The sequence below is a fragment of the Aspergillus chevalieri genome, chromosome 5 (assembly GCF_016861735.1).
Source record: "Aspergillus chevalieri M1 DNA, chromosome 5, nearly complete sequence".
Taxonomy (NCBI): Eukaryota; Fungi; Ascomycota; class Eurotiomycetes; order Eurotiales; family Aspergillaceae; genus Aspergillus; species Aspergillus chevalieri.
The window spans coordinates 1,861,559-2,729,693 of NC_057366.1; the positions used below are offsets into that span (position 1 = coordinate 1,861,559).

At 49.3% G+C, this 868,135-nt stretch overlaps 313 protein-coding genes and 4 non-coding genes across 317 annotated transcripts; 140 read left to right on the forward strand and 177 right to left on the reverse strand.

Moving 5' to 3' along the window:
- Positions 1-2,684: 2,684 nt before the first annotated feature.
- ACHE_50651A (DUF3759 domain-containing protein) lies at positions 2,685-3,256 on the reverse strand (the record flags this gene model as incomplete). Its single annotated transcript, XM_043280391.1, has 3 exons — positions 2,685-2,923; positions 3,042-3,182; positions 3,241-3,256. 3 exons carry the CDS (start codon positions 3,254-3,256, stop codon positions 2,685-2,687), a joined length of 396 nt encoding a protein of 131 aa, XP_043137975.1.
- A 13,037-nt stretch (positions 3,257-16,293) lies between these two features.
- ACHE_50652A (uncharacterized protein) lies at positions 16,294-17,457 on the reverse strand (the record flags this gene model as incomplete). The annotated part of the gene is made up of 1 exon (XM_043280392.1): positions 16,294-17,457. The coding sequence occupies one exon, from the start codon at positions 17,455-17,457 to the stop codon at positions 16,294-16,296; it is 1,164 nt and encodes a 387-aa protein (XP_043137976.1).
- A 1,187-nt stretch (positions 17,458-18,644) lies between these two features.
- ACHE_50653A (uncharacterized protein) lies at positions 18,645-19,123 on the reverse strand (the record flags this gene model as incomplete). The annotated part of the gene is made up of 4 exons (XM_043280393.1): positions 18,645-18,740; positions 18,804-18,894; positions 18,944-18,951; positions 19,013-19,123. The coding sequence occupies 4 exons, from the start codon at positions 19,121-19,123 to the stop codon at positions 18,645-18,647; spliced, it is 306 nt and encodes a 101-aa protein (XP_043137977.1).
- Positions 19,124-21,313: 2,190 nt separating this feature from the next.
- On the forward strand, positions 21,314-22,075 carry ACHE_50654S (uncharacterized protein; the record flags this gene model as incomplete). Its single annotated transcript, XM_043280394.1, has 1 exon — positions 21,314-22,075. The coding sequence occupies one exon, from the start codon at positions 21,314-21,316 to the stop codon at positions 22,073-22,075; it is 762 nt and encodes a 253-aa protein (XP_043137978.1).
- Positions 22,076-22,139: 64 nt separating this feature from the next.
- Positions 22,140-24,155, reverse strand: ACHE_50655A (uncharacterized protein; the record flags this gene model as incomplete). The annotated part of the gene is made up of 3 exons (XM_043280395.1): positions 22,140-23,532; positions 23,582-23,717; positions 23,780-24,155. 3 exons carry the CDS (start codon positions 24,153-24,155, stop codon positions 22,140-22,142), a joined length of 1,905 nt encoding a protein of 634 aa, XP_043137979.1.
- Positions 24,156-24,743: 588 nt separating this feature from the next.
- Positions 24,744-26,630, reverse strand: CNA1 (serine/threonine-protein phosphatase 2B catalytic subunit; the record flags this gene model as incomplete). The annotated part of the gene is made up of 5 exons (XM_043280396.1): positions 24,744-24,798; positions 24,852-25,753; positions 25,810-26,067; positions 26,119-26,450; positions 26,513-26,630. The coding sequence occupies 5 exons, from the start codon at positions 26,628-26,630 to the stop codon at positions 24,744-24,746; spliced, it is 1,665 nt and encodes a 554-aa protein (XP_043137980.1).
- Positions 26,631-27,252: 622 nt separating this feature from the next.
- On the forward strand, positions 27,253-27,834 carry ACHE_50657S (uncharacterized protein; the record flags this gene model as incomplete). Its single annotated transcript, XM_043280398.1, has 2 exons — positions 27,253-27,268; positions 27,320-27,834. 2 exons carry the CDS (start codon positions 27,253-27,255, stop codon positions 27,832-27,834), a joined length of 531 nt encoding a protein of 176 aa, XP_043137981.1.
- A 1,259-nt stretch (positions 27,835-29,093) lies between these two features.
- ACHE_50658S (uncharacterized protein) lies at positions 29,094-29,566 on the forward strand (the record flags this gene model as incomplete). Its single annotated transcript, XM_043280399.1, has 2 exons — positions 29,094-29,176; positions 29,245-29,566. 2 exons carry the CDS (start codon positions 29,094-29,096, stop codon positions 29,564-29,566), a joined length of 405 nt encoding a protein of 134 aa, XP_043137982.1.
- Positions 29,567-30,033: 467 nt separating this feature from the next.
- Positions 30,034-31,046, forward strand: ACHE_50659S (Voldacs domain-containing protein; the record flags this gene model as incomplete). Its single annotated transcript, XM_043280400.1, has 2 exons — positions 30,034-30,311; positions 30,377-31,046. 2 exons carry the CDS (start codon positions 30,034-30,036, stop codon positions 31,044-31,046), a joined length of 948 nt encoding a protein of 315 aa, XP_043137983.1.
- Positions 31,047-31,260: 214 nt separating this feature from the next.
- On the reverse strand, positions 31,261-33,762 carry ACHE_50660A (uncharacterized protein; the record flags this gene model as incomplete). Its single annotated transcript, XM_043280401.1, has 1 exon — positions 31,261-33,762. The coding sequence occupies one exon, from the start codon at positions 33,760-33,762 to the stop codon at positions 31,261-31,263; it is 2,502 nt and encodes an 833-aa protein (XP_043137984.1).
- A 58-nt stretch (positions 33,763-33,820) lies between these two features.
- ACHE_50661S (uncharacterized protein) lies at positions 33,821-34,090 on the forward strand (the record flags this gene model as incomplete). Its single annotated transcript, XM_043280402.1, has 1 exon — positions 33,821-34,090. The coding sequence occupies one exon, from the start codon at positions 33,821-33,823 to the stop codon at positions 34,088-34,090; it is 270 nt and encodes an 89-aa protein (XP_043137985.1).
- A 1,164-nt stretch (positions 34,091-35,254) lies between these two features.
- On the forward strand, positions 35,255-36,258 carry ACHE_50662S (putative carbonyl reductase; the record flags this gene model as incomplete). Its single annotated transcript, XM_043280403.1, has 2 exons — positions 35,255-35,951; positions 36,011-36,258. 2 exons carry the CDS (start codon positions 35,255-35,257, stop codon positions 36,256-36,258), a joined length of 945 nt encoding a protein of 314 aa, XP_043137986.1.
- A 1,476-nt stretch (positions 36,259-37,734) lies between these two features.
- Positions 37,735-38,741, forward strand: ACHE_50663S (uncharacterized protein; the record flags this gene model as incomplete). The annotated part of the gene is made up of 2 exons (XM_043280404.1): positions 37,735-37,767; positions 37,830-38,741. 2 exons carry the CDS (start codon positions 37,735-37,737, stop codon positions 38,739-38,741), a joined length of 945 nt encoding a protein of 314 aa, XP_043137987.1.
- A 237-nt stretch (positions 38,742-38,978) lies between these two features.
- ACHE_50664A (putative clock controled protein (Ccg-8)) lies at positions 38,979-40,416 on the reverse strand (the record flags this gene model as incomplete). The annotated part of the gene is made up of 2 exons (XM_043280405.1): positions 38,979-40,117; positions 40,185-40,416. 2 exons carry the CDS (start codon positions 40,414-40,416, stop codon positions 38,979-38,981), a joined length of 1,371 nt encoding a protein of 456 aa, XP_043137988.1.
- A 660-nt stretch (positions 40,417-41,076) lies between these two features.
- On the reverse strand, positions 41,077-41,283 carry ACHE_50665A (uncharacterized protein; the record flags this gene model as incomplete). The annotated part of the gene is made up of 1 exon (XM_043280406.1): positions 41,077-41,283. The coding sequence occupies one exon, from the start codon at positions 41,281-41,283 to the stop codon at positions 41,077-41,079; it is 207 nt and encodes a 68-aa protein (XP_043137989.1).
- Positions 41,284-44,950: 3,667 nt separating this feature from the next.
- On the reverse strand, positions 44,951-46,950 carry ACHE_50666A (putative amino acid permease; the record flags this gene model as incomplete). Its single annotated transcript, XM_043280407.1, has 5 exons — positions 44,951-46,220; positions 46,369-46,529; positions 46,592-46,598; positions 46,661-46,721; positions 46,773-46,950. 5 exons carry the CDS (start codon positions 46,948-46,950, stop codon positions 44,951-44,953), a joined length of 1,677 nt encoding a protein of 558 aa, XP_043137990.1.
- Positions 46,951-47,529: 579 nt separating this feature from the next.
- ACHE_50667A (aromatic alcohol reductase) lies at positions 47,530-48,883 on the reverse strand (the record flags this gene model as incomplete). The annotated part of the gene is made up of 4 exons (XM_043280410.1): positions 47,530-47,910; positions 47,968-48,294; positions 48,406-48,690; positions 48,797-48,883. The coding sequence occupies 4 exons, from the start codon at positions 48,881-48,883 to the stop codon at positions 47,530-47,532; spliced, it is 1,080 nt and encodes a 359-aa protein (XP_043137991.1).
- A 2,649-nt stretch (positions 48,884-51,532) lies between these two features.
- ACHE_50668S (putative MFS allantoate transporter) lies at positions 51,533-52,213 on the forward strand (the record flags this gene model as incomplete). The annotated part of the gene is made up of 3 exons (XM_043280411.1): positions 51,533-51,895; positions 51,943-52,090; positions 52,146-52,213. The coding sequence occupies 3 exons, from the start codon at positions 51,533-51,535 to the stop codon at positions 52,211-52,213; spliced, it is 579 nt and encodes a 192-aa protein (XP_043137992.1).
- Positions 52,214-52,235: 22 nt separating this feature from the next.
- On the forward strand, positions 52,236-53,619 carry ACHE_50669S (uncharacterized protein; the record flags this gene model as incomplete). Its single annotated transcript, XM_043280412.1, has 6 exons — positions 52,236-52,489; positions 52,537-52,754; positions 52,816-52,904; positions 52,957-53,291; positions 53,348-53,545; positions 53,601-53,619. 6 exons carry the CDS (start codon positions 52,236-52,238, stop codon positions 53,617-53,619), a joined length of 1,113 nt encoding a protein of 370 aa, XP_043137993.1.
- A 188-nt stretch (positions 53,620-53,807) lies between these two features.
- Positions 53,808-54,608, reverse strand: ACHE_50670A (mitochondrial 54S ribosomal protein bL19m; the record flags this gene model as incomplete). Its single annotated transcript, XM_043280413.1, has 3 exons — positions 53,808-53,904; positions 53,972-54,353; positions 54,419-54,608. 3 exons carry the CDS (start codon positions 54,606-54,608, stop codon positions 53,808-53,810), a joined length of 669 nt encoding a protein of 222 aa, XP_043137994.1.
- Positions 54,609-54,894: 286 nt separating this feature from the next.
- On the forward strand, positions 54,895-56,063 carry ACHE_50671S (uncharacterized protein; the record flags this gene model as incomplete). The annotated part of the gene is made up of 2 exons (XM_043280414.1): positions 54,895-54,997; positions 55,060-56,063. The coding sequence occupies 2 exons, from the start codon at positions 54,895-54,897 to the stop codon at positions 56,061-56,063; spliced, it is 1,107 nt and encodes a 368-aa protein (XP_043137995.1).
- Positions 56,064-56,296: 233 nt separating this feature from the next.
- Positions 56,297-58,164, reverse strand: ACHE_50672A (uncharacterized protein; the record flags this gene model as incomplete). The annotated part of the gene is made up of 4 exons (XM_043280415.1): positions 56,297-56,392; positions 56,452-57,126; positions 57,177-57,565; positions 57,624-58,164. The coding sequence occupies 4 exons, from the start codon at positions 58,162-58,164 to the stop codon at positions 56,297-56,299; spliced, it is 1,701 nt and encodes a 566-aa protein (XP_043137996.1).
- Positions 58,165-58,740: 576 nt separating this feature from the next.
- Positions 58,741-59,729, forward strand: ACHE_50673S (uncharacterized protein; the record flags this gene model as incomplete). Its single annotated transcript, XM_043280416.1, has 2 exons — positions 58,741-58,961; positions 59,027-59,729. The coding sequence occupies 2 exons, from the start codon at positions 58,741-58,743 to the stop codon at positions 59,727-59,729; spliced, it is 924 nt and encodes a 307-aa protein (XP_043137997.1).
- Positions 59,730-60,144: 415 nt separating this feature from the next.
- ACHE_50674S (Hid1 family protein) lies at positions 60,145-63,180 on the forward strand (the record flags this gene model as incomplete). Its single annotated transcript, XM_043280417.1, has 8 exons — positions 60,145-60,240; positions 60,302-60,923; positions 60,974-61,071; positions 61,122-61,364; positions 61,416-61,769; positions 61,817-62,060; positions 62,114-62,613; positions 62,668-63,180. The coding sequence occupies 8 exons, from the start codon at positions 60,145-60,147 to the stop codon at positions 63,178-63,180; spliced, it is 2,670 nt and encodes an 889-aa protein (XP_043137998.1).
- A 540-nt stretch (positions 63,181-63,720) lies between these two features.
- On the forward strand, positions 63,721-64,888 carry ACHE_50675S (uncharacterized protein; the record flags this gene model as incomplete). Its single annotated transcript, XM_043280418.1, has 5 exons — positions 63,721-63,861; positions 63,927-63,946; positions 64,005-64,098; positions 64,158-64,282; positions 64,339-64,888. The coding sequence occupies 5 exons, from the start codon at positions 63,721-63,723 to the stop codon at positions 64,886-64,888; spliced, it is 930 nt and encodes a 309-aa protein (XP_043137999.1).
- Positions 64,889-66,131: 1,243 nt separating this feature from the next.
- ACHE_50676S (H3 histone acetyltransferase RTT109) lies at positions 66,132-67,733 on the forward strand (the record flags this gene model as incomplete). Its single annotated transcript, XM_043280419.1, has 1 exon — positions 66,132-67,733. One exon carries the CDS (start codon positions 66,132-66,134, stop codon positions 67,731-67,733), a length of 1,602 nt encoding a protein of 533 aa, XP_043138000.1.
- Positions 67,734-68,229: 496 nt separating this feature from the next.
- ACHE_50677S (putative ceramide glucosyltransferase) lies at positions 68,230-69,964 on the forward strand (the record flags this gene model as incomplete). Its single annotated transcript, XM_043280421.1, has 2 exons — positions 68,230-68,363; positions 68,419-69,964. The coding sequence occupies 2 exons, from the start codon at positions 68,230-68,232 to the stop codon at positions 69,962-69,964; spliced, it is 1,680 nt and encodes a 559-aa protein (XP_043138001.1).
- Positions 69,965-70,043: 79 nt separating this feature from the next.
- On the reverse strand, positions 70,044-71,200 carry ACHE_50678A (ankyrin repeat domain-containing protein; the record flags this gene model as incomplete). Its single annotated transcript, XM_043280422.1, has 3 exons — positions 70,044-70,495; positions 70,550-70,828; positions 71,101-71,200. The coding sequence occupies 3 exons, from the start codon at positions 71,198-71,200 to the stop codon at positions 70,044-70,046; spliced, it is 831 nt and encodes a 276-aa protein (XP_043138002.1).
- A 220-nt stretch (positions 71,201-71,420) lies between these two features.
- Positions 71,421-72,293, reverse strand: ACHE_50679A (WW domain-containing protein; the record flags this gene model as incomplete). Its single annotated transcript, XM_043280423.1, has 1 exon — positions 71,421-72,293. The coding sequence occupies one exon, from the start codon at positions 72,291-72,293 to the stop codon at positions 71,421-71,423; it is 873 nt and encodes a 290-aa protein (XP_043138003.1).
- Positions 72,294-72,524: 231 nt separating this feature from the next.
- Positions 72,525-72,905, reverse strand: ACHE_50680A (uncharacterized protein; the record flags this gene model as incomplete). The annotated part of the gene is made up of 1 exon (XM_043280424.1): positions 72,525-72,905. The coding sequence occupies one exon, from the start codon at positions 72,903-72,905 to the stop codon at positions 72,525-72,527; it is 381 nt and encodes a 126-aa protein (XP_043138004.1).
- A 2,441-nt stretch (positions 72,906-75,346) lies between these two features.
- ACHE_50681A (uncharacterized protein) lies at positions 75,347-76,486 on the reverse strand (the record flags this gene model as incomplete). The annotated part of the gene is made up of 1 exon (XM_043280425.1): positions 75,347-76,486. One exon carries the CDS (start codon positions 76,484-76,486, stop codon positions 75,347-75,349), a length of 1,140 nt encoding a protein of 379 aa, XP_043138005.1.
- A 1,486-nt stretch (positions 76,487-77,972) lies between these two features.
- On the forward strand, positions 77,973-78,805 carry ACHE_50682S (uncharacterized protein; the record flags this gene model as incomplete). The annotated part of the gene is made up of 3 exons (XM_043280426.1): positions 77,973-78,098; positions 78,154-78,349; positions 78,399-78,805. The coding sequence occupies 3 exons, from the start codon at positions 77,973-77,975 to the stop codon at positions 78,803-78,805; spliced, it is 729 nt and encodes a 242-aa protein (XP_043138006.1).
- A 398-nt stretch (positions 78,806-79,203) lies between these two features.
- On the forward strand, positions 79,204-80,599 carry ACHE_50683S (thermophilic desulfurizing enzyme family protein; the record flags this gene model as incomplete). Its single annotated transcript, XM_043280427.1, has 3 exons — positions 79,204-79,493; positions 79,547-80,020; positions 80,086-80,599. The coding sequence occupies 3 exons, from the start codon at positions 79,204-79,206 to the stop codon at positions 80,597-80,599; spliced, it is 1,278 nt and encodes a 425-aa protein (XP_043138007.1).
- A 168-nt stretch (positions 80,600-80,767) lies between these two features.
- Positions 80,768-81,977, reverse strand: ACHE_50684A (NAD(P)/FAD-dependent oxidoreductase; the record flags this gene model as incomplete). The annotated part of the gene is made up of 2 exons (XM_043280428.1): positions 80,768-81,693; positions 81,746-81,977. 2 exons carry the CDS (start codon positions 81,975-81,977, stop codon positions 80,768-80,770), a joined length of 1,158 nt encoding a protein of 385 aa, XP_043138008.1.
- Positions 81,978-82,882: 905 nt separating this feature from the next.
- Positions 82,883-84,447, reverse strand: ACHE_50685A (uncharacterized protein; the record flags this gene model as incomplete). Its single annotated transcript, XM_043280429.1, has 5 exons — positions 82,883-83,924; positions 83,972-84,099; positions 84,152-84,165; positions 84,214-84,288; positions 84,339-84,447. 5 exons carry the CDS (start codon positions 84,445-84,447, stop codon positions 82,883-82,885), a joined length of 1,368 nt encoding a protein of 455 aa, XP_043138009.1.
- Positions 84,448-85,673: 1,226 nt separating this feature from the next.
- ACHE_50686A (uncharacterized protein) lies at positions 85,674-86,827 on the reverse strand (the record flags this gene model as incomplete). The annotated part of the gene is made up of 3 exons (XM_043280430.1): positions 85,674-86,259; positions 86,315-86,657; positions 86,785-86,827. The coding sequence occupies 3 exons, from the start codon at positions 86,825-86,827 to the stop codon at positions 85,674-85,676; spliced, it is 972 nt and encodes a 323-aa protein (XP_043138010.1).
- Positions 86,828-87,177: 350 nt separating this feature from the next.
- On the reverse strand, positions 87,178-87,720 carry ACHE_50687A (tautomerase family protein; the record flags this gene model as incomplete). Its single annotated transcript, XM_043280432.1, has 1 exon — positions 87,178-87,720. The coding sequence occupies one exon, from the start codon at positions 87,718-87,720 to the stop codon at positions 87,178-87,180; it is 543 nt and encodes a 180-aa protein (XP_043138011.1).
- Positions 87,721-88,332: 612 nt separating this feature from the next.
- Positions 88,333-88,908, forward strand: ACHE_50688S (uncharacterized protein; the record flags this gene model as incomplete). Its single annotated transcript, XM_043280433.1, has 1 exon — positions 88,333-88,908. The coding sequence occupies one exon, from the start codon at positions 88,333-88,335 to the stop codon at positions 88,906-88,908; it is 576 nt and encodes a 191-aa protein (XP_043138012.1).
- Positions 88,909-89,180: 272 nt separating this feature from the next.
- On the forward strand, positions 89,181-90,782 carry ACHE_50689S (uncharacterized protein; the record flags this gene model as incomplete). Its single annotated transcript, XM_043280434.1, has 3 exons — positions 89,181-89,612; positions 89,685-90,633; positions 90,691-90,782. The coding sequence occupies 3 exons, from the start codon at positions 89,181-89,183 to the stop codon at positions 90,780-90,782; spliced, it is 1,473 nt and encodes a 490-aa protein (XP_043138013.1).
- A 596-nt stretch (positions 90,783-91,378) lies between these two features.
- ACHE_50690A (PQ-loop repeat-containing protein) lies at positions 91,379-92,358 on the reverse strand (the record flags this gene model as incomplete). The annotated part of the gene is made up of 4 exons (XM_043280435.1): positions 91,379-91,778; positions 91,845-92,057; positions 92,118-92,237; positions 92,312-92,358. 4 exons carry the CDS (start codon positions 92,356-92,358, stop codon positions 91,379-91,381), a joined length of 780 nt encoding a protein of 259 aa, XP_043138014.1.
- Positions 92,359-93,792: 1,434 nt separating this feature from the next.
- Positions 93,793-96,724, reverse strand: ACHE_50691A (glucan 1,3-alpha-glucosidase ROT2; the record flags this gene model as incomplete). Its single annotated transcript, XM_043280436.1, has 2 exons — positions 93,793-96,587; positions 96,643-96,724. The coding sequence occupies 2 exons, from the start codon at positions 96,722-96,724 to the stop codon at positions 93,793-93,795; spliced, it is 2,877 nt and encodes a 958-aa protein (XP_043138015.1).
- A 383-nt stretch (positions 96,725-97,107) lies between these two features.
- Positions 97,108-97,903, forward strand: NDK1 (nucleoside diphosphate kinase; the record flags this gene model as incomplete). The annotated part of the gene is made up of 6 exons (XM_043280437.1): positions 97,108-97,124; positions 97,238-97,268; positions 97,326-97,369; positions 97,424-97,527; positions 97,583-97,648; positions 97,704-97,903. 6 exons carry the CDS (start codon positions 97,108-97,110, stop codon positions 97,901-97,903), a joined length of 462 nt encoding a protein of 153 aa, XP_043138016.1.
- A 128-nt stretch (positions 97,904-98,031) lies between these two features.
- On the reverse strand, positions 98,032-98,619 carry ACHE_50693A (uncharacterized protein; the record flags this gene model as incomplete). The annotated part of the gene is made up of 1 exon (XM_043280438.1): positions 98,032-98,619. The coding sequence occupies one exon, from the start codon at positions 98,617-98,619 to the stop codon at positions 98,032-98,034; it is 588 nt and encodes a 195-aa protein (XP_043138017.1).
- Positions 98,620-99,232: 613 nt separating this feature from the next.
- ACHE_50694S (methylenetetrahydrofolate reductase (NAD(P)H) MET12) lies at positions 99,233-101,395 on the forward strand (the record flags this gene model as incomplete). Its single annotated transcript, XM_043280439.1, has 2 exons — positions 99,233-99,319; positions 99,389-101,395. The coding sequence occupies 2 exons, from the start codon at positions 99,233-99,235 to the stop codon at positions 101,393-101,395; spliced, it is 2,094 nt and encodes a 697-aa protein (XP_043138018.1).
- Positions 101,396-101,648: 253 nt separating this feature from the next.
- On the reverse strand, positions 101,649-103,158 carry ACHE_50695A (tRNA-ribosyltransferase family protein; the record flags this gene model as incomplete). The annotated part of the gene is made up of 2 exons (XM_043280440.1): positions 101,649-102,841; positions 102,921-103,158. 2 exons carry the CDS (start codon positions 103,156-103,158, stop codon positions 101,649-101,651), a joined length of 1,431 nt encoding a protein of 476 aa, XP_043138019.1.
- A 171-nt stretch (positions 103,159-103,329) lies between these two features.
- On the forward strand, positions 103,330-104,041 carry CDC8 (bifunctional thymidylate/uridylate kinase; the record flags this gene model as incomplete). The annotated part of the gene is made up of 2 exons (XM_043280441.1): positions 103,330-103,465; positions 103,512-104,041. The coding sequence occupies 2 exons, from the start codon at positions 103,330-103,332 to the stop codon at positions 104,039-104,041; spliced, it is 666 nt and encodes a 221-aa protein (XP_043138020.1).
- Positions 104,042-104,049: 8 nt separating this feature from the next.
- SLX1 (structure-specific endonuclease subunit SLX1) lies at positions 104,050-105,250 on the reverse strand (the record flags this gene model as incomplete). Its single annotated transcript, XM_043280443.1, has 2 exons — positions 104,050-104,953; positions 105,009-105,250. 2 exons carry the CDS (start codon positions 105,248-105,250, stop codon positions 104,050-104,052), a joined length of 1,146 nt encoding a protein of 381 aa, XP_043138021.1.
- A 1,929-nt stretch (positions 105,251-107,179) lies between these two features.
- Positions 107,180-112,676, forward strand: ACHE_50698S (putative PHD transcription factor (Rum1); the record flags this gene model as incomplete). Its single annotated transcript, XM_043280444.1, has 6 exons — positions 107,180-107,551; positions 107,650-107,698; positions 107,752-108,546; positions 108,626-108,723; positions 108,781-111,443; positions 111,494-112,676. 6 exons carry the CDS (start codon positions 107,180-107,182, stop codon positions 112,674-112,676), a joined length of 5,160 nt encoding a protein of 1,719 aa, XP_043138022.1.
- Positions 112,677-113,287: 611 nt separating this feature from the next.
- ACHE_50699A (1-aminocyclopropane-1-carboxylate deaminase/D-cysteine desulfhydrase) lies at positions 113,288-114,490 on the reverse strand (the record flags this gene model as incomplete). Its single annotated transcript, XM_043280445.1, has 1 exon — positions 113,288-114,490. The coding sequence occupies one exon, from the start codon at positions 114,488-114,490 to the stop codon at positions 113,288-113,290; it is 1,203 nt and encodes a 400-aa protein (XP_043138023.1).
- A 243-nt stretch (positions 114,491-114,733) lies between these two features.
- On the forward strand, positions 114,734-116,131 carry PPX1 (putative exopolyphosphatase; the record flags this gene model as incomplete). The annotated part of the gene is made up of 1 exon (XM_043280446.1): positions 114,734-116,131. The coding sequence occupies one exon, from the start codon at positions 114,734-114,736 to the stop codon at positions 116,129-116,131; it is 1,398 nt and encodes a 465-aa protein (XP_043138024.1).
- A 462-nt stretch (positions 116,132-116,593) lies between these two features.
- CYK3 (putative SH3 domain protein (Cyk3)) lies at positions 116,594-120,646 on the reverse strand (the record flags this gene model as incomplete). The annotated part of the gene is made up of 1 exon (XM_043280447.1): positions 116,594-120,646. The coding sequence occupies one exon, from the start codon at positions 120,644-120,646 to the stop codon at positions 116,594-116,596; it is 4,053 nt and encodes a 1,350-aa protein (XP_043138025.1).
- A 3,649-nt stretch (positions 120,647-124,295) lies between these two features.
- ACHE_50702S (uncharacterized protein) lies at positions 124,296-125,117 on the forward strand (the record flags this gene model as incomplete). The annotated part of the gene is made up of 4 exons (XM_043280448.1): positions 124,296-124,492; positions 124,543-124,664; positions 124,718-124,841; positions 124,904-125,117. The coding sequence occupies 4 exons, from the start codon at positions 124,296-124,298 to the stop codon at positions 125,115-125,117; spliced, it is 657 nt and encodes a 218-aa protein (XP_043138026.1).
- A 2,107-nt stretch (positions 125,118-127,224) lies between these two features.
- Positions 127,225-133,905, forward strand: pksP (polyketide synthase alb1; the record flags this gene model as incomplete). Its single annotated transcript, XM_043280449.1, has 5 exons — positions 127,225-127,511; positions 127,573-127,864; positions 127,927-131,361; positions 131,413-132,171; positions 132,232-133,905. 5 exons carry the CDS (start codon positions 127,225-127,227, stop codon positions 133,903-133,905), a joined length of 6,447 nt encoding a protein of 2,148 aa, XP_043138027.1.
- Positions 133,906-134,220: 315 nt separating this feature from the next.
- On the reverse strand, positions 134,221-135,657 carry ACHE_50704A (amidase; the record flags this gene model as incomplete). The annotated part of the gene is made up of 3 exons (XM_043280450.1): positions 134,221-134,388; positions 134,448-135,349; positions 135,408-135,657. 3 exons carry the CDS (start codon positions 135,655-135,657, stop codon positions 134,221-134,223), a joined length of 1,320 nt encoding a protein of 439 aa, XP_043138028.1.
- A 340-nt stretch (positions 135,658-135,997) lies between these two features.
- ACHE_50705A (uncharacterized protein) lies at positions 135,998-139,849 on the reverse strand (the record flags this gene model as incomplete). The annotated part of the gene is made up of 5 exons (XM_043280451.1): positions 135,998-136,954; positions 137,023-137,853; positions 137,906-138,615; positions 138,675-139,536; positions 139,610-139,849. 5 exons carry the CDS (start codon positions 139,847-139,849, stop codon positions 135,998-136,000), a joined length of 3,600 nt encoding a protein of 1,199 aa, XP_043138029.1.
- Positions 139,850-140,217: 368 nt separating this feature from the next.
- ACHE_50706A (putative flavin dependent monooxygenase) lies at positions 140,218-141,737 on the reverse strand (the record flags this gene model as incomplete). Its single annotated transcript, XM_043280452.1, has 2 exons — positions 140,218-141,613; positions 141,667-141,737. The coding sequence occupies 2 exons, from the start codon at positions 141,735-141,737 to the stop codon at positions 140,218-140,220; spliced, it is 1,467 nt and encodes a 488-aa protein (XP_043138030.1).
- A 597-nt stretch (positions 141,738-142,334) lies between these two features.
- On the forward strand, positions 142,335-146,526 carry ACHE_50707S (uncharacterized protein; the record flags this gene model as incomplete). Its single annotated transcript, XM_043280454.1, has 2 exons — positions 142,335-142,724; positions 142,780-146,526. 2 exons carry the CDS (start codon positions 142,335-142,337, stop codon positions 146,524-146,526), a joined length of 4,137 nt encoding a protein of 1,378 aa, XP_043138031.1.
- A 240-nt stretch (positions 146,527-146,766) lies between these two features.
- On the reverse strand, positions 146,767-148,141 carry NPY1 (NAD(+) diphosphatase; the record flags this gene model as incomplete). The annotated part of the gene is made up of 3 exons (XM_043280455.1): positions 146,767-147,470; positions 147,521-147,967; positions 148,045-148,141. 3 exons carry the CDS (start codon positions 148,139-148,141, stop codon positions 146,767-146,769), a joined length of 1,248 nt encoding a protein of 415 aa, XP_043138032.1.
- Positions 148,142-149,087: 946 nt separating this feature from the next.
- Positions 149,088-151,599, forward strand: QNS1 (glutamine-dependent NAD(+) synthetase; the record flags this gene model as incomplete). Its single annotated transcript, XM_043280456.1, has 11 exons — positions 149,088-149,182; positions 149,245-149,303; positions 149,360-149,549; positions 149,605-149,630; positions 149,684-149,775; positions 149,824-150,401; positions 150,454-150,788; positions 150,839-150,842; positions 150,922-150,964; positions 151,019-151,436; positions 151,490-151,599. 11 exons carry the CDS (start codon positions 149,088-149,090, stop codon positions 151,597-151,599), a joined length of 1,950 nt encoding a protein of 649 aa, XP_043138033.1.
- Positions 151,600-151,958: 359 nt separating this feature from the next.
- Positions 151,959-153,305, reverse strand: ACHE_50710A (uncharacterized protein; the record flags this gene model as incomplete). Its single annotated transcript, XM_043280457.1, has 1 exon — positions 151,959-153,305. One exon carries the CDS (start codon positions 153,303-153,305, stop codon positions 151,959-151,961), a length of 1,347 nt encoding a protein of 448 aa, XP_043138034.1.
- Positions 153,306-153,684: 379 nt separating this feature from the next.
- On the reverse strand, positions 153,685-155,506 carry ACHE_50711A (questin oxidase family protein; the record flags this gene model as incomplete). Its single annotated transcript, XM_043280458.1, has 5 exons — positions 153,685-153,785; positions 153,844-154,254; positions 154,319-154,678; positions 154,739-155,041; positions 155,101-155,506. 5 exons carry the CDS (start codon positions 155,504-155,506, stop codon positions 153,685-153,687), a joined length of 1,581 nt encoding a protein of 526 aa, XP_043138035.1.
- A 425-nt stretch (positions 155,507-155,931) lies between these two features.
- Positions 155,932-158,516, reverse strand: PTR8 (TFIIH/NER complex ATPase/helicase subunit SSL2; the record flags this gene model as incomplete). Its single annotated transcript, XM_043280459.1, has 3 exons — positions 155,932-158,258; positions 158,325-158,438; positions 158,489-158,516. The coding sequence occupies 3 exons, from the start codon at positions 158,514-158,516 to the stop codon at positions 155,932-155,934; spliced, it is 2,469 nt and encodes an 822-aa protein (XP_043138036.1).
- A 428-nt stretch (positions 158,517-158,944) lies between these two features.
- On the forward strand, positions 158,945-159,515 carry ACHE_50714S (uncharacterized protein; the record flags this gene model as incomplete). Its single annotated transcript, XM_043280460.1, has 4 exons — positions 158,945-158,953; positions 159,016-159,029; positions 159,125-159,150; positions 159,214-159,515. The coding sequence occupies 4 exons, from the start codon at positions 158,945-158,947 to the stop codon at positions 159,513-159,515; spliced, it is 351 nt and encodes a 116-aa protein (XP_043138037.1).
- Positions 159,516-159,988: 473 nt separating this feature from the next.
- Positions 159,989-160,260, reverse strand: ACHE_50713A (uncharacterized protein; the record flags this gene model as incomplete). Its single annotated transcript, XM_043280461.1, has 2 exons — positions 159,989-160,022; positions 160,079-160,260. 2 exons carry the CDS (start codon positions 160,258-160,260, stop codon positions 159,989-159,991), a joined length of 216 nt encoding a protein of 71 aa, XP_043138038.1.
- A 1,160-nt stretch (positions 160,261-161,420) lies between these two features.
- Positions 161,421-163,228, forward strand: ACHE_50715S (RNA polymerase II-binding domain-containing protein; the record flags this gene model as incomplete). Its single annotated transcript, XM_043280462.1, has 2 exons — positions 161,421-161,570; positions 161,672-163,228. 2 exons carry the CDS (start codon positions 161,421-161,423, stop codon positions 163,226-163,228), a joined length of 1,707 nt encoding a protein of 568 aa, XP_043138039.1.
- A 1,195-nt stretch (positions 163,229-164,423) lies between these two features.
- Positions 164,424-164,786, reverse strand: ACHE_50716A (uncharacterized protein; the record flags this gene model as incomplete). The annotated part of the gene is made up of 1 exon (XM_043280463.1): positions 164,424-164,786. The coding sequence occupies one exon, from the start codon at positions 164,784-164,786 to the stop codon at positions 164,424-164,426; it is 363 nt and encodes a 120-aa protein (XP_043138040.1).
- A 2,570-nt stretch (positions 164,787-167,356) lies between these two features.
- ACHE_50717A (emp24/gp25L/p24 family protein) lies at positions 167,357-168,333 on the reverse strand (the record flags this gene model as incomplete). The annotated part of the gene is made up of 4 exons (XM_043280465.1): positions 167,357-167,367; positions 167,497-167,779; positions 167,921-168,109; positions 168,181-168,333. The coding sequence occupies 4 exons, from the start codon at positions 168,331-168,333 to the stop codon at positions 167,357-167,359; spliced, it is 636 nt and encodes a 211-aa protein (XP_043138041.1).
- Positions 168,334-168,866: 533 nt separating this feature from the next.
- On the reverse strand, positions 168,867-172,998 carry ACHE_50718A (ubiquitin-specific protease UBP15; the record flags this gene model as incomplete). The annotated part of the gene is made up of 10 exons (XM_043280466.1): positions 168,867-168,976; positions 169,038-169,545; positions 169,608-170,746; positions 170,800-171,748; positions 171,799-171,907; positions 171,964-172,153; positions 172,220-172,377; positions 172,437-172,581; positions 172,757-172,883; positions 172,990-172,998. The coding sequence occupies 10 exons, from the start codon at positions 172,996-172,998 to the stop codon at positions 168,867-168,869; spliced, it is 3,444 nt and encodes a 1,147-aa protein (XP_043138042.1).
- A 1,135-nt stretch (positions 172,999-174,133) lies between these two features.
- Positions 174,134-175,628, forward strand: ACHE_50719S (protein kinase PKP2; the record flags this gene model as incomplete). The annotated part of the gene is made up of 4 exons (XM_043280467.1): positions 174,134-174,261; positions 174,320-174,439; positions 174,497-174,779; positions 174,837-175,628. 4 exons carry the CDS (start codon positions 174,134-174,136, stop codon positions 175,626-175,628), a joined length of 1,323 nt encoding a protein of 440 aa, XP_043138043.1.
- A 489-nt stretch (positions 175,629-176,117) lies between these two features.
- On the forward strand, positions 176,118-176,556 carry ACHE_50720S (YqaE/Pmp3 family membrane protein; the record flags this gene model as incomplete). The annotated part of the gene is made up of 3 exons (XM_043280468.1): positions 176,118-176,166; positions 176,249-176,324; positions 176,388-176,556. 3 exons carry the CDS (start codon positions 176,118-176,120, stop codon positions 176,554-176,556), a joined length of 294 nt encoding a protein of 97 aa, XP_043138044.1.
- Positions 176,557-176,763: 207 nt separating this feature from the next.
- Positions 176,764-177,625, reverse strand: ACHE_50721A (signal peptidase complex subunit SPC3; the record flags this gene model as incomplete). The annotated part of the gene is made up of 3 exons (XM_043280469.1): positions 176,764-177,287; positions 177,342-177,415; positions 177,480-177,625. 3 exons carry the CDS (start codon positions 177,623-177,625, stop codon positions 176,764-176,766), a joined length of 744 nt encoding a protein of 247 aa, XP_043138045.1.
- A 515-nt stretch (positions 177,626-178,140) lies between these two features.
- ACHE_50722S (gamma-glutamylcyclotransferase family protein) lies at positions 178,141-178,837 on the forward strand (the record flags this gene model as incomplete). The annotated part of the gene is made up of 2 exons (XM_043280470.1): positions 178,141-178,168; positions 178,266-178,837. 2 exons carry the CDS (start codon positions 178,141-178,143, stop codon positions 178,835-178,837), a joined length of 600 nt encoding a protein of 199 aa, XP_043138046.1.
- A 245-nt stretch (positions 178,838-179,082) lies between these two features.
- On the reverse strand, positions 179,083-183,049 carry ACHE_50723A (SUMO protease ULP2; the record flags this gene model as incomplete). Its single annotated transcript, XM_043280471.1, has 5 exons — positions 179,083-181,420; positions 181,478-182,607; positions 182,676-182,748; positions 182,811-182,882; positions 183,006-183,049. 5 exons carry the CDS (start codon positions 183,047-183,049, stop codon positions 179,083-179,085), a joined length of 3,657 nt encoding a protein of 1,218 aa, XP_043138047.1.
- Positions 183,050-183,922: 873 nt separating this feature from the next.
- ACHE_50724A (eukaryotic translation initiation factor 4E) lies at positions 183,923-185,089 on the reverse strand (the record flags this gene model as incomplete). Its single annotated transcript, XM_043280472.1, has 3 exons — positions 183,923-184,154; positions 184,207-184,977; positions 185,055-185,089. 3 exons carry the CDS (start codon positions 185,087-185,089, stop codon positions 183,923-183,925), a joined length of 1,038 nt encoding a protein of 345 aa, XP_043138048.1.
- A 1,212-nt stretch (positions 185,090-186,301) lies between these two features.
- CTK1 (putative protein kinase) lies at positions 186,302-189,693 on the reverse strand (the record flags this gene model as incomplete). Its single annotated transcript, XM_043280473.1, has 2 exons — positions 186,302-188,519; positions 188,597-189,693. The coding sequence occupies 2 exons, from the start codon at positions 189,691-189,693 to the stop codon at positions 186,302-186,304; spliced, it is 3,315 nt and encodes a 1,104-aa protein (XP_043138049.1).
- Positions 189,694-191,780: 2,087 nt separating this feature from the next.
- ACHE_50726A (uncharacterized protein) lies at positions 191,781-193,682 on the reverse strand (the record flags this gene model as incomplete). Its single annotated transcript, XM_043280474.1, has 1 exon — positions 191,781-193,682. One exon carries the CDS (start codon positions 193,680-193,682, stop codon positions 191,781-191,783), a length of 1,902 nt encoding a protein of 633 aa, XP_043138050.1.
- Positions 193,683-194,483: 801 nt separating this feature from the next.
- On the reverse strand, positions 194,484-195,686 carry GCH1 (GTP cyclohydrolase I; the record flags this gene model as incomplete). The annotated part of the gene is made up of 5 exons (XM_043280476.1): positions 194,484-194,783; positions 194,844-195,148; positions 195,214-195,347; positions 195,403-195,496; positions 195,593-195,686. The coding sequence occupies 5 exons, from the start codon at positions 195,684-195,686 to the stop codon at positions 194,484-194,486; spliced, it is 927 nt and encodes a 308-aa protein (XP_043138051.1).
- Positions 195,687-196,335: 649 nt separating this feature from the next.
- Positions 196,336-197,966, reverse strand: HAT2 (WD repeat RBAP46/RBAP48/MSI1 family protein; the record flags this gene model as incomplete). Its single annotated transcript, XM_043280477.1, has 6 exons — positions 196,336-196,510; positions 196,576-197,064; positions 197,122-197,583; positions 197,643-197,748; positions 197,821-197,880; positions 197,948-197,966. The coding sequence occupies 6 exons, from the start codon at positions 197,964-197,966 to the stop codon at positions 196,336-196,338; spliced, it is 1,311 nt and encodes a 436-aa protein (XP_043138052.1).
- Positions 197,967-198,642: 676 nt separating this feature from the next.
- On the forward strand, positions 198,643-202,887 carry ACHE_50729S (chromatin-binding exonuclease XRN1; the record flags this gene model as incomplete). Its single annotated transcript, XM_043280478.1, has 2 exons — positions 198,643-200,335; positions 200,390-202,887. 2 exons carry the CDS (start codon positions 198,643-198,645, stop codon positions 202,885-202,887), a joined length of 4,191 nt encoding a protein of 1,396 aa, XP_043138053.1.
- An 858-nt stretch (positions 202,888-203,745) lies between these two features.
- ACHE_50730A (cytochrome P450) lies at positions 203,746-205,540 on the reverse strand (the record flags this gene model as incomplete). Its single annotated transcript, XM_043280479.1, has 6 exons — positions 203,746-204,161; positions 204,215-204,829; positions 204,879-204,947; positions 205,001-205,085; positions 205,154-205,279; positions 205,340-205,540. 6 exons carry the CDS (start codon positions 205,538-205,540, stop codon positions 203,746-203,748), a joined length of 1,512 nt encoding a protein of 503 aa, XP_043138054.1.
- Positions 205,541-206,203: 663 nt separating this feature from the next.
- On the reverse strand, positions 206,204-209,084 carry ACHE_50731A (snoRNA-binding rRNA-processing protein PWP2; the record flags this gene model as incomplete). The annotated part of the gene is made up of 4 exons (XM_043280480.1): positions 206,204-208,285; positions 208,341-208,836; positions 208,903-209,015; positions 209,067-209,084. The coding sequence occupies 4 exons, from the start codon at positions 209,082-209,084 to the stop codon at positions 206,204-206,206; spliced, it is 2,709 nt and encodes a 902-aa protein (XP_043138055.1).
- A 497-nt stretch (positions 209,085-209,581) lies between these two features.
- aspC (septin CDC12) lies at positions 209,582-211,117 on the forward strand (the record flags this gene model as incomplete). Its single annotated transcript, XM_043280481.1, has 7 exons — positions 209,582-209,626; positions 209,700-209,713; positions 209,792-209,834; positions 209,895-210,057; positions 210,118-210,428; positions 210,488-210,996; positions 211,048-211,117. 7 exons carry the CDS (start codon positions 209,582-209,584, stop codon positions 211,115-211,117), a joined length of 1,155 nt encoding a protein of 384 aa, XP_043138056.1.
- A 451-nt stretch (positions 211,118-211,568) lies between these two features.
- On the forward strand, positions 211,569-212,765 carry ACHE_50733S (WD40 repeat domain-containing protein; the record flags this gene model as incomplete). The annotated part of the gene is made up of 3 exons (XM_043280482.1): positions 211,569-211,962; positions 212,043-212,690; positions 212,743-212,765. 3 exons carry the CDS (start codon positions 211,569-211,571, stop codon positions 212,763-212,765), a joined length of 1,065 nt encoding a protein of 354 aa, XP_043138057.1.
- A 562-nt stretch (positions 212,766-213,327) lies between these two features.
- Positions 213,328-214,920, reverse strand: ACHE_50734A (ACT domain-containing protein; the record flags this gene model as incomplete). Its single annotated transcript, XM_043280483.1, has 2 exons — positions 213,328-214,408; positions 214,463-214,920. 2 exons carry the CDS (start codon positions 214,918-214,920, stop codon positions 213,328-213,330), a joined length of 1,539 nt encoding a protein of 512 aa, XP_043138058.1.
- Positions 214,921-215,600: 680 nt separating this feature from the next.
- On the reverse strand, positions 215,601-217,494 carry PRP45 (SKIP/SNW domain-containing protein; the record flags this gene model as incomplete). The annotated part of the gene is made up of 3 exons (XM_043280484.1): positions 215,601-215,765; positions 215,826-217,289; positions 217,348-217,494. The coding sequence occupies 3 exons, from the start codon at positions 217,492-217,494 to the stop codon at positions 215,601-215,603; spliced, it is 1,776 nt and encodes a 591-aa protein (XP_043138059.1).
- A 338-nt stretch (positions 217,495-217,832) lies between these two features.
- Positions 217,833-220,209, reverse strand: ACHE_50736A (J domain-containing protein; the record flags this gene model as incomplete). The annotated part of the gene is made up of 2 exons (XM_043280485.1): positions 217,833-217,976; positions 218,047-220,209. 2 exons carry the CDS (start codon positions 220,207-220,209, stop codon positions 217,833-217,835), a joined length of 2,307 nt encoding a protein of 768 aa, XP_043138060.1.
- Positions 220,210-220,818: 609 nt separating this feature from the next.
- On the reverse strand, positions 220,819-223,761 carry ACHE_50737A (Zn(II)2Cys6 transcription factor; the record flags this gene model as incomplete). Its single annotated transcript, XM_043280487.1, has 3 exons — positions 220,819-221,844; positions 221,904-222,810; positions 222,866-223,761. The coding sequence occupies 3 exons, from the start codon at positions 223,759-223,761 to the stop codon at positions 220,819-220,821; spliced, it is 2,829 nt and encodes a 942-aa protein (XP_043138061.1).
- Positions 223,762-231,259: 7,498 nt separating this feature from the next.
- On the reverse strand, positions 231,260-232,533 carry ACHE_50738A (60S ribosomal protein uL4; the record flags this gene model as incomplete). The annotated part of the gene is made up of 3 exons (XM_043280488.1): positions 231,260-232,173; positions 232,234-232,328; positions 232,424-232,533. The coding sequence occupies 3 exons, from the start codon at positions 232,531-232,533 to the stop codon at positions 231,260-231,262; spliced, it is 1,119 nt and encodes a 372-aa protein (XP_043138062.1).
- A 771-nt stretch (positions 232,534-233,304) lies between these two features.
- Positions 233,305-234,570, reverse strand: ACHE_50739A (lytic polysaccharide monooxygenase AA11 family protein; the record flags this gene model as incomplete). Its single annotated transcript, XM_043280489.1, has 1 exon — positions 233,305-234,570. The coding sequence occupies one exon, from the start codon at positions 234,568-234,570 to the stop codon at positions 233,305-233,307; it is 1,266 nt and encodes a 421-aa protein (XP_043138063.1).
- Positions 234,571-236,930: 2,360 nt separating this feature from the next.
- YIH1 (IMPACT family protein) lies at positions 236,931-237,911 on the reverse strand (the record flags this gene model as incomplete). Its single annotated transcript, XM_043280490.1, has 1 exon — positions 236,931-237,911. One exon carries the CDS (start codon positions 237,909-237,911, stop codon positions 236,931-236,933), a length of 981 nt encoding a protein of 326 aa, XP_043138064.1.
- Positions 237,912-238,062: 151 nt separating this feature from the next.
- On the forward strand, positions 238,063-238,134 carry ACHE_t50011S. The gene has a single exon. It is a non-coding gene; the product is annotated as a tRNA-Arg (tRNA).
- Positions 238,135-239,215: 1,081 nt separating this feature from the next.
- Positions 239,216-241,346, forward strand: ACHE_50741S (LCCL domain-containing protein; the record flags this gene model as incomplete). The annotated part of the gene is made up of 2 exons (XM_043280491.1): positions 239,216-239,685; positions 239,738-241,346. The coding sequence occupies 2 exons, from the start codon at positions 239,216-239,218 to the stop codon at positions 241,344-241,346; spliced, it is 2,079 nt and encodes a 692-aa protein (XP_043138065.1).
- Positions 241,347-241,606: 260 nt separating this feature from the next.
- ACHE_50742A (putative C6 transcription factor) lies at positions 241,607-244,249 on the reverse strand (the record flags this gene model as incomplete). Its single annotated transcript, XM_043280492.1, has 7 exons — positions 241,607-242,428; positions 242,490-242,921; positions 242,978-243,276; positions 243,335-243,888; positions 243,945-244,066; positions 244,122-244,145; positions 244,193-244,249. The coding sequence occupies 7 exons, from the start codon at positions 244,247-244,249 to the stop codon at positions 241,607-241,609; spliced, it is 2,310 nt and encodes a 769-aa protein (XP_043138066.1).
- A 286-nt stretch (positions 244,250-244,535) lies between these two features.
- Positions 244,536-246,473, reverse strand: ACHE_50743A (uncharacterized protein; the record flags this gene model as incomplete). Its single annotated transcript, XM_043280493.1, has 1 exon — positions 244,536-246,473. The coding sequence occupies one exon, from the start codon at positions 246,471-246,473 to the stop codon at positions 244,536-244,538; it is 1,938 nt and encodes a 645-aa protein (XP_043138067.1).
- A 1,343-nt stretch (positions 246,474-247,816) lies between these two features.
- On the forward strand, positions 247,817-248,878 carry ACHE_50744S (uncharacterized protein; the record flags this gene model as incomplete). The annotated part of the gene is made up of 1 exon (XM_043280494.1): positions 247,817-248,878. One exon carries the CDS (start codon positions 247,817-247,819, stop codon positions 248,876-248,878), a length of 1,062 nt encoding a protein of 353 aa, XP_043138068.1.
- Positions 248,879-249,121: 243 nt separating this feature from the next.
- ACHE_50745S (SNARE domain protein) lies at positions 249,122-249,996 on the forward strand (the record flags this gene model as incomplete). Its single annotated transcript, XM_043280495.1, has 3 exons — positions 249,122-249,156; positions 249,230-249,864; positions 249,920-249,996. 3 exons carry the CDS (start codon positions 249,122-249,124, stop codon positions 249,994-249,996), a joined length of 747 nt encoding a protein of 248 aa, XP_043138069.1.
- A 113-nt stretch (positions 249,997-250,109) lies between these two features.
- Positions 250,110-251,333, reverse strand: ACHE_50746A (histone chaperone napB; the record flags this gene model as incomplete). The annotated part of the gene is made up of 4 exons (XM_043280496.1): positions 250,110-250,114; positions 250,174-250,266; positions 250,318-251,160; positions 251,213-251,333. 4 exons carry the CDS (start codon positions 251,331-251,333, stop codon positions 250,110-250,112), a joined length of 1,062 nt encoding a protein of 353 aa, XP_043138070.1.
- Positions 251,334-252,159: 826 nt separating this feature from the next.
- On the reverse strand, positions 252,160-252,501 carry ACHE_50747A (uncharacterized protein; the record flags this gene model as incomplete). Its single annotated transcript, XM_043280498.1, has 1 exon — positions 252,160-252,501. The coding sequence occupies one exon, from the start codon at positions 252,499-252,501 to the stop codon at positions 252,160-252,162; it is 342 nt and encodes a 113-aa protein (XP_043138071.1).
- A 1,053-nt stretch (positions 252,502-253,554) lies between these two features.
- Positions 253,555-255,434, forward strand: ACHE_50748S (MFS transporter; the record flags this gene model as incomplete). Its single annotated transcript, XM_043280499.1, has 4 exons — positions 253,555-253,917; positions 253,967-254,332; positions 254,380-255,333; positions 255,381-255,434. 4 exons carry the CDS (start codon positions 253,555-253,557, stop codon positions 255,432-255,434), a joined length of 1,737 nt encoding a protein of 578 aa, XP_043138072.1.
- A 573-nt stretch (positions 255,435-256,007) lies between these two features.
- Positions 256,008-256,891, forward strand: ACHE_50749S (O-methyltransferase; the record flags this gene model as incomplete). The annotated part of the gene is made up of 3 exons (XM_043280500.1): positions 256,008-256,022; positions 256,071-256,802; positions 256,856-256,891. 3 exons carry the CDS (start codon positions 256,008-256,010, stop codon positions 256,889-256,891), a joined length of 783 nt encoding a protein of 260 aa, XP_043138073.1.
- A 1,630-nt stretch (positions 256,892-258,521) lies between these two features.
- Positions 258,522-262,429, reverse strand: ACHE_50750A (uncharacterized protein; the record flags this gene model as incomplete). The annotated part of the gene is made up of 14 exons (XM_043280501.1): positions 258,522-259,462; positions 259,514-259,751; positions 259,805-259,881; positions 259,930-260,121; positions 260,177-260,829; positions 260,895-261,204; positions 261,252-261,321; positions 261,372-261,454; positions 261,502-261,659; positions 261,711-261,795; positions 261,849-261,998; positions 262,053-262,102; positions 262,164-262,206; positions 262,258-262,429. The coding sequence occupies 14 exons, from the start codon at positions 262,427-262,429 to the stop codon at positions 258,522-258,524; spliced, it is 3,222 nt and encodes a 1,073-aa protein (XP_043138074.1).
- A 397-nt stretch (positions 262,430-262,826) lies between these two features.
- Positions 262,827-263,342, forward strand: ACHE_50751S (cytochrome b5-like heme/steroid binding domain-containing protein; the record flags this gene model as incomplete). Its single annotated transcript, XM_043280502.1, has 3 exons — positions 262,827-262,980; positions 263,039-263,140; positions 263,200-263,342. 3 exons carry the CDS (start codon positions 262,827-262,829, stop codon positions 263,340-263,342), a joined length of 399 nt encoding a protein of 132 aa, XP_043138075.1.
- Positions 263,343-263,901: 559 nt separating this feature from the next.
- ACHE_50752S (asparagine synthetase B family protein) lies at positions 263,902-266,194 on the forward strand (the record flags this gene model as incomplete). The annotated part of the gene is made up of 3 exons (XM_043280503.1): positions 263,902-264,693; positions 264,742-264,991; positions 265,044-266,194. The coding sequence occupies 3 exons, from the start codon at positions 263,902-263,904 to the stop codon at positions 266,192-266,194; spliced, it is 2,193 nt and encodes a 730-aa protein (XP_043138076.1).
- Positions 266,195-273,067: 6,873 nt separating this feature from the next.
- On the forward strand, positions 273,068-276,060 carry GbpA (the record flags this gene model as incomplete). Its single annotated transcript, XM_043280504.1, has 3 exons — positions 273,068-273,530; positions 273,582-275,228; positions 275,285-276,060. 3 exons carry the CDS (start codon positions 273,068-273,070, stop codon positions 276,058-276,060), a joined length of 2,886 nt encoding a protein of 961 aa, XP_043138077.1.
- A 306-nt stretch (positions 276,061-276,366) lies between these two features.
- On the reverse strand, positions 276,367-278,601 carry ACHE_50754A (uncharacterized protein; the record flags this gene model as incomplete). Its single annotated transcript, XM_043280505.1, has 2 exons — positions 276,367-277,128; positions 277,180-278,601. 2 exons carry the CDS (start codon positions 278,599-278,601, stop codon positions 276,367-276,369), a joined length of 2,184 nt encoding a protein of 727 aa, XP_043138078.1.
- A 536-nt stretch (positions 278,602-279,137) lies between these two features.
- On the reverse strand, positions 279,138-280,254 carry ACHE_50755A (NmrA family NAD(P)-binding protein; the record flags this gene model as incomplete). The annotated part of the gene is made up of 2 exons (XM_043280506.1): positions 279,138-279,549; positions 279,623-280,254. The coding sequence occupies 2 exons, from the start codon at positions 280,252-280,254 to the stop codon at positions 279,138-279,140; spliced, it is 1,044 nt and encodes a 347-aa protein (XP_043138079.1).
- A 749-nt stretch (positions 280,255-281,003) lies between these two features.
- On the reverse strand, positions 281,004-282,610 carry ACHE_50756A (putative lysophospholipase; the record flags this gene model as incomplete). The annotated part of the gene is made up of 2 exons (XM_043280507.1): positions 281,004-281,249; positions 281,300-282,610. 2 exons carry the CDS (start codon positions 282,608-282,610, stop codon positions 281,004-281,006), a joined length of 1,557 nt encoding a protein of 518 aa, XP_043138080.1.
- A 442-nt stretch (positions 282,611-283,052) lies between these two features.
- Positions 283,053-284,748, reverse strand: ACHE_50757A (putative choline transport protein Ctr; the record flags this gene model as incomplete). The annotated part of the gene is made up of 3 exons (XM_043280509.1): positions 283,053-283,195; positions 283,256-284,193; positions 284,258-284,748. 3 exons carry the CDS (start codon positions 284,746-284,748, stop codon positions 283,053-283,055), a joined length of 1,572 nt encoding a protein of 523 aa, XP_043138081.1.
- Positions 284,749-288,341: 3,593 nt separating this feature from the next.
- ACHE_50758S (DUF1996 domain-containing protein) lies at positions 288,342-290,049 on the forward strand (the record flags this gene model as incomplete). Its single annotated transcript, XM_043280510.1, has 3 exons — positions 288,342-288,519; positions 288,571-288,727; positions 288,786-290,049. The coding sequence occupies 3 exons, from the start codon at positions 288,342-288,344 to the stop codon at positions 290,047-290,049; spliced, it is 1,599 nt and encodes a 532-aa protein (XP_043138082.1).
- Positions 290,050-290,679: 630 nt separating this feature from the next.
- Positions 290,680-295,069, forward strand: ACHE_50759S (uncharacterized protein; the record flags this gene model as incomplete). The annotated part of the gene is made up of 6 exons (XM_043280511.1): positions 290,680-290,876; positions 290,930-291,854; positions 291,911-292,604; positions 292,654-293,451; positions 293,500-293,756; positions 293,822-295,069. 6 exons carry the CDS (start codon positions 290,680-290,682, stop codon positions 295,067-295,069), a joined length of 4,119 nt encoding a protein of 1,372 aa, XP_043138083.1.
- Positions 295,070-296,336: 1,267 nt separating this feature from the next.
- ACHE_50760S (uncharacterized protein) lies at positions 296,337-297,346 on the forward strand (the record flags this gene model as incomplete). Its single annotated transcript, XM_043280512.1, has 4 exons — positions 296,337-296,536; positions 296,602-296,678; positions 296,735-296,887; positions 296,946-297,346. The coding sequence occupies 4 exons, from the start codon at positions 296,337-296,339 to the stop codon at positions 297,344-297,346; spliced, it is 831 nt and encodes a 276-aa protein (XP_043138084.1).
- Positions 297,347-297,515: 169 nt separating this feature from the next.
- ACHE_50761A (uncharacterized protein) lies at positions 297,516-298,614 on the reverse strand (the record flags this gene model as incomplete). Its single annotated transcript, XM_043280513.1, has 2 exons — positions 297,516-298,336; positions 298,389-298,614. 2 exons carry the CDS (start codon positions 298,612-298,614, stop codon positions 297,516-297,518), a joined length of 1,047 nt encoding a protein of 348 aa, XP_043138085.1.
- Positions 298,615-300,662: 2,048 nt separating this feature from the next.
- Positions 300,663-301,491, reverse strand: ACHE_50762A (uncharacterized protein; the record flags this gene model as incomplete). The annotated part of the gene is made up of 5 exons (XM_043280514.1): positions 300,663-300,890; positions 300,943-300,974; positions 301,041-301,136; positions 301,184-301,301; positions 301,357-301,491. The coding sequence occupies 5 exons, from the start codon at positions 301,489-301,491 to the stop codon at positions 300,663-300,665; spliced, it is 609 nt and encodes a 202-aa protein (XP_043138086.1).
- A 59-nt stretch (positions 301,492-301,550) lies between these two features.
- On the reverse strand, positions 301,551-305,088 carry ACHE_50763A (DUF3433 domain-containing protein; the record flags this gene model as incomplete). The annotated part of the gene is made up of 3 exons (XM_043280515.1): positions 301,551-304,318; positions 304,366-304,812; positions 304,860-305,088. The coding sequence occupies 3 exons, from the start codon at positions 305,086-305,088 to the stop codon at positions 301,551-301,553; spliced, it is 3,444 nt and encodes a 1,147-aa protein (XP_043138087.1).
- Positions 305,089-309,330: 4,242 nt separating this feature from the next.
- On the reverse strand, positions 309,331-309,846 carry ACHE_50764A (uncharacterized protein; the record flags this gene model as incomplete). Its single annotated transcript, XM_043280516.1, has 1 exon — positions 309,331-309,846. One exon carries the CDS (start codon positions 309,844-309,846, stop codon positions 309,331-309,333), a length of 516 nt encoding a protein of 171 aa, XP_043138088.1.
- An 896-nt stretch (positions 309,847-310,742) lies between these two features.
- ACHE_50765A (uncharacterized protein) lies at positions 310,743-311,512 on the reverse strand (the record flags this gene model as incomplete). The annotated part of the gene is made up of 3 exons (XM_043280517.1): positions 310,743-310,838; positions 310,955-311,269; positions 311,342-311,512. 3 exons carry the CDS (start codon positions 311,510-311,512, stop codon positions 310,743-310,745), a joined length of 582 nt encoding a protein of 193 aa, XP_043138089.1.
- Positions 311,513-312,625: 1,113 nt separating this feature from the next.
- Positions 312,626-315,344, reverse strand: ACHE_50766A (uncharacterized protein; the record flags this gene model as incomplete). Its single annotated transcript, XM_043280518.1, has 7 exons — positions 312,626-312,991; positions 313,045-313,287; positions 313,340-313,501; positions 313,563-313,851; positions 313,925-314,298; positions 314,349-314,864; positions 314,919-315,344. 7 exons carry the CDS (start codon positions 315,342-315,344, stop codon positions 312,626-312,628), a joined length of 2,376 nt encoding a protein of 791 aa, XP_043138090.1.
- Positions 315,345-316,423: 1,079 nt separating this feature from the next.
- On the reverse strand, positions 316,424-318,426 carry ACHE_50767A (GMC family oxidoreductase; the record flags this gene model as incomplete). The annotated part of the gene is made up of 10 exons (XM_043280521.1): positions 316,424-316,436; positions 316,492-316,633; positions 316,694-317,113; positions 317,163-317,310; positions 317,359-317,469; positions 317,522-317,810; positions 317,863-317,892; positions 317,945-317,997; positions 318,050-318,244; positions 318,295-318,426. The coding sequence occupies 10 exons, from the start codon at positions 318,424-318,426 to the stop codon at positions 316,424-316,426; spliced, it is 1,533 nt and encodes a 510-aa protein (XP_043138091.1).
- A 1,001-nt stretch (positions 318,427-319,427) lies between these two features.
- ACHE_50768S (uncharacterized protein) lies at positions 319,428-320,774 on the forward strand (the record flags this gene model as incomplete). Its single annotated transcript, XM_043280522.1, has 1 exon — positions 319,428-320,774. One exon carries the CDS (start codon positions 319,428-319,430, stop codon positions 320,772-320,774), a length of 1,347 nt encoding a protein of 448 aa, XP_043138092.1.
- A 1,960-nt stretch (positions 320,775-322,734) lies between these two features.
- Positions 322,735-323,325, reverse strand: ACHE_50769A (uncharacterized protein; the record flags this gene model as incomplete). Its single annotated transcript, XM_043280523.1, has 1 exon — positions 322,735-323,325. The coding sequence occupies one exon, from the start codon at positions 323,323-323,325 to the stop codon at positions 322,735-322,737; it is 591 nt and encodes a 196-aa protein (XP_043138093.1).
- A 2,771-nt stretch (positions 323,326-326,096) lies between these two features.
- On the reverse strand, positions 326,097-329,106 carry ACHE_50770A (uncharacterized protein; the record flags this gene model as incomplete). The annotated part of the gene is made up of 15 exons (XM_043280524.1): positions 326,097-326,438; positions 326,504-326,700; positions 326,751-326,961; positions 327,016-327,070; positions 327,121-327,385; positions 327,450-327,567; positions 327,616-327,733; positions 327,785-327,912; positions 327,963-328,036; positions 328,084-328,211; positions 328,262-328,356; positions 328,406-328,549; positions 328,599-328,731; positions 328,781-328,952; positions 329,004-329,106. The coding sequence occupies 15 exons, from the start codon at positions 329,104-329,106 to the stop codon at positions 326,097-326,099; spliced, it is 2,283 nt and encodes a 760-aa protein (XP_043138094.1).
- A 721-nt stretch (positions 329,107-329,827) lies between these two features.
- Positions 329,828-330,460, reverse strand: ACHE_50771A (glycoside hydrolase family 3 protein; the record flags this gene model as incomplete). The annotated part of the gene is made up of 1 exon (XM_043280525.1): positions 329,828-330,460. The coding sequence occupies one exon, from the start codon at positions 330,458-330,460 to the stop codon at positions 329,828-329,830; it is 633 nt and encodes a 210-aa protein (XP_043138095.1).
- A 100-nt stretch (positions 330,461-330,560) lies between these two features.
- On the reverse strand, positions 330,561-331,855 carry ACHE_50772A (uncharacterized protein; the record flags this gene model as incomplete). Its single annotated transcript, XM_043280526.1, has 6 exons — positions 330,561-330,818; positions 330,868-331,091; positions 331,148-331,175; positions 331,245-331,447; positions 331,503-331,722; positions 331,775-331,855. The coding sequence occupies 6 exons, from the start codon at positions 331,853-331,855 to the stop codon at positions 330,561-330,563; spliced, it is 1,014 nt and encodes a 337-aa protein (XP_043138096.1).
- Positions 331,856-334,641: 2,786 nt separating this feature from the next.
- Positions 334,642-335,466, reverse strand: BOA17 (oxidoreductase Boa17; the record flags this gene model as incomplete). Its single annotated transcript, XM_043280527.1, has 1 exon — positions 334,642-335,466. One exon carries the CDS (start codon positions 335,464-335,466, stop codon positions 334,642-334,644), a length of 825 nt encoding a protein of 274 aa, XP_043138097.1.
- Positions 335,467-335,981: 515 nt separating this feature from the next.
- ACHE_50774A (putative nucleoside-diphosphate-sugar epimerases) lies at positions 335,982-336,697 on the reverse strand (the record flags this gene model as incomplete). The annotated part of the gene is made up of 2 exons (XM_043280528.1): positions 335,982-336,381; positions 336,438-336,697. The coding sequence occupies 2 exons, from the start codon at positions 336,695-336,697 to the stop codon at positions 335,982-335,984; spliced, it is 660 nt and encodes a 219-aa protein (XP_043138098.1).
- Positions 336,698-337,165: 468 nt separating this feature from the next.
- ACHE_50775S (fungal specific transcription factor domain-containing protein) lies at positions 337,166-339,098 on the forward strand (the record flags this gene model as incomplete). Its single annotated transcript, XM_043280529.1, has 6 exons — positions 337,166-337,217; positions 337,384-338,104; positions 338,155-338,251; positions 338,316-338,566; positions 338,619-338,962; positions 339,043-339,098. 6 exons carry the CDS (start codon positions 337,166-337,168, stop codon positions 339,096-339,098), a joined length of 1,521 nt encoding a protein of 506 aa, XP_043138099.1.
- Positions 339,099-341,068: 1,970 nt separating this feature from the next.
- Positions 341,069-342,816, reverse strand: ACHE_50776A (Zn(II)2Cys6 transcription factor domain-containing protein; the record flags this gene model as incomplete). Its single annotated transcript, XM_043280530.1, has 4 exons — positions 341,069-341,851; positions 341,902-342,036; positions 342,086-342,667; positions 342,757-342,816. 4 exons carry the CDS (start codon positions 342,814-342,816, stop codon positions 341,069-341,071), a joined length of 1,560 nt encoding a protein of 519 aa, XP_043138100.1.
- Positions 342,817-343,736: 920 nt separating this feature from the next.
- On the forward strand, positions 343,737-345,167 carry ACHE_50777S (uncharacterized protein; the record flags this gene model as incomplete). Its single annotated transcript, XM_043280532.1, has 1 exon — positions 343,737-345,167. One exon carries the CDS (start codon positions 343,737-343,739, stop codon positions 345,165-345,167), a length of 1,431 nt encoding a protein of 476 aa, XP_043138101.1.
- Positions 345,168-345,311: 144 nt separating this feature from the next.
- ACHE_50778A (uncharacterized protein) lies at positions 345,312-346,001 on the reverse strand (the record flags this gene model as incomplete). Its single annotated transcript, XM_043280533.1, has 1 exon — positions 345,312-346,001. One exon carries the CDS (start codon positions 345,999-346,001, stop codon positions 345,312-345,314), a length of 690 nt encoding a protein of 229 aa, XP_043138102.1.
- Positions 346,002-347,339: 1,338 nt separating this feature from the next.
- Positions 347,340-349,109, forward strand: ACHE_50779S (uncharacterized protein; the record flags this gene model as incomplete). Its single annotated transcript, XM_043280534.1, has 3 exons — positions 347,340-348,453; positions 348,507-348,602; positions 348,652-349,109. 3 exons carry the CDS (start codon positions 347,340-347,342, stop codon positions 349,107-349,109), a joined length of 1,668 nt encoding a protein of 555 aa, XP_043138103.1.
- A 465-nt stretch (positions 349,110-349,574) lies between these two features.
- Positions 349,575-350,942, forward strand: ACHE_50780S (intradiol ring-cleavage dioxygenase; the record flags this gene model as incomplete). The annotated part of the gene is made up of 2 exons (XM_043280535.1): positions 349,575-349,623; positions 349,765-350,942. The coding sequence occupies 2 exons, from the start codon at positions 349,575-349,577 to the stop codon at positions 350,940-350,942; spliced, it is 1,227 nt and encodes a 408-aa protein (XP_043138104.1).
- A 711-nt stretch (positions 350,943-351,653) lies between these two features.
- Positions 351,654-351,809, reverse strand: ACHE_50781A (uncharacterized protein; the record flags this gene model as incomplete). The annotated part of the gene is made up of 1 exon (XM_043280536.1): positions 351,654-351,809. One exon carries the CDS (start codon positions 351,807-351,809, stop codon positions 351,654-351,656), a length of 156 nt encoding a protein of 51 aa, XP_043138105.1.
- Positions 351,810-352,905: 1,096 nt separating this feature from the next.
- ACHE_50782S (SAP domain-containing protein) lies at positions 352,906-353,805 on the forward strand (the record flags this gene model as incomplete). The annotated part of the gene is made up of 1 exon (XM_043280537.1): positions 352,906-353,805. The coding sequence occupies one exon, from the start codon at positions 352,906-352,908 to the stop codon at positions 353,803-353,805; it is 900 nt and encodes a 299-aa protein (XP_043138106.1).
- A 3,791-nt stretch (positions 353,806-357,596) lies between these two features.
- ACHE_50783S (uncharacterized protein) lies at positions 357,597-360,830 on the forward strand (the record flags this gene model as incomplete). Its single annotated transcript, XM_043280538.1, has 1 exon — positions 357,597-360,830. The coding sequence occupies one exon, from the start codon at positions 357,597-357,599 to the stop codon at positions 360,828-360,830; it is 3,234 nt and encodes a 1,077-aa protein (XP_043138107.1).
- Positions 360,831-363,164: 2,334 nt separating this feature from the next.
- On the forward strand, positions 363,165-364,352 carry ACHE_50784S (fungal specific transcription factor domain-containing protein; the record flags this gene model as incomplete). Its single annotated transcript, XM_043280539.1, has 1 exon — positions 363,165-364,352. One exon carries the CDS (start codon positions 363,165-363,167, stop codon positions 364,350-364,352), a length of 1,188 nt encoding a protein of 395 aa, XP_043138108.1.
- A 62-nt stretch (positions 364,353-364,414) lies between these two features.
- ACHE_50785A (uncharacterized protein) lies at positions 364,415-365,051 on the reverse strand (the record flags this gene model as incomplete). Its single annotated transcript, XM_043280540.1, has 3 exons — positions 364,415-364,506; positions 364,569-364,976; positions 365,036-365,051. 3 exons carry the CDS (start codon positions 365,049-365,051, stop codon positions 364,415-364,417), a joined length of 516 nt encoding a protein of 171 aa, XP_043138109.1.
- An 80-nt stretch (positions 365,052-365,131) lies between these two features.
- Positions 365,132-365,907, reverse strand: ACHE_50786A (questin oxidase family protein; the record flags this gene model as incomplete). The annotated part of the gene is made up of 3 exons (XM_043280541.1): positions 365,132-365,518; positions 365,579-365,697; positions 365,754-365,907. 3 exons carry the CDS (start codon positions 365,905-365,907, stop codon positions 365,132-365,134), a joined length of 660 nt encoding a protein of 219 aa, XP_043138110.1.
- A 2,440-nt stretch (positions 365,908-368,347) lies between these two features.
- PRP10 (U2 snRNP complex subunit HSH155) lies at positions 368,348-371,800 on the forward strand (the record flags this gene model as incomplete). Its single annotated transcript, XM_043280543.1, has 1 exon — positions 368,348-371,800. The coding sequence occupies one exon, from the start codon at positions 368,348-368,350 to the stop codon at positions 371,798-371,800; it is 3,453 nt and encodes a 1,150-aa protein (XP_043138111.1).
- A 197-nt stretch (positions 371,801-371,997) lies between these two features.
- Positions 371,998-374,309, reverse strand: ACHE_50788A (Sec1 family protein; the record flags this gene model as incomplete). The annotated part of the gene is made up of 4 exons (XM_043280544.1): positions 371,998-373,494; positions 373,548-373,759; positions 373,974-374,169; positions 374,232-374,309. 4 exons carry the CDS (start codon positions 374,307-374,309, stop codon positions 371,998-372,000), a joined length of 1,983 nt encoding a protein of 660 aa, XP_043138112.1.
- Positions 374,310-374,670: 361 nt separating this feature from the next.
- On the forward strand, positions 374,671-375,973 carry SPO20 (putative plasma membrane SNARE protein (Sec9); the record flags this gene model as incomplete). Its single annotated transcript, XM_043280545.1, has 2 exons — positions 374,671-375,861; positions 375,914-375,973. 2 exons carry the CDS (start codon positions 374,671-374,673, stop codon positions 375,971-375,973), a joined length of 1,251 nt encoding a protein of 416 aa, XP_043138113.1.
- Positions 375,974-377,221: 1,248 nt separating this feature from the next.
- Positions 377,222-378,425, reverse strand: ACHE_50790A (C2H2-type zinc finger protein; the record flags this gene model as incomplete). The annotated part of the gene is made up of 3 exons (XM_043280546.1): positions 377,222-377,337; positions 377,395-377,876; positions 377,932-378,425. The coding sequence occupies 3 exons, from the start codon at positions 378,423-378,425 to the stop codon at positions 377,222-377,224; spliced, it is 1,092 nt and encodes a 363-aa protein (XP_043138114.1).
- A 4,448-nt stretch (positions 378,426-382,873) lies between these two features.
- On the reverse strand, positions 382,874-384,493 carry ACHE_50791A (uncharacterized protein; the record flags this gene model as incomplete). The annotated part of the gene is made up of 1 exon (XM_043280547.1): positions 382,874-384,493. The coding sequence occupies one exon, from the start codon at positions 384,491-384,493 to the stop codon at positions 382,874-382,876; it is 1,620 nt and encodes a 539-aa protein (XP_043138115.1).
- Positions 384,494-384,790: 297 nt separating this feature from the next.
- On the reverse strand, positions 384,791-387,977 carry TEL2 (telomere length regulation TEL2 family protein; the record flags this gene model as incomplete). The annotated part of the gene is made up of 4 exons (XM_043280548.1): positions 384,791-385,268; positions 385,322-386,582; positions 386,632-387,069; positions 387,119-387,977. 4 exons carry the CDS (start codon positions 387,975-387,977, stop codon positions 384,791-384,793), a joined length of 3,036 nt encoding a protein of 1,011 aa, XP_043138116.1.
- A 342-nt stretch (positions 387,978-388,319) lies between these two features.
- On the forward strand, positions 388,320-389,848 carry ACHE_50793S (NEDD8-activating protein UBA3; the record flags this gene model as incomplete). Its single annotated transcript, XM_043280549.1, has 6 exons — positions 388,320-388,348; positions 388,399-388,500; positions 388,553-388,558; positions 388,615-388,694; positions 388,751-389,047; positions 389,097-389,848. The coding sequence occupies 6 exons, from the start codon at positions 388,320-388,322 to the stop codon at positions 389,846-389,848; spliced, it is 1,266 nt and encodes a 421-aa protein (XP_043138117.1).
- A 304-nt stretch (positions 389,849-390,152) lies between these two features.
- Positions 390,153-391,427, reverse strand: RPC40 (DNA-directed RNA polymerase core subunit RPC40; the record flags this gene model as incomplete). Its single annotated transcript, XM_043280550.1, has 3 exons — positions 390,153-391,127; positions 391,223-391,327; positions 391,383-391,427. The coding sequence occupies 3 exons, from the start codon at positions 391,425-391,427 to the stop codon at positions 390,153-390,155; spliced, it is 1,125 nt and encodes a 374-aa protein (XP_043138118.1).
- A 424-nt stretch (positions 391,428-391,851) lies between these two features.
- Positions 391,852-393,390, forward strand: NUO49 (NADH-quinone oxidoreductase subunit D; the record flags this gene model as incomplete). The annotated part of the gene is made up of 3 exons (XM_043280551.1): positions 391,852-392,520; positions 392,580-393,300; positions 393,353-393,390. The coding sequence occupies 3 exons, from the start codon at positions 391,852-391,854 to the stop codon at positions 393,388-393,390; spliced, it is 1,428 nt and encodes a 475-aa protein (XP_043138119.1).
- A 484-nt stretch (positions 393,391-393,874) lies between these two features.
- Positions 393,875-394,704, reverse strand: ACHE_50796A (ubiquitin-conjugating enzyme E2; the record flags this gene model as incomplete). The annotated part of the gene is made up of 4 exons (XM_043280552.1): positions 393,875-394,158; positions 394,284-394,434; positions 394,599-394,610; positions 394,678-394,704. 4 exons carry the CDS (start codon positions 394,702-394,704, stop codon positions 393,875-393,877), a joined length of 474 nt encoding a protein of 157 aa, XP_043138120.1.
- A 1,263-nt stretch (positions 394,705-395,967) lies between these two features.
- ACHE_50797A (serine/threonine-protein kinase) lies at positions 395,968-397,745 on the reverse strand (the record flags this gene model as incomplete). The annotated part of the gene is made up of 5 exons (XM_043280554.1): positions 395,968-396,788; positions 396,843-396,999; positions 397,050-397,260; positions 397,317-397,368; positions 397,739-397,745. The coding sequence occupies 5 exons, from the start codon at positions 397,743-397,745 to the stop codon at positions 395,968-395,970; spliced, it is 1,248 nt and encodes a 415-aa protein (XP_043138121.1).
- An 895-nt stretch (positions 397,746-398,640) lies between these two features.
- ACHE_50798A (uncharacterized protein) lies at positions 398,641-399,930 on the reverse strand (the record flags this gene model as incomplete). Its single annotated transcript, XM_043280555.1, has 2 exons — positions 398,641-399,696; positions 399,751-399,930. 2 exons carry the CDS (start codon positions 399,928-399,930, stop codon positions 398,641-398,643), a joined length of 1,236 nt encoding a protein of 411 aa, XP_043138122.1.
- A 1,114-nt stretch (positions 399,931-401,044) lies between these two features.
- Positions 401,045-402,156, forward strand: ACHE_50799S (endonuclease/exonuclease/phosphatase family protein; the record flags this gene model as incomplete). The annotated part of the gene is made up of 2 exons (XM_043280556.1): positions 401,045-401,570; positions 401,642-402,156. The coding sequence occupies 2 exons, from the start codon at positions 401,045-401,047 to the stop codon at positions 402,154-402,156; spliced, it is 1,041 nt and encodes a 346-aa protein (XP_043138123.1).
- A 7,345-nt stretch (positions 402,157-409,501) lies between these two features.
- On the reverse strand, positions 409,502-411,770 carry ACHE_50800A (ATP-binding protein; the record flags this gene model as incomplete). The annotated part of the gene is made up of 5 exons (XM_043280557.1): positions 409,502-409,611; positions 409,663-410,099; positions 410,146-410,453; positions 410,553-411,286; positions 411,359-411,770. The coding sequence occupies 5 exons, from the start codon at positions 411,768-411,770 to the stop codon at positions 409,502-409,504; spliced, it is 2,001 nt and encodes a 666-aa protein (XP_043138124.1).
- A 1,771-nt stretch (positions 411,771-413,541) lies between these two features.
- On the reverse strand, positions 413,542-416,436 carry ACHE_50801A (putative serine/threonine protein kinase; the record flags this gene model as incomplete). The annotated part of the gene is made up of 2 exons (XM_043280558.1): positions 413,542-415,941; positions 415,993-416,436. The coding sequence occupies 2 exons, from the start codon at positions 416,434-416,436 to the stop codon at positions 413,542-413,544; spliced, it is 2,844 nt and encodes a 947-aa protein (XP_043138125.1).
- Positions 416,437-416,542: 106 nt separating this feature from the next.
- On the reverse strand, positions 416,543-417,549 carry ACHE_50802A (uncharacterized protein; the record flags this gene model as incomplete). The annotated part of the gene is made up of 3 exons (XM_043280559.1): positions 416,543-417,176; positions 417,226-417,444; positions 417,503-417,549. 3 exons carry the CDS (start codon positions 417,547-417,549, stop codon positions 416,543-416,545), a joined length of 900 nt encoding a protein of 299 aa, XP_043138126.1.
- An 858-nt stretch (positions 417,550-418,407) lies between these two features.
- On the reverse strand, positions 418,408-420,258 carry ARO8_2 (aminotransferase-like domain-containing protein; the record flags this gene model as incomplete). Its single annotated transcript, XM_043280560.1, has 6 exons — positions 418,408-419,493; positions 419,540-419,616; positions 419,681-419,891; positions 419,956-419,987; positions 420,049-420,085; positions 420,145-420,258. 6 exons carry the CDS (start codon positions 420,256-420,258, stop codon positions 418,408-418,410), a joined length of 1,557 nt encoding a protein of 518 aa, XP_043138127.1.
- Positions 420,259-420,895: 637 nt separating this feature from the next.
- ACHE_50804A (putative thiamine pyrophosphate enzyme) lies at positions 420,896-422,907 on the reverse strand (the record flags this gene model as incomplete). The annotated part of the gene is made up of 4 exons (XM_043280561.1): positions 420,896-422,521; positions 422,616-422,738; positions 422,798-422,840; positions 422,906-422,907. Coding segments are annotated over 4 exons (1,794 nt in total).
- Positions 422,908-423,799: 892 nt separating this feature from the next.
- On the forward strand, positions 423,800-423,994 carry ACHE_50805S (uncharacterized protein; the record flags this gene model as incomplete). Its single annotated transcript, XM_043280562.1, has 1 exon — positions 423,800-423,994. One exon carries the CDS (start codon positions 423,800-423,802, stop codon positions 423,992-423,994), a length of 195 nt encoding a protein of 64 aa, XP_043138129.1.
- A 4,508-nt stretch (positions 423,995-428,502) lies between these two features.
- ACHE_50806S (IQ calmodulin-binding motif protein) lies at positions 428,503-430,728 on the forward strand (the record flags this gene model as incomplete). The annotated part of the gene is made up of 5 exons (XM_043280563.1): positions 428,503-428,880; positions 428,949-429,771; positions 429,824-429,955; positions 430,007-430,399; positions 430,454-430,728. 5 exons carry the CDS (start codon positions 428,503-428,505, stop codon positions 430,726-430,728), a joined length of 2,001 nt encoding a protein of 666 aa, XP_043138130.1.
- Positions 430,729-432,249: 1,521 nt separating this feature from the next.
- Positions 432,250-433,766, forward strand: ACHE_50807S (putative 2-methylcitrate dehydratase (PrpD); the record flags this gene model as incomplete). Its single annotated transcript, XM_043280565.1, has 2 exons — positions 432,250-432,571; positions 432,637-433,766. The coding sequence occupies 2 exons, from the start codon at positions 432,250-432,252 to the stop codon at positions 433,764-433,766; spliced, it is 1,452 nt and encodes a 483-aa protein (XP_043138131.1).
- A 139-nt stretch (positions 433,767-433,905) lies between these two features.
- ACHE_50808A (alpha-ketoacid dehydrogenase kinase family protein) lies at positions 433,906-435,350 on the reverse strand (the record flags this gene model as incomplete). The annotated part of the gene is made up of 2 exons (XM_043280566.1): positions 433,906-435,097; positions 435,145-435,350. 2 exons carry the CDS (start codon positions 435,348-435,350, stop codon positions 433,906-433,908), a joined length of 1,398 nt encoding a protein of 465 aa, XP_043138132.1.
- A 1,376-nt stretch (positions 435,351-436,726) lies between these two features.
- On the reverse strand, positions 436,727-437,350 carry ACHE_50809A (DUF1772 domain-containing protein; the record flags this gene model as incomplete). The annotated part of the gene is made up of 2 exons (XM_043280567.1): positions 436,727-437,199; positions 437,281-437,350. 2 exons carry the CDS (start codon positions 437,348-437,350, stop codon positions 436,727-436,729), a joined length of 543 nt encoding a protein of 180 aa, XP_043138133.1.
- Positions 437,351-437,690: 340 nt separating this feature from the next.
- Positions 437,691-437,762, reverse strand: ACHE_t50012A. The gene has a single exon. It is a non-coding gene; the product is annotated as a tRNA-Arg (tRNA).
- Positions 437,763-437,900: 138 nt separating this feature from the next.
- ACHE_50810A (flavin-containing monooxygenase) lies at positions 437,901-439,874 on the reverse strand (the record flags this gene model as incomplete). Its single annotated transcript, XM_043280568.1, has 1 exon — positions 437,901-439,874. One exon carries the CDS (start codon positions 439,872-439,874, stop codon positions 437,901-437,903), a length of 1,974 nt encoding a protein of 657 aa, XP_043138134.1.
- A 537-nt stretch (positions 439,875-440,411) lies between these two features.
- On the forward strand, positions 440,412-441,641 carry ACHE_50811S (ankyrin repeat domain-containing protein; the record flags this gene model as incomplete). The annotated part of the gene is made up of 1 exon (XM_043280569.1): positions 440,412-441,641. The coding sequence occupies one exon, from the start codon at positions 440,412-440,414 to the stop codon at positions 441,639-441,641; it is 1,230 nt and encodes a 409-aa protein (XP_043138135.1).
- A 1,201-nt stretch (positions 441,642-442,842) lies between these two features.
- Positions 442,843-443,278, forward strand: ACHE_50812S (uncharacterized protein; the record flags this gene model as incomplete). The annotated part of the gene is made up of 2 exons (XM_043280570.1): positions 442,843-443,054; positions 443,140-443,278. 2 exons carry the CDS (start codon positions 442,843-442,845, stop codon positions 443,276-443,278), a joined length of 351 nt encoding a protein of 116 aa, XP_043138136.1.
- A 1,192-nt stretch (positions 443,279-444,470) lies between these two features.
- Positions 444,471-445,907, reverse strand: ACHE_50813A (uncharacterized protein; the record flags this gene model as incomplete). Its single annotated transcript, XM_043280571.1, has 7 exons — positions 444,471-444,544; positions 444,615-445,043; positions 445,127-445,211; positions 445,269-445,556; positions 445,609-445,732; positions 445,789-445,796; positions 445,854-445,907. The coding sequence occupies 7 exons, from the start codon at positions 445,905-445,907 to the stop codon at positions 444,471-444,473; spliced, it is 1,062 nt and encodes a 353-aa protein (XP_043138137.1).
- A 1,913-nt stretch (positions 445,908-447,820) lies between these two features.
- On the forward strand, positions 447,821-448,648 carry ACHE_50814S (uncharacterized protein; the record flags this gene model as incomplete). The annotated part of the gene is made up of 1 exon (XM_043280572.1): positions 447,821-448,648. The coding sequence occupies one exon, from the start codon at positions 447,821-447,823 to the stop codon at positions 448,646-448,648; it is 828 nt and encodes a 275-aa protein (XP_043138138.1).
- Positions 448,649-448,683: 35 nt separating this feature from the next.
- ACHE_50815A (alpha/beta hydrolase) lies at positions 448,684-449,640 on the reverse strand (the record flags this gene model as incomplete). Its single annotated transcript, XM_043280573.1, has 1 exon — positions 448,684-449,640. One exon carries the CDS (start codon positions 449,638-449,640, stop codon positions 448,684-448,686), a length of 957 nt encoding a protein of 318 aa, XP_043138139.1.
- A 2,118-nt stretch (positions 449,641-451,758) lies between these two features.
- Positions 451,759-452,004, reverse strand: ACHE_50816A (uncharacterized protein; the record flags this gene model as incomplete). Its single annotated transcript, XM_043280574.1, has 1 exon — positions 451,759-452,004. One exon carries the CDS (start codon positions 452,002-452,004, stop codon positions 451,759-451,761), a length of 246 nt encoding a protein of 81 aa, XP_043138140.1.
- A 920-nt stretch (positions 452,005-452,924) lies between these two features.
- ACHE_50817A (uncharacterized protein) lies at positions 452,925-453,908 on the reverse strand (the record flags this gene model as incomplete). The annotated part of the gene is made up of 2 exons (XM_043280576.1): positions 452,925-453,670; positions 453,719-453,908. 2 exons carry the CDS (start codon positions 453,906-453,908, stop codon positions 452,925-452,927), a joined length of 936 nt encoding a protein of 311 aa, XP_043138141.1.
- Positions 453,909-454,212: 304 nt separating this feature from the next.
- ACHE_50818A (T6SS phospholipase effector Tle1-like catalytic domain-containing protein) lies at positions 454,213-455,711 on the reverse strand (the record flags this gene model as incomplete). The annotated part of the gene is made up of 2 exons (XM_043280577.1): positions 454,213-455,501; positions 455,567-455,711. The coding sequence occupies 2 exons, from the start codon at positions 455,709-455,711 to the stop codon at positions 454,213-454,215; spliced, it is 1,434 nt and encodes a 477-aa protein (XP_043138142.1).
- A 422-nt stretch (positions 455,712-456,133) lies between these two features.
- On the reverse strand, positions 456,134-457,231 carry ACHE_50819A (wax synthase family protein; the record flags this gene model as incomplete). The annotated part of the gene is made up of 1 exon (XM_043280578.1): positions 456,134-457,231. The coding sequence occupies one exon, from the start codon at positions 457,229-457,231 to the stop codon at positions 456,134-456,136; it is 1,098 nt and encodes a 365-aa protein (XP_043138143.1).
- A 372-nt stretch (positions 457,232-457,603) lies between these two features.
- On the forward strand, positions 457,604-458,139 carry ACHE_50820S (uncharacterized protein; the record flags this gene model as incomplete). The annotated part of the gene is made up of 2 exons (XM_043280579.1): positions 457,604-458,015; positions 458,066-458,139. The coding sequence occupies 2 exons, from the start codon at positions 457,604-457,606 to the stop codon at positions 458,137-458,139; spliced, it is 486 nt and encodes a 161-aa protein (XP_043138144.1).
- Positions 458,140-458,625: 486 nt separating this feature from the next.
- ACHE_50821S (carbohydrate esterase family 5 protein) lies at positions 458,626-459,587 on the forward strand (the record flags this gene model as incomplete). The annotated part of the gene is made up of 3 exons (XM_043280580.1): positions 458,626-458,920; positions 458,974-459,164; positions 459,228-459,587. The coding sequence occupies 3 exons, from the start codon at positions 458,626-458,628 to the stop codon at positions 459,585-459,587; spliced, it is 846 nt and encodes a 281-aa protein (XP_043138145.1).
- A 279-nt stretch (positions 459,588-459,866) lies between these two features.
- Positions 459,867-461,649, reverse strand: ACHE_50822A (FAD-binding oxidoreductase; the record flags this gene model as incomplete). Its single annotated transcript, XM_043280581.1, has 6 exons — positions 459,867-460,005; positions 460,069-460,434; positions 460,483-460,718; positions 460,775-461,120; positions 461,184-461,287; positions 461,368-461,649. 6 exons carry the CDS (start codon positions 461,647-461,649, stop codon positions 459,867-459,869), a joined length of 1,473 nt encoding a protein of 490 aa, XP_043138146.1.
- Positions 461,650-462,058: 409 nt separating this feature from the next.
- ACHE_50823A (uncharacterized protein) lies at positions 462,059-463,391 on the reverse strand (the record flags this gene model as incomplete). The annotated part of the gene is made up of 4 exons (XM_043280582.1): positions 462,059-462,509; positions 462,565-462,941; positions 463,004-463,134; positions 463,202-463,391. The coding sequence occupies 4 exons, from the start codon at positions 463,389-463,391 to the stop codon at positions 462,059-462,061; spliced, it is 1,149 nt and encodes a 382-aa protein (XP_043138147.1).
- Positions 463,392-464,289: 898 nt separating this feature from the next.
- Positions 464,290-467,072, reverse strand: ACHE_50824A (ribonuclease P/MRP protein subunit POP1; the record flags this gene model as incomplete). The annotated part of the gene is made up of 2 exons (XM_043280583.1): positions 464,290-466,701; positions 466,749-467,072. The coding sequence occupies 2 exons, from the start codon at positions 467,070-467,072 to the stop codon at positions 464,290-464,292; spliced, it is 2,736 nt and encodes a 911-aa protein (XP_043138148.1).
- Positions 467,073-467,456: 384 nt separating this feature from the next.
- ASPF3 (peroxiredoxin family protein) lies at positions 467,457-468,088 on the reverse strand (the record flags this gene model as incomplete). The annotated part of the gene is made up of 3 exons (XM_043280584.1): positions 467,457-467,492; positions 467,550-467,970; positions 468,039-468,088. The coding sequence occupies 3 exons, from the start codon at positions 468,086-468,088 to the stop codon at positions 467,457-467,459; spliced, it is 507 nt and encodes a 168-aa protein (XP_043138149.1).
- Positions 468,089-471,707: 3,619 nt separating this feature from the next.
- Positions 471,708-475,525, forward strand: ACHE_50826S (serine/threonine-protein kinase; the record flags this gene model as incomplete). Its single annotated transcript, XM_043280585.1, has 3 exons — positions 471,708-472,282; positions 472,340-474,930; positions 474,981-475,525. The coding sequence occupies 3 exons, from the start codon at positions 471,708-471,710 to the stop codon at positions 475,523-475,525; spliced, it is 3,711 nt and encodes a 1,236-aa protein (XP_043138150.1).
- A 936-nt stretch (positions 475,526-476,461) lies between these two features.
- ACHE_50827A (uncharacterized protein) lies at positions 476,462-476,785 on the reverse strand (the record flags this gene model as incomplete). The annotated part of the gene is made up of 1 exon (XM_043280587.1): positions 476,462-476,785. The coding sequence occupies one exon, from the start codon at positions 476,783-476,785 to the stop codon at positions 476,462-476,464; it is 324 nt and encodes a 107-aa protein (XP_043138151.1).
- Positions 476,786-477,566: 781 nt separating this feature from the next.
- Positions 477,567-478,889, reverse strand: ACHE_50828A (Zn(II)2Cys6 transcription factor domain-containing protein; the record flags this gene model as incomplete). Its single annotated transcript, XM_043280588.1, has 4 exons — positions 477,567-477,959; positions 478,030-478,341; positions 478,405-478,677; positions 478,752-478,889. 4 exons carry the CDS (start codon positions 478,887-478,889, stop codon positions 477,567-477,569), a joined length of 1,116 nt encoding a protein of 371 aa, XP_043138152.1.
- Positions 478,890-486,239: 7,350 nt separating this feature from the next.
- ACHE_50829A (DUF2461 domain-containing protein) lies at positions 486,240-489,233 on the reverse strand (the record flags this gene model as incomplete). The annotated part of the gene is made up of 8 exons (XM_043280589.1): positions 486,240-486,344; positions 486,606-486,746; positions 487,599-487,801; positions 488,046-488,116; positions 488,168-488,187; positions 488,286-488,339; positions 488,416-488,531; positions 488,588-489,233. The coding sequence occupies 8 exons, from the start codon at positions 489,231-489,233 to the stop codon at positions 486,240-486,242; spliced, it is 1,356 nt and encodes a 451-aa protein (XP_043138153.1).
- A 660-nt stretch (positions 489,234-489,893) lies between these two features.
- ACHE_50830S (tRNA wybutosine-synthesizing 3 family protein) lies at positions 489,894-490,992 on the forward strand (the record flags this gene model as incomplete). The annotated part of the gene is made up of 2 exons (XM_043280590.1): positions 489,894-490,379; positions 490,468-490,992. The coding sequence occupies 2 exons, from the start codon at positions 489,894-489,896 to the stop codon at positions 490,990-490,992; spliced, it is 1,011 nt and encodes a 336-aa protein (XP_043138154.1).
- Positions 490,993-494,407: 3,415 nt separating this feature from the next.
- ARC19 (actin-related protein 2/3 complex subunit 4 family protein) lies at positions 494,408-495,134 on the reverse strand (the record flags this gene model as incomplete). The annotated part of the gene is made up of 5 exons (XM_043280591.1): positions 494,408-494,416; positions 494,469-494,513; positions 494,573-494,698; positions 494,753-495,079; positions 495,132-495,134. 5 exons carry the CDS (start codon positions 495,132-495,134, stop codon positions 494,408-494,410), a joined length of 510 nt encoding a protein of 169 aa, XP_043138155.1.
- Positions 495,135-495,542: 408 nt separating this feature from the next.
- On the forward strand, positions 495,543-497,367 carry UBP6 (ubiquitin-specific protease UBP6; the record flags this gene model as incomplete). Its single annotated transcript, XM_043280592.1, has 3 exons — positions 495,543-495,558; positions 495,621-497,240; positions 497,306-497,367. 3 exons carry the CDS (start codon positions 495,543-495,545, stop codon positions 497,365-497,367), a joined length of 1,698 nt encoding a protein of 565 aa, XP_043138156.1.
- Positions 497,368-497,786: 419 nt separating this feature from the next.
- Positions 497,787-498,698, forward strand: ACHE_50833S (PaaI family thioesterase; the record flags this gene model as incomplete). The annotated part of the gene is made up of 2 exons (XM_043280593.1): positions 497,787-498,233; positions 498,321-498,698. 2 exons carry the CDS (start codon positions 497,787-497,789, stop codon positions 498,696-498,698), a joined length of 825 nt encoding a protein of 274 aa, XP_043138157.1.
- Positions 498,699-499,288: 590 nt separating this feature from the next.
- On the reverse strand, positions 499,289-503,614 carry ACHE_50834A (Mtc5p; the record flags this gene model as incomplete). Its single annotated transcript, XM_043280594.1, has 1 exon — positions 499,289-503,614. The coding sequence occupies one exon, from the start codon at positions 503,612-503,614 to the stop codon at positions 499,289-499,291; it is 4,326 nt and encodes a 1,441-aa protein (XP_043138158.1).
- An 816-nt stretch (positions 503,615-504,430) lies between these two features.
- On the forward strand, positions 504,431-505,063 carry UBC13 (E2 ubiquitin-conjugating protein UBC13; the record flags this gene model as incomplete). The annotated part of the gene is made up of 4 exons (XM_043280595.1): positions 504,431-504,483; positions 504,548-504,636; positions 504,698-504,829; positions 504,888-505,063. 4 exons carry the CDS (start codon positions 504,431-504,433, stop codon positions 505,061-505,063), a joined length of 450 nt encoding a protein of 149 aa, XP_043138159.1.
- Positions 505,064-505,636: 573 nt separating this feature from the next.
- On the forward strand, positions 505,637-508,306 carry RPL24 (60S ribosomal eL24 domain-containing protein; the record flags this gene model as incomplete). The annotated part of the gene is made up of 8 exons (XM_043280596.1): positions 505,637-505,767; positions 505,838-506,262; positions 506,322-506,390; positions 506,446-506,486; positions 506,543-506,926; positions 507,401-507,550; positions 507,710-507,853; positions 508,058-508,306. 8 exons carry the CDS (start codon positions 505,637-505,639, stop codon positions 508,304-508,306), a joined length of 1,593 nt encoding a protein of 530 aa, XP_043138160.1.
- Positions 508,307-509,201: 895 nt separating this feature from the next.
- On the forward strand, positions 509,202-509,814 carry ACHE_50837S (40S ribosomal protein eS30; the record flags this gene model as incomplete). The annotated part of the gene is made up of 3 exons (XM_043280598.1): positions 509,202-509,261; positions 509,468-509,572; positions 509,788-509,814. 3 exons carry the CDS (start codon positions 509,202-509,204, stop codon positions 509,812-509,814), a joined length of 192 nt encoding a protein of 63 aa, XP_043138161.1.
- Positions 509,815-510,679: 865 nt separating this feature from the next.
- gup1 (glucosamine 6-phosphate N-acetyltransferase) lies at positions 510,680-511,297 on the reverse strand (the record flags this gene model as incomplete). The annotated part of the gene is made up of 2 exons (XM_043280599.1): positions 510,680-510,769; positions 510,818-511,297. The coding sequence occupies 2 exons, from the start codon at positions 511,295-511,297 to the stop codon at positions 510,680-510,682; spliced, it is 570 nt and encodes a 189-aa protein (XP_043138162.1).
- Positions 511,298-511,976: 679 nt separating this feature from the next.
- Positions 511,977-513,935, reverse strand: FUM1 (class II fumarate hydratase; the record flags this gene model as incomplete). Its single annotated transcript, XM_043280600.1, has 6 exons — positions 511,977-512,163; positions 512,213-513,230; positions 513,289-513,404; positions 513,477-513,514; positions 513,573-513,617; positions 513,711-513,935. 6 exons carry the CDS (start codon positions 513,933-513,935, stop codon positions 511,977-511,979), a joined length of 1,629 nt encoding a protein of 542 aa, XP_043138163.1.
- A 1,198-nt stretch (positions 513,936-515,133) lies between these two features.
- Positions 515,134-516,489, forward strand: ACHE_50840S (putative aspartate transaminase; the record flags this gene model as incomplete). Its single annotated transcript, XM_043280601.1, has 3 exons — positions 515,134-516,213; positions 516,265-516,370; positions 516,425-516,489. 3 exons carry the CDS (start codon positions 515,134-515,136, stop codon positions 516,487-516,489), a joined length of 1,251 nt encoding a protein of 416 aa, XP_043138164.1.
- Positions 516,490-516,956: 467 nt separating this feature from the next.
- CHS5 (putative chitin biosynthesis protein (Chs5)) lies at positions 516,957-518,256 on the reverse strand (the record flags this gene model as incomplete). The annotated part of the gene is made up of 2 exons (XM_043280602.1): positions 516,957-518,192; positions 518,254-518,256. The coding sequence occupies 2 exons, from the start codon at positions 518,254-518,256 to the stop codon at positions 516,957-516,959; spliced, it is 1,239 nt and encodes a 412-aa protein (XP_043138165.1).
- Positions 518,257-518,833: 577 nt separating this feature from the next.
- On the reverse strand, positions 518,834-519,343 carry ACHE_50842A (uncharacterized protein; the record flags this gene model as incomplete). Its single annotated transcript, XM_043280603.1, has 1 exon — positions 518,834-519,343. One exon carries the CDS (start codon positions 519,341-519,343, stop codon positions 518,834-518,836), a length of 510 nt encoding a protein of 169 aa, XP_043138166.1.
- A 530-nt stretch (positions 519,344-519,873) lies between these two features.
- Positions 519,874-520,539, forward strand: TIF11 (translation initiation complex factor eIF1A; the record flags this gene model as incomplete). Its single annotated transcript, XM_043280604.1, has 2 exons — positions 519,874-519,894; positions 520,108-520,539. 2 exons carry the CDS (start codon positions 519,874-519,876, stop codon positions 520,537-520,539), a joined length of 453 nt encoding a protein of 150 aa, XP_043138167.1.
- Positions 520,540-521,291: 752 nt separating this feature from the next.
- On the reverse strand, positions 521,292-524,588 carry ACHE_50844A (ssDNA endodeoxyribonuclease RAD1; the record flags this gene model as incomplete). Its single annotated transcript, XM_043280605.1, has 7 exons — positions 521,292-522,230; positions 522,291-523,377; positions 523,440-523,968; positions 524,024-524,094; positions 524,153-524,240; positions 524,293-524,470; positions 524,541-524,588. The coding sequence occupies 7 exons, from the start codon at positions 524,586-524,588 to the stop codon at positions 521,292-521,294; spliced, it is 2,940 nt and encodes a 979-aa protein (XP_043138168.1).
- Positions 524,589-524,880: 292 nt separating this feature from the next.
- Positions 524,881-525,188, reverse strand: ACHE_50845A (uncharacterized protein; the record flags this gene model as incomplete). The annotated part of the gene is made up of 2 exons (XM_043280606.1): positions 524,881-524,956; positions 525,022-525,188. 2 exons carry the CDS (start codon positions 525,186-525,188, stop codon positions 524,881-524,883), a joined length of 243 nt encoding a protein of 80 aa, XP_043138169.1.
- An 868-nt stretch (positions 525,189-526,056) lies between these two features.
- On the forward strand, positions 526,057-528,181 carry ACHE_50846S (WASP family protein; the record flags this gene model as incomplete). The annotated part of the gene is made up of 3 exons (XM_043280607.1): positions 526,057-526,266; positions 526,333-528,079; positions 528,150-528,181. The coding sequence occupies 3 exons, from the start codon at positions 526,057-526,059 to the stop codon at positions 528,179-528,181; spliced, it is 1,989 nt and encodes a 662-aa protein (XP_043138170.1).
- Positions 528,182-528,673: 492 nt separating this feature from the next.
- Positions 528,674-530,597, forward strand: MRS2 (CorA family magnesium transporter; the record flags this gene model as incomplete). Its single annotated transcript, XM_043280609.1, has 3 exons — positions 528,674-529,267; positions 529,348-529,976; positions 530,030-530,597. The coding sequence occupies 3 exons, from the start codon at positions 528,674-528,676 to the stop codon at positions 530,595-530,597; spliced, it is 1,791 nt and encodes a 596-aa protein (XP_043138171.1).
- A 1,211-nt stretch (positions 530,598-531,808) lies between these two features.
- On the reverse strand, positions 531,809-533,710 carry trm44 (tRNA (uracil) methyltransferase; the record flags this gene model as incomplete). The annotated part of the gene is made up of 1 exon (XM_043280610.1): positions 531,809-533,710. The coding sequence occupies one exon, from the start codon at positions 533,708-533,710 to the stop codon at positions 531,809-531,811; it is 1,902 nt and encodes a 633-aa protein (XP_043138172.1).
- Positions 533,711-534,169: 459 nt separating this feature from the next.
- ACHE_50849S (histidine phosphatase family protein) lies at positions 534,170-535,074 on the forward strand (the record flags this gene model as incomplete). The annotated part of the gene is made up of 4 exons (XM_043280611.1): positions 534,170-534,348; positions 534,414-534,677; positions 534,746-534,958; positions 535,011-535,074. The coding sequence occupies 4 exons, from the start codon at positions 534,170-534,172 to the stop codon at positions 535,072-535,074; spliced, it is 720 nt and encodes a 239-aa protein (XP_043138173.1).
- A 152-nt stretch (positions 535,075-535,226) lies between these two features.
- On the reverse strand, positions 535,227-535,571 carry ACHE_50850A (DASH complex subunit HSK3 family protein; the record flags this gene model as incomplete). Its single annotated transcript, XM_043280612.1, has 1 exon — positions 535,227-535,571. The coding sequence occupies one exon, from the start codon at positions 535,569-535,571 to the stop codon at positions 535,227-535,229; it is 345 nt and encodes a 114-aa protein (XP_043138174.1).
- A 1,047-nt stretch (positions 535,572-536,618) lies between these two features.
- ACHE_50851A (ketopantoate reductase family protein) lies at positions 536,619-539,264 on the reverse strand (the record flags this gene model as incomplete). The annotated part of the gene is made up of 5 exons (XM_043280613.1): positions 536,619-538,266; positions 538,325-538,754; positions 538,835-538,875; positions 538,942-539,062; positions 539,231-539,264. The coding sequence occupies 5 exons, from the start codon at positions 539,262-539,264 to the stop codon at positions 536,619-536,621; spliced, it is 2,274 nt and encodes a 757-aa protein (XP_043138175.1).
- Positions 539,265-542,808: 3,544 nt separating this feature from the next.
- SUB2 (ATP-dependent RNA helicase SUB2) lies at positions 542,809-544,904 on the reverse strand (the record flags this gene model as incomplete). The annotated part of the gene is made up of 4 exons (XM_043280614.1): positions 542,809-543,112; positions 543,165-543,525; positions 543,583-543,993; positions 544,655-544,904. 4 exons carry the CDS (start codon positions 544,902-544,904, stop codon positions 542,809-542,811), a joined length of 1,326 nt encoding a protein of 441 aa, XP_043138176.1.
- A 438-nt stretch (positions 544,905-545,342) lies between these two features.
- ACHE_50853S (ribonuclease P Rpr2/Rpp21/SNM1 subunit) lies at positions 545,343-545,936 on the forward strand (the record flags this gene model as incomplete). The annotated part of the gene is made up of 1 exon (XM_043280615.1): positions 545,343-545,936. One exon carries the CDS (start codon positions 545,343-545,345, stop codon positions 545,934-545,936), a length of 594 nt encoding a protein of 197 aa, XP_043138177.1.
- A 1,317-nt stretch (positions 545,937-547,253) lies between these two features.
- Positions 547,254-547,963, reverse strand: ACHE_50854A (uncharacterized protein; the record flags this gene model as incomplete). Its single annotated transcript, XM_043280616.1, has 2 exons — positions 547,254-547,484; positions 547,688-547,963. 2 exons carry the CDS (start codon positions 547,961-547,963, stop codon positions 547,254-547,256), a joined length of 507 nt encoding a protein of 168 aa, XP_043138178.1.
- Positions 547,964-549,280: 1,317 nt separating this feature from the next.
- ACHE_50855S (WW domain binding protein 11) lies at positions 549,281-550,117 on the forward strand (the record flags this gene model as incomplete). Its single annotated transcript, XM_043280617.1, has 1 exon — positions 549,281-550,117. The coding sequence occupies one exon, from the start codon at positions 549,281-549,283 to the stop codon at positions 550,115-550,117; it is 837 nt and encodes a 278-aa protein (XP_043138179.1).
- Positions 550,118-550,931: 814 nt separating this feature from the next.
- Positions 550,932-553,148, reverse strand: nimA (serine/threonine protein kinase nimA; the record flags this gene model as incomplete). Its single annotated transcript, XM_043280618.1, has 3 exons — positions 550,932-552,923; positions 552,989-553,041; positions 553,097-553,148. 3 exons carry the CDS (start codon positions 553,146-553,148, stop codon positions 550,932-550,934), a joined length of 2,097 nt encoding a protein of 698 aa, XP_043138180.1.
- Positions 553,149-553,796: 648 nt separating this feature from the next.
- On the forward strand, positions 553,797-555,881 carry ACHE_50857S (ankyrin repeat and BTB/POZ domain protein; the record flags this gene model as incomplete). The annotated part of the gene is made up of 3 exons (XM_043280620.1): positions 553,797-554,036; positions 554,143-554,228; positions 554,303-555,881. The coding sequence occupies 3 exons, from the start codon at positions 553,797-553,799 to the stop codon at positions 555,879-555,881; spliced, it is 1,905 nt and encodes a 634-aa protein (XP_043138181.1).
- Positions 555,882-561,558: 5,677 nt separating this feature from the next.
- Positions 561,559-561,942, reverse strand: ACHE_50858A (uncharacterized protein; the record flags this gene model as incomplete). Its single annotated transcript, XM_043280621.1, has 1 exon — positions 561,559-561,942. One exon carries the CDS (start codon positions 561,940-561,942, stop codon positions 561,559-561,561), a length of 384 nt encoding a protein of 127 aa, XP_043138182.1.
- A 5,975-nt stretch (positions 561,943-567,917) lies between these two features.
- On the forward strand, positions 567,918-569,035 carry ACHE_50859S (uncharacterized protein; the record flags this gene model as incomplete). The annotated part of the gene is made up of 2 exons (XM_043280622.1): positions 567,918-568,296; positions 568,353-569,035. The coding sequence occupies 2 exons, from the start codon at positions 567,918-567,920 to the stop codon at positions 569,033-569,035; spliced, it is 1,062 nt and encodes a 353-aa protein (XP_043138183.1).
- A 651-nt stretch (positions 569,036-569,686) lies between these two features.
- Positions 569,687-573,617, reverse strand: SMC5 (DNA repair ATPase SMC5; the record flags this gene model as incomplete). Its single annotated transcript, XM_043280623.1, has 6 exons — positions 569,687-570,859; positions 570,908-571,035; positions 571,087-571,159; positions 571,221-572,111; positions 572,165-573,076; positions 573,141-573,617. 6 exons carry the CDS (start codon positions 573,615-573,617, stop codon positions 569,687-569,689), a joined length of 3,654 nt encoding a protein of 1,217 aa, XP_043138184.1.
- A 301-nt stretch (positions 573,618-573,918) lies between these two features.
- ACHE_50861S (uncharacterized protein) lies at positions 573,919-574,276 on the forward strand (the record flags this gene model as incomplete). The annotated part of the gene is made up of 2 exons (XM_043280624.1): positions 573,919-574,032; positions 574,109-574,276. The coding sequence occupies 2 exons, from the start codon at positions 573,919-573,921 to the stop codon at positions 574,274-574,276; spliced, it is 282 nt and encodes a 93-aa protein (XP_043138185.1).
- A 611-nt stretch (positions 574,277-574,887) lies between these two features.
- ACHE_50862A (lipase family protein) lies at positions 574,888-578,350 on the reverse strand (the record flags this gene model as incomplete). Its single annotated transcript, XM_043280625.1, has 2 exons — positions 574,888-577,908; positions 577,970-578,350. 2 exons carry the CDS (start codon positions 578,348-578,350, stop codon positions 574,888-574,890), a joined length of 3,402 nt encoding a protein of 1,133 aa, XP_043138186.1.
- Positions 578,351-578,726: 376 nt separating this feature from the next.
- On the reverse strand, positions 578,727-579,710 carry ACHE_50863A (uncharacterized protein; the record flags this gene model as incomplete). Its single annotated transcript, XM_043280626.1, has 2 exons — positions 578,727-579,064; positions 579,128-579,710. The coding sequence occupies 2 exons, from the start codon at positions 579,708-579,710 to the stop codon at positions 578,727-578,729; spliced, it is 921 nt and encodes a 306-aa protein (XP_043138187.1).
- A 1,199-nt stretch (positions 579,711-580,909) lies between these two features.
- ACHE_50864S (putative MFS transporter) lies at positions 580,910-582,492 on the forward strand (the record flags this gene model as incomplete). The annotated part of the gene is made up of 3 exons (XM_043280627.1): positions 580,910-581,096; positions 581,145-581,245; positions 581,296-582,492. The coding sequence occupies 3 exons, from the start codon at positions 580,910-580,912 to the stop codon at positions 582,490-582,492; spliced, it is 1,485 nt and encodes a 494-aa protein (XP_043138188.1).
- Positions 582,493-582,603: 111 nt separating this feature from the next.
- Positions 582,604-585,440, reverse strand: ACHE_50865A (uncharacterized protein; the record flags this gene model as incomplete). Its single annotated transcript, XM_043280628.1, has 4 exons — positions 582,604-583,660; positions 583,711-584,676; positions 584,726-585,253; positions 585,310-585,440. The coding sequence occupies 4 exons, from the start codon at positions 585,438-585,440 to the stop codon at positions 582,604-582,606; spliced, it is 2,682 nt and encodes an 893-aa protein (XP_043138189.1).
- Positions 585,441-588,594: 3,154 nt separating this feature from the next.
- On the forward strand, positions 588,595-588,987 carry EGD1 (nascent polypeptide-associated complex subunit family protein; the record flags this gene model as incomplete). The annotated part of the gene is made up of 2 exons (XM_043280629.1): positions 588,595-588,679; positions 588,740-588,987. 2 exons carry the CDS (start codon positions 588,595-588,597, stop codon positions 588,985-588,987), a joined length of 333 nt encoding a protein of 110 aa, XP_043138190.1.
- Positions 588,988-589,562: 575 nt separating this feature from the next.
- Positions 589,563-590,945, reverse strand: ACHE_50867A (uncharacterized protein; the record flags this gene model as incomplete). Its single annotated transcript, XM_043280632.1, has 2 exons — positions 589,563-590,751; positions 590,863-590,945. 2 exons carry the CDS (start codon positions 590,943-590,945, stop codon positions 589,563-589,565), a joined length of 1,272 nt encoding a protein of 423 aa, XP_043138191.1.
- A 389-nt stretch (positions 590,946-591,334) lies between these two features.
- Positions 591,335-592,425, reverse strand: ACHE_50868A (putative short-chain dehydrogenase/reductase family protein; the record flags this gene model as incomplete). Its single annotated transcript, XM_043280633.1, has 2 exons — positions 591,335-592,185; positions 592,245-592,425. 2 exons carry the CDS (start codon positions 592,423-592,425, stop codon positions 591,335-591,337), a joined length of 1,032 nt encoding a protein of 343 aa, XP_043138192.1.
- A 543-nt stretch (positions 592,426-592,968) lies between these two features.
- ACHE_50869S (uncharacterized protein) lies at positions 592,969-593,790 on the forward strand (the record flags this gene model as incomplete). Its single annotated transcript, XM_043280634.1, has 4 exons — positions 592,969-593,010; positions 593,073-593,091; positions 593,154-593,234; positions 593,288-593,790. 4 exons carry the CDS (start codon positions 592,969-592,971, stop codon positions 593,788-593,790), a joined length of 645 nt encoding a protein of 214 aa, XP_043138193.1.
- Positions 593,791-594,089: 299 nt separating this feature from the next.
- On the reverse strand, positions 594,090-595,151 carry ACHE_50870A (palmitoyl-(protein) hydrolase; the record flags this gene model as incomplete). The annotated part of the gene is made up of 6 exons (XM_043280635.1): positions 594,090-594,192; positions 594,249-594,637; positions 594,701-594,754; positions 594,824-594,914; positions 594,988-594,999; positions 595,069-595,151. The coding sequence occupies 6 exons, from the start codon at positions 595,149-595,151 to the stop codon at positions 594,090-594,092; spliced, it is 732 nt and encodes a 243-aa protein (XP_043138194.1).
- A 333-nt stretch (positions 595,152-595,484) lies between these two features.
- On the reverse strand, positions 595,485-596,923 carry ACHE_50871A (uncharacterized protein; the record flags this gene model as incomplete). The annotated part of the gene is made up of 2 exons (XM_043280636.1): positions 595,485-596,836; positions 596,887-596,923. 2 exons carry the CDS (start codon positions 596,921-596,923, stop codon positions 595,485-595,487), a joined length of 1,389 nt encoding a protein of 462 aa, XP_043138195.1.
- A 242-nt stretch (positions 596,924-597,165) lies between these two features.
- ACHE_50872A (putative GPI anchored protein) lies at positions 597,166-597,907 on the reverse strand (the record flags this gene model as incomplete). The annotated part of the gene is made up of 2 exons (XM_043280637.1): positions 597,166-597,435; positions 597,491-597,907. 2 exons carry the CDS (start codon positions 597,905-597,907, stop codon positions 597,166-597,168), a joined length of 687 nt encoding a protein of 228 aa, XP_043138196.1.
- Positions 597,908-598,662: 755 nt separating this feature from the next.
- ACHE_50873A (copper transporter family protein) lies at positions 598,663-599,321 on the reverse strand (the record flags this gene model as incomplete). The annotated part of the gene is made up of 2 exons (XM_043280638.1): positions 598,663-598,777; positions 598,837-599,321. 2 exons carry the CDS (start codon positions 599,319-599,321, stop codon positions 598,663-598,665), a joined length of 600 nt encoding a protein of 199 aa, XP_043138197.1.
- Positions 599,322-599,762: 441 nt separating this feature from the next.
- ACHE_50874S (uncharacterized protein) lies at positions 599,763-601,931 on the forward strand (the record flags this gene model as incomplete). The annotated part of the gene is made up of 2 exons (XM_043280639.1): positions 599,763-599,947; positions 599,999-601,931. 2 exons carry the CDS (start codon positions 599,763-599,765, stop codon positions 601,929-601,931), a joined length of 2,118 nt encoding a protein of 705 aa, XP_043138198.1.
- Positions 601,932-604,206: 2,275 nt separating this feature from the next.
- On the forward strand, positions 604,207-604,851 carry ACHE_50875S (uncharacterized protein; the record flags this gene model as incomplete). Its single annotated transcript, XM_043280640.1, has 3 exons — positions 604,207-604,218; positions 604,351-604,701; positions 604,756-604,851. 3 exons carry the CDS (start codon positions 604,207-604,209, stop codon positions 604,849-604,851), a joined length of 459 nt encoding a protein of 152 aa, XP_043138199.1.
- A 287-nt stretch (positions 604,852-605,138) lies between these two features.
- Positions 605,139-607,249, reverse strand: ACHE_50876A (serine/threonine-protein kinase; the record flags this gene model as incomplete). Its single annotated transcript, XM_043280641.1, has 3 exons — positions 605,139-605,226; positions 605,276-606,590; positions 606,655-607,249. 3 exons carry the CDS (start codon positions 607,247-607,249, stop codon positions 605,139-605,141), a joined length of 1,998 nt encoding a protein of 665 aa, XP_043138200.1.
- Positions 607,250-608,587: 1,338 nt separating this feature from the next.
- Positions 608,588-609,096, reverse strand: ACHE_50877A (cupin domain-containing protein; the record flags this gene model as incomplete). Its single annotated transcript, XM_043280643.1, has 3 exons — positions 608,588-608,617; positions 608,673-608,904; positions 608,999-609,096. 3 exons carry the CDS (start codon positions 609,094-609,096, stop codon positions 608,588-608,590), a joined length of 360 nt encoding a protein of 119 aa, XP_043138201.1.
- A 1,548-nt stretch (positions 609,097-610,644) lies between these two features.
- On the forward strand, positions 610,645-610,863 carry ACHE_50879S (uncharacterized protein; the record flags this gene model as incomplete). Its single annotated transcript, XM_043280644.1, has 1 exon — positions 610,645-610,863. One exon carries the CDS (start codon positions 610,645-610,647, stop codon positions 610,861-610,863), a length of 219 nt encoding a protein of 72 aa, XP_043138202.1.
- A 24-nt stretch (positions 610,864-610,887) lies between these two features.
- On the reverse strand, positions 610,888-613,408 carry ACHE_50878A (Zn(II)2Cys6 transcription factor; the record flags this gene model as incomplete). The annotated part of the gene is made up of 4 exons (XM_043280645.1): positions 610,888-610,901; positions 610,963-612,759; positions 612,833-613,000; positions 613,144-613,408. The coding sequence occupies 4 exons, from the start codon at positions 613,406-613,408 to the stop codon at positions 610,888-610,890; spliced, it is 2,244 nt and encodes a 747-aa protein (XP_043138203.1).
- A 1,193-nt stretch (positions 613,409-614,601) lies between these two features.
- On the forward strand, positions 614,602-616,841 carry ACHE_50880S (methylisocitrate lyase ICL2; the record flags this gene model as incomplete). The annotated part of the gene is made up of 6 exons (XM_043280646.1): positions 614,602-615,169; positions 615,233-615,521; positions 615,579-615,991; positions 616,045-616,468; positions 616,521-616,774; positions 616,834-616,841. The coding sequence occupies 6 exons, from the start codon at positions 614,602-614,604 to the stop codon at positions 616,839-616,841; spliced, it is 1,956 nt and encodes a 651-aa protein (XP_043138204.1).
- Positions 616,842-617,941: 1,100 nt separating this feature from the next.
- On the reverse strand, positions 617,942-619,482 carry ACHE_50881A (DUF3237 domain-containing protein; the record flags this gene model as incomplete). Its single annotated transcript, XM_043280647.1, has 5 exons — positions 617,942-617,970; positions 618,023-618,317; positions 618,382-618,702; positions 618,760-619,284; positions 619,414-619,482. The coding sequence occupies 5 exons, from the start codon at positions 619,480-619,482 to the stop codon at positions 617,942-617,944; spliced, it is 1,239 nt and encodes a 412-aa protein (XP_043138205.1).
- A 1,419-nt stretch (positions 619,483-620,901) lies between these two features.
- Positions 620,902-622,191, reverse strand: DCW1_2 (glycoside hydrolase family 76 protein; the record flags this gene model as incomplete). The annotated part of the gene is made up of 2 exons (XM_043280648.1): positions 620,902-621,468; positions 621,526-622,191. The coding sequence occupies 2 exons, from the start codon at positions 622,189-622,191 to the stop codon at positions 620,902-620,904; spliced, it is 1,233 nt and encodes a 410-aa protein (XP_043138206.1).
- A 1,759-nt stretch (positions 622,192-623,950) lies between these two features.
- Positions 623,951-624,459, forward strand: SYB1 (SNAP receptor SNC2; the record flags this gene model as incomplete). Its single annotated transcript, XM_043280649.1, has 3 exons — positions 623,951-624,067; positions 624,151-624,382; positions 624,440-624,459. 3 exons carry the CDS (start codon positions 623,951-623,953, stop codon positions 624,457-624,459), a joined length of 369 nt encoding a protein of 122 aa, XP_043138207.1.
- A 3,623-nt stretch (positions 624,460-628,082) lies between these two features.
- argEF (bifunctional acetylglutamate kinase/N-acetyl-gamma-glutamyl-phosphate reductase) lies at positions 628,083-630,893 on the forward strand (the record flags this gene model as incomplete). The annotated part of the gene is made up of 3 exons (XM_043280650.1): positions 628,083-630,485; positions 630,542-630,782; positions 630,838-630,893. The coding sequence occupies 3 exons, from the start codon at positions 628,083-628,085 to the stop codon at positions 630,891-630,893; spliced, it is 2,700 nt and encodes an 899-aa protein (XP_043138208.1).
- A 1,034-nt stretch (positions 630,894-631,927) lies between these two features.
- Positions 631,928-634,476, forward strand: ACHE_50885S (Rad21/Rec8 N terminal domain protein; the record flags this gene model as incomplete). The annotated part of the gene is made up of 7 exons (XM_043280651.1): positions 631,928-631,946; positions 632,050-632,086; positions 632,142-632,282; positions 632,329-632,463; positions 632,521-633,001; positions 633,059-633,610; positions 633,661-634,476. The coding sequence occupies 7 exons, from the start codon at positions 631,928-631,930 to the stop codon at positions 634,474-634,476; spliced, it is 2,181 nt and encodes a 726-aa protein (XP_043138209.1).
- A 492-nt stretch (positions 634,477-634,968) lies between these two features.
- CBP4 (uncharacterized protein) lies at positions 634,969-635,487 on the reverse strand (the record flags this gene model as incomplete). Its single annotated transcript, XM_043280652.1, has 3 exons — positions 634,969-635,099; positions 635,178-635,362; positions 635,444-635,487. The coding sequence occupies 3 exons, from the start codon at positions 635,485-635,487 to the stop codon at positions 634,969-634,971; spliced, it is 360 nt and encodes a 119-aa protein (XP_043138210.1).
- Positions 635,488-636,673: 1,186 nt separating this feature from the next.
- Positions 636,674-639,355, forward strand: ACHE_50887S (putative chitin synthase activator (Chs3); the record flags this gene model as incomplete). The annotated part of the gene is made up of 3 exons (XM_043280654.1): positions 636,674-637,031; positions 637,079-639,160; positions 639,222-639,355. The coding sequence occupies 3 exons, from the start codon at positions 636,674-636,676 to the stop codon at positions 639,353-639,355; spliced, it is 2,574 nt and encodes an 857-aa protein (XP_043138211.1).
- Positions 639,356-639,880: 525 nt separating this feature from the next.
- ACHE_50888S (DODA-type extradiol aromatic ring-opening family dioxygenase) lies at positions 639,881-641,162 on the forward strand (the record flags this gene model as incomplete). The annotated part of the gene is made up of 4 exons (XM_043280655.1): positions 639,881-640,207; positions 640,257-640,429; positions 640,483-640,643; positions 640,699-641,162. 4 exons carry the CDS (start codon positions 639,881-639,883, stop codon positions 641,160-641,162), a joined length of 1,125 nt encoding a protein of 374 aa, XP_043138212.1.
- A 136-nt stretch (positions 641,163-641,298) lies between these two features.
- ACHE_50889A (L51/S25/CI-B8 domain-containing protein) lies at positions 641,299-641,762 on the reverse strand (the record flags this gene model as incomplete). Its single annotated transcript, XM_043280656.1, has 4 exons — positions 641,299-641,357; positions 641,413-641,445; positions 641,501-641,607; positions 641,677-641,762. 4 exons carry the CDS (start codon positions 641,760-641,762, stop codon positions 641,299-641,301), a joined length of 285 nt encoding a protein of 94 aa, XP_043138213.1.
- Positions 641,763-642,188: 426 nt separating this feature from the next.
- Positions 642,189-642,928, forward strand: ACHE_50890S (mitochondrial pyruvate carrier family protein; the record flags this gene model as incomplete). The annotated part of the gene is made up of 4 exons (XM_043280657.1): positions 642,189-642,382; positions 642,442-642,457; positions 642,542-642,678; positions 642,748-642,928. 4 exons carry the CDS (start codon positions 642,189-642,191, stop codon positions 642,926-642,928), a joined length of 528 nt encoding a protein of 175 aa, XP_043138214.1.
- Positions 642,929-647,210: 4,282 nt separating this feature from the next.
- On the forward strand, positions 647,211-648,177 carry ACHE_50891S (putative short chain dehydrogenase/reductase; the record flags this gene model as incomplete). The annotated part of the gene is made up of 3 exons (XM_043280658.1): positions 647,211-647,616; positions 647,664-647,900; positions 647,957-648,177. 3 exons carry the CDS (start codon positions 647,211-647,213, stop codon positions 648,175-648,177), a joined length of 864 nt encoding a protein of 287 aa, XP_043138215.1.
- A 173-nt stretch (positions 648,178-648,350) lies between these two features.
- On the reverse strand, positions 648,351-650,740 carry ACHE_50892A (uncharacterized protein; the record flags this gene model as incomplete). The annotated part of the gene is made up of 7 exons (XM_043280659.1): positions 648,351-648,685; positions 648,735-649,039; positions 649,098-649,189; positions 649,242-650,294; positions 650,354-650,453; positions 650,505-650,559; positions 650,650-650,740. 7 exons carry the CDS (start codon positions 650,738-650,740, stop codon positions 648,351-648,353), a joined length of 2,031 nt encoding a protein of 676 aa, XP_043138216.1.
- A 915-nt stretch (positions 650,741-651,655) lies between these two features.
- Positions 651,656-652,560, forward strand: ACHE_50893S (uncharacterized protein; the record flags this gene model as incomplete). Its single annotated transcript, XM_043280660.1, has 3 exons — positions 651,656-651,706; positions 651,767-652,303; positions 652,360-652,560. 3 exons carry the CDS (start codon positions 651,656-651,658, stop codon positions 652,558-652,560), a joined length of 789 nt encoding a protein of 262 aa, XP_043138217.1.
- A 379-nt stretch (positions 652,561-652,939) lies between these two features.
- On the reverse strand, positions 652,940-655,054 carry ACHE_50894A (flavin-containing monooxygenase; the record flags this gene model as incomplete). Its single annotated transcript, XM_043280661.1, has 7 exons — positions 652,940-653,163; positions 653,216-653,908; positions 653,959-654,027; positions 654,084-654,249; positions 654,303-654,467; positions 654,521-654,714; positions 654,790-655,054. 7 exons carry the CDS (start codon positions 655,052-655,054, stop codon positions 652,940-652,942), a joined length of 1,776 nt encoding a protein of 591 aa, XP_043138218.1.
- A 1,086-nt stretch (positions 655,055-656,140) lies between these two features.
- ACHE_50895S (putative phenol monooxygenase) lies at positions 656,141-658,194 on the forward strand (the record flags this gene model as incomplete). The annotated part of the gene is made up of 3 exons (XM_043280662.1): positions 656,141-657,230; positions 657,286-657,750; positions 657,806-658,194. The coding sequence occupies 3 exons, from the start codon at positions 656,141-656,143 to the stop codon at positions 658,192-658,194; spliced, it is 1,944 nt and encodes a 647-aa protein (XP_043138219.1).
- Positions 658,195-660,377: 2,183 nt separating this feature from the next.
- On the forward strand, positions 660,378-660,734 carry ACHE_50896S (uncharacterized protein; the record flags this gene model as incomplete). Its single annotated transcript, XM_043280663.1, has 1 exon — positions 660,378-660,734. One exon carries the CDS (start codon positions 660,378-660,380, stop codon positions 660,732-660,734), a length of 357 nt encoding a protein of 118 aa, XP_043138220.1.
- Positions 660,735-661,358: 624 nt separating this feature from the next.
- On the reverse strand, positions 661,359-662,666 carry ACHE_50897A (glycoside hydrolase family 5 protein; the record flags this gene model as incomplete). The annotated part of the gene is made up of 2 exons (XM_043280665.1): positions 661,359-661,426; positions 661,475-662,666. 2 exons carry the CDS (start codon positions 662,664-662,666, stop codon positions 661,359-661,361), a joined length of 1,260 nt encoding a protein of 419 aa, XP_043138221.1.
- An 884-nt stretch (positions 662,667-663,550) lies between these two features.
- ACHE_50898A (uncharacterized protein) lies at positions 663,551-664,177 on the reverse strand (the record flags this gene model as incomplete). The annotated part of the gene is made up of 3 exons (XM_043280666.1): positions 663,551-663,748; positions 663,810-664,041; positions 664,101-664,177. 3 exons carry the CDS (start codon positions 664,175-664,177, stop codon positions 663,551-663,553), a joined length of 507 nt encoding a protein of 168 aa, XP_043138222.1.
- Positions 664,178-666,686: 2,509 nt separating this feature from the next.
- Positions 666,687-669,293, reverse strand: ACHE_50899A (uncharacterized protein; the record flags this gene model as incomplete). Its single annotated transcript, XM_043280667.1, has 5 exons — positions 666,687-667,644; positions 667,696-667,786; positions 667,846-667,980; positions 668,034-668,293; positions 668,362-669,293. 5 exons carry the CDS (start codon positions 669,291-669,293, stop codon positions 666,687-666,689), a joined length of 2,376 nt encoding a protein of 791 aa, XP_043138223.1.
- A 923-nt stretch (positions 669,294-670,216) lies between these two features.
- Positions 670,217-672,869, reverse strand: ACHE_50900A (N-alpha-acetyltransferase 35, NatC auxiliary subunit; the record flags this gene model as incomplete). The annotated part of the gene is made up of 7 exons (XM_043280668.1): positions 670,217-671,140; positions 671,192-671,290; positions 671,349-672,062; positions 672,112-672,348; positions 672,411-672,551; positions 672,640-672,707; positions 672,773-672,869. 7 exons carry the CDS (start codon positions 672,867-672,869, stop codon positions 670,217-670,219), a joined length of 2,280 nt encoding a protein of 759 aa, XP_043138224.1.
- A 400-nt stretch (positions 672,870-673,269) lies between these two features.
- Positions 673,270-673,630, reverse strand: ACHE_50901A (ATP synthase subunit epsilon family protein; the record flags this gene model as incomplete). Its single annotated transcript, XM_043280669.1, has 3 exons — positions 673,270-673,344; positions 673,415-673,529; positions 673,602-673,630. The coding sequence occupies 3 exons, from the start codon at positions 673,628-673,630 to the stop codon at positions 673,270-673,272; spliced, it is 219 nt and encodes a 72-aa protein (XP_043138225.1).
- Positions 673,631-674,648: 1,018 nt separating this feature from the next.
- Positions 674,649-675,338, forward strand: ACHE_50902S (uncharacterized protein; the record flags this gene model as incomplete). The annotated part of the gene is made up of 1 exon (XM_043280670.1): positions 674,649-675,338. The coding sequence occupies one exon, from the start codon at positions 674,649-674,651 to the stop codon at positions 675,336-675,338; it is 690 nt and encodes a 229-aa protein (XP_043138226.1).
- Positions 675,339-675,775: 437 nt separating this feature from the next.
- On the forward strand, positions 675,776-677,738 carry hsp60 (chaperone ATPase HSP60; the record flags this gene model as incomplete). The annotated part of the gene is made up of 3 exons (XM_043280671.1): positions 675,776-675,877; positions 675,996-676,137; positions 676,222-677,738. 3 exons carry the CDS (start codon positions 675,776-675,778, stop codon positions 677,736-677,738), a joined length of 1,761 nt encoding a protein of 586 aa, XP_043138227.1.
- Positions 677,739-678,785: 1,047 nt separating this feature from the next.
- Positions 678,786-680,183, reverse strand: ACHE_50904A (putative mitochondrial carrier protein; the record flags this gene model as incomplete). Its single annotated transcript, XM_043280672.1, has 2 exons — positions 678,786-679,966; positions 680,057-680,183. 2 exons carry the CDS (start codon positions 680,181-680,183, stop codon positions 678,786-678,788), a joined length of 1,308 nt encoding a protein of 435 aa, XP_043138228.1.
- A 567-nt stretch (positions 680,184-680,750) lies between these two features.
- ACHE_50905S (putative F-box protein (Pof7)) lies at positions 680,751-682,504 on the forward strand (the record flags this gene model as incomplete). The annotated part of the gene is made up of 2 exons (XM_043280673.1): positions 680,751-681,149; positions 681,215-682,504. 2 exons carry the CDS (start codon positions 680,751-680,753, stop codon positions 682,502-682,504), a joined length of 1,689 nt encoding a protein of 562 aa, XP_043138229.1.
- A 2,263-nt stretch (positions 682,505-684,767) lies between these two features.
- DHR2 (putative ATP-dependent RNA helicase (Hrh1)) lies at positions 684,768-687,266 on the forward strand (the record flags this gene model as incomplete). The annotated part of the gene is made up of 2 exons (XM_043280674.1): positions 684,768-686,873; positions 686,922-687,266. 2 exons carry the CDS (start codon positions 684,768-684,770, stop codon positions 687,264-687,266), a joined length of 2,451 nt encoding a protein of 816 aa, XP_043138230.1.
- Positions 687,267-688,113: 847 nt separating this feature from the next.
- ACHE_50907S (uncharacterized protein) lies at positions 688,114-690,057 on the forward strand (the record flags this gene model as incomplete). Its single annotated transcript, XM_043280676.1, has 1 exon — positions 688,114-690,057. The coding sequence occupies one exon, from the start codon at positions 688,114-688,116 to the stop codon at positions 690,055-690,057; it is 1,944 nt and encodes a 647-aa protein (XP_043138231.1).
- A 1,026-nt stretch (positions 690,058-691,083) lies between these two features.
- Positions 691,084-692,070, reverse strand: ACHE_50908A (60S ribosomal protein uL16; the record flags this gene model as incomplete). Its single annotated transcript, XM_043280677.1, has 3 exons — positions 691,084-691,531; positions 691,590-691,765; positions 692,026-692,070. 3 exons carry the CDS (start codon positions 692,068-692,070, stop codon positions 691,084-691,086), a joined length of 669 nt encoding a protein of 222 aa, XP_043138232.1.
- Positions 692,071-692,516: 446 nt separating this feature from the next.
- On the reverse strand, positions 692,517-693,083 carry RPL30 (60S ribosomal protein eL30; the record flags this gene model as incomplete). Its single annotated transcript, XM_043280678.1, has 3 exons — positions 692,517-692,612; positions 692,789-692,943; positions 693,011-693,083. 3 exons carry the CDS (start codon positions 693,081-693,083, stop codon positions 692,517-692,519), a joined length of 324 nt encoding a protein of 107 aa, XP_043138233.1.
- Positions 693,084-694,198: 1,115 nt separating this feature from the next.
- On the forward strand, positions 694,199-696,215 carry ACHE_50910S (uncharacterized protein; the record flags this gene model as incomplete). The annotated part of the gene is made up of 2 exons (XM_043280679.1): positions 694,199-694,811; positions 694,897-696,215. 2 exons carry the CDS (start codon positions 694,199-694,201, stop codon positions 696,213-696,215), a joined length of 1,932 nt encoding a protein of 643 aa, XP_043138234.1.
- Positions 696,216-697,105: 890 nt separating this feature from the next.
- On the forward strand, positions 697,106-697,783 carry RET3 (coatomer subunit zeta; the record flags this gene model as incomplete). Its single annotated transcript, XM_043280680.1, has 2 exons — positions 697,106-697,470; positions 697,543-697,783. The coding sequence occupies 2 exons, from the start codon at positions 697,106-697,108 to the stop codon at positions 697,781-697,783; spliced, it is 606 nt and encodes a 201-aa protein (XP_043138235.1).
- Positions 697,784-698,286: 503 nt separating this feature from the next.
- Positions 698,287-701,736, forward strand: ACHE_50912S (putative DUF814 domain protein; the record flags this gene model as incomplete). Its single annotated transcript, XM_043280681.1, has 3 exons — positions 698,287-698,319; positions 698,372-698,440; positions 698,512-701,736. 3 exons carry the CDS (start codon positions 698,287-698,289, stop codon positions 701,734-701,736), a joined length of 3,327 nt encoding a protein of 1,108 aa, XP_043138236.1.
- Positions 701,737-702,276: 540 nt separating this feature from the next.
- On the forward strand, positions 702,277-702,537 carry ACHE_50913S (uncharacterized protein; the record flags this gene model as incomplete). The annotated part of the gene is made up of 1 exon (XM_043280682.1): positions 702,277-702,537. One exon carries the CDS (start codon positions 702,277-702,279, stop codon positions 702,535-702,537), a length of 261 nt encoding a protein of 86 aa, XP_043138237.1.
- Positions 702,538-704,835: 2,298 nt separating this feature from the next.
- ACHE_50914A (uncharacterized protein) lies at positions 704,836-706,530 on the reverse strand (the record flags this gene model as incomplete). The annotated part of the gene is made up of 3 exons (XM_043280683.1): positions 704,836-705,462; positions 705,523-706,352; positions 706,404-706,530. The coding sequence occupies 3 exons, from the start codon at positions 706,528-706,530 to the stop codon at positions 704,836-704,838; spliced, it is 1,584 nt and encodes a 527-aa protein (XP_043138238.1).
- Positions 706,531-712,630: 6,100 nt separating this feature from the next.
- Positions 712,631-713,628, reverse strand: ACHE_50915A (uncharacterized protein; the record flags this gene model as incomplete). Its single annotated transcript, XM_043280684.1, has 5 exons — positions 712,631-712,636; positions 712,705-712,809; positions 712,856-713,104; positions 713,157-713,394; positions 713,447-713,628. The coding sequence occupies 5 exons, from the start codon at positions 713,626-713,628 to the stop codon at positions 712,631-712,633; spliced, it is 780 nt and encodes a 259-aa protein (XP_043138239.1).
- Positions 713,629-715,859: 2,231 nt separating this feature from the next.
- Positions 715,860-717,164, forward strand: ACHE_50916S (L-threonylcarbamoyladenylate synthase; the record flags this gene model as incomplete). The annotated part of the gene is made up of 1 exon (XM_043280685.1): positions 715,860-717,164. One exon carries the CDS (start codon positions 715,860-715,862, stop codon positions 717,162-717,164), a length of 1,305 nt encoding a protein of 434 aa, XP_043138240.1.
- A 557-nt stretch (positions 717,165-717,721) lies between these two features.
- Positions 717,722-718,786, forward strand: aah1 (adenosine deaminase; the record flags this gene model as incomplete). Its single annotated transcript, XM_043280687.1, has 1 exon — positions 717,722-718,786. One exon carries the CDS (start codon positions 717,722-717,724, stop codon positions 718,784-718,786), a length of 1,065 nt encoding a protein of 354 aa, XP_043138241.1.
- Positions 718,787-720,055: 1,269 nt separating this feature from the next.
- ACHE_50918S (uncharacterized protein) lies at positions 720,056-721,763 on the forward strand (the record flags this gene model as incomplete). Its single annotated transcript, XM_043280688.1, has 2 exons — positions 720,056-720,257; positions 720,319-721,763. 2 exons carry the CDS (start codon positions 720,056-720,058, stop codon positions 721,761-721,763), a joined length of 1,647 nt encoding a protein of 548 aa, XP_043138242.1.
- Positions 721,764-721,935: 172 nt separating this feature from the next.
- Positions 721,936-722,740, reverse strand: ACHE_50919A (putative isochorismatase family hydrolase; the record flags this gene model as incomplete). The annotated part of the gene is made up of 4 exons (XM_043280689.1): positions 721,936-722,458; positions 722,518-722,571; positions 722,640-722,655; positions 722,710-722,740. The coding sequence occupies 4 exons, from the start codon at positions 722,738-722,740 to the stop codon at positions 721,936-721,938; spliced, it is 624 nt and encodes a 207-aa protein (XP_043138243.1).
- A 251-nt stretch (positions 722,741-722,991) lies between these two features.
- Positions 722,992-724,898, reverse strand: ACHE_50920A (bifunctional hydroxyethylthiazole kinase/thiamine-phosphate diphosphorylase; the record flags this gene model as incomplete). The annotated part of the gene is made up of 7 exons (XM_043280690.1): positions 722,992-723,246; positions 723,318-723,418; positions 723,472-723,845; positions 723,899-724,312; positions 724,368-724,503; positions 724,555-724,731; positions 724,787-724,898. 7 exons carry the CDS (start codon positions 724,896-724,898, stop codon positions 722,992-722,994), a joined length of 1,569 nt encoding a protein of 522 aa, XP_043138244.1.
- Positions 724,899-725,741: 843 nt separating this feature from the next.
- On the forward strand, positions 725,742-726,230 carry ACHE_50921S (uncharacterized protein; the record flags this gene model as incomplete). Its single annotated transcript, XM_043280691.1, has 3 exons — positions 725,742-725,945; positions 726,011-726,091; positions 726,168-726,230. The coding sequence occupies 3 exons, from the start codon at positions 725,742-725,744 to the stop codon at positions 726,228-726,230; spliced, it is 348 nt and encodes a 115-aa protein (XP_043138245.1).
- Positions 726,231-726,572: 342 nt separating this feature from the next.
- Positions 726,573-727,616, reverse strand: ACHE_50922A (DUF3632 domain-containing protein; the record flags this gene model as incomplete). Its single annotated transcript, XM_043280692.1, has 1 exon — positions 726,573-727,616. One exon carries the CDS (start codon positions 727,614-727,616, stop codon positions 726,573-726,575), a length of 1,044 nt encoding a protein of 347 aa, XP_043138246.1.
- Positions 727,617-729,157: 1,541 nt separating this feature from the next.
- Positions 729,158-730,426, forward strand: ACHE_50923S (translation initiation factor eIF5; the record flags this gene model as incomplete). The annotated part of the gene is made up of 1 exon (XM_043280693.1): positions 729,158-730,426. The coding sequence occupies one exon, from the start codon at positions 729,158-729,160 to the stop codon at positions 730,424-730,426; it is 1,269 nt and encodes a 422-aa protein (XP_043138247.1).
- An 816-nt stretch (positions 730,427-731,242) lies between these two features.
- On the reverse strand, positions 731,243-731,820 carry ACHE_50924A (uncharacterized protein; the record flags this gene model as incomplete). The annotated part of the gene is made up of 2 exons (XM_043280694.1): positions 731,243-731,485; positions 731,539-731,820. The coding sequence occupies 2 exons, from the start codon at positions 731,818-731,820 to the stop codon at positions 731,243-731,245; spliced, it is 525 nt and encodes a 174-aa protein (XP_043138248.1).
- Positions 731,821-732,088: 268 nt separating this feature from the next.
- Positions 732,089-735,140, reverse strand: ACHE_50925A (DNA ligase (ATP) CDC9; the record flags this gene model as incomplete). The annotated part of the gene is made up of 4 exons (XM_043280695.1): positions 732,089-732,634; positions 732,689-732,919; positions 732,974-734,780; positions 734,914-735,140. The coding sequence occupies 4 exons, from the start codon at positions 735,138-735,140 to the stop codon at positions 732,089-732,091; spliced, it is 2,811 nt and encodes a 936-aa protein (XP_043138249.1).
- A 560-nt stretch (positions 735,141-735,700) lies between these two features.
- On the forward strand, positions 735,701-739,269 carry ACHE_50926S (uncharacterized protein; the record flags this gene model as incomplete). The annotated part of the gene is made up of 2 exons (XM_043280696.1): positions 735,701-735,733; positions 735,787-739,269. 2 exons carry the CDS (start codon positions 735,701-735,703, stop codon positions 739,267-739,269), a joined length of 3,516 nt encoding a protein of 1,171 aa, XP_043138250.1.
- A 1,199-nt stretch (positions 739,270-740,468) lies between these two features.
- On the forward strand, positions 740,469-743,050 carry dppV (dipeptidyl peptidase DppV; the record flags this gene model as incomplete). Its single annotated transcript, XM_043280698.1, has 8 exons — positions 740,469-740,533; positions 740,593-740,644; positions 740,719-740,951; positions 741,003-742,026; positions 742,075-742,297; positions 742,352-742,584; positions 742,638-742,849; positions 742,909-743,050. 8 exons carry the CDS (start codon positions 740,469-740,471, stop codon positions 743,048-743,050), a joined length of 2,184 nt encoding a protein of 727 aa, XP_043138251.1.
- Positions 743,051-745,172: 2,122 nt separating this feature from the next.
- On the forward strand, positions 745,173-747,325 carry ACHE_50928S (catalase; the record flags this gene model as incomplete). The annotated part of the gene is made up of 8 exons (XM_043280699.1): positions 745,173-745,404; positions 745,467-745,491; positions 745,551-745,602; positions 745,650-745,796; positions 745,860-745,984; positions 746,036-746,125; positions 746,207-746,474; positions 746,534-747,325. The coding sequence occupies 8 exons, from the start codon at positions 745,173-745,175 to the stop codon at positions 747,323-747,325; spliced, it is 1,731 nt and encodes a 576-aa protein (XP_043138252.1).
- Positions 747,326-747,420: 95 nt separating this feature from the next.
- On the reverse strand, positions 747,421-749,205 carry ACHE_50929A (uncharacterized protein; the record flags this gene model as incomplete). Its single annotated transcript, XM_043280700.1, has 1 exon — positions 747,421-749,205. One exon carries the CDS (start codon positions 749,203-749,205, stop codon positions 747,421-747,423), a length of 1,785 nt encoding a protein of 594 aa, XP_043138253.1.
- A 211-nt stretch (positions 749,206-749,416) lies between these two features.
- Positions 749,417-750,778, reverse strand: ACHE_50930A (tafazzin; the record flags this gene model as incomplete). The annotated part of the gene is made up of 4 exons (XM_043280701.1): positions 749,417-750,230; positions 750,304-750,414; positions 750,488-750,506; positions 750,565-750,778. The coding sequence occupies 4 exons, from the start codon at positions 750,776-750,778 to the stop codon at positions 749,417-749,419; spliced, it is 1,158 nt and encodes a 385-aa protein (XP_043138254.1).
- A 267-nt stretch (positions 750,779-751,045) lies between these two features.
- On the forward strand, positions 751,046-751,540 carry ACHE_50931S (mitochondrial 54S ribosomal protein mL60; the record flags this gene model as incomplete). Its single annotated transcript, XM_043280702.1, has 3 exons — positions 751,046-751,086; positions 751,209-751,438; positions 751,488-751,540. The coding sequence occupies 3 exons, from the start codon at positions 751,046-751,048 to the stop codon at positions 751,538-751,540; spliced, it is 324 nt and encodes a 107-aa protein (XP_043138255.1).
- Positions 751,541-752,005: 465 nt separating this feature from the next.
- On the reverse strand, positions 752,006-754,138 carry ACHE_50932A (uncharacterized protein; the record flags this gene model as incomplete). The annotated part of the gene is made up of 1 exon (XM_043280703.1): positions 752,006-754,138. One exon carries the CDS (start codon positions 754,136-754,138, stop codon positions 752,006-752,008), a length of 2,133 nt encoding a protein of 710 aa, XP_043138256.1.
- Positions 754,139-756,726: 2,588 nt separating this feature from the next.
- ACHE_t50013A lies at positions 756,727-756,813 on the reverse strand. The gene has a single exon. It is a non-coding gene; the product is annotated as a tRNA-Pro (tRNA).
- An 861-nt stretch (positions 756,814-757,674) lies between these two features.
- Positions 757,675-758,064, forward strand: ACHE_50933S (uncharacterized protein; the record flags this gene model as incomplete). The annotated part of the gene is made up of 1 exon (XM_043280704.1): positions 757,675-758,064. One exon carries the CDS (start codon positions 757,675-757,677, stop codon positions 758,062-758,064), a length of 390 nt encoding a protein of 129 aa, XP_043138257.1.
- Positions 758,065-761,052: 2,988 nt separating this feature from the next.
- ACHE_50934S (transposase) lies at positions 761,053-762,820 on the forward strand (the record flags this gene model as incomplete). The annotated part of the gene is made up of 2 exons (XM_043280705.1): positions 761,053-761,874; positions 761,942-762,820. The coding sequence occupies 2 exons, from the start codon at positions 761,053-761,055 to the stop codon at positions 762,818-762,820; spliced, it is 1,701 nt and encodes a 566-aa protein (XP_043138258.1).
- Positions 762,821-763,642: 822 nt separating this feature from the next.
- Positions 763,643-764,204, forward strand: ACHE_50935S (uncharacterized protein; the record flags this gene model as incomplete). Its single annotated transcript, XM_043280706.1, has 2 exons — positions 763,643-764,063; positions 764,116-764,204. 2 exons carry the CDS (start codon positions 763,643-763,645, stop codon positions 764,202-764,204), a joined length of 510 nt encoding a protein of 169 aa, XP_043138259.1.
- A 2,057-nt stretch (positions 764,205-766,261) lies between these two features.
- On the reverse strand, positions 766,262-766,684 carry ACHE_50936A (uncharacterized protein; the record flags this gene model as incomplete). The annotated part of the gene is made up of 1 exon (XM_043280707.1): positions 766,262-766,684. One exon carries the CDS (start codon positions 766,682-766,684, stop codon positions 766,262-766,264), a length of 423 nt encoding a protein of 140 aa, XP_043138260.1.
- A 5,641-nt stretch (positions 766,685-772,325) lies between these two features.
- Positions 772,326-772,730, forward strand: ACHE_50937S (uncharacterized protein; the record flags this gene model as incomplete). Its single annotated transcript, XM_043280709.1, has 1 exon — positions 772,326-772,730. One exon carries the CDS (start codon positions 772,326-772,328, stop codon positions 772,728-772,730), a length of 405 nt encoding a protein of 134 aa, XP_043138261.1.
- A 1,193-nt stretch (positions 772,731-773,923) lies between these two features.
- On the forward strand, positions 773,924-774,331 carry ACHE_50938S (uncharacterized protein; the record flags this gene model as incomplete). The annotated part of the gene is made up of 1 exon (XM_043280710.1): positions 773,924-774,331. One exon carries the CDS (start codon positions 773,924-773,926, stop codon positions 774,329-774,331), a length of 408 nt encoding a protein of 135 aa, XP_043138262.1.
- Positions 774,332-778,404: 4,073 nt separating this feature from the next.
- Positions 778,405-780,168, forward strand: ACHE_50939S (sugar porter family MFS transporter; the record flags this gene model as incomplete). The annotated part of the gene is made up of 1 exon (XM_043280711.1): positions 778,405-780,168. The coding sequence occupies one exon, from the start codon at positions 778,405-778,407 to the stop codon at positions 780,166-780,168; it is 1,764 nt and encodes a 587-aa protein (XP_043138263.1).
- Positions 780,169-781,334: 1,166 nt separating this feature from the next.
- Positions 781,335-782,299, forward strand: ACHE_50940S (uncharacterized protein; the record flags this gene model as incomplete). The annotated part of the gene is made up of 2 exons (XM_043280712.1): positions 781,335-781,810; positions 781,888-782,299. 2 exons carry the CDS (start codon positions 781,335-781,337, stop codon positions 782,297-782,299), a joined length of 888 nt encoding a protein of 295 aa, XP_043138264.1.
- Positions 782,300-782,439: 140 nt separating this feature from the next.
- On the reverse strand, positions 782,440-783,455 carry ACHE_50941A (RTA1 domain-containing protein; the record flags this gene model as incomplete). Its single annotated transcript, XM_043280713.1, has 3 exons — positions 782,440-782,909; positions 782,975-783,217; positions 783,287-783,455. The coding sequence occupies 3 exons, from the start codon at positions 783,453-783,455 to the stop codon at positions 782,440-782,442; spliced, it is 882 nt and encodes a 293-aa protein (XP_043138265.1).
- Positions 783,456-785,417: 1,962 nt separating this feature from the next.
- On the forward strand, positions 785,418-785,504 carry ACHE_t50014S. Its single transcript has one exon. It is a non-coding gene; the product is annotated as a tRNA-Val (tRNA).
- Positions 785,505-785,783: 279 nt separating this feature from the next.
- Positions 785,784-786,518, forward strand: ACHE_50942S (EXPERA domain-containing protein; the record flags this gene model as incomplete). Its single annotated transcript, XM_043280714.1, has 1 exon — positions 785,784-786,518. The coding sequence occupies one exon, from the start codon at positions 785,784-785,786 to the stop codon at positions 786,516-786,518; it is 735 nt and encodes a 244-aa protein (XP_043138266.1).
- Positions 786,519-786,936: 418 nt separating this feature from the next.
- Positions 786,937-788,348, forward strand: ACHE_50943S (annexin; the record flags this gene model as incomplete). Its single annotated transcript, XM_043280715.1, has 2 exons — positions 786,937-786,967; positions 787,018-788,348. The coding sequence occupies 2 exons, from the start codon at positions 786,937-786,939 to the stop codon at positions 788,346-788,348; spliced, it is 1,362 nt and encodes a 453-aa protein (XP_043138267.1).
- Positions 788,349-788,648: 300 nt separating this feature from the next.
- ACHE_50944A (SH3 domain protein) lies at positions 788,649-791,386 on the reverse strand (the record flags this gene model as incomplete). Its single annotated transcript, XM_043280716.1, has 2 exons — positions 788,649-791,255; positions 791,324-791,386. 2 exons carry the CDS (start codon positions 791,384-791,386, stop codon positions 788,649-788,651), a joined length of 2,670 nt encoding a protein of 889 aa, XP_043138268.1.
- A 1,113-nt stretch (positions 791,387-792,499) lies between these two features.
- On the forward strand, positions 792,500-794,450 carry ACHE_50945S (crinkler effector domain-containing protein; the record flags this gene model as incomplete). Its single annotated transcript, XM_043280717.1, has 4 exons — positions 792,500-792,917; positions 793,056-793,717; positions 793,820-794,127; positions 794,177-794,450. The coding sequence occupies 4 exons, from the start codon at positions 792,500-792,502 to the stop codon at positions 794,448-794,450; spliced, it is 1,662 nt and encodes a 553-aa protein (XP_043138269.1).
- A 1,621-nt stretch (positions 794,451-796,071) lies between these two features.
- On the reverse strand, positions 796,072-796,700 carry ACHE_50946A (uncharacterized protein; the record flags this gene model as incomplete). Its single annotated transcript, XM_043280718.1, has 2 exons — positions 796,072-796,235; positions 796,292-796,700. The coding sequence occupies 2 exons, from the start codon at positions 796,698-796,700 to the stop codon at positions 796,072-796,074; spliced, it is 573 nt and encodes a 190-aa protein (XP_043138270.1).
- A 991-nt stretch (positions 796,701-797,691) lies between these two features.
- ACHE_50947A (uncharacterized protein) lies at positions 797,692-797,988 on the reverse strand (the record flags this gene model as incomplete). Its single annotated transcript, XM_043280720.1, has 2 exons — positions 797,692-797,913; positions 797,980-797,988. The coding sequence occupies 2 exons, from the start codon at positions 797,986-797,988 to the stop codon at positions 797,692-797,694; spliced, it is 231 nt and encodes a 76-aa protein (XP_043138271.1).
- A 2,755-nt stretch (positions 797,989-800,743) lies between these two features.
- On the reverse strand, positions 800,744-801,760 carry ACHE_50948A (phosphotransferase family protein; the record flags this gene model as incomplete). The annotated part of the gene is made up of 1 exon (XM_043280721.1): positions 800,744-801,760. The coding sequence occupies one exon, from the start codon at positions 801,758-801,760 to the stop codon at positions 800,744-800,746; it is 1,017 nt and encodes a 338-aa protein (XP_043138272.1).
- A 2,045-nt stretch (positions 801,761-803,805) lies between these two features.
- ACHE_50949A (uncharacterized protein) lies at positions 803,806-804,273 on the reverse strand (the record flags this gene model as incomplete). Its single annotated transcript, XM_043280722.1, has 1 exon — positions 803,806-804,273. The coding sequence occupies one exon, from the start codon at positions 804,271-804,273 to the stop codon at positions 803,806-803,808; it is 468 nt and encodes a 155-aa protein (XP_043138273.1).
- A 665-nt stretch (positions 804,274-804,938) lies between these two features.
- ACHE_50950A (uncharacterized protein) lies at positions 804,939-805,136 on the reverse strand (the record flags this gene model as incomplete). Its single annotated transcript, XM_043280723.1, has 1 exon — positions 804,939-805,136. The coding sequence occupies one exon, from the start codon at positions 805,134-805,136 to the stop codon at positions 804,939-804,941; it is 198 nt and encodes a 65-aa protein (XP_043138274.1).
- A 374-nt stretch (positions 805,137-805,510) lies between these two features.
- ACHE_50951S (uncharacterized protein) lies at positions 805,511-805,985 on the forward strand (the record flags this gene model as incomplete). Its single annotated transcript, XM_043280724.1, has 3 exons — positions 805,511-805,619; positions 805,673-805,741; positions 805,798-805,985. The coding sequence occupies 3 exons, from the start codon at positions 805,511-805,513 to the stop codon at positions 805,983-805,985; spliced, it is 366 nt and encodes a 121-aa protein (XP_043138275.1).
- A 2,111-nt stretch (positions 805,986-808,096) lies between these two features.
- ACHE_50952A (uncharacterized protein) lies at positions 808,097-808,381 on the reverse strand (the record flags this gene model as incomplete). The annotated part of the gene is made up of 1 exon (XM_043280725.1): positions 808,097-808,381. The coding sequence occupies one exon, from the start codon at positions 808,379-808,381 to the stop codon at positions 808,097-808,099; it is 285 nt and encodes a 94-aa protein (XP_043138276.1).
- An 8,118-nt stretch (positions 808,382-816,499) lies between these two features.
- On the reverse strand, positions 816,500-817,915 carry ACHE_50953A (DUF2855 family protein; the record flags this gene model as incomplete). The annotated part of the gene is made up of 3 exons (XM_043280726.1): positions 816,500-816,799; positions 816,849-817,683; positions 817,737-817,915. 3 exons carry the CDS (start codon positions 817,913-817,915, stop codon positions 816,500-816,502), a joined length of 1,314 nt encoding a protein of 437 aa, XP_043138277.1.
- A 1,826-nt stretch (positions 817,916-819,741) lies between these two features.
- HHF1_2 (histone H4) lies at positions 819,742-820,198 on the forward strand (the record flags this gene model as incomplete). Its single annotated transcript, XM_043280727.1, has 2 exons — positions 819,742-819,751; positions 819,897-820,198. 2 exons carry the CDS (start codon positions 819,742-819,744, stop codon positions 820,196-820,198), a joined length of 312 nt encoding a protein of 103 aa, XP_043138278.1.
- Positions 820,199-820,871: 673 nt separating this feature from the next.
- On the forward strand, positions 820,872-822,338 carry ACHE_50955S (putative mitochondrial carrier protein; the record flags this gene model as incomplete). Its single annotated transcript, XM_043280728.1, has 2 exons — positions 820,872-820,907; positions 820,986-822,338. The coding sequence occupies 2 exons, from the start codon at positions 820,872-820,874 to the stop codon at positions 822,336-822,338; spliced, it is 1,389 nt and encodes a 462-aa protein (XP_043138279.1).
- A 4,984-nt stretch (positions 822,339-827,322) lies between these two features.
- Positions 827,323-828,516, forward strand: ACHE_50956S (alpha/beta hydrolase family esterase; the record flags this gene model as incomplete). The annotated part of the gene is made up of 2 exons (XM_043280729.1): positions 827,323-827,850; positions 827,902-828,516. The coding sequence occupies 2 exons, from the start codon at positions 827,323-827,325 to the stop codon at positions 828,514-828,516; spliced, it is 1,143 nt and encodes a 380-aa protein (XP_043138280.1).
- A 7,288-nt stretch (positions 828,517-835,804) lies between these two features.
- ACHE_50957A (uncharacterized protein) lies at positions 835,805-836,279 on the reverse strand (the record flags this gene model as incomplete). The annotated part of the gene is made up of 3 exons (XM_043280731.1): positions 835,805-836,003; positions 836,066-836,189; positions 836,243-836,279. 3 exons carry the CDS (start codon positions 836,277-836,279, stop codon positions 835,805-835,807), a joined length of 360 nt encoding a protein of 119 aa, XP_043138281.1.
- Positions 836,280-840,109: 3,830 nt separating this feature from the next.
- ACHE_50958S (uncharacterized protein) lies at positions 840,110-841,273 on the forward strand (the record flags this gene model as incomplete). Its single annotated transcript, XM_043280732.1, has 1 exon — positions 840,110-841,273. One exon carries the CDS (start codon positions 840,110-840,112, stop codon positions 841,271-841,273), a length of 1,164 nt encoding a protein of 387 aa, XP_043138282.1.
- A 4,101-nt stretch (positions 841,274-845,374) lies between these two features.
- ACHE_50959A (uncharacterized protein) lies at positions 845,375-845,849 on the reverse strand (the record flags this gene model as incomplete). The annotated part of the gene is made up of 3 exons (XM_043280733.1): positions 845,375-845,573; positions 845,636-845,759; positions 845,813-845,849. The coding sequence occupies 3 exons, from the start codon at positions 845,847-845,849 to the stop codon at positions 845,375-845,377; spliced, it is 360 nt and encodes a 119-aa protein (XP_043138283.1).
- A 3,767-nt stretch (positions 845,850-849,616) lies between these two features.
- ACHE_50960S (Zn(II)2Cys6 transcription factor) lies at positions 849,617-851,584 on the forward strand (the record flags this gene model as incomplete). Its single annotated transcript, XM_043280734.1, has 3 exons — positions 849,617-850,555; positions 850,606-851,418; positions 851,471-851,584. 3 exons carry the CDS (start codon positions 849,617-849,619, stop codon positions 851,582-851,584), a joined length of 1,866 nt encoding a protein of 621 aa, XP_043138284.1.
- A 461-nt stretch (positions 851,585-852,045) lies between these two features.
- On the forward strand, positions 852,046-854,335 carry ACHE_50961S (putative amino acid permease; the record flags this gene model as incomplete). The annotated part of the gene is made up of 11 exons (XM_043280735.1): positions 852,046-852,168; positions 852,226-852,246; positions 852,307-852,355; positions 852,410-852,485; positions 852,541-852,731; positions 852,792-852,826; positions 852,873-852,993; positions 853,043-853,386; positions 853,449-853,571; positions 853,635-854,037; positions 854,112-854,335. The coding sequence occupies 11 exons, from the start codon at positions 852,046-852,048 to the stop codon at positions 854,333-854,335; spliced, it is 1,710 nt and encodes a 569-aa protein (XP_043138285.1).
- Positions 854,336-856,832: 2,497 nt separating this feature from the next.
- Positions 856,833-857,339, forward strand: ACHE_50962S (uncharacterized protein; the record flags this gene model as incomplete). The annotated part of the gene is made up of 2 exons (XM_043280736.1): positions 856,833-857,039; positions 857,304-857,339. 2 exons carry the CDS (start codon positions 856,833-856,835, stop codon positions 857,337-857,339), a joined length of 243 nt encoding a protein of 80 aa, XP_043138286.1.
- Positions 857,340-857,781: 442 nt separating this feature from the next.
- ACHE_50963A (uncharacterized protein) lies at positions 857,782-859,968 on the reverse strand (the record flags this gene model as incomplete). Its single annotated transcript, XM_043280737.1, has 9 exons — positions 857,782-858,196; positions 858,251-858,466; positions 858,516-858,785; positions 858,833-858,965; positions 859,013-859,192; positions 859,245-859,344; positions 859,391-859,441; positions 859,493-859,708; positions 859,768-859,968. The coding sequence occupies 9 exons, from the start codon at positions 859,966-859,968 to the stop codon at positions 857,782-857,784; spliced, it is 1,782 nt and encodes a 593-aa protein (XP_043138287.1).
- Positions 859,969-868,135: the final 8,167 nt, after the last annotated feature.

Consider the following 868,135-nt stretch of genomic DNA (forward strand, 5'->3'; position numbering starts at 1 on the left):
TCCTCCTTATCAGGCACAATGGACCATAGCAGCAATACTATTGTTTTTTTTTTTTTCTTTTTCCCTTTTCTTAATCCCACTCGGCGCATCGAACCTGCAATAAGCTGCACGTGCCGTATGCGATGATCTCATTTGTTCGAGACTTGCTTGGCGGCTGACTAACGGTTGTCAGGGTTGGCCGCATTCCGGAACGGTTATTGTTCCCTTCCGCCATTGGCCAGTTGGCATCGGGCCTACAGTGTGCAGTGTACAAGTACAGGCAGTGCATGTGGCTATACCTGTCAATGGTTTGTCAAGAGTATTTAACTCACTAAGATGAGGTGAGATGCGTGGAACCGAACCAACAGGATATTTTCTCTTGCCCATATGCCGATCCAACTGCCGGAATCCAGCATTCATTTCTTAACTCTACCAGCGCGGGTGATGTGCACGCCCTATCGCCCTATGGGGCAGCTTCGTCATGTTCATTCGAGTATGCGCATATCTCCCGTTAGGCACATTGTTTGGGGCTTAGTTCGTATGGTCTGTACTCCGTATTGTTCGCGCGGATCAGTGGATGTATCAGATTCGTTGCATTCTCGCGTGACCCAAGGCAGCCATACGAGTTATAACTCCTGAGCTATTAATAATAGGTCTTCGTATCATAAATTGTCAAGCAGGATTGCATGCATTCTATCTCAGATACAGATAAAGTGACCGACGGCCATTCCTTGTACCGTACCATGCGTACCGGAGGGACAGCTTGGTCTAGATAGGCGTCCAAAGGGATCGTGTGTATCGTGCTTTGAGTGCTCTACCATTGGACATTCACAACATGGACGAGTATTTGAGTTTGGATTCTCAAATGGGATATAGTCCGTTGGTGTATTCAAGCTGCTATCCCGTTTCCCTGGAAGTAAATCAGTATCTTGATTGTTATGATTGTTTTCCGAATACTGTATCAATTTGTCGTTTGTTTTCGTGAGACCCTAAGAATCAGTGAATGATCTACAGCTATACCCGAATGCCTGACCACGCAAGTCAAATTCTGCTCTAGCCATGCGCTCCTCCTACCCCCACGCGTCGCCTCGTCTGACTCATCAAGAATTGACCGCATGTGAGCTTTGTCTGGCATACTGATTACATTCAGTCTATTATAGACTGACGCATGGCCTATAGGCACTTAGCCCCCTGGTTCTCCCTAAATGCCTTCTATAGAGTGCCTACACTAGAGAATTTCTAAGACGGTGCCAGACCTACGGAGTAAAGAGTTACCAATATTAGCTCAGGCAAAAACTCCCGAAAATCTCGATCCTTCCGAGATGTGGTCGTGATCTAAGAATGGGATGCATATCGATCCTCAATTAGATAAGCCCGATACCATCCCAACATTCTTTACTAAGAACACGCTCTCAGTCGACTGTCGCTGGATTGGAACACCAGACCTCAAAACTCCGATGACCAGATTAGCGAGTCCAACCCACGACCAGACAGCATTGTGTTATCGCTGCAAGACTATTTGGATGAAGGCATTAATATCTCACAAGAGACCACTAGCGAATCATGGCTTCAAACCATGCAACACCAGATATCGGCCTTACGCTATCACCAGGGTAGTCATCGAGACTGGTGTTTCGAGTACTTTCATTGATTGATTGTGTATGAGGACATGCAGCTAGCACATCCTTGTATTTGATAGTCTGCCAAACCCCATTACGATACGAAATCAGTCACTGGACAGTCTCTGCTCACTGGTCAAGACAAATGTCCGGGAACTTTTCCTTTGCGTAATCAAACGTGACCACAACCTTCAAGCCGCAGGTAGATTCTCGCTTATCCGCTCATGGTTTGTTTGAATATCCTTAAGGAGCTAGATTTAATGATGGCTCCACGTATTCGATAAATGATGCATCTAGAGCGTTATGCTTTCGCACGCCGTCCCACTCCGACTCTCAGAACATATCTGAAGCGGGAGACCATCGTCGCCAGCACGGTTACGGCACCAGACAAATTTGCGCATTCCGTATCCCGCGCCGGCAATACTATGGTTTTGAAATTCAAAATAAAGGCGCATTCAGCATCAGCAGTCCAGCGAGTTAACCGTTCTTCAAGGAGGACCCTGGTTTGTCAATGTCGACCTGTTATTTAACATTCCCCCAAACAATAAGGCTCCAATGGTACTCATTATTGATACCAACCGCTTGAGTTCGTTTGCTAGCAGATGCTTTGTGTGCGTACAGTATCGCATGCATTTCCATAAGATATTGATCATGTGAATGGCATGCCGAGGTGCATATGAACACAGTAACACCTTATACCTTATAGGTTGTATAGGTTTGTACAACGAGGACAGATCAACAATGGGGATGGAGCCAAGAAGGAGCTAGCAATGCTCTACGGGGCGTGATTCTCAATCACAAGAATCCTCCACGGCTGCAATCTGTCGTTCTTTGAAATGGGTGTCCAGGGCTACCTGAGATACATTGCAAAGGTCAACGTTGACGAACCATAAATGCTGTGAGAAGCCATATGATCACCCCAGAGACTACAGCTGAATACCAAAGCCCATAGATACTAAAGTTTACCATCATAGCAATGTATACAGAATACCCATAACACTATTCAAGTCTGGATCCATTCATGTCCTCATAGACGTATGTATATACAGAGGTATCATCAAAAAAAAACTCTAATCAACCTCAAATCTACCAGCCGCGGCTAGAGAAGCTGTTGTGAGGCTGGTAGCGGTTTGGGTCGTACTCGTCGGCACCGTGGCCGTTAACGTAGTGGTCGTCGTACAAGTGCTCAGCGTTCTTCTTGGCGTGGTGGTGGGCCTTGATCTTGTCGGCCTCGTCGAGACCCTTGGTCTCGGCGAGCTTGTCGATTTCCGCACCGGCGAGACCGGCGAGGATCTCCTTGGCGGTGGAGTGGGAAACGTTCTTGCCTGTGGAGGGCGGCTGAGTCAGTGTTGTGTTTGGTGAGGGGCAGTGATTGTGGGAGGAAGATAGAGAGGAGGGGTTGAGGGGTAAGAGGGGAAAGAGGAGATGGAGGGGGAGACGTACCCTGCTTGCGCTGGTGGTCCTCAAAAGCCTTCATGCCGGCGAACGAGGCAGCACCGGCAAGAACCTCGTGGGAGAGGTGGCTCTCGTGCTTGTTCTCGTTCTCGTTGTTATACACCTGACGGTGAGCCTTGTCGGATTCGTCTATGTTATGTTAGCTTCCTTCAAGGTGGGATGTAAGAGGTAGACGGGGTAAACATACCCCAGCCCCAAGCCATTGTGTTGGTTTAGTTATAGAAAGGTAGAAGAGAGAAAGATAGAGATTGATAGATTGAGTTGTAGATGAGTGATTGGATGCAAGAGAAAGCAGCAGAGGGGAAACCCTCTTTATAACATTGAGCAGGAGTACAGGTGGCTGATTGCCCCACCATCATACGGAGTGCTCAGCACGCATTCCGAGATCCCGTATGCGAATGGCGTAGACCAGCTGAGGACAGATCACGCCTTCCCTTCAGCCCCCAACACAGCTCCTCCAATGGGCGGTTGTTATTGGACACGTTTGGTGAGAATGGGGATTCGGGGCGAGTACCATGGGTCTGTATGGAGTGTATGGAGTTGTATGGACTTGAGTGTATGCATACGATGTATTGTTAGGCGTATGTATCTCCGAGGTCTATTGTACGATCGATGTATCGGCCAGTGGTGGATCAGCCTTACCACGGCCAAGACGCGGGCAAAGGCTTGTCTCTGCCCTACGACTTGGCTAACGTATGCAACTTGGCGATAGAAGACTATAAGGGATATAGATATCTGCGCTACGAAACAATTGATACAAACAATTGTCAATTGAATGCTTTTACAGGTTACAATACGAGCATCCCGTGCCAAAGTATGCCTAAAGCATATGGTACAAGTACCTTCCGAGACCCGAAAGATACCGATCAGGTACATACCCGTACCATACAATACTATTCTTTACCAATAGTGCCATACAGTGGCGGTGTGTGGCTGATGTTAATTGTCTCATACTGCTCCATCCTTTTCCTGTGGATATTACTGAACAGCCCAGTACCAGGCAGCAACAAATCCGAAACTCAATTGGCGATCTCCGAGTATACCGCCACGATCAGTACCCTACTTAGTAAAGGTAAAACGGTCGATCTGTTTCCCCTCATCTTCAGCTGTCCAGGGATTGGAGGTGAGGCTGGTGAGGATAGGACAATTTACGTAAATCGCTGCGTGCCCAGTCTATTTACGTTGTGGCGCATCGATCGGCTCAGCGGTGGGGTGGTGGGTGGTCTGGTGGGGTTACTCAATCGGGAATCTGTACGATAACACTCATATTGATGGTAGGGTCGATGTTGGATTGATAGGTCATGGTGGCCTGTATACGTATCACCTTGATGCCATCTCTCTTGCATCTTCTGCGCCGGAAATATGGGAATGGGCGTATGATACCGATAGAAGCGATGTCGATGATATAACCATGAGTGGAGCTGGTAATACCAAAGGTTCTTACTTTCTGATTAAAAGCCAGTGATGTCTAGCAGGTCCAGGGGATGATAAAAGATCCCATTTTTACAATCTTTGATAATCAAAGCCCGGCGCATGACAAGAAAAGAGATTCAACAACGGCCGTCTTCATCACCGTTGTCGTCTCTACCGTCTCCGTGCAGAAGTATTACGTTTCGTCCTTGATAATCTTCCATCACCAGACGTTGCGAGCGTGGACAAAGCCACGGGGTCATATATTGCGGACGCTTATTGGCGTTCCAGAATCCCAACGGATCTTTTCCATGAGGTGAGGGTTATCATGGAGGAGACACTCGACTGGGAGTTCTTATGCCTGAAGCTTGACAAGCTTACCGATGCACCTTTGCCTAAGCCGGCTGTCGAGCTCACTAAAAAGCATACTGAAAAATGGCGTGCACCCAGAATTGTATCTATGCGCCAGGAAATACCGGAGGGATTAGAGTGGTTGGCTTGCCGTCAGTATATTTTGAGGCGACTAGCTGAAATGCAAGACATTGTCACCAAGGGTTAGGGAAAGAAATACCACGAGGTTAGTTGAAAGTAAAGGCTATCACTACATTTATGGGAAATAATAATGACAATACTACTTTCAAGAGTTGAATACATGATTTATACAGACAGCAGACGTATAGGGCAAGCGCCTACGTTATGTCTGTTTTGTTTTTGCTTTTTCGCCTCAATATTAGTATTGGCTTCGTCCTATGATAGCTGTAGTTATATCAAAATTTGGGATTCAATGAAGCTTGACTTCATCGTATAAAGTTTGTTTTTTTAACTGGGTTGCTTATAGTGAGCTCGAAGTCCCATGGGATAGCGAAGAGGGTCGTCTTGGCGAATCATATGAAATAGTTAAGCAACGCTATCGTTTTGCAGCAGTTGCTCCTCATGGGCCATTTGAAGAGCCTTCGGGGGAAAAGCTTGTTGGCTATCCAGTTCACGCTTTCTGTTGGGAGATGCTTTCTCATCAGTGTTCTTGGGGATATCGCGAAAGTCGACTTGAAGACTGTTATGCGTATCCTACGCCAGAAATCTAGGGATTGGAAGTATGGTACAGACAAAAGTGAAGCAGATCTTGAACTTATGGACCCAAAATGTAGGAATATATATTGTTCCCGTTCACCTAACAGATGGAACATCAGCATTTTTACCAGATCCCGAGTGTGTTCAATACGTTCAATCTCTGATACCCAAAGCCCGACGTAGAACAAGGAAGCGTTTCAGATCTAAAGGTCCTAGCAATCTTTCTTGTCGCCTTTGCACCCTTCCCATAAAGCTACTATGTGCCATGCTAAACAATCTTCCCGCGATAGATGTCATCAAGATGCGGGATCTTTTAGGAATTTATCTTGGTGATACCTATTGGTGCTCTAGATTTCAATTGGATCTATTCTATGAGGTGAAGGACATCGTCAAGCAGAAGCTTGATTGGGAGTTCTTATGTATGCAATTGGAACATCTTGGACAATTCGAACAAGTAAAGCAAGTTTCCGACCTCGGAGGGGAGGGGGCTGGCTTACCGTCGCTATATTTTGAGGCGCCTGAATGAAGTGCAGGAGATCATTACTATGAGCTATATAGAGAAGGACTACTATGTCAACCTAATAGGTTATCCCAACAATGCTTAATAAGTTAACCATCGCCTCAGAGAAAGCTTATCTCAAGTTTTCTATGTTTGCTGTTAAACGTACGGTTGCTACATGACATATGGCTCCCGCACAGGAATTTCGCTCACAGTCAATCAATAACGCAATCTGATTTAAACTATTTCCTCAGTGGTTGTCGCGGATGTACCGCATCTTGGCCGCAACGTCGGTGCAGTCATGGAGTACATGATAATGCTCGACTGGAACGCCCCAAAACTCGATGTCCTTCTCTTCTTTCTTGTCCCACTTATAGAAGCGGACATAGCGTCCGGCGGCGACGATACCATACCGGCGGTTTCTTCCCCATAGTCCATTTAGATAGTTGCGCAATTGAGTCTCCGCCCCGGTCCATGTCACGACTGAGCCCTCGTGGTCTTGTCGCTTGAATCGGGTTACGAGGGATTTGGTCGCTTCAGGTTCTGTTGCCGACTTTTCTCCAGTGCACATAGGTCATGTCGGTGAAGCCTTTGGTGTTTTTGTACTGGGGACGATGGGCATAATCGTTTTCAAGACTGAAGTAAGATTTAGGATTGTAAGATAATACAGGAGTTATATTGATAGTCCCATATCGTGATAGCTCAACGCCTCAGTGATTGATATCGACAAACAATGCCATCCCAGCAAACAAAGAAAAGCACTTAGCGAGGCCACACAGCACTGATATAAAAGCGCCTTTTCCCGTAGATAGAATTCCTCTTCCTTTTTCTTCCCCAGGTTCGATATTCTCGTTGATAGCTACAATAGTTTAAATAGGAATATCACTTTGTAGATTGTAATTATCGACTATTCTGAGCCCGTGACACATACATGCCTTAGATGCTGTTCTGCAGAGTTGCGACGAAGCTTCGAGAAACTTGTGTATTAAAGCTTATGTGAACAATAAGACCAAGCTGAAATTCTTTAGAAATAACAAAATGTGTCTTAGCTTGCTGCTTGCCAAGAGGCTTTATTTACATACTATCCGTATAAGTACTAGTATAATTGACTTGGGGCTTGGGAAATAAACTTGAAGCATTCTGAGTGGGCAGGGCGATTGTGCAAGGCACTGTATATAGACAGCAGTTCCTTTGTCAATTATATATGTATGATTAAGATACAATGGAAAGGAAATATATCCTGAGAGAAATCACACGCACTGCATCTCAACTACAGGAACGCGGCTGGAATATACAGCTGTATTGGCTCCCTGGTCATGAAGGCATCTACAGCAATGAGTGTGCTGACACTCTTGCAAAAGAAGCTGCTAATTCTCCAGCACCCAACAGTGTGGAGGAGCTCACTCTCATGGCTAGAACTCAAAGAACCCTCTGCATAGAAGCAGCAAATGCATGAAAGACTGAATGGGCCACTTCCACCCACGGGGAGCTCCCTCCGTCGATTATGGAAAGAGCCTTCAAAAGCACCAATGCACTATAACAAGGCCCATTGAGAGCCGCTGTCACAACCTGGCTTCTCTTGTGTCGTACCTAGGGTTCTAGTTAGTTGTATTTCGAGACTGGACACTTACCCTAAGTGTCTCCAAGTAATCGTATGCTCAATGCCCCTCCGGGTCCGGTTCAGTATATCGTATGCGTCGATGGGTATATCGCCCCCTCCAGGCTCCGTGAGATAATCAACAAGTAGAAACAATAAAGGTAACGAATAGAGAAACAAGGCCAACCGAGTACGTATACTGGGTTGTTGGTTAAGTGCGGACGAGTCAGAAACTAGAAGGTAACCAATGCTGTAAGACTTGAATTGATCGCGAAGAGCTAAGCTAAGTACATGAATGAACGTCCTTATATATCTTTCCTCCATATACTATCCATCTACCTTCGAGAGGTATATCCAGAATATAGCCAATCAGCGCGTCGCACTTCATATACTCAGCGGTATACTTTTCCAAGTAGTCAGGACGGTATACGGTCACGTGATATGGTCGCTGATTATCATCTGATCCCGGTTTTCCGTGCGACTATCCTAGTCTTTCCTGCGCCATTCTCTCATGAACTGTTATCCAATGATTCTGTCTTGTCCCCATACCATCACGTGAGGCTGATACGTTGGGTTCTGTAACAGCCGCTACATCAGTCCTCATTCAAATGTATACTGGGAAGATTGCGCTGGCCAGCTATATTGGTACCTTTAAGGCTATGGAATCGACCCAATTGTCTTATGGATGTGGCCTCCAAGATACACGCCACGTTCTCTTCCACTGTACAACTCAGGCAGGACCCCGGATGCGCCATCTTACACAGGGATCAAGGCGGGAGCTGGATCACCGGGCTTACCTAACACGGCCAGACCTGGTACTGAAGGCAGTGCGTTTCATGCTTGAGACAGGCCTCCTAAGCCAGTTTCAGACTCGACCGACCACATACCGAGTCACAACAACGGACACGAAGAAACCGGCAGCATAGTGCAGCTGAGGTTACGCGCTTGCAGAAGTAAGGACAGAAATGAGATAGTATCCAATAAACCCATGGACCTTCGTAGCCACGGGCACAGCAGTACAAAAACAGCAGCACGGGACATACAACATGCGGAATAAAATATCAGGATGTGTGTAGAAAGGCGACGATGTACATAGCAATTACCATTACGGCGGCTTACCCGGCCGCCCCGCAGGACCTGCCGCCACTCGGCCTATAGGGCTGACAGATGCGTGTATGAACAATAATAATAATAATGACAATAATAATCACATCCTTCTGATTAAATAAGACTCTTTGTCATACAGCCTCGTGCAGTCCGTGTCCACAGATCACGCCACCTCAAAAACGTGGACGCGTGACACTTATGACCGCCAAGACCATTAATCAGCGAGGACGTGACACGCGATTTATTCAAATACAATACCCATTACTCTGAATTTCAATTTCAATTTTCTTCTTATGTTACAGTTGTATGTGATTTCAAAGTATACGTTGATCTTCTCATTACTATGGATCCTCAGCCTGAAATCTTCAATTTAGAAGATTTTACTTCATCAAGTCCAGAGACTGATCCCAATGTCGAGGTATTTATTTTAATTGAGTATTTGTTAACTGATTGCTAACGGCTCAATGCGGAAATAGGGCATTCCTGTACAACTCACAAATTCAAAAAGCCATTCTCTCCAGACATCAAAAATTGAATATATTGATGACTTACCAGAGTATCCGACAAGTCATATTCATGGATATTCATATGTTGTTGCATCTAGAGGGCGATCACAGAATGAAATGGAGCAGCTTGTTCATGAGGTACTGTTGAGTACTTTCTAATTGCTTTTAAAGTGCTTGCTAATCAGTTACAGATTCAATACTCACGGCGTCAACAACATGGACCAAGGAGACCAGTCAAATGCCCATTTTTCAACTGTTTAGTTAAAAGATGGACTTGGAAATGCTCTGGTATCTACGCATGTGAATTTTTGAATCCATTTCTTCAATCCTATCATCATACATTTGTTGATGAGGATTGTTGGGATGTGATTCGAAATACTCAGAGGAATATCCAAATCCTGGAGGCAAATATTGGAAAACGAAATGCATACAGGTATTTAAACATCTCCTAAACAGCTTTGAAGCAATTACTAAGTACTTCTAGCTATTATCGGTCAAAAAATGAATTTTTCAATAAGGGTTATGCATGCATTGACCAGCTTCCAACTTGCAAGCCAGTTTTTAAGCGGCATACCCAAATGGTTGGTTAAATCTTTTTACAATGCTCCAAGTGATTTCTAACTAGTCATAGAATGTCCATGGTGAATTTCCACCATATATTGGCTGTAGTAATGGATCCAATGAGTTTTTAACAAAACATCATCGAGGATCTATTCAAGGCCATACATCAATTGATCTACAGTTCCTTGAGGACCTTTTTAATCATGATATTATGCCACCAACTGAAGAATGTGGTGTTTTTGAATCATTAGCATCCCGACGAAAGTATTGCGGTAAGTGTTTTTTAAGTGATTGTCAATCACCTATTAACTGGTTAAAGATCGAGATCACCTTCAGGGGCCAGGCAGACTACAGCATACTTCCTGTGGTGTTATTTTTACTGCTTTAGTGCCAGTTGATATCAATGAATGTCCATATATCCTCTTTACATCCCATGGAATTCACCAGCATCCACCTCCACCACCAAGCAAGGCACCAGAACGAATTTTACAAGGGGTTAAAAGGATTATCCAACAAATACAAGACCCGAGTTTGACCACAGGTAAGTGGTTGGTTCTCAAGTGATTGAATAATACATACTAACTAGTGTTAGCACAATTTCTTCGAAGTCCACAACTAGAGGCATTTTGTCAGCAGTATGGTGCTTCTACATTAGCAGAGATCCACTCTAGCTTCTGTAATAAAGACCGAATTGCAACAATTATCCAGAAACAACGACTTCTTTCATACCCTAATGGACAGGATATTAATGGGTTGCTATTCCTACAGAACCGGGATTCGCTAATCAATGTAAGTGGTTCTAATCATCCATTGCCTCATTGAATGACTATTAGAATGCTAATGAAGTGCCTAGGAATACATTCAAGAGAAATATCATGATTCTCAAGGTACAATGGTATTTTGTGCCTTCAAGGATCAGATTGACTTATTATCAACTTTATCTTCATTTGAAATTGATATGTCTTTCAAGCGAATTCGATCCAAAGAGATGAATGAGGTTCTTTTTGCAACATTCATGCCAGATCAATGCAAAAGTTAGTATCTGCATAACTGCTTGAGAGCTACTTGCTAACCACTTGGCAACTAGTCATAACTTTACTTCGAGTCTTTACCAGTGAGGATTCTACTGAAGGTTACTATTTACTTTTCAAGCGAGCATTCCATCTTATTGAGAAGGTTTCTGGACGACCAGTTCTATTTGATCCAATTCATGGATCTGGGATTCATGGTATTATTGTTGATATGGACACAAAACAGTACACAGGTAAGCACTCCTGAAGTACTTTTGATGCAGTTACTAAGTAATCAGGGCTTGGGCAATATCTTTCTGAAATTGATCCTCAACACCAAGATCCTACATGGCAGTTACAGCATATTATCATATTCTGTCGTGTTCATTTTCAACGCTCAATTTTAAAGGCAATTGGGACTAAAAATAAAGGATCAGGCCTTTGGAGTCGCATGATGAGTCTCCTAGATTGCCAGTCAGAGGCTGAGTATGATGAGTTGATTAAACTACTGATACGTTAGTATTGAAGTGGTAATAAACCACTCAATAAGTACTTGCTAACTATCGAATAGAATATGAATCGCCAGCAGTCCAGACCTGGGCCATACAAAAAAAGAGTGCAGTTATTAAGGCAGGTCTAAATGAATCATGCTCAAAAATTCAGCCACATTATTTTAATATTCTACGAAACCATACAAATGCTGTTGAGCAATCACACCAAAAATCATATGCTTCAGGGAAATATTTGACTTTGGCTGAAGCAGCTCGGAAGTACTTACCAACTACTCATCAACTGCTTGATACAACACTAACTATCTTAGTTCTGCAAAACTTGACAAAGATGATATTCTTCAATATCATAATTTTCAGCAGTTCAATATTCATCATTCATATCGAGCTTCTACAATGGAGGCAAACTATCTGCGACACATGAGTCGGGAAAGTAAGTTATATAAGTACTTCTTAAGTAATTGACAAGTACTTAATTTAATATAGGAAGAGGCCATAAACGTCAGCGATTATCTTCAACAGCTGAATCAGAGAGGCAAGCAAGCAGTCAAAATTTTGAAATCTCACATGAAAATTCAAGAGGTTCTTCTTCTCAGGTTGCTGATAATGAGTAAGTATACTTTCATGTCAAGTGCTTCTTGAGCAGTTACTGACTAGTTGATAACTACTTAGATCTACAACCTCATCACGGAATCTTCGCCGAGTGGCTTCAACAAACATACTGACAATTGAACAACGCCGTCAAGAATTAGAATTACGAGACCTGGAGGCAGAAGTCAAAAGGAAAGAAGAAGAAGTTCGCTTGAAACAGCTTCAAAATGAGCAATTAGAGCTGGAACTTATTGTAATGGGCCGAAGCCTTGCTATCTAATATATAGATATGTACAAAAGAACTCGTTGGGGAAAGGAAAGAAAGAAAGAAAGAAAGACACGCTGGCGGTGGATTTATATACTCGTGATCAGGTGATCTACGATCACCTGACTTCGGCACGCTCTTGTGAATAGCTTCAATCGAGAACCATTTATGGTTCGAGGTGCCTTTCGGGCCTAGCCCGTTACATTACCCCCTTCCTCGTCGCCTCCGCGATCGCCCCCCGGCGTGGGGTGGCTCATTTGGTATACTCAAGGCCGATTGGACAACAATCCCATTCATCGTTTTGTAGGTTTCCCAGTCATCCAATGCTATGGTATCCTCCATGTTCCTCGCATCGTTCCATTCCGGTTCCTGCCAGCCAATGTATTTGACTAAAAACTCATGTCTTTCGCCTCGTCCCCACCGTCGAAAACGCTCATCTAGTATTCGTTCGACCATATATTCTTCATTCCCATTGATCATTTCTGCAGGAGGTTGGTAGTCATCTTTCCGTTGGCTAGGGAAGGGATCCATTGCCGCTGGGCGGAGGAGCGCTGTATGAAACACGTTGTGGATTGTGCCTGGTGTGTTGAGGCGGTAGGTGTGGGATCCAATCTTTTCCAACACAGTAAATTTTGCCTGCCTGCTTCCCAGTTTCTTGCTAGGGCGTTCTGTTTGTATATTGCGCAGGTCAAGCCAGACTTTCTGCCCAACCTGGTATTCAGGGGCGACATCTCTTTGACGATTGGCATAGTCTTCTTGTTTCTGTTGGGCGACAGCCAGTTCTGTTGTGGCGATGTCAAGAGCTCCCCTTAGCTTGGCTGCAATTCGTTCACCTCGTTCACGCATGGTGCCCAGGTCTGGTGCTGAAAGGTTGATTTCAACATCCTCTTCTAACTGAAAGGGATCGACGTGGTAGCCGTGGTCAAGGAAGAATGGACTGACACCTGTGGAGGCAGCATCCCGGCTGCATATTGCAAGCTGTGCCATTGGTAGCAATGACGCCCAGTTCGATTGTGTGTGATCACAGAATGAGCGCAAGAATAGTTCAATAGTAGCATTCATTCGCTCAGTTTGGCCATCGGTTTCAGCGTGGTAGGCAGTTGATAATTGTCGTTTGATCCCCAGTAGCTCACAAAAACGCTTCCACATCTCATTGGTGAATTGTCTTCCTCTGTCTGATACAATACTGGCTGGAATGCCATGATAGCCAATGAAACTCTGAATAAGCTTCTGTGCTACTGTGTAGGTGTCGATCTTCTCACAGGGTATGGGGATGACACCTTTTCCAAGGCGATCGACAATAACCATGATGTTTTCATAACCATTTGAGATTGGTAACTTCTCGATGAAGTCAATTGCAATATATCTCCATTTTCGGTCTGGAATTGGTAGAGGCTTCAGTAGGCCTTGTCGGCGGTCTCTCCATACATTGTTGGCACTGCATTTGTCACAGTTCCGTACAAATCGTCTGACATCCTCAGAGATTGCAGGCCAGTAGACCCTTCGTGCCAGGATAGCATACATTGCGCTCCTCCCTGGATGGCCTGTAAGTACTGAGTCATGTGTTTCTTGTAGCAACCTTGTCCTCAGAGATTCAATGTCAGGGACCCATCGCCGGCCTCGGTAGCACAAGCGGTTGTTCGGTTCAATAGAGCATTCTGAGATTGAGGCTTTGATCCCCAGTTCACGTGGGAATTGATGTGCTCCTACTTGCACTGCTTCTCGTATACGACCATACTTTTCATCTAGTGGCTCTACCCGAGCCCAATGTTCATCAAGAGTCATATCCAGTAGCTCTTCCAACGATGGTCGCTCACTATTGAGATTGGTAGGTTCGTTCGCCTGTTCATATCCTTGAGGTGCGCTTGGCTCACTGTTATAGGGCTCCATGCCGACTGGTGCTAGAAGGATCCGGGACACATTAATAGGATGGGGTTCTTCAACTAGTCCTCTTTTGCTGCTTCCTTCCACTGGTCCGTCCTTGAGGATCTCAGGATCGAATAGTCGTTGTTCGCGATGCTTTAGCCGTTCATCACCCAATACAGGAACATCCTGCTCTCGTCGAGACAGTGCATCAGGGCGCCCTGCAAGCTTCCCTGGTCGGTAATGAAGTGTGAAGTTGTATCGGCTCAATAGATCTGCCCATCTCATCTGTCTCTCATTCAGTCGTCTCATGGTAGTAAAATAACGGAGATTGCGATGGTCTGTCAGTATCTGGAAATTTACCACTGATATGAGCTCTGATTCCCACTCTTTCAATGCATTGATGATCGCCAAAAGTTCCTTGTCATGAATCTGGTAGTTGCACTCTGCAGGAGTGTTTTTCTTGGAAAAGTACGCGCAAGGTCGTAATACACCATCATCATCATACTGTGAAAGTACGCCACCAGTGGCCCACCCTGATGAGTCAGTCTCGACGACAGTCTCGCGGTCTGGATCAAATTGCATGAGGATTGGTGCCGTTGTAAACATCCTTTTTAACTGTTGGAAGCTTTCCTTGCATTTATCATCCCACACAAAGGGTTTATCTTTTTGAGTCAACGCTGTTAGTGGAGTTGTAAGTTCAGAATAGTTTCGGATGAAACGTCTGTAGAAGTTCGCGAATCCCAAAAATGACCTGACACCTTTCACAGTGGTAGGGGCAGCCCAGTTCATGATTGCTTCAACCTTTGCTGGATCCATGCTGACACCTTTTCCTGCCTCAATAATGAATCCTAAATATTTTGTTGACTTCACTTCAAATTCGCATTTATCAATATCAATCTGTAAGCCAGCCTCTTGGAGACGGCCTAATACTTTGCAGACATGCTCTTGATGCTCTGACAATGTTCCATCCGTAAATATCAAGATGTCGTCAAGGTAAGCAGAAGCAAATTCATCTAGGAAATCTCGTAGGACCCAATTAACATAGCGTTGGAAGGTGCTCGGTGCATTGGCTAGTCCAAATGGTGTTACAAGCCATTCAAACAGCCCAAATCGAGTTCGGAATGCGGTCAACCATTCATCGCCGGCAGCGACACGAATCTTGTGAAAAGCAGCAATAACATCCAACTTGGTGAACCATTTTGCTTTCCCAATTCTTTCCAATGTTTCATTAATTAGTGGTAGGGGGTAGCGGTCCTTCTTTGTAATGGCGTTCAGTGCTCGGTAGTCAACACAAAATCGCAAGCCTCCACCAGGTTTCTTGACAAGCAATACAGGTGCTGCAGCAGGCGAATTGCTAACACGTATGAAGTTCTTTTCCAACAACTCTGTCAATGTCTTCCGTAGCACAAGCAGTTCATCCCTTGACATATTATAAAGGGGGCCCCATGGAGGTTCAGGGGTCGTTCCATCAGCGTTCTTATTGAGTTCAATCTTATGGTCGATATTTGGTCCTCGATATGGTGGTTGCTTGTCAGCTTCCTTCCGGTCAAATACTGATAGGAATTTATGGTAATGAGGTGGTAGTTTGGTGCGGGGGTCTGTCAGCAATTTGGGTCGTAATGCTTTCTCAATGTCCTTTAAACTTGCGGCGAAAATCTGTACGCTGCTGTCCTTTTTCTTTTGTCGGTTCCATAGTGCAAAAGCGTTCGCCCCGATGGGCTGGATATCCATTTGTGGTTGATCTTCCATGCTACTAACAACAATGCCATTTGTGAAGCGCAATTTCGGACCATTCGGGTCGATAAACACTTGTTGGTCGTCTATCCATGCAAGGCCTAAAATCATGTCGAGTCCCCTACCCAGTTTAGGAACAACATACAGCCATGCAGTGTTTTGGTGGTTTCCCCCACGTTCAATGAGATTTTCGCTACCTCCCTTATACAATCATCCGTTGGGCCCTTGTAGTCGTCGATAGTTCGTGGTTTGATGGTTACACGCTCCAGTTGATGTTTTCGGGTAAAATTCTCAGAAACCATACCATATGTAGTACAACCGGTGTCCACTAACGTTCTGCTGACCTGTTCTCCATTGACTAATGCGGATACTCTGAATTCAGGTCTGTCAAACTTGACTCTTTTTCGGAAGTCGTTCCACTCCTTCTGAAGGTCTATCTGAGCTGCTGGGGCCGGTCGCCATGTAGGTAGATCCATCAACTGCTGGTGGTGCTCCTGCAAGAGACTTTTTGCAGGAGCTATTCTTTTCCCAGCTTGGGTTGTTCCCTCAACTGCTCTTCTTCATCTTCGAGTTCCGGCCCATGAATGTGTGAGCGAGCCATGCGGGTACTGTTCCTAGGACTGTCGTAGGGGCAATGGGAGATAAAATGCGTGGAGTCACCACAACGAAGGCAACGTCGTTCTTGTCTGCGGCGTTCCATTTCTTCTCGTGATACATGCTTAGCCACGCGTCGAGGTTGGCTGCGTGCAGAAGTTGTTGTTGTGGGTTCCCAGTCCATATCTTGGGGTGGAGAGGAAGCACGGGTGGTATTCACAGGGTGAGCTGGAGAAGTTGAGGTGGTATGCTTATTGTTCCGTGAGTACCGCAATTGGTTCTTCTCCATCCGGTCCGCAATCTGCTGTAGCTGGCGGCAATAGTCTTCAAATCCATTTTTCTTTTCAACAGTTTCAAGGCGTGTGTTCATCTCACGGTTTAATGCATTGTCTAGGTAGGACCTTTTTGTGTTTTCAGGCCAGTTATGGCCATCAGCTTCCATGAGTAGTCGGTTGAACTCAGTGAGAAAGACTGTGAAGGGCTTGTTGTTCTGTTTCAAGCTTGCAAGGTCTCGTACAGCCTTCTCCTCCAGATTCCGGTCCAGAAAGATGAAGTCCATTTGATCAAGCATTCCGTCCAGCTGGCTCTCAGTAGCTCCTTTCTTAGCAAACCGCTCCATCCAGGGCAGCACCTGCATAGCAGCCCCATCTGTTAGACGGCCAAAAGCATACCACATACGATCATAGGCATTGCCCAAGGCTTCTTTATCGACCTCAAGTTTAGCGCGCAGCTTGCTTCGAAACGGACGGTAGAGACTTCGGTTTCGACCATCAAAGACTTCTGGGTCTGTCAGCTTGGGTCGAGGTCTCCTAACAGGGTCCGCCATTGGTTGGGGGGCTATCTCTTCAATAGTCGGTTGTGGCAAGGGCTCTCTGGGTGGGCTCGTCAACTCTTCTTTGAGACGACGAAGATCTTCAATCCGCCGTTCTTCCATTTGTTGCAGTTGTCGTTGAAGTCCTGCAATAACTGCGACAAGATCTTGTGGGACAGGAGTGGTGGTCCCTCCTGAGTGTATATTGTCTCCCATGTTGCCGTCGGTTTGGTCGTTTGACTCGTGGTCGCTGATTTCCGCTGAAAATGTGGTCATATGACTGACTTGACTATTGATTTGTTTGTAAATAGCTCAACTATCCGTGAATTTCGATGTCTGATATCCGATGTCCAATGTATCCAGTTATCCGGTATGTCCAATCGTTCAATGTGTCCAGTGTGTCCAGTGTTTCCAGTGTGTCCAGTGTGTCCAGTGTGTCCAGTGTGCGATGTACGATCCGTTGCGCGTTCAATCCGATGCGTAATCCGTTGTTCAATAAATAAGTAGATAGATGAGGGCGAACGAGTTCTAATGTAATGGGCCGAAGCCTTGCTATCTAATATATAGATATGTACAAAAGAACTCGTTGGGGAAAGGAAAGAAAGAAAGAAAGAAAGACACGCTGGCGGTGGATTTATATACTCGTGATCAGGTGATCTACGATCACCTGACTTCGGCACGCTCTTGTGAATAGCTTCAATCGAGAACCATTTATGGTTCGAGGTGCCTTTCGGGCCTAGCCCGTTACACTTATGAGGCAGCGGATTCAAATTCAGGAACAGCAGCAAACTGATTAGCAAGTACTCAACAAGCATCCAGAAACTGTTTATATAGTAATGTTGAGCCTTCATCATCTCACTGCCTTTTATTTTTCCATTGTATCTTTTTATCAGTAGCCAGCAAGTGCTGAAGAACAATCTATATGTGAGATTTGTGACCCTAATTTATTCCGCAACAAATATATATATTTTTGCCGGCAAACAACTTCAGGTAGCTATTGGCTGTCTCATACAGGTACCAAATATAGCACCTCTGAATCAATTGATTAGAATCTATATTCCAATCGCATGTACATTGGTTTTTATTAAATCCATAGACGTTTCGATGGATAGGGAAGTCATGTAAGGTAGTTGAAATTAGTGACGCGGACTGAAACTTTACACAGGCCGTTTCCGTCTGTATTTTAGTCACATGACCGCCAAGGCCATTAATCAGCAGGAACGTGACACGCGACCCAAAAAACGAGGCCTCGTCATCTGCAACCACGTGCAGTCCGGATTATCGACTCCCGATTCCCCGATCCTGAGCTACCCGCTCGTTTCAGGTCTGAGGTAATGAGATAGCGATCGCGGTCATTTTGATTGACAATTATTTAATTCCGATCTCCGAATCATGCTGGCTCTCCTTCGGAGGATGCCTAGCTGTAAGCCCAACAAACCCGTATTGGTACCGCTCGGCCAAGCTTAACAGCTCGGCCGCCTGCCAACATAGATATTGATCCTGTTGAAGCTGAACTCGGTGTCCGGCTGATCAGTGTCTTGGCATCTGTAGCCCATAAACTATATCCCGGGTCAGGACTTCAACATCCTGCAAGAAACGTACAGGAGCTAGAAAGAACATACAATGTTGTCGCGGCAGAACAACACGCAGACTTGATTCCAGTCCGAGAGGTAATGGTATGACCTAGCCAGACAGTTGAATTTGTGCCAGCCGCTGAGTAGCCTGTTAGCTTAGATTGGATTGTATGGGGAATGCGCTGTACCTGGTGGTCTGTGAGTCAGGTGTCAGCATCTGCATGCTAGAAAGCCTCTTGCTGAGTAAATGGACTTACAAAGGTCCCGCAGGTGTTTTTGTAGTTCTTATCCTTGTAGACTTGAAGCTTGGCACCAGAGACTGAGCCCGCGGCAAGGAGGGCACCGACAACAGTAGAGGAAATCTTCATCTTGGCTAGAGTGAAGGTGCCTTAAATATACCTGTAAACGCCTCAACGGGGAGACGGCGAATCGACGTCGGGGCGCTGTCGGTCAGTAATCAACTAGATGCCTACGCTAGGATGACCGGAACAGTTCAACTTTGATTGGGAAAAGCTTGCAATTAGAACAGAACAAATCGCCTGGGGATCTGAATCCTAAGCGATTCGTCTTACTCTATACAAGACCGTCAGGTAGCCGGCGGTTACACAGCGGGAGGGATAATAATGTAATTCACGGGTCATCCGGTCATCAAAGTCGACGCGTTATTCACAGTCAGAGCACTGCTGTACCACCCACCCTGAGCATTAACATCAGCACCTTTGTCCAATAGCAGCTGCAAAACCTCCTTCTGGCTTCGTGCACATGCAGCCCGGAGAGCATAACCATAGTATCTACACTGATTATAGATATCAAAAAGCAGTGAAATCCGGTGAGCCATGCTGCGCCCCCCCACGCTTAGTATAGACATCATGCTTACTCTGGAGGAACCAAGAACCCGTTCCTTCCTGTCGCTTGTTTTGTGCTTCGTTCAGGTTGGTTGACATTCAGGAGGTCTGAGCCATTCTTTGACCTTATTGAAATGGCTGTCTGATTTCAGACTTTTGGCTACCATTTTTGTATCAGTTGGTGCAGACTGGATGTCCTTGATATCTTCACCTATTTCATAACTGTCAATAAATCATTCTTTAACAGGCACAATGGGAACTAACTAGAGCTGAGCACATCCAGAGCCCTCTGTGTCTCGTGTAGCCGCGTCCTTTACCAATGTGTTCCCGGAGGCGATAATACCATAATGGATAGCTGGGTCAGTCGAGTCCCGCTCACCTCATTTCACTTCCTCCGTTGCATCGCAGCTGCAACAATCATGCCCGGCTACATGATCATAAAACGACTTAAATAGCTGGTCGTTCTCAGATTCTTAATGGATGTACCAATTGGCTGTCCGGGCCATTTTCGGTGGAATGGCCCCTAGTAACTGAGGCACTCTAGACTCCCCCAGTTCTTGTTCCGCTTGCAGACTGGCCAATGCTTGGAGGAGGGCCTGTGGTGGCATGCTAAGAAAACCTTTCCGTCCTCAATTCTGATTGGACTTCGCTTTCCCTAGGTCATACTGGATCACTTCTCCAATTGTTTCTTGTGGCTGGCTGACGACGATGTCACCTAGCCGGATATCATGACCCTGCTCAGGTCGGGCAATACCGCCACCAATTCCAACCGACAAGCCAATTCTAATTTGGGGCAGTGATGAGAGCAAATTTAACGCCGTGGTTGCCGCAGAAGCTTTTCCATACAACCCAGCAGGAAGTGAGACAATCACAACATTGTGCTTACCCATCTTGCCCCAGGTGTATGAGTTTGTGTCGGATTGATGTTGTATGAAGCCACTTGGCTTATCATGGCGATCATCGAGCATTGCAGTCGCTGCAGCACGCTCAATGGGTAGAGCCGCAATCCATTCGACCGTATACAGATCGGGGCTGTCCAATTTTTTTGGCAGTTGCCATAATTTGGGAGTTGGATCAAAGAAATTAAATCGATGCAACTTGTCTCTCGCGAATTCGCGTGTGCTAGGTAGTGGTCAATTAATCTAAAGAGATGAAATAGCGGGAATGTATATTGAGATACCGTGGCCTTGTTCGCATTTAGGCACTGACTCGGGTGAATTTGGTGGGAAATTATGTGCACTGTGAGAGTGCCAATCGAAAAACACTATGGCATTGGTTGTTTGCTTGTGCCAATTACTTTTCCATGGACGTGTTCTAGTCTATCAGTAGATAATGATGATGATTTATACGCTGACCCCTCGCCATAGGCGATATGCAGGTATCCGCTATCACTATCTCTAGATGCCGCTCTTTATCTGACAGCTGACAAGATCTGAGGGAACTACCTCGTTACAGATGTATATTCATAGAGTCGTGTATGCGAGCTATGGACTTCAGCGTTTAGAGATAGCAGCTAGGGCATTCACTGCACGGCGGTGCCAAGCGGCAGAATAGACACTACCATTTCCGATAATCAACTATCCAAGATTCTTGCTGGATAGAGTAAGACCACCACAAGAAAAGTCGCTCTATGAGCCTTACGCCAAACCCTCAAACTCAATCGATTCACGACCCTACGTTCCAGCGACCACAATTCCCCAAGATCCACGAAAAATGCCCACCAAACCCCCCCACCCCTCCGACTTCCCCTCCCACCTCACCATCACAATCACCCCTCCCCAATCCCCCACATCCTCTTCTTCACAACCAACACCTAACATTCTCCTTCTCCTCCACGGCCTTGGAGACTCCGCCCCCTCCTTCACACAACTAGCCCGCGCCCTCAACCTCCCCGAAACCACCATCCTGACCCTCCAAGCCCCGCACCCGCTCCCCTTCGACCTACCCGGCTTCCACTGGGGTGACGACGTGACGTTCGATAATGCCGGCGGCCTAGATATGGACGCTGGGTTCGGCAGGGTGATGAAGACGATTACGGAGGATGTGGTGAGGGGGGTTCTTGTGGGGAAGTGCGGGTATCGGTTGCGGGAGATATTACTGCTTGGGCTTGGGCAGGGTGGGATGCTTGGGTTGAGTGCTGCTAAGGAGTTGGGTTTGTCTGCGACGGGGGAGGATAAGTGGTTATCGGGGGTGATTTCGGTGGGTGCGCCGTATCCGTTGTCTGGGAGTACGGTGGTCGCGGCGAAGAATCGGACGCCGGTGTTGTTGGTTTCGGGGAGGGATTCGCCGGCTGTGACGGATAGTGCTGTGTCGCGTACGAGGCAGGTGTTTGACTTTGTGGAGGTACACCGGTATGCGAGGAAGGGTGATACGATGCCGCGGAATCGCGATGAGATGTTGCCCGTTATGCAGTTTTTTGCCCGGAGGTTGCGCAGTAGGCAGGGTGTTCCTGAGGGAAGTGTGGAGTTGACTTGATCGAAGTGCTTTCTTTATTGTACATTACTACTTCCTGTCTCTTACTTTTTCTGTACATAATAGTCTAGGGTTCTGTAGATTTGACATCCATATCCTCCACGGCCTTCCGCGCCTGCTCAATGCTCTCGCGCGCTTCATCTTCAGTGCCCTCGATGGCAGGTCGACCGCCTTCCTGCACCAATGTTCGCAACTGCTCCTCGGTTGATCGAAGAACCGTCCGGCCTTCTTCTCGGACTTCGTCCTCCCAGAACTCGCGCGCGCGCTCCCACTTGGTCTGTTGCCGGCGCAGCGAGTACACCAATCCCACCGCTGCCATCGTGTACGTCTCGTAGACTGACGCCGTAGGAAACGAGAGATAGGTCAGTCCCGACAGCGCAGACGTCAGCGTCGTCGTTGACATGCTGAACAGCACCAACCTTTGCGCCAGCGCCTGCAGGGCCGGTACCGTTGTATTGAGTAGTCGCGTGCGGCTAGTGGAGATCTGTACCGGCCAGGGCACGGGCGAAGTCGTCTGTTCCACGAGTGCTTGCTGTTCTTCTTTCAGCTCTGTTGGTTCAGAAGGTTCCAGGTTGTCCATCAGGCCCGCCTGCTGGAGCCGGCCCGCCGTCCAAATGACCTCCTTCTCAGCTCCCTGCAGATATCGTCTCTCTAGGATTTCAGACGTGAGCATGCTCACATCATCCACGCGCAAAAACAGCCTCCACCACGCCAGGCCTCTCCACCGCTTACTAGCGAAGCCTTTTTCGAGAGAGCTCCGGAGTTCCGAATGCGCTCGCTCCGCCCACATATCCACAGACCGGCCCAGCTGCGTCCGGACTTCCTCGGAGACACCCGCTTCTACTTGCTCCTGAGCCTTTTGAGCTTCCTTGGCCAGAACCCCTTCTTCCGCGGCATCCAGCAAAGACAGAATCAGCGTCTTCAATGACGGATCCAGACTCTCTCCACTTTCCCGCATGGACGCCAACCAGTCCACGACTGGCTGCACACCACTGCTATTCCACCCACGCTCGTAGAGAGACGCATTCTGCACAGACTCGCGGAATTTGTTCAATGCCTCCTCGGCCTGTTCGATGTCCACAAAAGCAAACCGGTCATTCCTCTTTTCTTTGTCCGAAACTTCCATCTCAATCGCTCCGTAGACAGACTTCGTTTCCCGCTTCAAATCAGACCGCGCAATCAGGCCACTGTATGAAACTAGATCTTCCACTCCACTTCCGCACACGATGCTCTTGTGAACCGGGTAGCGCACGACATTGTGTCGACCGGAATGCGAGGTGCGGATGGTCACTGTCGGGACGAGGAACGTGTCTGCTGTGAACTGGGCTGCTGATGAGTCCGCCACTTCTGCACCTAGACTAGAAACCAGAATCTCCATGTTGGCTTTCTTCAACAGTTGTGAGGGAATGGAGATTGTGGGGAGGAGGTTGTTCGGGATGGACTGGCATTCTTCGCCGTATCTTGTACTTGGTTAGCATTTAGACGTCCGAGCCATATGAATTACAATACCGTATCAACAATCCACGCGAAGTATCAGCTTCATATCCCTCAAGCATGTCCTCCCAATCCTCCCTAGACGACAGCGGATCGGAAAGCAACAACCGGACAAGCCTGCGCGCGGCATTCGTATCGTTCAATCCGAGCACTGCAAATCAACAATTAAGAAAATCACCCTCCTTGCAACAATCAGGTGAAAGGTAGACTCACCAGCAACACGTACAAGCGGCTCCTCCGACTCCAGTCCCCTCAGGGCCAATTGCAACCGACTCAGATTCACCCGATCCGTCGCAACATCCCCAACCCGATTCAATGCCGCATACAATTCCTTAAACCGCGGCGGTACATTCTTGCCCGCATTAATCGCAGACGACGTGGTAAATGTTTGTCGTTGAGCATTCAAGTCTCCGTCTCGACCTCGCGGGATAATGCCGCTCGTGCTCGTGCTCGTTCCGGGGCGGTACGTTTTCCGACGCGTTGAGATGGTTCGTCGCCAGGTTGAGCAGGACGGGCAGTAGAAGACTCCCCCGCTGTCCAGGGGACGCGACAGGGATCTCGGCAATGAGCCGCGCAGATTTGGTGGCATTGACTCTGGTGGACAGTTCGGTATGATGTTGGAGGGGAGAAACGAGGGAGTCGGCCGGAAAAAGGTTGAAGGCGGTTCTTGGCGGGGAACTCCATGCTAGCATTCCACGAATGTATGGACTACACAGTACAACTGAATAAGGGCGAGTATGTTGACGACCATATATACGGACGCCTATAGAGGTAATCTTTTATCTCTAAACGAGGAGACACTCAAATTCACATATACACAACGCATGACAGAAACAGTCATGCCCAATGCCTCTTTATACACACTGCCAATCAAAAAATGGATAGATATCAATGTATAGATTCATCAACTCATGTAGCCCAAGACGTCGCAGACGCCTCGTAGCCACTGTCCAGGGATATACACAAAATGGTCCTCCCGGTATGCCGTTTTCAAAATTTTTGGTACATTAATCGGCCGTCCCAATCCTAGCAGAATCAAAAAGGGAAAGTAAAGATTAAATCAAAATGGCCGTGACAACCACAATATCACGGACGTCATATTCCTCTATAGATTATGGGAGCCGCAATTGAATTGGGATGTACGGCTGGGAAGACCGCTGACGAATTCATCATCCGATCAGGCTTCCCGAGACTCGTCCCGTTGCCGGCGACTCTTACCTGATCCAGCAGACCTATGAATTGTTAGAACTGTTCTTTTCATTTGTCCCAAAGCGAAGGCACTTACATGCTGATACGTCGAGCGACAGTTGCCAGCCCGGCATCATTATCAGCCTCCTGTTGAGCACGCTGGAGAGCCGACATTCTTTCTTCCTCGCTCCTCCGGTAAACCTCTTCCTTGGTCGGGGGCAAACGTTCATTTTGCAGGTCAACCTTCCGAGCATCGTCGAAGTTGTTGATAGCCTGCTTAATTCCCTCTGCTCCGAGCATCAGAGTACCCGCGGGAAGACGACCTCCAGCAGCGGTCTTGAGTTCAGTGACCTTCTCCGACTCTTCTCGCAACACCTGGAAGAAACGAGACAGTCGACCAATGGCAAGAATCTTGTTCTTGATAGCCCGGCGCTTGAACTCGCTGCTGTCGATGTCCATTGGAAGCGGTGGCGACGCGGGACCAGAGGCGGATGTTGGTGTCTCGTCTTCGAGTTCCTCTTTGGAGCAAGTGTTGAGGATAGCGATAAGCATGTCGGTAATCTTTTCACCAACGAAGGGAAGCGACCAGGTAAAGACGTCCATGAAGTTGGGCAACCAGTACGGGTGGGGTGTACAGTTGAATTGGCGAATGTTCATAACGTTGTTCTCGTACTTCAGCACGGCGGCCTTGTTGTTGTATACGTCCAGGTAGTTCGGTGCGCTAAAGATGGTCATCACACTGGGGAATCCGGTCGTGCGCGTCTTGCGGTACATGCGGTACCCGGCATCTTGAGCCTCATGTGCCCGGATAATCGACAGCAAGTTGTTCTTCTCGAGGAAAGCGCATGCAGCAGGGTAGGAGAAGAAGTACGAGCAGCCGCGAACGCTGTTATGGACGAAAAATTCGCCGGTCTTTTCCTGCCCGAATTCTTCCAAAGGATCAGCCCAAAGGATATCGCACATCAGGCCGTGGGTCGGAGGTTCCCTAAAGCGATCAATCTGCCACAACATTAGCATTCGCAATAGCAGATTCCTGCAGGAATGGTTAGACACACCGCCTTGATATCTTCCAGAGTATGCAATTCAGGACTAAGGCCTCCATGAATACACAAGAACTGCTTGTTCATGACCGCCGCCAGCGGCAACGAGCAGAAGGATTCGATACAAGCCTCGTAGATCTCCTCGCTGTACTTGTGCTTGCATTCGAGCTTGAAGGTGAAATAATCTGTAAGATGTCTGCACTCGTGGTTGCCTCGCAGGAGCCAGAGTGTGTTGGGATACCAGATCTTCAGAGCCCAGAGGTACAGAACGCACTGAAGAAGCGTCAGAATCATGCCCGCAAGTTAAAAAGAAGAACAGCATACCTCAATGCTGAAATAACCTCTGTCGACATAATCACCCAGGAACAAGTATCGTGTTTCGGACGGATCGCCACCGACTTCGAACAATTTCATCAAATCGTAGTATTGACCGTGGACGTCACCGCACACCGTGATGGGTGCATCCATCTCCAGCAGGTTCGGCTCCGACCTCAGAACCTCTGTACCTTTCTTTATGATCCATAGCGCTTGTTCTTCTGAAAGACGACCTTCCCGATAAAAGTGCTGTCTAAGGAACTGCAGGTTCGGCTTCGAGGGGTCTTCAGGAGACCAGAACGACTCTTCCAAGGGGATGTTTAGGGCGGGTGCTTGCACCTCTGGGATTCGCAAAACCGTGAGCCACTCAGAAGGAATATACTCTGTTTCATTGCATGCATACCTTTGACTACTCTTTCCTGGGTGGACACCTGAGTGCCATCTTCCATAGTATGTAGCGTGAAATCGATCTCCGGGACCGGTTTCTTGTCCGTCACCGCTCGCGCCAAATTCCGGTCCATTTTCAACAAGGATGGTCGAGTCGCGTCTGAGGAAGAGGAAAAACCGAGGAGAGAATAGGATAAGAGGAAAAGGAGAACAGGACCAACAAAAGTTGGCAGCGCGGAGGGAAGAGATTGGTGGGGTTAAGCGCGGCGGAATCACACACGAGAGCGATCGATGTCGACTTCAAGCAAACGAATCGTAGACTGTAGAGATAAGGATAAAGTAGTGTCCCAAAAAATACTGGGCTTTAAGATAAAATGCAAAAGATGAAGCAAATTATCAGATTGAAAAGACCCGAGGAACTCTTTTTCAGGAGCAAAAGCGACCAGCAATGAATGGGAGTGGCCAAGGCGTCCGAAAAGGGATCGATTCAGTCGATGTGGGGAGCCAAGAGGGATAAAGAGCAGTCCTCCTGAGCAAAGCTATAATATAGGAGAAAAGACAAAATTATCGTTAAGGCAAACAAGAGGCTAGTCAGCGAGAGAGATCTCTGGCTGGATGAAAAGGAGCCTCAGCCTAATTAGTTAAGTTAGGAACACACTGCTTATTCAACTTCGGGATCCACGCGCATTGGCTCCTTTTGCGGGGAGATTACTATCGCCTCTTGACCTTCACTCTCATTCCACTATCTCCTTCAAAATGTACGAATCTTATAGTGAGTATTCATTGCAACTTTCTTGTGGGAGGTAGCTGCTGACTGCATTAGGACCGCATCCCTTTCTAGCCCAAGTCCCTTTGACCGTCTCCCCGTTTATCAATCTGCCCACCGCGATAACACTTCCCTACACATACAAATCCGTCCCCTCCACGCTACCACCCTCCGTCACGGGTGATCCCGGGAACCCCGATGCCAAAACCCGCTATATTGTATCAGCCAGTGGTGAGCACGCAGCGCATCCAGATGAAATTCTAGCGGCGTGTCAGTCACTCGAGCAACATCTGAAGAAGACCCGGAGTGACGCAGACGACGCCATCAAGCAATGGGAAGAGTCTATTCGCCAGCGGGATTTAGCTGAGAAGAGACGAGTGGCTCCGGGATGGTTGGACCGGGAAGAGAAGCTACTTCAACCGAGTAGAGCAAGTTTCGCCTCGCCATCTGGTGAACAGAGTCTGTTGGACAGCACGTCTGCTGATCAAAGTGCTGCCACTCTCCCGTCGATGAAGCCACGCGATGAAGGTGAAGAGCTGGACCAAGCGTTCGGCAGAATGGGTGTCAAATGAGCGGAACCTAGGTCACCTTTCTTAAAACATACTACGGTATACAAGCCTGTGGCATCGATCGAAGTACTGAAAATAACTGTAGTTTGTTGGGGCACTATCTCCTATCTAGAGGCTACCCCAGCTTAAGTGATCGGTCGTATTGGCTTACGACCATCTTCGAGCACGGTTATGGGGCTGGATCAGGGCATACAAGAGTATAATCAGCGAAGAGTGGCGATCAACATGCTGTGTAACTGCATACGCAAAACTCGATATGCCCGCGGCTCGATTGCGTTAAGACAGTACATTTAGATCAGGCAGTGAATTTGATGTTTCTAACGCTCTCTATGGATTGGAAGGTATGACATTTCTTTCATTAGGATACATGAATTCACTTCTCCATCCCTAATTTCTGTCTATCGCCGCTGTATGCTGCACGCTGCACTTTAGCTATCCATCCACCAACAAGTCTGTCTTGTCTTTGGAGACCTTCTAGTTCAAGTTATATAAGCACACTATAGGATATGGCAACCATAAACGAAGATAGTGGTCTAAATGGTCATTCGATATCTTAAGGAATCGCCCACTTAGGGCACCTCATACATGCCTCTACCGATAGGTAGCTCATACTAAGAATTCTAGCCAATTCCCTATTCCCTGAGTCTGGCATCCTTGTCGTGGCTGCGCCGCTAGATCTGTAGCAACGCCTTTACATATTTGGCATCTTTGCCATGCGGCTCTGAAGCGCGTGGAGAGTGAGGGTTCTAGGCCAGCGTTGGAGTAGTTGGGTTGAGCAGTGGAAACAAATTTTGCTATAGCTTTGCTTACTGCGTGTATTCTAGAAGTTCGTGAATGAAGATCAAGCATGATGTCAATGACACTGATGCCTGAGTAGTCAGCTTTGAAACTCTTTCCCTTATCTGCCCATCCTTCCATCAACAACTGACTTGGCCTCGATCGAACACCATACACCCTCTTATCCTTCGCATTACTCAGTCAGAATGTCTTCCAATTTAGAATCTGAACCAGAATTGAACGAAGCAGCTGCCAATTTATCGCCAATAGCCTCCCAGCTCTTCAACCGCGTCAGAAGCGACATACTGGCAGATGACTCCCCCGAGTTTCTCTCCTACGAGTCAATAGGACCTGAAATCGGTTACGACGTTGCGTTGGCCCTAAGATGACGAAGGAGAGATCGAGGCACTGAATGTCAAAATCAACTACAACTCTGCTACTGAGCATCTGACGGTAACCTCGTCCTTCTGCTTTCGGGCTGCGATATGAACTGGCTTGTCCATGAGTTGACAGAGGTGGTGGAGGATGGGTTCTTGACGATGGATGAGTTTCATTATGTTGAGCTGGGGTCCATTTCACGTATGTCTTGCCTCATCCTATCTTCGAGCAGACTGGATTCACTAACCAAATGGTTAGGGTATACGGGCTTCGGGCCCCATCGTTCCTGGCGCCAGGCGTGCACTTGAGGCCCGCCAACTCGCGCATGCCGTCTGTTGTCGTCAAAACAGGACTCGACACGCCGCACCACATTCTCGTCGACTACAAGTACGCTTGGTTGGAAGGGGGGAGTGCCGTGAACGTCTCCACCTTGATCAAGTTGGAAGCAACAGAGGACAAGTACGTTCGAGGTCGCATGGTGGTCTGGCGCAAGGGAGCCCTGAATCCCCAGACTTTTGTAAGCCATTTGGCCCGTCTATTTGAGCAATTCAGATTGTTCATTGTTTCTGTGTCATGCTAAGGTTATGCCAGTGTCTGTTTCCGAAGCCATCTTCTGGGTCTGAGACGATTGCAATCCGAGGGGACAGACTATGAGGGCAAGACCAGGAACCCCGAGGATACGCTGTTACTTTTTGTCGAGATGGTATTATTAATTTTATGAGGCGAGAGGATTATAAATTGGCGTTGGAGTAGTTAGTTTGCAGAGTATTGCAGCGATGGATAGCTGTTGTTGCTTCTGATCACGCCGTGCTGCTTATAGCTATCGCGAGGCTCCATAGCTTAACAAGTATCACAGTAGCACAAAAAAGAAAGCAAACGAAAAAACAGTGCTGTTCTAGCTGTCATGTTGCCCTCATTACCCCATCCGGTAAGCAGTAGCTTCTCCGGAGTACAGTGACCTCCGCCGCGAACCAAGTTTTCCTCACCTCAACAACACCCCAAACACCCAAAACGCCTCCTTACAACAACATCTCCATAAACAACGCAATGGAACCCCTCACCACACCCCCGGAAGCCTCCTCCTTCGTCCTCCTCGCCGACCACCAGTCGCGCACCCCCGCGTCCTTCCACTCCGGTCCCCCAGTCCTCCACTACCACAGCAAGGCCTGCAAACTCGTCATCTCCGAGCGCGATCTGCTCTCTGTTCCGGTGTTGAATGCTATTCGTGGCGACGCTACTTCTAACGGAAACGCTGAAAATGGCAACGCTGAAGGTGAAGGAGAAGAGGTCGTGATCGACGGTGTTGATGTCTGGGTTACTTCTGAGTATGTCCTCCCTGTCCTTCCCCAATCTGCTGTCTAGAAATACATAATCTAATATGTGATTATAGTAAATTCCTCCTCTACACCTCCACCACTTCCACCGGGGTCTCAATCCCCTACCCCTCCATCTCACTGCACGCCATCCAACGCCTAAAACTCCCTACCTCGCCGTCCGACGAAGTCCAAGGCCTGTACATGCAAATCGCAACCCCCACACCAACCGGTCCCTCCGCAGACGACGAAGAAGAATGCATCACCCTCACCATCGTACCACCCACAGCACCAGATTCCTTGGGCGGGACGTCGACAAATGAAACCGCAACGCTCACAGCCGCTGAACGCGCGACGGAGGATCAGACGACAGGACCCGGTGCAAATGATCAGTCAGCGACGCAGATGCTCTACGGGGCTGTGTCTGCTTGTTCGAATTTACATCCCGATCCTGTTCTTCCTGGTGATGAGGAGGATGAAGGTGAAGAATGGGATGGGGAGGGTGACGAGGCGGTGCAGCAAATTGGTCTCCCGCCTGCTATGCCGGGAAGTTCAGGGTGGATTACGGCGGAGAATATGCATGAGTATTTTGATGAGGAGGGGAATTGGATCGCTGGTGGGCAGGAGCCGATGTTGCCTTTGGGGCCTGGTGCTGGGACGGTGAGGCCGAGGGATGAGGAGAATGGGGTTAGCGGGCAGGAGGGGGAGGGGGAGAATGACGAGGCTAAATGGCAGAGGACTGATTAAGTGGTTTGTGCAGGGTATTGGATTTGTAGAGAAAAAGTCACCGTGATACATCCATTCTTCTAATTACGCCTAGCTAGTAATCAAGGATATCAAGACACGAATTATAACGCCTGCGATAGCATAAGAAACAAATTAAGATACAGAAACAGTGAAACCAGTCACGCTTTTACAACAAATAACCTTGAGCCTCATAACAAGAACAGAAATGCCAATCCTACTCCTTCAAAAATCCATCACCATCATACAAACTCCCCGGAGTCGCTGCCGTCGCCCCAATGCCCAACCCAACCGTCTTCTTGACCGGCGTCATGAGTTCCGGTTTGGTCGACTTTTGGCTGGCTGTGCGAGAAAGCTTATCATTATCGGTATCCTTGTCCTCTGTGTCCTTAATATTTCCAGTACTCGTGTGTCGCTCGACTTGGTTGAAGGAAACGTCGCCTTGTAGTTCGATGGCTTCACCTGGAGCTGAGGCAGAGGAATTCTTGGTTGGTGTTCGTTCGAGTCGGGTGTCGAGCTTGGTATCCTCCCAGATGGTCACGATGTTGCCGCTTCGGTTGCTAGGGGTTTTGTTCACTCCGCAAGATGGGGAGAGCGGCCTTGTCGGTTGGGGTCCGCTGACGACTTCCAGTCCCTCTGCTGCGTCTTGGTCATTGGCTGTCGATGTGTTGTTTGTAGAGTTGCTATTGCCTCGGTTCAAAGTCGAGTTTGACTTCAGGGAGTTTTGGTTCAAGCTGTTTGGTCTGGAATTCGAGGACGTCGACGGCAGTGGGGATGTCGGGTTCTCTGCCAAAGGCATTGAGGAACGCTGGGTATTCTTTGCTGGTTTCCCCGGTTGACTGCGCGGGCCCTTTACTGCCGAGACGCGTGGTTCACCAGGGTTCGGTGGGTTCTCACGTGTCGAAGGTGATGGGGCTTGGTTAGACGCTGACCATGCGGGAGGGCTCTTGTCGGGAGACGGTGTGCGAGACAAACTAGCTGCTCGAGTAGCAAGCGCGGTGTCGATGCCAGGTAAAGTCTTGATGCTTCCGGTGTCCTTTGAACCTGTCCGTGCATGTTTCCGTTTAGGAGGTGAATTCCGGTAAGAGGCACGGCGGTATGAAGAAGGGCGGCTTCGTTCGTGGTGGTCTTGTTTATCTATGGATATTGTCGAGACACTGGGCAAAGAGGACATGTTGGTGGCTGATAACTCAGAAACTTCGGATCTGCGACTCGCTGCTCCGTCTTGTTCCTCCGGCTCTTCAACCATGGGGGAGAAAACCGGGCCTCCAAAGGTGATTGGAGGGTGGATCGAAATCCGGACACAGTTCTGACGCCGATGGCCCTTGCGCGCGCCATTTCCACCCTTCAGTGCAGACGGAGGAGGGAGTCGCGGAAGACCATCTGCGGACAACGGCGTTTCGTGCACAACGACATTGCTCGATCGCCTACTTGGACTTTCCGGGACACTGATCAGGTTGTCCGCATTGCTAAAGAGAGAATCAGTGGAATCCCTTGGTGGGTGACGGTGTACCGAAGGCCGTCTTATTTGGCTGAAATGAGGCAGGAGTGCAGTGTTGTAGTTGATGCCGTTCCAATGAGCGGGAATATTGTTGGGACTTGGATACAACACAGGCGTGTTTCCCAGCGATGCAAATCGTGGGTCCCGCCTTGGTGCAGTGGAAGACAAAGATTCACTCCTGCGTGGTGGCGGACAAATTCGTTCCATGCTATGACTCGGACTTCGAGCAGTCAAACTTCGACGAGGGGACGTTCTATCCCGTTCCATTTTATAGGCCTCCAACTCCACCGATCCTGACGGGAACGCAAACGACCCCTGTAGCGAACTCTTCGTAGAGAAGCTCCTGTTCAGACGGCCAACATCATTGGCACTGTACGGTACAAAGGTCGGGCATGGCGGCAAAGCTGGCGAGTTGAAGTTGCTGTCAATCAACATCGGTGTCCTCCTACCATCTTCCAGGATAGAACTGTCTGCCGTATCAAGACTCAGAGATGACAATCGCAGAGACGAATCGTTCCTTGACAGACGGAAACGATTAGGTGGATAGGCACATGGAGGCGGAGGCGGCACCGGTTGGTCTGGCATGGTCCCTGCTGTTTGTGTGGTGATGCTTGTCCCTCGTACACGGAGGCGATATGGGTCGAATCCCTCGTGTTCATCCTCACGCACCGGAAACAAACTACTCGAGTAATCCCTGTTCATGTACACTGACCATATTCCCGACGATGAGTGGAGGTTCGGATCAGGGCGCGGCTCTTCTCGCCCTGGCGATTGTCTAGGAGACGTCTCTGCTGGCAGCTCCATGACGCCTTCGACTGCTGAAACCTCCACCTCGTCTTTCGAAACAGAAGGTCGAGTTTCGAATGAAGGCTTTTCAAGCGATCGCTTTTCAAAATTTTCCCCTACATGTGCGAGAGAACTCCGTCGTGGGGGTCTTCGGAAGCCTCCTTTGGACCAACGCTTGGACCTGGATCTCGAAAGGGACTGGCGCAACGACCGTGGCTTTTCGCTGAGTATGGACGACGTCTCTGGATCTGTGGATTTGACTAGCCTCTCTCTTGAATGCATCAGAGCCCATTCCGCCGGGCTCCCGTATGGCAACTGCCCATACTGCCCCAGGACAGTCCCTTCTTCTGGAGACAGTTCAGTCACGGTTTCCGCAGGGAAATTCTGTAAACCTCGAGCATATCGACCATTCCGCGCATTTGCTACCGCCATAGAAAGTCTCTCTTGTCGAATCCTTATCCAAACGATTGTGCCAACTACCGAGCACACAATGAACAACACCGACAAGCTCACGGCCACGGCGACGACGGTTGTTAACGGTATCATGGTGAGTTTGCAAATCGAGAGGATTCACCAGACACGCGACAGACCGGGTGAGCTGGAGCCACTGGAGTTAATCTCACATCAGCTGGTCTCGTTCGGGATGGGCGATGGGGATGGTGTGGCACACGATATGGACGGATGGATATCAGAGATTGGAGTCACGGAAACAGGACAACAGATGACAGCAGGAAAGGACATGGCGACAATTTGCGTGTAGGGACTGTTTCCTTTGTTATGGATACCTGATTGTAGTCATGGAATGTGGACAACATAACGGGGACGCGCAAGGAATGCTGGACGTAGAGCACACTGCGTACCGGCAACCATCGTCATTGGTCAGGCATGAATTATTTTCCTATATTCCCGAGTGCATTAAGGAGCAGACTATCAATTGGAATGGGACGATCTTTGATGTTGTTACAGACGGGCATGTCTGACATCGCCCTCGATGTTAGTACGAAGATATGGGGTGGGGTATAGATATAGAGAATTTGTCGAATTCGGGTTCTCCTCATTGCAGTTTCTCCATCATTCTTTGTCATCACAATTCAATGAGCAGGAGAGCGCCTGTGACAGGGATACTGAGCAAAGCTGGAGGGGTTAGTTGACCAAGTTGAGGGGAGAGCAATTTGGGTGGAAGGTTGATTCAATGCATTCTGTCGATTTCAAATCATCATTATTCAAGCAGTCAATGCCCATATCTCAGCGGTAGATACTCGAATCCATGCCGGATATCAATTCCAGGGTGAAATGACTTAACCGTTGTATCCCTGGTGGTTGTTGAGATGAAGCTAGAGTCCTATTCTGCCGTTGAAGACCGCCCGGTGCACCGAACTTGGTCCGGGTTGGATACAAACAAACACAGCAAACAACCCCAGACTACGATGTCATCCCCGGAACAGCGTATCTACATAGACATGATATCAGAGCTAAACTAGCCTTGCTAGTATGAACACAGCTTATGGATACTTCGTTGAGCACGGAATGACAGTACACAACTACGGAGTACTATCTGCCAGCTGCCAGCTGTCTATCCACCGGTTGAAGCTTCGCGATGTTTCCAACTATTGACAATCCCGCTGTCTGGCCGGTTTCTGGGAGTGTGCATAGCGTCACTGGTCCATTCGAACCGGACAGGCCTTCCCCCACCAATTGCCCAGTACTATGTAGTGCCCCTCGCCAACTCATATTCCTTTAGCTTTCATAGTACTGTCGGTCTTTCGGCGCACTCACACACGCACATATATATAGCATAATTGACAGCTCTTTTGTCTTTCTTCTCTTTTTTCCTGCGTCTCCAATACTCTTCACACACCTAACCACCTCTCTTTATACAGACTCATCTATATAGTTACGTTAATATCTTCCTAATCTACTCACTATGTCGAACAACCCCGTCAACGAAGTCGGACACTTTGTCCACCAGAACACCACCGCTCCCCCTCACCCCAGCTTGTTGGGAATGTTCTCCCTGAAGGGCAAGACTGCCATTGTCACTGGTGCTGGTGCCGGTATTGGTCTCGCCGTGGCACATGGTCTGGCTGAGGCCGGTGCCAACGTTGCCTTCTGGTACAGCAGCAACAGCAAGGCCCCAGAGCGCGCTGCTGAGGTCGCTCAGAAGTACGGTGTTCAGAGTATGTATTCCCAGTTACCTCTTTTGTTTGCGCGCAGCACTAACAGCAACACAACAACAGCCAAGGCATACCAGTGTGACATCACCAATGCCGAAGCCGTCCAGAAGACCGTCGACCAAACCGTCCGCGATTTTAACGGCCGTCTAGATGTTTTCATTGCCAACGCTGGTGTCCCATGGACTGAGGGCCCCATGGTGGACGGTCCTCTTTCCCACTATACCAAGGTAGTTGGCATTGACCTGGACGGTACCTTCTACTGCGCCAAGGCTGCTGCTGCCCACTGGAAGCGCCAAAAGGAGCAGGGCACCGACCTCAATGGAAAGCCCCTCACCAATTTCACCTACGGCAGCTTCGTGGCTACTGCCTCAATGAGTGGTCACATTGTCAACTTCCCTCAAATGCAGGCCGCTTACAACGCCGCCAAGTCTGGTGTCATCCACCTCTGTACGTCATCTTCCCTTCGCCGTGTTGTATCATGATTGATTGATGCTAACCCGCTGCAGGCAAATCTCTCGCCGTCGAATGGGTCAAGTACGCCCGTGCCAATTCCGTCTCCCCCGGATACATTGCTACTGAGATCTCCAACTTCGTCCCGCAGTCGGTCAAGAACATCTGGAGGGACAAGATCCCCATGGGTCGTGAGGGTCAGCCCGAGGAGCTCAAGGGCGCCTACCTATACCTGGCCTCGGATGCCTCGACCTACACCACCGGTGCCGACCTAGTTGTCGACGGTGGATACTGCGCTCCTTGAATCAATTTTACGAATTTTTGGTTTCTAAAACGGTTGCGTTGTTTGTTGGCATGTTTTTTTTTTTTTTTTTTGGGGGGGGGGGGTAAATAAAATGAAACGATAATAGACGAATGAATGATCGGGTACGAACAACATATGATTCTGTCGCATGGTATACTTGCTGTGATACGAGGACATCCGTAGCTGCCACGAAGCCGTGCAGACTTAGCTGCAGCGCTGTCATCCGCTTGATATGCATATCTCATATGGTTGTGTTTCGACCAGTTCACCGCTGTTTACTGGAATCCTTCCATCGGTTGACTGTTTGAGGTTTGCCGGTGATGCCCGCGGGGTGCGTGACATCATTGTCGCGGCATAGGAAGTATGCGATATTGGTCGGTCTAATATGTGACTACAACACTGCAGCAGACTTGAATAGTTCTGCTTGGGATCAGATAGCTCGTCTGTGGTCATCTTTTATTCATAGACAATCCATGTAGCTTGGTATGGGAGAGCTTCAAGATAATGTACCACAGATGATTCTCTCTCTCTCTCTCTCTCTCTCTTCTGTTTAAACCAGATAGACAAAGGAACGCTCGCTTTCGCATTCTCTGAGTATTCCATAGCTCGTAGGATTAGATCCAGGAAGTTCGAAGTACATCTTCTCAGCATACCGACCAGAACGCAGGGATACTGTCACGATATAACTAGCTATTTAACTTCACCGCTCATATGAACCTTAACAAATTATCAGATGTCATAATAAGCACCGGATTATATAGTCATCTACTATAGACGTAAGCATCATATCTCAACGATATCCCGATCGCGTTTTGAATATCCGTATATTCGAGACACCCTGGATCGGAGGTCCGGAGTGAGATGGCTCGACACCCGTTATATATATATATCGACCATCACCATTATCCCATTCTCAATTTTATTACTATAAACAAAGCCAAAGAATCAGAAACAGCAGAAGAAAAAAAAAATTACCCTCAACCTCAGCCCCAGCCTCCGCTCAGCCAGTTATCCAGTCCAGTGACCCCATCATTCACCTCAGCGATCACTTGACCACCGTCCACCGCTATGAATGACCACAATGCTCCGTTGTCTCGCCATATAATAATAACTACAAAGAAGCATAGTCTGGTTAGATTTGAATGAAAAAAAAAGAATCAAAAGTAAAGGATGACATCTTTGTTCTTTGTATCGCTCTCATCATTCACGGACTTTGTTTTTTGTTCGGTTTTAGCTCGCCCTATGGCCGACGCAATAGGCATTTGTCGGATGGGATTCACCAGGCTTGTATGTTGAGATTTTGTATATAAGCAGACTCCTTCATTCCTTCCTTTTTGGAATATATAGGATCTGCCAGGGTGGTTCCTTCTGAACGTCCTACCCTATAAACACATCATGTATATCGAACCCTTATTGATGCCTAGAGCATCGACTACCTCCATGCCAGCGACAACGACAACAACAATACCAACGAAGATGGACACTCTCCACGCCCAAGAAGAAGAAATGGTAAATCTATCCCCTTTTCCCTTCCCCCAAACTCAAGAAGAATCAACTGTTAACGAGAGCAGAACGCAACCCTCCAAGAAGCCCTAACATGCACCACCTGCACCCTGCACCTCACCAAAGCGAGTATGCGTCGTGATCTAGAAGCGGGTGTATACGATCCGTCGCGCGATCCGCCATTTTTGCATTTACACGCGAAGGCCTATTCGAGTGAGGAGGATGGGGATGATCATGATTCGGATTACTTTGATCCAAATGACTCTGCGTCTGCATCCAGGTTTGAGAGTCAGTCTGATTCTGGCTGTTATTCTGAGGAAGACGACGATGAAGACGACGATGGAGAATGGGACGAAGGAGAAGGGATATCCCCCCTCTCCAAACCAACTCGCAAGCAAATGCCGCGATATGCGCGCCTGATCACGCCGCTTCAACGACTCTCGTACCAGTCTTGTGTTTCGGATGTTCACGATCAAGGGCGGAAACAGGGACTTGAACCGGTCAAGGCAGTTAAGAATGATGAAGAGGATGAGGATCTTCGCTTTGCATATTACCAAGTCGACTACCACATTCATCTGCACGATCGTGCGCGCTGTAACATGTTGACGCTCTGTCGTGATATTGAGGATGTGAGGCAGTTGCGTGGATGGGAGGTTGAGATGAGGCAGTTGGACGCGGCAGAGGCTGGAGTAGTCGATTATTCTGATCCTACTACCACTTCCACTACTACAGCAGCAGCAACAACATCAGCAGAAAACGAACTTTTCATAGTCCATCAGACAGCATTGTGGAAACGACGCTGGCGACTCCGACAGAGACGCATCAACGAGACGAGAAGAAAATGGGCGCAGATTATGGCAGAGCGCAAGAGGCAGCGTGAGCAGTTGCTACTGGAAAGACGGAAGATGTTTCGCGCCAAGGTGAAGTTATATACCTGGAAGGAAGGGGATAAGGTGATGCTTAGGGAGTTGGATTTGTAATGCATTCCATTTTGCATCGAACCAGATTCAAGTCGAAACGTGATATTGACAGATAATCAATTGCCATTGAGCCGTTTAGTTACCAGAAATGATACCCTGAAATCAATTGATATGTCCAAAACCACCAATCCAGAATCAAAACGCCGTATGTGCATCCCAAACAAAGCGGATATCAAAAATCATGACACGAGAAGATAACCAAAACAAGAACAACGATCACAAACCACTCAAACTGCTTTAAGCCTGCTCTACACCCGTCATCTGCACATCAGGGCTCTGCGCGACTGGCTGCTTAACATCCGCTGGATGACTGGCAGGAGTCTCTTCATTGCTGCGCTCCGGGCGCTTCCTGCCTAATCGTTCGCACCAGTGTTCCGCACTCACCAGAGTGTCGTTAACCACTCCGCTGACCTGCGCCATCATATCTAGACCCTCCTGCGCCAGGACGAGAATCCGATGCGCGCCAACAGTGGCATCAGACGACGATTCGGGCGAGTCAGGGGGAGGTTGCGATGTAGACGCGATCTGGAACCGATGCGGCAAAGACGTCAGATGGCGACGGACAAGGTTCCGCGCATTCTCCGGGAGGGCACCTCCCGCGTACTTGGAGACGACGTTGACAACCTGTTTCAAGGTGGAGAGAACGTCCTCCCTGACAGCTTGGATCCGCTGCGACAGCAGCGTGTTCCTGCTTTGGCGAGAACCAGAATCCCATTCCGTCAATGCACCCTGTAAAGCTAGGATCGCTTTGCCCAGCCGTCCATTCGCCCAGCGCAGCCAGGTAAGGCAGTACTGCAAGCTCCGCAGCGATTCCTCACTCATCGCGACACCAAGCCCAGAAGTCGAAATGACCAGTCGACTCTGCCAGTTAGAGTTCCTGGTGGCCCCGGCCTTCTCTCGGCCAACTTCATCATAGCTCGGCGAAGTATGATTATCGTACGGCGGCAAAGTCTCCGGAAGGGAAACCTCCGACGCGGTGCGCATGATGCCCTTTTCGTCGGTGACGTCGCAGTTCTCGTCCTCGTCGCGTCCCTTCTCCAAATCTCGCTCCTGGTTATCCACCTTACGACGTTTCGATCGGCTTGCAGCAGACCCCCGCTGATGTTTCAGCGCCCAGCGCAACCCGCTTTCGACACCTGTCTTCCTGCCTACCGTACCCACGGTACTAGCAACGGGCGACCCGATATTCCGCTCGATGAATTCAGCGCCGGACTTGAAACGCGGTGAGTATGATTTCGATGTGGTATAGGCGGTCATAGACCCGGTGATGGCGGAGGAAATCAGTGGATGGGTGGAGGTGAGGAGGGAGAGGAGGGGTTCAGGTTGTTTGGAGTCGGGAGTGGGACGAGGCGGGGAGCGAGGAGAATGGGCGAATTCTACCACCGTTAACATGTCACTTTTTTGATTTTTTTTTTTGAGTAGATCAAGAGAAGATAAGAATACCAGAGCGGAGTCCCTCGAGCGCCTGCGCGGCCTCGATGTCATCCATAGAGAGCACACTGGTAGCCCTCCTCGAACGGTCGTCGGGAGAATTGTCAATATCCATCAAGGGAGCATGTTGGACAGAAGTATCCGGAGCGGTGGTAGTAGAAGTAGTTATCGTATGATTATTCACAGGACTCACGGCTTGGGTTGAAGGAAGAAGAATGGGAGTGGGTGGGTTGCCGTCCGCCATGGCATTGGCGATCGTTTCTGGAATGAACAGTGGAGAGTTCAATAAGGAATAAGAAAACTCTGCTGGAATTTGATAAACGGACTATTCTTTCATGTGGACGAATGGAAGTCACCGGCGAAAGTATTAGGGAAATGGTAAAGTAAGAGGCACAGAGAGAGCGAAGAAGAGCCGAGAATGTGACGGCGTTTCACGTGAAGCCGGACAGAGTCCGATTGCTGCGACATGACTCGAGTGCGCTACTTCACATGCTCGGCTTATGCCTTTTCTACTCCGGAGGACTGCTTACAATTCATCTTCTAATCAGGCCATAATAGGGCCATCCCTGTAATACTCTGTGAGTAGCCTGCATGTCTTCTTGTGGAAGAGGCACGATGTCACATGCAAAACATGATTCGTGACCGCTTTCTGTTCTCGTCATTCGTCAAGCTATCCAAATTGGGCAATCGGTACAATATCAACTCTTATCTGTACATCTGTACACGACTATACAATAATAATGCTAGAACATTGGCTTTTTGATCCTTCGATGTTGGTTCTTCTTTCAAGAAGGCGGCTCACTCTACAGACAACGTATGACTCGGATCCCACTACCCCCCAAGAACCTGCTGTGTCCCATGCAGACGAATCGCCTCAATGGCATCCTCCCCCTCATACTCAAACTCATCCACCTTCACCACTCTCAAGAACCTCGCGTGTAGTCAACTGTGACGCTTCATTCTGATTGAACAGGTAGCAGGCGAGAATCTCATTGATGGCTGTCCGCGAGGGCATGGTATAAAAGTAGGTGTTCGCCCTGCCTCGCAGCCGGTGGCGATACGGCCTTGGCCCGCTCTGCGTCCTCGCGCGCCTGAGAGTGAACTCGCGCATGGTGTCGTTTTCCCCACGGAAGAAGGAGCTCTACTGCTGCTTTAAATTTTTAAATTCGCGGACTATATTGTTAAGTATGGCCTGAAGGTCTTCGTCCTCCGCCTTGTCCTGCTGCGCTAGCTGACATGCCTCGTTCCACGGCCAGATGGGATCCTCATCAAGGTCTCGCATAATGGCTGTTTCGGGGAATTGGCGCTCCAACTGGCGAAGCACAATATCGCGCTGTCGCCATGCAACCCGGAGTTTGAGATAGTCGATTATGTTGCTTGTTTTGTACCGTCGTCCTGGGTTCCAGTATGCGGGGAGTTCTCGCGCGAGAGGGCTTATTCGCTTGCAATACTGCTGCCATGCTTGTCCTGAGAGGTGCACACCACCCTTCCGGCCATCTACTGGATAACCAAGAAGACATGCTAGTTCTTTCGCCTTTCGCAAGCTAATCAACTCGTCATACGACACTTTCTCATGTTTAACCGTGCACCCCAGATTCGACAGCGTCAGGTTGAACGTAAACACCGCTGTCAGAACTCATCCGGAGACTGGATCTCGTTCATCGGCAGCGAATGTTTCATGAGCCCGGAATGCACTGCCGGATATGACAGTTTTTGCTCGGGTAGATCCGAATTCAGGAAAATGTATGATCTTCTGAACCCAGCATATCCATGGTGTATCACCGTCGTAGTCACCGACGGAAAGCATACGTGCGAGAGGCTATGACCCCGCGTCGAGGAGACAATCACATCCATATTATCGAGTAAATTATCCTCGAACGCGAAGCCACCGCCTTGCCAGTTGTTGGAGAACCCGAGATGGACCTCGCCAGGCTTTAGGACGCCATATGGATCAATGATACAAAACGCATACGTTGATAGTTACCTCGATATGCAGCTCACCCACGTACTGCTCCAATGGTAAACGCAGGCATCTCCCCAACCGTTTGCAGAGTGGATAGAAGCCCTGCGGCGCAAGACCTGCCTCAGTAAAGCGGACAATCCCCTCAATATCGTTAGCAACTCACTGCTCCAGCCGTCGAACTTTGCGAGCCATCAACCCAGAACTATCATCAGCTGGGCGAAGTTTCTGTATCAAACTGCGACAGAGGATGTTGCTATTTGACTGCAGGACCTCTACAAAGTCACGATACGTTTTGAGTCAGCCACGAGGCTAGACTCTCGCGTAGTAAAGACGGCTGAGACGGCAGACGCAGATGTCGTGGTGGTCGTCTGGGTGCTGGCATAGTTAGTCTAAGAAATCGATCTGATCCGAACCGTCGATGAAACCGGCACGTCTTCTGTCTTGAGCGGATTCAGTCTCAATCTCATGATTGCTGGCTGATAAGGCTCGCACCAGCCCAACTCCAAAGAGAACACAACCACTTCGGAATGCTTGTCTGACTTGAAATCACCTGTCGCGGCATCCCAGGTCCATCGACTCGACCGCTCGGGTAGCAGCTTTCCTTCGTTGGCTATGTCCCGCGATCCACCTGCAGAAGTCGTCATATGTTTTAATTGAGATGCTATCACCAACCAGCATCCGGTCAAACGGGGCATCCCAGGCTCTCCCAATTCGCTCGAGTTTGTACCGATATCGTAGCGAGATAGAGGGTGGGACCGAGCGCTCAAGCGAGAAGGGTCTGTTACGAAGAAGTTCAACAACGATCTCCTCGCATTCCAGGTATCTGGCGCAAGATGTCTCACTCATGGCTTCTGTGTTGAATGTGGTTTTCATCTCCTGGCTGAGCATGTGGCCCACAACTGAGTCTTCGTATTTTGTTTCTGCTTCTATGAGCGATTCGACCGGTTCTGTTGCGTTCGATTCAAAAAAAAAAAAAAAAAACGCCTAGCCCACTGTCCTCCCGGGGTTCAATGTAGGACTTCGTAGTCGTTGAGAAACTGAACCGAGCATTGTTCTGCTCTAGAGGCACCGCATCGTATCGAAAAGACGGGGAATCAGGGGCTGTCAGTCGCTCGACGAAGCTGCCTTGGCCTCTTCCTGGACTTTGGAGATATGACCGTGACTGCTGCCGCTGTTACTTTTCGAGACAAATTGCGTAGGGTCTAATGTTCAGGTCGTATCATCGAGCGTAGGATAAGGGAATTCATCTTTGCCATTCTTGGATGGTGAATTAGGCATCGTGTGGTATTTGTTTTCATCGTCTGAATACCTCCGTTCTGTTGATCTGGGTAGGACTGGAGCTTGTTGGATCGTAGCCGGTGCCAGTGCTCGTGCTGGTGCGTGGTTGGATATCCGCCTTGGAGTTGAATCGCGTGGACTTGGGAAATCATGTAGCCATTGGTATAACCATTCCGTCTAAAGGGCGAAACCATCCCCTGATTCAACAGGTAGATCTCATCAGCAATCAACTTCACGAGATGCCTCAACCGCACATCCCTCTCCTCCGGAAGTCACTTCCTCCCAACCCCGTTCATCTACTTCCTCGACGCGATCCTCGTCGTCACATCCGACCTTTTCGCTCCCCAGAACCCACCACCATGTTGCCCACCACCAGCAAAAGAAGTCTGCGCAACAATCCACTCCTCGAAATTATTAAACAAATCTCCCACATCCATCTTGCGACTATAATACACCGTCTTAATCGCCGAATAGCACCGCCATCACAGCGACTGCTCCTGCTCGTTCCTCAACTCCGCCGAGACAGACGGAGAATAGACCTGCGGATTCGGGAGGTCGAGGGTGAATTGCTCATTGAGCGACTCGATTAGTTGGTGTAGTCCTTTGCCGCTTCGGATGGGCGTTGAAGGTGCTATGGCCCGTGGCCGTGACCATGGCAGGGTTGGTTGGTTGGCTGCTGGCTGGCACGGCCCGCAACGCAACCAAACAAAATAAATAACGAGATAGCTTGTTAATTGCCTGTGGTCTTGATTTAAACCATTTATACTTGTCTCAAATTGCTCATAATAATAATATCAACACAATGCAGAGTAATAAAAGAGAGCGTCATGTGGGATGGAGGGGAAACCCCCCATCAAAAGCGAGCATCATTGGCCGGTCAACAGATAGACTGGAGCCAACAATTGATTGAACTACATACCGTAAGCAGCTATGCTAGATACACAACATAGACCCCATTTAACTCACTCGTCAGCAAGAGAAAGTTTATCATGATCCCCCATGATCTCAGCTTTACTGAACTGCTCTCTCGTTTCCTTCTTGGATTTCTCAAATATCCAAGGGGAAGATCCAAGAGATCTTCTTGGAGCAAGGTAACGCATCGCCGTAGGTAGATATAACTGTCCGTACAAAGAACGACTTGAGAGAAAAGAGAAAACACATGCCCCCTTCTCATGGTCAACGGGATACAATCTTCGACGGCTTCCCGGCTATGCACGGAGTACTTCTTTTGGCCCTAGAAACTCGCGAGCCATATTGTGATGCCAGATATAAATAATCCGTGAGCTGAGAGTGAAACTGGACCGAACAGCTCAGCTGGCAGGCCAACTTTGCCAAAGTTACAGCTATTTGCGTTATTTACTACTAGTACTGTAACGATGCGGCCTTCCTGCCAGCCGCAGATTTCAAGTACTGGTAAACGATAATGCCTCAAGTCAAATAGAGTGAAGGATCGTTTATATCTTCCACTACTAGTATTGATATATCACGAGAACTAAATGACACGGGCCATAATTGAACAGCTCGTCTATAACCGACGTCAAAGCACCCAGAGTTTCACAAAGTGCTTCACCCGCTGCTTATGCCAATCGAACGTCTTCTCAACCCCCACACTCAAAGACCTAGAATCAGGTGCGTCAATGGGTGCTGCGTTATTGAAAAGACCTGCCTCAGCGGGGTCGACTTTCCTACACCGAGTGGTGGCTTTGTATCCGATGATGAGCGAGAAGTAGAGAGGAAGACCCAGATACGAGGTGATAAACGCCGTGTAGTCAACTCCGCTGTAATGACCAAAGACACTAAGGGTCCTGAACAGAATGATCATGACGCATGAGACGAGCGCAATCCATGATCCAAACTGCCCCAGCGGGGCTTTGAAGATCAAGATCTCTTCCGGAATTCTTTGCACTCTTCGAGCCTGCTCAAATGAAAGATGCGTAGCAAGAATGGAGACCCAGGTCAGAATACTGAGCATGGTGACGAGGTTCATGAAGTAGCGAAAGAGGAACTTGGAGTCGGCAAAAACATTCAAATAGGCCAACGTGGCCAAGCAGGAAGACAGACACAACCCAGATATAGGAATCCCTCGCCTATCTGTAAAAGACAGGCAAGCAGGGGCCTTTTTATCGAGAGACATCCGGTACAACGTTCCAGTCGCTACGTGGAGGCCAGAAGTAGCAGATGACAATGCAAACAGCAGAATGCAGGCATTGACGATGTGTGGAAGCACTGGAATGCCCGCCATTTGGATCGCCACGACAAAAGCTGACAAGGTATGGATGCCATTCTCCTTCGACTTGACCAAATTATGAAGGCCAAGTATTACCACGACGATGATACTCACAATGTTGAGCACCACGATCCGGTAGGAGGTCAACCTGATCGCACGCGCAGTGGTCTTGCGAGGGTCTTGTGTCTGTAAGATTGCCATCCCAATCATTTCACTGCCCAGGTAGGCGAGCGTTGCAGACGGCAGAGTATCACAAAAGGCATGAAGATACTCAGGCCAGTCGACACCTTTATGATGAACATTAGGATCATTCCAATCCAAAGATTCGGGGCTGCTCCCATCCGCAAAAACGGCGCACAGTATCACAAGTCCCAGCACCATGAGTATTTTGAAGGACGACAATACGACCTCATATGTCCCGAAGAACGGCGATGCGTAGTAATTCGCGCCAATGATGATAATCAAGAACGCAGTAATCCAAACCCCGACATTGACGCGCAGTCCATCCGCCCAGAACGAGATCAATGATGCAGCAGCTGTCAGTTGATTCGGGACAACGACGACGTATTTCAACCAGTATCTGTTCCGGATGTGTCAGAAGCCTCGTCCAGTTGAGTTGGTGTGGGCTATGGAATGGATTCACTTGTTCCGCATATGCGGAACAACTGACTCCAAGCCATGGTGAATCCCCAAGAAGTGTCAATAAATCAGTGGAATAGCTTACTCACATCCAACCAATCGCAAAGCCCAAGGCAGGATCACAAAATCGAACCGCATGGCCAGCCACTGTGGACTGGATTGGAGACCATGATGCCACTTCTCCAGTCGCACACAATACCAGGTAGACCACTACGCCGACAAACGTATAAGCAATAATTATGGGAACTGGCTGCAGCAATCAAAAGGTCAACCAAGACGTAGGGGTAGTAATGCGCGCAGGAAGAAACTGACTCCGGTACTAGAATGTTGTTAGCGCTGTTTGTATATTGCGATATCTTTTAACGCCCTACTAGCCCTTACCCTGTTGTCAAGCTGCGTTCTGGAAGGAGCATCAAACCGGTATGAATGGCTGCGCCGATAGCTGTACACCTTAGTCGATTGATTTCGTGGGCACTAGGTTAGAGGAACAGACTCATCATGGTGACCTGGTGTGGCTTCATCACCCCATACTTGTTCGCAGGCCGTGTCTCGCGGCTGAAATTCATCGGAAGGAGGTCATTTCTGCTTTGCGGTGTTTGATCGTCTTGTGATAAAGACTCGGCATTAACATTGCGCGTGGCTTGGGAACCATCCAACGAAGGATCCGACATGGTGAACGTTAACGTACAAATAGGGATGAATAGGGATAAATCGTAGTGACAAAACTGCTAAAGATAAATAAGAAGCAATCTAGGGAAACTGAGGCGTGTGCGTTCATATGGGAGAAGGAATAATCCATCAAGTAGAGGAGTCTCGAAACAAGAATAGGATGGGGAGGCGACCCTTTGCGGAAAGAGCAACCTCTGTACATTGCATGTAATAATACCCGTAACCACCACACGGCGGGAAATCACCTTGAGTACTGAAGAATACAGGGAACGATGGTCAACGTGCATAGAAGAAAATCTAGTATTCTCTTTGACACGGATATGGAGAGCTGATAAAGATATTGGGAATCCTCTCGGACCAAATGAATAAAGTGACACAAACGCCCCGAATAGTCTAAGATATCATCGAAAACAGAAAGTAGAAGAGAATGGAAAACAGAATGAAAAGTCATCTTCTTCAGACGAGGAAGCAAACGCAGCCTGTTCTTCCTCAGACAAAAAAGACTCATAAATACATCATATTTGCGAAAAGGGGATAAAAGAAACCCATGATCGACGAACGGCTATTCCTGGAACGAAGTTCTATCTGGACATGTAGAGGGAATCACTAGATTCGGTTCGAGGGAAGATGCGGGTGTATAGAGAGTCGCTCGACTCGGATCGAGGGAATGCGCGCTGGTGGGCTCTGGAGATGATCCGATCGGTGTAGACACCCTTGGCCGTACCGCCAACGACGGTCTGGAGGTAATCCTTGAAATCGGTGGGTTGGAAGTCGGGGTAGAGTTCCTTGGAGGTCAAGTAACCCAAGTACTTGGCAAAGTCGGGGGTGTTGTCACCGCGGAGACCCCACGACAATTGGTATTCGGCGAGGTAGCGTGGGATGAACTTGACAGGGTCGAAGGGGTATGTTTCACTGGACTGTCTGGCTGCGAGAACCCGATTGTAGACCATTTCCTCCGATATCTGGGATCAAAGATTAGTTTCAAGCTCGAGTCACCGATACAGAGTCCTGCAACTTACGTAGTTGCGGTTAATCTTCTCCTCACTAATCTCCTCGAGAAGGTCGTAGATCTGGTTCTGGGTGACAACAGTGTTGTAGGCAAAAACCATCTTGTTCAAAGTGCGGTTATCGAGGATGATGCGGGCCATGTAGCGACCAATGTCTCTCAGGTCTGTGATGGCGGTCGGAGTATCACCGTCGCCCACGAGTTCATTGTTGGCTGTGGTCATGGCGTAGTCGACCCGGCCAGATTCGAGACGAGGGTAGGAGAGCTGGTACCACCAGCCGACATCGACGATGGTGTAGGGCAGGTAGAGTTGCTTAATGTGATTGTAGACAGTTTCTTTCTGTAAGGACCCGAAACGTTAACATATGATGTCATTTTCGCTCCGGTCATTGCGGGAGACCGAGATAGCAGTGAACATGAAGATAGGAAGAGTGCAACCGAACGGACGTACCTCATCTCTCAGCCACATGATTCCACCGGGAGGGGCGACCGTGATGAAGCCGCAGGGAACGAAACGCTTGACGCCAACCTTCTTTGCGGCTTTGGCGACGGGGATCTGGTCTTGCTGCTCAGCCGGGCCGACACAGCTGATGACAACGTCGATACCCTGAAGGGCATTGGCGAGGGTCTCCTCGGAGCCCTTGAGGTCGCATTTGCGGATCTGGACACCTCGTTCCTGCAGAGAGACGATGGCCGGTTTCTGGACGGATCGGGGGCGGACGAGTGCGTAAAGTTCCTATAGGACGAATATGGTCAGTTCGTTTAAAAATCTATAATCTTTGTTCTCTCCAAGTTCTTCTTCTTGTGTAGAATGTCAAAAGGGCGTGCGTGGGGTGTCATACAAAAACCGGGTTCTCCAGCAGACCGTTGGCGATGGAACCACCAGTTTCACCGGCGGCACCGACGAGCAAAACTCTTGTCCGCGACATTATGAGCAGGAGGGAAGGAGGCTAAATTGTTGTGTTGAAGGTGGGAAGCAAATAGTAGAAAAAGGTGGGGGGTAAGGTGGAAGGGAGGACTGAGAGGGGGAGAGAAGAGAATAGAGAGAGTAGTTGGGTTGGTGGCGGTTAAGGTGGTGGTGGTAGTGGGTAGTGTGAAAGAGGAAAGAAGAGGAAAGAGAATGGAAGAAGGAGAGAAAACTCGTATGACCGGAGCGGTAGTGAAGCCAGGACCGGCGGCGACGTTATAAATGGGTTGTTTGGTGTCCTTTCTCTCTACTCCGTACAGCATTAATATTCAGACTACTGTCTCCCAAGGATGACCCTCTCCACTTGAAGCCGGGCAGTGGGTCTGGGTTGGGTTTTGCAGGTGAAATGCTATGATTTATATTTGCACTATTATTCTCTATTATAACCATAACTACTGTAGTACTATAGTAAAAGTTCTTCAATGGCACTGTTTAGATAATGGCCAGTATCAGTCCAGATTCACTCCTTCTTTCTCATCAATAATAGTGCCATTATCTTGTCGGTGACTCGAACCAGAGACCAACGCTGGTTACGTCATGGCTGTTCACGTTTTCCTGGTCAGTCTGTCTTCAACAGGAAAATGAACAGAAGGTTGAATGGAAGCCTCTAGATCATAATGACCAAAGGTAGTATTGGGTCATGCCATCATAGGCCACAGTCCGTATCGTCATGTTCTTATACTTAGTACACATCCTCGGAGGACTCTGCTGCGAACATCCAACAATACATCAATGGGTTTAGAATCCTCCGACCGATCAGTCTTATTAAATAAGCCCATTCTAACTGCTCCGTGTCTTTACTATGTTGTACTCCGTAGTCTCTACAAAAGCGCTCCACGTCACGATCTTCAGATCGGCAACTGGACAGGGCAGGATGTAACCGTGTGGCAATTGGGAGAGAGGCATTGCCACTAGCCGGAGTACAGACTGCTTTGAAGAGCACAGCATGAAGGATTCTTGCAGGCGCAATCACGAGGGGTTGCTGTACGTTGGAACACTGCTGTCTGCTGATGGGGCACGTGAAACAGCCACTATGGAGTACAGAGTACAGAGCCCATATGGAGTACTCCATACACTGAGCCCGTCTAAACCAGCTAGCATCGATTATAGTTATCCTACCAGAACTATCATCACTCGTCACCCAGTATCCTCAGATTCTTTGTCCAGAACACCCTCTAATCCCAATAGCGGACAAAGTGGTGCCTCTCTGACCAAAAGAGGATACTCCGGTCTCTTCCGCCAATGGGAGGTTGCATCGGGGAAAGTCGGTGTACAGTACAGTCCTCTCTATTCTCTCATACCCATACTACTCCTTACTCCGTACGGAGTACAGCTCTATGCACTGTCAACCCCGCCTGCTTGAGATGTATTCCTGAAGCATTCAGTACGGGGTATGCAATATGCCACCTCCATCAACAGCTACGCCAATACAGTAATACTAACCCTTGGAGCCACCACGCATAAATAAACTCAACAAAGCATTTCTTAACTATCGGATTCCCCTGCTCTGCTACCCGAATCATTGGCCAATAATGGTGGTTGACTGTAGGCTGACTGTTAGGGACAAGAGTTTCTCCAATCCGTTCCTGGCGTCGTGATACATTCCAATGAAGAGCCTGGTCCGTGCTGTTTCAGGCAACTTGCAGGCAACTTGCTTAGTCTTAAAGGGCAGTACGAAGTACTTGTAGATGCCGTGCTTGTCCCTGGATTCCAAAGGTCGTGTATGGTGTGGAGAGCGTTCCTGTCCTGCGTATCGGGTGCACCCTAATTAAAAATCAAAGATTACATGGTTAGAATTAGAGACCACTGGGAACAACATATTGAATGGATGGATGAATAATCTAAAGCAATGATATCTATACCTACGTGAAAAAGGTTAAACATCATCCTATGCTGGATACTCACACTGTAAGATATGCAATGCTGCTCAATTGCACAGATATACATTCTAGTGGATTTATCACAATAATTAACATCGATAAACGTGGGCATACCATAATTCTACCGAATTCCAGACGTTACCGTGATACTGAAGGTGTCATTAGATCGCTTCCCCAGATTTTCTTCCCCGGACTGTATGATGCTCCACGCCGCTTGTCTGTTTTGGGAATTGCTGCCTGTATGCCTCAGGTCCTCTTGTTTTCGACCACAACACCCCACTATTCTCAGACGGCGGGATTACTACTATCAATTCGTCTCGTGCCGACGTGCTTACACTCTAATGTACACTGACCAGGATCACCTGCTAATCCAATCAGGCATTTATCAAATCTCATCGGCCTTTCGCCGAACCCTATCCTCCCTCGTCTCTCGTCTATCGGATGCAGAGCGAGCCTGACTACAGAATCAAGCATGCACGATGTCAAAGAAATCAATGATCGAATCAACTGCTCGAATTTACAAGAAAAAAGCGGAACAGCATGTTCCGCTGTCGCTCTCTGACTAGCAAAAGCGCCTGAGCTAAGATACTTCCCCGCAGATTGTCACATCCAAGATCCGGGGTTGGAAACTCTGTTTCGAGCTTTCGCTGGTATCTGCGCGGGGAATTAGACGACATGGTTACAGCGGACATCTACCGGTGCTCTTATTACTAGGAGGCTGGGGCATAATAATGGCCTGTCTCTCTCTTTCCTCGAAGTGGTCGTCTCATCCCTCTTCCGTTCGTCGCTACTTGAGGTACCGCGACATCTACCGCTGGGTTGAAATAGACAAAATGGGTGATGCCAAGTCAGATCTCGACTCCAAAACTAATGCCGCGGAGACACCTACTATCGAACATGAGGAGTCCGCTCAGGAATCGAAATGGAAGACGGCAAAGCCAGCCGATGGCGATGTCGCCATGGCACTGTTCAGTGACCCAACCGACCTCCATGAAGACGTTGATCCGGTTGAAATGAGAAAGCTGATATGGAAGATTGATTTCATGATCTTGCCGTATCTTGCCGTCTGCTATGCGTTCTTCTACATTGACAAGGTGAATCTGAAATTGATCCAAGCCATTGGGGTTTGCTGACTGTTTAGACAACTCTGAGTTATGCGGCCATTTTTGGCATTGTCGACGATCTCAATCTACACGGTACACAGTATAGCTGGCTCAGCAGTGTTTTCTACATTGGGTTCTTGATTTGGGCGTTTCCTACGAACTTTCTTATGCAGCGCTTGCCCATAGGTATCTCTAGTCCACGTTGCTCATTAGAATACCACTAACATAACATCGCTACTAGGAAAATATCTCGGTGTGAACATCTTCATGTGGTGCGTTAATCGTCGGATTCCCGCACATGTCAACTAACAGAGGCAGGGGCGTCTTTCTCATGATTCAAGCCGCATGCAACGATTTCAAAGCCCTTGCCGTCCTTCGAGCCTTGGGAGGAGCTGCAGAAGCTTGCGCGGACCCGGCTTTTATGCTCATCACGAGTATGTGGTACACGCGACGAGAACAACCAGTTCGAATGGGATTGTGGTATACTGCCAATGGACTTGGGATTGCGCTTGGTGGCCTGCTCGGGTATGGCATTGGAAACATAAAAGGTGCTCTTCCTTCGTGGAAGTACGAGTTTATCGTGATGTACGTTGACCTAAGTTTTGTGACGAAAGACATACTGACAAGCGCAGTGGCTCCCTCTGTTCCGCATGGGGAATCGTCATGTTTATCTTCCTTCCGGATTCGCCCGTCACTGCACCGGGCCTCAACCAGAGACAACGTCGAATGGCCGTTGAGCGATTGAAAGAAAACCAGACAGGTATCGAGAACAAGCATCTCAAGCCGCGACAAGTGCTCGAAGCATTCTTAGACTACAAGCTCTACATTTTCTTTCTCTTGGGTGTCGTCTGTATGTGATTTTCAATACCTGCCCCTTAATAACCGGTAATCATTCTAACTAATCCGACCAGGCAATATCCCAAACGGCGGAATCTCCAACTTCGGAACGATCATCATCCAAGGCTTCGGTTTCTCAACCCTAGTTACCACACTGATGCAGGTACATTTTTTCAACTCCCTTCGACGACAGGCCATACTAATCTGATGAATAGATCCCCTATGGCGTTCTAATCGCCCTCTCTATCCTCGCATGCGTCTACTTCAACGATAGATTCGAGAACCGACGCTGCGTCTTTATTCTCATCTTCCTCCTTCCCAACATCGCTGGTTCATTCGGTCTGCGCTTCGTATCGGTGGAGCAGAAAGTCGGCCGCTTGATTTGTTACTACTTGACGGGGCCGTATAACGCGGCTTTCGTTATGATTCTGAGTATGCAGGTTGCAAACACGGCAGGCCACACCAAAAAGGTCGTCACCAACGCAGTCCTGTTCCTCGGATATTGCGCAGGGAACCTCGCAGGTCCATTTTTCTACAAAGATTCTCAAAAGTACGTCTCTTTCCATATTTATCCTCCCCAAAACATCTATGCTCACAACGAAATAGACCTCTATACGAACTAGGCATCTGGTCCATGATCGTCTCCCACCTGATCGAAGTCGTCCTCATTACAGCCCTGGGTTTCCTCCTTCGCTGGGAGAATCAAAAACGGGATCGCATTCAATCACAGATGGAAGGTGGTTTGGAAGGGAGAGATTTGGATGCCACTGCATTTTTGGATTTGACGGATCGGGAGAATTTGAAGTACGTCCCTTTTTATCCTGTTGGTTGTTGAGATAACCGCGCTAACGGGTTTTAGTTTCCGATATATATATTGATGGAAATGGTTGTTGTCTGTCTATATTGCTTTGTGCCATGAACAATGTTGTTATATCTCGACTTACCCAAGTTTACTTCAAAATGCATAATTCGTGAACAGAAGCCATTCAACTATATTCATAGAACATGAGAGAAGACACACGCAGTATTATACAATCAAAGAATCCGAATTCCACACCAACCACAATCACCGTCTCTCCCGTCTCTGACCCGTAAGAGCCGACTTCTTCTTGAGATAGTTCGATACGATGTTCTCCACGCTTCTCATATCGTGTCTGGGTTGTCTGTAGTAAAGCAATTAGCAACAAATCCTTTAATCCAAACCCATCTTCACCAAAAACCAAAACATACCTCATGTAATACAACCTCGCCCTTCTCTTCCTCTTCTCCGACCTCTGCACAATCTCCACACTCTGCATCTCAGGACTAAACACCTTCACCCACATCTCAACACCGACCCTCGTCAACTCATTCCGCAACAAAAACGCAGTGTCCACCCCGCGCAGCCGGATACTCAAACACACGCCCGAAAACGGGTCTCCGTTCTTGAACGTCACGCGCAGGATGTCGCCCGGTTTCACACTGCGGGGATTTCGGCGGTAGTCGAAAAGGGCCTTGCGCTCGCCTGTTGGATCGAGGGTTGAGAGCTGGGATTGGGTTACGGCGGAGATGGGGTCTTTGCAGGTGTTGCGGGTGCTGGTGGGTGGGGGGTAAACTTTGAGTCTCTTGGGGGCTGTTCGGAGGTCAACCGTTAGTATACTCAATTGTACGGCGGTATTAAGTCTGGCAATGGCATACCTTGATCAGGACGCAGTTGAGTTGGTAATTGCGACATGAACGTCTTGGGCAGTTTGCTCGGAAGAGGTGCTGCGTCTGGCTTCGGGGTGTAGGCTGTGGAGATTGTCCGATGGCCCAGTATCGATTTGGGGGTCTTCAGCAGCGGCCGTAAGCAGCCCAGCTGCCGCATGATGGGTGATATGCTCGCCATGGCTTGTCGTGTCTGACGATTGTTTGAAATAATTGAGGGCCGAAGGGAAATATCTTGAGGGCGGAGTATTATCCGCTCCGGCAGAATTATCGCCGCCAAGCCTTGAGTTTCCTGTTCGGGCCAACCTCTCATCATCCAGGAACTTTTTTCTTTTCGCTGTACCAGAAACGATTTGACGAATTCACACCCACGCTCTTCTTTTCTTGCCGTGCGGCGTCAATTCGAGGGCGAGACTGCGCTGCTTTTAATCGACGGACGAAAAAGTTACAACCCCGCGTTATCCAACATGGCCCAACGAGCCGTTGGCAGGCTCTTCCGCGGCCAGAGTTCCGGCTCTCTGCGTCCATCAGTTGGTTCTTTTACACAAAGGCGCAATTACTCGCGTGATGGTAAGTTCCTCTGCATCTCTGGACCATTGCATCAATGCTGAAGACTGGTAATGGTTGAAAAGCAATCCCGACCTTCCCCCCAACATCCTCTCCCGAACTCGACCAATCCCTCAATCGCTTCCGCGAAGAACTCTTCGTTCCCTTCGGCCTAAACGAACAACAGCGCAGACTGATGTTCCGCCAAAAATACGCAGACATCCTGGACGAAGAACCAGTGACCGTGAACATCGGCGCAAACGATGAACCCTTCCTCCTCCGACCCATGGACCCCATGATGAGGCCCGCAAATAAAGAAGCTATCGACACAATCGCCCTCATGAAGACGCCCAAGGATTTCCAAAATCTCGTCCCCTTTCTCACGGGTCTCCGCATGTCCCATCGGCACATCAAGTACGGCCGCTGGGAGTGGGTGATACGCCGGGCGAACCAGGCGGATGCGCTGGGTGTGATTCTGGAGTGTGCGAAGCAGGCTGATAAGACCGGGCTTTACTTGAAGAGGGCTACTATTGTTCAGCGGTTGTTCTTCGAGTTGCACCGCAAGGCTCAGCGTGGGGAGTTCCAGGACCCCGCTCTTTCCAAGGCGCTGCGTCTGGCTACCCAGGCCGTTACTCTTATGGAGTCTCCCGAGCACACCCAGATGGACCCCGAGGAGGACCCGAAGCGGAAACCCTCTGTGGTGGGTGTTCTGCTTGAGCTCCACGCTGCCCGCGCTCTGAGCCTGCTCGAAGGAAAGGACGCAGACGGCTCCGTCCGGACATATGCCCTGCGGCTGCTCGGCACCTGGGCCAATGGCAACTTCAAGAATCCCGCCAAGACATGGCCCGAGGTTGATATGAGATTGCAAGAAATTATTCCTATCTACAACGGTTTGAAGCTCGCATTGCAGGTGCCGGAGATTGCAGTAGACAAGTCGTTGAACAATGAGCTGAAGGGCCGCATGAACGAACTGAATATGACGATTGCAAGGAGTAAGCAGATGGCGCCGGAGAATGTCAAGCAAAGGCTCGAGCAGCAGCCGACGACGGGTTATGAGCAGGCCGTGCTTTTACATCAGGATCGAACTTGATTCTCGTGTCTTCTTTTGTTTAGATTTGTGTTCTCACTATGTATATTACCAGCCAAAATAACCTTACGTGTATTTGAGATATGTCTTCGGAAATGGTTGTCATTTTGATTTATATTCTTTTCGGCATGCACACAGCTGGCTGTGACAAAGCAGTATATGAAACCGAATCTGAGAAACAAATATGCTTAAATGTTGCTATATTCAAGAACAAACCATGGCAGAATGCATGCTATTTAAGAGACCAACTCGAGTGTGTTATCTTGACGGAATCGTCCCTGAGCGGGAAGAGTGGTCATCCCAGAAACGACAGCGGGGCCAGCGGCCGTAATCTGCAACATTAATTAGTTACAAGAGCGTATTGAAAATGGCACAAGATGGCTTGGCTTACCTGTCCCTCAACGACCCTGTCCTGCTGATCGTCAGCAGCGCTAGTCAGGAGAATCTCAGCACTGCTCAACGGGCTTCCGAAGTGGCTAGCTCCTTCAAAGCGTCTGTAGTCAAAGACGTTGGTCTGAGCGACTGCACCAGCAACGCCAGGACCGGTCAGGGCGTACACGACACGAGCACCAGTGAAAATCCTAAGGTCAGTCAATTGTTCGAAGGTCAAACGGATATCCTTGTCCGCGTCACAGCGGTGTGAGATGCAAATCAAGCGCAACTTGTCGAAAGAAAGTTCCGAGGTAGGACCCATGTTGCCAACCTGGTTGAGAAGACCGTGGGAGGGCATGTTTCCGGCATCCAACTTCCGGGCTTGGAACCAGTGAGTGATCGAGGAAATGAGGCCGGTGTGCGGCTTCATGACCTTGCTGTGGTAGTCGGACATGGTGCGGGACGAGGCGACGATGACGGTAGGGGACACTCCGACGGTAGCCAGGGCGAAGTCGACGCTTTCACCTGCAACGGAGTTGAGCGCAACCGATGCATTGGCGTAGAGTGCCCTTAAAACTTGGCACAGCGGGTAAGACCGAGAAAGGGAGTCGATGGACAGGACCAAGTCGTTGGAGTCGAACCGTTGGGTACGGGGCAGAGTAGAGTTAAGCGCACCGATGGCTGCTACCAAGTTCTACTCCGAGTCAGTCTTTTGGACATGTAGAAAATTAAGAACGCACTAACCTCTGGCTCAAAGTCAATGAACTTGCCCTCAGATGACGAAGACGGCCAAACAGTAGTCACGCCGGGGGACGGCGACTTAGGGTCGTAGGTGGGAACCTCAAGTCCAGCCAGATCCCTCTTCTCATCAACCAATTCGTGCCAGACAGTGACCGACAAGGTGTCTTTGACATCCGCGGGGACCTCGTTCCAATCCATATGGCGGCTTCCAAGCTTGGCAACCCAAATTACTTGAGAGAGCCGCTTGTTGCCCTTGGCTACAGTAGACAGGTCAAGGGCGCCAGCCTCAGCGATCAACGCCTCGGCTTGCACCTTCTGCAGATGAGTCGACAGGATTTGGGGCTCAAGGCTGTGAGGCACAATGACGACTTTGAAGCCATAGAAAGCACCAGCTATTTCATGACTTGTTAGTGCCAGAACAAAACGTAGGGCAACCGTCCAAGTACGAACCAAATATAGAAGCCAGAAGCTCGACCGAGTCAGTCAAACAAACAGCAACCGTTTTCGCATGTGCAGCCTGGAGATGGTGACCGATGACGTTGATTTCCTGGGTGATTTGGTCCAATGAATGTTCAATAGCCTTCCTTCCGAGCACCGTATAGATCTTGCTTTGCTTTCCGGAAAGCGACCCATCTTCGTTCACAGCACCGCGCACAGCAGTCTTCCAGACATCCCGCAGATCACCCTTTCGTCCAGCGCTCCATTTCGGGGTTCCGGGATCTCTGACATTAAGACCGGATCTCAACGGAAAGCCGTACGGTGTCTCTAAGCTCCGAAACGGTGCAGATTCCCCAGGTTGTCGCACAAAAGTTTCAGTAGATTGACGAGCAAGAAGAAATGGATGGATATCCGGGTCTTTCGATGTAATAAACGAGAAGATAAGGAAAGCAACAATGCTGCCTGCAATCACGGTCGAGTAGATATTCCAGTCAGCTAGCACATCGGCTATTAAAGCGTCCAGCTTCGCTAACAACGGCGTTTCCGAAGCCATTCTGCACGTGATCGGTTATTACCAATAGCCGGTATACATGTACAAGCGAAACGTATAGATTAACGGAATATATGTCCAAACTGATAGTAGAAATTCATAAGATGACAGCTAGGAGGGGCAGTTGCCTGTATAAACCCGAGGTGGAGCTTTAAGGCGGCTGAGGTCATCCGCCCCAGCGCTTGTATTTACCGCCCGAGGACCGGCAAAATCTGGCGGCAATGGCGTCTGTTGCAGTGAGTGACGGCGTGCGCATCACCAAAACAAGCACCTCCCACACGACCTCTACTAACTACCACTTCTTGCCGCGAACTGGCTCTTTCTTTTGAGTACTGCTAGCTATGGTCCTTGTCGATTTCAGGTAGGTTATCAATACAGACAAACCGTTCACACGTAAATGTAGCTACGTGTGTGCGAAACAAGGACAAAATTTCCACAGGTAAGTTCAGCGCAAGTTTCTTAATAGGTAAATGCTCGCTCTCTGGACCTACCTGTACAATGAGATCCCTGTGGCTTACATAGCTGGTATAGTTGTTTATTTTGCATTCTATTTGTTGTTCCCTGTCGTTTTGTAAATCAATGGCCTCGCAATCTCTTCCCTCGACCCCTCGACCAGGATCGACTCCTATTCCTACGCCGGACGAATCTCGCACTCCAGGCAAATGGCGCCATCCACATCTCAATGAAATTGTGCGGCGTCAAAACGCGGCTACTTTTGGCGATCATAATGTGAGAAGGCTTATTTGGAATGGAGCAGCTTTGCTTGCAACCTGGGTTTTTGGGGGCCCTTTCAAGTCATAGTGAGTGGTGATCACATGGGACCAATCTTTTGCTGAGATCGTCATGCTAACTGAGGACTCAATAGTGCATCTGGTCTACGCATTTTCAGCGACAGTCCCACTTACCCAGAACTCTCGTTGCTGGGCTTGCAGCTCTTCTTCGTTCTGAACATCTTTGTTGCATTATACCCCCTCTTCCGACCGAAGGATGACCTCGTCGATATTCCTCTTACCCCCACACAACGCTCACTCCTGGGACTGAATCCTTCCGCTTCGCATCATGCGTCACCGGGAACTACTTACGTTACCCCACCGAGATACCGCGTTTCTGCATCGCGCACGGCGAGCCCAGCTGGCAGAAGTGCGTCACCATTGTCGGCGGGTGCGAGCTTTTCGGCTTCGGCACAAGGAACTTCGTCGGGGCCGACATTTTCGCCTTCAACGAGCCCGTTACTCTACAAGGCAGTGTCGAATGGTGGCAGGGAGAGCACACGGAGGCCAAGCTTCAGTTCCTCACTCGGGCTTGGATCATCGGGATTTGGCGCCTCCGGATTGAATACCTCTGGGTTCAGTGCTTCAGGGCTTGGTGCCTCCGGGTTTGGTGCCTCCGGTTTTGATTCCTCGTTCGGCTCATCGTCTCCTTTCGGTCGGAGCTCTCTGAGAGAGTCGACTTTTGGACCTCCCGCAACCCCATCACCGATTGGGGGCAAGCGCGTGAATGTCGGCTTGAGCAACAAATGGTTGTATGAGAGGAGTAGGCGGCTGTCGACCAGCAACGGGGCGCTGTGAGTGTGATGGTTACTTTGCTTTGGAAGTGTTCTTCGTTATTGCACGCGGGGCGGGGTCAGGCGTAAATTGTGTGTTCTGTATTCTTTTTCAGAGAGACCATTATTTCATGTTTCGGATTAGCGACTAGAAATCAATGAAATTAAGCATCTTCAGCAATGAAAAAAGTACGTTGATTTCCCCGTGTTACTATGGGGAAGCCTCTCCGCAACGCAAGCAAGTCGGGGCGGTCATTAGTTCCCGCCAACGACGGCCGGAAACGACAGACGTACTTGCATACATACCCCCCAAGCCATTCTTCCGGCATCAAGGCATCCCAAGCGCATCATCTTTAATCAAAGGTTTTAAACTAGGGGCGTCAGCTTAATCTTCCTTTGAATGCGGTCAAGCGTGATCAACGGTTGGGGATAGCATCACAATGGGAGCGTCGGAGTCCAAGCTTGTCTTCAAGCAAGGAATCTTTCGCCTTTCTGAGGAAAGAGATATTCCTGCTGATGATCCTTACTGGACCAGGGTTTGTCACTTCATATATCACTCCATTTAACTTAGCTGTGACTGACTATTTGACCCCAAAGTTCTGGGAATTGCCAGAATCGTCCGAAGATGTCTTCAGCTTGTTCACCCCCGCGGACATTCGACGAACGCGCGACAATGCACTATCGAACTTCGAGACCCTACTATTGTCCATAACCTCTCGCCTCACAGTCCTAAAGAATCACCCTTCGTTTCCGGATCCAGAACTCGCTCCTCCTAAAGACGCACTCAACTGTATCCGGATCCTGACCAGAGTCCTTCCCTTTATTTACGAGGCCGAACATCTGGAAGATTGGGAGGAGAAGTTCTTCTGGTCACGTCGCAGGAAGAAGACTAGACAGGCGCAAATTTCGTCCGAGGTCCTTTTCGATGAAGCGCAAGCTGAAGAGCAGCGGGACCGGGCATCGCCGCGAGCTGATGATTATGAGGACATGAAGCCGTTGGCGGAGGAGATCATTGATACGCTTATGGACCTTCTGTTTTACACGGACTTTACGATCCCTCAAATATCGACAGCAACTAGCAAGGTTTCCCATTCCATCTGGCAGAGTGGTGTTGGTTGCAATACGTCAATGGGGTCGAATAAGGAACTGGAGAATAATCGTTGTGAGATCCTTCGGCTGTTACTTACGTTGAATTCTAAGGCGATGTACATTTCATCAAGTAAGTGCTGCGACTTATGTTCTTCTCTGAATCAGCTGACATTTCGCAAGGTGTGCTTCCGGTACAAGGAGTGAAGGCCATTACGTACATAACTACATGCCACGACAAGCAGACGGTCTTGACGCTGTTATGCTCGCTATTGAATACAGTATGTATACGAATGTTAGTATCTGGAAGATCGATACTCACCCGATACAGGCGGTCAAATACAACCCTGCTTCCTGGAGAGTGCCATATGATCACGTCGTATGGAAAGATCCCAAACAAATTCTAGTCATCTATTGCTTGCAGCTTTTGCTCGTTCTTCTTCTGTATCCGATTCCTGAAGATGGCCGCGGCGCTCCCCCTAAGAACTACTACCGTCACTACTTTGGGCGGCTGCACAGGCCCCAAGATTTCCAATTCCTTGTTGATGGAATGACCAGAATTCTAAACCAACCAGTAAGTCACGTCAACGAATTAAATTATACCCTGCTAATGTTTGGATCACAGATGCAAGCGACGAACTCTTACCTTCCCGGTAGCCAACGCTCCGTGAAATGGGCACCGGAAATGCTAATGCTCTTTTGGGAGGCTTTGCAGTGCAACAAGCGCTTTCGATCATTCATGATTGATTCAAATCGCGCTCATGACTTTGTTATTCTCTGCCTCTTCTATGCAATTGAGTACAAGGCCGACCCGTCCAAACAAGGAATGGTCCGAATGTGCATCTTCATTCTGCAGACAATGAGCGTCGAGTCCAATTTTGGGAAGAGTTTGAATAAGAAGTTCGAGGCTCAAGATACCTTGCCTCAAAGCATCCATATTCCTAACTTCAGAGGCTCATACGCGGATTACCTTATTATGGTTTGTTCATCCTTGGACCATTCAGTGATCACTGCTAACGTTAATAGTCTATTCACACCCTAATCACCACGAGTAAAGGGATGCTAAACGCGGTCTATCCTGCTCTTCTGGCTGTCACCAACAACATAGCTCCATATGTGGAACATTTGTCACCGGGAGCATGCTCAAGGATCTTGCAGCTCTTCTCATCAATGTCGACACCTAGCTTCCTATTGGCCAATGAAACGAATCACAAACTTCTTGCCTCGATTCTTGAGTCAATCAACTCTATTCTTGAACATCAATTCTCCAGTATGTTCCGAGTGGCAGTTCTCAATATCGGAACCATGGCTAATAATGTACAGATAACCCATATCTTGTGTACGCCATTTTGAAATACCGTAAGCGCTTCGAAGCTGTCCGTACTTTCACACTTGAGAGTGGTCAGCAAGAAATTGAACGTCAAAATGAGAGGAGAAAAGCGAAAAATAGCTTTGACTCGCTCGCCAGCACTACCCCGTCGCAGTCATCAGAAGACCTCCATGCTTCTGATCCACGATCCTCCCTAAGCCGTATACCAGAAGAAAATGGTCCTTTTGCCATCGGTGGGGATGATGATTCTGATGATGAACAAGATGGCGAGAACACTGCGCCACAATCTACTCAGACTTCTCGGAGACCTTCGGTGTCATCAATGGTGGACGAGAGCGTCCCGCTTCAGCTTCGCGGAATGTCCGAAAAGGCACGGGGAAAGATGCCAGCGGGACATCCAACCTTCTCTCGGCAAAACAGCATGACAAGCCAAAGCAGCGTGTCCGGTAGCCTAGCGGTATCTCCCAACGGTTTCACACCAACTGCTGCCTGGGTAAGCAAAATCCTTTAATCGTTATTTTTTTTGTACTGACGATAGCGCGTCTAGCTTGAATCATGGTTACCAGAGCTCCCTCTTCATACCGTCCTCACTATCATTTCTGCAATTACACCTCATGTGCCCGAGTCCGCGTTCCAAACGGTTTCAAACCCAGAGGCCCGTACTCTAATCTCCAACATCTCGTCTTTCGAGGAAGATCCTGCAATCCGGACGATTATCTCAGAGCCTTCGCCCATCCGCGTTCATTCCTTTGAGTGGTCCCCACTTTCGATGGGATGGTATGAGTCCCTACTTTGGGGATTCATTTTCTCCAGTGAAATGGTCGTTGGCACTGCGTCCGGTGCGACACCAGGCACTGTCGGTGTCTGGAATGGAACAGGCGTTCGGTTGTTCAAGGTCCAAGAGGCAGCCGCTCAGGGGCCCACGTTGCTTGCACCCAAGGGCGCGGTTGATGCTGTTGGAAGCAATCTAGTTCAACGTATTGGAAACTTGAGTCTCCGACGCACCAGCACGCAGGAATCTCAGAATGGTTCCAGACCAGCAAGCATTCGGGAGGTCTGACCTACATTAGCTGATGTCCTCAGCTTTACAGATAATATGGGAACGGGCTATGTATTTCAAAAGTGTGATATTTTCGATGATTCCTGTTTCGCTATGATACCTGACTGGCGTTGTCGCAACGCGATTGGGCTGGGGCTTTTCTTCAACAGGGCTATGGTTTTAATCAATACGTATTTCTTGTGGTTACGTGTTTCGAGGTGAACGGGCGTCGGAGAGGCCCGATTGGGCGGATGTCTGATGATCGTAGATACAGTCGGTTACTAGTATACGCCCAGTTACCACTGTTATATGTACATAATTTCATTTCTTCCAGTCTCAATACACTTCATTTCTTTGGCCTTTCTTTGAATTCTTGCCCTTACCGTTGATCTCGATGGCAGTGCCTCACGTGACTTGGTGCCTGGACCGCTAAATACGAAGTAAACAACTGCTACAGCGACAACTACTCAGGGGTCAACTTTAGTACTGGGACATCCAATTCTTCTGAGCCGCTAAATATTCAAAGATACTTACACGGAATTGGATCGAATCGCTCTCACAATGAGGCTATCCCTTTTCATCGCGGGTGCTTTTGTATCCGCCGTTACCGGCATCTCCCCGGAATTCCAGAATGTCCTTCAAAATACACACAAAAGCAACGAATATGAATACCCTACGGATTTTACGAGGGGGATAATGCCTGTGAGTCTAGCGTCTTTCTGCGTGCTCAACTGATGTACCGAAAGACTGACGAATAGCGGAACAAGATCCCAGTTCATTCGCACAAGTGAGTCCAGGTCCCTGGTTATAGTTGGAGAAGAGCCAAGTCGCTAACGTTTTGACAGTGATTATTGGAGAGATATTCCATTCTATACCGGTCTTTCGAAGGGGTGTATATCTACTGAGGCGGATGTTTGGCTGTACAATGGCACTCTTTTTGTGAGTTCGACGTATCTGGCTTCTTTTTCTAGGAATTGTCTGTGCTGAACTTTATATAGGTCGGTCATGATGAATCCTCTTTGACAGACACGCGCACTTTGGAGTCCCTCTATATAAATCCGATCCTGGATGTCCTCAGACGTCAGAATCCTGAGAGTCGGTTTGTATCTGAGCCTACGAAACAGTACGTCCGCGCTCTTTTAGATCAGGGATGTGAATGGTCTGGTCTAACTAAAACAGCGGCGTCTTCGACACTGTCAGAGATCAGACCCTTTACTTCTTCATTGATGTGAAGACTTCCGGCCCCGAGACATTTGACGCTGTCATCTCGGCACTGAAACCACTCCGTGAGAAGGGCTATCTCACATACTTGAAGGACAACAGGACCGTCAACTACGGACCCGTCACCGTCATCGGTACAGGCAACACGCCCCTCAATAAGGTGGCCTCTACTCCAGACCGAGACTACTTCTTTGACGCACCGTTGGATGCTTTGGATGACCCGCAGTACGAGAAAATCACATCTCAAATCTCTCCCATTGCATCTGCCAGCTTCAAGGATGCCGTCGGGGTCATAACTTCTGACACGGATCCTATCCTGAACGATGAGCAGACGAAGGCACTTCGTTCGCAGATTACTGTTGCGAAGGAGAGGGGAATTGGGGCTAGGTATTGGGAGACACCGTATTATCCGATTAGAACGAGAAACCTTGTTTGGCGGACGTTGCTCCGGGAGGGCGTTACGTTGCTGAATGCCGATGATTTGGAGGCTGTTGGGGAATTGTTTTGATTTAGAGTAGTACAAACACCATTTTCCGACCCTCCGCGCAGTTATCCGGTGAATGTCTGCATTCCCGGTATAACTATACTGCCATGTTCAGGAAGCGACATAAAAATTCAGGATGCATCCCATCTTCGTTGTATCCAAACATCTCGATTATTCTAACCCTTATTCTCTAAAGCCTTTCCGAGGAAATATTATCTCGAAAGCGCGGAGTCGCGCGAGTATCACTCCCATATTCTTTACGATCCCCATTCTTCATATATCATAGCTCTCATCAAGTTTAGTTCATTATTGCCAGACCAACCCTACCGCAAACCAACAGGCCTGCTAGTGAGTCAAAGTTTATCAGACATGGCGTTGTCCGCACCTACTTTGGTATAGTTAATTCCTCATTTATTTCCTGCAGTGGACGGGTGTTCGTCTTCGATCAGTGTCCGAGCCAGCCAACTCCCCCACGTCGCCCGAAAAGATTTCGATGGGGTAACAACTCAATCAAAATGATCTGTCATTTCGCTCATCCAACGCATCTTCGGAAGCGTGGAAGGCATGCTTGCGTTAGCGGCATTTCACGAGGACAGGAAGAAACGAGACCTGCTCTACTGAACAACGTCCCTAAGCTATCGAAGACCAGCTACAGATGTCACCCATGACATCGCTCATTGACATTATGCGAGAACCCGGTTCATCCGTTCTCAGGATAGTCCATCATCCGCGATGATTTTGTACACGGCGGATGCTTCCATGTGAATTATGGGACCATCAGACATCGTTTTTTTTTTTTTCCTACCGATGCACTTAAGGGGACTCAAGTCCTTTCCTGCCTTGTACGGTATTCAAAGAGGTGCGTCGCTGGAAGTCACGGCTTATGGAACGAGTTCGATGTAGATGGAGCTTGGGTGTCCCAAGGAGCCGCCCACTCTCGGACATTTGAGAGTCGTTCTTTATTTGATTTTCACTGCATCCTGTTTCCAAGCGGTGGAGTTTGTGGGTCGTTTAAATTGTCTTTGGCGTGCTTCTGGCGTTTTCCTCGTTTTAGATCGTGCCTTGCTTTTTATCATTATTAAAAAAAAAAAAAAACCAGCTGTATTGTTGTCTTCTGTCTCTTACAACTAGTGTTAACTATGAAAATGGTTTTTGCGGGAGTACCTTCTTGCGAAGGCACGTGATCCATGGCCAATTTAGCCGCAAATTGAGATTCCCTGGCTATACAAAGACAATTGAAGTAGTAGCATTTCACCTGGATGACCCAATGTCTACAGCCGATTCTGACCTGGGGGAGCTCTTGGCTCAGGTGCTTCCCGCCGGAATCAAAATCACTGTCCGACATCTCTCGTCCACTCCGATCCCATGCTCCGCGCTCTTTGCGGCACCCCCCGGCGAAGAGCCAGAAGCCACTTTCTGTGCGAACCATTTCCTGATTGTCTCGATCTACAAGGGTGACGAAAATGACAGCAACGGCAAAGGATCCGAGATCATCGTGTTTGGAATGGAAGTGCTAGTCTACAGTACCACGCACTTGACGACCATCTTCGTCTCCAAAGCTGACTCGACGGGCTACTTACATCTACTCCAGACCACCTCCAAGGTTTCGCTACTGCGATTGATTTCGAATACGTTTCTTTCCTTCCTCATGCGCACCCACCAACGACCGAGCGTCCGACTGGTGCTGTCCTTGTTCGCGCGCGCGCAGAACCAATACCTCTTCCCCGGAAGCATCCACAACCCAGGCAAGCACGTCCTCGACGATCGCGGATTGATAAAATGGTGGTGTCGCGTGGCAGACTCGATTCTACGAGAGTATGAGCCGGAGTCTGGCGGCCATGAGAAAGGACTTCTGGACCGAACGATGGAATTTGCCAAGAGCTCAGCTACGGCGTTCCTGATCGTCCCGGGATGCGACAAGTTCGAAACACGAGGATTCTTCCCGCCCGCCGCTAAAGAAGATGATAAGGAGCGTCCTCGATGGGTTAACAGCTATCCTGTCCGTCAATTATGCGACAATCCCGAGGCCCCTCCGCGATGCCTGATTCCCCGTTTGCCTGACGATCCGAAGACGCGGTTCTTAATAGACTTGGACGATGAGCTGCCTGAGTTGAAAGAGTCTGAAGAACAGCGCAAGAGACCCCCGGGTCAGTGGCTGAGTGTGCGGTCGTTGGAACAGTTCTGGGAGATGATGTCTTTTCGACAGGAGTGTTCGGCTGGGCGATTGGTCGGGTTCTTGTGGCTGGTGATTAATCCGCCGGGGCTGGAGAATTCAGTTCAGATGACAAGCTCTAGGGTAATGACTGGAGACGTTGGAAAAGGGACTACTGAAACTACGGCTTCAAGTGCACCGGCCGAGAAGGAATCGAAGACAACTTCGCCGTCGAAGGACGTTCCGAACGATACCAAAACTCAGGCCCCATCGTCGCAGTCACAAGGGACCCAGAAACAGACTGCTGAACAACCGCCGTTTCACTGGCCAGAAGCCGGACGAGGAGACGCGGTTCTCAGCGAGGCTGATTACAAGACTGCCGTTGACTTTCTTCTCACGCAAGACTTTGACAACGAGGAAGAATCCATTGCCAGCACAAAGGCGTGGGCCGAGAAGCTCACGTCCATAACGGACCAGCTTTGGGTGGGCAAGCATGTCGAGGGGAGGAGCACCAGCATCGGACAATCTGCATCGCAAACCTCTCAGACAACCAACCTCATCGACAGCGGTTTGATACGGAAGCGGAAGAAAAACGACCAAGGTCAAGACACAGCCAAGACTAATGATAATGCTGGGGCTACTTCGGAGCCTGTGCAGTCCTCGTCGGGGGTCAATGTGCTTGGTACGAACTTGATCCGGAAGAAGAAGAAGACGTAGAGTATGTACGAGTAGCTGGTGGTACATGGATATTTGCATGGGACGGGGATTCGGAGTTCTTTTGGGAAGCTATTAAAGCAGGTCATTGTGTTCAGAACCAATTATTATGTAGTAATTAATCATGTATACTAAATTTCATTCTCAGTTCTTCAATTAATGTCAACTAATGGAACCATGTGATTGCTGAGGCCGTGTGAGGCTCTGCGGGTCACCGCAAATACCCCATAACTAGCGTCGAAGCTCTCTTACCCACCGACAACCATTCGTCCCTGCGAAAAACGGTCCTTGCGCACTGAATCCACGCTGGATCCGCTGTTTCCGAGAGGTTCAGCTGGTTCAGCTCTTCTTCTTACCCTGTCTTTGTTTCAGCCGCATCAGTTGAAATTTCGCGATTTGCGCTCGATTTACCCACCTCTTCTTCCACCTGGCATATAATGTCCTCGTCGGCCGCGCTGGCCTTGGACTTTCCATTGTTTGATCTCCGTCGCAATTGCCCATGCTGAAGCCTACGTCACAGTCAAAGTCCTCCGATGTCGATGGCGGGTTCCCGTGGTTGGACGCCGTGGGTTGGGGGTGTTTGATCTGGTATACCACGGTGCAGTTGGTTTGTGTTGTTGGATATTACCAAATGTATGCCTTGTTATCCTAAGGAATTGGCAGCTTGCTAATCTGTATTCGTCTATAGATGGAAGTACTTCTTGCAACGACCTCCAAAGTCGAGTTCGACCACAGCCACCTCCCACACTCCCCATGTTACCGCCATCCGGCCTATCAAAGGATTAGAACCACATCTTTACGAGTGTTTAGCGTCTACTTTCTACCAGGATTACCCTTACGGTAAACTGTCGGTACACTTCTGTGTCTCGTCCCGAACGGATCCCGGTTATCCTACGGTGCAAAGAGTCCTGACCGATTTCCCCGATGCGGATGCACGCCTCTTTATCGAAGACGAAGATCCCCTCCTCCATCCGAAGAACGGTGATACACCGTACGCTTTGGGTCCCAACCCCAAAATTCGAAATATGAGTCGGTCATACCGTGAAGCAAATGGCGACATTATTTGGATTATTGATTGCAATGTTTGGGTGGGGCCTGGCGTCTGTGGACGGATGGTTAATAGACTCTGTGGGACTGGGAACACGCCTGGTAGGAAGTACAAGTTTGTGCACCATCTCCCCGTTGCGGTGGATGTCACGGGAGCAGGCAGCTACAGGGAGGAAAGGCAGGCGCTTCTTGACGGTGCCTACGACGGCGACGCTGCCAATCGTGAAGCAGTTGTGGCTGCTCTGCCACACAAGGATTCGGAGGCCGCTGGGGCTCTAGCCATGGGAGGTGGTCGTCTCGAGGAGCTGTTCCTATCGTCTGCGCATGCAAAAATGTACACGGCAATTAATACGGTCCTGATTGCGCCGTGTATCGTGGGCAAGTCCAACATGTTCCGTCGCTCTCATCTGGATTACTTGACTGCATCGTCACCTACAAACCCTCACTCACGTCTTCCCGGAATTGACTATTTCTCGGACAATATCTGCGAAGATCATTTGATTGGGGACTTATTGTGGAAGAACCGGGTTAAGGAAGAGGAGTTGGGCGAGCCTTGGGGCAAACATGCCATGGTCTTTGGGGACCTTGCATTCCAGCCGGTGGCCAACATGAGCCTTCAAGCCTACCTGGCACGACGAGTTCGATGGCAGCGTGTGCGCAAGTTCACCGTTTTGCTTGCCACATGGGTCGAGCCGGGCACAGAGTCAATTCTGTGCTCCCTTTACGGAGCGTGGGGTGTTACGACAACCCTTGCTCAGCATTTGCAGAATAAGGGTATTGAATGGGCGCCCTTGCTGTCTACGTGGACCGCATTCTTTGCATTTTTCGTTTTGAGCATGGCGGCCTGGATCTTCGTGGATTGGACATTGTATATCAAACTGCACTCCGCGAAAACCGTCGAACTTGATGAGAACACGCCACCATTTGCTCAACCACCAAGTCGCAAAGACTCGGCTACCAGGCGTCCATTTTTGACCTGGTTTGCAGCGTGGTGTGGACGGGAGCTTCTGGCGTTGCCGATTTGGTTCTGGGCGTTCTTTGGGGGTGTTACGGTGACATGGCGTGAACGACGATTCCGAGTAGGATTTGATACCAAGGTGCGCGAGATTGAGTCTGAGTCGAAGGCTCCATTGGAGGGATCGTATTCGAGTGGTACTCGGGGTTATGCCAAAGCTCGGCGGGACTAGTTCAGCACAATGCATGGAAATAGACTATTGGTATTTTCATCAGATCATAGACCATAGACCATTCATAGATCATAAAAGATTATTTCTTCTCATCCTCCTGCCCACCCCCAGACCCCGAGCTCTCCCCAACACCGCTCTCCAACTCACCACCCTTATCCGAACTCAACAACCACTCCACAACAGCCCTTCCCTGGGACATCGGTCCCTTTCCTTCTCCTTCACATTGCCCTTCAGCACCAGCACTGGCTTCCACTTCCGCTTCCCCAGACTCATTCTCATTTTCATCTTCATCCTCCTTCACCTCGCCAGTCGACCACGCCGTCCGCTCAGCAAGGAAGACTGCATCAAGACCAGCGTCGTTCTTCACAGAGACATCAGCACCAGCTTCCACAAGCGCCTTGACGCAGTCCAGATGCGTATTCAACGCAGCCCAATGCAGAGGCGTGTTTCCAGAGTGATTGCGATGGTTGATCAGTTTTTGCAAGTGTTCTGGTTGTGTCTTTAAAGCCTCTAGCAAATATTTCAGAATCTCTGCTCCTCGTTAGCACAAAAGCAATGCAATCAATACAGTGGAAACGGATGTACCAATATTCCCATTCGCAGCCGGAAAATGCAGCACACAGCTCCCCGACCCGCCCTCAGCTTCGGGCTCTGAGTCCACGGCCGCGGACAGGATGGCAGCTTCAGGGCTTGCGTGCTGGGTGCTTAGTGCTGCGAGGTCCTCTTTGAGCGCGGCGAGGTCCCCTGCGCGGGCGTCGTAGATGAGGTCATCAATAGCCTCGAAGGGGAGAGTGACAGGCATTTTGTCTTTCTCCTTTGGTGGTCCTTCAGATAGGTATATGAAATAGTGGAATGGTTGGTTGTCTGGAGAGGGTTAGTGGTTTGTTCACACTTCACGAAAGCGCAGAAGAAAAATGATAAGAGAATTTCGCAGATTGGATAGCATGCATGATCTGGGACTTAGATCAAAATCATATACTATACATGATTGCTTGCACCACGTTTGGGCAAAGCATTCAGAGGGGCAGTAGGGGCAAAAAAAAAAAAAAAAGACTACAGTTTCGAAGACACGGACAACGACAACGAACCAACAATCTCACAAGTCAAATGAATTCAAGGTCACGACAAATGCTTACCTGTTTTAGACACCGGAAATTTCTCAGTGCTGTATACTGCCTGCACTCTTTGGTGTTGAAATGGGTTGTTGGTCAAGGAAAAACTTCGATGCTGGGTCATGTGATATCAAAGTGGGGATCGCCATCGAGGTCCGTATAGTTAGAGCTTCACGGGTACAATATGGATGACTATGGTATAGCTGGACAATTCCTGCTAATAATACATTCATTGTAATAAAATCACAGCTCTATGATATGCAATAGTCCCAGGAGCAAAATAACATAACGCCACCAAAGGTATCACTCCGTATGCGAAAAGAACAATACAAAACCAGCCCATATTAATCCCGCAACCAAGCCCGCCGCTTCTCTTCCTTCTTTTCCCTTCTTTTATCCTTAAACGCCTTGAGCTCCTTCTTGCTCAGCTTCTTAGCACTCCGCTCCGCCCGGAGACTTCTCCCATCGTGACTATTCGCCGCCGCATCAACGTCAAAGAACGCGTTCATCTGCCGACGCGACTTATTCTCGTCATTGTAATTTTCCGGCCGCAGCGAGTCTGCCTGCCACCGGCCCGTGAACCGGTTGAAATGCCCCGTCGCCTCGTAAGGATATCCCGGCGCCATCCCGGGAACGCCACCCGCAGTCGCGGAAACTTCTGCGTTCCGTTCCTGTTCGTACTGCTGCGCGTACGGGGCGGTCGGGTCATAGTCGCCGTGGATAGCGGGGTTGTAGCCGCCTACCACGGGTTGTTTGGGCTGCTCTTGCTCTTGCTCTTGGTTGGCAGCGGTACCCGGTGCAGACGCGGCGGCCTCGGGGACGCGAGGATTCTCCCATTGCGAAAGGCCTGTGAAGCGGTTGTAGAAGTAGAAGGCTTGTGCATTGGGGTCCCAGACGGGTTCCCAGCCATCATCATCCCCTGGAGGTGCCTCGTTGGGGAGAGGAGGGGGGCCTTCGTCTGGCAATGGGGGTGCTGAAGCCTCTTCTTCTTTTGTTTCTCCTTCCTCAGCCTCCTCTTCCTTTTCTGCTTCTTGTGATTGCTTCCCCTGCACTTGTGTATTATCTTCCACATCACTTTTTTTTTCTTGATCCTGTGCCCTGTCTTTCTCTGCTGCTGGCGCGATCTCTGTAGGTTCCTTGTCGTGTTGCGGAGATGCAGGAGCCGGGCTGTTGTCGCCCTGGTCGGTACGGTCAGAGTTTGGAGGGTGGTCGGTCATCTTGATTAAGTCTTCCCTCTTTCTGTGTGCAGTTATAGTCTGATATAACGAAGAGAAGGCGCGAGAGGAAATCGTCTACAGTACGTTGAATCGCAGAATCGCAATGCGGATGGGAATTCGAGTTACGTTGGCACTAAACCGTTTCAGGAATAGCGTATGTCCCATATTTACTTACATCAAAACCGCAGAAACAAGAAAGAAAAGACAACTAAAGACAAGGGAAGAGCCACTTCACTCCAGCACGACCTTTTGCTCCACTAGATGATCAATAGCCTCCCTCGCCCACTCCTGACACCGTCTTAACGGCTCCTTAGGATACAACCGTCTAGCCCCCTCGAACTGCTTCTTCGGAACGGGGATGCTCTGGCAAACAGCAATGAAGCGAGGGTAATCATCCTTGGAAACGCTTCCGATGCGTTTCTTCTCAGCGAAGACGGGCGATTTCTCCGGCTCTTCGGTGGTTTTTGCTTCATACACCATGCCGTTCTGGATGTCGCCTTTGACGTTGTAGACATGGCCGGTTTGGGGGCCTGCTTCGTTGGTTTCGACGAAGAGAGCGTGGTGGTCCAGTGGGATGCTGGTTTCGATGATGAGGTAAACTGCGTAGGACATGGTTGTGGTTGTGGTGGGTGTAAATGAGAGATTAGAGAGGCTGGGAGTTGATTTTTATAAGAACCAGGGACAAGCATTAATGAGTCGGTGCGTGCATGTGACCAATCAAAGTTGGCTTCCCGGTTTGCAGTGAATGACCCCATAATTACTGGTCGGGATGAAGTAGCTGGGAAGCGATAGGACGTGGGTAGGGCTTTCAACGTAAGTATGGAGGCTGTTTCAGATATCGATGGTCTATGACCAGGATACTATACCATATCGAGGAAGAGACCTTTTCTTATTCTGAAGAGCAGCTTTTCCTAGTCGACGGGTTGATAAGTTGAAAAATATGTTCACCCATTGGGCACCCTTCTTAGTTTTATAGAGCGCCAACAAATACGCAATATTCGATTCTCCAGTGACAATAGTCGTTCATTTGGTAGCTGTATTTGATGGATAGCATATGTAGCAAAGGTCCAAAAGGAACTACGCCCAGCTACACCGGGGTTTTCACCTGACAGGTAGAGGCAGTGAATGTTCTTCCCACATGTGGTCATGGTATCAAATTAATTCATTGTAGATCGACATTATCTGTGTCCCGAGAAGGTTGTGGAAGGAGAATAACACCAGTGAGACTAGTTAGGTGCATGCCTCTTCGGACTCAACAGATTAAGTCCGGTTGATGCTGTGAGACGACTGGATGGCACGAGTCTCATCAGTCCCTCAATAACAGGAACGAGAGGTATGAGCTCTGGATGATCCACCTGTTCGACAAGCCTTCGCTTTAATTCTGACAATTGAGTATCTTGAAAATCAGCCATGACGTTCTCTTGCATTGCATTTTCCATAGCTTACTGCTCTTCCTGTCAAGTCCATGTCCAGGACTGCATTGCGCTTTCCAGTCATCTGGCATATTATTCGACCCCACTAACTCTATCATCTGCGCCACCAAGGCATTATTATTACCCTTGTATGTAAAGGGGCTTGTTCCAAAAAGAAACGAGTATATCTATAAACATCAGTACAGCGTCCAAAGTAGAGGCATGGTCACTTACCACACATCCGGCACGCCACAGATCAACTCTATAGTCAAATGACCCCGTAAATATGGTCTCGGGGGCTGGAAAGGGCCCGGTTTTTCCTATTCGTCTAGTTTTTTCCCATTGGAAAAAACTCCTGCCGAAATCGATTATTCGAAGATCTTCGTGATCTTCCTCTACCCAACTATCCCATACTATCGCCTTCACCAGATGCGTTGGTAGCCCTTCATCCAGTGGTCTACCATCCGAACGGACTAATGGCTCGACCTCTGGGGCTCCGACAAACTTGAAGATACGTTCTCTCGTCGTTGACAATGATCTACCGCTGAATACAACGGTCCATCCACTTATATCTGTAATCATGTCAGCTAAGCAGCTATCAGGAACAGGTTATTCATTACCTCCATGTGCCATCCCAGCACTATGAATAAATTCAACGCACTCGAGAAGCTGTCTTGACATTCGCATAATAGTACCGGGCTCAAGCTTGTCTCCGGGATTCGTGTGATCCGCATAGGCCGAATAGTCCATAAGTACCCATTCAACAGGCGGGCCGAGCAGCTCAAAGACCAGACACTGGTGATCCCCATTAGGACCGCTGTGAGAAAAGATGTCAAGAAACTGGATGACGTATTTGGAAGACAAGCGTCCCTTGCATTTTCCTTCCAATAGCTGCAAATGATGCAGCTCTCGGGATCTCGATGAATCGTCTGCATTTGCGGTCACGATCTCAAGTGAAACCCAGTAACCATTGCTGTGATTAGTTAGTGGTGATAGTGTAGGCAGTACGGAGTTATGGCCTACCTTTTGTCATACGCCAACCAGGTTGTCGAGTATTTTCCCCAACCTAGTTTATGGTGCACCTGGTAACGCCCGTCTTTGAAGCTATCACCTAGGTTAACTGGATGGTAGCCACCTGGCTTATACCCTAGCAATGGCTCCTGTGTGTAGAACAGGTGGTTTGGCTGATAGATAAAGGTCTCCTTCATTATCAAGGCCAAGTAACACTTCCGGGTGGGTTGGCTTGTGGAAAAGGATTGCGAGAAGGGAAGTTGTTATCCCTTCTTTCCCTTTTTGGTCACGTGTGCATCCATTCGCCGTGTTATTGGAATATCAACAAATATTTCTTTCTCTTTTCTTGTCTGAAGCATCAAGAATTTCTATACAATTTGTTGGATTATCTATATGCCCTATTGCTTCTTATATAACTAACGGATATCTCCATACATACAAACCAGACTAACTTTATCCAATCAGAAGAATAACACAAAAAGAACAATCAATCAATCAATACCTCACGCTCCACTTCAGTGGCAAAGACCAGACAGGCAAATAACCGGCACCGAAACAGGTCTATACACATTCCATATAAACGCCCGAAAACCCGGAGACGAATACGACATAATCCTTATCCAAGCCTTTTTAGTGAAACTGGAAGATATTCTCATCAGGAGTAATCGCCTGGTGCACAACCTCCTGTGGTCCCTTTCCTCCGGCAATCTGCACCGCACATGCTGTCTCGATTGAGTCAACCATGATTGTCTCATCGGAGAGAGTTGGCGAAAGAGGTGAGATTATCGAGACAGGGGACATGGGTGGAGAGACAGCGGTTGTGGAAGAAGTTGGAGAGGACGGCCCGAAGGGGGCGGAGTAGAACTTGGGAGAGAACTCGAGGTTAAGTCGGAAACTGGAGCGTTGGCTGGCGCGGAGGGCGTTGAAGATTTCGATGAGGGAGCGGCGGCGACTTAGGCGCGTGGAGAGGTAGGAGAGGTGGCTGGGGTCTTGTTCCCTTTTGTACTGTAATGATTCTGGTGCTGTCACCGGCTCTGGTTGCTGTTCAGGCTCTTGTACGTGTATTTGTACTTGCTCCTGCTCCTGCACCTTTTCGTGTTCTTCTTTTTCTTGGTGCTCCGGGTCTTGGTTGTCCTTGCTTTTTTGTGGCAGCTTCTGCTCCGCTGGTGTCTCCTCATTCAGGGCTTCTTTTCTCGATGCTTTATCTTCCGGTGATGTCGTGACAGCAGTTCCGATCTTGTCAGTCGACTCCTCCGGCTCTTGTTCTTCCCTAATCGCTTCCGTGATGCAATTTCTGAATTCAGGAATCATATCCAAGCAAGCTGACGTTCTAGTAGTCGTCCTAGAATTTCTTCTTGGTGTCGTTACCGCCGGTGGTGGCGGAGATGCCGTCGCAGCCAAATCACTCTCAATCTTCCTCATCTCCACAAGAACAGCCTCCTCATCGGGCTCAGGCATAAGAATCGTCCGATCGTCACTGAGAAAAGACGCCGTATCTGAGAAGCTAGTGTTTGCTCGGTCCTTCTCGTCCCATTCCAGTGTAGGTTCAGAATCTGAGTATTCGACAATGCGGATGGAGGGTGTTACTGTCTCCTGCGGGGAGGGCTTTCTGGCGATGCGGTGGGGTTTCTGGGGGAGACCAGAGGAGTCGATGTATGTTGGTTGCTTCTGGGTGTCATGGTACAATGGGTTGCTTCGTGTGGAACAGGAATCTTTTGTTGGTTTTCGGGGTTGGGCGCAGGGGAGTAAGAGGCTTGTTAGCCAGCTCATTCTTGGTTCGGTATAGCTATAAAAACAAGTATATGCACAGCAAAGTAAATGGATAAAGGTAATGAGAAAGGTTTGTTTCTGTCATGTACAGGGAACAAAACAAACAACTGGAAATGGGAGAAGACAAATTGCCTTTATATGTCAATACATCACAGTCCGAGACAGGGCCAACCGTCGGACTGGAGACGAGGCAATAAATGCAATATCCAATATTTATCGTATAGTTCCAGCTAGGTTACAGATTAATGCAGCTGTACCTGCATGTGGCAACGCCTTTGTGCATTGAAAGTGTCTGGATTACTCTTGCTACAATCCATTCATAACATCATGACGTTGAATATTCTTTTTCACACTTCTATTGTCAACATCACAAAAAGCTATATCTTGACACTCGTAGCAATTACAAACAAACACAGCATCAGTCTCAGACATTCAAACATCATCGCTCCTCGTAACCGTAGCCACCCGGACTTGCATGCATACGATACTGACCATACCTGCAAGGAACGCCAACCAGCCACGAAACAGGTGTCTAAAGAAGTTCTTCATACGAGCTGTGTTGGCTATGTCTCAGTCTGAAATAATGAATTCAGGTATCAAAGTAGCATTGTGGTGGTTGGTGAAGTTTGACGGTGCTGTAAGGAGATATGGGGAGTGGTTGTAGAGTTACAAATTTAGGGCTGGATAGCAAATAGCAAAAACCAACCACTCGGGAGCAGTGGCTGGGAGTATATCCCTGTCACTGGTAGAGCTTCAAAGTTTTATACTTCATCCCTAGATACATCATACGGCTAAGTTCGAGAAACTGTGGTTGTATTGCTTTGGGTGAGATAACATGGATATATCTAACTGTGGCTCGCTACCTTAATAGGCACGATTAGGAATATGAATGATACAACTCATAAAATTGTAGAATACTCCGAGGGAAACGTTCATTTTGATGGTATTTTCCTACCACGATTTCGAAACTTGCTATACAAGTAAGGGATACAATATATATATAGTTAGAGCGCATGGGTGGCCGACCTTCGGAGAAAAGGGACTGTTGTAAAACTTTACTCAGAACCGTTGCTATGGACTGACAAGACTTATGGTTTCTATCCAATATGTCATTTTCTACCAAAGTACTCCTCCGTATTAACTATTATCTGTAAAGGGTCATGTGACTTCCCGAAATAGAAAGAACCCATCCTGCGAGCACATCATCCCAAAATCCATTATACAATCACCCTAGAAACATGGAATTGGATAATAACTCTAATTAAGCTTGAAAACGAGCATAGTCCGGGTCTCCGACGGGATGGTTCAGGGCAAGATTTTCCTTCGCCATCGGAGTTTGCAATGGTGCAATCGGCATTTGGTTTTTGGAGAACAGGTCTTTCTGGGATAGGGTCATTTATATCCATTGCGAGTCGCAATTTACAAGCCAAAGACCTTGCCTGCAACTAGTTCTCGTCAATTGCCTCTGCACTAGGAGCCTGCTAAAATGACCTCGAAAGAAACCCACGAGACCAATGGTAGCACCAGCACCGGAACCAACCCAGTGGACCTGGAGCACCAAGCACGAGCAGACACTCTGGTTGTGGAGTTGCCCAAATCTCTTGGAGCAGGGGTAAGTTTTACTTCTTCGATATGCGGCAAAAATGAACATTTACTGACTGTTGTAGTCTGCATTGGCCCTTGGCGCATTCGGTACAACCCTGACGACGCTCTCATTGAGTCTTATGGAATGGCGAGGAGTTACCGTTACGAATGCTTTTGTTGCCAACTTCTTCTTCATCGCGGCGTTTGGTTTGGTGATCACGGCGCAGTGGGAGCTGTCTATCGGCAATGGCTTTGCATACACAGTCTTTAGCGCTTTCGGTATGTTCACAACACATCGTAACTTAGTATCCAGTGACTAACTGGTCAGGTCTCTTTTACGCCGGCTATGGAGCTCTCCTCACACCCGCCTTCGGAGTCGAGCAGGCATTCGGCAACGATACCGCACAGTACAACAACGCAGTCGGATTCTTCATGATTCTGTGGACGGTCTTCGTCTTCACATTCCTGATCGGGTCGCTACCTAGCAATCTTGCGTATATACTGGTGTTTTTCTTTGTGGATTTGGGCTTTCTTACTGTCGCGGCGAGCTACTTTGCTGCGGCGGATGGGCATCAAGCATCCTCGGTTGCGCTGAAGAAGTCCGGTGGTGCGTTTTGCTTCGTTGCGGGTCTTGTGGGATGGTACATTGTGTTCCATTTGCTGTTGAAGGATTCGTTGCTGGATCTGCCATTGGGTGATACTAGTCGCTATTTTGCGAAGAAGAAGCGCACGTAATTTGTATAGAGGGATTATTCGGGTGATAGACATAGATAGGGCAGTGGTACAGAGTACAATGGATGTTCTACAAACCTTAATATATTACCATCGCACCATGTTCCTGTTCACATTGACATTGCATGCTCTACTACGGAGTACTCCAACTCTGCCTGTATATTCTGTATCCTCACTGTATATGATCTACATCCGTATAACCGATAACGACATGGTCCACTCAATTGGCGAAATTAAGCAATTGAAGCTAATCACAGTCACCCCATATCGCATCATCCGCTGCGGGCATCAGCTAATTACATACCCCTCATGGATATACCATCTCCATAAATACATCTATTAATCCTCCCCTCAACCCCTCCAACAACACCAATAGCCAACACATTCATCAGATCAGCACAATGGCCGAAGTCCCCGCCACAGACCCCTCCGTCTACGCCTCCTACGAGTCCAAATGGGCTTCCCTCCCCTCTACCGCAGATGAATGGCTGTCTCGCGCGCGCGAGGTCGCTGATGTTCTTGCGCAAGATGCGCCGCAGCGGGACATAGAGCATAAGTCCCCGCGCGCGGAAGTCGCTCTGCTCAAGCACTCGGGACTTCTCAAATTGCTGGGACCGAAGAAGTATGGTGGTGGTGAGCAGCCGTGGACGGTGGGGTATCAGGCGATTCGGGAGGTTGCGAAGGCGGATGGGTAGGTTCAAACTTTCTAGCGAAGATATAGATGGATGGTTAACCAGCTTATAGGTCAATTGGAATGCTCCTTGGCTATCATTTGCTGTGGTCCACAACCGCCAACGTCGTCGGAACACCCGAGCAAATCGAACGCACGCACCAGACCATCATCTCGAATAACTACTTCGTCGGAGGTGCCGTGAACCCTCGCGACAGTGACCTGAAAATCACTTCCGACGGCGACAGTATCATCTTCAACGGCGCGAAGTTCTTCAACACTGGTGGTGTGGTTTCTGACCTCACAGTTCTTGAGGGTGTGCTGGAGGGCACTCAGGACCATATCTTTGCTATCGTGCCCACCGTGCAGCCGGGTATCCAATTCGCGCACAACTGGAGTAACGTCGGGCTACGATTGACCGAGTCTGGTGGCGTGAAGATCGAGAACGTCCGCGCGCCGTGGGCAGATGCACTTGGCTGGGATGCTGCATCCAAGAAGCCGCGCGACGATACGCTGAAGATTACATTTGGCGCTCTGCTGCTGCCAACGTATGCCCACCTTGCCCTCCCATCTTTCGTTATCTTCTGAATCACGCACATACTAACAGAAATAGCATCCAACTCGTCTTCGGCAACTTTTACCTCGGCATCGCCCAGGGCGCCCTAACCTTCGCCTCCAAATACACAACCACGAACACCCGTCCCTGGCCCTTCGGCGGCGACAACAAGTCCTCCGCTACAGAAGAATTCTACATCCTCGAGCGCTACGGTAACTTCTTCGCGCACCTGCGTGCCGCAGAAGCCCTAGCCGACCGCGCCGCCGAGCAACTCTCGGGAGTATACACCAAGTATGGCTCTGACCGGGGTGCGCTTACTCCTCGCGAGCGTGGAGAGGTTGCTGAGTGGGTTGCAAGTGTTAAGGTTGTTGCGACAGATACGGGGCTAAGGGTTGCCAATGGCGTGTTTGAGGTTACTGGGGCGAGGGCGACGGGATTGAAAGTTGGGTTGGATCGGTTTTGGAGGGATATTCGGACACATACGTTGCATGATCCCGTGGCGTATAAGAATCGGGAATTGGGGAGGTATGTGCTGCTTGGGGAGGTTCCGGAGCCCACTTGGTATACTTAGGCGACATGGTACGAGACTCCATGTTATACTCAGGATAGATATATAGATGCACGCGATACCATGAAGATATTGACTCATTACGATCAGAGAAGACATTCATGCTCATCGAAGCAATTGAATTAGAAAATAGACATTACTATTTCATACTGCTTACCCATCGTCATTCGTTTAACCACGGCGGCGCAATCTGTTGTACAGCGCCTCAATCTCGTTACCCATCCGGCGCTCAGTCTCCTTCTCCAACATGCGGCGCTCGGGCACACGCTTCGAGATAGCAGCCTGAGCCTCTTCGCGCGACATCTCGACATGGGCAAAGACAGCAGCGCGCTTGCCACTGAACATAGCGTGCGGCACGTTGGTGCTGTTGTCACTGTTCGCATCACCAACAGCCCACACACCAGGCAGAGAAGTCCGCAGACCAGAGTTCGTCTGCGTGTCGATCTTGTTACCCAGCATCTTGAGACCAAGCTGCTCGGGGAGAGTTGAGCGCTGCGCGGTGTCAAAGTTGGTTATGAAAGCGTTGCGCTCGACGGGCTCGCCCTCGGTGAAGTGCACGAGGAACTTGTCGAATTGGCGGCCTTCGTCGTCCTTATGGGTTTCGCCGTCCTGGATACGCTCGATTTCGGTGATGGTGCGGTTGTCGAGGCGGATGTTGTACGCTTCCACGATGGCTCTCCAGTCGGGGTGGGCCTTGGTCAGAATCTCCTCCTGGGCAGGGGTCTGAGTGCCGTTCAGGAAAGCAATGATGTCGCTGTTCAGGGTAGTGTACACCTCAAGAGTGCTGCCAATGATATCCTGCAAAGCACCCAGGATACCGAACGGCTGGTCACGGTGCTCGTAGCCATCGCACCAAGGACACCAGAAGATACCCTTGCCAAAAGCTTGCTCCAGACCGGGGGTGTCAGGGAGGACGTCACGGAGACCAGTACCAAGGACGACCTTGCGAGCCGTGTAGGTCTTGCCGGAGGCATCGGTAGCTTCGAAGATGTTGTCTATGGGCTTGATGGAGGAAATGGAAGTGTCGACGATGGTGGAAGTGTTGTAACGGAGTATTTGCTTGCGGGCGGCACCGCGGAATTCAGCGGGAACGGTTCCTGCTCACATCAGTATGTGGGTATTTAAACCAGGTAAATGGTGAGGAAGTACCGTCGTTGCCAATAACATCATGCATGTTGCGGGTAGGCGCGTTGCGGTACTCGCCCGAGTCGAACAGCGCAGTTCGACGCAGAACACGCGAGAGACCGCTGATGGCGCTCAGACCGGACGGACCACCACCCACGACAATGACATCGTAGTCAGTCTCGGGGACGGAGGCCGCGAGGGCAACGGTGAGGAGGGTAAAGAGGGAATAGAAGGCGGAGACCATCTTGCGAGCCATGGTGCTGGATGCTGGACCGTGGATGGGAGAGAAGACCGATCTGGGACAGGAAGTCTAGAAAAGATGTCGGGTTTTTATACATGGGTCCCTGGGGTACTCAGCTAAACCGTAGGATGACCAGCCGTAGCTGAGAGAATGGGATCGGCATTCATGCAGCAGTTCAATAGTCGATGTATGAGGGTGAGTCGGCGCGGAAGGTGCATTCCTGCGTACATATTCATACTCTGTACTTCTTGACATTCCCCTACAGTGACATTGATGCATACTGGTAGACCTCATACGGGATACACAGATCAAATTGTATAACAATCATGGGAGTACTGAATTGATTCCTGTACAAGTAAAAATACTCCGACTTTATATAATTGTACAAATGCTCCGTGTCAGTACCACAGCTGAAATTTCCACAACTTTCGCTCTCAGCCCTGTCGATCTCCAATAGTTTGCATATGCAACCCAATCATAACCCTCCACAAATGCTGCCGAGATCCATAGTCCGGGCCGAGAATCTCCACCAGGTATTCCAAGTCTAGACAGATCGGCGTCTTCAGGATGCCCGGATCGAGCATCCGGGGTTGAGCTGGGCGAATAAAACAGGGACATCAGATGCATAATACATAAGTGCCCTATGTGAGAAGCAGGAACTTATTCAGATATGCGCGTTGTTTATTTCCTATCTGGATCGGTGTCAGTATGAGGGAGAAGCAGTGGTAGGGCGGAATGCTCAACCAATATTATCAGGAATGCAGACAAGTGCATTACTTTCAAACCGCAGAAATATAAGACATTAAGATTATGTTAATGCATATACTATCATCAAGCAAATATAAACATAAATCACGCGCGGATCGAGGCGTGTAGATGCGTTGGCCATCTCGCGCTGTTTTCTGAAGCCTTTAAAAATTTTAGTACTCATCACTTCGACGGAAGGCATACCGCAACATACGCGAAGCACTCTGGGTCAATGCCTGCCGCACACTAGACAAGAATCCCTTATTGTCATAAGCCTGGGTAACATCCCACACCATCGCACCTCCGAAGCTGTCGAACCCTTGGGCGTACTCGATAATCGGCTTGAGTTCCGAAATAGGTACGAAGCCGCTAACCGACGCTTCCTTGCTGGCGGGAACACCGAGAAGCACCTTGACGTCTTGGTTCTTGGAGCCGTCCTTGGCCCAGTCATCCCACGTCTTAAAGTTAAATTGAGGTTGCTCGTCAGAATTCGCGTCAAAGCTGCTCAGGCCGCATGGATTGTTGTAGAATTGCACAAATACAGCATCCATGTCGACGGGGCCGGGTCCGTTGAGGAAGTCCTTGTCCGCTGCATCGGGGTAAGGGCACTGCGGGGCGGAGGTAAGGTAGTATTTTCGGTCTGACTCGCCGTCCATCAGCTCGCGGAGGCGCTTGGCGAATGGCTGCATGTTGGAGTTGGTGGCTTCAAAGTCTAGGTCGAAGCCATCGACGGAGGTCTTGCCGAACGGACGGTACACCTTGGATGCCTGGCTGCTCGTGGAGACAGGTTCAGATGCACGGCCGATAAGCTGGGGCGCTAGGTTGTTGAGACTTGTCGCCTGTGGCTGCCAAAGACCATTTTGGTTTGCGGGGGAATTCGGGGTATTCCAATTGTTATTGTTCCAAGTATTCCAATTATTCCAAGTATTCCAAGGGGCGTTCGTGCCTGCAGCAATGGCGGTTGACGGCTGGTCAGGTGCTGCCGTGGTGGCTGGCTTCTGAGTCTCTGTGGGCTGAAGCGTAGCAGTTTCCTGAGCAGAGTGTACAGGCTCTTCGGCTGGCCCGTGCTCTTTGGTAGGACCAAACGTCTTCCAGATCAGTTCCGCGCCTGCAATGGCCTCTTTTTCAGAGCTGAAGCCACCCTCGTTGTACGTAGCTCCTCCAATGGACAAAAGAATAGTCTTGCCGTTCTTCTGACATTCCGCGATGTCCGCCCTGGATTTGTTAGTTACTCTGGAAACAGCTCTGCTGGGGCTACTTACCCAACTTCGGGACAGTTCTTCAGATTTGTCCCGTCAAATGTGTCGCACCCCTTGCTGATGTTGGAAAGGTCATATTCCGGTGCACCTCCTGGTCCGTTGATAGTCATCACGAACGCCATGACGATGGCCTATGGTAACTTGTCAGGCTGAGTCAATTGGGTCCGGCGATTGTCAACTCACGTCAATATTTTCATCTAGAGACTGTTAGCCTATGTCGCATCCAATAACTATGGTACACTTACCTTTGCAGTAATGTGATAACGGCTTTTGGGTCTGTTCGTCTCCTCCACTTGCTGATGCTCCCAAGGAGTTCTGGCCTGCCCTGCGTTAGTATGTATTATCCAAATTTTTGATAATGGCTACATACCCCAGTAAACAACCATATTTTCCCTCTGAGAGAAATCGAGCTTCGCATACGCTCCTCTAACAAAGGCAAGCGCAGCTGTCACTCCAAGTGCTCTTTGGAAGAATGACATGATGCAACAAAGATAGCAAGTGTCCGATGAGGGACCGAAATCTATCAAACAAATGTGTCGAGCATGTGGTAAACGCTGGAATAATAAAGCGGCAAGATCAAGAATCCCTTGGTGTCGTCAACGTCAATTGAGATTCTTCGCGGTGCGCTCTCCTAGATCAAAGCAATCCAGGACTAAGGACATGCCTTATAAGTCTCCTAGATTATCCCCCCTCTCCTCCCAGTACGAACCATGATTCTGTCCCTCTTTCCGCAGAAGCAAGCGTTTCAGCAAACCATGCTAGCCCTTCCAAGGCATGTCTGTCAGAAGTCCGCATCTGTCATCCTCGTGTCAATTGCTGTTGGTGGTTGTACATACCAGACATTGTCAAGCCGATCCTTGGTATGCTATCCCTTAGTCAAGACGACAGACCGCGTACCTGCATATGAATCAGGGCAAAAGTCGACGGAAACGCAATTGTAAGTTTCATTGATGCCATCCTGGTATTGATAAACGCGCCATAATTAATCACAGAAGAGATGCTTAAAAGACTTTGATGTGCGTACCTCACGAAGCGACAAACTGTCAGTGAAGACGCAAGGGAGAACTAAGCGCGGGAAACCCTAGGTCCTGGATATTGGACGTGAAGATAGCGCATAGAACCCTATATTGGTAGGATACTGGGTACAGACTACTGCCCTCATTCAAAGTGCGTATAATTCTTTCAGTATACAGGGTGTTTCATACGGAGTCCTGTCACAAGTTGACAGATTCGCAGGATCTCCTGCGACGATCGTACCTGAAACAGCAGGCAGCCCGAGGGACGCAAGGACTGTGCGGTATGGAGGAAGCGTTCTTTAGAGTGGCTTCAACGCATACCCGATATTCTTCCTCAAAAGTACCTTATAAATATTATTGAGACATTTGTTCGACGCTTTGAGTTGGCCCAGAGCGTCGCTCAGTTGAGTTACTCAGCTCAGCCACGTCGTCTGGTGATGCCGCGTCGTGGCAGGAGATCAGTGTTATTATTAGCTTCTTGGATACCTGTCGGTGCCTTGTTTGGTCACTGACAAGACCCAAAAATGGTCGTCCCTCACGGTCCCGAAGCAGGCGGAGTGATACAGCATAGTAGCACAACAATATATGTATAATGCAGGAGGTTTGGAAATGCATTAATAATTCATGTGCACATCTCGCATGAAGATCAAGTACTAAATGGAAACGTAGTCATAATTAGTCCTTCCAGTTTACCGCTTGATGCCAACCACCCGGTTAATAGCTTCATCGTTGCTCATCGAAGTGTCAATGACACCCGCAACCTTGAGAACGTCGACAACGTTTTCCACAACCTTCGAATCAATCCCCCGCGTAGTGTTGGTGAACTTAACATCCTTCAACCACTCCGTCGCATCCTCCTGAATATAAGTGCATCCCAATTCACCCGTGCCAAGTAACTTAACCACCTGCGCCTGGTCGGCCTCGAACTCCTGAATGCCCTTGTCAAGAGCCTGGAAGAGCTGCTGGAGCCTCTCGTCGCTTTCTGGGTCTGGGAAAGTCGAGGTGGACGAGACGATCAGCCAAGACGGCCACGGAGTGAAAATCTCGCCGAATTTTTTAAGAGGTGGCTGAGGGTTCTCGGGGGTCGGATGAAAGAAAGGCTTCGTGGTGAAGTGCTCCCACATGAAGAACTCAGCCGTTGGAGTCTGAGAAGGCTGCTCGTTGCCGGTGACGCCGTTGCGCAGGGCCTGGAAAGGACCAAGGACATTAGGGGTCAACGAATCAGGGTTCCAGCCTTGTTGTTGGGCGAGGACAAAGGACATAATGTGAGAGCCGCTGTCATAATCATCAGATGAGCATCTCCTCGAATTGAACGTTGACTACTGCTTACCTTCCAGGTCGACTGATTCCCACTCGCTGACCCTTCAGGTCAGACACATTGGTAATGTTGTCTCTCTCTCGCCCAGTGACAATCGCCCACCGCAATGGAGTGTCGACCCAGTGTCCCACCACCTTGTAACCGCCAGCAGCCGGGTCCTTTTGGGCCTGCTGCTTGCCAGCCAGCCCGGCAACCCATCCTTCGGTCAACCCGATCGCAACATCAATTTCGTTTGCGCGAAGGGAAGTGATCATATGTCCCGTTCCGGAGGGAAACGGAGTCAAAGAGAGCTTGAAGGGCAGCGAGGAGACGGCGGAAGAGCGGACGGCGAGGTGGAGAGGAGTGAGGTAGTGCTCTAGACAGAAAAATATATCAGCACAATTAATTCACGATAATTCTTTTTCTTGAAGACCGCAGAATACAGCTCTTGAATAGCTGCTTTTTCTCCGATAGTCCAATGCGGGGTTGAACAGGAATCATACCAGGCACATAGCCAATGCGGATGGTAGGGAGTGCTGAAGCCATGATGAATACCCTTGTCAGTGGTTAATTTGAGAATGAGGGAATAGTGGTATGTCTTCTCGAGGTTATGTTGTGAGAGAAACTGAATCGAAGTCCAGTCAAGCTTTTGGGATGGTGGGGTCATGGCGGGGTTATTTTACGCCTTTGTATACCGCGATTGGCAATACTATCTACTAGCAACATACACTTCACGGAAAATCTGACATACCCTATTCGTTCAAAATTCCACGAATTAACAGGGAAAATGCACTGATTTTGGATTTCCTTATAACATTTGACAGGCCATCGCCTGTACAACCCGCTCTTGTTCTTTCCACCCTGACCACGAGCACGGTCAATCGCAACAAACGCACTCAAGGATGAGGCTGCGCCTTTAATAGTTCCTCTTCATCCGTAACAGCATTTGCCTCGAACCATTTCTTTTCCATATCGGATCCCGTCGGTGGTGCGATCAGCCCGTTGACTCTCCACAGCTCACGACTGGCCTCGTAGATACCAAGCTCCCACTCAACACCTTTGGGCTTTAAGATCGGCCTCAGAATATCATCCACTGCTTTGAAGAAGAAGTTCTGGATCTCTTGACTGTCGAGGGCTCGGGCGATATGGTAAATGGACAAGGTGGTGAGCGCAGGAGGGTTCTCTCCTCCCGCGTAGATGTTCTCTGGGCCCAGCTCGAAGAAGTGGACATGGCAATAGAAAGGTGGCAGACCGACGCTCGTGTATATCTGGGTCATTTGTTGGGCAATGCATTGTTTCTCCTCGGGCGTCAGGGTACCGGCGGTGTGATGGAAAACCCACTTCGGCATGATGAGGGGAGGTCGTTTGCGTTTCGAGAAAGTGTAGAGAGTCAAGGGAGTTATGGAGGAAAGTGATATTTCGAATTGGGGATCATTCATGTTGCCTTGGGTCAATGGGGCTTATGTAGCAGGCACAATAGTCCAATTGTTCCGTCCGTCATTGCTATAAACCATGAACTTGAAACCATAGCTTGCAGAGGTACGACATGGAATTTGTCTGATTATCTCAACAGCCCGGGTTATTAGTGATCATTCCGTGCCGCAACAGTAGCTTTTACTATTCTTTCCGGCTTTAATCAATCTATATAAATCCCTGTATAGGAAAGTCGAGCTAGTCAGAATGAAGAAAGATACATTCATTCCTAGACAATAGTTCAACAGTTTCACTCTCACAATGTCCGAACTACGAGCAGCAGTCTACGTTGCACCTCCCATCCCGTTCCACGCGGCGCCTCCTTCAAAAGGCAGCCAATGGTCACCAATATCATGCACTCTCATCTATTCAGCAGAAGAAGCCGTTCTTGTCGATACGCCAATCACGATCAAGCAGACAGAGTATCTGCTTGAATGGATCGATAACATCGCCCCAAAACGAAAACTGGCGATACCTACATCACCAACGGACACGGCGATCACTTTCTCGGAATCCCCATCATCCTTAATCGCTTCCTGGAGGCAGTACCAGTTGCAACGCCCGGAGTAATCGAGCGCATGAAGCAGCAGGTGGAGGAACCGGTATTCAGCACCGTTTGGGAAAGCCGTTTCCCCGGTCAAATCCCCCTTCCTCAGCCGAAGGTATTGGCCAATTCGTTACCGAAAAGCAATACATTCACGCTTCAAAACCGCTGGACCTTTGAGGCTGTCGAATGCAGGCACGCTGATACTTGCAACTCTACGATTCTGTGGGTGCCCGACCTCAAGCTTGCTGTTTGTGGTGATGTTGTCTACGGACAAGTGCATCAGATGCTGTTTGAAGCCAACACAAAAACCAAGCGCGAGGAATGGATCCGAGCGATTGAGAAAGTCGAAGCATTAGGGCCAGCATACGTTGTTCCCGGACACAAGCAAGCAGAGGAGATTGATGGCGTCTGGCATCTTGCGGCTACCAAGAAGTACATACAGAACTTTGGGGATGTGGTGGCGAGTGAGCCAAAAGACCCGAGAGAAGTCTTTGCCAGGATGATCGAGTTATACCCGGATAGATTCAACCCGGCTGCGTTGAAATTGAGTGCGATGGGTGTGTTTAATGTTTCAGAAGAGCCGCGCGTTGGAACACACCATATCTAGGTATTAGTTAGGATATTTGAAAAAGTGGGGTCTTTTGCGACTATTTTCCTATGAATTCATGATATCTCGAGATCGTATGTCGTGCTTTTGTAGGAGCCGAACTATGATTAGTGAACAATCCGAGCCGAGGTTAAAGAGACTTGTACATTTTTATGCATAGTTGTGAGTGCAAAATGTGCATAAATATCCCAAATAGGAAACCAGGATTTCGACTTCATCTCCATCTCTACTCTCTAGACACCTCAGTATACAATTACATTTAAAATCTCATAATGTCTGGCAACTCCAGATCGCAGCAATTTCGGGTCCAATCCCTTGAGGAATTCCTGAAAACAGACACGCCGTTCTTATCTTGGGAGGATCTCCAGCAGAAGCTGCTGCTCCCTCCTCAGGATCGCCCATCCATGCGCGGGCCTACAGCTTCTAACAGCATTGAATCATTGTTGTCCGCATCTTCGTATCCGGTGCCTGAGACCTCGATTGCACAAGACTACCAACGTCAAGAGGCTCCTCTATATGGCGGGTTCTCCATCGAAACTCCGTCGAGTCAAAATGAGATAGATCAAAGTGTTCAGTCGATATCAACCCCAGTGACGAGGCATTCACGACGTCGCAGTGAGTCAATCGCGAGCAGCTATTCCCCGAGGAAACGGGGAAGGCCACGCAAAGATGTGGCAGACGTGTTGGACGAAGACCCCGAGGAGGTATGTACAAAGGTCTCCTAGAGTGGGCCTCGTTTCGATAAAATGTAATAATGTTGTTGCTAATTGATACAGCGTCGTCGGTTGCAAATACGTCTGGCGCAGAGGGCTTACCGCTCGCGACGAGAAAGAAGTCTCTTACGCTATAAAAGCCGTATTGCGCAGCTGGAAAACGCGGTTGAGAATATGAGCACGTCCGTCCTCTCGCTTAGCCAACAGCTGGTCCAGTCTGGCGTCTTGGAGTCAAATCCGGAGCTTGCTAATCATCTGCATGGTACTGTGTTGACATGTCTGCGCTCCATCAAGGAAGCAGGCTGCGAAGGTGAACGAGAGACTCCCGATACTTCCCCAGCAAGTGAGAAGCCTCCTTCTACGTCCTCGATAACAGAAGAGATAAACCCTGTTCAATCTTGGGTTGTTGAACTTATAGCTCGCTCGCAGTTGGATACCTCCCAGCCTTTTGGCGCAAATCGTAGAAGATTGCAAGACGCCTCCATCGGCAGCTCCCAGTATATATCCAGCTCGACAGAGGTCACAGACATCGAGTTACCTGCATTTATTGAAAGACTGCACCTCGCTTGCCTTTCTCAAGGATATATGGCCTTGCGCGATAAATCCATCCCCATGGATCGATTGCGAAGACCGTTCCGTCTTCTTCTAACATTCATGAGTCGGGAGCGCATGACCTCTTACTTCGAAGCAGCGCTTCACTTCCGACTCAGCCAGCAGCGGCTGGATGAATGGAAAGACGTACCCTTCTTTAGCTTGGGCGGGGCAGGTACGCATGCGGCACCGGGGAGTACTAGCGGAAGGTTCTCCTCCCAGAAATGGGTCACAATTCAGGATCCTTTAGCGCAGTTTCCTCCTGATATTCAGGAAGACCTGGATGGGGAATGGTTCACCATACAGGACTTGGAAGGGTTCCTCCGCCAAAGGGGGGTCGATAAATTTGCATGCGATCCCGCAGAATCTAGACCAAGTTCGCCAACGCGAGCTGTGGTCAGTGTAGCTCGTCTGATGCACGGTAAGGAGCTATTTCTTGATTTCTCTTCTTTTGGACCGGGCTCTAACTTTCGCACAGCGCTGATAAGCAAGTGCATTTGCTTGGGCCGCTCTCCGGGATTCCGTCGCTGTGATGTAGAGAGGGCTCTCAGTGCTGCTGTATCGACATGAAGGGAGACCTGACTTCGAATGCCATTTCGGTTGCGCCAAGGCATAAAACGGCCACGACGCATGTGTCATGCCATGGAAAGACACCGCATACCTGCCTTCTGGTTTCAATTCTTGTCGGAGAAACCGTCTTCGGATGCTCAATCGGGGCAAACGCAGCCTTACGGACATTGAACAGACTCCCTTTCCACCCAATTCACGCGATAACTAATCTCTTCCGATGAGAGTGATCTCTGTTGGTCTTCAATGAACCCGTTCAAAAAGCGCCCAGAGAGTTCATATCTGTGGTCTGGTGGAAATAATCTCTTCAAAACCAGAATATGACGAACACCAAGGCCTTGCGTTGGCTATACTCTCCAGGTCTGTTTTCATTTCTTAGCTAGGATTGTAGAGGTCTCAAGGTGTATGACGCTGAGGCTTTTTGCCCTCCATTGGATCGAAAGGCTCAATCGCTTCGTATTCTTCTTCATTAGTCAACCTATCACTATATATCTTAGTTTATCTCGTAATTATTACAAAAAGGATCTATGTATATGCAGTACACAAGGTGCCAGTACAGACAAACAACGTAAAAGGTTCATCGACGTTTCATCAACGCATCAAGTCATCCGAATATCCTTCTCTTCAGTCCCCCAGCCCTCCTGATTCCTAGGGCTGCCCGCAACCCGCGGAGTGTACAAGTAGAACTGAAACCCAAGGTAGAAGTCGCAAACGCACTGGAACATGGCGCACAGACGGAACGCCCAGGGGACGAACTGGCCGCCGAAGAAGAAATAGCTGAGCTTCATCGTGTCACCGAGAACCCATGCCGCGACGACGGAGAGACGGAAGCCCTTGCACGAGCGAGAACTGTGGTTGGCGATTATCTGGGGCAATGGGAGCGTTGCCTCAATGGCTAGACCAACATAGCCTAGCAGATCGATGTAGGTTTGTGAGTAGGACATTAAGACGTGGATAAAGGTCAGGCTAGCGGCGAAATATGCGAGGAACATCCAATACCTAGCGATGATGGTATGTCAGTTTACCATGCGATTGAGGGGATGGTAACGTGTGAACAGGACATACGGTCTAGCATTCTTCCATTGCCAGAACTCATACGGCCTGGACAATCCGCCTGCATCGAGGTTACTAAACGGCGTATGCTCGATTCCGCTCTTGATCCCCGGAGACGGCCTGTTATCCAGTGCAACCTTGAGCAACACGATCTGAACCCCGATTGTAATCACAGCCTGTACTAGCAGCGAGACATCGTAGTAAGCTCCGAACCAATAGAATACCCTATTGCGAAAGTGTTAACCGCCAATGCCGAATAATCCGCCGTCCAGACCGGATTCTTACTTCATAATCGACGCGATAAGCATAATCAACGGGATGTCCAACGAAAACCCGGCCGAGCTCCTGTTCCGATTAATGCTGATAATCTGATCTGCGTAGGACGTCACCGGCGACGTGATAATGCTGTTGTACAGCAACGGTCAGCATGGCCATAATCTACCGGGGCATTTGCGGTCTTCTGGGAATTGGTTACACACAAGAACGGAGCGCCATATTGCAAAGCTTTCGATATCAGATACATCATGGATATAGTAGCTATCCGCCAAGAAAACGAATCGATTGAGTAATAGATCCAGCCGGAAGGAAATGTAGGGATAATTGCCAAGCAAAGTCTGTCCTGTAGGAGGAAGTCCGACAGTCGACGCGGTTGCGAAGCGGGCTTGCGACGGTCAACAAGTCCGAGGCCAGTTCGAATTGCACTCCAAAGACACGATAGAAGCAGCAAAGAGGCAGCTATGCGACAAACAATTGATAACAAAAGAAGACAGAAAGCAATCGTGGTCAAAACTGAGACGAAGAAAGTCAGGGCGAACTTCAGTCGCAATCACCCTGGGCTGACTCAGCGTACTATTCTGGATCGGGTTAGCGCTATCAACTTGCGCCTGAGACCATCTTTTTCTATAGAACGATACTGAGCAACAGTAGGAGATTTAAATTCGTGCGAACAGCAAATCAAGATATAGCAATATGTAGAGCCTCCTGTATCTTAGTCGACTTCCTCGTTAAGCCACGAATTCGTATTTCGAAGCGCTTCTTATGCTACTGTAACTCACCTCATGCCCAATTCCCTGCCGGCGCAGAGCGTTAAGACCAGACAAAGCTTGCTTTGCAATTGACTTAGCGATCTTTCCGAGGAGCCTGTTTCTCCTGCTTCCTCAACACTTGGCCCTAAGAGTTCCAACACCAGGCATTCATGACGCCTGTTTGGGTCTTCTATATCAAAAGCGCCGAGCATGCGCATCAAGTTCGAGGGACCGGAATAAATTCTTGCAAGTTCCTTCGTCGTTTGCATTTCCCTGTTGACTACATAGATTCCTTTGGCTGAACTACAAACTTTGATGGCAACATTTATCCCATCTCTGTCGATGAGTTAGCAATCAATTAAATGTGAAGTGGGTTTTCATATCGTTGATCTCACGCAGCCCAAACCGTGCAGTGGCCTCCCCATCCCAACTTATGCAGCACTTTCTATCTCCCAATCTCCAATCTTTCAACTTGTCTCCTAAGGAAATGGGATGAAGGCCACCGTCTCCATAATGCCAGACGGGCTCAGCGTCGGGAAGATCACAGAAGTACGGGAACTTCCATGGTTCTTGAAGAGTGGTCCGAGGCCTTGAGGTGCTCTGTTATCCTATAATCACTCGAGGAAGCAGGAATGATCTAGAATATGGCATTCTTCATTTGTGTTGATCGAAATTAGAGTTTCCATATCTGACCAGTTGATGTCGAACCCACGTGTCACATAATTCGTCAAATTAGAACCCTTTGAAACGAACGGTTAACTAGTTAACCCGGCCTCTTATTCAGCAAAAAGCAGGAACCATGGACGGAAGTAGTAGATATGGCCAAAAAAAGGAAAACTTAGACTATGAAAGGCTGGATCATGGCAGAAAATGCAGGACAGTGTAAGAAAACATGGCATTCATTTCAATGTACTTTCAATCAATCTATACTAGATTTAAAACTCAATCCGCCATGTCCCTCCAATGCAAACATCTGGCTTCTTCACGATAGCATACGGAGCCTTTCCAGTCGACTGGGAGAAGTACTGCATCGAGCCAGTAGTTCCCGTCGTAGCACCGTCTTCGATGATGGTCACACTGACCTTATCCCGCCATTCCTTGGGAGGATCAATAACAATAATCTTCTCCACCTTAACATTGGCCATTGTCTTCAAGTACTCGGCGGTCTTGGGGCCCTTGGTACCGATGTCATGAGAAGACAGGACAGAGTCCTGGAAGTGGAAGTTGCGGCGGATGTAAGCACCACGCTGGTACTCGTAGCTTTCGCCGTCGTCCACGTACAAGGTGCCGTCGGCTTCGCCGTTCTTGTCCAAAGTGATAACGAGGGTGTATGGATCCCACTTCATCAAGCCGCTGCTGCGACGAGGGCGGTCCTTGCGGGGAATGACATGACCACTCTGCATCAAAAGCGGAACCTTCTCGATGGGAGCAGGAACCGTGTGTCTCTTCTTCGCGCCCTGGTAAACGGTGTAGTCGAAGTAGTCGTAATACTTCTCATCATCTGAGATGTAGATGTCCACAGAGTTTGCACCCTCGGAAACGACAGGCTTGGTCAGCAGACCAGTAGATCCGAAGTAGAGCTGATCATCGAGAGTAAAACCTTGCTCGTCAGTTGGATGCACGTAGAACTGCGGTCTTACGATCGGAGTCCCGTTGACGGAGGCTTCGTGGAAAGCGGTGTACCACGCGGGCAAAAGCTGGTATCTCAAGCGAAGCGCCTGGGAAATATAGTCGCGGTGAGGTCGGCTGATCAGGTATGGCTCTCGCCTGCGGGTCTCGATGTGGGCATGTGCGCGGAAGAATGGGTACCAAATACCGGTTTGATACCACCTAGTCAAGAGCTCCGGACCCGGGTTGTGGAAGAAGCCGCCAACATCAGCGCCAGCAAACGGGAAGCCAGAGATACCATTGTTCAAGACCATAGGAAGCGTAATAGCCAGATGGTCCCACGTGGCTTGGTTATCTCCGGTCCACATGGCAGCCACTCGCTGAGCTCCAGCGTAGTAAGACCGAGTCAGAATGAATGGACGTCGGTTCTCGCCCTTCTTACGGGCAGTCAGCGCTTTAAAGGTGGAGTTCAGCAGGGTCACACCGTTTACATTGTGGATATCACGGTGCTCCCAGTTGCCCCAGTGGATGTTGTCCTTGGGCATCGTGACTTCGGGTCCATCGAAAACAGAAGGTTCGTTCATATCGTTCCAAATAAAGACATTCGGAGATGAGCCCTTAAACTTGTCATACCTGTACAACGTGGACCACCACTTGGCAGCTTCGGGGTTGAAGCAGTCGATCCAGTTGGAGGCGCCCGGCCAACAGTGTCCATCGTAGATATTCCCGTCCTTGTTCTTAACAGCAAATCCTTGTTTCTTCATTTCTTCGGAGACAAAGTAGCCTTCCTCATTCTTAATATGAGGGTCAATGAGGACCACAAGCTTACGCTCCGAATCATCGAGCTGCTCTTCCATACTGATGGGATTAGGAAATGTCATCGGATCCCAGGTAAAATACTTTCGGTCATCAGTGTAGTCGACGTCAAGCCAGATAACATCATAAGGAATTTGGTACTTGTCAAACTGGGCGTCTACTTCCTTGACATCTTCATCTGTGACATAGTTCCAGCGACACTGGTGGTATGCGATAGCAAACTGCTGGGGCAGCTGTGTGTATCCAGTGAGTTCTCCATAGGTTTTGCTGATGTCTCGGGGCGTAGGCCCCAGGAAAACAAATACATCCAGCCGACCAGCTTCCGAAATCCAGTGGCTATGAGTGGTAGTCTTGGAGCCCACACCCAGAGATAACGGATTGACAGACGAGCTGGACTTGACAATGTCAATCCAGGTCTCGGCAGCATTGAGCCAGAATACACCGACGGTCGAGCCCTTCCGATGTGCCTGCATCAGAGGAATGGCGCCATACAAGGTCATGGGGCTGTTTAACTCATACTCGAAAATGTCCGAATTATACAAGCGGTACGGATCTTCATGGTTTCCAGAGCCACCCCTGGTCTCCCGCAAAGAAAGCGAGTCGGCATGCTCCGGAATCCCAAAAACATGGCTGTAGCCTGGGAATGAGATGTCCAGAGCAATACTCTCGGGGCCCCGAGGCTTGGAATCAGTGTTTCCATCAAAGGTCTCTTCCCACCATGTGCTCTGGTCCTCTGGGCTATCTTCTTCGGGCTCCAACTTCGGCCGCCAATGTTCCATGTTCAAATATCCCTGTTTGTTGAACTGAACATGTGTTTCACCGTCCCTTTGAAATTCCACATCGAAGGGTGCGTGACGGATGACTGCCTGGAATGAGTTTCCGGGACCGTAGAGCACCTTGGTGAGGCCCTCCTCAGTATTGGCGTTCAGCGTCGCGGACTTGCTCAAGTCCAATCCTCCAACCACAGCCCATTTCTCAGCCTCGTTATACCGTTCTTTGCGGACCTGACTGTTGTGTCGAAGATCAATTTCTCCCTTCAGTCGCTTCTCCTCGTCGATCACGACTCGCGCGGCACCGGATTCGAGGAAGGATACTGTGAGTGGCAGGCGGACTTTCTCATTTGCGGAAATTGTCTTGATGATGACTCCGAGTAACTGAGAGTCTTTGAATTGAATCGACGAGGGTTCGAGTTCGTATGGGGAGCTCCAGGATGAGCCCTTGGCGGAGGCCTCGTCGGCGTACGCCCTGTTTCGCTTACAGAAGCCGGATTGCGAGCAGTATTTGAAGCTTTCGCGCTTCACGGTTACTAAAATATGTCAGTATCATTGAATATGACGTCCCCTTCCGCCTGTCGAACCCACCTCCAGGGACCACAAGCCATCCCAATATCACCACCAAGAGCAATAGCGTCCATCGGACGGACACTGGCCAGCTCCGGGCCATGATTGTTGATCAACAAACAATCGGAACAATCAACTACTGACAGTGTAGTAATTCAATGACAAGATAAAGGAGGCCGCATCGAGCAGTCCATACAATACCCTTTGTAGGCAATGCGGTTTGATGGACGTAATTCCAGCTGTCCAGATGGAGAGAGCTGTCCCAATCGGGTTAGCACGGCGCTAAGCGGTCTTGGAAGTCGGGGAAGATGCCTGGTCTGTAAGGCGTGAATAAGGCATGAGCAAGGCATTCAGGCATGCGACCCCTCCTGCCCCACACCCATTTTTATTTTCGCCAACTCAACTTCCTCCCAAGTCTTCTTTTTTCCTCTCATCCCAGTGTCTCATTTCGATTGTCTCCTATCAATCACCACTACAACCCTCAAAATGTCTTCCGAGCAGACGTAAGTCAATTCCCCCCTGCTTATCTATACCTTATACCTCTTCTGAATCATATCTCCTCATTTGGAGTTTTTCTCGCTACCCCTCACTGCTTCGGAGAGCTAACAACCATCAGCTTCATTGCCATCAAGCCCGACGGTGTCCAGGTATGGACCTACGATAGTATGATGTGAATTGAAGCAAGGTCACTAACAATGGATTAGCGTGGACTCGTTGGCCCCATCATCTCTCGCTTCGAGAACCGTGGGTTCGTATCTCCCCTATCGCATACTTGAAACAGGGTAATGCTAACCTCCAATAGCTTCAAGCTCGCTGCCCTGAAGCTCGCCACCCCCTCCAAGGAGCACCTTGAGAAGCACTACGCTGACCTCGCCGGCAAGCCCTTCTTCCCCGGCCTCATCACCTGTGAGTGACCTATTGAATCGAATAGAATTAGAGAGGCATGCTAATAACAAACTAGACATGCTGAGCGGCCCCATCGTCGCCATGGTCTGGGAGGGCCGTGACGTCGTCAAGACCGGCCGCAGTAAGCTCTTCTCTACATCCTACCTCAATCCGCGTCATCTGCTAACCTACGATAGCCATTCTCGGTGCCACCAACCCCCTTGCCTCCGCCCCTGGCACCATCCGTGGTGACTACGCCATCGACGTTGGCCGTAACGTCTGCCATGGCTCCGACAGCGTTGAGAGCGCTCAGAAGGAGATCTCCCTGTGGTTCGCCGAGGGTGAAGTCAAGAGTTACAAGCAGGCCCAGGCTGAGTGGATCTACGAGAAGCCCTAAATTCTTCCATAGTTAATGATCTAGGAAGAACCAAGCAAAATAGTGTCATGGGAATAGATTTACATGATATCTACAAGCTCCGTACAGTCGTAGTCAAGTAACCCTGACTAGATAGCAGTCACCATGTCCTATTTCCTCCCAAACAAGGTCCTCGCTCCTTTACCTAGCGGGGCCAGAACGGACCTTGCGAACCACGGTGTTGCCCACACACTCACCGCAATGCGTACTGGCAGAAGTGCCTTGGTAACGGCATAAGCAGTTGCAAACTCTAGCACCAGCCTTGTCCCTTTCCGCTCACTCTTCGATTCTCTAGACTGCACCTCGTCGTTCGCAGACGACACACCGGCCTCTTCCACCCAGCCTTTCTTCTTTAACCACCTCCCAAACCGCTGAATCCCCTCGTCAATCGCACCGTCAGAACCCCAATCTGGCGTCCAATTCCCATAATGGAATGCCCCCACTAATCCAAACAGTGGCACAATAGCCGTCAACTCATGAAGAATCAGGAAGGACGTGATGTGCGTTACTGGTGCGCCGAGCAATGGAGTTGTGTAGGAGCGTAGGAAAGATGGGAGACGGTCATTTAGTTTGCGCAGACGAGAGTGCGAGTCTTTGGGTGTCGAGGAAGGCGAGGGCGTGGAAAAGCGTCGTGGTTTGGGAGAAGAGACGGGGGAGACAGAACGGACGAAGGAGAGGAGTGGACGTCGCAGTGCCATTGTCGCTGATTGCAAATATGCTGCTCCGTTCAGGGCTTTAGGCTTGCGATTCTATCAGCTCAAGACAGATTCCTCGTCAAAATGTGAAAGACAATTGCAGTCACTTTCGTGTTGTCATCAATTCTCCGTTTGCATTGTTTGCGGTATGCACATATGCATAATGTGCGATCAATGCATGCATAAATGCTGATTGGGACATTCGTGTTGCATATGTTCAAAAGGCAGTTTTTTTAATGAAACCAAGATTGTATTGGCTGCATTCTGTTAGGATAACTGCAGTTATTTTGTATTCTGAGCCAATGCTAATGGAGGCAATTGTGTATAAAATAAGCACGCTGCCAGCGCTGCTACCCGGGCAGACTGCATGCAGGAATCCGCAAATGCAACAGTTGCTGAAAAATCCCAGCCAGCCACCAGAGAATAAACTAACCGACCCCCCTTTTGACCCAGAGTTATCAGCAGTCGGCATTGGGCTCTACTCCCATATCCGTGATCGCCTCGATAACATCACCGCCATCGGAGTTCCCAGTTTCCCTCAACTCCCGAAGTGTCAACTTTCTGCAAACTTCACCTCCAACGCCTGTTATTCCACCGGAAAAGACTGCAGGCCACAATGGAGAAACTCACAGAAAAGATCGCGGCTCTGCCGCCCAACTCGAATTACTTCTCGCTCGAATTTTTCCCGCCAAAGACTCAGATGGTGGGGTTACCCCGCGACTTCGACTCGGTGTCACAAGAAATAGATTGCTAACTTTTTGGCTACGTGTAGGGTTTTGCCAACCTCCAAGCCCGTCTGGAGCGTATGGCACAAGCATTGCGACCATTGTTTGTCACTGTCACATGGGGCGCCGGAGGAAGCACCGCAAAGCGATCGCTCGAATTGGCTGAGGTCTGCCAGCGGCAACTGCAATTAACGACATGCCTGCATTTAACGTGTACCAACATGAGTCGGGCCTTAGTGGATCAGGCGCTGGAGGAAGCCAAGGTGCTTGGGATCCGGAATATCCTGGCGTTGCGTGGTGACCCGCCACGGAGTGAGGAGTACAACATCCACGGGGAGGACGACAGCAACAAGGACTTCATGTTCGCGGTGGATTTGGTCCGGTACATTCGTCAGCAATATGGGGATTACTTCTGTGTTGGTGTGGCTGGGTATCCCGAGGGTCATCCGGCGGATTCTTTCCAGGATGTCCAAGATCCACACCAAGATCTGCCCTACTTGATCGAGAAGACCAAGGCCGGCGCGGACTTTATCATGACGCAGTTGACTTACGACCTTGACGCATTCAAAAATTATGAGAGTCTGCTGCGGAATCATGAGTCGGGTGTGTTCAAGACGATTCCTATCATCCCCGGTTTGATGCCGGTGCACAGCTACAAGATTATGACCAGAGTGACCAAGCTGAGTCACGTCAAGGTCCCGCCGCACATTACTAAGAAGATGGAGGAAGTTAAACACGATGACGATGCGGTAAAGCGCGTTGGTATGGATGTCATCACCGATATTGTCAAAGGGATCAAAAAGGTTCCCTCCCCTGGGATACGGGGATTCCACTTTTACACACTCAACCTTGAAAAGACAGTGTCTTTCATCCTTGAGCGCTGCAACCTGATTCCGGATTATGATGAAAATGCCATTGAAGACGAAGGAGAATTCAACGTCACATCATCTACGCTGGATGTCGCCCCCAATGGCTCTCGCCTTGGCTCAAAAAGCCGTGCTTCATCGCTCAACTCCCAACCGCGCAACCGCGTTATCGTGGACAGAAAGCAAGAAAAGCTGGAGGACGCCACTAGAGATTCTGCGTCACACGAAGCATCTGCGGTCAGCGCTGGAATGCCTGCAATGCCTCCAAACCCTAGCACCACCCTCCAAATCTCCGAAGGACTCGGCGCGCTCGGAAGAGAAGCCACCTGGGATGACTTCCCCAACGGAAGATGGGGTGATGCACGTTCCCCAGCTTTCGGTGAAATTGACGGTTACGGTCCTTCCCTTCACGTCCCAGCCCCCGCCGCTCGTCGACTATGGGGCCACCCCGTATCGCGCTCCGACCTCAACACCCTCTTCCGCCGCCACGTCTCCGGCGAACTACACATGGTCCCCTGGTCCGAGGGAGGCGCAGAGGAAGAAAGCGGTGGTCTGAACGCCGAAACAGCCGTCATCCGCCCGGAACTCCTCAAACTCATCGACGGCCGTGGCTGGTGGACACTCGCCTCACAACCCGCCGTCAACGGCGTGCGCAGTAACGACCCGGTCTTCGGCTGGGGTCCACATAACGAGGGCTTCGTCTTCCAAAAGCCATTCGTTGAGTTCTTCTGCCCGGACAAGGACTTCCAGAACAGCCTCAAACCCGTCCTTGAAAAGCACGGCCACGAGAAGCTCGCCTGGTTCGCCACAAACGCCAATGGTGACTTCGAGTCCTCCCTGCCCGCTCACCCCGCTGGTTCCGACAACGATGATCTTGTCGAAATGAACCCTGATAACGTCAACGCGGTCACATGGGGTGTCTTCCGGGGCAAGGAGATCGTGACACCCACAATCATCGAAGAAGTCAGCTTTCGCGCATGGGGAGATGAGGCCTATCGTATCTGGGACGAGTGGCGTCGCATCTACCCCCGGGGAACTGCAACGGAGCGGTTTCTCGAGGACACAAAGAATGATGTGTGGCTGGTTTGTGTTGTTGGGCAGGAATTTGGGGCCGGGACGGAGGTTGGATCAAGCGAGGAGGAGAAGGAAGTCAAGTGGATGTGGAGGGTTCTGGCGGGAGAAGAGTGATTTTCTTCTTCCGCTGTTGTTGGTTTTTATGGCTTTGGTTTTTGTCTTTTCTTGTTGGATGGTTTGTAAATGAGATGCATGATTATGTTCTGGTCAACTTTCATATCAACTATGCTTGTATACCGGATTCGCGATACCTTGTATATTTATTGCTCAATATAGCTTGTTTTTCTAAATGCTTGAATATATAGAAAATAAACAATCCAGCTCCAAAGCCACAGAACTTTTAGACCAAAAATTTTATCCCTCACTTCTACATCATGGAGGTAGTCTTCACCGCAAACCCATGCTCTTCAAGCTCATTCGCACCAGCATCCGGCGTAGCAACCGACGATGTCGACTCTGCATATTTCTCAGCTGCATCGTCAAGACGGCCGTATTTCCGGGGGTTACGTTTCGGTTGATACGGCCCTGACGGTGGGAGGTGATATCCACGGAGTCTAGGACCCTCTCCCGTCTTCTCGGGTAACTTCGACTCATAGGCCCGCTCAAAAGCCTGGAAATCTGCTTCAAACGTGCTCTGTTGGATACTTTCTCTGATTCCCAAGAAGAATAGGTCCATGACATGGTGGTTGTGGAGTTGGAGGAGCGTCCATGCTAGCATTTCCTTCGCGGAGAGGAGATGGTTGATATATGCTCTGTGGTGTTCTTGGCAAGTGTAGCATTGACAGCCTTCTATTAGGGGCTGGGTATCTGTGCTGAAGGTGGAGGACCATAGGTCCATGGCTAGGGGCTGAGGTTCGGCGGTTGATGATGGTGCTGGGAAGGTAAATGTCAACGCCATACCAGCGTCAGAAGTCTCACCCATGAACGGGATTGTCAGGAGATCTGCTCCTAACGACACCTCCCGCAAGACATCCTGTGGAGTAACAGGTGCACTGAGCAGCAACCGAGGCAGTTCACCCAAACTCTCCGGGACAATGGACAACGACGCAGCTTCATACAGCGCCAACCCCGATATATATGGCCGCAACTCGTCCTCCAATTCCTCCAGATATAGCGACTGCTGCGTATTTTCCAAGGGCAGCACAGGCGCAAAATACGCCGCTCTAGACCGTTTATCTTCCGCAACACCTTCCCCGTATAACTCCTCCGTGGCATCCATCGTGAAAGCATGCGTGCGGTCCACCATCTTCATCCTCCGCTTCACACCTGGAGCCTGTCCGACGACCAAATCCGCTAGACCAATAACAATATCTGGTTTGAGCTTCTGGACTGCACCGATGTATTCCTCGCCAGTCATATGACGGAATCCGACGCTGGTTAGGATGGCGACTGCGTTGGGTGTATTTGTTGGCGGACAGATGATAGGTGGGATACGGCGCGGGCCCATGATAAGGAGGGTATCCTCTGGCATGCAGATAAACTTGTGGATGGCGGACTCATGTGGTTCCGTGGGTGTTTTGTATATTGGGGGGATGGCTTTCTTGGGTAGTGTCTCTATGACTGATCTAAGGCCCCGTGGGCGTGGGTAGTCAGTATTCCTTCATTCTGGGCAAGGTCATGGACTGAATGGGATGCATACAATCCTCAAGACCGACGTATAAGCTCGATATAGTCGTTTGGTCCCGCATTATATCATGGGCGATGTGAGCGACAGCGCCGCGGGTGCTGAGTGGGATGTAATGCGGCGTTGAGATGGCCTTTCGGCCTGTGATGGCCAGTTTTCCCAGTCTAGGCGCCATAACTGGCGCAGTGGCATGGTTCAGCAGAGTGAAATTCATCGTCTCGTGGCGTTGTGGGCCTGTATCCAAAGAGGCCATGGTGATGCTGCTGTCAGTTGTCGGATTATTGATCTGGAGATTTCGGCGGAGAAAAGAGTCAACGCGGGGATCTTCTGCTCTCCGCTACTCTCCACGCGCAAGGCATCTGACTTTCTACCCCTTCTCGAAAGTTGATTATATTCGGCTGCTTTGGATCTAGCAATATACACGATGACTCACTCTACGCGACGCGGAGCTCTTATCGTCGTTGAAGGCTTGGATCGCGCTGGCAAATCGAGCCAGTGCGAATGTCTACGCGACGCGCTACAGAAACAGGGCCATTCGGTCAAGTACATTCGATTTCCAGGTATGTTCAATGATTCTGTATATAGAGCTGCAATCTAACCAAGCAGATCGAACGACATCTATCGGAAAGCTGATCAACTCCTACCTCCGCGGCGAATCGCAGCTAGACGACCACTCAATCCACCTTCTGTTCTCTGCCAACCGCTGGGAAATCGCAAGCACTATTGAGGAGAATATAAACAATGGTATCACGATCATCGTAGACCGCTATTCGTATTCCGGTGTCGTCTATACAGCTGCGAAAGCAAACCCCAACCTATCCCTAGAATGGGCATGGCAACCGGAAATCGGATTACCACGACCGGATCTCTGTCTCTTCCTTCGTATATCGCCAGAGGAAGCTGCAAAGCGCGGTGGGTTTGGCGCGGAGAGATATGAGAACCAGCCAATGCAGATTCGTGTGCGTGGGTTGTTCCAGGATCTTTTCGATCGTCAGCGGAGCGAGGATATTCATATCATTGATGCGGGGAGGGCCTTTGATGAGGTTTATCAGGATATCTTGAAGATTGCGACGGACTCGGTTGCACGTGTGGACGTTGTCGGACCTCTAAGAAAACTTGGACCGATTTCTCTTTGATTGGGAAATCAATCGTCTTCGCTGTCCTCTATCACTATCTCCAGTCGCGGGGGGGCTGGCTTTGATCGTGCATTAGGGATTTCTGTGTCGGAATCCGATTCAGAAGCCGGTTCCTCTGTCCAATCCTCGTCAAGAGCATCATCATCAGCCGAGTCATCGAAGCTATCTTCTTCCGTTGTCGCGGCACCGGGGACACCCTTTGCATCCGCCCTCCTGTTTTGGTTATCTCTCCTCTTCTTCCTCCTCAAGATAGCACGCAATTCTTTGTCGCCGCGACGACGAAGCGTCATCTCTTGCATGATCACCGGCCATTTGATGGTCTTCTTACAAGCAGGACATGTACCATGCACTGGGACGAACCTGTCTGGTTCACCGGCGGCAACTAGGAAACTGGCAGATAGACAAGACATATGACTTGTGCAATGACAAGCAGTCTGGGGGCAGACAACCACCAACTCGTCTTTGGGAATCATCCGCCCCTGGCATATTTTACAACGTAGATCTGTAGGATCATCGAGTAAGAGAGCAGCTTTTTCCAGGTATTCATCAATATTCGTATATCTCGTCTGGATATTGTGGACGCTCTCAACCTTGTCACCCTTGTCGGTCTGGTTATGCAGAAGATCACAATCCCCATCCAAGATGATCTGGATATGGCTTGGGAGGGAGTCATCTACACGGTCACTCCAGGCCTTCCATTGTCGATAGACGTCAGCCGAGAAAAACCGTATCCTCAAGGGCCAGTTAGAGAAGTAATTTGATCGTAGTAGGACATGTAAATCCTCCAAATGAGCCTTCATCGACCGCCTAGTCCGACGGCGTTGAGGTTTCGCCTTGCCAGCCGTAACTTCCTCCCCAGTCATCTGCCCCAACCTCGCATGTCTCGAGTCATTCGTGTGTTGCCACGCCCATCTACTCCATCAGCGTCATGCATACCAAACAACAACAAACATGGGGGAATGCGCACTCAAACTGCAACGCCCCGATGCGGCTCATAAACCCCTCCACCAAAATTGTCATCTCCCATGGCCTCAAGTTCCCCCTAGCCGTCCGTTTTGCGCCTCCCTTAGTTGCCCCGTTATGCTGGGTCAGGCGTCTGGATGGATCTGGAGTGGAACCGATATATAGGGAGGCATGACGGACGGTGGAACGGAGGAGATAGCAGGCATAGAATGCAGGAATAGGTTTTGTTTGGTCTTCTTCAGTCATCCTAAAAATACTGGGCACTGGGATAGACAGTGTTGTGTTGAGATAGTTGCTGATCCTTCTTTTGTTGCCATGGGGTCACGTGACCAGTCAATTGGGACCACAAAGCACAAACGTTTAGAATTACTTGAAGTTTGTGAGCTTTTGGGACTTTTGTTATACTCAAGATTATTTTGAATTGTAGTATAGCTCTCCATAGGAATGAACCCTCCTCTACTAGTTGAGGTCATTACAAGAAGGAAATAGCAGCTGACAAGACCCTCGCCACTATATGTATTTTCATTAGCGGCGCTATTCTATGGGTCGATGGAAAAGCTATATTTGTTATACTAAACCATTGCAAATATTATTTGGCAAAAGAAAGAATAATGATGATCTATTGTGGGCGCTTCCTGCACAGGACCATGGTTGAACCTCTACTGGCTGACGACCAAAACGCAGTGAAGATCATACGATTTTGATATCAATCTAATGATGATTTATTGATATTGATATTCCTTTGAGCATGTTAGCCGTCATGATAGCATCTATAATACTGGTAATACTGAGGGGTATGTATTTGATGGAAATTCGTCTGTATAGAACTCGTTACCCGATTTGGAAGTAGGGCCTCGTCTCGCTCTTCTTCCCCTCTTCTCTTCCTTTTCCCTGACAAACATGTTCAATGCATCTAAAAGCAATAATCCAGGGCACTGGAGTCCCATGTGTGTTGGAATGATTGGTTAAGCAAAACTATGTATCCATCAGGGCATACAGTCTCTTCGGACTATCGGTCATAGCGCATTGGTTTCAACAATGAAACATAACTGCTGCAAACCAACACACTATACTGGTACACTCGGAAGCAATTGATAGGCCTGATAGACGGGTTCAACCTTCAATTATGTCTCCTAGTCATGGGGCCCTGCTTTGCTATACGGGATAAACTGTTGCACCATTGGCTTATCTAGCCCACAAACAGAGCCATAGATATCACATCACGGACGCTGTACTCTGGTGGATCAGGCCACGTTGAAAGAGGGTAGAAAGGGTTACACTATGAGAAATCAGACAGATATATACAGAATAGTAGTGTATTGTCGACAATCATTGTGAGAAGCTGTCAGATCAGCTGACCATCCCTGGTGTATTGTGACTATTGTAATCCTGATACGCGCATGCCCCGACTAGATCCGAGGACGAACGGATTCAAGTCTGCAAGTGCTGGAAAGCATGGAGAAGCACGGATACAGATAAAATGTAGAGTATACAACATTCTAACCATACGACTAGCGAGAGATATATAAGAATGCAATTGTGATCCAGCTGGGACAGTACCAGTATCAAGTATGTTGCATCACCGTTTGCGGATACAGAGCGGTATTACCGATACCGTTCGCTACCAGCATCTCTTTGGTCTGGTTCCCTTCTTCGCAGGAATTCCACCGAGTCTCTTCGTCTTTTCTATACGAGTCACTGGATTGAGGGTGTATCCCAAGTGTCTCTCGCTCATATTCTATTGTTTATCTCTTGACACTGGTTGACGTCTCCAGATCAGGTACAACAGTCCTCTCTAGATGCCCCATTCTCCACACAAACCCTCTCGGGATCTTCTCATCCCATCATCCGCCGCTCTTCCTACTGCTATTTGCTGCATACGCCCATCACAAATGCATGCTTTTCACTAACCACCGCCTCACTTTCTTCGTTCAAGGTCTTTCTTCTTTCTCTCAATCCCTCGTATCGATCATTCCTGCTCAAATCGATCCGCTCAACGAATCCTGCGAACCGTTTGTCGCTTCCGGCCTAAGCTTACTTCGACCACCGTCAATGCGTTAAACGGCTCGCGTCGCATGCTCCTCCCCCTCTCTTCCATCGCCGTTAAATCACGCGCATACGGTCCTTTCCTTCCTTGCTCTTCCCGTCAAAGGTCTCGCGTGTCGCTGTTGAAAGATGGTGGCTCCGGCCTCTACGGGAGGGAATTCGAATGGCGGACAGCCTTCTGCTACGAGCTGTCCGCCCACTCGATCTTCCAGCACTCATCCTTCGCATGCTCATAATGTTCCCTTAAGCGTTCGACGATCTTCTCCCCTCGATTTGTCCACCGTTGAGCGACGAGGCCAACCGACGAACCCCCGTGAACCACCCGTGAAACGTTCCCGCCCCCATGGTTTACAAGAGGCCCCGACCTACTATCCCACCGAGGAGGATTTCAAGGACCCTGTTGCATACATTCGCAAAATTGCGCCAGAGGGAAAGAGATTTGGTATCTGTAGGGTTGTTCCGCCGGAGAATTGGCAGCCTTCATTTGCGATTGACACCGAGGTACGATCTGTCTCCCTTTCTGGTGGTCCCTCTCCCTGCGGTACGGGGTGGAGGGCGAGCTACCTAGGCAAGACTAACGATCTATCTCTCTAATGCAGCGCTTTCACTTTAAAACCCGCAGACAGGAGCTCAACTCAGTCGAAGGAGGTATGCTGCCGCGCCCCATCGTGACTCGTTGCCAGTGTGCTGACTTGGCCTAGGAACCCGTGCGAATTTGAACTACCTCGACCAGCTAGCGAAATTTCACAAGCAGCACGGCACCAACCTCAACCGTTTCCCAAGCGTCGATAAGCGCCCTCTCGATTTATACAAACTGAAAAAGGCCGTCGAGATTCGTGGCGGTTTCGATGCCGTTTGCAAGACGAAAAAATGGGCAGAGATCGGTCGCGACCTAGGCTATAGCGGCAAAATCATGTCCTCCCTCTCCACGTCGCTCAAAAACTCGTACCAAAGATGGCTACAGCCTTACGAAGAATATCTCCGTGTCGCAAAACCCGGGGTACAGCAACAGTTGGAGATGGAGCATGGTGGTCCCTTTACCCCATCCCCTCATCAGTCACCGTTAAACAGAAAGACTTTGCCAATCGACGGTCCTCCACCGCCGCACCAGGGAACCCCCGTACCGACTGCGTCCATGCAAAATACCCCCAAGCCTGTCGAAGCGACTCCCGACAAGCCGACTCCGCCAGCAGAGCCCGCGCCACGCCCCGTCGCATCAGGCTTTACCCCAGTTAATGCCTCGGGTGGATTCACTGCCGTGAACCAGTCTTCTTCGTTTGCTGCTGTGAACAATGGCCCGCCTGTCAAGCGGGAACCTGAGAATGGATCCGCCATTCCCCCAGGTGTCGCCGACCGTACCCAGAGTTCTACTCCTGTTTCGAATGGGCATGGAGAAAATGGTGTGAAACGTGGTGTAAGCCATGACAGTGCTTCGCAGACCGAGAATGGCGATGACGGCGGGAGCGGCCGGCGAAGCAAACGTCTCAAGAAGGGTGGTATGTTGCACTTACGCCTATCCCGCTTATTCCGCTTTAGTGTTGGTTTGTTATTCTTACTCTAATCTTTATGTATCAGATACGCTACCGACTGTTGCTGGTTCTCATATGAGTCTCTTCCGCCCTACTCCGCCCCGTGCCCGCAAGAGCGGTAATGGCAACAAAAAAGCTGGAGATGTACGTCTGTCCAGAAATATTTAAGAAAATTATGTCGTCTTGCTAACTTGCATACAGAAATGTGAGACCTGCGGCAAAGCAGATGACGGTTCCTCCATCCTCGTGTGCGACAGTTGCGAGCTTGGCTATCATGGCTATTGTCTTGACCCCCAGGTTACTACTCCTCCTGAGTATGATTGGCACTGTCCGAAGTGCTTGGTTGGTACGGGAGAATTTGGTTTTGAGGAGGGCGGCGTCTACTCATTGAAGCAGTTCCAGGAGAAGGCAAACGAATTTAAGAAGAATTACTTCGCTTCCAAGATGCCGTTTGATCCTGTTCTCAACACCCACCGACGAGAAACCGAAGATGATGTCGAACGCGAGTTTTGGAGATTAGTTGAAAGTTTGACAGAGACCGTCGAGGTCGAGTATGGAGCTGATATCCACTCCACTACTCATGGCAGTGGGTTTCCCACTGTCGAAAGAAATCCCCTCGACCCGTATTCGTTCGATCCTTGGAACTTGAACGTCCTTCCGTTCCACGGTGATTCGCTGTTCCGTCATATCAAGACAGATATCTCAGGGATGACCGTCCCCTGGGTCTATGTCGGCATGTGCTTTTCGACATTTTGCTGGCACAATGAAGATCATTATGCCTACTCGGCCAATTACCAGCATCTTGGTGCCACAAAGACCTGGTATGGAATACCTGGCGCTGAGGCGGCCGCCTTCGAAGAGGCCATGCGCCAGGCAGTCCCGGAGTTATTCGAAGGCCAGCCGGACCTTCTCTTCCAACTGGTTACTCTCATGCCACCAGATCAACTCAGAAAGGCGGGTGTCAACGTCTACGCTGTTGATCAGCGTGCCGGTCAGTTCGTCTTGACCTTCCCGCAAGCGTATCATGCTGGGTTCAACCATGGGTTCAATGTGAACGAAGCCGTCAACTTTGCCCCCATAGATTGGGAGCCTTGGGGTGCGATGGGTGTCGAGCGTCTCCAAGCCTTCCGGAGACACCCCTGCTTCTCGCACGATGAACTGTTGATGACAGCGGCCGATCGAGATGAAACCATCGAAACGGCTAAGTGGTTGGCACCGGCGCTCGCGCGCACCTACTCTAGAGAGGTCCGGGAACGCGCAGGGTTCCTTGCTTGGCACCGGGAAATCGCACCCCACAATTGCGCGCTTGGTACCTCCTCTACCGGCGACTGCCAGCTCAAATTTGTCACCGAGGAAGAAGACCTGCCGGAGGAAGACTACCAGTGCCATCACTGTAAAGCCTACTGTTATTTAACACAATTCCGGTGCCATACAACGGGCAAAACCATCTGCTTACAGCACGTGGAAATCGTGGATTGCTGCGGGCAACCTTTGTCACAAAGACTATTGGGCCCTGATCACACTTTACGCTACCGGATCGGGGACGAAGATCTGAATATCCTGTTACAAAAGGTCGAGGAGCGCGCCAGGATTCCAGAAGCATGGGGAGAGAAGCTCGACAAATACCTGGAGGATGAGCCAAAACCCCAATTGAAGGTCCTCCATAACCTCCTGAACGAAGGTGAGAAAATCCCATACCATTTGTCTGGTCTCCAAGATCTTGCGGCCTTTGTCCAGCGCTGCGATAAGTGGGTTGAAGAAGCAAACAACTTCATTACCCGGAAGCAACAAAACCGGAAGAAAAACGAAAAGGCTTGGCGCAAGGGGACTTCTAAAGCCGCGCAGCTGGAAGAACGGGATCGTGAAGTTCGCAGAGTAGAAACCATCTACTCCCTTCTTGCAGAGGCTGATAAACTTTCCTTCGACTGTCCACAGATGGCGGCCCTGGAAGAGAAGACCCGCGAAATCGAGAAATTCCGCCAGGACGTTAACGCTACCCTCATGAACCCCCACATCCGTTCGGCCCAGGAAGTTGAGGGCTTGGTGGAGGCCGGTCGCAATTTCAACGTGGAAATTCCCGAGGTGGAGGGCCTGGAACTTATCCTACGACAAATGAAATGGAATGACGAAGCACGCGGCAAGCGTGACCAATATATGACCCTGAAAGAGTGCCAGGAACTTGTCCTGGCCGGTGAGCAATTGGGAATCATGGACAACAACAACGAACATCTGCTTTTTTTCAAGGACCTTTCTCGCCATGGCGAATCTTGGGAAACAAAAGCCAAGGAACTTATGTCGGTCGAAGCCGTTCACTACCAGCAACTGGAAGCCCTGTCCGCACAGGCATCGCGCTTTCCTGTTACTCCGGAGACTCTGGCTGCGGTTGATGCGATATTGACCAAGCAACGGGAGGCTCAAAAACGGATACAGAGTCTCTACGAAAGAAGCAGGGACCCGGATTTCCGGAACCGTCCCAATTACAAGGAGGTTCGGGAACTCATGGAGTCGCTGGAGGAACTGAATAGCCGCCCGACAGGGGCTATTGATCTGGAGCGCGAGCAGAAACGACACGAGGACTGGATGCGAAAGGGCAAGAAGTTATTCGGCAAGGCCAATGCTCCTTTGCACATTCTCAAAGCGCACATGGAGTACGTGGAGAAGAGGAACTCGTACTGTTTTGATCTGGAAGACCGGTATCGACCGCCCGTGGAGCCTGCCTCGCGAGATAACACTCCTGATAATATTTTGGAGCACAATAGTGGCATCTCGTGGGGTGGAGGCAAGTCACGGAAGCGAGATGTTTTCTGCATTTGCAGGCATTCAGAGGCAGGGATGATGATTGAATGTGAGGTCTGTCACGAATGGTAGGTTTCCCACTTTGTTCAGGGACAAGGTCGGCGCTAATCATTTGTAGGTACCATGGCAAATGTCTGAAGATCGCACGGGGTAAGGTCAAAGAATTTGACAAGTATACCTGTCCTATCTGTGACTGGCGCCAGAAGATCCCTAGGGATGCTGCCCGGCCCAAGCTTGAAGACCTCCAGGACTGGCATGCTGAACTCCGCGACTTGCCATTTCAACCAGAGGAGGAACAGATTCTGGAGAACATCCTCAACCAAGCGATTGCCTTCCGAGATTTCGTCCAGTCGTTCACCATGGCGGCCTGCACCACAACTGAAGAGGTTCCTACATTGATCTTCTATTTGCGCAAAATCGAAGGCGCAGAGGTGCTTCTCGCGTACGAAACAAACTTCTTCCGGCAAGAGATTCACAAGTGGGCGCCAGTCGCACCGGAACCACCGCCGATATTGGAGCAGTCGCTTTCGACTCGTAAGCCTCGCCCAACGAAACAGCAGAAGATCATGGCGCAGCTAGGCATTGAACGTCCGGAGGATCTTCCTCCTCACCTGCGGCCAAAGCAGCCCACTGCTGTGAAGCGAAAGTCAGTCGAGTTGCAGCCTGGCCGGCCTGCATCCCTTATGCCGCCAACAGCCCAGACTCCCGGTCCGCAGACTACATCGGCAGGGGGGCCTACATTGACACCCATGTCCGATGCACAGAATCAACACTACCCCTTCTCTGCGAGCTACTCCCTTCCTCCAAGCGACCCGACACCAGCGTTTACACCGGGTTCAGCCTTTTTGCCCCATGCTGCTGGTCAATCCCCATCTTTCCCTCCTCGTTCTCCATCGCCACATAATCACGGATTAGATAATCCGCTTTTCAGTTCTCCTCGTTTCAACCGTGATCATGTCGAGGGGCCATCTGCGATTGACGTCGAAAACAACAACCCGTTTGGCAGTAGTCCTCGTCAAAACTTGGATGAAGTCTTTGCGGATTTGACGAATCAGGATGTGGATCACGAACCTGAACCTGTAACCGAACAGGAACCAGAGCCGGAAGCTATGGAGAATACGCATGTGAATGAGGCACTTGAAGTTCTCGATGCGAGCAATGGGGACGATGCGGAACCTATGCAACTCGAGGAGCAGCCTCCAGCCGATGGGGCTAATGGTGCAGGAAAGAGTCAACCCATAGCAGAAGATCAACCAACAGCAGAAGGCCAGCCCGAGGAGGATAACAGTACGGAGAATTAATTGTTGTTCCTTGAACATATCGTCATTCTATCTCTACTTTTCTCTGGACACGGACCTTTACCCTGTTTTTTACGTTGTCTACGATTCCTTTGCGGCAGGAACGAAGGAGTCTTTCGATATCCCAGTTCTTTCTCTTTTCTTTCTTTCTTTTTCTTCTACATTTATCTTTTTCGGTCTACGGGCCGAAGGGTGTGAGGCGTTTATGAGGGCAAACGTTCTGAATTACATAAAATTATCTTTCCTTTCTTTCCCCTGTTTTCTGTTTAATGTCGATGCTTTTGCCTTCCTTTCTGCGCGAGTTCAAGGCGTATCAATGGTTGGAGAAACCGGCGAACTAGGTAGTTTCCGGTTGTGTTGAGCTGTATTTTCCCCATTTGATTTTAAAAATTTGCTTTTACTTGCTCTTGCTATTTGCTCAAGTCGTGATGAGTTATCGTGGTAGCTCCTATCTACAATGGATCATGAAAAAACATAAAAAAAAAAGAGCTCGAGATTGGGGGGTGGGTGGCTTTGTCTTCTTTCATTTCGCGTTTTCTGTGATAACTCATTTGTAATACTACGTTATAAAATAAGACCTTTTATGCTCTCCGTTTGGATCCTCGGGACCTTACCTAGACAATGTCTGCGTACGCTGGTAACGCGGACTGTCCACCCGTATGTATGAACAAGGCATTAACCTGCCCCGAATGAGTAGTAATCGCACGTTGAGCCCAATCTCTCCCCAACTCCCCCTGCTGTACCCAATGAACTAACCCCCTAACGACCTTCGCCGTATAGACAGGATCAAGAATAACGCCCTCCTTCTGCGCCATCATGTTTAGATACTGCTTAGACTCGGGATCTAACACGCCGTATGCAGTCCCGGTAAATCGGTCATCCAAGCACACATCGTCCATGGTGATATCCTTCTCAGGATCTAATCCGATCAGACCCCCAGCCATACGCGCAAAGCGCAGAGCCCGTTCTTGGTGGTATGAGCATGGCATGGTGGGGGAATTGAGGATGCCGATCACTTTACGTGGTGGATGAGCCTGGGTTTGTGAGGATTTCTCTAATAACTTGAATCCGGCAATCAAGCCCCCGACTGTGCTGCCACTTCCGCATGCGACAAAGATATAATCATAGCGACCCGATCCACCTAGGTTACCGTTTCGGGAGGCTCTTTCCTCTTGCGCTGCGATTTCAAACGCAGCCCTGGCGTAGCCTAACCCGCCTAATGGGTGTAGACTGGCGCCGGAGGGAATCCAGTAGGGGACTTTGCCGTGTGCACCCAGTTCACCTAGAATATCAATCACGGGATCGGTATTCTTTTCCTGGGGAGATGGTTCGAGAACCCTAACCTCAGCTCCCAATAACTTCGCAACCTGTACATTCCCAACCCTTAGAAAGGCATCCTTATCCCCCGCCGCAGCTAACCCCCCACCCGTCCCTTTATGCAAGATAACAACGCAGTCCAGCCCGAGTCTCTGCGCAATAGAGGCAACTTGTATCGTATGATTGCTTTGCACTGCACCTTCCGTGACTAGTGTGGTGACTTTTCCGGGTGCAGTTGCACCTCCGTTGATGGCGGAATTGGGCGTTGGTGGTGTTGGGTTGAGTATGTCGGGGATGAGGTATTCGAGTTTGCGGTATTTGTTGCCTGCGCAGGCAAGAGGGGAGGAGTGGTCTTCTCTTTTTGCATATAATGAGACTCGGGGTGTTTGATTGTTCGTTGTGAGTGAGGTGGTTAGGGCTTGGAGGGGTTGGATTGGGGACGGATCGGGGTATAAAAGGCGGAAGCGGGGGATCTGGGCGAATTGGCGGGGGAGGGTCATTGTGCTGGCGGTGAGAATATGTACAAATGTATGCGATCGTATGGACAAGGAATTGAATTGTCAGTAATGCTCTATCCTTTGGCCCAGGGAGAACACTTACCGATGCTAAGTCGTTACTCAGGCTTCCCAATCCGGTCGAAATGAAGCCATCCAAAGCGGGCGGTGTCTTTCTGCCGATGATGTCAGTTTTCTTCGAGACAAGTGCAAGATAGGCAGAATCAAGGAAGCATAAGGACGGCAACAATGGCATCCAAAATCCCGTCGCGCTCCCTTCTCACTTTCCTCAAAGAGGCCCGCCGCGCGCACCTCCAATTCATCTCCTCAGGCTCGCCATCCCCGATCTACGTCGTCGGCAACCCCTCCGTCGACCTCGACTCCATCATCTCCGCCATCGTCTACTCCTACTTTGCCCATAACCGCGCTCATATAACTCCAATTCGACCACATGTCCCGCTAATCAACCTGTCGAATGTTGCCGCGGGATCGGAACTGCGCAGGTTACGACCCGAGTTCGTGAAGGCGTTATGGCTCTGCACGGGGAAGAGTGAAAACGAGAAATGGGAGGATACGCCTGAGTCGGCGGGGGATATGCTGAGAGAGCACATTGTTACGGTGCAGGATTTTGCGACGCACTTGCGAGAGAGGAATATACAGGAGCAGAGTGCGGATGCGGTTATGGTGGATTGGAATGCGATGCCTGTGCGGGATGGGCAGCGGGGTCGGGGTTCGTTGGATGGGCTTTCGTCTGTGGTCTTCCAGGTTGTGGGATGTATCGATCACCACGTTGATGAGGATTTTCTCCCATCTGTTGGATCGCTCCCTTCTGGTCAGCCGCTCGTGGTTGAGCAATCCGGGTCCTGCACGTCATTGGTGGTGAACACACTTCGCAAAACAGGTCTTTGGCACGAGAGCGACAAAGGTGATACTGGGGAGGCGCAAGTCGCTCAACTTGCACTAGCATCTATTCTCATAGACACTGCGAACCTCACTTCCAAGGACAAAGTGACAAACCACGACACCGACGCATTTGCCTTCTTATCCCTCAAAATCCACAATGAGACGAACACAGCCCACACGGTGACAACACCGTATTATGAACAGATCCACAAAACCAAACAGAATAGTCTTGATTTCCTCGCCGTGGACGAGATCCTTATCCGCGACTACAAGCAATGGGAGGAGAAATCGCGCGGCGAATCCGTGAGATTGGGATTCTGCTCAACTGTGAGGTCCCTGCCTTGGATTATCAGAAAAGCAAGCGATTCGCAGAGACTTCTGGATTCATTACGTGCGCTATGTGATAAGGAGGGACTTGATATCGTCGTCGTCATGACGGCGTTTACTTCTCCCGCGCGGGACAACCAGTTTTGTCGGGAGTTGCTCGTTTACGCTGCGGAGGGTGATAAGAAGAATGAAGTCGTTAAGGAAACTCTTAATTCATTTGTCTCCACGGCTAATTCGCAGCTTGGTTTAACGGATTGGTTTCCCCTGGAAGATGGGGTTTCCGACGCATTATCGCAGGATATCAAGTCCACGCTGAATCAGGATGAGTCGTGGAGGCGTGTCTGGGTACAGACCAACCTGAGCATGAGCAGGAAACAGGTTGCGCCATTGTTGAGGGAAGCAGTTGCTACCCAGTGAATACCATGTCTGTCATATAGAAGGTGTTATATATGCAGATTACATGTAGAAAAAATTCATTTTGTCTATTACAAGTTTCCATAGAAGCGTATAATTTATGCCACGCCATCAAACCAACCAAGACGTACATGATATGATGACAGATAAAAGAGATGATACTCTCACAACACAACCAGAACTCCAGGCTTCACAGGCAAATACTCAAACATGACAATTGAAAAAGAGCATGCAGATGCAGAATGCAATGCCCACAACCCCGAGCCTCAGCTGATGCAATGCAACAATGCAACCAATATGGCAGGCAAGAAATGCAATGAAGCATAAACGAACAAAATGAAATGGGATACCCAGCCAACCACTCAAAAATGTGAAAGAAACAAGACATTAGTCAAGAAATTATGATATCTCATCGTCATAGATCAAGAAAGAAGATAAGTTAGAAAAGAAATGATGCCAGAGTGCTCAAATGCACTCCCACTCGCAAAAAACACACCACCGCGCGACTCTGTCGGCCAACACTAGACCGCGCCAGATGCCGCGCTCTCCGATTTTGATCACTGTTTCCCACACGCTTCCATCCCCTGGAGCATCAGTTGGTGAGTGCGCGCTGTTGCCGCCCATCATATGATCAGCCTTGCGGGACAGGCGGAGGATCTTACCCGATGGCGCCTGGATTGCTAGTTTGGCCGGCTTCTCCCGCCCCGAGCCAGACCGGGATGAAATGGCAGACGTCGAAGCAGAGAATTCATGGGAAACACCTGAAACTGAGCTGCCAGCGGTGCTGGAAACCATGCTCAATGCGCTAGCAGGCCGGGCAAAGGGAGATGGGGAAACCCGACCGGTGATGTTCACCTCGCTGCCCTGTAGTGCAGACGGAACAGAGGCTGGGTGTTGGCGAACAGCGAAGACAAACGTGTTGTTGATCGCGAGCTTCGAACACTGGGGTTGCATGACGTACAGGTCATGGCGCTGAGCATGAGGTGTTGGGTGACGCAACACAAAGTCGTACGGTGGGTTTTCACCAGTGTGAAGAATCGGAAGAGCAAGGGCTAGTGGATGAGGAATATCGCGACTGGAGTGCATAAGCCCCTTCTTTCCCGCATACACTTTAACCATGCCTTGTCCTTCATCGCCTGGGAGGACAGCCTTGATGGTGAAGCGCTTCTGACCGTTGATCCAGTCCGGTTGCACCAGCGCGCGCTTCCGCAAAATCTCTCCACTCTCAAAATAGTCGCCATCAGCATCACAATCGAATGCTGGTGCTTCGATTTCAGCTGCACATTCCACGTCCGGAGGGACCATAAGGCGAACCTGCATGACCTCCAAGCCCTCGAGATATAGGATGCTGGTGTCATAGTCCGGAAATTGCAACCCATTCTTGAAGTACGGTGGACAGGCAGTCGGTAGCGCTAGCAAGATATCGGGAGAGATGGGAGGACAGATGTGTTGCTCCTCAGGGTAAAGTGGTACATGAGTATAGCAAACTTCGATCGGTCGTGCGAGGAAATACCAGCTTTCCGCTGTGGAAGTAGCGTGGGTGACAAACTGGTTCCTTCGGGGATTAGTCGGATTTGACAAGGAGCAGTCCATGATACGCCATTCGCCGTCCACGAGGACAGCGTTCCACCAGTGATTCGGCCGCGATAGGCTATCCAGCTCAAACAGCTCGCCCGGAGATTTGAGATAACCACTGATAACTTCTGCATGCAGTCCAACTGCCGCGCACATCTCCTTGACAAGATATGCGACCTCTTGGGGACTGCCTCGTTTGGTGTGTAGCACCCTTCTTAAATCGATATCTATTTCTTCCTCCACCGGTTCATCCCACGCAATCTTTTCACTTACCCACGTGAAGATGGCGCGCAATCTTTGTACATCGCTCTTGTAAGGCCGGCATACATAGCCTTGCGCAAGACTGATAGGGTTTGTCGTTGGCGGAACGCTATTAACGAATCGCGCACTCTTGTCCACGAGAGTCAGATTGGCAGACGCGAAATTGGTTGGCTCACTGATTGGCAATCCGTCAATACTCTCATCACCTTCCACGGTCTCATAAAGTTCCTCAACTGCATAGATAACCGGACGATCCAGCATCTGGCATCGCTCGGCCCTCTCAATCCGTTCATTACGGCTCGGAGAACTCGATCTGTTCACATCTCTTCGGACCTGAACCCAGTCGATAGTGCTGCCACCACCCATTTCACGAGCCGCATCCTTGTTTGACTTAGGGGAACGAATTGGCGACGGGATGGGTGATACTGGTCGGCCTTTTGTGGGTGAATAAGAACCTCCACTCTGTCCGACAGCGATACTACTTCTGGCGTTGGCAGCACCGGTCTTCGCAGAGTCAAAAATTCTCCTGAAAAACCCTTGCTTTTTGGCCTTTGGTGTGGATAGACCACCAAAAACACCACTGGGTTCCTCGTTGGTAGCATCCTTGTTGTCTGTTGAGGTCCATGGAACGGCTGACGAGGCACCTTGCCGAGAAGTGTTATGACTGGAATGGTATGATATGCCAGTCACCGGTGTTTCGGGCCGTGAAGCGCGGGAGAGAGAACGAGACAAATCCATTGACGTATTTGGCCGTTCATATGTAGGCTTGCCTCGCCTGTTGAAGCTTCCGGCGCTGGTTGCACTGAATCCCCCGGCTGACTGACCACTCATCAGACTCTGGCTGGTGCGTCCAGTACTGCTTGTCATGTTCGTGCTGTTACTTTGCACGCCACTGGAAGAATTCGTGGTGCTCGATTTGTTGGTGGCGCTCCGATTGAGAATGTCGCGATGGACATCCTGACCTGACCGTCGGCCTCTTAAATGGCGACGCTGGACCGGAATAGAGTTATGTCTCGTGTGGTAAGGGACATTCTTAGGAGGTGGTGACGGGGCTTCGTCCTCGTCGTCCTCGCCTGGGTACTTGACATCTTCGGAGCCTCTACGTGTTTGTTCTTGCATTTGTCGAAGTCTGCTTTCCATCCGTTGCACATAATTGTTGAGTTGAGGGGGGCCATCCATGTAGTGATCCTGCCCATAAACGCTATTCCTGTGCGTCAGGGCGCCGTTGTATGAATGATACTGGTCCTTGTCTGCCTCCCTCTCAAATCCTAAAGATGTTAACGCCCGACCACGAGTCTGCAAAGGTTTGTCTTCCCTATAGCTATCATAGGCGTCTGGCGACCAGGGGTTGTCGAACACTGGCGAATGTGATTGTGAATGCGAGGGCGACGGCGACGGCTGCCCTCGAGACATTCCCATATCCTCCAACGAGGTCATCACATCCTCCATAGCATCTCTGAGCGGGGATGGCGTGTTTCCGTTGGCATCGGACCGGGCAGCCGGGGACGGGGTCCTAGACATGGCCACGTATCGATCATTCATGTCCAAAGGCGCAGGGGTACGTGACTCCCTAGATGCCAGTGACTCCCTGGAAGGTTCGCGTCGGACAGCAACTCGGTGTGGAGGAGGTGGCGGCGGAGGTGATTCTTCCCGTTCCTGAAGCTCCAGCGGAGAAACCTCGCGCGACGGAGGTCTAGGTAGTGATATATGTTGCCTGGCAGGAACAGGCGGGGGAACATCATCTGGATACTGTACACTGGGAGAAGCGGGGCGGGGTTGTGCATAACTTCGCCGGGCGGGGATAACCGGCAACATATCAGATTCGTACGGTATGTTGGGGGAAACTGGACGTGGGGATGGTCCCCTCTGCGGCATGATCTGTCGGGTCGGCACTGGAGGCGGTATATCCGATTCATAAGACACATTAGGAGAGACTGGGCGTGCTAAAACCATGGCCTGAGAGTTACTCTGCCTGAGAGGAACAACAGGGGCCATTTCCGGCTCATAGGGGATATGGGGAGAAATAGAGCGTGATGAGTGCCTCGAATGCATGATGCTTTGTCTCCTTGGGACTTCTGGTGGCACCTCAGGCTCCAGTGGCATGTATGGAGATCCAGAATGCAGTGGCGCTGGTGGTGCGGAACCTGAGAAACTCTGCTTGACCGGGCCAGCAGGCGGAGTCATTTCGGCATCATATGGAACACGAGGAGATGCTGGTCGCGAAGGAGGGCGAGAGCGTGCGGTGCTCTGCCTACTTGGTCCGGAAAGAGGTGGTGCATCGTAATCCTGGGGTGGTCGGGGAGACACGGCGCGAGACGGAGGTCTGGTGGACTGGGATGGGGCCTTCGACAAGGAGCTTTGCTGTTTGGTTAAGCTGGTCGGAGTCCGCAAAGGCTTGACACTTCTAGGAAGACTACCATTTCGCGGGGGAGTTTGAGGGATTGAGCTTGCAGTAAAGCTGTTGAGCGTTGTGTTATTCCGCGTTAGGTCTCCCGATGGAGCCAAAGCTTCCTTGTGAGCTTGGAAGGGTTTTCGAAAGACGGTCTTCTGTTTTTTGGGAGCGGCAGTTGGATTCGTGATAGGCGACGGCCCTGCCTTGACCATTGGACTTGTTGGCCGATTCACAGGCACAAAATCCTCACCCAACACCTCGACGAAATTGGAAGGGAACAGGCCAGCCATGCGCCTGTCACGCCGTAAACGACCCATCCACCATTGTCCATCGCCTGCATTCAAGCACTCAATCAAATCTCCCTCCACAAAACCCAGATCCCGTTTAGTTTCTCCTCCCCATGAATAAACAGCTCGACACCAGCAGGGAAATCGAGGCGGAAGCTGGGGGGCCGCGGGTGCCATCACGTTCGAGGGAGCCACACGAGGCTGGATTAAATCGATTTCGCCCCGAAATGGATAGATCAGATATGTACTCCAGATGTATGTGGCGAAAAGATGCAGCAGAGCTTGTAATACAGGAATAATATGCTCGGGGCGACGCACGGTCGTTGACAGTGATATGGGATTTTGGATTAGGACCCACGGAAGGGAGCAGCGACGCCCATAGTAACCGGTAAACGAGAGGAAAGATGGACGAGTAGGAGCGAGGGGACTGATAGACCGACCCTGCCGAGAAGGAATAGTCTATGATACTGATTGAGTGTAAGTGAGAGAGAGGAAGATTGCTGGAGAGAGAGGGAGAAGTTGACGGTGAGGCCCAACTCGATTCGGCCTGTTTTGGCTGTGTTTACGTGGGCGCTTAATCGGGCTTAGCGCGGACGGGCGGCTTATCGATAAGCTTAAAGTGCACGTCCCGTGATCGCGATCTCCCAGCTCTCTCCCTACTCTCTTTCTTCCTCTTCTCATCCCAACCAGCGTTTGTCCCCCTACTGCTCTTACTGCCTCCATTCTGTTACTGAGTCCTTTAGCTATGGTATGCTGTCCTGGATTGCTGGTGCTTCCTCCAGATGCATCTCACTGGGATCTCGGAAGGGTTCGTGGAGCTCGATCCATGGTTTTGACTCCCGCTACCCGCACCGTTTATCCATGGCATGGCATGGGGCGCTGCGGATATGCGATAAACACGGGTACTGTATAATGATGGTTTGTATACTACTCACAATGGCTGTGTCGGAAACCTACGGGAAATCATCCTCGAAAATAGCTTCCAGCCGGCGTACAGAGACTCCTACGATTGCTACAGAGACTGGTGGCTGTTTATCCCCATGATTTCTAATTGTGCTTTGATTTGGTGCTAGGAGGGGTTCGCAGTTCCCGGTACCATCACTGGAATGTGGCTTACCAAAGCAAAGGCAGCTTCTAAGGCACTCTCCAGTACGTGTCCACAGATCACGCCACCTCAAAAACGTGGACGCGTGACACTTATGACCGCCAAGACCATTAATCAGCGAGGACGTGACACGCGATTTATTCAAATACAATACCCATTACTCTGAATTTCAATTTCAATTTTCTTCTTATGTTACAGTTGTATGTGATTTCAAAGTATACGTTGATCTTCTCATTACTATGGATCCTCAGCCTGAAATCTTCAATTTAGAAGATTTTACTTCATCAAGTCCAGAGACTGATCCCAATGTCGAGGTATTTATTTTAATTGAGTATTTGTTAACTGATTGCTAACGGCTCAATGCGGAAATAGGGCATTCCTGTACAACTCACAAATTCAAAAAGCCATTCTCTCCAGACATCAAAAATTGAATATATTGATGACTTACCAGAGTATCCGACAAGTCATATTCATGGATATTCATATGTTGTTGCATCTAGAGGGCGATCACAGAATGAAATGGAGCAGCTTGTTCATGAGGTACTGTTGAGTACTTTCTAATTGCTTTTAAAGTGCTTGCTAATCAGTTACAGATTCAATACTCACGGCGTCAACAACATGGACCAAGGAGACCAGTCAAATGCCCATTTTTCAACTGTTTAGTTAAAAGATGGACTTGGAAATGCTCTGGTATCTACGCATGTGAATTTTTGAATCCATTTCTTCAATCCTATCATCATACATTTGTTGATGAGGATTGTTGGGATGTGATTCGAAATACTCAGAGGAATATCCAAATCCTGGAGGCAAATATTGGAAAACGAAATGCATACAGGTATTTAAACATCTCCTAAACAGCTTTGAAGCAATTACTAAGTACTTCTAGCTATTATCGGTCAAAAAATGAATTTTTCAATAAGGGTTATGCATGCATTGACCAGCTTCCAACTTGCAAGCCAGTTTTTAAGCGGCATACCCAAATGGTTGGTTAAATCTTTTTACAATGCTCCAAGTGATTTCTAACTAGTCATAGAATGTCCATGGTGAATTTCCACCATATATTGGCTGTAGTAATGGATCCAATGAGTTTTTAACAAAACATCATCGAGGATCTATTCAAGGCCATACATCAATTGATCTACAGTTCCTTGAGGACCTTTTTAATCATGATATTATGCCACCAACTGAAGAATGTGGTGTTTTTGAATCATTAGCATCCCGACGAAAGTATTGCGGTAAGTGTTTTTTAAGTGATTGTCAATCACCTATTAACTGGTTAAAGATCGAGATCACCTTCAGGGGCCAGGCAGACTACAGCATACTTCCTGTGGTGTTATTTTTACTGCTTTAGTGCCAGTTGATATCAATGAATGTCCATATATCCTCTTTACATCCCATGGAATTCACCAGCATCCACCTCCACCACCAAGCAAGGCACCAGAACGAATTTTACAAGGGGTTAAAAGGATTATCCAACAAATACAAGACCCGAGTTTGACCACAGGTAAGTGGTTGGTTCTCAAGTGATTGAATAATACATACTAACTAGTGTTAGCACAATTTCTTCGAAGTCCACAACTAGAGGCATTTTGTCAGCAGTATGGTGCTTCTACATTAGCAGAGATCCACTCTAGCTTCTGTAATAAAGACCGAATTGCAACAATTATCCAGAAACAACGACTTCTTTCATACCCTAATGGACAGGATATTAATGGGTTGCTATTCCTACAGAACCGGGATTCGCTAATCAATGTAAGTGGTTCTAATCATCCATTGCCTCATTGAATGACTATTAGAATGCTAATGAAGTGCCTAGGAATACATTCAAGAGAAATATCATGATTCTCAAGGTACAATGGTATTTTGTGCCTTCAAGGATCAGATTGACTTATTATCAACTTTATCTTCATTTGAAATTGATATGTCTTTCAAGCGAATTCGATCCAAAGAGATGAATGAGGTTCTTTTTGCAACATTCATGCCAGATCAATGCAAAAGTTAGTATCTGCATAACTGCTTGAGAGCTACTTGCTAACCACTTGGCAACTAGTCATAACTTTACTTCGAGTCTTTACCAGTGAGGATTCTACTGAAGGTTACTATTTACTTTTCAAGCGAGCATTCCATCTTATTGAGAAGGTTTCTGGACGACCAGTTCTATTTGATCCAATTCATGGATCTGGGATTCATGGTATTATTGTTGATATGGACACAAAACAGTACACAGGTAAGCACTCCTGAAGTACTTTTGATGCAGTTACTAAGTAATCAGGGCTTGGGCAATATCTTTCTGAAATTGATCCTCAACACCAAGATCCTACATGGCAGTTACAGCATATTATCATATTCTGTCGTGTTCATTTTCAACGCTCAATTTTAAAGGCAATTGGGACTAAAAATAAAGGATCAGGCCTTTGGAGTCGCATGATGAGTCTCCTAGATTGCCAGTCAGAGGCTGAGTATGATGAGTTGATTAAACTACTGATACGTTAGTATTGAAGTGGTAATAAACCACTCAATAAGTACTTGCTAACTATCGAATAGAATATGAATCGCCAGCAGTCCAGACCTGGGCCATACAAAAAAAAGAGTGCAGTTATTAAGGCAGGTCTAAATGAATCATGCTCAAAAATTCAGCCACATTATTTTAATATTCTACGAAACCATACAAATGCTGTTGAGCAATCACACCAAAAATCATATGCTTCAGGGAAATATTTGACTTTGGCTGAAGCAGCTCGGAAGTACTTACCAACTACTCATCAACTGCTTGATACAACACTAACTATCTTAGTTCTGCAAAACTTGACAAAGATGATATTCTTCAATATCATAATTTTCAGCAGTTCAATATTCATCATTCATATCGAGCTTCTACAATGGAGGCAAACTATCTGCGACACATGAGTCGGGAAAGTAAGTTATATAAGTACTTCTTAAGTAATTGACAAGTACTTAATTTAATATAGGAAGAGGCCATAAACGTCAGCGATTATCTTCAACAGCTGAATCAGAGAGGCAAGCAAGCAGTCAAAATTTTGAAATCTCACATGAAAATTCAAGAGGTTCTTCTTCTCAGGTTGCTGATAATGAGTAAGTATACTTTCATGTCAAGTGCTTCTTGAGCAGTTACTGACTAGTTGATAACTACTTAGATCTACAACCTCATCACGGAATCTTCGCCGAGTGGCTTCAACAAACATACTGACAATTGAACAACGCCGTCAAGAATTAGAATTACGAGACCTGGAGGCAGAAGTCAAAAGGAAAGAAGAAGAAGTTCGCTTGAAACAGCTTCAAAATGAGCAATTAGAGCTGGAACTTATGAGGCAGCGGATTCAAATTCAGGAACAGCAGCAAACTGATTAGCAAGTACTCAACAAGCATCCAGAAACTGTTTATATAGTAATGTTGAGCCTTCATCATCTCACTGCCTTTTATTTTTCCATTGTATCTTTTTATCAGTAGCCAGCAAGTGCTGAAGAACAATCTATATGTGAGATTTGTGACCCTAATTTATTCCGCAACAAATATATATATTTTTGCCGGCAAACAACTTCAGGTAGCTATTGGCTGTCTCATACAGGTACCAAATATAGCACCTCTGAATCAATTGATTAGAATCTATATTCCAATCGCATGTACATTGGTTTTTATTAAATCCATAGACGTTTCGATGGATAGGGAAGTCATGTAAGGTAGTTGAAATTAGTGACGCGGACTGAAACTTTACACAGGCCGTTTCCGTCTGTATTTTAGTCACATGACCGCCAAGGCCATTAATCAGCAGGAACGTGACACGCGACCCAAAAAACGAGGCCTCGTCATCTGCAACCACAGTTAGTTGAGCGTGCTTTTTGCTGGTGGTCTCATTCAGATAAGCTTGAGAGGTGCTTATATGTATTCGAATTGACACGAGTGAGCAGCGCACTGGCCATCTCCTTGGCATACCGTATGCTATGTTCGCTCTCCTAACAGGATACATTATGCTGACGTTCAACCCAAAGTGCTTCGTGAATCGGCCATTTCCCAGCTGTCTGTAGAGAATCGTGGGTGCTTGAAACGTATCACCAAGACATAAGGATTCTTGTGCGATATTTTTCTGTATCTCAATGCTACGCAATTCAAGTGTCGAGGTCAATCCTATTTTCGAGATGAGTCAATGACTCTCGGTATTAGTATCCGAACTGTCACTGTGCTGGACTGGCTATTAATCCTCACGCTACCAATGACTTGACATGTTTATAAAGGTACTTCTGTACATATACCACCGAATTGTTCACTCGCAGTGGCCATGTTCACCGGGATAAAATCGCACAACACATTCCAGCTCCAGCTCGTTTCGCGATAGTGCGGGCTTTTGGACTATGATCCAGGCCTGCTATCATGACGTGCAGAGCCAAAAAAAAAAAAATCTTAACACATGGTGGCGACGATCTACGAACCGGGATATTGCCCCTGGTAATCAGGACAGGCATGAAGATCTTACCCGAGGCGCTCCTATTGGCTCATCTCGATATACACAAAGGCGATGATAAAGCTATGACTATTATACGTGCATTATGCGCTATGGCCAGGTAAATGTCGACACCGACGATTTCCCAGGCGTAGAATTGTCCATCCGTCGGGCATAATTGTCAATTTTGTTTTATGCTATTGATGGTCATAATGGCTTTCGGAGAACAGTCTCGTTCTTTTTTGCTTTTCCTTTGCCGCATCTTCATCCTCGAAGCAGAAAGAGACAAAAAAATGGCATCGCATAAGTCACGTGTGGATCACGGGCCGCCTGGAATGCAACCTCGACTTCAATCCGACTTCGATTTTCTGCAGCTACAACCGCTATTTCATCGACTCCTTCTGTTTCCGGATCCCCCTTTTTTCCCTAAATGGCTTTAGGTTAAGCGAATGAGTATGAGCCGTCAATGTGTCATGGATGAGCCCTCATCGGCAACTGTCATACTCATAGCGGCCCACGGCCGAAAACGGCAATTCTCACTGAGACATTACATTCCTTGGATGCGGATAGAGGGTCAGAATGGGTCCTTTTTCCCTCATGGCCCATAGTCCTTACCGCAAATACGGGTTTCCTCACCTCTGGTTTCCAATCTTAGTTCCAAGCTCTTCCGGAATTGACGGTAACGGTAGTATTTACCTAGGGCTCGACTGCAGCTGTCTGTGTCGCATGTGACAAATTGGTTCACACAAAGGCCTCGACAAATCGGAAAGTTGGAATGCTACCGTAAACAGCCAAGTTTCCACATAGCAGAATTAGACATGGTTCCGTATGTCAACGGATTTACCCGTAAGGATGTCCATTGCCATTTATGATTAATCGTATGCGAAAAAGAATAAAAGTGGATCTCCCGGAGAAACGGTCTTCACAATGTATAAAGGGTCTCATCCGTCGTCTTTATTGGGTTTGTTTGTCTTCACCCTCTAAAGTTTGCAACGTTCGATTGACAAATCGTTCCAGACAATGGAGGGTCTCCGCCGCGTCTATCTCTTCGGAGACCAGACAGGCGATTTTGATGCCGGTCTACGTCGTCTGTTACATGTTAAGAACAACTCGCTCGTGACGGCATTCTTTCAAAAGTGCTTCTATGCTCTCCGTCAGCAGATCACGAGGCTCCCTCCTTCCCAGCGACAGATCTTCCCGCGGTTTACCAGTATCATCGACTTGCTCGCGCGGTATCGTGAGTCAGGTGTGAACCCAGCTTTGGAAAGCGCCCTAACATGCATCTATGAATTGGGTTGTTTTATTAGGTAAGATCCCCTTTGTTATTCTCTGCTATTCTTCACAATCTGTATTGATGTACGGCCATAGCTATTATGGTGATCTCGGCCATGCATACCCTTCGGGTTCCGATTCTGCCATTATCGGCCTGTGCACTGGCCTTCTACCTTCGACTGCTGTGAGCTGCTCGAAGACTGTAGGAGAGTTGATTCCAGTCGCTGTCGAGACCGTAGTGCTCGCTCTGCGGCTTGGGCTCTGTGTTCACTCGGTTCGGAAACTGGTGGACAGAGGGACATCAAGCTCATCAAGCTGGTCAGCATTGGTTTCTGGAATCAGCGAAGGTGAAGCCCTGGATAAGATTCGTGAATTTTCTAGTCAGAAGGTAAGTAGGCCCTACAGCATTTTTTTTTTCTTCTTTTCCATTCGAGGTTCTAACCACTGCAGGCTATCCCTCCTTCTTCGCAGCCCTATGTTAGTGCTGTCTCCACCAATGGGGTTACCATCAGTGCGCCTCCATCGACGCTTGATCAGCTTATTCAAACAAGTTTATCAAAGGACCACAAGCCTGTGAGAGCACCAATTCACGGTCCTTATCATGCGGCACATCTATACGATAAGCGGGATGTGGAGAGAGTGCTTGAGTCCTGGCCAAAGGATACGTTCTCCAGCTACGTACCTCAAATTCCTGTACTTTCGAGCAACACTGGCAGTTCGATTGAAGCAGAGACCATTGACGCGCTTTTGAGAGCATCTGTGGACGAGATCCTTTTGCGACAGCTGTGCTGGGACAAAGTCACCGGATCGTGCGTATCGAGACTGAAGGGTACCGCCTGTTCCATATGCACACTGGTGCCAATTTCGAGCTCTGCGATTCAAAGCCTCCACACGACCCTCAAAAAGGCTGGTATCACAAATCTCGACGTGAACAGCGCTCTTGGGGATATTCCGAACGAACCCAATGGCTTAAGCACTACCGGCAGATCCGAGCATTCCAAGATCGCCATCATCGGTTATTCTGGACGCTTCCCTGAGGCTACGGATCCTGAGAAGTTCTGGGACCTTCTTTACAAGGGCCTCGATGTACACCGGGAAGTGCCTGCAGACCGTTGGGATATCAAAACCCATGTTGACCCGACTGGGAAAACGAGGAACACAAGCAAGATCCCCTACGGATGCTGGATCAATGAGCCCGGTCTTTTTGATTCGCGGTTCTTCAACATGTCTCCTCGTGAAGCCTTGCAGGCGGATCCTGCTCAACGGATTGCATTGCTTACGGCATATGAAGCTCTTGAAATGGCGGGTTTCGTTCCCGACAGCACGCCTTCTACTCAGAAGAATCGAGTCGGTATCTTTTATGGAATGACCAGTGACGACTACCGTGAGATCAACAGTGGTCAGGACATCGACACCTATTTCATTCCGGGGGGCAACCGTGCCTTCACGCCAGGACGGATCAACTACTTCTTCAAATTCAGTGGTCCCAGTGTCAGCGTCGATACTGCCTGCTCCTCCAGTCTTGCCGCTATTCACATGGCCTGCAACTCCATTTGGAGAAATGACTGTGATTCCGCCCTGGCTGGTGGTGTCAATGTCCTGACTAACCCTGACAACCATGCGGGTCTGGACCGTGGTCATTTCCTTTCCACTACCGGAAATTGCAATACTTTCGATGACAGCGCCGATGGGTATTGCAGAGCAGATGGTGTTGGTACTGTCATTCTGAAGAGACTTGAGGATGCGCAAGCGGACAACGACCCAATCATGGGTATCATCAACGGTGCATATACGAACCACTCCGCAGAGTCTGTATCGATTACCCGTCCTCACTCCGGTGCACAGGCATTCATTTTCGACAAGCTGCTCAATGAGTGCAACGTCGACTCCAAGGATGTCAGCTATATTGAGATGCACGGCACTGGCACGCAGGCTGGCGATGCAGTCGAGATGCAATCAGTCCTCGAAACCTTCGCTCCTGATTATCGCCGTGGTCCCACGCAATCGCTTCACCTTGGTTCCGCTAAGGCGAATATTGGGCATGGCGAATCAGCTTCCGGTGTCACTGCGCTGATCAAGGTCCTTCTGATGATGCAGAAGAACCAAATTCCTCCCCATTGCGGTATCAAGACCAAGATCAATCACAACTTCCCTACCGACTTGCAGCAGCGCAACGTGCACATCGCTTTCCAGCCAACTCCTTGGAACAGGCCCCAGTCGGGAAAGCGAATGACCTTTGTCAACAACTTCTCGGCAGCTGGTGGTAATACTGCTCTTCTGTTGGAGGATGGTCCCGAAGCTATTCAGCGCGACGTCCAAGATCCCCGAGATGTTCACATGGTGACTGTCTCGGCAAGGTCTCAGAGTGCCCTCAGGAACAACATAAATGCTCTCGTGAAGTACATCGAGAACTCCGCAAGTTCTTTCGAGGTGAACGAGCCCAACCTGCTCGCAAACCTGTCATACACCACCACCGCTCGTCGTTTCCACCACTCGTTCCGTGTTGCTGCTACTGGGTCATCCTTGAAGGAACTTAGTGAGAACCTGGCTGCTACAGCTCACCCCGAGAGTTTCACCCCAGTTCCCGCGAATGCTCCTAATGCAGGATTTGTTTTCACTGGCCAGGGAGCCCAGTACACTGGCATGGGCAAGCAACTCTACGAGAGCTGCGCAGAATTCCGGATTGCTATCCAGCACTTCGATCATATCGCACAGAGCCAAGGACTTCCATCTGTTCTTCCTCTTGTCGATGGAAGTGTTCCTGTGGAGGAGTTGAGTCCCATTGTCGTTCAACTGGGAACTACTTGCGTGCAGATGGCCCTGGCCGACCACTGGATCTCGCTGGGTGTGGAACCGGCTTTCGTTATCGGACACAGCCTTGGTGACTACGCTTCTCTGAACGTTGCCGGTGTACTGACCCCTAGCGATACGATTTATCTTTGTGGCCGCCGGGCGCAACTCCTTACGGAGCAGTGCAAGATTGGAACACACGCCATGCTTGCTGTCAAGGCTCCCCTCCTCCAGCTCAAGGAACACATGGACGAGGCTGTGCATGAGGTTGCCTGTATCAACGGCCCTGCGGAAACCGTGATCAGTGGTCTGAACGACGACATTGACAACTTGGCCCAGAAGCTCTCGGGTGCAACCATCAAGTCGACTAAGCTGAAGGTGCCGTTCGCCTTCCACTCGTCCCAGGTTGAGCCTATCCTTGCAGGTTTGGAGGAAGTTGCGCAGGGCGTCACTTTCAACAAGCCGTCCATTCCTTTCGTTTCTGCCTTGCTTGGCGAAGTCATCTCGGAATCTAACTCCGATGTCCTTGGAGCCAAGTACCTTGCACGCCACTGCCGCGAGACCGTAAACTTCCTCGGTGCTCTCGAAGCTACCAGACATGGCAAGCTGATGAATGACAAGACCGTCTGGGTTGAGATCGGCTCTCACACTGTCTGCTCGGGAATGGTGAAGGCTACGCTGGGCCCTCAAACGACCACTGTTGCTTCCCTCCGCCGCGAAGAGAACACATGGAAGGTCCTCGCGAAAAGCCTGTCGGCTGTGTACTTGGCTGGTATTGACCTTCACTGGAGACAATATCACCAAGCGTTCAGCTCTCTTCACCAGGTTCTTCGGCTGCCGGCCTACAACTGGGACCTCAAAAACTACTGGATTCCCTACACTAACAACTTCTGTCTCACGAAGGGGACACCTGCCAGTGCTCCTGTTGAGGCTGCGCCTGAGTTTACGTACTTGACAACTGCTGCGCAGAAGATCATTGAGAGTCGAAATGATAAGACGACCGCGACTGTTGTCATTGAAAACAGTGTTGCCGATCCAGAGTTGAACCGTGTTATCCAGGGCCACAAGGTCAACGGAGCTGCTCTTTGCCCTTCGGTAAGTTTACATTTGAATTTCACTCGTTTGCGTCGTGCTAACGTTGTTCAGTCTCTCTACGCAGATATTGCCCAGACTCTCGGAGAGTACTTGATCGAGAAGTACAAGCCTGAGTTCAAGGGCACGGGTCTCGATGTTTGCGATGTGGCGATTACCAAGCCTCTCATCGCAAAGACTGGCCAGGAGCTCTTCCGTGTTTCTGCTACCGCAAACTGGGAGGGGAAGAACGTTAATCTGCAGGTGTACTCTGTCAACTCCGACGGCAAGAAGATCCTGGAGCATGGAACCCTCCTCGTCAAGTTCTTTGACTGCAGCGCCGTCCAGCTCGAATGGAAGCGCCAGACCTACTTAATCAAGCGAAGCATTGAACGCCTTCAAGAAAGCGCAGAGGAAGGAGACGCCCACCGCATGAAACGCGGAATGGTCTACAAGCTCTTCGCCGCCCTGGTCGACTACGACGACAACTTCCGATCAATTCGGGAGGTGATCCTCGACAGCGAACAGAGCGAAGCTACTGCACTTGTCAAGTTCCAAGCTCCCCCTGGCAACTTCCATCGCAATCCATTCTGGATTGATAGTTGTGGTCACTTGTCTGGATTCGTGATGAATGCCAATGATGCGACAGACTCGAAGAACCAGGTGTTCGTCAACCACGGATGGGACTCGATGCGTTGTGTGAAGAAGTTCTTGCCGGATGTTACTTATCGCACTTATGTCAGGATGCAGCCCTGGCAGAATAGCATCTGGGCAGGCGATGTCTGGATCTTCGATGACAGTGATGAGGTTGTCGCCGTGTTCGGGTGTGTTAGGGTAAGTTCACCCCTGGGTACTTCTTTGGAAGGGGAGAAAAAAAATACTAACACTAAATAGTTCCAAGCGTTGCCACGCAAGATCCTCGACACTGTGCTTCCTCCCGCTGGAGCAGCCAAGCCCGCTGCCTCTAAACCCGCCCAGCGCGCACCTGTTGATGTCAAGAAGTCAAACGCTGGTGTCGAGAAAAAGGCCCGTCCACAGTCCGCCAAGCCCTCCGGTCCGAGTCTCACTACTCGCGCACTGAGCATCCTGGCGTCCGAAGTTGGATTGTCGGAGTCTGAGATGTCCGACGATATGGTCTTCGGAGACTATGGAGTGGACTCTCTCCTTTCACTGACAGTCACTGGCAGATACCGTGAAGAGCTTGACCTTGATCTGGAATCCTCTGTATTCATTGACCAGCCCACAGTCAAAGATTTCAAGCGCTTCGTTGCCCAAATGAGCCCTGCTGATACTAGCGAGGGATCGCCCAGTGAATCCGACTCGAGCTCGGTGCACGGTGACTCCTCTTCGACGGAGCCTTCCAGCGCAGGCTCTCCGGGTCTCATTTCTCCCGAGAACGAGAAGGTCTCGCAGGTCGAGATGAACGATAGCCTGAAGGAAATCAAGACTATCCTCATGGAGGAGATTGGCGTTTCGGAAGACGAGATCACACCAGAGGCAAACCTGGGAGAGATGGGTATGGACTCGTTGCTCTCTCTGACGGCCCTTGGTAGGATCCGTGAGACGCTGGACTTGGATCTTCCTGGTGACTTCTTCATCGAGTACCAAACACTCGATGATATTGCCACTGTTCTGGACTTGAAGCCAAAGCAAGCCCCCGCTCCGGTTCCTGTCTCTGAACCGATCAAGTTCCCTGAATCTGTGCAAGATATGACGCCCAAGGCCAGCTCGTCCACTGAAATCCAACACCCTCCCGCGACCTCTATTCTGCTTCAAGGAAACCCGAAGACCGCTACATCGACATTGTTCTTGTTCCCTGATGGCTCTGGCTCCGCGACATCCTACGCCACAATTCCTGGTGTCTCTCCCGACGTCTGCGTCTATGGCCTGAACTGTCCCTACATGAAGACACCCGAAAACCTCAAGTTTGGCCTCGACGAGATCACCAAGCCCTACGTGAAGGAAATCCGCCGCCGCCAGCCGAAAGGCCCCTACAGCTTCGGTGGCTGGTCAGCAGGAGGTGTCTGCGCCTACGACGCCGCACGCTACCTCATTCTCGAGGAAGGCGAGCAAGTAGACCGCCTGCTCCTCCTCGACAGCCCCTTCCCCATCGGTCTTGAGAAGCTGCCGCCACGTCTCTATAGCTTCTTCAACTCGATCGGTCTCTTTGGTGATGGCAAGACACCACCACCTAAGTGGTTGCTTCCTCACTTCCTCTCCTTCATCGACTCGCTGGATGCGTACAAGGCGGTTCCCCTCCCATTCACTGATCCCTCTCTTGGAAAGAAGATTCCTAAGACATTCCTTGTTTGGGCTAAGGATGGTGTCTGTCCGAACGAGGACAGCCCCTACCCTCCACCAGCGGAGGATGGCAGCCCTGATCCGAGGGAAATGACCTGGTTGCTCAATAACCGCACAGATCTGGGTCCGAATAAGTGGGATACGCTGGTTGGACCGGAGAATGTTGGTGGAATTACTGTTATTGAGGGTGCAAATCATTTCACCATGACCCAGGGTGAGGCAGGGAAGGAGTTGGCGAAGTTTATGGCGAATGCCATGGCAAATTGAGTATATGTGACGGCATTTTCTTTGTTTTTTTTCTATTGTTGATTGGACATATCTGATTGGCGTTTCCCTCGTTTTGGGTCTGTTGTTATTTATTGTTAGGCGTTGGGTTGTGTTTTTGGTTTGTCTCTGTCAATACTGTCCACATATATACCAGTCTTTCTTTGATATATGTATGGAGAGTTAATAGTCTATAGTCTAATATATAGTACTGTTCTCTAGATTCAGTAATTCCAGTAGTTGATGCACTCTTGATCTACACCTAGATCAATGCTAGCTCTATAGATGACTATGCACAGGTGAGTAGATCTAACGCGCTCAAAGCTTCGACTTCCATCCACCTTCAGACTCAAATATCCTACCCACTTCCCCAGCAACTTTAAGAAGCTGCTGGTCGTGGTACCTTGGCGCAATCAACGACAACCCAATCGGCAACCCCTGCTTACCTTGAAACCCTGGAATGTTGATAACCGGGACATGCAGTGCCTGAAAAGATAATCAGCAAATTGTTCTCGCGAAAGGACTTAACCAGTTCCGTATCATACAGTCCAGATATTATTAAAAACGTAGCTTCCCGTATGAAATCCAAGGGGCGCTTCATCGACAACACTCGGAGTGAGTATCGCTGAATAGCGACCAGCAATAGCGTCGATTTTCGGACGCAGAGCGGCAATACCGTCTAATGCACGTAGTTGATCTGCATGAGTATATCTTCCTGTGTTTTCGACTTGCTCCACGACAGACGGACCAAGGTTGTCTTTGCCCTTTGGCCGCCGGTACTCTGGTAGGAAAGACACGCGACCATCGGTGGACTGTACGGTAGCATGCCATTGTGGGAGATCTTTGAAGTCCGGTCCAAGGTCAATATCGTCAACTTGGGCTCCGTGGATTTTCAATAACGCCACAGCCTTCTCCAGTGCAGCTCTTGTGCCCAGGCCTGCACTTTCCCAAATTGGGGTTCTGCAGACTGCGAACTTCGCTCCCTTCAGCACAAACTGCTTTAGTGGCGCTTCGTCATCCTCGAGTCCAAAAACATCTGCGAGTAACGCAAGGTCCTCAACACTACGAGCAAACAGTCCCAGTGTATCAAAGTTTAACGAGCATATCTTTTGCCCCTCGCGACTAATCGTATTCCACGTTGGTTTCAGCGCCCAAATACCATTGAACGAGCCGGGCCGAATTGTGCTGCCGCCAGTTTGAGTGCCCAGACTCACGGGGACCTGGAAATCTGCAACGGCTGCACTTGAGCCGGAAGATGAGCCCCCTGGGGTGCGTGATTGGTCGTGGGGATTGCGGGATTTGGGACCTTCTGTTGTTGAGGAGAATTCAGTTGTTGTTGTCTTGCCAAATATCAAAGCGCCTGCGTTGCGTAGGATAAGGACAGACGCAGCGTCTACCTGTGGTGCACTTCCTTCATAGAGAGGCGAATTGTGCTGCGTTGGCATGTCTATCTCGCTTATTAGCTATCTTTCTATACCAGTACACCATGGGATATATATACATACCCTTGGTGTAGATAACATCCTTAACACCAACAGGAAGGCCATGTAGAGGTCCTCGGCGGTTCACTGGAATCCGATCCAGCCTCCTAGCTTCATTCAACACCTGCACTGGGTCCAGATAAGCCCATGCCTTGACGATGGAGTCTCGTCTTTCGATGCGCTTCAGCAGCGACTTGGCGTAGTCCTCGACTGTGAGCTCATTTCCCCGGATCTTGTGCAATGCTTGCGTTGCGGTCAGCCTGTGAGGTTCCATGGTTTAAAGTAGTCCCATGAGCTGGATAATGGCTTCTTGAATATAAATAACTACCGAGATAACCTGGGGAGGGGCTCGGGAGTTTTCCGATTCGGCGCTAAACCTGCATACCGATGTATGGAGTAATAGCTCGCCTCAGGTGTCATTGATAAGAGAGCAAGAGATGTATGCATTGAAAATCAATGTTGGATGCAAGACGATAACTAAGCCAGAATGCAATATGTATGTATAAAACCATACGAAAATCTCCCAATAAGCAAGAAGAAGGTACATAGATAAATGACCGGCAAATGTGTACTCCGTATTAAATCAGAAATCAAATTCAAAGCAAAGCGAATATTCACAGCGACATCTCCGAACTGAACCTCAATGCGCTCCCTTTCCCATAACTCAAGCCGTTGCCGTTGCCACTATTGTTGTTGTTATTGATACCAGGGCTACCCGGCCGACTTGTCGCGGCCCATTTGGGGCTCCGCGGTGTACTTGTAGAACGAGTAGATGGTCGGTTCTTGCGAATCTCACGTAGTTCCTCTTCCTTCCTGCGTAGCAAATCCTCCCGAGAGGCAAGGATGGTTTCAAGTTCTTCGACGCGCGATAGATGTCGAGACTCGTCGTTCTTCTTGTTGATCTCTCGCAGGCGAGTAGCGTCGCCCTCGACTTTGCGTTTGAGTTTCTCATTCTCGTCGCGCAGCTGGCGGTTCTCGTTCCCGGATTGGGCAGCCACTTTAGAGGCGTTCTGGTACTGTTCGCGGGTATATTCGGCTTGATTCTTTTCGTATTCTGCTTTTCGCTCCAGGCCGGCTTGTTCCTTCGTTAGGCGGCGAATTTCTTCCTGCGCCTTCTCTAGCTCCGCCATGTTGCCACCACCTTCCTTGAGAGATTCTCTGGCTTTTTCAAGCTCGTGTCTCAGTTCCGTACGCTCGTCTTTGACTCTTGTGAGCTCTTCCTTCTGTCTCTCTGACCTCTGCTCGGCGGAAGTCTTGGCCTGGTCCAATCGATCACGCTCTTGTCGGACTTTGTGGAGTTCGCGAGTTCGGTATTCATAGCGGTGTTGAAGCGCTTCCATTGCTTTCTCTCTCTCCTGCAAACGGGACCGTGTCTCCGCTAAAGTCTTCCGAAGCTTCTCAAGCTCAGCTGCATGTGTAGTCTTCATCTGTACAAGGTTGCTTTCCAGGGCTTGTAGGCCAGTACCCAGAGTTTGGCTGGGGAATTTCATTGATTCCGCCGTGAACTGACTTATATCTTGGGAGGGGTCTACACGTTGGCGTTTGGAAGTTGGTGTTTCAGTATCCTCCACCTGTTGTTTCCATGTTAGTTCGGTTCATGACAGATGGCTGTATATCCAATGCGAGGATCGCAACTCACATATCCACGTTTCTGAGTGGAGGAGGTTGGCTCACTTTCAGTGTTGGCCTCACTCTGGTTTTTGTTCACAGCGGAATCTAGTTCCTCAGGATCGAATATCTGCAAAGGCTCAATCGCTGGCAGGGGCCAGTTTGCGTGAAAGTTGTCGGACTGAAGGCACGACAAGACTTCTTCGGCGTCTTCACTTACGCCAAGCGCATTGTCTTGAAGATCACCAACCGTATCACGTAGGCGAACGGAATACTGTATGACCAACCGCAGATGCTGAAGCCCAAAAACTTCATGGAAACAGCACTCGATATGTTCGCTAGTGTTGGAGACAAGAAGGCGAATTACTGGTAATAAGCTTCCGTCGCGAGCATAAGTCGTGCGCATGTGCTCGACCGAGGGACTCTTCGCGTTGAAAGACCTGTCCAAGGAAATAATTGCGGACGGTCGTTTATAAGTCTCAATAACACCTTCACTCTGCGTTGACTGAATTCCGAAGCTCAATGACCCTTTTACCATGGAAACTTCCATGTTGGTGCCAGCCCCCATTTCTTGGCGTTGCCGTGTGTATGTAAGGCCTTTACCCAACAGATAACGCTCCAAAATCTGGAGAGTCTTTCCTCCCTGGACCATGATCACGAGGTGCAAATCTCTGTCGCTTGCAAGTTGAACAAGGTATCCTAAGAAGAGAAACTTTGCGCTGGAATACTCCGCCCAAGCCGCTTCTTTTTGCAAATCCGACTCTGACTCGCTGATATGCTCGGCAATATTTAGGTCAGGGTGGGTTGACACATTGCTCAGCTTCTCCAAAATCTCCTGTACTTTTGGAACAAGATTCCAGCGCTGTCCAGGTATTAGACGAATGCATACCAAAAAAAATCGATTCTATGCTCACCTGACTTGCAGCTATGTTTGCATTTGGTTCCGAGGCCCAAACAAAGTTCCTAATAAGTTGCGACCCATCCGCCAGAATGCGTTCATAATCATCTTTGACTCTTGAATCCATCGGAAGCGGTATGGCAAATTCCGATGGCCCAAGGTGAACAGAGCTCGGTGAGATATCCTGTGCGAGACTGAATGTCAACGCGCTGGGTTGGATAGTTTGCACTGTAGAGTGCTCCATCTGAGTTGGCGGCTCGAATGATGCTGCAGAAATGTTTGGTTGAGCAGGATGAGCCGGTTCCTTTTCATGTCTGACACTCAGCGGTGCTGTTTCCGGAACCGATAATGGGGCCGAAGAATCAATATCTCCTGCAGAAGATGGGGTTGCACTAGGTTCTGGATTCTGGGAAAATAGACTACTTTTGGCCTGAAGCTGGGCATAAGCGTTTCTCATCTTTTCCCTCGGAGTAGCGCCTTCAATATGGCTGTATTTATCCATGACGCTACCAGTCGGAGTTGCCCTTGGGCTTTGGTTTTGGCCGTCCATTGTATTGATTCGTGAATATCTCAGACGGGTATCACGGGTGGGCAAAGTGCAGCGGTTTCCGGCCTGTGAACGTATATCTGTTGAACCTTGATTTTGGCTTGGGATAACTGATTCTGGTATTGTCGTAGCGCGTCTGGTGCGAGCAGCAGTGATAGTTGTTTGGAATGAGTATGTTTCTTACCATCAACGAATCAGCAACCTGACAAAGATATTGGATCAAATGTAAAGCACGAACCTGATGATGTAGTACCGCTAGATGAATAAGTTTGAGACCAGTTGGACTGGATGTTTATTGACTGCGTTGGAGCTTGTAATCCAGTGTCCCTTTCTTGGGCACGAGAGGAGGCACGGGATGGTGTATTCTGGGTTTGCGGAGCGGCCAGCAAGGCAGGAGGCGTCTCGGCTATCTCAACTTCTTTACCAGCCTTAGACGTTGTTCGTTCTGGAAAAGGCAACCTGTTAAGATTGGCTTTTTCACGTACTCCGACTTCTTTTAGCCTTTGTGGCTGTTGATCTGTCTCAGGAACGCACGGACTATCGGAGTGCGGTTCGTTGTCACCCCCTGGCACGAAAAGAGCGGATTCAGATGTGCTTGTTGCCTGCGAAATATTCAGGGGGGGCTCTTTCGACTCGCCGGGTAGTATGAATTCCTGCGGGATTGGAGATTTTCGTACGTACTCAAACACGGGGATGCTGCGGGACTGTTGGGTGGACGATGAGACGACTCTGGAACTAGATAGGGCCCGTTGCGATGAGCCGAGACGTAGTGCTCTCGTTTTTGGTGAGCCAACCAAAGGGATATCTTCTTCGTCTGATGACGCAGCGTCAAACGGTACGAAAAGGGGAGAACCTTGTCGTTGGCTTCGCGGGTGAGGAGTATCCTGCTGGATCGGTTGTTGTACTTCGCATTCAGCGGGCTCAGTGTTCTCGAGTTCTATCACGGAACTCTGGACGGAGGTGTCCGAAGCCGACGACTGCGACGATTGTGAATGCGCTCGCAAAAGCAGGGATGACGGGGCTCTTGTCCGACTGCGTCTCTGTTTCTTTCTATCCTCCCAGACCTTGACTGCGACGTCGTTGGCGTTCTCTTTCGGTTCCTAATGGCCAGTCGCGTAAGGTTAGTGAGTGAATGGACTCCACAAAAATGGATGTTTTTCATCTCAAACTCACCCAGGTTGGCGACCAGGGGCCTTCCCAGTCAATCAGGTATTGTGAATCGGACTCGTCAACGATGCACTTGATATCCCACTCCTCGTCGTTTCCACTGCCTCCGGTTTCGCTATCTTCTGTCTCGTCTTCTTCCTCGCCTTCGCTGGAGGATATGATAAGGTTGTTTCTCAATCGCTTACTTCTGGATTCGTCTGTATAACGCGCTGGTACAGAGGAGGACGCTTTACGTTTGCGCCACATTATGCGCGGTCAGGAAGCACGGCTGGGGCGAGGTAGTCCATGATGGAAAACGGGAAACGAATAAGCGAGCTGACGATTATAATGTATACATATAGAGTCTAGTGAATCAAGCCGGAGCCAAACTAGGGCGCCACACCGAAAGAAGTCACTGGAGTTGTGAGTGTATGGGGAAGTTGTCAAGATGCACGACAGCTCAGTTGACGGAAGAGCTGCGGGATGATCACCCGCACGTGATAAGCGCGTTATCTGCCCTACAATGTCACCTCATGTCCGTATCTAATTTCTAAATTGCTCTATACTCAATAATATATACGTAGCCTAAAATATTCCGTGCCAACTTCTATGTGCCCATTTCACAGCCATAGTCATTATTCAGGCCCTTGCTCTTGTTCCTTCCACTGTTCATAGTCATAGCCGAGTTCAGCAACGCTTTTGATGTTCCGTCTAGCCTCGCCTTGCTCAATAAATGCCTTCCGTATGTCCGGGAAGTGTTGCCGCAGCCATCTTTCTTTATCTCCCCACAGAGGGGGCAGTCTCCCCGCTCCGTCCTCGGCCAGCCCAGCCCGCTTTTCAGCGCTCGCGGCCCAGTTGTAAAGCAGGTCCATATTATCCGCATCTTGTGGATATGGGAGATAATGGAAGAAAGTTCCATTGCCTCTTTCGGCAATTAACTCTTTTTCCCAGGCTATCATCTCAGCCTGTGAGGGAATGCTTAGGCGACCAGACCAGACACGGGCAAAGACTGCCGCCTGGCTTTCAGCAAACGGGAATGGTACAATCCTCTGTGTCATGAGAGGAAAGACCAGAGTCGGGTTATATGTATAGAATAGGTGCTGGTATACGTTCATTGTCCTGCGACCATCGGTGATGACAGGCGGTTCGAGCGAAGACAGAAAAGGGAACGAGTATAGATAGCCGGTACAGAACACGATTGCATCGATTTCACTTTCAATCCGGCCGTCTGCAAACAGAATGGCCCGATTATGGCTAGCTGGCGACAAAAATTCCACGATCTCAGGGAAATAGATCTTATCGGTAGTCGGAGGTTGCAAGTAAGACCCTGAACGCTCTGAAACCAGCAGCTCCCCCTTGCTCACTTCGTTTATCTGAGCACCAATATCAATCGCAGATGCAGAGCTCCCTACTACCACGACCTTCTTATCACGGAAGATCGGCGGCGAGTCGTAGTGCTTGGAATGAGATATGACTCCGGGATACGCCTTATTCCATTCTCGAATGCCGGAAATGTCCGGCAGATAGGTGACATCGTAGTGGCCACTGGCAACAACCACGGCATCGTAGGAGTCCGTCTTGTCCTCTCCGGTGCGCAAGTTCCTTGTCGTCAACGCCCAGCTGCTGGGACCGGAAGGATTTGGTCTCAAGTCTTGTACCTGAGTCTCCAGTTGAATCAAGTCTTTCACATCCTCTGCGTATTCTTGTAGATATTTCTTGACCACCGAGTGCCTCGGGAGGACCTGCTCCTGATCAGGAAATAGCTTATCCGAGAACCGCATCAACTCTTTAGGCAAGTTCGCTTCTAGCGTGTCATAGACCGGAGAGACAAATTCTACTTCACTTGCTGCATCTTTTGGACCCGTTGGACCCCAGACGGGGTCCTCAAGCGGCCCATTGGGGTTGAGCTGTGGTACCGGAGTAGGCATTTCCTTTTTCAATGCCCTGGAGGAGTAATTCCACACGCCACCAGCGGCGCTCCTCTTCTCGAAGACATCAATCTTATCAAAGCACTTCTCAGCGAGAAGATATCTGGAAGCTTGTCAGCGAGGGTTCATATCATAATGGGTTTCTCGACTCCATACTTGACTGCGGCGAGACCGGAGGGACCAGCACCAATGACCGCGATCCGACTGACTTGCTTGGATATTGTCATTGTCGGAAACGATGCGACCTTATCTCGTATATACGATGAGATGACTATGTCTTCTATGTCTTCTCAAACAGTCTCGGACCTGGCAACGAGAATGGCGACAGATATAAGAGAGTTGCAGTGTAGAAGACTGCGGGGTGCGGAGGATGGCATGTGAAGGGTGAGTAATGAGGTGATTGGAGATTTCTTTTTGTTTTGGCGCGAGATAAGGCCATAACAGTGAGTGAAAAAGAGAATAGTCAATTCATTTGGGATTCGCCATTGCAGGCATTTGATTGCAACGGCATTTTATATTGCTGTTATTTCTACTAATGCCTGAGGCATGTTAGCGTATTTCTAATACATACAGATACGGTCTCAGCCCGCTATATTATCTCCGATACCTGTCATATTACATCACCATACCAAAACGTCTTTCGGTGATCCAAGCTAAAGCACCTGACAGAAAACGCGTCGTTGAGCCTGCAACAAACCACAGCGCCTGCTGGCTCGGCTCCAGCCTCTTGTCTCACAAATTAAAGCTGACCTACTGTCCTCATTGGCCCTTCCCGGGAATGCGACGATAGGAAGACATGTGCAAACTCCGTCGCGCCCGCAATCATGGACACCAATAACGACCAACCTCCGAGCTCAGACTCCGGGCATCGAACCACCATTCCTATCGCGCAAATAAACCCGGACATCAATCGTTTATCGGAAAGCTCCATTCGCGCTACTGTGACTCTGGTGTGGCCCTATTCGTCCTCGACCAAAGCGTTCAGTTTCCTGTTGGCAGAGCCCGATTTCCGTCTCCGACGCTCAAACGGACAAGTCAAAGTGGTGTTTCATGGACTAGTGGCAGAGAAGGTCGCGGAGACGCGTGTTGGAATTGGCGACGAGCTTGTGCTTAGTCTAGCAGGGTCCAGGTTGGATAAGAATGAAACTGCGACTCAGACACCAGGCCGTTATGTAACTTGGGATGTGCACTTTGATGATCGCGTGCACCTTGAGGTACATGCGAATTGAATTACTTGTGGTTGATATGCTTACTGACTAATTCTACTAGATTTCTCGTTCTTCGAGTCATTACGCAACCGTGAAAGTTGACTCCCCCGTTGAACTCGCGCCGCGCATCGAAGAACCCGCACCTCCTGTTACACCTGTGCCCAGCAGAATACGACCCGAGGAACCCGTCGTGACTGGCGGTTTGGGGTCTTGGACGTCTCCAGCCTTTTCCCAGCGTTCCCGCGCGTCGTTCGGTGTTGATTCGAGACTTGATCCTTTCGCAGAAGATGATGGGTTTATTCCGGGGAAAGGCAGAAAACGTCCCAGGTTTAGCATGCGAAGCAGCGAGTGGCGCCTCATTGATGAACCTGCAAGTCCTGATGAGAAGGGTAGCCCGGTAGATTGGACACAGGAACTTGAGGATGAAATTGAGTCAGAGTCAGAGCCGGAACAGCCGGAGCCGGAATCGGAGGTTGACAAGGAAGGGACAGCCGCAATTGTCGGAACGCCTCAAGAAACGCCAATCAAAACAGTTCTCTCACCAACCGCAGAGGCAATTCCTACCACGACTACATCAATAACTGTTGATCGACCAACTCCTGAACCTACCACCGATGTGGAACAACCAGTCCAGCAATATGCGGCTAGAGCTGCAGAAGTTCGGCGTGAAGCTTACGAGAAGGAATTCCATGTCAATGGCCTACACGTTCCAATGGATACTCCACGTTTGCTTCCCATCCCATCTCCTGGTCTTCCGGTACCATCTCCACTTGTGTCTGCAGATAATCGACAAGGCTACTTCTCGTCGGCATCTGCTATTATTGCGCAAACTTCAGCACCCCAGCAAAGTACAATAGCGACACAGCACGAGTCGACAAGGGTCGAAGACGCTGCTGAAATGCGGACAGAGGTCACACAAACAGAAACAATTGGAACATCTGTTGCTCAGACAACACATGAAAGTACCCAAATATCTCACTATGTGACTGCTCCCGAGGGGCCAATCACCACCAAGCCAGGGGATTCAATAGCAGAAGATGAGGTTCAACTTGATGAAGGACATGAAACGGTCGCTACACATGTCTATCAAGATGAACCATCTTCATCTCCCAATATGGAGGCTCCCGTAGAGGAAGAGCCCTATATTGAGCACATTGCAATCCAACAGCCGGAAGATGTTCAAATGGAGGATGCACAACAAGTATTGGCTGATGAACAACACGAAAGTGAGGAGGAAGACGACGAGGATTCCCAAGAAGAGGAGTCAGATGAAGAGAGCGGCATTGAAGAAATAGAGGATGAAAGCGAAAACGAAGGTGAAGACGACGAGGAAGAGGAAGAGGGTGAGGAAAAGGATCTTGCCGATCAAGCTGTCGACATGCAGAGTCGTGAGATGCATATTGAACAGTATGCAACAGATGGCACGGAAGGTCCCGATAAAACCGCCCAATCGCAAGCAAAAGCCTATAGCGACTTAAAGGGCCAACGTCATCATGTCGAAGAGGATGAAGAGGATATTGAGGACGAGATTGAGGATGAAGAAGACGAAGAGATGGATGACGAAGAGGCATCTGAAGGGGATTATGAATCTGAAAATGTGTATGAGGATGATGAAGACGTTGAGTCAGAGTCAGAGTCCGACGGGCAATATCAAGCTCGGCCTCCACAAAAGAGCACTCAACCAGAAATCATTGTTCTGGATAGTGATGACGAAGACGAACAGCCCGATGCGAGTTTCCAAGCACAGACGCGCGCACCTCCCACCACACAAGGACAGCCTGCTACTAATCAAGAACAGTCTATTGATGAAAGCCACACAAAGAGAGAGGAGGACGATTGGACTTCTGATGCTCAGGAACAAATAGAAGGTGACCACGAAGTCATGGCTGAGGGAGAATATGACGATGAAAGAAGCCATTACATTGAGGAGGGTGACTCCGGCGAAGATGAAGAAGCACTGGCTGAGGTTGAATCAGCGAGGGATGATGAGCAGTGCCTTCATGTTGAGGACGACGACGACGATGCAATGAGAGATAAAGAATGGCCTGATCAAATTGAAATTGTTGAACGGACACGCCGGATCGAAAATGAGCAAGTAGCAGAGCTGGCCAGTGGTCAACAAGAGCAAGGCAGCCTAGCAGAGAACAAGGACGAACAGTACGAACAGGAGCGTGATGAGCAGGGAGGTGAAGCCACAACTTCAGCGGAATATGAAATAGCGACACGTCCTAACGTCGGCAAACAACCACCCGCTGGAAAACACCATGGGGAGACACACGTCACAGAAGAGCTTCTGCAGCATTCCGAACAGGATCTTCATGAACATCCTCCTACGCATACCCCTCAAGAAACAACCCCTGAAGCTGCTTCCCATCAATCTGAAACCATCCGAGATGATGCCGGTTCGAACGGAAGGCAGGAGGAAGTCCAGGACACTGGTGAAGTCAGGATCGAAGGAACTTCGACAATAGCAGAGTTGGACCAGGATAAGGACTCAGGATTGTGGTACGACGGCGCCAGATCACCACGAATTGGACATTACACCACGACTATTACTGCTAAAACCCTTGAAACCTCTGATCTTTCGCTCCACGACCGACAAGCGGATGATACTGTGGAAACCGAATATAGTCATCAAATTTCCGTGGACCACTCTGAAAACGAGAAAGCTATCACATCCCAGGAAGATGCGCCATCGCACGAACAAGCTGAGATTTTTGCTGAAGGTGACGAGGCGATGGTCGAAGCGCCTGACGTTCCAGAAGCGAATAACGTACTGCCAACAACAGAGCAAGGACCCAGATCTCGCTCCGCTTCAATCTCCGAGCATGAATGGGCTGAAGCCAACGAATACAGAGTGGACGAAGATGTTCGAGCGCAGGAAGGGCAAGAACCTAGATCTCCTTCCGCTTCAATCTCCCAACACGAGTGGGTCGAAGCCAACGAATACGCAGCGGATGAAGCGCAGGAGGCCGCAGACAAAGAAACATCTCTTCAGATACAGCTGCAAGACGAAACTCGTATTCGCGAATCAATTGAAGAATTAGATAGCTATACCCAGCGCCCAAGCCCAGATCGTCGCTATCCCGGGCTTCGCAGCAAACATGCCTACTACGTGCCTCTTGCCAGTCTGATCGACCACTTTGATGCCCCAGTCGATACAATTTCCGTCGTATCCGAGACGTCTCCCATAATCCACTCCGCGTCCGGGAAGAAAGACTACTCACTGACATTGTACCTCACCGACCCTTCCATGGTCGGCACCACACTCACTACGCAGATTTTCCGTCCTTACCTCGAAGCCCTTCCCTCCCTATCCGACGGCGACGTCATCCTCCTCCGCAATTTTAAAGTTAAAAGCTTCAATCACCACATGATGCTTGTCTCCGTCGATACTAGCGCATGGGCCGTTTTCAGCCCTTCCCAAGACGAGGCACAGATGACCGGCCCATCAGCCGAATATGATGACGAAGAGCGCACTCACGTATCCTACCTCCGCAGTTGGTACCAGTCAGATGGTGCAGCAATGGTTGCGGATAACCAGCTACAAGCATCTATCGTTGAAGCCAGCAGAGAGATAACGCCTATGAGTAGTGTTGCGGCTAGTGATACAGCTAGTCTTGATGATTTTCCGGGCCGTGATGGGCGTCGTGACTCGACTCGGAGGGATCGGCGCGGGAGGAGATCCTATCGGAGAATTACTATTCATGAGTTGAGGGATGGGAGGAGATATACTGAAATTGGGTCGCCGTCGGACCCGGAGAGTATTCATGAGCTCAGGGATGGGACTGTTTATGCTCATCTTTAGTGGGTGGTCTTATGGAGAACTGGTCCGGATTCTTCTGTCTTGATGCATTTGGATACCGTTATGTACCTATTAACTTCCAATATTTCTAAATTCCTCTTGGAAGTGACTTGGCTAATAAGGTATTCTCGGTCTAGTCTTCCAGGGGACCTTGATGACACTTCTTTAAAACAGCTTCACCGAAATTTCAAGAATACAATCCATGCAGAACGCAACAAAATCTATTCAGTATCTACACACTATCTAAATTCTGGCGTTGTTTGGCACGAGGTAATCAGCCCTAACGGCTGTTTTAATCAATTGGTTAGCGATGGCTGTCGGGGGTGGCAGTCGCAGGCCACCTTCTTTATACCCAGGCCCAGGCTCCGCACCTAAAGGACTTGTTCCTACTCTCAAGGCCTCCTCGACCTCCTCAACATCAAACCATCGTGCATCTTCAAGCTCAGGGTCGTGCTCCAAGCAGATTTTTTCGTGAGCTGGGTCACTGACTTGTGCAACTGCGCCGATCATCAAATTAGCCGGGTAAGGCCATGGCTGCGACGAATGGATGACAACGCGCGAAAGCTGAACACCCGCTTCTTCCCACACTTCTCTCCGAACAGCATCCTCGATCGACTCTGCGGGTTCGATGAAACCGGCCAACGTCGAGTACCAGTTGGGTGGGAAACGCTTGGAGCGACCAAGCAGGACCCGCTTACCGTCGGCCGAAAGGACAGCGACGATGATGGTTGGGTCAGTACGCGGGAATGAGAGGTTCGATATGGTGGTACGTGTGTTGCAAGCTGGCTTCTCTGGTGACTTCCCCTGAGCTGCAAGAGCAGCATCTGTTGATGGGCAGGCACGCTTGGTCCCGGAGTTCACAGACAGAGTAGGGCTACCGCAGGTACCACAGAAACTGTTCCGGGTGTTCCAGTCAGCGAGCGCGCGGGCTTGTGCGTAAATGGCAGCTAAAAGGTGTGAGCAAGTCAGTCAGTCAGTATTGGAAATGCGGACGGACCTTCATTGGCAGAAAGACTCATGACCACCCTTGTTTGGAGGAAGCTCAATCCCTTTGCTTCCAAGGCGCTTATGACATCTTTTGCGTTGGTCTGCTGCTCCTCGGACCCCTTGGGGGTCACATCCACGGCAAAGTACGGTGTCCCCGAGTATGTCTTCCAGGTCAGACTGTCAGCCTTCCGGCTCTCATCCATACCAAGGAAAATGACAAGCGGACTCGTCTGGCGGGAGTCGAAGTTCTTGATCGTCTCCTCCTCGGATTGGTCAAAGAGATCCTCGGGCACCAGTTTGCGCACTTCGGTATACGGAGCAAGGTATAACTCAGAGGGCGTCTTGGTCAATGGCGCAAGGCTGTTCAACAGAACAAAACGAGCGGAGGGGTGCTTGAGAGCAGCTGAGAGAAACGAATGTTCCGTTCGCAAGAAGGACAACCGGTTCAGCGGGGAGCCTGTCAGCATGATTAGCACGCTCATCTAGCGGAATTGATTCGCTACACGCTTTCCGTGTGGTACAGGCGGTTCGTACTGGAGAAGTAGTTCACAGTCTCCCTTCCAAAGCATCGAGACAACATTGATTCGGCTTGCGTATGGGCAGGCGCGGGGATCTGGGGATAAGTGCTCATAATGTCACTGTAAGGAAGCTAGACGCAGGACACAGAATGAAAAAGGAACATGCACAAACAAACACCAAAGCAGTCTATATAAGGAACCAAATTTCTGTACAAAAATCTGTATATGGAAAGAGGAAAAGGAGAAAGTCGTGATTGAGGCCAAATTCCAGGGCCGAGGAGAGCGCATTAATCAGCCGGGCTACGCTCCGGTGTATTCAGAATACATCTTTACAGACCATAACCGCGGGAAATGGTTGTAATTAATGGTAATACGCAAACATTGGAGGGGCAGCTCCCCACACACGTGATCTACGTCATTCTGACAGTCTCCAATTCTTATCAGGAAAAGAAAAAGAGCTGAACATCGCATTCTCTTTTTCCAATAATTATATACAGCTAAAGCTGGTAAGAAGTCAATACTTTTTCATGTTCCCTGGGCCAGTTTGCTATTCTTCATGGGATACCCCCAACCTCCGGTGCGGGGTGATCGCGGCGAGCTGGGTTTTCTTCCGCAGTCCATTGTTGATTGCTAACCCTTCTCTATACTCAGCTGATAGGGTCTACCAAGCATCCACCTTGGGAATTGAACATATACAGTCGTGCGGACTGGTAGATATTCCGAATTTTCCACCATGGGTCACCTAGTCACCCTCGCAACCTGGTGCGCAGCCCCAAATCAGCTTGACTAGCAATCCCACGAATCCTGATTGACCAACTGCTACAGCTCCCTCAATCAATGGGCCTTAGACTTTGAGGGGAATGCAGAGCGCATTATTGAGAGTATTCGCCAGGCCAAGGTAGCAGGCGCTACTCTGCGGGTTGGTCCGGAGCTTGAGATTACCGGTATGAACGGGTGTTGATGATAAGGAATATGACGCGGGCGTCGCATTGACATCGTACAGGATACGGCGCGTTGGATGGTTTCCTGGAAGGTGATACGTTCCTGCACTCGTGGGAAATGTTCGCTCGCATCATCGACCACCCCGATTGCCAGGATATTGTGGTCGACGTGGGTATGCCTGTCCGTCACAGGAACGTGCACTACAACTGTCGGTGGGTAAACGCTCGAGTGTGATTTTGGGATTTCGGATACTGACACGAATGGTTCTATCCAGCGTGATTTTTTACAACCGGAAGATCGTCATGATTCGGCCGAAGATGTGGCTTGCCAATGGTTTGTCCAAGCCTAACTCCGTTGTAATCAATCGCTAATCATGTTTCTCTATGTAGATGGAAACTACCGCGAATTTAGGCACTTCACTCCTTGGCAACGTCCCCGAGAAATCGAAGACTACTATTTGGAACAAATTGTGGGTAAAATCACTGGGCAATACAAGGTTCCTTTTGGCGATGCAGTTATCAGCACGCGGGACACTTGCTTGGGTCTGGAGACTTGCGAAGAGCTATTCACACCAAACGGGTATGTACATGTACTCTGACTGTAAAGGATGCGGCTTTACTAACCGGCTGATCAGCCCTCACATCCCATATGGCCTTGCAGGTATAGCTTACCTAGTATTACATTTGAGTCTCAGTCGTACTCACGATGCATAGGTGTGGAAATCATTTCGAATTCATCCGGAAGTCACCACGAGCTCAGAAAGCTGGACACTCGTGTCAATCTGATATCACAGGCCACGAAACAGGTAAGGTTTGCCAATTACGTTTTCCATAACGAAGCTAACGACCTGTAGAGTGGAGGTATTTACTTGTATGCAAACCAACAAGGATGTGACGGTGATCGACTCTACTATGATGGGTGTGCGATGATTGTGGTTAATGGTGACATTGTGGCCCAGGGAAGCCAATTCTCTCTTAATGACGTGGAGGTTGTCACTGCTACCGTTGATATCGAAGAGGTCCGGACGCACCGCTCCAGCATTAGTCGCGGCATGCAAGCAGCGAGGCAACCTCCTTATGTTCGCCTTGACCTGGACACAAGGCTCTCACGCCAGGATAAGGATGCTGAACCAAGCCTTTCACCAACCGAGCCTTTCAAGCCGCGCTACCATGCCCCAGAGGAAGAGATTGCTCTTGGCCCCGCATGCTGGCTATGGGACTATCTTCGAAGAAGCGGTGCTGCTGGGTTCTTCCTTCCCCTGAGTGGTGGTATTGACAGTTGTGCTACAGCTGTCATTGTGCACTCTATGTGCAGAGAAGTTATTAAAGCAATTGGCCAGGGAAATGAGCAAGTGATCAAAGATACTCGCAGGCTCTGCGCTGAGCCCGAGGACTCGACATGGCTTCCTAGCACAAGCCAGGAACTCTGCAAGTATGGCTCTGCTTTCCTATGTTGGGATTGATATCTACTGACATTTTGCTAGCCGCATCTTCTGTACCAGCTACATGGGTACGCAGAACTCGAGCAAGGAAACAAGAGAGCGGTCCAAGACACTCTCCACGGATATCGGATCATACCATATTGACTTCAATTTCGATACCGTTGTAACTGCCTTGACGAACCTATTTACTGTCGTCACCAACTTCCAGCCTCGTTTCAAGGTCAACGGTGGTGGGAAGGCTGAGAATGCCGCTTTGCAGAACGTGCAGGCACGTTTGAGAATGGTCCTGTCGTACTTATTTGCATCCTTGCTGCCAACGGTTCGCCAGCGCCCAGGAGGTGGTGGATTGCTTGTTTTGGCATCGTCCAACGTTGATGGTATGCTCTTTTCTTCCTTCACCGCGAGACATTTGCTAACATATTCTCAGAATGGTATGCAGAATATCCCAGAAGAAGCCTAATCCTCAAATCACTCAATTTTTATAATGTTCTCAATCACTAACTGTTCCAGCTTGCGTGGCTACCTGACCAAGTACGATGCCAGTAGTGCAGACGTAAGTCCATCCTAATTTTCTATCTGAATTCCAATGTTAATCTAATCCATCCAGCTCAACCCCATCGGCTCCATAAGCAAAGTCGACCTCAAAAAGTTCATCGCCTGGGCCCGCGACAACTTTGAAGTCCCCATCCTCAACGAATTCCTCCACGCCACCCCAACCGCTGAACTGGAGCCCATCACTTCCACCTACGTCCAATCCGACGAAGCAGACATGGGTGTCACCTACGCAGAGCTCTCAACGTTTGGATACCTGCGCAAGATCGCAAAGGCGGGACCCTGGTCGATGTACGAGAAATTGCTGCATCTCTGGGGCAACGAGTACAGTCCCAGAGAAATTTATGAGAAGACTCGACATTTCTTTTATAACTATGCTATCAACCGACATAAGATGACGGTTCTGACTCCAAGTTATCACGCCGAGCAGTATTCGCCGGAGGATAATAGGCATGATTTGAGACAGTTCTTGTGTAAGTGCTAATCTTCCCTTGTACAAAAATTATGGCGAGACTGACGAAAATAGATCCCTCGTTCACATGGGCATACAAGAAGATGGAAGACAGTGTTAAGTACTGGGAATCTAAGGGTTGGACTACTGGGAAGGCGCAGAAGAAGAGTGTCAAGGCAGACTAGATTTGTATCTGGGAATCCAATTGAATATGGCTTCAATCCAAGACGCAAAATAGAAATCACCTGCAAGATCACACCACTGGATCTCTCTTATGTCTTACTGATGACAAGCAAAGTGACCCTCCCGAGAAAGCCTCTTCTCATCCATGAAATGCTATGACAAATGATTGATAAAGTAGAATAAGCAGTTCAGATTCATTATTAGAATGGATTCATTTCTTCCGAGTCTCTGTACGTAGTCAACTGTATAGAGCACTCTTCAGATTCTGTAATTAAATATAACGCCCCCCTAACCAAAACCACCCCACGCTCAAGGAACTTTGATCAATCAAATATCAAATAAAATGACATATATCATCAAATCACCGCCAGAACCAGCCCTTGTTAGCGTTCTCTTCACCGCTCTGGTCAGAGGTGGAACGTTGCTCAGGCGAATTCACAACGTCGACGGACTCGTTAGTCTCCTCGTGTCCATCAGAGAAACGCTGCGTCTTGACAGTCTTCGTGTGAATGGAACCGTCCACCATTCGAGTTCGTCTTGTATTCGTATGCGTGGAGACCACACGAGGTTCGGTTGTGGCTTGTTCTGTAAGAGGTTGAGAGATCCCCAGGGCAGGGGTCTTGTTGGTTTCACCAATCACAGTATCCAACCCGGCCCGGTTGTCAGTCTCCTCTGGGAGTCTGCGCTGGCGTTCAAGAAGCTCCTCTTTGCGTTGAGGGTCTCCCAAAAGGAAACGCAGAGTACGACTCTCATCAAACATTCTAGAGAACTCGCGCTCGCGTCTCTCGAGTCCTTCAAGGAATCTCTCATACAGATCCTGTTCAGTCAGGGCCATATCATCCCTCTTCTCATGCTCATTCTCAGCAGCTCGCTCGGACGGACGAGGAAGCTGACCACGCTCAAGCATGACATATCCATTGTTAATGTCATCGTCTGACTGCTGCCACTTCCATCCGTCACCCAGACTACCACGTTGAATCATGCCTTTCAACCAATCCATCCCGGTTTCTTTCTTACTCACTGCATCAGTCCCAGATTCCCGCTCCAGCATCTGTTGTCCATTCTCCAATCGCAAAAGGTCCTCGAACGCCTTGTGCCAGTGGGGTTCGGCCTCGTTTTGCACAGCATCCTTATTGCCATCAGCGATCCTCAAGGACGACATGAACGAGGAGAAAACACCGCCCTCCCGCTGTCCGCCCCGAGAGGACCCCTCCAGGTTCAACGGCGAGTACGGACTGAATAGTAAGTATGCCCCGGGCCAAGAAGCAGTATCGTCGAACCCCTCGTCAAACGAGGTAAAGAACGGTAGCATAAACCGGGACCCAAACGGGAAAACATCATCGAAATCAGACCGCCAGAAACCCGGGAATCCGACAAATCCGTTCCACCAGCGGTTACAGTAGCGGTACGCATCGAGGGAATTGTCTGGTCTCGACAATGCGCCGTCTTCCGAGTTACTCTTCTCCCTTGATCGTCTCGCATCGTTGTAAGAGTCGTTCGCGAAGATGCTCCATCGGTTTGGCACTGGTGGGGTGACCATTGACGGGAGGCCCATGACGGATTGCAGCATGGAGGAGATCTGCTCGTCTGCGTAACGACGGAATGAAACGAAGGGGTTATCGTCGTCCGGCCATTGCCGAGTGCTCCGAGAAGAAGTGTTGTTGCTCGGGGGCGTTTGATTATGGTTTGAGTCATCGTCGGGTGCCATTGTGTGATGCTGCTGTAGCTCCGGTGACTATAGTAAAGATTGTTCTTCAATAAATAGACGGTTCTTCAATTCGATGTTGTTGAATGATCTTATTGAAGCTGTTGGGATGCCCCACTCGGTTATCGCCACGTGATGGTGATCTAAGGCAGTGCAAATGCTGCAAACAGCCGTCCTCGATTGTTCTCCAGCATTCGATGATGCCCCCCTAGCAAAGTACAATTGACTTATGATATCCAACAGTTATTGTCAAAGTTGAGACGTGCTATGCCAAAATGACTATTGGTAGTGGAGTATCTCATTTTGTTAATTACGACATCAAATGAACAATATCGGAGTATCAGGGTAGTTATATGTAGTTCCTCATTGCACGAGCAATGATTTAAAGTCTCGCCCTATCCTCAAACTGCTCCCAAGCCTCATCGAAGCCCGTCGACCGAATCCACATGGTCTTCTCCCCCTTACCCTTGACCGAATCGCTAACTACAACCAGTCAGCATCAATATCGCAAGTCATGACAAATCTGGAGAATACAACTTACCCATATTTCCAATCTTCAACCATGAATCGCCGGTAATCTTAAGTCCCCGCTCCTTCTCCTGTCCCTCATACGGCCGACAGACGTTCTCCGCGTTTCTGAGAGCTCGCACCAGCTTAGCCAAATGACCGTCATCGTAGGGATGCCGGTTGCTCTGAGTGATGATTGTGTCCCAGTCACTCTTGATAGGGTATCTTGTAATTTCGTCAAGGTAGAGTTCCGGTGCGTTGCGAGAGATGTACATCATAAGGTCCATGCGTCCTTTCCATTCGAGGAGACGGAGCTTGGTGCGTGTGTCTAGGAAGGGCAGTGCGAGGATCTTGGAGTAGAATACGGATGAGTTGACGGTATGTATGTAGAAGAAGTCAAATTTGACTTCTTTGGATGGGCGTTGGGAGGCACTGGTGAAGTATACTGCGTTGCAAGTACCATTAGCATATATCCTCAACAGGCCGTCCAGGATTTTCCAATTGCTTACCAGACACATCAACCATCTCAGCAAACTTCTCCTGGATCTGGTCTTCGGATACTGTATACTGAGAAGCATATTTGATCATCTCCTCCGGTGCCCGCTTGAGCACTCCGTCACGGAGTTTATTCCCATCTTCCCAAAGAACCGAACTCGCCAATTTCTTATCCGCGCGCGCCTCTTCCAAGAGCTGTAGCATGGTCTTCTTCCCGGGTTTTCCAATGCCACCTGCGGCTTTCTCGGCGGGCCAGAGGAATCGCGGACCCGTCCATTGCTCGTGGACCGTCATCTGCGCGAGCGCTTCAGCAATGAGGGCTGGTTGGTTAAACTCAATTGCGAAACCAAAATGGATAAATGGATGAAGAAGGCCTGTTTGCGTTAACGCCAGTCAGTCGGTTAAACAGTACTGGAAAATAAAAAACAACATACCCCCGAACAACCTCGCTAGCATACTCTCCGCATTCTCATCCCCCGAGAACACATATTCACACAGAACCTTCTCAACACCCTTGTGCTCAATCTCGCGCTGGAAGAACTCCAGGAAATTTGGATAATTCTTCTCTTTCCCCAGACATTCCTTGAATTTGGCCTTGTCATGCAGCGACTGCACGACGCTCTCATCCACGGGGAGCGTAGGTCGTTGGTAGGCCTTGTTTCTGTCGTAGGCGGCTTTAATCTCACTGGGTGATGCACCGAGGGCGTAGATAGTTAGGATGTGGTGGACGATGTGGTCTGGTTTATCTCATTAGCATTTCTGTTCTTAATGAATCATAGTGACATGTTGGACATACTGTGAAATCCCATTTCATTGAAAAAAACATGATGCTTCTCCAAGTCCTCCTGCAGGACCTCGCTTGCCATCCGGGCTGAATCCTCTGTCACACCTGTGCTCCAGACTCCAATGTCGGTTTGCGGGGACAGTTGGATCTTCTTTGTGGTAGCCATGTTTGATGATATGTCGAAGGGTTGCGCGGTAATATTGGCAGTAGTAGTAGTAGTAGTAGTAGTAGTAGCGAATCGAGCTCCAGGAACCGTATTTCCCAGATTGCAAGTGAGCAATGCCCTCCTAGTTCGTGCAGGATAAATAATGGTAGTAGTTGAGAAATGAGGTGACCGAATTAAGATTCGTGGACCGCGAGCAACAGCAGTAGTAATTTCCCTTGTAGTTGTCAATGATAGACGCATCTGCTTTATCATTTAAGCATTGGCAATGGCAATGAGGAGATATATATATATATATATATATATATATTTTCAATGATCGACCATGTTACTTGCTGTATAACTATCCAAATCGTGTTGCAATCGGCCCATTGGAGTATCCGGGATTACCAATACGTCACTTCTACAGACCCTGGATCTCCGCCTTGTCGGGGTTCGGGGCTTTCGGAGCCCGGGGTGATCGCGTCTGGACGTCACATTTTATAAACATGAAGAGTCGAGAATTGAAGTTGTCAATCTATTTGTCTGCAATCTGTTATGTAATCCAAAAAAGGCAATGCTGTTTCTTATGTTCCCTTTTGTGCTTGAACCCCCTGACCTCTAGACTCCAAATGCAATTGAGTACAAAACATGCAATAATTACAATCCCTATAGCTGACCAAAAAGAAAAAATAAACATATCAACGTTTCATATCTGCCATACCCTGCTTCCTCTTCTGGCGCTCCCGCTCCCATTTCCGGAAGAGCGGGTGACTCGCTTTGTCCTTGAGTTGCTTGTTGCGACTCTTGTTGTACTCGATATATGCCATGTCTTCTCCACCAGCTAATCCACTGAGCGTCGCCGCACTGCGCTTGACGCCCTTCTTCGCGGCACCCTTGGCTCCACCCGAGCGCGCGGAGAAGAGGTCGTCCGTCACATTTTCGACTTCCGCGGATGATTCGTTCTGCAGCATGACTTCCTGTAGAAGCTCGCGGCGTTCTGCGGGCGTGGCGTAGGCAAGTCCGTTCAGGTTTTCGATGCCCTGGAGGTGAGTGATGACTTTGAAGGCGTAGCCTTGGTCGACCAAAAAGGCCTGTCTCTTGGACGAGTAGAACATTTCGTCTGTATCCTTCGACACGAGAGAGTAGAAGAATGCGTTGAAGCCTTCGTCGTTACGACGTTTGGCTCGTAAGATACGTCCAAGGCGTTGGGCCTCCTGACGACGCGAACCATAGTGAGAGGAAATCTGGATCAAGCATGTAGCTTCCGGTAAATCCAGAGAGGTATCACCAATCTTGGAGAGGAAGATGGTGTTAACCTGTTCATTATGCTGGAAGTTCTCCAAAATCCGCAGACGCTCGTTCTGCGGCGTACCACCATAAATGTAGGCCTTGTTTAATTTGAGCGCATACCGCTCCAAGGCATAGACGTTATCGGAGAACACAATAACCTTGTCCCCGCGCTTTTCGTGGTAGTCAATTAAGAACTGGCACGCCTGGAACTTGCGCGGGTTCATAATGTACAGTAAAGCGGCCTTTCGGGACTTCTCCCGCATGTACTCAGAGTAGAATTCCGTTGTCATCGGGCACCAGACTTCGGCACACTGGACCTTAGCGATATGTCCTTGCTCTGCAAGTTCCATCCAATTGGCTTCATACAGCTTCGGTCCAATCAAGAAGTTCAGATCCTTGATTTTGTCATCTTCACGCAGCAACGTGGCAGTCAAACCAAGTTTGCTCTGAGTCGCAATGGCCGACGTGACTTTTCGGAACATGGATGCCGGCACAACGTGGACCTCGTCAAGAATCATGAGACCCCATTCCCGCGACTGAATCCAGTCCATCATTTTCTGTGCATCATACGACCGAGCCCGGGTCTGAGACACCATCGAATACGTCGAAACGATGATACCGGTAGACCGACGGAACTTCTCTTTGTTGTCAGATGTGAACACGGCAATATCACCGGGATCGATGTTCGACCACCGGATAAATTCGTTTCTCCATTGCACCACAGACATGGAGCTGGTACAGAGAATGATAGTTCCCTTCTTAATGGTGCAAGCAGCTGTGATTCCTACCAGCGTTTTACCAGCACCGCACGGCAACACAATAATACCACTCTTAGCACGACCATTACCGAACATTTTACTCAAGCTCTTCTCCTGGTAGTTCCGAATACGTGCATTGGGTTTCAAGTCGATATCGAGGTTGGGGTTGATCTCATCATTTCGGAAATCATATTCCTCCAACGCGGGGCACCCCATAGCCTGACAACGCGCTTTGACCGGTTCCACCGCTTCGTTAGGAATCTCGAAACTATGGACTTGGGCCTGCTCTTCATCATCATCGTCATCACGAATGGCGAGAAGAAGGTCGTCCTCCTGACGACCTGTAAGTGCCGCTCCATTGCCTTCCGCCGGCTTCTCCTGCTGCGTCTGCTGTACACCTGCGGCATCCTTCGTACCGGGAATTACAAGGCCACCCATTTTCGGAGCCGCCTGCTGAATGATTCCCTCCGTCCCTTGTAATCTCTGTGGTCCAATAACCTCATCTTGCAGGAGCATTTGCAGCATCGCCGGGTCCGTGCTTTCCACAAAGAAACGGTTATGTTTCAAAACCACCTTGATCTTCCCGTAAGACTTTGTAAAATCGATAATGAACGACTTGATCGTATCCGGGAGTGGCGTCTTCGAGAGTCGATCCAAGAAGTTGATAATATCGGTCGGCTGTAGACCAACGGATACCGCCGCATATAAGCTGTTACCGGTCAACCGATATTCGTGAAGATGGGTCGGTCTCGAAAGCGGTTCAGAGATGGTCGTCAAAAAGTCTTGCGCCTGGGGTGCTAACGGAGAGAAACTCTCCAGGGTAATGGTACCCTTCAACGGGTCGATCCAAAGGGGACGGTTCGCATGGTCCGGTTTCAACGCAAGTGATGAGAAATCTTTGTATCCAAAATTCGGGTCTTCGTGCGGCTCGCCTTTCTTGGTGCTAAACGACTCGAGATCGAACTTGCTGACGACATCTGTTTATTTCAAGCAAAAACAAGTCAGCAACTGGCCTGGGATATGAACGGCGCTGCTCTACGCACTTTTCAAGTTGTCCTCCCTGATATCCTCTTCATAATCAGAGTAATCATCATCGCTGTCAATATCCTGACCATCCGCAACAGGAGTCTGCCGTTTCGACGGCCTCGACCGGCCGCCTAGTTAAGTGTCAACTCGTCATCTATTTAACGAGCACGAATGGTCATACCGTCAGTCGCCTTGCGTTTCGGAGGCATTCTGGATGAGTGTATTGCGCTGTGACTGACGTTCGAGGTAGGATATGTCGTCTCCAAGTCCGATAAGACGAGACTCACCAGGCTGCCGACGCCTGTAAAGCAATGCCGGTAAATCAGGCACGCCTCGACAGCCTAGAGGGACCAACCAGCTTAGTGCAGGAGATTTGAGAAGTTAGTCGCAAGAGCAATAAAAAAATGATGCAAACTGGAAGACAGTGGAAAAGTTGGTCAATGAGTCGACAAGAGATCAACCGTCCGAGGATGAAGGATCATTTTGCGCCTAAGGCATTAAGGCTACAGCGCCACTGGGTCCCGAGATTCTGATTGGTCGGTTTCGGCGACAGCGGCAGCTGACGTAGTGCGGAACTGACGGCCTTTTGCTTTTTCGACAGCTCCTACACGCTTGAACGAAACACTCATCAAGCAATATGAATACGGTATGCTATCAATTGTTTTACGAACTATGACATATGGCTAATTCTTCTATGCTTATATCTAGATTCGATCAACCTGGTGAGAGAAGACACCTCGAAGCAAGCCACGGAATCGTATGATCTCCGACAAGATAGACAATTGCTGACCGGAACGCGATGATTGCATGCCAACAGGATTGGCTGGGGCGCTCTCACAGTTGGTACGTATTTCCGATGTACGAGCAATAAAAAAGAGCCGGACAATTGACATTTAACCCTCACAGCGGGCGGTGGTGCCTACTACTTTGCGAAAAAGTCCATCAACGCCGATCGCGCGACCCGATATGAAGCAGAAGTGAAGAAGAAGGCCCAAATGGCAGCCCTCGAAAACGAGCACCGACGTCAGGACACGCTGCGCCAGTCGAGACCGAATGCGACGGATGATCTATCGCCGAGTTCACAGGCTAGTCATGACCCGGCAGCCACGCGCCATGAACCCGAGACGGAGGCAGAACGGGTACTAGAGAAGAGCAAATATGAGACGGCGCAACCATTCCGACCTCCTAGGGGCAATCGATTTAGCTGATTCGGTTACTTGCGGGGTGGTTATATCTAGAATGGTCGATCATATGTACTCTTTATGCTTGGCGCCATGATAGACCATGTCATGATGGGTTTGCAAGAGCGCTGTGATTATTCTGTACAATGAACAAAATGGTATTAAATAAGTCTTCATGTCATTTGTCATGGTAAGATAGTATCTGTTTCTCAATAGCCCTAAGAATTTGAACAACGCCGCTGGTCAGGACCAAACCAAGTCATCACGTATCGTCAATAAGGAGTCGGATTTTGAAGTCTGGGTATAATCCACAACTCCCATAGTCAAGCAGTAAAATCCAAAGTCATATGCACCACCAGTATAATAGAAGCAGTCCCCGCAAATTACCAAACTCCGTAAACACCGTCCCGTATTATGTATTTGTATGATGCATGCTAATCTCGCGTTGCGGAAGGAAGGCCGTATTTCCGTAGTAGGATACTCGACGAGTCCTTGTTTATTTAGCGAGAATGGAAGCAGAGCGGCGGGTTCGGTCTATAGGACAATAAAGTATTAGCAACATCGTCGATATCAACTGCCACTCAACTCACTTGTTGTGGTTAGGGTAGCCCATACTCTTCTCACGGGAGCTCTCCAGAGCAGGAGGCACAAATGGCAGCACAACAGCTGAGATCAGGCATGATCTGGTGATAAAAATGGAGGTCCGTGTAGCTTGTTGAGGACGGTGGACAGAGAAGTTGCGGATTGTAGGACGGAGGAGTTGAGCGGCCATGATGATGTGTTTGTAGGTTTGTTTTTGGTAACTGGTGGTAATGGTAAAAGTAGAAGCAGCTATAGAGGTGTGAAAGTAGTATGCAGAGTATGAATGAATCTACGGATTACTCTGGATGGCCAACCCGGCCTTTATACGTACAGTCGTGCACTCAGCCAGTACGTATACATCGGATCGCGCGATCATACAACAGCCGCTGCCGTGACCCGCGTGGAGAATTGCGGGGTGGTGGGTCATTCACCGCCTGCCCAGTTTGTGCATCTGTACTGGAGCGTACGATTCCATACAGTTGCATACCAGTAGTAATACCAGTACCATACCACTTTTACGGCGATATCCAGTCGAACACTCGTGTTTACAAGGTATTTCCTAGTCATTCTGAGACTACAGGTGTGTATCTTTAAATCATCCTATATTTCGGTCAGTCCAGAACATAGATGGCCCCCGGATAAGCTCAGGAGACTCAATTCCGAATGCTCTGATGGCGGGAAACATTTACCCGGCTCAGATGCGCAAGGCAGGCTGACGATGATGCGATCATGCCACTCGAGGACCCCTTTTTGTATATATAGAACTATGGCACTGATTCGTAGACACCACGACGCCAGATGCACATCATTTGCTCATGCGCTCCCGGATGGCGCGCCCTGGCTCCAGGATCGCCTTAGGCATGCCTTCCTTATTGGGCGAACGTCCAACTAGAGCGCCAACCGCCAAAATTCTAACTTCGAGTCGACCTCCATGGTGTATTTATTTGTTTCCCCCTCACTGGGGGCTATAAAGAGATGTATATTGATATGTATGTATATCGATATGTATGTATATCGATATTTGTGTATATATATATATATATGTATATATATATATATGTATGTATGTATGTATGTATGTATGTATGTAGCCCGGCAGCGGAGATATATAGCATGGATGGGAAGGCGTTGAGGGTAGATATTTGAGTACGATTGGATACCAGAGTAGTAGTGTGACTATCTCGCTCGTAGCATAGCATTCATATATTCCTAAGGCATACACGGTCATAGGCGGCAGATCACGTGTATCGGCGCAGATTGGCCGATCTCCGAAGTCCTCCAAGAAAGCATCACTCTTGACTCCGTCGAGGATACAGCCACTTTCCCAGACTTCAATTTTCACACGCCACCATGGCGTCCCACCAGCTGGCTATCGCAAAAGCCTCGTTCTCAGCCGGCCTACTACGTCCCGACCCCACCTCCGTCTCGCGCGACGAAATCACAGCCTTCCACTCCGCGCTCGACCAAGCGCTGTCGCATTGTTCCTATGCCAACATCCAGGTTTGATTGGAGTCCTTCCTCTCTTGTTTTCCTGCCTTATCGAGTACCGCTGGAATACTAAATTCTTGGCCTTTCTCTTATTTTTGCCTTGTGTGCGGTAGAATTGCAAGTCATGGCTTCTCAGCTATGTCGTTTCGTCTTCCAATCGCGTTGGGGTTTGGGCCAAATACCTGGTCGCTTTATCCGGCTCGCTCGCTACCGATGACGGCAAGCCGTCCAAAACCTCGAACAAGAGGAAAAGATTACATATCCTCTACCTCCTCAACGACCTCTTCCACCATACTAAGTATCACTTGGATTTGACGGCGGCTTTCTCGACCTTGACAGGCTCCTGCCAGCCGTATATCGTTGAATTGTTGGGTTACGCTGCGTCGTACGATCAGGAGCAGAATCCTAAACATCACCGACGACTCGATGATCTTCTGGATATTTGGGCAGAAAATGGGTATTACGGTGCAGACTATGTCAACAAGCTGCGGGAGGTGGTGAAGAACTCGGCTGTGTCCGGTCCGGTCAAGACGTCCATTGACGTGGGGGAAAATAATACCCATACAGCGAACCAGAAGCTCTCCGGGAAAGAGGTACCATTCGTCATGCCGTCGACACACGGCGATCCTACCACTCCGTATTACGACCTACCTGCCGGCAACTTGGTTCCGCACATTATACCGAACTCGACAGTTCCTCTCCGGCCCGATTCTATCAAACCACTTCAATTCCTGGCAGGTCCCGCAGACGAGAAATTGGTGACAGCACTCAAGGTGTTTATGAAGGAGGTAGACCAGATATATGAGTTAGAGAAACCAGCACCCAAGGACGACGATGAAGTGGTCGACATTGACGAGCTGGGGCAAACGGTAATTCGAGATGCGACAACTGGCGAAATAATTGACGGTGAAACATACTACGGCTGGTCCCGATCATTCTGTGAGCAGATGAAGAAGAGAAACACCAAGGACACAAGACGTTCCCGAAGTCGAAGTCGGAGTTGGAGTCGGAGTCTCAGCCGGAGCCAGACCCCTCCGAAACGAAGACGCTATAGCAATAGCCCAGAGAGCAGTGACGGTCGACGACGGCGACGGTCCCCCGGATCTGAGAGTCGGTCGCCTGTTGGCCGACGAAGCGGACTTGGCAACGAACGGTCATACTCGCGATCAGCAAGCCCGGCAGCAAGACGCCAATCGCGGTCACGCGAGAGATCCTATTCTCCACCGCCACCTACCACTTCTCGATCATCATTCCCTCCGCCTTTCAAACGCAAACAGTTTCCCAGCGCAGCTCCGCCTCCGCCACCTCCGATGCACCAACACGGTTTCCCACCAGGTGGCCCATTCCCAGGCCCGGGAATGCCGCTCCCTACTCCTCCACCAAACTACCAAGGCGCATGGCCTCCCCCGCCTCCGCCAATGCCAGGAGTGCCGGGGATGATGCCGAATCCCGCGTTTCCATCACCATTCCCATTGCAAGGGGGTGGACATTTTCCGCCTGTTCACATGGGAGGTGGAGCGCCTGGTGCTCCGGTGTCGCTGCCGCCGGGGTCTTATCATTTTCCGCCGCCGCACTCGGGGGCGGGTTCGAATCCGGGGTATCAGAATCAACAGGGATGGGGACAGCAGGGTGGTGCTGCTGGTCGTGGTGGTGGACGTGGATGGCGGTGATACATATCTAAGCTGTATGATTGCAGTTCAGTATAAAGCCAATCGGAATATTTATCTGCACAATCCGTGAAATCCAGTCATTTTATCAGTACATCAAATCTATATCGCAAAATGTTTCACCAATCATGGCCAGCACGCATTGCATCCAACCGAGTCATTGGTCATTAGAGCAGATATGGAACCCGTCAATCAGCAAGATCACTGCTTTCAATTAAAACCCCGATAGCCAATATATATTACGACTCGGGTTCATAGATATACCGTATCAAAATCCTGCCTCCATAACAAACGAGAAATATATACCTTTGACAAATATATAATCCACAGACACACCCGTGTCACTACCGGTCCACCTACTGTATCGAGTGGGTCTAGACCTTCCCAGAATTTCAAGGTACATAATCTACAATTGACCCTTTCCGACATACTCTACCCCAATCCCAAGGCAACAAGTACCCTAGGGGTTTATCCGGATGGACCCCACCGTACCCAAACGATCAAACTACCCTGTGAACCGGTAACCAGTTAACCGGCCCTATCTGCTAGTCGCGAAGGATATTACTCAAGCGTGACAATTTGCAATTGCGCCCTATGCCCCATTCCACATGCGCATCTTTTATGCACTAGTGCTGTAGCGCGAACTCATGAAGTATAAGAGTACCACACGCCCTACAATGATACAACGGACAACCTACTATGGTGTCTGGAACAACTGGAAGGAAAAATTGACTGCTTCATTAGTTCCTAACCACAGAAACAGCCAACAATAATATAATAGGGTATGTCAAAGGAGTGACAGAAGTGAAAGGGGACATGGGGTAGGGAATATTGCATGGGCAGGGATTTTTTTGTCCTTATTTCTGTTTTTCCTTGACCGGAAGAAAAAAAAAAAAAGGGGGGGGGGGGGGGAGCAGGATGATGGGGGGATATATGATAACTCGAGTGTATCGCGTCATCATAACAGAAGGACTAGAGGGGTAAGGAAGCAGTACTATCGATGCAACAAGGGGACGGACGTGCGTCGAGAATCAAGAGTCGACAGTTGTATCGTCCACAACAGAAAATGCATCAATAAAATTCGCTCTCGCTAAAATAAGAATCAAGCACGCTTTCATAACCATGTCGATGTTGATCAAAACGAACCCATTCGTTTGCCCGGGCTTTCGATTCGACGCCATCTAATACCACCCACAGACTAGAACTGCAGACGATCCACGGCCTCCTTTTGCGGATTGGAAACGGCAGTGTCACCGCTGAGCGAAGAACTTGCGTCACTGCTCCGGCTGCTGGAGCTGCTGGAGTTGCTGCTGCCGCTGGGAGAACCATGGCCGTCATTCATGTCGCAGAAAGTGGACATCCGGCGCTGGGTGTACTGCAGCATGACACGGTTGTAGTCTTCGATGTTGTTGCGAGGGTCGAGAGGTCGTTGTGTTTGTGTTGTGCCTCTGCTGGTGGTTGTTGAGCCTGGATCGGGACCCGGCGGTCGACCGCTTTCGTTGATCAGGGTCTGCTGAGGGATGTTTTCGGGGACGACGGGGTGAGATGAAGCTGCCATCATCTGAATGGATGGAATGTGAAGATTCTGAGAGGAGGAGGGTCAGTTCACGCATCGGATTTATCAAATTCAATGAGGCCACGGACTCGAGAAGGTCGAAGGGATCAGGTCAGATATCGATTCTTATAAGGATAAGGCGGATACGGATTAAAGCGCGGGGATTCGCGCACCGATTCGGGGAGGACAGATAATTGAGTCGCGCACAGAGACTTGGAGACGGGATTTAGAGAGGAGACGGGAACGGATTCACAGAGGTAGTAGGCGGAGAGTGACGGAGGATAGAGGACAGATTGGATATAATTTGCGAAAGGGAAACCGTAGGGACGCGCTGGAAGCAGTAGCGGGTATAAATCACATCGGAAACATAAGCGAACAGAGAGAAAGGAGGGAAGGGGAAACCTATAGGGTTGCGAGCAGCCTCCACCGGTGTTTTTGCGTCGTTGTGGTCCACTCTGGGTCCAGAATTTCAATGATCAATCAGTCGAATCTCTGCCGTGGGGAAACGCAGAAGCGAAAATGAGTCGACGAGCATGGCCGGTGGTTGGCCAAAGCTGAAAGTGGATAATAGAATGGGTGTTATGGGGGAGGGTGAGGTCTGGAGGAACCGCATGATTTCATGGCTGCGAGTGGATTTTTCACAAGACGCAGCCAAATTCATACGAACGGGACAGTAGAGAGACAAATAACAATTACCTAGTTCATTTTATTTCTTTCTATACATATCAATTTCCTATTCCATCTACCCTGGACAATTGGCATGGTCCTGGTTGCTGCATCGAGCATGACATCATGCTATCCTCAGGCATTCAGGCACGTAGTTTGATATGACCTCATCGCCCGAAAAGGAAAATTGTATTCTCCACCCAGCAGAATCATATCAAGAGTCCGTGTGAAAAAGGGAAGGCACTACAACACCTGAGCCCAGATGGTCATCAAGCATCCCCCACAGACCGACACATCGCGGTCCTGTAACTAACCAGATATGGACCACCGAAGGAATGACACCAGGCTTCAGATCGGCAACCAAGTAGTGGATCAAGGAAAGAAAAAGGACATAGCATATACGGACTACGGAACACTATGAGAGAAATATTAGGACACCGTTCCCACATTCCTCTCTTGTGCTCTCCATCGTCAAACATCATGATCTGATCATTAACCGAATCGGGATGTGTGATCTCGAGAGATAGGGTACTAATTTGTCATAGACGAGTTTATTCTCATAGAGTAATGATATGAACAGCAAGGCTGTTACTGAATTAAGTAGCAAAAGTACAGATATATCATCGCGCAAGTAAGATAGATCAGTTGCTCGGGACACCCTTTGCGAATGACTTCATGGTGTGGACCATCTACACCGGAGAGTAAAGTCTGCGAACGGACATGATATCAGTTCCTCTGCTGCCCCTCATGCAGACCGAAGGCTCTAGAATGCATTAAGTAGGAAAAGGTTTCCGTCTGATTTGGTTGATCCGGTCAATGGGTCGTTTTATTCTGTCCACAGTCTTCAAGCACTCTGTGGGAAGCCCGATAGACTAGCCCCAATTGTCGGCATTCATTTGAAACAGCAGACACACTTAAGTAAGGGTAATGCTCCATAATCAGAAGACAAACTGATCATAGAGGCCCGTTAGTCATTTCCCTGTCAGACCCCATTGGTCCTCGGTAACGTGTCTGAATGGATTCTGGATTAACAATAGTGGATTGGGGTCGTGCCAGCTATGAAATGAATAAATAGGATAAAGCATCACTGCCGTGGTCTCCCGAGCTGTGGTTTTATGGTATCCTAACAGGTATCATCGCGTTTTGCTCCGAGATCGACCTTCAAGGACAGTCTTAGACTACGGGATCCTCCATACTATGCAAAGTAGTTTAGACTGCTGTATGCAGTGCATCGGGATCAACCTTTCTCCTCACGCTCTGCCAAAAGAACAACAGCGAATTCCGTTCCCATGACGGTAATGATAGCCTTGTGTTCGCCACATGAGGTAGGAGGTGCCGTACAAAGTGTTCGGAATGCTCCTGAGTGCTCCGAACAGCATGTCCAGTGTCGACAGTGCCCTATGTCAATATGCATTAGCGTCCATGACTATGAAATGAAGGGTCTTATGACGTTGGAGCAGTGCGGGTTTTAGCTCGAGGTCAGTCTCATCGGACTCTTTGCATAATACGTGAACGGAGTATGCTATTTTAAACTGCTTGTAATCTCATGTCATCAGCAATGCGGTCAAGAAGTTTAGGCCATCCTCTGCCTAGAACATTGTCAAGCACTATGCTCCAACGTAATATAGTACCATGTGCATACAAGTACAATAATGGAAGGGGAGACGGAGGTGATATCAATCCAGGGACTGTTCGGTCTGTTATCCACACGTGACTGTCCTTTTATTTTATTTACTTTTCTTAACATGTTTCTTTTTTGCTTCTAGGAGCACAGTGCTTGATTGAATATTTTTACAATGCAACACTTCAATTAAAAGATGGAAAGTTGGGTCTTGCTAGAGATGGATACAAGTGACATAGTCTTTGCCACATTTTCAAATCCAACACTGACATTATTATCATCATGCTCATCAGACGTAACCTGTACGCGAAATTCATCAGTCAGTGTAAATATTCAAAGGGGAAAACGGAGTGAGAAAAGAGACGTCATGTCCCCTTCCACCCAGACCGAATATTTTCCACCAACACTGATGATACTGATGATACATACCTTTCCTAGCCCCCTGGAAGAAAAACCTCACCACAAAAACCTGCAATCCAGCCATAGAAACCATCATCAACCCCTCAACAACACTAAAGTTGAAAATCCGGCGTTCCGTGCTACGCACGGTACTGAAGTTGCGGTTCTCGCGGGTCCGGAAGTACTTCTGGTTCCGCGAAATGGTCGACAATTGCGCAGATAGCTTGAAAATCGACTCTTCGAGAGCAGATGCCTGTTCGGGGCTAGTGCTACCTTGTCGGGAGGGAAGTTGAGCGCGTTCCTCGTTTTCGACCTATTTTTGAATGACAACATGTCAGAATGGGACCGCGAATGAGTTCATAATGGAGAAGCGAAATCAGGTTTTATGCGGGCATCGCGTATGACAACATTTAGGAAAAAGGAAAGCGAGGGGACAAGGTCGGACAGAGCATACCGCAATCTCAAAGTCCACCATCTTCTCTGCAAACGTAGACATCTCATTGTTGAAGCAGAACCGGTACTCCCCGACACTCTGCGCCGTAAACACAAAGTCTCCCTGTCGCTCTTTGGTGCCATCCAACACGACCTTTTCGCCGGGGGCGATTACCGAGTAATCGACATCGAAGGAACCGCCGGATTGGACCTATAAAAAAACCCCTCCATTAATTGGTTATCCTTTTGAGGAAGTAAATCTCGATGAGAGCGTATGCGTACCGCAAAGTAAAAAGCCACCTTCGAATTCGCCTGGTCGACGTAGGAGTGGAAACAGGCCTTCTCGTTGGCCTCAAGCTTGTAGGTCAGCGCGGTGGCCGTCACATTCGACACAAAGGCGGCCAGGAGGCCAATGACCAATGTCGCAAGACGCATCGTGGGCGGATTAGTAGGAGAGGCTGGGATTCAATCGGGACAGCTCTCCTTCAAACGGGGGCGAATTGATCGGGCTCGAAGGTTGAGGTGATGGTCGTTCTGGACAACTGTGTGTTGGTGTTTCCGCGCTGTTTGCTTTGTTTGCATCTCCACCCTCCACTACACCGTACTCAATCCCGGGCTTAGAGATACCAAATTATTGTATTGGAAAGAGGCGGAAATGAAACAGAGAAAGACAAAGTACTCCCGAATTCATACGTTTCATAAACATCTCATTTAATAGGACTACTAACCATGGTACCATTACTGAAGCCAACATTAAACGGAACTCCAGTCAAAGAAATAGCTATAAACTGTTTGCCTCATGTTATATTCTGCTTCAAAATATTTCACCATGTCCCATATACCATGTATGCAGCAAATAGCAAATAAAACATTGCATAACTTTCCGAGGCGTAGATCTTGAGCTGTAATTGACGATATCTCTTTCGTCTATGGCAATAATTGTTGCGGTGTCGGATGCAGACCCGCCTCTATCGGATGAAGAAAGACTCGCTACGGTTCCAGAAGCTCCTGTTCTTGTTCAGATGGTCGAGACCGAGGAGATCCTCGCTCTCACCAATCACGTCCGAAAGAATGTCATCTGTTGGAAGCAAGAGTTAATATCATTCCTTTAGTGATAGCAACAACAGCAAATAACGTACCATCCTCGAGATACCGCGGACTGGAAGAGTACAAGGTCCGAGCGACAATGGCAAACTTGATCTTTTCAAAGTTCTTGCCTTTAATGCCGGTTCGCTTGGAAAGCCTCTCCTTCGTTTCCTTGAAGACCTCGCCCTGTTGGATATTATTAGTTAATCTACTGGCAAATCGAGCAATAGAACGATGCACACATACAGGCTTTACAACGAACTTGAACGGCACACCATGCGGCCGGTTCGGTTCCCGGTCAAAGTTGAACGCACTGACAACGCGTTCTCCTTCCTCCAGGTTGAGTTCCTCATCAGGGATCTTTTCAGCATACAACGGCACAAAATCGTTGATACCGGAGATTTTGCTGTCTTGCGGATGTTCCCTGTGGAATTTGCCACTATGTGCTTCAAAGACTCTCAAGTGTTTGATCGCATCTTCCTCGAGGTTCAGTTTCTTCTGCAGCCCAACCTGAAGGTCCAGCAAAGTTCCGTCCCGAGGTACAAGTACTTCAACTACTTGCTATTACCCAGTTCAGTACGACTGTGTTCTTTTTGCTGGAAAGGAAGCGCAGCAAGACTCACCTCTCTTGTAATGCCCTCGGGAAGCCAGGTCACCTTCAAGCATTTCTTGCTCTCATAGTCACTCAAGCTCATCTCCAAAACTTCGAAATATAACGCATCTGTGCGGTGCAGGCTGTATCCGTATCCACCGTTCATATGTGGGTTGAGGATTGAGTCTAGGTTTTGAGTAGCCTGATTAGGGTTGCGCCTAATAAATGGCTTCGGTTTGCCGGTGCTTGCGAGAACTGGCGCAAAGCGCAAATGTGTCGAGTCCACATCAAGGTGTTCACCGACCTTCTTCGAGAACTGGTCATAGGTCATCTTCTTGCTGAGCGTTAGTGTGAATTCGTCGCCCTCTCCAACCCTGATGGGAGCAAAAAACACATCTATCTTGTTCAGCAAGTAGTCGTAGTACTGCCTTGCGTCCTGGTATAACGCGGTAGGAGGCAACTCTGACTCTTTTACTGTCCGCTGGAAAGTAATAACATCACCGTCCTGGATTTCTGACTGTTGGAAGGTTTGCTTTGGCTTCATAACGTCAATCATGGAGGGTTTGATCTCTTCAAACAGCATGAACTCCGTTCCAGCGGGCCAATTCATCTTTTCGAGAATTGTCGGTGCCAGCTCGGAAACCTTCTGATTCTTGCGGACGTACACGGCACCGACACCAACCATGTCCTGCGTCATGACATCGAAATGCTTCAGGAAAATGAGCACGGAATTGGCGCCGTCCGGCCAAGCAACTGTTCCATCGGCAGATGGTTGACCGACTTCCATCCAGACCCTGAATGTGTTTCCTTTCGAGCCGAACCTGGCCTGCGCTTCCTCGAGAGTCATCTCAGAATCCCTGATGGCCTGGTCCGGACGAGTAGTCTTGTTTTGGCGGTTCACCATCGCCCAGAATCGGATCTGGCTTGCCTTGAGACCCTTCTCTTGTGCGAGCTGTTCCGCAAACTCGCTGACTTTTTTGGCCTTGAGTACTCGGTACTGTTCTGGCAGCGCAGGATCGTCAGTTGGCAAGTCAACGCTTGTCAGATTGAATCCATGGTGTGATTTGAAAGTCTCATCTGACAGGACGTCGACGTTGAGATACAGATGAGCCTCTTCCCTTTCCTTCTTTCTCCGCAGAAATTCGGCGCGTTCCTCGACCAAGCGTGTCTCTGTAATAAAATTAGCAACATTGAATACAAGGAAGGTGAAAATTGAGGCATACCGATGTGGTCAGGAACATCATCCTTGGTAATGGGTAGGAGGACATCATCCAATTTGTTCTTCCGGATATAGACCAACATATAAGCATTCATTGACCGCTTGGTAGACATCGTACGGGTGTGCGGCTGTCTAACTCCGGTAGCGCCATTGGACAGTTCGTATTCACCGCCGTAGTTCTCGTCCAGGACTTCCTTCTCGGTAGCCCGAATGACACGGTCATCATCAAAACGGTACCAATGACCATCCTTCGTAGGCTTCAAGTATGCGTAATAATGCCCGGCATTTAAGTCGCCACTGTGTACCAGCACGCCATGTAATTGATAGATCCAAGGTTCAGACTTGTCAGCATCTTCAGACAAATAAGGCGTAGCATCAAATTCCATCGGGAAAGCGTGTCTGTCGTTCAGCTTCATCATAGCATCGCGGTTAATATCGTATTCAAATCGCTTCAAATGTAGGTGCAAAACGGGCGGGAAGCTCTCGAAAATGACCCCCTTCTTGGCATCCTGAAGTCCGTAAGGCGACCCAGCATCGTACTTGTTTTCGCCTTCAAGGGTTTCCACCTGGATGTAGTCCCGGAAACTGTCATCAAGGGTCTTGTTGCCTCTCACATTGAGCTGGATATCCCAGAAATCTTCCACGCGAGAGGATTCGTAGTCGACATTGATGCAGGAAATGTACGTTTTCGTTTTGCCAACAAACATGTCGGGGAGTGCCTTTTCAGCGGGAGTGCCCTTCATTTTCTCTTCCAGCCTCTCCATCAACTTTCTCGACAATTCTTGGACATCCTGTTGTTCGAATATCTGTCTTGATTCCCAGCCGAAAGAAGCCGTAAGCTCAGTCGTCGAAACGGGATTCTCGCTTGTTTGTAAACTGTAAAAAAGTCTTTGAAGCGTCCAGGCACTGTTGTTTCTTGAGGACTCGGCCTCTGTCGGGATTTGGTAGACAGCCTAAGCCGGTGAGTATGCGAATTAGGGAGATGTGATGCGAGCATACATACCTTTCTGAAGAGGTTTGTGAAATACAATGATTGTAGGAGTGAATTAAGATAGCAGGTTGCACCTTGGTTCTTCAGACCGACCATTCCGGTCTCCTTTTTAGAATCGTAGCTAATTAACAGGGGTTAGTTGTCGAGCGGCAATTGAAAGGCTACTCCGAATCTTACTTCTGGAAACTGTGCCACAAGACTCCAGTCGGGTCCTTGACAACACGGACGTAGGCTGTGATGTTTGCTTCGTCATTCTGCACAAGTGGCACATCTCGGCCCTCCCAGGGGACACCGAACAGCCTCCGCAATTCACAGAATCTGGTAAAACCCCAGTCTCCCTCGTCGGCGTTGAATCTATGCGTTGCGACTGGAATTTATGTGAGCAAAGCGATAACGCTTCGACGGAGCTGAGACGGGCCTCTCTTCTACCTACCATGAGTGGTGTAGATGGATGGATCATTCGTATTCGATAGGACCAAAGCAAATTGCACGCACGCATACCAGTTCTCCGGTGGTTCCTTTTCCCAGGCATGGTCCAAGTAGAGCGAGGCATATTCGACGTGGTTGCCATATGGGAAGAAGAGAATCCGCCTATTATCATATCATCAGAATCGCAACGTCCAACGAGCGGACAAAGTGATCCCACTCACCATGGGGACCCTCCACACTGAAAGGCTGGCCCATGTTCTTTTTCATTCATAGTTCGCCAGCTTTTGATATGCCATGTGTGATATGTTTCATCCAGTGTTTCCAATTCTGGGTCTTTCGGGAGTATCCGTGCCATCATTGCAGCGTCTATAGTAAAATCCGTATTAGATATCACTCTCCAATAGTAGATGCAGGTATGTAGATCGCCAATAGTAGTTCTATTGCCATTCCGACAGGTCCGTTGCGGGGTTCGCGGTACGTAGGGAAGGCGGGTGTGTAGAGACATGGCGAAGATGGTGAAAAGGAAAGTGAATGCCCTTACGGTCATTTGCAAGAGGCTCTGTCTCTGGCTCCTCAGAGCCGGAGCGGGAGACGACGACGACGTCCGTCCGGTCATTGTTGTTCTGATATTGCTCGTATTCATCGACGAGCATATCAGGCTCTGCGGGCTAAGATAGAAGGCAACATTTCCTATGTCAGTTCATTCGCTCTTTTTCCTTGTTCCGGCTGGATGAATTTGGGATGAAGCTGGTCCAGACAAAATGCATAACTCACGTTGTCCATATAGGGGAGAAGTGCGTCCGCCCACTGTAAGAAAACTCCGATTTGATCAAGCTCAGCAAAACAATAAAAGAGTGTGGACAGTGACAATAAGCGAGAGATTGGACGTTGCAGCAGACCTGAACGGTTGACGAAAGAAAACAATCGTCGAAACAGACAGGGTGAGTTGGTCGGGAGAGGTGGTTGTGGTGAGTGGTAGCAGTGGAGTATAGAGAAAGTTCAGTGACGATGGACTGCAGCCGAAATCCAGCTTCTTCTCCGAGCTGGCGGTGGCGGAGTGGGAGAACAGCGGCACACAGCAACCACTGATGAAGAAATCCCTCAGGAACGCCGTTATAGCATCAGTATTTCCTCCTTAAGTAACAATCTTCTTTGGTTGTGTTGTTTTGTTATAGGGGAACAGATATGATGGTATTGTGATTTGGTGCCGTCACCAATACTCAAGGCATAACTACCGTTAGTTCTATTCTCTTATTCTCTACTCTCTATACCCTGTACAATGAGACCCCAATTGCTACTACTCCAAAAACCCTGTCTACGCCCATAGAATAATTCTTTTAATGGGTTTGCTGTATCTGATGAAGTGGCCTCTTGATGAATGCACAATGGCATTGCATCATTGGCCGTGATATCAGCTTCGAACATCATCCCACCAGATGACATGAGATGCAGTAATTCGTACCATAGATCATCTTGGGAAACCTTGGTAGGAGTAAATCTATATTCGACCATACGTAACACCGTGTATAGAAACCATTTGTGAGCCCGGATTCCGGTATTCCATCAGGTCATGCGTCTGACGACGTTAGTATAATCTGGAATACCAGTAGAAAACTTCCATCTCCCCGATTTCCTTTCACCTAGACCCAAATTGCCAGGTCCTGGTTATCCAATTGAACATCAGTAATCATGATGCATGTCACATGTTAGCGCTCGTTCTGAAATTGTTCACCGCCCGGTGTAGCTCTCGCCGTGGTCTTCCCCCTCTGTCCTCAAATCATAACAGCTTCCCCCAGAAACAGCATCTCAATGGTCAGCTGGACAATAAGTCTCCGGGATAGCCATGTACGATTCTGACCGGCTCCCCGGTTGAAGTCAAAACCCCCCTTTGGACGAATTGAGTGCATGGCGGACCAGTATGCACCTGAGTCATCCAGCCCGCTGCTGGCATGCCTTTCGACGAAGATGCACTTCTGATATTGCACGCCCCTATTCCAGTGTTACACATGGATTACCGCCATGGAGACCTGTTTCGGCCTTAGATGAGTATGTGGTTGTTACAGATACGTTCATTCGCAATGGCACCATGCTAATACTTCATCAGATGGGTGGAGCGAGCAATCAGGCCAATCAGTCTTCGACAGTTGACGTTCTTTGGCCGGACCCTGACAGAACCGCGACTGATCAGTTCCGGAAACTATGTTCGGACGGAGCTGCCAACTAGGTGGGTGGATGTGTCCTCGTCCTATACAGCCGGCTCATCTAACTCGCTTTTCCATAGAATTGCGCACCGTCTGCGAGATATTCAGCAATTGCCATACGTGGTCGTGTCGAATCCGCACCTCTCCCTCGTATACGAATTATACTACAAAGCATTCGAGAGATTCAGAACAATACCAGAGATTAGGACGGTGGAAGACAATGACAAGTTTTGCGACATTTTGCGCACGACTCTCAAAGAGCACCTTGTTGCAATTCCCAAGCTGGCAATGGGTGTCCTGGAATGTCGAGGTCTTCTACCTCCGGAGGTTATCGATGAATTCATGAACACACTCTTACGAGCGGTACGTACTCTTTCCATCTCTGTTCCGGTATTATGGTTGATAATTGTCTTCAAATAGAGAATCTCTCGCCGCGTCATTGCTGAGCAGCACCTCGCACTAACGGAAACGTTCAACTCCCCATGGCACTTCCCTGGCTCCCAAGACCGCACGGATATGAACGCAGACTTTGTGGGCGAAGTCTTCCTAAAATGCAACGCAAAGGAGGTGATTGAACGGTGCGGAAAACTAGCGCAAGACATGATGCGACAGAGTTCTGGGTCAGATAAGATCCCAGATATCTGCGTACAGGGCCATCTGAATGCCACATTCCCTTACATCCTGAGCCATCTGGAGTATATCATCGGTGAACTTTTGCGCAATTCCATCCAAGCCGTCAGCGAGAAATATAAAGATTGCTCGGAGAAACCACCTCCTATCGAAGTGCTTATCTGTGAAGCACCACAACACGTCATCATGCGGATATCGGATCAAGGCGGGGGTATAGCTCGCGATGTTCTCCCGTATCTATGGTCCTTTGACAAGGGACCACAAAGCAGAGCGCATCTCGAGAACCTTAAACGGGTTCCGGCGATGGCGGCCACAATGCAAGAACTGACAGTATCCAAGGAACGGAAGCACGCTGACAAGGAGACATTCCGTGAAGGCTCATTGGATTCTCTGACTTCACGGCCTCCAAATCTACGTCTTGGTATGGGATTACCTATGAGCAGGGTCTACGCCGAATACTGGGCGGGAAGTCTTGAAGTACATAGCTTGGAAGGCTATGGTGTGGATGCATTTCTCCAGATATCGAAGCTCGGCAACAAAAACGAGCAGGTCACGAACAGAGCGACGATTGATGCTGTATGATAGAATTCACTCTATTATATACTTCTATAACGTTGGATGCCTCCCTCAAACAATGCCTTTTGTAATGAGAATGTCTTCAATACTGCACGTGATGTATCGTGCCATACCGCATCCGGCAAGACCGCTGATCCGGCGAAATCCGGCTGGGTGAGATCACTGGCGTGCGCTTTCCCTCTTTCGGACGAACAATGTCAGCACAATTTATTCTTACTTCCTACCAACCCAGCGAAAAGAAAGGGAAGGAACGAGTTAGTTACGCCACAATGAAGAACCTTAACGCCCCCAAGGACGACAACCCCGTCGTCTCCATCTACATCCTCCTTTCCATTGTCCTTGTTTTCAGTTTCCTTGGTACATTACTCGATTCCAGTGGTAAACGCTCTCCAAAGGCAGCAGTCAGCGAACGATCTTGAACATTAAGAGGGTTGAGGTACATAGGAACCGGGGTGTCGATTATTCTTATATCCTAAATCGGACTTTACAAGCAACATGGCGGGGATATTTCCAATGTTTTTGGTGATTCTTGTGACTCTGCTTGGTATGTTTGCCATCGTGCTGGCGATTTCCCTGCAGGACTCCTCGGATAGTTGCAACGCATTGATATATGCTAATCGGTCTAGTACCTCCTCTTGGTATCCTTTTGATCTCTGGTTGCAACGTCGATCTGTGTGTCAATATCCTCCTCACGATTTTGGGGTCAGTATCCGTTACCCCTGCATCCCTTCGGAGATATAGGAATAGCCGACTGACCAATACTAGCTACTTACCTGGTCTCATCCACGCCTTATATCTCGAGCATGTCTACTATAGCCGCCGCAACATTGATCCAGCTGCTGCGCCCCGGAAAGATGCACCTGGCGTGTATTCGAGCCGTATCCAACATGGTGGGCGCCATCATCAAGCGCAGAGGAGCTACGGCACGGTGTGAATTTGGATTATATACTGCGAGTGCGTGGTAGTGATGGACACGGATAACTGTTGGTCATGACTTTTGATACTTTTGGTTGCGCTTGGTTAATCTTTATTTGTATACTCGTCCTGTTCGGCTTTCCCCTATTTTATAGCATTGCATAGCAGCGCGGATATCCCTAAAACCAAAACTCCATGAATTCGTCAACTACCATATCTCTCGATTCTAAAACGCCGATTTCTGCGCCTGCCCTTGCGCTGCAGCCGTACTAGCCCTATTACTCCCCTTCACCTGCGGGAAATCAAAAGGCTTGCTAACACCCGCTGCACCCCCAGTCCGGGGAATAGACCCAGATCGCGGACTCCACCACAACGCCCCAACCCAAGGCTGCACATTCCACCCCACAGAAAGCGTCACACCCTCTCTCTCCGCCAACTTGCCCGTGATATCCCCAATCTGGTACTTGGACTTCTGCCCACGCAGCCGCAGCACACCCGGCGCTGCAGAGTCCTTCTTATTCTTCTTCTTGCTCAGACCGGTGCTTTTGCGCTTGGTCGTAGAGAACGGGAAGAGTCGCTCGCGCAGTGCGTTAAACGAATAGGGAGATTCGGGGGCTTCGATGATGGTATCCCAGATAATAGACTCAGAGAGCGGGTTTAGAGAGGCGGAGGGGTTCTCGGAGGAGGAGTAAGAGGCGTAGACGTAGACGAAAAGTTGTTTTGTGTTCCAGTTGAAGAGGGACGTGAGATCTGTCACCAACCATCTATTAGATTATGCTGACAAGGAGGGAATGAAAGATGTACCAGCATCCAAATCAAACCGCATCTGCGCATATTCTTCCTTCTTACTCGAGTAGTAATGCGGGCGTCCTTTGATCCTGTATCGCATTCATTAGCACTCTATTGCATATCGAAGCCCCAGAAGACAGAGGGGAAACCTACACCTGAACATTCTTAAGCTCAACCTCCGACGTCACACTATCAGCCGGGAAAAACAGAACACTGAGAGCAGCAACACCAGCGACAAATAAGGCCACCGTAGTGAAGAAGCCGAAGACGGCTTGCGCACGATTCAGTGAGGAGTGCATATTCGTTAATTCAGTATAATTGAAAAAAAAAAAAAAAAAGGGAACCAAGGACTCAGAGAAAAAGAGACGGCCGGGGAAAGTTTGGAAAGGCCCCTTCTGTTGAGTTACGAGGCAATGCCGGCGAGGCTGACTGACTGACGACTGAAAGTGTACAGATATGCACAAGCCACAGTATTGGGGAAGTGTGGCTGGTGTAGTATCTCTTATCGATAAGAAGTGTCCGATAAGGTATAACTAACTAGATGAACCAGGGCGATCCTTGTTCTTGAGGTTTTCTTTGCTTCTTCTATGTGATAGGACTATTTCGGATAGTTGCTGCTGTTCAATTGAAGGATTCGTCATTTCATTTCGTGTTCAGAACGGAGGTGATGTAGTTATATCTTTTAGATTGAGGTTACTTGTTTCATTCGGATATCAAAAGACGGTTCAACCCCTCATCAGCAGCTTGAACCAATCTGTCAACTACACTCGTTCATTCCATACTTCAACCAAAGACTTTCTTTAATTGCTTCAAAATGGGAGAACACGTCGTCTTTTTCTACGGTATGTATGCACCAGTCCAATCCAAGCCTGTATTTACAACGATAACCCCACTTCACCATCCGCCAGAGATCAGAACACACCACTAACAAACACATAGGTACCCTAATGGCCCCCCAAATCCTCCATCGCGTAATTCACGGCCGCCCAGACCCAGAACCCTGGCAAAAGGACCTCCTCACCTTCCAACCAGCCATCCTCCACGGCTACCGACGACACCGCGTACGCGGGGCCGATTACCCCGGAATCACCCCTGCAACAGAGCCTCAATCGCAGTCTCAATCGCAAGGAGAAGAGCAAGAGTCAACTGGATCAACGCGCAAAGCATCCGTCCTCGGAACGCTAGTCTCGGGCCTAACAGACGGCGACATCCATCGTCTTGATATCTTCGAGGGGTCCGAGTACACGCGCAAGCTAGTCAAGGTGCGGACGTTGCGGGAGTCATTGAGCCAGGAACAAAGTGATGATCAAACGAATCCGGATGGCCATTTGAGGGATGTGCTGGATGCGGCGGGGGCGGAGTTTGCGGATGAAGGGGAGGAGGACGTGAATGCGGTAGCTTATGTGTATGTTGCTGGGGAGGGGAGGTTGGAGGATGTGGAGTGGGATTTTGAGACGTTTAAGAGGGATAAGATGGCGTGGTGGGTTGGGGCTGACGAAAGTGAGTGGTGATGATTGGATTGGATTTCATGGGGTGTCTATATTGCATTTGGAATTGGGATGATATACACAAAATTTATGGTTGCATCTGGGTACTAGAACATAAAATAAAAAGATAAATCAACTGAAAATAAGTATGCAATTGGTATCTTATGCTCAACCCTCTCGAAACGCCAGAACCCAATGCCACTACCCGGGCCTTCTATGTAACAAGCAAATGAACAAAGATACGAGAAATAACAGGACAAGTAAATCATCTACAATACTCCCAATTCCCCCACTATCTTCTTGCGTTTCTTCTTAGTAGACTTCGTCTCCACTGGAGGCGGTGGGGGCGTTCCACTAATTTGCACCTCAGCCTCTTTCTCCTTCTCCTTCTTTCCATCATTCGAAGGAGCAGGAGGGCTCGCTTTCACGGCGACATTATCGTCATCGACGGTAACGGCATTGTCATCTTTCTTCTCCGGCCCGGGGACCGGTGGCTGTGCACCGATTTTCTTCTGCGGCGACGTGAGATCCAAAGTCCCATGTTCTGGCTCTTGACTGTCGGGGACTTCGACTGTGTCTCCGTCAGATTTTTGTTCCGCAGGTTGAGTGAGTTTGTCGTGCACAGATTGCACGGCTTCTGGCATACGGGCTCCTTTGTGTTTCCCAGTGCGGGTAGAAGTTCCGGGAGATAAGGATAGAGACGGAGGTTGAAAAGGACCTGTAACTGAGGCCTTGGTCTCGGGGGCCTTTTCTGGATGGTTCTCAGGTTCCAGGGGAGGAAGAAATAATGGAAAGAGTTGAGTCGTCTTTTCCGGCTGTGACGAGGCCTTCTCTGGCTGTAATGAGAGCCTTGTCTGAGGCGCGTCCGTATCGGGTTTGTCTTCTTCCCTCGCAGGCTCTGGTTCCCACTCCCCGAGCAAGAAAGAAATCGGCCGCATATCTGCCATCACGCGCTTCTCGCCCAGCCCCTCACGGTTAAGCTGCTCTTGTTCATCGTAAAGGTCATCGAGGAACTTGCGCAGACGCTGGCGTAGAACACCGGACGACAAAGGAGGCCAATCCGTACGCTGATCCATCTCTCCTCGAAGCAATCTCGACACGAACCCATCCGGATCTTGAACAAACTTCTCCACATACGCCAACAGATATAACCCACAATCTGAGTAATTGGATTGTAATGGGATGGAGCGAGCCCGCATGCCACCAACCAACGTAGTATCGATAGAGATTCCCTTCTTGGACTTGGCTTCTTCGGACAAATATTGACGCAGATTTCTGATGGTAGGCGACCGGGCCAGGTCTAACGAGTCGAAGGTGATTATTACTGGATCCCGGGCGTCTCGCGCGTTACGTGGTCCACGCGACTTCTTCTTTGACTTTTTTGACTTCTGAGACCACGCTGTGGGTTTCGATGCGTCTTCTGAAGTTTGCTGAGCGCCACTCCGTGTTTTGGGAGGGCTGGTAAATCTCACGGGAGATGGATCCGGGTTCTCCTCTTTCTCGGGCCAGTCTTCATCAGAAGCAGGAGTCTCTTGCGCTGGTCTGCCGCTGGTCTCCATCTTGTCATGCAGTGTCATTGCGGCCATTGATTGCCGTGCCATTTCTTCCTTGGCAGGCTCGGGGTTCGCTTTCTGTTCTTCTGGCCCTCCTTGTCCTTGCGCAACTTCTTGACTAGACGCTGGCATGTCTGGAACCGCCCGGACCTCACCTCCAGGCTGAGAGGAAGGCTCTTGGCTATCATTGGAAAGTGGCTTGTCGGCCTCCGGAGTTCCCTTCAAAATCCTCTGCAGATTAGGCAAGTTGCATATGACAGCAACATACCAATGCGCAGACTCATTAATGGGAACGACAATGTAGTCATAGCTGAAGATATCCACACTTCGAGTCCACTTCTGAACGCCCTGATAGTTGATGGCCTTCCTGTTCTTGGGATTATTAGTGAGCGTCGCGTAAAAATAAGAATTGAAAAAGTAAACCCGCTTCGCAGCCGCTTTGTTGGTGCGATCCAGATGATCTTCCAAGAAGCGCATATAGAACCCTATGAGATTGTCGTTCAGGAATTCATCGGAGCGAAGGCGCTCACAATCCTGAGCATCCACTTCAGCCTTTTTCTTGCCGAAGCGCGGGTACAAAAGTGACCTTTCCCATTTCGCAAATGTCCTAGCAGACGGCTGCGGTACAAAGTCGTTTGCTTCGTCATCGTCGTCGTCACATATGACTGTGGCCGGTTCTGGGTCTGCGCGAAGCATTGTTGATCTTGTTTGCCGATTGATTGGGGGGTCTGGAGGCGAATATATCTTAACGGGGATTTCGATCGAGTTACTCGTGCTCACTCTCGTAGGATGAGCGTGAGCGGTGTCATCAGACCCGATACGCTCATCGGTAGGAACATCTGGGGACTTGGTAGGGTGTTCGTCGGCATCATTCAAAGGTGCAATAGTTCTATCGTCAACTTGGAGAGACTCGGAAATCTTCGAGCGCTTGGACGTCTCTGTCTCTGGTTCAGGAATCGACTCAGAGACGCTGTCAATACTAGGACGCTTTAACTTATTGGAAAAGCAGGCAAATTCCCTTTCGGTGTTCTTGAAAGTGCGGTCCATCCATTCACTAGCCACATGTAAGCATTGGTTGGGGTGCCTAAACAGAGGGGGCGGGCGAGCGTACCTTGGCTTGCGTTTGATCTTGATACGAAGACCCTGCAACAAGTGAAATAGCTCGTCCTTAACTTCCGGCGTTATTAGTTCGATATCCATATGATTACACTGCCCTTCCATCTTCGACAGCCCTAGACGAATTTTACAACTCGTGTCTTCTCCGTAAATAACCTGCATGATCTTGTTTAAAAGAATTTCTTGTTTTATCGACGACTCAGGTGTATTCCCAACAACCCATAAATGAGTAGCGTCAAGATTTACTTCAACAGCCTTTTCGCTTGACGGGCGTAGCTGGACCGAGCCAAATTGAACTTGAGATGCTTCGAATGACCGACTGGGTCCATCCAACCGATGGCCTTGTTCGTGTTGACCCCTCCTCCTCTTTTTACGACTCTTCTTGTTTTCTGACCCACTGGGCGAAAATGTTGTTGAGCGAATATCGGAGGGCGATGACCTCAGGTAGGATGCGCTGCTGACGTCTTCCTTACGAAGCGGCAAAGTAGATGGCACTGGTCGAACGGTTACCGCACCCTGTAACTCATCCGAGCTGTCGGACGAGCTTCGCCTCCTATTTGAGGCGGAAGGACTTGCAGTCGATTTCATTTTCGGGGCAACTTTCGGTCCTTGGATCTCGACGCTTTGTAGAATTCCCGGCCGGGGAGCCTGGTTCAGACCCTTAGAATGGAATGCGATGATGTCCGACGCAGAAGAATGTCTTTCCTTGGCCGCATTCTCCGTAAAAAGCTCATCATGGTCACTATCGGGTGGAACAGACTCTGGAATCGTATCCTCACTAGGCTCCCACACGCGGTTTTTTGTTTGCTTTCTCGATGGAGACGTGGGCGATGAAGGTTCGGGCATTGGAGGTGTGCTTGAAATCGGTGCGATTTGCTCCATCACGTCGTCATTATCCGAGAGGCTGGAAACATTATTATGCGCTCGTTGGGAATCGCGACGTTGGCGTTTAGCAGGTCTGTTGGAGGCTTCGAAGGTAGGAGCGTGTTGGAGGCGTGACGCTGCGTTGTCAATTGCCTTGGTTAAATAATCCTTCTGAGCATTCGGCTTCTTTCCCCGCGCACAAAACGGTCCGCTTTGCTTTGAATTCTGCGATATCCGGTCGACAGGTTTGTTTGAGTACTGCTATATTGTAGCTGTTAGACCGAGGGATAGTAAAACAAGGATGATGGAATGCCCTAATAGCGACATACCTGTCCCGGTTTCGTCTTCTTCGTCGTAGCAACGGTCTGCCCCGGTACGATCGGCACGCCACCGTTCTTCTTTCTGTAGAGCAAATCAGAACCGTAACCCCTCCCAATTTATATCAAATTATCGTCAGGACGTACACATAGGAAGGGAAGAGCCGCTTCTCGTCATTCGATGTAGGTTCATGTCGCATCGGCCTTTGCTGCCCCGTCCTAAGCACCCAGCATATTAGCACCGCACAGCCCCGATTCTGAATCCTTGACGCAAAGATATATTTACAGACGACTCATCCCTACTACTGGACGGGGAATGGTCTGGCTCAATAAGGAACGTACAGCTCGTGGTTTTTGCGTAGATCGTCGGAGTCTGTCGTCGGCATAGCTAAAGTCGATCTATTAGGATAAGCATAAGAATGTCAGCTTCCACATATACCTCCAAAAAGGAAAGAATAAAAAAAGGTCCAGACGGAGCATAGCCCCCAGTAGAGAAGAAGATCAAAGAAGAAAAAAAAAATAATAAGATACCCACATCTGCAAGCTGGAAATTATCCTCGCTATAATCCATAGATACACCGGAAAAAGAAAACCCTAAAGACAAAGCGGCATCCCTCACACCGGACGTCTGAGTCCGCGTTGTCTGGTCGGAGATAGCATGAGAGGGTCGTAGAGGAGATGGGGAATCGTCGGCGCTCCGTGGAGGATCAGGATCAAGGCGTTGTTCGCGAAACCGGACGGGTTGCAAATGTGACAGTTCTCTCCAACCGGCGGCATGTGTCTACCCTGGGGATCATTGCATGACCAGAAAGGCCAGGATATTCTATCTTGTCTTGTCTTATAGTTGGAGACGGAAGAGAGACGGATCGGTCTCTTGGATTATTGGATTATCGCAATTAGTTGCGAAGGCGGTCGTTTTCTGCCTACTCCGCGTTTTTTTTTTTTTTTCCTTTTGGGTAAGACGGGACAAACAGATACAAAGAGTAAAGAAGAGGACAGAGTACGGAATACGGAGTACATGATTGACAGATTGACAGACACGGCATCAAATATGAATGCATTTCACTACGCATCAAGCTCCTTTCGCCTAGCGACATCAAGCATGAACCTAATGATAGATGTCAGAAATCAAATGTAGAATTCGCCCAGTACCCCGGTCCTAAACGCATCCCAATGGCTTCTTTGTGTTTTTCTTTTTTTCTTTTATTGCGTTTCCCATATACTGTACAGGGCCCTAATCCAGGCTCAGATAAAGCATATCACGACGCCGTCCCTTTTCCTTTATCCCCAGTAGAGTCGTCATTGGCCGTCGTTCTTCGTCGATCGGCTCCAAGGTGATGATGGTGGCTGTTGTGGTTGTTATGGTGATGTTGGTTGGCCTTTTCTTGACGAGCCTGGTCAATCGCAGAGCGTTGAGCAATGCTGTCGTCATGGCTTTTCCATATGATGTTGGTGTCAGCGGGGAAGGAAAGCAAACGTTTGATCGTTTCCCTAGTCAAGTTAGTATGAGAAGAAAGAAGCTATATAGGAAGAAAGGTCATACCTGATCTTAATGTTGCGCCCACCGTCAATCCTGGTCCAGACACTCAAAACATCCTCGCCGCTTCGCACGCTGAGAACAGCACCGCAAACCTCGTCGGCTGCCTCTGCAAATTGGTCGCCAACGATAGCCAACAGGAGATCCTCCCAGTATCGATCAGCCACACCCTTTTTCAACCGTACAATCCACTTGCCGCCTTTCTTATTTGCATCATCCTCCCATACTGGACGAATGCCTTTCTTGAAGATATGGTAATCGGAAACGGTAGGGAGAAGAGAGGGTCGCTTGAGGTGGGCGTATACCGACCAAAAGCTCTCCACGGACGAGATAGATGCGAGGGGGATGGTAGATTTTTCGTAGTCGGAGTATTTAGGTGTAGGGGGACGGTACCAGATCACCCAGGTGGACTTCAAGGGATGCTCTTTGGCGCCGGCACCAGAACCCCTGACCCTCTGGCTCTCTGTCACAGTCTGTTCGGTGGTGCTGATGTCTCGTTTGTCGCCGGGAGCCTTCGAGGGGCCGGTGTCGGAGGAAGCGCCGGGGGTCTTGGGAGCACCGAACGAGGCGAAAGCACCGGAACCTAAACCAAACGCGGACGAGGCATTCGTGGAAGGGGATGCGACACCACCGGAGAGAGGGGATATTGCGTTAAAGGGATTCGAACGGCCATGGGAGCTATCGGGACCAAACCGCTTCGAGGTGTGACTGCGGGGAAGGTTGGCACCACCATCCTTGCCGTCGGGTCCCGTCATGGACAGTGACAACTTGGCAGAGCTGGACAAATCACCGGAATGGTTAGTTTTCCCTTTCCCATTTCATTGGAGATGTGCAAGTCTGGCAGTGCGACTTACTTGGTCCGGCGCGTCCACAGATTGGCGTTATCCATCGAGACAAATTCTGAGACAGCCCAAAAAAGGAGCGGTCATCAGGGAGAACCGGAACAACCGTGAGAGACCGAGTACACCACCGACGATTGACAGGCGCAATAATAAAACACTCTAATAAAAAAGTAGAGTAACAAATGTGGTTCAAAAAGTAAAAGACCGGATGCAACTAAGGGATCGTAATATGGCGATACAGAAAGTGGGCGATGCAAATGTAATAAGAAAGTCGTGATCGTGGCGTGGAAGTAGAGATTACTGAATAGATCTTGTAAATCTTGATGCTAGCGACGGAAAAGGGAAAGGAGGGGAAGGAAGAGGGAGAGCGACAAGTGAAAGTAATAGTAGTGGAAGAGACAGTGAGTGAGAGGGGATCGAAAAAGATGAAGAAGAGAAGAATTGGAGATCCGGAGCTTGACCCAATCACCGTCCAGCCCCGCCGCCGCCTACTCCCGCCGAGTTTTTCCACTTCCGACGACGCTTTTTTATATTTTTCTCGATTTCCTTTTTCCTTCCCTTCTTCCTCTTTTCTTCTCACCAAATATCAAGACCACCGACTCAAATCATCGCTGGCTGCGTATTTTTACTGCTTCCACTGCTCTGGCGATTCCGATGCGTGTGTCGAGAACAAATACCGCTTCTAAAACCATCATCACGAGGGCTTTTCTGGCTTCCATGATGCGGTGATGACCTGATAGACGGGACATTCCTTTTTGACTCTGTATAGTTGTTGATGAGACGACACAATTAGATTCGACTAATATGAATACAAGTTGTCTATGTGATCTGTCCTTTGATCAAAGTAATACGATGGGTGCGTACTGTTTCATCTTGCTTCCTTCCCGACAAACACAATGTATCGCCTATGAAGAACCAATCGTACTCTGGTAATCCGAGATGCTCAACCGCTATAACTACACTTCAGTCTCTATGCTGTATTGCTGGTTGAGCGTGAGGTCCTAAAGGCAAAGTCTGATGGCGTTTCCCTTGATAAAATCTGTGAAGCTAGTGTGTGGTCGCAATTACTGACCGTTACTTGGGAAGATAGTCAGACTCTTGTATATTTATTCCATTTATGATCTCCTAGCTGTTCAGACATAAATGTACTCTATAACTTTGACGTCCCATCCAAATAAAAAAAAAAAGCATATCCAGCAATATCAACCACCCTGGTATCTCGTCAAGAAAATGAAAGGAAAAAGGAAGAAAAAAATGAATTAAACATCGGCCGGTGCTGGTGCTGGTGGATGCTCTCCACCAAAGTCCGGCTTGACACGCTTCGGATCCCTCTCGGCCTGGGACACTGATGAGGCTGCCTTTCGTTTCTCTTTCTGGTATTCTGCTGCGCGACGAGCTTCCCGGTCTTTCTCCTTGCGTAGTGCCTTGGATTCGAATTCGTGCCAGTCGCCTTCGATTTTCTCCAACCTGAGGAAGTGGTTAGTAACAAGAACCAGTGAATAAATAGACAAAGAAAAGAAAAAGACATACTCAAAGGCTTGCTGAGGCTTTGGTTCCTCAGACACAAAGTAAGGATGTGCCAATACTTCCTCAGCAGTGGGCCGTTTCGCTGGATCATACTGGAAGATATTGGACACCAGATCCAGGGCGGCGGGACTTAGAACGGTGCCATATTGTTCCTCAAAAATCCTCTGCTTGCGCTCTGCCGGTCGCATCAATTCGAACCAAGGCATCTCCACAATATCAGGCCATTCCGCCCGGGTTGGCGTACCAAGGGCATTATAAAGTTTGTCGAGTTGGCTGATCTCACCTCCTTCGCCAGGGAAGACGGCCTTCTTCGTGAACATCTCAACATACACGCAAGCCGCACTCCAGACGTCTACCGCCGGCCCGTAGCGGGTTTCCCCCAATAAAAGCTCGGGTGGTCGATACCAGATCGTAATCACGCGGTTTGTGTAATCAAGTTGGCGGCTTTTGGAGAAGAACCGGGCAAGACCAAAGTCTGCGTATTTCAACAAGCCCGTGTTGCTGATGAGGATGTTCGCGGCTTTAATATCACGATGGAGAACACCGCGATGGTGAAGGTAATTGAGACCTTCGAACATTTGCTTGGCTAGATCCTTCTTGTGGGCAGCGGTGAGCGTAAATGTAGGATGGTTGATCAGACCAGTGAGATCATGGGCAAGATATTCGAACACCATGAAGCACTCGTTGCGTTCAACCATGACCTCAAGCAAACTAACCACATTGTGGCTTCGTAGATGTTGGAGCAGTTTGATCTCACGCACAGCCGTGACAGGGAATCCATCCTTTTCACCTTCCATTCGAATCTTCTTCAATGCCACCTTTTGCTGGGTATAAATGTGGATAGCCTTGAAAACCTTTCCGTAGGTGCCTGCACCAATGACTGATTCATTCCCAGGTTTTCGATAATATACAGAGTCGGATTGGGCAAACTCTTCGGGCAAAGTAGGGCGTGGCTTCGGTCGGGTCATGATCTTGACTTGCTTCCTCGGTTCCGGTTCCGGTTCCGGCTCTGGCTCTGGCTCTGGCTCTGGCTCCCGCTCGAATCCTGGCTCTGGCTCGGGTCCCCAACCTCGATCACGGTCAGGGGAGCGTGTCCTGCGGCGTCCAGGACGGAAGTCCGGCCGTTTGTCTCCTCGCCTTCTATCAAAACGATCGAACCGACGATCATCTCCTCGTCGGCCACCCCTGGGTTCACGAAATCCTCCGCGGGACTCACGGAAATCACGTCGGTCGTGTCTACCCCTATCGCGATCACGATCACGGTCCCTATCTCGATCACGTCCTCCACGACGATCAAATCGTGGATCAGGCTTAAACCTGGGTGGTGGTCCAGACATCATCCTGCGAGGCGGCGGAGGTTCAGCAATCCGTGGAGGTTCCCGAGGCTGCATTCTCTGGGCAAGATCCGGGACTGGCTTGGGCACAGGAGCTGGTGTAGGTTTTGCTTTGAAAGCAAAGCTAATTTTGCCGCCTTTGCTTGGGCCGGTAGGTGCATTGGTGGGATGTGGTCCAGGTGGTGGCATCCTTTGGGTATCATTCTGTTCTGGAGTGGGCTTTGGCCCTTCAGTTTCTAGTGGATGATCTCTGCTCACTGGTTGGAAAGGATGGCCACCTTCTTTGAAACGGGGAGAGTTTCGATCATCTGGCGGGGGCGGTGGTGGTGGACTTTGTGACGGTTGACCGGACGCTGTGTGCGGGCTATGAGGACCGTTCCAATTTCGGGGATGTGTTGGAGCCCACTGGAGGTCGTCAAATTGACCTCGACCACGGGGAGAAGGCCCACCGTTAGATCCAGAAAAGCGACGGCCTTGATTCTGGTAACCACCGCGGTATCCAGAGTGGCCACCATGATATGGTGATTGACTCGGGGGCCTGCTGTAAGAAATTTGCTGATTCCGCGGACCAGTCGGGGGAGGAGGATAGCTATTCTGTTGAGATGGAGGAGACCGCCTGAGTAGTATAGCATGTCCGATTAGCCCAATCCAAATTCGAGAAAAAAAAATTTGCATCTATGATAGGTGACTCACCCCTGCTGTCCATTATATGGAGGTTGTCCACCCCATGAGCCCCGACCCGACGAGTACGGAGACGTAGGGCGAGGGGAATTTGACGTTGTGTATTGCGGTGATGTCTCAAAGTGTCTGGTGCCAACAAGTGGCTTGAAAGTTCGGGAGCGTGGAGCATCACCGTCACCAGAAACACTGGCGTCGTCCGCGTCGATACCTGACCGGGAAGGAGAAGGCGATCTGGCGGAGTCAAAGTTAGACCGCATTGGCCTGGTCGAATTCATTTCCAGGTCGCCTCTAGAATCACGGTGAGAAAGCGTCGAGACCTTAGAATTTACAGATCGGGCTGAATGACGGGACACAGATCGATGACGGAAATCTCTTTCAAAATCGTCCTCCGGATGGGGGCTGCGTGACCACCTACGAGGTGGTGGTGAAAAAGAATCTCTTCCACGGCCGGGGGACAACGAATCTCTCGCTGGAGAACCGACGCGTCCAAAATCGTTCCGACGCCGGTCTTTCCCTCGTCTAGGTGGCCCACGACCGCCTCTACCGCGACCTGGGAAACGTCCACGTTTCGGGGGAAAAGAGCCTCGGTCAAAACCCTGGCCGTGTTTGCGGTGTTGACGAGGATGGCGCGGAGGATGGGGAGGACGGTGTGGAGGGCGACCAGGCGATGGACTCCGCGTCCTTTTGCGTTTTGACGGCGGTGGTGCCGATGGGGAGTCGTCTCTTCGGGGTTCCTTTTCGGCTTCCCACGGACGGTAATCCAGATGATCTGTTGAAGACTGCGAGAAACGACGAAAACCTATGTTCCTTCCACTTTCTGACGGACCAGGGGAACGAGCTCTCGGTGTATCTATAGGCAAATCGCGAGGTTTGTGAGGCCCTTCGCGGCCGGGACGACCAAATGCACGCGAGGGTGGCGGCGACCGTAACGGACGATTTGATCCGCCGTATTTGGGCCGGGGAGGACGGTCTCGATCCCGATGTTTGTCCCTGCCCCTATCACGGTTGTAAGGACGAGAGTGTCGAGGCCTTTGTCTGTCGTGATCACTGGCGTTGTTGGCGGCGCTCCACTCGTCTCTCAACACCGGACTCCTACGGGACCCAGCCATGTAATCGTCTGCACTGCATGGGGTTTAAAATAGGAGACCGGAAAAAGAAGCACGGATAACCAGTAAGACTGGTAGCCGACTGGACAACTGGGGAGGGCGACGAAAGTAATTAGATTAGCCTGTAGATGAGAGCGCAGGAGATTCAGAGTGGAGCCAAGTCGTTTCGCCTAGTTCAGCGTCGGTGCGCCGTCCTGTGAGGTCGTTCGTTGGTTTTTCGGGGGAGGATTTTGGGACGTGCGGAAGCGTGGTTTTTCCGGGCAGATGAGCCTGTCGAGGGAGTAAGGGAATGTTAGAATAAAAAGAGAGAGAATGTTACTTGAAGGGAAAGGGAATGACTCACCTCGATCTCTATAGATAATTATGCACGAAGCTTGGAAAGTGAAGTTGTGGTGTCTACGAGGTGGTTTAATTCCGTGGAGTATGCGACAGAGATTGCCTCCCGAACGCCGCATGTTTTTGCTGTCTCGCGATTCTACTACGAATGAACGCGGCTGCTCGAGAATTTCAGGCACTTTGACTGAGTGCCACTCGGACATCACAGTTTGCTTGAATGTATCTTGGAGAAGCCCAAGCTGCAATGGTCAGTTTCTTGGTGGCTCCCTTGACTGCTCCCACTAATGCCGGGCTCATCTTTGGGCGGAAAAAGCAGCTGTTCAAGCCCGGTTCGCAATGGCCATCTGAGTTTCCAGTCCTTGCAAGGTATTCTCCTTGCTTTCTTCTCTCTTTTCTCTTCTCTTTTTCTCTTTCTTCTCGCTCTTCGCTTCCCGCGCCTGGCGTAAGACGTGGTGTTTTCATGCCGCTCGTTGTCGGTCAGATTATCCTTTCGCCTGAGAACATAGATCTATCTACGTATTGCAAAATGGCAACAACTGAGCACGCTTGACGGCAAGCAAAAGAGGACCAATCGCTAGGGAACTGTCCGTCGTGATGTTCGATGTGAGGCTTTGCGGAGTGTTGTCTCCGGACACGGTCATTCCCACATCGACAGCCATGGAGCTGCAGCGCAGCATGTCGGAAAAACAGCCTGCAATCATTCAAGGGGATTTGACAGTCCGTTTTGCCCACCGCCTTAAATTGTACTCAAGAGTAAGAGTAGAGCACCCAGGACTGTGCTGGAATTTGGCCCTTTGAGGCATTTCCGGCCAACAATGGTTGCAATGCAATCTTGAAAAAAAAAAAAAAACAAAGTAAACGAAGTCCAACCAATGGTTTACGGCAGATAATCCAATCCTGGTATAATCCAAGCGCCAATCATCCTCTAGAGTGTCGAAAGTAACTTGTGGCAAGATCAGGTAACACCTGTGAAATTCATACGCTCACAAGTTCTATTCTTGCCTGTGATCCAACAAGTTTGCCGGGATTTACTTACCCTTTCATGTCTGAAATTGGTCCCAATAGTCTGGACCGACCAAAACGCTGGGTGCCTACCTGACAGAGGAGAAAGACCATAGCTTTGGATGATCATTAATTATCACAGAAGTCTGCGGAAACTGGTTATCATGATGGCAAAGCAGAACAGAACAGAGGTCTCCGTCCCTGATTGGTTCTTCATCCCGGACCATATTATCGTTGCCCGTTGGTATGGTACAAGCGAAATTCGAAAGTGTGTCTTGATCGATAATGAACGGGCGGCGATGGGAGATTGCCATGGGGGAATCCTCTGCGCTCGGCGTGGCAATGCACCCCAACAAATCAGAGAAGGGCTCAGAATAGAGAGAATCTATATAGATAAAAAGATGGAAATGACCCGGTGTTTGCAATATCTTGATACGAAGCCTTGGCTTGTAAGCCGCTGCTGCCAGTGGGAGGAGTAGTCGGTCGTGTGGTCAGGCTGAGGTTGGCAACTGCGGAGAATGATACGTTTGCACCGCCACATTATCGAGCAAGCCACACATATAAGCTGTGGCTTGAGATATACAACGATTCCGTATGGAGTAACTTGCCTATTATCGACTCCAAGGTAAATGCAAAGATCGTTTACCATCTATCATTTAACTTGCTTAGTACATCATGAATAGATATATCAATGGCGAAGATATTCCTGAACTTGACCAACGTCGGTCCCAAAGGAAAGCAACTAGCAAGCATCAGATAGATCCCTCACAGTAGTTATCGACCACCGCATCCTTCCACCAGTTTGATGGCTCATCGCTGTTCTTCTTTGCCTCATAAAGAATCAGGTGAAGAAACGAAGTCTCAGGCTCAAGCTGATAATCGCGCTTCAAGGACGGATCCATTTCACTCTGCACGTAGACCCACGCATACATAGCCCCCATATCCAACTGACGCCGGGCCATTTCTCTCAAGAGAAGGTCATCAGGCCGCTGCAGTTTTTCCCGATTCGCAGTGCGACCATAGTACTCGTACTGAAGCAGACCGTGCTCGCCAGCGGGGACACCGAAAAGGAACATGTTAGCCTCGTCAGGCGTTGGTACGTATTTCCACCGGATAAACTCTCTCAGAACTTCGTAGTTCGTGCGGAGGGCGGTGCCTTTCAATGCGTCGCGCAGCAGAGTCAACCCTTTCTGACCCAGGAGAAGGCGTCGGAAACCTGAGCGTGGGGTTCCGGATACGTTATGGGTGAAGCGCGACTCGATCTGAGCGAAGATGAACACTGCGTAGAAGATTTCATTGTCCGACCAGAGGTATTTGTTCTGGACTGCGAAGGTGCGACGGCGATTGTCGGGGATGTCCATGAGGAACCAAATTTTTTTCAGCACTCCCACGCAGCGAGAGGTAAGGGTATAGCCACTCTGATCGAACAAATTCATGATGTCGTTGACAACTTTTTCTCTGGAGTCGAGCATCTTAAGCCATCTCGGCGATGGGCGTATCTCCAACACTTGGCCGGGGATGTTTTCGGGTCTAGGGCCGCGACTGTAAACGGTAAACTTCTGGTAGCATGGATGAGCAAAAATCTGAGCAGTGTCACCAAAGCGCTTAAACGCGAAGCGTGTTATGGTTGCTTCAGGGTTCGCTTTCACGTAGGAGTAGAAGCGTTTGGAAGCCGCATACAGGTTGAGGAAATCGTCTAATTCAAACAAATCGATAACCCTAGCCAGCAGCTGTGGGAATGAGGTCAATACGCCAGGAAAGTTCAAATATGGGTTGAAGTGACGGCGGACTCTCGTTCCCTGAGACGCGGCTCCATGTCTGGGTCTATTCGCAGGAGTATTGTTCAGGCTTTGTAGCCAAGGAAGCTGCACGCTGTTGGTTGTAGGGCTATGCGGATGAGAAGCGCCAAATTTACATTCCTCGCGACCAGCCAAATAGCATCGCGGGTCCATATTCTCGTTCATTGACTGGACCGTCCTTCCAGTAGCATAATTGGCAGGGTCACTCGTCGCTCCAAATCTAACGGACTGAGGCGCCCCAGAAGCTTGAGCCGTCGACGAGGGAGGTGGCAAAAGAACGCCATCAAATCTCGCGGGAGCCACTTGGGGGAACACAACAGAGCCTTCGCGTGAAAATTGGACCAGAGAAGGCGTATTACCCTGGCCTCCTGGCTGCGGTCCTGGCTGCGACTGGGTGTTCTGTTGCTGGTCTGGCATGGAAATCATATCTTGTGGCGCTATACCAGCGATGCGTTGCTGGTGAATTAGGTAGGCCTGCAAAGACTGGTTTGCGTTCATGGGAATAAGTCTCTGCTCGGGCACAGCCAGCTGAGACATTTTCTGATTCGCATTCGACGCAGGAGCTGACTTGACTCGATGATGAGAACCCTGTTGTCCAATTACTGGCCGAGCACGAGGTTGGTTTGCATTGGGCATCGCCGCCGTCCGCATGAGCGCTCGAGTATTGGCTCGTGTATTACCACCAGTGGTCTCGCTCGCTGCAGGGCTCGTGCCTTGAGTCGCATTACCGCCCGAATCAGCTGCAGGGACCCGCTGATCTGACTGCGCTGAGGGCTGGCTATGATTGAAGTCGCACATTTGCAGCAAAATCTCAGAGGCCTCGAGAACCTCACGAACGTTTCTTGTCTGCGGCATATTTACTAACGTTAGTAACCCGTTTATTCTGATTTGGAGTGGAATTGTCAAAAGGCTCTTTAGGGCTGACACACTGGATATTCTAAAGTTGAATGGCCTTTGGATTGTTCTGAGGCGGTGGCAGAAAGTGAGAAGTAATGAAGAAAAGGGCATGAAGCTGGAGTTTTATGAGTGTGATTCATAGGTGGGATTGAAGCAGTGAATGGCTAGGGCTTGGACCTGTGAGGAAAGTTGTTTGTCATGAAAACAGAAAAGAATGAGAAATGGAACCTTGATAATGGAGCTCTTTCAAAAACACAACACTTCCAGTGAGTTCTGAGAGGAACAGATATATACAGTATGTCATTATGAATATCAAACAAAGGAGGACATGACTTAAAAGAGGCATAGATATCAACATCACGTAGGACAGTATTGGTTTGAGTTGAGGGGGGGGGGAAAGAGTCAAAGTGTTGAAACAGCCCAAACGCGCCCAGAGAGAATACCCCATAATTTACACAGAACCCATGAGTTGAAGTACACAGTTCGAAGCAAGATCATCTTCTCTCATCGGGAGAGACAGAAACATGTATAAGAACAAGGAAATGGTCGGAGCAACATCCAGAAAGGAAAAAAAAGAAAAAAAAAACGAGAAAGCAACACCAGAGCTCGCAAGATATTCGAAAAAAAAAAAAAAAAGCAACATGCCGTAACCCAATAACCTGTTGAAAGGTAAGCCACCGAAACTCCAACGCCATCAACGATATCCACTGTTAAACGAGGATAGCAAATATATGGCACAAGCAAGGGCTTGAAATCTCATTATCTATGCAGGAGCGTCAAGAACTCTTCACGAGTCTTTGCGCTCGACCGCATGCATCCCAGCATACAGCTTGTCGTGGTGGTGCTGCTTGTTTTCTGCACCCCACGCATCACCATGCATAGGTGGGAGGACTCCATAACGACTCCTACGCCTCGCGGCTTTAAGACTTCTGAGATGGCTAAGGCGACCTGCTTAGTGAGACGCTCCTGCACCTGAAGTCTCCGCGAAAACATTTCCGCAAGGCGAGCGAGCTTCGAAAGACCGAGGACACGACGGTCCGGAATATATCCAATGTGCATCTGTAATTAGATACTTGGTTAGCCAAGGCGCTCTGAGAAAGAAGGGGTAGCTTTTCGTACCTTTCCTGTGAATGGCACCATGTGATGTTCACACAAGGAAAACACCTCAATATCCTTGACAATAACGAGTTCGTCGTGGTCCTCGTGGAAAACGGCGCCATTGACGAGGTCCCGGACATTCTCTTCGTAACCCTTGGTGAAATACATCATGGCCTTGGCGTAACGCTCTGGTGTCTCCCGCAGTCCTTCTCTTTCTGGGTCTTCTCCAATGCACTCGAAGATTGTTCGTACAGCGCCTGCAAGCTTCTGTACCCGTTCTTCCACCTGCTCTGGGGTTGACTCAAGTCGCTCCCTAGTTCCGGGGCCTGCATAGAGAGAACGATGTCAGACACAGCACCAGGCGCATAATAGCCATGATCGCATCACTCACAAGGCCAGCTCAGTCCATCAAAATCAATTGGAGGTGCCAGAGTATAAGGACTCGCTGGTCGACTGACTGTCGCTGGCGGAGTCAGTGGGCCTCCCTCATCTCTTGGATCGCGCGGTGGGTCGTTCAGAGTAGGTCTGAAATTTGCTTGTCAATTTCTCGAATGCAATAGATAGTCCACCAGCGACATACCTGGAGCTACCTGAGCTGCGCACTGCAGGAGTCGGGCCGTTCTGGTCCTCTCTGTTGGCATTGATACCGTTGGAATCGCCAGCGGATTGTGTCTCTGTCTCGGACGAAGCAAACTCAGCCGGTATGCGCGGAGAGAAAGATGAAAGGATAGATGAATTGAGGCTTTCGCGCTCACGGGCAGCACGCGCACCAGAAGAGAGATGAAGAGGTGAACTACCATTAAGAACATGGGGAGGAATGGCCGACTTCGGTTTCGGCCCCTCCGGGGGCGACCCAGAAGCCATGAGTTCAGTGATAGATAAAGAGAAGAAGAAGAACGGGTAGTCAAAATTAGACGAATAAGGAGCAGGATAAAAGCGCTTCAAGAAACATAAATATCAGATTCCAATCACCAATTCAAATAATAAAAGTAATGGGAAACAGGTGGTTGACGATGAGATAGTGAAGTTAAGTGTATATATTTTTTTTTTTGCCGCGGGGGCGGCTTTTTTCGTCTGCCCGGCGTCAGTTCCCCGATTACTGTCATTTCTCACCGCCCAGGACACCGGACCAATGAAAGGCATGCTATATGATATTCCCGGTGAGGGGTTAAGATGGTGTGAGAGAGCTACAGAGTATGGGCTAGAGTAGTATTCCCTAGTATGTACTTTGTACGTAGTAGGGTTTGAGTAATAGTAAGATATGCCTAGTAGGGCTGATATGGAAGATCAATTGCGGGTCTATGCGACTAAATGACAAGTCTTCTGCAGTTCGTCAATCTCCCTAGAGCTATTGGTCAAGACGCTCGGCGCCACGCATGCATAAACAGGTGCAAATAGAGTCCTTTTCAAATTCTGAACGTCATCTGGCTTGCTTAGAAGTAAAACAATCAATACAAGAAGTGAGTGAAAATCACGTCGTACATGTATCCATATGCGTTTCCCCAGTGCCATATCAAGGCTCCAATTCCTCAGTCGGCACATCTTCCAGATCCTTGCCAACAATGGCATCCGACACCTTCCAGACCTGCAGCAAGTTGTCCTCTGCGGCGGAGCAAAGAACCCAAGGGTCATTGAGATTCCAGTTGAAGTCGGAGATACGGTTAGTGTGGCCACCGTGCATAAACAAACTGTAAATCGTTTCAAGTCAGCATATGTCTTCAAGATAATAGAGGAAAATTGAGGAGATACATACAGCTCCGGAGGCCCATCCTGTGCATCTTCGGGGCTTTGTTCCTCGCCTGCCCGACTAAGGTCCCAGAACATGATCTTACGATCGTAACTTGCACTGGCCAAGACGCTCTCCTCGAACGGGTGCCAGGAGATTGAGGTAACAGAATCGTTGTGGAATTCGAGTGCGTGAAGTTTGCTCTTCAGATTACGCAAATCCCATAGACCAATAGTCTTGTCTGCCGATCCAGTAGCCAAAACCGTCTCCGCAGCCGGGTTGAATGCAATAGTGTTAATTGCATCGCGGTGCTGGCCCTCGGCTGAAGCAGCGGCCGCACGAGTCGTGTCTGCTTCCCGAACATCGACGATTTGGAGAGTGATATCGTCGGATACGGTGCCAATGAGAGACGAATGGAGGGGGTGGTGCTGGACGTCGTTGACGATCGAGCTATGGTGTGTGAACGTGCGAGAAGGCTTGAGAGCCTTGTTACCCTTCGTGTATGTCGTCAAGTCCCTACAAGACAATTAGTACCTAGATAATTTGTTCGAAACAGGAATTTCATCGTCTTACCAGAGGCGAACAGTCTTGTCCTCGCTACCTGTCGCAAGATGACCCGCAACATGCGGACTCCAGCTAAGCCCAAAGCCTTCCTTTGTGTGGCCGAGAAGCTCCATTTGAGGGTTCACTGTCCCCGTTGGCAGACTTGGGTGTTTCGAGCGATCCCAGATCATCACCCTTCCATCCGTGCACATGGTAGCAATGACGTTTGGGTTCTGCGGTTGATACCGTGCCTTGTTGACTTCACCCTTGTGGTCGATCTTTTGCACAATGTTGAACTTGATCTCCATCGGGGCCTTCTTGGAGCTACCCCCATATCCGCCAATCTCGCCTCGTTCCTCGTCGTAATCATCGGGGTTGGGAGCGGTGGGGTTTGGAAGCTGCACATGGGCGATCTGCAGATAGTTTTGCGCATCGCTCGAGGTATGCGTACCAATCAATAGGCGATGGGTTGAGTAGGGTTTGTCTGGGACTCTGAGAAAACATGAGCAGACTTAACTGGGTGTAACGGGATTTGACTAGTGAGTGCATACTCTTGCTTATCCGGAAGCCATTGTGTTGTCAAAGTCGGCCACTCTAAAGCCGTACTAAGAATCATGTCATAGAGAAAGGGTGCATTCTTTTTCCATGTCTTGTATTCTAAACAACGTGAATCCTGTTTTAGCTTCCGGTCACGGCGAAATCTGTGGGTTTGCAGTCAGCCCTTCTTACCCTCATTGATGATCTTTTCTTCAGTGCGCTCTTCTTCTCTCTCCTCCTGCTCTTCGAATCCTGCATCCGAGAGCAACGTCAGCAAAAGTTCTGTGCAAAACAAGGTAATTGCAGAGCTGATTCCTACCTTCCTCGTAGTTATCCATGGTGGTCTGAGAATGCGAAACCAGGAACGAAAATTATAAAAATTACGCGAAAGGAATACCGGAGTCTCAATCGTCACACAAAAAGAGTATTAAAAATTCTCAAGAGTGGTGTAAATGGTAGCTAGTCGGGGTCCTCGACAAGCAGAGCTTAGTGTTGCGAGCAGGGAAAGCTCTCTTCGTCTTTCTTAGAGAAACGCGACGTTTCCCCGTCCAGGCGCGTTAATGGGCGTCTCGAATCCACTAGACTCGATGCGGAAAGCACAGGCTTGGCATGATGATGACTGTTATCCGAGCGACTGCGGGCAAGTTGGAACCTCCCACTTCGTTGCCACAAGGAATCTTACTTGCCAACTTGTACTCAACGGCGTTTCTATCGCCCTCTTTTTTTATCACTTCTTTCCTTATTGTATTCCCTTTCCAATTAGTCTGGGGTATTTTGTTCTTATCTGTTTTTGTTTTTGCCTCGCACGTTTTCTGAGGATACCCGGTGCTTTCTTTTTGTCTACGACCACACTGTCGTTTTCTGAGTATATCCTTTGTGAAATTGGGTTCTTCATTGAGTTCTGACGACGACTACGACGACCCGACGAACCAAACGGACGATTGAAAGACGAATTTTTTACCCCTACCTGTATTGTATTCTTGTAACGACATTACCGTTGACGCTTGATTCATCATGGGTGTTCCGAAATTCTTTCGCTGGCTGAGTGAGCGGTATCCGGCCATCTCGATGCTCATCGCAGAGAACCGGATACCTGAATTCGATAATCTATATCTTGACATGAACGGTATTATTCACAACTGTACGCACAAGGACAGCGATTCACCAACGTTTCGCATGACGGAGGATCAAATGTTCATCGCTATATTCAACTATATCGAACACCTGTACGGCAAGATCAAGCCAAAAAAGCTTTTCTTCATGGCCGTTGATGGTGTTGCGCCCCGCGCGAAGATGAACCAACAGCGTGCGCGACGGTTTCGGACAGCTCTAGACGCCGAAGTAGCGAAGGAGAAGGCTATCAGTCAGGGAATGGAAATGCCAAAGGAGGATGCATTCGACAGCAATTGTATCACTCCAGGAACGGAGTTCATGGCGAAGTTGACAGAACAGTTGAAGTATTTTGTCAACAAGAAGATCTCGGAGGACAAGGATTGGCAAGGAGTTGATATTGTTCTGTCTGGTCATGAGGTACCGGGTGAAGGTGAACACAAGATCATGGAATACATCCGGCGTTCGAAAGCACAGCCCGGTTACGATTCGAATCTTCGCCATTGTCTTTACGGTCTTGATGCCGATCTTATCATGCTGGGACTTCTCAGCCATGATCCCCATTTCTGTCTTCTTCGTGAAGAGGTCACTTTTGGTCGACAGGTTCAGAAGAAGCCCAAAGAACTTGAGCATCAAAATTTCTATTTATTGCATATCTGCATGGTTCGGGAGTACTTGGAGTTGGAGTTCCAAGAATTGGAGCAGGAAGGCGTTTTGGGATTCCATTTTGACATGGAGCGGGTTATTGATGACTTTATCCTTATGGCATTCTTTGTCGGAAACGACTTTTTGCCTAATTTGCCGAATCTGCATATCAACGAGGGTGCCTTGGCTTTGATGTTCAAGATCTACAAGGATATCTTGCCAAAAATGGGTGGTTACATCAATGAACAAGGTGTTATCAACCGTGAACGATTAGGGATGCTTGTTAATGCTCTGAGTGACGTGGAATATCGCTTCTTCGAGGCCGAGTACTCGGACGCGCAATGGATTCGCGCCAAGAAGAATGAAGGTGTCCCGGAACCAAATGGGAAGCCCAAGAGCCTCACAGTCACCCCGGCTCAGAAGAAACTTTTCAAAGACGTGAAAAAGTACGTTCTAAACCGACCTGAAAAGGCGGTGGAGCCGAAACCTTTGGACCTTCCTTCTACGCTTCCAGCTCGTGATCGCAAGTTTCTTGAACAGCTCGCGGAAGATCTTCGACTGCCATGGACAACGGTCCCTGATGAGCATGGTGACCGGTTTCTCCGGCTTCAACTCCCTGCGAGCGAAAATGATGACGATGACGATGAGGAAGATGAAGAAGCTTCCATGGCCGTTCATCGTATCATCCGGAAGTATGATAACGCCAAGGTGGAAGAGCTGTCACCCGAGGAGGCCCAGGAGGCGGCGGAGAAGAAGTACGAAATGAAGTTTCAGGAGTGGAAAAACAACTACTACCAGAGCAAATTTGGTTGGGGCTTGGAAAGCCATGAGGAGATGAGAGAATTGACCGAGAACTACTTTCAAGGTCTTCAATGGGTACTATACTACTATTACAGAGGCATTGCATCCTGGCCCTGGTTCTTCCGCTATCATTATGCTCCAATGATTTCTGGTTAGTGCTCCAGTGCGTTTCACAGTGATTTATCCTAACAGGCCTTTCCTTTAGATGTGAAACATGGTTTGAACGCCGATGTGAATTTCAACCTTGGCCAGCCGTTCCGGCCATTCGACCAGCTTATGGGTGTTCTGCCTGACCGAAGCAAGAAAATTGTCCCTCCTGCCTATCGGGATCTGATGACCTCGCCTGAATCGCCTATCATCGATTTCTACCCTCGCGATTTCGAATTGGACATGAACGGGAAGAAGATGGAATGGGAGGCTGTCGTCAAAATCCCGTTCATCGAGGAACGCCGCTTATTGGATGCCCTTGATAAGAGAGAGAACCTTTTGACCCCTGAAGAAAAGACAAGGAACGATTTTGGCGTCAGTCTCAAGTTCACCTACTCCCCCGATGTACAATTCATATATCCGTCGTCCCTTCCTGGCGTCTTTCCCGAAATCCCGCATTGCCATTGCATCGAGAACGTCTTTGATTTGCCTACCATGGATGGCCTGGAACCGTATATTGGGTTGGTTGAAGGCGTACAACTAGGTGCTGCAGCGTTAGCTGGATTCCCCAGCCTGAAGACTCTGCCGCATGTCGGTCAACTAGGTTTCCACGGAGTAACCGTGTTTCAGCAAGAGAGCCGTAACGAAAGCATGGTCATTACGCTTCTCGAGCCCGGCAGCAGGTCGACTAGTGAACTGGCCAAGTCTAAACTAGGGAAGCGCGTTTTTGTGGGGTATCCTTTCCTCCAGGAAGCTTTCGTCGTCCGCGTTTCCGATGAGTTATTTGACTACACGCTTCCTGAAGGATCGCCGTATGTTGTTGCTACCCCACACTCCCCTCCAGAGATTGAACGGTGGAGCAAAAAGGCCGATAGGATTGAAGGTGTCTATAGCAAACGATTGGGCACGATCATCGGCCCTGTGGAGGCAATGGTCCATGTCCAAATGCTCAAGGGATTGCTCAAGACAGACGAGGGCGCCACCATGAAGGAATTTGCCGACATCCCTGGGCTGGAGACCGATTATGCCCTTCAGTTGATCGTCGATGAAGTAGTGAACCCCGACGAACGATTCATCGAACGGGAGGCCCTGCCGATTGAGGAGGAATTCCCCGAGGGATCTCGAGCCTTCTTCCTCGGGGACTTCAACTACGGTAGACCCGTTCATATTACTGGCCATGATGACGGCAAGGTCAACGGTATGATTGCTTCTGTGAAAGGGCGAGACCCTGAATTTGGAAAGGAACGTGCCCGGGAAGCGGAGAAGTTCTGTCCATACATGCCTTCCTATGCCATTGCGAAAAGCTTACATTTGAATCCCCTCGTGCTGGCGAAGATCACATCTTCATTCAGCGTTGACATTGAAGGCCAGCGCGTAAACCTGGGACTTAACTTGAAGTTCGAAGCGAAGAAGCAGAAGGTTCTTGGTTATTCACGCCGTGGAGATTCAGGCTGGGAGTTCAGTCCAAAAGCGGTCAACCTGTTGCAGCAGTATATGATCAATTTCCCGGAGTTTATTGCGGGTATTCAGGCAAACCCTCAGCGTGACCGGTATCAGCCCACCGACTTCTACCCTGAGGAGGTTGCTCTCCAAAAAATGAAGGATATCCGGGACTGGCTGAAGTCGATCGAGGCTAAGAGTTTTGAGAGGGTCCCTCTCGAGGCTGAACAACTCGACTCGGATGTGGTCAAGGTGATCGAACAGGACGCGGACGCATATAATCAGAACTTGCCGCCGATGTTGCCTAAGAAGATCCGCGGTGTCCCTCGAAGTGCACTTCTTCGCCCTTCGGATGTTGAACAGCGACTTGGAAACCAGAGTTTCAAGCTTGGGGACCGTGTTGTCTACGCCCAGGACTCCGGTAAAGTGCCAATCGCCACCAGAGGAACTGTTATTGGCCTTACCCGCACGCCACGGGCGCTATTGCTCGACGTCGTATTCGATGCTACATTCATGAGCGGCACAACATTGGGAGATAGATGTTCACCCTTCCGAGGCCAGACTGTCTTAGCCTCTTCCGTGTTGAACGTGTCGTATCGACAGCTGATCGCCAGTACCCGAGCAGCCGCAAGCCAACAGGCACAGAGTCATATCTCGCCTCTGACGACTGCTGGCTATGGAACACCTCTGGGACCAAATGGGCAGGGCCAGCTGAGAAGCGCACCGGCTCCTCCTCCGTTGAAGAGCTCCTACCGTGGTGCTGTGGCTGGCAACGGACACGCACCAAGAGGCCGTGGCCGTGGCGGACCCCAGCAAACCAGCTTGCCTTTCCGTCCTCATCCTAACAACGGTGTGCCCCCAACTGGTCCTCGCGGAAACGGCAGAGGCCGTGGAAGCTATGGTCGAGGAGGGTACCACGCGCTGGACAATCGCAACCCGGATGAGGGAATTTTCAAGAACAACCCGAACTTCCAGCCTAAGAACTATTCCCAGGTCCCGCCGCCTGCCTCCGTGGATGTACGTGGACGTGGTCGTGGCCGCGGGGGCTTCCGGGGAGCATTCCGAGGCCGGGGTGCGCCACGTGGAAGAGGTGCCGCTGCAGCAGGTGACTCTTAATCGCGATGTTTGTCATTTTTGTTTCTGATGGATTCGGTTTGGTTTTATGATTATTCATGTAGTAGATATTGATTAGTAGCCTTGTTGATCGGGCATTTTGTGTTGTATAAGCTATTGGGTATTAAAAAGGGTGTCGCAGCACATATAAATCAGGGCCCTGGTTTAGATATGTTAGACGGATTGAGGCTACACTGAATCATGGGAATTATACCCAGCATACAAAGTTTGGCTCGTTTACACCCGTGAAACAGCGTATTATGGTTATATCCCCAGGTCATGTACAACCCATCAGTTTACTCGCCCTTATATATAAGCGTGGGTCATCGTGAAAGGCATAAATAGTCACACTTTTAGGTGATATATATCAAAACTTGCTCCGCAGCTGCTCAACATAGCACTGGGTTGTACTTACTGCTTTACACTTACTACTTTACTACCACTATATGCGTATCGTAGAAACAGCAGTATACGCAACGTGGAAGCAACCTCACCACGGAGACCTCAGGAGAGACCAAGACAGACACCAAGCATCGGAGAAGAAGTTACCAGGATGAATCAATCCAAATAGGAGTATACAAAACTGCTCAGCTGTCTGGTTGAGTATCACTTTGTCAACTGCTTTTTTCATGGGCTAACCAGAGTTGAACCCGATGGGGGAAGCTTTTGGAATAAATTACAAAAGCCATAATTTCATTGATTATTAGAAATTTCCTGGACCTAACAAACAAAAATAATATTCAATTTCTCTGTTAACTGATGAACTGACTTTTGTGCCAACCATATGCATAAAATCCAAATTCCACCTAATCTTTTTTCACCATGGATAACCAAAGACTCAGGAGAAAACAATCCTTCCAATCAAGCAACAACCCCCTCCCTCCTCCTCATAACAATCCTTGTCTCCATATTAGGCATAATCTGCTCTCCAATCCTCACATTCGCCGGCCTCTCGTTCCTCTCCCCCTCATACTTAAACTCATACTCCGCAATAATCCGGCTCATAATCGCCTTGATCGTAACCGACGCGAAGAACCGACCAGGGCATGCCTGGCGTCCGAATCCGAAATGCATATTGTGCGGGCCGATACTGACGAAACTGTTCGTTTTGATCTCGGGCGTCGTGGACCAGCGGAGGCCGGAGAAGGGGGTTGGCTCGGAGATGATGTTGGGGTCGCGCGAGAGGGGGCCCGCTGCGAAGCAAATGTGGGCGCCGCGGGGAAGGACTAGGCCACCGGTGAGAACTACGGGACAGCGGACGATGCGATGCATGGAGACTGCTTGCATTAGTTGTTGGGTTAGGTGGATGGGGTGGGGTGGTGATGCTTACCTTCGCCGGTAGGGTTGAACCGCTGCACTTCCTTCATGAAGCTATCCATGCGATGCTGGGAGATGAATGACGACTGTTTCGCGTTGGTCCAACCATTCGCAAGCGTAGCCTGGATCTCCTCTCGTAATGGCTCCAGATATTCCGGCATCTCTATCAAATCGTAAAGCATATGCGTCATTAGCATCGAGCTTGTATGCACAACCGCCAAACTCATGATAATGAAGAGATTATGCGCCATGAAATCCGCATCCGCATCACGAGGGTTATCAGCCGCATCCATCATCCACTGCAGAAAGTCATCCGGCTTCTGATAATTCGGGTTATGCTTTTCCTCATGGCGACGCGCATTGATCATGGGAATGAACAGCTCCTGCTTGACGAATTTGACCTGCTCATTGAGCTTGCGTACGCTGGGAAGGAACTTGGCGACTAGGGGACGGAGGAGCTTGGGGAATGGGCGGAGGAGAACGACTGTGATGCCGACGTTGATGGTGTAGTTGGTGACGGTTTCTAGCCATTTCTCGTTTCGACAGATGGAGTCGCCGCATATGATTCTGGAGGTGGCGCGGGTGAGGATGCCTAGTAGCATGTTGTATGCATTGATGGGAGTCCACTCTTCGCCATGGTCAGTATCGCTAAGTTTTCAGTATCTGACAAAACTCACCATCACACTTGGGGACTTCAATGTCAAAGGCATACTGAAGCTCATCAATGAGTTTAGGAACCAACCGACCTGTTCAAAGTCAGTATCCACCACAGCTAGACTCGACAGCCTTGCTAACTCACCAATCGCAGGATTTAACCGCTTCGTAACAGTGAAAGAAGGCAAACGACTTTCAACCAACACATTTGTATACTTCCCGAGCACATTCTAGCCAAACGATTAGCCATTACCGTTTCCTTCAGTAGGACAACAAGGGGGAAAAGAAATCCACGAACGTTATACTGAGCATCCAAGGAGCTCAGCTCAGATGGCCCAACATTACGCAGCTCATCGATATACTTGGCCGGCAACACGATCAAATCACCGTCGGCTTTGAGGATGCGAAACGGGGTGTCTTTGTACTAAACACAGACAGCTGTTAGCCTTGTTTTGTTCAATTTGTATAACGGTCAAGAACATACCTTTTCATAACCTTCGTCAATGAGCTGCGAACCAACGGAGTAAAAAATCACACGATTGAAGAAAGCAGGCAGGTAGCGACTGTACTTGACAGTAGGCACGTCGATGAGATCGCCATTTGGCTCATAGAGAACGAATACACCCAATATCAAGGCAAAAGCGATGGCCCAATGCCAAGTGCCCAAGCCAAAGTCTTCGAGCATCGTGAAGACAAGGGAGGCTTGTATTCAGGTATTTGGTGGATCTGGATAAGGGGCGAAGAAATTAAGGAAGAGTAGTCGATCTGTGCAAAGAAGAATGGAACAGATAGATGTCAGAATATAGAGAAGAGAGCAAAAGAGGGAATATTTATTTATACCCTTAAAGGAGTATAAACAGGGCAAATTCCATTCTGTGATTGCTTGCTTCCTCTTTGCCATTCACTGAGCAATCTCTACAAACAGAACTGGGGGCAGTGAATACACTATTTTAAGAAAACAAACATACTTGAAGTATTGCATCTACTACAGCTATCCCCTGATTCTCCTTCACTTCCATGTGCTCATGTATGTCTCTGAGAAGAGCTCATGATGCTTGCAGAAAAGACATTAGGGTTGGTGTTGTTTAATGATAAAAAGGCGACAAAGAAAAGCAAAGACAAGACCACTTTAGAAGATAAAGATAGACAGTAGCTGTTTAATTAAGCTTACACATGATTTACGAGCATAGGAGCTAAGACCATCTGTCTATTGAACCAATTGAACTTTTGACTATCCCCTTTTATCTTTCCAGGTATATCACAGTAGACGAAACGCCAGGCGCAGATGCAATAGAAACAGAAAGAACGTAGAAAAAGGTATATAGATACAGATATACAGAATAATCGATTACTCGAGCCCGATCCATTCATCTTCACCGTCGTCCTCGTCGGCATCAGCCATGTTTTCATCATTTCCGTTAACATCGTTTCCGTCCTCGATTTGTGAAAGGAGAGGAGCGCTGGGCTTCTTTTTCGCAAGCACGGGCTGCGAGAGAAGATACTTGAGGTTGTAAGCGTTTCGCTCTGTCAATTTCTTCAGGTTGTCGCGGATGTCATCGATAGCACGCTGAACGGCACGGAGCTCCTGGGCAAATGTGCCCGAGTTATCCTTGAGGTACCGACCATGGCTGCTCAGTATAGACTCGAACCAGAGAAGGTTGAATTCGAGATGAGGTGTCTCTTCAGCAGCATAGGCAACAAAACGTAGGAGACGGGGGAGGTAGACGGTGGGCAAGGAACGAACGACATGGGGAATTTCGGATGGGGGAATTCCTTCATAGACGGCACGGATGAGTTTCGACTCGTTGAGACGGAATGCCATGACCAGTGCTTTCAGGAACGTAGCATCGTCATCAGCGATGTCGGCCTTGGATGCCTTCTTGGCGTTCTCGAGAGTGGAGAGAATGGTAGATGGTGTAATGTCGATATCGAGGTCGAAGGGATCGAAGATGAATTCTGTATCCAAGCTGTAGATGAGAAGACCCTCTGTGGAAGCTGCACAGAATGCACGACCAGTGGGCGCAAAGTCGACGGATGTGACACGCACTTCGGGACGAGTCCGACGGGCACCTGCGTCACCACGTTTGGCGCCAGGAAGGGCACGGTCAATGCGGTCTTCCAGATCGGATGCTTCGCCTGCCTCGTCAATGAGACCCCGGGGACCCGCTTCAGTCAAGTCACGACTGTTGAGGAATTCCTGGGTACCGTCAAGAGAAGTGTTGATGGAAACGGTGAACTTCTTGACCAAAGAACCGGTCCTCACGTCGTATAAACAGATATATTTGCTGTTTCCTCCGGCCAGAATACAGCTGCCGTCGGCGCTGTATGTGATTCGGTTGAAAGACTTGGTTCCTTCCGCGGTGGCTGCGGTCCGGCGATCAGACACCTTACGTCCTCCGGAGACATCGCGACGTCCGTCAACACCACCCTGCTGGACTGCGTCTTCCACAGACCAGAAAGACAACTGGCCGTCCAAGGTAGACGCGGCCACCTGTTTTCCATCCGGTCGAAATGCGACACTCAGAACGTCAGACATGAGCTGCAGAGGCTCGCTGGTCTGAGATCGACCGAAAATGCTCCATATCCGAACAGTGCGGTCCCAGCTACCACTGACTAGGTGACTTCCATCGGCAGCAAAGGCAAGGCTGACAATGGGTCCTTCATGGCCCGACAGCTGATCCAGCAACTGTCCAGTCTGAACTGACCACACATGAATGTCGAATGAATCTGGAGAGCCAGCGCAAACAACTTCGCCGCTGGGGTCAACCGCGAGCGACGAGAAGGACAGTCGAGACGGTGCCGTGAAGGTTCGGAAGTTACGGTAACGAATAAGGTCCCATGCACGTACAGAGCCGTCTAAGGACGAGGTATATAACACACTACCCTTCTTGGCGAACTCGCACGCAGTCACCCCACTGGTATGCTCTGTGAAAGTCACAATGCAGAAGCCGGACTTGACGTCCCAAACCTTGATCTTTCCGTCGTCAGAAGCGGTAACAATCTTTTGGCTATCAGGGGAGTACGCAATCGCATTCATCGAGTCCAAGTGCCCCTGCTGCTTGAGGATGTACGACTCCGATTGCCATTCCCACACAAGCAACTGGCCATGCTTCGATGAACCAAGCGCCAGCCACTCTCCAGACTTATTGATCGTGACATAGTCGATATTACTCTGAGAGACACTCAGGAGATGAATCGGGTTGAAATCGGGTAGGTCGTAGAGGCCAAACAGGCCATTGGAGAAACCCACGATCAAGAGACCGGTAGCCGCATGGAATGTAGCGCAGTTCACCTTGGCATCCTGCTGCATGAAATAGTCCTTCTTGACGATTCTCCACCGGGCGTCTGAAATGTCTTCCATGGTCTCCGGATCCTTCTTTGCGACATATTCCCACCTGAACAAGGCACCATCTTGGCTAACGGTGTAGATCTAGATGCAATATGTTAAGACGTAGTTTACAACGATGGCTGTCATGCAGACTTACTGCTTCTTGGTCAGCCGAGAAGTATACACCCTTGACACCCTGCCGGTGTCCTGCCAAAGTCGTAGGCTCAAAACCCTCCTCCGGATCCAAGCTCCATATCCGTGCGGTCAAATCCTTGGAGGCCGTGAGCACGAAGCGAGAATCGCTGGACCACTCGAGATGCTCAATAGCATCAAAATGACCTGCCAGATCTCGGTGAAGCACAAAGGGTGCGAATTCGAGCTCGCCGTTGGTGTCCGTTCCCGGTGTCGACGGGGTGTGCCAGAATTGCAATCGTCTCCCTACACCAACTGCGAAAAATCGCCCCGACGGAGAGAATTTGAGGGCGGCCACACGTCCCTTAAAGGAGAAGTGATGGATCACAATTCTGCGGTATAAATTTGTCAAAATCGCACGGCCATTCTCGTCGACGGAAAGCAATAAATTGCCCTTGGGCGATAGGTCCAACCGGTCGATGTTGGTGCGATGCGCAAACGGGAGGGTATAGGAGGTGTTGCTTGCGAGATGTCAGTTCATGGTCATGATAGCACAATCAATAGTAGCGAAAATTAGTGATACATACTGCACCAGGTCAAAAACCGTGACCCGATTGCCTACCGGCGACAGCAGACAGGTTCCATCGGGAGTAAAAAGTAGGTTGCCTTTGCGATAGACCGTCCCCAGAAGGTTGGAGAACTAACAGTAGTCAGAAAGAGGGACAGTGGTCGCATATAGCTGTGAGCATACCTTGAAATCCGTCTTCATGGTGCCAATCGTCCACTTGACTTTTTTTCTCTTTTGCGCTCGTCCAAAAAATGTCTTCCTAAACGGGCGATAAGAGAAGAACAGATCAAATGTTAATCCGATCCGGGATGCGCTAGTCCTAATGTAGTAAAATGCTATCTGGGGGACACTCTATTCCCAAAGGGTACTAGCGGCGCGTGATCCACCAATTCAGGGGCAACTCCAAGCCTGGGATTGATTTCGCCCAAAGAAGGCACGCCGGCGACTTTGGATCGGGAGCTTCCAGCTTGCGTTCTTCTCTATTTCTCTTCTTCGACCTCCTTCCTCATCTCCCATCTGCTTCCTCCCCATTGTCTGTGCCAGCTTTGTTTGTGCTTCACTGGCTTCATTTCCTATCCGTTGGTCTTATCTTGCTTCCCACCTACCCCCTGCGGTCCGGATTTGTTGTCCCTATTCCCCTCCATCATTTTCGAATTCGTCGGTGATCGGTTTTTGCTTGTTTAACCCCTATTATCATCATGGCCCCTACTACGGAGACTGCCTCGCCCATTGGCATTGCCAATGTAAGTCATCGAGTCCCAGAATCGGTATACAATGGAATGAGGGGAACGTCTGCTAACTTATCTGTTTCTTTAGCTGCCCAACCAACGGTGTGTATATCTGTCATTGCAACGGTTGAGATTGAAATTGAAGGAACGAAGGAAATCCTAACTGTGGTGATTAAACAGGCACAAGATTGTTGCTAAGCGGGGTGCGGCGTTTACTATCATGGTGGGTTCCTGGTTTTATAGATACAAACAAGAAATGGTCCATGCTGACGGTGGAGGCTAGGTTGCTGGAGAGTCAGGATTGGGAAAGACCACTTTCATCAACACTCTGTTTTCGACTACCATCAAGAACTACGCCGACCACAAGCGCCGTCACCAGAAGCAGATCGACCGTACCGTCGAGATCGAGATCACCAAGGCCGAGCTGGAGGAGAAGTTCTTCAAAGGTTGTTCACGGATGGACCCTGGACCATGACTAAATTGCTAATAATGGCTGGACTCCGCAGTTCGTCTGACCGTCATTGACACCCCGGGTTTTGGAGACTACGTCAACAACCGTGACTCCTGGCAACCCATCATCGAGTTCCTCGACGACCAGCATGAATCGTACATGTTGCAAGAGCAGCAGCCCCGTCGCACAGACAAGATCGATATGCGTGTGCACGCTTGCTTGTACTTCATCAGACCGACAGGCCACACCTTGAAGCCCCTCGACATTGAAGTGATGAAGCGGTTGAGCTCACGTGTCAACCTCATCCCCGTCATTGCCAAGGCCGATACTCTTAGCCCCGCGGACCTGGCACGCTACAAGACGAGGGTAAGACAACTGAGAAGGAACATGGTTGTTCATGGATGGGCATGCTGACGGTGTCATAGGTTCAAAATGTGATCGAAGCCCAGGGAATTAAGATCTACACCCCACCGATCGAGGAAGACGATGAGCACGCCGCCGCCCACGCCCGTAGCTTGATGGCTGCCATGCCCTACGCCGTGATTGGATCCGAGAAAGATGTCAAGACCCACGACAACCGTGTCGTCAAGGGTCGTCAGTACGCTTGGGGTGTTGCTGAAGTCGAGAACGAGGACCACTGCGACTTCAAGAAACTGCGTTCGATTCTTATCCGCACCCACATGCTCGACCTCATCCACACCACCGAGGAACAACACTACGAGGCGTACCGTGCACAGCAGATGGAGACGAGGAAATTTGGCGAGGCCCGGCCCAGGAAGCTGGACAATCCCAAGTTCAAGGAAGAAGAGGAATCCCTACGGAAGCGTTTCACGGAGCAGGTCAAGGTGGAGGAGCAACGGTTTCGCCAGTGGGAACAGAAGCTCATTGCCGAGAGAGACCGTCTCAACAAGGACTTGGAAGCTACACATGCTGCGTATGTTCCGGTCCAATTATTTGTGAAATGCCCATAAGCTAACCGACATAGGATCAAATCACTCGAGCAAGAGATCGAGCATCTGCAGGGCCCGAGCACCCGAAGCCACGGACGTCGTTAAGATGTTCTGGCCACTACTTTAAACGAAGTGGAAGGACAAAAACCCACGGAGGATGGTATATGCGACTTCTTCATTCCTGTTTATTCTTGATTACCCCCATTTCTTCGGTTTTTGTTGCGTATCGGGGCAGTATCCATAATGGGCTGTGGCTCGGCCGTGATGCGCTGGTTACCCTTTTTATTTCTTTATTTATTTTGCCGGCTGATAGCTAGCGATGGTTCCTTTTACATCGTTGATAATACTGAGTTGTATTCGTAGCGTGTCAATACAATTAATCTATGTTTGTTGGGTGCATTTGCCGGCGGTGAAGTAGAAGTCCTCGGAGTAGAATGATCTCAGTAAATCCATCTCTACAAGTCCTTATCGTCTTTCATTTCTTTTGCACCTAGTCTAATTCCCATGTCTGCTAAACAATTCCCCAGCCAGCACCTTCACACCCTCAAAACACATAATGGCAAGCTCCCCGCAACTCCAGCTTCATCGACGAAAACTAACCAAGCTCCCAGGCCCCGTCAACGCCATCACGTTCTCCAGCTCCCCTGGAGCCTATCTGCTAACAGGCTCCTCCGATCGCTCAATCCACCTCTCGCGCGCAGTCCCCAGCAACACAAACACGTACCCGGCAGAATCAACCTCCCCAATCCAACGCTACGACGCCCACGGCTACTCCGTCCTCGACATCGCCGTAACCGCAGACAATGCGCGCTTCGCCAGCGTAGGCGGAGATCGCGCTGTCTTCCTCTGGGATGTAGAACAGGGGATCACAACGCGTCGCTGGAGCGGACATAATGCGCGCATCGAAGCGGTGCAGTTTGCGGGTGAGGGGGATGCAGTTGTTGTTTCTGGTATTCCTTCCTGCTCCCCTTCCCCCCCGGTATCCTCCCTGTGTTTTTGATTAATATGCTAACTAGTTGGTTTGGTGAAGGCAGCGCAGACACAACAATAAACCTCTGGGACGCCCGCGCCTCCTCCCCCAAACCCCTGCAGACCCTCCCTGAAGCCACCGATACAGTTTCAACAATACACGCGCACATGCCGTCATATTCGATAGTTAGCGGGAGCTACGACGGGCGCGTTCGTATCTACGATATCCGCATGGGGCAGACGACGGTCGATGTACTTGGTGCCCCCGTGACGAGCGTGCGGTGCTCGGGGGATGGCAATGCGGTGCTTGTTAGTACGTTGGATGGACGGGTGAGGGTATTGGATCGGGGAAATGGGAAGTTGCTCAAGGCTTTTCCGGGGGAGAAAGAGAAGGAGGGGAAGGGACCGGTGTATCGGAACGAGGAGTTACGGATTCGGTCTGTTTTTGCTGTGAATGATGGGGTCGTGCTCTGTGGGAGTGAAGCCGAGAAGGGTGGAGAGGATAAAGGGGCTTGGGGTGGGCGGTTTGTCCAAGCAGGCAGTCAATCACAGTCGCAACCCAGAAAGCAAGCCCAGGCATATGTGTTTGCTTGGGATGTGTTGAGTGGAGAAGTTATTGCGCGTGTTCCTGCTGGGGAGGGCGTGAAGGCTGTTAGTTGTGTAGCGTGGAATGAGAAACGGGGCCAGTGGGCTGGGGGGTGTTCGGATGGTATGTTTTCTCTGTTCTCATTCTGGTTTACTTGGGTGCTAACTGGGTGTAGGGACTGTTAAGGTGTATGGTTGATGGATATCCGATGATACGGGCTTACAGCTTTCTTTCTAGGGAAATATATCCCTAGTGATTAGTCGTGAGACAGCAGTCAACCAGTCAACCCCCTTTATTAAGATACCGGTGGGATCATGCCATAGTGGGTATGGAAGATAGCCCCGGCGTCAATGACGAGCTGAACCCGTTATCGTTCAATGTGTTTAATCTGACCTGAACGACCTCGTCTGATGCCAGCATGGTAACCGGAGATACAGTCTGACTACAGTTCAGATATGTGAGATGAACGCAATGAGTAGCGAACTGTCATTTCTGTCTGTCATGTACTTTACATGCCCGCTCCGGCTGAATTCAATGCATGGGTTCTGTTCACCCAGACTCCCCCCCTTTTTTTTTTTTTTTCTGTTGCCCAATGCCACAACACCCAAGCCTCAAAAAGAAAGAAGAGAAAGAAGAATACTCGCTCACATAACCAACTTTTTCAAATCATGCCATCCCACCAACTCCAAACCAAATACAGAACACAAATGGACCAGACTAAAGGAGAAAGAAAAGAAAGAAAAAAAAGCAGAAAACCCAATCAATCCTCAAATCCCTGAATCAACCCATCCTCCAACTCCTTCTGCTCCCGACTCTCCGCCTCCAACGCATCCACAGCACGAATCAACTCATACTCACCGACCAGAATCGTCCCAGCCCTCGCCGTACTCAAGAAGCTAATCTCCACGGCCGTATCAACCGAGTTATCAAAATCTGGCTGTAACCTGTGCATAGGCATAGATGTGTTTGCGTGAGTATAGGGTAAGCGGACGGGTCCACCGTTGCCAATGCTACTGGGGGTGCAGTTGGTGCTTCCGGCGCTCGAGGAGAAAACGTTCTTGATGTAACTATCGAAGGATGAAGAATGAATTGTGGAGCGGGAATTGGAAGATAGAGCAGCGATGCTGGTTGTCGATGTGGAGGCGTTTGTGGATTGATGCAAGGCTCTGCTGTCGTCGTTATTGTCGCTGTGAGTTGCTTCTGCGAGACGGCTGGCAACGCCGCAGACGATACCAGTTGCTTCGAGGGGCAGTTTGCGGAGATCGAGCATGATGGGGACGAGGATGTCTTCCTTTGAGCCTAGGAGGAGGCTTGTTTCGTCGTCGTTTGGCTCAGAAGTTGAGTCTGCGGTGGAGAAGAAGCGTGGGAGGAGGCGCTTCTCGAGGAGGAGGGAGGCGGCTGGATCGGCTGCTGTTAGGGTCAGAGAGAGGAATCGCGGGTTGTCCACAAGTAAGGTTGTGGTGAGGGCTTCGCGGAGAATGGAGATAGAACTGGCGTCGCTTGTGTACCGGTGATGAGCGGCACATTGGACGAGACGCAGGGAGCGGTCGACTGAGGGGAGGATGTGGTTCTTGTGGAGGGAGGTGAAGGTGCGGGTTTGTAGTTCGTCTAGTGTCGAAGGTGGTGGTGTGGATGGGGGAGAGCCCATGCTGCTCGGGGAGCGCGAAGACATCGGACTGAAGCAGCGGTCGAACTGGCTATGGTTGTGACTATTGGCGAAGCTCTCGGTGGAGATTTCGAATTGAAAGCCGCGGTTCTCGAGCACTTCGATTACTTGGGTTTTGGACTTGTAGGGAACGATGATGTAGTCGGAGAAGTAGGTTGAGACGAAGAAGATAGAACTGCCTGGTCAGCCCCATCATTCATAAAACATGGGAGGAGATGAAAGGACGTACATTCCCGCCATAGCCAACGGACTCGTCAGCTCAAGAACCCGCTGACCAGCCTCCAAGCCCTCACCGTAGACCTGCATGGCAATAAAATCGTCCCTCGTGATAGACAGACTGTCCGACTCGGACGAAACAGCTCGAAACCCCTCAACCAGCGGGGCAAAGTACTGATCAGCCAACTTCCGCGGACACATCACAGAGCACTCGACTGGCGTGATTGAGATATTCAAAAATGCAGGCTGCTCTGGCGTCGCTGTGCCCGTATTGTCCTCAAGAGAAGGCCCATTGTCCACGTTGATTTCCACAATAGTCTCCCTATCATCATCCAAAGGACTGACCTCGTGAAAAAACACCTGCAGAATAGGCTTCAGGAAGAACGGATACAGATCCAAAGGAATATGCACCAAGGCCAGACGGTCTTCCTGTACCTCGACGACCGTGGTTAGTGAACGAAGAATTGCCATAGTCTTTACAGCATTCAGATGGACAGAGACGCTTGCTCACCATGAACTGCACCTGAGCAGAGATCAGAGAAAGAGATTGATCCATTTTGGCTCACAGAGGTGGATTGGTTCGTTTAGAGCTGTCACCAGTTCTTTGGGATGTGTAGGAGTGAGACTGTCTAGCATTCACTGAACTGGTAGGTGTGAATAAAGTAGTAATAATGTCTTCTCTGGCATAGTCACCCCTTACACCATTTTGCAATGCCAGCAGAGAAGCACGCATGGAAGTACAGGGAATCTACTATGAATCAGCTATAGTTGTAGTAGAGGCAGTGGCAGAGGCAAGTAGCATGGCGTCAGTTGCCGGAAAGAGCACGCAGCGCATACCTTCAGTCAGACAAGAACAGTTGTACAGGTAAAGTAGTTACAATAAAAAAAAGAAATAAAGAAACGGCGAGAAAAAAAAAAGAAAATATGTCGAATTAGAAAGCTTTATAAATCGAGTTTGCAACGCGTTATCTTTCATTATGCATTCTTTATCGCTTTATCTATCGCCGTCGTCGATGCAACGTTTATCGTCGGACTGCTTCATTGCCACCAAATTCGGTAAATTCCTATACACACAAGACAATAATAATGAAAGGCAACGCCTGCAATGCACCAATTATCCCAGTACAAAAATGTAGATAGTAGATAGTTATTTAATCGTCATCCACTCGCGCCCGCTTCGATCCGCGGTCTTCTTGGTTGGCTTCCTGAATGCCATAGCGCTTCTGTCCTGCGCCTCCTGTCACATCTGCGATCATGCTGTCGATGCCAAAAGGATCGGCTGTATCCTTTTCGAATTGCACGGGACCTTCACGTGCCTAGTAGAGTAAGGTTAGCAGACAGCGACATGTAAGAACGAATAGGAAGGAGGAAAGTACCTCATCTGTAGCACCCCGGAATCCCTCCTTTGCCTTGCCCAACACCTCAAACCGGCTTGACTTCTGAATCTTGCTCATCTCTGTATCCGCAGACTCCTCATCATCCACATCCACCTGTGCCCGTGGCCGGTAGATGCTGTTGATCGCGTCCTGCGCCGCAAACAACGGCTTGTCGTATGGGTTATCCTCATTGAAACCTGCGCTCAGGCCGCTCGTCTGATTAAACAATCGGGAGTCCCACATCGCCTCCGAGGATTGAGTGGGCTTCGCCAGCCCCAGCGCCACCTTCTCCGAGATATCACGGTTCTGTTCACGCGCCATGTGCTGGATCCGCCGCTCAGTGCCCATGCGCGATTGCCGAAGCTGCCGCTCTGCATCCTGGCGGCGTTCACGACGCATGCGCTCTCGCTCACGAGCTGCTGATTCGTCCTCGCCAGGCGTGGCCGACCGTGACGAATAAGCAGACGGACTACGGCTGATGCTGCGGGATCGAGAGCGAGATCGAGATCGTGCCTCACGGCGAGCTGTGCCGCCAACATTAGACCCCGCTCGCTGCTCTCGGGCCTTCTGGGCCAGCGACCGCAGATGCTCTTCTTTCTGCGCCTTCTCCTTCTCCGCCAGCTTCTGTTGCATCTGCGCACGTAGCCGGACCTCCTCACGAGCATGTCGGTCTGCCGTAAACAGCGCCTCGGCAAACTGGGCAAATTTGTCATTGATCGTGACATCCTGTAGGCCACGCCCGTCCGCGGCCAGACGCTTATCCAGTGGGACCGTGTAACCCTTGGGATTCTTCCAATTCGATACAGGTGGCGGGATCTTCCATGCCTCCTGATCCTCCGCCGTCAACTTCCTAGGCGGCGAGTGCATAACAGGCGGGGGCGGCGACGGCGGTCCACGAGGAATCTTCTTGTGCTTGAATTTCGGCGGCTCCATCGGATCCTGCTGTCTCTCCACGATCTTCATGATGCGATCGTTCTTCCCACTTCCATTCCCCGACGACGAATCCCCCATCTGATTCGCCGGCGTGTACCTCACAAATGTCGGCTCAGCCCTCTTACCCCCTCTCACATTCTTAGGCTTCTGTGCCGCCACAGCCCCCTCGACCAGATTCGCCAGCGCATTCTTCGTCTTCTCCATCTGCTCATTCACCTCTTCCTCCGATGGCCTGTCCAGCGAAACCTCGCCCATATCCACCCGCTGGCGCAGTGGGATCAGATCCTTGAACGACGCATGCACGACTCGGTCGTCACTGTGGCCGCGGCGAGCGATCGCATCGTATTTCACTTTTCCTTCCGCGTCGACTTGCACCGCCAGAGCATTCGATTTTGAGGCCGTGCCTTTACGGCCCATGTCGAGGGGGTATTGGGCGACTAGGATCTCGGGGAACGCGCCACCGTCGCCGAAGTCTTCGGCTGAGCGAGGGCGCCATCCTGTTCGGTTTCCGTATGGAGGGGGGCCGGTTCTCTAGTCCTAGTAAGCATTTTTAAAATTGAATAGGTGGTTCAATATAAAAGTATCTCACCCTTAACACAACTTGCGTCTCATCAATCTGGTCGGCGCCAACCACCCGCGGACCACGGGGCTGCGCGTGCTGAGGCAGCTCCTCCTCTTCACCGGTGTATTTTGGCTTCGGAAGAGACTTGAAAAGTCCCTCTGCTATTGATGTCATTGTCCCCGGCAATAAATGAAATAAATTAAAGGTGAGAAGGTGGAAAAGTTGATGAGGTTTTCTGGCTGGAATTCGCCGTCGAAGTCGGTCGCTTTCTGCCGGTTGCGGTTTTGGTTTTTTTGGGTTACCGTACCAACTATGCATGGCTAAAACTACGGTTCATGGATCAAAACATTGGAGAGATTAAGAATGGATTCGTATAACCATTTATTCGTGATATGCTAACAATACATGGGAGATTTTAGACAAAGAGATATATAATACAAGCCAGAAGCAGAGATTCAAGGACACATATGAGCAACGAATGCATAAAATACAGTCACAGAAGGTCACAACGCCTATCGCAGATGCACTCGCATAGGGCAGCTAATACCCTCAGTGTCACTCGCTTCCACGTAGTGCTCTTTACCGTGATATCTATACCACACCTTCAACGTCTTGGGAAGCAGCGGTGCCGGATCGTGGAAGCCAAGAAGTTGGAACTGCACGTTACTTGTTAGCTGATTATAGTCCCAGGCTATGAGATTGACCGGGAAAGGAAGATTAACTCACCTTATGTGTCTCCCGCGGAATCACCAACTGTCCACGATCCACCAACGCCGCCACGGGGATGGTAACATCAACCACCTCGTAATCCTTAGGATCATACCCCTTCACCCTCCTATTCCCGGACGACATATACCCATACTGAGCCTTGGTAATCACCAGTCCATTCTGAGCCTCTTCCCTCGCCTGCCGGCGCTGCACCTGCTCAGCCATTAACTCGATAGCCTGCGCACTATCCGCCTTCTTCTTCGGAATCTGCCTCCTCAGCTGCTTCTGTTTCCGTGCGACCAGTCGGCGACGCTTCTTGCGCTCGCGAGGACGGAGGAATCCGAACTCGACGGCGCAATACGTCAGCCATGGGAAGATAACCGCTGCGAGGCCAATATCCCAGTTGATGTTGTCATATGTGCAGATGGTGATGGGCAGCTTGAGCTTCTGGCCCAGCCGGCTCCAGGACACCGTCAGTGCGAGTCCCTGGGCGCCTTGTAGACCAACTCCCAGTCCCATGCGGGTGTATTCACCGACTTTGCGGACGCCTTCAACGCTGAAGGCGAGGCCCATGTCGAGGGTGACGTTGGCTTCGACTTCTAACCGTACAGATTGTGTTTCTGGTTTCGCGGGAACGCCGTAGTAGCCTTCAGAGGTCCATTCGGAACGAACAGGTTCATTGGCCGGTTTTCCGGAGAACAAATTACGTCCGTAGCCGAAGACTAACGCGCCTTGTGCTGGTGTTGCTTGAATTTGGACTCGCCATGATTCAGCAGCTTGGTCGGCCTTGCGCTTGTTCTCACGTAGTTCTTGAAACTCTACGTCTTCCTCGTCGTCCTCATCATCTTCCAGTGAGATAACCTTCTGAGAACGACTCGGTTCTGAGATAATACCAACATTCAACGAACTGGCCTGTTGGAATGCGGCCATCGCAAGACCGGCATTTATACCCATTTCATCCCCAGGATTGAGGAACCGGTGAATCGGCCGTGGCCAAGACAAGGTACCACTCGACCATGAAACGAACGCATGCTTCCTCTTACTGATCTGCTTCTGCGCCCCGAGAGACACTGTCGGCGGCGTCATGTGCGGCCAGTTCATGAAGGCGCTTGAGAACATAACTCTGAATGGATACGCCCCTGGCACCGGCGCGACAGCCTTGGTAATGGACGTGGTCACGAACGGGAACGGCAGGATATGGGCATTCACGGCAGTGCCAGAGTTGCTGAGATATGTAAAGGGCCATTTACCTAGGATGCCCTTGGTGCTGGTCATATCTCCAAACACGCGGCTGACCGTGGCCCCGAGGGTCACCTCTGGCGTAGACATCATTGGTCGTAGAGGGATCTGTACGCCGGTCAGTCTCATTCGTCTTTCCAGTCGTGGTGTATGACCTACCTCTGCTGAGCCCTCCCTACCATCTTCATACCGTAACTGAGCCTCCTGCACCAAATGCTCCACGGGCCCGGAAATACCCGCATTGATAGTCAACTCGGGCTTAAAAAGCGCCTCATCATACGCATTCTTCTCCTTCCCTTCCTCTTTCTCATCATCATCATCATCACCATCTTCCTTCACTATCTTCCCCAAAACCCCCTCCCACGTCGGAAATGGCGCCTTAAAATTATACCCCACAGCAAAGGACCCCGTCTTCACCTCAGGCACATGCACAAAAAACTCGGTCCCATCCTCCGACAACTCAACCATATCCGACGCATCAACCCCCAACGTAACAGCCCCCCGACTCTGCACCATACTATTAACAGCAACCCTCTCCCTCTTTCTCATCAACTCCAGAAACCATCTCCGGAACTCCTCGGGACTCTTCGCCTTCACCCCGACTTCCCTCTTCCCTCCGGCACCCCCTCCCATGGTCCCCGTCGCGCTCCATTCTGCGCGCACGCCCTCTGCGCCGAGGATGTCGTAGACTGTGCGTTTTCGCGCATCGATGAGTGTCTCATACGCTTCGTGGATGCGCTCGAAGTGGTGCTGGGCGGCTTCGCGGAGGTGACTGGGTTGTTTGTCCGGGTGGAAGCTGAAGGTGAGGGTGCGGTAGGCGGAGCGGATTTCGGGGTCGGAGGGGGGTGGGTTGCGCGGGAGGCCTAGGAGGGCGTAGTAGTCGTCTTCATCATCAGGGGGTTGGGGGTAAGTTTGGAGGGTGGTGTAGGATTCGTCGGACATGAGTATTCGGTGGTGGTAGTGGTGGTGATGGTGCGTTGGGATTTTGTGGTTCGTTTTTCGCTGCGCTGCGGACCCTGTGGGTGCTAGGCGTTGACAGATTCTGCAATAGAGGGATATCGCTAACAGGACATAATAGCGTGTTTTTGGTGTTGCAGAGCAGAGCACAATTGCTTGTGGTGGTAGTGTAAAAACTGGGATGACGTTGTTGAAGGGGTTCGGTGCCGATGCTCCGTTTCTTTACTGTTCCACGATGCACTTTTCTATTCAAGCACTTATGCATTACAAGAAGTCATATCAAGTTTACCGGTAGCTCAACTTTTACATACAATTGAATCACTGCGCTGATAAAATGATAATGTGTATATCACCTGAACAAGATCGGCGCATTGAAGAGCACAGTTCAAATGCAAGACATTAATATACAAGACTGTACAAGAATGAGAATCCACAATTGATCATGTCAAACACGCCGTCATCCCATATGCAACATCACACCAGACGAATAGAAAAGAACAGCAGGGAAATGTTACAAGAAAAACAATATATGCCGGGGTATACAGTAACAATAGTAACAACAGAAAAACAAGCGAAGACGCATAATAAAAAACATTACTGGTAACTATTCTCCTGAATCCAGAGAATGTTATCTTTCGACGATGCATCAACCCCCAAAGCAATCAACAACCTCTCCCGAGGCAGACCCCCATACAGCAGGTCCTGTTTGTTCAACTGCTGTGTTTTGAGGCTGCACTGCCTAGCTATAGGTGTAGGGGAGCGGGCCGCAGCCTCCAGCGATGTACTATCCATCGCGAACCCTAGTTTGTCTGGTCGGGAGCTGAGAGATTCGACCATCGCATGTAGCCGCGTTTCGATCAACGAAGCCAAGGGGAACATTCCCTGCCAGTGGCGACTAAGTCCTCGTACCATATCCAGTCCACCTCGAATAAGGCTGATGGAGTCGAACAGCCCAGTGATTGGACCGGCTGCGCTAAGAACATCGGCCGCGGAGAGGACCACGTAGCCCACAAAGGGATTGAAGACCATCGTTTGAAATGACTTCAATTCTGCACCAGATCGTGAAGAGCCATGTTCTGATACGTACTGTAAAAAGGTCAGACATATCTGTAGAATCTCGACTGCGTGGTGTCTGGCTCTGCAGATAAACCGGTCTACTGTTACAGCACGAAGATCCTCATATCGAACATATCGGTTCAACTTCAACAAGGTGTCATGATAAATCATATGGTTGAGGAGGAGTATATTTACTTTCTTGGTACGAATGCTTCTCTCGATATTTTCGGCCGTGATCGCGAGTTCATCGGGGAGCTTCCTATTCCACTGATCGCACCGCTCAACAATCGATGCATAAAATGCTTCAAGTATGTCGTTGTATGCTTCAGCGGAAGTCATAAATAGTTTGAACCCCTGGTCGGATACATCTCCCCACAAGGACAGAATGTCTATGAGGAACGCCAATGGGCTTAACACTGAGATATCATCCGCACATGATGGCGCTTTATTCCGGAAGTACGGCACAGTCGCGTACTGCTGTGCCTCGTAGGTTTCTTCCCGACAAGGTAAACGCAAGAAAGCCGCTTGGGAGGGTATGAAAGGTGAATTGAAGCTTGAAAACCGCTGATATTCTGTTAGTAAAGGCACATCATCATCTGAGAAAGAGCAAGGGAAATACTCACATCCATCAAGTAAGCGACCCAAAACGTCCGACGACGACATTCAATTAACGCCTGTGGATGTAGACAGTATTCGCAGCCTTGGTTCTGGTCCACAATAACACCCAAGGATTCAAAGTTATAATTCAACCCACTGACTGTCCGAATGGCTGCCCCTACACAGTCCCAAGCCTTAAGCACAGCGCCGATGGCGTAGTACCAGAGACTCATGATGATGCGACTTTGGGCTAGCTGTAGAGTGAGCGTGTTCTGCGTATGCTCCACGGCATATCGAGCTGTACGGGAGTACTTTTTCAAGGTCGCAGCCTTATCCGGACGATCGGAGAAAACGCATCCCATGGCCAACATCCAGTAAAGCAGCATTTTATCATCGAGGGATTTGGTCCGGCATGACTTAACCCATAGAAAGAACCGCTTTCGTGGAAAGATAGGGTATAAGCTGTCATTCACGCAGTTGAAGTAATTTTCAAGATGATATGTGGTTGATTCCGGCTCGGCTTCATATGGGTCTGTACTCCATTCGCGTACCAGTGGATCATCGGGATCTAGATCCTTCATTGCAAACAGAATCTCAGCGTAATCGGACTGTCTCTGACTCTCCATGATGCTAACAAGGGAGCGCTTGGAAAAGCCGTCCTTTCCAATGGATCCCCTGCTCAGGCGCCGCTTTTTTGAGCTGTGCGGTAGTTCAGATTCTCCATCGCTTCGCTGGATATGGTCCCAGGCTGACGGTGTGCCCATTGTTGTATCTGATTCCGGGGTATAGGCGGCAGTGAGGGGTAGAGAAGTTGATCGTTCCAAAGTTTGTGCAGTGCCTATAGAGCTGGAAGCACGCGGGGACTCATGAAACATAGTATCATGCCTGCTTGCCAGTTGTGAAGCCTTTGAAGCAGCGCGGTTGCCGCGAGGCCTTCTCAAGAGTTAGTTCACTGGAAATCTTTGCAACACCGCAATTGAGTACTCACGCATTTTCGAATCGGCATTCTCGTGCAGATTTCTGGCATTGATCGCACTTCGGCAGATTTGGATGGCACTTGATTTTCTTTTCCCTGCAAGTGAGGCATGCCTGTGCCAGTCGTTTCCTGGGCTTGCCCGCCTTGGTGATACCCCAATTCGCGTTGACTGGTACGCCATCTATGATTTTCGGGCAATATGAACCGTCAGCATATACATAACATAACCCTTCTCCATCTATGTATCTCTCGTCGACCACATGCGGCTGGACTGGAGGTGCCTGCGGTCCATTTTCGGTAGTAGCCGTTGATGGACGAAGGTCACTGTCTGGTTCCCTGTTCGGAGGCGTTGCATCCAGGTGCGAAAGACGATCATGGTGCAACGGTAGTTCTGACAAAGCTTCGTATGTTCCCGGGTGCGACCGCTGTTCGTCCTCTTGGTCTCGAACCGGGGGGTTGGTTATCGGGGGCAAGCTCCTTGACTGTTGGTAGGTGGATCTTTGGAAGATTGGGGCACTAGGTGCACTGGAGGCGAGACTGTGATCATGATGGTGGGCTGAATAAGCCGACTGGATATCACGGCCTGGTCGGCGATCATAGGGAGATGATGCACTTGACAGAGAGACGGGAGTCAGCAACTGACTAACCGACGGCAGTTGCTCCTTTCTTGGCCCCGTGTCTTCCCAACGCCGTCCTGTACCCGACTCGGGTCTTTCTGTCGGAGTGTGCTGACGTAGGAAAGAGTCTGTTCCAAATCGTAATGGTATTGGCGCTCGAGGCGGGGGAAGTTGATAGAGGGAACCCATCGGTTCTCGAGAGGGTCTTGACTTCTGCTCGGATTGTTCAGAGGGTGGACCATCGATGACAGGTAACATACGGCCGAAGGGTCCGACAGAGTAATTGGGCATAATGGAATCGTCGGGGGCATGTATTATTGCTTTATACTCGACATAACAGCGGCGTCAAGTGAAGATTCCGGTATGAGATACAAGCCTAGTCGAAACGTCTCGCGTGCGTTGGCTTTCGCAGTCCTCAGAAGTAAACGGGCACTCGAGCCACGATCCCCTAGTGACAGAAAGGTCGCGAGATGTATTGATAGGAAGGATACAGCCTGATAAATATGGTATTTAGCAAAAGTCCTAAATTTCGCCGGATCAGATACACGCACGTTCGTTAGTTCGGATCCCTCTCTCTTCGAGCGCCAGGGACGGTAAGAATAGTAAGAAGGATAAAATCCGAGCTGTTCGACGACGAGGCTGAATTAGACCCGAATGATGCGGGGGGAGGCACAGACAGATGACCAGCACCTCTGCAAGATGATGAATGATTCCCCTCGTAAGACGGCGACGGCGATGATTATGGACGATGATGACAACGATAAGAGAGCTGGCTTCTTCCCATAGGATAACACAATCAATATCAATTGGTCGAGAATGTCTGCGCCGCAAACTTCATGTGCACGCTGTCATGTCCGAAGTAAGAATAATGAATGAAAACGAGCGAACGACGGGGATGCATCTAAGCACATCTAGTTCGCAAATGACAGTTTAACTAGTAGACTGCCCGCCCGGCTGCTTTCTTTGTACCTTCTCCCAGTTACGTTCTTCCCATGATAGGATTGCTGCAGGATCCCAGTTCATTGACCGGCAAATTGACCGAGAACCTCTTTGTAAGAGAAACGAGCTGGAGCTGCTGCGATCACAGCCAAGCTGACTGTTTCATCGTTAGGTTTGATTAATTCTGGGGCAGAGGGGGGGTAGAGGAGAGTAAATGAGAGGGAAAGTAAAGGAAACAGACACGGTGGAATGGAAGACGATGAAGAGAAGAAGTTTGGAATAACCAAAAACGGGAAGGGGCAGAAACCTTGGACTATCGCCTCCAGGGATGGATTTAATCTATTGAACGCACACCAACGCTTGTTTTTGTTTTTTTTTTTTTGCTCTTTACTGTACTAGTGATAACAGGGCTACTAACTCCGACTCTACTCTATAACTATGCCATAGCAGAATAAAGTGAACAGTATTGACATTTCGGACATTTCCACAGTAAACGGTGTCTCTTTTGACTCCTCCCCGAACAGTAGTATCACCATTGCATACCCTGAACAGACCAGTGTTTCTGATGCGCACGAGGCTCAGGACACTTGTTTTAACCATTTCCCAGCATACGTACTCCTAGTCGGTAACTTGCGACGTTGATCCAGGCCCTATGAAAGACACGACTGGTTTTACTTTCTGGCTCTTAGAGTTTTGCTCCCCCGACGGACTTTTGGCGAGATTGTCGGCCGGTACTACCGTGTTGGAGAACTGCTCCGTACTCTATTATGTCCGGGTACGGGTCCTTGCTCCACCGAATCTACTTAGTTGGGTTGCCTCACGAGCTGCCCAGAAGTGGTTAGTGAAGGAGGGAAAGGCGAGCAGAGAGCACCGTCTACGACTCAAAAAAGGAATGGACGATCTGATCTGCAGCTGTCAAGAAGGGTAGGGTTCAGGTCGGGTTTTCCTGTGCATGACTTGCTTTTTCCTTTTTCTCTCTTCATATTAATAAAAGACTAATCAATAAGCCTCCTATATTAGTGATTGACGTACTCGTACCGAGTCTCAAGGATTGCCGGTTCGGCAAATGCATACGGAGTGCATATACGAGTCGGGACCCTTTGCTATCATTGGCGCGATCCCTTCGATCCCAGAGTTCTCTACCCGAACGTTTCCCGGCTGAATGAGGGTTAAAAAGAATACAAAGTGTTGTGCGTCCAAGTGGCAACAACGGGCAAGTTCCATAATGAGATGGGGCCATTGTTCGCTCAAGGTTTGAGAAAGTTTGAGACAGGGGGTTTGATCGCGACGAGTTCAGTCCTCTCCAGACAGTCAGATAGAGTCGGAGAGCATACGGAGAAAGACTCCGTCCGTCGAGATCCGGGAACCGGAATACATACGCACGTACCGGAACGAGCAAAAGATCTTTCCGCCGCGATCTCGGGATTTGAAAATCGGCTCTACTAGCCGATGCAGTACTTTTTTTATACGGACTTTCAAAGAGACTAGACAAGGGTAGCTGGGATCATTGAGCAAATCACTGCCGTTTCGCGCCAGATGCAAACTTCGCCGCAGAGTTCGCCGGACACTTGAATCATTCCACCGGAAATGGAGACTAGCAATTACTCGTATTGCTAATGAATACACAAAATACACCGCTCTTGAATCCGGCCAAGCCATAATTCCACCATCCCAATAATGTCTTGTGTACGTGATCCCATACATTATTCAAGCTTCGTCTGTGCTTCTCTTAATTTTATTTACCCCATTTCTACTCATCCGAGTCATCAGCCCAATCCCAGTCCATTGATGTATTGAGTCCATAATGTCATTGATAGATGTTCCCGTGGATTTATAATACTGCCGGTGGCTAGGTCGAAGCGTACAGTCTCCTACCACACACCCACATTGGTGGCCGTAAAGGACGATCATGTGAACATGCTATTCATCTCCTGCTGGAACAGGTCCATGCATCCTGGCGTTCTGGCGCATTGGTAGCCACACTGCTTACCCTGGATGTTAGTGGTGCATTTGACAACGCTGCACATAAACGCCTGATTCATAACCTCCGAAAACGAAGGGTTCCAATCAGTGCTGTTAACTGGATAGCAAGCTTCCTCCGCCACCGCATCACAGATATTTTACTAATAGAAGGTGCGACGGGCCAGTTTACCACGGACACAGGCATACCTCAAGGCTCACCTCTCTCTCCAATTCTCTACCTGTTCTACAATGCTGATCTGATCGACCAAATACATGAGGCTTACCCTGGAAGAGCTCTGATCACTGGCTACATTGACGACATATGCATACTTGTCTGGAGCCGGGCTGCTACGACTAACTGTCGACGCCTTGAGCAAATACACAAAATAGCAGAACAGTGGGAAACCCAGCATGCCTCCAAGTTTGCCCCAGCAAAATATGGTCTGATACATCTGTGGCGGAAGGTCCGAGGCGTTCCTAGACCCTTGAGCTCAACCAATGCTTCAGTCAAAGTGCAAGGGGTAGAGGTTAAGCCAGTGCCTACCCTTCGCTACCTCGGTGTCCAGCTAGACCAGCATCTCACCGGCATGAAACAAGTTGAACACGCCCAAGTCAAAGCAACTGAAATGATAGCAGCGCTTTGCTCCATAGCAGGATCAACCTGGGGAATCACCCTATCCCATCTCCGCCAAATGTACACAGCAGTCTTATGGCCGCAGATTACATTTGCCTGTTCCACATGGTTTGTACGGGCTGGATGGGGCTTCAAGGCGGCAGAAAATGCTGCTAGGAAAGCCATGGAATCTATCCAGCACAGGGCCCTCTATAGGATTGCCGGCGCATTTAGAACGACCTCTCGAGCTGCTTTAGAGATATGTCTCAACATACCTCCTCCGATGATTGCATTGGAGCGTGCGGCTAAAGAATCATATCTCCGGATAGCCACCTCTCCCCTTATGACCACCCTCATTGAGATACGCCGCTCTGGCCAACGACCAGCACCAAGGAATGCACAGGAGCGACGCATGCGATGGTTTACCAACCCAGACCAAGACCCCCTGACATCTCCACTAGAACAATGGGGTCGGCGAACTGCAATCTCTCAGGACAGACTGGAGGTTATACACCCACATGTGACCTCACCATGGTGGTCAGGTCTGGAATCCCACATAGCAGAAACCCGCGAAGATGCCTTAGCAGCTCACCAAACCGCCTTACATAGCGGCGCTGACATCATTGCATACACAGATGGTAGCATGACAGAACAGGGAGTTGGAGCAGCAGTGGTTTCACCTCTAGGGCGCCAGGCAGTTCATATTGGCTCCCCAGCTACTCATACTGTATATGCAGCGGAATTGCGAGGCATAGAAATGGCTCTCACCCAAATAGGCAACACATTCAGACCGACATCACAACGTTCCCATCGGGCCCATACCGCAATCATCTTTACAGACAATCAGGCGGCAATTCAAGCGTGTTCAGCTCCAGGAAGGTCTTCAGGCCAATATATCCTGAGCGAAATTACACGCACTGCATCTCAACTACAGGAATGTGGCTGGGATATACAGCTCTATTGGCTCCCGGGTCATGAAGGCATCTATGGCAATGAGTGTGCTGATGCTCTCGCAAAAGAAGCTGCTAATTCCCCGGCACCCAGTGGTGCGGAAGAGTTTACCCTCATGGCTAGCACTCGAAGAACCCTCCGCATAGAAGCAGCAAATGCATGGAAGACTGAATGGGCCGCTTCCCCCACGGGAACTCCCTCCGTCGTCTATGGAAAGAGCCCTCAAAAGCACCAATGCAACTATACCAAGGCCTACGGAGAGCCGCCACATCAGTCCTCATTCAAATGCAGACTGGGAAGATTGCGCTGGCCAGCTATCTTGGTACCTTTAACGCTATGGAATCGACTGAATGCCCTTGCGGACGTGGCCCCCAAGATACACGCCATGTTCTCCTCCACTGCACAAACCAGGCAGGGCCCCGAATGCGCCATCTTACACAGGGGTCAAGGCGGGAATTGGATTACCGGGCCTACCTAACACGGCCAGACCTGGTACCGAAGGCAGTGCGCTTTATGCTTGACACAGGCCTCCTAAGCCAGTTTCAGACTCTACCAACCACATACCGAGTCACAACAACGGACACGAAGCAACTGGCAGCATAGTGCAGCTGAGGTTAAAACGCTTGCAGAAGTAGGGAAGGAAACGAGATAGTATCCAACAGGCCCATGGACCTTCGTGGCCATGGGAACAGCAGTACAAAAACAGTAGCACGGGATATACGACATGCGGAATGAGATATCAGGATATGTGTATAAAGGCGACGATGTACATAGCGACTACCATTACGGCGGCTTACCCGGCTGCCCCGCAGGACCTGCCGCCACTCGGCCTATAGGGCTGACAGATGCGTGTATGAACAATAATAATAATAATAATAATAACTGCCGGTGGCTAGCTGAACCTCAAAACTATATCGGTCGTATGCCTCAATATGGTAACACTGATTTAGCTTTAACTGCCGTGCAGAGTACGAACTGCTGGAGATGCAATATGGTCAATGCTTGTCCAGGAATTGAATAATGCTACTGGAAAGGTGCAGCCTTATCCAAACAATTGGACAATTGGCCTCTTATTCACCCTTAGTTCCCGGTTATATATCTAATACTCTGTACTCCACACATCACTCTTTCGATTGAAGTGAGATCGATATACGATATACTTTGTCCCTTATATCCGATATGTCCATATCCTGTGACAAAGTATGTACTACCCCTGTGCTAATAGTACAGAGAACGGCTCAATACCCAATTGCAGCATAGACAGTGACTTAACCTTCGTATGCCGTCTTGATTCCCGGTGCCCGGGACGATAGACCGATTCATGAGAATATGATATGGTCAATGCACTCGTATCCGTGTAGCAATTCAGGGAATGGATGTTCCAGCCATTCGGAAACAAGTAAGGCGCTCTAGTGCTCTAACAATGTGGTGTTTTATCATCCATCTGCCTAGATTCTGACCATGCCCCGACACGAGCACTCATCAGCCATGAAGCAGGATTGATCTACATAGACAAAGTACGCCGGCTTAAAAAAGCATATCAGCCTGTACCCAGTTCGCGAGTAAAACCACGCATTTAATTTCGTTTGACGTTCTTCATACCCAGGACCGGGATACGATAAACCACCAATGCATTGTTGTAGTGATCGGAGTAGTGTATAGCGATGAATGGACCAGATGAGGTGATAGTCAACTCTACGAATACAGCCCACATGACATCTCAATCCTAATTATGTGACAATTGCACTGCAACGATCAATGCGAGATGGACATTCCTCACATCACCTGAGTATATACTTGCGCCGCACCCCTGCATAGAAAGTATGTACCGTAGTACATCGCCTATACCTATTTCAAGTACCCCTGCATAGGGCAATTTCAAATTAAATTCAAATGCTGTCTGTCTTTTGTGCATCTTCATACACACATAATGAACGGTATTAGTATGTACCCCTTAATCACGCCTACCCGTGCGTCTTTGCCTCGTATGTATGTGCTATGTATAGACATTATCCTTCGTACGGCGCAGGGCGTGCGACTCGTGCATGCTCTATTGATAGGTTCGTAGATCTACGGTCTATCTGGGTGATGACTATCACTATACTGATCTACCCTTCTAGAACGGTATACTCAGGCGCGTATGGGGGAGAAGTGTTGACCAAAAAAAACAAAAAAAAAAAAAAAACTAGACCGTCGATACCTCTTTCAAACACTCACAAAAAGTCGAGAACCGCAATAAGCATTGATCCAAGCCACCAGATATGCCTGCCCAGGAGCAACACGACGACTGATGCCATCCAAAGTCTCGAGAGTCATCAAATCAACCCAGATCGCCATAGGATACATCCTTTCGCCCTCAGAACTTGACCACGATATTTTCAGAGGAGTCCCCGTGCAATCCTTCCTGCTGAGCACGTCTTTCATGTAAGCTAATCCACACCCTCCTGGGACGTGGCCATCCCACGACCCTTGTCTTTCCAGTGATATAAGCAAGAGCGTCGAGCTGTGCTTGTGGGTTATGTTTGTAATGTTGTAAATATAGCGCTCGCAGATGGCATGAGCTCCTCATGAGGAGGCGGGATTGACCAGCTGCAAAGTGAAGGATGAGCCACCTGTAATGCAGACATAAGTATGCTCTCAAAAGTATAGGGAAAACATGAATAGGACAAGAGCACGCGTGCTCGAAATAGCCAGACCAGGCCGATTCCAAGCTACAAAGCCTTGCGTAATGCCAAAACAAGTAATAATCCAGCTCCTCCTTTTGAAACAACAGAGTGCACCTAATGGCTGTATTCAACGGAGCCACAGAGCCAGAGCCACCTCATCCACTGGCTGATATCGTTTGGTAAGCCGCGAAGCTTTTTCTGGTCCCAACTTCAAAATATAACATATCAAAATCACAACGTATATTTGGAAGGGGTCGGACGGTACATTTACACTCCAGTGTGATGATGATATTAGAAAACGCAGTTTCATGTGTCAAGGACCATTATCAGATAGAGGGGTATGTCAGTAATGGCTAAGCTCATCGGAGTCCATTTTGGCCATATTCCGGTGTACTGAACAAAGGGATCAGCATATTACCACTGGCTGTATTCGAGTTGACACTTGAGTTCTTGATGTCATTTACTCTTCGCTGGTGCTAAGGTGGATCAGGTTGAGGAATCAGACGCCCAGTTACAATGCGTTTGCATAAACCAATTTTGGTATCATACTACAGAATCACTAACAGGGTATTGCGAACCATTGCATTCATTGGTCGACTTATTTTTAAACAAATAACACAATTAAAAGTCATCAGACACCCCTTTTACCAAAACCCATTTAGTCCTCACGGATAGTCTTGACAAAAGCCGCAGAAGCACGCTCAGGCTTGCCGTGCTCAACACCCTTCTGGCCAAGCTTTTCCTTGGAGAAGGCAGCGGCGTAGGGGTTGAGACGGAGCATGACCTGCTTGTTGCGGAGAGGGTTCTTCTTCTGGACACCCTCGCGCTTGGTGCGGGCGTAGCCCTTGGGGGCGTTAAGGACCGACTGGATTTCAGACGAGTTGATGAGACGGGTCAGGTCAGCGTTGGCGACAACGTTCTGGGGCAGCAGGTAGTCCTTCTTGAGAGCGGAGGGGGTGGAGGTGGTGCCGTAGACCTGGTCGAGGGCCTGGAAGGCAGCAGAGGACCAGACGATGAAGCGGCCGAGGTGACCACCAGGGGCGAGCTGGAGGAGGTTGAGGGCGTGAACGGAGCAGGTCTCAACACCGGGGATGTTGCGGAAAGCACGGACGAGCTCCTTGCCGTCGGTCTCGGGGTTGTAGATGACAAGGGGACCGCGGCGCTGGCGGAAGCGGCGGTTACGGAGCTTACCCTTACCGGCGCGCATCTTCTTGGACTGCTGGACCTTGGCGAGGTCGGAGCCAGCACCGAGGGCCTGGAGGAGGGCAATGGCGGCCTTGGTCTTGGTCAAGGAAGCACCCTCGAAGGTCTTGGAGTCAACGACGAGGGGAACCTCGGGGACGTTGGCGACACGGTGACCGCGGGCGAAGAGCAGAGCGGGGACGGAAGAAGCAGCGAGAGCAGAGGCGGTAGCGAAGCGTCTCTGGCCAACGTTGATCTTCTGGTGCCACTTTCTCCAGACCTTGGTGGGAGCGAACATACGACCCGAACGGCACTGGTTACCGAAAGCAGCCTGACCAGCACGGTGAGTACCACCACCAGAAACACGGGGGATACGAGCGACAGCGCGACCTATCCATCATCAATATCTTCCTTCATCTTTCACCCGCATGACCAGCAATTATAACATACCGGTACCCCAAGACTCAGCAGAAGTCTGTTCACCAGCCTTCTCGCTCACGGCGTAGGGCTGTCTCTTGTTTTTCGCCATACCGGTGTGAACCTGCCTATAGCCCTGTCAGCCTCCTTACTCCTTGCCCCCCTAACGCTATCCCTCTATATCTCAATTTTTCTCCTCCCCCAAAGATCAAGGTGTGCATACTGGACGATATCGAGACGAATAGGCGAAGTGAAAACAGCGGGCAGGGGGTGAGTAGCCCCGCTGGGCTTGCCATCAGCCGTGGCGATAGTGACGGTAGGGCGGGATGCCATTGTTGTCGGTTGTCGTCGTTTTTTGTTGCTGCTCTTCGACAAAGGCAAGAGATTTCAACAAGAGGAGTTGAAGATCGCGACGGGCGGTGGTGCAAATTTTCGCTTGCCGTGGGTGGGTCCCCTGCGATTTTGGGTGTGGGTTTTGTGGGAAGCCCTGAGCCCTATTGGGTTGCTGTTTTTGGGTTGCCGAGTGCCAAGACTTTCTACTACATACATACAGCGTAGGCGATGTTTATGCATTGGTATACGTAGTTTTTGTAGGTATATTATTTTAGTAGAAATTGGCTTGTTCGATTATACTAATTCTGAAGGTAGCTGGGTGCTCATTTCTGTAGAGGGCTAGGAGTATCTCGCGGATGGAATCTCCGTACTATACAGTATCGGGAACGAGCTTCATACACTTTGCAGATGTCTTACTACGATCGCTTGTTCTTTCAGCTTGAAAACCTACAACACTAGAAGGACACAACAAGCAGATATGCGAATGAATCATTCTATTGCTGGAGATCATACGCAAGTCAGGCCACAACAGACAGAACTCCTAAAGCCATGCCATGCAAATCTTTGCTCTCCACTCAGTTTTGAAAACTACATACACGAAGGAACAGAAGGGGGTGTCATCATGAAAAAAAAAAAAAAAAAACCGACGAAAAAGACAAGTGCAAAAAGCGAGTGTAAAAGTATCCTTCACCGTCAGACGGCTACGGAAACGAAGCAAAAAAGAAAGTCGTTAAAATCTGAACCAGCAGATATGGTGAAAAGGCGGTTTTTTCATGCGTGGCGATGACCACCGTGGGCACGCTTTCCGAAACGCATCGAGTTCATGCGAGGTTTCAACTTGGCAGCTTGGACACCAAGGTCGCTGCTCACACCAACGGTACATGTGACACCTGCAGCCATCTGCTGAGAAGTGCCCCATTCAGTGGTTTCGGCATCCTTCTGCACACATTGCTGGAAGCTCGAGCCGTCGAGGCAGTTGTATTGGCCCAAGGTGCACGAGCCGGATGCGCCAGAGCCAGAGCCAGAGCTGGAGCTGGAGCTGGAGCCGGAGTCGGAGGAGCCGGAGTTAGAAGTGGAATCGGAGCTGGAAGCGCTAGACTCGGCAGCCGGAGCAGCAGACTGAGTGGGAGCTGGAGCGCTGACCTGGGAAGCGGACGCAGCTTGAGGAGCGTAGGCGCCACCGGTAGGAGCAGAACCACCACCGAGACCAAGGCTGAGACCGAGAGAGGCACTGACAACGGGGCTGGGCTCGGAGCTGGCGGACGAACCAGAGCCGGAACCGGAGCTAGAGGGAGAGCCGATGCTACCGCCCTTACCACCAGAGAAACTGGGGCTACCATTGCAAGCGCTCTCGCCCTCCTGCTGGAGATTGCTGGCTTGGCCGAGGTAGGCAACGTCATCACCGGGATCGGGGAAGCGGATGTCAACGCTTTCCGGCGTGCTGCAGCCGTTGACATTGGCGACGAACATGCCAGGGTAGTTGGTGGAGCGCTTCTCCTCCTCGGAACGCTTGGAGGACGAACCGCCCTGGACGGTGAGAGGTGCACAGTTCATGTACATCTCACGGTTTCCAACACGGTTGAACCAAGTCCAGGCCATGGTGTATTTTCCAGCATCGATGTCGGGAATGGTGAAGTTGAGGGAAGGGTTGTCGATAATGTTACTCGGATTGTTCCCCAGATTACCCGAGGTATCGACAGGGCAACCACCTTCGATCGACTTGATGACGTACCAGTTGGAGTCCTTGGTGGGCTTCTCGTCGGTGGTCAAACTGACTTGGCACGAACCACCACCGTGAACGGCACTGCCCTCGAGTTTGATCTGCACAGTTTCACCGACGCTGTAGGCATTGTCGCTCTTGGCGGCATCGTAGACGCCAGTACGCTGCTTGCAAGGAAAGTCACTGCCGGAGGCGTCCAAGGGAGAGTTGTTCAGCGAGTCTGCGCCGTACGGGGCAGGGCTGGTCATGAGCAAGTGGGCGTTGACAGCCGACGCACCCAAGAGGGCGGTAGCCAAAACACTCATTTTGAAGACCATCTTGACGGGGTTTGTTTTTCTTTTTTTTTTTCTCGAGGTTTCGATTTTAAATTGAACCGTTCGACAGTTAATGAAAGATTTCTGATCGTACCAGACGAGTCAGAAAAGGCTAGTGGTAGAGACCGGAAAGACGTTGACAGAGCGTGACAGACAGAAGATCAACTGCGGGCGCAAAGTTAGCATGCCATGAGACGCAGAAGGGTGTGTACAATAAGTCTTATATTCTCCCACATTAACAGGTCATTGTGGGGATGGATGTCTTTGTTGGATGTCTGCTGAGATAAAGCTCATACAACACCACAGACCTGAATGCCGCACAATGAAGTCTGAAGCATACAAAGACGCAGACGACCAGAAGACGTACAACAAAAAAAAAAAAAAAAAAGAGAGAGAGAGAGACGGAGGAAGAGAATACCTTTATCTGCTAGTCACGAGCAATGAAAAGCTCTTTTTGGAGGATTTCAGGTCAAAAGACTGACGGAATCTGCCACAGGCAAAAACCACACAAGGGAGTGATGTTGTAAGGATAGAAAAAAGATGCAAAGATGCAAGAAAGAAAGAAACAGGAACTAGCCCGTATGAAAACAGTCGAACGATGCAGGGGAAAAAAGGATTGAAGGCGCTCCAGCGTGGGGGAAGAAAGAGAGAAGAAGAGCAGCGAAGGTGGCAGGGGAAAGGGGAGTTATATAGACATTTGGGCTAGTACAGTAGTGTAAGAGTAGTGTATTAGTGTAGTTGGACGGGCAAATTGACAGTGAATGAGACCCCACAGTGGATTGACTTTTGCTGGGATGTTTCAGAATGAACGCTCATCCCTTCCGCCGGGCCTGTGAATGGCTAGTCTGCCCACTATGCAATCGCCGGAATAGCGCCCGCTGAGCCACTCATGTCGCACCATCAGCCGGTGCCTGGATGCGACGGCGGTTACCCAGGATAGCTACAGAGAACAATGCTCTTGTCTGACTCGATTGAGGAGGATGTAGAATGTGTATGGATGGGTAGTCGCTTCTGTACAGAGTACTATTACATTTACTCCGGTTTACTCGTAGAGTAGTGACGGTAAAGGCACATAAAGGCACACCGAGTATCCACTTCAGCCACAACGCCCGCCGGGACGTCTTATTTCCCAGCCGGGCCAATGACAATTTTTGCGCGGTCCAACATTATTCAGGACGATCGGTGGCTGCTTGCATTGCTATTTTTGATTGGGCCGTCATTCCCTTTTTTTCTTTCTTTCACATGGGGGTTGGAGCTACCTGTAATCCACGCACAACGCCCAGGGGCAAATGGGACAAAAAGAGAGATGTCTCTGATGTCGTTACGCTACCGTCAAACTTGCCTCCTTCTGTACGGTGTACTATTGCCGCACTAGAGAAGTGTATTCTTCTAGAAGGCGGTGCTGTCGGTGCTGTGGCAATTATTTGGCCATTCTATTTTTGCTAATTTGTATGCCTACACTATTCAGCTATTCAGAGTACATTCTCTGTATGGAGTACGTATCCGGCATCCGGCAGATACTTCCACTCATACGGTGTACTGTGCTCAACCATGGTTCCCCCTCTCCGCATCCGACCCATTCAGCGCATTCCCTGGTTCTCCATCGCTGCATATGATTCTCTGATTGCTCAAGATCCGGTGGATTGGTGACGCTCGTTTCAGATACATCATCACTGCAGGCTTAGCGTCCATTGAGTCCTTTGCCGACGGACTGGCCGGTCGGTGATTTCTATCAATTTCCATTTGGCCCGTGTCAACTATCGAGTCGTAGAGTCGATGTATACGGAGTACTCCTCGCACATAATATCACTCTGGGAAGCACGGCTGACGCGGTTCACAGATATTACACTGTCTACAGGTGTAGTGTTATTTGCATTTGGGCTGCTTTGGTGTCTAGATGCATTCGCATTCTGTACATGTGCGGAGTACGGATACGTACTGGTGTCGACCCTGGTATCCATACACTTTTGACAGGTCTGTTTGTGATCAGGTGAAACATCCTTGATACTCGTGGACCACCCACCGGATCCTTCTGGATGCAGTACAGAATAAATTACTCACTGGATTTGCCGCTTCAGGAATGCCATGTTTGAACAAGCGTACCCATATGGTTCGTTATCCTGCATGATTGGATCGGATCTGGTGCAACACACCCTGACGCCTGAAGCCAATCTCGTCCTGACATCACATCCTGTCCCCTGTCTGCCACAGCGGATATGCCCGAGATCCCGACTCAGCTGTTTCGTATACTTCGTACTTGTAGCGCCGTGAGCGTCGAATCGATAGCAAAAGCAGGCTATATCAGATAGACTATCGCATAGTATGTCTGAGAACAGCGACAAAAGTACTCCATCGATGGCAACTCATTTCTTCCCTTTCTTCTTGCCCTTTTCGTTCCCACCGCTCTCCTTCTTGTTATCCCATCCACCCCGAATCAACGCATCGCGCCCAACGGCGTTGATAATGCGAAACCGGTCCGGACCCAGGTGTATCCCGCCGTACCACCTCGTCACGACCACCACGACATCCCAGACATCCATCAACTGCATGAGATGCAACAGTCGTCCTCCCGCAGCCGTCTCGCCGTCGTCATCACTATCCTGCACAATCATTTCTTCTTCCTCGCCTTTCCCGTTGTTGGCACTCCGTTTCTCTCTGATTCGCCATGCGCTAATATTGTGCGTCGCTGCTGCCACTTTCTTCTCCGTTGCGAGCAGATGATCCAGGTATGCCTGTGCTTGTGCAAGGCTGGTGACATGCGCTGCGCGCCCGACAAATATCGATTTCTTCTCCGTCACCACCTCAGAAAGGATCCAATCGGGCGGACTATCAATTCCAAAGCTATCCCGTAACGAAAGCGTAGCGAATTCCTCTGGCGCAAGGTCATTCGTAGCCGCAGCCTCTCCTTCTTTTTGTTCTTCTTCCTCTTCCTTATTACAACCCATATTCAACTCCTCAAATGCCTCCACCGCTTCATTGATAATATCAAAAAGACAAACCGCTCCGGGTTGATGGATCCTCCTCACAATATCCTCCACCACATCCACCGCGAGCTTCCCCTCCCCGCGCGCCCCCGTCGAAGCAGTCCCCAAAACCCTTGGCCGTGACTCCGGATACGAGCTTTCAAAACCGATAATAAACGATAAATTTGGGTGATTCGGTAACTGTAGTTTAATACTCGATGCGATCGGTGCCGCAGAGCCAGCGCTGCCCAGGTCCAGAGTCGCAGTGGTAGCGGCGGAGGGGGTGGTGTTTATGGAGACGGTGTCGGGGTCGTAGATAGCATTGATGGCTTCGATTTCTTCAGCGAGATCGGAATTTTGGAGGGTGTCGAGGGAGGGCATTTCGGCGTACTGTAGAATTGGTGTGTTGTTGGGTGTGATTCTGTGCTTTTACTTCATGTGCTTTGAGCTTCAGAATCTGAGCCCCGCTGGGAACCACGGTAGGAAATCGTTATTATATAAATTTTATCACCGTGCATGGTGATTAAGCAATGGCCGGCTGGCCTAATGGTAAGGCGCTTGACTTCGGATCAAGAGATTGCAGGTTCGAGCCCTGCGTCGGTCACGTTTTTTCTTTTTTACCTCCCTCGCATGAGGTTTATTTTGCTGTCTTGATTTTTTCTATCTTTTGATTCTAATTTTCTTGATCTTATTTTCAAGATATTTATTCGCTTTGTCGATTTTCAGTTTTTTTTTTTTTTTTAAACGTAGAGTACGCAGCCCGATATCGGTCAGTCAAATGTATAGCGATCCATGAGCAGTACTCCCCAAATACCACAGATTCGTTATCCATGGAAATATCGGACCATACCAAGCGCATCTGTTTTGCCCCTTTGCCTTCTTTTAGGTTTGTCTTTGCCACAGGAACTCGGGGCACTTGGAGACGGATGCAGGTACAGCGGGCTCAGGCCATTGGAGAAAGGAAGTACCTGAGTCAATCGTGCAACGGAGATTCTTATGTTTATTGCCCTATGTCTGTTTATGTCTAACTCGCCGCAGCCAATTTACTCTGTACAATGGCCGAATATTACCCCTAAGTCACTATGTAGCCAGAAGATACCCTCTATATTTGCTGGATCGCTCCCTGAAGATCGGGGTTACAGATCTGGGGAAATCCCCACTCTGCATCCGACCCAGTTACGCACCTGCGCCTCCAGCCAGAATCCCCTCCAAAAACCGCCCCTGGAAGGTCGAGCGGACTTCTGACTCAATATTGAAGCCAGTCAGGTTTAGCGAGTCTACCATGGAAGCAGTGTTTGCTGGCCACTCGTTGTTCCAGGTGTCCTGCTGATTCAGCGTGGCACACGCAGCATTGCCGTCACCTGATTGGTTGTTTATGCCTCAGTCAGCAACCGGTTTCTGATCCTCGTCTTTGGGCTGTCGTTCTCTTCTCTTTTTCTTCTCTTTCATCTCTCCTTTTTCTTCCTTATTTCTGTTTCCCTCATTTATCCAAATTATGTTCACCCTCACTCGGAGCAGTTAGTTGATTACAGTCATTCTTCAGTTCAGCCCTGCCACCCATTGTCATCTCCGTTTCCGTTGCTTCCGCCGCTTTCGAATCTACCGCAAATCGCTTATATTTCACGAACTCCTCATCGCTGGCTCGATTGATTCTCACTGCTCTTTTCTGATATAAACGCCTCACAATGTACGGCGAAGGCAACGTCGAGTCCAGGGTGTATATCCCTCCGATTCTTGACGCCGAAGAAGATCGTTCCGCCGATCCCGACGCTTCCGAAGAGCTCCTGCACCCGCATGATGAGGAATCCGGCCCCAACTATCTCCCCGTCTGGCTACAGGAGTCTTCCAAGTCGTTTCACTGGGGCTGGGTGCCTTTGCCCTTGCGAAAGGTTGGCCGTGCTACGGCGAACTGGGTCAAAGGCCCTAATCCGTCTCATCCGTTGTTGTTGAACCCGTTGTTCCCGCAGTTCCAAGAGCTCCCGGTCCGGTACCTGGAGCGGTTCTTTCCCAAGCGGAAGCACAAGATTTCGTTGTTGTTGGGGCTGTATGTGACCTGGTTTTTGCCGTGGTTTATTGTGCTGTTGCATTCGAGGTCGTCGGGGTATATTGAGGGATATGGAGCGCCGCAGACGCTTGCATGTGATACTACTTTCTGGTGAGTCTATACTTTGAACTTCTCTCGGGGTGCAAAAAGCTAACGACAACAGGGAATTTGGTAATGGCTGTGGTCTCAACGGCAATGACTGCCGTCCCTTTACTGCCTCGAATGTCCCATTTCGCTGTCCTGCAAACTGCCGTTCTGCGAAATTGACGATGCCTCATACCGTTGGAAACGAAACATACAACTATCAACCGCTTGTTGTCGGAGGGCCAGATCCAGAAACTTCCTCTCCAGCTACGTACCGGGCGGACAGTTTCGTCTGCCAAGCTGCCATCCACTCGGGCGCCATCTCGAATTCTGTCGGGGGCTGCGGTGTTGTCCGTCTCGAAGGCGCGGCACACAACTTCCCCCCGTCCAAGCAGCACGGTATCGAGTCCGCTGGTTTCCCTTCGACATTCCCGAAGGCGTTCACTTTTGCCGACCTATCGTCGTCGCAAGCTACTTGTCCTAAGGATCCTAGGTGGCCGCTTTTGGGCGTCACAGTTGCTGCCGTTGCCGTTCTTTGGCTGTTCTGCACTTCCCCGCCTGTCTTGTTCTTCAGTACCTTCTTTATGGTTTTCTCCCACACAGGCCTGGTGTCTGATCCGCCCTCATATCCCTACTTTGCTGATCTGGCCTCTGCGTTGCTGTCGCGGATGCTGCCGGCGTCATTCGTCGCTTATGTTCTCTACAAGTTCTGCGCGCAGCCTCTGTTGTCGCCACTTTCGCTGCCCGATTATCAGCTTACCAAGCTGTTCCTCTACTTGCCACCGCTCTTCTTTGCTACGCTGAATAACTACACCTTTGCCAAGTTGATCCCTCTGGAGCGTCTTACTCCTCATGATATCCAAAAGCAGCCAGGGGCAAAGTTTGCTTTGGCAATTGTGATTCCGACCGTGGTTTGTATCATTCTCAGCCAGGCTTGGCAGATTCGCCAGGGTGGTTTGATGCCGCGGTATCTAAAGATCTATGGTACCATGGGTATCATCCTCTTGATTCTGCTTCCTCTGCCCGGTCTCCGTCTTCGGATTCACCACTATATTCTTGCCATTCTGCTCATGCCGGGAACTGCTTTCCCTACCCGTCCGTCCTTGATCTACCAGGGTCTGCTTCTTGGTCTCTTTATCAACGGTGTCGCACGATGGGGATTTGCGTCGATCATTGAGACTCCCGCATCTTTAGGCGAAATTGCTCCTGGCCCAGAAGGACCGCACGGCTGGTGGGGTGCAACCTACCCCAACATCACAGACTCTTCTGTCCTGATCCACCTGCCCGACGGAGGTTCTGGCGAGAAATACCGCGGCAATGGCAACATCACCTTTGCTCTGTGGGAACACGAGCGCATGGCCAAGTTTGGCGTTGATGGTGTGTCCGTCCTTGTCAACGACGTGGAACGCTGGAGGGGATACCTTGACGAGGACAAGCTAGGCGAGTTCACTTGGCACCGTCACGGTCACAGCGGCCTGGAGTTGTTGCACCAGTCTACAATCGAGGATGATGCGGAGCCGGACCAGTTTGGTGTCAATATGGCAGATGAGCCGGATGACGACAACAAGCCTGAGGATATCTTCTTCCGCTTTGCATTCCTCAAGGGTGCTGAAGCGGGTGGTTATGGTGGCGCTGGTGTTTGGCTTAGTGATGGGACGTGGGTCTCTCCTGATCCTCCTGAAGTATAGATCGTTTTTCTGTTTTACTTGATTTCACTGTTTTCGGTCTTCTTGCTGTTGCGAGACTTGACTAGAGGCTATACTATACCCCGGTATGGAATGAATGACCACCTGGTGTGGTTGGGTACGGGCGTTGATGTTGGTTTTGTTACTGTTATTTTTCTTTATGACCACTTCCTTTGATGATTTATGATGAATTGAATGGTATGTTCTGAAATATGATATGTGTGGTTCATAGACGTAGACATACACATTCCGTAGAAAGTAACTCACGACCACCCTGAGAAATCAATCAACGAAAGATCCTCCTCCAACAACCCCATCATATACTGATTCCCCGAGAACCAATTCCCCAACTGCGTCGTCTGCGACACTCCACTATCCATCACCACATCCGACATTCCTCCCCCTGTCCCTTCCGCACCACTACCACTACCACCACCATCAACGGCGCCATCCCCAACCCCCGGCGGCGCCAACCCCAACGCACTCAAATACACATCAAACTCCTGCCCCACACTCGCCAGCACCTCATCATCCCCACCATTCCTCCTACTCTGCCCCCGCGCAGCCTGCGCCTTGGCCTCGACGTATAATTTCGCCACAGAGCACAGAACCTGACACAGTCTGTGCAGATTAGCGATCGCCTCAGAGTGCGCGGTCAGCGGATGCAGGGAGAGAACAAAGTCCGTTAGACGGGAGAGGTCTGTCACACCTCCACAGCCGCCGGCAGGCGATGCACTGCTTTGATTTGGCGATGTAGGCGACGGGGCATTTGGGATAGGGACTTCAAGGATGTGGCAGATGAGAACTATGAATGGGATAAACGGCGCGTAGAAGATCGTCCAGTGCATGTACGAGCATTTCAATATCTCGTTGCTCTCCTTGATACTTATCATGCAGTCCTGGTGTGCCTGCAGCGCTGCACGGGCTGTCTCGATGCAGTGTGGCGTGAAGGCGCTGGGGGAGTCTGGGGGAGGCGGGATTGCGCGGTAGATGAGGGTGAGGACAGAGAAGCGGCTGACGCGGTCGGAGGAGAGGTAGTAGTCTTGGAGTTTGCTGAAGGTGGACTCATGTTCGGTTGTGAATTTCTGCTTCTCGTTAGCTGCCGCGCTGGGATGGATGGATGGAAGGGGGTAAGGAATAAGGAACCTTGAATGGATCCATAACAGTGCACTGCATCTCCTCTGCTAACTGTCGTGCATGGGACACACGGTCTTCCTCGGGTTGGGCTAGCGCAGCTGGACTATACAGAAACTCATAAACCTTACCCTGAATACTTGCGAGCCGGATCCACAACTTATGGATAGTCTTCCACGGCTGCACGACGGTGGATGACTCGAAGTTCATGGGTAGGGAGATGTCATAGTCCTGGATTGCCGAGGAGCGCCCCAGACGAAGCGAGAGCGCTTTGTCGAGACAGTAGATCGACCAGAAGAGGCCCATTTTTTCCTGTTGGGTGGACGGCGTGTCGTGCTCCATTGAGGAGGCGCGGTGGTAGCCGAGGGTTTGGCAGAGGCGGGCAGCTGTGGATGTTAGGGTCCAGGCGAAGGAGGGTTTGGAGATTTCGATTGCGTGGATGGCCTGCTTTTGTCAGTTTCTAAGATCATCGATTATGGGGAAGAGAGAGCAGGGTATACTCCGAGAGCAAGGGCTTCGATAGACTCTGCGCGTGCGGGCATGAGGAGGTTCAGATTGACCAGGGCTGTTTCGAGATTTTTACGGCAGAGGCTGAGGTATTTCTGACACTCTTCTCTTGTCTCGTGGTGTTTGGTTATGAAGCTCCATTCGATGAAGACGTTGTATAAACCTCCGTTGACTACGATGAAGGTGGCATCGGAGTACTGGTCGATAGCAAAGTATACCTCGCGGCATTTCTGGACGAATTTGTCAACAGAAATAAACGGGAAGTACCCCTCGAAGATAGTCGGTGGGCTCTCTATCCCCCAAATCAGCAACACGACAAAAGAAACAGGAATAGGAATGAGGAAACTAACCCTTAACCCATCGACACAACCTCAGCACCAACTCCATGGGCGGCATTGCCAAGTCCTGCAACCCTGTCCCCCGAATCGCCTTCTGATTCGGCAACCTGACCTCCCGCGAACTCGATGGATGCGCCTGATGATCCTGCATACTCACAATCTGTTTGAGTGTCGACAGCGCAGCCCCGATCCGCGGGCTGGATACTTGCAGTGCGCTCTGCGAGACGGCTGTTTCGAGGAACTCGCTTGCGTAAGCGGAGTGCGCAGCCATTGAGGAGTTGCCTTCGAAGGGATGGCTGGATTCGTGCTGGTCTAGTGCGGCTGCTGTTGTGGTTGTGCGAGAAGGGTAGCTTGGGGTTGTGGGGGTTATGTGGATTTGTCGCGGGGTGGGTGTTGCTGTGGGCTGGTATAGCGGTTCAATTGCTGGGTTAGCTTCTGCAGCTGCAGCGGTAGCAGTAGTAGGAGCCGAGTTGTCTGAAGTTCTGGATGTTATAGTTGATTTTAGATCACGGAGGGCGTCCTCGATGCTTGCAAGGCGTTCCTCAATTAGGTCGATCTTCTGCTCACTGTACGGCCTCAACACCATTCCATCTTTTCATAAATAGAATTAGTTTAAACGTACTATTGACTAGAAATCAAGACCCTCCGCCGTGGCTCCGGAGGCTTCTGTCCTGCTCCCGTAGAGCGACAGACGATCTTGGATGTACGGCAGTTTGCGCATGGCGTGCGTTTGTCGCAGCGGATCTACCACATCTAAATCAGATATTTTATCTAGGTTTAACCAACTTGGTTTGTGTACCTTTCGCAGTCGGCATTGGTCACACTATAACTGTTAGGTCGGGGATATATATGTGAGGCAGAGCCACTTACTGCTCGACGTGTGTCCAGTCCTTCTTTGGGCTCGCTTTCGGGTTCCTCGGGTTCCATTGTGAGAAGCACAGTGATTTAGTAGAAGACTATATTCAATAGAGTGGATGCTTTCGCTGTGAAAAGATTGGCGTTAGTGACGGTTCAGGTCTCAGCGTCGGATCCCGCGGACTCCGATCACGAGACGAACTTACCCTGAGGTTCGGACGAACTGCTCTTCCTACTTTACTGGAATCTACTAGTGTAAAATAAGTGAAACCAAATGCTTTTATTGGGGTATCAAGTATATAGCACAAGTCTATACTTCATCAAACATGTATCATAAACATAGCCACAATGCAAAAAATCACTTTTTAATCCCAATCACAGCCAAATTCCTCGGACTCTCCGCGTAATCAAAAACGGGCTCAACCCAAGCATCTTTGACCTCCTCATGTTCCCTCAAAAACTGCCACCGATCAACAACAATAACCGCCTCGATCAACGACGCACTAAACGCCATCAAACTCCACGTAATGCTGAGTTGCTTCTTCGCCTGCTGGAAATCCTTTTCGTAGCGGTCTAGATCCTCCTCAGTAAGACCTTCCATGCCGGCGCGAACTTTCTCCCCAAATTGAGGATCGCGGGTGAGTTTCGCGGTTGCGGCGCGCACGTAAGCGGAAAACGAGACGAAAGCGGATTTGCGGAGGGATCCCACGACTAGCGGGTTTCCGGCATCTTCTTTGGATGGGGATGCTTCGTAGAGGTCCGTCGGGACAGAAGGTCTGGAGACGATCTTGCGGTCGACAAGAATGCGCTGGAGCAGGGTGCGGTAGAAATGGCGGGTGAAAAAGTTCTCGCTTTCGGGGCGGGACCAATTGTAGGGTGCTTGGAGGGACATGGAGCGCGCGGTAATGTTTACTTTGACGCCCTTGCCGCTGTCGTGCTCGAAGTTTTCGAGGCGCTTGGACATGGGGAAGCCATGGGGGTCGTAGGCTAGGGCTTCTTTTGTGAGGCGTGGGTGGAGGGAGCGGAGGATGGGGAGTTTATAGGTTGCGGGACCGAGTCGTTCGGTGACGAGGTTGTAGCAGCAGCCGATCATGGCGATCGCTTTGACGGAGGGGTTCAAGACCAGGGAACGGACGCCGTGGTGGAGGAGGTTTCCGCATGAGTGCAGGGAAATCACCATGACATTGGGGTCCGTGGCATTCTTGGTAACCTTCGCGACTTGCGAATCCGATTCAGCGTCTGGCGGCGATTCAACGACGTCTTTGATGATAGGCTCCAGATACCCATCCTTGATCTCGTGTTCGATGTAGTCCATGGCTCCGCCTGGCTTTAGAGCCTCTTCATCAACAACGGGTTTCTTGGGTTTTGGTGCGTGTGCACCCTTGTCGGCCGGTTTGAATCCAAACTCGCCTGGCTCTAGGCTCACATCCCGAAACACATTAACGACAGTGACATCATCGTCGTCCCCGTTCACGGGTTCTGGTGCACTTTCCCCAGGAGTGCTCTGCACGATCTCCATCGCCTGCGGCGGCACATTTGGGTTTTGCACCGCCGGCTCCTCCGAGTCTTTGCAGACCTTGCAGGAATCTTCCTTTTTGTTGTAGAAAACCACTTGTTTCTCAGACAGTTTGGCATGCACGTCGAATCCCTTTGCGCCCCGGATATACTGATGTCTCCGCTCAATGGCAATAATATGTCTGTTGTATGGTTGGCTCGCAAGGGTGCGTCCCAGATAGTTCTGACCCGATCCGAAATCGACAATGTGGGAGATCTCCTCGCCTCGTTGTTTCGCGACAGTGTTACAGAGGGAGTCGACGTAGTCGGAGAAATGCGCCACCTCGTGGTATTTCTTCATATTCATTCCGACCGAGATATGCCGCGGTATTGTTGGGATCGTGGATTGCGCGGGGATAAAGTCGCGTCCCAGACTCAATCTTCGGATTTGGTAGATATACTCGACGAGGTCTGCCGGTGGTGACGGGCCTCCATTCCAGCCATCTTGTCTCTCCCGATTCGCAGACTCATTTCGACCCCGGTCCCGAAGCGCACAAATGTCCTCTCTGAGCAGGAGATGCAGAATATCTTGCATCTCATGCTTGTCGAAAAACGTCCTCCATGATTCGGGCAACAACGAAGTATACAGATCGGGCTGCCGCGTCAGGAAATCTTGCATATGAACCCCGCCACAGACATGTCTGAACAGATCGGACGAGGTAATAAAGGACAGAAGCTCATCGACGTAGGCATCCGGGTCCGTCCACTCCTCGCAGAGTGGTAGGGGTGATTTCGGTGGCATGCGTCGTTTCGAGGATCGGAGGATGCAGGTCAGTTTTCCAAAAATACCACAAACAAGCCTTGCACTTGCCAGTTGTCAGGGACCCCCTGAGGCTGTAATAATACTGTGACAGAAAAAGAAGCAAAGACCAGAGAGATGGCGTAGAGTAGTACTCCGTAGTGTCGAGAAAGAGGAATATCGTGGGGAAAATCAAATTTTAGGAGATTACCAGATGCGGTTTAGCGCCACACCAGCTGTTGATCTGAAGCAGAACGACAACACTCGCTAGTAATGCATAGTAACATAGTAGGCTATACAACGCCCACTGCTCGGGCAGATGGCTCAAGCTCGTGACCGGAAGCCCGGATTCCATGGCTTAGCTGAAGACTGAGAGTTTTTAGCTCGAAATGAGAGGATGTGCCGTTGCACCGTTTTGCAACGCCCTGAACGACAGACATTCAAGCAAAGATCACCGGGCAGAAACAAACAACACACTGACCAATGATAAGGGATCGACTATTGGGAATTGCAGAATAATAGCATTCCGGTGTGATGGTGTTGTGATAGTCGAATTTGCGTCTTACAGCAGTACTTACGTACGCTTGTACTGCATAATTATCCAACAAACTTTCGGCTACAGACAGGCATACGTACAAAGGAATGTGCTCTCATGACGAGGCCGTGGTCTTATCTGCGATCTCCTTGTGTCTCTGACGGCGTCATCAAGCCCCGACGATCGTCGATCAGTGAGGCAAGGGCCATTCATTCCAGCGAAAGGGGACCCCCCTAAGCTTTTTGGTGCCCATCGCGGTGGATATACATAAACGCTATTGCCCCAGGGCCTCCATCCAATCCGCCTCAATGGTGACCAGTCAAAGGGCACTGATTTTCGATGCAGCGCTCTATTCTGTATCCTGCATTCTGAGCGTATTGTCAACGACTGACGTTGTATCCTGGAAAGGTACTTAACGCGTCACACCGTCTGTGCCTGATATATCATCCCACGGAAGATCCGTCTCCTTACTGCCAAGCTTTGCCTAAACCAGCTGCTTAACAGGGGTATTGGAGATCGTTGTTAAGCAGGAAGTCTCCGCCGGACTGACTTCATACTTTCTCTACGAACCGAAAACAAGTTAGCCCGAAAGCATTATGGTAAGTTTGATGCCGTCGATAATCGAGATCAAGTCTATCGCCAAGATTCTATGGAATTCAATAAGATCGGGGCCAAGCATTCGTGCTAATGTCGAATTCCTCCGATCACTCAGATCATCTACTCAGATACGAACAACGTAACACCGAGGCAGAAGCCTCTTGGCTCTGTGACCGATGTTCATTTTCAGATAATCATCAGTGGGGACCTGGACATGGTCCCGACCCTCTGTCTCGTCAACAGAGCTACATATGATTCCATCAAAGTCCTCGAACCACATATCTGTGGTTGGTTCATGCGTCGTCATCAAATCACAGGATTCGACCGTGTTCTTCGGCTGGATCGAAGGACGAGTCGCCCATGGCCATTAACAGTACATTCACTACTGAGGTTTGAGCGTCGCCGGGATATTGCTCAACGGATATCGCGTCACATTGTCCCTGCAGTATGGGGACCATTCTCTGACGATGATGAGGATCTAGAAATGAATTTTGAAGCAGAGCTACGCCTTGCGCAACGCATTGAGCGGGGCCTGTATGCTTTGTTTCACATGTCGGATATTGCTCAAGATATGGAAAGATCAAAACAACGAAAGAGAAAACCCCTAGCTCCGGTGGCAATAGCGCGATTAATAGCTCTGAGCCAGACATTCGAAGAATACGATGATCTTCCAGAGCAAAAGAGGCAATCGGTATCATTTGAAAACTACGCCGGCCACGTGTACAAGGTACTAAAATGGGGCGCAACGGAAGCCGACATCGGTCGAAAGCGTTTAGAATTCCGATGTCATCTGGGCAAAGAACGGGAGATTGACCTCCACGTTGCTCTGCGGATGATGCGAGAGCTGACGGAAAAGATGCTCCTTCGACACGGGCCCAGCGACTGGTACCGTGATACAAAGAACGAATACAGTGTTATCTCCTGGTTCCTCCTGCGACAATCGCCACGGACACTAGAGAAACTATTCCTCAGCGACCCAGACCAGTGCTGTGATATAGAAGGGAGGCTGGGTATCGTGAACGGGGTACGGGTGTGCCATTTCGCAGACCCGCTGGACAACTACTGGAAAGCATGGAAGGAGGACCCTCAACTGGGATGTCAGGATTGCGACTGCAAGCGACGAGCACGCAGCTGGAGCGTGAAGCCGGCGCTGATTGATGCTCGGGGGCGAGAACATAATATCGCTGCAGAGAAGTACCTCAAGGAGATGTGGAATCAGCGACATGTCGGTCTGCATCGGGCGTTCATGACAGGACAATTTACTACTTTTCTATGAGTTATGTATACTAGATAAATCAATAATTTTGAATTGTACTGAGTATCCGTATTGAGTATGCATAGTTACTGTCCCAGATCGGTGGTCCAGACCGCCAAGAATCCCGGAATCGCGTTCGGCTTCCGACTTGAGACGGAGGTCCGTCCAAACACCTGTCTATACACATACCAACACCAGCTACATCAGATGGTTTTCTCTCCATTATAGCACCGCCAGAGATCCTCACCATCACATCAACTCATTATGGACCCCTCAGACCCATTCCTTCAAGTCCAAGGGTGAGCCTCCCCACCTCATCCCCATATTCAGTGACCCCCCGTTCCAGCAACCAACTCATCACCAAATGAATAGAGACGTACTCAATACTCTCCAAGCATCCCGCCCCCTCTTCTCTTCATACATTCGCATCCGCTCCCTAGCAAAATCACCCCAAAACCCCGAACTCCAACAAGCGCGCTCCGAACTTGAAACCACTCTCTCCGAACTCAGCGCCGACCTCGATGACCTCGTTGAGAGCGTCCGCGCCGTCGAACTCGACCCGTACCGCTATGGCCTGGAACTCGAAGAGGTCTCGAGACGACGGGGGCTAGTCAATGATGTGGGCAGGGAGGTCGAGAAGATGAGGGCGGAGTTGCAGAAGGCGATTACGGATACAACTACAACAATACCAGGGGCAGCGGGGGATAGTAGTAGGTTACCGCTACCGGAGGACTTTGATCAGGATTTACCGCCCGAGGAGCGGGATGATGATTACTATGCTGCGATGGAAGAGCAACGGCAGGCGGAGTTGATGCATGAGCAGGATGAGCAGTTGGATGGGGTGTTTCGGACCGTGGGGCATTTGCGCGAGCAGGCGAATGATATGGGGAGAGAGTTGGAGAGCCAGGCTGTTATGTTGGGGGAAGTCGATACGTTGGCGGATCGGGTTGGCGGGAAGTTGCAGGGGGGGATGTCGAGGTTGAAGCATATTGTGAGGCAGAATGAGGGTGAGTTCTACGGTTCGTTTTGCTTTTGGTATAATGAAGAAGGCTAACTGGTCAGATACGATGTCGTCTTTCTGTATCGCGGCGCTCATCTTCATTCTCGTTTTATTATTAATTTTGATCATTGCTCTATGAAGCTATCATGGCAAACATAACTCGGGGCATAGGGGTCATCAAGGTTTTTGTTGTTCTTCGCGTGAGAGAAAACATGACTCGGGGTACAGGATAACGGGGTTATCAGGCTTTTGTTAATCTTTGCGTGAGAAAATCTGTCAGAAATGGCGTTGAACGTTTAGACTCTGGTCTTCTTACGGGGGCGCTCCTCCTCATCATCATCGTCCTCCTCGTCATCCCAGTCTTCATCATCGAGCTCTTCGAGGTCCTCGGCGATCTCGTACGATTGCACTGCTACCAGTCAGTCATTGCTCTCGTTCGATGGTGTTAGGAAGTACCTACCAAAGTACTTGAGGGCGTTGGGCCAGAGGTCTTCGGCGATGGAGATGGCAAGGTCCTCACCGTCAGGGAAGACCTCAGCGAATTCGAGGTCATCCTCATCGTCGTCCTCGTCATCATCATCATCATCATCGTCGTCATCGACAGCCTCACCCTTCTGGATCTTAGCCCAGCGCTCCTCCTCCTCCTTGACACCCTGCTTGGACTCCTCAGCAGAGACACTGCGTCCACGGTAACCGAAGAAGGCGAAGAAGCTGACGCCAGCGGGGCTTTCGGGGTCCTCGTCGTCCTCGTCGTCCTCAGCAGCGGCAGCGGCAGCTTCAGTCTGAACCTCGCCAATCTTGTTGACAAGCTTCTCGAACTCAGGCAGCTTCTTGCGGTCACCACCCTTCTTCTCAGCTTCCGCAAGATCACAGGCAGCATCCAACAGACCCTTGGTCAGGTCCTTGCCCTCCTTCCAGTTGATACGGACAGGCTCCGAGACCAGACCCTCCCAGGTGCGTCTCTTGCCCGCAGCGTTCTTGGTGACCTGGGTGCGCCAGTAGAACTCCTTGACGAGCTTCTCGTTCTCGAAGAAGGGGTTCTCGTCGCCGGTCTGGAACTCAAAGGTGAAGCGCAAGCTGCGCGGCTCACCCTGGCCCTTCTCGTCGACCTCGAACCGCTCAACGGTCAAGTTCTTGAGCGCTTGACCGAGAATGGCGGCGTCCGAGGGCAGGACGTACTCATCAATGTCGGCGGGGGCGTTGGAGAAGACACGGATCCAGAAGTCATTCTGGATTTCGGGGGTGGTGATGAGCTTGTTGCGCTTCTCGTAGAGGGGCTGCAGAAGGGGGACGGATTGGCGGACTTTTTGTTTCGTTAGCACATGTACATATACCCCAGATTCATAAGAACATACGCTGCTCAACCTCGGCGCGAATGAACTCCTGCTCCAAATGCGAGATCTTCTTCGCGGCCTCCTTGGAGACACCAGGGACCTCGATGCGCTCAGCGAGCGGCTTTTCCTGACCAGCAGACATTATGATAAGAGAAATGGGTGTATATTTCGTTACACAGAACAAAAACAAAGGAATTGGGGTATATGAGAGAAAGAAAAAACAAGACGAGAAAAGTTAGAAGTAGAGGGGCAGAGGTAAATAAAAAAAATTTCTGCCGTCGCAACGAAAATCTCAGATTACCGCTTTGGGTAATGATTGGTGCACGTGGATGAGTAATTGCGGTTAATTAACGTTGGCGGGGGTTGATGTCATTGGACAGCCCAAGATATTCTCTTTACAGTACAGGGTATGGTCTAAATTATGAGTAGACATAGTTTTATTATCATGGGGGTAATATTTTTAAGGCGCATCCATATGCTTAATCGAGTGGTCCCTTAAACCTCGTGCGCTTTTCCCCGTGAATGGCTATCATAACCGTCTCCCTGGACCAGCTTCTCAAGTAACCGCTCGCATTCATCACGAATATGATTCTTGCTGTGTTCTTTCGGCCAAGAAATGTGCACGACGAGATCTTTCAGACCAAGCCCTTTTAACCGAGAGAAGACCGGCTCGATAACTCGTTGATACAAGGCCCATTTCGTGTGTTGGGCCTTTTCAACATCATCGATACCACGGTTTGCCTAAGGGCACGTTGTATCATAAGAAAGGTCCATACTAGTGTGAGGACTGAGAGTGATATGGCGGGCTATGAAATCGAGTGTGTTGGTGTAGTCGATTATCATTGGCTGCCCAGGCAGGAAGCAAGAGTCGTTTATTTCAAGGAATCTCCAACGAAGGTGGTAGATGAGGTGGAGATACTTCAGATGAAATGGGCTCAGAAATTGAGAAGTCTCGGGTTTTTAGTCAGTTAGTGAAGAGAAGGAAGAGAGATAGAAATCTGGCCCTTGAAGGTCGATAATGAACTTAACTGGGCGTAGAAAACGTATCTGCTTGGGCTTTTCGGTTTTGGGAGACTGTGGCGTGTAGGCGGAAGAATGAGAAAGATATAACGTTGGACGGTACTTGCTTCCGCCGTAAAGTCGAAGTCGAAGAATTTGGTGAAACAGCATCCTACTGGCTGCTTACCCGTGGCTTGGTCAACTGTTTGCTTGATCATTGTTTGCACATGGTCATCCTGATATGGTCCCAGACGGATAGAACAAGATTTGAGACCTGGTAGCTGGGATCCCGACCAACGCGTCGAGGACATCAAAATCCGAGATTGGCTGCAAGACGAGCACAAAGCTGTCTCCACTCTGAAACGATGTGCAGAAAAGCATTGTCGACTGGTTTAGCATCGTCCAATCCGTCTACCAAACATCGTCCCAGCCTAATGGAGAGCTGGTGCAGAGATCGGATACCCACTGGCGTCAAATAGAGCAATCGTGCCAAGCCCGCTGACGCCCCTCTATAGCACCTGAAGAAATTTCGTGAATACAGGATTGAGCGTACACCCTCTGAGATGGCCCGAGAAACGTAGTAAAGTTGCGTGGCCATAGGGCGACACTGGAAGCAATTAGAGCAATCTTCTGGATCCCAGTCCGGAACGGCCTCTAATTGCTCTTCGATGTACAGTGGCATAATTTTTTGACGGACCGAGGATGATTCACTAACAGTATTGTCGTTTGTTGGAGGGTCCTTTTAAGATGATTTATTCCTCCCGGATGAATCCTAGTTAGGAGTAAATCCTGGTGCGGATTTGTGATGGAAAGTGGAGGAGAAAAGGGATGGCTTCCATCTAAGTATGAAGTATTATGGAAGGGATGAGTGCTCTTGCAGCGACTCATGGGAGTTGAAGAAGGACTATAGAGTCGACCTTGGGACGTTTTGGTTGATCCTCGGCCAGATTGCCGAGATAAGATAACGCGTGAAGCGTGATTCAGGTAGGAATACCGACGTCATCTTTCGGGTTTTGATATTTGGTTTTTGATATTCGATTCAATCGGCCCCTGTCGAGCTTAGGAATATACAGGAAGGAATCTTGATTGCATGGCTCAATCAGTCGGGATCGGTGCATGAAACATCCCGATCCAAAGCCATTGGCCGGCGTGTTTGGATCAAATACATCATCATCCATGGTGCCTTCCAAAAAATAAGCATTTCAAGCAAGTTCCGGTACCACATTTGTCATGTACACATCATCGTGCAAGACCATAGGAACGATTAAACAATCAGTATGGTACGGTATAAGAATTTATCCCGGACACATAGGAATCCTCACCCCATTCTATATGCAGCTGCGCATTGTGTTGACAATCACAGAATGGCCAGCTTGATCCAAGATTCCATTGCCGGACATGCGATTCGATTCCTCAGCAAAGGCCGCGTTTTCAAGTATGCCGAGGAACGCGATCCCTCGCTTTGGAAGCAATACACAAACAAGGAAAAGTCCAGTCGCATGGCCTACCATGGCCGGATGGACTCAATTGGCGAAGCGGACGGGATTACGGACGGTGTGACTCCAAGGTCAAGTCGAAGTTCTAGAATCGAGTCTATGGGGAGGATTCCGTCGTCGGCTTGGTCGGATCGAGGGAATCGTTTTCAAGGTCTGACTGGGATGCGGATTAATCCGGAGGAGGGCAAGGATATCCATTTGATTGACTGGTGGGATGATAAAGACCAGGAGGTATGGGCACGCCTTCGCTTTCGGTGCAAATGAAGCTAATGCGACGAAGAACCCCCAGAATTGGCCGATGTGGAAGAAGCTTTTCGTCACCTTCGAGATCTGCCTACTCACATTTAGCGTCCACATCGGAAGTGCTATTTTCACTCCCGGAATACCTACCGTGATACAGGACTTTGGGGTCAGCCAGGTTGCAGCGACGCTGGGATTGACGCTTTTTGTCGGTGGATATGGTCTTGGGCCATTGTTATGGTCGCCCATGAGCGAGATCCCTCAGATTGGGAGGAATCCGGTGTATATTGCAACGTTGATTGTTTTCGTGGCGCTTCAGGTTCCGACAGCGCTGGCTGGGAACTTTGGGACGTTGCTAGCATTTCGGTTTTTGACGGGATTATTTGGATCGCCGGCACTGGCCACGGTATGGATATTGCAAAGCTCGTCAATTCGTTTCACTAACCAAGATAGGGAGGAGCGACTATTGCCGACATGTACAAACCATCAAAACGAGCGTACGGGATCGGGATCTGGGGTCTCAGTGCCGTCTGTGGTCCCGTGCTAGGACCACTAGTAGGTGGTTTTGCTGCCCAGGCCAAACGCTGGAGATGGACCATCTGGGAACTGATGTGGCTCTCTGGGTTCGCTCTTGCAATGCTGATTGTCTTTCTACCAGAAACATCATCAGCAAATATTCTGTACCGGCGCGCACGCCGCTTACGGAAAATTACAGGACGCAATAACCTGATGAGCGAACCGGAGATAGAAAGTGAGGGCTTAAGCAGACGAGAGATGGCCATGATCATCTTGGTCAGACCATTCACCCTCAACTTCCTCGAACCAATGGTCTTCCTACTCAACCTCTATATCGCCCTCATCTACGGCCTGCTATACGTCTGGTTCGAATCGTTTGAGATCGTTTTCGTCGGAATATACCACTTTAACCTAGGCCAACAAGGCTTAGCATACATCGGCATCCTCGTCGGCGCCATCATCACCATTCCCCCATACTACTGGTGGATGAACAAATACCTCGAGCCCAAATTCGACGAGAACGGCAACATCCGACCAGAGGCCCGTCTCCCACCAGCCTGTTTCGGTGGATGCTTCATCCCCATCTGTCTCTTCTGGTTCGGATGGAGCGCGCGACCGGATATCCACTGGATCATGCCGATCGTCGGATCTGGATTTTTCTCCGTCGGCGCGTTTCTGCTATTCAATTCGGTGTTGAATTACCTGCCCGATGCGTATCCGACCTATGCAGCTTCGGTGCTGGCGGGGAATGATCTGTTTCGGTCGGCGTTTGGTGCTGGGTTTCCGTTGTTTGCGTCGGCGATGTATCACAATTTGGGGGTGGATTGGGCGAGTTCGACATTGGCGTTCTTGAGTATTGTTTTTATTCCGATTCCGTGGGTTTTGATGAGGGTGGGTGTTCCTCTTTCCGTCTGGGTGAATCGTGCTAACGGTTATAGTATGGCGAGGTTCTGAGAAAGAAATACAGCCGATACGCCCGGAAAGACATATAACGACTATTTATGTGTGCTAATCATAGTCAATCAAATGTACAGGGTCTTAGACCATTAATGGTCAATCTTGATACCTACTAAAACCGGGAATACATTTGGCCCAACCGTTGGCTTGGTCATAGCCTACCAACATAGCCCCATGCGTAGGTCCAGTGGTGGCAATGAGCAGAACCAAACTATCAGCAGTTTCAATGGTGTATCAACTTGCCACTATGTACTCTCTACAGCCGTCAATTGACTCAGAAAAAAAGGGAAAAAAAGCTGCCTTGGCTCTGATTGACAGATCTAATCTTATTGCACAGAAGCCCCCACTGAAAAACCCGAGTCCCGCTATCCACGACTGGAAAAGTCTCGTATATGATTTCCGAAAAGGAATAAAGTGCCCGAGAACCATATCGGAGTTTGTAGACGCGGGCACTTTAGGGCTGAGGTATATAGATGCAGGCTGTGCACTTGCTGCCGCTCAAGTTTTGATCTCACATTTTCAAAGAATACCGCAGCATGAGCAGGTGGCCTCGAAGACTGAAGTTGGCCTATTTCGTTCCGGTTGCATATCTCATTTTCGCAGCGACAATGCCACAAACTTCTGTAGGCTTGTTCCCTACTGTATCTGGATTATGAAACTAACAAAATCAGTGGTGGGAATGGTCGCAGGGGGTCGTCTCTAGCCTCCAGCACTCCATTTTCTCACTCATAAAGCCATCCCAAGGTAACAATGCCGACCTCCTACGCGCCTACATCAAAGAACAAGGGGAGGAGATATTCCGAAATAACCCCTGGGCACTCACTGCAGCAATCGAAGACTTTGCATCGACTGGCAAGCACTTAATGATCTTCAGAGAACCAAAGCTCAAGATCGCCCGCGAAGCCCTGGAATCCATGCTCACTAAGCCAAAACTCATCATCGATTTCGGGACCTACGTTGGTAACTCCGCCATCGCCTGGGGCGCCATATTGCAAGGTATCCATGGACCCAACGCAGCTGAGCAGGGCTGTCGCGTGTACACCTTCGAGCTGGACCCCATCATGGTCCAGTCGTCGAGAGATCTCGTTCAGCTTGCGGGACTAGACGGGATCGTGCATGTATTGGAGGGCCCTGCGTCTGAATCTTTGCGGAAGTTGTATGATGAAGGGAAGGTCACGTCTGGTTGTGTTGATATGGCGTTTATTGATCACTGGGAGAAGTACTATCTGCCTGATTTGCAGCTGTGTGAGGAATTGGGTGTTTTCCACAAGGGGTCTCTGGTGATTGCGGATAATACAGATTTCCCTGGGGCGCCGAAGTATTTGGAGTATGTTCGGTCTGGTGGATCCGGGTCTGTTCGGTATGAGAGTAGAGGATATAAGAGTGAGACAAAAAGAGGACCGGTGAGTACTCCATAGTTTGTGGTTTATTCGGGATTTGGCTGATGATGAGACAGAGTGTCGTTGAAATCAGCACTGTTGTCGATGTCTAATGGCTGGGTGTGACAGCAATGCCTATGGTGGCTCTAAGATCTAACAACGTTATTATGTCTAGATTTGCTATTCTCTAGACGAGAATCTGATGAATTATCACTGCTGATGATGCCTGTTTCACGTGATCAAAAAACGACCTCCAGTGCCCTAGTAGTTTTTGTATACTCTCATGGCCTGCTGCCACATGTCAATTCAGTAATTCTTTCTCTTCACATAACGACATCTATCCCGCGATAAGTCTTTCATCGCTTTCAAACGAAATCCTACTATGTACCGCCGATGAATTGGACTTTACCTGGGACATCAGCTCACTTGCTCGTGTAAATCGCCGCTAGCCATGCGTTTGTACATCCTGATGGATTCAACCTGCCAAGACAGCTTGGCTTGTTATTCGATACCCTCTAAGGTAAGTAGTGAGTATTGTTAGGCCCCGTATTCATCTCGAAAACCCTAAGTAGGTCGATCTAAGCATTCTATAACTGCCGCTAGTCAGCCCATGTATTGAGGGCCAAATTGTGCCTCTCATCGATCTAAAAAAGAAATGGTCTCTGGCACACGGATCTTTTAGGGCACGCATTGAGCTTGAACGGGCCATCACCAAATTTTATGCGGGGTAATAACATACTTGAGTTATGCAATTCTTCGCCCGCTTGTCTTAGGTGTGATGACTCAAGTCTTCACTGACTTATGCCAAGCTGTTCCTGCTGCAGGTCCTCCAATTTCCTACAATGAAAGATTGTCGACCCACACCAACATCCAGAATATCTTTCGATTGGAATAAAAGACCATATATGAGATGGTAGATCATCAGGGTCTTGGTAATTGATGTCGACATTCTGATCGAGTAATTTCGCCACAATCTCAGCGTGCCCATGACTCGCGGCGTAGGAGATTGGGTGTTCCTTTATGCCTTCTGCCCGACCTCTTAAGGTGAATTCCACTAGGGGACGACTTTGAGATGACGCGATTCCCACCGAAAGTTTCGCTTCAGCATCGAGCAGGCGCTTGATTGTAACGTCAGAGCTCGCAGTAGTCGCCCAAAACAGCGCAGAAGTGTCGTGGTGGTGTACATTGTAATAATAGAGATAGTTGTTGAGTGAGTGGTAGAGATAGGGGTGGCATTGGAGGAGAGCCTTCAGGTCTTTAAATTCCAGTTGCCGTGCTATGAACATAAGCAGCTCATAGGGTAGCTTAAGCATAGCCATAGTGCATGTTCGAGTAAAGAAAAAACAGGCATGAGAGATGAATTCGTTCTCTTAATGACTCATGAGAGGAACACTAGACACAAAGAAGAATTCCTGACTCAGACGACTATCTTTCCCATTTACCTGGAACTAGCTAAAGGGCTCCTTGGATACAACAATGTTTTTTTGGGGTTCATGGCAACGGCCCTAGGCTCGGTGTACAGTTGTGTTTCAAAGAATATGAACTCGAATTTTATTATAAGTTCGTATAGAGTGACGCTATTAGAATATCATAATTGAAGACCTGCAATAGCCTTCAAGCACCCACAAAAAAGAACACGAAAAGAACAAGAATCATAAGCAAAACCAGCCATAGTACCACTGCAATCTTACGGTCATCCAGGACCCGCATCACAAGTCCTTTCCCACTCTCACGATAATCTAGTCAGGCCAGAAACGACCTAATAGCCCTCGAAACACCCTCCGGGTTTTCATAAACATGCCAGTGCCCTGTACACTTCAGAATCTCCAATCTCGAATCCGCAAGCCGCTCATGCACATTAGCAGTAACAGCCTGGACCGACGCCGTCTTATCCTCATCACCGGTCATAACCAATACTGGCATTGTTAATTTCTCGATCGCCAATGCCTCGCACCCGACAAGTGCCGTGCAAGCTTTAGCGTATCCTTCTGGATTTGTGTTCAGAAGGGAGGACCGGACGGCTGTGTATGCGACTGGTTGGAACATTTTGGTTGCGGAGGAGGTGCCTGCGTCGCTGACTGTGTCGGCGGTCCCGGAGCCCAAGAGGCCTTTGGTTCGGACTGCCTGCGCGCGTGCGGTCAGGGCTTGTTGGGCTGGTGGTGGAAGGGGAGTTGAGACTGGGCCCATGAGGATGAGATTTTTGATTCTGGACGGGTCCCGGAGAGCATATGTTATGGCGACGAGACAGCCCATTGAGTGTGCGATGAGAGTGATTGGTGTGGTAATGCTTGTGAAGTCGATGATGTTTGCGAGGTCATCGGCATAGCTTCCGATCGTGACTTGGGACGCGATGTTGGTGGGCGTCAAGCCGTGACCTTCCAAGTCGTAGACGTAGCTGGTGAATCGGGACTCGAAGTCTCTGGATTTGACGAATGGAGTAAAGTATTCGCTTGTACCGCCTAAGCCATGGACGAAAATGGCTGTTTCGGGACCGTTTCCTATCTTTTGTATATTCATCTGCTTTCCTCCTATTTCAGTTAAGCCGGCCCCACCAGCGGTAGTCTCCACATTGAGGTCTGGAAGGTGAGATTTTGATTCTGAAGGTATGAGACCGTTGCTCAACTTCTCCGATTCGGCGCCAACGACGTTTTGAAGACGACCAAGTCCGGTGACCTCGACCTCAACTATAAACTAAGTCAACAACCGCTGCAATGAAGGGAGCAAGTGATATTTACCTCGGTCGCCAGGTCTCAAGAACTGAACGGGGCTCTGTCCGAATCCTACACCGGCAGGGGTCCCAGTAGCAATTACATCACCTGCTCTGAGGGTAGTACCTTCGGAAAGGGTCTTGATCAAAGTTGGAATAGAGAATATGAGATCGTCTGTGGTAGCATCCTGGCGCTTCTCCCCATTAACGAAGGTTTGTACGCGGAGTTTCTTGGGGAGATACTCGGCTGGCACAGCGATTGGGCCCTTTGTTTTATTAGTATCGGATAAGGCTAGCTATATATGGCATTGGTGCTTACCATGGGACAAAAGGTGTCCGCGGATTTCCCGATATAGAACTGCTTGTGGTCTCTTTGTCTTTCGCGCGCTGTAACATCTACACGATATTAGCTCAAGTACCACGGTGTATAGCAACCTATCGTACCGTTGATGATGGTATAGCCCCAAACATAATCCATAGCTTCCTCCTCTGGGATTTGGTACCCTGACCTCCCAAGAACCACACCAATTTCTCCCTCATAGTCAAGAGATTCAGTAAACTCAGGATGGGAGTATATCTCTTCACCACTGGCAATTATACTCGTAGATCGCTTGGTAAACATGACTGGGTGTGATGCTGCAGACGCAGAGATTAGTTTTTTCTGTAACACATGTAGCGTGGGTAAACTCACGTTGATCAATCTTGTCGCTAGAGTCATACCCGCTTTTGTTAAACTCTGCAGCGTGCTCTGCGTAGTTTTTACCCACTGCTAGGATATCACGATCACTGAATGGAGGTAGAATCCGGACCTCTTCGACAGAAGTAGGCTCACCCACGGGTGTCACTTCATTCTTAAGCTCGATAACTTGATACAATGAGCTGACAGGAGCTCCAGAGGGCATAACTAATTGGGTCACTCTCATAGTACCAAGGTCAAGATGGCCCACACGCTGCTTGCCATGCTCATCCAAAAAGGTGATGAAGTTGCTGAAGTGATCTTTCTGTGGTACAGCCTCTTCAATAGCAGGTGCACTAGTCAACTGCTGTGCAAAGTCCTTTGGAGAGGCTTTGTGGATTCTGCCATTGATCATGATAACGTTGAGCCGGTCATGGTCTTGTAAAATGCTGATGTCGTTCAGGGGATTTCCATCCACCAAGATGCAGTCTGCATAATAGCCTGGTTGAATCTTGCCGAGCTCACGCTCTTGCATAAAGAGTCGTGCCACGCCAGCAGTCGCAGCGATGATAGTTTCCATGGGTGTGTAATCAAGAAGCTTGACGAAATGCTCTAGGTCTCGAGCATAGGTACCATGAGGTGTCCAGGCGAAGCCGTAATCACCACCTCTGTGATGGATGCGTTAGCAAACCTCCAAAAAACACGTGATATCGGACCTAGGAATGCGCCGTACGGAAGAACAGTAATACCCCTTTCATGCATTTCCTTGCAACCTCTAATCGCTGCCTCCAATTCCTTTTTGTATCCAGTTTTCTCAGCCTGGGTATACGAGATACCGAATGGAGCCGCATCGTGAAGAGTTGCATAGAGCCAATTAAGACCGGGAGCGACGACGTGCTTATGCTTGTTCTTTTCGAGTGCATCCATGGTCTCTTCATCCATGTAGCTGGCGTGGTATATTACGTCGACTCCGTGTTTGATGCATTGAGCAATCGAATCGCGAGATCGGGCGTGAGAGCATACCCTTAATCCATGACGATGTGCTTCTGAAGTCAACATTCTGTTATCGAGACCACAGTGACCAACGCACCTTCATCAACACATGCCGCCACTTCATCGTCAGTAAAGTAGCAGTCATTTGCAGGTCTAGTATCCACCATCTTCAGACTGTCAGCGAAGTGCAAGAAAATAATGGAATATCAGAACGTACATCTTCCCCAGACATGCTCAACTTGATCTGGTCCACGCCGATTTTAGCATGACTCCGTATAATTTCTCGCATCTCCAATGGCCCTATAAAGTATTAGCACCTTCGCCGTCTTATTACCCAAGGAACTTACCGTCTGCAAATGCAGTAATTTCTGCGGCAAGCTCGCCTCCCCTCCGAGCGATCTCTCTGGCGTTGGCCAAATAACGCGGTCCCGGCAGTATCCCTTGGTTGATAGCATCGCGAACAACGCTATCCAAACGGTCTTTAGCTGAGGCAGCCCCGAAGCACCTAGAAAATTATCAGTATGTAGTCATCGGTAGTAAGTAAAGGGGATGGTACATTGTGTATCCAGAATCTAAATACATCATGGCGGACCGGGCCGTGCACAGCGTATGCTCCTCGATGCCGAGGTCTCCCAAGTTATCTGTTTCCCGGTGAGTATGAGATCGATCAATCGAGCAGATTAGTATACTATACCTAGGGCCCCTCCATTCCAAGTGAGGTGAGTATGGGCGTCTCCCAGGCCAGACATTAGCGTTCGCCCATTACCCTGGATGACCTTAACGCTGGGGTCGACGCGCAGTTTTTCGACCCCAGGAACAGTTCCAACATAGCTAATACGTTCTCCTACGGATGCCACGTTAGCATCATATGACAATCGTCATAATGGAGGTACTATACCCTGAATCAGGACATCACCAGGATATGGCTGCGCTCCAGTAGAATCCAAGCTAGTTGACCAAATGTCAATTACTACCTCACCCCACAACAATTGGATTTATTGTTCTTTACATTTGAACGTTCAAGAACAGGATCTTCGACGTAAATGAACCTGCTGCGGGAGACAATTAGGATAAGCGACACCAAATGAAATGATCCACATTACAAGTGATCCGATGAGCACGAGGCTTCAAGCCAGTATCGTAGTGAACATCTTCATGGGGAGAAAGCTTTCGCGTTGGTAAAGATGTGCCCCAGACCTCTCTGGGCCTGTCGGTATGTTGTTTGGAGGTCCCATTGATATAAGGCAGGGTTGTTTCAACAAGACCAGGGGCCATCTTGTCATCAAATCAAGGTACGAAAACAAAGAAGCAGATAACAACAATAATTGCTCCGGGGGATATTGGCTGGCATTTTGTCCATTTAAATAAACTGACATGGTTTGTCTGGGAATGGCCCAACGATGCAGTACTTTTGTCATCTCCACCAATGGTAATTTTCTATTTCTGTCTTCCATGAGCAATCTCGGGTACAATCGCTATGGCCGTTGGTTTAGAACTTGAAGCTTTGACCGTCTGGTCCACATATCCTGATATTGTCTGTAGCAAGCGGAGTGCGACGTTGGACGCGGAGATGGCGGAGATGATAAGGAATAAAATTATGATTCTCGCAACGGTGCAACTATAACTATAGAAGCGGATTCCCGGCCTCATTGGCATTAGCATAAGAGTATCTATGCGCATATGTAGCATGGACTATCCGCCCAGCGAGAATGCACCTCGGTTTGCGGGGAGTGTTTATCCCCGTGAACGCCATAAGAACGACAATTTACCGTTTATTCCTGCCGCTCAGGTCCAAAGGGAAATTGGGACCGAGGGCACCAGACTTTGTGCGTCTTTTTTGAGCCTCATTTCCCCGCTTCGCTTGCGAATCTAACGGCGCAGCAGGGGTTGTGATCGACGACATAGTATACGATGTGACGGAGTTTTCAAAGCAACACCCGGGTGGCCAAATCCCTTTGAGGAATTTTGCTGGAAAATCATGTTCTTGTTAGTATTCGCTCGTATTCGTGTACAAGGAAAGTAAGGCGCTGAGTGTCCGGCCCAAGGGCAATTTCATCAGATTCATAGCCTCAAAACGCTGCAGAAATATGAGGGGTTGCGTGTGGGTTGGACAGAAAACGTTCTCAATCCATATCAGAAACCGAAGCCCCAAGTCGTGAGACCGTTGTGGTCTCAGCAGTTCTGGTGATTGTGTGCGAATCCATTTGTCCAGACGACACCTCTCTCTCTATGGCGAGGGACATAGTATAATAGAAATTTGTTTTTCCATTGAATGACAATGATGTCTGAGTTTATTGCCCTTATCAAGTCGTTAAACGCTTACCCTTCGTCTGAGTGCTATCAGGTCTCGCTGCAGCAATTTTATCGCGAGGATTGAGTGCAAAGCATGATGACACTCAGGCCCAGATTCAGCATAGCATAGGAGATACAAGATGTTTCTAAATCAACGAGCCTGGTTATTTGAGGCTCCGAAATCCGAAACTGCGGGTATGCTCGTACTGTTTTCAATGGCGAGACTTTCCCACTTTTACGAGTTTTGCTGCTGCGTCGTTGACTAGTGTCGAGATTCAATACGAGAACTAGTGGGGTACATATACGGATCTCTTGTCAAATCAGACCACGGCCTTGCGCGACGCTTGTTGGGGCGAAGCAGCCATGAGATTCGTATAAATTGGGCGTCGCTTTTGGATTTACGTTCTCGAGATTTCCCTCCCTTGAAATTCAATATATACACGTGTTCTCAAAATATGTGCGGGATATCGGTAAGAATTTCACTTCGCCCCTCCGATGGCTCAGATGCACCTAAGAAACCCGATGTGGAAAGCATCAAAGGCCAATTGGATAGGTCCCTTGACCTGATTGCGCATAGGGGGCCGGATTCAAAGGGGATCTGGGTCAGCGACGACGGCAGTGTTGGTGAGATTTTTTTTTCTTTGTTTCCTTCAGAAAATAGCGCTAAATCGTGTATTGTAGGATTGGGACATTGTCGCCTGTCGATCGAAGATCTCTCGGATATGGGAAACCAGCCCCTCCACAGCGACGATGGCGGGGTCCACGCTGTCATCAATGGGGAGATCTATGATCATGAAAGAATCCGCGCTGAGTTAGAACAGAATCACGGATATCACTTCAAGGGTCATAGTGACTCCGAAGTGGTTGTGGCCTTATATACAGTGTATGGAGCCCCAGCATTCCTTGATCACTTGCGGGGCGAATTCTCCCTTGTGATATACGACCAACGCCAGGGTCGAATCATCGCTACACGAGATCGGTTCGGAATCAAGCCACTATTCTGGACCATCATTGACCAGGAAGATGAACGAGTTCTCCTGTTTGCGACTGAAATGAAAACATTCCTCGCGATGGGCTGGAAGCCTAAATGGGATGTGCAATCGGCGTTCCAAGCGGGCTGGCTCATTGATGATCGGAGTCTATTCAAGGGCGTGAAGAAGCTGATGCCTGGATATTGGATGGAAATAACATTGCTAGACGGTCAACTACGCCGTCACCTGTACTGGGATTCAGATTATAATGACAAAGTGAGACTTCTCCCTATTAAATTTGGGCCACAAGCTAAAGACAAACAGCGACAAGTTGAAATCCGCACTGTTGAGGAGATGATTGAGGGTGTCCGCGAAAAGCTCACCGAGGCGATCCGCCTACGTCTACGAGCCGACGTCCCCGTTGGTATCTACCTCTCAGGGGGCATCGACTCCTCCCTTATTGCGGGCATTGTAGCGAAATTGGCTCGGGAAGAGAATGTTACGCTTGGCAGCAAGAAAGAGCAAGTCACTTGTTTTAGCATTGAGTTTCCTAACTCACCTTTTGATGAATTTGGTAAATATAATGAATACTCCGAACAGCAACTGTGTGTTAACCCGATTATCAGATGTTGCCAAACGCACAGCGGATTGGCTCGGAGTTGACATAGTCAAGTGCAAAGCAGACGAGGCAGCCTTTGCAGAGCACTTCGAAAATGCAGTTTACCACTGTGAATATCAAACCTTCGACTTAGGCCCTACCGGGAAAACAATGCTGTCTTCCATCCCGCGGGAGGCCGGTTTCAAAGTTGTTTTGACAGGAGAGGGCTCGGATGAACACTTTGCTGGGTATCCGTTCACACCACGAGACTTTCTACTCGAGCCTGATCTCTCTTGGCCGACTTCAACATTGGCTCAAGACACTGAGCGTCTCAATCAGATACAAAGAGCTGCTGCAGAGCTTTTCGATCGCCAAATCGCTGCTTTAGGCGTCAAAGGTGATGCGTTTAGATGGGACGAGACCTCCCAGGTTTACCATCAGGCCAACCGAGTCTACATGCCCAATACTCTTCTGGGTCTGTCTGGTGCAACGTTCCCAATATGGGCGCCCTGGGTGGTCGAAAAATGGTCTGGGCTTGATCTTCGGGAGACAGTGATTCGAGCTATGTCTCCCACGGCGCGCGAGAAGATCTTGAACCAGTGGCATCCTCTGCATACATCCTTGTATATCACTACAAAGGCATTTCTGAACAACTACATCCTGGTCTCTTTGGGCGATCGAACGGAGATGGCGCACAGCATCGAAGCGCGTCCTCCATTCCTCGACCACAACTTTGTCGAATATGTCAATCGACTTCCGCCCAGTCTTAAGCTCCGATGCACTTCTGACCTGGATTCTAATGCAGACCAGCAGGAGCCGCAGTTTATCGAAAAATGGATCCTACGTGAGGCCGGAAAACCGTTTATTCCAGAGGAAATCTACAACCGCAGAAAACAGCCATACATGGCCCCTGTCAAATGGCCGCTTAACGGACCACTCCACCAAATGTTCCAAAGACTGTGCACCAAAGAAGCGGTTGAAAATCTTGGGTTTGTGGACTGGGCCCCGGTCGAACGGGCGCTGCAACATGCGTTCGGACCCGACGCGGAGCAGGGACCATTCCGGTTACTCATTTGTGTCGCGGGCTGGGTTGTGCTCAGCCAGCGGTTCGGGGTTGAAAGGGCTACGGAGGCGGAGTGGGTGGATTCTCCGTTGTATGACCCGTGGTGTGACTTTTGATTTGGCGTCATTTAGCATCGGTCCGGTGTCACTGCTTGTCTGGCTGGCGGTATGCCCTAAACAAAGCCAGGACGTATCCGGAAAGCCGTCCTTCCTCCAACCCGCTTCCGGCTATAATAATGATAGACCATAAAGCTTTGGCCAATTCCCGGCAATATCGTTATATAAAACAGTCTCGCCTCCCCAGCCACCGGGTATCCCGCTCTAGACCCGAATCCATTGTTCCAAAGATAGACAGACCCCGGGCCCGGCACCATTGAACCTTGATACTTTTTTCCAGAAGAAATAGCCACCGGTTTCTAAGTCCCGGTGCTTCTGTATTTGCGGTGTAGAAAGTACTCCCAGCTGAATGGATACAAAGTCAAATATAGAAGCCCAACCTCCCCGACCCACCTGTCAACTCGGACCCGACCCACTGAGAGCTCTTTGCCGAATTGGGTAGGTAGTCCAGAGCTTCGTATTCCCCATGAAAGCGCTGATCGTTAGTGTACCGAGATTCTTCTTTAGATACGGCTAAAGCATTATTATTAGAATGAGCCCGGATAATAGATTCGGCCCAGCGGCGGTTGGGCCCACTTGAAATGGGTCGAGGACATATATGTAGCATTTCCAGATGTGCATGAAGCATGGATGCACGCCATAATGGGGTCCTGAAAAGGATCCATAGCTGGCATTCAGGTCTTTATAGTCACTGACTTTAGGAATATCGATATACGGTTCAAATTCAGAATGAAGTAATTGTCTGCCTCAGGCTACAAAGAACAAGTGCCACATGTTCATCGCATTTTTCTCTACACAACTCGACATCACCAATAACCCGACCACAAAAAGATGTATCAAACTATCTACTCCTCAAAACCAGCTCATCCAACAAACGTCCCCTTCCAAGAAAAGCTCTACCTCCTCTATGGCACACTAATGGACCCCACCACACTAGCATCCGTCCTCAAGCAGCCCGGTTAACCAGAACTCCATCCCGCGTACATAACAGGTTACTCCATAAAGCTCTGGGGCAAGTATCCTGCTATCGTGGATGAGATCTCCGACCAGTCGATTCGAAGGGTTATCTACAGAGCCAGGTCGCGGGCCGAAGAGGATCGGTTGGCTGCGTATGAGACGGATACGTGTACATTTTGCGGATGGGTCAATGGCTGCTGGGGTTACGTTTGTTTCAAATGGGAATCCGTCGTAGCTGAAGGAGGGGAGGTTTGATTTGAAGGATTGGGTGATGAAATAACGGGAGTTCTCGACTCTGGGCGGTTAATATTAGATTTTTCATCATGTTAACGCCATGTTCAATTTTATATGGCAAGGGATATTGATCACTGGCTCACATTAGAGGTCATCAAGCTATTGAGACCTCTCCTTACCAACACAAGCAACGACTCCGGCTTCTTGTTAGTTGTGCAATTCAACTGTGCTGCTTTTGCCTTAGATGTCGAATGCTCTGTCGGCGGGGCTGTTGTCCCTCGTACTGGGATGTCAAGCTCAGCCTCATTTTCCGCCTCATATTTTCGAATTTGCGTTTGGTCAATTAGATCACGTGGATTATTCTTTCCCTTGAGATGTCATCTGAGTTTCGGAGTGACTTCCAAAAAGAAGACAATATAAATATCCCTCCATCTTCTAACTCCTTGTGAGAGATGACTTCCTCTACGCCGATATTCACAATAGTATGGATTCATTTATTGTCATGCGAATGACGAAAAGACAGCTAATTCCGGGTTAAGCCTGCGCTCATATAAACTGAGTGAATCTGTATAGTCACCATTGTCGGACGCTCGTCAGAAAGGGGAACCAGTTTGAGTAGATGTGAGATTAATTGCATCGAAACCATGGAGCGAATGAATGACAATTTAGAGATCAAGGAATATTCGAGCTGTCTGTTTTCTTTTGTCCATAGCCTTGGGGCACCCATAGTGATACAACAGCCAAACCACCCATTGGCCTACTCCTGACAGTGTGACTGACAAGTATATCGGAAACTAACGAGTGGACTGGTCCACCAGAACAAATAACCGGCCCTCGCGGAACTGAAAAATTGAAAATCACTGATTGGTTAGTCATAGCATCACTCAGGCACGATCGTAATTGCATCTGTTGCGGAATTCCTGAAGATTCAGCGTATGACCGCAAGCAAACATGCAGAAGTGGCAGGTGTTCTTGCTATGGAAATCACATAAAACAACCTGGGCCTGCAATGAATCAAGTTATTATCCTAGAAAGTGAAACAGAATACTGTATTAGCAGAGAATTTCCAATTATGTAGCGCTTACTGTTTCCTTTTGTACAGGTGCCGTAACAACTGGCTGTTCGAATTTCGGGTGCAGGTAAGAGGGCAAAGAAAGTTATATTACTGTCCGCTGGTCACATTCAACAATTCATCTGTTCTTCTTTCGCCATTCTCTAATATTATCTCAGAACATTTAACCATGTCCATATTTGAAGGAAAATTCATGCCCTTTATAAGATCCCATGTCCCCAATAATGCCCACAGCGGACAAGGAAAGTACGAACGAGTACGGTTCAACTGGGACATTCCTCCTGCCACGTTTACCTCGAAAAATGGTATTTCTGAGACCGATGGCAAGCACATGGGAATCTTGCCCGAGCTTGACCCGGGACAATCGCTATCTCATATCTCTGGGTCGAGCAATGCCGAAGCTCAGTTGGGTTCGATTTGAGGCACGGGGCCGAAGGTATATAATGAAGATCAACGGCATGTTTTATTCTACCAGGTCTAGGCGAAATGGAAGGTGTCTCATGGCTAACAGCAATTGAACTAGCTGTTCCGGTATTTGTAAAAGATAATTCTCTCTGTGCTGATGAGGAGCAAAGGGGTATGCCTGGATAAACGCAGTGTACTATATGTGTTCTGCTGAATGCTTGCACTTACCTTAGTTTGGCGTAGAGTCAAACCTGCCTTGCTTCAAGTTTTTCCTCTTAACAACTGAGAGTGGCCATCTTCTCGGATACCTTCTGATACCTGAAGAAGGGCTATGGAGTCGCAATATAAATAGCAACTGAGTTGTGTAAGAATTTCCCCCAAGGCCCTATCATGAGGTCTCCATTGGTCTCCCGGGCGCTACCGTACAAGCTGAAGACTTGGTTATTATGGAGGTTTGATTGGCTATATTAATTACCTACGCCCAATCGGATCCAGAGGCCAGCGTGTGGTTGCAGACAAACCCTGCATCTCTACTTCCTATGCTTCCGTAATCTCGTATGAGTCGTAGCTTTGCACCAATTAAGTATAATCACCATGTGTATAGCGGGAAGAAAAGGGCTATATAAGTGCTCGCTGCTTACTCCTCCCCCAGGTAACCCATACACTCAAATTCCTCTCTTCCGGAATCCACAACTCGAAGAAACTTGAAGATGCCTGCACCTGACACAACGTACATACTCTTCACATATCACCATGGTCCCATTATTGCCCCCATAGATGACCCACAGCCAGACCCTGCAAGGCTCGGCCGGGGAGCAATGGCCGTGTTCACCGTAAGAAATGGTGAACTGCACTGCAAGGACAAGATTCTGTCGTTCATCTCAAGTCCAGGCCCGCAGCAAACGCTATATTTCGTCCCTTCGAAGGATGTTACTCCATTATCAAGTACAAAGGTCCAGTTTGACTGGGAGGGCGGGAAGTGCGTTATGAAGATTGGTGGTATGTTTCTGGCTACCGATTGGAAATACCATGGTTGACGAGACCGCAATAGGTGCTGTGGTGATTGTGTGGAATGGTTATCTCTATGCTGATACTTCTCGAACTAGTATGTATCCGTTAAGGCATGTTGTGTGAGTGGTGCTGACATTGTTGGTCAAGTGGAAAGCAGTGCTGCTTTGTTTGATATTATGCCTTGTAATGAGATAGGAACAATCTGAAGAAAGATTGGAAACGGTCAGTTACCAGAAACAATGAATTTAGATATGGACATCTGTTTGTATTGCTAGTAGACTTCAATTGTAGTCACTTTGAGTAGGCTGGATTTTATATCAATACCCCCCAGAACACACTCCAGCTATGTGTGCTGCTATATATCAAGCGCCATGCTGTTCGAAAAGTTGGTAGTTAAGACACCGTCACGTGTCGACCCCATGTGACCATCTACCTTCAACGACACCCCTCCATCCTTCACCTTCAGCAACAACACAGAGCCAACTTCTGTTCCATCGCTTCTCTCATTCATCCGTCAGTTACTCCATATGGTCTTAGGGACCGGCGTACACTCGTTCCAGCGCGCAAATTCTCCAAGTTGTTCTAGCTAGCTATGGCTTGACTCAATCGGCTGATTGGTTCGAAGCAGAAAGTGACACTACTACGCTTGAAGAGTTGGGGCTCAGTAGTGTCGACCGGTGTGTTGAATTGCGGTCTTACCTATGAAAGACGGAGATTCATGACTGAACTGGAAATTGGGATCGATGAAAACTGCCAACGCTTTGTATTTTACAAAGAATGGTACGCTAGACATCCCACGGAAGAAACACGTGCAGGCCCGGAAGCAGTCAGTTCAACATGGTGGAAACGTTCTGTCATGTTCAGATTGGGTGTCGCGTCTCACTCATGCGTGGTGAGACGCGGGAGAAGTCTCTTCGAACAGAAACAGAAACAACCGAAAGACATTGCAAATGGCCCAATCATACTCGTCGTCATGAAAGATTCTCGCTCACCGCGGTATTGAAAAGGTTAGATTTTCTTGGGTAACCCGCTTTCTGCGCTTGAGACGAATGTGCTGTGAGCTGTTCAGCTAGCCATATTTAGGGCAAACGGCTTCTTCCCCATCACGTCCTCGCCTATTGGATCAAAGTGAGAGCCCCAATAAATTAGCCGTGCCAATCCTACACGTCACCAGGTGTCCGGTCCATAAGAGCAAGCTACATATATCGACGTTCCCTCTTCCAGTCTCACAGAATCAGTCCAGTTGCAAATTTTTCCGATTCTCAGATATGTCTGCGATGAGGGGACGCTTCACCCCCTATGCCTTGGCCATGTCCATAGCCTATTCTTGCTGCTACAGAGTAGACCGGAACGGGAACATGTAGCGATTGGCTTTGAATTTGGTAGATGGCTGTTTACATTGGTGGTAAATTGTGGTCGGGAACATATCACTAGGAAGATACTTGATTGAGTGCCGGTCTTTTTTACCAAACTGGGTGTTTTATGGCGCCTGCGACGGAACACGCCAGATACACAATCGGGTTGTTGGTGGTGCATGGATCCCAGGCTCTGAATGGTGTCGATTGGATACAGCCACCAATCCTGAAATGGTGCACCAGGAGTGGAAGACTGCATAGTTATTCAATGGTATGTTCAGAGGTATGGATATGGACAGAGCACGCTGAGGCTAACAATAACTGGTGCTAGTTAATGCCGCGGTGGACCTGGAAGCGATCCCCTAATGCCATGATGCAATGGTGGATAGAGGACATTGTCTGATGTTCCAGAGTCAGTCAATCACCCTGATTGCCGGGTTCCAGAAATCGGTGAGAGACGCTAGAAAGAGCATTACGGGGCGTCATCCGTAGGTGGGACAGCATCGATTCTGGGGAGTATGTCAGACCGCAATCTCGATCCGACTCAGGAACAGGGAGAATCTGCGTGCATTGATCAAGGCTACTAACTTCATCGGGGGGAAAGACGGTGAATCACGTGGACCGAGTCACATGTCATTCCGTTTTGTCTTCTTCCATGGGACACTCATTGGGACCCCACAATGATCCACCGAGCTGTCGGAAGCTTCTCTCATGTCGTTCAGTCCTCGACAAGTGATGCGTGCTTTTCTCGATTGGGACAGTTGCAGCACTGCCAATGGCGATGATGCCCTGATGCCATTGCAAATCCTTTCGTTATCTCGCTCCCACCAGGAACATGTCCGTTGTGACTCACCAGGCAGGTGTCGACCGCATTGCCAGTGCTGTCTTCTGTCTGTCTGTCTGGTCTAGTCCGTCGAGGAGGGGGGAGTGGAGACGAAAAAATTGAGAGTGCATACATCCTGCGAGGGAGAGTGTTAGCGACCCGACCATCTGCACATAATACAGTGATGCTGGCAATCATAAGTGGGCGAGTGGATGGGCGATGATGTGTGAGTAATTCTGTCGGTCTTGGTTTCAGATCGTATTCTATTGAATGTTTTGTGTCTGACAGCTGGTTATCTTTAGGATATTGTCTGCCTAGACACGATACCCATACACTCATCAATACAATACGTGGGCGAATCCTCCAGGCCCCTTCCCAGCCTCGCTGATTTCATCGCCGAAATTGGGCTCCAACGCCTATCCGGAGTGCCACCTCAGCAGCTAAGCGGTGAAGCATCGTTCAAGCCATCTCCGCCTGTTGGCGTTGTCCGATAGGCCTATCATAGCCGGTGATCTTCCGAGAAAAAAAAATCAAAAATGCATCTTCCTACCGGGTAGGCTTTGAAGAATCCGGTAAAAAAAGAAAAAAAAAATTGAAAGAAATAATTTCTGCGTTGGCTATCTGCGTCCAATGTTCTTTTCGGTTAGTCTGTTTTATGCTAATCGTGTGATTCCTCGCGCCAATGTCGAGAAAAAGAAAAATTCCATTCAGGTTTAGCTTTGAAATCGTCCCTCCTCCACTTATGACTGGAGGCCTCGGGATCCGGAGAGATGCACACCTCACGGCCCTCCTTTTTTAAAAGGGAGAAGCTTCTCTCCCTGGCCGAATCCGTCTCCTGTCAAACAAATAGTCTGTCGGTCTGCCTGCCCCCCCTTCGGTAGATGGATCTCCTTATCTACTATCATCTGTTATCGCCTCTGCAAGCCACGACAACTCTATCTGTGATCTATCTTTGTCCTTGCTCTTGCTATCCCTCGCTGTGAATGTGCATCGAGGTGTACTACTAAACCCGCTTGATGCCCTCCGGACTTGTTGCTCGAATACTACGTATGATACGACGTCCAAGGATGCATACGCCGTTCAACCGCCAGTTTCCCTCGCGGTTGCTGTCGTGTCTTACGACATTCTTGCCCGCTGGGGCTCGACCACATGCTGCTAGGAAATCTGCTCCCCCAAGCCATAAGACCGCCTCCGACGACTCCTTTGTCCATGTCGAAGCTCCAACTCCGGAAGAAATAGAAGAACAGCAGCCACAACAAGAAGAACCGGAGCCGGAGCCAGAACCGGAAGAAGATCCACAGATGATCCGCGACCTGCTGCGGAAAGAGGCACTCGACGGCCTCGAGACGGTCATATGCGCTGAACAAGTCAAGCGGCAGTTGAAAGCCATTTCACAGTGGGTGCAAATCTGTCGACGTCATGGGGAGGACCCGCGGAAGGACTGGTATAACATGGTTTTTCAGGGAAATCCTGGGACAGGTATGCTGCTCACACCACTTGGGTTAGATCATCCCGAGCTAACGAGTCTAGGCAAGAGAACTGTTGCGCAGATCTACGCCAAACTTCTCTACGCCATCGATATCCTGGACGCCAACGAATCCCGTATCATCTCCGCCACCGATCTGGTCGCGGAGGGACCAGGCGCCATCAACCGTCTGGTGCAGGATATCGTCGAAGCCGCCCCGCCAGCCGCCCAGACAGCCGGTGTTCTTATCATCACCGACCCCTACCAACTCACGACTTTGCAAAAAACACAAGCTGGCCGCCAGGCTCTCGAATCTCTGATGCACGGCATGGAACGCCCCGTGGGTAAGATCATTGTCGTGTTCGTCGGGTGCCAAGAAGAAGTGGCCAACTTTCTCCGTCAGAACACTCAGCTGCAGCGGAGGATCTGCTGCTCCATCAACTTTGCCGATCTCGATGAGGCTGAGTTGCTCCGGATTGCTGGCGCTGCCATGACTCAGAAGTATGGCGGGAGGATGCGTGTCGAGGGTGGCCTGGAGGGACAATACATGCAAGTGGCCGTTCGTCGGCTAGCTGGCGGCCGCGCCGAGGGAGGTTTTACCAATTCCCATGCCGTCGAGGACCTCCTTGCCAGCATTACTCACCGTCATGCACGACGTCTGTCTGAGATCCCGGACGCTGAGTTGGATGAAAGTGACTACTTCTTCCTCTCCAAGGAGGATCTGCTCGGACCTACTCCGGCTCAGATCAAGGCACGGAGTGAAGCCTGGGTGGCGTTGGAGCAGCTGATCGGACAAGACAACGCCAAGGCGTCTGTCGCTGAGGTGCTCGACACTGCGGAGGAGAACTACTGGCGCGAGGTTCGGAATCAACGGCCGTTGCCTCTGCGTCTGAACCGGATCTTCGCTGGGCCTCCTGGGACCGGCAAGACTACGGTGGCCAAGCTGTATGGACAGATCTTGGCCGATTTTGGGCTTCTTAGCAGTGGAGATGCCACTGTCATTACGCCAGCCGGCGTTAGAGGCGATCAGGGTCTGTCTGACATCCTCAAATCGACGGTCGGAAAGACCTTGATTATCAACGACTCGGCGATCTCGCCCGGTACCGACCAACAATTGCAATCTCGCACCGTCATCTTGGACGCTTTGTATGCCGACATGTCGTCCAGCGACCCCACCAACCGCTGCGTTATCTTCACTGGCTCGGAAAGCAACATCGACGCCATCTCCCGCCATGCCGACAAGCCCTTCTCCAGCCTCTTCGCGCCTAAGTTTATAGTGCGCTTCGAAGCGTTCACTCGCCCTCAGCTCGAGCAGATCATGCAACGGAAGTTACAAGAACAGGATCTCTTTGTGACTCCCGAAGCTATGCAAACCGCGATGGATGCTCTCGAGGCAACGCGGATGCGCCAGAGTTTCGAGAACGCTCGGGCGATCGACACTCTTTTGACTTCGGCCAACCGTAACTTTGAGGTGCGGACGGCCCGTGTGGGGACGCCGATGTTCCAGTCGGATCGGATGCTGGAGCCGGAAGATGTTGCGGCGAATGCAGGTGACATCAATGTCAGTATCAAGAACGCGCTGCAAGATGTGGTGGCGGACTGCATTATCGCTGAGCTGGAGCGGTATCAGAAGGAGATCAAGATCTCGTGGCTTATGGGGCGAGACCCGTGTGAGCGGGTTCCTTGTGCCTTGGTGTTCAAGGGGCCGTGTGGTGAGTCTTCCATTTAAATGATACAGTGATGACGGTGACGATGCTAACTGTCCCAGGTACCGGCAAGGTGACTGTTGCCAAACAGCTAGCCAAGATCTACTACGACATGGGCATCCTGGAGTCGGACCAGCTGGTTGAATGCTCAGCCACCGACATCGTTGGTCAGCGCCCCGGTGAGACGTCCGCAAAGAGCCGCGCCCAGCTTGACCGCGGCCTGGGCAAGGTGCTCCTCGTCGAAGAAGCCCACCGCCTAGTCGAGGGCGAAACCACCGGCGAACTAGTGGACGAATTCGCCTATCTCCTCCCGAAATACGCCTCAAAGATGGTTGTCATCCTTGCCGGCCCGCAGGCAGAAATGGACACCCTCCTCTCCAACCGCCACAACCTCTCCAGCCTCTTCCAGGAGGAAATCATCTTCAAGAACCGCACTCCTCGAGAATGCATCCGTCTTCTTGACCGCCGTCTAGACGAGGAGAAGGTCGGCGGAGCAAGGCCCTTCCTCCGCGACCCCCAGTCCCCAGACTACGTCGAGTTCACCCGGGCCTTCCAAATGCTCATGCTGTATCCATGCTGGAGCAACGCGCGAGACGTCAACGTGCTCGCCCGCTGGATGGTCTCGGAGAGCCTGAAAGAGGTCACCCTGGAAGCCGCGCAAAGCGGGAACCTCGAGCTGTCGATCACCCCCGACCAAGCGATGTCGTGCATGGTGCGGATGTTCAATGTCAAGCGGGACCGTCTCAAGCTGAACCAGGACACCAAGTCAAAGTCGGTGCCGAGAATGCTGTCGCAGCCCCGTTCGGTTAGTCGGGGGAGTGTACGGTTTCCGTACTGACTCTCATATGACAAGTGGGAGGGGGTGTGGATATTTGAACAGTTGGTCGAACGATCGGCTGACTGATCGATGGACCCCACCTGCTTGTCATCGATATGTCTGTCGGTGACACGACCAGACTGAACTTGCATGATTATGGGGACTTACGGGACCCGGGACAGACTGAACGGACACGGACACGGATATACGGATATTATGATTTACGATTGATTATACCACTGCATGAGTTATGACTTAGTACTTTCCTATGTTAGATGCTGGCATCATAGATACGAACAATACATCGCATGATCACTCTAGTCCAATTCAGTCATTGAGCTGAAGCTCAGGAATCTGTAAACCATACGCCCTCGTCCAACCCGCCGGATCCCCCGTCTCCATCTCAAAATGCAACCGCACATCCAGCCCTCCTTCCCCGGTCTTCTCCCCAATCCCATCAACACCTTCGCCCCCATCTACACTCACACTCACCTCCTCCCGATCCCAAATCTCACAATAATTCCTCCTCGGCAACAAATGCCGATTCCTCCTCCTACCCCCATCAACATCCACTCCAAATATCCCAACCATCTTCTCCCCCGTCCTCTTATTCACATAATGCGTCCTTCCCCGATCAACCCGATTCAAAATATCCGCCACCCTCCCGGCCGGCGGCCTATTAGCAATCGCACTCGATATCACACACGCCATATACCGCCCATCTCTCTCCTTCCGCGGACACGGTTCGTCCCTCCTCTTCCAAAACCGCACGCGGTGTTTGCGCTCGCTGGGCGAAGGCGTGAAGAATTCGCCCACAGCACCGAGATGTACATCCCCGCCTAGAAACGTCACGCGGATGTTTCTCTCGGAGGCGAGTTTTTGTAAACTTTCGATGAGGAATTGGCGCTCGGCGCGGTGGTGCCGGGTCGTCCAGTGGTCGTCGAGGTCGTCGAGGATTTCAACGCCGCCGTCGAACTTGTTGAAGAGCACGGGGGAGAGCAGGCCTGCGCGGCCGAGAGCTTTGAGGGGGGCCATTAGGCGGCTTGAAAAGAGAGTTTCGAGGATGGAGAGCCGGGGGTAGATTATTGGCTTTGCCTGTCAGCCTGCATCTGTCAAGGAACTTGGAAGGGGGCGACTTACGACTCCTAAAAGGATGAGAAGGTGCTTAGTATCCGAAGTAATCTCCCTCCTCAACCTCTCAAACACAACATCATACGTCTCCCTACACACTATGCGCGAACGCGTGCGTTCCGTCCGACAATCCAGCCCTAAAAATACCACCCCCGGCCCCAGTCTTACAAACACACTTCGACTGACCTGCGCGATATACGGCCCTGTCGCGCCCCCCACAATCCAACTCCCATCATTCCCCCCAGTCTCAGCGGTATCCCCTCCCCCACTGCCACTACCGCTCCCCGTGCCCCTCGCCGCAGCCCCAGGAGCAACATGGTGCTGGAAGAGCATGTAGTACCGCCACGCCACACCACCGAGTCCTTTAAAGACATCAGACTCCATGGTTCTGTGTGGATAGCTGCCGTACCCGTCGATGATGTCGTGGTCGTCCCAGATATTTACGCTGGGGATGTGGGCGGCGGCCACACTGAACAGGCCCTGCGAGAACCACCAGGAGTATCTGTGGAGGAAGAAAGACTCGAGCTCGTCGCGCATGGTGTTTGTGAATTGCGAGCGGAGTTTGGCGAGGGTGGCCATTTCCGTCCAGTGGGAGAAGTGCGGTGACGAGAGGCGGGATTCGTCGGTGTAGAGTTGGTCGCCGCCGCCGAGCATTAGGTGGAATGGGGTTGGATTGCCATTGTTTTTGTTGTTGGTGGAGGTTGTGTTAGGGTTCTCGTTGGATGGAGAGGAGGTATGTTTCCGTAGAACATCGCGCCAAAGCGGATCAGGACCTGAGTATAGACTCGTATCAACACCCAGCGAAAACCCATTACAGCTCTGGAACATGATGTGCATATTCTCCGTAACCGCGGGGATCCAGAAATGCTGCGCGCAGGGAGTCCGATTCAACCGATAACATATCTGCATGGGGCCCGTATCCTGGGGGATAGACAGATCAAAGCGCCAGAACGTCACGCCTCGCTCTGTGTGGATCTGCACGGCATCCAGTTTAAACAAGTCCCCTTGTTCTTCTTCTCCGTCGAGTTCAGTCAAATTAGGCGGCGGGTCCTGGGACTGGGCCTGGGACTCGGGGCGGAAGAGTCCTCCTTCGCCGTGGAAGGTTGAGTAGTCGACGCCTTTTTGGACTTCGGTTGCGGGTTTGAGGGCTAGCGTTCTGCCTGTTCGGGATAGTTTCTTTAGGTCTGTCACTGGGGTGGTGGTTTTGGAGAGGGTGACGGAGGGGACAGGTGTGTATGTTGATTGCTCATCGTCGGTTACGATGAGGATACTTCCTCGCCAGATGTTATTTACCAGGCCGGTGAAGCGGAGGAGAGGGCCACAGGTGAGGTACAATGCAGGATTGAAGGCGTTGGCAGTGCTGCCTTGAACGGAGTCATTGGCATTGCCGTCGGGCTGGCCGGGTATATCCTTTTTGAAGTGTACGTCCATTGTCACAGTCCATTGAAAACGACACAAGAGTCAGCACAGTGAAGTGAAATAGGCTGCCCTATAAGCTCAGAGTTATCTCATTCTGACTCGATGGAAGATCATCTTCCTGATGATAAGCGGTCGTCATTGCTTTTTCCGGGAGCTAAATCTGTAAGTCAACTTTATTTGCACTGTGCAAGCCAAGTCCAGTATATCTGCAAAGAAAAGAAAGGAGAGAACTTCATTGGGTATATGAGATACATCCAGCATTCCACCACATTAGCTAGGATAGCATAGCCATAGCCAGCAGAATGAAGCACACAAAGCCGCCAAATGTGGTATTAGATAAGGAACGAACCAAAACAGCACTTTTGAGACACGGTCGTGGCAGACAACCATGTGGGAAAGCAAAAACACGCAGCATTAAACTTTTGAGAAGAGATGGACTGGAGCCAGCTCATCTCTGGTATTTTAGATAAGAAAAAAATCCCGGTATTCGCCACGAATGCATAAAGAAAACAAAACAACACACGCAGAAGAACAGAAAAGAACGAATGCTAAAGCATCCAATCCAGTCCATTCGCCTCTTCTTCAATTGGAAACACCTCGCGCGCATACTCTTCCATGTCGCGCCATCCCTCCCACAGCTCACGCGCCTCGTCAGTCACGCGAAGCGAAATGACACCGCCGGGACCTTGCATCATGCCAGCACCCGCGCCCTTGCCGCCAGCGGGACCCAGTCCTTTGGGAGAGCCGGCGGCTGGTTGGGAGAATTCAGGTTGTGGGAAGTAGGGGGCGTTGCATTCGCCAAAGACGATTGCAAGCGCTTCCAGTTGTTCTCGGTAGCCAGGAGGAATGTTGACCTTGATTTCAATTGAATCACGGATGTAGCGGCAGGGGCGATTAAGCGCTCGACTGAAAGCGGCGCAGACTTGGTTGGGGGAGAGTGTTTCAAAGGTAAGAGCAATCCTGCGTCGTCAGTATCGGTGAGTTTAAAAAAAAAAAAAAAAAGGCAAGAAAGAACGGGTGTAAAAAGAAATACCTATGACCCAACCACCTCTTCGGCCCATCCTTGAAAATCTGCAACAGCGTCGGACCAACATCATGCTCAGCATCCAACCACGGCAGCGGCACATCCGGATCAAATGGCGCATGCCACTCGAAACTCCCATCACTCATCAGCTCCATCTGAAACAGCGGATATGGCAGACTGGTAAAATTATTATTGTAAATCCCCGCATACACAAACGTCGCAGGCAACTCCAACTGCCGCACATAATTCTCCACGGTGAATTTCGGCGCCCATAGCGGCACCGGCGGCCACGGCCCATGCACCGAATGATCAGGCATACTGCTGTAGATGTAGTGCTGGATGGTGCCCGCGCGCTTGGCGGCGTCGGCCAGGGCGCGGCCGATGGCTACCTCGTCGCCGGCTTGCGAGGTGGTGTTGATGAAGGCGAGCTGGGCACCGTGGAAGAGGGTGTCCATTAGAGGGTCATTGTCGAGCAATGGGCCTTGGAAGAGAGTGACATTAGGGAGGCTCTGGAGTTCCTGGGCGATGATTCCTTTGAGAGAGTGGACTTGGGCGCGGACGAGGTAGCCGACAGCCGAGGCGACGCGAATGAGGGAGGCGGCCTGGCGCCCGGTGGCATTCACGACGGCGATGGTTTTCATCTGTAGGTAATTCGAGAGGGTAACCGAGGGGTAGTAGTACTGTAGTAGAGAACGCGGGGGAGGGTCCGGAGAGGGGGGACCGTCGGAGTGAGAGAGGAAGAGAGCAAGGACAAGAGAAGGGCGAGGAAGAGACCGGGAGGGAGAGAGAAAGATAGGAAAGAGAAGAAAGGGGAGTAAAAGAGAGTAAAGAGTCAAAGTCGAGAGAGGTTGAGGTGGAATGGTAGAGGAAGAATGGAAGAAGAGAGCACACAGTGGGGGGCGGCAACGAGGGGCAGAATAGTAACTATGAATAATGGAAAGAGAGAGAGAGCGAGTGAGAGAGTCAGTAGCAGTCAGTAGTGAGTGAGAGAGTCTTTAATATAGAAAGAAGACTGGAGTCTAGAGTCGCAATGCACCCGGCGAATGGTGCGAAGTCCGGTGATACTGACTGTCCGGTGACTGTGACTCTGCTATCTATGCCCAGGTCTGGCATTAGCATCCTATTCCTATACTACAAGCTATATAACTCCCTATAATTGCATCCCCTGGTATAGCACTCTAGAACTCCTGTCTCTGTGAAGCCAGCTGGCCGCCGTTTTCTTTTACGTAACAAATGAGGGAATTCTTCTGAAAATCACGTTTTCTTCCGACCTTCGATTTGCACCATACTAGAACACAGGTATATCAGTGGCAACTACAGAGTAGATATCTTAGATTTATACCCCGGAATGCTACAACAGTAGTATAAGTACATCTATCTACCGGCTTGGCTACTCGTACAATCCCGCTTCTCCCCAGATCTCCGGCCGCGGTTGCGCCAACACCTCCGCCGCAGCCCGCTCGTCCGAATGCAGATGTGCCCCGGACTGTCGCAGTAGTTTGACATGCTCTCCCATCCCAGCATTCGCAGCCAGGAACAATGGCGTGCGGTTCTGGTTATTGCGCAGGTGAACCGAGCCGCCTTGTCGGAGGAGGTATTCGAGTACCTCCAGGGAGGGCGATGTGGATGCGATGTGCTAGTCGTCTTAGCATGTGAATAGTCTAGTACGGTAGAGCGATAACTTACGATAGGCGTATTTCCCGAGTAATCCGCATCATTCAGCAACCAATGATGCTCCATCTTGACTATCACCTCTACCCGCTGCAAATCTCCGCGAGCGATCGCATACCCCAGCATCGTGAGCGTCTGCGCCCGTTCCGACAGTTCCCCATCCGGATGGCGGAACACCGGCTGCGAGATCTCGGTTAGTTCTCCGCGGAGCGACACGGCCATGTCCTTGGCAATGGACTCGGGTGTACATTCAGGGATTGCCAGGAGATAAGCCAGTTTGGTGAGCGCGGCTTCGGTAGTCATATCCAGACCGGCTACCACGCCGGCACGCGAAAGACTCATTCCAGGCGCGTACACGGGGCTCACACTCCCTGTGAGGCATTGGGTAACATTCACAATCACAATCCCTCTCCCAATCGCATCCGCCAACACCTTGGTCATGGCGTTATCCTGCCCATGCGGCGCATTCCCCGCCCCAAACGTCTCCAGCACAAGACCCCTCAGCCCCTCCAGTCTCAGCACCGCATCCACCATCTCCGGCTGAATCCCAGGGAAGATCCGCAGACAAGCAACATGTCTCGTATCCAGATCCGTGCGGATCCCAAACGCCCCGATCCCGCGCGGCCGTCTCACAATCTCCCAGTTAACATTCGTGCGCGTCGAATTCGTCACAGCCAGAGGCGCATAGTTCGGCGACTCAAACGCCGCAAAGTCACTCGCCGCAACCTTGATGCACCGATTCCCCCGGAACAGCCGATTATTGAAATACAAACACACCTCGGGAATCATAAAGTGTCCCGCGACAACCAACGACCCCAGTAAATTCTCCGTCGCATCGTTCTGCAACTCCAGCATCGGCGACTGCGACCCCGTCAACACAACCGGTTTCCCCAGGTTCTGCAGCATGAAACTCAGCGCAGAGCACGTATACGCCAGGCTATCCGTGCCATGCAGCACCACGAACCCGTCAAAGTGGGTGTAGTTCCGCTCGATCGTCTGCGCGATCTCCGTCCACCCTTTCGCATCGATCGAGCTACTATCCAGCAACTCCGGGAACTCGTAGACCGTGTAGCGCACTTTGCGGCCGTAGGCTGTCTGCGGGGTCCGCAGGCTTGTGTAGTCCTTGGCCTCGTGGCCTTTGCCATCGGCATTGTCGACGATGACTTCTATCGAGGTCGAAGGAGAGCCGTCGTTGAACGTGGGCATGGGCGCTAGACAGTGTTCTTGGAAATCCCGCGCGGGGACGAAGCCGTTTGGCGACTGACGCATGCAGATTGTGCCGCCGGTCATGATGAGGAGGACGCGGGATTCGATTTCTTCGGTCATGGTTGCTGTTTCTGTGTCTACTTTGGGGATTGCCTGGTTTGTTAGGTTGGTTGTTTGGTGGTGTGTATATATGCTGACCATGTTTATGTACTCCGTAGATAGGCGGTTGTATGTAAAAGTACTCCAACTGTTGGAGAAACCCCAATGTGGGTTTGTTGCTGTATGGACTCGCTTATTTGGAGTTAGCGTGGATGACAGAAGATTGACTGTGAATAGTAGATAATATGGGGTAATAGAAACAGAGGTAGAGTGGTAGTGAAGATGAATGAGAGATAAGATGAGGGGTGTATCACGGTTGCATCAACCCGGGTCAGCGCTACGTTATTCTATAGAGTGCATTTATCGAGATTAAGATTTTTTTTTATTTTGTATATTCATTAGAAATCACCGGGTATCTTATATACAGAAAGGGAAAAATTTTTTTTCAAGTAGCCGTAAGGGCTTAATGGCAATGCGACTGGTTGAGGAGTACACCCTCGCCTTGCGACTCCTGCACTCCCCTGTACGAGCGACGGCCCCGCACGAACCAGTCTACGAGAAGGATGAACACGACCACACCGTACACCGCGCAGACGTAGTTCATGTCTAGAGTAACCGTTAGCACCTGGCTTGTATAGTTAGGAAACAACGGGGAGGGGGACATACTGCCAGTAGAAACAGGCATGGTCGACGGGAACGAGTACATCACCAGACAGAAAACCGTCCAGAGCAGAGTGACAATGTTGGCGACCAGACCCCAGGTTCCCAGCCAGAAAGGTCCGTGGCGGATGTTGTTGCGCCCGCGGTACCAGAGACATAGGATCGGGGTCGTGTACGAGATGTACAGCAGAGTAATGCACGCAGTCACCATACTGTTGAACGCGGTCGACGATCCAAGGTAGAGAAGACCGAGAACGCCGACAATGAAGCAGCTAACGCTGTGCGACACCAGCGGCACGTCAAGCGTCTTGTTGACTTTGGAAATCCACTGGTGTCCCGGAACGCCGCGATCACGGGCGAATGACCACACAAGACGCGACTGCCAGGTGTGGCAGGCAATGAGACAGCCCATCCCCGTGACAACAAGCAGCGTCTCAAGAACGATAGCGCCAGCCGTGTTGTCCAGGGCCTGGTAGTAGAGTTCCAGGATGGGGACCTCAGTGGCCGAGTTGATGAGCTTGCTCAGGTCCTTGAGACTGAAGAACATGGAGATGCAGTAGAACCACGAGGTGGTGAAACCAATGCCCACGGTGGCTAGAATGGCAATGGGGATATTGCGCTCTGGCTGAGGCACTTCCTCGGCCATGTGCGTGGCAGAGTCAAGACAGGCGAAGATCCAGTTCGGGTTGATGAGACCAACAATGAAGGCCATGCCGTCGGACTTCCAGCCGGTCGAGTTGACAAACTGTGCGAAGACGTAGTGGCCGCTCTGGTGGCTGCTAGCACAGGCAGGGACAGTGATCAGGATGACGAAGAACGAGATCAACGAGATGTACAGGGTCGCCTTGGCCACCAACGGCAGGGTCTTGCCCCAGCAGTTGAATAGGTAGCAAACGAAGTTGATCAGTTGGTAGACCACGACGGTATGCCATGCTTCGATTGTACTATGACGGTCAGCCTACAAACAAACGGATAAGCAGAAGACGGAGGAGCTTGTTGTCGGCGTACAAATCAGGATGACCAAGTTTCCACATTCCCACAACACCTTGAGCCAAACTGAGAGCCACACTAGCACAGGCAAAAATAGCACCGGCGTAGCCAAACCAGCCGGTGAGGTAGGAAGCAAAACGGGCATATTTCCGAGGAGCCAACTGACTGGCCCAGAAGTACTGTCCGCCAGCGTTGGGCATGGCACTGGCCAATTCAGACAACGACGAGCCCACACAGAGCGAGACAAAAGAGATCCAGATTAATCCATACACCAGGAGAACAGTGCCTCCGGAGCTGATACCAGTAATCAACGAGGCAGAGATACCGAACCAGGAGTTGGACATGCAAAAGGCAATACCGACCAGGGACAGAACTGAGAAGTTGCGTTGCAGGTCTTGGGTGTAACCCATCTCGGCCAGTTTCATGGCATCGTTGTCATCGGCACCGGAGGCATTTTCGCTGGATGCGGGCTTGACGCTCGGCTTCTTTTCTATATCAAGGTCGCTCATGGTGAATAGTTTTGGGGTCAGTAGCGTAGGGACAACGGGGATCAATAGGGACGAAGGTGCAAGGGCAACACTATCGGTTATCGGGGGTTGGGATCGAGTGCTGCACGGGTATTCGCTTTGGGCGGTTAACAAGAACGGACGGTTCCAAGGGTAAAGGCCAGTTGCATAGGGCTGTTCTCGGGGAACTCGGGGTCGCTGTTGGACAAAGCTGCTGTGGCTGGAAGTTGCTGTGGGATGTCGCTGCGGGTGTTGAAGCCGGACTGGCGATACCAAGGGACTCGGTACAGATACTGAAAAAGCGGAAGCGACACGGGATTACAGAACGGAATCTGCGTTGTATGTTTCTTGTTTCTCGAGTTATCAACAGATGAGTCTTTTCACTGCAGCCTGGTGAGAAGACTGAGAGAAAGGTGAGGGAGGTGAATAAGAAGAGAGAGAAAGAGAAAAGAAGAAAAGGTCTAGGCGAAGAAAAGGTGCCTGACTGTTGAAGTGCTTCAGTTGAAGTTGAACAATAGACAGAACAAAGAACCGGGATGGACACTGGGCCGTATTTAACCAGGCACACCGTCTGTGTCGACTCTGAATCTTTTTTCTCGCTGTTTTCTTGCTTCGACCACAGTCCATTTTGAGTATAGGCCTTCTCGGCGGGCCACCGCGATATCACTACGCCTTTTGATTGGTGAAAATGGCTGACGACCCACCGCGATGCCGGAGCACCATACTTAATCTGGGCATGCACGCGACGGTGACAAGATCGAGCATCTCCGATTGGCCTGTTGGACGCGTCATAGCGTCATTTGGTAGACCTCAGCCGCTTAGCGCCGGTTCAGCTAGTCTCGATGAGGTTAGCGTAAAATTAACGCCGCATTAGTCCGAGGTTTTTCCCTCGTGACTTGAGTTAATCAGCGGGCTCAGAAAGGCAAAGATTTCCTACCGAGAGCTTGATTTTTCGAGAAGGCTGACAGCTGAACCTTGAGAGTACTGTAGATAGACAGATATGGACAGAGATACCATGTACAGGACTGAATATCGACTGCGTATGGAGTACTATGCATTATGAGAGATTAATGCTACGATGGTAAGCTCTACGATCGCACGTCACTGTGGATTGAGGCAATTCTGATGCTTTGTTTTAGCATCGGAGAACTGTGGAGGCCAGTCGATGCTTTTTTTTGTAGTTAGTACTACTACTAGTACTGGTATGACAGTCGCTCAAAACACATGGCTGCAGCTGTATGTACTCCTTGGAACAAAAGGACATCAGAAGAGACGCTATAGCGTCATATGTCAAGTGTTATGAAAGCATCATATAGAATCTGTGTCTATCTCTCAGTATGACTTCCCGTCTGGAATACTTGTGCAGAGTAGGAGTACATAGTACAGCAGTTGGAGAGAATATCATTACTCCATACGGAACCGTCAACTTAATAACTTCCGAAACCTCTGAAAAAATTTTCCCTCCAAATCAAGGCAGACTCGTAGATTCCATCCCGAGTCCACTTCGTTGATTAGCTCCCTTCGATATGGGTATCCTCATTATGTTTGGCTTAACCGTTTTGACGGAACGGGACGTTGCTGGAGTCTGTGGAGCGCCAAAAACCTGATTGCGCGTGTTTGCAAGTGTGCTAGTTCAAAGGGACAGGATTGCCTTTTCGGGATGATATCAGACTTGACTTTTTTGAGTTTTGGGTACTCTTGGGGTAGGATAACCCAAATCGTAGGTCACTCGGGCTTCGGAAGATATTCAGATGTCCAGTCTTATTAATGTCAGGTGATTGTCGTGGACCTTGCAGAATATACCTCGGTCTACAGTCCTGTACTGTATGGAGTAGCGCATCCAGAATATATAAGAGTGCGCATCCTGGCTGTTCAGCACTGCCGCGTAGACATGCTCGTTGGCAATCAAACTCTACCAAACGGATAATATCCATAGTCCGGACAGGAGTCAGGTACAGCTTTTTATCTGTAACCGTCGCAGATTCTTGACATCTTGAATGTATCAGATTGTATATCATCAGATGCATACCTTTTTTTTTCTCTCACTAACCACTACTACTCATCCTCACCTCACCATACTCCAAGACTGATCAGGGTCGGTATTGTATTGTACTGCACCAGTACGGTAAACGGATTACATGATATCACCGTTTCATGTCTCATTTCCTAGCCAATGCCGAACCAATCACAGCGCGTTGCAGCAGAATAGGGGTTGGTCAGGATAACTGCCCGTCAGGCACCACAGCCCCTGATTGGCCAAATGTAGCGGGGAGTCCCTCCTGAAAATGCCCACGTTTCACAGAATGCACCCCACCAGGGGGTCTGTAGCGAATTAAAATTCAATAGTCGGCATGTGTATCTTGTATGTCTCATGGTATGTATTGGTATTTCATAGATTACCGCACGGCAGAACAATCAACTCCCTACAGGTAGGTGTCCATGACTGGAATAAAAGAGAGATACTTGAGGATAAAATAATAGAAAACCGAAGAGAGTATACAAACATATACAGCTTTGTACATCTACAAATCTATACAAACATTCCACAAGCATTCGTAGAAAAATACACTTGGCCGCGGTCTAGCGCGGCGGTTGGCTTTGCACCATCCCTTTCGGCCTCTATCCCTATTCCTTCATTGCCTTTGTTCCTTTTTCTTACCCTCTCTTCCCCTCTTCTTTTTTTTTTCTTCTCTCACACTCGTTGAGGAGTTACTCTGCTTTTTGTCGATTTTGCAGTTTTTGCTGCTGTCATTCGTTTTTGCTGGTGAGTTCGTTTTTTTTTTTTTTTTTTGTTTATGTATTGTGATATTACAGCCCCTCCCCGAGGATGAGGACAATGAGGGAATACAACGAGGAACCGGAAAAGGACGAGAATAGGAACAAAAATTATACGAGCACGAGCGATTTGAATCGAAGTCTACACGAGGATCCAAAGATACTGAGGAGGACGCGATGATTCCATAATGCGCTGCGTTGCGATTCGCATTCATATCAAGCCGTGACCTGACCGCCGATTGATTGACATCAATATATCGCGACGACACTCCGCTGAACACCACCTCTATACCCTTTATACCCTCTATCCTGCTTCATGGCACGCATCTATTCCCGATAATTGTAGCGTCGGCGATCTCGTGGCGATATTTCCAGCCCAACAATGCAAGGAACCTTCCCCCCCCCCCTTTTCCTGTGGTTCCAAAACACAGCTAGCCACCGCAGTGGCTTCCCGGCATTGCTTCGCAGATGGTGCTGTTTCTCCTTGGCCATTTGGTCCTTGCGATGTTTCGCCTCCTTGGTTGGACCTTTTTGGGTTCACGCTCGTTGGTCTCTTTTATCAGGGTCCCTTGGTCCTCATCCTCACCCTCACCCTCGTCCTGTTTCATCCTCAAGTCTCTTCTTATCCCCTATACTATCTCTTGTCGCGTTGATCGCTTGATCTATTCTAACAAGTCTAGTTTTTCCGGCGGTTCTCGCTCCTGGTGACGCTTAGTAGCCGTCCCATTCGCTCTTTCCAACACACTCACTCATTCGCTCCTTTGCTGTTCATTCTTATCGCAATCGTCAAGACTCCTCATTTTTTTTCTTGAATCCTCAACATGACTCGTTCCAGCCGGCTCAATGTCGGCTTTGTCTCCTATCTGGCCGCCTTCGCTGGCATGGCTGATGCCTTCTGGCGTATGCCCTGCCGCGGACGGACCGGTCTGGCTAGATTGGATCCTCTGATGGACCCTGGCAAGCCTTCGTACCACGTCCACACTGTCCATGGATCTGGCGGTTAGTGTCATTCCCTGATGCTGTCGTGCACATGCTAATCTCAGATCTTAGCGTTCTCCATGGATGCCACTGGCGACATTCTGAAGACTGCTGACTGTACCTCTTGCGCTGTTACCCAGGACAAGTCCGCCTACTGGACCCCGGCCTTGTACTTCATGCACGAGAACGGCACTGCCCAGATCGTCGAGGAAGTTGGTGGCATGCTTGCGTAAGAGCCCTGTGCCCTGGTTTTGTTTTATCAAGTCTTAACTGGTTTTGCCTGCTAGGTACTACCTCTTGTACGGCGACAATGTCCAGGCTTTCCCTGAGGGATTCCGCATGGTTGCCGGTGATCCCTTCCAGCGTAACTTCACTTGGCCCATCCCCGACCCCCCCAAGTCGGAGTGGACTGGTGACCAGGCCTCCCAGGCGGCCCTGAAGCAAAAGGCCCTTGGATTCAACTGCTTGAACTACAACAAGCAAGCCGAAGCCTCTCTCGGTCGTCACTTCTTGCCCAACAAGACCTATCTGGATGAGCACTGCACTGATGGTGTTCGCTTCGAGATGATGTTCCCGTCTTGCTGGAACGGCAAGGACGTCGACAGCGATGACCATGCCTCGCACGTTGCCTACCCTTCGCTGGTCATGGACGGTACCTGCCCGGAGGGCTTCGAGAAACGCATCGTTTCTCTTTTCTTCGAGACTATCTGGAACACCTACGCCTTCAAGGACTATGAGGGTTACTTCGTCTTGTCCACTGGTGACCCGACCGGATTCGGTTACCACGGTGACTTCATGCACGGCTGGGACCAGGACACTTTGGAGGCTGCAGTCAAGCAGTGCACCAACCCCTCCGGTGAAATTCAGGACTGTCCTCTGTTCGACATCCAGAGCGAATCTGATGAGCAGCAGTGCAAGTTCGAGATGCCCGATGAGCTGAAGGACGAGGAAGAGGAGGTCGAGATTTGCACCACCGGTCTTGTCAACGGCTTGGCCGTCGAGTGGGGTCCTCAGTACGCCTTCCCCATCTCGTACACCACTTCTACCAGCGCCAGCGCCCCCGGTGTCTCTGTGTCCGCCTCGCTCGGTCTCGACCTCAACATTGGTGGCTTGTTCGGCAACCTCTTCGCTGGGTCGAGCAGCGCTACCCCCACCCCCTCAGCCGAGCCCAGCTCCTCCACCCCGGTTGCGGACAGCTCTAACGCCGCTGCCAACTTGGTCGCTTCCACTCCCCAGTCGACTTCCACTCCGTCCAGCACCCCAACTCCCACCCCTACACCTACTTCCACGACTCCAACTTGGACTCCGACTCCCACCTCGTCTTTCATCTCGGGTGTTGTCCAGGAGGACACCGTCATCTACGCGCAGGAAGTCCAGGTCTTGGTTGACCAGGACAACAAGCCCATCGAGACCGAGACTGGTAGCTTGGTGACTCTCTCCACTTCCACCACTACCACCACTGACGTGATCTCCACCGCTGTCAGCATGGTCACTGAGGCTCCCCGCAAGCGTCACTACCACGGCCGTCATCACCGCCGCAACAACTTCTAAACTGGGATCAAGCGGCCCTGAGGACTCATCTCGTGTACCTCTCATCTCTCGGGCCTGAACTGCGGCCTGACCATTTCTGATTGGATCCGTTTTTCTCTTCCTCTGTGTTTATTTTTGATTTTCTCTTTGAGATATCCTTCATGTTCTTCAGTTTCCATTCATGAAAAAATGCCAACGATTTTTCTTTGGAAACTTTTTTACCCTGTTATATCTTTTCAATTTGATGTACATGTTACATACACAATATGCTTCTTGTCCCAGAGGGAATAGGTGAAGCTAAGACTTTGTTCTTGGTTTCTCTTGATGAGAGCTGAGATGAGTCCTGTTAAATATAGTCAATGTGAAGTATAATCCAGTTTGGTGGTTTTGTTTATATCTTTGTAGTTCTTTGGGAATCTTTATCTTTGGTCACCAGAACTAACCAGATTTTGCTAGGGTAAATCTTGATATCACACCTTGATCGATGCCATGTAGTAAATGATCACTTTATTATTGCCCAGGGGCTATAATAAACACTTTTTTTTCCATGCCTCCCTCCCTCATCTTTCCATTCCTTTCCCATCAACCCCATCTTCTTCCTTTCATTTCTCACCTTCGACTTGAGTCTCTTACTCGCCACACGTCCAGAAAATGGACCCAAATGAAGACACCCCTCCAGAAGAGCAGCCGGCTCCATCTGGCGAACAAGATGACCTGACGGACCAACCCCAATCCTTAATCGAGGTCAACCCCGCCCAACCAGTCCTCTTCTGCGACGTCCACCTCTCGCAACGAGACGTCCGCAACTGGTCCAAAAAAGACGCCTTTCGCCATTTCTACGTGAACTGGTATCTTCCCTCCCATGCCTTCAATACGCTGTCAAATATTAACGACGAACCAGGCGCGAAGGAATGAACCAAGTCTTCCAATTTACCGTCCGCCCCTCAATCCACCACACCGAAAACAACGACTTCGTCTACGTCAATACCGCACAATCCCACCAGACAGATCCCTCCTGGGGCTTCATCCTCTTCAACAAGGAAAAGGGCATCTTATCGTTCAATATCAGAGACGGCCTGAAGCTCCGCAGATACCTCGATCAGGGCCAGCTGTCAGTGTCATCGAACAACCTTCTTAAAGCCGCGATGGTCATGACGCTGGCTGGGTACCAGGTGCGCTTCGAGAGCCGTGAGAATCAGTGGGATTTCTTCTTGAGTGAAGCTGGGTCGTTCTGTTTCACAAGGGGTTCGTCGACGGAGGGTGCGTTTTTGGCGTCGCTGAATCAGTTGTCGAATGAGAATGCTCCGCCTGAGGGTATTTCTGCGCAGGATTTGGCTATTACTATTGGTCCTGGGGAATCTGGGACTCATCGAAGGGTCTCGCATGAGCAGCTGATCAAGTGGCTTGGCATTACTATAGAGATAACCAACTTCGCCCAACCTCGTCAAATCATCTGCACTCCATACGGCGATCTTATCTACGACCCCGACTTTGTGAACAGAATCTTCATCAACGGAATCCAGGTCTCGAACCCCAAAGTCGGATCCTTCCTGCTAGGGTATCATTTCCGCGATGACGAGCTTGTATCTGATACTGGGGCCTTGGTTCTTTCTGATAACGAAGCGAGGCTGCGAACTCTGATCTGGGAGACTGCTATTGGTGTGAATGTGCATAACGCCAAAGTCTTTATTGCATTTTTGAGGGTTAGTCCAGGTGCGCTTGATGTTAGAAGTGTGGGGAGGTTTCTGGGAAATGAGAGTGTGAAGAGGATTTGGGAAGTATTGGTGGAGGACTTGGGAACGGACAAGATATTTTGTCAGGAGACGGTAGTACCTCAACTCGCTCGTGTGGTTTTGTTTGAGAGTCTTTCTAACCTGTCTAGGACGACTTCGACGAGGTCAAGCGCCGCACAAACAGGGAGATTGCGGTCATTTCCAGCGCTCTCTGGTCGATACTTCGTGCTCCGCTATTGATTCGCACATGGTCCGAGGAACTCCTCCACAAAGCTTCCCCGGCCGAACCCGCACTCGACACCCCCTTCGCCATAACAACGAAACGCGCCTTCGATGCTCTCCTACAAATCGACCCCATAACCGCTAATCTAACCATAACCTGGGTGGACTATCCCCTCTATCCACCCTTGGTTCACGCCGACGCAAAGGCCCGGCGCATGGCACTTAGCAAGTACTGGCTGCACTTTATATGCGCACACACGCTCTCTCCGTGCAGACTGAGCGATCTGGCCAGACAAACAAAGGTGAGATATAACTATCTTCAATGCGACCATATCGTTCTGGCGATGCATAGCAAAATCGTGGAGCTCATTTCCCAACGGTCCTGCGATCTAACTCCTGTGTACTGGGCCACTGCTGTGCAGAAGATGGCTGCTGAGAAGCTCGAGGAGATGCCAAGGTGTATTGAGGTAGTTGGTGATACCCTGGATCCGAGTCGGTTGTTCGTGACTTGGGAGCTAGGGTTATCGCAGCAGACCGTTAGGTTCGTGCAGAGTGGGTACCATGTTGTACTTCATAGGGGAGATTGTGTGGTTGCTTTGACGCAGCTCGTGCATAATGGTGGTGAGGTCGCCTTCATTCTCACTTGTAGGTAATGCTAACATGTCTGCAGAAGTAGATACCTCGTCCCTCACAGCGCCATGCGGCTGTCCCCAAAAGGTCGTGGGCCGACAAGAAACCCAAGCCACATTCGAAGGCCTCTCCCCCATGGAGACACACATACCAGTTGTCTCCCTCAATGCCAAAAACTCCATTTACGCATCCGTCACCAAACCCTCAACTCCCTCCCAACCAACCGCTGCATCTCCTGCCCAACAAGAAACAGATCCGCCCGAGATTGAATCTATCCGCCGCGAACACTTGTTCAAATTCAACGAAAACTGGCAGAAAACAACATTTCCTGTTTTATTTGCGCAGTTCACTCCGCGAACCGGGATTACCGGCTCTGGCTCTGAGTTGATCGGTGCCTTTCCGCCTGTGCCTGTGGCTGTTTTGGAGAGTTCACGTCTGAACTTTCGGTTTGAAAGGTGTCAGTACGTGAGTGTACAAGCCCACTCGGGTGTAGGAGAAGGAGATGTGGAGCAGTTCATTTTGTACATCCATGGAATTCATGTGCCGGGTGCTATGAACCTGCTGCATGGAGAGGGGAGATTGACCGTGACTGCGTTTTCGTTCTTGAGGACAACATCTTTGTGTCTGTTTCATCTGGGCCTATCCTCGCTTGCACAGAGTCAGGGGAAGGAGGACGTTGGACTGCGGGAATTGCTGCTGCATTATCAGAATTTCGACGAGATGGGGTACCGACAGGATGCGATTATCTTCCCGATTGAGAGTATCGTGTCTGTTGAAGCTATCAACCCGGCTACTTTGGGACCATTTGAGGCCGTGCAATATACTGTTGATCCTCCTGGTGAGCACCCCTACGCAATTCACATACAATACAGGGCTAACGGTGTAGATCCCTCTCGAACCGGCTACTATTGTCGTTTTGCAGTCCGTTGTAATGGACCACCCGATTCCGCGGTCATGATGCCCGTCGCGTCTCATTTGCTTACACATTCCAAGCGTTGGCCAGAACCGCGGTATATTTCTGGTGTGCCGTCGGTTATCGATTTGACTCCGGGGTGTCTAGGACCCGCGGAGGGGTTTGCGCAGGCTGGTGCCAGGATTGATGCGGCGATGGGGTTTGATTCTGTGAGGGATTGCACGTGGAAGGTACCTACCCTACTCGCTGTGCCAGCTTAGAATAACAGTGGTAACCGATAAAAAAAAAAAAAAAGGCACGATACCCATACACCAAAGTCTATGACGGCCGCATCGAAACCGTGCTCAACGACCTCAAACGGAAAAGACTCAACCAACCCCCCTGCGACCCTCGCAGCCAAGCACCAAGGATCATCCTCCTCTCGCTCCCTGAACGAGAAAAAGCACTCCAGCAATGGGATCGCAGTCTCGAGGATGCGGAAATTTTTCGAATAATGCCGTTGATTATCTCCGCGTTCACGCAGAGACCTGATTTTCTCGTTCTTTCTCTTCCGCCATGGATTCTTGTCGAGCGAGCTTGGCTCGAGCTGTTCAAGGGACTGTGGACGCTCCTGATCAGCCGGTACGCGATTCATATGCGGCGTGTTTCGTTTACAGATTATGGGCTAGCCCGCGACGGGACCATGCTTGTCATCGTTGCTTCCTGCGTCCCGACGCCAATCCCTTGGGATACCATCTTCGCAACAACAGCCACCACCACAGGAAAACCCAACCCAAAAGCAACGGTCCAATCCGTCATCAAAGACCTATCCTTCTCCAACCCCCGCAAGACCACCACAGAACACACCACCAACACCACCTTCAGCACAGCCCTCATCTGCAAAAACCCCCAAACCGCCGCAGACGTCTACAACCACCAAACCCTCACCTACAACACTCCCTCCACAAACCCCCTCCCCCAAGACCACAACCACACCCTAAATACCCCCCTCTCCCTCCCCCGCCTCTCCACAACAACCCACCCGCTTACCCTCCCTCCAGCCCCGCACCCAGCAGGTCCCGTCTTCTTCCCCTTCTTCCCAGCAGCGATCCGGCCCATACCCACGCTGCCGAGTGAGTACGCGCAACCGGTGAAGAACCCCAGAGGTGGCGATTTGCTTAGTGTACGGGAGATTGCGCGCGTGCAGGGGTTTCCGGACGATTTCGTGTTTCTGGGGCCGGTGGGGTGGCAGAGGAGTGAGGTTTTGGAAGCGTGGCCGGTGCTTGTGGGAAGGTTGGTTGCTGTTGGAGTTAGGGAGGTTGTTAGAGAGTTTGCGGGAGTTGTGGGTGTTTTGGGTATGAGTGTGGGTGGGAATGGGAATGCGAATTTGGTTCAGGGTGTGGGTGCTGGCGCGAGTACGGGTGTGAGTGCAGGTGCAAATGTGAATGCGAATGTGAATTTGAATACAGGTAAGAGTGCAAACAGTAATGCTGCTGCGAGTACCAGTGGTCAGCAGAAGCAGGGTCCGGCACAGAGAGGCAAGAAGAGGAACCGGGAGAGTTAACATGTTGTTGTCACTGTACTCTGTACGAATAGTGTGTTTGTTGTTAGACTTTAGTGATAGCTCCAAAAAGACGCATCCTTGAGCTGGGCATTTGGTTTTCCAAACCGAGTAAGCAACCCGTGCAAAAAGCAAAACCAGGGGCCTTGAAGAAGAAATTATTTCTTATGCTTGTAGACGTGGCTATATACATCAGTGAGCTTTCTCCCGAACTATCAGCCAGTCTAAAGTTACTTGCCCACAATGGTCTTGAAATGCCATGAAGCACCGCAAAGTCCAGCAACCAAGCCAGTAAAACATCAATAGCGTCGGCCAACTCGCCATATTCCACAAGCTGAATGACGAAGTCGTCCACAAAGTGCCCTCAGACGAATCCTGCGTCTACGGCAACGAAGCCATCAAGGTTGAAGACCGCATCTACAGCCATCTGGGCAAACATAGACGAATCGCCCGGTGCATCATCAGCTAGAGCGATGATTTTTTTTGACTTGCGATATGAACATAACGGTGACCTCGAGTCCAGTCTGAAGCACAACCTGACTAGCCACCGTGCTAAATGTCGAATTGCCCGACAGGTCGTCGAGGCAGTGGCCTTCATCCATGGGAAAGATGTCATCCATTCTGATCTCAGCGCTGGGCAGTTCCTGGCGGATGGGAATAATAGTGTCAGACTATCTGACTTCGGAGGGTCGTCAACACAAGTGTAGAAGTTACCGTCATGGAGAATGCTACCGCGCGATGAGGATGCTCCGAATACTGTACTGAGCGATCCATTCGCTCTCGGGTCTCCTATCTACGAAATTTTTCTCGGTAAGAAGCCTTACGAGGGAATGGAATATGAAGAAGTCCAGCGACTCTTTTCAGAGAAAATCTTTCCAGTACTAGATAGGGTTGGGGATCCACAGTGGGAGAATGTTATCCGGAAGTGTTGGAGGTGCGAGTACGAGTGAGCATGGGATATTCTGGGGGGTGTTCCGTCTGTTGCATGCTTCAAGTACATCTTCGCAAGGGTGCAACTACAATGGTAGAATACGGTTAGGGTTAATAAGGTACCCGAAATTACGTAGCTATCGGTCGGGAGTCCCCCGTTTACCCCAGTTTTCTCTTGTCCGTGTCGGGCGACGCATCTCCGAACGCGGGGCATATATACAACCCCGGAGTATCCCCGGACTACGGCCTTCAATTCATTCAAAATACAATCTTCCCATTCAAACGGACAGACGCAATCAATAACTACCCCGTTTGACTATACGAAGTACATACCGCCAAAATGTCCATGACATCCACCGACTGCGCCGTCATCCGCGATGGCTTCCCCCGCCCCAACCCAAACACACCCACCAACGTTCTCGAGCAACTCTCCCTCAAAGGAAAAACGATTGTGATTACTGGCGCGGCTGATGGAATTGGGTATGCGGTCGCCGAGGCCATGGCTGAGGCTGGAGGGGATGTTGCGCTGTGGTATAATTCGTGCGTTACCTCTTTTGAAGGTAAATTATGAATGAATGAGGCCAGCGGAAGGCTAATCGGGATAGGAATGGCGCTGCGATTGCGAAGGCAGAGTATTTGGGTAAGACGCATGGGGTTAAGGCGATTGCTTATAAGGTTGATGGTGAGTGCATTACACACAATCCAGGTCAATGAATGAGAGTTAACAAGAGAATTTAGTTTCGAACTACGATAACGTGCAACAAACGATGAACGCTGTGGTCAACGATTTCGGAAAGATTGACACATTCATCGCGAACGCTGGCATGGCCATTTCCAAGCCTCTTCTTGAACAGACGCTCGACGAGTATCGGAAGCAGATGTCTGTCAACGGTATGCCTCCCAAACCTCTCCTTTACCTCCCATACAACCAACACTAAAACCAAAACAGTCGACGGTGTCCTTTACTGCGCCAAAGCCGCCGGCGCCATCTTCTCCGCCCAACGCACCGGCAACCTAATAATAACCTCCTCCATGTCCGCCCACATCGTCAACGTCCCCGTCGACCAACCCGTCTACAACGCAACCAAGGCCTTCGTAACACACCTGGGCAAATCGCTCGCCCGCGAATGGCGCGACTTTGCGCGCGTGAACATCGTTTCTCCGGGCTTCTTTGATACTAAGATGGGGGCTAGTCCGCAGACGGTGCAGGAGGCGTATCGGATGGCGGCACTGGGGAGGCAGGGCGATACGAAGGAGATTAAGGGGCTTTATTTGTATTTGGCGAGTGGAGCCAGTTCGTATATGACGGGGAGTGATGTGGTTATTGACGGGGGGTATACATTGCCGTAGGGCATCTCATGCAGATCCGTGGTAGTTATCAATAGTATATACAGCAAGTTCAAGGAATGCAATAAAATGCGAACTAGGATGTATTCTAGGATGCTCATTCGAATTTGTTCATGTAGTGTTGGAAGCTACGATTCCATATCATGCACATTGTCACAAAATACGGCCTAACTCACAGACCCAGTCTGGCAGCTTCAGAGCGAATTATTTCAGGTACCTCATCCTCAAGACTCCGTTCCTGCGCCTTCCAGCCTAGCACCTTGTTTCCTCGCAGGGCCTTGCCTCTTGAATTCCAGCCCCAGCTCGCAGCCTCAAAGCCAGCAGGCGATTTCACAGCCTCGTCAAGAGAAAAAGCCTGAGAACGTGGTTCCTCTGCAAAATAGCCAGACTTGAAGCATTGTTGACCAATCAACCGAGATACATCCCCCCATACGTGCTCGCCATTCTCACACAGAAAGTAGCCCTTGGCACCCCATATCTCACCATCGTCCGTTCTCGCAGGATCAACGGCCGCCCGTAACAGGGCATCGAAGAGCGTGCTCAGATCATGCACATGCACGTTATTCCATCGGGCCAATCCCTTTCCAATCTGCGGGCTATACTTCTCCTTCAGAATGAACGAAGTCAACTCGTACACCTGACGACCACGACCCGAGATAGGACCACGGCCACGCCCATATATAGTCGGAGGACACACAATAGCGGTCTTGACGCGGTCTGCATGCTCGGTGCCAGCCTTCAGGACAATCTCGTCCACGTTGCGATGGAATGCAGCTGCAGGAAGATTGACCAATTCGTGCACCTTATCCCAGTCATTGAATACCTTGTCATCATGTTCGCCAGCTACCTTGCGCACGTCTGAATCAAAGTACGTCAGGATACCGGTACCGCCAGTGTGCAGCCAGTACCCGGGCCGTTCAGGACTGTGGCCCTCGATCAGTCCTTTGGAAATCGCATTGGCGGCACCAGCATGGTCGGAAGCATCTGCGGTGTCTGTTTTGCCTGTTACTCAGGGTAATCGTTATATTCCTGTAGATCTACATACGAATCACAACATCTGCCCAGGCGGCTTCCTTTGTAAGCTTGTCGGAATCATCCAGCTCGCCGATGACCACCCGTACACTCGGATACTGGTCCTGTACCTTCCGGGCCTTATCTTCAGTCCGGATTAAGGCTGAGAATTCAATGTCGTGATGGTTCTGTTGGATGTAGTAGAAAGCATCCCCGCCGATGTACCCGGTGATTCCGGTTAAGAACACTTTGGTGGACATAGTTGCAGACCTCATGAAAATATTGGGACAATAGAAGTTAATTCTATTATTGTAATTACTTTCTAGTGACGAATTAGCATGCAATATATGGTGTTGGGATGCAACCATGTTGATTATAAATCCTGGGGCTAATCGCTTTGCCGGCCCCATGAATGACGTTGTGTCCGCACCTTAAAAACTCACCGCATTTTACTTGACCATGCATATGCACATGAGATTGGAATGTTAAAATGCACATGGCTTGCTATATTCTACTCGACCCAGTTTCTGTCATTCATACACGAAGCTGATTTGCCTAATAACTGCCCCCTCTTGCGTCAAATTCCTCCCCAAGCACGAACCCAGGCACCAGATAGCCACTCCTCACAACAGCAATTGGCCTCGGACTAAGCCCATCCAAGAGCGCTCCGTTCTCACCTAGTGCCCAAAAAGTCAACGCTAGATAGTTCTTGCCGTGGTGATTGGGGATTCCCTCTGGGATGCGGTATGAAGTTTGAGGGCCGATGGTATTTACTATGGATTGATTGTGAATATGCATTACATTGCGTATACCCTGGGTTCGGGTTCGGAGTAGTAGGTGTCTAGGAAGAGGATGGCAGACATACTGTACTTCCCAAACTGCCAACCATTAACGAAGAGTTGGATGCGGAATTTACCAGTATTATCCTTTTCACTACTGTCCGTGCTTTGCGTCTGATTGACTGTCATATTAGGAGCAGAGCTGTGAATACCACCGCGGTAGGAACATCATATCCGTGGCTAATAATGTTCCTTCAAATGTGAAAATGGACCAGCATGGTCTCGTACACGCATCCGGACGAATTGTTCTGTCCTCATACAGAAGGCCTTTGGTGATTTCAACTCCTATATCCGCCACCGCGTATTCCTTCCATCGTTTGCCGGTGCATTGCTATACTTGACTGTCCTGTCGTTCTCAGGGCAGATGATCACTATGACCAATGTATAATGTTATAAATCCTGTGAGGCTAGTCTAGATAGGGCTCTACTATTGCGAGTGGAAGAGGTAGAAGGCCCATGGTAGTTCATTTACATATCCGGTCTTTACATTCATTTATGGAGGTTTATAGGCTAATAACTAGTCGTATAAGATAAAAGGAAGGAAGTGCCAATCAGGAAGGTGGGCGTAGGGCTATACTTTGTAGCGGTCCCTTTTCTCAGTCTTTGTATCATCAACTCATGCCCTGGATGTTTAGTAGTCGGAGTAAATACGTCCAAGGGATTTCTGTTGGATACCACAATCTACGGCATATAGCTGCTTGTTGACCCGCGGTAATTGGACTCTGAAATCCCAAGCGACTGATACTTTTCTGGTTCCCGGCTCGCCGGACCAGCCAGACAGTGAGAAGAGCGTCAATGGTGGTGGTGAAGATTGGCTTGTGTCTCCCGACAACAAAGCTGTTATCAGGATGCTGAGAGATTCACACAGTAAATTTCTCCTTATCTTGCCTGTGTTCTCCAAAAAAAAAACCTAATTTATGGGGCCTATTGCTGGAGCAAGATGAACGGAGCGACCAGTATCGACGAGTTGGCATGGAACCAGCACCCAGAGTCATGACATCTGTATCGTCATTTCTCATGGACCGATGCACAATATCAGTATCTTCAAGAAGACTGCAAGAAGCCGGAAATAATTCTTGTTAACGTAATCAACTACCGAGCTGCGCATCCCACCGAGCTGCGCGGCTCTGTATTCCATATAAAATGGCACTTTTTATAACCTCAATATCTCAGCAACAAAATATATACAGAGCCTAAAATTCAAATATAGCGTATTATGGTACTAAAATTATATATTCTGAGCAGAAAGCTTCTTCAGATTAATATTTCTCCCAAGTACTGAAGATGTACGGTGGAAACAAATACAGAGATTGCGTTAAGATAAGGAGGCAAGAGAGGCTTTTCGACGGCGCTTTTCGGTGGCGCTTTTCGAAATTAACGTTCAGTGGCCGGGACGCCCACTTTCCTATATTACTATCATCTGATTGCAAGAAACCCAGATGCCGATATCTAAACCCCCCCCCACCAACTTAGGCTGATACCCATGCAGCCACTGCAAAGCCCACTTCCATCCCCAAATCGGCATATAACTGTAAACGACACGGCGGACCAGCGGACCAACCCCGTACGGCATCTTTCTGGAATGCTGCTTCGAATGGCGGGCGTTGTTTTTTCTCTTGCTGGGTGTTTTGCTGCTGGTATGCTTCCACGAGGACATTGGCTAGCTCGGTGGCGTCTTCGATTGCCTGGCAGGCTCCCTTTACTTTAGGTTAGTTTTGTTCTGTTTACAGGGGAGGTGAATGTATTTACCTGGCCGAAGAAAGATGTCATGGCATGGGCAGCTGTGTGGAAACTTGTTAGTCTGGAATACTCTCGAAATAGATGCCCATATTGTCTAGAAAACTCACCATCACCTAACAAGGCAATCCGGCCGTTGGACATGGCCGGAAAGCCGATTTCTTGGAAAACATCGCTTGCAACGACCCGCTCGGATTGGACGACGACTGTGAGAGTCAGATATAGATTCAATAGATAGAGGATAGATACTGACCGTCTCGGAACTTGGTAGTGGGCGCATAGGGGTGGTAGTAATCGCCGTAAACCTGGTTGATGGTCTCGCAGTCGGCATGTTTCCAGAGAGATAGATCTGCCTGTTTCAGTTGGGAGGGCTGTATAGCGAATGAGTTAGAAATATGCCAGCAAAACATGGAAAGAGAGAGCAACAATAACACCAATAAACCACTGACTGTTGTCCTTGCATGGCCAAGTCGTGAGCATCGACCGGGCATACAACATCCAAGTGGCAACGCCCTCCTCGGCAGGCCCCAAATGGGCCAACGGCTCAGTATAGCCAGACATATGCACGCGACCGGTGAATTTGATCGAATTGACTGCGTCCTGGCCAGCCTGACGCGCCATCAGCCGTCACACAGCGTTTCCGCTGGTTTCCCGATATCAATTCCATATCTCTTTCTATCCCACCATCCAAGTCCGAATATCAGTCCGTTCAATATCCCCCGTCTTGTCATCTCCTTATCGTTGTACCACTCTGATCCCGGTGGGAAAACGTCGGATTTCAATATATCCGAACCAGCTAGTAATGTCGTAGCACCAGCGAGAGAGCAAGGATTGATAGGGAGTATTTTCCTCGTTCGAGTCCCGAAAACCGCAATAAGAGAGCATACTGTCATTGCGGCAAGGCACCCCTCCAAGATGCGTGTCGAAATCTCACTCTGTACAAGACGCACTCGTGTAGGGTCTGAGATGGTCCCGTTATACGGTATCGAGGCGGTGGGGGCAGTACGAGCATCAACATTGAGATATTGAGCCACAAGAACGCGGTAGAGATGCTGCGTAGCATTGATGACTGACGGCATGGCATCTGGATTCACGATGTCGGATGTATTCAAGGTTCCCTGAATGCTCATCATGATGGAGAAAAAGCTGTCAAAAGCCTTGTTGCCAGCGCTGTTGGTGATATTGGGCATGGAAGAGGTGATCCCCGGTACGGTGAAGCCTGTAAATGGCTTCATAGTTGATTCGTCCACAGTCATTGACTGGATCTGCAGCCCTGGGTAGGCAAAGGTCGTGTTGGCTTCAACCTGGTTCGCATATGGTTTGCAGGTGAATCCGTGGACGCCACTGGTGGAATTGTTCGGGGTCAGGGTGCCGTACAGTACTGCCATGTTGGGACAGTAGTCGCCGAAGAAGGCTATATCGTCGGTGAACTGTCCAAAGACCGTCTGTGTGGCGTTTGGGTTGTCGCTTTGAACTGTCATCCTTGTACCATAATATGCTTGGCAGTCGGGGCCAAAGTTCATCTGTAACTCCCACTTAGATGAGCCTCCGGCTGGAAACTGTTTCAATGAGATCTTCTCCCGCGGGAAAGCGGTGCAGTTCGCATTTACGCGGAGCGCTGGAATTGCCAGGTCGAGTAGAGCAAAGTCATCGGAGGTTTTGTTTGATGGTTGATAAGGAATATCCCCGTCACGGTCAGTCAAGGAGCCCTCCCGCAGAATTGGAGTGATGAGCTCATCATACGTCCAGGCTGGATACGACATGTTTCTTGCCACAATCAACAACCCAATGAGCGGTGATCCTGTCTCATCACCGTAGGCAGGTCCTCCGTATTGGTTGAAAGAATCACTCGCCATTATAGACACTGAGCGAGGAACAGTCGCATACTCGGTCGAGTATAAACCACTGACAGCGATGGTTAAGATAGGGGCGATTATGACCGATAGGGCAGATGCAGCAAGGACAAATTGCTTCTTGAACAGGGCACAGCAGAATGAATACAGTGTGATCTTGGATAGATGGTTCTCCATGATGCTGCTAGCTGTGGCTGCGCCGCGTTTTAGTTCAAGATAGGGCTGGAGAATCATCGAAGAGGAGTGAATGCCATTCGTGAAGATCCGGACTAGCAACATGACCAATGCAGGTATATACACCCAGACGTATTGGATGTAGCCATCAGAAGTGACGTTTCCCAGCCCGTCATGGCGGTGGGATTCTTGATATGCAGCCTCCAGTCCCGCGATTATCAAGATAGGAAGGAGTATTGAGACAATCTGCCACCACCTGGAGATGGAATGCCACCAAGAGATGGTCACGTTGGTATCGGCTGGTTGAGAATCATTCTTTCCCTGGTATTTTGCCTCGATGCGGAATGTCTTCTCGCCGTTCTGGTTTGTAGCCTCGCCAACATATAGACCACCAGTCAACCTCGCTTTCATATTTTTCTTATTCTGTGTGCCGTCAAGCCTATCCGTCAGATGGGAACTCCTGCATAGTATGGCTGCGAGACCGGACAGAGGACCAGGATCACGTGGCGTTGAACGCACTGGTCTGCAGACCAGCATGACTGCAGCCACCAGAATCAGAGCAGCCAGAATCGCTTCCATAGCTCGCACAGACAGTTCTCTGACAATAAGTCTTTGCTTGGTGGCAGAATATGTTCCTGTGAACTGACTATCGGAAGGGGTCATGAAGTGCTGTCGTGCAATCTGTGCAACTATCGACTGGTATGTTCCTGTTGAAATATTCTGGAAAGACGACGGTTCAAAGAGACTCTCCGCGTCAAACGGAGAAGACATGTTTGCTAGCCGGTAGAGAGTTCCAAGGTGGGAAATGCTGGTATTTCCCGTTGGGAAACCACTAACTGGCTTCTCTGCTCCCACCAAACTGGAGTTCAACGACGCGATGATCTCGGACGATCCTATGCCTGGAATTGCATTGCTGCGGGATGTTTCATTAATGAGAGGAAGGAGACGAGCGACACTCTGGTTACTGGCAAACAATGAGACCAATCCTTTGGATATTGTGTATGTGGGCTTGCAAAAGACTGGGTGCATGTCTGATATGGCATATTTCGGCCCAGCCCTCAACAACCTTGCGCTCACAAATATCACCCGTGAGCCGGTTTGGCCACTACCCGTGCAGTGCTCGAAAAAGACATCGGCAGAGGTACTATTGTGACTGGGTATAGCGAATAAAGACGCCTGAAAAGGATTTGTAGAGCATGACGGCGAGCTGAGAGTGAGGTCCGAGCTTGGTTGGATGGAATAAGGCCCGCCGGTACCGTCCCCGGTGATATTGTAGGTGGTCCAATTGGCGAGTTTGCCTTGTTCGCATTCGAGGTGTGCAGAGAACAAATCCACCATGCCTGTGATGACTGTGTTGGTGCCTGTATCCTTTGTCAATAATGGTCTCTCTAAGTGTAGAGAGGCTTACCTAGATCTGTGTCGGACGCGTTGAAAGGCGAAAAGGCATATTTATCTGTTGTCCCAGTTGGATAGGAAAGATTAAACCGTCCAGCCCCGGCAACGCTCAAGGCAGGAACACCATCCACCATTTTGCTATCATACCCACCACTGTTGAATTGTGCCGAGGCTTTCAGCGTCGTTGGAATATTCTGAAGTCGTACACTGTCCAACATGAACAAACCTGTTGAGAAGACGGTAAGCAGCGTGATAAGCAGAGACCCCAACACCGAGAGCCCAACAGCCCAGTGCTTATTCTTCACCGAGCGAAACATGGAAATGACATTCCACGGTGTGATATAATCGAGCAGCAAGCTCTGCGATGCCGGTTGCACCCTCTGATTCATAGAATGCCATGGCGCAAGCTGCTTGGAGCGATACTCGACCTGTCCCCAGAAACCAGCAACAATGAGGAAGACTTTCCGATTAGTTTGAGATTCTTTATTTATGGTGAGATTCTCCTACCAGCAGTTGGCGCATAAGTCCAGAGATAATGATATTTCTGGTCAATTGTGCTCAGGCCTTGGTGTTTATTCGAATATTGGTACAGCACTTCGGTGACGGCGAGGAAAATTGCGAAAAGGATTGCGAACGCGATCAGAACGAGCGGGTGCAGAATGATGGGTGTCCACATTTGAAATCGATCTTTTGCGCCCCGAGGCTTTTCATTTTTATCGCCGATCGGTCCATCCATGGTTGAAAGGAAGGGTTTCCGTTGATTTTGCTCAGCGCCCATCTCGGATGCGCAGAGAATAAAAGGACATCAACAGACCCGGATGGATGAAAATGACAATGGTTTAAGGGCAGAAGACATAGCCCAAATTTAAGAAAACGACAGCGGCAAGGCTGAGGCTGTACGAAGAGCGGCTGTACACGAAGGATTCAGAGTCTGGGATGTGATTCGTGTATGTAGTTACGGAAGCCTGTTAGTGCAAAAGGGAAAAAAACTGTAAACGCTAGATGGCCCTCCCCTGTTAGTCAGCAGTTGAGACAGCAACCAAGGCTTAGGGATGCTTGTGTCGAAAAAGGTTGCGAATCAGGGACATCATCAGTGCTGCGGCATGAGAACTTTAGAAAATTCAATAATTGCCAAAACTTCCTTCCATCTGGTGGATATAAAAACAGCAAGTCAGCAGTCATGGTATTCTAACTTCAGTCAATTGAGTGGAAATTATGATTCCTACGCTACATAGGAGCACACGACGCCTCCATAAGTTCATGATAATCTAACCACTACTATCCCGCATAACCAGCCATCTTCCGAATAGTGGAACCAAATCAGTAAAGCAGCCGAGGTTGCAGTACACTGGACGCCAGGTCAGTTGGTCGAGGCGAAGAATAGGAAAAGAAAGAAAAAAACCAAGAGCTCTTCTGAGAAGCAACGTACTAGCAGGAATGAAGAAAGGGAATGAGCCTCCCATTGCGTAGCGGAGTAACCCGTTCGCTGCCAATGCTGAGGCGCCGTAAGCGGCACCGTATACGTCTGTGAGATATAGAACGCAGGAGACCTGGAGACTCGAACGGGAATTAGTACCAGGGATTTTTCTGTTATGGCATAAGGAGGGTTGTAGTCCGGTACGAACAAAGATCAGTATACTGGCAGCTCCGAAGAAAGCCGCTGCAACAATCGGGACCATCCAATGCACGCTCTGTTGTGCGGTCCACGCAAACCAAAATAAAGAGGCCGGCATGAGAATACTTCCAAGCATGGATCCCCAAAGCCGTTGCTCGGCGGGGATGCAGCCCTGCTGTTTTACCAACTGTTTCTGATAGACGTGCTGATCGATAAGTATCTTGATAATTGCGCCTACGGAGCAACCGGTGGTAATCCCTAGGAAGACGAGACCACTTTGTCCCGGAGAGAAGCCATAAGTCGATTGAAAAACCGGGAGGAATGCGGCCAGGAACGAAAACAGCATGGAGAAATTGAAGGAAGTGTAAAGCGAAAAAAGCCCGATTATGGGATCTGTCACCAACATAAAGATGGGCCTTGTGAATGTGACTGTGAAAAGCTGCTTAAGTCCCGCCATTCCAGTAAGACCGGCCTCGGGGGCAACGGCAACCTTAATCTCTTTGCTCGCGAGCGGAAAATCGCCTTTGCGTATGTTTCCTGAGCCCGAAAGAAAAGACCCACGACGCTGCGCCCAGAAACAAAACCGTCCACTGACTCCATTGCCATCCCTTGTATTCCGCGATATACCCACCAACCACAGGGCCCAGCGATGGACCGAGAAGAGACGTAGCAAACAGCAAGGTCATAGCTCGTGCAATGTGTCTTCCTCCCCAAAGATCTGCAATGGTGCCAGCCCCACCGCCACAGGAGACGAGCTCAGTGCACCCGCAAAGAAACGGCAGATAACAAGCATGGCAAAGTTCCTCGCGAAGCCAGCACCCAGTGTGAACAGGAGGGATATTGGGGTCGCGAACAAATAGATCAGGCGTCGGCCATACATCTCGCTCAGAGGAGCCGATAGCATGGGCCCAAAAGCCAATCCGTAGACGTACAACGCGTAGGGGAGTAATGACACGGTTGACGATACGCCAAACACGTGTTGGACTTCATTGTGTTGAGGTGTGTATATGGATAATCCAAATGTTCTGTTCAGTGAGATTAGTGTTAATGCTGATCAAGAAATGCTATGTACTGACACTTCAAAGCAAAGCAAAGCCGGGACCGCTGTCTTATAGAGCTTCTTCCAAAGAGGCCAATTGCTTGGATTATGAGGATCGTTCTCCCAGTCAATAGTGCTTGAAGTAATTGCTGTGCATGGTCAATCATGAGACATTGCCTCGCCGAAGTAAAACTGTCCTGGGAAGCTGATTATTACCTTCTTTAGGCCCCGCCTGTTCGGCAGTACTAGACATAATTGGAGGTAGAGACAACACCGTCTGCTTCGGTACCAGAATTCCTCCAGGAAGGGATCTATGGTTTTATAGTGCACGCCTTATATAATACCAAGTACATAATAATCATTACTCGATAAGTTCGGAGATAAAGATTGCCTTTCTTGGTGGTAATCACCCGATCATAGCTTATACTAGATGATTTTGAGCTCCACTTATTCGGCGATTCCTCGAACGACTATGCCCGTCGAGAACGTCAGTCATAATCTCCGACAATTCATAGCAAGGGTAATCGTAAAGGTTTTTCTGGAGTTCGGCGAAGTCGTGGGATCTACTTGTACGCTGCACTGAGGCTTTTGAGTTTGTTATTTAGCAACTGAAGGGGTTTCAATTCCTGGCATTATCAGCATTTCCCAGTTCATAGAAGCCTCAAAATTATCATCTTGTCATGCTCCTGTTGCCGCTGAGAACTGTGATTTATCAGTTCGTCATAGAATTTATAGAAGATACCTATTATTTTGCAGACCAGAATATTGCCGGCTTATTCGATAGCAATGCAAACGTGGACGCACATCCAGATTCGCAAAAATCAATACATGAGAAGAGCGAAAATAAGATCAGACTGACAGAATCCGTTGACTTTCAAGTAATCCTTTTGGCCAACCTGAAAAAGCTGCTTCGATCTCGAGTGCAACCTCACGAAAGCGTTCCTTGGAGGTTGCAGCGATTGTCCAAATATCACCCATCGATTTTAAAACGCCGATATTCAACGTTGGGTGTCTAACAACACCTCTAATACATCAATCTTGCCAAGTTTTTCATGAGACCGCCTGGCAGACAGAGCTCAGCCAGCTGTGACTTGTAGGTTGTATTATAATATAAAAGTTACTCAACACCAAGTTTGAGACAGTGAAGCAGAAGCTCCTGGCTGGAAAACCAAGGCATACAGCAATATCTATCACCCTTGATACATGGACGAGTCCCAATCACCTTGCGTTTCTGGGGATTGTTGGGTCGTTTATCACCTCTCAGTGGGAGCGAAAGGAAATCCTACTAGGCTTTGAGCCCCTATCTGGAGCACATACTGGAGGTGCCCTTGCTGCTGTTTTTCAGAAACGCTTTATGAGTACAATATCGAGTCACAGCTTCTTGCTATCACTGCGGGCAATGCGAGTAACAATAAGACTCTCTGTCAAGTCCTTTCAGAAAAGCTGGAATTGAAAGGGATCCAATGGTCAGCAAAGCAAAATCAGCTACTTTGCATTGCACATGTGATTCAGCTAATAGTGAATGAGATCGTCAAGCATCTCAGTATTGAGGCTCGTGATGACGAGGCTGCAGTGTTGTTCAATGAAGACAACATTCAGCCAGCACTATCAGAGTACATTTCTTGACTATAAATAATTCCCTCTCCCCCCTATATTAGAAGTCTATGTGTATGTAATGGCGCTCCGAAGTACCCCGGACCTCAAAATCAACTTTGACCCGACTCCAATTGCCAAAAGGATCACTGTTTATCAGAAAGAATACTATCTGCTAGAGTGTCACAGATGGCCCCGTGACCCCGCCCCGAACCCGCCCCAAACCCCGCCGGGGCGGGCTTCGGGGCAGAGGTGCTCACCCCGCTCTGGGTTTGGGGCAGAGGTCCCCGCCCCGCTAATTTTTTGGGTGCCCCGTTGGGGCGGGCTGAACTGGGGCAGCGGGGTTTGGGGCGCCCCAAGACCCCGTTAGGCCCCATTACGAAGCCAAACATATATTACTGTATGGTATCTATACTGTGTAACGATTACTTTGAAGAAACCGAGTGTTTGACTGAGAGGCTTTGTCAGCTCAAAGTTATGAACTTATGCTATTATATTACAAAGGATCATGCTACATCCCGCATTTTAATTGTCATGATAATTTTTAACCATAGTGAAAACGAGTTGGAATTTTTTAAAACTATCTTGATTCTTGAAACCTGATACTCCATACATCTTCCAGCATCAATGATAAAGGGGAACCCTTACAACCTCTGCAGGAATGAGAAAGCCCGTGCACTTCCAAGATCAATATGGATAGTACATCGACTCAGTCTCACAAAGACTACCAGCTATTTACCGTTCTCAAGGCGCTGAAAATATCCAGGTTCATGGATAACACGACGTGGCCGGGTTGTTGCAGATTGAGGATGTGGGTTTATAACCTCCGACTGGCTTGTCGTAGAATGAGCTTCTGCGTTCATGGATGGTGAATGGATGGCAGACGGTCGCTGGTAAGACTGCAGTGGAGGTAGACTGAGTCCATCTTCCTCATCGTCATCAGCCCAGCGATCTCTATCATCATCCTCAAATCCACCTAGATCCTCTTCATCACTGATATAGTTGACATCCAATTCAACATTGAAATCCACATATCCCACATCGTTCTGCTCATCATTGTCACCATCTTCAACAGATATGTATTCCCGTTTCAGTTCAAAGCGGTCAGCAGACATTTGGATCATAATTGCTTCAATTGTTTCGGGTGCGAGGCGGTTACGGCGATAGTGGCAAACATCCCGAGCAGTACTGAACAGATTCTCGACACCAACACCACTCGCTGGAACTGCAAGGAAATCACGGGCCATTCGAGAAAGGATTGGGAAACGGGGTGCATTATCACGCCACCAGTCAAGGACATCAGGGACTGAACCCAGTGGTAAAGTTGCTTGAAAGTCACCATGGTTAGAACAATTGAAAAGGTCATAAATGCAGAAGTAACAAAAGAAGACTAACGCTCATCATCCAGGTATCTTTGCAGTTCAGTGTATTGATGACTCTGTGATTGTTCGTTTGAGTCAGACTGTTGGTTGTATCGGCGACGCTTGTACCGGTGAAGAGCTTGATCAATTACATTCAGATTGGTGGAGGATGCAGTCGCTTCGTTGATCAATGGATATCTGTTTCGGTAATAAGAAAAGACTTTTTTAGTACATTCTCATATTTAACCGACCAAAGCATTCCTGAGCCACCATTTTCTTCCCAACTTGCTCCTTGGAAAACAGAAAGCTTTTGGCATGGATCAAGGACAGTGCCGATTGCATAAATGACGCCCTGAAATTCATATGTCTTTCCATAATATTCTGAAAGTTTTCTGTGCGCCATTGACAAACCCTGATAAAGCTGCCTTTTCCACGGTCGCTGTTTGTTTTCAAGGTGATGCTGATTATCCTCGATGTGATTGAAGAGACTGTTGTAGATCATATACACCTTGTATAAATATTAGCAAGGATCTAACCGTGGTGAAAATTGGCACTTGCCTTATGAACTGTAACTCCATGGTGCTTAGACAGGCTGTTTGTAAAGTAGTAGAACTCTCGAAGCAGCTGAAGTAGGTACTCCACATGTCGCCATTCATGTTCTGCAAGACTCAGAGGGAAGATAGCATGGTCATCCGTTGTGGTGATAAACCTTCGAATTGGCTCCCTCAACTTATAAGCCCGTTCAAGCATAAGAAAGGTGGAATTCCAGCGAGTTTTGCAATCTAGAAGAAGACCAAGTGTTTTAGTATTGTGTGAATCCATTCGCTGATATCGTCGAAAGCTTTCCCGACGTTGAGGGCTGGCATTAACATATCGCACTAGTTTCCGGACCTATCTAGCATTAGCCGAGAACAAGTAACAAAGAAAAAAAAGAAAAAGAAAAAGAAAAAGAAAAGAAAAGAAAAGAAAAGGGGAAATAGAATCAAAGCCTTACTTTTTCGAGAGTACGAGTCAATCCTTTTTCTCTCAGGTTTTTATCATCATCATTCCAGCGGATGCCAACAACATCATCATTTTTGGCATCGATCTTTAGCTCACGCAAAAAGGCATTGACAGCAAGTTGTATGACATGTGTAAGACATGGAAGATGGTGTGGAGTGCTAAGAATGGCTTGTAGGCCACTGTCCATGGCATGCTCAAAGAAGTCATGTGTGTTCAAAGCGTCTTGCAAGCCATGAGCAACATCTGGATCTAAAGTCTGGGCAAGGGAATCTGTGATGTAGACAAACATTGTCCCATTGTTTCCAGCCTGTAATAGTCAGTATGATCTCAATTTCTTATGTTCTAACCATGGTGAGAGGATGTGTATATTATGACGTACATTGTCCGTTGTAATGCCAAGGAGGCGATGAGACAGATCATGCTTTTCCAATATTTTCAAGAGCACAGATCCAAGACGATCCCCAGAATGAGATCCTTCCAATGGAGAAAAACCAAGAAGGGCCTCGCAAAACCGGAAATCCGCTGAGATGAAATACCCAATAACTGCCATGAATGGTTTCTGATCTGGACTTGTCCAGCAATCAAGGGCAATGGAAATTTTACTGTCAGAAGGAAGGGTTTCCATGGTATTCCGTCGAGAAGTATGAGCAAGCTGCATTAGCAGATCTTTCACACCATTTCGATTGGGAAAATGCAGCTTTTTGTTCGGACCAGCCGCAAGATTTAGAAGACGTCGAAATTGTACATTTTCAATGAGTCGGAATGGGAGACGGTTACCAACAATGCAATGAACTACCTGTTCCTGAAATGCCTCACGAGAATAAGTCTTGTCTGGCGTGTTTATCTGGGAGATAGAAAGAATTCCTGAGTTAGTATACTTGTTTTGCATAACAGCATATTGGAGTAGACCTTGCACTTACTGGTCCTTTTCCAAGAAAGTCTTGAATGGAAGCATGACATTTTTGAGGATGCTGATAAGTGCATTGCCTGGTATTTGGATGTCTGATCATTGTTTTGGTCCCATTGCCTCTACCTGGATGATCAATAAAGGTCTCACAGTGAATACAGCGAGCATGTGGAGTGCCATCATCAAGACGTGCGACTTCTATGAAATGCTGCCAACCTTGAGAATGTTTGGATCCTCCCCATCGCATGTCTTTACCCTTCTTCTCAAACTTTCCAGCTGATATAGTTGTCCTCCACCAACGCATAAACTCATCTCGTTTTTGAATGAACTCAGATTCAGTGGTGAGGTTCTTGCGTTCTGGATATTTGACACATGTGTTTGTTCCATGTCTGCTTGAAATGATATCCAGGTCAAAGTCGCCGATTGGGTTGTTTTTCCGGTTGACAGAGGAATATGGTAAAGATGTATTCGGAAAGGGATCAATTGGCAAACTTCGCTGGCTCTCTGGAAAAGGAGAGGACTCTAAGTCAAGATTGGGAAGTATATCACTGAATGATGATTGTGGTGCTGGCGCAGGTGAGGAATGAGAAGTGTAAGGAGTATTTGCTGGAGAATCCATTGTACATAGCATTCATATAAACATGATGAGAAGGAAGAGAAAAATCTAATAATCCAGAGCAGAATTTCAAATTCAGCGCCCAACACACCCCAAACTTTTCTGTAATTGAGAAAAACACTTTAACCATGGTTTGAATTTTAATTTTCGTTGTCAGTTGCCTCTGTGTTCTCTTCCGGTTCCACACCCTCTCCTGGTTCTAAATCCTCTGTCTCATTTCGCTTGCGCTTCTGGGTCTCTGACTGTCTGATCACACTATTCTTCTGAATAGATCGGTTGTGCTCCTTGATCTTTGCTTGGATCTCCTCTGCTTGGCTTGTGAACATCTTCGGCCGACATTTTAGGAAGCCAGGAGTCTCCTTGATAGTGATCGCGGCCGGTTCTGAACGATCCAAAGAAAATGCACTCAAATCTTCGGAAAAATTATTGATTGCGTGTGTATAGCCGTACCGTTCAAGCACTTGTGCCTGGTCCTTGAGAACAACCACAGCCGCCTCATATTCCGCCTAATGAAACTAATGAGTTTCTAACCATGGTTAAAAGTGCGAGGAGCACTTACCTCACATCCAATCAGATTCTCTGGTCGCTTCTTCCCGCCCTTAAGCCCCCAACTGATCGTTTCCAGCATCTTGCTTTTGAGGGATCGGTAGTGCCAGAGGGCACCAAAAATTTCACCTTGCTGGACCAAGTCTTCCTCCTCATTTTTGTTGAGCATTGAGGGAGTTCGGCAAACTGCTTGATTCTGTTTAAGCGTGCGGCCAATCACCGGGCCCCACGGTGAGTATGGCATCTGATTGGAGATCTAAAATATGTTAATCTCACCACGGTAAGAAAAGTGGAGTGAGGGGACCTACTAAAAAACCCAGATCATTATACGCGCTCATCGCATTGGTCAGAACCGGGCCGGCAGACTTGACAACATGCTGTATAATTGCAGCCCAATTCGGGTGGAGGAAACGCTCAAAATATGCAGCTGAGTGTGACGCACTTGCAAGGGTATCAGGGGGTGGTTTGAGCTAGAATCAGTTTTATTAGCAACTTCATGTTCAATACTAGTGAACTGTCTGGTCAACCTACTAGGTCATTGAGTTTTGGGTCCTTCCAGAAGCCGTCAGTTTGGACCTGTCTCACAAGCTCATCGATGAAATTACGAGCTAACCGAAGACGGTCAGCATCCAGAGAAAATGGACGATCAAAATTCTTGTCTCCGAAAAGAAGGTCTTGGATCTCCAAGTCCCATTGGAAGTCCTTCAGATCATGCGAGGCTGCTGCAGGGTATGTCCAGTCTGGGTCAATCCATATAGCTATGTGGCGAAGAATCCGTTTGACCTTGTCAACTGCTTTTTCCAGGTTGCACCAATCATTCCTAGTCAGAAAGTTAATGATTCAAAAAGCTACTAACCGTGGGGAGATTATGGAGTCAGGGAACTGTAGCTTACCAGCATGGACATGGGAGATTTCGATTCTCCATTAGGCGTGAAAAGATGAAGTGGTAATCTTCTTCACTGAGATCCTTGAGAAACCCTGGGCGACGCCAGTCGAAGCGATAGTCATTGGTTTGGTAGGGGCTTGAGAGTCGCGGGAGTTGCTCATTCCGATAATTTGGAGGCAAAGGCCAAGGATTCTTGCGCTTTTTGTTATTCAACCAATAGTCCTCACGGCGTGGATAAAACAGGAGCCGAAGAGGGTAGTCTGGCTGACCAGCCTCAACACTGAGGATTAACTCCCAGTCCTCACATCGAACGAGGTGCGCGGTATGCCCGAAGATCTTTGTGGTGAACTCGAGAAATTTATCAAACTCTCGAAACCAGATCTGACTGTGGTTAGTACCATCTTCAACCTTTGATGTGGAAATCAACGTACAAAATCAAGTTTTGATGAAACCATTTTTCCTCCGAGGGTCCAGGTAAAGCGACGTTCTCCATATCGTGTCATTCCATATCGAAAAACATACGGCTGAAAGCCTTCATGGCTGATCACAGAGCCCATCCGGGCAGTGTGTGTGAGATTCAGACCAAAGAGTGTCTGCACCCAGTCAGAGAAAGTTGAGCCTCTGACAATTTCTCCTCGCTCTTTCTCTGGCACACTCTCCAGCCGACCGAGTATCTGGACTGCATTGTAGCCATCACTGTTTGAATGGTGCATGACTTCACGATTGGCCATCAGGGCAGCAAGGGTATCCTCTGTCATCTTGTCATCATCATAAAGGTCGATGGCCCACAGATAGTCATGAACTTCAGGTCGTGTGATGTCTTCCCCAGCATCAGCGCGTTCAATGGCCTCTTGAAGGATCTTGAGCATAGCTGAAACCCGATGCTGTCCATTTCGCAGTTCAAACGTGGTACCTTCTGGCAAAACTTGAATGTGAATCAATTCATTCTGATGTAGTTACCGGTTAGCAATGTAGTCACCATGGTTAGAATGTCAACGTACAGGATCACTAGTTTTTCTGGTAAGGGATTTGTGGAGGTCCATGAGCGTAGTCGTTTCTGTAACATGATCTGCCAAAACTGTCTCCAACATCTTGCTTGTAGTCGTCACTTTTAAGCGGTCCTCCTGTGCAAAACGCCGAACACCACACTTGAACGCCTCAGAAAGCTTCTCAATGAAACGTTCATCAATGGCTCGGTTACGTTCATTATGTGAGAGAGCACGAATATCCACCACAACACTCCCGAGGTATGCACTGTCAAGCTGGGTGACCATTCGATCGTCATGGATGAGCTTCTGGAGTAGTCCACCATTTCCAGATTGCTCGTTAGCCTGAGGAGCCTCAGGAGCAGGGTCAACATCGTCAGCACCTTTCCTGGCTTTGCTCGTGCTGGCCGGGGTTTTTGATTGTTTCTTTGGCGGCGCCATGGCGGCGAGCAAACTAACCGTGGGGAGAACAGGTCTCAGCGGTGTTTACTAACTTTTCATAAAACAGCCGATTTCTGAAAAACCTGATTAAAGAAAGGAAGATGGTTTCTTAGCATGGCGAGAATTTCGCGGAGTGATATTTATGCCCACGCCTCTTTTGTATTCACTAACCAGAGGAATGAAATAAAAAGCCAGTTTTACAAGTTTTATTTTCTCTTGCTTCACTGAAAGACACTCCGTAGGTTTTATATTCTTTGTGGTGATCTAGAATATAATTGGCGGATTTAGATTATATAATGCCCGGAGGCAATGTACTCTGTGGTTGCGACCGGAGGACACTCATAGAAGAGAAGTTGTAACCGGAATGCTATGTAGAACCTGTGAGGCTGTGACCATCTCACATTCCTCCCGTATTAGTTCCTTTGTTTAAAAAAATTCTAGACATATATTGATATTGCATTGTATAATGATGTCTTTCACCGTGGTGAGATTGCTATTGCGCAGAGTATACATGTAAATCGCATTAGCGCTATATATGTATATATATCTCAAGCTATATACTCTTGGGTACAGCATTCAAACAGAACAACTTCTTAGGCTTGTAATGCTTCGGAGTTGCTATTACTTTATGGATAGATATAAGTGTCTATATGATTCCAGAGGGATTCCTTCATGATAATTATGTATATTGCGACCGCTGCAACGATATTCTACTTACAACTTCGCATGAGGATGTATGTCGACATAGTAAATGTGCTGTAATTATACATGGCTGCGTAAACTATCAAGTGATCGTGTCTCAAATACAAAAAATACCGAAAACTCGGGGCGGACTGGGGACCCCGCCCCGTTAACTGCCCCAAACTAACCATGGTTGGAATAGTGCGATATCCGATCGACGGATTGGGTATAGCACGGAGAGTCTTGGGGTTTTGGGGCAAAACCCGCCCCAACCCGCCGGGGTTTCGGGGCGGGCAGGGCCATGGCACACCCCGCCCCAAAGCCCACTGGGGCGGGGCATTACTTGCCAAAGCCCACCCCGCCCCGCCCCGAGTGACACTCTACTATCTGCCAATTTCTCAGAAATCATATCTAAAACTGTCAGCCACTTCCCTCTCTTTTCCCTTAAAATAGTAGCTAGGTATACTCACAGACTGTCGACATAGGCTGTCCAGGCGGCAATACTGGCATAACACTAGCATCGACAACACGCAGCCCTGAAATGCCTCCCAACACACGACCCGCAGAATCAACCACGGCTGAAGTATCATTCGAGCGGCCCATTTTGCCTGCCAATTTGTAAAGTCAACGACCCTAATAAGGTACATTGAGAGATATGGAAAACATACACGTCCCAACAGCATGATGACTCGGCGTAGCCGCACTCCTCACCCAGTTCAGTATCTCCCCATCACTCTGCACATCCGGCCCCGGTAGGATCTCCTCTCCAGCAAGAACCCCTGTTGCATTAGCAAACACCCTCACTCTCCTGAGCCCCTCCACGAGCATTTTTTGATCAGATTTAGTATTAAGCCAGTTTACGTCCACGAGCGGGTTATCCGCTGTATCGGCCGAGCTGATGCCAACTTGGCCCCTGGATGTGGCTTTCAAAACAACAACACCGATACTAATGTAGTCGGCGGTCTCGGTGGTGGTGGTGCCTGCTGCGTTGAAGATGTACTGAATGTCGGGCCAGTCAGGGGGAAAGGTAGGAAGATGGGTACTGGTGGTGGCGGTTTGGGCCGTAGTGTTTGGGAGGTTTTCCCATACTGTTTTCGTCAGTTTGGAGAGAAATAAAAGATGGATTATGTTTAATACGGATGTAGTTGCTAGCAAAAGTGGTCAGTGGTCCTGAACGGGTTTTATAGAATTGGTCGTGTGCTTCTGCTGCGTAGGTGCTGTTGCTCCAGAGGCGGTGCTGGCTGACGGCGTTTACAGGATATAACGTGCCGTATCCGGGGTTGTCCTAGTTGTGTAAGTTGGATGAACGAATAAAAGAGTCCCGGTCACCTACCAACAAGTTCTGCCCGACACCACTCAGGTTGCTCACTAATGGAATATTCAATCCCTCCAATTTCTGCGCTGGACCGACCCCAGATGCCATGAGCAATTGAGGGGTGCGAAACTAGAAATCTTCAGCATAGTTCCCTACCACTCAACCAGAACGTATAGCCTACCACCCCAGCAGCCAAAATAACCTCTTTCTTAGCCGAAAGAACATATTCCGTCCCAGCAGTATCAACACGCACTCCCGTTGCCCTCTTCGCCCCATCAAACAGCACCTGCTTAGCCAAAGTTCCAGGGTACGTCTGAAAACTATCGGAGTTCTTCATAGTAGTTTCAAGGAAAGCCGTCTGCGAAGAATCGAACTGAACGCTCTTTTGGAAGTATGGAAGGACTTGGTCGAAGCGGTAGCTGTCGTCACCGATTGCTTTGGCCCAGAGGTCGTATGAGCTGGCTGTGCCTCTGTTGGTATTAGTTGATTGATTTGTGATTATTATAATATACTGGGACATACCGTTGGTAGGCCATGCCATTTCTCGCAGACCTGCGTACTGCTTAGCATACCACCGTAATTCTCCAGTTGAAAAGTCACTTACGATCCACCAAAACATTTTCCCTGAGGATACAGCACCGAGCGACCTTCCAGGTTCTGTTCAATAAGTTAGTTTGGCCTTCGCTGATTGATGGAAGTGGCCACATACCGATTGATTTGTTGTACGAATCATCCAGTCAATAGACGGCGGCGCTTCCTGATACTCAGACTCATACCCCGGAATGGTCGTCAAATTACCCGCCATCTGGTAAAAGCCCCCTGCTTCGATTACAGCTACAGATGCGGTGTTGTTTTCGGACAAGCGCATGGCCGTGGTGAGACCTGCCGTGCCTCCTCCGACTATCTGTGTATCCTTAGCCATTATTCTGCACATAAGAATACTGGTGGACATACCACATAATCGAATGTTTTGTTCTGGCTGGCGAGACCGAACGTGGTGCTAAATCGTGTCTCATGGGTGAATTGAGCTTGTGTCTCTAGAGCCAGGGAGATGAAAAGAGCGCTGGATTGTAAGAATCCTCGCATTCTGGGACGCCTGGAATTGCTATTACTGATTCTGTCATTATTGTTGAATATCGAGTGCCAGTCATGTTATACTATTCATATTCAGGGGTATGCTCGGGGTTAGTCTGGTCCCGGGCTGGTCCAGCCAGGATGCAGCTATCTCGTCTGGCCGCGAGGTGTGGTCAACAATAGGATCGCTAGATTAATCACACTACTGTATGCGCTGAAAAAAAAAAAAAAAGCACTAATTGACCTCGCGGCCAGACGAGGAAATAGTGCTTTTTTTTGTTCGGAACTTCGTGTTTTCGATACTTCGGAGGGGTTAAGCGGCATTAACGGAGTTTAAAGGCATTTTCCTGATCATAAATAGAGCAGTGTTTACTCTACGCTCTCATCACGACATTTCTCCAACCCAGTCCTCCGTACAAAATGACCGTTGAACAGAAGTTGGTTTTAATCACTGGCACGTATAACCATCCTCCCCCAGTTCATCTGGGTGTCTGTCTAACAATATGTTCAGGCGCCAACCAAGGCATCGGCTTCGAGACAGCCAAAAACCTCATCCTTTCCGACAACTACCATGTCATCCTAGGCTCCCGTGATCCTACCAAAGGGTCCAAATCCGCCAAAGCGCTACTAGACCTCTCTGGAATTAAAGGCACTGCCTCCTGGATCCAGATTGATGTCACCAATGACAAATCTGTTGATGAGGCTGCTTCCCAGATTGCATCCCAGTATGGAAAGCTTGATATCCTCGTCAACAATGCTGGTATCATTGCTATGACCAATCCACCAAACCGCGAAGCATTCCGGAAGGTTCTGGATGTCAATGTTGTTGGTGCACTGAGCTCAACTGAAGCATTTCTGGATTTGCTGCGCAAGGGCTCTGAGAAGCGGCTTGTGTTTGTGAGTTCCAGTATGGGCTCTAACGTAAGTCACATGCGAGTGGCCACCACATGCGAGTGGCCACCCCACCAATTTTTACTCCACCTTTTACAACTCCCTATCTTCAACCACCCACCATGCCACCAATACGATCTGAATCGCTTCGAAAATCGGCTGAACAAGAAGGCAGGGTCGAACTTGCTATACAAGCCCTTAAAAAACGCGAAATTCGTACTATCACGGAAGCAGCGCGTCAATTCGATGTACCCCGTACCACGCTCCGCAACCGCGTCAGTGGCCGTGGTTATCGCACAGCTACACGCGCTAACAGCCATAAATTGACCCAGAACGAAGAGGATTCGCTTAAGCAGTGGATATTGAGCCTTGATGCACGCGGTGCAGCACCCCGGCATGATATGGTGCGTGAAATGGCCAATATTCTCCTCTCTAAGCGCGGAGATACCCAACCACAGTTGGTCGGCGTCAATTGGGTCTACCACTTTGTGAAACGCTCCCCTGAGCTTTCAACCCGATTTTCAAGGCGATACGACTATCAGCGAGCATTGAATGAAGACCCAAAGGCTATACAACAATGGTTTGACACATTATGGGAGGTAAAAACGGAATATGGAATCTCGGATGATGATATCTACAATTTTGACGAGACTGGATTCGCAATGGGACTTACCAGCACCTCTCGGGTGGTCACAAGAGCTGAATATTATGGAAAACGCAAGCTTCTACAACCTGGCAATCGAGAATGGGTAACAGCCATTGAATGTATTAGCCGTAACGACGCTCTTCCACCAGTTATCATCTTCAAAGGGAAAGTCTTCATTCAAGGCTGGTTCTCTACGGCTCCGCCAGAGTGGCGATTCCATATGAGCCCAAATGGGTGGACTACCGATCAAATTAGCCTCGATTGGCTGCAAAACCACTTCGTTCCGCATATACAAAAGCGCCAAGGTGGTGCCTGGAAGCTCTTGGTTATGGATGGGCATGGAAGCCATTTAACAGCTCAATTTGATGCTATCTGCAAAGAAAACAAGATTATCCCGTTGTGTATGCCTTCGCATTCATCTCATCTTCTACAGCCTCTCGATATTGGCTGTTTTTCCACAATCAAGAAGGCATATGGGCAGTATATCCAATCAAAGCTTCGATCTGGTATACACTCAATTGATAAGCATGATTTCTTAAATGCTTATATCCAGGCACGTCTTACAGCCTATAAAACCGATACAATATCGAACAGCTGGGTTGCTGCAGGGATTATTCCATATAATCCAGAGCAGGTGCTCAAAAATATCACCATACAGCTTCGAACACCAACCCCCCCTCTAGCCGTGGCAGTGAGGGCTATGTGCCTCATACTCCACAGAGGCCCATTGATATTCATCGCCAAACATCTTCGATCAATACCCTACTACGGCAAAGATCAAAAACACCCCCAGAAGCACTTTTGGACCAAATACAGCAAATGAGCAAGGGCTTCGAGAAGATGGCTCATCGTACTGCTTTCCTTATCCATGAAAACCAGCGTTTACAGGCCGAAGTCGATCACCAGCATAAAAAACGAGCCCGATCTAGAAAGCAGATACCATACAATCAAGGCTTAAATGCTGGCCAGGTGCAGCAGCAAATATTCGAGGAATTAAATGCTCAAGAAGCCGATACTGCTGCCGAGGCATCGGCCTCGGCAAGCAATGAATCGGCCAATCAGCGGCCGCCACAGCGCTGTGGAATCTGCAAAAATATAGGACATAGAAGGAATCGATGCCCTGAGGTACAGGATACATAGAAAAATGAATTTTGATTGGTTGTGGTTGAATTATATATATATGTGTTTGGGGGGTCGGTGGGCCGTGGCCACTCGCATGTGACTTACGTTATCACACATGCAGCGGATCCTAAGTCGCCATATTATAACCCACATGGAACTGAGTACCGCACTAGCAAGGCGGCTGTGAACATGTTGATAGTGATGTACTTGGCCAGACTCAAGGATGAAGGATTCAAGGTGCTCGGAGCGGATCCTGGTCTCTGTGCTACGAACTTTACCGGTGATCCTGATTCGCTGCGCAAAAGAAATGCTGCTGAGCCGTTGGACGGTGGCCGACGGGTGGCCGTTGTGGTTAAGGGGGAGAAGGATGCAGATATTGGGAGGGTCCTGGGTGATTATGGTGTTTCTCCATTTTAGGTGTCAGATATCGCCATTCGTTGTCGCCTGTGGAAATTTAGCTCAGCCTCAAGCCAGTGGCAGAACCGTATGGTCCGGTTGGGGACCACGGCTATGCAGTCAGCATCCTTTGACTATGACTAATGCATACATATTCTATGCACTTCACGTCCTTTTTTTATCTTCTTTCGCAAATATTTACCTAATTAGATGATGGGTGCAATCGTAGTTGATAAGACATCTCATCCTGTTTTGATGGCATCAGGCTATCTCGAATACGTACAAATGCATAGTATGGGACCATGTCGCCACCGCCGGGACGGAACGATGGATTGTGGGTCAATCAATAGCTGATCAAAGCTCCAATACAAGGTGTGGGTTCTAGACTAGAACTGAAGAGCGTGATTCGGTTATTGATGCTCTTATAGGGACTAAGGAATGCAGCTGAGGGATTTAGGAAGAGCTAATCCGAGAGGATTGAGAACCGGTTTTTCAGTTCAAATCGGCTTTATGTTTGCATCATGCATCATGCATCGCCATAGCCAAGTTTGCACTCAGACCTGAGTCGCTGCTTCTGCAGGCTGTGTATCTCTAAATTATCTTCTCAATGTAATATCCTACGATACAGGGTAGGACGCCTGTGGAGGGCAGAACTGATTGTTGGGGAAGAGAAGCTAGATACAGAATGTGTGTGTGCGGTCCTTTGAACCCCTCCTTCTGATCGGCGATGGCCCCATGCCCTAATTGCGTGGTTTTGGTGCGGGGTGCCTTATCTAACTCGGAACCTAAGATACACGATAGGACCAACAGTTTCCAGGTTTTCCCTTTACAATGGGGATGGATGGACGATGAGCATGTGGATTGATGGACGAGGAGTGTAGAATTTCGTCAGATAGGAAGCTCGTAGACAGATGAAGACGGAATAGTACGGGAGGTATGGAGGACTAATGTATGTACTTTTCCTTGCGGCAGTCCTGCTTGCGGCGCAGGCGCATGAGCAGGTAAATGGCTATTACCAATCTCTTGATGAGCGCGATCCAAAGCAGCCTGAAGCGCTTAATGCTTAGGTTGATTGAACTTGGTTGTGTAGATGGGTCAGGAGTCCATCCAGCAGGTCTTGAGGCAGGATTCACGTATGGGCAGCCAGTGAAGCGGTGGTTGGCGCCACATAGGCAGTTGGTTCGTTAACCAGCGCGTTTAGAAGCCTCGCTGCTCGACGATCCATTTCCTTCAGAGCGACCCTGGAAGATGCCAAATGCATTGTACTACTTCCGGGATTGAGCTTTATGGATAACGTATTGTTGCTCAAACTGGTGGATCTCGTTTTGTAGACCTATCTGATCCTCAGAGCAGTTAATAGTTGCGGCACTCCTAATTGCGGCGAACATCGGTATGATTGGTTGAATAGCGCCGTGGAAGTGGATCAAGGCTTGCATCTTGTTAATAGAGTAATTAGGGCAATTTCTCGCATCAGTAAGGAAGTCCCTCCATTCTTGGAACCACTTATCAACTGACTTATTCTTGCCCGGTGCTTTGCGAAGCTCGTACTTCTGGTTTAGTTCCTGTAATCGGGATTGCACAGACTGCTGGAAACTAGAATGCTGCGTCCTAATGATCTCTCGGATAGACAGGCTTGGATCCAGTCCCAATCTGTGGTTGCTAGGGATAGATTCAAGAATAGCAGTACGAAGGGCTAAGAAGTCCCTGCGGCTTTCATCATGGCGTCGGGCGTCAAAGTCGTACTGGCGTTGGTATTCCCTCCAAAGATCCATTGTACCTTGATCATGGAGCTGACGAAGACCTTCAACTCCCAAATCTTGGTGTCTAGGTGGAGCAGGAGGCTGAGGCTCAGGCATATCTCCATCTGGATTCACATAAGTCCAGATGTCTCGGGCAGTAGCTATATCTTCCACTTGCTTTATCCAGGACCACCAATCATCTGGCTTAGCCAGCACGACTGAGACCGGGTTCCCATTGGGCAGGGGATGCGAGGTCTTTGATGCAGAGCTTCTTGGAGTTGTCCAAGCACTCTGAGTAGCATCCGAGATAGGAGATCAGGGAGCAGTCACTATTCTACTGGACTCCCAAGCTGCCATTGCGAGACTGCGACATACCCAGCCAGAGCCGGGCCACGTACTGACAGCCCAAGCACACGCTATAGCTGGGAGACTACAAGCCCAAGGTTGCCAACCCACCATCCAGTGGGTGCCGGGACACGCCGGGGTGGAAGGAAACGAGAGAGCCGACCAGGCAGCAAAGCAGGCGGCTCATAAGCCCCCAGGGAGAGGTCCAAGAGAGATCTCCCTGGCTTTTCCCCGCAGAGCCCGCACAGAGGCTATCACAGCGCAGAAGCAGAGATGGCTCGCCAAGGAGCTCGGCCAGCGATCAAACCCACAAGGTCGGCGAACCTACAGGACACAGAAGAACTGGCGGCTCAACTCCACGGCGGCAATGGCCCCCAAGCACCTAGCAAGCCGTTATTTTCAACTGAAGTCAGGACATGCAGCTATAGGAACATACCTACATCGGATCCAGGTCCAGGAGGATGCGACCTGTGAGGGATGCAGTATATCAAGGGAGACAATACACCATCTTCTCTTTGAATGTCGGGAATGGCGACACCAACGAAACAGGCTCTACAAGGACCTAGAGACCGACGGAGTCATGAGACCCACCACTGCAGAAGAATATCCACAAGGACGACTCCTAGGAAGGGCATTGCTACAATTCCTAGCCAGCACCAGCATAGCTCTACCCCAGGCGTACCTACAGCGAACGGCGGAAAGGGCCCGAAGAAATGACGAATGGGGACTGGAAGCACTGGAGGAAGCAGTTAGAACAGGAGAGGGGTAGCAGGGAGGGTAGCCCAAGGCTGAGAGTCAGCCTAGGCCACACCCATCTTGCTCCAAAACACAAGGAGAGCACTGTGTTCAAAAGCCCTGCGCATACAGGCGGTCTGGGGCGAGGAAAAGGATCGGAAAGATTGTAGAGAGGGGGTATCGCCCCAGAGACTCATAGGGACAAGAGACTGTAGAATAGCTGCTGGCCTCGAGTCCGTGGACCATGGTCTGTCATAGCTTTAGGGCTCGGTATGGACAATAAACTTGATTAAATAATAATAATAATAGAATTAAAAATGAGAGGCAGAAAATGAAAAGGGAAGCGATGATGGTATGGGGAGAGTTGATACTCTCAGACGGAAAGATAAGATTTTATAGCCCAAAGCACAAATATCATGCAATAGACCTGGCACAATGGCACACAGCCCACAGACCACAAAATCCGTCGACCCGCATGCTGATCAGTGAAAATAAAAACAGTGACCCAGCCATTTACATCCATAATCACAAGTTCACCTCGGTACACCTTTATCAATAAGTGGAGAATCCAACAGTAGAGATACGCAATCAAACAATGCAGGATCCGCCGCACACATAATTGCCTCTGAGAGTCAGCCCAAGTCGGGCTGCTAGCAGTACGAACGGCCCCGAACATCGCCAGATTGCAACAGAATATCTCAGCATGATGAATCCCAAATGTAACCAATCAGGCATATCAGTTTCCCACTTGAGGCAATCAGAAAACACGCCAAATGGCCCATCAATTCTAGGCTTTGGCCGGGTGCTGCAACAGGAACTCCCAAAGGCCTGCTGTCAGGAAGAGCGGCAAAAACACGGCATTTTTGCCATTGGTGTTCAAAATCGGTTGACTCTGCGGAAGTAACACTTGTCAGTGAGCCAAATGGTTCAACAATTCCAGGCCCTGGCCGGGTGATGCAACACGAATTCCCAAAGACCCGTTATCAGGAAGAGCGGCATAAACACGGCATTTTTGCCATTGGTGTTCAGATCCGGCTGCTTTGCAGAGGCAACACTTGCCAATGCTGGATGTATCGGAGCAAGCACCGCCGCCTAGCTGGACACAATCATGGGCCGGCCAGCAGAACTCCTTTGAATGGTGTTCTTTCAGGTCATAATGCGATGACCGCAGGATCATATTGTGTCATCCAGTAATATCAGTGATTCGTACCATGGAGGCGGTTTATGGCTGCCTGGCGGTTTCACAGGTGCATGTTCACGGTGAGATGGAGGCGGAGCGGTCCTTGTTGTTGTGCAGTCATCTCCGATGGGTGGAGCTGGTGGGAACCGGAACGGTCTGATCCGGTGCACATGATGGGGAGCCGGAGGCGGCGTTGGTGAGGGAAGTAAAGGAAATGAGAAGAAGTGGTCGTCAAGCGACGCACCAGCGGTCTTATATAGTCGGCGGACAATGTGAAGGCGGAGACAGGCGGCAGTTCCCATCATAGTATAGCGTATTAGGCTAAACCTATAAACCTAATCTAGTACACACTAAACCGCATCGGGTGCGCGAGACACCGGCGCTAAACCCGAACGGGGGAGTTGCCGAAAACGGCCACGGTCTGGTAAATGCGAATTGTACAAAGCACACATTAATGTATAAAAGAATACTGTATGATATAACTAGCTATTCTCTTTAGTTTTATTAGCCTACTAAATATATTATTACACTTATCAACGCTTTCTAAATAGGGCATAGTAAATCGAACATGCTTTGGGCGAAATACATCTCTCTCCGTTGAAATATTGATCTATCTATGCATGTTGTTCTAGTCCTGAAAGCGGAGGATAAACACCTTTGCACCGCCGCTTCGGTCTGTACCAAGCACATTCCCTGGCGGTTCCCTAAAAAGTGCTTTATCTGACAGTTCCTTGACTGGGCCAAGCAGCGTTCCACTCTCATCGTACATCTCCAGGATGACTTCATCTTCTTGACGGAGAACATCCGACGCTTCAAACGGCGTGACAGACCGCACCTTGATGTAAGCGGCCCCCTGCTCGGCATTTTCATGGAGGAAGGACTTTTCATAGAGTCCAGGGCAGCATTCACTACCCTGAATCCATCCATTTGCGAATTTGTTCCACACCTTATAACTGGCGCCGTCTTGGAGCTACAAAGGTAGAAGAGAAGGTTAAGTCAAATCTAATATCACCACGGAATATAAAGGCCTCTTACCCTCTTACGTCCAGTTGAGGTATTGATTAATCCATGAAGTTCGAAGTTTTGAGATCCAGTATATCTCCCCTCACTCATCACAAGCGGGCGACAGGTTTTCGTTTGCAATCCTGTGAGCCATGCGTTTTGGGCTGGGGTAACAGACCATGAACGTCGTTGAGCTTGGAGTTCGCCCACTTCGTTACCAACAAGTGAACCTTTAAACATGTCAGTCTCCCTTTCCTTTCTGGGTTGGGGATGACTTTACCGATTGTATGATCAGGACCCGGTTCCTCTCGCATGGTCATATATTGACTAGTGCCTTTACCCAGGAAGCAGACCACATGCGAACCCTCTGCCACCTTGGGCGATTCGGGCTTATCTTTCGTCGGGGTCATGATGCTGTCAAACAGGGGCTTGACAGCCTTGTTTCCGTCTGTCCTGGAAATAAGCTCTTCAATCGAGAGAAGGTTTTCTTGCTATTACTTGATTAGTTGCTGCCTCCAACAATTTGAAACTAGGGCGATGGATACCTTGGCAACACGCCAGTTGTAGAAGGACGCCACGGTACTACACCAGGCTGGGGGGCTGTAATACAGCATATTAGCATCGATCACGCACCAATATTGGGAACATACTTATTGCATAACAAAGTATCACCCCCTTTAGCCTCCCAGGTCATGCTGCTGTTAAGAGAGCTCGAGCTATTCTCAGTCTTGTTGGCGTTAGAATTTCCATAGCTGGCACTCGCAGCCGCCTGAACGTAGGGTGAAGAGAATGACAAACTCGCGGCGACTTTCATGGCCTTGGACTTCTCCTCCACAGATCCACTGCCCAGCGCCTTTGAGTTTTCTGAGGAGTGAAGCCGCCCTCCAAGTTCTACACGGCATGCGAAAAAGGTACCTTTGCAAAATGTTAGATTCATTCCGGGATTGTCATTCGAAGGTACGAAGTCTTTTTGGCATACCGTATTTGGTTTTGAACGCTTCCAAAGAAGCGCTGTCCTTGACATGCTTCAGGTCTGCCGCGCACTCTTCCGAAAGCTCCAGGCTGTCTTCATCCAGTTGGACAACCACACGGGGGAACTCAAACAGTATGTTAGTCTCATACAACGCTTCTCAGGGGCAACTAACATTGTAAGTAATAGTCATATGGTTTTCATCCTGCCGGCTTGAAGTGGAGTCGGCTGATTTTTCTTCATTTTTGTATGAAGCCTTAGCACCGGCGCTGTAGCCAAAAGCTCCTCCCCCACTGATTCTGTTAGTTAGTGATTTGTGATATGGGAGAATCCCAGGAACTTACACAGCAACCTCTGCGGCGATTTCAGAAAGGGAGCTTGAAGCAATCGCTGACGCTACAGAGGATTTATTCTCCGACACCTCCACATAAGAATCATCCTCAACCCTATATCGAGGGATACGCAGCATTTGCTACCTTATGTGAGCTTCTTCCTGTAAATTCCACAGTTCTATCACTATACCTCAGGTGGCTTGATATCCTTGCTATCAAGCGCCACCTCATAGTCACGGAATAGGCGCGGCTTTAATTGAAATGCTATGGCTGGGTCAGTCTACCATAGAAAATCCTTTTGAACTCCTTACCTGGATACATGGCACGCTCAACTTTTTTGGGGACTCCCGCCGATGGCTGTCTAACGTAGCTACCATTGAGTAAAGAGTTGGTCTGTATGACTACGTTCCAATCTCTCTGGGTCATATCGGCCGGATGGCTACTTTGGTTAGCAGATAAAATGACTCAAAATATGCACACCCGACTTACGTCACGCTACCACCAGCAGGTGAAGCCATAAAGTCACCGTGGTTGTAAGAGCTGGTAAGGAGGTCGGGCCTGACTGTTGCTCCAAGTTCCGCTTGCTAGTAATCATTAGCAATAAGCAATGAATGAGGACGCTGGATAGCATACTTTTAGCTCAAGTTCCAGCTTCTGCTTCATGAATTCCTTTGTCGTCTCATCCACCTCGGTAGGGAGTCGGCGGGACTTGAGATAGACAGCGAAGACTTCTTTTTTTGGGCCTGTTTTACTGCCCTGGGTGCTGGCTGTATTGACCTGTTCTTGTCAACAATTAAATGCAATGTGGTATCGATAGACAACATACCGATTGATCTTCATCGCCTCCCTTGGTGTCAGTTGACGCTTCCGCGCCACGACCAAGGGACTCCATGTACTCGGTGAAGCTCAAGTCCTCATTGGCTTGAGCTCCAACCTTGTTGCAGAATGAGCTTCCTTTCCTTCTATCTGTTAGTAAGGATATTTGAAGACCCGACGGAGGCCACCCACTGTCTAAATGTCAACGCATTCTGGCTAATAAGCATGCTCCGGATATCCTTAAGCTTGCTGCCCTCAATGTTTTTGATGCTTCCAAGGTTGACGAATTTTTCCATCTTGGCCGTGTTGGATGTTTCATCGTAGACGTAGATGTCGAACAACGCCTGGGTGTCATTTTCGTTGGCTAGAGCTGTTTAGCCAGGTTATTCCGCAAGAGCAAGGAGGATCGGCTCACCTTTTTGTGACTCTTCAAGCTGTTTCTTGATCGTGTCCTCCTTGGGGGTCTCGGTGTTCTCCTTCTCAGGGGTCTCCTTCTCGGGAGCCTCATTTACACCCATCTTGCTTGATTGTTATATTTTCCAGGTTACCAAGTGAATAAAAGGAAGGATTGGTGATTACACTGCTTGTAGTCACCGATTTGACTGGGACCAAGGCCATAATTTAACCTCCTTTCCAGTAACCCCCCTTGATGCCTAAAATCTGTCAAACTTTGAACAGACCCATTTCTCCTCGTTTGGGCGTTATTAGCATAGAGCTTCAACATTTGATCCTGACCATTCATATTCTCTCGTGGAGGTGGTGGCCCGTGATGGCAGCTGAACTGACGTCAAAGCTGACGTCAAAGGCGCCATGAGCTGAAGAGAAACTCGGGCACTGCAGGAGGATCGTCGACAAGCTGAAAACAGAAATGGGGCGTTGATTGATCTGATTGGCTCCGGTGATACACGGGGCGTTTGAGTGTGCTTGGACATGTTGATTCTTAAAACTGGACCGTTGGAGCAATTTCTTGGCTCTTATTGGACGATATGGACGACTAGAAGCGGAACTAGTATCCATGGTGCTATGGGTTCGACTCCAGAAGTCGTACGAACCTGTGGTGTTCAGCAGGGGTGCACACGAATATTCGTAAGAATAAAATTTGCATTATTCGGGGGCATTTCTCAGCACGAGCTTACTAACATCTCAGTACGAGTCCCGGAAAACCACTCAGTACGAGTCTTGATTTCTGGGTTTTTCCGTGAATTTAAGACTCGTACCGAGCATATGCCAAGCTTATAGTCAACAAATGATATTTCTAAATCTCAGAAGATCTCCGGGAAGTCCAGCCCAGAGCAGAGCTGTCACATTGGGATTCTGCTTGATATCCTCTAGGATAACGGCCCCAGTCGAGTGGACGACAACGGCCGTATTGGGGCAGCTGCTGGCGACTCGCTTGACCAGTTCCTCTCCGTTTTTCCAGAGAGTCAGGTTGTTGCGATCTCCATAATTGTTCTCGAAAACTTGCCCCTCCCCGCTGTTGCTGTTGACGAACACAAGTGAAACATCCGCACGGCGAGCAAGGATATCGATCTGCTCAGCAGGGGCCCAGTTGGTGAGGATGGACTCATAGGCGCCGCCGTACTTCACAAACTTGTTCTGAATGGCTGTGTCCGGTGTGATGAGATTAGTAAACTCCGGTGCTCCGGATCCCCAGCCCACGGCAAGAGTGCCGCTGTCACAGGTCCGGAACTTGCAGCTGTTAGGACCATTGATGTTCGGTCCGGCATCCTCTCCAAAAGTCGCAGTCAGCTTCTCCTTCCCTGTCAATGGAAGAGTCTTATTGACGCTCTTCAAAAGAACAGTGCTTTTGGCGCCAGTTTCCCTGGCAAGCTTTGCGTGATCGCCGCGAACGTCCACATGCTCATTAAGCATTATCGAGTCACCTCCCACCGTATACTGTGCAGGTCCATATGTATCCTTGGTCCAGGACGAGAAATTCAGTCTCTGTTGCGTTGTCACGTCCGACCAAATATCACGCGGCCATGACCCGGGTGGCAGCATCGTCAAGACGCCAAGTAGGAACAGAACCAGTCAAGACTGCCACTGTGAGATTGGCACCCCAGAAGCTGCGACCACTGTTCTTGTCCTGCATTTCAGGGTCCCCTGGCATGGACATATCGAGACCAGCAAGAATACTGGAGACTCCGCTCCATGTAGCATACCAGTCCGAGATGATGAAGCCTTGGAAGCCGAGTTCGTTTTTGATCAGATGGTTCAAGACATAGCTGTTCTGGCAAGCGTTGGAGTTATTGACCTGGTTGTAGGAACACATAGTTAACTGAGGCCGCGCCAGCCCGAATGCCCTCTGCAAAGGGCCACAGATACAGTTCGTGCATTGTGATATCATCGATGTTCGTGGAGTATGGCTGGGTGATGTTCCATCCTGACTCCACAGCTTCGTCTGGCAGGCGGAAGTGGCCCTGTTCATAGGCGACAGCATGTTTGAGCGAACTCATGACACCTGCTCTATGCATTCCTCGAATTACCTCAGAACCAAGCATTCCTGTATGGCACACATTAGCTATATCCTTCCATCACGCTCTGGGTGTTGTGTTTTACCTGTGAGATGCGGGTCCGGGGAGAAGCCCTATAAGGGTTAAAATATCAATCTCACTGGAGCTCAGAAAACATTTCGACAGGGTCAACAGGCTCTCACCTCCCAGCTTCTACCGGCTTCAGGCGCACGCCCCATCGGCCCAACAACCGGGCCAAGCTGCATATCGACACCCTTCCCGCGGTGCTCTTCGCCCATGGCGAACCCAACAGTCTCAACCAATTCTCGCGACCATGTGGCAGCAAGACTAACCCCCGATGGATACATAGACGCAAAGTCGGTCAGTCTCACACCGTTGGGGGAATCTTGAAGACACATTGAGTTGAATGCCAATCGTGGGATACTGCCCGTCTGACCTACACATCGGTCCATGGCCCACCCAATGCCCATGGTCAGATTGACCTTCTCCTCCAGGCTGAGCTGACGGAAAGTCCGTGGCCTTCCTGTACGCATCTGCCCAGTCCCCTTGGCTTTCACCCCAAGGGCTTGGGTATTTGGGCAGGGAACCCTGGAGGCTATTGCTGCCTTGGATGGTAACGGGGTTGTCTGACTCGTATCCCGGGTAAGTCACATCAGGGAACTATGGATCTGTGAGTACTTGTGCAATGGTAGCCATGTCTGAAGTCCCTTACGAGGTTGGTGTTGTTGAACTTGGCCTCTGCCTGAGCATGACCCGCAAGCGCGAGCACAAGAGCCGGAATGACACCATACATGGTTGGCCGTGAATGCTTCAAGGTGAAGACACGAAAAGACAGTCTTTGAAGACGCGGGCTACCTTCCTGCTTATATAGCCGGTCCTGAAGTTCGTGTTCTCGGCAGTAACTTGAGACTCCTATGTTCCTCCAAACTTTGCTTTCTTCGAATTCGGTACCCTAGTACCAGTCTACTTGTGCTCTCTTGGCCCGGATGGCGTCTAGTGCGTCTCGGTGACCCATATCAAGCGGCCAGTGCGGGGTATCAGCTATTTCAAAACCACGGCACAGATATTTCGATCATCATAAATGAATATAGACAGCGGAGGAAGACCGAGGCCTGCCTTTCTATTCTGGTATAGGAGGCTATTTCTCTCACGGATGGAGGATGACTATAGAACGGTCAAAGTTTATTTTCCGAGACTTCTCGTATTTCTGGGACCCATTCTGTCTTCTAAGTTTTAGGTAACATGGTAGTATGATAGGTGTCTATCCAGTACTACAAGCAAGGTACTATGCTATATTCCGAGTCAAGCATGACATCTGGACCGTCCTTATGTCCCAAAGAGACACAGCCGGTCAAGCATATTCCCTGCAATCCCATTTCAGCTGTGTCCCAACCCGACTACTCGGGAACACGCTGGGGTCTGGGGCTACTTCACCCCGAAAGCCACCCGAACGCAGGCCTGGCAGAGAAACTGGGGTTGGCATGCAAAGGCCCTTTTTTGGCTCCCTCAACATTTCCCCCGGAGTATTAGCCTGGTGTAGATCTTCAAGCTCTCGGGAAAACACCGCGTCAAACATATGGGACGTTCTCCAGTCTTTCCCCGGCTACAAGTAACACTAGTGTTTGATTGTCGGAAGCCAAGAGTGGAAACCGTATTGAGAGATGGACAATAGGGTTTTCAGGTGAGCCGATACGCTTAGCCGGAGGCATGAAAGCAGCCTTTTCTTCTCTATTTTTCTCTTCTATTTTCACCTTTCTCTCTATGTTCAGATATTCATCTGTCTTCACTTCATCATCATCATAACCCGCCCGCTCTGGAGATAGAAACAAAAGGTGAAGAGTTCCAGGGTCCGAACCCTAGCTGTCATCCGCCAGACCACTATTTCGGCGACCTTGGCAAGTCCGGGGGGGGGGCAGTGATCGTGGGTGCCCACCGTTTGGAGAAAACGTGGGCTAAATTCTTTTGCAATGCCGTGAACAGTGGACAAGTGCATCTCGAGAACCCCGAGTGCGGGCCAGAACCGAGATCAGATGTATGCTACTACTTGATATTCAAATTTGAATGTAATATGGGCAGACCTTTGTGGAAATTTATATTCCGGGGAAACCGGAGACAGTATGCATTGTTTAACTTGCTAACCCACGGCATATCCTCCCATAGAATAAACTGCATTGCACCGCTAGGCTTCTAATTATGATCCCCCCAGACTTCATTTTATAAAACTTCTACTTCTGACCCAAGCAGTATACCCGCATGTTCGCATACCTAGCGGCAACATCGCAGAAGCATCTCTACATACACCTTTGCCACCAGCACTAACGTAACCGATCCAACCCGAACCCAAGAAACAGAAACCTTCATCCACCAGCTCACCATCGCCATAGCCCATAGCCACATATGTCCGTCCCTGAATCCCACGCCATGACCATGACCGTCTCCACAACCGACGGACCGACGAATTCAATTGCCCGAGGCCTGGGTTGAGAGTTTTCCACCCTCAAGGGGCTCAACGACCAAGCGCCGATAGCATTTCCACGAAAGGCGGTAGTCCCAATGCGTTGTAGACTAGGCGAAATTGGATTGTAGCGTTGATGTTTTATTGGTTTAGGGTTGAACGGTAGGTGAGCGCGAAGGGAAGGTGGTTGAGCCTGTGGAGGGGAAATGTGTGGAGGGATTGATTTATGGAGAGTTCGGTGGGTTTGATGGCTAGTGCGTTGGCGTTGCGATAAAGTCAGGTGCTGGCGGATGGGGAGGACACCTGATCATGAGGCGTGATGTGAAGATTAAGGTGTTGCTGACCCTGTGGCAGTGGAATTCTGGCAGGCTACTATGGCAGACTGTTGTAAAACAGCTGCAAAGACCCAGATGTTTCATTTTCTGCTGGCGGAATGAAGCATACATAATTAGGAGTCTAGGACTATGTAATGGTGGAATCGGTTCCCTTTTGCCAAAGTCACGTAACTACATTAAAAGATATTTTAGATAGAAACCGCAATGAAATCCCCAATACCATATCCAAAGCTCATATTGCTGCGTTCGCCTATAGCGAAGGTGGCATTTGTTCTTTCGTAGAGCAGGAGCCGTGAGCGCGTTGCGTGCAACCAGATGGCGCGGGGTACTCTAGACCGAGATATTCAATTCAAGCAATACCATGAAATCGGCATAGCAACGCAGCTGAGAATTAGCTTCGATAAAGAAAAGCGAAGGGTTATTGATTGTTTGCCATGAAGGTAACTGCTCCGACAAGAACTGGCTCCATTTGATATCTCCCGAGAAAAGCAATATGACCAATCACATGATGGTACTATTGGATCGCCTCAGTTGCAAAAACGAACAGACAACGACAGGGCACTTGCAAACATGCCAGCTGTACCAAGCGTTCCGTTTAGAGTAGTTGACTACTTCGGTAAAGTTGCATAATCTCCACGGTATATGCGCAAGTTCCATAGATCAGTGATCCGTGAGAACTGGACAAGATCAAGCAATAGTTTTCTGGCGGAGCAGTACATACAACCCGTTCCCAAGCAAATTATACAAGAGTATCCAACCACCGTTGCCTTCGAGTTTGTGGGAAGCACTCTAAGCCGAAGACACGCTCAATTCACGCCATTTCTCATCGGACGCAGCGAGTGCTTCAGCGGTCTTTCCAGCATATTCCACCGCATCAGCACCGACTAGAAGGCGCAAAGGAGGCTCATCTTCCTCCAATACCTTGATAATGATGTCTGCCACCTTGCTAGGTATGGACAGCTCGCTCCCCGAGATTTGTCGAATGATCTGCGCAAAACAACCGACTGTACTTTGGTATGGTTCGCTCACTTCCGGAATATCCATGGATGAGCCAGCGAAATCGGTCTTCATGCTGCCAGGTTCAACAACGGTGACCTTGACGCCGAACGGTGCCACTTCCTGGGCAAGGACAGTCGAGAAACCGCCGATAGCCCATTTCGCAGACTGGTAGGCAGAGAGACCTGGCGTACCGACTCGCCCACCAATCGAGGATATCTGGAATATGTGGCCCGATTTCTGCTGACGAAGGATTGGGATTACAGCCTTGGATACGTAGACTGTCCCATAGAAGTTGGCATTGAGTTGAGTGCGGAAGTCATGGACGTCGATATCTTCCACACTTGCCGTGTTCGCGTATCCTGCATTATTGACAACAACATCAATCCTGCTGAATTTCTCGTGTCCAGCATTGACACATTTGATCACTTGTTCGTTGTTGCTGACATCCAAGGAAAGAGGAAGGACTCTCTCGCTGCTGTAGCTCTTCACAAGTCCTGTGACCTGTTCTGGTTTTCGAGCCGTGGCAATTACTGAGTCTCCGGCGTCAAGGGCAGCTTTAGCAATGGCAAGACCGAGACCACGGGAGGACCCGGTGATGAACCAGACTCTCGGCATTGTCTCGTGACGTGGATGGTAAATGAGGATAAGTGGGAAAGAACGAAAAATATAAGGCTCTCGCAATGTAATTCGAGTGTTTAGACGCAAGCTTGTGAGGGGAACACCAGCGTATTTATGGACGCCCGGGAGGGTCTGTTGTAACAGGCTCCACCAGGTCGCTAATCCTCGAGCGGCCGCACCGAAACTGAAAGAAGGTTGCCGCAGCATTGATGTCTTTCTTTACTATTCAAAGCTATGGTATTAACCGCATTACTGGCACCTTCTGTCTCAAGGGATGATCTGCAAGGGCTGGTGCTGGTGTATTGGTATTTATTCAAGTAGGAACGGATATCAGGGTTCGAGATCAACATCTAATCATACAGACTTGGGAGGTGCTGCTATTTGCAATCTAGATCCAAAAATGCCCGTAAGACCTTCTGAGCGACTATTTCAAGTGCATCAATCGCCGAAAGCCTACATTGGTAACTGTCGCAGTACGACCGGACAGTTCAACTCCTTCTCCTTTCAACTCTCTATCCAATGATCCCGTCGCTAATTCCGCCAAAAGGTTTTGTTGGGCTATGCATTGTCTTGACTGAACTTCGTTTGATTGGACCCAAAATACTTTCTGCCAACCGCTTCAGGCCAGTTGCTGACGGAATCCACTGTTGCAGTTCATCATGGTCCTCATAATCAACCATAGCGGGACGAACTATGACTGGTCGCAAGTGAGGGATCTTTTTCTCAAGCTCCATAAGGGCGATTTCTGTCTCGCCCTTGACACGACCGAAGAGAGGCGTGAAAAAGCCCGGCTCCATTGTCGCACCTTCTCCCGACACGAAGACGAAGCTGAAATTTTTAGAATCCGATTTAATCTTCCCAAAGGCCTGAGCCGCTTCGAGTGTCATTGACTTTGTAATACGGATGTATTCTCTTATAACGGTAATCAGCCAACTATTTCCGAGCCAAAATACATAGTGGGCACTTACTCTTTACCCACGGCATTTTGGCTGATACCAAGTGCCCACACGCACCCATTTGCACCTCTGAGGCGGTCAAGTAATGTTGAATCGTATTTCTCGAAATTGTCATGAATTATAACCTCAACACGTTCATCCTTCATCGCATCAAGCATGGGCACCGGTCGACGACTCAGAATAGAGATCTTGGCGATGTCTTTCATGCTCATCAATGCGAGCAGAGTCGTAGAGCCCACGAGCCCCGTTGCGCCGGTTAGGATTACATGCATTTTGCTAGTTTGTTTTCTGGCACACTAAGGAGTTATGGGCAATGGTCGGAATATTTGTACATTGAAGGTGCGGCCGCAGGCCCACGCCGCCAGTACGATAAGGACCCACTTGCGGCCGCACTTGTATTTGGCCGCAACCTCCGCTCCTTTCATCTTTCATGTCTTCTACACCTACGATTTCTTATTTCATGTTAGAGAGTCTCAGGCCTTCACATGCTCCGCTCTGTTTGGCTACCGCTTAGTGAGCACCCACATATGTAGGGTAGAGCAATAACCGCCAATATCCCAATCGCCTACCACTCACATAGTGTGATAGCTACCGAATACGACTATATCGATATTCTTAGCATGCTCCTTTTGGCCATAGCCTGATCCACATTTCCAAGCTAGACCGCTGACCAGATCTGTCCGCAGCCTGCTAGCCAAGCAGCTGTAAGCAGCGGCCGCGCTCCAAGCTTCTTACCCACAATGGACAACAGCAGCACCAACGCCGACGAGGCTGCTCATGCTTGTGCTTCATGTAAGAAGAATAAGCGCCGCTGTGACAAGAGCCTACCAAGTTGTGGCTCATGTTTAAGGTTTGTTTATCATCATATCCACACTTTATACGTGAGAACGGGGCTAACTGTTGGCTAGGACTGGTAGATTCTGTGATTACTCTGATTTTACTTACTCATTTCATACAGACAAGATCAATGAATTGCAACGCAGAATCTCAGAACTAGAGAAATGCGTCGTTCAGTCATCAAGCCAGAAACTGTGCACTCCTTCCCGAACTGAAGAACACAGTCGCATTCCTTGCACAAAACCTTTACCCTCACCGGACCTATCTGTTCAGGCATATTATCTTGATTCTGAGCTGTGGTCCTCCTGCAGGTTCCCCGATTACGCCAAAACTAATATCTTTGCTCCCGAGCAGATATCCAGGATTCTTGGAAGCCAGTTTGATATCGATGTTATGAAGACACATTACTTTGAATCCATCCATACCTGGATGCCTATTGTTAGTAAGATCAGATTAAACCGGCTTGTTCAACGGACGGAAGGACCATGTAAGGCAGACATCGCCCTCTTATTGCTGTGCATGAAGCTAGTTCAGGAAGTCACACATGAGCAACAGACAGAGCCATCGGAGCTCTATGTCATAGCAAAGCAATTCAGCAGTGAGCTGGAATTGAAGGGGATTCTTACTCTGCGCATGGTTCAGGCTGGCCTCTTGCTTTCGGTCTACGAACTTGGCCATGGAATCTTCCCAGCAGCTTTCACGACAATCAGCTACTGCGCGAGACAAGGTGTTGCTCTTGGCCTACACAACAAGTCAGCACCGCAGTTTCTTGGCGGACCTCGAAGCTGGGTAGAATGGGAAGAGAGGCAGCGCGTGTGGTGGATGGTGGTGATTCTTGACAGGTTGGCAAGTCAATATCAACACTTGGAAACCGTAAAGTAACGTATTCTAGATATGTCACTGTCGGAGCAGGTCATCGACCACTGTGTACCGAAGACCCTAGCAAAGATACAATTCTTCCAGCAGACGACGGCGCTTGGGATAGTGGCGTAAGTCTTTTCTTGTTCATCTCCCATGGAAAACGATTTGTCCGAACTAACTCTCATACCTCAGGAAATTGTGCCTCCTGAGCGTGTTTGTCTCTCGTCGCTCACCGGTTCAGTTAGTTCCTTTGCACGATTGGCGCAGGCATCAAACCTACTAGGCCGCGTGATAAGGCACTGCAATGACACGGCGTTGGAGCTGGAATTTGTCCTTGATAATTATGAAATGCTCTGCCAGACGTTATATTCTCTTGTGGAACTTTTATCTCATGATTTCACCACAACGATTGAAACAAGTATAGCAAGCACAATATGTTTCAGGTAAGCGTTTTGTAGCTACATATATTTTCCTGCCATTACTGACAACATGTAGTGCTCTCCTAAAACTTTCTAACTACCACTCATGCAATCTATTCAACGAAGAGGGCCAATATCTCGAACATAACGCGGCCCCTCGGATCCGCGAGTGTATGCAACGATGTTTCCAGATAAACAAAGATATTTGTGGGCGAGTTGTATCATTCGCCCAAGGTCTCAGTCAAAGCCTCACGCAACCCGCAATGCAAAGGGTTTCGCCACTGGTACTTCATTGCATTTATGACTGTACTGCAAATCTGTCCTGGATGACGCTTGAGACAGATAATGCACAATATGCTGCAGGGAAGCTCGTCTGTGAAAATATCTTGAGATCCGTCAATGGGCGGTGGAGAACAGCCGGTAAGGCTGTAACACCTTGTACCTTGCAGCCATGTGCTTCTTACTATAGTACAATACTAACCGGCTGCATTGTCATGCAGGTGTCTATCTAGAATTGCTCCGGATTGGCGATATGGCCCAAGATGAAAGCAATTGACCGGTGATGGTTCAAGAATGGGGCGTGTTAAATTGAGACCCACATGTGAGCTTTGACATTCTTCCCTGATTGGCGATGGAAGCATGATTGGGAATCTTTGATACCGAAACACCCATTAACGACAGGAAAGGAAGCTCAACTTTGTCGCTCACCGCCGCTCTGGAAGCATACCCAAGCCTTCGTTCTATGTGCCGTCAATCATCCTGTATAGTAAAATCATTCACTTGCCGAGTCAAGGTCAAGACCAGGAGAGGAGCGAGGAATTTTAAGGTACTTTAGTGGCGTATGAAGAACAAACAATGCAGAAGTAATCATTTAGTTGCTAGGTAATATCGTGCTAGGACTTTGGGGCGGAACGTGGCTGGATGACCCCAGCTCGGTCGACTCCGGAGTACGGGATGTACAGAAAAAATCTGATTACCGCAGTACAGGATAGCTTTCGTCAGGCTCTGATCTTAACTATCAGGGCTAGTGTTAAGGAAATTCCTACCAGTGCCCCGGCATATACTTCAATGGACCCGACGCTAACCAGTGAGCGGTAAGGCGGAATCTATTCCTTGGAGGGCATTATTGGATTAAAGTCTGCAGAACTGGCAGACCAAAAAGATGAAGATTGGTAATGGTGAGGCTACAGCTCGGCATTAATGAAATCTATTCTGCAAGATCTGCAGATCCAAATCGAACTCGTAGTGTAGACCATGGATCTTATCTGATTGATGCATTTGGAGTAGTGACTCTGGCCAGTATAAATTTGTAGAATCTTCACTAATTTTGATAGAGAAAGCCTTTGCTTAGACATTCCCGCGCATGAACTGGATCCCAAAGATTGCCTGGAACCAACTATTGACTTCTCAGCTCGGCCCAGCTCGGATAAGGTACACTGGAGCCGTGTGGTATAGAAGGGAATAATTTGGGCCACAAGGAAATTGTCAGGATTTATTATCCGTTGATCACTACTGTACTCGACATAGCTCTTGACAGAGCACTCAGAGTACTATAAGCTCCATTGTTGCCCCAGCACAGAATAATCCAATCCCCTCCATTACGTCTTTCTCTTCCCAGTCATATCCTCCAACATTCTCATTCAAGACCAAACAAAATAAAGACCTCGATTTTCGCCCTCTTGCTGGCAACAGTTTCCGCTGGCCCCTTCTGCTCTAGTGAGCTTTATTCCAATCAGCAATGCTGTTCTACTGCTTGTCCTTGGTCTTTTGGACTTGGACTGCAAGGTGTCACGGAGCATGAATGCTCGCTAAGTCACATGACATGTTTGATTCCTTTGTTCTGTTTTAGGGCCAGGACCCCTCGCACATTAAATAGTTCGACGCTGGCAGGCACAGCGTTCTTTCTTCTTTCCTCCTCCTCATGCTAGTATTTCGCGAGATAGTCTACCAATATATTTTATATTGAACGGGACCGTCACACAAGGCACCATCTGGTTCTCCTACCAATTTGGATGAATTCAAAATAGCTTGTGGGAAGCAAGGGAAACAGCCCAATTGCTGTGTTCTCCCCCGCAGTGCTAATGACTAGCTATCATACAAGAGATTTCGTTGAAGAACGGATGTCCTATCGGACAGCTCTATGTACGAATATACATCGGCCCCTCCGATCATCCTTCCGAATAACATATCGTTTATTCTACAGGCGCAGCCTGTCACACTACTGTAGTTGTACTTATCATTTTCCTGTGTAGTTCTTGACATCTAATATGGCGTTGAATTACAGGCAGGACAGGATATCCTGTGCCAGCCCGCCGCTTAAGCAAGGTACCAATATGCAGCATTCAACGCTACCAGTCGAGAATAATAATATTTACGTTGAGCGCTTGAGGTTTGCGACGGAGGATTTTATCGTGTACATATAAAAGATATATTTTTTCGAACACTTAGCTGCCCAGCATATCATGCATGGTTATGCACAGCTTCCATCGTCATTAACATAAATGGTACATTATCCATGCGAATTTACTACTCCTGAATCAACCCATTCCCTATCACCGTCTCTCCCACATAATCCAACGCCCCCTCGCAAAGTTTTACTTGTTCTGCACTCGCAAACCGAGAACCAAGGACGGTCCGCATCGGCAAACGCAGCACATACCCATTCACCAGCTTCGCATTCGACGACGCCTGAAACTTTCCATCCTCATCAAGCTTCCCCAGCAAAAACGAAACAGTAGAGCATATCATCTGCAATAACACTTGAATACGACCTTCCAAACCTGTGAACAGATCAATAGGGCCTTCGAAGCAGTGATTGTGGTCGAATGATATCTCCTTTTCAGTGAGGAGATCGCAGAAGTCGATGAGGTGGGTGTAGAAGATCACCTGGGTGGAGAGAATAGTGGCTAGAAAGCAGGTTGTCCATTCGTCTCGTTTGACGCCGGTTGCATCGTTGGTGAGGAGGTCGTGGTATTGGACTTTCCAGTGGTTTGGTACGGCTTCGTGCCAGGTGTCAATTTCATCGATGAGACAATGGGCTTGGCTTAACAGTCTGTGGATAATGCCACATGTGATGGTATAAGTAGGAACGGTAGAGAGGACTGAGGAGGGTGGTGATGATGAGGGTGAAGGATAAGGTGTTTGCGGATTTGATAGAGTGGCTCGCATTTCGCTTATGGAGTAGCACTGCTGAGCGACCATGTCTATGATTATGCCTGCTCGGTATATGTTGTCCGGCTTGTACATTTTTCGGATGCATTCTGGTAATGTGCCATAGCGGAATTCATTATTGGCGATTGCTTGTGTTTGCTGTCATCGAGTTGGCAACGTGTACATATGATATGGGATGAGACACATACAACTTGTAAAATGGCCCAACCAAATAATTCTCGGCCATATTTCGTATTCAACTGCGACTTGTCGCGTAGTTGCAGTAGAGAATGAGTACCAGGGATATGAGGATTCAACCCATGGCTCGTCTCGCCACTCAAGTCCTGCGTGAGTTAGCCAGCTGTGACAATAAAATGTTTGATATAAGCATACCGTGAAGACATTGAGGAACAACGATGCAGCAAAGACCTCATCCGTTACTGCCGTCTCGTTCGACTTGAGAGCATTGTAGAGGGATTTGATAGCAGAACCATAATGCCTCCGGGCATTGACATAGAGCTGTCCAACTTGAGAAGCATTAAATAGCGATAACGACGCCACACTGAGAACGGCATGCTTCAAACATAAATCATCTCCCTTTTCCTTATACAACTCGGGAAAGAAAGCCAGAAACCCCCGACAAGGGGATTTATGCACCTTGAGCACATGATGATGAGTAAAGTAACAAACCGCCTGCCACTCCAGACTGAGAGCAGGACCAGTCCGCGGTTTCGGTGATGAGATCGTCGGCGAGGGTGGTGGTTCTGACAATGCCCGCTGCGGTTCACGAGCAGACGCTGACTCGGCTCCTGCAGCTCCCGGCTCGGGCTGTTCCTTCTCCCGACCCACAATCATCAATTTAGATTGACCACGGTCTCTTGCTGCCGCTCGAGTCATTCGGTATTCCCGAAAGGTGAGAGGATCCGGATACCCCGGGCACTGCATTCCGCGAGAAATGCAGTGCTGGCATTCTGGCTTGGCGCCGTCACACTATCATTATTATTGTTATTCTTCATCAAAAGAGGCGGCTTATCATTTTATTGGCGGGATTACAGGGTACACACCTTGATCTTACGCTTACGGCAGACATGACAGCCCGTACTCCTTTTTCCGGGAAAGACCATGGTGCGGGTGCGGGATAACGAGCGACAATGTCAGAAGACTAACAAATTAGAAGATCGCGCGGTTGAATGACAATAGCACCGACTATTTTAATGGCATTGAATCCTCATCTCTTGTTATGGAGTTGTAGAATCTAAAAGGAGGGGAGGGGGGAAAAAAAGGACGATCCGCCCCATCAGATGACCTTCCGCGGCCTCGGCAACGATGGGACAAGATATACGTACAAATATTCTGATTTGATCATTTTATGAATAATTTTCTATTCTTGCTACAAACTTTTCATTCCCATAGTCAAGACAGTAATTGTGAATAATGCATGGGGACGAGATTTATACTGCAACGGGGCACCCGGAAGTGGCGAGGACGGTATTTATCAAATTCCCATCCCGGAATGATGCATAAAAAACTGAACCGGTACGACAGATGTAGTCTCAGCTTAATAGTCCGCCAGTTTGCTAGTAATTATTTAGTATAATTATACAGACTGATCAATTGAGGATATAGGGCCAACTGCTGCATCCAAGCGAGGCCGGTCATGTTTGAAGTTGATAAATCGGCTAGGAGCAAATACCATTTTCCAAATACAAGCACTCCATATAGTCATTCCGTCGGCAATAGTAGTCGAGAATGGATTCTCTTGCCGAGAGCGCGTCTATAAATGGAGCATTCATCCTGTTCCCCTTTTCGGTACATGCTTGCGCAGACTCACTTACACGTGGATCATTAAGTCCGAATAGACCCACTATTTACTGTTAGTCTCGGGGATAAAAACTTTAACCAGCTCTATCTGACGAAGCAGCAAATTGACAGCTGCATGTACAGTAACCAGGCAATGACATTCTCGTAGCATGTTCTTTGAAATTTTCTCCCAGGGATTCTCTCAGGATATTCTTGAGCTGACCACATCCAAGCCCTGTCAACCATGAATCTTCTGTACCTTCTCGGGCTCTCAGCCCTATCAACGGCCTTTTCGCCCATCAACAATACCAACCACATCTTCAATGCAATTCATTCTTCGATGCGCCAATGGGGCTCCTCCCTAAACCACAACGGCATGTCCTTCTTCCTTGCCTCCGTCCCCGAAGGAACAACCCTCTATCACGGATCTTCCCACCCGAATACCCTTATCGAAACCGGGTATGTGGCATTCGATCCCGAGCACGCATTGGTATTTGCCCGACCGCCTCACCACCCGAAACACGCTCTCCACGATGGACAAGTTCAACAGAAGATCGTAACGTCGAAACATGGCGATCCAATGGAAGACCAAGCAGGCTGGCTTCATACGTACCGGACTACCAAGGAATTAAGACTTGTGTACGTCGATGGCATGTCGGCTGGGAAGTCACATATTGGAACGTTGGACTCCCAGGATCGCATCCTCTTCAACGATACGATCCCGTCTGGCGGTGTTAGCCAGGAAACGGAGCGCGCAAAGGCAGTGTGTCGCATTTCCGCTGACGAATGGGATAACCGGATTGATGGCGTTATTCGCATGGCTGCCGGATTTGAAATTATTCTCTGTGCACCAGAGGAGAACCTGGTTGCGGAGCGAGTGACAAAGTCCTGGATTCACAAGCCGAAGCATCATGGCGACCACAAGCCACAGCAAGGCAAGCCGGGCGAACTGCTTCGCGTTGTGACGTCAAGATACAATGGCATCGGAGGAGATCGGGTGAAGGTCAACTATGACCACTTCGTCTCTGTATACGATAGCGATCTCAATGTCTTTTCAGCGAACAGCTCACACAGCACACAGCCTCGACTCACACATCTGTCCAAAGCATCAATCCAGAAAATCAGACAGAGGCTTACAGATTTGGTCATGGACCACGATGTGCATGGGAAAGTCAACTGGCAGGCTATTGCTGATATGACTGTCCAGCAGTATGGTCGCCGTCTGCAAGACTTGGTCTCCTCTCCTCGGTTCAGGACCATGGAATCACTGAAAGCAGAAATTGTGCAAATGTGGGAAGCATTTGTTGACTTGGACTATTCAAGCGCGGACGTTGAAATCCAACGCTGTACAAACCGGTTCATCCCACATGCTGCTTCCAAAACATCGCTAGCCCATAATGTTACCTATACTATCAACGAGCAGATATGCTCTACGTTTGCGACGGTTCTCTATGACGATCATGATCATACAATTGCAATTGGTCGTCTTCAGGAGTTGATAGATTATCTCTCTTGGACTGTCTGGAAGGAATGTCGCGATTGCCGAGATGACGAGTTTTGTGCTATTCCGATTTGGCCTCAGGGGTCGTTGGAGGATTATGAGGATCCGAGGTGTCAGCGGTATTATTCTGCGTATGCCGGGGAGAATGATTACTGGGGACCTATTTTTCATTGAGAATGTAGCCAACAATTCAAGGTGGTAATTAGTTTAGCGTAAAGAGATAATCAACATCTATATCAACGCCCATTGTACAAGGTCTAGTAAATACACCAAACACATTATGTACATGCAACTCTAGCCATTGGTCGAATGAACGGCTCAAGAAACTACCGTAACATTATCAGACAGCGAACCACAATTCATCGGCAGCGTAATCCACCCCCCAACACCCGGCCCAGTCTCACTATGGTTAAACGACGGGTTCAACGCGAAGATGTGCCCGGGGGTCGTATTGTACTTGATCGCAAGATCCTTGTACGTGCCCCAGGTATAGTAATACGGCCTATACTCGCAGCGGCTCGGATAGCACTGCGGGACCTTGATCAAGAGCCCGCTTTCAATCTCAGCATCGATGTCACCAGAAGCTCCGTACGTCATGTGTCCGGCAGTGCTGTTCAGCGCTTCGATGGTGATGTTGAACTTAGCCAGGGCGATTTTTCTGATCGTATCGCCCTGAAAGATCGTGTAGGTGTGCGGGCCGCCGTTGACGCAGGTATTGGTTGCGTTTTGGTTGGTAAGAAGACAAGAATGCGAAGGATCTGAATGGGCGCAGCGCTGCGGAGGGATGTAGAGTTCCTCGCCGGTGTAGAGCATTTGCGGATCGGCGATGTGGTTGTAGCGAGAGATGTCGCAGACGGTGGTGTTGTAGCGGTCTGCTATGGAGAAGATGGTGTCATTGGATTTGACGGTGTAGGTGGTAATTGCATCGCCGTGCTGGCAGGAGGGATCGGAAGCAGCCATGCTGCCAATTAGAAAGAGGGACAGTGAGAGGAGAGTGTTCTTCATCATGATGGTCGTGATACCTCGTTGAATAATAATCAATGAATGATTGATGAATGAAGGAATGAGTCGCTGATGATTTGCTGATTTACTGCAACAGATGCTGTTTTTATACACTTGCCTGTATAGACAAAATTGGACAAATTGTTGACGACGTAGAACCACGCGTCGCTGTGATCGTCAGGAGAATCAACATGTCTTCTTCAACATTGTATCACAGATGCGAAACTGCTTTCTGTCGTCGACTAAACCGGAAATGTTTGATTAGATTCATAATTCGGGGTGGATTTCCATCTTGGGAAGAATATGGAAGATCGCAGACGGATATGCCTCAACTGATTGTAGACCGATTCCCGGAGATTAACCGTGTTCACGATCTTTATAACAAAGATAATTATACTGAGAGAAGTATCATGCTCATGGGTCTGTCCGTCTTTAGGAGAGGTTGATTACTAACTTTTCGACAGGCGCGGGGGACCGTCTGCCATTCGAAGTACACTTGTGGAGCTTCAAGAATTAATTCCATTTCAATCACCTACTCTTAAAAAGGAACATAAAGTAGTTTACCATTCTACTGGCCAGGTAATTACCGTAATATGTGTAGATATTTATTCTGCAGTCATTTGTTCACGCTACGCTCACTTCTCAGCGGTAAGTGCAAGTGCATTGCCGCCATATATGCTGGAGAAGTGCTTTTAAGGATGGATAAGTTGAATTATTTGAAGTCCTCGTGAGTCTGCACATATTCCATCGCTATTTTTCGTCGAGCTGCGCACGGCTGGGGCTCTGGCCGCCAGGGACAGGATAGTAGCGGAATTGAATTCCGACATTATATCCTATTATCTGATGCCATTCCCTTCCACACTTGTTTCGATCAAGCATGGTCTCATATTCTCGAACATCTGAACCTTCCAAAGACAATGACTTGCCCATGTAGCGAAATAGAAACTCGAATTACCGCATTAGGATCTGGTTTGCGAATGACCCACCGACATAGACCCACTTGGCGCCGGGTAAAATAAGCTTAATCCGAACTGAAGACAAAGTCCGAATTGGGTTCGCAAACCGGCACCAAATTTGTATCCCAACTCGTGGGGACGGTTATTGAACCATGGATTTGACAGTGTTGGTGAGGCGCGGGAAAAAGCATACTGGTTTTGATGAATGTTATCAACAAGCAGCGCGAGACTCCATAATATGCCCCGATCTTCTTGTGGTGAGTACAGTCGGTCATGCACCTGACTTCAGTTAACTGTTGAAAAGCGCTGCACATGAGAACTTCATATCCAGAGCCGGTATTACAAACGACCGTCATTGAAGCATTGAAGCACGCACACGGAACTCAAGATGGGCATGTTCAACTACTTCACAACTATATCTCTCCTACTCTACCAAGTGGCAGCCACAAGCACACCGACCGCTCAAACCCTCAACGGAACCTACAGTGGCCTCTATTCCCAATCCTTCAACCAAGACTTCTTTCTCGGTATTCCATACCTTCAAGCCCCCGTCGGCAACAGACGCTTCCACCCAGCAGACAGCCTTACCAGCGCCTGGAATGGAACTGTCGCAGCAACATCCTACGCACCGTCATGTGTCGGATATGATACCTCCGTTGACGTGAGCGAAATGGCTGAAGACTGCCTCTATCTCAACGTGATCCGACCTCATGCTGTCTCTGACTCTGCCAAGTTGCCTGTTGTCGTCTTCCTGCACGGTGGTGGCTTCTGGGGTGGCAGTGCCAGCGAGAGCCGCTACAACCTCTCCTACATCGTTGACCAGTCAACCAAGCTAGGTCAACCGATTCTGGCCATCAGCTTCAACTACCGTCTCAGTGCTTGGGGATTCATGTACAGCAACGAAGTCAGGGACACCGGCGCTACCAACATCGGTTTACGAGACCAACGCTTTGCACTGGCTTGGATTCAGGAGAATATCGCTGGGTTCGGAGGCGATCCGGCTAAGGTCACGCTCTGGGGACAAGATGCCGGCGCATCTAGTATCGGATTCCAGATCACGGCATATGAAGGCCGAAATGACAGTCTTCTGCGCGCTGCGATCATGGAGAGCGGGAATCCAACACCAATTCAAGGCCTGAACGGTACGCAATACTACCAACCTATGTACGATGCCATTGTGCAGCGGGTCTCGCCTTCTGCTGCGTATGCGGCTGAGAATGGCATGTCGGGTAGCAATACCTGTTTTGAAGCGACGGATCGGATGAATTGTCTTCGGAATGTCAGCTTCTCTGATATCAATGAGGCGATTAACTCGACGAACCCGAGAGGATGGTTTCCAGTTATTGATGGGAATATCGTGACGCAGCAGGCTAGTCGGTCTTTGTTTACGAAGAAGTATCTTGGGGTTCCTATCATCCTAGGTGCGAACACGGACGAGGGTTCGTTTTATATGCCGGATAGCAAGATTACGACTGATGCTGAGTTTGTGGATTTGATTACAAGTATCTTCAGCCTTGACTACTTCTTCCTGTTGAGCCCATGCTGACATTTCTAGACCCCCAATCCTACAATGTAGCTCCGGGAATCGCCCTCCCGAAGGTACTGGTCAACCAGCTAGCAAAAGCGTACTCCAACGTATCATCCTCGCCATGTAAGTTTGTATTTAGCCAACTAGTGAGACGAATTGCTAACTGTCATAGACATCAAAGCAAAAATCTACCAAAGCGACGCTACAATCAACGCAAACCGTAGACAAGCCTGCCAGGTCTACGCCAAAGCCGGTATCCCCACATACTGCTACCGCTTCAACGTCCCCGTGTCAGGGCATTTTACTGCTCAGCATGGAGATGAGCTGCCATACGTATTCAATAATGCCCAGAGCTATGTTTCGGACAAGTCTCGGGCTCAACTGGCCACTGACATGACTAGCAGCTGGGTGAGTTTCATCGCGACATTGGATCCAAATGCGTGGAAAAATAAAACGAACGCTTCCGCTTCGAGTGTCACGCCTACGTGGCCCCGGTATGTCTATGGAAATGCGCGGGAGATGGTTTTTGATGAGGATGGGAAGAGTCATGTTGAAAGTGATAATTGGAGGGTTACGCAGGTTAGCCTGATTAATGGGCCTTCGGGGATTGCGGTGGCGTATCAGAGGTAAAGCAGAGCGAGCAAGTGTGTACGGAGTGATAGTGAAAATTCAGGCCGTGTGTGGGGGAGCATAGCTTGGAATACTATCTTGGTAACATTCTGTATTTCCTAATGTTTTCTACTTGTAATGCAAGCCTTCCATGTACATGTCCGTCCCAGACTTGCAGCAGCAAGGTACCCGTATCCACGCATACAAAATACGCATGTGAACTCACCGTTGACATGTCACCCGAGTGCATAATTCCGATGTCAAGAAGATAAATATCGACACAACAATAGGAGAGCGCTCAGAGCCCCGTTGTAATACAATCGGACATCTAGCTGGAGAATGTAAAAAGGCTTATCTCCGAGGCGGGTCTGGTCTGCCCCCGCAATCGATCTGCAGATTAGTCTGAACCCTAAACTACCCCGAACGACGTAGACGAAGGAGTAATGTTTCATATTATATTGGCTATTGACATGTCCGAGACCTACAATGGGGCTTCTGTGCAGACGCGGGATGGTCAGGTACGGGATGCGGATGGGTAGGTTGTTCTAGCGCACCAATTATTCTTCGTGAATTCGTCATCTTTTTTTTTTTTTTTTTTTGGTACTGTAAAGATATAAATGCTTCGTTGGGTGAAGTTATCAGACATTATCCAAAGCGCTTACCTCTCTCGCTCAAGTCAAATTGTCTGTTTCCACTGAAGCAATGAAGATCCAACTCCCCGCCAAACTCGCCGTGGCGGCTCTCGTAGCCCTAACCACGGCCCACGGCCCCGACGACCACGAAACCTTCCTCGCAAAGCGCGAATACTTTTCCCGCGCCAAACATTTCCTCGACTCCTGCGCCGGACCCCTCGAAAGCAAAGGCGTCGAAGCCCGCGCCCGAGCCCGCCGCGCATCCATCGTCCACGAGCACCAGAAGCGTAACAAGGCTAAGCGCAACAACAAACAAATCCTAAATATCAACCATCAATATAACGGCTCATTTATCTCGCCTGATGACACTGATGCCATCTTCGTGGGGACCAGGCACGTCCTCTTGAATCCCTACGGTGATAACGGCCCGTACTACGTCCGCGGCGAACTCATCCGCGAGGACGTGAGAGAAGATGAACCCGGTATTCCGATCATCGTCGAAGGCCAGTTCATCAACTACGTTACCTGTGAGCCTGTCAAGGGAATGTGGTGGGATCTGTGGAATGCCAATTCCACGGGTGTGTACACCGGTGTCATCAACGAAGGAAACGGCAACTTCCTTGACCATAGTAACGTAAACCGCACTGCGCTTCGTGGGCTCCAGCAGGCGGATGAGGATGGTGTTGCGCGATTGACCACTATCTTCCCTGGTCACTACAGTGGGCGGACGAACCATATCCATGTTATCGCACATTCGAATGTCACCGTGAACCCGAATAACACTATTTCCGGCGGAAGTATCCAGCACATTGGACAGTTCTTCTTCGATGAGGATCTTCTCGACAAGGTCCGTCAGGTCTGGCCGTACACCGAGAATCCCTATGAGATCACCACAAACGCCGAAGATGATACCTTCCACCAGGAGACTGCGTACTCGAACTCCGATCCCGTCTTCCACTACGAGTTTCTTGGTGATAAGCTCGAGGATGGACTGCTCATGTGGGTGCGGATTGGTGTTAACGTCTCCGCGAGCTGGGAGGATGAATATAGTTTTGCGAGGACGGCTCAAGGGGTGAAGTACTCTTGTGGTACGGGTCGGATTACGAGTAACTATACGCAGGATGGGACTGATTGTACGAATAATGTTGATGTTAAAAATCTGCCGGGTGAGTCGGCGCCTGGGCCCGTTGTTTATCCTAATCCGCACAACAAGACGAGCTAGATGGTTGGCCTTGCTGGATGAGTTGAACTATGTATCAACATGTGCATATGTCTGTTTATCTCTGTTAGTCGCCGAATTTATTTGTTCATGTATCTCATTTCTACCCCGTAGAATTACGTTAGGATGGTGTGAAGCACGACAATCATACACCCAGCCTACTGGCTCTCTGTCCGCTCTCCCCTCTCCTCTCTACGCTCTGCGTACAGTGCCATAGCACACGGAGAAGAGTCCAAGGAAACATTGAGATCAGATGTCACCAGCAACGACAGCAAGCCCATGCCACTGGCAATCGCCCAATATTCGAATGGCTGCTGCGTTCGAATGAATTCCATATCTTCCGTATAGAAAAAGTACATTGCGACTGCGAAGGTCCCCAGACCGACGAGTGCTCCGCTCATCATTATGTTCCCTTGCAGCTGGGTTTCATAATGCGGCACTGTTGTTGGCTCAAAGACAACTGGTTGGTCCTTGAAATTTTGCACGTTGTCATATCCGCACTGGTTATCGAGGTTGCTTTGAATTTGCCGGAAGGTGTTTAAGACCTCGTGAAGGATATCGCCTGACCGTGGAGCATGGTTCACGGTTGTTAGAAGACAGAAAAGCAAGAAAAGTCTTTATGCGAGAAGATGCTGGCGACATTGATTGAGATCCATAATGAGCCTAGAGATAGAAAAACAGATAGCAATGAGTTAAAAGAAAAAGAATGGAACTTCAGCTCAGCTTGGTTCTGACAGTCTGGTGGATGCCAAGACCTTTGAACTCTGCTGACTCGACTTCAGCATAGTTGTAAGCAGCATTCCGTTCTTCTTGGGTAATTTGGCAGTCGTCGGTAATGCTGCAGATAGACGACTGGGGTCTGGAAGACATTGTGGTGGCCTATGTCTACAAGGACAATAGCCAGAAGAAGAGCACACGAGTTGGTGGGTAGTCGATGTTGTTTTGATTCTTGATCAGACTAAATATAGATGCAGTTCAATATCCTTCCAGGCAGTGCCCTTAGCGTGAAATGGAGAATCAAACACGGTACTCGCTGCCGCTTCCTTCAAGATCGGGAATGAGTGGTTCAGTGTCGCCATGGTCATTGTGATTGTTCTCAGCGATTTCCTCCTCTCCATGTACTCGAGCAGACGCCGTAAAGCTTTCAACGCAAGCCCCCGCCAGGAAGTAGTGCTGCCAGAGCGAGTGCCGCAACAGCCGCAGCAAACCCCGCTCGTCAAAATTGAAAGCAACCGCGATGATAGAGACGACATCGTGACATCTTATCCCGGAGAGAAATGTACTAGAACGTGCAATTCACCCTATTTCATGCTTATAGTTGCTGTAGCTAACTTGTTATACTCAATGTCACAGGCCCATTGAATATGACCGGAATCTGACTGGATCGCGACGTCGTGGACGTGGGTACTATCATTATTGATAGCATAGTGGAACAAAATCTGAGACAGGGTGCACATTTGCGAGGATGGATCACTGAGCCCTTATGCTTCTTGTGTTTCGTTGTGATGGTCAAGTGTTACGTGGATATGCTTTGAACATATTTAGTGCACAGCCGGAGTGTTTTGGGACTATGACAGGGCATACTCAGATAACCTGTAGACTAAACGGTGAAGCGATTTGCATATCTGCAATAGTACATATTCCGGAACCCTGATGACTAGCTCACTAGAATTCCACTTAGAACCTCCAGCAAAAGTGATAGTTGATGTCACATTCACGTGACCGCAGTCGCGGGTGAAGTCAAACCAAACGCGTCCTCAGCAGCAGCTGTGCCAGGTTTCATCCTCCCAGTCACTTCGATTCCACTCTTTCAACAGCGCATGATACCCCCTATCTACAGTTGATTTATCTATCTTTGACCAATTCCAAATCGCCGGCACCGAAACGCCCCTTTCACTCTTTGCCGTCCCGCGCAAGCGCTCAACACCCCTATCACCACCGTCACTAACACCGACAACCCACCGAAATGGCCATTGACTACAGCAAAAAGACTAACGCGGAACTCGTCGAGATCCTCAAATCCCGCAACCTCGCCCACACCGGCAAGAAGGCTGAGCTAGTCGCTCGTATCCAGGAGGATGACACCAAGAACAACGGCGGCGAGGCAGCTCCCGCGCCCGCCACGAAAACCGACGTCGCCGACGACGTGATTGACTGGGAAGATGACGAGGTCCCGGCTGAAGGTGCTACGAAGCCGTCTACGGAAGCCGGTGCTGCGGCGATCGCAGCCGGCGGTAAGGGCCAGGTGTCCAACCCGGCTGCCGTTCCGAACCAGAAACTCGATACCGATCCTGCTGCCACCGATGACCTTAAGGTGGAGGCTGCTGGCGGGGAGGCCGGTAAGGATGCTGCGCCCGAGCAGGCGGCTGAGGGGGCCGCCGCGCCGGCTGGGGAGGAGGGCGCGGCCGAAGCTGTTCAGGAGAAGCCTGCGCCGAACTTTGCTAAGGGATTGCCTATTACGGAGTTGGAAGAGGAGTTGAAGAAGCGCAAGGCTCGTGCTGAGAAGTTCGGGATCACCGAGGAGTCTCAGGCTGCCATCGCGCAAGCCGAGAAGAACATCGAGAGAGCTAAGCGCTTTGGAACCGGCGCGGACGTCGATGCTGGTGTTGGTGTCAAGGGGCTAGATGAAGCTCTTCCGCAGGAGAAGACTCGCAAGAGGAGCCGGAACGATGAGCAAGGTGGTCGCGGTGGTAAGCGACGTAACTTTGGGGGCAGAGGGAATCGCCCTCGTCGTGGTGGTGGTCAGGGTGGAAACAGGAACAAGACCAACAACGGCGGCAGCGAGAAGCCGCAACAGATGCAGTTGAGTGAGCAGGATCGCGCAGCATTGGAGGCAAGGAAGAAGCGATTTGCTGCTGCGACATGATCACGGTTGTATCTCGATACTTGGCACTTGACACCATCTTCGCACTTTTTTATCCTTTTGCTGGCGTTCGGGAGATATGATCGATCTAGGGTCTATTAGATATCAATACTATTGTCGTTGGATTCTTTACATATTCAGTTGTCTTCCTTAGGCCGCCTATTTAGCTATCTTCATACCCAACTGTCAAAGCCAACATGTGACCAAAACATGACCGACGCCGGCTGAAGGCCGCATTAGCACCAGCGCCGGTGCCTGATCAGCTCCGATCTGCAGCACTGCCGACACAGACTGTCCAATCTCGTCTTTCACAAAGGAAGGCGTGTTCAATACGACGGAGTACTCCGTCTCCAACAGACTCAAAGCCAGCAAACCAACACCAACAGACAAGTACACAACCCGTCAGTTTCAAAATGCCCAACGGAGGACCCGGAGCGACTTCATCCCCAACATGTCCTCCCAGCGAGCGAGCGCTATTAACCGCCGACTCCACCGGACACAATCACAATCACAGGCAGCCGCTTTTGCTGTGCTTTGCTTCGCGCTGCTTCACTGCCTTCTCCCTTCCTCTCTGGCGAATGAATCGCCATTTCCGCCCCATCACATTGTTTGCCCGTCGTGACCGTGTCAACCCGGTGGACTGACTCGTTTTCCAATCACCGCCCAGATTCGCCCTGTCGGGATTACCCTGGGCTTTAGTGGCGAATCAGAAAATTGAGAAAAGCGGGGACCCACGGCTCAGCTCCAGTATTTATGGTGATTCTCTGTGGTCAGTCAGGACTAACATTGCGCAAAGTACGGAGTACGCCGTGCAGAGCATCTGTACTTTACATGCTCCGTACTAGGTACGGAAAACATGCGATATGAGACAAATGCCAAAGAAACGGCGCCCGTGAACAGACCCAGGTTTGGCACTGCGGGCGGATAGTGTTCCTGTTCCCCGGAACACAGTGGATCGGGGTGTTCTGTGCAATCGGGGCTTTTGTTTGGGAGGTCAAGAATGGTAGAAATGGCTCGGGTCGAACCTTCTCGCCCTCCATAAAAATTGGTTACTGCCAGGCTAAACGGACGGCACAGCGAAAGATGGGGTTTGGATCTGAGCACTGCCGGCCGGGTTTTGACAAATCTTGATATACGAAGTACGGAGTACGGAGGACACGGGATTGTCAGATATTTTAGGATGATCATGTTCGTCCTAGTGGAAAAAGCATCTCTCGGGCGGTCTAGACAATTGCAAGGGAAAGCTGAAGATCGAGGGAGCCCACAAAGAAATTTTCAAAATCTTTCTTTACGCTCCGGGAATCATGTTTGGTGCTGTGCAAAGTATATGATGTCTCAAGGTCACTGAAGAGACTGCCACCGTCCAATAGTTGGCCAGCAGAGCCAGACGTCTCGAGTCAGATGTGATGCCTTTTTCTCCATGGGTTCACGGAACTATGATAGGAATGAACGCGATGAAGAACCTGTCCGTGCACGTGATCAACCATCACGTGGGATGCGATATCTGGATGGCCATAATTCGATTGAAGAGAAATAACTACGGAGTAGCAGAATGACAAATATCAGATACTAGTACGATTGACTGAGAAAAGAGAAGAAAAGAGGACAAAGACTGCCGGCATAGTGTCCGGATCCCCGATGTCGCCGGCATGATGAAGAAGACCAACAAAAAAAGTACATTCCTTTTTCTTGCAGACCACCTTCTTGACCTTCCTTTTCCTCCTGCCAATCCGGACGAATGAGCGGGCTCATCACGGCGCTTTCTTTTTGAAAACCCGGCGATCGCACCGGAGTCAATTCAATCAGAGCAATCAAATCACTTAGGAGACTCCCTTTCTCTGTCATTTTTTCTTTTTCTTTTTTTTTTCAAAATGGAGAAAATCCTGAGCCTAATCGGACGTGACAGGAGGCGATGTTCTGCTGTTTTCCCCACGCGTTATCCTTCAAAAGAAGCGCCTCGTGCTGTGCCCTCTTTCTCTATCTCCCTGCTTGCTTACTTACTAGACAACTGTCGCTCTTTTCTTTTACATTCTGTCTTTCCCTCCTTAAACAATTCTATGCGAGTCAACGTCGTTTGATTCTTTTTATATACTCTGACGTGTTTGCGGATCGCCACAGCCACAGCCACAGCGTGTGGCGGAGTGGGTGCATAACCAACCCTCGTTGTCTTTATTCGCCCCGGACCCTTTGCTCTACTAAAGTTGGAGCTCATAATCTTTTGGGGCCATCGGATTATTTAAAACTGTTTGAACATCGTTGGTTGTCTACCGTTTGCCATAATATACCCTGGTATACCCCACAAGATACCCGTTGAAACTCGATCCTCTCGTTATAATTGCCATCTGACATGGTATATGGACCTGAAATGATTCAAGAGTGTAAGTGAAAATTTGTATTCGGCCGGATTGCGACACTCACCAACATACAGAAACCGGATGAACACAAGACGGAATGATTCCAGATTCTGACCATCTTACACCCATTGACACTTCTTTCCTTTCCGAATTGGAGCCTGGGATAAACCACACACTCGGACTGTCATGTTGTACAAGTCTGATGGTGGCCGGCTCAGGCCGCGGTATCTCATGTCTCAAAGCCGGAGCACATCTTCAGTAACAGATTCGGCAAAGAAATCGGATGTCTCGCCTGTTTCAGCATCTTCCAAGTCGCAGGCGACAGCAAAACAGGTTCAGACAGATTGTTCATCGAAAACGAAAAGGACATCGCATCTTCCCAACGCCGAAGAAGCCCGTCCAAATGCCACATCCAGACAAAGCAGGAATGATGTCCGGTTATCACTGCTACCACGACTAGCTGCCCAGAATCAGACCTCTAATAGCTCCCAGACTGCGAACCGGACAACGCAGTTAACCGTCAAGTTCGAGAAGCAGATGCCAGATGAAGACCAACCACGGAATATGCTCCGCAGAAAGGCCCCGACAATCGGGCAACCTAAGAAACCAAACGGCCAAGGACCCGAAAAATTACGCGTCGTTATTCCGAACACCTCTCGCCCGGGTCAATTCATCAATGCGACTCCGCGTCTACCAGCTCAGGGAGAGATGACCAAGAACAGCCCTTCCTTGCCTGCTCAACAGAGTCAACCCGTGAACAAAGATGCTGAGCCAGCGATCCAAGGTCCCAAAGAGCTGGCAAGTCTCAGGACAACGATTAACACGCAGAATTTGCTGCCGCCCACGTTTGCATTGCATTCCGCGAGCAGTCTTTCCACAAAGTGTTCCGAATCGCCGGGAATATGGAGTAGGGGCTCAACGCCGACTACGACGATATCCTCTTGCTCTCCGGGAGTCTTCTACTCTCCCAAGATCGGCCATTCAAGACATTTCAGTCCCTCCGAGACCAGACTTCCCGTATATTCGCCGTTGACGCAGATCTCCAGTCCGCTGAGCGAGTCGGACCAAAAATCGATCAGATCGCCCAGTTTGGACAAAGCAACTGCGTCGCTGGCTTCGCTTGTCAATTCTGAACAGGAGGAAGCACCAAAGAACACAAGCACGTATTCTCCAAAGTCACATTTATCGCCCAAAAGTGCTCTTCCTCGAAGAACATCGGTTTATTCCAGTCTGCCGACTCGAACGAAGGTGGATACTCATTCTGCACAAAAGGACCAACAAGAACCGGAGAAAAGCGTTGCAGAAACTTTAGGATCGCCTACGGCACCGAGCAAGCTGAAGAACGCTGGGTCTGCGCCTTCTCGACCAACCAGGGAAGGAACCGATCAATTAGAGTCGGAACCATCGCCTGTGATCCGAAGCGATTTGCCGCCAAAAATAATGTCTAGCCATAAGCGGCGGGACTCTGTGGAAAAGAACTCCACTTCAAAATCCACGGCGCATTCCGCCACAACCTCGACCGATTCGCTCAATACCAGAAGACAATCCCGAATTCCGTCGCAGCCGACATCGCAGGTGATGCCGCAGAAACTCCCACGAACTTCTTCAAAGGAAGGATCGGAAAAACCAGATACAAAGAGCCCAACTACCCCATCCTCCGCAACGTCAAGGCGATTCGGCCTTTTCCCCAAGAGATCGAAGACGGAAACCGACGCTCAAGCCTCGGCACAATACCGACTCCCTCGAAAAGGCCCGGTCGCGCGAATAGGCCACGAAAGTTATGGAAAATATGCCCAACGTGATCGAAGAATGAGCTCTAGTAGCAACACCAGTGCTACCAGAACGAGATCCATGAGTACCACCGAGAACACGCCCAAGCCTACCTCAAGTCGCAAGGAGAGCCTCAAGAACAGACCGGAGCTTGATATTGACGACTTCTTGCGGAATCGCTTGGAACCTGTTGTTATCAGTGGCGGTGGTGGTATGGATGGGAGACCGTCGTTGATGCGGACGCAGAGCGAGCAGAGTGCTATGAGTGGTTGCAGTACAATATCACCGACAAACACCACGCAGACCGTGAAGGGTGCATATTCGACTGGGTGCTCGACTGATTCTCTGGCTACTTTGTCAGCAACTGCGGGTGATCCGAGCATGAAACCGAGGACAAATTCCGAAGGTGGTGGCCAGTCTCGTGCGCCGATTTCCAGAATTGGAGGCGCATTCCATCGTGCTGCAGCATCACAACCAACTGTTTCTCGATCTTCCAGTCAAATTCGCCCAGACAAGGCGCCAATCCCTCCAAAGGACCAAGATCAGAAGGGCAGAAAGAAAAGTTTCAGAAGTTTCTTCCAAAGAAGTCATTCCAAGCCGCGCAAAAACTCAACTACTGAAGTACCTTCATCCTCTTCAAATCAGCTCCCCGCGCAGGTCACCCCCGTGCCGGTTAACCGACCCGTTGCGCATTATGCTCTTCTCGATACCGATCCGGACTCTCTGGAAGATGTCATGCACGATATCGAGGACTCGCCACCAACGGACTACGATTATTCAGAATCCAGCCCACCGGCGGAAGCCCCAGCTGCTCTGAACATACGGAAATCAACTTTACTTCCCTCACCTCCGAGATTACAGACTGAATTCCATGCTGGTTGGCAGTCTCCGCCAAAAGTGTACATGAACAAGGGTCTTGCATCGTGCAGCCCTGGGACTGAGGAGAAACCAGTGGCCAGACGCCCAAGTCGACTGGCATCTATTGGTCGCATTCCGCAGGTGATTTCGAGAAAGGACAGGCAACATAGACCAGCAGCGCAGTCGTTCTCGAGACCTTTCAGTATGGCTGAGACGCCTTCTCTGACAGCGCCTGTGTTGAGCAATGACTTCCAGGTGCCGACGTGCTCTGAAGAGATGGGAAGACGGCCGAGCGAACCAACTAGATTGGGTTTCGACCTTACTCAACCGTTTGGTGACCCTACGTACAGAAGCGTCTTGGATCTTATCTCTGGGCCGTACTCTAATAACGAGTTTCTTCGGTTTTCTCCTGATAAGAACTCGCTGCCGTCTTCATTCGAGTGTAGTACTCCCGCAGTCACCGCCATAGCTCCCCATCCTGATAGTGATCTGACCGATGACGAGGTTTGGAAGGAATACGACGATCTCATCGACGATGTTCTGTCGCCTATAAGCCCGAAAACGACTTTGCCCGACTTTGCTACCTCCGATGACGATGAGAAGCTTGGGCTCGCGGCTTTGGCTAGCCAGACGCTGCAGAATGAGCTGGATGCTCCTCATCTTCCGACTCTTTTTGAGCAACCGTCGATTACTCTAAACCGAGCGTCTCAGTCCAGTGATGGTTGCTCCGTTCGGCTGCGCCGTTCTAGGATTGCTACTGCTTTGCGCTCGTCCTATGCTCCGTCGTCTCAGCCGTCATACAGTGATTTGAAGGCTGGTCAAGAAGAGGAAACGGGAGAAAGTGAAAAAGGCGGTCCGTCGTCGCCTTCCCTCAAGCTTGTGGAAGAGCAGCAAAGCTTTCCCCTTTCCCCGCTTAATCCCTCCCAGAGCTTTGAGGCATGTCGACAACGTAACACTATCCTGTTCGACATTGCCGAACGTGACCGTGAAGGCCCAACAGCACAAACCAACATCCGCTCTGGTTCTCTTATGACAAGCCGTTGGTTGTCCTTCGGACGAGTTCTGTTCAGCCCCGCCCACAACCACGTGAAGTCCGGTGAACAGGAGCGCATCCTTGTGATTGATGGATTAGGCAATGACGATTGGTCGTTCTACTGCGCGCTGACCTATACTAATGCCGACGTGTACAACCTCCATGTTGGCCTGACCCCAGCCGCGTCGTCACATCCAGCTGCCTGGCAACCACCTACGAACCATCACACCGTTTACCATGCGGATCTTGCAGACCGGTTCCCATTTCCTAAAGGTCACTTTGCAGCTACTGTCTTGCGGTTTCCGGCTGCGTGCTCCGAAAGTGTTCAGGATAATGTCGTTTCGGAGTGTAAGCGTGTACTTCGGCCAGGTGGCTATCTGGAAATGAGCATAATGGACCTCGACATGGTGAACATGGGCATTCGCACCCGGAAAGCTGTCCGTGGTCTCAAAGAGCGTACTTACGTCGCCGATCCTAGCATTAGCCTCAAGCCAGCTAGCGACAGCATCCAACGTCTACTTGGTCGTCACGCCTTCGATAACCTCCATCGTTGCATGGTCCGCATCCCGGTGGCGGGGGTAATCACCCGGTCCTCCGCCTCATCATCCTCTACGTCTTCATCGTCTTTACACCCATCGATGTCCATCCCCGCCGCCACCCGCTCAGCTCCCTCCTTCGGACAGGGTTCTAATAACCCTTTCATCCCCAGACACAACAAACACGGCAAATCCCAGTCCAACGACACCGACCTCTCCCTAGGCGACCTCCTCTCCGACCCTGTTCCCTCCCCGTCAAATGACGAGTCCATCCGCAAAATCGTCGCCAAAGTCGGTCGTTGGTGGTACACGCGGTGCTACGAGATCCCCGTGCTGCCGGACGGGGATGTCGATTGCCGAATTTGGAATGATGGGAAGGTTCTGAGGGAGTGTCAGAAGCGAGGCACAGGGTTCCGTTTGTTAATTGCGCATGCGCAGAAGCCGAGTGAGGTTAACCGCAGGACGGCTAGCGTTTAGCTTGGTTTCTTTTCGAGTTTTTGGTTTATATTTGAAATTTCTTCTTCTTTTGGTTGCTTTTTTCATGAGGAAGGGTTATGATTATGATGATGAGATATGGATTGGTTGGGTTTTTGAAATTGTTTTATTCTTGACGACCTGGTGTCGTTATTTGTTTTGATATCATGATTCTGGCCATAACTTATACTTAATGATGGATACCATTTATACAAGCATACGGATCTACGTTCCCTCTTAGTCTTCACTATGTGTGCTACTGTCATACATTGGCACATGAGCTGAGCATATCATAGTAGTTTAGGTATACCATTTGATATGGTTTCCTGAATACTGAACATTGCATAAAAGGATAAAAGTCCACATGATTAGCCCCTGACTAGTCCAATCTCATTTCTTCGGTTCCCTTGCCAGAAACAATTGACAGCGACTAACGTAATCCACTAGCGAGCGGCCACATCCACTCCTAATCCTCCGCAGTTTCCAGCTTCGAAGCCATTGAACCCAACACCATGCCACCAAAACTGCCTAATAAATCAAGAAATTCAACTGAGCAAGAGGGGCGGGTCTTACCCGCCATATCCGCTTCAAAGGAGGAAAAAATTCACAATATTGCAAAAACAGCGCATGTCTATAATGTCCCCATACAACACTGACGACAACTTAATGGCCGTGAATTTTGAGCTGAGGGATGCGCAAATTTACACAAATTGACTAAAAATGAGAAGGACTCGATTGTACAATGGGTATTGTCATTAGAGAAGCGTGGAGCAGCTCCAAAGCCAGCTCATATCCAAGAAATTGCCAATGTTTTGCTCTCCAAGAGTGAAGATGCTGATGTCAAGATAGTTGGTATCAATTAGGTCACCAACTTCATTAAACAACATGATAAATTAAAGACACACTTCTCCTGGCGATACAATTATCAGCGCGCCAAATTTGAAGACCCAAGGATCATCCAACAATGGTTTAACTGTGTACAAATCACTATCATCCATCATGGGATAACATCTGAAGATATCTACAACTTTGATGAATCGGCTTTGCAATGGGCCTGGTGACTACTGCTAAAGTAGTCACTAGAGCAGAGATGACTGGCAGGCCATTCCTTGTACAGCCAGGGAACTGAGAATAGGTAACTGTGGCGGCTCAACGCCATACAAACGGCCGATATAGACAAACAGCGTCAACATGTCAAACGACGCCATACAGTTCTGATCGCAATACTTTGGGACATAAAAGGACCCATTGTCTTGATCATATTTATAATTAGATATAGAAATGCATTTATGGTGTTTGAGAATGATCTTTTTTCAAAAAATCGCTATTGCGGTGGCCACTCGCTAGTAGATTACGTTATCATAAAATCCCAAGACTGAGAATGCGGACGAGTCTTGATTCAGGTTCTCAATGACAGAACCCACCTGGTACGAAGATGTCTTCTCGTGCAATTGTGCGGCTCCTCAACATGAGGACCACTCTAGCTTGTCAATGGTGTCGGAGTTCCAAGATCAAATGCCAGCATAATGGCACTGCTCCTTGTTGGGCTTGTGCGTCAAGACCAGGGAGAGAATGTGTTCTCAGTCGACCGGGGCGTCAAAATAAGCTATTACATGCTTCACAGAGAACCTGCCAAAGATTGAGGTCGGGATTCCGTCACCAGCGGATAGTAGACCGAGGTGGCGAGCGAGATGTGCTGCAACATGCTGATCGTCAGGAATCAGCAGACTATCGGTTAAATATTACGCCAAGTCCAGCTGGCATTGAAGGACAAGCAGGATCAGTCGCTCAATCTGAGAATCCCTTATTAGGGATTGCTCGTGAAATTGTTCTGACCGCGACTCAGACATTCATCCGACAATTCACCATGTTCAGCTTCTTGCATGAACCTACGCTATTTGACGTTATCCATGGAAGGGGTGAATTGGATATTCGATTCTGTGGCATACTTGCATTATGTGCACGGTTTATCCCAGCCTTGGTCGACCAACATGATGGTCGATGTGCTGCATCTGATTATTTCGCAAGCTATCTTCGCCGGAATATAACGTGTGAGATGGCTGCGAGTGACGATATTGCACGGTCTAGACTGTCTTGCTACTGAGCTTTCATGATTGGGGATGCTGTAAAAGTTCCCAGGCCTGGATGTATAATGGTACGATGTACCTTCCCTAGAGACGGAGCAATTGTATTGCTGACTATGGTGCAGGAATGGCCGTCAGGAAATGTCACATTCTATACATGCAATTGTCAAAGTCGGATGAGGAAAATTCTTCCAGTTCTCTATATGCCGAGGAAATTCGAAGAACAATGTGGGCATGTTTATTGGTTGAAACTATGCTGGGTGGCGGGAAGTATAGTCCCTTGAGCATCCAATTAGGTCGCTACGACATCCCTCTTCCTTCGTCCGATGACAGCTTTGCGTTCGGCATTTTCGAACAGCACGATTCGATTTCGCTAGAATTGCTTGACTTCGATAAAAGCAACCCACTTCCGATTCAAATGCCAACGAAGCATGGCGAGCCGTCATTTTCCCTGATCATCCAGGGATTCAATATCTGGTCGGTCGTTTCGAACCGGGTCTCCTCGAGAGGACAGAAGGACATTCCAGCATGGGAAACTGACCCCTTCTGGGGCCGCGGCTTGGAGGCTCTCGAACACTGGCGCGCAGCGCAAGGGTCTCGAATGGTGTATTCGCCGGGAAACAATAACCTGCAAGCATATATAACGCGTAATCAAGCGGAGCGGTTCGCATTTCTCAATCTCATATACTATATCACAGCATTATTTATCCACCGCCAACTCACCCGCCTTCTCCCCCATCAGAATGGGCCATCAGAGACTACACATCCGGGATGGCTGCACTCCAATTCCAGTAGTCGAAAGCTTTTGGAGAATGCTAACAATATCATACATCTGATGAAACATCTTCATTACGGAATCGACTTGCGAGCACCTTTTACGTGTTTTTGTGTCTTCAATGCTATGGCAACAGTTGCACACGCGCATAAATGGTTTCACACGACTCCTGGGACCCAAGATGCTTCCGAGCTCCTCGAATGGGGTGTTGAATGGCTACGAGAGGCAGGCAATCATTGGGAAATAGCACAAGGATGGTATAATACCCTTACGGAGATCATTGCAACTTACGATTGTCTGGACATGGGCAGCCCCCATCTATCAGACACTCAGCGTCACAAGCTATCACATATCCATGACAGGTTGGCGCGTCTTGATGAATCAAGTGCCCCGATAGCCCAAATTCTTTCGCCTCAAGACAGTCAGCCTGAGCAGTTGGATATCGGGACTCGAGATCCGCAGCAGGAGGATTGCGGCCAATATCCTGCGGTGTGGAATTTAGAGACTGGTCAAGAGAGCCAACTGCTAGACCTTGACCCGCATAATCCTTCTCTCACCGCACTTCAAAATGGCCCATTCCAGCCGCCTGAGGGGCTCGCATTCGACCATGATTTTCTAACGGCTGTTTTGTCTGATCCATCAGGCAATTTGATCCCAATGCATTAGTTGAAAAATTCTCGATTCTATTACATGCATCATATAATACATCATCTCTCCGAACACCCCGCCTACTTTCTTGGGCCAAACTTTTCCCAAGGCTCGGAAAACCCGGCGCCTCGCACCCATAAGTCACTAAATATCGTTCCCACGGTGTCGACAGCTGCAAGAAAACATCATGTTAGAATACGGCAATTCGCGGGAGCAGATGTCGACGTCACTTACCGAGATTACCAATCTTCAACCACATATCCCCCGTAACGCGAAGACCTCTCTTCTCCGCCTCCTTCTCATACGGACGACACAACTTCTCAGCATAGGCTACTGCGCGGACAAATTTAGCCAAATGCCCATCATCGCTAGGATGCTTGTAACTCTGCGCGAAGACTTCCGGCCATCCCAAGTGGATCGGGTAGTTCAGGATGTCGTCCACCTGGGGATCCGGCATGTTGCGGGATGCCCAGATTAGAATGTCCGTTCGTCCTTTCATTTCGAGAAGACGCGCTTTGTTCTTACCACTAAGATATGGCAGCTTCATGAAGGCGTCGAAGAAGATTGCGAGATTTACGGCGTGGATGAAGAAGTCCAATTTTAGCTGCTTTTTGGGATTCTGGGCTGTGGCGGTCCACCGGACTATATGCGCGCATCTCGGTTAGTCTTCTAGCGTGATATGGAAAACGGATCGAACATACCCCCTGTGTTGCTCATTTCGACAAGTTTGTCCTGGATCTGGTCCTCGGAAACCGTCCACTGCTTGCAGTACTGAACCGTCTCTGTCCTTGCACGTTTCAACAGACCATCCACGAATCTATCCGTGTCTCCGTGGTGGGCCCTGCCTTGACCTTCTGGTCAGTCCGCATTTGGTCTATTATCTCAACCAGTGTCTTATCCCCGCGCAGACCAAGGCCTCCGGCAGTTTCCTCAGCAGGAATAAAAAAGGCTTCGCCTAGGTAATCCTCATGCACCGACGCTTGCGCAAAAGCCTGAGCAATAATCGCAGGCTGCTGGAACTCAATTCCAAAACCCAGGTGAATAATCGGATGCACAAGTCCCGCAAACATCCGTGAAAGCAGGGATTCAGCCAATCTGTCGCCGCTGAAGAGATACTCGTTCATAACCTCAGGAACGCCCTTGGTATCGATCTCGCGCTGGAAGGAGGCGAGGTAATTCGGGTACTACTCTTCATGGAACATATGTTTCATGAATTCATCCTTGTTGTAAAAGGATTTTATCACGTTTTCGTTCCGTGGAAATACGGGTCGTTGGCGTTTATCTTCACGGTCGTATTGTACTTGAATAGTTTCGGGTGAGGCTCCGAGGGCCCAGATGGTGAGCATCAAATGGACGATATGGTCTGTGACTTTGTCAGTGTCTAAATACTGCGTGATTGATGTTGTGAGGTTTCCTTACTGTGAAATTGGATCATGTTGAGATAGACATGGTGGTTTTCCATATCATGCTGCAGCACCTCGCTGACCTTGCGGGCAGATGCATGATTGAGACCGGATGTGCCGAAGATGCCGACATGCTCTGGGGTGATGCAGATATTCGTAGCAGTGGCCATTTTTACTTGTCCTGAGGGCGATTGAAGAAGGATGACACTTCTTTGTATATACGGAGAAAACAAACATCCTGTCGGTTTGCTTGAGGTTAAATATACTTCCCTCCCCGCGTGAAGTCATGGCATGGAACAGTCATAAAAGCGCCTGTTTGTAATCAGTTTCCCATGGTTGAATGTAACCAAGTAAGCAGCCGTGGGCCAGACCAGGTACATTAGGATTACTTTCGGGTTTCGCATTCGAACGTCTCGGGACTGAAGTTTCGGGTTTCCGAGACCCGAAACCCGAAGTATACGTATCTTGCATTGGTTACCCCAATACTTTGTTCAGTTCCAGATTGAAATCGAATGAATAAACTAGTTCCAGATTATTGAAAACTACGTCTAGATCGAGGCTCCAGATTATCTGACAATGATCTCATTCTTTCCATTCTTGGGATCTCTATACTGATTCTTTTCGGGCAATTGTACTTCATCATGGGACTGTTTATGGCCGGCGTTTACCCTGGTAAGGATACTGCTATTCCGTACTTGCCATCTCGGTCAATGATGCTGGCCTTTAGGGGACTGCGCTGCCACTAATCGGCATGATGAGGGATCCTCGGACCATGCACAAGAGTGTCCTAACCAACGGAGACTACGATGCGTCGACACGGGATCGAAGCAAGTTCAAAATATTCCATCTGTCTTTTAAGCATTAAAATTCCTGTTTTGCAGGAAACCTCAAGCTACGTGCGAGCCGTTCCTCAGGATAATCGAGGGGATTTCGACCAGTTTATGGAATGGATGCAATCTCTAGATGAAGAAACCCAAGCACTGTTGGTACATACTTCCTGCAAGTCGTGTCCGTATGGGATCTGCTGCGGCGTTCGTCCAACAATGCGCTTAATGCGAGGAATGACGACTTGCAAAGGGCGTATCAATTTGTTTCGGCAAATCAGGGGTACTAGAAGATGACCTTGGTGTATATATATGATGGCACAAATAGTGCAACTGACGTAGCAGAGAAATCAGTACCACAGGTATTGATAACCAAAAAGTACTACTATCCAAATAAGCTAGGTCGTCGGTGCGATTATACTCATAGTCCCCCAGGAGGGCCTCGTCGCCAGACTGTAACCGGGCTGCCAGGATCCGTCAGCTGAGCAGCATGGTGATTTGAGACGCAGAGCAGATACATGTTGATCCCCCAAATGCGGCATTTACCATGAATATAGAACGTCCTTATGCCTTATTATCGCACTATATCACTGCGGCTGGTCCACAGTATCCGCATCCGTTTCACTTGCTGGTCTGTCTGGGGTAGATTAAGGGCCCTACACCACCAGGTAGCCGGTCTAACGATTCAGCTCCTAAAACGCCTCATAATCTTAAGCAACTGGAGAAGCAGGTATCTACAATCAAAAAGCTTTTTAAGGCAGCGTATGCAGAGTCCTCCAGGTCTAATAAATGATGCAATAAACCGGCTTGTCAAAGGGTGTGAAATTCATATGAATAGTGCAATTCTTCTTTCCAAAGAAGTCCAGGATTTACGGGTTGCAATGAGAGAATGCTGCAAAAGAAGCGATCTAAGCGACAGATAGCTCATACAGATGGCCTTTCTAGTCAGAAGGTATAGAGCTTATGCAGCAGAGGAACGAGGCCCAGTAGGCTGAGGATACTATACAGATGGAGACCGCACCATCCACATCTCAACCACTTGTACGGGCGCCACCACGGTGTTCTGATTGCAATGTTTTGGGACATAAAAGTACCTCCTCATAGCAGTAGTAATTAGTTTTTATACATAAATGCATTTTCGGGGGTTTAGAGTAAGCCTGTTTTTCGACCTAGGTCCGGGACAGACGGGACATGGAACGCTCGGTAGTTGATTACGTTATTATCTGGAGCGACGACTCGATGAGTAAGCAGCGCCATGGTCATCACGTGATGCTTTGATGTCACGTGGATCTCTCCGGTTTTTGCGCGCGACGTTCGACCACGGCATCCAAAGCATCCAAGCCAACGCTCGATAATCCATCGCCAGCGAATCGCACCCTTGACCATCATCCGAATCGCCGTTCATTGCGGTAGCCTATCCGGATGTAGCCCTGTTAATCCTGCTCGGGATTGCTTGTTTCTGTCTCATCGTTGGGATTCTCCTAGCTGTCCATCATGTCTGACGGTAGGTCCCACCTCTTGTCCCTGTGTATCTAATGTCCCCATTACATAGCTAATCATTCCTATAGCTGATTTCGAAGCCGTTCGGAGGCTACAAGCTGAGCGGAACGCTGCAGCAGCTGGAAGTAAAGGTTCAAGGGCCTTTGATCCGTCTAGCCAGCGCACTGACAACTCGACCAAGGCCTCCCTGAGTGAATCCTTCGACACGACGCTCTACGATCGCGAAGGCGCCGACAGATATGCGGGCTATAATACTTCGATTGCCGTGGATGGCGATGACGAAGAAATGGAGGATGCTGACGCTGGTCATCGTCTGGTCGGACAATATACTGCTACCAAGGATCAGGTTGATGAAATGGCACATGGAAATGGTGTTGAAGAGGAGGACATCCTTCTTGGACGCGAGAAAGCGGCCAGGATTGCGGACCGAGAGACAGATTACCAGAAACGCCGGTTCAACCGCGGACCTTTGACGCCTACGAGAGCCGATCCCTTCGCCGCCAACACTCATGCGAATGTCGAGGGAGAGGGTCAGACTTATCGTGAAGTCATGGCTCTGCGTGAGCTTGAAAAAGAAGAAGAGCGTATCCAGAAGCTGATCGCAGAGAAGCAGGCCAATGGCGAAAACGGCGTCACAGAGCACGAGGCCACCCTGACACTTGAGGATAAAGAAAATGCCGAGAAGGGTTCCACGGTCTCTGTTGCGTCTGGTCGTAAGCGCAAGCAGCGATGGGATGTCACCTCGGAGCCTACCGAAGCCGAGCCTACGGCACCCCAACTCGGAGAAGCCAAGCCAAAAAGATCACGCTGGGATCAAACGCCTGCCCCTGCTCCTCCAGGCGAGGAAGCGACTAAGCGTCGGTCGAGATGGGATCAGGCCCCCGCACTTGGGGCAGCGACTCCCGTTGGCAACCAGGGTCTTGCAACCCCAATGCATCCTTCCCAAGTAGGTGCGCCTATGATGCCAACTAGCTTTGGAACTGATATCTCTGGTCGCAATGCTCCCTTGTCGGACGAGGAGCTTGACTTGATGCTCCCATCTGAGGGCTATCAAATTCTCGAGCCTCCGCCGGGATATGCCCCCATTCGAACCCCTGCTCGCAAACTCATGGCTACTCCGGCTCCTGTTCCTGCCGCGGGCGGAGGGTTTATGATGCAAGAGCCCGAGAGTGTTCGTTCCCTTGGGAAGCAGTTGCCAACTGACATCCCTGGTGTTGGTGATCTCCAGTTCTTCAAGCCAGAGGATATGGCGTACTTTGGCAAGCTGATGGAAGGAGGCGAAGAGAACACTATGTCAGTGGAGGAAATGAAAGAAAGGAAGATCATGAGGCTGCTCTTGAAGGTCAAGAACGGCACGCCGCCCATGAGAAAGACCGCATTGCGTCAATTGACGGACAATGCGCGGCAATTTGGTGCTGGTGCCCTGTTCAACCAAATCCTGCCATTGCTCATGGAGAAATCGCTGGAGGATCAGGAGCGCCATTTATTGGTCAAGGTCATTGACCGTGTGCTTTACAAGCTCGATGATCTCGTTCGCCCCTACGTTCACAAAATTCTCGTCGTCATTGAACCTTTGCTTATTGACCAAGACTACTATGCTCGTGTGGAAGGTCGGGAAATCATTTCCAACCTGGCCAAGGCAGCTGGCCTTGCTACCATGATCAGTACGATGCGTCCTGATATAGACCACGTCGATGAGTATGTCCGAAACACGACAGCTCGAGCCTTCGCGGTCGTCGCCTCCGCTCTTGGTATTCCGGCTCTACTCCCATTCCTTCGTGCGGTGTGCCGCAGTAAGAAGTCCTGGCAGGCCAGACACACTGGAGTTAAGATTGTCCAGCAGATTCCTATTCTCATGGGTTGCGCTATCTTACCTCACCTTAAGGGTTTGGTGGACTGCATTGCCGACAATCTGAGTGATGAGCAGGCCAAGGTCCGGACTGTTACTGCGTTGGCTGTGGCCGCGTTGGCCGAAGCTGCGAACCCGTACGGTATCGAGAGTTTCGATGAAATCCTCAACCCTCTTTGGACGGGAGCACGAAAGCAACGCGGCAAGGGTCTTGCCGCATTCCTCAAGGCTGTCGGATACATCATTCCTCTGATGGATGAAGAATACGCCAACTACTATACCAGCCAGATTATGGAGATCCTGCTTCGAGAGTTTTCGTCGCCAGATGAAGAAATGAAGAAGGTCGTCCTGAAGGTGGTATCACAGTGCGCAAGCACTGACGGTGTGACAGCCGGCTACCTGAAGGAGCACGTCTTGACCGACTTCTTTAAGAGCTTCTGGGTGAGGAGAATGGCGCTGGACCGGAGGAACTACCGCCAGGTGGTTGACACCACCGTCGACCTGGGACAAAAGGTCGGCGTTGGAGAGATCCTGGAGCGGATTGTTAACAACCTGAAGGATGAGAGCGAGCCGTACCGCAAGATGACTGTGGAAACCACTGAGAAGCTGGTTGCGTCTCTCGGTGCGGCAGATATTTCGGAGCGATTGGAGGAACGGTTGATCGATGGTGTTCTTTATGCCTTCCAGGAACAGAGTATTGAGGACATTGTGATTCTCAACGGATTTGGAACGGTTGTGAACGCCCTCGGCACCCGGTGCAAGCCGTATCTCCCACAGATTGTCAGTACCATTCTGTGGCGACTGAACAACAAGTCTGCTACTGTTCGTCAACAAGCGGCAGACCTCATCTCGCGAATTGCGATGGTCATGCGGCAATGTGGGGAGGATCAGCTTATGGGTAAACTGGGTGTTGTGCTTTACGAATACCTCGGTGAAGAATACCCCGAGGTTCTAGGTTCTATCCTAGGTGCCCTTCGATCAATTGTCACTGTCGTCGGTATCAACCAGATGCAACCACCGATTCGTGACCTACTACCTCGTCTGACTCCTATTCTTCGTAATCGACATGAGAAGGTGCAAGAGAACACAATTGACCTGGTCGGACGTATTGCTGATCGTGGCCCCGAAGCCGTCAACGCTCGTGAATGGATGCGTATCTGTTTCGAACTGCTGGACATGTTGAAGGCGCACAAGAAGGGTATCCGTCGGGCAGCCAACAACACATTCGGTTTCATCGCCAAGGCTATCGGTCCTCAGGATGTCCTTGCCACTTTGCTCAACAACCTGCGTGTGCAAGAACGTCAATCGCGTGTGTGTACCGCCGTCGCCATCGGTATCGTTGCGGAAACCTGTGCTCCCTTCACCGTCCTCCCAGCCCTCATGAACGAATACCGCGTCCCCGAACTCAACGTCCAAAACGGTGTCCTGAAAGCCATGTCCTTCCTCTTCGAATACATCGGCGAAATGGCCAAAGACTACGTCTACGCCGTCACCCCCCTCCTCGAAGACGCCCTCATCGACCGTGACCAAGTCCACCGCCAAACCGCCGCCAGCGTCGTCAAGCACATCGCCCTGGGTGTTGTTGGACTCGGCTGCGAAGACGCAATGGTCCATCTTCTCAACCTTGTCTTCCCTAACATTTTCGAAACCAGTCCCCACGTCATTGACCGGGTTATCGAAGCCATCGACGCTATCCGCATGGCTGTTGGTACCGGTATTGTGATGAACTACGTGTGGGCTGGACTGTTCCATCCTGCACGGAAGGTGCGGACGCCGTACTGGAGACTGTACAATGATGCTTATGTGCAGAGTGCGGACTCGATGGTGCCGTATTATCCTACTTTGGACGATGATGGGTTGGACAGGGCGGAGTTGATGATTATTGTTTAAGGGGTACGAGCGTTTCTTGTGTCGTTATATTTGTGTCATGTTGCCGCTGGATCTGGGTTTGTTCTTTTCGTTTCCTCTTTCTCTTCTAATCATTCTTGGTGTTGAAGGACTGGCGTGTGTACTTATACCAGAATCAAAATAGCAATTATTTTCGTTCGTTGATTATATTACTCAGTTCATCTCAAGGAAATAGCAACCTATTCCTTTTTCGCAAACCCACCCTTGGCAATAGCAGCATCCATCATTCGATCTCCATTGATAAGCCCCGTCGTACAAATAACAATCTTTCTCCTCTGCGCCTCCTGCGCCGCGATGAACCGCAATGCCGCAATCTCCGTGAACGTAATCCCGCCCAAAAAGTACACATAGACGGTCTTGATCGCGTTATTACCGCTGATTGTCTGCCGCGCCCGAACAGCCTTGTCATCTCCCTTTTGAACGATGCTGAACGTTGCCCCGCGGGCGCTCTTGACGACGTCCTCGAAGCCGAGCCACCCCGGAGATGTCGTGCTAGCGGCGTTTGTGTTTGTGGAAGCGGGGGCAGAACCGCCCTTGGTCAGGGAGAGGATGTACGGTTTTTGCAGGACGCATTGGAGCAATCGGATGCTAAGGGGTGCGAAACCGCTATAGACGTAGGAGACATCTTCAGGTTCCTTCTCGCTGACCTCCTCGATGACGAGGCGGAGGTTCCTGCGGAGGTAATTGTAGTTAGTCTTAAGGCCGGCCTGCACGGCACCGGTGGTAGGGAGGAGCATGGTTGTCGCGGAAGAGCGTGGCTGCAGAAGCTCCATCTTCTCCAAAGCATCGAAGGTGAGTAGATGCTGATATCCGTATGCCTGCACGACCTGCTTCTTAAAGTTCTCGAGATCACGGGCACGAAGACCCCCAGACATGCAGGACTCCAGGCAAAGCAAACGAAGGACAGTCTTCAGCGGCGCATCCCGAGCAATGAGCTCTTCGATAGAATCGTGCTGGTAGGTGGCATCAGCGCCCGCCGCGTTGTTCTGCTGGACTTCCAGGACTTTGCGGAATATGTCTGAGCGGGTGACTCGCATGATTTCCTCTGCGAGGTTGGTGTGTACTCGGAGGCTCTGGTGTTCTAGCTGGTAAGTAGGGAGTTTGTTCACGAACTCGCGGAGTTGTGTGGTGGTTTTGGCCGTGTGGCGGCTTTCGTAGTCGCTTTCTAGACGCCGGGCCACTTTGTTTAGGATGTCGCCTACAATAGCGAAGTTTGCATCGCGCAGCTGACTAAAGAGCTGGTCGGAGTCGTCTAGTTGGATCTTGCGTTTCTGGCCTTGTTTGGAGGTCTGTTGTTGAGGGGCTTTGGAGGATTCCTGGGCAGCGCCGGGCCCGACAATGGTGGTATCGACATCTGCTTGGTTGTGCTTGATACCGACGATTTCGTCGATTAGTCCTTCATAGGTTAGTTGGGTGAGGAGAGCAGTGCCAAAATCTACTTCACGGTCAATAATGATCAGACTCTCCGTGCTAGTACTGGGCAGGAGCCCCCTCGCAGGAAGACCATTGAGGCCTGAGCTTTCTTCGGCATCGAGCTCCCTTCTCATTCGTAACAGGAGATCTGCCAGCCGTCGAGCATTGTCTCCCTTTCCAATTATTCGGGGAAAATACCCATGTCTCTGTTGGATATCCATGAGGGCCTTTGCAGATTGGAAAATACACCCGGGATCTTTATTCTGCGCGGAATTAATACAAAATGCTCCTCCATACGGATGGCGTCACTTCTTACCAAGTAGAGATCACCAAAGGAACTGTCCAACTCCAAGGACAGGACATCCTGCTCCAGAGGCATGAAATACAAAGGGAACTCGGAGATGTTCACATCCCCGATGATACCAGCCTCCTCGAGGATGGAGTTGCTTACGAGGGTCCGTCTGGGAACCCAGAAGATGAAGAACTCGTGTTCCACATTTCCGTTCCTTTGCAAGCGCTTGATTTGCTCTGCAAGGAAAATATAATGTCAGCTCATTCTGATAGCATTCAATCGACTTGATAACAAAAGAGTGCCAGATAATTGAGCTTGTTTCGATATAGGGATCTGTTGACTGATTACGTAGAGTAGGAAGTGTCTGCGTAATCTACTGATTGTCCCATCGACCGTGTGTGGTCGTCTACGAGAAAGTGCAAGAAAGAATGAAAGATAACAAGCACATACCTGCCACCGTCCGCACGTGGCGCGCCTTTTCAGCATGAACTAGGAATACAACATTGCGCTGCGACGAGTCCACATTGGCATTTTCCAGCAGGAAGACTCGGTCTACGCCATACTCCTGGAGCAGCGAGAACTTGACAAAAAGCCCGACCGGACCAGCCAGATCTTGGCTTATGACCACATTTTTCTTACCGCGGACCTGCAGCAATGTTCAGCCAACAGGGACGATGACAGGTAACCCAAGAGCCTTTTTTAACTCACGCCTTCCAGGAGAGCCAACAGGTCCTTGCGCGCCTTATCCCTGAAGTAGTCCGCATCAGACGCTGGATTTGGCGCCATGGATGTGCATTGCTCGCTGGGAGTGTTCAATTGGGGGAAACGTTGTTAAGTGAAGATGAATGAGGAGAAATAAAAACAGCGAAGAGGCTGCTGATTATATAAGGGAACTAGCCGCATCCGGTTAGCCTCACATAGCCTCTCTGAGCCATGTATTGGTATTGTCACATACCTGTGGATACAGCGATAAACCCCAGATGTGGCCGTACTGGTAATACCATAGTCGCCTCATGTCTTACCTCTCCTGAACGACCATCTTTTCCATATTCTATCCTTTCATCAGTTTTTACTCTTTCTTGTGTCTGTATCGTGTGACACACAATCTGTCTATATATTCTGATATCCATCACAGTTGCACACAAAAATGGGCCTCTTCAAGAAATCCGACGACGGCGACGACTCCAACCGCCGTGCTCTCTTCGGCCGCAAGAACAAAAGCCCAGCGCCCCCGGCAAACCCCTACGCAAAACCCATCCCAACAAACCCCTACACCAAAGCCAAGATTGAAGCCGGCGTGGCTCCCCTCCCGGCATCTCAGCAACCAGTTGCAGGAGACAAATCCCCCGCCGCGACCGCAACCGCACCCATCGCAGCCCCCGCCGGTCCTCCTGCAGGATACGCACCGAATAAATATGGCAACCAGGGCGGATATGGAACGGATCGATTTGGCGGTGGCGGTGGTGGTGCCTCTTCACGTCCTGGGGGCTACGGAGGTCTAGGCAGTGACCCCAACGATCCTGGCGATGCCAATCGAGACGCACTCTTTGGCGGAGCAAGAGAACGAGTACAACAGCAGCAACCCGGCGCTCCCCCGCCATACGAGGAAGGAGGGAATGCCGCAGGAGGTGCATATGGGGGCTACGGCGGCGGCAGCAACGACTACAACAACGTGTACCAAGAGCGGCAGCTCACCGCAGAGGAAGAAGAGGAGGAGGAGATCCAAGCCATCAAGCAGGAGATGCGCTTCGTCAAGCAAGGCGACGTAGCATCGACCCGCAACGCCCTCCGGGTCGCCGCGCAGGCTGAAGAAACCGGCCGTGAAACGCTCGCCCGTCTAGGCGCGCAGGGCGAAACCATCCATGACACAGAGCGCAACCTCGACCTCGCCACGATCGAGGGCCGCGTTGCGCAGGATAAAGCCCGCGAGCTCAAAACGCTCAACAAAAGCATGTTCCACGTTCATGTCGCCAATCCCTTCACTGCTTCGCGCCGCCGCCGCGAGCGCGAGGAACTCGTCCTCAACACCCACCGTCAGGACCGCGAGACCCGCGAGGGCACCCGGAGTGAGGCGTACCAGGCCAACCAGCGCTTGGACCGCACTTTCCGTGAAATTGAGAAGGAGGCCAAGCGGCCGGTCGGTAAGGCGCGTACGAACGTCGCAGAGCGCGCGAAGTACCAGTTCGAAGCGGACAGTGAGGACGAGGGGATGGAAGACGAGATCGAGCAGAACCTGGATCTGTTGCACGGTGCTGCGGGTCGATTGAACGGCCTCGCTCGCGCGACTGGTCGTGAGATCGATGAACAGAATAGACATCTGGAGCGGATTGCTGGAAAGGTATGCCCTGTTCCCTATTCTTATTCTCGTATAGATACTAACAACCATCCAGAGCGACTTCGTCGATGACCAATTGGCCATGAACAGAGATAAATTGGACCGGATTCGTTAATCATTGCCACCATCAGCATATCTCCCCATACCATACAATCTCATCTGTTCCCTTGCTGTACCTACTTACTACTTACTTACGCTTATTACACGCCAGCTCGACTGCCTGGTGCCGTTGAGTTTATAATAACCTCTTCTGCTGTGCTTTCGCCTGCTTTTCTGTCTGGAACCAAGAGATCAGATTATATCATTACTCTCGGCATTCTACTTGTACATTCCTGCTTGCTTGTGTCATTCAATCGCAATCGCCCCAAACAATAACTAATAATCAATAATAATACTCGCTACGCACCCTCACATCCAATACGCATACTTGTACTCAAATGCCGTATCAATTGTTCTCGTACTTGTCCTTGTATGCATTTACATCTGCATCTGCACTGCAATCTGCACCTTACTCGTGCAAACCCCTCATATCCAATCCCAATGCGACACATCGGAACACCAGCCCCATAATGCCAGGACGCGTGGAGGTTTCAAATTCGCAAATCCAACTACAACGGGGCCCAGTTGCCTCTGCTGTCAAATCCCCTTGCGCGTTTCAGGTGTGTTTCTGGTAGGGGTCGATCGGTGCAAGTAAACAATAATCTACAGAGTACGGGAGTACATCAGTGGAGTACTACTTCAGCTATATGGTGGTCAATCGGTTGTAGGCACAGAGTCCATGTATTAGACAATATATATAAGAAAATAAGCGACTGACAAATCACATTCATGCCATGTCATGGTCACAAAGAACTTGAGAAGAGAATGCCTGCTGCGAACTTTTTCCGGGGCACGGACTCGCAGAAAGGAAGAAAAGGAGAACAAGACAAAAAAGACACAACCCAGTTGGTATCTTGGCAAAGACAAACACATGCAAACAAAAAAAACCCAACTCCGACGGTCTAGCGAGGGGAATAATTTCAAAAACCAGGTATCCATCCGAAAAAAAGAATAAGCAAAACCACCGGCACCTCTATGGTCGTAACAGAACAGGACATCACAAGTAAATCATCCCGGCCCTGGAACCAGCCTTGCACATGACATAGAAAATCAGAGAAGATTAAGACGTAAGATGAGAAGAAATATAAACGTCCGGGTATCAATTCCCTGTCAATGGACAGAGACAAAAAATCGAATGAAATGGAAAAAAAAAAAAAAACGAAGGGAAGTGAGAGAAAGTGTTGCACAAGGTCATGCAACACTGGTAAAGCCACACGCGGTCTCAAACGTCGGCTAACAGGACGGGGGAGAGTAAACAAATGTTTTACTCCTCGTCACCGGACGGGCCTTCTTTATCGCCCTTGTGGACCTTCTTGTGTCGGCGCAGGTTTGAGACAACGGAAAAGTGTCGCCCACAGCCTTCAACGTCGCAAGCAAATGCTAATTTTGGGTCAGCGTTGGCCAAAAAAAATGATATTCAGGGGCAGTCAAACTTACGCTTCTCGCCAGTGTGACTGTACATGTGAGTTTGTAACGAAGAAGGACGCGTAAAGCGCTTGTCGCACACCTTGCACTTGTGCTTCTTTTGGGTGTTAGACGGCATCTTGGAACTGAACTGGCTCATCATGGACTGGGGTCCCGGGGGAGCGGCACCGCTCAGCAAGGTGGAAGGACGGGGAAGAGTGCGGGAGGAGATGCCATTGTCATAGGATTCGGAGGTAGAACTGTAATCTGTGACTGAAGAGTCCACGGACGCCACAGAGGCGCTGTAATAGGGATAGTTGCCGCCAGAGGAGATGGACGAGCCGGAAGAGTTGGTGGAGGGGAAACCGTAGGAGTCACCCGAGCCCCTGGAGTTGCGAGGACCGTAGATGTTGCGGGGAGTCAAATCCTGGCTGAGAGCGACCATGCCACGACTGGCATCCAAAGCATCGCCAAAGGTGGGCGCGGGGTGTTGCGATTGACCAACGCGCGAGTCACTGTTCACGAATTAGCGTTCGTTCACAATGAGACGGCGAGAATAGAGGCACTTACGCATGAGATATCCGGCGATCCTGATGGTGCAGCGGCGGAGCATAACTGAGCGGCGCATAGCTAGCGGGGGCAAAGCTGCTCATGGAGGAGGCGGTGGTGTATGTTGGGGGGTGCTCAAACGAGGAGCGCGGCATTTCGTGCGGCATGCTCATGATCTCGGGGGCTGGGGGATAGCTGGGCGCAGCAGTAGTGGTGGTGGCCGGAGTCGAGTAACTGGCCGTAGCAGGACCCGAGACCAACGAGGGCGCGGACACGGGGATACTGGCGGCGGAATAGGGCATAGACAACGGCGAAGGACGGTTGTTGACATCCTCTTGCTTGATGGGGTTCAAAGGAGCGTAGACGGGGGCATTGGAGTGGGAAGACGAGTGCGCAGCAGCCCAGGGATCGGTGAATTGAGGGGGATTGGGATGAGGGAGGCCATGATGGTGGTAGACAGAATCAAAGGCCATTCCGCCGTATGGGCGGTTCTGGTTCTCAAGGACCATCGTCATAGTAGTAAGGGTGTGTGGAAGTGTATGCTTGGTACGCAGAGAGATTGAGAGGTGAAGGTGAAAGTAGAGATGATCAGGTCGAAGAGGAAAGGATGAGAGAGTGATTGACAAAGATATAAGAGAACAGTGTAAGAAGAAGAAGAGTGAAAACATCTGGGGAAGGGGATCGGCGAAGCTTATGAACCGCCCCAGGGACGAAGGGAAGTGACGCTGCGGATCTTGCCCCTTTACAGTAAGTATACCACTGCTATACTAGGTATTGTATATCGTTGAATAGCGATTTTCTTATAGATTGTACTCTCTTTCTCTATATCTCTAAATACATTCTGTATATTCTTCTTTTGCGCTCACTGTACACAGTATACACGAGGCAAAACCTCCGGGATCGGACAAAAATACGCTGTGCGTAATCCTGTAATATTCTTAGCCTCTTGGGACGGGAAGTATTTTATTTTATTTTATTTTTTTAATTTTTCCTCAGTAAAAAAAAGAGGGGCCATGGAAAAAAAAAAAAAGATGCTCAGGTACGTCAGAAAAAAAAAGAAAAAAAAGATAGGGGCATTTCAGCCTGCCTTTTTGGGAATGGTCCCAATTCTCTGCGCTAACCGTTTTTGGGTTTGCCACGGAGACTGTACAATACTCTGTACTTTATGCTGATAACACCAGAGGACATGATAATGAGGATAAATGATAGACTAATGAAAAGAATCCTACACGTTTCAAAAATTCCTGAGATATCTCAGTAGCTATCTACGGACGTACTTTACGGATGTGTACAAAAATATGAAATACTCGCAAAGCCGTTAACCAGCAAATCACAAGCCATGGATTTGGACCCTAGTCACATCCGAGAGACTTGATACATCCCAACTCTAACTCTCTCTCCAATTCGATCCGTGGATGACCCAGATGAACCCGGTGGGGCTCCCACCGGGTTGGTATCTCTACTGTACATACATAGTCTCTCTCTACTCTACGGAGTACAGCAACTGAGAAGTACTCTGTAGTCCGTACATACTCGTACAGATACGGAACCAGCCGGATGAGCATTTACCTCCACACATTCCACATGAGAGATTGCGTAAATAATTCCTGCTGGAGGACTGTGTGTATGGAGTTCCGTCAGTGTCCAGTTGTGTTCTTACTATGGAGTCTGGCAGAGAAAAAGAGTACGCGTTAAGTGGAGATGATGAGCCGTGTCATCGCAGTACTAGTCCCGATGCGGAAGTGTACGAACTGCCGGGATAGGCTTAGCTTCTCGGGTGGCATGCTTTGATTTCTCCTCCCAATCAGAAACGGTCATCAGAGCGGTGTGAACCCCACTACAATCCAGGGAAAGTTAACCATGTGTCTGGGGTCCACACTGCTTTGTGGTTGGCGGGGGTTTATCCTGTGGCCAATGAGTGTTCTGTTGTTGCCGTTTCTTTTTGCTTTAGGAGACAGCTCCGAAAGTTGGATGAAGAGTTTGAGGTTTCTGGTAATAGGGCCGATAATATTTCCATGGGTGAATCTGTTGCTGAATGAGAATGAGGGGCACATAGTAGTATAAAGAGTGCTCGGAACCGCCAATCATGACGATCTGCCGTGTGGAGTAGACCCTGACAGCTGTAGATTGTTCAGAGTGCTCAATACAGAGTGCAAGTAGAGATATACAGCAGATTACAGAATTCAAGAGACCATCAATAATTAATAGAAACAGACTGGAGTCCACATTACATAGTAGATACCGATCCAAGCCCGTCTATACTATGGAATACACAGTAATGAGTTCAATCGATATACGAGGACCTTGGGAGCAATTCTCCTCCAGCAAACAGGCAAGTTTCCCGCGGATCCGCCGTTATCCTTGCTCTCCCAACCAGGAAAGTGCCCAGACTTAGACACGGCAGATAGTCGATAGCCGATCTTGGCTGGTGGAGATGACCCAATCACAGACCCTGAGGCTTAAGAGCTGACGCGTGCACATCCTTTTTTCTTATGCTAATTTTTCCTGTTTGGTGGATGTTGCTTATTCTGAATAGGGTATGCATCCATCTTCGCTCTCCATGCTCAAAACAGAACAACCCCACCCACACACCACCCATACCCATCTAGATCGAATCCCTGGTGCGATCCTGGGGTTCCACTTCCCTCCCGGGCTAGGGCCAGGACCAGGTCAGGGCCAGCAGGTACGGAGGTCAGCACGGAAGTACAGCCACAACTTTGTGCATCTGAAACACCGGTCCACAGGGTCTTCCATGGCCTGTACAAATCTAGGATGTTTATTTCAACCGATTGTCTGCAAATCGAATCGTGGTCTCTTTTAGCCTTCTCCATGCCTAATATTGGAGACTACCCCAAGCGCAATATGACGTAGTTACTCTGTATGTGACAACGCTGCATCTGTGCTCCATACACTAGACGACTCTACACTAGTACTATAGACACTCTGTCCACTCTCTGTTCGTAGGCACTCTGTAGAGACGAAGAATCAGGACCAAGCTTTCATCATCACATCTGCAGAAAGTGGGACCTGTCTTGGCATATGTCAACTGTTTTTTCCATACAGGACAGCATAGTGTACTTGTAGTGTGGTACGGCGTCAGGAGTGTACTCGTAGGGGTAGAGTCCATACAACTAGTCGTTGATATTGATTCTGTCCGTGGATGGAGCAATGACATTATTGTGCATTAGTTTGTCAACTGGATAAACTAGTATCCATACTGTGACACTACATGTGACTGGCCACCATGGCAATATTCCGACGCAACACAGGCCCGTTGACTATTGACGGGTGTCACTTGTCTCTCCGTGCTCTGGAAGTCCATACAGTACAGAGTAGAGTTGTCACGTGAACCGAGGCAACGCACTGCATATTGGAGTACATGCGAGATTTATCAGTTGCCTTATTACCAAGAACTGCGTACGTACTCCAGTAATCTCCAACGTCACTCCGTTTCACGCAACGTCTAATTATATCAAGAGCCTATGGAATATTCTGACACAGTACGGAGTGCAGTAAGTACCTTGTCCATACTGGTAGAGCCCCTTTTCCAAACCAAAAAAGCAACAGAACCACCAGACCGAGTCCCCGAGACCCAAACCAAACAAGTCCCCGTCCAGCGCCAGCCAAATCATCAGCCCAAAAAGTGAGAACACCATTGTCTCTAATTGGCCACACCCCCGATATCCGCCCGCTCGAGCCTAAAAAGCGTAAAAAAAAGCAAAATAAAGAAGGTCAAATGCCGCGAACCGCCCGCCAGCCAACCACAGCCCCGCAATGGCGTCTGCCAAGAATGCACATGACTGTTTCCCGAGGGGGTGCTGACGCGGCCCGGCTTGGCATGTTTCTTTTGCTGTTTTGGGCCTAGTGTGGGTGTTCGGTTAGTGGGATGCCAAGACTGAGGTTTTGAGGATAACGGTGATAGTCCTGATTTGCAAGCGAGTAGAATTAAGCGACCGAACATGGATATCGAACTTTGTAGGGCTCCTTTCCTCGGTATTCTGTAGCTTTTGTTTATCCAGTGCACACGTGAAATGGAACTGTAGGAAAGCCATTGAATTTGGCTGTCTAACCTGTGCATACCGGAGAGACGGTGGTCCGTGTATGCCCGTGTTAACCCCGTTTACATTGGTGCCCTGAATAGCGTTACACGAGGTCTGCTAGTTTCTGACCCATGGTGAAAACCCATGGATTCTGCTCAGGCCGTTGGCAATTGAGCATGCCTTATTCCGACCAGTAGCTCGGAGTAGAGTCGTACGAGATTCGTGCTGAATCGGCCAATATTGTATGACTCCCAGTGCCATTGATTGGTTGATACTGATGAGAGCTCTACGTTCATGATATGGGTACTGTTGGTACTATAGGCTTTCAACAAGACTACATACTGGCCTGTTATGTATAGACCATGCGCCAGTCTCAGACCATATTCTCTTGACCAAAGTTTGCCATGAGCGTCCTGACTTCGCCAAATATATATCTACGACTTTGATGTAGCAACTCAAATCACAATATCGGGGTCGACGAACCTAAAAGAGCTCAATTTTAACCTTTAACAAGAATACCTTCTTTCATCTAAATGTACTCTGTACAGTAGACGTCTCCAGATTCGTCAGATCAACGCGTCGATGTTTATGTGCTGAGCAGCTGGGGCCAGGCTCTTCAACTAGTCTTCCAGCTGGGTACTGTTATGCAACGGTCTATAAAAATCAACATCTCGAAATATCTCTGTAATCTCAGTTCGATAGACAATAATGTAACGATCGGAATACACATACTAACTGTAGACACGGTGAAGTATGCCAAGGCGGACCCGACCGGCAGAACTAGCGACTATCAGACCCTGTCCATCCGTAGATCAACCGGACCGATCAACAATCGATCTACAGATATACAATGTACATCTGTACCCTGTATGTACTCTGCTATGTACATCACTGAATTATCTCGTACGGTGTAGATCAGTGTCTCACGGCCCTATATAAGGCACAGCGCCCGCCGCCGCCCGGCCAGCCCTCCGTCCGAAGACCGCCCCCGATGTCAACCCACTTCCCCCGGGGTAATTGTCATAGAATAATCCTCCGACCATTTCGCCGGCGCAGTATAGTCCGGGAACCTCTGTGCCGGCTGTTGATATTACGCCCGCTGTTTTGGGGTTGATGGATAATCCACCGAATGTGAATGTGATGCCGGCGCAGACCTTGATGGCTAGGAAGGGGGATTGATCGATGGGCAGGGCCCAGTTGGATTTGGAGATGGATAAACCGGAGTTAGTTGACTGTGTCGAGAGACCATCCTTGATAGATGGGTCCCATTTGCGCTCTGTGCCGTTGTTTCGGTCGTCGTCCTGTCGCGCATATACCGCACGGTTATACTCCGCAATTGACTCGATGAAACGACGAGGGTCCCCAAGACCATGGCTCTGGAAACACTTCTCTGCCAGCTCCTCAATCGACGACGCCTCAATCCGCTGCACGACTTCATCTCGATACTCCTCCTCCCGCAACCAGGAACTCGTCCGCTTGTCCCAGATCTGAAACGCCACATGGCCCGGCTGATTCAAGATCGCTCGTCCCACCACGGCATATGTGTAGTTACGCATGTCAAACCCTTCGTCGATGAATCGGTTGCCTTGCCCATTCACCATGATCCCTAGCGGATACCCGGATTTGGTGTACTCGTTCGAGACCTCCCGATTGCCTGTATCTGGGGCCGCATGCGCGTCCCACGCAACACAATGACACCCGGACCAGTTACCACGAGGTTGTGCGGAGACATGCTGATCCTGCAGGGCCATCTCCAGGCATTCACCGGTGTTGTACGGCGTGCCCCGGACAAACGCCATATCCCAGTTCGGCCCGAGATACTGCGCGCGCAGCCGCGGATTCGCTTCAAATCCACCTGCAGCGAGAATCACAGCACCAACACGAATCTCCCTCTCAACCCAGCGACCATTCGCATCGCCGTCCCTATCACAATGCGAAACAGCAACAACCCTCACCCTCCCCGTCTCCACATCAGTAACGAGTCTCTTCGCAGCCGTCTCAAACACAACCTCCACTCCCAATTCCCTCGCAGCAGCCCATAAATCCCCAACCAACCCCTTCCCCCCATCCTCCGTCTTCAACGCCAGTCCACCCCAGAACTTCACCCGTCCACCAACCTCATACGCCTGCCGATTAAACGATAACTGGAACCTTACCCCAACACTCTTCAACCACTTCACCGTCTCGTTCGAATCGCCAACTAGTATTTTCGACAGCACTGGATCCGTCCGCCCACCCGTGACCCGCTGCATATCGCCCATAAACGACTCGTTCGTGTACGGCGGTATATCAATCCTGGAGGCCGTGGATGCATCCACGTTATTGATGAGGGGAAGAAGGTCCGATAGGCCATTGTGAACGGTGCGGAAGGCGCCAGCTGTGAAGTAGGAGTTTCCACCGGCCCATTGTTTGGGGCATTTGTCGATTAGGAGGATTCGGGCGTTTTTGTTGCTGGTTTGGCTGGTTTGCGCGGCGGAGATAGCGGCGCAGAGGCCGGCGTTGCCGCTGCCGATTATTAGGATGTCGGTTTCTGTGGGGAGCATGTTATGTTAGATGGTGTAGATTTGTAGCGTGGATGTAGGGCCGGGTTGTATCTACCTGGACATGGTGAGGGCGAGGTTGATATTTATCATGCGTAGATCCGGAACATGGAAGTGATGAAATGCGGAGGTCCGATGCGGGGGATCATCTTTACTACGGGGGTCCGATACGATACTGTTCGGATAAGATGGGCAATTATAGTAGTGAACGCTTTTATGCCATGGATTCAACAGCCGACACACAATCTATGCCTCAAAATCCATTATATCACCATACTCCAATGCACATGTACGCGCACATCAATACTTGAACCCAACCCCAACCCCCATCAACCGTCCCTGATACCTCTCCATAACCTCCCCCAACTTAACCATAACCCCCGCCGCCAACGTCCTCACCTGCCCCTGCGCATCATCATCACCCGGACCAACTGCCGCCACACCCGCCGGCATCCTCTCAAACAGCTCCCCAGCCCACTCCTTCAACTCTATAACCTGCGCTGCAAAGTCCGTCACTAGTCGCTCTTCACCAGTAACGCCGGACGAAATATTCAGATCGACGACAGCGAGGAAGAAGGAGAGAAGGGCGGATTGGATGGTCGCGTCGTCGGAGACGGGCCGCGCGTGGAGGGTGAGGAGGAGGGAAAGGGATTCTTGGGTTAGGTTTGGGAGGAGGGGAGTGTGCGGGCCTGTTGTGGAGAGGATGAGGGAGAGGGTCTGGAGGAAGAGGGCGAGGAGGTGGGGGGTTGCGAACGGGTTGTAGGAGGGTGCGGTGGACCTTGAGCTGTTAGTTACTGGAGCTGAGATGTGAAGGGGGATGGAGGTGCTTACGAGGAAAACTGCAGCATCATCATGTCGAATCGGCCCTTTAGTGGGTAGAAGAATCCCTCTGCTAAGACCTTGTGGAGATGTTTGACTGTTGACTTGCGTTTCTGGGCCTCGCGCTGCTGGCGCTTCCTTTCGACTTCCATTCGCGAGGAGAAGGTTCTTACTTTGAGTGCGTTCGGGCCAGAGGCTGAATCTGCGGCGTTTGCAGCTAAGGGTTGGAGGGACGCCTGTGAGAGTTGTTTGGTCAAGCTTGCGATGGGCGACTCGTCAGTCTTGTACAGCGCTTCCAGACTTTCTGATAATCGCTTGGACGGGAACGAAGCATCGGGTATCACGGGGAGACCCAGGACTTTCGAATCTTCCTCCCCGTTGCCGGCGAGTTCGCGAGCACTCAGGCCAAGAGCTGTGAGGATCGCGGAGCGCTGGACTTGCGATATATCGCCTTCGAAGTAAATCGCAGAGAACCAGCGGCCCATTTTGAGCGGTTGCGCAACGATGAGCGCAATCATGCTTTGTAATCTGTGTTCGTGGAATTTCGGTGTGTCAGTTTGCTCTTGGAGGCCGACGATGGTGAGGGCTAGTTCTTCGATGTTCTCCGTGAGTTCGGTTCCGAAGCCGGTCTTGCGGCGGATCAAAGATGGGGCGCTGGAGATGGCAAGGTTGTAGCGGTCGACGTTGTCTGTATCGCGGAGGTATGTTACAAGGTCGCGGATGTACACCGGTGCTGTTGGTTTATTTCTCTGGACTAAGGTTGGGTCATTATCGTCATCGGATGGGTCGTCGTCTGGTTTCTCGTAGGGGACTAGGTCGTCTTCTTCTTCTTGTTCTTCTTCTTCTTCCTCCTCCTCATTTTCGGATTCTATCTCTTCGATGGCCACAATCTTAGAGGACTGCGGTTTAGATTGCGATTGGGAAGTAGGATCTGAAGACAAGTTCCTGGGAGGTTTCTGCGCCTTGGGTGTCGGAGTACGGATTGAGTCTAGAGACCCAAGGGAGTCTTTCGTATTGATGAGATCCATATACCACAGTGCTTCTTCACTTTCAATTTCCTCGAGGTCGAATTTCATGCCCTTTCCAGCCTCCTCGATCAGTTGCGAGATGGCAGTACCGACGATCATACCCAAGAAGCGTGCCCTGGTGGAAGATGCTGCCAGGCGGTTCGAGACACCGCTTAGAAAGATACCAGAACGTCCTATTTCTTTCACGGTTATAAGGTCCGTTCGCTGGAGGTAACTGGCGGCCAGGAGAACGACCTGAGTATTCGCTACGCCGTGTCAGAATTCATATGCAGAAGAAGTCTGACGAAGCCATACCTTCCTGACACCTGCTTGGTGCATGTTTAATGTAGAACTTGTCACCAAACTGCTCGAGACTTTTTATGAATAGATTTCTCAGATAGTCTGTCCCAGTGTTGTCTGCAAGCATGGCCAAAAGTGCTCGGCGTAGTCCAACCGTCTGAATTGAGCCACCTTGCCCTTTTGAAAGCCAGTCTACGACCTGACTTTCGAGGTGCTGTCGATTGGAGATAATGTTTGAGCACAAAGTTGCCACGCCACCGATCGTTTGGTTTGAAGTCGGGTCTGCTTCCATGGAGAGGTCTTCCGAGAGAAACCTTCTCTCAACATCACGGAAGACGGCTTCTGTCACTGCTACCTGCTCCGTCATCCGTAGATGGTCGACAAGTGTGCTGAATTGCTTTGGAAAGGTCTGATCAATGAGAAGGCCGCTGTAAACACCGCTGACCAATTGACCTATGCGATGTCAGTTTTGGACAACTTGACTTTGGCAACACGTATATACCTGTATATCCAAGGCTCATTGCCCGCCCTGTAAACGACGCAATCGCTTTCCAAGCACTCTCGTTCTTCAAGTTGATCTTTGAGCAGAATCGACAGATATTATCACCTATCCAGGACGCATACTTCGGGCCGTCGCCAACCCAGGAGACCTTGTTTAATCTAGGGAGGTCGTTGACTAATGTAAGAGACTCTGCTGCAGTGGACAAGACCCTACTAGCGGCAATGAGAGAAATGAGCTCTCGCCAGCTGACCTGCTTCTGCGTCTCATTAGGATAGACAGCAGAGATATCCGTATACACCCGGAACAAAAAGTCACTTGGCTCTAACAGAGCAGACAGTATTTCAAGAATATCTCTAACTCGAATGCCACTGCTGGAGCCTTTTGCCTCTGCGGACGATGAACGGGAAGCCGCTATCAAGGAACGAAGCTGGGCCACCAACGAGCTCACACCAGCAACGCTGCATAAACATCTTAATAGTGCCGCTCGTAGTTTGGATCCAGCCGGTTTGGTATCCTTGGACTTCATATTTAATGTATCCCAGATATCAGGAATAGTGGCGCTGACTAAGGTCTGGAGAATTTGAGCTGATGTCGGGCTTGGGATTCTGATATCGAATTGATCCGGCGTGATGCTCCTGTTCGATGGATCCAGTATACCGAGCACTTGTAAGAGTTGATCATGATCGGGTCTCGACTTCAGCACGTCCAGAATATAAGTTGGGGATGTTGGTTCTCTGGCTGACTTCATTGATATATTTGCGCAGCGCTCCAAGCCATGCTGGTTAGAATCTGCTGTAGATTCTAGGGACGGTCGCGAGTCGCGCGTAACTGTCTTGACCGCTGTTAAAAGGCCGTCCATTTTCTTATAAAAATCCTTCTTTTCTCGTCTCTTTCCCTCGTAGCGAGTCCTGTCCTTCGTCGCGACCTCTAAAAAGTGGGAGGAGATTGTATGGAGCGAATTTGTCACGTGCCGCTGATTCAATCATTCAACTATCTCCTACAGCTCGCAACCTCACCAGAACCATCAACGTTCTCGGCATTTCAGTTCTGTGAAAATATATTTTTCATCTTGTCCACGGCGAGATTTATGAACTTAATTTGATTCTCGCTCTCCGTTCATAATCTCGCATCGTTTTCAGGCGCCACGACTACTTGCCAGCGGGGAACTTATCGCAGCTCTATCAACATCGCAGCCGCAACAATGAAACCTGTAGACCCTGCACTTCGATGGTAGGGCAGAACTCATGCAATCAAGTGAAACGCTTGTTGACACTATGCAGGAAGTCTCTTTACAAGGTCCTGAATAAGCCGGGCCCTTCCAGCGATGAGGATTGGGTCCCTGGTCCAGAGACGATAGATGCTTTAGAATCATCAAAAGTCTTGTAAGATTTTTCATGAGATGGGTTTTGCTCCATTTACTTACTAGAATTATAGGGTTATGTTTGTCTAGAGGTACCGTTAATACCGTTTTGAGTGGCCGCTAATTGAGACAACAGTGGCGCCGGAGGTCTAGGATGTGACATTCTGAAGAACCTTGCGCTGTCCGGATTCAAAGACATCCATGTCATTGACATGGGTAAGTACCTGCAGGATATACAGCTTCATTAAGCATTGGCCTAACATGATCTACAGACACAATCGATATTTCCAACCTGAACCGACAGTTCTTATTCCGACAGTCCGACATAGGAAAGCCTAAAGCCGAGGTTGCTGCAGCATTCGTTGAGAAGCGAGTGAAGGGAGTTAAGATTACCCCGTACGTGGGCAAGATCCAGGATAAAGATGAAGACTACTACATGCAGTTCAAGATCATCGTCTGCGGTCTTGACAGCATTGAGGCCAGGCGGTGGATTAATTCGACACTGATTGGAATGCTTGATCCCGAGAACCCTGAGAGCTTGAAGCCGCTTATCGATGGCGGTACAGAGGGTATGTTTCAAGATCGTCAAGTACCCTGCGCGGAACTAACTCGATACAGGATTCAAGGGTCAAGCCCGTGTTATTCTGCCCACTCTTTCATCCTGCATTGAATGCCAACTCGATATGCACGCTCCTCGTCCCGCCGTTCCCCTCTGCACAATTGCGACCATTCCCCGACAGCCCCAGCACTGTATTGAATGGGCACACCAAATTGCCTGGCAGGAGCGGCGCAAAGACGACACTTTCGATAGCGACGACATGGAGCACATCGGCTGGGTTTATGAGACTGCCCTCGAACGAGCGAAACAGTTCCACATTCACGGAGTGACATTCCAGATGACACAGGGAGTAGTGAAGAACATCATCCCCGCCATTGCCTCGACCAACGCCGTTATCGCAGCCTCCACTACTTCTGAAGCATTGAAGATCGCCACATCGTGCAACCCATATCTGGAGAATTACATGATGTACGCTGGAGAAGAGGGTGTCTACACTTACACATTCGAAGCAGAGAAGAAGCCCGACTGCCCCGTGTGCGGAAACCTTGCGCGCAAGATGACTGTTGACTCGAATATGACGCTGGAGGCCTTCATCGAAAGTCTTGGAGAGCGGGCCGAAGCGCAGCTGAAGAAGCCTAGTATGCGGACGGAAGAGAAGACGCTCTACCAGCGGTTCCCTCCTCAGTTGGAGGAGCAAACGAGGCCTCACTTGAAGCTCAAGCTTAAGGATCTGGTGACGAATGGCCAGGAGATTGCGGTCAGTGATCCTGCGTATCTGATTGATTTCCGGTACCAGTTGATCTTCCAATGAGAGAACTGTGCCGCACCGCGGATGAAATGATAACTATTTGTTGAAATGAGACATGATATATACGATTATTCGCTTTAGCAGCTAGGAAGCCATGTCTAAGAATTAAAGCTGTATTCTTCGAAACTTGACCAGACTTCTCTATCCTGACTAGACACCACCGTCAGATAACTTTTGACAGACAAAACAAACACTTTCTTTTCTGTAACTGTACAACAAAACTGAAAGCGACAACAAAAGAAAGCCAACGCCAATAAATGCATGATATACCCAGAACGCAAGAAACGACATCCAAGAATAGCATCAATTACCGCATAAGATCCGACAGGTTGCGCTTCCATCTTGCGCATTTGAGCTTCAGCACCTTGACGCTCTCAAGGAAGAGAACATCACTGTCGAACTGGCCGGTGCTCTCGACGTTAAAGACGAAGTGGTCCCGCACGCGACCAAGCTTCACTTTGTCCTGGAACTCCTCGTGTCTCAAGCATTCCCTGCTAACAGTGTCCTTGAAGGGGTCGCGCACAACTGCCTTCACTTCGCCAGCTTGGTTCTCATACCCGCTTCCCTTCTGGGCGGCCTCTTCCTGAGTAACGGGTTCCAGCCCAATAACGCCTCTGGGGAAGCACTTGGCGAACTTTTTGGCGTCCTCTCCGATGATGGGTTTCGTAATCTTGATGTCGGGGAGAAGACGGTAGGTGGCCGTGGCCACGGGGGAGAACTTGGCGTGGTCGGCTCCGATACCCTTGATACAATGCAGTTCCATATCGATCTTCTGTCCCGGGCGAAGCTTGGCGACCAGGATGTCGGGGTTAACGGGCTGGATGGCGTCGTCCCCAACGAAGTACTCTTCCTGGCGACCAACAGGATGAAAAGTGATGTCCTTGGCGTAGACGTGCGCATTGCGGTACAGCTTGCGCGGGTCCGTCTCTCCCCGCTCAGCGTCGGGGTTCTCGGTGCATTCGATATCCAAGCGCAAGACAATGGTGTTGTAGTCGCTGGGCGTGCTGCCACTGTCCGGGTCGTCTTCCGCAGGCTTCTTGAACCAGCGCATCCTGTTGATACCCTCGACGGAGCCCTTGAGGGGGATCAGACCCAATCGCGATGCGAGGACTTCATCCTGAATTACGGAGGTGTTGTTGTGGACGAAGACGAATTCGATGGCAAGGGTTGGCACTTCGGCCATAAGAATACGGCGAAAGGCATTCGCGATGGCTGCATCGACACCGATCAGGGAGAATGTGGCTTCGAACCGCTCGTTGCGGTGGAACTCGATGTTAAAATCCTATTGTCGCATGTGTCAGAAGCAGCGAGAAATGAAAGAGAAAGTTCCTATGGAACCGCATCGATACAAGGGTTGCAGGCACTAATTAGACATACCCTCTTGAACTTTTCCAACGACCACTCGTGCGACTCACCCGGCCAATGGCCCGGGAAGTCTGTAGAGGGAATGTTGGTCACGGTCTCTGCATTGATGCCGACGAGCTGCAGTGCAGTTAGCAATGTGTCCTTCACTTTTGGTAGAGCTTTTCAAGCATACCCGCCTGCGATCCAGCTCCTCCTGCGACGGAATTAAAGGCGCCATTGTGGTCTAAAGTATGGTTAATGGTGAGGTTGAAGCTGGAGTGACGCTCAAGATAATTTCTTCGGCGGAGCAGAACCGGCAGTAAAATTTTTATCTGCCTGAGGCAGAAGGTAACCTGTTTATTCCGTAGACACTAGTGCCATAATTTTGGCGGAACGGACAATCTCCCGGCTGCCTGAGGGGCGGCGGATGGATCTGGTTGGGTGCGAAATAAACTGGTCAAAGGCCAACCAGAGGCGGCTTGATGACCACAAGCTGTAGCACGTGACCTAACCAAATTGCATCTCGGCGCAACATCCCAAGCATCATCCGCTGTTGACAAAGTCGCTGCGTTGAATTGCCCTCCGGACTGAGGACCCGCCAGCCCAATCCCCTCCTAATACCGTCTTATCCTCGTCCTCTTTCTCCTCTCCGTTCTTCCCGAATGGCTGCTCCATTTGCTCGCCTGGCGGGCAATGCGCCCAAAAGGCTTTGTCTCCGCTCCTCCACCTTGAACAGACACACTGCTATCTCCAGACGTTCGATAGCCACCTCCCTCCCTCGTCGAGCGGCCGAGCCCACCAGCTACCAAGCGACGAGACTCATCCCGACCGACCCGACCTTTACACACCTCGCAAACAAGGAAGGCAGACCTGACACCGAGTATGCCGCAGGCCTGGAATCCGAAGACGAAGGGGTCGGCCGCAAGATCCGCCATTACACTGTCAACTTTGGTCCCCAGCATCCTGCTGCTCACGGTGTGCTTCGGTTGATTCTGGAACTCAACGGCGAAGAGATTGTCCGCTCTGATCCTCACGTTGGATTGCTGCACCGTGGTACCGAGAAGTTGATTGAGTACAAGACCTACATGCAGGCTCTGCCTTACTTTGACCGGTTGGACTATGTGTCTATGATGACGAACGAGCAGTGCTTCTCGCTGGCTGTCGAGAAGCTGTTGAACGTTGAGCTTCCTGAGAGAGCCAAATGGATCCGGACGATGTTTGGAGAAATCACCCGTATCCTTAACCACCTGATGTCTGTTCTCTCCCACGCAATGGATGTTGGTGCTTTGACACCTTTCTTGTGGGGTTTTGAAGAGCGTGAGAAGCTCATGGTATGTAATTTGAAGTGACGGTATCCATAGACGGCTACTGACTGAGTCTTGTTTGACAGGAATTCTACGAGCGTGTTTCCGGTGCCCGTCTCCACGCCGCCTACGTTCGCCCTGGTGGTGTCTCGCAAGATCTCCCCATCGGTCTCCTCGACGACATCTACCAATGGGCCACCCAGTTCGGTGACCGTATCGATGAAACTGAGGAACTTCTCACAGACAACCGTATCTGGAAGGCCAGAACCCAGGGTGTTGGTGTTGTCAACGCCGCGGATGCATTGAACATGAGTTTCACTGGTGTCATGCTCCGTGGTTCCGGTGTGCCATGGGACATCCGCAAGTCCCAGCCCTACGACGCCTACGACCAGGTCGAGTTCGACGTCCCCGTTGGTGTCAACGGTGACTGCTACGACCGTTACCTCTGTCGTATGGAGGAGTTCCGTCAATCCCTCCGCATTATCCACCAGTGCTTGAACAAGATGCCGCCTGGTCCCGTCAAGGTCGAGGACTACAAGGTCTCGCCTCCTCCCCGTGCGGCCATGAAGGAGAACATGGAGGCTCTGATCCACCACTTCCTTCTGTACACCAAGGGTTACTCTGTTCCCCCTGGTGAGACCTACTCTGCCATTGAGGCTCCTAAGGGTGAGATGGCCGTGTATCTGGTCAGTGACGGTAGCGAGAGACCCTACCGGTGCAAGATCCGTGCTCCTGGTTTTGCCCACTTGGGTGGATTCGACCAGGTTTCGCGTGGTCACTTGCTGGCCGATGCTGTGGCTATTATTGGTGAGTTTCTATCCGCAACCCCAGCACTGTTTGCGTGTGCTAACTGTATCAGGTACTATGGATCTTGTGTTCGGTGAAGTCGACCGGTAGAATGGTATGAATGATATCTATTTATTGTTATCTTCTGGTGCTTCTGTAACACTATACACAAGAATACAAAAACGAAAAACAGAAGATAAACACATTTTTCTCTTCTCCCTATCCCCGGGTCTTCTGTGGGAAAACCAACAGCGGTGTAACTGAGCTGTATCATTTCTTTGCGGCGTTGTCCTTTCCATGTCCTGTCCTCTACATCTTTTATTTGTCTGTCTGGTTTGATTTGTTATAAATCTGTGTATAGTGCATGTCATTTCTTCTTTTCAACTCTGTCCGAGTATGGTAGACTAAGGTGTCCAAAAAAACAAAAGTTCATAATTAACTATACCAATTCTACCAACTCCAATGACTATGGATAACATGATGATAACATAACATAACAATAACCAAATATGAACGACACCGGACAGCGCCAGCGCATGCAACCTTATCCTCCCATCCTCTATAAATATATACTCCCCCCAAAAAAGAGAGCCAATCAAACATTATCATCATCATACTGAAAATTAATATCCCTCGGCCGCCGCTTATTATACGACACAAAATCGCTATCCCCCGGCGGCCGCTCATCTCGGGTATTCGCCGTCAACATGCTCTGGATACTCATGCACACGCTCTCCACCGTCTGCACGGGCGACCAGCCCGCCGTGCTGAGCAGGTCCAGGCAGATTATCCCGTTGCTGTAGATGTGTGGGTGAATGGGGATTGGGCGGGGGGTTTCGTGGGAGGCGGGGAGGGAGATGAATTGGACTTCGGGGGGTTCTGCACCATCTTTCGTTAGTATTTGGATTGCGGTTTTTTTTTTTTTTTTTTTTTTTTTTAAAAAAAAAAAAGTTTTTTATAAAGCCAAGGGGGTAGAGGGTAATGGGCTGGAAAGAGAAGGATACCGATGGGATATTTCTGGCTGAAGGTGAATTTAAGACGGTAGATCTGGTTTTGGTACAGCGGGTTGTCGTCGAGGACGCGGATGTCCATTTGCCATTCTTCGAGGTTGTCGGATTTGGCGAAGGTGATTCCCGGGGGGAGATGGCCTTGCATCTGTCGACGGGTTAGCTGGAGGCTCTGGGTTTGCGATGGTATGTATGGGATTGCGGGATTATGTATTGCCAGTGTCGAATGTAGATGGGACTGATGGACGATAGAACGGAATGGGTATATCGATCAGGATCAGGGATCAGGATCAGGAGACGAGGGGGGAATACCTTAGCAAGCTCCTATTCCACAGTCATGTTTAGTATCAATCGAATCATATATACATGGAGGGGTAGGAGAAGGGGCAACCTTGCTCAAACGCTTCCCAGCGAACATATTGACCACTATATCGTCCGTCCCTTGCTAAGCAGTACTTGCATAAATCCTCAATCAACGTTGTTGTTGGTCTGTACAGCGACATGTACCGTTATGTCGCACCGGTCGTTGTATGACGTTCGAGACCGAAACCGAGACCAAAACTGAGACCGAGATCGCGGCGCGGGTTTTGCGCTGACGTGGGAATGGAGACCGGCGAAGACGCTCGAAATAGAGACTGTAAGACAATGCGACAGGGAAGTAGACAGATAGAGAATAGAGAGACACTGGGGATAGGCAGTAATAAAGTGATTACTGCCGAACACGAGGGGACTAGGACAAAATCACCTGCGGACAAGCCCGGGCCGCTTATTGGCCCGGACGCCACGAAAGCGTTTGGCACATGATTTATACGAATATTCAGAGTATTGTACAGCATGACAGATCAGACGGAAGTAGTTTGTTTTGATGACCAGGTCATATCTAATACATAAGCCCAGGGGTATGGTCTCCAACTGGCAACAGCAAACTCAGAATAATGGATGGTGAATCGTCCATGGGAACCAGGTCTACACAAACGAATTACTCTATGCATAGGGTTCTACAAAACCACTGAGTGCATTATGGAACTCAACTAAGACAGACCATACAGCTCTCTTCTCTACAAGCCTCCTCAAGGGAGGCAAACAGCAGTGAAAAGAAGATCGATAGTCTTCTGCGGAGTACATAGCAGAAGACCCCGAACTCCAAGGAGCAAGGTAGTAAGGGGTTTAAAAGTTTCCAACCAATCCGAAGACCAACCGAAGCAGTCAAACTAATAATTTGCAACCAGCAAAAACACAGTCTTGGATAAATGCTCACTGACATGCGTAAAGCCCGTGCGTTAAGATGGAGAGAAGAGGAGGAAAGAAAGTCCAAACAACTGGATGCAAAGGCAGCTTTATAGATTCGTGCCAAGACCGCTAACTATAAGCGAGCTGCTGCTGATGATATAATTATTGCATGTTGAGCTGGGAGGCAGCAGCCCAGTGTAATGGTCATATCTACATACATAAACGTGCACCAAATTGGGTATGTTCTGGTATGAATCTCCAATAGACGAATTCCAAATCAACAACAAAAGCTCCCAGAATAATGGACGGGGAATCATCAAAATTATATGCACGAAGCAATCCCGATGTCAAACCATAACCCAGCATATAAGAATCAAGATGTAGAAGCATAACCGGCATGTAAAGCAGACGTTCATAAACCAGAAATCAGAGTAACAGAAATAGAAAAAGCTCAAGCATGAGTCGTCGACTTCTCACGGGCCTCCCGCTCGACCCTTTCCCGCTCCTCATTTTGCTTGACCTCGCGGACCTTGGCGAGGACGACTTCCCGAAAGATGGCCCCGCGTGCAATCTTGCTCAGACTCCGCTTCTTAGTAGTACCAGGGGTACCTTCGGGAGAGCCAGGAGACGATTTGCCATTGGGCGAAGTCGACGGGAAAGGCTCGGTCTCATTGTCAGCGGCGCCGGCAGATGCCGCCATATCTGCGGGGCTGGGGATGTCTTCCCCGTCATCCTCCTGCATCTTGAGAGCTTCGATGCGGTTTGCGAGTTTGATGATCTCAATACCGCGCCTGAGACGGGCCTTGGCGTTGTAGGCACGGATCTCAGGCAACAGATCGCGGTCGCTGGCAGATTCACCCTTCAGCCATGAGTGCTTGAGAGCCTCCTCCGACGAGACACGTTGTGCCGGGTCCGGCTGGAGAAGGGTGAGGATGAAGTTCTTGGCGTCCTGGGAGACGTCGCGCCAGTAGCGGTCGTGGAAGATAATGCGGCCGCTGCGGGTTTCTTCGATCAGGTCGGACAGGTTCTCCGAGCGGAAGGGCGAGTAACCGCAGAGAAGAGTGTAGGTGATAACGCCGAGTGACCACATGTCGACGGCCTTGCCGTGGCCCTGCTTGAGCATAACTTCCGGCGCGGCGTAACCAAACGAACCAGCCATGCTTGTGAGGAGCTCGGTGGGGGTTTCCAACATTTTGGCGATACCAAAGTCTGCGAGAACGAGGGGGGAGTGGGGTGCGGGGGTGAGGTAGAGGAGATTTTCGGGTTTCAAGTCTAAAAGAGTAGATTGTCAGTAGCGATTGGGCGACGTAGGATAAAGGCACCAACCTCGGTGGACAATGTTGCGCTCGTGGAGGTAGTTGACTGCATCGAGGACCTGACGGATCGTCTGCGACGCATCCTTCTCTGTGAACTTTCCGTATTCGCAAATCCGGTCGAACAGCTCACCACCAGTGGCGAGCTGGGTGACAATGTAAAATTTGTCCTAGACCTTGGTTAGCCCGAGAAAAACCTAATATAGATCAGGACTCCCACCTTCGATTCGAACCAGTCGACAAAGTGGACAATGCTGGGATGGTTGAGGGCCTGGAGCATTTCCAGCTCATCGTAGACCATCTTCTCATTCCCACGGACATTCTTCTTCAAAATAATCTTGACGGCGACCTTTCCAGCGGCGGTGGACTCGGCTTCGCGGACGATACCATATGTTCCTGCACCGAGGGTTCTTCCGAACCTGTACAGAGCTCTATATCGGTAATGGTAAGCAACGGTCGTGGAAGTGGGAGGGTGAATGGTGTGTACTTCTTCTCATAACTCTCTGGTTGCCCCGAGAGCTTATTCAGCATATTAGAGACTGGAAAAGATGTTAGCATCCAGATCGCGGGGCAGAACCGATGATGCGAGAAGCAAAAATCAAAACACAACGAGGAATCCACCGAGATTCAGACCATAAAACCACATAACAGCCATCGTCTCCAACAACCACAGAGTATCGCTCCAAAGAGCCACGAGAAACGTCGTCAGCGCCATAATATAGGGTCGTGATGAGCTGGCTCAGCACAGGCAGCAGGAATTATGCAAGATTCCAGTCTCAGGAACAGCGTCAATCACACTGCCAACATGACAGACGGACATGACACAATTGATCGAACACACATACACACACAGAGAAAGAGAAAGAAAAAATTGAAGGAAGGAAGAAAGAAAGAAAGCATCCCACTCACAACTCATTTTGTCTGGATCAGGAACAGCCGCGCAGAGCTCGAATTGTAGTGTGCGGTGGGTTTTGGTGGTTGGCGCGGGAAACGAAGATGAAGAGAACCCCGCACGTGAAAGTGATGGAGAGGGAAAAGGAATACGAGGATTGAGAATCGATAGCGAAGGAAAGAACGAAGGAGAGCCGGAGGAGGAGGAGTGCGATCGAGAAGAAGGAAAGGATTGAGAGGGAAAGATCGAGCTGAAGAGAAGGAATGGTTAGTGATTGTCGGGTCGAACAACGATCATTGCGGTTCAGGAGACCGAGGACCAGCGGGGGAGTATTCGTATGCAGAAAGTATACACACCTGATATACAGAGTAGACAGAGAGAGATTGGATCGAGAGTATTGTAAATCTCCAACGAGAATTGAGAAATATGAGATACTTGTACTCTATTCAAGAAAGAAGATGAGACTGACAAGGGTCTGGGCCGCCCGTGAGTCTAAGTACACAGCCACACTTGATATTCAGCCTTCTACATAACAATCGATCTGAACGAATATGGAGCTTCTACTTCGTGCACGAGGACAGGCAGCCACAATCAGCCTTGTCATGGGTCTATGTATGTAGAGGCATTTGTAGTTTCATGTACAAGTATGTACAGGCATGCAACACAGCCACGCATATAGAATAGAGCCTCTTCATATGATTAAGGGTAAAAACGCGCTGGTCAAAGCTGAGGATTTTCATAACACCAACATGAAACAGATTCTGTCATCTATCACACACTAACACAACTCCGTACACACCAAGACTGCACAAAAGTAGACCGAAACGGAGATAAGGTTGAAATGCAATAATGCACCAAAATAGCACCGACAAATGACGAATAACCACTCCTCCACCCACGGCAATCTCAACCACGGCTCTCAACTCTCCCCCAAATATAACTCGTCCAAAACCCCATTACAGTACGCCTCGTAGTATGCAGCCCCTTTCCACCCCCGCCGCCCATTCCTCACCCCAACCGTCTTCCACCCCTCTGCCCGTAATCGCGCAATCCGTTCGGCTTTGCTTTCCTGCTGCTCCTGCTCCTCCTCCGCCCCGCCCCATTCAGGAGATTGTGACCCACTCGGGCTACCGCTAGCTCCGGCGCTAGGATTCCTACCGAGACAGCCGTTATCGCTAGTATCCTCGCCGAGCTGGACAGGGCTGAAACTCCAGAACGAGGCTACGCGCCGGAGGTTTCGGGCTCGGGACGCCTTGCGGGCGCGTTGGAGTTTGGTGATTGATGTGATGAGGGTGTGGATGGTTGTGATGTTGGTGGTTATTTGGGTGCGGAGGAAATGGATGCTGTTGTTGTAGCGTGTGATTGATTTGATGTATTTGCTGTGCTCTTGGCTCTCGGTAATCCCGGATCCCGTGTGCTCTGCTTCGAATGGGACAATCTTGATAGGCAGTGGAGACGGACGGTAAGATCTCTCTGCACAAGTGCTCCCTGCATCAGGCTTCCGAATCTGAAGCGGCAAAGGCATAAGCCTCCCCTTTGACTCCTCCCTTGGAAGTCTAAACAACCCAACATTAACATCCTGATCAACCTGCTCATGCTCGTGAGAAATAAACGGATCATCCTCATCCCATGCCATAGAATCATCAATGATTCTTGTAAGACTACCCACAAGCCCTCCAACCGTCGACGGACTCTCAGCTTCTGTCTCCAGGAACGAAGAATCAGGCGAGTCACCCGGCGTTGAATCGTCTACGAGCGACGTCTCATACTCGTCTATGTCTTCCATGCTTGTGCCCCTGCCATAGTCCGAAACCGTGATGGTCGATGGTAGAACCGCGCTGCAGGTCGTAAAGCAGTCTAGGGCGGAGTGCAAAAGTGAGAGTTTGTTGCTGGAGTATTTGTGCGCGGCACGGCCTAAGGCTTCGTAGGATATGGCGCTGTAGAAGTAGAGGTAGGTTTTGTGGACTGCGTGGATCTGGTCTTGTTAATCGCGTAGCTTGACGAGTATAGTCAAACAATTGAGACTTACAGGCTCTCTTGAGAAGCTAAGAAGAGTTTCTGCACGAGACGCACATTGTTTGTATTGGCGCTGGGTATAAAGGAACTTGACTTGATGAAGTGCAACTTCCCATTCCTCTGACGTATGGGGGAGCGAGGATTTGTCAAAAAAGATAGAAGTAGAGAGCTTTCGTGAGCGTGTAGATGCCATCTTGTTATGAGAATGCCATCCAAAATATCCAAGAGCTGCATAACACGACAAATAAATACAATGGTTGAGACGGAAGACTGAAAAAGTGTTAATGAGAAGACGTGTTATGTATACAAATCAAAAACGCGTTGGTAGACAGACACCATGGCAACAGGAACACAACACCTACCAGTGAATGTTTGAATGCAATTTCGATGCTTAACACTTGATGTTTGCATGATTTGGAAGCCATGCAACGCCCTAAACACATACACACCCAAGTTTTATTGCCAATTATCTACAGCTCTAGGGCTACACTCTCGTCCATGCTTAACGCGAGAAATACAAGTCGACGCATGTTTCTTCATGAAACGGTTACTATAGTATACGACGGATTCGACTGCGTCTTGTCGCCCAATTCAGCCAAGTAACGTCATCCTGTTTAAGTAGCCGTATATACCTCTCGACGCTTTTGTCGTATTCATCACCTCAATTTGCATGCTTCGGCAACAAAGATAGGGGACTTTCGATTTGCATACTGATATCATGAACACAAAAATCAACTGAAAAGGCCTGATCAGTTATTCAATTGCCCAGGAAAGTGCCCTATAACCTGTTCTTTCTTCTATCTCCAGGATGATTGACCCAGAGTCTTCCTGACAATCAGCAATTGTTCATGTCAGAGTGCTCTGCGGTATTTGATCTTGTTATTGTATATCCATTCTGGATATACAGGCCCTTGGTTAACAGCCTTCATATTTGAGAGAAAATACCCAAAGCAAGCAAACAGGCATTCGATTCGGTGCTCGAACGATACGCTCAAAAATCCACAGCAATCGCATCATTGGTGGTCTTATGGGCTTCTTAATTGCTTCTGTCCCAAATATCGTGCATCGAAAGATATCATCAACAATACGCCTGCAATTCCGGTGGACGACTCCTCTGAACCACCATCCTCGCGGCGGTATACAAGACATGTATCGTGGTAGCGGACTACGATTGCAGAGATGGAATATTGGTTGAGTAATGAGGTGTATACTGTCACATGAGACAGCTCTGTTGCATTGTTTAGGGTCGCCTACTTCTGACATCCCTTCAACAAAAGAAGTGCAAAACAGCTACTACAGCAACTACAATGACTAAAAGACTAACTTTAGCAAGGAAAGAAGTATTCGCCGACAAGCTCGCCGCACAACTGGGCAAAACCCGCAGGAAATTCGAAATCCCTACCCCGCAGCGCTGGTACCACTTCGCCAACGGCACCTGGACATCCTCCACCCCTCCAACAACCCCATCCACCACCACACCCCCCAGGATCAGCGTCACGACATGGAACATCGACGCCATCGCACCCGCCTCCGAACGGCGCATGACAGCTGCCCTCTCACACCTCTCCGATCTGCACGGAAGCGAAGATCTCCCGTCGATCATCTTCCTCCAGGAAATGTTGGATGCGGATATCGAGCAAATCAAAGCTGCGCCGTGGGTTAGGGAGCGGTTTTTCATCACGGATGTGGAGGGGAATAAGTCTGCGATGTTTGGGACAACCACATTGGTGGATAGAAGGTTAGATGTGAGGGAAGTGTTTCGGGTGTTGTATGATAAGGCGGCTATGCAGAGGGATGCGCTTTTCGTGGATGTTGCTATTGGGGGTGATCGAAGTATGGTTTCTCTTGTTTTGGATTTTCCCTTATTGAGTTTGTTCTTGTCGGATGAACGCTAACTTATGCAGTCCTCCGCCTTTGCAATACGCATCTCGAAAGCATGGCCTTCACTGAGCGTCGACGCGCACAACTCCAACTCGCCTCTACCTACCTGCACGGCCCTGGTTGTATCCCCTCTCCTTCAGACCCCACCACCACAACCGCAACAGACCTTCCAACCCCCCACGCCGCCATCCTCGCCGGCGACCTCAATGCCAACTCCCCCGAAGACCAGTCCCTCCCCGCGCAGAACAACCTACAAGACGCGTTCCTTGTCCTGGGCGGCCAGGAAGATACTGACAAGGGCTATACCTGGGGCCAGCAGGCTCCGGCTCATGAGAGGGAGCAGTTCGGGTGCAGCCGGACGGACAAGGTGCTGTTTTGCGGGGGCGTGGAGGTGGAGAGCTTGAGGAGGATTGGGGAGGGGGTGGAGGCTTGGGTTGAGTATCTGCAGTGGAGCGATGAGGAGGAGGATGAGGAGACGGGGGAGAATGTTTGGGTTAGTGATCATTTGGGGTTGAAGGCTGTCTTTCGGTTGGTTTAGGGGGATATGGGGGCGATAATGGGACTTATGGATTGAATACCCTTGCTTAATTGAGCTGAATACCAAAGAGTACAGTATAACAATTCGGAAATAATAAGCATGACCTTGCACCCTCTTGTACAGCCAAGGAAGCTGGATTCAGACGGGTTTTCTTCACACGTGATTACATTGATTCCCTGGCTTCAAAACCGTGAAATAGCCTATAAATGCCCGTCATGCACTTCTGCAGCGTGTAAATAATCTAAGGTGGAGCGGTAGGGCCAATACATAAGGCTCGCTCCAGTTCAGAATGTAAGGGTCTGTCACGCGGACGCTGGAACTGGAAGAAGCTGCTGCGGCTAATACAGCCACTTGGCTTAGGACACTGAGGTGTGTCAACAAGCCTATTTTGACTTTGAAATGGTTTTAGCACATGTATGTACTGTTGGAGGGTTTTGACATGGGAAAATGAATGGAGGTATAAGAAGTAGAATATCAAAAGAGAGAAGCTAAGAAAAGGAAAGCTGAATGATTGAACAGAGTCTATAAGAGGCCGAGTCGAGTTCGGACGAAAGGCCAACGGGACCCGAGGTGTAGGAGCCGAGATTCGGAAGCAATACGATCGAGAGGTTTGTGACAAGCAGCCAAAGAATAAGAACGGGGAGATTGAGAAGGACGCCCCCCTGGTTGATGAGGGACTGGTCAAGGAGAAAATGGCGACCTGAGGGAGGCGTCGCGGGATGGCCCACTTGCGATCTGGAGGTTGCAAAGGACTCAGTCAACGCCGCAGAGGCAGAGGCTGGCAGGGGCCCGATAGACTTGAAAAAGGATTTCCTTCGCCCTTGGCAAGAGAGGGAGGCCACCCACGTGTTGAACATCCAGGCAGCGAAATATGCAAAGACAAAAATCACCAGTTGTTCAGCGTGAGGGAGAGAGACTTGTACATGGGAGGTTTTGAATGTAGCGTGTACATTAGGTATCAACTTGTTGAACTTTCGAGGTTGAAATTTCCTGATATAGCAACTATTTAGCTTGTTCCATCTCTAACAAGTCCCAAACTTCCTCCAGACAGGCCGTCGAGTATCCCTCATCTTCAATTTCTCTCTTCCAGGTCTCCCTCGAGACGGCATCGCCGAGAAACAAAGCAATATCGACATCACCAGTCACAATATCCCATCGTATGGACCTTCATCACGCGCTCCCGGTTGAACGGGGTCATAGAGCCGGACAATCGGGGACCGATCTGGGAAGTAAAGATCATTCGCAACGTAGTAGTCCCCCCCACCAGTCGCTGTTAGTGTGCGGAGTTTTGAATTTCTCAGCGGCGTCAGGCACGGCTGCTGAAATGTCGATTTGGAAATGTTTGTTTGATGAGGCGGCGGCTTCACTCCACAGCCCGTAGCGAGCACGTTTGGACAGCCACCACAGCTTAGAATCTTCAAACTGAGTACGAAATGCCAATATCATTAATCTCATGGTCGTCACCGACATGGGGGAAGCCAGAGGAGTCCATAAGACCGCGACCGCTTCCCCTCGGGAACCCGTCACACTCAAACGACCACCCAAACGGCCGAGGCCAGAGACTTCAAGAAAGGAATCCCCGGTCCCTTTCCTTCCCCTTGTGAACCAGTGATTGCCCATACAGGCCGAGCAGGATACCCCTCCAGCAACTCCAACCAACAACTCTTCAGAGACGTCTCCTGTTTCAGAGCAAGATGTCACCACTTCCAAAATGACTCAAGCGAGCTCTTGTACCCAATGCCTGGGCAGTGCTGACCATTCTTGCCGTGACTGATATCACACTGCCAGCCAAAAAAAAAAAATGCATACAGGAAACAGACTGTCTCATCTGAGTCTGAGATCCATTGCCAGTGCTGTACCGGGTCGAGACCAATGTACTCTGACAATATCTGCCAGGGAGTCACCAGTGAGCTTTCAACATAGCCTGATGTTAAGGGCTAAGCCCGTAGTGCTAATGACTAGCTATCTCACAAAAGATTTCGTTGAAGAACAGGAGAACGGATGTCCGATCGGACAGCTTTATATACAAATGTACGCCGTGCGGGGTAGGTAGTCTGGTAACCCCTCCGATCATCTCTCCGAATAACATATCATTTATTCTACAGGCGCAGCCTGTGACACCTGAGGGCCAAGAGAAGTTATCTACCTATTCCAGTACATGCGGGTCTCATTGAGTCTTTCCTGAGTGCCGTTGCTGTACCGCTTCCGTCGAAGCTGGCATCAGTCTGATTCTCTTTGTCATCAGATCTGACTGGTTGGGAGTGAGGCGCCATGGTCGGCACAGCCCACAGGTAACTGGCAAACAAAGAAAGCCTGGAGTAGGAGATAAAGAAAATGAGGATAACAGCGGTTTCATGGATGAGGACAGACTTGAAAGGACAGCAAGCGCTGCGAAAGATGCTCATGGGAGGAAGGATGGAAGCAGGGAAGTACAGTGAGGTGCAGAAAGTCTGAACCCCCCAGATACTGCTGCCCCAAACCGCTTTTCAACAACTAATAATATTCAATTTTTCTGCCGGTCTAAACCTTCAAGAAAACTAATATTTTGTATACCAGCCGTCGGCCTCAATAACAGCCTTAACACGATGCGGCATTGTCTCTGACAACTTAATGCACACCTGCTCATCAATTGCCTGCCAGGCTTCCTTAGCTGCTGCTATTAACCTCTCCCGTGTATCTTCAGTGTCACAGGCGTGCTCTAGTTCAGGATAGAGCTTATAGATTTGCTGTTTCATTATCACCCAGAGGTTCTCAATTGGATTCAAATCAGGTGAATAAGGTGGCCAGACCATGACAGTTATCTCTAGTTGTTGGAGGATTTCTATCACAACGTGCGCCCGATGCACTGGTGCTCCATCATGCATAAAGATATCACCAGGGCGGACAAATTCAGGTAAGAATGCCTCATAAAGATCGCGGATAACTCGCCCTGATACTCCACCTCTTTCTGAATCAGGGTCGCCATCTAAGGGGATCAGACCTGTCCGTACATTATCTCCAAAAGCAGCCCAAAACATCTGCTTAACTCCTTTCCCTGTTCGACGTGTACAAACGTCTTTTTCGCGTAGTTGATCACATGGTCGTCGGAAGGTCCAGACTCCAGATGGGACGAATACCAGCACCTCGCTCAACTGTACACTCGTCAGACCACCGGACCCTAGCCCAATCTTCAGGGGTGTAGTTCTCATACTCTCGGGCCCATTGAAGGCGCTTAGCAGCATGAATCTCTGACAGTTCAGGGCGACGAAGTTGCTTCCATTTGCGGCGTTCCATCTCATGCAACAACTTTTGAATTGAGCGCTTTTTCACCACCCCATCCACCTCATCGACAAGATCACGGATCTTAATATGAGGGTTTTTTTCAGTGAGATCATATATATGGTCACGTTGCTCTTCTGTAAGTTGTTGAGGGCGCCCAGACCGTTTGCAAGTGACATTATCGACACGCTCTTTTTCGCGTCGTAGAGTGGTCTTTATGGTGTTTACAGAGAGGTCTCGGTGTAGATTATGAATTCGTTTGGCGCCCCAGCCAATTGCATGGAGTTCGCATATACGTGATCTCAATTGAGGAGACAATTCAGCATTTCTTGAACGGGGCATCTTGTATAGAGTCGTATATAGAGCTTAGTGCTCAACCCGTGGAATGTCATTACTAATTAAAAAGGAAGGCGGTGGCGGAATGGCGGTCTGGAAGGGGGGTTCAGACTTAATGCATCCCACTGTACAAGGTCGGCACGATGGGACTTATAACTGGAGAGAACATGATGGTTGAGGGGGGAGTCAAAAACGGCTCCTCTCCCCAGCGACTGAAGCGACCACAGCGAGAGCGTCTAGATAGATGGTGTTGAACAAAAGAGTAACAAAAGTCCCATTTGAAACTAGCCTCAAGGTACATGACACCCGTGGCCTGGCGTGGAGGGAAAGTCCGTGGCCGTGGGAATACGCTCACCTGATGCCAAGGCGGGAGTTAGTTAGCAGGACTCGTAAGACGGCCGCCGAAGTAGCCCTTTTTGGCCACCTGCTAACCATCACATCGTTAAATCGAGAAGATTTTACTTCATCAAGTCCAGAGACTGATCCCAATGTTGAGGTATTTTTTTAATTGAGTATTTGTTAACTGGTTGCTAACGGCTCAATGCGGAAATAGGGCATTCCTGTACAACTCACAAATTCAAAAAGCCATTCTCTCCAGACATCAAAAATTGAATATATTGATGACTTACCAGAGTATCCGACAAGTCATATTCATGGATATTCATATGTTGTTGCATCTAGAGGGCGATCACAGAATGAAATGGAGCAGCTTGTTCATGAGGTACTGTTAAGTACTTTTTAATTGCTTTTAAAGTGCTTGCTAATCAGTTACAGATTCAATACTCACGGCGTCAACAACATGGACCAAGGAGACCAGTCAAATGCCCATTTTTCAACTGTTTAGTTAAAAGATGGACTTGGAAATGCTCTGGTATCTACGCATGTGAATTTTTGAATCCATTTCTTCAATGCTATCATCATACATTTGTTGATGAGAATTGTTGGGATGTGATTCGAAATACTCAGAGGAATATCCAATTCCTGGAGGCAAATATTGGAAAATGAAATGCATACAGGTATTTAAACATCTCCTAAACAGCTTTGAAGCAATTACTAAGTACTTCTAGCTATTATGGGTCAAAAAATGAATTTTTCAATAAGGGTTATGCATGCATTGACCAGCTTCCAACTTGCAAGCCAGTTTTTAAGAGGCATACCCAAATGGTTGGTTAAATCTTTTTACAATGCTCCAAGTGATTTCTAACTAGTTATAGAATGTCCATGGTGAATTTCCACCATATATTGGCTGTAGTAATGGATCCAATGAGTTTTTAACAAAAAATCATCGAGGATCTATTCAAGGCCATACATCAATTGATCTACAGTTTCTTGAGGACCTTTTTAATCATGATATTATGCCACCAACTGAAGAATGTGGTGTTTTTGAATCATCAGCATCCCGACGAAAGTATTGCGGTAAGTGCTTTTTAAGTGATTGTCAATCACCTATTAACTGGTTAAAGATCGAGATCACCTTCAGGGGCCAGGCAGACTCAGCATACTTCCTGTGGTGTTATTTTTACTGCTTTAGTGCCAGTTGATATCAATGAATGTCCATATATCCTCTTTACATCCCATGGAATTCACCAGCATCCACCTCCACCACCAAGCAAGGCACCAGAACGAATTTTACAAGGAGTTAAAAGGATTATCCAACAAATACAAGACCCAAGTTTGACCACAGGTAAGTGGTTGGTTCTCAAGTGATTGAACAGTACATACTAACTAGTGTTAGCACAATTTCTTCGAAGTCCACAACTAGGGGCATTTTGTCAGCAGTATGGTGCTTCTACATTAGCAGAGATCCATTCTAGCTTCTGTAATAAAGACCGAATTGCAACAATTATTCAGAAACAACGACTGCTTTCATATCCTAATGGACAGGATATTAATGGGTTGCTATTCCTACAGAACCGGGATTCGCTAATCAATGTAAGCGGTTCTAATCATCCATTGTCTCATTGAATGGCTATTAGAATGCTAATAAAGTGCCTAGGAATACATTCAAGAGAAATATCATGATTCTCAAGGTACAATGGTATTTTGTGCCTTCAAGGATCAGATTGACTTGTTATCAACTTTATCTTCATTTGAAATTGATATGTCTTTCAAGCGAATTCGATCCAAAGAAATGAATGAGGTTCTTTTTGCAACATTCATGCCAGATCAATGCCAAAGTTAGTATCTGCATAACTGCTTGAGAGCTACTTGCTAACCACTTGGCAACTAGTCATAACTTTACTTCAAGTCTTTACCAGTGAGGATTCTACTGAAGGTTACTATTTACTTTTCAAGCGAGCATTCCATCTTATTGAGAAGGTTTCTGGACGACCAGTTCTATTTGATCCAATTCATGGATCTGGGATTCATGGTATTATTGTTGATATGGACACAAAACAGTACACAGGTAAGCACTCCTGAAGTACTTATAATGCAGTTACTAAGTAATCAGGGCTTGGGCAATATCTTTCTGAAATTGATCCTCAACACCAAGATCCTACATGGCAGTTACAGCATATTATCATATTCTGTCGTGTTCATTTTCAACGCTCAATTTTAAAGGCAATTGGGACTAAAAATAAAGGATCAGGCCGTTGGAGTCGCATGATGAGTCTCCTAGATTGCCAGTCAGAGGCTGAGTATGATGATGTCACAACCTGGCTTCTCTCGTATCGTACCTAGGGTTCTAGTTAGTTGTATTCCGAGACTGGACACTTACCCTAAGTGTCTTCCAAATATTCGTATGCTCAATGCCCCTCCGGGTCCGGTTCGATAAGTCGTATGTGTTGATGGGTATATCGCCCCCTCCAGGCTCCGTAAGATAATCAACAAGTAAAAACGGTAAAGGTAACGAATAGAGAAACAAGGCCAACCGAGTACGTGTACTGGGTTGTTGGTTAAGTGCGGACGAGTCAGAAACTAGAAGGTAACCAATGCTGAATGACTTGTATTGATCGCGAAGAACTAAGCTAAATACATGAATGAGCGTCCTTATATATCCTTCCTGATCGTATCCATGATATGCCCGGATCTGATCCTCGATACGTTCCGAGCGTGTCGTTGATATGTTCTCTTCATAGCCATGATAAGCTCTTGGCGTATCCCGGATACGCTGGTGATCACGTGATAGATCTGCCAAATATCAAATTGATCTTTGTTCCTTCCTGCATATCCACCATCAACTGTTATCCAATGATTCCATCCTAATCCTGTATCATCACGTGAGGCTGATACAACAAGGTCTGTAACAGTGAGATGGCTGCCCACACTGGCCATATTGTTAAAGTGGCTGGTCTAATTAGTTTCTCCTGCTCACAACATTAAAGACATACCGATGAGCAAGGTAGCGACTCCTCTCCCAGCTCCCACAGAAACTTTCACATAAACACCAAAAATGAGAAGAGCCCGAGATCAAGCCATTATTCATGTTCACTTCCAGATACAAGTCTATGAATCTACCTTCTCATCCATCGACTCACCTGCGACTCTAAGAGTATTTCCTGGTTGCCACGGGCTCGGTCTAGTAGATGAAACAAGATACTATTATCAATCTAAACTAGGTAGCCTTAAGACGAGAATATCGGCCCTGGAGAGGAAATAAAAGAAGAAGCCACAAGGGCAAAGGCAGAGAACCCAGGTGAATTCATGTGATTGCTTGCTAGTTGAAAAGTTGGCTACAGCTAACAAAGACAGTACAGAAAAAGACAGACGCAAGTAAACAGTATAATAGCCATATCATCCCTGCTTCTTGTCAATTCTTTAGATGCACAGACATCATAAGAGCTTTCTGATGGTTATACAGCTGCAATACAGAATAATCATTGGCAAACACAGCATGCCACACCTTAGGCTCTGAGAACTCTATCAAGTTGTTAGTGAAATAATTAAATAAAACACTGGGTAAGAACACACCTTTGGTTGGTAAAGAAGTCGCACAGTCAATTATGATCCAATCCTTGACCATTTTCTCCTTCAGCCAGGGATGATATTTTCCACCCTCCTTGAATCGAGAGATATGCTCATTGACTTCAATATGATCTCTCAACAACTCAATGGCCCATTTCTTTTCTGGAATATAGAAATCCACTCGACCATTCCTGGTTCTTGACCATTCAGTGGATATCGGTACACCTTGCCCTGCTGTATGGACAAATCCCCTGTAGAATTCAGCTTGATACTGTGCTTCCACAGGTCTGGGTTGTGATGCAGTTGACATCTTTTTGCCCTCAGCTGAGTTCCTTAAGTTCATGATGGAGAATTTGCTGAGAATCTCTTTGCATAATTTCTGTAGTGAGTCAAATCTGGCAGGCAGGGGTTTTGACATTGTGCCAATCAAATATTCAATGTATCTAAGATGGTCAGAATGGAAAAATAATAGGGGCATATGAGACTTACTTTTCATGTAAGCGTGATGGCAGAACTGCAATATCATCACCATCCAGAGCTACCCTGTGAATCCAACCATTCTGATAACAGAACCTGATGTCTGCATCATTGAGATCAAATGGAACACTTCCTTCCTCTGTAATTTTGTTCAATATGTTTGAAACCTCGCTTGTGCACCTCTCTATACGAGGGAAAGAGCGATCAACTGACTCTCTACTAAGCTTGTCAAAGACCCTGGCAGTGTCCTCCAGGAACCAGATGACATGATCTTCTGTCAAGGTTCTAAGATGTTTATGCTTGATGTCACGGCGGTAATTCTGAAATTGTGAGCTTCCCAACTTAGATAAAGCTTCTCATCATGCCTCACTATTGGAGGTGGGAGAGACATAAAAATAAAAAAATAACTAGGCACATACCTCGAAAATTACATTGACCAGGGATTCAACCGCTCCCGGATGACCACCTGACAGCACAAATATGTAGTCCAGAGCATCTTCATCAAAATTGAACTTTTCCTTTTGCTTAGAGAGAAACCTAATCAATCGTGAAACAACATCCTTGAACTCTTCTTTGCTGTAAAATAAGCCTATGGATGGTGAGCCTGGCAGGCTTTGTGGCGTCAATGAGATGCGTTGTTTGTTGAAAAGGGTAACCGGAGTGAAGAATGTTTGATCTGGGCCTGTTCCTGGGCTGCCGTAAGAGCAGAAAAGACATAGTCGAAAATTATACACACAGAAAGACTTCTGTCTCGCTTTGAAGATCGTGTTCCAGAGCACAGTATCACTGTAAGTCTTCTGTGCTTCATCCACGAGAATAACAGTGTTTGTGGTCAAAATCCAAGAGGAATCATGTTTTAATTCTGATGAAGTTGAGGTAAAGCTAGTGATGGGAGAATCTTGTAGTTCTTCATCCCAATTTCTGACAAGCTCGACAAAACTGCCCCAAGGGTCCATGGGATTGAGTTTTACCCAGTCTGTGATCAAGAAAGCCTTTCTTCCCTCTCTGTGATAGTGGTCCCTCAGAAGTTCAGAGAGACGTGTTTTGCCGCTGGCTGGGGTTCCACGGATATGGACTATATTGACTTCATCCAGAGTGGCCGCAAGCTCTGACACAGTATGTTCCCGAGGGCATATGAGGTCGCTCTCTGTTGCTACAACAATTATTAGTCATACCCTCGAAGAACAATGATGATGACGATGATGAAGAAGAAAATCATTCTCACCACCTTGTGATTCCGAGCGCTTCCGTTTCCGTGTAGTCGCACCTCCGCTCACAACAACAACGATATCCACATCTGGATCCTTGCTTTCGGGGAAGAGTGATGTGATCATTCGGCGTGGATGTAGGAAATCACCATCATCAATCCTGAACTCCTCTTCATGATTGAGTTGCACCACAGGGCTGTAGAGAGTGAGATTGCTGTAGTGAGGTGCGGTATCCTTGATTCTTTCCTTTATCTTCTGCCATATTTTCTCCTTGAGTGTATCAATCTTGTCTTGGTCTGCAATGCACTCTATAGGCAATGGCTGCCTAAGATCGTTGGATATAGCACACCATAACTCGCGAGTACGTGGTCGAGACATTGTCAGAGATTGGATTGGGTTGAGCACCCAGCTGGTGATGGCGGCAGCCATTGAAAGATAAGAACTAGAAGTGCACCTGCCTGATGAGAACAAGGAGTGCACCTGGCACCTGCCTAATGAGAACTAGAAATGCGCCTGCCTGACAAACAATACTGTAAGAAGAGGGGTTGGCAACGGCCTACACACACGGGCAGGCGATACGTGTCAGTTTTCCATCCAAGACTATTGCAAGCCAGGTCAGGAAATAAAATTTGCAGAGAATAGGATGTAATGAGATGAGAGATAATCATTAGAGATGGATGGTACGGAAGACCTACGGAATATACTACCACCGCCGCCGTTGCCGCCAAGGATGTTAGTACCCGGCGGGTCACGTGTCACTGGGTCCGCCCTCGCTTCGGTCCAAGAGGCTATTTAGGCATGTTAGCTTACCACCTCCGAATACACACACACATCCATTCTTAGAAAGGAATGTGAGCATATGATATTAGTGTGTTGATTGGTTTGTTGATTACGTCATACGCCGTCCCTGCCGGGAGTTGACATAGAAGGCAGTTGCAGGTTACAGGTCGGATAGGCCCGTTTGAATGCCAAGGTGGACCTAAAGTTGACCTGTGTACTCAAGGCAGTTGAAATCAGTGACGCGGATTGAAACTTGAAGCGGGTAGCTCAGGTTCGGGGAATCGGGAGCCGATAATCCGACCGCATGAGGCTATATGGCGTACGAAAGATGGAGAGTTTAGTATACGCCGAAAGGAGTAATATTGAAGTCTATGGTAACCACACGTAGAACAAGTGCTTGAGTGCTTGACTATCTAAATATACACAGTATGTAAACACCGACCTATATAAAGATCCCCTGGTCTCGGTAATCGGGCCTACTATTTGTCCGATAGATCCTCATCAGTGAGCAGCCTAAAAGCAGCGCGAGGCGGCGCTATCCCTGATACAGTAGACGCCATATCGCAAAGGGTAATCGTATTCTCGCCTACGGCAGGCGGTAGGGCTCGGCAGAAGGATGGTTCAATGGGAGCCGTTTCTGGGGCCCCGCTAACCGTCACAACTTATACTAAATTGAAGATTTCAGGTTGAGGATCCATAGTAATGAGAAGATCAACGTATACTTTATAATCACATACAACTGTAACATATAAGAAGAAAATTGAAATTGAAATTCAGAGTAATGGGTATTGTATTTGAATAGGTCGCGTGTCACGTCCTCGCTGATTAATGGTCTTGGCGGTTGTTAGTGTCACGCGTCCACATTTTTGAGGTGGCGTGATCTGTGGACACCCTGCTAACCGTCTCATCGTTAAATTGAGTGATTATCTGGAAGCTCAGTTACAACTGCTTAAAAAACAGTTATTAAGTACGTAAATATAACTATGTATTAATGATTATTGCTGTCCCCCATTTTCTAACTCTAACTCACGTAGCTCACGTTCTCTTGATTTCGATCTGCTTTGCAAGTAATTCAGCCTTTAGATTATTTATCTTCAATTCCTCCTCCAGGTTCTGTAGCTCTGTATTTTGATATTGCCCATGTAAGTTAGTTGTAGCAACTCGTTGGAGACTAACTTGGGATGAACTAGAAAATTTAAGTAGTTAGTAAGTACTTTATAAGTAGCTGTCAAATAGTTAAGGACTATTCAACATAGATATTACCTTGATCTAGTTCCTCGCTGGCTTATGCTCCCTCTTCACCTACCCTCTCGCTGAATACGAACTAACTAGTTCGATATTGCATTACTAGGCCCTGCTTGGTAAAGGTAAATCACAAAATCCACAATCATAATCATACAAATAACATAAGTAAAAAAGCTCACTCCCCCTCAGATACTCCACCACCATCAACACTAACCTCCACCGTCTCTGGCCCATGCCCAGGACCAGCGCCAGACCCAGAACCAGGCCTAGACTTCCCCAATGCCTCCCCCGTCGCAGACAACGCGTCCAGAAAATCCCCCAACAACCGATCCAATTCCCCCATAAGCACCCCCTCCTCAGCACCCTGTGCCAAACTCTCCACACTCGGCGGAATCAGATCCGGAAACTGCACCTCCTCCACACTCACAGCAGCACTATGGCGCACTGTAGCCGTAGGCAACGCATCGGGAAGCGGTGAATCGGGAACTTCACTGGGAAACTCACGCGAAGAGATCGCTGTCGGAAAGGGTTCAGAGAAGGGGTCTGAGGAGGGTTTTGAGATGCGCTGCGTGTGGATGGAAGTACGGGAAGATGGTGGGCCGATGGTGCTGGAGCCCCAGGTTGTTGTTATTGTGGATGCTTCGGTTTCGTCTTCTTCGTCGGGGCCTGGGCCGTCGAGGTCGAGGATTGAGGAGGCGCGGTTGGGTCCGTGCTCGTGCTCGTCGTGGTCGTCTGAGCCAGGTCCTTCTTCGATTATGGAGGATGGGCGGTCATCTGGGCCGGGACCTTCTTCGATGACTGAAGATGGACGGTTGTGGTCGTCGGGGCCTGGACCTTCTTCGATGACAGACGAGGGGCGGTCGTAGGTGTCTTCGTCTGCGTCAATGATTTCGGGGAAGTCGGTGGCGAAGCTAGATGGTGCGTGGTGGTATTGCTGGTGAGGGTATTGGGAGGCTGGTGAGGTTGGTCTGTCGAGACGGAAGGGGTCGTAGTCTGCTTCGGAGCTTGGAGCGAAGCTGAAAACTGATCCTTGCGAGCCGGATGTCGACGGGCGCGAGTCTCCTGGTTCCCCGATGCTGATTGGTCTTATCGTCTCCGATGGTGTGGTGCCCATATCGACGAGTGGTGCTTTGAGGGTTTCGAAGCGGCTGGGGTCCAGACTGGGATTGTCGTCTGCTGGTTGTGAGCCCATTGCCGGGAATGTCCATTCCATTGTTGCTCGTTTGTCGGATGGGTTTGGTGGATCAGCTGGTTTCGCCTCGGGGGTTGTCTCTCCTTCTCCTTCTGGTTTCGATTCTTGTTCCTCTTCTGGGGGTTGCATGAAGACGGGGAACTTCCAGTCCATTGTTGGTGGGCGAGGGCCGGTTTGGGCCTGGAATGTCATGTCTTCGGAATCCCGTTTGCTGCTTGACGACCGGGAGCTGGTGCCGCTTGATGTGCGCTGCTGGCGGTAGGCTTTAATTGTGTCTGCGTCAGCGAGTTGGATTGGTTGTGCGGTTGCTGCGGCTGCGGCGTAATGCGAAGAATCGAAGGATCCGATATCGATGTCAATAAATGTCGATGTCACGGATGACCGGTCAGTGTCTGTACGCAGTGGAAGATCCGAAGGTGGTCGTCTCTGCTCAACAGGAACAAAGTCGTTCTTCGTCTCGTACTTGTAAGTGGGTTTCTCATTGTCGAAAAGACCTTCCATAGCTGTGGCACCTCGACGGACACGTTCGTCAAAATTGGCCTTGTCGTCTCCAACCAATTCTGTATCGCACGATTCATCGAGACTGTCTTTCTTTGGCTGCACCGTGGTTGGGCTGATTTTATCTTCGATCTCTGCGAGTGATGCAGCCAGTTCATCGAGATCAATGACAGAAAACCGTCTCTCGAAACCATCAGTCGTACTGAAATTCCAATCTTCTGCAAAAGTATCATTCACATCCGGTATCTCTGCAGCTGCTGCACCGCCCGGATGAAACAGTGAGATTCTCTGGCCACCGCGCTGTGACCACTGGTAGTAAATCCGCACTAGCTCGCCCAGAGACGACGTAGGATGAGATTCCTCGGTACCCGCGATGAACGAGTGCGTCAAAGTATCCGCCATTGTAGGCCGAGTTCTCGGATCAGAGTCCAGAGCGTAGTTGACAAGGTCCTTGAGTTCTTCACTGTATCCTTCTTTGTCAAGTCTTGGCTTCGCTCGGTTGAGTTGGCGTCCAATCTGCATGCGTTCACGTAGGTTCGAGTTTGGTGGATTTCCTGTTGCAAATTCGAAGAGCGTGCAACCATAGGCCCATACATCGATCTCACTACCATATCTATGAGCTTCGCCCTTGGCTGAGAACATCTCCGGAGGCATCCAGTGAGGTGTGCCTATCCATGTAGATCGCTTGTCCACTTGCGACTGTAGAACTCCAGCAACGCCAAAGTCGCAAATTTGCAGACGACCCTCCTCGTGAATGAGAATGTTGGCAGCTTTGATGTCTCGATGAATGATTCCTGCGTCGTGAATAGCGCGAAGTCCAATAGCCAGTTCACGCGCCACGGGAATGATAAACTTCTCATCAAGTCTATCGCCAGTAGCTCTCATCTAAGCAAGTCAGTTCCATCCTCAAATGTATCAGAGAATTGAATGACTTACCAAAGTCCTAACACTCCCACCCGGACAATACTCACAAACCAACCACAACTGCGAATGAATCGAAACCGCCTCAATCAACTCATTGATATTCCTCGCCCCCGAATCCTTCACCTGTTTCATAACCTTAGTCTCATGAATAAAGTCCTTGATCGACTCGTCCCTAAAATCTCGGACCGTCTTGTAATCCATCGAATCAATATCCATCACCTTCACAGCGACAACTTTCCGAGAGGGGAGTTGGCGACCCTTGTACACTCGTCCGTATGCTCCTTTACCGATCAACTCTTCGAATTCGTAGGGTGGGTTTTCTGTTTTCGCTCGTCGACACATTTCTTTTACCGCTCTTCCTTGCTCGCGCGCTAGTCTTATTGCTTCGGCTTTGTGTTTTGTAATGGCTGCCACGGCGGACGTGGGGTCTAGGAAGACGGAGGCGCGATCAGTCATGTTGACGGTTACAGTATCGAGAAGCGGGAAGCTAAGACTTCGGTAGAGAAAGATGGGGTGTCTACTAAGTTAGTTCAGAATAGATGCATTTGAGCAGGGTACAGAGTTAAATAGGAGACCAACCTCTTCGACGTATCGGAGCTTCAAGACGGCGTTGAACGGCCGTTTCAGATCGACGCTCCCTCCACCTCTTCAAAAGGCCCGAGGACGAATTCGTTTCACGTGGACGACGACTGTTCCTTTTGCGAAACAAGTTCCTAATAGCAGATCCGATGCCAGAGCTGGTATTTCTGCGCTTCCTGATCGCGCCCGCAATCAAGCTACGAGCGCGTCGCCTAGGAAAGGAGAAGTTTTGTAGCCTGATGTACTCAGTAGCGTCGTCAGACGAGGCCAGTTCAAAAGAATGCACAGAAGGCCCAGGAGATCCTAAACGCAGTGTATGCAGGTTGTAGTTAACGGAAGAGCTATCGCGAGAGACACGAAGGCCTTCAGAGAGACCTGGGGGGAAGCGACTGTAGAATCGACCGTGGTTGTCAAATCCCTGGTCCGACAAGCTTTCAACAGAGCTCTCCGCAGAAGGGTCAGCAGCTGTCACTTCGTATATGAAGGCTCTGTATTCGAAGCTAGAATTGAATCGCAGTCCTCGGCCGAGTCTTCTTCGCGAGAAAGAGGAGAAAGGGATCAATGCAGGTGAGCGGTAATCGGAAGAGCGATCAGTGACGATTGACAATTCAGAGTTCCTTTTTCGTCAGTACTCGCTCAGCTTTCAGCCACTTGAGCCCTACTTACTCGAGCGGGTTGGTAAGCGAATCTTCCACAGGAGAAGGCTGCTCTTCGACACTGCAGACAGCAGCTTGCTCAACCTGGCTCAAGCCAGCCGGTGAATAGCTATCCTCGTTGATAACTGGATGCTCCCAAAAATAACGCTGGAAAAACTCGCTAGCCTCAAGATCCTCGTCGGTGCTTCCAGGCACAAAACCACTGGACAAGATCTCGTCAAATTGCGTCCTATCACCACCAGTCAGCACACATCCATAAGCGAGCCAAAGTAAAAAGGAAAAACAACCCGTAGACTGCTCTGCGACGCTCGTCTTCGTCGTAAGTATCAGCCATCACAGCAAAAACGCGATAAACGAAACCAAGATGACCACCAGGGCATAACGACACAAGAGAAAAGAAGAAAAAACACGGCGTGTGTGCCAAGAAAACAAAAACAAAAACACACTTACGCGAGAAATTGCAGTAAAAGTTATCAAGATCGATGGGGAGAAAATTGAGAAATAAAGCTATGCTGGCGATGTCGAGCAACCCCAGAGCCGCAATAGCAAGTGATATCACCCCGAATCTCCAACAAGCGCTGAGCCAGCCCCTGGCGGAGCAATCGTGGATTTGAAGTGATGGATCGATACCTCTAAGCAGGGGGAATAATCCGGTGCCATGAAACCCGCAAATTCTCCGTGTTACGGGTGCATAAATTGGGCGCTAAGCAAAGGCCGAGTATCGCTCGCAATGCAGCAGGTGGACTTGATGGACAGTGGGTGCATTTCAGAGGTGAAAAGTGGTGATTCTGGAATGGCGCTAATGAGCGGACGCTAATTTAGTGTGAAAGGGATATCCTGCCTGCTGAGTGGCTGGTTTGCACTGGAGTGCACGTGAATGGATTTCTTTATTGGCAGTGTCAAAGATTCGGTGGCAGCATACTAAACAGGGTCTGTCATATTGATCCGTTATTTTCAAGATAGTAATATAGCAAGGAAAATAGAAAGCCAAGGTATGGAGTAGTGTTGATCCCAGCGATCACGTGGCGCACGTGGCATCCTAACGGCGGAGCATAGCTAGAAACAGAATAGCTCATTTGAAAAAGCAACGGGTATTCAAAAAGCGTAAATATCATTTTCAGTCTATTTATGCAGGAAGAAATTGGATTCTATATTATGTATGCACATTTCCATGGAAATCGAAGATAACACCCTACGAAAGACCAAACTGCACCCTCAACGCATCCCCAAACCGCTTAATAGCCTCCTCAATCTGGTCCGCACTAGCCGCCGCAAAAGTAGCCCGGAAGAACATCTTCTCCTCCGGCGTGGTCTTGTCAGCCGTGAACCAGCTACCCCGCGAAACAAGCACACCGTTCTGAATAGCAGCCTGGAAAATGTCCTCCTCGATCGCGTCGCGGGTCTTGCCGGATGCAAGGCCGGGGTGTTTCTTCCAGTCGACTTCGATCCAGTGGAACATGCCTGCGGCGGGGGCAACCCAGTGGGCGATTTCTGTGGGGAGGGACTTTTCGCAGGCGCCGACGAGCATGTTGCGGCGGTTGGTGTATTGCATGCGCATGTTGATCAGCCAATCCAGGTATCCGGCGTGGCCCCAGTGCTCATCCAAGAGCTTGAAGAGGACGATCTGGGCGATGCCGCTAGGATGCTGAGAAGAGACCTCGCAGTTACGTTGGAACCGCTCAATGATCTGCTCGCAGCCGACAGCCCAGCCAACTCGCGAGCCGGGAGTGACGACCTTGGAGAACGACTCGAGACGGAGAACACGTCCGTCCACATCCATGCTCAGATATGACGGAATGAGCGACTTGATGAACTCGTCATGGCTGGCGGGCGGTGGGGGAGTCGGGCCATCAGCGCCCGTGTAGGGCTGCATCTGCAGGAAATAGTAGGGTTCATCTTCGACGATATAGACGTCGTGCTTCTGCGCGACCTTGTAGATGGCCTTGCGGCGTTCTCCGGACTGAGTAGCGCCAGTAGGGTTCTGGCCAGTGGCGATGGTGTAGAGCACGTAAGGCTTGCGGGCGCCGCGAGCAGCTTCGTCCCAGTTGCTGAGGACTTCGTCCATAGATTCGGGGAGAAGACCTTGCTCGTCCATCTTGAGGGGCGCAAGGTTCACACCCAGAGGGAGGGCCGTTTCCGCGGCGCTGGAGAAAGTGTACTCTTCCATCAAGATGTAGTCTCCTCTCTCGGTGAGCAGACGAAGAGCAGTATCCCAGCCATAAGTGCTACCAGCGTTGAGGCAGCATTGCCAGTCCGCATATGGGGGGTTGTGAATAATCTGCTCTGTCAGCCCATGTCCATAAAAATGACACCAACCAGCTCACCTCGGTGTGTTCCGTCACGAATCGAAGCAATTGAGGAGCACCAGTAGCCTGTCCATAGTTCAGGGCAACCTCAAGGTCTACCAACACCAATCAGCATCCCATAGCCCAGAGTAAGTATACCCAACAACCAGATGCACGCACCATAAAGACTGTTTCCATTCTTCACATCACCCTTCGAAGCCGTCATAACCGTCCCCGACTCACGAGTCTCCTCCGGCGAGAACCCCGGCGGCGTTGGGAACTTGGCGCTGATTTGCTCGATGGGGAAGTATTCAGGCGAGGGTAGTCCACCACCAAGAGAGATCAGACCGGGGTTCTTGAGATACTTTGCCGCTCCTTTCAATGTCGAGACCTATTCCAGAATATGACCCGGTTTAGTCTCCTAGCTCTGCGTATCGAGTACGTGGACGACGAACCTTGCGGGACTTGGCTTCGACTGAGAGAATGTCTATACAACACAACGATCAACATGTCTTTCGAGTCAACATCAGCCAGAGGGGAAAACTCACGATCCCACCGCTTAGCCTTTGGCTTCGTATAGCAATGCTAAGCACCAATCCATATTAGCCCATTTGACTTTCAAACCAGCCAATGCTATCGCATACCGCACTCTTAAACATATCACTGCTGGTAGAGGGCGCAACGCCCAACGGCACAGGAGTGCCCTGGGCTCTCAGAGCCGCGACGCCAGCGACGGACAATGGGGTCGAGTCAGTCATTTTGGCGAGTCAATTGAAATAACGGCAGAATTGTATGACAAGAGAATGAAAAGAGTAAATGTTGGCAATATCGCAATTGGAGGGGCAGGACAAAAAGTTGCGCCGGCTTTTCCGCTCGGGGAATCGGGGCCGATGATTGGTCACGTAATGAAGGAGTAAATAACGAGATGTCGAGGAGATGTTGTAGAAGCTATGCTAGTGGCTCTACGCTTAATATAGGCGTAGAGTAGGATAAGAGCTCAGGTGACTCATTGGAGTTCTTTTTAGCGTGAATTGAAACATTGGGTCTTGTCACTGCCAGGGCGTGGGATTTGATTCGATTCACTCTCGGAGATTGATCCATTGACGGGATGTTTAGCTTTGGACACGAACCACGACTGTTGGAGAATAGTGGTTTCTATTATTTCATATAAACTGCCATATAGCGTCATTCGCCATAACACCCGATGGATTTGCAATGGAAATGCATCTCTACTGCGCTGTATCCTGCACTGTGAGGCATGCAACCCCGCATAGATAAGGCTATCTTCGGTCCGCTTATCAACCGGTAAGTGTCTCCGAATACGGAGCATGGATTGTCTAACTACAATGCTCGCTATGGCTGTGGTCATGGACGAAATGTCCGATGAAATATCCGCTACTTCTCGACATACTTGCCCGCCGTCCCGTCAAGCTGCGCCTCCAAAACAGCCGTGGTCCCGCTCTGCACACTCTTGATAGCTTCCGGCAACAACCGCCCGAGATCAGCCACAGTAGCAGCACGGCCAGCCCAAATTTCTCCACCAGAAGCAGCCCGTGCAATACCTGCGTAGTCGGGTGTCGGAGCGAACGAGATATTGAGCTCTTCATTGGTAGCCCGCGAACCATCGCCCTCGGGGTGGACAAGCAACATACTTCTCCGAGGAGCGTTCCAGCCCTTGTTGTTCAAGACGATGGTTAGGATTGGGATGTTGTAGCGGCGGGAGATCCAGTAGACAGATCCAGGAACGGAGAAGAGGAAGGTTCCGTCACCAACGACCTGGCAAACGAACTTGCCCTTGTTTGTGCCACCGTTTTCAAGGTCTGTTGCCAACTTGATTCCCAGTGCACCACCGCCGGACCAACCGAGACCTCCACCACCGCAGTTGAGCCAGGATTTGGGAAGTGTTGCGGCGATTTGATCAGAAACGAATCCGCTCAGAGTCACTGCTTCAATGGCCCAGATTGTGTCGGTTGGGCATCCGGATCGGACTTGGGACATGAGATAGGACACGTTCAATGGGGCACCGTCTCCGCCATCAGGCACGGAAGCCAGTTGCGCGACGCTTTGGCGGGTCTTTTGGAACGCCTCTTCTCGGCGCTTGCCGAACTCAGTATTCTCTGCAGAGTTGGAAAATTGCTTCAAGGACTCGTTGGAAGCGACGTATTCGTTGATTTGCTTGAACGCAGTGGCCGACTCTGCGCGAAATGTAGCCATAGATGGGAGGTAGAAAACAGGAATCTGCTGCTTGAGCGGGTCGACATCGACATGGATAATCTTGGCCGAATCCAACGGCTTGCATTGAGTTGGGATCCAAGGCACATCACAATCCGCGACCAAGATGAAATCTGCCGTTTTGATAGCATCGTGAATACCGTAGCGTAAGCCCAATGACGCCGGGTGGTCTCCGGGGAAGCACATGTCACAGCCACCTGTATCAAGGACACGCAGACCCTTGAAAGTGTCTGCTAGCTTGACTAATTCAGTCACACCCCTGGCATGTCGACCCGAATAGCCGACAATAGCCAATGGCTCCTGAGCAGCCGCCAGCTCGGACGCGATCAACTGGACACCTTCAGCCGGTAAAGCAGATGGCGCCACAGATCCCCAAACACCTTGATCGAGCTGGTACGGCTCAATTTCCTCCTCCATCACCTCACGCGCACCGACCAAGTATACCGGACCCATAGGATCGCTCGTCGCGAATTGCAGCGCCCGGTTAACCATCTGCTTAACATTCTTCCCCGACTTGATCTCCCCAGCATAACGGCAGTATTGCGACAGAATCTGCTTCTGATCAGGAACATCTTGAATCCAATGGATGTATTCGGTGCGAGAACCGCGCATCTCCCCCTCAATCGTGAAAGGCGAGAGCCCCGCAAAGATCAACACCGGTGTCCGACCACACGAGGCATTGTGAACTGCTGCTGCTAGTCCCTGCGTTCCGACGTCGACGTGAACGATGACACATTGTGGTTCTCCGGTCAAGCGAGCGTAGCCGTCGGCCATGGAGAGGGCGACCATCTGTGAGGTGGGGTAATGCGGGGTCAGCCAGCTTGAAAAGAAAACACACATATCTCAATGCTGACACACAAAGGGGACAATATTTGGGATTTACCTCGTTAGGACAAGTGATAATCTTGGGGAATGCGTCTCTCTTCTCCTTCTGGCCCTTGACCATGGCCTCAAGGATGGAGGGGTGGTCCGATCCCAGGTTGACAAAGACATGAGAGACTCCGGCCTGACTGGTCAGTATATGTTATGGCAATGTTCCTTAGTATGCATATAAGAATCATGTACCTCCCAGAGGGCCTCGAAGAACGCAAACGACGCAGTGTAAACCCTGTAAAATGCGTTCCGTCAGTATGCCTGTCAAGCAAAGCACCTCGAATCTGGGGTTTCACGTACATATTCGCCACTACCCGGGATCAAATTGAGTCAGGATAGCAGAAGGATGACAATTGGAAAAGAGGGATGAAGAAATATAAAATCCCACTGCCAATTGTTGTGTTGATATACCCCGGAGCTCGGCATCATGTCCGATAGTAGGCGGGGTTCCCCACACTGCATTATTAACCAGGTGTTCCTTAGTACAACCATGGTTATAACTTTTGTATACTATGCGACGACAATGTGTGTACAGGATGGGTATTAGGTTTGCATATAGCCCGGGTGGTTAAACAGTTCTGCTTCTTTCACGGTGCTTTGATGTTAAACCCACCCGGCAAACCCAGCCTAACCCGACAACATCTCTTGTCTTTCGCGTATATCAGGTACGAACATCTGTTTGCAGATAAATTAGATCAATTGGCCTGGGGTAAGATGAGAAAAGACATCTGAGAAATGGTCGAAGAAGAATCATTATGTTGATGCATTCGCCAAGGTAGCGAAAAGAACTCGGGTTCCTCACCTGATAATAGACAGGTCTAGCGCAGAATAGAGGATTGTGAGCTATTTAAGTCTTATGGAGAGATTACTGTCACATGCGGAACAACCCTGGCCGTAGCCCACCCACAATGGCAACTAACCCCGAACCAAGCACTTATAACTTGGCTGTTTCACTGGTATTTCACACCTCTGAGTTCTGTTCTTGCAGTACTGGTCATGTCCCTTCTTCCTTTGTGTCCTTAGAGCAAGTCTTCGCTCCCATCAAATCCTATCAAACGGCGCCAACCTCGAGCACATCAGAATAAAAATCGTATCTGTGTACTCGGTAGGTCACTACAAACTCCTACACTCATCCGCAAAGACTGACTAGCAAAGCTCACACGTGTGACGATATTTATCACTATCCTTGCCGCCATGATCATCACCCGAGGAATATCCCTGACCAACTTTGCCGTGGCATCCTCTGCCCTGGCGTTCCAAGTCTTTGTTCTCTATCCGTGGCACAAGCAGTTGGACGACGACTTCGAGGCGTTGAAGAAGGAGCATCTCCGACTTCTTCACAAGATTGAGACAGTCGGCTTTGGGCAGCCCAAGGGAATCCGGGAATAAGCGGTTGCTATGGCTAATAGAAGGAGTACATGGAGATAGATCGTGCATCAACTGCTTTGTTTATGGTGGTCACTTCTCGTGGGTAATAGTAGCCACATCTTACAGCTCTAAACATCCTCATACGCTGTCTAAACCGGATCTTCGGCAATCATTTCCCTTAGCCAGCGGAATATGCCGGGAGTAGACTGTTTCCAGGGATGTTACTTACTAGCTCTTCATTATCGTACTCCGGGTGGTCCGGAATCGTTCAAACAAGATTGCAATGCCGGATTCTCTTCCGCACTCTGCGCCCGGAGCAGCCTTGGTAACTGAAGAGGGTGCACGAACCATTGATCGGGGAAATACCAAGTATGTTCAGGTTGTTAATAGGTCCAATAGGTAACCCCACCCAACTAGACCATAATTCGGCTCCGAAGAGCTTAAGTCTACACGACCGAGTCGGCTCCGAGACGTCGGACCGAGTCGGCTCCGAGACGTCGATCGATTCGGTTCCGAAGATTTTAACTCAAGTAACCTCAAATTCAACTACTATGCTAGTAGTACATAATAGTACATCATGCACTTCAGAGCTTTGTAATAGCGTCCTCCACTAGCTGGCCCCTCCGCCTAAGTCTGCTGAATGGCGAGTACTTGGCCTTTACTTCCTCTCCTTTTCCATTTCAGATACCCTTCAAATCTCGAGCAATAATGAATACGATACGATCTACATGGTAAGCGCGAGAAGGGCATCACCGAAGAAAAGAAAGACTGAACGGATAAAAACAGGATAGGCTGGGGAGTCCTTTGCCTCGGTAAAATGCCATTGGTTTTCCATATCGCAATCACATAGACTAACGGTTCAATCTTCTTAGCTGGCGGTGGCGCATATATCCAAGCGAGAAAATCCATAGATGCCGATCGGGTTTCTAGAAATGACGCCTTGATGAAACATAAAGCTCAGATGGCTGCTATGGCTTCGAACTCCCACGGTTCCGACTCGTCGAACTCGCAGCAAACCCGTACGAATGGTGTTGGGAATGCAGTTGACTCACCAACTCGGAATCGAGACCAAGTGCGACAAGATAAATCAATCCGTGAGGACATATCTGGAGTATGATTCTGGGCTTCTTTTGGAGATACAACATTGTCTATTCATTTATCCTGGTATAGCGAGAGGGGTTCTCGTAAGGGGCATAAACAAGACAAAGGTGACCCATTGGGTACATCGCCTCGACGCGGTATCAACTCCTTGATGGATTTTGATATCAAGGCAAGGGGCGACAGCATTTGGCACAGGCAGTCGGTGTATTTGTGGCCTGGAAACAAACTGAGCGAGGGCAAAGACATACAAGCTCACAGTCGAATAGCTGACGGTCTACGAAAATCCTGGTGGAATATGATGGCGATGACGAACCTATTCTCTCATCCCTTTTTATTTATTCTGTTGTCCTATTTTCATTTATATTTATTGTGAGCAGTTTATGGACGAGACATCCTTCGCTTCGCTTAATCGAGGCCGGCAAGAGACCCAGCGTCTTCCTGTAAAGATCCATAGAATCCGAAGATGGCGTGAAAAGGGCCTCAGGATGCACAAGCCGCATATAAAGGATATTTTGGCAGTTCGTGGTGATTCCGAAAGAAGTGTTACTATGCTGTGAATTTCTCCAACCGGGGAAAACCTGTACACTTGCTCAGTCTTACAGATATCGACGCTCACCCCGTAGATTGATTGAAAAGTTCTCGTCCCCTCTCAAAATCTGCAAGTACATCAACCTCGAGTGCTTCGCCGATTTGGAAATTTTTCGGGTATCCTTTTTACCGTTGAGGGCGAATAGCCTGTCTAATTTGATTGGGATTGTCATTTTATTGTTAGCTGTATTGCTATTGATCATTGACAAAATACATGACGTTACAGTGTTTATCATAACCCTTCTTCTGAGGCAGCGGTACAATTATATAGTCAAAGGAGTATCCGACTATTTGATAAAGCATACAATTCAGTGCGGCCACTTGGTACCATGTGGTCTATCAGGGCAAGCTGCTGGTCTCGAGCCCTTAATTTTTCATCTTGTTTGTATTCCCGTTCATGGATTGTATTTGCTCGGTGAATACGGGTCTGGTCTTTTGAAATGCCGAGATCCCATTAACCTTGCCCACCGATCGATTCGCCTTCAAACACAGTGCATAGTACATAGCTAGGATTCGTTTCAAAGATCAAAGAACATCCATTTGTCTTCGCCGTGCATGTTATTGATAATAGTATCAAAGCTGAAGTTCGTTGGTACTATATCTGGGCTCTTGAGAGAACCTGTAAAACCTATTAGTATCGGTAGAAGCAGAGATACAGGAAGCAGGGGAACTGGCCATCGGACCCCTAAAATTCAGATTCCACGGCAATTCCTGTGGAGGAGGACCTAACAGCGCGGTTATATGTGCGAGATGCTTGGTATCATCGTCTTTGGTAGCAACTAAGAATTTTGCATCATTTGAGAAACCGAAGTCACTCATGATCCGCGTTCGTGTATGAAATTCCAACCGCTGTCGCCGAAAAGACTACCAACTAGCCGTATCAGACAAACAAGACACCTTGAGAGCAGGAAAGGGTCCTTATCGCCATTATCTCAACATATTTTGCGGGCGGGGAGAAATTTGGAAATGGACCGTTGATGTATCAAATTGCGTAAAACGATCGGGATCTGAAACAGTGAACCTGCACCCATGAGTGTTAAAGACCGGAGATCAGTGGTTCCTTGGGAGATAAAATAAAGAACGCACACGTACAACACATATACCATCTTCTACCCGAGGTATCAATACTTCGAGTCTGCTTAGTTATAATTGAATAGACAATTCGCGTGCAATATACAGTCGGAGTATGTCTGTGCTCCCGTTGGCAGCCAACAGCGCAGCTGTTCCTCATCCCTCATACCTTTGTCGATTTGTTCCCCTTTCCGGACGCGTGGAGGATCTTCGCTAGCACAGCGTGGGTTTGAGGATCAAAGGTTTTGGCAACTCTTCGTTTGCAGATGCGGTGAAGTGGACCAGCCTTCTACCGTCTTGGTCAGGCGAAGGCAAAAACGCTGATAGCGGCGATTTCTGAAATCTCGGATATATTTCAACGTGGTAAGTATTCGCAATTTCCTGCTTATATTAATATAAACTCAATGGGGTTATATGTATTCAACTAACCGTTGAATGTAAGGCAAATCCTAGTCGACCGAAATGGTCGTGCTACGATGAAAACATAGTCATCGCATTTCTTGGGGTGTTTATGGCATCGGGCTCAAGGCGAGCAATCTGGTACAGGTCAGGAAATATGGCATGAACAGTTGCCCACTTTTGACCAATATCTTTTTCTGTGTTTTGACCTTCAATATTCTGTCATCATACCTTGAAGAATGGTGCCATTACCTCATCGGCATTGTTTGAATAACATCCAAGACAGGAAGGAATGATGTGTACTAGCTGCGTCGGGGAACACGGCAAGTTGAAGTTGAGTTCAGGTTTCGATTGTACTGAGGTCAGGCCCCAGATGCCAGTTAGCACGCATTTATACCCATCCCTTATCAGGCAAACTTCCTTCAGGCGTTTCTGGTCGTTCGGAGTTGGCGAAGCCACCATCGCTGCCACCCGGGAGTCACGTTCCTCAATCGCGTTTCAAATGGCGAGAGCGACACTTTGGAGTTCTGCCACCACTAGCCTTCACTATCGAGAACCATTTGTAAGTTCTGATTTTTCCAAACAGCTCAGGTTGAACACTTACTCGGGATTAGGATAGCAGTCGTAAAATGAGGAGCAATTTCGTAGAGTCTGTTGTCAGACATGTCCTTCAGGACTAAGCGAAGCATGACTTTTTGCCTGTGGAGTGGTAAGTGGTTTATGAACGCGCCGAGCACCTATGCAGTGTCATCAGAGGCTTTGCGGGGTGTGTAATTCTCGAGTCGTCAAAGTGAGATCTCTGTCGCTGTCTTGATTAGATCTGGGTCCGAGGGAGGCTCAGCAGAGATTGCGTCCCTAAGGGAAGAGATTGACGAGATAAAGAGCATCTTCGAAGTCGTCATCATCTGCCATTTCGAAGAGGAAATCGGGAAATGTCTGCCTCTCTGTACCGAAGCAAGCAGTGTCGTTCAACTAAAAGAACATATCGGGTGGTGCCCTCGTGTATTTAAGCACTCTAACGGGCTATATTGACGGAGATGATGAATGAAAGGATAAAAATGAGGAGGGGTGGAAGGTGAAAGGAAATGGCAAGAGCGTCACGTGTCGCATGTTTGTAGTCACATGAGGGATGTACATATGCACAAAGTTATGTAATGCACAATGACATCAGCCCCGTAGGGCTGAAGACAACCGGGAACAATTATGGAGACTCTTTCCCAAACAACACAAACACTGTCATTATACCTCCAGGCAGAAAGAAAACGAGATGATGATTAACTGGAGTATTGGAGACATTTGTCTCTAGTCAGATCTGACTTCCACTCAGATCTACTCATTCTCACTACACAGCCCATACGTCATTACTCGGCATGCCGGCCATAATACAGGACTTACTCGAATACACGGCCTCAGCTTCTCTTTTAAAACACTCCGTCTTCTTCATTCTCGCTGCTACTGCTTTCTTGGTGCTTCGTGCAGCCAAGAGTGAGAATCGAACGTGTTCTGAGATGGTCCCAGAGAACGTGCATCGTCTCTGCGCCAGTGACCGAACTGTTACCTCGGAGCTCGCCCGCGACCCAACGCAACACCCACTTGGGATTTTTCACAGATTATATCGCGGCCAGAAATGCAAAAAAACGACTGTTTCGTCACAAAGAGAGTCTGCTCATGATGCCCAGGATAGTCTGCAAAGAGCGTACGACTGCGGACGTTGGGGTACCGCAAAACCAAGTACTTTGTTCCTGAAGGTAAGCATGGACAGGATATAATTGACCAGGAATACTCATTGACTTGCTGATGCATGAATGACAAACAGATTTATCACGATGCCCTCTGTACGCTGGAAAAGAACCCGATGGCAGGCGTCGTCTCCCCGCCGCTAATCGGTCGCCACGGAGTCGTTCCCTTGACGATTGTAGCGCCTCTGCCCGATATCTGCCGTCATATGGCGAATTGCATCGCACGAGCTGAGACCGAGGTTTTCCTAGCGACCAATTTCTGGATTCATTCGGACGCGTCGACGTTGATCACCAATTCTTTCAGAGAGCTGTCGAGACGGGCCGGAAAGCGCGGTACCAAGGTGGTTGTCAAGATGATATACGATCGGGGAGATCCGCGACAGATATTTCAGAATCATCTCATGGTCAGTGAGAAGCAGTATGCTGGTGGACAGGTCAGATTGCCGTCTCCGGAGGAGATCCCCAACGTCGATCTTCAGGTCATCAATTACCACAGACCCATCTTCGGTACATTTCACGCGAAATTCATGATCGTTGATCGAAGGATTGCCCTGCTTCAGAGCAACAATATCCAGGACAACGACAATCTCGAGATGATGGTTCGCGTCGAGGGGCCAATTGTTGATTCGCTCTACGATAGTGCATTGGTGTCATGGGGTCGGCGATTGGGAGAGCCTCTCCCGTTGCTCGCATCACCCGCCAGCTCGACTCCTGCTTGGAAATTGTCAGCAAGCGAGCCTGAGAGCTCTTCGGATTGTAGTGGGAGAGAGGCACCACCACAACTCACTGCAGACCATCCTCTTTATGATGTCGACATGCAGCAAGAGACGCAGAGAGTCAATGGAAGCCTTGAGCCTTTACCCGGGATGTCACGGACTGAAGCAGTGACTCGTCATCTTAGTATGTTAACAGCCTATTACCAGCTTCTAAAAGCACGTCTGACCTAGACAAGACACCACACTCCAGCCTGGAACTACAGGAGATGCCCCGAACCGTGACCAAGACCTCCGGATGAAACCCTACGTCCTGTCGCCACCGCATGAGCCATTTCCGATGGCGCTTGTCAATCGAGAACCATGTGGATGTAAGTAGAAGCCTATACCCATACTTGGAGTTATGGCTAACAGCAGTCTAGCACCTAACTACAGCAGCATCTATACCCCCCAGAATTCGGCTTTCCTCTCCGCCATCAGACACGCAAAGCATTCCATCTTTATTCAGACACCAAATATGAATGCAGAACCGATCCTCGAGCCTCTTCTGGATGCAGTCCGCCGGGGTGTCGTCGTCACCTGCTATCTCTGCCTGGGATACAACGACGCAGGGCAACTTCTTCCTTTCCAGAACGGAACAAACGAGATGATTGCAAATCGGCTATACAAGTGTCTTCGCACAAATGAAGAGTGGTCCAGACTACGGATATTCAACTACATCGGCAAGGACCAGACAAAACCAATTCATAACTGCTTCAAACGTCGGAGTTGTCACATCAAGCTCATGATCATCGATGAGAGCGTCGCCATTCAGGGTACGTATACCCCCCTCCCTACCATTAGGGATCATACGGCTCTGACAAACACAGGAAATGGCAATCTTGACACTCAATCCTTCTACCACAGCCAAGAAATCAACATACTCTATGATTCACCCACAATCTGTCGCTCCTGGCTTGATACTATCAACAGAAACCAGAACACTGCTTTATATGGCGCTGTAAGTAGCAAAGATGGGTGCTGGCATGATCCTGAGACCGGGAAACTTCCCGAGGGGTCTATTGGAATCAACCCCGGGAGATTCAGCTGGGTCAAGGGGATTGTTGGGGCGGTACAGAGAGTCAGGGGTGCTGGTGGATTTTGATTGGTTGGAGATTTCTTTGCTTTTACAGTGGGATGCATTAAGTCTGAACCCCCTCTTCCAGACCGCCATTCCGCCACCGCCTTCCTTTTCAATTAGTAATGACATTCCACGCGTTGAGCACTAAGCTCTATATACGACTCTATACAAGATGCCCCGTTCAAGAAATGCTGAATTGTCTCCTCAATTGAGATCACGTATAGGCGAACTCCATGCAATTGGCTGGGGCGCCAAACGAATCCATAATCTACACCGAGACCTCTCTGTAAACACCATAAAGACCACTCTACGACGCGAAAAAGAGCGTGTCGATAATGTCACTCGCAAACGGTCTGGGCGCCCTCGACAACTTACAGAAGAGCAACGCGACCATATATATGATCTCACTGAAAAAAAACCCTCATATTAAGATCCGTGATCTTGTCGATGAGGTGGATGGGGTGGTGAAAAAGCGCTCAATTCAAAAGTTGTTGCATGAGATGGAACGCCGCAAATGGAAGCAACTTCGTCGCCCTGAACTGTCAGAGATTCATGCTGCTAAGCACCTTCAATGGGCCCGAGAGTATGAGAACTACACCCCTGAAGATTGGGCTAGGGTCCGGTGGTCTGACGAGTGTACAGTTGAGCGAGGTGTTGGTATTCGTCCCATCTGGACCTTCCGACGACCATGTGATCAACTACGCGAAAAAGACGTTTGTACACGTCGAACAGGGAAAGGAGTTAAGCAGATGTTTTGGGCTGCTTTTGGAGATAATGTATGGACAGGTCTGATCCCCTTAGATGGCGACCCTGATTCAGAAAGAGGTGGAGTATCAGGGCGAGTTATCCGCGATCTTTATGAGGCATTCTTACCTGAATTTGTCCGCCCTGGTGATATCTTTATGCATGATGGAGCACCAGTGCATCGGGCGCACGTTGTGATAGAAATCCTCCAACAACTAGAGATAACTGTCATGGTCTGGCCACCTTACTCACCTGATTTGAATCCAATTGAGAACCTCTGGGCAATAATGAAACAGCAAATCTATAAGCTCTATCCTGAACTAGAGCACGCCCGTGACACTGAAGATACACGGGAGAGGTTAATAGCAGCAGCTAAGGAAGCCTGGCAGGCAATTGATGAGCAGGTGTGCATTAAGTTGTCAGAGACAATGCCGCATCGTGTTAAGGCTGTTATTGAGGCCGACGGCTGGTATACAAAATATTAGTTTCCTTGGAGGTTTAGACCGGCAGAAAAATTGAATATTACTAGTTGTTGAAAAGCGGTGTGGGGCAGCAGTATCTGGGGGGTTCAGACTTTCTGCACCTCACTGTACCTATATATAGCGTATGATATCTTGAATATAATGAACAACGATATTTGAGACCACTGGGTTGCAATCGGTATCTAACCGTGTTGGACATGTATGACCATCGGACACATTCATACGCTCCGTTCCCGTCACCAAAAATTATGGATATAACCCGTAGCCAGTTCAATCAAAGTCTCAAATCAAGCAAACCCAAAACCGAGACACCAACACAATGACCCAATACGACCAACCCATAATCGATATAACAAACTACATCTACACGCCCCTCCACCCCTCTTCACCTGCCCTCTCCGCAGCCCGAACCGCCCTCCTCGACGCCTTAGGCTGCACCATCCAAACCGTCTCCAGCAGTGCAGAAGCCCGTAAACTCATTGGTCCCGTCGTCAATAGTACACATGTACCTGATGGATTCAGGTTACCCGGGACGGGGTACCGCTTGGATCCAGTGAAGGGGGCGTTTGATATGGGTGTGTTGATTAGGTATTTGGATTATAATGATGCATTGTGGGGGAGGGAGTGGGGGCATCCTTCTGGTATTTCCTGACCCCTGTATTTGGATTGCGTTTCTACTTTTAGGATGAAGGTTGATGATGGGCAGATAACATCGGCGCCATACTATCCGTATCGGACTGGCTCAGCCGAACCACCAAAGACAACAAACACACCGGACCCCCTCTAACCATCCAAACCCTCCTAATCGCAATAACAAAAGCCTACGAAATCCAAGGCCTTCACCAACTCCACAACGCCTTCAACGCCTACGGCATTGACCATGTCATCCTCGTCAAACTCGCCTCCGCAGCTGTAACGGCCTGGCTCCTCGGTCTCTCGCAGACACAGGCGATGGCTGCAATTTCGCACGTGTGGATGGACGGGCATCCGAGTCGGGTATATCGTTCTGGGTCTAATACGATACCAAGGAAAGGCTGGGCGGCTGGAGATGCGTGCATGCGGGCTGTGCATCTTGCGTTGCTTGTGAGGGCGGGACAGGTTGGTGCGGGAGAGGCGTTGAGTGCGGTTCCGTATGGGTTTTTGGAGAGGACCTTCGGTACGAAGGGATTTGTGATGCCGCAAGCATTTGGGGATTGGGCTGTGCAGAATGTTTTGTTCAAAGTTATGCCTGTTGAGGGACATGGGATTGCTGCTGTGGAGGCGGCGTTGGTGCAGGGGTCACGGATGAGGGAGAGTGGGATGAGGGTTGAGGAGGATATTATGAGGGTTAAGGTGAGGGCTACTGCTGCGGCGGACTTGATTATCAATAAGAAAGGCGTGCTGAGGAATGCGGCGGATCGGGATCATTGTATTCAGTATGTTATTGCGGTTGCGTTGTTGAAGGGGCATGCGCCGGAGGTGGGGGATTATGCGGATGGGAGTTATTGGGCGCAGAGTGTAGCGGTGGATTCTATGCGCGAGAGGATTGAGGTTACGGCGGATGAGGGGCTTACGAAGGATTATCTGGATTTGGAGAAGAGGAGCATTGGAGCTGGGTTGACCGTGTATTTGAGAGATGGGAGAGTTTTGGATGAGGTGTTGGTGGAGTATCCGATTGGGCATGTGAAAAATCCGGCGACGGGTGATGCTGTTAGGGAGAAATTTGGAAGGAACATGAGGGTTATGTTTTCGGATACGGAGATTGCGAGGATTGTTGAGGCTGTTCAGGTGGATGATTTGAGGATTTCGGATTTTGTTGATTTGTTTGCGAGAGATGCGCCGGAGTCAAGGTTATAGTGGGTAGTCATCAACGGATTATGAGAGAGTATATCCAGCCCGTCCAGCAGACTTGTATATTCCTGTCATGTATTCCTGTCATGTAGGATATCCAAGATTAAAACACTATGCAAATCAGCAAACGCCATAAACAACACGGTCAAGCCATCTTCCCAACCCCTTGCAAGGTCAAGTAAACATCAGTTCCCCAGCCCCAAAGACTTTGGATAGCAATGCTACCTCCAAAATACTCTGCGTACGCTCTGCTCAAAGGCAAACCATACCCCAGTCCGGCAATGCTACTGAGATGTCCACTGCTGGCAGAGATGGTGTTGAGTGCATCAACATTTCCATTTTCCGAGCCTTGGGGATCAATATCGGAGAAGGTGGTAAAACTGTAGGACCAGATGTTTGGCAAAACCTCCGGGGGAATGCCACCGCCTCGATCACGGATCCTAATCGTAATGCTTTGCGAGGAAGGGTTGGAGTGTCGGACTGATTCGTTGGCGTCCGCTGTTCCAACGACCGTATCAACGTGGAAACCCACGTCAGTGTCATTCTGAGACTCGCGGGGTTCTTGCGTATGCTTATCATAGACTTCGTGAATATGATTCCCAGGGACATCCGGCGCAGGTGCGATAGTAACCTCAATAGGTGCGTGTTCTTGGCCGTTCTCAATCACAGCTCTGAACGCATTCTTCAACAGTTCCGTGATAATGTATTCCATATGCACGGGAACATATGCAAACGAAGCCTCCGGCTGTCCCCCAATCACCACTTCCGGGCGCACGCCATACTTCAACTCGCATATCTCGCCCACGAAATCCTCACAGTATTTGATAATGCGCGCTGGCTGCAATGTCGAATCAATGACCCCGACGTAGTTGGAGGGGACTGATTCTTTCGGTGCTGAGCTGCTATCTTTAGCTGGCTGCGAGGCGAAGTGGAAAGCCAGGTGCTGCTCCGCAATCAACCGAGTTCCGATCCGTGCGCGTAGATGAGTATCCAGAAACCGCGTTACCTCTGCTGGATCGATGTATTTCCTGCATTCGAGGAATCCGCGTGCGAGTATCGGGATTGTATTCGTATGTGTATGTACGAGGTCTGCCAGCACGTCCGCAAATTGTTTTTCTTCATCTAGGGTCGTGATCTTCCGCTGCTGGTACGGGAGAAGGGTCGACAGCGAATGGAGGTAGTTGTTATAAATCCTGGACACATGGGGATTCGAGACAACGATGAAGGGCAAATTCCGCAGGGCCTGGATTCGAGATGCTAATCGAGCAGGGAGGAGGGAGAGGGTGAAGTTTGCCGAACTGAGAAGCGCATTCTCTGACAATGGCGGGCGTCCATGTCTGGACAGTCAGCAAGTCATATATAATCACACCTTTCTATTACTCACTTGAGGAGATCGGCTAGCGTCAATGGCCGACGCCTGGTAGCCGCAAGACGGGCGACCTCATCGTTGGCTCCGCTGGCGAACGATGGAAACGAGTATGCGGTGTCTTTGGCTGGAGATGTATAGTTGCGCGTGTGAAAAACGGCCCTGTAGCATTGCTGTCTGTTCCTGAACAATGTCTGCAGTTGTCGCACGGCGGCCATCACCATCAGCTGCTGGCGATGAAGACGTTGAATATCGTGAATGACCTCAGAACGCGGGGATGCGCTAACCGGATATGGATGTCACGTGTGAACTACCACTTTCCTTTTCTAGGTTACTTTCCTTCTTCTCTTCCATTCACCTACCTAAAGGATTGACGAATGAATTCTCACAAATTGCCATCTTCGAATTCCCCGAAGCTCTATCAGAGAACGGTGTTTTTTTCTGCCAGACTGAATGAGTTGCCAAGTGCCACTTCGCAAATTCCGTTCTATAAGGAGACGACGGTGGTGATTTCGCGGATGATACCTTCAACTCAGATACAGCAAACACTTGCAGTGAAAGTCTAGCAGGCCCCGCGGAGATGATCCTGGTCAAGGAGTAAGTCGAATCTCCGTATTCCCCTGTATGTACCCCTGTTGAAATAGTCAGTGAACATACCAAGTGGCACGCCATTTTTTTTCCCAAGTCAGTTCGAAGTGCTTAACGTCATCGTTGCCGACCCGTGACGGAAGATTGTTGGGGGTCTTTTTGATACGAATGCGGCAGCCGAGGACATGCGCGACGAAATTTACGCCTTGGCTAGCCGACTCCAAGCTCACCATAATATCACCCGTATTTACAACTTGAATGTCAGGGTAGACTTTCTTAGCCAAGAAGGCTGAAGATCTCACGCAATACCATTTCACATGGTAGTAATGTCGTTGCAGATGTTTCATCCCTTCGCTCATACTCGAACCAGGGCGTAGACGTCAAGAAGTGGGCCGATCTTTTCAAGAAAGTATATGGCCTGCGCTGGAAAATGTGCGGAGCCCGCAACATCGCAAAGGCTGACCGCCGAATTGTCAACACGCTCAACACGATGCCAATGTTCGTGTGTTGTCCTATTGGGAATATCCCAGGAAGCAGACCAAGGTTGACAGGATCGGGTCTCTCAGTCGGCGGGTCATCACCAGAATGTGTTGTTTGCTGCGAGACCAAACTCTTTGGCCATGTACCAAGGGGTCTCTTCCCTCTTTGGAGACATTGTTGTGGCGGTTTGATGAGTTATGAATGTCTTGTATAGTTAGTATATTGTGTCGTTAGATAAGCTGGGAAACGCACGGGTTTTGGTTTTGTGGAGGCCTATGGATACGCTCAACGAGGGTCCAGACCTTCAAAACGCAGTGGCCAACGTCGACTTGCTTGACGGAGTGACTCGAAGACTCCTAGACCCTGAGATCTCACGGACGTGAGTGGAGCAGGTACTGTTATGGGATCCAACAGCGTTGGAGAGGTGGAAAAGCACAGCGGAAGCTTCTGCTTGGTTGGTTCTGTTCAGGAAAGAATTTTGTATTAAAGAGTAGCGATGGAGAGATAGAACTATCAACCACCGTCAATCCTACTATAACAATGCAGTCAAAAGTCCCAAAACGCCCCCAGCAAGCGGAAACAACCCCCGAATAGCATTAGTTACCTGCCAGTAACTCAACAACCCATCAAACTCCTCATCACTAACCTCCTTCCCATCCAAACCCTGGGCAATCTCCGTGAGCTTATAATTCGTCGGCATCATAAACCCCAACGTCCACGGCATAATCCCCAGAGTCAAGAACCCCGCAAGCCGATAAAAAAGTCCTGTGTTCGCCCCAGCAAACCGAGAAAATAGCTCGCTCCGCGAAGCAACAGCCCAGCCCAAATACGCATACGCACATGCAGTAACAGCAGCGATAGGCGGGTTCTGTGCTTTTCCGTGGTCGTAGAAGTACTGCCACTGCCGGGCTAGCTTCGTCTGCGGGATATCATCTTTTTCCCCGTGTTCTCGTCTGGAGCGGAAGAATACGGGTATGGCGATGGCTGAGAGACCGCAGATATTTCCTGAGAATGATATGCATCAACCACCCTTGTCTTGTACCATATCCGGTTGGTTGCAGTTGATAAGCCTTGGACATGACATACCGGAAAGCCAAATGGACCCACTGATGCCGACGGCTTGCGCCACGCGTAGCGCTGTCGGATACTCTGTCATGGTTGTGATTTGCTATAGGCTAGATGCAGAACAAAGGTGTTTGCTTTTTGTTCTTTGAGGGGGTGAGATTCCGTAATTGGCTCGGGGGTGCAGGGGTTGATGTAGAGTTGCTGGTTACATATATATGTTGCATGCGAACGGCGGGGGTTTGTGTGCCCGAAGTTCCGTAGAACGGAGGAGTTGGGTGCCGATGCCGATGGGGGACACAAAAAGAGGGTCATGATGGCATTTTGATGTCATTGTGAACAATTTTATTGTGCTGAGGTTTGAAACTGACATTGAGGTCGAGTCAATTGAGATGGTTTGTCCATGGTAGAAAGAGAGAGAAAAAAAAAAGAAATGACCGACGCAGGGGTCGAACCTGCAATCTCTTGATTCGTAGTCAAGCGCCTTACCATTGGGCCAGCCGGCCTTGTTAATAATGCGAGTTATTTAAATAATTAATAATGTAATATAATGTAATCTAATCAGCGTAATGCATTACATGCATATGCACAGCATGCTTTGATAGACGCATTGACATTACCCTATTAGCTACATTTAACAGGTTTTAGTTTAAATCGACAATGATCTTCTTCAACCGCTTTACTTCCAATCCCTCCATCCCTCCCTTCTCCCGCCAGCCCTCAACGATTTTCACCCAGCTCATCACGCCCTCAGCCCAGTGTATCGCTCGCGCCGCCTTGACAATCTCTTCCGGCGCCTTGGGACTATCAAACTCACCCTCCATATTGAGATATCCAGGCGTACAGTTAGCCATTCCCGCAAGTCCACCAGCGCGTATCATAACCTCCCTGGACCACGCCTCTTGACCCTTGACAGAAGGTTCGATGGTGACCTTATACGGACCCTGCTTCTTAGTAGCGTTTGAGATGATGTAAGAAACATGCTTCGCCATCTGATCGAGAAAGTAGGTATAGTTCGCTGTGATGCCAGCCTGATTCGGGCCGGGGAAGAAGAGATTCGGAAAATCGCGAGTCATCAATCCGTGCAAAGTAGCAACCCCATCCTTCCAAGCCATGCGCATCGACTTTTGGCCACGTCCTGAGATGAACATATCCAAACGAGCATCGGGGGTCGTCCGCCCGCTGGCATTGTAGCCCGTCGCGAAGATTAGTACGTCGACTTCATATTCGATTTGGTTCGTGACTACGCCTTTCTGAGTAACACAGACGACGCCTTTGCCATTCGTGTCGATGAGTTCCACATTCGGGTTGTTGAAGGCTTGGAGATATTCGTCGTGGAAGCAAGGCCGTTTGCACCAACCGGAGTACCAGGGTTTCAGGAGATCTGCGGTTTTCTTGCGCTCGACGACTTGGGAGACGCGGTTGCGGATTTTGTCCTGGCGGAGAAGGTCAACCATTTCCATTTCCTTCAGATATCCTGGTTTCCGGTTCTGGGGACCCCCGACTAGGGCGCTGTACGAACGAGCGCGGCTCCATTCGTCGTTCACAAGGTCAATGTCAGGCAGGTTGGGCGCGTTGCTGATGAAGTGGTTGAAGTTCTCCATGCGCTTTGCCTGCCAGCCTGGACCCTGCGAGACAACCCCCGCCCACCATTGGGGTTCCGTCGGACAATTATCACGTCGGTCCACAGCAGATGGAGTACGCTGAAAAACATACAACTTCCGCGACCATTCCGCAAGATGAGGGATGGCCTGCACAGCAGTCGCACCGGTACCGATGATAGCCACTTTCTTGTCGCGCAGCTTCTGCAGAACAGGGAGGTCTGCGGATCCGCCAGTGACCTTGTAATCCCAGCGTGCCGTGTGAAATTTCTTGCCCTGGAAGTCTGAAATACCGTCGATATTGGGCAACTTGGGAATACTCACCGGGTTCGCAGTTAGGATGACAAAGTCAGCACTGAAGGTCAATGGGAAAATACCCTGGTGACGGTGTTGAACCGCCTTGACAGTCCAATTCATCTCATGCTCGTCCCAAACCAAGCTGCTCACACTTGTACACAGCAGGGCACGATGATAGAGACCATACATGCGAGCAATCCGGTAAGCATGCTCTTTGATCTCAACACCTGACACGTACTTGTGAGAAGGCATGTACCCCGTCTCTTCCAACAGGGGCATGTAGATATAGCTCTCAATATCACACATCAACCCAGGATACTCATTCCAGCACCACGTCCCCCCAAATCCCGAAGCCGCATCCAGAAACAAAATATCCTTAGGCTCAAAGTCCCCCGTCTGCAGCAGTCTCACGGCATTCAGCAACCCACCAAAGCCAGCACCCACGATCACGATGCGTTGATGGTCGATCTCGGGAATGTTGTCAGTGTCATTTTTAAATTCCTCACAGGCTGGAAAGTCGTCATTGTCTATACTTATGTAGGATGTCGTCTCGGTTTCGATATCGGGGTCGAGTTCGAGATCGGCGTATTGGGCGTTGCCCTTGGGGTGGAGACGGCGAAGGCGTTCTTCAGCGTATCTAGTACGGATTTGATTGACATAGGAGTCATCGAGGAGGCTGAACATGGAGGTATCAGGGTGGGAGTTTGGTTCGAGGTCCATTGTGTTGTTAGGCCGTTGTTGAGGAAGGTGAGATGCGGAGGATGAGAAGACGGAAGTATAAAGGCTGATGGTGAATAAGAGCAGAATCCGGACTAGATCCATTGTACCAAGTAATTTGTTTACAAGATGCCAAGAACTTATCTCTTCTTTGTTGCTCACAAGATTTCCTGGTTTTTATTATTTCCGCCAGTTCTACTGTACTGCCATCACCATACGCGCGTTTGTTACCTTCATCTACCCTGGATGCTTGGAAATGGAATCCTAATTCGGTTAATGTAATTCATTTGTCCTAGCCTGATACACATACAGATGATTTACGATGCTGATTATCCACCAGCCAAATACCCTTCATCGCCTGACCAAAACAAAACCAGCATGCCCTTCTATACCTTACCCGACGACGTACTCCTCGTCATTGCTGAGCAGCTCGAAAATGACCGAGACATAAGCGCTCTATGTCAAACAAGCCGCCGCTCATATTGTTCCCTGAATACCTTCTTATACCGACATAACGTCCGCCGCTATCATAGCTGGGGAATGTGGAGGGCCATAAAACTGGGATGTGAGGAAGCCTTGCTGAATTTCATTGCTCAGGGGGCCAATGTGCAGCAATGCGAGCGAGTGGTCAAGGGGATGAATGGAAATGAGAACAGTTCGGAGTCTGAGAGGGATCCTGTGGAAGGTTCTGAAACCTCATCTTCCTCGGATTTAACTGAATATTCGCCATCATCGCCAGAAGAAGGGATGGGACAACAAGAAGAAATTAATGCTGGAGAAAATGACGACGAAGAAGATGGGGATGAGGAGGATGTGGATAACTCGAGCGAATTTGATTCGAGCGAGTACCCTTTGAACGAGTACCATTCGATTGAGGATTATTCGAGCGATGACAGTTCGAATGAATATGATTTGAGTGAGAATGGCTCCAGTGAGGACGATTCCAGTGGAGACGATTATGGTCCATCCTTCTTCGGTAGCGACTCGGAGATGAAGAGGGTGCTGCAGCGTACTCAAAAGGAGCGCCATCGCTATTCGTCATGCAATTGTTATCGCGACGAGCCACCTGTCTGCCTGGCTGCGCGCATCGGCCATGTGGGAATCATGAAGATTCTCCTTGTGCATGGCGTCCATCCAAACACCCGAAACTGGACTTTCAAAACACCGTTGATGATCGCGGCCCGGTACGGTCAGACAGCAATAGTGACTCTCTTACTGAACACCGGTATCATATCACTGAACGCGCATGACGACCGCCAGCAGTGTGCATTATCTCTGGCTGCTCAACATGGGCACACTGAAGTGGTGAAAACCTTACTGGCTCATCCGCAGATTAACCCGGACCCTTGCTCAAAGTATCTCCGTCGGTACGGCTTGCAGAATTGCGGTTACCGGGAAGGATCCCCCTTAATCCAGGCGATCCAAGGCCAGCATCTAGAGATTGTGCGGTTGTTGCTGAACAAGGGCGTGGATCCGAGAATAGGAGATGAAGACAATACTTCAGCGCTGTCCTTGGCCGCAGCTGATGGTAATCTGGAAATTGTACGAATTTTGTTGGATAAGGGTGCAGCGTTCGACGCCTGGGGGCTCTTGGATAAGGGCCCTCTTTTTGAAGCCGCGGAAGAGGGTCACGTCGAAGTGGTTCGGCTCCTGTTTGAGAGAGGCGCGGCAGATCCGTATCTAGAGGATGACGAGGGCCAAACGCCGTTGGACGTGGCGAAAGAGTGTGGGCATACTGCCGTGGTCGATTACTTCGAGGGTCGAATCTAAAAGAACAAGCTACTGGGAAAATGTAACCCATTTGGACCGCGCGCGTGCTTGTCTTTCATTGTACGTTTTCAGCTGAACTTGGACACTAATCGGAAAAGATCGACAACTCCTGCAATCGAAAATCGGAGAGCTGGCTATACTCGGTATAGATCAGAAGGTGGATGCAGCTAAGTGGGTAAGAGGCTTTTTCCCACACCCATTGACTTTTGCAGTCGAATCACTAAATGACTCCGGCCAGGCTAGTATTCAGTATATTTACTTGCGTATGTGCTCTGTACCCTTTTAAAGATTCGGCTATCACATACTTCCCCCGCTTCCGAATGACGTGTTCCGATCTTGAAAATGGCTCGGCCTGGTTCTGTTGTTGTAAACTTGTCGATCGTTGTACAGTCCAGGCCTGTCACTGCGCATGTATGTAAAGCTCGGGCCTTGTCGCAGGTCGCCTTAGGGAATTGATCGTCCCCCGACATAGGGGCCAGCAGACTAGTTGCATAAGCGGGGGTTCCACCTTCAGAGTGGCTTGATATACGAGAGCTGAACCTTTGAAAATGACTTGTATAACTACAGCGCGGTTGCATCATAGCTGAGGTGTGGAGACCAGGTCAATTTGCACAGCTTTACACTGCCGGATGCCTAGTTTCCTAAGTGTTAGGACCATATTCGGCCTCGAACATACGATATTTGTATACCAAGATCTCTGAAGACCTAATTCTCTAAACTTGGCGTAATGCATGAATGTGTGGCCCTAGAATCTCGAAACTTGTAACAAAAACTAAATCGTTTCATGAAGTGGGAATGGCAGACTTCCTATTATCATTATCCAATACTCCAAAACTGGCAACTTCATCTAGGAAAGATCGACCCTTCAGCTCGTGGGGTCAGCTTGGAAGACAGGATGAGCTCGACTGTTTCATTGGACTGTAGCAACTTGGATCAAGAAATGCTGGTGAGGCTGCGTCGTGCATAGAAAACAGAGAGTGGATGGACCGCCTCACTTTGCGCAATTTGCAATGCAGAGCTGCCTAACCTGGACTGATGAAGAGGAGGCCTGGCAGAGGACATCGCGACATATAAAGGAGGTCATGTTCCCTCCTGAATCAATTTCTTCCTCAGAGCATCACACCTCAGCAATCCATTTCCCAACACAATCAGACAATCAACTTATTAAACCACCCTTTCCGTCCCCAAGGCCTCATTCACCATGCCTCAGCCTCACAACACCCTCGGTAACGATGAGTGGTTGCTCACGGGCGACAGCCTGTGGAGTGAGAATGGCGTCTACGAGTTCAGAATGCAGGATGACGGCAAAATTGTCGTGTACGAGAACGGCAACCCGAGGTGGCAGAACACCAAACAGCAGCGCTCTGACGTGAAGGGTGTCAGAATGCAGGCAGATGGAAACCTGGTCATCTAGTGAGTTTGCTTCACTATTCATGCTTTTTTTTATTGCATGCGGTGTTTCAATAGAGACCCTTGTGGCTGACAAATTTATGTGCAGCACCCACGATGACGAAGCCGTCTGGCACTCTGACACCGCCCCCAAGAATGATGTCATTCTTGTTATCCAGAATGATGGCAACCTCGTTCTTTACGAGGGCAATCCAGTTTGGGCCAGTTCGACCACCCCCTCCGCTTAAATAAATCTCACCGAGAGACAGATGCTGGAAGTAGAGTATAAGTGGAAGATGGCATGAGAAAGCTGGAATAAGGGCAGTGAAGGTCTAGATTAACAAACTGTAGATAAGTATCTACCTTGTCCACTCGGTTGTCAATAAACGAATGAAAACATCTGCCATAAATACCACCTTGCAATACTTTGAGAACTGTAACGGGCTAGGCCCGAAAGGCACCTCGAACCATAAATGGTTCTCGATTGAAGCTATTCACAAGAGCGTGCCGAAGTCAGGTGATCGTAGATCACCTGATCACGAGTATATAAATCCACCGCCAGCGTGTCTTTCTTTCTTTCTTTCTTTCCTTTCCCCAACGAGTTCTTTTGTACATATCTATATATTAGATAGCAAGGCTTCGGCCCATTACAAGAACTTCCTGACCAGGCATCTGGACACAAGTATCCCGTTTCAACATAAAGACAATCTAGATCCGTCTCTCACGGACGTGAAGCACGTGCAGGTAACTACTGGACATTGTCTACTTATTCGGACATTCATCAGCGAAAGCTTGACAACTCCTGCAACTTTGAAAGCTGGGTTGAAAGCTGGGGCACTGGCTGCGCGGTTAGTTGGGTAGCCGAGTTACTTATCACACTTCAGGGACTTGCTGTCCATTTACATTGTAAGATCCCTAATTGCTCTCGGTATTGAATCAGGACTTGTGTACAGAGGGGTTGAGTCGGTAAGATGTCTGGAATCTCTACTCAGTCGGTGGGTCTGTGCACAGGGGGTACAGAGTAGTCAACCACCCTACTTTTGTATTCGACTGCCGAATATGGCTTACTGGCCAGACCTTTGCACGCAATCCTGACAGTATTTGTTCGGTAGATACCTGTTCAAAGAGTTGACTAGCACATACGACCATAGGATGTGACAAAATAGGGCTTCTCGTCCGCTCAGCCGTACTTAAGCCACATATTAAGCTCGGCCAACCGTCATTTTTGCCCTTTTCTTGTTGCTGCTCTAAGGGTTATGAGTGGGTGAGCATGGCCATGCAAAACCAAATAGTACTTTTAAAAAATTATATCATTTGTAACTTATTTTCTCCATAACTGTAAACGGAACAAGACAGACAAATCAAAGAAGACAGACAAGACCTGAGAGGTATTTGGACTTTGTTTCCATTTTGTGATGGTGGGAAGGGTATCTGGTGTAACTAAGAGACTACAAGGCCTTCTGTAGCCTCCTTGACACCTTCACCCAAGTCTGGGCTGATACGTGAGAAGTACGCTATACGAGCGGTTAGCCTGAGCACAAACGGCCTTTTTCTTAAAGAGTTAGTTTGGGGAAAGGCACATACCATAAACTTCATGTCGGAGCCTATCACTCTTGACTTTACTGAGATGTACAGCGACATTCCCAAAAAACCTTTCCTCATGACCTGGTTCCTTCTTGATTACCTCCCAGAGAGCAGCAGGCTGGACGAAATCCTCATCTGTAACATGCGTGGTAAAGTTGATAACTTCTCCAACCCACCTCTCATGTTCAGTCATGACATTGAGAGTCTTTGGTCCGACGCCTTTTATGTCTTGGTAAAATTTGGCGGGCTTGAGCGAGGAGCAAACGTAGTTTGGATCAGCCCCATAATTGCCTGAGAAGTTCATCGAGCCGTCGCGTTGAAAAGGACAATACACGGGTGCTTTAGCAGCATTTGTGGGAAGTTGTTGATAGTTTGTTCCTAACCGGTATCTAGCTGCATCAGGATAGGCAAACAACCTCGCTTGCAACACTGGAAAGTGCACATGTTAGACAACAGCACCACATACTTGGCAGAAAAAAAAAAAAAAAAGAGAGAGAGAGAGACAGACATACTTGGATCAGCAGATGGCGCAACCCCAGGTACCATATTAGATGGTGAGAAAGCCGCCTGTTCAATATCGGTAAAATAGTTGTTGGGCTTTGAAAATTAACATTAGCAATCATATCATGTCCCAATGAACAGGGTCAACTCTACATTGCGATTCAAGGTCAACTTGCCAATTTGCCGCAGCGGGAAGTCTTGATGCGGCCAGACCTTGGTCATGTCGAATATGTTCCACCGATAGTTCTCTGCCTGTTCAGGACCCATGACCTGGACATAGACTTTCCAGGTTGGGTAATCGCCCCTCTCAATTGCTTCAAACATGTCCTGGATTAAAAAGTCTGGATTCTCTCCCGCAATTCGAACTGACTCCTCCTTAGTCAAGTTCTGGACTCCCTGGGTTGGTTTGATGTGAATCTTAACATATTTGAAACAGCCATCCTAGATAAAGTTAATAATCTGCTCCCTATCATGGAAAATGGCCTCCCTATACCGTCGTTGTAAATTTGTAGGTGTGTCCGCTGTACGCGTTTATGTGGCGCAGAGTTGCAGGTGTTCCGCGGTCACTGAAAAGATGCAGCAGCTCGTGGAAACCCTCAGGGTTACCTACATGGAAACTTTATCAAAGTCATTAGTTTTTACGAAAACGTGTTACCTGAGGAGTATCACTTACTCCCAGAACTAGCCAGATGTTAGCTATATGGTGTCTTTCGAGTTCAACAATTGGAAGGGATTTACCATATTCGGATCTGGAAGATGGGTCTGCGGATGCCGCTTATGGGATCTGTTCATAGAGGGAAACTTGATTGGGTCTCGAACAAAAAAACCGGCTATTTCCCAAGTCAGTAAATCCGTATCAATCATGTTATACAAAATTTAATGCCCATATACAGTGTTATTAAACACCCAGTCAAGGTTTCCCTCGTCGGTATACAACTTCATTGCCCAGCCATGTATATCGCGTGAAGTATCAGCTGAGCCAGCCTCTGGTCCGACTGTAGATACGCGCCATAGGACCTGGGTTTTTTTGCCCACTTCACCAAGGAAACTAGCTGAAGTAATGTCCGAGCAATCATGGGTAACAGTGAATTCACCGTAGGCTCTGGTGAGCACTTGTTAGGATCCGCCATATCAACCTGAAGGGAAATGGACCTACCCGGCAGCTTTGGCATGCACAACTCTGAATACACAAATTTTATGTCAGAATCAATATAGATCTAAAGTTTCCTGCACTCACCTTTCCGGGATCCTCTCTCGAGCAAAGTGAGCCAAAGTTTCAATAAGTTGAGTGTCTTGAAGGAGTACCAGGCCACCGCCACCTCCGTTGCGGAGTTGCACAGACGTGGTATTACTGGAATAAGGACAACCTTTGGTGTTGAGATAGTCAGCTAACAGCCTACACAAAATACCAGAAGTAAATTGACTCCCTTACCTTCAGCAAGAGTATAGTAACGTTCATCCATGTTGGCTTGTTCATATAGGAGTGAGCTTGGGAATCAAGTGCTTTAGAGGTGACCTATTTATTATTATGGTATCATCTGTTCGTCCATAAGATCATCGTAATTATGAATCTGTGGAATATTACAGTTCCCTGACATCATGTTATGATCGGATCTATATCTATTTGACGTGTGATGTTGTACCATGGAACTTACATGTATCCAACGATTAGGGTTACTGTGTCCCAACCCGGCGGGGGACCCGTTCCCAGGAACTGGTACTCAATGTTTTGGTCAGTTAATTCTACTTAGAACTGTCACTGAAACTCCGTTCCTTGTGATTGGTCATTTTGTCCTACCAAAAAAGGCCATATCTCTGGTATCTCCTAGGCACCCAGTCCTTTGGTGCTTATGAAATCATCCATATATGCAAACCGTAGCTTCTGGCAAGGGGGATTGATTATAAATAACGCTCGAGGATAGGTGTCTGTACCTGCCCAAGTCAAAATAACTTGAATACCTATGCTCACTGCTACGGTGACCTATTCAGCTTAATACTTATTTTTCCCTTGCATGATCATTGTCCCCAATTGCTCAGACAGCCACATCAATTATACCAAACGGGGTGCCTCGCAAACATAGCGGTTCTACCGATAGAACAAGCTCCACTGTCCATTCGACTGCATCGACTACCCCAGTGTTGCAGAGATGGGAGGCTCAGACCGGAGACGGCATAACGTACTTCCGGTCATGCCCCCGAACACTGTTGTACTGAATAGTTACAGAAACGCATCCAAGACCTGATGGATGCGACAACTTGAATGGCTTTCGTTATGCCCGATTCCTCACCAAGCTGCTTGGCGATGGCGAAGTATATATCAACTGGCAGATTCAAGAAGTGCATGATGTCTGTTGTGGATGCATGATCAATGATTCTTTGGTGGGCACACGATGTGGATTTTTGTGCGCTGGTAGATAAAAACCGTGACTCATTATGTGATTGCCCACAATAGTTAGTTGAATTATTATTTCTGTACAACTCAGATTTGTCCAAAGAGGGATGTTCTGATTGGATCTGACATGCTATGGAAGATCTTCGGATTTCCGACCAATTACATCAATTCAAATATGACCTAGTTAGTTATAGATTATGATTTGGTCAGCCTCGCCAATTGTCAGCTGACTTGAGCCTCACCAAAAACTATATTAGGCAACCTTTACCACTCTATAACCATCACTGAGTTATACATACACCAAAAGTCCGAAATGGACACCTTTCTCCCTCCCGAGGCCCCTCCAAGCGCCTCAGCCCACCGTATCGACTTCGCAACCACCAGCCCCCCAATCCCCGCCTACGCCAACTCCTTCGCAGCAGTCATCGACAATATCCTCACTGAAGCAGAATGCAACGAACTCATCCGGCTCGCAGAAGCATCTACCGTGCCTCCTAATGACACCGCTGCAACACCAACATGGGAACGCGCGATGATCAACGCAGGCAACGGCAAACAAACACTGGCCACAGACACGCGAAACTGCGGCCGAATCATGTTCGACAGCTTTGACCTGGCCGATAAATTGCTGAGCAGAATGATGCCGTTTTTGCAGGAGCTTGGGATCGACCGGGAGGAGAACAAACCGTTTGTGAAACGGGGGAAAGTGTACAAACTTTCAAGGCTGAATGAGAGATTGAGATTTTTGAGATATGAGGGCGGGGAATACTTTCGTCCGCATTGGGATGCAATGTATATGACGCCTGATGGGAAGGAGAGGTCGTTTTATACGATCCATCTCTACTTGAACGGGGAAGGGGAGCAGGATCTTGAGGAGTTGAGAAAGGAGGAGGAGAGAGTGGCCAGCTTGTGGCGCCAGGAAGGGGATAGTGCGTTTAACCGGGACATCAATGGGAAGCTTCTGGGTGGTGCGACATCGTTTTTCCCCCGGTATGAGCAGCAGGATGTGCAGGTTCGGGTGTTTCCCAAGGCTGGGTCGGTGTTGGTGTTTCAGCATAGAGATTTGCTACACAGTGGAGATTCTGTCTTTCAGGGGGTAAAGTATACGATGAGGACGGATATCATGTATCGGGAGGAATGATTGCTTTGAACTCGTGCTAGTATACAGATACCAAGTCAAACAAGTCTAGCTTTCATAAACTGGGCAATCTTCAAAACAGCTGGATCGACAAACTCATCCCGGTCATAGAAATCCACATGCCTCGCCTTGGGCACGATGACAAACTCATCCCGGTCATAGAAATCCACATGCCTCGCCTTGGGCACGATGACTTTCTCAGTAACATAGGAAATCAACTCATCCAACTTCTCCGTATGCCACCTCGACTCCGCCTTCTCCCCCGCAATCAACAACACAGGCTGCTTCAAGTACAAATCAGCCAAATTAAACGCGTCAAAAGTTAAAATCCGCGGCACACTCCGTAGCAGCATCTTATTCTGCGCCCGCGGGTGCTGTCCCCTCGACGTCAGATAATACTCATGCGCCTCCTTCAGATCAACAGGCGTACTATCCTCCAGCTTTGGCGGCACATAAGGCACAGTCTCATATGCAGCGCCCTTACCCTCAGCACTAATCTGCTTCGCAGCCTTTACAATGATATCGCGCTGCTTCGCGGGTGCATCCTGTCCATACCATCCGTACCTCCCCGAGTCACCAATATTCACCAAACTAACCGTCGCAACGCACTTTATGCGCTGGTCGGCTTTCGCGGCTGCAACGGCATACCCGCCTCCAGCGCAAATACCCACAATCCCAATATTCTCTGGATTAACGGTGTCAACGCGCTCGAGGTAGTCGACGACGCTCCAGATATCGCTGACTCGGGCGTTTGGGTCTTCGAGGAAGCGTGGCTCGCCCTCGCTGGCGCCTTGGTGGGAGGCGTCAAAGGCAACAGTCGTAACGCCGTGTTCTTCGGATAGTTTTTTGGCGTAGGTGCTCGCTGTTTGTTCTTTGACGCCGCCGCCCGGATGGACGATGATCAGGGCGGGAGTCTTGGGGGTAAAAGGCTTGGAGGGCTTGAAGAGGAGCCCGGAGAGTTTGATTGTTCCCTTGGGAATTGAGACAGAGGTCATTTTGTAAATTATGACATGTGTTCAGGTGGATGATTTGATCATGTCGATGGTAAGCAATGCCATTGAGAGTGCCCGTACTTATAGGTTGGACGAGCATGGGCTGACGTTCGTTGACAACTGATTATAGTTTGACAAATGTCATAGATTACCCACAAAATGCGCATAATAACCCCAGATTGGTCCTTGGTCGCGAGATCTGGAACCACCCAAGTAGAAGCTCAAAGTTCTGAGGTCATTGTAGCTTCATAGCATTTATTCAGGAAATAAGTGGAGCCCATACATACCGCTAGACCATAGAAAAAAAAATTTGAATCGCTCAATGAGGCGAATATGATACAAACATCAACCTGCACTAACAGGATTGTGCACACCAGGACGTCGAATATGAACCCGACATCCCTCTTTAGGAATAGCGGATTCCCATGATACGGAAAGTGGGCCTTTCCACACTTTATTCCTGTTAAGGTTAGACCCACCAATCTGGATTGGATATCTTAGGCATTATTCAACGCCGCAATTCCAGGAAAAGCACAGCGAGCATATGGCTGGCTGGTTCCTGCATATTCGCTAGTTACACAATTTGGGCACTGTACGACAAGTACATGTACAACAAGTCAGGGTATATTAGCGCCTCCTGCATTCACTGCCAGCAATGACCCGCCTAGGCTGACACAAAACTGAGATAACGAGGCGATAATGGCCAGCGAAGAGGTTTAGAGTTCCTGTATTAATTTATCTGGCACATGCAGAAGTAAATGGTAAATGTAATTAAGCATTATAAGTAGCGAATACGCCACGGCGCTTACTGTCTTCAAGTCTCCCGACCTATTGCTCTTTAATCAGCAGATATATTCCATCAATTCTTCCTCGAGTCGTTTAAAGACCTCTCCATGAGCTCTACCAAACAAGCCAGCCAAATCCCCACACAGTCGGTCGAGCATGACGATCGGCCGAAAGAGCTCGACCCTCGGGACCGTGCTGCCATAACCGATGGCTTATCGGATCAATCGAACATGGAACTTCTGTCCAAGGCTGGATGTGCTACAAAGAGGAACAGACCGAAAGATGGGAGTAGCGCTCGTGCGTCTCCTGCTCCGGAGAGTCGACCTTCGTGTTAGTGGTCTCCTTGATCATTTAACGATGTCTTGTGCATAGAGGGAGGCTAACTTTGTCAAGAGGCGTGAAATCATGGAGTCTTTATTGTTTTCTGATAGGGGGGGGGAGTATCTGTCTTCGAACGAAGGTTCTGGAATGGAAGGACTGGGCGCCATTGTTACTATACTTCGGATTAATTTCATTATTGTGCTTTGGGCACTTTAGCTATAGCATCTATTTTCTTTAACTCGAGCGATTATATTGGCATCAAATTTGTGATTGGTGCGCTTGTCACTGTTTGTTTCTTTGTTCTAGCCACTGTCTTTGACAGGATTTCCATTTTCGGTTAGCAATTCAATCTCCTTTTATCTCATCTCCATTTCTCCCATCAATTTTTCACCGTATCAGCTAACTATCAGCTCTGGCTTTTATTCTCATATATCAAAGCTATTATACCCGCTGGTTTACTTAACTCTCGAAGCAATGGAGTTTGACGACATTGGCTATGCCGCTTACCGGCACAAACATGCTCTTGTCTTGCAGTGACTGTTGCATACGCACTGATAGGCAATCTTTCGTCGTGTTTATGCCTCTTGCTTCATCTCTTTGCTGTAAAATCCGCGGGAATAAGTCTGCTTTGTCGATATAGCGAAGGAGGAATGAGATATCATGCATATGAACTTAATGATTTCTGAGAATTGAGACGGGGCTGCGTAGTAGATCTCCCAAACAATGGCTGCAGCAATTTGGAGAGTGCCTTTATCCCCAAGTACATTTTCTGGACGAAGGTCATCGGAAAACAGCTTGAAGGGACCATTGTTATTGCGAATGAAACTCAACGCAATAGTTTTCCTCAGATGGCGGCAGGCGTATTTCTCTCGACAGTCTTTCGCATCAAAGACAATACTCCGCTGTCTCTCCAGATATACCTTCTGCATTTTCAAGAGCGACAAGATGTAGTCGAAGGATGTATGATACGCGCTAGTAGGTGTGCAATTGTTTACGTTGCTCGTCCGGATTAATTCATTCAAATGCCGAGTCAAAATGGTGGTCCTTCAATTGAGACTTTCCGGCTTCATCCAGACGCAGACTACCAATACGGTCAAAGCCGAGCTTCCAGAGTTCCAGCAAAGCGTCCGCCATTTGACCATATAGTATCTCCAGCGTCTTTTTATCAATATCCGGGTTGAGTATATACTTCTTGTAATCTGCTTGCGCCTTTTCCACGCCGAGGATTCCTGACATTGGCACCACCTCAACCCAACTCATGATGATAAACGACCCAAGACCAGTTGGATTATCCTCTGCTTTCCCCTTAAGCGATAACCCGTGGCACCCGGAATATCGGTACTTACTGCAATATACTTCATGAGAGCCACCTCATTCAGCACTTTCTCATCCAAGAGCATGGGTTTCCCGGGTACGGCGAACCAAATGAGACAATCTTCGCCGTCGTCCCAATGAAGGCGGACGCTGAAATTGAAGGATCCACCGTGAACAGAGCTACGATTCCAACCGTCACGTTTCCGATATCTATTGCTAGGTCGAGGATTCCTTCGTATCTCATTCCCTTAATCTTGCTTGTGAGATTGCTGTACGCGGATAATGTTTATTGAAATATGGTTGATGAGTACTGCTGGATCTCATCATCCAGGCCAGAACGAGTTTATTGATTTACTACTGGCGTGGAAATGCATCGACATTGCGAACGCTTCGTGCGGTCTAGGATCAATAGTATCCAGGAGTATGACACTGAGTTGGACAACGGATATAAGGTGAATATAAGGAAGAAGCATATCGATCTCCCACGGACACGGACAAACAGGGATGGAGCCCAACTGTTCGTGTGCCAGCCGCTGACTATTATTTAGAGCAATACAGAAGACTATTTACATTTTATTCGTGCCCTGGGTATCTTCACGCTTGCTCTGGCTGTTAGTTTATGTGCCGTTAAGTAATTTCACGTTTGATCCGCTCTAGATACCTGAAAAATGTATACTCATGGAAGTTTTCACATAGAATATGGATGAACATAGAGAGTATTCCTTGATTCAGTTTAACCCAATGCAAACAGAAGAAAAGCGCTAATCCTAATATAGAAACCCAACCTGAACTCCATATCGCCTATAACGCCATAATTCATCCATGTCGTATTGACCTGACCATCACTGACTAGTCATAATCTGGTGTTACTGCGCATTTTGCATCACATCCCTCATCACACCAACAGTCCTAATTTCCTCATCGTCGCCATCATTGCGCCGCACATACCCCCTTCTCTGCACATCTGCTATTACATTAGCAGTATTGTATTCCTCCTCATCTTTATCATCAACATCGTCACGCTGCACAAGCCCCCTCTGCTGTAGAAGCGTCCACCCGTTACCCTCCGGAACAAGACTATCACGCCCTTCATCCGATTCCAACGTATGTTGGTCCTGCCACTGAAGAGAATAATCGGGCACATCAAGCCCCCTCTGCTGTAGAAGCGTCCATCCGTTACCCTCCGGAACAATACTATCACCTTCTTCATCCAACGCACGCTGTTCCTTCCGCTGAAGAGGATAATCGGGCGCATCAAGAGCGTTCTCCGAGTCATAGACCTCACTATCCACTGCGCGACGGCCAATTATTTCCATCGGATCATTTATCCAGGTAATGGAGTGCGCCGGACGAGCAGTATCATGAACGGGGGGATCCGAAAGTTGCTCGGCACGTCGTGTATGCTGCTGCTGCTGCTGCTGCTTCTTGACACCCTCCGCAATACTGCTGAGTACCGCGACAATCGCCGGATCCCGGGGGTCATCGCGCTTGACTTTGTCCTCTCGCTGACTGCGTGCAAATAACGGATTGCGACCGGGCTCGATACCGGGACCGGGTCGAGCAATTGGGGTGTAGACTGGGCGGAGGTTTGGGTTGACTTGGTGTGGGGGCCCTGTGATTGTTAGTTTGGACTCTGGATGGTTTGGTTGGAGTAACTTACGTTGATCAGGAATGGTAATAGGAACGTGTGCAATTTGAGGTGTTCCGATATGTGTAGTAGGCTTGTTCAAGGTTGCCGTAGTAGTAGTGGTGGTGGTTGTGGTCGTATGTGTTGAGCGCAAGTTCGGGGGAGCAGGGGCGGCGAAGGCGATGGTGGTGAGGGTGCTAATGAGGACGAATGGGTAATGCATTTTGATCTGTCCAATTTTATTGTAATTTTCTTTAAAATGAAACTGTTGATTGTGCTGATTGAAGCTGGATTCAGGGTCTATTTATTCTCCATGCACAAGGCGAACGAGGCTGAACTGTGTAGCCCCCGATTGGTTTCGGCCCCAAATGATGGCATTGGGGCCGAACCACAAGGCTAAGTCAGACTTGCAATTAGCTATCTAGATGAAGAGGCTGTGCATAGAATGAAGTATTTCGAATATCAATTAAAATACAATCAAAATAGTATATAGTATACAAAGCTCATAATTATACCCAATGTTACAATCAACCCCTAACCCAATACTCCCTCAATCCATCCTCACTAACACACTTCCACTTCCCAATATCCCTATCCTCCTCCCTCCGATCTTGCATATTCGGCTTCAGCCCCAACCCCAAGTTATACGGTCGATACTCAGGATCCCTGCGCAAGCGCCTAACTACACTCCCATGAACCAGAGCCTGTTTCGGGAGCGGCCGTCGCAATCCATGGGTGTGCCAGCGGGTCATGACGATCGACCCATCAGGCTGAACAGCGGGGCGTTTGAACGGTAAATACTCCAATAACCGCCAGAAGAATGTTGTAAAGCCCTTTCCGGAGTCGAAATCGAGCGAGTCGTGGATTTGCGCTGTTTCTGCTGTCCGCACGGCGTTTTCATGGCTTTGGCAGAGTGTTGTTTCTGTGTTTGATGGCGATGTGGGCGTTGGAGTTGGGGATGTCACTTCCCATAGATCGGGCGTTAGTTTCTCGATTTTCTTCTCGTCGAAGGTTAGGCCTGCGCGCATGGCTTCGTTTACCATCCAGGCGAGCGGAATGTGTGATGTGGGATATGGTTCGTTGTTTTCTCTGTCCGGTCGCCAACCTCCGCCGACGTCGCTATGGTCGCCGGCGAAGTATACCTCTTCGAGATCTGTTGGTGCGTCGTCTTCGGGGCCATCTGCGTCCGCTGTGAAGACTTCCTCGGTCTGCTCGTACATGATCGGTCGGCGACGTTTGATACCCGCTTCGTTGGCGAATAGCACGGGTTGAAACTTGATGCGCCGCTCGTCAATGCTAACCGCATGTCGAGTGATAATCGGTCGCGGTTGACAAGCATTCTGGTTCGTACTCCCGCTATTCCCACTACTTTTCTCAAACTCAGCAACGCTGTTGACCGTGTCGAACAAGCCGAGGAAATAAACTCTCTCGATCGGCCGACACATCGTCTCCCTACTAATCCGCAGAATCTCATACGCCCGATGTCGTCTCCTATGCGACTGCGGCGCAAACTTCCAATCCGTAAACGCCTCCCAGACAAACGGAATCAACTCTTCATTATCAGCGCTGATCAGCCCGACATAATCGAGCATCTCGTTCAGGAAACGCGCTGTATACGCGCCCCGCGAGAACCCGAAGAGGTAGATTTTCGTGCCCGGTTTCCATCGGCGCGCGAGGAAGCGGTATCCGCCAATTACGTGTTTGTTAAAGGAGGTTGCGAGAGCAAGGTCGAGGGCTTTCTGGGTGTTTAGTTTCGCGGTTGGCCGGAGAGCGAGGTTTGCGAGGCTGCTGGGGGAGATTTCGGTGCCGATGCCGGCTTTTGACTTATTAGCATTTTGATTTGACTTGAGTTTGGTTGGGGAATGGGAAGAAGGGGCATACGCTGATAGTAACAGTAGCGATTCTCCTTCGTCCGGTCAAGGAGACGGAAGATCTTCAGGATATTGCTTTCACCTCCGTCGGCACGGAAGGTGTTTCCTGTGCCGTCGAAGCAGAGGACGAGTTCTCGTTCGTTTTCTTTCTCCATGATTATACACAATACTGATGGTGATATTGTTTGATGACAATTATTCTACATGGCAAAGGCGAGGACACGGTATTTATAACGGCGAACGGTCGTCCAGAACCGGTAAGTAAGCTGATAGTTTATGGATCGGCCTGATAATCACGCCCGGTTCACCTTTACCCCGTATCCTGAAGCTCTCCTGATATCATATTGAGTCAATAAGGCTGTGATATACAAGCAAGAGCCTTGCTGACGAGTCTTTTGGGTTTGAGCTCATTGAGGTCGAGTGTCCGAGCGGAATGTGATATAATATGAAGTGTGTTTGCCGAGGCACTAAACGAGGCATTCGTGGCGGAGCCATTGGCATTCATTATTGGCATTGATAATACGGCATATGTATGTTGATCATTAGAATCCGGATAGAATCACAGTAGAACGCCCTGTCATATTGTAGAAAGCAACGCGTGGATATTCGGATACTCCCGTTTCGGTACACTCCAGAAAAAGAACCCAAACACCCACAAGAACCCAAGGATCCTGCATCCCCTGAACCCAAACGACACTCTCCCCTTCGCCCACTTTAAAACAAGGCTTTCCATCGCACCCGCGACAAAATTCACCACAAAAAACCATACCTCCCTCCACCCACCACTTCCCCAAACCCACCGCATAACAACCGCATGCGAACACCCGCTGATCCCAAATACCATAAACACGCACCACCACCGCTCCGCCACGCTCCCCGGCCTCAGCCGCAAAACCCGTTGCCCCACGCACCGCCCGTAGTTCGTATACGCCCGGTAAACGAGGCGGTGCCAGAAACGGCCCCAAAAGCCGCGAAGGGTGTATGCCTTGCCTGGGGAGCCGAAGAGGGGAGTTTGCCAGTCGGTGGTCTCGTCGAGGCGGAGGATAACGGTGAAAAGTATCCCGAGGGCGTCGTGGGAGCAGTCCAGGGTGAGGTAGGCGGTCCAGATCCAGTCGATTGCGCTGAGGGAACGGATTGCCGTCTCTCGGTAGGTTACCGTACCTGACAGTAAACGGCGGAAGTAAATCTCCTTGGTCGGGGAGAAGTCGTCGGCTGTCAGGGGCAGGAACGGGCCTGGGAATATGTATGTGGTCCACAGGTGCATAAGCAACAGGTGCAGTGTGATACGCGCCACGCGCACGATGGTGAAACGGATCCGACTCTGTGGAAGGTCATGATTGCGATCGACCGTATGCACACCAGGTACCTGTCGTGCTGTTTTTAGAAGCTGGGGATTACTCCAGAGCTTGTATGCTGCGACAAAGTCATATCGCTTGTCCGGCGACGGGCGCAAAAGAATCCATTGCTCGATATACAGCAGCGATGTAACATGCACGAAATACACAGCGAGGCCAATGGCCCAGAGGTCTGCAATGTCCTCAAGTTGGTTGGCGGTAATTAAAGAAATGTAAGATGGGAGAAGGATGAGTGGCAGCGACCAGAGGCGGGTTGTATGATGAAGGGCGATAGACACGAAAAACACGGATGTTAGAAACGAAAATACTGGAAGGAACATGGTGCTTTGCAATTCAGTGCGATTCAATGAATCCTTCGTCCATCGCCATATATCTTTATTTAGGCTGTCTGTCGATTATTGGGGGCGTCAGCAGTGTGCCTTGAGTATGTGCCTTGGATAGCCTCGTATTTTCCAAATTAGGAATCGGCCCCAATCCACTCCAATCCCTCCAGGCACATTTTGGACTCACTGCCACGGGGCCGAATGTCAACCAAATGTTATAAAAGAAGGTTGAATATCGTCTCAATTCCCATCATCATCAACAGCTCAATCAATCAATCAATCAACCAACCAACCAACCAAAAAATCCTCAATCTCAAACAATCTTTCTATCTCTCTATCTCTACCCCAATACATAAAACAATCATCAAAATGAAGACCGTCTTCGCCGCCCTTGTCATCGCCCTCTTCGCTTCTTTCCTCCAGATCTGCCCCGCTCCCATCGGTGGCCTCGCCAGAATCGGCACCCAACTCGTCAAGGGCGCCATCGATGCCGGCTCCGACATCAACGATGAAGTCCAGAACAACTCCCGTCGCAGCTTTTTAACCCTCGAAGGCGACCACTTTGACGATCACGCCTACCTTGAGGCCCGTGGCGATGACCCGTTCGCTGGTCTCCCCGAGCCCGCGGCCACCCAGTGCAAGAACCAGCTCAAGGACGTTACCGTCAGCTTCAAGTTTAACGGTAACAATGTTGTTATTGGCAATGTGCCGGCAACTTGCATGACTCTGGCGACTGTTTTCTTGGGTGACAACCCGGGTGCTCACGGTCCTATTCCTATGAGTGAGTCGCCTTACATTGATAAAATACATGCAGATGCTAATAATATATAGGCTCCTCGAGCTTGAAGTACACCAACGTCGACCAGGGCGATATCCAGCAGCTGCGCAGCATCATGAAGCAATAGATTAGACGGTCGGTTCGGTTCGATTTATAGATACAGGAGACGGTGTTTGGTGTTTGTCTGGTCATGATTATTTCCTTTGATCTCTCGATATTCTTATGCAATATGTCTATGGTTTTTTTATGGTCTTATGCTCTTTTATGTGTTCTTTCATGCGATTGCTGTGCCTGGAGTCTGGATGTAACGGAGATTACCCGAACAGGAAATTCCCAAAATTGAGAACTCATTTCAGATTGATTAGCGGCCCCTGTTCAGCCTAGTCTATAGTAATGCCCCAATAATGGGATCTGACTGGGGTCCTGTATCAGATCAACTGCCGAACCGAGGATAATGGTTGGAACGGATTTGTAAGGTTGTATCAGATCTGTAGGCTCCAAGTATAAATTCGCTTCGTTTCTCGAACGATTCCATCTGTCAATCCGTTCATCCTTTACTCAGAGCAGGTCTCTTGATCTATTTATTTTTTATTCCACCCACTCACTCATCAATATGAAGTACTCTCTCACCCTCATCGCCCTCGCCAGCACAGCCCTAACGGCTCCCACCCAGCCCGAAGAGCGTGGCCTCTTCCCCGGCTTCGGTGACTCGAGATCCGGCTCCAGCTTTGATAACCTGTTTGGCGGGGGCTCCGGATTATCCGGCTCCGACTCCAGCTCCAGCTCTGGCACCAGCTCTGCGTCCGGCGCTGCATCGACCCCGTCGTCGACCTCGACCACCACCTCTGCTCAGGGAACGGATGCCCTGGGTGACTTTACTGACCTACTTGGAGGGTCTTCCTCATCTGGTACGTTTTGTCTTCCCCCTCTCCGTAAGCATACAGGTTGATAAAATGAAAAGTCGGCGGGACCACCGAGAACGGCGTGACGGACAACAATGAATGCCAACCCCTGACCTTCATCTTCGCCCGCGGCACCACCGAACTGGGCAACATGGGCTCCGTCGTTGGACCCCCCGTCGCGAAGCAACTGGCCTCCCAAACCCACAACAAGGTGACCGTGCAGGGCGTGGATTACCCCGCTGATGCCGCCGTACATCTCCCTCTCGTCCCCACCTATCCATGCACAAAATGCACATGCTAATAATGAAAACAGGGCAACGCTTCCCTCGGCTCCTCTGGTGGCCCGAAAATGGCCTCCCTCGTCAAACAAGCCCTCAAGCAATGTCCCAACACCAAAGTCGTGCTTGGCGGCTACTCGCAAGGCAGCATGGTCGTGCACAACGCAGCCAATTCGCTGTCCGCAAATCAGATCTCCGCGGCCGTGCTGTTTGGAGACCCGTTCAAGGCGCAGAGTGTGGGGAAGTTGGATGATAGTAAGAGGAAGGAATATTGTGCACAAGGGGATCCGGTTTGCTTGAATGGGGGGAATATCATGGCGCATTTGAGTTATGGGAAGAATGCGGAGGAGGCGGCGAAGTTTTTGGTGGATGCTTCTGGTGTGAATATTTCTTAGGTTGTGATGCTTCATAGGACGATCGAGGGAATGAGTGAAGTGGTTTAATAGTATGGTTATTCGAGTAACTAGTCTAAGCTCTTGAGCTGTGCTCTGTAATGCATTGGTTGGACTGTAAATTAAATCGACAGGAGTCGATAAGTAAACGGTATTATTACTATATTAGACTAGCTAATAGCCATGTACTATTCTGTAGATTTTAAAAGACATGCATGTTCTGGGAACGCTATACAAAACCACCCCCCGGGCAGTCAAACGATGGGCATGTCAATTGCCGTTTTAGAAGACCTTGAAGCCACCAGGCATCAAAGTCTGGAAGACACCATACGGGTCATACTTCTGCGAAATCGACTGCAGCTTCTGGTGGTTCTCAGGCCCGTAGCCGGGGAAGATCTCCTGGAAACCAGCGGCGTCGCCCCTATTCTCGTTAGCACCATACAAGCTCCCCAGGTCAGGCCCAATAGGAAATGATAGAACTCACATGTAGTTAAACGGGTCATACAAACCAGCCTTCTGCGTGGCAGCGTTGATCTTGTTGGTGGTCTGTTCAACCCACTCCATAACAGCATCGTCATACTTGCTCCCCGTCCACTCAACAACCTCCGCGTAGCACAGGTACACCTTCTTAGGGTCCAGGCCGAGGGCGTTGCCGCCGCGCTTGGCAGAGGCTTCCATCCAGAGAGAGCCAATGGGCTGCCAGTCCAGCTGGATAGTGGTGAGGTTTGCAACGGGGACCTTGGCGTAGAGCTTGGGGAGTTCGGCGAAGAAGGTGCTGTTTATGATGCTGATGCCTTGCAGGAGTTCGGCGCGGTTGGTACCGGTTACGGTTCCGGCAACAAACACATCACTAGTCTCGTTAGCATGGGGTTGTTTGAGTGGGGTGAGAGAAGCGTACTTGATGTGAGGAATGACCATGGCAGCGGTCTCATCGGCGAACTCGCGGAGGGTCTTGAAACCAAGCGTGTTGCTGACGGCGGGGATATCGGTGAATGGCTTGAAGACATCGGGGTAGCTGATCGTGTCACTATCGTAGAACAGAATCACAGACGCCATGGTGGTCTTGCCAGGGACCACGGCAGGAACGACATGAGTCTTGTGGTCGGAGATGTCGGCCGAGAACGTAGCAGCAGCCTATCTAGTCAGCAACTAACCTACCAAATCAAAAGGAAACAAGGGTAATTGCATACCTCAAGGAACTGATCCAAATACTGAGAAGAAACAGTGTACGTCCCACCCCAGATCTTTGGCGACTTGATAGTCTCAACATCAAACCGGGTAACTATACCAAAGTTGCTGCTACCACCCTTCAGCGCCCAGAAGAGATCAGGAAGATGCGTCTTGTTCACGTTCGTCAGCGAGCCGTCCGCAAGCACGATCTCGTAGTTGACCACGTTGTCGGCAGCCCAGCCGACTTCGTTGCCGTAGAAGTTGACACCTCCGGCCAGGAGCAGACCGGGGACTCCGACGGGGCCGATGCGGCCACCGGGGACGGCGAGGCCGTGGGGTTCGAGGTATTTGTAGACGTCGGACCAGCTGTGGCATATTAGCCATCGGATTGAGCACTACTGGCGAGATGTAGGGCCAGGAGTAGCGTACCGGTATGCCGGACCAACGGATAGCAAGGACTCATCCTCCGACAAACGCAGGGTAGTCAAGTTGGACATGACAATCAACACGCCGTCGTTGATGTTATTCGCACCCTGCCATCGACCCATTAAGCATCTCATCCACACCATATGTAGTAGAGACTTTATCCCTATACAGACTATCAGAGACTCACCTTAATACCCATATGCCCCCCACCACGCACCGCAAACTGCGCCCGCGCATTAACCAACCCCTTCACACCCTTCGCCAACTGCTCCCCCGATTTAGGCCGGAAGACACAGCCTGGTGAGAGAATCTCCGTGTTAGACCAGAACTCCTGAGACTCATACTTGTACACCCTGGTATTGGGGTCGTAGACGGATCCCGGGAGGGAGTCTTTCAGGGTCTGGCAGCCCGAGTTGGCGGAGGCCGAGACGGCTAGGGTGGCTGCTGCGAGAGCGGAAGAGAGACGCATTTTTGATGGTTTTTCTATTTTTTGGTTTTTTTTTTTGTTAATGTAATATATTTAATAGTATTCTGTGTGAAGAAGTGAAGAGGGATTCAAGGGAATCCCAGTGAATAAGAGAAACGAATGCATGGCCGGGGGAAATGCCGGAATGGACTAGTCCTAAGGGCAGACCAAAAACAGACTAAATGCGCTAAGAGGGCTCATTTCCGATGCTAAAATCGAAGATCAGTCCCCGGGGGGCAGGGTTTAATTAACTCCCTGAATCAGGTTTCCGTGGTCCGTGATTATCGCATTATTTATGTTTGCATAGTACAAATGAAAGTCTCCGTGGAGAACTGAAAAAACCCCAACACCGCGCTATATAACAAATATAATAACACAAATCAGATCAAAATAAAATATCATGAAATAGCGATCACCTCCGCAACCCATTCTCAACATCAAACTCCACCGTCCTCACTATCCCATCCGCCTTCCCGGACCCCAGCCCCGGCGGCGCTGCCGCCTCCCTCAACACCTGCTCCTCACTATCCCGATCCCCCATAGTCGCCCCCTTCCACGTACTCGTAGAATACTGCTGGAAATGCCCCGACAAGTTGGGATTATCGCTCCTTGGGATCGAGTTGAGAGGGTGTCCATATTTCCTCGAATGCGAGTACGAGCCGTATCCACCGTATGATAGACCAAGGAGCTTGGGGAAGTAGCGGCGCACGAACGGGCGCATGGCTGTTACGCAGCCACCGACGATGCCGAGGTTGAGTTCGATGGCACACCACATTAGCGCGTCGGTCGTGGCCCAGGTTAGGTCGGGGGAGTTCATGAGAATGTATAGGGTTGACAGGCGGATGCAGCTGACGACGCCGACACTGCAAGCACCTGTTAGTCTCTTGTAATATAGCAATAGGGAAGAGGGAGACTTACAAACACCCCATCGTAAGAATCGCCCCAACAGCAATCTTCTGCCGCATGGGCATTTGCAACTTCCACAACCACGGAATCGGCACCAACACCGTTGCAAAGTCCGTGAAGATACCCAATCCTGCATTCGCAAAGTAAAACACCGGTCTGTTCATGCAGCTTCCATCCGTGATGGCCACATCCCAGCTCTTCGCAATCGGAGTGCATGCGAATACATTGGCAAGCACGCTGCCGACCTCGTAGCCCACGGCGATGAAGACGATGAGCCACACGGCGATGTGGAAGGAGCGGCTGGGGAAGATGCGGAGGTAGAAGACGAGGACGGAGACTTTGCAGAAGCCGGTGGCGGCACAGTAGAAGATGGCAGCGATCATGTTTTCCTGCGGCGCAGCGAGGGTGAGCATTTCACCTATGATAGAAGTTGTAGGGGCATGGTAGTTACCTTCATAAACCAAGGCGAGAGATTAGGCATAGCAGGAACATCCCACATGTGCTTCCCCAGACCCCACTTGAGCATATCCAATGTCACAGCTGTCATGACAATCGACAACAGTAAAGCCATAATCATTAAGTCTGCCATCATCACCAGTCAGCTCAATCCCTCTCGCGTTTCAAATTAAGGTATGCTGGCGCTACTTACAATCATCAGCCTGAAAATTCCTCACAATACACACCCTGGTCCAGGTACGCATGGCTAGCGCAAGCACCGCCAAGGGCAGAAAGACGCAGTTCACAACAATAAACTTGGTCCCCTGGTACTCCGGGTCGACGAAGTTGGATGTCTTCCCCGGAGGGGGAGGCATGGCCGGGATGATCTGGGCGTCGGCCATTTTGGGTATTGCATGGGTGGATGTACTCTGTACAATAACCGGGGGTATAGTTGTAGAGATTGAAAAGAAAAGAAAGAGAAGAACGACTGGGGGGGGATAATAATAATAATGAAAGGAGCCCGGCAGCGAGAATTAAAAAAAGAACGAGAAGAAGGATCAACCAAATTGACTGACATAAACCCACCACCGTTGAAAATCACAGTGTACTACTATTCTTACAACAAAACCCCGGGGAATTGTCACCTCGCTCTCGATACGAAAGCATATCCCCCCATGCGTGGTACAGACTTTCGGAGCAAGAGTTCAAAGCCCTAGCCCATAACCATTGCAATCCCGATGCAAAACCCGAATCTTTCCAACAAACTCGCCCAAGCTAATGACGATTTACAGCAACTTTGTCATGCTGAAACACCGACATGATGACAGTAATGCCTGCAGACCCATATGGCGCCGAGTCAGTCCGGAATTGACTTTTTGCAGGGTAGCAATTGCTCATTCGCATCCTTGCAGAATTGAGTAGGAGGTTGTGAAGAAAAATGGGGCGGGCGATGCACGCACCGGAGATGTGGGCTCGGAGATCTTGCTGGATGCGGTCACTGCTCCTGGGTCCAGGGAGTTGGGTCATCAAGATCAGGACCGGGGAGGAGGAAAAAGAAACGTGATGAACTGATGTTTGGGGATATCGACGCTGAGTACTTGTGCATTTATGGTGCTAGTAAAATGTATGTGTGGTGTATGTTGGTATACGTATACAAGTATGCGATGCAATAGACCACCGAAGGGAATACTGACAGTGAGGAATGACCGCGGAACCGGAAAACATCAACGGCCAAAGTTTATGCTGCGTACCCAGAATTGGGACTCTTACTCTGTACGGATACAGACCTTTGAAATCAAATCAAATCATCTCCCAATATCCCAATCTCCCCACTCTTTCTCCCGCCCCTCGAACAATACACTTATTCACTGTCCCCTTCCTAGCACTGCTACTACTAGTAGTCTTCCTGGCAATAACCCGGGCCATTGCTATGGACCCGATCCCCGTCCCCTGCCCTTCAGCAAGGTTATATCCTCCCGTCGTGACGAAACCAATCAGATCCTCTTCCGTGGGAATCGGAAGTTCATCTTCTCCGTCCCCTGAACCTGAACCTGATCTGGATCCGGATTTTGAGCTTGGGCCAGAAATTAGTGATGTCGCTAGCGACCGGCGCGCGTCTTCTGGTGACATGCCCATGCTCAGCCCGGATTTGTTTTCCTTTGCAGGCGCCTTATGTAATTTCTCCAGGTCTAGCCAGCGCCGCCCTATCTCCCCCTCAGGCAGACGATAGATCCGCGCGCGCGGTGAAGGCGTGCCTCGACGCACCAGCCAGATCCGCACGGTCGCCAAGGCACCGCCGTCGCTCTTAGGGTCCATCTCGTATTGAGCAGAGAGCTTTTGCTTGGCTTCGCTTGCACGGAGTTGGTGGATGTAGATGGGCGGTCTCAGATCCCGTGGATGTGCAAGATGTGCAGCTGCATCTGCATTGGCAGGATCGTCTAATTTTTGAGCTTCTGCGGGCTGCTTTTCTTGGTGCCCTGCGTGTTCGCCGTGTTCGGAATCCGGATGCTGCGATCGCGATTGCGACTGCGGCTCCTCCCGCGAGCCTAATAATAATCGCTCCCAGTCACACGCCCATCCTCGACCGATCTCCCCCCTACTTCCTCCATTACCCAAGTCCAGACGATCGAATTCCACCCGTCGTCCCTTGGGTCGACTCCCCCATTGTTTATGTCGCTGCTCGCGCTCCTGCAGTTCCCATTCCCACCCTGCACGCGTACCAGGGAAGTCACCCGGGAACCAGGGCGTCCCCGCCTCAAAGGCCAACTGTTGCTGTTCCTGTAGTCCGCCGAAGCGTGGATTGCCGCCGCTAGACAGCGGATAGTACATGAGCGTGTACCATACGGGAAGCACGCATTTCCAGGGTAGCAGCACGGTCCAGGATCCGGGTAGATTGCCGGCGTGATCGGTGGTCTTCTTTCCGGATGCCGTCGCCGGTCGAGACGCAAAGGCCATAAGTGGAATGTGCGGATCAGAATCCTGGCGTGAGGGTCGATTTCCGGGTCCGGCTAAGGTGCGTCGTCGGTTGATCGCTTTTTGGCTGGGGAGTTGCCGTGTGGCGGCCAACCGGGAGGGTCGGTCGAAGAGCTTGGCGGTACTTTGGGTCTGGTCTGGTGGCCATGATGCAAGAAGTATGGCTTGGTCTTGCATATGCGTCTCGTCCGATGCAGGTCGCAGGGTCTGGGAAGGGAAATGAAGGCGGGGATCGGAGATGGAGAAGGCAAGGAGGGCGTTCTGCGGTAGTGAGGATGGATTTGTAACCCCCAGTAATGACGTCCACGTAGATTCTGGACTGCCAGGAGCCGGTGTTCCGTCCGTAGGCTGTAGGGTCGCGATCAGGGCCTCTGTAGCACCTGGCCCGGTCACCTCGATGCTACCAATCTCGAACCGCAGATCTTCCACCATCACCGGCGGGCTCTGCATCTTGGAGACCTCCAAGAGCTCATTCCACAATTGCAAAAATGCAGATGGGTGAACCCGAATAAAGATCTTCTTCCGATCCTTCTTCTTGCTGCTCTTGCTGGGCGCATCCGCATCCACCATTTCCACCTCCTTCGCATCCAACCCCAATCCCTTCTCCTCCGCAGCCCGTATCAACGTCACCGGCGCAATAGGACCCTTCTTCTCCCTCCCAAACACCCAAGTCTGCAACACCCTCGTCCCAGCTCTCCATTTCCTCCCCCTCACATCCCAAACCTCCTCCCCTTCAATCCCAACACCCCTCAACACCGCCTCAAGCCCAGCCTCACTCCCCTCGATCTGAATGGTAGACACATAACTCATATCCCACGCCACAGCGCCCCTCTGCCCACGCGCGCGGTGCGTCGGCCGATAACTCTTCTCCGTCGGCGACAGCGGCACAGCAAAGCGCCACGACTCTGTCATATGCGCGCGCTTGGCGTGGTATACATGCGTGGGCAGCCATGTTTTGCACCGTTGACGTTTCTTATATTTCGACTCTGGCGGTGGGGGGCGAGAGAGCTTGTATTTTTTGATTTTGGGGACGCGGGGCGCGGTGTTGTACGCATGGCTTCCGGAGGCTTCGAGTTGCTCGCGGGTTTCGCGGGATTGGTTTGCTTTGGAGTGCGCTCTTTTGGATTTGGTTTTGCGGTTGAGGTTTTGGAGACGGCGGGCGGTTTCGAGACGGAGACGGAGGTGGGAGGTTGGTTTTCGCCGGCGGGCCGTTACCGTCGGGGTGTTGTCTTCTATCATCTATTATTATTAGCTTCTTCCTTGTCCTGGGTTATGGGGGGACGTACCTCCCGCTTAGCCCTCGCCCTCAACCGCTGCGGCACCCTCTTCACATTATGGCTAGCCGTGCGTCTCCTCAGCGACCGTGGAACTTGCTGAAATGCGCGACTTGTTCCCGCAGCTTTCGACTGCTGGATGCCCCGTTCTAGAGCTTGGATCTCGAATTCGCGCGCGGACAGGTACGCGGCGGCATCGAGCTCGCCGGACGCGGAGAGGGCGGCGTCGGCGGACTGGGCGGCTAGAGTGCGCGCATCGAGAGTTTTGGCGCGTTTGCGGTCGGCGGAGGTTTGGGGGGTGGGTTTCTTGCGTTTGAAGGGTAGGTTGGAGGACATCTTGGTGTTTGTATTTGTGGTGGTTGTACGTTACAAAAGTGAGTACTAGACTTGGTGAAGAATCGATCGGCCGAAAAGGGTTTAGCGCGGTACACAGTCAGAATAAACGCCTGCCACGACACTTACAGATACATACCAGGGGTAAGAGTCAAATCAATCCTGGTAAAACGCGCTTACTGTAGATCCTAGTGCTACAGACTGGGGTCTGGGGCAAGGTTAAGCTTGACACTACTGGAGCAACACTGGAGTAACACTACGGCTGACAACATCATCGTGGAGGTATAGAAAATTTTCATAGCTTCGTTATTGTATTCTTCTATAAGAAAAGCTTTGGATCTATCGACGCGTGGCCATTATCCTCCGATTCAATTATTGATTAAGCATTTACAGCTGGTTGAGGACGTGCTCGGCACGGGAGAACTGGCCCAGTTAGCGGGGTTCATCTGAAAATATAAATATATAAAGGGCGAAGTATACCTCAAGGTGGTTCATGGCGGGCTCACGAGCAGCGTAGGTGACCTTGCCGTGGTCAATGACGATGGCGTAACGGCCAGTGCGGCCCTCGTCGTCAGCCCAGCCAATGCTCTTGGAGAACTTGGCCTGGGGGTCGGAGAGGAAGAGGATGTCGTCGTTGGTGACCTGGTTGGCCTTACCCCAGGCGCTCATGACGAAGGCATCGTTGTAGGCAAGGACGGCAACAACGTCGACACCCTTCTTGCGGATCTCAGGGAGCTTTTCAATGTACTCGGGGACGTGGTTGGCAGAGCAGACGGGAGTGAAGGCACCGGGGAGGGCGAAGAGGATGACCTTCTTGTCGGCCCACTCCTTGGAGGCGTGGTAGTTGATGGGGATACCGCAGGAGGTGATCTCGCCCTTGTCCTCGGACCAGGGGATGTAGCTGTCCTGGTCAGTGCCTGGAGCTCAGAGGAAAGAGAAAGGAAAGAGAGAAAAGAAAAAAGAACTTACGAGAAGACGACGTCAGAGGGGAAAGCGTCACCAGCGTTGAGACCAGACATTGTGAAGGTTAGAGTGTGTTGTTTGATGTGGTGTTCGTTGAAAGGGAAAAGTGCAGAGTAGTGTGGTAGAGAGTGAGAGAAGATGGGAGAAAAAGAGAGAGGATGGGGTATATATAAGACCGAGGAGGGGCAGCCGTGGCGTGGATCCACTAGTCTATTCACCATTATCTAATGCCCTACATGTTCCATTCATTAATATTATTACTGTATTATTTTCTTATTTGACTCTGCTCTCCTCATAATAACACCCGATTGCTCATGCCACTCCCCCAGAAAGATACCGAATGTGCTGGACGGGATTATCAAGAAAGACCGTCTGGACGCCCCGCCGTCGGTCCCCGCCATCCGTGGTTACAAATGTCACAAGTACACACCCTGACCAGGTATATTCTGGTCAATTAGTACTATCGAATGGTCTATTGACTCGTAAAACCAAGCAATTAACAATTGACCATTTTACAGAGCTCTCTGTATATTATTGGAATGAAATGACGAGGTACAGGTGCACTCACCGCCCACATCATTGCCCCACGATAGCTACACGTGATTCGGGATTCGTGTTTTCGGACAAGAAAACGGCTATTCTTCCTGTTTCCGGTATTTGGTTGAGCCGTTCTCGGGGTATCTTGCCACTATTGCCATCTGTTATTACCAGGGATAATCTTCTCTGGTTTGAATTAATTGATAACACTAACTGGAATGATAACATCCACGTGCCATCCGCCAATCACATCCCGCGTCGATTAGCGATCACGGGATTCTAGAAGCCGGCGATTATCTGATCATTCGTTATCAATCATCTATGTAGCCAGAATATGGCAAATTAAAGAGCTTAGATAGATGACTGAGAAGGACAGTCCATCGTGGGCTGTCCAGGAGTACAGTCTTCCAAATCACAGAGTACCCGGGTAGTTACTCTGTACGGACTATTACTCCGGTGCATCAACCTTATGCCACCAAGGTAGAATATCCTTCGTGCTAGGTAGATCATGACAGCTGTCTTGTATGGTTCAAGACATGTGCGGCACCGCTTGTGGAAGTATTTATTTGAATTGCGCAAAGTCTAAATGTACACTGAAAGGGGTTTGTCCATTCGCGAACACTCGAAGTAGGTTTTCGCAATTGGAAGGGTGTTGATGACATCCGGCTCTCATCTCGACGCACCGTCAGTCTCGATCTACCAAATGAATACGAGGCCGAATAATGGTTGTCATCTATTGCGCTGAATATGACCACGGTCTAAGAGGCCTAGGTTCCCTATCATACGAAGATACTCCGGGCCTTCGCGTAAGGAACATCGTGGTGGGCCGTCATCGTCTCTGAAGCGTTGCTTGGTATACTGTCGGGCGCCCATGCGGGGCCTGGCCTGGTATCATGCCGATTGAGTGGCAGGATTACCTGCACGTCCAGATCTGGGATCACATTCGGCTGCTTTGACCTCGATTGCTTTGGCCAGCTTATCCCGGTCCATGTTTACTGTGGCCCCACGGGTACTCATTCTCTTGTGCTTGTCTTTCGTTGGATTTGATGAAAATCACAAGTACGATCACATCAAAGAAGTCATTACGCATCTTCAAGCAATTTCTCCAAATTCCCGATAAATCCGACCTCCATATCCACCAGTGAGTAGCTACTCACGTTATCGGCATCATACCAGCGAAGCTAAGTCGTTAATGGACGCGGATAGCCAATGTCTCCCGTAGTCTCGTCGCAATTCAATGTGGGAGCAATGGTCAGCCAAGGTAAATCCGGGAGCGTTTCTTGCAGTGCCTTCATGCTGGAGACCTAATAATCAACTGTCATGCCATTGACTTCAAGAGTAAGCAATTTCACGGTTGTGAATGGTTCTGTCGCCAAACACCACTGTAAACACCCTTTCCAGAGTATCTGCTTCCATTTTGCTTGAACCAATGGAAATGCCATGGAGTTGATGGAAGGAAAACAATTGGGCAACCTTTTCTTTTACTATAGCAACCTGTCGTGTTGAATGGAAAAGGGACAGGTAGTTCTAGGTAGTGAAGACGGGACTAAGCTCCCATTTCTAATCTAGGGGCTAGTGGGTGGACGTCGTCCTGATGCAAGATACTACTAAAAAAGCCGTAGACACAGTGCCTTGAAGAATATTAGACTGATTGATTGATAGAGCACTCTAGGACAAAGCCAAGCTCGAATCTATAGCAGTACAATACTTACTCCGTACCCGCTCCTTTATTTTGCTTTTTCCCGATGTTCGCTTGACATGGCATATGTCCCTTGCATGCTTCAACCGTATCGTGGCGTATTCTCCCTTGATCCCACAAATTCAACCCCTTCCACGCCCCTGTCTTCCAAGAATTGTGGCAAATAATGCGGGAGACGTTGGGCATGGAGTAAGAGGTCGTAGGATCGCAGATACGGTAGCTAAGAATCGAACAAAGCACTAATGCAGCGCACATCGATCGCGTCTGCATAGCACATGCTGCTAGTCCATGCACTGTCAGCCCCAGATGGACTCTGTATTTCAAAGACCGGTCAAGGACTGCGAATAGACGGAGTGGTGGAATGTCAAACCCAGGACACGAGTCTACTTGAACTGTCAAATGCCTCTCCTTGTAGTTTCCCCGGGCTCAATAGTAAAAACTAGTCTGACACGCTCACAAATCCCCGGGAAGACAAGCTTAACCGATGTTATGTAATCCTGGACCCCTCCCTTGGTTGACAGCGGAATGTATACAACTTCGAAAGAAGCAGGACGGCGAACTGCAGACCTGGTTTGATTGCGATGCAAGATAATCAACACTCTTGCGTTATCGCTCCATGCTGCAAGATTCCAGAGAATATTCATGAAGTCAACGGGTTTGCCTATCGTTCAGTATCGATGGACCTCTCCGCAGACGTACCAGAATGAGAATTAGCTATGTGCATTTCTCTTAACAGATGTGATCAAACCTGTGAAAGACTCAATCCTGTGATGAGAATCCAGATATGCGTGCCGAGTCTCTCATTTCTTGCAGTAAGACATCGAGGATGGTCGACCACAGATGGCGCATTCCAGTCAAGCCGGGGAATTTGAGGAATCCAGAAACCAAATACGGCAGTCAATAGGCCGTCCTTCCATTCCAGTGAGGTCCATTTGGGTGCGGCATACCTAGAGGTCTGGTTCTGCTTGTTTTGTTTTTTCTCTTGTTGTGTCTTGCGAAATTCTGGTGGGCTGTTGAGAGAGCAACGGGTGGATTGAGTGAGGGACTGTCAGATCTACTCGTCCTGTCTTCACTCATCCGTCCCTACCTTTCTGTCCAACCACAACAATTTGACTGTCACTCGTCAAGTCGCTAGCTGGGGACGTCTGCAGGTTATCTGTTGGAGTCTATTAACACAAGCAGGGAACGCGCTCTACGCCGGTCATTCACTGACTCGCTCACCAATACAGCCAACACCAGCAATCGTCGAACCAACTGTTATTTACGCTTTTTTTCCCCCCAGACATCAGATAGGTGAGTCTTCTATCCAATCTCGTGCTTGCCACTGCCAATATCTAACACGCTTTCTCTTTCTTCTGATGCAGGCCCGACACGACGAGATTCAGGAGAGATCATTACATGCTCCCTGATCTCAACGCGAGAGCCTAGGTTGTCCGGCAATGGACGAGTTCACAGCTCAGCAGACCGCCCGGCAGCCGTTCACAGATGCCAGCAGCAGACTCAATGCCAAGTCCTATAACTGGGAGCAGCATGGAGAGTCCGAAGGAGATTACTTCAAATCGGATCCCATGTCAATCGTGACAAGCCAAATATCACCACGGAGTAATAATTACGGAGACTACCTACCGTCGACCCCCGGCCCGCAAACGCCTTCTAAGCGAGTGTCCGCCGTATCAGCAGCATCTACTGTCCTGTCAGGTAGAGGAAAGAGAAAGACACATGTGGGACCATGGCATTTGGGAAGAACGCTGGGAGAGGGCGCTACAGGGCGCGTGAGACTAGCGAAACATGCTATCACGGGGCAAGAAGCTGCCGTCAAGATAGTGTCCAAAAAGTCTGCCAGGATGGTTCAAAGTGAAAGCATTGCGGCCATGGACCGACGTGTTGGCAATTTCGCTGGAAACACAGCGCGCCCCATGCCCTGTGGTATCGAGCGGGAAGTGGTTATCATGAAATTAATCGAGCATCCCAATGTCATCAGTCTCTACGATATCTGGGAGAACCGAGGAGAGCTGTACGTGCAGCAGGAACCCCTGGTTTTGTCGCTGTACACAGGCTAACATGGCCCTAGGTATCTTGTCCTCGAGTACGTCGAAGGTGGTGATCTGTTTAGTCACGTCTTTAAGCACGGCGCTCTGGCGGAGGAGGAAGCAGTGCGACTATTCCGTCAGGTTCTCGCCGGCCTTGGCTTCTGCCATCGATTCAATATCTGCCATCGTGATCTCAAGCCAGAGAACATCTTGTTGGACTCATGGCAGAACGTCAAGCTTGCGGACTTTGGGATGGCCGCCCTGCAACCGAATGGTCACTGGCTCAAAACATCGTGCGGAAGCCCTCATTATGCCGCCCCTGAAATCACCTACGGGAACCCGTACCGTGGTGATCGAGCAGATATCTGGAGTTGTGGTATCATTCTATTCGCCTTGCTAACGGGGTACCTGCCATTCGAAGGGCATGATGTTCCCAGCACACTCAAAAAGGTGCGACAGGGCAAGTATAGAATCCCCGACGAGGTCAGCCATGAAGCTGCAGATTTGATCCAGCGGATTTTGCAGCCCAGGCCAGAACATCGCCTTACGGTACAAGAAATTTTCGACCACCCGCTGATGAAGAAGTACGAAAAACTACACCAAGCCATGTCTAAGCACTACGTCGGACCGCCGCCACCTCTATCTGTTTACGAGTGTGGTGATCCAGTTGGTAGTGTCCAAGAGATTGACATCGAGATTCTTCAGAACCTCCAGACTTTGTGGCACGGGGCAAAGCCAGAGGTCCTAGTGAACAAAATCCTTTGCTTGGAGCCTACACAGGAGCGTATGTTCTATAATGCGCTTGTTAGGTTCCGAGACGAGCAGCTGGAGAACTTTCAAGGACAGCCACTGGAGTACTCAGCCAGTGACTACCATCATATTTCACGACGGCCAATGCGGGCGAGGAGCAAGCGATCCCCAAGCCTTCGTAGCCAACATGGATCTGTGAGACGACAGCAGTTTTCGGTCAAGAAGCAGGGTAATCGTCGTGCCGGTTCTATCAAGGAGCCCATGTCATCCGCCAGCTACGACCCGTTCCGTTCACCACGCAATGTCAGGATACCAGAGGCAGAGTATGCACAAATCACGATTCATCGCGAGTCATCGGATGCTACCATGAGAACACCTGCTAAGGACATTGAGAGGCCGGCGAACCCTACCCCTGACGACGACATGGATGAAGACAGCGAGTCCCCGCCAAGCTCACCTTTTGCAGTCGTGCGCAACAAGAAGCCCAAGGGCACTTCGATGAAGACTTCACATTCTCGGACATCCCAAACGAGCTCCCGTCGAGGGACCGCACATGCGCACACACCACGCTCGGCAAGTTATCGCCGTAATGTTTCGTTCCACCACATCCGGCATCGGTCCCAAGGCTCAGCTCACGGAAAAGGAAAGCAAGCACCGCCGAAGCAAGTGACTCCTAGAAAGCAAATGAGTCATAGCAGCCTCGACGTGCCCAGTGATGCTGTCTCGGACCGTTACGGCAGCCCTGCCTTGCCAGTCCAACCGACTGTTGTCCGTGGTCCTGGCGTAGCAGTGCGAAGCTGCCCACAGCCAAAGAGACTTCGAGACGCCGACTTCATCTGGAAGGACGAGACGCGCCAGATCTCTCAAGAGCTGAGCAAGATTTGTGAAGAAGCCTTCAATGGAAGCTCAATGTCTACCGGATGCACGACTAGCGTTTGTGGTGATACCGAAACACCCCCTACCTCCTTATCCATCGCCAGCCTTGAGAACTCGCAGCATCAGATGACAGCCAATAAGACCAAGAGCAAGGCATTGCCCGACACACCCAATGCATCGCCTTCCCGGGGCGGCCCGGATCTTGCTGAGACCCGTCGCTGGCTGATCAAGCAATCGAGACAGGAGCCGTCTGACACTCTCCCTACTTACCTGTCTGGTGTGATTAATCAGTTGGATCGACTTATCGAAGAGGATGCCGCCACCAAGCAAGCTACCAGACAGCAAAACCTAAATGAGTCCACGTCTTGGACAAATGACCCGTTCGTGAGCTCCGCCGAACCAGGTCATCTCCCTATCATCTCCGAGGAAATGAACTGCCCTACGGACAGCAAAAACCAGCTGCCCGGCAGCCAGAGTGAAGAATTGAAGACAACACCTATCATTGGGACTCAGGGCCAGAGCATACAGCGCGAGCCCAAAACGACAATCCGCATGGTGCCGCACGACTCGATGCGCTCCCTCGCAGAGATCAAGCCCTTGAACATTCGTAAGAAGGGCAGAGAGCCTGAATCCGAACCGGCAAGCGAGGATACAGAGCGACCAAGATACGCTTCTGCGCCAACCCGGTCAAGTCGAAACGTGTCTGGACTTGACCCTATCGAGGAGCACCCCGGATCTCAGACCTGCGGTGATGGTAAACCCCAGGAAAACAAGAAGTGGTCTTGGTTTAGGCACAGGTCGCATGGGTCCAGAGAGAATATGGCAAAATTCGTCAAGGACAGGCCTATTCAACCAAGTGCCGAGACGATCGTCGTTCACGAAGCCAAGCAGCCGGAGGAGCGACCTCCTACCAGTCGCAAATCGTCCGCTGAGTCAATTGGAGGTCTCTTCAAGAAGCTCATCAAACGGAAGCCGAGTAAGACGGCTCTCAATGAACATGGTCAAGGTAAGCCTATCCACCATCATCATCTCATCCCTCTATCTAATTATCCCCAGAGCCAGAACAACAAGACCCCAAACCCACCGTAACAATAACCGAAAACCCACCCTCCCCAACAAAGGCCAAGAACAACAAACAAAAACCCCTCCCCCGCCGCCCCCGTAGCTACACCAACAACAAAAGCACAAACTGGTTCGCCCGCGTCTTCCAAATCAAACCCGCCACCCGCGTAATGGCCCTAAACACCACCAAACTCCACGGCCGCAAAGAAGTCTTCCGCATCCTCCGCGAATGGAAACAATATGGCCTCGAAGATGTTTACCTGGACAAATCCAACAGCGTGATCCACGGGCGTGTTGGGGAAGCCAATTTCCTGCGCCTCCGGCCCGTCGAGTTCATTGCGGAGTTCTATACGGTGCTTGAGCATAAGCGAGAGGCTAATTTGAGTGTTGTTAGGTTCCGGCAAGTAAGGGGTGCGGCGTCATCGCTCGGGAAGGTTGTTGATAGTTTGGGAGTTGTTATGGGGCAGCGGGGGTTGCTGGTGCAGGACCCGGGGAAGGCGAAGAAGATGGCGAGTGTTTTTGATGATTTTGCGGATTAGATGTCTCGGTTTGGACCCTCTCTATTTTGTTGACCTTCTTGGCCGATCACTCTAACCTTGGTCACAACCGTCATCCAACTTCGACCTTGCATTTCCTTTCTGGTTCCCATTGCACAAACCTTTCCCTTATTCACCCTTTTGCCTACGATTTATTGTCAAAGTCACTTGTTTTGATCGCATTGTCAATTATCCTTGCGCTGGTATACGATTTGATTTGTACCTTCTTCCTCGTTTATACTGCATCTCATTTTGATTTCCATTTCTTCTGTGACTACCTACTGTTTGGGTTCTTGCTTTTGTTTTTCATTTCTTTTGTACCATGTCGCATTTGTGAAAGAAGTAATTGACTTGATCAGATCTTGCTCGATTTGAATTTATTTGGCTGATTTGGTTTGTCAATTGATTGAGTACAGCATGCACAAACCGGGGATTTGGCGTTGAGACATTTAGGTTGATCCGTTCAGGACATAGAAAAAGAAAAAACAACAAAAAAGAGGAGGCCATGGATTAGATAGTTGTGAGAGTAGCAATGTCAATTATTTTATTTCACTTCACACAATCCCCAACAACTAGCACTCCAACCCCAGCAAGTGCCCTGCTTACTCCGTACGGAGTACGGAGTGTCTACAGGGGCACACCATTAGGGCAAAGACAAAAGCCTTATCACGTGCTCAAACCTACATTGTACTTTTGTCGTACTACTGTTTCGTATTTATCCTTCTTTAAGAGACAGGGATATGGATCCTGCTAATCACCTGAGCGAAATGCCATGTAATGCTCGTTGCAATTCAAATTCAAGGCTAAAAAAGAGAGAGCCAACCAACCTATACTAAACCTCGTAAACTCACACGGACTTGGAAACACATCAAATCAGGTAAAAGTAACTCGGCGGATGCAATGCAAAAACAGTAAAGGAAAAGCATCAACAACGTAAAATCAGAACAGAACAGATAAATGATCAGACAGCCTCCCAGGTTTGATATCAAGTACGTGAAAAACAACAAACATGAACACCACGCGTAAAGTCAAAAGATAGAAAGAGATGTTGAGAAATGAGACGGCCTCCTTTTCTTCGCAGATGATAAATGGAAAAGATATGATGAGAAACCTCCGATCAACGAAAACCAGCATGTAGACATCATCAGCATGAACGCGATAAATGACAAGAAAAAAAGAAGACAGATAACCACCCGAGATATAAGAACAATGTGCAGAAAAGACGATAAAACCAAACCACCGAGGTGAAATAAATATGCCCATCACCAATCCGGTCTGCGAGAAATGCAGAAGAAATCCACACCATATTTTCGTTTCTCGACTGCCGTGCGAACGAAAGACAGCATAAAGCGTTGAACCACCATGAGCTGGAATCGGGATTCGTCGTTCAGTCCATATAGCGCGTATCGAATACTCTCTTGTGCCGTTTCAATAAACTGGCAGTCAAGAAACTGCCGGTCCGGCCAGAAATGCCCATGATAACACCGCAACAAAGAAATTCAATCTCAACAAAATGCCCCGATAATAACGACGAACGAAGAAAATAAGAGCAAGGAAATTGCATTAGTGGGTCGCCCCGAATAGTTTATAACGCAGTGATAATGGATTTGGGGTAAAGGAGTATGATATATGGCATGATGGATTCCGTGTTCAGATCATGCAGCTCATGACACTTATGCTTCTCATTCCCATGGTCTCGTAGCAATCGAATAATATGGCATAATGCCGTCGTCGTGATTTTCTTTTTATTTTTTTTCTGCGCCCTCCGGTCCATGTAGAGTCGAATCCTCATTCCAATTCGTGTCGTGGGTCACGTTCTGCCGCATTAAACTTGTCGCAGGCCGAGGCTGATAGACCAGAAATTGGAAAATCCAATTCGTGTTCAATCGCACGATTTTACCGCAAGAAAACAAAGACGGTAACAATTATTGACTCTGGCGACAAAAGGCTGTATGACCAGCACACAATCCTCCCACATGGATAATTCGACAATGCCTTACCACCCACACTCGGTCATCCTCCGCATTGCAAAAGTATAAAATGTCTATTGGCTTAAGCCACGGCGGTTGAGAGCATTGAGCATGTCGCTGTCCGTGCTGGACCGGCCGGGGTTGTCATTGGGATTAAGCATATCACGAACGTTCAGGCCACCACCCCGCGACGAGGTTGGCGTGGAAGTAGGTGGAGGCGTCATAGCGCCCTGAGGGGCCATTGGCGGGTAAGGGGAGGTGTGCGGCGAGGAGGAGTGGCGGCTATCGTAGGGATATGCGGACTGCGGTGAGGGGCGTCGGTCATGCGGTGGTGGTGGCGGATAGTAGGGACTCGGGGCCGTGTGCGTCTGATATCCAGGGGTGGAGGTCGCCGGAGTGACAGGGGCCAGGTTGGTAGGATCCGGATATTCGAAGCCCGATGCAGAGCCACGTCGACCACCCGGTCGCTAGAAAAACATATCGCATGAGCATTACCCCAAAAATGCAGAAAAAAGTTTCGCATCAGGTGCAACTTACCTGGTCTGGGGGCATGGACGACGCAAGGGGCGGCGGAGCTGCAGCATAAGGTTGATGATACATTCCCTGTGGCGGTGGGAGATCAGGACCCGGCTGTTGTTGCGGTGGTAGGGGTTGACCATGAGCACCGTAGAGCATCACACCACCAGGACGGCCCTGGCTCTGCGCATTTCGCAGGTGAGGGTAGGCGGCATGGGCCGGAACGAAGGCTTGCGCCTGGGAAGAAACGGGTGTGAACATGCACTCCTGGTTGAAGCGGATACAGTTGCTGCAGCGGCCATCTTGCGAACTCTCAAACCCAGAGCAACGAATCTATCAATACCATGTCAGCGCCATGCGAACGAGCACACAATTGTAACCGAGTCCCAACGTTACCTTCCGTCTCCGGCAGTAGCGACAGGCGATAGCTGTACGCTGACGAGGGGCAGCAGCTTGGTAGACGACTTGGGGGGGAGGCGGAGGGGGTTGCTGAGCGTAGATATCGGGACGGTAGGTACCCGGGGGAGGAGGCAAACGATATGGGTCCTGGGGAGGACCCGGGATATGCGGATAAGTGGCAGCCATACTGGTCGGCGGAGGATACTGGCCAGGCGGAGGTGGAGGATATTGGTGGTCTGCGGTGGGAGGAGGATATGAAGCCGTGGGGTACTTTAGAATTGAAAAGCGATAAGAGTTAGCCATTGTCAGAGAGATCAGTAGAGTATAGCGGCAGCGCAACTCACAGGATACTGCGAAGCTGGGGAATAGTGAGCCGCAGCAGTAGCAGCAGACGGATGGTCTTCTGGTTGGGACCACTGGGGTGGAGGAGGATATTGGCCCTGACGATGAGGGTCGACGTAATCGTGGGGGTTGCTAGACATTGGGGGAGGACGATGCGCGCGAGACCGGCTTTATAGTGGAAGTGAAAGTGATAGTCGTAATAGTCGTCGGAAAGACGGGACGAGAGGCACGGAACGGACGGAGCCAGGCAATCAATCAATCACACGAAACGCACGAGGCAGGTTGGATGCGAGTCGAGGTCTTTTTTTTCTTTTCTTTTTTCTGTATAATCTTTGGGGTAAAAGAGGAGAAGGCAAACAGAAGAAGAACAATGGAAGTACGCGAAACACGGGACGGGCGTAATAATAAGCGCAAATAAGAATAATATAAGACCGGTATCGTATAGTAGAGACGAGGTCACAAAGACCGAGAATGCACCAAGTCAGAAACAGAAAGCAGCTCCCGGCGGGTGATTTGCAAAGCTAGCATAGCCTCATGGTCAGTTTTAGGCGATTGCGGGAGGGGGAATGACAGGGAGTCTAACAATTGCAGGTAAGTAGGTGGTGTTGAATAAAGAGGGTAGGATAGGAGAGAAGAATTAAAAAGAAAAGGAAAGGAAAAAAAAAAAAAGGAAGAAAGAGAAGAAGTGAAGGAAAGGACACGGAGGCCACGGGTTCGGCTGGGGCTCAGATAGCAAGACAAGATAGGGTAACCGCAAGTGGACCAAGAAAAAAAAAAGGGGAGAAAAAAGAACAGAAAAAAAGAAGAAGAAAGAGAAAAAGAAACGAACAGAGACAAACACATAAAAAAAAATTATGACGTGAGCGAGAGACTAGTTGGAGTGGCCGTCACTGATAGTCCTGGAGCCGCGAACAAGCGGTATGGTGGTATTGCAAATACGATTACCTGGCGTTACAATACAAAGTATTTAATGGAGAAAGCACCGAGGTACTTCCTTTATTTCTGTATTGATCATCTCAGACGGAATATTCTATCAATACTGGTCCGTCCGAGAAACGGCGGGCAAGCGCGTCAAGCGGTGGATCAGACATCATCCGTACTCTACTCTGTATATGTAATAACTATACTTTACATGGTGTACGATGGTCGATCTCGAAATATCAGTGTCATGTACTCGTTAATAATATACAAGAAAATACTCATGCGCATGCACAAGTACCGTTATAAAATACAGCAAGTACTTTGCAGAATCCCATAGACGTGGACGGGGTCCTCTGAAGACGCAACTAAAGACCGTCTGGATCCATGCGGATCAGCTGAATGCTCTCGGGTTGGGCGCCGTTTGGCAGTAAGGCAGGGGTCTGTCGGTCCAATCAGCCACCGCGCACGGGTCTGAATATATACAGCCTGCACTCCACTCGACCGTTAAGTGTTGTAATTCGTCAGTCGGACCCGAGCAGACGCAGCTAAAGGGGAAGGGCCGCAGCCGCAGGATCCAATCGGCGGGCGGGAAAATGCGGACGGGTAAAGGCGCGTGGAGCATTACGTATGTTACTGTATACTGTACCATAGCATTTACTGTACTGTATAAGTTCAGGTAGGTTAGAAATAATATGTACCATTCCCATATGGTTCTCTATAGCAACGAAGATGGCTTTATATAGTGCTGGAGCGGAAAGAAGTACTTGGCTAGCTGCCCATATGTACCTGGCCGAAAGCGGTAACTAAGCACCCTGCATCTGACCGGGCGCGCTTAGAAACCGCGCTGATTGTTCAAAAAATCCACTTTCCACTGGGTCCACGGTAATGCCCGAAATCCTTCACCAAAACAGGGGGAAGACGGGCCGTGGATGGTCAAAGTCTGTTAGCACTTGTAGCACAGAGTAGTATTCAGCTCTCTTTATAAGTAAAGCAGCTGTAATTGGTGGAAGTCCAACATGATATTAAATTGTGGTATCCCATTCTTCGATGATTTCATGTCGACTCTTTTGTCCCGAGTACCGAGTCGCAGCCCATGCCAAACGACCCATCTCAAAGGCCCGGGACACGCTAGCATAAACGGAACCAAGGATTGCTTACCTCTGGTTTCAGTCCACTTGATGATGATGCTTAGTGTACCAGTCCGCATACTCTGTACAGTCCCTTCCCTTCTCCCTTCGCACTTACAAAGCACGCTCGTCTGGCCCTACAACCCTCGTGGCATTTACATTAACTTTGCGCAGTTATGAATGGATTATTTGGAATAAAATAACCCTATTCTCACCTCGCCCTTGCATCCGGAGATCATATCAGGACGGCCCAGCCCGTCAGCAAGGACCATCGGAATGTTGAAGAGTACTGTACTTGCTTGTACAGGTACAGTTCAGTACCTAAATCAATCATCTCCTTACAGGCAATAATTATCCTTAATAACCCTATCACTGATATAGCCAGGCCCTAGATTCTTGCACTGGAATGAAAACCCATCAATAGAAAGACAGTAAGACCTTCGACTTGAGAATTACAAGTAGAGTACTGTAATGTACATTTTAGGTACCAGTACGTATCCTGTAAAAAACCAAGTCCACTTCTTAAGCGACAGCCGCGGCCCAACACCTCGGCCAGCCCCGATGCATCTCCATCGCGGGGCTGATTGGTGCGGAAATCTGACCGCCCGAACCGTATCTCTATCAGAGTACATACATTAACGTGCTTACAGTTGATATAATTGTACATCCAGCTGATATTTTGCAGGTCAGTACGCTACGATATCCTGACCTGAACAGTCCAGATCGGTGGAGGTTCGGTTCCGACGGCCCTTCTCGGAAAGCCCGAACCATGGAACGGGGAAATTGGGGCGGCGGATTTGCCTTCTCAGCTTCCTGTACCCCGTACCATGGATCGCACGCGGGGGAATTCGAAGAGAATCGCCCGGCTGGATCCCGAATAATGAACCAGATCAGGAAGGTATCAAGGTCTTAGCTGAACAGTAGCGGTGAACATAACCTGGTTCTTGGGCTGAGTTTCTATAGAGTAAGCGGGACAGGGAAGGAAAAAGTTCTCGAATAATGAATATCACTGCAGGATTCCATCATTCCGCGGGTGGAAGATTAACCTAAAACAAAAAAAAAAAACGGACATTCCCAGCTGAAATCTCTACACAGCCACAGTTTACGCCATGGCATGGTATGCACTCTGTATGGCTGGTTTATTGCCCTTTTTGCCACCGGTAGTTCGGCAAGTTTCGAAGTCGAACACCATAGACTACTCAGGAACGGGCGAATATTAATTTCTATGAAGCGCGAATGGCAATAATAATAATGGGAGAATAGTAATATGGCCACCATGCAGGGATCCTTAAACGGAAAAGACATCGAAGGGCGTTTCACGTCGTACCAATCAGATAGCAGAAGTGCCCTTTTCTGTACATGCACCTCTTTTGCATATTAACTAACAAAATAAATAAGAAAAAAGGAAAAAGAAAATCGAAGTGGAGGACACTAACTTTCCAGTGCTACAGCCCTGGGCCGCATTCTAAAAGCATGATTGGCCCGATCTGTTGGCATTTCCAGGTAACTTGCATTAGCGTGCCCTGTGGAATACGTCATTACAACGGTATTTTACTGTCAGGTGATGGGTCATGTGATATGTGATATGCCCGACATGAACCCCGCCTGGTAAGACAAACCAGTCAACAACGTGTGTTATACCCCTTTCAGGTGTCAATCCTCGTGCCATGCACGTGTGATAATACACCGATGCAGGTGGCTTGGTACACGAATACAGGGTTTGTAAATGGGGTAGTATTCGTTATCCGTCATCTGGCCAGGATGTTACTCGCTCTACAGGGTATGTACATGCTCAGGCTTGAGTGTACGGGCCGCCCCGATTCCGCGATCTAATGCATGAATATGTAGAGGGTATGTAGAAGGGAGTCTAGAGCACGGAGTTGGCATATCCCTGTCCAAGAACCCTGTCCTGGTAGTCTTGTACAGAGTATACGTATTCGTTGCTACTGTTGACTCCGAGTAATTCTGATGATACCTCACCTAGTCAGTGAATGCAACCTGGACTCGTAAGTATTATGTTTCACAGTCGACACACTCGAGTACAATGAATGATCATTCTAATATACTCCTCCTGTTGGAGTACAAGATTGAATACTTGAATACCTCTGGTACGGCGTACCGTGTATTTGAAAATTATAATACAAAAATACAATACCGTCTCGTATAATTTAAAATTCGCCACGTTTTCCTACCCAGTCGGCGCGGTGCATTGCCGTCCGCGTCTTCCGTTGCCGCCGACCCACTCTGTGGATACCGGGGCGTTCACTGTGTACAAGAACTTGCCATTGAATGTCAGCTAAAAGACAACGATTTCAGCCTCTTATCTATGACTCACTGCACTACAAAAATATACTCAATAGTACGGCATGGTTTATGTACAACTGCAGCCATACTCTGTAGAAGCACGGAGCACGGAGGACGCACTAAAAAAACTACCACGCATAATCGCACCCTGAACCATGGTTCAAACTGGACTCGCCAAAAAGCAAAATGGCCTCTTTTGCTCCAATTAGACGCCGCAAACCCTAACCTTCCGTTACGGCGGTCCGTAACCCCCCGGCCCGCACCCTTCTCGGCAGCCCGCAGGCCTGTTCGGTCATGTGACCCCCCACTTTTGTACAGTAATCGGGAGTCCGGAGTAGCAATATTACCTATACCAGGCGTATGATCCTGAATAAATGTAGCATTGAATATATAATAGCAACTCTTCAATAAATGTATTACTATCACATCTCTTTCAGCTTTTGCTTTATCTTCGTACTGACGGAGTACACAAAATGAAAGTGTCCGTGCTCGGCCGAATACACTAACACCACCACTAACTCTACAAGCGCGCCTGTTATTGACGTGGTGAAGATCCCATCCACTATTCTCACTAACATTTCCCCTCAAAGAACCCGCTCATTCATTTGCCCGCCAACTGACCTCTCCGAGAAAAAGAAAATATCTGTCAGTCTCGAGTCATGGTCATAATGAGTGTTTCTTGCTTGCTTACATGCGGTGTGATGACACCGCGTCTACCGGCCTGTCACCCGACATATTTTTTTATTCTTTTTGTTTCCGGATTTGGAGATGCGCATGAGTCGCTGGCATTGGACCTCAGATGCTATGTCTTCTCACTTATTTGAGGTGGGCCGAGCGGGTGTCACGAGGGTTTCGTTCCATGTTGGAGGATGAAAGAACAATAAGGGACAAAGCGAGCCAGCATTCAGCAAACATTTTCATTCATAATCCATTGGACCTGGGTAATGGATCAAACGACGCTCTCCATGCCCAGTGACATCCCAACATACGAGGTGCCCGCGGCAGCAGATCAACACGATCTACCAATCCCAAATGATACATACTAATCCCAATCCCACTCCCCCAAGCCACGGACAAGACCCCGACTGTCCAATACCAGCGCCAGATTTAGCAATCTATAATACACGCTATATATCTCTGGAATATGATGCATCCTTTCTCAATTTCCTTCATTTCTTTCATTTCTCGGAGTGGCTTCGACGAACCGGTTCATCTCTCTTTGTTCTCCGGATGGAGTAACGATCCCCATAATATACGCGTGGGTTTGGCGCCCGCGAATAAAGGAGTCATGGAGACTTTTTTGCTGATTCTATATTTAAAAATGATAGTTGATCTGTCTATTCGATCTTAGGGCAATCGGTAGATTGACTGAAACAAGCGCGAGAGTTTATTTTGCACGTACTGAGTGTTTCTACATAGCACGTAGTGTAAACATGGGCACCCAAATTGCGTTCTTTGGCAGACTCTTTACGAAAGTACTACTTGCTACAAGTACGGATCGGTAATAGGGCTAAATCGTATGCTGGTATTTTGTACAGCGCATATGCTATCATGAGAAGCGCTAGATGTCACGCGATAAAGACAAAGGCATGTAAACGCGATACTTCACCAGGTACAGCTCAATTCTTTCCATATACCAGTTAGATTTACTTTTTTAGACTAGACTAGAAATATTTATTCCAGACCTCGACGCATATAGTAGACCTAGATAGTACCAGTCGGAACACGGAACTCCTATCTCTGGTTCCAGGTCCCAACGAGGTAATCTTTGCGCTAACTCGTGTTAATAGAATATTTAGTGACATCGCGCATCCTCCCCCAATATAGAATGAGACGTGCCAATCTCTGTTAATCCCACCATACTGTACGAAGTAGGATCCAACATGCAGAAGAGTACCATACCCCGTAAGCACAATACAAACGCAAAACCTACTCGTACTGTACACATCATGGCCAGTAACAATGGTATCATGAGGCTCACAGCTCACCTCGTATCGATGACGGACACCGACACATTCCCGATTAGGACGTTGACGAGTTACACTAGGCGCGTCTAAGTGGAAACTTTGGCCAAGGTTAAACCAAGATCAAACACCGTGGTTGAGCATTGTGTACTCTGTAGAGGTCATTTGGCATAGTTCTGTGAATCTGTATTGTACAGAGGCTGAGCCGGGATGGACAACTGTCCTGATTGCAGCATGCAGTAATAGGGACTCCTCCACCCCGTCGTCAAAATTGCCCATAATCGTGTACCATACGCGGAGGTGCGTCTGTATTCCGGTCTGCAAAAAAGAGTTTTCTGGTTTTTCGTTCTGTAAAATAATGGGCGAAAATTGTAGACAGAGAGGGGGAGAAAAAAAATTGTTAACAGCATGTCCTGTGTGTGAGCAAGACCACACTCCCCACCGAACGAATGCGCACTCTCATAATAGGAAATGGATAAATGCACAGGATGGGGGGCGCTTTGGGCACGGATGCAGAATTTAGAAGAAGAAAATCTCGCGTCTATCCCATGTCCTCCGAAGTTCGTGGACGAATTCGCAAGCGTGCAGGTGTGGATAGCGTGTCCCTTGGAGGTCGAATGTGTGGCCAGACGTGCCGTGGAGCTGACGGCAAATCCGACGGGCCGACTGCGGCGCGCGGACAGCAAGCCATAAACAAGATGCAAGTCAGGACTAGCCGGACGGTGGAGAGGCTTGGGCTTGGTTAGGTCTCACAAGGGGCCTTGTCTTGTCCACTTCGATGAGTTGTTGGCTTCCGGGTTGCTCACTTCATTGGATCGCAACTGGCGGTAAGAAAGAGGGGAGATTTGGGAATGAGGAACCGAACCATCGAGGAGGGTCAACAGTATCAATGTCTAACGCCATAATGGGAAACGGATTATCCTACAGAAGTTTCAGACAAACAAACCATGCCTAGAGCGTTAAAATCTCAGTACCAGAGCAATAGGACATCAAACAAGTATGGGAAAGGGAACATTCACAGCATTTTTCCTGTGAATGCATTCCCGAAATCTCTCCAGCAGCCAAGATACCCGCAAGACAAAAAACCAAAAACGAAAAAAAAAATAAAAAGAATAAAAACTCAACTCTATCTCATAAACGATCTACTCGTAGTAATTAAGCGCCAAAAGAAAGCTCAACTGCTTTGGTTTTCGTTCAAGGACTCTTCTCCTTCTTCCGACCCAGAGCTGGGCTCTTCGCCCACCGGATCGGGCATGACGACGCTATTGAGATACGTCACCTGTCAATCAATCACATGGGGGTTAGCAAAGACCTATCACAAGAAGAGGAGCTGACATTCCCGGCCATCGTTCAGTAGAACCGATTCGACGACGGTGGGTAAGGGATGTCACACCGCTGAAGTGGCTGGGAAGGGATTGATGAGGGGAACAGTGTCCTTTTTTGCAGGGGTGGCTAAGGCCAATAGACGCGGATTGTGGGCAGGCGGAGGGGGCCAAAATGAAAGCCAAAATCACAACAAAAGGTGGCTGGAATGGCTTACAAAGGGTTCCATGATGCCAATGAGACCTGCTATTCTCTCCTGCACATTGGCATTCATGAATTCTGAGTCGGAAAGAGGCCTTCCGATAGTGAAGCTGCGCAAACGGAGCAGCTGAATATTCTCATTATCAACATCATAGCCCTAGAAAAACAGAGGAGGGTTTGTCAGTATAGTCCGTGGAAAAATAATAATAATAAGATAGGGATGGGAGTATCTGATTTGCGCAAAGTCGAGTAAGCGACCCGCTTGGTGCTGTGTAGAGGAGATGCTGAACCATGGAAACAGATGAGACGGCGCAGAAAAAACTCTTCATACTCAAACCCAGTGGGACAGTGGGAGGTCATCATTTCCTCTTCCGGACTCCCAAGGAATAATGGGTTGCCAGAGTTTTGAGGCACAGAGATAGAGGCTTTTGTCTGTAAGGGGCGCGCGTGGAAAACGGTGGTCAAAAGGGTCCTGACACGGCCGGAACGATCCGCGGCTGCGCTTCTACCAGACGTCGGGCGATGATAGCTATCGACGACGTCCTGATAACTGCAGGAAATCATCTCGAAAAACAAATATTTCCGTTTGCACGATAATTCCCTTTCGCACGATGGCTGGCAAATTCTCGCCCGGGTCTTGTGACGCCCAAGCCTAGCCTGGACTACGTGCGCTTATCGGCGAGAAACCATCCCAAAAATACGCCCACGACATCGAGAAACACAGTTCAGGAAGCTCGCCGGACCGTCCAGATGGACATTGATGTCTTTTGGTGCCTCTTCGAACGACCATCGCAGATGGAACTTCTTCCGGTATTCAGAGCCAGCAAGTAGACCAACGACAAAGGTCTTGACGACGCACGCGCGCCCCGAACGAAACAGAACCTATGGAGATTCGACGTCTTCGTGCCTCATGATAATAAGGATGGGGGATGATGGATAGCTTGGAATGGATGCGACAAAAGAAGATGCGATCATGCGTGTTGAAACAGCAGGGTTGGTTAGCACTTACCTTGGGCTTGACCTTCAGGGCGCTTTCCTTGTTGTGATCAACAAATACTTTCACAGCTTCCTTTTCGTCGTCGGGTATGCCGTTGAGAATTTCACGCCGCATCTCAGGCTCTTTCAGCACAGCCATCAGACGAGATGAGTTTTGGTCGATATCCTCACGAAGAGCTGCGAGCGCATTCGCTTCGGGATTCCAAAGCCCAGAACCTACATATCGTCAGCCTTGTCCTTCATAATATGCGGTGGAAGGGTGTTGAGCAAGTTAGACAGTCTTTCGATTCGAATGGTCGGCGTCGCTAGACCTAGGTACACCGAACGGGATCGCAAATACAATACTCTTGGCTCTCTGGGACAGGGTGCATTGTCGGAAGAGCATCCACGCGCATTGCGTACGCTATCCAAGACTGGCCTTGACACAGGGAAGAGGCGCCTTGTTTTGGCTAAGACTTACCGACAAAGCAGGAGCCGGGCTGCATATGAACATAGTAAGCAGCGTAAGGGCCTTTCTTACCCGTACGGGACCTGTGGAACTTAGCTAACCTTCAATTGCGTATAGATGAAGAAACATCTTACCAGGCAGCTGAGAAATGCGTCTGTTTCTGGTCAGCTCAGTCCATTACACAAGTACTCAGACGGGGAAGGCGGCATAGAAAGCTCAAAACACTTCAACTGAACAAAAAGGTCAACATACCTTATACGGAGTAGGATTCTTGCTGAACCGGACATCCCTGTGTATGCGGAAGATCTGAAGCGAACACGTCAATATTAATGTGGCTCCTTATTCTCCACGCCTACACCGATATTGATGGGTCACCACTTACCAAGTCCTTAGCAGGTAGTTCAGGAATTGTGCTATCCTGCTCAATTATGTTCTCAGTGAGACTCTCAACAAAGGATTCCCAATCCTTCTTTGCAGCCCGGAAGTCGGGATCGTGTGCTAGCAATGTCTGTCAGTTGAAACTGGGTACAAGTCCATGTTTGTCAACACGTTACCTTTGAGCCACTCTCTTTCGTTGTTCTTTGCAAGGTCTTTCAAGAAGAGCATCGTATTAGGATGCATGGTGTGATCCTGATACGGTACGTCACCGGCATCTCTGGCCTTGGGCTTCTTGATGAAAACCTCTTTGCCAGGACCCAGCCCCGTCTTGACGCCTTCCCTCCACAGCTCCTTGTTAATCAATGATGTGACCGCATCATCCTCGACATCGCTGCGCTCATCCTCGTCGTTCTTGGTGCTCGAGTCGCGGCCTTGGGCCTTTTGCTGGCCTCGTTTACCTTGCTTGCTTGACTGGCCCTTCTCCGCTCCATGGTCCGTGGAAGCAGCACCGGGAGATTTCAACTCCGGCGTCTCCGAGGCGTCCTGACTGTCTTCGTGGGCGGATTCATACACAGAGCCCTCCCGCTCAGAACCGTCTTTAGATTCGGAAGCCTCGATTTCGCAAGTCTCTTGTTTGAAGTATTTGCTCTTTTTGGCGGTGGTTTTGACCGACTTTGTGTCGGCGGTAGTCGAATTGGAAATGCATTTTGGCCTTTTGGACTCCGTCTTTTCGGCGGAGAATGTGTCAGGCGCGCGCCTTTTTGGTGCCGGCGCTGGAGCTGCCGCTGACGCGGGAACGGCCCGAGACGATCGTCGAGGCATGAGTAGTAGCACTCCGATACAGTAGTAGAAAATAACAAAGTAAAAATATTGTAGACCCTGAATCGCCCAGTGCACACTTGTGAATACTTTCCGAGGGATATTCGTATATAAGCAGTTATACAAAGTCGAAAGGCAAGAAAGCGCTGGTTAATCGGAAGTTCGAGCACAAGCAATACGGCGGTTAATAACTCTCCGGACCTCTTTCAGTGTATTCAGGGCGTCTGAAAATAGACATTCAAACTTTCAGGCGATTCAAGAAACGGGGATAAAGGGAGAGACCAGGAGGCTGGTAACTTCTGGGGCGACCTTTGCGTGGGAAAGGGCGGTTTCGCCGAACCGCTCATTAGTGCGCTCCGAAACGAATTTTTTCCCGTTCGAGGTTTTTCTTTCTTTTTTTTTTCTGCTAGACGACATGATGTTCAAAGATCGTTGATTTGGGATAATTTAAAAGAAAGAGAAGTCAAAGGAGGGTTTTCATCTGTGTCGATTCTTGAAATTCCTTTGTCGACCTGGCATTCTTTGAGCGACGTCAGCCCTGTTGAAAAAAAAAAAAAAAAAGAGAGAGAGAGAAACAAGAAAAACGAGAGATACCAGAACGAAATAGAATAAACCAATAATTCGTTCTCCTTTTACTTGACGAGCCTGTGTATAAAGAAAAACATGGCCAATACCACAGAAACCATCCCAGAGGCCTTTGAGACTCGCAAGCGCCAAATCCTCGCAGACCTCTCAATCCCAGAAGCAGAATACACAGATCTATCGCCCAAAGGATCCGTGGACGAGGGAGTCCGCGATCTCATTCGCGACATCAACGCACTGCCCGGGTTGGTGACGACCAGTAGCTGTGCTGGGCGGATCAGTGTGTTTCTGGAGGGGAGGAAAAAGCAATCTCAGAAACCCCCGCAACAAGAGCAACAACAACCACAGCAGGAACAGCAGCAGCAGAGACAGTTCGCACCATCTGGTGGCAAGGGTGCTGGACGATGGTTGTATGTCTCGCATGAGCCTCTGAAAGAAGAGATGAGGAATGGTCAATCACTGCATGGGTTGTTCGGGCTTGTGCCGGGAGATGGGAGACCACCGAGGAGGCTGCAGGACGAACAGGTCCAAGCCCCACGTCTTGTGCGCTTTCATTTTGAGCCCATGGTGTGTTCTTTTCTTTTCCTTCTTTCATAGCATATGCTTTGTTTAAGCCGTAAAATGGTCTTTGTATGAACTGACATGCCTAAAATAGATCCTCCACATCATGACCGCAGCACTCCAACACGCAAACCCGGTTCTGTCAGCTGGATCTAGTTCGGGTTTTCGAGAAAGTGGTCTGCAGAGTCTGCGCTGCTTGGAAGACAGCGAAGGTATCAGCCCAATTGTTGCTATCCGCTCATCGGGTCTTTCGCTGGAATCCATCATTGGCTACTGTGACGATAGCAGCGAAGATGATGGTGGCGAGCCGGTTATCCACAGCCTGGTTACAGAGGAGTATCTAGAGATGCTGGTTGCCATTTCGAATGAACGGTTCTCGGTGAACACAGAGCGGAAGGAGAGATTCCGAACAAGCCTGCTCGAATTGTGTTCATCAGAACAGGCTCGTGACTCGAAGACAAAAGGGAAATCTAAGCCTCCTGGGTGGGAAGATCCTGAGAAACGAAGAGAAAGGAAGAGGGCTGAAGGGCTAATGAGGAAGAAGCTCCTCGAGAGCCAAGCAAGCACAAGCGATGAAAATAAAGATACAAAAGCTACAACGTCAAATAACTTTTTATGAAGGCAATACGATCTTTACGAAACGCCAGTAGTCGTGTTACGAGATTTAATGCAAGCAATGATATTGGCATCTAATTCAAAAAATGGTTCCATGCAATCTGACCCCCCCCCTCCCAAACCGGCCAACAAGAACCAGTTAAATCTTCCTCCTTAGTAAATCCAACTTAAATATGCAGAAAATGCTTCAAACCTAAATAATAATCATTTCTGTAATAGATCCGTACCAAGGGTTCCGCAAAACATAGGACAACCCAATACCACAAGAGTCGAGCGATTCCCGCTGGGTCCGCGAACGCTGGACTAGAGCCAAAACTGAAAAGAAAGAAAAAGAAAGTAAGAATAATAAAATGAAGATCCAGAATGCAAGCCACTCAATGACCCTGGTTCGAAAAGTTCGACAAGAAACACGGAGACGACAGAGTGTTTCGATGGTGTCCAAGAAAGCCAGGCCTGGCGGTCCTGTCCGCAGCAGAGGGGCGCAATACCAGTTCCTGGCCCCAGTTTTCACCAATACTGCCCAATCTTTTCCTGGAAAAGGTACCGCTGTAGCTATGCTGGTTCCTGGGACGGCGTGGAGTCGCATAGATGTCGACCTTAGACGATGACAAAGTCTCTTCTTCGATAAAGTCGCTTTTTTCGGTACCAAAGGGTGAGATGCTTGTGGTAGGCTTGTTGTCGAGTTGGCTGCTCAAGGGAGTGGATCCAATGGAGAGGTGTTCAATCCCGAATGTGGTCTCTTTGTCCTGGTTGATGCAACCGGTCAACACGAGACTGCACAGGTTGACCATCTCGCATTGGACAGCTTCTTCGAACAGCAAACGCTTTGCGGCTTCCATTGGCCATTCAAACCAGATGCGTCCGTAGGGAGATTCGAGTTCGAAATTGTCCATGGGGAAAGTGTTGGGCAGTTCGGTGGTTTTTTGGTCGTGCAAAGTTCCTTTGGAGATCAACTTCGCGTAGAACTAAACAATACTTGGTAAGAATTAATGCGAGATGCACGTAATAGGGGAGCACCTACCAGAAGCGTATCCTCGTCAAAGTTTGGCATCTTGACCAGCGTATCAAACGGGAACCACTTACCCATATCAGGGAACTTAAGGATTTCGGTAATATCCTCCGAGTTGACGCACAGAGTAAACTTCTGCCGTTCGTTGAACGTAGGGCAATTTAGACCAGCGTAGAGGAGATCGCGCAGCAGTCTCTGATCAAGTCCAATGGTTTTGGTGGTCTTAAGACGAAATACTAAGGATTTGATGTGGCGACTGACCATTTCGAACAAGGTGTTGCGGTCATGGACGGTGTAGAGCGTCGTCGCGTACCAGGGGAACTGCAGTAGGCATATTGTGAGAACAGGTTTTAGGAAGACCTTCAAATTTTGGATGAGGCACTACCTTATAAAGCGTACTAATGGTGGACTCATAGGTACGCTGAGGGCACTTTGCACAGAACGGGGACTGTAAAGCCACCAAAAGGTCAACATGTACCCAACAAGCCAGATGTACCAGTACTTACACGATGCGGTATCTCAGCATGGCGAATGGCACCAAGGATCTCCTCTCCAGTGAAGAAACCCGAAAATCCAGTGGAATAAGGGTCTCTATTCGGGAGAGCGATTGGCATACCATCCTGCCAGGAGACACACTTCGCACGAGGAAAAAGATCTTTCAGAAGCTCGTCTTGGCTGCTTAGCTCCACATAAACGACACGGTTTCCCAGACGAGGAGGACGACCGGTCTCAGCAATCTTGTTAATACGAGTCACGGCTTCCTGAGCATCCTTGGCGGTTTCAAACTCGGCATAGCAGTCCATGGTCTTAGCAGTCGAGCGCTCCATAATGATATGGATGGGGCAGGGGCTGACGAGACGTGCCTGTCGGCCAAGGAACTGGATGATTTCCTGCTTTGTGATCGAATAAGGGATCTATAATGTTGTCAACCACATGCTATGGATAACTTTGAGGGAAGTACTTACGTTGGCAACCTTGACCACTCCCCATTTCTGCGACTGCTGCAGATGGACTGCACTTCCAATAGGCATCGCATTAGGCGAGACAAGCTTGTCCACAGCGTCCACGCCACCAGAAGTTTGAACGATCGAAGTCTCGGACGGATCTTGAGAATCACTCTTAAGAAGCTTGTTCATGAGACTGTCAGAAGCACGAGGGGTCGAAGGAGACAGAATCAACGGCTGTTCACGAGCTGGCATGCGTGGAACCGGCGCAGGGAGAGGAGTAATGGTCGAGTGACGCTGGCGAGGGCGATATGCCGCAAATGCCATGCCTCTCATGGGATGAAAATTAGGGTTCAAGAAGTCATCTCCGGGTTGAGCAAGCAGATCTGGAAATCCTGGGTACTGGTCCTGCTGGTAAGCATAACCAGATATAAAGGGGGAGTATGGATAAGAAGCTCCATATCCAGAAAAGTGAGTATTTGCCTGTCGGTAGGTCATGGTTGATGGTTCGTAGCAAGAGATTTCAGGACTTGGTGACGAAAGTTATGGCAGGTTATAGCAAGAGAAAGAAGAGACAGAAGCGACGAGGACTGGAGCATTGAAATATTGTCTCGCAGGGTATTGTAATGCCGCGGGGTTACAATAGCAAGGAGCAATGCGTCGAATTCACTATTCCCTTATTGTAGCGCCTATTGTCCCTATTGTATTTTCCTCTTGCGGTCTTGTCAATAGCGCTGGAATGGCTGCAGCTCCCTCAGTTTCCAGGCTTTTATTTTCTGTATAATATACCAGTTGCGCCCTAATCTGCTCAGTCAAGCTTTGTCAGAAATAATTCAGGTCAAAGGCCTCACTAATCAAAATGTGGGATAGACATGGTGCAAACGGTTCGCTGCTACTTGCAAAGTCCAGGTCTCGATGGCTGTTCAGTAAAATGAAACTCTTTAGGCCAGGATGAACTGAAATACAGTGAAGTAAGGTAGATGGAGGAAGAAAATTAAAAGAAGCGGTAGAAGGTTCAATCAAAGCAATAAGATATCTGAAGAAAATAATAAGATTGTTTTTTGTTCTACTTGTCTTCTGGAACCAGCTGCTAGAGGTATTTTTCTTTTAAAAAAGCACAGACAGTAACATACCTGACTTTAGTCAAGCTGACCAGCAATAGTTCCTGGCAGTAAGTTACATAAAGATCCTCTGTTCTACAGAATGCTCTGGGAAACCGGCAAAACTAACTGGCTTATAATTAGACAGGACGCCTGCCCACTAGTTGAATTTGGTACAATTATGAACAGGTTGAATTGCAAATTCGAGGTTACGACTTCAGGATCTAAGAGGGAACATAGTAATCTGCTGCGAAATGCATGGTTCCCATTACCAGCCTAGATCACTTGCGCAGAAGTCGCATGCAAGCAACAGAATCGACGCTAGGTTATCATTCGTGGACCAAATAGAGCAGATTGTAGGCAAGTTTAGTCGAACTAGATCGTAGATTAGCGAGGCGCTGGTACGTGCTAGAGCATGACTTCTTACCGGTACGAGGAAAGATTCGGCAACATAACGAGCGCGGGCATTCAACTGAGGTATGTTAGCGTCATTATTCTATCACAAGCATCCAAGCCTGGTATGAAACGTACAAAGAGCTTCATCTCTGAGATTTCCTTATCCACCTCTTCCATGAATTGGATAATAAAGTCGACAAGCTTGTGCTTCAACATGGCTTCGGTGTGGAAGTTGGTGATCAAGAACGAGATATCATAGCCCTGTTGAATCGTCAGCAAAGTCTGTCGCGTCCCATTCAATTGTCCCATACAAACCTTTACTGGCTTCCTCCGCAGGATGAAGAACGATTCCGCGCGCTGCGTTAAGAATCTCGTGAACTTGTGGACAAGGATATGCTCGATTTCATCCGCCTGCTTTATACTGATACTCACACGGACACTGTTGACACTGGGTTCGATAAGAACTTTCTCGTTCTCGTTACGCGAAATTGTCAGGGGATTGAGAAGGAGTTCGGGGGACGTGGCAGCCTCGATTTCCGGCACGTTATGTCGTTCGGACGTTTGCGAAGCGAAGTTAGAAATTGCAAGAGCCGCGGTCAGCGACGAGCGGACACATTGAAGGTATGGGCGCAATGATTGAGACTAAAGGTTGTCAGTGTCAATGTGATTATCGGTTCCTGATATTGAAGCTCACCATGATAGGGGAACGCGGAGGTCCAACAGTGTACTTTGTATTGCAACTGCTACTCCGCTGGCGTGATGACGATACTGCTGATGCGATATAAATGTAGGAATCCGAGTATATTCTGTCAATCACCCGAGAAATAACAAGCCCGCACGATAGTTCAGTCTGGAAAGTAAGATGATAGATAGATAGTATCAATGCTCAACGTAGCTTCAGGAGCCCGAATGGCCGTCCCGCTCGGGGCGGTGATGTCGATGTTGTTTGTTTTATTTGCAGTGTTTGCATGCTCCCTGCCCCACGCCTGCTATGATGATGATCAATCGCCTCTTGTTTATCGTACCTGTCACTCTGCTCAACAAAAGTCCAGTGGCGGCTTGTTAACTCTTTAAACGCTCTGAGAGAAAGACAAATAACCGCAAAATGGCTTCCATTCCAGGTATGCTGTGCTGCTTCTCATGCTTTCCTTTAAGTGACTAACCTAGACCGCTACCGATGTAGTCATTGTCAAGCATCAAGGTAAACGCCACGAGGTCGAGCTCGATCCCTCGTCGAACGGCGAAACCTTCAAGTTCCAGCTGTACTCCCTTACTGGTGTCGAACCTGAAAGGCAGAAGATCTTGGTCAAAGGAGGCCAGCTTAAGGATGATACGCCACTGTCTTCCCTCAACGCCAAGCCGAATCAAACGTTCATGATGATGGGCACGCCCTCTGGAGATGGGACTGTTGCAGATTTGGGGCGTCCTAAGGAAACAATGAAATTTTTGGAGGATATGACGGAGGCTGAGGCTGCAAGGGCAGAGGGAGCCACTCCTTCCGGTTTGCAGAATCTTGGAAACACTTGCTACCTGAACTCGACCCTGCAGACTCTGAGAGGTGTCCCCGAGCTTCAGGATGCACTTCAGAACTATCAGCCCTCGAGCTCCGGTGGATCGTCGCGACTTGGTGATCTCAGCAGCTTTGGTCTGGGCGGTCTGGGCGCCTCTGGGGATCTCACTGCTTCCCTCCGGGACTTGTTCAAGCAAATGTCCGAGACGCAAGAGGGATTCCCGCCGCTTATGTTCCTCAACTCATTGAGAACCGCTTTTCCCCAATTCGCTCAGAAGGACAGGAATGGACATGGTTATGCTCAACAGGATGCTGAAGAGGCTTGGTCGCAGATCTTGGCCCAGCTGCGGCAGAAGCTGATGGTCAAGGAAGGTGAAGGATCTGAGGCCTCTTTTATTGACAAGTATCTCGCTGGACAATTTGATTCGGAGACTGAATGTGATGATCCCGCGGCGAAGCAAGTTGGGGAGCAGCCTACAAAGAGCTCGGATGTCTTCTACAAGCTTGACTGCCATATTGGCAAAGATACTAACCACTTGCATGATGGAATTATGGATGGTCTTGAAGAGAAGATCGAAAAGAACTCGCCAACCCTCGACCGTAATGCGATCTATACGAAGCGATCGCGCGTTTCCCGACTCCCCAAGTACCTGACGGTGCACTTCGTTCGGTTCTTCTGGAAGCGTGAGACTCAGAAGAAAGCAAAGATTATGCGCAAAGTGACATTCCCCGCTGAACTCGATGCTGTGGAGTTCTGTACCGATGAGCTCAAGAATCAACTTGTGCCTGTCAGAAACAAGTTACGCGAAGTTCGCAAAGAAGAAACGGATGTGGAGCGTGCGCGGAAGCGCCAGAAGATTGCCCATAGAGATGAAGAAGAGAAGCGGGCAGTGGGAGCATCCAGCATGGAGCCCATGCAGAAAAAGAAGGCAGCGGAAGAAAGCAAGGAATCCGGAAAGGCAGGTGAGAAGGACACGGAGATGACAGACGTGTACAAGACGGATGCAGAGTATGAAGCAGAAGCGGCCGCATCTATTCTTGCTGCTAAGAGGGAACTTGCTGCCCTTGTTGATCCCAAGGTCGCCGCTGAGTCTGGAACGAACCAGTCCGGTCTTTACGAGCTGCGTGGTGTTATCACTCACCAAGGTGCCAGTGCCGACAGCGGTCACTACACGGCATACGTGAAGAAGCAGCAGAGCAATGGCCGCAGTGAGGACGGAAAGTGGTGGTGGTTTAACGATGACAAGGTCACTGAAGTTGAGGCTGAAAAGATCGAAACACTTTCTGGTGGAGGTAAGTCGATTCCATATATTCCATATGCATGTGAGAAGAGGCTTGGCTAACAAATCCTCTTCCAGGTGAATCCCACTCTGCGCTTATTCTTCTTTACCGTGCGGTTGACTTGCCCACTCCTGAATAATTGTTCATGGACTATGCGGCAGATTGTCGTTGTTAGAGTTTGCAACATAAACTAGGACATACGTCTATTATTATACTTCAATACATAGAAGACATGATTCCCAATTTCTTCCTGGCTTTCTTTGGACATACCAATCCTGGCATGAACCCGTTCGTTTGTTGATTTGTTGGAGAACAACATCAGATATATTTACCTACATGTACTGTGTAGTTGTATCTCGTATCACAGGACAGAAATATTTATGCCGGATACCGGATAACTTTCAAAATGCACTGGTCTTCCGAAGGTATATATGAGCATGGAGAGCTTTAAAAAAAAAAAAATATATTAAGAACCATTGTTATCACGTGATCCTCACGAACCAACCTCGGCATCTCAGTCACATCAACCTCCCCTCGATCGCGATATGCAATTGCTATATGACCACAATGTTCGGCTCCCGCGCAGCACTCCGATCCCAAACCCGCTTCCTCAGCGCACCTACACGCCCCATATCCCGCCTCACCAGCCCCCCGTCCTCTCTCCCAAGACACACAAGCACCGTCACCTACGCGAACGCATCCTCCAAACGCTCAATATGGCTGCGCCGTCTAGCATACGCCACAATATTCGGTGGGCTAGGCATGCTCGTGGGACAGCGAATCGAAGAGAAAGTAGCGGCGCCGCCGGTTCCGGGGTCACTCGAGGATAAGATTGTCATGGAGGAGCTGCTGCGGATATATGAAAGGGCTATTCCGATCGTTATGGAGTTAAGGAGTAATCCGGATTATGAGGAGTCAGATGTTTATCAGAATTATTCTGAGGAGGAGAATAGCCATCGGTTGACGGCTGGGCCGTTGAGGGGGAGTAGGGGGTTAGCTCTGCAGGTTGGTTTCTCTTCCTGTCTGGCACCAGCGCATGCGCAAGCCAGTCGACTACCATTCCGCATTTGCAAAACTGACTAAACAATACAGAAAGTCTTCTACAACCGCAAAGAACAAGAATCTATCAGCGTCGTCTTCCTAGGTGAAGGCACCGAAGGCTGGCCCACAATCACCCACGGCGGCGCCCTCGCAACCGTCATTGACGAAAACCTAGGCCGCGTAGCCCTGCGCAGCTTCCCCGGGAAAACAGGCGTCACTGCAAACCTGCAAGTCAACTACCGCGCACCCGTCTACTCAGGCCATTTCTACACATTCCATTCGAAGTTGGATCAGGAGAGGACTACGGAGAGAAAGGCTTATGTTACGGGGGAGGTTAGGGATCCGTTGGGTGGACTTTGTGTTGAGGCAAGTGCGCTTTTTGTTGTACCGAAGAAGTTGAAGCTTAAGGAGGTTGGGGAGAAGTATTGAGGTTGTTTTGTGGTGGGTACTTATTGCTATGCTGGTATACCCGGCTCTTCTCTTCAATGGGAGAGGCATGTCTTCCAGATTTTTGCTGTTAGCAAAATGTCTGATCAGGCCTTGCAGAACTACTGAAAACATGCCTTCAACGTATCTGGGGCTTCCCACTTATTTTCTTTATACATAATTCGAAATCATCGGGATATACAGGTTCTATGCGAACTTAGTGAAGAATTGGTACTATTGATGTTACTATGTGAAAGGGCCAGAGCATACACATTAGAACGAAGGTTTTCGCCGTTGCAACTAAGTATAGGGAGCATACGATAGAACCTGAACATCTAGCTCACACGACTGATCAGAAAAGTTGCGATTACAATTCTAATGGTATCAATCAACATATCTCGAAATCATTCAACCAAGAAAGGGAGTATGTATTCAGAAAGGCAGTAGAAAACAGCGCCAGACGCCCACACCATGCTCATCATCAGATGCAATAAAGGACTCAGAAAACAGGGGTATAAGTAAAAATTGTGATAAAAGAATACAGAAGAAAGAAAAAGGTTTATGCAACAGGGATATCGACGTGATCATCACAATCAATTATTCTCCACTTGATTCATCGCACTCCTCCTCGGTACAAATGCCGCGGTGCTGTGGGAGCTGGTCGACTTCGATCTCAAGCGTCTATCATCTTTGCGAAATCCCCGAGTCAAACCACCACCCAGACCTCGGGCAAGGGATGCAAAAGGCGATGCTCGCCAGAACTCAACATCCCCTTCTAGTTGTTCATCTCTGGGGAAGTAGTCACCGGATACCCTTGATGAATCAGCCGGACCGCTGCGTGGTCTGTCCAAAGACCTTTCGCGCTCATGACTGGGAGTTGGCGAAGTCCAGGGTACTGGAATCTTAACTGTGATATGCTCAGAGCAAATGCAGCCACACCCACTAGGGCAGGATCGGAACTCCTGCTCCTGTCCGGGTGTTGCAGGTGTCTTTTCTTGGTCGTTTTGGCTCGGGGTCTTCGAGAACCAAGCTTGGTGGCAGCTAAAGCAACTCACATGGCCGCAATTAAGGCAGGGGATAAGCATCCCCTCTATCACCTCTCCGCAAATCACACAAGGGAGGCTGATAGGGAGCGACTGTTTAGGCCTGCAATTTGGACAGGTAACGCTAGTCCCTTCGGAAGGTTTTGCTTCTGCTGCTCCCTCCATTGAAGGTGGCGCTGAAAAGATTGACAACTGAAGGGAAAGGCCACATCTGGAACAATGCCGCTGGATTTCGAGGCCTTGAGTATCCGGGTTGACTCCATCGAAATCCGAGTTATTACGGATCAAGGCCGGAAATGAGAATGATGCTCTAGCACGACGGTAATTCGCATCACTGTCGACAACCCCACCAATTTTGAGGACTTCACTCTGCTGAATTGGTAGTCCCCAAATAGAAAGCAAACGAGAATAGGCTGTACGATACGACCTGTAGAGCCAATCCTTCTTGGGATCCAGAAACGAGTCTTGAGAAGGCCCTACGTTGTCAAAAGCGCCTTGGTTTTTCATGCTGACTCTGAACCTCGCTTGCTGTTTGGGGACAGCTTGGGTATTTTCGCTCCCTGCGTCGGAGTGTGTTTGCGAATTGAGTGCAGTCGGGACCATTAGATGGTCGGTACTGTTCGCCGCGGCCTTCGCGGGAAATGCACCACCGGGCCATGCAATAGGCGCATTGGGACTGCCGTTTGGACTCTGCCTTTTCCTACCAAGAACACTAGTTGGAGGTGAGGCTGATGACGGACCAAACGTGAAAGAGCGAGACAGCGAAGAGGCCAAAACGGAACCGATTCCGGAGCCGCTGCGTGACTGTGATTGCTGATCTGGCGAGGTTGCGATTGAGACATTATGACTTGCATGCTTCCTGTCTGCAGCTATGGCACCTGGACGAGAGTTTGCGGGAGGAGTCGTGCCCGTCGAAAACGTTGGGGAGCTACCACGCCAAGTCTCGCCTGACGAACGGCCAGAATTTTGTGCCGCAGACAAAAGATGACTTTCCTTTGGCGCTGAGCCGACAGGCGTCATTGCTTCTTGGGACTTGCTTTGCGCAGCCGCGATCTCAGAAGGAGCATCCAAGGGAGAAAGAGGCTCCGTGCGCCTGGGTGCCAACCCACCGTGCCCATGTCGATCACGTACAAGATTTCCCTCGTTATTAAATTCGTGAAGAACACACGAGAGCATAGCAACCATTTGTACATCGCCAATGCGCTCGAAGTGATCGAACAGTGCGGGAATCAGCCAAGATCTACCGAATGGATGACTACCCCATTGAAGACCTCTCTCAGCTGCTCCGTTGGGAAGCTGAATTGGATTTAAAGTGTCGAAGCTCATGTCAACAGCGCTATCTTTTCTTCGCGTGAGTCCGAAGAAACGGCGCTGGACAATCTCGGGTTCGAATTGAAAGCCTGGGTGTTGTTGGTTGAGTAGTATCAGCTTCACGAGGCCCCAGATCTGGGCCAGTTCGTGGTATCCATGATCAAGGGCCACCGAAGCATTGTGGGCGCAGACATCCGCACTTTTGCCACAGATCCGATATTTACTCGCAAGTTCGCGTTTCGCGGGTAGAAGGCTGCTAAGATCATGGATTGATACCACCGTCTGCGAAGCTTCGGAAGGCTTGATATGCCCACTGCCACCAATTGACCTTTGTGAATTGTCTGTTGACCGGGGCCTATGAAATCCAAGACTGCCCGCGCTGCGCCATGTCTGAGGAGCCGGGAAACGCGTTTGTAACCCCGATAACATGTCAGATGAACCCGAAGAGCTTGATGATCCGGTGTCCGATTCGTCTGAATATTCTGAAACGCCGTCATCAGTGCTCGCTATGGTACCCGTTATTCGAGGCCCTGGGGAGGCAGCCTGGAGGCGACCAAATCCCTCGAAAACTTTATCTGATCTTGACAGCCTCGTCATCTCCTTGAATCCCAATGTTTCAAGCATGGTTGTCGACTTGTCCTTCTTTGGTGGGAAGAAGCATACTAAGCGACCATCATTTGCCCAGAGCGCACCGCAGGCTTTAGCGACCGGCACCATCACATTGGCATTAACCGGTCTAAGAAGCTCGGAGCTCATTCCCAGGTCTTGGCTATGCGACAGCCCTACTTCGTCTTCATCGCTTGAGTCATCCCCTCCATTGACTGGTGATTTCACTGTCTCAGCAGTTTCTCCTGGAATCCATGCAATGCTTTCTTCCAGGGTGCTTTCGCCCAGAAGATAACGGATAGTCCCTTCAAGACATCCCCTCTTACGAGAAAGATAAGATTCCGCAATGGTTTTTAGATCTGAGACCAACCCAGCACCGAGTTGATCTGTAACGGCTGCTGTTTTCTGAATGTTGAAAGTCGGTACCGACGCCCTGGGGTAATCAACCGGAAACTTGATGTCCGCTTTTATGAAGAGGGATGCACCATCTGCGCCCCACGGTCCATGCAATGATATCGTCGCCTTTCGCTGCCTCACATCGACAGATTCAAAAACAACTTTGCTGAACTTTTCCCCGACGTGCGAAATTTCATCTCCTAGCGTTTCGATGTCCCACCCCGCTATCTTGACGCCGCGCATCCACGCAATGGGATTCGTCTCAGTTCTGACAGTAGTTTTAGCCCGCATGCCAACTCTTGAATCCACATTACCACCCCAAGTACGAGAATATGGCATTGAGATGGTGTTGTTAATCCCAGTGCCATCAGGAAAACGCGGCTGCGAGCCAGCTGATAGACCAGATCCTGTGCCATCAAGGTCTTCCTGGCCATCACGAAAAGTTTTGTAGACTGCACCTGAACGAGTGACATTCAAATTATGAATGAATGATTTCCCTTTCTCGTAGCCAACACGTTTCAAGACATCCGGTTGCACCCTGTGTAAGCGAAGCTCCTTATCTGATCCCCAAGAAACAAGCTGGAATTCCCGGTGATCGGTCTCGTTTACCACCCCTCCTCGAGGTCTCCAAAGAAATTCCTTAACCTGACCCTTGCGCCCTGGAAAGCTATGTACCAAGGGGAGCTCATCGGTTGTTGGACCGGGTTCTTCTCCGGATCTGCGACTGTACAGATGGAGGTCGCTATTGCCCCTTTGCGGCATGGCCAGCACGCCCCATCCAAACGGAGTATTCCTTGCACGCCACACAGGGAATGGAGTCCTGATCAACTTTTCCGGTACGTCGCGTTCCGCGGTATAGTCCCAGAACTTGACAGTCCTATCCAGTGAGCAAGTCACTAAAGCGCCGGGACGTACGCGGTTCCAGTCAACGCCATAAATTTTGGTATTATGCGCTTCGATAGATCGAATCGGAACTGCCCCCATCCTATCATCCCATATTCGGAGGAATCTATCGTGTGAACTTGCGATGACATGAGGGTCTTGTCGATTCCACTTAACCTGGGTAGCCCCAGCAAACCAGTCGGAAAACGTAATAGCCGGTCGTGAGGGCGTTCGTAAATCCCAGCTGTGAACAAAACTATCGACAGAGCATGTTGCGATAACGTCCGGATGATGAGCCGAGAAGTTGATATCGGTTATAGCCCGGGAATGAGCGTGTAATACATGCTCAATGGAATTTTGCGAGGTATTCATAGCCAAGTTCCATACCAAAGCTTTCTGGTTTGATGTGCTCACAACCCAGTAATCGCGAGCGGCGAACGGCGACCACTGAACGTCCGCGACCTCCCATGGCGTATGATGCGGAAGATACCGAGGCGGCGAGTATGGAGAATCAAGATCAATGATATGAAGACCTTCTTTTGACGCGAGCACTACATCTCGTCCACATGGCGATATGGACATGGAACCCACTGGCTGTTCCACATGGAAGGTGCTGTCCTCGCCAAATGTTGGACTTTCGAAGGCCGATGTCAGAGGCCTGGGCTCCATTGAGTTGGACATGGCTTCTGATGGGAAGCCGAGATTTTCTTTGGGGAATGCCTCCACACCTTGCTGCTCAGCTGTTGTCCAGGAGTTCCCCGGAGGATAGCCGGGTCTCTCCAAATATCATGTAAAGAGATGGTGGAAGATGATACAAGAACCCGAACGATGCTCGCATTTCAATGATACTTATGGAATTGTTGTCGACTATGTGAAATGCAAGGACCCGACGCTGTCGCTTGCGCGCATTGCGAATTCGAGAAACCAATCGGATAAGAACTAGACCGGGAGGGATAAATTACTCGTTGGGGGTGCAGCTAATGCAGAAACAATCCAATATTAGCCGGTACATATAGATAAAGGAAGGGTTGTCCGTATAAATAGTACAAGTTCTATTGGGGATCTAGCGACTTACCTCCACAATGAATTCGACGTCTGTGCAGATGATCTATACGGAGAATATAGATTATGGATCTCTCCGCCGAAACGAACCTAGGTTGCTGTGGAGAGAGCTGTTGAAAAAGAAAAGATCACAGGCTGCACTCGAGGTCTGTGTCGCTCTCCGTACAAAATACGGCAGGCGGTGAAGGACCCTGACGCAGCCCCCCTCTGGTTACATAAGACGACGTCGAAGAGCATCCCCAATGGTAACAACCGGAGAAACTTAGACTTTGCCTTGGTCGTTCTGGTGGTTTAAGCACACGACTTTGCTGGAAAGACGCCACACATTTGTGGCTTGAATACTCTTACATTTTTTTCATTGCGTCAAAAGGAAGGAAATTCCACCAGACCTTAAGGGAATCATACACCCCACCTCGCGCGGACTACGATAAGAAGATGGCGTTGCCAAAGAGAATCGTGAAGGAGACCGAGCGTCTTATGGCAGAGCCGTAAGCTATCTGCAATTACGGTTTCTTTGCTATAAGCGATTGCTAATGAATCGCCTTCCTTTAGGGTCCCTGGTATCAACGCCGTGCCTCACGAAGAGAACCTGAGATACTTTGACGTTTCGATTCACGGACCCGTACAGTCTCCCTATGAGGGTAGGAATTTCTCCGCTATAACATATCTGCTGGGATATCCTATAACACTTTCTCGCAACAGGTGGCATTTTCCGCCTCGAACTGTTCCTGCCGGATGATTACCCCATGACTCCTCCCAAGATCCGATTCTTGACCAAGATCTACCACCCCAACATCGACCGCCTTGGACGTATCTGCTTGGATGTCTTGAAGAGTGAGTACTGCTGGGTTCAAATATGGTTTGGGATCTGGTCAATTAACACTATTTAAAGACAACTGGTCGCCTGCTCTACAAATCCGCACAATCTTGCTCTCGATCCAAGCCTTGCTTGGTGCACCGAACCCGGACGACCCTCTCGCCAATGACGTTGCTCAGCGCTGGAAGGAGGATGAACCAGCTGCTATTCAGACTGCAAAGGAGTGGACGAGAACACATGCTATGACTTAAAATGTTGGAAGCAAAAGTTTCAATCAACCCTGTTATGACGAAAATACGAATTACTCAGTGACGAAGTGACTATGATGGGGCGATTACCGTGTCTATAGACTTATTCTTTTGCTTTTTGGCAGGCAAGCTGCTCTGCTACCTACGTTCTCAGTCTTCTTTTGAACTGGAGAGCATTTATCCTCTATCTTGTATATAGCGTTCCTAACACTTATTTCATAACATACAGCAGCGCCAGGGCTCTCATGCTTATTGTCCTCGTCGGCGATTAGATTTTTATAGGTCAACAGGACAATTGGTCCTTTTCATGAATTGACCACGAATTTTAATCGACTTTGACAGAATAATCGTGAGTAGACAGTGATTTCCTGATAGGATTGTAAGACCCCGATGTAGAGACAATACAGTTGCATCTGAGATTGATTTACATCACGCTAGCTTAATCATTCACTATCCCAGTATATTCGCCAAGCTCATTTTTGAAACATTTGCAATATGCATCCCCAAATATCTCCAAGAAAAGGCTTTCTGATGTCTTGACCTCTACCCACAGCAAGCTACTTCCTTGTTTCAACGATGAGTTTGAAGATTTCCAACGATGTTGAGGACGGAGATTCTTGTGAGCAGTCACTTGAATATACATTTGAGTCTTCGGCGTTCTCAGATTCCAACAGCGATGACGATCAACACATAGAGGGGGAACTAAAGTAAGCAATTCCCTAATACTTTCAAAGAAAAAAAGAAATAGGATTCCAAGCTAAAAGGACAGTCTTTTAGGTCCACGGCCGATACGAACGAGACGAACTCCATTGATCATAGTCTAGGCCTTGACAGCTCTTCCGACGTCACAGCTAAGCCGCTCGAGGACGTTTCTCACTCGAAGGATGGGAGATACGAGGACCCGTCACCTCCAACTAGCCCCAAAAGCCCTGGAAGTCCCGGATCAGAGACCACGAACAAGACAAAGGAAAGAAGAAAGCGCAATTCCTTTCTGAAGAGATTTACCGTGTTCGCTGGCGTTCCGGGACAAACGGCAGTCAGCTCTCAGCGATCTAGTTTGCACTCGCTTACTGGTTTTGGAGACTTTCGGCGATTTTCGTTGGCTAGTTCTGTCAGCTCTCAAGCTACTGAGAAGAGCGATGCGACTTATAAGTCGTCTGGTTCTCATGGCAGGCTTTCAAAGTACATCAGTTCATTTAGCGGTATGTTGCTCTTGAATATCAGCCCGAACAATCGAAGAAGCTAACAGATTCGGTTCCAGGAGACACTGCATTTCCTAATCTCGACTTCTCGGAAACAGTATCTGGCCCCAGTCAATCCTTAAAAGATGGTGAGTGCGAGGGGATAGCTCATATGTTAGTTATGATGCACTAATATCTTGCTAGGTAAAACAGAGGACGAACAGGCGATTTCCTTCCAAAAGAAGGTAAACCGTACCCATCTCACACCTAACCAACCAACTCCCACTAACAACTCCAACAGCTCAAGCACATCCGCGAAATCACTGGAACCCAAGTCGCTCTCCGCGCCGAAGAAGACCCCGACTCCCCACAACGACCCAACGACCCGAGAATGTGGCACACGAAGAATCTAAGATGCGCCTCCTGCATGGGAGCCTGCGCGGTTTGCAATACTGCGTGCTGCATGTACGAGGCTGGATGTCGCGCGAAGAAAGATCCAAGTTCGGGTGCTTTCAAAGCTGCTCAGGCTGAGAGGATTGTTTTGAATATTGAGGCATTGGGGTCGCATGTTCGGGATAACACGACCTTCATTATGTGTACCTTGGGAGGGGGTTGTGGGCGATATGTCTGCCCGGAGTGTTGTGGGATTTGTATCAATGTGGCTTGTCGGGATGTCCAATGCAAGGTATGTACAATGGCTTCCTCGTTGTATCTGGATTGCTATCACTTGATATGGATATTGACCTGGCTGTATAGGAATGTAAGCCTGAACCCTGGGGCCCTTGCGACTGGCATGATGAAGGTATCACGTTTTTGTGATAGAATTTGTCTGACAGCCTAATAATAAAACCAAGAAATAAGAGAGAGAAAGGTCAATAGTACTGAGGAGGGAGACGTGAGGGCTACCGAAATAGCACACGTATCTGCCCTACAGGGCGGACAAGGTACATAGTCCCAGCAGCAAATGAATTCCAGCGTCAAGTAAGCATTATAAATGTACTTTAACTCTTAATTAAATCCAATTATAGAAAATAATTGATATCCCATGACCTTCTACTCTAGTTGCCGCTCCGGGAGACGATTCGGCCAACCAAGGGCAGCCGAGATCACGTGTTGCACTTTAGCGAGGCTCCGCACCGCGCACCAACAATTGTGTCAGTCTCACGACCAGGTCGCCGCAGAGACCGATTCGACTCAACCACCCAACGCCAACCGACAACAACTCGTCTCGACCGGCTGCGCATCACCGACAACCAAGATGCGTACCTACGACGATTCTTTCAGCGGTCAGAAGATCTACCCTGGAAAGGTGTGTTTGTGCCCTCCCCTGGGCAGGCAGGCCCGTCGAAGTCATTTATCGATGACCCGCCACGATGCTGCATATCGAATCGAGACAAACGAATTCGCCGCCTACCTATACGTTTACTTGAGAATGGCTGGTTAACGGGAATATTCTTCAAAATTATAGGGTAAGCTGTTCGTCCGTGGCGACAGCAAGATCTTCCGCTTCCAGAACGGAAAGTCCGAGTCCCTTTTCCTCCAGCGCAAGAACCCTCGCCGGTTATCCTGGACTGTTCTCTACCGTCGCCAGCACAAGAAGGGTATCTCTGAAGTCAGTACCGTCCAATCCCTTTTCGTTTGAGAGTTTCGAGTTGTTTCCGAGAAGAGGGGGACAAGGGAATCCGTCGACGAACAGCGACCGTTTCATACCGACACAGATGAAGATAAAAGATTATGTTGGATGATAGGGGAACAGGAAACAACAAAACTGCGATATGGAGACAGATGCTGACCGGTGGTTTTTCAACTTGAACAGGAAGTTGCTAAGAAGCGCACTCGCCGTGTCGTGAAGTCCCAGCGTGCCATTGTCGGTGCCTCTCTCGATGTGATCAAGGAGCGCCGCAACCAGCGCCCCGAGGCCCGTGCCGCCGCCCGCCAGGAGGCCATCAAGCAGGCTAAGGAGAAGAAGGCCGCTTCCGAGAGCGCTAAGAAGGCTGAGAAGGCCAAGTCCGCCGCCGGTGCCGCCAAGGGTGGTGCTAAGCAGGGTGGTAAGAAGCGTACTTAAAAAAACGGTTTAGGCTTGGGCTGGGTGTTCTTTTTTCCATTTTAGTACAAGAGAATCTCATGTGGTTGGAATTCTATGATACTTCTCCCGGAGCTGAGAGATTTGTTTTTTTCCTAAACAAAATCGTTTACAACAGTTCGGCGTACGATGTGAGCGAAGGGTTTCTTTGCGAATGAAACTTCCCGCTCGGCTTTCAGGCTGTTTCTATCACTACGCCATGGTTTATAGCCAAGAAATGGAAAAGAAAATGTGGTAATGTCTGTTATCGATTGAGTCTGTAGTACTACGCGACATAGTTCAATTGCGAGTGTAGAACTGTATCTGCGACAATGTAAAATGCCATCGTTTCTACTGTCCACCGGCTAGTAGTATGACTAGATATTGGCGGAGTCTCCAGGATCTCTCCGTACTTAGCGCCATACAGCATACAGCGATGTCATGGCGATCAGGCTTATCGCCAGCGTATCACATGACCCGTAATCAATAATAACAGTACCATACGCCCGACCCTAATCAATAAGTATAGGGCACAAACCTACGCTAAGCCCTTTCGGGACCCCGAATAGAAGGAATGACTGTCCATGCAGTCGTATCTAGAGTAAAAGACATATAAAAATGTATTCATTCGTAACAAACAAGAAATATAAGCACCTAGAATACCACTCTCAATAATCCCCATAATCATTTCCCGTCCACTCATCAAAAAGAGAGACTTAGTAAGCTCAGGCATCAATACCTGTCACGTTACGCGACTGAAACTCGCCATCTCGCTTACCGGGCGGTGTAACGCGGTTTTTGCCCACAGATCCCTTTCCGCCGCCCCCTCTCAAAGCAGCCTTTCTGACAACTCCTCCCCCATTTCGATCCGACAAGTTATACAACACCACCAGCAGCCATGGGTAAGGTTCACGGATCTCTCGCCCGTGCGGGTAAGGTCAAGTCTGCGACTCCTAAGGTGGGTTACTCCTTTTCTCTTTGATGTTATGAGCGGTTATCTGCGAGCGAGATGAGTTGGACTGGATGTTGCCACCGACAGGGGCAAGGAGAGGGATGGTATTTCTCCTTTCTGCGACAAATGGAGGGATATGGGGGGTTTTGCTCGCGATATACCGATGCCGCTTGATGGGCTATTAATGCTGATCGATTTTCGATAAATTATAGGTCGAGCCGCAAGAGAAGAAGAAGCAGCCTAAGGGCCGCGCCATGAAGCGTCTCAAGTACACCCGCCGTTTCGTCAACGTTACCATGACCGGTGGCAAGCGGAAGGTACGTTGAATTCGATAAGGGACAGTGATTCCGGATGTTCGTGGATGGGAAGAAGCCTCGGGATACTCTGGAATCGTTCGCATGTCGCAGCGGGCGCCCGGCCGGCTCTGTGGCTCGAGCATCTTAAGCTGTATCTTTCGGCTTCAGCCCATCCCATCGAACAGTTCCGGAGTTTGATACGGAAAGGAACATGAAGCTGACGGCATTGATAACAGATGAACCCCAACCCTGGCGCAGCATAAACTAGTCGAACCTCTTCTTCCGATACGGTGAAAATCTAAGATGATGACTTCGAGCGGGATTTATCCGACCGACGACAAGACAACCTACAAAAGCAGCATCATCTGAGGATTCGGGGGTTTATGTTGGTGGGGAAAAAATTGAATTTGTCAATCTACTACTCGCCGGGCCAACGCTTTTATTATTCGGGAATACCATGGGATATCCTACTTTGTTTTATAAGGGGCTTGGTTTCTGGTTTGAGAGTTAATGAAATGGGTTCATGATTTCCGTGGGCTTTTCTTGAAACAATCAGCAATGAGGGAAATTCCAGTGTTTCGTTTCCTTTCACCTCTGCTCAACATCAAATAGTGGATGTTGGTTGGTATGCCTTGCGGTGTGCCATTCTCTGAAATGGAATCAAATAGCGAATGCATCTATTTGATTCGCGGCATTGTCTTGGTATATCCATGATACGCCAGTAGTTTGCCTTTACGGTAATCCACCTACGTAGGGTAGGTCACTCAGACTTCTTAGCAAGCCGGTCGGTTCTCCAGAGGATACTATGTATAGTTCATGGACAATCAATGCAACATGTATTATACCCGAAAAGTCATGATCACACTATTCGCCATGAATAGAAACCGTAACTCTATAACCATTAATGTCCCGCTAGATAAAGATGAGACGCATCTGGTCATGGATCCATCAATGCCTTGATCTTAATGCCATACCAGCAGATCCAGCCGGGTCCCGTCTCGCTTCCTCGAAAGATCTCAATCGAAACGAAAAGGTCTCGAAATTTATGTAGCCGCTCTCAACATGTAATTCCGGAAACGCCAGGATAAAGGACATTCAACAGGCGACGCCTTGAAGTCGTGAAGAGTCTCAGTAGTAATGCGCCATCTCGAGGCCAGCACGCTTGAAACCGCACTTGACGTAGAAACCCTCATTGGCCTCTGAGCAGTCAAGAATACTCTGCAAAACATTAGCTAAAGTCTCTCAATAAATCAAAAGGAAGAATACCTTATAGCACCCAACCCTCGCCGCCACAAAATCCAACGCCTGAATAATCCTCAACCCCAACTTCTTCCCCTGCTGCCCCTTCTCGACCGCAATATCTTCAATATGACCAACAAGCCCCAATGAGTGAATAAACTTGCGCTCCACGATCAAGCTGCCCGTGCCCACAATCCGCTCCGCATCGTCACACACAACTAGCAGGTAGTATTCGTCGTTGCGCGAGGAGATCCAGTCGTACCGCTGGTTCCACTTGTCTTCGTCCACGTCGCCCACCGTCGTCAGCACGCGCAGGACGTCGAGGTAGCCGCGTTGGAAGTCAGAGCGGCGGAGAGGGCGGATTGTGTAGCCGGGGGGAAGGGCGGCGAGGACTTCGGGGGAGATGAGGTTGGTAGAGAAGAGGGGGGTTTCGACGCCGTTCTGCGCGGTGGGGACGGGCTTGGTGGCCACGGGGACAGAGGTGGTTGCGAGTGTAACGTTTGTCATTTTGAGATTTCGTGGTTTGAGGGATTGTATGAGGTAGAATTGGTTGAAGAGGCCACGAAGGAGAAATTGGGTGGTTCGGAGGTTTGACTTTCTTTGTCGGAGGAAGGAGGTCAGGAACAGGAACCGGACGAGAAGTTCGTTGTGGAGAAAAAGGAGAAGCTATGCAAAGAGAGAAGAACAGAGAATCAGATAAATGTCTCTGTCAGAGAAATAAATAGCAATCGACGCAGAGGTTGAAGCAATGTTGGAAAGAACGAAGGGGTGGGTGATGGAGCGACTTCCGCAGGAGGGCGAAGCACAACGGCGGTATGGAGACTCTTACTGGGACTGTCTCACCTCGGACGTAAAAAGCTAACAGACCGAGTGACGACCCGAAACCAATGAGAAAATGCAGCAAAAATAGTTCCTTCTAGCAAAATTGTTTTTTTCTCCAAGGTACAAAGTATAGGTATATAGTGATGCTATTTTTGGTTGCGCTGACAGCGAGAACCGCGGGAAGAAGTCGGTATGCAGAAAAAGTTAATAGTACAATGTGATTTCTTTCCAAGTATACAGGTAACATGCTAATTGTGACCGCATGGCTTTATCCAAACAAGAAAAGGGGTTTAGCAACATTATAGCATCGACTCATCATGCCCCATTTCGCATCTCGGGGTTCGTCATATTCCAAACTACCCGCTTATTTCTTCTCCTTGGGGGCCAACATCAGCTCGGGGCGGACGTATTTCTCAAAGTCCTCTTCTGACAGAGCCTTGAGCTCCATAGCACTCTCCTTGAGAGTGATGCCCTTCTTGTGGGCGTTCTTGGCCACCTTGGAGGCCATGTCGTAACCGATAACGGGGTTCAAGCAGGTAACAAGCATCAGACTGGGGCAAATTAGTATGGATCAACAAAGTCCAATGGAAAGAAACTTACCTCTCGTGGAGGAGAGTACTGATTCTCTCCTCGTTAGCCTGGAGACCGTGAACCAGGTTCTTCTCGAAGCTGGCCATGCCATCGGCCAAGATGCGCACGCTGTGGAGCAGGTTGCGGATGATGGAAGGCTTGAACACGTTGAGTTCGAACTGACCGTTCATACCACCAATGGTGGCGGCGACGTGGTTACCCATAACCTGGGAGCAGACCATGGTGAGGGACTCGCACTGGGTAGGGTTAACCTTGCCAGGCATGATCGACGAGCCAGGCTCGTTCTCGGGGAGAAGCAGTTCGTTCAGACCACAGCGGGGACCGGATCCGAGGTAACGGACGTCCTGAGCAATCTTGAACAGCGAACCAGCAAGAGTGTTGAGAGAACCGGAGGCCTCGACGACCGCGTCGTGGGCAGCAAGAACCTCGAACTTGTTGGGGGCGGTCTTGAACTCGGTGCCGGTGAGCTTGGAAACCTCAGCGGCGATAGCCTCGTCGAAGCCCTTGAAAGTGTTCAGACCGGTACCGACAGCAGTACCACCCTGGGCGAGGTAGCGGAGGTGGGGAATGCTGGCCTCAACGCGCTCAATATTGCGGTCGAGCTGAGCAACGTAGCCGGAGAATTCCTGACCAAGAGTCAAGGGAGTAGCGTCCTGCAAGTGGGTACGACCGATCTTGATGATGTTGTTGAACTTCTCGACCTTCTCCTGAAGGGCGTTGCGCAGGCTTCTCAAAGAGGGCAGAAGGGTGTTCTCGAGCTCGACAACGGCAGCAATGTGCATGGCAGTGGGGAAAGAGTCGTTGGAAGAGGCCGACATGTTGACGTGGTCGTTGGGGTGGACGGGCTTCTTGGTACCCATGGTGCCACCGAGGATTTCAATGGCACGGTTCGAGATGACCTCGTTAGAGTTCATGTTGGACTGGGTGCCAGAACCAGTCTGCCAGACGACAAGAGGGAAGTGGTCCAGCAACTTGCCCTCCGCAACCTCAGTGGCGGCCTGCTTGATAGCCTCACCAACCTTGGGGTCTTGAGAGCGTTGGTTAATGCTACTTTATCACTTTCATTCGGCGGGGATTGTTCTTACCAAGGCCAAACTTCATGTTAACGGTAGCAGCAGCGCACTTCAGGATACCAAAAGCCTTGATGACGGCCTCGGGCATACGGTCCTGGGGCTGGTTGATATCGAAGTTGCCCAGGGAGCTGCCTTTGTATCAGCATCCGCTATCCATCACATACTATAGCTGCAACTTGTCTGATCGAATTGGCGCTTACCGCTGGGTCTGGGCACCCCAGTACTTGTCCGCTGGGACCTGTTTAGAGACGCAATTAGAAGCTATACAAGGGCAATTGCGAAAGGTGGATACTCACCTGGATCTCACCGAAAGCATCGCTTTCTGTCCGAGTTTCAGCAGCCTATACCATGCGCAAACTGCGTTAACAATGGGCCTTCCCAATATTTCTCTTCTTGTTCCTCGCTAGACCTCCGCGCAAAATCGGTGCACATACCATTCTGCCGGTAGTAGCAAAGGTTCTCTTGGAAAGGTTGTTGAAGGACTGGAGACGAGGAAACTGCTGGGGTCGGGTAATGGAGCAGAGAGCGCGACGGCTACTGAGAGAAGCGGGGGTACGAGGAGCGAAAGCCACAGCAGCGCGGGCAACTGCGGGGGAGGAGCGCGTCACAGAAGCCACAGAGCGCACGGCGGCTCGGGACGAGAGGGCGGGGGAGACCATGATGACGACCGGCCAATTGATTTCTTCCCAGAATGGAATTGGAGAATGAATGTGAATCTGGAAGCGACAGCAACAACAATCTGAGAGAAGACTGAAGGGTGAGGTTAATTAAGGCTTGTTTCCTCCGACTGTTTCTGCCGAATACACCCGGGCCGGTATCGGCATGACGCTGTTTTCATGCGTCGACTGTGTGCAAGTGCCGGTATTACCGTACCGTATGGTAAAGAACTTCTCCGGACACCTTCTGCCTATTTGGGTGCTTCATTCTCTCTACATTCTCACGGAGCATTCTTGTTGTATCCTACAAGCTATTTGATCATGGAAGATGAACACTTAGGCAATGACTGCTGAACGCTCATTGTCCCTCACGGGCTACATCCCTCTAGAACTCAACACATCCCCGTCAGTTAAGGACAGGATATAGGCTCATGTTCCACTCGTCCGGGTTTACTGTGCTCGATTGGACTCTGAAGTTGGTTCGAATTGACAGTGTCGATAACTGAAAGGTTACTGACAAGGTAGCTTACTACGGCCATGTACTCAGTAACATGCTCCGGCTATGGTTCGATAGTATCTCGTCAGTCCAGGGCACGGCTTCGTCTGCAGGAATGATGGTCCATGTTGAAACATCCAAGACGCTGAGAGTATCATTCTAATCCATGGAATTGAGACCTCTATCTTGCAGGTGCATGATATTAGGGCACTGCCGCAACAAAGACAAAAGGATTGAAGATCCTAGGCGCATTATTGCAATACAAGCCCATTGGTATAATCTGACCTAAATGTAACATTAGCGCAGAACAGACGCTAGAATACTTTTGCTACCGCTCCATCCTTCTGTGAGGTCGATTTGATATCCGTTGATGTCATATACCCAACCCCACGTTTTTAGTTGACGGGTTTTCCAAGGAATATTCTGGCGTGCCAATTGTAAACCCACCTCAGGAGTAACATTGATATTTGAGTAACAACCAGGAACGAAAGTCTGCTTCTTTCCTGTCCTGATTCCCATTCACCTTACAATCTAGATCGACCCACAGCACAAAAGAAGCGGCGGTTTAGTCATCCATCTTTGGCCTCCATCTCCAACTCTTCAACATAAATTAACTACTCTCACCATATTGATAACTCAAAAGATCTTCTCATAAACATCATTCTTCTTTAGTGGATCCAGAAATCAAAGACAAACGCACGCACCATGACGATCCTCGACAAAATGGGCCCAGTGGCCACAGACGAGATCTTCGACCTCAACCGTGAATTCTTCAATGACACTTACCCCCAAAAAGCCAGTCTAGGCGTGGGCGTCTTCCGCACCAACGAAGGCAAGCCATGGCCTCTGCCCGTAGTGCGCGAAGCCGAACAGCGCCTCTTTGACGAGGACAGCATCTCCCGCCACGAGTACACGGCCATCGAAGGCGACATGGCCTTCGTGCGTCTCGCGCGGGACGTTCTGTTCAACTTCCATGGTAAAGAGGACTCTGACGCGCAGAAGGCGGATAAGGAGCGGATCGCTTCTGTGCAGACTGTCGCGGGGACTGGTGCTAACCATCTTGGTGCGATCTTTCTCGCACGCAACATGAAGCCGAGTAAGGTGTGGTTGTCGGATCCGTCGTGGGCAAACCATGAGACTATCTGGGAACAGGCGGGTGTGCCGCGCGCGAAGTACCCGTACTACAACCCTGCTACCCGCTTGTTTGATTTCGAGGGTATGATTGCCAAGCTGGAGAAAGAAGGGCAGGAAGGCGATGTTATCCTTCTGCATGCGTCTGCGCATAACCCCACTGGTCTGGACCCCACCAAGGAGCAGTGGAAGGCCATCGCGGACTTATGCGAGCGCAAGAAGATCTTCCCGTTCTTCGACTCGGCGTACCAGGGTTTCGCCTCGGGTTCGCTCGAGGAGGACTCCTGGGCTGTGCGGTATTTCTTCAACGAAAAGCCGCATCTGGAGATGTGTGTTGCGCAGAGTTTTTCCAAGAACTTTGGTCTCTATGGCCAGCGTGTTGGTGCTTTCCACTATGCCCTCAGCAACTCCGAGAAGCAGCTAAACCGCACTGTCGTTGACAATTTGTGCCACTTGATCCGTGGCGAGTTCTCCATGGGTCCGTCGGCGGGATGCAGTATCGTTAAGAAGGTCTTGACGGACGAGAACTTGACTGCTCAGTGGCACGAGAACATGAAACAGATGGCTTCTCGGATCCAATCAATGCGCCGTGCTCTCTATGACGAGCTCGTGCGACTTGGAACCCCGGGTAACTGGGAACACATCGTGCAGCAGGTATGCCATCTTTATCTCTCCGTATAAAGTACAACCACTAACACGATACAGATCGGAATGTTTTCCTACACCGGCCTGACCCCCGAACAAGTCCAAGCCCTGAAGGAGAAGTACCACGTTTACCTGCTCAAGTCCGGCAGAGCTTCCATCAGTGGCTGTAAGCTCACCCTATCCTGTTCTATTTGGCGCTTCATGCTAATGCTATACTTAGTGAGCACGGAAAATGTCGCCTACATCGCCAAGGCCTTTGACGATGTTGTCCGAAACGTGAACTAGATGGTTGATGATATTACATGATTGGATACTGATGCATGTTATGGCGGTTAGATGGCATATATTCTTAGATATGGCTGCCAATAGTTCAAAAGCCATGTACAAAGAAATTTAAATAGATGATCTATTTGGTTACTCCAGACCATCGACATATTTAAAAATTGTATTGAAACTTCAGAAACGTCAGCATCTGAATTAATATACTAATTTATACCACGTACTGTACACATACCATCAAACACATAAAGCAAACAGAAGAGAAAAGATATCCCTGAATGGTTGCCACTCGACAGCCATTCTATGGATTAAGTAGGAAGGTCCATGACACACTATACTACCGGATATAAAGTCATAAGACGCCAAACAACATAAGCCGTTCATAGAAAGAAAGAATGTATAAATGATAAGAAAGGAAACAAGAAAGCAATCTCAACACACTCAGTCTCAGTAGCCATTCTCCATCATTAAAACTAAAGAGGAACTTCGTTGAAGTCCCCTTCGCTTTGTTTCCCCTTGAGCTTCTTCTCTACATCGCCAACAGGCTCTTCGTTCGCGGATTTATTCTCTGGCGAAGCGTTTTCCGGTTCCTTCGCGGTCCCATTCTGCTCGGGTTGTTCTTCCTTCTTGTCTGGAGATGTGGCCTCTGAGGGCTTAGAATCGCCGTTTTGCTCGGGCTGGGTGCTAGCCTCCGGGGTTTCCTCCTTTGCTTCTTCTTTCTCTGGAGCCTCTGGAGCGTCGTCCTTTGGAGGAGGCGGGGGAGGCGATTGTTCGCTGTCTGACACCTCTTGCTCCTCTGCCTTGGGTTGACCATTCGTGGGTTGTCCCGGAAAAGGAGTCACCGGCTGTTCACTTGTAGTAGACTGGCCGCGTTCGCGCGAAGGCAACGTCTGAAGGTTGGTCTGCGTCTGGTTCTGGGATGGAGCCTGGGTCTGGGCAGTTGTTGCTATCGAGGCCGTGGAGGCGTTGTGCTGGTGCTGCGACGATCCGTGAATCGGTCCTAGCTGTCGGGCCTTGGGGTCTGCATTCAGGTAATAGCCCCGGACACTGACAATTGTACCCTCCGCCTCACAGGCATCAACCCACTCCGGCACCACCACAGGGATATTCATCTCCACGGCTTTCTGCCACAACGGGCCTCGCCCTTCCGTGCAAACAAAGTGAGTCGTGTCGATGCGAACGGTGTCGATCAGCTTGCCTCCGATGCGGTCCAGTGCGGCTGCGAGTGCCTCCTTCTGCTGCGGAGGAAGAATTCCCGGTGTGACAGTGATTCCAGATAGATCCGTCATCTTGTGCGTCCGACAGGTCAACTTCTCCGACTGATAAGTACCGGCAGTCGTGCGTAGGACAAGGTGGAAGGTGTATTCGGTATGGATAGCAAGTCCGCTGATCTTGGTACTCCGAGTCTCTGTTGGCCTTGGTATCGAGCCAGCTTTGGAGCCATTACGGTAGAGAGACAGTGACTTGAGCGACGCTGTTGCCAGATCGATAGGATCCCATTCTAGGACTAGCGATGTCTGCGTGGCATTTCGGAGGCGGAGGACGGGTGGCGATGGGGTTTTGATACCGTAGGTGTTCAGGATACGTTTCTGAAGCGACTGAAAGTCGGACGCGCTGGTAGCTTCAGCGGCATGGTTGCGCGCTACTGTGATGTCGACGATACTACCAGAGGCGATGTTGTTAGGAAGGAGGACGGAGGGGAATTCGATCTAGCCAAGGGGAGAAGCCAAGTCAATTAGCAGTTGTTCACAATTTGTTTGACACATTCACCATTTAGTTCTATGTAATATGCACTGAATTCTTGAAGAAGACGTGCAGAAACAAGACTGGAGTCGCGATCAATCGCCGCGCAAAGGGGAAACGTGAGCTTACGAGGCGGTTGTCCTGGGTCAGGAGCACGGCGACTCCAGCGTCTACCTTGCCAACCGTCAAGGAGACCAACATATTGGGTATCCGAGTCCGTGGGATCAATAGTTTGGAAAGAGATATGAAAAGAAAGAGACCGCGGGGTGTCAAAGTTGAGTTTATTGAGATAGTTTTGTTTGGCCGTCCGTTGTCCGGAGAAAGAGGGAGGTGATTATTGTTCCTGATCGGCCGTTAGCGAATAGGCGCCAAGAGAGTGCCAGGGAATGCGACGACGACGACGACCCGTCTATGTTTAGTACAGCAATGATGTTCATAACTACGATGACTATGGTTATGTACAAGTACAGTGGACGAGTCACTTCTTGGTTAAGCCAATTGAGGCATATATATCTCCAACTCCTCCAGGTCACATGCCATATAATATGGTAGATCATTATACACATACAAAATACATATTTACAGAAAAATCATAACCAGTTTCATATCATCTGGTATCCGGCACGCGTTCTCGCTTTTTGCGTTTATTAGAATCCCCGGTGGCCTGATTCTGCTGCCTTTTTGCTCGTAGCAAGGCATCGAGGGCCGAACTCATCTCTTTCTGAATTGTCGGATACTGTTCTCTAATCGTCGCCTCTCGCGCGATAATCTCGAGCGACCCCGTCAGATTCCCGCTCATCTTGGTCTTCCCTGTACCCCGAGCATTGTTCGATATCCTCCGGCCTTCCCGATCAAACCCTCGCGCTTCCAAAGCCTGCTCAAACGCAAGACGAGTTCTCCTAGCACTCCACGAACGGACCACACGGCGATACTGCTGCAGGGGGTATATTGCAACTCTCCACCATAATGTATTCTGATCTCTGGTGTCGTACATATGGGCAATCTTAGGTCGAATTGGATGAAAGGGTGCCCCTAAATACCGTTTGGCGACAGGAGGTGCAAGCGCCCTCGGGTCATACCGTATGAAGTAGAGATTTGTCGATGCAATTAGTTTCATTATGATCTTTCCTCAGTGCCCTAAAAGGGACACGAGCCACATCTCTGTCGTTGTTTTCGCGGAGCACTGCACACTCGTCGGCCGATTGAGAAGCCCCACTGCGCGGCTCAAGAAAGTTGGGGAAAGAGAAACAAGGAAAATGCGTAAGTGGAAGAGCTGCCTTGGAGATTGACAAATAGGATTCAGAATAAGAGGAATGTCGTAACAAAGTGTGCCTTTTTCTGCGATTTCCATCAAAATCCATGGGTAGTTTCTCTTTTCGCCGGCAAAACAATAGGCGGTGAAACTGAATACAGCATCATTGGCTGACGCACGTGGCAAGCCTTAGGCAGCATTCAGGCCACCCGCCACATCGGGCTCCCCACTATACATTTAAAAGAACTCGAAATTCCATCCTCCGCTCGCTCTCGACACTCTCCCCCACTTTCCTCATTCTCAACCGACAGAGGTACGCTCTTTAACACAATATTCCCCCGATACCTATACCGAGGAGGTTATTGACTTGATTTTCCACACAGCGTTAATTCGCCATGCCCAAGAACAAGGGAAAGGTGCGTTCACAAATTTTCTCCCTCCCGTGACAAAGAATATCAGCCGTCTCGTCTATCCGAATTTTTCGCCCTTCACTTTCCATGATTTCTATGCCCACCAGCGCCTGAAGAAAGCAAATCGTGTGGCAAAGGAAAGAGGCCAGAGAATGGAACGGACGGGGCTGGCATAGTGGGATTTCCTCTGTTTTGAACACATGCTAACTTTCTACACAGGGCGGTAAGAACCGCCGACGTGGTAAGAACGAGAACGACAACGAGAAGCGCGAACTCGTCTTCAAGGAGGAAGGCCAGGAGTATGCGCAGGTCGTGAAGATGCTGGGTAACGGCCGTCTGGAGGCTCTTTGCTTCGACGGTGAGAAGCGCCTGGCACATATTCGTGGCAAGCTCAGGAAGAAGGTCTGGATCAACCAGGGTGACATCATTCTTCTTTCTCTGCGTGAATACCAAGACGAAAAGGGCGATGTTATCATGAAGTACACCGCCGATGAGGCCAGAAGTCTCAAGGCCTACGGCGAGTTGCCCGAGAACGCCAAGATCAACGAGACCGACACCTACGGCCAAGAAGGACTCGAGGACAACGTCGAGTTCGACGAGGACCGTGAGAGTGACGAAGAAGACAAGGAGATCGATGTTGACGAACTCTAAACCACCTTCCTCAAACCCCCTGTTTATTCAGCCTTGCAAGAGTTACTGGGCTTGCTTCTACCTCTCCTACGACCAGCCTTTTTCGCCGTTGGTTTTCCCCTGCACCGTGGTCCAATCCAAAACGACAACCAATCCTTTTCGGAATGTTATGATTTCTCTTGTCGACATTTTACATAACCATGTCGGCCATCTTTCGAAACGGTGACAACGAGATTGGATTTGCGGCGCACCACGCTTCGATTTACGACTTCCTCTCCTTTATCGATACCAGTGCTGCTCTTTCAATATACCCCAGGGTCTGAATCATTAATAGGGGGGATCCTTACGTTCGCCCATGACGGGAAATGGATTATAGATTACGACTTTTCGGGATCATTTTCTGTCATGGATTGGCGTTCTTAGGATTTACGCAGAAGAAACGGTTGCCATGTGCATAGATAGGACGGGCTGCATCTTACATGTAGCGTGTTTTCGTGTCGGCAATTGTTTGTTCTGGCTTTCTCATTATTCTTTCTTGTTTCGTTTTTGAAAATAATGATAGATTGATGAGAAAGGTATGAAAATATAATTTCTAAACAATATCTGAACTCGTAGTATCTCACATAATAACTGTATCAGATTTAGCTATCTATCTAGCATGAACCTATAGCGCTTTGGCATAACGAGATCTTTATGGATCGTCAACGATGATTATTTCCGACAAACCATGACTTATATCCAAATCAGACCAAGATAAACACGACACGAACCAACTACGTACCCTCGAACACACTCTTCCGAAAAAACCCAACGATCTTCCTCGCAGCCTCCTTCCCAATCAACGGATCCAACTGCTCCACATCCATATTTGCAATCTCACTGATATTCCCCGTTTCCAGAATCAACCTCTCCAGCGCCTGCGGCGTCACACCAGGCACAGCACGAAGCATTTCCTGCGGCAGGAGGTTGAAGATTCGGTGTTCGATTCCTGCGGCGGCCATCATGTTTCCTCCTTCTCTTGTTGGAGCTGTATCTGGATCGATATCGACGTCGAGGCCGGTTTGGACGGCTTTGATGGGGTCTGGTTCGGGGCTGTTCTTTTTGAGTTCTGCGAAAATCTCGGCTGTTTGGTAGGGCGAGGAGGACCAGATGATTTTCAGGCGGGGGAAGGTGATTGTTAAAAGGACGAGGAGGTGTTGTGCGGATTTCGGGCTGGAGGCGTTGACTAGAGAACTGCTTGCTGAGACGGAGGTGGTCATGGCACCCGACGATGAGAAGCCGTAGTCGGTTAGGAAGGTCGTGCCCGGTGTTGCGGCGGAAGTGAATGCATCGAAGGTGAAGGATTTGTTCTCGTCGAATTCGATTAAGAGGAGGGGGTTTTTGTAGTGTTGCAGCATGGTTTCGGCTTGGTTGTAGAGACGGCCGTTGCGTAGAGAGGTGATTAGGTCGCGGACTGATTTGCGTTCGACGCAGATATCTGGGGTGAGCACGTAGTCACCGACGGTAAGTTGGCAGGGGACTATGATCATGCTGTTGCCGTGGAGCAAGGATGGTAGAGCGCTTCGGAACTCTCGAACATCCACGACAACTCGTGGTGGTGATGCTGTTGCTGCTAGTCGACCACCCCCGGCGATGCGTGTGTTCACGGTTCGAAGGAACTGCTCCTGAGGGTTTTCCATGCTCTTGTCATGGGTGAGGGTGACGGCCATGTTCTTGAAGTGGTAAGGTTAGCAAGAAGTTGCCTGGTATTATCTGGTGATATGCAAACTTACTCCCTTCTCCTTGATGAGTTTGCTGAAAGAGTCCTTCTCACGTCTCACTGCACTCAGGTATCGCTGTTCTTCGACCGATCCTCCATAATAGATGAAATACACTTTCACGTTTCGTCCAACATGGGAGCTGCGGTACACCTCGACTCGTCGAATAAAGGCAGGATCTGGTTCGTACATTATGATGTATCGTGGCCGAACTTCCTCCAAAATATGCTCGTCCATGTCACCGTCATAAGGATGCACCACGACCAAATCGTTCATATCATACAGTTCGTAGAAGTCATCCATGTCGTCTAGCACGTCAATGATAATCTCCTCCTTTTGGGTCTCCTCAACTTCCGTGGGTTGGATTTCATCCAGCAAGCTAGTTACTTGGTCTGGCAATTCAACCTCCGTTTGCACACTGCTGTTAGGTACACGACCTGCAGCCGAGGAGACAGCGCCACCACCACGCACCCTGCGTCGTTTGTTTTGGGGTGCCTTTCCTTGTTGACTTGGCTTTCCCGGTTGACTCTGGTTTTTGCCCGTCTGTGAATCGTCATTCGCAGGTTTGGAAGATAGGTTCCTGTTGACGTTCGAGAGGGAGCGCTTCCAGTCCAGGTATTCTCGTAGCCTCCGTCGCATCATGATTTCTGCAGAGCTTTGTATGTTTTCGCTTGACATATCCTCTGGATCATTATCGACCCTGGCGTGCATTGTCCCAAGATACTCTCGAATCTGCCGACAAGTTCTTTGATCGCTGCACATGATCAGCGTGGTGTTATTAGAGCCATCCATGTTTGCTGGGTTGAAATAAGCATCATGCTCAATCTCTTCCAGCACTTCCGTTAGAACCTTCCATTTGGGCTGCTCTTCTAGAACGGGTTGAAGTGTGGAAGGGAAAGGGCTCGAAAACGAATGGTTTATTTCGTGGCTTATCTTCCCTTGGTATACCCTACACTTTGCCGTCTGGAAAAGGACATGAGCAGCGTCAAGGAAAAGCCAGGGCGAAAAGTTATGCCTGCTCGAGCCGGGAGGTGGAGAATTGGCAGCGACAATAGTGTCAAGATATTTGACGAATGAAACAGCATCGTACGTAAGCAAAGCGCTGGTCAAGTTAGTAAAAAGGCTGACTATATGGGACGATATGGCTGCTGTTGATGGACGTACTGGAGGATTGCCCGCAGATCTGTCAGATCGTTAACAATCTGCCGGGTCCTGAAGCTCACACGATGCCATATGTGGTCAAGTTGGCGCCTGATAGCGATATCAAAGCTCCTATGTAACGCGCTGTCTAGTGTCCAATCTTCGACGTCGATTCCTGTATTCGCTTTCTTCAACTCGCTGATGCTGATCTCCACACACTCGAGGACAGCATTCTGGATTTCACGCATCTTATCCGTCATCGGGACTTCTAGCTCAATAACTTCGGCTTTCCTGCGTCCCTCCAACGACTCCGCAACAGTGACGTGAAAACGTGGCCATAGGGAAGCTTTGCGCAGGAAAGTATTGCGCAATGAGTTGGCCAGAGGCGCAAACCCAGTTGTAAAAGGCTCTGGCGAATCGGAAAAGGCTTTGAGAAAGCCCAATTTGTTGGCTTGCCGATAAATTCGGATAATGAAAGATTCAGTTGAAGTGGCCACGATTTTGTCGGCATGTAGAATGACCATTCCGGTGATCTTCTCGGGGTCAAGGAGTCCTGGACCGATTGCAGTTAGCGCATGCTGCTGCTTCTCAGTGTGGCGCCCACATACTCGACAAGAGATCAACGACTAGTATCCTGGATGTTACACTCAAAATACCACCCTCAGCGTAGAGTTTCTCTCTGGACTTTAGTTAGCCCCGTCGCCCTAGTCGATTTTCTTCCCTCACGATGCACGTACCGCATCGTTACAGTCGCTTTCTCCGTGTTGATAACCTTGAGTCCCCGAGCAAGTGGTGTCTTGCTAATGGCATAATGCTCTGCCAATGCTTTAAAGTGGTTAGCATCTTCACTCGAGTCCATCCATCCACTGTAGCATACCTTCTCCGATCCATTCATTCTCTCGATCATCTGCACCCACAACCAGCACCAGATTATTTCCGGCAGCGTCATAAAAATGCAGCAAGTTAGTCACCAAGCGTAGCAGCCCAAGGCCACGAGCCAGGATGACCAGCTCATCCTCTTCGCGGAGTTCGGTGAAGATGTCCTGCTGATATTGCTTCGAATCGGTTCAGTCAGTACTTGATAGGGGCTCTTATATTACAAAACAGTGCAAGGACAAGGCATACAAGTGGCAGGGACAGCTTCACCGGGACATTTGTGCGTTCAGGTGGCATGAGGAGCCTCTTGATGTGACGAACACGTTCTTGAAGCTATTCCGTGATACAGCGCCGCGCGATCACGTGCTATTATGCAATCGGCAGTTCTATATAGGGTATCCAATGATATCTCCAAAGTCTACTTGAAGATATTCGAGTAAAACATAGCTTTACCAACAGTCATTTAGGCTGTCTATAGAAGTGGAATCTCAAGAGATGCCATTATAAGCATATGATAATGTAGTAGTAATATTACTATCTACTTGACCTGTGCTACTTATCGCCTCCCTACCATCTCAGGCATTCACAATCACCAGCGTTGCCATCTCCTCTCAATATCACCGCTCGATCCCTGAGCTTCTCCGTTGTTGTTTTGCGTGGCATATCTAAGAATCACAGTAGTCAGCCGGTATGCTCTCTCGTTCTCCAACAACCCAGAATCGTCACGTACTGTCCGGATTTCGAAGAATAGTCGTTACTTCCCGTCGCCAACTGCCACTGACCCTGCCAATCCCATGCACTCTGGCTTTGAGACGTGTTGCTGCTGCTATCGCTACTGCTTCTGCGCTTGTCGGCTTGATCGTATAAATGGCTAGTAGGGTCCCAGGGGTCCGGCATATTGAAATGCAATAAACTATGGCGGTAATGTAGTAGCCGTAGAGTTTTTATTTCTGCTATGGATTCAAAGTGAGCAAGATGTACTCTGTAGATGATTTTATATACCCAGTGGGGGCAAATCCACCCCGGATGACGTTGTTAATAGTAAACCCTTATAAGGCCGGGAATCCAGACACAGCGAATAGCGCTACAATTAGGAGAGATCAATTGATTCGATCTGATTTCTCGACCGAATTTAAGCTGTGTACACGGGTAGTAATGGTGGAGTTTGTCCCCTGGGTTGGATTCCTGAGGAAGAACATATCCAGGTTCCAAGAAGGGGTGAGAGAGAGATATATATATATAAGACTGCTTGCAAGCAATACAATTATTTTGACCAGCAAATTATTCCCTATAGTCTATGACCATCAAAACGGTGGAAAAATAAGCCGTAGATGTTGGTACTAGAGAAGCGACTATCGCTGTTCTCCGTAATAAGGGAGTTAGTTCCCCACCAAATCGCGCCCTCTCGCTCGCTCTCTTTCTTCCTTCCCCTCTCCCTCTCACTACTTCCCCAAGTTCAGCGACAACATTATAGCCGCTCCCTTGCCTTCTTACCTTCGTTTCGTTTCCATTGATATTTCTGATCTTATTTGGGCGTACGGTGCGTTCTTCGCCACACCCGGAAATCCCGTGTCTGGGCGCACTTGGAGTCTGCCTGGTGCCCGAGTCTCTGCGCGAATTGCCTCTGCAATGTGTCCTCCTAGAATCGTCTAATTCAGCTCTACCAGTGCTACGACAGCTTCTTTGCCCCATTTGGGCTTCTTATACAGTTCTACATTTTCCTCACCGTCTTCCTTTCCCCTGCGTCATCGAGCAGTGATCCGTCATGCCATCCATCCTCAGTGACGCCGACAAGGAGACAGTCAAACGGAATGTCCCCAAGCCATCGAACAAAATCCATGCTGTAGCAGTCGCGCGACTGTATGTCGCCCATCCGGACCCTCAGAGATGGGTCTATACGGGTTTGCAGGGTGCTGCGGTGCTTGCGAATGATCTCGTCGGGCGTACCTTTTGGCTGAAGATGGTTGATGTCTCGGTAAGCGCCTACTGCTATGTTCCCTTATAAAAATCGCTAACTATGCGCTTCTCTTCTGTATTGTAGCCTGCCGGAAGAGGCGTTATTTGGGACCAAGAGATATACGACAATTTCCATTACAACCAAGATCGGACATTCTTCCATACGTTCGAGCTCGAAGACTGCCCAGCCGGTCTATCGTTCGCCGATGAGAAAGAGGCCAAAACGTTCATCAAGAAGTTCCACGAGCGCGAGAAGAATGCCAGCAAAGAGACCAGACAGACGCCCTTTGCCTCGACTCGTGGTCAAGGTCCTGCTCCTCTGGTGAACGGCAAAGGCGGCGTGGGACGCTCGATATTCGGTAGCTTGCTAGGCCACCGGTCATCATCAGTCCCAAGCGGACCTCCTCCCCCAGCTCCTGCAGGAACCTCTGCGCCTTCAATCCAGGTCGCTCCTCCTCCACCTCCTCCATCGGCCGGTCCGTCACGCAAAGAACTGCCTTTCGACACTAGCGACCCGTCTTGGAAGGGCCTTCTGGATGAACTGATGCAGATGGGAATTACCGAAGACCAGATTGCTGAGAATTCGGACTTCATTAAGGCGTATATCGACCAGAAGCAGGCTGCAGAGGATGAAAATCAAAAGAAAGGAAAGGCTCCGCCTCCGCCACCTCCATCCGCACCTCCTGCCCCCAAGGTCAGCCCCCAAAGCACTGGCAACAGCTCAGGTAGTCGACGAGGTGCTCCTCCGCCGCCGCCGCCGTCTCGAAGGACTCGCCCTGACGCGCAGGAGGACGGTGCGTCAGCCTCACCGCGCGAACCGTCACCACCCAGACCCAAGTTCCGAGCACCGCCGCCAATTGCAGATGCTGGCAAATTTTCCCAAGATATTAGCCCAGCACCTGGAACGCGTTCACGAGCAAGCTCTGGAGCGAACCTTGGACCCCCTCCTCCTCCACGGCCTCCCAAGACGCCAATGGAGGACAGCGCTCCTCGATTTGGAGTCCCTCCTCCCTTTCAAGGAGAGCGCAAGGTGTCAGCACCACCGGCACCTCCCAGTCGAAGTCCGGCACCTCCAGGGCCTCCGCCGCCTCCACCTCGTACAACAAGCCCTGCGGCGCAACCACCCCTTCCTCCTAAGGTCCCTCATGGACCACCCCCTACGCCAGCCAGAAATCCAGTTCCGCCTCCTCCCCCGACCAGAAGTCCAGTATCACCTCCGCCTCCACCTCTTCCTACTGCTTCTCGGCCCACTCCTCCTACGGCTGCTGCACCACCAGCTCCTCCACCTCCGCCTCCTGTTACAAACACCCCACCGCCGCCTCCACCCTCCACGAGCGGTCTCCCTCCACGCCCTCCACCTCCGCCAGTGAACACTGCCCCCCCTCCTCCTCCCCCCCCACCGCCGGTAAGCACTGGTCCACCTCCTCCGCCGCCGGCACCGCCAGTGCCCCCAGCGAATACTGGCCCACCAGCTCCTCCACCTCCGCCGCCGCCGGCACCGGGTGCTGGCGCTCCCCCGCCGCCTCCACCACCACCAGGTGCTGCTGCTCCTCCACCACCTCCCCCTGCTGCCGGCGCTCCACCGTTGCCCAAACCCACTGGTGGAAGGGATGATCTTTTGGCTTCCATTAGAGCTACAGGAGGAAAGGGTGGTGGAGGTTTACGGAAGGTCAGCGATTCAGAGAAGAAAGACCGGAGTGCGGCTCTTGTGCCTGGAGGCGCTAATGAGTCGTCATCTGGAACTCCAAGCGGTGGCGGTGCTCCTCAAGGAGGTTTGGCAGGTGCCTTGCAAGATGCACTGGCAAAGCGAAAGCAGAAGGTTAGCGGCAGTGGTAAGTGTTTTTTTTTTTTTTTTTTCCCTATTTGTTGCCTTATATCACATATTCTAATTGCATATCGCAGATGATGAGAAGGACGACGATGACGATTGGTAAGTTATCGCTTGCCTTGGCCACTGTCATCGTATCTTTATTCGTCGTCATATGGTTATTGGGTGGATTCATGGACTTTTGTATTATGGGGAAACCTTGCATAGTGAGTATGGGTTTCTCTCAACGATGGTTCACGAATCCGTCAAAAGCTTTTGTTTCAAGGCATCCATTCAGTAGGCGAATAGAACAGGTCTTTGCGCATCGGATTTGTGTCGATGCAAATACAAATGAACGGCTTACAGAGAGGCATTCGATTATTTGTCGGGAGTAGAGTCATGGCTGTAGTTCTGGAATACATGTTACCTGTTACCGTTTTTGGAATACTCGGATCAACTTTGAGCCGCCCGCCGCGCGACTCCGATGGAAAAAAAGACGAGCCGGCTTGGTTTTCGTGACAGCGCCGACAAGAACAGACGATATCAATTCGTTGGTCAAAATAAAAGACAGCATCAACTAACGGCTGCTGGGCGTGCGGCACAATTAGGAAAGGCAGATATGCTGTCTCCCTCGCCGTTGAAGCCCTCCGCTCCATCAGCGTCACTCCTCCGATTTCTGCGCTCTCAATCCGATTATTTCACAGCCAATCCGTCAACATGCCTCCGTTCTACAACATGTTCCAAAGGGCGACCATCGGGCGCCCTGTCGCTCCGGAGAATATCAAATTGGACAGGCCTTGATCCTGCGCCATGCAGGGCAACAGTCGAAGCGAACCTTTTCGCCATCCCGAACCTCTCAACCAAAAAAAATACTCCTCCGCGGGGTCGATGCGCACTCGGCAAAGAAGAACCTGTCCAACTATCACTTTCGCCTCTTAACCCTTTTCCTTCACGAACTGCGTCGACCAAGAGCCGTCCGCTACTGCGCAGGCTTTTCGATCTGAGGCGGAGCAAAGAATCGGACGCCAAATCTAAGGCTAGTCGCACTGGGCCTGCGCTGATTGATGACGGAACAGAATCGAATTTCAACATTGGGCGCGGATTAGTATCAAAGGCGACAAATGAATTGCGATTGCGATGCACCGAGTTTGATATAAACGGGAATGTCACGCTTGTCAACGGGGAGTTCAGAAAGAGCGAACTGATTGCGAAGGTTTGTCTACCAGGCATTTTCGGTTTATTCCAACCAATACCGCGATACAGCAATCCGCTGACCAGAATGTCGAGCGATAGTACGGTCTACTTCCCCGAGATCTTCGCAAAATCGATTCCTCAACCTTGCCGCACATCCTTGTTCGGCCGAGCGCTATCCTTATTAACCTCTTGCATCTTCGAGTTCTAATAAAAGCTGACCGGGTTCTTGTGTTTGACGCCTACGGATCGACAGACTCTTACATGCAATCGTTGTTCGTGTACGATTTGGAGGGAAAGCTTCGACAGAAGCAGGCCCAAAGCGCCGGTGCCCTACCCTACGAGTTCCGCGCTCTGGAAGCGGTATTGATCAGCGTTACCGCCGGGTTGGAAGAAGAGTTCAACGGTGTTAGAGATCCGGTTGTGCGCGTTCTTCGAGCCTTGGAAGAGGATATTGATCGGGACAAGCTGCGACACCTTCTGATCTATTCCAAGAGGCTTGGTACTTTCGAGCAGAAAGCAAGACTGGTCCGAGATGCAATTGATGATCTTCTGGAGGCAGACGATGATTTGACTGCCATGTATTTGACTGAAAGATCCCAGGGGACGCAGCGAACAGACGATGATCACCAAGAAGTTGAGATGTTGCTCGAGTCATACCACAAGGTCTGTGATGAAATTGTCCAGGCTAGCGGCAACTTGGTGACTGGTATCCGGAACACTGAGGAAGTGTAAGTTTGATTCATGCCAAACTAAGCGCATATAGAGTCTAACCCGATAACAGTGTCAAAGCGATTCTCGACGCAAACCGCAACTCTCTCATGCTTCTCGATCTCAAGTTCAGCATTGGTACCCTCGGTCTGGCCACCGGAACACTCTACGCCGGTCTCTATGGAATGAACTTGAAGAACTTTATCGAAGAGTCTGACTACGGTTTTGGCGGTGTCTCTGTCACCTGCTTCGCGATCACCGCAGTCGTCTGCGTTTACGGACTCCACAAGCTCCGCAAACTCCAACGCGTCCGGATGTGGGGTGAATCCGGCGCTGGGGGAGCCCCTATCGCACCCCTCGCCAGCAATGTCGGCCACAGGTCCAACTGGCGGGCAGATTCGATTGAACCTGTCTGGGGCAGTTACCCCGGTGAAGGACGGGTTGAGAGGATCAAGCGTCTTAAGGAAGGCGCTGCTGCGACAGCTGCTAAATCAGCTGCGTCCGATGCGACAGCAACCAAGGCATCTGATCTCATGAATAAGATGGAATACACGAGACGTGTTCGCAAAGATGCCTCGGCGCAGGGGTCGGCAGAGCATTATCCCTCTCGTGGCAGCGATCACAAAGATTCCTCTTCTTGAGAGGTTATCTACTTCCTCTTTTTACCTTTGTGATATCACCATACCAATATTGCAGCATCCAAGGAATTGCCCGTTATGAACCCGGGCGAATTGTCTTGACAAAAGCTACATACCTTTGCTTTCCTCATTTGTTTCTTGTTTGGAGTCACTCGAATATAGAAGGCGTTAGATTCGGGGTTTTTGAATATGATCGGTGAGTGGGGGTAGCATGGCATCTAGCATTGTCGTTATAATCTTTTCTCACTTGCGAGTCGTGCTGTCTTCATGACTGTATGATTAGAGCTCCCAACTCCTTCATTGAGTTGCACTTTGAATCCTTTGAGGGATCCAAAGCAACAGAGAATGTGGCCCGGCCTGGCCTGACCTGGTTTGACCTCGTTTCCTGGTGGATCCATGTTAATGTATCTCCCTTGGCCGTGTATGCATGTATGTACTTATACGAAACAATATCATGGTTTATCTTAAGACTACCTTCGCTAGACTCTTTGCCTTATGGGCGACTATCATTATTCACAGATTCCTCTCTATCATATGACTTAGCGCCGGTTTTTTTCCACTCTTTTATTCTATCTCACTATCCAGGCACTATTTCAAGTCATTCCATCAATTATCATGAGAATAATTCAGTCAGACGAACCCAAGCCACTGTCCGGCCTAAAGCCGCGCAGGAGAAGAGGCGCACACGAACAGATTACGAGGCTTGGAAGAACAAGTTTGGGAACTTAGGCGCTATTATGCAGAGGACATCCGCAACCGTGGCAAACAAAGTTTGATGTTTCGTAACCCATTGCAGCATCCAGACACTTCTGTAGGGCTCCGATGCCGTATGTCAGATGGTCTGCAGAAAAATGTAAGACACTCGGCATCATATATCAGAACAGTTTTATGCTTACACTTGGCAGCCTGAGGTAGCTCTGAGTATAACTCATCGCTCCTATCCCAAATCATGTTTAATTCATGTGCAGTACACTCAACTTGCAAACCGGTGGAACTCAAGCGATAGTGACAAGAAAGCAAAAGGCCGGCAAGCTGAGCATAACAGCAGTACTATGGAGTCGATTCCTGTATCTAGTAGAGGAACATCGGAGGATATCGCGCAAATCCCATAATTCCACCCCGCATTTCGGTGTCATAGCAGCAGCAGCAGCAGCAGGGAAAATCGCTCAACCGGGAATTCCCGGAGTACGTGTGTATTCTGTATGGCACTGTCATCAATGCCGTTGACTCTGTCCCCGGCCGCTGTGGATGCCCTTAGCCCGCTCCTTCCAAATCTTGGCCGCTTCTTGCACGCCTCCTTCTCGGGCACATTCCCGCCGGACAACTTCCTCAATCAGTGTGAGAATCTCATCCCCGGAGTCTGCATCCACGTTCGTATCGGGATGGCCGGTTTGCACGGCAGACTTGTTCTTCTTACTGTTCCACTCTGAAGTTACTCGTTGCCGGCCTCCAATGACGGCCATGTTCCTCGTACTCGGGATCCGCAGCATGGTCTTTTCCACGTCGTACCCGATCTCTTCGGCAACACTCATAGTCTTTGCAGTAAGACAGCCGTACATTGACTTGTTTGCTCCGGCATCGGTCTGAGCATCGAGCTTGGCGGCCCGAAGCGCTTTTAGGTCTCCGGTGGCCGGCTGTGGGTTTTGCTCGGCTTCATGTGCCTTGTTTTCCTCCTCTTCATCAAACTTTCCGTCCTTTGGCGGAGGATAGCGATAACGCGCACCAGATAGTGCGTGTGAGCAGCATGGAATCGCCATAAATGGCAGTGGTGATTCTGGATTAGCAAGAGCAGCCATCAACGGAGTCCAGACGGTAAGTTCATCGGCATGGTTGGACATGATGAAGGTATCTTTCGGGAAAATGCCGGAGTGTGTCTTTGCACCCACATCAAGCGCGTCCGTGCTTGCTCCCGGACCATTGAGAATATCCGCAAAAGGCTTTGGGATATAGACCTCCTCGCTTAGCCGCTCTTGCACCGTCTCCGGGAAGATTTTCCATGTCTTTCGGCAACGAGCATCAAAGCCCCAACCCTGGTAGCCTTCGATTAAGAGCACGTAGACAAGCACGCCGTTCCCACACGCAACGTCCACAAAGCCTGGGAAGTTTCGATCGTGGCCGTCCTTTCCTCTCTCCTCCGCAGGAACCACGCCGTACATACTCCTCCATAGCTCAATGAGAAATGCACTGATCGATAAATCCTCAAAAACATGCTTTGAAGGCTGTGTATCCTCTACCCAGTTCTGACACAGCCACGAGGCATACTTCTGCTTCAACCGCGAGTATGTGTCCTGAACCAGATGTCGCGGGAGCACATTATCCTTGGTTGGCTTGTAGTTACCACCTTCAGGCATCATGGTAGAGATATCTGAGCCCCGAGCCAGTCGAATCTGGGTGTTGAGCAGTGCATGCAGTGTGCGCTCGAGACGGTTTTGAATCGGCTCATCGGGGTAAAGCATAAAATGCAACGACAACTGTCCTGCCCCACCCTCCTCCTCTTCCGAAGACGTAGCTCTGGGCTTGTAGTAATCATACAACAATGCCCAGGACTGCAGAAGCGGATGATAAAAAGGCAGCTCCTCCTTGGACGCTATATGCGGCGAATAAACAACAAGCAGACGTCGATAGCCACCATAAACTGACCCGTAAAAATGACAAGTCTGCTCCAAGGGCCGATCCAATTGTGGTTTCCTAGGAATCAGCCTCCTAACCACCGTCCGACTCAGCTCGAATCCCGCAATGTCTCTCGCAGGAATCGGCTGCACGTCGTCTTCATCAGCAACATCAGCGTCTCCCGATAAAGCAACCTTGCCAGTAGAATCAGCAAACAATCTCTCCCTCTCTGCAGGCGTCCTCAAAACACCCAAGCTATCATGAAGGATATCAGCCCGGAACAAATGGCTCGACATCCGGTTCGGATTCGCCAGCAGGTACAGCGTTAGGTTATCGATCACCTTTGGCGTGAATAACAGATTGCCCTCTAGCAGATCTGGCGAGGTGCTCCATTTTTCTTCTTCAATGCCCTTAAAGATGTGGAGAGGTGAGGGCTCAAGGGTCTCTGAAAGTGGCTTCCCGGTGAGTTTGGATTGGTCGCGGGGGGCTTGTTTGACTCGGACCATAATCGTTGTATTGTGAGCTTGGCAGGTCCTGTTCCCCTTTTAAATAGCTGAAGCGAGTCACAAAGTGCAGTTAGTTATCTAGAGAGTAGTAGTAGCAGATTCGATCTCTTCACAAGATTGATAACCACGTGACTGTTAATAGCCTGAGGCATCATAAAACTGAAGTTGGATTCAAGTATGTGGTGGTAACTTTGCAACTGATAGCTGATATCCTATTTAGTCCAGTTAATAAGATTCACAGTACCTAGCCCTTGTAGAAGAGGTTACCAGAGGAGATCCCCAATCCCTGGTCGAGCAAAGCAAGTATCGAACCCCAATGACGTTATCCGTTCTGCTCACCCCGCAGCAGGTACAAGTACAGTTCCAAATTCCAATTACCTCGTAGAGAAACTATTATACCTTCTTATACTATAGAGAGCCCCTCTTTAATTACCGGACTATAAATAAAGAGAGAAAAAAATGCCAGCCCCTCGCTGCTTCATCATCCGCCACGGCGAAACCGAATGGTCCCTCAATGGCCGACACACGGGCATCAGTGACCTCCCGCTCACAGCCAATGGTGAGAAACGTGTCGCGGCAACTGGCAAGGCTCTCGTTGGTGATGACAGGTTGATTGTGCCAAAGAAGTTATCTCATGTGTATGGACAGTCCTTCCTTTACTCTTTATTAATTTAACGGGGTATGGATGTTAACGGGATGATAGTTACGTCTCCCCCCGCACCCGTGCACAACGAACACTCGAATTACTAGAGATTGGATGCAAAGAGAGACTCCCTTGGAAAGAGAGCCGGAAGGCCGAGGAAGACGAACCGATTCGGACAGAAGCCAAGGTGGTCATCACTGAGGCCGTTCGCGAATGGGACTATGGTGATTACGAAGGTTTCACGAGCAAACAGATCAAGGAGCAGCGGGCGAAGAATGGGGAGGAGCCGTGGGATATTTGGAAGCAGGGATGTCCCGGTGGAGAGTGAGTCAATTCAACAACCTCAGATTATTCAGGCTGGGTTGCAAAAGCAGTTAAGTTAACTAAAACAGAACCCCCGAAGACGTCGTCCGTCGTCTCGACGCAGTCATCGCAGACATCAGAGAAAACCACCACCGCAAATGTTTCGAAGACCCCAATGCCTCCGGAGACGTCCTTATCGTCGCACATGGCCATATCCTCCGCGCCTTTGCCATGCGCTGGACCGGGAAGCCATTGGCTGAGACATCGCTCATTCTGGAAGCCGGTGGTGTTGGTACTCTTAGGTATGATGGGTCCAAGAAATTTTGTACCGTGAATGGTGCTGACAAAATTCAGTTACGAGCATCATAACATCGACGAGCCGGCGATTATTCTCGGAGGAGGGTTCGTGGTAGACTAATCGTATCACGCGGGAGCAAATGAAAGGAACCTATGCGGGAATCTTAATTAGTTAGATGATGCCCCATACATACATAATGGATTGAACACCACATAACCCCCATTAGTAAAATAACCAACTCACCGTAAAAACTCCTACAATGCGAAACAAAATCACGACTCGGACTCCTCCTTAATCCGCCTCTCGCCCTCCCCTTGACTCTCCTCCTTAAAAACCCCCTCCTCCCCCAGCACCTTGGCAGACCCCATAAACAACCCCCCAACATACCCGCCCAAAAACCGCATGTCCTCCGCCTGTACCGCCGTCATTCGCAACAGATTCTCCGTATCTGCGAGGTGCGCATTTAGTTGTGCCAATTGCGAGTGGAGGTGGGTGTATTGGCGCGATTTGGTCGTTGATGTAGACGAGGCACTGGTGGATGCTGAGGCGGAGGTTGAGGTGGGGAGGATGGAGGGACGGAAGGAAGCTTGGGAGGGGTTGTGGTAGTGCGAAGGCATTTTGTCGAGTTTAAGAGACACTTCTCTGTTCTGCGCTGACTATTGTCTTCCGGAGATGTGTTGTTTTGTTGTGGTCGTTGGTTGTCGGGGATAATAGATTTCCATTGTAGGATTACATAAGCTACCTAGAAACCCTACAGATACACATCTCGAGAATTTATACTTGCATCAGATTAAACAAATTACAGCGGCTGTTGCAGACTTCTGTCATTATTTCCCTCTTATGATAATGCGAGCCCAGTCAAATCGTAGTCAATTAAATAAATGGAGTCCTTTCTCCTTTTATGCGCCAGAAACCACAGACCATGAAAGAAAACTAGAGATCACCCAGCCATCGGATATTTTCACCTCACAGAACATTGAAACGCGCATGGGATAGTAATGAAAGAGAAAAGACAAAGAAAAAGCATCCATGTCACAGTAAAAACAGAGAGATTCGGCAAAGAAAACATATACGGGCCCACGAAAAAAACATTCCCACGCAGGTAGTGTACAATCTGGCAAATGAGATGCATGATTGGCAACGAGAAAAAGCATCGATGCCAATGATCGGTGGTATAGTTGTAGAAGATCGAAAAGAAAAGGAGTAGTTCCCAGGCCGAGTGTTCGTGTTCTCGGCCTCATTAGGATAAACAATGCAGATATAGGAGATGAACGAAAAGGAAAAGAAATGAATGGACAAAAACACATACACACGCCCGACCCGACCACTCCAAGGCAAAATGAGAACAAAGCAAAAAAGAAATGACCCCCATGTCCCTTATGTATATGTCGAACAAACAAATAGAGGCGAACAAAACAGAATTAGTAAAATTGCTTCTCTTTTTCTTTGTCGTGTCCGTTTTTTCCCTCGCACTTGCTCAATGCCCATACTCTCGTTTATATGGAAGTAAGACAGGAAAGAATCTATGGCAAACAGACGGGGAATGTAATTTATAAACGGCGAGGTAAGGAAACGGTGTTGAAAAGGCTATGGGTTCGAGTTCGTCTCGACAGAGATATCAAGAATCAACCATGAGCGTGGCAAGGAAGAAACGGCGATCTCGTCTATCGCACCGGCGTCGTGGCTTGCTGAGCACCAAGGCTGATCTGGCTGCTGTGGGCCGAGTTCTCGGACTCCAGGTTCGCACTGGCCGCACTATCACCACTCTTCGCGCTGGCGCTCGCACTTCCGGTCAGACTTCTATGTTTTGGAGCACGCTTGGCGGGAAATTGGTTGTTGCTCACCCCATAATGTTGCTCAACTTGCTGCGGTCCTACCGCGTTACCATGCCCCGGAGGATGCTTGGGAACCGGTGCTCGCACGACGGGAGGAGAGGGATTACCGCCGTGGGAATGACCAGGAGGGCCGAGGTTCTGTGGATCTTGAGCGGTCATCGGTCGGCCCATCCGGGGCCCGGGCCCGGGGGGACCACCCTGAGGTGTAGCGGGGGAATGGCTGTTGCGGCGACTTGTGGGATACGGGTGCGGGGGGAAATCGCCCATTCGACTGGTCGTCATAGAATTGGCACGCGAATCCGCCTGCATCTGATTCCGGTCGACGGCACCATACCTGTTGGACGAGTAGCTCATCATGGGGTTATCGAAAAGGGAGTCATGCAGGCCAGGGATTTCCTGCATGATGCGTTCGCTCGCGCGCTTCCGACCGCCACCAAAATACCGGCTAAATGAGGAAGCAGGTCTGCTGTTGCTGCTGTTGTTAAGACTCAACTCCGGGTTCTTGCGGAACTGGCTTGCAGACGGCATTCTGCGATTCTTCCGTGAAGTCAGGCTCATCATATCGACACTGTCGGGATCGACCTGGGGAATGCCAAGAGTATCCATGGGGTCGAAATAGTCATCCTCGTCCTCCTCGTCAAGAGCGGGCCGAGACGGTCCCCGTCTACGGCCACCACCACCACCACCACGGCGCATGCTCATCTCCTGTTCTCGGACCTGCAGCTCACGCTGGCGAAGTGCCAGTTCGCGTTCCCGCAGGGCCAGTTCCGCTGCGGAAGCAGAGGGTGGAGGACCAGCAGACATGTCGCCATTCTGCATGGGTTGTGGTAACGCGCCGCCTTCAGCATCATCGTACAGAACCAGGTGACTGAACTCCTCTAGGCCTTCCACCGACGTGTCACGGGGAATTCGGCCAGCAGGAGGTGCCTGAGGCGGAGGATGGGCACCTGGTGGTCTCATCATACCTCGCCTAGGAGGTGGCATCATTATACCAGAAGCGGTTCGGGCAGGGCCTGGGCGCATAGGACCATTCATCGGTCCTCTCTGCGGCGGCGGAGCGGACGACATGCGTGGAGGTGGCCCCGGCGTAGCCACAGGTGGCGGCGAGTTCTTCGTCGGCGGTTTACTCGTGTTGGCCGCGTTGATGTGGTGAAGCATGGCGTAGAGAGCTTCAATACGAGGCACCTTGATATCCGACTCCATAGCCAGCTTAATGGGGGAACCCAAGAACGTCTCAACTTCCATGGGGCGCCGCGCTTGGAAGTCCTGGTACATGGTGCTGGGCGCTTCGACTGCAGTCATCTTGTCAATAGTGGACTGACAGAAATCAGCCGGGAACTCGCAGCCATGGGCTCGGGCAAGATCAAGCAGCTCGTCAATTATGCCTGAAATTAATTGGCGAACACCGACTTTTTCGAGCAATTGCGCGTAATTGGAGGTTTCAAAAAGAACGCTTGCAGGTTGGAAAGCAATTGGACTGCCAGCAGATGTTAGTTGAGAGCAAAACAGAGATAGGAATAGCTAATGGCACATACCCAATCATGCGTTCAAACTGCTCTTGCCTGATATTATCCGAGACCTTGCAGTCCACCCCACCTGAAGACAATGTCATGGCCAATGCGGACGCCATATCATTCTGTATCGATGAGGGAATGTTGGATTGTTTGCTGGTTGCACCGACCCAGATTTTGGAGCTGCTGAGGTGTTCAAACTCGCTGGCACCGATTTGCGAGATCTCAACGCCGGAAACGAGCGACAAGATCACGTTTGTTGGGAAGCGCTGCTCGAGATGGGACTCGACACCAATGGAGTTTGTGGTGTTCACGAGGATGCAGGTGTGTTGAGGAGTGACGACCGACTCGATGACGGCGGCCAGGTCGTACACGTCAGGCAAGGCCTTGACGCACAGAATGACATAGTCGTACGCATTTTCTCGGGAAGATGCTTCTTCTGGGGCACGGACGACTGCAGAGTAGGAAGACAGATTAGTATCTGCACTGATGTCTGTGTTCTTTTTCTGGGGGAGGAGCGAGGAGAGGACGTACCATGACGAGGTTTAAAGCGCTCATTCCCGAATGCTTTCGATCTATTTTAGATAGAATTGTGTCAATAGTCCAATCAAGAAGCAAAAAAAGAGTCGAATGAAACGTACTTGAATGAAACGCCATATTGCGATACGGGGTCGAAGTTGGATTTCCAGACAAGGGTCACATCGCAAGAGGTGGTCGCTTGCAATCTCCAGGAGATGAAGGCCGAGATAGCATTGCTACCGACTAAACACCATCGAGTCAGTGGTCTAGACGTTTTCTTTTTTTTTTCTCTCTCTTTTGTTTGCAGAAATGGACACGATGAATGATTCAGAGGTCCAGGAGGAATTGGAACCGTGCGTTTTGCATGGCACAAAAAACAAAGGTGATGGTGTAGATCGAGCACAAACAAACCTGATAAGATGCGCAGCCGCGGCGAAGGAGCCATTGTTCACAGGCACCAAAACGAATTGTATTGAAACCGCCAGTCCCGATATTCGACGTTAAAAAGGATGAAGACCGCAAACGATGGGTTGGTTGACCGATCGTGACGGAGAGTAGAGGATCGATCGGGGAGAGCACGAAAGACGGCGTTGTCCACCGAGGCGCGACTGACGCTGCCTTCTCAGGTACAACACGCGAAACCGGTCTTTTTTCCGAGTCGAAAGACGGTTGATTGTTTTGAAAGGAAACAGCGATGGACTGCGTGTAATTAGAAGAAAATTAAGGAAAAAAAAAAAAAAAAAAAAGAGAGAGAGAGAGATAGAGAGAAAAAGAGAGAGAATGAGGGGAGGAGGGAAAAGGGACAAACGAAGGGCAGGAGAAGGAAGGAAGGGAAGGTTAGAGAGTCGAGACTGCCAAAGGAGAGAGACAGAGCAAAGATACAGAGGGATTGAGAAACCGCAAAGGGAGAAAGGAAAAAAGAGGAAAGAGTAGAAAGAGGGAAGGAAGAGGGAAGGTTTTTTTTTTTCCTGCTATTTTTTTTCCCAGGATTTTTTTAGGTGGAAAACCCTCGTTTTGGGATCAGGACAACACGCTGTCTTTGGCTTATGGAGTAAAAATTCGTGCCCAAAAGCAAGCGAAAGAGTAAAACAAAAGGAAAAAGTGAAGGAAACACAGACTTTTTCTTGTGTCCGCCAACGGTGATGATATCTTTCTTGTCTCCCTGTGTCCTGCGACGAATCCGGAAAACGGGAGGCAAAAAACGAATTATCACCGCAAGCGAATGGACAATAATACGGGAAATGGAATTATTTCTCTTCTCTACACATCAAGTTATTCGTATCCGGGGTTCTTCACCTCGATGCAGCGGTTCTTGTACAGCGTGTTCGTCAGACCACGCATCTTTTTCTACAGGATACACATGACAGCAGCAAAAAAGAAAAAGCATTATTCAGAGAGAGAAAGAGAAACTTTTCGGCGGACACTGCCTATGACTATCCACCGAATCCACTCCGGAGGACCGTCCTATGTACTAGACTAGCGTCGCTAATTAGCGAGGTTAGTCTCGATCGATCCTTTGCCAATCCAACACAGACATATCATACTTGTACGGAGTGTAGAGCACTCTCTAGTGAACACACAATTGTGTCAATTGCATCAATCTACGAGTCCTGGATCTTATTTACTCGTACCTCTCGCTGAACCATGGTGCACCTCACACATACCTCCAGGGGTGAGTCAGCACTAGTCCCCTCTGGACCGGGGGTGACTATGTATCTACTCTGCAGTGGCACACCGTGCTTAAGACGAACCCGGAAATGCTCTATCCAGTGATTATTGCCCATAATATTTGCTTCTGTCTTATATGCATATTTGTACGGACCCAATCCGCCCATATAGGAATCATGGCCGTCTCGGCCTCTCCAAGGGGGTGAAGGGGGAGGCGGTGCCAGGGCAGCATACCGGAGCTATAATCAGATCACACAGTTGCAGAGATCACATACTGGGTATCTTTGATTCTTATGTTGGTTATGCAAAGATTCTCCAAGTTCTGGTTGTGTCTGAGTCCAGTCTGGTATAGATTGGCCGTGCTAAAAAAGGAGGCGAGTGGAGTATCCGTCAAAGTCTATCGATCTAGAACGAGAACGAGAATCAGGAGTGGACACTTCCATTCACAACAGACCACTGGTACTGTCCTCTGTGCCGTCTGTACTTCTACCATGTACTACAGGTACAAAATGTATGCACACCAATTCTTTGAAACACCATACTTTCATACTTCCCTCAGATTCTACTCTGTACTCTGTGTAATAATAAGAGAATCCCAATGCGGAAATCCAAGAGCCCCACTGCTTCTATTTCCAGCGAGACTCCCAAAACATGCCCCACCCACCGTCTGTGGATCCCGGCCGAGGGATCTGACCACTGAGGATCCCTTATCGGCCATTCGCCGCATCCGTCGGGTTCTGGTCCCTTTTGTTTCAGCAAATCAGAGGATCTGGACTTGTTACATGTAGTACCCGTAGCTCTGCGCGAACAATGGATTGTTACATGTCAGGAATCTGCCCTGGAGAATAACTTATCCCGGATCGGTGTACAGAGTACATTACATGCTTACATACGAAAGCGGGCATTTCAGAGAATATATATTCTGCTGGCATTCTCCGTACCTGATCACCAAAAAATAAAGTTACAGTTAGGATAATTAACACCTGCTCAGCCGCAGACTCTCCGAGCCATACAGAGCATCGCAAGCACATTGTGTAGTCACTGTCACGTGGATCGCAATCAGAGTACACTGTACACCACAGAACAAGCACAGAAGATCATCATGATCGTCCCCGCGGCCAGTGCGAACCACTCTGTCAACCCAGTCTACAAGCAAATAGAACAGTAATCACACCCGTAGAACACACCCGGAAACGGAACGATAAACACCCCCTGACATGGATTTGGCATACGAGTACTCTGATGTACTCCGCACTCCATCAAACAGTGCACTCGCAACACACTACGAGTACGGAGTAGTCCGTCTGTCAAATCAAACCCAGCCCCACCGATCAATCAAGCAAATCCGGTTTTTTCTCTCTTCGCTAATTTCCAGAACAGTAGTTCCGTCCAATCACAAAATCAATTTTTATCTCTTCTATACGGAGTACGGAGGTTGATATCCTCAATTGAGCTCTGAGCTCTCTTTCCACATGGAAAGAAGCTACCCCTGGAAGTTACTGTAAATGACGGAAGCAGAGATACTCCACATTGACGTTATCTGTACGTTTTCGGATAGCACGAGACCTTATGTCATAGAAAGACTGTGGCTTACGTGGCGCAGGTGGCAAATTTAGTTCATGTCTATCAATCCTCGTGTCGATTTCTCGAAGTTAGATTGGCTTTTGGGGAGTACACTGAAATTCAGTCTGTCTACGGAGTAAACTGGCTTTGAGTTGGCATTTCCCAAGTCGTATCTGTACCTCTTGGCCAGACTGAGACCAGCTTTGAACTGTTCTTCCGACTGGCCTAGGATTTCCCGAGATTTCTCACACTATATACGTTATAGTACTCTGAACGGAGTACAGAATAAAACCTTTCTCAGCTGCAGTTGACCGAAATAATCCCAGATCAATCAATCAGAAGATCTCCAAACTACAGTGTACAGATGCCGGATCTATCACCCGAGGTCAATATGTCGGATTGAACTACGGGAATTACATGCGAGCCAAGACTCATCGCGCTATTACAGAAGTTGATACATAACATATCCACGGCTGCCCGAATTAAACCAGGATGTATAATCGATGAACACTTATTTTTCCCCTTTCCAGATGTCTCTGTTTAACCCGTTACCGCAAATTTCACCGTGTCTCCATAAGGAAGCAAGTCAAGACACTGCCAGAGACAAAGATTGCAACCGAGCCCTCACGCCAAAAAAAAAAAATGAAATAAACGGAAATGAGCAAAAGTACAAAACGGTAAAACAAATTCAACAAGCAAGAGCATAGGAAAATAAATTAGCTGTAGGGCTTGTCCATTGACGCCTATGATCCAGCAATTTATGCCATGTAGGTGCTCGAGTCCACACCACCCTCAGGGTACTCAGGGAGGGCGACCTCGAACCGCTTTTCGATATCCTTGAGAACCTTCTCATCCTCCTCTGTGCTGACAAACGAGATCGACAGACCCTTGGTACCGAAACGACCAGCACGGCCAACGCGGTGCAAGTAAGAGTCGGCATCAGCGGGCAAGTCGTAGTTGATGGCAAGGTTGATGCGCTCAATATCAATACCACGACCGAAGACATCGGTAGCGACACAGATACGCTTGTTGAACTCCTTGAACTCCTTGTACCGTTTGATACTAAACAGATCATCAGTTTCAACCCTCCTTATATGCTGATAGGCAAACTTACCGCTCCTCCTGGCTGACGCCAGAGTGCACCGCAATACTAGGGAAGTTACACTCGACCAGAAGCTTGTTAAGCTCGTTAGCACGGAGCGTGCTCTTGACGAAGATGATGACTTGGTTAAACTCGAGGCTGTCCAAGAGTTCGTTCAGCTTGCGGTTCTTCTCCGCCTCACTGAGCTTAACGTAATACTGCTGGAGACCGTGGAGAGTGAGTTTGGTGTCGTCATCCACGTAGACCTCGAGCGGGTTCCGCATGAACTTCTTGCAAATAGGCCGAACCTCCTGCGAGAGCGTAGCGCTGAACATCATAACCTGCTTGTCAGCAGGAGTCGAACGGAAAATTTCCTGGACGTCACGGCGCATGTCTATTCGAGAAGGCAATGGTCAGCGACTGTTCATCTGAGAAGAAAGAAGACACGTACCAATCTGATCCAACATCTTGTCACATTCGTCAAGAACGAATGCCTTGACGTTGCGCAGGGAGAGCTTTTTGTCGCGGACCAAAGCATTCAGACGACCAGGAGTACCAACGACGATGTTGGGGAACGATTCCTTGTTGGAAAGAACTTCGATGTCCTTCTGGATCGGAGTACCTCCGTAGAATACCGCAGTCTTCACATCGGGAAGGTACTTGCTGAACCGAGCATACTCGTTCTTGATCTGGTATGCCAGTTCACGAGTGTGGCACATAACAAGGATGGAGCACTCCCCAGGAACAGCCTCCAACTGGTGAAGAGTCGTCAGGACGAAAACCGCGGTCTTTCCGAGACCAGACTTGGCCTGGCAGAGAACGTCGACGTTCAGAATAGCGGTCGGAATGCAGACTTGCTGGACTGTAGTAAGGCGGATGGCATGTTAGACTTGTTTTCGATGCATATACTGAGAAAGAGAAAAGCAATCCGCGTCGCAATGTCCGTCCATCCCCCGGAGTAGCCGATTCAGGAGCTAGTTGCTGCGAAAATCTCTTCGCGCAGGCAAACGAGAAAACAACAGAAGATTCCGTGTACAACGATGAAACAGCATTCACGTCAGGAGCTCTTCTGCAGTCGACATGAGGAGCCTATCGCCCAGGCACTGGTGGCAATAAAAGGAGGAACCCTAGGTTTTTCTTTCCAAAAGGAAAAGGAATTCTTAACCGTCCTCAGGCATTCTTCAACCCGTGAAAGTATCTTTCTTCTTTACAAAGAAAGCCTCGTCTCTCTCCAACAGGATCGCTGGATCAATGAGCAACAAGTAGTAGCCACATGGGGCAACACGCTATTATGCGCTTCACGGATTTCTCCTCTTCTTATCCCCTGCTGATATCCATCGAGACATCCTCATGTCGGCTGCAAGCTCGAAGACTGATTTGGCGCCTCGGGAAAGATAAGGGCAAAGATAGGGAAAGAAGCGACTAGATGTTCTTTTTCTTTCTTGTCTCCCCCGCGGAGATGGACGGACGTTGGAACATGGAGTAATGGAGAGGCTTGTGGGAGAAAAATGTTATCAACTAACCCTCCGATGGATGTTCGAAACCGCAATCGGTGATGGCACGTAGAAGTTCTCCTTTGAGCAAAAAGTCGCGGAAACCGGTCGAGTGAATACCGACGTAGCTTCCCTTCTTGTCCGGGCGGCCGCCCGTGACCGTCAAGTCGCCCTTTTTCTCTTCGGCTCCATTCGCAGCGGGAGCAGCGGTGGTCGCCGCCGCGTCAGTGGTCTGAAGCTCCTCGTCGGAGTAGTCGATGAGATCCTCCTCGTGAGACATGGTGATGGGAGGTAGTGCTGGTGGTGAGGGAAAAAGATGGGTGGCTAAAAGCTGATGTCGCGGCGCGTAATCCCTAGACAGCGAGAAGGCCTAGAGAGATAGGATATCGAAGATGAATAAAGGAAAAGGCGAAAATAAGGGAGGTAAATAAAACGCTCAGGTAAAGCAAGTATTATTCCCAACTCACTCGAGATAAATTTGAGACGGGCAAAATATGGGAGGCGAGGGAGAGGTGATGGAAATGGAGAGAAGGGCGTCGCGAGGGATGAGAAGTTCCGGGAACTGTCATGGTCATGTGATCAGCCACTCACCGCCAACTGTAGCTGAGCCGATTCGGTCATTTGCTGTGTACAAGTAATTTGTCGATACCGCGTTTTTCTTTTTCTGAGACCTTCTTCACCTCCCTTTGTCGACTCATCGCCAACAAGTCTATTCCGAATGGCAAAGGGGAAAGGAAAAAATGTCAACAGCCACTTACGGGCGAGACTGGATTACCTGCACAAAGCCGCCACCTATCTCCACTCCACAACCATAGCTTCCAAGCTGCCACAGACCCAGCAGAGCGATAACGAAAACAATGCTAGTGATGAAAAGCGCGACATCGAAAACATTTCGACCCGGACTGTGCCGCAAATTTTGAGCCCCGGTGCTACTGCTAGTGCTGTCGAGAAGGTGTCCGGTAGTGTCAGCAAAAAACAGGAACCGAATCTTAATCGCCTACCCAATCTATCCCGAGCCTATATCTCACAGCTTCGCGGAATATCGTTAAAGACACAGCTTCGGTTACCTCAGGAAGTGAAGCGGTCATTCTGTAAGCGATGTGATACTTTGCTTGTGTCTGGTGTCAGCTGCATGCAGGGGATCAGGAACGCCAGTCGCGAAGGCAAGAAGCCGTGGGCTGATGTTCGGATCGTGCGTTGCACAACATGTGGTACGGAGAAATGCTATCCTCAGGCTGGCAAGCGAAGCAAGAAGCTTGCCGAACGGAAGAAAGGAAAGGAGCAGAAGGAAAGACAAGCTGCAGAAACGTGAACTCTTCACCTTTGACTGGCTTTCTCTCAGGATCTGGCCCACTTTATGAGGTTTTTTGTGAAATCTACATATGCTCATAGAAGTATCAGCCTCGATCATGGACGTCGACTGTACTGCTCCATCGTCCGACAAAGGGCCAACTGCACAGCTTGTGTCATGGTATCTGCTTCGTCGAGGAGGATGATTTTGATTGGGCGCAGGAGTGCTTAGCAAGGTACCTGTCGGTTGCGCGAATTGTGTCCGGACGAAGCGTATACACAAGTGATGGTCGTCTGTGGTATGTCTACGTGCGAGAACCTGGATACTCTATCCAGGGCCAGGCGTCATAGGAGGGAGGCAATTCCCGGGCTGGTATCGATATCAGAATGATCGCCTAGATGCCCGACTCCAGTGCTTCTAAACGGTCTAGAAATACGACTGGAAAGCTCTTGCCTAGTCGCAGCCTACAACCGTGATCAAAGTGCCACAGAACCCCAGAGAATCAAGATAAACAAAGGCATTGGAGAAATAGCTTTAAGCAGCCGACCTAAAGCTAGCCGACCCCTCCATATATAGTTTGTCATCGTGCTGCAGAACAAATGAAATAAATACTTGACATGGCGCTCACGACATAAAACGTAATACTTCCTGAATGAGGACATGAACCAAAACATAAAATCATAGAGAGGTGCAAATGGGGGAATCACAGCGCTGCAACAACAGACAACAAAAAACCAACATCATGGAGTCGAACACATAGACCATGATTCTCGTGAAATGGAAGCAGCTGCAGAAACCTCGTATCAAAAAAAAAAAAAAAAAAACAAACAAAACCATCAGAGCCAATCATTATTCCTGAAATCATTGCTTGAGAAAACTCCGCGCTACAGCGCATCCCTGCCAAAACCTGGTGGTAGGTGTTTTCATATTCGAAAAGAAAAGAGCCGCGAGGCCGTGTCCCAATCTTTATCCAGTATTTTTCTCCAAATGTGCAGAAAGAAGTCAAAATATGTAAGGAGATTCTCCATAAGAGGTCGTTTGGCACATGGAACGTAACAGCCGTAAGCTGCTAAAAGTCATAACGATATAATGTCCGTGCAGGACAGATCGAGGCATAAGCACATTCATCTTTTTTTTTTTGGCTTTTTAGTGGTGTGGTTGTGGTGTGATGATGATGTTGAAGGAAGGTCAGAGGTGTGGGAGAAGCCAATACGACCATCCGGCAGTCGAAGAAGTGCATAAAAACCGATACTCAAAAGCCTCCAGGGCATCTTGTGAAGATATGGCCCCGATCATCTCAAAGGAATGGTGTAGGAAGAAGAGCAAAGGTGAAGCAGGTCAACGTCTCCGTCGGGCAGCTTGGTCAAGACGCTGATCGAGTCCTTCAATTCTTGCACGATATTGTTTGACGATTTCTCTGATATTCGCAATTTTAGCAAATTCTGTTTCAAGGTCATCAATCGAAGTAAGGATCGAACGGGTGCGTGCGATTTCAGCGTCAGCGTTGCGGATGACATTTCCTGCGCGGTCGGTGCTATTTTGTAAGGAGAGTTGCATTTGTTCTTCCAACTATTCTCATGTTAGAGCTTAATGAAGCAAACATCATGGCGAATGTGCGGTGTACGTGTGCGAGGCGTGCAAAAGATGAAAAGCTCCACAAAACTGCCTACCCATCACCCCTTTTAATTCATATCCGGAGGCGGGCGTGGGAACGAGATTGGATGTGAAGTAATGATAGGAATCTTGAAAAGAAGGGAAAAAGAGGAACATACATAGTCGAGACGATTCCGGATCTGTTCCTGTAGACTATCCAACTGATGCGAAAGCGCTCTGAGATTCATCGGATCGAGCAGCAATCGACCATGACTGCTGGCCGCACTGGCAGCGCGCGAACTAGCGTTGCTGGTCCTTCCAGTCCCTCTGCCTCTGGTAACCCCACCGCCAGTATGACCACCCTGAAGTGCGAGCTGCTGTTGTTGTCGGAGGATTTGAATTTCGGAGGAGGTAAGACCAAGCGAGGTGTCGGGAATCGAGGCTGATACGGACATTTGGTCCCGGCAGAGACATGCTCCAACCGCGACGATAGTCTAGGAAGCGCTAATCGATCTCGATGTAAGAAAACAGGACGGGCATAGGTTCATGGTGGTGACCGGGAGGGAAAAAGAATGCGGGCACCGGAGACGTAGGATAGGGTGACAGAAAGCGCCGCGATTTGTAACTCAGACACCGGATGGGATCAGGTACAAAAACAGCCGCGGGGTCCAGGACGATTATAGTTCCTTATCACCTTCTATTGTCGAAACCAGCGGTGTCATTGGGAACAGAAAGGTAAAGCAGAGGCCGAGGTAGAAGGATTGACGGCCGGCGACTGTCGACAAGAGGGACCGTCGATATTGTCGGCGGTAAAAAAGAGTAATCACGGCGGTAGACTTCGTGAATCGTCAACTTACGCAGTGAGAGAGTAGATCAAAATTAGAAAGAGTCAGGTCCTGAGGGGACCGGGGGGAAAGTGTGAGAGAAAAGAAGAGAGGAGAGAGGGGCAAAAGAAATGAAGTTTTGGTGATCAGACCAGCTCCAAAATAGGATAGATTGATTGCGGAAGAATCAGACTAGGACAGAGAAATAATTGTCAGTTCACTTCAGTTTCCTGTTTGCTTCTCTTTTGCTCCGTTGATTCCGCCGTTGACGCTATATGTAGCTGTTGGATACATAACTGTGTAGTGATGATTATGATGACGAGGACATAAAAGCATACCCAGCTTCACTGAGATCAGTTCTTCTAGAAGCAGTATTCCAGCCAGTCGTTTTATGAAACAAATGGTCTTCACTCCGTGACCATATGTATTTCCAGTTCCTCCAAGTCCGGTCCATCGAGCTTGGATCCTCCGCGGGCCCCGACTTCGACCTGCATCCAACTTCCTAACCGCATAAGAAACTTCCACTCGACAACTCCCACTTAAGCCATATTCGCAATACGCCGTCGTCACATCCACGACGCTTCCAAATCCATAAACAGTCTTAGCACCCGCGCGTATATTGTCGTCACGCCGCTCAGACAGCAGAGCTGCAGGCGTCACAACCGCTATCCGATGAACCTAGCTAGCGCCAGAGGAGAAGCGCACTGCGATTTTACCTACCTGCAACTTTGTATTTAATCACCTGTGAGCAACCTCCAATCCAGTTCTCGTCGGTTCTAGTTAGCTGCAGGTGCTGCAAGAGCTCCCTTGCTACATCCGACCAGGTTCTGCGCGCGCGCCGCTCTCCCCTTCACCCCGGAGCTTTGCATAATTACTTCAGGAAGCTAACACGCTGCAACCTTTGACTACAGGTGACACAGTGATACCCGAACAAGAAAAACCGCCACAATGCCGAAAGAACGCTCCATGAATCCGGCTGCCGCGCAGCACAAACTCGACAAGCAAAAGTCAATGAAGAAGGGGAAAGCAGAGGCGCTGGCCCGCCGAAATGAGAAACTCGCCCGTCGCAACCCCGATCGTATCCAACGGCAGATTAATGAGCTGAAACAGATGCAAGAGTCCGGTCAGAAACTACGACCAAGGGAACAACAGATCTTAGAGGCACTGGAAAAGGACCTGCGCTCTGTGCAGAAGGCTCGCGAAGCTTTGGGTGATAAGGCACCTAAGTTTAATGAAAGAGGTGGTGACGGTCTAAGAGGGCAAGGCGACGGGGTACTCGGGAAGAGGAGAAGAGACGACCGTGATAATCGATTTGGACAAGAAAGTGACAGCAGTGAGACGGATGAGGAGGTACGAAGGATACCCATGCCACGGGATACTCCGCCACCGATTCCCAGACAGTACCAGAAGAGAGACGCAGGGCTTGCTGAGAGTGTGCGTGGGCCACATGCTCTTCCCAACAAGCCGCCTGTGACAGAATCCAAGACGGTCTACGAAGCTAAACCCGAGATCAAGGACTTGCGACGGGAAGCCATCAATAAATTCGTTCCGGCTGCTGTCAGGGTAAAACAGGAGTCTATTAGAGGCCAGGGGAAACTTTTGGAGCCGGAAGAAATGGATAGACTTGAAAAAGCAGGCTACCAGGCAGGTTCTGCAGAGGGACAGTCGACAGGTAATCCGGATTATGACGAGCAACGACGGAGGATCTTGGAAGAGGAAGAGAGGCGCTTCAATCAAGAACTTCTTTCAGTGCAAATAGAGGAGGTCGAAGACGAGGAAGCCTAAATTGAATGATGAAACCGGGATGGAGTATCGTAACTAATCCCTGTACGTCAATGAACAGAATTTGGATATACTCCAACATGGCTGCTCCTGAAGGCCTTTCATGATGACCATTCGGAAGCTGTGCCTTGATGCAAAAATATATCAAACCAAGATAGGATGCTGGATTGATTGCCACATATCATATCAGGACAGAAATCGTAAAACAAAAATGTATGTACATACACAGAGCCTCCCTTACACACGCCTGAACACCAATTATTTTGCAATTCAACACCGGAAATGACCGCAGGTGAAGGAAAGAAATGACAAAAGAGTGTGACGGAAAGGTGTAGCTTCGACTCAAGAAAGGCGAGACGAGTGTCAAGTAACCAAAAAGTTGTATGCAAGAAAAGCAAGCAAAAGGGTACTCCAAAATTAAATAATCAAATGGCATAGACGTCACTTCATAACAACAAAGGAAATCAAATGGTCGGTGATGTCTGTGTCCAAGCTCGAGTTTGCACAGGACTGTAATCAAAAATGCATGAGGCTTCCACGCCTTGCGTGGTCAATGCCACTCCTCAAGAAGCACTTTAACTCCACCGTAACTCCAGAATAGGAAGCAAAAAGCAAGAGAGGTATTAAGAAATGAGTCGAAAAATAAAAGAGGGACGTCAGTCGGAAGATAGTATGCCAAAATGCCCCTAGCAAAAGCGCCTGTACATGGCTTCCTTGGGGCCACGGAACGAATCGAAAAGGTAGGTTTTGGTCCATATTTTTGTCTGACAATATAAGGTATGGTCCCAGCCATTTGCCAGATAGGTTCAGACCCTTTTCACCTCAAGTTGCGGATGACCTTCTTTCCACGGTTCAAGAAGGGACTGGGCATTTCATCCCTCTCGGGATCCCACACTGCTGGTGGCTCGCGATCAGATGACTTGAGGGGATTAGAGCTCGAAGTACGCGAGTCACTTGCGCACCGCTTCACCTCATCGAGGGGTCGACCTCCGGCTCTGGCCTGTGCAAGCTCCACCAGGGTCCTGCCACCCATGTTGCGCTGCATCACAGCCTTGAACATCTCTTCCCCGCCACCGTTTGCCTTAGACGTGAGTTGTTTGGAACCAGTCTTGCGGGTGGGAGATCCGGCATCGGCGGCAAGGTTTGCAGAGGATGGAATCTTAGACAAGCGACGGTGAGGTGATTTGGGTCTTGCCTCATTCTGGCCATTATTACCCGATGCTTGAGGCAATCTAGATTGGTTGGCTGGGAAAAGCGAAGGCTGGCTGCTTAGTTTTTGCATGAAGGCCGCGGTGTTCTGCCGCAAAAGTGGCCGAGCAGGGGCCTTGAATGGGTCGGGTCTGACCTTGGGACGCGTCGGCGAAGGCAGGTCGGGAGTATCGTCCTCGTCGTCAGAGTATGTCAGAGCTGGTTCCCATTTAGGCTTGTGCCGTTCTGGGTCCGCGAAGATATTCTTGCCTGGACCATTATTCTGTGCGGCCGCACGACGTGGCGACAACGAAAGGGAAGCAATCGACATTGGAGAAGGCTCGGCCATTTGTATGTCGATAGGGGAGTCAATCACGGTCTTGGAACGGCACAGCGGAGTACGGGTCTCCTTCTTGATTGCCTTGTTCCCGTTTGCCGAAGGCGACTCCAGGGACAGGTGACTGATGTCAGTATTCGAAGGTTCCTGATCATCCCCAGAGGATTGCGATGTGTGGCTGGACTGGAATCCGCTGTCGTTATGGGCATTGCTGTTTCTCTTGTGCTTCTCCAGTTCCATACCAACTCTCTCGTGAACCTCGAAGTCGAACCTCCTTCGCAATTTTTCGAGTTCGTTCTGCACTTGACGGTCAATTTCTAGTCTAGCTTTCACTTCCCATTCTCTGCGAACAGTGCTTTCGATCTCTGCTTTCATTTGTTGTTTTTCCTTTTCGATCTTGAGGACGTTCTGCTCCATGTCCCTGACTTTGTGCAAAGCGACCTCCTCACGCTTTCGCAGCGTTCTGCCGATGTCGACAACCTCTTTCTCTTTTCGGACCAAGCGAATAATAGGGAGATTGATCAAGGCAGCGGTATCGGGTCGGTTGTCGGGGTTGACGCGCAGGCAACTCGCGATGACGTTTCTCAATTCGGGAGAATAGAACTCTGGTAGAGGGGGGAACTTCCCCTCCCGAATTTTTTGCACCAGCTGGATATGGGTCCTGGCATTGAATGGGGGTTCCTTCTGGCACAGCTCGTACATGATACAGCCAACTGCCCAGATGTCGGAACGAAGAGTATACTTCTCTGCAGCGCAGATCTCCGGGGACATGTAGAAGGGAGTTCCCACGTAGGTGGATGCGAAGTCGTGAGAGTGCATCAACTTGGATAAACCAAAGTCACCAAGCTTGACTGTGTTGTCATTACCCAGGAAGATGTTTTCGGGCTTCAAGTCGCGATGCAGAATGGTCATTTGTGCCTGTTTCCCCTTCAGACCGGAGGGCTTGGGGGCAGGACCAAGGACGTTTGACCCGATTTCCGGCGCGTCCGTACCATAGTGGCAGCGATATAGTGCTGTCACCAGCTGTGCCAGGATGCGCCAGACGAACTCCTCTTCCGCAAATTTGTTTGTCTTTTTCAGGTTCTTGATGACCATACTCAGGTCTCCGCCACCGCAATATTCCATGTACAGGTATAGGTCTTGGCTCGCTTTGAGATGTTCACGATGGTAGTAAGCGACGATGTTGGGGTGACGGAGGGAGCTCAAGATGTTGAATTCGGCCGTGAGCTGCTCTCGCTCCTTCTGGGACATTTTGATGTAGTTGATCTCTTTGCGACAGAGGATCTATAAAAGTTCATTAGTTGTTAGCTGTTATGAAACTCATTTAAGCATGGCCTATTATAACTCACCAAACCATCGTTCTTCCGCTTGACCTTTCGGATGATTCCAAAGGAACCACAACCTGAAGCCAGGGTCAGCGTCCAGAGGATTACGAAAAAGATCGCTCCAGTAGTTACCAATTCTCTCCAGCACCTCATACTTGTCTGCCTCAGCCAAAGCAATTGCCATGGTGGCAGTCGAAGAGTTGAACCACGGTGATTAAGGTCTCAAAAGGGGAATCGAAGGAAAAGACAACAGGCGTTTCAGTTATTTGAAGAAGAGACTAGTTCATTGACGGAATAGAGGGTTGCCAAAGCTACTAAAGTACCTGTTTGGTTAGTATACAACGAGAGAGTGGTGTCAGAAACATGCAGCGCAGATGCAGAGAGAAAGAAGAGTTCAAGTAACGTCTCCATGCAACGGGATGTTTGGCTGCACCTCGTTGCCCAGCAACGGCGTGCGTCAGTCAGCCCTTGCTGATTGCAGCAGGCGGTGTAAATTCAGGCGGTGAGGCATGATGCTGATAGTAATGTTATTATCTCTTGCTGTGTGCGATCAGTTGATTAAACATTCTATTCCCGATATCAATGTGATGAGTATATATAGACACGGTGTATAATGCATAATCTCCTCCTTGGTAGCAATTGATACCTCGATCTTATGGTATACCCCTGTTCTCGTTCTGGTGGCAATACAACGGCTGCCCCACGTGATTCTTATCGATAAGATGATCGCATTTTCTCATCCCGCCCTCGCCGCCGCGAGGTTCGAGAGCATATCACTGGCATTGGCTTCTTCGAGGTATACACGACAAGACAGAGTTACGACGGCTTCGCCATGGCGGAGAACGAACCGACTGTACTTCGCAAGGATCAATTAGAAATCAGCCTGCACAATGAGAAGAAATTGATCAAGGAGGGAACGATCAAGGATGACAACCCACTAGATCTCAGTCGACCATTCGAGGAATTATGCAATGCTTGTCGACAGGGTGACTTGAAAGTTTGCCAGGAGAAGATAACTGAAGGTGTCAATGTCAATGCCCGCGACTCTTACGACTATACTCCGTTGATCTTGGTACGTTCGGTGCTCCCCTTGCGTGGTTGACTGGCGGCAATGCGTCTGGTTGCGGATGCATGGGTAACTTCACGAGGATTCAAACTTACATGGTGCTGCTAAATAGGCCAGTCTTTGTGGGCATTTTGAAGTGGTGCGACTTCTGCTCGAGTCGGGTGCGTTGTGTGAGCGAGATACATTCCAGGGAGAAAGGTTCGCGGTCTCTCTTCCCTCTCTTCCTTTTGGGCTTTTCAATACGACATTAGCTAACATATATATCCTCCTAGATGTCTATACAACGCTTTAAATGACCGTATACGGAACTTGTTGCTCGAATACGATTATTCCAAGTCGACCGACCCGATTCAACCGCTCGCTGCGCATATCTCTTCACTTCTTGTCCGTGACCAACCTGTTACCTCGGATATTATCGTCACTGTGGATGATGAGTCCCTTCACCTACATAAGTTCATACTGTCGGCACGGTCTCCTTATTTCCGACAAAAACTGGCCGCTGCTCCTGATAGTACAACATGGCTACTTCCCAGTCACATCCCACCACAAGCATTTGTGGCGGCAATAAAATATCTATATTTTGGAGAAGCTCCTCGTGAATTGCGGAGTGGTCCAGGAACAGGGTTTACCGAGTCGGAGGTCTTTGTGGGAATCGATAAGATTGCGAAACACCTTGAAATCCAGAGTCTCCTAGACAGCATGCTCGATAGTGGAGACCGGCGGATGGCTAGACAGCGGAGAACTATTGAGATTTCTCGAGGCCGGGATCAGCTGGAGGAATGGTTCCGAGAGAACGTTCTTCGCAATCGTATTGTGATGGAAACATCCAAAGTAGACCAGGTCAAATGGGACCGCAGCAATGCGGTTTTCGCGGACGTCTTACTTAGGGCTGATGAAGTTCCGGAGGAGCCGGAGGAAGATACCAACGACGCTGAGTCGCAGACTTATACAAAAGATGACAAGGTCCAGATATCGACTTTGTTCCCTTGTCATCGAGCGGTGCTTCTGCGATCCGAGTTCTTCCATGCCATGTTCTCTTCTAGCTTCCGTGAGGCGCATGTTTCGAATCATCTCAAAATAATTGATGTGGACTGTTCTCCGGAAGTCCTCGAGATTGTCCTAGCCTTTCTTTATACAGAAAGAGCTGATTTCTCGCTCGACGTTGCTGTCGATGTTTTATTTGCAGCTGATATGTTATTCATTGAGAAGTTGAAGACGAAGGCTGCGGTTGTGATCAGTACCCTTGGAAGCGGCAACATGTCACAGGCAGAGGCTGCAAGGACACGAGGAGGAGCGGAAGAGGATGAACTTGATATCTACTCCATCGTTCGCGCTGCTTGGTTGACCCGGGTCCAACGCCTGGAAGAATTCGCGGCTCGATATCTGGCATATCGGCTGGAAGCCCACATCGACACTCCTGAGTTTGCGGAATTGATTGAAGAATCGGCCTTCAGGGTTAAAGGAAGACAGGAGACCGATACCATTGAAATGTTGGATGACATCCGCTTTTACCTTGGAGAGCGTTTCCGTTTGAGATTCGACGATGCTGGTGTTCAGGAAATGATGGAAAGAGAGGTACAATCAAAGGACACTGAAACCGATAATACTGAGGACGTTAGCAAGATCACGGATGGTGTTAAAACGCTTGAAATCCCAAAGACTGCAGAGAAGGGAGCAGATGTTGCTCAAGTTGCATCACAGAAACGACCTCAAGAAGGGCAAGATGCCCCAGTGTTTGAGACCTTGGACGGCGAAGTTACGAACGATGAATTCTCCAAGGATGCAATTAACTACCAGATCCTCATGGACAAATTGGATCAGTTGCTCGAGAACCTCAACTTGGAGGCGTGATTGAGGCAGCTTCGACCATATATATATAAATCCGGCGAGACGTACGATTGCACTACTTTTGGATATATACAGTGACTAGAATCAGGAAGGATAGAATGGAGTATGAAAAACAACCAGTATATATACACGAGCTCAGTGAATAGCATGGCATACCACATCATATTTTGGTATTTTCATATTGACATTTTTGCTTTGATTTGTAGAACACGAAGACCAGACGAGCGTGTACGTATCTTCTTGCAGCCAGACGATGCTGCCGGTTGTTTTCCACTACTTCTACTTATGGTATACCAACGCATAGGGTCCAGTTGTCTTGTGAATGACCAGATTATATGAACCCATACGCTGCCAACTCTTTCTCAACTTACTATCTAGAACAAGCCTCGACTCTATCTACATACTAAAAATCTTTGACATTCAGAATGCTAGCAAAGTTCTCCCATTCCAAATAACTGCCATCCATAGGCATGCAAACATGGGCATCATTCAGACGTGATCTCACGTGGCCAATTTGTTTGTCAGCTGAGTACAACCTCCTCAGCAGAAGCAATGTCCCTCTGACCCTTGCCATTAATTCCATGACTCAAAGGTCATCTGCTGTTACAGAAATGCTCAGCCTCAGTCGATGTGCACTAGGACAAACACAAAATACCCAATCCGAGTCTTTTCAGCTGATACGCAGCGGGATGTGTTATGTTACGATGTACGGCATAAAAGAGTACCCCGTACAACCACTCGGTCAGTTAGACCATAAATACGGACAGTACGATAACTAGTTCACGCGCCCTCGAAGTTTGGATTACGGTTGCTGCTACTATCGGCGGGCGATAGCGATAGCGACGGCGACGGCGATGATGATGGTCGATGGTGCTAGTGTTGGTTACAAGGAATCAACACCGTACAGCCGTATATGCCTCGTCTTCTCACATACACTTCCAACGCCCTGATCCGACGGGATATCATCATACCCAGCCTGACAGGCGAGCCGCAGCGGTAAGACCAGCCAGTTGTCAGTGCTGTCCACGAGTTTTGGGGAATACATGGACGGAATGATGCATGCCACGCCACTTTGAGTCTGTGCACAGGCTCTCTCCAGGGTCGCAGGGGGGCCGGGAATTCCTCGTCATCGCCGGCGGTTACTCCCGCTGGTACATTCTTGGGCACATGGAAACAAGATTGGAGAAACCCAAAAGCAAGAGTACGGAGTAGAAAGAGAAAGGGAGGTCGAAATGGGAATTCTATTAATCGAGAAAGGGGAAAGATGGTTTGTTCGAACTTTGAAAGCCTCATGTTACTATGGGGGCCAAAGTTTCATTCATCTCCGACACGCGACACGGAGCTAGCCATAGATTGGGCTGGATGGCTTGAAAGAGATGCAACTTATCCCAGAAGGAAGATCATCTCCGGTGTGCAGGTATAGTAAGCCTCTATTATTATTAAAACGAAGGATGGGTAGGGATGTGCGACATGTCTGTTCGGTGTACTCCGTGGGCTAAAGGATGCTGCTCCATACATCAGGTACGGTGTGACTCTTTGAATATGCCTCGCAGCCAGCCAATACGGCGTATATGTACATTGACTGGCACTGAGTTTGAGGCAGCGCAGGAAGGGAGAAAAGAAAAAAAAAAAGGATTGTGATCCATGGCCAGTCACGGCGACTGAAATCGGAATATTACTACTCCGTACTTGCACAAGTACTACTGCTGCAACAACCGATCACAAGGAAGAGCCGGCCCTGCAATTGCGTACATACATACATCGGCACTGCGCGATGAAAGAGGATGATCTGATCTCCAGAGGCTGATTCGAGGCCTGTAACTGGTTTCTGACCACAGGACCTCGTCGGGCAATTCCGTCGCGGATCTTCGTGGGAAGCGCATGGCTGGTGATTTCGGGGGTTTTGCGTACCAATCATGTTGTACTCGTGCGGAAACGACGTTGGGCGACGACGCTTGATAGCTAAAAGGCGCGAAGTTTATATTCGTTGCCACAGGATTATCACCGTATATTATTATTATCCGCGTGTCCAAAATTTCTATGGGTTGTTATCGAGCGGAATACAAGCTGCGGATCGGCAACACCGGCGCCAGTGCGGAGATGTCATATTGATTGGTGCGATAATCTACGATGGATGCTCTTCCTGCGCAGCCTGGATGTATGTGCATGCCGATGTCCCAGTTCGGTGAATTTGTATGACTTCACCGGCTAAAACTCTACCGGTTTCAACCCGGCATATTCTCTTTGAGATGTTTTTTTCCTACACTCAACGGAGTACAGGAGGCTGTCAACTCCGCATGGAGATAGCAACAATAATCTCTCATGGTGGGCCGGTGACATTAACAGTGGGGAAAGAGGAGGACACGAGGCAAAGGCTCCTTTGAAGGTACCGTTTCACAAGACTGATTTCCCTCTGCCTCAGTACCTGATGTGCTTCCTTTGTGATACCGAAGCGTGGCCAGAATCAAAAGCTAGTCATTCATCTGCCGCAGTCGTTCACCAAGACACAGGAACTCACTAGATGGCGAAATGATAAGGGCCATTCTAATTAGTTAACTGTTTATGCTTACTATAAAGACCCGGTCTCGCCCGTCCCCCATGCGAACGTCCCTAGGACTCCACGCCAACAGGGATTATTATTCATTTTCGCCATACTGGTGACACAAGACCGATGCGGACGAGGGGAAACCTCTCTGTCGGGATGGGCTTTACTCTTTGTGCAGTAGTCGCGGAGCATGGTTGTGTTGCGGTATTTCCTGATCCTGGCTATACCCAGAGCAGTATATTTTCCTTGGCTGCGTGCATACAATACTTGTACACAGACATACAAAAACCAGGAGCGTGGGTTAACCTGCAAGAGGCCAGAAACTGAATCCCATCCGTCCGTCTGCCGTCGCCATGTCCTGTCATGGTTGTATTGGAGGCGAGACGAAAGACGCATTACGTCTTGTTACGATCTCGTCTTATGATTGATTACATAGTGGCCTTGGGTATTCATACCTACTCCGTACATGCTTACATACTTGCACGCATATGCATCCTGTAAACAGGGTTGTCCGTCTGTAATGTATCCATCGGATCTGTCATTTACGGACGAAGAGCTCTGACCAACTCCAACGGTCAGACGCAAGGGCCTGCCGAGGAGATGCACGGGAGTATACGAGAGATGTCGATTGGAAGGATGTAGCACGGCATTGGCTGTTTTTTGGAGATCGGACGGATGGGAATGGTTATGATTGATCTCTGCATGGGGACAGAGCATTGTCTACAAGTATACATATGTATCCTGTGTGACTATATTGTCTATTTGCATGAGATTATGGTGCGGAAATATACATCTCGATATATCAGGCGTGCCATGACAACACTCTACATCCATACTGTCTGTTCTCATGGCGTCGCCTTAATTCTCCGTAGTATACCGTTTCCATAGATCATCTACAGACATCTACCGGCATAGGATGATATCACTTTCTTCAAAACCATCACATCACATGAGACGAAGCATTACTCTGCGTCCTACGTAGGCGTACACAGCCTGTACGGAGCACTCGTATACAGAAAAAGAAACACCACGGCAAAACCATATTCAGTTATTGCGCCGCCCAAGAAAAGAAAAAAGCACTCTGAAACAACACATCCTGCACATATCTTATCACATTACGAAGAGCAGAACAGAAGGAAGCAAATGACGATGACAATAGCTATTAAACCGCACCCTGCTTGCGTAGTCTTATGCTCTGCATGTGGCAATGATGACTGAGGCTGCCGCTGCCGCTGCCACTGCGGCGCTTCCCTTATGATGTAGTGTATACTGGCTATTTTGATGCTGATTGACGGATTGGTACGGTCAAGCCCTGAGGGATTTGTTGTGGATTACAGTAGGATCTACCACAAGTGCTCTGATATACTGTGTTATGTGCCTGTGCTGTACTCGTGCGCACGCCTCATGTTGGCAACTGCTATCCGACTGTGGTTAGGACAGTTAAAACATCGGAGGATGATCGGGTAAAGTCGAGAGTTGAGAGGTTCTCGGCAACAGACCGAGAAGTAACCACAGACACAGACATAGCATAGCATACGACGTTACAGAGTTGTAACAAGTCTTGTAAACTTTGCACACCGCAAGCCGATCATCGACAACCAATAGGAAAATCTCGAATATTTCTTTTTCTGTGTCTTGGCGGGACCTGAAACTATATTCGGAGATTTTGATGCAGTCTATCCTGCATTTAGCTAGACTGGTACGAAACGCGTATGTAACAACAGTACCGTACTGTAAACAATAAAGTTCGCCCTAAAAAGACCCTCCCGCCATTGTCGATCCTCCATGCACGGCACCGGGTCGTTTGGCCTTCTCATTGCAGTAAGCTTGACCGGCCTCCCGAGTCCATCTGTAGATACGTAATCCTTCGCCTTTGCTTTGCTCCCCTGGCCCCTCCTTTCACCTGGCAAATCCTCTAAGCCTATCTCAGTAAGATCCCGAACCTGCCACGCTTGCGGATCTGCGGATTTGTCGGCCTGAGGCTGTAGACTTTACCGTTTTCGGTAGTCGTTACGATCTCAGGATCTACGGGGTTGTGGATTGTTTACAGGGTGTCGGTTACGGTTTCGTAACGTGACAGTCGAATAAAGTGCCAGAATAGGGATAGGGTTTGTATGCGATTCTGTATATAGTAAAGTTAAATGATGATTTGCCTTGGCAGGGTCTACACTTGGCGTGGACGTGGCTACTTGGCCTTTTTACCGGCCAGTAAGCTGGAAGCTATGGCCAGAAGACTATTGCTGATTTCCGATCCGCTATCGTACTGGCTGGAACTGGCCATTTGATAATACAGTTCTCTACGACAATGTACAGTGCCGTTCTTCATTTCCATGTAAACCAAAACATCGACAAAAGAGGCGCAGGCAGGTCTGACCGCGTTCGCTTCTACCGATGTTAGATTCTATTCGTTATCGAACATATCCATCGAGAAATTAAAGCTCCGTGTACTCCTATACCGCTGTCTTTCCGCTGAGAGCATGCGCAATCTCTCTTGCTCCTGTAGGCAGGCGCCACACATACGATTTCAACAAGCCACCACAGAATGACTTGAAGATCTTTGTGCTCTGCTCCTCGGATAGCCCTGCTTGTCTGATCTCAGGGTCGGGGTACTTCAGAGGGAAGCACGCATTTGGATGCGACCCCTAGTGTAAAACTCATGCCCGCACATTGTAAACTCTCCAAGAAGTGCCAACATGCGGGGCAAGACAATTTTGATGCGCCAATTCAACTGACTGCCGGTGAATTACTTGAAGGGCCACCGCGCATTCGCAATGAACTGGTGCTGTCACACGTTTCCCGAAACGATTTGGTAGAGAGAATCCCGGCCTCTGGTTTTCCTCTGTAATTCTACCCAAGAGGAATCTCACACCGTGCTGCGCGAGAACCTTCTGGCTGAAATTTTGTCAGTCTTCTGCTGCTGCGGGGAGATCAATGGGTCGAGATATGTTACGCAACGATTGGACGTGGAACTTCATCCTACCCAAGTACTTACGCGAATGTGGGGAGTATGCATGCATGAGTGGTAGTGTGTATATAGTCCTCGAGATGCAAGATATGTTCTTGATGAATTTCTCAAGGGAGCGAAAGCCCGGAAAAGTTTGGTGACAGAATATGACGATGATCGGGTTAGGGCACTCACTTTGGAGAGGCCTTGAACAGTTGGTACTGCCAGTTCTCGATCTTCAATAATTCTTTTACTGTAAAGTAAATGTAGCTATCGTCAAAAGCAACCACGATCCAGTTAAGCACACAGCAAATGATTTGCAAACGTTTGACGACCTCATTGCCTTCCGTGTCATCTGACAAGCTCTCAACATGTTCTATAAAAGCGCCTACACGAGTAGTTTCACCGCAAGGCTCCTCCAGTCTCTGGCGGAAATTCTGCCGTGTAAACGCATGGATGGCAACCCTAAACGAATTGACCTTTTCATGCAGAAATTCCGGAAACAAGCTTTCATCCACTAATATAGGTTCTGCATTCATCTCTTTGTTACCCTTCCGTTTTACTGATTGTCCCATGCTGGCAAGTCACTTTCCTTGCTATTGTATCAAGGATACGAGGGAGACCCTTCTGACTGGAGTCCACTGCTTGTGATGCAATGGTTGGTCGTTTGACTCCACTTCATTCAGCAAGGCGATGAGCTATTCTACATCCCTGGCTGTATTCATTCTCAAAAATTCGTAAACAGGAGAAACAACTTTAGACAGTGAAAAACCGCCACATGATGAATGAATGCCATCACTACAAGGCATTCATAATTGATACCTCAGGCGATAAATAACGTGTCAGTTTCCAGAAAGCAACATCGAAACAGGTATGGTAGAACCGAATCCATACTTTGGTTCAACCAACCCCAAACCTGACACAGTGGTCTCAACGAAATTGCTCGAAACCAGCTCGCATGACCAGTATCCCAAACAAGCGAGAACATAGGCTCCGACTTCCTATTCTGACCAGGAACCTCCGCTGAATAATCTATGCAACCAGTGGAACAAGTGGATTTAGGACAAGCCTACCAGAAGCGCACGATTGAACATTGTTTGTCCCGCACCTGAAAAATGGTCGAGAACTGTCTGTCAGTGAAAGGGCTCAATCGTGGTTCTGGGTGGGTCAGATTGACAGCGGGAAGAGTAGCGTGGTGCTCTAGAATAGATAATATCCTCGGTACAGTATCGAGGTTCTATTATGGGTTATATAACGATGTTCGTTTTTATCCTTTACAGCAAAGTATGTACTCGAGTGCACAGACGAGACCTTTGCGCCGCGTTAATTTTACCAACAGCGACTCTGTCAGTACAAAGGAGCAGAGATCCCGAGTTGATATCGGTTACGGACAAGAACCGAGACTGATTCGATCCGACTCGGTCGGGTCCCATCGGCTCAGTCAGCAGGAATTTTTGATTATTAGGGAAATCGTTAACGAAGCTGCCACAACGCGTACATTGCTTCGCTTAGAGAACTATTCCTCGCCATGTATCAATATCTCAGTTACTTTTTTTTTTTTTTTTCTGTAACTCCTTTTCAAGATCTTGGCCTTTCGCAGAGAGAAGAAAAAAAAAAAAAAGGAGGAGGATCATGGATCAGCCCAATAATGCACGGATCTGTACGTATGTATCGCTAAGAGACAATCCTCAGACACCCTGTCCTATGCTCATCCCTACAATACGGTATTTCGCTGTAATGCATCGGCTTGAATGCCAAACTCGGGAAGGCCCGAACGACCGGCTGCAGGCGGGTCGCAAAAGCCCACTTCTGCCACGTGAAATAACAGGGATGCAGAAATATCATTGGCTGTGCAAGCGGCTCTTGGCGTCCGTTCTGAGTTCGACGCCCGCGCCAGCAGTTCCCTACTATTCCTAATGAGGTAAGTATCCTGGTTGACAGGGTTGTTGATTGATTGATACAGATGGTGCACTAATGTAGACAATAATGGTGATGCCTTGGGATCCTACATAGTGTTATGGATATCAGATTATTATGGGGTGGGTGTATTGTCGACTTCCGTCGGAAACAGGCCATTGCCGATGATATTTCCGAAATGCTGACACTAGGAGCACTGTGTGCGAAGCGCTAAAAGTAGGAAGGAGAATGTATGCGTACTCGTACACTCCAACAGGGAAATCCCTTGTTCTTTCAGCAGTACACTGTTCACATTGCAAACAGCCACACTTGCTTTTACTACCTGCCCAGCCGCGGATGATGAAGATCAGCGCCTTGACCAGTCAACGTGGCGGTCTGGCTTGAAGTACCCGCGCTACGCTATGCTATGTAGACATACCCTGTGCCGCCCAAAGAAGGCAAACCAACAGGTTGCAGAGCCATCTGTACGCAAAACGAGATCTTCGACCCTTAACTAGTCCAAGTACAGTACAGACAATCAGATCGTGGTAGATAACTAAACGGTGCAATCTGGTGTATATCAAAGTTAAAGCAGAAGGCCCAGAGAAAAAGTTTATTCCCCTTAGCGGTGAAGTTCGAAGGGTAAAGACTTTCCGTGACATACGTCAGTTGGCTCTGAGGCGAAGCTTGGCTGGTCCACTTTTCTAGATGTACTCGGGCGAGTACTGCACTCCCAGTGCGAACAGAGTAGAGAGGAGCAACTCCAACTGAGTCGTGACGGCATTGGTCATGCCATGCCAAACTCTAAGAGATTGTCTTTTGTGCCGTGTCTTGTCAGAAACAAGGTTGGGGCAAGAGTAAAGTTTGCTGCTCTGAGGGATATACTGGCACTGTGTATTGGAGAAGGACCATGAATTCGACTGTTTCATGTTCAAAGTATGTCAGTCGTCTGTAACCTGTCTGTATGCCCAAAAAGTATGTATCCGTTATGCACTTGGGTGTTCACCAGTCACGATGCCTCCTGTCCTTCCGAATACCACTAGCTGGGACTAGACATGTCCCGAGACATATCTCGGAATCATCAACTAAGCCACGGAACCCGACGATGAAATCTTGAGTCAGTTTAATGACACAAGTTCGTGAAATTAAGAATCAAAACAAACAGTCGCAGCAGGCTGAGCCCAGCTCCTCTCAATCAATACGGAATACACCTGTTCCGATTATCCATCCTGGCTGCCTTGCCTGCCTGCTGTCTGTGTACTATAGTAAGCATAATCGCCGATGCAGGAAAAGTTAGTGTCACAGCCGTATTTGGTGTTAATGTCTCCTGCATATACGGCACATCCCGTAGTAAAACATACTACCAGTATGGCCTGTCAGGAGAGACAGAAAAAGAAACAAGGAAACTAAAAACAAACAATGTGATCATCTGCCGCCAATAGTCTCAACAGCCATTTTTGTTATCACCAACTTCAGTTGTACAAATGACAAAGCAAGCATAGTGTTATGTCATGACAGACTTCGGCAATTAGGCTGAAATACCAGTGCCGGCTAAAGCACTGGCCAATGATGCTCAGCCTCGGCTCGGCTGATGTCCGCAAAGGGAAAGCTCCAAGAGCAATAGAGTTTCAGTTCGTAAGCTGGAGACGTTGGAAAGCGTTGGCGGATCCCGCACATCATTTGCGCCCGTGTTATCAATAGTCTTATCGATACACCCCTCTATGTACAACTATGTATAGCAGGGTGTGCACTATTATTCAGCCTATGTGCATAGTCGCCGCAATATTTTATCTCCGACCGCCCTATAATTGGCCCACCAAGTGTTAGTCTGCTCATCCGAAGTTTTCCCAGTTATGACAAGGAAAAGGAGGTACACTACAGAGAGTAATTTTGCACTCGAGGGAAGGGGGTTGAAAGGATCTGATCGTGATCTTCGCAGTTAAGTTGCTAGTTTACACGGGTCAGATTGCAAATCTTCTTACATGTAAGAGCAGGACTCTCACGGGTGTAACTCAAGTCATCGCTCAAAAAGGAAATGTCCTCGGTGGTAGGACACGATCGTCTGTCACCCGTTGTATTCAGGAACAGAAACATTTATCCAAAGTTGATACAAGACACTTTCTCTTAACTCTGGTTAAATGCTAGACATTCCATTCTGTCAGTTTTTGCTGCTCGATGGTACTCTGTACAGATATTCCATGGAACCTATCCACAACTGTCGCCTCGTAACCATGGATTCGTGAATCCAAGGCCATGTTCTGGAAGAAACCAAGACCACAGTCACGGGCGATGATCACTGGGAGGATCTTCGGCACCGTTCGCGGGCCCCGTCGGTGGATCGTCGGACGAATAGGAGACCGGTCAATTTGTACTTCGTTTAGTTAGGCGACGTACAGAGAAGCACAGATACCTGTACCGGGGAGTACAGTTGAGACGGTAGCATTAGGGACAAGGTTAAGGTCAGACTCTCCACGAGGCTTTGTGACGGTGTACGACCGAAGTGATGCTACTGTACAATTTCAATACTGTGCGACTCCTATTTTGTAGTCTTGTGGTAACTCTGCTGTAGGATCTGTAGATCTCCGGACACTCTCCGTCGCCCTGCTGCCCTGTCCCTGGACGGAAAATCCGACAGGAGATGTGTTGGCGACCGACCGGTGACTCACTAGTGTTCGGTATCGTGTACTTTTGGCGTTTGTGTTTGTGTGTCCAGATCCTGCGACTGCATTATTATATTACTATTGTGTGTACTGGTATGGAGACAGTAGCATTGTGCTTGGGAGGCTCATGAGGCTGGTTACCCGATCGGGCAACCGGGTCAGCGGAAGGATCCGCAGAAAAGAAAATCAGCTGTATGTTCCTCCGAGTCACATCCTTCAATTTTTTTCGACCATAATAATAAACAACTCAATAGTAATGTATGTGAAGCAGACGGCAAAAGTAAACAAAAATTGAGTCTTCGTCTCGAGCACTGTACAAGAGTACAGGCTCGGAATAGGGTACAGTGTACGCGTCCCGCACTGATCAATTCCAGAACCATTCACCCAGGATAAACCGGATGATCCTCAAAAGTCGTCTCCATAACCCTTTTTGGTCAGATAGATCTTGGTCCGTCCACACTCGATTTTTATCGACCCGAGGTTAAATGCCCAGGAACAATTGGTTTTTATTTTCTTTTAATTGAAGCCGTCGTGAATCTGGAAAATTTTGGGTTATCAACCGGGGCTATCGATTCATCGTGGTAGATCCCCCCTGTCTTCCCGTACTCATTCTCTACAGAGTACGGGATGGTGCTACATAGGATTCGTCAGTTGAACTCGTATACTACAGCTGCCCAGCTATATGCAACTATCAAGATCAGAAGATCAAATGCAGAGTAAACAGCAAAAAAAGCAGACATCCGATGACCAGTCATCCGACCTGTTGCTGCACGGGCGATCCATGACCGCAGCGAGAATCGCCGTACTCCGTAAAAGCAGTCAGTAAGGATTGGAATTTCGCTTATGCGCCAGATGCACGATGCATCACTTTGCTTTCTTTCTTTTTCTTATGCCGGGCAACTGGCCAAGCAGAGGTCTTCCGGGGTTGACCAAGGCTCTGGGCTACTATCTCAGCGCACGGAGACATTTCCCATTAGGACCAACACAGCCCACTTTGAATCGATCCCCCGCTTGTCAGGAGTAGCAGTGAAAAAAAAAAAATCAGGAGTAATCTTTCTCTGTATGAGCTTTCGTATAGGTATGCTTTTTTGTTTCCTTAATTTTATTTTCTTATTCTGAGTTAGAAGCAAGTTGAGTTTCGGTACATGGAGAGTTACAAAGTTAGACACTCAAGAGGGCATTAACAAGCGAATTCGATCCCGCTTTGGGACTCCAAACACTACAAACAAAAAGGGATCGTGCGGCAACAATTACCAGGACTCGCGCTAACCCTAAACGAGGAATCGGCCGTTGATGGGGCTTCTATTCATTTTTCTGACAGGTAAGCCCAAGCCTGTACAGTAGCATATGTATTAAAAAAGAAAATAGGAAAAAAAGAAAAGAAAATAAGAGACTAAAATAAAAAAGAGAAAATCATCCGTGGATCTGCACTAATCCACTAACCGAAGTCCTCCCCTCCATAATCCCCGGTAAAATACATTTCCCTCTCTGATACATAATACAATACAGAAGGTGTACGTACCATGTGGGACCCACCAGGGCTAAGCAGAAAAGTGGGACCACGGAAAGAAACCTTGCGACAGACCCATCCAGACTAACCGGATCGGGCGTTCTCGTCGAGCTACGCTGACAGGGTACGGTAATTACGGTCATCAAATAAGCTTTGAAGCGGAGCCATCGAATCCTTGTCAATAATACAACTAGTAAAATTACCGTCACAAACGTCATCTCCGGTTGTTCGCTTTCTGTCGGCGTCTCCCGCCCAGTGCAGTAGTGTTTGATCGCCCGCTGGTGCTCGTCTAGTTATACTCCAAGAATTAACTTACGTAGATGGTTAATATTAGCAGAAACGGCCCTTTCGCAAGTCCCGTGGGACAATCGCCTCCACTACTCCCTCCGAACGCTTGTCTCTTGTTGCTTTTCCCCACCATTGACTATCCCGAGGGGGGAAAGTATGTAAGAGGGGAGGTTCTGATATACGAAGTGGTACTTATATGGCTGGTTCCCTCCATTCACTGTCAGTTCCAGCCTCAACATCCAACTTCGCATCTAGACGACAAACATTCCATACTACACGTACCAACCTACCGCACCTACTCTATTACACCACACTCTCCACCATGGATGTCGCAAACCTGATCTCTCACGGGCCGGACTATCTCCCCAAGCGTCCTCTCTACAGCCCTCCTTCCTCCAAGTCTTTCAAGTTCGATGACAAGTCCTACTTCACGGCTGCTCCTACTCCTACCTCCTACTACTCGCGCTCTCCTCAGCCTCCTCTCTCGCCTCCTGTTGAGGACCAGCCTAAATGCACCTTGCCCTCCATCTCGACTCTCTTCGAGGGTGCTGACAGCGCTGCCATGCACCCAGCCAGTATGTGGATTCCCCCCCCGAAGAATACAAGGATCGCAGTAACTAACAAACCGCAGAGCGCCAGAGAATGGCTTCTCCTGACTCCCGCCCTCAGTCGCGGGCCTACGAACCCGTCACGGCTACTGTTCCCGTCTGCTTGCCTCCTACTCCTCCAATGCGCCCCGGCTCGACCTTCCACCGGGCCAGCCACTCTCCCTCTGCCTCGTCCGTCAACGACAAGGCTCTCCAGCACACCATCGCTCTCCCAGCGGACCGTTCCTCTATCTCCAGCCAGGGCTCCATCCAAGCCGGCCCCTACGCTTCTCCCGCCCCCAGCGTGACGTACGCTTCTTCTCCCGTTGAGACCGCTGCTCCTGCTCCTGCTACCACCGCTGCTCCCGCCCCCACAGTCTACTACCACACCAGACCAGCTCCCGCGATGGCTCCCGCTCCCGCCCCCGTGGCAGCAGCTCCTCAGCAGATGATCTCTCCCGTCAACCCTGCTTGGCAACACCACCACTACTTCCCTCCCTCCAACACCGCGCCCTACCAGCAGAACCACGACCGGTACATCTGCCGGACCTGCCACAAGGCTTTCTCGCGGCCCTCCAGCCTGCGTATTCACTCGCACAGCCACACTGGTGAGAAGCCTTTCCGCTGCACACATGCGGGATGTGGAAAGGCCTTCTCTGTGCGCAGCAACATGAAGCGCCATGAGAGGGGATGCCACAGCGGCCGTCCTGTTGCAGCTGTTGTATAAACAAAGAATAAAAAAAGAGAAAAGAAAAGAAAAACCATTGGTCGACTTCGATATCGGCTACAAACCATGATACCCCCTTCTTCCGGTGATTTCTGCTCTGGTTTGATTTGATTTGATTTGAGTTCTTGATGATACCCTTGTCTATGTTTCAATTTTTTACTTTATCTTTCATGTGTATATTTTTTCTTTTTGACTTCTTGTACATTCTTGCCCTTTTCGGTGAAGAGCGGGATCATTGGATGGGAAAAGGGAGGAAAGCGAAAAATGATGAGTCCAAGGACTGATTCATGTTGATTTGGGGATTGATGATTTTCTTTTGTCATTTCATTTGTTTCGATCAATCAATTGACGTGACATGACTTGAACTGAATACTTTGTGTTTGAATTTATAATCACATGTAGACTGAAAGGTTTAAGAGACTTCTAAGCATTATGATAGTCTTGAGTAAGAAAGGAACACAACTACATCAGACTACGACAATTCAACACTTCACGAGTCTCATCTTCATGTATGTACAACTCCCAAGGAATAATAAATATACAGAAATAACAAATACCGTCCAAAGGCGAGTAATAAGAAACATCATGAGAAACATACACACAAGGTATCCAAAAAATAGAAAAAAGAAACCAAACACTACAAAAGGAGTTTTAAGCAGAAACACCATTAACCCTCTGAACAGGAGACTTAATGGCCCTCCCCTTCCCCTTGGCATTAGCACCGTGAGCAGTCTTCACAGCCCGCAGCCTCTCCACAACATGCCCAAAGTTCAACTGACTGTAGTCCGGCGGCATATGTTCGCCACTGACAATACACAGTACCCTCATACCAGGCTTATAGACCAATCCGCTGAGGAGTTTAGGCGTAATCAGGAAGTATTGGCCACCACCTCCACCGCCCACACTCTCGTCGTCGTTACTGGCGGTTGTGGAATTGGCAGTGGTGGTGTGGGCACAGGCGATATCCACCAGGCGCTCGTGCACCATTCGCTCGTTGCGCGGATCCATACCCTGATTGATCTCGTCGACGACGCGGAATGGTGAAGCGGAGAGAGACTGGAGCGCCATTAGATAGAAGATCGTGCTGACTGCTCTCTCGCCTCCGGATTGGCGATGCGAGTCAAGAAGTGAGAGACCTTCGCTCTCGCGGAATTTGACGTGGATCTGGATCGACCATTGGTCGAAATCGCTGTCGCCCGCCGTCCCTATTGGTCTTTCGCCGTTCGCTGCGTCGATTGGCGTTGGCTCCTCGCCGGCTTTGTCTAAGGCGACTTGACCTGCGCAGCCGATGCGGGCAAAGGAGTCAGAAAATGCGTCACTGATTTTCTTGACGAGCGCATCTAGTTTCGGCTCCCATTTGCTGCGGACTTCGTTGATGGCATAGTTGAAATCACTCAGTTGGCTCTCGAAGTCTGCAAGCTTGCTGCGCAGTTTGTTGATTTGACGCTCGCGCTCTTCGAATTCCTTAATCACGTTATTGCTTCCTCCCTGGGTGAGTTCAAGCCGTGCCTTTTCTGAATCAATATCCGCCTCCAGCCGTTCGCTGGTGTAATCCGACAGCGTTTTAAGGAATTCTTCCAAATCGGGTTGGCGTTTGGAAGCTTTGACGATTGCGCTGGCTTCCTTCATCAACTTTTTGCCAATTTCCGATGCCGACTTAAGGTAGGCCATTGCTTCCGTTACTTCGGCCTCTTTCTGTTTCTGGATTGTGCGCTGTTCCTCGCTGCGGTGCTCTAGTGTGTCAAAATCAGAAATCGCCTCGATCTGTCGGACTCTTGTTGTAATGTGTTGCTCATGCAATTTGCGAAGTTTCTCGACCGCACGCTATTTTATTAGCCGGGATAGACGGAAGATGTAGCGTTCTACACGTACAGCGTATTCAATTGTCGCTTCAGCTTTTTTAATCGATAATCGATCTTGTTGATCCCGGATGCCACGCACCCTGGCTTTGACTCCTTCAGAGATGCTCTCCATACTTTTCAGCTTGGCTTCCTGTTGACCTACAGAACGTTAGATGGATGACGGCTGAAGAAGACAGGGGACCAACATACTGATCTTTTCAGGAATTGCCCTGAAGTTCGTATGAGCGGTTTGCCTATCGGATTTCTCTCGTTCAAGCTCCTCCTACAAGGGAATGTTACATTAGCAGTCGCATTTGCAGAGGGGAAATAAAGAATGGAAATACCATTTCGCGTTTGATGTCTCCATGCTCTCTGCCCAACTGCTCAAGTCTGGCTCTACCAGCATTCGCCTTTTCTTCGAACTCCCGAAGTTCATCTCTAAGAACCTGGACTCTCTGTTGTAATTCATGCTTCGTTGATGCTTCGACAGGCTGAGTTGTCCAGGCTTGCGCCCGTCTGACTTGCCTCGTACGAGTACTTGTCGCACTAGGCCCGTATTCTCGGCGCCGGGAGATCTGATAGCTGTGTTTCCCAGATACCCACGAGGTTATTGTCCCCTCCGCTATCCGATTGTACTCATCATCGTTGATATCGCGAAGACCGATAGGTGTTTGATGCAATCGGTTTTCGCTGCAGAGGACGGCAATCACAGGATCTGGGCCGTTGAGATAGTCCTTCGCCCAGCCATCGAACCCAAATTGGCGAATCTCCCCATCCGACAAAGAAGGCTGGAAGCGGTCCAGAGGGACAGAGCTTGTCTTGATACTGATATCGGAAAGCTTCATGTCTATGCTTAGGTACTTCTGCAAAGTTCTGAAATCGTTACGGCTCTGAGTCGTGAAGGCCAGGTAGTCATTCTTCTGCATTAATGACTCGAGGGCATCGGCGTATTTTGGATCTTTGACAGAGCATGAGACAATCGGCGGAGCAAAGACTTCTTTTTCGAACTTGTCTTGGTTGTCCAAGAGCCATTTGTAGGCCGTGTACGTGTCGTGCGATAGGGTTTCAAGCTTCGTTTCTTGCCGCCCAGAAACAGAATCGAGGTTGGATAGCTGTCGCTCTGCCTGATGTATACGCATCTTCCTATCATTAAGCGCCTCGAAAATTGGTCGCCGTTCGTCTTTGATACTTTCACCGCGAGCCATCAGGTTTCGCATTTCCTGTCGTTTCTCTCTCTGTGATCAGAGTCAGCTAATGCTCTTGTTTATTATGCCCGCACAGTACTCACAATTCTCTCATTGTACCAGTCAACATTGAATTCTACAGGCTCCTCCTCCATTTGGCGTTTGAGCTTGTTGACGGTCTGATGAATTCGATTCTGTTCCTGCTTGTGCGTGGCAGCAGACTTCCTCTCAGCCTCGATTTGTCCCGCCAGATCCTTTATCGAGTCTTCACGTTGCTCAATCTTCTTTGCAAGTTCCTTGGCTGAATTGCTCGCTTGATCGATGAGTTTTTCCTGTTCCTTAACGGCATCATTCAATGACGTGCAATAGTCCCTCTTTGCATTCAACACCCTGAACGCTGGTTCTAGCTCTGCTTCGAGCTGCTGAAGCTCTTGCCTGAGTTTCGACGTATTTTCTTTTGCGGCTTCATATCGCTGGTGGTGGTCTTTGTATTGCGTAACGGGTCTCGAGAACTCCATCATCTCAATCTTTCTCTTGATTTCAGCCCTCTGTCGCATCCGTTCAACATCCGCCCTCTGCATTTCTTGTCGGTTTTCGAGGTTCGCAAGCAGGTCCTTATCAGCCTGGTTATCAGTTTGCAGTTTCTTCTGTTGAGCTCTCAGCTTCTTCAAACTCTCATGCCACTCAAGCATCTCCGGCCCCGCAGCAGCCCTCTGCGTCGAGTGGAGCAATTCAATTGGTGTAAGCGCAGCAAACTCCGCTACCTTGTCTTGCGGCAGAAACTGGCAAAGATTGTCGATTTGAATAGCAAAAGACTGAGCGAGTTCGTACACCTTGTTGCGGCCCACAGGCTTGTCGTTTAGAAAGAAGAAACTCTTGTTGCCATCCCGTTTGATAACTCGACGCACAACTGGGTTTCGACGAAAACGGGTCCCTCCTGCAAGCTCGATCTCAATACTAGCTTCTCGGCAGCCATGCTTGACGAATTCACCGGGGTCTTTGGCACGTCCTAAGTGCTGCACAGTAGAAGTCCATCATCAGCAACTCGCAACACAAGCAGGGGTATTTCTCGTTCCGTACCTGCGGACCCCATCCTAGACCTAAGCATATTGCGCACACCAAGGTACTCTTTCCCGTTCCGTTCGGTCCAATAACCATGTTCAGCTTCGGACCAGGGAAGAACTCCGCAGACGTATAGGTAACAAAATCATTAACCTTAATCCGCACAATAGAACCGGGTTTATAGCCATTTGCATCAGGCTCACTTTGCGCTTGACTGCCGTTTAACTGCGTAGCTTGCGTCTGTGTAGCCTGCGTCCCATTCATACTCATGCTAGCCTGTGTAGAAGGCTTTGGCCCACCCTCCCCAGTATCCGTTTCCTGATCTGCGCCCTCATCACCCGTATCATTGCCATCATTATCATCATCATGTTCCACAGGAGATTGTAATCGTCGGCGTTTGCTGCCAGTCGAAGACTGCGTGGGTGTGGGAGAGGCCGCATCGGTATCCTCCTCTGACCGTTGTCGGCGGCGAGAGACCGTTGGCAAAGAAGGCATCGTGTTAGATAAACGAGCGGCTGCCCGGTGCAGCCCAGTACCGGTGCTTTCAAAATAGCTTGCCTTTTTGAGATTGCTATCAATACAAAAACGATCAAATGCGCCTACGCGGGAGACGCGACGCGGCTGTTCATATGATGACTAAGAACTTTGATCAATATGAATACTGTTTGGACAGGCGGTATGCAATGGCAGTTTTTATTTGCTTTTCGGAGATGCGAAGGAACTCGATAATCGGAAACGCTTGTCTACGCCGGAACCCTTGATTGAGGAAAGATATAACTAGAGACAATATTGAAAAATGCCTGTTCCCAAAAACACAAAACGCATGGTCCTAGCCGGAGCCGTGACGGCGATTACGATTGCGGGGACCCTCTACGGTGCAGGACTTAAGACGAACCAAGAGGTAGCCCAGGTAAGGACACCAGACACTCAACCGAAGGATTGGTTGAAGCAAACAACAAGGCTGAATTGGTTACGTTTTTGTATAGACTGTCCAGAAAACCCGCGAAATAACACTAGACGAACGGATTGCCGATCTCCGACAAACACGCCAGAACCTGATGTCGAAGAAGGAGCTTGTTGAAAAGCAGATCCGGGACTTGGACATGCGGATTGAAGACAAAAAACAAAAGGCTATTGGCGGGCAATCAAAATAGAAGGACACCGGCTACATGATATTCGACATGCAAATTTGATTAACGGTGGTTGCTTCCCGTTCTTGCTCGTGGGAAGCAATCGAGAGAGCTAAGTCGACATCAGAACACTCTCACGGGACCCAGGGTCCCGCCCTGCTACAACTTTCCGCTCTTGAACCCGTGCTATTGTGGGATCCGGGCAAACGAACACCAAATCGCGAGGCTTTGAAGGACCGAGAGGCCCCAGTCGCCTGTTCAATTGCCCTTGACACAGGGCTGGAGCCACATTGGCTTATATACCAGCGCGCGCACTTGACATTCTCGGGTCCTGTCCAGGGAAATGATTCCAGTCGACAGGTGACCAGAGCGCTCCAGGCACACACGGGGCTACGAGCATCGTTGGCCCGTTCGAACTCGTATAGTTTTCACAAGTGAAATAACGAGAGAATGAATTAGACAGTCAGTGTTATCTATCTAACATTAAAATGCCTGGGTATAATCTATGTGCAATATGTGAACCTATATATCCAAAATCCAAATTTCACCAAACTCGTTGATTCTGAATTGGATTAGATTGCCGCATTCAGCCTCAACGGACAGCACCTATATAATTTCATTAACGTCGTAGCGCGTTATCCATCCAAAATACCCCGCGTAAGAGCAGCAAGACTAGCCTCATATCTTGCCGGATTGTGATCGCTCAGCATCCCAGAGCCAAATCTCAGCTCCCCAAACAAGGTCTCGACATCTCGGATGAACTTCAATTGCACCCGTGTTGCTGGCCGTCCAAGTCGCGGTGAGCCATCGTCAGCCAAGTTTGGCGTAAAAGCGTCCCGCTGGAGAACCCGCATTGTCTCCACGACGAACACCTCTCCAGGAGGCATGAGTTTAAGAGCGCACATTTCTTCGCGGAGGCCTTTGAGGGTTTGCCATGCCCAGGCATCTTCTCCAACACCGTCACCGGCGTGAACAAGCATGGGAGCTTCGTTGACGTAGAATTTGTTCACGATGCTCTGTCTTAAACTTTCCCAGACTCGATATCGCACGTTAGACTTCGTGCCGGATGTGTCGCTTTTGAATGCCAGGGAGACGGCGTGCATGTCGTGCAGGATACCGAGAGAAAGGCTCGGGACGACGTCTTGTCCATTGACAATCGTGGTGATCAAACCGCGAGTTGCACGGCGTAAAAAGGGAGACATGACAGCAGGAGGCCCGTATGCATAAACGTGGATGGGACGTCCAGGAGGGAGGAAATAATATGGCTGTACATTATATGCGCCGTTTCTGGATGGAAGCATACGCCGCATAACAGAATGGTAAGACGCGGTCACGAATGCCGGTTCAGCCGTTTCATTAACAGGTTCGGATATCATCGTTGCGAGAAGGGCGGCGACACCACCGCCCAATGAATGCCCGCACATCACCACCCCATAGTCCGGGAACTCCTCCAGAGCAGCCTTGATGGTGTTCATGACTCGCCCGCCTCCTCCTTCCAGGAGACGTCTAGCAGACGCGTGCATGCCCTTGTGGACCTTCCAGGTTCTTCCCTGCCACAAGAGGTCATCATAGTCACAAGTCATATCAGTCAGGATATCCTCAAACCCCCATGTTCCTCGAAGTGTAAGTACAATAGCCTTTGATTCATGGTCCACGCAAAGAAAGTGCACAAGTGGAAAACCAGTTTCTGTTTCACCTGCTGCATTAGAACCACCTTCCGGGTCAACAAAGGATGAAAGAAGGATTGTTGATGGTGGTAGCCCTGCATGGTCTGAGAAATCACTATGCTCTCGGCTATCCGAGCCTGAAGGAGGTGGAAGCGCTTTGGTGTTTTTGCGGACTCCCATTACCTTGAGAGCACTTGATCCGTACGATGCGGAGGAGAATCGTGAAAAACGGCGAATGTTGGACACAAAATGGCTTTCAGGGAAAATGCCAGGGACCATGCCATCACGACTGAGTACTTGGACTGTTTCCGTGTCATCGTATGCACTTCTTCTAGAACGGTGGGCAAGTATGAGCGATGTCTCTGAGCCCGCTGTCGCTAGAGAATAGATGCTAGGTGTAAATGTCTTGGGCCGATGATGAAGAGAAGATGAGCTAGGGCGGCCATCATTGTTGACAGACACGGTCATATCTGTTTCAGATCTTGTCAAAGACAAGGAACTGCTGCTGCGCGCATGGTTTCTCATGCCTGCGGCCGACCCGGGGCGCCTATCCGCAGGCCGTGCGGAATAGGCATCTGTCTGTGCCATAAATGACTCCTGGTTTTTTTCGCGAACTGAATATTGATCGTTTCTTGCACTTCTGCCGCGGTTGACCTGCCGTGACCCTGGAGAAGAGGCAGATTTCTTTCCAGGTGAATGGTGCAAATGCGACCTGGGTGTGCTCCTGTTTGCAGCGGACGAAGCCTCTTTATTAAGTGATGACTTCCTTTGGTTGGAACTTGACTTAGAAGCCTTTCTAGGCTGGGTCTCGGATGAGCGCGCAGTCTTCTCAAATGGCGGTTTCAGAAACTGTTGCTTGGTGTCATCACTGTTATCAATAGTGGCAGGTCTCATTTTCTGAGCAAGCCTTGTTAATGAGCCTCCGAAAGTGTCCTTGGATGCTGCATCCGGACTGCTTTGAGATGGATTGTTCAAGTTTTTTTGGTGTTGTTTGGGAGCGAGAAGTTTGGAGGCCTTCCCTGCAGCAGCAGAGTTACCATGCGCATCCAATTGACCTTGGCTGGAGCTGCCATATTGGCGCGTAGAAGTGTCAATTAACGGTTGCTCTAGCGATTCAGCATGCACATCGCCTGTGTTAGGTCTCACATCGGCACTTTGCGACTGATTGAAGGCTGTCCTGAACACAACAGTGTGTTTAGGAAGACGCTGGGCCGGACCAACAGGAACTGAACCATCAGTATCCTGATTGTCACAGAACCTCTCCTCAACGATCGTTGTCCCAGGTGGTGGGCTGATTTCTGCATTGTTGTCATCAAAGACATCCACTGTGATGGTTCGTGCCGTGACTAGATCGGTCCTGATGGAGGCGTGACAGCCACGAGGTAGCTGCTTCATGATGTATAGCCGAATGTCTTCTTCAGAAACCTGGTGCTGGTCTTCTGGCGAAAGAGACGGATGAGGGCTATCAAAGCCATCGATCATGCTCGAGCGATGCTGCACGGCATCGAACGACCAATCGTCATTATCGGGAGTTATAAATGAGGAACGCCTGGACTCTGCTTCCGTGCCACCACTGGAAGGACGGGGGAATTCAATTTGATTTGTGTGGACGACATCTGCTCTCATGCCGTTATCCAAGATGACTATGTCCCACACCGTCTCATCTCCGCCATTATCACGTATGCATCGTTCAGTGTTCTTCCTCCCCCAGCTTTGTAACAGGGCGAATCCAACAGAGCCAACGAGAAGATCACCCACTCCAATGCTTTCAGCATTGGGACCAGGCACATTTCCTCTAAACTCTCTTCGGATCAATGTTATGATAGCCGCTATCGCTCTCGATGATTCCGTTGAACCAAGTATCGCATCGAGGGTAGATAATAGAGCCTGGGACATATGCGCAACGGATGATAGGGTCGTCGACGAAAGGCGAAACGTTGCCGCGGCGAAAAACGACGCTGAAGTGACCGTTGTATGCAGAGTAGCCAGCTACAGTCTGTATTAGCTTACGAGTCCCAGAAAGCGGAATTGCAGAAAGTATAACACTTACACTCCGCTCAAGCAGCGACTCTGCCTCTGCCTTCCCACGTTCTCCGCCACTCCTAACAGCCACATCTCTTCCGGCCTTAGTCAAAATTCCTTCAATCATAGCCCGACTGAGCTCGAGCCCCGTCAATGTCGTACTTCGAGCCCCCCTCAGCGCGGCACCTCCAAAAAACGTTCCTAGCCGAAGGGAAAGCGACGTCGACTGGGTCACGAACGATACCAAGGAGGCAACCGGCCGCGGAAGCAGCGTGGCCGCACCCGAAGTGGCGGGCACATGGCTGGCACCGTCGTCCTGGACCAGACCCCTCGAGTCAGTTTCGAGCGCGACGGCTTCGTTTGTGTCGTTGGATGTCGTTTTTCTTCTTAAGGATGAATAATTAAACATGCCAGACAAGAGTGAAGCAATGATAAGTCAGCTCGAGGGAAATTGGACATTGAGATACAGGCCTGCCTGTAGTAACGGTAGGTAGAAGTTCATGAAGTAATTGCGGTAGGCAGCATTGTCCCGGTCAGCCCCTTTTGACGCAGTTGTCAGAAGTTTGTTCAGGTTGAGATCTGGGGTTGGCATGTGATTCTCCGACCCCAACAAGTTGCTGAGTAATCCACATTTCGCTGGTCGAACACATAGCACTGCATATTTGGAAAGTATGTACTTAGTGCACAAACAGGGATACATTGCAGCATATTTTATTGGTCTACTCTGTGTACTCCGTACCTGACTTTGTGTCACCAGTCTGCTGACTATTTCACATGGATCTATATTACAACATCGCCATCCGATCACCAGGATAGTGGACCTTCCGGATCTTGTTTCGATCACATTCCTGCAGATTACTGATCCCTGATAACCCAATACTTTGCCACAAATCCGCCAGAAGCCCCTTCATCACGGATTGTGCGCCCACCTTGCCTCCAATAGCAAGGCCATATATCACTGGTCGGCTGATGAGAACAGCCTTGGCCCCGAGACAGAGAGCCTTGATGATGTCGACGCCGGTACGGATGCCAGAGTCGAAGAGAACAGTCATCTTGTCGCCGACTGCATCGACGATCTCGGGAAGGACATCGAGGGAGCCGATCGCCCCGTCGACTTGGCGGCCTGTGAGTGTGAATATGTAAGCATCACATGCTTGAAGGGTAAAAAGCTTGAATGGTGACATACCGCCATGGTTCGACACAATAATGCCATCGCACCCAGCATCAAGAGCTTGCCTCGCGTCTGCCACATGTTGAATACCCTTGAGAACGAGGGGTCCATCCCAATGGTCCCGCAAGAAAGCTAGTTGATCCCATGTGTGAGGCCGGCCGGAGAACACCTGTGATGTCCACGATTTAGATGCCCCGACAATATCCTCTTCTATCTTGCTGCCCGATTCTTTTTCGAATTTTGAGCGGAAGACCGGATCAGAGAAGCCCACCTGAGTTCCGACACCACGAATGAAAGGTATGTAAGCATTATCCAGATCTGCAGGTCGCCAGGCCAGGGAGAATGTGTCCAATGTGACAACCAAAACCGAGAACCCGTTATCTTTCGCACGCTTCAATAAGGAGAGGGTGATATCATCATCCTCCGGCCAGTAAAGCTGGAACCATCTCTTGCCGTCACCGTTCGCAGCGGCCACCTCTTCGATCGAACTGCTACTTGCGGTGCTGAGGATATACGGCACGCCAGATTCCCTACAAGCCTCGGCGAGACCTGTTTCTTTATCTTCGTGGAAGAGACACTGAACACCCACGGGGGCCATGAGGAGTGGATTGTGATGTTCCTGGCCAAAAAGGTTTACCGAGACGTTCTGGTGATCTAACTAACAAGCAACAATTGGGTCAGCAATTGGCAATCAATGGACTATAGCCATGTGATAAAGGGAGAATTTACAGCTCGTAACATTCTTGGGATACTGCATGCGTCAACCCATCGATCAGCAAGTCCACCCTATCTCAAACGCCTCGGAGAGAGAACGTACATTTTCCATTGGCGAAATGCAAGCCGGTTACTATCCATAGTAGCCTTTTCACCAGCTCCTCCTGCCACATAATTATAGGACCTGGCACCCAATGCTTTGCGCGCTTGGTTTTCTAAATGACGAGGATCAGTCGTGACATTGGGCAAGCTGCCAGACATGGCACCTCGACCGTAGATTTCGGCTTGGAAGGATCCGTAGTTCTCTGACATATCGATAGCACCGCTTCTCTGTTGTTTGAATGAAAAAGAAGGCTATTATGAGAGTAGAAAAGATTCTTTCCGGTCAATTGTCGCTGACTTGTTATAAGGTGAGCTATGAATGATATCATCTCCTTCGTATACTCCATTGCACGTGACGGTGCCTCGGCTTGCCGGTTAAGATGCGAATATATAGTATAACCTGCTATACAAAGGGGATATTTAGGCTTCGATGTACGGAGTACTGCTTATTGGGACCGCGATGGCAGATATTTATGATCGTCAGTGCCAGTCAACATGAACCGACAGAACCTCTCGGTATTCCACCACAAGAGAAGTAAGCAGAAAATGTATCGTGAATTGAATCAAAACACCACAAAGTCAATGGGACGATGTGATCTCGCATTCCAATAAGATCAGATTGACCATGGCACCTGCCTCTGATAGCAACCATTCTGCTCTGCAAGGGCGATCCTGTCGTCACCGCATAAGCCTATATCCCATTTGTCGATATACCATTGTCCGAGACCTGTTCAGCTCCAGCTCAGCTGCCCGCCAGCTGAAGCTTATCAATCCGGTATTTGTGATTAATTAGTGGCCGAAGATTTCCTACAAGTATGTCGCGATTCACTGGGCACGCCGCTATCGGCCGGTTTATGTGCGGGAATTGACTTTAGCGCTTATCTTGGGAAATTTCGCAGCCAAGGAATGGCAGACAAAGCTTAATAACTCTGAAAAACTAAGGAAATTCAGAGGATCTTTCTGACAACTCTCCAACCAGCCATGGAGCAGCACAGGGAGCCCAAGTTGGACGTCGAGTCCCCTCCGCCCGGAGTAATATGGCGCGACACTTCGGAGCCCTCGATTGCTCCCGATGAGGCAAAGAGGGAGCAGAGGTTGATTCGCAAAATGGACTTTTATATCCTGCCCTTTGTCGTTTTGTTATATTTATTTAGCTTTTTGGATCGAGGTGCGTTTCTAATCACCATGTTGAGAATTATCTATTAACGTGACCCAGTAAATATCGGAAATGCCCGTCTATACGGTCTGGAGGAAGACCTGGGCTTGGTCGGGGATCAGTACCAGGTCGCTGTATCCATCTTATTCGTCACATACTGTGTACGTCTCACCAGCTATTCTTAGCTTGACCGAAACTAACAGGGCGTCAGTTGTTCGAAGTCCCTTCAAACCTAGTCATCAAGAAACTCAGACCCTCCCGCTACATTGCCTCAATCTCCGTTATATGGGGCATCATCGCAACCTTGACCGGAATCTGCCAAAGTTACGGCGACCTGATCGCATGTCGCATCCTCCTAGGCGTCGTAGAAGCCGGCCTCTTCCCCGGCATGATGACCTACCTCACACTTTTCTACAGCAAGCGCGAAATCGCCCTGCGCACAGGGTACCTATTCAGCAGTTCAGCCGCAGCAGGCGCATTTGGCGGGTTACTCGCGTATGGAATCGGATTTATGGATGGCATCAGCGGCCTGCGCGGCTGGCGATGGATCATGATCATTGAGGGTATCCCGACAGTCATTATCGGCGTACTGACATGGTTCTTCCTCGCTGACGCGCCAGACACGGCGTACTACCTGAATGAAGAGGAAAGAGCGCTTGTTGTTAAATTTCGCTCCCGACACGCGGGGCAGACAGCGTCCGCGCAGAAGTTCCACTGGGCGGATGTCAAAGATGGTGCCACGGATTGGATAATTTACGCTTTTTCCATCGGCCAGTTTGGTGTTGATACCATGCTCTACGGATATAGCACTTTCTTGCCCACCATTATCGAAGGGATGGGACCCTCCTGGACCACTGCGGAAGTCCAGGCACTCACGATCCCCTGCTACGCAGTAGGCGCCATTGCGTATCTGGCAGTGGCATGGTTGAGCGACCGACTTCAACGTCGTGCGATATTCGTCTGCGTCTTCTGCGCAATCTCCATGATCGGATACGGGATCCTCATCTCAGATACGCCCTCTGGAGTGCACTACTTCGGCGCATTACTTGTCGCGCTGGGTCTCTATGTCGCTGTCGGCTTGCCGCTTGCTTGGTTACCGACTAACCTGCCCCGATACGGCAAGCGGACATTCGCGACAGGATTGCAGCTTACGTTTGGTAATGTTAGTGGTGTCATGTCGCCTTTCTTGTATAAGAGCAATGAGGCGCCACGGTATGTTAGGGGAAATGCTGTGACATGTGGTTTGGTGGGCTTTGGAGGGATTGTGTTCGGTCTTATGTGGGTTTATTATCACATTGTGAACCGACAGAGGGCGCTTGGCGAAGAAGACGAGAAGATTGCGGAAATGTCCGAAGAGGACATCCAGGAGATGGGGGAGAGGAATCCTCGGTTCGTGTATAGTATTTGATGCGTTTCTACAGTCCTCATTATGCGTTTTAATTAGAGTTTTAATAGAACAAGAGGTCCACGCTTAGACATTGATATCTCATCAATTTCCATCACCACTGCACTGTTGCGCTCAAAGGTATAACCGCTCAGTACTTGGGGTAGAAACTTCCAAGGACGAAAAGCTGCAATGGCCGTACTCCGAGAAACGTCGTCCACCAACGCCTAGGCTCTCACCGAGCAGGTTAACATGACTCTTAGCTTGATCGGCGCACGGGTTGCCCTCATCGGAAAAGCAGCTCCCTGTATATGGACTGGATACAACAGGAGCTATAGCTTCTCCATCATCTTCAAAGCCATTGCCCTTGCCCAGTAATTCAGTTTGGCTCTCATTTGCTCGATGCAAAGGCTTTTTGACGGAGCTGTATTGTCTTGTATCTGGTTGAGATACAGACCGAGTCGCAATTTCTCCGTTACTACTGCTGTCGACCTGCGGCGCTGAGGTTTCACCCCACATGACGGGCTTGAGTGCATGGTCGTTGTCACCAGGCGGAGGATGACACGCAGCGCTAATAGCCGCGCTGCAACTGACAGCAAGAGGCATATTGGTCCTGAAGCGCCTAAACCCCATCCCTAGGATTATGCATACCATCACGAACCCAAGAAGTATGGCGACCATAAGTGCTATTGGTGAATAACCACATGCAATCAGACGTTCTGCGGTAAGCTTCCCGGCCATGTCATATAACACAACTTCCACGAAAAAGAAGCTCTGGGACACAAGCCAATGGAGTATTGTGTTGCAGATCATCAGTGGGATACTGTATCGGTATGGGAGACTGAGATAGTATGTTGAGCGCTGGAGTCCTTTTGCCCAGGAGACACGAAGTGGCTTGCGTTCTATGGCATAGTCATTGTACTCGGCGGCAAGAAGCATGGTGGTTAACATATTGTTGTAGAGGAAATACGCAACCGATATTATGATCTGCGGAATGTTTGCAAGGAGCGCCATGGGTATAGTCCCAGAGCAGTTGCTAGGATTGTCGCAAAACCTGATTATCGCAGTTGACGTGATCGTGCCAAAGCCTAGCTTCCAGAGCTCGGTAGGCTTGATTGACTGGCCTTTCGCTCTTAATGTCATGACGCCCAAGTAGAAGAGAACGCTCGACATCAAGAGAAGAAGAAGACAGCTGTACAAGTTAGGAGTGTCGTTCAAGATGTGGCTAGTGGATGTGCTTACAAGACAATTGTCACTGCGAAAAATGGGCCGCCCACAGCGTCTCTCCATCGCTTTCTACGGGGCTGGAGTTTTGCAGGCTTGGATGATCGTTCCCACGAACTCCGACCCATTGAAACAAGGTTTTTTGACAACAAACAGTTGCCCTCAGTGGTCATGTCAGGTCTGCTGAGGAAGGATGATATGGCGTCCCCAACTGTGAGAAAAATCTCCTTTCTAGGATCATGAGCTGTCATGAACATGCAGACAATCTTCACGATATTGCATAAAATAACGATTATGCATATCGGAAGACTGAATAGCAGCTGACATTCTTCTTCAACTTTCTGGCTTAAGCAATAGTCGACCGAGAGCGCGGGGAATGAGTCAGCCCTAACGGAATCCAACGCACATGTAGCTCCTGCATTTTGAGTCGCAGAATCTTTTGCCCAAGAACTGTTTGTTGAGTAGCTCATATTGCTGGACAATAGCGGATCTGACCATGGCATCGAGGATACGGACCAATCACCAAGACAAACCGTTTCGCAATCACCCCTTTTACACTCTTTCTGGCATGGAAATTTTTCACAGTTTCTTTCACCTGGTGTATCATCGTGAATGAATTGAGGATAGTTTGGCTCGCTCTGGCACATCCACAGAAAGGAATACGACGAGTATTGTTGGGGCGAATTCCCCATGCTAACCCAGCGCAACGACCCATTATCCGCAGTCACATTATTAGTAACAAGAATAAGAGTCCCTCGATCTGCAATGTAGTCGGCAGCATAAGTATTAATGCATTTCTGTGTGTCGAGTCTTTCGAATTTTGGCACTTCAGAATAGAAAGTGGACATGTTCATCGAAATGTTCTGTTCAAAGCAACCTGCATCAGAGCCATGGTTTGGTGGGTTGTTGAAGTCAAAGTTCGCGGATGCAAGGAGGACGCCATATTCGCGTGTACCCAGTGCGGAAAAAACAGTAGAATTGTACCTAGACTTATGGTTAGCGATTAATTGCAAGAAAGATGTCAAATACTAACAATAAATGAACCGGGAGGGAAGATAACAATAGCACCATCCATAGCACAACCCTTCTCCGGTCAATGTAACGGAAATTTCTTATGCTAGACGCACCAATGTTAAGCCATTTTCGCTGAGCATGAGCAACTTCAATGTCCTGACGAGATGGCGAGCATAGACATTGCATACAGTAATTACTCGCTACTAGCATGATTGTACCAAGGACATTACTAAGTAAATGCAAGCCGCGCGCCCAGTTTCCTGAAGTAGAGCACTTTCCCTGATAGAGTATGGAAGAGCTAAAGTCCTGAACCCCGAACTTCGGATAAGACATGGAAACAGCGATGATGGTGAGAACAATGTTCAGGAATAGAACAGCGCAAGCAGAGTAAGCGCTAATGAGGACGCCTACGGCCCATTCCCGTTGCTGGCTCCTTTCTTGTTTGACCCTCCGGTCTATCCTGTTGGCAAATCCGCGAGGCAAGAAGGAGACGAACTTAGATGTCAGGGACGTGCTAGATTTGTTGGAATCCGAGGATCGACACGTTCTACATCTAGTTAGTCACAGCAACCATAGCCTCATCAGTGGGATTCGAATACCAACCGGCCCAATTCATATTCCTGAATATCCATTCTGTCTTTTGAACGATGCAGTAAGTGACCATGCTTGGCCTTGTCAAACGGCCAGTTCCAACGCCGCTTTACAGAATCTGACGGTGAAAGTGGCTCGCCCATGGTGCGTGCCTGTTCATTTCCCACAAGCTCGAAAATTGCGAAGCTGTGTCTCAGACCAGTGCTGGCACCGCGAGGCTCTTAAAATACCTTTGACTTAACTGTACAATAAGGTTCTTCTCGGCAGACTTCTCCGTAGTCACAAGGTATCCAAACAACGAGGCTGTCAGCCTTGTGCCGCGGGGCGGAATGTGCTAGCCTCTCAGTTTTTCTTCTACTTGCCCTGAAGCGACAAGGATCTGCTGTTGGGTGACCGGATTGGTTTAGACATTGTGCGCTCTGATCCTTGGCGCTCGATGAACGGGATATTCAGCCAGTCCATTTGGAAATGATCTGTGGCGATACGAAGTGCACAGGCAGTTCCTGACGAGTGATGGATGATGAGTTTAGGAAGTTGCACCAGGGGGGATCACATGAAGCAGCGTCACATGATTCCAACGATTTGTTTTGATTGATTGATCTATCAACTGTAATCTGTTGATGTATTTAACGTCGGGGGTCAGGTTTATCCGCGGAAAAACCCTGGTCCCGCAGCGGGACATACGACGGGGCAGATCGGAACTGCCTGTCAGCTAGCTAAACTACCATCTATCATCTAAATACAGGTAGCCCCCTGCGCAGGGGGCTGCTTGGGTTTTCACGGCTGTCAAACAGCTAAATGAGTTCTTGGCTTTGATGAGAGAGAAATGCAGAAGGGAAAGGGGAAACAGACAAGAGGAAGCAAAGGGAAGAAGGGTGGGGGAGATCAAGGTTAGCCTAGAGGTCTCCAGACTTGATGAATTGGTGTGTTAATGGCATCTGCAGATAGATGTATAGAATCATGATTTTTCCAGCCAATCCGCATATGCAGTGAATCCCATTTTTGTGCTGAGGATTGCTGAGGATCCCTGCCACTGGCCGATGGTCCCATGGATGTGCTGCTGCTTTGCGACCATCATGGCAGTAATAGAAGTGGGAGGGCTCCTTTCTGTAGCTACATGAGTATTTCTCTTCAGGGCTTTTTGACTTGGACTAGGAAAATTATGAGGCTGCTGTATCGCAAATAATTCCGGAAACATTTGAACAGCGTGCAGATACATTAATACCCGGTGACACATGTCTGATTTATCTCGAGGATAATTTACAGGGTCATGACAACGGGGAGAGCATGCTGGCACTATTTCAGGAAGCATATATACCACCAATTGCAAAACGACTGATATAAGAGGAGCAGAATGGCAGTCTCGGGATACTAATACCTCCTGGAGTATACAGTATGCAGGAAATGTGCGGGTTTGAGACAACTGCCCGAGGGTCAAGTCCATGGTGCGATATCTTTACCGACGATAATGGGAAAAAGTCGCATATGCTCGCGATGTGCTCCATTACTATCGCGCGGGTCCTGGGAACCCCTATGCCGGTGCAATTGGCTGGCTTTGGCTGAATGCGACAACATCCATCTTACGCTCGGGCCCTGACGCTGGCTCTATATTGTTTAGCTTGTGAGTATATTTCTCTGTTTTCATACTGGTAGACTGATGAGCTCTTTAAGCGCCCACGATGGCGACATAGCGCCATTCCTTACTTCACCAGATATACTTAAAGATTCGAACTATGATCCAAACCTCCCGACCACGCATGTTGCAAAAGACCGTGCCTGACGTACCTCCTCTGTCCTGCCAATGGGAACTCGAATAACCCTGGAACGGATGGCTTGTCTATCGCCTCTGTTGGACCAGGACGGAACTTCTGCCCGCATCAACATAAATGACAGGATTAAGCTGCTGCCATACTGCAAGTCGAGCCCTGGCGGTTCTTGCTTATTGTTGGAATTTTTGAGTTATGTATGTCGATGAGGAATGGAAGTAGGGGAGTTTGGTGAGCTTTGTGGTCTGGAAGGTGATGTTGAATGGATTATCCTTCTATATTAGGAAAATATCAATGATGTGTGATGTTCTGTACATAGCTAGTGTATATAACAGGTTCAAATAATGAATACCAGAGGTAGCTGGACCAAGACTGACTTGACTACTAGATTCGGTATAGATACCGCCCGCCGGGTGGTGAATTCCAGGGTCAAACGTTCTATCCCGTATTTTTTTAAGAGTTTCATTTACTATTCCTATCTATTTCATAAGGAGTTCATTCATGTTGAACGCAATGTTAGCTACGATGATCTGAATCCTTCAAAGCTATGCGTTCCTAAGGCACCCTCGGCTAAACCCTAACGGACATCCATCCGACCAACACCTCCCAACCCACAACCAGCCGAAAAAACAACCACGGCAAATCTCAATCCGAACAAAATTGGAAACGAAAGATAAGAATAAACCCAGTATTGTAGCAATTTTATTTCCATAGAGTGTAGTAAATACCCTTATCCCATACACCCCCGAGGTGCCAGTAGCAGCTTAGCGAGCGCTTCCGTTTTCGCCGCGCTCCCCACACAAATCGACTTTCTGTCGGGGAGCCGAGAGATGCGCATCATCAGCAAGTAACGACTTCACCTCCCCTCTCCCTCTCTTCCTCCCACCCCAAGAACCCTTCTTATAATCCTTTTTTGCTCTTCTCCTCGGTTTCGACGGTTTTCTTTGTGTATGTATTGATTTCCCCTATTTTGTTGGTGGTGGTGTGGTGGTGGCTCCCGTTCCCCCCTCTTCTGCGGGCGCGTGAGGGACTTCCGCACCGCACATTTAATAATCGAACTCGGTCCTTTGGGGGACCCTTCAATTCTGACCAAATAATTTGGACGTGTTATTGACGGTTTTATTTTTATTTCAGAGAGAATCCCGAATCCCTAAGTCGTCACAATGGATCAAGCGAAGTTGGCTCGGATGCAGGCTAGCGTGCGGATTGGTATGTGTGCCCTGTTATATGATAGTTGGGTTGTGCGATTTTGCGCGGCTTTAAATTGCTGTCTAGAGAAATTGATAATGGCTAACATTTGATGTTATTTGAATAGGGTATGTATTCAAGCGTTTTCCTTCCTATTCATCTTTCCCGAAGACCTACGACCGTTGACCACGAAACACCCCGAATACCTGATACCCAGCGATCCATAACAAAAGCAATCGACTAACGGTCCAACAGAGGCAAGGGTACTCCCCGCCGCAAGGTCAAGAAGGTCCACAAGAGCTCCGGCGCCGACGACAAGAAGCTCCAGGCCACCCTCAAGAAGATGAACGTCCAGCCCATCCAGGCCATTGAGGAGGTCAACATGTTCAAAGAGGACGGCAACGTTATCCACTTCGGTGCTCCCAGAGGTGGGTCTCTAGACATGCAACTACCATGATTTATGTGTATGCTGATCCATAACGTTCAAGTCCACGCCTCCGTCCCCTCCAACACCTTCGCCCTCTACGGTAACGGCGAGGAGAAGGAACTCACCGAGCTTGTCCCCGGTATCCTGAACCAGCTTGGTCCCGACAGCCTTGCCTCGCTCCGCAAGCTCGCCGAGAGCTACCAGAACATGCAGAAGAACCAGGCCGGTGGTGAGGGCAAGAAGGACGACGAGGAGGATGATATCCCCGATTTGGTTGAGGGCGAGAACTTCGAGAGCAATGTTGAGTAAAAAGGATATAACGAAACGAAAAAAATGAGAGAAGAGAGATCATATCTTAATGCAACATGAAAGACGAAAAAGACATCCGAAAAAGAGGAGAGGGATTTTTTTTTTCATGTTGAACATGATATATTTTTCTTTTTTTTTTCCTTTGCCCATTTCGACAATGACATATGATCCAGTTCAGCGAGTGAATCATACCAGTCACGGTTTATGATTGACATTTTCAAAATTATTGAATTCTTTCCGGCTGCAAGTATACGATATGTACGTTTGAATGAGTTACTAGGGGATGAACTGGACCGTACCAAGCAATGAAGGAGCCGAGCCCATGAAGCAGCAGCTAATGCCAATGCAAATCTAATTCAAATCCCTATACAGCCTATTATGCATGCAATTAAATAGTAAACAACTCGCTTCGCAACCTCAAAAAGAAACAGAAATCCAACACCAAAGAAGTCGGCATAAAATGAAAGTGATGTTATCATACATATTTCAAGGGTATCTGCTGTTCTCAGAAATAATGAACCAAAGAGCCGAGCATTTCTTTTCTCTCTTGTTTCAATGCAATATGAAAGCAAGCCTCACGATTCCTCCTTCAGTCCACACATATCCGTACCAATAAGCAAGTCAACCGTGTACCAGAAGCGCCAGTAGATATTGGAGTTGTCGTAGTCGAACGTTCCATCTTCGCGAAGCAGCGGCCCGTCGCCAACGATATCGCCTGTGAACCAGCTGAGGATTGGGATCGACCGGAGGACACGCTCGGTAACCGTAGGCTGAGGAGGAAGAGCTTCAGTCAACGGTCGAAGTTTCGTCCGACGCACTGTCGGGATGTGTGTCATGAACTCGGATTCTGGTTTAGGTTCTTGGAGCTGAGGTTGAGGCTGAGGCTGGGGTTGCAGTTGCGGTTGCGGTTGCGGTTGGAGTTGTTGTCGTTGGTGGAGGGTAGAGGTAGCAGGTTGCTCAATACCGGTTGCCGTGGCTGAGCTTGCGGTATTGGTAGAGATTTGCGACTCGTCATCTTCATTGTCGAGAACGCTGGAGAGGTTGCTCAACGCGAAAGATCGCGGCAGGGTATGCCGTTCGTTGACCTGATTCTGTAGGAAGTTTGTCGAATGAGAAGTGGTCAAGGTTCGTGCAGCTTTACGGCTTGCTGCTGCCGACTCCACGGGAATAGGAATGTCCTCCGCCGGTCCTGACCCGTGATACAATTCACAGTGAACAAGGTGGCCGTCAATCTCCTGTGGCGAGAAGAAGCAAGCACGGTCTGCGGCATTGGTAGAATCGAACGTAATCTTAATCCAGTGGAAACCTCCGGCATATCGCTTCGACTTGCGGTTCGCGTCGGCGGACAAATTCGCACGAATAACTACATCACCACCACTCAACATCTGGGAATATCCAAAAGCGTTGGGATCGCTGCGCGGATAGTCCTCGCAAATCAAGCCTCGTGAAATCCTCTCGTATTTATCAATCACCTTCCACTCCGAATCCTTGCTCTTGTATCCGTATAGTATGCATTCCGTCGCGACCTTCTCCGTAAAGGGGTTGTCGAGATTTGATGCGGACGAAGACTTGGGCAAGGTGTGGTGAGTTCTCTCTTCCTCCTGCTGTTGTGCGAAAAGTCGCCCAAACTCAGCAACGTTGACGTTCTCTTTCTTCGCGGGTGTTCCGGTACGTGTCCGTGATCGTGCGGTTTCGTAACGGGCATTTCTCCTTCGTCCAAATGGTCCAGTCTCCTCAGGTGGTCGTCGGGGGTTGCGGGATTCGCTGTCGTCAGAGGTATCCATGTTAGTGATATTCGCGCAACATCATAGGTGCGAACAGGGAAGCCACAAAACAACAGAGTATAGAAGAGGCTAGAAATAAAGAAGCACATACTCTTTATAAACGTAACCCCAGGGCAGAAGGTTTCCCTTCTCGTCCCGTGCGCGCTCCTCAGGCGGAACAAAGTGATACTCCATGGCCAGGATAGGGTGTCACAGAACTGTTTTGAGAAGAAGAACCGTCCCTTGAATTTTAGAAGAGGGTCAGAGAGCCCCAAGAAAACTGGAGTATTAAGGGGTTGACTCGGTGAATCAGTGCAGATCGTGTTGGAGCTGGCCTTGTCAGAGTAGGAGTGAATCGAAACTTTTGCGGCGATAAACAGTGCGTTAGCCGGGATACGGTCACGTGATCTACACAGGAGCATGGGCATGTTGGGCATCTATGCTCAAACTGACTACGCTCTTCTTTATGTGCTAATTTGCCTTTCAAATAGTTCTGTAATACAAGATTATAACGGTAGATTATAATTAACTATAAATCGGCGCATATATCCAAACGTAGACGTAGATAAGTACCAAGAACGAGATCACGATTGGGATTTCTCCTCAATCTGCTTCTCAGTCCACTCCCAAAGCTTCTTACCCAGTTCAGCATCAGACGCATACTGCGTCTTAGCATGCACCCCAATTGGAATATAGTAACCCCCATTAACCAAGTCCTCCTTCTTGGCACCAGCAGCAAACAGCTGGTTCATCGCCCCAGTCCGTACACTCCGGAAACCAAGCGACATAGCTGCAAGAGCAGCTCTAGTGAACGCTGATGCCTTAGCATGCTGGTACAAGTTGCTGGACACAGCGCCCGGGTGGACCGCGACAGACAGGATTTCCGGATACCGGCGCGCAAGTTCCGCCGCAAAGAGGATATTCGCAGCCTTGGACGCGCCATAGCGAGTCCATGTGCTTGCGTCCAGCAGAGCAGGGGTGGATGTCATAACATCGAACGATGGGGCAGCACTGTGGCCCACAGAGCTCAACGTCACGACTCTAACATCCGGCGCGGGAGTCGCATTCGCGGCGGTCTTCTGCAGCGTGGGCAGAAGCAGCTTCGTGAGCAGGAAATGGCCAATATGATTCGTTCCAAATTGCACCTCGAATCCTTCCTCCGTGGTATCCGGGGGGTTTCCCATTGTCCCTGCGTTTAGCATCAAGATATCCAATCGCTCACTGTCCGAGTTGAACTTTCCTGCGGCCGCGCGGATGGATTTAAACGAGGCCAGGTCGAGAGGGATGTATCTGATGTCCACGTGAGAGGAGACGGTTTCTTGGATCGAGGCGATGGCATCTTGCGCTTTTGTCGCGTTGCGAGCCCCTAGGTATATACGGGAGGGATTGTGCTTGGCGAGTTGGATAATGGCCTCTTTTCCAAGGCCGATGTTACCTACCCGGAGAGAACTGTGTTAGTCTAGATGAGTAGGCAAAACTCCAAGGAGGACTTACCCCCAGTGACAAAAATAACCTTCCCGGTAAGATCACCAATATCTCTCTGCGGGTCGAATGACGAGCCCAAAGCGCCGAACGTAAGCTCATTGAGCGTGGGACCAACGCTAGAGAAAAGATCCCTAGGATGGCGAAGACCATAGGACGCGAAACCGAAGATAGGACTCATTGCGCCGGGCATTTCAGTAAATATACCTAAGAAAAGAGCGTCAAGATAGGAGAGATGCAGTTCAACGGCACATTCTCAGGATAGCGCTGCAGATATAAGAAGCAGAAGCATAAATGACCGAGGCATATCGCCGACGTGAAGAAAGCTAAAGTGATCTGTCAGGAGGATCTCCACACTGCAGAACGAGCAAATGATATTTGAACCCGATGTCGTGCAGTCGGCCACCTCTGGTCAAGGATATGAGCGTTCAGTCGTATTGTGCCAGAGTCAAGAGTTCGCACAAAGAACACAGAGAGGCATAAGTGAGAAACATATGATCGGCGCCAAGAGGTTTTCAGCCTGACTTCCCAAAAGAGTTAGTGGAGTTTTGATTGCACAGCTGCATCCTGAGGATATGTACTGATAGTCATCTTGACTAGTTCTCGTGCTGGAGTGACACAGTGATAAGCGAGACACTTGTTACTTGAGTGTGTGGCAAGAGGAACAAATTCATTTATACGCTGGATACGACGAACACAAGCTACCGATATCCACTTGCCCAAGCATTGAAGCAAAATGAAGTTCCTTTGTCTTCATGGCGCTGGAACCAATGATGAGGTATAATCTAGAATAGGGATCATTCGAATTATACGCACTAGTACTAATGAATTGATTGATAGATATTCGACCTCCAATCCGGTATACCCACAACCACAGAGACCCCAGTTATCGAAACATTTAGATCCTAACATCTGAACCAGGCGGTATACGTCACTCCTTAGAAGAAAAAGGCCACACCTTCAGATTCATCAATGGGGGAGTACTATCCGACCCCGAGCCTGGTACATCACCCCATCTCCCACTGTCCAGCCCTAGACGTATTTAACATTCACAGAAATCGCAAGCATCATGGACGGCCCCTTCTACAAGCACTACACAGTCAATACACCCCCAGGCCCCACCCTCTCCACAGCCCTTCAATACACCCTCTCCATAATCGAAAAGGAAGGCCCCTTCGACGCCGTAATGGGTTTCTCGCAAGGCGCAGCCCTCGCCTGCTCCCTGCTAATCCACCATGCCAAAACCCATCCCGATGAATCCCCGCTGTTCAAAATGGCCGTGTTTATCTGCGGCGCGACGGTGTGGGATGTGGATAATGGTTTGGAGGCTTTGCAGCCGACGCCGGGGACTTCTGCGGTGGGGATTCCCACGGTGCATATTGTCGGGAAGCAGGATCCGTTGTATGCGGAGGGGAAGAAGCTGTATGGGTTGTGTGAGCCTGAGAAGGCGGTATTTTATGATCATGGGTCGAGGCATATGATTCCGTTTGATTTAGTGAATACGGAGAGGATGGCGGGGATTGTAGAGGAGACGGTCAAGCAAGTGGAGGGTCTATAGACGTTCTTATATAGAGTAACTTGATGGGTATATACGGATATTGGTTAGATAGATTTAAGACAGATATGCAGTGGAATGAAGCGTTCATGTTCAATTCGTAACCTATCCGAGTTTGTACAATGGCATATCCAGAAAGCAAGCTATCTTTAATCCTCCCGTTTCTTTGAATCCTCCGGCTTATCAGAGCTAAACTTAGCCATGAAAACTGCTAATAGCAAAATAACTGTACCCAGAGTAAAACTGTACGCTATAATCGGTGATCCAACCATATTTCCCGTCTGTACATCGCCAGAACCGAGTCACAGGCCCGCGGACTCACCAGCACCTTCAGCAGGGAGAACTTTTCCAAGGAATTGCTCAAGGTCTTCAATCTCCGCCGGGTCAGCAGAGTGAGGAAGGTCACTATAATCAAATTAACCACCAATCTCATCTACAAACAATGATCCAGGAAAACTCACGGGTAAGAACGGAAGTTAACATCCTCCAATCCCAACTCCTTCATCGCCTTAGCAGACATCTCACCAAACGAATGCGGCACAACATTATCATCAAGACCATGTGCAAGGAAGAAAGGAGTCTTCTTATTCGGCCAGTCCTCAGGCATGAAGTTCTTGATCCGATCACTCAGAAGCAAGTAGCAAGAAAGACCGAAGACACCACCCAGCTTCTCCTTGTTTGTGATACCCGAGAAAACGGACATGGCACCTCCCTGGGAAAAACCACCGAGGACAATCCGAGAGGGTTTGATGCCGTTGTCGATCTGCTCCTGGATCAGGGTGTTGAAGTATTCGCGGGAACGGAGGATGCCGGGTTCGTCTTGGGTGCGAATAGATTCTTCGAAGTCGAGCTGCGGACCATAGAATCAGTATCGGTACCCACCATACAACGAGATAGCAAAGAAACTGCTCACATCGCGACCAAGCTTGGTAAGATCATACCAACCAGGCATGGTCATACCAAAGTTCTAAACCCCAATTATCCGTTAACATAGCGTGCTCCCCACTCAGTCAACACACCGAGTCCACAAACATACCACTGTGATGGGAATCATGGGCGCATTAGGGAAAATGAAAGCGACTTCATCGAACATGCAACGACGGCGCCAGTTCTGAGCGAGGGACATCCTGTATAGTTTGAAAGCATAAGCATCGCTCCTCGGTTGTTCCGCGTTTGTCGATATAAGTTTGGTAAACGTACCATCCAGCGCCACTATTCGAGAAGAAAAAATAACAGTCAGCAAAATCCCTCTGTACTTAAGATGAAAAGCATCAAACCAACCTATCACCCAAACCGTGGGCCATTATCACCGTCGCGGTGTGCTTCTTGAGCGCGGGAACGACATAAGGGGCGCGAGGCGGCATCTTGGCTTCTTATGATACCAAATTGACGTTTAAAGTGTGATAATAAAGGGCAAAGAAAGTAAGAAAAAGGATGAGATAATCTGTCTGGAAGAATGGCAACTAAAGTAGAAGAAGGTACCTAGATTTCCCCTCGATTCTGCCGCCGAGGTTGCTATCTGCAGTTTCGCCGCCTTCTATTTCAGGACAGTGCCAGTGAAGTAGGAATTATTTTGTATTCCTTTTGAGACATTAGATTTCTAGTTTATCTGGTGTTTGACGAGGGTATAAAGAATCATGGTGCTTGTCGAGATATTGGCCACGAGTGCGTCGTGGTTATGGATATATACAGGCCGCTCATTCCTGTGCAAGTTCATGCACCTCCTTCTCAACCGTCTCAATGACGGAGGAAGCCAATCCCTCCTCGACAACACCCGTCTGCCATGAGAGTGCCAAAACCAAGCACCCGTCACCACCCGAAATGACTGAGATTTCAACAGCGCATCCCGTAACACTAGCACACTGAGAGAAGATCATGCGGCCAATATGCGGCTTTGAAGGATCATCATTCAAATTGAGACCGGGTGCAAAGACGCCAATATTGGACAGTTCGAAACTGGATCCTCGTTGCTTTCCTACCTTGGATAGGAAGAGTTCTTGGTGGAAATCGTTGACGTATCTGAGGAGGTTTGGTGAAGCGTTCGTTCCCTGAAGGCTTAGGGTGCTTTCTATCGTCCTTCGAGATCGCTGGGCTTCGCTCCAAGGAAAAGAATCCAACATGACGTCGTCGCGTGAGTAAAATTCATTGTAGTCCTGTATCCAGACACCTATCGAATCGTCGGTGACGATATCAGGGAGGAATTTCCGGGAGGAGAGGGGGCCATTGCACTTGAGCTGCGTAAAATTATCGGGTATATGTGTAAAGACAGCGCGGGAAACAATTGTCTGCAAAGCCGCGGTGATAGTGGTATTATTCCGGCGACAAGCATGCCTGAAAGATGTTGCGAGAGACTTGGGAATGACAATATGGCGCATTTGCGTCTCAAGTGGGACACGGATCTCTGACCCAGTCCACAGCCCAGGATCCCTCCAGGACCAGACCTTCTCTTTGAACAAGGTAGTAGCAAGGTATGGGATGGTGAGGGTCATAGGATGGATCTCTTCAATGCTCGGGAGAAGTGGCATTGTAGGCGAGGAAATGACTTGCCGTGTTTCCGCTGACGATTCAGTAACCGCATGTAGACCCTCTAGGAAAGACTTGTGGAAAGCCTTTCCAGAGGTACCATCACCGACAGCATGATGGAATACAAAAGCCGCCGTAAAACGGCGCTTATTCCCCGCATCAAGCAGAAGACAAACCCTCCAATACGGAAGTGGCGGAGAAAATGCGATGTTATGCTGAATATTCAGCAGCTTCTCTAATTCATCATCTTTCTCATCCTCACCTGGGAAAGGGTGGCTGCGTTTTTGGGACGATACAGAACGCCCCAGGTCGATCTCAGGAAGACGCGCCCAATGAGGCTCCTTGGTATCTTCGCCGACAGGAATGGCGCACAGAATTGGATGCTGAAAGATTGCCGCCTCGCATGCTCTGTAGACGTAATCTTTGATCGAAAGAGATGACTCAGGGAGTGTATATGTTGCAGCAACTGCGACATTGTAGTAGAACCCGAGGGGGTTACGCGCGGTGGAGTATTGCTCCAATCGACCTGATACTGTCAGTCGGGACAATCGAAATCATGATCCAGTTGCTACTTACCAACAGGTCGCAGTTTTTCGAGCTGGTTTATTTCCATATCTAATTGCCGAATGTACAAAGTACGGATGTGGGGGAAGCCAGGTGCACAGCAGCGGGAGGAAGCGAATATATACCTAGAACACGTGACTCATCAGGATTTAAATACAAAAAGGATTCTACAGTATACCCTAGTATATGTACATGGTACAGGCAGCTTAATACAATCATCATCACTCATACAGCATAAACTTTTGTCTTGCCCACCGTCTATAGAAAATACCCCAGGAAGGACGATCCCAATCACAGCACCGCCATACCACCAACAACCGCCGCACCAAGCATACGCCAAGCAGCGGTTTGCAAAGCGACAGCACCGCCAGTCGATGTGGAAGCCGAATCCGAGTCCGAGGTCGAAGATCCACCGCTCTGTGCGCCGCCATTGGCAGTAGACTCGTTGGCATTGCGCTGCGCAGCTTCGCCGGTGAATGGCGCGGCAGCGACGTTGGTGTTGTTCTTGCAGGACGAGGGGTTTGAATATTCGGTGCTAGAGGAGAATTGAATATCCGCGCACTAATATCATTAGCATGCTAGCCTCGAGATTGTTGAAAGGACAGTTGAGACATACCGCGTAAAGACCTCCAGTAGGATCGCCATTACTCTGAACCTGCACAGTGGCATTCATGCCGTCTGTGATATTGACCCCCAATATGTCCTCGTCAAAGGCAACGTGCGGAATACAAAGCGATCCCAATCCCCGTGCTCCAAAAGTCGGCACCAGCGAAACATTGAAGTTGGTACTGGGGTCATTGCCCAGAGACAACAGTACTTCGAAAGCAGTCTGCGTGTGACCCATTGTCACGGCCACAGGGAAGGAACCATCAGAAATAGAGACCTTGGTGCGCTCAGACGACCGAGCCAGACCACCGCAGGGGAAGGTGGTCATTGTGTCTTCATTTTCACCGCGGGCAGTTGGGTAGTCCAGCTTGAAGTGAGCGGCCACAAGGGGCGTGAGGGCTGCGAGGGAGAGAATGGAGAGCTTCATGGTTACAGTAGTAAACAAGGATTCCGTGGAAGCTCCGGATAATGAGTGAGGAAATATGTAGGATACAAAAAAGCAGCAGAGAAAGGAGAAAAACGGGAATGGTCTTTATTACATTATCGCATCTAGCTAGCTCCAACCGGGTAATGAGCCCGAAACGAAGACCATAGAAGATAATTGCATGACATGATTCCCGCAACCCTACTATGGTACATGGACCCTGCATCTACAACAGATAGTACTAAGACCCATCCTGAATAAGAGAAACCGCTAAAAACAGTTAGAGTTAATCAAAAGAAGTTCGAAAACCTGCTCAATCATGCGCACATCCACTCATTCCATCAATTGCGGAGATTCGGTAGCATCCGGATAGCGCGAGGACATGTCCGTTTTGGGATGGGCGAACCGACTCTCCGACAGGGCCGATTGCCTGATCTGGCGGGAGATAGGCCGATATTCAGGGCACGTGTTGACCTAGGTTCTTTGACGCTGATTAATATCGACTCAGTTCAGACACTTTTGTTTCGTCTTTACAAAACAAAGTGTACTCCGTAGAGTCACGCTGAAGCGGCGGAATTGCGATGTATGTATCAAAAAAAAAATATACATTATGTCGCAGATATGCTCTATATGCAAGATAAAAACAGTAACCGAAACAGCTGAATCCAATTGTATGCCATGTCTCTTTTGCTTCAACCCAGAACGCCTTATCCCGAACTCCAACAAGACCCGTAGATTTATATGCAAAAGAAATCGGATCAATGATCGTGCTCGTTCCATTGAATGTATCGTCCGACAGCCAGTTCTCCTAGAAAAGCACCTCCCAGCACGGAGCAAAAATATCCCACGTTCATCGTCATGACAGCCAACATCCTAGAAGTATGTGTCAGCAGACATCCCTTGCATGTACATTCTTAGAACCAACCACTTACAGTAAATAAGACACTCCAGTAATACAGAGGTAAATCAATGCTCGAGGAAGGTCCACGCTGAACCTCCATGGTAGCGGCTCGTTCGTCACCCGACGCACCACCTTGACCGTCTCTTCCACGCCCTGAGGAGTTACCAAAGAAGCAGTTTTTGCATCGGGGTCAGAATCGATACGTCCGGCTTCGGAAGTCTTGCCCGCGACGGTGACATAACGGCGGTTGAGGTGAGCAGCTGTCCATCGTTGTTCCATGATGGCTTTGAAGGCGACGAGGCATCGTCCGATGATGGCGAGGGCGATAAGGAAGATACAGGTTCCGGCATAGGTGCCGCTGGATGAGGGTGTCCAGGCATTGGAGAAGAGAGGAGTGTCGTGGTTGTTAACAAAGACCATGGCCATGGACATTGACGAAGATGAGGATGAGGAGTGGTCCATTCCGGACATATCAGACATGCCAGACATGTCGCTGCTTCCCATATCCATGTCCATATTCAGTAGAGTAGAATTATAATGGCAGCAACTGTAGGAAGTGTGAGAAGGAGTTCAAGTAGACTGAGAAAGAGGGGAAACGAGATGAGGAAACCCCCCAAAAAAAAAAAGGCCATGACGACGGCGGTTTTAGGGCCGTTATGAACCCGGAAATACTGACAAGGACGCTAGAGCACATTTCTGGAGTCTGGGCGGGGCGGATGAGCAGATTTTCTGCTTGTGCGCCAATCAGAATTCTTCCGGGACCCGCTAAAGGTCCGCCCCATGGAGACCCGCCAAGACCCACTAGACCCTGCGCGGATTCTGAGAACAATACAGTACTGTGTACTGTATTCGTAATTAATAGTCACTGCGTCACTTCATTCGGACTTCTTTTCTTTCGTCGTCCTTCTTCTCACTATGTCTTAGTTCTCTGTATCGACAGAAATATATATACACAGCATGTCCATGTCCATGTCCATGTCAATGGGAGGCATGGGCGGCATGTCCGGCATGGGCCATATGTCCATGGGCGCCGGCGTGCCAGATCCTTTCTATCTTCAGAGGATGTACTGGGCAGTGGTAGGAAGTGCTATTGGAGCTGCTGCCCTCGTCAACTTCTTCAATTGGTATCTGGCTCGTCAGAGGTAGGAGTTGATCATTCTGAAAGAGGATAGACACACTGGCTAACGATCCAGACTGCGAGATTCGACCAACACTCCTGCTAAACCCAAATCGATATTCTTCGTATTCTGCGCTACTGCCACAACACTGGTACGCGAAGCAAGTTATGCGACTATACCTCCGTTATCTTTCAAAGGCCGTACCTTTTATTTTGCTCCTCTGGGACCGGTTGCCATCATCCTTGCCAACATAGTCACGCTTATGGTGCTTTGCTTCTACAAACTGGACACAACAAACCAGTGGAAATGGGAGGACGTGGGCTACCGCACGGGATTCATCACCATTGCGCAGTTGCCATTAATCTTTCTGCTGGCTGGGAGACAGAATATCATCGGATATCTGGCTGGCATGGGCTACGAACGACTCAATTGGTTTCATCGATGGATCTCTCGGACTTTGTGGCTGACGGCCACCATCCATATGGGCTTCTGGTTTCGTGACTGGGGTCAATACGACTATATCACGTACCAACTGAAAAACGATGCCCTGGCGAAGCGTGGATTTGCGGCATGGATAATTTTAAGTTTCATCGTCATTTCCTCCGTCGCTCCCGTGCGAAATATAAGCTATGAGTTCTTCGTGTTACAGCATCTTGTCACGTTTGTGGGCTTCATAGTCGCCGTATGGCTTCATGCTCCGAATGAGGTTAAAGCCTGGGTGTGGATCCCGATTGGACTGCTGATCTTCGATCGTGTTGCACGATATGCATGGGCTACCTACGCCAATCTGTCGATCTTTCACCGTTCGGCCAACCCCAAACATCCACTCTGGGCAAATCGCGCCTCCTTCACACCGTTGCCAGGGAACGTGACTCGCATAACGATTGAGAACCCTGGCATCAGTTGGAGGCCGGGTCAGCATGTGTTCCTCACCTGCCACTCCATTGTGCCACTGCAATGCCATCCGTTCACCATCGTCTCCCTTCCGGAGGATAACAATATGGAATTCTTGGTCCGCGCAGCAAAGGGTGGCACGAGACTATTTTTCCGCTACGCATCCAAGAACCATCAAATTCTCGGCTCGGGAGGAACATCGCCACAAAAGGGGGAGCGCACTGTATTTATCGACGGTCCATACGGAATGTACAGGTCACTCCGCCAATTCGACTCCGTCGTTTTATTAGCAGGAGGCACGGGTGCGACATTCATAATTCCCTGTCTCAGGGATATTGTGGCGGCATGGAAAGGAGAGTCGCAGCACCAAGATTCCAAAACACGACAGGCCGCAACCAAACGGATCCGATTCGTGTGGGTGATCAAATCACGCGCTCACTTGAGCTGGTTTGACTCGCAGCTGCAGACAGTGCTTGCAGCCGTCGATGAGTGCCGAAGCAACCAACCAGGCCTTATACGAGAAATAGAGATGAGCATCTACGTCACTTGTGATGAGGCACTGGAGCCAACTAGCACCACAATAGACCGGACAATATGTTCACAAGCACAAACCATCACCCCCTCTTCAGCTGAAATGCATGATGAAAAGGGGCCAATAACCCAAAAAGAAGACAATGTCACAGTTCAACCGATCTCCTCTAGCTCATCCTCCAACCAACCAGCGACAGGGTGCCTTCCAAAGGGTGGGTGCTGCTGTACAGACCGCGTCGAAGATGAGGATGAAATCACCGAACAGCACCATTGCACCTGTTCTGGACATGCAGCTGTCCCTACTAGCCCTGTCATTGAAAACAAGATTGGCGAGAAAGCCACGTCCAACATGTCACCAATAAAAAGCGCCCTTCCCATTTTCTCTGGCCGCCCACAACCACGGACCATCATCCGAAAAATCCTGGAGAAAGCCGAAGGCGAGAGTGCGGTGGTGGTCTGCGGACCACGGGGACTATCAGATGAAGTCCGCCGGAGCGTAGTGTCTCTTAGTGATGAACGGGCTGTGCATAAGGGGACTGGTGCTCAGGGGATTTATTTGCACGTTGAGAGCTTCGGATGGTAATTGTAAGTTCTAATGGCTGCATATACCCGGCGTTGTGTATTCTGGCTACTGTACAGATTATGTTCATGAGAATAATATCATTCATTGTTTATGACGGATGTAAATCGGATGAGAAGATTACTACTTTATCCATCCAAACTAGTGTTCGCATTGGAAAGAGGACCATAGTGATGAGGAAGGGTTCTCCAATTGAAATGCTTTACTATATATAAAGAAAGCGCGAACAATGTACGCTCTTAACAGTCTCAGTTTTGCAGGTGATACCATATTATCTGCTAATTACATCCCTGGGTTTCGTATGCCTCGGGTTGATGCTAGTGATTTGGCTCTTTTGACAGCAATAGTATCATTATATATAGCTTTCTGATTCAAGGTTTCCTCCCACAATGTCGATATCAACCTTCTCCTCCTCCTGCAGTCCCATTTCCATGTCGCAGAGCAGATAATCCCCAACAGCGCCACTTAAAGAATGTAGACGATAGGCTGGGGTATCCGAAAGAAGTATGCTGAATGGCATAGAAGAGGATCTAATTGGACGGAAATGAATGATTGAATTAGATGAAGAACTAAAAATACAGGGACAAGATGGCTGTATTTATGGGCCATTAAACAAAGCAAAGACACTATCTAGAATGTTTGTATGCTGCAGGATGGGTAGGACTGAATGCAAGGAGAGATGTGAGCCGTTGGCTGGCAGGACGTTGCCAGGGCAGATGTCAGAGCGAGTTTCATGGTGAGTCTTCACGGATGGCTATAAAAGAAGAGAACTTTCAATAGATGAATGACTGGCAAATGAATTGAGCAAGTTGAGAGAGGGAAAAACCTAAAATTTAAGTCTTTCCGACAACCATAATGCTCCCGACTCAACCTAATCCATGCTGAACAGGCCGATCTTATCGTCATCGTCCTGGTAGCCGGACTGGAATGAAGCGGGTTTATACCAACCCAAAGGCACGCTCGCCATCTGTCTGTCACCTTGGTGGAGATGTTTGCAGTAATAGCTGAGCTTAAAGGTGCCAGCTAAACGCACTATATCCACCAGTTAACACGTTTCCTACAGTCCAGCTCAGCTCAGCTCAGTCAGGGTATGTTCGATCCAGTATGTCGAACCGACGGTTCCTAGAACAAGATTATGCGCATGTCTAATTTCCACCACACCGAATTGCTTCCCCAGACGCAGTCTGATTGATCGAAAAGGGGCCTTGGCCGAAATTCAGGCCAGCGGCTTGTCTTTTGTGTGGGAGAATTACCGACAATTGACGATGGGCTGAAGCAGATCAATCTTATATTGTACAGCTAGTAGCTGAGGCTGAAGTACGTAGTTACTCCAGTAGTCTGATGTAATCAGCCGCAGATCATTAGGGAGAGAAACAGCTGAAATATGATTATGCACACCACTTATCACGCACCATACACCTATGGTTCCATTCTGGCTATTGCTATCCTTTCTTTACTATGCATACTGCAGTAATAATGTTTTGGAGAGTGCATCAATCCTGGCCGTTGCAGTCCATTTTTATAATTCATGCATAGTGGTTGTGAAATAGGAAGCAAACTAGGGCAGCCAGCCAGCCACATACATCCCACACTAAAATTTCGACTTTCCCCGTGTGTTCGGGGTTCGTAAACGTTGGCGACTAGACGTACGAGCGCCAGCTGTTGTGGGGACATCTCCGCTCTGAGAACGGGCATTTGGATGTGTAGGTCACGTCAATCGCTTTGCATCACAATGCAGCTTCAGCTAGTCACAACCTACAAGTACACTGAGGATTATGTAAAATAGAATCGAGACAGATACCCAAGGATACCTCAGAATCTGGTCCGATATTATTGTATCAGCAAGACTGCACCAAAATAGCGATCTTCCTGGCCAAGCCGTCTCAATCAGAACGTCTTCGAAAAATATGCAAGGCAAAATTGGATATAGGGCTACCCTGGCAGTGACGGTTCATGCCTCATGGCAGGTAATGTCAGTCATGTGACTGCATACCTAATGCCTGAGCTATCAACCAGCGCTATTCTTTTCAAAGAATAAGAAAGGTGAAAGCAGCCGCTTTGGCCTGAATTGGACATCTAATACCAGTCTGAAAGCTTCTAATCTAAAGTTGCTTGTTGGTTGACACAGCTACTGCACGACCGATATTACCCGAGGCGATGATGTAATAGGTCAACTCATCTCCAACCTCACCTCTGACTCTTACCTCGACCATCCATCAATACCACCACAACACTACCAACTCAATTCATACTCGATTTATCCGCACAAACAGTCAAAATGTTCCGCTTTGTACGTTTCTTCTCACACTCCACTTACCCAACTCCCAATTCCCCTCTACACCACCACCACCACCACCATCGACGCCGCCGCCGCAACCCCTCCAACCCAAGAGAAACTGCAGACTAACAAATACAGCTCCAGCCCAAATCCCTCCCCCCAATCACCCTCTTCCACAACCCCACCCTAACCTCCTCCGCCCACGCCCTCACAATCCTCAAGCAAGCCTCCACCACCGCCTCCGAAACAGCCACCGAAGACCAAGCCTCCGACTACTCCAACCACGCCAAGAATCAGCAGGCCGAGTTCCAGCTGGAAGTCACCGAGAGTGCGCCCACGAATGACCAGCTGAGGAGTATTCTGGATTATGTTGCGGATAATGGGGTTGGGAAGAAAAAGACGTATGTGCCGGGGGAGATTGTGAAGGGGGCGAGGGATGCGGAGGATGCGTTGGCGAGGTTTAAGGAGGATAAGGAGAGGTTTGTTAGGCCGATTGTATGTCTTCCCGCTTCCTTGTGTTGTTTGAGATGTGGTTGCTAATTATGATAGACTGTCGACTGGAACGGTGGACGTGCCATCATTGGTGACAACCAGTCTGAGATTCTCAGTATGTTGCGCCAGGTTGGCGAGTCGGACGTCGACTAAACGCCTCATGATCGATCTATCGTGTTTCATAAATACCCTTTTGGATAGCTCGATTTACTGGATCTATCATACCAGTCTATGTATCATACACAATATCAATGCACTCAACTCCTGACCATGACCTCTTGACACTGAACGCACAAGGTGAAACATGCATCGAATTAGAATGTACTCGCTCAAAAAGAGAAATGAAAACATGAGATATGAAATAAACTTGTCATGGTCAAACGAGATCCCGCTCGGTGCCAGAAGAAAGACCGAAAGAAAAGAAGAAAAAGATGCAATGCCTAGAACATTGTTCCAAATGACCCATCCGTTGGAATCGGTTTTCGAGGTGAACTTCTTCCTGTGCCTTCAATGGCCGGTTTTCGATGACTGCAGGTCAATTAGTACGAGAACAAACATATGAAAGAAAAGAACGTACCGGAATGTAAACCCAACAAACAGCCCCTTACTCATCTTGTCCTCCCGCTCTGCCATCTCCTCCAATGCTCGTTGCTTGTCATGAACCTCCTTGTACTTGGCCATATCGGCTTCGCTGGAGAAATCGTCAAAGTATCCAGCATCCGTCTCCGAATCCAGCTCGGGCACAAACGGCGGGCGTTGTTCGCGCAGGCGTGAAAAGTCGACCTCGTTAAAGTAGTCATGTGCATGAATCTCGTGAATATTGTTGAATCGATAGTCCTTGGACGCCACCAACTTGGTAATAAAATCCCATGTTCGTCGCGAAAGGAAGTAATTCGGGTCCTCGTACACCGGTTTCCGTAACACTTTTTGCCATCGCTTGAGGTTTTGCCAGGTCTCCTCCACTGTTGCGCCGGCGAAGGGCGGATATCCGGCCAATGCCTCGAATAGCATGCATCCTAAACTCCAGTAGTCCACTGTGAAATCATACTGGTCTCCTTTCAGAACCTCCGGTGCCATGTAGTCAGGCGACCCGACAATCGACTTGGCGTAGTTAACCTGGCGCTCACGCAATGAGCGGTATCCTTGACGTCGTTCCGCCGCGGTTCTCTGCTCCATCGGTCGGCCGAAAGGAACCGGTGTGTTACCCACTTCCTCCAGCTTGACACGCATCGATTCAATTTTGCCCGGGTTCAGCATACCGGCTGCCAATCCAAAGTCCGTCAATTTCATATGGCCCGTAGAGTCAATGAGGAAGTTCTCTGGTTTGAGGTCACGATGGATGTAACCTAATGCGTGCAGTGCATCGATACAGGAGAACATTTCGGCCACGTAGAATCGGGCATGACGATTGTGCAGGACACCGGCGTTGTTCAGCAATGTTCGAAAATCTCCTCCCGGTACATATTCCATCGCGAGGTAGATCTGATCCTCATCTTGGAAAGCATAGAGCAGCCTCACCAACCAGTCACTTTTTGCCGCTGTCAGAATATCGCGCTCCGTAAGGATATGCCGGATTTCGTCTAGCTTGAAGAGTAACTTCTTGCTCATCACTTTGAGCGCGCACACCTCCCGCGTGTCCTTCTTTTGCGCCAAATAGACCTGCCCATAACCACCCTGGCCGACCTGCGTCAGGATTTGGAAGTCGTGCTGGCGGAGGCGTGTGCGACGCTTGCGCAGATGAGCGCGTTCGCGACCAAGATATTTGCGAAGTGCGGGTTCGTATTCTTCAATCGGGGTATTGGGGGGGTCGGGGTATGCGTTTCGGAATTGGGACTGACGGTTCTGACGGTTATGGACGTAACTAAGGAGGTCGAAATAATGGTCGAGGAAGTCTGGTACGGTGGGTCACCTGTTAGTCCACATGCTCTCGGGAAGGAGTGCATAAACAAAACATACAAAGTTGAGTCACGTTGACTAATCGCTTCACGCGCGGGTTCTGCAGCTTCTCCAATTCTTCAGGAGTCAATCCACGCATCTGAACCTGACGTCTCCCGATGGGATCATCTCGTGGCGGCTGATAAGGCTCATGGCGGGAGAGGGCGGCGACGGCGGGATTGCGACCAAGACTCTTCTGTGGCAACCGAGACGGCGCTGCATTCTCTTTGTCTTGGCATTTGCGGGTAGGACTGCTCGAGGGTTGATGGATAACACTTTCGCTGAAATCCTCCATGGAGCCCTTGGCCTTGGGCGGGGAGAACATGGGATGATTGTAATGATTGTAGGTAGTCTTGGTTGGAGACGACTTAGTGGGGGACGGCGGCGCAAGCTTCATAGCCTTTTCAAAGACATTGGGTAAATCGAGCGATCCCGGAGGCATCCTATTCTTGCTGGGACTGCCCTGGGGTGTCTGCGCCGGACTAGTGAAGCCATTTCCTGAAGGTGTGGAGGGACGGTCGTAGGGTTCATGGCGGGTGTGTAGCAATGGAGGAGGCTCTGGCAGTCGCAGGCCATGGCGCTCTGCGGTTTCGCGAGCGATATCAACGGGCATCATTAAGGTTGTAACTTTTCCTTTGTGCTCTTTTCTGTCACTTGTAACTTCGAGATGTCTTCACGTGATGAACCGAGATGGCCCCTTGATAAGGGCGCGCAATAATCGCAACCGATCTCGATGCGGATCGCTAGTGGGTATAGGTAGAATTGAGACAAATCACAAGAAAAAAGAATTTCAAATATGACAGAGAAGGTGAAAGGGAAAAAAAAAAAAAAAAGAAAGCAACTGAAAAAAGTCGCAGGACGAAGGGGTACGGAGGAATGAGAGAGGGAGGGGTGAGGAGTGAGAGAGAGAGCGAGGAGGCGGCGAAACGGCAGCTGTGGTTGGTCAATCACCTCCAGCCAATATGAGACTGAAGCCAAACACACGCAATTTAGGTGCAAAGGGGGGGCAGAAGAATGTCTTTGTGGGAGACACAAAATGGAAGAGAAAAAGATAATGAAAATTTGAAAATGAGATAGGATGAAGATATGACGAATTACTCAGTTACTGAGGCAGCGGGAAAAAAATGCGTGGCGAGGAAAGAGACAAAGTGTGGCTGCTGAATCGGGCGCAGCTGAGTCGTGCCTTCCTACTCTGGTAACGAGGCTTGACCCAACACAGAGCCGCAGCCCGACTGTGCCAGTTGCCAGGGCAACTTTGCAATTATCGCACTGAATAGAGAATGCTTTGAAATAACCACTATTAAAAGTACAATAGCAATAGCAAACAGGTTTTCAAATCTCCTGTTTTCCCCCTTCAAACAAGCCTCAAAAAGCTAATCGACCCAGACTCAGGGACCAGCGCACGTTGATTGGACCCTCGGGGGACTCCCACGGGGCCACGATCGAGCTGGGCAGCAATAAAAATGGAGCATGACTGCAAGTCATCGACCACTAGTTTTGTTTAGACACTGTAGACGGGTCAGACGGGTGGCGGAGGGGGGGACCGGATGCCGCACGATTACGGAGTAGTCCGATACAGAGGAGGCTAGATCTTGCTTAATATATTAGACTCCGTGTTTTCTTTTGCATTGTTGCATTTATTGAACATTGGGTGTCCCAGCTTCGTTTTATATTGAAGTCTGCGAGTTCCCGCAGATACTGGTTCAGATCCGTGTTCCTTGGATGAAAACAATCAAATTACCCCTTCGGGTATGGCCTGCTCGTGACCCATGGTCCCGCGGTGCTGCTATGACGTACTATTTGTTTACGTAGATCTACACATACAAATTCATGCTCAGGAACCATGGTTGCGAACCTATGGATCAGATCCATACGAACACCTGATTTCGGATATCATTGCGGTATTGACTTCAATCACCTGTATTACAGTAGAATATCCCCAGAATTCGGAGAATTATGCACCTCCTTTAGCACGTTGTCCGGTCTACCTCATGTCAGCCATCGCAACATCAAACACAGAACAGAAGAAAGAAACCCACATAAAATGCCAGCCCTCCTCCCTCGGTCACAAAAGTTATCTTCGATCCCTTGGGAAAATAAAACACGTCGCCCCGCCGAGCCTGCACTGATTGCCCCGTCGCGTCGGAGATCGTAACCTCGCCTTCTAGGATGATCTTCATCTCGTCGTAGGTGTATTCGTAGACCAGTGGGGTGCCTTTTTCTAGGCGGAAAAAGCCGCATGAGATTGGTTTTTCGGGGGCATTTTGCTCACTGTCCGAGACATGGTAGTTCTCGTTAGTACTTTCTCATATACAGTACGGAGAAGTGCGTGGTTCATTGCCTGGAAGTAGAGTGACTGACTGACCTCGATGCTAAATCGCCAAGAAAAGCATTCTCATTCGCAATAAGAGGCGGCTCAAAAGTGGACTGTGCCTGAGCGTGGTAAACAAATGGAGTAGCCATTGCGTCAACTATACAAATTCAAAACGCGATAACCTAAAGCGAATCTCTCGATCTACACAACAGCACTAGCAGCAGTCAGCACGAGTCATTTATACGCCCCTCACCACTTGCACAACGATCCGAGGGATCTAACCATTCGCATCCAATGTCCAGACAAAGTAACCAAATCCATGTCTACAGTTATCAGACATCCGAGCCGTGAGGAGAACATGACTGATACTGTGAGGAGAAACCGACACCAATCGGCCATCCAATCAGTGTCCCAAATCTAGATATCTGGGGTTTCTTTTCCAAATCTGGTTAGTCGGTCCTTATCAGTGCTCTGTACTATGCGGAGTACAGGCATAGTTGAGGGTGTTACTACAACGCCTCTTGCTATGGACTAAATTAGCAGTATTATAGCAATAACGAAGAGTCATTATTCTGACAAATAGTGCAGGAATCTAGGTTAATTTGGTAATGGGGTAGTTAGCCCCGGTGTGGTAGTAATACATTGGTATACATGTATCAGTTCCGTATGTACGTTCGTATGTAAGTAACCCGCGGTATTACATACAATACCCAAACCACACCATACAGAAGTACACCGGCTCTTGTATACCCAACTTGTATACTTCACTCAGTTAAACGTGATCCAAACTGTATTATTTTCTATTCCTAATAAAGTAGCTTTCTGTGAAACAACACATTCAGACAAAATATCCATGTCGAATATTCACCACTTTATCGCATAATCTAACCATTCTACTCGTGCAGCCAGTGAAATGGATCACATCATCCCATCAGTTCAATCCTGCTGGATTCCTACCGGAACAACCCCAGCGATTCTTCCGATTCGATCAGACTCCGATATAAAATGCCTTCCCCTCCTTCTCCTCTTTCTCCTCTTCACTCTTAACACACAGACCATCGCCATCGCCATCGGCCCAACTCAACTCAACTTCGCTCTCATCGCTATTCTTTCTAGTTATCTCCACTTAAGGCATCGCCCCAACGCTCCATTCTCCATCAAGACTAAACTGACCGACTACAGATCGGGCATTTACAATAACGGTACATCCCTGCATGACTTGGATAGTCCACTTCGTTTGATGAAAAATCATAATATTTTATACAAAAAAATCGATTTTGAGAGACTTGAAGACTTGTGCCACTCGACGAAATTCGACATCTGTAGCAAAGTCAATACACCATAGTATTGAAAGCAGATATCGTACCACTTTTCAGTTCTTTTCGGAATCGACAAAGACTTCCGTGGAATTGCGCCATTGCAACACACTTTGCTTTTGTTATATCCCATGCGCCAATCCGAGTTTCTTTCTCCCACCAAAGCGCCATAATTTTACTGAGGGAGAGCTTACAACCAGAACATCATCCGACATCGTTGAAAACAAGTCCAAGCAGCAATCCATTGTTAATCATTCACTCGAATCGAACGCCACGCTGATCGACTATTACAATCGAATCGTAATATAAGCAGACCAGAAAGCAACCCTTGCATACACAAAAGTATCCAGAAAGCAACAGATAAACATATCCTTTTGCACCATGACCACTGTCTCGATCACCAGGGAACTCGAGCCATACTTGGCTTCTCTCCGGTCGTATCTGGAGGACCACCCGAGTAATTTACCGGATAGCGAACCCGCAACGCGCTCAGAATGCCAGCCTGCTATCAAGAAAGACCCGGGGGAGCCATCAAGATCGAAAAGCAGTGCTACCAGGAATCCTTCTGCAAAGCGTCTGGCATTACGCCCTCGATATTAACTGGGCCTCTTCCACGTCCGACCTCTATCCCAGGAACACTATGTAAAGAATCAAAAGTTAGCATTTTTGACACTCAAATGAAGAAAAGCTTCTTGCTACCTTCCCAGCCCCATTTCTCCATCACGTTGACCCAATGCAATCGTCCACGGACAGTCTTCTCATGTTCGATATTCTCCAGTCCCGACACAGCAGAACTCCGTCTTGGGGCTTGACGGGAGGTGGTAGAGGGGATCGCTCGCTCCTCCCGACCCAACCCTTTCCGCCAAGTCTCCGAAGAATCATACACGGTATTGCTGCGGCTACGTTTGTGCTTTCGCTCCTGCTCAACCTTGTATGCATCTCGACGGCTCCAGACCTCTCGTACAACCTCGAGGCATCGATCGATGCCACCGAGCATCAACCGAGATTGAATGGCCATCCAACGATTCAGAACCCAGTCGCGATCCTCTTCTTGCTCTGCCTCGCAGCCTGCGGCAATAAGCGGGAACATCTGAATTATAGTTGTCCGCGAACTTGGTGGCACAGTGGCAAGCAATATCAATACTCGCTTTGCCAACTCCGATGTCGGTTCTGAAGGCATCTCTGGGACGGCTTGATGCAGATACAACAGGGTGGCCCAGCGATAGGCATGCGCTGTTTGGATGCTATGTTGCACCTCCGACGTGGGGTCTTCAGGCGGTTCGAACCATCTCGGAGGCTCCCATTGTTCAACAAGCATTTTCAGCTCAATGGCCTGGGATACCAGCGAAATGGAGTTAGAATTACTTTTTCGGACCCGTTGGACTAACCGCGCCACCTGATTGATGAGCGGAAAGAGCGTGGTAGCACATCCCATCAGAGGATCGATCTCATGTACCACATCGTCTGGGAGTTGAAAGATGGATAGGTCCATTTCTGAACCCTCGCAGTCATCCCGCGACGTCAAACGAGCTATCACGTCCATATACAGCCAGGTATTGTACAGAAACCGAACGCGCTCTAAATCAGCCCCATGCACTTTACCCTGGACGGCTAGATCCAGGACCTGCGATACCAATGCCTTAGCTCCCCGGAGATGCTGGATGCAAGAACGAGTATGCTGGTCCCATGTATCCGCAAATGCTAGTGCTAGACTGGTGGCAAGGGCGGCATCAGTTCTCATGCTTTCGATATTCTGCACCATATACGCGATACTTTTGCGCATATGATCCACGCCATGGACCCTGAGCGCTGGGTTTTCTTTGCTGGAATGAAATGCAGCCAGCGAGAAGATAGCGTGTCGCAGGGCTGGGGTATCTTTGGCCAACGGCCAAATCAATGTACGCCAGGGGTTCTCATGCAACCCATCCTTGATCGATAATATACCGCATGTGCTTCTATTGAAGCGTAACACCAGCATTTCGGGACTTGCGGCTCCTAGGTCTGGTTCAGCAGGGATGCTGGATGTCATGGGTGCTTCGGTCCTTGACGGAGAGGGCCCAGAATCTGGTAAGAACAGCCACTGATCGGATCCTGGATCGGACTGGCGCACTATTTCTTCAATCTCATCGTCATCGCCTGTTAGCAGGGCGGAGAAGCTGAAGCTATCTGATTTGGATGGACTAGAAGTCCACATCGCCCCAAACGAGTTGCCGTCTGAATCTACAGACGAGGGGAACAGATCCGACAGCCATGGAGCCGACCCGGGAATTTCAAGCTCTCCAAGTGAGGACTCGGGAGTCTTCTCACTCAACGCATCCAGGTTAGATTGGGTATCCTCCTCTACCCTAGGTGGAGTGTTTTTCTGTGGCAATCGACGCCCTTGTCTTGATTTTGGAGGGGACCCTTCACTTGGTGCAGTCCTTGCAAACGATACCGGACGTGGAACATTCCCTGTTGATCTTTTCGGTGTGGTCGCGGGCGGAGGCAGCAAAGTGACTATCAAAGCAAATAGCGCGGTTAATTGTTGGGACGATACATGATAAGGAGGGGAATAGAAATATGACTTTACCATTCCTTGTCTTTGCAGAAGTCCTGTTCGCCGCATTGGTCTCTTCGAAAGGTCGCCACTTGAAATCCTTCTTGTATCCTCCGCATTGTACCTTTCGCCGTTCACATTGAAGACACGTGGGTTTGGACTCGTCGCACTTCAGCCGTTTGGCCTTGCAGGTAATGCAGCCTGGATGGCAAGTAGGAGCAAAAGGTCAGTGTCTTGTACATTGTACGCTGCTATCCCAGCTTTGTGCTCTTATCCATTCATGTATTCGTATCCATGCGCCATTATATCATAACCTATCAACGAGAAAGTCTGGTGTACTGTACCATTACGACTCTTCGACTGCTTCGGCTTGCTACTCGCATGCCCACCTGCCGTGCTTGTTCTTGCTGTGAAGAGAGATGATCTGGCTGGAGGAGCCGATGAGGAGATAGAAGGAGCAGGGAGAGATGAAGAAGAGCCAACACTACCACCGGTGGTAGCAGCAGGAGGAGCAGAAGGAGGGGTAGAAGAGGGAATATCCAGAATAGCCGAAGGGGACGGAATTTTGATGCTTTCCATGCCCTGTGCTTGGAGAGTTGGAGATCGCATAGAAATGGAGGGGAAACACCGAATGGATACGAAAGATGAGGAAGAGTTATTGATAGATAGAAAAGAGAAACCACCGCACGAGATCTCTATAAGAACTCCATGGGGACGAAAGAGATAAGCGAGGCGAGATAGAAAGGACAGATAGATAATGGAGGAGTTCCTCGATCAATCATGTACCCATGCATCCGCGTGAGGAGAAAGCAGAGAAGGAACAGTTGATAAGCCGCGGGGAGAAGAGCAAGGTTCCACAACAGGAAACGAGAGCCAGCGGAAAAAAAATTCAGGATGATAGCGTACTTTTGAATGTTGTATTGCCTGTAATATTATTCGTTCTGGTGTATTAATAGCAATAATGTACTGGATGTGAAGCTATACAACTCGGTGGTCACGGGACCAAACACATGGTCTCTCCACACTTTCCAGCGGGACATTACATTGGCATCTCTCTCCACAGAACCCCAAGTAAGCAGTAAGGAAGGTTGCTGGTGAGTTATTCGGTCTTCTGACATGTTTGATACAAGTATTTTACTATATTTACTCTCCGAGACAACCTCAGCACACGTGGACGACGATGAGATAAGATACACCATTCTCATAACGAGTTTTCCATCATTGAGATTCCATGGCATTGACATTGCTGCGAACCGCTAAAATTAAGCGATTTGTTTGGTTTGAACTCTGATGGTTCCAGACAGCTCTATACATATGACAACGGGCCAGGTGGTGGGTATTGGTAACTGCATTGTCTTGCATAGCTCAGTGCCTCGACCACTGGGCCACATATCTGTCCGACTCTATGGGGCCTCTACTCATGTTCCATTTGACTGGCAGAGGGTTCATAGAGCTTCGCGACATTGTGACGCCTTCCCTGTAGAGATGTCCAACAAGATGATAGACACTGGTGTCTCATAGATAAGGACCAGCGCAACACACGACGAGGAATACCGGTGGCCCGGGTGACAGACGAAACCCTGAGAGGGATATACTGAATTGAAGCCTAGACCCAGCGGAATTGCTATTTCTCGATCCTCCTAGACCGGATGTGGGATGTACTGCTTATGTTTTGCAGGCATGCTCTAGTTTGAGTCTAGTGTTCTAGACCACAGCTACCTGCTACTACATAGCATCTCAGAGTCACACAATACATAACAAACTGATATAATCTTTAGGATTTTCGTTTTTTTGCTCCTGTCATGCTGTCAGACTACAGAGTATGCGGATGGCGGAGCGAACCCCAGGCCGAGGCCCGAATGGCGGGGAAAAGGGACGTCTTCCCAAAACAATCTCCATCAACTTTCTTCCTCCTCTCCAATTACACCTTCTGTATACTAGACAACAAAATGTTTCGATCAGTCCCTCGTCGACTACCGCGACGCCTTCCAACGTTCTCTCCCATAACTGCTGGCAATCCATCCCGCCTCGCTCTGCGATCGTTCACTTGCGCTTATCCGCGGATGTCGTCTCCGCTCCCGCCAGTCGAGCCCCCCGTGTCCACCGTCTTACCGGGCGATTCATACCAGCTGCTGTCGAGCGCTGACAAGGCTGGTGCTGCTGAAGACGCTTTTTATGAGCAGCAGGTTAAAGATGTCGAGGCGTGGTGGAAATCCCCGCGTTATGAGGGGATTAAGCGACCATACTCGGCCGCGGATGTGGTTAGCAAGCGCGGGACGTTGCAACAGACATATCCCAGCTCATTGATGGCGCGGAAGCTGTTCAATCTGTTGAATGAGCGGGCTGCTCAAGGAAAACCTGTTCATACGAGTGAGTGGGCTTGGAATTGGGATAATCGGGGATACGGATAGGTGCTAACGGTTTGAATCTTAGTGGGTGCCATTGACCCTGTGCAAATGACCCAGCAGGCCCCGAACCAAGAGGTCTTGTATATCTCGGGCTGGGCATGCTCATCTCTCTTGACGACAACCAACGAGGTCTCCCCCGACTTTGGCGATTACCCCTACAACACAGTGCCGAACCAAGTCCAGCGGTTGTTCAAGGCTCAGCAACTGCATGATCGGAAGCAATTCGATGCCAGACGCAAATTGAGCCCGGAACAACGGAAGTCTACCGCATACGTTGACTACCTGCGACCCATTGTTGCAGACGGTGATACTGGGTAAGCTGTTCCAACTACTATGGAAGATGCGCGGCTGTGGCTAACTAAATGTCCTAGACATGGTGGATTGACGGCGGTAATGAAATTGGCGAAGCTCTTCGCCGAGAATGGCGCCGCAGGTGTCCACTTCGAGGACCAGCTTCACGGTGGAAAGAAGTGCGGTCACTTGGCAGGCAAGGTCCTTGTGCCAATGGCAGAGCACATTAACCGGCTCGTTGCTACTCGCTTCCAGTGGGACATGATGGGAGTCGAGAACCTTGTAATTGCGCGAACGGACTCTGAAAGCGGCAAATTGATCAGCAGTGCGATTGACGTGCGCGACCACGAGTTTATCCTTGGTGTTACGGAAGACGTTGAGCCTCTGGCGGAGACCCTCCAAGCCATGGAACGGGAGGGAGCTGCTCCTTCGGAGATCGACGCGTTTGAACTCGACTGGGTTAAGAAGCACAAGCTGGTCACCTTTGACGAGGGTAAGATTCGACCGTTTGAAAATAGAGATACAACTCACGCTAACATACTTCAGCTGTTGACGCCCACCTCGAGTCCGAAGGCGTCTCCCAATCAACCCGGGAAGCATACAAGACCAAGGTCTCCGAGAACCCGAACCTCTCCCTTTCCCGTCGTCGAGCCCTAGCAAACGACTACTCAAAGACCCCCGTCGTCTGGTCCTGCGATAGCCCCCGGACCCGCGAAGGATTCTACCACTATCGCGCCGGCTTCCCCGCTGCCACCAAGCGCGCACGCGAGTTCGCCCCCTACGCCGACCTCCTGTGGGTGGAAACCGGTGACCCGGACGTCGCCAAGGCAGGCAAACTGGCCGGAGACGTGCGCAGCGCGTTCCCGAACAAGAAACTCGTGTACAACCTGAGCCCGTCGTTTAACTGGATGGGCCAAGGATTCGATGAGGCTTCTCTGAAGTCGTTCATCTGGGATCTTGCTAAGCATGGGTACGTTTCATCCCTCAAATACAATCAAACAAGCAACAACTAACGAGAGCAGATTTGTCCTCCAACTCATCTCCCTCGCCGGCCTCCACACCAACGCCACCGTCACAACCGAGCTCTCCCGCGCCTTCAAGGACGAGGGCATGCTCGCCTATGTGCGCCAGATCCAATCTCGCGAGAAGGAACTCGGTGTCGACGTCCTGACGCACCAGAAGTGGAGCGGAGCGCCGTACATGGACGGTATCCTCGGTGCTATCCAGAGCGGTAGCAGCAGTAGTAAGAGTATGGGCGAGGGGAATACTGAGAAGGGTGAGTCTCTTGCCGTTGTTCCTGAAATTTTGTAATGGACGAAACTAATTTGGTTATAGGTTTCTAAACGGGTTGAATGAAGAGCGGGATAAGCTTGATAGAATTAGATCTTGTTATGTATGTAGCTGTATCGCTGCGAACAACATGTACGGAGGATTACGCACATGACATCCATAGAAACATCACTTACAAAAACCATACCCCTAGTAAAGCGATAACTTACTATTTTTAACTCTACTGAGTTAAACATAATAACTATGTAACCATCGAAAATACCACTACAAGATTACCAGTATTTACTATACCTGGTTCGAGTGGTAATGGAAATTAACGGTAGTATTACATACAGTTACGTAGTACATAACGAGTACTTGTACATACTTGTACATACAGAACAGACGCATCTATGAAACTCTAGTCTGTTTACTGATCTATGCGACAATACGTGGTTGTATATCTTTCTTGAAATAAGTTCGGGGTCGGTATCAGTGGTAAGTCCGAGGTTTGGGAAATCAACGAAGACAACCGATTGATTTCTTCTCTCATCGCAAATAGCACAATCGATTGCAATGATGGCGTTAATCGCTGGGAATATATAGGCAACTCCAGTATTATCATTATCGAGTCGGCGGTTGCAATTAAAACACAAGATTCAATATCAACGCGGATAACAGTTCAATCAATATTTCCACTGAACAAGATAAGGATATAGGATATCTCCGTGGTTGAACTCGAAAAAAGAAACAAAGCGAAAATGGGAAATAACAACTAGGGAATATGATCGAATCAATATGGACACAAAGAGTAGAGACTGAAAACAGCTAAATCTTCACTTGACAATGAATGAAGGGGGACGGAGAAGAGTCTTAAAAGCGAAAATAGCAGTAGTATATCATAAGGGTAAGCACTCCACGAGAAGAACGAACTTGGTTCATACTGGGGACATTGCACGATCTGGACTTTACCATAACCCAGGCGAAAGAACGGTAGAAGGGCAAATAGGCGGGGTTGCTGTAAAACAAAAGAAAAATCGGCTTAGGGCGTACCACATATACCTAAAGAAGTCTCGAGGGATGAAATAGTAAAGAACAACCCAATTTTCCCATAAACGACGAATATCACTCGCTTAAAAACCGGACAAAAACATGCTGCAATAACGTAGCGAAACTAGTTGACGCGGAAACAATCCATAATAACTGCGCATTGTTAGCATGTTAAATCATGCACCGGATAGTGACGGTTACTGACCTTCATGACCTCTGCGGCAACCGCTGCCGATCCACATCAGGGTGTTCAAGAAAGCGTAACGGTCGTCTCCCGTCTCCATAGAGAGGTTCACACGATACTTGTAGTTGTTAGGGTTAACAGCGTCCGCCATATTTGGGTCATTAACCTTATCAAGTACATCCTTAGAGCCCGTTAACCACCCATTTGTCTTCACAATAATATACGCCGGCGGATCGTCCGCAGTTTGGAGCATGTAGGTCGCACGGAGACTCGTCACCGAATCTTTGGTGACGATTTGGGAATCTTGCCCTCCAGGCTGGTATATTGGTTAGGAGTACACTGTAACGGGTATATAATAAAAAAATGGAATGGAGACATACCAAAATAATACCCTTCCCCCATCGACCAGCCCACTGACCACCGAGGAAAGAAACCCAATCCCTTTGGCCCCACAAGCCCTGTCCTACCGAAACGCGAGGGTTCATCTTAATGCTCATCCGGAAGTCTAATTCGAGAGACGGAGCGGGAATCTGCAGCGATCGAGCGACGTCACCCTCGGGGAAGGTATGAAGGAGGTTGTTGGCCGGGATCGAATCTTTCATAACGCTGAGGTAGGTGGGACATTCAAGCAAGTGCTGGCGTTGCCTGCTGGTGTTCTTCGCGCGGACCTGCTGACAGTAGATGCATTGGACGGACAGGCACTGTGATTCCCTGGTCAAATTACTGAACTCCCAACCATAACCATAGCCTCTTCTTACCTTGTCTTCCTCCTTGGCACGGAACTCGACAAAGGCGGCATGAACATCATCTAACGGCGGCGCCGGAAGACTCGAAGTAGACGTTTTCGGCTTGGGCTTGGGAGTCGGACGCGAACCTTGCTGGGGGGTGCCGGAGGACGAACCGGGACCAGCGGTAGGCGGACCACCAGGCGTGGACAAGGTACCACGGCCAGCGGCCATGTTCAGCGGGGTCTGCATCGGCGTAGCATGGGGATTGACCCCGTTCGACATCATGGCACCGTTAGCGGTGGGCATCGCAGCCCCGGGACCAGGACCAGCACCCGCCGCCGCCGCCGCCGCTGCCGCCGCCGCAGGTCCATTTGGCGTTGGGGGATAGCCATTCGCAGCGCTGATACCGTTGGCGGCGGATTGGGCAGACTGGGACTGTGGCTGAGGCGCACTGGGATGGCCACGGAGACCGGGACACTCGAGCAGGTGCTGTTTCTGACGCGAGGTGTTCTTTGCGCGAATCTGTTGACAGTAGATACACTGGACGGAAAGGCACTGTACCAAAATAACAGAAAAACAGGATGGTATGTCAGTAACAAGTAAGATAATTCAAAGTTGGTAGTGTATAGGCCCCAAGTGGCGGGCTGGTTGAAATATTACGGGGAAATACAGCAGGTCACGCACCTTATCGTCTTCCTTGGCGCGGAACTCGACAAACGCCGCGTGAACCTCCTGGTCGACCGTCCGACCCATGTTCGCGGTAACAGAGTCGAAAAAGTCGATACTGGACGGACCAGGGGATGCAGTGGGGAGTAGAGACGAGATGATGGCGGTTTCGCAATGAAAAACGGAAAAATACGATAAGGAGACGATGTGGTGTGAGGGACGATGGGCGTTTCAACGCTTTTTTTGGTTTTTTTTCTGGGGAGGGAGAGAAAAAGGGAAGAAGCGGGCGGGAAAGAAAAACGGAAGAAAACGAGAACGAAACGAGACGAGACGAGACAGTGGCGGTTAAGTTACGCGAGCAGGACCGGGTCTTACCGCCCGCGTAATTTTGATCCTGCCTACTTGTTTCTCTTCTTAAACTCGATTTCTTATTCTATTTTCTATTTGCTTCGATTAATTCAGTTCTATAGCATTAATTTATAAGTTACTGTTTGTCAAATATAATGACTAAGTACTGATATTGTGGTGGCGCGTTCTGCGGCCTCAGGCACTAACTTACCGCGCGGCAGATGCGCTGTACTCGTCGAATAGACACAGGAATAGCATAGACAACATCAATTATTCAATCGAAAATCGTATGCTAGACGATGCACTTAACCGCTGAGATACATCATCATCCATCAAGACAGATAGCAGTGCGGTCGAGGTCTCCTTAGCATTACCATGTATCACGTCTTCCACCTACAACATCAATAACATAATCACTATCCAAGTACAGTGCAGTAATTGCACATGTCATCATCGACGTCTATACTGTTTGAACATAATAGCTAGCCAATGCAAATAGACTATGCCATACCCAACGCTTGTTATCCCCAGTCAACAAACAACGCGTACACATGGCTTGCTTATTCGACCTCGCTTGCAGCCAGCAGCACTGCCCCAGCCAATCTCGTGTCGCCGTGTGTCTGTTCTGTCTTTTTGCCTTGTCTGCCTCATCCAACGGTGCGAACTACAATAAAACCGAAGAATTGGTGATATGGGTTGGAACCGAATGTTCTCAAGTACTGTCGTGGTGTGCAGATGGTCAGATCTAGATATATATCTGACGTCGACTGCTGATGTGTATTACTGTACTGGGGTACGGAGTACGGAGTACCGCGTATGGTACTCCGTATACGAATACGAGTACAGTGGTTTTACTGTATGTAGTTACAAGGAACGGCTTTTGATGCCTGAAATAAATGGCATTTAATATTTCTTTTACTTCATGGGATCCACGTGATCGGCATCGGGATGATCTGTTGCTGTCTTTGCATTCACTTGCAGAAAAACGTTGTATGAAATTGGTATTTTCTAGAATTTTGTTATATATTGGGTTTCTATGATATAAGAAGAAAAAAAAAAAAGGATATCATTCCAATAGCAAATCGCTCCGACGACGCACAAAGCTATATACATATAACCAAGCAAAGTAGAAGATGAAAATATTTGACACCAAAACTGTTATGTAGTCATGAAATAAACGCCAATAAATGTCACAAAGATAACCAAGACTGTGAGAATCCAAGCTCCCGCCCGGTCAGCGGTGGTAATCGGATCATCGAGAACTCCAATGTACGCATCGTCGTCTTTTTCTGTACCTGCATCAGGATCACCTTTACTGATGCCGCCGTGGTCTGCAGTAACACGCTTCTTCGCAGAATCGACCAGGTTCGCTTGAAAAACCTCCATAGCCGCCATTTGCTCACCAACCCCCGTGCTCCCATCGTAGTCGGCGCCTTTGGTCCATCGTAGTCCGCAGGCATTGTTCGGACCGCTGCATTGTAAAGCGGCTGCTTGAGCAGAGGCGCGCAGCTTGGGCATGAGCGTATCATGAGTAAATGGGGCTATTTGGACTGTGGCAGCGATCCAGCGGGAGAGGTAGGCTTTGAAAGAACGCTGGTCGACGTTGCAAGTGCCCCCGGCCTCGCAGGCGACCTCGCTCATGACGTTTTTGTTGTCGGGAAAGAAATAATCTAGACCCTTGACAATTCCCTCCACACGGGCTTTCCAAACGTAAGATTGACCTGTCTGTTATAAGGGTAAGTAACCTAATGGATCAAGGGCAACAGGAAAGATATGGCTCACGAAATGGTACATGTTGGCTGCACCAAGCAACATGACACCTGCATTGTAGGTCCACTGGATATGGTTGACCTCAGTACAGTTATTCCTGTCGTCTGTACCGTCGAAAAAATGGAAGTCCTGACTAGCAAGACCAACATCAAACATCCAGTCCCAAGCGTCTTCAGCCCAGACCGCATATGATTTATTGCCAGTATACACCGCAAGACGAGCGGCCAGATTGAAAAAACATCCGTTAGATATGGTATTCCTGTAGTTGAAACCGCCGTTGAAGGAATAGATCTGCCATTTCAAACCACCACCGCATTTCTGTTCATTCCACCGCGGAACCTGAGTATTGAAGACGGCCTGAGCCAGCGCTAACCATTGAGGTTGATCTTCTGGTGGGTTAGGGTATCGTACTTCGGCGGCAGACATGGCGGACAGACCCCAGAAGGCCTGATCATCGTTTCCTAGCGTACGGGACTGATTGGTGGGCATATAATTGTTACCGGAACCGGTTTGGTGCAGCAGGGCTTGGGTAGTAATGTCATTCCATTGCGAATCTCCCGTGTAGTACCAGTATTCCACCAACGCTCCGAACATGGCACCCGCTTCCCACCAATAGTAGGGATCGGGAAGGTTACCGGGGACATCACCTGGTTTGTAACCAGTGTAATATTGTAACATTCCGGTCGCTGCGGTTTGGGCGGCATTTTTGAGTGAATCTGCGATGGTCAGCAGCGTTAGAAGAAAGAGAAGGCTATACTCACGCACCTTGATTGTCTATATCCAAGCTAATAGACGCCTGCGCCAGCTGGGATCCTAAAAGTGTCCCAAACAATACGACATTGCCCCGGGAGAGAGAAAGACGGGGTAAGGATAATAACCTCGACCACTTCATAGTGAATAACCAATGTTTAGAATTGACGATGAGTAGAAACAGAAATGAGAGAAACGAGCGACAGTTGATGAGTATCAAGGCAGAAACGAGAGGACGATGAACGAATAATTATGATGAAGACGGTGCCTGGAGAACAAAGAAGAGAAAAAAATAATCCAGGCAGCCTTGAAGACCCTCAGGCCTCAATAAAAGGCAATCAAGGTGGTGGCAGAACGAATGGATGTGGCACAACGCTGAAATGAAGAACGTAACCTGAACACCATAATGAAGAGGACCAGAGGTACCCTTTTATTCCAGGGATGAAATGAAATGCATTTCTATTATTTGCACACTTCTTTTTGAGTCCTTGGCCATTGGTGACAGTCGGCCAAATATACACTGGTATCCAGTGGACACTCGGCAAAGCGCCAGGCCAAGAGCCTTGGCTGGAGCTGTTTATAGGAAAGTGAACGGAAGTACCGGAGAACTGTTGGAACTATCATTTAGAGAGGTCATTTTCATTTTGTGTTGTTTGTTTCAACATGAGATGCAAGTCCATGTACAAAGTCCGCGGGGTATAAAGCAGCCGCATTGGATTAGAGGGATTACGACGATCAACAAGGAATTGTCCAATTGTCCTTCATGACAGCGGAGAATGGACCGTGGAGAGAAAGCGCTTAGCACGAACCACAGGATATGGGTGGATGTTCCCCGGGTCTTGGACTGCAATTTTTTTTTCAGTGTCATATATCTAGACCTAATTTTGTCAGTCATGATGCATAGATCTCTATTGGAAAATAATCAGATCCAGATCAACAGCAGCGTTGAATCTCCGCAAGAAAATCCCACTGACAGGATCCACGCTTGTTGATCGCTGGCACGTGAATCTGTGGCGGTGGCTTTTCTGCACTGCCCTCGCAATTTCCATTTTTGGAATCATCTTCCGTCTCTTGAGCAACCGGCGGCAATGAATGCGATTAAGTGCGATTAGGATACTGCTCGCTGTAAGGACTATATTTTTGTAGACTAGACTATTATCTACTATGAACAATCGGTTATAAGCCCCTATACTCCGTACAGTAGAGTCGACGACCCCTATTGTTCCCTGCGACTGTTCTGTAACCGCCTAGCAGCAAAATGGAACATTCGGTTTCATAGCCGTACTCTGATTGGTCGAACCAGCTAATAGCGCTGCCTATGCACTGCTATTCATGGCTGCGCCCAAGGTCACGTGCATCCGTCGGAACCGACCATCCCCAGAAAGAAGGCGGCGGCGATTTCACCACGACAACCTATTCCACCCGTCATCTTATCCTCTTTCCCTACCCACTCTCTATCCCCTCTGCAGTTTCCTTTTTTCCCGTGAACCCGTGGACCGGTGACCATCGAGCTCTTTTTCGCATTCTTCTTACGACCCGCATTTGATACACCTGTCTTCTCCCTGCTTCCTCCCCCGACCGCCCAACGGACCATAACAACCCGATCTCAAAAAGAAAAAAAAATCTAGACCACGTCATACCTGTTCGACTCTAAACGTTGAAAAGCGACTTCTTACGTCTTACGAAAATGTCCGAGCAACCTTACGACCCCTACATCCCCTCTGGCTCGAATGGCGCTGCCGGTGCCGGTGCCGCGGGCACCGCGCAGCATGGTGGTGATCCGAAGACGCAGCAGGTCTCTAGGGTGAGTACTGCTGTCCTGTGATGAGAATCGAATATTCGCTGGCATTGAAAGACTATGTCTCTAACGTAATTTTTCTGCGATAGGAAATCGATGACACGATCCGTGCGATGCGTTCGAACATTATCGGTGTCTCGGAACGTGGCGAGCGTCTAGACTCCCTCCAGGACAAGACGGACAATCTGGCGGTATCAGCGCAGGGTTTCCGCAGAGGTGCCAACCGCGTGCGCAAACAGATGTGGTGGAAGGACATGAAGATGCGTGTATGTCTGGTCATCTGCATCATCATTCTGCTCGTCGTGATTATCGTTCCTTCTGGTAAGACTGAATCTCGCTCCTCAATTTGTACGGGTAATTTGCTGACGTGAGCTATAGTTGTCGCAACTCGCCGTTAGGTGCCGTGTCTTGCCTCTAACGGAGTGGATGCCATCTACGATAAGATCTCGGTGATCCGAAGCCGTGGAGCCTTTTTCCTTTGTATGCTTTTCTTTTGTCAGCCTCCAATACCTCGCCCTGCTCGTCTTTTATCCTACTACTACCCACGCGCATTCCGACAAGCGTCAACGGTCTGCTGTTCTGTTTTATTCTTCTCACGACCTCAATCCTCGATACGCCTTCGACAATACGTACAAGCTGTTTCTGCTTCTCGCATAAGCCATGTCACGATCCGTCGACGGGTGAAGATGTAAATGATACTCCGGTGCTGCTGCTGCTTTCTCGTGTTTCAGTACAGTTTTCTGTGTCTTGCGTGTGTTTTGTATTCTTCGATCTTGTTCCTACAGCCTCCTTTTAATGAAGCATGTCTATCTTTTCCCTGGATTGGGCCTTGCTATTATTCAAAACCGTGCTTTATTGGTCTAGGCAGGATAACCGCGGATAAAATCGCGTAGACCATGCCCCAGTTTGGAGCTCCATCGCATAGTCCCGACAATGAGTGGAGAGACGGGCGTCTCAAGTGGACAATTTCGCATTTTCATTATTATCAGATCTTCCTCAATTTCTGCAGCTACGTAATGATAATGGGTAACGAATGACAATTTTTTATTGAATACTGGACCCGTCAAAAAATAGAGGGTACAGTCACAGCAAATGAGAGCCTCGATAGCCATCTGATATGTACGAAGAAAACGCAGAGTGGGGATAGTGGCTTTTGACCGCTTCTGGAAGACATCGAGCTCGTATTCGGATGATGTCCTATCTAAATGGGCATAGCTTCCGCAATGAAGTATGCTGTTCTCGTCCGGTATATTAGGTGCTTCTTTGCTCGCCCTTATACAGAGGAGTTTTATCTATCACATCTCCAAACAGTTACACACTATGATTGAGCCACGTTTGTGAAGTTCTAGGAGAAGGAATTGAAAGAATCGCCTCTTGCTGCTGCTGCTAGTATAATTTGTGGAAGTGGTGTCATCGACCATGCTTGATGGTGACGCTTTTGGAGTATTTTTGGTGGTGTCCTCTGGAGTTTCTTTTAGTCGAATAGTGGTCGCTTTCTGGTCATTCCTCTTGCCATGATCAAATGATGAACAGATAGAAGAGATGGAAAAGACAATGTGAGAAGATCAAGTTCTTTTGTTACCTGACTGCGAAGTACTCTCATTAATGTCCTCACAATATAAAACAGACCTGATGCGTAACCTACGGATATGGTTGAGCTGATTAGAAACAAAAGGACCATATAGCTTATTTACCCACCACAGCCTGTCATTTTCCTGATAATGTTCTAGACTTCCGATGGGACTTTCGACAGATGCCTTGACTGACATGTTGAGGTATACCTATGCTCATTTAAGCTAAAGATGACAGAAAAGATTACTGCCCAACATGATTGACGTCAATTCTCCATTCTCCGTGCTCTTCATGATTTCCAACATTTCTGCGCCATTGTGTCCACCGGGCCCACGACCATAGATTTGCTCTCCTAGCATCCGTAACTGCATCGGCATACGCGCATCGCCATAATGTTCGATGATATCACTCTTCTCAACCATCGAGGCGAGCGAGCTCCAACCCCCGTTCATTCCGACGTTTTCGCACTCAATGGCGCTTTCCTTGTTCTACCAAGAGGGAAGCACGCCCTGCGCTTTTTCTGTTCGACGTAGAAAACGACGAAAGCCTTTTCTGCTGTCTGCACATCCGCTGTAGATGCTGTCCAAGTCACACTCTCCGTCAAATTTGTAGTTATCCTCCATGCGCATGCGATACACGTCAATAAGGAGTTGATAGACGTCTTTCACAGGACGGTCGTGCAGCCACGTCTTGCTTCCAAGTCGATGGAAGGGTTTGTAGGGTTTGTCGACAATCCTGGAGAGATTTTTGGGAAGACTCGCAGTGTTTGCAGTGCTCGTGGAGTCCTTGTTTGTCTTGGGATCTGAGCAGATATCTCACTCGCGTTCTTGGCGCAGGTCTATTTGTGGGCTTTCCAGTCTGCTTTCTGGCAGTCGCGAGAGCAGTACGACTGGGTCCTGCATTTGGCGCAGCGCTTCAAGGGAATGGCATCCGTGCCCTGCTTTCTGCAGACGACGCAGGACGTGTCCGCCATGATGGATGGTGGTAGCTGTATACCTCTGAGGCGTATTCTGATGAAGATTTGGTGAGATGAGAGAGAAGAAGAAAACAGGGAAAAAGAAGTAGGAAAAGAATTGACTGGGCTCAAAGGTGTGAGCCTTCGCTTGCTGGGGAGCTCATTCACTACACTGCCGCCACTCGCAAGAGATGCTAGACTGATGAATATTTCACACGCTCCTTTTTACCAGGATACCACCTGTTATGATAGGTGTGATTTTGGCTTAATAAATTGGAGTAAGGAATTCGAAAGTGCCCTATTAAGAAGAGGTTAGGCCAATATTACCATCTTAAGTGATTTACCCTGGACACTCCCCCTTCTCCCAATTTGCTAATATTTTATAATAGATCTCTTCATCTACCGCTCAGTTGAAGACAACACGAAGACAATTGACAAAGGCAGGAGAAAACATTAACAATGAAGAGAACCAATCAGAACGGTACTATGTAAATCGGAGCTTCTTCGCTAATGTTCACCTCGGAGATTTTATACTTGTAGCTTAGCCGGGCCAGCTTCCGCACGAAAGTGGAGAGTTTGTCGTTGATTAATACCCGTTATTCTCATTACGTAGCCAGCGAGGGAAGATCTGATAATAAATTGGGACTAACTAGTAGGACCGGCAAAAAATTCATAGTCCGATGGGGGTTTTCAAAATGGGTGGGATTGAAGAGCAAATGAGAGTGCTGGCCGCCATCTGATATGAAATGCCTACACGGCAGTGCTATGGGGTACTTGTACTTGCCCTCCACAGGAATATTGTAGTTGTGTTATAATAAGACCGTATTTAATCCTGGGATACAATAGAGGCCTTGACTGCTTTTTACTATACTCTTGGCATCTATTCTGTCCGAGTAGGACCCCCATTGAGTCACGCCGTGGGAGTCAGATCGTGCCCGGCTCCGAAACTCGCAGCCCGAGCACTGACAATTTTATATATATTTTTGTTTATTTCTCTACTCTTTGCTTCTTCTCCCTTATTCTTTTTCCCACAAGACCAATCCATTCCACGCTCTTTACTAATTGCCACTCAGGCACCGCGCCAGGGCCTCGTTTCTTTTCTCCCACCTCCAGCCCTCGCATTGGTCCCAGGGAAATTTCCCACGGCGAAGGAGGAGAACACGCGTAAGAGGAGTGTCTCTGGTGAGTGAAATACTCTATAAAGACCCGAATGAACGCAATTATCTCGAAGATTTCCACCTGTACCAACACCTCCGGCCGAAAAAACGGGCTTATCGCGGGCTCCCTTTGGTGGGAATAATCCCGCTCCCTCCGCACTTTAAAGTCTTTTTTTCTTCCGAACCTCTTCTTAACCGCCACTCAACCTCAACCCACACAGTCTTCTCTTCTAACCTCTTTTGTCTCTCAATTCATCTAGTTCTCTTTCTCGACAATTCATTTCGAGCTGCCGCATGCTAGGTAGTTGAGAAGAAAGAGAAGTATACATAACCCAAGATGCTGTCGCTTCGCACTGCCGTGCGGAGAGCCTCCAGCAAGCCCCTCCGCGCTCTTCCCACATCGCACGCCGTTTCTCCTGCCAGACTCAGCTCTCCGTCCTCTCGTCATGCCCTGAAAGCCTCTGCGACGCCGTTGCTGCAGAACCGTCACTACTCTCGTGCCGCTGATCCCCAGCTGTCATCGACTCGGTCCACCGTCGTGCAGTTGTTGAGTAACATTGGGTCCAAGCGCGAAGTTCAGCAGTACCTTTCGCACTTCACTTCAGTCTCCTCCCAGCAATTTGCCGTCATCAAGGTCGGTGGTGCCATTATTACCGATCACCTGCAGACCCTTTCGTCCGCCTTGGCCTTCCTTAACCATGTGGGACTTTACCCGATCGTCGTCCACGGAGCAGGCCCGCAGCTGAACCGCATGTTGGAGGATGCAGGCGTTGAACCACAATTCGAGGATGGAATTCGGGTAACGGATGGCAAGACACTGGCGCTGGCCCGTAAGCTGTTCTTGGAGGAGAACCTGAAGCTGACCGAGGAACTGGAACGTATGGGAGTGAGAGCCCGCCCGCTCACGGCCGGTGTGTTCTCTGCCGATTACCTTGACAAGGACAAGTACAACCTGGTGGGGAAGATCAATGGCGTCGACCGCAAGCCCATCGAGTCGGCCATCGAGGCCGGATGCCTCCCCATTCTAACTTCCATGGCCGAGACTCCCGACGGTCAGGTTCTCAATGTTAACGCGGACGTCGCGGCCGGTGAGCTCGCGCGCTCCCTCCAGCCCCTTAAGATTGTCTACCTCGCTGAGAAGGGTGGTCTGTTCAACGGTGACACGGGTGAGAAGATTTCCGCCATCAACCTAGATGAGGAATACGAGCACCTGATGTCCCAGTGGTGGGTGCGCCACGGCACTCGTCTCAAGATCAAGGAGATGAAGGATCTCCTCAATGACCTGCCCCGTTCCTCCAGTGTCGCCATTATCCATCCGGCTGATCTGCAGAAGGAGTTGTTCACCGACTCGGGTGCTGGAACTCTGATTCGTCGTGGCAATAAGGTGCACACCAAGACCAGCCTCTCGCAGTTCGAGGATCTGCAGCGGTTCAAGGATGTTCTCGTCCGGGATCGCGAGGGTCTGGATGCGCGCGCCACCGTCGACCGCTACGTCGACGGCCTGAACGAGCGGGAGTTCAAGGCGTACTATGATGAGCCCATGGAGGCACTGGCTGTGGCGCTCCCCCCTCAACAAGGCTCCTCCTTGGCCCATCTTGCTACCTTCACCATCACCAAGGCAGGTTGGTTGAGCAACGTCGCTGACAATGTGTTTGCTGCCGTTCGCAAGGACTTCCCTAAGATGGCATGGACTGTCAAAGAAGACGACGAGAATCTCACCTGGTTCTTCGACAAGGCTGATGGTAGCCTGAGTCACGACGGAGACGTCCTCTTCTGGTACGGTATTGAGAACGGCGATGAGGTCAAGCAGTTGGTCCAGGAATTCAACAAGCATGGCCGTGACATGTTCGGTGAGATCAACCTCGAGTCTCGCCTCGTCCGCGCTGCTCAGGCGGCTGCCAAGCTAGGTAAGGGTGTCGGCGCCAGCGCCGCCTCTCTCGAGCAGACCCGTACCTTCTCGACCACTACTAATGTCCTGCGGGCTGCCCGGTCGTCCTTCCGCCCTACTTTGAACGGCGTCCGTACGTACGCCACCACCAACCCGAACCCTCCCCTTGGTGAGAAGAACAACTCCAACACTCGTCCCTCCAAGGTTGCTCTGATTGGTGCCCGTGGCTACACCGGTCAAGCACTCATTAGCTTGATCAACGCTCACCCTCACTTGGACCTGCGCCATGTCTCTTCCCGTGAGCTCGCCGGCAAGAAGCTTCAGGGCTACGACAAGCGTGAGATCATCTACGAGAACCTGAGCCCCGAGGATGTGAAACGCATGTCGGAGAACGGTGATGTAGACTGCTGGGTTATGGCTTTGCCTAACGGCGTCTGTGCGCCTTTCGTTGATGCTGTCAACCAGGGCTCTGAGAAGGGCAATGTCATTGTCGACCTGAGCGCCGACTACCGTTTCGACAGCAACTGGACCTACGGTCTTCCCGAGTTGGTCAACCGCTCCAAGATTGCTCAGGCAACCCGTATTTCCAACCCTGGATGCTATGCTACTGCCGCTCAAGTCGGAATCGCTCCCCTGGTTCCCTTCCTCGGTGGCCAGCCCACCACTTTTGGGGTTTCGGGATACTCCGGCGCTGGTACCAAGCCTAGCCCGAAGAACGACGTTCAGTTCTTGACCAACAACATTATCCCTTACAGCTTGACTGACCACATCCACGAGCGCGAGATCAGCACCCAGCTCGACACCAGCATTGCTTTCATCCCTCACGTTGCTGTTTGGTTCCAGGGTATTCACGTATGTTCCTCTTACGCTCCTAATTGTTTTAGTTCCTGAGCTGACTTTCTATCTAGCACACCATTAGCATCCCTCTGAAGCAGGAGATGACCTCTCGTGATATCCGCAACCTTTATCAGGACCGCTATGCTGGCGAGAAGCTTGTGAAGATTGTTGGAGAGCCCCCTCTCGTCAAGGACATTGCTGGCCGCCACGGCGTTGAGGTTGGTGGATTTGCTGTTCACTCCAGCGGCAAGCGGGTTGTTGTCTGTGCTACCATTGACAACCTGCTCAAGGGTGCTGCCACCCAGTGTCTTCGTAAGTTCTTGTGCCTTTCCGACCATTCATTTTTCAATGCTAATCAATATAACAGAGAACATGAACCTGGCCCTTGGCTACAGCGAGTACGAGGGTATCCCGCTTGATTAAATGCCTCATTTCCTGGTGCGATCAACTATATAGACATGTTATAGTAGGAGGGGTAGGACTTGTGCAATATGTTCAGATGTGTCCATGTGCTTTTCATTTTTGGTTTTCTTTTCCTTTGTTTGAAAGAGCAAAATTCGGAGTCGAGATGTCTGATTCGATCCATTCTGGGTGTTCTTTTTTCTCTTTTTTCGTTGCATCTCATACCCTGCGTGCATCTTTATCGGTTGCTATGGGTTGGAGATTTGTATAAGGGGAATTTTTTTCTTCTTTCGTGGCATGTTTTATTTAACAGGTACTTTTCCATAGCTAACTGAGATGTCTTCATGATGTGTTATTTGACCTGCCTTCTATCTATTGACATCCTTTAATTGGATTTTGGTATTATACGGATATTCACTGTATTCTAATCCATAGAATATCGATGGGAAAGTAAGTACTGGAGTACCCGAACCAATTCGAGGGCATTTGCGAGTAGTGCACCATCAGCGGTGTCGAGAAGCACAACAACCCTATCGACCTCCATCTCCCACTTTCTCCTTCGCCAACCTTCAAGCACTCACGTCAACTTCCTCACCTTTCCATCTACATCAAGGAGACATTGAATGAATATCGTTTCCACCGTCTAGAATTGAATATGTACGCTTATTATTAAGATTGAAGCTGTTACCAGGTGAATCAGGGGTGTCTCTCGCCTGAGCTCGAGGTTCCTGGGATTTCATCACATTTTCCCAGGACTACTGCTTTAATTAGAGGATCAGGTACAAACCATATCTTCACTTTGCACTCTCTGTTTGGCAAAGTCCTTTCGTTGGTTGTTGTTTGCTGGTCTACTCATGATCTGACTGTCAATGTGAAACCCACAGGCACGGTTCGAGCTCCTGAATACGAGACTGATAATTCAACTTCTTCCTTAAAAACAACGATTCCTTACGCGCCTTATAACTCATTTCGCGAGTTTTATGTTTATTACCTCAAGGCATCCTGGTTTGACAGTTAGAACGCGACGCGTCGGATAGGAGGGTCAGACGGTCAAGATGTTCTACAGTTATGATAGTGAGTTGCGCCTTTCGACTCTTGAAGTTTCAGACATGATATGCCTGTCATGTTTATGGATTGAAGCTCGAACAATGTTGCTAATTGTCTCTTTCTATTCTAGTCCTCACCTCCCCTGAGCATGGGGTCGCCACGATCTGGTACGTCTTCCTGCTCCCTCGTCTAAAAATTGGATAGGGATAATGACCACCACAGGCTCGTCGCAACTTTGGGCTCTAGGTCGATTGCCAAAAGACTGAACAAGAAGGCGATTTTGGATGTCGATGTGCCTAGGGCTTGTAATGTCATTACGAACCCTGAAGCTCCGATGGCGTTGAGACTTCAAGGGAGCTTGCTGTAAGCACGAGATCCAGGATTGATTGAATCATGCTGACGAGACCAGGTACGGAGTGTCGAGAGTTTACAGTCAACAATGCGGTTATACTCTCACTGATGTGCAGGCGATGCATGACAAGATGAGGGCGATGTTGAAGGTTTTACCTGGAGGAGGACTGGATCCTGCTGCTGGAAAGGCGAGGTAATTCCGTGTGGCCTCGAGTTTCTAGATTCAATACTAATAGAACTTGGAATATAGACCCGACCAGCTCGTCCTCCCCGATGATCCATCCTTCGTACCCGAAATCAACCTCCCCGGTCTTGGAATCGACTTCTCCAAGATCACCCTCGAGCCACAAGCAGACACAAGTCGTCAGGACAGCTTCCTCTGGACCAAATCTCCAGACCTTAGCCAAATAGTCCCGGAGAATCTCAACCTCCAACTCGACCTTTCGTCCGAAGATATCATGAAAGACTTTGGCGGGTTTGGTTCGCAGTCTGAGACCAGCGGCTCTGTCCAACGAAGACCTCTGGGTAGAATTGCTGCGGGTGCGTTGGACGATGAAGCTGGTGTGTTACTGCAGCCTGATTTTGAGTTCGATGAGGATGGAAATATCATTGAGCTTTCTGGGGAGCGGGAAAGTCGTCCAAATATCCTGCGTGATCAGCTTGCTGGAAGACACTTGAGTGAGACACCACTTGCTGGGATGGGGGATAATAATCTCTCGTGGGATTATCAGGTACCTTTTCCTTTCCTACAGGACCAGATGAAAGAGAATTGAGCTAATGACCTTCAGCCAATGCTAGTAGATGACGATGAAGGCCGCGCCACTTACGCTCAAAACACTGCGACTCCCATGCAACTCGCTAGATCCAGACAGCCTTTCGAAAGCTCACCAGCGTATGGACCCTCAATTAACCAAGACAGTCAAACAGTCACAGCGCGGCAGTCTCGCAGAGTACCCAAAGTTGTCCCAGCAGACAACCAGACAGCCTTACGCAATACCGAGCTCGCGCAAATGAACAATGAATACGTGCAGAACATGGCTGCTATACTTAAGCAGAAGCAGAACAACAAAATACCCGCTCAGGCCAAGAAGAATGCTGTGTTTTGGGTATTCGGTTTAGGGATTGGTTCGGTGGGTATTGGTCTGGGTGCGTCCCAGATGCCGCATCCTTTGCAGGTGTTTTCTGGTGATGAATTACATACTGCCCTAAATCCTCAGGAGAAGCGGAAAGCGCGAAAGCGAGCACGTCGCGCGGATGACGATGAAAGTGATTCTGATGAAGAGGGACGGCGAGTCCGTGCTAGGGAAGAAATTGAAGATCAGATCGGACGTGGTGGTGATGTTCGTGCACTTCTTTCATGTCTCCTCAAATTGAATTAACATTTCTACAGGATGTCGAAATCGGTCGTAATGCCCCACCCTCTCTCCGCGACGACAACTCCCAAATGCCCTGGAACATCACAGCCTCTATCCAAAGCTCCCGTCACGGCTCATCCGCGAACATCTTCCGTGGACTCGGAAGCGTCAGTGAACTATCGTCCCGCGGCATGTCCGAGCCGGCAAGCATCCAGCTTCCAGGATTCGGCAGACCCAGAAGCCGACTTACAAGTGCGAGCCCCCTCGCTGGCCGAGGCTTCTCTTATGACCTTGAGTCATTGAATGGCCTTGAGGGCCTTGAGGGAGATATTGGTGTGTATGGGGACTTTGATCTGAGTCATTACTTGCAGGCTGAGGTTGACGGCGACGGAAATGTTATGCTTCGCAATGACGACGGTGTGAATGCTTCCGCGCAAAAGAGGGCTAGAACCAACACCCGTGGCACCAATAGCCAACAGCGATACTTACAGGAACAAGTCCTCCAGTCATCCCTCGACCAGGATACCGTGAACTTTCTCGACTTTATGTACGCGCAGACGCTTGATATGCCTGAGAAACACGACTCAGAGGCTCAACAAGAAGAGGATGAAGACTTGACGGGATTCTCAACTCCAATCCGTCAAGTCTCCGGAGTGAAAGAAATCACATTCTCGACTCTTCTGCCTCCGAAGGAGACGACTCGTACCGTGGCTACACATGCACTCATGCACGTCCTTACTCTTGTTACCAAGGGCTTCCTTGAGGTTCACCAGGAGGAGTACGAAGATCGGAGCAGTGAGGAGCATGGGGTTCTTTACCGGTATGGGGAGATTTTCATGCGGTTGCCGTGAGTTATGTTCCTTTATGTAATGACTATTGTGCGAGTATGATGTGGTGGGGGTTTGATATTTATCAGTTTGTGCAATTTCTTTTCTATCTGCCCATGGTTTATTTTACTATTTATGGTATCATTTAGTGTACATATTGATGTGATATATGGGTGAAAGAATTGTTAAGACGCTATGATTGAGAGGGCCTAGGGTTGTTGTGGGCTCGGCATTTAGCATGTTCACGTTTTCTTTCTGTCAGAGTCAGTGCAATTGATGTATTTCAAGATAAATTAACAATTCAATGGAGAAGAAATCATGCCCAACTTTTTGGAAACCTTCCCAGATAACTCTTTGCAATCATGCACATAAATCGTAACGACCAAGCTGTAATAGTACAAGCCCATCATCGGGTATAATACAATATCAGAGACATAAACTCCAGATCTCCGTCAAATCATAGACGGTATTCGTGGCTCTCGTCATATGGAAAAACGGCGGGCATCCAATCGACCCCTATTTCTCACCCAACAACTCCCTCCGCATCTCCTCGCGCTGTATCCTCGCTTCATCATTCGCCTTTGTCCGCGGCGTATCAACCGCCTGCTGCGTTCGTTGCTGCTCTTGCTCCTTTGCGGCGAACCAGACTGCATCGCATTATCGTCAGCCACCGCCACACAACCAATCAATTCCATCACACATATATAACGGGGGAAAGAACGCACTCGACTTATCCGACTTGGACCACTCCTTTAGCCGATTGACATAAGCGTCGAATTCCTGTGCTCGGCGATCGCCCTCTTCCAGACTGCGCTTTTGGAGTTCGGGATTGTAGCGCTTGAAGAGTTCTTCGTCTGTTGGGCGGATGGCTTGGACGAGGGCTGGACCGCCGACGCAGAGGACGATTGCACTATGAGCATGGCTATGTTAGATTGTGCCTTTGTCTGACTAGAAGTTGGTTGGTAAGTGGGTAAGTGGGTGAGTGACGTACGTTCCCAGCATTTTCAGCCAGGTTACCCCGGATCCTCTGGACATGGTGATGGTATGTAATTTGCGTAAATGGAATGAATGAGTATGTTTCAAAGTGATTCAGATCAGCTGTAGAAAATCATGGAGAGCGGCGTATCGGAGAGCTAGAATTAAAGATGATGACAATGAATGACGGGTGCCGAAAAGTGGCTGAAACGTGGCTGATGCGTGGATACGTGAACCGTTTGTGGCGCAGGGAGCCAGTTACTATATGCGGAAACCCTGTCGAGGAAGATACAATAAGTTGTTTTGTTTTGTGCTGCTTCATGTTTGATTGCCCTGTAACATGTATTGTGATTTGCAGATGTAGCCAGCGCATACAAGGGCAAGATACACCTGTACAAGTGCTACATGTGTACATGATGTTTGCTGCAAGCGCTAATGAGCTATGCCAATACAGGGAAATTTGAGGAGGATCAACAGGAACAGGTGCTTTGAATCTGACAGACTATGTCGGGTATAATGGGCGGTTTATCACAATCAGCCATATTTATTAGGGTGGTGGTAGCCGTCCCTTGGTAGACCCTGACTGGGACTGTTAAATCTCTGATCCAGGGAATTCATCATTAGTACAGGTGTTCCAGGCTATTTGTTGTTTCATTTTTCTTTAATTATCTCTCATTCTTTTTCATGTGAATTGTTATTATTCTTACTTTATTAGAGCACCTCTTTGCCTTCTCTTCTTGTTCCCTCCCCTCCTCCGACCTCCCCTCTGACAACTCCCCACGGGGCGCGCACTACCCGATATCCTCCTATTCTTATGATCCAGAGGCAGCTCTATTGCTATCATTACTAGTATCTCTATTGCTTGGACCGCGTAAGTCTTCTCAATTCAACCCGCAATCTCCCACAACTCCTCGATCGCATCTGCGTCCACAGCTTTGCGCCAAACAACCAAGCTCCCGACTGACAGACAATGGTGGTCTAGGACGTGTTACAGGCTCTCACTCGCCTGTTCCCTTGCACTGTCTCTAATGTACTACTGAGAACCCGCAATTCCCGTCATTCCTACTGCGGCTCGACCTCTCCGTACGCATTCCAACCAGCGCTGAAACGCGCGCGCGCCCCCGATAACGGCTTGTTCGGACATTCACTTGTTCCCTCTTATTGAACCAAATCCCTTTCCCTAGGGCGCCTACAAACTGTCAAACGTCGATCGAAAGAAAGAAAATAGAGAATAACCATTGGCGCCATGGCTTACCCTCAGCGCCCGCCGCCGCAGAGACAACCTCCTATGAGGAGCTATGGCGGTCGACCTCCCCCAGGCCCGGCGCCTGCTGACGGATACTACGATTATGGATATGATGACGGCTACCAATATGGTGACGCCGGATACGGTGACGGATACGGTTATTATGGCGGCGGTGGTGCTGATTATGCGACTCCTCGGTCGTATGGGCCCTCTCGAGGAGCACCGCGACCTCCTCGCGGACCGCCTCCCATGGACCATGGAGGATATGGATATCCTCCGCGCGGGTATGGGAGTAGCAGCAGCAGCTCCAGCAGCAGCAGGAGACCTCCCCCTCCTGGGCGGGGCGGGATGAGACCAGGTGAGTAGAGTTATCTTGGGATTAAAAGCATCTGTTGACAATGCTAGGTCCGCGTCGTCCGCCGCCGCCAGACAGAGCACCTTATGACAATCCGTACCCTCACTTCCCTGGGAGAGAACGACCGCGTAAAGGCTCTGTACCGGCCCCCGTTGAACGAGGTATGGCCGCAATGAATATCAATGGACCGCCGCCTAGGGGAATGCCCGATCGACCGCACACGTCGAATGGAAGACGACCGGGTCCGCCGCCGGACTCTTCAGGCCGGGGAAGGGGTCCATACCCTGGCCCTGCGATGAGGTCCGCTAGCGCTGGACGCCCGGCGCCTTCACGGCCATATGACCGTTCTTACACCGACCCCCATGGCCCGCCGCCAATGCCAATGCCGCCTATGAACCGAAGCGCAACTGCGCCTTTGGAGATTGCTGGGCCCGCGTATGGTGAACCCGCGGGGGATAACCATGACACGGACGATTTGTTGGACAGCTACTACGGATCCGCACCTGATGACCCTGACATGCCCAACTTCGATGCGATGCCAGATGCGAAGGGCGGGGCAGTCGATGAGAGCCTGCCTGGTCTCGATGGACCAAAACCGACACCCAAGACCCCGACTGAGTCGAAACCACCCGGGGGCCAATACGCAGCGTTCACCCCGCATTCCGTTGGCTCGCATTCAGCGCCCGTTTCCCCGGATTCTAACGCGCCGAATCAGTTCGCGAATGCTGGGTTCCAATTTGATCTTCCCAGCGAACCTCACCCTATTTCTCCTGGGGGTGACAGGAGTGGTTACAGCTACAACAGCCCACCAGAAGGTTACGGAGAATCGGTTCCGGGTTATCCCTTCCCGCACCGCCAGGATAGCCATAGCCATACCATGCCAGGATATTCCGGTGCTAGCGGTGGCCCGCCACGCCCGTATCGCATGAACCAGCCGGCCATGGCGAACGAGATGGAGGCTGTGGATCCGCAGCAGAATCCCGATGCGCTGCCGCACCACCCAGTGCCGTTCCGTCCTGGTCACGATGGAGGTAAACCGGCGCCGGTGCGACAGTATGCTGGCGCTCCCAACGGCCCGACGTCGCCTACCTCGGCAACCCCGCAGCAAGATATGGGTCCGTTTGCTAAGCCGGTTACTCGCCAGGAATTGGAGGAGTTGCAGTTGGCCGTGAAGAAGAAGCCCGACCAGGCGACTCAACTCTTGCTTGCGCAGAAGATGGTGGAAGCGGCTACAGTGCTTGTCGACGAGGCGCATTTGGATGCGAAAGGCAAAGCCAAGGCGCGAGAGAAGTATGTCATGGATGCATACAAGATCGTGAAGAAGCTGGTCTCGAGCGGATACGCCGACGCACAATTCTATCTCGCCGACTGCTACGGCCAGGGCCAGTTGGGTCTCGAAGTCGACAACAAAGAAGCATACAACCTGTATCACTCCGCCGCCAAATCAGGCCACGCCCAGTCTGCCTACCGTGTAGCTGTATGCTGCGAAATCGGCAGCGAGGAAGGCGGCGGCACAAAACGAGACCCCTTCAAAGCCGTTCAATGGTACAAACGGGCCGCCTCCCTAGGCGATACCCCCGCCATGTACAAGATGGGCATGATCATGTTGAAAGGTTTGCTAGGGCAGACCAAGAACCCTCGCGAAGGAATAACCTGGCTCAAGCGCGCTGCCGAAAAGGCGGACGAAGAGAACCCGCACGCCCTTCATGAACTTGCCCTGATGTACGCCAACGCGAGCCCCAACGACATTGTTGTCCGTGACGAGGAGTACGCCAAACAACTCTTCTGCCAGGCCGGCGAGTTGGGGTACAAGTTCTCGCAGTTCCGGTTGGCTGCGGCTTACGAGTACGGACTCATGGGATGTCCTGTTGACCCGAGACAGAGTATTATCTGGTACACGCATGCTGCGGCGCAGGGCGAGCACCAGAGTGAGCTTGCGCTGAGTGGATGGTACTTGACTGGTTCGGAAGGGATTCTGCAGCAGAGTGATACGGAGGCGTATCTCTGGGCTAGGAAAGCTGCTACTGCTGGTTTGGCAAAGGCAGAGTATGCTATGGGGTACTTTACGGAGGTTGGCATTGGTGTTACGGCTAATCTGGATGATGCTAAGCGGTGGTATTGGCGGGCTGCTGGTAAGTTTCCTTTCCCTATTCTATACGATTCTTCGTGTATGGTCATGCTAATGACGTCCAGCACAAGGATTCCCCAAAGCTCGCGAACGCCTTGAAGAACTCAAGAAGGGCGGCAGCCGAATGCAAAAGACGCGTCTTTCCCGGTCTGCTGTCAACCGACAAAATCCAAACGAAGGGGACTGTGTTGTGATGTGATTATGTTTTGTGATGGTCATGGTTTACATTCGCATATACCCTTCTTCTCTTTCCTTTCTTTCTCTTAATTTTCTGGGGTTTTACCTTTTGATATTGTTCACATGGCCATTTTGACTGTCTTGGATGCGATTATAGAGTTACATACCTAATGAAAATTGATGCTTGATGTTCATGTTGGCATGGTGTATGTTTGGCTTGTTTCTACGTTGTTCGCTTGCTGTGCATTGCTTCTGATTTGATTTTGGAGAAGCATCTGGACTTATTTGCATTCATTGACCAAAGCCATAAGCATACTATATAATAATTAATAATATCTCGTTCCTAGCCTTTCGGGTCCCCCGGCCTTTCTTGTATACACGCTTCGACGCGGCCTTATTCCGCTCCCGCTGACATATCACGCTCAAATAGCTTACCGATTTGACCAGCCATTCCAGGCTATTTCTCATCATTGCCTTCATAATCTCATCTTCTACTGCTCAGTATAAAAGAGATAAAATCCCCAATCTCTTAATATACGCAGTGTACATGTCTCCCCAAACCACTCCCAGCACAGCGTCCAACCAGCACCATCCAAACACGCACACTTCGTCTAGATCGAGTACGAGTGCTACGATCTTTCTCGCTTCGGTTGTCGCTTTACTCGCGGCGGCTGCTATAGCTGTTTTCTTTGGAAACGAAGACACAGCTGGTTTGTTCAGATTACGCCGGTTTTTCGGGGGAGGGGTTGCCTCTTCACGATCTTCTTCTATACTACGACAGACTTCCCCTGCGGTTCAAGGGTTCTCGAGCTCAGCGCTTGCTGCAGACGAGATCAAGATGCGCACGCCGGTTTATTTCCTCAGTCATGGTGGTGTACGTCTCACTTCTTGTTATACAGATACAGCTGGGCTAAGTATCACAGCCAAACGTCATGTACCAAGTGGACCACCCGGCCTACAAAAGGCTCGGCCAAATAGGCCGCGAGATTACGACCAAGGTCAAGCCGCGTGCTGTGGTGGTCTTCTCGGCGCATTGGCAGGCGTCCCAGGACACGATCCAGGTGAATACGGCAGAGATTACGGATTTGATTTATGAGTGCGTGCTTTTTTCCCCTGGTAGAGTGAATGGTTGGGTGTTGATGAGGATAGTTTCTATGGATTTCCAGGCCATTATTATAAAGAGAAGTATCCGAATGTGGGTAGTGCGGAGGTTGCGAAGAAGGTACTTGACGCGCTCGGTGCGGCGGGGATTAAGGCCAAGGGGGTGAAGAGGGGTCTGGATCATGGTGTTTGGGCGAGTTTTAAGTGCGGTGAGTATCCGTTATTCACACCTGACACACGAACATGTCATGCTAACTCTGGCAGCATTCGAGCCTGACGAGAATCCTTTGAATGTCCCCATTGTCCAGGTTTCGCTCTTCAAAACAGAAGACCCAGTTCAGCACTACCGTCTCGGTCAAGCAGTCTCCCACCTTCGGGACGATAATATCCTCATTATTGCCTCTGGCATGGCAGTTCACAATCTGCGCGATATGATGTTCAGCTTTGGAGATCCCAGGCCGCTCCCGTATACTGCTAGCTTCGATGAAGCTCTGAAAGACGCGGTGACAAGCGTCCCTGAAGACCGAGAGAAGGCCATGGCGGAGTTGCTGAAGCGGCCTGATGCCAGACAGGCCCATCCGTACTTTGACCACCTGCTTCCGATCCACATCGGAGCTGGAGCTGCGGGTGAGGATCGCGCAAAGAGACTCTGGACGCTGGGAGAAGGGAGCATGAGCTGGGCGCAATATAGATTCGGGGAGGTTGCCAATAGCAGTGGCAGTTTGTAGATAGCAGTGCAAGAATAGTGATCAAGTCATTGGCCGAATAAAATTTTGAATTCATCTATAGATACAATGGCGGAAACGGGAAACAACACGGAATGCATGGACGTAGACGGATGGATATATGATAACGGTATTGTCGCTATGAAGACTCCTTGACCAAACCGGTGAGTTTCTCCTCGATCTGCTGATCCGAAAGACCTGCCCAGCCTAGTCAATAATGTCCTCCAATTGCAAATCATATTGAACCACTTACCCAGCAACACCTCCTGCTTCTCCCGTCCGAAACCTGTCCAGAATTGTTAGAGTATCTCCGTTGAGCCGTCGTTGGACCGATTTCATACCGTATCTGGCGTAGACTCGAGGCAGGGTACCCGCGGCCTCACGGATCAGGATAGGGGTGTGAGGGTTGTGCTTCTTCATGGTAGGGTATGCACGGTTCAAGAACGACCTATGAATCCAATCCGTAGTCAGTTACTGGCATCCTTTCCTCTTGTTTTCTCGACTCGGGAAATCCCACCTTGTTGCGGCGCTCTGCTCTGAGCTCTGGCAGAACAGGAAACGGAGTTCCTTGAGACCCGTGGAGAATGCGTACTTGGTGGACATGGTGGATTGGCCCTTCAACTGCGTATTGGCAGTAATTCAGCTGGAAGAATTGGGGTTGACAGGCGTTGAAGTCCGTCCGAACTGAGTTGAGAGACAGACCAATCCGGACAAGCGTGATTGTCACCGCTTACCTCAGCCGGAACAAGAGCCGCAACGGAAACCCCAACTTGGACGGCACGCCGAGGTCGGGGGAAACATTCATTTTGAACTTTGTTTGACAGCTGAGCTGCGTTGCTTTTTCTGTTTATACTTATTGAATTAGAAGTGTCTTACTCTATTGTTATCGTTGTCGGCTTTTACTCTTCTCCGACTTGTGCTCGTTGACCCATCTCCACTCAATTTTCCGCTTTCCGTCAAGTCCCACGACCCCGACATCTTTTATCTTACCTCCAACACTAACACCCCCTCATATAACACAACGCCAAAATGTCGACATCCCGCATTGGTTTCCGTTTCTTCCAGAACACACGCGCTGCCTTCCGCAACGCTTACGCTCCTTTCCGTCGGCCTGGTGCCCGTTTCCAGAGCTCGGAGGCCGGAGCGGCGTCGGCCGAGAGCCAGCAGAGTGGCTTCCAGCGTCTATGGAACAGCCCGGTTGGCGTTAAGACGGTGCATTTCTGGTAAGAATTTCTTCCTGAAGATATTGGCGTAATGGACATGGCTAATTGCGAATTTGTAGGGCCCCCGTTATGAAGGTATGTGGCACAACGCCGGTCACGCGAGCGGAGTTTTGCGACGGTTGAAATACACGGTTGATGGCATAGCTAAACGTTGCGCAGTGGGGTCTCGTCATCGCCGGTATCTCCGATTTCCAGCGTCCTGCCGAAAAGCTCTCCCTCACACAAAACGGTGCTCTCATGGCTACCGGCGCCATCTGGACCCGTTGGTGCATGATCATTACTCCCCGGAACATGCTGTACGTTCCTCTCTTTCACCTCTCATACTGTTTTATACATTATTGGAACATGGCTAATGCAATGTCTAGCCTTGCCGCCGTCAACTTCTTCCTGGGATGCGTCGGTGTCGTCCAGGTCAGCCGTATCTTCCTGTACCGCCGTAGCCTGGAGGGATCGAGCACGGAAGCCGCCAAGTCGATGGAGCATGAGGTTGCGGATTCGGCTAAGGCGGTTGCGCATGAGGCGGAGGGTGCTGTTAAGAAGTCTTAGATTGGTTATGTCTAGTTAGTTGCCTGGGTGCATTATCTTTATTGAATGGATATAGTTGTTTTGGTTTCATCGTTTTGTGTTGAAAACATGGAAAAGCAATGTGGACGACTGTAAGGTATCTGTACTCAGTCCACAATTATAGGTTCAGCCATTACCCTCTCTCAATGTTCGGGGCATATGTGACCTAGGAGAGCACGATTGATCTTTGCCGCTGAGAGAATGAATATGATCTATATGCAAGCAGGGAGACGTCAAACAGTCCTGATGAAAGCAATTCGGTGGTACGTCTTCTGGTTAAGTTTTCGAAGGGCATACGGACTCTTTGCAAAGATGGAGAATAATGCTTAGCAGCTCACTAAAATCCATAATCCTTGGCCCTTGTCATGTGAGTCTGGCCACTTGATTGATCAATTATTTTTTGTAGTGACAGCTGATTCTTACTACAGTCCATCTATTCTATCATTGAAGGAGAATCATTGCGGAACCTTCCCGCTCATTTGTACCCTGTTCATATGTACTCTGTTGTTTCTCACTAGGTTCCCCACCCTAGTCATTTGTATCCCCTTCTTTGAGTTCATCAGCAGCCTCACGAAGAACTTCCCTCACTAACGTAATTCACAAGTGGGCGGCGCACCCAAGCGAGCGGCGCGCCTCTGTATTCCATAGAAAATGGCGCTTTTTATAACCTCAATATCTCAGCCACCAACAGACATAGGGGCTCATTATTAGAGAAGGTAATACATACACCCACTACAAGAAAGTATATTACTTCCTAAAGATTCTGTAGCTCTTTGTAGCCATAGATATTGGACCTCAGCGTGGCTGTCAATCTTCTGGGGTTGAAAAATGTGCGCAATGAGATGAATTTCACTGATATGTCTGGTAGCAGACTGGTAAGATATGAGGTGGATGTCCCTCTATAGCCATAGAAGGCAAGTGTAGGCTCGTTTTGCTCCACAAGATGATAACTCTCTCAGTGAAAAGTGGATAGTCTTGTATCGTCCTTTTCACTTTTCACAGGGAACCAAAGGCACAAAACATAAATTGGGTTCGTCCCACAGAAACAGTGACATTTTATATGGCGAGCCTCAAAGCCCCTAGCTTGTGATTGGTAGCGTAATTCCATGCAACAATGAGTAGCCATTAAGATGGGCCCATAGATGCCATACAAGGCTAGCCCTGCACTCAGTTCTTAAGCAAAGCGGCTTTTCGTTCATCATGAAGCATGCAAATTTGATGGCGCACAAAATTTAGAATTGGGCAAGGTTAGCTTCACTAGTATGGGAATTCAGTTAGACCACACGCTAATTGGGTTAGTTTGAATGGGTAATTATCAACGAAAGCTAGCATTGTGGTTCTGCTGCAGACGATCAGAATCCATCCAAGCATGTAAGCAGAATTTCTGTCTCGAGAGTAAGCTGGCTGAGAGAAGTTGTTTCAGACTGACAGTTATTTCAAACAACGTGTTGTCAGAATTTACATGACATTGTCCATATTGCCATCTAGTTTATATACAGTGAATTAGTAGATCATTTCAGCCACCATAACCATTGTTTCCCATGATGGTATCGAACGAGCAATATTTGATTATTATTGGTACTCAAAATCACACCTTAGATAAAAATGAGAGTCTTTGCCACCTCGTCATCAATTATTCGTTTGCCTCAGCACCAAGTTGCAGTCTCGGAACATTGGTCCAACTTCCCCTGGAAATTTTTAATATGGTGCTGCTACATGTCGAAGTATACTCGCTGATGACGAACTTTGGATACGTCAACCGGCGAGCCAGGCAGATCGTATCCCTAATTCATGTATACTCAAAGACCACGTTGCGCTCCCCTGTCACAATCCGGGCATCCGCAGCATCGGCTCTGGAGCTTCGTTTTCCCTGCAAACACTCTGGAACAAGCTCCATACGGCTGAGTGCGAGACTTGCGGTGACTTTAGCGAATACCTGTACTTGATTACATGCCGTTGTGTTTGTTTTCATTGCTTCACTAATGTATGGACTATCTTCCATTTGTCCAAGCCGATGTCCTACAAATGTTTGGACTCCGCCAGAAGCACCTGGCAGCTTTACCGTCCATGAAGAGCGTTCCATGTTTTTATTCAACAGATAAACGCACACGGCATAGTCGCTTTACTCTATTTCATTACAACACTGCGATGCAAACTGGAATTGCCATACACGGGAGCTTCGGCGCAATGAACCAGTACGCCTTGGAGACGTGGAGCAAAAAAAGGCCCAACCCCAATTTATAACGATATAAGCGCACAAAGCCTGAATTATCTTGTCGGAATCCGAAGCGCTTCATGGGGATCATCCGGGCCGGGGTTTTAAATGCTCGCACAGGAACTCCAGAATGAGGCTTGCATTGTTCTGTATGCAGATATCACTGGTGCAATTCTCGACGTTGCATTGGTACCTTTAATCCGCGTCGAAAGTTTACCAGGGAGATTTTTGAGGTTCATATTAGAGAATGTGGTTGTGGTGAGGTTATAGACGGGAAGCACAGTAGATTTACGGAGCTACTGGGTATTCCTCACTGAATGGTCTAAGTTGAAAGGAAGCTATTTATATTTTGAGGACAAGCCACTCTATAGTAATAAACATTAAATCATATATTATTAACGATGTTAGGTACCCGCCCATATTACTAGACACCTCTGGATGCTTGCTTCGGTCAGCACTTATCTTGGCCCCATGTTAGAGAGATGGGTCCTTGAAGAACAACCGCAGCAATGAGGCCTCCATACTGCTTTTTGCTATCATGTTTATGAAAATATAGACTAAAGCCAATGTAACCTTGAAAGTAGACGCGAATACGCGCCGCTTTTTGATGATCACAAACACAGCCAGGCTATTTCTATCAACCAACTTATAGCAATGCTTCATTCTCATGCAGGAATATGAGTAATCCGACGCCTTTCTTTGTTCAAAGTCTCGATTATTCCTGGCAGCAAATCCGACACAAGCAACCCCAGATCGCTACCAATGACAATAACAAACCGGAAGATTGAGCTCCTGCAAGCTGAAATTGATATCGACGGGTATGAAAGCTACGCCTCGCCTCCTTGTCGACCCTCGCTTTATCAAATATGTCACTATCGAGTCCAGCATCTACGCCATAGAAGATATGACTTTCGGTCCATCCCTAGCCACCGTCCTCCTACCCTTATCCCGGAAACTGGAAGGAGGGACTAATAGCTCGCGATGCGGATACTGGACAACCGTACTTTGCGCGCGCGGCTTGGACCGCATTCCCTGGTGTTGCAAGCATATGGCACGGGACTTGTATCGAGTACACGGGCCTAAAAATAGGTGAGAAACTACGAATGGGCGTGTCTGAAGCTACACATCCGACATTCGACACCGTCGTAGCCATCAAATTCACGCGCTTCGTCTGGGAGATCCAGTACGTGGAAAACGAGACGACAGCATACCATTGGATTGAAGGCCATGATATTGGTCCCCGGTTCCTGGGACAACCTCACAGAGGATGGCCGAGTGATTGGGTTTCTCATGGAACGGGTTCGAAATGCACGACATGCGGATCCTCAGGATCTAGAAGCCTGTCAAGAGACGCTTCCTCGACTACATGCTCTAGGGATTAGACATGGTGATTCGAAATCGATATAGGTTTTTTGTTCGTGGAGAGAAGGCGGTTTTGATCGACTTTGATACGACTCGGAAATACGATGATCGGAATACGCTCGTCGAGGATTTGGATGGTTTACCCGGACGTCTGCAGAATTTGTCAAATAGGGGCGGCGGTGGGATTGCTTAAGTTATGTCACTTTTTTTTTTTTTTTTTTTTGGGTTTTTTTTGGGAATTTGTGGTATTTGGAATTATGTATACTTCGCAGTGATCGACGAAACCTACATATATTCAACTTCACATGGTCTACTTGCCCTGATGTATGAAGTTCGACTCGATATTGTAGTCAAGGAATCCCAGATTCGGAGAGAAAGGATATGTTACGCGCAATAGTATCACCAATTAATTTCTAGCATGTATGTATATAGTCCAGGGCACTAGTGATAACATCCATGCACATGGATGATACTATCGGAAATCCCCCAACTCCACAGTGAAGATCATCCAAGAGGGGTCGTGAAGTAAATAGCCACTAACCAGTAAGCACAACACATAAACACCTGTTTCCCCTCGCACTTCTTTCTCACACCAATCTATCCTCGATAGTCCATACAGAGCAACACCCTCTCCTCCCCGTCCATCTCCTCCCTATCCAACAACAGCAACAACAACACAACATAACAATGCCTCGCCCAAAATCCATCATCATAACCGGCGGCGCATCAGGCATCGGCCTAGGCATAACCCACCACTTCCTCTCCTCCCCCGCATACACAAACACAAACACTCACGTTACAATCCTAGACATCAACCCGTCAGCTGGTGCCAAAGCGCGCCAGTCTCTGCGCTCGCAGTATCCTACTGCAAGTGTCAGTTTCGAGCACTGCGATGTATCCTCGTGGGAGTCGCAGGCTGCGGCTTTTGAGAGGGTGTTTGAGCAGCAGGGGGGTGTGGATGTGGTCTTTGCAAATGCAGGGGTTACCGAGTCGGTGGATTTAGTCAAGTCTGCGCTGTGGAGTGCGAGTGGTGGTGGGCTGGTGAAGCCGGGGTTGAAGACGGTGGATGTTAATCTTTCGGGGGTGCTTTATAGTATGGCGTGTCCTTATCTGTGGGATTGGGGGTGCTAATGATGACAGCTGTTCATTTGGGGATACACTACATCTCTAAGAATACCCCCACGATTGCTGGTGATGGAAAACCGCCAAGCAAGGGTAGTATCATTTGTACCGCGTCCAACGCCGGTCTCTATGCCTTCCCGATGGCACCGATCTACTCAGCCACCAAACACGGTGTTATTGGCTTAGTCCGCTCCTTAGCGCCGGCATTAGAAAGGGAGCAGATTCAAATTAATGCACTCGCGCCGGCTGTTATTGGTTAGCCCTTCTTTCTCTCTGCGTGCATGTTTAGTGTGGGAGGCTGATAAAAATAGAAACCAACCTCGCGCCCAGCTCGGATTTGTTTAAGGCGATGATTCTCACGCCCATGTCGACGGCTACTAAGGCCGCGGAGCAGTTTGTTGATGATTCTTCGTTGACGGGGAACGTTGCTGAGTTGCATGGGGAGCATGTTACTTTCGCAGAACCGCCGGAATATGTTGATGAGGATACGAAGACAAATATTGAGACGTTTGCGAAGCTGGGGTATGCATAGATCATACCATTGGAGCAATCACGACGATGGTACTTGACTTGCATACAAATACTCTTCAAGACCCCGATGCTGATGAAGAAAAAGAAATCTCGATATTAATACACTCCTCCCATATGCAAAAAAATCCGAATAGCAGTAACACACAGAGCAAATACAAATACATATCCAGCCTACTACTCATCCATAAGAAGCACCTTCAGCTTCTCCAATTTATCCTCACACTTCACCTCCATCCGCATCACCACATCCACGCTTTCCTTCTTGGTGATAAGCAATTGCGAAACAAGCCAGAAGTTGTATCCATTCTTGTAGAAACCCATAGACGCCCATTGATCTCCTGGTAATTGGTTATGTAATGTCACCCAGTTGTCGCGCCATCGTGATAGGGCTGTGCGGATTGCTGCTAGGATGGAATCATCTGGGATTGTGCTGGGTGACTTTGATGTTTGGTATTTTCGTAGGATGGGGATTAGGAGGGTCATGTGGGTGTTTATGAAAGCGTATAGCACTAGGATTGGTTAGTGATAGTGAATAATTGTCTGAAAAAGTGTACATACAGTGTATTAGAAGAAACATGTCGAATACTGTGAAAGCCAAAGGATTACCGACGTTGTTTTGCGTAAGGGACGGGGAGGGAGGACGAAGTGGATCCTCTGGGCACTCCTCGAATAGACTCTGGAAAGCTTCTGAGACGGTGAGATTTCGAGAGAAGCGGAAATTCGGTTCTGAGAATGGATGGACAGAATTGAAGAGGCTCTCTTCACATGGAAGATCAAAATCCATCTCAACATGCGCCAGGCGACACGGGTAATTCTGGAAGAATGAGAACGCAGAGTCGATCAGGGCTATCATGACCATGATACTACCAACGGTCAGCATCAAAGACTGCTAATGTAACGCTAATAAGCCCTTAGCCGTACCGAATACGAGATTCTGTTTTAATCCACAAAGACTCGTGGAACTGATCTTGTCGTTGGTGACGACACTTGGAAAGACCAAGTCTACGCGAAGCCTGGCAGTCTGATCAGCATCTGGTAATTTCTATACCTGGAAGGTCGACTTACGTTGACAACCTGATTGAAAAGGGTCTCCATCGCGCGGTTTCGCGAAACACGACTACCTGCCCAATATTGTGTAACAGTCATGATGTACCCTGCTTGGAGGTCCTGCAGTTGAACCAGTTCATTCGGCTCATCATCCATGCGGTGTTCCGTACGAAAGCTAGCGCCAATATCATGCTCGGACGCAAAAACGTGACTCGAGAACACAAACAATTCTGCGAAATCAAGAACCCTCTTAGCGGCAACCGACTCCCTCATGTCATCCGAGTATATGGCGCCCATAAAAACGATAGATGTGAGCAAGGGCAATGAGGCAATTTCGGGATCAAAGGTTGCGATGTGGACGAGCGGGCAATTGGGATGCCAGAACCTGGAGTATAGCGAGACGAATTTTCGAATGCGGGCAGTCGTCAATAAAAAATGAATATCCATGGATATTTCTTCCTGAACCTTAGGTTCAAGGGGGACCGTCCAGGCTCTAGATAATATTGCTTGAATCAGTGCCATAGCAAACGGCTTCTCCGGTTCGTGTGATGGTTGCCCTTGGGGCACTAAAGGATCGTAGGGAGTTTCGCTTCTGTAGTGCTCGTCCAATGTTCTTGGTGGTTCGCCAAGTGGAAACGGACCTTGAAAGAAATTGATAAAGGTATCCTGGAAAAAAGACTGAGCAGACAGGTCTGACTCGACAAACTCTGGTGCATAGCCCGGCTGATCGCTTCTTTCAGGATACCCAAGGATTGACATCTCAGCCTCTTCAAACCCCTTTTGGTTATGGTATTCCAAGCCCCGGGCCCTATCAGTATGTGGCGGAAGGTGGAAGTGTTCGGTAAAGCTGTCGGTGCCTCCATTGAGGAGGAACTTGATCGACCCGCGATCAGATGACGGTTCGTAAATATTGCGGGGTGCAAGCGCAGAGTGGGTTGTACTTGTAGACTGGCTATCTGATAACGGGGATTTTTGTGAGCCAGGCTTTTGTTCCTTAACGCACTCCACGTTCCGTTTCTGGCACGAACCACAGGGATTCGATCCATCGCAGCGAAGCTTCATCGACATGCACTACACGCGAATTTGGTCAGCTCAATATTCCAAGCCGTAGTAGATTGAGGTAGAGGTACTGGTTGACACGCATGCCGCCGTCTGCCTCTCTGGCCGGTTTCCGGGATTTTCTGGTCCCCGCGTTTTGCGCAGTCCGCATAGTGGTCCCGGAGATTATCACTTGAGGAGCAAATTAGTCCCACGCAGTTGGGAGATACTAGAAGAACATACCAGCGCGCAAAGGCCTCATTGCAGAAAACACACGAGTAAGGCTTCAGTCCGGAGTCTGGTGGTTATGGAATTAGTCCAACGTCCAAGCACCGAGAAAATCCAACATCTGGACAACTGCAGCATGCATGAAGCATGAGGCACATACGACGAAGTTGGTGTCTCTTCAGATGATCGATTCGCGTGAAGCCTCGCTGGCAGACAGTACAGCGAAAGTGTTTCTCAGAAGACGATTTCATTGTGGCCCATCGGGGAGAAGCTTATAAAAGGCGGGAGAGAGTCCGGGGTAAGATCGTAGTATCCAGCGAGAGATCCGGGTTCTGCGTCAGAATTGGCCTTGACAATTGGGCCGGAAGACAAGCCGAGTGAACAGGGATCAATGCTGTCGGAAATCAGAATCAGGAGCATCGTGCGTTTTTCGATGCTTTCGTACGTGAGGATGTCCCAAAGTCCTTCTCCAACTCTGTGGAGATCGAGACGTACAAGAAGTACCTGTCAATCAAACTTAAACTCCTGCTGAAGAGCACATTACACAATGCGACCAACAACTCCAACAAAACCATTGATTGACTGCGATCTTTATTTTGGTATAGCGCTATTGCTTCCCCTTTTTGCTCTTGTGTGGGATTTATTGTCACTTTCGTCATTAATTATCTAATCCAGACATATGCTGGGTTATGAATGGTTGTGCGTGCTGGACCCACCGATCTTACCTCTTTTGGCGATCCCGCGTCTGCTTCCCCTCATTTGGACACCGTTACCATACCATACCGTACGTTTCCCCGCACGAGAGCGGAGACACCGCATCGCCAGTTGGGATTAGTGTGTGGCATAGCTAATGCTTGGCAGTTACTAAAGTCAGTATTTGTGCACATCCTCATCTCCCGAGTGTCCATCTACCGATTGATCGTCTCTATCATGTAGGAGTTACTGTACGGAGCATGCTAGTTTGGAATGCTATTGTTGGAAGCGTACAAGTAGGATTAGAACAATGACAATGAGACAAAGACAAAAGTACGAAGAAGTCGACTGATCATCATGAGCCAACGCCCATTGTGCTGTCGTTTGCATGTTTACGCCGTATAAGAGCAAGCCCCGCTCGTAGCTTTAACTACTTGTACTCTCCCCTGCAAGCAACCTGCTCGACAGACACCATGCCTGGGATGTTTCAAGCCACGCCTGTATCCTTGTCCTTTCTCATTTTGGTACGTATATTGCCAGGTGCAATCTAAATGGTCTAGCTTGCTGATCTTATTCGCGCCAAGCCACTCGCTGTGACCTTAATCCTTGGAGCGCTAGCCTGGTCTCGCATATCGTCATCATTCCTTCCGCTGCCATCATGGCTTCCAGTCCTCGTGACTTTACTCTCCCCTTTGACTGCTGCTGCCCTAGCCGTCTCCAATACATCCAGCAGAAGCGGCGCTAATGCCAATACGCCACGGACCCGGGTTGTTTCGATAATCGACCAACTTCATTCCATCCTCTTATCTGCAATTGCGAGTGTGGCCTTGGCATACCTCTTCCCTGGCAATATACTTGCCTGTCACCTTGAGCAGCAATGGCAGGGCTTTTTCCAGTCGAAGAACGCGCATGCTATTCGGACCATCCAGGATACGAATCAATGCTGCGGACTTCGTAGTGTTCATGACAGGGCGTGGCCATTCAAAGATCGCGACCATGGTGACAACGCTTGTGAAATGCAGCTTGGATACCACCGCAGTTGCCTGACTCCATGGAGGGTACAGCAACAGAATGTTTCTTGGATGATCTTCGCTGCTGCTGCTTTAATTTGGGCGACTAAGGTAAGCCACATCCGGCCGCTTCCCCACGCCTCGTGATCCTGGACTAACTATATTAGGTTGGATTTGTCCAGTTTGGAGGCCATCGCGCCAGTTGGATGAGCACTGCCTCATCGAGGAATAACGGCGAATATCGAAGGATCACGCAGCCGGAATTGCGGGATGCAGAAGCGGAAGGTAATGGTGATACTGAGCGTGGAACTAGTGCAAACTCGACATTTTCGCCTCATGCTGGGCATAATGTCTGGGAGGAGCGTTGATTATCCCTCACTCTCCCTTGGTCTAATTTCCTTGGACTGTCTAGGAATTGATGGCGACGATGATGATGAAAATGATGACGATGAAATCCCTGGAGGGAATGATATGATTGAATGGATATGATGCCCATAGCTAACCCAAATTAAATGAAAACTCGACTAATTATTATCTTAATTTATCTAAGACTTAATTTGGTAGATAGGGTGATCGTACTTTCGGGGGACTTTTGATCGCCTTAAACAGTGACCAGCTGACTCTTACGTTTCACGTGCTTCTCGACCTTCAACTGAAATCCTCAACCTGATTTTTTATACGAACTCATTTCAAGGCCTTATGCTATTATAATATCCATTCCACTAAATTCTAAGAGCATCACAATAATCAATCAGCAGTGACACCAGCTGCTGGGACTTCTCTGTTGTCAACAACCACGCTTGGAAAGTCGACCTGGTCATCATCTAGATAATCTACGTTGATCCTCTTGTACTTCTCATTCTCCGTCCAACCATCTCCAATCCAGCCGTTGGGGTTATCGTCGACGTACTCATACTCATAGTCTTCCCAGCGAGGATGTGCCAGGGCTTTCATGGAATGAAGGGAAGATCCTATGGCATGTTAGCTTACGAACAATCTCATGATGAGTGAACGTAGACTTACCAGGCCACACAGCCGTCACTCTCCCATCCTCCGTTCCACCCTTATACCAGCTTCGACATTTCTCACTGAATACCGTGCGCAAGAAGTACTGATCACAATGCTTGGTGAAGCGCGCCACGGATTCCTTCCGAGGTCCGATCGCCCGAATATTGTCGCGCTGCATCTTCATCACGCATTCAGTGAAATAATCAATTTCCTTTTCAATTAAGAGAAGCAAGTTTCCTTCACCTAGAGCCGCATTGGGGCCTAGACAAATGAAGTAGTTCGGGAATCCATCAACAGCAAGCGATAAATACGTTTCTGGGGTCTGTTTCCATCGCTGCGCTAAGGAAACTCCATTACGGCCGATGATGGGGAAGCGGGGTGTGAAGGTTGTGTCGAATCCAGTGGCGCAGACGAGGACGTCAGTCGGGTGGTGCTTTCCATCAGCTGTGATGATGCCCTCTGTGTCGACCTTGACGATTGGCGAGGTGACGACATCTACCTTGTCGTCCGTTAGGGCTTCGAGGTACCCGGGGCCTGGCGTAAGTCTTCGACAAACGGGTGGGAAGGATGGAATCAAGTCATCAATGAGAGCGGGGTTCCCTGCCAGGCGCCGTTTCATGTTCTCCAGGAAGATTCCTCGCGCCCCGACTTGTTCTGGTGTGCCGGTAATTGTTGCTCCGTGAACGGATTGCAGTTCCAATTCAACCCCTATCGCAAGTTTAAGCAGAGGTTCAGACAAAAGCATGTCACGTCCTTACCTTTACGAAATCTCTGGTACTTCTGGTGGTCTTTCTTGAATTCTTCAATCTCTTCCGGGCTGAAGGAGACTGAAGGTGATGTCAGCATATGAATTTCGATCTACCGAAAGACGAGAAATACCCACAGTTTTCTAGACCAGCACCTCGCTTGTCAATTTCATCCCGAGCAAGCGTTGGCGAGAGCCATGTTCGACCCCTGATATAGTGGTCTAAATGTGTGACCTTTGGCAGCATGCCAGGAACAACCTGGATACCACTCGACCCGTTTCCAATCACAGCAGTTTTCTTGCCCTAATAGACGAATTAGCTTATTCTCATTAGTGGTGACACCCAGGGCTTCGTACGCTATAATCATAACTCTCATCCCACTTGGCACTGTGCATTAATTTGCCCCTGAAGTCATGAAGGCCAGGGATATCAGGCCACTTCCAATTATTCAGCGCACCGGTTGCTGAGATGAGTACATCGGCTTCATCCGAGTATACCGAGCCAGAATCGACATCTTGGACCTTGTCGTTGTAATATCAGCCCTGGTTCCTCATAATCATGCGAAGATGCTAACCTGAAGCTGCCAATTGCTCTTCTTCTCGTCCCATACAGCCTGCACGACCTGCTGCTTGAACTTGATATGCTTCTCACAGCCATACTTGCTGGCTACACGCTTCCAATATTGATAAATCTCGGGAGCCGTAGCATAGAATGTCGACCACTCTTTGTTCGGTTCGAATGTGGCCTGGTACGTGTGTGCGGGTATGTCTGGTCACAATTACAAAAATTCAGTCGCTGCGGAATACGAATGAGGAAAAAGAGACAACGCGGGGTACTACATACCACATGCACATCCGGGGTACCGATTCTCAAGCCAAGTACCGCCAACGTCTGCATTCTTCTCATAGACGCAGAGGTCTACATTGGCAATTCGCTGTCTGAATCTGACGGAAGAGATGATACCTGAAATACCAGAGCCGATTATGACAACTCGTAGAGGGCGAGCTTCGTCAATAGAGCGTTCTTCCACGATCCATTTGCTCTCTGTCGGCAGGGGTTCTGCTGCGTTGTCGTTGCTGCCGTTTAACAAACGAGAAAGACGTCTCATCTTTGACAAAGGGATGGAATGAAGTTGAGCAATTATATGGAAGTCCCGGGAAATGAACGTTTTGTGTGCAAAAGTGCAGAAAGGAAGCAATATCAATATGAGGAAGCTTGTGAGGTATCACGGCACAACAATACGTCTCCCGAGGACACCACCAGAGTTAAATAACCAGTCTTTTGCTATCTGCCGACAAACTTCCGTCCCGCAAACTGCGTACGAATCTTCTACGTTACGGCATTCAATTACAGACCGAATCTCATTCCTCACGTCAGATCCCTCCATTCCTTCGGGGAGAAAAGGATCGTATCCATTGTTGGTTACCGGATACTCCTGATCGGAAAATCCCCCTTCGACGGAATGATTTGCGGGGAGAAGCATGGAGACAGGCCGAGTGGCAAGCACATTTAGCATGTACGGAGTACGGGTATGAGGATTTGGGATATGGATGAAGAGTTTCGGGAATACCCCATATCGAACCAAGACTGGTTGGTGGAGGTAGTACATACCAGACTTGTGATGTTGCTGTACAGAGTACAGGGTACGTTTGTATGCGGAGAGTTGCCGAGTACCTCGCTAAACCACGGGGGTTCGCTCTTTCTTCGCGATGGTGAAAGATTGTATGTATCTCAGACGATGCGCTGGATTGACATCCGTGGAGCTTAGCTACCGTTCTTTACCGCTCGGTATTGCATTGCCGTGAGGGCTAGGTCGGAATTCCGCCGCACGACTGCATAAGTCAACGTAAATGGAGAATCAGTATCTCCGCTCACTCTCGCCATGAACCGGCTTTACGGAAATACGTCTTCCAACCCCCCATTGCTTGTGGATGCTTACTCAAATCTCACAAATCCTGAGGATCTTCAAAAATGGCCAATCAGAATGCCCTAGATAACCCCGAATGGGTCAACTTCCGTAGTTACGCAGTCTACCATTGGACAAGTAAACCTCCACCCGTTTACCGACGTTGACTGTTGCGGAGGATATTGACCATGGGACATGGGGTATAAAATGGACAATGGCAGTGTATTGGAGGAGTGACGACTCGAATTCTCCCAATTTCTGCAGAAATACCCTCCCATTGCATCCGCCATGCCCGTCTTCACAGAGTACGCGACCAAGTCGCGCGAGCTACGGGTTCTACCTTCCTTTGGCCCTCCACTGCCCCGCATCACACCTGCATTCACGCGCGACGAGCAGACGGAGAAATACGAGGTCGTCATTGTCGGAGCGGGGCCCGCCGGTATGATGCTGGGCCTGCTCCTGTCGCGATACGGATTGAACGATGATTCATTGCTCTTTGTTGATGGGAAGCCCTCGCTGCTGACGTCCGGTCAGGCAGACGGTATCCAACCCCGAACTCTGGAGGTGTTCAAGTCCCTTGGCATCGTTGATGAACTTGTGCACGATGGGTGCCATATGGAAGAAGTTGCATTTTGGAACCCGTCTAGCAACAAGGACGAAGTGATCGAGAGAACCTCGATTGTTCGCGATATCGCAGTGCCTGCGCGGTACAATTTCGAGGTGACTATTCACCAGGGTCGAATTGAGCGGATTCTTGAAACGGATTTGCTGCGGTATTCGAAGCGCGGTGTGCAGCGCAGCACAAAGCTTCTCACCGTCAACATTGATGAATCAGATCCGGAGTTTCCTGTCGTCGCGGAGCTTGAGACGAAGGGGCAGCGCAGGACCATTCGCACTAAGCATTTGGTTGGCGCTGATGGCGCGCACTCGGTTGTGCGACGGCACATGGGTCTCAAGATGCTTGGAGAGTCTACTGACCACATCTGGGGAGTGATGGATCTGGTCGTGGATACTGATTTCCCTGATATTAGGAGACGCTGTGCCATTCACTCTCCAGCTGGATCCGTCATGGTCATTCCGCGAGAGCGTATCGCGACGGGTGATTATCTCACTCGTCTGTATGTGCAGGTACCAGAACTGGAGACGGAGGAGACCCTTAATGGTTCAAACAAAGAACAGGCCAAGGAACGTCGGAGCAAAGTTACGATGGACAGGCTCTTCCAGCATGCGGTGGACGCCTTTAAACCATATTACATTCAGCCCAAGAAGGATGGCGATGTGGACTGGTGGGCAGCGTACCAGATTGGGCAGCGCGTGACGGAACGGTTTGCAGTGAAGGATTCGAAGGGAGTCAACCGGGTGTTTATTGCTGGAGATGGTAAGTTCTTAGCCCATTTAAGGCCGTCTTGGACTAGATATTGACCGCAATACAGCATGCCATACACATAGTCCCAAGGCCGGCCAAGGCATGAACGTATCCATGATGGACTCGTACAACTTAGCCTGGAAACTGATCTACTCGATCTATGGCCTCGCCCCCAACCCCGAAGCCCTCCTCGACACCTACCACAGCGAACGACACACCATTGCACAACAGTTGATCGATTTCGACCGTACCTTTTCTTCCATGTTCTCAGGGAAAATTGGTTCCGAAGACGGCAACCAGGGACTCACGCATGAGGAGTTCCAAACTGTCTTTAGCACTGGAAATGGATTTACAAGTGGCTGTGGTATTGAATATCCCGTGAGTTTGGTCGTGAACCGGACGCTGGAAAAAGAGGGCAAGGATCCAATCCACGGAACGGACCGTTTGTCGGGTATGCTGTACCCAGGTCGAAGATTGTTAAATGTACAAGTTAAAAGACACGCGGATGGGAACCGTCGCGATCTTCAGGATGGTATGTTACCTGCACAACAACTAGCATCAAAACGCATACTTACTAACAACCACAGACTTCCTCTCAACCGGCCGCTTCCGCATCCTCTGCCTAACATCCACCGACCTCCTCGACCCAAGTGGTATCTCCCACCAAACCCTGACCACTCTCGGTTCCTCCGTTCTCCCGCGCTTCCCAATCTCCACAATCGAACAAGTTGTTCTCCACCCGCGCCTATCTCGCGACTTCACCTGGCGGGATGTACCCCGTGAACTGAAGCAGTACTCGGAGATGCAGTTCTACAACGGGTATGAGAAGGAAGATGCTTATGGGGTTTATGGTGTGATTCCGGAGAAGGGTGCTGTGGCGATTGTGAGGCCGGATGGGTACATTGGGGTTGTGGCTGAATTGGGGGATGTGAAGAGGGTGGAGGGGTATTTGGAGGGGTGTTTGAGGACGGTGTAGATATAAATTGGTGCTGCTTAATAGGATCTGGAATACATATACCTAGTTTCACTAGATATATGCCGGATCCTTATGTATAGTTTGTGGTTATGATAGGCAGTGTCACAACCAGCTCCACACCGAGATCATATCCAGAACGAATATCTCTCCAGTTTCGCAAGACTTCTGGCGGCGCCAGAGGCACGATGCTCTCGGTACCCTGCGTATTTCTATCTCATTTGTTTGCGTTATCCTTTTTTCATACTCTGTCAATGAGCGTTGGCTTGTTGACTGGCCGTCGTCCCAAAAACATCGACTGACTCTCCGAATTTCCAGTAGAGAATAAGCCATTCGCCTTCGCTTTATTTCAAATCAAGGACCGCGTTAGACATGCCAACGTGGCATGGTAGGTCGAATGTCGGATCTAAGTCGTCTGTGCTCGTAATTGGTTGCAGACCATTCCTGCGTTCTCCTAACCATATTAATGGGATGAAATAGAAGTTATTCACAAGATGTGGGCTTCACGCATGCAATTAGGGTTCTATAGTGGGTTGTAATTGGTGGATTTTATGTATCCAAATGGGCGCAATTGATGATATTTAACAATAATAGGTTCTCCACGGTGGTGACATGGGAGTCATCCACCGAAGAAGAAACGACGGCCAGTCATGTTGATCATCCCAAGCCTTCAAGCCTAGTCGATAATAGTCTCCTGTCAAGACTCAAAGAGTACTCCTAGCAGTCAAAACCGTGTCTTCTCGCCTGACGCGGAATAAAAACGCCCTTGTGTGAGAGTAATCCCAATTGCATGGTGCCATTTAGCAACGGCAAGTGTTCTATCTTCTTCGAGACGCCGCTAATTTGTGACATACGAGGTATGGATCCAGGTTTTTCGCTAGCATCTCTTATTTTATCGCACTAAACATCAGTAGTTTTGTCACATGAAATGCACGAGACGTAGAGCCTACTTGCTCTTGCGCTCTCCACCAACAGACCTTGACGAAAATGTAGCGGCCCATATGCTCCGTCTCTTGTTCCATAGGCTGCTCTCGTACTCGATCCCTTTGCATTGCACAGGGTAAAGACGTGGTTCTTTCCGTTGCCTTCCTGCTCCATCGGTACCCGGTAGCAGATGGTGGGTTAATTCCAGCTTGTTTCTCTATTTTGGGTCCCCTTCGACCCATTCATACCAGCCATGAGGCGACCTTGATTACACACCATTCACATTGTCAAGTTCGGGGTGACTTTTTCTTGAAAACCCTTAAACCTCCGTTACGCCGAAGGTAGCTCAGAATTGATGGGTATCTACGACGCAACATCGGGTTTGATAACATTTCGGAGCCTGGGGAGAATCGTGTCCCTAGGATGCTTACCCTACACCCCAGCAACTTTCCCCTTCGTACTCGTCGCTTTCAAATCTCTTATATCTTCCTTGGCACCAGGTACGGTATCTATCTGACATCAATTCATCCATGGCGGAATCGATTGACGAGACGACAATCCAAGGGTCGCTCCATCTAGGATTTCAATGGCCGTGGTGGTCCCTCAAGACCATGATGGCATTTCAGCACTTTTGTCGCGTATGCAACAGGTGGGAATATCTCTGTATAGATGGACTCTATAAAGCAGCATACCAAGGTTTTATCTGAACTGTGAATTGAGGTTAGTTATTAGGTAACGAAGCCATCCTGTCGTGACAGTGACTTGGACTGTTCCTGTTGCGCTTCCAAAAAAGTATTATGGTCAATGTTTGAGAGTCAAGACAAATGACGCCAAGGTAACAGAATATCTTGGAGGCAGAAGCCCTCTATAAGGCCGCCGAGCTACTTGTCGCATGACCCTGCTTATCACTGGCTTTCTTTCAGTCTTCTTCACCATCCAACGACTATTCCTACTCTGTTCCTCTGACCTAGACCGACACGAACACATAAAGCAGTGAGCCCCCGATACCATGGGGGCCGACGATCCCAAATTAGAAGTCCCAGGAAATGCAGATAAATTCTTTAGCGCAGCAATGCGAGAACAGTAAGTGTTCCCCATAAACCATGTCAGTTTTTTCTATACACTAGGTTATTAACGCACCCAGTTCCCCCTACAAACCTGACCACGAAATACCTTATACCCCAACGATCCACCCCACCACCTGAGGCAAAATCCAAGCCGTGATCACTTGAAACTTTGAGCCAAGCACTCTGTCCTGCGTTATGGCTGCTCAGCTACTGGACAATATCCCGACTATGACAGTGGGGTCTGTGGCTGTCGTGAAGGCGTTTGATCACTGGTTCGCGCGGCAGCTTAGGGAAGATTGGAGATTGCATTATCAGACTTTGAGTGCGGAGCGTGAACGGGAGTTTCGGGCTTTTGCTCGGGAGGATGGTATCGAGAAGTATCTTGCTCGGCTTGATTCTGATGGTGATGACGAGTTCAACTACGAAGATGATAAAGAGGGCGAGGATGAGCACGAAGACAGCAACTTCGAGGGTGACTATGAGGAGTCCGACCAGGAGGTTAGTCCAGGAAAGGGCGAAGCGTTTTTCTACCATCTCATGCGGAAATGGTAGAGGATGGAAGTGGGAGTATACGACACCGTGAAGGACAGTCAAAAGCAGCACATTCCAAATCTTCTCGCCACGTTCACTATCTCGTCACCTTCCTTTTCTTCTTCCCAAGAGCACGAAGACGAATCAAAAAGAAAAACAATCTAAAAATATACCTCCAACCCCGCAATCCTCCTCAAATACATTGGCGGCTTTCTCCTCGAGCTCATTACCCACTACTGCCTAAAGGAGTCCTGGCAATCCGTCTTGATGCAATCAACATCATCCACCTCGCCACCGAGAAAGGTATAATAAACAAAGACATGAGGGCGTGGAATTTAATCATTCCCAGGGGCAACTTCAAGGCCGTCTGATTGATTTTTTTTTTTTATCTGCGAGTTCCGCCGACAGTATAAGGGTGAGGAAAAATGGAGGTGCAGTAGAGCTCACCAGGATGAAGAGGGGACTGTGGGATTTGTCATGCAGAGGTATTTGAACAAGGATGGGTTTGTTAACAAGAGGTCTGAGATGTATGAGAATTTGGACGGGGATTTTATGATGGAGACGGAGGAGGATCTGAAGGCGTTGACTATTTCGTAGCTATTGCAGTGTAGGAATATCATTTGCCTCTACAAGATATGTACAAGTTTACCCACACGCCCCCGTATTCAGAGCCGAGTTGAGATCAGTAGGAATCACACCAGCCGAAACCGCATCTAAAGAGTCAGTAATGCGCAAAAATAGAAATGTAAATGAGAGCATACCTTGATACGACCACCGATAATCTCCCAACTGAGCCTTCCAAGTCCAGAACACCCACCCCTGCTGCTTCTCATATGCAGTGATCTGCGCTGCAAACCACTTCTTATAGAAATCAGTGTTTGAGTCCGGATCCCAGTCCGAGTCCGACTCAATATCATCCGCGACAGCCAAGCTCCATTCGCCCACAATAAGCGGGGTGTTGCTATCCAGCTCGTCACTGCAAGAAGTGCTGATGTAGCTGTCATGCGAGGCGTCGATATTAGCCCATTTTAAGTACCGATGGTCGTCGTAAGCAGCGTAGTAGAGATCGTCCAGGTACTGGTTAGGGTCGCCGGCGCCCCAGTTCTCATCCATCATTTGGATGTGCAGATAGTCGTTTTGGTTGACCGAGAGTTTCTGCTCAGCGGCGCGGATTCGCTGGGAAGGGTTAGCTTGCTGCTCCTGGCCACAAGGCAAGGGGAGGAGACGAACTCGGAATGCATTCGGATAGTAACCCGCGCGCAAGGAAGCAGCCTTGTCTTCTTCCTGCACCGGCTCGTTGACAATCTCCAGCATACCCACGTTACGGAATTTGTCGTTCTGGTGGATGTTGGTCGTCATCCACTCAAGAAACTTCAGCGCGCGCTCATACTGGTAATCCTCGTAGAACCCGGGTTCCGAAGCATACTGGCCCGTAAACGGGTTCTCAGCAGTCTGCGCACCGGGAAGCCCATGCAGGTCCATAATAATATACAAACCAGCATCACTGGCCCATCCACAAAGCCTCTCGAGGTACTCGAACCCGCCCTGCGGAAAATGCTCGCTGTCGCGGTACACGAGATCTTCTTTCATCCAGTACCCAACCGGAATACGAATGGTGTTCAGACCATAGCTTTGGATCTCGCTGATGTCTTCCTCGGTGATCCAGGTGTCCCAGTGCTCAGTGAATGCACTGTTGGCTTTTTCCTGGCCGAGACTCGACACGCAGTCGAACTCGGACTTCTGGTCGCCGCAGCCCATGTCGGACCAGGCAGATTCGCCGATCCAGGGCTCAAAGATAAATTGGGAGCCCATGTTCACGCCGCGGATTTTGCCGTTGGATTTAGAAAAGAGGTTTGTGCCATTGCTGGCGGTGATTTGCTTGTTGGTCTCTGGTAGCCAGGCGGCCGCGAGGCTGACCAGGGCTCCGAGGGTGGTGAGTCTGGCGATGTTCATAATGAATCCAAGGTTTATCAGCAGAAATCTTAATGTCCTTGCAAAAAAGGGAAGAAAATGAACAGAAAAAAAGGGGCCAACTTATAGCCAAACACTTCCTCTCCAATTCTAGCCCCGATTCCTTCGTTTTAACTTTTGAAACGCCGTATTCTCCCCAGCCCAAAAATCTGACTCGGCTCTTCAGTCCCAAACGCGCAAATCAGATCCTGCTACTGTCGCACATATACCAATTGCCCAAAGGAGTAACGGAGAAGGTATCCATGGACGGGAGTCGTCTCCTTTTTCCGCCATCCATTCAGAGCGCCGCTATACTTCCGAAATACTGGCCCATCTCCAAATCGAACCCTGGTACGCCACCATTCTAGAAGGAAAGAATCGCAATATTCAGACGAATGCCCCTCTTACCACTCGTTGTCATCCAGCGGATCGGGCCTTAACGGCCCCTGGTGTTCCTGTTCGTTCGGCAATTGCTCAGTCGTCGCCGGAGTTTCCTGATGGAGAAATTGGGCTAGGTCTAGATTGCTAGTGTGCGATGGGGTTTTTGGATTCAGATGGGTCTCTTGGTAAATCCCCACTAATTGCCACTTTCTCTTGGCGATTTAGACTTGAAAGTATCGTTTCGGCATTTCGGCCAACTTCTACGGTCAATGATTCCGCGAGGACATTCCCAGAATCGGATTCAGAAAATTTGCATTGGTAATTTACTAGGTACGAATAAGCTTGTTTCTCTAATTCAGTATATCTTCGTTGAATCTCATCAGCTTAACCAGGGATGCTTAACACCTCAGACTGTACAAAAGATCGCGTAAAGGATAGATTAGATACAGCATCATAAAAATCATATAATAGAGAGCAGGAAACCTCCCCCCAGATATAGTTGCCTCTCAAGCCCATCCATCAAGCGTCTTCCACCCCGAACTAATCAATCTAGTCGACAAGTTGAGCGTATCCTTACGGGAAGTGTCAATCTTGATCTTAGCATACTTGTCTCCACAGAAGACATAATACACGTCCTCGCCACTAGGACTCTCCACAATAGCATTAATAGCATCAAACCCAGCCTCGACAAGATTCGGCCATCCCTTGTAGATAGACGAAAGTCCGTTGATGAACTCATCCGTGCAAGTGTCCACACGGACATACTTTAAGCTCGAAAAAGTACAGCTGGTTGGTATTCCCCGGGACGACCACCGCTGCGTCAACAATGTCGAAGCCCACCTTTTCAAGCGACTTCCATCCGCTGGGGATCGTGCGGGCGCCGCCGTTGACAGAGTTGTCGTTGGGGTTGTCGTCGATTTTGATTTCGAGATAGCGGCCGCCGAAGAAGACGTAGAGTTGGTCTCTGTGGCCCTGCACGGGGACGACGGTGTCGACTCTGCCGAAGTCGGTCTCATTGAAGGTTGTCCAGCAGTCGCGGATGGACTTTGGGCCTACAACGAGGCGCTCGTCTGGGGTGCCTGGGCTGGGATGCCTGGGGTGAATTCGATCCGGGAGTACTGTCTGCGGACCATATGTAGAGTCGGTCCCTGCCTGGGATGTGGTAGGCTGCGTCGACCAATGTGAATAGAGGTATGGGTGGTTCAACTAAGTATTTTTATGATAGGGAAGATGCAGGAAGAGATGATGATTGTAAATGGATATTGCTCAAAGGACTCGGGATCAACCGGCATATTTCTTCTCTACATCTGAGATTATCTATCTTTGTTGAAGAATCAGCCTCTATGTCATCCTGCATGTAGGTGTGGCGAGACTAGGTATCTGCAACGCACCCATGATGATGCAATTCCAGCATACGTGTCATTCAGCTGGTGACGAGCCGAAGAAACCATTGCGTGTTCAGTTGAACCTGAGGCTGAATTAGACTCCAGATCACCTCATAAGATGTATAAGAGGCACACAACATCCGTGAGCATGTAGTACTGGGAGAAGAGACTATAGCAGCTAGCATTGATACATCCCTACTGCGTAGTTATTCTCTGGCTCTACGAATGCAGGCCTACACTACTTACTTTACAATACCTATAAGTACCTCATCGGGTATTCTACACTGGAGTATCTGAATGCAGATTGATCTCAGCGATGCGCTGCCCTGTGGAGATAACACTAGCCTGATAAAGTGGAGCACGAGCTGAATCTTACTCGGCTGGGAAAAAAAAATTAACGAGATTTCAGTGGTGTGCCTGTTCTGCATGAACAAGGGCTTAAATCTATCTTCTGTGGAGTGACTTGTCAGTGAAAAGACCCAATCGGACAGCACTGGGTTGTTCAGACTTTCGATGAGAACGCATTACGTACGATTTGTATCTAATGTTCATGTTAGATTACCGACTTGATCGTTGGAGTTAATCTATCATGAGGAATGCTACCGAGCTGATCGCGCGACAGAAACGTACATAACCGACATCGGGTCCACGGAGGACTGCGCGGGGCTCTGCCGCGACAGCAGCGCTCGGACAAACGATGATGTGACAATATAATACAGGAAATGACTCAAGCACCAACGGCTATATCGAACAGAACGTGAAAGGCATCTCATCATGACCTGCTAGTGCAGCAGCTCGTAGCGTACTGCCAGCTGGGTCTAGGTACGTGTAGTTACTCACGGGAAGACGCAAGTCTTTTTCAAATCAGGTCTGGTTCCCAACCCTTGATTAGAACATTGCTAATGCGACCCGCACTTGAGGGAAAATCAAGCAACATAAATGTGCCCCCAGGCCGCAGCAATAGACAAAGGTATGCCAAAGGAAGGGCTTCTCCAGTCGACAGAGCCGGAGCCAAGCAAGTACTTGACTGGTGGGAGATTACCGATAACAATCGCACCAGAAGACGTTGCGTGCCTGTGCCTCTTCACCCACGTCTTGCCCTTCTCGGTTGATATCATCGATTTGGGACATACTCAAGTGTGAAACGACTTCACTGATCATTCTATGCTGCTTGAGTCGCTGTTGCTCATTTGGCTGGGTCAATTTGTCCAGTTCACGATTGACGCTGCAGATGACAAATGACAGAGTGCCTTTAGTAACTTTATCGGTGTAGGAAGTAGCGAGTAGGATTTTTGCTTTGAGTGACGGCGGCATCTGGTATTCTAGTGATCGGATAGCCAGATCATAGATGCTGACAACTTGACGAACAAAGACTGCAAATGAGATAGCAGAGTCGAACCTGTCTTCAAGTAGATCATCTGCCATCCTTCGTGCGTTTCTATTATGGGCAAGCTGAGCATACAGTTCACAACTCTGAGCCGGAGTGCTTTTGACGACCAAGCACTCGATGACAGCGTCAAAGACCTCAGAAGGTAAATCGCAAAGAATCTCCATCTTTTTCTCGGTTCCTCGACAGGAGGATCTACTCCAACGCAAAATCCTAGGAAGATACCGTATTAGGATGGCGACGAGTCTCCAACCAAGCGATGATAGTACCAGGAAGATGGAAGGGGTAAAAGAACGCTTTTCGATACAAACAGACTACCATTCTTGCTTTGCTGTCATGTGACTGCTGTTTCTGGCACTTCCAGCGTGGTCTGCTTCTTACTGCTGAAAGTGAGCAGTAACGATGTCGACCATCCTCTCAGCCAAAGCAACCCAAGCTGGGATAGCTCACAAGGCGCACGAGTACATGATGAATACCAAGCATAGGGTTTAACACAGAATGGCTCAATAGCAGCGTGACTAACCGCGCAGCTCTGACTACATACAAGTACACTCCCGATGTTTGAATAAATGTTTTAGTCAGCAACGAATCTGATTTAATATGTTAACAAGAAGGAATTAAAATGCCTAATTCCGCTCGGCCGACTCCGAAACAGGACCCCACTCGGACCGGTCTTAATTCGGCCGAAGGTGAGAGACCAATTCGAGTATTTAGTCTCCTCATCTCCTGCTCTGCCCACCACGAGTTCTTAAGATTCTCACTTACGAGGGCATAATAAAGTGGTCCTCAAGAACGTCGTTCAATCGTTGCTTCTTATCTTGGCCCTGCTAATGGAATATCTATCATGCATGCATAAGGGTATATACCAATTCACTCCGCCATGCTCGGAAACAACATAACATCCGAAACCTGATCAAGAATGTTGCGCATATCCGGATACTCGTACTCCATGGGAACATAACTCTGGCCCTGGCCGTACCCCGGCATCACAGGTGCTGCCATACTCGGGTTAATCATCATCGACCCCGAAGCTGCCGGCAGCGTCACGGTTATATTCGGTGTATCAGACTTGGACACGACACCACTATCCGGCGGCGTGCGCATCTGTCTCGCCTGGAATGCTGCGTTGATTTCACGGAGAGCACGGAGGGAACTTGCCAGATGCTTGGCTGAGTCGGTGCGGCTGTTGTGGGCTGCTGCGCCGTCGGCGTATACGTGGTCTGCGAGGACGTCTTGGAGTTTTTGAACTAGGAGGCCTGTGCGGGGGTTTGATTGGCCGTCATGTGCGACTAGGAGGAATGCGCATGCGATTGTGCGCTGCACGCTGATCCAGGACCGTGAACAGTGGTGACTGATTGAGTGCAGCTCGACGAATGCTTCGATGGTGCCGATGAGATTCGCTATACAGTCCTCACGGACTAGAGCGCGGCGATGGCCATCTAGATGCGAGTCCGGATCTAGCGAAACCCGACATAGCACGGAGATCAGGTAACACGAATGCAACCGCAACTCCGTCCGCTCAATGTTGTCAGCTATCGTGACGCAACGGTCTGCGAATCGCAAGTGTGGGGCAGCTTCTGCCAGAATGCGATGCATGCGCTGCTTATATTCGCGAATATCGTGATATCGAATGTGGGAATGTTCCGGGTCTAGTCGTCCTCGAAGGACCTCGAGTGCTAGTGATACTACCCGGCAGAGTGACTCAAAATACGATCGATGTCCGGGCATCGATTTACGGTCATATGGTATCTCCGGCTGACTGACCATGGTGATGGACGGTCTGTCATAAGCTAGCGAGAAATGGCTGTTTTGGAAGGCCATTGTCCACCTGGACGATCGTGAGCATACAGTCACTAGCCGGACAGGTATGAGGTCTTACCATACTCTCCTGCGAACCGCTTGCTCAAATCGCGAAAACCCTGGCGTTTCTACATGAAGACCGAGGACCATGCACATCCGCTCCGTCATTCCTTTTGCAATTCAGCCACGCGGTCACTGCGATCAAAAAGAAAAGACAAGGAGAACTTACCAAGTAGGGTATACGAGGCGCCGGCATTCATATTATACGACAAAACATTGCTAATAATCAACAAGATCTGTATAACCTCTACAGTGGGTTGCGCGACATAATTCATCATCCGCAGACACTGATATGAACAGGATACTAATAACCCAATTAGCTCTCATTTAACACCAATCGAAAAACAGGACACAAACCATAGACCCACGAGGTCAACTCCCGCTCACTGGCAGACAGATCAGACAATTGGCAACCAGAAGCAAGAATGGCAAAGAGCAGACTCAAAAAGCCCAAGCTCATACCAAACGGCTTCACCAGGCCATTATCATCTGGATGGTATCCTCCGCCAGATGCTGCGCGATTCCGTAATAGTTGCTGTACATTCTGCTCAACTTGGGTGATATCTGAAAGAACGGGGTATAAAACGGCGCCGATGTTTCTGTAGTAATCGAAAAATCTATCGACGCATACATTAACCAGGTAATCCAAAAAAAAAAAAAAAGAAGAAGTAGGGATAATTTGTACCTATGGCATTGCACATCCTCCGGTAACACATCACATACTGCAACAATATTAAACGTAAACGGGTCCGACGACCAAAGATCGACAAACGGATAAGCGACGGACTGATTCCCCAGCGCCAACTCCGCAAGCAGATCATCCTTGGGCAAAGCCCGGGCAGTGTCATCGGATGTCCTCGACTTATTGAAGATATCCACCAACGCAGATCGCGAACCAATATGTATAGTACCCTTTTTCAGCAGCGGGCTTGGTCGAAAGATATTTCCAACTTGCGGGGAGTGGCGTCTTTCTCTATCTGCCTCTGTCTCTGCCGGTGGCGATTCTTCAAACGATGATGTAAAAGAAGAGGACGAGGACGAGGGTGGTGGTGGAGGATCAGGACCTTTGCGACGACGCCCTGAATGCGACTGAAATAGCGAGTGCAGACTGTTCAGAATTTGCTCCATCGCGCCCATCTTGGTATGTATATCCTCCCACTCCGCCTGCGAGATATTCACGGTATCCGACGACTCGTCCTCATCCTCGTCATCGCCTTCATCATCCCCCACAAAACCATCACCATCAGCCCCAGCCTCATGGTTCTCAGCAGCGTATTGATACCGACCCTGATCTGGCGTAAACCGGACAGATGGGATCGACGAATCCGACGGCGTAACGGTCACACTAGGATACGCGTTCCTCGGATGTATATCTCTCTGCAAGATATGCTGCTGCTGCGACGGGGATAATGTAGACGGTTGTTGTGGTGGATTATGTATTGTCGCGCCAGTCGACAGTGGCGCCTGGCTGTATGAACAGGTGAAGTTGCGCTTTGCGCAGTTCCCGCACGGCAGGTTGCGATCGCAGCGCACTTTACTAGCTCGGCAGGGGAGACATGTCTTGCATACACGAGGCCTGCGTCGGATTGGGTAGACTGAGGGGGCCGTGGCGGACATAACTAGCTTTTCACTCACCCACTCCGCGGCGACGAGCGATCACGATAAAGGACTAGGGAGGAGAGGGAGGGTGTATAGAGGAACTTATTAAGAGACAAGTCAGCATTGTAACAGATAAGCATATTTTTAAATTTCTAGACCAGAAGAATAAGAGAAGCCGTTAGGTGGAGAAAAGGAAAAAAATTGTCCGGCTGTCAGGTTAGGCTCAAATGTAAGTCACTCACTTTCAGCACCGGAGAATCGCCATCGACAGGTCAATGTAAGCAGGCATTTACCCAATCCTAAGGCAAATCATGAATGGCAAGATGAAGAACAGGAATAAAGCGGTAAATGGTCAGGCACGAGAATTCAACTGATCTAATCCTTTCGGATACGGAGAGACGGCCGTTATGGGGGAGTATATATGGGCTGGCATGTGCCGTGCCCAAACACTAAGAAAATGTACTTTTTCTTCTTTTTCGCTTTAGTAAATCATTGGCAATCGCGGATTGCTTCCGAGCAGGGATTGGGAATGTTATATTAAGCGTTTATCCAGATCTCATAGTGCGATGGTGGTGGCTACGAAGAAAACGAAAAGGATGAGATTCTCCGATAACATGACAGTCGCTTCCGATGGTTCTTGTGGAACAGCCTACTCTGTTGGGAAATGCTGTACCATGGCTGAAGAATCAGAGAGCTGCTAATGCTAATACAATGATAGTGTGCCTAATATCATGCAACGATGTACGATGGAGAAAAGGGAAAGTGGTCATTCTTTAGTGCTTGTGGCCTGTGTCCCTAGCACAGTGCCGTTAATTAGATCTAATCAATCTATCATCATGTCACTGTATTTCTAGATCCAATCAATCAAACCACCCAGATCTAAATAAACTAGTCCAGAAATATAGCCCAAAATTACATGAAGAATTTTTATCCAGATCAGATCACTTGGCCGGAGATACCTGAGGTACTGCCCACCAGTCATGCCATCGGGCCTTCGAACCAATTCCGGGAATCTCAACGCGGAGACCAATTGGTGTGGACGGTGGATCTGATAAATCTTTACGTCCAGCTAATGCCTTCTTCACACTTTCAATGGCAATACTTGCCCCGATACACGCCTTCATGGTATCTTTGATGTCCCGTTTCCAGTCCTCCTCAATGGCCGGAGCTTTGTTGACCTTTCCGTCAGAGTCGGGGAGGAAAGGCCCGTGAGCGAGGGTGGCCTCCCAAGCTTTTCGCGCTTCCGAGATGGCGCGCGTCGCACGGTCCAGGACGATCGTGTCACTATCGCCCTCCAAGACGGCTTCCCGACGGAATTCTTCGTACGGAACTAATTCCGGTAGTGAGACCGGCAAAAACGGTTTCATGCGGAGTTCGTACCGTAATCTTTCGCTAGAATATGCTTGCGCAGATGAAGCGGTCGGAAGGATGTTGTGACGGACGAGGAGAACATACAGGGCATGCAGCGAGATCGCAAAGGCGTCAATCGCGACAACCTGCGTGGTTATTCGTTCCAACAGCCGGAGAGATCTTTGGGCGGCAAGTTGTTGCCCGAGAACATGCCGCTTCTTTCCGATTAATGATGAGAGGTTGCGCTTAGCCGTAGAAGCAATGAATGTGCGAATCCGGTCTATATGGCCCAGATGCGTCGAGCAAATGTGTGATAGATACCAATACATCCCAGGGAGTTCTTCTGGCGAGTATATCGAAAGCTCAAATCCAAGTTGGATGATCAAGCGGAATTGACATAACTTCTGATGATATGTCCAGCTGCTAAGAGGGTAGGAGTAGGTGGTATCGCCGTTGGGTAGGGGTAGGGGTGGCTCTCGACTCAAAGTGCGCAGTTGCTCATCGAGATCTTCGGCCTGTCAACTGGTTAGAACGCTGTTTGGATGAAGTATTGAGAGTGAACATACCTCCATTTGCAGTTGATCCCAGTCAAGTACAGTATGGCAGAGTGTGCGACGGACGCGACATCGGTTGAGACAGGCACATCGATATGTATCCACAAATGGCTGCAAATAGTGAGCCAAATGCCAAAGTGTTAATATGTCAATATGTCAAGAAACTCACCTGCCCAAACCGCTTAACAAACCCATCCATATGCTTAGCGATTTGGAATCGTGGATCAGAAGGCATCTCCGTTTCATCAGTATTCGATTGAAGAAGCACACTGGATGGAAAGACAAGCTCCATCAGGTCACTATACAGAAAGTCTTTAACCTGAATAGACCCAAGGACGTTTGTGTTGTTGACAAGGAGCGCTTGGGTGAGTGCTCGAATATAGACAGACGGCTGGGGCTTTCTAGACAACAAGGTCCAGATAGCGACTCTGAAATTATGAGGCCCACGATAATCGAGAACCTCTCTAAGGTCAATAGCGTCCTGACACAACCGTTTCAGATGCACCAGCGCGTCTTCAAAGTCGATCCTCACAATGGGCCGGGGAGGGACCGTGCTAGCCAATTTTCGCTGAATCTTTTCGCTAAAAGCTTCAGGTATCTGCTTTCCTAGCGAGCTGGATTCTGACAACGAGGATACATGGGGCAAGCAAGTTGTAAAATGCTCCGTCGATTTTGTCTTGATATCCTCATCTTCATCTAGTGCATGAAGCAAACCGCGTCGAAGAGAGAGTCTGCATTTGATAGCATCTCGCAATTCATCGTCAATCGTGCCCTTCTGCTGATCAATCCACAAAATCGCCTGGTCGATTAACTTCACAAAGTGTGTCATGTCAAACTGTGATAAGAGTGTGCGATTGTAGAGCTGGGTCACGAAATCTTCCTCCTAGTTCGGATTAGTGACATGCATTCTGACGCAGTTATATGCGACTTGCCTCATAGTAATATTCGTGAGCAATGCGGTCATGGACAAAGTCACAAGCCTTGACCAAGGCCAGACAGTATGCACGCAGGACAAGATGTAATAATGGCGACCGTTCCTTTTCGCTATTCATGTTCGCGCGGTCGAATCGAGCCTCCTCGACAGTCTTTGGTACTGGCCATAATAACTTGTCAAGGTACAGCGATGTAAAGAGTGTTTGGGAGAGCGGGTGACCCATGTGCCATGCCATCTGTATCATCTCAGCAGGAGTTCCTACGGGACAAATATCCCGGTGACTGGATGTGCACCCACCTCATGGCAAAGCAATTCGTCCATAATACCCAATACTTCTTCCGGCGTCAACTCTCGTGTGACATCGTAGTCGTCTTCTAAGGCTTGAGCTTGGTTCTCCCCGGGGCCAATATATCCGCTGTCCATCCTCGAGTCCATGATCTGCAACGAGTCGGAATAATTATCAGCTATCGATCGAGGGTCGACTATTGTCCCGCGTCAGCAGGTTAGGATCTAAACGGCGACACACCTCCAATGCACCCACCGCCTCGAACAGCGTAAAGTACTCATCTTTGACTAGTTGACCTGTGCTTAACTCTTTATAAACGAGCAAGGATCAGCAATCTGCGATCCCGAGCGGAGAGGATAAAATGGTTTCTTACTCGAGGCAGCGTTGGTGAACTTGTCGGTGATGTCGCTGCAAACAGTTTGCGAAACGACTCGCGTCGACGAGACGCGGACTTGGTTGTTCGGCAGCATGGAAACAAGTACAAGCGATATACTGTAATCCGCCACCTAATTGATATAAAAAAAAAAGTGGTATCAAAAAGATATGAAGTTGAAGAGGCCGAGCGAGGGGAGGCGGGGAGTTGGGCGGAACATGAACCTCCCGCCCGCCGCAGAAAGTGTCATACAGCGGTACAGTAAGATGTGCGTATCCAATGACTACGGCAATTGTTTGGCTTTCGAGTAAGACCAAAAGAAGCAATTGAGTGATGGCAAAAGAATTCAATTCTCTATTTCTGCCAGACAATCGGACCAATATTGCTACAGATTCTCCGCTCCTTCACTCGGATAAATCCTCCACTGTGCGACACCATCCTTCCGCCCATAACCATGCTTTTATATCATCGTTTCAACTTCGCAGCGGGGGAATCGTTTATTTCTCGGCTTGAGCAGCCATGGCGGCCTGGTTATCCTGGGCGAGCGACTTGGCCTCACCCTGCTTGCCGTTCTGTAACCGAAACGAGAAAATCCATCAGCCAAAACTCAATCGACTCGTATCAGCGCAGGGTAGAACGAACCTCCCACTTGGCGAACTTCAGGTCCATCTGGCCACGACGTTCAGCGACGGCACGGGCTTCTTCCTTGAGAGAGCGGCGGACCGTGCGGGCAGCGACGGCCATGTAGCGGTTGTAGCTATTCGAAGAGAACGTCAGTCATGGATCGACCAGACTCCCAGCGGCATTGTCGGGGGAGGGAAAGGCATACGTCAGACCAGCGGCTTTCCAGAAGGACATCTTGACGGTGAATTGGAAATGCGGAGGTTCGATTGGGAGACACAGGGGTTCAAACGACGTCGGGACTGTGAGTGTTGAAGCTTTGGAGCGGCGCGGGTTCGGAGGATCGGGACGATGGTCATGTGATCCACGTGATCAGACGAGATTCCCCGACGACGCGAGCGACATCGCAGTCGCATTTCTACACCTGATTCAGTTGGTTTATTGCAATCGCATAGCCAAAGGATTCTTCCGTTTGTTATGGTGCATTCATCTTCCTAATGAAGGAGTACCGAGTGCTCACTTCTCAACTCCTCTCAACTCTTCTCCGCGGCCAAATCAGGGAGACAATTCCAACATCACAGGACCTAAGCAGAGGTCTGCTACGTATTTGAACACCTACGGCTAGTCTCTGCCTCGACTTGGCGCAAGCATGAATAGCACCATACGATTAATGGTTCATACTAGGGCAGACATGAGGACGGACTTGCAGGCGAGGACGGTGCCCTGGATACAGTTCCCCATCGTCGTCAATGAAGCGACTATTCTTATTGAAACCAAGGCATCCGCATCTCTGTGTACATTGCTCCAACATGAGATACGGATAGACGCTCCTCGTGTCTTGCGCTTGTCCTTTGACTTTCTCTCCAGATGCAAACTGATCTAACATTTCTTTCAAACATGAAACTAACCAAGCAAATCTGATGGTTATTCACTGGACAGTTGCCCCGCAACAATAGGAATTGTCAGCTACGCGAAGACATAGAGTCGCCTTTTTTTTTTTTCTGACTGTACTTCTTTTGTTTCATCACTGTGTGACGCAACATTTGCCAAACCCTGGGTCGGCGGTCAGCATCAAGGTATCATTATCACCGAAACAAGCGTTACTCGAAGTACACACGCCCTGTTGCCTTTTAATGATTATTTTTGCCCTTGCTGGGGTCACTTGTGGGCGTTTCACATCTGGCATCCGCGAATACTAAAATGACAATAGAGTCAATGACATACTTCCAAATCGATTGACCACAAATACGGCAGAATGATTCATTCGCAAAGTGCGAGTCATTACAAGGAGGAAACGACCATATATCAGACGGTGGAGGATGCGGATATCAAATACGTGCCTGAATCAAACTTCAATCAGGATATCCGAAGCACAATTACGTCGAATCATCAGTTTACCTGTGACGAGACATCCATCTGCTCTGATTCCTTGGAGACGCGTTATACTTCATTATACTCGTCTATACCTGACTCTCCTGCGAGCGTCGGATCGCCGGTATATGAATGCGGAATAGCATGCATCTCCCAGGACTACCTATTGCCCCTTGATGCTTTCAATCCACGATCAGATAGTCCGGCTGGTGAAACCATTTGTCTGAAGCCTTCTCAGGATTGGCTTTCACCCCATGCCCAGGAGATCGACGAGTTCTTGGATCTTTCGGAAACAAGCGATATGTCTACAAGCTGCATATCTACAGGGAGTGTTTCTAGCCTCTGCGTTGAAGATGTATCGTCTACCTTGGCCACGTACGTACCAGTGCAGGCCCGTCCTCTTATTTCATACACGGAACATCAACGAGCGATTTACTCGGAATTTTTTCAGTACTCACCCGAGCCAATTCGATTCGATATAAGCGAGTCAGCTGGAGCGGCGAATTCGGGCACTTCTTGTCACCAGGGCGATGATTGTGTCTGCCATGATCTCATAGATGCGGATGAACACTGACATGTCTTTGGAGGCTCTGAATGAGAGCAATTACTTCCGATTTGGGAGCCACAGTTACTCTTCTATCTGCCGCTTAGCAATACCAATTATTATCAATGTCTTCTGCTTAGATCCCTTCCATATAAGCTATTCTGTATACGAATTGCCCGCTCCGACTATCCGAGGGTATTCCCTCGGAAACGGGTCACGTGAGCTTCTAGGCGGTTCTGCCGCCAAGCATCCGGGGATCGAGAAACGCCTGGAAAATTTTCGAGATTTTGGCTTCATCTTCTCCTCTTTCGTCTTTCTCGCTTTCTCTTCTTCACCTTTCTTCCTCTCCTCCCTCCTCTACCCCTTCTCTCTCCAGACTTATCGCTGTTCTGGGAGCTCTAGCTTGGGTTCATTGATTTTCTTTTGATTGATTCTTAATTTCGTCTACCCCCCACCTCCCTTCCAAGATGCAGCGTGCTTTCTCTGCCCGTCTCTCTGCCGCTGCGAAGCGTGCCCCCATTGCCAGATCTTCCGGTTTCAACCTCCAGCAGCAAAGATTTGCTCACAAGGTGCGTTTTGCTGGGGAATTGATGGTTCAATTGATGGCGCACAGTGGTGCCATATTCGTGTTCCGCAGCTCCCGAAGCTTCCTGTGGTGACCTCGCTAACATCCCTTGTGCTATCCAGGACCTGAAGTTCGGTGTTGAAGCTCGTGCTCAACTCCTCAAGGGTGTTGATACTCTTGCCAAGGCTGTCACTTCGACTCTTGGTCCCAAGGGTCGCAATGTCCTGATTGAGTCGCCCTACGGCTCGCCCAAGATCACCAAGGGTATGTTATCCGCCCATGAATTTCTCGAGAAACGAGATATTCTATACTGTATTTCATAGAAGGATTACGAACTGATGTCAATAGATGGTGTGACTGTTGCCAAGGCTATCCAGCTCCAGGACAAGTACGAGAACCTCGGTGCTCGTCTCCTCCAGGATGTCGCTTCCAAGACCAACGAACTCGCTGGTGACGGTACCACCACCGCTACCGTCCTTGCTCGTGCTATCTTCTCCGAGACTGTCAAGAACGTTGCCGCTGGCTGCAACCCCATGGACCTGCGCCGCGGTATCCAGGCTGCTGTTGACGCCGTTGTCGACTACCTCCAGCAGAACAAGCGTGACATCACCACCGGCGAGGAGATCGCTCAGGTCGCTACCATTTCCGCCAACGGTGATACTCACGTCGGCAAGCTGATCTCCACCGCTATGGAGAAGGTCGGCAAGGAGGGTGTCATCACCGTCAAGGAGGGCAAGACTCTTGAGGACGAGCTCGAGGTTACTGAGGGTATGCGCTTCGACCGTGGATATACCTCGCCCTACTTCATCACCGACGCGAAGGCCCAGAAGGTCGAGTTCGAGAAGCCCCTCATCCTGCTCTCCGAGAAGAAGATCTCCGCTGTTCAGGACATCATCCCCGCCCTCGAGGCCTCCACCACCCTCCGTCGCCCTCTCGTCATCATCGCTGAGGACATTGAGGGTGAGGCTCTCGCTGTCTGCATCTTGAACAAGCTCCGTGGTCAGCTCCAGGTTGCTGCCGTCAAGGCCCCTGGCTTCGGTGACAACCGCAAGAGCATCCTTGGTGACCTTGGTGTCCTCACAAACGGTACCGTCTTCACCGATGAGCTTGACCTCAAGCTTGAGAAGCTTACCCCTGACATGCTCGGTTCCACCGGCTCCATCACCATCACCAAGGAGGATACTATCATCCTGAACGGTGAGGGTAGCAAGGACAGCCTTGCTCAGCGCTGCGAGCAGATCCGTGGTGTCATGGCTGACCCTACTACATCTGAGTACGAGAAGGAGAAGCTCCAGGAGCGTCTTGCTAAGCTCTCTGGTGGTGTCGCCGTCATCAAGGTTGGCGGTGCCTCCGAGGTCGAGGTCGGTGAGAAGAAGGACCGTGTCGTTGACGCCCTCAACGCTACCCGCGCTGCCGTCGAGGGTGGTATTCTCCCCGGTGGTGGTACTGCCCTCCTCAAGGCCTCCGCCAATGGCCTTGAGAAGGTCAACACTGCCAACTTCGACCAACAGCTCGGTGTCAGCATCATCAAGAACGCCATCACCCGCCCCGCTCGCACCATTGTCGAGAACGCCGGTCTGGAGGGTAGCGTCATTGTCGGCAAGCTTACCGACGACTACGCCAAGGACTTCAACCGTGGATTCGACAGCTCCAAGGGCGAGTATGTCGACCTCATCGCTGCTGGTATCGTCGACCCTCTCAAGGTCGTCCGCACCGCTCTTGTTGATGCCAGTGGTGTTGCCTCGCTGCTCGGTACCACCGAGGTCGCTATCGTTGAGGCCCCTGAGGAGAAGGGCCCTGCTGCCCCTGCCGGTGGCATGGGCGGTATGGGCGGTATGGGTGGCATGGGCGGCGGCATGTTCTAAGCTCACCCACGTCATCTATAGCCTAGCCTCCTTCCTCTCCAGGCCTTTTCGTTTTCCGAGCGTCTCTTGCATAGTTTGAGCATGTGATTGGGTATTTATGTTATTTTTCTTTTGTGTATTAATGTCTTAAACGTATACCTCTTGTGACGTTTCTCTCCGATTTGACGCATTTCCTTTTTCTGTTCATGTCATCTCCACTCTGCTATGTTGGGTTGAAAAAGAAAAGTCTCAGGGAGTCCTATGTATCATATCATGTACTTTATGTGCGCCGTGGTCTGGCTGCGGTGTTTTGAGTTTCTTTCAAAAATTAATGTTCATGGGCATGACGACTTTCAATTGGGCTTGATGGTATTACTGTAGCCGTAGCGTTTGTATGGTTGACTTACGGGCTCCATAGACTTGGTACTCGGGCTTGTACGAACGAGTTTATGCTACTTACGAGTTTATGCTACTTAGGGTTGCTTTCACTTTATTTTGCTTGGCCAAGTAGGCCGGTTTAATCGCATACTGGTATTGAGTATCAAAGAACATACATATAGTACAAAGTAGGTATATCAACTTGCTTGATAACCGGCCCCAGCCAACTTGGGAATTTATTGTAAAAAATAAAGAAGTAAAAGTCGAAAGGAGAAAAAGTACGGAGAGGAGATTTCAGGAGACATCTGCATGTTGCATGTATGAGCGTCGTTTTCAGATATGCCAAAATGCTTTTAAAAATGAGGGGAAAACAAAACAAGACAATGAAGCCATTCTGCCTCTCTGGTGAAATGAAAATCTATAGAAGTCAAGAAAAGGAAAGGAAATGTGATATCATCAAACATTAAAAGTCGATATGATGAGATGAGATGAGTGGATCCAAAAATAGTCGCACGCCGGCTTTGCAGGATAGAATGAGACAAGGCAATAAGGCAATAAAAGGAGTAGGAGATGCAGAGGATGATACCAATGCTTGGTGAGGATGTATTGTATTCGCAGGAGTGTAGCAAAGATGTCAAGCGAGATCGGTGTCGTAGAAGGTGGAGGTTAGGTCGGGGCGAGAAGTATCTATTATGCAGAATCGGAATCAGGCTCTGACGATAAGCTGACTTGGTGCCGCTCATTTACACCTCGAGCCATCTTCTTGCCAAGTTCATATGTCGAAATCATGATAGCACATGCTGGAGCCACCTTCAAACACCGCGCAACCCAGCCCCTGAAAAGTCCGGACATACCCTCTTCGCGGAAGATGTGCATCAGGAATTTTGGTAAAGAGAGCTGTTCAGGTTTGAGGTTTCCTACTACCTTGCTTCCAGAGGCTACTGAGGGTGGTGCATCATCGCCCATGTGCCGGAATACTTGCTGTCGGGTCTTCCCCACATCGAATGGGGTGGTGACGAATGCCGCGAGAGAGCCAGATGTTGCGCCTGCGATAAAGCTCTCGATGAATGTTGGTGCTTCCGGCTCTAGTGGCTGTTGTTGTGCGGCAGGCAAGATATGTTGCCCTTGGGCCTTCTTGCGGCCATCCATGAGGAGAGTCTTCACTTCTTCATATCCCCACCAATATAAACCAGAGAATGGAACATCGCGCCACATTGTCAAAGTCAACCCTCGCCAAAGTGAGCTGTATCCTCTAACCTGGGTCATATGGTATAGGTCTTCGAGGGTTTCCTTAAAATGGCCCGCGCCGGAGCCGGAGCCGGAGCCGGAGCCGGAAGTGGCCTGTAGTCGCGTGCGAAACATCTCAATGGGACTGATGGCCGACGCAGCAGCGATTCTTGCAGTAGTACCTGCGACAAACGGGGCATATACATCGGGGAAGCCTCGTTTTATGGGACTGCGATCGTCCGATCGTAACCAGTCGTACCCGGCAAAGTAGATAATGTTTGCCGGAATTCCCATCATCAAGGTTGGACTGAGACCGCGCCAGAGAGTCAATGTTCCTTCATTTCGAGCGATTTTCCGTAATCCATCCAGTGTCGATGTGAAGGTCCTCCTCCGAGTCTCTTCAACTGCACAGTCTATCTCAGCGGGGGATGCGTTCCCCAGGGTTCCCGCACCCGGGCCGGCTATGCATATCTCGGTGTTCTGGCCGATCCAAAACACTTCCCGACAGCATGCCGTTACCCCCAGGTTGGGAGGCGCATTCTTCAAACTCTGTATTGAGTGGAAGGTATAGGGCGAGATTTTGTGGGTTTTGTTCGTAGGGGATTGGGATTGTAGGCGAACGCGGACAACATCGAGAGGGGTTACTGCAGTCGCAAACAGGTTAGCTTCTCGTACATAGATTCCAACTGGCCTCCCTAATCTCTAGGGAACCAGTACAACCAGTCACCACCTACCTAGTACAGACGTCAGGATGCTTCCCAAGGTCGCAGACACCATGCGCTGCGAGACTGAGACATCATCGATGATTTGGTTGACAGCCTGAGGGGCAGGAGAAGGCCCCGCTCCAGAAGTAGCCGCCATTGTGAGAGTATTGTCAGGAAAGTAGCATGACTCTGCTGTGTCTTATAGAGCTGTCTTATCTGCCAGTCGCCGTTTGCCTTCGAGAGCGGTATCGGTCCCCACGCGCAAGATCAGACCCAGCACCGGACGTTGATTCGGAGTCTTTCCTTTTTCAACTGCAAACAAGTTGATAGTGCGATACAAGACTGAGTCAGCGATCGACTGGGGAATTGGATGTCAAACTGAGTAACTGAGACTGTTCTGGCTTTCTCCCTCTACTACCCGATGCGTCACTGGAAATGCGAGAAAAGTCGGCGGGTGGCGCTGTTCCCAAAGTGGTTTAGCGCCGGAGATAAGCACCGTCTCCTCCCGATCAGAGATTCTTCTTTACAACAACTAACCTGCCTTCAAACAATCTCACCAGTTTGGCAGACAGTCAATGGAGACGCAATGGCTTTGTGTTTGTGACGAATGGACGATTGATATCTACTGAAACTGCTTTGTGTCTGAACTGCAGTGCTGGAGCCGATCGCAATCAGGTGAAACCCCCGCCAGCTTATCAATCTAAACTGCTGGTCTATCAAAGTCATGGCAGACAACGCAGAACTCGAGTCGTTTCGGCGCCAGTGGCGCGAAGAGGTTGCGCAGAGGACGAGGAATACCAGGCTAGAGCCCCTTAAACCCAGAGCACCGGCGCCAACATCGACATCGACAGCTCGATTGGGTCAATTTCCCCCAACTCGCCACGAAGCATCGGAACGCAAGGATGAAGACGAGGATGATGATGGGCCCATGGCTCCTCCCGCAGATCAGGAGGAGATAGTGCAGCAAATCGGACAGTTGAGTCTGGGTGATGAGGATGCGTTTCATTCGCGAGTGCCGGAGAAAGAGCCCAGCTCGGCGTTGGAGCATTTTGAAAAAGCGGTGCAGAAGGAGGAGGAAGGTAGCTTGGGTGACAGTCTCCAGCTCTACCGCAAGGCATATCGGGTAAGATAGTTATGCTCAAGAATCACTGTTTGTTAGATAACGCTAACTAATTGCTTGCTGTATAGTTAGACTCGGCCGTCGATAAATCATACCGTGATAAGCATTTTGCTTGGGCATGGAAGAAACCCGCACAACCCCCTGCTCCTAGTGCTCCAACTACTGGCACCACAACAGTGAAGCAAGACGAAAAAGAGTCCGGGATTCTGCCAACGCCCGAGCTCATCGCATCCTTTGCGAATTTACCCATCCCCCCGGCCGAACCTGAAATCGAGAATACAACCCCGCCCCCCTGCCCTATCGCCAAGGTTCCGTCCGAAGTTATTGTTGAGATACTGAGACATGTGGCTTTGATGGACCCGGCAGCATTTGGCCGGGTATCGCTGGTGTGTAAACGTCTGGCATACCATTTCGCACATGACCAACATATCTGGAGGCGCCTATGCCAGGGATCAGAGTTCGGGTTCAGATCAATGCACTATTCGTTTGCTTGCGACGTGTTCGGCAACCGAGAGTACACGCTTGCCCCTCGTTACACTCCATTTCCTTTTGGGACACCATTACAGATCCCGAGTCCGTTTGATTCATGGAGTGAAGTCTTCCAAATGCTTCCCCGGATCCGCTTCACAGGGGTCTACATCAGCACGGTTAACTACACTCGACCCGGCGGGGCCTCCGCATACCAGAACGTATCGTGGAACAGCCCCATCCACATCATAACATACTACCGATACCTACGATTCTACCCAGATGGGACAGTTCTTTCGTTGCTGAGCACCACGCCACCGCTAGATGTGGTTCCGTACATAAACAAGGAAAACGTCATGACAGCACGAGGAGCGTCTTCTCATCGACAGCAGCAGCAACAACAACAACAACAACAGCAGCAGCAGCAGCAACAACAGAAGGGCCAAACAGCCACTGGTACTTCCGAATATGTTCCTCCGGTAGCAATGGCAGCGTTGAAACACACCCACCGGGGCCGGTGGCATCTCGTCAAACCGACCACGCTACCAGATCCACCGAACCCGAATGTCAGGCCTGAACTGGCACCAGACCCATCGTTACTAGGTAAAACCCCGGAAGGCGTCGAAACTGATTCCCGAGACATCATCATCGAAACCGAAGGGGTTGATCCAAAGTACATCTACACGCTCCATCTGGCCTTGCGGTCATCTTCTGGTGGAGCTAAGCCTGCAAACTCCAATGTTTCACCACCTAACCCGGCTAAGAATACCAAGCTAGCTTGGAAGGGATACTGGAGTTACAACAAGCTCACGGATGACTGGGCTGAGTTTGGGCTGCGGAATGACCGGGCATTTGTGTTCCGGCGTGTTCGGGGGTGGGGTATGAATTGATATGATTTACGATACGATGTCATGGGCTGATACTGATTCTATCTTCGGTGTATAAAAACTATTGGGAATATAGACATGTGAATAGTGCATACAATCATTGTTTGTCATATAAGCATATACATGGTCCTGATGGAGTGATCAAATGTTGCACTCAAGAAAAACACTCGGAGGACATCCTCGCGAACTCAATATCAATCCTTCTAAACACCTTCCTTGCAGCAGAGCGCCTTATGGCCAGTAAAGCAAACTGCGCCATCTCCATTACTACTCTTTCCTTTCTGTTCTTCGCCAGGAGAACATCTAAGGCGACAGAATGGGGATATTCCTTCCCAGTGGTAACCAGCGGGTGCAGGAGTAGGAGTAGGAATGGGAAGAGCAAAGGGATCATCTGTGTTTTCATTCCCGATAGCGCTTCCAATTCGTTGGGCGTGGTTGATGGCATGTGCTTACCCTCGGTTCGATCAAGTTGAGACATGGCTGCTGCTGTGGCTGCCGGTCAGCATCAGGGCTCGAAGAAGGCTGGTCATTGCATTTGAGGTGATGGATTTGGTTTCTTGGATCTTGGGAGGATGATGGAGATTGAAGTGAGTGGGTGTGACAGTCCGAAGAACTTAGCCATGGGGTATCTGGGAGTTTAAATATTCGAGCACACCGACCCACGAAATGAACTATTTGTCCTCGCATGGATTATACGAATTACTTACTACTTACTGAGTATAGGTATGGAGCACTTGTGGTCACCGATGATTGTCGGATCGACTGACTCGACCCTGCGTAGTTATGTTGTTAGCCGCATCAGGCTATTACAGATACTAAATATGAATTAGGAAAAGGTATTTGGAATTTACGCAAAAAAACACGCATCAGAGCTCAGCTCGGAGATCTATATCCTCAGATCGTCAACCGCTCAGCTGTGTGGAAGGGTTTGTTTGTAGGTGGGTGATGCGCCGGCAAAAGACCCAATTAACAGAAACAATAAATCAACGCAGTTACTCTCCAGAGCGATTGGAATGTTTGATTCTGTATAATACCGGAATCGTGCAAGAAGTTTGCCGTCATGGTTGGTCACATAGAAACTCGGGATGTATACACCGATTTGTATGGTCATTCCCGTAGTTGTTAAACAATCTTTCACGTATATATGCAAGTGCTAACCAGCTTATTACCATTATGATCATATTGATTGAGATCGAGGAGTCTTCGCATACAGTAAAATAATTCACAATGATCCCCAGGCATTCTTATGTGACTATTTGCCCCCACCAAACCCATTGCATATCAACATCCTGAAGCTCACTTCCTACAGCAAAGCACTTTATTACCAGACCTGCAAGGTGCACCATCTCCACTAATAGCACGTCTTCTCTCTGCTTCGTTATCGTTGCAGCTGCCCCGGCAGATCGGGGCTCTTCCTACCCAGCGGCAACCCGGGGGTGCGGCAACGGTTGTCAAGCATTGAGCTTTACCTGGGTTTCGTTTCATCTTTCCTTAGTATTTTCTTTTAGTTGAGGATGCAGGGTGACATGCGATTACCATTGTTTGAAATGGGTTGAGGTGCTGCTGTGGCTGCCCTGGCCAGCATTAGGGCTCCGAGAAGGTTGGTCAATTGCATCTTGAAGTAGCTTCAAGTGGCCTTGGAGAAAGATGTCAGATAAGAGCTAGAGCGAATCAAGCTGGTCAGCTCGACCATGGGCCATTCTGCACTTTTAAGTATTCGAGTGCTACGCACAGAGTACATCAGCGTCATACAGAGTACGAAGCGCTGTGATATATTACCGCCATCAGACGCATAGGGCCCAATTTATACTACGCCTTAATATGAGCTAACAATCGGGACAAATCACTGTTCCGTATATTGGGGCAATATTATCTGTATTTTCGGTTTCTTCAGCTTCTATGCGTTGACCTAGCCCCACAGTAATGGCTCGAGGCCCACCAATGTTGCCATTACAACGCTCGAGAATCCTTTATAAATATCTACCCGGTATTCAATGATCCATCTAAATACTCTGTATGAAGCAGTACACTGATAATCATGGGATAAGGAAAGCATGGACATTGACCGAAACCAAAATATCATGCCTGCAAAATTTGGCATCAATAGTCTTATCGATAAGCCGGCAAAAATTTCGGGGATCGCAACAAACTCGACCAAACCGCGCTGCGATCACAAGGCACCAAATCCAGCTCGATAGCACTCTATCGAAGCAATTATCTCTTCTATTTTTAATCAATTGGTGGCAGTCAGAAATATACCGCCACGATGCCCGAAAGGGTCCTTACGAAATTCGCCGATTCGGACGAGACGGTCCCGAAGAAGACGTCGCCCGAAGCAGATAAGAGCGCAGAAACAGGATCTGTGAAGAGGAAAAAGCAGGATGATAAAAAGGATCCACAGAAGAAGAATAGTAATAAGAAACGGAAGCATGACGATGAAAGAAATAGTGAGGAGAGGGGGTTGAAGGCATCTAAAGAGCCGAAGACTGAGGAGCGCAAGAAGCCCAAGAATGGCGCGGACGTGACGCGAAAGGAAGAACAAGCACAGAAGTCGGAAAAGAAGCAGAAGGACCAGAAGAAACCGACTCGCGACGTCAAAACCAACTTCACCTCCCTCAGAGAAAAGGCCCGAGTACTCTACGAAACCCGCAAGAATCTCCCCATCTTCCCCCACGGCGACGAAATCCGCCAACACCTCCGCAAAAACGACGTGATGCTGCTAGTCGGAGAAACAGGTAGCGGAAAGAGTACACAAATTCCGCAATTCCTAGTCAATGAGCAATGGTGTCGCTCTACAACCACAAGTATCCCGCAAAACGATGATTCGCGCAAAGACGTTTCGGTGGGTGGGTGCATCGCTATTACGCAGCCGCGTCGAGTCGCCGCTATTTCGCTGGCAAGACGTGTGGCAGAGGAAATGGGAACACCGCTGGGATCGTCGTCACCGGCGAGCAAAGTCGGGTATTCGGTGCGTTTTGACACCTCTACGGGGCCAAGTACGAGGGTCAAATACTTGACGGAGGGAATGCTGTTGCAGGAGATGCTGCATGATCCGTGGTTGACGAGATATAGTGCGGTTGTGGTCGATGAAGTTCACGAACGGGGTGTGAATGTGGATTTGGTGTTGGGTTTCTTGAGGAATTTGGTGTCTGGGAAGCGGGAGGGGCGTGGTGGTGTGCCGCTTAAGGTGATAGTTATGAGTGCTACGGCTGATATGGAGAGTCTACTTGGGTTCTTTCAGGCGGGGATTCAGACTTGGCCTGGTCGTCTGGAGAACGGGTTCAAAGAAAAGAGTGCTACGCCAAAAGAGGCCGGGGATGACATTGCTGTATGCCATATCAAGGGTCGTCAGTATCCTGTCAAAACTATCTACGCTCCGGAGCCGGTGCATGATTTCGTGGATGCTGCGCTCAAAGCCATCTATCAAATTCATTACAAAGAACCAATGCCAGGAGATATCCTGGTGTTCTTGACAGGACAGGAGACAGTGGAGGCATTGGAGCACCTGGTCAATGAATACGCGATTGGAATGGACCCGTCCTTGCCAAAAATTCAAGTCCTGCCGTTGTTCGCAGCGCTTCCTCAAGCGGCCCAGCAGCGGGTGTTTGCACCCGCACCACCTCGTACACGCAAGGTGATCCTTGCTACCAACATTGCTGAAACTTCGGTGACGGTGCCTGGTGTGCGCTTCGTGGTAGACTGCGGCAAAGCCAAGGTAAAGCAATTCCGCACCCGTCTTGGGCTGGACTCGCTCCTGGTTAAGCCGATTTCCAAATCGGCAGCGATCCAAAGAAAGGGTCGTGCAGGAAGAGAGGCGCCGGGTCAATGTTATCGGTTATATACGGAAAAAGATTACCTGAATCTCGACGAAACCAACACTCCAGAGATTTTGCGATGCGATCTCAGCCAGGCTATTCTCAACATGAAAGCTCGCGGGGTTGACGATGTCATGGGCTTCCCGTTCTTGACGCGACCACCACGAGAGTCATTAGAGAAGGCTCTGCTTCAGTTGCTGAGCATCGAGGCACTGGAAGAGTCAGGCCAAATAGGCGCAGTCGGGAAAGAGATTGCCAAACTGCCGCTGACACCTACTCTCGGTCGGGTGCTTCTAGCAGCTGCAGGGAACGGACCTGGTTGTTTGACGGACGTGATTGATATTATCTCATGTTTGAGTGTGGAGAATATCTTCCTGAACACGATGTCGGAAGAGAAGAAGGAAGAGGCAGAGACAGCACGTCGGGATCTATACCGACGCGAGGGCGACCATCTGACGATGCTGGCCACCGTGCAGGCCTATGCAGCCGAGAATACCGATCGGAAAGTATGGGCAGAGCGGCATCTCGTGTCGCACCGGGCGATGCAATCGGTGATGGTATGATATCCCTTAGTGTATCACCTGTTCTTTACTAACGGATGACAGGACGTCCGCAAGCAACTCACCGCACAGTGCCGACAAGCCAAACTCCTCCCGCCTACTGAACAACAAAGGGATCCTACGCTCACACGCGATCCATCACCTGTTCTCATCTTGAAAAGTTTCCTCACCGGCTTCGCGACCAACACGGCCCGGCTGGTCCCGGATGGCAGTTATCGTACGGTGGTTGGGAATCAGACCGTGGCAATTCACCCATCGAGCGTGCTCTTTAGCAAGAAGGTCGAGGCTATCATGTACAATGAGTATGTGTTTACGAATCGAAGCTATGCGCGGGGTGTGAGTGCGGTGCAGCTGGATTGGGTCGGGGAAGCTCTGGCTGGCGGATCATGATCTACCTTCTTTTTTTTTTTTTCCTTCTTTTTCTGCGATGTAATATGCATTATAGATATACCCATAGAATAGATCTTCTGCATTGCGAATCCATTGAATGCGTTCTATTCACCGTAATTCAAGGCGCATTGCATGCTGTACTGTACAAGTACAAGTACACTGCCTGTAATGAGGCTGTCAGTTCATGGCCAGTTGGCAATTGCCTCGTTTGGGTTCATACAGGGCGAATTAAAGGGGAGAATTGAGTGATCCGAGTGATTCGAATGCGTAATGTCTGTTTTGCTTTTGTTTGATTCCCTTGCAGGGTTTGCTGCATTTCTGCTTTGGTCTCTCGTACTGTGCTCCATACTCGGCTGTGTAGTGCCCTGAGCTATTGTAATCGTATATAACGCCACAGCATCAGCCATGACTATTATATCTCATTTTTCCCTTTCCCTTTAATACTCTTCTCTGTCTCTCTCGCTATATAACTCGCATACATCACATACTCACTTCCGTTATCGGCGGTTGTTGACTCGCGCTGCGTCAGAATCACCGCATCGGGCATCATCTTTACCTATTTGGGGTTTCCTTTATCTGATCTTTTCCCTTATATCTTTTGTTCTCTGTGCCTGCTGTCTCTTTCATCTCTCTATATCTTCATCTCATCTTCTAATATTTCCATATTCCTATATTTCTGTTTCCGATGCTCACCTGACCGATAACGTCAGTCACGCGGGGACGATAAGAGATAATAATAATAACAATCGCGATCTCCATCAGCCTCACTTTCAACTTTTTTTCAATTCTCAACTTTTGCATCCTCACCACCTCATCTTCTAGTATATACCTATAATAACCTTTTCCCATGGCCCTCCGTCTACCAACGCAAGCTCTTCCCCGTCGCACCACTTCCTATTCCCACTCCCAACCCTCTCCGGCGCTGAGTCCCTCTGCGCCCGCTCAACTGCCCGACGACAACGAGGAATCTACACAATGGGTGGTCTTCTCTCCCTCTCAGCCATCTACGATTGCTCCAACGCGCACGGCTTCGACAGAGCGGGCAACCGGAATTTCGCGTCTGAGTGATTTTGAGTCGTTTGGTGGGACCCAGACGCGGTCCGTGTTTGAAATAGGCGAGGACGATGACGACAACGACGACGAAGAGGTGGAAGAACAAGAACAGGACAATAATAATATCGGTGAACAAGACGATGATGGTACTGAGCTGGACAGTTTAGATGATGGTCTCCATGCCTTTCGCGCACCATCGCTGGCCGATGATGATGAACTGCCCACCGCCGCACAGTGGGATCAAGACCGACAAGGGACGCCAGCGGTGCTCCCCACACATGACGGACTAGGAAGTTTTCAAGCATCCAGCCAGACCGTCCAGGACCAGTTGTGGCAGCATGAACAGTTTAACCCGCAACGGAGACCTGAGCTGCGGTTGCGACGGCGTTCCAGCGTACAGCGACATTTGGACATGGTCGCGGAGCAGGAGCAGATGACTAACGCGGAGCGGGACCGGTGGCAGCGTATCGAGAAGTGGAGGATGGAACAGAGTCGGTTGTTGTTGCAGGAGGTTGAGCGGGAGACTCGTCGGCGCAGGCGTCGCCGGAATAGTCGTGCTAGTCGGATGAGTGAGCAGACTACGTCTACTCAGCAGCAGAGTCATCACCAGGCTGCTCCCTTTGAATCGATGAAGAGTGATCCTGAGACGACTAGCGGGCGGCCGTCGTCTATGGCTTCGTCTGAGTCGACAGAACCAGGATCGGATGAATCGCTGTGGAAACGGATCACTCGGAAGGTCATTCGCGATTTGATGGGAATTGATGACAATGTGTTGTCAGTCATCTTCGGAGAGTCGCTGCCAGATGATCCTCTGAGCCAAGAGCTCACGAGTGCTTCGGACCTGGACTCCTACGGTATTGGCGACCAGCATCACTGGCAACCCAAGCTGCTTCAACGCATTGCTCGTGAGCTCGGGGTTCTTGTCCATCAACTCTGCGAACAACCTGGCGCCTTCAGCACCTACCTCACCATGTCCAACCAAATTGGGAATGAGTATGCCGGCATGCCTCTCGAACGTCGGACAGAGGAAGATATGCAAACTCGGCCTTCACGGACGAGAGCACCCTCCACTTCACTTGAAACTTCAGGTAATGGTGGATCTATGCCATCCCCACACTTCTCCCCTACCCTTCCCGAACCCAGCGGACGGGAACACGCTGCGCAATGGGGAATCGAAGAAGACGACGATCGTATGGCTGGCACATCCGAATCCCGTCTACAACAGGAAAAAGACTACTGGGAGAGTGATTTGGACGTCATGATGGTCTTCCGATATCTGCGGAATCGCTTCGGCCGGAGCGGCAATACCACGAACAACGGCAGCAGCAACAGCAGTTCTACCACCACTGCTCCTTCGTCGACAACTGCCAGTCGCATTTCCTCTCATCGCCGCCAGGCGCAATCCCAGGATGCCTCACGACGCGCAGCAATGATCCGCCAACACCATCCTCTTGTTGCACATGCCCATTCCCGCTCTGAGGCACAGACACGCCGTCAATCTCAACACTCGGCTGTCCACTCAGGCACGGGCACTGGCGTCTCTTCCCCAATTCTCCGTCAAAACTTCCGTCGTCGTCCCAGTTCCAGCTGCGCCAGTCATAGCGCAAAGCTGTCGACTATCTCCAGCCGACGAACGATGACCGGCTCAAGCCGGAATTACTGGGATATCGGCGGAAGTATTGATGGTGGCAGTGCTATTGCGCCTGTTGGGGGTGGTATGGGGGCTTGGGATGTCTGATATTCAACAGAAACATATCGCATTTTGATATTGTTGTTATAGGATTTCTGGAGTTCTTTTTGGATATCTATAAATATGTTGGGTCGAACATGAACATGACCATCTCTTGTCTGATAGCAATTGTTTGATATATATCTCTCTACTTTGGGCGTTTCCTGGGTTTTGGTTTATCTTGATCATTCAACATTATATATACATTCTTGGCTATTGTTGATAAGGGCATTGAGACTGCTATATGCTTCGCACGCTATCATGCTTGCATCTACAATTACTGACCCGTGGGTATCAAAATACATACACATTCCACAGAGCATATCCATGAACACAACAACCCTCTTTTCGGAAACACGAATATCCAATAAGGCATGAACAAACCTAGGCTAATCAACTCTCCGCTACCACCACGACCCCTTAGTAGACCATCGCACAGGAACGGAATATCTTGATGCGAATGATAGTCGATGGGGACAGGCTCTCTGCGGTTTATCAACGACGATGTCAAGTGGACGAAGAAGCTGGCCGCGGAGGGGCGGTGTAGAGGGGGTTTGAAGAGGATGGAGCTGATGCTTGGGTATGGGGCTAGGCGGGTGTGGATGAGGTTTGTTGGGGTGACGGTGAGGGTTAGATTTGCCTGGTTTTAAACTTGATAGGGGTTTTTGTGAGATTGGTGCTGGAGTATGGGCTGATTTGAGGGTATTTGATGGGGATGGGGCCAGTGTGAGGGGGGATTGGGGGTGTTGGAAGGTAGGCTTACTGCAAGTATGTGTTTAGGATGTGACGATGATCGCAGCAGCCATATGCCCTTACAGCTTCAGCGTAAATATATTCCCACCATCGTGATGGCCTACAAATTCCATGTAGATATTCCGTACAGGCCACTCTTACTTGATGAGGGTATCGAAGTCAATTAGGTGCAGTAGATGCAAATACAGCAGACAGAAACATTTTTAGCCTTTTTTTGTTCTCATTTGGCCCTAGTAAAACGATAAATACGAACAGCACATAAAACACCTAAATCATCCCAATCTACTGAGCAACGCCCTCGTAGGCCTGGGGGAAGCGCTTCATGTTCTCCTCGACCAAACCGTGACCACGCAGGAACTGGACGTAGGCCCCGTCCTGCTTGAGCTTGCCCTCCTGGCGGAGCTTGACGTACTCCTCACGGCGGACAGGGGTGAAGCCCCAGTTCTTGGAGATAATGATCTTTTGGCGACCAGGGAACTTGTAGGTGGAGCGGCGCATGGCCTCGACGGCGGCGGCGCGGTTGGAGTCACGGGTGCGGATGGACAGGAGGATCTGGCCGATGTTCACACGGGCGACAACACCGTTGGGCTTACCGAAGGCACCACGCATACCGGTCTGGAGACGATCGGCACCAGCGCACGACAACATCTTGTTGATACGGACGACGTGGAAGGGGTGGGCCCGGACACGGAGGTGGAAACCTTCCTTACCGGCGATCTTGACCAGGTACCTGTGTTCGTTAGCCATATTGCCCATCTCGTTGTACTCGGGTTCATCGGGTCGCATACTTGTTGGCACAGATACGGGCAGCTTCGAGGGCTTCAGAGGAAAGCTGTTCGTATTCGTTGGAGACCATGTGAACGCACAGGGGGAAGTCGTCCACGGAAGCCTTCTTACGACCCAAGTCGAAGATACGGATCTTGGGGTCGGGAACACCACGGTTGAACCGGGACTTAGGGTAAGGCTGTATTGAGGAAGATCATGTTAGCTTTCGTGCTCGATTTCCATTTTGGGATCCATCGAATCCATCTTCAAGTTCCATCCATTTTGACATCGGAAAAGACATAGGATTTATGAGATCAACACAAAGCGACCGCAAGTTGACTGTCGAGAGATGCCTTGCCGGTCGCTTCGCTCCCCCACAGTCGATATGAATCTCCCGATCACGCCCTTGGATGAAATCCCACAAATCCCCCTCAAAATTCGAATATGCCACAAACGCACCTTGTTCTTGCAGTAGCGGTAACATCTCGCGGGACGACGGGCCATTTTGACTGCTGGAAATGGACTTCCTGCGAAATGGGGGGTGTGGTTGTCGAAAAAAAGGTGGTGTCGGGGAGCGAAAAGAAGGGGATTCAGGCGGCTGTCAGCGTTGATTTCCAAGCACCGCCGCTAACGAGTGGCAAAAACCCTAAGCCCTAGCCGATTCCGCCAATCAGCGATCAGAGCCGAGATGACGCATCCGCTTGATTTATAAGAATTGTACAAGCATAGAGCAGCATTATTTGGATAATGATATGAATATCTTTGATAAGATTTAGATATGGAAGCGTTTAGTCTCTACTGATATCTCAAATGCCGGTTTCTACTCAGAATTTACTGGCATGAACCAAGTACTCATAAGTGTTTTTTTTTTTTTTTGTCATTATCTAACATTATCCGAGTATTTCAAACGTCCATACTCGAGTAGACATAACATCAAGCCTGTTCATAGCCTACTGGGTACCGGAGAGAATGTCGGAGTCACCAGCATCCAAGATGGCCATGGTCGAGCAACGGAAGAGCTTACCGCAAGCGGTACCAAGCTCAATCTGTCGAGCAAAAAGAGTATACGTTAGCCAATGTTTTTTACCCTCCAAAGCCAAGATTGACGGCTTCTTCTCAGGGTGGCTCCCAGAGCATAATTCTACTGCCGGGGCCGTGAAGCAGAGCAACCCGAAGATCCGTAAAGCACATCCGTAAAGCACAAGAACAAACACAAACTTACGTTGTTGCCCGAGAAGTGGTGGACGGGAGCCTTGGCAAGCATGGCGTAGTACTCGAGCTCAGACTTGCGGAGAGGGGGAGCGTTGGCGGCGATGATGACGAGCTTGGCCTTGCCGTTACGGAGGGTCTTCAGGGTCGACTTGTATCCCAGAGTGACTGTATGTAACATGTTAGGATATTCTCTCTGGATTCAAAATGCATGCATGTCTGAATGCAATCTCACCCTTTCCACTCTTCATCACCAGGGCCAACCTGGAGTTGATGTTGTCACCAGACTTCTTGGTCTTAGGGGCCATCGTTACGCTGTCGAAGTCACCGGACTTTCGATCGGATTGGAAATAAAAAGGAGGATTGAAGGATGTATATGCGCTCCGGCCGTTGTTGATGTCTGGAGATGGTTAAAAGAGAATATCCGAATGGATTTTTTTTTGTTGTGGGAGATCCGCCGGATAGAGTTCATCCGCTCCGGATATCTGAGTCAGCAGTCCGTCTTCGGTACCAACAGTGTAACATACGGTAACTACCGGTAAGATACACTGTTTCTGCCTGAGGCTGCGACAATTACGCATAGAACGGCCGAGTCGTGGCGCAGAGTCTCGTCCTCTCTGGCTCTGGTGGCCCCCCGAAACCAGAAACATCCAACGAGGATCTCTGTGGCGGTGGGTTCCATATTATCGTCCCTGGGCTGACATACTATGACTTACAGGGTTGTTCTCTGGCCACTGCAAGGCACATTGTTTCGACTGCTATCTTTATCTTCCCTGGACTATTGAGAGAAAGGGGCGGTTCTTGGGGGCCTAGTATGTATTGGTATTACCAGACTCTTACCTCCCCGGAAATAGTAGCGGATCCCTAGCAACATGCCGTTTCCATACATAAATACATGTGCCCAAACATGTACTTACATACATGGATACGTATATACAGTCATGCTTGTTCATCTGCTGGTAGTATTAAATAATTATTTTAATCAAGCCAATCTTAGATTCATAAATAGAATGTAATCCTGCATGGTTCATATGTTGTTTTATTAACCAGAAGTGTTTATTCGTGGCCCCCCAAAAGAGTCGTCCGCATATTAACTGTGCTGCTCCCACTTAAACTCTCCCACCAAGTACGGACTGACTCTCCCCACCACTGCCTAACAACGGATAGTGTGTTTTGACCGCTACTACTCCGTACAACTTCTTATATACAACACAGAATAATTTCCCGGTCGTTTCATCGTTATCGCTTGCTGACCATCCCGAGCCGTTCTCCTGAACTTCCCCTGAATCAACCATCGTCCTTTTTTAATTACAACAATCATATCACTTTGCGTACAATCGCGGAGTTGATAGCGGAACCAAAAAAAAAAGAAGCCAACACACCACCACCAACCCGCCGGTTTGGCCACACCTTCACCAACGCCATGTCTGCGTCACCACGCAAACCCGGAACACCCAAATCTTCGACTGCGGAGAGCTCCTCGGCTAATGGTTCGCCTTCGCGGAGCCATACTCGATCTCCCAGCGCCGCCGCAACAAATGGCTTGACTCGTACTCCCTCCGGCCGCCAACCCGTTTCTGCGCGTGCTGCTGCCCGAAGGCCAACCCGATCCAATCTCAGCATGTCATCGAGCATCCCGAAAGTGAATAATGATCCGTCCGAGGAAGAGGCACGGGCTCAGAATGCTGCCCTCATTGAGGACTTGAAGGAGCAGTTGCAGAAGGCGGAGACGGCCTCCGAGCAGTACCGCAAGCAGCTCGGGGTCCTGCAGATGAAACTCGACGAGGCAGTCAGTGAACAGGGGAAATTGGAGGACCAGTCTCACGAGAGGGAGAGCAAGATCGAGGCGTTGAATGGTGAGATTCGTGAGCATGTTCGCCAGATCCGGGATCTGGAGCAGTCTCATGAAATGGAACGGAACGCTATGCTGCAGGAGAAGGAACAGCAGATCAGCCGGGAGGAGGAGATGCAGGCTACTATCCAACGATTGAAGGAGTCGTTGGCACAGAAGGACATGAAGATTAATGCTGAGAGTGGTAAGGATATGTCGCGCTCTTGTATGAGCACTCACCCTGAATCCTTCCCTTCATTGAGTGTCGCGATTTGCTAACACCCTCGCAGCTAGTTTCCGTAACCGGTCGTCCGCAGAAGTCGATGGGCAGTTTGCACCCTCGTCGCAACTCGAACGAAGCCCTTCGCGGAATAACTCTAAGCTGCTCTTGCAAAAAGACAAGTTGATCGAGTCTCTTCGCCTCGAGCTGGCAGAGTCCCAGATTAAGCTTGTGGAGATGGAGAACAAGGGTGGTGGTCGTCAGCGGGAACTCGAGAAGGAGCTCCTTGAGGCTCGCATGGCCAATGCTCGTCTGATGGAGGACAACGAGAGCTACCAGTTGCTTCTGAGCGAGAGGACCCTGAACGGTGACTTTGCTAAGGGTGAGTTCATGCGTGAACTTCACCCTGACACTCCTGAGCCCTCCGAAGCCGCCAATGATTCAGGAAATAACTTGGGGTCCTTGGCTGAGGAGCTGGAATCCATGGATGCCAAGGCCGAGACGGACCATATGCGCAAGCTTGAAACCGAGGTCCGCACCCTGAAGGACCAGAACAAAGCATTGACCCTCTACATCGAGCGCATCATTAGCCGCGTCCTTCAGCACGAAGGCTTCGAGACCATCCTAGACAAGAACGAGAACGATCCCCCGGCTACCGCGAAGCCGAAAAATCCCACGACCGAGAAGGATCTCCCCCCAACACCTCCTGAACATGACGATAGCGGAGGGCAGTCCTTTCTTAAAAGAGCTAGATCATCTATTGCTGGACCGAATCAGCCCCCAGCCAAACCTAGGTCCCGTCCAACAAGCGTTATGCAGCCACCTACAAGCGTCCCGTCAGGTCCTCCCACCGCTCACGAGAACCCAAATACAGCACCTAGCATCCCGCTTAACCGTGCCCAATCCGTACGGCTTGGCCACCGTCGGGCTCGATCTGACCAAGCAGATGTATCAGCCGCCACAGTTGTTGGCCAGATGTATCGAGGACGAAACTCTGGAGGTCCAGTGAGCCCCACGATAATGGGCCCGGGCTCCCGACAAAGTCTCTTCGGCGGAAGTGTTATGTCTTCGGGTATGAGCAGCACTGGCCGTGCACCGTCACTGTCTAGCCAGCCGGAACGTAGCCGGTTGAGCAGCTCGGAAAGCGTCACTAGCGACCTTCACGAGACCGCTTCGACTGGCGCAACTTCCAGCTCCCCTCGTTCCAGCAGCGGCATGACCAACTACACCGGAGCAGTCATGACCCAGAACAAGCTGCGTCCCTTGCGTTTGGTCAGTGAGACGCACAAGGCAGCCGAAGAAGAAGAAATTGCTCGCAAGAAGGCGAACCGGCAAAGCTGGATCCCCTGGTTCAACCGTACGAACACGAACGAGTCCACGCAATCCTAAGTTTACGTTTTTGATGCGGTCCGTTGATGATTGACACATTTACGCGTTTTATTCGTTTTCTATTCTATCAGCTTTCGTGTTTGATATTCATGCATTTATTTTAAACTGTTATCACGATGTCTACCCATTCTGCTGGTCTTGGATCAGGAAGTCGGGTCGTTATTATTGTTTTGGAATACCCTGTTACTTACTCATGGTTGCGATAGTGCTGAGCCGCTATCATATGATTCATATCCATGCACAGGAGGAATGTTTATGGTTATCAATTTTCTTTTTGCACTTTGACGAAGGAGATGCCACTTTCTTATTTGGATTGTTGTCACTAGTTGTCTTACGATTCTTGTTGGTGGACTCTTTTTGATGCTCCCCTGCTGCCGTTTATCAGATCATATGAAATCCCTTTTGACGAACATACGAGTTACTATATATTGTTGTGGATAGATAGTTGATATTTTATTGCAGTAATTAAACCTCAGACTTGACATTGAAGCTTCTGGTAGTGCGCACGAAATATAAATAGAACCAATACAAATCCAAGGAGAGATGTATATTAGCCCAGGACTTTCCCCAAGTATGCCCTAGACGGCCGCAATATGATGGCTTTGCATGTGGCAATGGCCGAACACCACTATTCCCGAATGGACCAAGACTTCAAACCTATTATTTATCCCAGAGAATCAATTGAATCCCATATGTAGCGCGGATAAATGTCCTGGACTTAATGGGCTATGGGTATACTTCGGAACAACGTTGCGGCGTCTCCGCGCTCAGCGGCCAGGTTACAGTAACCAGAGTAAATACGGAGAAGTGCCTCGACCGCAGCCATCGCAATCAGCAATTAACCAGCCTAATTCCCCCCCAAAAAACACCTCCCACGGATAACCGCGACAATGCCCGGCTCCCTCTCCCTCTTCTCCGTCAACGCGGTCCTCCTTATGTCCGCCGATGACGGCTCTCGCATCTTCGCCAAGTACTTCTCGCCGCCTCACCCCCCGGCCGGCGTTGCGCCCAATTCCACCGATTACCCCGGTGCCAATCCCTATCCGACGGTGAAGGAGCAGAAGGCATTTGAGCAAGGTCTTCTTGAGAAGACGAACAAGCAGACTAGCGATGTGATCCTTTATGATAACCGGATTGTGGTGTTCAAGATGGAGAGTGATGTGATGCTTTATGTGGTTGGGAGTGCGGAGGAGAATGAGGTGTTGTTGTATAACGTAGTTTTGTCGCTGAGGGATGCGTTGGGGATTTTGTTCAAGTAAGTTCCTCTTACTGGTGGTGGTGTTATTGTCTTGCTTGAAGGACATGTGGCTGATTCGGTTTCTTTTAGGGGCGCCACGGACAAGCGCACAATCGTTGAAAACTACGACCTAGTCGCCCTCGCCATTGACGAGATCATCGACGACGGTATCATCCTCGAGACCGACCCCGTCCTTATTGCCTCGCGTGTCAGCCGTGCACCTGCCCCCGATGCGCCGAACATGAAGAGCATCGACTTGTCGGAACAAGGATTGATGAATGCCTGGGAGTTCGGAAAGAGGCGTCTGGCAGAGGGATTGCGGCAGATGTAGATTGTCGGTTTCTTTTTGTTTTTTTTTCTTTCTTTTTTTCTGTGTTTGAGCATTGGTTCTGAGATTTAATCTGGCTGGTCCGGCGCATTATTGTGTGAAGCTCTTTGTTTATGACGGCTATTGATATATCCAATTTCTTCGTCTTCGCATATTACAGACTGGGATTTGAGCATCCTGTATAGACCTTGTTTGTGGAGTTGGGGTTTTCGTGGGACCTGCATCGGCGGGGTGCGTAGTGAGCGTTAAACCAGGGCAGAGCAAACAACAGCTTCAATGAACAATTCAGATTCTCTCTAGATATCTGTATAGTTACTGCGTGCCTGAATAAACTGCAATTGAAAATAAATCGAAAGTGATCGAAAAAGGAGACGGAAAAAGCGCTGCCCCGCATACGTCACGTTTCCAGTCAAATCTCCTTCGCAACTTCGGAGCTTCAATTTATGACTTTCCTTCCGAACAGCTTTGTTGCTGAACAGAGGTCCACTGACCAACAAATTTAAAAAATGAAGCAAAGATTCTCGTCTTTGGACGTCAAGGTATGCTCTCTTTCTTGGCTATACAGCCTCGCGCACAAACTCACATGACTAGGTTATTACCCGCGAGCTCGCCTCGGAGGTAGTCAATCTACGAGTATCCAACATCTACGATCTCTCGTCGGTACGTCAAGCAATCCTACCATAATTCCGCCCTGTATAAACACAGCCTAATCCGGTGCCCCATAACCACAGCGAATCTTCCTTTTCAAACTCGCCAAACCCGACCACCGCAGACAACTAATCATCGACTCCGGCTTTCGCTGCCATGTCACGCAATACTCGCGAACAACAGCAACAACACCCTCCCACTTCGTAACCCGCCTTCGCAAAGCCCTGAAATCGCGTCGAGTGACCTCCGTCGAACAAATCGGCACAGACCGCATCATTGACTTTTCCTTCAGCGATGGCATGTACCACTTGTTCCTGGAGTTTTTCGCAGGCGGGAATATCATCCTCACGGACCGCGAGTATAATATCCTAGCTGTGTTCCGGACGGTGCCTGAGGAGGAGGTACGGGTTGGCTTGAAGTATACGGTTACCGATAAGCAGAATTATCACGGGGTGCCGGATATCACGGCGGAGAGGATCAGGGAGACGTTGGAGAAGGCGCAGGAGGCGTTTGCGAAGGAGGAGGCGGGGCCGAAGAAGTCGAAGAAGAAGGGGGTTGACGTTTTGAGGAAGGCACTGTCGCAGGGGTTTCCTGAGTATCCGCCGCTTTTGTTGGATCATGCGTTTGCTGTGAAGCAGTTTGATTCGGCGACGCCGTTGGCGCAGGTTCTGCAGGATGAGGGTCTTTTACAAGGGGTTTTTAGTGTTTTGGAGGAAGCGCGAAGCGTTTCTGAAGAACTCTCTGCTAAGGATAGTCATCCGGGTTATATCGTTGCCAAAGAGGATACTCGACCTGCCGAACCCGCCGCTGAGGGCGAGAACGAGGAATCGAAGAAGCCGGCCTTGCTCTATGAAGACTTCCACCCGTTCAAGCCCCGACAATTCGCAGGAAAGCCGGATATCACGATCCTAGAATTCGACCGCTTCAATGCTACTATCGACGAGTATTTCTCATCCCTTGAATCTCAAAAGCTGGAGTCAAGACTCACGGAACGCGAGGAGGCAGCGAAGAAGAAGCTCGATGCCGTCAGACAGGAGCACCAGAAGCGTCTGGGCGAGCTAGAGAAGGCCCAGGATCTGCATATCCACAAAGCAGGTGCAATCGAGGATAACGTCTATCGGGTTCAAGAAGCAATGGACGCAGTCAACGGCCTGATTGCTCAAGGAATGGATTGGGTGGAAATCGAACGCCTGGTTGAGATGGAGCAAAGTCGCGGTAACCCTGTCGCCAAGATCATTAAGTTGCCGCTAAAGCTGCACGAGAACACCATCACACTCCTCCTGGGTGAGGCGGGAAATATTGACGACGAGGACGAGAAGATCTTCACTGATGACGAGTCCGAGGAAGAATCGGAGGATGAAGAGCAGGAGGAGGCTAAAGCTGCGGAGAGGCAGTCTGCGCTGCTGACAATTGACATTGACCTTGGTCTCACGCCGTGGGCGAATGCCACCCAGTACTACGAACAGAAGAAGGTGGCTGCCGCGAAGCAGCAGAAGACAGCTCAGTCGTCTACCAAGGCGTTGAAGAGTCATGAAAAGAAGGTTACTCAGGATCTGAAGCGTGGGCTGAAGCAAGAGAAGCAAGTATTGCATCTTTCTAGAAACCCCTTCTGGTTCGAGAAGTTTCTGTTCTTCATCTCTTCAGAGGGCTACTTGGTCTTGGGTGGTCGCGACGCCATGCAAAGCGAAATGCTCTACCGACGCCAGCTCAAAAAAGGCGACATCTTCGTGAACGCCGATCTACAAGGCGCTACACCCATGGTCGTGAAAAACAGACTCGGAGCTGCTAACGCACCGATTCCCCCAAGCACCCTTTCCCAAGCTGGTAACCTCTGCGTCTCTACTTCGAGCGCTTGGGATTCCAAAGCGGTCATGCCTGCATACTGGGTTGAGGCGAGCCAAGTAACCAAGACTGGCCCTGGCGGTATTGTCCCTACGGGCGAATTTATCGTCAACGGCGAGAAGAACTTTCTGGCTCCCTCGCAGCTTGTTCTTGGATTTGCTGTGGCGTTCCAAGTTAGCAAGGAGAGTCTTCGGAATCATAAGACTGGAAGATTTGACATTCCCGAGATCGCTGAGGAGACCTCAGCAGCAGCAGAGCCGGCTGAGCACAAAGAATTTGTCCAGGAGCAGATTACAACGGGAGTTCCGAAGGAAACTGGGGAGGTTAACGGACAGGAGCAAGGGATGAAACAAGAACAAGAGCAAGAGCAGGAACGAGGACAGGATTCCGAATCGGATGAGGAAGATCCTGATCAAGTTCCTGCGAAGAATCCTCTCCAGCGCGGAGTTTCTGAAGCGCAACATGAGCCTGGTGGCCCTGAGTCAAACAAGAAGGATGCAGAAGGCGAAGATCAAAAGAACGGAGAGGCGGAACAAGAACCAGAAGAGGAGGCGGCAGAGAAAGGCGAAGAGGCCCAAGATGAGGCAGGAGAACAAGCACAAGAGGCACAAGAGGAAGACCAACAACTCTCTGCAAGAGAGCGGCGCGCGCTTCGAAAAGGACAACTCGACTCGCCAGCCCCAGCCAAAGGCAAGCTTTCCGCACAGTCCAAGCAGCCAGCAGCCAAGAAACCACCTGCCCCCACGCGCGGCAAGAAAGCCAAGAACAAGAAGGCCGCAGCCAAATACGCGGACCAAGACGAGGATGAACGCGAGCTAGTCCTCCGCGTCCTTGGCGGCAAGAGCGCCAAAGCCGAAAAGGCTGAAGCTGCAGCCGCAGCAAAGGAGGCCCGCGAGCGCGAAGCTGAAGCTGCGAAGAAGCGCCGCAAGGCCCAGCACGAACGCGCTGCGGAAGCAGAGCGCAAACGACAAGCCCTCTTTGAAGCTGATGACTACGACGAGGAAACTGCGGTTGCTGAGGCGGCGGACCTTTCCTGGATCCCGGCCCTTGTTGGCACTCCCCACCCTGAAGACGAGATCATTGCTGCGATTCCCATCTGCGCACCATGGGCCGCTCTGGGTCGTTACAAGTACCGCGTGAAATTACAGCCGGGTGCCGTAAAGAAGGGCAAAGCTGTGAAGGAGATCCTTGGACGGTGGATTGCGGAAACCAACACAGGAAAGGTGAAGAAGGAGCAGGCTGAGGATCTGGGTCTTAGTCTGGCTGATGCGGAGAAACTGCGGGCTCGGGAAGGGGAGTTGATCAAGACATGGAAGGAGACGGAGATCATCAATACGGTGCCTGTGGGTAAGGTACGGATTATGGGGGCTGCTGGCGGTGGAGGTGGAGACTCCAAGAACAAAGGCAAGGGTGGTAATCCCAAAGGTGGTAATGCTAAAGGAGGAAAAGGTGGAAAGAAGAAATAAACCGATGTCTACATACGAACTTGATTTTCTAGGCTGCTCGAAGGCTAGGCTGTGTCAAGCGCCGCCTGACAGGGAAGCCTCATTCAGCCTTGTCTTTAAAAAGAACTGTCAACCTCATATTAATCAATCATCCATCGAAATTGTATCCGTCAAAACCACACAAGTATGACAGCAATCACCTCAAACCCTCCTGTCAGTCCTCACAGCCGAACCCTGGAATTACGATGATGATAAATGTTTTGTCTCGTTCAAACCGGATGGTACCGGAGAGGTATGTCCATCTAGTTATTAAATTAGTCATCGAGAAGAAAGGCCTAATAAACAGCTTAGCTATGGGCCGCCGTCGAATTCTCCCTCTACCTAGGTGCATCATTTGACTGGAAATTCCAAGACCCCCAGTAATCGCACCAACTCATCGACACAAACACTACCAAAAAACAACGCCTAGCCGACCTCAACATTGAAATAAAAATCACAAAACGCCCAGTCGTAGTCTTCTACAGCAGTGATCAGCGCGAAGTAACCCCCGAAAACACCCTCATGGAAGAAGCCTTCCAGCCAAAGACATTCACGGTTCATCTGGAGAAGGGTGTTTTTCCAACGCCGGTCTGCGCAAAAGACCCCAAGTATTTCCCGTATACGCGGAAATTCGGGCTTCAGTTGGCTTTTGATGAGTCGCCGTATCCGCCGCCTGAGGCGTGGACGCCTGAGCGTCGGGGTTCGGCTGATTCGTTGATGGTTTGGAAGTGGGTGCGGTTTGGGGCGAGGGATTTGGGGCCGTGGAATACTTCGTGGTCGTAGAGCTATGTGGTTATGTAGTTGGTTTGGGTTACGATGGGATATGCTGTTCACGTCGGTGATTTGGTTTATTGCATTGTACACCATGAGAGATGCCTTATCTACAAATCATTGGAGATTATTACCAATTTGCAAAACACATCATGATATGGTCGCGAGATATGAAAACTATTCAATAATAACGATTCGCCCGGCAGACGAGCCGGTTGGCAAAGAGGATGAGATGACCGCCTCGTTTGCCATGTTAAATGCCATGTTGGTGTTTAGGTCCGAGGAAAGGCTTACTGCGGCAGAAATTCCGGAGACTGAATGGATACGAAAATGGCTCTCCTAGTGTCTACAACTTCGCTGATTCGTGACGTGTTACTACAATTGGACAACCCAAAACAAAGTGACACAATCTAGAATTTATAGAGTGCAGACTTCCTTTGATTGGCTTTATGGCAAATATACTCGATTTACTGATGTGACGGTTAGCAGGCGGCCAAAAAGATCACTTCGGCGGCCGTTTTAGGAGTCCTGCTAACCAATCCTCGTCTTGGCATCAGGTGGGCGTATTTCCACGGCTACAGGCTTTCCCTCCACGCCAGGCCACGGGTTTCATGCCCTTTGACGCTAGTCTCAAATGGGGCTTTTGTTGCTATCTTGTTCGACATCATCTATCTAAACGCTCTCACTGCGGTCGCTGCAGAGGGGAGCCGTTTTTGGCTCCTCGATCGACCATCATGCTCTCTCCAGTTATATGTAAGTCTCATAGTGCCGACCGTGTCCTTCTCTGCTTCCATCCTTCCTACCATGAGCATCTCTCGCAGCTCTTCCAGTCCTTTTGAAGTCCGTCCTCGTCCACAAAACCGTTGTTATCCTCACCTTCTTTGTTCCTACTCCAGGTTTTTCTTTGTTTGCCGGTTCCCCGCGGGCTGTGTCGATTATGGCACCTCGCTCCCGACCAGTTGGATCTGATGACAAAGAGAATCAGACTGATGCCGGTTCTACGGGGCTAGAGACCACACAGAGAAGAATCATGAAAAGTCCCAGCCTCATAAAAGCGCCCACCGGTGTGACAATTGCCATGGGTCAGTTTTTACAGACCATGCAACCGCCCAGTGCAAGCCAGATCATTCTTTTTGTCTCTTTTCTCCTTTTGTCTCTTCTTGCTATATTGGCCTGCTGATACTGACTTGGCCACTCCGCGTGGGCTTGCCTGTGTCAATTGATGACTGATGCAGGGCGCTCTATAGGGATGGCTAATAGCGAGAAAATTGAAGGTATAGATTGGGCAGCTCTCCGAGGAATTGCTAGTCCTTGGAGAAGGAATCAGTACACCTTCAGAGATCTCAGTATCACGTTGTGCACCCCTATCAGTGACTGGACGAAGCTGAGGAGTTGATATCAGATAATGCCGAGGAAGTGAAAGAAGCGAAGAAATCTTGATCTCCATTACCCTCCGTGGTATAAGGCTGATTTCTCACGGCCTCGTCATTGAAGGGTGCAAATGGAGATTTTTTAAAAAGGCAAAATGCCAAAATTGTAGGAAATATTGTGCGGTTAGTTATTGCGCTTGTTGAAGATGGATCCCAACCAGCAAGTTGAGGAAACACTCCAAACTCGCCAGCCTCGATTGTGGACTCCCATAACAGCTTTAGCCAACATAAAGGCCACAATCCAAAAACATATCTCGTTGCCGATGAATTCTCAGGGTGAGACAATCTCCGAATTTCAGCGCGAACCATATTGATCCGCTGCAGTTGACAAGAAAGATCAATGCGCCCTGGATTCCACTTGGTTTCCCTGGGAGATATTGGCAAGGTTCTTATCCACTGGCCTATTGGCCGCTGGTTGAGAGATGGGGAAAACAAACCTGGATTTTCGTGTGGCCGCTCGCGTAGGCGTCAAGTTGACAGTCTTGGTGGGCAAGTCACTTGTAGACCTGGATTTCAGATGTCGCGAGTATATTGTTGTAAGAAGTGAGCAAAATAGATCCAGGGTATGGAGAGATTTATATACGCTGCCTTGTCAACACACAACCCCCAGGCACAGTCTCGCCTCAATAGCCACACTGGCACATCAACCACATACGCAGTACAAGTACAGAGTACGGTAAATGAGATAAATCCACATAGTGCAATATTTTGCTACTAGAGCAGCTGTAGTACAGAGTACAAATAGTAGCTAGCCCCTTCTGTAACGAAAGTGCTTCCCACCTAGTGTCCTTCACCCTAGTTCTCCCACTCCTCCTCGATCTATTACCCATATCTCGCAAGCAAAATTCATGGTCCCTGACAATGGCATTTGCGAAATAGGTTAGAGACCTGATGGATATCGTCTTTCTGCTTGTACGACGCTCCCCTTGCCACACACAGTGTTGTAACTAATCGGTTGCTTTGGATCAGGGACCACTATCATCGACTCACGGATCTCCCCAGGTAACAGAAAACCAGCTTTAATGTTTGCGAGCAATGAGGATCCTTCTGACTCCCACATCCTTAGACCAGTCTCATAATTTTGAAAAACAACAGCTTCGCCATGCTGATCTGTCGGGGTGCCAGTACACAGCACTGAGCCAGAGTAACCTCCCGCGCTGTCTACATCATCCTTAGACCGCCACAGCATTGCAACAGCCTGATCACTCGCTTCACGATCCCAAACATACTCACTTCCTAGAAGGACCGAATTCGCCACTGCGGGCGTTACCTTTGCCCCTTCAACCACTCTCCAGTTTTGTGTCTGAGCATTGAGAGCCACAGCATATAACGGCACCCCCGCAAGGACTTTTTCGTACGGGGCCCATGCAGAGATGATAGGATACCCAGGAGGGCTCACCACTTCAGGTAGAGTTTCTCCCTCGATTAAGGAGAGGTCATGCCGGTACCCGACCGGAAACGGGAGTATAGGGCTTGGGTTGTCGAAGCAGTGGGTAATCGTCCCGACCTATGATAATGGTGAGTGTAACTCCTTAAGGAGAGTGTATGGCTCTCAGACGAGGAATACCTTTGTATTCGTTTTAAAGAGCAGAATATCCTTGCCTGTTGGATTATTGGACAGGCTCTGGTCCGATACACCGTACGCGCGAGAATCACGGTCTAAGTGGGGATTTCGAAAACGATAGAGTGCGTTCTTTGCCCGAATCACCCAATCTGCAACACGCATGAGAACCACTGGCAATGCAGGATTGCGCACATAAGCGTGAGTCACTGTTGTTAAAACCGTCTTTCCTCCTGGCAATTTCAACTTCAACCCCAAACACCCGACCGATTTTGCCTCTGTATCCGAGACAACTGCACCTGATTCGATATTTTGTGCTGTTGCACTAAACGTTGCTGTATCTAGAAGTACAACAAGCCCACCCACCTCACCCGGGTAGCCGAGGTTGTGGGTCCGCTCCACGTCTGCGATGCTATCGAACAACATGCGAAGGAAGCCTGCAATCAGTAACTGGGCCCCGATTGCTTTCGGGAACAGGATGCGCAACGACTCCAGGTCTTGTTCTGTCAGAAATTTTCGTGGGTTAATCTGTCCCTTCACCAGGCTCTGCGCCAGTATGAACTGTGCTGCTGGGGTCGGTATGAGAGGGCTCTTCAGTGGATAACCTGCAGGGAGGATATGGATGTCCAGCCCGCCAGCTGTGATGTCGGGGACATTGCATGATATCAACCAAATGCGTCTACCGAAGGGCGAGCTGGTGATATATACAATTGAGGCTTTTGATAGGGATCTGTGATGCGTTCGAAGGAGTCTCTCATTGTCCCTTGTGGTCATCTGCTCTAATCCAGCCCGCAAGGATGCCCTCTCACCAGTGCCCCACTCCATTGAATCAGTTCCTGTTCATGTTAGTGGCACAGAGCGCTCGCCTCTTGGTTTGGTTGACATACTTTGTATCAGACGATGCTCCCATTCACGCTTCTCCGCCTCCGGGCGGCGGTCCAGATCTTGATCGGTGTCATCAACAGCTGGGTATGGGTATGTGGTATGGCTGCTCTTGAGCCGTTTGATGTCCATTTTCGGAGATGATTGCAAAGATAACGTTCCTTGGCTCTTGAGAGTTCTCGGTATCGACAAGATGCCACCTATCCGTGAAAGTGCCTTGGAAGGCGCCTTCCGCACCTTCCTGGGAAGATGTCACTATTACATATCACACTTTCCCAACCAAGCCTAGATCGTTACCATTTACAGCTGCCGAAATTTCTACATCTGTTATGACATTATGCCGGAAATTATCGAGGCACAATTATCTCCATTGCCATCTTCAGAATACAGTGCTTATATGGTCTTTAGGGCTCCGTCTCCTTCCTGACAGCAAGAAAAATCACCGAAGCTAGTCCTCAACTTCGGATGACAAAAACTCGCTCCAACACGAAATGTCTTTCACTGGCTCATCAACAAGCGATTAACTATACTGATTTAGCAAACATGCAAGAGAAGACGCCTTCCTCTCACACCAGATACAAACCTCTTCAATAACCCGTGTCCCCTGCCTCGTCCATGGCCACCACACCATCATCCAGCAACGAAAGTTTCCCTTGCTCCACAGCTCTCCCTCGCAAACCAATATGCTTTATGTCGATGCTATTTAACATGCCATTATCATCTACTTGTGCCTCCACTTTTTCACCCGCCGCTTTCGCTGTGGGTGCGCCACACCGATAGGATATTCACACCGATAGAATAAAAATCCATCTCACCATACCCATCGTCTTTACTATTCAATAGACATCGTCTACCATGCCTACTGAACGCGAAAATATCGAAGAACAAATAAAAAATGCCATTGCCACGTACGAACGCGATAAAACACAAAAAATTCGCCCTCTGGCAGAAGCATTTGACGTACCTTACCAACGGCTCCTTCGACGCGTCAAAGGGCTACCTGGGCGAAATTCTACCAAACCAATTAACTATGCACTTGATAAGCACCAGGAGAATGCACTCAAACACTGGATTGAGCAATTAGATCAAGCTGGAGTGCCTCCAACAGCTAAAAGGATAGAAAAAAGTGCCAACTTGATCCTACAGCGTGCCCATACGGACCCAACTACCCCTCCCAAACAAGTCAGCAAAGAATGGCCATCGTTTTCTCGAACGCTTAGGACCTGAATATACACGGCTTAAACAAAGGCCAAGGGATCCAAAGCGCCTACAATCGGTGTTGAGCCGTTGAGCCATCGCATACACATCAACAGTTAATCATGCACTGCTTGGGTAAATTGGTGTCGCAGGGTAGCAAACCAATTTTATTTCAGTTTAGATCAAAACCAGGAGATCACCTGTCTCAGTGGTTATTGTGTGAGTGTGGATTTATGAGAGAACACTCATTACAGTTAGCAGGCAAAAGGGAACTTCCAGAACAGGCTCTGTTCGAGGCTCTAACTGTGACGGCTCACATATGATAGCTCACATGGCGGTTCAACACTACGGCAATGGATGATACATCACAAACACCATCCAGTCATGTCGCCAACAATCCTCTTAAACCTCTTCATGACCTAGATAGATTTCCTCTTCTTCTTTCTTCTCCAGATTCGATATTCTCGTCGATGGCTACAATAGTTAGATAGGAATTCAGTTCGTTATTATCTACTATTCCGAGCCCGTGACACTAACATTAGCTTCTAACAAAGCAAGAAAAAGAACTTCTTGAAATCACTGGAATCACGACTTGTTATTGAGCCAAGTATCATACATCTAGCATTTTTCTGGCTTCGCGATGAAGCCTACAAAGGTGTAGAAATTGCTGTTCACAAATTCCTTTCCAAACAATCAAATTTGAACTTAGAGACTGTGAACGCCATTGCAGGACGGCTTGAGGATGAGGATGAGTATATCTGACAGGCGGCAGTTGAAGCCCTTGAAAAACTGGCAGGATTTGAGCTTGGACTGCGTCAACCAATATATGGGATCTCTGTACCGAAATCTTCTGGAGCAAAATTTCGGGGAGCATTTGAACTGGTATAATGCAGATAAAACTTCTAGCATAGTATTTGATGCTGATAGGGTTATCTTCAGCCTCAAAAGCCAGTAAGATCATTATTATTTAATCAAGTTTATTAGTTATCCATATCGACCCCTAAAGCTATGACAGACCATATTCCATGAACTCGAGGCCAGTAGCTAACTTCCAGCCTCTTATTCATATGGGTTTCTGAGGTAACACTCCCTTCTATAATCTTTCTAATCCTTTTCCTCGCCCCAAGCCGCCTGTATGCGCAGGGCTTTTGAGCAGAAGTGCTCTCCTTGTATTTTCGGAGCAGGGTGGGTGTGGCCTAGGCTGGATCTCAGCTTAGACTACCCTCCCTGCTACCCTTCTCCTGTTCTACTTGCCTCCTCCAAAGCTTCCAGTCCCCATTCTTTCCTCCGGGACCTTTCTGCCGTCCGCTGTAGGTACGTCCGGGGTAGAGCTACATTAGTGTTGGCTAGAATCGTAGCAACGCCCTGGTAGCTCTAGGCTCTATTAAAAGTCGTCCTTGCAGCTGCCCATCTTGCCTGGGTGTAATACTTCCATAGCCTCACAGTGGTGAGCAATTGCATCAGTTGCTATTCTCTCAACTACCTACCCTAAGCAATTTAGTAAGCTAATCACCCGGTAAGCCGTCACAGCCGTGTAATCCGGCTTGTTGGTTTCCTCAACAGGATGCCTTTTGTCACCTTCCACACCGGTGGATGTAGGCCCAGCCGGAAGCATTGTCGGACCAGAGCGATGATTCTGGGACTGTCCCAATCCCACAAGAGCCGGAGAGCCCGAAAGTCCAGCCGATCAATTCCCGGAGCCTTCTGGACTGCCTGGTGTAGTAGAGCATGTTTGACTATTTCCTCATTCACCTGATCATGCCAGGATCCTTGCGGGATCTCAATCTCCTGGTCAGTCCCTGGTGCCTAGGGGAAGGCTGTTTCCCGAATCAGAGCTTCCTTTTCTTCGACGGAGCTGGCTAACTGTCCCTGAAATCCATGCAGTGTTGGGGTAGTTGTGGTTGTCTCAGGCTTCGTGCATTCAGAGCCTGCCAGCACCTGGCAGTGCCCCCAGGGCCTGGGTGGTCCGTTGCCCCTTCCAGGAAGGTTTCCCAGCAAGTACGCTTTGCTCGTCGGATGGCTCAATAGTAACTATTCTGGACCTCTCTCAATTCTGTTGTGGAGACTTCTTGTCCTTGCCATGCTCGTCTGGCCTGATTGTAGGTTCTGCGGGGCGTCTCTAATCTTTGGTCCCGCCAGCAAGATCATTTTAGGAAAATAATCTAGAAGATTCAAAAACGCTTGCGCAGTCCTGTATTTAACAATTAGGAATATCAGCATGTATGTTATCGTTCAGAACGGCAGATTCTGTATTGCCACATAAAATGTCAAGGCCTGAACCTGTAGAATCTATAGATATGCTATATCCAAATCGGTTTGATTTGCGTGACGGCTTAGCTCAGTGCAACATCTTCATCGACAAACACCATTAACATGGCAAACAATGCCAAGCAAGCAATCAAGACAAAAAGCCGCTTAGTGATGCCGCACAACTTCTATAAAACTTCTTCGTGTAAATAGGCCTTTCTCCTTCTTTCCTTTTCTTCTCCAGATTCAATATCTCGTCGATGGCTACACTAGTTTAGATAGGAATATCATTTCGTTAGTATCTACTAGTCCGAGCCCGTGACAGACCTGCGAACAAGCAAGTCAAAAGGTGGATCAAGCTTCTGTGCTGGGGCCCTCTAGGCCTCTAGGCAGCAAAAAAGGATTTTCTGAAGAATTTCTAGGGATGGAAAGAAGTGGAGGGTAATGGAGATGCAAGCCTAGAAATGAGATTGCTGTTTTATATTGGTCTAAAATAATCACTCTGTTTAGTGCAGATGCCGAACCGTTTGGGTTTGCAGTAGAATATCTGACTGATTGCGACACCAAACAGTTCGACAGATAGTATCTTAATTTGCATCATAATCTTGAAACTGAACTGTTTTGGGAATCATGAATTAATGACTGTTAGCTGGGCATAAGCGGGCCGAAACTTACTATACAGAGGTCTCACCCACCAATGCATACGATTTTATATCAAAATGGTCAGAATTACAACCTCTCTCAACAACCGCAACTATGATTAATTCATCATTCAACATTATTCCCCGCTAAGGCTACACGGAATACTAATCTTCAAAGGTTTGGAATAATCTGACCCAGGCGTTGCTGCGAATCAGTGCTGCGATTTATTGTAGATCACAACCCCCACGAACGACCAACCTTGTTCATCAATAGATCCACTACCAGAAGTGACTTTATCAGGATTCTGGACTTGGGGTCTCTTCCAATTTCTCGCGTCCTCAAAATCTCGTTTAAGGCTGCTGACGTGTCCATCTTCATCTACTAGTGACGCGGGACGCCTGGAGGCCGAGATCCGGTGCCCTGCGCCAATCGCATCTGGGCGTTGCAGCTCGAAGCCTCGCATGTCAAACACGCTGAAATGAAAAGGATGCGGCAAGTTCGCTATTGACTGGTAAATAGGGCAGGATACATGGATAATTGGTTCTGATGGGGTCGAAAGACGGCTGTGGAGGGGGAGAGGCGCAGCCCGGTTCACAGCCAGACCTGGCACCTGGATAACCAGGAAGTTGCCTTTCCCATGTAGAATCTTGGGAGCCTGGCTCAAGAAGCAATCATGAGATTCTGAGATAAGAGACCACAAGCAAGGCAGCTGAGGATCCAGAAGTCCTCAAGGGAAAGCCCAAATAGGATGGCATGGCTGGAAGCAACAACCAAAAACAGAAAAGTCGCTGATCAGTTGTCGGACGCGTGGAGCCCATAACCGCAATAGTAAGCGGCAGCACAGCATCAGGGGTGAAGTGAATAGCTCAATTTCCAATGAAGCGACAGTAACAAGGATTCAACGTCTCAATTGTCCAGAGGACCCGTCAGCCACCCCGAGGAGAGTGGACGGCGCCATACTGGAAAAGGGCAAATCGTCGGGTAACGTGGCATCTTGGTAGGAGGGCAGTGCAACGGGCGAGGCAGACAGGAGAAGGCAAAAGGGAAGAGAAAGTGCGTGGTCCTTTGAAGGAGAGATGTTGGGCTTTTATAGATGCAATGGATGCGTTGAGGCGGCATTGATGCGGCGCTATCCCTGATATAGTAGACGCCATACCGCAAAGGATGGTTCAATGGAAGCCGTTTCTGGCGCCCCGCTAACCGTCACAACTTATACTCAGTTTCATTGTAATTTATGACGAGTTCAAAGTTCGATTCCAGATTGCAACCGCGAAGGCATCACTTAATTGAAGGTGATTTATCAAAATAAATAATCCTTAACCATAGCTAAATCCTCTTAATCACCAATCCAATATGGAGCATCTTTGGATAAATTTTTTGTTCAGTTGACCAAAAGCAAGAGGGCTTGTAATTTATTTGGTAAAGTCATTTGAGGTCAGCTTCAAGGGCACTGGATAACGGTGTTCCTTCTTTCGTAAGGATTTCAGGTTTCTGTAAGTAGCATTGAGGCGATACCAATTCTTGCATTGGGGGTGACCACCCTTAATCAGAAGTGAAAGAGAAGATATGGCCATTTCCCTGTGTTTGCAGAACTACGCAGGTGTCTGCATCACAGTACATGCTATATTCATAAGCCTTTGTAAATAGTCCCTGCTTGCATTTGTGTTTTTGTTGATTCCTCACTTTTGGACGTCCTGACTGAAGGGGATTCTTTGCAGCAGGAAACTTGCAAGACATTTTACCTATTTTGCAAAGAGAAGAATAAGTATCTTGCCTGGGCCTGGATAGAATAGGGTATGTTTATATTTCTTGAGTTGTGGATCAACTGGCCTCAGGAGACCTATTTAATTTACCAAGGTGCCACACTTTTTGGACACCACATTTTTATGTTCTCTGTTTCATCTTCTGCCAAGCCACACACCATGCTCTTCAGTGACCGTGTCTCCTGCAATGTTTCTCACGATACACCTCTCTAGCGCCTCATCACGCCATCGAAGAGGTAGTTCATTTTATCCTTCGGGTATCACTTGCTCAAATAGCTGTTCTGGACTATCATACCCAAATATAGCATGATCAAGGAACGCAAGGGCCAAAAGCTCGTTGGCTGCACTAAACAATGGTTTTTTCATGTTCCCATAGGGCATTGCTAAAACTGTGAGAAGTGTCAGCTTTGATAAATATTACAAATATTACAGAAGAGTTCGATTATAAAGCTCTTACACAATATATCTCAGGCTTTGATTGTTCTTGACCCATTGCTGGTACAGTTTCCAACTGGCTCCACGGAGCATTGCCGTGAGTACAAAAAAGGACCAATTGGATGTGCTAAACAATGTCAGCACCATGTTGTGGAAGAGGCAAAAGAGTATACCTTGTAACGAAGGCCTCTTTCCTGCTTGTGCTTGTTTGCTGGTAGGAATGCTCCGATCCTTGCACCCATAAAGAGGAATATCTTGGTGATAAACGGAATTTGAATCTTATGTCTGCCATGGAGGAACACCGGGTTATCAAGGACCCAAAAGGAGGTCATAATTTGGATAAAGTTCTCCTTGGTGAAATTGTATTTTTCCTTTTTGATGTCATTGATCACATTTTCCTCCGTCAAGACGTATTGGATCCACTAAAGTTGTCAGAGGTGAGTCCGAGTATGAGCCATAGAGAAGAAGTCTTACAAAATAAAGCTCCTCTGAGTCCTGTGGTGGAATTTGATTTCCAGTCAACAGATAGGACCCCGGAACGAATTGCTGTGCAAAGGCAAGAACGGTTCTCATTGTCGGGCTATCGTAAATGCTGCCTTCTGTAGAAGCAATGTACCAGCGAATAAAGCTCTTGAGTTCTTCTAGTATGGGAACAGGAAAGTTGTCTTTGACAGGGAATCCAGCTGGTATCACTCCTTCACTCGTAATGAACCTAGGATATGAAAGTCAGCTTGAAGGCCAAGTCCAGCGATTGACAAACATACTCCTCATAAAGCTTTACTATTCCTCTGTACAACTCCTTGGTATCCATGGAGGCTCTGTCACGACTTCTCTGGGCATCTTCCTTTCGGTGGGCAAGAGGATCATAATTTCGACTTTCACGTAGCTTTCGACGAGCCTCACTCTTGTCTACCTTTTGCTTTCGCCCTGAAGAAACAATAGCCATAATTGCAGTCTTCTGAAATCCAAGTAAAACCACCAGGTGCATTTCGAATAGATTGTTTCTTTAGGTATGAAACAAGCCAAGCCAGGTCTGAACAGAGTAGCACCCTCTGTTTATCTTTCTTAAGGCCACAGTGAGACAAAAGGATTTCCTAGTGCCCTGATGAACCAATAATCCTTTAACGTCATGGTTCGGACAAATTGATGAACTTTGGTAATGTAATTTACACCGAGCCATATCGGCCTTGGACGCTGAGTTTCGATTCTAGAGAGCTGAGTGTTCAGTGAGCACGGTATAAACAACCATACTTTATTTTGTATCACCTGATTAGGACTACCGCCTGTTTCGAGGACTGCTCAGGGATGCTCCGGGAGTGCTCCGGGAGTAGTCAGGTAGATACTATGGGAGCCCCCGGAGCGAGCTGGGGCTCTACGGTGCGTGTCCCGAAGGAAGGACGCTCCCTGATCACTCTGGGATTGATCACGGGAGACCCCTGTACGGCGGGGTCCATAACAGGAAATTCGAAGTCGCTCGTGAAATAATGCTACATACGTACTTGATTTTCTCGACACATTGAAGGCTTTCCCTTTCCGTTTTGGTGCTCACCCCTCGCTGCTTTTGGATTGGACTTGAGTAACCCTGAGCACGCCCTGAGCCCTCCCTGGGCAGCCTGAGCTGATCACTGAGTAGGAGGTGAGCCAATGGGTGAGCAACCTGAGTAAGGCAGCTTCAATAAAATGCACCACGCTAGGATTTCAACCTATGTCTGCTTTCCCTTGTATTGCTTCTCACCACTAATCCTTCTTCCCCCCTGGTCATTGCGCTGGCAACATCAATCTGACGGTCAACTGTGGCCATGCCTTTGTCTCTTGCCAAACTATCTATATTGAGCTCTGGTAAAGTTCCAGCTGCTCCTGGGATCGATCTGAGTCCAATGAGCATGCTCAAAGCTCCCAGGAACATAACTGGCCATCCTGTGAGCTAGGATGAGATCCATGGGAGATTGAAAGCTCCCATGACCAACCCTCATATCAGGGTTAGTTTTGAAATATGGAGGTGTAGATATTATTAACTATTATTATTATTTAATCAAGTTTATTGTCCATACCGGGCCCTAGAGCTATGGCGGATGTGATAGGCTACGCCTAGGGTAGTACTCGGAACAGATCCTCGCAAGCACGTGACAATTCTGTTGGATGCCCGATGGCATACATTTACGCAGACTTTTATACGTTAGCTTCCGACCTTAGCAGGCGTTCTTTCTTTCTTTCTTTCTCTCCTTCCTGTACATAGCTAGATATTAGCTTTTGGGGTCTAGCCCCTTATATGTCCTGAGTGTATGCTTCACTTAGAGTTCGCCACTTAGGATTCAGCTAGTTACCATCTACTTGTGTATCACCTTGTATGGTAGATTGGACAACCTGGGCAATTTAGAGGGCTGTTAATCAGACATGGCCGCCGGACTACACGTGCAATATAAAGGGGGATGCCACGTGACTGCTCACTGAATAGACACGGAGCACTCAGTGAGAGCGGTCATCTGTGATGTGAAATACTCCCTGAGCAAGCCCCTGAGTATCCTCGTTAAACGGCGGCGTCCAAAAGGGGAAAGATACGGTCGCTCTAGGAAAACAGGTACGTATAAGGTGCAGATAGGATATTGTTTGTATAGAATAGAGAACAGGATATATAGGTTCGGCTGTTGTACAGTACACCACCACATACAACGGATATAGGGTCAGATACTGGAGATCTGCAACCACATACCAGTACCCGTATCTTTGTGCCTCAACTCTTTTGATAGGATGGAGACTATTTTGCGAAATCGGAAACCGAAAGCACACTGCTTAGTCATCATTGATGTCATCGCGAAGATTTTCGATCGACCTCCAAAGATTAAACCAAAGCAGGAAATGCTGAGAAGAATTGTCATTCTTAGCCTTGCTTATCGCTCACTGCCAAGAGTAAGAGATTATAGGTGCTCAGGGACACATACGAAGAGGATTCTGAAAAAGCAGCCCTACAGACCCCACGCACATTCTCCAGACTTCACCCGCGACCCTACTACGACATCGCACATACCAAGAATTATACTTCTGCCCAATTCCTGGTCTTGATCCCGTCAAATCAGATCCACTGTCGTCATAAGAAGCATCAAGTTGTTGCCTTATCTTCGTCCTTTTATTGCTGGCGGCCGCGCCGTCAGGTCTATCACCAACGCAGTAACCGCGACGATGACAAACGACCAAAGCACCCGAATCCTCCCCGTCCAACGACTGAACATCAAAGGTCCCAGGGACAAACCTCTTCCAGAGTGGTGGGCGAGTGAGCGCCAAAGCAAGACCCCCGAGGCCGCGGCCATCGAAGAAGCAGCGGAACTTCTACGAACGAGCGATATCCCCGTTGCGTTCCCTACGGAGACGGTATATGGATTGGGAGCTGATGCCACGCGGAGCACAGCGGTGCAGGGAATCTACAGGGCGAAGCAGAGGCCGTCGGATAATCCGTTGATCGTACATGTGGACTCCCTGGCGATGCTGGAGCGTCTGCTCAACCCCGGAATGAGCGCGGCCGACACAACCCATACACCACTCAAGTCGATCCCCCCGATTTACCACACGCTGCTCTCCCGCTTCTGGCCGGGCCCGCTTACAATTATTCTTCCGAATCCGTCGGGGTCGTCGCTGGCTAAGGAGGTTACTTCGAATCTGACTACGTTTGGCGTGCGCATGCCTGCGTCGCCATTGGCGCGTTTGTTGATTCATGCTGCGGATCGACCCTTGGCTGCGCCGTCGGCTAATGCGTCTACGAAGCCGTCTCCGACGACCGCTCAACATGTTCATCATGACCTTCATGGCCGGATTGAGGTCATTCTTGATGGTGGCCCGTGTGCAGTCGGGGTGGAGAGTACAGTGGTCGACGGCCTTTCAGACCCTCCTGTTATTCTGCGCCCTGGTGGAATTGGCATCGACGACCTGCGCCAGTGTGAAGGTTGGGAGAACGTGCAGATCGCATACAACGATGGCAGTCACGAAATTAAAGAAGCCCCTCGGGCACCAGGAATGAAATACCGCCACTACTCCCCTAAGGCGCGGGTTATCTTATTCGAACCCGAATGCAGTGAAGAAAAGATCGTAAAGCGCGTTCGCAAGGACATGGAAGACAGCGCAGTGGGCGCGCACTCAGTCGGAATCGTGCGCACCCGCCACTGGTCACCAGGGCTAGGTCTCTACGAACCCGCGAAGAAAGAAGAAACCCTACAGCGCATTCAAGAAGCACCTACAGGCGGCTTTGTCAGCTTCTCTGTCCCGCTCAAGGACCATGTGAAGGACTGTTATACGTCCAAGAAGGCGTATGACTGCGCGCTGGGCACGGATATCGGGCAGATCGCTCGTGGCCTGTTTGCGGTTCTGCGCGCGATGGATGATAAACAGGTAGATGTCATCTATGTCGAGGGGCTTGTGGCTGAACATGGGGATTTGCATGCTGCTGTTATGAATCGGTTGCGGAAGGCTGCTGGGGCGGAGCTGAAGGTATAGCGTAGTGGACTACATATAGAACTCTGGCATGGCTTTGTACACAGTTTCTTTTGGCTTTGCTATCGTATCCTCCTCTTATGTCGCTATTTACGAGCAATGAAATCAATGGATAACAATAACTAGAATAGCTTGATTATTCATCTCTAGCCTCATGACTCCATCGGCGCTCTCCGACGTCAACGGTCGACGCCGGTCAAAATCCACTTATCAGAGACAACGGATCCCTATTTTGACTTCTTCTATTCAATTAAAGCTTTCGTATCGTCTACTTTACTATTTTACGAGTTGCCTGCGGCGTCATTGCTCGATCGAGTATGTCCGTTGTGGGCCGTTGGGAGCAGAACCAGATATTGGGCAATTCACGGGCCTCGGAGCTTAAGCGGGATTTTAAACTATATTAATGTTGCTGCTAGAGTGCAGAATTTAACAGGACAATTGATATTAATGGTTGTTATTTATAACTAGCTTCCGCGTTTTGTGTTGTGCTTTTTCTTTTCTTTTTTCTCTTTTCCCCCCATCATCTATCTTATCATCCGGCAATCGCAAGTACAGACAACATGTGCCAAACCAAGCTGCACGAGTTCCTTCAGGGCCTCCCCAAATGCGAGCACCACCTTCACCTCGAGGGCTGCATGACACCCCAACTGATCTTCCAACTGGCTGAGAGGAACGGTGTGAAACTGCCAGACCCCGAAACCAACCCAGCCTACGAATCCATTGAGACTCTGACACGCCGCTACGGCCATTTCACATCCCTCGATGACTTCCTCAGCTTTTACTTCCAGGGCATGTCAGTGCTCCTGCACGAGTCCGACTTTACGGATCTCGCGTTCGCCTACTTCAAAAAAGCTCACGAAGACGGCGTCCACCACGCAGAGGTCTTCTTCGACCCCCAGGTCCACCAGCAGCGCGGCATCGCATACGAAACTATCGTCTCAGGCTTCGTGGCAGGATGCAAAAGAGCTGAGCAGGAACTGGGCCTGTCAACCCGACTGATCATGTGTTTTGTGCGCCATCTCCCCGTCGACTCTGCGCAGAGATTGTACGAGGAAGCTCTTGCGAATAACCATTTTGAAGATGGAACGCTACATGGCCTCGGCTGGTCGAGCAGCGAAGTCGGTCCGCCAAAGGACATGTATCGGGAGCAATACGCATCTGCATCTGCGAAGGGCATCCCGCTAACCGCGCACGCGGGTGAAGAAGGCGATCCGACATACATCAGCACGGCGTTGGAACTGGGGGCGCAGCGGATCGATCATGGAATTCGGTTAGTAGAGGATCCCGAGCTAATGGAGCGGATTGTGCGCGAGGAGATTCTGTTGACTGTGTGTCCTTTGTCGAATGTGCGGTTGCGCTGTGTGAATGCACTGGATGAGGTGCCGATTCGGAAGTTCTTGGATGCGGGCGTCAAGTTCTCGATTAACAGTGACGATCCGGCGTACTTTGGGGGGTATATTCTGAATAACTACTGTGCTGTGCAGGAGGCGTTTCAGTTGACGTTCAGGGAGTGGAGGGCTATTGCTGAGAATAGTGTGAGTAAGAGTTGGATTCCGGAAGAGAGGAAGCAGGAATTGTTAAGGCGGATTGATGAGCATGTCCGGAAGTATGATGCTGAGTTATGAACTCGATGGATGTAAATAATAGGTTCCTTAGTATATGTCTGCTTTGTATATAGAATGACTGATTAGGAAGGCGGTTACAAGCGATCAGCCATATTGATACCGTTCTGGGTTTAATACATCTTAACATCATGTGACCTTGATATTCTAAAAAAGGAAATCCATGGCCAGGAGAACAAGACGGTTTCGCGCAGTTAATAGGTCGAAAATACGATTCTATCGTTGTTTTTAAAATGGGGAACAGCTGTATTCGCCATGTATTCGTGTTTTTATAGCAGACGTGGCTGGCGTTTTGTTTTGGACTGAGACTCGAGCGCTTTTGAGTTGAGAGCTGTTGATCGCCGCAAAAGGTCCATATTGACCCTGAGTACCTAGAGAAACAGTGATTGTAGTCTAAGCTCCAATAAAGAACCATGGAAGAAAAATTAGCATGTAACCTGTGGTAGGCGACATCGAGTGGCGCCGGAGTAATACGCCTGCATCCCCTCAGACAGTCGGCGGCTTCATGCTTCACTCCGCACCATCTTCACCTTCACCATATTCTCTCCCCCCAGAGGAACATTTTCTTGCTTTCCGTCTCATCTGCACATTCTCTCTATATCTCTTCACTAATATCTCTTTTTCACTCCATCGCCACTTATTTCCGTCCGTCCTCTACCTACAGCCGTCTCCTCTGGTGTTACTTTTCTGCCACCCCTCCTGCGGAGTGTCAGCCACCCCGTTACCACGAGTCTCAGCGTTTTCACCGTCACAAACTCCTCTTTAGTGACTTATTGGTCCTTCTCATTCGACAAATACCTCCTCTGCTGTTGTGGAGCCATACAGTGACTGCTTTTCATCCACGACCCCTGTGAGAACCTCTCGAACAAGCACCTTCCGTCCCTCGTCCCCGTTTCCGTACCTTCCACGACCTTCTTTTCTCCTTACAGCCCTACGTTACTTTACCGGCGCTAGTCTACATTTTACATCCGACGAATCGATCGAATAGTTGTATGTGTTGAGGTGGTCTACGGTTATCCAACACTAGCACACTGGGTGGACGGCCGTACGGCCGTCTCACATCGAAACGCGGGAGGAGGTTCTCGAGGTAACGGAAAGAAGAGCTAGCCGTTGTGTTAAAACGGTCGATTACGAACAACAAAAGTTGATATTTGATATTTGATATTGTTTGAACGTGTCTTCGGAAACTCGAACAAGCTGTCTACTGAGATTCTTTTCCGGTGCCCGTCTTGCCACTACCTGATATTGTTGCATCTGCGTTTGGATTAGGCTATGGACGCCCAGTATCCCTTTGCTTCACGCGACGATATCTGGCGGGTTTTCGACGAGCTGAAGGATCTTCACGTCGCGCAGTTTGAGCAGGCAGAGCGGATTGCGAGGTTGGAGCGTCGGAGGGACGAGGATGCAAGACTGCGGAGTGCTTGGGGACCAGTGTCGCCTTTTCTGACTCCTATCGGGGGTTCTGTTGCCGTTGGTACGTCACTGTTTGGTTCTGGTGCTCTGGAATGGGCTACTATACTGACGGTTGATTGTAGAGTCAGCATATCACTCGCCCACCGACGCGTTCAAAGGATTTGATCAAGGGCAACACGGCGTCATGAACACAATGGATGCGGAAGAGGAACCCAGGCGAGGAACATCCAGGGCGAATAGTGTTCGGTTTGATGAGAGTGCGATTCACGGGTACTATGGTCAAGCCAGTCGGTCTATCAGTGAGCTTCCGCTGCGGACTGGGAGTGGACTGGCAAGTCTACCGCTGACGGAACGCTCTTTATCACATCGTTCTGATGGAAGACTGAGCTCGTCCGGTCAATCTCATCATTCCGCGCGTACCAACAGTTTGGGTCTGGAAACGACCAATCGGATGATGAGTTCGTCTGTCAGCGATTCACCTCTCATCCCTCCGCCGGGTCTTTTTCTGTTGGGTCCGGTACCTTGCATCATTCGCTGTTGGTTGACCACGAACTTTTCCAATGATTCTCTCCTTTACGCCGCTGTTTGTTCAGGCTCCTACATGTCGTCGTTGGGCTATCCGATAGTACGGAAACTCGGTCTTGAGGATTTGATGATACAGGAGGAAGACTCCCGGTTCATCAAACTGCCGTTATATCTCCCGGAAGCGAGTGTGCATCTGTCGTCGTCTCGTTGCAGTAGTCCAGAACCGCAACTGCCTACGTTGACCATTCGATTTCTTGTGCGCAACGTCGAACCAAACGACCAGTCTATTCAGATCGTGCTTGGAAGCGATGTTCTTCGTTCACATAACGCAGATATCCTCTTCTCACAAGACAAGATCATCATGGTGGACGATGAAAGGAATAAAATCTCCATACCTCTTGTACGGCCGGAGAACGACTCAGTTTTCAGATCTCTTTCCACTGTGGCTGATACCCCACGCGCTGAACCTTTGACACGGTTACGGCAGGAGAGCGAACCGCATGCTAATGGACAGGCGCCTGCTGGTGTGATTGGCCAACCAGCAAGCAGTGTTATTCGACGACAATCAACCTCCGTGCCTGCCTCAGCCAGAGCCTCTGAGGGTGACGAAGAGCGAAAACCTCCTAGCCGCCCTTCGACTTCGCATCAAACAGGCGACGCCAGCCACCAACAGGGACCGGTCAAGTCACAAACAGCAGCGGAATCCCAACCCAACACTCCTACCGCGCCTGGCGCTCACGTCTGGGGATCCTGGAGACGTGACGCTAAACCCGAGTCAACCGCTTCTACGCCAGCAACAAAGCCAACACGGGGTCGTACAATGAAGGTCCTTCGTCCTACTAAGTCTTCGACTCGAATCTCAACGGCACAGGGCGGTACGGATACCTCCGCAGAACAACAGAGTAATAACAGCCAGAATCAGTATCAGTCTGAGAATAGTCGGTTGAATAAGCAATGGGGGTCAAATCCTGTTGGAGGCGCGTCGGCGTTTGGGTGGTTGAATTCGCCACAACCGAGGCAGTTTGGGACGAATCCTAAGTGAAATAGATTAGGCGTTTCTTTGTCTCATTCGGGTACTGCTTGTCTGGGAGAGTTGTGATCGTATGAATTTTCGTGGTAGATATTCTGTTCAGCTGCCACACATTTTCCTAGTGATGAATCGAAATACTTCATGGAAGCCTCATATTTGCACGAATATACCGTAGCAAGGCAGATTAAATCTTCGCCAAAGCCCCCAAAGCCCCCTTCGTCTCCTCCTTGGTCTCCTTAACCAACCCGCTAATCGCCTTAAACTCCCCCCGACTCGCATCCCCCAATATCTCGAAAATAACCCCCTCGCTTGTCGTAACCACAACCCCCGCATCCCTCAACCTCGCCAACGCAACCCCCCTCTCCTCCGCATTCATACTACTCACCCCATCCACAATAACATAAACCCGATGCCCGCGCTCCAGCAGATCAAGCGCCGTCTGCGTAACGCACACATGCGTCTCGATCCCCACGATAATCGCATCAAGCGGTGTCTCCCCCTTGGTGGTGTCAGGGATGACAGGGATGATTTCGGGAGTTACCATTGAGAAGAGAGTTTTGTCGACGTTGGCGCGGATGTGAGGGCCCGTGAGGTGAGGTTGGAGCTCGGTGATCGTGTCGCCGAGACGGGCGCGGTTCTGGGTTGTTATGTAGGTTGGGGTTTGGAGGGTGGTGGCGGCTTTGAGGAGTTTGGTTGTTGTGTTTACGCTGTGTTGTCTTTGTTAGTTGTTGTTGGGAGATTGAGTAGGTGACGGAGGGGGGCGTACAGTTTGGGGAATTCGTAGATGCCGGGGCGGAATTTCTCTTGGATATCGCAGATACTGGTATCTTGTTAAAGAACAGATTGGGTCTGATTTGTTGGGTTGGTATGTTCGGGAGATGGACGTACAACAGGGCCGGGTTACCTAGACCATGGTTAGTCTGCTACGTATGAGCCGTTTATCGTGCTGGTATCTTACGGATCCGACATGCTCTCGAGATTGAAGCCATTTTGGTATATGCTGCGATATTCAATTGCTGTTGAATAGGATGAAGGAGATGACAGCGATGGCAAAAGAAGTCAAGAGTGAGACTGCGGAGAATATCGGAGCGGGGAAAGACTGCGGGGAAACGGAAAACATTTGTGGCCTGATACATCAGGCATGATTTGAGTCGGAGATGGTGAACTCCGAAGCACTCTATGTATTTTGTCCTATGTCCTGGGTATCTATCTACTTTTTATTCAAATTTCTACTGAGAGATTACACCTTAATCTCCCGAATCTTCCCCCGTCTATCAAGCCAGCTATCATCGCCCTTCAACGCCGCTTGACGGATACTGTAAAGCTCATCCAAGAAAGCAGGGACAAAGCTTCCCGGTCCGCAGACGTATTCCTTAGCCGCGGCGTTCTCGGCTGCGATTTCGTACATCAGGAGGCCGGAGAGAACGGCAAGGAGTTTGTCGGAGCGGTGGGTCGCTAGGAAGCAGCCGGAGATGGAGCCGATTGCGCAGCCGGTCTGGTAGCGTTGGTCAGTATTGGTATTGATGGTTGGAGGGATTGGGGATAGAGATGCGGAAAGGGACATACTCCGGTGACCTGGCCAAGGAGTTCGTGGCCGTTTTCAATTGCGATCACGCGTTCGCCGTCGCTGAGGTAGTCGACAGTTCCTGTCATGAGGATAATGTTTCCTATGATTGTGAGAGTTTGGTCAATCGAGAACAAAGGGTGTCAAATCACTTACGCTCCCTCCGTGCCAGATCCCGAACCAAGGCGGCCTTCTGTTCACCGTTGAGACTGCTAGGCCCACTATCAACTCCGCGTTGTGTTGCCGCACTTCCCGAAATATGCTTGATTTCCCCTTCGTTGCCCTTGATGAGGTCAAAGTATCCTCCTGCCATGAGCGTTTTGACTGCATTACGGCGGATTTGAGTAGCAGCTGCGCCCACAGGGTCGTACACGACCGGGTTGCCGCGCTCGTTGTAGTCTTTCATGGCTTTAAGGTTGTTGGGAATGCTTTCGCTAGTGAGAGTGCCCATGTTGATAACTAGAGCGCCGTCGAATTGTGCGATGTCCACGGCTTCGTCACCGTATGGGGACATAATAGGTGATGCGCCCCTATTAAAAGTCAGTCGCAAGATATCACAGTAAAATGTAGACCGGAAACTCACATAGAAAGAATGACATTGGCAACAAAGTTAGCCACAACATAGTTAATCATGTTATGCACCAAAGGGTGCGCCTTGACAACTTCACGCACAACTCCCGGCACCTCACCCAGCAACGAAGCTGCTTCATCCGTTCTCGGGGCCTTTGAAAGCGTAGCAAAAGGTGCTGCAGCCTTGATCCGCTTTGCGAAGTCTTCAGCAGCGGCTTTCGGGTCATCTGCCGCCATGATAGCACTGACGATGGCGACGCCATCAAGTCCCTTTTTGGGGGCCTGAGACTGGTACAAAACGCGCTGAACATTGGACAGGTTGATCCCGCCAATTGAGACGGTGCCAACGGAGCTGCCGGTTTCGGAGATGGCATCGAGGATGGCCTGAGTTCCGGCGGTGCCGATGATGTGTTTTGTGTTGGTTTTGCTGCTGTCGTTAGATTAACTGTGATTTGTAATCAAATTGACCAGAGAATACCTACGTTGGTGTCGCAAACATAGTTCCTATCCCGAGGTAATCAGCACCAGCGTCGATGGCCGCCTGGGCTTCCTCGATGGAAGCAGCGCTGATGCCAATGATGGCATTTTCAGAGAGGATCTTTTTGGCCTCAGTAATGACTATCCATAGTCAGTTTCAATCCTCTCTAGTTCAGAATTCGACAGACATACGCATATCATCCTGCCCCAAATGGACCCCCTCGACACCAGCCGCAAGAGCAACATCCACCCGATCATTGATCAGCAACGGCACATTATAAGCGCGAGTAATCCTGTGCAGCTTCTTGGCCGTCTCGACCTGGACAGCCGTGTCACTTTTCTTATCTCTGTACTGGACGATAGTTACTCCTGGATGGATATTAGCGGGGAAGTAGCACCAGACACGGGGAAAATGATTGCTGACCTCCTTTAAGAGCCTCCTCCACGACAGCGCAGATATCCCGGCCTTTGAGAATTGCAGGAGTAGAGTCTGTGACTAAATAGACGGAGAGGTCTACGGGTATTTTTTGAGCCATTGTTATTTATTAGTTGGGGTTGAAGTGGTATGGAGGGGTTGAGTTTTTTTGCGATGACGTCGGGAGAGATGTGGGTCTACGTCTACACCGAAGGACTCTCTCCGGGCCCTAATCACAACATTCAAGTAACTGTATATATATCTTCTCTTTCTGCTGAATTGTCCCAGAGTAATTATAGAATAATACTTTTGCCATCAGTCTGGCTATGTCGGGAACCCCCCTAAAGACATTGTTTAATACAAGCATTCCCGCCTGTCAAACCACGCAGTCAGCTCCCAATGCCATGTAGACGGCTTACTGGCCATCCCACAAACTGCAGCTGCATACGCCAACAGCTGCATGCAGTCATGGCTGTGTCCACCCTATCTGTACAACCGTTTCTCTGGACATATGCCGTAGCATCTTGCCGCTTCCATGCAATGGCCGGGTTGATGTATTAGATATGCTGCGTTTAGCTTTGTCAATATTGTAAAGTTTTTTTTTTCTCGGGGAATTACAATAAATCAGTTCAACTTAATATATATGGACGTCGTTGCTTGAGAATTTCCGCGGTGGATATGGGTTTACATGTCTACTCGGACCCATTGGCTCGATTGGGGGAATCGGATTGAATTGGATGTAGTACGGCGTACACAGAACTGATTACCTCACGTCAGATTGCTGCGCATTCGGATGGAAATTGCTACTGGAATTAGGGTGAGTGATTATTTTCTTGAAGAGTCTCAATTGCAGGGGAGCGGGCAGTCCAGGGAGTCTATATAAGACGACCTCAATCCAACATTGAAAGCATCAATTAAACGGATAGACCAAAAGAAAGACGGTTAAAAACTCCATTTACTCACCATGAAGCTCACTTTCCTCACCTCTTTGGGATTCGCCCTCTTCACTGCCCTGGGTGCGGTGGCCAGCCCGGTCGACTTCGATTCCAATTCTCTGGACTTGAGAGACGAAGCTATTAAAGCCAGTGCTGCTGAGGCCAACGTCTTCGACGATGCCAGCATTGCCGATGAAGATGGTGAAGCCGGCACTTTGATCCGTTATGATGGAGTAAGTACTCTGTCTTGAAGTTTTTTATGATTTACAGAAGGAAACTGACTATATCCTTCACTTAGACTTGCTCCAATCGGAACAACAAATGCCGCTACAGGGCCCAAAGCGGTAGGACCGCTATTTGCCGTTGCCAGGTCAAGCGGGTAAGCTATTCCTTACCCATCCCCCTGTTTCTGCTATTATTGGGCGCCTGGCTGATGTCTGTTTTCAACCGTAAAGTGTGGAAGCGAGCACGGAAGATGCTTCTTTGACAGCGTTAACAGACACTGCACTTGCTACTAGGGGGTTGATTCTGTTGCCGAAAGGCCGTCACTGAGGGAGTCGTGGAGGGGGTGATGTTTTTTGTAGCCACGAGGCGATGTTGTGATTGGTGTAGTTAACTAAAGTCATTCGTTATTACAAGGAAGCACGAGTCGGTATTCAGCAAAATTACTCGTAAAAATCAAGCTCTTGGATTTTATGGGGAAGTACAAAAATAGTTACATTGGTATCATGCCTAACGCCCGGTGTAAGATACAGGACCATAACCTGATGAAGAAATCGGCACTCATGGAAACCTGATCAGAAGGGAAGGTTGAATGCCCTCAAGTCTCAGAAGTAGAACAACCATAAAATGACCCATAATCACTCGGAGCTCTCATCCTCCTTGACCAATTTTTCCAGACCCAAGAACGCCTTATCCTGACGCAAACCACCGCCCGCAGCCTCATACACCCGGAGGATCCTCGAGTTTCTCTCCTCAACATGACCCAGCATGATATCAATAGCCTCCGTAGCCTGCTCAGCGAGATGCTTCTCATCGGATTGCTCGGCCTCTTTGACAATTTCATGTAAACGCTTCAGCCAGTACATCCATCTCCAGGGACTGAATCCAGCAGATGCGCGTTGACCTAGCTCAGACTTGAGGAAAGTATTGCCACCCTGTCCAATGCTGCTGGAACAATCATTCCACGACACGTCGGACAATAGAATGATATTGTATCCAGCCTCGCGTATCCAAGCGCATGCAGCTGGGAGCAAAGCAGAAATGCTGAGGTCGTGCATTATCCGGCTAGGATTCTCACCTGTGTCATCAGGTATGTGAAGGGGTCGTTCAGTCTCGAAAGTCTCGCGGAACACCAATAGGGCGATTTGGCACAGTCTATCCTTGTCCAGACGCGTAGAGGCAAGCTTGGCGAGAAAGGATGCAAAGTTCAAACGCTGCTTTACCTCCATCTTCGCGCAGTCATTAACCCAGAAATCTGTCATATCAGTGACAAAAAAAGGAAGATCATTCCAGAGAGCCCCAACAGGAGTCCTAGCAATGTCAACTCCACAGCCGCTCGGTGCGGGTCTCATCAGCGGTCCTCGACCCTTGGTGCGGAGGACATCAAGCACCAATTTATCGTGCTCAGCATTTTTGTAAGAGAGATAGCAGCCTCCTTGGTAGTAGATATACCAGATATCATGCAGGATGGGTTCAAAGGAGTCAACAGAATCTCCAATCCGGCAGTATCTCTCGCTGATATACCACGTTTTGTTGTAGGCTGCGGAACGGAGGTCGTCGAACTCGCCTCGTTTGATAGCATCCCGCACTGATTCGCGATCTCCAGCAGAGGCGGCCACGAGGATGGGATCGGGATCATGCCTGAGAGATGGGCTTGTGGTGTCTCCTCGTAGGGCTTCCATTTTAGATTTGGGTGACGGAGAGCTGTGTTGGGGATGGAGGAGTGTAGAAGAGACGAGACGAAACGAGGTGGGATGAGTGCGCTGGCAGACTCTCGTGTCAGGCAGCAACAATATTATACAATATATCTAGTATACATTTCAGGCTCTTCTCTTGACGGTGAATGTTGGTAGAAGCTGCTGGTAGCTTGTTTAGAGCCTAAGGCACACAACAGTGCATCTCCTACGGATCAGGACACTATGCTAGGAACTACGAGTGGTGCATTTTGATATTGAGCTAGCCAAGGCCACCTCTTAGACCACTGAGCCACTCATGAGCCTACCAGGTTATTAAGTCCTGATGCTCTCTGCCCAAAGCGCTATATCGAGGCACAGGGATCAGCCTTGAGACCGTTGCTCAAGGCCGTTGACATTCAGCTCCGCAAGGCGCCCCTGTCAGCTCATATGCAACTATAACCCTGTAGTCTCAAATCATTTGTAGACCGAGTCTATGCGTAGTGCTCATTTCTCAGCCCAACATGACAGAGTCAGCAAGAAGACGTCATGAGGAATGAACAACAGTGCTTCTAGCAAGGATCACAAGTCAACAACGATTCAACGAATTCCACAGCATCATGTCATGATTGCAGAATGCATACCCCATACGTAGTTGCCAGTGCGACCTAGCATGCTAGGCGCCCTAAGTGGTAACTGGTCATGGTGAACTGTTTGTTACTGTATTGGTGGTGGCGTATTGTATTATAAAATATACAGCGATACCGCCACATTCGACGGGGTTCCGTAATCGTATTACCAGCCAATGAAATGCATCACGTGCGCCGGAACTAACTGGTCCGAAACTCCGGTGGCTTCGGCTGTGAGACTGAGTCAGCGAGTTTGCACTGTTTGAGTGTTTTTGTTTGATGCCGAATTCTTTTCGTTCCTCCTTTCTTTTTTTTCTCCCCCCCACAACACACTCAACTCTTTCTGTTTTGTTCTTCTATAATTCACTTATTGCCATCGACGTTGGCTCCTTCGTCGATTCGCACCATTCACGCAACTGCCTACCGTTCTCCTGTCTCGCAAATTTTGCGTCTGCGCTGAAAGAGCGCGTCTCTGGTTAGTAGTGTGTACGGATTTTGAGGCTTTCCGCCACTTTTGTCTTTCATCGAAAGTGTCACAAAAAGTCTGACTCTTTCTTAACAGCAGAGCTATTCGTTGGTTTTTCTTCTCTTGTCAGAGAAAACCATACAAAACGCACCGCCCTTCCCCAAGAAAGGAGCTGTTCGACAACTTGTCTATGTATTCGTCTTGCGTCAGAAATTTCGAATACCACCTGCCGCATAAGCTGCAAACGTTTCGCTACGCGCCGAAACCTTGTAGTTTTCATTCCAAGTCTTGTGGCTGAAGCCTAGAGAGCTGCCTGTTCTGCCTCAACCGTCACCATTCCACCACTCAACAAACGAACTCCACGCATGTCTTGTTCGGTCAATTTACCCTTCCTGATAAGAAAGCCTGTTCTTTAATTCTCCTGAAAGAGTATTCTACAACTTACAACCGTCATAATGGCCACCGTCAACATTCGCCGGGATGTCAGCGATCCCTTCTACCGTTACAAGATGGAGCGCCTGCAGTCCAAGATTGAGGGCAAGGGTAACGGTATCAAGACTGTTGTTGTCAACTTGAATTCCGTCGCCGGATCGCTCAGTCGCCCTCCCTCCTATGTGATCAAGTACTTCGGGTTCGAACTGGGTGCTCAGGCTAACGCCAAGCCGAGCGACGACCGTTGGATCATCAACGGCGCCCACGATTCCAACAAGCTTCAGGATTATCTCGACGGCTTCATTGCCAAGTTCGTTCTCTGCAAGAAGTGCAAGAACCCCGAGACCGATGTCATCATTAAGGATGACCGCATCATTCTGGACTGCAAGGCTTGTGGCCAGCGCTCCGATGTGGACCCTCGTCTGAAGCTAAGCACTTTCATTTTGCGCAACAGCACTTCTGGCAAGGGAGGTAAGAAGAACAAAGCCGACAAGAAGGCCCGCCGTGAGAAGAACAAAGAGAAGAACGATGGCGCCGCGAATGGAGACAAGGAAGGCAGCCAGGGAGACAGCAACTCCGACAATGGAGAGGCCGAAGATCTTGGCGTTGAAGCGGGCAGCGATGATGAGCTCACCCGCCGCATCAAGGCCGGAGCGCAGGAAATCGAGGCTGATGAGGGCGAAGATGAGCAATGGGCTGTTGACGTATCGGAAGAAGCCGTCAAGGCTCGTGCCAAGGATCTTCCCGATGATCTGAAGCGTTCCCTTGTCATCGATGACGATGACGAAGAGGGTGGTCCTTCGTCCTACGACCAGCTTGGAAGCTGGGTTATGAGCGTCGCTGAAGAAAAGGGCAACGTCCTCGAGGTTGAAGACATCGACATCTACAAGAAGGCCAAAGACCTCGGTATCGAATCCAAGCACAAGACCCTCACTGTTCTTGCTCAGACCATCTTCGACAAGAATGTCGCCAAGCAGATCCCTAAGCGGGCTTCACTCCTCCAGAAGCTGGTTACTTCCGAACGTCACGAGAAGGCTCTCCTCGGTGGTACCGAGCGCTTCGTTGGCAGCGACCACCCCGAACTCATGTCCCAGATCCCTGCCATCCTTCTCGGTTACTACCAGAACGACATTATCTCTGAGGAGACTCTGAAGGCCTGGGGCGCCAAGGCCAGCAAGAAATACGTCGACGGACAGACCAGCAAGAAGGTCCGCAAGGCCGCCCAGCCCTTCCTCGAATGGCTCGAAAACGCCGAAAGCGAGGAAGAGGAGAGTGACGAGGATGAGGAGTAGATTGAAACATCGAACTCTTCCTAGATCACCTAGGGCCCTTGACTCGATTTGCTTTTTACCATTTCTGCTCTGATTATGCCAACTATTATCCGCTCTCTTGAGTGACTAGCTATTGTGTTTATGTGTTCTATGTCGGATGACTGGTCATGATTTATGATTGGTCATTTAGATTAGTTATGAATGGATCACCACTCTTTTAAGATTTTATCGTCCCTCGTAGAGAATATGTTCGATGGGCCATCATGCGATGGCCATTGCTGGGTGCGCAAACATATCAAATTTTGCATACTCAACATACACCTCATTTTACTCCTTCCACCACCGCGCAATTGGGATACACACTGCTTGATCGCATTCAACTTATGCAAAATGGATTTCAGTGATGTTACACCCCGGAAATCACCTTTGAGCAGCAGCTTGCAAGCTCTTGACTTCTCAGTGGAATTTGTCGTGGATGTCCGTAACAATCTCTGATGAAAGTGGTTTGCCCTACTACTATTAGGCTTGACAATTGTTTATACATATTTATGAATGGTAATAGCATCGCAATGATGGACCAGTTAATCCTGCGCCCCTGGGGCGTGAGACAGACATCCACACCGACAACGATACGGAGAGACAGGGAAAGACAAGTCTGAGTCTGTACTACAGGGCCAATAAATGCAAATGATCCATATGCCCCTCGCATTTCTCCTTAGCTGGTCATCCTACCCATGGACGAGACATTTCACGGGCTAAGGCTATAGCTTGGCAATCGAATAGAAGGATACAAAAATGATAAATCTAACATGCACCCAGAGCAAAGCCACACCAACATTACTGCGCCGGTATACTCGACACAACTAGTGCCACCATCTTCCCTCCTTCTGACACCTCCACATCACACAATGTCAATACATTATAATAGTGGTCGATATCAATCCTCACCGATCCAATCTTGACCTCGCCAATAATCTGAAGGGGCACCAATATCGTTGTTGTCTGACCGGTGGCTACTACGCCAGGAAACGCAACATGGCCGCTTACTCTCAGATGAGATCTAAACTCGGGGGTCGATGGCTATCATTTATTAGCTTAAATAAGCGTATTCAAAAACAAGAATTGGATTCCACCTTCTGCAAGTATTCGTCCAAAGCCATTTTGAGGACTGTGTCACACTCGGGTGTTCCGAAGAATGGGGTAAGGGGACCGTGTCTGGGTCTGGGAAGGACATCGGCAAGCGGCTTGACTTCGGCCCATGCTTTTGCCGCGTGGTTTTTGATTCTATCGGATTTGATGGCAAAGATCCCGTCAGCCATGGCTGGCGTGAGGAATTGGAACCGGAATTGTTCGAAGGTCTTGCAATTGAGATCCGTGCGCTGGATATTCGGAGCGTGAATGGGATCGATGAGCATTTGAAAACAAAACGACTGCACTCTAAATAGACGACAAGTCATGGCCAGATTACATCCCCGCTTCCTTGTTTGTGGTCGTTACTCAAGGCTGTCAGCTGACGACAGGGGTCTAGAATTGCGATTATCGGATTTCTGCATATGCCAATCGTCTAAATTATAAAGCTATGGTTACAAGTCATTATCCAATCTCACTAGGAAGACCAATTGAAGCGATATTTAGGACGTGAGGTAACATAACATGGTAGCAATTCCACCAACAGACATCAGGTTAGTATTCAAAATCATCATCCACGCCCTTCTTGCTGGCGTTCTCCTTCGCAACAGCTTCCTGTTTCCGGTACATCTCAGCAACCACTCGTGTCGTGGTAGCTTGGTCAGGCTTCTTATCGCCACGAGACTTGATGAACCGCGGAAAACGGAGGGAAACACCCTTTCCTCCACCGGTGGTCCCGACGAACTCATCAGCGGCAGCTTGGTAACGTGGACTGAGAGTCAGATCGGCCGTTTTAACTTCCCACACCAATCGAGGCTCAAACCACACGTCTGGCTGATCTTTGGGGACGCTCGAATGCGAGTAGAAGGGCTTAGGCCGGTCGATGGTAAGCGGAGAGAGATCCTTGTGGAATTCTTCCAGGATGGCCTCTGAAAAACCTGTACCGATGTTGCATATTGTTTCGTAGGTCTGCGTGTTTGCGTTGTATGCTGCCAGTAGGAACGAGCCGTAGACGGACGTACGCTTTCCGCGTCCGTAGTATGCACCAAGAACGACGAGGTCCAAAGAATCTCCGACGCCACTGAGATAATCCTTCTTGACCTGTGACAGAGTTAGCGAGCTAAGCTTCCTAGGGGTTTCCAAAATAGAAAATACCTTGAGCCAATTACGACTCCGTTTACTCGGCTCGTAACCACTTTCATCTGTATCAAGCATCTTGACCATCAATCCTTCACAAGACGCCTTGACACTGTCATCAAGCAAGGTTTGAATTTCATCCAGTACATTGGTGTTACCATGTTGGGCGAATTGGAGCTCGCCCTCGATCTCCTGGAACGATTCATGCAGAAGTTCACGGCGCTGCCGTAACGACTTCTTGACCGCAGGCTAAAACCTGATTAGAATGCAGATTCTTGACACATGTAGCGCTGAAAATCTTACCTCTCCATTTAAGAAAAGCAAATCAAATGCAAATATGCAAACCTTGACCTTAACGTCCTCCGCCTTGACATCTTTTCGCTTACGTGTCATGAGTTGCTGGAACGGAAGGACCTTCTTGTTCACCGTATCCCAAGCGACAGTCTCACAATCCAAAACGAAGCTACTAATGCCTGGCTTAATCCAGGTGTTAAGCTTTGCGAGTACATCAGGGTACTTCTTGGACAAGTCCTCCGAATTGCGCGAGAAGATAGCACAGAGTCCCTTGGCGTCCTGTTGCAGCGTGTTTGTTGCTCCTGGGTAGTGCTGGACGGCGTCCGGCGCAACATAGTGGATTTGTGCTCTTTCTCCGTCATACTTGTACTCACATGTAAATTCCTTGTTTTCGAAACGGTCAAGTACTTCAGTAATCGATTTTGTCGGCTTCGCAAGCATAGGTTTGATTGGAATACCAGGTTGCAGCTTGCAGACGTCCCCAAGCTTGTCCAGGCCGTGTTCAAGCATAGCTGGGATGATCACTTCGTAGGCGGGAAGTTCACTGTAAACCGTCTTCAATTTGGATTCAGCGTCCGCCATCTTGTCAGTCGAAGGAGTTTTCTCTCCTTTCGTCGTGGCTTCGTGCATAGCCATTGCTTGAGCAAGAGCCACGAGGACAGTTTTGTCAGCCAAACCAAGTCTCAGCTTTCCTTCCAAGAATCGAATAATATATTTCGCTTCACTAGGGCCACCCTTATTTTTGGTGATATCGATTCCCTTGCTCCCCTTACCAGCTGCTTCCGCATCTGCGGCGGAAAGGAGTTTCTTGATACCGGAGACCTTCTTGTCTTGGGAACCATGACCTTGGACCTTGGCAATACCAAGCAAGCCTTCATGGACGCCCCTGACTGTCAATGGCTTTGGTTTAAACATGGTCGGTTGGTTCGAACGACTCTTGGCCGCCACCAAGCCCAGATCTCCAATCTCGTGTTGGTCCGCTTTGATCACGCCGAGACTCCGCCCTGTACTCTCACCAATGGCTTTCATTATCAGCGACTCGCCAATTCCCAGTTCTATGCCGGCATAATCTGCGGCCAGTTTGTTGATCATGAGTTGAACCGTTGGAAGCAAGTCGTTTGGAGTTAAGCGAAGAACCTGACGAAGGAAAAGCGAGCAATGGGCCAGAATCTCCAAGCGCTTGGTGGTCATTTCGATAAGAGAAAAGGTAGTACACAGCGCTGCATATGGAACAGGTGCGCCAGCTTTCCAATCAGGAAAAGGTTCCTTCCCAGTTCCTTTGAGCGACTCCTGCACCTTCTGAATCTTCTTCTTTTTCAATTCTGGCTTCTCATCTTCTCCTTCGCTAGCAGACGGCTCGAGATCCGAGGCCTTATCCTCCTCTTCAGGCGTCTCCTCTCCGGATGCCTTCTTGACAAATGGCGGGGGCGAAGGCGCCTTAGCTTCCTTCTTCTTAGAGCCTCTAGGGGATGGCGACTTTTCCTTCTTAGCAGGAGCATCGGCCTCGTCTGCTGAAGCCTTTCGTCGTCTCTTCCGCGCGGGCTGAACATCTGAACCTTCGCTATCTTCGGCATCGATGTCTTTCTCGTCTTCGGCCATGCCCTCCCCATTCCTGTTTCCATTGCGTGCACTTGATCTCCGTTTCGGAGATTCGTCTATTTTCATCTCATCGCCATTGAGGGTTTCAGTCTCAGGCTCACTGGCATTTGTCGCCTCCGGTTCGGCAGCAGCAGTGTCCTTCTTTTTATCCGAGAATGCCAAGGTAGTCTGCTTCTTCGGGGCTTCTTTAGGGTTCGAATTTGAGCCGAAAAACCTCCTATACATAGTCGCGAATACAACTTATCAGCAATCTGAATGGCAACCAAGCAACCAAACCATCCTAGTCCTAATAACTCATCCAGTGCCGTCCTGCGACGCACCCGATTGTCAACTGGGAGTCCCGAACATACCCCAGTGTAGCTTGTTTCCCCGACATTTCCAGCACAGAAAAGCCGGAAGCAAAAAGCTGACTAGCCTCGGTAGATGCCTTAGAACGTTGCGCGTAAGACCCAAAAGCCCTAATACAAATTGGCGTGGCTAAAGGAACAAGATCGACTCGGCTCGATGGTGCGCTCCAGATTCTTGTTGCAGCGTAGGCAAACGATCTCCGGCAACATAGGGCGCTGAACGGGGGCATAGACGGCTTAAGCGCGTCTTAACAAGAGGTACTGTGACAAATTATCTCCCTAATGCGAGGGGCACTGTGCGATAAATATAGTCGGATTTGAGGCTCTTGTTCGCTGAAGGCAGCCGTCCAGATCGTAGGCAGAAAGCGCGACGTGACGTGACGCGCGATCCATTAAAGTCACGTGACTGTGTTCAAGCTGACTCTACGACACTCCACGCTTTGAATTGGACAGACCATCGATATTAGGAGCAAGTCAAAAATCTCCATATAATAGTAGTACCTGGAATAGGTGCTTGAATGGCTCCATTCCTCTCATTGTCTTAGCGAAGAACATCGCTGTTTGTTCACCGCTCTATAAAGCAGGCAGAAAATGTGGACATAGGCGGTGAGACCTAGAGCTTCAAGATATCATCCAGCATATGGCATAACATCACTCCTTGGATATCTGCTGCTATAATTGGAATGCTAAATAGCAGTCGATGTCACTGTGTCCGTGATATATCTGTATTGGATGGACATGTTATCTTCATTGCATAGTACCACCATTTCGCAGTCATTGCCGACAAGTCATGGAGAATTCGAGGCAAGAATCCTTCAGAAAGGTGACTATATACTCTACTCTATACTTTCTATAGCCCGGCTGACTCGAAAATAGCTGCGTCCAACATGCGTCGAGCTCAGCGCTGTCGGGCTGGGGTTCCGTGGCCATCAAGCAACCTCAAACGATGTTGCCCGAGCCCTCGAGCCACTACACAACACTCTTAAGGAACTAGCCGATAAGAATGCCCTTGACGAGAAGCTGGCGGAATATGCATTCTTTCCCCTTTCTCATATACTCAACGAGACCCGACGGATTTCTGCGCGTTGTCTGGAACTAACCGTCAATTGCTTGCGAATTCTCGTCGCAAAAGGATGGCGGCAGCATCTGTCCCCAATGATGGGAAAACAACTCATCATACTGCTGACGCTTATAGTGGGCGGCGTACCGAACAGGCCGAATGAAAGTCATGCAGCAAGTGGTCGACCAGAGGAATTGATCATTGCAGGATTCAAGTGTTTTTCTGCCATCTTCGACGCCTTGGGCGGCCCCCTCGCGGAGAAGACGGTATACAATGAGATTGGTACCGCAACTATCGTTGATCAGACAGTATACATCTTGCTCGAAGGTGTCGTGGATAGCAGATCTGATGACTTGTGTCTCGCTGCTGCAGGGGCCCTTCAACGTCTTTATCGTCGTATAACTGATCGAGTTGTGCTGGCAAGCATTATGCCGCGCACGGTGTCTGCTTTGACAAAGGTGCTGAAGCCCACGACTCAAATAAGGCGCTCTTACCGGCTTTCCGTTATCTGCATCGAGGTTCTTACGCATTTATTGAAGACGGTCTTGAATGATCGCGTTGCCAGCACCACAGAAAACCCAGTCCAGCCTGGAACAGGGAACGATACAATTGTGCTTGATGATTCGTGGTTAAAAGCTACAACTACACAGATCAAGCTCGCACTCGCTAATGTGGTCCAGATAAGGCGCCATGAGCGGTTAGAAGTACAGGCTGCTCTTCTTGACTTGTGTCTTATGGTCATCGAGGACTGTCAAAATACTCTTCAGGATTCAATACCCATAATGGCGGAGACCATTGTCGTCTTGTCAGACATGGACGAAGAACAGACACCAAATACTGCATATTCATCACTAAGGCATCTTGCCACTGTCTATCCGACGATCCTTGATTCCCTCAAAGACTCCCTTAACTCGTGGGTAACGTCTTTTCCACGAACTATGCAGGGCAACGATGAAACAGCAAAACAGTGGGGAATCAAACAGATTTCGACTGTCTTCCACATCTTGTCGCAAGTTCAGTCTGGATCTGATCTCCTGACAACGGGCTTGACTAGAGGTTTATGCGACAGCGTTTCTGCCGTCGTTGGACATACAGCCAACACACTTCACTCAGTCAGCCTGGATCCAACGAATAACTTGAGTCTGGAAGTGGCGCAGCGTGACTACAAGTCCATGACCTTTCCACCCGTTTTGATGGAGCATCGAAGCCAGCAACAGACTCTCATCGACCTGGATTCTATGGTTACCAGGCTTAGCCTTTCTGATTCCGGTAGCGAAATCACAGGATCAATCATCGGACGGATGCATAATGCGTCAGGGAATGCTATACTTGCTCCTTTTTGGTTATCCTTGACATTCCTTAAAAACAGCTCGCAGGCCACAACAGCTTTTGATGACTTTATAGCATCTGACTGTGTGGACTTCTCAATGTCCCCCAACACAAGGTCAAACATGATAGAAGATCTGTATTACATCTCATTGCCTATATTGAATGAGCCGCTGGTTGACGACTCGCGTGATTGGCGTGTGTCGGCACTAGCTCTAGAAGCAGTCGCACTTCAGGCGAAACAGCTTGGTGAAGCCTTTCGTCCAGAACTCATGGATGCCTTATATCCCGTCCTCCAACTTTTGGCTTCCAGCAACAGCAATCTTCAGAACCATGCCATGACGTGTCTTAATATCCTCACGACCGCCTGCAACTATGATGGTACCAGCACCATGATTATTGAAAACGTCGACTATCTCGTTAATGCGGTTGGCTTGAAACTGAACACTTTTGATGTTTCACCATACCCGCCACAAGTGCTATTGATGATGATCAAGCTGTGTGGAGCGCGACTAATTCCCTACCTGGATGATTTAATAGTGTCCATCTTCGGAATACTGGATATATATCACGGATACCCAAAACTCACGGAAATGATGTTCAAAACTCTTGCGGCAATTGTCGAAGAAGGCGCAAAAACACCTTCAGTTCTGGCTATCATGGAAGACGAAAACGATAAACGTCCTGATCATCGCAAGCGCCGATATGAGGGGCTCGACGTATCAACCCTTGTAAAGGACTTTGCTACACGGAAATCTAAACGGACCAAATTCCTGGAAGACGAAGCCGGGAATACGGAAAAATCCACACATCCAAAACAGCCATGGACGTTGGAGTCCGAGAGCCTCAGACAACCAGAGCCTAGCTTAGACTCCGCAGCAGACCTCATGGATAAAATGGAAGGAGAAACGGACGAACCACTCCCAGAATCCCGTGAACCCGAAGACACCGAAAAGCCTCTGACGAAGTCACACACGCTCCTCCTGAACATTATGAAATCGATACCGTCCCACCTATCCTCGCCTTCCCCGTACCTCCGCCATTCCCTGCTCTCGATCGTCATACAAATTTTCCCCGTCCTCTCACAAAACGAAACCAGCTTCTTACCCCTCATCAACGACCTATGGCCATCTGTAGTCTCGAGAATTAGCTTTCCATCTTCCGCTCAAGATGTGTCATCTTCGAATTCGCTCATGACAAGGGGTGCCCCTGCTGCCTCCGCAGACCGCGCGGAGCAGAGATCCGACGAGTTCGAAATCAGAGAAGAGACGTATGTCATCACCACTGCCATTGAAACCGTCCAGGTCATTTGCAGCACCGCGGGCGACTTCATGGCATCCCGGATCGAAACTGAGTTTCCACGTTGGGAACGTCTCTACCGGCGCGCATGGGACAAAGTCCGACAGGACGCAGAAAGAGCCCTCGACCGGCGAGCAACTCGTCGGCTACCGAAACCCGCTTCACGTTCTGAACCCTTCTTTAGCTTCGTGCAGTCATTGGCATTAGCTACTGCTACCTCATCGGTTGCCACAGCAAGAATACCACCATCCCACACCCGCACATTCACACCACACCACAGTCTCTGGAGAGCCTTGGCATCCCTATTCCTCACCCTCCTCACACACGTCCGCCTCCCTCTTTCGATGGGCGATCAGATATGCGAGTTCCTCGGTGCTTGGATAGCGAGTTACGCCGGTCCTGATTACTATTTTGCCTTCTATCGCTCGTCATCAGGGACAGAAGCCAAGATTCCGGAGCCCCTGAAGATTGAGGCTAGGACAGTCGACGACACGATCCAAACAATGGAGACTTGGAATGCTGATCTGACTTGGTTTATCTTTCAGCAGGAAAGGGCGCGGGTGCGGGATGCTGCGGGTATAATGAAGACTGGTTTCCAGAAGCGGGATTATGTCGCGCCTGGCACACCTTCGTTGTTGGGGGGTCGATTGAGATTTGCAGAGGTCGTATTCTGACCTTCGAGGAACACAGGCTTGAGAGAAAAGTCCCCGGTTGGTCGGACACTAGATACATTTGCTTGTGCATTACGATTTGAAACAAAATAATGACTATGACTATATTTCGAGTATATCGAAGCATTGACATCCCACTACGTAAAATCATGTACAGTAATTGGTTCTTAGGTCAAACGAACGACATGTGACTGCGTCGCATTTGTTCAACGTCCACCTCGACCACCGCAGCCACTATTTCCCTTACAGCCCCCTCATTGATACAATAATACCCATATCAAGGAACTGATGATCAAATAGACGATCGAAAGCCATTCTTCCATCATGTTTCTGGGAAAGGAGTTAATCTGGGAAATTTGCCATGGCTTCCATCATCGCGCCAGTTGAGTCTAAAAAACCGCGGTTAATCTAATAGCTGACGGACAGACTCGAAGGTCGGACAGCCCACATGCTCGCCGTGTCACCTTTAGCATGATCATCTCTACAAAGTACACTGATCTTGGAATGGTTACAAGAAGGACGTCGAGGGGACCGCCCAGCAAGATCGCAAGTTTGTTTTATGTCATCAAGATATCAAATTAACGTTAGCATCAGTGCCTTAACAACAACCTTGGTCAACGTTCACTGAGATCACGCCATTTTGACGTGAGTCGGTGATTTGACCATATTCTGCGAGGTATGCAACAGCTGCGAGATGAACCCTGTCGCGCCATATTGATATATTTTCGACTACCGGACTAGAGCGGAAACACCAGCCACGAGTGACAAGGTGAACCTGTACTTCCAAGTGGCACGATAATCAGCACATGGTATTCAATAAGCTGTTGTTATTAGAAAAGACACATGGCACCACATGGCGCTGTGAAACTCGCAATGTCGTCGAAGGAATCGCGAACAGCAACAATTTGTCCCTTTTTTCTTAGCGTGTTTACCCCTCCAGAAAGAACCGAGGTTATCCGATGTAACCTATCTCTCGACTGCTGGTGCAATTGGGCCCTGCATTTCCGATCACTTAGTGCATGCATGATTTATTGAAAGCTGTGCTAGTTATTTCCCTCCTTCCTGATCCGGTAAGATGTTATACAGGAAGGGATGGGGGTCTGGCGGCGTGACCCGTCAGCCTCATGACTATAAATTACTCTTATGGCGCACTTTCATCTGCTTTCTACATGCCAGCGGAACATATTCAATCTTAGTTCGCCATGGGACCGTTCCGATGGTTTTCCGTCCTTGCTGCGGCGTCGGCTGCTCTGGCCATAACCCCCGAGTCAGTGCTTGTCAACCTTGATGGAGATCTACAAATAGTGTTGCTAATCTTCAAATCAGGCAACTTATATCTGCTCCAAGCAGAAGCGAAGCTATCCCCAATCCATCTGGCGTACGTGAATATATCACATTCCAGTCTCACGTGTTGGTTGAGCATGGTTTTGGTGACACTATAGGTCATACTAGGATGTCGCACTATTTTCCACGTCACAGTATTCCTTCGAAACTCACGAGTCCTCGTTCTGGTGGAGTCTGATCGACCTGAAGACTGGGAAGATCAACCGACTCACGAACGATAGCGATGTCTCCGAAATTGTGTGGCTGGGAGACTTTAGTATCTTATATATCAACAGCACTAACGCAAACATTCCTGGCGGTGTGGAACTATGGGTTTCCGATATTTCTGACTTCAAGAATGGGTAAGCTGGTCCGCTCATCTTGTAATTGTGCTTATTGCTCACACAATATAGATACAAGGCAGCTTCATTGCCGGCTTCTTTCTCGGGCCTGAAAGCCATCACCACGGGAACCGGAGATATCCGATTTATTGCATATGCACAGTCGTATGGCAATGGTACAGCGTATAATGAGAAATTGGCCATTACTCCTCGGAGTTCTGCCCGGATCTACGACAGTATCTACGTGCGACATTGGGATTCATACCTCACTACGAAGTTTAATGCTGTCTTCTCCGGTACCTTGAAGGCTACAAACACGTCTAGCACTAATGGAAAGCCTCGCTATATCTTGGGAGGCTCGTTGCGGAACTTGGTCTCACCTATCAGGAATGCTGAGTCCCCTTATCCTCCGTTCGGAACGTCGTCGGACTATGATCTCTCCCCGGATGGAAAGTGGGTAGCTTTCAAGAGCAAGGCCCCAGACCTTCCAAAGGCGAACTTAACAACCTCATATATTTACCTTGTTCCTCATGATGGCTCCAAGAAACCGATTGCCATCAACGGTCCCCAAAGCGCAGCCAAACCCAAGGGGATTGATGGGGATTCCAGCAACCCTGTGTTCTCCCCGGGAAGCGATAAGCTGGCATACTTCCAGATGAAAGACAACGATTACGAATCAGACCGCCGCACGTTGTATTTGTACAGCATTGGCACCGACTCTACCATTCCTAGTCTTGCGAGAGACTGGGATCGGTCTCCGGACACCGCAAAATGGACTGCAGATGGAAAGACCTTGTTGGTTACCAGTGAAGACAAAGGCCGCTCCAGGCTTTTCTCCCTCCCAGATACTGCAGGGGATGACTTTAAGCCCAAGAACTTCACTGACGGCGGTGCTGTGACGTCTTACTACCAGCTTCCTGACTCTACTTGGCTGGTCACCGGCAGTGCTCTCTGGACTAGCTGGAACGTTTACATCGCGAGCCCAGAGAAAGGCATCATCAAGACTTTGGCTTCTGCCAACGAGATCGATCCTGAGCTCAAGGGACTGGGTGCTGCTGACATTGACGAGTTTTATTACCAGGGGAACTGGACCGATGTAAGCTTCAAATACTTTTCTTTTGACTTTCTAGTACTGACCGGATAGATCCAATCTTTCCTCGTATATCCAGAAAACTTTGACAAGAGCAAAACATATCCTCTCTTGTTCTACATCCATGGCGGTCCTCAGGGTTCCTGGGCTGACTCTTGGAGTACACGATGGAATGCAAAGGTGTTCGCAGACCAGGGATACGTGGTCGTTGCACCTAACCCAACAGGTAGTACCGGTTTTGGCGATGCTCTTACAGATGCTATTCAGAACAACTGGGGTATGGTTATCTGCTTAGCACCTTAGCTCATGAACTAGCTAACAGTGAGAACAGGAGGTTCGCCCTACGACGACCTGGTCAAAGGCTGGGAATACGTCAGCAACAACTTCGACTTTATCGACACAGACCACGGCGTAGCAGCGGGAGCCAGTTACGGTGGATTCATGATCAACTGGATCCAGGGTAACGACCTGGGCCGCAAGTTTAAAGCCCTCGTCAGCCACGACGGCAGCTTCATCGCAGATGCAAAGATCAACACAGAAGAGTTATGGTTTGCCCAGCATGAGGTATATCCTCTCCGTTCTACTGTTGAAATAGAGTTTTCACTGACAAAATACAGAACAACGGCACCTACTGGAACAACCGCGACAACTACCGCCTCTGGGACCCCTCTGCCCCCGAACACATCCTCCAATGGGATACTCCCATGCTCGTCATCCACAGTGACCACGATTATCGTCTCCCTGTATCAGAGGGCGTGGCGCTTTTCAACGTTCTCCAGGAGCGCGGCATTCCTAGTCGTCTTCTGAATTTCCCGGACGAGAACCATTGGTATGTGACCTACTCCTACCTATCTAACTATGTAGAGTAGTTATGCTAACAACAAGCAGGGTCCAAGATCCCGAGAACAGTCTCGTGTGGCACCAGCAGGTGCTGGGTTGGTTGAACCGGTACTCCGGCGTGGAGGCGGGGAATGCGCAAGCAGTGAGCTTGGATAATACGACTGTTGAGGTTGTTAATTATAATCCTTAATAGCGTACATTTTACAGATGTTCTGATGCGAGAGTGGGGTGATTGTGTACAATTCTGACAATAATCATTGAACCTGATCATGTTGAAGAAATCATACGTACTGTCTACTATATTATCAACCCTTCTTTTGAAAAGGTCGAATAAAAACTCGCGTCGCAAAGACACAGATGTACAACATCCGAGGTTGCTAGTGGTTACTTCTCAACTACCAACCGGCCGGCGTGTGGGTCAAGTTTGGTCAATAGTTCGTTTGCTGCCCTCATCAATTGGATGGAATGTCACACTTGCAAAGTCAGCTGATTGGTTATTTAGGTACGAGCCTTGACGAGCCAATCTAGCTCACCTTCTCACTCACCTTCGCAATCAGCTTCGGCCACTATAGTGCTGACTGCGTTATTTTCTACAACTTCTTCATACTATCTAAACCCCCTCTGAGCTCTCTTCTATCTTATTATTATTTCATTGCGTATTTTGCATATGTTAAACACCCCGGATATCATTGCAACAGCAATTAAGACACACAGAGGCTGATGTATTTTTGGAATGGCATGGGCTTTGAGCGGCAGGATAGCCACTGTGTGGGTGACAGCACCCCGTACAAGCAGATCAAGGAGACTAACAATATGTAATTGAAACATTTGCTCAGAGTGGAAAGGATTGTTTCAAGGTTCAATCTGCTTTTGTCGTGGCAAATGAGTCAATTCCAAATGTGGTAAAGCATCATAGGAATGCATTTAGCAAGGTTGGACATATAGCGATCTGGCACCATCAAACATTTTCAATTCCTAGTAGGCTCTCCAATCCATCAGCAGTGGCCATTTTGTCAAAGACGTCTCATTATCTGAGTATCTAGGCAATATCCTATCCAGCAACAAATGATCCTCCGCAAACTACTCCAACGTCGGCTTCAAACCCGCACGCCCCATGGTCCTCAGAGCCCCATCTCGGAAGGCATCCACTCAAAGCAACATGGTATCTCCTGGATTCCTGTCACTTTTTGATCCTATTTCCAAGCAGTTTACCCCGCCAGATCGCGATCGCCTCCCCGGAAGAACTGCCACTGTGTAAGCGTGACGCCAAAGCTAGACGCCACTAGAGATACTTACAATAGTCTTGGCTTCTGTCTTTTCCCTGCGCCAGATCTCTGTTTAACCAGACGTCTTCGAAATTAGCGAGAGACTGGTATGGCGTGAGGAGGTCCGCTTTCAAGACAATGGTTAGTAAATGTGAATGAAACTAGAATTGAGCTCTCTAGCTCCGTCATTCTACTTGTAGCGAATAGCTTTAATTAAGAAAAGTAGACATGAGCTAATTTGTCTGTGACTATGTCAACCCCGCAGAATTCATATCTATGCAGCTTAATGCTCGTGTCTTTGCGCTATACTACATGATCGATGTGCGCGAGGCTTGTGGTAGGGCCGTATAGAGACAGGTAGGGCCAGTGAGCCTCAGAGTTTGTGGGTGTCCTGTTCAACATGGCGCGGCAATCTGCACTGGCCGCGGGATGGTGCGCGATGTGTCTGCGGAGATATTCTATAAATCTGCCTCTTGTCGAGCATTCATCTCCATCAGCCTTACAGACACAGCGAATCTCAACATCCATACACCGGCCACACGGATCATTGCGGTCACAATGGACTTTACGCCGATGACATTCCACGCATGAAAGCCGCCCCCTTCTCCGCTTGCGATGGCTCTAGAAATCAGTCATATGGCTGGTCTGAACGGGTACGAGGGAGGAAGAAAGTCCAGGGCTTGGCAATGAATGGTGACCATTATTAGTCTTTTTCGGCGGTTCCAGCGATATACAGTGTCGTGATGAACCTGCAGAGAAATGACATACAAGTGAGAGATTTACCATTTCCGGTGCTTTTTAATCCAATTCCTGAAGTTGATAATTCTAACTTACGATCATTGTGATCCAATACTCACGCGAAACCCCAGAATCGACTATGAGGGCTACCCGCTAGGTCAATATGAGGTCACGGTAGGTCAACATGATCGAATCAAATCAAATCAATCTATAAAGTCGACCTCAACAAATGCAATTCAATTGAATTACTCTCATTACGAACAATCCCCTTGCTAAGCACACATACAAATGTCAACAGCTGGATCAACAATGGCAACCCACCCCCTCCAAGCGCTAGGCGAGGCCATCGGAGGCGTCGGAGGAGACCCACGAGCCCTACAATTATCGTCCCTGTTCCAAGGAGCAAATGATGGACCGGCCCGAACGGCTGCAAAACTGACTGGTGTTCAAGAACCTGGTAAAAGAGCTGATGATGGTCCTTATTTTACGAATAATGAGGGCATTCCGTTTCCGGATGGCGCGCATAGTAAGACGGCGGGTGGTGTGCCGATGATTTCTGATACGTTTTTGCTGCAAAAGCAGCAGCACTTTAATTGGTCGAAGAATTTGGAGAGGATGGTTCATCCTTGTATGTTTCCATTTTTGGATTTTGGGGGCTTAGATACTGACTATATATTTGGGCGGCAGCGGTGCCTTTGGATATTTTGAAACAACCAAGGATATGTCACATCTTACCAAGGTACTCTCTACACAAATCTATTGAAAAACTTCACCTAACAACATTAGGCGGATTTTCTGAAATCACCCGGCCTCAAAACTCCCGTCTTCATGCGCTTCTCAACCGTAACCCTAGGTCGCGAATTCCCCGACCTCGCCAGAAACCCACGGGGCTTCGCAATCAAGTTCTATACCGGTGAAGGAAACTATGACGTTGTAGGATTGAATTTTGTACGCTAGCTTCCTCGTCATTTCAAGTATGATAACTTATGTGAACAGCCCGTCTTCTTCTGTCGCGATCCTATCCAAGGACCAGATGTTATCCGCTCTCAATACCGGAATCCGCAGAATTTCCTCCTGGATCACAATTCGTTATTCGACTTGCTTGCTAATACGCCAGAGGGGTATGCGATTCCCCCATAAGCACTAAGACTCACAAACTGACAAGTGGCTAGAAACCACGCAGCTTTGATGTACTTCAGCGACCACGGCACCCCAGTAGGATGGCGAAACCAGCACGGCTACGGCTGCCATACTTTCAAATGGTATACCCCCCCCCCCCAATCTTTTTTTTCTTTTTTTTTTGCCCTTTCTATTCCAACCGCAAATCTGACAAAGGTACATAGGGTAAACAAAGACGGCACATTTGTCTACATAAAATACCACTTCCTAGTAGACAAAGGCCAAAAACAATTCACTGCAGACGAAGCCCTCCAATTTGGCGGCCAGGACCCAGACTTCTCAAAACGTGACCTCTGGCAAGCTATCGAAAAGGGCGAGCAGGTCTCCTGGACTGCGCATGTGCAGATTATGAAGCCGGAGGAGGCGGACCCGAGGAAACTGGGGTTCGATCCATTTGACGTTACGAAGGTTTGGCCGAAGAAGCAGTTTCCGGTGCGTATCCGCTTTTCCAACCCAAGGTAAATGTAGGGTTTGGCTGATAATTGTGGCAGCTGCACAGATTCGGCAAGTTGCACTTCAACAAAAACCCCGAAAATTACCACCGAGATGTCGAGCAAGCAGCCTTCTCGCCAGGAAGCATGGTCCCCGGAATCGAAGACAGTCCTGACCCCCTCCTCCAATTCCGGATGTTCTTCTACCGCGACGCGCAGTACCACCGCATTGGCATTAACCTGCACCAAGTCCCAGGTATCTCTCCCTCCTACAACTATATACTGCTGCGCAAGTTTTTAATCACAAGAACAGTGAACTGTCCCTTCATGGCCAGCTCCTACTCCTCCCTGAACTTCGACGGCCCACTGCGCGTCGATGCAAACCACGCCATGAACCCACAATACGCACCAAACAGCTTCGCGAACAAATTCCGCCCCGACACAGCAGAATGCCCCTACGCCCTAGGCGACAACACCGTTTCCCGCAAATCGCACTTCTACCACGAGGGTAAAGCATCTGAATACGAGCAGCCTCGGGAGCTCTACAGAAGAGTTATGGATGCGAAATCCCGCGCAAGGCTGCATTCGAATACGGCAAGGTTATTGAGACTGGTTGAGTATCAGGAGATTGTGGTGAAGTATCTGGTGCAGGTGTATTGTGTGGCGGGGGAGTATGCGAAGGGGGTTTATGAGCTGTTGCCCGAGCCGGGATTTGGGTTTGAGGAGGTGGAGAGGAGGGTTCGGGGTGCTGCGGGTGTTGGGAAGGAGAAGAAGTTTTTGCCGACGGATGGGGAGGTGCTTATGGGGACTTGTCCGAAGCAGCCGATTTATACAGAGGTCGATAGGGTGTAACGGAGCGTGTTGCGTTGTAGAATAACCAGTGTCTAATAGTGTCTAATATTTGCTCGTCATGTACGTAACCTAAGGGGATTCAGTCATGTCTATATCTACGGAAGGAAACCCATGTGCTCATCCCCCAGCAAACCCCTAAGTACATCCTCCTTAAGTTCCTCGATCCCAAGCGAGAGATTCACCCACTTCCCCTTTCCTTCCCGTCTGAGCTGCTGCACCTGTTGCTGGACCGTCCTCGCGGTACGCACAGTCTCCCGATAACGCTCTAGCTCCTTCGCGCGTCGGTACTTGACGCGTTCGACTTCCACGTCCCAGGAAGTATCACTCCCGCTATCATCGTCATCGGTCTCGATTCCCCTTATACGGGACAAAGATGGCGGCGGGGTTGGCGGTGCGTGGATGGACGATGCTAGTGATCGGAACGCAGGCGATTGGTACGCTTGTTGCTGTTGTGGCCGCGTCCCCGCCGACGTTGATGGCCTTCCGGCACCAGCATCACGAGTATGCATACCAAGAATCTCAGCATCATCAATATGCGGCAACCACCCAGGTCCCAAACAAATCCACTCAATATCTCTCCAAGCTCCGTTCCACTCAGGTCCCGTGCGATATACCTCGCCATCAGGGCCGTGTCCCGTCCAACTTAGCGCCGGAATCCAGTCACCACAACCTTCGAGATCCAGCCATTTCAGGCAGTAAGTAGCATGTGATAGTTTGCGCAAGATACCCGCTGCTTCGGCCCAGTTGTTCTCCATAGCGGAGTAGCTGTCTGTGCCGCCGTAAGAGAACGTGAGGGATCTGTGAGTTGGGTGGCGAACGCGAGCGTTAATGGCGTTTGGTGTGAGAGTTGGAACGGGCCAGTGGGCGAGTGATAGATGAGTGAGAATCGATAAACGGGAGAGTAGCTTGAGGAGGGATTTCCAGTTCGCGGCGGAAGGATGGGGGTGCGCCAGGGACAGAAAGCGGAGGTTCTCAAATCGACAGCCGTGCTCAAGAGACTTTGGTATAGATGAAGCTTCTTCCTCGTAATCCTCCCATGATGCCGGGACAGGTTCCTTCGACTTGCGCGGTAAGTTTACGGCATCAGGCCTCTGCGACAGAAACAATTCATTGTTAAGCTCCTTGAACCCCATCCATCTTCCCAGTGCACCGCCAAAGTCCAATCGGGAGATACCATCCAATTCAGACCCTTGATAATCCTCGTCGCTCTCATCGACAGCAATCAACGGTTTCAACCCACGCACCAACCCCCTCAGCGGCTGATCCCTCCCATAAACAGTAATATAACTCAGCAACAACACTTTAACTTGCGCAGGGAGCATAGCCAGAAACTGTCCATCGTATGCTACATGCCATGCCCAGTGCTGGGCCATGGCCTTGAGAGTCATGTGTAATAGGCCATTTCGCGGAGGGAATGTCGTCCCCGGTAGTCGTTCTAGTCGGTAGATAACTCGTTCTGTTTCTGCGGCGGTATCGACATCGTCTTGTTCGGAATCGGGTTCGTTGCTGGTACTTTGGTTATTTCCCAATAGCCAGCTCTCTGGTGGCGGGGGTCCCGGGGTTCTTCTCAATCGTCCAACGCCGACACGGCGCGCATTGGGGCGGGGTCGCGGAGGCGGCGTTTCGGGGAGTTCGAGAAGATTTCGCAGAGAGGGATGCACAGATCGAGGAGTGATGACGCCGGAGGGACTTGAGGTACGATCATCAGAGCTGGATACTTGGGTGCGGCGGAGATGATGAATCAGGTCGTTGACGGATGGCTGGGCGCTTGACGATGATCGGAACCTGTCATTTTGAGAATTTCGAGGAGAACTGAGAAGAGTATGATGCGGAGTGTCGACAGGCTTTGTGAAGATCGGGTTATGTCGTTTTTTGGGCATAAATGCTGGAGTGTTCAAGGAACGTTGGTGGGAGAATGTGAGTTGCGGAGATGCTCGGATTGCCAAGTCCAAACACAAGTAATTTGCCCCCGGCATAGCCACCACGAACGGAAACAGAATGAATAAAAATATATACACATTTATGGATGTTATACAATGCTCTCGCTTGTTTAATAATACACTATGGTTCAGAATCCTGCTTAGGAACCTCTCAAATATCCCGAACCCATGAATCGTCCTTCATCTTACCCTCACGCTTAGGACCTTCTTCGAGCCATGTCTCCACGAGACCTTCCTTAGGATCCTCATCAGGCAATCCTCTAGTCCGCCGGACATCCAGCACAAGGTCTCTTATCTTCTTGGTGACTTCTCTGCGCAGCTCGACTGCTTCCTCACCATACAGCAGTTCCTCGTTTAGAACTCCGAGCGGAAGATCTCGAGCGGAGGGCGAGCTCTTTTCAACTTTCTCCCTAAGTTGCTTCCATCGTCTTCTGTACTCGCCGAACACGGTTTCCGTATCGACCTTGTTTCCGAACGTGATGCTAATGTTCTTTCCCGCTCGGGGTAGGAATCGTGGGAACTTGCGGCTTTCATGCATAACCTGGTCCAAACCCTCCAGCCAGATGGGCACAACATCTGGGCACTCACTGGCTTCTAGGATAAGTCGTGCAACTCCCCATTTGAAATACCGCATCGTCTTATGCGGCGCCTGGTGAATCTTTCCTTCAGGGAAGATGTGCATCCACGCATGCGAGTTGCAGGCATAAGCGGAGGGCGCCAGGTGAGAATCCTGACCATTCGTCGTGTAGGCAGTAGGAAGGTCGGAAAATGGGTCAACGCAGACATTCTGTATGCTCCAATCCTGACGTTCTGGCAAAGCACGGTAGGAGTCAACAGGAAACGGTCCTTTTGAAAGTAATCGAATCGCCTGGGTCACTGCAGGCTGCGAAAGACCACCGAAGGGCGAATGCGCAAGTCGATGGGTGGGTAGCACTTGGCCCATTGTGAAGAACAATGCCAGCGGTCTGGAAACCCCATTAAGTATATCGTCAGCCAAGTCTCATATCAGAGATAAGAGCGGAAAGGCTTGAGTCGTACCGGCCTTGGTAACAAATATCATGACTCCCAAAAGACCACCGCATGTTCGTCGCCGGGAATCGCATATGGTATCGCATTGGCAAAGCTCCCCACATAATTGGATCATCCATTCTATCGTGAGTTACCGGTCAGCATTCTTCCTTGCTGTAGACCTGCTTATTCGATCGACCGTCAACGTACGTACACGCTCGTGTGATTTGAGACTATCCAGTGAAACAATCAATTAGCCGGTCCCCGACGTAGTCCGCATAGATGACCTACCAGTGAGCAACCCCCTGGTCCTCTGCGCCGGATCCTTCCTCGACTCAATAACCTCCAGAAACGACTCCAACCCATTGACCTCCGGATGGCTCAACCCATACAGAAACCCGCGACACAACGCACTCACGCCGAGCATGGTCGTCGAAGACAGCAGCCTCCATGGCAGAGAAGGGCATTCTGCCGTAGCTGCGCCGGAATCCCCATCGCTGGACATGGCGGCTGCTAGAGAGATCCCATCAATAGAATAAGCTAGTAATACAACAAGAAGAAGAATAGAAGAGGTAGGAAAAAGAGTGAAGTTGAACTCCGAATTTCTTTCTGCTCCCCGGATCGGCGGGCGTGGGAGCTATACCGCGCCGTGATTGGCCCGCTGCGTCATGCCGCCTTTTTTTCGCCCATTGACTGCGGTTAAGCGATCATCCCCGACTTCAATCTTCTGCTTTCGTTACCGGTTGCCAATTCTCCGAAATAGCAGAGGAAAATGTTCAAGCCTACATCGGCCCTCTTTTCGGGTCTTCTTTGGTAAGTCTGCTTTATCGCGACTTCGCTATCCCTCATAATGGATGAGCGTGGTGGTCCCGCACACTCCGCCGTCCATAGCAACAAAAGAAAACGAACACGAGACTAATCCGACTCTCATACAGGAAAACTCCATGGCGCATCTCACAACCCCAGAAAGCCCGCCAACGTAAGCGCTTACGCTCCGTCGACCGTGTCGTCGATACCCTCAGCGCCGCCCTGCAACGGAACGGACAGAGCACGAAGGCCGTTGAGCGGTGGTATGCTGAGATGCCCCGTGAGGAGGAAATGGTGCCCAAGGATAAGTATACGATCTTCGACAAGAAGGAGAAGACGTACCGGAAGGGAATTCACAGTATGTGTCGTGATAGTATTGTCTGTAGAGATGCTGACGGTGTGCGCAGAACTGCCGAAGTGGACACGAGTGAGCCAGCGAGTCAACCCTCCGGGTTTCTAAACAGGTTATCGATTACTTTCTTCGATTGCTGGGCGAAAGCGGCTACTGTCGTCGCTACGAATGCATACAGAGCTCCTTTGTACGATACACATCACAAAACACTGGCCGGGCTCTTCTTCCGAAGAAGAGGGGATACGGGCTAGAAAAGATTACAGGAAGGATATCCGGAGTTATTGGCAGTCGGGAATTTGACTTATCCACAATGTTCTATTAACCATGAGTCTATCTCAATACACAATTGGACATCTCCAAAACGAACTCGATGAAGCTACTGTTAACGTGACAAATGTAGTAAAAATAGGACACAAGAGAAACGCCCCATCCCATCAAAGCGAACTGGTTGAACAAAAAATGGCGATAACGATATGGCAGACATGAAAGCCATGAATATCTCGACCATTACTCCGATACATCTGTCCCCGTCCCAATAACCATACCAGATCAACACAATAACACAATCCCCGCTCAGCCAGGTACATTTTCTTTCTCGAAAGTCTTGGTTATAGCCTTTTGGAAAAATCGAGTCAAACCAAAGGCAATCTCCTTCGCCCGCGTCCGGTTCACTCTGCCTTCATAGACCATCTTCCGAACCCGATAACCGTGACGGACCCGCTGCCAGTCGCTCAGCGTCTCGTGCCAGCCCGTCCCACCCTCGTAGTATGCGTCCCGCTGCTTGCTTGACATCCCGAAGCCTTGTGGTGGTCTTCTGAGTATCCAGCTCGCCGGGTCGATGTGTCCGTCAGGGGGTTCGTCGACTGAGTCGTCAAATAGTTCCACGGCCCTGACCACGTCTCTCATTCCAGACGTCCTTCTCTGGCAATTGACCGCAAGTCTCCACGAATCAATCCGGGGCGTATGAGCTTTTTTGTGGGGGGCTATCGGATACTTCGGCTTGGCTTCCCAGCGCGGAGCCGGATACGGCACGTTGAATCTTGGGTCTCCCAATTGCCGTTTTTTGTCAACCGGAACTCGTGAAACGGGGTCAATAACCATCCAAGTCTTCCTATTCAACCAATGGTTGGCAAGTAGCGGGAAATGGAATGGCCTTCGTCCCGGGGTAAGTTGATCAAAGTGCCATTCAAGCTTTCGGTCCAGATTGTCCATCCATCTAATTTCCCAATTGTTCAATTTGTGCAGCGGAAGCGGGCGCCCTTTTGGTCTGAGCCGACGATGTTTCTTCTTAGGAGACTTTCCTTTTGCATCCTTTGTTCCAAGTTCTATCTGCTTCTCCGGCAATTGAAGAGGATCATCGCCGAAAGATGAGGACCAGTGTCTCCAAACGACCGTATCTATGGAAGGAAATAGATATTGTGCTCCTTGTTGAGCCGCTATTGTTCTTCCGTTGCGCTCGTCTAAAGCATCTAAAGGCGCTCGCGCTGGAGGTTGACGTTGTCTGAGGCTCGAGATCCTTTGACTGTTTTCGTTAGACAAATGGCGCGCAATCTTTTCTCTTTGCGATCGATCCAATGACCCGAATGGTGCACTATTCTCAGAAGCATAACTTCGCAACAATTCAGATGCTGGAGTGCCTGGTGGTTCTTGGAAGCCGTGATAGGTATGCTTCAGTTGGTTGGATGCCTGCAGTTCCATGCGAGCCGACCAAACTTGATATTTGCGAGAATACCGCATCTTGCGAAGTGTACGCGACGTAGCGCTAGTCTTGCATGAGGTGCTGGAGGGTTGACGCTGCCGTTGCGGATACAAATCGACCATCAGAAGACAAGGGAGAGAGACACTCTGCGGTAACCTGTTCTCGCTTATAGTTGCATTCGTGAACGGGATGCTCTTCCTGCGAGTGCGACTTGGCGGTTGAAGAGACCAGAATGGTCTGGCCTGATCAACTGGTATGCGTGGACCGTTGACCAGTTTGCCGGGAAAGCTGTTGCGAAAGGCCTCGAAGGAGCGTCGTCCATCAATAGAATCTGCGGAAGGGAACTGGTGCCGGGATCTTTTCAATCTGTCCCGATATCCCTTCGTTCTCCCATGGTACGTATGGGGCGCGTGGTATCTCTGAGAGTATGGAAAAGCGTCTGCCATCGTGGTCCGTTGGCGGTCTTCCGGGGTCCGTTTATGCCGTTCTGGGGGAGGACCACGGTTCCAAATCGTATCCGCGGTTGTGTGTTCCTTGCTCCTAAACAATTTTGGTATCCATCTCAGGAAACTCCTGTTCTGACGATACTCCTCGTGCGCTGTTTGTCCCGGATCCCACCACACCCAATGATAATCAGCCCTAGTCGTTTTCCAAGACGTCCACTCGCAGATCTTCCTCCAGCACTTCCGAAACACATTCTTGGCCGCCTCATGTTGCTGTAACGGTACCCAACCATACCACGTCCTCGCGTACCGAGTGTCAACCTTTTTCCCCTTCTTGAGCACCTTATTCCGAGTAAACCGTCGAAAACAACGACCTATCCTCCAGAACAGGACTCCAAGGACGAATATGCAAACGGTGCCAGCAAAGAGCTGTAGAAATACCTTCTTGCTGATGTGTTTCGTGACGGGGACGGGTGTTCCTGGTGTTTCTTTCGGGGATCGAGGAGGCGAAGGGTAGTGGTAATATTGTCGTGGAAGGACCGGTGCCATCAGTCGAAGGATCATTTGTGTGGCCATATGGTCCTTCTGGTAACAATATGAGGGTAAAATGGTACTTGTCTGCTCATAGTGTCCAGTTTTTTCGTTCTTCCGTAGCGGGGGAAACTTTTTCGGTTGGGGGAGTGTCCGCAGGGAAGGAGGAAGGCGTCGCTGCTGCCGTTCTTGTCGTTGTCGTAGCCGCAACCCTCGCCTCGAGTGCCGCCTTATCTTTTCTATCGGGGTAACAAAAAAGCTTAGTCGCTGGTATGTGAAACGCTTTGGCATTTTTTTGCCTCACGGGATTTTTGAGTCACCGCGCTGATAGGCTACACAGCGCTTAAAATACTCATTTTGCTCAACAGAGGCCATTATTCAGCCCTTACTTCATCAGGGAAACATTACTGGACGGAAACTGCTCGAGCTACCAAGACAATATGCGACACGGTGACAAACTAATCAAAGCCTGTATCTGCAAGTCCAGTTGTAGAATAACCGTCATCGTCGCATTCTATGAGAATATGGCTCTTATTGGTCTCGTATCCTCGTAATCATGTCAGCTTGGTTTACAATCTGGAACTCATCAACATGCGGCGACGCTGTCGATCTGTGTTACGGCCGGATAAGCACGGGAACATGATATAAGACCCTACCGATCTCGTCTACCAGAGAACAGAGCACTTTCTCTTACGAGCTTGCTCGGGTATTTTGCATCATGGCACTCCAGACGTCTAATTTCCCCGGTTTCGGGTCTGTGTTGACTGCGGTTTTGATTTCAGTGAGTAGCAACGATCCCATTTGCTGGGCTGTTGGTTAACAAACGGTCCTTGCAGACAATATTGTGTGTCCTAGGACGGATCATCTACAATCTCTACCTCCATCCCCTCAGTAGATACCCAGGCCCAAGGCTGGCGGCTATGTCCAGCTTGTACTACGTCTACTGGACAAACAACGGGCAGCTACATGCCAAGCTCAAAGACCTACATGATCAATATGGCGACGTCGTCCGCATCGAGCCCTCATCACTCGTATACAGAAGCGCACAACCATGGAAAGATATTTATGGCCACCGAAAACCCGGCACAGGTTCCTTTGTCAAAGATGACAAGTTCTTTATCCCGAGCCCCAACGGTCCGAATATCCAAACAACTTTCGATGATGCAGGGCATACAAGGCAGAGACGTCTGTTATCGCATGCATTTTCCGAAAGGGCGTTGCGAGAGCAAGAATCGATCATTCAGTCGTACATCAACATGCTCATAGATAAGCTCCATAGAGAAATCGCTTTGCACCGCGAGACGGTCGACATATCCAGATGGATTACCTATACGACCTTTGATATCATTGGTGATTTGGCATTCGGGGAATCATTCGATTGTCTCCGTAATAACGGCTATCATCCGTGGGTATCGATTCTTTTTGACAGTATCCGGATAGCAACATTCATGAGGACCATTCTAATTTACCCCCTGCTCGCATTCCTGGTAACCTGGATTATCCCTAAAAGTATGAAAACGAAAAGTGATCAGCACTACCAAATGAGCAAGGAAAAAGCGAATCGCCGTCTTGCGACAAAGACCAGTAGGCCAGATTTTACCTCGTGCATCCTGAGATACAATGACGAGCGAGGAATGACACACAAAGAAATCGAATCGAATGCAGCTTTTCTCATTATCGCTGGGAGCGAAACAACAAGCACCGCGCTCTCGGGATGTATATATTATCTTCTGAACTACCCCGATACATACCGCAGGCTGGTGGACGAAATCAGAGACAGTTTTCACTCACAAGACGACATCACTATCCTTTCTTCCGCAAAATTTCCGTACTTAACCTGTGTTCTGGAGGAGACACTCCGTTTATATCCACCAACGCCGGGTATAATTCCCCGACGGGTTCCCAAGGGTGGTGCCGTTATTGACGGCAAATTCGTCCCAGAAGGAGTATGAAGCCTCAAAAGTCTCACCGTCCGTTCCCCGTCAGTATTTAACAAACCTCAGGTATCTGTATCAGTAGCTTATTACTCTGCCTTCCGAGCACGCTCCAACTTCACAGGACCCGAATCATTCATTCCGGAACGGTGGCTAGACAATAAAGATCCAAAATTCGCATCTGACAATAGAGGCGCTTTCCAACCATTCTCCTACGGACCCCGGAACTGTCTCGGACAGAAGTAAGTTTAAACACAAAGCTAGTGCTGTTGTGTTGCTAACCTCTCTAGCATGGCTTACGCCGAAATGCGCGTCATTTTGGCGAAACTCTTGTGGAACTTTGACATGGAACTTAGGGACGAATGTCGTGACTGGTTGAATCAGGTTTCGTATAGTCTTTGGCAGAAGACGCCGTTGATGGTGACTTTGAAGCCGGTGAAGCGCTGAAAATGGACTAGAATAGACTTGTATAGGATGATCGCAGACAGAGACATGCGGCTGTTGTTATTGGAGTGGATATGTTCGTCTTTTTCTCCAATTGATGAGGGTATCCAAGACTGGCGAGAGAATATATGCGTCAAGCAAGCAATCTTGTGATTGTCGGAAGATGATAGAAAGGAAGAAAATAATACAAAAAAGGAAAAAATAATAAAAACAAATGAAAAAAGAAAAAGAAAAAAAAAGAAAGGCCCCAATCGCGACTCGAACGCGAGACCTCCTCGATATCAGATCGATAAACCCGAACGAGGAATCATACCACTAGACCATCGGGGCTGATTCGATTACAAAATCTGATTTGAGGAAGGAATTTATAATATATAAATGATACTTTTGGCGATTGTTTCGTTCCGTGGTAAGATGTTGGAGTATCTGGTAGAATCCAGGGTTTTTCTTTGTTGCTATGTATATTACAGTGTTCTGTAGATGTCTGAAGTCGATGGAAACATCAATGAGCTTCCTTGCCTAGGCGCATATCAAACTGATCATCATGGATCATGAAAAACGACCCAGGCAGATCTAATCTCGTAAACCATGTTGGAATTATTACGGCAGAATCCCGGAGACGCTTTTAACTACAGTGGTACATAATCAATGCCCCATTTCGCAAAGTATCGCAGAGTATCGTAGCTCCGTCCACCCCAATATCATCAAAGTTCCCGTAAGACTTCTTCCCCTCTGGGCTCTCCTCAACAACCCGGCGGCATTCCTGCCCCCCTTTCTCAAATGGAACGGAGCATTTAGCCTACTGCCCTGAGCCTGTCGCCGGAGTTCTCGTTTGTGGGCGCGCACCTGCCGGCTGTGATTTCGACTCGCACAGCGTTGTTTTTTGCGCTGGTTTTGGGCTTCGAGGGTTTCGGGATTGGGGCAGGTGATGAGGCTTTTGAGCCAGGTTAGCATTTATGTCGTTTCTCTTTAACTAATGTGATTTTGGTGTTCTATTTTCAAACACCAGGAAACGCTTACGCTCATATACCTGGGTCAAACAATCACCTATCTATACGTGGAAACTTCAGCATCGATAAAGTGTGCCTTGCCTATTCCTTCCAGAAATGGAGGAAGCGGATAACCTCCAAGCTCCCACTTCTACTCGCCATTTCATATACAGGTCTGCCCACTTCGGATCCTTTCGTGAAGATGCGCGAGTACATTCGCCGCCTTGCCGAGCTTTATGTTTGGACTCGTGCTGGCAAGCCGGCCGATCAAGACAGCTGGGGGCCGTACTTAGTCCATCTAAGAGATACCCAGATGGTGGTACAGGAGTTTCTCGACACGGAGCCCTTCGCCGGCACCGGCTCAGAAAGATACGCCCCTTTCCCTTCCCTCGAGAACTACTTGAGTAAAACTATAAGAACTCTTCGTCAACTCGACATTCTTAAGAAGTTTGTTCGGTCGCCGCGTTCTCCCCAGCTTTTTTCTTTGCCCTTCAACATCTTGAAGCAACCATCAATCTCCACAAAGAGTATTGTGATCCCTCAAACAGCCAGTCATTGGGAGGACGTCCTCGATCGTGCTGCGGGGATTTAATATGATTTGTATGAAATGGACATGGAGGTGATCGGATCGGATGCTGCCTATTGTTAAGCTAGTGCGGGCCTAACCAGCGCGCTACTATATATCTCGGTTCCCGAGCATGATGAGCGTCCGCTCACAATAGCGGTCTTTTCGGCCCAACGGTAGAGCTTCTGAGCTAGGGCAGATGGTGGTGCGTTTGAAGGCCGAAGAGGGAGAATTTTGGGAGGATGTTGTTGACGATCGGTGTGTGCGCTGCGTGCGTTATTTGGGTACTGATCCCCTTCACGTCTACTCATTCAGCGGTCATGTGCGCCTATATGGCTAGGGAGACGATTGCAAAGAATACAGCGATTCATTATGAACTCAAGATTGCCAAGGCAATGAAAGGGGGCAACACGATTTATTCGTACATCGGTGTCTCCAAACTTTCTTGCCGGGGTTGCGAGGTCTGGTTGAGAGCTTTTAGGTCTTTCCTGGAGATGCCGGAGTCCGGGAAGTGATAGCCATAATTGCTTTCCGTTATTTTCTGGCCTTTGTGCGGGTCGGGCTGTTTGTTCAGGGAAAGGTGTCCGCTGAGTGTGGAAAGTGGATTCGATTGAGAATGCGGAGGGTATGCTGGGGACTTTTCCAACGAGTCTTCTCTGGAATGTTTTCCCTAAGTCTCAGTAGCACATATGAAGAATGCCTACACATAATATCTATTATGACCAAGGCCATGTTGTAGTCAGTAAGTAGCGTACAAGGATTCACCTGGACAATGAATTGGTTCGGTTTTCAGCGACATTGAAGCAGTAATATGGGAGTACCGGTTGATGCTCAATGGCTTGTTCCTACAAAGAATCTTGCTGATATTTAGAGAAACACACTCCCAGTCAAGATGTTAGAAACATAGAACTAGGAGGATCATGCCAGTCAGTTCACGTACCGGTTCTATGTCGGACCATGGCGATCGATTTCAAAATACCGCAAGGAGTCAATGGACCATCCAACATGATAAATGACAAAAAACGCAAGACTCGCAAGCTGCCCCCTTTGCAGTAATAATGCAAAGCCCAGAATCAACTTGAGGACATGTCGCAATGATTGCCATCGTCATCTGCAGAGAGTCATAGAATCATCCAGAGCTTCTGTAGGCAGTTACATTCCGGCCCCATGTGTAAACGAAGAAACAACATGGTAACAAGTCATTATTTGATGTTTGCTTTTCATGACCGTCAATGTGCTTGTTCAGCAAACGCAATAGTAGCAAGGGTTTCCGCCGTATCAAGATCCGGATATTCACCGCCACAATTCGGAGCCGGGGACCTCCAAGCCACATGTGGCTTGTTATTGCATTCACCGGTCCGATCAAAAGAAGCCGCTGTTTGGCGTTGTTGTCAGTCGTTTTTACACTGCAGCGCATTGCACCGCACGACAGGAGGAAGGGGCAAGGAGAAAAATTCAAGCCCCGAAATAAACAGATAAGTACATACAATTGGATGTACCGAGATTTCACCGTGTGGAGATTGATATTATAATCACTCGTGGCCATATGCACGCTGCCGAACTTGGAGTCTCCATTAAGCAATGGTTCTAGACGATGTGGGGAGAGTGGCTACTAGCTTGCCGATATAGGAGCATGGTGAGCAAATCCCGGATGAACATGGTTGGTAGCATCGTGAACTCGTAAGGAGAAAAGGTCTAAAGCGACAAAAGTCACCAGAGCCAGTAAGCAGTGTGCTTATCGAACATAATTCGAGACTCGCAATGCCGCAAGGAACGTATAGTCCCTGCACAATTGATTGGTTCAATGCTGATAATCCCAGATAGATTTACAGAAATCCTTGTTCCCTGAACTCCGGACGAGCGGATATGCACGTCCTCCCATGTGGAGAGCGCATCAAAAGAGCGTAGCAGATCTGCTCTATGGAAATCCCTGGAAACGGAAAAATGGTGGGAAGAGTATACTGAGAAATTTCGCAGTGCAACCTCTAAATGGAAAGAGAAACGAGGAACCAAGGCAGCAGTAATCGAGTAGAGACAAAAAATAGACCCTCGCAGAGTGAAGATGTGATGGTGGAGATGATGCTGTTGAATCTGTAGATCACTTGAGGCTGAAGTGGGCGGCGGTGGAGGTCTATGTGGCTAATGTGGCTAGTACAGTGTGGCGAAGTACGCCGGTGTGGCTTGTCGGGTGTTCCGGCCCTTTTCGTTGCCGTTGTTCATTCCCCCTGGCTCTTCTTACAGATACGCTAGGATACGCTAGGGACTTGCTGGGAAGAGCGTTGAGTAGCTTTTGCTCCCTGGCTTTTGATTTCTCAGATCGCTCATTGTCTGACCGCTATGGATGGATTGGATCTTCCGGTGCTAAATCCCCTACGAATGTTCAAGCCTTGTGGTAGAGCCACCATCTCACGCGGGATTTATCTTCAAGGATTTCCAGATGCATTACGCAGGTTGCCTTCATATTGTGGCAGCCTGGAGCTAACCGTCTTGTTTTGCTCGATAACTCAGCTGTTTGAGCAGGGGCCAAGTTTGCAAGTGGTAGATCTCAAAGCACAAAACTTAATCGCCCTGACTAATGCATGATAGTTGAGAGCAGGGACCATCGACGTGGATGTTCGAAGAACTCATGGACCCCCTAGCCCCATCACATTGATCCCACCCTGCCCAGGAAGGAAAGTGGAACTAAATACCGCGTGAAGAGGCAAAGAACAGACCAGCTTGATAAGCGCTGATGAAAATACTACAGCCTAAGGCTTCCGCATTCCCCGTTCACACCTGGTTCGTCGGGTTGGTATTACCGATTATTTCAATTGCAACAATTGGCGATCTCGTTTATCTGTCTGTGTGGAGTTATCGCGCCATGTGGAGCAACAATAAGGTTCTACTTGTGCCTCCACTTTTTCACCCGCCGCTTTCGCTGTGGGTGCGCCACACCGATAGGATATTCACACCGATAGAATAAAAATCCATCTCATCATACCCATCATCTTTACTATTCAATAGACATCGTCTACCATGCCTACTGAACGCGAAAATATCGAAGAACAAATTAAAAATGCCATTGCCACGTACGAACGCGATAAATCACAAAAAATTCGCCCTCTAGCAGAGGCATTTGATGTGCCTTACCAACGGCTCCTTCGACGCGTCAAAGGGCTACCTGGGCGAAATTCTACCAAGCCAGTTAACTATGCACTTGATAAGCATCAGGAGAATGCACTCAAGCACTGGATTGAGCGATTAGATCAAGCTGGAGTGCCTCCAACAGCTAAAAGGATAGAAAAAAGTGCCAACTTGATCCTACAGCGTGCCCATACGGACCCAACTATCCCTCCCAAAAAAGTCAGCAAAGAATGGCCATATCGCTTTCTTGAACGCTTAGGACCTGAATATACACGGCTTAAACAAAGGCCAAGGGATCCAAAGCGCCTACAATCTCAGGATCTTGGGATAATTCAGAACTGGTATGATCGGTTAGAGATCCTCCTTAAACAGTATCAGATCCAGCCCCAGGACCTCTATAATTTCGATGAAATTGGCTTTATGGAGGGCCAGGGCCGTGGAGAAGTGGTAATCACTAAATATCCATCAAGAGCGCAACATCCTGGTGCCTCTTTTTCTCGTGGTTTAATCTCTGTTGTGGAGTGTATTTCTGCAGATGGATCGGTCCTTCCTCCCTGCATCATTCTCCCGGGAAAGGGCCATCTAGAGGACTGGTATACGCATTCAGATATGCCAGGAAACTGGATACTGGGCGTCTCACCAAATGGCTATATATCCGATGAAATAGCCTTTGAATGGATTAAACATTTCGACAAGCATACTAAGCAGCGATGTGTGGGTTTAGACTCTTTTCTTTATTGATCACATAGCAGTCAAGGCTAACTATTTCTTATTTAAATAGGCTGGTGTTTATCGGCTGCTTCTTATGGATAATCATGGATCTCACCTCACGTATGAATTCATTGAATACTGCGAGAAGAATCGGATTCTTCTCTACTCCTTCCCACCACATGCAACCCATTTTTTGCAGCCTTTAGATGGAAAGCCATTTAAACAGTACAAACACTATCATGGGCAGGCTGTCACTGAGGCTGCTATACTTGGATGGAGTGATTTTGAGAAGCGGGAGTTCCTTACAGTACTACCAGGTATTCGGAAGGAGACATTCAAGACCCATACTATCCAATCAGCCTTTAGAGATTGTGGAGTCTTCCCTTTTGACCCCTCTCCTGTTATGGACGATCTGGAGAAACAAGCAGAGCCCATTCCAGATCTACAAATATGGGATGGTGACTCTACCTCTAGTGGTTCCGCCCAGAGCTCTCCTAAAACCATCAGGCAACTCCGGAAAGAAATCTCTAAGGCTCGGGCATCCTTGGATAAGATTGATGGTCATCTAGCTGCTTTATCACCAGGCTTAAATAGGCGTTTGGAGAGGATATTTAGTGGTGGTCTAACTCAGGCGGAATCCAGTGATCAAACAGCCATGGAGTTGGACCGATATCTCAAGGCTGCAGCACACCAATCTAAGCCAAAATCTCGTCGACAAGTTCCTGGACTTAGCCACTCTGGTGTACTATCAGTGCAGGATGCCAACAGGCGAATTGGTGCCCGAAAGAAGGCAGAAGAAAAGAAGGAAGGGCGGCGACTTGAACAGTCTATTAGGACTTCTTTGGCCACCACTCACCGCAGATATGACCGATTGGAGCTATGGATGATGGGAATTGATGAAAATGCCGACCAGGAAACTATTGATAGTATTTTAAACAAAAACCGATGAATATAACATGTGTTATTAGACATCCATATAAGGGTATATGATATTATTATTCTATCGGTGTGAATATCCTATCGGTGTGGCGCACCCACAGCGAAAGCGGCGGGTGAAAAAGTGGAGGCACAAGTACCCTCCAATCTCCTGGCATGGCGTATTCCTGCCGTGATCTGATGCCGCATTATGCAAGATTTCCTGGGTTTCCTGGAACCTGGTTCCTACAATGAACTCCATATTCGGCTAGCTACCTCCATGCTAGTCGCTGTGTTGACGCGTCTGGAAAAAGAAAATGGAGCAACAAACTCAAATCAGAAAGCCGGTATTACGTTCTGGCCACCAATATCGCCTTGCTGATATTGCTTCCCAGGACACCGTGCAGTACTATTGATGTGCATCAAGCAATACTAGTGTCAGATCCTTTTACAAACCTTTATCTTGATCATAAAGAATTTATTGCCTTCAGTGTGCTTGCTGTGGCAAAAGATTCATGTCCAATGCATGTGTTCTTTTGTTAAAGTGTTGGAGTGCGGATGTACAGTTACAACGGTTTGCATGGCATAAGAGATTGAGTTTGTATCCGAAGGTATAAAGCCTCCCCGGATCCCGTCAAGATTTACTTCAAGCTTATCCCAAACTCTGATCTCCTGATATCATCTCTACCACCACTTCCATCTCTAAACCAATAGCTTCTGTTGGCTTTCTTTTCTTTTCTTTCCCTTCACTTTGATTCCGCCCAAGTCTTCATTTATTGTACCTTCCTGGACAGTAAAAAATTATTCTTTCCCTCCCCCGCATCTCTTACAACAATCACCAAAACATATCATCACAATGGTAGTAACCAACGGTACAAACGGATGCTCCAGCCGCGAATACGGCATGACTTTCGAGATCAGTCCCCCAACCGCCGTCCGCCCCGGTGTCCCCTTCACCCTCCCCGTCATCGTGGCCGTCCGATCAGGAAACCCAGGAAATGGCACTGACCAACTTGCTGCCAATGTGTGTTTGAAGAACGAATCCGGCACAAGTGTCTCAGCTCTAGGAGGTCCTCTTACCTCCAGCGTGCGCAGCCGCAATGGAAACACCACCAGCGGTTATGCGAGGTTCAGTCCTCTTACTATCTCGCAACCAGGTCGGTACAAGTTGCGGGTTATGTTGGGTGCTGCTTCGCAGTGCGGAGTCATGACCAAGGAATATATCGACTCGGGAGTTATTACTGTTGATGCAGGGGCTCCGGCATCCCAGAGACCAAGTATGTATTTTTTTTTTTCCACTGGATTTGACTATAACTAACAGAATACCAGCTGCGGCACAGGTCTCCAAGCTCCGAAGCTTGATTACGGAGAACATCGACATAACAGGCGCGGAAATTGCGGCGTGGCAGCAGGCTTGATTCAGATTTCTCCCTTTCCTTTCTTTGCTGCTGTTTTGTTAGATTCAGAGCATTGGCGTTGGTTCTGTCCAAGGTTTACCAAGAGCTGGATTCTTTGAAGACCGGAGTGCTTTTCTTGGAGATTTGCAGCGTATATAATTCTGGCTACGAGAGACTTCAAAGAATGAGGATACGCTAGAGGGTTTGTTTTCAATCTGTGACTGGTTATGATGAGTTATATCTTTTTTCGGGGGTTTTTGCGAGTTATTCTTGTCAATGCAGTGCGATAATTAATTAATTCTGTCTACCTAATGGCTCCCTCTACCCCCTTCTGGTTCGGTAGTCTCCAAATTCTCCCACTTTCAACCATAACCTTCACTATGGTAAAACATTCCTGCGGCCACTAGGCTACGGACATTTGGTCAGCTCATGCATTGCAAATGCAATCGATTGCTCCCGGGCGATCACACCGTTTGTGGATTCCGCCACTCTGACGACCTATTGAACTGCTTCCGAATATTCTCCGCAACGGTAAATGGTGCGACATGTGTATGCTATTATGTAGATCGGAGGCGTGTTGGAGGTTCAGAGATAGTAAGGTAATTTGGTTCAGAACTCTGAAACAGGGATACGGGCTTTGGATGCATGTCTTCTTTTCTTTCGTTCATTAGATAGTTACTGGTATGGATCAGTGGAATCAATGGAAATCAAATTGCTAACCGTTCTTTTTCTTATTACCCTTCTCTCTGTGTCCGTATATGTGTTTTTTTTTTTTTTTTTTGAACACCACGGAAACTGGGTTGATTGAAAAGCCCCAGTCCAGCTCAATATTTCTACGGTATATTTAATAGGAAGGCTTTAGAATACGATTAATCGAGAGTGGCTTTGCATGAGCAGTCTGCAAGCACAAGATTATATATAAACGCTCAGCGGGACCTTGTACCGACCATTACTCCGACATTACTCCGACTGATATTGCAAGATCTTTGCAACACGGAAATGTAGAATGCAAAATAAACATTCTATAGAATAAAAATGAGGCGTATGAAAAAAAGAGGCTAAGTGAAGAATGGTACGACGGTGAAGGGGCAAAAAGAAAAAAAAAAAAGCCAATAGACCATTAGGCGTGCGACATGGCCATACCCATACCTCATCGCATGGACTAATCAGAACGTTTTGTATAGCCATAAGAAGAACAGGCATGCTTTGCGAGTACAGATAGATTTATGCCTATACATTTAATATACGCCTTGAAAGACGAGGAACGGGGGCTGGAAGCATTGGAGGAGGCAAGTAGAACAGGAGAAGGATAACAGGGAGGGTAGCCTAAGCTGAGAATTAGCCTAGGTCACACCCACCCTGCTCCGAAAAAACAAGGAGAGCACTCTGCTCGAAAGCCCTGCGCATACAGGCTGCCTGGGGCGAGGAAAGGGATTAGAAAGATTATAGAAGGGGGTGTTACCTCAGGAACTTATAAGGACAAAAGACCGTAGAATAGCTGCCGGCCTCGAGTCCATAAATCATGGTCTGTCATAGCTCTAGGGCTCGGTATGGACAATAACCTTGATTAAATAATAATAATAATAATATACGCCTTGGATACGATGCCCCGAGACGAAGCAGGTTCTACAGCCAGCAGTATAAGCTACGAGAAGAAATATAAAGATAAGATGAAGACAAAAAAATGATTCGTAATTCGTAAATTGTTACGCACAAACATTCATCAACTAGATACATAATCTGGCAACCACATCAACAAAGGAAATTATTGACGATCCATAGAGGGCGGTAACACATGTCACCCCTCGGAAATGTCCGTACATGCAGGATACACGTTTGTGGTGGCCAATGACCAGTAAGGTCGAACAGCGGAAGAAAGAGCCGCATGCGATCCATTGGACTGCTGTTCGTCGCGTCAGGTATCAACTGGGCGGGATGTACAATTGTCATCAGAGCTCGAATTCGACTGGTCGCCGAAAGCCCAATTGCTAGTGTTCGTAGGAAATATTCGTGTTTGTCGAATATGCAAATGTTTGTTTGTATCGCGTACTCGGTACAAGGAACAGCACAGCACACGTTCAGCCCTCGTTTCCGTGGTGGTTGTGGTGACGGAGTCGCTCGACACCACCGCGAACGGTATCGCGCAGACTGAATCCTCCGAACAGCCAGTCGTTCGAGTGACGACCGTAGTGGTTCACGGTGCCATTGTAGCGGCGGTAGTCGTCGCTAGTCTTTCTGGAGTGACGGACGTGCTTCCGAGAGTGAGAGTCGGAGCGGGAAAGACTGCTGAAGGAAGAGCGGGGAGACATCTGGACGGGACTGGCGGATCGTTGAGTCATTCTGGGGAGGTTGACCAGAGTAGTGCTGGTGGAAATATCGCTAGGAGTCGGAGATTTAGGACGAGAGGAGTGTTTTTGGTTTGTGTTGATTGAAGTAGAAGAGAGGTAAAGACCGCGTTCCGTGTTATTATACTGTTTGGAAGACTGGGCCTGCTTTTGCATAGCTTGGTAGGATGTAAAACAGTGAGAGAAAGCAAGGAGAAAGCTGGAATAGACCCGGTATTTATGTTTCTCCACGAATTCTCCTCGGGGATAGCCTTACAACCCGCCTATCAACCCAATCAGCCTATCAGCGTCCGTGCTTCTGCGCTAAAACGCGTAGTGACCCTGGGGCATGGAAGCCTAGACACCAATCAGCCAATCAAACACCGCCAGCACGTGCCAGGGACCCGCAAATGGGGTCAACTGTGCCGCTAGCGGTGAAAAGGTGGGGAAATACGCCCGTTCTGCCCTGTAGGGCAGACTCTTGGCCAATCAGGGGGAGTCTGCCTGTCAAAGAGCCTCAATTTCACCGCTGCCTGCTGTCCGTCCGCTATGCAGGTTAATGTGTTTGTACGAAGTACGGCAATGGGATAATCATATTTGTCTGCGCTCAGTCAATGCTGCAATCAAGTATCAATATAGCCGTATGACTCACTTGCTACTTATCTTGAACTTTGCATGGAGGTGACCATGTACTTTGTCCTCCGTGTTCAAACTGTACTCAGAGTACTCTATACTCAAGCTACATGATACGTCACACTGTCCCGTCTGATAATCGGGATCGTCTGGATGACTTGTCCTTATTGGACCATGCGAGGGGATTTCCTTCTATCGTCATTCGAGAATCGGAACTGCTTTGCCGGTTGGCTCCCACGGACCGGATTTTGATTCTTCCTCTGAGATTGCCCGGAATTACTCCGCGGCGTATTCCTACATGGAGTGTACGGAGTACTCAGTAGCGAATTTGTATGGTGTGAGTATATACAAGTAAATATCTTGGTACTTGCACGGAATAGGAACATGGTACCATCCCCGTATCCATGGCTCAGTCAGATCCCTGCGCTTCTATTTTTTCTCCCATGGCTCCAACATGACTGCTTGTTCCGTAGGGCTGATGATCTCCATCTTATCTCATCACAGGCAGCGAAATTTCTGACACATTCTATCTTTAACTCTTCACTGTTTCTATTTCAGTCGATTCTCAAAGCACCAACGGATTTAGCCGTCATGGACGTTCCGAATGAAGAAACCAGCTCCGCCCTTTCCCTCTGGGACACACACTGACCGGCGACAGCAGATGAGCACGTATCCCGGCCCCGGAATCCGCTCAGGAGAAGAAAATAACGCTTATTTTGCGGACTGCCTCTGTACCTTGAGAGGGGGGGGCATATTGGAGGCTGGTCCACTTGTTTTCCGGCTTCCTGCGAGACTTTTGCCCACGGGGAAGGCAAGAGTTGGTAAATGTTCACCCCACTTGATGTGCGCAGCATTAACCAAGTGCATAGAGACATGTCTAGTCATACCAGCTAAACGCACTCGTTTACCTCCCATGGCACCTGGACTTTGTCAACTCGAACCCGTCACAGCAGATAATACTCCATTTCGATTTACGCGGAGGGCCGAAGTGCACTTTCCGACAAGTCAAACAAGAACCTCCTGTGGGCCATATTCCCTGGCACTGTGATTTTCATGTACGGTACTCATAGTATTGGCTTTCTGTTTTAAGACCCATCTCCCTCCACCTCTTCCATTGCTGCAGAAAGTTGCCGGTCTCGCATGCTACATCACAGATAATTGAAATCACTCAGGCCCGGAATCCCGATATACCACATCGGCCGGTTAAGAATTCAACTGGCTGCTGGGAGTGATTACAAATATCGCGAGGGCGATGTTGGTTCGACCTTCAACCAGTTATTCTCTGGCTTCCTGACCACCTGTTGGCGGATTCTGGGTGGCACTGCCGAACAGGGGCTTATCCGTAAGGTTGTTCCTGTCATTCTACAGCAGCGAGAAAATCTCTCACTGGTTGATCCACTCCTACAACATTTGGTGTCTTGAGAACTTCTAGTTACGTATTAGAAGGCTGAGTGCGTCGACAACTTTGTCAAGGGACTTGATGATAATGATTAAGGTACGATGCGAGAGGCTCACGCTATATTCAGGTGCTTCAGGCCCGTGATGCGTCTTGTTCAGTCTTGAGACTCCACGTACATTATTGTCTGTCAAGATTCGCACTGTTACCTCATGGAGGACATTGCCCTGAATGCTATCCGTTACCCGAACAGTATTGACTTGGACGTGTTGGCACGCACATCTGCTGAGTTTTTAGCGGGCGCTATGCCATTTGACGAGGAATCAAGTAAGCCAGACTCGGGCTTTAGCTCCAACGATCTTGATTAGGCTCATGACCAAGCTGTTCATGCTGTCGCTGCTCGACTAGAAGAGTTGGTGTCTGCTTCTAGCCTCGGCCGGTTATTATGGTGAGCCAGACGATTGATGTGTTTGTGACTGAGGGGACGGGTTTGGGAAGGTGTTTTGGGAAGATTTAGAAGAGATAAGGTGCGAGTCTCATGGCTTCTTCTATGGAAAGTGCCGAGGGAGGTATCCAGACAGGAAAGGGATGATGATGTTCGCTACGATATTTGAGTTCTCCATCTTCGTTTTTTTTTTTTTTTTTTTGCGTTCAACAGTTGTTATTGGCTTGTGTTAGAGTTTCTGAAAATCTCCGATTATTGTACCTTTCATCCAGACTGGTATTAATGTTTGTTTCTGCCTCTACTAGTTTCCAACGTGGAGTATCTGCTCGTTATGGTCACAAATTGTCACAATAGTCTATGGATCTTTTCGTCAAATTATAATTGAATTGGGCGTGCAATAAGGCAAGCACAATCGCACATAAACAACTTGTTCTCAGCTACTAAGAGAAAAGCCGCGCTGAGTTTTCTAACCCAGAAGACGGAGTACGGGAATACCGGACGCCACGGAGATTCGGGTGTACGTCATCTGAAGCATTTCTCGTAGATTAACAAGAGCTAAAGTGCTCCCCATAGCTGCCGAAACTCACCAGGTCTAGGAGACTGCTTTTGATAACTGTAATGAGAAGCCAAGGGGAAAGTTGTCTTACACAGCCGCATGTTCAAAATCGCATAAATTGGTCAAATCGAGACCCTAGTCTAGTCTATACACTTTCTCAGTCCTACCGAATGTGAAGTATGTACAGGTCACAGCCAGCTACAAAAACGGCCAGAAGACAAGTCTCTAAAGACAAAGAACAAGCTTCCCGGCCTGTTTTCTCTGTCAAATATACTCAACTGCTTCCTCGGCCTTTTCAAAAGGAAATGTTGAGTATCAGGTCGTCCAGTTGCACCTTGGTAGCTGACAGTTTGTTAGTTCAGTCAAACCAAGAGAAGTAAATGAAAACTTGCCTCAAAATAACCCGTCGATCAATCATAATCGGAACGAGCTCAGCCAGGTCTTGGGGATTCTGCTTGCCGAGATACCCAACTTGGCTAACGATCCCACCCCTTCGAGTACATTTCATAGACTGAACCAATGACGGGGTACCGCCATTTTTAACCACAATGTCAACACCAACACCATCAGTAAGCCTTAGGACTTCCTCATGCCACGCTGGTATTTTGGAGTATTTGACTGTCAAAAGTGGTGGATTGGAGTGTTTCTCCTTCATCTTTTCCAGTTTGCGATCGCTCGAAGATGTCAAGATCACTTGAAGGCCCGCGGCTCAAGAAAGCTTAAGTGCAAACACACTGGCACCACCAGTTCCTTCGAGTCTAAGTATCAATAACTCCTACATATCTCCAAGTGGCGAGGCACATACCTTGAATCAAGACAGTCTGACCGATACTCATGCCCTTTAGTGCCGACCATGCAGTGACTCAAGCGCAAGGAATTGTTGCAGCGCTTACAAAGTCAAGATGATCTGGAAGTTTGACTACAACCTCCTCGTCGAAAACAACATGGTCCGCCATAACACCATCTTCATCGGCAGCTAGCCAGGAGCCACCTAGCTCTCGCCCAGTTATGTACTTTTGTGTCGATGATAGGGACCACTTTGTCCCCGACAGCAAGGTTCTTCACCTTTCAGCAGTAGCAACCACTTCACCTGCTGCATCATTGCATAGTATAGCGTTCGGTAACACGGGCCAAGGATTTCCACCGTTCGCGATGTTAGCGTCCCGGTAATTCAGCGAAATAGCATGAATCTTTATCAACACTGATGTAAGACCGAGAGGAGGCAGAGTTTCCTCCACATACTTCAACTTCGGTGTGCCCGGGGTGTAGTCGTCGGTCCGGCGAAATGCCCGACGGGTTATGATCGTAGCGTTTGTCATGGTTGGGAAGTGATACGGCTCGTATATGAGGATAGCAGTATCAGCGACGTATAGTGAGATCGTGTGGAAGATCTTTTTAATATTATATAGTTGTCCTCACACTGTTCACACTGCAAACGGCGTGGAGTGGTTCTTTTTAATATCCGATTGGGAATACCCCACAGCCGCAGTTAAAACTGGGTCAAGTTAGCGATGCACCATATTCCGGCCGTGTCCCGGCCCTCCCGATCCTTGTCCCTTGAAGTACAGGAGCGACTCCAGGATATTTTATATCATATATCGTACTTCGGCTCTTGTACCCGAGATTCCCTTTTCTTTGAACCGTTAATAAGCTAAATTCCGAGCATACTAGCCGACTCTATCGAAGATGCTACGACTTATCCTATTTCCCACTAGAGCTGCTTCTCGAAACTTAGATATATTCCTGCCCCGCCTCCCGCCAATTTCTGGCCTGATACTATACTTCTTATCTTTTACATTGTCTCTAAACTACACCACATTCCCTTGACATTATAAAGACGGCCTTGTTAGGACAACATATCTTTCGCGGCACCCCTTATATCACTGGCACCGCCTCAGCGACGCTGCTGGCAGCTGATCTTGAACTGAGCTTCTTGGGGGGGGGGCGCGTTGATCCAAGGACGGGCGAGGTCATTGATCGGTTCCATCCGCTGAGTGGTCGCCTACTGAAAGATACAATCTTGGCGATACCTGGAGGACGAGGATCATGTGGTGACAGCGTCATCATGCTGGAGCTCATTCTAAACGGGTTGGGACCCAAGGCGCTGATTTTCGAGCGTCGCGAGGAGATTATCACGCTAGGAGTTAATTGTTCAACAAGACAGCCGCTGTGATCACACTGAACCCAGAGGACTTTCGTCAAGTTTTGGCTTGGGATGGGAAGACCGTTCATATCCAGAGTGAACTAGTCTCGGATGCCCCTTTGAGGGCCAACACTTCCAATCTGGCTGCGAAACCTGCTGTTGACCTTAATAATCTCGACATCCAACTAACTGATTCCGACCGGGCGACACTAGATGGAGCCAACGGTGAGGCAGCGAGGATTTCGCTGAAGATCATTATTCGAATGGCAGACATGATGGGAGCCAGAGAACTGATGGATGTCAGCCAAGCCCATACAGATGGTGCCTGGTATGGCCCCGGCTCGGTTGCATTTGGGCAAAGACTTCGTGACTGGGGCGGTAAATTCCAAGTCCCTACAACTATCAACTCTTTGAATGTGGACCAAAAACGTTGGCGGACTCTTGGAGTAAATGCAGAGATTGGGTCGACCTGTTCTGAGTTAGCAAGGGCTTTTGTTGATATGGGTGGCAAGATTTCATTCACCTGTGCCCCCTACCTACTCGACACTGCCCCCAAACTAAAGCGATCCGATCGCCTGGGGAGAGTCCAATGCTGTTATCTATGCAAACAGTGTACTTGGTGCGAGAACACTAAAGAACCCTAATATGCTTGAGGCTCTGACTGCCTTGACTGGCCGCGCACCGAAGGCAGGGGCCTATGTGGATGAGAATCGTTTTGCGTCTATCTGGCTCAGAGTAACACCACCCGAAGCGGCCGACGACTCATTCTGGCCTATCTTGGGCTACACCCTTGGTGCTCTCGCAAATATTCGCATTCCGGTAATCACTGGACTGGAAAAGCTAAAGCCCAACAAGGACGGCTTTAAGGCGTTCTCAGCTGCATTTGCTACATCCTCTAGTGCTCCCATGTTTCATATGGTCAACCTAACTCCAGAGGCTCCCACGCTCGAGGCTGTGTGCCCCAAGGGTATTGTCCTTGAAGCTATTGATGTGGACTGGAAGGCTCTGGATGCTATCTGGGATGAGTTCAACCATGGCTCTGAGCCATGAGAGATCAACCTTATATTGTTTGGCAATCCGCATTTCCCATTCCGGGAAATCAAGGAGGTCGCAAAGCTATGCCAAGGAAGAACCAAGAAAGAGGATGTGGCCGTGATAATTACTTGTGGCCGTGCTCGGTATGGCCTTGCCTCTCAGGCAGGTTACGTTCAGGAGCTTGAGAAGTTCGGGGTCCAGTTCTTACAAGACACTTGCTGGTGCTCTATCGAGGAACCGATTATTCCGAAAAGCACTAAGACGATCATGACTAATTCTGGCAAGTATATTCATTATGGGCCTGGACTAACGGGCAGGCAATTTGCTTTTGGAAATTTGCAGATGTGCGTGGATGCTGCATGTACTGGGAAAACTACTGGAGACCCGCCTTCGTGGTTGCTAGACGCTAGATCTAGCTAGAGGTTATTTATGAAAAATGATTTGTAACTGATGGTTGCCAACTTCATTGTAATAGACTTGCTTGGTTCCCACCGGTACTCGAAAGAGAAAAACTCCCAAGATCCTGCGTCGGTCTAGAGTACCCCTGATTTTGATAACAGTTTTCATTTCCCGAACTATATTCATTGCTTTTCTAAAGGGCCTTTCACAGCGTTTCCATGATGAATAGAGGCTGAATGAGATAATGGGCTAAGTTAGCTTTCTCAAAAATTAAATTTAAGCGACCAGAATCGAGTTTCGTGGCAATCATACCAATAGTCTTGATTCACAGCCAAACCAACCATCGAGATCCGGGTCATCCTGGCCTGATCAGTTTTGCATATATCGCATCGCGTTGACAATGGCACCGGCACTCTTCTCACCACAATTGAATACAAGCAAGCCCCCCCCTGTGATGGCTCAGTGTCTCAGTGAAAGACATCAACAAACAATGCCACCTGAGCAAACAAAGAAAAGCACTTAGCGAGGCCACACAGCACTCATATAAAAGCCCCTTTTCCCGTAGATAGAATTCCTCTTCCTTTTTATTCCCCAGATTCGATATTCTCGTCGATGGCTACAATAGTCTAGATAGGAATTCAGTTCATTATTATCTACTATTCCGAGCTCGTGACATAATATCGAATCTCCTTTTTTCCTCTTTCCACATATCTACTTCATTGGCTCGATCCAGCGATCGTAGAGCCATAGTAGTGTGCCCCTCCGACCAACCGATAGATACCGATACCGATACAACGAACCCAGCAGGCATGCCTCGCCCAAGAAACACCATTGCCTCTACCAGAGCCAACCGGAACGAAACGAATGATGATGATACCAACCGAAACGAGGCGAATGACAGTACCAACCAAGAGAACCGACGATCATCTGTGTTCATTGATGGAGACGATAATGAAGAACGACAAATGGTGACATTGGAGGAGTTCCTCCAGTTTGTCTCTGAAAAGCCTGAGTGGCTGTATGAGAAGCTCTGTTCAATCCACCAACGATATGAAGAGTGCATTGACGAACAAGGAGTGCAACGTGCTGAAAGAGAACTCCAAGGCAGGACCAAGGATGGGGAGATTGCTCTTCTGGAGCTTTCGCAGAGGTCTTACATCCATGGACTTCTAGGAACAGGTTGTCAGGGCTCAGGATGTTCCCATTACCGAGGATGAGAAAGCTGAAAGAATCGTTTGGGTCGGTGATCGCCCAAGAGTACCATGTAATGTTTCAGGAAGGACTTGAGTATCCCTATGTGACCAATGGACTTGCATCAATCCTTCTGCGGGTCCCCTATGACGACCCAGGACTCTGTATTACCATCTCTGCGAACCGAACTTGGAAGTGAACCCAGAAGATGACCAGAGTCTTCTGTAGCGAGCAACAGCTATCTCTCGGGTATTGTGTCTATGCCTAATGAGTTTTCGTTCTTGTCTTCGTAGCCAACAGTGGCGAAACAAAGCAGAGGCGCAGCTTCCAACCTGGAAATCTAGCTTTGATGACATTCGGTCTCCAGTCTCTGAAGCTGAATCGCTACGAAATACCCCAAATTCAATGGACACTTATCCCAGCCCCAAGTCTGCCACATCTGAGTATCGGCCGCCGTCATCATCCTCAGTGGAATCTCCCACCGCTGAGGGACGCTGAGCGCCAAGGTTAGTTCATCGCCGGTCCAACAAACGGTACGCCGGGCGGGTTCGCGACATATTTCACGGTCAGACAGTCAATATAGGCAGCATAACGCATGCTTTTGTACACAGCGGTGTCTACTTGGCCTGCAACAGCGTGATCTGCTCGATGACACTTGCCCAAATGTGGAGCTCCATAAACAGGGCGGAGACGGTAGGCAGCACGCCATTGATTCAACAACTTTGGTGCAGCACGTGAAGGAACAGCTGGATAAAAACACCGATCGTAACTGCACGCCAATGGGAGGCTGTGGAGCATCAGGAGCGCCATTCAAAGTCACCTATGCTAATATGGGTATACTGTGTTGGAAAAGGCACGACCTCCTGGCGGTGGCCGGAGCTCTTGTGCGAAGCTGAGGTATATCGTGTCCTTCAGCAAGCTCAGGGTTCTGCAGTTCCTGTTTTCCTAGGACCAATTGACCTGGAGGAGACCTACTTCCTCCATGGGACTGGGGCAATTCGGCATATGCTACTTATGGGTGGTGTGGGAAACCTATCAGCAGTATCGAGAATATGCCTCCATGTCCAGAATTCAATGAGGAAGAGTTGAATCGTGAGATCTCGAGATCTATAAAATATTCTATGGAGCGCTGCTGCGGGCCCTGATTATTGATCTTCATTGGGCTAAATTAGACCGTCGACCAAAGAGAAAGCGGATGCCTTCGTTGGAGGGCAGAGACGCGGCCGCTAAAAAGACTTGATACCTACCATTTGCTGATAAGAATTGTACATTATTGGAGCCTTCATTTGAGAAGGATGTTCCTGTAGCTTCTATCTAAGACAACGAGAGATCACACTGAAACAATTATTCCCAGTCGTCTAAAGCTGAGGAAGGTTAGACGAGCACTGCGAGGCTGCGCTCAGCGTGGCTGGACCAAGTCTGCTTCGCTGTCGCAATATGACGGTAATAGGATCCCTGTAATAAACGGTGTAGCTTTCCGTGGTGCAATTCTCGCCTTTGAATATGGGGACACCGGAGCAGTTCTGAGGACCCATGTTTAGAATCAATAGGGAACGGGCTGTGTCTCATTCTGGAACAACCCACTGGGCTTTCATTGGGACCTATAGCAACACAACCTCAGTCGCTGGAATTCTGTACAAGGCCTTGTTAATACTCAATTACCATGGTTTCGATACTTTCAGTGCGGTAAGACATTTATGAGTCGCGGCGAAAAGTTGTTCACAAGGCTCTGATCAGAGGGTATTCATACAATCACCTCGGTTACTTCTGAGACGGTGGAAAACAATACTTTATGCAAGTTCTCGGTGGGTCATCTACGAGATGCATCTGGAAGTCGAACATCTCAGGTCCTGCGGATGTGCGTGCGCTCCTACAAGAGCAGTGGGGCTCTTGTTTGTCAAACAAAGTGACGAAAGACATCCAAAGGAAATCGATACCGAACATCCTCTCATAACCTAGCTTTGCAACAATTGAGACCTTCGTGCGCGCCAGTCAGTGGCAACCCAACCTGGCCATATCCTTTCTTCATCCTCGACACCTGCCACTTGAAGCCGATTATTATATGTGAGAAAGAGCATTAATCCTCAAACTCATCGCAGCTTTTGAAAAGTGACGCGCCCGACTCAGAGCCAAGATCAGCGCGAGATACTATCCAGGCGCACTTATTAAAGATCCCTAATAAGGGCTGGAGGGCAGCTAGATATTGAACATCTTGCCTTTGCCAGCTAATACTATCAGATTACTTCAAAGTACCTCATCGTGCTATAGAGCGAGGGTACCAACGAATATAAGAAAAGGATTGACCATAACTCAAATAGGCAAGACATACGGGAGTCACGCCCACCCAGACGCAACAACACCAGCACGGAAGACTCTCCTCCCCGTCCGTGGCCGGTCGTGGTCGCCGATTGGCATGTTTTATTACGGATAACCCCGAGGAATACAGACCGGATGCACCTCGAGATCGTCCGAGTTGGCCGAGAATTGAGTTGACACCGGAGAGCGACTTTTGAAACGATGAGCAAGCTACCACTGTCTTCAAGCACATACGGAGCTATCTTCTGGGGCCGGAATTTCCATCACTGTTGTGGTTGTCGTCGTTCTCGAAAGATGCGCGGCCGGAAATCAATTCCCGGAGCACGGCTGACGCAGGGTGGCCCGACAGAACTGAATACGAGATGTCTCGACCGGGTGTTATCCTGGGGTGAGGTTCCGGCTTCGGGACCCTCCCTGAAGACACCGAGTTGTTTACTCCGTCCGGCGAGGTAGTCATAAATTAGCCATATGGTAGCCCTAGTGAAAAACAAAGAAAAATTTTAACAAATTACGTCAAAGAAATATTACAATGACATAAGCCGATTGTGTGGGCCGGATAATCACATACCAGCAATCGAATATCCGGGGAAAACTGGGGCAACCGGGGAAAATGCAGCTGTCACTGTCATCCGGACACTCACTCTCTCACCTGAGCCGAGCGTTCCCGTCAAAATCAACTAATTCGGAATGCCGGTGAAGCAATTTACGAGGATGTCTTTGAGTTTAATACGAGCCATGAATGCATCCAGTCGGCCGGCCCATGGGGCCTCCGTATTAACGGTTGAGAGGGACAAGATCCCGAAAGATCCCGAAGGATCCTGGAGCCCCGTGCATTCGCGAAGATGCCAAGCACTGTCATTGGCGCTGTAAAACCTGTATCCTCTACTCCATACCGAGCACGGAGCTTTACCGAGTTGAAACCGGGACGTCGGGGGATATGTCTTCAAACTCATCGGCTCACTTCCTTGCCCTTACGGGCTGACAGGAGGGACTAGTTTAGCCTCCGGGACTTGGCGTTAGCAGAACACGGAAAGACGTACATCGGGTATCAACCTGAATAGGGTATTTGGACGACATCAAGCCCATCGATCCATCTATCACGTGTCTGATCTGAACCCTTCTCTCCGCAAACAGGACCGTGGGTCTCCACCCCAGACTAGTGTCTGACTGAACTTACTTGGTTGTTGAACCAATGGTTTAGGTATGGGACACGGAACCTGTCCGGGCCCGGTACAACTTAGTTGGCTTGCCACCGATTCCAAGTCGGACTGACCGAGAGAGAAGAAGTAGAGGAAGGAAAACAAGGCTACCATATCATAGTCATTAATCCAATCTATTCGGCTTCTATATATCATCCCCTGTTCATTCCCTATAATACCTACGTATCCAGAGATCCAGATTGCATACTGTACATGGGCCATCGGTGGATTGGATTGAGTCCATGGTTTGCATTTTCCGAAGATACTCCGGAGTACATACGCGGACCGGCTCCTCGAGGCATTTTGCGGGGTCCGGGAGTGGAGACTGGGGATAGAGATGGGGTAGAGTAATTTCCGCGAAACTGGTGAACTTGGCCCGTGGGGTTTACTTATATTATTGTATCCCGCATTCCCCGTTCACATTTTGATTCCGGTTCTTCCATTTTTCTTTTCCGTTTTATTAGGGGTGGCTGGCAAAAGAAGTCTAGTATATTTATTACTTTTGATGGTGTCCTGACTGAATTTATCGATTACTATTGATCAAAAACACCCATCTGTCCTGACAGCACTAGCACTAGGTAACCATGAGTGAACCCGTGACCACCCGCAATGAGGGTGGCAAGGAGTTCCCTGCAATGACTCTCTCCCCGGCCGAAGTCGAGCGCGAGATCGAAGTGCAAGAGCAGCAAAGCCGGCAGTACTTGGAGAATGAATCGGTGTACGACCGGATAGCCTTTTCCCGGATCCCCTTTGGCGCGAAGAACACGCGAGCCCTGGTCATTACTCTGGGCACCTTCGCTGCGTTCAGCGGAATGCTGAGCGGCCTGGACCAGTCCGTGATTTCTGGTGCTCTTCCGGGTATCAGGAAGCATTTCATCGGCACCGGCGAATGGGCGAGCATGGACGATCCGAAATTGGCAAATGATATTTCTCTCATCTCGTCGTTGATGCCTCTGGGTGCAATGGCTGGTGCTTTGATGATGATGCCGCTTAATCACTACCTCGGCCGCCGGAACTCGATCATCGTCTCGTGCATGTGGTACTCGCTGGGAGGCGGTCTTTGCGCTGGAGCACGGAGCGTGGGGATGTTGTTTGCCGGCCGGTTCATTCTCGGCATCGGCGTTGGCATCGAAGGTGGTTGTGTCGGTATCTATATTTCTGAATGTGTTCCGCCAGAGCTGCGCGGTAACCTGGTGTCGATCTACCAGCTGATGATCGCTTTTGGTGAGGTCATCGGCTATGCCACGGGTGCTATATTCTTTGATGTGCCATCGGGCAGCTGGCGCTGGATGCTGGGCTCGTCCGTCCTGTTCTCGACCATCCTGTGGGCTGGAATGTGCTTCCTGCCGGAATCGCCGCGCTGGCTGGTGTCCAAGGGCAAGAACGGACGCGCATGGCAGGTGTGGAAGTCGCTGCGTGAGGTATCCGAAGCTAAGAATCTGGAAGAGTACCTTGCCATGGAGATCACGGTCAAGAATGAGGTTGAACGTTCGAACAATGTGGCATGGTGGCAGCGGTACATGGAGGTGTGCCTTATTCCACGCAACCGCCGCGCTCTCATCTACGCCTCGGCGATGATTTTCTTCGGCCAGATGACCGGTATCAACGCGGTCATGTACAACATGTCAAACCTGATGGCCAAGATGAACTTTGATGACCGCGAGTCCGTGCTCATGTCGATGGTCGGTGGCGGCGCGCTGTTCCTGGGTACCATCCCCGCAGTGTTCACAATGGACAAGTTCGGCCGCCGCGTGTGGGCGCAGAACATCCTCGTCTTCATCGTGGGTTTGGTCCTCGTTGGCGTCGGCTACCTGTACACCAACAAGGGCGACGCATTCTTCCAAGCAAACAAGGACACCGCGCTGGGCCTCTTCTTCTCCGGCATGGTCCTCTACATGAGCTTCTTCGGCGCATACTCGTGTCTGACATGGGTCGTCCCCGCAGAGAGCTTCGACTTCAACACCCGCAGCCAGGGCATGGCCATCTGCTCCACCTTCTTGTATCTCTGGTCGTTCATCGTGACCTACAACTTCGACCGCATGCAAGCGGCCATGACCTACACGGGCCTGACGATCGGGTTCTTCGGCGGTCTGGCGCTCCTCGGTTTCTTCTACCAGCTGCTCTTCATGCCCGAGACCAAGGACAAGACGCTCGAGGAGATTGATGAGCTGTTTTTGATGCCGACGCGGAAGCTTGTCGGGCTCAACTTGCGCAACTTGGTCAAGCATTGGCGCTGGATTTTTGGGGGCATGCACCCGGTGGAACCCCGTGAGGTACGAACGGGTAATACTGCCTCGGGCGACGCGGAGAAGCATGAGATCTCGGAAGCTCGATTGGAGACGCTTTGAGGGAAAGTGATTTGGTAAACTGTTATCGTTTTTGAGATGGACTTTGAGCGAGTTTTGGATTACTTAGAGCCATGATATGTACACATGAAGACAAATAATGATAACTTCGGATAGTTCTATTGATTTAAGGTATGTAATCTAGAAACCGTTGTGCTGTAACTTGGGTTGCTAGCAGCTGGTCTTTGTCTGTTGCTCTTGATATTCCGATGATGAAGGGCTATACTGTAGTGTAGTTTCATGATGGGTGCAGTTTGTTGTAGTGCGGGTTTAAGCCTATGTGTCGCTCGAATATGGTAATTCGCTTCCGTATGTTGCTATTGTGATATTAGAAGACTGCGAGAAAGGACATACACCTGTTATACTTCCTGTGAGAGATCCATCTATCGCGCAGTTCCTTCTTGGATTCATTTTCGGACGCAGGCTACCCCTCGTGGTAAGAGTGATCAAGAAAGATGGAGTTTCCGTCGCCATCGTTACTCAGTTAGTAGCTGTCTCCAACGGGGTCGAAATAGGTTTGGTTCATCGCGTTCGCGCTCGCTTGATAGTAGTTCTATAAATGTATCTTATGGGTTCTTGCAAGATAGAAATAGAGGAAATAGCTATTTTAAAACCACTGCCTCACTCGCTTAGAATGTCTTTCCTATAACTGCGGACCGTTGTTGTTCCGAGAAAAGGGATCGGGAGACTTAGGTGCTCACACCTTTCCTGTCTTCTCGATATCTTCAGGAGGCTATATCTTTTTACCCCACGGTAGCGGCACATGGCGTGGAAAAAACTGAAGCTGCAATTCTGGACTGCTCAATGAGGGAAGCTCATGATAGCCATGCCCTCGCGAAAATCTCACCGAAAATCCCGAAATGGCTGTATCGAATGCAAAAGGCGCCGAGTGAAGGTACTTCTTGATGGTCAATGTCGCCCCTGCGAGGATAATACTTACACTACCGTAGTGCAACGAACGGCATCCTTGCCAGAACTGTCTCAAACGTGACAGCCAATGTGTTTACAGTGAAATTTTAGTTCCGAGGAGCACCCCAAATAGGTCATCCCAACACCCACCGCGTCCTGTACAGAATCCTCTGTTTGCCGAGGTAAACGAGGTTGCTGAACTCGCCAATCTGCCATCTTCGGTGCTTGGAAATTCGGGCTGGACTCGAGACCTTGAGCTTATGCACCATTTTACTGCAATTGTCTGCTCGACCCTCTCAGATCGGGAGGATGTGCAGAACGTATGGGGTATGGTACTACCACAAATATCATTCTCATGCGACTATTTGCTTCACGGGATACTCGCATTTTCGGCTTTGCATATTGCAATACAAAAGTCGGAGCAAAGTGAGGATTATCTCAACTGCTCCATGCTTCATCTGCACTATGCACTTAATACTTACAGAAGGAGCCTTTCTACTATTTCTGCGCAAAACTGCATATCCTTATTCGCTTTCTCATCTCTTATTGTTGTCCATGTGTGTGCATTACCAGGTGCAGATGGATCAGGGCCCTCTACGAGGAAGGCCATTTCTCTATTCAACATGTGTCGGGGAGTTGAAACGATTCTTAGACCGTATCTCTCTTTGATACGAGAATCTCCAATGAAGCCTTTGTTTCGTGATGATTACCACCGTATGGATAAGCAGCTTTCAAGGTAAATTTCTCAAGCGAGAAAAAAAAAAAAAAAGAGCAAGAGAGAATGTTGAGGGAACGACTGACAAATATTTGAAGGTCACCGCATAGCAACGCAATACTACCGGTAGATTTCGAAAATAGAATATCGCAACTAAGACAATTCATCGCAGCTTGCCCCCTTGAACCCGGTGAAAAATCCACATACTTGGACGCACTTCTTTCCTTGGAGGTTTCCTTTGATATCATCGACAAGGCAACTATCCCATTGGAATGCGGAATGGCGTTTGCTTGGCCCATTATGTTGCCATTGAAATTTATCGATTTCCTCCAAGAGAATAGGCCTCTGTCTCTAGTTTTGCTTTCATACCATTGCGTGACTTTGAATCGTCTGAACAAGTTCTGGTTCCTGCGAGAATGGGATAAGGCACTTCTTACTGAGATTTGGTGCCTTATTCCATTGGATCTACGCTCGTGGGTTGAATGGCCAAAGGCCGTTTGTGGCGTGTAACGGAACACTATTGGATTGTGGATATGTACAGATATATTCTTAGCAGAATGCAGACATAACAATCATGTTGACAGTTTCATTCTAGGGACCTAAAGGTACTGCTTGGTCTATAACCATCAGTCCGTCTCAGAAAAAGTCCTTCAATACCTCCGACCACGCAACTCCGTTTGGGAGCTAGACCACATTGACCCCCTACTCACCCGCTTGTTCCCATTCAAAATGACAGAGGGATGAAAAACATTCATCGCAACCATGGCAAAGAACATTAGCATCGCATCAAAGACGTACATGAAAGCTTCATGGCTAATCAGATACCCGTCGTTTCCCTGAGCATACTCGATCAAGCGGAAGATAGAGCGGATGAGAATGAGCACACTGGCAATATACAGTCCCCACATGACCGATTCCCACGTGCGAAGAACCGAGCTATCTTCATGCTGGGCTAACTGGAGTACTTTAGCTGTCGGCTGTCGACGAATGCGGAAATGGAAGACCAGAGACGTGAGGACGAAGAAGGAAAAGAAGGCGAGCTGAACACAGAGACCGCCGATGGTGATGTTCTCTCCCGTATTCATTGCGCTGATTGTGCCACTAGCCATAATGCCGCCACCTGGAATATACGTTCAGCATTGTGATTGGGAAAGGAAAGGATCATCATGCATATGGTATATGTACCTGCTGCCTGCATCACAAATGCAATGATGTCTCCGGTCACAAAGATACCGGTCATCCATTTCACAGAGACCAAGCTGAAATGTTCGGCATGGAGATACGTGACAATCCTTCCGAGAACAATGTATATCGACGCGGCGTATAGCGGCGGCGCGAGAAGGATCAAGATCGTCTGTATTGAGTAGATAGGTACGTTCTCTTTATTCGAATTGGCTGCTACTCGCGCTGCATAGCCGATTATCTGGACTGTAGTGAAGAAAACAAATGCCATTAGCTCCTGGGCTATAGATGTTATCAAAAATGCTTGTCTCTCACAGATGCCTCCAATAACAAATGCGATAAAGTACCATGCGCGGCATTTGATCAGTTGGTAGGAGTGGTACGCTGTGCTAAGAGTAAACAAAACGATGAAAATGACTGCAGCTGCAATGTTGGGTGTGTAGCGGTAGAGCTCAAAATCAATCTGGCGATTGCTGTCGCTCATGTTGTATATACTCCGGTATACTTATCAGGACAAATATGAAAATATTGTCCTGCAAGGAACGATGTTGAGGATGAAGATGCAATTGAACTACAAATTTACGGAACTATTTATAATTTTGGGAGTACCTTCATCCTCTTTGAAAAAAAGGAGAATATTAAAGGTTGTCCAAAAATATCTTCCTATACAGCATCTACACTGAAAAGGAAGAAAAAGATGCTGTATCTGTGGGTCCTTTGTCTAAAAAGAGTTTAGTGTACGACAGTACGAGGTAGGGTTTCATGAACGGAATTCTCGCAGGAATTGCTTAGAACATTCAACCAGAACCAAGTTAATGAATTAAATGAGCTGTAGATATTGACCCAACACTGTAAAAGCCCTAATGGAGATGGGAATATAAAGCCAAATCTAAATTCAAAGTCATGATAGCCGTTATTGAAACACCATCGAATTCCTGTTTACTCCTCCATAAGCGTCCACAAACTCGCACTCGGCTCCCTCCATGCTCGTGGTCTCTCCGAGTGGCACCTCCGATGATGTCTCCTTCCCATTGGCACATGCCCATATCCATATCCATACCCGTCTCCGTATCCGCCATTGCCCATCTGTGATGTATTAACCGCCACAGTGGGTCGGTATACTGTAAGCGGTAGTGACGGTAGCGCATAGGGGACCATCATAGTATTCCCTCCGGTAGAAGTTCTGACTGTACTCGTCGTAGGGATAACGAAAAGCGATCGCGCTTTGTCTAGAGGTGGTCGTGCGACTTGCCGTGAGGGCGAAGCGCTCGTAGTATCGGTATTGGTAGTCGCGTTGGTTACAGGTATAGGTCCCTTGGGGGTGAACCAAAACCGCTGTGCGAATGAATGTCTAGGACGGATGATCCCCGCGGATGCAGCATCATCTTGGTCGTTGAGGTCTGTGGTGCCCAGGGGGACTGCGAATTGGTGGTAGTTTAGAGGCGCATGAGGAGCTTGTGATGCTACTGGTGTTGGTACAGCGACTGGGACTGGGACTGAGACTGGACCTTGGAAAATGGGGGTATAGTACCGAGGAGTCGAATTCGCTGGTGAGCCACAATAGGGCCAAGTATGGCGGCGTTTGTGGTGGAAGTGAGGCATATCAGGGTATCGAGATTCAAAATTCTATGCGAGGAAATAACCAGGGCAAGAGAACGATTAGAACAATCCTCCGTTCACCAAGCCAGAACCAAAATCTCCCGAAATGTCTCTCGGTAACCCGCAATCATGATGAAGCTAAACTGAAACCAAACCCGAAACGGATAACAGATGCAAAGTGCCGCTCTAGAGACATGACGAGATCCTGGAGCAGGATATGCCAGATGTAATATAGGCGAAACAGTATCCCCAGCCAGCGCCCGATCTAGTCATGAGACCTGCACGTGCAAGGCGCACGCGTTGGTGCCCGGGTGACTTGGAAGGCATCTCAATAACGAACAGGCGATCGAACGGGGCTCGATCTGACGAATATCATTCCTCCCGATCAGGATGCATTTTGTAATGAATGCCATCGGGGATCCATGACTCCGATCACCCGGGGAGGATGGTGCCTTGTGTCGAGTCAGTGCAGCAACAGGCATGAGGGGTATATATTCCCGAGTGGATAACGAATAATGGCAGAGGGTGGGATCTGGATCAGCCGGTGTTGGCAATTAGCTTCATAAGTGACTTTGAGTATCAGCAGAGTCAATAGTGCAAAATATTTCAAACAGCAATGCAATGAATGAATGATGATATCAGACTGCTGCTCCCCGCTTGTTCGGGAATTCTTCGAATAATCAGCAGACGAAGAAGTGGTCTATTACATCACTCTATAAGGCTGTTCTGCGGAAATAGATCGAGTGTACAGAGTATATCACGAGATGGATATGAATGCTGTCGAGGGTATGTGCAATTCCCGAATTATAGTAATAGAGCATTGAAGGCAATGTTCCCCAACAAAAGCAGTCACGTGGTCTAATGGTTATGATATCTCGTTCACAATCTGAACTTTGATCCGAGATGGTTCCCGGTTCGATCCCGGGCGTGACTATTTCTTTTTTTTTTCTTTAAAAAAAAATTTGCATTCCAGAGTGAAATAGGAGACCGAATTGAAGCGATATTTAGATCCGTACAACAAGGGAAAACGCAGTCGAAACCAAGATTCAGTCCGAGTAAACCGTAAACCGCTTCTGCCTCAGGCTGCCACGTCAGGGGCTGAAGTGTATCCTCCACCTGTCCAAGATCGCATTTCTTCGTCTTTCGCAAACCATCGCAGACAATAGGTGCCCCTATCTACCACAACTCCCGGGTACACGGAGTGACAATCACCATGGAATCCAACGTCCCCTTCACGCTCGACCTCCCAACATGCCTGTGCACGGCATTCGCACTGTCCATGATGCCAATTGCCTACTTCTTCAGCACGGCCTTGATCCCCTCCACCCAGAAGCGCAACCGCTTCCTCTTCTTCTGGCACGCCTACGATGCCCTCACCCACCTCTTCGTCGAAGGCTCCTTCCTCTACGAATGCTTCACCAGCTACGTCTCCGTCCCCGCCGCCCTCAACCGTGAACCCTTCTTCCTCGGCCAGAAGGACCGCGTCTACGGCGCTGCGTATGGCACGGGCCCCAGTGCGCGCCTGTGGCAGGAATATGCAAAGGCAGATTTCCGCTGGGCGACCGCGGACGCTAATGTGGTTGCGCTGGAGCTTCTGACGGTTTTCCTCGGCGGACCGGCCGCTATTTACATTTGTTATTTGCTGTGGAAGTCGTCGAGTAGCCGAGCCACGGTTTCGGCGCGTGGTGCGGCCAAGGCGAAGCTGTGGCTTGTTGCGCCAGCGTTGGCGACTGCTGAGTTGTATGGGGGATGGATGACGTTTGCGCCGGAGTGGCTTACGGGGAGCTCGCAGTTGGAGACTGGGAATGCGGTTTATTTGTGGTTTTATCTGTTCTTCTTTAACACGCTGTGGGTGTGGATTCCGGTTTGGATTTTGTGGGAGTCTGCTAAGGAGCTTCACGGTGCGTTCGTGACGGCTGAGGGGAGTGACGAGCGCAAAAGCCAGTAAATGATGGATAACGAGATACGGATACTTGGATGTAACTTGGACATGATTGGGGTAACATGAGGAGGACGTGTCTTGCGTTGAATGGGCATATTGTCGTGAGAATGAGCCCTATTAGCCATTCCGCGATATCTACGTACAATGCGACCAGGGTAATGACGAATGAACCATGTATTTTCTTACCAGGATAATCTTGCTGTCTAATGCGATTCGTACTCGTTCAGTAAATGGTAAGCCTCGCAATCAGCCAGAATGGAAAATGTGCCTTACTGCGCCACTGAACCAAATTTCGGCATGGCGATGACGGAAGATCGCGGGGCGGTTCATTGATATAAAGATCGCCTCCCACTCTTTCAATTCAACGGCACCTCACTTTATCCTACTGTACTGCTTAACGCCAATTGCATACTTACTATTCATAATGTCTTACAACCCGTACCCTCCTCCTAACCGTGAGTCCGTCACCAACCTATAAGGAAATGAGAGTCACTAACAATGCCAGAATACCCCCCATACGGCCATCCTCCCCCACAAGGCTACCCCGGTCAACCCCCCTATCCCCAGCAACAAGCGGGTTTCAGCAGTCCCCCTCCGCAAGGCTACTATCCCCCGCCGCAGGGCCCATACGGCCATCCCGCACCGCAGGGTCAGTACGGTCATCCACCTCCCCAGGGCGGCTACGGCGCACCACCACAAGCACCCTACCCCCCAGGTCCCGGCTTCCACGCGCCCTCGCCACAGCCTCCGTATGGCGGCCCTGGATACCCTCAGCATGGCGGACCAGGACCAGCTCCAGGTCCCTACGGCGCACCACCCGCCCCAGCCGGCCCAAACCATTTCGCACCCTCCCCAATGCCCCACGGCCCTCCCGCGATGCCCTCTCTCGGCTACACCCCAGGCCAGCTAGCCCCCGGCGACTACAGACAGCAAGCCGACCTCCTGCGCAAAGCAATGAAGGGCTTCGGGACCGACGAAAAGACACTTATCCAAGTCCTCGCGAAGCTCGACCCCCTACAATCCGCCGCTGTCCGCTCCACATACTCCTCGCACATCAAGCGTGATCTATACAAAGACGTCAAGTCTGAGACAGGCAGCTATCTCCGCCAGGGCCTCCTCGCCATCATCGACGGCCCGCTCATGCACGACGTGACACTCGTCCGCGAAGCAGTCGACGGCATCGGCACGAAAGAATGGGTCCTCAACGACGTCCTTCTCGGCCGCTCAAACGCAGACCTCAACGCCATCAAAACCGCCTACGAATGCACCTACCGCCGCTCCCTGCAGAAGGATGTAGAGGGTGACTTGTCGTTCAAGACAGCGACGCTCTTCGCCAACGTCCTCCGCGCAAACCGCCACGAGGAATCTACCCCGATCAACCCGCAGCTCATGCAGGACGAAGCCAAGGCCATCCACAACGCCACCGCCGCGCGCATGGTCAACAACGTCGATGAAGTCTGCGGCATTTTCGCGCGGTCCTCGGACAATGAAATCCGCGCGATCAACCACGCCTTCATGGACCGCTACCACACCACTCTCGAGAAGCACATCGAGAGCCAGTTCTCGGGACACATGAAGGATGCGCTGCTGCATATGCTGCAGACCGCGCTGGATCCTGCTATGCGGGACGCGGTCCTTCTTGAGGATTGCATGAAGGGCATGGGGACGAAGGACGAGAAGTTGGTTGTGCGGGCTGTGCGGGTGCATTGGAATAAGGCGCATTTGGAGCAGGTCAAGGGGGCTTATCGGCATAAGTATAAGACCGAGTTGGCTGCTAGAGTGCGCGGGGAGACGAGTGGGGATTATGGAAGGTTGATGGTTGCTTTGGTTGAGTAGACGCCTTGCGCTTCTTCCTTCCGGCTATTTTATTATTCGGTGGTTCTTGTGGCTATTGTCATCTTCTCATTGTTGTATATTTTATGGGTCGGTTTTGTCTTTGTCTTCGTGATACCATGGCAGTTACGGTTATTATGAAGAATAATCACTATTTTTCCATTCCACTGAAGCCTCATTTCACATCATATCATTTCATATAAAATAAAAAATAATCATAACTCATCATCCATACGGGGTATGCAAGCACAAAACACAACTGGAATATCGACCAACCAATCCTTTCCTCATAATATTATGCGACTAAACAACCTCCCCCAGAACCCTAACATGCGACCCCGGAAACAACCCCGTCGCCCCCGCATAACACCCCCAAAACCAATCATCATTAATATTCTCCCCTTCCGTGATCTCTGCGCCCCGCGGAAACATCAGTTCATCTTGAACGCCGTCCTCGGGGTACCAGCTCCACAGCGCTTGTGCGATGACGCCCACGCCACCGTCAGGTGGGAAGCGGCGGGTGCTGGATTGAACGGGTGTGGATGGGGATGGGAGCGCTGGTTCGGAGGCGTTGGGGTTTGTCCATGGTGTCCGTGTGCGAGAGGCTTTTTTGCGGCGTTCGGCGCCTTCTTTCCAGCTCCAGTCACCGGTCCCGACTTCGGGGGTTGGTGTGGTGGTACCAGCAGTGGGAGCAGTGGTGGCAGATGCATGTGCCGAAGAGACTGACGAAGCCGTCGCCTGATAATTGACATGTTCATCTTTCAACGCCCGTCCGCCAACAAGATTCCTCACGACAACCCTCCTCTGTCCCTCCTCGTGCTCTTCAAAGCCTACCACAACCATCCGATGGCCCTTGACACACCTTCGCCAGCCATTGTGGCCATTTTCTTTACTGATTTTCCCCGTCACGCCGAGTTTCAGGTAGCAGTTTGTGCAGATGTCGTAGTCGCCGTCGTTGCAGACGAGGCAGTGGAAGCGGGTTGTGGAGGCGGGGATGGGGTGTGTGCAGATATCGCAGTTTGTGGCAAAGGAGAGAATTTTGAAGGTTTCGGTTGGGGTTTCATCGCTAGATGACGAGATGCGACATATTGGTAGAAGGGCGTGGGTGCAGCATTTTCCTTGGTTGACGCAGGTATTGCAGAAGCCCCAGTCGCCTTCGTTGCATTCGTCGCATTTCCAGAATGTGTCGTTGGCTTCTGAGCTACAGATGTCGCAGAAAAGGCCGGTTTGTAATCTTCGCGCAGGATCGTCGCTAATTATTTGTCTATCATCGTTATTTGTAGCTCGACGTGGTCTTGCAGGTTGTTTGTATTTGGAAGATGTGAAGATGTGGGGAGTTTCATGTTCCGCGATTGCTTCGTTGTTGGACATGGCGAGGATCCGCTCGAAACTGGTGTTGGCTGATAGACCAAAACCGGCCCAGTTTTGACAGCCTCGTCCTGTGCGATAGCAACGGAGACAGAGGTGGTAGTCTCCGTCATTGCACTTAGTGCATGTTTTGTGAAGTTCATACTGGATGTCCGGTTTCCCGCATCCGTTACAGATAATCGAAGGTTCAACGTAAGAGGGTGGGGCAGCATTCGATCGCGAGCGTGCTCTGGGGCGACTGTGGCTCACTGACCCATCAACCACAGATATAGTGGAATGGACAGGTGTCTGCGGAACATTCGACAATGGAGACGCAACCGTAGGTGAGTTCGTCAACCGGGCCACTGAAGAACCGCGTTCTCTGGTCCCTTGAGTCCACACGTGCGGTGAATCCCGTCCAGACTCAGTTGCGCGTCTTCTCCTTGTCGACGGTTCTGGCGTCCTAGTAGCCGCTTGAGGTGCACGCGGACGCTCGGAAGTCATGTCACTGGAAGACCTTGTAGTTGGTCGTAAATTCACCTCGGACGAGGATGCTGGGTGGGCAGGACTGAGTGACGTCCTCCGGCGGCCGCTCCCTTGCTCAGATGTATGTCTCTGGTGGGTTGATGGCCCTGGACGAGTCACAAGTGGGTCAAGCAGATACGGTCTAGACACCGGAGGGCCTCTCGAGGTGTCGCGTGGTGGCGGTCCAGTCGTAGGCCGTTGCATTGAATGCGATCTAGCACGAGGACGGTCAGATGAATGCGATGCTCCCCTCGTCTCTTGTCGTTGCCGTGAGCGAGAGCGTAGTCTGTGTCTCCGACGATATGCGTCTGCGATTCGCTCGCTCAACTCCTCTTCCTGCCCGGGCCCAAGATGATCCAGATCAATATCGTCCAGCAATCCCTCCTCCAGGATCTGTCGCAGAATCTCCTCCTCCATAGTCTCAGCATCCGAGAGACTCAGGAGAGACCTCAGACTAGATTGGTGCTCAATCCGTCTCGATTGCTCTGCTACTTCTTCGGTCTGTCGAGCAGCGCGCTCATGAGCCTGTCGCCGAGTCGACCGATCATCGTCTCGTCGCCGGCGGGAACGACCATCATCTCTTCGCGAATCGTGATCCGAACGCTCTGCACGGCGAGCTCTCGATGAATGTGGTGCTCGATGGCGCTGCTCTCTCGTCCGCGACCGACCTTCCTGAAGACTCAGCTGCCGCACCTCATCCAGCACCCGCCCATCCTCCTCATCCTCCTCCCCCGTATCATCCCTGGGGAACACCGAATCTCCCGGTTTATACTTCTGCGCAATTTCCTCTTTTTCTTGCGTAGACTTCGCCTGGCTCGGATTCGACGCCAGAACAATATCCAGCAGCGTAGTCACAGTGGCGTTGGGTCGAGTTTCACGAACGGCGGCGCGACAAGACGGACAGGTGAATTTTGGGGCGGATCTGGACGACCGGCGTCGGGTACCTTGGACGAAGAACCATTCTTTCAAACATGAGCCACAGAAGGTGTGAAGACAGTCGAGGAGAGTGAGAGGTTGGTACAGCAGTTCCGTACAGATCTGGACCAAGCGGGGGTTAGCGATCGCTGTGATTCCCGGGAACTACTCCGTAGATTGTGGGCACATACCGAGCAAGTGAGTTCGTTTTCGAGGTCCCCCAAACCGGGGCCTGCGCGTGCTTCACCCGACATGAGGCATTCGAGAGGTCATGAACCGTGGTTGAGGCTAGGACGAGCTATGTCAAGAACCATGGACGTAGCATTGGTGGCGGGCAGAACTGAAACGGCGAATGGATGAGTAAGCATATAGAAATCGACGTTAACGTAACCAACTACCGAGCTGCGCATCCCACCGAGCTGCGCGGCTCTGTATTCCATATAAAATGGCACTTTTTATAACCTCAATATCTCAGCAACGAAATATATACAGAGCCTAAAATTCAAATATAGCGTATTATGGTACTAAAATTATATATTCTGAGTAGAAAGCTTCTTCAGATTAATATTTCTCCCAAGTGATATAAATTACCGCTGTATTTTTCTGTAATTTTCAATATTCGAGCGCCTATGACTACAAAAGGCTACAAAATCTTTAGGAAGTATAAGTTGTGACGGTTAGCAGGGCGCCAGAAACGGCTCCCATTGAACCATCCTTCTGCCGAGCCCTACCGCCTGCCGTCGACGGGAATACCATTGCCCTTTGCGGTATGGCGTCTACTGTATCAGGGATAGCGCCGCCTCGCGCTGCTTTTAGGCTGCTCACTGATGAGGATCTATTGGACAAATAGTAGGCCCGATTACCGAGACCAGGCGATCTTTATATAGGTCAATGTTTACACGTATTTAGATAGTCAAGCACTCAAGCACTTGTTCTACGTGTGGTTACCATAGACTTCGATATTACTCCTTTCGGCGTATAATATACTCTCCATCTTCTGTACGCCATATAGCCTCGTGCAGTCAGATTATCGGCTCCTGATTCCCGAACCTGAGCTACCCGCTTCACTTGGCGGCAACGGCGGCGGTGGTAGTATATTCCGTAGGTCTTCCGTACCATCCATCTCTAATGATCATCTCTCATCTCATTACATCCTATTCTCTGCAAATTTTATTTCCTGACCTGGCTTGGAATAGTCTTGGATGGAAAACTGACACGTATCGCCTGCCCGTGTGTGTAGGCCGTTGCCAACCCCTCTTCTTACAGTATTGTTTGTCAGGCAGGCGCATTTCTAGTTCTCATTAGGCAGGTGCCAGGTGCACTCCTTGTTCTCATCAGGCAGGTGCACTTCTAGTTCTTATCTTTCAATGGCTGCCGCCATCACCAGCTGGGTGCTCAACCCAATCCAATCTTTGACAATGTCTCGACCACGTACTCGCAAGTTATGGTGCACTTTATCCCATGATCTTCAGCAGTCATTTCCTATAGAGTGTGCTGCAGACCAAGATGATATTGACACTCTCAAAAAGAAGATCTGGGATCGTTTACCAGCACGCTTTGAAGATACTCTAACTGACTACAGTGAGCTCAAGCTCTACAGCCCTGTTGTGCAACTCAATTATGAAGAGGAGTTTGATGTGAAAAATGGTGAATTCCTACGCTCACGCCGAATGATCACGTTCAACCCACTCTTCCCTGAAAGCAAGGATCCAGATGTGGATATTGTTGTTGTTGTGAGCGGAGATACCACTACACAGAAACGGAAGCGCTCTGAATCACAAGGTGGTGAGAATATCCATTCTTAATGATCTTTTCATACTTATAATTAACATTTATATATGATAGTGAATTTATCTCTGGAACGGCCCATCACAGAGGATCCACACATATGTCCTTGAGAGCGTACAGTGATAGAACTTGCAGCCATTCTGGATGAAGTGAACATAGTCCATGTGCGCGGAACTCCAGCCAGTGGGAAAACATATCTCTCTGAACTTCTGAGGCACCACTATCACAACAGGGGAAGAAGGGTTTCCTTGATCAAGGAATGGGAGAAACTCAATCACAAAAATCCTTGGGAAAGTCTTGTCAAGCTTGTTGAGAAATGGAATGAAGAAGTACAGGATGCTCCCACCACAACTTCATCACAATCAGAACAGGATCTCTCTTGGGTTTTGACATCAAACACTGTGATTCTTGTGGATGAGGCACAGATGACCTACAATGACAGTGCACTTTGGAACACAATCCTCAAAAAGAGACAGTCATCTTTTCTTGGATATAATTTTCGACTATGTCTTTTCTGCTCCTATGGCAGTCCATCAGCAGGCCCAGATCAAACATTCTTCACTCCAGTTACCCTTGTCAACAAACAACGCATCTCATTGACACCACAAAGCCAGCCAGGCTCACCATCTATAGGCTTATTTTACAGCAAAGAAGAGTTCAAGGATGTTGTTTCACGATTGATTAAGTATCTCTATAAGCAAAAGTTCAGTTTTGATGAAGGTGCCCTGGACTACATATTTGTGCTATCAGGTGGTCATCCAGGAGCGGTTGAATCCCTAGTCAATGTAATTTTCCAGGTATGTGCCAAATTATTTTTTTTTATTTTGATGTTCCTCCCACCCACCAATAATGAGGTCTGGTGAGAAGCTTTATCTGAGTCAAGAAGATAACAGTTTTAGAACTACCGCCATGACATCAAGCATAGACATCTTAGAACCTTGACAGAAGATCATGTCATCTGGTTCCTGGAGGACACTGCCACAGTCTTTGACAAGCTTAGTAGAGAGTCAGTTAATCGCTCTTTTCCTCGTATAGAGAGGTGCACAAGCAAGATTTCAAACATATTGAACAAAATTACAGAGGAAGGAAGTGTTCCATTTGATCTCAATGATGCAGACATCAGGTTCTGCTATCAGAATGGTTGGATTCACAGGGTAGCTCTGGATGGTGATGATATTGCAGCTTTGCCATCGCGCTTACATGAAAAGTAATTATTCTCATATGCCCCTATTGTTGTTCTGACCTGACCATCTTAGATACATCGAACATTGGATTGGCACAATGTCAAAGCCCCTGCCTGCCAGATTTGACTCCCTACTGAAATTATGCAAAGAAATTCTCAGCAAATTCTCTATCAGGATCCTGAGGCGTTCAGCTGAGGGCAAAAAAATTTCAAGTGCGTCACAACCCAGACCTGTGGAAGCTCAGTACCAGGATGAATTCTACAGGGGATTCACCCATGTAGCAGGGCGAGGTGTGCCGATATCCAGTGAATGGTCAAGGACCAAGGACGGTCGAGTGGATTTCTAAATCCCAGAAAAGAAATGGGCAATTGAATTATTGAGAAATCATGATAAAGTTGATGAACATATCTCTCGATTCAAGGAGGGTGGCAAATATCATCCCTGGCTGAAGGAGAATATGGTCGAGGATTGGATCATAATCGACTGTGCGACTTCTTTACCGACCAAAGGTGTGTTCTCAGTGTTCAATTCAGTATCCATGATTTCATCCCACTGACAACTTGATAGAGTACTCTGAGTCTAGACTGTGGCATGCTGTGTTTGTCAATGATTATTCTGAATTGCAGTTGTATAACCATCAGAAAATTCTTATGATGTCCGTGCATCTACGTGGCTGAGAATCAGCATGGATGATATGGCTATTACACTGTTTCCTTGCATCTGTCTTTCATTGTGATATCTTTTTTAGCTGTAGCCAACTTCTTGACTATCAAGCAATCAGATGAATTCGTCTGATTTCCTTTGTCTTACCCTGTGGCTTCTTCTTCTCTCTCCTCTTCAGGGCTGATATTCTCGCCTTATGTTAGGACGGAACGTAGCTGGTGGCCTCAGCTTGTGCGGCTGATGAACTCAGCTCATCTTGGCGTACATAGACCTCGTAAGGAGTCGCGACTCGTCAGGTTCGATTCAACTCGGAACCGCCAAGATTCAGGTTCAGGTTCCAAGATCTTAGGGTCGCGATCCGATTCCAGGGGTTTTGGAATCTAACCTCAGGTTCCACAAACAGTGCAGATGTAGGAAATCCTGTGATATGCATATTTTATGCAGATTTTGTCTGTATTTTCATGTAATTGATTTACAGTTCAGGCAGAGAGGTCAGAGTAAGTAATCATAGTAGAGAATTATATGAGAGCTTTCAAGTTTTCAATTCTACTATTCTCAAGGCTTATGCACAAACTGATCCTCATCTCGCCTCAGACGCTTTGGAACCCGCCCTGATGTTCGCCTCCGAGTATTATTTTGGCCATGCAGGTTGCTGTTGTCAGGCAGAGGGGTTTCATCTTCATTATTCTCATTATCTAGTTCAGTTGATGGCTCCTGGTCCTCTGTGGCATCAGTCCTTGGCCTTTTACTGAGCACACGTTCACTGGGCAGCTGTATCAGTGGAGATTTTCAGGGTGCTGGGTCGGGTACAGGAATATAGTAAGAATTGACGAACAGGTTAAGCTACAGGTCAGGCTATCTACAGGTTCATAGACAAGACGCAGCTCGAAGAGCTGCAACAGGATCGGCGTTGGCGCAGATAGATATCTGTCGGAATCCATAGCTCGGAGGTGGACTATCTAAATTGCCGATTGTTTTGTACGTGTATGAATAATAATAATAATAATAATACCTGGTTGCAGGATCGAATCAATTTCAACAAAACTTGGGTATACCCAAGGACAATGTCCAGGCCTACCTGCTTGTGTGGCCCACTCGCTTGTGAATTATCTTAGTTAACTTAGTTAACTTAACTAGTTAGTCAGTTAACTAACTAGTTACAAAGAGGCAAAGAATGAACAGCATCTATTTATATCCAGAAAGCAAATTATATTGAAAGAGTGCTAGAAATAAGAAGGTCTAATGCATTGGAACCGTGTGGCTGAATACTAGAAACGAATCAACAATCTCCCCTTGCCCCAGAACTACCGCCCAAGATGTTCATGCATTTTGTCTTTTATATGTCCCAATGTCCCGCCATGCTTGTGCTCGGAAGACTTGTCTTTCTTGTCATCTGAGCCTGGGGATTGGTTCTTCGAATCCTTGGGTTTGCCAGCTTCATCTTTACCGGTTTTTTTACCGGAACCATCTGATATCTGTTAGCCTGATGGAGACTCGTAATGAAAATAGACCAGCAGCACGTACCGTTCCTTGCCTCTGCCTCAAAGTCATATTTCGTTGTTGGGGCTGGTGACTGGGGACCTTCAAGTGCCTCTTTGCTCACTTTGGGGTGCTTGGATCCGCCATTGCCGTTGCCATTGCCTGATTTGCCTTCTCCGGATTGCTGCTGTGAACCTTCCTTCTCAGACCCTTCCTTTCCTTTGTTGTTGTCATGCTCATCATTGCTCTCTTCCTGCTTCTTCACTTTATCTTTCCCATTGTTGTTTTCCTGTTCATAGTCGCGTCCCTGGCTCTTGCGTTGGGCGCTTTGGCTCTCGTGCTTGTTTGCTTGTGTCTCTTTGATCTCCTCGCTGTTATTCTGGGTGTGATTGCTCTGCGGGGTCTCTGTCTGGTCGGAACTCTGGGCTTGAATCCCCTCGTCATGGGAGGTCATCTCTGCGGTAGTAAGATAGCTAGTTTGGGGAAATGTTAGCTTCGCCTAGGAAAATATGGTAGTGGGCTCCGAAGGCCCGAGCATATAATTGTAGTAGATTATACCTTTTTTTGTAGGTGTAGTCCGACTTTCTAGTGGTATGTCACTTGCTTATTGCGCTAAAGCGCCTTCGGTTGTTGCTTCTATATATATTCGACCAGCGACATGGAAATAATCAATGACCTCATCAAAAACAGGTCATCCCACATTTTCTGATAATAGAATAGCATAAAGAGTCTTACTGTCTACCAGGGATACCTTCATGATGCAAACGTAAACTAGTTTTGGCAAGTTTCTTACCCTGCTCCGAGTGATGATATCATAAGAGGAAAAACCATCATGCGATGATTTAGCCCTTTTCTTACGACTAGAATGTGAGTATCTGTGAAATCGACGCTGAAAATGACCGCCAGTGAAGCTGTTTACGGCGTCATTTCCACACGGCGTTCCAGCAACCTGTTGCTGCTTTAACAATTCACACACGTGGTCTGGCCACTATTCTGCACCGGCCAAGCCCGTTTTTCTTTGTAGTACCGCACCCCGTGCTGTTGGCTTACCCTGCGAACCTCTTCGACTCATGGTCAAATCGCCGCCGAAAATGGCATCTCTCGCTGCCAAATACAGCTGCTCTCTGATCCCTAGGGGCTTCCCTGGGCGACTGTATAAAATGTCACTTTTTCTCTTCCCCTTGTCGCCTTTTTCTGGCCATCTCTCCGTCTCTCGTCACGCCTCTCGACGAACTCTCCTTCCCAACCCAGCATCAACTGTTGCGAGCACTGCCTTCAGAACTCCCTTTTCCTTTATTCATATTATATCTGTTCGTCTCAATGACGCCACCTCCTCTTCCTCCTGCGAACCCCAACAAGCACCAGTACTGGACCGATCCTATCTTGTGTGAGGAGACTCGGACCAGACTTGAGCATTTCCGAAATCTGGGGTGGCTTCCCCCTAACTACAAGCGCAGTGAACCTCGTCGCCTTCCCCCCCCCCCCCATAGCTCCTGACCGCTGACGCTGCGGTGCAGCGAATCCGACGCCACCCACTTCTTGTAATTCGTCTGTTTCCGGTAGCGCGTTGTAGATTGGATGCTGTTGGTGACGGCCTCTTCTGTCAGGCGCCAATACTTGACAGGCTTCTTTCCTGCGGTGGGCTCTTCGCGGACGGCTTCGAACCCCTGCATGACAGGTCAGCATCCATCCAGCCATTGAACAGAATTTTTGTGAAGATGTCTTAGTCTTACTGCATTCATGGAAGATTGTGTCGGATGCTATTCTGCCACCCCTTTGAGCCCCGATCCTTCCCCTTGGCTGTGTTCTTCTCGAACCATAGATAGATGCCTTGAAGGGGTAGTCTCTTCCCCGGCCCAGCCAGCAGAGCTTCGTAGATGAGTTATGAGTACGGCGGGTCCGCATTGTTATCTTCTGGCCCGTCCCCGTTCGAATTCGAGTTCGATCTCGGATTCGGGGTCGGATTGGAATTAGAATTCGCTGGCGGCACAGGATCACAGTCTATCTCAACCTTGGCAAGAGGACTCACCACGCTGAGCGGGAGCGCATGGTACTGCACCTGCACACCAGGAGCAGCACTGTTCGTCGTCGTCGTAGAGGGCGACTGCGACAGTCCAAAAGGATGAGACTGAGACCGAGACTATTTTTATAACGATAACGAGGCCTCTGGCGATATGCCTTTTCCAGCTGGTAGACGTCGATATCACCACTCTGACCCATTGCCATTTCCCATGAGCCGGGGCAGTCCGTCTATAGACTCAACATCCCATGGGTGCTGATAAGGCATCATTGTCTCTGGACTGCTGGAGCTGGAGTCGGATGAGGCGTCGAGCACAGAAGGGGAAGTCTCGGGGGTTCTGGAGGAGCTGGAGCTGGAATGGGGTTGGTAGAGGTCGGGCTGGTCTATGAAGCCGCGAGTAGAGGTGAAGCGGTCCATCTTGGTAGAGCTGTAACTTGCAAGATCAATTGAGAGTGAAGGAGTATCAGAGTCTGAAATGGCTAGAGCGAGGTATAAAATATCAAGGCTTCTCGCAGAAAGAAAAGAGCCAGTCCTGCAAGCTTCTAGTACCTGCCTAAAGCCCCTAGTAGGCTTTACTACGTGTGACGATTGAAGACACGAGGATGCACAGCTCACGTAGTAACAGAACGCCCAATCGCAATCACTCCAATTTAGTTTCTTTTCTGCTGCTGCACTCAGCCTTCGCTCTGAAGCGGTTCCTCGCCAGAGACAAACAAACACCGCATGGCCCTGCGTGGTTCGACCTCTAGGTTCAGGACGATCAAAAGCGCCTCTCCATCCCTCTTCCTGCGGTTGTCTCGCAGATTTCGCGTGAGTTACTGCGGGACTGCCATATTTCCAGGGTTGTGAAACGCGACCATGTTCTGCTTGAGCCAATGGGACACTCATCGCCCGCGAGAGGCTGGATCTCGTGCTACAAAAGGGACGCAATGGGTCTACTGGAAAAGGCCTACAGATGCCCAAGTGACCGGGGTTGAGCCTGTAGCTGGCACAGAGTGGGAGGATCTATAGTACATAGTCGGGTGCGGAATGCTGCAGCTAATCCTCCTTGTGCGGGCCAGACCTCAGTCTCTGTCTTCGCCTTCTGGAACAGACCTTCCTGTCAGTGGGATTATGCATCCTGCACACTCTCAGGCCCTTTCCGCGTTCCCCGACCAGGCGGATGTTTGGAACTGACTTGCAGGTGGCGTTGTAGTATGGCGACATGGCCTTTTCCTGACACGAAGTGAAGAAGCAAGCCCGCCAAAGTAGAAACCAGCAAAAGCAACCACGGTGGAAGATCACCCATCCCCAGCAATGGGCCCTAAAGCAGCCGCATCAGTGTAACCAAAAGGCTTTGGTACAATCGGGGGCAAGAAGCAGACGAAACAGAAGTCACCAACCCCGAAATCACCAACTACTGATCTCCCTGAACCAAAAAGTCCCTCCTCACAACTACCTCACAAGCAATAACCGCAGCAACCGCAGCAACCGCCCGTGGACAACGATGAAACAACAGACGATGACACAGACAACGAGCCGCCCAAGCCCCAGCCCAAGACAACCACCAAGGCCACCACGAAACCACCCTCCAAGCCCCGCGATATTCAGAGCATGTGGGCAAGTGATTCTCTTCTCCCTCAGTAGGGTGCTCTGTTGCTAAGTTTTTGCTGAAATTGATGACCAGGGTCCTAATGTCCCTGCTCAAAGAAATGGCTCCTTGCAGGCTCCGTTCTTCCCATTCAGCGATCCTTTGCCTAATCACAGAGACAAGCCCTAGGAATTTATCTCCTGTAGTCTTTATCTGAGCAGTGCGAGATGCTACTGCATCGGTGATGTGGCTTTGGAGCTCCTCACTTAGCTGGGTTTTGGGGGATTCATGGGTCGGAGAGGCCGGGGGTATCCTGTCCAGGCACTGGCCGCCTATGTTGGTTTTCTGGGGCAGGGTTGGGTCGCCTTGAGCTTGCTTTGATGGCTTTGGTCCAGCCTGGGTTGGTGATTGATGGGGGTTGATGGGGATGAGGGGAGTTGCGTTCGGGGCCACATGGACCTCTGGGGCATCTCCCATGTTAGCATCTTCAATGTGATTAATCGGCTCAGGCTCTTTCTCTTGTCTCTGTTTCGTGGCGCGCAGGTGATAATGTGTTTGGGTAGCAGGGGCTGTTCTTTTCTTAACACCCATGGTGCTGGCTGCGCCGCTGCGTGTGCGCAGAGGAGGCATGTTTTGGCACAAACCTGCTTACCTCTGAAAAAGAGGACGAGTTTGAGTCATATCACGTGCGTTTGGTAATACCCCAGCAGCCCCCAGCTCTGCAGCGAGGCTTTTTTTTTTTTTTCCCCACAAAGTCGTATCAAGTCGCGAAGGGCTTGTAGCAGCTGCTAAAAGTGTGGCAGTCAGCAGAAACCTAGTCAGATTCATCAAGAAACATCAGGTAATACTACTCTATAATGTCTGAATTACTCCTATGTATTTACTGCTGCTTCTCATACTCATTGAACTATAAGGCAGAACCAGTCTTTTGTGAAACATCTGGTAGGCCGGTTTCAAAAGTCCATTCACAGTCATTGTCGTATCCCTGCGCGATTCTCTCAACATCGACGACAGCATCCCACGCCGCCAACGTCGTCCTGTATCTTTCCTCTCCATCATCGACATTGACAGCATCCAGGTCTTCCTGGCGCCCAGCATCGCACTCGCAGCGCAGAACAGACCTCAGCACATCTAACAGTTCCCTCCTCCACTCAGGTTGATGGCCCCCAGACAGCCGTGCCGCGACGTACTCAAAGTACGCGGGCATGATGTTGGCCATCTCCCAGTCCAGGAAACCCGTCACCGCGAGCGTGCAGGGGTCCACGAGGATGTTCCGGTCAGACAAGTCCCCATGTGAGAGGACAGGACGGTCCCAATCACCTGCGCCGGTGGTGCCACGCTGTACTTGCTCAAGGGCGACTGCATGTTCCGCGTCCGGGGCAGAGGCCTGCAGCGCGCGGATGCGCGAGTCATCCCACTCTGAGCGGGAGGCGCAACATACATACGTCTCTATGCCGAATTCGGAGAAGAGGAGGTACGGCTGCCGCGTGGGCCGGCCGTAGTAAGAGAAGTGATGCGTACGCATACGCACGAGGAGACGGCAGAGCTCCGCCTTGATGGTCTGGCGCTGCAGAGGGGTGAGTGAGGGCCAGAGCTCGACTAGCGGCGTGCCCGGCTGGTGAGTGAGGACGAGGCCCTGTTGGGTGCGGTTAGGCGTCAAGGCGTCGGAGGTTATTCTCGGAAGCGTGACGACGCAAATGACGCGTGGGACACAGGGGCCCAGGATGGAATGGGCGAGCGCGGTCATCTTGCCTTCGCCATCGTCAGTGCCCAGTTTGAGGATGGTAGAAGGAGAATGAGTGAAAAACTGGCGTCCAACTTTTGGAACGGTCGGCCCTGAGAACAGAGGGAGGCTGGGGAGAAAGGCCCAATTCTCCCGAGGAAGCTGCTCTGGTTCCTGAGAGCTCTCATCGTGTAGTGTCATGGTGAGCGGCGATGCGTGGAGAGCAGTCCAGAGTATCGGGCGATATTGAGGGTTTACTTAGTTAAGTAAGCTGGTGCTAAAGTGCGATGTCCTCTGAGGAAGATAATTGATTGATATCTATTTATGCGACCCCTAATGGTAGATACAGCCGAGTCCACCGGACCGAGATTCTACGGAAGCCTGTTAAGGCTATACCAGAAACGGCAAAACTAACCGGAACAGCGAAGTCACAGGTCCTCGTTTTACCAAAAAGAAAAAAAAAAGATAACTTATTGCTATTAAAATGCAGTATATCCTCTTGACTTCATTCAGAGACAGATTCAGGTTCTGTCGCCAGATATCAGTGTAAGTGTCGATGTACAGCGACAAGCATTTTGAGAAATTCATCGGAATAGGCCTTCTCGGACTCCACGGCATACTGAATACCCAAGCATTGGTGTACTAGAGGACTTTTATATAGAAATAGGTGGTTGGTGTATGCTTGTTATCGAGCTAGGCAAACATATTTTCTGGTCTTCGTAATACTACCAACCCAATACCTCGTCCTCAACGTCCTAATCTTCCCCTTTGAATCCCACCCTAGCTTTCGTAACCAGCACCTCATTTAGTTGTAGTCCCACACCCTCGCGATTGAAGGGCGTGTATGATGTTTGTAGGTAACTCAATACCAGCATACTCAAATTCCAGGGGAACAAAGTCATCGCCACCCGTCTGGCGCAAGACTATATCTAAGATGTTGGCATGTGGTCTCTGACGCCCGGTCTTTTTGACCAAACAGTCAACTACCATCATTAGATTCGTGGTGCTTTGTTCAAATGTACATACGAATCACGGAGCAACAATATATCCAAACGAACCTGACTGTCTAAGTGACAAAAGCAAGCTATACATCCATGGGATACATATTAAAGCAAACCGTATGAGAGTTATGGCATCCTTGCATCTCACAGCTGGTCAAAACAGATCATACAGGAAGTGCTCCATATTTGGGATATACCTTGAAATAGCCAACACCGCCTTTGAATGCAGGCGTATGACAGATTGTTGCCTAGTGCTCTTAACACTAGGCTTGGTTGATCAGTGACGTTTTTAATTTGGACAGACATGATGAGAGAGCCTTCGGTGTCAATGTCCCAAGCGAAGAACAAGTTGAGATAGAATCATACAACTAATCTAACGATTATGAAGAAATGATGCTAAACCACGCCTCGATTACTGGTAGTAATTACCCTTGTACCGTTATCCTCAGACTCCCAGCCATCTCGATATCGGAGCCTTGTAGGCGATGCTGATAAGTCCTGGACCAACTCCCAGTGATCAGACATCTGTGCCCGTTCCCTACCGAGCTTTTCTTCTGCCACCTACACCAAATCACAGCTCCCTCTGATTGCACCCGATCGCGTGCCAGACCTTTTCTGTTGTTGAGAGCTCGGGGTCTGAAACCCTCGCGTCGCCACGTGATGCATAACGAGCAAGCTGAGGTACCAGGCCGAGTGCATTGACACAGACATAGTCAGGAAGCTTTCTGAGAATCCCCACGCATATGTCTCTTTGCCTATACACTGGATTCGGCTGGACGTGTCACTTATGAAGTCTTCCTCGCAGTATACGGTGTCATCGTAGACCTGGCATGCCATCTTGATATTCAGTCGTGGCCGGAAAGCCATCAGGTTGTATGTTGTCCTGTTGATAATCAATGGATCAATACTTGGGTCGCAATATGACTCTCTTACGCCGATGCTTGGGTAGATATAGTATGTATCTGAATAAGACGAGAGAAAAAAAAAAATGACTGATTAGACCAGCGTGAAGGTGAGCATCCGGAAGAGACACAAACACACAGTTCTGAAGAGCCTTGTAGATCTGCTCATCATTCGATTTGAAAATAACCTGGTTAGGTTGCAGCCCAATGCGATCTCCATCTGCCACATGCGCAGCCGGTTGTTCTGCCCAGCGCAGAGTAAAATCGTACCACGGCAGGAGGGCCTTATCTTCCAGCTTGACATACGGCGTGCTCAAAGCAATGTATCCCCTCATGGCGCTCATCACCGTCGGGAAAGATAGCACCAAAGCGAAGATACGCCCATAGCGACGAACCATACTTTTTTCTTCTGGGCTGTAGAAAACAGATCGCGGCCGAGCATCCAGAGTCCCCAGGCAGTAGCACCGCTAAGCGATAGCGACGTAAAGGTATCGTACGTCATGGAGTCTTTCTCCAGCAGCATGTGCAGAACGTCATAAAAAACCCGCGAGAACACATACAAGAGAAGCGCCTGTCCGCCCCGCCCGATAATAATGTCCCATACAACGTCGATGGCCTTGGCTACCGTGAAGGAGTAATCCCCAAACACCATGTTGACAGTGTAGAACTTGGTGAAAAACCCTTTGAGTGGAATTGAATGGTCGATGACGCTTGTCGCTGTACCATTTAGGCCTGGGACATGGTCGAAATCTGGGAAGAGGGGAGTTTGGTTTTCAGGGCGGTTGGTAAGGCGACTTCGGTAGCGGCACATGGAGTGCGACCGTGTATCAATGGTGTCGATGGAAACGAACCAGGCAAGTAGTGGGCCGAAGATGAGAATTGCGAGCAAAAATCTAATGAATACCGACATGACATGTTGGTTGAGTAGTGTATGATCAGAGAGTGACCTCCGTTTAGCTTGCACCTTTTGATAGTCATGGCTGGTCATATTAAATGGGAATGGAATTTCAAGTAGTGCCTGAGATATCATATCCAGTTAGTATCTAAAGCTTCCCCAGCACTCAGAATACTAGAACAGACATGGTGTCACTTAGACAGTACATACACTCGTCTTTGCCACGTTATCCAGTCCTATTCTTGTGTTCAGTGCCTTGTGCCTTCAGCAGCAAGGTGTCATCAATGGGTAGATTGTCGTTCAGCAAACCCCGCATCTGATAGTCGTATTCCAGCGTAGGTGTACAAGTAGTTATGGGTGATCATCAATCACTAGTAAATGTCTGCGCCGCAACTCACCCTCGTGGATATAGTTAAATTCGCTAAAGGCTTGGCGCTACAGAGTAGGCTCACTCGAATAAGCATCAATGGTCAATGACCAACAGTCGACAGCTTGCAAGCGAGACCCAATGTGCCTGCAAGCATCATACAAACTCCAATGAATTCTCACGCGTAACCTAAACTCCAGAACGCCTCTATATTTTAACCCGTGGCCTCATCCACATAGGCCGGGGGCTCTGCAAAGCTGACATGCTCACCAAGTAATTCCACGACCTTTCCTGTCAATGATTGATCGGTCACAAGCTGTGCTACTGCATTTACAGCAGTAGACATCGGCGTGAACACCATGGCCTTGAACAAATCCGAATTCCGTGCAATGTTCGTTTCTATAATCCACATGGTTAGTCCAGGCCACGACCAGTCTATGAGGAATTCTATAGCAATCATGTTTTGACTTACCGATGACGGAAGGGGCTAGGGCATTGATTCGAATGTGCTCAGTTGCCAACGGTCGAGCAAGTGACCGTACAAGCCCAACCACCCTAGATTCAGAGGCTGCGAAATGGGGGATATAGGAAATGGGTATAAATTCGCGATTGAAGCAGTGCAGACACTCAGTCAATTTGACGAAGCTGGCACATGGATGAAGAATATGATTATACCGTATGTGCATGTACCTTCTACATCTATGACAATTTTCCTAACCTTTTGACCAGAACAAATGCATAGCGGTCATTGGTAATGGATCCAGTGGCATTCAGATTGTCCCTGCAATGCTCCCAAAGGTAACGCACATCGACCACTACATTCGCAGCCGCACCTGGGTGTCTCCTACCCTTGCAAGAGAACAAATAGACAAGTATGGCAAGGGACTGGAAAACTGTGAGTAAGAATTTCTTTCCAACCGACATAAATTTCTGACGATGAAACGTTAGTTACGTTTTCCCCAGAGGAAATCGAAAAGTTCAAGAAGGATCATCAAGAATACCAGAGGTTCCGTAAAGGTAAGTTGGCGCAACTTTGCTTGATGGGTTTGTACTCTCTCTCACTATATAAATAGCGGTGGAGCTTGAATTGCAGTCCATCCATGGGATGACTCTCACAGGCGATCCAATGCAGGTTGACGCACACGAGAGGTTCGTTAAGAACATGAAGCGACGACTTGCCAACAAGCCAGAACTTATTGATGAGCTTTTGCTAATACCAGAGTCAATCAACAAGGCACGCGCTATATCCATATCAACGTGATTGTATTGTTCTGCCACACCATTCTGGGCTGTGTTTCAGCCTCAATAAATTCCAGTTCAATGCCTTTCTCTTCCGGCCATGGTCTCAATGCCACAAACTCAGCAGCATTATCAGTGCGGATGACCAATAGCATTTTCCCTGACTGCCTTTCAACCTGGCGCAGCCAACTATCCAGTGTGTGGAACGAACCCTCGCAGATCCAAGGGTCCATGTGGGTCATGTCTTATCGTACCTCTTTATGGCTCCGTCTCGGGGGACTCCTATATCGACGTCTGGAATCATCACTTGCAGTTCCGCTATCGTCGGAATACGAGCCATCGTCGGAACGAGGGGGCGATGATCGACGGCGGTGATGGTGGTGCCTACGGCGCCGATCATGGTCCCTGTCCCTGTCACTGCCCCTGTGGCTGATGTCGCTTTCGTTCGAGTCCTCGAGGCCTAACGAGGCGAGGACCTGGTTGATGTAATCGGAGACACTCTTGCTTCGTCTTTTCGAGCCGCGAGAGTGGCGGGGCGATCCGTCATAGCTTTCGTATCCATCTTTGTTACACTTTCAGCCCTTCGGTCCATCTTGATAAGATCCATGAATATCGCGTACAATCATCAATCAATGACAGGTAATACCTTTCCTGCCCCATGCCTTCGCGATTTGGGCCCCAAAAATCCATATACACTCGTTCGAGCTGCTTTCTAGCCCTAATTGGCGCATGGCTTTGCTTCTTCACCTTCTTGGCCTTCGCACACACCTCGCAGTTATCATGGAGCAACTGGTCTCGTTTCCCCAGTTTCAACTCATCTAGCTCCATATATTCAACACAGGTGTTAAATCGGCTTCTTCCTGCATGACCAAGGCGTCGATGAATGAGCTCCTGTTTCATTCGCGTTTGCTCATCTGCAGATAGGGCCATTCGGGCGTATTGCTGTCTTTTCGCTGCTTTTGGGCCAATAAATAGCGCATTGACGTGCCTGACTGAATGCAAATATGTGATCCGTCCGTCTCACTTTCCTTGGGCCACCACTTTTCCATCCTTCTTGAGCACATACCCCTTTCTAGAGCCAACTGATTGAAAGCCAGCCATATGTAGAACCTCTAATGACAGTAAGTTCTCTGCTAGGCCTGGCACATACACCACCCTGCCTAACCTGGCCGTCATGCCATTTGGCAGGTTGAATCGGACAATCCCTCATCCCTTGATGGGCATTTCAGTACCACTAGCAATAATCAAATGACCTCGGCTAGTCTCATCAAGGTATTCAAATATGCTTCGATTGCCAGAGCACATACTCGTAGCCCCACTGTCAAAGCACCATCTTGATGGATCCATTCTAACTCGGTGTGCTCCTTCTATGATGTATTTGGCCCACTCAATCTTATATTCAGTAATGGGGCTAGCTTGCACATCCTCTGTTGTACAAGCATCTCGCTCTTCAGGGAATTGGGCTTCTTCACATATGGAGCCACCTTGCACGTCGCTATCTTCATCCACATGGCCATCTCCCACGCAGCTACCTGCATCTTCAGCAGTATATTCAACAGCACATTCAGCTGCATGCATAGCAGTTTTCCTCACTTATGCTGGCCACCTCAATGGCACGAGTACCGTACTCGCTCATGTATCCGCCATCATCATCATTGTTGTTGTTGCCAGCCATGCTACCTCCTTCCTTTGCAGACTTCCCTTTCTGCTCGGAGAATCGATTGGGCTTCTTGTTCCGGCCTTCTCGGCCACCTCGGCTATCTTGGCGCTTGCCTTCATCAGCGCTAGCATCATGATCATCATGCTTGCTCAGACAGTTCCTTGCTCGATGTCCAGTTTTCCCGCAAGCAAAGCACTTTGTGCCTTTTTTTTGAATCCTTGATGCCTTCTCAGTCGGTCCACCTCGTAACTGGCCAAGATCTATTGCTCATTTGAGCACGTAGCTCTTGTTTAGGTTAACATCTGAGCTCATCACAGTTCCTTTGATCATTGCATACTCTTCCCGCAGGCCACGGAGATACCAAATCACGACCAATCCACCAATATCGATCTTTTTGCTGCCATTCATGTCGATTGATTCGCATCCTAGTTGTTCGATTTCGCGGTAGGCGTCTTTGGCATTCAATTGGAACCTTAATACCAATTGGCCATCTTCATCAACTGCATGGGCTTCATCGCATTTGATGATTTCGGGTACGCCTCTTTCAGGTAGTCCCATTTCGCGCCAACATTTGGCAGGTCCTTGATCTCCAGGGCAATAGTGGGAGTAAGGCCTTGTTGAATAATCATGTCCGCCTTCATATCTACCTTCGTCCATTTCAAATTGTCTTTCCGTATTTGGTTATATGTCTCCTTTCCTACTTCGTAGTAGTAATCAATCGCCTGCCATGCAAATTGGACCTTTAACTGACTCTCCATTGCACAGAACCAGTATCGGCGTTTTCCTCGTTCAGCTTCTCGATATTGAAGGAGTAGATCTTTATGTCAGGATCCTCTAGCGGCTCCTTTGATGGCGTTTTGCTCTCACTGCTAGTCTCTACCATTATGACGTTCTCACAACCCAATAGGCTCCGCTGAGCAGATTACTGGCCAATAATCGTGTAGGGAACTAATCGAGGGTGAGGCCCGTAGTCAGAGTCGTATCGATTGGTCTATAGAAGATGTTAAGCGACTATAGAACCCCCGGGATGCCACACGCTGGTTAGGCGTCGAAGGATGGTTCAATGGGAGCCGTTTCTGGTGCGCCGCTAACTGTCACAACTTATATGGAGAAAATATATATATTTTAACTGAGACGGCCGGACGAAAACAACTCCTCAGTGGCGAACCCCCCCCTACCTTCTGAGCGAGTTCCCGCATCGCGGAAAACTCGAATCTTATATTTAACTTCACGCTGAATCGATTGATACTACTTTCGACGTTGTTCTCCCCAGCTGTCGCTGACAATGGGGGGTGCAAAGAAGAAAGGGGTGGTCGGAGCCGCATCTCCGTGGCCTAACCACTCGTACAACCATAAAGACCACGACGAAAGCGCCCATGCAGCTGCCACCCTTACAGAAACGGCAGAGCTGAGGCAAATTGCTGAACGGACCCAGGGACTGCCCCCCAGGGATCTATTCATCCGGTTTATGAGTTCAGTCGAAGACCTCGCAATGAAGGTGCGCGACCGCGCCAGCAACAACAGCAGAGAAGACCATGACAGCCAGAAAAAGGTGCTTGAACAAATCCAAACCATGTTCGATAAGCAGACACAGGAGATGAAAGCTCTACAATGGCAACCCCCAAAATTAACCAGCAGCCCCCTAGCATCTAGTCCCTCCGGCCATGCAAAATCATTCCAGGATGCGGCTCTAGCAAGTCACCTGACATCAGCAAAATCTTCTTTGGTCTCGGGCTGGATGCAGGGCAACACCAATGGATCTGTCAGTACAAATGGAACACCAAGCACCTCTCCAAGCAGCCCAGCAACACCATTCCCGCTGAAAACAGACCTGGAGATCCATATCCGAAGCACTGATCGCCAAATTGTTGACCCATTGCGCCACCAGAAGGAGGCCAGGGTCGTGGAGCGAGCAAACCGTGCTATTAGAGAATCAAACAACAATATCATTGCCCACCGATCAGTCTCTACAGGCCGCATCCTGCCCAGTGGAGACATTATCCTACGTGCGGAGAGCCTGGAGGATGTGGAACAACTGGCCAGAGCAGCAAAAGACTGGTGCCATGCCTTTGGAGACAATGCAACCATCAAAAGAAGAACATACCGTGTTGTCATGAATGGCGTCAACTGCCATCTTGACCTAGCAGCTGCACCAGCTCGCATTAAGGCTGATAACTTAGGGCGTCTGGCCTCTGCCCCCACAACGATCACATATACTGGATGGCTCCTTGGCCCCCGACATATCGCAGAACATAAACCAGAAACATCAAAGCTAATTGTTGAGTTCGATAATGACCGAGCTGCCAACATAGCCATACTGCTTGGCCTGGCAATTGACGGCCGTGACCACCCATGTGAACTCTACGACCAAACTCACCGGATCCAGCAGTGCTTCAACTGCCAAACATATGGCCACATAGCCCGAAACTGCAAGCGGCCTACCTCATGTGCATACTGTGCACTAAACCATTCCTCTCAGGAATGCCCCACAGCAAGAGACCGCACTAAGGCCCAATGTGCAGTCTGCCAGAAACAGAACACTAAGCGAAGTGAGAAGGTCTCAGAGGACCATTTCGCCTTTGACCGCAGCTGCCCAGCCCGTGTGGAACAGGTGGAGATTGCACGTCATAACAGAGCCAATGGATGTGGATGGTATGAGAGTGCTCCTGTCTCCCTTGACTCGGCAGGTCCCTCAGGGAAGGAACAAGACCCCACCCCAGCAGAAGCTGCAGAGTACCACACCCAACGCCGCGGCCCGGGCCGACCCAGAAAGAGCAATAAAAGACCTCGCACAGAAGAGGAACCCGAACTGAACAGCGTTATGGCGGATACCCAACCAGAAACAAGAGTTCTCAGACAGACCAGAAACCGAAGCAAAAGCTATACCCGGCACCATGGTCAAGAGTCTGATGATGAGCAAAGCCAGTATCCCTCCAATGAAGACCCAATGGAGGAGGAACTGTAATCAATAATGAATCTTAAACAAATTCGAATCCTGCAGGCCAACTGCTGGAAATCACGAGAGAAAGTGATGATACACCTCTTTGGTGAGAAAGAGGTGCGCGACCTAGAGATCCTGGCTATCCAGGAGCCCTACATCAACAGACACACAGACCAAGTGACCACATATTCACAAATGCTTGGAAACCGTTTCCACCTCCTGATCAAGCCTACTAGCAAGGACACTGATGTGGCCAATATGCCGCGGATCTGCTTCTTTGTCAGTAAGGCACTGGATCCAACGAAGTGGGCGATAAAGCACCATACAAAGGACCTGAGCACCTTGACACTTCACACAAGAATAGGCCCCATACATATTCATAACGCATACAATCCCAGCCCTGTGACAGGCCAACCCAGTGTCATTGGTGCATTGCACAATGCACTGGCTGAATACCCCAACCAGAAACATGTGGTAGTGGGCGATTTTAACCTCCATCATCCAATGTGGGCCCGACCTGACTACAACCACCGCCATGAGGAAGCAGATGATCTCATCAGGGTAGCTGAAGATCACGGCTTAGAACTGCTTACACCACCAGGCACCATTACATATGAGAAGCATACAGGCAGAGGTAGTCACCAGACTACAATTGACCTGGCATGGGCCACCGCTGAGGTAACAGATCTCCTGGTGCGCTGTCAAGACCGACGGGACTGGATGCATGCAGCAGACCACATACCGATTCTCACAGAATTGGATATATCTGTGCAGAAAGCTCCAGAGAGGCTAAAGATGAAGTGGCAGGAAGCTGATTGGGATGCCTTCCTAAAGGCATTGACTGCAGACCTCCAGCCCACATGCTCCCTAGCTACCACCAAGGAGATAGACGCCACAGTCGACCACCTGATCAGAACCATCCAGCAATCTGCAGAAGGCACAGTCCCTGTAGCCAAGATCACTCCCTACTCCCGCCCAGGATACCCTCCAGAACTGAGGAGACTACGCAACAACGTTAACCGCACACGACGCTGGGCTGCCTCTGGCCAGGAGGAAGATATCAAGGCATTCCATCAGGCCAGACACAAACTGGGCCGAGAAACCACTAAACTGAGCCGGAACAGCCATCGGAGCCGTGTGGAGGACGCAACTGAATCAATAGAAGGCTTTTGGAAACTGGCCCGTTGGGCACGCCGTCGCGGAGGTGTTCAACCAACCTATACGCCAACTCTTCATGCAGGGAACCAAACATGTGAAACTCCAGAAAGGAAAGCACAGGCACTGCGGGAGACTCTATTTCCCCCACCTCCTGAAGCGGATCTCTCCGACATCCCTGGCTATGAATACCCCGAACCACTAGCGATGCCTGCCATCACAGAGAAGGAAGTCTGTCAGGCAATCCGACGGGCTGCGCCAAACAAGGCTCCTGGTCCTGATGGTATACCGAATCTGACCCTACATCGCGCTCTAGCCATTCCAGTCTTCCTGAGCCATCTCACTAACCTGTTCAATGCTTGCCTGAATTTGGGATACTGTCCAGAGCACTTCCGAAAGTCAACTACAGTGGTATTGCGGAAGCCTGGGAAACCTGACTATGCAGACCCAAAGGCGTACAGGCCCATCGCACTGCTTAACACAGTTGGAAAAGCATTAGAAGCAGTCATTGCAAGCCGCATAAGCTATATGGTTGAAGCGCACAATCTCCTACCACAGACCCATGTTGGAGGCCGCAGAGGGCGGTCATGTGAACATGCTATTCACCTCTTGTTGGAACGAGTCCATGCATCCTGGCGTACTGGCGCATTGGTAGCCACACTGCTCACCCTGGATGTTAGTGGAGCATTTGACAACGCTGCACATAAACGTTTGATCCATAACCTCCGGAAACGAAGGGTTCCAATCAATGCTGTCAACTGGATAGCGAGCTTCCTACACCACCGTATCACAGATATTGTCCTGATGGAGGGAGCAACAGGCCAGTTTACCACAGATACAGGCATACCCCAAGGCTCACCTCTCTCCCCAATTCTCTACCTGTTCTACAATGCAGACCTAATTGACCAAATACATGAGGCTTACCCTGGAAAAGCTATGGTGACTGGCTACATTGATGATATATGCATACTTGTCTGGAGCCGGGCCGCTGCAGCTAACTGCCGACGTCTTGAACAAATACATAAAATAGCAGAAAAATGGGAAGCTCAACATGCCTCCAAGTTTGCGCCGGCAAAATATGGGCTGATACATTTGTGGCGGAAGGTCCGAGGTGTTCCTAGACCATTGAGCTCAACCAATGCTTCAGTCAAAGTGCAAGGGGTAGAGGTTAAGCCAGTGCCTACCCTTCGCTACCTTGGTGTCCAGTTAGACCAGCATCTCACTGGCATGAAGCAAATTGAACACGCCCAAGTTAAAGCAACTGAAATGATAGCAGCGCTCCGCTCCATAGCAGGCTCAACCTGGGGAATCACCCTATCCCATCTCCGCCAAATGTACACAGCAGTGTTGTGGCCACAGATCACATTTGCCAGTTCCACATGGTTCATACAGGCTGGATGGGGCTTCAAGGCGGCAGGAAATGCTGCTAGGAAAGCCTTGGAATCTATCCAGTACAAGGCCCTCTATAGGATTGCTGGTGCATTCAGAACGACCTCTCGAGCTGCTTTAGAGATATGTCTCAACATACTTCCTCCAATGATTGCACTGGAACGCGCGGCTAAAGAATCATATCTCCGGATAGCCACCTCTCCCCTTATGGCTACCCTCATTGAGATACGCCACTCTGGCCAACGACCAGCACCAAGGAATGCATGGGAACGACGGCAACACATGCGATGGGCCACCACCCCAGACCATGACCCTCTGACATCACCGCTAGAACGGTGGGGACAGCGAATTGCAATCCCTCAGAACAGACTGGAGGTTATACACCCACATGTGACCCCCCCATGGTGGTCAGGTCTGGAGTCCCACATAGCAGAAACTCGGGAAGATGCCTTAGCAGCTCACCAAGCCGCTGTACATAACGGCGCTGACATCATTGCATACACAGATGGCAGCTTGACAGAACAGGGAGTTGGAGCAGCAGTGGTTTCACCTCTAGGGCGCCAAGCAGTTCACATTGGCTCCCCAGCTACTCATACTGTATATGCAGCGGAATTGCGAGGCGTAGAGATGGCTCTCACCCAAATAGGCAACACGTTTGGACTGACATCACAACGTTCCCATCGGGCCTATACAGCAATCATCTTTACAGACAATCAGGCGGCAATTCAAGCATGTTCAGCTCCAGGAAGGTCTTCTGGCCAATATATCCTGAGCGAGATTACACGCACTGCATCTCGGTTACAGGAATGCGGCTGGGATATACGGCTGTATTGGCTCCCTGGTCATGAAGGCATCTGCGGCAATGAGTGTGCTGACGCTCTTGCAAAAGAAGCTGCTAATTCTCCAGTACCCAATGGTGTGGAGGAGCTCACTCTCAAAGCTAGCATTCGAAGAGCCCTCTGCATAGAAGCAGCAAATGCATGGAAGACTGAATGGGCTACTTCCAGCCATGGGAGTCCCCTCCGTCGTCTATGGAAAGAGCCTTCAAAAGCACCAATGCAACTATACCAAGGCCTACGGAGAGCCGCCACATCAGTCCTCATTCAAATGCAAACCGGGAAGATTGCGCTTGCTAGTTATCTTGGCACCTTTAAGGCTATGGAATCAACTGAATGCTCTTGTGGACGTGGTCGTCAAGATATACGCCATGTTCTCCTCCACTGTACAAACCAGGCAGGACCTCGGATGCGTCATCTTACACAAGGATCAAGGCGGGAGCTGGATTACCGGGCCTACCTAACTCGGCCGGACTTGGTGCCGAAGGCAGTGCGCTTCATGCTTGAGACAGGCCTCCTAGGCCAGTTTCAAACTCTACCAACCACATACCGAGTCACAACAACAGACTTGGGGCAACCGGCAGCATAGCGCAGCCGAGGTTACACGCTTGCAGAAGTAGGGAAGGAAACGAGACAGTATCCAACAAGCCCATGGATCTTCGTGGCCATGGGAACAGCGGCACGAAAACCAGCAGCACGGGATATATACAACGAGCGGAATGGGATATCAGGATATGTGTATAAAGGCGACGATGTACATAGCGACTACCATTACGGCGGCTTACCCGGCTGCCCCGCAGGACCTGCCGCCACTCGGCCTATAGGGCTGACAGATGCGTGTATGAATAATAATAATAATAATAATAATAATAATATTTTAACTGAATACACAGCGGAAAGACTACTTTCTAAATCGACCGACTTCCACTGACCGGAAATACTTTGAAATTAACATACAGCTGATTTAACTGTAGGTTATCGTTTATAGCTTTCTTTTTGTAATATTATGGATGGTAGGCGAGAAAGAGAGATAGATTATTGGATTTTATGATAATTGTTGATGCTGTGATGGGACAGGAACAGAGAAAAATACACGCTAGTGACTAAGAATTTTTATGCAGGAAAATTGTGTTGGTATAAACGTACCCTTGGGTATATGCAAATTTACCCAAGCAATATCCCTTGGAGGCTGTATCACGGTTAGGTGTGTTAAGATGGTTAAGGATACCTGCAGTGGAGGGTGTATTGGGGTTGGGTGCATTGAATTGTTGAGCAGACCTACCAGAGGAAGATTGTCACAGGCTCGAAGTAGTTTATTTATTTATTGTTCATACACGCATCTGTCGGCCCTATAGGCCGAGTGGCGGCAGGTCCTGCAGGGCAGCCAGGTAAGCCGCCGTAGTGGTTATCGCTATGTACATCGTCGCTTTTCTACACACATCCTGGTATGTTATTCCGCATGTTGTATATCCCGTGCTGCTAGTTTTCGTGCCGCTGTTCCCATAGCCACGCAGATCCATGGGCTTGTTGGATACTACCTCGTTTCCTTCCCTACTTCTGCAAGCGCGTAACCTCAGCTGCACTATGCTGCTGGTTGCCTCAAGTCCGTTGTCGCGACTCGGTATGTGGTTGGTAGAGTCTGAAATTGGCTTAGGATACCTGTGTCAAGCATAAAGCGCACTGCCTTCGGTACCAGGTCTGGCCGTGTTAGATAGGCCCGGTAATCCAGCTCCCGCCTTGATCCCTGCGTAAGATGGCGCATCCGGGGGCCAGCCTGGTTGGTACAGTGGAGGAGAACATGGCGTATATCTTGAACCGCGTCCACAAGCACATTCAGTCGATTCCATAGCGTTAAAGGTACCAAGATAACTAGCCAGCGCAATCTTCCCTGTTTGCATTTGAATGAGGACTGATGTGGCGGCTCTCCGTAGGCCCTGGTATAGTTGCATTGGTGCTTTTGAAGGTTCTTTCCATAGACGACGGAGGGAGCTCCCATGGCTCGAAGTAGTATACATTGATAAAATAATATCCCTATATAAACTAGTGTAGCAATGCAACGAGAACAGCGCATCTGGAGAGGAAAGAAGAAGAGAAATCTATCTACTGTGACGGCCAACTCCAACGGCCAATACCGACAAACCCACCGATGGAGCAAACGCTGTCATCTGGACAATCATGGCAAACGATACCGCAGCACCCGGCCGCACAACCCATATGACCGTATGTACTAGTTTTTGAAAAAGACATATAATGTTTTATTCAAACAAGCCTTAGATACAATCCCCCTTGGGAGTAGGTATACTGGACTCCATGGTCACAAACAGCTAGTATTTCGGCGAGACATTGATAACCATCGTAATTCGATTTCGACTATCGATCCTGTAGTTAGCTTGTCCAATATCATTTCGCATGAACCATGGCTCCTAGCAACGCGTATACACTGTCCGAAACTATAAACGTCGATGAAGCAATGATCAAATATAGCATCGTGGTGAAAGTGTACAGCCAAGTGGACACACTGCATATGGCTCAACCGCTGGGTACACCTACCACAGTTACCACAATCGATAGACTAAACTCTGATCAACAGCAACAGACCCATTGGTCACTTTCTCCCAGCCATCGTGGAGCCCGTTCCCCCCAGAGACGCCATGGCCCCATACGAGCTTCAGGTCCGGAATATTCGTTTCTTTGCCGCTGATCCACTCGTTCCAGTTTGCGCGAAGGTCGTTGTGGTACGCTTGTCTGCCGCCTGATGCGATGGCTTCGTCGAGGATGTCTGCGGTGTTGCATAGGATTTTGCCGAATCGTTGCAGTTCGTTGCGCATAGCCAGGCTTTCTCCAGGAGAGTACACCTTTACGCGCGTCAGTTTCATGGATTATGGAATAAGGAAAGGGCTGTACCTTTTGCTCGCCGCCGACGTGGACAATGACAGTCTCTAATCCTTCCAGTTCTGGCTTTGCGCTCAAAAAACCCATCAAGTTTTTTACGGCATTGTCTCTTGCGCCAAAGTCAACGAGTATGATCTTTTGAGGTTTGAATTCAGCTGTTAGGTCAACGGCACCGTCCAACTGCGAGTAATCAAACGCCCCAAAAGGAACTTGTGCATGTCTAGCTGCCACATCCCTAATAGCATCTGGGGCTTGTGTCACCTGCAAAAAGGCCAGGGGCCCACTTCCATGAGCCCTCTTCGTGAGGACCTGCCACGCAAAACCTCGTGCTGTCTTACTCGATGCTGACAAACTGACCAGCACAGCTTGCGAAAGATCCGCGTTATCTTTGGACCAGGGGATTTTCTTGCCCAGGGGACCGATTGGAGGATAGATTTCTGGATCGGACGTGAATGTGTGTCTGTTGAGTAAGTAGCCGGTTTGCCAGATCGCGCCAAAGAGAGAGAACCAAGCCATTTGATTTAGCTGTTCCTCTGGGAAAGTGAAGGATGTCGTGTCGCTCGAAAGTTCATGACGCCTTTTCACTTGGTACTGGTTATACACTGACATGACTTGTTCCCGATGCTTCGACACCTCAACCCAGTAGCCATCCGGCTCAGAAGCTTGCAGTATCAAATCCACCGGCGCGGAAGCCGTCGGCCAAAACCCAAAAAGAAGTGTTCCCGGTAGGAGTGACGAAATACTCGACTCTAGGACGATCCCGAATCCCCACGCTGGGACGATTCCCCATTGTGTGTTATCGCTGTATGGCTCTGGGGCCGCATTCGGGATTGGATATACATCCCACCTGAGATATTCGATTGATGATTGAATTGCTTCATTTGTGGGAAGACAACGTACCAGCGGAGCATCTCCCCCAAGCGAGCATAACTCAGGTTATTAGACGTCAGGCTTATCACAACAGGCTGTACACGGACGCAATCCGTAACCAACTGCTTGCGCTCTGGATAGATAGATGCATCAACCGAAAAGGTTGCGTGAGTCCGATTGTTGGACTTGGAGACCACATGGAATTCCATTTCCTTCGACAAAGTATTTCTCATATAGTCGGAATAATAATGAGGATTGTAGGATGAAAATTTAGCATGTTAGAATATTTGTACTGAAAACCACCCCGCGAAGATAATCCCCCGATGATCCGCCCCAATTAGTGATCGGGGCCTTAATTGCACCGACTCTGGCAATGATTATGTGAACACGGCATCTCTTTTGAGAATATTCATTGACAATACGAATCTCATGTTAGGACCTACTAGGAATGACTGGTATTTATACAAATTGAGGAGCTAGTGATCGCTGTACAATAGTCGCGCACCAAGGTGAGTGACCATGGAAGCAATCAATATACTGGCCATAAATAATCCCCCATTTAGCGCATGTACAATATCTCTAAATACTAATCCAACAACCAATCAATCCATATTCCTTCTCTGCGCTATTCACAATGTCCCAACTCGTTTCAAAAACATCATCATCGGCAACACTTTGCTTGCAACGCGACGCAGGGATTCGAATCTTTATAGCGACATCTGCTCACTATTTCCTCAATTCATGTTGAGAAACACTCTCGAGCAGGATATTAAGCAAGAAAAAAGAGATGTCCATTCCCGGCTACATGCTCCGTCCGGTGCAATCCGCCGACATTCCTGCCCTGAGTGATCTGTTATACAAGTCGAAGCTCTCCCTCGCAGTCAACTTCTATTCAAAGACTGGCCAAATGAAGCTGTACAAAGACGAAACTACGCTGCCGCCTTTGAAGGTCTGGATCTACCTAAGACTGAGTTTGTGTCCGTTGTGGACGATGAAACCGGAGACCTTATCGGCCATCTTGCCCTGACTCGCAGGTGAACAATATCCAGCACTGAGACACGATCAGTTCTACCTGGAAACGAGCAGAAAATGCCAGAGTTCTTCAACCCGGAGGTTCTCGCAGCAGTTGGGGCTGCTGCAGCTGAGCTGACTCAAGATACGAATAACATCGATCATTATGGTAGGAATTTGCACCAGCCTTCTTCATGAAAATATGTACACGAAACCAAGCTAATCGAACCGGCCTCTAGAACTGACGTATATCATTGTCAACCCCGCACACCGTCGTCGTGGCATAGGAAGAGCTCTAATGGAGCATGTGTTCAACAAAGCGAAAGCTGCCGGAGTGCCAGTCATGCTTTCCACAGAGCCACAGGTATATGAGTTTTTCGTCATATGGCTTTAAGCATGTAAAACACGGGGATTTTGATCTGGCGAAATGGGCTCCTCCGTATTCTGGTTTGGTATTTTCCGGTTGGCTAGTATGAGTTGGGAGAGCCGGGAATAATCATATGACCAAATCCAGTTGACTTCATATGTTATATTCAGATTAAACCTCAACTAAATATTGTATAAGTTTTTTGATGATCTTGAAAAGCGATTGCATTTGGTGTGATACGCGCCAAGATCACGTGACTTCCCGCGTATCGAAACTCCGCCTGGAGCGCGATATTCTGCCACCGCAAAAGCCGGGCCAACGCGGGCAGGAAAGCAGGCCTTCATAACGCCCTTTTTCGCAGCCGCTTCCCGCCAATCACCGCTTCCCGTTCTTTTCCAGATCAACTGTTTCCTCCTCGCTTAGTCAATTCCAGCAAAAAGATAAAAGGGAACCGTCAAATCACGTTTCTCCGCCCGCAAGACATATTTAAACAGGCCTTTTGCTCCCGTTTTCTTCTCTTTTCCTTCCCCTCTTTCAACCCTCTTTTTTAGCAGTCCGACGCGTCACGTCCATCACCACTTTTCCATCCCAAAAGTGGTTTTCCATTTCACTATAATACATTTTATACTCTTCTTTTATCTCTAAACACTCAACAACATGTCTGGACGTAAGTTCTTCCTTTTTTGCCTTGTCGTTGGTGATGTCGCGTCTGATCGCCTCCTGCACGTGATGTCGTGATTGCTGCCTCAGGCTACAACACGCCTTCTCGACCTCCATCCACTCGTCTCATACAATACTAACAATCACTATAGGTGGCAAAGGTGGCAAGGGTCTCGGCAAGGGCGGCGCCAAGCGTCACCGCAAGATCTTACGTGACAACATCCAGGGTATCACCAAGCCCGCTATCCGGCGTCTCGCTCGCCGTGGTGGTGTCAAGCGTATCTCCGCCATGATCTACGAAGAAACCCGTGGTGTCCTCAAGACCTTCCTCGAATCCGTTATCCGTGACGCCGTCACCTACACCGAACACGCCAAGCGCAAGACCGTCACCTCACTGGACGTCGTCTACGCTCTGAAGCGCCAGGGCCGTACCCTGTACGGTTTCGGTGGTTAAGCTGCTGTTTGATATTGTTTGCGTGCTTTGGATTTCGATTTCGTGATGGGTATATCTCGGGGTTATGGGCTTGGCGGATTCGCTATATGGTTAACTGGGTCATGGAGTATCAAGGATGCGGGTATTTCTAATGCGCTACGGTGATATTGTTTGATTTATCTATCTACCTTTGGTTTACTGTCGGTGTCAACGACACTTTGATGGATACGGGGTTCGAATTAGAATGGAATTGATTTCCACGGCTTCATGAATAATGTCTTATCCTGCACTCGTAGATGCATAAAGTGCATAGCACATGGCTCTAGCACATAGCCCGTAGATTTCTCGAATGTCGAATGGCCGGCAACCCGAATCACATGTCTATCAGTTACCCGTGACGTCATTACCCAACCGTCTCCAATAATGCGATGCCGACGAACTCACCACTATCCATCCCTTTATTACTCTATTTCTTCCAGATATATCGATGAGGAATGATTTAACATAGCTGGGAACTGTCGATTGTAATTGTGCTGTCTATTCAGTTCGACCGGTGCACCTCTGTTGAAGCTATCATCGCCGTTACAGTACTACTACAACTGGTACGACCCTCATAATACACCGTCGATTCTTTCGATCTTATTATATCCCGCAGACGATAAAGGGCAACGAGAGTACTTGGAGCGGGAAAGTAATGGCGGAATATCATCTTTCATATGAATCAGAATTGGTATCGTTGTCCCTTCGCGTTCTTCTACTCCGTCTCCTATCTGAACTACCTGGATACTGACATCTCCTCTCTCTGCAGGACACCTTCCAGTTATACTACCGATACAATGAACCACCAAAAGAAGACTGGCGCACCGCAGCGCTACGCGGTCCCGCTCTGCCAGCTCTTGGAAATGCCCTAGCCGGCGCCATGGGCTCTGCCGTATCCAACGTCGCAACATACCCGTTAAGCGTAATCGTGGCGAGATTACAGACCCGGAGACAGAACCGCGCGAACAAGTCGGACAACAATGAGAAGGAAAATGAAGATGAGGACGAAGAGGAAGATACGAGCATTATCAGCGCAGCAAAAGAGCTCTACCAGAAGGGCGGGTTGAAGGCATTCTACCCCGGTCTCGCGCAGGACACAGCAAAAACAGTAGCGGATAATTTCCTCTTCTTCCTGGCATATTCGTTCTTCCGGCAACGACGGACCAGGGCTCGGTTCGGTGCGCAGCGTGCAAGAATACATACTAGTATTGTTCTCCCGGTGTTGGATGAGTTGGCTATTGGGATTTTGGCAGGGTCGTTTTCGAAGTTGTTTACGACGCCTCTGGCAAACATCGTTACGAGAAAGCAGACTGCTGCGTCGAGCAAGAAGGCGAGGGAGATTGCAGCACAGATTAGATCCGAAAAGGGTCTCAAGGGGTTCTGGTCGGGGTATTCGGCTACGTTGATTCTCACGCTTAATCCGTCGATTACGTTCTTCTTGAACGAGGTGCTGAAGTATACTCTTTTGCAAGGAGAAAAGCGCTCGAAACCCTCGCCAGCTACGACTTTCTTGCTTGCTGCTCTGAGCAAAGCGGCCGCATCGTCAATCACATATCCCTTCTCGATGGCCAAGACCCGAGCCCAAGTATCCGGCAATGCTAGTGTCAGCAATAAGAAAGCCACCAATGAAAAAACCCTCCTAATCCTCCTCACACCCCAAATCCTCCGAAACGTCGTCTCCATCGCCCGCAGAGAAGGCCCGACAGCCCTCTACTCCGGCCTTCCTGGTGAAGTCTTGAAAGGCTTCTTCTCGCACGGCTTCACCATGCTCGCCAAAGACGCCGTTTACTCCCTCATCGTGAAATCCTACTACCTCCTCCTTCTTGTTCTCCGCAAATACCCGACCCCAGAAGAACTCATCGAGCGCGCACGCGAACGAATGGAAGAGTATGCTGAGGTTGCTCATGAGGGTGCGAAGGATTTCGCAGAGAAAGCTAAGAACGGTGCCGAGGATATTGCGGAGAAAGCTAAGAATGGTGCTGAGGTGATACTGGAGTCGCAGCCGGGACATGTTGCTGTTGATGCGAGTTCGTATGTTACGCCGGGGGGTATTGAGTCGTCTTCGGCGCTTCCGAATGAGACAGCGGACTTGCTGGGGGATTATGTTGGGGGTGATGAGTGATTTCTGTATATTCTGTTTGTATATCTATCTAGTTGCCGATCTTGTAATAAGGCTACAGCCCTGTATGTTTAGTCTTCTTAATCGCTGTCAGTCTTGCCTGGACCGTGTATTTTTTGCATCCCAGCCTCGTAACAAAATAGTTAACTATGACTCCCTCCATCACTCAAAAACGCTACCGTTGTTGCAGATCGTCCCACTCATTCAGAACTGTTGTAAAAACGCCAGAGCTTAGAAAGGAGATTTTGCTGAAGTCTTTTCTCCCCTTCCAAGCCACATATCTGTGCTGTTTTCAATAGAGATATTCCATCCGCCAAACCGAGTTATGCCGTTGAATTGCTATGGCATATTGCATACCTGGAACAAGACCACCACATCCTTGTTCGGAGAGAGTATTGATGTCTTTATGGTTTTTTTTTTTTTTTTATCTATCTAGAGAGCTGAAGGGTGTACCTGGTGCTTTTCTTACTGCGTTAGCTGGGATCAAGTTAGACGGGGGCCGGGTGCAGTACATATTCTTACGTTTGACACATTGTTACCAACCTCACTAGGTCTTTCCCTTCTGAGGTAATCGTACCAGTCTTGACCGTTGTTGCAAGCTTCATGATGCGTTTTGCTATCATATCGAGTGACCTTCTCTAAGGGAAATTCCGCAGTTGTATGGGAATCGCTGTCAACGATGGTCCAGCCTTTAGCTCCTACGCCAGCCCTGTGTTACATGAGTTGCTAGAGTAGAAATACGTTGTTTTCCCGCAGTCCTTCTGTTAATTACCGGCGCATAGCCGCTGCAACTGCCGTTCTCATAGAATGCATACCTGTACCTTCATGGACTGGCTGAATGGAGAAGAAAAACAGATAAAGGCATGTTAATTTCTGTCACGGGCTCGGAATAGTAGATAATAACGAAATGATATTCCTATCTAAACTATTGTAGCCATCGACGAGAATATCGAATCTGAAGAAGAAAAGAAAAGGAAGAAGAGTCTATTTACACAAAGAAGCCTTATATATGGTTGTGTGTGGCCTCGCTAAGCAGCTGTTTGTCTCGATTGCTTTCATGGCATTGTTTGCCATGTTGACAATGAATGTTCATGAAGGCACTGAGCTGAGCCGTCACAATTTCAGCCACTGCAGTTCATTTAAACGGAGATGAACGAATCAGCAGATACCTTGGCTTCCTGTAACTCTCTCAATGTCATTTTTTCTATTCATCAAATAGATGGAAGTTCACTGGCATAGTGGCTAATACCCCGTCTATCCCTGTTTCCATATTTGTGACGGCCTGGTCACGTTGGTTGATTATCACGTGAGGTGTGGTTGTTTGCTTTATTGCTTTGTTGATAAATATGGCGTTACCTCCTTTCTTCCTTCCTCATGTTGATTATTCTCGTCGATAGCTACCTAGGTAGAACCCATGAGTTGGACGTTCCATCATCCTAGTAGAGCGCCGTGACATAATAATCAACATCCTCCTTTTATACCTTAGGGAGAGAAATACCAAAGGCTTCTCCCTTCAAGGGATTCGCTGGTGCCGCAGTTCGGGAGCTGGCCAGGCTATAACAGTGTCTCCATTCAAGTTTCCATCCTCAAGTTCATCCTCAAGTCAAGTCAAGCGCTGCTTCAGTTAAGTTTCTAGAGCTCAGGACTGAAACTTCTGTTGTTGGCATATTCAAGTTCAACTTTCAAGAAGTCCAGTGGTTGCGACTATGCTGGCACCCCTTCAAGTTCTCAAGACTTAAGTTTTTCAAGATTCAAGCTCACGATCCCTTTCTTAAAGATCATGGACCCCTTTCAAGAACTCCGAAACGAATTTTCTTCTACGATCCGCGCCCTCCAGAATGAAATCGAATCCGTCAAAAATGAACCCAAACCACTTCAACGACCAAAGCCATGCCTCCCTGATCCCGAGAAATTCAATGGCCAATCTTTGAAGTTTGATACCTGGCTTGCTTCGATGAAGGCTAAGCTTAGGATTGATGCTCCAGCTATTGGTGATGCAGTGGCTCAGTTCTACTATGTCTATCTGAATCTGGAAAGCAAAGTCCAAGCTCTAGTTCTTCCCCAGTTATCTTATGCAGAAGACACCAACACCTGGGATTACAACACCATCCTTGATCAACTATCTCTGGTTTATGACAACCCCAACAAGGTTCAAGAAGCTGAAGATTATCTACTAGTCCTAAAGCAGGATAGTGGTGAATCTGTGGCAGCCTACATCGCCAAGTTTGAGAGGATTCTTTATGAGGCAAAGGGCAAAGATTGGCCTGATGTCACCAAGATTTCAGCGTTCAGGAAAGGCCTCAATCCTACTCTCCGAGGACGTCTCAACCAGCAGTTGAATCTTCCAAAATCATACACTGATTTCCTTCGTGTGGTTCAACAATTGGGAAGTCATTCTTTCAGCTCAAATTCCACCAATGTTTCCCACTCTCAATCACACCAATCTGGCTCTCACACCAAGTCTGATCCTATGGACCTCAGCGTCATCAATATCAACTCCCTGTCAGCAGCGTCCACCTCCCTAGATGAAAGGAACAGACGACGACAACAAGGATCCTGTGTGAGATGTGGCTCCTCTGATCATTGGGTGAAGGATTGTTCCATGAAGGCACACAAGGAATCCAATAAAATATGGAACCAGCAGATGATTGCAAGGTTAGAGGCAAACCGTCTTGATGACCTTAATGATCTCGATGATTGATTTTTGGAGATGTTTGGACATGTTCATGTGTTTTTCTTTTTCAAGTGTCTCATGTATTGTTGCCTTCTCATGTTTTCTTACCTGTGGGTTGACCATGACATTGAGGACAATGCCTATTGAAGCCGGGGGGTAATGTGACGGCCTGGTCACGTTGGTTGATTATCACGTGAGGTGTGGTTGTTTGCTTTATTGCTTTGTTGATAAATATGGCGTTACCTCCTTTCTTCCTTCCTCATGTTGATTATTCTCGTCGATAGCTACCTAGGTAGAACCCATGAGTTGGACGTTCCATCATCCTAGTAGAGCGCCGTGACAATATTCAGCCTCGATTCTTTCTTTTCTGTTTCATCGTCCCGCAAAATCCCAGTGCTATGGGCTGACCATCAGAGGTATTATAAACGCGCGTCTTGTCACGAGTCTTCAACAATCCTATCACCTGAATAAAGGGCTTTGTAACAGCCTATTTCCTGCAAGTATCCGGCGTTCAATCAGTGTCCAAAAGCAAAACAGGACCCGCCATGCGCCCAGATTTCAAGAGTGGCATGGTCGCTTTAAGAGCTTAGAAGCGACAGGGCAACTAGGCGGACATAGAGACAGCTGATATTATTCATTGCTTGTCCAGCATGTTACCAAATCCGATTTCAGACTGGATGTTGTTAGGGACACAATTTGGATATACCCCTGCACCTTCAGCTCCAGCACCCACACTTGCATCACCACCCACGTCGGTAGATAGAAAACCGCAGAAATACCAGGACTCCATGGAATCTTCAGGGACCAGATTCAGGTTTCAACGGAATTTGAGTGCCTCTCGACTGATTGGACCACAGAGCCAGTCGATGCAGTGGTTCTCGCGTGCAGGTCAATATATTGAGTCCACGACTCTTTTGGCCTTCGATTGATCTAATAGCATGGCTCTTTTTGCGTATTCATAGACTAGTAGGTGAAATTTCGAGAATCAAAATATCACGTGGTGTCAATGAAGTCTCCTGGCGAGGGAACGACAGAAGACAGGCTTTCGAGGATCAGGGGCTTCTTGACATGCTTCCAGACCAAAGACCACTACAACGCAACATTCAACAAATGTGCTGATTTAGTCGCTTTTCAGACCATCTCTCTAACATGGGGGTATCCCAAGAGGAAATTAAACTGCAGCTCGCAAAATTCTTCGAGCCGTCGAATGCTTGTTTATCTTTGGTCACTTTATCCGGCCTTTCTGGTAGTATACAGTATGGGTCGTTGTCCCACGATTCCATGTAGTAAGTTTCTTGTAGATATCTACCTCAGGAGAGTTAAACCTGGGGTCCATCCATGAGATAGTTGACTCATACATTGCCCATTTCTTGATGCCGGAAAACGTCGCTCTGCTGTTTTTCGAACAAAGACATAGTACCTGGCAGGGGTTACGGAAAATGATCTGGTTTCATTATAAATATAGAGTTATGTATGGATATAGCGCCCATGTCAATGCAGTACCCGAATCACGACTCCATTCGCAGAGATGAGACCCGGACAGTCCATTATCGACCCTTTCTGTCTGTCATTAACCAGCTATATCGAGTCCATCACCGTGCGCACCCTCGGACCTCTTTGAGGGGCCCATTCGGTGACGAGCGGGGATATGTCTCGTCCCCGAGAACCTAGCGTAGCGTCCAGTCCCTCGATGATTCTCCAGCGATCCGAGTTATCCAATGTTCTATTCCTTGAACACAACAGCCAATGTCATGCTTAGCAATGCCGAACTCCAAGAGCCCCCCTCTAGTAAGCGCCCGCAAGGCACACAGGGCAGATAATCTCAGTTGAGTATGGAGCGGAGGCCAAATCGAAGTTACTAGGAATATTTCCGAATAATGCGCCATGTGAGCAGGTCAGGCGAATAGTAGACAAAGCAGTGTGCCTTGGTAAGCCCCGCGCAGTGATGATCCCTGTGATCTTATGCATGCGACTATCGGGTATTAGATGCATCGGAGAATAAACCACATGAATAGAAGCAATTACATGAACTGTTCCTATATATTGTGTTGTACTCTGTAGAAGACCAACCGATAGTATGAATTGTCTACGGACTAATGGAGAGTGAAAAAATCGTGTACTTTGTAGACAACTCGCTTAGCCGATCCCGTGACTCTAGGCGTTTTTACTACTAGTTACTCCGTACAGTAGTTATACTTGTCAACCTCGCGACTCCAACATATAATTGTTTTTTGCGCTAAATAATTGTTTGGGGCCATCTAAGGCAAAATGAGAACGAAAATGCCCCTACCATACTACGCCTTGCTATACCCTATGCTTACGCTTATTTTTGTATTTACTCTATTCTTCCTTAGCACCTACCTCCTCCAAGACAGGGAACCGTCGCCCTTGCCATATTCACTCTCAGCCTTGCCCGTCAGCCTGCAATATGCCTGGGATAGCAACATGCAGTATATATACAGCGCGTTCGCTGGCTTGTCTAGCATCTCATTATCCACAGACGACATCAAGATGTTTCTCAGATCGATTTTTACCAGCGCGATGATCCTCTTCTCGGGGAGTAGCATCGTACATGGCGCTAGCTCTCCGGGGTGCGGAAAGGACTTGCCTATGGTGCAAGAACCTGGTGGGAGTTATTCGACGAATATCACCACGAAGGATGGACGAGAGCGCTCGTATATCATTCACATTCCCTCGAACTATAACAAGAACGAGCCGGTGCCGGTGATCTTCTCGTTCCATGGACGGACCAGGACGGCGAAGTCGCAGGAGAAACTGTCGCAGTTTAGCAATGAGGAATATAATCCGGATGCGATTGCGGTATATCCCCAAGGTATCAAGGTATGTATCTCTCTCTGTGGGAGAGTGAAGGGTAGAAGCTGACGTGAGCAGAACCAATGGCAAGGCGACCCTAGCTCCCAAGGAATCGACGACATCAGTTTCACATTGCAAATGCTTGACCACTTTGAAGACCGCTACTGCATCGACCGAACCCGTGTCTACGCAGCCGGTAAATCCAACGGCGGCGGCCTGACCAATCGGCTCGCGTGCGACCCAACAGCCTCCCAACGTTTTGCAGCTTTCGCCCCCGTCGCGGGCGCATACTACCAAAACGTCACCGAGGACAGTTGCAGGCCCAACACGGTGAAGATCCAGTGCAATCCCGCCCGCACACCGATTCCCATGCTCGCGTTCCACGGCACTGCGGACGAAACGATCCCGTATACAGGGGGCGGCAGGCGCGGGAAGTGTTTGCCTTCAGTACCGCATTTTGTGCGAGAATGGGCGAGCCGCAATGATCTGGGGGGTAAGAACGAGACGACGACGACAAACGGCGGGAAAGTTGAGGTTTCGAGGTTCGGCGACCATGGGGAGGTGGTGCATTATCGGATTGAAAGGTTGGGACATGCGTGGCCGAGCACGGAGCCAAACAGTGATAATCCGCATGGGACGTATGTGGACGCGACACCGATAATCATGGGATTTTTTGATCAGTGGACATTATGATGATCAGGGTCCAGGTCTTTGACGATAGTAGTGTACGATAGCAATGAATGAACAACAATAATGGAGTACCTTGGATGCTCGAGCCGTACCGCCCCTATCGACAGGGAGTCCCGACAGCCAGCCAGCTAGCCCCAAAACAGAGTAGCCGGAGGGCAGCCAAGAAGCCGCTACGGCATAAAGTTTAGCCAAGAAGTAACAGTTATTATTCGGCCGAAAATCGTACCCATTAGTAGCCCACATCTGTGCTAGATAGAGCGTTTCTACTGGCAATCGCCGGGGATGAACACACAGACGGATTATCTTCCAACGCCGGTGCCAACCACGAGTCGATTGTCACCCAATCCCGAGGACCGGAAAATGTCCAAGCGTTTTACTTATTCATGCGCCAAGCAACACGGCTGGGAGATTGGCAATGGCTGACGTTGCCCCCGTGGTTGAGACAAGGATCACTGGGTGTGCTGATCGGACGGTTAATTGAGGTTATTCTGTGATGTCTTGGGAGTAAGCGAGATTCTGGCTGATTTCCTGTTCGGTTTGGTCGGTCAGAGTAAGCAAGTAATCAGCAATGAATCAGCTCTCGGGGGAATTTCAATCTCCGAGTGGAGATGCTACTATGTATGGAGTTAGGTACCCAGTATGCTATGGAGCACTTCGGAAGGATTCAACTGGTCTATGAGTATGGTTATGGATAGTTGCCGGAATAATCTTTGCGATATTATCCCCTGACATTCCCCGAGACTGGACTGCCAGAGAGTTAGGTTCTAGTGATCTGCACCAAAATAACACGCAGCACAGAAAAGAAAGTTCCAGTTGAAGCCGGTCCAACCATACATACCAAGCGCACAGTGGCCGATGGCACTAGTTTACCACAGCACGCTGAAAAGACGCAGAGATTTTCGGTTCGGCCAGTCACAGCAATCAGCCGCTTTAAGGTTCCGTCTGGGACGAAAAGGTTTCTGGAAGCGTCCACAAGTTAGTCGGGACTAGGCCAAAGTCAAGTGGATGAAGTTGAAGCCCGTACCAGAAATCAGGTGGTTGCAGATGACGAGGCCTCGTTTTTTGGGTCGCGTGTCACGTTCCTGCTGATTAATGGCCTTGGCGGTCATGTGACTAAAATACAGACGGAAACGGCCTGTGTAAAGTTTCAGTCCGCGTCACTAATTTCAACTACCTTACATGACTTCCCTATCCATCGAAACGTCTATGGATTTAATAAAAACCAATGTACATGCGATTGGAATATAGATTCTAATCAATTGATTCAGAGGTGCTATATTTGGTACCTGTATGAGACAGCCAATAGCTACCTGAAGTTGTTTGCCGGCAAAAATATATATATTTGTTGCGGAATAAATTAGGGTCACAAATCTCACATATAGATTGTTCTTCAGCACTTGCTGGCTACTGATAAAAAGATACAATGGAAAAATAAAAGGCAGTGAGATGATGAAGGCTCAACATTACTATATAAACAGTTTCTGGATGCTTGTTGAGTACTTGCTAATCAGTTTGCTGCTGTTCCTGAATTTGAATCCGCTGCCTCATAAGTGTAACGGGCTAGGCCCGAAAGGCACCTCGAACCATAAATGGTTCTCGATTGAAGCTATTCACAAGAGCGTGCCGAAGTCAGGTGATCGTAGATCACCTGATCACGAGTATATAAATCCACCGCCAGCGTGTCTTTCTTTCTTTCTTTCTTTCCTTTCCCCAACGAGTTCTTTTGTACATATCTATATATTAGATAGCAAGGCTTCGGCCCATTACATTAGAACTCGTTCGCCCTCATCTATCTACTTATTTATTGAACAACGGATTACGCATCGGATTGAACGCGCAACGGATCGTACATCGCACACTGGACACACTGGACACACTGGACACACTGGAAACACTGGACACACTGGACACATTGAACGATTGGACATACCGGATAACTGGATACATTGGACATCGGATATCAGACATCGAAATTCACGGATAGTTGAGCTATTTACAAACAAATCAATAGTCAAGTCAGTCATATGACCACATTTTCAGCGGAAATCAGCGACCACGAGTCAAACGACCAAACCGACGGCAACATGGGAGACAATATACACTCAGGAGGGACCACCACTCCTGTCCCACAAGATCTTGTCGCAGTTATTGCAGGACTTCAACGACAACTGCAACAAATGGAAGAACGGCGGATTGAAGATCTTCGTCGTCTCAAAGAAGAGTTGACGAGCCCACCCAGAGAGCCCTTGCCACAACCGACTATTGAAGAGATAGCCCCCCAACCAATGGCGGACCCTGTTAGGAGACCTCGACCCAAGCTGACAGACCCAGAAGTCTTTGATGGTCGAAACCGAAGTCTCTACCGTCCGTTTCGAAGCAAGCTGCGCGCTAAACTTGAGGTCGATAAAGAAGCCTTGGGCAATGCCTATGATCGTATGTGGTATGCTTTTGGCCGTCTAACAGATGGGGCTGCTATGCAGGTGCTGCCCTGGATGGAGCGGTTTGCTAAGAAAGGAGCTACTGAGAGCCAGCTGGACGGAATGCTTGATCAAATGGACTTCATCTTTCTGGACCGGAATCTGGAGGAGAAGGCTGTACGAGACCTTGCAAGCTTGAAACAGAACAACAAGCCCTTCACAGTCTTTCTCACTGAGTTCAACCGACTACTCATGGAAGCTGATGGCCATAACTGGCCTGAAAACACAAAAAGGTCCTACCTAGACAATGCATTAAACCGTGAGATGAACACACGCCTTGAAACTGTTGAAAAGAAAAATGGATTTGAAGACTATTGCCGCCAGCTACAGCAGATTGCGGACCGGATGGAGAAGAACCAATTGCGGTACTCACGGAACAATAAGCATACCACCTCAACTTCTCCAGCTCACCCTGTGAATACCACCCGTGCTTCCTCTCCACCCCAAGATATGGACTGGGAACCCACAACAACAACTTCTGCACGCAGCCAACCTCGACGCGTGGCTAAGCATGTATCACGAGAAGAAATGGAACGCCGCAGACAAGAACGACGTTGCCTTCGTTGTGGTGACTCCACGCATTTTATCTCCCATTGCCCCTACGACAGTCCTAGGAACAGTACCCGCATGGCTCGCTCACACATTCATGGGCCGGAACTCGAAGATGAAGAAGAGCAGTTGAGGGAACAACCCAAGCTGGGAAAAGAATAGCTCCTGCAAAAAGTCTCTTGCAGGAGCACCACCAGCAGTTGATGGATCTACCTACATGGCGACCGGCCCCAGCAGCTCAGATAGACCTTCAGAAGGAGTGGAACGACTTCCGAAAAAGAGTCAAGTTTGACAGACCTGAATTCAGAGTATCCGCATTAGTCAATGGAGAACAGGTCAGCAGAACGTTAGTGGACACCGGTTGTACTACATATGGTATGGTTTCTGAGAATTTTACCCGAAAACATCAACTGGAGCGTGTAACCATCAAACCACGAACTATCGACGACTACAAGGGCCCAACGGATGATTGTATAAGGGAGGTAGCGAAAATCTCATTGAACGTGGGGGGAAACCACCAAAACACTGCATGGCTGTATGTTGTTCCTAAACTGGGTAGGGGACTCGACATGATTTTAGGCCTTGCATGGATAGACGACCAACAAGTGTTTATCGACCCGAATGGTCCGAAATTGCGCTTCACAAATGGCATTGTTGTTAGTAGCATGGAAGATCAACCACAAATGGATATCCAGCCCATCGGGGCGAACGCTTTTGCACTATGGAACCGACAAAAGAAAAAGGACAGCAGCGTACAGATTTTCGCCGCAAGTTTAAAGGACATTGAGAAAGCATTACGACCCAAATTGCTGACAGACCCCCGCACCAAACTACCACCTCATTACCATAAATTCCTATCAGTATTTGACCGGAAGGAAGCTGACAAGCAACCACCATATCGAGGACCAAATATCGACCATAAGATTGAACTCAATAAGAACGCTGATGGAACGACCCCTGAACCTCCATGGGGCCCCCTTTATAATATGTCAAGGGATGAACTGCTTGTGCTACGGAAGACATTGACAGAGTTGTTGGAAAAGAACTTCATACGTGTTAGCAATTCGCCTGCTGCAGCACCTGTATTGCTTGTCAAGAAACCTGGTGGAGGCTTGCGATTTTGTGTTGACTACCGAGCACTGAACGCCATTACAAAGAAGGACCGCTACCCCCTACCACTAATTAATGAAACATTGGAAAGAATTGGGAAAGCAAAATGGTTCACCAAGTTGGATGTTATTGCTGCTTTTCACAAGATTCGTGTCGCTGCCGGCGATGAATGGTTGACCGCATTCCGAACTCGATTTGGGCTGTTTGAATGGCTTGTAACACCATTTGGACTAGCCAATGCACCGAGCACCTTCCAACGCTATGTTAATTGGGTCCTACGAGATTTCCTAGATGAATTTGCTTCTGCTTACCTTGACGACATCTTGATATTTACGGATGGAACATTGTCAGAGCATCAAGAGCATGTCTGCAAAGTATTAGGCCGTCTCCAAGAGGCTGGCTTACAGATTGATATTGATAAATGCGAATTTGAAGTGAAGTCAACAAAATATTTAGGATTCATTATTGAGGCAGGAAAAGGTGTCAGCATGGATCCAGCAAAGGTTGAAGCAATCATGAACTGGGCTGCCCCTACCACTGTGAAAGGTGTCAGGTCATTTTTGGGATTCGCGAACTTCTACAGACGTTTCATCCGAAACTATTCTGAACTTACAACTCCACTAACAGCGTTGACTCAAAAAGATAAACCCTTTGTGTGGGATGATAAATGCAAGGAAAGCTTCCAACAGTTAAAAAGGATGTTTACAACGGCACCAATCCTCATGCAATTTGATCCAGACCGCGAGACTGTCGTCGAGACTGACTCATCAGGGTGGGCCACTGGTGGCGTACTTTCACAGTATGATGATGATGGTGTATTACGACCTTGCGCGTACTTTTCCAAGAAAAACACTCCTGCAGAGTGCAACTACCAGATTCATGACAAGGAACTTTTGGCGATCATCAATGCATTGAAAGAGTGGGAATCAGAGCTCATATCAGTGGTAAATTTCCAGATACTGACAGACCATCGCAATCTCCGTTATTTTACTACCATGAGACGACTGAATGAGAGACAGATGAGATGGGCAGATCTATTGAGCCGATACAACTTCACACTTCATTACCGACCAGGGAAGCTTGCAGGGCGCCCTGATGCACTGTCTCGACGAGAGCAGGATGTTCCTGTATTGGGTGATGAACGGCTAAAGCATCGCGAACAACGACTATTCGATCCTGAGATCCTCAAGGACGGACCAGTGGAAGGAAGCAGCAAAAGAGGACTAGTTGAAGAACCCCATCCTATTAATGTGTCCCGGATCCTTCTAGCACCAGTCGGCATGGAGCCCTATAACAGTGAGCCAAGCGCACCTCAAGGATATGAACAGGCGAACGAACCTACCAATCTCAATAGTGAGCGACCATCGTTGGAAGAGCTACTGGATATGACTCTTGATGAACATTGGGCTCGGGTAGAGCCACTAGATGAAAAGTATGGTCGTATACGAGAAGCAGTGCAAGTAGGAGCACATCAATTCCCACGTGAACTGGGGATCAAAGCCTCAATCTCAGAATGCTCTATTGAACCGAACAACCGCTTGTGCTACCGAGGCCGGCGATGGGTCCCTGACATTGAATCTCTGAGGACAAGGTTGCTACAAGAAACACATGACTCAGTACTTACAGGCCATCCAGGGAGGAGCGCAATGTATGCTATCCTGGCACGAAGGGTCTACTGGCCTGCAATCTCTGAGGATGTCAGACGATTTGTACGGAACTGTGACAAATGCAGTGCCAACAATGTATGGAGAGACCGCCGACAAGGCCTACTGAAGCCTCTACCAATTCCAGACCGAAAATGGAGATATATTGCAATTGACTTCATCGAGAAGTTACCAATCTCAAATGGTTATGAAAACATCATGGTTATTGTCGATCGCCTTGGAAAAGGTGTCATCCCCATACCCTGTGAGAAGATCGACACCTACACAGTAGCACAGAAGCTTATTCAGAGTTTCATTGGCTATCATGGCATTCCAGCCAGTATTGTATCAGACAGAGGAAGACAATTCACCAATGAGATGTGGAAGCGTTTTTGTGAGCTACTGGGGATCAAACGACAATTATCAACTGCCTACCACGCTGAAACCGATGGCCAAACTGAGCGAATGAATGCTACTATTGAACTATTCTTGCGCTCATTCTGTGATCACACACAATCGAACTGGGCGTCATTGCTACCAATGGCACAGCTTGCAATATGCAGCCGGGATGCTGCCTCCACAGGTGTCAGTCCATTCTTCCTTGACCACGGCTACCACGTCGATCCCTTTCAGTTAGAAGAGGATGTTGAAATCAACCTTTCAGCACCAGACCTGGGCACCATGCGTGAACGAGGTGAACGAATTGCAGCCAAGCTAAGGGGAGCTCTTGACATCGCCACAACAGAACTGGCTGTCGCCCAACAGAAACAAGAAGACTATGCCAATCGTCAAAGAGATGTCGCCCCTGAATACCAGGTTGGGCAGAAAGTCTGGCTTGACCTGCGCAATATACAAACAGAACGCCCTAGCAAGAAACTGGGAAGCAGGCAGGCAAAATTTACTGTGTTGGAAAAGATTGGATCCCACACCTACCGCCTCAACACACCAGGCACAATCCACAACGTGTTTCATACAGCGCTCCTCCGCCCAGCGGCAATGGATCCCTTCCCTAGCCAACGGAAAGATGACTACCAACCTCCTGCAGAAATGATCAATGGGAATGAAGAATATATGGTCGAACGAATACTAGATGAGCGTTTTCGACGGTGGGGACGAGGCGAAAGACATGAGTTTTTAGTCAAATACATTGGCTGGCAGGAACCGGAATGGAACGATGCGAGGAACATGGAGGATACCATAGCATTGGATGACTGGGAAACCTACAAAACGATGAATGGGATTGTTGTCCAATCGGCCTTGAGTATACCAAATGAGCCACCCCACGCCGGGGGGCGATCGCGGAGGCGACGAGGAAGGGGGTAATGTAACGGGCTAGGCCCGAAAGGCACCTCGAACCATAAATGGTTCTCGATTGAAGCTATTCACAAGAGCGTGCCGAAGTCAGGTGATCGTAGATCACCTGATCACGAGTATATAAATCCACCGCCAGCGTGTCTTTCTTTCTTTCTTTCTTTCCTTTCCCCAACGAGTTCTTTTGTACATATCTATATATTAGATAGCAAGGCTTCGGCCCATTACAATAAGTTCCAGCTCTAATTGCTCATTTTGAAGCTGTTTCAAGCGAACTTCTTCTTCTTTCCTTTTGACTTCTGCCTCCAGGTCTCGTAATTCTAATTCTTGACGGCGTTGTTCAATTGTCAGTATGTTTGTTGAAGCCACTCGGCGAAGATTCCGTGATGAGGTTGTAGATCTAAGTAGTTATCAACTAGTCAGTAACTGCTCAAGAAGCACTTGACATGAAAGTATACTTACTCATTATCAGCAACCTGAGAAGAAGAACCTCTTGAATTTTCATGTGAGATTTCAAAATTTTGACTGCTTGCTTGCCTCTCTGATTCAGCTGTTGAAGATAATCGCTGACGTTTATGGCCTCTTCCTATATTAAATTAAGTACTTGTCAATTACTTAAGAAGTACTTATATAACTTACTTTCCCGACTCATGTGTCGCAGATAGTTTGCCTCCATTGTAGAAGCTCGATATGAATGATGAATATTGAACTGCTGAAAATTATGATATTGAAGAATATCATCTTTGTCAAGTTTTGCAGAACTAAGATAGTTAGTGTTGTATCAAGCAGTTGATGAGTAGTTGGTAAGTACTTCCGAGCTGCTTCAGCCAAAGTCAAATATTTCCCTGAAGCATATGATTTTTGGTGTGATTGCTCAACAGCATTTGTATGGTTTCGTAGAATATTAAAATAATGTGGCTGAATTTTTGAGCATGATTCATTTAGACCTGCCTTAATAACTGCACTCTTTTTTTGTATGGCCCAGGTCTGGACTGCTGGCGATTCATATTCTATTCGATAGTTAGCAAGTACTTATTGAGTGGTTTATTACCACTTCAATACTAACGTATCAGTAGTTTAATCAACTCATCATACTCAGCCTCTGACTGGCAATCTAGGAGACTCATCATGCGACTCCAAAGGCCTGATCCTTTATTTTTAGTCCCAATTGCCTTTAAAATTGAGCGTTGAAAATGAACACGACAGAATATGATAATATGCTGTAACTGCCATGTAGGATCTTGGTGTTGAGGATCAATTTCAGAAAGATATTGCCCAAGCCCTGATTACTTAGTAACTGCATCAAAAGTACTTCAGGAGTGCTTACCTGTGTACTGTTTTGTGTCCATATCAACAATAATACCATGAATCCCAGATCCATGAATTGGATCAAATAGAACTGGTCGTCCAGAAACCTTCTCAATAAGATGGAATGCTCGCTTGAAAAGTAAATAGTAACCTTCAGTAGAATCCTCACTGGTAAAGACTCGAAGTAAAGTTATGACTAGTTGCCAAGTGGTTAGCAAGTAGCTCTCAAGCAGTTATGCAGATACTAACTTTTGCATTGATCTGGCATGAATGTTGCAAAAAGAACCTCATTCATCTCTTTGGATCGAATTCGCTTGAAAGACATATCAATTTCAAATGAAGATAAAGTTGATAATAAGTCAATCTGATCCTTGAAGGCACAAAATACCATTGTACCTTGAGAATCATGATATTTCTCTTGAATGTATTCCTAGGCACTTCATTAGCATTCTAATAGTCATTCAATGAGGCAATGGATGATTAGAACCACTTACATTGATTAGCGAATCCCGGTTCTGTAGGAATAGCAACCCATTAATATCCTGTCCATTAGGGTATGAAAGAAGTCGTTGTTTCTGGATAATTGTTGCAATTCGGTCTTTATTACAGAAGCTAGAGTGGATCTCTGCTAATGTAGAAGCACCATACTGCTGACAAAATGCCTCTAGTTGTGGACTTCGAAGAAATTGTGCTAACACTAGTTAGTATGTATTATTCAATCACTTGAGAACCAACCACTTACCTGTGGTCAAACTCGGATCTTGTATTTGTTGGATAATCCTTTTAACCCCTTGTAAAATTCGTTCTGGTGCCTTGCTTGGTGGTGGAGGTGGATGCTGGTGAATTCCATGGGATGTAAAGAGGATATATGGACATTCATTGATATCAACTGGCACTAAAGCAGTAAAAATAACACCACAGGAAGTATGCTGTAGTCTGCCTGGCCCCTGAAGGTGATCTCGATCTTTAACCAGTTAATAGGTGATTGACAATCACTTAAAAAACACTTACCGCAATACTTTCGTCGGGATGCTAATGATTCAAAAACACCACATTCTTCAGTTGGTGGCATAATATCATGATTAAAAAGGTCCTCAAGGAACTGTAGATCAATTGATGTATGGCCTTGAATAGATCCTCGATGATGTTTTGTTAAAAACTCATTGGATCCATTACTACAGCCAATATATGGTGGAAATTCACCATGGACATTCTATGACTAGTTAGAAATCACTTGGAGCATTGTAAAAAGATTTAACCAACCATTTGGGTATGCCGCTTAAAAACTGGCTTGCAAGTTGGAAGCTGGTCAATGCATGCATAACCCTTATTGAAAAATTCATTTTTTGACCGATAATAGCTAGAAGTACTTAGTAATTGCTTCAAAGCTGTTTAGGAGATGTTTAAATACCTGTATGCATTTCGTTTTCCAATATTTGCCTCCAGGATTTGGATATTCCTCTGAGTATTTCGAATCACATCCCAACAATCCTCATCAACAAATGTATGATGATAGGATTGAAGAAATGGATTCAAAAATTCACATGCGTAGATACCAGAGCATTTCCAAGTCCATCTTTTAACTAAACAGTTGAAAAATGGGCATTTGACTGGTCTCCTTGGTCCATGTTGTTGACGCCGTGAGTATTGAATCTGTAACTGATTAGCAAGCACTTTAAAAGCAATTAGAAAGTACTCAACAGTACCTCATGAACAAGCTGCTCCATTTCATTCTGTGATCGCCCTCTAGATGCAACAACATATGAATATCCATGAATATGACTTGTCGGATACTCTGGTAAGTCATCAATATATTCAATTTTTGATGTCTGGAGAGAATGGCTTTTTGAATTTGTGAGTTGTACAGGAATGCCCTATTTCCGCATTGAGCCGTTAGCAATCAGTTAACAAATACTCAATTAAAATAAATACCTCGACATTGGGATCAGTCTCTGGACTTGATGAAGTAAAATCTTCTAAATTGAAGATTTCAGGCTGAGGATCCATAGTAATGAGAAGATCAACGTATACTTTGAAATCACATACAACTGTAACATAAGAAGAAAATTGAAATTGAAATTCAGAGTAATGGGTATTGTATTTGAATAAATCGCGTGTCACGTCCTCGCTGATTAATGGTCTTGGCGGTCATAAGTGTCACGCGTCCACGTTTTTGAGGTGGCGTGATCTGTGGACACAGAAATCAGCGTGGTTGCAGATGACGAGGCCTCGTTTTTTGGGTCGCGTGTCACGTTCCTGCTGATTAATGGCCTTGGCGGTCATGTGACTAAAATACAGACGGAAACGGCCTGTGTAAAGTTTCAGTCCGCGTCACTAATTTCAACTACCTTACATGACTTCCCTATCCATCGAAACGTCTATGGATTTAATAAAAACCAATGTACATGCGATTGGAATATAGATTCTAATCAATTGATTCAGAGGTGCTATATTTGGTACCTGTATGAGACAGCCAATAGCTACCTGAAGTTGTTTGCCGGCAAAAATATATATATTTGTTGCGGAATAAATTAGGGTCACAAATCTCACATATAGATTGTTCTTCAGCACTTGCTGGCTACTGATAAAAAGATACAATGGAAAAATAAAAGGCAGTGAGATGATGAAGGCTCAACATTACTATATAAACAGTTTCTGGATGCTTGTTGAGTACTTGCTAATCAGTTTGCTGCTGTTCCTGAATTTGAATCCGCTGCCTCATAAGTGTAACGGGCTAGGCCCGAAAGGCACCTCGAACCATAAATGGTTCTCGATTGAAGCTATTCACAAGAGCGTGCCGAAGTCAGGTGATCGTAGATCACCTGATCACGAGTATATAAATCCACCGCCAGCGTGTCTTTCTTTCTTTCTTTCTTTCCTTTCCCCAACGAGTTCTTTTGTACATATCTATATATTAGATAGCAAGGCTTCGGCCCATTACATTAGAACTCGTTCGCCCTCATCTATCTACTTATTTATTGAACAACGGATTACGCATCGGATTGAACGCGCAACGGATCGTACATCGCACACTGGACACACTGGACACACTGGACACACTGGAAACACTGGACACACTGGACACATTGAACGATTGGACATACCGGATAACTGGATACATTGGACATCGGATATCAGACATCGAAATTCACGGATAGTTGAGCTATTTACAAACAAATCAATAGTCAAGTCAGTCATATGACCACATTTTCAGCGGAAATCAGCGACCACGAGTCAAACGACCAAACCGACGGCAACATGGGAGACAATATACACTCAGGAGGGACCACCACTCCTGTCCCACAAGATCTTGTCGCAGTTATTGCAGGACTTCAACGACAACTGCAACAAATGGAAGAACGGCGGATTGAAGATCTTCGTCGTCTCAAAGAAGAGTTGACGAGCCCACCCAGAGAGCCCTTGCCACAACCGACTATTGAAGAGATAGCCCCCCAACCAATGGCGGACCCTGTTAGGAGACCTCGACCCAAGCTGACAGACCCAGAAGTCTTTGATGGTCGAAACCGAAGTCTCTACCGTCCGTTTCGAAGCAAGCTGCGCGCTAAACTTGAGGTCGATAAAGAAGCCTTGGGCAATGCCTATGATCGTATGTGGTATGCTTTTGGCCGTCTAACAGATGGGGCTGCTATGCAGGTGCTGCCCTGGATGGAGCGGTTTGCTAAGAAAGGAGCTACTGAGAGCCAGCTGGACGGAATGCTTGATCAAATGGACTTCATCTTTCTGGACCGGAATCTGGAGGAGAAGGCTGTACGAGACCTTGCAAGCTTGAAACAGAACAACAAGCCCTTCACAGTCTTTCTCACTGAGTTCAACCGACTACTCATGGAAGCTGATGGCCATAACTGGCCTGAAAACACAAAAAGGTCCTACCTAGACAATGCATTAAACCGTGAGATGAACACACGCCTTGAAACTGTTGAAAAGAAAAATGGATTTGAAGACTATTGCCGCCAGCTACAGCAGATTGCGGACCGGATGGAGAAGAACCAATTGCGGTACTCACGGAACAATAAGCATACCACCTCAACTTCTCCAGCTCACCCTGTGAATACCACCCGTGCTTCCTCTCCACCCCAAGATATGGACTGGGAACCCACAACAACAACTTCTGCACGCAGCCAACCTCGACGCGTGGCTAAGCATGTATCACGAGAAGAAATGGAACGCCGCAGACAAGAACGACGTTGCCTTCGTTGTGGTGACTCCACGCATTTTATCTCCCATTGCCCCTACGACAGTCCTAGGAACAGTACCCGCATGGCTCGCTCACACATTCATGGGCCGGAACTCGAAGATGAAGAAGAGCAGTTGAGGGAACAACCCAAGCTGGGAAAAGAATAGCTCCTGCAAAAAGTCTCTTGCAGGAGCACCACCAGCAGTTGATGGATCTACCTACATGGCGACCGGCCCCAGCAGCTCAGATAGACCTTCAGAAGGAGTGGAACGACTTCCGAAAAAGAGTCAAGTTTGACAGACCTGAATTCAGAGTATCCGCATTAGTCAATGGAGAACAGGTCAGCAGAACGTTAGTGGACACCGGTTGTACTACATATGGTATGGTTTCTGAGAATTTTACCCGAAAACATCAACTGGAGCGTGTAACCATCAAACCACGAACTATCGACGACTACAAGGGCCCAACGGATGATTGTATAAGGGAGGTAGCGAAAATCTCATTGAACGTGGGGGAAACCACCAAAACACTGCATGGCTGTATGTTGTTCCTAAACTGGGTAGGGGACTCGACATGATTTTAGGCCTTGCATGGATAGACGACCAACAAGTGTTTATCGACCCGAATGGTCCGAAATTGCGCTTCACAAATGGCATTGTTGTTAGTAGCATGGAAGATCAACCACAAATGGATATCCAGCCCATCGGGGCGAACGCTTTTGCACTATGGAACCGACAAAAGAAAAAGGACAGCAGCGTACAGATTTTCGCCGCAAGTTTAAAGGACATTGAGAAAGCATTACGACCCAAATTGCTGACAGACCCCCGCACCAAACTACCACCTCATTACCATAAATTCCTATCAGTATTTGACCGGAAGGAAGCTGACAAGCAACCACCATATCGAGGACCAAATATCGACCATAAGATTGAACTCAATAAGAACGCTGATGGAACGACCCCTGAACCTCCATGGGGCCCCCTTTATAATATGTCAAGGGATGAACTGCTTGTGCTACGGAAGACATTGACAGAGTTGTTGGAAAAGAACTTCATACGTGTTAGCAATTCGCCTGCTGCAGCACCTGTATTGCTTGTCAAGAAACCTGGTGGAGGCTTGCGATTTTGTGTTGACTACCGAGCACTGAACGCCATTACAAAGAAGGACCGCTACCCCCTACCACTAATTAATGAAACATTGGAAAGAATTGGGAAAGCAAAATGGTTCACCAAGTTGGATGTTATTGCTGCTTTTCACAAGATTCGTGTCGCTGCCGGCGATGAATGGTTGACCGCATTCCGAACTCGATTTGGGCTGTTTGAATGGCTTGTAACACCATTTGGACTAGCCAATGCACCGAGCACCTTCCAACGCTATGTTAATTGGGTCCTACGAGATTTCCTAGATGAATTTGCTTCTGCTTACCTTGACGACATCTTGATATTTACGGATGGAACATTGTCAGAGCATCAAGAGCATGTCTGCAAAGTATTAGGCCGTCTCCAAGAGGCTGGCTTACAGATTGATATTGATAAATGCGAATTTGAAGTGAAGTCAACAAAATATTTAGGATTCATTATTGAGGCAGGAAAAGGTGTCAGCATGGATCCAGCAAAGGTTGAAGCAATCATGAACTGGGCTGCCCCTACCACTGTGAAAGGTGTCAGGTCATTTTTGGGATTCGCGAACTTCTACAGACGTTTCATCCGAAACTATTCTGAACTTACAACTCCACTAACAGCGTTGACTCAAAAAGATAAACCCTTTGTGTGGGATGATAAATGCAAGGAAAGCTTCCAACAGTTAAAAAGGATGTTTACAACGGCACCAATCCTCATGCAATTTGATCCAGACCGCGAGACTGTCGTCGAGACTGACTCATCAGGGTGGGCCACTGGTGGCGTACTTTCACAGTATGATGATGATGGTGTATTACGACCTTGCGCGTACTTTTCCAAGAAAAACACTCCTGCAGAGTGCAACTACCAGATTCATGACAAGGAACTTTTGGCGATCATCAATGCATTGAAAGAGTGGGAATCAGAGCTCATATCAGTGGTAAATTTCCAGATACTGACAGACCATCGCAATCTCCGTTATTTTACTACCATGAGACGACTGAATGAGAGACAGATGAGATGGGCAGATCTATTGAGCCGATACAACTTCACACTTCATTACCGACCAGGGAAGCTTGCAGGGCGCCCTGATGCACTGTCTCGACGAGAGCAGGATGTTCCTGTATTGGGTGATGAACGGCTAAAGCATCGCGAACAACGACTATTCGATCCTGAGATCCTCAAGGACGGACCAGTGGAAGGAAGCAGCAAAAGAGGACTAGTTGAAGAACCCCATCCTATTAATGTGTCCCGGATCCTTCTAGCACCAGTCGGCATGGAGCCCTATAACAGTGAGCCAAGCGCACCTCAAGGATATGAACAGGCGAACGAACCTACCAATCTCAATAGTGAGCGACCATCGTTGGAAGAGCTACTGGATATGACTCTTGATGAACATTGGGCTCGGGTAGAGCCACTAGATGAAAAGTATGGTCGTATACGAGAAGCAGTGCAAGTAGGAGCACATCAATTCCCACGTGAACTGGGGATCAAAGCCTCAATCTCAGAATGCTCTATTGAACCGAACAACCGCTTGTGCTACCGAGGCCGGCGATGGGTCCCTGACATTGAATCTCTGAGGACAAGGTTGCTACAAGAAACACATGACTCAGTACTTACAGGCCATCCAGGGAGGAGCGCAATGTATGCTATCCTGGCACGAAGGGTCTACTGGCCTGCAATCTCTGAGGATGTCAGACGATTTGTACGGAACTGTGACAAATGCAGTGCCAACAATGTATGGAGAGACCGCCGACAAGGCCTACTGAAGCCTCTACCAATTCCAGACCGAAAATGGAGATATATTGCAATTGACTTCATCGAGAAGTTACCAATCTCAAATGGTTATGAAAACATCATGGTTATTGTCGATCGCCTTGGAAAAGGTGTCATCCCCATACCCTGTGAGAAGATCGACACCTACACAGTAGCACAGAAGCTTATTCAGAGTTTCATTGGCTATCATGGCATTCCAGCCAGTATTGTATCAGACAGAGGAAGACAATTCACCAATGAGATGTGGAAGCGTTTTTGTGAGCTACTGGGGATCAAACGACAATTATCAACTGCCTACCACGCTGAAACCGATGGCCAAACTGAGCGAATGAATGCTACTATTGAACTATTCTTGCGCTCATTCTGTGATCACACACAATCGAACTGGGCGTCATTGCTACCAATGGCACAGCTTGCAATATGCAGCCGGGATGCTGCCTCCACAGGTGTCAGTCCATTCTTCCTTGACCACGGCTACCACGTCGATCCCTTTCAGTTAGAAGAGGATGTTGAAATCAACCTTTCAGCACCAGACCTGGGCACCATGCGTGAACGAGGTGAACGAATTGCAGCCAAGCTAAGGGGAGCTCTTGACATCGCCACAACAGAACTGGCTGTCGCCCAACAGAAACAAGAAGACTATGCCAATCGTCAAAGAGATGTCGCCCCTGAATACCAGGTTGGGCAGAAAGTCTGGCTTGACCTGCGCAATATACAAACAGAACGCCCTAGCAAGAAACTGGGAAGCAGGCAGGCAAAATTTACTGTGTTGGAAAAGATTGGATCCCACACCTACCGCCTCAACACACCAGGCACAATCCACAACGTGTTTCATACAGCGCTCCTCCGCCCAGCGGCAATGGATCCCTTCCCTAGCCAACGGAAAGATGACTACCAACCTCCTGCAGAAATGATCAATGGGAATGAAGAATATATGGTCGAACGAATACTAGATGAGCGTTTTCGACGGTGGGGACGAGGCGAAAGACATGAGTTTTTAGTCAAATACATTGGCTGGCAGGAACCGGAATGGAACGATGCGAGGAACATGGAGGATACCATAGCATTGGATGACTGGGAAACCTACAAAACGATGAATGGGATTGTTGTCCAATCGGCCTTGAGTATACCAAATGAGCCACCCCACGCCGGGGGCGATCGCGGAGGCGACGAGGAAGGGGGTAATGTAACGGGCTAGGCCCGAAAGGCACCTCGAACCATAAATGGTTCTCGATTGAAGCTATTCACAAGAGCGTGCCGAAGTCAGGTGATCGTAGATCACCTGATCACGAGTATATAAATCCACCGCCAGCGTGTCTTTCTTTCTTTCTTTCTTTCCTTTCCCCAACGAGTTCTTTTGTACATATCTATATATTAGATAGCAAGGCTTCGGCCCATTACAATAAGTTCCAGCTCTAATTGCTCATTTTGAAGCTGTTTCAAGCGAACTTCTTCTTCTTTCCTTTTGACTTCTGCCTCCAGGTCTCGTAATTCTAATTCTTGACGGCGTTGTTCAATTGTCAGTATGTTTGTTGAAGCCACTCGGCGAAGATTCCGTGATGAGGTTGTAGATCTAAGTAGTTATCAACTAGTCAGTAACTGCTCAAGAAGCACTTGACATGAAAGTATACTTACTCATTATCAGCAACCTGAGAAGAAGAACCTCTTGAATTTTCATGTGAGATTTCAAAATTTTGACTGCTTGCTTGCCTCTCTGATTCAGCTGTTGAAGATAATCGCTGACGTTTATGGCCTCTTCCTATATTAAATTAAGTACTTGTCAATTACTTAAGAAGTACTTATATAACTTACTTTCCCGACTCATGTGTCGCAGATAGTTTGCCTCCATTGTAGAAGCTCGATATGAATGATGAATATTGAACTGCTGAAAATTATGATATTGAAGAATATCATCTTTGTCAAGTTTTGCAGAACTAAGATAGTTAGTGTTGTATCAAGCAGTTGATGAGTAGTTGGTAAGTACTTCCGAGCTGCTTCAGCCAAAGTCAAATATTTCCCTGAAGCATATGATTTTTGGTGTGATTGCTCAACAGCATTTGTATGGTTTCGTAGAATATTAAAATAATGTGGCTGAATTTTTGAGCATGATTCATTTAGACCTGCCTTAATAACTGCACTCTTTTTTTGTATGGCCCAGGTCTGGACTGCTGGCGATTCATATTCTATTCGATAGTTAGCAAGTACTTATTGAGTGGTTTATTACCACTTCAATACTAACGTATCAGTAGTTTAATCAACTCATCATACTCAGCCTCTGACTGGCAATCTAGGAGACTCATCATGCGACTCCAAAGGCCTGATCCTTTATTTTTAGTCCCAATTGCCTTTAAAATTGAGCGTTGAAAATGAACACGACAGAATATGATAATATGCTGTAACTGCCATGTAGGATCTTGGTGTTGAGGATCAATTTCAGAAAGATATTGCCCAAGCCCTGATTACTTAGTAACTGCATCAAAAGTACTTCAGGAGTGCTTACCTGTGTACTGTTTTGTGTCCATATCAACAATAATACCATGAATCCCAGATCCATGAATTGGATCAAATAGAACTGGTCGTCCAGAAACCTTCTCAATAAGATGGAATGCTCGCTTGAAAAGTAAATAGTAACCTTCAGTAGAATCCTCACTGGTAAAGACTCGAAGTAAAGTTATGACTAGTTGCCAAGTGGTTAGCAAGTAGCTCTCAAGCAGTTATGCAGATACTAACTTTTGCATTGATCTGGCATGAATGTTGCAAAAAGAACCTCATTCATCTCTTTGGATCGAATTCGCTTGAAAGACATATCAATTTCAAATGAAGATAAAGTTGATAATAAGTCAATCTGATCCTTGAAGGCACAAAATACCATTGTACCTTGAGAATCATGATATTTCTCTTGAATGTATTCCTAGGCACTTCATTAGCATTCTAATAGTCATTCAATGAGGCAATGGATGATTAGAACCACTTACATTGATTAGCGAATCCCGGTTCTGTAGGAATAGCAACCCATTAATATCCTGTCCATTAGGGTATGAAAGAAGTCGTTGTTTCTGGATAATTGTTGCAATTCGGTCTTTATTACAGAAGCTAGAGTGGATCTCTGCTAATGTAGAAGCACCATACTGCTGACAAAATGCCTCTAGTTGTGGACTTCGAAGAAATTGTGCTAACACTAGTTAGTATGTATTATTCAATCACTTGAGAACCAACCACTTACCTGTGGTCAAACTCGGATCTTGTATTTGTTGGATAATCCTTTTAACCCCTTGTAAAATTCGTTCTGGTGCCTTGCTTGGTGGTGGAGGTGGATGCTGGTGAATTCCATGGGATGTAAAGAGGATATATGGACATTCATTGATATCAACTGGCACTAAAGCAGTAAAAATAACACCACAGGAAGTATGCTGTAGTCTGCCTGGCCCCTGAAGGTGATCTCGATCTTTAACCAGTTAATAGGTGATTGACAATCACTTAAAAAACACTTACCGCAATACTTTCGTCGGGATGCTAATGATTCAAAAACACCACATTCTTCAGTTGGTGGCATAATATCATGATTAAAAAGGTCCTCAAGGAACTGTAGATCAATTGATGTATGGCCTTGAATAGATCCTCGATGATGTTTTGTTAAAAACTCATTGGATCCATTACTACAGCCAATATATGGTGGAAATTCACCATGGACATTCTATGACTAGTTAGAAATCACTTGGAGCATTGTAAAAAGATTTAACCAACCATTTGGGTATGCCGCTTAAAAACTGGCTTGCAAGTTGGAAGCTGGTCAATGCATGCATAACCCTTATTGAAAAATTCATTTTTTGACCGATAATAGCTAGAAGTACTTAGTAATTGCTTCAAAGCTGTTTAGGAGATGTTTAAATACCTGTATGCATTTCGTTTTCCAATATTTGCCTCCAGGATTTGGATATTCCTCTGAGTATTTCGAATCACATCCCAACAATCCTCATCAACAAATGTATGATGATAGGATTGAAGAAATGGATTCAAAAATTCACATGCGTAGATACCAGAGCATTTCCAAGTCCATCTTTTAACTAAACAGTTGAAAAATGGGCATTTGACTGGTCTCCTTGGTCCATGTTGTTGACGCCGTGAGTATTGAATCTGTAACTGATTAGCAAGCACTTTAAAAGCAATTAGAAAGTACTCAACAGTACCTCATGAACAAGCTGCTCCATTTCATTCTGTGATCGCCCTCTAGATGCAACAACATATGAATATCCATGAATATGACTTGTCGGATACTCTGGTAAGTCATCAATATATTCAATTTTTGATGTCTGGAGAGAATGGCTTTTTGAATTTGTGAGTTGTACAGGAATGCCCTATTTCCGCATTGAGCCGTTAGCAATCAGTTAACAAATACTCAATTAAAATAAATACCTCGACATTGGGATCAGTCTCTGGACTTGATGAAGTAAAATCTTCTAAATTGAAGATTTCAGGCTGAGGATCCATAGTAATGAGAAGATCAACGTATACTTTGAAATCACATACAACTGTAACATAAGAAGAAAATTGAAATTGAAATTCAGAGTAATGGGTATTGTATTTGAATAAATCGCGTGTCACGTCCTCGCTGATTAATGGTCTTGGCGGTCATAAGTGTCACGCGTCCACGTTTTTGAGGTGGCGTGATCTGTGGACACGAAATCAGCAACGCCATGGCCAAGGGCTTACTTATGTAAGTGCGTGGAACTACCGGAGGACAGGCATCCCCATCCCACGAGATTGGAGCATCCAGTGGCGATGCGATGGAGTCGGCCAACAGAGTTTGGGTAAGTGGTAACGATGCGTGATTTTGTGCCTGTCTCTTATGAGTGGTGTCTCTATGGGGTACGAAGTGTTGTCTCTGACTCTAGGCTACTGGCTAGTCTCTGACTGAGTACGCTAGTCCTCCGTACCTTGTCTCTATCAATCCTTCCAAACCGAGGCACGGAGAGGCTCCGGCAGAGCACAGAACGCCGTCATGATCAACCACTAGGGTCGATCAGTGGACGGACCGATTCCTGAGTCTTGTGGCGACTGAGTAGAGCAGGTGTTGTGTAGAGAGTAGTTGTGGAGGACTGGTAGACTTGCTTGTAGGGACTTGGTTCAGTTGTCTGTGTAGAAAGACCAAAGACCAATCACTCCCCAAGAGTTCCAAGAGACCCTACCGACCCGGGGTGATACTAAGATGGTAACCAAACTCTAGTTACACACCCCTAAACGGGGCCCCTAGAAACCGGTGCTCCTCCCGCCCCTAAAATCACGCCCCACCAGCCAAGGTCGATTATTTCATTTGTTTCTCGTTCTTGGGATTTTCTCACACAACCTTTTGACTTCTCGCATCCTCATTTAGTACGGAGTACAAGCACTTCCATTAACATTGCTGATCCTCCTGCTTATATCTTTCTCGTCTTTTTCTTTGTATCTTTTTATATCTTCTCTCTACCCCGGTCCTATCCACCCATCCACACACGCGACAGTTATATGGCCTCTCCGGCTGATTCCTTCTGTCATCACTAATCCTCGCATCTCTATGTCTCTCGCCCCTCGATCCTCCTCAATCCTCCTCTACCTTTTATTCTTCGACTGTCTCCCCCCATGGAGATTCACACCACCGTGTTTGCTCCGGTAATGGCTCCCCCGCCGCCCTCCTCGTCCTCTTCCTCTTCCTCTTCCTCTTCCGCCGCCGCTGCCGCCGCCGCCTCTTCCGCAGCTCCCGCAGTCGCTCCTCCTTCCACCTCCTCCGCGACGACGACTCCCTCTACAGCTCCTGCTCCGGCCTCGACTCCCTCAGGCCAAGAACCCAAAAAGCGAGTTCGCCGATGGCACCACCGGGGATTCACCGGGTGTTCCACCTGTCGTCGACGTCATGTCCGCTGCGATGAAGCTTCCCCGTCGTGCCGGAATTGCACTCGCCTAGGACTCGAATGCGATGGCACACAGGGCCGGATGACCTTTAAGGTCTATGGGCCATCACAGGCCTCGCAGGATACTACGTCCAAACCGGAGCCGAAGAAACGCGGCAAGAAGGCCGGTACCAATGAGTCTGCCGCCGCCGGCAAACAGGCCATTATTAAGAAAGAGGACGATGAAGATAAAGATGGCGTGGATGCGATCGTGGTATCGCCCACCACCGTTTCTCAATCCACCCCTACCCGATACCAATTCCAAGATCCCTTCCGGCTCGTGACCATGAACAATCCTTTAGACTCCAAGGATGCCCGGTACTACTCGCACTTCATTGACCAGGTCGCATCGTTACTCTTGATCTACGATAATAATATCAATGTCAACCCGTACCGGCGGTATTTCCCGGAAATGGCGCGCGATTCGCCATCCATGGCCAGCGCGATGCAGGCTCTCGGTGCGCTGCATCTGGCCAATACATCACAGGGCCAGCAGCGGATTGAGCATTTCCAGCAGGCCATGGGACAGTATGGGGAGGTTGTCAAGTCGTTTCGGACGAGATATACCGAGCCTAATACCCAATTAGGATTGAATGATTTTGCGACTTGTTTATTATTGTCTTTGTTCGAGGTTGGTCTTTCCCCTTCACCTCTGATATAATCACTGTACTAATTGAGCAGATGATGGACTCGCAACATGACAATTGGACCATCCACCTGAAAGGCGCCCGTGAAATTTACAAGATCCTCTTCTTCCAAAACTCAACCGACCCCAACCAAGAAGCCCAGCGGGTCACCGAAATGAACCACCCCCTCCGACACTTCCTCATCTCCCTCCTCTCCTATCTTGATGTTGCCGGCGCATGTGCGACCAGCGACGGCACCGTGGTCGAGGGCAGCTACTGGCGGCAATACACAGGCGGCTGGGAATACAACCTGGGCATTCCCAGTTTATCGTCGGAGACACCGCCCAGTGAGCAGATACTAGTCGAGCTTCGGAACTGCTGGTCGGTGATGATGGAGATCCAAGCAGCGATCAGTTCATTCGGACGAGCCAAACACGAAAATCAACTCGCACCCGCGCAGCAAGACATGATTTACGGCGATCTGCTCAACCGCCTCCTGAACTGGCGGGCCACAGCACCTGAGTGCATGCAGGTCCTAGGCGGACTCGAACTCGATGACGCCAGTCTAGAACATTATCCCTATTTAGAAATTCTCGAGTACGCGGGATGCATCGAAGCCTACGAGAAAGCGACCGTGATCTACCTACACAAAGTAGCAGCAGCAAACCGCCCCGACCGGCAAACCGAAGGCCCATTACTACAGATGCTGGCCACGCGGATCTTACAATTGATCGGAAAATGCGCTAACGGCGTGGGACGGCTGGCTGTTCTGTGGCCTCTGTTCACGGCGGGTCGTGAAACGCACGATGTGATGGAGCAAGCGTATGTGCAGCAAACAATGCAGGAGCTGCAGCGCTACGGGTTTAAAGTGAGTTTCCCCTCCCCCTCCCTGTTCCTAGACAGCCACTAATGCAAAATAGAACGTCGAAAAAGGACTGGAAGAACTGGAGCGGGTGTGGTTCAAGCGACGGATGTTCCCCGAAGGATGGATTGAGACGATGGACGATATCCGCACGTCGGTTTTGATTCCTTGAGTCTTCCCTCTTCCCTCTTCTTTTTCTCTTCTCTTCTCTCTGTTATTCTTTTCTTTACCATAGAGTATTTATTGTAAATAGGCGTTGGGTGGGAGGGCTGGACCCTTACGAGCGACGACTGTATAGCGAGTGATAGACAACAAGACTTATATTCTTCTATTCTACACTTAAGAGCATAGTATTACCATCTAAGGAGAAAACGCTTAGGAGAAATGAGCTTTTAATTATATGCCAATCCTAATAAAATAGCATTCGCACTGACAGCGGACCAGACAGCTCCGTTTTCAGTAATTTAAGGTGCAAAAAAAAAAATGGTGAATTTTTCCGGTGAGTGGAGTGTCCCCATCCGGATGTCTTTCTTGGCCATATATTATCAGATCCTCATCTGTCACTGCATCTATATCATTCTGTGTACAAGTACGGAGTACATACAGTATACCACTGTAGAATATAGTATAGAGATGGCTGCACCGTCATCTCTCGTCTACGACGACAACGACCGGGCGCAGAGCCAGGATGCTCTCCCCTCGGACGGCGAGGGCGACCGCTCTCAGAATGAAGCTGTCGATGATGCGGCTTTATTGGTATGTTCGTTTACCACGATAATGTTAGGATGGAGGGATATGCTAACAGAGGTATAGAAAACGATGGGTTATAAGCCTGTATGTCTTTACATTCCGACGTCTACCGGGAATGGGAATGTATGCTAATGAGGACTGTAGGTCCTCCATCGGACGTACACGCTTTTTGAGAATTTCGCCACGACGTTTGGTTGGTCTTCTCTATACCTCCTCTATATAGGGTGAAAATGCTAATGAGGTATAGCTGCGCTGTACTTCGTCGGCGGCGTCCGAGTAACATTCAGCACCGGTATCGCTGCCGGCGGGAACCTCGCCTACTGGTACTTCCATTACCCCCCATATACCCTACCAGTCCCAGTACTAATGAAGGAGCAGGACAAGTTACCTCGTAACAATGGTGTTCACATACATCACGGCGGCAGTCATCGCAGAAGTATGTTCTGCTTCGCCGTCCGCTGGCTCGATTTATCTCTGGGCTGCTGAGGCTGGAGGGCCACGGTTTGGTCGGTTGTTGGGGTTTATTGTTGCTTGGTGGAGTACAACTGCTTGGACGACGTTTTGTGCTAGTATGCGACTCTTGGTCTTGGGTTTGGTTGATGTTGGAGTGCTGACTGGAGTGCTTATAGGTAATACGCAGAGTGCGGCGAATTACTTGTTGTCGGTGAGTATGTGTTGATGGATTGTATGATGAGGTGCTAATGGAGTAGGAAATGACGGTGTTTAACGTCGACTTTCCCACCGAGACGACGGAGGTCAAGTTCCGGACTTTGCAGTGGATCGTCACAGAGGTCCTACTCGCCTTGGCTGCCCTATTGAACTTCATGCCTCGTACGCCTCCTTAAACTTACCGATACACCAAGGATACTAACACACGCAGCCCGCTTCTTCCGCTGGGTCTTCTACTTCTCCTCCTTCGTCGTCCTCCTCGACTTCCTCCTAAACTTGATCTGGCTTCCCATCGGCACAGCCAACACCTGGGGCTTCCGCACCGCCGACGAAGCCTTCATGTCAACCTACAACGGCACCGGCGCCCCTCCGGGCTGGAACTGGTGTCTGTCGTATCTGGCTACGGCGGGTGTGTTGATCGGGTTTGATGCGTCGGGGCATGTGGCTGAGGAAACGAAGAATGCGAGTATTTCGGCGGCGAGGGGCATTTTCTGGAGTACGGTTGTTAGTGGGATTGGAGGGTTGGCTACTGTTATTCTTTTCCTTTTCTGTGCGGTACGTTTTACCCCTGGTATTAGATGGTGCTGAGAAGGGGAGTGGTGATGCTAATTGTGTAGCCCGATCCCGCGACGCTATTCTCGTTTGGCTCGCCCCAGCCGTTTGTGCCGTTGTATGCTGTGGTGCTTGGTCGTGGTGGACATATCTTCATGAACATTATCTGCATCCTTGCCCTATGGCTGGTATGTCCCCTACCTTGCCCCAACCGCTCTGAACCGCCTGACGAAAAAAAAAATAAAAAACAGAATACAGCGGTAGCAATAACAGCCGCCTCGCGTCTCGTCTTCGCCGTAGCCCGCGACGGCGTCCTCCCCTTCTCCTCCTGGGTCTCCCGCGTGCACTCGGGCCAACCCCGCAACGCCGTAATCGTCGTCTGGACCGTTGCCGCGATCATCACCTGCACACTGCTTGCGTCCAACGTCGCTTTCACATCGCTCGTTTCTGCGGCTGGTGTCCCCAGTGCTGCTGCTTATGGGCTGATTTGCCTGGGGCGATTGGTTTGTACGCCCAAGAGGTTCCCGAAGCCGCAGTGGAGTTTGGGGCGGTGGAGTAAGGTCTTCCAGTTTATTGGTGTTTTCTGGAATGGGTGGGTTGTTGCGGTGCTGTTTTCACCGTATGAGTTTCCCGTTAGTGGAGAGAATTTGAATTGTAAGTCTGCCCCTGGATTTGGGTTGCGTTTTTGCGATGAGGGTTGTGAGGATGGTACTGACTATGGCGAACAGACGCACCGATTATCATGGCCGCCGTTACTATCTTCGCACTGGTTTCATACTTCGTCATGCCCGAGGAATCGTGGCTGCCGCGGAACCGCATCTCGCATTTCATTGATAGCAAGGGTGTTGCTGGTGTGCAGGAGACGGTTGAGGAGATTCATGCTGGCCGTCATGGCAGACAAGAAAGTGCGAACGAGGGTGAAGGAGAGCCGGGACCATCGGAGTCAAGATGATGTCGGTGCTGATGCCGGCACACATATAAAAGTTTGATTTTGGATAGAGGTGATAAATTAGATCGTTGTACACTATATTCGAAGTTATAAAACAAGTTAACGGATCAATCTTGGGTTATATCCCACTCCGAGCACCTACAAAGCTAATGACAATCGTAATATGCTGCTACTGGGCAGCATAGTGGCGCTGTTCAATATTGCTTGGAGACTGACGCATCTTGTAGCCGTTGATGGACAATAGAAAGACACATATGAAGCATTCCAGGTGCTGAAAAGGCCGGTCCAGGTGGACTTGCCCCCCCCCCTCAGGAAAACACCCCCAGGACTTGAGCGTCAGCAGGAGGCAGAGAAGCAAACCGGTTGACACGGCCAATTCCCGTTGGAAAGGATATGAGTCCGTAGGTAGACGGGCGGTGCGTGAGAAATAGAGTAGAACCGGTCAAGGAACGCTGTGAGTTTGTTCTCGGATGGGGTGGGAGTGGGTGGGATCGTATCCACAGACCAGGGCGATAATTGCGCGTGGCATCTACCTAATTGACGCGGAGATTTCGAAAACAGTATGATCTGAGTATCGTTTTTCGAGCCAGATCGTAGAGTAGGCGTAGAGTAGGCTCCCGTGAGCTGTATTTTGGATCAGAGCGTGCGATTTTGTGATTGAATCGACATCAGCATGTGGATGATGGTATTGTAGGATTCCAGAGGGAACGACGGTTTTCATCTCGAGGAAGGTAAGAACAGGATGGTGGCCAACCAAGGGTTGCAGATCCACAGATGCCGGTATTTGGATCAATCCGGGGGCGTTCTCGCAAGAGGCCACCGTTTTGGGTAATTGGTAAGTATACCATACTCGACAACAAGCAAATGTCGAGCCTAATCGCTGAAATAAACCGGTAAATTGTTGATAGTCAAGATTTGGCTCTAAGTTTAGACATTGAAAAGTAGTCATTCCGTAGCTTTAGATGACAGACAGTCCATCTAGGCGATAGGGCTCAGTGCTGCTTCTCGTGGTCGTGCGCCGCCGCTCTTGCTGCTTTTTTATCCCGCCGTTCTCGCACTGTTTGTGCTGCTCGCTCCCTGGCTGTTCTTCTTCTGCCAATTTCCTGCTGAGATTCTCTACGCCAGTGTGCAGTTGGTTGTATTGCTACTGGGGGTGTTCTGTCCTTGTCTTTGTGCTGCTCGTATACTCGCATCCTCTATCTATACTCTGCATTCCGTTCTGCTAAATTAATACCACCAAGAAGTTTCTGGACGAATACTGGACAGAGGTCTGCTGTGAACTTCGCACTTTGCTGCAAGCTGAGGGGTTGTCAACGGTCTCGGTTGTGTTGAACGATGAACGCGCGTTCTTGAGGGATAACCATCATCCCATCGCAAAAGCCGACGAGATCTTTGGAATTTGGAATGATGTCCTCGCTAGGATCTTAGACGAATGCGATATCGAAAACTGGAACTCTGTTGGCGTCTACAGGATCGGAAAGGAAAAAGATTCGTCTCAAAACCCACCCACTATTCTTGTCATGGTAAAAAGTACCACTCGTGATTGTGGCGCGTCACGAGAGGAAGTGATAAGGATCCCTCAACAACTTCGATTTGCCAATGGTTGGTATCAAAATCTTGAGAGCCGATAGCTTCCGTGCTGTCACGTCCCGCCTCCCAAGAACTAAATCGAGCATGTTGAGTGGGAAAGCACTTGTAGGCCAGAGCGTTGCGCCTCATGGTTTTGATGAAGGTGCTGGGACCCTTGGAGGATATGTCGAGATTCTAGACGGCAACACTCGCAAGTGGATTCCGTTCAGTATAACATGTTCGCACGTTACTTTTCCCAAGGAAATCAAAAGTAAGCTGCGGTCGATGTGTCGAAAGGAAAAAGGCAGACGTTAGCAATAATATAGGCACCACAGTGTATCGCCACGAAGGCATTTCAGCTTCAAATACCCGAGAGGCCCGCGTCTTAGTAGACATGCCCAGCGAGTCTGATCTAAACGCCCACCTGGAAGACTGCGATAAAGGCAAACAAATGTTATACGAAGACCCGGTATAACTCAAGGTCGCGCAAGACAAATCAGCTGGTCAACGTGATCGACCGCGACCTTGACCAGCCTATTGACATCACCCGATGGCTTAGTTATTACGTCTTCGACGTGATGGGCAATCTGGCATTCGGCAAGACCTTTGATATAATTCGTGACGGAGAGGAATCATATTTCCTCCGGACAAGTCGCACTGATATGGGTGTGATTGGCTATCTCAAACACCAGCCCTGATTGTTTCCGTTGTTTGCAAAGGCGCCGCTGGTGAATGCTAACCATCTGGCGTTTTGGAAATGGATCGAGGATTGCATGACGAAGCGAGTTGAGGTACTTATCTTTTTTATTCGATTACCTTCATGGTTATGGGTACTTGATTGTTGTAGCGGGGAGGTAAATATCCCTCAAACATACCCTATAGATACTATCCCATACATGCTAATTCAGTTAGTGACACGACCTCTGCTACCATGACCCATCTATTCTTCCATCTTTCCCGAGATAAGAAACTCACTGAAGAGCTCCAACGACAGCTAGACGCACTATCCAACCACAACGACGACTCCCTCGCAGGACTTGAGTTGCTCGACGCCGTTATTCATGAATCTCTCCATCTTCACCCTGCTGTCCCGTCTGGTATCCGACGCCTGGCTTCCGCAGAAGGTATCACCGTCACGGTGAGACGTACATACCATGCCATACACTCATTCAAGTTCCATTTCACACTGTCTTCCGAGGCAAGTACCCTAACCCTGATTCAAACGGACTGCTTAGTAACAAATGCCTAGATCCACGCGCCTTCGACTGTCCAGACGAGTTCATCCCCATGAGATAGACGACGCAGTCGGAGTTGGTCAAGCATCGTTCCAACTTTATTCCTTTTTTGGCTGGTTTGTGTCCCATTATGCACGGTTGTTTTGAGTATAAGCTGATAACTATAGGATCCTATGCCTGTGTCGGGCGACGTCTGGCATTAATGGAGATCCGTCGCGTCACTGCGGACCTGCTTCGCGATTCGACATTTCTTTTGCGCCCGGGCAATCTGGAAAGTCTTTCCTAGATGGTAAAGTGGATGCTTTTACGCTGGTCGCGGCGCCGCTGTGGTTGGAATTCTCGAGAAGAGATAAAAAGTAAGAGTAGGAATTTATCAATTGAGGTCTACCAGCGCCACATAAACGGAACTGAAAGACAAATATAACTCTAGCTTCTTGACACGGATGATTCACATGCCACAGAACGATACAATGAATGCAAATACGTGCGATGAGCAAGATGAACATGTGTTGTATTCGAGTTGATGCCGAATTTACATATTGGAAGCAAGGACAATCTCAAACTTGTCAATCAACATATTCAACCCTCCTTGGGTATAATGGCGAATATAAATGAAGTTCACAAAAAGAAACAAATCTGGAAAACCTAATGCTTATCCAGAATGGCATCAACGCACTTCTGAATGTCAGCATTGATCTCTTCAATATACTTTTCAGCGCCATCCTCCAATACTTTAGCAGCTCCACTATCATCCAATTCCACTACTTTCTCATAGTCTTCGGGCTCCTGACCATCGGTAACCTTATTGATAGGCTTGTTGACATTGAGACGCCAGTATTTCGGCTTCCCACTATTCGGAGCAAAGGCATCGATAAGAGTCCTGAAGAGAAGGTGGGCAATCTCGGAATTGGTGGCGGCAGCTGTTATAGCCGATATGGCCTGGCCTGGCGCTTTCCTAGGATCGGTGAGTGCTTGGTTGGAGCCAATGCCAGTACCGATGCTGAGGAAGCAGTTGGCTCTACGGCCCATGCCATAGATGCTCAATACTTCTGTCCACAGCCTGAAGGGGTCAGCAGTATATCTAAGCTAAGAACGAGGGGGGGGTTATTCTCACCATCCGAGAGGATTGTTGGCACTCAAGCCTCCATCAACCAATTCATAGTCACCCACCTTCATAGAAGAGAAGTAGGTGGGCGCAGCAGATGTTGCACGAGCAGCTTGCCAAATCTTGACATTGCTGAGGCCTCGAGAATCATGAGGATGTTTATAGGAACGCAGGAAAACCGGGCCACGGTTGTTGAGTGCATCTCTCCTGGTAGCTACAACGAATCTAAAATATATTAGCTGGATGTAAATCGATGAGAGGATAGGAATCATACGTTTTGCAACCCGGATTGCCTTTCCCGTCAAGTAGTTCGGCATTTTCGTCTCCTAGTTGGCTCCTTACGAGTTTCTTGATCTCCGTTTCGAGGGGCTTGTCGTCATAGACCTGGCCGCTCCAAAGCAAGCTCGCTTTTTTGGTAAACCAATCCGTAATCGATCCCAGAGTTCCTTCTCGTTTTTTGAAGACTATGCCCATCAATTCTTGGTACTTCTTAATGCAGTCTTTAACGTCCATTTGAAGGCGACCAAGCATGATAGCGATCAAGCTGAAGAAGTTAGTAGAATTCGCGACCAGTTACCATGCAATACATACCCTCCAGTACTGGTGCCTCCAATCATATCAAAGATCTCACATGGCTTTTTCCTTTCTCCCAACCTTTCTTCCAACTTGTTGAAGATTTTCTGGAGGATAAAAAGAGAAGACAGTCCACGCACACCACCCCCGTCTACTCTCGTCAGCAGCAATCATCATTGGCAGCAAAGAAGACCATACCCATAGCAAGAACACGTAAGGGATGAGTATGACCGTCATCGTAATAATCAGCCCTGAAAGCACCAAGAGACACCCATGGCATGTAATTGCCAGAAGGTGCAGCAGAATTGCACTCTTTGAAGACTTCTACCATGATTTTGGTTTCTCTTGGGGTCTCGTTGTATGTAACTGCCTCACGTTCTAGTATGACCAATTAGCATCGTTTCAAAGTTGCGCCTGGGGCTCGTCTCACCCGTTTTATCACCGATGTCCAGTTTTAGTATAGCATTCTTAACCACGTTGTGTGCGTTCTGGTCACCAGCACAAACACGGACTGCAAGACAATTCCCGTCCTGGGCTTTATTAGCATTTATCAAATAAAAGATATAGTATGCATACCTCTAGCAAACGCAGGAATGGATGATTTTTGTCGAAGACAGTTCCCTTGTCCTAAATATGTTCGGTCAGCTCATTTTCCTGATCGGAATGAAGTAAACCTACCCAGCCAAATTCCGTCGTCTGGCTTCGATTCCTATGGCTCGTCCACACCAGCTCAACATCTTGCTTGACTCTAGCACGCTGATCGTCTTTGTGCTCCAGAATGGCAAGATCGAACCAGGTCCGGTTATCAGCCGTAGTAAGGACAGAATTCGCATCATGCGACTCAGTGAACAGCTGAACGCTATCAATCCTTTGGATCGTTTCGAGCGACATGGGCTACATGTATATTTTATTAGTTATCGATTACCAAGGATCATAGGAATGAGCAGACATACACCAGTATTAAACCACATTACACATTTGAGGTTGTCCTCCTCGGCCGCAACTTCCACACCTTCATCACATTCAGGCGTGACTTCTAGTACATTTCCATCGCTTTCAAGCTTGTATGACTTTTTCTCAAGCGTCGTTGACGGAAACGGAAAAGGTTTGAGGGCCCGGAGCTCCTCCGGATTGATCTTGCCTTGCGCTGCCATGGTGTCAATTGAAGAAAGTATGCTTCATAGACGATACTTCGTCTAGGATATTTTACTGAGTTTATATCTATAATTTGGGAGAGCTGAATCTCACTCCATCTCAGAACACTCAGCTCAGCCTTGGGCGCTGCACTAGACTGTTTGTTAACCTCAATTTAGGCAATAATCTGCAGTCGGCATGGCAATGTATCAGCTGAACCCTGGGTAACAGCTGGCAATACACAATAGCTTATTTTCACCCGCTCGCAATAGATCGGCGGCATACGTAATAGAGAGATGCATTGCTGGTAGTTTGAGTTAAATATTTTATTCACGAATAAGGAGCATATAACAGACAACCGACCGATGGATCGATTGAGCGCGAAAAGCTCAACACAGGAAATTCGGGCCTGATGTAAGAAGACAGTGCCTTTACGGTGTACTAGCGTTTTATTTCTCTTTCTACCCCACGGCGTGGGTTTCATATCACACTAGAACGCAAGGCAGCAGAGCTAAGCGCCGAGCGACGCGTATATTGCATCGGAGGCCCATCACTGTCGGTACATTGTGTATCCACATCATTGCCGAATAAGGAATAGATACCGTGCATTTCAGCTCGCCATGGAACTGGGCGTCCGTACATACATGATCTCCATTCAGCCGATGAACACCAAGTGCTAAGGCCAGCTAGTACTTTACGGCATGTTCAATGCCCGAAAGAGTGCATATGACTGCAAGTCAAGATCATTACTACCCAAATGACTGATTGCATTTCCGAGACAGTTGGTATAAGTGGATTTTCATCAAGGCAAGTTGTAATCATGCATTAACTTGAATGAATTTAAATACTGCCCACCAAGTGTCGTAAAAGGTGCTGTGGAGCGAAAAAGCCCTACTTTAGTATGTATGGAGCGTAATATTCTGTCATCTGGATTTATGTCCATTATTTGTTTTACAAGTCATGGTAGTGGATTAGTCCAAAGGGAAAGAAAAGGGAATAATGTCATGCTTTACACATAGAATGTGAGGACCTGTGAAAATGACGCTGAAAATGACTACATTTTGAGGCCGTTTACGGCCGCATTTCCACCCGTAACGCCCAGCGGCCGCTTTAACTTTTGGTATGTAGTGAGTGGTTGATTGGTTGATTGGTTGGTAGCCTATCGGCTAAGGCTAACTATAACTAACTAGTTACCGGGCAGAAAAGCGAGGGTGGTGAGGCACGTGACCGCTGGGTACTGAAGCGGGTAGCTCAGGTTCGGGGAATCGGGAGCCGATAATCCGACTGCACGAGGCTATATGGCGTACAGAAGATGGAGAGTTCAATATGCGCCGAAAGGAGTGATATTGAAGTCTATGGTAACCACACGTAGAACAAGTGCTTGAGTGCTTGACTATCTAAATACGTGTAAACACCGACCTATATAAAGATCCCCTGGCCTCGGTAATCGGGCCGACTATTTGTCCGATAGATCCTCGTCAGGTACCAACACCACCCCTGGAACGAGCTGAAGCCCGGGCCAAAAGCTCTAAATACATAGATGATTGCATACAGAATCAGGCAGATGAACAGAAAACAAAATAGCAGACAGAATAGTCGCCAGTAACTGGCTTCGCTGAAATAGCGCCAGGAAAAATCGAGGATACATAAAGGCGTCGCTTGCCCATCCTCGAGCTTTTCAATACTTCCTTCTTCATCTACTCTCCATCCGAAGTAGGATGTAGATGATTGCAATCCATATTAATGAGGTGAAGGAAATGTCTATGCTTTGGTGTGCTTTGGATTTTAGTAAGTCCATCAGCTGGGATAATCCTGGGATCGTATTCCCTCGACGCTAACCAGGGCCAATGATTGCAGTTCCCGTATATGATGATAGCGCACGTCAATATGCTTTGACCGCTTCGTTCCCTCTGTTGACGCCAATGCCTGGGCGCCTTTGCTATCCGTGTGGAGGAGGATAGGTGGGGATGCAGGGATAGCCACGTGCATTTCAATTGCGGGAGGACTGTGAAAGGGCCACTGGTTGAGGTTTCTCGCCCCATGATGTGTAGGTAAATGGAGAGAATACGGTAGAGGCAAGTCGGAGGTGATATATATGGCCACCAAATCACCGCCAGCAACTCCGCCTACTAAACCATGCATGGGTACATCATGGCTTCAAGACTTCTACTAAAGACAGGAATAACATCGTATACTAGCTTAACTAATTGACTGACTACTATCACCTTGTCCACTAGGTCACGCTGGATCGCCACCGCCACTCTCGAAGAGATCCTGCTTCCGGCCAATATATCTGGTATCCTCCATGTCGGAACTCCATATTGTCACAGGCTGCGCCTGTCGCATAAACGGTATGCTCAATGGGAGACGACGGGGGGGGGATTACTAATATGATATCCACTCCGCACGGCGCACATATGTATATAGAATCGCCCGAGCGGACATTCGTCCTTCTCTTCTTCAACGAAACACCTTGTGTTATAGCTAGTTATTAGCACTGCGGGCTTAGTCCCCTAACACAAGGTGGCTATCGAGTGGGGGCATGAAAATGTGGTCCAGTTTGATGCAGGGAAAACAGAAGCAGTCCTACTTACTTGTAAACAGGGCTGGGAGCTGGAAAATCAGATTTAATAAGCATGAGTGGAAGTAGATGGCCACTGTGTGCCATTCAACCCAGAGGCAACCCAATGGTTCAGTATCTGGCTTGACTCTGGGCTAAATCTCAAGGCCCTTATCAGACCTGCATGCGCAAGGCACAGCCGCAGAAAACCGGGTACAACGCCTATGCCAGAGTCATGGACTCGCCCCAGGACTGGCCCGCCAAGTTCAAGTTGCGGCGGTACAATCAGTAGGCCTGTATGGAGCAGAAATCTGGTGATAGGGTCAGAAGGATCGGCTAGCCGGTATACAGCCGATGATCAATTAACAGGCTCGTGCTGTTACCGGCGTGCTGAAATCCACCCCTATAGGGTCACTGGTTCGTGAAGCAAGCCTAACACCTGCAGAGGTTCTACTGGAGGCCCGACAGTTGAGATATACTACCCGGCTGCTCAGCTTACCGGAGAACCACCCTGCACCCAGTAAGCTTCCGAGAGGGGGATCAACACGCCCAGCCTGGGGAACAGACCACGGGGAACCGACAGTGGGCTGAGAGAAGCAACCAAGGCCCATGGTCCCTGGGACAACACCTAGCTCGACATGTAACGGGCTAGGCCCGAAAGGCACCTCGAACCATAAATGGTTCTCGATTGAAGCTATTCACAAGAGCGTGTGTTAGTACCCAGCGGGTCACGTGCCTCACCGCCCTCGCTTTCTGCCCGGTAGTTATATAGTTAGCTGAGCCGATAGACCACCCATCCAATCAACGACGCTTGCACACTAAAAGGTTATGAGCCCTCTTGCTCTATAGTGAGAGACCATTCTTTTAGAGGCTTTTTGTTTGGTTCCTTTAGCGTTTGAATCTCTTGCTAGACTAATCAGATTGCGCTATTTGTCTGTGAGAATTCATAGCTATCGTACGCTCCGATATCCCCTGAATTCAACCGCTTTTCACCACCTCCCGAAGCAACGTTGTAAAACTCGCCAATATGCCCCCAAAGAAGAATAAAATGCCGGCAGTCCTCCAGCAGGAGACGCCCCATACCATACGCCACCATTCTACCAATCCTGATGCTGAAACCGTCATGGATATCAACGACCAAACTCATGAGAATCCCGCCGATTACCCAATTCCCAATACACCACCTGGTCAAGGGGGGCAACCACAACCTCAACCCCAGGAATTTGCCTATATGAACGCCAAAGGAGCCGCCCAACCGGCTGATACCCAATCGGAACACCACACTAGCCGATCAGAAACCACAGATGATCGAGATGAGATCATTCGTATACTTCGTGATGAAGTTGATACTCTCCGCCAGGCTAGACAGCCTAAGCGTACATCGTCTGGAGGGGGTAGTCAACTTATGGAGCGACTATCAGAACTGTTTGAGCGATCAGATAGTCGGTCAGCGTTTGAACATGAACAAAGACAAATTCAACAAGAAAAGCAGGAAGTCCGAGAGGAAGAAAAGAGACTTCATGAACTTGCAAAGACTCACTGGCGAGATACCCGACGCCTACAAGGCCGGGATAACTATTCCGAATGGAGAAAGAACCTCCTATTTGATGCTGACTATATTGGCGCCCGAGATGTTTTACTTCGCCCCAATAATGTCCCTAAAGACACACCACTGCAGTTAGCTCAATATACCACATCCAAGCAGCTGCTACATACCCGAATTTTAGACCGCTTGAGCCTCGATATCCTCCATCAAGTCCATACAGACCATACTCAACACCCAAGCGAGATCCTATCACATTTAGATACCATTTATGGTGTCTCACCTGCAGAAGAACGCCTGCTTCTTGTCAAAACGCTCATGAATTTGAAACCGAATGGCAACACTGTTGCAATGATGCGGCAGTGGCAACGTATAACCACTGAGATAGAGCGAAAAGGATATGATGTCTCAGAGATATGCCATGACATAGGCATCATCCTTTTAGGTGACTTCCAGCGCTCATTCGTCCGTACTCAGTTGGATAATCTTTTCGCCGGCTCAAAAAGAAACCGCTTTCATGAGATGGATATGGCCGACGTGATTGACCAAATAGAAAGCCGTACACCACCTCCACCACACACATATCGACAGCTCTCATACACAATTTATCGACAGGATCCCTGGAATCCCAGTCACCCAACTTCCAACCCAGCCAATCGTGGCACACACAAGGGGGGAGCTCTCAACCTAACTCCCTGGGCTCCAACACCTCTAGCGAATCATCGTTGCCTAATAAACGATTACCCCTCTGCTCTCATTGCAAACGAGGCCCGCATCCACTGGATGATTGCTGGATACTTCACCCAGAGAAACGACCCCCACCGAAATCTGACAATCCAATTTCGACATCAAATAACTCTAATACAACGCCGAGGAAGCCGGATGGCTTCGCCAATCTAGCCCGTTCAACCGCCAACGCAGATGATTGGGTACTAGATACTGGTGCCACCTGGACTATCTATGATGATCAATCAGCATTTGTCAATTACATGCCACTGACGACAACGTCGACTGTTGGACTGCCAGATGGCAGCACTCATAAGGTAGAAGGAATTGGAACCATTCACCTACCCATTGGAGAGCACGTGGTAGAGTTGAAAAATGTCCGATATGTGCCTGCACTACACACACGCCTTCTTTCATTTAACCAGCTCGAAAAGCAGGGCTTTCATATTCAGCTGACTGCTGAAAAGCCTTATCGATTCCGGATAATCAGTCCCAATGGCTCCGCTTTCCTCATCTCCAGAACAGTTGAAGATGGCATGTTCGACCGTCTAGAGGCTGAGAAAGGCGTAGCATATGCAGTCAATGACACCAAGGAAACCAATGAAAATAAATCAAGGAACTTGACGCCAAATAGGCCTCCTCCAGCCCCCATTGAACACTGGCATCATCGCCTATCCCATATGAATCAGCATGATCTGCAATACCTACATCGAATTGGACGAATCAATATTCAAGGAAAGAAGCTCCTACCCACCTGTGATTACTGTCGCCAAGCAAAGACTACAAGAAGAGTAGGCAATGGGCCGACACCCCGTGCCACCCAACCTGGCCGGCGTTTGCATGTTGATATTTTTGGTGGCGGCCTAACACTAGGCAAGCCATCTGACGACGATACCCCTCCTGCAAACGGCAAATACAGATATGTCATGATCCTTACTGATGACGCCACTCGAATTCGATGGCTATTTCCTCTTCAAAATCGTGATAAACCCAATCACACCATCAAGAACCATATCGACTGGCTTGCAAAAATAGGCTATCAAGTAGCCTATCTGCGAGGAGATGGTGAATTCTTCAAGAACCCCCGAGATTGGCCTGGCATAAAAATTGAACCATCTGCTCCATATTCACCCTGGCAGAATGGTGTTAGTGAGCGTGGAATTCGGATTCTTTTGGAGCGCACTAGAGCCGTTTTGTATGCATCAGGCTTGCCGCGCCGCTTTTGGCTAGATGCCTTAATGGATACAGTGCAGAAAGCCAACTATCTGCCCACATCAACCCCTTTGTTCAATGATCCAGCACCGGATGGCAATATCCTAAACGAGCACATCAAGAAGTCAGCCTTTTATATCCCTGCGGAAGCTTGGGAAAACCGCCCAATGAATATAGCTTACCTCCGCCCCTTTGGTGCCAAAATATGGTATCATCGCCATGGCACTCAGAAACCAGAAGATAAAATAGATGCTCGTGGAGCATCTGGCATACTTCTAGGTCATCGAGCGAGCAACATAGCTCTGGCTTGGGACCAGGAGAAAAACATCATAATTGACGTGCCTGATGGGCACGTTGATGAGGGAAAAGTCTCACTTAGCAACCCGTCATTCACTGAGCCATCAGTGGCTCTACACGCTCCATCAACCAATCAACAAGAAGCACCCCAACAACCTTATTCGAACAACACCCAATCTTATTCAGACGACATCATGACACGCCCTGCCAAAGGATTCGCTGCATACACAGTTGGTGCTACATCTCGAGATGTGCCTAAGACACTGAAGATCGCTCTGAATCGAGATGATAAAGCTAAATGGTTGCACGCAATGGAAAAAGAGATTGCAAAGCTAGAAAGCAAAGGGATCTTTGAGCTTGTCCGCATTAGTGATATTCCGAAAAACAAGCGCATATTCCCTGGCAAATGGGTGTATGACAGCAAGGAAGATTATGAGCCCACAGATGACCGATCTTATAAAGCCCGATGGGTGATTCTGGGCAATCTTGTTGAGAAAGATGATATGCAGTATGACTACTGCAAGTATGCCCCTGTTGTATTTGCAGCCACCACTCGCCTGCTCTTTGCTTTAGCTGCAGCACATGGATGGCACCTGCGGAAATTTGATATCGCCGTAGCCTTCTTGAATGGGCTACTAATGGATGAAATCTACATGCGTCAGCCAACTGGATTTGAAAAGGGCGATGGCCTCGCCTGGAGGCTAAAGAACTCAATATATGGCCTTACCCCTGCAGCCCGCATATGGTATGACACCATGACTGCAGTATTTCACCGCTTGGGCTTCAAGACATGTTCATATGATGCTGGACTCTTCATTCATCAAACACGCCCACATCTTTATATTACCACCCACGTCGATGATTTTCAGCTTGTCGCTGAGCGTGCTGAGGATATTGAATGGACGAAGAACGCCCTAGCCAATGAATGGGAAGTCAAAGATGTTAGCGATATGACACACTATCTTGGCATGGAAGTGAGGTCCGAAGACGGCTGTATTTACCTCAATCAGTGCGAATATATCAAGGAACTCATCAAATCATTTGGCCTTGAGAAAGCTCACTCACAGCCTACCCCCCTACCGACAGGTTTGATGATAGATGATCTACCTGACAGTACCATCATCACCCGTGAATACCAACGTGGTACTGGGAAGTTACAATGGCTCGCAGTGAAAACCCGACCTGACATTGCTGAGGCAGCTTGCCTATTAGCCCGTTTCAACACTGCACCAACCAGGAAATGTTGGAACGCACTTCTTCATGTCATACGTTACCTAAAGGGGACTATTGATGAAGGTCTCATCTATTACCCGCATACACAAAGAACTGTCACTACCCAGCTGCAGGGATTCTCGGATTCCAACTGGGCAGGCCCCAACTCAGACCGGAAGTCGATTGGCGGATATATCTTCCTATTTGGTGGATCGCCTATCTCCTGGCAATCAAAGCGCCAGACCTGCGTGGCGACAAGCAGCAATGAAGCCGAATATATGGCTGGCTCTGAGGCAGCCAAGGAAGCTGTTTGGCTTCGCCGTCTTTGTTTTGAAATGGGCCTGATTGGCCATGAAACTCCACCACTAGAGCTCTATATGGACAATGAGGGCGCTATTGCGTTAACTTCAACAGAAGGAACTAAACGCTCGAAGCACATCGACGTGCGATTTCATCATGTACGAGACCTGCAAGCTTTAGGCCTAGTCAGCGTTGAAAGCATTCGCTCCAAGGAGAATCCGGCAGATGGACTTACCAAGATCCTCAACGCTCCAGCCCATCGCCACTTCCTTCATCTCATCAATATGGATAAACATCATCAAACAGACAATACTGCGGATGAAGAAAGTTGTTAAAG